This window comes from Alternaria burnsii (genome assembly GCF_013036055.1).
Source record: "Alternaria burnsii strain CBS107.38 chromosome Unknown 752, whole genome shotgun sequence".
Lineage (NCBI taxonomy): Eukaryota > Fungi > Ascomycota > Dothideomycetes > Pleosporales > Pleosporaceae > Alternaria > Alternaria burnsii.
In genome coordinates, this window is record NW_024066114.1 from 38,403 (window position 1) to 964,948 (window position 926,546).

At 51.2% G+C, this 926,546-nt stretch overlaps 321 protein-coding genes across 321 annotated transcripts; 159 read left to right on the forward strand and 162 right to left on the reverse strand.

Moving 5' to 3' along the window:
- Nucleotides 1-3,420: 3,420 nt before the first annotated feature.
- On the reverse strand, nucleotides 3,421-4,958 carry GT037_006097 (uncharacterized protein; the record flags this gene model as incomplete). The annotated part of the gene is made up of 2 exons (XM_038931144.1): nucleotides 3,421-3,855; nucleotides 3,903-4,958. 2 exons carry the CDS (start codon nucleotides 4,956-4,958, stop codon nucleotides 3,421-3,423), a joined length of 1,491 nt encoding a protein of 496 aa, XP_038785641.1.
- A 2,487-nt stretch (nucleotides 4,959-7,445) lies between these two features.
- Nucleotides 7,446-8,614, reverse strand: GT037_006098 (autophagy protein atg27; the record flags this gene model as incomplete). The annotated part of the gene is made up of 3 exons (XM_038931145.1): nucleotides 7,446-7,562; nucleotides 7,624-7,702; nucleotides 7,758-8,614. The coding sequence occupies 3 exons, from the start codon at nucleotides 8,612-8,614 to the stop codon at nucleotides 7,446-7,448; spliced, it is 1,053 nt and encodes a 350-aa protein (XP_038785642.1).
- Nucleotides 8,615-9,857: 1,243 nt separating this feature from the next.
- On the reverse strand, nucleotides 9,858-10,373 carry GT037_006099 (uncharacterized protein; the record flags this gene model as incomplete). The annotated part of the gene is made up of 1 exon (XM_038931146.1): nucleotides 9,858-10,373. One exon carries the CDS (start codon nucleotides 10,371-10,373, stop codon nucleotides 9,858-9,860), a length of 516 nt encoding a protein of 171 aa, XP_038785643.1.
- Nucleotides 10,374-14,498: 4,125 nt separating this feature from the next.
- GT037_006100 (conidiation-specific protein 6) lies at nucleotides 14,499-14,802 on the forward strand (the record flags this gene model as incomplete). The annotated part of the gene is made up of 2 exons (XM_038931147.1): nucleotides 14,499-14,556; nucleotides 14,603-14,802. 2 exons carry the CDS (start codon nucleotides 14,499-14,501, stop codon nucleotides 14,800-14,802), a joined length of 258 nt encoding a protein of 85 aa, XP_038785644.1.
- A 232-nt stretch (nucleotides 14,803-15,034) lies between these two features.
- Nucleotides 15,035-15,525, reverse strand: GT037_006101 (uncharacterized protein; the record flags this gene model as incomplete). Its single annotated transcript, XM_038931148.1, has 2 exons — nucleotides 15,035-15,268; nucleotides 15,328-15,525. 2 exons carry the CDS (start codon nucleotides 15,523-15,525, stop codon nucleotides 15,035-15,037), a joined length of 432 nt encoding a protein of 143 aa, XP_038785645.1.
- A 215-nt stretch (nucleotides 15,526-15,740) lies between these two features.
- Nucleotides 15,741-17,091, forward strand: GT037_006102 (methyltransferas-like protein; the record flags this gene model as incomplete). The annotated part of the gene is made up of 2 exons (XM_038931149.1): nucleotides 15,741-15,826; nucleotides 15,888-17,091. 2 exons carry the CDS (start codon nucleotides 15,741-15,743, stop codon nucleotides 17,089-17,091), a joined length of 1,290 nt encoding a protein of 429 aa, XP_038785646.1.
- A 305-nt stretch (nucleotides 17,092-17,396) lies between these two features.
- Nucleotides 17,397-19,961, reverse strand: GT037_006103 (uncharacterized protein; the record flags this gene model as incomplete). Its single annotated transcript, XM_038931150.1, has 3 exons — nucleotides 17,397-18,652; nucleotides 18,705-19,498; nucleotides 19,888-19,961. The coding sequence occupies 3 exons, from the start codon at nucleotides 19,959-19,961 to the stop codon at nucleotides 17,397-17,399; spliced, it is 2,124 nt and encodes a 707-aa protein (XP_038785647.1).
- A 285-nt stretch (nucleotides 19,962-20,246) lies between these two features.
- Nucleotides 20,247-20,762, forward strand: GT037_006104 (uncharacterized protein; the record flags this gene model as incomplete). Its single annotated transcript, XM_038931151.1, has 3 exons — nucleotides 20,247-20,445; nucleotides 20,514-20,585; nucleotides 20,635-20,762. The coding sequence occupies 3 exons, from the start codon at nucleotides 20,247-20,249 to the stop codon at nucleotides 20,760-20,762; spliced, it is 399 nt and encodes a 132-aa protein (XP_038785648.1).
- A 1,170-nt stretch (nucleotides 20,763-21,932) lies between these two features.
- Nucleotides 21,933-22,581, forward strand: GT037_006105 (uncharacterized protein; the record flags this gene model as incomplete). Its single annotated transcript, XM_038931152.1, has 2 exons — nucleotides 21,933-22,022; nucleotides 22,162-22,581. 2 exons carry the CDS (start codon nucleotides 21,933-21,935, stop codon nucleotides 22,579-22,581), a joined length of 510 nt encoding a protein of 169 aa, XP_038785649.1.
- A 489-nt stretch (nucleotides 22,582-23,070) lies between these two features.
- GT037_006106 (succinate dehydrogenase subunit sdh) lies at nucleotides 23,071-24,324 on the reverse strand (the record flags this gene model as incomplete). The annotated part of the gene is made up of 3 exons (XM_038931153.1): nucleotides 23,071-23,660; nucleotides 23,713-23,925; nucleotides 23,973-24,324. The coding sequence occupies 3 exons, from the start codon at nucleotides 24,322-24,324 to the stop codon at nucleotides 23,071-23,073; spliced, it is 1,155 nt and encodes a 384-aa protein (XP_038785650.1).
- Nucleotides 24,325-25,821: 1,497 nt separating this feature from the next.
- On the reverse strand, nucleotides 25,822-26,547 carry GT037_006107 (uncharacterized protein; the record flags this gene model as incomplete). The annotated part of the gene is made up of 1 exon (XM_038931154.1): nucleotides 25,822-26,547. One exon carries the CDS (start codon nucleotides 26,545-26,547, stop codon nucleotides 25,822-25,824), a length of 726 nt encoding a protein of 241 aa, XP_038785651.1.
- A 1,149-nt stretch (nucleotides 26,548-27,696) lies between these two features.
- On the forward strand, nucleotides 27,697-29,370 carry GT037_006108 (gmc oxidoreductase; the record flags this gene model as incomplete). Its single annotated transcript, XM_038931155.1, has 1 exon — nucleotides 27,697-29,370. One exon carries the CDS (start codon nucleotides 27,697-27,699, stop codon nucleotides 29,368-29,370), a length of 1,674 nt encoding a protein of 557 aa, XP_038785652.1.
- A 206-nt stretch (nucleotides 29,371-29,576) lies between these two features.
- Nucleotides 29,577-30,662, reverse strand: GT037_006109 (uncharacterized protein; the record flags this gene model as incomplete). Its single annotated transcript, XM_038931156.1, has 1 exon — nucleotides 29,577-30,662. The coding sequence occupies one exon, from the start codon at nucleotides 30,660-30,662 to the stop codon at nucleotides 29,577-29,579; it is 1,086 nt and encodes a 361-aa protein (XP_038785653.1).
- A 655-nt stretch (nucleotides 30,663-31,317) lies between these two features.
- Nucleotides 31,318-31,878, forward strand: GT037_006110 (uncharacterized protein; the record flags this gene model as incomplete). The annotated part of the gene is made up of 3 exons (XM_038931157.1): nucleotides 31,318-31,539; nucleotides 31,594-31,756; nucleotides 31,805-31,878. 3 exons carry the CDS (start codon nucleotides 31,318-31,320, stop codon nucleotides 31,876-31,878), a joined length of 459 nt encoding a protein of 152 aa, XP_038785654.1.
- Nucleotides 31,879-32,413: 535 nt separating this feature from the next.
- GT037_006111 (uncharacterized protein) lies at nucleotides 32,414-32,664 on the forward strand (the record flags this gene model as incomplete). Its single annotated transcript, XM_038931158.1, has 2 exons — nucleotides 32,414-32,459; nucleotides 32,507-32,664. 2 exons carry the CDS (start codon nucleotides 32,414-32,416, stop codon nucleotides 32,662-32,664), a joined length of 204 nt encoding a protein of 67 aa, XP_038785655.1.
- Nucleotides 32,665-33,949: 1,285 nt separating this feature from the next.
- Nucleotides 33,950-36,053, reverse strand: GT037_006112 (multicopper oxidase; the record flags this gene model as incomplete). The annotated part of the gene is made up of 5 exons (XM_038931159.1): nucleotides 33,950-34,369; nucleotides 34,422-34,855; nucleotides 34,994-35,393; nucleotides 35,447-35,647; nucleotides 35,697-36,053. 5 exons carry the CDS (start codon nucleotides 36,051-36,053, stop codon nucleotides 33,950-33,952), a joined length of 1,812 nt encoding a protein of 603 aa, XP_038785656.1.
- Nucleotides 36,054-40,044: 3,991 nt separating this feature from the next.
- On the reverse strand, nucleotides 40,045-41,656 carry GT037_006113 (mfs general substrate transporter; the record flags this gene model as incomplete). Its single annotated transcript, XM_038931160.1, has 4 exons — nucleotides 40,045-40,162; nucleotides 40,225-40,941; nucleotides 40,998-41,474; nucleotides 41,535-41,656. 4 exons carry the CDS (start codon nucleotides 41,654-41,656, stop codon nucleotides 40,045-40,047), a joined length of 1,434 nt encoding a protein of 477 aa, XP_038785657.1.
- A 996-nt stretch (nucleotides 41,657-42,652) lies between these two features.
- Nucleotides 42,653-44,328, reverse strand: GT037_006114 (succinyl-:3-ketoacid-coenzyme a transferas-like protein; the record flags this gene model as incomplete). Its single annotated transcript, XM_038931161.1, has 2 exons — nucleotides 42,653-43,538; nucleotides 43,592-44,328. 2 exons carry the CDS (start codon nucleotides 44,326-44,328, stop codon nucleotides 42,653-42,655), a joined length of 1,623 nt encoding a protein of 540 aa, XP_038785658.1.
- Nucleotides 44,329-44,629: 301 nt separating this feature from the next.
- GT037_006115 (uncharacterized protein) lies at nucleotides 44,630-49,980 on the reverse strand (the record flags this gene model as incomplete). The annotated part of the gene is made up of 6 exons (XM_038931162.1): nucleotides 44,630-46,163; nucleotides 46,222-46,707; nucleotides 46,755-46,790; nucleotides 46,852-46,985; nucleotides 47,598-49,697; nucleotides 49,747-49,980. The coding sequence occupies 6 exons, from the start codon at nucleotides 49,978-49,980 to the stop codon at nucleotides 44,630-44,632; spliced, it is 4,524 nt and encodes a 1,507-aa protein (XP_038785659.1).
- A 413-nt stretch (nucleotides 49,981-50,393) lies between these two features.
- Nucleotides 50,394-52,025, forward strand: GT037_006116 (phosphatidylserine decarboxylase; the record flags this gene model as incomplete). Its single annotated transcript, XM_038931163.1, has 1 exon — nucleotides 50,394-52,025. One exon carries the CDS (start codon nucleotides 50,394-50,396, stop codon nucleotides 52,023-52,025), a length of 1,632 nt encoding a protein of 543 aa, XP_038785660.1.
- Nucleotides 52,026-52,227: 202 nt separating this feature from the next.
- On the reverse strand, nucleotides 52,228-52,845 carry GT037_006117 (uncharacterized protein; the record flags this gene model as incomplete). Its single annotated transcript, XM_038931164.1, has 1 exon — nucleotides 52,228-52,845. The coding sequence occupies one exon, from the start codon at nucleotides 52,843-52,845 to the stop codon at nucleotides 52,228-52,230; it is 618 nt and encodes a 205-aa protein (XP_038785661.1).
- Nucleotides 52,846-53,086: 241 nt separating this feature from the next.
- Nucleotides 53,087-53,701, reverse strand: GT037_006118 (uncharacterized protein; the record flags this gene model as incomplete). Its single annotated transcript, XM_038931165.1, has 1 exon — nucleotides 53,087-53,701. The coding sequence occupies one exon, from the start codon at nucleotides 53,699-53,701 to the stop codon at nucleotides 53,087-53,089; it is 615 nt and encodes a 204-aa protein (XP_038785662.1).
- Nucleotides 53,702-56,364: 2,663 nt separating this feature from the next.
- On the forward strand, nucleotides 56,365-61,735 carry GT037_006119 (uncharacterized protein; the record flags this gene model as incomplete). The annotated part of the gene is made up of 3 exons (XM_038931166.1): nucleotides 56,365-58,165; nucleotides 58,213-59,282; nucleotides 59,996-61,735. The coding sequence occupies 3 exons, from the start codon at nucleotides 56,365-56,367 to the stop codon at nucleotides 61,733-61,735; spliced, it is 4,611 nt and encodes a 1,536-aa protein (XP_038785663.1).
- Nucleotides 61,736-61,867: 132 nt separating this feature from the next.
- GT037_006120 (uncharacterized protein) lies at nucleotides 61,868-62,355 on the reverse strand (the record flags this gene model as incomplete). Its single annotated transcript, XM_038931167.1, has 2 exons — nucleotides 61,868-62,139; nucleotides 62,232-62,355. 2 exons carry the CDS (start codon nucleotides 62,353-62,355, stop codon nucleotides 61,868-61,870), a joined length of 396 nt encoding a protein of 131 aa, XP_038785664.1.
- Nucleotides 62,356-63,018: 663 nt separating this feature from the next.
- On the reverse strand, nucleotides 63,019-65,423 carry GT037_006121 (uncharacterized protein; the record flags this gene model as incomplete). The annotated part of the gene is made up of 4 exons (XM_038931168.1): nucleotides 63,019-63,627; nucleotides 63,711-64,689; nucleotides 64,748-65,139; nucleotides 65,262-65,423. 4 exons carry the CDS (start codon nucleotides 65,421-65,423, stop codon nucleotides 63,019-63,021), a joined length of 2,142 nt encoding a protein of 713 aa, XP_038785665.1.
- Nucleotides 65,424-66,042: 619 nt separating this feature from the next.
- Nucleotides 66,043-66,839, forward strand: GT037_006122 (adp-ribosylation factor; the record flags this gene model as incomplete). The annotated part of the gene is made up of 6 exons (XM_038931169.1): nucleotides 66,043-66,101; nucleotides 66,149-66,259; nucleotides 66,304-66,320; nucleotides 66,367-66,512; nucleotides 66,559-66,639; nucleotides 66,708-66,839. The coding sequence occupies 6 exons, from the start codon at nucleotides 66,043-66,045 to the stop codon at nucleotides 66,837-66,839; spliced, it is 546 nt and encodes a 181-aa protein (XP_038785666.1).
- A 445-nt stretch (nucleotides 66,840-67,284) lies between these two features.
- GT037_006123 (uncharacterized protein) lies at nucleotides 67,285-72,500 on the forward strand (the record flags this gene model as incomplete). Its single annotated transcript, XM_038931170.1, has 3 exons — nucleotides 67,285-67,441; nucleotides 67,494-72,168; nucleotides 72,221-72,500. 3 exons carry the CDS (start codon nucleotides 67,285-67,287, stop codon nucleotides 72,498-72,500), a joined length of 5,112 nt encoding a protein of 1,703 aa, XP_038785667.1.
- A 1,582-nt stretch (nucleotides 72,501-74,082) lies between these two features.
- On the forward strand, nucleotides 74,083-74,745 carry GT037_006124 (endo--beta-xylanase b precursor; the record flags this gene model as incomplete). The annotated part of the gene is made up of 1 exon (XM_038931171.1): nucleotides 74,083-74,745. One exon carries the CDS (start codon nucleotides 74,083-74,085, stop codon nucleotides 74,743-74,745), a length of 663 nt encoding a protein of 220 aa, XP_038785668.1.
- Nucleotides 74,746-75,510: 765 nt separating this feature from the next.
- Nucleotides 75,511-76,507, forward strand: GT037_006125 (60s ribosomal protein l2; the record flags this gene model as incomplete). The annotated part of the gene is made up of 5 exons (XM_038931172.1): nucleotides 75,511-75,612; nucleotides 75,682-75,742; nucleotides 75,802-75,896; nucleotides 75,952-76,257; nucleotides 76,307-76,507. The coding sequence occupies 5 exons, from the start codon at nucleotides 75,511-75,513 to the stop codon at nucleotides 76,505-76,507; spliced, it is 765 nt and encodes a 254-aa protein (XP_038785669.1).
- A 278-nt stretch (nucleotides 76,508-76,785) lies between these two features.
- Nucleotides 76,786-79,498, reverse strand: GT037_006126 (uncharacterized protein; the record flags this gene model as incomplete). Its single annotated transcript, XM_038931173.1, has 2 exons — nucleotides 76,786-77,460; nucleotides 77,525-79,498. The coding sequence occupies 2 exons, from the start codon at nucleotides 79,496-79,498 to the stop codon at nucleotides 76,786-76,788; spliced, it is 2,649 nt and encodes an 882-aa protein (XP_038785670.1).
- Nucleotides 79,499-80,039: 541 nt separating this feature from the next.
- GT037_006127 (duf-domain-containing protein) lies at nucleotides 80,040-81,544 on the reverse strand (the record flags this gene model as incomplete). The annotated part of the gene is made up of 5 exons (XM_038931174.1): nucleotides 80,040-80,589; nucleotides 80,643-80,934; nucleotides 80,995-81,246; nucleotides 81,296-81,456; nucleotides 81,531-81,544. 5 exons carry the CDS (start codon nucleotides 81,542-81,544, stop codon nucleotides 80,040-80,042), a joined length of 1,269 nt encoding a protein of 422 aa, XP_038785671.1.
- Nucleotides 81,545-83,103: 1,559 nt separating this feature from the next.
- GT037_006128 (uncharacterized protein) lies at nucleotides 83,104-85,782 on the reverse strand (the record flags this gene model as incomplete). Its single annotated transcript, XM_038931175.1, has 1 exon — nucleotides 83,104-85,782. The coding sequence occupies one exon, from the start codon at nucleotides 85,780-85,782 to the stop codon at nucleotides 83,104-83,106; it is 2,679 nt and encodes an 892-aa protein (XP_038785672.1).
- An 833-nt stretch (nucleotides 85,783-86,615) lies between these two features.
- GT037_006129 (uncharacterized protein) lies at nucleotides 86,616-88,320 on the forward strand (the record flags this gene model as incomplete). The annotated part of the gene is made up of 3 exons (XM_038931176.1): nucleotides 86,616-86,618; nucleotides 86,685-88,175; nucleotides 88,231-88,320. The coding sequence occupies 3 exons, from the start codon at nucleotides 86,616-86,618 to the stop codon at nucleotides 88,318-88,320; spliced, it is 1,584 nt and encodes a 527-aa protein (XP_038785673.1).
- Nucleotides 88,321-88,986: 666 nt separating this feature from the next.
- GT037_006130 (uncharacterized protein) lies at nucleotides 88,987-91,126 on the reverse strand (the record flags this gene model as incomplete). Its single annotated transcript, XM_038931177.1, has 4 exons — nucleotides 88,987-90,547; nucleotides 90,605-90,771; nucleotides 90,820-91,030; nucleotides 91,089-91,126. The coding sequence occupies 4 exons, from the start codon at nucleotides 91,124-91,126 to the stop codon at nucleotides 88,987-88,989; spliced, it is 1,977 nt and encodes a 658-aa protein (XP_038785674.1).
- A 1,441-nt stretch (nucleotides 91,127-92,567) lies between these two features.
- Nucleotides 92,568-94,583, reverse strand: GT037_006131 (glycoside hydrolase family 125 protein; the record flags this gene model as incomplete). Its single annotated transcript, XM_038931178.1, has 3 exons — nucleotides 92,568-92,692; nucleotides 92,992-92,996; nucleotides 93,046-94,583. The coding sequence occupies 3 exons, from the start codon at nucleotides 94,581-94,583 to the stop codon at nucleotides 92,568-92,570; spliced, it is 1,668 nt and encodes a 555-aa protein (XP_038785675.1).
- Nucleotides 94,584-96,714: 2,131 nt separating this feature from the next.
- On the reverse strand, nucleotides 96,715-97,087 carry GT037_006132 (uncharacterized protein; the record flags this gene model as incomplete). The annotated part of the gene is made up of 2 exons (XM_038931179.1): nucleotides 96,715-96,739; nucleotides 96,795-97,087. 2 exons carry the CDS (start codon nucleotides 97,085-97,087, stop codon nucleotides 96,715-96,717), a joined length of 318 nt encoding a protein of 105 aa, XP_038785676.1.
- Nucleotides 97,088-99,435: 2,348 nt separating this feature from the next.
- On the forward strand, nucleotides 99,436-100,371 carry GT037_006133 (glycoside hydrolase family 61 protein; the record flags this gene model as incomplete). The annotated part of the gene is made up of 4 exons (XM_038931180.1): nucleotides 99,436-99,523; nucleotides 99,585-100,070; nucleotides 100,132-100,196; nucleotides 100,258-100,371. The coding sequence occupies 4 exons, from the start codon at nucleotides 99,436-99,438 to the stop codon at nucleotides 100,369-100,371; spliced, it is 753 nt and encodes a 250-aa protein (XP_038785677.1).
- A 2,072-nt stretch (nucleotides 100,372-102,443) lies between these two features.
- On the reverse strand, nucleotides 102,444-103,709 carry GT037_006134 (fad nad-binding domain-containing protein; the record flags this gene model as incomplete). Its single annotated transcript, XM_038931181.1, has 1 exon — nucleotides 102,444-103,709. One exon carries the CDS (start codon nucleotides 103,707-103,709, stop codon nucleotides 102,444-102,446), a length of 1,266 nt encoding a protein of 421 aa, XP_038785678.1.
- A 2,774-nt stretch (nucleotides 103,710-106,483) lies between these two features.
- On the forward strand, nucleotides 106,484-108,303 carry GT037_006135 (uncharacterized protein; the record flags this gene model as incomplete). The annotated part of the gene is made up of 6 exons (XM_038931182.1): nucleotides 106,484-106,799; nucleotides 106,851-107,029; nucleotides 107,080-107,186; nucleotides 107,237-107,362; nucleotides 107,413-107,502; nucleotides 107,556-108,303. 6 exons carry the CDS (start codon nucleotides 106,484-106,486, stop codon nucleotides 108,301-108,303), a joined length of 1,566 nt encoding a protein of 521 aa, XP_038785679.1.
- A 1,995-nt stretch (nucleotides 108,304-110,298) lies between these two features.
- GT037_006136 (uncharacterized protein) lies at nucleotides 110,299-113,232 on the forward strand (the record flags this gene model as incomplete). Its single annotated transcript, XM_038931183.1, has 2 exons — nucleotides 110,299-110,443; nucleotides 110,498-113,232. 2 exons carry the CDS (start codon nucleotides 110,299-110,301, stop codon nucleotides 113,230-113,232), a joined length of 2,880 nt encoding a protein of 959 aa, XP_038785680.1.
- A 377-nt stretch (nucleotides 113,233-113,609) lies between these two features.
- On the reverse strand, nucleotides 113,610-115,173 carry GT037_006137 (uncharacterized protein; the record flags this gene model as incomplete). The annotated part of the gene is made up of 4 exons (XM_038931184.1): nucleotides 113,610-113,723; nucleotides 113,781-114,101; nucleotides 114,153-114,343; nucleotides 115,167-115,173. Coding segments are annotated over 4 exons (633 nt in total), but the record flags the coding sequence as incomplete, so codon positions are not given.
- Nucleotides 115,174-116,041: 868 nt separating this feature from the next.
- Nucleotides 116,042-117,690, forward strand: GT037_006138 (uncharacterized protein; the record flags this gene model as incomplete). Its single annotated transcript, XM_038931185.1, has 3 exons — nucleotides 116,042-116,967; nucleotides 117,030-117,322; nucleotides 117,383-117,690. The coding sequence occupies 3 exons, from the start codon at nucleotides 116,042-116,044 to the stop codon at nucleotides 117,688-117,690; spliced, it is 1,527 nt and encodes a 508-aa protein (XP_038785682.1).
- Nucleotides 117,691-119,481: 1,791 nt separating this feature from the next.
- On the reverse strand, nucleotides 119,482-120,054 carry GT037_006139 (uncharacterized protein; the record flags this gene model as incomplete). The annotated part of the gene is made up of 1 exon (XM_038931186.1): nucleotides 119,482-120,054. A coding segment is annotated over one exon (573 nt), but the record flags the coding sequence as incomplete, so codon positions are not given.
- Nucleotides 120,055-121,200: 1,146 nt separating this feature from the next.
- On the forward strand, nucleotides 121,201-123,048 carry GT037_006140 (ferric reductase; the record flags this gene model as incomplete). Its single annotated transcript, XM_038931187.1, has 1 exon — nucleotides 121,201-123,048. The coding sequence occupies one exon, from the start codon at nucleotides 121,201-121,203 to the stop codon at nucleotides 123,046-123,048; it is 1,848 nt and encodes a 615-aa protein (XP_038785684.1).
- A 1,039-nt stretch (nucleotides 123,049-124,087) lies between these two features.
- Nucleotides 124,088-125,333, forward strand: GT037_006141 (carbohydrate-binding module family 50 protein; the record flags this gene model as incomplete). Its single annotated transcript, XM_038931188.1, has 2 exons — nucleotides 124,088-124,404; nucleotides 124,466-125,333. 2 exons carry the CDS (start codon nucleotides 124,088-124,090, stop codon nucleotides 125,331-125,333), a joined length of 1,185 nt encoding a protein of 394 aa, XP_038785685.1.
- Nucleotides 125,334-125,584: 251 nt separating this feature from the next.
- On the reverse strand, nucleotides 125,585-131,688 carry GT037_006142 (acetyl-synthetase-like protein; the record flags this gene model as incomplete). The annotated part of the gene is made up of 5 exons (XM_038931189.1): nucleotides 125,585-126,752; nucleotides 126,805-127,408; nucleotides 127,457-128,883; nucleotides 128,929-131,556; nucleotides 131,606-131,688. The coding sequence occupies 5 exons, from the start codon at nucleotides 131,686-131,688 to the stop codon at nucleotides 125,585-125,587; spliced, it is 5,910 nt and encodes a 1,969-aa protein (XP_038785686.1).
- Nucleotides 131,689-132,152: 464 nt separating this feature from the next.
- On the forward strand, nucleotides 132,153-133,327 carry GT037_006143 (thioesterase thiol ester dehydrase-isomerase; the record flags this gene model as incomplete). Its single annotated transcript, XM_038931190.1, has 3 exons — nucleotides 132,153-132,642; nucleotides 132,718-133,238; nucleotides 133,289-133,327. The coding sequence occupies 3 exons, from the start codon at nucleotides 132,153-132,155 to the stop codon at nucleotides 133,325-133,327; spliced, it is 1,050 nt and encodes a 349-aa protein (XP_038785687.1).
- Nucleotides 133,328-134,003: 676 nt separating this feature from the next.
- GT037_006144 (uncharacterized protein) lies at nucleotides 134,004-134,994 on the forward strand (the record flags this gene model as incomplete). The annotated part of the gene is made up of 2 exons (XM_038931191.1): nucleotides 134,004-134,411; nucleotides 134,467-134,994. 2 exons carry the CDS (start codon nucleotides 134,004-134,006, stop codon nucleotides 134,992-134,994), a joined length of 936 nt encoding a protein of 311 aa, XP_038785688.1.
- Nucleotides 134,995-135,990: 996 nt separating this feature from the next.
- On the reverse strand, nucleotides 135,991-137,534 carry GT037_006145 (uncharacterized protein; the record flags this gene model as incomplete). The annotated part of the gene is made up of 2 exons (XM_038931192.1): nucleotides 135,991-137,265; nucleotides 137,322-137,534. 2 exons carry the CDS (start codon nucleotides 137,532-137,534, stop codon nucleotides 135,991-135,993), a joined length of 1,488 nt encoding a protein of 495 aa, XP_038785689.1.
- A 335-nt stretch (nucleotides 137,535-137,869) lies between these two features.
- On the forward strand, nucleotides 137,870-138,091 carry GT037_006146 (uncharacterized protein; the record flags this gene model as incomplete). The annotated part of the gene is made up of 1 exon (XM_038931193.1): nucleotides 137,870-138,091. One exon carries the CDS (start codon nucleotides 137,870-137,872, stop codon nucleotides 138,089-138,091), a length of 222 nt encoding a protein of 73 aa, XP_038785690.1.
- A 1,662-nt stretch (nucleotides 138,092-139,753) lies between these two features.
- GT037_006147 (tubulin nucleotide-binding domain-like protein) lies at nucleotides 139,754-143,140 on the reverse strand (the record flags this gene model as incomplete). Its single annotated transcript, XM_038931194.1, has 5 exons — nucleotides 139,754-140,021; nucleotides 140,176-140,741; nucleotides 140,792-141,451; nucleotides 141,663-141,769; nucleotides 142,204-143,140. The coding sequence occupies 5 exons, from the start codon at nucleotides 143,138-143,140 to the stop codon at nucleotides 139,754-139,756; spliced, it is 2,538 nt and encodes an 845-aa protein (XP_038785691.1).
- Nucleotides 143,141-143,426: 286 nt separating this feature from the next.
- GT037_006148 (uncharacterized protein) lies at nucleotides 143,427-144,287 on the forward strand (the record flags this gene model as incomplete). The annotated part of the gene is made up of 3 exons (XM_038931195.1): nucleotides 143,427-143,509; nucleotides 143,569-144,080; nucleotides 144,142-144,287. 3 exons carry the CDS (start codon nucleotides 143,427-143,429, stop codon nucleotides 144,285-144,287), a joined length of 741 nt encoding a protein of 246 aa, XP_038785692.1.
- Nucleotides 144,288-148,246: 3,959 nt separating this feature from the next.
- Nucleotides 148,247-149,191, reverse strand: GT037_006149 (uncharacterized protein; the record flags this gene model as incomplete). Its single annotated transcript, XM_038931196.1, has 3 exons — nucleotides 148,247-148,590; nucleotides 148,660-148,971; nucleotides 149,086-149,191. The coding sequence occupies 3 exons, from the start codon at nucleotides 149,189-149,191 to the stop codon at nucleotides 148,247-148,249; spliced, it is 762 nt and encodes a 253-aa protein (XP_038785693.1).
- A 4,740-nt stretch (nucleotides 149,192-153,931) lies between these two features.
- GT037_006150 (uncharacterized protein) lies at nucleotides 153,932-156,613 on the reverse strand (the record flags this gene model as incomplete). The annotated part of the gene is made up of 1 exon (XM_038931197.1): nucleotides 153,932-156,613. The coding sequence occupies one exon, from the start codon at nucleotides 156,611-156,613 to the stop codon at nucleotides 153,932-153,934; it is 2,682 nt and encodes an 893-aa protein (XP_038785694.1).
- A 1,184-nt stretch (nucleotides 156,614-157,797) lies between these two features.
- GT037_006151 (uncharacterized protein) lies at nucleotides 157,798-158,529 on the forward strand (the record flags this gene model as incomplete). The annotated part of the gene is made up of 1 exon (XM_038931198.1): nucleotides 157,798-158,529. One exon carries the CDS (start codon nucleotides 157,798-157,800, stop codon nucleotides 158,527-158,529), a length of 732 nt encoding a protein of 243 aa, XP_038785695.1.
- A 128-nt stretch (nucleotides 158,530-158,657) lies between these two features.
- GT037_006152 (uncharacterized protein) lies at nucleotides 158,658-158,813 on the reverse strand (the record flags this gene model as incomplete). The annotated part of the gene is made up of 1 exon (XM_038931199.1): nucleotides 158,658-158,813. The coding sequence occupies one exon, from the start codon at nucleotides 158,811-158,813 to the stop codon at nucleotides 158,658-158,660; it is 156 nt and encodes a 51-aa protein (XP_038785696.1).
- A 2,027-nt stretch (nucleotides 158,814-160,840) lies between these two features.
- Nucleotides 160,841-166,347, forward strand: GT037_006153 (cellulose synthase catalytic subunit; the record flags this gene model as incomplete). The annotated part of the gene is made up of 7 exons (XM_038931200.1): nucleotides 160,841-160,946; nucleotides 160,997-162,557; nucleotides 162,853-162,896; nucleotides 162,947-163,687; nucleotides 164,500-164,867; nucleotides 164,918-165,418; nucleotides 165,466-166,347. 7 exons carry the CDS (start codon nucleotides 160,841-160,843, stop codon nucleotides 166,345-166,347), a joined length of 4,203 nt encoding a protein of 1,400 aa, XP_038785697.1.
- A 2,378-nt stretch (nucleotides 166,348-168,725) lies between these two features.
- On the forward strand, nucleotides 168,726-169,781 carry GT037_006154 (uncharacterized protein; the record flags this gene model as incomplete). Its single annotated transcript, XM_038931201.1, has 3 exons — nucleotides 168,726-168,844; nucleotides 168,904-169,068; nucleotides 169,118-169,781. The coding sequence occupies 3 exons, from the start codon at nucleotides 168,726-168,728 to the stop codon at nucleotides 169,779-169,781; spliced, it is 948 nt and encodes a 315-aa protein (XP_038785698.1).
- A 963-nt stretch (nucleotides 169,782-170,744) lies between these two features.
- Nucleotides 170,745-172,374, reverse strand: GT037_006155 (uncharacterized protein; the record flags this gene model as incomplete). The annotated part of the gene is made up of 4 exons (XM_038931202.1): nucleotides 170,745-170,888; nucleotides 170,943-171,620; nucleotides 172,075-172,257; nucleotides 172,312-172,374. 4 exons carry the CDS (start codon nucleotides 172,372-172,374, stop codon nucleotides 170,745-170,747), a joined length of 1,068 nt encoding a protein of 355 aa, XP_038785699.1.
- A 2,358-nt stretch (nucleotides 172,375-174,732) lies between these two features.
- On the forward strand, nucleotides 174,733-176,913 carry GT037_006156 (uncharacterized protein; the record flags this gene model as incomplete). The annotated part of the gene is made up of 1 exon (XM_038931203.1): nucleotides 174,733-176,913. One exon carries the CDS (start codon nucleotides 174,733-174,735, stop codon nucleotides 176,911-176,913), a length of 2,181 nt encoding a protein of 726 aa, XP_038785700.1.
- A 497-nt stretch (nucleotides 176,914-177,410) lies between these two features.
- GT037_006157 (quinate permease) lies at nucleotides 177,411-179,183 on the reverse strand (the record flags this gene model as incomplete). Its single annotated transcript, XM_038931204.1, has 3 exons — nucleotides 177,411-178,156; nucleotides 178,211-179,050; nucleotides 179,099-179,183. 3 exons carry the CDS (start codon nucleotides 179,181-179,183, stop codon nucleotides 177,411-177,413), a joined length of 1,671 nt encoding a protein of 556 aa, XP_038785701.1.
- A 1,874-nt stretch (nucleotides 179,184-181,057) lies between these two features.
- On the reverse strand, nucleotides 181,058-181,276 carry GT037_006158 (uncharacterized protein; the record flags this gene model as incomplete). Its single annotated transcript, XM_038931205.1, has 1 exon — nucleotides 181,058-181,276. The coding sequence occupies one exon, from the start codon at nucleotides 181,274-181,276 to the stop codon at nucleotides 181,058-181,060; it is 219 nt and encodes a 72-aa protein (XP_038785702.1).
- A 749-nt stretch (nucleotides 181,277-182,025) lies between these two features.
- GT037_006159 (uncharacterized protein) lies at nucleotides 182,026-183,778 on the reverse strand (the record flags this gene model as incomplete). Its single annotated transcript, XM_038931206.1, has 3 exons — nucleotides 182,026-182,198; nucleotides 182,247-183,152; nucleotides 183,208-183,778. The coding sequence occupies 3 exons, from the start codon at nucleotides 183,776-183,778 to the stop codon at nucleotides 182,026-182,028; spliced, it is 1,650 nt and encodes a 549-aa protein (XP_038785703.1).
- An 895-nt stretch (nucleotides 183,779-184,673) lies between these two features.
- GT037_006160 (uncharacterized protein) lies at nucleotides 184,674-185,055 on the reverse strand (the record flags this gene model as incomplete). Its single annotated transcript, XM_038931207.1, has 2 exons — nucleotides 184,674-184,857; nucleotides 184,919-185,055. 2 exons carry the CDS (start codon nucleotides 185,053-185,055, stop codon nucleotides 184,674-184,676), a joined length of 321 nt encoding a protein of 106 aa, XP_038785704.1.
- A 684-nt stretch (nucleotides 185,056-185,739) lies between these two features.
- On the forward strand, nucleotides 185,740-188,542 carry GT037_006161 (pabp-dependent poly nuclease 3; the record flags this gene model as incomplete). The annotated part of the gene is made up of 5 exons (XM_038931208.1): nucleotides 185,740-186,382; nucleotides 186,443-186,502; nucleotides 186,553-186,747; nucleotides 186,803-186,903; nucleotides 186,992-188,542. The coding sequence occupies 5 exons, from the start codon at nucleotides 185,740-185,742 to the stop codon at nucleotides 188,540-188,542; spliced, it is 2,550 nt and encodes an 849-aa protein (XP_038785705.1).
- Nucleotides 188,543-189,204: 662 nt separating this feature from the next.
- GT037_006162 (cdp-diacylglycerol-inositol 3-phosphatidyltransferase pis) lies at nucleotides 189,205-190,198 on the reverse strand (the record flags this gene model as incomplete). The annotated part of the gene is made up of 3 exons (XM_038931209.1): nucleotides 189,205-189,591; nucleotides 189,661-190,037; nucleotides 190,087-190,198. The coding sequence occupies 3 exons, from the start codon at nucleotides 190,196-190,198 to the stop codon at nucleotides 189,205-189,207; spliced, it is 876 nt and encodes a 291-aa protein (XP_038785706.1).
- A 777-nt stretch (nucleotides 190,199-190,975) lies between these two features.
- Nucleotides 190,976-193,470, reverse strand: GT037_006163 (dead-domain-containing protein; the record flags this gene model as incomplete). Its single annotated transcript, XM_038931210.1, has 2 exons — nucleotides 190,976-191,722; nucleotides 191,773-193,470. The coding sequence occupies 2 exons, from the start codon at nucleotides 193,468-193,470 to the stop codon at nucleotides 190,976-190,978; spliced, it is 2,445 nt and encodes an 814-aa protein (XP_038785707.1).
- An 823-nt stretch (nucleotides 193,471-194,293) lies between these two features.
- GT037_006164 (uncharacterized protein) lies at nucleotides 194,294-195,368 on the forward strand (the record flags this gene model as incomplete). Its single annotated transcript, XM_038931211.1, has 2 exons — nucleotides 194,294-195,115; nucleotides 195,180-195,368. The coding sequence occupies 2 exons, from the start codon at nucleotides 194,294-194,296 to the stop codon at nucleotides 195,366-195,368; spliced, it is 1,011 nt and encodes a 336-aa protein (XP_038785708.1).
- Nucleotides 195,369-196,144: 776 nt separating this feature from the next.
- GT037_006165 (poly polymerase) lies at nucleotides 196,145-198,137 on the reverse strand (the record flags this gene model as incomplete). Its single annotated transcript, XM_038931212.1, has 5 exons — nucleotides 196,145-196,238; nucleotides 196,320-196,451; nucleotides 196,500-196,614; nucleotides 196,668-197,935; nucleotides 197,983-198,137. The coding sequence occupies 5 exons, from the start codon at nucleotides 198,135-198,137 to the stop codon at nucleotides 196,145-196,147; spliced, it is 1,764 nt and encodes a 587-aa protein (XP_038785709.1).
- Nucleotides 198,138-199,244: 1,107 nt separating this feature from the next.
- Nucleotides 199,245-200,422, reverse strand: GT037_006166 (uncharacterized protein; the record flags this gene model as incomplete). Its single annotated transcript, XM_038931213.1, has 3 exons — nucleotides 199,245-199,323; nucleotides 199,377-200,220; nucleotides 200,275-200,422. 3 exons carry the CDS (start codon nucleotides 200,420-200,422, stop codon nucleotides 199,245-199,247), a joined length of 1,071 nt encoding a protein of 356 aa, XP_038785710.1.
- Nucleotides 200,423-201,036: 614 nt separating this feature from the next.
- On the forward strand, nucleotides 201,037-201,924 carry GT037_006167 (flavoprotein oxygenase; the record flags this gene model as incomplete). Its single annotated transcript, XM_038931214.1, has 1 exon — nucleotides 201,037-201,924. The coding sequence occupies one exon, from the start codon at nucleotides 201,037-201,039 to the stop codon at nucleotides 201,922-201,924; it is 888 nt and encodes a 295-aa protein (XP_038785711.1).
- Nucleotides 201,925-202,239: 315 nt separating this feature from the next.
- Nucleotides 202,240-202,852, reverse strand: GT037_006168 (uncharacterized protein; the record flags this gene model as incomplete). Its single annotated transcript, XM_038931215.1, has 2 exons — nucleotides 202,240-202,683; nucleotides 202,745-202,852. 2 exons carry the CDS (start codon nucleotides 202,850-202,852, stop codon nucleotides 202,240-202,242), a joined length of 552 nt encoding a protein of 183 aa, XP_038785712.1.
- A 655-nt stretch (nucleotides 202,853-203,507) lies between these two features.
- Nucleotides 203,508-204,810, reverse strand: GT037_006169 (plasma membrane iron permease; the record flags this gene model as incomplete). The annotated part of the gene is made up of 5 exons (XM_038931216.1): nucleotides 203,508-203,757; nucleotides 203,811-203,842; nucleotides 203,897-204,197; nucleotides 204,248-204,713; nucleotides 204,786-204,810. 5 exons carry the CDS (start codon nucleotides 204,808-204,810, stop codon nucleotides 203,508-203,510), a joined length of 1,074 nt encoding a protein of 357 aa, XP_038785713.1.
- Nucleotides 204,811-205,808: 998 nt separating this feature from the next.
- On the forward strand, nucleotides 205,809-207,783 carry GT037_006170 (multicopper oxidase; the record flags this gene model as incomplete). Its single annotated transcript, XM_038931217.1, has 4 exons — nucleotides 205,809-206,153; nucleotides 206,206-206,921; nucleotides 206,989-207,338; nucleotides 207,434-207,783. The coding sequence occupies 4 exons, from the start codon at nucleotides 205,809-205,811 to the stop codon at nucleotides 207,781-207,783; spliced, it is 1,761 nt and encodes a 586-aa protein (XP_038785714.1).
- Nucleotides 207,784-207,945: 162 nt separating this feature from the next.
- Nucleotides 207,946-208,993, reverse strand: GT037_006171 (extradiol ring-cleavage class iii subunit b; the record flags this gene model as incomplete). Its single annotated transcript, XM_038931218.1, has 2 exons — nucleotides 207,946-208,442; nucleotides 208,495-208,993. The coding sequence occupies 2 exons, from the start codon at nucleotides 208,991-208,993 to the stop codon at nucleotides 207,946-207,948; spliced, it is 996 nt and encodes a 331-aa protein (XP_038785715.1).
- Nucleotides 208,994-209,593: 600 nt separating this feature from the next.
- On the reverse strand, nucleotides 209,594-210,494 carry GT037_006172 (uncharacterized protein; the record flags this gene model as incomplete). Its single annotated transcript, XM_038931219.1, has 3 exons — nucleotides 209,594-209,619; nucleotides 209,679-210,098; nucleotides 210,317-210,494. 3 exons carry the CDS (start codon nucleotides 210,492-210,494, stop codon nucleotides 209,594-209,596), a joined length of 624 nt encoding a protein of 207 aa, XP_038785716.1.
- A 1,673-nt stretch (nucleotides 210,495-212,167) lies between these two features.
- Nucleotides 212,168-218,185, forward strand: GT037_006173 (s-adenosyl-l-methionine-dependent methyltransferase; the record flags this gene model as incomplete). Its single annotated transcript, XM_038931220.1, has 6 exons — nucleotides 212,168-212,762; nucleotides 212,821-213,489; nucleotides 214,107-214,312; nucleotides 214,370-215,842; nucleotides 216,629-216,720; nucleotides 216,775-218,185. Coding segments are annotated over 6 exons (4,446 nt in total), but the record flags the coding sequence as incomplete, so codon positions are not given.
- A 676-nt stretch (nucleotides 218,186-218,861) lies between these two features.
- Nucleotides 218,862-220,964, reverse strand: GT037_006174 (amino acid transporter; the record flags this gene model as incomplete). Its single annotated transcript, XM_038931221.1, has 4 exons — nucleotides 218,862-219,073; nucleotides 219,126-219,703; nucleotides 219,893-220,095; nucleotides 220,146-220,964. 4 exons carry the CDS (start codon nucleotides 220,962-220,964, stop codon nucleotides 218,862-218,864), a joined length of 1,812 nt encoding a protein of 603 aa, XP_038785718.1.
- Nucleotides 220,965-221,750: 786 nt separating this feature from the next.
- GT037_006175 (glycerate dehydrogenase) lies at nucleotides 221,751-222,853 on the forward strand (the record flags this gene model as incomplete). Its single annotated transcript, XM_038931222.1, has 2 exons — nucleotides 221,751-222,264; nucleotides 222,324-222,853. The coding sequence occupies 2 exons, from the start codon at nucleotides 221,751-221,753 to the stop codon at nucleotides 222,851-222,853; spliced, it is 1,044 nt and encodes a 347-aa protein (XP_038785719.1).
- Nucleotides 222,854-223,786: 933 nt separating this feature from the next.
- On the forward strand, nucleotides 223,787-230,344 carry GT037_006176 (multidrug transporter; the record flags this gene model as incomplete). The annotated part of the gene is made up of 8 exons (XM_038931223.1): nucleotides 223,787-225,919; nucleotides 226,588-226,658; nucleotides 226,715-227,150; nucleotides 227,237-227,853; nucleotides 227,945-228,038; nucleotides 228,639-229,042; nucleotides 229,104-229,415; nucleotides 229,468-230,344. 8 exons carry the CDS (start codon nucleotides 223,787-223,789, stop codon nucleotides 230,342-230,344), a joined length of 4,944 nt encoding a protein of 1,647 aa, XP_038785720.1.
- A 108-nt stretch (nucleotides 230,345-230,452) lies between these two features.
- Nucleotides 230,453-231,220, reverse strand: GT037_006177 (cysteine proteinase; the record flags this gene model as incomplete). The annotated part of the gene is made up of 1 exon (XM_038931224.1): nucleotides 230,453-231,220. One exon carries the CDS (start codon nucleotides 231,218-231,220, stop codon nucleotides 230,453-230,455), a length of 768 nt encoding a protein of 255 aa, XP_038785721.1.
- Nucleotides 231,221-231,877: 657 nt separating this feature from the next.
- GT037_006178 (uncharacterized protein) lies at nucleotides 231,878-232,459 on the forward strand (the record flags this gene model as incomplete). Its single annotated transcript, XM_038931225.1, has 2 exons — nucleotides 231,878-232,129; nucleotides 232,193-232,459. The coding sequence occupies 2 exons, from the start codon at nucleotides 231,878-231,880 to the stop codon at nucleotides 232,457-232,459; spliced, it is 519 nt and encodes a 172-aa protein (XP_038785722.1).
- A 203-nt stretch (nucleotides 232,460-232,662) lies between these two features.
- Nucleotides 232,663-233,691, reverse strand: GT037_006179 (uncharacterized protein; the record flags this gene model as incomplete). Its single annotated transcript, XM_038931226.1, has 1 exon — nucleotides 232,663-233,691. One exon carries the CDS (start codon nucleotides 233,689-233,691, stop codon nucleotides 232,663-232,665), a length of 1,029 nt encoding a protein of 342 aa, XP_038785723.1.
- Nucleotides 233,692-235,383: 1,692 nt separating this feature from the next.
- Nucleotides 235,384-236,089, reverse strand: GT037_006180 (uncharacterized protein; the record flags this gene model as incomplete). Its single annotated transcript, XM_038931227.1, has 2 exons — nucleotides 235,384-235,599; nucleotides 235,688-236,089. 2 exons carry the CDS (start codon nucleotides 236,087-236,089, stop codon nucleotides 235,384-235,386), a joined length of 618 nt encoding a protein of 205 aa, XP_038785724.1.
- A 1,536-nt stretch (nucleotides 236,090-237,625) lies between these two features.
- GT037_006181 (uncharacterized protein) lies at nucleotides 237,626-241,683 on the reverse strand (the record flags this gene model as incomplete). Its single annotated transcript, XM_038931228.1, has 5 exons — nucleotides 237,626-238,470; nucleotides 238,532-238,928; nucleotides 238,981-239,525; nucleotides 239,590-239,695; nucleotides 240,475-241,683. The coding sequence occupies 5 exons, from the start codon at nucleotides 241,681-241,683 to the stop codon at nucleotides 237,626-237,628; spliced, it is 3,102 nt and encodes a 1,033-aa protein (XP_038785725.1).
- Nucleotides 241,684-242,115: 432 nt separating this feature from the next.
- On the reverse strand, nucleotides 242,116-244,588 carry GT037_006182 (uncharacterized protein; the record flags this gene model as incomplete). The annotated part of the gene is made up of 5 exons (XM_038931229.1): nucleotides 242,116-242,611; nucleotides 242,668-242,898; nucleotides 243,148-243,287; nucleotides 243,567-243,632; nucleotides 243,680-244,588. The coding sequence occupies 5 exons, from the start codon at nucleotides 244,586-244,588 to the stop codon at nucleotides 242,116-242,118; spliced, it is 1,842 nt and encodes a 613-aa protein (XP_038785726.1).
- A 754-nt stretch (nucleotides 244,589-245,342) lies between these two features.
- Nucleotides 245,343-249,046, forward strand: GT037_006183 (uncharacterized protein; the record flags this gene model as incomplete). The annotated part of the gene is made up of 3 exons (XM_038931230.1): nucleotides 245,343-245,456; nucleotides 245,531-248,942; nucleotides 249,003-249,046. The coding sequence occupies 3 exons, from the start codon at nucleotides 245,343-245,345 to the stop codon at nucleotides 249,044-249,046; spliced, it is 3,570 nt and encodes a 1,189-aa protein (XP_038785727.1).
- A 519-nt stretch (nucleotides 249,047-249,565) lies between these two features.
- On the reverse strand, nucleotides 249,566-251,364 carry GT037_006184 (phosphoglycerate mutase-like protein; the record flags this gene model as incomplete). The annotated part of the gene is made up of 5 exons (XM_038931231.1): nucleotides 249,566-250,084; nucleotides 250,146-251,060; nucleotides 251,112-251,146; nucleotides 251,209-251,221; nucleotides 251,275-251,364. The coding sequence occupies 5 exons, from the start codon at nucleotides 251,362-251,364 to the stop codon at nucleotides 249,566-249,568; spliced, it is 1,572 nt and encodes a 523-aa protein (XP_038785728.1).
- A 425-nt stretch (nucleotides 251,365-251,789) lies between these two features.
- On the forward strand, nucleotides 251,790-254,660 carry GT037_006185 (uncharacterized protein; the record flags this gene model as incomplete). The annotated part of the gene is made up of 1 exon (XM_038931232.1): nucleotides 251,790-254,660. The coding sequence occupies one exon, from the start codon at nucleotides 251,790-251,792 to the stop codon at nucleotides 254,658-254,660; it is 2,871 nt and encodes a 956-aa protein (XP_038785729.1).
- A 1,646-nt stretch (nucleotides 254,661-256,306) lies between these two features.
- On the reverse strand, nucleotides 256,307-256,654 carry GT037_006186 (uncharacterized protein; the record flags this gene model as incomplete). The annotated part of the gene is made up of 1 exon (XM_038931233.1): nucleotides 256,307-256,654. One exon carries the CDS (start codon nucleotides 256,652-256,654, stop codon nucleotides 256,307-256,309), a length of 348 nt encoding a protein of 115 aa, XP_038785730.1.
- Nucleotides 256,655-257,664: 1,010 nt separating this feature from the next.
- GT037_006187 (bzip transcription factor family protein) lies at nucleotides 257,665-259,518 on the forward strand (the record flags this gene model as incomplete). Its single annotated transcript, XM_038931234.1, has 2 exons — nucleotides 257,665-258,613; nucleotides 258,665-259,518. The coding sequence occupies 2 exons, from the start codon at nucleotides 257,665-257,667 to the stop codon at nucleotides 259,516-259,518; spliced, it is 1,803 nt and encodes a 600-aa protein (XP_038785731.1).
- Nucleotides 259,519-260,599: 1,081 nt separating this feature from the next.
- On the reverse strand, nucleotides 260,600-260,910 carry GT037_006188 (uncharacterized protein; the record flags this gene model as incomplete). The annotated part of the gene is made up of 2 exons (XM_038931235.1): nucleotides 260,600-260,745; nucleotides 260,862-260,910. The coding sequence occupies 2 exons, from the start codon at nucleotides 260,908-260,910 to the stop codon at nucleotides 260,600-260,602; spliced, it is 195 nt and encodes a 64-aa protein (XP_038785732.1).
- Nucleotides 260,911-262,841: 1,931 nt separating this feature from the next.
- GT037_006189 (uncharacterized protein) lies at nucleotides 262,842-263,222 on the reverse strand (the record flags this gene model as incomplete). Its single annotated transcript, XM_038931236.1, has 1 exon — nucleotides 262,842-263,222. The coding sequence occupies one exon, from the start codon at nucleotides 263,220-263,222 to the stop codon at nucleotides 262,842-262,844; it is 381 nt and encodes a 126-aa protein (XP_038785733.1).
- Nucleotides 263,223-264,774: 1,552 nt separating this feature from the next.
- GT037_006190 (uncharacterized protein) lies at nucleotides 264,775-265,673 on the forward strand (the record flags this gene model as incomplete). The annotated part of the gene is made up of 3 exons (XM_038931237.1): nucleotides 264,775-264,811; nucleotides 264,860-265,601; nucleotides 265,655-265,673. The coding sequence occupies 3 exons, from the start codon at nucleotides 264,775-264,777 to the stop codon at nucleotides 265,671-265,673; spliced, it is 798 nt and encodes a 265-aa protein (XP_038785734.1).
- A 1,084-nt stretch (nucleotides 265,674-266,757) lies between these two features.
- GT037_006191 (ribokinase-like protein) lies at nucleotides 266,758-267,943 on the reverse strand (the record flags this gene model as incomplete). Its single annotated transcript, XM_038931238.1, has 3 exons — nucleotides 266,758-267,243; nucleotides 267,298-267,796; nucleotides 267,882-267,943. 3 exons carry the CDS (start codon nucleotides 267,941-267,943, stop codon nucleotides 266,758-266,760), a joined length of 1,047 nt encoding a protein of 348 aa, XP_038785735.1.
- A 702-nt stretch (nucleotides 267,944-268,645) lies between these two features.
- GT037_006192 (uncharacterized protein) lies at nucleotides 268,646-271,575 on the reverse strand (the record flags this gene model as incomplete). The annotated part of the gene is made up of 7 exons (XM_038931239.1): nucleotides 268,646-268,799; nucleotides 268,886-270,320; nucleotides 270,366-270,968; nucleotides 271,017-271,185; nucleotides 271,236-271,362; nucleotides 271,411-271,494; nucleotides 271,547-271,575. 7 exons carry the CDS (start codon nucleotides 271,573-271,575, stop codon nucleotides 268,646-268,648), a joined length of 2,601 nt encoding a protein of 866 aa, XP_038785736.1.
- A 454-nt stretch (nucleotides 271,576-272,029) lies between these two features.
- On the forward strand, nucleotides 272,030-273,000 carry GT037_006193 (uncharacterized protein; the record flags this gene model as incomplete). Its single annotated transcript, XM_038931240.1, has 2 exons — nucleotides 272,030-272,356; nucleotides 272,515-273,000. The coding sequence occupies 2 exons, from the start codon at nucleotides 272,030-272,032 to the stop codon at nucleotides 272,998-273,000; spliced, it is 813 nt and encodes a 270-aa protein (XP_038785737.1).
- Nucleotides 273,001-274,097: 1,097 nt separating this feature from the next.
- GT037_006194 (uncharacterized protein) lies at nucleotides 274,098-275,174 on the forward strand (the record flags this gene model as incomplete). Its single annotated transcript, XM_038931241.1, has 1 exon — nucleotides 274,098-275,174. The coding sequence occupies one exon, from the start codon at nucleotides 274,098-274,100 to the stop codon at nucleotides 275,172-275,174; it is 1,077 nt and encodes a 358-aa protein (XP_038785738.1).
- A 1,537-nt stretch (nucleotides 275,175-276,711) lies between these two features.
- Nucleotides 276,712-280,039, forward strand: GT037_006195 (glycoside hydrolase family 76 protein; the record flags this gene model as incomplete). The annotated part of the gene is made up of 6 exons (XM_038931242.1): nucleotides 276,712-276,799; nucleotides 276,844-277,443; nucleotides 277,508-277,629; nucleotides 277,682-278,244; nucleotides 278,671-279,024; nucleotides 279,079-280,039. 6 exons carry the CDS (start codon nucleotides 276,712-276,714, stop codon nucleotides 280,037-280,039), a joined length of 2,688 nt encoding a protein of 895 aa, XP_038785739.1.
- A 1,111-nt stretch (nucleotides 280,040-281,150) lies between these two features.
- GT037_006196 (uncharacterized protein) lies at nucleotides 281,151-281,543 on the forward strand (the record flags this gene model as incomplete). The annotated part of the gene is made up of 1 exon (XM_038931243.1): nucleotides 281,151-281,543. The coding sequence occupies one exon, from the start codon at nucleotides 281,151-281,153 to the stop codon at nucleotides 281,541-281,543; it is 393 nt and encodes a 130-aa protein (XP_038785740.1).
- Nucleotides 281,544-286,681: 5,138 nt separating this feature from the next.
- GT037_006197 (uncharacterized protein) lies at nucleotides 286,682-288,151 on the reverse strand (the record flags this gene model as incomplete). Its single annotated transcript, XM_038931244.1, has 3 exons — nucleotides 286,682-286,767; nucleotides 286,819-287,091; nucleotides 287,143-288,151. Coding segments are annotated over 3 exons (1,368 nt in total), but the record flags the coding sequence as incomplete, so codon positions are not given.
- Nucleotides 288,152-291,750: 3,599 nt separating this feature from the next.
- On the reverse strand, nucleotides 291,751-292,944 carry GT037_006198 (uncharacterized protein; the record flags this gene model as incomplete). The annotated part of the gene is made up of 2 exons (XM_038931245.1): nucleotides 291,751-291,842; nucleotides 292,044-292,944. The coding sequence occupies 2 exons, from the start codon at nucleotides 292,942-292,944 to the stop codon at nucleotides 291,751-291,753; spliced, it is 993 nt and encodes a 330-aa protein (XP_038785742.1).
- A 240-nt stretch (nucleotides 292,945-293,184) lies between these two features.
- On the forward strand, nucleotides 293,185-298,108 carry GT037_006199 (ef1g-domain-containing protein; the record flags this gene model as incomplete). The annotated part of the gene is made up of 5 exons (XM_038931246.1): nucleotides 293,185-293,214; nucleotides 293,278-293,467; nucleotides 293,641-294,375; nucleotides 294,426-294,700; nucleotides 296,207-298,108. 5 exons carry the CDS (start codon nucleotides 293,185-293,187, stop codon nucleotides 298,106-298,108), a joined length of 3,132 nt encoding a protein of 1,043 aa, XP_038785743.1.
- A 642-nt stretch (nucleotides 298,109-298,750) lies between these two features.
- Nucleotides 298,751-299,325, reverse strand: GT037_006200 (uncharacterized protein; the record flags this gene model as incomplete). The annotated part of the gene is made up of 3 exons (XM_038931247.1): nucleotides 298,751-298,822; nucleotides 298,891-299,082; nucleotides 299,146-299,325. The coding sequence occupies 3 exons, from the start codon at nucleotides 299,323-299,325 to the stop codon at nucleotides 298,751-298,753; spliced, it is 444 nt and encodes a 147-aa protein (XP_038785744.1).
- Nucleotides 299,326-299,863: 538 nt separating this feature from the next.
- Nucleotides 299,864-304,153, reverse strand: GT037_006201 (uncharacterized protein; the record flags this gene model as incomplete). Its single annotated transcript, XM_038931248.1, has 4 exons — nucleotides 299,864-300,101; nucleotides 300,156-303,423; nucleotides 303,474-304,015; nucleotides 304,065-304,153. 4 exons carry the CDS (start codon nucleotides 304,151-304,153, stop codon nucleotides 299,864-299,866), a joined length of 4,137 nt encoding a protein of 1,378 aa, XP_038785745.1.
- Nucleotides 304,154-305,782: 1,629 nt separating this feature from the next.
- GT037_006202 (uncharacterized protein) lies at nucleotides 305,783-306,876 on the forward strand (the record flags this gene model as incomplete). The annotated part of the gene is made up of 2 exons (XM_038931249.1): nucleotides 305,783-306,209; nucleotides 306,260-306,876. The coding sequence occupies 2 exons, from the start codon at nucleotides 305,783-305,785 to the stop codon at nucleotides 306,874-306,876; spliced, it is 1,044 nt and encodes a 347-aa protein (XP_038785746.1).
- Nucleotides 306,877-310,616: 3,740 nt separating this feature from the next.
- Nucleotides 310,617-312,543, forward strand: GT037_006203 (mate efflux family protein; the record flags this gene model as incomplete). The annotated part of the gene is made up of 4 exons (XM_038931250.1): nucleotides 310,617-311,151; nucleotides 311,208-311,845; nucleotides 311,901-311,959; nucleotides 312,009-312,543. Coding segments are annotated over 4 exons (1,767 nt in total), but the record flags the coding sequence as incomplete, so codon positions are not given.
- A 489-nt stretch (nucleotides 312,544-313,032) lies between these two features.
- Nucleotides 313,033-314,060, reverse strand: GT037_006204 (uncharacterized protein; the record flags this gene model as incomplete). The annotated part of the gene is made up of 4 exons (XM_038931251.1): nucleotides 313,033-313,176; nucleotides 313,231-313,510; nucleotides 313,570-313,796; nucleotides 313,881-314,060. 4 exons carry the CDS (start codon nucleotides 314,058-314,060, stop codon nucleotides 313,033-313,035), a joined length of 831 nt encoding a protein of 276 aa, XP_038785748.1.
- Nucleotides 314,061-315,063: 1,003 nt separating this feature from the next.
- Nucleotides 315,064-316,456, reverse strand: GT037_006205 (uncharacterized protein; the record flags this gene model as incomplete). Its single annotated transcript, XM_038931252.1, has 2 exons — nucleotides 315,064-315,976; nucleotides 316,116-316,456. The coding sequence occupies 2 exons, from the start codon at nucleotides 316,454-316,456 to the stop codon at nucleotides 315,064-315,066; spliced, it is 1,254 nt and encodes a 417-aa protein (XP_038785749.1).
- A 455-nt stretch (nucleotides 316,457-316,911) lies between these two features.
- GT037_006206 (uncharacterized protein) lies at nucleotides 316,912-318,459 on the reverse strand (the record flags this gene model as incomplete). Its single annotated transcript, XM_038931253.1, has 1 exon — nucleotides 316,912-318,459. The coding sequence occupies one exon, from the start codon at nucleotides 318,457-318,459 to the stop codon at nucleotides 316,912-316,914; it is 1,548 nt and encodes a 515-aa protein (XP_038785750.1).
- A 1,826-nt stretch (nucleotides 318,460-320,285) lies between these two features.
- GT037_006207 (uncharacterized protein) lies at nucleotides 320,286-323,169 on the reverse strand (the record flags this gene model as incomplete). The annotated part of the gene is made up of 5 exons (XM_038931254.1): nucleotides 320,286-321,115; nucleotides 321,443-321,448; nucleotides 321,519-321,926; nucleotides 321,974-323,098; nucleotides 323,142-323,169. Coding segments are annotated over 5 exons (2,397 nt in total), but the record flags the coding sequence as incomplete, so codon positions are not given.
- Nucleotides 323,170-323,533: 364 nt separating this feature from the next.
- Nucleotides 323,534-324,763, reverse strand: GT037_006208 (uncharacterized protein; the record flags this gene model as incomplete). Its single annotated transcript, XM_038931255.1, has 1 exon — nucleotides 323,534-324,763. One exon carries the CDS (start codon nucleotides 324,761-324,763, stop codon nucleotides 323,534-323,536), a length of 1,230 nt encoding a protein of 409 aa, XP_038785752.1.
- A 1,289-nt stretch (nucleotides 324,764-326,052) lies between these two features.
- GT037_006209 (uncharacterized protein) lies at nucleotides 326,053-330,030 on the forward strand (the record flags this gene model as incomplete). The annotated part of the gene is made up of 6 exons (XM_038931256.1): nucleotides 326,053-326,104; nucleotides 326,152-326,222; nucleotides 326,272-326,304; nucleotides 326,352-327,611; nucleotides 328,302-328,347; nucleotides 328,403-330,030. The coding sequence occupies 6 exons, from the start codon at nucleotides 326,053-326,055 to the stop codon at nucleotides 330,028-330,030; spliced, it is 3,090 nt and encodes a 1,029-aa protein (XP_038785753.1).
- Nucleotides 330,031-330,241: 211 nt separating this feature from the next.
- GT037_006210 (six-hairpin glycosidase) lies at nucleotides 330,242-332,269 on the reverse strand (the record flags this gene model as incomplete). The annotated part of the gene is made up of 1 exon (XM_038931257.1): nucleotides 330,242-332,269. One exon carries the CDS (start codon nucleotides 332,267-332,269, stop codon nucleotides 330,242-330,244), a length of 2,028 nt encoding a protein of 675 aa, XP_038785754.1.
- Nucleotides 332,270-332,970: 701 nt separating this feature from the next.
- Nucleotides 332,971-337,010, reverse strand: GT037_006211 (pre-mrna-splicing factor rse1; the record flags this gene model as incomplete). Its single annotated transcript, XM_038931258.1, has 3 exons — nucleotides 332,971-334,366; nucleotides 334,530-336,633; nucleotides 336,767-337,010. The coding sequence occupies 3 exons, from the start codon at nucleotides 337,008-337,010 to the stop codon at nucleotides 332,971-332,973; spliced, it is 3,744 nt and encodes a 1,247-aa protein (XP_038785755.1).
- A 348-nt stretch (nucleotides 337,011-337,358) lies between these two features.
- GT037_006212 (sda1-domain-containing protein) lies at nucleotides 337,359-339,879 on the forward strand (the record flags this gene model as incomplete). Its single annotated transcript, XM_038931259.1, has 3 exons — nucleotides 337,359-337,873; nucleotides 337,924-338,698; nucleotides 338,914-339,879. 3 exons carry the CDS (start codon nucleotides 337,359-337,361, stop codon nucleotides 339,877-339,879), a joined length of 2,256 nt encoding a protein of 751 aa, XP_038785756.1.
- Nucleotides 339,880-340,244: 365 nt separating this feature from the next.
- Nucleotides 340,245-343,246, reverse strand: GT037_006213 (uncharacterized protein; the record flags this gene model as incomplete). The annotated part of the gene is made up of 2 exons (XM_038931260.1): nucleotides 340,245-342,119; nucleotides 342,683-343,246. 2 exons carry the CDS (start codon nucleotides 343,244-343,246, stop codon nucleotides 340,245-340,247), a joined length of 2,439 nt encoding a protein of 812 aa, XP_038785757.1.
- A 3,580-nt stretch (nucleotides 343,247-346,826) lies between these two features.
- Nucleotides 346,827-347,970, reverse strand: GT037_006214 (uncharacterized protein; the record flags this gene model as incomplete). Its single annotated transcript, XM_038931261.1, has 2 exons — nucleotides 346,827-347,519; nucleotides 347,578-347,970. 2 exons carry the CDS (start codon nucleotides 347,968-347,970, stop codon nucleotides 346,827-346,829), a joined length of 1,086 nt encoding a protein of 361 aa, XP_038785758.1.
- Nucleotides 347,971-348,541: 571 nt separating this feature from the next.
- On the forward strand, nucleotides 348,542-348,844 carry GT037_006215 (uncharacterized protein; the record flags this gene model as incomplete). Its single annotated transcript, XM_038931262.1, has 2 exons — nucleotides 348,542-348,686; nucleotides 348,777-348,844. The coding sequence occupies 2 exons, from the start codon at nucleotides 348,542-348,544 to the stop codon at nucleotides 348,842-348,844; spliced, it is 213 nt and encodes a 70-aa protein (XP_038785759.1).
- A 1,101-nt stretch (nucleotides 348,845-349,945) lies between these two features.
- GT037_006216 (uncharacterized protein) lies at nucleotides 349,946-351,149 on the forward strand (the record flags this gene model as incomplete). Its single annotated transcript, XM_038931263.1, has 2 exons — nucleotides 349,946-350,070; nucleotides 350,555-351,149. Coding segments are annotated over 2 exons (720 nt in total), but the record flags the coding sequence as incomplete, so codon positions are not given.
- Nucleotides 351,150-352,408: 1,259 nt separating this feature from the next.
- Nucleotides 352,409-353,347, forward strand: GT037_006217 (uncharacterized protein; the record flags this gene model as incomplete). Its single annotated transcript, XM_038931264.1, has 3 exons — nucleotides 352,409-352,687; nucleotides 352,755-352,984; nucleotides 353,038-353,347. The coding sequence occupies 3 exons, from the start codon at nucleotides 352,409-352,411 to the stop codon at nucleotides 353,345-353,347; spliced, it is 819 nt and encodes a 272-aa protein (XP_038785761.1).
- Nucleotides 353,348-354,899: 1,552 nt separating this feature from the next.
- GT037_006218 (mfs general substrate transporter) lies at nucleotides 354,900-356,872 on the forward strand (the record flags this gene model as incomplete). The annotated part of the gene is made up of 3 exons (XM_038931265.1): nucleotides 354,900-355,664; nucleotides 355,710-356,409; nucleotides 356,460-356,872. Coding segments are annotated over 3 exons (1,878 nt in total), but the record flags the coding sequence as incomplete, so codon positions are not given.
- An 867-nt stretch (nucleotides 356,873-357,739) lies between these two features.
- On the forward strand, nucleotides 357,740-359,776 carry GT037_006219 (uncharacterized protein; the record flags this gene model as incomplete). Its single annotated transcript, XM_038931266.1, has 1 exon — nucleotides 357,740-359,776. The coding sequence occupies one exon, from the start codon at nucleotides 357,740-357,742 to the stop codon at nucleotides 359,774-359,776; it is 2,037 nt and encodes a 678-aa protein (XP_038785763.1).
- Nucleotides 359,777-360,046: 270 nt separating this feature from the next.
- On the reverse strand, nucleotides 360,047-364,354 carry GT037_006220 (hsp70-like protein; the record flags this gene model as incomplete). The annotated part of the gene is made up of 6 exons (XM_038931267.1): nucleotides 360,047-360,246; nucleotides 360,302-360,740; nucleotides 360,791-361,828; nucleotides 361,879-362,579; nucleotides 362,986-363,017; nucleotides 363,687-364,354. 6 exons carry the CDS (start codon nucleotides 364,352-364,354, stop codon nucleotides 360,047-360,049), a joined length of 3,078 nt encoding a protein of 1,025 aa, XP_038785764.1.
- Nucleotides 364,355-365,852: 1,498 nt separating this feature from the next.
- Nucleotides 365,853-368,905, reverse strand: GT037_006221 (uncharacterized protein; the record flags this gene model as incomplete). Its single annotated transcript, XM_038931268.1, has 5 exons — nucleotides 365,853-366,403; nucleotides 366,470-367,157; nucleotides 367,217-368,348; nucleotides 368,606-368,703; nucleotides 368,756-368,905. 5 exons carry the CDS (start codon nucleotides 368,903-368,905, stop codon nucleotides 365,853-365,855), a joined length of 2,619 nt encoding a protein of 872 aa, XP_038785765.1.
- Nucleotides 368,906-369,395: 490 nt separating this feature from the next.
- Nucleotides 369,396-371,316, forward strand: GT037_006222 (transcription initiation factor tfiid component taf4 protein; the record flags this gene model as incomplete). The annotated part of the gene is made up of 2 exons (XM_038931269.1): nucleotides 369,396-370,605; nucleotides 370,652-371,316. 2 exons carry the CDS (start codon nucleotides 369,396-369,398, stop codon nucleotides 371,314-371,316), a joined length of 1,875 nt encoding a protein of 624 aa, XP_038785766.1.
- An 824-nt stretch (nucleotides 371,317-372,140) lies between these two features.
- Nucleotides 372,141-372,623, reverse strand: GT037_006223 (uncharacterized protein; the record flags this gene model as incomplete). Its single annotated transcript, XM_038931270.1, has 1 exon — nucleotides 372,141-372,623. The coding sequence occupies one exon, from the start codon at nucleotides 372,621-372,623 to the stop codon at nucleotides 372,141-372,143; it is 483 nt and encodes a 160-aa protein (XP_038785767.1).
- Nucleotides 372,624-373,120: 497 nt separating this feature from the next.
- On the forward strand, nucleotides 373,121-374,773 carry GT037_006224 (uncharacterized protein; the record flags this gene model as incomplete). Its single annotated transcript, XM_038931271.1, has 1 exon — nucleotides 373,121-374,773. The coding sequence occupies one exon, from the start codon at nucleotides 373,121-373,123 to the stop codon at nucleotides 374,771-374,773; it is 1,653 nt and encodes a 550-aa protein (XP_038785768.1).
- A 410-nt stretch (nucleotides 374,774-375,183) lies between these two features.
- GT037_006225 (mitochondrial carrier) lies at nucleotides 375,184-376,342 on the forward strand (the record flags this gene model as incomplete). Its single annotated transcript, XM_038931272.1, has 3 exons — nucleotides 375,184-375,359; nucleotides 375,479-375,898; nucleotides 375,952-376,342. The coding sequence occupies 3 exons, from the start codon at nucleotides 375,184-375,186 to the stop codon at nucleotides 376,340-376,342; spliced, it is 987 nt and encodes a 328-aa protein (XP_038785769.1).
- A 990-nt stretch (nucleotides 376,343-377,332) lies between these two features.
- GT037_006226 (uncharacterized protein) lies at nucleotides 377,333-379,813 on the forward strand (the record flags this gene model as incomplete). Its single annotated transcript, XM_038931273.1, has 3 exons — nucleotides 377,333-378,284; nucleotides 378,337-378,534; nucleotides 378,582-379,813. 3 exons carry the CDS (start codon nucleotides 377,333-377,335, stop codon nucleotides 379,811-379,813), a joined length of 2,382 nt encoding a protein of 793 aa, XP_038785770.1.
- A 1,712-nt stretch (nucleotides 379,814-381,525) lies between these two features.
- On the forward strand, nucleotides 381,526-382,377 carry GT037_006227 (uncharacterized protein; the record flags this gene model as incomplete). The annotated part of the gene is made up of 1 exon (XM_038931274.1): nucleotides 381,526-382,377. The coding sequence occupies one exon, from the start codon at nucleotides 381,526-381,528 to the stop codon at nucleotides 382,375-382,377; it is 852 nt and encodes a 283-aa protein (XP_038785771.1).
- Nucleotides 382,378-383,014: 637 nt separating this feature from the next.
- On the reverse strand, nucleotides 383,015-383,560 carry GT037_006228 (nadh:ubiquinone oxidoreductase subunit; the record flags this gene model as incomplete). Its single annotated transcript, XM_038931275.1, has 4 exons — nucleotides 383,015-383,068; nucleotides 383,163-383,278; nucleotides 383,429-383,464; nucleotides 383,518-383,560. 4 exons carry the CDS (start codon nucleotides 383,558-383,560, stop codon nucleotides 383,015-383,017), a joined length of 249 nt encoding a protein of 82 aa, XP_038785772.1.
- A 181-nt stretch (nucleotides 383,561-383,741) lies between these two features.
- On the reverse strand, nucleotides 383,742-384,104 carry GT037_006229 (uncharacterized protein; the record flags this gene model as incomplete). Its single annotated transcript, XM_038931276.1, has 2 exons — nucleotides 383,742-383,835; nucleotides 383,890-384,104. 2 exons carry the CDS (start codon nucleotides 384,102-384,104, stop codon nucleotides 383,742-383,744), a joined length of 309 nt encoding a protein of 102 aa, XP_038785773.1.
- Nucleotides 384,105-384,174: 70 nt separating this feature from the next.
- Nucleotides 384,175-385,243, forward strand: GT037_006230 (glutathione transferase; the record flags this gene model as incomplete). The annotated part of the gene is made up of 4 exons (XM_038931277.1): nucleotides 384,175-384,212; nucleotides 384,298-384,610; nucleotides 384,762-384,825; nucleotides 384,879-385,243. 4 exons carry the CDS (start codon nucleotides 384,175-384,177, stop codon nucleotides 385,241-385,243), a joined length of 780 nt encoding a protein of 259 aa, XP_038785774.1.
- A 374-nt stretch (nucleotides 385,244-385,617) lies between these two features.
- Nucleotides 385,618-387,082, reverse strand: GT037_006231 (uncharacterized protein; the record flags this gene model as incomplete). Its single annotated transcript, XM_038931278.1, has 4 exons — nucleotides 385,618-385,674; nucleotides 385,762-385,864; nucleotides 385,929-386,461; nucleotides 386,648-387,082. The coding sequence occupies 4 exons, from the start codon at nucleotides 387,080-387,082 to the stop codon at nucleotides 385,618-385,620; spliced, it is 1,128 nt and encodes a 375-aa protein (XP_038785775.1).
- A 779-nt stretch (nucleotides 387,083-387,861) lies between these two features.
- GT037_006232 (glycoside hydrolase family 13 protein) lies at nucleotides 387,862-389,451 on the forward strand (the record flags this gene model as incomplete). Its single annotated transcript, XM_038931279.1, has 2 exons — nucleotides 387,862-387,874; nucleotides 387,932-389,451. 2 exons carry the CDS (start codon nucleotides 387,862-387,864, stop codon nucleotides 389,449-389,451), a joined length of 1,533 nt encoding a protein of 510 aa, XP_038785776.1.
- Nucleotides 389,452-390,161: 710 nt separating this feature from the next.
- Nucleotides 390,162-392,140, forward strand: GT037_006233 (mfs general substrate transporter; the record flags this gene model as incomplete). Its single annotated transcript, XM_038931280.1, has 3 exons — nucleotides 390,162-390,447; nucleotides 390,505-391,452; nucleotides 391,506-392,140. The coding sequence occupies 3 exons, from the start codon at nucleotides 390,162-390,164 to the stop codon at nucleotides 392,138-392,140; spliced, it is 1,869 nt and encodes a 622-aa protein (XP_038785777.1).
- Nucleotides 392,141-393,909: 1,769 nt separating this feature from the next.
- Nucleotides 393,910-397,947, forward strand: GT037_006234 (uncharacterized protein; the record flags this gene model as incomplete). The annotated part of the gene is made up of 6 exons (XM_038931281.1): nucleotides 393,910-394,129; nucleotides 394,559-394,804; nucleotides 394,862-395,023; nucleotides 395,079-395,209; nucleotides 395,791-396,384; nucleotides 396,436-397,947. The coding sequence occupies 6 exons, from the start codon at nucleotides 393,910-393,912 to the stop codon at nucleotides 397,945-397,947; spliced, it is 2,865 nt and encodes a 954-aa protein (XP_038785778.1).
- A 615-nt stretch (nucleotides 397,948-398,562) lies between these two features.
- Nucleotides 398,563-399,441, forward strand: GT037_006235 (ribosomal protein s7; the record flags this gene model as incomplete). The annotated part of the gene is made up of 4 exons (XM_038931282.1): nucleotides 398,563-398,646; nucleotides 398,715-398,755; nucleotides 398,862-399,045; nucleotides 399,124-399,441. The coding sequence occupies 4 exons, from the start codon at nucleotides 398,563-398,565 to the stop codon at nucleotides 399,439-399,441; spliced, it is 627 nt and encodes a 208-aa protein (XP_038785779.1).
- Nucleotides 399,442-399,856: 415 nt separating this feature from the next.
- On the reverse strand, nucleotides 399,857-401,170 carry GT037_006236 (uncharacterized protein; the record flags this gene model as incomplete). Its single annotated transcript, XM_038931283.1, has 1 exon — nucleotides 399,857-401,170. One exon carries the CDS (start codon nucleotides 401,168-401,170, stop codon nucleotides 399,857-399,859), a length of 1,314 nt encoding a protein of 437 aa, XP_038785780.1.
- Nucleotides 401,171-402,291: 1,121 nt separating this feature from the next.
- GT037_006237 (carotene 9-dioxygenase) lies at nucleotides 402,292-403,935 on the forward strand (the record flags this gene model as incomplete). The annotated part of the gene is made up of 1 exon (XM_038931284.1): nucleotides 402,292-403,935. The coding sequence occupies one exon, from the start codon at nucleotides 402,292-402,294 to the stop codon at nucleotides 403,933-403,935; it is 1,644 nt and encodes a 547-aa protein (XP_038785781.1).
- Nucleotides 403,936-404,645: 710 nt separating this feature from the next.
- Nucleotides 404,646-405,257, forward strand: GT037_006238 (uncharacterized protein; the record flags this gene model as incomplete). Its single annotated transcript, XM_038931285.1, has 1 exon — nucleotides 404,646-405,257. One exon carries the CDS (start codon nucleotides 404,646-404,648, stop codon nucleotides 405,255-405,257), a length of 612 nt encoding a protein of 203 aa, XP_038785782.1.
- Nucleotides 405,258-405,973: 716 nt separating this feature from the next.
- GT037_006239 (uncharacterized protein) lies at nucleotides 405,974-406,379 on the forward strand (the record flags this gene model as incomplete). The annotated part of the gene is made up of 2 exons (XM_038931286.1): nucleotides 405,974-406,191; nucleotides 406,274-406,379. 2 exons carry the CDS (start codon nucleotides 405,974-405,976, stop codon nucleotides 406,377-406,379), a joined length of 324 nt encoding a protein of 107 aa, XP_038785783.1.
- A 970-nt stretch (nucleotides 406,380-407,349) lies between these two features.
- GT037_006240 (uncharacterized protein) lies at nucleotides 407,350-408,650 on the forward strand (the record flags this gene model as incomplete). Its single annotated transcript, XM_038931287.1, has 3 exons — nucleotides 407,350-407,532; nucleotides 407,588-408,135; nucleotides 408,524-408,650. 3 exons carry the CDS (start codon nucleotides 407,350-407,352, stop codon nucleotides 408,648-408,650), a joined length of 858 nt encoding a protein of 285 aa, XP_038785784.1.
- Nucleotides 408,651-409,189: 539 nt separating this feature from the next.
- On the reverse strand, nucleotides 409,190-409,684 carry GT037_006241 (uncharacterized protein; the record flags this gene model as incomplete). Its single annotated transcript, XM_038931288.1, has 1 exon — nucleotides 409,190-409,684. One exon carries the CDS (start codon nucleotides 409,682-409,684, stop codon nucleotides 409,190-409,192), a length of 495 nt encoding a protein of 164 aa, XP_038785785.1.
- Nucleotides 409,685-411,119: 1,435 nt separating this feature from the next.
- On the forward strand, nucleotides 411,120-412,805 carry GT037_006242 (mfs general substrate transporter; the record flags this gene model as incomplete). The annotated part of the gene is made up of 5 exons (XM_038931289.1): nucleotides 411,120-411,297; nucleotides 411,348-411,479; nucleotides 411,528-411,822; nucleotides 411,871-412,584; nucleotides 412,649-412,805. 5 exons carry the CDS (start codon nucleotides 411,120-411,122, stop codon nucleotides 412,803-412,805), a joined length of 1,476 nt encoding a protein of 491 aa, XP_038785786.1.
- Nucleotides 412,806-413,191: 386 nt separating this feature from the next.
- Nucleotides 413,192-414,261, forward strand: GT037_006243 (uncharacterized protein; the record flags this gene model as incomplete). Its single annotated transcript, XM_038931290.1, has 2 exons — nucleotides 413,192-413,238; nucleotides 413,292-414,261. 2 exons carry the CDS (start codon nucleotides 413,192-413,194, stop codon nucleotides 414,259-414,261), a joined length of 1,017 nt encoding a protein of 338 aa, XP_038785787.1.
- A 680-nt stretch (nucleotides 414,262-414,941) lies between these two features.
- GT037_006244 (uncharacterized protein) lies at nucleotides 414,942-415,760 on the forward strand (the record flags this gene model as incomplete). The annotated part of the gene is made up of 1 exon (XM_038931291.1): nucleotides 414,942-415,760. The coding sequence occupies one exon, from the start codon at nucleotides 414,942-414,944 to the stop codon at nucleotides 415,758-415,760; it is 819 nt and encodes a 272-aa protein (XP_038785788.1).
- A 69-nt stretch (nucleotides 415,761-415,829) lies between these two features.
- GT037_006245 (uncharacterized protein) lies at nucleotides 415,830-416,676 on the reverse strand (the record flags this gene model as incomplete). The annotated part of the gene is made up of 3 exons (XM_038931292.1): nucleotides 415,830-416,126; nucleotides 416,207-416,389; nucleotides 416,578-416,676. The coding sequence occupies 3 exons, from the start codon at nucleotides 416,674-416,676 to the stop codon at nucleotides 415,830-415,832; spliced, it is 579 nt and encodes a 192-aa protein (XP_038785789.1).
- A 1,237-nt stretch (nucleotides 416,677-417,913) lies between these two features.
- Nucleotides 417,914-418,378, reverse strand: GT037_006246 (uncharacterized protein; the record flags this gene model as incomplete). Its single annotated transcript, XM_038931293.1, has 2 exons — nucleotides 417,914-418,113; nucleotides 418,174-418,378. The coding sequence occupies 2 exons, from the start codon at nucleotides 418,376-418,378 to the stop codon at nucleotides 417,914-417,916; spliced, it is 405 nt and encodes a 134-aa protein (XP_038785790.1).
- Nucleotides 418,379-422,104: 3,726 nt separating this feature from the next.
- Nucleotides 422,105-422,905, forward strand: GT037_006247 (glycoside hydrolase family 11 protein; the record flags this gene model as incomplete). The annotated part of the gene is made up of 3 exons (XM_038931294.1): nucleotides 422,105-422,394; nucleotides 422,446-422,685; nucleotides 422,740-422,905. 3 exons carry the CDS (start codon nucleotides 422,105-422,107, stop codon nucleotides 422,903-422,905), a joined length of 696 nt encoding a protein of 231 aa, XP_038785791.1.
- Nucleotides 422,906-424,131: 1,226 nt separating this feature from the next.
- Nucleotides 424,132-430,851, reverse strand: GT037_006248 (d-arabinono--lactone oxidase; the record flags this gene model as incomplete). Its single annotated transcript, XM_038931295.1, has 8 exons — nucleotides 424,132-426,097; nucleotides 426,348-426,572; nucleotides 426,652-426,751; nucleotides 427,481-427,876; nucleotides 427,942-428,451; nucleotides 429,017-429,124; nucleotides 429,178-430,614; nucleotides 430,671-430,851. The coding sequence occupies 8 exons, from the start codon at nucleotides 430,849-430,851 to the stop codon at nucleotides 424,132-424,134; spliced, it is 4,923 nt and encodes a 1,640-aa protein (XP_038785792.1).
- A 298-nt stretch (nucleotides 430,852-431,149) lies between these two features.
- GT037_006249 (microbody biogenesis protein peroxin 22-like protein) lies at nucleotides 431,150-432,541 on the forward strand (the record flags this gene model as incomplete). The annotated part of the gene is made up of 2 exons (XM_038931296.1): nucleotides 431,150-431,845; nucleotides 431,900-432,541. The coding sequence occupies 2 exons, from the start codon at nucleotides 431,150-431,152 to the stop codon at nucleotides 432,539-432,541; spliced, it is 1,338 nt and encodes a 445-aa protein (XP_038785793.1).
- Nucleotides 432,542-432,891: 350 nt separating this feature from the next.
- Nucleotides 432,892-435,195, reverse strand: GT037_006250 (poly polymerase 2 adp-ribosyltransferase 2; the record flags this gene model as incomplete). The annotated part of the gene is made up of 6 exons (XM_038931297.1): nucleotides 432,892-433,014; nucleotides 433,064-433,978; nucleotides 434,050-434,397; nucleotides 434,445-434,464; nucleotides 434,513-434,827; nucleotides 434,916-435,195. 6 exons carry the CDS (start codon nucleotides 435,193-435,195, stop codon nucleotides 432,892-432,894), a joined length of 2,001 nt encoding a protein of 666 aa, XP_038785794.1.
- Nucleotides 435,196-435,471: 276 nt separating this feature from the next.
- Nucleotides 435,472-436,920, forward strand: GT037_006251 (uncharacterized protein; the record flags this gene model as incomplete). Its single annotated transcript, XM_038931298.1, has 1 exon — nucleotides 435,472-436,920. One exon carries the CDS (start codon nucleotides 435,472-435,474, stop codon nucleotides 436,918-436,920), a length of 1,449 nt encoding a protein of 482 aa, XP_038785795.1.
- A 1,659-nt stretch (nucleotides 436,921-438,579) lies between these two features.
- On the forward strand, nucleotides 438,580-441,527 carry GT037_006252 (xaa-pro dipeptidase; the record flags this gene model as incomplete). The annotated part of the gene is made up of 4 exons (XM_038931299.1): nucleotides 438,580-438,682; nucleotides 438,734-438,878; nucleotides 438,926-439,865; nucleotides 439,914-441,527. The coding sequence occupies 4 exons, from the start codon at nucleotides 438,580-438,582 to the stop codon at nucleotides 441,525-441,527; spliced, it is 2,802 nt and encodes a 933-aa protein (XP_038785796.1).
- Nucleotides 441,528-443,961: 2,434 nt separating this feature from the next.
- GT037_006253 (pantothenate transporter liz1) lies at nucleotides 443,962-445,720 on the forward strand (the record flags this gene model as incomplete). Its single annotated transcript, XM_038931300.1, has 5 exons — nucleotides 443,962-444,193; nucleotides 444,244-444,326; nucleotides 444,377-444,414; nucleotides 444,479-444,830; nucleotides 444,881-445,720. The coding sequence occupies 5 exons, from the start codon at nucleotides 443,962-443,964 to the stop codon at nucleotides 445,718-445,720; spliced, it is 1,545 nt and encodes a 514-aa protein (XP_038785797.1).
- An 806-nt stretch (nucleotides 445,721-446,526) lies between these two features.
- Nucleotides 446,527-447,303, forward strand: GT037_006254 (uncharacterized protein; the record flags this gene model as incomplete). The annotated part of the gene is made up of 1 exon (XM_038931301.1): nucleotides 446,527-447,303. One exon carries the CDS (start codon nucleotides 446,527-446,529, stop codon nucleotides 447,301-447,303), a length of 777 nt encoding a protein of 258 aa, XP_038785798.1.
- Nucleotides 447,304-448,682: 1,379 nt separating this feature from the next.
- Nucleotides 448,683-449,177, reverse strand: GT037_006255 (uncharacterized protein; the record flags this gene model as incomplete). Its single annotated transcript, XM_038931302.1, has 1 exon — nucleotides 448,683-449,177. The coding sequence occupies one exon, from the start codon at nucleotides 449,175-449,177 to the stop codon at nucleotides 448,683-448,685; it is 495 nt and encodes a 164-aa protein (XP_038785799.1).
- A 238-nt stretch (nucleotides 449,178-449,415) lies between these two features.
- Nucleotides 449,416-450,672, reverse strand: GT037_006256 (carbon-nitrogen hydrolase; the record flags this gene model as incomplete). Its single annotated transcript, XM_038931303.1, has 1 exon — nucleotides 449,416-450,672. The coding sequence occupies one exon, from the start codon at nucleotides 450,670-450,672 to the stop codon at nucleotides 449,416-449,418; it is 1,257 nt and encodes a 418-aa protein (XP_038785800.1).
- A 499-nt stretch (nucleotides 450,673-451,171) lies between these two features.
- GT037_006257 (sedoheptulose--bisphosphatase) lies at nucleotides 451,172-452,158 on the forward strand (the record flags this gene model as incomplete). The annotated part of the gene is made up of 1 exon (XM_038931304.1): nucleotides 451,172-452,158. One exon carries the CDS (start codon nucleotides 451,172-451,174, stop codon nucleotides 452,156-452,158), a length of 987 nt encoding a protein of 328 aa, XP_038785801.1.
- Nucleotides 452,159-452,494: 336 nt separating this feature from the next.
- GT037_006258 (uncharacterized protein) lies at nucleotides 452,495-454,050 on the reverse strand (the record flags this gene model as incomplete). The annotated part of the gene is made up of 5 exons (XM_038931305.1): nucleotides 452,495-453,030; nucleotides 453,086-453,427; nucleotides 453,484-453,595; nucleotides 453,643-453,713; nucleotides 453,759-454,050. The coding sequence occupies 5 exons, from the start codon at nucleotides 454,048-454,050 to the stop codon at nucleotides 452,495-452,497; spliced, it is 1,353 nt and encodes a 450-aa protein (XP_038785802.1).
- Nucleotides 454,051-455,844: 1,794 nt separating this feature from the next.
- Nucleotides 455,845-458,839, reverse strand: GT037_006259 (uncharacterized protein; the record flags this gene model as incomplete). Its single annotated transcript, XM_038931306.1, has 4 exons — nucleotides 455,845-456,370; nucleotides 456,563-456,600; nucleotides 457,011-458,591; nucleotides 458,642-458,839. The coding sequence occupies 4 exons, from the start codon at nucleotides 458,837-458,839 to the stop codon at nucleotides 455,845-455,847; spliced, it is 2,343 nt and encodes a 780-aa protein (XP_038785803.1).
- A 2,049-nt stretch (nucleotides 458,840-460,888) lies between these two features.
- GT037_006260 (uncharacterized protein) lies at nucleotides 460,889-466,118 on the reverse strand (the record flags this gene model as incomplete). The annotated part of the gene is made up of 3 exons (XM_038931307.1): nucleotides 460,889-462,695; nucleotides 463,055-463,121; nucleotides 465,191-466,118. The coding sequence occupies 3 exons, from the start codon at nucleotides 466,116-466,118 to the stop codon at nucleotides 460,889-460,891; spliced, it is 2,802 nt and encodes a 933-aa protein (XP_038785804.1).
- A 1,386-nt stretch (nucleotides 466,119-467,504) lies between these two features.
- Nucleotides 467,505-471,656, forward strand: GT037_006261 (gns1 sur4 family protein; the record flags this gene model as incomplete). The annotated part of the gene is made up of 4 exons (XM_038931308.1): nucleotides 467,505-467,612; nucleotides 467,664-468,732; nucleotides 469,679-470,439; nucleotides 470,487-471,656. 4 exons carry the CDS (start codon nucleotides 467,505-467,507, stop codon nucleotides 471,654-471,656), a joined length of 3,108 nt encoding a protein of 1,035 aa, XP_038785805.1.
- Nucleotides 471,657-472,070: 414 nt separating this feature from the next.
- On the reverse strand, nucleotides 472,071-473,480 carry GT037_006262 (anaphase-promoting complex subunit 10; the record flags this gene model as incomplete). Its single annotated transcript, XM_038931309.1, has 1 exon — nucleotides 472,071-473,480. One exon carries the CDS (start codon nucleotides 473,478-473,480, stop codon nucleotides 472,071-472,073), a length of 1,410 nt encoding a protein of 469 aa, XP_038785806.1.
- A 1,220-nt stretch (nucleotides 473,481-474,700) lies between these two features.
- GT037_006263 (uncharacterized protein) lies at nucleotides 474,701-476,215 on the forward strand (the record flags this gene model as incomplete). The annotated part of the gene is made up of 5 exons (XM_038931310.1): nucleotides 474,701-474,865; nucleotides 474,917-475,015; nucleotides 475,063-475,327; nucleotides 475,383-475,503; nucleotides 475,555-476,215. The coding sequence occupies 5 exons, from the start codon at nucleotides 474,701-474,703 to the stop codon at nucleotides 476,213-476,215; spliced, it is 1,311 nt and encodes a 436-aa protein (XP_038785807.1).
- A 540-nt stretch (nucleotides 476,216-476,755) lies between these two features.
- On the reverse strand, nucleotides 476,756-482,746 carry GT037_006264 (glycoside hydrolase family 55 protein; the record flags this gene model as incomplete). The annotated part of the gene is made up of 4 exons (XM_038931311.1): nucleotides 476,756-478,639; nucleotides 478,689-479,233; nucleotides 479,786-482,171; nucleotides 482,486-482,746. The coding sequence occupies 4 exons, from the start codon at nucleotides 482,744-482,746 to the stop codon at nucleotides 476,756-476,758; spliced, it is 5,076 nt and encodes a 1,691-aa protein (XP_038785808.1).
- Nucleotides 482,747-483,786: 1,040 nt separating this feature from the next.
- Nucleotides 483,787-485,816, reverse strand: GT037_006265 (uncharacterized protein; the record flags this gene model as incomplete). Its single annotated transcript, XM_038931312.1, has 7 exons — nucleotides 483,787-483,927; nucleotides 483,977-484,039; nucleotides 484,087-484,101; nucleotides 484,171-484,471; nucleotides 484,641-485,038; nucleotides 485,166-485,607; nucleotides 485,644-485,816. 7 exons carry the CDS (start codon nucleotides 485,814-485,816, stop codon nucleotides 483,787-483,789), a joined length of 1,533 nt encoding a protein of 510 aa, XP_038785809.1.
- A 1,017-nt stretch (nucleotides 485,817-486,833) lies between these two features.
- GT037_006266 (uncharacterized protein) lies at nucleotides 486,834-491,245 on the forward strand (the record flags this gene model as incomplete). Its single annotated transcript, XM_038931313.1, has 7 exons — nucleotides 486,834-487,382; nucleotides 487,437-489,490; nucleotides 489,838-490,029; nucleotides 490,166-490,299; nucleotides 490,357-490,451; nucleotides 490,506-491,037; nucleotides 491,097-491,245. The coding sequence occupies 7 exons, from the start codon at nucleotides 486,834-486,836 to the stop codon at nucleotides 491,243-491,245; spliced, it is 3,705 nt and encodes a 1,234-aa protein (XP_038785810.1).
- Nucleotides 491,246-491,895: 650 nt separating this feature from the next.
- GT037_006267 (chaperone protein dnak) lies at nucleotides 491,896-494,998 on the forward strand (the record flags this gene model as incomplete). The annotated part of the gene is made up of 2 exons (XM_038931314.1): nucleotides 491,896-493,925; nucleotides 493,975-494,998. 2 exons carry the CDS (start codon nucleotides 491,896-491,898, stop codon nucleotides 494,996-494,998), a joined length of 3,054 nt encoding a protein of 1,017 aa, XP_038785811.1.
- Nucleotides 494,999-496,160: 1,162 nt separating this feature from the next.
- Nucleotides 496,161-498,245, forward strand: GT037_006268 (uncharacterized protein; the record flags this gene model as incomplete). The annotated part of the gene is made up of 1 exon (XM_038931315.1): nucleotides 496,161-498,245. One exon carries the CDS (start codon nucleotides 496,161-496,163, stop codon nucleotides 498,243-498,245), a length of 2,085 nt encoding a protein of 694 aa, XP_038785812.1.
- A 566-nt stretch (nucleotides 498,246-498,811) lies between these two features.
- On the reverse strand, nucleotides 498,812-499,906 carry GT037_006269 (ubiquitin carboxyl-terminal hydrolase 2; the record flags this gene model as incomplete). Its single annotated transcript, XM_038931316.1, has 4 exons — nucleotides 498,812-499,244; nucleotides 499,307-499,437; nucleotides 499,489-499,824; nucleotides 499,871-499,906. The coding sequence occupies 4 exons, from the start codon at nucleotides 499,904-499,906 to the stop codon at nucleotides 498,812-498,814; spliced, it is 936 nt and encodes a 311-aa protein (XP_038785813.1).
- Nucleotides 499,907-500,680: 774 nt separating this feature from the next.
- Nucleotides 500,681-502,599, forward strand: GT037_006270 (arylsulfatase precursor; the record flags this gene model as incomplete). Its single annotated transcript, XM_038931317.1, has 5 exons — nucleotides 500,681-500,960; nucleotides 501,013-501,174; nucleotides 501,225-501,532; nucleotides 501,586-502,191; nucleotides 502,261-502,599. 5 exons carry the CDS (start codon nucleotides 500,681-500,683, stop codon nucleotides 502,597-502,599), a joined length of 1,695 nt encoding a protein of 564 aa, XP_038785814.1.
- Nucleotides 502,600-506,431: 3,832 nt separating this feature from the next.
- Nucleotides 506,432-508,195, reverse strand: GT037_006271 (c6 transcription factor protein; the record flags this gene model as incomplete). The annotated part of the gene is made up of 4 exons (XM_038931318.1): nucleotides 506,432-506,564; nucleotides 506,620-507,612; nucleotides 507,665-507,892; nucleotides 507,948-508,195. The coding sequence occupies 4 exons, from the start codon at nucleotides 508,193-508,195 to the stop codon at nucleotides 506,432-506,434; spliced, it is 1,602 nt and encodes a 533-aa protein (XP_038785815.1).
- A 1,674-nt stretch (nucleotides 508,196-509,869) lies between these two features.
- Nucleotides 509,870-510,079, forward strand: GT037_006272 (uncharacterized protein; the record flags this gene model as incomplete). Its single annotated transcript, XM_038931319.1, has 1 exon — nucleotides 509,870-510,079. The coding sequence occupies one exon, from the start codon at nucleotides 509,870-509,872 to the stop codon at nucleotides 510,077-510,079; it is 210 nt and encodes a 69-aa protein (XP_038785816.1).
- A 3,263-nt stretch (nucleotides 510,080-513,342) lies between these two features.
- Nucleotides 513,343-516,288, reverse strand: GT037_006273 (arm repeat-containing protein; the record flags this gene model as incomplete). The annotated part of the gene is made up of 3 exons (XM_038931320.1): nucleotides 513,343-513,444; nucleotides 513,504-516,125; nucleotides 516,187-516,288. 3 exons carry the CDS (start codon nucleotides 516,286-516,288, stop codon nucleotides 513,343-513,345), a joined length of 2,826 nt encoding a protein of 941 aa, XP_038785817.1.
- A 1,717-nt stretch (nucleotides 516,289-518,005) lies between these two features.
- On the reverse strand, nucleotides 518,006-520,957 carry GT037_006274 (uncharacterized protein; the record flags this gene model as incomplete). The annotated part of the gene is made up of 5 exons (XM_038931321.1): nucleotides 518,006-518,497; nucleotides 518,552-519,037; nucleotides 519,091-520,145; nucleotides 520,197-520,770; nucleotides 520,841-520,957. The coding sequence occupies 5 exons, from the start codon at nucleotides 520,955-520,957 to the stop codon at nucleotides 518,006-518,008; spliced, it is 2,724 nt and encodes a 907-aa protein (XP_038785818.1).
- A 1,511-nt stretch (nucleotides 520,958-522,468) lies between these two features.
- On the forward strand, nucleotides 522,469-524,162 carry GT037_006275 (spry domain containing protein; the record flags this gene model as incomplete). The annotated part of the gene is made up of 3 exons (XM_038931322.1): nucleotides 522,469-522,871; nucleotides 522,925-523,230; nucleotides 523,282-524,162. The coding sequence occupies 3 exons, from the start codon at nucleotides 522,469-522,471 to the stop codon at nucleotides 524,160-524,162; spliced, it is 1,590 nt and encodes a 529-aa protein (XP_038785819.1).
- A 518-nt stretch (nucleotides 524,163-524,680) lies between these two features.
- GT037_006276 (allantoate transport protein) lies at nucleotides 524,681-530,016 on the reverse strand (the record flags this gene model as incomplete). Its single annotated transcript, XM_038931323.1, has 9 exons — nucleotides 524,681-524,872; nucleotides 525,182-526,023; nucleotides 526,091-526,297; nucleotides 526,841-526,936; nucleotides 527,644-527,818; nucleotides 527,878-527,927; nucleotides 527,990-528,088; nucleotides 528,600-529,374; nucleotides 529,432-530,016. Coding segments are annotated over 9 exons (3,021 nt in total), but the record flags the coding sequence as incomplete, so codon positions are not given.
- A 980-nt stretch (nucleotides 530,017-530,996) lies between these two features.
- Nucleotides 530,997-531,989, reverse strand: GT037_006277 (uncharacterized protein; the record flags this gene model as incomplete). The annotated part of the gene is made up of 1 exon (XM_038931324.1): nucleotides 530,997-531,989. The coding sequence occupies one exon, from the start codon at nucleotides 531,987-531,989 to the stop codon at nucleotides 530,997-530,999; it is 993 nt and encodes a 330-aa protein (XP_038785821.1).
- A 650-nt stretch (nucleotides 531,990-532,639) lies between these two features.
- Nucleotides 532,640-535,573, reverse strand: GT037_006278 (uncharacterized protein; the record flags this gene model as incomplete). The annotated part of the gene is made up of 1 exon (XM_038931325.1): nucleotides 532,640-535,573. One exon carries the CDS (start codon nucleotides 535,571-535,573, stop codon nucleotides 532,640-532,642), a length of 2,934 nt encoding a protein of 977 aa, XP_038785822.1.
- Nucleotides 535,574-537,451: 1,878 nt separating this feature from the next.
- Nucleotides 537,452-541,059, forward strand: GT037_006279 (protein serine threonine phosphatase 2c; the record flags this gene model as incomplete). The annotated part of the gene is made up of 4 exons (XM_038931326.1): nucleotides 537,452-537,721; nucleotides 537,773-538,235; nucleotides 538,290-538,525; nucleotides 539,296-541,059. Coding segments are annotated over 4 exons (2,733 nt in total), but the record flags the coding sequence as incomplete, so codon positions are not given.
- Nucleotides 541,060-542,023: 964 nt separating this feature from the next.
- On the forward strand, nucleotides 542,024-544,889 carry GT037_006280 (arm repeat-containing protein; the record flags this gene model as incomplete). Its single annotated transcript, XM_038931327.1, has 5 exons — nucleotides 542,024-542,063; nucleotides 542,114-542,172; nucleotides 542,254-544,480; nucleotides 544,527-544,635; nucleotides 544,685-544,889. 5 exons carry the CDS (start codon nucleotides 542,024-542,026, stop codon nucleotides 544,887-544,889), a joined length of 2,640 nt encoding a protein of 879 aa, XP_038785824.1.
- A 3,211-nt stretch (nucleotides 544,890-548,100) lies between these two features.
- GT037_006281 (splicing cc1-like protein) lies at nucleotides 548,101-549,929 on the reverse strand (the record flags this gene model as incomplete). Its single annotated transcript, XM_038931328.1, has 3 exons — nucleotides 548,101-548,854; nucleotides 548,907-549,224; nucleotides 549,277-549,929. The coding sequence occupies 3 exons, from the start codon at nucleotides 549,927-549,929 to the stop codon at nucleotides 548,101-548,103; spliced, it is 1,725 nt and encodes a 574-aa protein (XP_038785825.1).
- A 581-nt stretch (nucleotides 549,930-550,510) lies between these two features.
- Nucleotides 550,511-551,786, reverse strand: GT037_006282 (inositolphosphorylceramide-b c-26 hydroxylase; the record flags this gene model as incomplete). The annotated part of the gene is made up of 3 exons (XM_038931329.1): nucleotides 550,511-550,664; nucleotides 550,714-550,962; nucleotides 551,011-551,786. The coding sequence occupies 3 exons, from the start codon at nucleotides 551,784-551,786 to the stop codon at nucleotides 550,511-550,513; spliced, it is 1,179 nt and encodes a 392-aa protein (XP_038785826.1).
- Nucleotides 551,787-553,176: 1,390 nt separating this feature from the next.
- GT037_006283 (glycoside hydrolase family 2 protein) lies at nucleotides 553,177-554,518 on the forward strand (the record flags this gene model as incomplete). Its single annotated transcript, XM_038931330.1, has 3 exons — nucleotides 553,177-553,602; nucleotides 553,649-554,180; nucleotides 554,235-554,518. 3 exons carry the CDS (start codon nucleotides 553,177-553,179, stop codon nucleotides 554,516-554,518), a joined length of 1,242 nt encoding a protein of 413 aa, XP_038785827.1.
- An 895-nt stretch (nucleotides 554,519-555,413) lies between these two features.
- GT037_006284 (glycoside hydrolase family 2 protein) lies at nucleotides 555,414-562,333 on the forward strand (the record flags this gene model as incomplete). Its single annotated transcript, XM_038931331.1, has 9 exons — nucleotides 555,414-555,556; nucleotides 555,614-556,874; nucleotides 556,931-557,048; nucleotides 557,099-557,334; nucleotides 557,427-558,131; nucleotides 558,291-558,377; nucleotides 558,682-558,809; nucleotides 560,157-561,246; nucleotides 561,299-562,333. The coding sequence occupies 9 exons, from the start codon at nucleotides 555,414-555,416 to the stop codon at nucleotides 562,331-562,333; spliced, it is 4,803 nt and encodes a 1,600-aa protein (XP_038785828.1).
- A 650-nt stretch (nucleotides 562,334-562,983) lies between these two features.
- Nucleotides 562,984-563,169, forward strand: GT037_006285 (uncharacterized protein; the record flags this gene model as incomplete). The annotated part of the gene is made up of 1 exon (XM_038931332.1): nucleotides 562,984-563,169. One exon carries the CDS (start codon nucleotides 562,984-562,986, stop codon nucleotides 563,167-563,169), a length of 186 nt encoding a protein of 61 aa, XP_038785829.1.
- Nucleotides 563,170-564,291: 1,122 nt separating this feature from the next.
- Nucleotides 564,292-565,771, forward strand: GT037_006286 (cation diffusion facilitator 1; the record flags this gene model as incomplete). Its single annotated transcript, XM_038931333.1, has 2 exons — nucleotides 564,292-565,474; nucleotides 565,530-565,771. 2 exons carry the CDS (start codon nucleotides 564,292-564,294, stop codon nucleotides 565,769-565,771), a joined length of 1,425 nt encoding a protein of 474 aa, XP_038785830.1.
- A 1,622-nt stretch (nucleotides 565,772-567,393) lies between these two features.
- GT037_006287 (uncharacterized protein) lies at nucleotides 567,394-571,792 on the forward strand (the record flags this gene model as incomplete). Its single annotated transcript, XM_038931334.1, has 8 exons — nucleotides 567,394-568,099; nucleotides 568,701-569,171; nucleotides 569,240-569,562; nucleotides 569,969-570,365; nucleotides 570,413-570,595; nucleotides 570,642-570,982; nucleotides 571,035-571,431; nucleotides 571,476-571,792. The coding sequence occupies 8 exons, from the start codon at nucleotides 567,394-567,396 to the stop codon at nucleotides 571,790-571,792; spliced, it is 3,135 nt and encodes a 1,044-aa protein (XP_038785831.1).
- Nucleotides 571,793-571,993: 201 nt separating this feature from the next.
- Nucleotides 571,994-573,016, reverse strand: GT037_006288 (uncharacterized protein; the record flags this gene model as incomplete). Its single annotated transcript, XM_038931335.1, has 1 exon — nucleotides 571,994-573,016. The coding sequence occupies one exon, from the start codon at nucleotides 573,014-573,016 to the stop codon at nucleotides 571,994-571,996; it is 1,023 nt and encodes a 340-aa protein (XP_038785832.1).
- A 1,243-nt stretch (nucleotides 573,017-574,259) lies between these two features.
- GT037_006289 (uncharacterized protein) lies at nucleotides 574,260-575,489 on the reverse strand (the record flags this gene model as incomplete). The annotated part of the gene is made up of 1 exon (XM_038931336.1): nucleotides 574,260-575,489. One exon carries the CDS (start codon nucleotides 575,487-575,489, stop codon nucleotides 574,260-574,262), a length of 1,230 nt encoding a protein of 409 aa, XP_038785833.1.
- A 686-nt stretch (nucleotides 575,490-576,175) lies between these two features.
- GT037_006290 (trna-dihydrouridine synthase c) lies at nucleotides 576,176-578,007 on the reverse strand (the record flags this gene model as incomplete). The annotated part of the gene is made up of 2 exons (XM_038931337.1): nucleotides 576,176-577,759; nucleotides 577,822-578,007. 2 exons carry the CDS (start codon nucleotides 578,005-578,007, stop codon nucleotides 576,176-576,178), a joined length of 1,770 nt encoding a protein of 589 aa, XP_038785834.1.
- Nucleotides 578,008-579,208: 1,201 nt separating this feature from the next.
- On the reverse strand, nucleotides 579,209-580,478 carry GT037_006291 (zinc fyve-like protein; the record flags this gene model as incomplete). The annotated part of the gene is made up of 2 exons (XM_038931338.1): nucleotides 579,209-579,589; nucleotides 580,020-580,478. The coding sequence occupies 2 exons, from the start codon at nucleotides 580,476-580,478 to the stop codon at nucleotides 579,209-579,211; spliced, it is 840 nt and encodes a 279-aa protein (XP_038785835.1).
- Nucleotides 580,479-583,625: 3,147 nt separating this feature from the next.
- On the forward strand, nucleotides 583,626-585,863 carry GT037_006292 (long chain fatty alcohol oxidase; the record flags this gene model as incomplete). Its single annotated transcript, XM_038931339.1, has 1 exon — nucleotides 583,626-585,863. One exon carries the CDS (start codon nucleotides 583,626-583,628, stop codon nucleotides 585,861-585,863), a length of 2,238 nt encoding a protein of 745 aa, XP_038785836.1.
- Nucleotides 585,864-586,230: 367 nt separating this feature from the next.
- Nucleotides 586,231-587,070, reverse strand: GT037_006293 (uncharacterized protein; the record flags this gene model as incomplete). The annotated part of the gene is made up of 3 exons (XM_038931340.1): nucleotides 586,231-586,612; nucleotides 586,679-586,908; nucleotides 586,966-587,070. 3 exons carry the CDS (start codon nucleotides 587,068-587,070, stop codon nucleotides 586,231-586,233), a joined length of 717 nt encoding a protein of 238 aa, XP_038785837.1.
- Nucleotides 587,071-589,247: 2,177 nt separating this feature from the next.
- GT037_006294 (uncharacterized protein) lies at nucleotides 589,248-590,165 on the forward strand (the record flags this gene model as incomplete). Its single annotated transcript, XM_038931341.1, has 1 exon — nucleotides 589,248-590,165. The coding sequence occupies one exon, from the start codon at nucleotides 589,248-589,250 to the stop codon at nucleotides 590,163-590,165; it is 918 nt and encodes a 305-aa protein (XP_038785838.1).
- Nucleotides 590,166-591,030: 865 nt separating this feature from the next.
- On the forward strand, nucleotides 591,031-592,245 carry GT037_006295 (uncharacterized protein; the record flags this gene model as incomplete). The annotated part of the gene is made up of 1 exon (XM_038931342.1): nucleotides 591,031-592,245. The coding sequence occupies one exon, from the start codon at nucleotides 591,031-591,033 to the stop codon at nucleotides 592,243-592,245; it is 1,215 nt and encodes a 404-aa protein (XP_038785839.1).
- Nucleotides 592,246-592,427: 182 nt separating this feature from the next.
- On the reverse strand, nucleotides 592,428-603,170 carry GT037_006296 (uncharacterized protein; the record flags this gene model as incomplete). Its single annotated transcript, XM_038931343.1, has 7 exons — nucleotides 603,016-603,170; nucleotides 601,730-602,967; nucleotides 598,717-599,718; nucleotides 597,700-598,489; nucleotides 596,334-597,642; nucleotides 593,418-595,668; nucleotides 592,428-593,368 (listed from the first exon to the last, which is right to left on the reverse strand). The coding sequence occupies exons 3-7, from the start codon at nucleotides 599,687-599,689 to the stop codon at nucleotides 592,428-592,430; spliced, it is 6,264 nt and encodes a 2,087-aa protein (XP_038785840.1). The 5' UTR covers nucleotides 599,690-599,718; nucleotides 601,730-602,967; nucleotides 603,016-603,170.
- A 714-nt stretch (nucleotides 603,171-603,884) lies between these two features.
- GT037_006297 (amino acid transporter) lies at nucleotides 603,885-607,692 on the forward strand (the record flags this gene model as incomplete). Its single annotated transcript, XM_038931344.1, has 4 exons — nucleotides 603,885-604,165; nucleotides 604,214-605,325; nucleotides 605,371-605,572; nucleotides 605,964-607,692. 4 exons carry the CDS (start codon nucleotides 603,885-603,887, stop codon nucleotides 607,690-607,692), a joined length of 3,324 nt encoding a protein of 1,107 aa, XP_038785841.1.
- Nucleotides 607,693-609,557: 1,865 nt separating this feature from the next.
- GT037_006298 (cytochrome p450) lies at nucleotides 609,558-611,471 on the forward strand (the record flags this gene model as incomplete). Its single annotated transcript, XM_038931345.1, has 6 exons — nucleotides 609,558-609,682; nucleotides 609,766-609,847; nucleotides 609,899-610,423; nucleotides 610,474-611,081; nucleotides 611,132-611,354; nucleotides 611,409-611,471. 6 exons carry the CDS (start codon nucleotides 609,558-609,560, stop codon nucleotides 611,469-611,471), a joined length of 1,626 nt encoding a protein of 541 aa, XP_038785842.1.
- A 234-nt stretch (nucleotides 611,472-611,705) lies between these two features.
- Nucleotides 611,706-612,175, reverse strand: GT037_006299 (uncharacterized protein; the record flags this gene model as incomplete). Its single annotated transcript, XM_038931346.1, has 2 exons — nucleotides 611,706-612,004; nucleotides 612,064-612,175. 2 exons carry the CDS (start codon nucleotides 612,173-612,175, stop codon nucleotides 611,706-611,708), a joined length of 411 nt encoding a protein of 136 aa, XP_038785843.1.
- A 660-nt stretch (nucleotides 612,176-612,835) lies between these two features.
- GT037_006300 (uncharacterized protein) lies at nucleotides 612,836-614,257 on the reverse strand (the record flags this gene model as incomplete). The annotated part of the gene is made up of 2 exons (XM_038931347.1): nucleotides 612,836-613,631; nucleotides 613,725-614,257. 2 exons carry the CDS (start codon nucleotides 614,255-614,257, stop codon nucleotides 612,836-612,838), a joined length of 1,329 nt encoding a protein of 442 aa, XP_038785844.1.
- A 751-nt stretch (nucleotides 614,258-615,008) lies between these two features.
- Nucleotides 615,009-615,751, forward strand: GT037_006301 (uncharacterized protein; the record flags this gene model as incomplete). Its single annotated transcript, XM_038931348.1, has 3 exons — nucleotides 615,009-615,011; nucleotides 615,071-615,308; nucleotides 615,375-615,751. The coding sequence occupies 3 exons, from the start codon at nucleotides 615,009-615,011 to the stop codon at nucleotides 615,749-615,751; spliced, it is 618 nt and encodes a 205-aa protein (XP_038785845.1).
- An 89-nt stretch (nucleotides 615,752-615,840) lies between these two features.
- On the reverse strand, nucleotides 615,841-616,803 carry GT037_006302 (aldo keto reductase; the record flags this gene model as incomplete). The annotated part of the gene is made up of 1 exon (XM_038931349.1): nucleotides 615,841-616,803. The coding sequence occupies one exon, from the start codon at nucleotides 616,801-616,803 to the stop codon at nucleotides 615,841-615,843; it is 963 nt and encodes a 320-aa protein (XP_038785846.1).
- A 1,194-nt stretch (nucleotides 616,804-617,997) lies between these two features.
- On the forward strand, nucleotides 617,998-619,272 carry GT037_006303 (uncharacterized protein; the record flags this gene model as incomplete). The annotated part of the gene is made up of 3 exons (XM_038931350.1): nucleotides 617,998-618,198; nucleotides 618,264-618,751; nucleotides 618,807-619,272. 3 exons carry the CDS (start codon nucleotides 617,998-618,000, stop codon nucleotides 619,270-619,272), a joined length of 1,155 nt encoding a protein of 384 aa, XP_038785847.1.
- A 102-nt stretch (nucleotides 619,273-619,374) lies between these two features.
- GT037_006304 (glycoside hydrolase family 95 protein) lies at nucleotides 619,375-621,844 on the reverse strand (the record flags this gene model as incomplete). The annotated part of the gene is made up of 2 exons (XM_038931351.1): nucleotides 619,375-621,564; nucleotides 621,620-621,844. 2 exons carry the CDS (start codon nucleotides 621,842-621,844, stop codon nucleotides 619,375-619,377), a joined length of 2,415 nt encoding a protein of 804 aa, XP_038785848.1.
- Nucleotides 621,845-622,379: 535 nt separating this feature from the next.
- GT037_006305 (uncharacterized protein) lies at nucleotides 622,380-624,022 on the forward strand (the record flags this gene model as incomplete). Its single annotated transcript, XM_038931352.1, has 2 exons — nucleotides 622,380-623,259; nucleotides 623,307-624,022. Coding segments are annotated over 2 exons (1,596 nt in total), but the record flags the coding sequence as incomplete, so codon positions are not given.
- A 1,188-nt stretch (nucleotides 624,023-625,210) lies between these two features.
- On the reverse strand, nucleotides 625,211-632,210 carry GT037_006306 (uncharacterized protein; the record flags this gene model as incomplete). Its single annotated transcript, XM_038931353.1, has 7 exons — nucleotides 625,211-625,542; nucleotides 628,169-628,593; nucleotides 630,767-630,885; nucleotides 630,953-631,373; nucleotides 631,441-631,814; nucleotides 631,873-631,992; nucleotides 632,046-632,210. The coding sequence occupies 7 exons, from the start codon at nucleotides 632,208-632,210 to the stop codon at nucleotides 625,211-625,213; spliced, it is 1,956 nt and encodes a 651-aa protein (XP_038785850.1).
- A 1,162-nt stretch (nucleotides 632,211-633,372) lies between these two features.
- On the forward strand, nucleotides 633,373-635,390 carry GT037_006307 (nad-binding protein; the record flags this gene model as incomplete). The annotated part of the gene is made up of 3 exons (XM_038931354.1): nucleotides 633,373-633,468; nucleotides 633,522-634,910; nucleotides 634,965-635,390. Coding segments are annotated over 3 exons (1,911 nt in total), but the record flags the coding sequence as incomplete, so codon positions are not given.
- Nucleotides 635,391-636,534: 1,144 nt separating this feature from the next.
- On the forward strand, nucleotides 636,535-637,149 carry GT037_006308 (uncharacterized protein; the record flags this gene model as incomplete). Its single annotated transcript, XM_038931355.1, has 1 exon — nucleotides 636,535-637,149. One exon carries the CDS (start codon nucleotides 636,535-636,537, stop codon nucleotides 637,147-637,149), a length of 615 nt encoding a protein of 204 aa, XP_038785852.1.
- A 519-nt stretch (nucleotides 637,150-637,668) lies between these two features.
- GT037_006309 (uncharacterized protein) lies at nucleotides 637,669-638,169 on the forward strand (the record flags this gene model as incomplete). Its single annotated transcript, XM_038931356.1, has 1 exon — nucleotides 637,669-638,169. One exon carries the CDS (start codon nucleotides 637,669-637,671, stop codon nucleotides 638,167-638,169), a length of 501 nt encoding a protein of 166 aa, XP_038785853.1.
- An 827-nt stretch (nucleotides 638,170-638,996) lies between these two features.
- GT037_006310 (uncharacterized protein) lies at nucleotides 638,997-639,391 on the reverse strand (the record flags this gene model as incomplete). Its single annotated transcript, XM_038931357.1, has 2 exons — nucleotides 638,997-639,275; nucleotides 639,341-639,391. 2 exons carry the CDS (start codon nucleotides 639,389-639,391, stop codon nucleotides 638,997-638,999), a joined length of 330 nt encoding a protein of 109 aa, XP_038785854.1.
- Nucleotides 639,392-640,983: 1,592 nt separating this feature from the next.
- On the forward strand, nucleotides 640,984-642,278 carry GT037_006311 (uncharacterized protein; the record flags this gene model as incomplete). The annotated part of the gene is made up of 3 exons (XM_038931358.1): nucleotides 640,984-641,104; nucleotides 641,160-641,300; nucleotides 641,350-642,278. The coding sequence occupies 3 exons, from the start codon at nucleotides 640,984-640,986 to the stop codon at nucleotides 642,276-642,278; spliced, it is 1,191 nt and encodes a 396-aa protein (XP_038785855.1).
- Nucleotides 642,279-642,823: 545 nt separating this feature from the next.
- GT037_006312 (uncharacterized protein) lies at nucleotides 642,824-645,286 on the reverse strand (the record flags this gene model as incomplete). The annotated part of the gene is made up of 2 exons (XM_038931359.1): nucleotides 642,824-643,434; nucleotides 643,498-645,286. The coding sequence occupies 2 exons, from the start codon at nucleotides 645,284-645,286 to the stop codon at nucleotides 642,824-642,826; spliced, it is 2,400 nt and encodes a 799-aa protein (XP_038785856.1).
- Nucleotides 645,287-645,900: 614 nt separating this feature from the next.
- GT037_006313 (general amidase) lies at nucleotides 645,901-649,917 on the reverse strand (the record flags this gene model as incomplete). Its single annotated transcript, XM_038931360.1, has 8 exons — nucleotides 645,901-646,880; nucleotides 646,969-647,380; nucleotides 647,428-647,713; nucleotides 648,442-648,481; nucleotides 648,531-648,564; nucleotides 648,728-649,618; nucleotides 649,697-649,800; nucleotides 649,875-649,917. The coding sequence occupies 8 exons, from the start codon at nucleotides 649,915-649,917 to the stop codon at nucleotides 645,901-645,903; spliced, it is 2,790 nt and encodes a 929-aa protein (XP_038785857.1).
- Nucleotides 649,918-650,969: 1,052 nt separating this feature from the next.
- On the forward strand, nucleotides 650,970-652,322 carry GT037_006314 (mfs general substrate transporter; the record flags this gene model as incomplete). The annotated part of the gene is made up of 1 exon (XM_038931361.1): nucleotides 650,970-652,322. The coding sequence occupies one exon, from the start codon at nucleotides 650,970-650,972 to the stop codon at nucleotides 652,320-652,322; it is 1,353 nt and encodes a 450-aa protein (XP_038785858.1).
- Nucleotides 652,323-652,412: 90 nt separating this feature from the next.
- On the reverse strand, nucleotides 652,413-653,609 carry GT037_006315 (adenosine deaminase; the record flags this gene model as incomplete). Its single annotated transcript, XM_038931362.1, has 2 exons — nucleotides 652,413-653,048; nucleotides 653,100-653,609. The coding sequence occupies 2 exons, from the start codon at nucleotides 653,607-653,609 to the stop codon at nucleotides 652,413-652,415; spliced, it is 1,146 nt and encodes a 381-aa protein (XP_038785859.1).
- Nucleotides 653,610-654,101: 492 nt separating this feature from the next.
- GT037_006316 (l-asparaginase precursor) lies at nucleotides 654,102-656,880 on the reverse strand (the record flags this gene model as incomplete). The annotated part of the gene is made up of 2 exons (XM_038931363.1): nucleotides 654,102-654,931; nucleotides 655,668-656,880. The coding sequence occupies 2 exons, from the start codon at nucleotides 656,878-656,880 to the stop codon at nucleotides 654,102-654,104; spliced, it is 2,043 nt and encodes a 680-aa protein (XP_038785860.1).
- Nucleotides 656,881-657,141: 261 nt separating this feature from the next.
- On the forward strand, nucleotides 657,142-658,956 carry GT037_006317 (uncharacterized protein; the record flags this gene model as incomplete). Its single annotated transcript, XM_038931364.1, has 1 exon — nucleotides 657,142-658,956. The coding sequence occupies one exon, from the start codon at nucleotides 657,142-657,144 to the stop codon at nucleotides 658,954-658,956; it is 1,815 nt and encodes a 604-aa protein (XP_038785861.1).
- A 211-nt stretch (nucleotides 658,957-659,167) lies between these two features.
- GT037_006318 (fad nad-binding domain-containing protein) lies at nucleotides 659,168-661,166 on the reverse strand (the record flags this gene model as incomplete). Its single annotated transcript, XM_038931365.1, has 4 exons — nucleotides 659,168-660,012; nucleotides 660,061-660,813; nucleotides 660,861-661,020; nucleotides 661,071-661,166. The coding sequence occupies 4 exons, from the start codon at nucleotides 661,164-661,166 to the stop codon at nucleotides 659,168-659,170; spliced, it is 1,854 nt and encodes a 617-aa protein (XP_038785862.1).
- Nucleotides 661,167-662,298: 1,132 nt separating this feature from the next.
- GT037_006319 (p-loop containing nucleoside triphosphate hydrolase protein) lies at nucleotides 662,299-663,352 on the reverse strand (the record flags this gene model as incomplete). The annotated part of the gene is made up of 4 exons (XM_038931366.1): nucleotides 662,299-662,876; nucleotides 662,929-663,048; nucleotides 663,105-663,243; nucleotides 663,296-663,352. The coding sequence occupies 4 exons, from the start codon at nucleotides 663,350-663,352 to the stop codon at nucleotides 662,299-662,301; spliced, it is 894 nt and encodes a 297-aa protein (XP_038785863.1).
- A 158-nt stretch (nucleotides 663,353-663,510) lies between these two features.
- GT037_006320 (traub transciption factor family protein) lies at nucleotides 663,511-665,034 on the forward strand (the record flags this gene model as incomplete). Its single annotated transcript, XM_038931367.1, has 2 exons — nucleotides 663,511-663,532; nucleotides 663,584-665,034. The coding sequence occupies 2 exons, from the start codon at nucleotides 663,511-663,513 to the stop codon at nucleotides 665,032-665,034; spliced, it is 1,473 nt and encodes a 490-aa protein (XP_038785864.1).
- Nucleotides 665,035-665,264: 230 nt separating this feature from the next.
- On the reverse strand, nucleotides 665,265-667,082 carry GT037_006321 (cytochrome p450; the record flags this gene model as incomplete). The annotated part of the gene is made up of 3 exons (XM_038931368.1): nucleotides 665,265-666,683; nucleotides 666,730-666,899; nucleotides 666,947-667,082. 3 exons carry the CDS (start codon nucleotides 667,080-667,082, stop codon nucleotides 665,265-665,267), a joined length of 1,725 nt encoding a protein of 574 aa, XP_038785865.1.
- Nucleotides 667,083-667,747: 665 nt separating this feature from the next.
- Nucleotides 667,748-669,112, forward strand: GT037_006322 (nadh-cytochrome b5 reductase 3; the record flags this gene model as incomplete). The annotated part of the gene is made up of 1 exon (XM_038931369.1): nucleotides 667,748-669,112. One exon carries the CDS (start codon nucleotides 667,748-667,750, stop codon nucleotides 669,110-669,112), a length of 1,365 nt encoding a protein of 454 aa, XP_038785866.1.
- Nucleotides 669,113-669,844: 732 nt separating this feature from the next.
- Nucleotides 669,845-671,749, forward strand: GT037_006323 (ywtd domain-containing protein; the record flags this gene model as incomplete). Its single annotated transcript, XM_038931370.1, has 1 exon — nucleotides 669,845-671,749. One exon carries the CDS (start codon nucleotides 669,845-669,847, stop codon nucleotides 671,747-671,749), a length of 1,905 nt encoding a protein of 634 aa, XP_038785867.1.
- Nucleotides 671,750-672,022: 273 nt separating this feature from the next.
- On the forward strand, nucleotides 672,023-672,855 carry GT037_006324 (uncharacterized protein; the record flags this gene model as incomplete). The annotated part of the gene is made up of 2 exons (XM_038931371.1): nucleotides 672,023-672,547; nucleotides 672,607-672,855. 2 exons carry the CDS (start codon nucleotides 672,023-672,025, stop codon nucleotides 672,853-672,855), a joined length of 774 nt encoding a protein of 257 aa, XP_038785868.1.
- A 343-nt stretch (nucleotides 672,856-673,198) lies between these two features.
- GT037_006325 (plp-dependent transferase) lies at nucleotides 673,199-674,571 on the forward strand (the record flags this gene model as incomplete). Its single annotated transcript, XM_038931372.1, has 2 exons — nucleotides 673,199-673,261; nucleotides 673,312-674,571. The coding sequence occupies 2 exons, from the start codon at nucleotides 673,199-673,201 to the stop codon at nucleotides 674,569-674,571; spliced, it is 1,323 nt and encodes a 440-aa protein (XP_038785869.1).
- A 1,273-nt stretch (nucleotides 674,572-675,844) lies between these two features.
- GT037_006326 (uncharacterized protein) lies at nucleotides 675,845-677,267 on the reverse strand (the record flags this gene model as incomplete). Its single annotated transcript, XM_038931373.1, has 3 exons — nucleotides 675,845-676,445; nucleotides 676,498-677,162; nucleotides 677,241-677,267. The coding sequence occupies 3 exons, from the start codon at nucleotides 677,265-677,267 to the stop codon at nucleotides 675,845-675,847; spliced, it is 1,293 nt and encodes a 430-aa protein (XP_038785870.1).
- An 856-nt stretch (nucleotides 677,268-678,123) lies between these two features.
- Nucleotides 678,124-682,453, forward strand: GT037_006327 (alpha beta-hydrolase; the record flags this gene model as incomplete). Its single annotated transcript, XM_038931374.1, has 7 exons — nucleotides 678,124-678,465; nucleotides 678,515-678,767; nucleotides 678,814-679,071; nucleotides 679,120-680,354; nucleotides 680,410-681,184; nucleotides 681,535-682,106; nucleotides 682,193-682,453. 7 exons carry the CDS (start codon nucleotides 678,124-678,126, stop codon nucleotides 682,451-682,453), a joined length of 3,696 nt encoding a protein of 1,231 aa, XP_038785871.1.
- Nucleotides 682,454-682,822: 369 nt separating this feature from the next.
- GT037_006328 (uncharacterized protein) lies at nucleotides 682,823-684,856 on the reverse strand (the record flags this gene model as incomplete). The annotated part of the gene is made up of 2 exons (XM_038931375.1): nucleotides 682,823-684,116; nucleotides 684,213-684,856. 2 exons carry the CDS (start codon nucleotides 684,854-684,856, stop codon nucleotides 682,823-682,825), a joined length of 1,938 nt encoding a protein of 645 aa, XP_038785872.1.
- A 1,167-nt stretch (nucleotides 684,857-686,023) lies between these two features.
- On the reverse strand, nucleotides 686,024-687,109 carry GT037_006329 (uncharacterized protein; the record flags this gene model as incomplete). The annotated part of the gene is made up of 1 exon (XM_038931376.1): nucleotides 686,024-687,109. One exon carries the CDS (start codon nucleotides 687,107-687,109, stop codon nucleotides 686,024-686,026), a length of 1,086 nt encoding a protein of 361 aa, XP_038785873.1.
- Nucleotides 687,110-687,662: 553 nt separating this feature from the next.
- On the reverse strand, nucleotides 687,663-689,946 carry GT037_006330 (uncharacterized protein; the record flags this gene model as incomplete). The annotated part of the gene is made up of 4 exons (XM_038931377.1): nucleotides 687,663-688,046; nucleotides 688,100-688,238; nucleotides 688,290-688,462; nucleotides 688,513-689,946. 4 exons carry the CDS (start codon nucleotides 689,944-689,946, stop codon nucleotides 687,663-687,665), a joined length of 2,130 nt encoding a protein of 709 aa, XP_038785874.1.
- Nucleotides 689,947-690,427: 481 nt separating this feature from the next.
- On the forward strand, nucleotides 690,428-692,773 carry GT037_006331 (uncharacterized protein; the record flags this gene model as incomplete). Its single annotated transcript, XM_038931378.1, has 2 exons — nucleotides 690,428-690,448; nucleotides 690,536-692,773. The coding sequence occupies 2 exons, from the start codon at nucleotides 690,428-690,430 to the stop codon at nucleotides 692,771-692,773; spliced, it is 2,259 nt and encodes a 752-aa protein (XP_038785875.1).
- A 350-nt stretch (nucleotides 692,774-693,123) lies between these two features.
- On the reverse strand, nucleotides 693,124-695,703 carry GT037_006332 (bsd domain-containing protein; the record flags this gene model as incomplete). Its single annotated transcript, XM_038931379.1, has 5 exons — nucleotides 693,124-693,575; nucleotides 693,630-694,371; nucleotides 694,425-694,679; nucleotides 695,110-695,627; nucleotides 695,676-695,703. 5 exons carry the CDS (start codon nucleotides 695,701-695,703, stop codon nucleotides 693,124-693,126), a joined length of 1,995 nt encoding a protein of 664 aa, XP_038785876.1.
- A 247-nt stretch (nucleotides 695,704-695,950) lies between these two features.
- GT037_006333 (uncharacterized protein) lies at nucleotides 695,951-696,771 on the reverse strand (the record flags this gene model as incomplete). The annotated part of the gene is made up of 3 exons (XM_038931380.1): nucleotides 695,951-696,067; nucleotides 696,133-696,333; nucleotides 696,448-696,771. The coding sequence occupies 3 exons, from the start codon at nucleotides 696,769-696,771 to the stop codon at nucleotides 695,951-695,953; spliced, it is 642 nt and encodes a 213-aa protein (XP_038785877.1).
- A 477-nt stretch (nucleotides 696,772-697,248) lies between these two features.
- GT037_006334 (uncharacterized protein) lies at nucleotides 697,249-698,384 on the reverse strand (the record flags this gene model as incomplete). The annotated part of the gene is made up of 2 exons (XM_038931381.1): nucleotides 697,249-697,940; nucleotides 697,997-698,384. 2 exons carry the CDS (start codon nucleotides 698,382-698,384, stop codon nucleotides 697,249-697,251), a joined length of 1,080 nt encoding a protein of 359 aa, XP_038785878.1.
- Nucleotides 698,385-698,708: 324 nt separating this feature from the next.
- GT037_006335 (uncharacterized protein) lies at nucleotides 698,709-701,494 on the reverse strand (the record flags this gene model as incomplete). Its single annotated transcript, XM_038931382.1, has 2 exons — nucleotides 698,709-699,566; nucleotides 699,629-701,494. The coding sequence occupies 2 exons, from the start codon at nucleotides 701,492-701,494 to the stop codon at nucleotides 698,709-698,711; spliced, it is 2,724 nt and encodes a 907-aa protein (XP_038785879.1).
- Nucleotides 701,495-702,070: 576 nt separating this feature from the next.
- On the reverse strand, nucleotides 702,071-703,472 carry GT037_006336 (uncharacterized protein; the record flags this gene model as incomplete). The annotated part of the gene is made up of 4 exons (XM_038931383.1): nucleotides 702,071-702,483; nucleotides 702,542-702,644; nucleotides 702,705-702,876; nucleotides 702,931-703,472. The coding sequence occupies 4 exons, from the start codon at nucleotides 703,470-703,472 to the stop codon at nucleotides 702,071-702,073; spliced, it is 1,230 nt and encodes a 409-aa protein (XP_038785880.1).
- Nucleotides 703,473-704,243: 771 nt separating this feature from the next.
- On the forward strand, nucleotides 704,244-706,080 carry GT037_006337 (cyclohexanone monooxygenase; the record flags this gene model as incomplete). The annotated part of the gene is made up of 4 exons (XM_038931384.1): nucleotides 704,244-704,417; nucleotides 704,464-705,232; nucleotides 705,288-705,689; nucleotides 705,755-706,080. The coding sequence occupies 4 exons, from the start codon at nucleotides 704,244-704,246 to the stop codon at nucleotides 706,078-706,080; spliced, it is 1,671 nt and encodes a 556-aa protein (XP_038785881.1).
- A 745-nt stretch (nucleotides 706,081-706,825) lies between these two features.
- On the reverse strand, nucleotides 706,826-708,913 carry GT037_006338 (snorna binding protein; the record flags this gene model as incomplete). Its single annotated transcript, XM_038931385.1, has 2 exons — nucleotides 706,826-706,975; nucleotides 707,162-708,913. 2 exons carry the CDS (start codon nucleotides 708,911-708,913, stop codon nucleotides 706,826-706,828), a joined length of 1,902 nt encoding a protein of 633 aa, XP_038785882.1.
- Nucleotides 708,914-710,248: 1,335 nt separating this feature from the next.
- Nucleotides 710,249-711,856, forward strand: GT037_006339 (uncharacterized protein; the record flags this gene model as incomplete). The annotated part of the gene is made up of 2 exons (XM_038931386.1): nucleotides 710,249-711,352; nucleotides 711,827-711,856. Coding segments are annotated over 2 exons (1,134 nt in total), but the record flags the coding sequence as incomplete, so codon positions are not given.
- Nucleotides 711,857-713,210: 1,354 nt separating this feature from the next.
- GT037_006340 (vacuolar protein sorting-associated protein 27) lies at nucleotides 713,211-715,629 on the reverse strand (the record flags this gene model as incomplete). Its single annotated transcript, XM_038931387.1, has 5 exons — nucleotides 713,211-714,175; nucleotides 714,221-714,980; nucleotides 715,033-715,317; nucleotides 715,368-715,500; nucleotides 715,556-715,629. The coding sequence occupies 5 exons, from the start codon at nucleotides 715,627-715,629 to the stop codon at nucleotides 713,211-713,213; spliced, it is 2,217 nt and encodes a 738-aa protein (XP_038785884.1).
- Nucleotides 715,630-716,121: 492 nt separating this feature from the next.
- On the forward strand, nucleotides 716,122-719,480 carry GT037_006341 (ubiquitin carboxyl-terminal hydrolase 2; the record flags this gene model as incomplete). The annotated part of the gene is made up of 3 exons (XM_038931388.1): nucleotides 716,122-716,334; nucleotides 716,385-718,505; nucleotides 718,557-719,480. The coding sequence occupies 3 exons, from the start codon at nucleotides 716,122-716,124 to the stop codon at nucleotides 719,478-719,480; spliced, it is 3,258 nt and encodes a 1,085-aa protein (XP_038785885.1).
- Nucleotides 719,481-719,975: 495 nt separating this feature from the next.
- GT037_006342 (argininosuccinate synthase) lies at nucleotides 719,976-721,454 on the forward strand (the record flags this gene model as incomplete). Its single annotated transcript, XM_038931389.1, has 5 exons — nucleotides 719,976-720,009; nucleotides 720,092-720,130; nucleotides 720,177-720,683; nucleotides 720,731-721,346; nucleotides 721,397-721,454. The coding sequence occupies 5 exons, from the start codon at nucleotides 719,976-719,978 to the stop codon at nucleotides 721,452-721,454; spliced, it is 1,254 nt and encodes a 417-aa protein (XP_038785886.1).
- A 590-nt stretch (nucleotides 721,455-722,044) lies between these two features.
- On the reverse strand, nucleotides 722,045-723,568 carry GT037_006343 (uncharacterized protein; the record flags this gene model as incomplete). Its single annotated transcript, XM_038931390.1, has 1 exon — nucleotides 722,045-723,568. The coding sequence occupies one exon, from the start codon at nucleotides 723,566-723,568 to the stop codon at nucleotides 722,045-722,047; it is 1,524 nt and encodes a 507-aa protein (XP_038785887.1).
- Nucleotides 723,569-724,761: 1,193 nt separating this feature from the next.
- Nucleotides 724,762-725,826, reverse strand: GT037_006344 (uncharacterized protein; the record flags this gene model as incomplete). The annotated part of the gene is made up of 2 exons (XM_038931391.1): nucleotides 724,762-725,019; nucleotides 725,074-725,826. The coding sequence occupies 2 exons, from the start codon at nucleotides 725,824-725,826 to the stop codon at nucleotides 724,762-724,764; spliced, it is 1,011 nt and encodes a 336-aa protein (XP_038785888.1).
- A 1,600-nt stretch (nucleotides 725,827-727,426) lies between these two features.
- GT037_006345 (uncharacterized protein) lies at nucleotides 727,427-729,949 on the forward strand (the record flags this gene model as incomplete). Its single annotated transcript, XM_038931392.1, has 1 exon — nucleotides 727,427-729,949. The coding sequence occupies one exon, from the start codon at nucleotides 727,427-727,429 to the stop codon at nucleotides 729,947-729,949; it is 2,523 nt and encodes an 840-aa protein (XP_038785889.1).
- A 1,444-nt stretch (nucleotides 729,950-731,393) lies between these two features.
- GT037_006346 (uncharacterized protein) lies at nucleotides 731,394-732,521 on the forward strand (the record flags this gene model as incomplete). The annotated part of the gene is made up of 1 exon (XM_038931393.1): nucleotides 731,394-732,521. The coding sequence occupies one exon, from the start codon at nucleotides 731,394-731,396 to the stop codon at nucleotides 732,519-732,521; it is 1,128 nt and encodes a 375-aa protein (XP_038785890.1).
- Nucleotides 732,522-733,608: 1,087 nt separating this feature from the next.
- Nucleotides 733,609-734,379, forward strand: GT037_006347 (uncharacterized protein; the record flags this gene model as incomplete). The annotated part of the gene is made up of 4 exons (XM_038931394.1): nucleotides 733,609-733,786; nucleotides 733,845-733,901; nucleotides 733,971-733,997; nucleotides 734,051-734,379. The coding sequence occupies 4 exons, from the start codon at nucleotides 733,609-733,611 to the stop codon at nucleotides 734,377-734,379; spliced, it is 591 nt and encodes a 196-aa protein (XP_038785891.1).
- A 1,339-nt stretch (nucleotides 734,380-735,718) lies between these two features.
- GT037_006348 (uncharacterized protein) lies at nucleotides 735,719-748,313 on the forward strand (the record flags this gene model as incomplete). The annotated part of the gene is made up of 9 exons (XM_038931395.1): nucleotides 735,719-735,869; nucleotides 735,917-737,734; nucleotides 740,456-740,775; nucleotides 742,126-742,892; nucleotides 743,337-743,601; nucleotides 743,655-745,525; nucleotides 745,604-745,831; nucleotides 746,400-746,858; nucleotides 746,918-748,313. The coding sequence occupies 9 exons, from the start codon at nucleotides 735,719-735,721 to the stop codon at nucleotides 748,311-748,313; spliced, it is 7,275 nt and encodes a 2,424-aa protein (XP_038785892.1).
- Nucleotides 737,843-739,210, reverse strand: GT037_006349 (uncharacterized protein; the record flags this gene model as incomplete). Its single annotated transcript, XM_038931396.1, has 6 exons — nucleotides 737,843-738,192; nucleotides 738,242-738,490; nucleotides 738,540-738,658; nucleotides 738,712-738,849; nucleotides 738,898-739,024; nucleotides 739,075-739,210. The coding sequence occupies 6 exons, from the start codon at nucleotides 739,208-739,210 to the stop codon at nucleotides 737,843-737,845; spliced, it is 1,119 nt and encodes a 372-aa protein (XP_038785893.1).
- Nucleotides 748,314-749,724: 1,411 nt separating the features above from the next.
- GT037_006350 (uncharacterized protein) lies at nucleotides 749,725-750,171 on the forward strand (the record flags this gene model as incomplete). Its single annotated transcript, XM_038931397.1, has 1 exon — nucleotides 749,725-750,171. One exon carries the CDS (start codon nucleotides 749,725-749,727, stop codon nucleotides 750,169-750,171), a length of 447 nt encoding a protein of 148 aa, XP_038785894.1.
- A 33-nt stretch (nucleotides 750,172-750,204) lies between these two features.
- GT037_006351 (uncharacterized protein) lies at nucleotides 750,205-750,618 on the forward strand (the record flags this gene model as incomplete). The annotated part of the gene is made up of 1 exon (XM_038931398.1): nucleotides 750,205-750,618. A coding segment is annotated over one exon (414 nt), but the record flags the coding sequence as incomplete, so codon positions are not given.
- A 974-nt stretch (nucleotides 750,619-751,592) lies between these two features.
- Nucleotides 751,593-752,943, forward strand: GT037_006352 (plc-like phosphodiesterase; the record flags this gene model as incomplete). Its single annotated transcript, XM_038931399.1, has 2 exons — nucleotides 751,593-752,085; nucleotides 752,147-752,943. The coding sequence occupies 2 exons, from the start codon at nucleotides 751,593-751,595 to the stop codon at nucleotides 752,941-752,943; spliced, it is 1,290 nt and encodes a 429-aa protein (XP_038785896.1).
- Nucleotides 752,944-754,382: 1,439 nt separating this feature from the next.
- On the reverse strand, nucleotides 754,383-754,766 carry GT037_006353 (uncharacterized protein; the record flags this gene model as incomplete). The annotated part of the gene is made up of 1 exon (XM_038931400.1): nucleotides 754,383-754,766. The coding sequence occupies one exon, from the start codon at nucleotides 754,764-754,766 to the stop codon at nucleotides 754,383-754,385; it is 384 nt and encodes a 127-aa protein (XP_038785897.1).
- A 925-nt stretch (nucleotides 754,767-755,691) lies between these two features.
- Nucleotides 755,692-755,955, forward strand: GT037_006354 (uncharacterized protein; the record flags this gene model as incomplete). Its single annotated transcript, XM_038931401.1, has 1 exon — nucleotides 755,692-755,955. One exon carries the CDS (start codon nucleotides 755,692-755,694, stop codon nucleotides 755,953-755,955), a length of 264 nt encoding a protein of 87 aa, XP_038785898.1.
- Nucleotides 755,956-756,877: 922 nt separating this feature from the next.
- Nucleotides 756,878-758,638, reverse strand: GT037_006355 (uncharacterized protein; the record flags this gene model as incomplete). The annotated part of the gene is made up of 1 exon (XM_038931402.1): nucleotides 756,878-758,638. One exon carries the CDS (start codon nucleotides 758,636-758,638, stop codon nucleotides 756,878-756,880), a length of 1,761 nt encoding a protein of 586 aa, XP_038785899.1.
- A 730-nt stretch (nucleotides 758,639-759,368) lies between these two features.
- On the reverse strand, nucleotides 759,369-762,647 carry GT037_006356 (oxidoreductase-like protein; the record flags this gene model as incomplete). The annotated part of the gene is made up of 3 exons (XM_038931403.1): nucleotides 759,369-760,458; nucleotides 760,942-761,049; nucleotides 761,116-762,647. 3 exons carry the CDS (start codon nucleotides 762,645-762,647, stop codon nucleotides 759,369-759,371), a joined length of 2,730 nt encoding a protein of 909 aa, XP_038785900.1.
- Nucleotides 762,648-763,126: 479 nt separating this feature from the next.
- GT037_006357 (choline mitochondrial precursor) lies at nucleotides 763,127-765,000 on the reverse strand (the record flags this gene model as incomplete). Its single annotated transcript, XM_038931404.1, has 2 exons — nucleotides 763,127-764,824; nucleotides 764,890-765,000. The coding sequence occupies 2 exons, from the start codon at nucleotides 764,998-765,000 to the stop codon at nucleotides 763,127-763,129; spliced, it is 1,809 nt and encodes a 602-aa protein (XP_038785901.1).
- Nucleotides 765,001-766,107: 1,107 nt separating this feature from the next.
- Nucleotides 766,108-766,854, forward strand: GT037_006358 (uncharacterized protein; the record flags this gene model as incomplete). Its single annotated transcript, XM_038931405.1, has 2 exons — nucleotides 766,108-766,275; nucleotides 766,324-766,854. 2 exons carry the CDS (start codon nucleotides 766,108-766,110, stop codon nucleotides 766,852-766,854), a joined length of 699 nt encoding a protein of 232 aa, XP_038785902.1.
- A 93-nt stretch (nucleotides 766,855-766,947) lies between these two features.
- Nucleotides 766,948-767,923, reverse strand: GT037_006359 (rna polymerase ii transcription factor b subunit 3; the record flags this gene model as incomplete). The annotated part of the gene is made up of 2 exons (XM_038931406.1): nucleotides 766,948-767,506; nucleotides 767,556-767,923. 2 exons carry the CDS (start codon nucleotides 767,921-767,923, stop codon nucleotides 766,948-766,950), a joined length of 927 nt encoding a protein of 308 aa, XP_038785903.1.
- Nucleotides 767,924-768,261: 338 nt separating this feature from the next.
- On the forward strand, nucleotides 768,262-770,067 carry GT037_006360 (uncharacterized protein; the record flags this gene model as incomplete). The annotated part of the gene is made up of 1 exon (XM_038931407.1): nucleotides 768,262-770,067. One exon carries the CDS (start codon nucleotides 768,262-768,264, stop codon nucleotides 770,065-770,067), a length of 1,806 nt encoding a protein of 601 aa, XP_038785904.1.
- A 541-nt stretch (nucleotides 770,068-770,608) lies between these two features.
- GT037_006361 (uncharacterized protein) lies at nucleotides 770,609-774,263 on the forward strand (the record flags this gene model as incomplete). The annotated part of the gene is made up of 3 exons (XM_038931408.1): nucleotides 770,609-771,907; nucleotides 771,955-772,805; nucleotides 772,853-774,263. 3 exons carry the CDS (start codon nucleotides 770,609-770,611, stop codon nucleotides 774,261-774,263), a joined length of 3,561 nt encoding a protein of 1,186 aa, XP_038785905.1.
- A 697-nt stretch (nucleotides 774,264-774,960) lies between these two features.
- GT037_006362 (acetylcholinesterase precursor) lies at nucleotides 774,961-776,840 on the forward strand (the record flags this gene model as incomplete). The annotated part of the gene is made up of 2 exons (XM_038931409.1): nucleotides 774,961-775,449; nucleotides 775,506-776,840. 2 exons carry the CDS (start codon nucleotides 774,961-774,963, stop codon nucleotides 776,838-776,840), a joined length of 1,824 nt encoding a protein of 607 aa, XP_038785906.1.
- Nucleotides 776,841-776,940: 100 nt separating this feature from the next.
- Nucleotides 776,941-778,667, reverse strand: GT037_006363 (cytochrome p450; the record flags this gene model as incomplete). The annotated part of the gene is made up of 2 exons (XM_038931410.1): nucleotides 776,941-778,315; nucleotides 778,405-778,667. 2 exons carry the CDS (start codon nucleotides 778,665-778,667, stop codon nucleotides 776,941-776,943), a joined length of 1,638 nt encoding a protein of 545 aa, XP_038785907.1.
- Nucleotides 778,668-779,451: 784 nt separating this feature from the next.
- On the forward strand, nucleotides 779,452-780,454 carry GT037_006364 (uncharacterized protein; the record flags this gene model as incomplete). The annotated part of the gene is made up of 2 exons (XM_038931411.1): nucleotides 779,452-779,782; nucleotides 780,066-780,454. Coding segments are annotated over 2 exons (720 nt in total), but the record flags the coding sequence as incomplete, so codon positions are not given.
- A 520-nt stretch (nucleotides 780,455-780,974) lies between these two features.
- Nucleotides 780,975-783,566, forward strand: GT037_006365 (elongation factor 1-alpha; the record flags this gene model as incomplete). Its single annotated transcript, XM_038931412.1, has 4 exons — nucleotides 780,975-781,362; nucleotides 781,403-782,077; nucleotides 782,126-782,290; nucleotides 782,350-783,566. 4 exons carry the CDS (start codon nucleotides 780,975-780,977, stop codon nucleotides 783,564-783,566), a joined length of 2,445 nt encoding a protein of 814 aa, XP_038785909.1.
- Nucleotides 783,567-783,774: 208 nt separating this feature from the next.
- Nucleotides 783,775-785,366, reverse strand: GT037_006366 (serine threonine-protein phosphatase 2a activator 1; the record flags this gene model as incomplete). Its single annotated transcript, XM_038931413.1, has 2 exons — nucleotides 783,775-784,311; nucleotides 784,365-785,366. 2 exons carry the CDS (start codon nucleotides 785,364-785,366, stop codon nucleotides 783,775-783,777), a joined length of 1,539 nt encoding a protein of 512 aa, XP_038785910.1.
- A 192-nt stretch (nucleotides 785,367-785,558) lies between these two features.
- Nucleotides 785,559-790,436, forward strand: GT037_006367 (uncharacterized protein; the record flags this gene model as incomplete). Its single annotated transcript, XM_038931414.1, has 4 exons — nucleotides 785,559-785,592; nucleotides 785,694-787,703; nucleotides 787,758-787,953; nucleotides 788,618-790,436. The coding sequence occupies 4 exons, from the start codon at nucleotides 785,559-785,561 to the stop codon at nucleotides 790,434-790,436; spliced, it is 4,059 nt and encodes a 1,352-aa protein (XP_038785911.1).
- A 1,095-nt stretch (nucleotides 790,437-791,531) lies between these two features.
- GT037_006368 (potassium transport protein 1) lies at nucleotides 791,532-793,773 on the forward strand (the record flags this gene model as incomplete). The annotated part of the gene is made up of 5 exons (XM_038931415.1): nucleotides 791,532-791,568; nucleotides 791,631-791,751; nucleotides 791,803-791,939; nucleotides 791,990-793,398; nucleotides 793,453-793,773. 5 exons carry the CDS (start codon nucleotides 791,532-791,534, stop codon nucleotides 793,771-793,773), a joined length of 2,025 nt encoding a protein of 674 aa, XP_038785912.1.
- A 270-nt stretch (nucleotides 793,774-794,043) lies between these two features.
- On the reverse strand, nucleotides 794,044-794,703 carry GT037_006369 (uncharacterized protein; the record flags this gene model as incomplete). The annotated part of the gene is made up of 1 exon (XM_038931416.1): nucleotides 794,044-794,703. The coding sequence occupies one exon, from the start codon at nucleotides 794,701-794,703 to the stop codon at nucleotides 794,044-794,046; it is 660 nt and encodes a 219-aa protein (XP_038785913.1).
- Nucleotides 794,704-795,448: 745 nt separating this feature from the next.
- GT037_006370 (uncharacterized protein) lies at nucleotides 795,449-796,792 on the reverse strand (the record flags this gene model as incomplete). The annotated part of the gene is made up of 1 exon (XM_038931417.1): nucleotides 795,449-796,792. One exon carries the CDS (start codon nucleotides 796,790-796,792, stop codon nucleotides 795,449-795,451), a length of 1,344 nt encoding a protein of 447 aa, XP_038785914.1.
- Nucleotides 796,793-797,496: 704 nt separating this feature from the next.
- On the reverse strand, nucleotides 797,497-798,383 carry GT037_006371 (sugar isomerase; the record flags this gene model as incomplete). Its single annotated transcript, XM_038931418.1, has 2 exons — nucleotides 797,497-797,913; nucleotides 797,967-798,383. 2 exons carry the CDS (start codon nucleotides 798,381-798,383, stop codon nucleotides 797,497-797,499), a joined length of 834 nt encoding a protein of 277 aa, XP_038785915.1.
- A 563-nt stretch (nucleotides 798,384-798,946) lies between these two features.
- On the reverse strand, nucleotides 798,947-799,462 carry GT037_006372 (acetyltransferase; the record flags this gene model as incomplete). The annotated part of the gene is made up of 1 exon (XM_038931419.1): nucleotides 798,947-799,462. The coding sequence occupies one exon, from the start codon at nucleotides 799,460-799,462 to the stop codon at nucleotides 798,947-798,949; it is 516 nt and encodes a 171-aa protein (XP_038785916.1).
- A 1,449-nt stretch (nucleotides 799,463-800,911) lies between these two features.
- GT037_006373 (taurine catabolism dioxygenase) lies at nucleotides 800,912-802,174 on the forward strand (the record flags this gene model as incomplete). The annotated part of the gene is made up of 3 exons (XM_038931420.1): nucleotides 800,912-801,125; nucleotides 801,181-801,906; nucleotides 801,963-802,174. Coding segments are annotated over 3 exons (1,152 nt in total), but the record flags the coding sequence as incomplete, so codon positions are not given.
- A 453-nt stretch (nucleotides 802,175-802,627) lies between these two features.
- Nucleotides 802,628-804,664, reverse strand: GT037_006374 (l-amino-acid oxidase precursor; the record flags this gene model as incomplete). Its single annotated transcript, XM_038931421.1, has 1 exon — nucleotides 802,628-804,664. The coding sequence occupies one exon, from the start codon at nucleotides 804,662-804,664 to the stop codon at nucleotides 802,628-802,630; it is 2,037 nt and encodes a 678-aa protein (XP_038785918.1).
- A 1,699-nt stretch (nucleotides 804,665-806,363) lies between these two features.
- GT037_006375 (uncharacterized protein) lies at nucleotides 806,364-808,288 on the forward strand (the record flags this gene model as incomplete). The annotated part of the gene is made up of 5 exons (XM_038931422.1): nucleotides 806,364-806,502; nucleotides 806,552-806,649; nucleotides 806,703-806,903; nucleotides 807,316-808,094; nucleotides 808,144-808,288. Coding segments are annotated over 5 exons (1,362 nt in total), but the record flags the coding sequence as incomplete, so codon positions are not given.
- Nucleotides 808,289-808,544: 256 nt separating this feature from the next.
- GT037_006376 (uncharacterized protein) lies at nucleotides 808,545-808,853 on the reverse strand (the record flags this gene model as incomplete). Its single annotated transcript, XM_038931423.1, has 2 exons — nucleotides 808,545-808,637; nucleotides 808,692-808,853. 2 exons carry the CDS (start codon nucleotides 808,851-808,853, stop codon nucleotides 808,545-808,547), a joined length of 255 nt encoding a protein of 84 aa, XP_038785920.1.
- Nucleotides 808,854-811,524: 2,671 nt separating this feature from the next.
- On the forward strand, nucleotides 811,525-812,631 carry GT037_006377 (uncharacterized protein; the record flags this gene model as incomplete). The annotated part of the gene is made up of 1 exon (XM_038931424.1): nucleotides 811,525-812,631. The coding sequence occupies one exon, from the start codon at nucleotides 811,525-811,527 to the stop codon at nucleotides 812,629-812,631; it is 1,107 nt and encodes a 368-aa protein (XP_038785921.1).
- A 473-nt stretch (nucleotides 812,632-813,104) lies between these two features.
- GT037_006378 (uncharacterized protein) lies at nucleotides 813,105-814,463 on the forward strand (the record flags this gene model as incomplete). Its single annotated transcript, XM_038931425.1, has 1 exon — nucleotides 813,105-814,463. One exon carries the CDS (start codon nucleotides 813,105-813,107, stop codon nucleotides 814,461-814,463), a length of 1,359 nt encoding a protein of 452 aa, XP_038785922.1.
- A 181-nt stretch (nucleotides 814,464-814,644) lies between these two features.
- On the reverse strand, nucleotides 814,645-815,067 carry GT037_006379 (uncharacterized protein; the record flags this gene model as incomplete). The annotated part of the gene is made up of 1 exon (XM_038931426.1): nucleotides 814,645-815,067. One exon carries the CDS (start codon nucleotides 815,065-815,067, stop codon nucleotides 814,645-814,647), a length of 423 nt encoding a protein of 140 aa, XP_038785923.1.
- A 1,663-nt stretch (nucleotides 815,068-816,730) lies between these two features.
- On the forward strand, nucleotides 816,731-818,028 carry GT037_006380 (galactosyl transferase; the record flags this gene model as incomplete). The annotated part of the gene is made up of 2 exons (XM_038931427.1): nucleotides 816,731-816,984; nucleotides 817,071-818,028. Coding segments are annotated over 2 exons (1,212 nt in total), but the record flags the coding sequence as incomplete, so codon positions are not given.
- A 1,829-nt stretch (nucleotides 818,029-819,857) lies between these two features.
- On the forward strand, nucleotides 819,858-820,414 carry GT037_006381 (uncharacterized protein; the record flags this gene model as incomplete). Its single annotated transcript, XM_038931428.1, has 2 exons — nucleotides 819,858-819,947; nucleotides 820,130-820,414. 2 exons carry the CDS (start codon nucleotides 819,858-819,860, stop codon nucleotides 820,412-820,414), a joined length of 375 nt encoding a protein of 124 aa, XP_038785925.1.
- Nucleotides 820,415-821,418: 1,004 nt separating this feature from the next.
- On the reverse strand, nucleotides 821,419-822,737 carry GT037_006382 (uncharacterized protein; the record flags this gene model as incomplete). The annotated part of the gene is made up of 2 exons (XM_038931429.1): nucleotides 821,419-822,585; nucleotides 822,636-822,737. The coding sequence occupies 2 exons, from the start codon at nucleotides 822,735-822,737 to the stop codon at nucleotides 821,419-821,421; spliced, it is 1,269 nt and encodes a 422-aa protein (XP_038785926.1).
- Nucleotides 822,738-824,059: 1,322 nt separating this feature from the next.
- On the reverse strand, nucleotides 824,060-825,066 carry GT037_006383 (uncharacterized protein; the record flags this gene model as incomplete). The annotated part of the gene is made up of 4 exons (XM_038931430.1): nucleotides 824,060-824,526; nucleotides 824,589-824,816; nucleotides 824,862-824,934; nucleotides 824,986-825,066. 4 exons carry the CDS (start codon nucleotides 825,064-825,066, stop codon nucleotides 824,060-824,062), a joined length of 849 nt encoding a protein of 282 aa, XP_038785927.1.
- A 1,752-nt stretch (nucleotides 825,067-826,818) lies between these two features.
- On the forward strand, nucleotides 826,819-827,625 carry GT037_006384 (uncharacterized protein; the record flags this gene model as incomplete). The annotated part of the gene is made up of 1 exon (XM_038931431.1): nucleotides 826,819-827,625. The coding sequence occupies one exon, from the start codon at nucleotides 826,819-826,821 to the stop codon at nucleotides 827,623-827,625; it is 807 nt and encodes a 268-aa protein (XP_038785928.1).
- A 1,063-nt stretch (nucleotides 827,626-828,688) lies between these two features.
- On the reverse strand, nucleotides 828,689-830,752 carry GT037_006385 (uncharacterized protein; the record flags this gene model as incomplete). The annotated part of the gene is made up of 4 exons (XM_038931432.1): nucleotides 828,689-829,113; nucleotides 829,168-830,018; nucleotides 830,078-830,364; nucleotides 830,615-830,752. 4 exons carry the CDS (start codon nucleotides 830,750-830,752, stop codon nucleotides 828,689-828,691), a joined length of 1,701 nt encoding a protein of 566 aa, XP_038785929.1.
- Nucleotides 830,753-832,652: 1,900 nt separating this feature from the next.
- GT037_006386 (rta1-domain-containing protein) lies at nucleotides 832,653-833,636 on the reverse strand (the record flags this gene model as incomplete). Its single annotated transcript, XM_038931433.1, has 2 exons — nucleotides 832,653-833,408; nucleotides 833,454-833,636. 2 exons carry the CDS (start codon nucleotides 833,634-833,636, stop codon nucleotides 832,653-832,655), a joined length of 939 nt encoding a protein of 312 aa, XP_038785930.1.
- A 2,725-nt stretch (nucleotides 833,637-836,361) lies between these two features.
- On the forward strand, nucleotides 836,362-838,183 carry GT037_006387 (laccase-2 precursor; the record flags this gene model as incomplete). The annotated part of the gene is made up of 3 exons (XM_038931434.1): nucleotides 836,362-836,457; nucleotides 836,547-836,932; nucleotides 836,980-838,183. 3 exons carry the CDS (start codon nucleotides 836,362-836,364, stop codon nucleotides 838,181-838,183), a joined length of 1,686 nt encoding a protein of 561 aa, XP_038785931.1.
- A 119-nt stretch (nucleotides 838,184-838,302) lies between these two features.
- GT037_006388 (uncharacterized protein) lies at nucleotides 838,303-839,667 on the reverse strand (the record flags this gene model as incomplete). The annotated part of the gene is made up of 1 exon (XM_038931435.1): nucleotides 838,303-839,667. One exon carries the CDS (start codon nucleotides 839,665-839,667, stop codon nucleotides 838,303-838,305), a length of 1,365 nt encoding a protein of 454 aa, XP_038785932.1.
- Nucleotides 839,668-840,516: 849 nt separating this feature from the next.
- GT037_006389 (uncharacterized protein) lies at nucleotides 840,517-843,180 on the reverse strand (the record flags this gene model as incomplete). The annotated part of the gene is made up of 4 exons (XM_038931436.1): nucleotides 840,517-840,782; nucleotides 840,835-842,060; nucleotides 842,107-842,692; nucleotides 842,745-843,180. The coding sequence occupies 4 exons, from the start codon at nucleotides 843,178-843,180 to the stop codon at nucleotides 840,517-840,519; spliced, it is 2,514 nt and encodes an 837-aa protein (XP_038785933.1).
- Nucleotides 843,181-844,690: 1,510 nt separating this feature from the next.
- GT037_006390 (nad-dependent methanol dehydrogenase) lies at nucleotides 844,691-846,175 on the forward strand (the record flags this gene model as incomplete). The annotated part of the gene is made up of 1 exon (XM_038931437.1): nucleotides 844,691-846,175. The coding sequence occupies one exon, from the start codon at nucleotides 844,691-844,693 to the stop codon at nucleotides 846,173-846,175; it is 1,485 nt and encodes a 494-aa protein (XP_038785934.1).
- Nucleotides 846,176-847,108: 933 nt separating this feature from the next.
- GT037_006391 (uncharacterized protein) lies at nucleotides 847,109-848,718 on the forward strand (the record flags this gene model as incomplete). Its single annotated transcript, XM_038931438.1, has 4 exons — nucleotides 847,109-847,207; nucleotides 847,257-847,382; nucleotides 847,430-847,522; nucleotides 847,573-848,718. The coding sequence occupies 4 exons, from the start codon at nucleotides 847,109-847,111 to the stop codon at nucleotides 848,716-848,718; spliced, it is 1,464 nt and encodes a 487-aa protein (XP_038785935.1).
- Nucleotides 848,719-848,967: 249 nt separating this feature from the next.
- On the reverse strand, nucleotides 848,968-850,118 carry GT037_006392 (uncharacterized protein; the record flags this gene model as incomplete). Its single annotated transcript, XM_038931439.1, has 2 exons — nucleotides 848,968-849,743; nucleotides 849,836-850,118. The coding sequence occupies 2 exons, from the start codon at nucleotides 850,116-850,118 to the stop codon at nucleotides 848,968-848,970; spliced, it is 1,059 nt and encodes a 352-aa protein (XP_038785936.1).
- Nucleotides 850,119-850,540: 422 nt separating this feature from the next.
- Nucleotides 850,541-851,675, forward strand: GT037_006393 (glycoside hydrolase family 18 protein; the record flags this gene model as incomplete). Its single annotated transcript, XM_038931440.1, has 4 exons — nucleotides 850,541-850,577; nucleotides 850,636-851,150; nucleotides 851,203-851,366; nucleotides 851,417-851,675. The coding sequence occupies 4 exons, from the start codon at nucleotides 850,541-850,543 to the stop codon at nucleotides 851,673-851,675; spliced, it is 975 nt and encodes a 324-aa protein (XP_038785937.1).
- Nucleotides 851,676-852,082: 407 nt separating this feature from the next.
- Nucleotides 852,083-853,382, forward strand: GT037_006394 (glycoside hydrolase family 18 protein; the record flags this gene model as incomplete). The annotated part of the gene is made up of 2 exons (XM_038931441.1): nucleotides 852,083-852,415; nucleotides 852,480-853,382. 2 exons carry the CDS (start codon nucleotides 852,083-852,085, stop codon nucleotides 853,380-853,382), a joined length of 1,236 nt encoding a protein of 411 aa, XP_038785938.1.
- A 1,010-nt stretch (nucleotides 853,383-854,392) lies between these two features.
- On the forward strand, nucleotides 854,393-854,680 carry GT037_006395 (uncharacterized protein; the record flags this gene model as incomplete). Its single annotated transcript, XM_038931442.1, has 1 exon — nucleotides 854,393-854,680. One exon carries the CDS (start codon nucleotides 854,393-854,395, stop codon nucleotides 854,678-854,680), a length of 288 nt encoding a protein of 95 aa, XP_038785939.1.
- Nucleotides 854,681-854,736: 56 nt separating this feature from the next.
- Nucleotides 854,737-856,732, reverse strand: GT037_006396 (uncharacterized protein; the record flags this gene model as incomplete). The annotated part of the gene is made up of 3 exons (XM_038931443.1): nucleotides 854,737-856,267; nucleotides 856,524-856,619; nucleotides 856,674-856,732. The coding sequence occupies 3 exons, from the start codon at nucleotides 856,730-856,732 to the stop codon at nucleotides 854,737-854,739; spliced, it is 1,686 nt and encodes a 561-aa protein (XP_038785940.1).
- A 1,729-nt stretch (nucleotides 856,733-858,461) lies between these two features.
- Nucleotides 858,462-860,825, reverse strand: GT037_006397 (uncharacterized protein; the record flags this gene model as incomplete). Its single annotated transcript, XM_038931444.1, has 6 exons — nucleotides 858,462-858,550; nucleotides 858,790-858,865; nucleotides 858,923-859,108; nucleotides 859,160-860,535; nucleotides 860,590-860,717; nucleotides 860,821-860,825. The coding sequence occupies 6 exons, from the start codon at nucleotides 860,823-860,825 to the stop codon at nucleotides 858,462-858,464; spliced, it is 1,860 nt and encodes a 619-aa protein (XP_038785941.1).
- A 647-nt stretch (nucleotides 860,826-861,472) lies between these two features.
- GT037_006398 (mitochondrial rho gtpase 1) lies at nucleotides 861,473-870,218 on the forward strand (the record flags this gene model as incomplete). Its single annotated transcript, XM_038931445.1, has 8 exons — nucleotides 861,473-863,254; nucleotides 863,303-863,407; nucleotides 864,675-867,278; nucleotides 867,334-867,393; nucleotides 867,899-867,938; nucleotides 868,258-868,282; nucleotides 868,669-869,764; nucleotides 870,039-870,218. Coding segments are annotated over 8 exons (5,892 nt in total), but the record flags the coding sequence as incomplete, so codon positions are not given.
- Nucleotides 870,219-870,953: 735 nt separating this feature from the next.
- GT037_006399 (interferon-induced gtp-binding protein mx) lies at nucleotides 870,954-873,925 on the reverse strand (the record flags this gene model as incomplete). Its single annotated transcript, XM_038931446.1, has 5 exons — nucleotides 870,954-871,228; nucleotides 871,281-872,789; nucleotides 872,834-873,475; nucleotides 873,528-873,674; nucleotides 873,724-873,925. The coding sequence occupies 5 exons, from the start codon at nucleotides 873,923-873,925 to the stop codon at nucleotides 870,954-870,956; spliced, it is 2,775 nt and encodes a 924-aa protein (XP_038785943.1).
- Nucleotides 873,926-874,840: 915 nt separating this feature from the next.
- GT037_006400 (mitochondrial import inner membrane translocase subunit tim-17) lies at nucleotides 874,841-875,431 on the forward strand (the record flags this gene model as incomplete). Its single annotated transcript, XM_038931447.1, has 3 exons — nucleotides 874,841-874,909; nucleotides 874,961-874,996; nucleotides 875,045-875,431. The coding sequence occupies 3 exons, from the start codon at nucleotides 874,841-874,843 to the stop codon at nucleotides 875,429-875,431; spliced, it is 492 nt and encodes a 163-aa protein (XP_038785944.1).
- A 733-nt stretch (nucleotides 875,432-876,164) lies between these two features.
- Nucleotides 876,165-877,430, forward strand: GT037_006401 (uncharacterized protein; the record flags this gene model as incomplete). Its single annotated transcript, XM_038931448.1, has 1 exon — nucleotides 876,165-877,430. The coding sequence occupies one exon, from the start codon at nucleotides 876,165-876,167 to the stop codon at nucleotides 877,428-877,430; it is 1,266 nt and encodes a 421-aa protein (XP_038785945.1).
- Nucleotides 877,431-877,741: 311 nt separating this feature from the next.
- GT037_006402 (acyl-oxidase) lies at nucleotides 877,742-879,952 on the reverse strand (the record flags this gene model as incomplete). The annotated part of the gene is made up of 4 exons (XM_038931449.1): nucleotides 877,742-879,083; nucleotides 879,139-879,537; nucleotides 879,587-879,808; nucleotides 879,861-879,952. 4 exons carry the CDS (start codon nucleotides 879,950-879,952, stop codon nucleotides 877,742-877,744), a joined length of 2,055 nt encoding a protein of 684 aa, XP_038785946.1.
- A 2,055-nt stretch (nucleotides 879,953-882,007) lies between these two features.
- On the forward strand, nucleotides 882,008-883,682 carry GT037_006403 (sulfite mitochondrial precursor; the record flags this gene model as incomplete). The annotated part of the gene is made up of 3 exons (XM_038931450.1): nucleotides 882,008-883,287; nucleotides 883,338-883,436; nucleotides 883,502-883,682. 3 exons carry the CDS (start codon nucleotides 882,008-882,010, stop codon nucleotides 883,680-883,682), a joined length of 1,560 nt encoding a protein of 519 aa, XP_038785947.1.
- A 956-nt stretch (nucleotides 883,683-884,638) lies between these two features.
- Nucleotides 884,639-885,946, forward strand: GT037_006404 (subtilisin-like protease-like protein; the record flags this gene model as incomplete). The annotated part of the gene is made up of 2 exons (XM_038931451.1): nucleotides 884,639-884,993; nucleotides 885,066-885,946. The coding sequence occupies 2 exons, from the start codon at nucleotides 884,639-884,641 to the stop codon at nucleotides 885,944-885,946; spliced, it is 1,236 nt and encodes a 411-aa protein (XP_038785948.1).
- Nucleotides 885,947-886,788: 842 nt separating this feature from the next.
- GT037_006405 (uncharacterized protein) lies at nucleotides 886,789-888,105 on the forward strand (the record flags this gene model as incomplete). Its single annotated transcript, XM_038931452.1, has 2 exons — nucleotides 886,789-887,286; nucleotides 887,713-888,105. The coding sequence occupies 2 exons, from the start codon at nucleotides 886,789-886,791 to the stop codon at nucleotides 888,103-888,105; spliced, it is 891 nt and encodes a 296-aa protein (XP_038785949.1).
- A 177-nt stretch (nucleotides 888,106-888,282) lies between these two features.
- Nucleotides 888,283-889,284, reverse strand: GT037_006406 (uncharacterized protein; the record flags this gene model as incomplete). The annotated part of the gene is made up of 4 exons (XM_038931453.1): nucleotides 888,283-888,375; nucleotides 888,506-888,529; nucleotides 888,582-888,895; nucleotides 888,957-889,284. 4 exons carry the CDS (start codon nucleotides 889,282-889,284, stop codon nucleotides 888,283-888,285), a joined length of 759 nt encoding a protein of 252 aa, XP_038785950.1.
- Nucleotides 889,285-891,662: 2,378 nt separating this feature from the next.
- On the reverse strand, nucleotides 891,663-891,992 carry GT037_006407 (uncharacterized protein; the record flags this gene model as incomplete). Its single annotated transcript, XM_038931454.1, has 1 exon — nucleotides 891,663-891,992. One exon carries the CDS (start codon nucleotides 891,990-891,992, stop codon nucleotides 891,663-891,665), a length of 330 nt encoding a protein of 109 aa, XP_038785951.1.
- A 671-nt stretch (nucleotides 891,993-892,663) lies between these two features.
- GT037_006408 (fad-binding domain-containing protein) lies at nucleotides 892,664-894,244 on the forward strand (the record flags this gene model as incomplete). Its single annotated transcript, XM_038931455.1, has 3 exons — nucleotides 892,664-892,906; nucleotides 892,959-893,576; nucleotides 893,627-894,244. The coding sequence occupies 3 exons, from the start codon at nucleotides 892,664-892,666 to the stop codon at nucleotides 894,242-894,244; spliced, it is 1,479 nt and encodes a 492-aa protein (XP_038785952.1).
- A 566-nt stretch (nucleotides 894,245-894,810) lies between these two features.
- GT037_006409 (uncharacterized protein) lies at nucleotides 894,811-895,722 on the forward strand (the record flags this gene model as incomplete). Its single annotated transcript, XM_038931456.1, has 1 exon — nucleotides 894,811-895,722. The coding sequence occupies one exon, from the start codon at nucleotides 894,811-894,813 to the stop codon at nucleotides 895,720-895,722; it is 912 nt and encodes a 303-aa protein (XP_038785953.1).
- Nucleotides 895,723-896,306: 584 nt separating this feature from the next.
- GT037_006410 (uncharacterized protein) lies at nucleotides 896,307-898,256 on the forward strand (the record flags this gene model as incomplete). The annotated part of the gene is made up of 1 exon (XM_038931457.1): nucleotides 896,307-898,256. One exon carries the CDS (start codon nucleotides 896,307-896,309, stop codon nucleotides 898,254-898,256), a length of 1,950 nt encoding a protein of 649 aa, XP_038785954.1.
- A 1,121-nt stretch (nucleotides 898,257-899,377) lies between these two features.
- On the forward strand, nucleotides 899,378-900,898 carry GT037_006411 (s-adenosyl-l-methionine-dependent methyltransferase; the record flags this gene model as incomplete). The annotated part of the gene is made up of 4 exons (XM_038931458.1): nucleotides 899,378-899,545; nucleotides 899,651-899,780; nucleotides 899,870-899,993; nucleotides 900,070-900,898. The coding sequence occupies 4 exons, from the start codon at nucleotides 899,378-899,380 to the stop codon at nucleotides 900,896-900,898; spliced, it is 1,251 nt and encodes a 416-aa protein (XP_038785955.1).
- On the reverse strand, nucleotides 900,876-901,448 carry GT037_006412 (uncharacterized protein; the record flags this gene model as incomplete). The annotated part of the gene is made up of 1 exon (XM_038931459.1): nucleotides 900,876-901,448. The coding sequence occupies one exon, from the start codon at nucleotides 901,446-901,448 to the stop codon at nucleotides 900,876-900,878; it is 573 nt and encodes a 190-aa protein (XP_038785956.1).
- A 59-nt stretch (nucleotides 901,449-901,507) lies between these two features.
- GT037_006413 (uncharacterized protein) lies at nucleotides 901,508-902,395 on the reverse strand (the record flags this gene model as incomplete). Its single annotated transcript, XM_038931460.1, has 3 exons — nucleotides 901,508-901,940; nucleotides 901,998-902,153; nucleotides 902,205-902,395. The coding sequence occupies 3 exons, from the start codon at nucleotides 902,393-902,395 to the stop codon at nucleotides 901,508-901,510; spliced, it is 780 nt and encodes a 259-aa protein (XP_038785957.1).
- Nucleotides 902,396-902,881: 486 nt separating this feature from the next.
- On the reverse strand, nucleotides 902,882-903,424 carry GT037_006414 (uncharacterized protein; the record flags this gene model as incomplete). The annotated part of the gene is made up of 1 exon (XM_038931461.1): nucleotides 902,882-903,424. One exon carries the CDS (start codon nucleotides 903,422-903,424, stop codon nucleotides 902,882-902,884), a length of 543 nt encoding a protein of 180 aa, XP_038785958.1.
- Nucleotides 903,425-906,339: 2,915 nt separating this feature from the next.
- Nucleotides 906,340-907,278, reverse strand: GT037_006415 (chromo domain-containing protein; the record flags this gene model as incomplete). The annotated part of the gene is made up of 5 exons (XM_038931462.1): nucleotides 906,340-906,447; nucleotides 906,496-906,921; nucleotides 906,970-907,009; nucleotides 907,062-907,197; nucleotides 907,272-907,278. The coding sequence occupies 5 exons, from the start codon at nucleotides 907,276-907,278 to the stop codon at nucleotides 906,340-906,342; spliced, it is 717 nt and encodes a 238-aa protein (XP_038785959.1).
- A 378-nt stretch (nucleotides 907,279-907,656) lies between these two features.
- On the forward strand, nucleotides 907,657-910,282 carry GT037_006416 (uncharacterized protein; the record flags this gene model as incomplete). The annotated part of the gene is made up of 8 exons (XM_038931463.1): nucleotides 907,657-907,666; nucleotides 907,748-907,765; nucleotides 907,837-907,885; nucleotides 907,953-908,046; nucleotides 908,101-909,261; nucleotides 909,310-909,490; nucleotides 909,832-909,920; nucleotides 910,238-910,282. 8 exons carry the CDS (start codon nucleotides 907,657-907,659, stop codon nucleotides 910,280-910,282), a joined length of 1,647 nt encoding a protein of 548 aa, XP_038785960.1.
- Nucleotides 910,283-918,452: 8,170 nt separating this feature from the next.
- GT037_006417 (uncharacterized protein) lies at nucleotides 918,453-920,216 on the forward strand (the record flags this gene model as incomplete). Its single annotated transcript, XM_038931464.1, has 2 exons — nucleotides 918,453-918,552; nucleotides 918,625-920,216. The coding sequence occupies 2 exons, from the start codon at nucleotides 918,453-918,455 to the stop codon at nucleotides 920,214-920,216; spliced, it is 1,692 nt and encodes a 563-aa protein (XP_038785961.1).
- Between the last annotated feature and the right edge of the window lie 6,330 nt (nucleotides 920,217-926,546).

Here is a 926,546-nt window from a genome sequence, read left to right on the forward strand (position 1 = left end):
AGTTTATACTTTACTAGTAGAAAGCTTTTAAAGTTATTAAATACTCTTATAATTTTAATTATTAACTTAGCTTAGAGAGTATACTAATAAAGCTTTCTACTATAGTTATTTTTAAGTACTTTAATCTAATACTCTTTACTATATTTAATAGATATATAAAAGAGATCTTATACTACTTTATAGTAGAGGTAAAGTACTTTCTCTCTTAGTCTTTAAGAGATTACTTATTTAGTATAAATAATAGCGTAGTACTTATACTTAAATTAATCTATTTTCTAGATTTAAGAATTTTTAGTAATCTAGACTAAAGCTTAGAGCGCTTAAAAACTAAAATAACTTACTTTTACATACTAAAGCTCTTTAGTATCTATCTAAAAGAATTTATTATATAATCTACGTAATTATTAATTAGGTATTATACTTATTATAATAAAATAGAACTTTAATAGCTTATATTTAATAAAAGTAAAGTTATACTTCTTATAGAGTTTAGCTAATATAAAGCTTTCTATAAAGTTCTTACTTAAAAAGAGTAATATATCTAACTTAAGATACTATAATTTTACTTAGTTTAGTAAAGCTTTAGAAATTATATTTATATAAAAGCTTAGTACTACTACTATATTTAAAAGTACTAGATTTTCTATATTATTTTTTTTATATTTATATAAAGTATTACGTATCTTATATATACTATAGCTAAGCACTTTATATAAGGTATCTTCTACTTCTATAGTACTTAGTATAGTAGACTTCTTAAAAGTTTTAAGTTTAATAAGCTTTATATTACTTACTAAGTAAAAAGTAGCTCTACTATTTAAGATTATACTTTCTAATAGTAAATAAGTATTAATATCTATAGTAGAGTATACTTCTTTAAGATTTAAGCTTTCTATAACTAAAAGTCGATTAATAAGTACTACTTAAATACTTCTTAAAAATCTTAGTATACTTAGTTTCTCTAATTAAGCTTATTATAGAGCTAACTATCTCTTTTTATTTAGCGCTCTTTTTAGTTACTTATACTTTAAGTTATTTAAGCGTATAGCTATAGTAGCTTTCTAATCTTTAAGAAGCTATAATAGCTTACTTATAAGTACTATTTTAAGGCGCTTATATATAGTAGCTTTATATAAGTACTACTTTCTATTAATTTACTTAACGTGCTAGTAATAAGACGTAGGTATAATACTGTTAAGTTATACTATATTATATTATAGTAGAAGTATATTTCTAAACACTTACTTAGCTTTACTATATATAGCTATATATATCCTTACTTAAAACCTTTATTAATTACTACTAAAGCTATAAATCTTATATAGTTTTAGAGAGCTACTATAGAGCTCTTAGCTCTAAGTAGTTATTATATAGCTTAATATTAAAAGAAGAGTATAGTTTTATTAGAGAGAACTATAGTTAATAGTTAGTAACTAGAGTTTTAAAGTATAGAATTTAAATTTTAAAAAATATTTAAATATAGACTTAAATATTCTTCTTCTAACTTCTATATTCTAATATCTTATCTTTAATATATTACTATAAATTATTATATATAACTATATTATAAGTATAAAGAGCCTAGTTATAGAATGTTTTACAGTCTTCTTAATAATAAGAATAATAACTATAAATACTACGCTAATAGCTACCTATTAATATAGTAAAAATTAAGTTATTTTTAATATAGACTACTTTAAGAGTACCCTTAACTACTAGATATAAGCTTATATATAGCTAGTTAGTTTATTTAACTTAAGTGTAGAAGAGCTTAAGAGTAGGTTTAATAAAGAACTATTTAGAATTAAACTTCTTTTTATTAGTATTATTTTTATACTAGCTAGAAAAGATATAAGTTTAAGAAAAAACCCTTTACTTATACTTAAAATATAAGATTATAGTAGTTATATAATATAGTTATAGCTAAGAGTATAAAAACTAATAAGTAAAATAAATACTTCTAAAATATTTATAAAAGGTATTTTAAAAGCTAGCTAAACTTTATTTATATTATTATTTATAGACTAAAATAAGTATAAACTAGTAGATAATTAATTTAGTAACTTAGATAGCTTAAGAGATAATAATAAAGAACTATAAGTATATAATTAATATAGTTACTTAAAATAATAGAACTACTAAGCTATAAGTATTTATAGCTACTTAGTAGTAATTATAATTATAATTATAATTATAATTATAATAGCACTAGTGCTACTTACTCTTATAATAAAGTAGTTACTAGAATATACTTAATAATAATACTACTTAGTCTCTAAGTAGTGTTAGTAATAGCTATAATAATAAGTATATTCTATTATATTATAACTATATAGCACCTTATTATATAGAAATAAAAAGTTAGTATTTTAATGCTAGCTTTAGGCTTAGCTACTTAAAATTTTCTTAATACTACTATAATATTATATAATAACGTATTAACGCAAGGACACGTTATATAGAAATACTATAGGCCCTGTCCTTAAGGCCTAGAGGAGATAGCGTAGTATCTATAGTTATTATTATTATTATTAAGAGGCCTGTAAAACTCTCTATAACTAGGCGCTTTATACTTATAATATAGTTATATATAATAATTTATAGTAATATATTCAAAATAGAATATTAGAATATAGAAGTTAGAAAAAAGAATATCTAAGTTTATATTTAAATACTTTTTAGAATTTAAATTCTATAATTTAAAACTCTAGTTACTTACTATTAACTATAGTTATCTCTAATAAAACTATACTTTTATTTTAATATTAAGCTTTATAGTAGCTATTTAGAACTTTATAGTAGCTCTCTAAAACTATATAAAACCTATAATATTAGCTTAAGTTATAATTAATAAGTTTCTAAATAAGTATATATATAGCTATATATAGTAAAGCTAAGTAAGTGTTTAGGAATACACTTCTACTATAATATAATATAGTATATCTTAATAGCGTTATGCTTATATCTTATTACTAGTATGTTAATTAAATTAATAGTTATTATAAGTTATTATTATACTAATAGTAATAGTAGAAGAGTAATCTAGCGCTAGTAGTGCGAATCTTTTAACGCGTAACTATACTTACTATTAACTATAGTAACTTCTAGTAAAAGTATACTTTCTTTCTAATAGTAAGCTCTATAGTAATAACTTAGAGCTTTTAAGTAGGTTTTTTAGATTATATAAAACTTAAAGCTTTAGTTATAACTAGATAAACTTTTAACTAAATATATATATAGCTATATAAAGTATAGCTGAGTAAGTAATTAGTAATATACCTTTACTATAATATTATATAGTATAACTTCATAGGGCTATGTCTACGTCTTATTACTAGCACGTTTATTATATTGATATGCTGTATCTTCCTTTTCTATAGTATCTGAGGCAGTTCTGTACAACACTTGTAGACTTCAAACCTAATATCCATGGCCTTCGAAAAGCTGCACAAGGGGATATGACGACACACCCCCTCGACTCTCTGCGTCTCCGATACGCCTATCGCTATCGCTTCTCTGGATGCATGTCTTGTCCATAGTCAGATGTGGAGTCGATACACTTGGGGTGTCGAACGTGTCCTCTAGGTGCTCCCACTCCTCATATGTTTTGAACTCACCACCTAAGTGCAGCTCTTCAATGCACTCAGGAAGCATTGTTCTAACGTCGAACTCTGTATAAGCGTCTTCATCGTCTTCCGCACGATGGAATCCTTCTTCTAACGGTTCATCATGTTGTGAATCTTCTTCCTCTTCTTCCGTTTCAGGTCGTAGTATTGACCATTCACAATCAAGTATGCGAAGCTTTCGGAAGCTTCGAAGTGAGACAACCGTCGGGCCGGGGACGTCAAGGCCAAGCTAGCAACAGTGATCAGCCAAGAATTTATTACGAAACAAGATCTTACATCATCATCGACATAGCCCTGACCAAGGCTAAGCTCCTCCAGCGAATGAGCAGCATATGTAATAACTGCTTCCAGAACCTTTTTGGCCTGATAGGAGCTTGTTTCCGACACTGTACTGCCACCGCCGTGATACGTGAATTTCTCCAGATGCCTGACCGCTGCAAGAACAACTGCTAAACCGTCCACATCAAATCGACAATCCCAAAAGAACAGCTCTGCCACGTTCGAGCACGGTACAGCACTATCTGGGAACAGACTGCGCTGCACTTGTCCACTAGGCGAGTCCCCCATCCCCTGCGCTGCAAAGATCTTCAACGAAGGAATACAGAGATAGTAACAGGCCCAGTTGGGAGTGACACATCCTTCCGTATCGTAGTAGGCGATGGCGACCGTTCTGAGATGTTTCAAAGGGAGCATCGGCGCTACCATTGGGTTCTGATATTCGTGGGCAATATGCCACAGGGCCGTCTCCAAACATTCTTCTTCGTGTACCACAGTGTGTCTGATAGTGGTAAGGTAAGGATAATAGTGCAACAGTAGTATAATGATAGCGTCTTCAAAGCCTCTGTGAATCCTATCTTCGATAGAGGCAATTGTGAGTTGAGGAACTGGCAGGATTTCGGTGGAGCGCGGGTGTTGACGCAGCACGGTCTTCGATTCTGTCACCGGATACAGGTGACGCAGATTTCTCGCCGCCTTGATGAACAAGCCCTTATCTTCCTCGGACGGCCCAATGCCGTTGTTTGGGTGGGTGCCATACAAACTTTCATTCACATTCCAGTTGTATTGACGGGTCGCTGGAAGATTGAGTTCCCTGATGTACCAGCCTTGGCGCGGATCGATTAACACCTCTCTCAGTACTCTCCACAGAAGCGTCCGCACATCTGTAGTGTCAACAACTCTCCATTCCGACAGCTGTCTTCCGTGCTCTTTCAGCGTCGAATTCGCAAGTGTCGCATGGTCTCTGCATGTGAGGGCAAAGTTAAGGGTCGAGTCTGGATCCAAGGATTCGATGACGTTGAGTTTGAGTTCCGGCGGGAGTGCAAACAAAGCCATGTAAATCGGTGTTGAAGCAGTCCTACCGATGGACGCGTTGTGCTCTTTATATCACGATGAACATGTCAGAGCGCTGGAAGTCTATCAGCCTTGTGCAGGGCTGCGACGGGGTGGCGTGTTTTGCGCGAAAGCTCGGACCTGGCAGCAACCTGAAATCCACGCGCAGATGTGGTCGTTTGGTGCATCATTGCTCTTGACTCCATATCCCGTGCACATCTCCGCAGATTCGCTTTTACGTAACATATACTCATGCTCAACATTAAGATCGGGAGCGGTTAGGCCGGCGGACTTCGTACACGCGCCATGGATCCTGCCTCGAACCCGATGCATAGTTCCGTACATGGAAGGACTTTCGTTTGGCAACAAAATTTTAACCTCCTACCATCGGTTATGATGAGGTTCACATTATGTTACACTTATTCACAGAAAGACTTCATTTGTGCCCCGATAGAGAGCATGTACAGGTCACGCAAAACATTGAAGCTAAGCTGTGTGTATTGGATGTTGTGCCAGCCAATCGATTATGCAGCCTTGGACGATACTATTTTACATTCAGCGGACTTCCAACTTTTCCGGGTATGCTCCGCATCGTTGGCAACAGGCCTGGCTGATAGGACAGTGACGCTAGTAATTGCAGTTGTGGTGTTGTTGCCACACTTTGCCCAATATGTCCACCTTATCTAACCCGCTTCTTCATCGCCATGATTAAGAATTACTAAATTTCTATTTTCCTCTAGATACCCATATTACAGCTTATGCATGAAAAGGTTGTTCTCTAGTAACGGATCGTAGTGAAAAGCAAATAGACCAAGACAGTGTTTTAAAGGCATGTGCACATATAGATTCGTGTGCTCACAAACGTTTCATCCCAGAAACGGCATAGCGAACGATATGTTTGATAGTGACAGGAATCCCGTTGATCGTGCTACTGTTCCCATATGTGCTTGGTTGAGGATTTCCAACCCTGCGTGGAATGCACCCTTCTTTATGTTCATTCTTCGCTTGTCGACTCTTTTATAGAAACTTTTACCAATCGCACCATCTTGGTTGCTATCCCCAGGCTCACATCCTTTGATCTTCTCGAATTTTGCATCATCAGTGCCACTACTCTGGTCATCCCGACCAAAGTTCCTTGACGAAATTCCTTAAAGTACGATGTCTATCTCTTACTTGTAAGTACAGAAGTCAACTGGTATAGGTCGTGTGGCGTGACCCACTTGTATCGATACTCACAATCAATTAATCTATCTCCTTCCGCTCTTTCAAAAAGGATCTTGTCAACTTCTGATCATTGCTTTAATACATCCACGCTACTACATGGACATATCTGGTCATTGTGGATACTTGGTTCTGCTGTACGAAGAAAGAAGTCTCATCCGAAAGTCATTTGCACGAATATTCATACAAGCTGCATGACCTCGGAATATCGTACCTAGATAGCCATGTTGCTATAATGCGACTATGTGACCAGCATGCTAGTGTGTACCCACACCTGCATCCAAATTGTACCTCGACGCAGCTCTAGTACAGGGTCGTAAGCTTCTAGATCTTCGTGAATACCATTGACGAATTGGAAACTTATAAAGCTGTCACTTTGATCTTCGGAAACTACAATCGCCTTGGCCTGCTTCCACTCATCTCGAGCGGCTTTGGAGAAGCCACCTGTGTTACGCTGTTGTATGTCTTCGCAGATGTCTGAAACCTTCTTGCACATTGAATGTTCCCCGTGTAGAGTTTTCGAGCCGGGGAGAAGTGGCTTGCCGGTTCGCAACTACTGTTTGAGAGAGTTGAACAGAGCAGCCGCTTCGTTCCCATCGCGGACGAGTAACAGAGCGTGCACTTCAAGGCTCAAAAGCTGCTCCAGATCGTTAATCATCAAGCTAGTGTCTAATTACTCTTGTCCTGGATCTGAGAGACAGCTGTGTTTCTCGGCCAAACAGACGGGACTATATCGCTTCCAATGATATACATGGTCCAATTCGAAGTTGGTACAAGGAGCAAGCTGCACAGATTTCTTGTGGAGACTAGATATGGACATCGGTACAAGTATTACGAACACAGTTTGGGAACCGGGCAACTGTACCTAGGTATGGCATTCGTCCGAAAGTATGTTCGAGTATTCTTCTTGAAACCAGTCTTTAACTTGAAGACAAACTCCAATATTGAAACATGCGACAATGCGTGACAGCGCATCAAAATCAGATGCAGCTAGATAGCGTTTTCTTGAAAAAAAAAAAAAAAGACTTTTTGATGGTATGGAGAGGCAGACCGCTAACACAATGTGACAAACAAGGTATCCATGATGAAAGGTAGTCCATGCAACTTCTCATTCGTCATCTCACAAGATCTAGGTAAGTATCTCAAGCGCCAATCAAAGACTCAACCCAGTAAACTCCAGCGCCGAGTATGCTCTTCCATGTTCAATCAATGTATCCTACATAAACGTCGCCAGTCACGTACCCACAGAGCCCAGGAGTATCGCCAATCCTAAACGGCTGCATAGCCTCCTCTGCTGCCACTTCCCTGAACAGTTCCCATGACCTTCCTGGCGAAATCTTTTGCAATGTATGGGATGTCGCGGATCGTGTCGCCGTGGGGCAAAAGCTAGATATGGAAGCACAAAGTCAGTGTATGTGTCAGAAACAGTTTGTGGAGGGACACTTACGTCCCAGCCGCGAGCGCCGTAGCGGTTGTAGTTCAACCATGAGCCGAATATGAGATAGGCAGCAATTGCAAGGAAAAGACTGGACATGTGTTAGTGCACGATGATACATTTGAGCTTCGGAGAGGGTGACGTACATGATGAAGAACCAGCCGAAGAAGCCCCAGTGTGAGCCTCCGTCGGGCGAAGGCGCGTCTGCACACGCGTACTTGGTTCGCCACTCCAATCGAAGTGTTTGGACTTTGTTGTCTTTTTCTTCCGTCTCCAAGTCATAACCACAGAAGCGTAAACTGTTGTCATTGTCCTCACATTTGCTCTTGCCGCTCTCCTCTCTTGGCCGCAGCTTGTCTTGTTTCTTTTCGTCATCCTTCTTGTCGTCGCCCTTGTCGTCCTTGTCATCTTTATCACCGTCTTCGTGAGGACTCTTGTCCATCTCATCGCCTTCTAGTCCCGTCCTGTCCTTGTCGCAAACGAACTCAATGATAGCGCGCTGATTGACGCCCTCCCTCTTGCTGTCGAAGGGGAACCTGCCCCCGTTTAGCGTCGCCCGGACGCCCTCTAGTCCGGCGTCCTTGTTGCTCTTGGAGTGACCCAGATTCTCGAATTTGGCATCCATGTTCCTCCCGTTCTGGGTTGTGTATGTGCCGGCAATATCGATTGGGGTGATGGTGGAGTTGTCGTCCTTGCTGAGGTCGATGTTCTCTCGGATGCCACACACCCTGGCCCCGTGATGGCACTCGGTGGCCAGACTGCCGCCCTTGTGCCATTTGAGAGAGTTGCAGATGTCGATTGTGAAGTTGTATTTCCATTCGAGTTCCTTGGTGAGATCGGACTCCTTGTAGTGGACCACGTGCGGCCCGCCAAGCTCTTTGAAGTTGAAGTGCGCGCCATCGGCGAGTATGTCTTTGCAGTCAAAGGCACTTGCCGAATGTGGGAGAATGCACGCGAGGGCGAGAATGGGCAGCAGCGGCGATCGAGACCGTGATGGTGCCATGGTGGCGTTTGTGCAGCGACGCGAAAGTCGTGGTTGATGGGAAGACGACGGCGGAGCTCTGGGGATAGGACACGGCGTTGCGGAGATGACGCGCGCGCACGGGTGACAACAAGGCAGCTGTCAACCGCTTGGGAACTGTCGCAACGTCACGTTGGCTAGAGGGGGCGACGCTTGTGATGCAGGCTGGAGTGTCACTTGAGCAGGGCAGAGCAGGGCAGAGCAGAGCAGAGCAGAGCAGAGCGACGCTGTCCGACCGCAACAGCGCTGCTGCTTAGTCAGTGACATGGGGAGCCCTGCGTCTCCGACTGCTCCCTCAGAGCACCCGTCAACCGTCGACCTTGGATTCCAACACGGCGCGCCAACCCAACTATACAAACAAATACGTGACGGGCATACATGTCCATTCAGCTCCGTCTTGGACATCACAGACATCCGGCTTTACGCAGCCTTGCCTTGGCGCGTGGTGGTGCCCTCGCCAGCCAGCTATCGGCCCCTCATGCGATCCACCTGGTCTAACTCCCGGCTGTCATCTTCGATAGTTGTATCGTATCTACAGCATTGGTGGCTGTCGGTGTCGTATCCTTTCATTCCATGGAGCCATCTCTTGAATACGAGTTGCAGTACACGGACGGACCTAAAAATAGACCGTCTTGGGGAATAGCTTCAAAGTATCTTGTACATTCTTTTGAGCTAACGTGATCTAGTATCTAGTCTATAGAATCGTCCCCACACTCCTGTACTCCAGAGGATACAAGAATAGAATTTTACCATGATCAAAAACAGGATTCATCAGAATGAGTGAAATTCCTTCCCCAAGAGCTTTCGTATCGAGCCGCCGTCATCGATAGTCGACACACTAGTCAGAGAGGCAACGGCCCGACAACAAAGCATCCTTGGAAGAAAGCTGAACTGAGAAGAGACAGACGCAGTGCAGGGAAAAGTAGACGCCAATCATGCAAGCCTATGCGCAAGAGAGGAGCCGAGCGCAGCCAGGTGAACACAAACTTGTCTCATCGTCGAGGGTGCATGACAAGAGTGAAGGCGCCAGAAATTGAAATGAACCGAGGCTATACGTGGCTGCAGAGAGAAGAAGGGTACATTGTGTATGAAGAAATCGACGATACAAGTCTAAAGAAGAAAAGGGTATCTCCGACGCCAGGGTTGCAGTTTAACCATGCCATGCAAAACCAGACAGACAGAAGAAGAAAAGTGACTTGAAGAGCGACCGGGATGAAGAAGACGTCTATTTGCCTTGACTTCCCTGGCTCGAGCCGCCCCTAGGATTGGCGGGCATTGGATATGGAAACGGGGCGTATGGAAGTTGACCTGATCCAGAGTTGCTGCCAGCACTGGACGTGCCCGATGGCGAAGATCCCGAAGAAGACATGGTGATGTTCGTCACAGGTATTGAGGCTTCGAGGGGTTGTGACTGAGAGCGCTGTGGGCGTTCGTAAGGCGTAGGAGAGCGTTCCTGTCTCTGAAGCTGTAGCGGCGAACTAGATCTTGAGCGATGACGGATAACAAGGGGATGACCCTGTCGAGCCCCCGACTCTGGAGTTTGTGCCCGTGAAGAGGCGGGCGACCTTGTAACGACAATTACGGGTGTTGACAGGGGTTGTTCAGAGGTCGATTGAGATATATCCTCCAGACCCGGGTGTGCTGCAGAAGAGGTAGTCGTCTGAGTGACTTCTGTAGTGCAGCTTCCGGTGGGTTTTGGGTTCCTTGTCGGGCTAGACGGTTTGGAACCACGGTCGCTCATATACCAGGAGGAGAGACACAGATGTGCTTATGCTCAGATCTGGGAAGTAAGCTGGTTCCAGTGTGGCGTCGCTGCTGACTAGTCCAAGTCACAAGAGTCGGTCGAAGAGGTCTGGGAACGTGTTGGTGACAGTCTTGAGTAGGTTGTCGTGGTAGCTGGTGATGATGCCCTAAGCCGAAGGCTCCAGATCTTATATCTTCAATACTACGTCTTTGGCCCCAGATCCTAGAGTTTTGGCTCCCTGACTTTACGACCACCAAAGGTCGAAAATAGCAAGACTGATGTCTGAACAGAGGAATTATCGAGAAATCCAAGCCGGTCTCGTGTTGCATAATCCAGTATGTGGCTTGTTCCTGCACGCTTCGGAGCCAAAATCGTTTCTTCTATACGGGTGACCCAAGCGTCCGTAGCGTCGGTACTGTAAATGCGGTATTGGGTCATAAGGCTGTACCCGACCAGTTGGAGAAGGTGGTGAGACTGCAGCGGGACCGGTGAGTGGGTATTTAGCGTGCACGGAGAGAGCCTTTGTAGATGTATGGCGTACGGATCACGCTCTGCCTGAAGAGATTTGTATGCACCGTTGGCGACTATGCAGCGGGACAGTGTAGGATTGCTGTCGTCAGATGCTTATTTGAGCCGCACGCACGACGACCGGTATGCGAAGATTTAGGCAGGGTCTGTTTGGCGGAATAGGCAACGATTGAGGCATTCATGAAGAGACGTCTTTACCGCCATGCGTCGTGTCACTGACTTGTGTCGTGCTTTACTACATCAGCTATTTCCACTTCGCCGATGGTATACATGGCCAAGTCTCTTTCTGGTTCCTTCTCGTATTGGGTGGCTCCCAGAGAACCACCATTTGTCCTCACTGTGATAAGCATGCCACATCTTCAGGCACAGTGAAAGACCGGCCGAAACTTTGACACGGGTCGTATTCGTGACTTGAAGCGCTCACGCGACTCTGCCGTTGCGCATCTGGCTCGCCCCCGGTTGGCGACCACCGAGCTCGGTATAGCCGACGGGATGTTTCGATTTGAGATGATCATTTTGGCGCAACTACGAGATTCATTGGATGGTTGGCCACTAATCCAATAGAGCCATACTTGCAATGCTCGTGTCAAATGCGCTGACGAGTCAGAGGCTCCAACGGTCGCTAATATTAGCCGTCTTAACACGATTTAACACGAGGTGTAGTCACTACGAGAGAATGTTACTCAGCTATCGCCAAGCTCACGTCTTAGCCCGCGCATCGCATCCTGTCATGCAGGAATCCGTGACCCGATTAGTATTGCATGATGTCACCGCTGTCGCATGGAAGATTAGTTGCGATGTATTGGTATCCAGTGATGCGTGCGGGCTTTGGTGTTCGGAGACTTTGTCAGCGATAGGGTTGTGCTCGCTTGTCAAATTAGGGCGTAAGAATGGCAGGGATACCGCTTGGTAGACTAATCTTTCCAAGATCCTTTCCAGAAGATTACTGAAGGCGGAATGCCATTTGACCCGTAAATGGTGCCCAGATGAGCTGCAGCATTAGATTACTACATATCTCTGGGCACATTTATGGCGGTGTAGGTACTGTCGCAGCGCCATACCATTGAATTTATGACAGAGCTGATCAACCAACACTGTGGAATGACGGAGAGGCTGAACGAACGATGCCAATTGCAAAACCCCCCACGTTCATCTACGATCACCCTAACACGGTCTTCGGTAACGAGGACCGGGAGATCTAACCACACGTTGAGCAATGGCACTCGTTGCGCAGATGCGTCTGGCTCAAGACGACATAGGGACCTAAAAGCCCTTAATTAGCGTCAACTACTAGACAGCTATCTTCATTACCGGACTTTGCAATCATTGCAAATAATAGACATGCCTAGGTATTTTGCCGCGAGACGCGGTTGTGTAAGCATAAGTTAAGCAGTTTTCCCAGTTGTTACAGGCCTTCCCGCTTACGCAATCCGTTGGATGGCTTATTCCATCGCATGCCACAATTGGCAAAAGGTACCTCAATAACATATCACAAGTGGGCGGGTTATCGGCCGACAACATTCAGCGCATATCCGATGCTGGAGATGAATCAAAGAGCCGAGCCAGTAATTTGATCCTTCTGGAGCAACTGATATTGTGATTCTACGTCTACAATTCCATGCGCCTGGTTGTGAGCAGCATACACTCGACGAGTGCGCACGTTCCCAATAGGTATCATGGATCAGGTTTTACTGTGCGAAACAGCATTATCATCCAGCCCTGCGTCATTGCTTTTCTGAATCGGTAAAAAGATACTACTCGTTGGCTACTCAAGTATGTCTTAATCGAGCGTTTGGACTATACATTGGTCTTCATTAATACGAGTGTAGGCATTGGCAAGAGCCGCATGACGGTCGCTACGCATTCCAGACACTACTAAGACCTAAAGAATGCATTGTTCTTCATATTGAGAGCTGGCGAAGTTGTAAATAAGACTTACCTTGGCATATTCAGCACGAATGCGCAAGTCAATACTGATGACAATGTTTAAACGAATACTGAGTAAAGAGTGGCCGTGCACAATACAACAACTGTAGTCAAACGCTAGTGCGGGTTCACTTATCTGGAGTTTTCGTTCAAATTTGACCGTGCCTCATTTGGACAGGTAGTAATGTGACAGCCTCAGCCAAAACTACTTAGGTATTGACCGTCAGAGGAGATAATGAAACCTTGTACCTACTCATTGCGAATCTTTAAATGCGGTCGAAGCGTCTCATACTAGTGCATAAAACATGTTTCTCCTTTCTCCTGTGCCTTCTTCTTGAGCATGCCCGTCGTTTGTTGTTCTTTTGCTCGCGCTGCGAAGGATGATAATCGCAGCGCAAGTGGAGAGCATAAAATCACTGGAATTCCCTACGAAGTGGTAATAGGCTAGGTAGTCTCATACCGCCTGGAAATACCTCAGCAGCGTTGCAGCCAGGACTTCTTGGTGATCAAATGAGTGGATGTTACCAAGATTGGCATGAGTTCGTAGGTAGGACAAGAAATCTGTCCAGCAGTGCGAAGGGTACAGGACTGTAACGAGACGAGAGCTACAGCGGCCTGTCCACAGGGCGATGTGCTTCCATAACTGAACTCACAGATGGAAGTGTATCGGCTGAGTCGGTTCTTGTCGGTGTGCAGCGAGTGTCAGCTTGAACGCACAGATGCTGGTCAGAGCGTCGGCATGACGAACATGATGACGGACACAGAAAAGCAATATTGCGCCTGGAAAGATACACGGCTACAGGCTATAGGTTCGTTTGCAATGCCGATGAGAATACGAGACGCCAAAGGACGTGCTGATCGCGATTGCTGAGCGGTCAAGACCTGAGATGACTGCATGCCAAACTGGACGCGAACATCGCGCTCGCGCTGACGCCAGATCACATGCGCGCGTCAATGACGTCAACCATACTTTGCAGTCAGACCACCTCATTGGTGAGGTTGTGTAGTATGCCGTAGGGAAATATTGGAGAGTTTGAACTAAAGCACTTGGATGCACTTGCCGTGCCTATATGATGGCATTTCTGGTTACTAACCGGGAACCTGCATGCTAGATCTTAGATCGATCGCCCATTAAGTGGGGCGTCTACGATCCAGGAGACATGGCATTTACTATTGTCCATGATGTGGCTGGCGGTACCTGGAACTTCTCCATGTTCTGATCCACATGGCGGTCACCCACAATGACGACTCGTCTTGACTTATCACTGATTCAGGGGAGTACCTGGACAGCCCCCTACACGATGACCTCGTCAACCAACACAAACGGCTAGCGACATCCACATTGTGCCTGGAGCCCAGACCTTCCTGCGTGCGCGGCAGCGGGTAGCAAAGTGGATGCGAAAAGTGCTCCAATCTCAGGTACAAAGTGAACTGAGCAAGCACCCGATCGTTGACGTAGCAAACTTCAGGGGACTGAAATCGATCGTGCGATACATTGCATCACACCTTCACGAGATAGGGAAATTACGCTCCTTTGAGGGAACCTGACGTGTATAAGAACACCGGGGTTCGTCTGCTACATACTCACTATCAAACGCAGCTATTTACCATTCCCACACAACTCTTCCAACCATCACTACAATCTTCCCAGCACCATCAAACATCACCATGTCTGCCAACCCAGGAAACGTTGTCGGAGGCCACAAGGCAAACCTCAACAACCCAAGTAAATTGCCTATGTCCCGCTGGCCTTCAACACTGACATTTTCCAGACACATCCGACGAATCCAAGCAGCACTCCAAGGAGGTCCTTCAGGAAATCGAGAATGGTGGTGACGCGAGCGCCGTATCTTCTTCCAGTGGAGACAAGAACCCCAATAACGTTGCTGGTGGTCTTAAGGCTACGCTGAACAACCCCAACACCTCGGACGAGGCAAAGCAGAGCGCGAAGGAGAGGCTAGGTCAGGAGTAAGCCGCTGTTGCGTCTGAATAATGCTTCGATGCCTGCAAGTGGATCGAAGAGCAGTGAGGCATCCAAGCGGAATGTGCGGATACGGTCGTGTAGCGTTATCGACGAATGATACCATCAACAAACACATTCCACCCTTGCATCCTGTGACGTTAAACCATAGCACATTATGACAGTCACGACTGCACCATGCAAAAGTGATGTCTGTAACTCGCTCGATGCATGCTTGTTGTGCCTACTCTTTCTCCGACTTGAGCAAGCCGACGACAACCTCAACCACCCTCCGGAACGCTTCCATCTCTTCTTCTACGGTTCCACCCATGCCTGCACTGGCAAAGCTGGATGAGTTTCCGACATATACAGGCTTTCCCGTCTTACGCGCGAGCACCTTGGATAGACGAGTCGTGAAATCTAGAGTGCCGCCGTGAGTGAAGAGCGGTGTACTAAGTGCTTCAGCAGGTTTGGCCATCTGCGCACGTCGTCAGCTTATGTACTTGCAAGATGAAGGTTGTTAAATATGATATTTACGTTAGGCATGGCGTATACGAAGGAACCAAGGGGTGCAGAAGTCGCAGACTCGGCTGCAGCAGTCGTGAGGAAGAGCAACAAGTTTGGGCCGTTGTCCGTGAGCTGGAGATGTATATTTGTATGTGGTGCCATTGGGAGAGAGAATGAGACTTCAGTGAGCGCGTGCGTTGTGATGCCGTCCATGATTGCAGCATCCATTGTCGCGTGTTGAAGGCAAGCGCGAAGAGTCAAGTCGCGATGATGATGGAGGACCGAGGCAGGTGGGGCAATAACTGCGAACCTTACTCTGAAGCCTGTCACGAGACAATAGCGACCCAATGGACTGAGCGAACACGAACAATAATTGCAACAGTCAGCAAAGCTACAGACCACTTACGAAACTCAGGGCATCATCAACCTTTTCTGAATGTAAGATGAAAGCATCATCGCGAGAACCCTACGACCCTACCACAGACCCTGAGGAACAAAATCTCATCCTCTCAGTTCTAGACTCTTTTCGGTATGCTCACATGTGCCTCCCCAAGATGACACCGGAAGACAAGTCGCTGACATCTCCGCAGCTCCTACCGCCGCCTTGCTCATTACAATGGGACACACCTGCGCCGCCAAGCCTTCTACTCCCTCCCACAATCGCATTGGACACTGCTATCCCGCCCGCCTTTCTCCATCCTGTCTACACTCTCTCAAATTGACGACCTGATTGACAGCAATGCTGAGCTAGCAGAAGCTATTTTCGTAGCAGGTTTCAAAGCCTTCCTAGCCCCCACTCTAGACAGTGACTGGGTAGCTTCAATTGTGCCAGAGAAATATGCATGCGACGAATACAAGGTCTTCGACGCTATCATGGATGAGCTTGGAGCAAAGACGAGTCAGGGTGATGTGGATAAGGCACGGAGTTGTGTTAACCAGTTTTGGAGGGAGTGGAGTCAAGCAGGGCATGTGGAGAGGATCAAATGCTTCGATCCTGTTGTAGCGGCAGTGGAAGAAGAATTTGCCTCGAGAAGCAGTATCACCCCAGATTTGGATCGCGCAAATCTCAAAGTTCTGGTTCCTGGGGTTGGGCTGGGACGTTTGGTCTTCGATATCTGCCATGCAGGATTCAGTGTCGAGGGGAATGAGATTTCCTACCATATGCTCATGGCAAGCGCGTTGGTCTTGAATGACACAAAAAGTACTGGACAGTTCAAGATTGCTCCCTGGGCACTGAACAGCTCAAACCACGTCTCCCGGGAGGACCAACTGAGAACCGTCAGAGTACCGGACATACATCCAGCGACAGAATTAACAAAAGAAGGGTCCTCAAGAGTTCCAGCTGGTGAACGAATGAGCATATCAACAGGCGACTTTTGCGTTGTCTACGGTCGGCACGACTGTACAAATGAATTCGATGCAGTAGCGACTGTCTTCTTCATTGACACTGCGCCGAATATTATTCGCTATATCGAAGCTGTTCGTAACTGCTTAAAACCCGGAGGCTTATGGATTAATCTTGGTCCACTATTGTGGCATCCACCACCACGGAGAGTGAACGACGAAGGTAAACTGGCCGAGGATGGAGAAAGGAGAGCCGATGTGGATGCAGGGATTGGTGATCCGGGCTCGGTAGAACTCACACATGACGAAGTAATTGCATTAGTTGAGCATTTTGGGTTTGTGATGGAGAGACAAGAGCATGGTACTATCGAGACGGGATATATCTCCAACACCCGGAGTATGTTGCAAAATACATACCGTCCTTCGTTCTGGATCGCGAGGAAGAAATAAGAAGATACCAATATTTACTGATGTCGGCTACACTGAGATCTTCTTTCGCACATGCTCTTTATTCCATTATCAAGATTCTTCGTTACGATGCATGCACAAGATAGCTCTGATGGTGATAGAATTGAAGGTTTATGGTTCGTGATGAAGAGCAGTTTGATATATAAAGAAAGAAACATCCTGCTTCCCAAGCCTCGAGACCAGAAGGAGAGTGAATATGGTATCATGCAACAAATGTACAAAGAAATGGAACCCTGACATCGCCCCTCACAAGACCCTAGCTGTTAGTGTCTGTGTTGTAATATGGTTTAAGCAACCATGGTCTGATTGGAGTAGTCAGGTCCTTTGCCTTCGGACCCACCCAGTCGAGCGTTGGCATGTGCAAGGCTAGATTGTGCAGCTTCTTGGAGCTGGGTTTCGACGTTTCGTTCCCGCTCCCGCTCATGTGGGGTGTTACGGCCCGATGGTACCCGTGCATCGTGTGAGCCATCGCGCTGTGGTGGGAGTGGCTGTGTATGTTGATCTGAAGGTTGTTGGTGGGCTTGCTGATGCTGAGGTGTGTGCTGGCCGTTGCTGTGTGAGATATGCGATGGTGTTGGCACATGATGTGAAGGACTCATCATCGCAGCAGGGCTTCCCGTACTTGCGCGATCACCACTTTCATGGTCGCTAGTCTCACTCTGACCATTGCTGGTAGTACCGGGCGGGTAGGTATATCCACCGCGTAACTCACCCTCTTTGACTTCTTTCCATGAGCACTTTGCATGCTTCTTCGTGCACCCCACACATGCCGTGAGGTTCTTCAGGCAATCCATGTGTAACCTCCGACAGCGATCACACGGTGGAATTATGCGTTCACCCTTGGCCAGACCTTCCATCCTGTGTACCATTTCAACCTTGAAAGGGCCTCCGTCATCCTTTTCTGGTTGTTGACTGGCGCGTTGACTCGAGGCGGGAAGGAGATTGGAGGGAGTGTTCGGTATCGGTACAGGCGAGTTCATCATGGAGTGCAGCTCAGACTCATTGAGGGGTTGAGGTGGCCTTGTAATATGTTGCAGCGGAGCCTGAGGGCCATCAGCGGGCTTCGGGACAGCCCTGGTGGGAATTGTTGCAGGGGTAGATGGGTGAGAGACCGCATGGCTGCCCATGGACGGTCTCCGTGCATCGGCGGTGCTATTTGGTGGCTGCGAGGATGAGCTCCGACCATTTGTTGTATGAAACTTGGCTAGGAGTTCATGACGGGTAGACGACGAAGTACCGTGGCCGCGGCCATGACTGTGGCCGTGCCCGTGACCATTAGCTTCATGATGCTGACGCGCATTGACTGCGACGAAGCCACCACTACCACCAGGTGATGTCTGCGAGGCTTGGGTATGAGCTTGAGCGTGTCCCTGGCTGTATCCCAAGTTCGGGACGGTCGAGCTGCCGCCATTCATAAGTGCGACGTTGGAGGGGCTAGTAGGTCGAGGAATGGGAGGAGCGGGACTTGCGGTTGCTCTTCGATCGAGGATGGCCTGCTTACGACCCTTGAGCCTGTGATTGAGCTGCCGAGTGCGAGCAGCGACTGTCGAACGTTAGCGAGTTAGATGCTAGTTATGGTGCTTGGTCAGACTCACCCTGATCGGCCAGTGAGCATATCTGGCTCAAGTTCTTCTCTAGAATCTCCATGGTGCCCAGCTCCTTCTCCTCATCTTCTATGATGGGTTGCGGAGGAATCATCTTCTGCGGAATGCCCGATGATATCAATACAAAGTCCTCTTCTGAGATCTGGACTCGACACTGCTTGGTGTAGAACTGGCAGACGCGTACCCCTTCGCTCATCTGGTCCAGCTGGAATTGCTCCGGCTTGTTGCGCGCAAACTCGACCACGTCCAGCCAGGTCACCGTCGTCCCGTCTTTTCCATGGCTCTTGAGTACTCGTGGGGGGCCGTCGAACAGCCTTTCGAATCGCTTGATCAAGATGGGTCCCAGCGGTCTTGCGCCCAGGTTGCAGGCCATGCTCTCGTGGCGGTCCAGCACGCCCTGGTAGTCGCTGAGGACGGAGAGTATGTTGGGCAGGGTGTCATCATTGGTGATCAGCGGCAGGTCCTTCTCGAGGTGTCTGGCGAGGTAGTTGATCTGGAGGTGGTTGTGGGTCTTAGCGGCTTTGGGGACGGGCGCGGGCGAAGCCAGGTGCATCTCATGAGAAGGACTGCGTTTGCGCTTGAGGTCGCTGGGCAGAGATGGCGCATGGTGCTGTGTCGCATGTGAGGGCATGGTGCGCTCAGCCGCAGCGTGCGATTCCGGGTTGGCCATACCTTGGCCTGGAGGGATGCCGGGTTGGTGATTACTACGAGGGCGGAATGAACGGATGGCAAGATTCGAGGGTGGAGCGGAGGACGCTAGGCTCGAACAACTCAGCACAAGCACACTACAGGGCGCTCGCGTCTAGTCGCGAAGGCCCGAATTTACAGGACAAGATACATAACGCACGAGGGAATGGTTGGGAGAGTTGCAAAAGCGAGGGTGGAAAGCCAAACGGCTGCTCGGTGGCTGAAGAGCCCCGAACGGAAAGCAGAGGGGCGGACAAGGAAGCACCCATCGTACCGGAAATAAGAAAGAGCTTTCCAAGAGCGGCCCTCCCAGCCAATCACTTGTGGTGTGCAGCTAAAAGCGGCCCAGGCGTTTTGATGTGCAATAAATGCGCATCGCGGGCGATTCAGCTTCTGCCGACTTTCCGACAGACAGCCACACCACGGCCACGGGCGACGCTGAAACTAGCCCGGCTGTGGCAGAAGTGTGTGAGGTGCTTCATGGTACCGTATGGGAGGCCAGGACGGTGGCAGCGACCCTGGGCTGGCGTCGTCGTCGTCGTCGTCGTCGTCTGGCGGCATGACGAAAAATGCCGCAGGACGCGTGGGCCTGGGTGAATCTAGCTGCTAAGAACCAAGCGCCACAGCACGGCGGAGGTCTGGAAGCAATGGCGGAAATCCTCTTTCCACCCCTGCGACGCCTCCTGCCAGACAAGCTGCACGTGACCGGGATGTGGGGTGGCCGCCCTGGAGGAAGGAGCCTTTCCCGGAACGGCACAGACCACCAAGTCTTACTGGCCGCCCGAGCTGCACCTCACCATACGCTCCAACATCCAAATCGCCTCTCTTTCTCTCCACGCTAATACCATGTCTGAGCGAGGCGCATTCCGGGGCCGCGGTGGAGGCCGAGGAGGCGACCGCGGCGGAAGGGGCGGTGGCCGTGGTGGCGGTGCACAGGCTGGAGGTGCTGGGGGACAGACGGAGCGCCCAAAGAAGGAGAACATTCTTGACCTGAGCAAGTACATGGACAAGCAGATCACAGTCAAGTTCAGCGGAGGACGAGAAGGTATGCATCTTGGCGGGGTCCAGGAAATCATGTATTGCGATGGCGCGCTAGAATCTAACTTGTTGCAGTCATTGGCACACTCAAAGGCTACGACCAACTCATGAACCTCGTCCTAGATGAGGTCAAGGAAGCATTGACTGGTATGTGCCCCTCCGCTGTCTCCACGCGAATACATCTGATCCTGTGTAGACGAGGACGGCAACATCCGCTATCGCAAGCTCGGCCTCATTGTCGCACGCGGCACCCTCCTAGTCGTCATCTCGCCCGTGGACGGAAGCGAAGAGATTCCGAACCCCTTCATACAGGAAGAGGAATGATCCAGAGACTAGCAAGAGGCATCTAGCCCTTCCTTGAAGCCTACGGCGCAAAAATAACCGGCAGGACAGCGGCAAGGATCGGGGACGTTGCATGGAAATGAGACCTTATACGATACCCACGAGGCATATCCAAGACACAGACACGGCATAATATTTCTATCGAGAGAAATACAGCGTCTGAGGGCCTTCGCGCTCTTGATACCATCACAGACAGCAATATGAAAAACTTACGAGAGTTAGGATGCTATCTCAATTCGCCCTCTTTGCTCTGCTTCATCCCGTGGTACGAGCATAACAGTCATAGGATGACACTATGATTACGCTCATTGCAAGGATGAGATACACTTCTGCACAACGACATCTGACACTAATCACTCTTCACACGAGGTGCTGCATTAGGGGACAATGCTGGTCATTGACCAGACGAGAACGCTGCTATCGCTAGATTGTGAGGACTGCCTAGCTAAGTCTTAGGCAGCTCCTTTAGGGAAGCTGATTTCAGTAGGTCACCCATATGCCTTAACACGTACAAACGTAGGACTGATTATGAGTTTTCCAAAAGAGCCATGGCGTGAAGGACGATCTACATACTCACGTAGAACAGTCGCGTGTCTGTAAGATTAGGCTCTTGCGAGTCGCGACAATCATATCTACTGTTTCCCTACGTAATCGCCGGGGGCTAGCGTTTTCTCTGTTATTGCGAAACATCAAGGACTTGAATGATTGCAGGACTTTTCAACGACGTTCCTTTTCGATGGATGCAAACGTCATGTCGTGATACATGGGGAGAAGCATCAGTCAAGGGGTCGGAAACATCGGAACGGCATTCCGATCCTTTCACCTATAGCACCCGACAGCACCTAGTCTTCACCATCGGCGATCACGAGCAAGACTCTGCTTAGATGTAACGCTACGGATTTCATAATCGACGTCAGGTACCCGCTCAGTTCGGCATAGTCTTACACCGTGGATGGTTGATTTAGTGGGCATTGGCATGACATCAGCTCGACGTCAAATGGTGACGCTATCATATGGAGCTATAGAATGCCCTGAATTGGAACATTTTTATTTGAAGCAAAAGACTTCAGCTCAAGTACTCCAGCAATTCGACGGCATATTATTCAATCACTTCAAATTACAGCCTTTACACATCAAGCACATCTTGCAAACATGAGCCAAAACCAGAACCCCGATGCCGTCAGCGATGGACGCGAGTTTGCTGGACACGTCAAGCCCAGTGAGCCCCTTATGAGTGGCGGTGTAAGTACAATATGTTGCGTTTCTTGATTCCATCCATAAAAGAACCTGCTCCAGCCTCTCTGAGACTACATACAAGACGACGTCAAACACTGCTCGTTCTCATTGTTTGATACGATTGGACTTAACTAATGCGCCTCAGCATCAACCCGGAAAGCTAGTTGGTAACGATGCCGTCCCCGAGTTTCACGCACAAACACTTCCCGCCGGCACCGCCCCAGCTTCTGAGACCTTCCAACCCAATCCCGACCTCAACAACCAAAAGATGTACCATCAAGCCTCCGATACTCTCCAAGGCGCCACCTCAGGTGATGTTCACACCGGTCTCGGCCACCCGGGTCAAGGTCAAACTTCGCAAGAGCTTCACGATGGATCGAGGAAGGGTCAAGGCCTGACTGGTCTTGCTGGCAACGTCAAAGACCAGCAAACTGGTGGTTCTATCGAGACCCTGAAGGATGACCCTACGCACGCTGCTCAGAGGAATCTCGATGACGTGCCTACCGGTCAGAGAGGTAACACTGGTGGAGCTCCTGCCCAGGAGCGAGAGCCTTCATCAGCATAGATAATTTCTTCAAAGAAGGCTGTTGTATGATGATAAGAGCTGTGGTACGACATGATTGGTGAGCTCTGTTTACCTACATGGACCGCGATTTGACTAGTTGCTTGAAGCACTGTATATGGAAGTAATGAATTGATCAAATCAATCAATATTTATAGTTCACGTAGGCAGGGATTTACCGTGATAGAATGCTTGCGTGGTGACTGTGAGTAGAGTTTGGCGGGTCAATGTCCTCGATCACATGGAAAATTATAAGGTCGTCCCCAACGCAAGCCAGAGTTTTACTGGAGCCTAACGGCGTTGTTATTGCAGACTAAGTAGGCAATAGTAAGGCCAATTTGCTGGTGTGGCGTATTATTGGTTAATCCTTCGGTAGACATCACACGAAAATCATGGCATAGATATTAGAGAATCGCACTTCTTCAGTATGAAGAAGAAGAGTCTAAGTTGAGTGTCTTTGTGTATTCTTGTGATGCTGCACAAAACCTTCCATCATCTTCTTCCTTGAGGACCCGACAGAATACACCCATCAGCACACTCTGGGTCCGTGCTGTTGTAAGCAATTTGTCCAACACTGCCGCCAGGCTCGATGCTAGGATCGCGTGGGCTCTGGAACATACGTCCAGTCTCCGGCGAGAGTAGCGTTTCGATGATATCACCAAAGGGGTTCCGGATGTGAGCAATAGGCTGGCCTTTGGTGACTGGCTCATCGACAGCTACAAGCCTCTCGACGAATCCTCCATATTGTGACCATGTATCATGGAAAGTGGTGATCATGTATGTGTTGCTCAGGTCGGGCTCCACAGTTTCGTTGGTAGGTGTAATCTTGAGGTCGACCATGACGCGGTTCACATAATCGACCACACGGTCGATTAGGCTGTTGTTCCAGACCTTTGCCTGGCCCATCTCCACAGTGAGTGAAGGAATACCGTAATCGACGAAAGTTGTCTCGATGGATCCTGGCTCACCAGGATCAATTTTGAGAGTATCGGGTTGAAGGAGCTTGGCCAGACGCTCCACGTAGGGTAGGCGGAAGTCAGAATAACACCACAGCGAAGTCTCTCCGCCAGAACTGGGGGTATCTGTACTAGAATCAGCTATGTGTTGCTGAGATTGGATGCATGGAAGGCTTACGGAGATCAATGCCAACATCCACATTGGATGTGTTTGCCCAGATCTGGTTCCATATGTTGTAAGCTAGAATTTGAGGGCCACTACCTCCTTCCGTGGCTGCGGTACCAGGAAAGATGCGATTAACGTTCGTAAGCGATCCTGAAGCGCCCGAGGTGAAGTAATTTCGCTGGTTCAGGTATATTCCCATGGGATTCACGGTGGGAATGCCAATGACTACCTCAAAGTCAGCAGCAATCTTCGCAGAGATTTATAGAGCGTACCTGTGCCATTGAGTGTCGCGACTTGGTCTTGAAGCTGTTCGAAGATGCGTTGCACCACGCGAACCGGGTTTAGCTCGTCGCCATGAATGGAAGCTGACAGCGACAGTTTTTTGCCCATTTCCAAACTTTCTGGTGTTCCACGTGCAACCATAATTGGTATGTGGACAGGGTGACCGCCATTGAGCTCACCAGCTCGCATGTAGTATTTCGAGACAGTCTGCGGGGGTACATCAGCGAGGTCAAGGCCGCTGATGACCGGGACACCATTCACGACATCGCCGGTGAAGTTCACAGCAGATACGCTGCCGGTGAGGACCGCGGTAGCGGCGACTATAGTGGGAATGAGCTGCATTGTCGCGTGAGCTGGCTGAGACCTGAAAAGCTGTGTTCACTCACCAGCTCTGCTTTATAGTCCTGACAAGTCGCGATAAGAGTTCAGCCATCCCAATTCCGTAGTCAAGCTAGCTCACGCTCTTTGCGCAAAGAGGAAGGTCAACATGGGTTTTGTCCACACAAGTGACGATGCCCAGGAACGACTGCATGCCAATGCTCGGCGCCTTACCAAGGCCGAACCCAAGTTCATGGATCCCGGTATCATTTATCGTCAGAGTTTGGCCGTTCCCCTGGCGATCAGCATGCCATCAGGGAAAATTCCATAGGTATGACAAGATGGTGTGATGGCCTTCAAAGTAACAAGGCGTCCGTAGACTTCAAGCTGCTGTCGTCGGATGCTAGCTCATGCGAGTCATGCACATCCGATATCGATAAGCGTATCTGTAAATGTTGATACATCATAGCCACATCGAGCTTCCTCAAGCTTGTCATTAATCTTGGCGCGTTGGATTCTTTGCGGCATAGCTGCCGCGGCTATCAAGTTCGCGGCTAAGGCGATTGTCAGCAACCGGCGTTGATTTTCACACCGAATATCTTGGGCAAGGAGATTCGAGCCCTGGCACTATGGCAATGTAGTAATGCGGGGAGTATCAGATTCGAGGCCATCTGCGGCGAGCTCAGCCCCTGGTGTATAACACAGCCCCTGCTGCAGCTTTCGTCATCTAAGTCAACCCGTTTTCTACGTTTCTGTAAAACTCGCTCTCATCACGTTTCTTTCCCATCATCTCACCTCTACTGCAGTTCCTGTCACTCCACGTGTGACCACTACGTGTGTCGCCTTTCTTCCTATGGTTCCTATATAGCCATGTGATCCACAACGATTAGAGCTAAGAAATTCCAGTGCTCAAGCTCCGCGTCTGTTGTGGGCTTTCTGGATTTATTCGAAAGCGGAAGAAAAGTACTAAATGGAAGAGATAGTACGGGTGATGGTTCAACGTTTTGGGCGGGCACATGAAACAAGGTTTGCTGAAGATGAGACGATAGAAGCATAGTACTTGATAATATATACGATTTCTGGCGGGTGCAAGCTGAAAGATTATCAGCTGGAAGCCAACATCGGAATGCGAGAGCATTGTGGAGCAAGCTGTGAGTACTTGTAGGGACGTTGAAAGATATTAGTCCTAAGTGAACTGAGCGAATTGAGCTGTGGTGAGGCGGGTGTAGCATCTGGCAGCCTTGATATCGTTTCGCTACGCACTGGAGTCTCCGAGCAGCACGTAAGTGAAAGCATAGATTCCTTGCTTGCTGGACCACCTGCAGCTTACATAGCCCAGCATACTGTCGTTGGTTTTGTGCTAGCGAAGGTTCAGAAGACTGAGTTCGTTCAAGAACACTATCGACGCTGTAATTGACTGCACGTCTACTCTGCCATTCGTCCATCAACAACCTTGTTCATCTCCACGATCGTCTCTCCTCAAGTTCTAGCGCTGTCCCTAGCCCCCATTCTCTCCAATTCCTATCCCAAGTCGTCTTCAGACTGACGCACAAGAGAATAGATGAGTATACCAATGGCCATGCTCAGTACTACTCCGATCAACATCGAGCCCCAGAACTTGAGCGACCTTAAACGATCTGCATCATGAAGGCTTATCTCTTGGCCGAGTGCACTCAATTCGATGTCAGGATTGCCAAAATTGTTTCCATGAGACACGGTCTCATTGGCGTGAGCAGCGTGTGTCGGGTGTGCAAATGGATTGACCAGTTGCTGTAAGAATGATCGTTTGGATAAAGGGCGGGGCGGGAGCTCAGAAAGGAAGGTTGACGAGACTTGCTCCGGCGACGGGCGCTTGAACTGCGTGTCACTGAGCGCTAGCGGGGTGGAAGAGTCACGAGTAGTCCAGGCTTTACTTGCATCGGTATGGTAGGAGCTGACCAGCTCTGGTCCTGTGACCTCAAGCCGGGGCCCAAGAAGCTGCAGCTTTGTGCTTCCGGACAGGGTCGCGTGGATAGGGCTCGCTGCTGTTTGAGCATCCGTCTTGTTGAAGTTGTCAGGTTTGAACGTGGTCGGTCCACATGTCGTGCTGCTCCCCAGTCTGATCATGTTGGCCGCTGGGGTTACGGTGACCTCTGGTTGAGCCATCATGTCTGGTAGCTGCTCTGTACAGTTTGTGGTTATCCTTTTCTGGATGCCTTGATCCGAGTTGACTTCGATGGGTCTGTTTTCGTGGAGCGTGATACCCATAGCAGCAATATTGGCTATGCGTTCACGACCGTCTGTTTGAGACTCTTGTAGATCTATGGAGAACAGTAGGGAACTAAATCGTAGACGAACTGCTGTTTGTTTTGGTAGTCCACCACGGAAGCAGTTAGAAGGGTAAAGAAGCGCTAGCGTGTGAGACGCCTTCACCTTGGTTTCTTGGTCCTCCATTCACTTGTACCTGAGAGCTCATATAAAGATTAAATAGATCGTTTCCCATATATCCCTCCTAGTTCAAGACGATTTTGAGCCTCCTTCACGGCAAACCATGACCTGACGTTACCAATCTACCAAGTCCATACCTATGTGGTAGGTATGGTAGTTGTTTGCTTGCCGGGGAAGCGAAAGAAAGCGTTTCACCTCGTTTGAAGGTACTTTAACCAACCCCCCGCTGTGCTTCTGACGATTTGTGCGCAACCTGAGTACAGTCAAAGCCAACCAACCGACGTAGGAGGCGCTACGAAGGTGGGTCAGTAGAAAAGTATCTGTGATTGATGTGATCTTAGATCTCTGGTTGAAGATGTGACAACAGTGAAAGCATGTGGAAAGTATTGCTAGTCTAGTTCTGGGGCCTTGTGTATCGTACTGTACTCTGGGACTTGGATGTCTAATTTGAAATGGAAGTCTTGAGTGGGATAAGAGCCGGATACAATCACGTCTTTGACTTGCCACTAGTCCGTTTATACCGTATGGTAGTACAAGGAACCCGGAGACACAATACATGGATGCTCTTTGTATGAAGCTTGTATATCTCGTAGCTGCGCGCGTCGGTGCTTCTCAGGTTGGGCGTACGTTGGTCAACTTCCGATGTCGTCATTTGGACAGTGGTGCTTCTTGCCTTCGAATACCAACGAGGAGAAAACTTCGTGTATATGAGCTGATAGATGTTGATGTTGGTATTACTGATGGACAGAAGGGTTGTATTGCCCAGCCCCTCCAGTGATGCACACTCAGAGGTTATTGTGCCCCACATGATTCTTGCCCCGCACAATGCTTGTGATAGCACCACATCGAGGTTGTAAACACCAAAACTACTTAGAAAGCTATAGGTGGTTGCGTCGTCAGTCTTCACCTTCGAGGCGGTCAAGTCAGTCTATAATCCGCACACCAAAACACCTTCTTTTCCAGATACTCATGAACGATACATTCGATTACATCGTGGTGGGCGGAGGTACTGCTGGCGTGGTGATCGCATCGCGACTCAAGGAATACCTTCCTGGTGCGCGCATCGCGTTACTGGAAGGAGGAGCAAACGCAGTGGACCACTCTATTGTCAATGATGTCACTGACCCATTGGATTGGACGACACACTTTCAGGAAGGTCTGATGGTTGACTACCCAACGACACCGCAAGAGTATCTTGATGATAGAAAGATACCCAACCCGGCTGGACGCCTACTATCCGGGTCGAGCGGCGTCAACGTTGGCATGTGGATGCGTGCATCTACTGCTGACTTGGACGTGCTTGCAGAAAGAGCAGGTAACGAGAGATTCAAGTATGAAAATCTACTCAGATACTATAGGCGTATCGAGACTCATTTTGATACGACTGCGGACACAAGTCGGTACGGGTTCGATGGACCAATCCACACAGTTGGAGGCCGAAAATACCCACTTAGGAGTGTACTCCAAAAGAGTGCCGAGAATCTAGGTCACAAGTACAATCCAACAAAGGGTGATCCAGTTGGTCTAGGAGATATCACCCAGTGCTGGCTTGCCACTTCCGAGACAACAGCGACGCGACAGCACAGTGCTAAAGTATACAATCTCGATGGTGTCAAAGTCTTTTGCGACACCCCAGTAGCTCGTCTTCTTCTTGACGAATTGAAGCGTGCTATAGCGATCGAGTTGATTTCTGGTCGCCGAATGATGGCAAGCAAGGAAATCATCATCTCTTGTGGCGCTCACAAAACACCGCAGCTCCTGATGCTGTCTGGCATCGGCCCTGCGGACCAGCTTATGCAACACGGGATATCTCAGAAGGTAGAATCGCCCGCCGTTGGCGAAAACCTCACGGACCACAACGTTGTCACACAATACTACAAACTGAGAGATCCATCGAAAGGTCTCGCCCGTCCTTTCGACGGTACTATGAAACCTGAATATGGTCAAGGTCTTCCGTTTGATTTCGCCCTTTTTGCGAATCTCCCAGCAGCAGAAATAGAGACACATCTAAGAGAAGACGGTATCAATCCTGATGGCTTGAGCGAGAAGGCCTTGCTACTAAGGCCACATCGGAGCCACTATCTCAGTGTAGCGTGGTACTACCCACTTCTTGCCCACGCCACCGCATTTCCGACAGTTCAAGCAGATGGTGCTCATATTTCTTTATGCGCTTTCCACATGCTTCCTCTGTCACGCGGTACCGTGACGCTTCGATCTGCCAATCCGAGGGACAACCCGGTCTGCAATCCACGTTATCTGTCCACAAAGACAGATCGCTTCATCCTTAGACGGGCTATACGTGAGAACCTTCGCCTTGTGGAAACAGAGCCACTTGCCTCGGAAATTGAGGGCGAAGTGCCACCTGCAGATCAGAGGTTCCCAGCGCTGACAGCTGCGAGCAGCGACGAGGAGATTGATGCAAGAATCAGAGCTTTTGCAGTAACCATAGCTCATCCGATGGGAACTTGCGCTCTAGGAACAGTGCTGGATGATAAGTTCAGGGTCAAGGGAATGAAGGGGCTAAGGGTTTGCGATGCTAGTGTGTTTCCGGAGCCGATTGCTGCGATGCCGAGCTGCACGATATACGCGTTGGCGGAGCTGTGTGCTGACCTCATTGCGAAGGAGATAGAAGACTTATCATGATTCTCTCCAAACTCTTCGTCTCATATAATTGGCCTCGAGAAGGATGGAAAAGATGCCATTGGGGAAAACGCGTACGGGCAAAGAACTGCGACTGGAAAAGATCAATACACATTAATTTCATTGATCACGATTAATAAAAGGAACCCACGATGGCACATTGCATTCCATCGTATCCATAACTACCTGCAGCGGTGTCAACCACGGATCTATTCGATATCCACCTTGCGGATCTCCACGAAACCAGAGTCTAGCTTCGGTACCTCAACCCTCAAGACACCGTCCTCAAGCTTCGCTGTGATACTATCGGTATCGACGTTTGCTGGGTTCGCCCTCGTCCCAAGACGAATTTTTCTCTCGAAGGCTCCAACCTTGCGCTCATTCATAGCAAGTGCCTTCAACAACTCCTCGTCACCAGGGCGGTATATGACACCGGCAATGCTTAGCTCACTCTTCTCTGCATCCCAATTCACGCCAACATCTTCCTTTTTGGCACCAGGAAGCGAGACGTGAACAACATAGGCGGACTCAGTGTCGAAAATGTCGGCGTCAGGTGTATGGTCCTCGGACTCATTGGCTTTGGTAGTGTTGGTAGCGTTGGAAGGGTGGGTGTCGGTGAATTGGTTAAACAACTGTGCGGCAAATGCAGAGGGGTCGAAGGAGTTCCAAGGATTATCAGCAGCCCCAGAGGGTGCGCCAACCATGCACTGCCTGCCTGGAAAAGGCACTCCGCGTGACCAGGGACCCCAGCCTCCGCGATGGCCGCCGTGATGCGGTCCGTGGCGAGGTGAGCTGCCATAGGGATGGTGAGCATGATGAGGTCCAGAACCAGCTGGGCCACCAGGACCGCAGCGTCCTCGACGTCCTCCACCGCAGCGACCTTGAGAACGGCCACGGTGGTGAGCTTCATGGACTGACCCAGAGGTACTTGAAGGACCTTGGCCATTATCATTCTCGGTGTTTATCCTAGCATCCTTCTCGGCTTCCGGCTGGTCTGTACCGTCGTGATTTTGGGCACCGGTGGCTCCCTCGTGATGGTGCTCATGTTGTCCATGAGGAGGTCCCCCTCGATGAGGCATACCCCAGGCGCCACCGAAAAAAGGACCACTCGATCTGAACGGAGCAAAAGGATCTTGGGGGCCTTGAGGGGGTGCCTCGTGGTCGTTGTTGGTCTCGTCGTGACGGTGGTGGGTATGCATAGGGTGTTGCGGGCCTCGTTGAGAGTCTTGCTGCTCGAGGCTAGCGATAAAGTCCCAGAAGGGAGCGGAATTGTTCATGTATGTAACGGACGGCATTGTAATAGGCCAAGTTGTGTGGTGGTGATGGAGGGATGTAATGTTTCAATGCAAGAAGCTACCTTTTCGGGCGTCTTATACAAAGCAAACGACTCCAGGCATCAAGTCGCACGTGCAAGCGTACGTATGTGCAACCCTCGTTAGCTTACTCGCCACGCAGCCTTGTTGGTGACCAAGCGAGCGATTTGCGGCCAGAGACCAATGGCTCGCCATTGTGTGACTCTTGGAGAAGTTGGTAGAAGCTAGCAGAAGAGAGCGTGGACGACAGGCTTCCAGGGCGCGCCTCTAGAGCATCGACTGGGCGGGTGGTGAGCAGGCAAACGGGTGTTGCGCGTCCAGATGGTCGGGCAGATCGGGGCGTGTGTTCCTCCGTTGTGGCGGTGGCTGTGGCGGCGCGAAGAGGATTGGCTGCAGACATATCCTGAAGGGTGTGCCTTCATCTCTCCACATGGGCCAGGAAGACCAATGGGAGTGTTGCCTGCCTACATGTTGGGGGATGGTAGAGGAGGGGTAGCTGCAGCTGCGAGTGTTGCAGCTTCGCCATGACGTTACTAGTCTGCAACAAAAGTGTGTGCCCCACCAAACTTCTCTTCCGCCCCGACCACATTCACCACCAATTTCCATTCAATCTCTCAATCGTACCACTCGAGTCAACATGTCCGGAAGCATCCCCACGTCCACGTCGGTCAGCGAGTCAGCTGTCATCGACGCGTCTTTCAGCGATGTCTGGCACCTGATCAAGCTCCAGGACTTCAGCAAGTTCTGGTCCAAGCTCGACAAGAGCGAATTCGTCAAGGGAACCTCCGACGAGACGGACATCGTCAAGTGGACCTTCAAGGACGGCGCCGAGCTCGAGGTCAAGCAAGAGGAGCACTCTGTACGCGGCGCAGGCGCATGAGCAAACCCTGCAGATACTGACTGGGATGCATAGTCAATCGACCACTTCATCACATACTCCGTCATTACCTCCAAGCCTGAGCTCTCTTACTCTTCCGTCGTCTCAACTATCCGCGTATACCCCGTCACTTCCGGCACCCACGAGAACAAGACGTTCATCACATGGTCTGGCAACTTCAGCAGCGATGCCGATGCTAGTACGTGAACAAAACACTCCTGCCATGCAACACATCTAACACAAGTAGGCGTGATCCAGGATGCCAAGTTCAAGCGCCGCGAAGCCCTTGCCGACCTCGCCAAAGTTGTCTCCAAGAAATAGGTTTCGGGCAATGGAGGCCTGACTTTCTCAGAGGTTGAGAAATTCATGCAGTAAAAGACATGTTATGGTGGCTCGCATTGCGCGATTGATTCGCAATGACGATGATGATGATGATCTGAGAATCATGCAGGCAATGGACCCGAGTTCTGTAGCTCAGCATAGCAATACCGAGCAAGATACAACGTTCAAGAATCCTCCCAGCTCTCTCCAGAAATCTATTACCTTTTCCATGACGGTTCAAAGACCCCCGTATCGGTTGTGTTCAAAACCCCTCATTCATAGGGCTTCGCATGACCAAGGGAGTGCTCAGCCACTCTGCCTGCATCCAAGCGAATCCTTCGACTCGCGGATCGCCTATTTATGGCAACGCTCTGAATTGGCATGACTACTAAAGCATCTTTCATCAACACCCTGATAGCTACGTGTTGACACCATAACCACAAAAACCTTTTTCCGACATATACTTTGCCTTGGAAAGAATCTGCGCTGCACTACCTGCGGTCGCCGAACAGTTGTTTGTCGCGGATACATAACCATGGATGGCACAGGGATTGGAGCTAAATCGTTCAGCAAAGCAGAATGTATAGTCATGCGTAACTCTTACAATTCATTGCACGCTAATTTGTAGCAGTGGAGAAACAATTAAAGCTTGAAGAGCAGAGGAAAGCCCATGGGAAGACTGACCGAATCAAACATGAGGAAGAGCTGAAGGAGGGTGAGGACAGAAGAAAGAAGGGAAGGGTAAACCGGTGGATCAATTATGCGTTGTCGAGTCTTGCCAGCTAAAGGTCGACATCGTGAGACCACTATCAAACATTTGCTCGTAAGAGGGAGGTGTGTTCGAACCTAAAAAACTCTCCTGGTCAGATTCAGGTGTGATCTTCATGCTATCGAATCACACGCATATTGTATATAGCGTTCGAGTCTAAGGATTGAACTACTAGGAAGGACAGGTAGAATAGGTAGAGCGCAGCATGTACTTCTGTGCCACACAAATATCACAAAGCGACTCGTTATCTATCAACAACATTAAGAGTACACGAGGCTCAGTTGAAAGCTAATATACAAGAACAAGTTGCTCCATTAGCGTTGGTCGATCGTAGCTGTCGTATCATGGGGCGACATACCTTTGGTGCCGTTGCATGGGCAGCTCAACCTCGAAGTCAGTGGACTTTTCCCATGATCGATAGAAAGATTAGATACAGCTCGACTTGCAGAAGCTTTGTCCCTCGAAGACTTCCAGCCATCAACACTAAAACACAGTCCCTACCACAAGACGCAAGGGGAAAGAGATGACATCACAAGATCTAGCCTCGTGTGCCATAGACGCAGGATACAATAGCTCTGACCCAATCGAAAAACGAAAGATTCGGGAAAAGAAGGGTTAAGCGTAACCCTCCTCCAGCCTTCCTTCCGAGGAGGTTGATCAAAACAACTCCAGCCCCAGCCTCATAAAGTAATAAAGACTAGCAATGCCGCCGAGTGCCGCTATCGCACTTGGCCCCCCTTTTTCCTCTTTCTTTTCCCACCGACGAGATGCCAGCATGCGACTAATCTAACTAGTTCTGCGCGTTTTGATTACCTACCATTCTACCGTGGGTTGCATTCTGCATGATGCGCTGGGGGCCGAGGCTGTACCAAGGAAAAGCAACGGGTAGCGGAGAGAACGTCGACATCATCCGCACCGTTGCTCCGAGAAACCGAACGTCGATTGACAGATGCTGATCGCCAAAAGAGGTTGGGAATTGCGATCAGGGTCAACTGGTGATGCCCGGGTACGGAACCGCTTTCTCGCTGCAGGGTTACGTTGTGGAATCAAGTTCATGGCTGTTTCCAAGTGTGAGTGTATATCGTTGGGGATATAATTGCATCTCATATATTGTTCATTTGATAATTATCGTTATTACCACGGGTTAAATGATCACTGCTAAGCACAGCGTATAGATGGAACCGTGTTATGACGCCATCTTGCCCACGCATTCATGGCAAACAGCCATGAAAAAAAAAGAAGAAGAAGAAGAAGAAGTGATATAGCTGAATAGAGGAAGAGACTGATCAATTCCCAGGCTGCCTATAACCCAGAGTCTCCAGGGAAGAGTATGCCATTGGGATGAAATATTCTGTGGTACGTTTGCCAGTTCTTGCACGTCCTCTTCATTTCGGCAAATCCATCCTTGGCCTTAATCTCAGACGAGCGCTCAAGAAATTGTACACCAAGACCGGCCGCCACGTGGAAGGGGATATGGCAGTGCATCAGCCATGCTCCTGGGTTGTCAGACTCGAAGGCAAGGACGAGGTAACCTCTGGCAGGGAGATTGGCTGTGTCTCGACGAATGGGATTATTGGTCTTGAGCCGGGAAATGTCACCATTCCAGACAGCATTCTCTTGCTGGTCCAAAACGTAGAAGTCGTGGCCGTGAAGATGGATGGGATGGGGTAGTGGTGGAGCAGTGTTGTTGGTGGTGTCTTGTTGAATGACCCAGTATTGCCACTAAAGGTACTGTCAGCTGCGAAAACTTCTGGTTTCAATGCTGTAGACTCACCTTGTGGTTCTCATCGATTTCAAACACGTGCCGATTATTTCCGTACGTGACGTTACGATCCAACACATCTTGTAATGTGGGTCGATCGAGGTCGATCGCCATCGGATTACCATTTACGAGCCACTGTACCAATCCCTGGCTCTGTGTTACATCGCTAGTGTAGTTGTCGTTGAACCCGAAAGTCAATGATTCGGGCATCTCTTGGGGGACAGTCGTCTTGGCATACGGGACGATGTTTTGCTCGTCATAACAACCCACTGGTAAAACTCTAGCAGTCGAGTTGGGCTCCCCAGCTGGTCCGCCAGCATACCGGAAAATACTCTTGATATTCGCCGCATTTGCGTTGGGTCCGTCGCATCTACCACCAGTACCTACACGCCACCAGTAGTTGCCAATAGGCTCGGTTGCGTTGATGATGATCTCATAACGTTGACCTAGTGATCATGTTAGTGAAACGTTCTTCAACAATAGTTATCGTGGCTGCGCTCTCGTGGGTGGGGGCGCGTCGCACAGGCGCATGTTGTGAGAACCGCAACGGGCGGGTGGAGAGAAAACGACCCGGCTCAACTTACCGACTGAGAGGATGAGGTTGTCAGTCCAAAAAGGCTCAATTGGTGTGAAATCGGCGGAGATGACCTGGAAAGAGTGGCCATCGAGGCCGACATGCAGGTAGTTGTTGATACCGGTGTTGACGAGTCGCAACAGATGCGTTTTCCCGGGAGTAAGGATCGTCTCTGCATATTTTCCTCCTGCGGCAGACGTCATCGTGCCGTTGATGAGAACGTTGTCTGCAACTGGAGGGCCGTTGGCATGAACAGCAGCGGCATTCACTGTGAATGTGGTCGCGTGAAACCAGTCTGTCATCGGCAGCACACCAAGATCAATGTCATAGTTCGCTGTTGCTGGTCCCCGTATAATCATGGGACCCACGAGACCATCGCCGTACTGTACGGAATAGTGCGAGTGATACCACTGTGGCTGTCAGATATGTTCCGATCATAGATTACGCCACTGGACAAACTCACCGTGGTGCCGTACTGTGTCGCCTTGAACTTGTAGACCTTGGAGTCACCGGGTGCAATTGGACATTCAGTGATACCATTGACTCCATCTTGCTCATTTGACCCGAGTTGTCTTAGACCGTGCCAATGCAGACCAGTGCCGTTAGTTTGGAGGTCGTTGGTCACGGTTATCTCGAGATCATCGCCCCAGTCTGCCAGGATGGTCTATAACATGTTAGTAGGGGAGCGAACATGTTGTGATCGATGCGCTTACAGGTCCAGGTGTTTGGCCGTTGATCAAGAAGATTGGTCTCTCAAAACCGTCCGGGGCTCCTGTGCCATTCGTGATAGTCAGATGATACTTGACTGTCTTTCCAGTATTTGGCCAGTGAAGATCCATGTCCGTGTCGATGTCGAAGTCGCCGTTCCAGCATCCTCGTGATGTCGGTCCATGGTTACAGTTCGTTTTGTACCCGTCTCGTTTTTGGTGGCCACTCCATAGACCGGTTTCTTTCCACGGAACCTCAGGAACTCTGGGTGTGAGGTGCTCCACAGAAGGCACAGTCAATGAAGCGACGAATGGCAGGAGAAGCCCCAAGGCGGTGGCTACTTTGAACATTGAGGCAACCATTATGGATTAAGCAGGGAGGAACGAAAGAACTTAAATGTAAACGACAGCTGCCAAAGCCTGAATGCACAGGGTCAAAAGGTGCAAGCAGGCTCAGATTAACTAACGTAAAACGGAAAGCGAAAGGCTGGCTGGTCGGATACACAAAGGATGGTACGAGTGATTATATCTTCAGCATGGCAACTTTGCCCTGCTGCTCTAGTGGGCCGAGGGATAGCCCCGAAAGGCTACCAACGCCAGCAGTGGAGAGTTCCCACCACTAGCTAGTGGTATGATCATTCCATGTAGAGAGTGTCGCCGCGAGAGTATCCAAGATCGTCCTGAGTACGGCCTACGGCACATAAACGGTAAGGATGCTGGCTTAGTATGGGCGCCTTGCCCAGAGCTGTGAGCGTAAGATACGGCTGCATATCAGCCCTGAGGGCATGAACGGAGATTTCTAAGTGGTTACTTTAGTCGCAAATGTCGGCATCGCTCGTGTTGCGAGACAGAATGCAGCTAGACCTACCCAGCCTCGGCGGAAGACATTGACTGAAGAGGGCGAGCTAGGCACTCGGCAGAGATGCAGCAAGTGCTGAGTCGTACAAGGAGGCTGTAGCTTCAGCAGGCCGTGATGCTGCATCAAGCGGTGATGTGCCTTGGGTCGCGCAGAAAGTGGGGCATGTGAGGCATAGCTTGACATGTAGATACATGGAGGAGATGCCGCTACGGGTAGTCTGCAGAGCCGTCGCCTAGGCTGACCGTGGAGTCGAGAGCCGCCTCCGGGGCTTGTAAAGCTTGATAGTGGTCAAGCGAGACGAAGAAGGATCACAGAAGCGCAAGCGAGTCAACATCTGGAGACGATCTGTGCTATTTCCTACAAGCGCTAGATCCGCTAGGGTTAGCGTATCATGCTGTGTCGGACATTTGTGAGGGGGGCCGGACCTCCTCGTCCGACCACAGCATCACTACATCACGATATTGACCACTTAGAGCGCGTCCTGAGGAAAGGATGTGTGGATTACACTTGAATTTGCGCTGTGGCTCGGCTATAATCGCCACTTCTCGAGCGTGCCGTGCCGCTTTCATGACGTTCAGGACCAAAGTCAGACTATTGATATGCACCAGAGCTGCATTGGCCGTCTTGGGCAGCCACAGGCGCTGCGATAGTATCGGCGAAACCTTCAGATCTCGAATGATATCTCAATGCTCCAGTGTTGCCACCTTGAGGACACGGCTGAAGCGGATACATCTTCTCATACTTGCTTCTAGGCGAACAGGGCAATGCCGGATCAACGTTGTGGCTATTTATCCTCCGTACTTGCAATAGTTTTGAACAGTCAAAGTATTCCCGCTAGCAGCTGAAAACAAGTGAATTAGATGTACGCTAGGCTGCTACCCACAGTCTCTCCCACGTCATCCTTGCAAGAAGCGCCCACTGGCCATCATCTGCATGCTTATCGCTACCAACACATAGGTTTGACAGGAAGCGAACTTCCAACGGCCTTGTGTCAGATTTGGTGCAGTCTCGTCCATATCGGTAGTCGAAATACTGACAGCGAAGAACGCCACAATATTGAAGGAGCAATGCGCGTCTGCTTACCTGCATCTTGCACGGGATCCTTCGCACAGCTCAGAACATTTTGTCCCATTATTCTCAGGTGAGAAGTCAGCCTTATGGCCTTGTTCACCGTAGTATCAGCCATAGCATATTAAGTGCTTATTCATGCGTATTGGTCTCTGGGCGCGCTTCTTGGATGCGTCTACTTCATTTTATCGCGCTGTCACGATTCAGGTCCTCGGTTTCAAGTCAAATTGTACGGATGTACGGATCGTGAACGGCGAATAATTGCTTTCTACACCTCGCGTGCGAACCAGTCGTTCGGCGTCGCCTAGGTCAATGCGGTACATGCAGTGCTTCATCCGCGCGGAAGAAGAAAACTTTGGTGTGGTACAGCTCAACCATACCTCTTTCGCCAGAAAATTTTGACAGATGCTCGCTCGCTCGCGCGCAGTTGTGCACTGCATTACCGTGGCAAGTTCCGGTTGCGGTGTACAACAGAAGGTACTGTCGGTACTTTGATCCCCACTCTCAGTGAGGCCGGATAATCAGGGCCCAGGTTTGCAAAGAACCACTCAATCTGGTCGGGTATCTCGATCCCTACGATCATGAACAGGGATTTAATCTTCCGACATGCATGTATTTTAAAAGCTGTATGACGTCCTTCATTTACCACCCGCAGCACAAGGCGATATGAATCGCGCGGAGCAATCATGACCCTGATATTAAATTATCGTCATAGTCGGTCCTATACCGAGCTGTCTTGCAAGGTCTGGCAAGTAGCTTGGTTGCTCTCTATGTCTCGAGGCCTATGAGTGAATAGCGACAGTCCTAACACTGTCCAACTACACCTGCACCCTTCAAGAAACTAAGCAGTCGTCTTTGAGATGATGGCAAGTCTGCTCCTGCATCTCAGTCTTTCTTTGACAAGCTTTGTGGCAACGAAGTAGCTCTGCTATATAGATCAACAACAGGGTATATGAACAAGTGCATGCATCTACATGGATTCTGAACGTACAAACGCCTCAGCATATATATGCGCGACACAGTGTGGCATGTGCCGTCTAACAGTCCCATGCACGCTTCCGGTATAGCCTGTAATCTCAAACAGCTTCGTAAAGCAGCAATATGTAATGTTGCGTGGCTGTATAGCACAAGAATTTCATAGCCACGTGGACTTTTGCACGTCGTGTCACTGCTATCACCCTGACAACATGTCACAAATGTTACTCAGACAGGTGTTAGACGCCGTTAGAAACGAGGTTCCACCGGCGAGGTACCACTACAGAATGCCCGACGCCATGCAGCTGTCAGGTACGACTTGCAACGTCCAAGATGTGCCCTTGCGTCATAGCCTCCACATCTTCCGCTGATCTGGCATGCGTGGCGTGCGTGAAGGCAGATCTTATGCATCTGCAGAAGGACGCCTTCCGTGAACGCCTTACTTCAACAAACTACGATTGAGATAAGTGGCCGCAGTTCCCTGGGCAACACAGGAGTGCCGTCATGTGCGGCAGTCGCCGGTCGTGCATGGCGCCGACATATGGCTTCAACAGATGCATGCAAGGTTGATCATTCGAATAATGTCCTGTTGAGAAATTTGTATGCGGATACCCGGGAAAGAGCGGCTGGTGGAGGCCGGTGAGGCTGGTAAAGGGTGAACTAGGTAAGAACTAACGGTTCCCTTGGTGACATACAAAGAAGTTTGGTTACCCTAACACTTCAGTCCAAGACTACAACCTACTCTAGAGGTATAAATGCTGTAAAAGGATAATGCTCCTAGCACGAACGAGTTTCTATACTAATGACAAGAACGAATGCCTGGATGCAAAAGTCGGCGTCGCCCCTGCCTATAATCTGCTAAAAAAAACCACCACGAACGGAATTCAAATCCGATATGTTTGCCTATTCGCATAAGACCTAGGAGAGGCATGTGTCTTGTTTTAGCTGGAGGGGGAACCGAAGCCAAGAGTACGCGATATATATAGTCTCGTATCTCCAGAGGCGTTCAGTTCATATCGACGACGACAGTCACTCAATAACATACCACTTAGTGGTTCTGGACATGGGAAGGAAGCATACGATTGATATACAGTGGTTATTCGTTGCGCACAGTTATACAGATGATCTAGTGGAGCCTGTACCATAATGAAGCCTCAGAAACGATCCTGGTCAAAAGAGCAGTTCGAGAATACATGAAAAAGAACTTGTTTGTGTGATGTAGAGATTGTAGTGAGGAAAGGTCACACATGCCACTGTAATGATTGTTCTGATTCGTACAGTACTAAAATTCCCGATAAGCAAAATCATACCTGCCCGTCTTCTCAAATAACAAGAGCAATGCTATTCCACGCTAATCAGAACGACATTGGGAGGCTACGGTTCATTTCAATATATCGAGAGTAGCCCTTGGGTGTTTTTTCTTCGATCGAAGAGAGTCATATCATTCTTCATCTACATGACCATAACAAAGTCCGGATCACGGTCATCGCCTCTACCCTCATATTCGGCATATTTCCCGCTCGCCTTATCCTTGTTGATTTTCCATACCCACGCAACATTTGCAGCGACCCTGTAAGGTAATGGTAAGTACATCTTCACACAATGGCGATATCTCGAACCAGGTCAACTTACAGTACCCAAGCTGCGCAAAGCAAGCCCAGCATGATGCTATGACTCTTGTGAAAGTATGGCCCTTCACTCTTTGGGTACACGAAACTTGCGACGAAACCCCCCGCATTGGCAATCGCGAGTTGGAGTGCAGAAGTAGTGGCGCGTTTATAGTGTCCAGCAGAGTTGTTGCTGTTCCAGGATAGAATGCAGGGCACAGTGGCATACATGCCAGTTGCCATAAGGAAGGTCATTCCGTACTGAACCTTGGGGTTGGTAGTCTGGCTTATAACGCCGTAGCCAATGATAGCAACGGGCAGGGTACATAACATGATCGGACCGCGTAGGTTAAGACGATCTGATAGTAAAGCAACTGCCACTGTGAAGACTGATGCTACAGCGTAGGGAATGACAGTCCAGAGCTGTGTTTCATTGGGATCCTTGGCGAACCCGTTGTTGATGATGGTTGGGAGGAAGAGACCAAAGCTGTAGAGCCCACTGAGGATTGCAAAGTACGCCGTTGCAGTAAGCCAAACTTGGACGTTGAGAACTCCGCGCTTGACCTCTGCCCAGTCGAAGCGTTCGTGAGACGAACTCTGCTCACCAAGCCGGAATCGCGCATGTTCTTTCTCACTTGGCGTAAGGAACTTGGCGGATTCGATGGAGTTGGGTAAGAAGAGCGCGGAGCATACACCGACAAGGACGGTCAAAAGCCCTTCCACTATGAAAATCCAGCGCCAGCTATTGCCGAATTAAGTTAGATTGTAGAAAAAAAAGGCTGCAAGCGTATCACTTACCCTTCAAGTCCTCCAGCAGGACCAATCGCGTTGAGACCTCGGGCTAGCAGACCACCAAAAGCTCCAGATAACGATGCGGCAGTGTAAAAGATACCGATGCGTAGAGCCAGCTCTTGCCTACGGTAGAAGCCAGCAAGGTAGAGTACCATACCGGGCAGCAGACCTCCCTCCGCGCAACCAAGCAACGCGCGGACAGTAACAAAAGAAGCGAAGTTGGTGACGAAACCAAGGCACATGGTCAAGATGCCCCACACCGATGTCAGAAATGGAAGCCATATCTTGGGTGACATTTTCTTGAGCACCAGATTCGACGGCAGCTCACTGGCGATGTATGTAGCGTAGAAGACGCACAATCCGATGGAGTACTGGTGGTCGTTGATCTTGATGTCTCTTTCCAGGCCCAAGATCTTTGCGTTGCCGACGTTGGTGCGGTCGATGAATGAGCACAAGAAGAGGAGAGCGAGGACAGGTAAGATGCTGTTGTCATTAGCACCCTGGTCTCCAGGGCATTCAGGGCAGAAGAGAACATTGACATACCGAACATCCATCTTGAACAGCAACTTCTTCGCAACCCGGTCGTCGTCACCGAACCCCGCCTCCAACTGCTCACTTCCGCTCCGGTTCTCGAGTTTCTCGTCGTGCATCTTATCAAGGCTCATCTTCGCAACCGGTCAAAGTACCGAAAGTAAAAGTGAACCGGGCGTTGGAGGTCCAGCGTGAGCTCCCAGCTCAAAGGAAGAAGAAGAGACCAGCTTTCTTATCCCCCAACGGTAACTCGTAGCGCACACCGCCCTAGCAAAAAGCGACCAGGGCTACCCTATCTGACCCCATGGGGGCGGGCGCATGGGTTGCGGCACAATCGGCTTTATCTGGCATGTCATTGGCGGAGTTGCTCGGCCGTTGGGTGAACCTACCCCAACGCACTCGAGCTTGTGCTGGAAACAAGCATAGCGCTCTTAGGCAGACAAGCGATCGGCAGGCTTGACGACAGCGTGACTGACTCGACGCGTGCGAGCGGGAGTTGTTCTGTTTCCGAGTGTTTGTCATCATGGAGAGATACGAATAACGGCGGAAGATGCATCAGATGGTCGCCATGACGCTGCATGTTTTTTTGGTGGGGTTGTGGGTGTTGGTAGAGTTTATGGTTTGATCAGCAGAACCAAGCTTTCGTCGCAGAGGGCCGAGGGGCCCATCAAGCAGTGCGAAGCCTTTAAGCCCCGCTTGGACGACTTGGCTGCCCCGAATGTCGGATGGCTACCGCGACGAAAAACCCGCTGCGTTGGGAGATCGTCAACGGTGTCGCAGAATACCATTGTAGCTAATTTCGATGCTGTCTCCAGGCTGCAATACCGGAGGTGGTATCGCAATACACAAAAGCACCAAAGTTGTTCTTTGGAGAACCAACGATCACGTTGTCGCAATCGCGATGCTTTGTTTTTCCAGCAAAACTGCGCAGCTCTCCGTCACATGATTGAGCTGATCGTCATAGTCAAAACAACGCACAGGATCATCATTCAGCACACTGGACGGTGACGTGTTCACTGCACCGCGATCATGGAGCGTACCCTGATCTCACGCAATCGCTTTGCAAACTGATGCTAATGGTATCGATCGCTAAAGCATACTACATACGCCAGCAAACCACGGAGAGAGTCCTATTCCATGGTCTTGACGTCCGGCGCAACCTCAAACTTCGCATCTGTCTTCGCCTTGACATCCTCCACACTAACACCAGGCGCAGTCTCTGTAAGGGTCAAAGTACCTCGCTTCCTGTTCACCTCAAACACACACATATCCGTAATAATGGTGCTGACGCACTTGGCTCCGGTCAAAGGCAGCTTGCATTCCTGGACGATCTTGCTCGATCCATCCTTGGCAACATGCTCAGTAGCCACTACCACCTTGGTAGCCTCTGGGTTGCTGACGAGATCCATAGCGCCGCCCATGCCCTTGAAAACCTTTCCAGGGACCATGTAATTTGCTAGGTCACCAGATGCGCTGACTTGAAGGGCGCCTAGGATAGAGACATCAACGTGGCCACCACGGATCATGCCGAATGACTCTGCAGAGTCAAATGTTGAAGCGCCAGGTAGAAGCGTCACGGTTTCCTTGCCCGCGTTGATGATGTCTGGGTCGAGCTCGTCCTCGGTAGGGTAAGGGCCCATGCCTAGAATACCGTTCTCGGATTGCAGCCACACCTTCACACCATCGGGCACGAAAGACGCCGCTGCCGTCGGAATCCCGACACCCAAGTTGACATAGTATCCTTGTTTCAGCTCCTTCGCCGCCCGTCGAGCGATTCGGTCGCGACGCTCTGCGGCCTCGTTCTTGGAGGATGTGTCTATGGAAGCAGCGGGCTTTCGAAGCTTCTTGATCTCGACGTTTTTGGGTGCTGTAGAGGGAACGATGCGGTCGACGAAGATACCAGGGAGGTCAATGTCATTTGCATCAAAGGTGCCAATTGGGACGATTTCTTCGGCTTCAACGATGGTTAGGCGGGCAGCTTTGGCCATGATCGGGCCAAACGCTTTGGTGGTGTATCTTTTGGATGTGTTAGCCATAGTGTACACAGCATTGGATAGCGCGGTTGTTACCTGAAAACACAGTTACCAGCCTCATCTGCTTTGTGTGCTCGAATAATCGCGACATCGCCGGTCAAAGCAGTCTCCATGAGGAATTTCTTGCCATTGAACTCCCTGACCTCCCTCTTCTGACCGAATCCGACAGCTTTTCCCTCTTTGTCAAACTTGGCGGGAATCTCTCCATCCTGCAGTAAAGTGTTGACGGCTGTGGGTGTGTAGAATGCTGGAATGCCTGCGCCGCCAGCTCTTATCCTCTCCGCAAGCGTACCTTGCGGACATAGCTCGATCTCTATACCACCGCTCAAATATTGCTTCTCCAATGCCTTGTTGTTTCCTAGAAAGCTAATGATGAGCTTCTTGACTTGTCCGTTCTTTGTAAGATGCGCTAAGCCTCCTACATCCTCAATGCCAGCATTGTTGGAGACGGCTGTCAGAGAATGTAATGATTGTGGACCGCGTTTCTTCATCGCTCCAATGAGCGTATCTGCTACACCACACAGCCCAAAGCCTGCACTCAGGACGGTCGATCCCGGCTGCACGTCTGCGACTGCTTCGTCCGCATCTTTGAAAAGTTTCGATTTCGAACGGTCAATTGTCGGAGCGCTTTGACTGATGCTGCGCAGCTGACCTGCAAACCGCCATCGCGGTGGGAGTCGCGCGGCTCGTAATTGTGCGGGGAGAGGACGCTTGGAACATAACCGTGATGGCAGAGCTGCAAGCAGCCTATATGACGCAGGTAGCGAGTCCATTGTGAGGCGCGTAAAAAACAGCAGCAGGAGAGGCAGTCAAATTAAATCGTAGGTTAAGGAGGCTCAAGAAGCTCCGACTTGTCGAGATACGGGCTAAAGCTTTGCGATTGATGTCCGAACGAGAGTCATCAGACGCGTGCGTCAACCGCGCAGTAGCGTAACGTCATGCATCTGGCATCCGTCGGCGTCATTTCAACTACCGAAGATGGAGCGACTTTGGAGCTTGGAGCGGGGCTTCATTTGCCGCGAAATCATATGAGGTTTAGCGTCTAGCGAATTCCGAGGTTGTGCCACTCAAGCATTACGGGAAGTTGAAGTCCGGCAGATTCATCCAGTCCGTCCATAATGGATTGCTGTCATTCCAAGGCAGATCCAACAGCGCCGTTGAAAACAGGTCTGAGTTGGTCACAGTCTCGTTGACTTCATTGTACGACATGGCCGAAAAGTCAAGCGTGTCCGGCCAGTAGCTAGAAATCGGATCCGGGCCCATCGTGTGGTTCTCGGGCAATGCTTCATTCACCTTATATGACGGCGACAGAAGGTCTGGTATGGCCATGGATGATGGTGCAGGATCGTGCGATGGCAATCGGATCATCCTTTCAATGTCCGGCGCCTGCTTGACGAGAACGCGCAAGAAGCGACCGTAAACAACGGAGGCACCGTTTCGATGAACTGGTGTGCTGCCTATACGCTCAAGAACCGTTGCTGTGTCTTCGATGAGATGTCGAACACTTGGGGCAAGGCTCTTCTTGTTTCCACTACCCTCAGGTACAGGAGCACTCAAAGCGAGTGCTATGCTTGCAGCAAAACAAATCATCGTGACTGTGTTATTCGGCATCGACTTGAGACGAGACTCGCCTTGGATTGCCGCGCGCATGACATTGAGTGCAGAAGATAGTGCCGACTTGCGGAATGACCGCTTGACTTCTGGAGGTGCGCTTGGGTGATTAAGAAGCATTGAATACGTCGAAAGTCGTGTATGTGTGACCAGAATTTCGACATACGGAGGCAGACTCTTACTCTCTGGATCAGCGATCACAGAAGGCCAAGCTCGAGACCAGCTATCGAAGAAGCTTTCGATAGACCCGTCAATTTCTTGGGCGACCTTTGAGCCCACCTCGACAAGACGATAGTTATCACAGCGCGTTCGCACCTCAGCAAAGAGGTCATCAAGATCGCGGCGGAGTACTGCCATCGATATGAGCGGTCCGTCCTGGGCATCAGCGTACTGATTGAAGTGCCACTTGTCGCAGTACTGAATCAAAGACGTTTTGGGGACACAGTAGCTACGGCCGCGGGCTAGGCAGACTCCACGTTCCAATACAAATAGGGAGATCCAGACCCTTTCTCTGCGCCGCAGAAGTCGTTGGCCCCATTCCGAGTTTGGGTCGACATCTTCGAAGCCGTCCATAGCAAGTGCTTTCCTTGCGTGGAGACACTCAGCCTTTGGTATCTGTCTAACGACTTCCTGGTCGAAAGATATAGACGGTGTGATTACTTTATCCAGCATTAAGTCCAGCGCGATGGATAGAGCTGTAGCCAAGTAGAGACTGGTATCATCATCGCTCGCATGCGACCCTGGAGGCATCCAAGGTATACTGACCATGAAAGCTAGCACGATTTCGACAGATCTGTACTTTCGAGTGATGACCTGTTCTGCCAGAAACCTGCGATGCAGTAGTAGCCGCTTAGCCAGAGCAGAGGTTTCTGGCAGAAAGATGGCAGTCATAGCTAGTAACGTAGTGAACAAGAAGGCTGAGCGGTTCCGGACAAAAGGCAATGTGTGTACCAACGGGTCGAGTCCCCAGCGCGTATGCGCTAGTTTTTTGTGGAAACTAGATTCTGCAAGTCACTTCGGTGGATCTGCAATGAAGATGTCGATGCCGAACTTACTACTGTAGAAGCATCTCAGCTTCATCCTTGGTCACAAGACCAACATCGATTGGATCCAATCCTGAGCCCTGATCAAGATTTGCCTTCATAGGCAGGAAAAAATGGTGAACGTCAAGAAATGCGCTCTGTTCGCTGCCATTGAACCTGCCTTCTGGACTGGCGGTACTCGGATTGTACGATTGTGGTGTTGCAATCCGTAGATCCGATGCCCGAGCGAGGAGCTGGAGCGGGTTCTCGACATCTTCAACAGCGAGCTGGTCATCGCTTGAAGTACCAACGAGATTATTTGCTGATGCTTGTGGGTACACCTCTGAGGCCGGAGACGTGTCCGGGTTCTGGTTCTGGTTCGAGTCCTCGTCCCTTTGTGCCTCGTTTAGAAGTTGTTGCAGCTGCTGCAGCGTACTCTGACTCGTAGCTGCATCCGACTTCCTCTTCTTAATGGCTTCCTCGACCTGGTATATCGCTTTCTCTAAGCCTGATCGTTTGCTTCCAAATTGTCAGCCTAGTTGGCATGATCAGAACTGATCACTTACTTTTTTACACCCTTTTGTCTGCCAATGTGAAACTCGCTAAAGAAAGGTATGCGAAGTCAGTGTGTATCTCACATGCAGTTCGTACAGGCACACTTACGGAATGATGCACTCGATGCCGACGTTCTGGCATCGCTCGCATATCGGCGCGCCCTCTGTGCGCCGACATTTAATTTTGCTTTTGCGGCAGTTGAGACATGCCGCTTGTTTGACGTTCATTCCTTTGACCTTGCCCTATTATGTTCGGCAACGCTATATGACCGTTCTGTAGTCTGAACTGGGCGTCGCCGGCATAGCTTGGATGGCTGCACGAGGTCTCTATAGCTGAGGATTTGAGTTGGGCTTCTTTCTCTTCACTGAGCCTCAGAAACAATGTCTACAACAGACCCAAAGACCACGGTATGCGACGCAAGGCGGAACAAAGGAAGACGAAACGCGCCGAAAAGCTCCTCGGTGCATCCGCGTGCGTGTGGAGGTGTGCTAGCTGATTGTGAGCTAGCATGGACCCTGGTCTTGTACATGGCAGGCGCCCCAGCTTCAAACCTCGGAATAACTTCCGCTGACTTGAAGCTTGCCCGGGCCCGGCCACGCATTGCGACAGGATGCAACCAGGCTGGACTCGCCGTGAACATTGCATGCGCTTTCTCCACTGGTTGGCGGTCAGAGACGTATAATATGTCAAAGGCAATGTAGCGCCGGATGAGATATACTCCCCGTGGACCGAGGGTATGATGTATGTCTTGACGTCTAAGCATGGGTATCTGTTTGGAAACTGCTACATGAGTGTAATGAAACTGCACGCCAATATCAAGAAGCAGAGCCTGAGGGTTCGTCTTCCACTGTTACCGCCCTCTCTTTGCCTTTGGCGCTCGCATTTGAATCCAATCTCTCATGCGTCGCGAGATCGTTTCCAGCCTTGTTTTCATCTCTCTGCTCACGCTGTGCTTGAGCCTCTTCTTCCCTTCTCCTCGCATCTTCCTCCTGACGTTCCCTTTCTTCTTGAGCTGCCACCCGTTCAAGTCTTTCCCTTTCCTCCTGCGCGTGTACCATTCGCTCCCCAACACCAGGAAACAGACTGGCAACGAATAGAGCAAAAGCGCGTTCGACAGTGCGCATGCTGTCTCTGATCCACCCAAATCTTTGGTCTCTCCTCTGCTGCAATAATCTCCTAGCCGCTTCCTCAGGCGATAGGTTGCCTCGCTGCTGCGTTTGGCGTTGGTTGTTGGGCTGAGCCACACGGTCGGCCAGGGCCCCTACGGGAAGCAGGGCCTCGAAGTGACGACGTACAAGATTGAACTGGTCTTGGAACACACCTACTTGTGCCAGATAAACCACACCGGCAACAATGCCGAGCATGATGGGCCTATAGAGACCACCACCTCCTGCAAAGAAGTAGACAAATGCAGCCAGTTTGAAAATGAGCCACAAGTGCCCAAAAACGTTGATCATACGATCATTCTCTTCTGGTTGGTTCGCATTCGCGTTTGCATTTGCAATCGGATCCTGGTTCTGGTTCTGCATCTGATTGTGCGCTTGGTCCTGATTGTAAGCCTGACCACCAGCCTCTGGTTGTTGTGGTGGTGGTGGTGGTGTCGCTTGGAGGTTTGCCAGTTGATTGTGCAGCTGGGTCGATCCTTGTGCCATGTGCTGCCCTAGCCCAGCAATAAGCTGTCTATTCTGGACAAATTGGGTCGTGAAGCTCTGGAATGGCATTGTGGATACCATAGGAGCCGTAGTGTATGTGCCTTGATGGTCAAAGAGAAGACCAACAGGTCCTTGTGGGCTGGATAAGAGGAACAACTCGGCTGGTGCATCTGCAGACGAAGTCTGCGTAGCATTCTGTACTCGTGATTGTGATGTAGTTGGCACGGCTGGCGTCATGACCGGAGCACCTGGTATTGTGCCGGTGAATACACCAGCGGTCGCCGGATCCGTGGATGTAGCTAGGGTGCTTGGTTGACTGGAAATAGGACCACCCTGTTGCCGATCAAGTATGATGTTCAATTCTAACGCATCTACCCTAATTTCGGTAACCGAACGTCGTAGCGCTACCACTTCCGGTTCGGTAGGCAGGAGGGAAAGAGCCCGCTCGACAACGTTCAGGTTCTGGTTGATCGTGTTCAGGTGTTGGCGTATGTAGTCAATTCGCCAAATAGGGAGCTGTAAGGGGAGGTGGTTTGATATCGAAGGTCGATCGGTTTGTGTGCTTGGCTCGCGCGTGGGCTGTAGTAGCGTACGAACATTTTCCATCTCCCGTTGTGTTTCCTGGAAGATGGTCTGAATCCGTGGCAATAAGCGCTGTGCACTGTCATGGCCCATTGAGGGAAGAAGGCCTGGTGGAATTGGTGGACGAGCGAAGCCCAGTGGATGTGGAAGAGCAAATGCAGGAAGAGGCTGCTGAACTCGCGCAGGTAGGTTGACGTGGTTGTATGTGACTGTCCACCGCGCCCCATTGGGTCCAACACCTTCCCGCCGCAGTGGTTGGTCGCCATGGCCGGGAAGATTGGGTAGCCCCATTGCTGGCAGAGGCGTTGCACCGGGAAGCGGCGACTGAGCGGCATCGGCAGGTCTCTGTGTCTCTTGTCCAGGCTGCTCAGATGTCGGGTCTGGAACTCGCTCGCTGTCCTGTTGTCCTTGCTGTGCCATGGCGTGAGCAAGTTGGTGCTGTACCTGTTGAGGCAGAGGAATGGGGATCACGTGTGCTTGGGCTCCCGGGAGGTGGTGCTGGTGGGGTTGCGGCAATGGTGGTATTGAATTTGGTCGAGTCTGCGGCAGCGTCCTGAACGGGTTCGTCTGAAGCGGATTTGCAGGCAGAGCTGGAGCTTGGGGACGCACAAGATTGGGCGGAACGGTTGAAGACGGCGGAGCAGGCGATGCTGAAGGGTTCCCAGCAGTAGGGAGCTCTCGTAGTACCAGATGGAGGCTCTGGTCCTTGCTCTCACGAATCTACATTCACCGTTAGCCCATGTCTGCTGCTTGCGATTGGCGATCCTACGTTGTCAAGACCGAACACATTGCTCAGTGTGTCGGCATCGTTGGCCACGACCCGCCCCCGGTAGATCAGGCGCATGCGTTCAGGAGCAGGCTTGGAGGGCGCCGCATCCTGTATGCGGCTGCGAAGCTCCTTGACAGTGGTTGAAGCGGGTACGTCTGCGAGATTCACGCCGCCCTCCACCTCAGTCGAGGGGGAGAGGATCTTGAGGTTGATGGTCTGCGCTTCTTCCGCCATGGTCGCTGTGTGGGTAGCGGCAGACTATGGGGAGAGGCCAAGTGTGCAGATGGATGGGAGTAGAGAAGTGACGACGTGTCCGCTGTCGAGCTTCGGTGTCAACAACCTTGGGAGCCACGGTCACGCCTGCCATCTACGGTGGTCTTGTTTGTTGCCAGAGCAGTTCCGACGTCAACTTGGGCCGCCGTCCCGATGTGCCAGATGTTCCGACTTTGGGCACACGCGATGCAGCCAGCAGTCGACGGTGGACGATGGCGACGTGCGGAGCCATGGCGGGTGCGCGCTAGAGAGCCGCCGCAGGTGGATACGTCATTAGCTCAACCGAGCAGGTGGATTTTCCCTCCACCACGCGACGCCTTTGCCTGCCATCTCTGCTGGGGAATTGCTCGTTGGCGATGCATTAAGCCACAGCCATGGCGTCTCCCTGCTCACGCCAGCTCATGCGGGCTCCTCTGCGCCCGCGCTTCGCTACCCACACATGCCCCAATGCGCGCCTCTCAGTCCCCTCACGCACCTTCTCGTCGACCCGCGCAACATGTGACAAGCAGAACTTCCACCGCAAAGAGTCGTTCCGGTCCCGGCTCAACGCGGCGCTCAACAAGACCAAGATCAAGTGGGAGCCCATCCCGATAGCCCTGGGCATTGGCTTCCTCGGCGCATTCCAGCTGTACCGCATACAGCGCCGGGAAAAGCACACAGAGGCCCAGAGGCAGCATGGCGACGAGGGCGCGCCAGACAGCCAGGGCCGGCCCAAGAAGCGCGAGAGGATACGGCCGAGCGGGCCATGGACAGTCCAGGTCATGTCCACGCTGCCGCTCAAGGCCCTCTCGCGCGTCTGGGGTCGCTTCAACGAGATTGACATTCCCTACTACCTCCGAGTCCCCGGCTTCAAGCTCTACTCGTGGATCTTCGGCGTCAATCTCTCCGAGGTCTCAGAGCCTGATCTCCATGTCTACCCCAATCTTGCCGCCTTCTTCTACCGCACCCTCAAACCCGGCGTCCGCCCTCTAGATCCCAACCCCAACGCCGTCCTGTCCCCCGCAGACGGCAAGGTTATCCAATTCGGCACCATCGAGCACGGCGAAGTCGAGCAAGTCAAGGGCGTGACATACAGCCTGGACGCCCTCCTAGGCTCCACCAAGCCAAGTACGCCCGCCCAGAACGTCGCAGGCTCGCAGGTCATTGCCAGCGAGCACGAAAAGACAGCCAAGGACGAAGAAGACACGGTCCGTGCCGACGAGGAATTTGCCAACGTGAACGGCATCTCCTACACTCTCCCCAACCTTTTCTCGGGGCCATGGCCAAAAGGCGGAAAGCCAGCAGAAATGCCAACCGATCAATCTACCGCACCGGCCGCCTCTTCAGAAGCTGAGGTCCGCGCAGAGATGGCCCTGAGTGAAGCTGAGCGCCCCTGGTGGGCTCCCGCGTCTCAGAAGACACCCACAGCACTCTACTACTGCGTCGTATACCTCGCACCAGGAGACTACCACCGTTTCCATTCTCCCGTATCGTGGGTCGTCGAATCGCGTCGCCACTTCGCTGGTGAACTGTACAGCGTATCGCCATACCTGCAACGCACCATGCCCGGCCTGTTCACATTGAACGAGCGCGTCGTGCTACTCGGTCGTTGGCGATGGGGGTTCTTCTCCTATACACCTGTCGGCGCAACCAACGTCGGCTCCATCAAGATCAACTTCGATCGCGAACTCCGCACCAACAGCCTCACCACCGATACTGCCGCCGACCGTGCCGCCGAAGAAGCTGCTGCGCGAGGCGAACCCTACTCAGGATTCGCCGAGGCCTCTTACACCTCAGCTAGTCGCGTATTGGGTGGTCACTCTCTCAAGCGCGGTGAAGAGATGGGCGGTTTCCAGCTGGGAAGCACCATCGTACTGGTCTTCGAAGCGCCAAAGGGCTTAAGACCCAGTCTTGACGAGGGCTTCACTGGCACGGAGAGGAAAGGCGGGTTCAAGTGGAATATTGAACAGGGGATGAAGGTCAAGGTCGGAGAGGCCTTGGGATATGTGGAAGAGGTACAACAATAGTCGACGCACTCAACTCATGCATGCGCAGCAAATGATACCATCTAGCAACCCGAATGTCCATTCTTTGGCGATAATTATTCAAGTCTTTGTATTTGCTCAAGCCGTCGAGACTGGACCTTGTCTAGTTCTTTTTCCTGATCGCTAATTGCTCAGTCTTCCATCTCATCCTCTCTCATGTCATCCGCCCCCACCCAATGTCACCTCACGATGCCCTCGAAAACTTCGGTGAAGCGACCACATAAACGATGGCGCAAGCCACAACAACAATCACCACCATTCCGGCCAAAGCCAGCATGACGTAATGGAGGATCCTCCGAGTCCGTTGACGTTGAAAAGTATTTGCTGCTGAAGAGGAGGACGGCGAGTAGTAACACCGTGTTGTAACGGTCGAATTTGGCAGTGAGCCCAGCTCAACGTCGCTGGCGTTGGTGTTGACGTTGGTGATGTTGGCGTGATTAATGTGTCGCTCTGATGGGACTTGAGGCCCGATGCTTGTCTTGTCTTTGGGTGCGACCAATGTTGGGGTGTCTAATTTCGTCGCGGTAGTGACAGTATTGTTGTTGGGGACATGGCGGGTAGTTGAGAGGTCGAGGTGATGGTGTGGTGTTGGATTGTGGTCAGGTATCTCAGAAAATTCCGCAATGGATTGGTTCTTGTCGGACACAACGTCTTCTCGCTCTGTATCTGCCATTTGAAGAGTGATATGGTCTATATTATATGCTTCAGTCGATACCGTCTCTGGGGCCGGCGAAGAGACACTGCTGGATGATAAAGCCTCAAAATTTGTAAAGGCGCTGTGGAGAGCAGAGAAGATGATCATGTTGAATTTGGTAGGTCAAAACTTACGCAAATAATTATGTCGAAGGTGAAAGTGAGAGTGAGAGTGAAAGCGGGCTCGAACGCCGATCTGAGTTATACAAAGAGCGCATACGTTCCATGTATATAGAACATCAGCTCTGGTGATTGATCATACATGGAGAGAGGCTGTGTTCCTCGACTTCTTTTGTAATGTACAAGAGAAAATACAATTTCGTGCCCTCGGTTCGTTTATCTCGACATGTCTACGACCGTCTTTCCCTACCTTCGATCCCATCGTAACCTTCACCTCTTTGTCTCCTCCAGACCTCCAGGCCCACCAATACCCAAAACCCGATAATTACCAGCATCGCTCCTGCAATCTTGATACTAATCACCCTTGCATCCCTCCTCCTCTGCTCGTCTCCCATATTCATGACGCGAGCCTCCCGTATACGGCGCTGCGGAAACGTACCAAGTTCCACATCGTATGGGTGAGCAGGTGCGCGCATAAAGAGGCGAGATATGCAACTTCCGGTTTGCACAGGTTGGGGACGAGGTAGCAGATTTGTTGGAAACGGTGATGTCGTTGATAATGGTGACATCAGCTCTGGAGTGGGGAACAAGACAAAGACTGGTATAAATCTTGGTGCAGTAGTTGATAGCGGCCATTCTGGATGCGTGATTGATGGGGATTTAGATGGGGATGGTAGCCGCTTGCCTGAGTGGGGGACTGTTGGCGACTGAAGCGGGACCTCATGTGATGATGATGCTGTTGCAATCTTTGGGTATAGTAGTGAGGATAGTGGCTGGCGTACGGTTGTTGGTAGCAGCCTTTTTGGCAGCTCTGATGCGGGTATTGCGTTGGCAGTTGATGCCATGACTTGTGAATTCTCAGAGCCTTCTGTCTAAGGAATGGCCTTACAAACCGAATTCGACATGTACTCGTAGTGTTGAGTCACAAAGCGGTATGGACTGGGTAGACAAATGAACGATGGAAAATTGTCAGACCGACAAACGCGTACTGACTAATTGTTGGATGCAAACCAACACTAATGAGCGTTTAGGCTCGAAAGTGAAGTGAAAGAGGAACTGAGATTTAGTTTGAGTATTGCGAGATGTAATTCTTCCTTTTCTATGCTGCTATTCAAGCCATGATCAACACCTCCCGCCTTTCGCCCATTCATCGTCTCGCTCTTGGTAACCAATGACTTTTCTACTTTAAATGAACAAGGTGGGCGTGCAACGATACCAATTCGCAACACTCGCTTCCTCCAAGGACCAAAAGTTGTCACGCGCTTTTTCCCTCGAGGAGTTAACTCACCCATACGGAGATGTAGATGCCGGTCAATTCGTGGAAGCATATAATGTTCAGGGCCAGTCACGCGTACGCGTGACACCAAACCTGACGAGGACCTCGTGTACGAATCACTCTGTAGAGTCTCCACCCTAGCTTCTCAGTACTGCATATCTGCTGTGGTTCGACCGAGGGAGGGAGTTATGTACCGCTATATGAAATAGTCGATACATAGTTTCGGTCTCTAAAGATGGTATCAACCCAACTCTGAGCGTGCGACAGTCCAGAAGTAGCCTCTCATCCCTCCATAAGGCAGTACTAGCGTGTGAGAAGTGAGTGACCATATCATCCATCTTGGAACAACCAGCAATATGCTGTTAGTAATGACCTGCGCAAGACCCTCGCTAGTGACTGTTTACTTTGGATCGGAATATTGCCGGCTTCTGAGTTGATTCTTCGGTGGGTAGCGAGTATCGATAAGCTAGAGAAGGTCTGTGGACGACTCGAATGGAGTACACAGATCAGACTGATTCCGGAGAGCTTCTCTCAAATTGTGGTCCCTCTCCAAAGAAACGATTGATGGTGTTAGCAAGCTGGATGAGATGGCTTTCGCGCCAAAAGATACAAATAGGATTTGGACTTTGCGGGGCGCCGTCTTCACTGGGAGACGCTCATAGAGAGAGTTGATGCCTAAACGGGTCCTGAAATGTAGTAGAGTGGCTTGTGTAGGAGCGGTGCCTCTGGAGCATAGTTTGTCTACATTCTGCCGTAGTTCGGAACTCTGTCAGTGCACTTACCATGGTAAAGCACCTGCAATGTTCGTCTGGCATCCAAAGTTCGAAGTTTATAGCTGGGCAGTATTGCTATTGCTTGTAGTTGGTAGAATACTGGTTGGTCGAGGTAACTCGTCAGACCCGTGCTGTCAACTTGATTCGTACCTACAGCCTGAGCAGGCCAGTAGTAGATACACTGTGGTGGGTCGTCAATTAATGCTACCTCTGTGCATGCGCCATTGAAGGAAAGAAGGCGCGGGACAATTTCCCAAACTAAAGTCGTTCCTTGCAGTGTCGTACTCGTGCAGATAGGAGTTATCTAGGCACCTCCGAGGAGGCGCGCATACCCGCTTCGACCGACATGCTTAGGTACCTTTGCGTCGACCTGCTGTCCGGTCACAGTTCAAATATGACCGAACAGTGCCGGTGATTACCGCAAACGCCAAAATTTGAGTTTTAGTAAATTGCTTGCAGAAGTGGCTGACAGTCAGCTTTTCTACGTTTGTACAGAAGTGGTGTAATAGCGGACGTTTAGGGAACCTCACACAGGCATCACGACCGAAGCGATACCGAGCTAGTCCAACGAGGTTAGGGCATGTAAGACGCCAAAAATAGCTGCATGTTGTTTGCCAGAGCTGAGGAAGCAGCATGCAGTTGTGGCCCGTATTCAAATTTGCTCGCTCTGGTAGTCACGGAGGGTTTTGATACAGTTTGTTACCTGAGGCATTCGTTTCCTCAGACCTGTGGCAATGTGGCCGTCGGAGGGTCAAACTTTGCATCACGAGAAATGTACGAGGAGAGGTGTTGAGAAGCATATCAGTATTTTGGTATAATCTTGGGAAGGCGATGTATGCACACCCTAGCTGGTACGCAGGGGCGCCTGCAGCTCCAGACAGGTTAATGAAAGAAGGCTCGCAACGCCGCCTACACTAAGACCTGTAGTCCCCACTTGGTGCTGTTATTGCAGGTTACCATCCGCCAGGATTTGGGCACAGCATACGTATCTAGGTTCAGACGTGTTTGTTGTCTGGACGTGTTACTGAGGCGCGGGAGTGGCAGCCACAAGACGGGACGGATGAAATGTCGAATAGCTAGAAGCACATTGACAGTCTTTGGGTGGTCTGACGGGCAGTAGCAGTGGTCGAGGCAGCACTGCCACGGCACCAGATGTCGCGACATCAGCAAGTTGTTCCGGTGTTAGCTGGAGCGGGACTGGTGTTGCCTTGTCCATGTCAGTCCATTTGCTCCCGGCCTGCACGTGCGGCAGGGCTTGGGCTGATCAGCCTACGGCGTGCATCTATGGAGCTCGATGCATTGTACTTGAGTTGAGGCTGTCCAACCGCGCGCAATGCAGTCTTACCCGGCGTAGTTGACGGCTGCTCAGTCTTGTTTTATTATTAGCTGAGCGCGTCTGTCTCCGCCCCGCCATCGACAACCTGCTTGCTGGCGGAGCTTTGAAGCTGCCAACACTGCGATGCCTAACTTTCCATGGACCAAGTCGAACCGGTCGCACCAATCTGTCGACAATTCCTCGTCAGGGCAGCATTCGCCTGCGCCATCTGGTAAGGAACCTTTTGGCCGGCCAATCGTCGCCCCGGCTGACAGTCAAGCGCTGTCAGTGAACGAACAGGTCGCAAGCCAGCAGCGATACCAAAATCCAGACGGCAGCCAGCCAGCACCTGTGCAGATTCAGCAGCCACCTGTGCAACCACCGCAGCCTCAATATAGGGAGCAGCAGTTTCCCCAGCGCACCACGAGCCACAGGCTGAGCGCCCATCTCTCCCTGGGCCAGTCGTCGTCGCCGTCATCGCCGCCGCCGGCGGTGCAGAACTACCAGCAACAAGCTGGGCCTCCGCCCGCATCTGCTCTCGAGTCGCCTCACCGCGGCGCCTATCAAGCCCAGCCCTCGTCCGCGGCATACGTGCCCGAGCCCAAGAAGCAGTCGCTGCGCAGTCGCATTGCAGCCGGAGTCAAGGGCCACAAGGACCAGGAGGCCAAAGCACAGAAGAACGGCCTGGGTAGACGCCAATCCGTCCGGAAGAGTGACCCCCGCGTGCAGGAGTACCAAGCGCAGGAAGACAGTCGTGTGCAGCAGTGGCATCAGCACCACCAAGGCTCGACGTCCCACCTGCCCGCCTCCAACGAGCAGGACGAGGACAACCTCGACCCCTTCCTCCAGAAAGACGACAACGAGACGCCCCAGGTGCCGCCCAAAGACGTCCAATACCAGCAGAAGCTGCAGCAGCCTCAACAACAACTTGTGCCGCCGCCGCACCAGGAACAGTACAATCGGCCCCCACTTGGCAGGGTAAGCACCGAGGGCAGCTATTCGACCCAAGGCGGGGTAGATCAATACAGCTCTGAGCAGCAACAACAGCAACAGCAGCAACAGCAACATCAACAGCACCCACAACACCAACAACACCACCACCACCACCACCACCAGCAACACCAGCAACACCAATACCAAACCTACCAGCCTGCCGCTCCACCCCCACCCCCACAGCCCGCGACCGACTACCAGGCCTTCAACCCGCAAAACGTGCCAAGCCCCCTCCTCCAGAACGCTCAGCCGCATGGCCAAGGTGGACAGGTACCACAGGACATCCCGCAAACTTACCACCTGTACCAGCAGTCGCTAGAAAGTGCCCAACAAATTACTCTTTACCCACAGCAACAGCAGTTTGCGCAGCAGCTTCAGCCGCACCAAGACCCACAGCAACAGCCTCAATCTGTGCGACCAGCCTCGCAGCATCCCCAGATTGCGCAAGAGGCCCAGAAGATCGAGTCGCAACAACGCCAGGCTCCTCCGTCCCACCAGCTGGCCCCGCCGTCTCCCCTCCAGCCGCCGTCCTACCAGACATACGACGCCCAGCACACGCAACCCTCCGATCTCCCACCGACAAACATAACACCCCCACACCAGTCGCAGGACAACATGGCTCCCAGTGCTCAGAGTAATGCGAGGAACACGCTAAGAAAAGTGGTCGACGGCGGCAGCCAACCGCAGCCAGGGCAACCGTCCAGAGAGTCATCCCTACTTTCACAGCCTCCCGCTCAAGGTCAGCCACTCAATCAGCCGCCTGTCTCGCCGGGCCTCGCAACATTCGACGCTAACGTCGTACCAACAGCTTCACAGGGGCAGCCATATCGCGGCGAGAAGCAGAGCCAACAGGTTTCAGAAATGGGACGGGCAACGCCTCCGCCAAGAACCTCCGTCGCCGATATGACAGAGGAAGATGTCGAGAAGCTGCAAAAGGAGCACGATGTTCTGCGTAAGTGGGTTCCCATCCAATGAACTGACTCACCTGACTTTGTACAGGCGAAAAGTACCAAAAGGTCAAGCGATATTTCTTCGAGCAACAGTCACAGGTTCATCAGCTGCAAAACACCCTCGCAAATCAGCGCTTGTCGCTCTCCCGCACATCTTGGGACGACAGCGAATACGCAACGCGCTTCAATCGACTGGATGGATTGATCGCACAGCTATCCTTCTCGATCCGCAAGGATTGGAAAACCATACCGCAGTGGTTGCATGTCGTGGTCAACAAAACTGCCGTCGAGACAGGCAAGCAGGAGATGACGGCTGTCGGCCGTGCCTTCATCTCGCATTGGTTGGTAGAAAACATATTCGACAAGTACTTCCATCCGGACCTAGAGCCGGGCTTTTCAACACAGCTGCAATCGATCGTTTCGAATATCCGCAAGTTCTCGCCGCCTTGCCACAGCACCGAAGACGAAGACACACTTGCCGCGAAAATCATCAACTGGCGGCTGGCGACACTGGAAGGTCTGGCAGATGTGTTGAGAGCACCACAAGCCACTTCCAATCGCGAAACGCTGACTGAAACACTCAATGAGAAACTCATCGCATCTCTCCAGATGCACTTGAACGACCCTGCGCCGGCAGACCTCAACGGAGGCGTACCTATGATCATCGAATTGGCCATCAGCATTGCTCAGCATCTACCGCTTGAGAGCCGCGAAGTACATATTGAATACTTCCCTCCGGGTCACGGCATCGTCGCCGACTTTATGAAGCTGGAATCCGGCATCCCCGCATTAACAGCACCCATTATGGAGTTGGATGACGCGGATAGAGCTTCGATCAGAAGCATGGCATCTAGACCTGACGACAACATGTCCATTATCGAACAAGAGCAAGCACAGCTACAAGGAGGCCAGCCGCAAAAAGAAGATAAGAAGCGCGGTATGTTCGGATTTGGTGCATCAAAGAAGGCGACGGCTTCTCCTGCTACCCTGGGCAAGCGAGAATCGTCTCTCGGTCAAGGTGGCAGCCAGCAAAGTCTTACGCAACATCCACCGGGCAGCTCTGGGGGACCAAAAGATGAGTCTCCACCACCACGCGTGCGCATGGCCGTCGGTGTCGCGGTACAGATTCGTGGAAAGAGCATCTTGATCAAGGCTCCAGTGTACAGCACTTGAGTGGTGACGACAACGAGGTGGATGATTTGAATTGAGCGATCTAGCAAGCAAGCGTTTGGATGATTTCCTTCTTCACTTCTCTATAGCAGCATTGGGCTCTCAGATTGGATCCATATCCAAGTTATACCCATGGACGAATGATGGCGTATTTTTGAGCGTTTCGTTGGTAGATTTGGAAGTGCACGCCGATACCCTCGCTGTTGTTACGGTTGAGATTTGTATAGGAACATATTTTCTATGTATCGTGGAACAAAATTCACATGGCTCTGGTAAATTTACCTGTGTAGACATGAGAGTTTGTATCGCTCCTTGGTGGGCACGCTCGCGCTTCACATACGACAAGCACGCTAATTGCGGCCACTTTGAACTCCTATTGGCCAGCCTTCGCACCTGCCCTTTGTTTACCGAATCTAAACATTCTCGTCGCATCCAACAAGCCTACCGACAAGATGGAAGACATATTCGTGACGACAAAATTCAAATGCAAGCCATGATACGAAGCCATGGTATGCGATCGCTACTGACTAGTGCTAGCAACCAATGTCTCTGTCCCGTCGCCGACGGCAACACACGTTGCTTGCCTCAACGGCGCTCGCTTGCAGATACGATGTCTCACCACGCTCGAAATTGTCCAGAGCATAGCGATACCTTCTATTCAGGATCTGAGAAGCTCAAGGATCGCCTGGTCGCCTCCTACTACACCGCCATTAGCGACCTCGATCTTGAGCCGTTCACTCAATTCAACACCTCCCCGCCGATCGTCGCGGACACCACGCCCCTGCTCGAACCGCGTCCTGCTATCCGATCATGACACGACACGCGTATACGATCTTCGAGACGAGAGGTGGAACGCTGTCATTAGCAATGGCTCAGGCGGCATGGGCAAGAATGTACACGCCGAGTTTGGCGCCAATGAGGATGAAGTACTTGTCTGGAGTGACTTCGCCGCATCCGTCAAGATATGGTGTCTGAAAACTGGGAGAGCCGTGGAGATACGTGACCCCAAATTTCTGGGTAAAGACGGCAAGGGGTGGGGATATCGCCCTTCTGAGGATACAGAGGCAGGCGCGGCAAGGAGAAGAGGTGGTGTTTTGGCCCTACTATGTCGCGCAGCAGCCGCTGATATTCTACTTCTTTTGGCGCCGGGTACATACAAGCTTCTCAATCGTGTAGAGTTGACAACTTCAGACGCAGCAGGCCTCAGATGGAGTCGTGACGGCCGCTGGTTGGCCGTCTGGGACACGGCCTCTGCTGGTTATAAACTGCACGTCTACACTGCCGACGGACATTTGTATCGCACCATAACCCGCGAACCCTCGGACGACGTTAGCGAGTGGCATGTTGAGGGCCTGGGTATCAAGACACTCGAATGGTTACCCGGGAATCAACGTCTGGCAGTTGGTGGGTGGGACCGTCGCGTTCGCATCCTCTCTACACGTACCTTCGCACCCATCGTCTTCCTCGACCACACACCCGTCATCGACGTACCTAGTGCGCCGGTATACAGCGAACATGTCGATGGCCAAGGCAACCGCAGCTATACGACCACTCAGCAGCCTGTGACCCCTCCGAAAGCTGCCTTGGATAAGAGTGAAACAGGGCTCATGAAGCAAGGCATCGGCATGTTGACTTTCAACGCAGATGGCACGTTGTGTGCAACACGCGACGACAGCACACCGTGCACCGCGTGGATATGGGATCTAACAAGTCTCCGACCGCGTTGTGTATTAATCCAATACAGCCCTATTAAGAACCTGCTCTGGCACCCTACCGACCCGCATCGTCTAATCATACAAACTACTCAAGACGAACCCACCGTATACCTATATACAGCCGCATCATCCCACATACCCCCGTCTTCTACCTCGTCTTCCTCAACGGCTCTCGCATCTACGCATTTCCCACATCCACCCGCCATGATAACCATGTCCCCACAAATCACCAAACCAGCTGGTTCATTGCCACCCCGCTGGACAATATCCTGGCTCTTCACCCCACCAGACAAGAAACCAGCGTTCATCTTTGCCCATCAACAAGCACACGTACTGGTGTGGCCGGAGGGCAAAGACAAGATTCTGCGCTTTGAGCATGATGATGAGGATGAGCAAGGGGATTCGGATGATAGTCTATTCGATATTCTTACAGGGCGGACACCGATACCTGAGCTGAGTGTGAGTAAAATCGAGGCTGAGGCGGACGAGGACATGGAGGGGGAACAAGTAGAAGAGGATGGACTTGGGTATGGAGATAGTGTTGGGACAGTGCAGGGGTTGGATGATACGTTTAGAGGGAAGAGGAGGCAGGAGTATACGAATGATGGGGAGGAAGTGGAAGGCAGGGACCAGAGTCTTTACGAAGAAGGAGTGTTGGGCGAGAGTGGTATGAGTGAGATGTTTTGACCATCTCGGGTCACTAGATCATTGGAGTTTGGGAGTTCTTCAAAGGATATACCCGTACCGCCATTTCTTTCCTTAATAACACAAAATTGAGAACTTTGACAAAACATATCCTACAATTGCTCTTCTCTCCGTCTATTTCTTCTCGTCCTCAAATCCCCATCGTCCTGTTTGGTCCAAGCCCAGAGGGTTCTGCCCTGTCTGCTCCTTTCCTGCAATCTTTTCTGGTGTACTCTCATAGCTATCCTTGTTCTTGCCGCCTAGCAATTCAGATCTTTCTTCTTCGTGGCCTAGCAACGGACCGAGAGCGGGTCGTGTGGTGCCGCCCAGGGCGTTGCCGAGTGGGCCTGTTACGCCTTTTTCTAGGGGTGCGCCAATGGGACGGAGAGCTGTGCCTAAGACGTTTCCTTGACGCATATTAGGACAGGCATGGGAGGAGAGAGCTATTTGTAGAGAGAGAGCTAGGCAGGAGGCTGATAAGAATGACGAGACTACATACCGATGGGATCTCCGATTGTACTCAAAAGACCTCCAGAGCCCTTCTTCTCTTCTTGTTCGTCATCCTGGGGTTCAGTCTGGATGTGCTGTTGCTGAGGCTGTTCTTCTTGCTTCTTGTCTGACATGTTGGATAACTTTTGGTCCGCGCGTACAATACTTGGAGATGTATGTTTGTTGTTTATCTACTCTGGTGATTGGAACGTGGTAGGAACTAACGAATTTCTAGAGTTAGTCGTTTAGGGGTCTGGAGAAAACGGCCTTTATGTTAGTTGCGTGAGGTTACGCGGCGCGTTTCCAAGCTTTGGGGAGGATTGTGACGTCACACGTTATGGGTGGGCATGATTTGGCGCGCTCCCCTTCCTTTTGGTGGGGTATGCGACAAGGGGGTTGACGACATCACCATTGACGTCGCACTACGCGAAGGATTGAAGCATTTGTGGAAGCAAGTATTCGTATTGAAGAAGACTCCGCCAGATGCCACCATTACCATGACACTATACCCAGTAGACGAATTTGAAGAAACATGAAGATCTTGGTTCATTATGATGAAACGTTTTCCACCGTAAGTTCGTGGTACCGCAAAGCAAGAAAGACAAATAGAGAAACACTTTTTGTTTGTTAGAGAGTAGACGCAATCGACCGTGCTGCATCGATGTGGTGGTTTGGGAGGTTTGGCGGTTGACGCTATGGCAGATCATCAAGCTGGCGGCTGGTAGATGTTACGTCAGTGGGTGTTTCTCAATTGTTATACGTGACTTACTTGGCATAGATTGTATGTACAATCATGTTCAGCCAGCGACAGTGGGACGAGCGCTTGGATCGATGTCCTCCTTGGTCTGGTGCGCAAAGATCGAAGTGTCCAGGACCTTGTCGTTCTTGTAGCCTACTTTCGGGAATCGACCAACGCGGAAGAACTTGCAGGTGTTCAGGAATTTGCCTCGCCAATCAGCTTCCAAGTCCTCGCCATTCTCGTGTTGGACCTTAAGTAAAATGGTCTTTATGACCCTCGCAGGTCCAGTCTTGAGGTATGTATCATCGTTGACGTACTCATATCCACCACGGGCGCGGTAGCTGGTATCAACCATCTCGAGGAGTCTATCCACGAGGCATTTGCCGATTCCCTTAGAAACGAACCCTGGGTGGACGAACAACTCCATCTCAAACGTATAACGGTATGAGCTTGACTGACCGCAATAGTCGTCCAGATTGACAAATCCAGCTATCTTCTCGCTAACACATCCTGGATTAGCCCTGGATCGGTTGCTCTTGGAGACTGCTACCAAGTATGGAAGACCAGCGTTCACAATATCAGAGATTCGTTGAGCCATCTGGACTACGGTACGTTCATCAAACTCAGTCGCGAAAACAGTGTTTTTGATATAGTAATTGTAGATCTCCTTAGGCAGTATTAGTTCAAACTCACTGTCACTCTAACCTTAAAGGTTCACGAACGTGTTTGGGGGAGCGTGATTCAACTTACCGAAATGCCCTCAACATCGGCCGACTTCACTGGTCGGATGTACATGTTTGCTTCGGGATGCAGCCGGCGGTCTGCCATTTGCGGAGTAGGGTACTTCGACTCTGGAACGGGACGACTCCGCTTCGCCATCAACTTGCGATATTTTTCCGCTGTGCGTTTGTTCTTCTCTTCAACCTTTTCTTGTGCAGAAGCCAGCATCCAAGATGCCGATGGGTATTCAGGATCATTGAAGTTAACTCTGGCATCTGGCACGTCTAGGGCGCGGAGGTAGCTAGTGGGATGGGTGACCATTTTCTGGTTGTGGCTCTCATCATCATTCATGGTCTCTGTGTAAACCACGTCCTCATATAGCTCCCACCAGGGCATGTAGTCAGTGAGGTCGTTCACATCTAGGGGCTTCGGCTCTTTCTCTGGATTTACGAGACCTTTCCAGAAGTCTCTGAGACTTTCACCGCCCACCTTCACCTCGAGCCAGTAACGAGGTGCCAACTCTTTACCCTGGATAAATGTATCGGGTGGGAAGTAGGGAGTGACTCCGTTGTTGAAATCCGGAGGATGTGTGTTACACCATTGCTCTATGTGCGCACCAAAATGGCGATCCGTGTAGCCCTTGCGGGCGGACCACATCTCAGGAGGCAACCAATCGCCGTTCCAGTCTACCAGCTTCTTGATGTCGTAGTGTGGGTCTCCGTCGCTATTAGACTTGAAGTCAACGCCGCCGTCGCTGTTGCTGCTAGAAGGTGTGTACTTCATATCTTTCGCTTTGGGCCAAACTGTCTTCTTGTATGGCTGTGGGCCTCGAGCCCATCGTGGGTTTCCGGGGTTCTTCTTCGCAATTGGAGGGTCTTCCTTGGGCTCGTCCCAACCAACGTAAACGACTGGCTCAGGCATCGCGGATTCGCGCTTCTCGTCTTGTGTGAGATCGTGCGAGGTCTTTGCTGATGAGGATGGGGACTGGTACTGATGAGCTACACCGTTACTACAGATGTGTCAATAAATACAGGACACGACGGCAAGGCGCTCTTGAGTAGACTTACGGGACAGGATCAGTCTTGCTGATGATGGTGTTGGATGCAGTAGGTGATGCGCTGACAGCAACACCGCTACTGTGAGCAGAGTCTGCCTTTCCAGCGTCGACAAAGCTGCGATTGCGCAGATGAGGGGGGACATAGACCCTTGCCGTACTGTCAGGTGGTCCAATCATTTCGCCGTCTCCAGTTTTCTTCTTCTTGTTGCGGGAGCGCCGCTTGTATGGTGGCTTCTGTTTTTTGATCGCGTTGTTAATGTGCAACTCAGGTAGGTGAGTCGGAAGGGAGAGTTCTGCTTGTTGAGCTACCCAGCTATTGTCGGCACCGACATGTACTGCGGGGAGTTCTTCGAAAGGCAACGACTGCCAGTGAGGACGTCCAGACTGAGGTTTATTGAGGCCCTGTCCCGTGTTAGCTGCAAGTGAGGTGAGAAGGTTGAGGTTGAGGGAAAGACGATTTTCATATGCAGGATTTTCGGAGTGATCTGAAGTCGATTTGGGAGGCTAGTCGCGCCTTCACTTACAGGAGAACGCTTGAAGTCCTTCTCTTGCTGCCAGGTCATGGGTTCGTTCTTCAGCTCGGTGTTGATGTGGGACTCATTGGCCGAGGAGCCGTCCACTTCGACCAGTAACGGTAGCAGCGGCAGGGTGCTGCGCGGACACCAGTTGCGTGCCATTCGGCTCATAGTGCGGGTTCGACACGTCCAACAGAGAAGAGACAAGCAAGGGCCCGAGAGGATACTCAAACGAACAGAAGAAAGGACTAGAGCAAAGAGGAGTCAAGGAACCTTGATGTCTGAAGCCCTTGGTTCAGTGTTCTATAGCTTCATCGCCGAAGCTGCCTAGTGTGTTGGGTGAGAGCAAGCCGATTCCCTCTCACCTCCTTCCCATTCTGGAGTTCTGTCTTGCTGTGACACGTCCCACGTGGCTGGTAATAGTGCAAAACAAGGAAGGAAGGCGGTTTTGCAAGCAGTCTAGGTACGATTACTGTCGGAAAATCGAGACAGGCTCAGTGTCTTTGAGACAGCAAACACACGCCGCCGATGATGAAGAAAAGGGAATCGATTCTTCGATGGAATGCTCTGTTCACGTCCCCTTCCACCCCATGCCATGTAACTTATCGAATTTGATAAATATGTGGCCATGCTTTCTTAAGAGCGACGTGGTTACGGCGTTGGTGCTGTAGCATGACATGCCGTCGTGTGCAAGCGTCCGTAAACAGTTTAGCCGCTTGACTGGTGAGCTCCACTCATCCCAATGACTGCCTAACGAACAAGACAAAACTTGGAAAGTGAAAAGCACAAAATGCTGTCAATATTGCGAAAAGCGCGTCTCAAGGACAAGGAGATGCGCATTCTTATGCTGTGCGTATCTCAAGATCGTTTGCCAAACCAAAAGCTCACCGCGTCAGTGGTCTTGACAATGCAGGAAAGACGACTATAGTGAAGAAGATCATGAACGAAGATGTAAACAGCGTCAGTCCTACACTCGGTTTTATCATCAAGACGATTGAGTACGATGGGTATGTACAATAGCCCAGCCTGCGGAACGAGACTAACGGGAAAGATACAAACTGAATATATGTAATGCAACTGCATGTCTCCGGAGAATGCTGTACTGACAAAGCAGGGGATGTCGGCGGCCAGAAGACGTTGCGCACGTACTGGAAGAACTATTTCGAGAAGACAGACACACTCATCTGGGTTGTTGATGCAACCGACCGCGAGCGAATAGACGATTGTCGGAATGAGTTGGCGGGGTTGCTGCTGGAAGAGGTTCGCACAAGCATAATCCCTCCTGATGACCGACTAACAAGAGCAGCGCCTTTCCGGAGCAAGCCTGCTAGTTTTCAAAAATAAGAGCGACGTCCCCGGATCCATGACGGAAGACGAGATTTGTGAGGTGGGTTGAAGATGGCTTACGAACATGTTGAGCTTGGTTGGCGGGCCAATGCTAACGGTGGCGTACAGGGACTGCGACTCGACGCTATCAAGACACACAAATGGCACGTTATGACCTGCAGTGCTATGACGGGAATGAACCTGCGGGAAGGTCTTGAGTGGGTGGTACAGGATGCAAAGGCTCGACTCTTCCTGTATTGAAGCGTGTCGGCATGCATCGGGGTTGCAAGGGGCAAGGCAGCCCAAAGGCTCGATGCGGGTAGTGCAACAGTAGTCGAATGACAAGTTCCAACCGCCCAATTGTGGAGCTGGCGTCAACTGGCCGCAGCTGGAACGCTGATAGCATAAACAAACAGCCATCGAGGCCATCTTCACGACCTGCATCCTACTTTCTCTCTGCCACTCTCTTCGCCATTCGCTCGTTTGATGCCGTCTGCTTGCCAGCCTTGCGTCTACATCCCGTCTGAAACACATGCGAGCACTTGCAGCCAAGAATGACATAACCGAGTCGAAGCAAATTAACGACCGTCTAGCTCAAGATCCGTCTGGGTTTCATTCCACTGCCGAGCATCTTCAACCCTTGCGCATAACTCCCGTAGCGCACATTGGCCTGTGATTGCCTAGCTTTCTCATCGCCCACACCACCATGTCGTCGGAGGACAGTAAGGAAATCGATCCCTCCGAGTTCGTGCAGCGGATTCAACGGTTAGGCGACCAACGAGACCGAGAGGATGCCGAGCGCGTCAAGAAGCTCGAGGAGGAGCTGATACAAGGACGCAGCGAGCGACTAGCGCGGAGAGCAGGTTTGTTTTTGGATCCGTTAGACTCGTTCACGACTGATGTTTTCCCAAACAGAGCGAGCCCGTTCGATCTCCCCCGACAAGCCATATACTCCCCAATCGCCGCGCTCTGCCACCGCCACCCCCCGAATGGTACAGGAAAAGGCTGCTAGCACGCCCACACCTACCATGAGCCCTCCTGCTCAAGACACGGGACGCGACGAATCGCTGCAGCGCCTCACGAGCTCTCCCACGGCGGCGACCCTTGAGGACACAGAACCCAAGAAACCGGCTACCAGCGCAGCAGCATTGGGACGCTCAGGCACATTATCGTGGAATCAGAGGCCCAAGTCGGGCAGCATACGCCGACCTCTGTCAGTCGCCTCACGCTCGCCCGAACGAGCTTCTGCCAGCAACACACCCGAACCACCGTCCTCGCCAGAGGCCAACCCGTCCAGAAGTTCCATTGCCGCATCGTTAGGCACCAAGGATCCAAACTTCTTCCGGCAATCAGCAGAGGGCGGAAGGGGGTCGGCGGCTTTCAGGAAAAACCAGGATGATGCCGCTTCAGAGACAGGCTCAGTGTCGGGCAGGCGGCAACTGCCAGGCATGTCACGCGAGTCTACCGTAGAGCCCGAGATGAGTAGTCCGCCTACAGAAGGCATACGCTCCAGCTCGCCCGGCTCTCGGGCTGGCTCCCTGCGAGGCAGCGCCACGATGAGCAACCGTTTCTCCTCCAACACATCCGTCTCTGGTGGCGATGCAGAGTCTCTGGCCAAAGGACGGTCGCACCTTCCAACACTCGACTCCCAAAAGTTCGCCCCGCCTTCCGAACAAGACTCGTCGATCGATGGTGGAGACAGCGAACGTGCCGCACGCGCCCTCGCCATGTCACCAACCCAAGGGAGAATCTCGCCCGAACGGGAGCGATCAGCGTCGCCTACCAAGGGCATGGGCGGCTTTGTGCAAAGTGCCATGCTCAAGCGAAGTGATAGCGTAAGCAAGAGGTGGAGCACGCAGACACCGCCAGTTCTGAGTAGGCAAAACTCAACCCTGAGCAACCGCGGGAGCGTTTATGGCTCAATCTCCGGCCTTGAGCGACCTAACCTGACTAGAGACAACTCCATCGAGCCTTCCTCCTCGCGTCCTGCCTCCAGCTACAGCAATGCGACCATAACCGGGGCCGACAAGGACAGCGCAACCAAAGACGAGTTCGTCAAGCCTGCCCTGCCCCACCGTCACAGCAGAGCGAAATCTGTTGCGTCGACCTTTAGCGACAAAGACGCACTGCAAGACGATTTCTCACCCCCAAGTCCCTCGAAGCGCTGGAGCCCTACAAAGTCGACCTGGCTCGAGAGCGCGCTGAGCAGGCCAGAGTCGCCCAAGCCGAAGCAATCGGCACCAGCGCAACCCGCGTGGATGGCAGAAATCAATCGCATCAAGCAACAGCGTAGCAGTGTGGACCTAGGCAAGGGTAGCTCGTTTGGAGAGCCGACTGGGTCGGGTCGCACGTCGCCTATAAAAGACATACAATTGAAACCTGTAGGCCTCCGCAGGCCCGAGTCTCCCAAAAAGGAAGAGTCTGCAGAGCTCAAGAAGATGGAGACGGTCAAAGAAGCGTCGCCGAGTCCTACGCCTGCGTTGGCACCAAAGCCCTTGTTCACCAAAAAAGAAGAACACAAGCCCGCAGCCGCGACATCACCGAGGGCGACTGAGCCTGAAGTTGCAAAGGACGCCCTCGAGCAGGCTGCAAGCGAAGCAACTGCTCCTGTCTCTACCAAGTCAGCATCACCATCACCACCACCAGCTGAACAACCACCGACACCAGTAGAATCCAAACCAGTAGCGTCACGATTCAACCAGGACACTGGACGTGGTCTCCCAGCTGCGAAACCGAAAACACCACCTAAGAAAGATTTCCGCGCTGGATTGAAGCCGCGCCGGCCACCTCCTGATAATTCAAAGAAGGAGGGAGAGGTTAATGAATTACAGAACGTGTTTGGCAGATTAAGAAAGGCTGAAACCAAGAACTATGTTGCGCCAGATGTGCTCAAGGAGAACATCACACGAGGCAAAGGCGCTCTTAACATAACCGGTGGCCCAAAGCCTACAATTCGAAAGGATGAGTTCAGGGAGAGCCTCATCAAGAGGAAATCTACCATCTTTGACAAGGCTCAAGAAGAGGGCTCGGCGCTGAAGAGATCGGACAGTGCATCCAAACCATCCCCTCCGACGCCAGAGGCTATTGCAAAGAAGAAGGTCTTAAATCGAGCAGACAGTGACCCGAAAACTGCTGCACCGAAAGAACCAGAGCCCATTCCGGAAGCTCTGATGAGGAGGAAGAGTTTAGCGGCGAACAGGCCTGTCATCAACGACAAGCCAGCACAACCCGCGCCCACCTCCACGACAAAAGAGCCAGCAATGTCTGGCAAGCTCGCGGGTCGATTCAACCCTGCTCTAGCTGGTATGCTCGCTCGAGGTCCACCTCCTCTTGCGATGAACAAGTCTACATCAAGTGCTGAGGTAGACGTGTCTCCTACCAGGTCTGCGCAGGAAGAAAAGACTGGACCAGCTCCAGAGCTGCAACATATGACTAAAGGTCGTGCCCGCGGACCGAAGCGAAGGGCACCCGCCTCGAAACCCACTACTGCTGAACCGGAGAAGACTCAAGAAAAGGCTCAAGAGAAGGTACCTACTGCTACCGTTGCTCCCTCGGCCAAACCAGAGCATGTCCTTCCTAGCTCTGAGCCTTCCAAGACTAACGGAAAACCAGAGGAGCGACCAGTAGCCAGGACGCCAGCCAGACAGTCTTCGACTGATAAGCCTGCTACCCCAGCCAAATCAGCGCGCATCTCTTCCGGAGCCTTCGCCAAGGCCTCACCCCCAGAGCCTCCCAAGAAGTCAGAGTCCTCGGAACTAGATCGAACGGTTTCTGATCCGCAGGTCTTGCCCAAGCCTTCGCCACGACCGGAGTCTATCAACTCACCGAAGCCTTCCTCGCCAGGAATACCCAAGAAGCCAACGTCTCTGGAGTTCGAAAGACGAGTCTCGGGGTCATACAACACGCCGCAGAAGTCACCTTTGCCCAAGCAAACTGAATCACCAAAGCCGGCTTCACCCACGTCTTCCCCGGCCACATCTCATTCTCGATTCTCGCGTCCTTTACCAACGTTGCCTAGCAAGCCAGTAGCAGAGAGTCCCAAGTCGACACCACTTCGGGAGATTTCAACACCCAATGTGGAGATCTCGCCGGCGAAGGATGAGCCTTCGCCTGAGAAGACTACGTTCTCATCGGTCAAGAGCGCTACCACACTATGGGGCAGGTCCTCAGCTTCTTCGTCGCCCGCTCCACCACGAGCCAGGTCTCCGATCAAACTCCCTACACAAACAGACGAACAAGCTGCAATGAGGGACGCCGGCTTGATTCGCTCATCGGGGTCAGGCACCAAGGCTCTGCCCGATCCACCGCAATCAAACTCACAATCACCGACTGAGTCCAAGCCTCTGCCACCGAAGCCAAAACCTGTCGGGCTAGGCTTCAGCTTAGGAAGCTTGGGTGGGTTCGTCGCGTCTCGATCACGAGAATCCAGCCCTCAACCACCCAAAAACGCACCTATGTCACCACCGGGAAGCGCAAATAGACCATTCTCTGAACCTTCCATTGTGTCACCGACTCTCCCAAAACACGATGGCATGTTCGCAGACTTCTTCGATGAAGCCCCTGTGACTGAAGGCCAGCTGCCCGACAACATCGATACTATGCACACACTAAAATCTCCACCGCTTGACCTAGGTCCATCTGGAAAGATACGTACATTGCGCAAGCAGATCCAAGAAGTAACTGGCGATGGTAGACTCACAGCTGTGTCTGTTCAAGAAGAGCATATCCTGTTCCAGGATTCAATGTATCTGTGCACGCACGTCTACGATGACGCAAGGGGTGTTAGGCATACTAATGTCTACTTGTGGGCTGGCAATGGTGTAGCAGAGCCTACGCTTGAAGATGTACAACTCTTCGCAAAGAACCATGCACGTCAAAATCAAGGCACGCTTCTAGTCATACGTCAAGGTCAAGAGACACCCAACTTCTTCGAAGCCCTGGGCGGTATCGTCATCACAAGACGTGGTGCAAAGCCAGCGGCAAAGGAATTCATGCTCTGTGGTCGCCGCCATCTTGGACACCTTGCTTTTGACGAAGTCGATTTCTCACTCAAGAGCCTATGCTCCGCCTTCCCCTACCTTGTCTCCACTTCGGCTGGCAAGGTGTTTCTTTGGAAGGGCCGCGGCTGTTCTGCTGAGGAGCTATCTGGTGCACGTCTTATGGGCATGGACCTCGCGCCTACTGGCGACTACAACGAGATTGCTGAAGGCGCCGAACCTCCAAGCTTCCTCAACAACACATTTCCTTCCCCTCAAGTCCCAGCAAAGGGCCCCGCCATTCCCCGCTCAGCAGACCATTGGCGCTACAAGGCCACATCCGACAAGTACCGCGTACGTCTCTACAAGATCGAACAAACGACTGGCCAGCCGGCAGGATGGGGCCAAGCACTCCAGGTGAGCAGCTCCTTTTTCGCACCGCTGCTGCGAAGACCATCTTGGAACGCTGCTGAACAGAGGCCACAGACGCCGCTTACGCCCAAGACGCCGCAAGGTGTTGTCAAGACCGAAGTCAAAGAAATTATGCCTTTCTCTCAGAGGGATCTGGAGCCGGAGAACGTATATGTACTTGACGCGTTCTTCGAGATGTACATGTGAGTTATCTCGTTACTGCATTCTAAGATACAGTTCACTAATGGTTCGCAGAATTGTTGGTCCTTTGTCTCGCACGCAAGCGCCTGCATTCTCCACTGCCCTGATGTTCGCGCAAGCCTACGGTATGCTCGCTGTATCAGAGGAAGACCGTCCATTCATGCCCGTTACTACAGTTGTACTAGAAGGTGTACCTCGCGACATGAAGGTCCTTTTCCGTCACTGGGACGACAAGCTCATTCCTGCAGCTGGCTTGATGAGTGGTAAACTTGGCCGAGGCAAGAGTTTGAGGATCGTTGGCTTGGAGAAAGCTATCGAGGCTACGCGAAGATAGATGATAGACGCATGGGTTGGGTCGTTTTGCTATGCTGTCATGAGTGTTTCTGAGGACAAGCGACACACTTGCGCTTTCTGTTCGCTGTACATACCTTATACCTGCATTATATCTGGCGGTGGGTGCATCGGGCTTGCACATCGGCGTCACGGCGCCATTACGGACCGGCCTCAAGAGTTAGGCTATTGAATCCGGATTTTTGCTCATGCGGAATTGCTAAGACCATACCGTTTAAACTCGTGCCTTGTCGTCATGTGCTCCTCATTTCACTGACAGTAGTGTAGTCTATGGAAGATTTCGTCATTCTAGACCGTTTTATGGATGTTAAGTCCAGAACATCATCGGAGATGAAAGGATGTTTCTGAGACGGACACGCGATGTTTCAGTTGTACCGATGCGTTCGCCCGCACCACTGTATCCTTCTCGCTCTCTCTGACCGGCTGTCCTGGTTACACTCCGCGGATTATCATCTGGGTTCTTCGGCTGTTAACGAGATGATATATGCTGTTGTTTCACGCGTTCTACCGTGATGTTATTACCGGCAGAAGAGCAGATGCGACACTGGTGTATAACGTCATGATTTGTGGTGCTGTCTCATGCGCAGACTGTGCCTAAGAAACAAGACGGGATAGGCGATTCATGCCTTGAGCTTGTTTCATAGTGGGTCGCATAATTACTTTCTATTTTGGTGTCAAGGTCGTAATGGAAGGCATTTGGACTTTGAAGGTACAACGAGGGAGTCAGATAGGTATCAACAGACGTGCAAAGAAAGCACTTCATTACGTACCTACCTGGGTACTGACTGAACACCGTTCATGTCATCCAAACCTTCTTCTCATCAAAATTTCGCATCCTCCCGCCGGCACCTTCTTCGGCTTCTCTAGTGGCCGCCCTGACGCGCCTTGCCCAAAGGGCTATCGGAAGACGCCACGTCAAGATTTGCCTCGAAGGGGTCAGCACAGGTACACATGACCCATCTCCCCCTCCTCTACACCGCATGTACAGTAGAAAAAAACTACAGCAATGCTGTGGTAACAAAACGCGTCAATGCTTCCCATAATAGCCGGCGGTATGTTGGCTCGCATAGCAGGAAGGTCTAGGGTATCCAAGCCTCTCCAAGCTTTTGCCGAGGGGAATAAGCACGACGATCCATGCACCGTGGTGCATGAATGGTAGGCTTCCCCACAGAACACTTTATGTATCTACCGTAGCTTGACGGAGCTTAATTAATCGGGGGTACTGCTCATTTGCGCTACTGGTGGAATTCGTCTGAGGATCTAAGATGTCCAGGGTCCGTCCGAATGAGGGACTGCTCATCCCCGGGGCGCGGGAACATCGTTCACATCTGGATAGGCACAGGGGAACAGTGGCAAGGCTTCGGTGATAGACCTTGAAACAATCGCAATATGTTTGGTGCCATGTGTTTACAGCCTTTTAACCGTTCTGTTGTATATAGACCAAGGGCTTGATGAACGAATAAGCTCACCACCAAGCTTCTCATCTCATCTACACAAGCATCCTTCACTTCCATTCTTTTCTCTTACCAATCAACGTTCTTTCCAACAGCCCAACTTTGCTCAAAATGGTTGCCTTCAGCTCTCTCGTCCTCGGCCTCAGCGCCATCGCCGGCTCTGCCTACGCCGCGCCCACTGCCGATGTCCCTGATTTCGAGCTTGGAAGCAAGGCTCTTGCCACCCGCCAGGACTACAACCAGAACTACAAGACCTCCGGCAACGTTCAGTTCTCCCCCACCAACAACGGTTACTCAGTCAACTTCTCCAACGCCGGCGACTTCGTCGTAGGAAAGGGCTGGACCAAGGGCACAACCCGCAAGATCAATTTCCAGGGTTCCACCTCCCCCTCGGCAGGAACCGTCCTTGTCTCCGTCTATGGCTGGACTACCGGTCCCTTGATCGAGTACTACATCCAGGAGTACACCTCCAACGGCGCCGGTTCCGCCCAGGGCACCAAGATGGGCCAGGTGACTTGCGACGGCTCCGTCTACGACATCTGGAAGCACACCCAGGTCAACCAGCCTTCTATCCAGGGAACTACCACCTTCACCCAGTACATCAGCAACCGTGTTAACAAGAGGCCCGGCAGCGGCACTGTTACCACCAAGTGCCACTTCGACGCTTGGGCCAAGCTCGGCATGAACTTGGGTCAGCACAACTACCAGACTCTTGCTACTGAGGGCTGGGGTAACGCCGCTGGAAAGTCCCAGTACACCATCACTGGCTCATAGATTCTCGACTATGAGACAAGGCACTGAGTGCCGACAACAAGGAGACTGGCTACTGGCGCGATGCAGTGGTTGAGTTGAGGAGAAAGATGTTTGGCTGTTGATGGCTTTCTTGTTGTAGATTCTTGGTTCTGTTCGTTCCTTTCGATTTCGATTCTCTTTGGGGTCTTGACATACCCCTTGCATGTACATATTGCAATTTTACATATAAACAACTATCCTGGTTCTGTTGTCCTGAGGACAGACAGCAAAACAACTTTCCATTGCTACATGTGACTTGATGTTTGATTCGAGGAGCGAGACGAAGTGACTTTTGAATTCCTGGAAGACGAAGAGAATTGAGCCAAACAGGGATAGGATAGAGGAAATTGGCTTTCAAACGAGAAGTCTGATGGTGGTTGAATCTATGAAGAAATTGTTTGCTGCTGAGCAGAGTAGAACTCAATGCGAGTGTAAGGGTGGAGTGGCTACAATGTGGACAGTTCAGACGGTGGTAGGTGTAAATGATTCTTGTGCATGCGCAACGTGCTAACCGGGCAGTCCAAGGAGACAACGAAGGAACGAAAGCTACAGTGAAATAAAAGAGACTTTTGCGATGATGCTGACGACGGCCTTGTTGCTCTGTCGCTCCCAAGCCAGAGGCTCTGGCGCTAGTGCGCAAACGGCTAGCGCCACACACGTTCGAAATTGTGTCTCGCTAAGCGACTGACCATATTCCTCTCTGTGAACTCCAACGACCGACAACCAACTCACATCAACACCGTCGTCATGGGTAGGGTCATTCGCAACCAACGTAAGGGTCGCGGCTCTATCTTCACGGCCAACACCCGCCTGAACAAGAACCCCGCCCAGTTCCGCACGCTCGACTTCGTACGTTCGCCGCCCGCACAATTCGCGAAATTTGGAAACATACTGGGAACAGAGGGCTAATGGGTGTAGGCTGAGCGCAATGGATACATCCGGGGTGTCGTAAAGGAGATTGTCCACGACTCTGGTCGTGGTGAGTACCCAGTGCGAGAATTGGACTTTGGGCCCATTTTCTAACCATTTCGTCCACAGGCGCTCCTCTCGCCAGGGTCACCTTCCGCAACCCCTACAAGTTCAAGCACAACACCGAGACCTTCATCGCCAACGAGGGCATGTACACTGGCCAGGTTAGTTGGCGCATTCCGGGCTGCTGGAAATGGGACAAGATCTAACATGGCAAAGTTCATCTACGCCGGAAAGAACGCTGCGCTCACCATCGGCAACGTCCTCCCCCTCGCTTCCGTCCCTGAAGGTACCGTTCTCACCAACGTCGAGGACAAGAACGGTGACCGTGGTGCGCTCGGCCGTACCTCCGGTAACTATGTTACCGTCATCGGCCACAACCCCGATGAGGGCAAGACCCGTGTCAAGCTCCCATCCGGTGCCAAGAAGGTCCTCCCCAGCTCGTGCCGTGGTATGGTCGGTATCGTCGCTGGTGGTGGCCGCACAGACAAGCCTCTCATGAAGGCGTCGCGTGCCAAGCACAAGGTATGCACAATCACGGTCTGCTCAGAAGAGCATCGCTAACACACGACAGTTCGCTGCCAAGCGCAACAGCTGGCCCAGGACTCGTGGTGTTGCCATGAACCCCGTCGACCATCCTCACGGTGGTGGTAACCACCAGCATATCGGTAAAGCCTCGACCATCTCCCGGTACGCCACCCAGGGTCAAAAGGCCGGTCTCATTGCCGCGCGGAGGACAGGTCTGCTCCGTGGTACCCAGAAGACAAAGGACTAGAGTGGTGCTTTGTGATCTGGTGGCGTTGGTCTACGATAGGAACGACAAAGATGCGGTCGGTTATTCTCTCCATACCTCTACATGCGGGTGGCCGGGCGTTATAACGAAATGGAAACTTCTCGGCAAGCTAGGCTTTCTTCTACTATGGCTTGCATGCATGATAGGTCCTTTAGGGAATGTGATTCCGAAAAATGTATCTGATCTGAACTTCCGACGTTTGCCTCTGATTGTTCCTGTGCTGTCATGGTTTTTTTTTTGCTATTACATGTCGAGGCCATCTATGCCCCATCCATACTGACATCTCCGTCTCCATCTTCCGCTTCACTGTCACTCCCATTCCAACTAGCATCATCCCTGCCATCCTTATCCTTTTTCATCCTAAAGTCCATGTCCAGCACTCTGTAATGCTTCCTGTCGCTACCCAACACTACAATCACCCTCCTGCCTTTCCTGCCATTGACTTCTAGCCTCAACGGTGTGAACCGGCCTTCAAAGACATGTCTCGTATGTCTCTCGATTGTCTCGCGCGTTATCGCTATGTTGATGCGCGACACTGAAGGCGGTGGTGTGCCCTGCGGAAGGAGATGCTGTTGTACCGATGCGTGTGGAAGTGGTGTGTAAGTGACGATGGGATGTTCGTGAGACACGCTATTGACGCCAAGTGTGTAAGGCAGAGAAACGATGATGTTCGACACTGTTTTATCTTCCAACGGAACTTGCAGGAGGATAAGAAGGGAAGAGTCGTCTGCGAATTTGGCGTCTAGGACCTTGGCGTCTTTGGTAGACATAGAAGCAGAGGAGAAGTCAAGAGTGGAGATGGCGTAGGCTGATATGTCCTTACGTACATTGGATACACTTTGCGTGTCGGATAAGCGGTGGATATGCAGTGTGGTAGGTGATGACAGGGATGAGAATGCAATATATGTGCTCATGCTGTCTGAGGATGTTGATGGCTCAAGATGGTAGGTCAGCATCCGCGAGTTTTCAATGATCAACAAACAGGGAAGAAGGGCTTACCTCAAACACCATCCTCATGTCGAGTGTACTTATGTCATCAGTCTCTCCAAGATCTTCAAGAACAACACCAGTGTTCATCTGTATGTTCGCTTCCTGCCATTTACTAATCTGCTTCAGCAGGCCCATCACCCCTGTACTCAGGTGCCCAAGAACATGTTCTAAACACAATGCCTCCTCTTTGAACGTCGCACCTTCCTTCAGTAACTCAACGGCTTTTTTCGTATCTTCGTAGCTCGCCGCCTCTCTTCCCTTGGCCTTTGGATCCAATTGCGCCTCTGGCCTAAAGAATGGCGCAACATCAGACTTGGTAAGTCCGTACTGGATATACGCCAACACCTGTGAAACGTCAACACCCGGATCACGCTGTTCCATCTCGGCTCTGGACTGCGATTCCAGCTCTGTAGCCTCAAAGTCAACGGTGAACCTTAGCCATTTACTGAAGTTGTGGAACTGTCTCTTCTCTTCTGATGCATACAACATAGCCGTATGTGCGAGGAGCCGCATATTCTTCAACGTCTCCAATAACGCAGAGAATTCGCTCATTGGCCCACTGAATATCCATTCTTGATCGTGGAATTGTGCAAGGCCGCGCAGACGCGAGATAACGATAGAACAACGATCGAGTGCGGGGATGAGATTTTCATGCAGAAGCGCCAGAAGCGTCGTAAAAGATGTCGTAACAGTAGTGTCCCAACGCTTATGTCCTGCTTCTGCGAGTTCATCGACGAGCCATTCTTTGAGGACTGGGTTGCAGTTTCCCGTGCATGCAGTGTGAAACAGATTGGTGACGAGGTCGCCGAGTTCTTTCTCCTCGAGTGTTTCGCTGATATTCATCATGAATTTGCGAGGGAGGTCTTGAGCGTGCTTAAAGAAGGCACGGATGCGTTGAAGGGTCTGCGTGATGTATAGCAGGAGGTTTTGGAGCTGTGATGTCTTTGCTGCGATCAGATGAAGGTAGACACCTGCTAAGGGAATAAAGTTCAATGTTAGCGGAACATAGGCTATGCTCTTCTTTTGGGGCGAGGTAGCCGACGTTGTTTGCATGAGGAGGCTATGCGTGCAACTGTACGGGTGGCTTGTATGAAGTAACGGTGTGCTCGAAATGTCCCAGGCTCTGGGTAGCTGGACGTTTACTGTTTCGAGCGAGTCGTAGATAGAAGGATGGACAGTCCCGCGGTCGGTCAGTCGGATGAACATATCGACGGAATTGTGATCTTTCAGGTGATGCGAGTGCAGGAGTGAGTCTGCCTCAGCCTGTGAACTAAACGCTCCAGAGTCTGCTTGTGAGATACGCATAAATGGCAACGCTGGTGGTAAGGGTATTGCAGGAAGTTTAGGTAGCAGCGCCTCAATATCCATCATAGCAAGCTGATCCGGTAAATCGGGCGCAATATCCAATGTCTGGAAATCTGGCTGACGCTGCAGGAAGTCCTCTAATGTGGTATCGTCCTTGAATGCATCCCATTCCTCAGTTGTAGGATTGGCAAAGACGTCGGTCTTAGCGGGCGTACTGCTGTTCGCCTTCTTCGGTTTCAATCCTGTTCGCTTCTTCACAGTCTCGACGTTGATGAAATTTAGACCCCAACCAATACACCTTACTCTGACCGGAGCATCATCATCCGCCATGCTACCACCAGCTCCTCCAACCTCTGGCAACATGACGTCTTTGTGCGTGACCTTGCCCGTCTCAGCACTAACCAAGTCCGTGCTCCCGTCACTCCAACTGATAGCGATGCTCTTGCCATTGAACTCCCATTGTAGCGCTTCGACGCGCAAATCCTCGTTCTTTCTCTTCAGCCCGAATGCTCTCTGACCGTTGATTCGGTAGACATCGAGATTTTCCTCATCGGTAACTAAGGCTATGAGGTCCATGGTTGGGCAGTACGAAATGAGATGTGGGTGTATGGGATGCAGCAGAATCTTCTCTGCTTGCTGCAGCAACTGTCGGCCATGGCCAGAGTCTGTTTTCGCCATGATCGCCGTTCCTTGATCCGAAAGATCGCTGTTGAGGATGCCAGTTTATGTGTTTGAGTGGGTGAGTTGTTTGTGCACGTATCAAAGTCGCGTTCTAAGCCAGATCTGCCTAGCGCATTCACGCGTTATCACGTTGCTCAACATTACACGCAGTTACGAACGCCGCGTGGAAGTGTTAGCATGCTACATTCGAGTCAGCAAAATTAATGAGACCACACGAACTACGTGTCACGTTTTCATGTCGATGTCGTTGACAAAGAAAAATTGCGATTCGAGTGCTCTAGAAAGAATACCAGTCCTTCTTCCGTGCCTTCTGGGTATACATATCATGCTGTCATAGTACAAGTACAAGTGGCCGGCACCCTAATCCTAGGCGCCAATCCCACTACCCTAAATCCCCGTGCCACAAACGCCGCGGTGCAATACAATTCAAGCTCTACAAACCAGTTATTTCCTCGCTATAAGGATTAACCCTGATCCTGAGAGAAGTCAGACAGGCAAAAGCCTGTACGAATCGATGGTCATCATCTGATTGCCTGGTCTATCGGACTGACGAATTCCTCTTCGGCTGTACTGATTCTTTGTGGACTCGCCCTCTGCCTGCACCGCTTAGTCTTCCGTTCAACCGCGCTTCCTCATCGAAGCTCGTCCGCTTGGTATTCTGGCCGCTTTCCAGCTCATCGTCGCTATCAGCCAGATCGCCAAGCTCGAATTGGTTCTCCACATCGTAGTCGTGCATAAGCGCGCCTCGATCACCTGCATCGGCGTAGCTAGATCTGCCGTCGCGAATGACCCCCACCGATTGTCGCTCAAAAAGCTCCTCGCTGCGTCGCGCCTGCATACTGCGTCTTGTGGGAAAGCCAGAAATGGCATCTGAAGGCGGGCCGTCGGTGAAACGCGAGCCGAATGCTTTGTTGCCGTTAGGGTCTTCGCGCGAGAGGTTCAAGAGATAGACGCCCGAGAAGATGATGAGAAAACCGCAGAGCAGGGAGATGGTGTTGACTGCGGATGTAGTGTTGAAGCCTTGGAAGAGGAGGCAAGAAGCGACGAGGGTACAGGTCGTGAACATGACGTAGTAGAGGGGGTTGACACTGAAAGCAAAAGTTAGCAGTTGTTGGTGGGCATCTAGGCGTGCTGAACATACATGTTTGTCGAGAATTGGCTCAGGGCCTTGTTGAAGTAGTTCATCTGCGTGAGAATGCAGCCCACGACCAGGATTACGAAGACGTATGTCGAAGGGTGTGTAAACTGGTTGTTTCCAGCAAATGTCATCTTCAGGGCAATACCGAAGGCCTTGATAAACATGATGGAGACGGAGCCGGCTGTCGAACAAATGGAGAGGTAAATGAGCGGGTTCTTGCGACCGTATTTGGGCGCAATCTTGTATATCATGAAGATGCAGAAGACGACACAGAAAGCGCAGTAGAAGAGGAAACCTAGGTGACTTTGTCAGTCTCGAGCATGACTTCAACTACAGAAGCTCGCGTAGAACGTACCTGGCTGGAGCGCGAGATTCAAGATCTCTTCGACGGACTCGACCTCTTTGTCTGGCGGCGCATGCAGTACGATGATGACGGATCCGATGAGACATATCGCGCAGCCGATCTTGCCTAGTAGGCCCAATTGTTCGTCCAGGAAGTATGAACCAAGCACGGCACCGATGAGGACTGAAAGCGCTCCTAGAGGCGTCACCAAAATGGCAGGCGCGAAAGCATAGGCTGCGAAGTTGAAAATCTCGCCGAGAACCACTGTATGCTGTCAGTCATGCGCTCAGCATAGTCTCGCATGTGCACTCACTTGTTGTTATGCCGGCCCACCACACGGGGTTCTGTAGGTATCCAAAGCCGTCTCCATTGAAGCCTTGCTTCTCCATCGAGGCATTGAGGCCCTTCTTTGTAATGACAAAACTCGCTCCAATCGCCAGTGACGAGCTCACGGCCAGCATGAGGCCAACATATCTGTCCTTATCGTCAGTCGTCAGGTTCCACGTGCAGTGACAGCATGCAGCATGCCGTCGCTTGGCGCAACGTACTTGTCTTCGACCATGTTGGCTGTGTGTATAGGCCTATGCGACCCGTCTTGGTTGTTTGCGGCCAGGTGATGGCAATGTGCGTGTCGCTGTGAATGTGCGCGGGCGATGGCAACGGTCGTGGGTGGTGTCAAGCTAGTGCGTGGCTGTTGACGTTGGCGCTGGCTTGCGCGGACTGGGGGGTTATCGATAGCGTGGCCTGCACAAGGAAGGAAGGAGCGACGATGCGCAAGCGCCGTGTTGACTGAATGACTGACTGACTGACTGACTGACTGCGACCGAGGACAGATGGGATATAGTAAGCAGCTGCGATGGGAGATGCGACAGGATAGGTTGTAGGTTGGGGATGCTTGCGCAAGAAGCGATTCGCGTTTCACCAAACGCTGTTCCTGTGCCGGGCCAAGGATCAAGTCACTGACTGCAACGAAAGGTGGGAAGACCAAAGATGAGGAGAGCAAGCGAGCGCGGGGAACCTCGTGACAACAGCACGATTCAGCGAGATCAAATGGTAGCGGTAGCGAGTGTTGTAATTCAACAAGATGGCAAGGTAATTCAACTACATGTGCGATCATCTATCGATAAACCGTTCGTTTCCCAACAGGGTGGCGTGCCGCGTCGGTCTCGCCAGTGCCAGGCCACATCCCAAGGTTTCACGGCTGGGCTGCGGCTTGCGTCTTACGCAGGGGTTCCTCTTTTAGCTTCCCCTGTCCCCGTCTTTGACGCCTCACATACGCTAGGGTTAGAGCCTGCCGATCACTTCGTCAGACAAAGACGCGGCATTCCATCCTGCAATATCTAACCGCAAATATCAACCTCTGTCTTGCCTTGGCCTTGCCCGTCCCGACTTCTGCAAGCTAGACGTATCGAGAAGAGCCCTATTCCGTGTCAAGGTTGGCCCAATAGTCTCTTCTCCAGCTGCGCCTCGTCATGATCTGCTTAGTGCAACCAAAATAGCATGCCTCGTAACCTCTTCCCCACAACATCAAATCCAAACTCCGTCACTGTCGCTCCGCTATTGGCCTCAAACGAGCCACTGTCACGTCGTTCTACTTATACATCGTCACGTAAGGCTGGCGGGTCCTCCCAACCGGGGTATACCCGAACGTCGTTGTTTACGAGAAACTTTTCGATTGACTCTTCCGTTGAGAGTTGATCGTGCTTCGAGTCCCTCCAGTATATGCTGAAACTGAACTCAAAGCACTGGGTATATGGCTCGGAACACGTTAAAATTACACCTTTCCCGCCACCTGATCCTCAATCCATTTCAAGACGTATTATCCTGACCTCCGCGTACTCCAAAGCTTTGCCCAGAAGAAGAAAGCAACGCTGAATGTGTGCCCTGCTGTAGTGGCAAGGTGTAACAAAAAGAAACCGCGTATAAATACGCTCTCCCTTACCTTTTTGGGGCCATGTTTCTTGGCAAGATTCGGTATCCGGCGGCGCGCGCTGCATGGTCGGACCTGGTGTTAGTATACATCATATTAGTTCAAGGGCGTAGTGAATCGAACAAAAGGCGCACGAGAGACTGCTTGTTAGTAGAGTTGAAGAACCCGTAGACTCGGAGGACGGTGGGCCTTCACACTCTGGTGCGCTTGGCGTCTGGAACAAAATAGTCAGCGTTTGAGTTCCGCATGCGTACGGGAGAAATGAGCATACCTATCGAATCAGATGCATTATCCTCTCCATGTCCAGCCTCGTCAATAGATCGCTTCTGTCCCTGAGGGGACACTTCTTGGACGTTGCTAGACGAGGCCGTTGCAGGATGTGCAGCCGAAGACGTTGCGTACGAAGTTTTTCCAGCCACACCGTCCTCTCCATCTTGGGTATCGGCATGATCATGAACATTGGCTGTCTTGTCCGAATCCTCTTGGGCCAGTTCCTGGTCGGCATCCCACTCAGGGTTAATTTCCAGATCCAGGAAGTCGTCCGTACCAGTCAGATCGTTACCGTCCGCTGTCTCGGCACCAGCAGCGTTGAATTCATCTCCGTCCATGAAATCCAACTCTGGCTGGTCATCAAAGTCTTGGTATTCATGGTTGGCGAAGTCTTGGTTAATGTCGCCATCATATGCATCTGCAGCATATTCATCTGTGCCATCTACGTGAAAGTCCTGGAATACGTCATGTTCGTCGTCGATTCGAACACCATCTTGGTACAATGGATCATTGCCTTCGGTTTTGTCGTTTTCCAGTTCGACGTGAGACTCCTCATTAAGTGCCTCGTCGTTCTCGCTGGCCTTGTCATCGTGGCTGGCGGAGCCTGCGACGGATCCATGTTCATCTGCGTCGACAGACTCGTCGCCTTGGAGCGTCACAGATGAGGGTGAGAGTTCAGTAGCGGGTGCTCTTCCAGCTTCCTTGGTATCTACAGCAGGCTCGTCTTCTTCGTCGCTGTAGTCGACAAAGTCTTCTTGCTCCTGCAAGCGGCGAGCCTCTGCCTCAGCATCAGTCTCCTCGCTCGGGTTTGGACTTTCCTGATGGGGTTGGTCTACTACTCCCTGAGGGTTTGCGAAAATGTCAATAGAATTAGCAGCTTGCAGATTGTGATTTTCCTCAGTAGTCGATTCCTCCTCGTGAGGTGAATGTTGCACTTCAGCCTCTTCCTCTTTGGTGTGCTTGACGCTCTCCTCCTCATGAGCACTCGGCTCACGATTCTTTTCATTATGTTCGAGCTCGTGGGAAGAATCATGCTCGGCTGGAGTGTGTTCGTCCTCATGCACCTCTACTCCCTCATCCTCCCCTTCATCCTCTCTCTTATCATCTCGGGTCCCTTGGTTGCTCTCTTCTTCGTTTTGACTACTCTTGTCATCAAATTCTCGCAGCTGCGCTTCTCCATTTACAACCTCTGCCGCCCCGGGGTTTTCTTGCTCTACTTGCTGCTCATCATATTCTTGCTCTTGTTCCTGGGTGCCCCACTCAGTGGGCTCATCGCTCGAAGCACCACCAATCATGCCAGCGAAATGTGTTTCACCAGCAACCACAGCGGCCTCGAAAACAGAATAGCCGCTCCCTTGATCGGCATATTTTGCAATGTCTGCGAGTAAAGTAGCGAAGCGCGGCCGAAACATCAAGGAGATATAGAACGAGTCTGGCACGTCATTACCATCGTGTGCATGTAATGCATGGTAATATCCTACGAGACGTTCAAGTGAAACAGCTACGCATGCTGTGTTATCCTCGAAGATCTCTAAATTTTGTAGATGCTCAAATTTGAAACCAATTTCTGTCTCTCCTGACACATCTTCACCGAGGGATAGACGGCATGCCTGAAAAAGATCTGACAAGCTAGCTTTTGCAAGCGAGATGTCTTGGATGAGCCACTCTCCACTATTATCGTAGTCGTGTTGTTTGAACAGCCACATCTCTTCGCCTTGGTAGTTCACAGTAACAGAGGGTATTTCAAATGACTCTGGGTCTTGGTGCTCGTTGCCTTCAGCAGTGGCTTCTTGATCATAGCTTTGGTGCGCCGAATCATGGTTCTGTGTCTCATTGTCTGTGTGTTCTCCTTGGCCTGGCAGCATCACACCGCCGTCGTCATCGCCGTCATCATTCCGGGCACCTTCTTCATCGTCATCCTTAACAGATTGTGGGAGGGGCGAGTGTGCACGTTCGTCTGCCGCTAGACTGTCTGAGCTGCGATCAGCTAGATTCCGGGCTTCCACGAGTGGACTGGGCGACTTGTTGTTTGCAGGCATCGAAAGCAAAGCTTGCAAGTCAGCGGGTATCTCGTCTTGTTGTTCAGTCATATCCTTAGTCTGTTCGTCTTGAGCTTCAGAATGGTAGCTTTCTTGTCGCAGCCATGGTGAACGAAGCTCGGGGTTGTGGTAGTCTTCGCCCTCTTCTTCGGAATAGTCGATAAGATCTTCATCTTGGTTCGACGCATCGGTCTGAATCGGTGGAAGATTGACTGGATTAGGCGGAGAGTTGACCGGTACAGGCTGTGAGGTGAGTGGCTCTGGCTGATCAACAACTATGACGCCGTCATCCTCCTGGTAGCTATAATCCTCCTCAATTACGTCCTCTTGGTCAACCATGAAGTCATCTTGCTCGCCATGTGCATTTTCCGCATCTAGGCCGTTGGTCGAGGCTGCATCATTCATGGACATCTCATCATCCTGTGTGTGGGAAGGCGGGGGGTCGAGATCCAACTCGATGTCACCATCGTTGAAGTCGAGGCCGCCATCATCGGAATGCAGATCCATGTCGTCGGCAGTCGACAGTTCAAAGCCTGGTACAGTATGCGCTGCGGCCGCCATGATTTGCGATCCGGTGTAAAGCAAGCGTTCGAGGGTGTTGATCTCCTGGTTTAGACGCGTAAAATAAAGGAGTGAGGGAAGCGCGTCACACGTTGGCGCGAGTCACTGGGTGGCGATGCAGCGAACCGTGGGTTGCAATCGGTGCACAAGGTTGTAAAAGAGCTAGAAGCACATAGCGGCGTGATTCAGGCGGGTCTGCTATGGTGAAAGCCTGTTCGCGGTGAGGGAGAGGAGGCTTGTCTGGAAATTGGACAAAGGAAGCACGGTGGTGTTCGCGCTAGGATGGGAAAGTGCTTTGGCGGAAGCGGGCAGGTAGCAGAGGCGTGGGTGATCTCTACTTAGACTTGACAAAGATGAAACTCGCGGGTTTCGAGATGTGCTGTTCGTAAAAGCGTAACAAATGCACCTTGTACAAGAGTAGAGCGATAAACAAGCTGCAAGCTGCAAGAGTCGACGGATAGTTCAAGGGAGGGGAAGCTGCTCCATGGAGGAATTGGCGCTAGGCAGACGCAAGCTGCACGTGACTATAGGTGTCCACTTCGGAACCTCCAGGTGTTGCGACTGGTGCAGCTGGGCGGGAACAGTTACTTGTCCAGCTTGAATTCTCCTTGTTGCATGCACTTCACCGCGCCTTCTTGTTCCTAGTGTCAGATCTCTCCCTCTGCCTTCTTTTCCAACAAAGGACGCATTTGTGTTCCTAAGCAACTCCCCGTCGGAGAATATTCCCCACCACTTTCGACAACGCGGCCTCAAGCCTGGGACATTGTATATCAGGTCACGACACTCTAAACAGCACCGCGTACCCTAGTAGCCCCCATTGACGCCTAGAAACCATGGTATGAGACTGCAAGAGAGACAATTGCTCGCCCGTCCCTCCACCGACACCAAGCTGACGAAGCCAGGTGGTCCTCGCAGCTTCAATATGCACAAGAGGCGGCAAGGCGGTTGTCTCCCGCCAATTCCGTGAGATGCAGCGCTCACGCATCGAAGCCCTCCTCGCATCCTTCCCCAAGCTCGCCGATAGCGGAACCCAACACACGACGTGCGAACAGGACAATGTGCGCTACGTATACCAACCCCTCGACGAACTCTACATGGTCTTGATCACCAACCTGCAATCCAACATTCTGCAAGACATCAACACGTTGCACCTCTTCGCCCAGGTCGTCTCTTCGATATGCAAATCTCTCGACGAGCGCGAGATCCAGAAGAATGCCTTTGAGCTTCTGACAGCCTTTGACGAGATCGTCACGTTGGGATACAGGGAGAACCTGACCATGAGCCAGATCAAGACCTTCTTGGATATGGAATCGCATGAGGAGCGTATCCAAGAAATCATCGCACGGAATAAGGAGCTCGAGGCTTCGGAAGAGCGCAAGCGCAGGGCCAAGCAGCTCGAGATGCAGAGGAAGGAGATGTCAAGATCGCAGCGAGCAGGTATGGGAGGCGGTATGGGCAGTGGCATGGGTAGCGGTATGGGCGGTCGCTCGCCTTCGTATCCCGCATTCACGCCCAGCGTACCCACGACCAATGTCGCGGATACGTACGACAGTTATGAGGCTGAGAAGAAGAAGGCTACTAGCAAGCCATTGGCTCTGGGCAAGAAGGGCATGCAGCTCGGCAAGAAGAACAAGACCAACAACATGTACGAGCAAGTCACTGGCGAACAGGCGCCGGCCGAGGAGGAACCCCTTGTTGCACCCAAGCCATCTGCCCCTGCCGCAGTCGCTCCAGCAAGCGCTCGCCAGTCCACCTCGACTGACCGCGAGGCCGTACACATCACGACCAACGAGACCATCTCCGCCCGGCTGGACCGCGAGGGTCTCCTCAAGTCCTTCGAAGTCAAGGGCGAGATGCAACTCAAGATTACCGACCCGTCCTTCACACAAGTCAAACTCGACCTGGCTACTGGCGACACTCGCGGCGCACAGTTGATGACACATCCCAAGGTCGACAAGACCGTCTTCAGAAACGACAAGGTCATTCAGCTGGCCGATACAAGCAAGGGTTTCCCCTCCAACATGGGTATTGGCGTCATGAAGTGGAAGCTGGCACCACGGCCTGACGACATCTCCGATCCGCCCATTACCTTTCGCGTTTGGGTCGAGGATTCAGGCAACATGTACAACATCACCGTTGAGTACGAGCTCACTGGTGGTGACTCATTGAAGGATGTCACTGTCACTATTCCATACCAGACTGACGAGCCCAACGTTTCGAGTTTTGACGCTGTATACGAGGTCAGCGGCGATAGCATTGAGTGGAACATCGGTGCCGTAGACGAAGCGAACAACTCTGGTAGCTTCGAATTTGAGGCACAAGCCGGCAGTGACTCAGAGTTCTTCCCCATGAACGTTCGATTCAGCAAGGCTACACCATTTGTAGATGTCGATGTAAGTTGTCTTCAATTTTGCTCCACGAGACATGCGAAGTTAATGAACGCCACAGGTGTCTTCCGTAACTCTGCTTGCCATGGGTCAGGACATCAGCTTCTCCAAAGACGTCAAGTCTGTTGCCGAGAACTACACTATCTCATAAACATAATCGTCGTACGTAGAGTGGAGCTTAGATGTAGTCATTCACAGAAAACGTTCAGGCCACCTTAACACAGAGGTCCACTCGTATAAAGGTATATTCAGATAGACAAAACTGAATGAGATGGATTACACCGATTTGTGCATCTCACACCATGCATTTATCTTTGTGCTCACCCACCAACTTTGACTCAAACTTCACCATGAACGAGACATTGCGGCGAATGAAATCGAATGCCGTGACTCATTTAAGTAGTTCTGTAATACTGCTATCTAAAAGCGACATGCCGCGAAAGCTGACTACTACATCATTGTCCAAAAAAAACATGATTTTGAATCTACATGTTCACCTTGTCTCCGTATCTCATCCCTTCTCGTAGGATAGATGCTGTACGAAGATTCATGTCTTTGTGAGCATGTGGTATACAACGTACCCAGTCAATCTCAATCCTCCTATGCGCTGCTATATCGTTGAATGTCGCGTCGTTGGTATCTGAAGCGGAAAGAAAAAGAAAACAGTCAAATGCTGTACATCAAAAGGCAATTGAAAACCGGAAGAGATCTATACGGCCGTAAAACGTAACATGAACGGTGAAGCGAAATATGCGAGAACAAACAATCGCGGCCCGCGTACCGAAAAGCATGGATGGAAATCGGGGTAAGCGTATACTCAGATAACCGCGTCACCCAAAAACGCGAAATCTTCCATAAGCGCATGCACACCACTTATCTCCCTATCTCTCCTCACGCTGACCGTCGGCTCGAGACGCTCACTACCTCCGACAGGCTCTTCAATGGTAGTCTTACTCCCAACGTCCTGCTCGGGCAGACTGTACTGGAAGCCAAGTCCAAAACAAGCAGCTTGGCGCCGCGACGACCGACGCGACGAGACCGCATCAGAATGCTGCCCGCTAGTCTCAACTTTGAAGAGATCAGAGCCGAATGTTGAGATGCGGAGTTCATTTAGTTGCGGTGGGGTCGAAAGACGGTAGGGGGATTGACGGTCGTCTTCTTCTTCATCATTGGAAGAAGTATCATTATAATTGTAGTTGTTGTCGATGTTCTGAATTTCGGGGGTCATGGACATATGTTTCGAGGCCTCGGTTTGTACTTGTTGGGCTGAGGCATACGAGTAGCGGATTAAGAGGCCTTGAGGAGTATCGATGTCGCTGTCGTTGCTGGTGAGGGAGCTGAAGGTTGGCGAGAAGACGGCTTCATCGTCCTCGTTGGAAGAGGTTGGGGAGTTGTAGCCGATGGAGTCGTTACTCCATGTGGAAAAGTGACTGCGAGCCTTTTCCTGGAATTGCACGCTGAAGTGGTCAAGGCGTTCGTCATCGTCAGCTTCCTCGAACTCGTCTTCCAGTTCATCAGCTGGTATTCCGCTGGCTGATGCTTCGTTGCATGTGTAGAGTGGTGCGGGTATCAGATAACGGGGAAGTGCTGGGAGCTCTTTGTCAAATGGTGACTGTCGAAGGTTCGTGCTGTGAACACTGCCATGACTCGATGTAGGTCGCTCATCTGAAACAGATACACCGAGGAAGGTTGACGGTCGTGATAGTACAGGAGCTGGAGGGGTATCGTCTTCTACCACTCGATCCTCGGTTTCAAATTGTTGCTGAAGCTTCGGTGAGGATAGCCAAGGATCGTTAGAAAATAGGTAATGTTGGGTCCGTCTTGTGTCGGCGGAATTAGCACGGACACGGCTTTGCTCAACCTTGAACTCGCTTGTAATAACAGTCGAAGGTACATGCGAGCGACGTCGCCTGATAGGGCGCTCATCAACAGTGGGTAGCTCGGCAGGCCCGAATAGTGAATCATGATCAAGATCCACCGGATGCGACGTCAACGGAGAGAACTCCCTTCGGATATTTGGCACTGAACGCGGTGCCGCACCCTCAGCTTCTCTGATAGATTCAAATGACGGTCGGTAAATTGATAATGGAATGAGGTTGAGCTCCTCGCCCCCACTAACAAGCACCGGCGCACTGATGTCTAGCTCCCTGGTCTTGGATGCACTGTGATTTCTTGATGCAGATCGCTTCGATGCAAGCTTCTCCTTCAAAAGCTTGAAGTCCGGGAAGATAGGTGTCGATGGCATATAAGGCGATGCTGATGCACTTCGAGCATGGCGCACTACATGTGGAGACAGGAAGCCATCTGCAGGGGGATGCGTCGCCGATTTTGGAGTCCAAGGCGATGGTAGGGGCATGACATGTGATTCTTCACTAGACCTGGTTCTTGGGGATGGTAACGGTCTTAGGCTTGCAGGTGGCACTGGCGTGAGGTACCTATCTTTGGGATCCCGGGTGAAAGCGGAGGAGGTATCAGAGGCACTACGGCTGTGCCCCTCGCGAGGTACATCCAGGACGTTAAGGCGCTGTCCGGGCAGAAGAGGACAAAACGTCGTTGATTCCTCAGACGGATTGTGGCATTCTTCATCCTCATCTACTTTGTACTGCAAAGAGTCAATCAGTGAGCCAATCTAACAAAGTAGCAGACTTACGTAGTACCAGTAGGTGCCACCCATCTTCAGAGGTCCGTCCCGCCTTGGAGTATGTTGGTCCAGATCGCCGTCGCAAATAATATCTAAAAAGGTAAAGCAACCTTTCCAGAGATTTCGGCCCCCGCGTACGTCAAGTTCTAATGGATAGGGTCGCAGAAAGTTGTCCCAAGATCCGAGTAAGACTACACTGCGCAGTGCAGCTGGGCAGTGACTTGATGCAAGAATAAGTGACTGCCTTAGAGTGAGCGGCACAGAGGGGGTAGACATACAAGAGGAAGGTGTGGAGCGTAGTGTTGTCCATGGCCATGATGTCGGGATAACCTAAGCTGATAACAGCAAAGACCAACGGCGTTGAAGCGCGTATGCGTCTAAGCCCTGGTCACCTCTGAGGTGTCGCATACAATCGTAGGTATCAGATTTAGAAATGCATGCAGAACGGTGAGTTGGATGTTTTAGCCTGCTGCTTCTGTATGGTCCTGCCGGAGAAAAGTCGAGCAAGCAGTTAGTTGATTGGTGCGCAAGAGCAAGCGTTTGGCGAAATGTTGAAACTAGTCCTTCTGCGCGTATGTACGATTCTGGCGAGGTTGACTAGGGACGATGCAATCCGAGGAATCAAATCGAGTCGGAGAATTCTTGAAGCAAACAGAGGCTGGATGTTTTATGCAGGCTGTCACCGGCAGACAGTGAATGTTGGATTGTGGAGACAGAGCCTCAGTCGAAGTGGTCCAAGATTGGTCGAATTAGCGCCTGTGGTTGATGTTGGCATATAGTGAGGAGGATGCAGCCTCAGCGCTTAGTATCGACGTTCAAATCGCCGAAATATCGTCTAGGTGAAACACGGTATCAGGGAGGGTCCAAAAGCGAGTGAATGCTGTGTAACGGGCGTATGAGAAGAGAAGAGACAAAAAGATGGGTCGCAGGTTGGAGATGTAGTTCGGTGCTAGTCGGGCAGGAACCAAGCGGATGACAGCCACTGGCGCTTTCTTGCGATGGTAGGGAAAGGGTAATCGAGAGCGAAGATTTGGAGATGCAGCTGAAGACATCGTTGATCCCAAACACGCCAAATTCGAGGCGCATTATTGGGCTTATGTCATGGGCTCTCGTTGGCCGCAGAGGCTGGCCGAAGAGGAGACACTTCAGCTCCTTCATTTCCTCAGCCGTCCAGTCCATGACTATGAAGATTTGGAGTCAGCTGGGGACCGATGCATAGTAAGGGACCGAAGCACTAGTTGCTGTTCTCCTCACTTGTCAAGCCAGGCTGACCAGCATCATGCCGAGCTGCAAGTCTCGTGAAGGAACTGGATCTTGAGATGGCGGACAGGAAGCAGATCCCACGCCTGCTGCTTCAGTTCCCCTGTCACAGGCAGCCAACGGCATCCCAGACACGACTCGATTGCGCGCGCGGTTACTCTCGCGACCGCCACACGGCCGCTTAATTCGCGGGCCCCTGACACGATCGCCAGAGAAGATGAAGCGACCCACTCACAGCATTGACATCTTCCACGAGGGTTCCGCGCTAAGTTCCTCCAGCTTCTTTGGTGCATGCAGCAACGCTGCATAGCGCATCAGCAATCGCTGCATGGCTTGTCGTTGCTAGGGAAGCTCGTCGTCCAGATTGCTTCTCCGTCCTCACAACCCGTGCTTGGTGGAAGACAGCGTGGGGAAACTGTCGGCCACTGCGAAACCGGCACTTGGTGCGACCCACCACCGAACGGGTCCCGACGTCTTCACTCCAACCAAGTTTTTGTTCAAAGCGTCACAAATTCCAAACCTGCTCCTAGCGCCGGTTGCGGCACAGCCTTGCACATGGAGAAGCCATTGCCAACCATCTTGGTCAGGATGAGCGACACTGCATGCCCTAGAAACCAAGTTGCTAGCGGCTCCAGCTACGCCGCCATGACGGCGGACGGGCGATCAATTGGCGATTTGTAGGACGCGATCGGAATTTGTTTTCTCGGCCGCAAAGCATCCAGGTTTCAGAGAGGAGTTATGCAGTCATAACATGCTTTGCTTTTTACATCAAGGCTTGAAAGTTGCACAGTGTCTAGGCTCTGACGCATGCAGAATGCAGGGTAAAGTTTGGGCAGCAACCAGCAACGTGCTACAACATTGATGACTAGCATAGCATTGCAACATCTTGATACAGGCGTTCGAAACCTTGCGCTTACTAACGCATGCTGCATGCACAGCTAATATTTAGACCTCCAACCAAAGCCTCCAACTTACTGGAAACTTGTCTCTAATATCTCTGGCTTGCGCTCCTCCAGGTCCAAAATCATCTGTCCGAAAAGTCCATTCGCCCAAGAGAACCACTGTCTTGTCCAGTCACTCTCATTAAAGCTGTTGATACTCTCGTGAATCAGGCCCAAGCCATCAGTACTGCTCACAATCTGAGCCAGCTCGTTCACGATTTCGCCTTCGTCATCGCTCGTGAAAATGCGTACAATGGAAGCCATGGGCCAAGCCATGCCTGGTCCCTGATGCGGGCCGCCAATAGCGTTAATGACAGGACCTCTCATGAAATATGGGTTTGTCGAGCTGAGCACCAGATTGCGTGTGTTCGCATATGTCTCCTCGTTGACCGGATACTTGAAGAAAGGTGCTGAGAGGAGACCCGGAATGTTAGCGTCGTCCATGATGACGTGCCCGCCGAAGCCGTCAACCTCGAATGCATAAATCTTGCCATATACTGGGTGATCAACCGTCCCATGCGTTTCAATAGCGTTGCGTAGCGACTCTGAGAGGCCCGACATTCTTTTCGCAAGCGCCGCGGAATTTGTGCTATTGAGTTTACTCATAATTTCCGCTGTTGGAGCCAGGTACGAGCTAAACATCATATTGGCTGGGATGTAGAGCTGGAAGATAGTGGAGTCGTCGCTTGGTCGGAAAGCACTTCTGATCAGGCCAGTTCCGTTGGCAACTGGATTGCCGATTCCATCGTTCGCAAGAGTTTCGGTTGCTCTGGTCGTGGTTCGCTCCCACGTATACGGGCTTTGTAAAACCGCTCCGTCGGGACCATAAGTTGGAAGCATCATATCGTCGGCCACATCTAGTACCGCTTCGATAGCTTTGGCCCACTGGAACTTTCCAAAGAACTCGACATCTCCCGTTGCTTCGTAGTAGTCGGCAGATATCTGTAGAAAGGCAGCAAGCGAATCGAGCTCATATTTGCATTCAAAAACGCTGCTGTTTGAATATTCAGGGAAAACAATGTCCTGGTTTCCAGACTCGTTCTCAGCTGGAGGGATACCGCTTTCGGCGGGCGGCTGGAACGAGTTGCAGTACGGTGCTGTGAGTAGGTATCGCGCCTGGAGGTTGATGACTCCCCGGTACAAGCTGGCGATCGAGTTCGGATCGCTGCTGGCGTTCAAGAGGGGCAAATAACTTTGCAGCTGATTCGACGAGTCCCGCAGCCACATCGCATTGATGTCTCCTGTGATGATGAATGTCAACTCTTCATCGGTGTTGTTGGCTGCATAACCCTTCCATGCGATTGCTGTATCGAGCGTGTTGGGGTAGGCATTTTGGAACAGACGGTACAGGTCTGGGTCTTTGATGACACCTTCCATGCGTGTGATGGTGTCCTCAAGGCCCTGCGACTTGAAAGTCCGACATTCTTCGGACGGTCGTTGGTAGGCAAGCTGATATTTGCCGGAGCTCAAAGGTTCATGAACCTCGAGTGCGTAGTCCACGTATTCTGGACATTGCGCTGAGACGAGCAATGGTATGTTTGTGAGTGCACTCAGAACCATGAGGCTGCGCATCTTGACGTAGGGTAGCAAGCCAATCTCGGGATATCAAAAGGAAGTACTGAAGACATGAGGTATCGCGAGGAAGGCCCCAGAGTATATTCTCGGGGCTATGACGGCACACATGGATCGTCATGGTCGCCGGCTGCCTTTGCTGCATTCGCTGCTTTTTGTTCCGAATAAATGTACCCCGCTTATGGATCTCACGAGCAAACAAGATAGCTTGGCGACGGATGTAACGTTCACTGAAGCTATTCGATGGACCCATGGGGTAGAAAGCACGTCGACGTCATTTTGCTCGTGAACCGGGCCGAACGGTCAGCGGGCTGGAAATTGGTATTCAGAAGAAGAAGGTAGTAACCAGTCTGCGGATGGTTGTGTACAAAGTCTGTCAACTGACTCAAATGAGAGAAGTGCCGACATCTTGCGCTGTCATGGCTGTGGTTGAGCATCAAGCTTTGACGATCTGCGGGGATGGCACGCGGTACGCACCTCACCTAGGCACCAAGGCGCCGAACAAAGACGCACAGCATCACTTTGTGTACGTACCTGAGTTTGCCCAAGGTAGATACACAAGGAACATTTTCGGTGAGTCCCGATGACGATTAGTGACTTTCGACAGCATAGATCCATGGAGTAGCTTTATGGTCATAACCCACAATGGGTTAGCGGCCCCGGCCCCGGCATTAAACGAAGAACGCTTTCTGTCACGAGCCTCGTTAGAATTCTCCGCTTCCCCGTATATCATCCATCATGGTCACCGCCTAAAAGTTGACAGCGACACAGACATCTGGTCTTGTGGCTGGATTGTGTGGATGGTGAGCAACGTCGATTCAACATAACCATATTGCTGCGTCCCCGCCTACTTCAGCTTTCTCTGCAAGGCGGCGCGCCGATCGTCATGAGTTGGAGATACCAGGAGGCACGATGGTGTGCTGACTGCCTCAACCAGTATGAAGAACACCGGCTGCATTTCGGAAACTGCCGGGAACATAATGCCTCATGCAGCTTCTGTATCTTCAGTCCGGTACAGCCCCGAGATTCCGCCTTTGACAAAGATCATAAAAGAAAGTTCTTTTCGAGAAAGAAGTCTTTCTTCAGATACGACGCGTCCATCACTACGCCGCAAACGCTACAGGACTAAACCGTCGGCACGGTAGAATGACCCACTCTACACGTGGGGTGCTTGTCCTCTTACTGGGATCATGTGCAGAACGAACTCTCGCGAACTGTTGTCGAACGCAGTTGGACGCCGGTCTTGCCTTAGGTGCGCATAACAAGCTGCAAGATAACTACAAGCAGTTTCTAGATGATTTGTGAGCTAGATCCAATTTAGTGTTGGCATATCCTGCTCCTTCGCATATCTTATTCGTTGGCTCGCAATAGTTTTCTGCAATAACCTCGAGACTCAATGAATATGACTCGGCCTCATCAAGACAGAATGAGACATCCTTTCTAGACATTAGTGATAAGTGGCGTCTCATGCTGACCCTTTAGTGTTATTTTGCCGCTTGATTAGCGTGTGAATTCATGGTTACTGATCTCAAATCTTTTGATCCTAGTTGCTAAGACAATATTGTGGTCTATGCCTTGACTGCTAGATATGAACATAATAACGACAAAAGCATTTGACGTATAGGAAAGGTTTGCGCTAAGTTGCCTGACATGCTACTGCAAATGAATTGGACTAGAAAATCCTGCAAGACTCAATAGCCACTCCTGTGGAGACCGTACACCAGAACTCCAACCCCAGATCTATCGCTGTCTATCCCGAATCAATCCGTCTTCCAGGATCCTAAAGGCATCTTGGTTGCGAATTAAACATAGGCTCTTTTCGATCGAGAACTCCACATTCATACCACTTCGGTCGTGTGATGTAGAATGTGAGGTAAGAGTAGTTCGACGAACAGATTCCACCAGTCCGGGAAAGGGTGATATTTCGATCAACGTTCCACGCCTTTCACTTCAAAGCCGACTTCCTCTCGTGAGACTTGACCCCGTGTACCTGCAGATTATGCCTCTCGTTCATTACATCGTGTCGTGTCGTGTCGTCGGTTGCTGTGTTGTGGGGTCCTTGGCAAGACCCTCGTATATCACAGCTTATTCTGTTATTCGCCTTAGCGAGCTTGGAGGATCGCACCTTTGCTCATCCGTAAGTAGTGTTGCTGCCACTGTTCGAGTCAGCCTCAGGAAGGTTATTGTGTAAGGATGACTATTCCATCTTACCTTGGACTCATTGGTGCGTGAGCCATATTACCACCATGCGATTGGTAGTAGGGTTTTGGCATTCCAAGCTGCGGAAGCTTGCGCCAGCTTCGTTCTCGTACTTCTCTCATGTACGAATCCTGTTCTGGAGACCGATGGAAACGGCTTGACTCATCTTCAGGTTCTCCACCCATAAATCTAGCGACGGCAAAGCCACAGCAAACGAGCGCGCCTGCTCCGAGAATGACAAGGAAAATGATCAAAGCTGGGGCGATGTCGAAGCCCATGTTGCCGTCCCTTTTCTGGAGATACATCTTGGTTGTGAGGAGAGGGAGTATATGTTGTGATACAAGTGTTTGTGTGACGAGAGCGAGTGGTAAAGGGTGGGAGAGTGTGTATGCTGCTGTGACACACTCACGATCAATAAAGCTAAGGCAGAGAGTAAGCCTGATGCGCGGAGGTTCCGGAAGCTGAGAGAGTGACAAGAAAAAGACCGAGAGAATGGGTATTGGTGTGCTGACGACGACAAGACTGTATGGTGTGATGTGACAGCGTTCCACAAACACCGAGTTGCGAGACCCTGCGTGACCCGATCACTAACCTATATACTGTTGCAGTTATCCTTTCGGGAACCGCAAGTCTGACAGATCGTGCATTTGCTGCGAACCTCGACCCAATCGGTTGCTAGGAGAATACGACCCTTTCACCATGCTATTGGCTGTATTACAGTTTCACGTGCTCGGACAGACAGTTACCCCACCTACCGACCAGATCCAAGGCCTTGTTGGCCCTCAGAAACGCGTAACACCCCAGCCTATCCGTTGCGTAGACACGCGTGGAAGTGTTGTTCCCGGACAGTCCGGAGGGGCTATGTTGGCCAGAAGTTTCGGACCTCCTGACTTGGCCCAACTCTTGGACTCTTCGAATTCCTCAGGCATGCGCGCGGTAGCACCTCCGACATTTCCTTTTACCTGGGCGCAATCTTGATGCGAGTATTTCTGTATTGTCGGGGCTGTAGAGGGCGGTGTTCGCTGGGGAGACCTGTGGTGTTGCTGCGGTCTCACTCAGCTTAGATGACGCGTCACCCGCACCCTCAAGGCTTGCCGAGCACTAGATTCCCCACCTTCTGAGGTCAACAGCGAGGATATCAGACTCTTATATGAAGATGCGACACTCAATGACGCAAATTTTTGTTCCTGAAAGATGCGCATCGTTCGCAGATCGTCAGGTCCGGCAGTGCGACAAATTTAGCACGTCGTCTCAGCATCCTGGGCTCCCACAATCCTCCTGAGCCTGAACCCGACTGCCCAGGTCTCCCTTCTATGACGCCATCTAATAGTCTTCAGCAACAACCCGCCATATCATGTGACACTCCTTTAAAAAAAAGGTTCCATGAAGAGTGCAATTTCCTTCGGAGTTTGTCAAGTGTAGGAGAAATATCCGTTCTATTTCCATGTCCTGTCGCTCGAAGAGACGGTTGAAGTGAGCTCTGCTCAATAAAGTTTGCTGTTGTCTTGTGTCTTGCAAATTCTTAGGCTTCCAAGGTTTCCTCCACTATCGCTAGGCGTACTCTAAGTGAGAACCTCTCTAGACCTGGCGGACGACGAACATCTTGCAACACAAATTCCAGGTCTCCAAGTCCAGCATCCAGTAGGGACAACCTTCGAACAACAATGGAAGGCAAAAAAGCCTGAAGTCTCAAGCGCATTAGGTTGGGGCTGCACTGGACATTTGTACCAGCCCTTCCATGAACGACACGCGCTCTTGTACATGCTAAGATGTTTCAGTTGTACGCATTTCCAGCCTTGTGGTAATGAATCATCGCTACTAGGTAGGAGTTCGGTTCTACGGTCCGTATTCAATCTATCTTGATTAGCCGTATTAAGGTTTCCTACGCCACCGGATATAATCGATTCAAATGCAGCAACACATGCAGCTATGCTGCGAGTATGTCCACCAGCCCGTGGGGTAACTGTTCCACTGCATGTCGGCAGCTGTAGGGCTCCAGTGATTGCCATACATCGGTATTGTATTTCGTTAACCGCTGGATTACCGCATGTCCACGCGAGGCAACAGCAAATGCTCGAGCACGCAAATTTCCTACGAGAACGAGGGTTTACATGTCCAGACCCATCAATGCACCGAGCGATCCACATCGCCCAGAGTCCAAGTGTACAAAGTACCATAACGTCGTGGCTGAAACCAGCACGTGGTTGGTGATTGCCTGGAAAGCGGCAATGGCCGTAGCCGATAATATATTACCCATCACCAGTTCCCGGGCGAGGCTGCGTCTGGTATATTAAATTCAGTGTCATTTCAACCCCAGTGGCCTATCGCATTGGTTTCACGCCGTCACCAGACTGGAAACACTTCTGGGCTTCCAATGATCCAAGAGCGCGGCGACCAGGGCGCGTTTCCATGAGCGGATGGCGTACAGCTCAGAAACCGGGTCAACTCGTGCATGGAGATGAAAAATTGATTGCAAGCATTCGCGAGTACCTGGTAGAGGGAGATTTCTGGCGTTTGGAGAAGGCCACTAGAAGACAAGAAGAGTATATGAAGGGACGATAGATCCGGGTTCAAGGCCTCTCACTACAGCAAACAGTTACTACGCATCTTCTACAGTCGCTTTCTACAATCCATTCATTCTACAATCACCAAGATGCTCTCCCTTCTCCTCCTTCTTGCGCCCCTTGCGGCTGCCCACGGCCATGTTGACAAGGTCATCGCAGACGGCAAGGAATACCAAGGTAGAAAGCCCCATGTGCGAGATACTTGTGAGACATACGCTGATTTTGTATGTCTGATTAGGCTGGAATGCTGCGCTCAAGTACCAGAACCCCATCCCGGCCACCGTCGGCTGGCAAGCGGACAACCTCGACAACGGCTTCGTCTCCCCTGACAGTTTTGGCACTGCGTCCATCGTATGCCACAAGCAAGGCAAGAGTAATGGCGCCTACGTTTCTGTAAAGCCCGGCAGCAAAGTCACTTTCAAGTGGGACACCTGGCCAGCTAGCCATGTTGGCCCAATTCAAGAATATATCGCGGCCTGCAATGGCGACTGTGGCTCTGTCAGCCCCACAAGCCTCCAGTGGACAAAGATCCAATCCAGTGCCTGGAAGTCAGGAAGCAACCCCGGTACCTGGGCTACTGATGATCTTATTAAGAACAACTTTTCCTGGGATCTTACTATTCCTAACCTTGCGCCTGGCAACTACGTTGTTCGCCACGAGATCATCGCGCTGCACGCTGCCGGTCAAGCCAATGGCGCCCAGGCTTACCCTCAGTGCATCAACCGTAAGTGTCCCTGTATGGACTGCATGTGAGACATAAGCTAACTTCGCACGCCTGCATCTAGTTAAGGTTGAGGGCTCTGGAACTACGAAGTTGAGCGGTGGTGTTCCCGCTACTAGCTTCTACAAGGTAAGATACGCTGCTCAAATTATACCTGTTCTGTAAAATATCTGCTAATGAAACGATATAGGCGAACGACGCTGGTATTCAGTTCAATGTCTTCAGGTCTTTCGACAGCTACCCTACTCCTGGACCTGCCCTCAACAAGCTCTCCAAGCGCCATGCGAAGGACCTTGAGTACTAGATCATGGTACAGATTCTGGGGTCAGAGTCTCATGAGCGAATAGATTAGGCTTGACTTCTCATCTACTGCATACTTCTTTCTTTTGTTCGCTAGTTAGGGCCTTCGATACGGTGTATTTAGAGCATTGATGGGGTGTAAATAGCATTTTAGAATTACACTGTGTTTTCTTCGAGATCCTTCTTCAGCCTGAAGGTACTTGATGCTTTATTGCCGCACATGTAAGGATAGACTGAAGTAGTCCGGGTATCACTTTTGAGAAAATGCATGAGAGTAATGAAACAAGAACCATCATTGGGTGATTTTCAGTGCGGTGAGACTTGCAAAGCACTGTTACTCGCTCGATTCATAATCTGTGACGTCTAAAACTTCCCACATCCGGTTTATGCACCAAATGTGCTTAGAGCCACAAAGCATAGTTGGCAACGTAAAGGCTCACCCTTTGAAAAATTTCCATAGGTCGAATGATGCCGCAGATGTTTATCTGCTACTATGAGAACATAATTCGCCCTGCTACTTTTCGTGTAACCAACCCAAATCAGTGATCTCGACCTTCAGATGGGATCCATTTCATACAATATTCACCTGCAAGAGTCTAGTTATGTTTACATCGAGCGTGTTCGCGTGCCACATGCTGCTGTAGAGTAGTTAGGATAACACTCTCCTGTTTAGGACGCTTTCAAGCTTGACTGTCAATATCGTCTTGACCTCGCCGCTTGGGCGACTGAAAACTTCGTAACTGTTAGCTGCGCTTTGCTCTAAAGTTTTTAGGCAATTAGAAGAACGTCGCATTCGTATACGTGTCATACCTTTGGCCACTGCTCTTCCTCTCTTTGCTGCTGGAAAAAGTCGCTTTTTAACGGCCGGGGCGTTCGCATACCTAATTTTCTGCGATTGTTCTCGTACCTGGCCCCGTTTGAGCAATTGGCATTCTCTTAGCATGTGATCCTTCTTTGGACCTTATTGTGACGATGCTTCTATCTTGCTTGTGTTAAGCTGATTCTGGGATTTACTTTCACATTGCTTTTATCTGGACTTGTTCCTGCCTCTGTGCCTTCATGCATATCTTCTACTGTTGCTTGTTGAAGTGTTAACGCACACGTCTTACTTCTATACTTCGTTGTTCGATCGTGGCTCTCTATCCCAATTCCCCTTTTCGAGGTGCTTCTATGGCTTTGACTCGTTCTGCATGTCTTCCACTAGATTCCTCGTGCCGTTCCTTCAGTTTCTACTATAGGTTTGCCACTTCTTTAGCATCACCTTGTGCCTTTTTCACTATCCTTGCTGTGTGCTCTACAGTTTCTTATTGTCCAGTGTCCCGTCCTATCAATCTGAGTTGGTAAAGATTCTACTTGGTCGGTAACTGATCGTGGCTTCTGTTATATTTGAATCATTCTTTATTACTCTTAAGTGCGTCCCAAGCAATTTCGATCCAATAATTAGATTATAGTCATGTAAGCTCTGATTAAGAATGTAAGAATGCTTACATTCTGAAGGCTTTTAGTACTTCCTGTGAGTCAGCCCGCTTACTTTCCGAATAGTGAGCGAATTGCAGTCTCTTAGAAGGTTGTGCTTTCTCACAAAAATGTGCGCGTTCATTAATCCCAAGAACGTTTTGGCAATCCAAGCGATCAGGCGACTTGAGTGGCTCATTCAAGATTTAGGAACGTCAAAGGCTGTCAATGAGGCAAAGGACTGGACGATATGTGGGTGTATGCAATGTTAAATATAGCAGAGAAGGCTGAAGGAGAAATGGCACAAACAGCCTTATATGTGTACTGAGCGAAGCTCTTGCTAGGTGGTAGAGTGAATATGGCTGAGCAAAGATACTCAAGTAGAAGTATCATCCGAGGGAGTAAGAGAATCAAGTGTACCGGAGGAAGACTGAAATATATGTTAATAGCAGGTACGGTACATGTAGGAAAACGATAACATAGGGACACCAAAAGAAGAAGCGAAGCACTGTCGTGGCTATTTATGCTGCTAATAATGTAAGTCAATCAGCTACAGAGGCGAACGATATTGGGTACTAGCTATTGTTACCTAGGCTGTTTGGTCTAGGTCGCAGGTTGTCTTCATCTTTGCATCGGATGTTTGCCAAACTGGCTCCGGTTACCCATCTGCACACCATGACCTTGCATCTTTTTGCCATATTCCATCACCTCTTCTTCCCATTTTTGAAGCTCTTCCAATCCCCCTCCTTCGATGATCTTTTCAACAGCGCCAGCAAGTTTCATAGCGTCAAGAGCGGCCTGATTCGTACTCGCAGCTGTGTGTGGTCTAAAGCCTGCCAGCGCATCACCCAGCAATAGTACTCTACCGTTTGCTAGCAAAGCAGAGGGTGCGATGACATCCGTGATGGTTTGTATGAACGGCACCTTGGTCTTGTTGACGAGCTCAGAGAACTGTGGTGGTAGACTCTCATTCGCTAGGTTCTTTTGTCGTCTCCATACATCCTCCTTGATTCCACCTGGAGGTAGTGTAATGTGGTGCCTCTTTCCCTCGTTGTCTGTCATGAGCTCAATGTGCTCCAGTGACTCTTCTTTATAGTTCACATACCAAACCCAATTCAACAGCCGTTCGCCGGGCTTGATCGTCCCATTCTTGCCTGGGATGGTATACGCTAATATCTGTATGCCCTCGGTGTGGTAGAACGTAAACCTCTCGACGAAGACATCGGTGGCAGCCTGAGAAACCTCGGTCTCGGGTACCGTACCGCGCCATGCTACGTATCCAGCATACTTCCGCTTCACATCGGGGAAGTATTCGGCACGTATCTTGGAGCTGGGTCCATCGGCTGCGACGACAAGGTCTGCGTCTGTTGTGAATGTCTCCCCAGATTTGTGCTGGACAGTGACCTTGACGGGCTCTGAGGAGTCTAGTAGCGACGACGGCGAATGATTTGGCACCACAACACTGGTTACCGTACATCCGTATTCATACGATGTCTTTCCTTCGCCTCCCTCCGCTGTGGGCGTCTTCGCGTAATCGGTTTCGCTACCATCGTAGTTGGTTCGCAGAAGGTGGTACAGCAAATCCCAGCTCGTCATACGCTGCTCTTGGTCATGACGGTCTATAATCTTGCCACCCTTATCAAGATACAACCTTTGATGACTTGGAACTGTCAATGTAGTTTGGCTGCGGTCGTGCGTTTTGAAGAACTTCTGCACATCTTGTCCAGCCACTACACCAGCACCTTGGTCCTGGAGAAGAGGTGTCGGATTACGCTCAAAGATGCGAATATTGAGGTCTTTGCGAAGGCGCTTCAATGCGACGCCAGTCAAAAGGCCACCTAACGACCCCCCTACGATTACAATGTTCTTAGGCTTTGTTGGTGCCATTGCAACGTGTTGCGAATCTACGAATGCAGTAGGGAAAATCGTCAAGATGGAGCTGCTGGCTCGACATGTTAGACGCTAGATGTTAAGCTTTGAGGTGACCATGATCTGCTCCAGGATGCGGCGTTGCATTACGTTCGATGACATGGTGGATGTATTCAAACAACCGGATACCTCGGCAGTTGAATCGCGTTGCTTATGACATCATGATGTTCACTTACACTTCCACTCCATCACGCTTGCCGAGTCCAGATACCTATACGTGTTCCAATATACAGCTGACTCATTGAGGAGATCATAGTTCAATATGTCTTTCTCGTTCTTCTTGATTTTTGTATCCAACATGAACTGCGGGAAAGTGACTGAGTAAAGACATGGTACGAACAGTCACCTCTAGCGACACTTGTGTTTCGCTAAAAACTAAGTACAACGCCATATCGCTCCTTGCATCTGCAGACAGATGTATATTCTGATCAATGCACATATACCAACATTCTATAGCACCAACCGTCAACTTCCATTGCCCCCGAACATATTCGACTCGATCGCTACATGAACGCGCCTTGCAGAGAGATCAATGCCGAAGATACAGGTGTTGATATGACGTGTGTAGTACATGGAGTATCACTTCCACTCGAATCACCTAGGCACTCACAATGAAACCTGTTTAGAAGGGCCGCGAAGTGAGGTCAAAATCGGAGTTCTACCACATATCCTAACAGTGCCACATATCAACGGCAGCGGAAACCGGATTTTCGGGTAGATGCAGGGGCATGCGGAGCGACATGCTGCAACATCATGTCTGCACGTTACATTGTTAGTCCGATTTGTTACATCAGGAAATGCGAAATACTTTGGGCTTGTGAAGCACTTCGTCATGACCAAAAATTACGTCCAGGTTCAGTTTTTGTGATAGTGAGATGAATTTCTTCATCAGAATGGCCGTACAAAGATGAGTCACTTGGATCTGCGATAGTTTTTATTGAAAGGACTCTTTTTGCGTAAGAAGTGCATAGATGCCAGAAGTTGTAACTAGCTTGTCGCTGCTTATAAGTTATCGCAGTACTACAGTTAAACTAGATAGCAGCTACGGCAATGATTCGCGATTACGAGCACCCCACGATGTGAGTCAAAACTCAAAGACAATCCCAGATTTATGTAACCATGTGTCCGCGCATGAACTCATTGTTGTTTAGTGTTGCACAATCCGCAAGCTCTTAACAACATCCTCATATCTGATCAACGTTCGCAGGATCCGGGATGAGACGCTAGTCATCACTCGGTCAAGTGTTACAGTGTTCAGATAGCCGCGAATGAATTCTCGGCATACTGCTGAGAGCGTGGTCTTTGTCTTCATCAAACCATAGCTCTTTTATGGTGGCGCGACACATCCACGGCCGGAAGGCATCAAGACCCTACCGCCACGGTACAGCCACACTGGGCAGCTTGTATCACGACACGTTTCCCCACACTAAGTGGCTCTGGTGGATCAGTCTTGCCGTGCTCTTGGCCCGGAGTTGTTTCCGCCGATTGTTACATAGCCAAAAGATGCTGATATATCCTGAAAAGGATGTCACGTCCGATCGATAGCTACTTAGGTACGGGTGACAAGCTTAAAGCATCGACAACAGGAGTGCAAATAGTCTTCTAGAAGACTGACATGAAACCTTTGGGACTGACAGGAGGTTTGAGATTGATCTGACGTAGAGCGATGTTTTCAGAGTTGCGCAGGATAAGAGAACGCATGAATGTCAGACTTCCTGCCGGTCAATGGACAGAAGTGCGAAGAGATACTGAAACCACAGTACCACATGGATCTTCCTGTATACATGAGCTCAGTTTGCATCAATATTTCAACTGCTATAGTCGCAGAATTCGGCGGGTGCAGCGCTGGAGTGTGCCCTGGGCATGTCGAGCTCATCACTGTACCCGCAACCGCGGCACCCATTACGATCAGGGCAACGCTATTCGCATTTGAGCTGCAGCGAACGGGAGCCGTAATACAACGCTATTCGACGTGTGTACCTATTGACTCAAATTTGGACGAGAAAATCTAAGATCTGGTGTTGTGGTGATGAAGAGTGGTTCCTGGGGGGATCCTAGGAGGTTCAGTCGTGCCGAAACCTCCGATGTCTGATCTCGGATGCGACGATCCAGCACGAACCAGAACACGATCAACCGCACGACGTTCCCAGCCGTCTTCTTACCGTTCACGCATCCGTGCATCGCATATCGACCAGTATGTTTGAAGGCAGCCGTCAGATTGCTCTCCGCGGTCGCAGTTTGGCAAGGTAGTAGCTTGTGCTCCCATGGTAGCCGTCGTGACACATCTCTCCGCCATAGCGTTCACGCGTCTCTCCCTGCAGATGGTGCGCTCTCTTCCCGTTACACATCAGGAACAATCACTAGCCTCTGGTGGCTAAATACCATCTGACCCATCTAACAACGAGCAATCCCTTGCCGCTTAGACCACCGAAGCCGCAGCTAAACCCTCCCTGTCGTATTCTGTGCTGGACTTGGCCCATGTGCGAGGTAGTCTTAATACTTCTTACGTCTTCCCGTCCTTCATAATAGTCGTGTGCCACTCCTTTCGCCTATGTGCCCTTTGCATGACCTGTCCCGTCTTCTCGGTACCAGCTGCCTCCATTCCTTCCGCTACACGTCCCCACTTTCGTTTTGTTAAGTAAGAGGCAGAGCCTGACATTCAAATCCTCATACCTCATCGATTGTCAATCGAAACTATCACATCCGTTTGGTATCCACACAGCATGGTCAACATGGCGCCTCTCTTGCGCCCACGAAGACTCGATGGCACAACAAAACCCAACACCGACGCTCTTGGTATCTTCTATGTCGTCGTTGCCATAGTGTACACACTGATACTGAGTGTGGAGCTCTTCTTCCTACATCGACGTCGAGAAGCCTTTTGCTTGCAGATAAGAAATCTCAAGGTCGTCTTTGCAGCAGTGCTTATGCTACATATTTATCTCATCCTCGTCCTGCTCGTTTACCCTTGGAATGGCCTCTTTCCGTGCTCAGCCGAATTCTGGATTATGTCAGTATTTCTCCCGTCTGGCATGGCATTCTTCCAAGGTAAGTCTGGTGGGCCGATATAGCAATGGATACATACTAAGTCTTTTTTAGCCTGCAATGCCAAAGTGCTCACAGCATATGAGAGCCAGCGTCGGATGACACGCAACTTTTTGGAGGGTGCACGCAGGAAGCGGATATCTTACACCCCTCTTGGCCTGTACGAAGCATGGCGCGATCTTGATGCGGCAAAAAAAGTGTACTTTGGAACTCTGGTCGGATTAGTGCTTTCGGTAGGTGATGATTTGTGGTGGCTCGAATTGTAGACAGCTAACGGCCATAGTTCCTACCAGCCATCATGTTGTTTTTCGGCTCCCGTCGTTTCCATGATGCCTATGGTTTCTTTGGTGTTCCGGCCAATTACTTTGAGTGCCGCAGAGGAGGCGAGTGGTATGTTGAGCGACTATGACTTTTGAACCATTCAATTGATTTTGAAGTAGGATCCCTTCAATATTTGTGCAGCTATTCTGGACGATGATTGTTGGACCTTGGATACTGTGGAAGATCCGTAACATCAAGGACGTTCACTCTTGGGCCTGGCAAACGAGACTCGCAATCATTGCTGGGTATGTGCGCCTGTATCATGAACTATTCACACGACTAACTCGAATATTAGCCTTCCTGGGACGCCTCTCTGGATCGCCTTCACGTACTCTGACATGTCCAAAGTCCAGCACATCAACAAATTCTTCGCACCAGCTGGATGGTAAGTGTAGTCCATTTGAGAACTCTATCGTCAATCCTAACACTGCTATATAGGTTCATACCGTCACTAGTAGTCTGCCAACAAGTTCTGATCGTCATACCACTCCGAGACGCATTGAGGGCCCGCCCCAATCGACGAGCATCCATATCTGAAACTGACTCGCTTACCTCCAATCACTCGGTCATGTCCGAAAAATCGACTACCGTGGTTTTCACCAAGGAGATGAAGTCCAAGACGTCGATGCAGTCGCTAGAGTTTACTATTCAGCATAGTATTGAACCTCTTATCGCCTGGGCTGCTGCCCGTGAATTCACCGCCGAGAACTGCATCTTCCTGCGCGAGGTGCGCAACTTCAAGAAGAAATGGGGTGGCCTGAAGGTTGTCACCACTTCTCAACGGCGGCAGATGTTCAACGAAGCGTCTTTGCTTTTCTACACGCTCGTCAACCCCTTCACTGCAGAAGCACCAATCAACATCGAATACAAGGTTTTCAAGACACTACAGGTCATGTTCGCAGACGTGGAATTCGATCCATATATGCCACGCAGCCAGACACCTGATGATGTCAAGTCACCGGTCATTCGAGAGAACGTTGTCTGCCCATGGGAGGATACCTTGAGCCGACCAGCGAGTATCGACTCCAGCATCACATCCTCGTCAACGGCGAGCACACGGACGATAGTCCCGAGCGAATTCACGGAAGACGTCTTCGATGCTGCTTTTGAAAGCATCAAGTACCTTGTCTTCACCAATACCTGGCCGCGCTATGTGGAGCTCGCAGGCAAGCTCCCATCGCCATAAATTGATCGCTACGAGACATCGTCGTCGATGTCAGTCCATGATCTGGCAGAGCTAGATCTTTCATTTTGTTCATACTCTCATTAGTACCGATCGGGAATAGAGTCCAATATCTCTGAACTGTCTTGCAAGGCTTCATTACGGTAATATCTACCATTCCTCTCTCTCTCTCTCTCTCTCTTTTCTGGTTCGTCCATCTTGTTACATAGATTGATTTGATTGCTTTCGGATCGGAAATACCCTCAATGGCACGGCGTCCCTTTCTTCATCTGCTATCTCAACAGTGTCACGTACCCCCCATCTGATGTTCACTTGTCATGGCACCCAAAACAGCCAGAACACTGGACGCCTAAAACGCCAGGTGATCTAGACAAGCTTGGGAGCTTGCCGTTGCTCCACTTCTTTCGTTCATGCGATGAGCTACACATTGACCTCCCGGAAAGAAGACGATCCTGAGACCTGACACATTGTACGTCAAGAGTACGTGCTGCGGATCAGAGGCCGTGTTTGGCAGGACCCCCGGTATGAACATCAACCTACAGTGCGGTTTCGACGTGTTTTGACAGCTGAGTGGGGCGAACATGGAATCTACTAACGCACGATAGATCGTAGATCTTTACTCACGACTCACGACGCCATCGCCATTCAGTGTACCACCTGTTGAACTCGTTTACATGTCTCCTTCGTCTCTGTTCTCTTTTGATGTCCAGAAGAGTCGTTGGGCGACTCGGCACACAACATGACACCGCGCCGCGAACGCACCTATGCGACCTACGCCGCAATCCCATTACACGGCACAGCAAGCCACCAACAGCGCCTCTTACACTCTTTTTGCTCCTTTTCTCTCGGTAGCATAAGACGGCTCGCGTGTTAGTCTCGGCACATGCGGTTATGCATACAGGGCGTGCGTATCCGGAAGGCTCGAAGTACCGGCGCTGTGGTTTCGCGTTTTGGGACGTTGAACGTCACAGGTTTTTCTGCTAAGGTGCGTCCAAGGACCAATGACCAAGGACCTGGATTTTGGTCGTCTTTTGTGGGAAACTTTAGTTTGAGAGAGTATCGATGGAACTGATATAGGCTGATTGGGTTGCAAGAGCTGTGCTCTTGGGTGAGTGGTTTCGCGTACTGTTTATTTGCGTTGCCGTCCTCATAGCAAGAGCAGGGATCTTGTTCTTCGGTACATTATCATGATTGTTTAGGCAGCTTGTACTCGAGGCTCGGTTCTGAATGCTCGCGTACGCGCTGTGAGGTCGCACACGCGTGGTTAGGAAGAGACGCGATGTTCCATGAATTGAAGAACACGCTAGCATGACTCACATATACATGGAGAATTCTTCGTTCCATTACTCGGATCAACCAACAAACCACACTACTATCAGTCACGTCTTGCATTTTTGTCATTATCCGGTGTTGTCAAACCGAGCAGCAAATTATGTCATGCCATGGCAAGATTGATGATGCACCATAAATCAGTCGCATATCTGCATTTCAATACAAATGACTCTCCGATAGCTCCATCTCTCACTACTGTTTCCTTGTACTGTGAACTCTTCTTTGTCTTTTGCGTCGTGGAGTGGACTGAAGGTAGAAGTACATAGTAATCTGAAAGAATGTCATGGGGTCATATCATCTCCCTGCCCGCCTATTTCTCTCCCGTGATGTCGCTCACGTGACATGAAGTAAAAAAGTCGTGGGGAAGCGATGGTCACGTGGTCGATGATGGAACAGGACAGGGTTCCTTGGCGCATGTACGAGGGAGGCAGCGGCGCATCAGCTCGGATCAGCAAACATCACGTCGCCCATCTTGACGCGTCGAGACATCTCCAACCAGACGCCCGACCGCTCCCGAGTCTACTCCCCGTCGCGTACTGCCAGCAGCACCTCGGGCATCGTGCGCACACTTGCGCCTGCCCTCTGTCCCGTAGTTGCCCAGGCCGAGAGCCTGTCCCACAGCCGCCCCACTGTCGATTCACGAGCTTGAGCTCCATCACCACGAGCATGTCAGGCTCAGTCGCTGTTGCCCGCCCGTCGCAGCCTCCCCGTTTGCGCCGGGAGTCACAGCGCCCTGGCGTCGCGCGCACCACGACCCGCCAGTCCAACATGGAGGACGAGGGCGTGAAGCACGAAGATGCCCGCAAATATGGTACGTCGCCTGGGCCACGGCAGAAAAGGGTACACTTGCTAACACACGGCGCAGTCTACACGCAGCAAGACATCCTGGCCAGGCACAAGGGCAAGCCGCCGTCGCTCCGTGTCTACCTGCACCCCAAGCACTTCCGCTTGAACGACTCCCAGGAGACGCTGTCCTATGCCTCTCCCATGCGCGAGCTGCTGCAGGCCATCAAGGACAAGGAGGTGCCCCACAACATGGTCGAGGAGCTCTACGAGTTCAACACGCCCTGGTACGACAACTGCCTCATCGTCGAAGTTCACGACTATCGCTCCGCCGGCGTCAAGCCCAAAGATGATACCAACAGCACGGGCGAGGCCGGCACCAGCGCCTTCTCTATCCACAACTACAACAACTTCATAACGCCCTCCCCCTTCGCTCCGTTCCCAGTCAACAAGCCCGATGCGAAGCCTGGCCAGCCTAACGCACAGAGCAAAGACGACGAGACCAAAGAGGACAAGGAGAACATGCCCGCTCCCGGTCAGAACGGCGCCCTGTCTAAGCAGCCTGGCATTGGCAAGGTCAGGACAGTGGTGCTGTTTCCGACTCCGCAGTCGCAACTGGCCGACATACAGCTTCTGGCCACCACGCCCGTCCCTGACATGGCCACCCTCAAAAGAATGCAGGCCCAGGGCAGGGCTGGCGGCATGCCACCGACTCCAATGACTGCAGTACCCTCAACGCCCACCTTTCCTAATGGGCCCAGTCCGAAGCGCCAGAAAATGGTCCTCGACGACAGCAACGTGCACGAGTTCGAGGCCGAGTTTTTGAACGCTACATGCCCGCCCCTCTACCTGGAACCAACCAAGAGCTTTGGCCAATCCCTCGCTCTCATGGATGCCATCACACATCCGAACAACAAGAACCCCGCGCCTCCACGCAAGACTCGTAAGAGGACTACCGCCGAATTGGCTGCCGACGAGGCCGAAGCGCAGAACATGCAGCGCTTCATGTTGGCAGGCGACGAGTACCAGAGCATCATGACGGCCACTGCTACAGGCAACGACGACAACGCCGTGCGTGCTGCTGCGAATTCCCAGACCTTCGCCCGCTTCAAGACTATTGCTAACATCCGCGCAAATCACGAGGAAGCCGACCGGAGGAAGAAGGAAGAAGATGCTCGAATTGCTCAGGCCAAGCGTGCAGCACAGATGGAGGCCGAGATCCAGAGAAAGAGGGAGATGGAGAACAGGCAGCAAGCCGAGCTTGCGGAGCGTCAACAGCAGCAACAAGCCCTTCGTCAGCAAGCCCATCAGGCGCAACTACAGCAAAACCAGCAACAGAACGAGGCCGCGCGAGCCGCTGCGGCAGCACAGCACCAGATGTCCAATGCGGCAGCGATACAGGTTACACAGACACCCCAATCAGCTACGCAATCTCAATTCTCACCAACCATACGCCAGCAGACGCCCATGGCTGTCTCTGCAGCTTCGCCGTTGGTTGGGGGGCAGTCTGCGCAACACTTGGGCGGCACTCCAATGGTTCCAACAGCATCGAATCAAGCTATCAACAGCCCTGCTCGACCGCCGTCTGCAGTCTCTAACCATCAAAATATGATGCGCTCCGTCAGTCAGCAGCAGAACCTGAGTCGCACCGGCACGCCGCACATCGTACAGGGCACGCCCGTAATGAACGCCTCGATGCCGAATCGCAACATGACGCCTACTCCTAGTCGCATGAACCAGGGCAGCCCATCTATGGCAATGCAAGGGCAGACACCGATGATGATGCAGACTCCTCAACCTGGCCAGAATATGACCCCCGAACAGATGCAGCAGATGCAACAGCAGCGCCTACAGCAGCAACTTCGTATGCAGCAAATGCAGCAACAAGGAGGATCACCAGGTAATCCACAACAACAAATGCAACAAATTGCATTCCAAAAGGCCGCCCAGCATATTCAGACGCAAGGAGTGCCTCCAGGTCAAAATCCACAAGCATACCGCAATCACCTTGCGCAGCAATATTTCAACCAACTGAAACAGCAGCAGCAGAATCAACAGCAATTGGCCTTGCAAAACATGTCACCTCAGGGAGGCATGCAGCAAAACGGTATGCCTCCACAAGGCATGGCCTTTGCTAACATGAACCTGCAGCAGATGCGGCAGCGGTATCAGCAACACAAGCAGTCGGTTATGCAGAATTACGGCCAGAACATCCCTCAGCAAGTTATGCAACAGATCCATCAAATGGAAATACAGATCAAGCAACGAGAAGCGCGTGAACAGCAGCAAATTGCCATGGCACAAAACATGCAGAACGGCATGGGCAACCAGATGAATGGTGGACAGATGAACGGCATGCAGAACGGTATGCAGAACGGCAATCCGACCAACCCAATGCAAATGCAACAGTACCAGCAGATGCTCCAACAACAACGTCAACAAGCCGCCAATCAGTCGCGACTCCTGCAGATGCGTCAGCAAGCCATGGCGAGCGGCGGTCAACTGCCTCAGGGCATGATGGGCAATATGAACGCCATGAACGGCATGCAAGGCGGTGGTATGCAGGGCATGAACATGGGTAATATGGGCAACATGGGTCAGGGCATGAACATGGCGCAAATGGGACAGATGAATGGAGGCATGGGGGGTATGCAGGGTGGACAGATGAATGGTGGCATGCAGGGTATGCAAGGAATGCAGGGCATGAACCCACAGCAGATGAACCAGATGATGATGATGCGGCAAGCGCAGCAGCAGGCCCAAAGGATGGGACAACAAGGTGGGCAACAAGGTGGGGACATGGGATGGACTGGTTAAAGTTCACTCTACCAACCTCTTTTACTTTATCCTTTCTTTCTTCTTTGGATGTGTTTTATTAGGGACCTCTGGACGGCGAGACGGGATAAAAAGGTGTTTTGGGGCATGGGGAAAAGTTCATTCTTCAAAGATACCCCCGGTGTTGGGATGGGACTTTATATCTTATTTACGACAGTCACGGCACACTAGGGTTTTTTGACTGGCATGACTAGTTGGCTTGTTGACTTGCTATTATTGTAAGTGTAGGGCCCTCGTCGGACATTCTACGTCATTACTAAACTCTGTGTCCATTATCTTCGACTGCGCGTTTTGTGATCGTGCGTGATGTCTGCATGCGGACCGCCTTGGTTATCCTTTACGCCTTGCAACACTTACTTGCTCTTCCCCTTCCTCTGCGCCTTCTTCTCCTCTCTCTTCTTCCTCTTCTCTACCCTCTTCTTCTCCTCTATCATCTTCTTCTTCTCCGCCTTCTTTTGGAGCTGTTTGCGACGCTGCTTTAGTTTAGCTTCCTGATCTTCTTTCTATTGGCGGAGGCGTCCTTTGACTACCTTTTCTCGTCCTTTTTGTGCTCGCTCTGCTGCTTGACGTGATCGCTCTTCCGCGAGTCGTTCTTTCTCTTGTTGAGCAGTACGCTCTACTTTGGCACGAGCTTCTTCTGCCTGACGCTGTCTCATTTCTGCGAGTCTTTGTTCTTCCTCTAGTATACGCGCTTGTTTATGGCTTTCCCCAAGACGTTCTCGTTCTTCTTGGAGCACATACTCAGCAATATTGCTGCGGTACTCATTCCACTCTTCTTGTACTTCATGGTATCGTGTATCATACTCGCTTCGTGCCGTAGAATTTCTCAGTACTTCGAACGCTTCTCGTACCTACCATTCGTCAATTCAACTTCATAGAGCTTTGTCGGTAAGTACACGTACCTGTCTGAACTCGACGGCGTCTATCGTCTTGCCTGGCGCTTTCTTGTCTGGGTGATGTCGTCGCGCTAGCGTGTGGAAAGCCTTCTTCACATCTGCTGCTGTAGCACACCGATTCACACCCAAGTCGAAGTAATAGTCAGGAATTCTGGGCTCTGTGGGCTTGGGAATGTGCATCTTTAAAAGAGCTTGCGCTTACTTCTAATTCTGACCTTCAATGTGCCTGGTGTCCGTGCTGTACGCGTTTTCGAGATGCCGCAGTTGCTACATGAGAAACACGAAGCGGTCAATGGATAGCTCGTTAAGCAAAACTACCTGGAAGTGGAAATGTATCTCAAACGGATCTTGAGTGGTGAGTGATGAGGCCACAACCGCAATGCAGATGTATAGGGAAGGAGCAACGAGTAACAAGGAAAGAGCGATAGTGTGTGCCGCACATCGAAGTGAGAACAATACTGAGCACAATAACTTTTGCGGAATTCAGATGTCCACCGTTTCCTACCCTACAGCAAGTCGGCTATTTCCGGTACCACATCCTTGTCACCTTAGTATGCCGAATCTTTTTCTGCAGCTGGAAGATGCCATATAATAATGCTTCAGCTGTCGGCGGACAACCTGGAACATATATGTCCACGGGAACGATTCTGTCTACGCCCCTCACCACACTATAGCTATAGTGGTAGTAGCCACCACCGTTTGCACAACTTCCCATGCTGATCACCCATCGTGGCTCGGGCATTTGGTCATAGCACTGCCGAAGAGCGGGAGCCATCTTGTTGGTGACTGTACCAGCAACAATCATTACATCTGCCTGACGAGGAGACGCGCGAAAGATAATCCCTAGTCGGTCCTGGTCGTAGCGAGGCATCGAGCAGTGCATCATTTCGAGAGCGCAGCAGGCTAGACCGAAGCTTAATGGGTGGAGTGAGCTCTGTCGCGCCCAATTGAGTATCTGATCCGCAGTTGTCCTGAGATTGTCAGCGAGTAGACTTCATCTGTTTGGAGAGCTTTGCTTACAGGACATGTTCGACAACGCCTCTGGGTTTGACACTGGTGGATGGAAGGAGAGTTTCTTTGCGCTGTCGATTAATTTTTAGATCTCCGGAAAGAGAAGAACAGCTAGAGAGTCTGCGATGTTCTGTGACTCCGGATATGTAATTTGAAACACGAGGTCTTATGATGTATGCTAGGCAATGTCAGTACAATATACTCGAGATTCACAAAGTGAGAATGTACAGAACGCATAGTGGATTTTGCAGCTTGTAAACTCTCGAAGCTTCGACATGACTACCAAGAATATTGGAGGGAAGTAGTTTCGCTTCTGCAGCATACTGCCTGGTACAAGATGATATGGGCAGAGGATTGATGATGTATCACGTGTCCTACTCTTTAGGGTAAGGCGGGCGCAATTAAAGCCCACATGAGAGGAAAGCCCACGTTCCCTTGTTACCAAAAACCCACATCCAACCCTGAAAAGCCCACACTACGAGCGGCACCAATAACGAACCAATGTCAAATAGCCGCGAGCCAAGAGCTGGAGGCACATCCCATCAATGTCTTACATGCAGAAAATTCTTCTCGAGTAATAGTCACTTGCGGAGGCATGAAGCCAGTCGTATGTTCACTATCTTGGAATCAGCCATCTGATGCCTAACACCAGTGAGATACACGCAATCGCTTAAACGCTTGCGCCTTTTGCAATCACACCTTCATCCGTCAGTACGTGTCTCGTATAGCTTTGTTAGCCTCAAGCAGACTGACGTCAACTCCTGCGCAGTGATGTCCTGAGAAGGCATTCAAAGTCATGTCAACAAAGAGGAGAAAATGACGCGATAGCCTCAGCAAGACCAGGACGACCACCTCGACTGGGAAAAACTGATTCTCAGGCGCAGATGTCAGGTCCGTTCGCCTGTGGCATCAACGCCAGTGACGCGAATGGTCACACCACGATACAGGTAGAAGACGCCCAGAGGCTCCTTCCCTATCCGATTATGTTCCTGTATCGTTATTCGGACCCTCGCCGCGAATCGATCCTCAATGCTTTCGCTGATGAACGAACACCTGCACAACCTCTCGGTAGCCACACAGCTTCTAATGCAAGCAACCAACTGTTCGAAGGGGATATGGCACTCTTTGGCATCTTCTCAGATCTCTTTATGGATACTGGCGCGGATGTTTGTGCTTCGACGCCAACAGCATCAGGAAGGTCTCAACCAATTGCCATTCTTCAGTCTAGGGTTGACGAGCTTTGTTCTCAACTCTTCTCGTTCAGCAAGACGCGTCGAACAGCTGACCTTGGTTGCGATGACAAATTTCCAGTGAACGCCGCGAAAGCGGTTTTCACTGCTGAAAACTTCGAGGAATGTGTGTGGGCTTACTTTACGGTCTTTCATCCACAACAACCGCTTCTTCATTGGCCCACGTTCGATATGCATAGTGTCTCGCTGCCACTTTTGCTTGCCGTCGTTTTTGGCGGATCGGTTCACTGTTCTCCAACGGATGGCGCATTGTCCTGCCGTGCCTTCTTTGATCTTGGTGAAGAGTTCATATTCGAGCAACTGCGCCATATAGTGGCAGCGAAACCTGATCTACATAGCGATGCTCATGCAATGGAAAGCGTACAAGCCGGTTTACTTATTGTGGCTTTACAAAGTAGCTTCAATAGCGAGGCAGTTCGCAGAAGGGTTCGGGTCTCAAGGCACCCAGAGCTGACCGTTGCCATACGGTCCCTTGGGTTGCTTGATCCAATGATCCATTCAAGTCATCAAAACGAGGTGCCCGACTGGGATACATTCATCGCAGAAGAGTCTAGAGTAAGGTAAATCAGCCACCAGTGTATTCGAAAAACCCAGAAATGAATTGCAGCACTAAACACCTTAGGATCGTACACTTCATGTGCGTCATGGATTACATGAATACATTCTTCTTCAATCTGCTTCCTAATCTGGCTATAGGAGAAATTTACCAACGACTTCCGTGCAATGACGCGCTTTACGATGCTTGGACACAAAAAGAGTACGGGCGGTTGTGCGTAGAACCATTGCGCCCAACGAAGCAGATACCTAGTATCAAGCAGCTGGTAGCTTTGCTGATGAGCGAGAACTGGTCGGACGAGCAGAAGAATCCGCTTCTCAGCATACTCGAGCTCAGGCACCTTATGATCTGCGTATTCGGTAAGTCATGTCGTCTATTCGCTTGTCTGCACCATAAATATGGGCTAATACAAATTGTAGCACTGCATTCCATCATCTTCGTATCGCGAGCTGCGCTTCTAACGCCGTCGTCATATCGCGACTTACTTCGCGCAACGAAGCGCTGGAAAGAGCTTTGGGACACTTTGCATACAAAACATGAGGCAGAGCGTAAGAAGTCGTTGGGCTTCGTCAAACATGGTTTGGAGATGTGGTGGGTTACATGTAAAGTTCTTGAGTTGGCACATGCTGGTGACTCGCAGAGTCGCTACATGGAAGTTAGCCCTACGGACTCGCTGATAGAGCTGCATAGTTTTCTCAAACAGTATGGGAACTGTGTGGACGGGTAAGAATGATTTGACTTGGAATATACTATACGGCCGTAATAGAGAGACTTGGTAATCAAATAATGTCTCTATGGATAATCTGCGTTGATGCAAAATCTCCTCGAATCCTTCTTACCATTGAATTACAATCGAACCATCATGACACGAGCGAGAACCTAAGAAGATATTACCAGGAGAAAAGTCAAGACGGTTGTTCTATAGCCTGGGCTGTTCTACCAACAGCCAACAAGCCCTTCACCGCATTCATGTGATGAGTCTTGTCGCTATCGTGTTTCATGTTAAGACGCTCCAACCCAATCCATGGTTGTGGCCTGTGGCGTCCTAACCCAAGGTACATCATTTAGCGAAATGACATAGTGTCTGAAAAGTATCAAAGCGTTTCAAACACAAGCTTTTCTGACACGGGAACTCACAGGAAACAGGTAGCAGGGTACACGTTTATGCGTTCTGGAAGCGTCGACGGTGATGTTGTGATGTGTTGGTAAGTGTTATCGGTCCTTTTGAGGAGCGTCAATTGTGTGAGGATTAAAAGGTGGGTTCGTATTCGGGTCGCACAAAAACCCGGTGTCCATCGATCGATGCTTCGGTTTTTCGGTGTTCATGCATGTGGTGGGGTGAAGGAATACGATAGATTGGTACGCTTGTGGGAACGGCGGTTTTGGAAAAGTAACGTGGCAACGGCCTCGCGTGATCGGAGAGATCTGAGGATAGAAAATGTAGACAGGCTACAGGTATACTTGCGTTGCAACACAGTGCGTGCCGCTGTAGTGTCGGTCGGGTCGTGAAGAATGCTTGGTATCATATGGGTACGAGATGAGAACGACCGTGCAGCGGCTCGAGTAATATTCTCGGGCAGGCAGTAGATGGATCTAGGCACTAGTTTACACTTTTACTTTTCAGCTTTCTTGGAGTCATGACGGCGTGGAACCGGACTTTGAGCACTGCAGGTGCGAAGGCGAAGCGCGACGCTATACGCACCAAGGCGGAGGCGCGCAGCTATCGATGCAGATGGAAGTTTCGGCGTTTTGGGTGATTGCAAATTACTGTGGATGGTCTCGATCAGATTGTGAAGAAATTTCCTCACTTCCTATAACCTGCGACTGGATTGTCCTCTCGTGTGTTGTGGGTATAGTATGGTGTTTATGCGCAAGCGAAGGATTGGACGGATGGGCGTTACGCCGTTTACCAGGCGCTATTGTTTGACAGCCTGCGGGGCGGCGCATTGCTACACGGCGTAAAAGCATTGTTTCGACGTTATCGCGAGCTGCCGTGAGCGATGACGGAAGGAGCTTTCTCTCCCGAAGCTATCGCTTGTATGAAACACGACAGGAACAGAGGGGCAACAACAGAAGCGGGGCTCATGCAAGCAACACCAAGTCGGAGATGTACATGGCAGATTGGCAGTAGGGTGAGCGATGTTCTGAGGGTGGCATGACCGTAATGTAAGGTGGGTTGTGTAGATGATTAGCCAATCTTTCTGTTTTATTGCCTAGAAAATACTGGGCAAACTCAAGTTCGCCGTCAAGGGGCCTGATACCGAGACCCGGGTAACCGATGTCTTGGAGTCTTGGAGTTTCAATCTTATCTCTCAAGACGGTAGGGTCTCCCTTGGGTCAGAATTGAGTCGCGACAGGGACGGGAGTCGCGAGTCGCCGTGGGGGAGGATTGTTGCAGGTCATTTCCGAACGCAACCTGCGGGCTTAGTGAGTCGTGGGAATGCGAATTGATGAGTTTGCAAGACTGGGACAGAGCGATGGGATGATGGTAAACGTGGGCATTGTCAATGATTAGGAGTCAGGAGGTTGCGACAGCAGACCGCCTGGTCCAACGACGGCCATTACTGCAGCCGCGGCAGTGCACGTGTTTTCTTTGTGTGCGTGGCGCAGTCCAGGGCATGGCACGGCTACTGCCATCGCATGAAGTTGACATGGCTTTTCCTGCCAGACTCACCCAACGCCCGACGCACACATGACAAGACGGTTGAATCGAACGCTCAACTCGCAGATTCAGGGATGCCGACAGAGACCGACTCAACTCACAGGGTTCTTCATCCTCGTCCGGTTCGCGCAACAGTGCAGGTGGAGATTTCATCAGGACAGCGCGTGGCGGGCCCAAGGAATGGGTTTTGCCTCGGCGGCCTGACAAACTGGACAAGATGCATGAGAGGCGCGCGAAAGCCGTTTTACCAATACCGATGCGAGCGATCTTCCCCAGGTTGCTGATGAGGTTGACTCGCTTGTTGTTCTGTTTTGGGCGGTCTACTTTTAGGCGCCGGAGTTCTGGAGCCGCACAAGTCTTGGGATGGACCTTGCGCGTGCAACCGTATTGGCAGGAATAGATTGGGCGGCTGGTTTGTGAATTGTGTGAGGGAAGAGTCGACTCGGAGAGACGGGATCATGGCAGGAGAAGGGTGCAGCTGCACTGTACTCGGTGCGCAAGAGATGGGAGACGGGGCCAGTACGCACGACATCCCAGAGCGTATCATGCAGCGTGGAGCAGCCCGGCAATCGGCACTCGTCACATGCTCCATGGCCTCAGCCTCTCTCTCGGCCATTCCCGTTGGCGGTGGACAGACGGTGAGCTGAGGCTTGGTTTCATGGCGCATCCAGGCACGGCAATATGAGTGGACAGCTTCCTTCGTGTCGTTTCAGCGCCTAGGCCGGCCGAGCGCTGCGGAGCCAATCAGCCGCCTGTTCCGTTCCTCGACCCCTGCATCGGCCTCACCAACCCTCCCATGTTGCGAACCTCATATCCACTGTTTCCCTCGCTCCCCCTCTGACCTCACGCTCCGCCGTCCCTTGTCGTGTCGATTCCATACCTTCGTTTCTTGTCCACTTGTTGCTCACTCGCTACGGCAACATAGCACATACACTTTCGCTTCTCATACATCCCACGAGCCCGTTTCCACGTCCCCTATTTCCACGCCTAGCCTCCCCAGTCAAGACAAAGTCTATTGACGTCGCTGCTCAAGACCCTCGGCCCTACTCGCCTTCACTGTCGCTATTATCGATACCGCACATCGCCAATTCGCCGCCTACGCACTATTGTCAGCTAATTCCACCGGACTGGACCGCGCCTCGTTTTCAACACTCCCACTACCACTACCACCAATTCATCCTCTTCGACGTGCAGCGCACTGTCGGTTCTCCTCAATCCTTGTGCATACACACCGGCTACTTCACGACACATTGTGATGTATTCACCGTGACCACGGCCTATTCCTACCCCACACTGTCAACACCAGCCGCTTCGCAAAGCGCCCGTGGGATATAGGTCCATTGACAACGACGTCGCACTATTTCTCCTGCTTCAAGAATCCCGTCACTGAAAGCACCTGGTAGTGCGCAACAATTCACTGTTCGCATCGCATCGCATCACGTAGCCTCGCATCTTCGAGAACCTGCAGCTAGCATCCTTTTGTGAGCACCGACTCACAAGCGACCTGTACCTCTCTCTCTCTCTCTCTCTCTCTCTCTCTCTCTCTCTCTACAGCCCAAATACAATTACCGAGACATGTCTCTCACACGGCTCCTCCGCCTCCGTGGCGCCCAGCCAACCACACCACTCGCCAAGCGCCACTTTCTGTCAAATTGGGATGCTGCCGAATTCGATGATCTCAAATACTCGTACGGTCTTGAGGGTGTAGACCAAGTCGGCAACTACCTGTGGGTAGACACATTCCTGTACCTCCTTGTAGGTATCTCTGGACTTCTCCTTCTTCTACGCATATCAAACATGTGGTGGAAACATAGCCGTCATCTGAGCGCAATGGGAAACTCAAAACAAAAGTACTGGGAGGTCAACCGGACAAGCTGGTGGCCGTGGCTCAACAGACATGTCCTCATGGCACCCCTATGGAAGAAGAAGCACAACGCCCAATTCCAGATTAGCAGCGCCATCGACAACGGAACTCTCCCTGGCAGATGGCACACCATAATGTTGGTCATCTATGTTGCCCTCAACGTAGCTTGGTGTGTCGCTCTCCCTTACAAGGTGCTCGACCACAAGGAGACCCTCGCTGCGCTCCGTGGACGCTCTGGAACACTTGCCGCCCTCAACCTCATCCCCACTATCCTCTTCGCCCTCCGCAACAACCCGCTCATCACTCTTCTCCAAGTCTCTTACGATGACTTCAACCTCTTCCACCGCTGGGCTGCACGCATCACCATCGCTGAGGCCATTGTCCACACGGCTGCCTGGTTGTACAACACCAAGCTCGCAGCAGGATGGCCTGCCGTTACAGCCGCTCTCCACACTGAAGGCTCATACGGCTGGGGTATGGTAGGAACCGTAGCATTTACCTTCCTTGGTATTCAAGCATGGTCGCCGTTCCGTCATGCCTTCTACGAGACCTTCCTCAACATCCACCGTCTCTGTGTCATTGCCGCCCTTCTTGGTCTCTACAAGCACTTGGAGCTGCACCACCTTCCCCAAGTCCCATGGATGCACCTGGTCTTCTTCTTCTGGGGTGCCGAGTGGGTCTGCCGATGGGCCTCGATCATCTACTATGGCTTCGGTGTCAGGCAACGATCATCAATCACCGTTGAGGCCATGCCCGGAGAAGCTGTTCGTCTGACCATCAACATGGTTCGCGAATGGACTCCCCGCCCAGGATGTCACGTGCACATGTGGATGCCAGCCCTATCCTTGTGGTCTTCGCATCCCTTTTCGGTTGCCTGGGCTGCTACTCTCACCCCCGAATCAAAAGAAATGACACTGCCCATGCTTGAAGGCGATGTCCTCGCCCTCCATGGCCGACCTCAAAAGTCCAAGCAAATCAGTCTTGTCTGCCGTGCTCGTACAGGACTTACCCGCCATATGTACGAGAAGGCCTGCAAGAGCCCCAACGAGCAATTCACCACCTTCGGTTTCATCGAAGGTCCGTATGGCGGCCACCACAGCCTGGACTCCTACGGCACTGCGGTGCTCTTCGCTGGTGGTGTAGGCATCACCCACCAGGTCATGTACCTAAAGCACCTTGTCAACGGCTACAACAACGGCACTACTGCCACACAAAGAATAGTCCTCATCTGGACAGTCCCCACATCTGACTGTCTGGAGTGGGTACGACCCTGGATGGACGAGGTCCTCCGCATGAAGGGTCGTAAGCAATGTCTCCGCATCAAGCTCTTCATCTCAAGACCCAAGGGTCGTGTCGAGAGCAGCAGTGAGACTGTCAAGATGTACAGTGGTCGTCCGCAAGTGTCGAGCTTGATCGAAGATGAGGTCAAGAACCGTGTTGGTGCTATGGCCGTCACGGTTTGCGCGTCAGGCGGTATGGCTGATGGAGTAAGGCATGCGGTCAGACCGTTCCTTACGCAAGGTAGCGTGGATTTCATCGAGGAGGCCTTCACATACTAAGAGGGCCTTGGCCGAGAAGTCCAGTCTTGTACGATATTGTTGGCAACGTTCCGCTATATTCATTTCTTGCTTCTTCAGAACCACCTGCCATCCATCGCACCACCTCGTGCACGACGCTACGCTCGATCACCCTGGGCATGTCACACCCAGGTTCATTGTACATGATCCGACAACCCATATATCTATACTAAAACACTATCTTTCTTATCCTCCATCGTTGTTCACTTCTTGTAACTATTTGTTCATAATCATTTACTTCTTGTCCATATGTCCTCGTCTCATACCTGTCATGTCTCTCTTTGAAACTCTGATCCGGCGTTTTATGAGCGATGCATTTGTTAGCGTTGTCTGGGTTTTTGTTAGACATTCTAGCGTAGCTCTGTGTACAGTATGCCATCTACCAAAGAAAGTTCATCATCATCTTCTACCGTTCTCACTCGTTGTTTTCGCCCTGCGTGTGCGATTCTACTGTGCGTTTATTGATCTTGCAAAAGAGATGTTCTTGAGCCAGGGTCCAAGCCCGTAGATCAGGGTAGCTGATATCGTTCTAGACACCTCTACATCATCTCTAAGCCCACCCAGTCGTCACTTCCCCCACTTCGATCGTTTGAGGGTCCACGTAATCGCTGTCTTCCTTCCTGTGTTCGTGGCTTAGTCGACCAGGTCAGACCGCCGACTTACCCGTGTCGCGTCGGCGATTGGTCGAAACGCGTGGTGAAGTGGAGTCGGCCAACTCAAAACCCCACAATGGTGCCGCAACGGCATAAAGTGGCGGTGACGACATGTGGCTGTACAAGTGCGACCGCAACATGCCTTGTGTCATGGCAGAGTGTATAAATAAGAAGGTGCTACTTCGGCGCCGACAGGGTTGTGCCTCTCCGAAGTACATGACAAAGCTGTAAGAACCTTGACTACAACTTTTATTATTTATATTCTCCCATCAAACCTTGATTAACAACTCGACTGTGCAACCTATACGACTCTACCTAGAGTAACCTAATCGACGAGATCCAAGTTCATTATCACATACGGGAACATCATGTCAGGCTACGGTAGCTACGACGGTTCTGGCTCCGGCTACAACCAGGGCGGCGGATACGGGCAGCAAGGAGGCTATCAACAACAGGGGGGTTATGGACAAAATGACTATAATGGCAGCGGCGGATATCAGCAGCCTCCTCCTCACCAACAACAATCTCACCATGGTCTAGCCAGCCAATACTACGGTGGTCAAGGAGGCCCTCAAGGCTACGGTCAACAAGGAGGTTACGATGCGGCACCTCCTCAGTATCAGCAGCTTCCTTCTGCTGCAGCCCACTCATCCAACTCTGGTCGCAACTCCCTGAACCAAGGCCAGTAAGTGTACATGTGCGGATTACATGTGAGACACACGCTGACTTGTCACACCTACAATCAGTCAGAATCAATATGGCGGCGAAGGTGACCCTGAGGGTGACCGCGGTATCATGGGTGGTATTGCTGGTGCGGCAGCAGGAGGATATGGTGGTCATGCTCTAGGTGGAAAAGCTGGCCACGGCGTAGCAGGCACCGTCATCGGAGCGCTCGCGGGAGCATTCGCCGGACACAAAGGCCAAGACGCGGTAGAAGACAAATGGGACGAGCACAAGGAGAAGAAGAAAGAAGAGGAAGACCGTAAGCGATATGAAGAGGAGGAGGAGCGCCGACGAAAGTACGGACAGCAACATGGCGGTCCTCCTCCAATCCAACACCACCAAGGTTCCGGCAACCGCTCGAACGACCAGCGCACCCCGGGAGACTATGGCGGAAACTTTTCTGATTCATCTCGCGATATCAGGCTCGATGCCCATGGCGACTACACACTCCACGCCCAATGCCGCCGAGCAGACGGCTCTTACCAATCTTCTTCCATCTCCCTGAACCGCATCCTGGAAAACGACGGCGGAAGTTTCCGCTGGTCAGGCTCCAACAACAGCGGCGGTGGCGAGAACACTTACACCGTCCAGCAAGGCGACACCCTCCGTGCCATTGCCTCCCGTTTCTCCCACTGCTCCTACGAAGAGCTCGCTCGCCACAATAACATCGCCAACGCGGACCAGATCTGGCCAGGCCAGAATCTACGTATTCCGGGCGGAAACAGCAGTCGTGGAGGTGGCGGCTTTGGCAATTCTGCGCGCAATATGACGTTGAGAGATGGTGGACAGAAGCTGGAGGGTGATCTGGAACATCATGGCCAGTGGCATAGGAGGGAGATCAACCTGGATGAGAGAATTAGCAACCAGAATGGTGCTTTGGTGTTCATTTAAAGGAAAGGAATATGGAAAATGCTGAAAGAGCTTCCATTTGGCTCCCTCACCTTTAAACATTTAGTGTAAAAAAAAAAGAAGACCATTATCTCTATCCGCGTCAGGCGGTTGCCAGAACACTTTAACATACTTGCCCCACATCAGGTATGCTATCTCATAACCAGTATCATTTCACATGAGCTACAACTACGACAAGACCACTAACTACATGCCACTCATTTACCCAAGTTGCTGCCGACGCGATAAATCTCTCATTGTGCTTGATTCCCCCCAGGTGGGCCACCAGGCCCGCCAGCGAAATTCATTTGAGCTAGAACATCCCTCTTCCAACTATCGTCCTCACTCTCACTCGCCGTAGAGTCGCGGTTTGCCACTCTCAATCCGCCGCCGCCACCGCCTCCTGCACCACCGGCTCTACTATCGTACGAACCGTGACTAACATATCTCGTTACCTCTTCACTATATCCTGGATCGTATCCCTGGCTATGTTGTTGGGAGTCTATCGTCCATGTTTGTTGGTTTTGCTGCTGCATATTCGGGTCTGGTGATGTGTTATCGTAAGAGTGATACGGCGTGCTATCACTGTAAAACTCTCTTCCATTCCACGTCCCGCTTTGGTTTGCCTCATCTGCAGGACCGGGACGGAGCACATCAGGTACCTGACCACTTAGACCGCTACCGCTAGATTGATACTGCTGTTGTTGTGGATGGTATGCGTTTTGATAGTTACCAGGTTGGTGCTGGTGCCCTTCATCATTGAAAGGACCAAGTCGATCAACAGGCGAATAATCCATTGGACCACCTTGTTGCGCCTGAAGATTGGGGAGGAAGGACATGCGGTTATCTGTTGGTGTGCGATCGCTAGGGTCGTGAAGTTCGACGCCTTGATTCTGGCTGGGTGGTGGGTTTTCGGGGATGCTTTGATAGTACTGTTGTCCTGGTTGTAATTGTTGTTGTTGTTGTTGTTGTTGCTGTTGTTGCTGCTGCTGCTGTTGCGATAACGAGAGACTGTTCATTGTCGCTGTCATGCCGAGCAAGCTTGGTGCTCGAGTCGAGCTTGCCTTTAGACTTGCTGGTCCCATTCTGCCCATACCAAGCATGCTTCCGCTCATACTGGCACGTCCTGCGCCAGGCTCTTCACTAATCATTTGCGCGTCCGAGCCATTTGGATCACGAATACTGTATTGCGCAATTGTGCGCATCTTCCTGGTTACCCAGCCCGCTAGGATCTTGCCTCTTTGCTTCTCGCCAAGACGAGACCTGTGGAAGTCGCCCTTCTGCACGAAGGACACGATATCGATAACGAGTTGGTGTTCGTTCAAGATGGCATTTACAATGACAGGGACCATGCTTGCGAGGAAGTTGCGACGGAAAATCTCCACAACGATGACGACAAGGCCACCTGCTTGGAAAACGGCGCTGCAGATGGTCAGTAAATGTGATCGAGGGAAAGTAGGAGGAGAATACGAACCATCCTGCAGGAACAATGTTCCGGTGGCAGCGCTCGACAGACTGCTCAATGTCCATTGAGAAATGATTAAGACCGTTGACTTCAAACGTATCGCCAATGCTGCCCAGAACAAACAGAACTTGCATGTCAACCGGCGCACCGTTGGGGCCAATCGGTCGTGTGACATTATGTAGAAACCCTAGGTCTCCAGTACGAACGTATCGCACGTTCGGGTCTCCGTCGACAGTCCTGCCATTGAAGCGTTCTGCATCCAACCGTTCCTTCGAGCCGTAGAAGCTATGCGCATTCGCTTCGGACTGTACCCAAATCTCACCATACTCGCCGACTAGGCAAAGCTGGTTTGTCTCTGGATTCACAATTGAAATTTGTGTACTAACTGGTACCATACCCGAATCCTGGACTAAGAGAGCACCAGGTTCCGTGTCTGGGTCGACAGGCATGATGAGACCTCTTCGAAGGGCACCGACGTCGAGATGTAGTTCTATGGGTTCGATGCACATGTATGACCGCGATGCGACCATAGGATTCAGTACATGTGAGTAAACAGTATTGATTGCCGTTCGGTCTAGACTTGCTGGCGAGAAGTGTACTCGCACTCGCTGGTCTGTTAAGAATTAGATTTCAGATGCTTATACAGGACCGCAACACTTACAAACGTCTACGCGTGGCCGACCGTCAGTCGCGATCATGAGATTCTTGAGCTCGTGTAGAGCCATGTTCTTGCCAGCACCTCGTGCAATAGCGTGGTCCAGCATTTGGCTGGTCGCATACGCGTCCTTGATCTTGTATCTCGACATGGTCTGGAAGAGGATGTTTGGGTTTTGCGCAAAATCGACAGGTGACACAAGGTAAGTTGGCGCTGCGAGGAAGATACCCATAACACAGGTGTGTATGAAGCCAAGACCGATCGTGCTACGAACACATCCAAGCACGGGACGTGTGCTTGTCATCTGGCACGTTTCTTTCTGAACTTTGCACAGCGCCATGATTTGGCTGTGACCTAATTGCACAGCTATGCGTCTTTGGTCAGGTGTCCAGTATGTCCATACTAGAACAGGGAAACCAGATTGTATCCAAGCAGGTCGTATTGTGAGCTTAAGATCGCGGCAACCACTAGACTGCTTAGGTGGTTTTGTGGTGTTATAGGTGTTCGGTACGTTGATCTTGAGAATAACTGCTGACTGTTTGATGTGCTGCGATACTTGCTTGACCTTCATCAGGTGGTCTACGTCAGCATTGACGAGGATAGCCTTGACCTTGAAGTCGGCAATGATATGTAGTAGTGCGGGCGCGTCTTCGTTTAGCCTGTTCTGGTCGATTGGTGCCATGGGTATACACACGGCTCCAAGGACGAAACACGCGTGTACGGCATAGACAAAGTCTTCCGAATGGGTGTACATCAAGAGCAGGTGATCACCAGTCTGAACCTTGACCTTGTTCTTCAGGTACATGGCGACACCTGCGACCTTCTGGTCGAACTTCTTCCAGTTGACGCCTTTGCCCTCTTTACCTCGACCATCTACAGTGCAGTAGGCGAGCTCTTCAGCTTGTCGTTGTACACGCCATTGCATAAGGTCATGAATGTTGGAGAACTGGTTGAGCGGCGTCGACGTTCTGTCGTCAATAACGACTTCTCTGTGATCCACCCCGGAGTACTGCTTATCCTGAAGCATCAGGAACTGCTGGCGTGCCATCGACGCCTCGTAAGACCACATGCCGCCAGCAGGGTCATCACCTAGCGCAATATTCTGGACTGACCTCTCGACGCCAAACTTGACGTGAACGCAGGGTAGCGAGCCATTGTCAAACTCTCTCCGGCATAGCATGTTTCCAATTTCCCGTCGACCGTTCTTGATGACTCGCGGGAGCGTGTTCGGTGCAGTGATCATCACACAATACACCCGAAGGTGGTGTTCCTGATACAATACCTCCATGCATCGCTCAGAAAGAGAATCTAGGAAAGGAATGTCAAGTTGTTGTGGTGGCCCCCCTGGATTTGTGGGAGCAGTCGATGCGGCTTGTGTCTCGATAAGGATGATTGGTAAGTATTCGCCGTTGACATAGGAATCGAAAGACGAGCTGCGCAATGTTAGGTTGATTAGCCAGGGATTTGATAGCACTTACCAGTCGTAAATCTTTGGAACAGCTTTCATAATGCTGGTGACAAGATGCTGTACGAAGAAATATCTATGTTCGGCTTCTAACTGACCGTGCTCTACCCATTCAACGCGCTGCCTAATACGGTCCTCGTACAGGCCTAGTACGAAGATTTTGCCTTCTACCACACATCCGAGCAGCCCAGTGCGTAGAAACTCCAGTTCGAGTAGTTGCGGGGTTGGGCTGCCCTCTACGAAACGATATGGCCGAGCGTGGAAAATGGTCTCTGTGTGCTTCTGCAGCTGCCAAAACCCTCCGGACAATGATGGCGAGTCTACCCAGATCTCTCCTATGGAATAGGGTGAACACAAAAGATTAGTCTCCGGATCGACGACGGCCAGCGTTGCGTCTGGTATCGGGTAGCCAAAAGCACCGACTCTCATAGTGCCGGGTTCGTTGACACGCTTGCTCACTTCCTCTCCTATGGCCAAAACAACAACTTCGTTCAGCTTCAGTGCTTCCTTGTCTAGCAATATTTCTGTCAACTCGGTTGGACTCTTCTTCTTCTTTTCCTTGGTGTTGTTGGTGGTGCCGCCTCCGATAAGGCTGGAGTAACCATTGGCTGCCGCACCCTTGTCCTCGGCCTCATCTTCACCATCCGACTCTTCTGGTGCTATGCTCAACGGACATCCCATACGCTCTTCACCACCCAACCAGTCGCGTACTGAGATTATCATACCGCCGTGCTCGGGCAAGCATAGCATAGGCGCAATGAGCTCTCGTGCTCTGGGATTCCTCAGAGGTCTAAAGTAACGATCTCCAAGGATCTCGTGAAATTCGCAATCAACAGTGAGTGTGTCGATCAGGCAGATCTTGACTGAGCCAAAGTTGGGTTCGGTGTTCTTCTTGAAATTCCGCGTAGCCATGGGATCCTGCTGGTAGTTGTATGCTGCGCGTTTGAGGCCCGGATAGTCGGCGATCAGGATGTTCGACTTGTACTTGGTGATGAGATGTGCGTATAGACCTGGTGTCTCCATTGTTGGTGTTTCCAACCAGACTGTAGTGTGACCGCCATAGACGGCAAATAGGACACTAAGGATGAGACCAGCGCTTTCACGTGGGTCGAGGTAGGAAAGAATGACTTCAGTCGGCGTTCTGCTCTGTACTGGCGCAACGAATTTGCCGGATGAATCTCGCAGATTGCCGTTGAAAGTGTCCTGACTTTGGCGGTTGGCAGGTATTGTACTAACCATGGCGCTGATGCAAGCCATCTGGTGCATGATGGTACGGTGACTCAGTACGACACCGCGCAAGTCGCCGGTTGGCGCGCGCGAGAACTCGATGTATGCTACTTCGGGTACTTGCAAGGCCGGGGTGTCGTCATGCTTCTTTGGGTGGTAGCTTCCAAACTCGTTGGTTTTCCACCACTCGACTCCGCTCGGCCACTTCAGACGGTTCTGACTAATGTCACGATGGAAGGCCTTGAGGTTGTTGTCCGTTGTCAGTGCAAGATGTGCCTGAGTTGTGGTCAAGAGGAGGATGAGTTTCTGATAATCATCGACGCTGTTGATGGGTACCGCTACAACGCCTGCGATGAAGCATCCCATCAAAGCCACGACGAACTCGATAATCTCCGTGTCTCTGTACACGAGCGCTACGCGATCGCCACGATACAGATTGCTCTTGTCCCTAATGACTTTGGCTACCTTCTCAGCACGACTGGCCACTTTCTCCCAAGTAATGGAAGCCGTTTCCTTGCCCTTTGCATCCAAGACCCAAAAAGCAGTGGTCCTCGGCTGTGTGCGAGCGCGATAGCGCAATACAGCGCCGATGTTGTCGAACTTTGACATTTTGATGTTGTGGTTGTGAGGGTCGTAGACGTCGAAGGGCAGGTCTCGAGGTTCTAGTGGTAGCATTGTGTCTGCAGCACCGATGGGGAGGTCGCTCGGATTCATCATGGGCGGCGGTATCGCAGCAGTTGGAGAGAAGGCATCGCCTGTGGAATAGCGGTTGGGGCCACCATACGAGTCGCGCTGGTCCTGCATCTGCTGTCCTGTGAAGTCGGAGAAATAGCCCTGGTTCACATCCAGCATCGTGCTCCTCCTGCTAGCCTCTCCCGGCGAGCCATATCCGTTCTCAAAGCCCTGCTGGGTGTCCGGGTTGAAGGCATAGTTGCCCATCATGGTCGGCTCGCGCGAGTAGGTGTATTCGGGTGTCTGCGGGCGCGGTATGAAGGTCTCACTCCCCTGGGACAGTTGAGAGGCATTGCGCTGCAGTGACGTGGTGCGTAGGCCCAGCTGCTTCTCTTGGAAACGGCCTACCTGGCTGGGTGGGTATGCCATGTACTGGGAGTTGCCGGCGGTGCTCGTCGAGGAACTGGCATAGTGGCCCATGGAAGAGCCCATGGTGCCCGTGGTGGAGCTGTCATGGTACGAGTCGGGTCGTGGGAGTTCAATATGCGGCGGTTGGAGGGGGCTTGGGCTTGGGTTTGGGTTTGGGTTTGGGTTTGGGGCAGAGAGGGCGGCGAGTGATGCGCTGCGGGAACCTGAGCCATCGCTCTGGGCTAAGCTCTGATGGCGCACGTCGTTCTGCAATTGCGCCGCCAATTCGGGGCCCAGGTACTGTGACAGCAGCACCGTCTTCCGCTTCTCATACCTGCGACGGGTCAGCGCACGTGGGAAGGGATGCGAATGCGACAACCAACCCCTTCTGTGTGATGTCGCCCTCCTCGAGTTCGTGGTCCAGCTCCTGCAGCTTGGCCCGCAGCTCGGGATTCGTCTCCGCCATGGTGTCTCTCCTTGGCTGTCTGTCTTGGGGGCGGCAGTAGAGATGGAGCGGATGCTGTGGAGACTATGCAGTGGCAATCGGCGACATGTCACTATAATGATACGAGGCGCGTGGAGGCGACGCCGAGGGCAGTCAAGGGGAACGCGCGCGTCTCAAGAATGGCCAAAAGGAAGACCAATGGTTGGAACAGACCCTGTCGTCGAGTGCCTGGAATCCCACATTGGCTTGAGACAAGTCAGGTACGCGCAGGCCACCACCGGCCATCCAGTATGACGTTTTACCCCAGCGCGCCCAAGTGGCCGTCTTAGTCAGCGCTGCTGCGACCATGCGCCTTGTGCCTCGGCTCGAGCATGTTGCACGCTGCGCCGGAACGCGACCGAGTGTCGAGTAATCTCAAACACCCTTCTTCGCATATATGTGATACCTTCTGCCTCTCTTCGCTACCAACACATCCATAATACACCATGGCTACCCTCATCCGCCCTCCGCCCGTCGACCACTCGCAATCCGAAATCGAAAATGTCCTTGAACTGACCCAGTTGTCCGACATCGACCCCAATCTCTTCACCAACACGCGTCCGCTATGGCATCCACCCGGTGCGCGCGGCATCTTCGGAGGCGCCGCCATCGCCCAGACGCTGAGCGCAGCCCAGAAGACGGTTGACCCCGACTTCACTGTACATTCCATGCACTGCTACTTTGTGCTTGCCGGCAACGCAGAGATACCCATCATATACCATGTAGAGAGGGTGCGTTCGGGAAAGTCGTTTGCCACGAGGACCGTCCAGGCGCGACAACGCGGAAAGGTCATCTTCACCACGACCATGAGTTTCGTGCGCCAGAACAGCGGAGGAGCAAAAAAGGTCGAGCACGTCACTCCCATGGCAGACATACCGGGTCCCAACGAGGGCATGGACGACATGGAACATCCCAGCGGCCACAGCCCCTTCCAGAGTCAGAGAATGCCAATCGAGAACGGCAAGTGCTTTCACATGTCAGTCCCAACTTGCCTAGTCTAACCCCGTCCAGACGACTCCGATAAGCCTCACACCAAAAAGTGCCGACAGTGGGTCAAGGCACGCGGTCGCATCTCCCCCGCCGGCGGCCACGAAGCCCATCTCTCTGCCATTGCCTACATGTCTGATAGCTACTTCATCGGCACCATCGCGCGCACCCACAAGCTATGGCGCTATTCCACGCAACGCAAGAGTGCCGCAAAGTCTAGCATTGACGAAGACGTGCTCAAGACACTGCTGGAGATGGATGACGCTGAGCTGAAGCGCCAGAAGTTTGTCGATGAGGCAGATATCCAGCGCATCCAGCGTATAAAGAATGGCCAAGACCCGTCAAAGGACACTGACGCGCCGCCTGAGATTGGCATGATGGTCAGTCTTGACCACACCATCTACTTCCACAATCCTCGCAGCTTCCGCGCCGACGAGTGGATCTTCACCGAGATGGAGACACCCTGGGCTGGCGACGGCCGTGGGCTTGTCTTCCAGAGGATGTACACCCAAGACGGCACACTCATTGCGAGCTGTGTACAAGAGGTAAGATCCTTGCTACTCACACATGCAATCAGCCATGCTAACTTGACTAGGGCCTCGTTCGGCTCAAGCAGAATGACAGCAAGCTGTAAACATGTAGTCATGCTTCTCAATATTCATGTTTTTTCGCTTATCCACTTGTACAGACTTAGATCCTTTATTGATTTCCAATTACACTGCAGCCGACTCATTCCATCGCTCCTTCCACTTGCTCGGGCGTACCTTTTGGACCGACATGTACTTGCGCGAAAATATCCACTTTCACATGCCTACCGAGCGGGAAGAGTCCAATCAGTAGTGTAAAGAGACTATTGGTTAACATATTATCTTTATTCGTCTTAAATGTACACAGAAGGATCCAAGACTCACAGGCAACGAGAGGATATACACGCTAACACCGATCCACACTGTCAAAAGTTGCCCGAAGAAGCAACCTGGAATACGTCATGCCGTAACACCCGAATGATGCCGATCAGCCCTACCCGCACCCCTCGAAACAACCAAATCCCATGGCATACGCAACTCTTCCCCACAAATCTGCCCCAAACCCCTGGTCTCGACTTTTACATGATGGAGATCACGGCGTCCCAACCCCCCATCCTTTATCTAACAGCAATCCGCCCGCGTGAACATCTGCATCTCCCGATCTCCGATCCCATGAATCATCGACTCCGCATCTAGCAACACCAACTAACACTGTCGTCATCTTACCTTCACGTATGCACGCGTCAAGTTAGGGCTGCGCATATATAGTACACAACCGCATCTATGGATTCCGCTCCCGACAACCCAACTTCAATGCCTGCAGCAACCAGTGGCTCTCGCTCCAAACTTCTTTCAACAGGCCTCAAGGACTTTCTTAGCAAACCCGCTCTCAAACATCCACAAAAGGCATTCACCGTACAACTCTGGAACGCGGAACAAAAGGCCAACCCTACTGGCAACAATCCACCTCCACGTCTAGCAGCCGGGCAGCAAAGAGCAGAGATGTCGACTTCAGCCAGCGGACAGGCGACGGGGGATATCGTGAGTAGCGCGAACTCGGGATTTCCTAAGACGAGCGATGCGCCAGGCGAGCAGTTTGAGCCCAGACAAACGGCTACAAGTGAAGACTATGAGCCAGACCCGAGTAAGAGCATCAAGTTGAGTCCACAAAGGCAAGCATTAGTCGACGATGTATGAGCATATACCTTCGCATCACCCAAGAGGAGAAAGCTAATGACACCCACAGATCATCGCCCTGTACTCCTGTCAGCCCACTGTCCAACGAGTAAAGCGTTATACATCAGACTGTGTCTACGACGACCAGTTTGTCTACGCAAACGACCGCTACAAAATGGCCGGTCAATGGTTCGCCCTTCCCAAGCTCTTCAACGCTTCAATCAATGAATCCTACCAAGTAATCCGTTCCGACGACGATGTCATCCAGTTCAAAAACAAGCAGTCCTGGACCTTCCGTCTGATTCCCAAGACAGCTACCATTACCGGTTTGGTAACGCTTAGTCTGGATCCTGCGACCAAGGACAGCGAATTTATGCAGATCAAGTATCACAAAGACCAGGCCAACGACAAGGATTACAGTCATGAAGGAGTGGGTTTCAGCTTCAAGAAGTGGCAGGCGGACAACGTGGTAAAGCACATGGACACGCCCGAGCTTAAGGAATTCGAGCAAGACAAGGGCGCCAACAAGGAACATGTTCGAAAGTATGGAAGTGGGAAGGAAGAAGGTAATGCACCAAAGAAGGATTTTACCAACTAGTCAATGGGTCTGATGAGCAGCTGGCGCAACCAATGCGCCCGCCAATATATTTTGAGATTTTTTTCACAATTCCAATAACTTGGTCGCTTAGCTCAGTTGGTTAGAGCGTGGTGCTAATAGGACTCGTTTACGCCAAGGTCGCGAGTTCGACCCTCGTAGTGACCATCACAATCTTTCTTTTTGCTTTTTGAGGATATATATATATATACTGATGGAATTCCTTCTTTTCTTTTTGTGTTGTTGTGGGTGTCTTTGAATAGGGGGTTGGACGGTGACCACACCAACCACGATATTGACCTCTGTGAAAACTTCAATGGCGGGGTATACCACATTCACAAAGCAATCTACTTGTATGGTTATCAAGCCTATTGCCGTCTACAGCAATATAAGCATATACATCATGTATGTGATTAGATTAATGTAGACCATACGTTCATATATTGTCCGGTATAACCATAAATTTCAAAGTATTGTAGGTTGCAAACATAATCATTCATAGCGTCTTGACACTGCAAAACAGTATGTTGTACAAGTCAGACACTCAAGTATATTCGTTTAGAAGCTGGTGGACCTTATTATAGATTACTACTCCAACCGCCCGAGCTTTCTCGATTACTAAAGCAAAAGGTCACCTTCATTGCTTCATCAGTTGATTTACCCCAAGCCGTACCGCGCAGTGCGTATCGCAGGACACTGTAATAAATGCTGGCCGATACCATGCAATGAAAATGCTCATGGCCAGAATATGCAACACAATCGCCATAGTCGGGCCACGCCACCGAAAAGAATAGAAGGAGGTCATTAAAGATTACAAAGGGATGTCGAAGTGTTCAACCCGTCGATGTTCCATATGCTTGTGCCGTGTCGTTGAGTAGGGGATTAAAAAGGGGGCTGGGTAAATTCTTGCGATAAAAGAGAGTAAGAAAGGTGAGAAGTGTCCTTTTGTACATCTTATACAAAAGATTTTCGGTGGTGAGGCGGATAATGATTAACTGCTTAGACGAAGTAAGCGAGAGCAGCGGCACCAGCCATGAAGGCAGCAAGGGGCTTGGTGGAGCTGGCGGAACCAGTGTACTCAGGATAGCCGGGGGTGGTAGCTGAAGAAACGTGTCCGGTGGATGACGAAGCAGGAGGAGTGGCCTTGTAAGAGGACGAAGGACCGGGAACCACAACACTGGTAGATGCCTCAGGAATGGGGACAGATTCCGTGATGACAGGAGGAGGAGGAGCGTAGTAAGAAGATACTGGGGGGACGATGACAGTGGTAGACACCTCGGGTACCGAGACAGACTCGGTAATGACAGGAGGAACCACAGGGTAGGTGGAGGGCTCAGGTACAACAACAGTGGTAGTTGTGTCGGGGCAAGGTGTCGATGACTCCTCTGGAACTTCAGGTGTCGAGCTAGGGGGAGGGACAACGACGGTCGTGCTAGACTCGGGGCAAGGAGTAGACGACGACTCTGGCACCTCGGGCGTGGAGCTTGGTGGGGGAACTACGATGGTAGAGTAAATGGTCGTCTCCTCTGGCACGTAGGGAGTTGAGCTTGGAGGTGGCACCGTGACGGTCTCAGTCTCCGGGCAAGGAGTGGACGATGATACAGGAACTTCCGGTGTAGAGCTTGGTGGGGGGACTACAATGGTAGTAGTAGAGACCTCGGGAGTCGAGCTGGGGGGCGGTACGGTAACAGTCTCTGTATCTGGGCATGGGGTGCTGGAGGATTCGACCGGAGGAGTGTAGGTAGAAGTCACGACTGGAGGAGTGTAGGTAGATGTAACAACCGGAGGGGTGCTGGTCTCTTCACAGGGTGTGCTGGAGGACTCAACAGGAGGAGTGTAGGTGGAGGTGACAACCGGAGGGGTGTATGTAGATGTGACAACAGGAGGCGTGCTTGTCTCATCACATGGCGTGCTGGATGATTCCACCGGTGGAGTATAAGTTGAGGTAACGACTGGAGGAGTGTAGGTAGAAGTCACAACTGGGGGAGTGTAGGTGGATGTAACGACAGGAGGGGTGCTGGTCTCCTCACAGGGTGTGCTGGAGGATTCAACAGGAGGAGTATAGGTTGAAGTAACCACCGGGGGAGTGTAGGTGGAGGTGACAACAGGCGGAGTGTAGGTTGATGAGGATACGACTGGAGGGACAGTGCTCGAGACCTCTGGGACGCTACTGCTTTCCTCATCGCAAGGAGTGCTGGACGCCTCGGGAGGGGGTCCGCCGTATCCACTGGAGATCGCTGGGGCCTCGGAGGATGAAGGAACATCGTACTCGGCCTGTGTGTTGTCAGAACTTGACGATCGAACAATTGGCGATCTCGGCGACGACTTACAGAAGACGGCATAGCATAGCCACCGGTAGATGCGCCGTACTCGCCACCAGACTCTCCGCCGCTCTCACCACTCCACTCTCCGCTAGACTCTACACCCTTGGACTCTCCGCCCCAGGATCCGCCATATCCCTTGTGTCCGCCGTAGTTACCTCCGCCATGGGGAGCAGCGTAGACAGCACCCACAAGGGCCATCATCGCGAAAGAGTATCTCATTTTGCTTTGGATGGGGATTTTTGTTTGTATCAAAGTTGATCAAGTCGGAGGTGCGAAGTTGAAGTAACAAAGCAACCGTAGCGAAAGAGCTGCTGTAGAAGTGTTCGAAGACTTAGTAGAACTTGAATGGCACGACAGATAAGACAGAGGAGAAGGATATACTTAATATACTCATTAGGAGAGGCGGGATCTCCGCAGTCTACCAGCCTCCTGCTTTGCCATACCCATAAAAAGCCACAACAGGGTCACATCCACGCACGATGGTTGAGGGGCATTGAAGTCGTTCTCCACAATCATGCGAACGGAATTTAGTTCAAAGTCTCCACAAGTCCATCATGTTTGTAACGTCGATCATACCATGGAATGAGGCTCCTTCAGAGTGTGAGACATGTCTAGCAACGCTCGCTGGCCAAATTTGCCCTAGCAACCGGCCAACACTTTCCGTGGTCAGCCCACGACTATACCAAGTTCTATCGAGGTGCATGAAGCTTACCAGAATAGTCCGTGGAGTAAGCCTTGGAAGGAAAAGGCGTCCAATATATGGTTGGCAGCGTTGAAAGTTGGAGCTTACAGCTGTACTCCAGCCACCATAACAAAGACTAACTGGCAGTGACATCACGCAGTCTAGAAACGGCATAGCTCTCCAGCTGTACAAAGCGAGCGCTGTAATACTGGCCTCCAAACCGTGTTTTCATATTGTTTGGTACCATTCGGTGAGATAAAGGTCACAATATAAGTCCGGATCTAGGCAATTAACCTGCATTGCGCGGAGTAAGTGCCGTTAAGGCATTGTGGGTTCATCTCTCGCGAGCCACGGGCTGTGCATGGATAGTGAGACTCCGTAGAACAGCGCCGCCAATCGAATATCTGGACACTGCTGATATCGGTGTTGAGCAATATAGCGAAAAACAAAGTTCCCTTCTCTTGTTGTTCAAAGACTGTAAAATGGGAATTTGCGCTCCGTAACAAGGATCCAGCCACACAATTTCCCAACTTCTGCTGAGCCGGGAACTGCGCGAACTAAGATTCTCGCTCCTTCGCATACGGGAAGTACTCAGACGCGGCAAGAAGACATGTGCATTGCGCGAACTGTTTCCCGTGTTCATGCCACCCGTGGGAACAGCGTAGCCAGTCTCAATAGTTTTGACTGTTTGAACCGGCCACTGTTAGTAGCCAAGACCGTGGCTGCAGATACATGTATTGAAAACCAGTGAGTTACTATATCGTGAAAGCCTCAGCGCAACGCGGTTGGTGGACTCCCTGGAGACTGGTAGTGTCCCAGCAGGTTGGCGTAACGTTCGCTTGCCTCCGTTACCCCGCATGGCTCCAACCAGTACCTGCAGTCTTGCACAGCACGATCGTGATGCTTTTGTGGCTCGAAGTTCCATTTCCTGTCCTCGTGAAGATTTAATCACGCGTCAGCTTGAAAGTCGGCGATGATTCCTGCAGCTGCAGCCGCCGTTTGGCAGTGGGCTGAGAGGATCGCAGCACACTTGAAATTAGTTCTGCTGGTAGGACGAACAAGACCTGCCGCGTACTCCGGCATCGCTGCTCACTGGCGCTTCGCGCAAGCGGCCGTAATACCTGCGTACGCACAACGGTCGAACGGAAAGCTCCACCACCCTGCACAAGCGTAGGAAAAACGAATTTTATCAATACCATCAGATCTTCTGTTGGTCCACCAGCAGATCATGGCCTCGCTTTAAGCCAATCCTGGTTCTAGATTGCGATCACGAAACAGTTGCTAAGAGTGTGGAACATGCTATCTGTTGTCCGGTCGATCGACCCTTGCTTGGAGTCCTAGAAGTATCGAAGCACGATGTGTGACGAGTGACACAATCTGATATCAGCACGGGAATATTGTCCAAACATCATTCGTAGGTTGAGGTTGATGAAAGCCTTTTTTTCGTCGCTCAGCTTCTCCAGTTGCAACTAGCGGCACCTCGACATACGTCAGATCTTGGGGTTGCTCGATGATTGACAGTTGTTCCATAGCCCTGAGTCGTACTTTGACGAATCCACACGGGTAGTGCAGGCGGTCTCATACGTTGTGTTGCCTAGCAATCGTGTGACTGATAACCGACATGGTAGATTGAACTGGTGTGGCTGACTGATCACGTACGCTGTGTACATTGACGCTGGTGGCAGACGCGCTGTATTTTCCATGAAGACGCTGTGCACCAGATCCGCAAAAGCACGTCAAGTCTAGTACAGCTCGACTAATCGTCATCATCGCTTTCTGTGCCGCTATCCCAGCCTTCATCGTACTCCTCTGCAAGAACTTGTAAGCCGTTACAAAGTGTTTCTTTTTCTTCGATGCCCGTCATCCGCTTGACGATTTGCTCTACTGCTCGGATCTGATCAGCAACAGCGGTGCTTGTCGTGAGTCCAGTGTGCACGGCGAGCTTAGTGAAGTGATCGGACCCTACATCCAATATCGACCGAGGAAAGCTGTCAAGTAGAGGAAATAGTAGTGGTGCGGCAAACCTGGATCACATTAGCATACGTTCGAATTCCGGCGTCTCACCCTGACCATGCAGTGGACGTAACATCAACGTCGCAGCCACAAGAGGGGATCAAACAGTTGCAGACCCGTCCAATCGCAACAAAGCATATTGTAGTACAAAATGCAGATACTCACCTCTGCAATGCTGGTCCACTGTCGAACCTGTCATGAGGATCACGTTCGTTATCCTGAGACAGAACCCATTCCCCACGAGAAGCCTCTGCCCGTCCAAAAACGTGTTCTTTCTTTCCTTTCTTGGTAGCCGTCCTATATTCGCGACTGAAGGTATCAATATCAAAATTACTTAGTCGATCGTCATTTTCACTAGTCTGCCTCGACGTCATGGAACCGACTTTTTCTGCTTGTTCGACTTCGTCCAAAGCTTTAGCTGATAAAACGTCTGGATCTGCCAAACTCATCTCGAGTTTTGCTATGCGTCGTTTTCCTGTACTGTTGATGGTGTTTTCCAGATCCTGGAGCGTGCCTCGTCCGCCCAAAGATGCTCTTAATCGTGAAGATATGGTCATGCTCTCCAGACCGACGACTTGCAAAGCCGCAATGTGCCAGGGCGACGTGGTGTCGACTGACAAGTAACCTGGTAGTTTGGCGGGACTATTCGACATTGGCACAAATACTGATGACTGCTCGCCAAGCACGTGGAGCGATCGTGCCGAATTTGTGATTTGTTGCAAACGTTTTTCCTAAAGTGTTTTAGTAATTCGCTGTATTGTAATGTTGAACAATGACCTACCCGAGGAGTCGTAGTATTGGCGCCGTGGTCACCCAAGCCCCAGGTCCATATACTCAACTTTCCGTACTCGTCCCTCAATCTCTCTAGCCAACCTGACGTCCAGCCTCCCCAAGCGTCGTCAACACCCGTGAAGATTTGCAATCCCTGAATACCATCGCATTCTTCAACGAATGGCCGCAGGTCTCTATCGACTAAGTCGACCTCCCTCTCAAGCTTTTCGAACAGTTCCATGCCTACATCCCAACTCTCAAAAGGCATGAGCTTGTCGTTTACATCAAACTCAGACAATTGAACGATCGATTTTGGATGATAGTAGACACGGCTGTAGTCAGACCAGTACCGGACAGACGATGCACTGAGTGGGGGAGGATCCAGGCCGGCATCAAGGTGCTCTTGGTAGGCGGACTGTGGGATAGTCTCGGCTGCGCGCTGGACAACAGGCTTGGATGGCCAAACTCCGTTCTGGTCTAATATACTCCTGTCGTCCTCGGCCTCGTACAGCGCATTGATTTTTCTCATACTGCCAAAAGCACCTTTAAGGTCGTATATGAGCGTTCTTGGTGTGAAGGTATCGGATCCATCTGGAGCAACACCTGGCCTAAAAAGTACATCATGGTTGACAGGCGACTCTGGCTCAGGTGGATATGTAAAGTAGGACTCCTATGAGGATGTCAGGTTAAGCGTAATGAGCAACTTGGCACAATGGATCATGAGACAGATATGTGAGGTGACCAGAACAGTGGGCGCAATGTGGAAGCAATGTATATGAAAGAGTGTGCGAGCTCGATATTTCCAGCGCTAGAAGTCAGTGCGCTATGGAACTGGTTCGCGGGAGTGGTAATTGATGGAATGCCAAGATCTCGCAACTTACCTGTGTATTCCAAAAGTGAGTGCCCAGGTAGTTGCTTTGGTTGCCGAACTGTAAAGTCACGACTTCGTGCATCGTGAAGAAAGTTGCGTGACAGAATCTCAAAGTAGCTTGTATAAACGACGAGTTAGTGTTAGTTTAAGGGAGTGAGATGAAATAAACGCCGATGGTGCAGATGGAGGCAAAAGGTGATTGGTGAGGTCAAGCTCTGCTTTTGCCCCGCACGTGGACACGCGACGAGGAAAGAGCGACTCCACTACAGCAGTGACGCTCCATTGCTGCTTGTAAAAAATCGAGATGAAAATAACCAAGTGAAGTTTCGCGTACGGGGTAAGGAATTGTACTGCTTAATTGTATTGGCCTATGGATATTTAGTGATTTCATATATTGTCTTAACCCATAAGCTGCAACTGATCGGTTGGCGGCCATCTGGTCTGCGCAAAGCTCAAACATCGTTTGATGCTCTGCAAATACTTCCTGGTCATCTCGTCACTCATGATATGTGCCGCATTCTTATCGCTTTCATGCAGCTTTTCTCGCGCACTTCTCTCGTGAATACCCACCATGGTGACACCGATGGGCCATGCCGCTTTACCAATACTAAGACGTAAATATCCATCATTCGCGTCGACGTATCTTCGCTCCTGTGCAGCGTGCACAATCTCTACAACGGGTTCGACGATGCTGTCTGGAAGATCGAACTTTTCTAGCTTCTTGAATAGGGGTCGCATGTTTTCACGTGCTTGCACCATAGCAGCATAGGCTTGTTTTCCTTGATAACTCTCTTTGACTTGGGCATCTCGACGTAGGAGCGTGAGATCCCATTCTTTCAGCACCATGGTAAAGTAGCTCGCTAGTTGCCTGAAGAGGAACTCACGGCCTTGCTTGTCCTTGGGTACCTGGAGATTGACCTTCATGTCCTTCTCGGGCACTAGTTGTAGTGTTGTAGGTATCGGACCGTCAGTCATGATGGCTGCGAGGCTGTCCGCGCCCACGCGCTTCTTGTATCGCTTGAGACGTTGTTTGTGCGTCTCGCCGAACAGTCGCGCTGGTTCATCGAGGGCTCTCAGCTTTGCGACCAGCTCTTCGTCTTCGATGTCTTCCTCTTCGGGTACCGGTGTACCATCTCCTTCGCCCTCCTTATTCTTGGGCGGAAGATCAGGGAGCCCTAGTCGCTTTCGCCGCTGCCTTTCCTCTGCCTCTTCCTCTTCTTCTCTTATGCGTCTTGATTCTTCGGCCATGCGCATTCGCTTTTCCCGGCGCTCAGCTTCTCTTTCAGCCTCGTCCTCCTCAGCTTTGCGCTTCTTCTCCAGCCGCTCTCGCCGCGCCTTCTCGGCAGCTTCTTGCTCCGCGACGTATGCAGCTTGCCGTTGCGCTTCGATCTCGCTGCGCTTCAGGTACTTTTTCTCGGTTGACTCGGCAGGCGAGGCTGTGTCTTTGCCCTTCTTGATGTGAGCTGACATCAGCTTCGCGAAGTCCATGTTTGCGATTGTGACGTTCCGTGTGTGGTGTGATTTGACGTGTCGAGGATGGGTGAGTGACAGTTGCGACCTGGGCATTCACCTGGGCTGCAGGGTGCTTGCCGAAGTATGGCGCTAGTGGGAGCTCTCCGCGTCGCGCTCCTTCACTCAAGCTCTCCAACAATACTTCCGCATCCCGCGCCTGACGTCACACTGTCACGAAATCCCCACGACTTTGTGGCAGAACCATCGCGAACATCCCGCTATATCCGCCATTCTGACTGCCTACAAGGCTGCATAGCTCGTCATGGCTGCTCCTGCCAAGATTGACCGTCAAACAACAACGCCCTTCCTCTTGCGCCTCTTCTTCAAGCAGGGCTCATTTAACAGGTATGTGTTTCTGTGTCTATTCGCTCATTCAAACCGACTGTTCGCCTGACAAACCAAAGGCTAGACGAGTTTGACCCAGCACTACCACGCCTTCCAAGAAACGTTCAAATCTACACATGGCAGAGCTGTAATCTGCGCGAACTATGCACGCTACTTCTCAGCGCAGTTCCGACATTACTACCACAACCGTATACTGGATCGCGTATCGCATTTCGACTCGTCTACCCAGACATCCAAGGCTCCAACCGGCCAGACGCACCAGGACGCTTCATATCGCGAGACATAGGCTCGGTCATTGTAGGCGCGCCATCACGGAATGAGGACACCGACATGGAAGGTGCCGACGGCCAAAGTGCTGCAGAGGCTCTCAAGCAACTCGATGGCGACCCAGACAAGACATTGGCAGATGTCAGGTTTATGATAGGCGATTATGTGGCATGTGCTATACTCCCGCCGCTGCCCGACGGCAGTGTACCAGCTGCCCCTCCGCCACTATCTGGACCGGGCAGGGGACCTCCAGGACAGTACGGGCGGGGGCGCGAGAACGGTTTCGGTGGAAGAGGCGACTATGGTGGGTTTGGCAGAGGGGGCAGAGGAGGTGGAGGTAGATTTGATGACGGGAGACTAGGTAGAGGCGTACCATTTGGTGAATGGAGGAGAGGCGAAGCGCCGCCAGAGCGGGAGCCAGGCTTTGGAAGAGGAGGAAGAGGGCGAGGTGAAGATGACTGGCGCGATCGTGGCAGAGGCAGAGGACGGTGGTAGGAAACAATCTCAGTGATGAACTTCACCGCATCCTTGCTGCGACTCGAAGACGGCACCGAAGCCGTATGAGCTAGCAGCTATACGAGACTTGCAAGTATCTTTCGAACCGCGTGAGTGGCTGTAAATACTCCCAAGACTCAGAGCTAACGCTAATCCTGAAGAAGGTAGTGCAAATGCATCCAAATCTCAAGATTCCAAATCGTTGGACTGCCGCCAGACTTTGAGCGCCTCCTTACCTTTTCACCTGCTTTCTCTCAATCGCTCCGGTGCATTTTCATGTTAAGCAAAATCTCTGGACGTCATCACAGTGATCACGCTAGGGTAAAGGGGCAATCGCGCTTTGGGTAACCCTTCCTGGCTGTGAACGTAGAGAAGCCTAGCTCCAAAGATCTGCCGTTGCGGGTCTTCAGATACCACTCTGTTGTACTGAGGCAGTCTCCTCACTCTCTACCTCTGTAACTGCAAGGCCCGGTCTAGCCTGATCCACATCGTTGCCGCTTTCGTCTCTTTAGCTGCCAGATGGAACACCCTGGACCGGTGCCATACTGCGAGGTGAACTCCTACCCAAATAGTTCACCTGTCGCTGATGCGTTGCTCAAGTGTAATTGGTGGAGGCGTATTCGGACAACCCAAGAAGGTGCACCAGCGAATGAAAACTCGCTGGTGCTGGGAGATCTTAAGACATCCCATGGAGAATTCTGATCGGCATTATAGGATACGCAAACTCGACATGTGAACCTCCCCGTTCAGCTGATAATCGGGGCCACCGTAGGTCGGAGTCCGCAAGGCCTTGCCGCCATAATCACGATACAGGACCAATACCGCTACAAGACCTTGGACATCCGTCCTGCAACAGTTCTGCGTCCGATTTTCAAGCACTACTCACATCACGTCCTTTAGCTCCCAAATCACATTCGCGCTCTTTTCAAGTCATGTCTGTGCATTGCGGTATCATTCAAGCCATTCACCAGGTGGTAGTAAGAATAGCAGTGTCGGCACGCTACAGAGCTGAGATGGTGTGTTGGGCCTCATGGTCGGGGACAAAAAGATGTGGAGGCGAAGCAAGCGATGTGGCATACGCATAGACACGTGGGGTAGCGAATGCGGGAGAAAGGGACAAAGAACGTCATCTTACATTGAGAGCAACATGCAGCTGCATTGTCAAGCTGGAACTCATGGCTCACTAAACATTGCCGTTCTAGAAGGCGGGAAATCTGAGGTCGCACAGTCCACTTGGGCATCTTTGGCGTTGATAAGCTGAGTCTGGAAGATCACATGACTGAAGGGCTGACCATGATTGGCAGGCCTTACCGACATTCCACCAACAAGTTTGCTCGGGTCGCTGAAGGTTCGTCTGTCCGCTTGCCTGCCATGTATGCAGGGTTTCGAGAACATCCACGCAAGGGCTTTGTTGTCTCGTCAGAGATGCGTCTACCGACCGCTCTTCTAAGGCTAACAGAAGGCTCGCAGATATTTTCTTCGCGTCCAATCCGGGTAAGATGCAGCATTAGCGACATCTAGCGTGATTTGCTGTAAGCGGGAGACGTTGATCAGGCGATCCACCCTGTACGCTAGATGTGAAGGAAGCATGCAGGGTCGTTGGCTGGAGATTAGACGCCGTATACGTAGGCCTATCGACACAATACTGTGGCAGACCCGGCAATCACAGCGGAAGCTATCGTTAGCGGGAGCTTGGCGATCATGCAGAGTGCGTCAAAGAAGAGATGTTGGTTCAATGAAGGAGGGACATGGATGTTACACCGCATGTCGCGCAAGATGCGCCTGGCTACCAATCAGTACGAGCTAGTGGTGTGTAGCAGGTCAACCGATGTGCAGACATGGGCAGAGACTTCAGATGCAGACTCTCAATCCTAAAAAAAGACCTTGGGCTTGGGCTGAGGCACAGACATACTGAGGCAGGGAAGATTGGGTTGATGGATTTGATTCGATTCGATTCGTCTCGATTGCATCTTGATTCGGCTCACGCATGCAAGAGCTCAGGCCTTGTCGCATCAACCTCAAGCGCATGCTTGAGGCTCAGTCCATATTGAAAGATGTGCGCATACCCAACCGTCACTCTATGGTGTTCGTGCCTGATCTAGAAGGCCTGCATACCAAGTGAAGCCGTTGTATGCAAGGGCATGAATGACTTATGGTTCCGGTCGGTACCTGCCTCATCCCACATGGCCGGCATCCACCCTATCTGGACCCGGGCCAAATGGTTAACGGGTAGTTTATCGGATGAGAACTGGCCAATTGTCACCAGACGTTGTTCCGATTGCATCATGAAAGGATTGACAGTGGGGAAGTGGATCACCTGCCAGCAGGTAGCGCAGAAAATGCGGTCAGTATGCTCCTCTTTTGCGTCTATATTGGGTAAGACGTCGTGACTTTGCGTCTTTATTTTGGTATGCATAGAGGTCAGTTTCTGTAATCCTGGTCAGACTACAGCTATGATTCTCCCTATTGTGGGTTGAGGTGCGGCATCGAGACCTTTCTCTCGCTCTTACCGAACCGCTTCTACCTACGCAGGGTTGTGCACCCAGTTCTTGAAAGCTCCCTGGCCTGAGATTCCCATGTCTGAGAGTCTCATATCATGAAAACACTGATATCATCCTTAGCCTCGATACCTTGTTACCGTTCCTACGAGCGCAACCTAGAAAGACAAGGCAAAGCGAACCCAAGTACTCTAGGACCAAATTAGTTAGCGTAGGGGTTCAAGCCGCGATCAGAACAGGCGTTTAATGCGGGTGAGTCCTCGGGTTCTAATCTCAGAAAGGTTGCTGCGCCGGATACTGGCTTGCTGTGCCACTCTCCTGTTGGCTTGATTAAGCGCTGCGGTGCGCGGAAAGCTGTTATGGCCCCCCATACGTCCACTCGAACCGGCTTCTAACCCGCGAATGATAGATTATTGTCCTTCTTTGACCACAAATTCGCTCATGGATCTGACGATGGTATGTGCTGGTGGATCTGCCCTCCCAACGCATTCTCAAGGTCGAGGCTGGTGGGATGCAGATCCAAATCGATCACAATCTCGCTTTGCCGGATGCGGGACAAAACAATATCGATGTAGAGCCTGCAGTCTCGATTGGTATTCCTCCATCGTCAGATCGCATCTGGGCATCTGTACCTAGGTGATCGTGCAATATTCCGACACTGACGTTCGCATCTAAAACACCCTCATTGGAAGGTCATCCTGTATTCATGGTCAGTGCGAAGGATTCCAGCCTCTAGATAGACTACTCAGCTTCCTTTGAGGCTTTGAAATGCTGTTCTCCCCAGGGTATAATCTTAGCTACCATGCAATGTACGCTTTGGTACACCCACTGATGAGCTGCAACAGTCAGCCAACACCAACATACCCCTCACAAGAACTAGCGAATCGGGCGTTCGCTTCACCTTGCCCTCGAGGCTTTGTGTAATTGGTGTGGGTGACCCCCAAATTTTTTCCTGCGAAGACAAGTGATTGGCCGTATCTGATCTTCTGACCGATATACGTGCCTTCCATGCATGTTCCATCCCGAAAGTTGTGCTTACCTTCATGCATTAGCGTGTAGTCGGGCCATATTGTCATGGCCTTTGCGGATCGCCATGCGAGAAGGACTCCACCTCGGTACTGGACGCCGAGTAACGGGTGATAATGAGCTAACGGCGTTATGCTAGTTCTCGCGGTTAGCAAACGACCACAGCCAAGCTTGCGTTACGGACTTCCGGTCTCATTTCCTCACGCGCAATGCTCAGAGGATTTGGAACATTTGCGTAAAAGTAGGATTTTCTTTAACATTCTATTGCCATTCAAGTACGTGTGCGTAGCAAAGTATTCTATAAACAACACGTCACGAAAGCAGATGGTACAGAAGCATGCCGAAGCACGTTGATGACTTGCCTCCCCAGCGCCAGATACCATGAAAAATCGATATACAACATTTGAACAAGCAACCATGTCTAGATTGTCCTGATTGAAGCTGCTCTCACTCAAGGCTTTGACTTCGTTTGCTTTATCTGAGCGTTGTGTAGCTTCGTCTTGAGACGCTTCACAAGCAGCTTCTCCTTCGGACCGAGAAAGGCTTTCAGCTCGGGCAAGCTCATCTTAGGATTCTTGCCAGTCCTTCCACCTCGTTGCAAATGTGTCCAGTAATGATCTCGAAGATTATCTCCCCTCGAGAAATGCCTCGGACACACTTTACAACCGTGATTTCTCACAGCACTATGAACAGTCCTGACGTGGCGTCGAAGATGTTCTGGGCGTACAAATCTCTTCGGGCATGGGCTGCCGGGATGATCCTTATCCTCCAAATGACATACGTAGGGCCTTGGTTCCGAGGCAGTTGGGAACGAGCATGGCATAGTACTCCACTTCCCTAGCTTCATAACACTGGAATTTGCTCCAGATCCCCGAGAGGTAGGATGGAAGGATTGTTGCGATGAGTCATCATCGTCGCTTTCAGAGTCTTCAGGTTCCGAGTCAGTGTCCATTTCACTGTTTTCAGAATCATTGGCCAACTCTTGCTTGTATGATGCCGGGTCAACATTCCCAGCAGCTGAGTAGTGAACTGATGCAGGATACGACATGTAAGCTGTTCCTGCTGAAGGGCCAGCTTGGGGGATGTAACCTTGCAGCGGTTGCAGATGCAGTTGGTTGCAAGTTGGATCGTCCTGGTAGGGCAATGAGTATTCTTGCGAGCCCCACGAGGCGCCTGTTGTTGGAGGGGTTGAAGGCCTGCATCCAAATGAAGCTGTTGAAGATGACAGTGGCGGGGAACATGAGAAGGGAGCTCCAGGATGTTGATTTGTATGAATGGGCGTGGTCGTAGCGGGATAGCTAGGCCTCCAGACAGGTTCTGGCTCTTCTGACCAAGCGTCATGAACGGTTAGGGAACGGATGTGTTGATAAAATGACGAGTCCGCTTGGTTGTACATAGCCATACCAGTATAAGGCGGAGTGGGGACGCTCTCAGTATGACTGATCGACGAGCTTGTCGATAGAGGGCTACCGCAAGGCGGCTCCACAAGTACCCAAGGATCAAAGGCATCTAATGAGGCGCTTAATGACCTTGTAGTTATGGGTTCTTGAGCGTAATGATGGGCATATGATCGTTCGTCGAACGATCCGTGACTAGGCTTTGAAGTCAAGGGTTCATGCGAGTCACATCTCGAAAGATGGTGTGAGCCAGCATAGTTCACCACATATTGGTGGGGGCTAGAGGTGAAAGATTGGACTCGTCGTTGCTCCATCATGGTGAAGTGCTACTGAGTGTCAATCAGCGAGGATCGTAGGCGTCGGGTAGGCAAACAAACTGTGTGTATATGATACACACACTTAGATAGGAGTGTATGAACAAGAGGATATTCCATATCACAAGACTTGCTAGATCTGAGATCTGGAGTTGATTGTTACACTGACAGGAGCATATCCATTTAATATAGATCAGATGCAATAGTGAGCCAAAGACCATGCCACATCTTCCGAGGAGCATTTCAGTAGGGCCTACCAGCACACGAAAGAATGCTAATGATCGAAAGATCCAGCAGCTTGGTACCTGAGCGACTTGGCATACTCGATGCCAGGCATGCATGCCGCTTTGGCTGCATGCACAGCCTGACCGCGAACAAACAACAGGCGGCTCGAACGACATGGGTGAATGTTGATATGCGGCGTAGCCAAATACTCGGGTCATGGACAGATCTGGCTTTGTTAGGCGATGGCAGTTTTGCAGGCATGTACCCTGGCTCCTATGTGCCGACTGACGCTGCTCATACACTACTTTCATTTGCAATGCCGTTGTTTCGGCCGTCTCTCAAGCAGATACTTGCAACCGAGGTAGTTTCTGGTCGACGTCTCATACATTCTCCCGAACAAGCGGTAGGGGCCTAACATTTCTGTGGGTCACGACGATCTGTCTGATTAGGGTCTCAATGTGGGTACGGCGCGTCTGCTTGATGGCGTCTGCTCAGCCGTTGTTACGTGGGGAAGCTACTGACCTAGTCAGCCCTGTGCTTTGACGTGTGGCAAGGATGGGTCGACCGCCAGGGTATGGATGTTGTATACGGCTAACCAAACTGGGCATTGAGGAATGGAGAAGACCTGTGACTAGGACGGTAGTTTTGGGTATGACAGCCACCTACCGGCTGCAGCAGGATGCACCGTTGTCGCTTAAGCACCAGGGAAGATGAAGCCGAGCTTCTTGCATATCGAAGGCCGTGCTCAACCCAAGCTCTTTGATGCTGCATTCAACTTGTTTCAAAGGCCCCTACTACAGCCACACATACTATTTGCAACTATACATATCATAGATGATGTCAGAAACCAAAAGTTACTGTAATACTCGACTTTAGTGGTCATCGCATCAGTGATCAGCCATTCAGATTGCAGTGCTGGTGGGTTTCTCATGCCAGCACTTTAGCTCAAATGGTGATTACTGATTGCAATCAGAAGCACGTTGGGTCTTCAAAATATGTGGAACTCGCGAATCTGTTCGAACCAGAAGGTAAGCCACAGAGCCATAAGTGCTCTGGTGGCGTAGGGTATGAACTTGGAAACAATTCACACAAAAGATTGTACAGTTCGGATCATTGTGATCGCACCTTGACGTGGCGGCGACATGTTGAGTGAGCTCTAACGTCTCCACCACACTGCTAATTTAGTTGAAATCATCGCTATCTCGCATAAGTCGACGAAACGATGCGAGCAGTAATGCGGCACGGCTTGGGGGGGTTCCCATCGTGGCGAAGATCGATCCGAGTCAGCAGTCGATCAACGTGTTACGAGCCACTTTTGGTTGAATCTCAAGCTGTAGAGGCTAATTAAGTTACCTACTGGCCGCTTTCCCCTTGAGCCACGACATAGATCAAGACCTGTGGCGTATGCTATGGAAGCATCGGACTGACTGAATTCAATTAGGCCGTGAATGTGGTCCTTCTAAAACATGACCGTCGGAGGCTACTAGAGTGTGGCGTGCTGGCCAAACTACAAAGACTGAGTGCGGGAGAAACAGACCCTTAGGCATGGCTATTGACGCTAGCAGCCGTATCTGGGGGGCCAGTACCAAGATGGCAATATCGAGCGAACATGAAGAACTGGTCTGTGGGGGAAGCGCGTGTCGCGGGTACGGAGACTTCCGGCAGGCTCTCCAATTGGGGGATGCAGGATATGTTGTGAAGTACCCGCATTTGTGGCAGAAGCAGTTTGTCGAGTGGCTCGAATGGTCTGGTTTCGATAAGACCATGTGTTGCCAGCCATTGACAGCTGCGCAGGCATAGGCAATTCATGAAGGCGCGGCTCTTGGATTGGCTTTCGCAAGAAGCGGCGATCCCGCAATTGGTCATTTGACGCCACGCATGAACCGGCGTATCACGTGTGTAGGAAACTTTGGATCTGAAGTGTGTGTACGAAAAGTCTTCGTAAGACTCACCATACATGAACAAGAGACTGCAACTGAACCGTCAATCGTTGCATCCCTGATAGACCTGATCAGGCGATATTCCCGTTCGACGCTAACGGGAATTACTCAAAGTCAAGACCTTGGAGGAGTGATTAGTATGATGCAGCTGGGACCTGGTTGTGGTAAGGCCCCGTTCCACCATACCTCCCGAGGGGCCTCTTGCCAAGCAAAGCATGCCTTAATCGTAAGCGATGATATGGCGTGTTTTTGAAGGAAAGCGTGATCGGGCTGTCCGTCGATAGAACAGGGTTCCGCTGTAGTAGCGATTTGAAATTGTTGAGGGTGATATTGCGCTGTCGATCCTGAGCAGTAGCTGGGTATTAGAAGACTAGTTCAGAGTCGGTACCGAAGAGAAGGATGCTTGGTACTGTAGCATCCGAGGAGTAAGAGGTCCTTTCGGAATAGCGCTACAGCTTGATGTGTATACGTGCCTGCGGATTCGAGAAAATGTCTAAGTTTTGTGCTGGGAGACTCAGTCACTGACTTTCAGCGAACAGCCACGACTCGCCGATAAGGCGCCACAGCCTTAAGTGCAGGGTTATGAGTCCTGAACGGTAACCAAAACCATGACCTTCCATGCCCCCCGCGCTGTTGGACTTACCAGAGTCACCGGGATCGAGAAACGTGTTTTTTTAATGCCGCATCCCCGACAGCATACTTTTATCCCCGCTGCGTGTCATCGCTTGACCGCCCAGTTGAATTGGATGGTGATGTGATGTGATGGTCAGAGCTGCATACGCGCGCTTAGATGGAGGATCGCGACTTCGTAGAAAATCCGAGCCCGAAATCTCGCTTCGCTGCAGCAAACCTGACTTGGATGGAAATGATCTCAGTTAGGGCTGTTGCTGCTACTTGGAACCAGATGGAGTAGATGGAGCGATTGGCGACATGATCGAAGACGATGGAGGAAACGGAGGTTCCCAACGAGATTAGCGGAGTACCAGGGTACGGTACCAGCAAGGCCGACCACGCCAAGGCTACTAACCCGCAATTGGAAGGACTTCTTTCGACGCCACAAACCAGCTGGGCACATGGAGGTCAATCCCATCGGCTGATGTGCACTCCTGTTCACGTCTCGTCACATAGCATACACGCCTCAGGACGCTACGGAACTCCGTAGCGTTTCTATGCATGCATGGCATGATGTCCGGCCCAAACTGTGTGAATCTGTCTCACGAGAGGGCACGCTCAAATGACATCTCGTTTATGCCACCTCGTAGGAGGACAGCTGCTTCTTGACAAGAGATTCTTGCTATTTCGTGGGTTTGTAGTTCCACAAATATAATGGAAATCGTGGCTCAACACTACCTCGCCTGGAGCAACATCACCAATGTTACCACTCTATGCCATGGACATGAGCATAAGCACTCACGACAATGCGCCGCCATCTCTTGTAGTCAGTTCTCGTCGTTGCGAGATTGATCCGTTCGTTGCTTCAAACTTGATCCTAAGCTTATCACCCCTCAGAGTACTCACGACAAATATTGTGCAATCGAAGGTATGCATCATCAAGACCATCTGAACCGAGGAAGTATATCCGACGCTTCTCATTTATACATGGAAAAAGAATAAAATATCGAGCACTAATCTATAGATGTGTTCATAGCGATACCTTCCAAAGCTTCAGTGTTGAAGTTGACCCAGAGTTCAAATGGGAGAGACACGAGACGATGTTTCATAAAGGGTTGGCCAGATACGGATAGGTGCCCACACGGTGGCATATGCCTATCATCGAAATACGACTTCGATCGAACTCAACCTCCGAATGCCACTATGGCCCGTACCGCTTTGTCGCCTATAGCCGCTCCGCCCTCACGTACGCTGACCGATGACAACACGAATCCCCATAACCGGGTGAATGATGCCGAGAGAAGGGCCGATGGAAGCACAACAGAACCCACGCGATTCCGATTGCGTTCTTTGCTGCACCTGAGTCCGTGCAATTACTTCCGTACAGCTTCTAGCTCATGTAGGATTTCCAGGTCACTCAGATCTGTCTACGGACGTTCAGCAACACTTTGTCGCCACAATATCGAAACAGTTATGTTGTGGCCGACCCGCCTCACAGTTCACTTCGATTAGTCTGATTCCCCCCAAAGTGATGAAATAGCCGGAAATTGTGAAACTCTATAGCCTAGAAAAGAACAATGGATAGCGCACAGCTGGGTTGGTCGAGTTCCGTGAATTGCAGGTAAAATATGGAGACATCTACAGATTCTCATCGCGCTCCAGGTCCTAGTCCGACCCCGCTCCGCCTCGCCAAAATAACAGCATGAAGACACCGCCCTACAGCTTCTAAATCCCCCAAAAGCGTAACGTGCCCACGGTCGCTAGATACGACACCGCCTCTAACGACACTGTACCCCTTAGGCACCATGGCTGCACGAGCGAGTACAACACCGTCACCACTCGCAAATGCAAGCTCATCATATACATCCGCGCGTTTGATAGCTTCCCGACTTTCTACCTTCGCGCCGTAGACTGTCGGCGTGGACTTGCCGTAGATGATCGCGATGGGTGGATACGAGTTTGATGATGTGTGTTCGGGTCGGTGGTCGAGTTCCTGTTTGAAAGCCTTGATTTCGGCGAGTGTTCTTGTAAGATACTGTATTGCTTTGTCGTAAGGAATTGTGACGTCGGTTGCGGGGTTCGGTTCTTTGGATGTCTCGATGTTATGTTCATGGCCCATTTGCGGGCCCATGCCTGCTTGCTCCACGCTTCCTTCTGTAACGTTGTTGGCGGCGTTACGAGCTACGTCGGCGGCATCCCTCGCAGTACTACTTTTGCGAGCGGGAAAGGTGGGCAGTGCTGAGGAGACAGCGTTCATCAGGCCACTAACGCTGAAGTTGCTATCTTTAGGTTGCTCAGGGCGAGGCAAGGGCGCTGCTATGCACGGAGAAAGGCGGTGTTCTTTCCATGTATTAACGTCAAAAAAGTCTACAGGGTACTCTTCCTTGGTGCGCTTGTTGATGAAGCACTTTCCGTCTAGAGGCAGAAGAGCAAAAGACGTTCTGATACTGAAATTTACTTGTGCTGTGAGCACGCGTGAAGAAAAGAGGACGTCGTCGCCATTACGGAATGGGCCAAGGATATTCACGCAGCGTTGAGGCACACCAGCATATACAACACCAGCTACCAGATCCGGACGCTGATTGATAACATGACGCGTGATCAAGCCTCCCAGTGAGTGCGCGACAACGATGGCACCTCGCTTCTCAGGAGGAACTCCTGGCTGATTGCAGGGCAGTGACTCTAGAAACTGTATCATCCGCCGGCTCAGGAAGTGCGGGGAGAGCCGCCAGTCATAACCGTAGTTGTGGACCCTAAGCTTACCGTCTCTTACGTTGTCACAGGCATTCAGACGCTTGAAAAGACGCTTGGCGATGTCGACAGGGCCAATATGGGTCAGCATGCCACTTGGTATGATGCTCTCCTCCATGCGCTCGTCCGCATCTGGATCTAGAGGCACCTCCAAGTCTACTTTACGTAGGTTCAGTCCCACTTTTATAGGCACCCAGAGCTGCCGATGGGGCGGTTCTGCAGAGCGAAGGACGGACCCCCGATAACCTCCCAGGATGACCAAGTCACCCTCGAGCTCCTGCAGAGCTTGTGTGAAGTACGGATGCGACTCAGTGTCGGCGTCTCCACCCTTTGATGGTAAACGCTTCCTCCTTATCGAGTCGCGACGCGAGCCCGGCGCAGGCACGCTTGTGCGGGGATTGGCTTTTTGCGAGGCAATATCGTCGGTCTCGCGTGGCTTGGATGTGGTACTGGCGTTGCGGTTCCTGAACATTTCGGTACTAGATGCCAAGTTGAAGTTTGGAAATGAGGGGCTAGGCAATTTGAAATTGGAGTCTGCCCAGCTGTCTCGAAGGGCCTTCAGCCTACTGTTGACCTGCTCTTGGACACTTTCGAAGCGCGTGTCGTCGCCGAGAGAAGATGCAAAAGATCGTGTGCGGTATACGAGCAAGGAACCCTCGGAATTGGACCGCCGTAACTTGGGCGTCGGTCGTTCGCTCGGTATCTGGGGCGATGGGGCAATGGTGGAAGTGCTGTCGTCGCTAAACTCGCGCTGAGGGATTGGGGCGGTACTGGGTTGTTGTGGCATCTGAACGAGATTCCTTGATGCGCTCCTGGACTCTCCTGGTGTGGAGTGATTGGCGCCGTCTCGCTGCGGTATGTCCCGAGGTGGTACACCGCTAGCAAAGGTGTCTCTCCTCCGTCGATCAAACGTGCGCGGCTTCTCAGAATCGAGCGACAATGCTGACAAACTCGGGAGGGAAAAGTGGAGGTCCTTGTAGGTCTTGGTGATGGACGTGGGAAGGCTGAAGGGCATGAATTTGCGCATCGTGTCCCCCATGGAGCCACTTGACGATGCCCGTCGCCGCCCGCTCTGTAGGTGATCGCGGAGTATGGATCGGTGGTCGCCTGCCTTGTCCTTCTGAAATGTCTTGGGACCTGCTCGCCAGGGCGAGGGCAGTCTCGTTCGAGGGTCGGATTGTCGCTCGCGGTCGTCATTGCTCGATGTTTGCGTCGGTTTCGGCCTCACACCAGCCGTTTGTACATGTCTGGCGGGCTCGGTGGCTGGTGTCGCTTTCTTCAGTTCCGGCGTCGAATCGGTGGCTTCTTGCCAGCCGTCGAAAAAGGCGCCATCTTCGGTCTCATCGAGGGCTGCAGCCTTTTCCGCTGCCGGCGTTTTGGGCGAAGTCAGACGCGTCTGCTGCTTTCCTATGCTGACTCCAATTGCTGACTGTGCAGTCTCGAGCTCGAACGCCCTTTCCTCGGGCGATTCGTCTTCGGACGGTGTGAGGTCATCGTCGACGATGGACGCGAATTGGATGTCGGCAAGGGCACTCTGGCGACGTGCATGTGTAGTAGAGGCTGCAGACGTCTCTGCCATGGCAATCTGGCTGTAGTAATAGAAGATAGGTGTATGGGCTGCAAAAGTGGCCCCGAGGTTGGCCTGCCATGTCTGCGGTACTTGCTGCTCCGTAGTGTGGCAGTGTCAGCTTTCCGCCCGCTGCCGGAAGCAGCGACAGCCATGCCTATCCATCCCACCGACGCGGCCCAGCTTCATTTCTCCATCATCTCCAACGGACGAGAGACGGTCAAGTGTAGTCGCAACGGTGCAATGACGGCAAGCGCGACGCTCTTAATGACAATGACCAACGTCACGTCAAAGGGCGTCGATCTTGTTTGCCCAGCCACGCGCCACGCCGCCACGCCGCCACGACGCCACTTCACATGACAACATACCCCTCCTGATCGTGTGCCTTGTCCCGAGGCAGCGGCTCCCACGATACATTGTCTGCAATCTCAATCTCAGTCGTATGTTATCTCTCGCATGTTGATAACGCACTCCAAAGGTGCTAGCTAGCATCCCTTTGTCCGGTGCTGGCCGACTCCACGTCGCATCGAGAATCCAGCGCTTGAACCGACGCCCGGGATACACCTAGCTCTCCTCAACATGTCCCTCTTCATTCAAGGCATCTGAGCAGGGTGGTGTACTTGCACACCAGTCTTTGAAGAAGTAGACAAGAGTTTGCCATGCGGCTCCGCGTCTTCCCGTTGATGCATATCGCCTAACCTCCCGAGGTCGGATCAGGGTTTGCGAACAGCTCAGGAACAAGTCAGCCGATCCCCATCAGACCACAAATCCGGTCGCACCTCTAGTAACGCATTCGTGAGTTTGCGGGCTTTATCAGCCAATTAAGTAACAAAACCCTTTGTGGAGCGAGCTCCAGGTCTCATAACCCTTTGGTAACCGAGCTATATGCTCGCAACGAGGCCGATCATCACCTCCCGTATGACCGACAGTCTAACAACGAATGACAGTCGTCACATAAACCCAGCATCAAGCAGAAGTATGGTCGGTCAACGCACCAGCATCATCATGCTTGCTATTGCGTAATTGGTAAACGGTGAGCTTAGTCCACAACTTCAAGATATATCTTCGCAGCCGGGCCGACCCAGTCGTCATCCTTGACCATTTTTATTCCCTCACCTTTGTCTTGAGTACCGTTTCCTGAAGTTTTATATCATCGCAAAGACTGCTTCCTATCTAAACACAGATCAACACCGAACATGTCTCGTCTACTCAGCCTCCCAGCACCTTTGCCATCAGAGTCCGTCACGCTCGGACAACTCCTCACCAATCCTCTGAATCCTTCTTCCAGCTCTTTAAAGCTCCAAAAATCCCCTGCTTCACGACAACTATCATCCCAGTCGGAAGACGAAGACGCTCACGCCACAACCCATGTTACTATCGATGAACCATCGCAGGTTTTCGACAACCTGCGTCATGAGCCCACAACACAAGCCTTCCTCCGCAAGATGTCACAACAACAGAAGCCAATTTACTTCGTCACCGGACTTGAAACATCCAAATCTCCTTGTCATAAGCGTGCGGCTATGCCACACGAACCCATAACCGAGGCAGCTTCAACCCCGCAACCACAACTCCACCTTCCATTTCGACGGGTAGATTCGGCATCTAACATGACCTCGCCTTCTTCGCCTACCAAATCAGAACCGGCAGAGGCAATCCTCGCGGTACAACTGCTGAAAGTTAGGTGCCGTGTTGGTGCTGTCAATGAGCCGCATTGTATTTCGGATGTGGACTACATTTGGAGCTACCATTTAGTCGACGATGACGATTCGGATGATTTACAGCTCTCCATAGGATTAGGTAAAGTGGTGGACGAACAAGAATGGAGGGCTTTGGCGGGAATATCACAGAAGCGGGAGGAGAGAGACGCGGATCGTGACTGGTCTTATAATTACGAAGACAGCGACGATGGTCTCGGTGGATTCTGATCAAGTTTTTCCCGTCAAAAATACATCAATGCAGATCTATCAGCTTAGCCCCTGATATCCATACAGACAGGGTGATCTCTCTCACTCCATTGCATCCTACCCGTAACCTCAAGCACATAGACCTCAGTTTATTCTCTTCTTGCATTCCTCTTAGCATCAGCCTCGCTACTGCTGTTCTGAAAGCTCCTCTGCGTCAGCAGCTTCAACGTCACTGCCTGACAATGCTCGCCATGCTTGGCCTTGAATGTCTCCAACTCTTTTACCCTCTTTTTGCAATTCATCATATCGTATTTCCTGCTGCCGACAATAAGTTTTCATGTTCATCCGTTCTTTCCTGCCGTTATTTAAATTACCTGCGCTCGCACAGGCCCCTCATATGCATGGTCGTAGTTGACGTCTGCAATGTTGCTTGCGCACATCTCAAAGCTCTGAATGCCAAAGCCAAGCCTACTAGCGAACACGAGAAGATTATCCTGCAAGGTAGTAGGACAAGAACATCTGAAAAAAGGCTTAGTATTAAGATATCACCGTATACAACAGAAAACTCAAACGAGTATGGAACAACATACCCTAGCTTACCGCCTACTTTTGCTTCTGTCAGGAACCTGACTGGCTATGGGGCCTTGTGCCTCCTGTAACCCCTGCTAGTTCGAATATAAGTAGGACTACTGAATCGGATACCAGTCAGTATCGATTCGTCTATCTACACCAGACAACATACTATTACTCCACCATCTCGTGCACTCAGTATCCATTGGTAGCATACTGTCTGATAGCTTCTAAGAAAATTTCCAGAAAGATTAATAATATTGTAGATTTAAAGATTCCTTATCTATGTCTAAGAAGATCTTAGCAGGCTTTATCGTAGTAGGTATAAGTGCTTTGCTCTGAAGAGATGTTCAGTTTCTTTCTTTGAGGTAGTGGTATGATACTTGGTCTTTTCCCACACCAAATCTTTTCGTCTTGTCTCACTAAATGCTTTCTATTATCAAATTGCGTACCCTATCGCTTGTTGCGCTAGCGACCTGTCGCAATCAGACGGAGAAATCCGAAACCATGAGGTTCGCGAGTCATCGGGGTGTCCAAAGACATTGACCCGGTGGCTGTCAACAGTCAGGTGATCGTCCAATGCTGGCATGATTGGGCAACACCGAGCAAATTGTATGACTACCTAGTGCTCAGTGCTCTTGGCACAAATGAGCAGCACTGATTAGGAAGATACTCATTAGTATGTGGTGTTAGGCAATGAGCCCCTATAGCTCACTGTGCTCAAATTTGTGTCCAATCTAAGGATTAGTACTTGATTCTCAAAACCCCGTGCTATCACATCGACGTACCAATCGCGTTAGTACAGCACTCATGTCCATTACATTCACTCGTTCTCGAGAAACAATCCCTAGGTCATCTAAGGATAGCCTTCACAACAGGCCTTAGTGGAGTGTTCCACGAAGCTAGGTGTCTAGCGAACCTGCGAGGTACGTTGTAAACTTATCGTTGAACAGCTCAATGCCACAGTGACTGGTCTTGACGATGATTAAGCCAGAAGAGAAAACCGGTACCGTTAATGTGTCGGTACTATTCTTGAGCCTCCAGTGTTCCATTTCAAGTGGCGACGCCGTGCGCGTGCCACTTCAAAACCCTTGCCTCATACGAAGAGTCCACTACCGGTGCTCCCAGGCGGCCCGAGCGGGCAAGTGCCGTAACATCGCGCAACAAGCTTCTCAAGCTTTCTCACATAACTCCGTCATCTGTGCTGTGAAGCGTAGGAGGAATCTAAGAACAAAGTAGTCTGGTTAAGAACTGGGTGACTGACGCAAAGTCGCAACTTCAGCCGCGCCTTCCGCTTAGTTTTGGTACTCGACCCCTCATCGCCACATCTCCAGCTCGCCCCAAATCCCAAAATAACAATGCAACGACCGCCACGCAGCCGCAGCACCAACGCTCCGATTTTCAAATTCCCCACTGGTATCGACCGGCGTACGATCCAAGCCCCTGTAGCGCGTGCGATGAGGGAAAGTGCCCGCGTCTGGGCGATGGGCTAGCACCACGCACGTACCATCTCGTAAGCGGCGTCATACCTCTTCGTGTTCGGTGATGTCGGCTTCCAGCTTCAACATGCAAATTTGCTTAGTATGGTGGTACTTGTACATCACCGTGCTTTAGAATTGGCGGCTAAAGTAAGCGTACATGCTAGATGACCGAGGTGAGATGAGGTGCTTAAAGCAAGCCCTTCAGCCTGCTAGCGGTCGGGAGCTACAGCCTCTCGAACTGTGACCAAAGCACCTCTAATCCTCAGATTCAAAACGGCATCATGGTAGCATCTTATTTGTTGAAGGCTTTGCTGCCAGTGGCTGTTCTCACCAGCTATGCTGCGGCAGAGACTTGTGCTGGTGGTGAATGGGACGTCATTGTCGTCGGTAAGTTCGCATCTGTACCAACGGCCCGACTCCAAGGTTAATATCTCTAGGTTCTGGTCCAGCAGGTATCGTCGCAGCAGACCGTATGAGCGAAGCTGGCAAGAAAACTCTACTCCTAGAGCAAGGTGGCCCATCGTACTACGTAACTGGCGGTCGTGCTCGCCCGGAATGGTTGAACGGGACTGAACTCAGCCGAGTTGATGTGCCAGGACTCTACAAATCAATCTTCTCGAACTCGGGTGAGGGCAACCTGACCTGCGCATCAGATGTGGTCAACGCTTTCCAAGGATGCACTGTCGGTGGTAACTCCGCCATCAACGCTGGACTGTTCTTCCAGCCGCCCGCGAGTGATTGGAACCGCTATTTCCCAGATGGCTGGAAGGACGCCGACATGCAATCCGCGATTAAAAAGGTCAGGACGAAACAGCCGAGCACAGACAGCCCATCCCAGGACGGCAAGCGGTATCTGCAGAGCGGCTACGAGGCTGCGAAGCGATGGCTTGTTGATGGCGCAGGGTATGCGGATATTGGCCTGAATGACGGTATCGAGAACCATAACAAGACGAAGGTATTCGGACATCCCATCTGGTACTATGAGAATGGTCAAAGGAGTGGGCCAGTGAAGACGTATCTTCAATCTGCGCTGAACAGAACGAACTTCTCTTTCCAGACTGGCACCAAGGTATTGCGTGTCCGCCGAGATGGCGGTGTAGCAACTGGTGTCGACGTTCAGACCAATGGTGCATCCAGTTCACACAAGATCTGCATCAAGAAGGGTGGAATGGTCGTCTCTTCCGCCGGCGCACTTCTCAGTCCTCAACTGTTGATGTGGTCGGGTATAGGCGAAGCAGAGACTTTGAAGAACCTCTCTAAAAATGGTCACGTTACCGTTCCTTCTCAAGAGTGGATTAACAATACCGCTGTCGGCAATGGCGTCTTCGACAACCCAAACACCTTTATCGAGCTGTATTCCGACGAAATCGCATCATACAGCTATAGCTACTCAAACCCACCGCCGTCTGACGTTGAGCTGTATCTCAACAACCGCTCAGGACCCTATACATTTGCTTCTCAAACGAGCGCGTTTTGGGATTACATCGAGCAGGGTGATGATGTAGTGGGTTGCCAAGGCACCATTGACTCTGCTGGTGCGATGGACCTTTTGGAAAACGGTACCATTACACTCAACGTCTACGGTACCTCTGGTCTCCGGTCTGTCGGTCGAGTGAACTTGGACGTCAGGGGTATCGCCCTTCCGAACTCAAATTTCTACTCCGACCCCCGCGACGCAGCAGCAATCGCCACATTCGTGCACAACATCTTCCAAGCTCTTCCTCCTACCCTCACACCACTCAACATTGCGAAGAACTCCACGCTTGAGCAGATTTCAACCTGGTTGACCACGCCAAGTGCTTATACTCGTGGCAATGTGCAGCATTGGAGCAGCAGTTGCAGAATGGAATCATGTGTTGATGCAAACACGAAGGTGATTGGTATGCAGAACCTATTCGTGATCGATGCAAGTATTGTGCCGCCTCTTACTACCAACCCGGTCATGGGTGTTATGATTGCGGCAGAAAGAGCAGTGGAGAGGATATTAGCGTTGGGCAGGTAAGCGCATGGTATATAAGAGTAATTTCAATTCAATTCACGATTTTCCACCGATATTGGAACTATGAATCTCTCGCTGTGTTGCAATTGCCGAACATATATTTTCGATAGGCCACTTGCATACTGCCGTGATCCTAGTACCTGACGTTTACCATACCGGATGTGGATCCGGGTTACGTCATGCCACGGCCCGCCTTACATTACCAACCACGCCTTTGCAAATGTTATGTCCCCATCATTGAATTTATTACTCAGATATCTGCAAGGGCTTGTACTCTGTCCCTCGAAAACAAAGCATCATCATGTCTAATGACTCTGGCGCAAAGCACGCCTCGAACGGTACTTCAATCCCACCGTACTCCACGAACAAACTTACCAAGAGACACCAGGCATCAACTTCACGCCGACTGAGCGTCACGACACATATTCTTACATCAGCCCTACCAAGTCCAACCTTTCGGGAAAACATGTCCTGATCACTGGTGCTTCCAAAGGCGTCGGCCGCGCTACAGCCATCAGCTACGCAAAAGCAGGTGCATCCTGCATAGCCCTCGGCGCGCGATCCTCACTATCCGAAGTCGTCTTGGAAGTTCAATCTGCAGCCAAAGACGCAGGTCATTCGCAACCACATGTCTTGGCCCTGAGCCTCGATGTCACCAGTAAAGACAGCGTAGATGCTGCAGTGAAAGAAGTGGCCGGGAAGTTTGAGGGAAGACTTGATGTTCTTATCAACAATGCAGGAAGTCTCACCCCCTTCGCCGGAGTCCCAGAATCTGACCCCGAAGCCTGGTGGAGCGACTACGAGGTCAGTGTCAAAGGCCCTTATCTCGTGACCCGCGCATGTTGGTCTCTACTCCTCGCTGGCTCCAAAATCATCATAAACCTTACATCCATCGGGGCTCTCATGATCGTTCCGCAAAGTTCATCCTACGGACCAGCGAAACTAGCTTCTCTGCGCCTCACAGAGTTCATTGCCCAAGACCATGGTGAGGGAAAAGACGGCATGGTAGCTATTGCTGTGCATCCTGGCGGCGTGCAAACAGAACTTGCTTTGAAAATGCCGGGGCATATGCATGAATGGCTTGTTGATACACCAGAATTGGGAGCGGACACATTGGCTTGGTTAGGAAGTGAGAGAAGGGAGTGGTTGAGTGGAAGGTATGTTAGTGCGTGCTGGGACATGGAAGAGTTGGAAAAGAAGAAAGGAGAGATTATTAAGGGGGATTTGTTGAAAATGCGGTTAGCTGTTGATGTATAGCTGCCCCATTAGGCAAGTGTGAGTGAGATGTTGGCTGGATACGTCAGATAACTACGTCAACGGAGATTTTGTTACAAGCTTAAAAGCAAAAGCGGTTGTAGGAAAAGTGTGGTTCTTGAAAGAAGCAATTCAAATTCCGATAGAGGTTTGTGTCCTCTTATTCGTACGTATCGAATACTGGTGTTCAGCTTCTTGGAAGTCATGAGTAGCTGGCGTCTGATAGATGCAAGCGTGTATTCTTTTTGCAGTGGTTTTGCACGTGCTGTGCCCGCTTATTACGTCTTTGCCCTGCCGTGCAAGCTCACCACGTGGTGGATCTGCTTCCCGCCATGATTGAAGATGCGATGCGCGCCGATCCGGCGATCTTCCCGTCTCTTTTACTCCGACGCTCGATGGAAAGGTACCCGGTAACCACAGCGCATCCCACCAATTAGTGCAAAAGATGGTTACATCGCTGCTATCTCCGACGTGATGTAGGCTCAAAGAGATGCTAGAAGTCGCGTCGTCAGCTATAAGATATTACCCACGCCTTTCTTGTCATTTCGTCCTTCACTCGAACTCATAACATGGCTGTCGCGCCAGATTCCCTCTGGCCCCTTGTGTCTGCTACAGGTCTCCTAGCGCCATTTTGTTTGCTGGCCTACTTCTGTTTTCGGGTTTACTGTCTTGCTTACACGCAAGTAGTTGAGAGATACCAGCTAGGTTTAGCCTGGTTCTTCATTGTCGTTGAGTTGTTCCAATACCTTCCTACCATTCTACTTTATCTCAACCGTGTTTTTGTCTTGCGGCGACCCAGAAGACAAAAGCTTCATCTCGAAGGCGATGATGTTCCAGCGGTAGCTGTACTCATTACCGCGTGTGGGGAGGATAACGACACCATCCTCAATGTTGTCAGGGCTGCATGCGAGACAGATTGGCCATTGAATCGCCTCAATGTGATCTTGTGTGATGATGGTCGGTCGAGGGATCTGGAAGAAAGGATGTTACATGTATCGCGGCAGTACCCACACGCACACTATACGAGTCGTGAGAAGCCAGAGGTACCAGATTATGTACGTTGACTACCTCTTCTGATATACACTTTTGCTTACTTGAGAACCAGAAAGCGGGTAATCTCAATAACGGGCTAAATTTTAGCGCAAAGCTCACAGACTTCCCCTCACCATTCGTCGCAGGCTTGGATGTCGACATGATAGTCCAACCAAATTGGCTACGCGCCATGATGCCACATCTTCTCAACAATCCCAAGATGGGGATGACATGCCCACCACAGTACTTTTGGAACATTCCGCTCGACGATCCAGTGCGACAAGATCTCGATTACTTCTATGCCATGACGGAGCTTATTCATGATGGGCTCGGCGCAGGCGATTGCGTTGGGTCCGGGTATCTGGCGCGTAGGGAAGCAATAGAGGACATTGGTGGCTTTCCTACATACTCGATCAGTGAGGACACTGCTTGTAGCTCCATGCTCCTCGGCAAAGGCTGGTCAGTAGCTTATATCGATGAGTATTTGCAATGCGGTGAGATGCCGGATACTCTGTCTGGTCATATCAAACAGCGGACGAGATGGACCATTGGGAATGTTCAAACAGCGTTCAAGGTAATACTCTTTCTCGATAGCTTGCAATAAAGGCTGACCGTTTCGAGATCAACTTTCGCCTTTGGGGCCCGACTGTCCCCTTCTGTAACGCCCGCCAACGCCTCGCCGGCTACGTTTTTGGTGCAGGATCTGTGGTGAACAGCGCGCTTAACTGGCTGGGTTACATCGGTCTTCCACTTGCACTACTAGCTGGCTATCCTTTCGTAGTCTACTACGAGCGCTGGCAACTCGCTTGGCTTCTGCGACTCGTCTGCATTTGGATTTTTGCTGATACGGCGCACAAGATGAGTCTGGCGTTGTTTGTTGGGTATCGGGACGCGATGCGCTGGGATCAAGCCGACGTTTGGCTGATTCCATACTATACGCTCTCTCTTGTTCGTGGTATGGTACTTCCGACACGCTTCGGTGGGACAAAGCCTGGATTCACGCCTAGTGGAAGCCTCTCTCTGGAGATCAAAGAACGTGGGCCGAGGCCTTCGGGCTTTTTCAGCCGCTTACGTGCGATACTATTCCAACAGATGGTCTGGATACACGTCTGCTTCATTCTGGCTTGCATCCTCGGTGTGGTACTTAACATTGTACGTTGCTTCGACCCGGCAGCTCAAATCAGCACTGCGTACTCGGCGGCTGAGCTCGTCCTCTCAGGCCATGATCGATGGGTATTTCTGCTTACCAGGATCGGATGGCCGCCGGTGTGGTGGCTGGGGCAGCTGGCCAGCTGTTGGATTCCGGTATATTACCTGATCTGGCCACCGAACGAAGTCACCGCCGACGAGGCATTGCAACTGGATGAGAAACGTGGCGTACGATACCCGAAGAAGGAATACTCCCGCCCACGGAGGACGAAGATGGGAAGACCTACCGACCATCTGACTACGGTGGTGTTTGTGTATTCGGTTGTGTGTTTCGCTGGGTCATTTTATGTCTAGATTGTAGGATGCAACTCGTATCGTCGCCGTGCTGTCTTTTGTACGGCGTGCGTATTTACAGCCACAAGCAGTGATAAAGTGTCAGAGTATTCCAAGTTCACTCGAGAACAGCAGTCAGAAACTGAAGCGGTGTGGCGTTCTGTATGGCATCGAAATTCTGAAATGATTCGTAGTATCATCAGGAGGCCTTGCTCTGCGACTCTGTTGAAGGCATCCCTCGAGATTTTGATGTTCCATGCACGGTTCCGCAGACCCTTGCTGGAGAGCACTAGTGCGCAACGGGTGATTACCTAATCACTCTGGCCAATGAGAGCGCAGCTGTGACCTGTGGACCGGAGCGTCCACTGTCGAAGTCAAAAAATCTGCAGCGCAGAACGATAATGAAAACAGACAAAAAGATTAGCAAAAGGAAGCTCTCCAGCGGGGAATTGAACCCCGGTCTCCCGCGAGTTGCCAGTGATGGTGACAAGCGGAAATACTGACCACTATACTACTGAAGATTGATCAACCTAGAAGGTCGAGTAGCTGATCGATGAGACAATGAAAGATTGATCTAAATATATTTCTAGATGTACCACGACAGACGGTGGTGCTATTCAAAGGATCATCAGGGTTGGAAGCAACCCTGGGCTCGGTTGTTGGTGGGGCATAGATCGAACCGGTGGCGCCGGCATCTTTAGCCATCGACTCTCGGCGTCTGCGAACACTTGGACACTCAGCAAAGTAAACGAGATCAGCACTCGAAGCAACGGCCACAAGCTCGGCGACCGCTTCGTTTGGTGTTTGATTCTCATACTGGGAACGTCTCGGTATACCCGACAAAGTATCTGTGTTGTACCCTGGATAGATCGCGCCAGCGAACTTCATCAAAGACACTTCGGAGAAGGCGACACCGAATTTCGAAGGAGCAAGGTCGCAGGGTGAAAGATGTTGGCGGCGGGCGTGTAAAGTAAGATGCGGTGTGGTTGTGCGGATGACACACATGTGCGAGGCACTAGAAGCATTCCCTGCAACGTGAACCAGGCGGGCGGATCGCATTGTTGAAAGACACCGCTATGTCGTCTGTACATATGATTGTATGGCAAGAGAGGTCGCTGGTCAGAAAATGCGCGGTCGATGTGTCTGAAAACGACAGAGTTGAAAACGCAGACCTCCTGTCGTAACATGGCATCGATGGACGAGCGCAAACCTCGACAGTCGTGAGCGCGCACAAGGTGTTTGCTAAGAAAAGTAGTGTTTACGCCCAATTGCATCAGTTGGTCGCGATGCTTTAGAATTCGGATGAGGCTGAACGGCCGGTTCATACCATGCCCTATCGGCGTAGAATAACGTTTTCGTGGCTTGTGATGCTGTGCCATGCCACGATGTAGCGCTAGGTCCTACGTACGCCAGGCAGTGCATTCAAGAGGTCAATGGTGGCTACGACGTCATGTCTGACCGGCAACTGCGTCTACCAAGAACACGAAGTCGATAGCGCTACGACGAGTGAGTGAACGATAGACATTGGCAGAGGGAATGGGAGCGGTGGCTCTCAGAGTAAGCTGCACCATCCAAGGTGCGGCGCAGTCAGCGAGATTGAGCAGACATGGGCAAAAGGCTTGGCCTGGAATTGGTGGTGACGCGTTTTGGAATCCGGGGTCGCCCTGGGCAGACCAGAGAGACAAAGGGATGCGGGACAGCATCGTGGATACTGTGCTTCATGGTGATGGCAGGAGGCGTGGGATGATGCACGATGTTGGTCGTGGAAGCCCGAAGTCGCTGATCAGTATGTGACTGCAATCGCGATGCTCGACAAGACGCGTTGGAGATGCTCACGGCCATGTTGATCCACAGGGAGCATGTCGCAGGGGTGGCAGCAATGCTCAGCAGGACGTCGAGTGGCTGAGCGAGTATGCAGGCGTCCTCCGCCTCAGCGAAGTACGAGCATGTTGGCGCCCTCTTCTTCCACCGCCCGTTCAGCCCGTGTCTCTCGACTCTCTACTGTTGACCTCGTGTGCTTCATATTCGACCCAAACTGCGTCTTGTTCTCGTCGCTCGTTGTTGTTGCTATTCCCCTCTCTGGAAACCATTGCGCCGTGCACCAACCGCCTCGCCTCGGCTCCACTGCATTCGACGGACCGAAGCGATCTGCACCGCGTCAGGCTGAATAGCAGACAGCCAGCCAGCTGCAAGTGAGGCTCATATCCCGATCTCAATCTCGACGGCAGAGACGCTTGCCACAGTCACTCGTTTAATCACGCTCGTCTGCTCTGCATGCCGACGTCTCTTGAATCGCTCGCTGGCACTGCGCGAGAATCGACGGCTTCTCGGCCAGGCACCACGACCTGAATCGCGAACAAGGCACCACCCCGCTGCGGAAGGCGCGAACCACCGACTCAATGCGCTCTAGCAACAAGAGCTATGTCAACATCAACGACGCGGGCAGCGAGAGGAGAGAGGGCACGCCGTGGTACTGGCGCCTCATAGCCCTGGCGGCGTCATGGATGATATTGGGAGGGTGGGTGCCCGTCACGCCTCTCGAGGCACTTGAGATGAAAGCAGGCTAACACATGGCAGCTACCTCATCCTGCCCGGCCTCTACGCCAACGATCCCAAGCTCAGGTTCAGCGAAGCAGTTCTGTCTGTCTTTGTTGTCGCACTCCTCACTGCCGGCTATTCATTCACGGCGCTGCTCTGCTTCGCCTGTCGCAATGAGCGCTTCCAAGCTGAAGCTGTCTTTCTGTAAGACCTCTACGCCTGCACCACCAGCGCAATACTCACACATGCGTAGCCCCGCACTCGCCTCCTCCGCCCTCGGCCTCATTTCTATAGCCTACAACTTCCTCTCCTCCCACAACTATCACTGGGGCAATGCCGCCATTAGCGGCACTGTAACCAGCGCCGCCGGCACCCTCCTCTACACCTCTCTCCTTCTCTGGACATACCGCCGAATAGTAAAGTCCAGACGCCAGACAGACACGCGCGCAAACCTCTGGTCCGAGCAATCCTACTACAGCAACTTCATCCCCAACATGTATCCCACCGCCATGCGCTCGCCCTCTAACCCGCCACCCGCCGCCGTGTACACAGAAGACGATCGTGTTAACCAGCAAATGGCGCTGCTCCTCGCAAAAGGCGACCCGCGACCCAGTCCCGATGCCAACAGCACCTTCAGAATAGACCTGCCAGAAGACCGGGAACAGCAAGAAAGACATCTGCGCAGTCAGGAGTTGGTCGGTACGCCTGCACAAACACATGTCGACTGGAACCGCGATCGATCCGACAGTAGACCCGACAGTCTGAGTGAACACCAGGCATGGCAGCAATGGCAGGGCCGCGGAAGAAGTACAAATCGGCCGTCGAGTGCGGATGGAAGACACAGTAACCACTCGAGAAATGTCAGCCGCGAGGAGCGGAGGAGAGAGATCGAGCTTGGTCAACTGCAGCGCGCATGACCTTCTCACCGAGTTTGCACATCTTCTACCTTGTTTACACAAAACTACGCATTCTCTACGCACATGGACAGCGTCGGTGTTTTGGGCTTGGCGTTCTTGCGTGGTCCGCGGTTGATACCTTTGTATGTTTGCTCATCCATCGCTTTGAATTTCGGAAGCTGTACTGTAACCATGTATGTGTTACGGAGTTATTTGGCATATGTTGGCAGGCTAGATTTTGGTCTCTGTGTTACTATCACCTATCGAATCGAATACCAAATCATCACATCTGCAATCACCATCACTTCCGTGTCTGGTCATTCTTTCCATGTTCTGGCAGTTATCAAAAACTGCTACCCACTGATGTGCTCTAGGCTTCATCGCCACACCACCATGGTCCGGTGCCTCGGGCTTGGTAACACGCGGAGACGCATCAATCCGAAACACACGTCCTTTGTCATCGCCCAACTCCAGCATCATGAGGAGATGCTCTGGAAACCTCGCCACACTCTCAAAGGGGGCCGCTTCTGTAACCATTAGGAGAATACTCCGCCGCCCACCACCCACCCTTCTACCTGCTCAATACATTAACACGGACTGACCCACTCAACTGCACAAAGCTTACGACAGACACTGTTTAGACCGCAATCATGTCTTTTTTCTCAATGTTTGAAAAAAGTTCAATGTTCCAGACGCGCACTGTAAGCATAAGCATGCATACCGCATGCAGGTTCGGCGGGCCAGCTGATGACGCGAACATGAGCAAATGACAATCGCTATAACATGGGGCGGTCTAGCATTCTCAGGTGAGGAATCATAATGAGATGTGTCTTATTGGAGATTTCCAAATTAAATATGCTAAGAAAATTCGTTGTTGCTTCTCTAACATATTGCATGCTGTTTGCTCTACCATCTGCCATCTCTTTTTGGTAGTGATCGAACACATGTAACAGTCGTACTCGATTCCTGACTTTGAAAAAATATCTACAATTTGATAGCAAACTGCTTGAGGTATTCGTAATGCTCAACATTAGCAGCAACGGTGTCCCGGATCTGCTTGGCACCCTCTTCACCGTACTTCTCCTTCCACTCAGCGAAAAGCTGCTCGTCTGACTTGGGTTCCTTCTTCTGGCAAGGTCGTCAGTCTACAACCCTGCCCACATAATTTGGATATTCACTTACATGTGTCCGCGCCCTCAAGCGATCACTATCCAAAGCATCCTCATGGAAACCCTTCCATTTCTCAAACGCCTCCTTGGCGATACCTTGGTCCTTCTCTGTGTCCCACACGAGCATGTCTGGGTCCCATTCGATTCCCGTGGTTTTGCAGAATGCTTCAACCATGCCAGATGGATTGTCCAGCAAATCGTCTGCATCGATGACGCAGATCTCAACACCGCCAGTGTGGCCGTTTGTCTGCTCATTGGAGTCGTGCTGCTTCTGACCCGCGAACTTGGGACCGATCTGGCCCTCGGAACGCAGGTAGTCGAACAGTCGACGGAGCTCTTCGTAGCCAGCTTCGTCAGGGCGGAAGTTGTAAAAGCCCGTCATTTTATCCAGCGGAGGGATAGTGCAGCGGTAGTACGATGGGATGGAGAACTTGGGGTGACGGATCAGAAATGTGAAGTGGTAGGTTGCCAACAGATCCGCAGGAATGACTGTAGGGTTGTTGGGTTCGCCTTGGGTGTCGTACGGGTAAGGAGGTCCGGGACGTTCATTACGAGTAGTGACAGGCGATAGCTGTGTGGTGTCTGTTCCTACGCCGCGACGATAGTTGGATAGAGACGGGGCGATGGTAGCGGGCTTGCCTGCGGGAGGAATCCAGTATTGGGCCATGTCCTTGATGAAAGCGCGCTTGCCCTGTCAAAGGTGAGTATGCTATTTTTCGTGAGGCTACTTTATGCGCCATTGACGTCTTCATCGTACGGGATGTCATAATGCGAGGGTCAAGATGGTAGGGAGCTGGGCAGATCGTAATGGCTCGGCGACAATTCGGGGAAATGGGGGACGGCGGTTTTTGAGTTGTCCGCTTGGAGAGACCAAGGACTTTGGTGAATTTGTTGCGCTCCAGTCGAAGCGCTTACAAATCGCGCAAGTTGAGTTTAGGAAAGTATGAGATGGTCGTGATCAAGGTGGGGTAGACAGAGATCTAGCTGTCGGGTGGTTGGCTGGGAGCACACAACACGCAATTGCGACGAAGTTGACGAGATTGCGAAAATAAGATCTTGATTGGGTGTGAAAAGATGAAGGACTGAGGGGAAACAGCAGGAAACCGGTAATACTGCAGAAACATGGAAAGTATTAGTGAACGAACCTCCGAGTTTTCTCTCGCGATGCGATCAAAAATGGTCTTGTATGTGCTCTCCTCATAGCCAGACTCTTTCCTGGCTTTCGCGTCACTCTCATAACGCTCAGCGAGGCGCTCGGGACCGAAGTAGTAGGCGTCGCCGAAAGGCTCGTGAACGCACTGGAGCGTGTCGTAGCGGGTCATGAAGACCTAGATGATGGTAAGAACCCGAACTTGGGCGAGACACGGCGGAACCAAGCATACCCGCTCAAAGGCCGTCGAGCAGGCCCTCGGATGAGTAGCCACAAAGATGGGCTTGCTCGCCATAATCGCGGCTTGTCGACTCTGGTAGGATCTATATTCCAAGTATCCTGGGAGGGAGTGACTGATATGTTCAGTCGGTAGAGTTGGTGAAGAAGTCCAGATATATTTCAAGCTGAACAGCGAGCACCTACCGCGAAAAGTAAATGGGGCACTAGCAGACTCTTATACCTGAGCCCCAAACAGAATCTGCCGCCGATCAATCATTGTGAGATGGAACCCACAATTGCTGTTCGTTGAGCAGCAATCCCTACCGGCAACACGGGTTAACAGGTACTAGCGGACCTGACTATGCAGTGTTGGCAACTTCAATCAGAGGGTCGGGTAGAGGTGCCATGCGGTCGGCAACCACAGCCGCAGTCGTAGCGTGAGGGAGATGCAGGCAATGCGAATGCCCTGATTCGATACAGGGCTGGAGCTGGCCGAGATGTGTTCGTGAGGTGTTTTCATCGAGCACGTATGATGTCACTAGCGGGACTTGGGGACGGAGCGTGTCTTCCCAGGTTGGTGGGGTGCGCTGTGCCCCTCACTAGCAAGCCCGAGGTGCCGACGGACCGTCGTCAACTCCTTCCCCTTTTCAGTGCCGTTTGCGCCTCACGCGCCATATTGTTGGATGGTATTTTTACGCAGCCTTGGGTCTATTTTTCTGACGGCTCTGGGCCATAGATATTGATGCAGCTAAAAGCACGACATACAGTGGCTGCATTCCGCAATTTCGTAGTGCCTGCGACGAACAAAACCCATTCGACAGCCCCTAGGTGATCGAACCACGCGCTGATATACCTGTTTTTTTTTGTACATCGCAATACAGCAGAAAGCTGTTGTACGACTCGACCCGCACCTCCCTGGCCCTTCAGCGGAAGAAGGGATCGTGCGATGTTGGATTAACGCCTTTCCAGCAGTTCCGTGCTCAGATACGGCGTTCTTGCCAAAATCAGTACCTGCTTGCAGCACCTTTCTGGGACTTCTCCATCGACATCCCAGTGACGGACTAGAAAGAGTTAGGAACTTGGGTGCAGGAAAATTACTCAGCATTGGCATAGTCAATATCAAGATGTAAGAAAGGCCGCTGTTATAGTGTTGGTACATGGAACTACGACCTTCATCCGCACATCTCCGCCAAGCTCTCGTCGCGCACAAGTATGCGTGCGATGCCTATGGTCGACAGTATGTCGTCCATGTACTATCTTCAACATTGGTCGATGTGAAAAATATGAGAACCATGAACGAAGAGGTTACAGCGAATCAATGTCGTGATAGATCAGGCGCGGATCTGGAAAGTACCTGTAAGGCTGCTCACGAACAGTTTAGCTGCTCGGCCAAAGGATTAGTTCTAGTCAGACGAATTCACAGCCACCAAAACTGCATCAGGATCACATGCTCAAAGTTGCTGTATTTCCCGATCTTCCTAACGAGGACAAGGACCATACATGGCCTTGCTTCCGATTTCAGAACCGCGCTCTCGAATGAGTACCACTGTGAAGTCTCGCCAAGTCCGTCATCGTTGCCACGCAATTCCACGTCACTCACATTCTCAACTCTGTCGCTATGAATATCCTGTAATTTCGTGTCTTTGCCGATGATAAGCAGAACGCCCTGGACATCGGGTATACTGCGACTGCTGCATCACGCAAATATGTGAGAACGGCATTCATCGCTTCACTCTATGTCTCAGGCTTTGTCAGCTATGCTCAGTCTTTCCATGGAGGTACGTTCTACCTCATCTCTGCATCCTGCTCAAAGCGGCGAACCTCCTTACAAAACGATCCCAGATTCGAGAGACTGCTCCTGTTTCTCTAGTATATAACGATACGGAAAGTCCTGGACCTTCAGCCTTATCAGATGCTTGCAGAAATTGCATACCAATCCGACATCTCGAAACCCCAACATCTCTTTCCAAGTGAATGCGAAAAGCCTTTGGACACTTCCGTTGGCTCAAGGCACGCCTGGGTTGCTAGGCAGCGCCCTGTCAGCGGATCAAGCACAAGCTTTATTCACGCCTGGTCTGAGCTTCTACAGGAGCTTCGTACGCTTGTCTGTACATAAGAACCCCTTCTCTAGCAACAATTGCTCTCATTATCGGGTCACTTCTCAACTTCTAGTCATCGTGAACTTGCACTACCTTGCCCTTTAAGACCAGAAACATCATTGTGCACCCTACGAACGACCTGGAGATCTCACTCATTTTTACTTCCATAGGCTAAAAGTTTGTCTCATCGCCAAGCAATGTGTTCCGAAACAACTGACAACTCGTTTCAGATACATTCTTCTACAGTTCTATCGAACGGAAATTCCGGTCTCAACTCTACCTTCCGTGAATTCGCTACTTAAGAACTTCATTTAGTTGTCTACGTAGCAAACAAGATGTCTGCTTCAACGGCTACTACAACCGGTTCCAACGCGCCCTCCAACAAAGTCAACACTTCTGCTACGCTTAGCGAAGACGAATCCTTCCAGAGGATAGCCGCCGAGGCAGAAGCGAAGCATGTTGCGAATGTCGTGACTCAAAGGAGAAAGCTTCAAATGGTTGAGAAGAAGCTCAATGAGAAGCTTTCATCCAATGGCAAAGCACTAGTTCTCAAAGACAAGCCCACTCGACCTACACACCGACCGACGAAGAAAAATCGCAAGCCGCTTTTCCCACCTAGCAATAAGGAACACGACACCCGAACAGCTGCAGTGGATATCAAAGCTACTATCAAGGAGAAAAGGCAGCTCGCCATTTATTCAACTTCTCGCCCAAGTCTTAACTACGACAGGATTATCGAGCAACGCGTGGTCAATGGCGTCGTTGAGCGCATTACCCAGCCAGACAACTCCCAGCACACATCTGTGGTGAACAAGGCACTTCCTATGTACAGCTACGCAGATATTGTCGAGCAGCGCGTGGTCAACGACGTCGCTGAGCACATTCCTGAGTCTGCCGATACGCCTCAAGCTACCGCCTCTAATATCGAAACTGGCTCAGATTCGGCTGCTGCGTCTGACAACGATACAGAAGGACACGCTCTCAACCCGGTACAAGAGTATTTTACTGCCCATCAAAGCACGGATTCACTTGTGAAAAAATCTAGCTCTGTTAAGGCTGCCAGCGCCACCGCGTCATCCAACGTCTATAACGATGTCTCGATGACCGATGTCGACAACGAGGCACTGCTTCTCAGCTTTGCGAAGGAGGCAGCACTGGACGTTGCTCCAGTCGAGCTTCCCGTTACTGCATTTAAGGATCAAAAGCCTAACAAGGCCAAGGAGAAGGACTCCAAACCTTCTGACCTTCTAGAAGAGGTGACTATGGTCGATTCAGAAGTACTCCAGAAGCAGCTCAAGCTCGACACCGCAAGGACCGCTACTGAGATTGCCGGGCCCATCACTCTAACGGAAGATGGATGTGTGGCGGCGCTTCTGAAAACGCCAAATGGCCCTGGCGTAACTAGAAAATCTCGTAACCTTCACGAGAAGCAAGTTGCGACGCATATCACCCCTTTCGCATTGCCGGTTACTGCGTCAAAGCAAGATAAGGCCCCAAAAGCCAACCAAAATGTCGTCAAGGTTGGTGGAAAGAAAATAGTCTCGTATGAGACGGACGACCCCAATTTTGTCGCTTCTCTTCTCTCCAAGCCCAACGGCCCAGGTGAGAGGAAAAAGGTTCACGATCTTCACAACCATCTTGTCCAAATGCACGTCCCATCATACAAGCTTCTGTTTTCTGCTCATGGGCAAAAGAAGGCTAAAAGGACGAAGTCTGTTGGTACCCCTGTTGCAAAGTTTATCCATGGACCTGTTGCTGTCGACGCATCAGCAGACGACACAGAGCTTATTGTTGGCGATTACGCATCCAATGTTGCTAATTTGGAAGCGGAAAATTCCATGCACGAAAAGGGAACTCTCATCGGCAGCGTCTCCCAAATTAACCCTTTCCCCATCAACAAAGCTAGGGACAATCTGCAGCAGATCGACGTTCGGGTTACAGACACCATCGAGAAGCCAGTCATTCCTGATGACACTACCCCAGTAACCCCTCCCACATCTGATCTCGACTTCTCCTCCTCCGGCTCAGACTACCCAAAGTCAACCAAGACTTCCCTTCGCTCCTCCTTGGTGCCTGCTGTTGATTCTATTCGCCGGAAGGCCGAGAAAGCGCGCAATACCTTCCTTGGGAAAACCTCTTTAGAAATATTCGTGAATTCACTCGACTTCGAGCGTTGCGACGGAACAACCACCAAAGACGACGTCTGCAAAGCCTTTGCTTCCCTTGCTGGTTGTCCCATTGCCAGTCTGGAATCTTTCAAGATTCAGCGCAAGATCAAGCTAGGCGGCACTTCACTCTATGGCTTCCTTCATCAACTCGACTTCGATGACAATGAAATCACTCTCATTGGAAAGGTCATGAAGACCTTTGAAGAGGCGGCCAAGAATGAGTTGGTATCTTCTAAGCTGGACCTTGCTTTATCGCTTGCGGAATTGTCTCAGGATGATGGCAGCCATCAGGGTCTGCACTCGCAGCATGCTTCTAAACTCAGCGCGTTCAGACAAATCATCGCATAAGTCACGTCAACACTCATGATCGGGGTGGAGTGTTGGGCATCCGCCATCTAGGATGCAGTTCTTGATTTTTTGGTATTTGCAAAACCTTTTTCCGCTATTGCTCATTAGCATAGTACTGCCATTACCACCCGGTATCGAAGCAAGTCTTCCAAATTGGGTGAGTCTATGGGCTTTGACTCGCCTGGAGTCAGGTTTGAGTTGGCCTATCGCTCCCTCCTGTGAGTATTTGTCTATATATCTTGATATGGCGGTGCTACCTGTGACGATGAAGCCATAGAATACAAGAAGATTAGCCATAGATTCAATGTTAATGTTCAAAATCCTAATCCAAAATTTCAAGTAGAACCAGTGGTACGTGTATAATGGACATATGTCAGTGTGATGGCACTAGGAAGATGGATGTGTGGTTTGTGTTCGTAACTTCATTGATATTCATCTAGCAACACAGTTTGTGTGCGATGCTATAGACTGTCCCATCTCACAAACATGTGCAAGGTTTAGACTTTCTGCTCAACCCGGTGGTTTTGTGTCTCAGCACCACCAGCATTCTCCATCTCGTATGTGACAGCCTTCTCGCCTGCGCTGTCCAGGATATCAGCCATACCACCAGATCCCCTTGTGAGTTCTGCACCCTTGCGACCGATAAGGTACCAAGGCAGGTTGAACATCTCGTCGAGCGACTCGAGCGACTTTCCAGAAGTCTCGGGAAGGAAGAAGTAAACCCAGAAAAGGCCAATGGCAGTAACGCAAGAGAAAAACAGCATAGTACCACCGTGGGTCATGGAGATGAACATGAGAGGTACAGCCTTCGAGTTACCGTACTGGTTGACGAAGTGAAATGTCATAGCGATGGAACCACCAAGTGCACGCAGACGGAGTGGGTAGATCTCGGAGTTGATGAGGTACTGAATCGAGTTCCATCCTAGGGCCCAACCGAAACCAGAGAAGTAGACCATGACGATTGCGCCCATAGCCGCGTGTTTCTGACTAGAGCTTTGAGGCTCACCGTCAGAAACACCAGTGTCGATGAGTAGGAAGATGGCCATGTAGAGCATGGATACGAGTTGTAGTGTGATACCGGTAGCGAGAGAACGTTTGCGGCCGAGGAAGTCGATGAGGAAGAATGCGCAAAGCATGGAGCTGACGAACTTGACGACACCGAAGATAGCTGTCGCGAAGAGCTTCTCGTTCTGACCTGTCGTGCCCATCATAGCGAAGTACTGGGGAGCGTAAATGGTGATGCCTGTTCGCTTAGAGTCAGTGTGTGTTGAATGTTTATGCTAGTGGGGGAACATACTGTTCGCGCCAGACCACTGTGCTAGCAGCTGTGACATGACCGAAAGCTGGATGCGGTAAAGGTTGGCCTTGCTAGAGAAAAGTTCACGAACTGGTCCGAGCCAGGTAGTGCCCATGGTAGCTTCGCGCTCACGGTTGAGCTGGTCGTTGATGTCCATAATCTCTGAGGTAACGTAAGGGTGGTCAGCGGGAAGGTTGCGGAGGACCGCAAGGTTGTCAAGAGCCTCCTCGTGGCGGCCGACCTTGATCAACCAACGAGAGCTCTCCTTAGCGAACCAGGAGAGTGTGAAGATGATACCAGCGAACATGAGGTGCATGCTGTTTGGAACGAGCCATTGGGCGTCAGTGGCAGATGAGATGTGAATGGAAGAACCCCAAGATGCGAAGTAGGCAAGCATGATGCCGATGTAGACTGAACCAGCGAAAGCGCAAACACAGAGACCTCGAATAGCCCTTGGTGCTGTCTCAGCTAGGTATGTGGGTGCAACGACAGTGGTCTGTCCGATACCAACACCAGCAATAAATCGACCGGCGTAGATCTGTCCGACGGAACCAGTGAGAGAACTGGTGAGGAAGATGACGATACCAATGACCCAGATAAGACACAGTTGTCGAGTGGCCCAAAGGCGGCCGATTTTGTCGGTGATGAAGAAAGCAATCAGCGAACCCAAGATGGAGCCCATCTGCACCATGGATGTGATGTTTGATAGAAGCTCGGCAATCTCGTGCTCGCTTTTGCTGTCGTCGTCAAGTCCAAACTTGCGCTTGAAAGGGTCGAGTTCGGATGTAGTACCAATGAGACCTTCATCGATACCACGAGCAGCGCCCATGAGTCCGAAGACTATCAGATGTTAGTTTGTTGAGCGCGTTGGATGATGTAATTACTTACCAAAGACACCATACCAGAGACGCCAGTTAAGGCTCTCCTTGGGAGTGTCCTTCAGATTCTCCTTCCAGGGGTTTAAGACGACCATGATGGGCAAGATTTGAAGTGATGGGTCGAGTTGAGGATGGGACTGAGCTGCTTCACCTACGTCTGTCAAACAGGGAGGAAAGGCAGTAAAGCTCGAATCTCTACGAAGGTATGCGCGCCTCTTATACTGACTCTTGTAAGCGATGGTGGGGTGTGATATGCGGAGACCCTAGGTGCGGACTGTCAAAGTATGCCCATCCATGACACACCCCAGAGCCTACCCCGGAGGCGTCTACTCCACGTTCGTTCATCGCCAGTAGTGGTCGGCGTCAGTCTTCCGAATAGAGAGGCGCCGGATGACCTTCCCAATACCAACTGTGGTTTACTCAACGTTCAATAGGTCGTCCCGTCTCATCGGCATTGCAGGCGTTGGACCTAGACCTTGCGCAGAAAGCGGACCGCTGATCGTCTGATCAAATACCGATCAAGCGGCGACGCCGTCACCTCTCACGCCTAGCACAAGAGCGCCATCTGCACAAAGGTTACACTCCGCCCAGCAAATGGGCGAAAGGTTGGCAGGCTTGAGTGGAGAAAGCTTCCTTGTTCGTGCGTCTTGTGGAGCTTGGGGCCGAGCTAAGCACCAGTCAACAACCTGGCCACTACAAGATGGGAACCCCGCATTATCCCCCAAACGCTCTCGTGTCCCGGATTTTCTACAGTAGCTGTCGGTCGAGGAAGAGAAGCTTGTCAAGCTCATGGTAGCGGCCGGAGAAAAGCCGGTAAAACATGCCACGCAATTGGCTGGACGCACCGCGGGAAAATCTCGCAACCAGGATAAATTGCTACGCTATCCTGTTGATGCCTCGCGACGAAGACCCTCGCCGGTAGAATTAACGCCGAGGAGAAAAAGACGTCGGAGCAGGATTTCGGCTTCTGCGACTAATCTTTTATGGACGACACCTCGTCTCGCGGCGGTGTGTCGACAGCCGATGCGGCTCCAGCTCCTTCAGCCTCTTCTGTTAGCGCCTGTTTCCCAACTTCCTCAAACGGCATGCCGTCCTGCGAAGGCTCTTGAAATGACGAACCCATTCCCAGACGTAGATACGATGCATGCAGAAGTTCTGGTAGAGCTAATGATGCGCAAGTGTAGAGTCCGCTGCTTCTTCGGCCGCTCTGGTGCCAATACGAGTCCTGGTTGCCGGTGCCTCTAATGATCGTGTAGCACGATGATGTGACTCTTGGCTGCGTAACCCCAGAGTCCGACAGAGAGTTCTTCCATGCAGCGGCAGACTCTGACTCGTCAAACCCGCAATAGCGAGCCTGACATTTCCAAGCGCTCTGGCTGGACTGTCGTGACAAGAGCCCAGACCGCCGGGGCATCTTTCTCCGCAGAGCTATGCACTCGTAGTGCATCTTGTCATGCGATGCAAAGGAATACGCAGGGCTAAAGACATGGTACGTTCATCCGCCTCGGTCGGGGCTCCGAGTGTTATCGGGGCGAACGTAGGCGCTTTGACTGATTGTCTCCACACACACAGAGTGCGCGTGGGATGGTTCGTCAAGACTAAGCTCGCCATGCTTTAACCAAGTGCTTGTAAACAGTGTAAGCTGTTACGCCAAAAACCTGTAAAGTGCTTGACTAAGACGTCAGCAAAGTAAATCTTTCGCTACCATGCGACCCTCGTAGACTTCGGGTGGACCATATCCTCTTAGCATAACCGTTGTGATAACCCCGAGGGTCATGCGGTCTACTTCTCGGTCCACAGTGAGCAAGGTTTATCGGCTGGTCGGCGATGGCCGTGGGTCTAATCCTTCAGCTCACGCATGCTGTATAAAAATGGGTGCTGTTGAGAGTCCATAATTAACCGGGTGTCGGAAGTCGAAGTGAACAAGACGCATATGGATGCGATCTTATCTTCCAGTTTCTATTGCCGGCTAGGTCGTACTCAACAGATGTTGCTTCGCACAACACGTTCGGACATCTCGCGTGTGGGTGTGCCTGCAGCGGTAGTATCGCGGCATCGGGTGAATACTGACGCTGACAAACGCTTCACAGTCGATTAGTGGCGTCAAATCGTATCTGGAGCGAAAAGCACGCACTGACAAGCTCATAGTGGATATTGACCAAGACGCCAATGTTGGGGATGGCCCCATTTATACGTCTTGGACACACGGCAACTGAGTCAAACCGTGCGGAGTAATAGATTCCGGGGTACGAGGTGGGTGAATCACTCAGACTGGACGCCTGAGGATCTTGCACGGTTATCCGGACCTTGGCCTCCCAATTGAAGGCTAGAAGACGGAGGACCTATGGAATCGTAGGAGTGTCGGTGTGGTGGCAGCGAATGAGATGCCGCATTGCATGTGAACAGCCTAGGACAAGGAAAGTGTAAGCGATTTCTGGCGACCGAGGGGCAAGACGAATCACTCGTCGCACTATGTTAAAAGCAAACCCGCTGCAAAATCCTTATCGTGCGAGTGACTGAGAACAAACAAAGCCCTTACCTGCTTCGGAGAATGTGTAGCCGAAGTTATGCTGGGGAAGGCACAATGACTTGTTGATAGATAAGGAGATATGCACCATCATCAAGCGAGTACCTCACCAGGCCATACCTGACTCACTGGGTTGTATTAGTAAAGCCAATGTATACTGGAAGGTCACATCAACAAGCTCGAAGACGGATACTGTTCAGTGTCGTCTCTACGCTTTTGATGGGTTCGCAATTTCACATCATTAACACAACGGCATGTATTACCTCATCAAATATCCATTACATGATAAGATAGGCAAGCGATGGCCTCATTTCGGTAGGATGGCTACATGATCGGACTAGGTCGACCCAAGAATTGACACAGGAAATGAACCATTCGATACTGCTGTCAGGCCACTTTCCATAGAGAGCTTACTCGTCGTCAGAGACCCCCTCGGCATCCTCTTCTTCCCCACTCCAAGTAGTCCGCTTGTTCAGACCAAAGTTGCCGCTGTCCTTAGGACCTTTCTTTTCCCCTCGAATCACCTCAGCAGTACCCTGCTCATCTTCCAATCCTTCCCCAAACCGATCCATCAAACCCTGATCTATAGAGTCTCACATCTCTCTAACATTCAAACCCGTGTCTCGCAAACCTTCCTCGGCTTCCCCGTTCTTCGACGCCAACTCCCGGTAACAACGCTGTCCATTCTTGCCATGCTCGTGATACCGCCTACACCACGCACCTTCCGTGCTCTCTTCAATCTTCAGTGTAAGGTTCCTCCGACACATACGTAGACTAGTCTGCATGATGTTGAACAGAAGGTCTGGGTGTAATTCGAATCCCTCCCTCGTCATTTCTCTAATAGCTTCTTCAGCTTTATCACCAAACAAAGCCAAAGCATCGGCCCAGAGAAATCTTGCGCCGCACCCTGGAGACGTGAACTTGTAAAGCAGATTTAGAAGATCGGTGTTGATCCATGTGACATCTTTCTCGAGCTCCGGATCTGTGACAACAAGACCATATTCCTTTGGGTCTGCATCGAATTCCGAGGGAATATAGTGACCCTTTGCCAAGGCCTCTTGTGCTTTACGCTTACGTCGGTCAAGAGCGGGATTGGGGCGCCATGTCTGGGTTTGAGGCTTCTGCTGATCTTTTTTACGCATGTCATGAAAAGCGCGTATCCAAGTATCGGATATCATATCGCAGAGATCCCATCGCTGTTCCTGGTAGCAGAGGACGTAGAGTTGTGTGAGGGCTTTGGCGCTATAGGGTTGGGCATGACCAGGGTCGGAGGCGTTGCTGAAACTGGGAAGGTCGATAAAGGTTCTTGTGGTGCTACGAAGGGCGTCTAGAATGGCGTATACGTCCGCATCGGCTACAAATTGGGTGGGATCTGCGGTGAGAGATGGTACTGGTAGGTTTTGCAGGAACGGAGACTCTGCGCTCTCTTCATCTCCTTTAACCACAGAAGCGCCGAACGAAGTGTTATTTTTGGGCGGGGGACCTCTTGGTTTTGGATACTGCTGGAGGTGCTCTTGTGCTTTGTGTGAGGCGTACGCTAGATAGGTGTCAGCGAATCTGAGCTCCTTTAATCTGTAACGTTTGGTACTTACGTGGGTCACTTGTCAGAAACGTTCTGTCGTCATCTTCATGGTCCTCAGAATTCTGATCAATGAACAAATCAATGTCGCTGCCCTGTATAGCATTGTACTGCTGCGGCTTTTGAATCGCCCGTCCAGTACGAGTCGTAACCGGCGCCGGCTGTGCTAGTTGCTGAGGAAATCCATCATCTTGGTCTCTGTGGCCATCGTGCGGCAGAGTTGCACGCGAATGCGGATTTGGAGGATCTAGTCCCATGTTGATTTTGAACGTCAACTTCTGAGATGCTCCATTCTGTGACGTCCCAGGTGTTGGTGTCGCTGATTGCGAAGACCTGCCTTTGGGTCTACCACGTCTACCGCCACCACCTTTGGTGCTGCCGCGAGGACGTCCTGCCCTCTTCTGCGATACGACGCTCTTTTGTTTTCCCATCGGGTTGTTGACTGTAGTGTAAGTAGGGTAAGTTTGCAAGGATATAGCTGAGTTGCTGTAGTCAAGACTAGGTTGTGATTCATACAGTGGTAGTTGCGTTACAGTCAAATGTGTTCTGTCGTGAATGAAACACTTAGAATGATCTTTGACCATCGTTACGCTGAGCTGTAGTGAATGTGAGTGGTGATCGCTCGATGAGTCTAGCTATACTAGGCTGCAGTAGATAACACGGTGAGGTTGCGGCTGGGGACCAATAGGATGCGCAAATAGCTGGTAAGAGAAAAAAGGAGCAGTATAGGCCTGCCAATGGGTCGAACAGCAACCCGACAATGAAAGAGATTGGGCCTTTTGGAATGAGAGCAAGGGCTTAACCTTGTCAGATACATCACCCGAGGAGATTTGTCATGCACACCCGTGGTAGAGAGGTAATGGGACAATGAGAAGTTAAATTGTTTTGGACCTCTCAGGCCAACTCTCGTAATCTAGAGAAATTTATGACATGAAAGCTCGGGAGCCGCTGGGCAATGTGATGAAAATGTACTTTACCATAAGAACTTCAGGCTACAAGTCGTCTCAACCATGCGGCTGACGGCCGAACGTGAGATCCAACGACACTCCTCCCGCCGCCGCCGCCGCCGCCGCCTCCCACTTCGCATGGACCCGTTCTGCTCTGAAGACGCATTCCTCACAAAAAATAATGTCAGCCTGCTTCATCAGGAGGCGTCGAACGCCTTCTTCGTTACAAGGCCAGTCATCGTTGCAATTGCGAGCACAGTTTCGTGAATATGCGCACCAGACCCTGTGGCCACAGCACAGATTGTGTGCGTAGCAGTCGGAACTGGGGAATGGGCTAGCCAACAAGGCCTCAACGCCAACGTGCGGAACTCGAATAGCTGCTACTATCTCCCCACGTGTAAGACCGATACAGCGCCGGGGCATGAGTATGGTACTACGTGGGAGGTCGTCGGAAGGTGGTTGCATTCTTCTGTAGTTGTCCCAGGGTATGCCTTGACAAACCTCGCAGTAAAGGAAATCAGGGCGCTGCACCTCAGGCAAAGACAGGAGGTCTCGGGTCGTCAGACTGAGAGGATGTATAAGCGATCAACTTGACCATGTAGGTTCTGTCACGCGCATACAAGGTAGAGCTTTGGGCGCTGTTGGCGATCTCTTGACAATTGATGCCGCAGCGTGTATCTCCTCCATCAATAGCGACGATATGGCCGCATTTGAGTCTGAACAAGGGCGTACAAAGTCAGTGTATGTTTCGCATGCACTTGGCACAGTGGAACTTACAGATGAAACATGCCTGACCGGAAATTACCATCATGGCGGAGTATAGCAGCGCAAGGCTCGATGGAAAATTGGGCCTGCTGATTACTCGCGGGTTCCCCATAGCTGGCTTGTGGTGGAACGGGGGTCTTATACTCCATCTCGAATGGAGTTTAGGGGAGGTGGGCGGATATTGAAAAAGCTGACAGCGAGAATTTCTAAGGCTGAGAAAAGACTGATTGGTCGGCGGGGTGAAGGTGAGAGTGAATTGAAAATCGAAACCTTGGACAGACGGCCTGAGCTCACCAAAGATTGCCATTTCCCAAGTGTCGTTGTTGCAACAACCATTGAGGAAGTCGCAATGGCAGAACCAAGTCGGTCGTTGTTGCCATAGTTGTCACAAACATTGCTTACTATTCTGGGTCAACCTGCAGAATACTCGGCATAGCAGTTGCGCCAGCTGTCGTCTTGGCTGTTCCCAACTCGCCATTCTTGAGTTGGGGGACGATGGAGTTGTCGTGGGAGATGCCGAGATGCCGATGGGAAGCAGCGTGACTAAGCGGCTCCTGACTGCAAACACGGCAAACAGCAGTTGCAGGGAAGGCGGGTGAATGCTGATAGGATGGCTACGTCTCAGCTATCACACCTCACTCATTCAGCGCGCCTGCTCGTCTAGTCTGCCTCGACTCTTGGACTGTGCCTGCTCATGGAGACGCGACTGCTGCTCCTACAGGACGCTGGACTCGCTGGGGGTGGCTCATAGCCCGCAATTCCGAAAGGTACTCCTCCAATTGTCCCGCCCGCTCCATGCCACCCGTCCGCTATCGCGAAACATCCCGCACGCCATGTCTCCCGGCGGCTCTGGACATGTCCAGGAGCCGTCTGCGTCGGCCCTCTACGACCTGTCGCCGTTGATGGGCTCGCTCTCTAATGTGCTCGCAGGGACTTCGCACCACACCGGCAACAGGTTGCCCATCATTCAGCCTGCATCGCCGCCGGACAAAGGCGCGCCGCACGCTTCGCCCACCAACAACCGACCCGCTGTCTATTCCGCAGCCAGGGCACATGCACATGCGACTGCCATTGCCAGCTCTGGGTCCTCCGCAACTGAATCTATCTCCGAGTTGACGTCGTCGTCGTCACGGGATTCCCTCCCCAACCCCCCAGGGCGCAACGGCCCTACCACGCCCCAGAAGCCGGCGCGCAACAACAGGCGGAAACACTCGACCAAGTCTGTGGGCAGATGGAGTAGGCCGCCCGCCTCTTCAGATGATATCGGCTCCGACCGCAAACCGCCCACCTCGACACCCGCAGAGTCCGCCCAGAGCGCCGCTCGCTCCCCCCAGACTGCGTCCAAGACACGCCAGCAACCCTCTCTCGCTACCACCAGCGCTTTGGCGAGCCAAACGCGATTCATGGCAACAACCTTTGGAGGTCCTTCGGGTGATTCGCGACGGGGAGTAGTCTCTCCTCGCCCTAAGGGACGCGGTATGACGCAGTTACACCTATATATATACACTACATGGCAAGTCTGACTGGCCCTCCCAGAAGCGAAGAACACCCTATGTCGCAACGTCACCATCTACGGACACTGCCGCTATGAAAACAGTAAGTCTTGGTGGCTGCATCGGCCGAATGCTTTGGTGACCCGAGTCTAGCCTGTCCCTACATCCACGACAACCTCAAGTTGGGCCAGAATGAAAATGCAAAAAAGAGGTTCAATGTCGACTCTCCTTCCTTTACCCCGCTGCAGGCAAGTACCAATGGGTCCGTAACTCCATCCTCTCGCAGCGCCACCATCTCGCCCAAGGCTGCCAACGCTGCCGTCTTTACCCCCAAATCGCAACGCTCCAGTGAGTTCTTGAACAATCGCCAGTACCGTCTCTCTACACATGCTGATTACCTCAGCCGTCACCACCCCGCATATGCACGCGAAAGAGCCCGCAATCGATTGGCATTCGCAAGACTTTCAAGAGTTCGTCCCGCAGTCTTTTGAGGGCCAGCAGATGGTGCGTGACTTTACTTGAACATATTCGTCATCTTTTCGTGATATTGGAGCACCTTCTCCCACCTTGTTCTCGACTTACAACGCCCTAGGTCGAATCCAACCTTGGCTACGATCCATTCAGTACTCCGTCCAGCATCTCTACCCTCACTGGTGCAACTCACCAGGCTGCTACCATTAATCCATATGCACAAGATGCATCGACGACGTATTTTCAAAATGCCAATGCCTTCCAGACCCCTGCCTACCATCTGTACTGGCCGGTAGGACCACAGCCAACAGGGCTACTCGCATACCAGCGTACTGCTCATGACTTTTTCATCCCTGACGCACTAAGGGAAGAGCTGCAGAAGAAGGCGGATATTGCACGGCAGGCCGCACCCAACAGTACTTTACCCGTCATTGAGCAGTTTCACTCTTTGTTCTGCCTGGACATGTCACCACAGAAAAATACTGCACCTTTCGGGTACGCTAGCTGGATCTACAAAGCTGTTTCCAGCAAAGATGGCAAGACCTATGCGTTACGCCGTCTCGAAAATTTCCGCCTTACAAGTGAGACTGCGATTCGCTCCGCTCAGCCATGGAAACGCGTCTTGAATGGCAGCGTGGTTACAATCCACGAAGCCTTCACCACTCGAGCTTTCGGTGACAGCTCTTTGATTCTGGTCACAGATTATCATCCAAACTCAAAGTCACTGGCTGATGAGCATTTCAAACCAGTACAGCGATTCCACGGCAGGCAGCCAGCATCATCACATGTTCCGGAGCAAGTCCTATGGGGCTATATCGTTCAGATCGCGTCGGCTCTTAGAGCCATACACGGTTCGGGTCTGGCAGCGCGCCTCATCACACCATCCAAGATACTACTGACTTCGAAAAACCGGATACGACTGAATGCATGCAGTATCATGGACATTGTTCAATTTGACAATGCCCGCCCTGTGCCTGAACTTCAAGCAGATGACCTGGTGCAGCTGGGACGGCTGATACTTTGCATTGCCAACAATAACGCTACAGCTCATTTGCAGATGCAAAAGTCCATGGACTATATCACTAGAAGTTATACAGCCCGCCTTAAAGAGTGCGTGCAATGGTTGCTCAACCCCCAACCGGCACCAGGAACACCATCTTCTCCAACTACGCCAGCGCCAATGCAGAAAGACATTGACACCTTCCTGGGTGGCATTGCCGATCAATTCGCATCAGTCTTTGACAGTGAGCTACACGCTCAGGACACACTTACAGTCAATCTTGGGAAAGAGCTGGAATCTTCGAGACTGGTCCGTCTGCTTGTCAAGCTCAACATGATTAATGAGCGACCAGAGCTAGATGCCTCACAGAGTATGCCGGGCAACAACGGCCCAAACCCATCTTCAGTATGGGCAGAAACGGGAGAGCGCTACTACCTCAAGTTGTTCCGCGACTATGTCTTCCACCAGGTAGACGCCAACGGACACCCCGTCACAGACCTTGCGCATGTTTTGGATTGCTTGAACAAACTAGACGCCGGAACCGATGAGAAGATACCGCTCGTCAGCCGCGACGAGCAAAATGTGCTGATAGTCAGCTACCGCGAAGTGAAGCGAGCCCTGGAATCAGCATTCCAAGATCTAGTACGGGCGGGACGTGTTTCGGGGAAATAGAATTCCTCAAACTCATCCAGTCCACGCGGCTAGCATCACTATGGATATGCAAAGAGAAAGGCTTCTCAAACCAGAGGAGCCTGAGAAGGGTCAGGCCAGAGAATAGTAAATCAAGTTAGGCGACGTGAGCGTCGGTGTTCCTCCCGTCAGAAAGAGATTATTGAATGGAAGGACGGGCTGGAGCGGATTTGACATGATTGCATGAGTTGCGTATTGTTGTTGTATTGACGGAAACAGACGGTATAGTAAGAACTAGAGGACCACAGACTATTCATAGCGCAATGAAAATCGCAATTTCAGCTTCGGATGGTTTTCATGCAGTGAAAACAAACGTATTATTATGTAACTCTATAGAGTACATGTTCATCTCGCGCCGTATGGCCCTTCTGTTGAGAGGCAAAGATGCAATCGTACAAGAAAAGTTTGAGCTGAAAGCGAATGGAGGAGTAAAACAAACAAGTGAAGTCGCAGATCACTACAATATGAGTAGATGGACGAAAAAGTGAGAATGAAATGCGCCGAATGTGGACGCAGAAAGTCTGCAGGTGCAGCCGCCAAAATATCACTCGGCGCGCGGCACGTCTCCTCAACCAGTGAGCCCCTTTACCGGCTCCATACGTGTAACTCGCCAGTCTCATGCCTTGTCACATGTCACAAGTCATCTATTGACTCTTCTTGGAACCCCTCCTAGGCAAACCCGCCTTCCTCCGCGCCTTCCTGTCACCCTCAGCAAGCCACTGACTCGCCTTGACCATCTGTACCACGTTGATCCATTGCTTGATAGCCATAAAGGGAGCCGAGGTAAGCATGCAGATCCACGGGACCGTCGAGTCCATCTTGTTGGCACGAGCCATCTCCATGGCTGCGGCGGAGAAAGGACTGGCGAAGAACATGGAGGGTTTAGGAGCGGCAGGCGAACCGGGCTGGATGGAGGATGGGTTGTTGAGGTCGGAGAACAGGGTGGGTGAGAGGAGCGGGGAGCTGAAAGAGAGGAGGTAGAGGGCGATGAAGAACATTTCGTTCATGAAGCAGAGGGTGAAGAGAACTTTCTGTCAAAGTTGTTAGTATAGGCTTTGTGGCTTGTGCTACACACGAGATATCAGCCGGGTAGGACGTACGTTGTTGGAGTAATATTGCTTCATCAGCCAACCCTTGCTCTCGTCCACGTTCTTGTGGCTCTGGTCGCTGCCACCCATGCTCAGGGTCGCGTACATGTGCATGTAGTGACTGGCCAGATCCAGCGAAATAAGGCCCTGGAAGACGATGCTGAAGCGAGGGAAAGCCTGCGCCAAGAAGACAAGCAAGCAGGTTGTTGTACACCTGTCCGTCACCATGTCTAGCACGGCACCAAACTTGGTGCTCTGCTCATATGATCGGGCCGCGTATCCATCGAGCGCATCGAGCAGGCAGGATATGCTGTAGAGGAGGGTGCATGTACGCGGGTGGAGGGGCATGTAGTAGAGTGAAATCAAGGCGAGGAAGACGCGCGAGTATCCTGAGAGTCTGTTAGTCAGGTCGCCGCAACGTGAAAAGGACGCGCATACCAATCAGATTTGGGATGAAGAGGAAGATGTTCTCTTTTGCGCCCTCCTTCTCTGCCTGTGCAGGCCGCACTGCGGTGCCATTGCCGTTGACTCGCGTTTGTACTGATGCCATGGTTGCAAAGGTTGTGATTGTCCCGCCGTCTTCTCAAGTGACTGCGATGTCGAAGTCCGCTATCACGACGTGTCTTTGTACACGGGTGTGCCCCGCTGCGCTTATTCGAAGGAGTCGAGGCTCGTATGCGCGCCTTGCTTATGCTCGGAGTACTAGGCTGCAGGAAATCGTCCGAGGATGACGTGGAACGATACGTATTCGCAGGCTGAGTATGAAATTACAGCGTAGTTGAAGGCGAGCGTGCTAAGAGCTAACAAACACAGTCGAGCTTGCAATAGCTGTTGAAGCTGAGCGGGTCCAGACTAGAAAGTTGTCGAATAAGCCGCCGATAAGCCGAGCTGATAACGAACCCTGTCGCAAATGCAAAAGTAGGAAGTGTGATTGCAAAAGAGTAAGGCCAAACGGTAGAAGCAGGTGATGTGAGTTTTGTTGAAAGGAGTGTACGTGTCAAAAACAGGTGGCAGTAAAGTAAGTGGTGCCTGGAAATTGAGGTAGCCCATAAATCTGCCATGTTCGTCCGCCAGCTCCCGGTTATCCGCCTAGACCAAAAAGGGGCTTGCTTGGCAGATGAGATCAATCAGACATCAGACCCATCATCGAGCGGACCAAACTACTTGCCTCCCTCAGTGAATAAACGTCTCTCAGAACGAGTATCGCTGAATGATGGCATCAGGCAGTACAACGATAGCCTCACTTGATATGAATGATTACTGCATATTGATGCAAAGTGGTATCATTAGGATATACTTTCAGCCACGAAACTAACAACTAAAACATCTAGTCTTTAAAGCCCTTGAACGAACCAGTCTTCGCCGCAATCTTCTTGGACTTGCTCTTCGCGTGAGCTTGCTTCTCCTTTGCTTTACCGGTACTCAGGCCTCGATCAGCCTTGCCCTTCTTGAACAGCTTGCCTTCTGTTCGGACATCCTTCATCTCAAGCTTCTTTCGGTCCTTGCCGCTGAGCTTCTTCTTCTTCTCCTTGCCCTTGACCGATCCTCCGGCCTGCCCGTTGAGCGCGGCAGCACCCCTTTCCCTCTCTGCCATCTTGTCCTTCTCAGACTCGAACCATGTGCGCCTTGGTCGGGCCTTGATCTCATCTTCGTGCTGTATCAAGTTCTCACCTCGTTTGAGGTCACGCTCTGTGATGCTCATGGCACGCTCCTCCTTCTCTTCAGCGAGAACCTCTTCGATCTCACCTTCGAGGTCCTTGATCTTCTTCATCCACCTGTCAGTCTCTTCAACTGGGACTTGCCGACTGACTACCTTGGCGCCCTGGTCGCGAGAAGCCTTGACGGCTTGCTTGACAACCTTGCGATCGGGTTCTGCGGCAAGCGTGCAGGCCCGACCGCTTCGTCCAGCACGAGCGGTACGACCGACACGATGCAGGTAAATTTCGTGGCTCTGCGGTGCTTCGTAGTTGATGACTGTTGAGACGTTCTTGATATCAAGACCACGTGAGGCAACGTCGGTAGCCAGTAGGTAGGCCGACTTGCCTGAACGGAAGGCTTCTACGGATTGAATACGCTGTTGTTATTAGTATTGTGTCATATTTCGGACGTTCTACAATTTCTTACCTGCTCTTGGCTCATGTTACCGTGAAGCTCGCTGGCTTTGAGCCCACACAGAGCAAAGACAACTCGCACCCTATGCGCCTCCTTCTTCTGCCTGAAGAAGACAATGACTTTCTCGGTGTAGATCTTTTCGCAGATGTACATCAGATACGCAAGTCTCTTGTCTTCTTTGCCTTGCCTCAATCGCACAAATTCTTGGGTCAAACCAGCTACAGTGTGCTTCTTGGCATCGACCATCAGACGCACCGGCTTGTCCATACCAATTTGAATCAGCTTGTCAACCGAACTTGTCATCGTAGCAGAGAAAAGCATGGTCTGTCGCGATTTTGGAATGGTGTTCAGAATCTCAGTCAGTTGGCTTTCGAAACCCTCTTCGAGCATACGATCAGCCTCATCGAGGACGAGAATCTCGAGATGCTCAACCTGGAAAGCAGCTGTGTTGTGCATGTGATCAATAAAACGACCAGGTGTGGCAATAACAACGTCTGGTCGTGTCTTCAGCACAGCTTCTTGGTCGCGCGTTGAGAAACCACCAGCCATTAATGCGAAAGTGATGTCGGTGAAGGACGCAAGCTTGGTAGCAACGTTAAAACATTGCACCGCCAACTCACGCGTAGGCATGAAGATAGCGACACGGGTTGTAGGTACTTTCTTTGGGCGGTAGAGAAGACGTTCGAGGATAGGGATGAGGAAAGCAGCCGTTTTACCGGAACCAGTTTCGGCTCCTCCCACAACGTCCTTGCCTTGCATCGCAATGGGAACTGCTTTGTTTTGAATAGGCGTTGGCTCGGTGAAACCCACAGATGCCAAACCTCGTAGGATGGGTCGCGAGAGTGACATTGCTTGGAAGGACCCTGGGCTGCCTTTCGCGCCCTTCTTCTTCTTGATAGGTACGCTGTCTTCTGGCGCGAAGAAAGCAGCTGCCTTCTTAGCCTCGACAGCATCCTCTTGCTCACTCTCTACTTCGTCTTCTGTCTCGGCACCCTCGAGGTCCATGGGATGCGGTACGTGGGGTACCTCTGCTTCGTCGTCTGAGTCGTCCTCTTGGGAATTGCCTCCACTGCCCTCATCACCTGAAGCCTCTTCATCTTGATCCTCCTCGTCTTCAGAGTCGCTTGCTGCGCCCATGCCAAACCCGTCCTCGGCCATGAGCTCATCATCGTCGCCAAAACCCTCGAAGTCACCGTTGACTGAGCCCTCTGGCGACTCCGCGTCTATAGCTGCTTGTGCGCTCTTCTTATTCCGTCTTCGCTCAATGATATCATCAACGTCGACTGCATTGCCTTTCTTCTGTGACTCCTGCGCCACTGTGCCATTGTCATTGCCCCAACCATCGAACTCCTCCACAAAGCCAGTGTCTATGTCGCCGACTGCGAACTCGAAGTCGCTAGCAATGTCGTCGTTCTGTTCGACGTCCTCGCCTGGTGTTGGCATCGCATCGCCATCTTCTTCGAGCTCTGGTTCTGCGTCGGCTTGTTTCCCCTTCTTCCCCTTCTTCTTCTTGTCCTTCTTTGCTTTCTTGGACGCGACCTCTTTGGGCTTCACGTTGAGATCTGGATCTTCGGTGTATTTCCTCTTCTTCCCAGCTCCAGCTAGTTTGGCCGTCGCCGCAGCGGCGTCGTCGTCGGCGCCACCGTCGTCGGAAACATCGTCGTGGTCGGAGATTGTGAAGATGAAATCGTCGTCAAGATTTGGCGCCATAATTGCGTGACATCAATATGAATCGTCACGTTTATGAAAGTTCAGCATTTACAAGCGTCGCAAAAAAAGTTCGGGCTCGGGGGATCTGTGCTCAGCACACCCCTGTCGCGCTAAGCAGCGTCGCTGCAACCACTACGAGGGGGTGGGTCTCGAACTTGTAGCGAACACCATACCATACCGCGTGGTGAAGATACTCGCACCCTTCTAATTAGTTAGCACGTTTGTTGCGAACACTACGCCCGCTGCAGCCGCTCTCGTGTAGAGGTCGTCCAAACTCGGGAGCTGCGCAGGTTGTGACTAGCGTGTTGACTGCCTATCAGGCATCCTTGGATCAGAGACATTTGCGGCAAACCAACATGGTCCAATGACGACTGACGACTCGCGCCTTTCACGATACTGCATGTCGCAATAACTTGAACCCGCCCTGTTGCAGAGTAGCTTGCCTTGTAGTTACTCTTACGTGGATACTGCAACTGCTAACCTTCATCCAATAACCTATCTATTGAGTAGTCAATCATGCGTCAGGCTGGCAGCATGTGCGGGTTCATACTTCGAGATTTCAGGCTACTGACTTCCTACAAACGAACGGAAGACCTCCCATGAGTCACTGCCTGTCAATTCAAGTGAAGAATCAGGCACCCATGCCGCCTTCCGGCATCGCTATACTGATGTCAGCTGCAGCCTCAGCCTCATATAACTAGCCTTGTCAGTCAATCCTCAGCCTGTAAATCTCCATTGTCACACTCTTCACTCCATTCGACCGCTTTAGCCATAGCGATCAACTGAGATTGCAACAATACGTCACTGACCACAACGTCACACAATGCCCAAAGCCGTCAAACCACCCTCAACAAGCAGCCGAGTCCTACGATCCCATACCAGACAAGCAGCTACGAAGGCCAACTCAACCAAGGTCACCAAGAAACGTCGCCCGCGTGCAGATCCTTGGGCGAAAAAGCGCAAGCCAACCCCCGGTCCCAAGCCACGCAAACCACCCCCAACCGACTTCACATGCCGCATTTGCATCGAGGAGAAGCCCACAGACCAATTCGTAGGATGGGTTCCTCCAAAGCGCGGTCGCTGGCGACCAACAGACGTCCCATTCGCCTGTGTCGCCCATCTAGCCCGTAACCCCAGCAAACGGAAAGTCGATCCTGTCTGTAAAGCATGCATTGGGCACTTTCTCTCTGCCAAGATGGATACACTAGGCGTACGAACAATCGGCACCGGCTGTCTAGAACCTGGTTGCTCAGTACCCTGGTCCCACGAGTTCATCTTACGTTATATGCCGCCCGGCGCTCCACTGGAGAAATTCAACATGGAAATGTTGGAGGTGTGGAAAGAAACTGCAAGTCCAGCACCACTCACTTGTCCATCGCCGACGTGCAATGCAATTGGTCTACCAGACACGGCAGCGGCGGGGTACCCGCAAGTTACTTGTCACGAGTGTGCGTTCCGATCTTGCGCCCAGTGCCTTGTTGCTTGGCATAAAGACGTTACATGTGCGGAGTATGCGGCCAAGCATGTCGACGAGAAGATAAGTGAAGAGGAAAAAGATACACTCAAGTATATGCAAAAGCTGGATGGAAAGAGGTGTCCGAATTGTCAGTTGGTCATTGAAAAGGATGGAGGATGTGATAGTATGGTGAGTGAGGTCCACTTCTCATCTTTCTCGTGTCAGATCATCTTTGGCTAACGGAGCGGACTAGTTCTGTGTGGGTTGCCACAAGTACTTCAACTGGGCCAGTGCCGCTTCAGCCTTGACCGGCGCTAAGAGAGCCGAAGTGCCTTACATTCGTGACATGCCTTACTGGCAGAATGTCGGTACTGTTACTTGCGAAATGGACGGTATCCTTGGACTGGGTGGTACTGCCGGTACTGTTGCTGCCACGTCATGAGTGGTCATCACTCAGTGTTGGGGAAACATGGTTACGACCGATATGATCACGATGCGACATCTATTGCTACATGATTTATAATTGCGACATGCGTACAGAGCGCCCCGGTGTGGGTTGTTCCAGGCTTGAGTATGTGTGGTGGTATCTTTATCGAACCATATTGTGCAGAACATTTACTACATTACATCTCCGATTACACAAAGACATCATTCTTGAATCTATAGAAGCCGCTAGGCTTCAAATGTTTTAGATTTCTGGTGTACAGAATTTGCGTATTAGTTACAGAATCCCGATTCGCGGCCACAAATACCCTACTTTCCTCGTGTGGTGTAAAGCAAATTGATCGCCCCCCTTGGTGATTGTGACTCCATTGCGTGGACGAATACCACCTGTCCCGCTATTCACAAACGCCGTGTGATGCATTTTGAACGCCAACCAACGTCAACTCGAGAACGGGGGTGATGCATTAAGTAAAGTGTGCGTGATCAAACCTTCTTGTAGTGTTTTTGTGACTCGCTTGGGTGCAATCTTTTCCTACTTTTTTTTTCTGGTTTTGTTTGTTAGAGGCCCTCGGAAGTACTGATACGCACCTGATGCGGCGTCGAGTCGCAACTCCGGAGGCGTCTTGAGTCGATGAGGACCTGCGTGATCAGGCAGGCAGGTTGCTAACGAGCCGCACCTTCGGTAGTGCAGGCAGAACTGAAATGAAGAATGTCAGAAAACCCATGGAATATCAAGTGAATGATAGAGAAGAGAAATAGCGAACATGTGCTAGCTTAGCTGAGAGGGAGCTTATGCTGCCGTTGGAGTAGGCACTCCATTGGTAGCAAGCTCGGACTGTCGACGCTTTGCTGCTGAATGCTCGCTGTCCTATATTAGCACAATGGTTAGCATGGTAACGTAAGATTGCTCTCCGGCGCGGGGAAGCGTCGAGAGGATTTGAGGAGGCACGAGTCACGCACGTCAAGGCCCGTATCGGCGAAGTGGCGCTTAGCACTTTTCGCGTCCTTCTTCTTCTTGTCTTTGCTGGGCTTCTTCGGCCGAGTCTCTCCCTTCTCGAAAACGTCATCGGGAAGCGCAGTGCTAGCAAGTCAGCAGAGGTCTGGACATGAGTGAAGGTGAGGGTCTTACTTGCGGGTATGAACCACCTTGACCGACATGGTTTTGTCGTCGTAGAGGTCGGAGTCGGTGATGTAACTCCTGAACTGACTCACTGGATAGGAGATATCGAGCGACTTTGTAGCATCTACACAAACAGTCAGACATAGGCAAGAGACTTAGCAGACTAAGAATGCTTACCTGGAGGTAAAGTGAGACCAATGTAGAAAGTAGTCGTGTAGATAATGTGGGTGTCGCCATTGGCTGGCTCCGTCCCCTCAGCAGGTACTTCAGATGCTGGTATCATATAGTCAAGCGAACCCTGCGTGACCTCATGAAACTGATCGTCTTTGCAGCGATGGTACCGTTCGAAGTATTTGATGTAAGGGCGCGCTGTATCGATGCCTGTCTGTCCATCATCGATGCCCTTGACGATGTGACGAATCTTCGATTGCACGAGTCCGGAGAAGGTGGAGTTAGCTTCCTTGCTGCGACTCGCGGCCACAACACTGAGGTAGTATTTGTGGTCTTTGGTAAAGAAGGAATGGCGCTCGAAGAGGGAATCCCAGTCCTTGGCACCTGAGAAGATGTGTTGTAAGATCTTGTCCGCTCGTCCGAACTCTTCCTTCATGATGCGCAGTGTCGATGGCATCACCGTGTGGGTAGCGCACATGGAAGGGAATGCGGGTGTAATTATAGGCATGAGGTGAGCTCGGTCACCACCGTAGACCTGGGGGTTCCATACACGAAGACCCAAGTCGCCCTCTTCGATGTGTTTCAGCATGACGGGTCGCGGCCAGGTCCACTTGTACATCAAGCTGAAGAACTTGGAAACGATAGTGGCGCCGTTGGCCATGGGATATAGCTGACAGATGCGCGCAACCATGATAGCCCACGCGACACCACCAGGGTATCCGAAGACTGCTCCGTAGATGCCGCGGCGGTTCGACCAGAGTTTGATAGCCCTCAGCGCATGTCGAAAGCTGACCTTTTGTGGCACCGCGTCCAGGAGCTCGTTGGTTACTCGTGTGCCGTTGACGCTTCGTGTCGCTGACTCGCTGAGACCCTCGAGGTCCTTCTTTTCAATCGTCTCCATAGTCCTGGGTATCGACGACCTCTTGGGCAGAGACGTGAAGAGTAGATCTATGCTCACACCGCGATATTCCATCTTGATAATCGGCACAAAGGCATCTTCGACGGGCACGAATTCGGTGATGTCTTCCGTGTTTGACATTTCTTTGAAGGTCGGAGGGAAGTTTTTGAAGAATTCGTCGATGGTGACAAACTTGGGCGCGACAACGAGAGTATCGATGTCCGACGTGGGACCGTGGACGCCGAGAGCGTAACTACCAAAGGTGAAGATCTTGCCGCCGGCAGCATCGAGGACAGACTGCTGAACACCCTTTTGTTTACCGACGCGACGGACAAACTCTTCGACGACTTTCTGGATGTGCTCAATCACCTCCTCCCTGACAAGATTAGCTTGGCGCAATCGTGTGCCCAACGGCCCTCTTACCTCCTGCGGTTGCCTTCGGGAGTCTCGAAGACATTCTCAGCTTTGAGTGTTTCGATAAGCTTGTCGTTCAGCTTGATGTCGTGTTCGGTGGGCGCAGCCTCGGAGATGGCGCTGGTGACACCAAACTGCCGGGTGGGCTTCTTCTGACCGTCCATGGTGAAAGTCGAGAATCGGGGCTGCAGAGTCGCGCAACTTCGGGGGTGCTGCGGCGAGCGGCGCAAAGGAAGTTGCAATCAATGCGCGTGTCGACGAGGGTTGTCGTGAAAGGCGGCTGGGAAATGAGTGTGATGAAAGATTCAGCGCTCCCACATGGCGACGCGATCTTTCCCGAGTTGCAGTCTGGAAAGTGAATGCGACATCAGAAGTCGAGCATGCATCTGTCTTGGGAGCAGCCCGTTGCCAAGCCCCCAACGCGCCACTGTGGCTCAACACCAGCATTGACGCGTCCCCAGCCTATCTTCAACACGCCTCACTGATTCACCATCAGGCATGGCCAAATCATTACCCGCACATCTCACTTACAAGACTGCGCTGGTCTTGCTACCTCCATCTAGCATCGCTGCGCCAATTGATCGAGTTCGAGGTACACACGACAAGCATTTCAAGCGATGGCCTGCACACATCAATCTGTTATACCCATTTTTATCTGAGCCTTCTGAGCCTTCTGAGCCTAGCAGGCATGGCAACGGCTCGCAGTCAACTCTCAAGCCCGACATACGTGCACGTATTGTAAACGCTATCAAAGACATACGGCCATTCCAGATATCACTCGAGGCGGATCCTCCAGGAGTTTTTCGCCACGGACCCAATAGCACAACTGTTTGGTTGGGTCCTACCACCCAGAGTGTCCAACAGCTTCACGCGGCCCTGCAGAAAGAATTCCCCGAAGTAAAAGCAGACCGACGGCCTTTTACGCCTCACCTTTCTGTGGGGCAAGCGAAGAGCCAGGTTCGCGTGGATAAGCTCAAGATGTTGACCACAAAAACAGTGATGGTTCACACATTGCTCACAAGTGGGTTACTAGAAAAACCAGGGGTTCCTCCCCTCAAAGAAGCCATACCTATAGCTTTAAATTGGACCGTTGAGTATGTATATGTCATTGAACGCCATGGCAGCAAAGATCGTTTCAAGGTAGTTGAGGCTATCAGATTGGCCGAAAAAGAGTACCGCGTCGTTGTAGGGAACAATCGAGCACCTCCCACTAGGCAGCCGTTCAAGGGCGTTCGATTTTGCCCTTCAATCAAGTGGCGTAGTTTGCGGAACTAGTTCTTGGCAAAGAAGTCTTTGATCTCCGCGTCAAGCCATTTTACGTCTTCCGTCGATTGACCTGGCCCACCAGCCCTGTTTCGATGGTCAGCTCCAAGCACGCGTTCGTTTTGGGGAAAGGGACATACCAGTGGCCCCATATAGAGGGGAATATCTTCAGTGTTCCAACGCCCGGCTTCATATTCTGGACTTCAATTTCGGAATCTTCTGGTGGGAAGTAAAGATCCGTCTTCGCTGGCAGGACTAGTGTCTTCGCCTTGATACCCTTCATCGCTTTCTCAAAGTCACCATCGTACGGCTCTTGTTGCGAGCAATCAGCAGCCTGCCATGTATGTGCCATGACTAGCATATTCTCTGGGTCCTTGGAAAGCGCCCAAGCTTCCCAGAAGTTGACAAGAAAGTCGTCCAGGTTCTTGAACCCGAGCGTAGGTGCGGTCTCGTATAGCTTCTCACGATAGAATGCTTGAGAGAAGCCCCAGCCGGCGTACACGCGTCCAAGAGCCTTCAATCCAGCTTCTCGGGTCTCGGATGAGAAAGTCACGTTCTTTCCCTGAGCAGTTTGTAGATCTGGCTTTGCGACACCTGCAGAGCTTGTCCCTAGAGCAGCATACAAGGCGCTCTTGACACCTTCTAGGAAAACCTGGTTATGCAGGCTCGTCTTTGCGCTCCCACAGAATGGTACTGCGAGATCCATAAAGTCGGGAAACTGCGTCGCCCATTGATACGTCTGTCCCGCGCCCATAGACCAACCAAGAACAGCACGAGCATGCTTCACGCCCAGATGTTTAGTAACAAGCTCATGCTGCGCTCGTATGTTGTCGTAAAACAGCACTTCTGGGAATGGGCGGAGATCTGGCATATTTGATGGTGACGACGACTGGCCATTGCCGAACAATGCAGGCATGATGATGTAGTACTGGGAAGGGTTAAGTGTCTTGTCCGAGCCTGTAAGCCAGATATTGTCGGATATCGCTATATAGCGGGATCAGCAGCGCTCCAACTAAGCTCCAATTGAACTGCACATACTCCCAGAATACCATGTTGGGTATATGACAGCCGGAAGCGATGGGTCTCCTAGCGTCTTGTAGGCGATAAACGCATCTGGTATCTCTCCACCAGACTTGAGCTTGAAGTTCCCAAGCTTATAGATCTGGTAATCATCACCCGAGGACATTTTGTTTGGAATATGTTCAGAGGATGGAATTGTAGACAGCTATGGACAGCAGAAGTCAAATGTCAGACAGGTTATCGTGCACGGTCGCGCAGCATATCTATAAGCTTCCTTCTCACCTCTTCCAGCTTCCGTGACAGGACTGCCACTTAGCACTAGTGTCGTTATCGTTGATGGCGGGGTAGCTGGAAGGTATGGTGGGGTACATGACGTTACCAATCACGCTCACTGTTGGAGAGCGCCGAGTGTAACCGTGGAGATGACAACAGCTAAACGTTCCATACGGGCCAAGAATATACGTCTGCCAACAGCTTCAGTTTACACAGAAGTTTCTGAATCCCTGCAGTCATCGCAAGAAGTTTACGATGGGGGCCTGAAAAGTCTCGGTACGCTTCCGCGGCTATCCTCATGTCTCTATGCAGGCTCGGAATTATATCCGCCAATTGCCGTAGAGCACCTTTCTTGCGCGATTGATCATCCTTGACTAAACAGCAGCTACAATGTCGACGTATAAGAACATCATTCCCGTGATCACTAGTAGAGCCAAGCTCAGCCACCAAGTCCGCAGCACCATCGCAACGTCCCGTTACAAGTTTTTGCTACGCCCCTCTTCCACAATGGCATCCGGACGAGCAGACGCCGAAAAGGAGATCAAACGCAATCCTCACGGCGACTTCAAAGCTGTCGAAGCCTCCCGCCCACCCTTTGACGCAACATCATCGTTTCACTACACGCAAACCCCAAAGCCCGACTGGAAGACCGGATCTGGTTCCAATGAGCCCTCCAGTTTGGAAAAGTCACACCGTTCTATCAACCCCTATGAGGAAGGCAGACCTGTAGTACACAACTACAAGCTACTCATTTCCGCGATTGTACCCCGCCCCATTGGTTTCGTCTCAACAATCAGTGCAGATGGAAAATCCACAAACCTTGCTCCATTCAGCTACTTTAACCTCGTAAACCATGATCCACCAATGTTCGTTTTGGGATTTGCCGGTGGGATGGATAAAGCCAAGGATACACTAAAGAATCTCATTGAGACCAAGGAGGCTGTCATCAACATCATCACTGAGGAGTACATCGAAGCAGCCAACTATACGAGTATAAACGCGCCAGTCGGTGTGAGTGAGTGGGCGTTCAGTGGGTTGCATGCGGAGAAGAGCAAGTATGTTAAGCCTGATCGCGTGAAAGAGGCCGTGTTCAGTATTGAAGGAAAGCTTGTTGATACGGTGGAATGGACAAGCAAGAATCCTGCTACGCCTGACAAAAAGACGGGTGTTACAGCGTTTGTGGAAGGGGTGAACTTTTGGGTCAGGGAGGATGCTATTGATAAGCAGGGCGTGCTTGTTGATCCTGCTGTGCTTAAGCCGGTCTCTAGGCTGGGTGGAATCACGTATGCGAGAGTGACCCAGGCGTTCGAGCTGCCGAGACCGGATTATGAGGAAGTCACCAAGGATCCCGAGGTTGCGAAGCTGGCGCAGCCGAAGGGCGAGAGTCAACTGTAGTAGGGCTAAGGTCTGCTTGGTATTTGTTGACTTCATCTACGGTCTCTGAGCAAAAGAGATATTGGTTAAATAGATGCAGAAGATAGACGGCGAACAATAGATGCGGATTTGTGAAGAACATGCCTTTCATTTCGGATCCAGGCGTCTGAAGAAAAGAATTCGAGGTATCATACTAAAACTCAAGTACAAACATGGGCATCATGCTTCCTCTTAACCAAACCACATCCCCGGCAAAAGGCAGCCAATAGAAGGTATAACGGCATACTCTGTAAGTCCCAACCTTACCCATCACCCTTGCACAATTCACCCCGACGTTCACAGAGCCATGACACCCGCAAAGGCCGCGGCAACACCGGCACCCATCATGCCGACCATGTTACCCATGGCCGCACCAGTCTCACTCGGGCCCGCGCTCGCACTGGCACCCGTTGCACCACCGGATCCCGACCTGGTTGTAGACGCAGTAGTGCCGTTCTCGCCTAGAATAGCCTGGTTGACCAGCCTCTGAACTTCGGCGTTGTAGCTGTCGTAGTAGCTCTTGATGTCGCTCGGGAGCGCACTGTACCACGCTGGTGTCTCGGAGAAAGTCTCAAGCGCACCAACTTTGGTGACTTCGCTGGGAATGGAGTATGATGCTGTAGCGACAAAGGATGCGAGGCCTTTGTGGGCAGATGCTGCAGCAGAGAGAGCGGAGCCTTGGGTGAGGGATGCGAGGCCCATTGAGACTTCGTTGAGAACTGAGGAGGCGTATCCATCGGCCTGAATAAATAGGTTAGCTTTAGGGGTTTGAGAAAGAGGACGCGTAGATCAAGGAACGTACGTTTGTGAGAACCTCGCCCAGATTGGTGGGGATAGGTGTGGTGATAATAGCGAACTCAGCGACGGCAGTGCCAGCGGCAGCCAGGATTGCGAGATTCTTGAACTGCATCTTTACGGTATTGTGAATTGGTTTAACGCGTAGCGGGAGATTTCTAGACAAATGACGTCCGAAGTCAAAGTGGACTGAAGGATACAGAAAAAGCGATGATTGACACGAGGCAAAAGCGAGAAGGTAGAAGTGAGCAAGCGCGTGGGAGAGCAGCTGGCCTCCACTTATGTATACTTCAATATTGTGCATCAACACAGAACACGAATGCTCCGCCACGAAACTCGGTTCCCGAGCATGGGTAATCATGTCAGCCCGTCATCTTGCCGTTGCGCTGTCTTGGATCGTATTTCTTTTCAAAGTAGCGCGACCGTTGAGAAGGGCTTACTAGACAGTAATCTAGAAATCTATTCAACGTCTCCATGATTAGCAGTTCCACACAAACCATCAATCGGGACCCACATCCAAGATCAACGACACGCGTTCGATGCGCAAACTGCGAAGAGGCAATCTGAGGGGTTTCGGATGATATTCAGGGGCGGTGTCTTGGGGGCCATGGGGGTGTGCGGCCTTAGCTTCGTTTAGAGTGGATTGCATTAGCGGCTGTTTTGTCCAGAACAAGCTTCCTTGCTGACGGCCAGGCCTCCCACCATGTCCATAAATACTCAGCACGCAATTGTACAGCCTCAGGATCCGAATTGGGGATCCCTAAAACCGCCTACTCCACTTCTCTCACAGCAGTGGTAGTCATGATGCCTTCACCGCTGTTCTTCTTTCCCGCGGTTTCACGTTCCTCGCTGGAAGCGATACTCTCGACTTGCGCATGCTGAGAGGGCGCCATCTTTCCCTCTTTCCAGCCTAGAAAAGCGAAGCCAATAATAACCACTAGCCAGTAGAGATTGTATGAAATGACGGACCCGTACGTTGCGCTGTTCTGCCAGCCAAAGAGCGAGTTGAAGATACCCCAACTGAGACGAAATCGTTAGCGATAAGACTCAACCAAAATGAGAAATTTACTCACCCGCCGTCACCATTCTCTAGTGGCGAACAACACTGTCGTAGCAGTCAGCACACAAACCCAGAAGACCAGTAATGACAAAAACTTACGTTGACGTGCCAAACACTCTTCCTGATGTCGTAGCTACCCGGCCCTGCACCTGCTTCTGCTGCACCTTCTCCAGCAAGCTTGACCCAAGCATTCTGTTCAAGATTCCAGACACCTTTGGAAAATAGGCCAGCCGCTACGAGGTAAAGGAAGCATGTGGAGACGACGAGGAAGATCTGCAGAGAGGTTTTGTTGCCACCCTTGTAGATGAGATATCCGACCAAGGCACCTGCACCCAGACCACAAATGACGGCGAGAGGAAAGCTGGTCGCCGGTGCGCCCAGTCCGACACCTGCAATAAACCTGTTTGTCTGCTTAGCATCTACTATTCAAGGTGAAACAGAAGTACTTACAATACTGCCTCAATACCCTCGCGGAGCACAGTAACGAAGGGCAGAATGAACATGGCGTACTTTTCAGTCCATCGCTTTAGTCTGCCCTTGATAGGTAGTTTCGAGTCCTTTTGTTCGAGGACCTTGGAAATCTTCACACGCCACTTGTCCTGCAACTTGCTAACACGGAGTAGGGCAGCTCCCATTAGAGTGATGATGACGCTTGCAAGAATCGCGAAAGCGCCCTCCCAAATGTTTTCTGCCTTGTCGAAGGTATTGCGTCCAGCCGTGTAGAAAGTACCAATGACTCCAGCACAGATGACTAGACAGATCAGAATACCCGCGCCGACACCGTACCAGACCTGTCGAACAAGTCGTTTGTGAACAACAGCATCATGTTCAGGACCAAGAGTTTGCTTGAGGAACGCCAGAAGCACGGAGACGATAATGCTCGTTTCTAGACACTCACGGAAGCAGATGAAGAAAACTTGGTTGAGGTTAGACAAAGACGGCGTTACTCATGTTACGAAGTCAAGGATGACGGTTCTTGCAGACGCACCTGGCACAGCAAAGACGTTTGGCATCTTGAACAGACTACCAGATTTGCTGAATCTGTTATTTCCGCTGGAGTGTAGATAAAGGACAAAGGAGGGGATCTAATCAGATGAAGGGACATGCAGAGATTCCCGAAGAAGAGGGTGTGCTAACATGTGCCTGCCGTTCGTATAGATGGCGCTAGACAACAGCCGAAAGTCGGGCATGCACGACGACCCTGCTTTTGGATTTGAGTTTACCTCCCGGTATCACGACGGACCGATCATGCTTCAGGATAGCTGTGTTGCTGAGGCCGCATCAATAAGATATGTAGTCAGGTTCTTCTGGCGTTGATGTCATTGGGCGAATGCAACAATTTCACGTTCCACCATAACTCAACCGATGAACAAAAGGACTCAGTACACATTCTGTAGAGCCCAACTCCTCTGCATGAGCGATTATCCTCTCCGCACGCCCAGCGCGCCTAATCAGATTAAGACTCTGTAGCGCAGGCTAGTGCGGGCTTGTTGGTCCTTCGGCGCCATCGCTTACCCTGATACCTGGGTCGATCATGGTCCAGATTATCAGATGGACCGATAATCGCCGGTGAATGTCTCTCCACACAGCAAATCAAGGTAGAGGAACTCGCTTGCCGCTGCCTTGAGACAGGAAAATTCTACATGATGCAGGGACGATTGCACACGTCAAACCTTCCTGAGCCTAGTTCATGAGGAGAAAACACATATGCCCCACTTTGCGACACTTTGTGGCCGCCTCCAGCCCCCGTCGAGAACATGAGCTGATGATCTGATAAGTCGGCTCCGAACATGATGGCTCGAAGAGGTGGGGGTCGGAATACTTAGGTCGTCTTATCTGATCTCCGCACGTCGCATCTTACCTCATGTGTTTGACGAGTGCATTCTTGCATCGGCATTAACTTGAATGGTAGCACAAGAGCTTCCTAGGTTGAGTCGTACTCCAAGCAGCTTGATCGCCCGTAACAGGATCCGAAAAATTCCAGTCTCCAGTACTCTCCTCGCACGCCATCATGGCAATCTCACTATCGAACTTTCTCCTCCCACTTTCACTAATAATATCAATCACATCTTGTGCGACTGTCACGCATGACTTCGACATAGGGTGGGTCCACGCGAATCCCGACAGCCAGCAAACACGACCAGTCATTGGCATCAACGGACAATGGCCTCTGCCAGCTATAGTCGTTACGAAAGGCGACCAAGTCATTGTCAATGTCAAGAACTCCTTGGGGAATGAGTCTACGAGTCTGCATTTCCACGGCTTGTACATGAATGGTACTACGCACATGGATGGTCCAGTAGCTGTTTCACAGTGTGGGATCCCTCCAGGTAGCTCTTTTACCTACAACTTTACTGTGAGTTTAGTAATGTTCGAGGGAAAGTGGTTCCAATTTCTCACTAGTACAGGTCAACCAACCGGGCACATATTGGTATCACAGCCATGAGCGCGGCCAATATCCAGATGGTATTCGAGGTCCTCTTATTGTACATGATCCTGAAGATCCATACAAAGATCTCTACGACGAAGAGGTTGTTATAACGCTTTCTGATTGGTATCATGATCTCATGCACAACCTTCTCGCAGAATTCATCAATATCGCCAATCCTTCGGGCGCAGAACCCGTACCTCAAGCGGCACTGTTGAACGATACCCAGAATTTGACTGTCAGCATAGAGCCTGGAAAAACATATCTCTTCCGGATGGTCAATATGGGCGCTTTCGCTGCGCAGTACGTTTGGTTCGAAGACCATACCATGCGCATTGTTGAAGTCGACGGCGTGTACACCGAACCGATGGACGCAGAGATGATTTATCTCACCGCGGCGCAACGATATAGCGTCCTTGTCACCGCTAAGAATGATACCAAGTCCAACTTTGCTTTTGTCGGAAGCATGGATCAGGACCTATTCGACGCTGTACCAGAAGGTCTAAATCCAAATGTCACGGGCTGGCTTGTGTACGACGATAGCAAGGAGCTACCAACACCAAAGGAGGTCGAGGCATTGGAACCCTTTGATGATTTTGCTCTGGTGCCGTACGATAAGGAGGAACTGTTTGATCATGTTGATCGGTCAATTACTCTGGACTTGAAGATGGACAACTTGGATGATGGGGCGAATTAGTAAGTTTCTCAAACCTGCCTTGCACACTACATTCTGTGATGCCAGGACAGGGCTAATCCAATCCAGCGCTTTCTTCAACGATGTTACCTATGTCAGCCCCAAAGTACCCACGTTATACACCGTCCTTTCCACTGGTCCCAACGCTACAGACCCGACCATTTACGGTAGTAACACAAACGCCTTTGTACTTGCTCAGAACGAAGTCGTGGAGATTGTGCTGAACAACGATGATCCTGGGAAACACCCTTTCCATCTCCATGGCCACGTCTTCCAAGTGGTAACCCGCAGTGCCGATGACGCAGGTTTCTACGACCCAGGCAGTGCTCCAGACCCACATCCAACACCAATGCGACGTGATACTATTCTCGTTCGACCAAACGGACATATTGTTCTGCGGTTTCGATCTGATAATCCTGGTAAGTCAACCTTCGAGTATGGAGACATGCATTCCCGTGCCAGTATAGGTGGGGTGGTTGGTTTGCAGATGACTGGAGACTGACGTGAGTTATAGGTGTATGGCTGTTTCACTGTCACATAGAATGGCATGTAGCTTCTGGATTGACCGCCACAATGATTGAAGCACCGCTTGCCATTCAGGACCAGCTCTCTTCTTCCTCGTCAAACAACTCCATCCCACAATCACACTGGGACGTTTGCGAAGCTGGCCGCATACCCACACACGGCAACGCAGCAGGAAATACAGTTGACTACTCAGATCTTACGGGTGAGAACAAGAGTCCAGGAAGATTACCAGAAGGTTTTACAGCGAGAGGCATCGTGGCGTTGGTGTTTAGTTGTTTGAGTGCTTTTGCAGGGATGGGTGTCATTGGCTGGTATGGAATGAGACCTATCAGCGGATAATGAGTGATAGAGAAAGGGTGGGTGGAGCTCGATGTGTATGGGAGTAATGATACCAATGTAAAGTATGAACGAAGCCAATGATATTTTCTGCCAGATCTACGATACATCTTTACTTTGTACTGTCGAGTCTAACGGCTTCCATACAGCCAAACATGTCGCAACTTACAGCCAGCCCAGCGAATGCCCTTCCTCCCAGTAGTAACTCCACATATCCGTTCCCGTAAAATCATCGGCATAACTCCTGCCCTTTGTCTTCCCAGCCGCACCCGCGCAAACTACCAATGGCAAGAAATGTTCTGCGCCACCTCTAGGATGCATGGTGTAAGCCCCCGGCCACTTCCTCCAATGCTCAAACTTGGTTTCCCTCTCCTGGTCGCTCCCTGTCATGGCAGCATCGGTAACAGCCTTACTCCACTCCTTGTTCAGAGCCTTGAACTCAGGGTTTTGCGATGTGCCATCAAACATGAGACGTAGGTTGTGAAAGGTAGCGAAGCCGCTCCCGATGATGGCGATGTTCTGGGCGCGGAGGGTGGAGAGAGCGCGACCGATGGCATAGGACTGTGTGGGGGATTCGGAAGAGAGGACTGAGAGTTGGATTATGGGAGTGGTGGCCGAAGGGTCAATGAGTTTCATGGGAACGAAGACGCCGTGGTCCCATGCTTTGACAGTATATTAGTATGTGCTAAGCCGAAGGGACCTGAGAGGACATACGTCTTTTGGCATCTTTCTCACATTCAATACCGGCTTCCTTCAGGGCTCGCGCCACCTGTTCAGCGACCTCAGGACTTCCTGGCGCATCATGCTTTATCTTGTACGACTCTGGTGGGAAGCCGTAGTAGTCGTACAACAGCTCATGCTTGGAGCCGCTGGAGACAGTGACCTTGCTTGTACTCCAATGCGCAGTCACCAGAACGATAGCTTTTGGGGCTTCAGATGTTCCCAGCTTGAGTATCTTGGGCACCTTTGTCTTGAGCGACTTGGTGATGGCGGCGTGCGATGGGTCTCCGAGCAAAGGCATAGGACCTCCGCCGTGCGAGAGCGAGATGACAGGTGCGAGGCGTGTCATGTTGCCGCTGTAAGACGATATTGGAAACTGTTGGATGCCTTGGAGGGGATTGAAGGTCGTGTTGCTAGACGAGAGCTCCGCGGAAGTTGTTTGTTGGAGGCCGAAGAATGTTGCGAGGAACGATGAGGTACGAACGATTTTCATATTCTTGGCTGCGGTAGAGACCGGACGCAGTATATATGCATGTTGTGAAGGAGAGAGCGCCTTGTGGCGCTCGGCATTTGTATTGTTAGGGCATGACTCTGGTGTGTAAGTGGCATGTTGGACGGTTTGTAAGATGTGGTTTGAGAGCGCGGAATTGTGCCGACGAGGCCTGGCGGCGTGTCGGCTTGCGGCTTCCCGATCACGTGGGAACGCGCCGACGTGTTCCAGCATCCGAGGTCCTACGCATTTTGGAATGTTCAAGCTTGCATTTTGTCGAGAAGCACACTTGGTAGGCTGTACAGTCGCGAATCCATTCACAGAGTGTATGATGCAGCAATCATGGCATATTAAGAGTATACGTGAGTTGAGTGTATTATCGTTGATTCGACCACACGAAGTGCATGTCATGATCAATGTAAGTTCTGAGAGCCATCATAGCCCCAACCAGGGGTATCATATCATTCCATGTCATACCATCCAGGAACTCCTTGCGCCGAGCGACAGAACATCATATACCTAGAGGACATTTGATGCTTTCATGCGCGCAACGAAGAAGCATCCCCCCTTGAGGTATGAATACAGTCAGCGATCAGGAACGTCTCAGATGTCGTCTTCAGCCTCGCCGCCTAAGTCACAGTCAGCCTTGCTCAGCAATGTCTCAATCTTTTGTTGAAATAAAACTTACAAGGACCACCACCGCCATCAGCGGAGTTCTCGACAGAACCATCTTTGACTTCTTCCTCGGATGCCGATTCCTCTTTCTTGACAGCTTTTCTGGGACGTCCTTTGCCCTTGGCTGGCTCCTTCTTCTGATCTGGGGTTTTCTTTCCTTTCTTGGCAGCAGTGACCTTCTTCTTCTTGGAGTCTGACTTGTCACCCTCAGATTTTTCGGTGGCAGAGGGAGGATCAAGGTCTTTGGCGCTGTCTTCAGCATCCTCGGGGACCTCATCGGTTGCTTTGCGCTTCTTGACGACCTTGACAGGAGCTTGGGGCTTGGGCCTAGGCTCTCCACCAGCAGGAGCTGCGGAAGCAGCGACACCAGCCTGTCCAAGGAAGGCGGCGAAGGAAGCATGGCCCTCAACAGCCTTCTTCTTTACCGGCGGCCCTAAGCGATGGAAAGTGATGTTAGCATAGATCTGGAGTGCAGGTTGATAAGAAAGAGCCCGTGTTGTCTGGGTCGTACTACTAGACACGTAGACATTCCCTGAAGGTATACGCCGATGTCTACGTTGCACCTCCAGCTACAACGTGGCCGGGTGTACCTCGAGGGTAACTCTGACTGGAGAACACTTTGACTGGTGCCAGTAATGGAAGGTTACGTACACATCTTCTTGAGAGAGCCAGAAGTGTTGCCGGTCAACGTAGCCATAATGTCATAGTCAAATTTATCTGGAGCAGTGGAGCTGACAAAGGCAGCGGCCAAGAGCTTGGTCTCCTTGTTTGTGAAGCCTACCAAAAGGGCGTCGGACTCTCCGGCAGCGGCGTCCTTCTTAGGCGGCATTGTGAAGATGTAGTCGTTAGGTGTAGAAGATGAAGGAAGAAGCCGCGAAGCTGCAAATGCGGGCAGAAGAAATCGGTGACTCTGAGTAGAAGGAGAGAAAAAGAAAGCTGTTGTGAGGCAATGGAAGCGGGGTTGGTATGTTTGGAAAACGACGCAGTGAAGTCGGAATTCGTGCACACGGTCAACGGGAGATTGCACCTGGACTGCCATATCCGGATTCCAGCGCTCTGATTCGCCGAAGCGTCGTCCTCATTCTGCTCTCACCTGTTCGAGGTGAGAATGAACTGCGTCCTTCGCTTCGCATAGTGACGTCCCAATGCGGAAGTCTCATCCAAGAATTAGTTTAGGACGTGTGCTTACACGAAACAATAGTATCTTTGAGTAATAGCCGTGAACATTGAAACTTACGGTGAAGGTATTGACGAACGTCTATATTATCAACTTGAGAGAAAAGCCAAAGCGTCCACCTTTAGTGTACTTGTTCTTCAGTACGGTGCAATTCAAACAATGAGGTTTTCCGCATTGTGGCTCGAGATATAGGGTATATCTTTATGACTGGACTTTTAACATAGTTGTGACATCCTATGCTGGAGATTATGAACAAGAAAAACATGGCGAGAAAGCATTGAATCGCCAGAGAGTGTACAGAAAATTGATGTATAGAATCATTGACATGGCGTGTTAAGGAACCATATTCACGAATGTGCTTTCGCCGCGTGTGCTCTGATATCGTCCCGGGTGACATTGCTGCTGGTCATGGATATATGGAACAAATCGTACCGAAGCGGAGCAAGAAGGTTGCTCGTATTGAAATAGCAACGGGATATCCTTCCGAGCCGGGCGAAGTACAGGGTGACGGAAGGCAATATCGACAATCAAGTTACGGACCGACCTACTTATCACATTGTCGGGGTTCGCGATGCAGGCATGATACGATGTAGCGTCTGGGGCCCCACCTTCCGATGCAGCACACGAATAGGCAGCGTCGGCGCGAGCTGCAAGCGTCCAGACGACGTTGTCAAGGTGCCGAGTCGACGTGTTCACGTCTCGGTGCGGCGCAATTGGGGTTGAGCAAGTCGGCGAGGAAGAGGCATAGTCAGTTATGATAGGAGATAGAGTTGCTGCGGGGTGCCTGGCAGCAGCACTACCGTGGCACTCGGAGCGCAGGGCACTGCATGATGCAGTATACAGTGGGATGGTGGCTGGAGTAATGACAGGAGGAAGCAATATGCGCAGCCAGCCGTCTGGGCAGCTGGATTGCTGGGAACGCTAAGGAATATGGCCGACGGGCCCTGGGCAGCGGTCAGAGAGGCAGGACGGGAAGACGAGGTCTAGACGAAGCGGAGGAAGCGGTTGGAGCGGTGGCACTGCATCGTCGAGTCTCGATGTCGAGCAAGTGGAGGCGCGTCCGGTCAGTGCAGGCGGTGCATGTCTAGGGCCAAGCAGTGCTCAGAGCGGTAAACGGGCATGCCGCAGCCTGTATGGCAGTTCTGGCGTCTAATGGCCGCGCTGGGGGGAGGAACTGGCTGCAGTGCACGACGGTTTCGGGTCGAATGCGCGTCTAGGCAGGATCTGCGACCAGCGTTGAGCGGGCCGTGCCAGGTACAGGCGCAATTTTTGTGCTCAGTGTCTCGCAGTGCTCGCGTACTCGACGACGGGACCGTCGACACTAGCTTTCCAATTTCTATATTTCCTACTTGGCTGCTATTTCCGTCGCTCCCTGGGTTGCTTTCTTTTTCTTGTATAACACGCCTCCTCGCACCTGCCAAACGCCTCCTCCGCTCCTTCCCCCGTCGCCAGCTCTGCCCCTCACCATCCCCGCGAAGAGACGTCCGCCAAACGAGACGACACTGCCGATCTCCTGCACCTCCTTCACACGCGCTGAAGACACATCGGCCCTTTTCAACCACACAAGCCAAAATCCGGCTTTCGTCCCTCAACCGTTAACGATCGCCGTCATGTCTTCCCACCCGAGTCTCACCAGCACGTACCGTGCGCGCGCCTCCCTCCCCACGACTGGACCCCTGGCCTCGTACCTGCTGAGCCTGATATCTGTCAAGCAGACCAACCTCTGCCTCTCCGCCGATGTCGAGACGTCAGCCGAACTCCTACAACTGGCAGAAGATGTCGGTGACTCAATCTGCCTGCTCAAGACGCACTGCGACATTGTCACCGACTGGTCCGACAGGACAGCCCAGGCACTGAGGGAAATTGCAAAGCGCAAGTGGTTCCTTATCTTCGAAGACCGAAAGTTTGCGGATATTGGTGGTATGTCACGCTGGAGCCTGTAGTTCCTACCGGGCAATTGTCCCTAATGCACCCGTAGAAACCGTACAGAAGCAGTACACTTCTGGACACCACCGAATCGCACTCTGGGCCGAGATCACAAACGCCCACGTCATCCCCGGTCCAGCCATCGTGACCGCGCTCGAGAAAGCTGCCGACGCGACCATTGCCAAGTACAACACATCTGTAAACACCGAGATTTCTGCCACGCGACAATCCAACGGCGCCGATGATGACGATGAAGAAGAGGAGCCTGTGGCACGCGATTCGGCAATCGAGTCGCCAATTGAGATGGAGGGCGAAGAGAGACGGCTGAGCATCAAGGCTGCCGACCGGAAGCACAGCGTTGTGAGCGTGACAACCTCGATATCCATGCGGACGGAGAGCATATCACCTCGTCCAGAGCCCAACGCCAACAGCGAAGAAGTCTTCAACCTAGACGTAGCTACCGAGCTCGTTCGTCTTGGCCCACCACCTTTCCTCCGGTCCCTCCTGTTGCTTGCGGAGATGAGCTCCGAAGGCCATCTTATGACACCAGAATACCAAAAGAGGACTGTCGAGATCGCTCGAAGCCGTCACGAGTTCGTCATGGGCTTCATTGCTCAGCACAGCTTGAACACTGAACCAGAGGACAACTTCATCACCATGACACCGGGCTGCCAGCTTCCGCCGCCGGGTCAGGAAGGCAAGAAGCTGGGCGACGCTTTAGGTCAGCAATACAACACTCCGCGCAAATTGATCTTCGAGCAAGGCTGCGACGTTATCATCGTCGGACGAGGCATCGTGCGCGCTCAAGATCGCAAGTCGGAAGCAGAGAGATACCGAAAGGCCGCCTGGTCAGCCTACGAGGAGAGGATTAAGAAGGCATAGACGACTCGTCTATGAGGCCTACAATAGTCGATTTATACCCTTGCAATTTGCAATTCCAATATTCTGCCTGCGGCATTCGTGCACTCTGGTGCAAATCCAAATACAACATTATCAGATGAAGGCCATATATGGCGTTGGATATCTTTTCACATGACATGAAAACGCATACTATGGCGTTGCGATATGCTGGTCGACGAGTTATGATAATGCCAAATGACCGTAGACGGATGCAGGTTTACAATACGATTAGTACCACCATGAGATATTCATTGCCTTGGAAACCATACAAAACCAAGGATTTTTTGCAATTCCTCACCTAGATGAAAGTGGAGTAGAAAGCATGTCTGGACCAGGTCAAAGTCGCGTGCGGTCAGGGCTCGCGGAAATGTGTGGGGAAATAGTCGGAGCTCGGTCTTAACGCCAAAAAGTTCGCGACTCTTTCGTCGCATGCGACAGCTTCCATGTCACTCTACTACGAAGCCGCGGCGGTCCTCGCAAACACAGAGAATACCGGTGGATCTCTGAAGTCGCGGATATACAACAAAAAAGACTTGAAGAGCACACCTGGCCAATTGTTTGCCCTCATCGCGGAAACGTCAAAATGGTCCATCGTGCTCAAAGATGTGATTGAAAAGACAAGATTGCTTGCAGAGGAGCGGAAGGTAGCTTATCGTCAAACATGTTAAATTGCGCTCATTCACTAACCATGCCTTGTACAGCTTACCCCAATACTCGCTCTTCTTCTTACACACGACCTGTTGCTTGCGAAAAACGGCGTTGCTGCAGCCACCAGCCATGTCCTTAGACTCGCAATAACTCGACATAAAGCCCGCCTAAGCGCCGAACTCACCAAATCCCGCATACGATACGGATACGCGACCATAGAGGCTTTCAGAGAGGCTGTGAACGACGGCGAGCTTGATAAGGACGACAGCGATGCGCCCAAGAGTCGGCACCCACGGTGGGTACGCGTCAACACTGTAAAGACGACGTTACAGCAACAGCTTTCAACAACATTTGCCGGATTTGTGAAGACGAATGATCTGAGCGAAGTGCTGTCTGCGCCTAAGAAGTCGAAAATATACTACGAAGACCCGAACATACCAAACCTACTTGCCCTACCGTCCAAGATCGATCTGAGCAGGTCGATCGCGTATACCAAGGGTCAGATCATATTTCAGGATAAAGCTTCATGCTTTCCTGCCTATCTGTTAGATCCGCAGCCGGATGATGGCGATGTTATCGACGCGACAGCAGCACCAGGAAATAAGACAACGCATCTAGCGGCTATCGTATCTGACAGGAGACAACCCGGTAACGAACAAAAGGTCATCGCATTCGAACGCGACAAGGGCAGGTCCTTCACTTTGCAGAAGATGGTCAAGCTCGCGTCAGCGGACAGCATTGTTCAGGTCAAAGGCAGTAGTGATTTCATCGCTGCGAAGCCTGGGTCTGACGAGTACGCCAATGTGGGTGCTATATTGCTCGATCCAAGCTGTTCTGGTACCGGTATAGTTGGGCGAGACGACGCTATCAAAATGCACCTACCAGAAACGCCTAACAGCCGACCAGTGGCGCCAAAGCCCGAGAAGAAAGACAAGAAGCGAAAACGAGATGATGAAACAAGCAAGGCTGAGGCTTCAGCAACCCTTGACTTGGACATGGATGACTCAACTCCTGAAGAGACAGACACATCAATGCAGGGCAAGCTCTCTGAGCGGCTGGCAGCTCTATCATCTTTCCAGCTCCACATCCTCACCCATGCTATGCGATTTGCGAGCGCACATAAAATCACTTACTCGACCTGTTCAATTCATTTCGAAGAGAACGAGGGTGTTGTCTTCCAGGCATTAGCATCTTCTATTGCAAAAGAACGGGGGTGGTCAATTCTGAAGCGCGATGCTCAGGTCGAGGGAATGAAGAAGTGGTATAGACGAGGTGTTTGGGAGGACGAGAAGCTAGAAGTTGATGTACATGAATCCTCGAAGAGTGATGTGCTAGAAGCTTGTATTCGATGCGACAAGGGCACGGAAGAAGGTACGATGGGTTTCTTCGTTGCTGCCTTTGTTCGAGATGGCAGCGAGGACTCGACACGAATTACTGATGCTGTGATTGCCGAGGATGAGGAATGGAATGGGTTTAGTGGTGATGAAAAGGTTGAAGAGAAAGTAGAGCCTGTAGAGACAGGAACAGTGCAAGGGTCGGAAAAGAGGAAGAAGAAGAAGCGCAAACACTGAGGAATGAAATCCGATAGCGTAGCCTACCCAGGCAGTCGCTAAAAACTCAAGGAAAGAGCAGCTTGTGTTTTGACTCTCAGCTGGATAGTATACCAGGGCTTTGAACAATTACCCACAACTTCTTCTCATTGCGCTATTCAATAGAGCAGTCTTACCTATTTTTCCTTTTGTCAAACTCTCCACATACAGTCGATGCAACACAATCCTGTACACTGACTTCGCTGATTCATCATGACGCAAACCGTCCGTGACAGCCTGTCCAGCCCGCGGACTGTGTCTACTGCTACCATCCCAATCACGCCTCCAGCACAACCCGATCTCTCCCGTCCAAGATTGAAACACATAGCGAGATGGATCCGCGATGAGCTGGACTTGCGTGTCGCTCGGGATGGTCCCAACGTTCTTCATCCGGACGATGTGTTGACTCTCCACGAGACCCTCGTCGCTCTCCAACATGCACAAGACATGACGATTTCCGTCTTACGAGCGACCGGAATACACAAAGCTGTTCAAGACATAGCAGGAGTAGCGACGCGATGGCCCAGCAGATTATGCGACGACTGCGACAAGATAATCGACATATGGACCGCGAAATTTGGGCCGTTCAGTGAAATACATCCGTTTTTATACGGGAGAGGAGGACGCCTCGAAGGGATTGCGAGCATACATGAGTACTCCCAGGAGGTATGCAATGGAGGCACACACCATCTTCGATACTGAACTGATGGTTGTCGGCTGTAGGCATTGCTCAAGCGGTGGGCCGAAACATGTCCTGAGAAGATTCATCCCAGGCGCTCACACAGGCTGGGTGACCTGGGTTTCGTAGCTGGCCAGTACATCTACTGACGCTCCGTTCCGATAGTTGTTTATGCTGATCGTCGTTGCAGATGGTGGATCAACCCATTGTTCGCACACCATGCTGGCATCATCGGGCTCGAAGCTTGTAACGGTGGCACAACGTACGACAAGCACGGCGCCTATGCTCTACTGCTCAAGGATACAGGTGAGATCGAAGCCGCATCTGAACAGCGCTTCACCTATCGCGTACCACAAACCGACAAAGGCAAATTTCGTCTGACCTCTGCCACTCCCAAAAGCCGTGATCCTGTAAGAGTACTTCGCAGCCACAGTATCAACAGCGTTTGGGGCCCAAAGGCTGGTGTAAGATATGAAGGCTTGTATAGCGTCAAAGGATGGTCCATAAAACAAGCAAAAAGTAGTGATCTCGCCGGCGAGCAATGGAAGGAAGGCGATATCCTATTCGACGTCAACTTCGAACGTACAGACTCCGTGCCTATGGACATAGTCACCAAACGGCCTACCGCAACCGAAGTAGACGACTACGCCGAATACAAGCGCCTGCGCAAGGTGAACCGAGACGGAAAGCGTAAAGAACCAAGCGTGGTACCTATCAAAGATGATTTCTCGATACCCCTCAAAACTGCTCCTCCAGTGCTCCCAGCGCCTCTCCCGGTCGTCGAGGATACCTCTTTGAACTCTCGCCGCAAGGCTGTCTTCAAACATCTCCACTTCGACGAAGAAGCCCACGTCCATATGCTCGAGAAAGAGGTCATACTCTCCCCCAAATCCATCCCAAAGACCGACCCTCTTACTCTCGCAGCCACAACAGCAGGTAAAAGCAACACCCTCGCCGTCCCCGCATCGCTCATCCGCACAAACACTCATTATCATCAAGGACACGGAAAAACCGACAATCTACAGAGCGAACAGCGCGGAAAAGCTAGCCCAGTTGGTTCAAATACCAGTAGTGCACACACATCCATCAGCACATTCCCTGGAATCAACATCCACGAAGTGGCACCCTGGATCGATTATGACGTTGGACTAACAGTTCCTTCGCCAACAGAAGATGAAACCGTTATCCATCAACGACCAATCATCACGCAGTCTATTGCTACAGAATCGATCAAGACGATTGATACCAGATCGTCTGTCAAATTGGGTGGCACATCGCGCAGCAATTCTGGGACGATAAGACATATGGGTCTGCCAAGCGCTTCTGTCAACGAGAGTGATCGTGATGATTACTATCATGGAAAGAGAAAAGACGAAAGTTTCAAAGATGGCCTTAGTCCGCACAGTACTTTGAAGAAAGACGGAAACAAACGGAAAAGTATTTTGGTCAAAGGCAGACATTCTACGGCTAAGCTTTTTGACGGGGTTGTCGATGTGAAGAGAAAGAAGAAGAGGCGTGATATTGAATCGACAGGTCTAGATGGTGGTGGTGGCAGTGTGGTGTTCAGAGATCTTTTCAAAGACTTCGACTTCAGTACATAGATACATGCAACAACGTCCTATACCTAGCACAAATACCACAGTTGAAATTCTTCCAAACCCGTACGTCATAGTGGATCCAGCTATCGAGTTCGCTAAGCGATGCACCCAAAAAGGTTCCAGGTCAGCGGAATTTCACTAGCACGAAACTCGCAGTCACCAGTCCCATCCAGCTATGTTGCTGCGCATTATGTGCTGCATGGTTGTCTAGTGGATGGGGCTCGTGTTCACTAATTAATAGTCGTCCGTGTCCCGGTTTCTACCGAAAAGAGCCCGCACGTTGACCGGGCGCTTATACTTTGCGGGTTCTGTGGAGGCTGTGGAGGCTATGACATACCGTGGCATGAATTGTGGAGAAACCAGCATGCCGTTTTTCCCGCATCGTGACTTTTTACGTAGTTGTGCCTGGGTCAAGGATCGGGACGGCTGCGCCCGTGATCGGTATATGCAATATGCCGGAAAGAGCAATAGATTCACAAACAATGCATAGAGAGGTAACGTTGGCACAAAACTATTTTGGAATGTTCAACGTACGGGGGTATCGAATTTGCTGTTGCAGGAATGTAAAAACACAATGACTTTACCCACTTCATTCGCTGTAATCACCGAGTAGCGAAAAGAAGAAAGTGTGCTCATCCATCTCTTCCTCCTCTCAATGTCATCTTTGGTTCAATATGGCTTAACGAGACGCCATACTGGCTCTTCTCGCCTCGAGAACCGCGTCCTCATGAGTGGGAGGTCCCTCGTAGTTCTTCTTTCCCCAGACAAAGTACCAGATAGTTGAGACAACAACGACGGCGGCAAGAACGACAGAGGCGTAGTTCATCGATGCTGGTGTGACGTCGCGGAAAGTAGGCATACAGAAGAGAGGAGTGGCGAGAGCGGACCAGGCTGTCATATTTGTTAGAAATTGGTTACTACAAGAATCGGTCACGAAACTTACCAAGTGCAACAACGTTGCAGAAGGTACCAAGCATGCCAAGGTGGAACGCGCCGTCCTTGACTTGCTTGCGACCGGTCATGAGCGAAACGAAGATGGGGGCAGCGTAACTCAGGGTCAGGCAAATGACACCGACACCGGAGAAAGCGTTGAAAGCAGCGGCAGCACCGAAGTAGATGAGACCGAGAGCGATTTGAACAACCATACTCAGCATCATGGCGTTGAGCGGAACATCAAGGTTCGTGTTGACAGTCCTCCACAGCTTGTAGCCGGGAATAGCACCGTCACGAGAGAAGGCCCAGGTAGCCCGGGAGGCAGCAGTGGTGCACCCGATACCACAGAGGAAACCGAGGACCAGCAGGGGAATGAGCAGACCAATGGCACCACCGGGGGAGCCTACGGCATCCCTGATGATAACAGGGGTCGGCTGGCCGGAAAGTAGTCCTGCAAGCATGGCTTGGTCGGGAAGTACGAAGACGAGAGGAATGAGGAAGACCAGGCCAGCAATGGTGTTCAAGGCGACGGTAGCGACCATGGCCTTGGGGACCTGGGTGGCAGGCTCACGAACCTCTTCGCACATACTGTACACTGTTAGCGTTTGGACAATTATCATTTGACATTACCGCATGTAGACACGTCAAATGTCGCGATGGAGTGTGTTGCTTGGGAAGGTCGCATAGGAAATGTCGCTTGGGAAGGTCGCTTGGGAAATTTGCATTGGGCAAAGAAAATCTGCTTCAAGTTGCTTGGGCAGAGTAGGGGAGGCTCACGAGATGATCATTCCAGTCGATGAAGTCGCGTAGGCTGCGTGTAATAGTCCGACCATGAAAGACCATCCTGGGACCCATCCGGAGTTGGAGGGATCGAATTCAGTAAAGACGTATTCGGCGCTGTGGCGTCCATTCTTCGCAATGGCAAGGACGCATACGATAATGGCAATCACACCAGCAAAGGTCCAGAAAATGGCAAAGGTCTAGTTGTCTGTAAGTAACACATCCAGTAGTCGCTTGGGGGGTTTCTCACATCCAACCATGGTAGGTATTTGTTTCCAAAGGCAGACACAGCGTTGCAAATGAGTGTGATGCCAAGGAAGATGAGGAAGACCTGATAAGCTGATCCTTCCATGATACCAACACCAGGTTCGCTTTCGTAGACATTGACGCATGCCACAAGGAAGAGCGCGGTAGCAAAGTTGACTGAGAGAGTAATGGTAATGTTGCCAACTACGAAACACCAACCACAGATCCACGAGGCGATTTTCCGATAGGCGGGCGGCGTGATCATGAAGGTCTGGTAGTAGACACCACCAGAGGTCGGGTACACACTGGTGATCTCACCGAGAGATGCGGCGACAGCGAGAATGATAAGAGATACGGCGAGCCACCCCCAGATGATGTTGGTGGGACCTCCACCGACTACTGGGTAGTAGAGGGTTGTTGCCAAACCATAGGGAACCGAGGCCAAGACAAAGGACATGAAGGCAACCTGGAGAGTAGATCGTGACCGAACCAACTCGGCCTTGTAGCCCATGGCGGCTAGGAGGTTGTCGGCATGGGCGGGAACGACATCGTCTCCAGATCCAGAGTAGGTGTTGCCCAACTTGGTCTCCTTGTCAGACGCGCCGTTGCGAAGGACAGAGTGGTCGTGCTCAGCGGCATACGCATCTGACTGCGTGCCATACCTGTAGTCGGACATGAGGGGCGTGTCGCTATCGTCCGTGGGTTGGGGTCCGGGGAGAGAAAGTGACTGTGATAATTGTCGCAAAGCAAAACTCTGAGAGAGGTCACGACGGCGGATCAGCGCAGGCTTTGAAGGGCTGCAGAGGGACGTCAGTCGGCGCATGGTCCAGGCCCGCTAGCCACCTTGGAGGCAAGACGGCTCAGACTACCCACCCGAATTTCAGATGGCAACAGACGCCGAGCTTGGCAGGCCAATTGCTGATGCTAGGTGACCGGATAGGGCTGTTTTACAGCGCCGAGAAAATCACCGATCGGGTGGGAACTATGGTCTAATGCATCCGCGTTCCGTCGCTTAGGTGTTGAGGTTTTTTCCAGAAGTGGGCCAGAAGCTGAGCCGCTGTCTGCCGATGAAAACCCGGTGAGGGAAGGGCCCTGAGCTGGTCCCTGAAGCATGTCGCAAGACACTGAGCCTCACTCGGGTGTGCAAAGTTTGCAGGGCAATCGCTGGTGAACGCGTGGGGGGAGGGTGAAGTCGGGCGTGACTTTGACAATTGCAGATTTGCGCAGCCAATGGGAGTCGCCGAGGGCGTTTGGCGTGCGTCGCAGGCGTCCACCTCGGCTCAGGAGCCGTATTCGTGGATACGGTCCGGGGCAATGGTCGCGTGTGCATTAACGCGCTGGGCAGGTTTGCGGAGTGTATAGATAGGGGAGAGATGGAGACGGAGATATCAACATGGAAGGGTGGAATCGTGTTTGCTGCTACCAAGAGCTGTTCCTTTGCTCCTTCCCTCTGTCTGTGCCTTCCTTCCGGTGGGAAAACGCGCCCTAGGATGTCGAATGCGGTAATAGTGGTGCCAGGCTTGTCGTCTAGAGGCGTCTCTTATTGATATAAAATGGAAATGCGTCATGTTCGACAGCCGTGCATTGGAAGCTGCGCAACGTTGCCGCCATGCATCACGAGATTGTCGCTCTCGAGGAGCATCAGCAGCCCCTCCCACTTGACGGCTTCAGCTTCCCCGCCACCATTACGCACAACCTGACAGCCTACGCGACGACGTCGACGCGCGAAGAGCTCCACTCGCGCATCCGCAATGCCACGATAGTCATCACAACCACTATCAAGCTCGATGCCGAAACATTGCGCCCCAGTGTTACTCCAAACCTCCGCTACATTGCCATTTCTGCGACGGGAACAGACCCTGTGGACCTCGACGCCTGCCGGGCCCGCAATATTCGTGTTACAAACTGCCCTGGGGCCAATATCGACGCTGTTTCGGAACATGCCATAGGCCTGTACTTCGCCGCCAGACGACGAACCGTGTTCCTAGACCGCGTTACTCGTGCACAGCCTAGCGAATGGAAGACCAAGGGTAGTGTCAATCAGCACATGCGCCTGCCGGATGGCATGCCTCCGATGACCTGCAAAGATGAGGTTATGGGTGTTATCGGCTATGGGGGCATAGGTAGGTCTCCATGCCCTAATTGGGATGCGAGATCCTGAGCTGACGACGAGGAACGATAGGGAAGCGAGTGGCTGCGCTCGGGCAAGCATTGGGCATGCGCGTGCTTATCGCCAGTCGCAAGACACCGGCGACGCCTCCCCTTGACGGCGGACTACCACTGCCAGCCCCGGATGCTTCAGACGACCGCATACCCTTTGACCATGTGCTCCGTAACTCCACCGTCCTTGTCCTATCTCTGCCGCGAAACCCCGAGACGCTCAACCTCATCTCCACCGCAGAGCTCGAGAAGATGCATCCATACACCGTCTTGATCAATATCGCGAGAGGCGGCATAGTGCACGAGGCAGCCGTCGTGCAAGCCTTGAAGGAACGGCGCATAGCGGGTTATGCTACCGACGTGTATCAGGTGGAACCTGTTGGTGGACCTGAGGATTCTCCGCTGCTGGAGGAAGACATAAAAGATCTCAACGTCACCTTGAGTCCTCACTTGGCGTGGTTCTCGACAAGGTCAATCAAGAACCTTGGTGAAATTCTGAAAGAGACCATCGAGGGATATGTGAGCGGTAACGACATCAACGTCATTCTCTGACAGCATGACCCATAACGTACACAGTAGAGGCGCCGACACTATACTTTTGTCGCTGACCTCGGAGCAATTCCAACACATAGATATCTTGCGGCACCGACAGCCACCGACGACTCTAGCAACTTTCTGCATCACGCCACGGAATCGTGTTTGACTATGCTCCTGACGAAGTATGGACTTTATTAGAATTCAATCATTATGCTCTGTGGCCTTGCCTTTGGATCGCCCTACGAATACCACAAAAGTAACCTATGATTCCGAGTCTATGTGTACTTTGGTATTCTTTGGTGACTTGAACATGACAAGATAGACGAAGGACACATGCGGCGTCGTGGTTATATGTTCGAGCAGTCCCGAAATGTACAAAAGTCAACCGGATACAACGCGAAATCATCCGGTTTGGACTCTTCACTCTTCACTTTCATCTCACGACATGTATCTTCACCGCGCGTAGTTGTCTCAGGGTTCTTCCCCACGCGATCCATGGATGCCCGCTGTGGGACTTCGCTACCATTGATTGCACTGCGAAACGCCCATTCAGATTATGCAGTCGTCTTCAGACCCTCAACAAAAAGACGTTCAGAGCCTGGTACTAGCTTCTGCCGTCACGTTCAATTCGGCTGCAGGTGGATTTTGTCAGGCCTTGGCGCCGTAGCCGTGCCCTACGTACGAGAACAGTCTACTTCACGCCTTTTTTAACCCTCTGCCGGGCTGCCACAAGTGTGATTGACATCCTGGTATTTTAAACAATCTGCTCTATGCTAACGGCATGGTAGTTGATCGCGCAAAATGGCGTCGCCAGACGAACTTTCTCCTTCCAAGCCCTCCGGTATTTTTTACACATGCCAGAACGACCTTCAGAGTTCACATTTCCTGTTTCCTAAGGTTGGTGAAGAAAGCGCCAAAGCTTTTCATCTACACCTTCAGAATTGGGGCATGAAGCTCCCTACCCTCCACGAAGGGTATGAACAACTACTTAACCTACAAGCGCTGTTCTGGCGGAAAGTTACCGGTATCGACGAGATGGATAATCAATCCTCGAAGCCTCCAAATATCAACCAGACATACCGTTGGACAGACGACCAGGATTTGGCTGAGCATAGGGACTATGTTCTACAGGCGCTCGAAGGCAGGGGCTCTGGCAAAGTGTATCAAACCAAAGGTGATCTCGTCTTCATCGTTAAAGATGATTCTAAGAAAGGTTGCGACAACCTTTCCTGCCCAGAAGTAGGAGAAGACACACTTGAAAGAATCAAGAGGGGCCCTCTTTTCATCACGCTTGAACCACTCCTTGATTGGGGAACCGTCACGCCGGCTTCTAACATGTGCGTGGCTTCTGGTAAAATCATCGCTTTTCGCCGTAATGGACCGAGAATGGATGACCCTTTGTGGACTCAACAGGTCAAAAAGTTGGTGCCTAGGCAGACACGCACCTACTGTTTGGACTGCCTGGAAGAGCTTGTGAACCGACGGACAGAGGCGCAGTCTACCACCAACCGGTCCGCGGGTCAGTCACAACAAGGTAGATATCGCCATGTTCCTAATCGACCTATTCAGCGTCCAACTTCTAGGAGCGAACTTTACGATGTGAGGGAGGGCGGCGGGTCGGACGATGCTTCGAGCTGTGAAGGCCTGATTCCCTCGACTGCTGGCTCGCTACAGCTCGATGGCGTGACTGAACAAACTCCCTACACAGAGTCCCGTAACTATGCACCCGCCAAGATGAATGACCGCGAGAGCTCTTGGACAGTTGAGCACAAGACGGGCTTCGTTAAGTATACAATGAGCGGCAAAGAATTATCCCGTTCACAGCGCCTTCCAGGTACCTACTCTCCAACAGTCGCTCATAGCAGAATGGACAGTGTCCACTCCCATTCATCGACTGGCAGCTCTTCTTATTACCCTCTCCCTTGCCACAACTCTCAACGGTTGACTCCTGGATCATCAGGAAACTCCGCTTTCGTTTATCGAGACCCTACATCCGTACAGCAAGACGAATACGAAAAGCTGGGCAGCGCAATCCTCCTGGAGAACAGTGTACCTGATTTTGGGAGTGGTCATCGCGAATTTGGCCGTGACGTTGAAACCAACCTTGTCTGTCGTTTCTTCACCAATCACCGAGTAAGACGCGAAAATATGACCAAAACCGAGGACACCAATATCTGCAACGTCTTCACAGTAGTGAATCCACGCGGTCCTCTAACACTCAAACGCTCGGTCAAGACCAACAACATAAATTACGAAGAGTTGAATCTGAGTGATGATGCATCTGACGCTGCAAAGGAAGACGCCGACCCAGACACACCGGATGGAGAATATACACCTACCAAGAACAAGGGAAAAGCTAGGTCAAAGTTTGTATCGCCGAGTAAGAAGAGAAAAAGACCAAGCCCGCCGTCAAAGACCACAGCGAAAGCACAACAATTCCACGCACCCGTCTACCGCAAGCACGACCCAACCACCGACGACTCACCACCCTTTGGTGTCACTCAAGCAGCCTTCGAGACATACAACAAACACTTACCCGCAAAGGGCGACCTAATCTGCTCCTGCCACGAGCCTGCGCGTACGAACGACGTTCCGATCACGCAATGCGTGAACAAGGGTTGCAAAGTACGCTGGTACCACAAAGATTGCCTGAGCACACGTGGCAAGTTACAAGCTAGACATGGAACCTATCTCTGTGAGCAATGCCAAAATGAAAAGTACTATGCGGAACTATCTCGAACCAATGGGTGGTCTGGAAAAAGATTGGTGCAAAATGAGGCTGCGATGCCTTTTACTGGGCACGAGATGGCAGGAATACTTGGTAACACGGGTAACTTCCAGGCTGTCGCGAATCCGTATGGTCTTGCCATGTCAGCTATAAGTAACGCGCTCTCCCCTTTTGCTCAACCGTTCATCCCGGGCATTGCGGCTGCAACAGATGCTGCGGTTTCGAGTCGTCTGGCGGTGGGCTCCGAGCCTTCTCTTGGTTTGGAGACGTCGCGCCCCTACTTTGTTACGGAGGCTTATACTAGGGCGGGCGAACACCAGCATGTTGCCGATGAAGCGTGGGAGAATGCGCAGGTGTGTGGGCGCTACTCTGGTGGGTGAGGTGAGTGGGATGAGGAGATGTCTGAGGGCGATGAGGAAGACGAGAATGTCACTGAGTAGTGATAAGATTCTGCATGACCTTCATGGTATAACACGGAGCAAACGAGTTGGAACTATGTTATTCCAAGACCAATGCGTATTGCTTCATAAGTGCTTTGTACAAGTCAAATAGAGAAACTAATAGACTGTTCTGCTCTGTGTTGATGTTTATCTCGGCGTGGGTTTAGTCCACACTTCCGATCTTCGATAGCAGCACCGCGATCAATAAAGGCTGTATAATAGCTGAGAAACGCCGTCAGGATCACATTCGGAGAATGAGAATTGGAAGCTGTCCAGGGCCGCAAGCTTACAGAGGACATATATTCTGCCTGGCGAAGTGAAGAAGCTTGGTGCGCACGCACGAAAAGCGGGCGAACTATTCAGTTACGTCATCCGTACTGCAACAACCACCTATGCCATACCTCGGGCTGCAATCGGCTGTACCCGCTTTAGCTGCAGGGTCTCAGGGTATGCGGAGTGACATGTATATCCGTTGTTAGACGTATAGATTGAGCTAATATCCTCTGTTCAACTTGATCCATCTTTGTCGGGCATCTAATCATCCAATTATTGCAATCCAAACTCAAGAAAAGTGATACGAGTCGCTTGCTCAACTGAGAATTATGACTAGCTCACAGAAACGAGTTGGACTCATCGGTCTCTCGGCCAAAGGGTAAGTATGCATTTGAAACTGTATCGTACGATAGCTCAATTGACGTCAACGTTCAGATCATGGGCATCCAGCTCTCATCTTCCTCACCTCCAGCGCACTCCTCACTATACTATCACTGCTCTCCAAAATAGCTCTCTTAACTCAGCCAAAGCATCAGCCAAACAGTACTCTCTAGACTCAGTTTCCACCCACGACTCCCCCAACTCTATTGCTCAGGATGCCAATGTAGACATCGTAGCCGTTAGCGTCAATGTACCCCTACACTACGCGCTTATCCGTCCCGCTCTCGAGGCAGGGAAAGACGTATTCTCTGAATGGCCCTTGGCGCGGAATTTGAAAGAAGCAGAGGAATTGACTGCTTTGGCTCAGGCAAAGGGTGTGAGAACGATGGTGGGCTTGCAAGCCCGCCAAAACCCTTCGATTCTCAAAGCAAAGGAAATCGTTGGGTCAGGAAAACTAGGGAAAATCTTGGGGACGACGATGTTCGGCCATGTAAGAATATCGTCAATCATATCCTTCGGATTTGAATGACAGAAGAGGGATGCATTGGCGTGAGTAAACTTTCTGACGAACAACAGGGCATGATATTCGGCGGCACAATTTTTCCCTCCCATCTATACATGCTCCCAGTCGAAGCAGGCGCAAATGTCCTCACCATTCCCTTTGGTCACGCTGTCGACGCGCTCTGTTACGTATTTTCTAGCGAACTCCGCTCAATCTCCGCCGTGCTATCCAACCGCTACCCAGAACTTGAGGTGATCGATGAGAAGACCTACCAGCCCAAGGGTGAAAAGAAAAGTAAAACTTCCCACGACTTTATTTCCATGACTGCAGAACTTGTCAACGGAGGCGGCAACGTAGATGTCAATTATGCTCCGGGTTTGTCGCGCAGTGGACGAGATTTCTACTGGGAGATTATCGGATCCGAGGGTACACTTGTCTTAGAAGGACCGAAGATGGGTGGACATGTGCAGATGTTCCAGCCTACTGTCAAGATCGCATTGGGTCAGGAAGAACTCAGAAAAGTTGAAGTGGAGAAGGCTGAGGATACGTCGTTCAATGTGGGGAGGGCCTGGGATGCGTGGGCTGGGGAAGGTGTAGGCAGCGTCACGACCTGGGAGGATGCTGTTATCAGGCATAAGATGATTGAGGCGATTTACAGAAGTGCGGAAAAGAGTACCAAGGAAGATTATGTGTAGGCCATCATAAGTCGCTCTGATACAGAGAGTATAAGGCGGTTCAGAAATGTTGATAGCTCTCGAGAAGGACAAATGGATAGAGTTTAGCGTGGAAATCTTCGGCTGTGGCGTCTCATGGCAAAACATCAACATCATACCTTCCCGCCCATCACAGATCTGTCTGTTACAACCCATCACAATTGTAAGAACAGCCTCGAATATACATCGGTCTTGTTCTCTAGCACTACGCACCCGATTATAGAATCTCCCGCCCTGACAAGAAGATGATAATGCCCGCCAAGCCGACGCTAACTCGCATCCGCTTTTTCTTACGTTATAGTTAGCAACGCCGCCTAGCAACCTCGAGCTGTTAGTCAAGTCCCTTATGAACCGTGATGTCAGAGGCTCAGGTTTTGTTTGCACCTCATGGTGACCGCCGAGCGAAGATGGGGCGAGCTTCTGTCGGCTCCATCTCCACTCGACCACCCTAGCTACTACCTGCGACGAACTCCAGGCTTGGTGCTGGTCAGAAGCTTGTCTCCCAAGAAGCCTTGCTCTCAAAGGTTATTGTTCCCTGGCGTACTGTGACGGCAAAGTCGGTTTCACCGTATTCGACGTGTACCCTGCGGATAGCTGCGTTGTCCCGTGCTCTGGTCATACGGCTCGCACTCAAACTACGACAGAGAGACGTTGCAACCAGAGCGAAGAGTGTGAAGGCGTGTGTAAGAAACTGGGTGACTGATGCTTAGTCGCCATCTTTACATCCGACGATACAGCTTATAAGCCAGACCGGCAACGCTAGCTCCGTCTTCGCCTTGGCTTATCGTCCGTGGCCATGGCTTCACCAACATCAACTTCGAGGTCTTCGACAAGTCTAAGCTCGCAAGCTGTCGACGAGAAGCGCGATCGGCCATTGAGTCCAAACATCTCAGGAACACAACCTTCACAGCCAGATTCGAAGTCTAGTCCTACGTTCATATCTTGGGCCTCATCAACCGACTCTTCAAATCCTTTCAACTTCTCTTCCTCGAAAAAATGGCGCACGACGCTTCTAGCCTGTACCATGACATTCGTCGTACAAATCTCAGGAACAATGCTCACATCCGCCGCCGAGCAAATCAACACCAGCTTCAACATCAGCGACGAGGCATTCCCACACTCCTACTGGCCAGTGTTGAGTTGGAACCTGGGAGGCGCCGCAGCACCGTAAGTGCCTCTGTACGAACTGCATGTGGGATACGTACTAACTTTGTACGCTTACATTTAGACTCTTGGGACTGCCTTTGATGGAGAACTTTGGGGTACGATGGAGTTATCTGGTCATCTACGCAGTTCTGATCATCTTCATCATTCCACAAGCGTTAGCCAAAAACTTCGCGACAATCATTGTAACGAGGATCATTACGGGTTCTTGCTCGGGTGTGCTTGCAAATATAACGTCGGGCATTGTGAGTGATATATGGAAAGACGGAAGAGCGAAGAGTTTCGGTACCTCACTTTACATTTTCGCCCTACTTGCGGGCCTTAACATGGGGCCTGTTTTTGGGAGTTTGGTAGTGCAGTATACGACCTGGCGATGGTGAGTCATGCTTTGGCTACTGCCTTCTCTACTTTAACTAACCTAAATGTAGGGTCTTCCTAAGCCAGATCATCTTCTATAGCGCCCTTATACCAGTGCTGTTCTTCCTCCTCCCCGAGGTTCGACCCGATGTCATCCTCACTCAGCGTGCACGTCGTATTCGTGCAGAGACTGGAAAAGAGGTGTATGCACAGGCGGAGAAAGAGCATACAAATTTTGGTGAAATCCTTAGGGAGACGCTTGTCAGACCCACACGTATGCTCTGTACCGAAGGTGTAGTTCTGTCTTTTGGAATGTGGAGCGCTTTCTGCATCGGCACAGCGTTCATGTTCACACAGTCCATCGTGCAAGTCTTCTCGGAGTTGTACGGCTGGTCTTTCTTCGGCACGGGCCTTGTGCAATCCGCAGTCGTGATCGGGGAGCTTATCGGCCTTGTCGCATCCCTAGTTCAAGATCGAATCTACTTCGCATCCGCGAAACGCAACACGGATACACCAGGAAAACCGATTCCTGAAGCACGACTCTATCTCAGTATTCCAGCTTCGTTTATTGGTCTAAGTGGCGGACTGTTCTACTTCGCGTGGACGTCCTACGCTTCTATACCATGGATTGTACCTAGCATATCGCTCGCCTTTGTTGGTTTCGGTATGTTCTGCAGCACAGCTGGAGTGACGACGTATGTGGTTGATGCGTACGCAAAGTACGCTGCTAGTGCCATTGCAGGCATTGCATTCCTTGAGAACTTCATGGCAGCGTTCTTACCGCTTGCAACCCAGAGTATGTACCGTACGTTGGGCTTCCAATGGGCAAGTAGTTTGTTGGGCTTCGTCGCATTAGCACTGAGTTTCATTCCTTTGATATTGTTGAGATTTGGGAAAAGCATACGTGGAAAGAGCCCATTCATGAGTGAAGCGGGGTACGAAGATTGAGTGTTGAGATCACTTGATGACTGTTAAATATCAAGACAAAGAAGAGAAGACGTATCTTGCTTATGGACAGCCCTGGCGTGTTGTGAACAAGAACCCATGTTTAACGCATCATTCGGGCGTCGGCAGGTGTGCCGCTCTTCGTTTCATCGCCGGAGCCAGCGCGATTGCAGAGAACCTCAGGTCGCCACCTTTCTCAGACTCGATCCTCATCAGACGTCCAATGCCCTTCTCCAGCGCCGCAGGACTAAGCACATCCTCATCCTCGTTGAGCACACCTCGGTCGAGTGGACCCATACGACCACCTTCGAGTTCCCACAAGTGACCATCTTTTGCTTTGACGAACGCCACGAAATGCTGACCGAGATGATATTCCTCTATTGCTACAGGTGCTTCAGTGTCTCCAAGTTTTGCTGCGTCTGCGTGAGCCTTCTCGAATGCATCAGAGTCTTCGAGCACTTTCGCCCGCTCCCAGATGGGTTTTGGTAGCGCATCATCGCGGATCTTGGCGAGTGTCGAGGATGGCTGGATGTGCTGTGCAGCTTCGCTGTTGAGGAGACAGTGGACCAAGCCTATGCTTCCGCAAGCGTTGCCTATAGTTTGCTTGAACCATATGACGGGTTCTGTGTCGCCTTTGCCCTCATACTCGGATTTGTCTCTATCTTCTACCGTTCGCGCCTCATCCCAAGTAGGCGTCAGAGGTATAATAACGAGTAGTGCTATGGCTGGTCGCGGGATGAAAGCCAGCATGTCCGGATCAGTAAGTGAGTAGACATCGTAGAATGAGAGCGCATTCGTGTCCAGACCGAGGTTTTGAGCCAGGGAGTTCATGACTTCTGGGTTGTTCTCAAGAACAGTAAACATCTTCTTTGGCGTCATGTTGGTGGTAGTTGCGACAATTGTAAATCACAGATGATCGAGACGAGCTGGCTTATGTTTGATGGCAGGTTTGAAAATGTCAGTCTTAATGAACACGCTGGATACCAGGCAACGATGAGACACGTAACAACTAGCCTCATGGTTCATTGGTGTAGGCAGCCACTGCAGGTACGCTGCAGGTAAGACGAAGGGCGCGCAGGAAACACCCTTGCCGAAAGTGGAGAAGGCTCAGGCCCGCTCAGAGGGGAGGGGAATGAGACCCTGCGCTAACCCTGAGCTAAGTGCGGGGCATTCACTCCCGGCAGCAGCAGCATTCCATAGAGCTCCAGATGATACAACATCATCTCGTATGCTGATGTATTGAGACCCATCTTATGCATGTATGCCGTCTTGTTCTAGTCGAAGGGTGCTTCCCCGCACGCGTCTAACGCCGCGGACCTCCGAGCAATCTGAAAGCTTTGGTGGCTTCCGCCGGCTCTCCGCAGTAGTAAAGTCCAGCGCTTATACTTGCGCCTTTTTACCCACCACACGTATCTATATAGCTGCAGTAGAGTCTTCAATTTCAGACACTTGAATCCAAACTTTCCAAGTAAACAAGTAAAGAGGGCAGCCAACCCCAAGCCTACCATTTCACGCTGCCGAACTGCCCAGCCCATCATGGACGACGAAGCCCGTCAAGCAATGGCAAGCATGAAGATGCCGCGCCGCCCCATAAACTTTGTTTCTGCGAAATCGGGGGAAATACTCAAACTAGGACACATCACTTGCAGAATCATGGAAGACGGATCACGAACAGACAACCGCATAGGCTCAGCAGAGTTCACGCTACCTCCGAACACGGCTGGCCCACCAGCACACTGGCACGAGATGCACGACGAGACATTCCTCGTCACACAGGGAATAGTGCGGGTACGTCTTAAACCACCATTCCTGTCCTTTTCTACTACATTAGATGACTAACACTCGATACAGTTCCACGCCCCCGACGGCGCCCAACACGATGCCCACGTCGGAGATTATGTTACCGTACCTATCCGCGCACCTCATACTTTCTCAAATCCTACAAACGAAGAAGCCAAGTTCTTCAACACGTTCACGCCGGCGTTCTACATCGATTACTTCAAAATCCTGGCTGAGATAAGTAAGACAGATGACAAGATGAGCAAGGAGAAGAACATGGAGGTCATGAGCCGATTTGCGACAATACCTGCGAAGGAAATGCTGGAGGAAAAGAAATAAGAAAGGGAGGTTCTCTCACTAAATCGATAAGAGGATGATATTAGGAATGGAATCGAGCCCATCTCATACGCAAAAAAAAGGCTGCCACAAACAAAAAATAGCAATAACAGTAAAAGAGAAAAGCCTGCTTTCCCACCAGACTTCTCGAGAACCAGCTCCGCGATATGTTTCAACCCCAAGATCGGCTTGTCGATAGATCGTCTTCAAATAACAATTCCATCCCCCTCGTCATCTACTCTACAGATACTGCACTCTTGGTATAACTTTCCGCAAAACTCTCTAACAGTCATCTCGGCTCCCACGTCAGCACCCACAAGATGATTCTTCGCACAATACCACATCCATTGTCCCCCATACTTCTCATCCCTCTTCAGGTAGTTCTCTCCAGGACTCCAAGTGTCCAAACTAAACGTAATCTGTGTGAGCTGCGGGCCCCGTGGTACCGTGTCCGAGAACTCCGTGCCCAGTAGCTTGAGCGACTGGGAAGCGTGGTACCAGATCCAGAGTGGGTTCCAGAGGGGATCGCCGAGGGCTTTGGCATCGAGAGTGAAGGCTTGAACAGAGGACATGTGTTTGAGTTGTTCGCGCATGCGGCGGCCGAGGGTCCAGGATGAGGAAGTCATGGAGCGGGGGTCGGTGACGCCGAGCATGGAGGATGTGGTGACGAGTTTGAGAGAGCATTTCTGAACTTTGGACAGGGTCGTGGGCGAAATCTCCCATACTGGGGTGTAGTTTGTTGGCGAAAATGGAGATGATGATGGAGAGGCGGTAGCTGGCCTGTACGTCTGTGGGGTGACGCTGAGGTGGAAGGTCTTGCGCTTGCAGATCATGTCCATGTATTCTCCATAGACTTGCTTGTTTGCTAGAAAGATGGTTTTACTCTCTTGCCGCGTTCCTGGAGACGTGGATGCAGATGACCAGCGTGCTGGTCTCATCCAATCCAATGTTGAGCGCTGGAGTTCGTTGTGCGCTGGTGGCGGGTATGCAGGATCATCGAGGAAATGCTCATACACCATATCTCTAAGTTCTTGTGGTAACTCAAGGAATGGAAACGGCTTCTTGCTTTGGTGTTGCATCTTATGGTACTTGCTAAGAGCGACAAGGGACAGTAGGGGGAGTAAAAGTGCTAGTAGGGTCACCCAACCTTTGAGTTCCAAGCCAGTAAGAGCATATTCCGAAAAGCCTGCCTGCCATCGCGACAATGTGCTCGCCTTTGTCAACGTGGACGCCATGACGACGCTTGTAGTAACGTGTGGGGTACCGTTTGATCGGGTGTGCGATACGCGCTAGCGGAAACTGTCCAAGGAGAACAGCAGGCCAAGGGCGCTGTCCAACTTCCCTTGCACAACGGAAACACGTCGGCTTACGGGTGCTGCGCGATACTGAAACAGTGGCCCTTCCTTCGCATACGAGGATGGCTAATTGCGGGGTGTGTCGATTGGTCAGACGAAGAGTCCGAAGGGTGCCGCGTTGTTCGCTCGTTCGTACAGTGGGATCGTGCACGAATGCGTGATGCAAGGTCGCGTGATGAATCAATATGAACCGATGCGTGTTGGTGCAAGTGGAAGGTGATGGAGGAATGCGCGAGTGAGGAATATGTAGTTGAAGGTAAGGTAACCAATATTGATGCCTTGCGAATACGACTTGGGGAGGCAACCTGAAACGGATCGCCTTACGCCGCAGCTGCTAACAACCTCTCAACACAGCCACATCGACATCCTCATCTACGGGTGCCACATCATCAGACATCTATCATATCCGCACGCACGATGTATGTCCGTCTCAAATTATGAATTGCTGGTAGGAATGGAGATCACATACATGTCAGCACAACCCGAGCCGAGCTCTTGTATGAATGAGCTAATTCTCTTAGATTCGTCTGATGCCTAGTAAGATGTACTCCAAAGGCACATCATATTCGACAGGATGGAACGCTGCAGTTCGGAGTCTCAGTAACTAGCTCTAGATTGTCTTCCAATATTCATCTCGACGATGACCATATCCAGCGCAGGGCCGTATTTTGGTTCTATCTACCCTAGGCGAATTACAACTTCCACGTTCTAGCCAACAACCATAAGAGAAGACACAACTGATGCAGATCGTTGGGACGGAATGAGATGAAGAGATAGTCGAGTTGATTAGAGAGTGGAACTATGGCCAAAACGCGTCTACATGCAGGGCGAGGTGGCTAGCACCAGTACCAAGCACAAAATCCTAGCCACACCATGGAGTCTGGAACGAAGTATATACGCGCATCCCAGAAACATCAATCGATCTGATTTTGGCTTTGACATTTCGGAGTTTGGGGTCGCCCTCTTCCATGTTCAGTCTTTGCAGCCTATCCTTTTGGTCTTGTGACGTCTTTCTTGAGCTTCTCGAGGCAAGCTTTCTAGGAACTTGAGTAAGGATAGTTTCCATAGTTACACATCTGGCAGTGGGCATAGCAGACGTGGTGCGTTGGAGTACTACTATCGAAACTGGAGGGAAGTAGTGAGTTTTGATACATGGTGCAAGATCCCGTTTGTTTTTGGATCAGTGAGATGCAGCGCAAAGATGCAGAATACTTACTGGTGTTGGGCACGGAGTGCTCACTCTGAACCCTAGCCTGTTACAACTACGAGCAATGTGCGCAAGACCACTTTCGTTGCCGAAGCTGACTTTTCAAAACCAAGAAATCGCTCTGAATATGCTGCTGCCTACATATTGTGTTAACGAATGTGACTTGTTGACCATCGTATACTGTTGCGGCCACCACGAATTGAGACCATTTCATTACATCAGTCCCGGTAACCACCATCAAGAGAGCCACGTTGTACTAGGTCTACGAAGTAATATGTTCATTTCTTAGACATTACACACTATCGACGTACTAGGCATACCCCTGATCACCATTCGTCTTCGCTGCCACGGCATCACAACAAGCACTAGTATCCAAGCTGACCCCTAACTGCACCAGACGAGAACTGTGCAGTGTGTGAATCAGTGAAGAAACCCTTGGGGTTCGCTACAATCTGCTTTACGTGAAAGCCGTCGGCCTGATCCTTTCCAGTTGCCATGTTGATAACGCCAACTTTGAAGGGTCCCTTCAAGCAGCCAACGGAGGTGCGGCGCTCATCTGGACCGGAGGGGTTTGGGAAGGCCTGCGTGATCGTATATTAGTAGTTGTCTTAATCATTGTGGTGCATGCTGGGGAGTCGAGGATAAGGGACAGAAAGGAACTAGACTTACGAGTCTTGGTGGGCCAGCTTTGCCCTTGGCAGCCTCATGAATATGCGTCGCGGTAAGCGCAGGCGACGCATACTCTCCAGTCACACCGCTCAGAGTGATGTTGTAGCAGATGGTGTTCTCAGCGATGTTGATGCCGTATTTGAAAAGACCCTTGGCACCGGGCTGACCGGGAGCAGGGGCGCCAGTGGTCGCGATGACCTGGTCCGGAGTCGCCTTAACGACATACTCTGCGTCGAAGTAGAAGAGCTTCTCGTTCTTCTTCCAGCTGTTGTCGTGTGAGTTCCATTTCGCGTCCCAATCCTTCTTGCAGTCGCTCTTGTAATCGCTCTTGCTGCCTGAGGGAGCGGCGAAAGCAAGGGGGGTTGAGATGAGAGCGAGAAGTGCGGGGGTGGTGAAATGCATTGTGGATGGTGTTTGACTTTGAAGAGTTGTATGGTAGCTTTGCAGGTTTCGAATGGAGTGGAGGAGATGTGAGTTGCTGATGGAGAACACTTGAGGCCATGTCGTGCTGTACTTTATACGTTTACGGCTCTCCACTTCTCACTCAAAGCACAGCTTCATTTCCCCTTTGACATGGTCCGATGACATCGGTGGACGGCACAAAGTGCCCCTCACTCGGTGGTAAACTCTTGGAGATGCATGCTGGTGTCTTGGTGAAGTCCTGACGGTAGGTTTTGCCAAGTCAGCAGCATGTATTTGAGATAATCTCCGCCATGGCCGAGCTCGAAAAGGGTACGGAAAGCGTGACCAACAGTGTAGGTAGTGGTCTTGGTATTTTCGATTTGCTGACAACATGCCTAGACGAAAACAGTGAGGCCTGATGTGGAAGCAAGCCGCTATGCGATTCCGACCAACGAGAGTGGAGGCGCATCGAAATCTAGTGTGCACGTCCAATGATAGCAACGCTCAATCGTACCGTAGAATCCACCGTCCACTGTCTTGGTAACGGAGTTTTCCATACTTTTGTAAGGCGAGCTTGCATCGATCAAGCCTGTGATCGCCCCCAAGATATCGCCTAGCTATCTTGGTGCGGGTAGAGCAAGATCCGTAGTCCTACCCCAGCTCTCAATCAGGCTTAATCTTTCACCAAGACTTCCTTTTCGAGCTATGATCCACATATCCGCGTGGCTGTGCACGACACAATGGGACGCCGTGCCCAAGGCGCCATCACATACCGGTCTCGATGCGGGCCTAACTTAACTTATCAGACGCTATCGGTACCTCAAAACGTCGAAATAGATTGTGGGGTCTCGATTGATGTTCGCGTTGCTGCCCGCAGCGGAAAAGTTTGGTGAACTTTCTTGGGTATTCTTGGCTGCAACGATGTGGGAATCCTGGAGAAACGCCGCTCATCTCCTGATCTGCTCAGGGCCATACATCTGAGTCTGCTTACAATCGAAGTTCACGACGCTATTGAATGCGCTTCGTGACCCGTTAAACTTTTGATGTGATGTTGGGGATAGAGAAGGCCCGTTAGCTCCAAACAGGTGGAATGACATCACCAGTCGGGCACCTGCCAAGATCTCAGAACAGCGGCTTCTTCTCCGCCTTTTTCACTCTTTACCCTTCTCCGCGCGCTACCGAGTTGTCAACCCGGGGTTCGGAAGACTAGCGACAAGACTGCCCAGGCTGTTTATCATTTCAGTGCTTGCGCTGCTGAAAGTCAAAACACTTCGGCGAACAGATTCTGCGTATGTGTATCGGTTGTGCGGTACACTTCAGGCTTGGGAGCCTTTTTTGTTTGCGATGTTTTCTCGTTTTAGAGTGTCTTTTCGTCACGCATAATGTGGATTGCGGAAGCTCAGGCTTAGGGATGCTGGGCGGATAAGCCGAGTCATCCGGCCAAGCATCAAGCAATTCCTCAATCATCAAAAACCTTTGGAATATGATGCGATTCAGCTATGTGGATAGTTTTTTTTTGTCAATCCCTTACCCCTTCTACAACACCTCTAAATCCGCATGACTGACGAACCATGTCCCGTTGTTAGTATCGATTGTCAGATTGGTCTGCACAGTCTTTCCCCCTTTCAAGCTTCCACTCTCCACAACACCACCCGCAACTGGTCTCTGTAACCTATTCTCGCCACTCTTGACCGTGAAATTCGCAATCGGAATCTCCCAGCCATTCCTCGTCACGACGGTTGGCATACCGAAGAAGTTCGCTGTGAGTTCTTCATGGGAGAAATGCAACTCGAAGTAACCACGGTAGTAAAGATCCTGCCATTGAAGTTCAGCGTTGGCAGACTGGATGATAGAAGAGTAGTTGTTGGCGGTTGCGAGAGTAATGTTGGCGCCGTAAGGGCATGGAGACGTGACGGCTGAGCCAGCGAATTCGACACCAATGCTACCTGCGCCGGTCGCAGAGCTGTAGTTCTTTTCGTCGAGCCAGACGAGGTCGCTGACCCAGGATGCGTGGCTGTCGCCGGCAAGAAAGATGTTGTTGTTGATGTTGTTGCTGTACAAGTGGTTGAGAGTACGGTTCTTATTTGCTTGGTACCCATCCCATGCATCGTAGTTCAGGGGGTTTTCTTCTCCATACGCAGCGGATTGATTGACGCGCGAGAAGACAATCTGAGAGCCGACCATGCGCCATGTTGCGCCGCGTTCGGCAGACTCGGAAAGACTGCGGTAAAACCAGTTTTCTTGGCGAGAGCCCATTAGGGAACGGCCTGCATCGTTAGAGATGTCGTGCACGTAGTCTGTGTTCCAGTAAAGATCAGTGATGGAACGGTCGTATTGACGGGTGTCAAGCATCATGAGATCGACAAGTTTGCCAATGGAGACTAAACATCGGTGTACGAAGTCAGTGCATGTCTCACATCCAGTTCGTACAGGGACACTTACAAGAACGCCAGATGCGGAGATTGTCGTCCATGTCGACTTGGCGAATTGGCATCCACTCATAGTAGGCTCGAACCGCATTCATCTTGCGCTGGTCAACAGATACACCGCCGTCGCGGAGGAAGGAGTCTTCGGTATTGTTGAGTTCAGACATGCCGTCGCGGTAAGTGTTATCGGCAACCTCGTGATCGTCCCAAACAGGGATCCACGGAAACTGCTCGTGGCTGGCGAGCAGGTCCAGGTCAGTTCGGTATGTAGCGAGCCTCCTTCGATAGTCATAAAGAGTGAAGATCTCGTGGTCTGGCTGAGGGATACGGTCGATCGAGTTGCCCCACCCGTAATCTCCATTCTTGTACTCATAGATGTAGTCACCAAGATGGATAACGTAATCGACAGAATCCTAGTCCTGAACTCAGCTCAACGTATGTAACATCATTGCTATTTTGACTTACCTTGCGGGCAACATTTCCATAAGCGTTGAAGAAACCAAATGGATAGTTTGAGCAACTGTACACCGCAAGACTGACATCGGTGATATCGTCGTCGGCATTTGGTGTAGTCTTCGTGCGTCCAAGAGGACTCTTGTTCTCCGAACCACAGACATTGAACTGGTAGTAGTACGTGCTGTACGCCTTCAAGTTCTTGGCTTCGACCTTGACGGTAAAGTCTACGTCAGAGCTGGTGAAGACCTTCCCGGAGTCGACAACCGTGGAACCGTTCTTGTTATCGTAGACCTTGTACTCAACGCACACTGGCGCTTTGGAGATTTTGACGTACTTCTCATTGTCATGGTCGAATAGAGGTGCGTACCCTGTGACCGTAAGGTTGGATTGCGAGTTATCGCTTTGAGGAGCGACACGGGTCCAGAGGATGACGCTGTTGGGGTATGGGTCACCTGAAGCGACACCGTGGGTAAAGCTCAGGCCAGAGGCGGCATAGCTGCTTGCTGGATCGTTCCTTTTGACCACCTTGTGAATGGAAACACCAAGAGCTGGGTCTGAATGCGGGTGTAGGAAGTCAGTATATGTCCCACACGCACTTCATACAGTGGCATTACTAACGGTGTTCTGAAGGCGAACGGTAGTTGAGGTTCTTCGACCAGCTAGCGCTGGCAATTGATGCCAATGGCAGCAAAGAAAGATACTGAAGCTTCATATTGACAAACGGCTGCTGGGTAGAGCGCCGATCGAACTTGCAAGCCCAAAACTACCGGCTCTCTGGGCCTTTTTGTAGCTTCAAGAATGTTGAGCCATTTTCGAGCTATTCGACTCGAAGTAAGCTATGCCCATGTATTCTCATGTTTTTACTGCGTCATGCCTGCAGGAACTTCTGTTCCTGAGTAGCGGTATCCCAATCATAGCTCGTGGAGCCAGCATGCTGCCATGCTTATAGGGTAGACACGGGACGGTGGGATTCGTGGTAGCGGGGCGAACATCGCAATGTAGGAAAGTTGAGGACGCAACCCAGTAGTCATTCGTCATCAGCAGAATTGCAGCTTTTCTGATTTGCTGTAGCAGCTGGGCTACAGTAGAGATGCAGTACGGCGCCGGTGCACATGCGTGAGTGCTCTGTGCCTATTGGTCAATACGGGCCGCAGTGGATAAGCTTGCCCTGTAGTAAGAAAAGCTTCCCAATATTTCGCGGGTCGACTTGGATAGATTGAGAAGGTGCATTTGTAGATCGAAAACGGTAAATAACAGTATCTACCGAGGTATGATCAAGATAAGTCATGGTTGAGAGCGGAAGCGAAAGTGGCGTCGAAAGGTCGGAGTACGCAGCTCCGCATGTTATCTTACGCGACAGGCCGTCAAACCGCTCCGAAGCAACACTGCGAACAATTCCAGAATACTTCCACCTTGTGCAAACAAGCATTACATGAACAGCTTGTATACCCAAAACCCCACGTACACGATTATCGCAAGTAACGGTCGACACCATATAGGCACTTGATCTCCCGCCTGCCACAGAACCCATGTTTCAATACTTGTCCGCGGAGCACCGGGCGTGAACAGCATGGCATTTTTGGCTCCCTCTGTGCGTCGCTGGGCCGCATGTGCATGCTTGAACATTTCCGTCTCATACTTCTCGACGTACTGGCCAAGAGCATTCACCTGGTCGACTCCCTCATCGGACGGATTTGACGAGCTATATGCTACGATATGCTTGGTGAGAACCATAGCATCGTTGAAAGCCGTGTTAACACCAATACCTGCAAATGGAGTCATGACATGCGCTGCGTCGCCTAAAAGCGTGACGCCTGGCCTGTGCGGCCAGGTGAATCCTACGGGAAGTTGGTAGAGATTCCTCCACACGATTCCCGTTGTCGCTTTTTCGATGGCGTCCAGAAGCTCCGGTCGCCAATCGTGCAATGACTTCCTCAGTACTGTTTTTGCTGATTCGATGTCGCTCTGGGCATCGAAACCGCATGTTTGAGTGAAGTCTTCTGGATGCTGGCCGTAGTAGGACACGTAGATTGACTCATCGGAGAGCTGCTGTATAGCTAGAGTTTTGCCGTCCGAGTATGCGAACACGCTGCCTCTGTTGACAAGTTTGTACACTTCTGGTGCTGTGTGCTCGGCATTAGGTATGAGCATTGTCCAGCCACCTAGACCGGAGTAATGAGGCTTCTCCGACGTCAACAAATTGCGAGTCTTGCTGAATGCGCCGTCACAACCCACGATCAGGTCGAAACCATCCAACACATCTCCGTTCGCAACTATTAACCTTAGCCCCGTGCTGCACTCTTCAACACGCGACAGCTTGTATCCCCAACGGACGGTGTTAGGAGGTAGGCTCTCCATCAGCATTTTCCTCAGATCCGTACGATCAATCTCCGGTGCATCACCTGAACCTCCTTTTACATCTTCCGTCTTCCGGCCACCTCTTCTCAACCACGTTGTAAGATGTTTATCGGTGACCAGCAAACTCTCGCCATCGTAGCGGGCGTACTTCTGGAACTCGTCCCACAGGCCTGCCATCCTAATTGCGGCGAGGCCTGTATCGGTGCGCAAGTCCAAGGTACCACCTTGCGAACGGTGATTGATCGAGCTTTCGGCTTCGAAGATGATGGTCTTGCAGTCGCACTGGGTGAGCAGCAGCCGTGCGAGTATGCAGCCGCCGGGACCTGCGCCGATAATCGCTATCTTAGGTGCCATCTCCTTGCCGCCTCGTTATGTGGGTCAGTGTTGTTTCAGTCAGTAAGGCCGATGATCAGGGTCAAGATACATTGTTCATACCCACCTGCTGCTTGGCTTAAGAGCTTGGTCAAGGCTTGTTGAAGCTTCTCCGTCAGGCGTCCAATGATGCAGCTGAAATACGCCTAGGATCGCGCAATACGAACTGTGGTTGCCTAGTGTAACATGGAGCAGGAACGTCGGCCCTTCGGAGCGAGGCGGAAGAGTAAACCACGACTTCAATCGAGCGTTTCACAATCGCGATAGCAGGAGAAGCTGAAGTCCAAGTATGCATTCAAGTAAATATATGCAATATTGAAAGTATGTGCAGAATAAAGGAGGGAATGTATGTACAAAGAAGTAGTCCCTTCACAACTACTTGATTTTCAGTCAAGCTCAGAGATGACGACGCATTTAGCTCTGGCTCAGGCTGTACTCAGTAACAGTGAGCTTCGCCTTGTTACCAGAGAAAGGCTCAGTTCCAGCACCGACGCTAGTCAAGATCTGGCTGGTAGGCAGGCCATGCTTGCTCGTGATTTCTTTAACGAATGTCATCAAGTCGCCATTGAAGTTGTTGACCTGCTTCTCTGCAACGAAGCTGAAGACGTTCATCTGTCCGTTCTTTCCGTTGTACAATTTCCAGGTGTTGCCAGCAAGGTTAACGGTAGCAATAGGGCTTCCCGTAGCGGAAATGGGACCAGCACCACCAAGGGCACCAACCCAAATCATGATCTCGTACTCTGGGGAGCCGTCGACCTTTGAAGAGGTGAAGAGGTCGTAGGAGACGTTTGCGACAAGGTCATCGCCTGCGTAGGTCCACTTCCAGACGGAGGGGAGAGACTTGATGGAAGAGACCGCCTTCTGTGTGATCTTCGTGACGACGTTGGCGTAGGACTTGACGTGTCCAGGACTAGAAGCGGATTTTGTCAGTGTTGGAATTGATAGCAGAGTGAGAAAAGGACATACCCGCCAGTCCAGGACCACGATGTGTGCCACTTGAGAGATCTGCCGCTGAGGCCGTCAACGCCGGTGCATTGAGAACCAGAGGTGGCATCGGCTTGGCCCCAAAGGTTGTTGTAAACGGTGTAGTCACCAGTTACGGTGCTATCCCATTGACCGCAGTAGTCCGCACGCTTCTGGATGGTAGCGGTAGGTACAGCGAGGGCAAGCGATGCCGTGCTGGCGATAAGGAATGCGCTGAACTTCATATTGGAATATGGTAGAAGAAATAGGAAGTAAGGAATGTAGTGGTCGATATGGATGTTAGATTCAAAGTTGGATATTTAGGTAGGCTTCGATCAAGCTTAAGTACAACGCCAAACATACATACGAGCCAAGGAGATAAAAAGAGGAGAACGTGCCCACGGAGCATCTGTAATGGTAGTCTACCTCCGTTGTTTCGAAGGTATGTACATGTCAAGCGACTATTCCGAAAGGAGCCGTTACTCCTCTCCAGGGTGTCCCATGGTCAGACCGCATACTTGTCGATCACCCGAGCAAGGTGTGAGGGCTATTCGGAAGATTGGTGGATTTGACAGCAGACTAGCGATAATATAACCGGCGGAAGAACCCCAGAAACTGATCAGCTATGAGATCTTGGCATATGGCGTTGTTCGTGATGTGCATCGATTCTGCGTTGCGACGGTTATGTTCCGAGGCGATGGATCCCCTGCCCGGCAAGTCAGGGTTCTCCACAAGTCATGCCATGCGCCTGAAACATTTCGCCGATGCTTGATGAAGCCAATATAAACGTCGGTGGGACTAAGGAAATGAGGCCACAATAATTTTCCGGCGCTCATGCATGGGATCTCGACCTGACGTCAGCCGGGCAATCTCTAGTCGGTACGGACGAAAGACTCCTCTACTACGAGCGATCGAAGAAATTCCATGTCGCCATCAATGGCGGTATCGAAAAAGGAGATCATTGTGGGCTGCAAGTGTTAGAATCGAGCGAATAAATGTAACGTGAGCGACTTACAGTGCCCATGTCACCCTTCCGGTCGACTTTCCAGGTATTGCCTGATTGCTGGATTTCCTGTTGTACGTAAAAGGACTCTGGTTCTGATGCTAACCAGAAAGCGGTGAGCTTTCTGGTCACCTTCTTCATTGTCCGTTCCATGTTAGGCATGATCGGTGCGTCCAGCCATGACTGAATATTCTCCCATTTCTTGTCCGGTAAGTCCCATCTACCACCATCAGATGCCTGCATAAGCACATCTACACTGAGTTCTTCGACATGGGGGAAGTGCTGAAGCATCCGACTGATGGCAACCGAGGCAGCGTTAGGCTTCGCTGCCTCACCAGGGTTGACTCGAACATTTCCACGCTTGTCGGTGAAGACGGGTGGGCCACCGTTCCACCAGTCGTAACCGGGCCATAGGGTCAATCTCAGCTTCTTGTTCCTCTCCATGATTGGGAGTAGTGCCAAAAACCGAGGCGAAACCTCGTCGCGTGTCGGAATATAGTAACCATGAGCCCCACGTAGTTGTCTCTGAATCTCCAGCGTGATCCGCGGAGCGTCATCATCGCAGGCACGCTCTGCTTCCTCAGCGAATTCGGTCCCTAATCGTTCAGCTAGGATGTTGCTCAGGGGCCGATTCTCGGGGGTCGAGAGTGCTACAGATATTGTTGGATCGAGACGGCGTTCCAGGCACTCTTCTCGCAGCTGCCGACAAGTGGCCAAGATGTTTGCAGGCGGACGAGAAGGCAGATAGATACGCGTATCGAGGTAAGTGTCAATGGCGCGTTGACGTGATTTGTACAGATTCTGTATATCCTTGGCTGAAGTTGATGTGTAAACGTATTGGGGTAGAATAAGGTAGCCAAGGATCTCGTCGCGCAACTCGCGCGGAAGAGCCAGGAATGGCGAGTGGGTAGTGACAGACATGTTGATTTCAACGGACCGTGATGATGTGTTTGAGATTTTGTTACAACGTTGAGTGTTGGGGCTCTGAGGTACGTATATCTAGCGGTGGCGGATTGTTTATGTTGCAGCCTTGCGGAGCGGACTTCCGCGCTCCGCACATGGTCTGTGAGGCTGTCGAAGGACGCCTGATCTTTCGAGCATTCTCAGGCACGGTTGCTTTGCAGTGGCGTCATAGGGCTGTTCCGCGAATCAAAATCGCGGTGTGCGCTCCAGTCTATGCTCACAGAGATGCACAGTAAAAGTAAGATATGACCTTGATCGTCGCGGAAACTCGATGTCATGCTGGAAATACTACAGGCAGTAGGAATGCTGGAGATGCAAATGCTAGGACGATGTCGGTGTTAGGGGGGCGTTTCCACATGCGGCTGGGGCGCAGATGCGGAGATCTGGGGATGGTTCGCAGAGTGGGATGACATGGTGCAGGGTCTAAGCGGGGCGTGTTTGCTTTGCGGCTCCAGCGCAAACAACCTGGCGGGTTCGAGCTTGTGATTGAGGCATGCCAAACCTCACCGCCTACCACAGACATGCGTGCTGATCTCTGTGCCTTCTCTCTCTAATATCCATTCAAACATCCACGCCGATGCATGACAGCGTCACGTCACATTTTGATGGGTGTAACATTGTGTTGCCGCTGTTCCGCGTGCTCTCCAACGCCCATCTGAACTGATGCGATATCCTGTATCAACCAAGGCTCGACAAAACAGATCGCGACATCATGGCAAACAATGGCAGAGCGCGCAAGGTTCCCGAACAAAGGGATCCGTCGAGAAGACAGTTGCGCTCCACAAACGGAGTGCGTCCTCTGCCTGAAGCAAACGCGTCAAGTCAGGTACGTCAAACTTCACCTGCAGCCGCCGCTATCACACGTCCTCTTGCTCCTGCCTGAATGCTCACATGCAATAGCCTGCATCCATCTTTGCTAGTCCCACGCCCTCTCCACGTCCAGAAGCCGCGACTACCTCATCGAATCCTTTCCAGCCTACCACTCATTCCTTCTTTGCACCCGAAGAGGCGACATCACAGACTGCTACAGCCCAAACACAAGACGGCCAAGATTCAAATCCAGCCGACTCGTACGAACGAGATCTTGCTTTCGCGTTACAGTACGATTGGTTCGGTGAAGACGATTCGGACTCGTTGGGAGAGGAGGATTTTGACCATCCTGCAACTATTCCCCGTCTTCACTCGTCGCACAGTCGCCCTGAAGACCACGACTTCGAAAACGCGCGAACCGCCTCATCAGGCATGCACTTTGTCAGGAGAAGACCTCGAACAGATCTACCTGCGCCCTACCACGTGTATCGCGGCCTTACGGAACTCAATGCTCGGAAACGATCACTCGACATATACGAGGGTGTCGACGAGATGGATGTTACACACTCCTTGCAATGCAAGGGTGCCACTGCCGTCATGCTGTACAACAGTGTCAGCCCAAATCCCAACGCGAACGACATCTGGCCCGAATGCCGCAGCTCAGCAAAACTACCCGCCAAATATTTCTTACTAGACCAGAATAGACAACCTCAGAATAAACAACCTGCATCCGACTTGAAATCAATGCCTCGTTCATCCAAAAAGAATGGTAAGAAAGCAGCAAAGGCAGCAAAGGCTCAGCCAGATAAAGGGTCGCAGGACCTTCTTCCTGATGCCCCAGTTTATCGCCCCGAATGGAAACTGCCTGTGGAATTAGTAGAGTTCATCGCGGAACACCTTGACCGTGACGACATCAAAGCACTGCGGCTTGTAAGCCGCGAGCTGAACCAATATGTCTCGCAGGTCATCTTCCAGACAGTCGTCGTTCCCTTCAACACCGAGATATACGGTATGCTGGGACAAGAAACAAAGCCTGACCTCAAGGGCAAAAAGCGAGCAAGAATAGATAATCCTAGCTATTCGTGGAAGAATGCAAACGGAGACGAAGTGTATAATGGCCACGGCCTTGATGTTTTCCGCGGCTTTGGTGGACACATCAGGAAGTTTGGTATGAGTTTCGAAGTCAGTGAAGACTCACTCTCCATGCCGCCGGTCAAGTCACTCACAGAGAGAAAGACGAGCTTCTGGGGAAGTTACGATTGGCCTTACGAACGATATCGCCGCTTTGCTGCTGTCGCCGGCCTTGAGACTGCCGCTGACGAAACACCACGAATGAAGACAGCATTCTCCGAGCTCACCAAAGTCAAAGAACTAGCATTGTCCCTTGACAGTGGCCTAGGGTGGCTAAACGGCCCAGACAGATCCATTCGGGCACGTGTGTTGCATAGACCTCCCCAAGTGTTTGGCACAACCAAAGCTGTTCCAGATCGCAGAGCGCAAGCTCAGCAGGAACTCTGGAAACACATTGAAGCATGTCATCAGAACGATGCCAGCGAAGTCAAGCTGGCTATGTTGTACAGGATTGACGGACAACCCGCTCTTTCCAAGCTGAAAGAAGCCAACAAGCTAGCAGACGTGCAACCGCAAATGCCCTATCTGGATCCTCAGCTTTTACGCGCAGCAATTCCTTTTGATGCTGCTAACATCCCTGTTCCCCCTAGCTTTGATGACCCATATGTCCTTGACCAGTTTGTGTCAACACCGTCACCTTCAGGCACAGGCATTCTATTTTCGTCGACCAAATTGCCATCAGAAGGGGCGCAGCTTGTGAACCCTGTCATACCTGCCAACCTTACCACAGCACAGAGGGAATGGTTGTTAGAGACTGAATGGGCACAGCGGGCCTTCATGTCCTCGTATTTGCTCTCTGTCATCGACAATCCGATTACATTCCAGCCAGTACACACTTTCAACATTTCAGGACTCTCTGATCGTTATCTGCCAATGCTAAATCGTTCGGACTTCTGGGACGCACTGCCCAATCTTCGTAATGTCACTCTCATGCTAATACCAGGCTGGCGAACAGTAGAGAAGGACGAGGCTGGCTTCGTGGACACGCCAAAGACCAATCCAACCCAAAGCATCGGTGTGCTTTTCGACCTTCTTCATGATCATATTAGTTGTCGGTCGAATATTCGTCATTTGAAAGTCGGTTTCGTCACTGGAGGTGAGCATGCCGAAGGACTTCACGCAAGGAATAAGTTGTTGTTCCCTGCTCCCGTTGTGGATCTGCGAGTTCGTGCACAAGCTTCTTCTTTCCACCCTGCAGCGCTGGTTTCAACCGACGCCGCTTGCTTGGAAGAATGTTTGCTACGACTCCCTCATGTCGAGCAGCTAGTCTTGCACAACTGTTGGATTACACCGTCAGCTTTGTTGCAATTCGTTAAGTTACATGATCGCCATAAGCTGCAGAATTTGGTACTGGATTCCGTATCACTTACGGCTGTGTTGCGCCCACCGAATGTCAACCCAAATAATGTAGCTCATCAGGCAGCAGCACTTCAGAACATAATGCCACCACCTGGAGTGGGCGCATTGTTGGGTGCTGTTGGTGCTCATGGTCCGCAACTGATGCCAAACCAGCCGCAGTTCTTACATGCTTATTTCCAGATGCTCCAGATGCAATTTCAGCATCTACAAACCAACGCAGCTGGCGTCCAACACAACAACAACATTGCTGCTCTACAAAATCAATTGCAGCAGCAAATTGGACAAATCCAAAACAATCAAGGACATCAGCATCACCATCAAGGTCAGGTTCATGGTCAGGCTCAGGCCCCGACACAACCGCAGGTACAACAACAACAACAGCCTGGGACATTTGCTCAGCACTTTGCGAATGTTGCCCAATTGGCTACTCAGATCCATCAATTGCAGACTCAGATTGCTACAGGACAGGCTCAGCCTCCACCTGTTGCCGCGCTAGCGACCGGACACACTGCTGGGAATCCACAGTCGATACTCAAGGCACAGCCCCGTGAAGGCTCTTGGATGGACATTATTGATCAGATTTCACCCGGCACTAATCTCTCTGACTTTGAGTCAGATCATTCCAAAGCCGACAGTGATCGTATCACCTCACTGCGATCGGTCGAGTTCGTTTCTTGTGGCTATGCAAAGCTCACTCACGCGTCGTTTGATCAATCTGACATCGATCCTCGTAATATTGCAGCCATGTTGCGCGATCCAGCATTCAACAAGCGAGCAATCGCTCTGTCTCCCGCTATGCTAAGTAACAAGTGGGCTTACTTGGGAGAGATTGTGCAGGAGATTGAGCCTTCCGAGCTTGCTGCGCTCAATGCGGGTTGGAATTTGAGTACCGGCTGGGATGATACTGAAGCTGCGCAGGCTGTCGAGTTCGATGGTCTTCTCGCTGGTGGTACAGGGCGTTTCACAGGCACCATACGGCAATCGGATAGAGTTGTCGATGAAGCTTCTGCGAGTTAGTGGAATGCGCTTGGATACTCTGATCTTGTTGCATGTATGCTGACAAGTGCTCTAGATCTCTACGCGCTTTACTCACGGTTTCAAAGGATTGAACTGTGATGAAACGTTAGGATGAGTGCTTATGAGCTGTAATACTACGATGCTTGTATAGAGTATGGAGGTCAATATTGGTGGTCTAAGCCATTTTTCTAAAACGTGTACACTGATGGTTGAAGTTCTGTAGTTGTGGGTCACCTGTGTTATGGGAGACGGTCCTAGTCAGACCGAAGATTTCCTAAGGCGAGGAAATCCGACCATGTACAAGATATGAAAGATGTATGTAATAGATAATCGGGAGAATCCAATAATGCAATGCTTCCCACAGGAGTTTCAATCTGGTATGGTGACATCAGCCTACTAGAGGGTGCATGTCTTACGCCCTGGTTTCGTGTTGTGCTTCTACCAGCAGATAATGTAGCGAGTGTCTTGACGGTGTAGTACATATCTAGGGACATTGCAGAATATACTCTCTTTCTCTATTCAGGCCATATCTCTCTCTCTAAAAACAAGAAGTCATGTCTATTCGCATCCCCTATATCTTCAACTCTCAACCAATCATCTCCACTCATCACATACCCTCTACTCACAACCGGCCGGCTCGACCACTGCGGGGAAAGCCGGCTCACCAAGCCGACTCGTACAAGCTGCCTTCCAGTTCTTTGGTGTATACTTATCCACGATAGCTTTGAATGCGTCCAGCGTGCAGAAGGTAGTATCGCCCTCTAAGTGCTTACCAGGAGCTTTGCAGCCAGGAATCTGCATGATCTTGTCATTGTAGCGGAGGCGGACATAGTAGTCGTTTAGCTGATCGCGTTGGGCGGGTGTGAGATCGGTGATGGGTTTACGTGCTATGCCTTCTGGTGCGAGACTAGAGTCGGATGAGAGTTTTGTGCTGCCGAAGAGGGAGGACCACCAGCTTTGACTCTTGGTGGCAGAGTTCTGCTCCGTAGGAGTAGGTGCTTGCTCAATGCCGGCAGATTTTCGCTTTCTAAACATTTCAACGGCGATGTGAGATGTAAATGGGGGCCACTTCTCGCCGTCAAAAGCGCCGAGAGATGTTAGAACACCGGCTAGTGTCGTGTCGTGGCATCCGGACATCTAAATGTGGGTGTACGAGATTAGGACATGTCTCACATGTAGTTGGTACAAGGACACTTACAGCAAAGCGGATGTTGGTTTCGCCGCCTCGTCCCTTGCCTAACTTGCCGTCTACGCCTCCAACTTCTACAATGCCAGAGTTCCCATTGCGTTCGACGCTGCCGACCATTCGCGAGGTGATATCACCCATCAAGCCACCAATGCCGAGCATTCGATACTCGGAGGACTCATTGTAGCCTTGGTACCACTCTTCAACCGCAATCTTGTCAATGATTGAGCGAGCCTTGGGGTCATAGAACTCTTTTGGTAGTTTGGTTTCGGGTCCATGTGCATCTGTGGCATTGAGGGTGTCCATTATACCTGAGAGTCGAGGGTGAGAGTCCACGGCTACCTTTTGCTGCTCAGGCATCCACTTAGAGAGGACCTTGGTGAGGTAACGCATGTCGTCTGTGTCGTTCCAACGCTCAGCAGCGCGTTGCGCGAATGCTCGACTTAGTTGAGCAAAGCGCCTACAGCTAGCATCATTGGGAAAGAGTGTCTCATCAGCTGGGGTTCTTTGAATGATGGTTGGTGGAGGGAAGTCAGCAGTTCGTGCTGATGGTGGATAGAAGCCCCAGAAGGCTTGTTGAACAGACTCCAGGGCACGTGGAATAGGCGTCGCGCGCAGGTAGATCATATCGCTATCTGAAATGAGCTGAGGCATGAACTTTAGTTGGTTGACGTAGAGATGGCGGAGGCGCTCTCCTAGGGCTAGAGTTGTCTCACGGCCCTTATCAGTTAGTTCACCAGGCTGGCATATGGCATCAAACTCGCCCTGAGGGCCAGATGCGATAACAGGGCCATCATCCATGCCAAAGGTTTCGAGGCGGCGTCGGTATTTGAGCTGATCCCATTTCGAAAAGTCCTTGGTATTCAGGATTATACTAGTGAGTTGTCGGGCGGAATTGCAGTATGGCCAGTAGGGTGGCAATCCAGTCTAATGTTGGTGTCAACAACTGCATTGTCAATCTGTGATGCAGACGCCTACATTCTGAAAGCGAGGTGATACAGGACTTCTTTCGCCTAGATGTATACGTTAGTATCCAGGCTTGTGGATGTGTCGGTAAGATGTGGAGGAACCTCACCATGGCGAAGTAGCTAGTGTTCCAGTCAGCGGTAGCACAAGGTGATGCCACATTATTGGTGCTTACGATTTGTACGAGCTGTAGTTCAAGCTCTTTTGGATAAAGCTTATCGAGCTCTTCCTGCGAATAGAACTGCCGCGGTATCAGGGTAGTCATCGCGCGCTCTATCAATGGATCTGGACGTAAGAATTGAGAGAATAGGGTATGCTTAGATTCTCTTCTGCATTAGAGATGATGCACAACGAGGTAGAATCGGAACAGAGACGTTTCTGGAGAAGCCCTCAGTCACGTGCAGCGTGCGGACGTCATGGCGTCTCATTGGCCGGGGGTATTCCGCGTAGCATCGCGACACTTGCTCGCGATCTGTAGCAGCATCCATCCCCGCGTAGGTCAGGCCACGGAGAGCGTTCTACTGAGTGTACCGGACCTCTCCCTCTTCTGGACTGACAAAATTGCGCTGATGAGAGCTTGATCTGTCTTTGCAGGTGTACAGAGGCTTGCGACAAAAAGTTTCTACTGTACGAGCTAATCGTCGTCCCCAGCGTTCATACCTCCAACACTCGCAGGCTTGTTACGGCACTATGCTAGGCGCATACGTATGTCGGCAGTGTCGAACACGTCTATCTCGACGCATCGCCCCCACCCGAAGCCCTCAATGGCAACCTAGAGCCACGATCGTTTCGCTGGCCGGCCACAAACCAAACGACAACGCCGAACCATTGCGACAAGAAGCATCGGCTCCAGCGAAAGAAGAGGAAGAGTCTGCACAAGAGGCGACTCGCAATGGGCCTGATATAAGCCTTCCGAATCCACGAGTCCGCCAGCCACTCTCCCGATACTCCAAACTCATACACGGCGATACAGAGAATACCCCGACATACACTGGTAGCCAAGAGGAACGTGCATCTAGTGAGGCAAGACAGAAGAGGTCGTCACAAGTGGAGCGGGCTCATGCCGATCCTCTGCTCGATGCGCTTTACAAAAAGAATGTCGATGGAGCCTGGCGGTTATTTGAGAGCATTTACACTGCAAAAGACTGCAAGGCTCTGGCCGAGCCGACAGATCGTGATTTGCAGTTGCTGAATGAGGGCAAGATATTTGTGCGCCTCCTCAGAGGCGGCACGCGTGCCTTTTGTGAGGGCAGAACCAACTCGGTCACCCCAACCAAGGTCCTCTTTAAATACCAACAACTTGGCATTGCTCGCCCTGATTATTGGGTGAGGCCAACAATAGCTCACTTGACGCTTGAAATCATACAGGCTGTGAATTCACCGTCTGGGGCGAAACGAGACCTTCATGCACTGCTCCAAGAGCTGTTGTCCGTATGGCGGCTTTTCTTCCAATGCGTGGGACCAAAGCATGGTTCAATGGAATCGATTAGCACCGAATGGAACATACCAAGCACCGAGGCAATCCCGGAAATGCTTGACCAAAAGCAGTTTAATATGCGCTTACAAGGGTACATACCCAACTATGTCGCAAGTCCTGCCTTGGCCTTTTGCGCTGTCTACTTCTACAACATCTCGGACGCGTTAGATCCGGCGACACACAAGCAAGCCGCACCTTTTCTGGCTTTCCTTACACGACTACTCGCCGGCTCGTTTGTAGACTCGATCTTCATATTTACACATAGCCCGGATTTCAAAAGATTGCCGGAAGATGTACAGAACCAGGTCATTCGAGAGATTAATGCTGTTCCCGGGAAAGCCATGGTGGCTATCGGAAAAAGTGGTGAGACTCTTGGAGCAGATAACACCGGTGATGCGTACTCGAACTTAGAAGCATTCTTCATGAAGACGATAGCGCGTGCAGTCGAGACCAAAACTTCGGCGGCTGCACTGGACGGTATTTGGAAAGAAGTTGAGGAACAATATACCACGGAGAACAAGATTGCTGCCATACCTCCGTCCATATACAACGCCTTTCTTTCTGGGTATATGACTGTTTTCCACCCACAACGCTCCGTTGAGATCTGGAACCACATGATTGCCCATAATGTCAAGCCAAACATGCATTCCTGGGTGGCGCTTCTGGAAGGCTGCGCAAAAGCAAAAGACCTCAACGGCTTGAATGCAATGTGGCAGCGCATGTTGAACACTGGTCTTGAGCCTAGTAACTATGCCTGGACGACGCGTATCAATGGCTTGGTGTCTCTGAAGCAGATCAACAAGGCCTTTGTCGCAATGGATGATATGGCCAAGCGCTGGGTTGCAGCAGAGAATGCCATCAACAACGCCCAGGCGCCTGCCAAAGGACAAAAAGGTTCGAAAAAGCCATCGTTGAGCAAGGCAGTCAACACATGCACAAAACCCTCTATCGAAGTTGTCAACGGTGCCCTATCTGCCATCGTACAGTTACGTCCTAGAGACATGAGCCACGAGAAAAAAGTAGAATTCGTTCAGAAACTCCTTACATGGTCGAAGAACTTCCAAATCAAGCCTGACGCCATAACCTACAATTCTCTTATAAAGCTCTACTTAAACGCAGGCGACAGATCCACCGCCTTTAGAATCCTCTCGCAGATGGAAAAGGATGGGCTAGAGGGCGACGCAGCAACACACGCAATGCTTATCAGCGCCGCATTTGACAACCAAACCTTTGACAACCTATCCGAAGCTCAACAAACCTCGCGCATTCTAAAGATGCTTGACGATCTAGAAGCTAGTGGTATCAAAATGAACGACTACATCTACTCTACAGCCATAGATCGTCTGCTGAAGAAATACGCCAATCATGCCGCTGTGCGCGCGGTCCTGGAACACATGGCCAACAGAAAATTGATTCCGAGCGTACATGCTTACACGTCTATCGTAACACACTACTTCCAATCCGAGCCACCTAACATATCTGGCGTTGATGACGTCGTCCTCCGTCTCTTCAGCGCACCCCGTATGCCCAGCGATAGCGTGCTCTTTGACCGGCTCCTCGAGGGGTACGCGAGCTTCGGTGAAGTGGGCAAGATGATGAGTGTACTCGCGCGTATGAGCAAGCGGAAACACTTACCTGGTTGGGGTGCTTTGATAGCTGTTGTCAAGGCGCTAGCAAGAGACGGAGATTTTGATAGGGCGAAGACTATTGTGAGGGATGTTGCTAGGGGGGAGGGTGTGGCAAGGGGCGGTATCCTAGGGGATGGGAAGGGGGAGGCTATGTTCACAAGAGTGGTTCGCGAATTGGGATTTGGCGAGGAGATGATGGGAGATCGCATAGGTGGTGAAGGGAGGGATGGTGTCGCGGGGCTGGAGGGAAGTATGTTGAAGCGGCAGCTTGAGGCTTCGCAGTACGAGATGGGATCCGAGAGTGCGCAATATAAACAGCAGCAGCAGCAACCATCACCAGCCATAAAAGATAGTCGCGACAGTACGACTGAAGGAACGGGGCGAGAACCCGGTAGCGTGGATGAGGAGGATATCCATGGCTTCTTGACCAACGAGTCTGAAGTTGGACATAGGTAGTGGTGAAAAGCTTAGATGCTATGTGCATATCCATGTATTATGAAATACCATCGGTGTTTTGTCTTCCAAGAGTTTTGTTTCTTCTATTTTTCTCTAAGGGTTCTACCACCCAGTGTCAGGTCGCCACCTGAAGAACTTGGACCACTGCTGCTTACCACGATGTTGATTTGCAAGACCGACTTTTGGTGATTCCCAACGTAATAGGTCGGTCTATAGATGAGGAGCTCCTTACTTGGACTAGGTAGGCAGTGCAACCCACAGAGTTTGGCATTCTTTGATAAGATCGCTAGTCTTTTTCACAACTCAGGACACCGATTGAGTTTAGAAATGAGGCTTAACAAAGTCATCCGCGGACGGTAAACGAGTAGCACCTTACGCGAAACCTACTATCTGTTGCCATTGTAGTGTTCACCCAGAGTTCCACTTTGGCATTGTCTTCTCTGAAACAGACATATTGCATTAAGCTCACCAAGACTGAAGATCCGGGGGGCTACATGAGGCTTGCTGTTACTTTGACAGGTAGTGCACCGACCTTTGGTTCTGGGTCCGAGCATGACGAGACGCGTGTCGCGTCAGAATGGCCTGGTCCGTCTCGAAGACTTGAGTTGTTGCCCTCTGCATAGGCCGACTGGTCTTCGGCGTGGAACACCGTGAAACAGACTCTGTTCTGTAGCTCTATGGGTAAGAGTTCAGCCAGATATTGGGTCAGGGTCTGAGAAGGTCTGGCAGCCGGGTCTAGACTAGACCCCTTTCATGGTTTGGGACGGGCCGATAAGCGATTGCAATTTTCTTTGGTTCTTCATGCGTGCTCGAGCCTCTGTCGAGGTCGAGGCTGAAGCTATTGCGGATAGGAGATGGTTTGCCTAATGCTTCGTGCGTGTGCGCGGACCAAGCGGACGGGCGGCATGCGACTCGCTGGGAATGAGAAACAGACTTAGGCGTAGCAAATTAGAATGCTGCGGCTTGCCAACTAGGACAACAGAAGATTAGAAGCACATTGGCTACAAGAAAGGTTCCCTTTGTTGACGCGGCCTCTTGAAATGGCACTTGAAAGACGCAGATGAGGCGCCAAAGATAGCACACTGGGAGATGTCGGCAAACCTCATTTCTCATCGCTGCAGGCTGGATGCTTCAGAAGATCAAAAGGCTATAATGGATTGTATAAGGCCGGCCAAGTGGTTTTCTGCCTTGCATAATCTCTGCCAATGCTGTGTCTGACAAAGACTTGTAGGCATGGCCTTGCGATCAAGACCGGTGTAAGCCCGCGTGTAGTATTACCCTCAACGCCTCAGATGGCACTGCTTGCAGTTGTCTCTTGCAACTGTCTAGGCTGGATAATATTTGCCCATGTGCAGGTGCATGTTGGTGACGCGTCTTTTGTACAGCCTTGCTCGAGCGTAAAATTTCTGCTGCTGAAGAGAGATGCACAGTCTAACTTGGGTTGAAGTTTGCCGATTATCGGTATCGCGTGGACTGACTCTGTACTTGCGATGCGGATCTGATAGGCAGGGTCTGTCTTCATCTTACCATGGGTGGCTAGTTAGACAGGAAGCATGAGCGGATTTTGGCGATTGTGATTGGACGATAGAACCCCCGCGCACGTCGAGAAGTGGCAGCTGTGACGTTGTTGACTCAAGACGAGTGTTTCAAGAATTGAAGATATCGTGGCCAGTGGATTCGGGGAAGCAGGTAGTGTTGAGTTGCTCCATGGGACTGGGACGGAGATTGCCGGAACCCAAGTCCGACTCCGCTTGAGGGAGGGGAGAGTGTAGATCAAAATTTGCGGCCGGATAGAATCTGGCGCTGACAGGCTTGACAGGTGTGGGAGAAAGCTGGCGCACGACAGAGATGGATGTGTCGACGGGACTGGCGCCGGCAGGTTGTCCGAGAGAGATGCTGACGTAGAATGCTAGCAGCAGTTGTACACAATAGGGTAGCCACACTGGCGGAGGGTGATACGGAGGGTGAGCCACAACTGCGCCAGGCAAGTGCATACGAGGCCTCTGGTAAGAAGCTGAAGATTAGAGATGCATCGAGACTCTGCATCGTTTGCACCTGCTTTGCTAGTCGGTATGCAGCCGGAATGGGCGCCCAAGCCACCAAGCCGGTTGTGGCTCGAGGGCTAAACGGCCTGGCAGTTATTCGCGCAGGACAAATGTGAATGGACGGAAAGGAGCCGGGGTTGGCAAGATTGGCTAGAGAAAGTCAAGTATGACAGCACAGCCTCAGTGGTGGTGCAGCATGGCAGGGCATGATTGGCGTGTCGAGGCATCGGAGCGGGCGAGTATGCGCCGACCTTGCATCGAGTGCGTAATGCCTAGCTGCAAGAGATAGTGCGGAGGATACTCAGCTGGCTGCCACGCCCTTGGATGCCAGCGAGGGACGTAGAGTAGTGATTGTACCGTGAATAAAAAATAGTAGCGCTACGTCAGTTGCTGGGTCTCGTGGCAGATGTGGAGAGGGGTAAAGACAGAGCCAGGTGTTGGCATCGTGTCCACTGTTGCGGTATGGTAAGGCCGAAGACATGGCCCGGCGGCGCTCAGGAGAGGAACAGCCGAAGCGTGCTGGGCGGTGATCGGCATTGGGCGACCAACTGGGTTTGGCCTGCTTCCTTCTATTTCGAGAAGGGGGACTCCGCCTCAGTGTGAAACGCCTCGTCCATGCCTCCCATACCATCTCTCTGCTCTCTCCCTCACTAGACACTTCAATCCAACATCCGCCATCTTCAACCATCGACGCCTTTTCTAACTCACCCAAAACACTCGCTCCATTTCCCTTTGACAAACGCGCTCAATCCACGAGGCGCGGATCCAACGGCACAGCCACACTTCCGGCAGAACCGGCCCAGAGAGGAGCTGACGACGACTTTCCAGCAGCCTAACCGCTCTGGTCAACCCACCCAGTGCCCGCAACACAACACCCCCAAGACATCCACTCGCCTGCCCAAGGAACGCTCAAACGCGATCAGCGACTCCCCAGCAGGTCCAAACAATCAACAACCGACATGGCTACCGCAGTCCAGCCTGCCATGACCATGGCCCCCTTCAACCAGCATCCTAATCAATGCGTCGACCCCAATGAGTTCTTCGACTTTGGCCAGATGCCCTCGCCCACGCAGCCTGCCACGCTCAAGAGGGAGTCCAGTGCGACATCGACCATGGCCAGTCCCACCAGCACAAACATCGACGACGACCTCCAGACACCCGCAAAGCCTAGCCACGAGTACGAGCGCTTCAAGCAGCAGACTGGCCTTCCCACCGGTTCCATCTCCGGCCTGAACGCCGGTTACAACACCGGCTTCCCCATGTTCTCGTCCACCGGCTTGGACGAGATGGCCATGATGGGCGGCGACTCCATGATGGACGGCGCCTGGAACACGGGCCTGCCCATGGACGTCGGGATCAACATGGGCGTCGACTACCGCCAGAACAGCTTCGCCTTCAACGATGCTTCCGACGACTACGTCGACCCAAGCGCCATTACACAAGAGGAGGTCGCCAACGTCCGGGTATGGCCCGGTATGCATCAACAGCAAGCTGCTATGGCCAAGGCGCAGGCGCAGGCCCAGCAGCAGCGAGCACAGCAGTTGGCCCACCAGAAGCAACAGCAGGCCATGCAGCAACAACAGCAACAGCAACAGCAACAGAACCGCATGCCCTCCACCAGCTCCGCCAGCCGCAAGACATCGAGCCCGCTCAGCGACGCCCACACCGAAGAGATGATCACCCGCGTCGTCGCTCAGATCCGCGCCGACAGCCAGAACGCGTCTGCTTCCATGCAGAATGACAACCAAGGCCTCCTCCCCCACATCATTCGCGCAAAGAAAGATGAAGAGGACATGGACGAGGATGAGAGGCTACTTGCTTCCGAGGAGGGCAAGAAGTTGAGCTCCAAGGAGCGCCGCCAGCTCCGTAACAAGGTCTCCGCTCGCGCTTTCCGCTCAAGAAGGAAGGGTAAGCTACCACGATCATCACCACATATGGAATGCCAACTAACTTGACTAGAATACATTGGCCAACTCGAAGGCGAGGTTGCCATGAAGGTGAACGAGGCCAATGAACTCCGCGCCCAGAACCGCCTCCTCATGGAGGAGAACGCCCGTTCCCGCGCTTTCATCGAGCGCCTGCTCCGCCACCAAGCTTTTACTCCCTTCCTCGAGGAGCTCTCCCGCGACGAGTCGCTCCAGGCCAAGGCGCCCATGACCTCAATGCCGTCAACTTCAACACCTGTCGCTACTGCTCCTGCCCCGGCTCAGTTCCAGCAGCAACAACAACCGTTCAACGGCATGTCGCAAGCTGAGAACACCCACGTCGGTATGACCATGGTCCCTGAGCCCCAACTCGACTTCGCCATGCTCAACCTGAACAACAACGGTAACAACGGCAACAACTGGGGTGTCAACAACGGCTTCAGCTTCCAACAACCAGTCGCTTTCGCCGTCACTGAGCTACCCGAGGGCCCTAGCAACCCCCTTGATATCGAGGCCATGTCTGGCAAGGGATACAGTGCTATCCTGAATGCCGAGGACGACTCACCTATTGAGGAGGCCAAGGCTGACTACCCCGTCATTGAGCACCCCGTTCAGTCCGAGCCCGCCACTGCTATCGAAGAGACCGAAGAAGAGGAAGATGCTGAATACGACCTGTACTACTCTTCATCTACTCCCTCCGCCACTGCACCGCTTGAGGACCAAGAAGCGCTCTTCACCAACCCTGAGAAGGCCTTCGCACACTACTCGCTAGTCATCTTGGATGATGCCAACGAGGCACTTCTAGCAGAGCGTCTGGAGAGGAAGATCGCCGCCATGAGCCCAGTCATGCAAAGAATAGCCGATATTACATCGATGCTCGACTCATAGCTAAATCTAAAGGCTTAACATGTCGTTCTTTTCTGATTCTCTTTGCGCGCCTATACTGCAGCAACTTTATTTGATAGACTGGTCCTACATGATTGTAACGATTCCCTTTGTTTGATCATACGCAGCCACAAACAGCGAGTAGGCTTCTCTCTTTCCATTTCCTTTGTTATCTCGGTACTGTGCAATGGTATCAAGCGTACTTCACTTCCGTTCTGGACGGCGTTTAACGGCAATGGGTTTTCTTGTAGATATATTTGACCCCGAGGTCGACGGGGGTGAAGGGAGAGAAAGTGGGACCGACATCATGTAGAGTGCACGTGGGATTGAATACACTGTTGAAGTCAACTTTCTGTTCCGTGTCATCGATTGTAGTGCCTGCTCCATGTCCACTCATTAGCCACCAACCCACAAGAAGGATTCAAGCGTGTCTCGCCCTCCGCTCCTCCGTCGATATATTCCTCCACCTATCCACCAGGTGTCACACCCCCACGTCTCCTGCCCTACACACTTTACCCATATTAACCACCCGTTCTACCGTATCTGCAACATTCCCTGTCCGTCTTCCCTGTATACGGATTGTCGGCGACGTTAATTTATTTTTTCCTTTCATACACGTCACTTTCCACAATCCTTTATGCCTCCCATTCACGCATTGCACCAACGCGACCCTCTTTAAAGCGGTATCCATGCGTCGGGTACTATGATTGACTCCCGGAACAATAGCACATATAGTGTTATAGGCCTGTATCCTGGTGGTATAATATCCAAAGTATGAGTGAAGGGCAGGGATGTGGAAGTAGGCGGGAGATGGCAGATGGAAGATTGGTAGCGAAGGAAGATCTAGTGGGGGTTCGTTGATGCTTGGAGATGGTGGGGAAGTGGGTGAAACTGAAGTGGTGGTGGAGAGTGAAGGTATTGTAAGAGTGCAGATGGTACTTGTCTTCTCTAATAATAATAAGAAACTGCTAAGCTCTTTCCCATTGAGAGTTTACACTATCCAACCATAGAACGCCTCTCAGATCCCTAATATGCAAACAAGAATTAAAGAACTCCCTCTCCGCTCTGTACTTTTCTGATCATTCTACTTCCTCTCCATGTCCGCCAGACTCATTCCTCCGCTAAGGGCATTCCTCGCGCGCGCATGTTGGTCTTGCCAGCGTGTTCGTGCCCCGTCGACGGCTGCGCCTTCTTTTGTTGCGACAATTGTCGTGTAGGTTATGCCGAAGGCTTGGGAAAAATGTTAGTCGTCTGTTATTGCGTATAAGAGTGAAAGCAGAGTGAGAAGAAAAAGGAAGGTGGGCATCAAAGGGAGTTGCATATGAATCAAAGACAGGGAGACTTACCAAGAAAAGCGGCGAAGGAGGGAAGGTAGGACTTTGCTACTGCTGGCATTTTGATCGTCGGTGGTGTTGTTGCGGGTTGGATTAGATTGGTCCTGACAGTGAGACGGCTTGCTGACTCCAGTGACGACCGTTGATTGATGAGCTTTTTGTTGCAAGATGTATTGCTGTATATGCGATTCGATGCGATGCGAGAATGCGATGGTAGTCGGTGTGACTGTCTAGCTGAAGATTGCTATGGCTGAATGATGATGATGATGATGATGAAGAACAACCAAGTCAAGCAAAACCACCAGCATTATATCCACCTGCTTCAGGTCCTCAAACGCAACGATGATACGGTTCGGTGCCTACCGAAGCTGCGTGATCCCACGACCCCGGAATTGGCTTATGACAACATGCCAAAAGCATCAGCCTGGATTCTGGGATCGCGAGACACAGCAGCAGCTTGACAATACGATTGGTCAGATTTACCGAATATACGTCTACATCATCTGATGCACTCCTGCGGAGAATGGCAAAGGGAATATTGGTGGCGAGACATAGGAGCGAGAACGCGGTGTTCGGACTATGCCGGGATGGTGTGTGGGGTGACCCGTTGGCGAGGGTCGTACGATAGTAGAGCGACCACCCAGTCGGGTCGGTGCGCAGGGGGTGGAAGGGAATCTGCTTCGAGTGGTTGCTAGTGAGCTTGTCAAAGTAGTTTTTTTTTTTCACGATAATGTGAATAGCGGTACTGTGATGGCTCGTAGGTAGCCTTGATAGTGGAAGAAACCCTGGTGGTGAGAGGGTGTTAGTGATCCCTGGAAGCGACCAACTTGGTAAACTCGGATTTCTGAGCGTCATCATTGTACATTCTCAAAATCCGAACTACTCTAAGTCGCGGCGGTGCACGGCTGTACGTATCGACCGACTTTCTTGGATGATGCTCACAACGCTTCATCGCCCTATTTCCAGCTTCTAGTCGTGTTCCTCCGGATGATGCAAACGTGGAAAGTACGGAGGCTATATAGATGTCAGGCTAACTGTCACGGCGGGGAAGAATTATCGAGAGCTGTTCCATGCAGTTTGATGGTATACCTAGGTGCCTTTGTCTCACTTCATTCTGCTCCTTCGTGTAGCGTCGCCATGCAGACTGCGTTGCGTCTGTGGATCCATGGATTGATCCAATCACTTCGCTTGCGCACATATGAATAAAGGCCAAGGGTTCGCAGCGATGAGAAGATTCGAACTTCCTTGAGTGAACAGATCTTTGACACGTTCCACATAAACCTCGTATGTATCACTCATCCCTGATGCACCTCAAGTCAACACTGCTACACTGAAAGTTGGCACCCATGTCCGTGGTACTTCGGGCGGTACAAAGAAACCATCATGGCTAGAGTACTCTCTAGATGGATTTGACAGCAGAGAGTGAGATCCACCAGTAAAGATGGGTAGTAATTTAAGGTAAGGTTAGATTTATTAAAGAAATAATGGATAAACTACTCGGACGTCCGGTTGTCCTGCAGAAAACTGCAAATGTGCACATATGATCCCAAACAATACAACTCCTCCACCAATACGCAGGCGCGTCCCTTGTTTCTTCCCGCCATTCCCGGAGACAACGACGCTCAAACCTGTTACATGTACCCGCGAGTCTGAGACTCAAGCGAGTACAAGTGCAAGGCGTGCATCTAGCTATCTCTTCCACCTGTTTCTTCATTTCCACCGCCTATGCGTGAAGCCGGAGTCCTAGGGCTGAGCAATATTGAACCAACCAAACAGCGCTTGCGAGCCGACCCAGTTGGGCCGACGCAGGTACTGTCTGATCTGCTACGAGTCCGTGCCCAGGTATTATCCCACGCCTCCGGCTGGCTACCAGAGTCATCATTGATTTGGTCGTTAATTCGTGTCGTTCGTCGTCGTCAATACACGCGTAGTCCGTTGAAATGGATACCATGCGCAAAAGTGGAAATAGGCAAACAACCAACGCGTCAGTCATCACGGGTCTTCATAGTCGTAGAAGCCGTCGAAAAGATCCGTAACCACTTTCAGCATCGGCTCCATCAAAGTCCTTTCATCCTCCGGTAGTCCACCAAAGATGCGGAGTCGTTGAGTTTCCAACTCTTGTTCCTGTTCCTCCTGAAGGCGAAGCCGGGTTTGCCATGCGGTGTAAGTTTGCTGCCAGTGGTTCGCAGTGGCGTTCGCAATATGGTGGCCTCGAGGATGGAAGCAAGAGCTTGTTGCAGAGAGAGTTGAAGAGGTAGTGCTGACGGATTCACTTCGAGTGTGATTGATAATTTGCGGTGGTGAATTGTCGTTATTGTTGTTGCGGTTCCGAGGACGGCTTCTTGTTCGTTTTCTGTTGTGACGCTTGCCCATGTCGTCTATTCCAAGTATTCGTTGATATATAAATAAGTAATGATATGTTTGAGGGGAGATGGTGAGAGGTGGGGCGAAAAGCCGCAAAGGCGGCTGATAGTCTCAGGAGAGTCAAGCTTACGAGCAAGATACTTACCCAGTCTTATATACATAGGACGACATTGCATCACGTATGCAGGTACAAGCTAAGTCAAGGATGTCAGTAGGCTGCATAGTGACTCAGAGCCGCGCGATGGTGTGACGGGGAGAAGGAAGATGCTAGATCATAGCCTAGATGACAGCAAATCCGGACCCACTGTCGCGACCGTGCACGTGCATGATTGGTCAGAAGGCATCGCGGTCCAAGCCGAACTTCGGGACCTGCAGGAGTCATCCTCGTGCTGGGCATGCACAACTCATGAATCCGCAGAGTCTTCACCTCTCTTTGCCCAACACTCATCGTAATTTCCTTGTTTCACGATCTTTTGCTTCTTCGACTCACAACTCTGACGACATTCACACGGACAAAGGGCGCGCGTGATGAGCACAGCCGTGGCGAAGCGCTATCCTGCCCTTTCTTCACGACCACGGGACTCTTCAATGTTGGGGCTATGCCATGGTCACTGCGAATATCGGTGACGGGTGACTGCGAACAAGCGCATGCCGGATTTGTACCTTCTAGACGGCGGCCATGTGCCTGGCCATGCGACGACCTAGGATCGCGGAAGGCGGATGAAAAACCTCGACTGCGCTCTGACCGCCATGGGGTCGAGGGCGACGGGATGCGCTGCGTGGGGATGCCACATCACGTTGCCGACCGCCATGTCAAGTAGACGGTGAACGTGAACCTGGACGTTATACTAAGAGTGCTAACATGGAAGGAGGTTTTTGATGAGAGACATCCGCACAGGCTTCATGACCCATGTCATCTGCCTCACTAACCATTAGTCTAGCCAGCCAACTAACGGCCATGTTCGCAACCCCTTGGAAGAAGAGCCTCGCAGAACTGTCGCCTAGTCGCTGCCTACACTCGCGAACGAAGGATCATGCTAACGCGAGCCAAGTTGCTCGAGTCAGACGCGTGCGCCCGCGCAAGGCTACAGACACTTCGTCGCGCAATCACGTGTTCAGCATGGCTGAACCCTAGGCCTCCATAACAACCTCACTAATCTTATATCGACGTCAACGAGTTCTCTTGCCTGAGGCACTCGTCACATTATGAGAGTCGGAGCTTCCACATTGTGTTTCGCCGACATCTCATTTTCGGCTCTCCAATGCATATCCCGACCCCAAGTCAGACTAGGTCGACCATGTCCACCACTCGAAACACTCGAAAAAGCTGCGGAAACACGTAAGCTCGATCGTTTTGTGGTCTAAACAACGTCATTTGTGTCGTTTTCAGACACGCTTCGTCGATTTGGGGCTTTTCGGCTTGTGTTCTGGGTGATATTGTAAGATCAGCGGTCCACGGGTCGCAGGTAAGAATAGATTAAGTAGTCAACGTTTCTTCTATCATGCTGCAAAACCACCACGTGGAGTCAATGTCGCTTTCGGGACGCTCTACACTCTCATCATGACTTCCACCACACGAGCGATGCTGCTCAGCCTAGGTATGGAACTAAACTGTGGATTTGAAGATTTGATTGACTGAATGCTAGTAGCGACCGCAGCTTCTGCGCAATACGGACCTGGTGGCCGATATGGCCCTGATGGAGTTGGAGGAGGTAGTGGCAACGACGATAACGACTTTGGCTCATCATTTGGCGGCGGCCGCGGCGGCTTCTCTTTGGAATCACGACACAAGATCATCATAGCCCATGGTGTTCTGGCAGCCCTAGCATTCGTCTTGTTCTTCCCAGTTGGATCGATCCTCATTCGACTAGGATCATTCCGCGGCGTTTGGCTTGTCCACGGCTTGTTTCAACTCTTTGCGTATGTCGTATACATCGCAGCATTCGGTATCGGCGTTTGGATGATCAACAACATACCAGTCAACATGCTCGACAATTACCACCCGATCATTGGTATCATTGTCTTCGTTCTGCTCTTTTTCCAACCTATCCTTGGTTTCGTACATCACCTCAAGTTCAAGAAACATAATCGCCGAACTATCTGGTCGTACGGCCATCTCTGGCTGGGACGTATCCTGATCACGATGGGCATGATTAATGGTGGCCTCGGTCTGCTTCTTGCATCGGACGCACCCGCATTCACCGGATTTGCTCCAAGCCGGGGTCAGACTATCGCGTATGGAGTCATCGCTGGTATCATGTGGCTGTTTTGGGTTTCTGCTTCGATCTATGGGGAAAGGAAGAGGAAGATCTCGCGAAAGGCAGCATTGAACAAGGAAGTCGATGAAGGATCGCCACGCCCTTATGATGATGGAAAGGAATATTATGCGTATGTCGGTCGCTGTTCTACTTCTTTGTGTTCTGTTGCTAACCGTATGACAGGCAACGAACTTATGCTTGAACGTATCAATGTTGTCTCAGAGGAAAGCAGTTCACATTGAACATAGTACAATGTTTGAAACGGTTATTTTAAAAATATAGCGCGCTTCCCACACAGTCTTTATTACCTGGCGTGCCTGATAACGCCTTGTCTTTATGCTTGTCTCCTTCGTAACAAAACCCTATCCAGAACTTTTTCTACTTATCTTCGCAATCTCGTGGGTCAGACAAGTCTTTGTCTTCTTACTTGCTGCATTTGGCCGTGCCTAATGCAACCACTTCGTTCGGAATGAGCAACCTAATCGGTCGTCAGGAAACGTATTAGCAAGCATGATAATCTTCGCCATTCCAGTTTTTTACCATACTCGGCGAATTCAATAACCAACCGGTAGAGTAAAGAACCACCATGCCCACATACGGGTTGCAAGTCCATCCCGAAAGTCCTCCAAGTGATGTTTTTCTGTCATAACAACCCATATACAGCTCGCAATACACACCACTGTATCAAAGAAAAAAGATAAATATCCTTTTTCAGAGTGCTCCTTCCTGCTATAAAAGAATATACTAAGAGCTATACAGATATAGATAGAAAACCTGCAAGTCTACAACACTATTAATCTTAATAAGTTTTGTTTTAAGAAGATAATGTAGGCTCAATATAGTTTTTGCGATCAAACTCTATACTGGATACTGTGGGTATATGCAGTAGTAACACACTTGATCTGTCAGTAGTGGCTTTTATGTATATGGCGAAAATACTCCTGCTCTTACATTAAGAAGAAGGTACACGCGTACAAAATCGGGCGCAATACTGCCACTTGTGAAGCACAGCATAGCATGAGCCTTTTGGTTGTCTTATTCGTTTATTTGTTTATTTGTTTTAGCAGCATCAAAGCTGAGGGTATCTATCTCCGGCTGTTGAAAGGCCAGATCCTTCTTTTGTCTTACGCCAGAAACACTATCACGATGCCTCGACGATACCTATACCTAGCTGAGCACATCGACGACAGCTGCTAGGCATGGTAAGCACGAACCTTCTCGCGGAGGCATGCCCTCGTAGATTGTTGAAATACACGAGCATCAGCGCTCACTCGATGTGAGGACGCTTAGCTGCTGTAAGTTTGCTTGGGCTGCGGGTATGAAGGGCCGAGCTCCTGGATGCTGAGCTTAGCGAGCCATTGACCCATGTCGATGGCCTTCTCGAGCGGCTTGCCCTGGACGATACCAGCAACGAAACCTCCAGCGAAAGCATCACCGGCACCGTTGGTGTCGTTGATCTGCTCCTCCTTGATGGCGTGTACGGCAACCTCCTTGACATCGGCGTCTCCGCCCTCCTTTGTGGTTACGGCGACGGTAGGGTCAGTGCCCTGAGTGATGATAACAGTCCTGGATCGCTTGGTGTTCTTCTTGGGTGTGCTGGCAATCTTCTTTGCAATCTCCTTCACGTCCTTGGTCTCCCAGCCATGCGCCTCGGCGAAGGCGGCGGCTTCAGTCTCGTTGCCGATGACAATGTCTACGTATGGAAGGACCTCGTCAAGAGGGTCCTTGAAGAACTGTGAGATAAAGGGCGCAGAAAGGTTGAGGATGAATTGCTAGAACCCAGTCAGTACATTGATCTTCCCTCAACACGTCAGGACTTGTCGTACCTTGTCCTTGGCAGCAGCCTCCTCAGCCAATGCCTTGATAGCCGGCACACTGACGGTCAAGTGGAAGCCACCGACGTAGAAGACCTTGGCATTCTCGACCTGTTTCCAGATGTGGTCCTGCTTCAAATGGTCGATCTTGTAGTTGTTCGCAGCAGCGAGGTCGGTGCACATGGAGCGGTTGTGGCCAGTGATGACAACACCGCAGCGACCAGTAGGAGTCTTTTCGTCGTAGAGGTACTCAGTCTTGACACCCGCATCGGCAGAGATCTTCTCGAGAGTCTCGCCGTACTTGTCCTTGCCAATGCATCCAATGTAGACGACCGAGTTGGGCTCGAGGATGTAAGCTGCACCACGGGCGGTGTTTTGTGCTGCACCACCAGCGATGAGGACAGCGTTGTAGTTTTGGAGCAGGTCCTCGTACAGGCCCATGTGCTTCTCTGGGTCGGCGAGGATAGCATCGTTGGCCTTCAGGCCATACTTGTCGAGGAGAGCCTGGTCACTGCTAGCTGTTAGCAAAGGTCGCTGTGCTGCTCTGCAGTTGTTGCGAAGCATTGTGGCCTTGATCAAAGGAGAAGCAGACTTACCCAACACCCTGGATGTCCAGAAGCGGGTTCTCAAGGCACAATAGTTCGTAGTTTCCAGGCATTTTGGTTGTAGTGGATGAAAAGAGGTTCTGTTGGTGTCGTAGTGGAGAGAAAGTGCTGAATGTGGGGCAGGGTTTCGGACAGCGAGGGGCAGCAAGCTCCACGCTAAAAATTACGCCGATAGGCATGCGCCGACTCAAACAAGGAAGGTGTAGCCGAGTGGAGAATCTCGCCGAGCATGCGAGAGAGGACAACATCTTGGAAGATCAGATATGTAATGCAGGAGAAGGAGGAATCCTTCGAGTGTTGTCTATGTTTTAGACAAGATCTTGCTCTCGAACGAGGCTCACGACATGTCAGGCCACCACTACCTCAGTCGAAATATAATTAGCCTGTCGAGAACAGCAGCACAAGAATGTCAAGAATCAAGAGTGTTCGCATAACTCCATGTCATAATGACAAAGTAAAACAAAACTTCCTAAGCTAGAGGTTGAGCATTGAAACTTGACTCATCTTCCATCCAACGACTCAGAGTCTTGGTGTTTGAGAAAGATAAGCCATGCGTCAAGCCCAACAATAGCCTGACGAGCAGGCAGTCAGGACAAACCCAAGCAACAGTGCAATTAATTCCAGTCTGTAAAGCAAAAAAATTCCCCTTCTAAGTAAGTTCCCCTTGATCTTCGACCGATGTCAAGAACAAGTTCTGACTCGCAAGCGAAAGCATTGTAGGAGCACACATCCAGCATTCGGAAGAACACGTGCACTCATTCAGTCGGAGAACATTCTCGGAAGCCTTCCAACGAGCTCCTCAGCTCGGGCATGACAGTCTCGTAGTACACAGAACGGGTAGTCTGGCGAACGGCATGTCTGATGACAATAACCACTGATGAGAAGACAGCATTGAGCAGCCTGCTACGGCTGCGTTGGGGTCAGATCAACCGCCTTGGCCGTTTGGAGGGGTGCGCCCCCAAGAGCTCTCAGCACCATCACGGTACGAGCTGAACAGGAGCGGACTCGCCATACTTGCACTATTTGCGTATGCGTATTGGTGGTGGTTGTTGAAATCACTGCCGTATGCCGACCCCCAGTTTGAGAGGCTGCCGACCTGAGTTCCCCAAGCAGCACCACTACCAATGCCGCTAGGAGCTCGAGTAGCGATAGGAGTGCCAGTCTCGACGCTCAGAAGCGAATTTGCCGAGTCACCTCGTACATGGCCAGACAACCTGGGTTTCATGCTATTCATGGGAGATCTTCGGAGATCATTACCCAGACCGTTGGTGTTCAGCATGGAGGGAGATGCTGGACCGGGCGTACGATTCCAAATAGAATTCGAGTTCCACTGACCATCAGGAACAGAGGGCAAGTTCGGTGGCTGGCGGATAGATGAAGTAGAACCGGACCTTCCCATGGGCGTGGAGAGCATCGTGGGTATGGGAGCGGGAGACAAGGGCTTGTAGTTCCTAACTGAGTTGACCAAGTCATTGATCGACAATGCCGCAGGCACGAATGTGTTATCGTTGACAACGGCCGTGTCGTCGAATGTCTGTTCTGGTGGTGTAGGCGGAATGTTTTCGTCTTCTTCAACTAAAGGGTCCAGTCCAGTCTCGTCACCTACCAGATCGTCCACCATGTTGCGCATCGCGTTATCCTTAGCAAGCGTAGTGGATGCAGACTCCGAAGCTGCCGCAACAGAGTGTGACTTCTGATCATCTGGAATAGGCACACGCGTATGCTCAAATAAAGGCAGATCGGTTGTCTGAACCGGCAGAACGGGAGATCCGTCAGGTCGGTTCGTGGGACTCGCCAAAAGCTCCGATGGTAGACCTGCTTCTCGGTAGATGAATCGTGAGCCTGCCAAGTCCAAGTCCAGCGGAGCATCATCATTCTGCGTGAGGAGCAAACCGTCGATGAGCAGATCCTTGACTCGCATGAGCATCTCGACGTTCGGGTGGTTGCGCTCTAACTCAGTCCATTTCTGCTTCATGATATCCCCGTCATACCAGAGCTTCATAGTGTCTGGGTGGATCAGCGGCTCGAAGCCAATCGTGTCCGTGTCCTCCTCAAGCATGTAGTTCTCTTGTGGAAGCTGATCGACAGGGAAGCTCGAGGCCAAAAGCGAAAGTGTCGCAGCATAGGCTTTCCAGAGCTCCTGGACATCTACTGTATTCAACGTATCCGCGATATTGGCGTTGAGTACCTTCCAGTAGCGCGTAAACCAGGTGCTATATAGGCGAAGACCTGGGAGGATGCGGCGCGCTACAGCTGTGATCTTGTCGGACAAGTGGGCGGCGCGATCGCCGTTCTGATGCTTCACGTCATTGCCTTCAGACAGGCGATCCAGTTCAGGTTGTAGAACCTGCAAAAGGATAAAGAATGTCTTGACATTCAGACGAAGGTAATAGAAATATGTGCGCATGATGTTCGGGGGTGGATTCTCGCCTATAGGAATTAGCATAGTCAGTTTGTGAAGATTGAGGAGCTTACTCTGCAACTGCACCGTCGCAAAATATTCCGCGGACATGTTTATGAGGATGATCTTGGTCAGAATGGAGTCCAATGGGCGCTCTTTAAGCTCGATAGCCAAATGGCTGAGCACTTCGCCCTCTAGCTCATCGTGAGCAGCGAACTCCTCGCCCTTGTAGAGCTTGCTATGCAGTCTGATGAACCAAGCAATTAAAGCCCGTCCGGTATTACCGTCGGCTGATTTGTGATTGTTGATGAGCTGCCCATTATCCCATGCGGTAATGACTCGCTTAAACTCAGTTGCCAGATTTGCCTTCGCCGACGGGTACGGTTCCTTGCTTGCTAGCGAGCGATAGAGGTGATATACACAGCGGAAGTGGTCGCCGTCCTCGCGCGCGATTACTGCGAGTTGGTTTGGCGCATGCCCAGAATCTGGATATATCTCTGCGGCGAGATCGTAGTAGCCTTTGGCCGGGCCCCAGTTGCGCTCCTTGTTCTTCTCAACGAGTTCGGTTTCGCGGTAGCGGGAGAGATCGCCGAGTTGGATGAGCGTTTGGTGGCAAGAGATGAGGACCGGTGTCTTGAGTTTCGCGGGTATGCGCTGACGCGATGATGACTTGGAGGCTGCTCTACTGTCAGTGGCATCGCGTGGAGCGAGCCGGACGTGCTTACTATCATCCTTCCATTTCTGGGCGATTCTGCGCAGTTCTGGAATGCCATCGAATTGAGTGTCAAGGTTCAGTATGTACTGGCGGTAGAAGCGCTGGCTGGCTTTGATGAACTGGAGATACGTCTTCTGGAACTTTCGGATCTCGACAACATGGTCCTTGGAGCGCTTGAGCTGGCCAGATGTTAGCGTTGTCTCTTGCCCTTTTTGTCCCGACGACGCACGAGTTTATGTTCCTGCCTGAATTTGGTGTTGACCTTCAGATGCGCATTCCACAGCGTCGTCTGGAGTTCGCGGGCGGATGCGTACTCGAAGTTGGAGAAGATGAGGGCCTCGCAGGCGGCGCGGTACCTGTCCAGCGTTAGTCGTTGCCCGCTGGAAGCGGCAATAGTGCCCTACTCTTGCAGTACCGCAGCTAACTCGGCGCACGAAGAACCGCCATCGGCGCGCTTATAAAGCTCCCTTTCAATCGCCTTGGCCCGCCTACACTCTATTAGCACTCGGCGGGCATGGTCGTGATGACGCCAGGACACACCTGTCAAGTTGTTCAGTGTTCGCGGCCATGCCTTCGGTGTGCAGGAGCCGGCGACGTTCCTATGTGACCCCACGGTCGGCGGGCAGGTCAGACGAAGGCACGGAGCAGGCGGCGGACGTTGTGGCTGGCGTGCTCCATTTATGGTGAAGTTGTATGCCCTGCGTGTAGGACAATCAGCGATCGGAAGGGTCTCGGAGGCAAACAGCGCCCAAGACGCGGATGTATGGCGTCAGAGTGGGAGGCGATGGCCGTCGTGTGAGGTGAGAGAAAGTAAGGTTGGTTGATGAGTCGCGAACTAGCGGGCAGCAGTCTCGGAGCTAAGGTACCACGGCTCAACCTATCTGAGTACCAAATCTCCTTCCTCCACCACACGGCCAACATCAAGGTGAAACAGCCCTGCGAGACAGCACTCTCGCCGGTAAAAGGTACTGCCCCTCTCATCTACGCCTTGTCACACTCATAATCAACCCCAATCAACATATAATGGGGATCAAGCGCTCACACCGCGATTCCTCGTCATCAGACAGCACACCCTACTCGCGTGAGACGTCTGTCGACATCAAGATTGTCCACTTAGATACCGAATCTGCCATCTCTGACGAACCAACCATTATGAAGTGCTCACTGCCTCCACACGAGCCACTGGCTTTCGCTTCTATTGAGGATCACGATGTGCACTATCAGCAGGTCCACATGAACCGATGCAGCGAATGCCACAAGAACTTTCCAGATCAGCATTATCTCCATCTGCACATTGCAGAGTACCATGATCCCATCAATGCTGCAAAACGAGATCAAGGCGAGAAAACGGTAGGTCATTTCCGCACATAGCTCGTCACGTGTTCGCTCCTTTCCCTTATCGAGGGGCACCTTCCTCTTGATGCCTTCACCTGTCCATTGGAGCAAGATTGATGAGGTATGCGGGGTTAGAGTACTGTCGTTTGAATGTTGTAGCTAATAACCTACAGTATGCCTGTCTTCTACCGGAGTGCGATCGCATGTGCAGCACGCCACAAAAGCGCCGCCTGCACTGTATAGACAAACACCAATTCCCCCGCGAGTTCGACTTCATTGTTGTAAAGGATGGTATAGACCGCAGAAGTAGCATGTTAATACCCTCTCATCGACGCAGGAGCTCTACCATGAGCTCAGCGAGCAACGCTACTGGACGGCGGAGAGGTGAGTCGAATGCAAGCATAGTAGGCGATACCATGGATACGGACCAGGACGAGGGAGATACTCGTCGGTATCCCACCAAGCTTCACGGGCGTGGAGGGTTTGGTGGTCGCGGGCTCGGACGCGAAGAGGCAGCAATAGTCACTGCCACGAAGCCGGCTACTGCTGTCCAGTCAGCCGACCCCATGGACAGTCTAACTTCCAGCATGTCTTCACTCAAATTCATCCCTCACAGTGTTCGGGTAGCGCGTGGACGGGGCAGGGGAGTAGGCGCTTGAAATGCCTGGTCTCCAAGCAAAGAAAATGAGTTAGACAACTACCGATGGCTTTGCGTTGACACTCTCGTGATGCTCGTTTCTGTTATCGTTGAGGTGTGTTGCCCTGCATTGTTCCTTCTTTATCTGTCAGTCGTCACATGATTAGGGTCGCAACATGTCACAATAATATTCGACTTGGCGCCGTCCCAGTCAACACCACTCACCTCTTGTGACAACCCGGTATCGTTATTGACTACGATAGCAAGGTGTGTATAGCGGTCAGTATATGTTCAAGTTGTTAGCTGATGAGAAACCTGGCCCTGGCTCCTTCCCGGGGATTGCGCTCGCCAACGAGGCGATGATACGTATTGTCTGGCTGCACTACGCGCTTCGAATTATCCTGTATCCTTTTGATCGTCTGGAGCTACTCCGGCTGGTGGGAGTGGAATGCGGATCTGTTTGTTGCCATGTGTGCTCGATACGCATGCTCCTCACTCCGCCACAACAATCGCCCGACGGCCCCCTGCGCGCAGTCGCTATAAGCGTACGAACACCATACAGACTCATAGCTGCTATGAAACCATCAACTATTGCTCGCTGCGCGGTCGTAACCGAATATTTGCGCCGAAGGAAACAGCCTTGCTGTGATGCGACCAATCGCGGTCGCCCCAACCACCACGTCAAGCTTTTGAGTGTCATTTTTGAGGACGTGCCGCATGACGGATCACGAAAGGAGCAAATTTTGATGGAGAGTTCACAGCCACTCAAGTCACTGACAGTGAGAGAGCACTGTTGCACAGAGACAGGTGTGATGAGGATTGTCGCTTTGGACAGGACCAGTGAAGCAACAAGTAGGTTATAATCACGTACAGATTTGGCAAAAGTCTTGGGACGAAAGCTAACATAGAGCCACGATAGTGCATCCACGCAAATCTAGCGTTTGGGTGCCAACCACGAAGCGCCAACGTACCAGCAGCGCTGTTTTGCTGGCTTTACAACCCAAGGTAGATAGAAACGCCCCAACCGCACCAACAGTCGCGGACGCAGATGATCAGGTTATCTATCTCAGAGAACCTATTTCGAATGAATGCAGTACTGCAACACAAGCGTCGCAAGACATGGCCAAACAAGAACACCCGATCTTGACCACTTTCCGCTTCCCTCCCTCTGGAGATGACTATATATCCAAAATCAATGTTTGGTCAACGCACTCTGAGGTATCGAGTGATACAGCATCGCCAACCTCGGATGCGACCCTCTTTGAAGATGCGCCCCTATGTCCAGTCAGCCCGTCAGGCTGCGGTGAAGACACCCCGGATTGCACAGATCACAACGACACCCTAGGGAAGGGATTATCAGCCAAGTGCGCCAATCAAGTCAAACCGTACGAACCGACTCCAATGGCGAGGAGGTATGTTCGACACTGCCGGCACATCTTGTCTAGTTCGGTCGTTGACGCTGCCGAAACACTTTCAACTTCCTTGCGATCGAGAGCAAAGACGAACGATGGCCTGATTTTGTTCAGAGCAAAGCCCTCTAAAGAGCCTGCAGCCAATGTTCACAGGGGCAGACACCGTCACAGAATTTCTCTGAATCTCCCAGTGAACTCGCATGCTGGCCAGCGCAGCGGAACTCAGCAATCTCGACAGCCTGATACTGAGGATTTGACCCAGCCGTTGGTTGGCGACGAGACCGCCTATCCTGCTACCAAATCGGATACATGGCCTGCAGAAGAACGGGATCTGGAGTACAAGCACCGACATACCTTTATAGGAACCGCCTCGCTGGACGACTTCATAGAAGTTCTAGAAATCTCCAAAACACACACCACTACCAAAGGCGCAGTCGCTCGAGCATTCGTACAGCTAGCTTTAGCAGAGCAGCTTTACGCTCGACAATGCTCTACTAGGAACAATGGATGGGAGCTTATCACACGAACATCACTGACCGTCATGGACGTTACTAGCGTCGATTATGTCGTACAGTTGCGAGTTAAGCTGGGTTGCATCACTCTGAGGCAGTTTCTAGATTTGATACTTTTCGATGAAGTTGATGAGGTAGCGGCGGTGCATGTCGTTGAAGCCTTCTCAATTGCCAGCCACATGGACACGACGGCGGCTATAGGAACAACTAGCAAGGCGAAAGCTTTCAGGAGTTGGTTGGTCGAGCAAATGAAAGTCGACGCAGGTCATTGAAGGCTAGCGAGATGTTGGAGGGTAAAGTACTCAATCGGTTTTCGGGTATATGCCTGCTGTTTTGTATCGACCAGACAAAGTATGGTTGAAGGTGAGCGCACTATTCCCTACTATACCTAACTACCCTTCTAACCTCAATAACCTAATCTCACTAATGTATGTTCCTACATGCACCCCAGTCTTCTTTGTCATCTAAGGCAGTGTAGTCAAAACGGTGACGTACATGTGATGACCAAGATTTCCCTACCCTAGGCCAACACCGAGAATGGGGTTGGCTCAGACGCAGCGCTAGCATCACTCTCAAAAGACCACAACAGTACGCTTCGTCCGCCTATCCCGTAAAGCCAAGGCAAAAATCGGAGATCGCTTTCCTGAGCCAAATGTGCAGTGTGTGACTATGAGGACTTCGAAGATAATCAGGCAGTTGAGATTTCTACGTCAACAGCAAAATGCAGCACGTTGATTCCAGGGACGGTTCTATTACACGTGGTTGTTGTTACGCACAAAAAAGGCAAAACTTCTGTCTTTGTGATTTGATTTTGGCTATTTTTGGGATTTTGTTGACGATAGTTCGTTAGCACGTACACACAGGAACACACAATAAGTAGGGTTTGGCGATGCGGGAAAAGTAATAGAACTGTGAAACATCAACGTGCTGACTCCCCAAAGCATACCTAGGTATGTTAGACAATATCAGATTTGGCAATCCCAGGAACCCTCCCCCGCGCTCACAATGCCGCCTATCCAGGTGGGCACTCTAGATCGTGCACGTGCATTGCTCTGACCATCAACTGCTAACGTCGCAAACTTGCTGCATCCGAAAGAATCACTTCTCATCTTCTCTGCTGGCGCGACTGTCTCGGATACCCGGCTGCACCACAACCCTAGCACGCGTCGCACCCGACCATCCGGCCCGCGCGATCCCAATGACGTGTAGCGAAGCGCATTTGATCTTCCCCGCATTATCCACGATGCAGGAACAAATGCGATTTCCTTGATCGCAGTGCAGTCGCCCGGACGTGGCGGAACGACGTGTCGGCGTTATGAGTAGCTAAGCTCCTCGGCGCCCAAGACATTTCCAAGCAACGCCAATGTCATCTCCAAACTTGGCGACTTGCATTACGCACACCACCCCCTTTGTACAATGTCAAACGGAAACCGCACGCAATTATGATAGGAGATGGTATCCAGGGCCCGAATAGATCGCCAAGCCTGTCTTGGTTTCGTAGTCATTTAAACGATCCAACCCTAGCCTCGTACCAACGCGGAAGGATGACTTCCAAGCATTGCACTGTCGCCCAGCTACTGCTGCGGCTCAGCGCCGTTACTTGGCTGAAGGCGGAAGGGGTTTCATAACATCACGACTCGCAGCCCCAGAATGCTGTTGTCCTGGACTTCTCACTCTCCTTCACTATCATCCTACCAACCTCAGGCTCCACTACATCGCTCGCTGTGTAGTGCCTCAGGCACCTTCGTTTTCATACGCATGCCGAGTTCCGATCACCTTACTTTCTAGTGATACCCCGGAGATCCCGCAATGAGACCTTCGAACCTTGTTTTTGCGGCGGTTGGCCTGCTGTCGCCGATTGCCACATCCGCGCTGGAGCTCAATGTTGACGATCCAGGTGGGCACACTGCGACTGTTTTCAAACTCCACTAACGTATCCAGCCTCTATTAGAGAAGCTACCAAAGTTGTGGCGGCTGGTCTAAGAGAATGGTACACTGGTGACCGGCCGGGCGATGTACCCGGAAACTTGCCAGATCCCTACTACTGGTGGCTATGCGGAGCCATGTTTAATTCCTTCATCGACTACTGGTACTATACCGGCGATGACACATATAATGCTATTACACGGCAAGCAATGGTGCATCAGATTGGAAACCCTAAAGCCTTCATGCCGGACAACCAAACCAGTACACTGGGAAATGACGATCAAGCTTTCTGGGGGATGACTGCCATGTCCGCAGCGGAGACTAAACTTCCCGACGTCGAGGGAGAGATGTCGTGGTTGTCACTCGCCATCGCAGTATTCAACACGCAGGCACCACGTTGGAATACCCAGACCTGTGGTGGTGGACTCAATTGGCAAATTTTCCGATTCAACAATGGATTCGACTACAAAAACACTATCTCAAATGGAGCGTTTTTCAACATTGCAGCAAGATTAGCAAAGTACACAGGCAACGCGACATATGTCGAGTGGGCGGAGCGAGCATGGGACTGGCAATATTCTGTCGGTCTCATTAGCCCGGATTACCACTTCTTCGGTAAGAACGCCAGCCTAAGAACCTCAGGTGGTGCATATACTGACTTGACATCTCCTTGTTGCAGACGGAACCAGCGAGAGGCAGAACTGCACAGAGAAGAACCATATCCAATGGACATACAACGCTGGAATCCACATGTCTGGTGTTGCAGCGTTGTGGAACATGTCAGAAACGAACGGTGATGCGGTAAGGCCCATTCGACATCTGCAAGTAAATAAGCATATCTAACGTGACATAGGAAGCAGCGGGCAGGTGGCGAGAGCGCCTGGGTGGCATCATTAATGGAACAGACATCTTCTTCAACGCCGAAGGCGCCCCAGGTGTCATGATCGAAATGGCTTGCGAGCGCAACGGACTATGCGACCACGACCAACGCTCATTCAAGGCCTACCTCAGCCGATGGATGGGCTACACGATGCTGAGCGCTCCCTGGACCCGCGACAGGATCATGCCAAAACTCCGCACCTCCGCCGCAGCCGCCGCTCAACAATGCAGTGCCGGAAAAGGTGGATGCGGCCTCAGGTGGTGGCGAGGCGGTGTGAATGATGGAGAAGTGGGCGTTGGAGAGCAAATGTCTGCATTGGAAGTCATGCAGAACTTACTTGTTGATCAAGTCTCTGGGCCCGTAGGACTGGATACTGGTGGAATCAGTGAGAATGACCCTACCGCGGGAAGTGACGGGGGAAATGTGCAGATTGAGCATGACGCCATCACGACGGGGGATAAAGCTGGCGCGGCAATTCTTACTATAGTAGTATTTGCTGTGTTTTTGGGTGGAGGTGGTTGGCTTATCATGAGCGAGTAGGTTCGTTTCCAATCCAAAACAAGTTTTTAGTTCATCTTATTGCCTGAATTTGCGAGACAGATGCAAGAATCATACGGAGAATTCTATCATCGAGTTATAGCAGTACAGCTGTACATTATACGATGTACGTTACCAATACGAGGCTCACGCATTCAAGGCAGGTATCTCCAACTAGTGTTGCAACGCGAAAGTGCGTTGCAATCCCTCTGATTCGCAGCACTACACGCGTGTAGGTTCTGATATGCATGCATTTGTAATGCTCCTATTGACATCTGTATACGCTGCGGCCTATGAGAGGGCGTGCCATGACATAAGTGTGCAGATCATACCCCACAAGAGGTCAAATGGTGATTGCCTATCCTAGACTTAGCGCAGTGTACTGTACGTAACCCAACAGGCATTTGTAAGCTCACCGATTGCAGCTTCAACTTCACGACAAGATATAAGTCTACTGTTATAGCTGTCGCCTACAGAAAATCATCGGATACCTCCCTGAAGCCTACAATCCCGATTCTTGCCATCGCCGAAGAGATAACAGAAATGACGTCAACCAAATCCTTCAGCTCCACGCCAGCAGGTGCGCAACAGCAACCCACACCCTTCGACTTGCACGTCGAAGAACAGAAGCTGCAGGAATTCAAGACTCTGCTCAAACTGAGTCCAGTCGCAAAAGACACGTACGAGAACAAGCAAGATGAGGGAAGCCATGGCAAGTTTGGAGTCAGCCGGCAGTGGATCGTTGATACAAAGAAGGAATGGGCTGAGAAGTTCGATTGGTATGTATACTCTCGCAACAATCTGAAAGATTTTGTTTTAATGGGATGATATAGGCGCAAGGAAGAGGACCGGATCAACTCATTCCCCAACTTCAAGACTACGATCAAGGACGATGACAGCGGCAGCTACCACGTCCATTTTGTGGCATTGTTCTCGAACAAATCAGATGCTATCCCTATAGCGTTCTTTCATGGCTGGCCAGGTTCATTTCTGGAGTTTCTGCCTCTTATGGATCTCTTGCGCAAGAAGTACACGCCAGATACTCTCCCTTACCATATCATTGCGCCGTCTCTTCCTGGCTTTGGCTTGTCATCCGACCCTCCTTTACAAAAAGATTGGAAAGTTGCGGACACTTCCCGCATCATGCACAAGCTTCTTATTTCCCTTGGATTTGGGCCATCAGGATACCTCGTCCAGGGCGGTGATATTGGCAGTCTCATTTCGCGAGAGATAGCAGCCACGTACATCGAATGCAAAGGCATGCATCTCAACTTCATGCACAGCAGGAATATTCAATCTTATTCTTCGCCGGAAGACAATATTAGTGAAGCGGAGAAGAAAGGTATCCAGAGGATGACCGAGTTTATGGAAGTCGGCCGGGCCTATGCAATCGAACATGGCACCAAACCCTCCACCATCGGTCTTGTACTTTCCAGTTCGCCCATTGCACAATTAGCCTGGATTGGCGAGAAGTTCCTTGCGTGGTCTGATCCTTCCACTACACCTTCACTCAACACCATTTTGTCTGATATCACCCTCTACTGGCTTACTGGTTGCTACCCTACGTCAATATACACATACAGAGAGGCTAAGGAAACAAAATATGTGGACAAGCCGACGGGGTACAGCTGGTTCCCTTTTGAACTGGCGCCTATCCCCAAAGCTTGGGCAGAGAAGACGGCTAAGATTGCCTTTTTCAGGGCGCACGAGAGTGGTGGGCACTTCGCGGCGTTGGAGAGGCCTGAGACGCTTTGGGCGGATGTCGAGGAGTGGGTCAAGGCTGCTTGGAGATGAAGTGGCTAAGGCGGTGAGGTCAACAGTTTTTATCGGAACGTTAGAATGATGATATGCATATAGTTCAACATCTTCAGCCCGAAAATCATGTCAAGAAGTGAGTGAATGGACGATAAGCCTATACTTGTTGTCGATTGTGTTGCTCAGTTATGGTCGCCGTTATAGAAGCTCGACTAAGTTTCCGACGCAGTAGAAGTCGCACCTAGTTGTTAGCCTTTACGTTCACATTTCGTCCGTCAGGAGTCCAGACTTTGACCATGATGTTGATCAGGCAGGCAAGTTTGGGACCGATGAAGGATTTATCGATACAGCCGCATAGGGTTAGCGTACGTGGCTGTGTCTGGCTGCGTCACTCCGTATGACGCATCTTGTACCAATAACACATCCCTACCTGCAACAATGATGCACGTCTAACCCCGTCGTCGTAAGGTGAAACGTGCCATTGCGGAGCAAGGCCAGTATGCTACGGTAATAACTCGCAACACCTGTACTTTTACCACTGCCCATCGCTGCCCGTCAAACGTCCTTTCTCACATTCTTTCTTTTACTCTGCCGGATCTCCTCGCGTCACTCGCTTTGCCGGAGACCGGCTAGCACGGCTTCAACAACAATAATCATCGCAATGGCCCCTTTCCAACTCGGAGAGTTGGGCACAATATGTAATTATGCCAAAGTTAAATACGAAGAAAGAGTCGAGACGAAGAGGCGCCGCAGCAACCATAGACGCTCAAACAGCGACCCCACAATGATAAGCTACACTAGTACTCTTAAACGCAAACCCCAGACCTACGGCAAATTACACAAACCACCGAAAATAGAATCCCTACATGAACGACATGAACGACAAGAACGGCCTCGCAACAGATTGCAGAAACGCAGACCGGCAAGCGTTGTGGGTGCAATTACGCCACCGCTTAATTTCTTCGCATTGGAATACGTCCCTTATCCGTATAACACACAACCAAGCCAGTTCCTTGGGGTGTATTCCAGTATCGATACTGTGACTGCCGCTGCGTTCCGACATGGCGCATATTCATTCTCAAGAGAAGGGCTGCTGGATGGAAGCGAGTACCTGAGTCCAACGGGCCGCATTAAGATTGTTTCGCACACCATGCAGCGCACAGGTGTCACGGCCGTTGTACCGGAGGATAAGAGCCACAAGTTTGACAACGGGGTTATGAGGCTAGATATCCCGCATCCTAATAGTCAGTCTACGGTCCGCTTTGATAGTCAGCAGGATCTTAGCAACGAGGTCAGCAAGGAGGTGGTTTTTCTGGCGCTTCATGAGGGCCCGCAAAGCGCTTTTTGCATTGGCATATTCCCCAGTAAGACTTTGGCGTGGGGTGCTTGTCTTAAGGACAAAGCGTGGCTTGAGTGGTCGGATCCGTTGACTGAGGAAGAGAGGAGTGTTGAAGAGAATGACATGCCGCGAGTCTCGGCAAGACTTGTAGGGAGTGGACGGCATGCGTGGTTCGTGAGGGCTTTTGAGGTTGATGGGAGTTGAGGCGTGTAATGGAAGACAAAGCACTACTCGGACGAGCAACATCCGCCACGATCATCTAACTTTTCGTCACTGGCGAACAAGTGTATTGAAATCGTTCGTCGAAGATCGGACGTGAAACTTCCAAATCACCAGTATGGATGGAAGTATGCGACAGCCACATGCCAAACATCGCATACCCGAAGCCAAGAATACTGAAGAAGACGGGTTCCCTTGGAATCCAGGGGACATAAGTACCACTCGAATAAAACAACGCATGTTCTGAGTACGTCCTCAATCATTATTGTGCGTGGATAGGCACATCGTTGTGGGAACACTGAACAAAGAGATCTGCAAAATACAATTTATGAGAAGCAGGGTCATTGTGTTTGATACCAAAACTCAGCAAGCATGTAGCAATTACTAGCTGTCTTAATGGGAGTGTGGGGCCGACTCTATGCTTTGAAACCACCCCCATGACATGAGATCATGTTTTACATGTTCTCAGAACAAATCCTCTGTGGCGCAATTGGATAGCGCGTCTGACTGTTACACCAGTGGCTATCAGGAGGTTGGAAGTTCGAGCCTTCCCGGAGGAGTATGCTTTTTGTTTTGTATACTACATCTTTTTTGCCGACCTTTTCGACTGATAAGTAGAGGGAAGCTGCTTTTCATGTATTCAGAAGTACTGTCTTGCCACAACTACGTTCTCGAAACAATTAAAGAAAATCGAAGATTTTTAGGATATAATCATATCGACGACTTCTTTCGTCTTCGCCCGCATGTTCTCTATATGAATCTGCATTATGCTGTCCTTCTTGGCTTGATCTTCCTGTTCTTCGGCTTCTGACACATAGGTTAGCATACTCTATTTCGATACTCTACACCATCACTAGAAAGAAGCAGCGAGACCTCGACCACAAATAGAAGCCAACAACTTCGACTTTATGTCGGCACACGACCTACTCCACCTTGTTTTCATTCTTCGTGTACACAGCACATACAGCATCCTTCTCCACCTTTTCGTCGCACAAGGCGGGTGTGGCGGTGATTGTAAAAGTGTGAGGAGCATGGAGTTGATGAAGAACAGCTATCAATTGATTGTTCGACACCTCAAATCGAGTAGAAAATACATGGAAAGAAAGGCATAAACTCCGTAGAATCGATGAAGGGTAGATTTCGTCGGAAGAAGGGTTCATATGCATGCTCAGCTTCCACTTATCTTCTAGACATAGAGAGCGACAGCGCATACAGAGCTCATTTACCTTTTCCTTAGACGAAGGGAAAAAGTACTAGGAAACATAACTGCGTGCTGCTTTTCTTTCAAAACCAGGCAGAGGCGTTCACTCTTGTTGATATCTTCTAGGAAAATAAAGTAAAAAAGGTGTCTTCATATGATCGTATACTACAACCTACCCACAAATTATCAAAATGGCATCATTTAGGACAAGAAGAGAAGACCAAAATGTTGTTAACGGTGGTATGTCTTGGTCTAAAGAAGGACGAAGTCACATAGCCGATATTAGAAGCTTTCGAGACGAGAAAGCAGAATAAGAATGTCTTCTGTCAATTTCGCACTTGATAAGCTTATAGTTGATGTCACATTGATGTTGATCTAGCAACGCTGATCTTAGATAAACAGCACAATGGGAAGTTACATATGGTAAATGGTATATTTGGTTTTAGACGAGACGAAGACGCGATGTTGTTGAAGCGTATGGTACTTCTTCCTTGAGTTGAAAGTAGAGAGTGAATACACATGGTAAGATAAGGATTTCTTCTGATGAGTATTCGAGTGGAAAAGTGTTGTCTTTTACTCCTGTTGAGGTGTTCATGTACGACTTCGCGCTGATAGCATCTCAATGTTAATGACGCATAATGAACAATATAGCGAAAACACTAGCTACAGTACGTTCCTGTTTATATTCTTGTTCCTATCTACTTGGCTACCACAGCAAGCATGATTTACTTTGTTGGTATATTGAGGATGATAGGATTCAGAAGTAGTTATAGGCGTGATCCTGAAGAGAAGCCGGGCTGGGTTTCCTACGACTATACTACGACACTACATGTCCCTGGTTGTTAAAGCAGGCTTTGAAAAACAACAAATGATCTAATTGTATTATTATTATGTTCCGGAAGAGATAACAGAAACCTATTGAACGACCCTATGCATAATTCAGAGAGATGAACAGTTGTAATTGTGTTGATAAAAGCAAAGTAGGAGGATGCTGGTGAATATGTGCATCCGAGAATTTGAGATGCAAAGTTTACACACTGGACAAGCGTACGATGTGAGGGGTCCAAGTTTCCGGGAGCACATCCATCGATTGCTAGAGCATTCCGAAGAGTTGCTCAAGCCACATAGAAACCAGTACTAGAAGTAACTTACACTCCTGACAAAGCACTACGCTGTTTGTTGCCATACAAAATGTGGATTACATCCTTCTCAACGCCTTTGAGCTCTGCGGTTGACGCGCTGTGCGAACACGAAGCATGTAACTGCCGGAAGCATCTCGTTGCCAACAAAAAAAGCCCTCTTTACAAATGTCGCAATGCGGCGACGCGGGTACAACAAGTAATTTCCCGACGCACGCCTACTTTGCCCTGCAGCACTGGGGACTACAACAGCTAGGCTATGTGCCTGGTGGCTGCTACGCCCACATGTTATAGCTGATAGCTTACGAACATGGATCGCCAGAGATGTATGCTACTTTGTAGCTGGCCGTGGATGTCATATTCGCACTATTTTCTGTGCAACATGTAGGGAGCATAAGCATGGCATTGTTGTTCCTCAACAATCCACTATGAGCACGTCGTAGTCGCTTGCCAGATGTTGGGAAGGTCGGACGGGCAAGCCAAAGCAGAACAGTATCGTTGAATCGAAGCAATGGTCGTTTCGTAGTAATCATGCGCAGCAGAACAAGAATGCTGAATGGCTACCAGTGTGCTGGGTAAATGTGAGGTGGCATTTTCTGAATGGGTGGGTTGTGTTGACACGCCACAATAGTGCAAGGTCCCACAATCCCTTGTGTAGCCAGATGTTCGAGAAGCCGTGAAGGCTTGCATTTCTCAAGTTTCGTAGTGCTGTCACGTTGAGATTACGAGTCGGTCTGGTACAAGTTTGATTCGACAAAAAAGGATGTGCAGCCTGAATAATTGTGCCCTTGCATTACGTGTGGTATGCAGCCTCATACGCTCGGCAGGACGCGTTCCGTCCTTGTCGCGCATGTGGAAAAAGTGCCGTTTCATTGTTACGGGCAGTTGTGCAGGCTTGTGCAAAAAGCCGTGTCGCGATATGTCAGAGATGGCTGCAGAATCGAAGGCGTCCAATGTAGCCACCCTCGCTGCTACTTCGGCGTTCATGTACGATGGAGGAGCTGATGTGCTCCCAGAACCAGGGAGACGAGCCGGTCGTCTCCCGCCTTTAGGGTCCTCGGCTGCGCAATCATTGGTGGTGATCTGGTTGCTGGATCGAGGCGTTCCGGTGGCTAAAGAATGCGAGAGTGATGACTTCAGCTTATCGCGAAAACAGGTGCGTACCTCGGAAACAGCGCATGCATGATGCTAGGGTATATCGACATCGTTGGGACAGAGTATCAAAGTAGGCGGAGCAGTGCTGAGGCAGCGCTACACACGATGGTAGCCACTGCGTGCTCTACATTGCTTGATTTCAATGCGAACGGACCTGTTTGAAGATGATTTATAAAACTGTAAGCGCCATTGCCCAAGTAGGGCCTAGCGGCAAGTATTGGAGATATGGCAACTATATTCTGATATTGTATGATCGTCGTCAATGTTCGATAGCCGGGCGCCATGATGCGCAGCAAGGTCTTAAGGTCCTTGTGATAAGATATGATCAGCTAGACTCGCTTGTTAGCGATGATTGTGGCGCCTGTCGATCCGGTTTTCTGTTCCCGTAGCTCCAGGTCAGATCTTGCTTTTGACAGCCGCGAAAGCCTGGAGCCATGCATGAGACACGAACATAGCGTCGCCAAGTCGCCGCACATGATCGCCATCACTCTCTCGGTCCAAGGCGTCGAATGGTAATCAGCCGCGGCGGATTCTCGCATCTGTCAATGTACGAGGCTGCGATGGCGTCTGCGGGTGGAGTCGAGATCGGTATCGTGAGGCGAGAAGGAACGAATATCCCTGTTGACAAGCATGACAAGGGAGGCACCACTGAACCTTGGAAGAGTGACTCAACAACGCCTAATCCTTCAGAACATCACTTCAGTTTACCTCGGGGTACAAGGATGTTTGCAACGAAGCATGTAATTCTAGTACAAATTCAATCCTATACTACAGTTGCTGCCCAACCACGTCGATGCAGCAGACCCAGGAACCCGACCACGCATGACAGCTGGCGTTCGCGCCCTACCTTCTCAGGCTCACAGAACTATATCGTTGCCGCCCAATACCGAGAAGAGATACTTGGTTTGATCGAGGTTTCTAGTTCCTGCGTTACGTTTTCACCGGAAGCTGCGAGGGCGCAAGGGTGATCCGGTGTATCCACATGCATTCGTCTCGGCTCTATCGATTGTGTTCCACCTCATTAACCCGTGCATCATCATATACCCCATGAAATACCCCAAGCGCCCGCGCCGGATCATCTTTTCCTGCACCAAAACCCAACAGCGAAAGCAAGCATGTCCAAATGCTCGTAGATGCATATATCCATGTCGTGAACATGAACCATGCATGCCATTGCGTTCATTCCATAAGATCTCCCCACTTTTTTCCAAATGCGGATATGAGAGAAAAACCGAGCAAAGCCAAAAGGCTACAAAAGAAACGTAATGACGTGAAAGGAAGCAGAAATGCTGAACAGCTAGGAGAGAACCGTGGATGCAAGTGTTTGACATAAGGAAAACCGATGCAGATTGACTTCCACAGCAAGCGGCTGATACCTTGACCCTCTCCATGACTGCCAAAAGAAACCAATGTAAGAATACGCCCCATGAACGATATATGTACAAAAAGAAGCAATTCTTGTCGTGATGACTGCGCTCCAGTGAGCGCACGGTGCGGACGCAAGCGTGTGCGGGGACGACGTGTAGCAAGCCTCTCGAGATGAGTGTCAATGCGCCGCCTCGATGGCGCTCGGGAGCGGCACTGCGATACGCCATCAAGCAGATCACCGTAACTTGAGATTGCTAAGATCACCGCCGGCGCGCGGTAGACGTAGGTCGTTGTACTGAGGGACCAGCGCCGACTTCTTCGAGGAGGTCCATGCAGGAAGTCAACACTGCGCAACGTTAGCAAGGTGCTTGGGGAGCAGACGCGATGTGGTACTGACTCGCTACGATTTCCTCTTCCCATACACCCATTTGGTAGTCAACAAGACCGTGCTTCTCCATGGCGTCGCAATTCTTGACGAGTTGGGTGCCCATCTTCTCAAGAAACTCATAGTCGATCAGCGATTTTGGCGGTTGTGGTCGCTGGCCCGTCGTGGTCATTTCCTGCGTCATGGTCTTCTGCTTTTGCAGTGTAGTGAGCCAGCAGGTGTTGAATTCTTCCCACAACTGCAAACGCTGCTGGTAGTAGGTTTCGTCGTCGCGTACTAGGCCTGCTGCGGTCAACTCAGCTGCTCGCTCGATACTGTGGGCACTGGAGAACTTACCCAGCGTCTCAGCCCAATGCAGTAGCCAGTCGGACATTCTAAAGAGCAGTGTTCCGGCTTCGCTGAGGCGACCGTCACGTACATGCTCAAATGTCTTCTTGAGCTCGTTCTGGTAGTTTCTGTAAAAGTCGTCGTACTCATTGCCACTGTTTGGCTGGGGCTCGCTGTAGTTGCCCTGGGAGTAGGCCCCTTGAGAGGGCGCCTGATGGGGGTCCGTCATGCCAGCGGCAGAGTAGGCAGGCGCAAGTGCTTCTCGGCCGACCTGGGCTTGCGGTGCTGAATAACCTAACGAAGGATACTGAGAAGGAACGTTTTGCGCCGCGATGGCAGAGGCAGGTGCGCTCGTGGGCCCACTCTCATAGTACTGCGGTTGTGCCACGCCAAAGCCGGTGCTCAGGACCTGTATAGCCGAGTCCCTATTCTGCTGGTACTGTTCCACAGGCTCATACTGCGACGAGGCTTGCGCCGAAGCCTGGGCGCCGGGCACGCTGTACATTATGTTCTGGCCGTAGGGCGAGTACTGCTGGGGTGCACGCTGAGCCTGTTGTTGCTGTTCGGCAGCATAGTCCTGGGTGGCATAGGCTACGGGGGATGCTTGAATCGATGAGCCAAACTGTGCACCTTCACCGTAAGCGTAACCGTAACTCTGAGAGCTGGCGCGACTTCCGGAAGAGGGGACGGAGGTAGGTGGGGCAGGAGCTGTCAAGGGCGGCTGCCTGAAGCGATCGGGTGCGCTTACCACTGGATACGACGCCTGTGGTGGAAGGAGCGTGCCTTGCTGGCTCGCGTAACCTGAGGGAGTATGCCGTGGCCGGCGGTCATTGTCCATCCCAACCAGCCCGCCTTTGTACTGCAGACTGAAGGGCGGTTCGAGAGCCCGGTACCCCAAGGGCGAGACTGGCGGCGTCGCGTAATTGGCCAGCTTGCAGGCTTGCGGGATGTAGGTGATGGAGGGCCGGCGCAAGAGGTGGAGAAGCGAGGGCGCAAGTGTCGTCGAGGTATGCGCGGACTGATGGAGAGGTGCGTAAGAGATGCGTCTTTTGGCGGGATGCGTGGAAGGACCAGAAAGAGTTGATGGTTGATGTGGGCCAATGGTGGTAGATGTATGACGTCCGAAATTGGAAGAAGAGATGCTCCAAGGTCCAGATGGTTTGGATATAAACACAGCCCTGACGCGTCGGCGAGCGGCCAATGGAGCCCAATGATGCAGGAAAAGAAGCTCGCGCAAGAGCCTCGGCCGGCCACCAGGATATCCTCGCTTTAGCTGCAGGAAGATGACTGCAATGCAATGCTCTGAGGTCCGGGATTGGTCCTCCCGATGCGGTAATGTTGGAGAAAATGTGTGCGTAGTGTGGATCAGCTAAACACGTAGCCACTAGATGACAGCGAAATTGTCCGGTAACTGCAGGCGTGGAGAACCCTGTGAGCGACGGGCTGGTGGTGAGGCGACGCTTATGCGTGAGATGTTTGAAGGGTAGTCCTTGCAAACAGATCAGTGTTCCAACGAGTCGGACGGAGTAGAGGCCGGGCTAGGAGATGGTCTCAAACAATCTAACGTCTGCGTTGCGGTAGCTCAACGGCCTAAACGTACGCTGGCGTTCTTCACGATACAGTGTCTTGGAGCGCACTGGGCGAGCAGGAGTACATGCAGAGACGAATGAAGCGTTCGGTCCGAGACCAGACAGAAAGTGCGACGGATGGTAAATTTGTAATCGCATGCACTTGCCCACGGGTAGAGAAGACAGAAAGGCTCTATTATAAGAGTCGAGAGGAGAGGAGCAATGGCGCCCGTGTGAGCTCGACGTCAGTTCACTTCTGCCGAAGATGCTCACCAGGGTGCATGTGGGGGTGGTGTGGTCGGCGATGCGATGGCAGCCAGGCTGAATGAGGGCAGGAGGAGAGGTGGGCGGGAAGTGATGCAGAAACGCTACATTGGGAGAGCATCGGGCAGTGTGGGAAGCAAAAAGGAAGTAGTTCACAAGCCACGCCGGCGAACAGACTGTAAATGCTTGGACCGGGGTGTTGAAGCTAGAGGAGAAAACAATGGTGGGTACCTGAGAAGTGGGTGTGGCTGCAGGTCGGGCGAGCGAGGGCTGACGAGTAAGACGACTCCATGAGCTCTGAATGACAGCGACCATGCGAAGTCTCCGATTTCCGATATGGCCAGGGCGGGGCTAGCGATACCCTGTCCGCCATGGTAACGGATCGCCCATGGTGGATCTGCAGGCGTCTGGGCAGCCACACTGCAGGGCATCATCGCGTTTGCTCTGCGTGACCACCACTGGATGCAGCCGGGACGACGACACTGTCAGCGGCACGATGACAAAAGCCAGCAACTTCATCGTGGCCTCTCTTCCGTCTCTCCTCGGCGCAACCAGATGGCGTTTCCCGCCTCGCGGCTCCACAGCGGCCAAATGTCGCAGGTCGCTGGCCCAGGAACTCCTCCTCTCACCCAGCTGGTCTTGGCAGCAGGACAGTGACCACGCGACGCATGGCATTTGTCCGCCAGTACGCGTGAAGAGCTTGATGACAAAAGGGCCCGGCGCACCGTGGGAAGACTAACCTCGACGAGTGCGTTTCCGACCTGTTTCACGCAGCAGGGCGTTGTTCGGTTCATGAAGCGCGCCTGCGTCGTCTCCTGCTGCCAAATCACCAAACCGATGTCGAACCTGGATAGCCTCATGGTCGGCAGTGTCTCGTGTAGGTAGGTGCTGACAGGTGTGAGAGAAAGTTTAGGGGCTATCTCGGGCTCCAAACTCGATCTGTCCTTTCATCTCTGCAACGATGCAAGTTCCCGTCCACGGGCAGGGGTCTCTCGCCTGTGGTCGATCTTGCCTTAGGCCACTTCACCCATCAGCCTCACTCGTCGATCCTGATCCTGCGAATAGGGACCTTCCCTTTCAGAATCATTGACTGGCGCAACCCATCCATACTCAAGCTGCGACCTCGCGATATCTCTCCACGCTGCGACTCCTCGAATCTTACGTCTGCGGTGCAGTGGGGCTAGCGCCATCTCGGTCGCTCCTGCCGGCAAACCTCACTGGTTCTTGCCGTGAACCTTCCGTCATCTCCTCAACACGGCACACTGCAAAACACTGACCACCGCCCGTTTATTCCAGGCTAAGAGGGCGCCTTACACTGTCACTGACACTTGCATTGCACGCTCTGGCGCGCCACACGCCTCGCGCGCTCCTGTGCCCGGACCGTCTCATCATGAATGTCCGTCCACGTGCACTCGGAAGATTGTAGCCTTCTGGAAGCTCAGCGAAGGTGCACAGCATGGCTTTGCAGGACACAGCCATCGCGTCACGAAACCATTGTCGTTCAACTTGCCCACTTTCGTGCGATCACAGCCCAGACGAGTGCGTCATTCGGCACGGATGGCGATCATCAAGTGGCCCTGGCTGCCGCATCAACCTCCACCACCGCGCTTCGTGAAATGATCAAGGACCATGGCGAACATGCTTCGAGAAGGTTTCACTTTGTTCGACAAACACTTGACTCGTTCGCAGCTGCAACCACCAGGGAAAGTCTCGGGCAAGTGCCGTGGTGCACCGTTTGCGCGTCACGCGGGACACGCGACAAGGAGGTCAAACAAGGAGCTCCCATCCTCAACGGAGATCCAAACGGCAGCCTTCTTTCTAGCGTAAATCTCCTCATATATGCCTTCAGCTACGTAACGTTTTTCTGCGACATGATCCGGAGCGACCGAGACGCAAATGCGAGCGGATATAGCACAGACGTTCAGGTTAAAAGATCATTGGCCGCCCTATGACCACGTCTAAAATAGAACATCTTGAAACGAGTCAGGGAGGATCTTCACACCTCTTCGCTCGCTATCTTCCGGCCATTCCATCACTTTGGTTCCATGTGCCACCGGCAATAATCACTGGAGTGACTTTCTGTCGCTGTTACAGGACTTGCAATGCAAATCTTGACCGTCTCGAGGCACTTGTCGAAAAGCAGTCATAAACGCGAGTCCGAGTCCGAGCGCAAACACAAGCAAATCAACAATACCTCAAAGATCGCATCAATACTAAGTGCTGGTGGTGGCGCAGCCATTCATGCAATGAATATTCTCTTCATCTTAGTTAGACAGCTGTCAGAAGCTGCCAGGAACGGACCGAGAAAGCAATAACAACCAGCAGCGCGGGCAAGGTTGTGCCAGGATGCTTGCTTGAGATGATACTGAACCGGGACAGAAGCACGGTGAACAGGGCAGACCAGCACAAGGTTCAAGGCCTCACGCGTCCTGGAGTCAAGGACACAATTGATTGAGAGGCATTGCCCTGTACGGGTAACGCCGCCAGAGATGAGGATCGTATACGCACATGGCTGTCTAGGTTTGCGACGTTGACATTCAGGGCAAGATCTGGGCATCTTTCCACGTGTTGTGCCTGTAGCACCCTGTTCCATGCACACCGGTACGGAGCATTAAAAGCGCTTTTAATGCGGACAGTGTAAGGCCGACACCACCTGCGCAGACATGGACGACGAGATCGAAGAAAATCCTAAAGGTCGCTTCTTGAAATGTCTCATCGTACATTCACCTATGCTAAATCTGCATATGACCAGCGATACAAGCACAAAACATACAGAAGTAGCCTCTTATCGCTTGACCCAGGTGGGCATCTTACGTGCCTTGACGTGGCCTGGCTTCTTCCTCTCCACCTTCCTTGGATCGCGTGTTATGGTTCCAGCTAAGAAGCAGTCAGCAATTGGGTCCGGCATGCGCAGGCGAGACATGTTTGGGATCATCCAGGGTTATTTGGCAGCGTTTTGAGGCGTGGGTAGACAAGGGCATGTGTCAGACACAAGGGCTGCATTGACAATGCTTACGGAACGACAGAAAAAGCAGAGCTGGGTTTAACAAACCCACAGACAAAGAAATATCGACTTACCTCGTCGTAGCGCAGGCTTCAGCGCCGGCTCATGGACCAGCAATGATTTCGCTACGGCCAGGGTCATTGCTTCCGCCTGACCAGTCAGGCCACCACCCTGCACCAAAGCAAAGACGTTGTACTTGTCAAGACGCTGGGTAGCTTTGAGTGCCCACACAGCGCTCTCGCGGTGGTGTAGCCTTCCAAAGAACTCCGAGAGGGACTTGCCGTTGACCAGTACCTCACCTTCACCTTCTACCAGCCATGCCACAGCAGAAGATGTCTTTCTCCGCCCGACACCCTTGGCACGTCCAAGCTCATCAATCACGCCAGGCTTCGGGACAATGTCACCAGGCTGGTTAGGCTTCTTGTACCGTAGCATTGCCTGCACAACCTCATCGGGCATGAGGGAGGGGTGAATGCAGTTCAGTCTCCGCAATATCTGCAACATCCTGTGATAACGCGCCGTCTTTACTGGTTCGTTGGTCATGATGCGGTACTGCTCGATTGTCTTCCACGCCACTTTGGGTGCTTCGGCGGGCGGTATGACGGGTAGTGTAGCGACCTTTCGAAGGAGAGCAGAGAGGGAGAGGAAGTCGTCGGTGAACGTAGGCTTTGCGCTGAAGTAGGAGGGCGATGCTGGGACAACACGTAGTGCCCCGAGGTTAATCTTTTTGTCGCTTTTTCCTGCGCTACTGGCGGTGCTCTCAAAGTCGATCTCGGGTGCCGCTGTGAATGGCTCACGTAGCTCTTCTTCTGAGACCTCTGCACGCCGTGCGGTCGTTGTCGAGATGCATCGCCGCGTTGTGGGCTGAAAGCTCCGCTGAGCATATCGAATCGTCCGTTCGCATTGAGGTCGTGGTCGGCTTCCCAGGGCATCGACCGCCCTCCATAGACTCCGTGAGATCTCCCTGCTTGCCATTGCTCCTCTGATGGATGGGGAATGCGCCGTGGTAGCGCTCTCAAAGGACTGCCACCTGCCGTAAACTGACGACGAGCGCTGCACGAGCCACATGCAAATGCTTAGCGCCTAGGCTGAAATTATGGTGGACTGTGCACAGCAGATTTCCTACTGCCCCGCAGCCCAACCAGCCTTTTTTCTTCATCAACACCTGCTTCCACACACTGATTGTTCTGCTCAACCACGGTTAACTCTACAATCATGTCTTTCGGAAAGCTCTACAGTTACTCGGTACGTTACCGCACCCACAAACGCGAAACTGCACTGCAATGAGTCCTAACAGCGAGCCAACAGGGTAACCCGCGTACCACCTCTCTCCTGGCCGTCGCGAAGGAGAATGGTCTCGACATCGAGTTTGTCGACACCGAGCCTGCCAAGGGTGTCTCTGAGGACTACCTGAAGCTCAACAAGCTCGGCAAGGTCCCTACATTCGAGGGCGCTGACGGCTTTGTCCTCTCTGAGTGCATCGCCATCGCTGTCTACCGTAAGTGCTACCCCGCCTGTTTGCTCCTTCCTGCGTAATATGATGTCGAATGTTATCATTCAGTTATCCCTGTCTGAAAACTATTGTTGAAAACTTACTATTCTGATTTGCGTCCACAATCATCCTACCGTTCGTCCAGACTTTGCTGGTGACTCAGAGCTGACCGATTGCAGTTGCCTCCCAGAACGAGAAGACCAGCCTTCTCGGCAAGACCAAGCAGGACTACGCCACCATCCTGCGATGGATGTCCTTCGCCAACACTGAGGTTCTCTCTCCCCTCGGTGGCTGGTTCCGCCCTATTCTCGGCCGCGACCCTTACAACAAGAAGAACGTCGACGAGTCACAGAAGGCCGCTCTCAAGGCTGTTCACGTCATTGAGGAGCACCTTCTTACACACACCTACCTTGTTGGTGAGCGTCTGACTCTTGCCGACATCTTCGCTGCCAGCATCCTTGCCCGCGGCTTCCAGTACTTCTTCGACAAGCAGTGGCGCGACTCCAACCCCAACACTACCCGTTGGTACGAGACCGTCTACAACCAGTCCAGCTACTCTGCTGTCGCCCCCAAGCTTGAGTTCATCTCCGAGGCATTGAAGAACGTTGCACCAAAGAAGGAGGGTGGTGAGAAGAAGAAGGAGCAGCCCAAGGCCGCCCCCAAGCCCAAGCAAGAGGAGGCTGAAGAGGAGGAGGCCCCACCTGCCCCCAAGCCCAAGCACCCTCTCGAGGCCCTTCCCAGGGCTACATTCGTCCTTGACGACTGGAAGCGCAAGTACTCCAACGAGGAGACTCGTGAGGTTGCCCTCCCCTGGTTCTGGGAGAACGCCAACTTCGAGGAGTACTCCATCTACAAGGTTGACTACAAGTACAACGATGAGTTGACCATGACCTTCATGACCGCCAACTTGATTGGTAAGTTGACTTGTCCTGGTTGTAAATGATCTACTTGCTAATTGATTCAGGTGGTTTCTTCACTCGTCTCGAGGCCAGCCGCAAGTACCTCTTCGGCTGCTGCTCCGTATACGGAGTAACCAACGACTCCGTTGTCACCGGTGCGTTCGTCGTCCGTGGCCAGGAGGCTCTCCCCGCCTTCGACGTCGCTCCCGATGTCGAGAGCTACGAGTTCACCAAGCTCGACCCCACCAAGCCCGAGGACAAGGAGTTCGTCAACGACCAGTGGTCGTGGGACAAGCCCATCGAGGTCAACGGTAAGACCTACGAGTGGGCCGACGGCAAGGTGTTCAAGTAAACGCTTCGCTTTCTTTCTGAAGTGGTTGCTTTGATTTATGATGCGGATGATTTACGAACTGGCATGGGTAGGGATAGGATGACGGATGAGGATTCATGAGATCACGCTGGGCAGCCCTTGGTGGATCAGCGATACTGCCATGGCCCGTTAGAGGCTCAAAATGCTGCACAAGAAGTTCATGATACCCAACACATATTTTTGCCTTCATGCTGTGATGCCCTTTGTGCGTCTACTTTGCTGTCTCGTATGCTAGACCAACATGCATGTGACGTCTTCTTCCACACAGGTGCCTTGTTGATTGCGCACTCAACAAAAGCTGGGAAATTGGTCTACCATGACACTGCGTTGCCTAGAAGCTGTCAGGTGTTCGCCAAACCCCAGATCTGGGCTCGGCCTGGGCGGGGCCAACAACAGTCGTAGCTTATCGAACCGAGCCTATCATTGGTTGAGAGGGGGACAAGGGAAGTAGCTCTAGCCAACCGCCGAAGCGGTCGAGAGCAAAGGCTGGACAAGACAGACGGCGCAGGCGGCGCGCATAAGGTGACATGCATGGCCTTTGTTCCTCGAGTCCTCGATTTCCATCTTCTTGATCTTTGCGACCACAGGCGCCGAAAGTTACGGTGCTGCAGCGGTACTAATACGGTGACATTTCGCATCGCAGCGCACAGCCGCGCTGCAGCTGCTACATCCGATCGGGGCAAATCTCCTACCTTGGAAGGAACAAGCAGCGCGTTCGTTCTGTCGTCATACCTGCAACAACAAACCGAGATCGCGTGCACACATTTTCTTTTTTTGTCGCGCAAGGAGAGAAAGATCTGGAGACGGGACCCGAAGACTAAGGCGACGCAATCGTTGCTCAGGGAAGTCCGGCCTCCTGCGTCGACTGTTGGTGGATCGGAATCCGGACGAACGAAGGAACGGACAGCCACATCATCTGTCGTTCACGCCGTGTAACGTAACGATTTCCGCTACGGGGACCTGGGAGCTCTAGCGACGAGAGGAGAGAGTTGTTCGCCTTTTAAAGAATTGTTGCTGCTGCGCCGAAGAGAAATAGATATTGTTGCTTCCTCTAGGCGCCAACAGCAAATCGTGAGAAGAACACGTGAGATTGGACTGCGGAAGTGGCCTTGTTAAAGAGTGAGGATATTAGACGTCTCGTAACTGAGATAAGTTTCCTGCGATCGTTGCTTTGGGGCTTGCAGGTCTACGGACGAGGTTGCGAAAAGACGAGACTGGAAACATCTGACAAGAGAGCTGGAAGAAAAGAAGAGCAGGAACGCTAAGGGGATGAAAGAGGATAGTGGGAGAGTGGTGAGGAGGTCTTCTGGAAATGCAGGAGAACCCGCGATTCAAGTGATTTGTTTGGTAAGTGGTGCTTGTGTTTGTGGTTATTGATGTGTCTAGGTGCATAGTCATGTACTTTACATGGGATGTCCTAATTTATACAGCCTGACGGCCACTTATCTATCTAGCCATCAAAGCTAATACTAACAGGGCTCTGGAGGTGGACCAAGCGAAGACAATGTCACAGGCTTCCTCGTCCGATCGACCGCAACGAACTGGGCGAAAAATTCCGTCATAGCCGTAGATGCAGGCTCCCATCTTGCATCAATAACCCGAATACTTGGGAGGGATTTTCCACTCGTCTCTGACCCAGATCCATCATTACCGACCTCGCGGGCTAACAATGGCAATGGAAATGTAATTGACCTCCACACTGAGTCGCCGTCACCAGGCACCGCGCATGTCTCACTCTCCGATGATGACTCTGGGGCTGAGACACCGGATTCTGAGCACGAATTACCAGTTACGATCACCACATTGCAAAACGGTGCATTCGCGGGTTTGCCTTTTCCTCATCAGAGCGCTAGAGCAAATGCGCTTCACGTTGTCAGGGAGCATATTTCGACATACCTCATCACCCATCCACATCTGGACCATGTGTCAGGCTTCGTCATCAATACAGCAGCTTTTCATAATACATCACGACCCAAGCGACTAGCAGCGCTACCGTTCACTGTCAACGCCATCAAGAACCACATCTTTAATAACATCATTTGGCCTAACCTTACCGACGAAGATGGAGGGGTGGGTCTTGTGACATTCCAGCGGCTTGCAGAAGGCGGTAACATTGCCCTGGGTGAAGGAAGTTCAAGAGGGTACATCGAGGTGTGTGATGGTCTTGGGGTCAAAGGCTTCAAAGTAAGTCATGGTCACTGCATGCAAGGCCCGGGCCATGTACACCGCGGATCAAACGCCAATCTACTGGAGACATCAAGTTTACAGCACTCAAATACTTCTCAGCCGTACGGACAATCAGACGGCCAAGAAGGTCGCTCGATGAGCTTCTCTGTAGCAACGCAAAGCGCACCCGGCACTCCCGGTTTTAACAGCAGCACAGAGGCCGGTCGACGAGCCAGTGGGGTTACGGTCTCCCAGCCCCAGCAAATGATATCCCAAGATCACTGTGTAATTGATTCAACCGCCTACTTTATCCGCGCAGAGTCCACTCTCACGACCCCGAAACGCGAAATCCTTATTTTCGGAGATGTTGAACCAGATTCTCTTTCTCTTTCGCCTCGCACTCATCAGATCTGGAGCGAAGCAGCTCCCAAGATCGCCGCCGGTATACTGAAAGGCATATTTATAGAGGTTTCTTATACGAATGCTCAAGCTGACGCTGTCTTGTTCGGGCACCTAGCCCCACGCCACCTCCTCGAGGAACTTAGTAGCTTCGCCGAGATGGTAAAAGACAGTAAGAAAAAATACGAGCGCGAAAAAGAAGAGATGCGTCTACAGAAGAGGAAAAAGCGAAAGCGAACCAGTGGTGGTGCAAACAATACACTCCAACTCGACAGCCTCACCTCAGGCGAGAACGGTCGGAAAGCAAAAATGGGTGGTTATCTGGGCGGAGTGGGCAAAGGAATTGATTCCCCAATCTCGGCGACTAACTACCATTCGCAGACTGATGACGAGGTTATGAGTGATCTTCCGCCTTCGAGAGGAGATACAGGGACGAATACTCCAATTCCCTTCCCTCCTCCACTTCAGCATCATCAGTCTTTACATTGCAACCACATACAGGAACAGGGACAGGAACATCAAAATGGCACGGCCGAACCACAGCACTCTCACCCTTCAGCCCCAGCGGCACTCGGTCTCTCATCAGTCTCAGCGGATCATAACCGCGCCATACTATCTGCTGCTTTTGACGCTCCACTCAAAGGTGTCAAAATTGTCATTATCCATGTCAAGGATTCTTTCATGGATGGGCCGTTGGTTGGGGAACAGATACTGAGAGAGTTGAGAGAGGGGGAAGAGGTTTTGCAAGAGGCTGGAAAGGGTTTGGGGTGCCAATTTGAGGTCAGTGCTGCGGGTGAGAGTTATTGGTTCTAGAGAGTGCTGATTTTGCAAACGTAAGGGTTCGATGGTGGAGTTGAAGCAAACTGGTTTGGCTTCTTAGGTACAGGCCTTGGCTTTCTTCTGGATTTTAAAATGAATAATGGGGTACGATAGGTACGGTTAGGGTGGCATTCTGAGTATATGGGTTCAAGTGAGTTGGGCTTCCAGGTGGCTGAATATTACGAAGGAGCTTGTTCCATTTAGATTGTATACTCGTGCGGCAACAGCTACCTCATAGGTATTTGCTGTACCTCATAACAGAACACTCCTGGAAGAATGCAAGTATATACCTCTAGGATATCTTCTCTAGGAAGAAAGTAAGGAATAGAGAATTATGATATGAAATTGTGTTTAACCAACGCTAGACTGACCTGTCGCATGCTCTTCCCTCTTCTGCTCTACACAAGGATTAAGAATGATCGGAGATTGTGTTGTATTGAACTCAGAGCAAAACTCGTCCAAAAGGTGCTCGTCGTGTCATAAGTTTATAGGATAAGAAAGTGAAAGGCTGTGTATACTTCGAGGCAAGTTATATCACATAGCCTATAGAAGATGAGCGCCCTCGTAGGCACTCACCTCCCTGAGGTACTTTAAGATGTCATATGACAAGACATCTTTTCCATTCTTCGTGAACACTCAATTCCCCTGCCATCCTAACCTCCATTCTATACCATACTCAACAACTCGATTGATGATCAAGAGCCCACCCTGGCGCATTAGAGTCAGCCTGATCCTCGAATGACTTGAATGTCTCTATTACGGTCTCATGGACGTACCGGTATACCAATAAACCACCATCCTGCAATCCACATCGCATTATCCATAGTATAAAACACTCCCACACATCCTGCAGCCCAAATTTCAATAGTCACACAGCTCATAATTCCTCTCGTCAGAGGTAAGAAGCGGTTACGCGCTCGTGGACGGTGCCACAGGAAGTGGGTGAGGGCATGAAGGAGAATGTTTGCCTGTTGCGGTTAGCTACCTAAGTAGGTAGCTCGCACCCGTAAGAGAGATAGTCAGTGACTCACAGGAATGAATACCGTAGTGATATAAATGATGTTAAGCTCATGTATATTGAGTCCTCCGATAGTCATAACTGCACTGAATGCATAGCCTACCACGATGCCAGTAGCAATCCAGTAATACAGCAAATGATGCCTCCAGGATGACACTCTCCCAGTCTCTACGTTTGTGTTGGGTTGCGGCATTGCAGACCCTCGACGTGCAGTCGTGTGGCGTAAGAAGGAGGGCATATTGACGTGGTGTGTAAATTAAGAAGTACACGAATGCGAAAATGTTGCAAACCCGCCAAAGTTCAGATGATGATGCGGAGTAATCACTCGGAAAAGCTAGTGACCGCATTACACCTCTTTCGAGGACTGCATCTGCATCTGATTTGCTGTTCGCTGACCAGCGGACCTTTCCGTCATCGTTTCGTCCCTGAACCGGGCTGAGTAAGAGGTTACCGTGGTACTATCTGAGTCTACTACAAGCACTTTCAATACGACATCCCCTCAACTAGAGTATAAGTTTCGTACTCACATTATTGCTGAAATTAATGCGGAGCGTGTGGCACATGATGGGACTGAAGCGCGAGTTGAGTATAAGCAGCGAGAAGTTATCTGCGCAATCAAAGACTTGTAGTTCAGCTAAGAATGTCAATTATATGTGTATTATGTAAGATCATCGCTTCGTATGCTTTGTTCATAATCATTAATCACCCTCCATGCCTCCATCATCAGCAACCTAGTATGTCGTGTCAGCCTTTCTGATCGCCTCCCAATTCGTCGCAGTTTGGCCTGATGTTGCACCAGGAACGTCGTGTTGATGATGGCCATGAATAGCAGGGTTACCATCCGTTCCGCCAATGCCAGTGCCGTAGCGCTCGGTGTTCATAGGCAAACCGGTGTGTGGCTCGGTGACCGTGTTGTTATGGTCCAGGTCGGAGACGGGATGCGCGCCGTACACACCCTTTCGAGTTTCGCTTGAAGGTATGTTAGAAATGTTTGATTGACGAGGATGGTAAATAAAACCTTACCGGTCGCCAGAGATCATACTTGGGTCACCGATCGGACCATCCACACCAATGTGTTCCTTCTTTCCTATGGAGCCATACGGATCAGTCTGGTGCTGCTGATGCTCCATAGCTTCACGCGCGGGATGGCCTTTGGGTGGGTCCTTGTGCAAGAGGTGCTTGCCCTTCCAACGTGGCGAGTCTGGGTTATCATCGCTGTAGTCCCTGGAGTGCCTGGGGCTGTAGTCTCGAGACTGGCGTGGTGAAGACTCAGGGCTAGCAGAAGACTTCTCTTTCTTGGACTTGTCACGGTGCAGAAATCCAAGAAGACCACCCTTCTTCTTCTCCTCGCCTTCGTTCTCCTTTTCAAGCTCCTTCTCGCGCTGATGTTGCCCCTTGATCAGGCGTGCCTGCTCCTTCTCATGTTCTTTAGCCAGACGATGTTCGTCCTTCTCGTGAGCTGCAACAGCCTTGTCGTGCTTGTGTACTTCTTTGTCATGCTTGTGCTGTTCCTTGTCAAGCCTGTGTTGTTCCTTCTCTTTTTCGTGAGCAATCTTCTTGAGGCGCTCTTCGGCTTCGCGCTCGTCTTGGTTCTGAGAGTTGACGTAGGCTGCGCCGCCCAACCCTGCTGCACCCACGGCGCCACCTAGAACAGCAGCGTTGCGCTTGTCGTGATTCTCATTTGTGGTATTAGCCCCCCACGGTTGAATCGTAGGGTCTTGAGCATGCGTGTTGTGTGGTGCGATGGTACCTGAGGTAGGGTATGATGCATCCGTGGCTGTCTCATGCATGGGATAAGAAGACTGCGTTGCGCCTTGAACTGGGTATGCAGGCTGATCGGAAGACGCAAAATCTTGTTTCTGACGAAGAGGAAGTTGAGTTGTGTTATCGTTATGCTTGGATCCTGCATAAGCTCCGGCTCCTAATCCAGCGGCTGCAAGGCCTGCTCCACCCAGAGCAGCGTTCCTATTGATGTGGTCGTTGGGGTCAGTGCGATTCACATTGCTTTGAGTAGTAGGGTCGTTGTAGTCGTATTGAGTCCTTGATGAGATGGGGTTGGGAGCACGTGCGCTGGTAGCGGTAGGGTCGTATCTCTGGTCTGGCATAGAAGCTTCAGGTTGTGTCATCCTGTGATCGCCATATGCATTGATAGCTTCATATGCTCGCTGTGTCATGCTCTGGTTGCCATGAATATTTGTAGCTTCGTTTGCTCCTGGCTGAGTGATATTGTGATCCCGATACGCATTTGTGGCTTCGTATGCTCCGTAACCGGCGGCGCCTGCACCTCCGACAACAGCAGCATCACGGCCATAGTGATGTCCACTTTGCTGACCAGCCTTTTCGTCAACCTTGGGATCCAGGCGGTTCAGTGTGTCTGACTGGTGCGGTCCGACTGTGGTGTGTCCCTTTTGCTTTGATGGGTCAGGTTTGACTCTTGGATCCATGATATTAGCAATGTTGCTGTCGTGCGGCCCAATCGTTCGCGAAGCAGGGTCCTCAGCCGTGGGTCCAACGTTGTGGTGTATCTGTTTAGTAGGATCTGGTTGAACCCTAGGGTCCATGATATTTGCAGCATTGCTGGAGTGAGGTCCGATAGTGTTTGAAGCTGGTCCACTGTCGGTATTGCCACGATTAGCAGCGTAGAGGCCGCCAGCAGCAGCAGCTCCGGCTCCAGCTAGACCCGCATCACGACCATAATGGTGCTCAGGGTGCCTCTCTGGAATTACGGTGGCGGCAGGTGCCTGACCAAGATTACTTGATGGCTGCTGAGCAGTTGTGTCTGAAATTGGTGCAGGAGCTCCTGTCGCGCCATAAAAGTTATCATGTCCTACAGGTTGAGCAGCTGAGGTGCCTGCGGTAGGAAGAGGCTTTGAGAAGTTTGAGATTGGTTGAGCGGCAACGACACCAGATCCAGTACTAGAAGTATAAGAGGGGCCTCCAGGAGGCACGGCAGTGCCAGCGCTAGGAGTATCATTCCGGTTGAGGGCGTGGTGCATCCCGCCGGCTGCTGCGGCACCTGTGCCAAGTACTGCAGCATCACGACCATAGTGATGCTGTGAGCCAGCTGTCTGAGACGGATCATGGGAGACTGGAGGTCCAGAGATAGTTGAGCCGGCGCTAGGGGCTGCCTCAGTCTTGGCCTGTGGATCGAACCTCTGCTCGTCGAACTTTTGCTCCTCTAGCCTGGACTTATCACCCAAAACGCGAGGGTCGAGTACTTTACTACTGTATGGGCTGGACTCCTCGTAAAGAGGCTGACTACTACCAACATCCTGGGCATCGTGCTTCTTTGAAGCTGCATGAGCGCCCAAACCCACGGCGCCAGCACCAAGGCCTCCGGCAATTGCAGCGTCGCGGCCATAGTTGTGGTCATCAGCTGATTTTGGCCGAGGCTCTTCGAGTGTTCCCGTATGTCTAAGTTCGTGAGGCTCGCTTGTAGACGTAGTGTCCACAGAAGACTGAACGTGAGATGGATCCAATGTAGACGTAGGCTCTACATTCGACAGGTTTCCACTTGGTTCGGTGGAAATGGGTTGAATGACAGGAGCGTAATTGAGGAACGTTTTCTCGTCACTCGGTGTTGCAATATATTCGCCAGGAACGTGTCTATGCGACTCAAGTCGAGGATTCAGAGGTCGCTCACTGGTGCCTGACATCCCAGGCGTGGGAGTAGTAGCGGTCGAAGAATCTGTAGTTCCAGATGGGTTGATGTCCTGAGCTCCATACCCGTGTCTCTGGGTAGACGGTGCAAGGTCAGAAGATCTCGAAGCAGCAACAGTCGCGGCAGCCAGAGCCTCGGGATGGTAATCAGATGTCGACTGGCTTGGGACATTGCCTGTCTGGGTATTCGTCGTAGCAGCAGCTGGCGGAACATCTCCATATGTAGCCTGGCGAGTCTCGAGACCTCGATCCTGAACATCTCTCTCTTCTGACCGTGACAGTGTCTTGGAGGCGCCAATGGCAGTGACAGCCGCTGCTGCTCCAGCCAGGCCTTCGCGTCCATAGTTGTCATGAACAGGGCTCTCGCTATTATGTATACCAACCTGTTTCTCTTTTGTGCCTGGCTCACGCTCGCTGATTCCCTTGCTATGAACGGGCGAAGTGTGTTCAGTCTGATGAAGAGTGGAAGCGGGATCGTCATGAGGTTTTGTAACAACACCTCCAGCGAGAGGGAAAGATCGATCAGTATCCGCAGTGTAGCTCTCCTGTCGCAGAGTGTTCTCATAAGGTTGGTGCTCTGTGGTATAAGCAGGGTTAGAGCCTAGTGGCCCACTACCAGTTATGCCGGATTCTGCACACAGTCAATATATACGCGTCAAATAGTAGATTCAATCTACGTACGAGAATGTGTCTGGCCTGGGTTTACGCCCCTTCCTTCAGTCAAGCCAGCAGTTCCAGGATCTCCACCTCCAACTACTTGGTCTTGACTCAGCTCCTGAGTAGGCTTGTGCGTCGGCATGGCAGCATGTCCCTGATTCGCTCCCGCGCCAAATCCGATTACGCCGCTCTTGATGCTCGCAACGCTCGGTTCTTGGGCATGACCATGAGGATAGGCATCAGGGCGATGTGCATCTTGCGCAGCTGTGCCTGCATTCCCAAGTGGCTGCAAAGTCGTGGCGTGGTCTCGGGTCCTGCTGGAGTCGTATTGAGCGCCAGTTGCAGCTGTACTAGTAGTTCCAATGGGTGCATCTGTACCGACCTGCGCAGGTCTTCCGTGAGCATCATGTGCGTGGAGGCCGGCTGAACCGCTTGGTTGGGCTAGCTCTGTGTATGGGGCCCCACTGGTGGTCTTGATCTCGTATATTGGCTGTCCTGTATGTCCCGCAGTTGTATTCCGACCCTCGTTTCCGGCGCTCATCTGGTCGTAGATTGGGTGTTGCTGACTGGGATTGATATTAGCACGAGTCGCAGTTGGAAGAGGGAAGCTCAAACCCGTCAGCAGTGGACGACGATGTCTGCGCATCTTGGGCGACAGTGTCATCCTTCTTGTGTCCGTGAAGGACGCTCTTGATCTTCTCCATGTTGTTGCTGATTAACTGCGATGATGCACACTGCAGCGGGAGGATGAGCTTGGAAGGCTCTAGTTGTATTCAAGGATCAGCTCAAGCGCGGTGCTAGAGTATGAGAAAGCAGGGCACAGCTCGTGAACTACACAACATGATGGCGTTTGTTGTAGCTAGGTAGCTTGACGCCGATGAGGTCATACGGATGGGGTAGCTGCAGGAGCTAGACGGCCGCCTTCCAATAGAACGGCCAGCTGCCGCGTTCCAGCCACGAACAGCCACGCTTTATGCCCATTGCAGCGGTTCGACCTGTCTACGGTGCAGTATGAAGGTGTTGATGTAGCCAAAGCAAGTTGTTCGACATGCGGGGCAGCGTCATCCTGGTAAGCGATCACTTCGATTCGAGCCATGAGCCTCCGATTGAGGCTTCGGAGGATCCCCGGCAGACACACACGTGCGAGGATGACTAAGGCAACCCCCTCCATGGGTTGGCAATGCTGCTCCATCCGGCATCATTGATTGACCACTGGATGTATTTGATATCAAGACAGTCAATTTGCGTTGGCGGTGTGTACAAATATAGGGATGACTTCACCGATCGCGTCCCACACAAAAGTTACCCCACACTGTGTTGCGCAATTTCCGACCACCTGACCATGACCCATTGAGGTAGGCCGGATGCAGGCACGCGGCGAGTGGACGGACGTGGGTGGGACGTCAGATCTTGACAGAAGTTTTGGCGGCAAAGGGTTCCAGTAGAGCGTCTAGGATAGGGTCGTCTAGACAGACCCCAAGTTGCGCCGCGTATTGCTCGAATACGCTGCCGATGCCATCTGGAAGCTCGGCATGCAGTACCTCAACGCACCATCCCAACCACCTTCCGCAACCTGCGCTGCCACTATCCGACAGTCAGCGAATGAGGCCTGAGATTGCGCGAATTACGACGGTGGCAAGCCATGGATGCCACTCCCAACGGCAGTTCACCCTCCAACAGCTTAGCGCTCACCCACCAGCAGTCTGGCCCACCTTTGCACCTTTCGCTAGGAAACCCTCGGCCGACTGAACCCAGTTGCTTCACGCCGTCTGTTGCGCTTTTCGCGCCTGCTTCCATTCTAGAAAACTTCTACCGCCAGGCATGCATGCAGCAACCTAGTTTCTCAATAGCTGACCCCCCTTCGCTCGTCGGTTCAGCGTCGTAGCGAGCCTCCGTCACTCCCAAGCCCAACATCGCGTTATTACAGTGCAGGCCGCGACCAAGCTTTGCACTTCTCCGCGTTTTCTTCTAGCCTGGCTGCGCGTTTCATCCGCCGCATCGCTGCCCATATACAACCCACCATCTTCCCCAGTGCACAGTGCCTGACCACTGGAGCATCCCACCGCAGTTTCGGATACTCCATCTTTCGCCCAGCACTCGACCAGGGCTAGCTCAACTGCAGCGTCTGTGCCCCGACCCACTCCCTAATCAGCCTCACCCTGCTGCCGACATCATACCGGACCATCCTTCCGAGTGCCCTCTTCCTTCTTCTCCAACAACGCTTTCACACTCCGTCAACATTCACACCATCACTCACACACGCCTACTTTAATCTTCCTCGCTACTCCTGTGCTGGCTTACACGTTCCCGTTCAACTATACTATTCGCCCACAATGCCTGGCCACCTTCGCACTCGCTTAAAGCGCGTTCTTACTGCTGGCTCACACAAGAATGCAAAGCCAGAGGAACCAGAATCTGATTTCTACAAACCTGGCGAGAAGATGCCTCCGCTGAAATACCGTCGCGCCGTCGATCCCGAACACAAGAAGAAACTCGAGGAATTCAGCTTTTCGACAGCATGGCGCCGGCACAGCAATGCCTCGCTGTATTCACCCATGGGTAGCAGGCTACCGAGCCGTAGGAGTAGTTTCAGGAGACGCAGCCGCAGTCGCAGTATGCACCGAAGTCGGAGAGGGAGCTGCTCTTCAGACTACGATGCTGAAGAGTGGGTAGACAGCGGCATCGGAGCGAGCATCGCTGGTGACGACAGGCCCGCAAATATCAAGGAGGCCTCCGACGACGAAGGCGACGTGCTCAATGGTGTGTTTTATCTTACGTATACATGACCGATCTTCTACTGACGTGCCTAGTCGGCCTCTCTCGCAATCCAACCGAAGACCCTCGTGACGCTCGCCGACAAGCCGCTCGCCGCTCCAGCTCCGTTCAGCTGACATCGAGACCCGCCACTGGCTCCGACCGCACTCGTAATCCCTCACAACCCTTTTCAGCTGAAGAACTCGAGATCGCGCTACAAAAATCACACCTCGAGGCCACAAAAGAGGAGTCGGATAAGAGTGCCAACGAGAGTCCTTTTGAGGACTTTGACGACCCAAGCCCCTTTCTCAGACCGCGTGGTGGATCCATTTATGTACCATACAATGGTCAGGGCACACCTCCAAAGCTGCCTTTCTGGGGCACTGCGTACCCCTCATGTGACGACGCGCCCTCCGCTGGCCATTTCTCGAGACGGCCATCTGTTTTCCTTGCTTCTGAGGATGGATGTTGCACACCGCAGTACGACCGCCGTGGATCGTTCTTCGTGCCAATGGATGCTCCAGGCCTAACACAAGCACGTCGAACTTCCGTCTTCGTACCCGCTGACGACGGGTGTGTATGTCCTCCACCAGCTGCCGAAGCACCGAAACGCAAACCCCAGCCTTGTGCTCCATGTGATGCCATTGCCGCAATCCTCGCAAGGCCCGATTGATTTTCCTCTCTGCATTAGCGTTCATTTCACTGTCGATATTCGATTCATTCGGTTTGTACATATTGTCCATTGCATTTCTCTGGCGTTATCTCCATGTAAGAACCCTCTGATTGGTTCCATGTCTGCAAGCCAGGATTTGGCCTTTTCCTTCACGGGCGGGGATTACTTCATAGACTACATTGTCAATGGTTTTTCGTTCTTCATATCACATAACGAAATCTTCTACGGTCTCTGTCTCATCATATTTTTCTTACTACTCTTGAGCTCCGCCTCGTGTATATGTGCGATTACAAACGCACTCATAATACTCGAATAATTGATAATTCACGAGTTCACTACATGGCTGCGCATGCAACAAACCTTCAAACCATGATTGCTGTGGCGGCAGTACGTGTTCAACGTTTAGTGCACCTGCGGTCTTCGGAGCCGCCCACCCACGCGCACATCCCATCCCAGCGATCATCGCCAACCAACTACAATTCATATGCAATGCATCGTCACTCGCTGAGCCTCACTCTAACAATCCCAGTTTCATCATGCGAGAGAAAAAAGGACAACTCCCCAATGGCCATCAGACACAACAGATTCTCCTTGCAGAACACGCGTCGCATTGCGTTGTCGCGTCTTCTCCTTTACCGACAAATGGCGCGCGCGCGTGCGCGTGTGCGCGATTGATCAGCACGTTGTTCCTTTTCCCTTTGGCTGTGTCCCAGCGCGGCGGTAGGCGTGTACTCCACCATATGCATTGTTGTTCAACACGTGAGTTTTTTTCCGCCGTGTCTGCCGCTTGCTTTTCGCATCGACACGCACTCGGCCCTTTTCCATGCGTCGTTTTCGTGGGGTTGGCAAGTCGGTTCGGATGTTCAAAGCTTGCACACGTTATGCTAAAGACTATGCTTGATACGTATAGTATAGTATCGTATAGTACAGTAAAGTATAATCCTAGACATGCACCAAATCCCAATATAGGTTTTTGGTTTGTGGAAGATCTGTACCACCAGTAGAAAACCGCCCGTTGAAGAAACCTACGATCCGGCTTTTCCTGAGAATGTCACGCCATGAATGCTGTTGTGCGGTCGGAATGAACAGTTGCCGATACTTTCCGCTCATTGAGACACACGGGACAGGATACCCCTTGACGCAATCTCTATTCGCGGGGCATTGGTTGGGGCTTTTCTTCCCATTCCATCATCCCGTCTATGGTGCGGAACAAATAGCGGGCGGATGGGAGAATGGAGGGGCAGCACAGAGCACTCCGCACGCATAGGTAGGGCGGGATACCATTTACGTATAGGCTTTAGTCTCAATTTTGCCTCTCTTTGTTGGTGCGGTCGGTTCTGCCCCCACCCCGCGCTTGCGCACGACTCAGCGGACTGGGCAGATCATAGCTTCATGTAATGATATGCTCGGCGGCATCGCGGAACACGGACGTCATTACGTAGATGGACTTGGCTCTTGTGTCCGCTACGCCAGCCGGTTTACTTACTTCTTGCGAGTTGTGCATTGTATGCTTGAGGCGAACTCACGATTCATGTCTAAGGCATATTGCACGTAGCATGAGTTATGCGGGTTGTACGTGCGAGTTGGTGATTAGTGATTCTTTTTGTTGGGACCCCAATTCGGATAGAGCGGGTAGGATGAGCGGGTGTGGGAATAAGGATCGAGGGAGGACATAAGGATGATGAGGTGATGTAAGATGTAAGACATGTGTGTAGTTGGGTTGGATTGTGCCACCGGGAGAATGTCATTATGTAGCGTATGATTGAACGAAGGCTTGGGTTACCTTCTTTGGTCTGCAAGATACCTGGAGAGGAAGCCACGATACGACATGAAGATCGATTTGTACGCCTTGCTGCTTTGCAATGCATACGGGGCATCTTCGCGGTCGAAAAGAGCTGGAGTATCATGTGGAAATGAGTGAATGTTTCCTCGGTAGTATGGATGCATTGATACATGGCTCACAGCATAGGCGTGGTTGAGACATACAGCGCTAGGCTCGAAGTGATGTTACCTATTGTTGTACAAAGATTCTTGTTATCAATATAGGTGCGAGACAGAGATAAAAGATATTTTTTTAGCTATGCGAGGTTATATCCAAAGAGTCCTTGACCCTATGCACTTATCTTGGTAGCTTGTTGATTACCTCAAAATCGGTAAGAAACGCTGCATCAGATATCAATGTAATAAGAGGACCCGAAAACAAACGGAGACTTTCTGGTTCTCCTACCACTATCATCAACAAGAATTAAGACCGACGAAGTGTGAAGTTCTGAGAGTTTCAGTGGCATATAGTAGCCATTCCTGTTCAGGTGCGCAAACAGGGTAAGAGAGTCTTCTGCTGTCACTAAACAGCACTGTACTCGTTTCGCCCTTCTTTGTCTGTATTCGATTACATCCGTGTTTTCTGTTCACCGTTTGACACCCATATGCGAAGACTACAAGCATCTAGCTATTCCAGGTCTGGAAATCGCGTCCCGGCACGTTAGGCGGTGGAGACTAAGAAACGGAGCTGCGGGATAGAGATTGCGGGCTGTGGATCTAGAACATACGAGATGGGTCCCTTAAGGCGCAATAGAGGTAGTACACCGAAACACTAAGCATTCTATCATTCGAAACACATACGGAGCGGTGTTTTATGAACTTGACACCGGAGATGAGGAATAAGGCTATCTTTGTGCTGGTACACAGGCTGGACCAAAATGCTGAGCGACGGATTGTGTGAGCTACAATTTGGAAGTCGAAGGGCGCATAGTAGAGATACAATTGCGGGGAGGGTGCTTGAAGATGTGACGGAAATTCTAGAATATGCCGAGACGCAAGCCAAGATCGGAACTCATATGAGATGTGTTGATGACTTTGGACAGCCGGGTGCAGGATGGCTTTCCTGGGCACGGCGTACCACTTGTGCTGATGGGCCACAAATCTTGTGGCTTGCTGCAGCTTGTATCCTACTATATCAACGTTGTGCTGACATCTAGTTCTTGTCAATGACACAAACGATTCAGAACTACTGTTCCGGTCGCGTTTGAGACATTGCTGCTCTACATTACCTTGGTGTGCTCCACCACCGATCTGGACAATGACAACAGATTACTGTCTGCTGTATACGACGCTCAAACTGATAAAGATAGATATCACTATCGATGTAAGGACGATGGAGGATGCAGTGACGACGAGTGCTAGGTGGTTTGTTGACGAAAAGCTACACACAGATCAGCCAGGCTCCAAGGACAATCGCACACGCGAGCGCCTCGAACGATAAGATTCAGACGAACTGTGTTCTCTGTCTCCAGCCGGGTAGTTCGCGCATGTCTGGGTATGCTCAGTGAGGTAATTCCCATGCATACTCGACAGTAGCGCAACGTCGCGATTCCGGGTGTCTCGGAGATGATTGAATCACGAACCATTCCTTGCCAATGGGATTACTTCCGATGCGCGTTACGATGGTACGATCATCGCCACGCACCCCAAGCTGCCCGACCGCCTCGCTCTTACCAGACTATCTTCACGGCCCGCCGTTGCGAATGGTAGGTGCAGGCAAAGTTCGCAGTAAACATGGCAACAAGAGCAGCGGAGACCCTGACAACATGCTGGCGCGGGAAATGAGCCATGACAGTGCCCTCTTGCACCACAAAATCTCGTGAAAAGCTGCAGACTCTGGACAAACATTCCCGCATCAGGGCAATCTGTCGCACAGAAACTCCACACGGCACAGGAAGACTATGCCCACCCCTCGTTAGTCCTCCGACGCTTTACTGCTTCGCTGCAAGCTGCCCGATATCGCCATGCGCCGAGATGCGCCATTGACGGCAGAGGCCCAGCTGCTCGCCCCACTCTGGCAGCCCGAGCCGACGACTCTAACATCGCAGCCGCAGCGAGACAAAGTCGACAAGTACAACGAAATCAAACACCTGGAATACGATAATGACATTTCGTCTTTAGCGCTAGGGTTTGTTCCATTCCCCTTTACCTCTGGTGGTGGTATCACATACAACACAATGGACGCTCCAGAAGCGCGCAGGTTTTCCACCAGTACGGCTGAACGCGTCGGCTTACTCAAGTCGCACGACAACGCGGCGAAGCAGCGTCAATATGGCGCAATCCCTGATCCTTCAGAGATTGAGAGTTTACTGGGAGGAGAGGGGACGACAGAAGAGCTGGGAACAACGGCGGGACAGGAAGCCAAGTTGCTACTGAAGTACAGCGTTCCGCTTATGGGGACGTACTTGCTGCAATACTCTTTCAGTCTTGTCACCATATTTGTCGTGGGACATAGTAAGTACTCAGAACAGAGAGACTTTCGGACGCAAGCTGATTGACACCCCCTATAGTCGGGACGGATGAGCTTGGTGCAGTATCTCTAGCTACGATGACCGCCAACATCACCGGACTTGCAATCTACGAAGGGCTGGCCACATCGCTAGATACACTCTGCGCGCAGGCCTATGGTTCCGGAAGGAAGACCATGGTGGGTCTCCATCTTCAGCGCATGATACTCTTCATGCTGGCTGTTACCATTCCCATCGGAGCGATCTGGCTGTGTTCTGGCTGGATCCTCGCAGCCCTTGTTCCAGAAAAAGCAATCGCACATCTTGCTGGATACTACCTCTCTTTACTTCTTGCCGGAGCACCGGGCTACGCCATCTTTGAGGCCGGCAAGCGGTTTACGCAAGCTCAAGGCCTTTTCAATGCTTCGCTTTTCGTCTTGCTTATTGCAACGCCCATTAACATAGCTTTGAACTATGTTTTCGTCTTTGTTCTGGATTGGGACCTTACAGGTGCTGCACTTGCGACTGTTATTTCCAATAACCTTTTACCGTTGTTGCTCTGGATCTACGTGTACTTTGTCAATCCATCTTCGCTGGAATGTTGGGGTGGTTTCACCAAAGCTGCTTTTACGAATTGGGGACCCATGGCAAAGTTGGCCGTACCGGGCATCGTCATGGTGGAGACGGAGTGGCTTGCTTTTGTACGTTCTGCATTGTGCATCTGCGACTATCGACTGCATGCTAATCTTGCTACAGGACATTCTTACTTTCTCGACAAGCTATCTTTCCACAGCCCACTTGGCGGCGCAGTCGATGTAAGAACTACTCCTCTTTGACGCATTCAGCAAATACTGACATCGGAAGCGTCATGACATTGGCAGTAGCTATTTACCACGTACCTTTCTCTGTCGGCGTGGCTGTCTCAACACGCTTGGGCAACCTAATCGGCGCGGGTTCCCTCTCCGCAGCCCGCACCGCCACAAAAACCTACGTATTGACCTTCCTCGCCATCGGCCTCATTGACTTCGCATTCTTGACTGCTTGCCGAAATATCCTTCCCAAAGCATTTACAAGCGATCCGGAAGTAGTCAGCATAGTAGCCACCGTACTACCCCTGCTTGCCGCTTTCCAATTCGCCGACTCTACCACCGCACTAGTGAATGCACTGCTCCGCGGTCTGGGCAAGCAAAATATTGGAGGGTGGTGTAACCTTTTTGTGTATTACGTTATTGCTGTGCCGTTGGCACTTTTCCTTTGCTTCAAACAGGATATGAAGTTAGTGGGACTTTGGACTGGGTGTGCGGTGGGCTCGAGCTGCATTACGATAACGGAGGGTATTTACATGAAGTTCTATAATTGGAACAAGGCGGTTGATGATGCGCGAGAAAGGCAAGAGTAGAGGAGTTGGAGTTCATGAGGTTTAAATAATGTTGAGAGAAAGGCCGGTAGAAGACACAGGTGTGAAGTACCCATGACTTGATTCCGCGAGTAGTCAGGATGTGGATAGCGTCACCAAGAAGATACATGGTTAAACCCAACTTTGAGACTAGTGGTTGATGTTTCCTGAGTGCCTCCAATACGAGCAAAGCCAGATGTCCAAAATCAGTTCATTAGTAAAGCAATAACAACATAAAAGCACGAAGGAGATGGCAACGGGCAAAGCGTCAGATCCAAAAAGATCCGCATAAGCTATATAAGGTATCTACGACGATCCTTTTCATGGTATCTCCATGGGGTACTGCTTTCGAAGCACTCTTCCCATATCCAAAACGCATAAACCTGAACGCTACACAAAGAAAACAAACTGCTGTACCAGTAGGTACATTCCCATTTTTATTATCAGGCTTCCTTTAGGCCGGCCTCCTGCTCTCATATAACGTCGACCAACCTATCGGCGGGCGAACTCGATGTCGGTCTTGGGACGCGGCTTGATGTTTGGGTCGTACCACCAGATGCATACGACAAGCGTGATCATCATAGGCAGGAAGTCATAGACGTAGATGGGCCATTCGTGCGAAAGTAGGTAACCATCCTATGCTCTGTTAGCAATCTGTCCAAATGCACAAGAAGCGGGAGTGGAGCGTACCTTTCCCATAGCGTATTCAATAACCCTGCAAAGGTTACGGATAGTGATACAGACACTAGCCGCATACAAGAACCAGATCAGCTTCGTCCACGGGATATCTGCGGACGAAGCTGTAGGTCTCTTTTGGAGTCGTACGTGCCAGATACTCGCTACGACGACGAAGAAGCCGAAGATAAGGATTTGAAGGATCAGTCCACCGAGGATGATGTTCTCGCCGCGCTTGAAACCGTCTTTGTCACTGGCTGACACGAGCATACCAGCACCGCCGGCTTGAATTAAGCTAGAATCCAGGTTACTATGGTTGTTCATACAAATTGTGAACGACATGTAGGGACGTACAAGCACAGAATGTCGCCGCCAACGAAGATCTTGGTCAACCAGTTGACGCGTATCAGAGAGTATTCGGCAGAGTCTGTGCGTCGGATGAGACGACCGAGAATCATGTAGATGGAAGCGGCGAAGAGGATGGGCGCCAAGAGAATGAGTGTAGACTGGATGATGTACGGTGTTTTGCCTTCGGTATCGTTGTGGGCTGCGGCACGAGCAGAGTAACCTATAGCTTCGCACTAGGGCAGATGTTAGCACCTTATTATCTATTCAAGTGTGTTCATGTGTAGAAGCTGGGAAATTTTGGGTAGCAAAGTACGTACCAGAGCTCCAATGACGAACGGTATACAAAACCATGTCTTATTCTTGACGAGGCGGAATGTGTGAATGAAGAACAGTATGAACATAACGACAGCGGCGATGGCACCGGCTGCGATGGTGGGGGTATACGGCCAGAGCACATACTCTGGCACCGCTGAGGAGTCATCTGCTGGTGTCGACATCTTGTGGTGGGGATCAGATGTAAGCGGTAGGGGTCAGCGGGAAGAGCCCGTCTGATATAACAGAATCAGAACGGAGAGACAAGTACTGAACTAGATGGTATGAGTATTTTTTGGAGGTAGTACACCGTTGAAGTAGTGGTGTTTTAACTGGGGTTGGCTGATGGAGAAACAAATGGCATGGTCTTTATGTATAGAAGTCGCAACGGATAGTTGTGGGGCACAGCCCACCTAGCCGTATCTCGTACATAGATCCTCTAGACCCGTACATATATTACCCAAGCAACCCCTTCCCGCCGCCCGTTGGGATATGTAGATGCCTCAGGGAAGGAGGTGTGCGGTCTGTGCATACGACTAGCGTCCTCAGATACGACGCGCCAATCGCATTGTTCTTTGAATACTCGGCTCCACTCTTTTCTATCATTCTTTGGGTGATGGCTCGAACTCATACATTAGCTGTCCGCGTATAGTAGCATCAAACACGGAGTAGCAGGACAAAAGTCTTCAGTGTCGCGTCCAGAATACGTCGTTACGCTTCTCGTAGTCGGTGTAGATAGAAAAGCTGTCTGCCTCGCTCGTTTCGCACAGCCTCCTCCTCAATGTACCTGGATCAGGGTATGATTCTTTCAAGTCTATCAATTATTGTCGATAATGGTGGTCTGCATATTAAGTAAGTGGGTGGATACTTGAGCTAGGCCGCTTTCACTTACGACTTAAGACTCTATCAAGCCTATCAAGCACTCCTCGCAAGCATTTCCCAAAGCAGTTTGACAAGAGGAACAAACAATGCCGATTTCGTGTTAAGATATTGTTTTGATGCAATAGCTGCACGTCTGTTGGTAATGGTCAAGCAAAGTTACGGTCCAGTGTCTCCGCAATGGGCAGCATTGCCGCATCAAACGGCTTGTTTCGTGAACCAAGGGCTCACTTCAAAGCAGGCTGGAGGTATCTGCAGTTCGAGGGCATGACGTTGAGGGGCGGTAGAAGCCCGTATCAATCCCAGGCTTCATGTCGTATGCCCTGAATATGGTGTCGGCGGTACGGAGGCACCACGAATCTGCTCCTTCGGCCACTGCAACCACGACTTCCATTCACTAGGAACCATGTGATCTGCAATGAGAAGTATCTGCTCCGCAACTCCTTCCAGATACCAGTAGTTCTCTGCTGCTCTATGCATGATGACAGCAAAGTGTGCAAAGATGATCAAAGATCCTGGTTGCCTCTCCGATAAGAGCTCGATATAGCGGTCCGAGACAAGATGTATCCATATCTTCAACAAAGCGTCGGAAGGCGGCTTCGTAGATTTCTCTGCAACCTGGAATACAAGCTCGAGGATATGACAGGCATATCCATATGCATCGACGATGTCGGGAGGGTAAACGTGATGGACGACCTCGGAAAACTTGCGGAGCTGTACGAGCTCAGTATTGGGTGGTTGCTCTTCGGTCTGCCAATTGATATTCTTGACGTCGTCTGGAATCACACGACCTAATTCACTCTCCTTCATCTGTTCATAGACTCCAGTTACCATGGGTCTAATTCTCCGAGTCAGGACGAGATTGGAAAGAACGCTATCGAACACATGATCCAAATCATTGTGGATTGCAAGTGAAGCGACACACGCATGCGGGAACAGCGTGCCGGCGAACAACAGGACCGCTTTGAAGTTCGAAGGATCGATATCGCGAACCATTGTCTGGAAGTTGAGCAGAGACGCTTCATGGTATTTCTCAGCTTGGTACGAGTATTGTTGGGCCTCTTCTGGTCCTGCAGTTCGGCTCAAGTGTAACGCACTGAGTGCAAGAGCCGCTTGGAGAAGATATGGATGATCGAATGCAATCTGTATCAAAGTAGTTGTAAATACGTCCTCGGCGTCAGTATGCGCTGCGAGACTTTTGGCTGTGACGGTTGTGTAGTGACTACGCACGCAATCAGCTTACGTTTCTAGGTTTCTTTCTTGTACATCGATAAACAAGTTCTGTTGCTTGTTGAGATCATACCAGACCATGGAACCACAGTCATGTACTGAGAGACTCATCCACACATGAGAGTACGTACTGGAGCAATCGTAATTGGGGTATGTTCAATGCCAAATCTGGTTGACTGGAAGCGCCACTGATAGTGATGGATCCAAAATCTGGTAGTGGTTGTTGGTCAAGAAAACCGGAAGTGCCATCTGTGGATGATGGCGTAAAGGCTGGCGTTCCAATTGGTAGAGGCGACACGTTCGAAGCCTCACGACTCTCTTGGCCCGTGGATGGTCGATATTCACATACGGTGCCTTGCTTTACGCAGTTTGCGCAATTTGGCTTTTGCTCGTCGCACTTGAAGATGGTCAGTCGTATGTAGATTTCAAGATCCGAATGGGAAGGCACACTTTGACATGGCGGCCTTTGCATGGTAAGCAGCCGTTTCGCGACTTTTTATGAGGCTTGCGAGTCTTAGCTCTTTCCATGTTATCTTGCCGCTGCGAGGATCATATCGGTGGTTTGTTTGGGGAACGTGATGACAGTGGACGATCAAAAGCTTAGGATGCGTGACGAAATTGGGCTGTCTGCCTCCACGCTAAAACATGGTCTGTGCTCCCGAAGCTGCCGTAGGCTGTGCGACTCAAACATCCGGAACACGGAATTGTGGCTGTGGTATCGATGATCTTGGCAAGCATATACTAGGTTACATGGATCAAGCAACGATCGAAGCACTGAAAATAGAGAAAGTCATGTATAACGTTATACATACATTCTTACATTCATGGTCAACGTAAACGTCGTATCGAGAACCTAAGTGGATATCCACGTCCCACGCTAAGTCGAGTAGATATTGTAACGCCAATCCAATGCTCATCTTCATGCGATTACTGCTCGTCATCTTCCTCTTCATCTTCTAGATCGGTCCGCTCAACAATCAGATTACCGCTCCGTCCGATACGCTCTTTAATCGTACCACCAGTCTTGAGCTCATATACCTCGCGCGGCATAGGGCTAACGAGTTGGAACTTGTACTCATGCTCGAAATCTGTTGGTTTCTCTATGTTCTCCTGTACACCTTCCTCAGATTGCAGGATATCGTAGCATTCGACGAATGCATAGAGTTCCTCGATCTGTGCATCTGCGGCGAACTTGCGAACCACGCGTTCTGCATTCGGCATACGAAGACTGATGCGCACGATATCCTTTTCCTCGGGCTCGGGCTCAGAGCGTATAGATGCAGCGCGCCATTGCCTCCATTGCGCGAGATTTTGTGCGTATCGTTTGATGGCTTGTTCGCGTTCGAGTGCTTCCTTTTCTTCTCGAGCTTTGCGCTCTGCTTCCTCCTTCTTCTTGCGAGCTTTCTCTCGGTCAGCTGCGAGTGAGCGTTCATATGCGCTATTTTGTTGTTCCCGAATGTTTCGTGTCGCTTGTTGTTCCGCGCGCTGACTACGCACGCGATTGAGCGGCTCTATGTGTTGCTGCATTGCCTGTCGTAGCTTGGCAATGTATTGTTGTGGGGGCGTAGGACCGGCTACACGCGCGGCAATCCCCATAGCTGTTGACGAAACTTGGGGTGTATGTACGATGAGACCCGTAAACGGGAATTTGGTGCACGATAGGGCGGCGGAAACTTGATATGCCTCGGAATCTTGCACGTTGCCAGCCCAAAGTATGATGTTGTTCTCGGGGTTTCGTACGAACTCTACAACCTCTGGCGAGAGAAGTGTATCCCGTACAAAGGATGATGTTTCATCATGCTCTGGGCTGACCAGCACAACCATTAAGAACTGTAGGTTCTTCTTCGCTAGATCAAAAGCTTGGGCGTATCCGCTCTCGAAGAACGGCAGGTTGTGACTTCCATATTCCTCCTCGAACTCGCGGATGAAACGCGCCGCTGTATCTCGTGGGTTCAAAGGTCGGCGCCCGCTCGCGCTGCGCTGAGAGGCAGGTGTGTTGATGTTGCTAGCTGTAACCCTCCCCCATGCGCGCGGGAGGAAGGGAAAGATCCATCCTAACAACCGGAAGGATTTTGCAAATAGGGAGTACACGAGCGAGAATGGCGCAAAGAATATAGCCAATACTAGTGGAACTTGTGTACTGACTTGGCTTTCTGGCTGTGGGACCACCCTCGGAGCAGGTTCTATCCTCACTCTCCTCCCACTGCTTGTTGATGATCGCGGTGAGGCAAAACCATTTAGTAGTGTCTCTTGTCGGCGGACGTCTTGGGGCGGTGGTAGTTGGGCGGCAGCAGCAGCCACTGGGTCTTCGGTCGGTTCACCGTCGAAGAAGCGCGTCACCGCTATGTTGACGTTCCATTGCGCGCGTTGGAGTATTGGTATCGCATCAGATGTTGCTTGGTCGGTAACGGCGGTGTATTGTTGAAGCGCGGCTTGCTGGTCGGCTGTGAGAGATGCGATGTCCGTATCCGCCATGTTGGCTCCGCCACCAACTTTATTTTCAGTCGAGGGGTTCGGTTGTGGAAGATTAGGTGTCAACGTGGACGAGTGATATATATCATCGGAAAGGACTGTGAGATGACAGTGGGATGTAGGGTGAAAGTATTGGTGTACGTGTTGCTTGGCCTCTACTACGATGATGTAGCGGTGGTCGGAGCTTTCCCTCCAACGAACCGCGGGACAAGGGTGAGGCTGACCTTGGTATCCCCAGCCGTTGCCACACAGCACTACCAAACCGTGGGGTAGTTGGCGCATTGGCACAGTTTCATTTCCCTTCCCTTCCGATAGCAATATTATTAGCGGCGAGGTTCACCGTCCGGTGATGTTCGAAGACTTGTGCTGGCTAAGTCCGCCCAACAGCCTTACGACTTTCGCAATGCTACTCATGTATCTGACACGATAGATTGCGCATCATCAACGATCTTAGAACCAAGAACAGAGCTAAAAACTCAATGATAGTCATACGCAGGGCTTGGCGTCGTTCTTACGAAGTGTTTTATCCATGGCTAGGCGAATTCGCGTGGAGCAGGATGCGGTATTCTGGGATACAACGACGAAGATGTAGACATCTGAACAACAGACGTCGTTGCTCTGCTAGTTAGCATCATGTATCTGTCCAGAATTTTGTGGTCCGAGATCCAACATAAGCCATATTCGTAACCGGTGAAACCACCAACAACTTTGATAACAACCATTTAGCATCCACAGCTACACAACGCTGATCCGGAACATTTCTAGGGCATGTTCTGTGCACGACATTTGTGTATTGAAAGTTTCACTTTCATTAAGTGTCTCAGGAGCAAGATTTCACTGATACCCTCAGTGACAATGTTTAATCGACCCAGCTGGAATTAGTACATAGTAAGGATCTGATAAGCATCGTTACTAGTGTGTTGAAGTACTGGTGTTGTTCTTGCCCCGCAATCGCTGCGGACCTGGCTGGATTCGCCGATTTTGCCCCTAAGGTGACCAAAACTCGGCATTTTCGATCTCTACCACAACGTTTGCACAATATATATCATATTGGATCAAATTACACATACAGTTAGCGTATAAAAAGCCCGCTTGGCCAAGCGGTAAGGCGTCGCACTTGTAATGCGAAGATCACTCGTTGTAAGTTTGTCTGTGTTCGAATTGCGTACGAGCCAGACACTGACTCAAATCAAGCGATTCGGGTAGTGGGCACACACAAAAGACTTAGTCTCCTCCTTTTTTTTGCTTTTACAATGCCTTGACAAAGCTCCAGCGAAACCTCCGATAAGATTATCTCTGCATTCTTAGTCAATGTAGTCGTTGCAAGCATGGCTAAGTCAAGAAGCGCTGGCGCGCTTCTTTTTGACCCGTCAGCATTAAAACAGCGCCGCTGTAGAAGTTTCACAGTCCTAACCCTTCTATCGACTAACGCAGCATGATGGATAAGTTTGGACGAGATTGAAGATATTTATAGTAGTGGCTGGTAATCATGCAGATGACGCGAGTTCAAGACTACAACAGCGACAACTCGAAACAGTTCTGCGAATGATGAATTTACTTGCGATAACCCATCACCGATCCAATATACCCTTGTGGTATTCCACCGAGCATATCAACCTAGGCAGGGAGTGGACATAACCTCAACCGTTCGCAACTTCCGCGACACAAACGATGTACAAGGAAACCAAGGCGACATGAGTTAAGTCTTGCTACACTCCCTGTTCTGGATACTATAGAGAAGTCACGTAGGAGCAACTAGGTATGGTTCAAGCTCAAAATTCCGTATGCACCATTATCAAGAACGCCAGCGCAGCACCCACCACAAACCTCTTCATGAACGCTGCAACCATATCCATCTTGACACTCTTCTCCCCCTCAGAAGTCTTTGAATTCACCTCATTGCTCTTTTCCTTCTCCATACCCAAAACATACCCATTACTTCCTGCGACAGCAATTTCGAATTCCCAGTTCTTGTAGCCTGTATTTGTCGCACCCTCTTCGCGCATATTGCCCTCGCCCCAAAGTGCACATTTAACGATAGTGCGACTATTCGCGTCCTGGCACTCCTCTCCCAGATTGATAGATGGAGAGCGCTCAAAATAGATATTGAAGCTGTTGCACATCTGCGCACGTAACGTGGATGTGCTGGTAGGTGTAGCGGAGTAGTCGAATCCGTTTGGGAACAGAATGGTCGATGAAACCTCTGGCTCGCCGTCTAGGCTAGATCTCCCCCACATGAGACATCTACTCGCACACTCAATTGGACTGTATGCTTCAAGTTCGTGATATCCAAGGTAGTTCGTGCCGACATATGATGCATTCGCCCCACAAAAGGTGAGGGCATAGCCATGGGGTGTGGTAGCCTCTAGAGCGGGAGTACGAATTAATGGAGACGTGTAAAAGGACGACACGTTGTCTTCTTCTGGTACAGGGCCGTAGCCTGGGACTTGAGGGCGACAGTCGCCTTGGGTATTTTGAACGTGTTCGGATGGGAAAGTTTGTTGACTACCGAGGGTTGTGGGGGTGGTGCTGGTGGGAAATAGGGTGGTGTTTGTCGACGAAGTGTTGTGTATCACTGTAGCGAGTGTGGGAGTAACCATGGTGGTAGTCACGATACGTGTGAAGGTAGGTATGTTGGCAACGTTGAGCGTGGCTGCTACTACACTGAGTGAGGTAGTATTTACCATCTTAATGTAATTGAGTTAGAGAATAATGAAGTAGATTGATGTGGGAAAACTATTTTCGTGCTCCCTTGTCGTCGTTGTACGGTAGCGAACGGGTGGCTGTGTATTTTACACCACCACCTACACCATAGTATTTAAAAAGCTATAATCACCGTCTGGGCGCAATTAAGTGTGATTGCAAAATGTTCGTGCTTGTACTCCAGAATCTTCTAACATATTGCATTATTCTTGAATCGCTTACCTGATTGTTCACATAGCCGACAGCCTACTACTATAAACCGTCATATCATCCCTGAACGCACTCTGACCTGTTAAAACCTGTCAGCAAGCCGTGAAAATCGAAGCTCTAGTATTAAAAACAAGAGCCTAGACACTAACCTTTCAAACACCGTTCCACAACCCCAATCCACAACTCTCTCCCCTTGAACCTCGCTTCCTCAGGCCCCCACCCATTCACTGTCTTCAGAAAGGCTTCTTTCTCCCACACATTCATTCTTTCAACCATGTCGCTCATCGTCTCAGTACTCGTCCGTGTTGTTACAACCACAGCACTCGATTTAGGTAGACGCGCAAACATTTGCGTCTCGGTACGAACGAGTAGCTCAGAAGGGTGAAGATTTGCTATGTTTCCGGCAAAGAAATCCATGGGCCGGAGAATGTGGAGTGTGGAGGCTAGAGAGCATCGAGGAGGACGAGTTTGAATGAAAATTTGTTGGAGGGATAGAGGACCGGTGTGGGAATATCGGGATAATGTAGGAAGGTCGAGGGTCAGTATGGATGGCAAAGCTGAGAATGTCAGTCCAACATGGGCGATGGAAAGATGTGAAACTTACTGGACCAAGACAACATTGGCGGTCTCCCGTTTGCATCACCACGAACCATGACATTGACTGGTCTTCCCATGTAGGATGTTATGATATACCCGGAAGGGAAGAGCGCTGTACTGGCTTGTAAGTACCACATCCTAGTACTCTCACTTCTCTCCCAGATCATAAAATCTTCTCCGCACAGTCTCGCTACAACCTCCAATGGATGTGCCTCCAATCCACCTTCTAAATCGAAATCTTCTCTTATCAGTTCATTCAGAATATGCTTCCTACGATGTTTAGTCTTGAAGCTGAATTTGTTAGGGTGCTGTTCGACGAGGTAGGAGGCAACTTCTTGCAGCAGCTCGCGACACGCGGATTCGCCGTCGGGAGTGACGTGTATACAAGATGATCGGTTGCGCGACAGGAGGTGAGTGCGCGCGGCGTGGTACTCAATGTAGTGTTCATCAATGGCTAGCCAGTCGCGCCGGTCCATTGAGTTAAGCCGTAGTTGTGAGGGTTGGAGATAGTCGGAGCAAGCAGAAGTAGATTCGATAGGGTTGTTTGTGTAAGGGAGGTCGGGGAAGTAGTCGCCGTTTCCGCAGTCATCTGCGTCAAAGGCAGGCATGCGGGACAAGCGGCATTCTTCTGCTATATAGGCGCGGGTCCCAGGATTCGTGAATGAGGATAGCTCTTCCTCATCGATATCTTGGAGATTCACCATCGTCGTTGCTTGTGAGAAACCATATGGTTCGAGCGCGGTAGTATGAGCGGTGTCGTCCGATAGGGCTGATAATGAGGCATGTGTGAAGACAGTCATGCGTCGGTGCTTCATGGCATTGTTGTGTGTGCCGGCTCCGCTGTGGTTGTCGACCATCGGAGCATGTTGCTGTGCATCCTCATGCTCGATCTTGACAACGAGGAACTTCTCTGGCGCAGGACCGAGAGCGCCCTTATAGAACCAAAGCCTGACTGCAGCGGTACCTATGAAGAAGAAGTAGAAACATATGCCAATAACGAGAGCGAGAAGAACGTATAGAGGCATTGGTTCGGGTTCTTGGAGTTGACCGGCTACCATGTTTGGCGACCAGGCAGGCGGGAGTATGACTATTGCGGAGGGTAGGAACTGCAGTATAGGTACGCTTCCAATTTCTGACATCGGGATCATGTGTGACCGAGTATCTCTGTGACGTACGGTGTCGGTATTGTGATATGTTGCTCATGTTTGATAGTGCTGTGAAGATGTGAATGTTGCCAAACATGCCGCACTTCAATGCAAAACGAAAGAGGGCAGTGGAGAAAACAGTGAAATCACCGGCCATGCACATGTTCATGATAGCACATGTTATAGACAATGGCTAGCAGGATAAAGAGGCAAGAGAAACGAGATTGGGAAAATATTGGGTATCGCGTTGTTTGACTATGGAAAAAGGGAAGAATGAAATTGTACTCCGTACTCCGTGGTATGTCCCTGCATGTATCAAAATAGCCAGCTGGCCAGGTACCATGCAAAACGAGATGCGCCAAAAGCTCCTCGATTATCCTTCAAACTGAAACTTGCTCGTCATACACTGAAGCATTCGCGTCTTACTCGATCTTGGGCAAAGCATCAATCTTGGCGTACAGTTCCTGTGCTTCCTCAAAGACGTACCAGACCTGCTTAGGAACACCCTTGAAGGCCTTCTCGAATCTTTCTGGGCAATTCTTTTTGCCTTCGTCCATTTCCGCAACGCCCGTTACCTTACGAATGTAGATAGCACCGATCCAGCTCTTGCCAAACTTGCGGTACGCTTCGCCATACGATTCAGGGTCTGTTTGGGTCGAGTCACCGATAAGGATGAACTTCCGCTTGGGAAACCAGCCATGGACCTTTTCAATGCGGTCAACCTTGTAAGCTTGGGTACCTTGCGTCAAGTTTGCGAGGAAGCCAGCCAAGTTCATCCAGCTAGCGTCGCGTAAGATCATGGTACCGTTGGGGTAGTATTGCTCGCGGAAGTTGCGCAAGAACGGGTAGAGGTTGTATGGGGATGCGGACAGATACCAGAAGGGCGGATTGTCGAGCTTTTGCGCCATATGCCTATACAACTCCGGCATGCCCTTGATCGGCTCTGGCTGCTCTGCGAAGGTGGTGGTCAAGATACCGACAGGTGACGATGTCAGGGTCTTCTTGATTGTATCGTCGATATCGGAAAGGACGGCCCATCCCTTGGGTTTTGCGAAGGTAATATTGAATGACGTCGCCTCAGCATTGACGGCCTGGAACTTGTTGACCTGGCCGTCCTTGTAATCGGTTCCGGGAATGGCCAACTCGTCTGAGCTGATGCCGTCGCGGCCGCTGGGTCCTAATCTGGTTTTGAGACCATTGAGGTCAATTTCAACAGCGTGCGCTGGAAGAATTGCGTCCGCAAAGGGCTGGAGCCTCTGGGCGACTGTTGCTCTAGCCTGTTCGTCGTCTGCGAGGCCGATTTTCTCGCTGACCCATGCAACGAGCTGGGAGATGTCCTTGCCGCTATTCTTGACAAAGTAGGCAGCAACAAGTTCCGCCTTCCACCTTCCTAAGCGATTCTGGTAGGCAGTCGTATCCAGAATCCATACATAGTCGGTATCCGGGTTTACGTTGGTGAAGAAAGGATTCTTGCGACCAAGGTAGGAGGAAAGGTTGTCCTTGAGGGAAAAGCTGAATCGATTGGCGAGTTTAGGCATATCTGCTTCAAATGCGGCAAAACCCGAGTTCTCTCTGGTAATGTGCTCTTGTTCAGTTTCTTCGACACGCATACGAGCCTGGCCAGCCATGGCGGAAGCGGGTTCGGGCGCCATTTTGTAGGTGATGTTGAACAAAGACGCTGGTGCCTATGAAAGTGGTGAGGTCAGGAGGTGGGTGTATTGCACGGGACGGTGGGAGGCGAGGACCATGGTTTGAGGTCATATACTTTGTGCCTGGCACTTGACCAAGGCAAGGTGAGTGGCTGTCGAGGTGTGTCACGAATGGACCAAGTGCGCATGAAGAATGACGTCTAGCCAAGCCGTAGCTGCGGCATCCTGTAGGAATGATCGCTTGCCGAGGAAGCGTCGATCCTTGAACCTTGTTGCCGCATCGCATCGCCTCGAATAGGTAGGGACAACTCAGAGACGATACTCGCAGTCTCTAACACCAACAGGTTGGGGGCAAAGTCACAGGTGGTGTCAGCGAATGGCAGCTTGCCTAGCGCCGATGAGAGCAGAGTGACGCACGCAACCACAGCCAAGCGACTGCAGTGTGAGTCTCTGATATTTGTAGGTGCCCGTGACAGGTTGATGGTATTCTTGAACCTGAATAACATGTCGCTGACCCCGTCTGTTGACGGAAGCCTTTACTTGGCTGTGCCAGACTTTGGACATGGTGAGATGGAAGATGGGGTATTACTCAAGAATTAGGCTGGGTCGTGACGTTTGACGTGTCTCGCAGCGTAGTGTTAGCACGGATAGATCGGTACTGTGCTCAGGCTATGTCATCGTCACACCTCTCGGCGACAAAGAAGACGACGACGACGACACTTTGATGGTTGTGTATAGTCAACCGCCATGTGCATCTTGCCGCCACCGGTCGAGAAGACGAACCGTGGTATCACGCGGGCGCACCATAAGCAGGTACCCGGTCATGTGCTACGACTGTCTTGAGCAGCTGTGGAATCAGTGTGGATGCACGGAAAGGGTCCGATTAAAAAGCAGACTACCGGGCATGGGCTATCTTGGCACACCCTCCGCCATGCAGGACGCGTAGATGGTGCCGTGTGGGGGAAGGATATGGTGGTGCAGTACAGCGATGGATGCAGCGTCGCCACACGTTGTACGCGGTTGTTTACGTTGGCTGTACGTGTGTTCGCGAAGTTGTCATGGCTTGGCAGCAAGAGGCGCAGCCCTACCTAGGTAACCGTCGGCGTGAGGAAGGAGCGCTGGAGGCCTCGATCTATACCGCGATCCCACCATCTCTCTCCTTTCCACCAAGACTCACAGACTCGGAGCCATCTTGTGTTTCGTGCGGTTCTGCGCTTTGTTTTTGCGCAGTCACTTCAAACGCTCCTGCGACCGTTTAACATTGCGGAACCGCTCCGCCCATAGCAGCAGACATGGAGCTCAAGAAGCGCCTCAACTTTGGCAGCTTGATGCGCAAACGGTCTTGTGAGTCCCCCCATGCACTTTGATATGGTACACTCTAACGCATCCAGCGCATCCAGCCCAGGATGTCAATATCGATCCAAATGCTGACACGCCTGAGGCCAATGCCACCAGGGGAGTGGTAGGTTATACCGCCTCGTCGCATCTTCGCAGCAGCTAATAGCGAGCAGATGCTCTTCTGCGAGTCTGGTGCCGCCAACTCGGTACGCTATCTGCCCACAGAATCATGCCGCCCTACTGACCTTTCCAGGGCGAAGAAGTCCTCCACCTGCCTACCATCGTCGAGTCCGCCGTCGCCAGCCCGAGCGCTGCATCAGCCGCCGCCAGACAGATCCGCATCTTCCTCTCCAAAGAAAACTACGCCCGCCCTCATGTCCAGTATAATGCCGTTATGCTCATCAGAATCTTGGCCGACAATCCGGGCCCTTCTTTCACCAAGAACCTCGACAAGCAGTTCGCCGATACAGTCAAGTACCTACTCCGCAACGGTCAAGACCCAAGCGTAGCGCAGATTGTCAAGGAGACGCTGGACTCCATGGAGCGAGAAAAGGCATATGACACCAACCTGAACACGCTGTTCACCATGTACAAGAAGGAGAAGGGCCTTATGGCTGTTGCCGCAAAGCAGTTCGGCCCCCGGAAGCTCAATGCGCCAGCTTGGTCAGCGTCACAGAACGTACAGGGCGGCTTCAGTTCAGGGCACAGGTCGTCGTCCAAGACATTGCCGCCACCAGCAGAGCTTGCAGGTCGCATTGAGGAAGCGCGCACATCGGCCAAGCTTCTCTTACAGCTTGTTCAGTCCACACCAGCAAATGAACTACTTGGTAACGAACTGGTCAAGGAGTTCGCTGAGCGCTGCACGACCGCCCAGCGTAGCATACACGGCTACATCGCATGCGACAATCCGGCACCCGACGATGATACTATGCTCACGTTGATCGAAACCAACGAGCAGCTCTCCCTCGCTGCTTCCAAGCATCAGCGCGCCATCCTCCAGGCCCGTCGATTCATGGGTGCCTCGCCATCTCCACCAGTGCAGAATGGAAACGCCATGTCACCGCCGCCGCCGCCAAATGGTAACACTAGTCCAGCTGGTGTGCCTACACACAGCGATGCGCCTTCGATACCCTCCATGAACTTTGGAACGATGCAGCCCAGCCAACCGGCTGGCACAACATCTACCAACTATGGAGGCGACGAAAACAATCTTCCTCCGTCACTGCAGGCCGCACCAAATCGTACTCAACCGAGCGCACAAGAAGAGAACCCGTTCGCTGATCACTATACGACTACATACACACCTCCAGCGCACCAGAACTCGTCACCGGCCAACGACTATGGTGGCCCACCAGATCCTTACCATCCAGGCTTTCAATCAACTCCGTCGTATCTGGGTCGGCAAGAGAGCTCTGCAAACAACTTGACCATGCATGGCGCGCAACCACCGATTCAGGAAGAAGACGAACACATGCGACCGCGCATTGAACGTCCACGGACGCCTGATCTCAACGTGCCTCAGCAACAGGCTCACGACGTTTCGCCCGTTGCTGAGCGTAATACCGTCACGTATAGATACTAGGAATCTTGCCATGGAGGATCGCGCGGCGGACCAGACCCGGACAGGATGATGTGGGGTAACGTTTGACAGGCCCGATTTCTCCATTTGGACCCAACGGGTGACGCTGATGCTTTGAAATCACAAAGTGTACATGCACTTTCTTGTTGCGCAGAGTCGGGGAACTCGAAATTTACAGGGCGGCTTGGAGCGCGATATTTAGGAAGAGATACCATGGTTGACTATGATTTGGATTTATAGTTTAATGTTCTTCTACCTTGCCATGCCCCGCATCTGAGCGCAAGGCTGTGACCTCATGCAGCCCCCGCGGACATGTCATGACCTCGTGCATCTCACGCGTCTCTCACCTGCAGCGATCACGCAATCTACACAGTGCCTGAATCGTCAACATTCCACGGCACGTCGATTAGCTTGGTCAGCGACGAGCCGACCATCTTCGCAATCAACCCCTCGAATGTGGAAGGCGAGACCCGACCCCCACCGCGGCGGAACAGGGACCGCTTCTAGCGCCGAAGAATTAAAAGAGGCCGTCATGTTGAAGACATACACTATTGACCAGCCCCGTTCCGCCCTTCCTCCCGTCCATGCTGACTTTGACTTCCTCATGGCATTCTGCTGCAAAAGTCCATGGCTCGCTCGCTTCCAAAATGCGTCGACACGTTGATCATTGGTGCGTGACAGGAATAACATGCGCGCGCAAGCAAGATGCTGATTACAAATTCCAGGCAACGGGCCATCAGCGCTCGTCCTCTCCTACATTCTACACGGCCATATTCCATACTACGTCGGTGGCCATCATGACGCGATTCTCGACGCGAAATTGCAGAAGTCACCCAATCTGCTCCACCTAACACCGGATCTCTACGCGCATTTCCTGTCTTCTCTACGCTACTCGACCCAAGCGCTGCCGGTCAACACGCTGCTCGACACCCTCGTTCGACCCAATGCTGATACCGAGTTGAACCCCAAGTCCTGCATCGAGTGGCGGTACGAGCCTGAGAAGGCTATTCCACATGTTGCGATTGGGGAAACAGCCCATGCAGGCGGGCAATGGGCAGAGCATCCCGTCTCTGCAAGCGCAGACATTGGCACGTTGAGCTACGCCGAACAGTTGAGCCTCCCTGGCTATTCGTACGCAGACCACTTGGCTAAGAGCGGAAGAGGAGACGAAGCCGAGTTCGTGCGGCCTTCGAGGGTCGAGGTTGCCGACTACCTAAGGACATACCCGGAGGCGGTGGGCATAGCCGATAGCATATACACGGGGCTGAAGGTCGAGAATGTGCATCGGACGGTGCGCGGCTTTTCCATCCGGAGTCTCGGTATTCGGTGTAAGCATCTCGTGCTTGCGTCCGGCATCTTTACAGTCAGCATCCCGCCTCCACTTCACTTTGCGCCCATCGCACAGATGGATTCGCAACAAGCGCCACTACTTGTTATTGGGTCCGGATTCTCTGCGGCCGATGTTATCATATCTGCGCCGCCTACTCGTAGGATCCTACACGTCTTTCAATGGGCTCCCGAAAAGAGGCCGTCCCCATTACGAGGCTGTCACCACACCGCGTACCCGGAGTATGCAACCGTTTACCGCCAAATGAAGCTTGCAGCGATTACATCCAAGAAGAAGAATGCAAAGTCTCCTTCTGCACGGCGCAAGTCGAATCCATTTCACCAACGCGACTGGACGCTCTACGAAGGCCTGCCCAATGCCGAGGTTGTCAGCGCATCTGTGTCCGGAAATGTAGCAACCATAGTACTACAACTGCCGTCAGGAGAAACCGTCACCCACGAAGTAGGCGGTCTAGCTTATGTTGTTGGCCGACGCGGAACGTTGGATTTTCTGTCCCAAGAACTATGCGCTGAGGTTCTAACTTCGCCCGACCAAATGAGTTCCGGCCCATCTTCCGCGCATCTGATCTCAGGCCGAACATTCCGTGCCAAAGCCGAAGCTACGTCCCTCGAGGTAGCTAGAGACGTCTTCATAATTGGTAGTCTTACTGGTGATTCTCTCATCAGACACGCAATCGGTGGTTGCGTCTTCGCCGCTGGTCGAATTCTGGGTGCCATACCGACTATTTACTCTCCTGACAGTACTCCCTCGCCTACCTCTTCCACTCCCCGATCTGCATCACCAGTATCTACGTCTGATACTGAAATTGCTGCTGAAGATATGCAGGCTAGTCCGCGGAAAGAGAAGGGCGGAAGGCGTACGCCGGGCGAGTTGACGAATGGGCATGCAGACTTGCACCTTGATCGGAGGAAGCTTGTAAGGTCGGTGGAGACGGCGAATGCAGAGAATAGATATTGGGTTGACTCTGGTTGGTGGGCTGGTGGAGTGGGCCCGGGGAGGAGTTGAATATATAGACACGTTGATGCGTGGTCTCCTCATTGGCGTTAATAGTACATACCCCATGTTCCTTAAAACAAACTTATCATTACGGATCTCTGAATCCACATACACGCATTTCTAATGTATCCCATGTTGCTCGGTATAACCAGCTAGAATCAAACAAAGCCATTCAGCCGCCATACAAACCTAGCAGTTGCCTCCATCAAGATGGCCTTAGTCAATACACCTTGAATTCCGCAATTCTAACCTTACTGCCCACCTTCGGCGTAAAGATAACTCTCACTTGCTCTCCCTCAACTTCCTTCCACTCTATACTCGTAATACCATTCGCGACAACATCGCCATAGGTCGCGCCTTCGACATCACTCCATTCACCCCTGTCCCCGCTACTAGGCACCTGGATCTTATAATCCGTTGGCTCCGCAAAACCCTGCTCTTCGTTCGCGAAGAATGCAAGTTCAGCCGCACTTATGCTGACCGTTTTGCCAAAATCAATTTGGAACCAGACTGTACTTCCATTGCCGACTGGTGTATCCCACCCATTCTTAGCATCTTGCTCGGGGTAAAACCATATCCGACCGTCGATAGCAGGATATGCAGATGCTTGAGTAGTGTTACCGACGGATGTTGTACCGCGTGGAAACGCCGTTGTAGCGTTGAGTTGGATTGACTGTGCGATTCGGCGGGTAATAGCTGGTGGTGCTTTTCGTTCCAGGTCGACTGAGAGACGAGAGAGCGTGGGAGATGAAGCAACTACCTCGCCATCGACCTCAACTTGCAGGCCTGTGGCGTCGTAGTGCGAACCGTCGGCATCCCATTGAACGGCGATTTCATGACCGTGGTATATGATACGTTCTGCGCGGAAATATTTCATCTGCGCTGAAGAGGCCAGGGGAGAAACTTCCAGCGTGTCGTTGGCTGAGGGACGGATTCCAACAAGACCCGATAGGACGAGGTCGTTGAAGCCAGAGTGGAAGTAATGATGACTCCGCTTGAGTCCTACGATCGGTAATCCCGTGTCAGGGTAGTAGTCTTCTTCCAGATCCAGAATGCCAGTATCGGGGTTCCGATGCAACTGAGCATATTGCCTTAGCAAGTTTGTATAGTCATCAGTGTTAATAACATCCGTGTTTCTTCCCTCAGCATAATGATCCAGGAAATTGGCGAGTCCGGATAGAACTTGAGTCATCTGGAAAGGCCAAACAGGGCCATTCCACTGACACTCCGGGTTCGGGCCTTCGTAGCGGTACTGTCGCATATAGTACTCGTAAGAAGGCTCTACGGTACGCAGACCGTGTTCTCCGGCCAGCTCACTACTGTTAAGAATGTGCGACCAAGCTTGTGCGTAGGTTGTGGTATCGTCGGGGAGATCGTGGGTCCAAGGGACCATACCGACCAGTTCGCGGCCGCGAATGGGATCCCAGTATGTGACGTTTGTGTTGTTAACTTGATAGCGATCGATGAAATGGTCAAAGGTTGAGTTCCAGAGGGCGTCCTGTACGCGCGTTTTGATGGCAGTGGCGCGAGAATTGTAGGTGTCGACGGTGCTTTCCAAACCACCTTTCAAGGACGCCATGTTGGCGATTGCGAGGGCGTTAGCGTACTGGTAGCTGTTTATGCTAGGGCGGAATGAGTCGCCGCCGAAGAAGCCATCATAGCCACCTGAGGAATCTATACTGGAGATCGTATACTCCGTAGCATCCCGGATGGGCTCAACGTAATACAGCCCTTTATCCTCATCGTAGGAATCACCCCACGCATCATACACTCTCGTCATGTCGTCAAGCCGCTTAACCACGTCCTCTACCACACCATCAACAAGATACCCTTGCCAAACAGCTGCAGCCATGCTTTCAGAAAATTGCCGACTGTTACTGTTGCTGCTATACATGAATGTCGCGTAATCTTCTTTGAACCGTCGGTCGCGACACCACCGCCCCTCTAAGAGATGGAAGCCGGTTGCATCGTTCAGACTTGCCCAAGGCATAGTCTGCCACCCAACATCGTCAAGAAACTCGGTGGAAATGTACCCATTGGAGCCTAGGTCGCGTTGGTGTGCGCGGAAAATGGACCACCGGTAGTAGTAGACGTCGGTGATATCTGGATCGCTAGAGTCGAAGAGAGGGATCCGGTCGCGGTACCATGCTGCATCATTGCCGTAGTATTTGTTCACTATAGCTTCGACGTCGAGCGCATAGCCTTGATAAATCAAAGGAACAAGAGCGAGCGAGCTATACAGCTTCATGTCGTGCAAAATAGCCAGTAGCAGCTATTTCCAAACCTAGTAGTACCTGAACATGTGCGGTGTCGTCCTTTTACATAGTCTCCTACCCTAGCTCCGTTAGCTTCCCGGACCTCAACCGAATGCTACTGTCCCTGTCTCCGAGCTTCTCGTTGTAACATGGGTCGTGCGTATTACCAGCTGTTCCCTAGCTGTTCTCTTCGGGGTATTTCTGAGAAGAGCAAGTCAATTCGTATTCGCACTCGCAAATCTACCCGACGGCGGCTCTCCGAGCCAGGATCGATATGACTTGCCCCACTTCTTCCCCGCAAACTTGTAGATCTGCGTGGAGATAATTTCTCCGTCTTGTGTTGGCGAGGTTTAACTTTCGTATGTCGACGTGATGACGTAGAGTTCAGCCGGTGCCGCGGTTGTTATTGCTGTTCATATAAGTGCGGGTGTTATTAGTGACAGAAGCAAGGTATAGAACACCGCAAACCAGGTCTTGATAGCAAGGCTAACCACGTGCAGACAACCATGTTCGAAGATAGCTGAAGACGATTCTTGGGTATCATTTGAGTCTATTATGACCCACATTCCTGTTTACAAATACAAGTTACTGCTACTTATTCATCAAAGACGCTACAAGCGCAGGACAAAAGCGCCGACTGCTCTTCAAGGCCCGAACTATCCAAACGCCGTAGTGTGTAGAGGATACGCTTCATCTAAAAAGCATAAAGACCTCTCATGTTCCAAATCGCCTCATCAATCATACTGGGTGTCCATTCTGCACCTGTCATCTGGCCAGCGATGCTCTCTCGTTTGTCGCGCGATAGTACCAAGAAGCGCTCAATGAGATCACCATCGATCACGCTCTTGACCGGCGCGAAGTAGCTGCGGAAGGCGAGATGATCGCGACCCGACAGTGGCTTGTCGTCTGACCGAAGTTGTAGCTCCAGTTGTTGGAACATCTTGTGCTGTCGGCGGGAATTGAAGGGGATAAGTGCACCAAGAGTACCCTGGAGACCAGCCCAGAAGATGATGCGTTCACCGCCTGATAGTAGGACAGTCTTCTGGATAGAGACAGGAATGTCGTTCGTAAAGTAGTGTGCGATGAGGTCGAGGCGGTTCGGTGTACCACCCAAGTAGCCCTTATCTACTAGGAGATCGGAACCATCAGGCGACTCGTCAGAAGACTCGGAGACCTTCTGTGGGCAGCGCACAAGCCAGATATTGCCGAACTTATCACCACCAACTGTGGTGTCGTAGTCCAGCATCTCTGATGCGGAGGTGTGGCGGGCAATGGTGTCATCCACAAAGGGAATCAGGCGATTGGGGTGGACCTGGTCTTTGTGTACGACATACGTTACTGACTGCGCCTGATCGGAAACAACCAGTCGGCTGCCTTGCGTCTTGAGATCGGTGATGCGCGTCGGTACACAGTTCGGCGCCTGTGCTTTGCGTAGGACAGACTTCATACCGCAGTCGTAGAGACACAGATGGCGACCGACACCAGCAATGAGCTTTCCTTTGAATGCAAGTAGCGCTAAAGGCGGGTCGCTGACCTCAGTCTCATGGAAGAACTCCAGCTCACGACCAGTGGGGTTGATCTTGTACACCTGGATAGAAGCAGATGTGTATTTGAAAGGGGTGAAGCTCAAGTCTTTGGCAGTGCCAACAACCAAGAATGCTTCCTCACCACGGCTCTCGAAGAATACCAAGGCGGCGCTGACAAGTGACTGGTTGCCATTGAGCTCTACAGTGTGGGTGACAGTCTTTTCGCTCACAGGATCGACAACTTGGATACAAGAAGCCCAGCTGCCCTGAGCTCTTGGGTAACCAAAGTCGACTGCTGGAAGCTCGTCGCTATCGTCGGTGCCATTCGTTGCACCACCGTTGGCGTTCTCGACTTCCATCGAGCCGTTGGTGCCGTCATCCTCCTTCTTGACACCGGCGTGTGCGATAAGCTGTTGGCGTCTGTCGGCACTTATAGTGTTGTTGTCGCTCTCGATTACGTAGAACACACCCTGGTCGTGCCATCCGACCATCTTCCTTGGGGTGTACTTGAGTGGTATGTTCTCGTAAGTCGTATTGTCCGTTAGGTCATTGAAGGTGAAGATTCTGTTGTGGTCAGCAACTAATCGCGCATGTTGTGTATGTAACAAGAACGAATTGATAACTGCTTTCAGTAGGAACAATTGGAAATTTGTTATTGCCCTCATCGTGTTTAGGGAGTACAGAGTTTCATCATTGCAGTTGGGGGAAAGAGATGGAAGGTGCTTACCGTAGCTCGTTGCCGCTGACGCAGATGATTCCCTTGAATTGGGAACCATCAAAGTTCCACGCGGACTTGAATGGAATGTAGTTCAGCGGTGTCAGTTGCAACACTCCGGTACGAGGATGGGTGTAACCTAGCCATGGCCTTGAGGTCATTGCAATAATAGCAGGTTCGCCGGCAACAGTCACCTTCGCGAACTTGATAGGCTCTGGCCCAAGGAAGCGTCTTCGAGTGTCGCCAATGTCGCCAGTCATCTCATCTAGTACCGATCTGATGTATACACCACTTCGTAGACCGATGTGCAAGAACTGACTGTATCCACGAGGAGACTTGTCCGTCATGAGGTTGATGGTCAAGTCACTAGGCGGTGAGGTGAGGGCCTGAACAGAGATACTTCGCAGGATGTTTCCTTCCATGTCAGGACTCAAGTTGAAGATCCTGACAGTCTGGTCACTGCACCCGACAGCCAAGAAGAAAGCTCGCACACTACCCTCGGGTACATCGGGCATTGCAAGACAGTTGATAGTGCTGTCTAAAGCAATCTCCTCCTCAGCCATGGCAAGCGATCCATCTGCATCGCATTCAAAGTACAGGATTTGGCCGGAACTTAGCGCTATAGCAACTTGTCGGTTGTTCGTGGCACAAGCTACGATAGTGCGATGCGCAGGGGGTTGCCAGTCAGTCAAACTAGCGTGCGTCGCACTTGCATCGTCGTTAGGGAACTGGATGCCCTGGATGTGACGGATACCCTTAGGATGGATCTGGATGATACAGTCTTCACCGAACTGTTGTACACCAAGCGTGTTGGTGTCTGGAAGAAAGCCGGTATTCGCAGCCTCCTCGACGTCGTCGCCAATTTTGAGAACGAGCGTTCTGCTGTGAAGACACATGACGATAAGTGTATCAGTTTCGTCTTCGCTGGTCAGCTTCGTAGTCCAGACGTCGGAAGCGTTCTGCGGCAAAGGCGACTCAATAAGATCCAGAACCTCCAGCGCGTTCCTGGTGGTGCGGAATGAACTCCGGCCACCGGCACCGTTGATCGTGTAAACTTGGGGCGCGTCCTCCAGCGCAGGGTTGGCAACTTCCATGCCCATAATCGGGTTGAGACTGGGCATCGTCTCAACTGCAGTGAGGTTGACAAGCGCCCGAGGCTTGAAGAAGGGAGGTGCGAAAGAAGTCTCAGGGTCGACAGGGAATTGATCGCTCTCGAAAACGGGATCTTCCGTCTCGTCTCCCAAAGACTCCAGTTCATACAAGATGCGGTCTCCAGATTCGCAGGCAGCGTACACGAAGCCTGCCCTCAGAATGCAAATGCTCGTCGCGACGGGGATGGTATCAAAGTATTTGATCTTGATCTTGTCGACAGTACCGCTGGTGGCTTCTACAGTAAGCTTGAAGACATCACCGTCCTCTGTTTGTAGGAGGTAGAAGAAATCACCGCCTTTGAGAGAGTATAGAGTACCAGCAACGATCATGCGCTTGCGATTTGGGTCTTCGGTGGCTCCCTCACGGCGTGGAATGGCCAGTCGGTGCACACTTGACTTGTTGTTGAAGATGCGGCGGTATGTGATGCAATCCTCTCCACAGCATAGAACACCGCTCGGAGCGTTTGGTCCTCCAGGTACCCGGAAGAGGGTATTAGCGGTACGGTCAACTGGCTCCGACCACTTCCGCACGATATGGTTGAGACCAAGGTCCAGCTCGTAGTATACCAACTCCTTCTTGATCTCTTCGTAGGCTTCACCAGTAGGGTCAGTCTCCGAGTTGGAGTAATCTACCTCCAACGTAGCGAACATGGGATTGTCATATCCAACATCAAGTCCAATAAGACAGTACACTAACGTCTGCGGCTTGTGTGCCTCTAGCGGTGAGGAGATGGCGATATCCGTCTGGCCACTTCGGGTAAGAATGTAGACAAGCTTGTTCTTCTCCGTCGAGGCGATCATGATAGCGCGCCCTTTCGGGTCGGCTGCTAGATACTCGCCCGGCACTACGCGTCGTATTCCAGACTTGCCAAACGTCTCGAAGTGAACGGTCTTGAAGGTGTGCTCATCTGGCATGTACTCATATGTGACTAACCGTCCAGAGTCGGTGGTTATGACAATATGGTCTGACGGAGTCAGTAGAGGTTCTTAGTGTTTGCAGTCCAGTCCACCGTGGGCTCAGGGAGCTGGGAGCTCGAGGGTGTCGTGTGCTTTGAAAATCACTATACTGCTTGTAGCGGGGAAGATGGACGAACATACCTTTGGTGCCGCCTGCGATCCTGAACTTGGCTATACGACGAATGATGCCAAACACATCCTGCGAGTACAGCTCTTGGAAGCCCTTCTGTCGCCGCGAGACCTCGAGGATAGCCAGTCGTGAGCCGCTCGCTGTGAGAATCTGCTGCTTGCCGTTTCCGAGAAAGTCACCGGAAATGGCGTCCTGTGTCGCTGTCGGCTGCTTCACCGTCAAGGCGTACAGAGACATGGAAGAGAAGCTCGTCATGGTGGGCAATGGGCGGGCGCTGGCCCAGGTATCACTGTCGGGTCGATATCTGAAGACAGGCGGGTAGGGTTGAGAAACAGACGACGATCAATCAAGAGCGGTGTATGAGCTTGTTGAACGTGATGCGCGCCGTTGTAGGGCAGCGCGTCTGAAAAGTGGCTGGCGCAAGTTGTCGAGGATGAAAGATTTACGCGCAAAGAGGCCAGAGCTTCTCGGCCTAGTGTCGGTCCGCCCTGACCAATTGGTGGGATAGGCCCCACTAAAATTTCATGTCGCAAAGTCTACGCAGGCGCGTACTCGACGACAGCCACGACAACTTCCTCATCCCCCAGATCCCAAGTCGACACCATGAAGCGCAAAGTTGGTGCCCTCGAGAAGCTCGAGTCTGACCACGCAGCACTCCGCTTCAAGCTGAAACGAGACCCTCAATCGTACAGAGACGACTTTGAGCAGCAATGGCAGCAGTACCGGACCCTCCTCGACCTCTTCCTGGCCGACCCAAGCACCTCGGATAGCGGCCTGGTTGCACTCAAGGACCTCATCGAATTCGTGTCGCACACCTCAGACCTCTACCCCGACATCGCATCAGAGTTTCCCCGCGATCTAGAGCTGCTGCTCACCCACCACGAGGTGCTCGAGTATGACTTGAGAGACAAGGTCGTCGGAGCATACTGCCTGCTCAAGCGGAAAGAAGTCATCGATTCCATCACACTTCTCAACACCTTGTTTCCCATTCTTGTGACGACCAACAGCAAGAGTCTGCGACAACTACTCTACACCAAGATCATCTCAGACCTTCGCTCGTCCAACGCAAAGACTGTCAACCACAAGCTCAACAAGTCTATGCAGACAGCGCTTTACAAGTATGCAATATCCTGCGAGTGTACCAAGACCATTGACTAACTAGTCAAAGCCTCCTAGAATCAGACTCCTCCTCGCCCAAGGGCATATGGGCCGTCAAGATCACAAGAGAGCTCTGGAAGCGCCAAATATGGACTGACGCGCGCGCAGTCGAGGTCATGCGCTTGGCCGCTCTAAGCGACAACGAAAAGACCGTTTTCGGTGGCACCAAGTTCTTCCTTGGTGGTGACGAGGAACGAGAGGCCGCTGCAGAGGAGAGCAGCGATGACGACAATGATGTCGACATGGCCAAATTGAAGCATTCAGCTGGCATCAACAAGAAGAGCAAGAAGAAGGCCCGCGAACTGAAGACTGCAGCTGCAACTATAAAGAAGAAGCAGAAGAAGAAGAATGCACCGCATCCTCTCAACTTCAGTGCGCTCCACCTCCTCCACGATCCTCAAGGCTTCGCCGAAACGCTCTTCTCGAAGCACGTCCAGAACTCCAAGAACAAACTCGCCCTCGAAACGAAACTGCTGGTGTTGCAGCTTGTTACTCGTCTTGTTGGATTACATCAGCTGACGGTCCTCCCGCTATACTCATACTTCTTGAAGCATCTCACTCCTCGGCAAGCGTCTGTCACAAGTTACTTGGCATGCTTAGCGCAAGCAACACACTCGTATGTGCCGCCGGATGTGCTCGAACCGCTGGTGCAGAAGATTGCGAACGAGTTCGTGTCAGAAGCATCAGCCTCTGAGGTCGCGGCAGCAGGTCTGAATGCCATTCGCGAGGTTTGCGCACGTCAACCATTAGCTATGACGGACACCTTGCTCCAGGACTTGGTTATGGTAAGTCAACTCACATTTTCTATCGTCCCACCGCATCGCGTCGCACTCTGTGTTTTTCATGATGAGAACATTTGGTCCGTGTTAATGAGGCGGCTTAAGACCCCGCTATCTGAATACAAACCCAAAGCGCTTGTCGCAACTCTGATCCCCTTGTTTCTGCTACACGCTCTCAGACACCTCGCCCTGATATCACGATGTATACTGACACAAGGTAGTACCGCAAATCCAAGGACAAGGGCACGATGATGGCCGCCAAAGGACTTCTTTCACTTTACCGTGAAGTCGGTGCAGACCTCCTCAAGAAACGTGATCGTGGCAAGGACGCGACAATGGGTATCCGCGCTGGCACTATCAAAGAACGCCGATACGGTGAAGAAGCTATTGGAGAGATCGAAGGCATTGAGCTACTCGAGAAGTGGAAAGAAGAGGAACGCAGGAAAAAGCTGGAAGCTGCTGGCCTGGACCCTGACGCGGACAACGGCGACGTTGAGCTTGATGACGAAGATGACTGGAAGAAGTGGGATGTGGAGAGTGACGGTGACAGCGACGATTCAGGTGGCTGGATCAATGTAGAGAGCGATGGCGAGGACATCCAAATTAGCGACTCTGAAGACGAAAAGGAAAAGAAAGACAGGCCAGCAAAGAAGGCTAAGCTCGATACCACGACATCAACGCCAGGACCAGACAGCAAAGAACCCTCCAAGAGCGCCGAACCAGAGAGCAAATCCATCTCTAAACTCCTCACCACTACCATTCTTACCCCAGCCGACCTTAAACAACTCCAAGCCCTCCGTGCCTCGTCAACAATAACCTCCTCCCTCGCCTCCTCCAAACGCGCCCAACTCCTCGCCGCCCGCCACGCCGACGAAGCCATCACGGCCGATACCATCGAGCTTGCCGCTAAGATTGGCAAAAAGAACACCAAAGAGGAGAAGATCGCTCTTGCACGCGCAGACCGCGAAACGAACCACAGTTCGCATGCTAAGAAGAAGAAGGAGCAAAAGGCAGCTGAGGGCAAGAGTACGACGAATCAGGAGAAGGCAAGGAAGAAGAACTTCTTGATGACGCTGGGCAAAGCCAAGATTAAAAACAAGAGGAGTTTGGGAGATGTTAAAAAGTCGTTGATGGGTCATGTGGAGAGGAAGAAGAGAGGGGGCAAGAGGGGAAATAAGGGCAACTAGTGAGTTAGTAGATATGGTCTTGGTGCCAGGGATGGCGCTGATTTAGTTTACTCGAGATGAAAAGGGAATAGTCGCTTGATACCCAAATAGAATCTGAAATCATGATACATGAGAGAATTCGCTTTTCTACATGGTTCTACCATATGACAGGGTGCTTTACATGATCGCATTGCAACACCTACAACACTTTTGGCTTCAGCCTACTCATAACATGTAACGGCTGACACACATCTCTTCAAAGTACTCTTAACTCATCAATCCTCTTCCACTCCTCGCACGGCACTCGCAGTCGTACTATCTCTCTCTCTTACTCCTTTGACAACGAGGCCGCTCTTGCTCGGCCACTGGCAGTACCCACACGTGGTTCAAATCGAAAGACTAGGTTTCTGGAGTCGCAAATCGTTTGAGTTCTCACTGTGGGAGCTGCCTGAGGCATAGCTGTTATTGGCAATGTGGACTTCGTCATCGGAATTTGGAGCCGTATGCTGTATGGTTGCGTGTTTGCTGTGGGGAGGTGAACGGCTATTCATACGTTTGGGAGGGGGATTGATGAGACTATCGGCTGGATGAGATGTTACTCTAGTGAGAACTTCCAGGTCTTTGGAAGGGCTTGAGGGGTGACTCAAGTCGATCGAACTCTTGGAGTAATTCTTTGGGCTAGTTGATGGGCTTCCGGATCTTATGTGTATCTCCTCCATGGTAGAGGTGACAGACAACCCTTTCCAGTGTGCTGCTCCTGCGGTGGAATTCGAGGTCTGCTTTATTGGCGTCGTGGTGGAGTTGCCAGTAGTTCTGCTTTGTTCCTGAACAGGGAGATCATGTGCTGTCCGAATCGAAGGTACAAGCGTAGAGCTGACTATTCGTCCATTGAGACTGTTCACAAGTGGCGGCGACGCAGGTACAACCGCAAACACGTCCGCAACGCCATGCCCTGTACCATCTTGCCACATATCAGCATCAGCAGAAAGAACCTGGCGTAACATGTCGTCTTTCTCGTTCTGGGATCTGGTCGCAGAAGTCATGACCGGCCGTAGGCGATCATCCAGGCTGACGGTGTTGTCACCGTCAATCTTGCGTCGCTTGTGCGAGTCGAGTGATTCAGCCTTCATCCATTCAGTCACATACTGATTTTGTATTTGAACCATCATCGATATGTCATTCTTTAAGCCCTTAGGATCGGTGGAGTGAGGACAGAGCTGTAGCAACGACGTGATGAGTGAGGTATGCTCGATGAGATGTCTGACCAAGAGGTCGGGATCTGGGTCTTGATGGGTCGTCGGCTTGTGATTGATATAACAGCGAATATTACGTATCGTCGATGGTGGCATGGAATGCGACTGAGCAGTTGAAGAATTTGGTTGCGGTCTAACATGCTCCTCGTGTCCTTCGGCTTCATCGCCGCTAGTCTTCTCAGGGCCGGCATCAGACAGCCATCTCTTCAGCGGTGTATGTCGCGAGAACTCTTGGATATAATGAATAGCTCTCCTGCGGAGCAGGTCTTCGCTCTGAGATGGAACCGTTGGATACCCATAAGTATTAGGAGGAATTTGAGCCTGATGGTTCTGGGAATATGGGGACTGATATTCTGACGTGTTCTGCTGCTGCATAAAAACCTGCGAGGAGAGCGGATATTGCACTTCAAAAGGTACGTTCAGGGTATGGCGGCCCCACGCGGCGTTTGGGCTGGCATTTGGGGCTGCGGTTATTTTTGCATTCATCATGCGGTATATGTCATGGCTCTGATGTCCAGTGAATGTGCTGCCGTTCGGAGGTATGGCTGTCAATGCTGTTCTAGAAGGGTGATAGCTATATGGGTCTCTATACCCATTGCCGATTGATTGGTGGGATTTTGTCAGCTTCTTGTGTCTGGGTTTGCGCTTCTGAGCTCGTACTGCTTGCCGTGGCGGTGATGCAATCTCCTCAACGATGATTGGGTTTTGACAGCTACCGCTCACGTTTGCAAAAGGCTTCGGCGCAAGCGTTCGGAGAGTAGAGGAGACGGTGCGTTCACCAGGATCGGCCGAGCCTTGTTTCTTCCTGGGAGTACTTGTTGCGAGTCGCTTTGAAATTTCGCTAGCGCTTGGAGATGTGAGACTGAGATCGTACTCACTGCTAGTGCTGGAGGTCGCCATGACGGGATAAGTGCTAGGCAGCTCTCGCTGCAGTGAAGCTTTCTCTACTTTCTCAGTACTGAAAATGAGGACATGAGTAGTACCGCCCGCCTTTCGAATAGTTTTGGGCTGTTCCATGTCAGTCATTGCCGGCTCTGCGTTTGTAGCGCCTCGCGGAATGAGGACCATATTGCCTTCTCTATGTGCTGTCTTGCCAGTTCTTCACCACAGGAAGAAATGAGGATTCTGCCCTCCACTTCCTGCTCCCCTAGTCGCTCCACTTTTGTGCCTACTGCGCCTATATGGTGCGATGAAGATGATGCCGAAACTTTTGGCTACACTTTTGCTTTGATCTGTGTGATGAGGTGAAGCAGAGCGACGAGAGTGGTGGAGTATAGATCAGAAGAGAGTGGACATGAATCGTAAGAAGGTTTGAAATGTTGCCTACGTGTATACAGAAGGTGCGCCGTGTATAGGAAGGGGCGCCCACTGTCGGAGGAGAAAGTGCGACACGCGCGCGCGATCAATAATACCGACGAGCGTGTTGCTTGATAGAGTCAGAGCAGAACAGTAGGAAGACGAATCGAAAGAACTCAGACAAAAAAGGTGGAGATACAATCGATGCGCTCTTCGTATATGCCTCGCACGATTTCGTCTCAACATGCAGTCAGAAAAGCACGAAGTTCGGTTACCTCCTCCACATCATCCACCTCATTAACGATGCGATCGATAGCACCACCATCCCAGGCGATACCATACCAGAGCAGCACGCCCAAATCTCTCATCACCCTTACATCTTCTAATCGGGCCTTCAGTTCCGGTACGGCGTCGATCAACCGCGTCCAAAACAACTCACGAAGCTGTGATGCACCGTCAAAGCATGTCCATATGGGTGCGATACCGGAGGCAGGTGTAGTGATATATCCAAGGAGATGTTCGAGTCCGTACAGACAGGTTCCGAAAGGTAAGTACTCTGCCTCCGCCCAATCCACTAGGCCTGTGATCTTCCAGGTATTCTTGTCAACCAAGATATTAGATGGGATGAGATCTCCGTGATTGATTGTCACTGGATAATCGTTTATCCCCTGCACTGCGCGCAATACTTCGCTTGCTCTTTGGCGGAGATGAATGTCCGGCAGCTCAGCAGCTAATCTCTCAAGCCTAGAAATAATGGTTGAGCCGACCTTGCCGCGGCACTGCAAGAGTACCGATGAACTCTCATCCATAGGTGAGTCTAATCGTATCGCTCTCGACATGAATGGGGTTATATGTGGTGAGTGCCAACTTTGCGCGATAAAGTCCGCAAAACTCGCGACGAGACGTTGTAGTCGTTCCCTTGAGCCAGCATCGAGTGAACGTTCACGCCCCTGCAAACGACGCAACTGTGCGCCTTCAATTTTTTCCATCTCATAGGCACATATGCCTCCAGGTAATGCTAATTCGAGAAGTTCGATAGTTGGAACTAGCGTTGGATAAGTCATGCTAGCAGCATGTACGATGCTGAGGTCAAGGGCGTGCAGTGCCGGTCGAAGCTGGACGATGAAAGCAGGTCGTTCCTCGCCGCGCGTGTCTTCAAGAACCACAGGAAGAGTGTCGTTGATTGTAGACACGCTTCTCGATGGCGGGACAAGAATCGTACAACTGCAGTAGCCCTGCTCCTCAAACTCTTCCACTTCACATCCCCCATAGTAATTCTGCACGGCTCTTACGCATATCTCTCTATCTTTCTGCGGTAATCCGAACCTGTTCCAAAAGCGTTGGGAAGTCATCAATCATGTATCCTGATCGTGGTAATAACACGAGCCCAAGGGCTCAAGCCATCGTGCAGGCTTAAGGCGGTGCCCACCATCCCGTCCCGCATCATATGTCACGTTCTGCCATAAGCCGCTTTAACTCGGCTAGAGCTTGAACGGTGTGTTGCACATAGTCATGGTTCGTTGGGGTTTTGCACGTGGAGGGTTGGGCGTGGGAGGAAGCAGCGAGGTGGAAGCGGGGATGTGGGGATGGTGGCCTGTCACCTCCAGCTCACCATAGGCCGCATGTACAGTACGCGTAAGCGATCATCTCTACTCTTCACCTATCGCGTCAGTCTACCAAACGCGATAGGTGTATGACGGGGAAGTCAACTTTTCCTCTATACAATGTTGCGGCTGACAGGCTTTTCTTCGTCAAACACCCGAGTACATGGGGCGCTGTAATCCGACCTTCAATTCAGCTACATTTGGGGCTTGAAATACGGAAGAAGATTAAGTAGCAGCCGCGACGTCCAGAAGAATACGTGTATTCACCTGCTTTTGGAACATTTGAGACTTCACTCCTATTCGACCTCATCACTCATCCGAGGGCCTCACTTCGAGGTTCAAATCGGCTGCCTTTCTCGAGGATCTCCAGGTGGGCGAAGGTGTTATTATGACAGAGATGAAGAAGTTGACACGACCACAAGGTACAAAGGTAAGCAATTACCCTACGCAGTCTGTTGCTCGAGACGATACCTAAGTACACTTACTACATAGTGGGCAGCTTCTCGGGAAGGTGTTTGTGAGTAGACTAGAACAGGAATACGCAGTGTGGGTTCAGATAAATATGCCAGCATATGAATGAACAGACTGATTATCACGCGACAGTTTAGGCCTTCGGCACAAATCAACCAAGACCCATTATCTATAGAAGTTCCACACTAGACAAACCTCCAAGCCAGAGCTAATTCAAACATGTTACGACAATCATGATTCGTCGACTCGAAACACCCAATGTGTGAGCATCTCGTGGTCTCCAATTCGATGTGAAATCAGGGCTACTGAATAAGCTCATGGAGACTTCCGACCGACCCAAGATTCGTTGTAGCCCATGACGTCATTCATCGCAAACTTAAAATCGCCCTCCTCTTGACCCGTAGCTCCCGCGATTCAATAACTCCCGATAAACTCTACCAGCATTCCAAACCTCCAACAGTCCCAAACTATCAGATATTCTTGGCCTACGCAACTTATGGCGATCCCTCTCCAATTCTGCCTTATCTCGTCTACTTCATCGTACCGCGCATCACCCAAATTCACTTTTCACCAACCTGCAGCCTCGCTTGGATGATTTGCAACATGCATATATGTGCCAAGCCCAGAAAGCGCAAACTTCCAAAGTGCAAGGAATGTGTTCGCTAGGATCTGATTGGCTGTGCGACCAGCACCTCTTGGGTGGAAAGATTGCGGGTAAATCAGCCCCATGTTTTATTGACATAGTGAGTGTTGCAAACAGAGCCGTAAAGCGACAAGCCATTTACATCTAGTGTGATCACCCTGATGTTGGGCGAGCAGTGCGGAATGTCGCATATGGCGAGCCACAAACTACCACGACGCTGATCATTCTGCCTAGGTAGCGTTGATCGCCGTGAACCTTGTTCCGATCACCCCGGTTCGAACTGATGGCAAGCTTAATGTCCTTACGCAACGCCGTCGCTTTTTGATACCTGTTCTTACTATGCAAAATTTATGTTACAGTGATCCGCCAGGCCTTTCTCTCTACACGTGCATCTCCACCAGAGGCAAAGTAGCCGCAACCACGTGGCACAACGCCACCACTGTGGTCTGTAACAGCATCGCAAATCTCGGCTGCCGCCGTTGGCACAAAGAAAAAACCTTTGCCGACACCGTAGGGCTGGACCAAGCCACATACCATGTCTGCATGCAAAAACCCCGTTCGACGAGCCAGAGCTGAAAGAAAGTGGTGACATTTGTTAACGCTAATGGTAGCTCTCCCGCTCACTTAGCGTGCACGCTACATGTCTCCGATCAGCTTTTGTGGCGCATCTAGATCCACTATCTAGAAAAACGTGGAGAGCTGAAAAACAAAATGCTCTACTCGCTGCTCACGTTGGCCGCGCCGGTGTGGCTATCTGCCAATGCGTCTGGGTCAAGCAAATCCCATCCCGGTGACACTCTCACCACTCGATTCAGCCTCACCGCGCACCCCGATGGTCCGGTTACGGACATCAACGCATAGCTGTCTCAGCCCTACTGCATAGTGGTCAACAGATAACATGCCAATGTGGAACTACTGGAATAACAGCCTATCAGTCTCAAGTGTTCACACCTCTACTTCGCAGAGCGGCTTGGAAGGATATTGTATAAGCGAACTCACCGGCCGTACCTTGCTGTCAAGCATTGACAGGCGGTCTGGTAGTTTTCCGCCTAGCCACGCGGCAAGTAGACGGCGACGACCCTTCTTGTTAGCGACTGTCGACCCGACGGAATATAGATGTAGCTCCATCGGGCTGGGGGACGCGTACCCGAGAAGTAAAACCAGTTTGGGCAAAGATCTGGATCGTTTGAAGATCTCAATGTTTTAGTCAAACATGCATCCAGACACGGCACGGTGGAGGACATGTTTGCGGTGAGTGAAGCGCAGCTCGGCGAGATGCTGATCAGCGGCAACTGTAGAGATTCACGAACACAATTGCAAGGCGATGAAGTGGTAATGATGGTTGCTGTGTCATTAATGATTCTATGTAATCTTTCTACCCAATACAGCTTTGCGATAAAGGAAATGCAAAAGGGTATATTCGTATGAACAGGAATGAGATGTGTTGCACACCAAACGCCTGGCAATGCTGTTTTGTCGCACTATGCGACTTGGAGTATGCTTGTGTGTTGCGCCATATGCAGAATTTGACAGATGCCGTGATAAGGGTGTACAGCAGATGAGTCTGTGTTGCCGACTCTCGGTCTAGAGCGAAATGTGTCCCTTTTAAAACGCCGCCGAAATGAGAAATGCTGGATGAAGGTTTTGGTGTGCCGAACAAGAAACGATTGTGCTAGCAATGTATGAAACGATACTAGACGATTATCTGCGGAAGACGTTCATGAAGCTCTTGCGCTTGTTAACAGCTGGAGTGACAGGCCTGTCGGCAGGAATAGGTGGTGGCGCCGGATGCGAAGTAGAGGGCTTCCGGCTAAATTTGGATAGTAATGGCTCAGACTTCTTGCTAGCAATTCCGCTGTCGTCAATCTTCTCGTTGACAGCTATTCCGGAGTCGCGGGACGCATCGTGAGAAACCTCAGAGGTGACGGGTCTTGCACTATGGTCAGCCTTGGACAGACCACGAGAGAGCATATTGCTACTCTTTGCCTTGTGGGCGGATCTGCGCGAGCTCTTGGTCATGGCACGTTTGATGTTGCTGCCAGTCTCCTCGGCTTGCTGTCGTTCGAGGCGCTCAATATCGCCCAAAACGGTCATACCATTCATGGCGAGGCTCTCTTCGGGAATAGGCACGAACTTGACCACGCCACGGTCTGACGACACGCCGATGGACTCTGCCATGAATGTTTGGATCAGGGCGGCATTGCGCTTGTTGGTCGTTGGCTGCAATTGCACTGGCAGAGCGTTGATAGTGAGCATGTACGTGGGCTCAAAGGATCCACCCAAGAGCATACACGCCGAGTGGTTAACTGTTATCATGATGGAGGCTTCTGGCCTTTGGTAGCGCGTCGAGAGGTGGTGCGAGAGGTCGGTGACTAGGGTGTATTCGTCTTTGATCTACGCTGGGTTAGTGATTTGCCCAAAGAGTGGAGCTCGGCGGAAATTAACAACTTACGATAACATTTGTCCGCAGCTCGGCTACAATAGGCGCATCCTTGGTCACACGCTCGCGAGCCGACGACGCGATACCGTCCTTGTATGAAAATTGATCTTCATAGAAGGCAGCACGGGAGCGGGAGGTCACGGGTCGCAGGGGACCGACACCGTCGGCGGCAGGAGTACGAGCGCGGTCGCGGGTGTCAAGCTCGATGTTCTGGACTGACTGTGGCGACGACGCAAAAGAGAACTGAGAGGGCGAGGGCGAGAGCTGCTCTCCGGCATTTTCCGGTGATAGGAGGGCGGTGCCTGCCTGCTTGGGAAATGCATTGGTGCCAGAGTACGTCGACGTGGACGATGGGCGGGACATCTTGGTTTGGGTCGATGTAGAGTTGTTGACCGAATGGGGCATGACGGACAAGAACAAAAGATAGAGGACTTGAGGATATAAGAGCGACGACCAGGGCTATCTGTTTGGGGAGCCGCGAACGAACTATTCGCCTAGATATGGATAAAGACGTTGGTGCAACATGCAAGAGCGCAGATCCTGGCGCGCTTCTCTATCTTGCAATGTGAGACGAGATCCGAATTGAGACGCGGTGGCGTTTGGTTATCAGGACACGGAACTTGAGGGGGAAGTCCGTGTATTGATTGACAGTGTTGAGTGGACAATGGTGCGGCAAGATAGTAAAGTGATGGGCGGTGGCAGTCCTGGGGTTAAGAATGGATGACGACTGAAGCAAACACCCCGCAATGGCAAAAGGAGGTCGTTGGCCGATGAAGATGCAGGAGCTGGGCCCTGGGCAGACGACAGCGAACCACTATATGATATAATTTCCAGTTCCATAGCCAGGCGTCTGGTCCCAGAGGCTCGCCGCATGCCACAGTGCACCTCCAGCACCAGGCACTAAGCATCTCGGGTAGAGCGACAGGGGTCAGGGCTTCAGATCCAGCGTCACCTGCGCGCGGGCCAGCCGCCCACCATGCAGTTTTGGGCGCATGCACACGATCGGACTGGGTATCTGACATTTGGCCATGCTGAAGACGGCTGTGCGCTGCATCCTTATCTGGCTATGCGTGTCAAGCGTCGGCCACTCCATCATGGCTCCAGCACAGCTTCAGCTATCAGCAAGCCGTGTTTGCTCACTCATATGCGCCACCACTCGCACCTGCCAGCTGCAACCACTGCGCTTCCCTAACCCAACGCGCGACTGCCAGTTCAAAATAGCACCTCCCACAGGGGAAAGGGCGACCCCGTAGTCCGCTATTACGCAACCCTAGTCTAAGACGTTGGTATCAATCTCAGCGACAACGCAACACCACTCAATCGAGGTTTGACGCTGTCCTCCTAGCCTGCCACTAACCCCATCACCGGCCATTCTCTTACCCCGCCAAACTCAGCCTAGCCTGGACCCGCTGCTCTTGGGAGGACACTCCGGAGTCTCGACCTCTGTTTGGCTGGGCGGGCCTCTTGTGCCATACCGTGTCTCTGCTCTTTTGGCCGACTTTTCTTCTGAGTTACGCGAGCGGGAAGAAGCAGCACCCGCCCTACTCTACCTGGAGCCGCCCTGCTTGCACAGCATGAGGGTGGTGACTGGCACATGTTGTGTCTAGATACCTAGGCACTACCTCCGCGGTCCGGAGCGAAGCCGAGCGAAGGCACAACACACTCCGTCGCCCACACGTTACCCAGAAGTGCCTGTGCCAGTCAGATCGAGGCGGGTACAATATCGCACGAGTCACCAGCCCGTCACTGCAACAGCCATCGGCGTGCATCCTTCAGTCGTGACGTGAACGTTCAAATGATTCCCCGTGCAAAAGGACGGGAGATAAACAGGTACTAGTTCCTTTCCATTTCAGAGTCTCGACCCCAATGCGACGGGATCTAACAATCTCCACTTATATTCAATGGATCGAACATCGATAACAGTTGCAAGCAGCATGGCTCCCTATCCGTGTAAGGAGTTGCACCTAGCAGATAGCCAACCGCCCAAGTTTGCGCCTGTCATGTTCGCTGCGCCTCGACTTCTTCCGAAATGACTGTTCCAATCCTCACTCGATCATTACCCAATCGGAATGAAAAGTACTGAGGTTCCCCTCAGTCCAAAGAGATCCTCTTTGTTCGTGGCACAGTCCCCTATATGTACTATGTGTCAGGCGTTCTGCATGTCAAGACCCTTTCGAAATGTCTGCTGCCAACGCCGTGTAACGAGGCACCCTACCCGTCGCATAGTACTACCTCTATCTCATTTCGCTACATATGGCTCATGTCTCAACCAGCAGAATAGTTCAACGGCTGGTCCGTTTCTTTGTCTGGCTGAAACCGCCCTCTGGCGCCACTATGGCGTCTTGATTACACAAGTTCGCGGGTATCTTTAGTTTGCAGCCCCCATCGTGAAGGCTCGATCAAATGCGGAGACTACGCAAGTAACCGTGATTGTCAATACGAAGTGAATGGCGCAACCGTGCGGCCCGCCTTTTGGGCTCGCGATCAAGTTGTCAAGCTTTCAAGGTGGGTTTGTGGCGGCACACGAAGGAAGCGTGGTCTGTGTTTCTCCTTGGCCGTATAACGGTGTTTTCTTATGACTGTTCAACGGTCGGTTGGATGAGGTTGGCTTGGCAATCAGAAGCGATTTCCTGTTATCGCCTTGGTTGACAAAGCGTGCAAATCCACGACAGTACAGTGCAGCGAGATACAACTGGCACAATATGGCGTGCATCATGCTGGCTATGTAGCATTAATGCACATAGTGTGCTTGTCCCTGAAAATACAAGCCTGCTGTTCGCGCTCCATGAATGCGTTGTCGATCTGAATGCCATGAGCATCGCAAGCGTGTGGTTTAAAGTGCTACCGTATCAGAGCAATGGCATTGCGCTGGTGAAGGTAATATCCACGTGAGAGCGCGCGGCGTGTTGACCAGGTGTGGATCGGCGCGGACATCATCACCAACCGCAGTCGCCTCATTTCGCACACCAGATAACCGCTCGAAACGCAGCGCAGGCCCGATTACGTCTCAGATGCCACCAAAAAACGCGACAGCGAATGCTTCGCGCAGAAAAGGCCCGTCATTCAACCCACCGCGGCCTGTCAACGCGGCTTCCCAGGCATCCACAACCACGAAACGCGCCCCAGCAGCAGCTTCCCGCGCGACGGGCCCAGCCAAGAAGAGCAATGCGGCAGGCTCAAAGAACGGCTTCCAGCCAGCGGCCGAGATAATCGACCTATCTGACGATGATCAAGACGAAGAGCTTGCCGAAGATCTAAACCTCTCAGACTTTGACGACATAATGGAGGACGCACCCGCTGCTCCCAAACCACCACCACCAACCAACCCTGCCCTTTCCGAACCCGTCGTACCACGACCTCTCCTCGCACGTCTGCTTCTCGAGAACTTTGAGGATCCAAACATACAAATACAAACCGGTGCGATGAAGCTGGTCGGAAAGTACATTGACATCTTCGTCACGGAAGCTTTTCTTAGAAGCCAAGATGAGATGAAAGCGTCTGCAAAAGACGGGGGTGCCATTGATGGTTTTCTTCAAGTAGAGGATCTTGAGAAGCTGGCGCCCCAACTTGTGTTGGACTTTTGAAGGCGGGGGGATGTACACGAAGACGTGACAATTCAGCGCGGCTCAGCAATGAAACGAGAAGAGATACCAGTCGCCATGTGGATGTATGCAAGCCTGCTTGCATATACTGTTGGGATTACAATTCGGCTGTACTCCAACGAGCAGCTCTTTACACCGACTACGGCGGTGGTTCGACATTTGCGCCGCACCATACATGCACCTTGTACAGCCTGTCTTCGGACGCCAGTGTTGTCAGGCTATTTTCGGAACATCGTAAGCCAAACATAGCGAAGGCGGATATTCGGCGCAATCTGCGACTAACAGCAGTCAAGAGGCAGAGAAGGCAAGAGACCGAAACATGGACATGTACATCAATCGTTTACAGGACGAACTACCATACAGAATCAGGACAGAAAGATCCATGGACAAATGAAGGACTCAACTGCCTGACACGTTTGAAACATCTCGCAATGTTGCCTGGCATCCAAGATCTTGTCGAAGAGGTTTACGCGCGCAGCCTGATAGCCATGTAATGCACAATCTCGCAAACGAAGGTTCCGGTTGCCTGGCTCATTCGGTTTTGTGGTTGCCGTTGCCACGTACGGCTTGAAGCACGATGGGGTTGGGCTCAAACACAGCCGTAACGTGAAGCGCGTCGCATCATGAACACCCAGCTACATCACGACGAACACCAACATCGTGACATGATCAATGTTACTTTATACATCAATTCTATCTGTGTACTTGGTGTCACAACATACTACATTCAATTGTCCTCTAAGCAATTTGTTCACAATAGTAAAACTGTTCAGCACCGACGTCTAAACTTCAAGCTGCGCTCAAATATACCCGTTTTAAGCCTCACGTACAGGGTTCACAGCCGAACCGGGAGGCTGAAGCACCCCACGCCTCCAACGTGTCGCAACACCAACCCCATGTATCGGAATACTACTAACCGCCCTGGCCACGCATGCACATCTGTCATGCCTTAAGATGGCCCTATAGCCGTCACCTCAGGCTTCTCTTTTTCTCATCCTCCGCATCTCACGTTTCTCATCACTTTGTGTTGCATTTTCCTTGCATCTATCTTTCTTTACTTACCTCTTCACAATCTTTAATAAACGACTGGCTAGTCCAGCTTGATATATTTTCACCTATTCAAACCGAGCGCTAGTCGCACATCCACTCTCTTGACGAGACATTGAGCATCATAACACGAATCGCATACCTAATATCGAAATTACATTCCGTACGAACGAATATCACATACAATAGTCAACATGTATTTCCCAAGGGCAACCATCCTCTCTGCCGTCTTCGGCCTCGCGTGCGCCCAAGAGTCTTCCATGACCGCTTCAGTATCCATGGCCTCCGCCACTCAACCGACACTCTCCTCAGCTGTGTTGGGCAGCGTATCGACATCTCAGCCATCTGCAATGGCAGGCATGGTCATGACACACGTCGTCCAAGTCGGAGGTCCAAATGGAAGCCTGACCTTCTCTCCCTCCAACGTTGTCGCACAGCCAGGAGATCTTGTCCAGTTCCAATTCCATCCCAAGGTACGTCCTATTTTGATCCATCACTTCCCCATTTTCGAGTGGAACCTAATTAACATTTCCTAAACAGAACCACTCAGTCGTTCAATCCACCTTCGACAACCCATGCACACCCATCCAAAACATCATGTCCAACAAAACCGATGCCTTCTTCTCCGGCTTCATGCCTACAAACGCTTCCGTTACTGCTACAAGTCAAGTCCTCACATACACCATCCGTGTCGCAGATGCGAAGCCAGTCTGGTTCTACTGCTCTCAGGGCAAGCATTGCCAAGCTGGTATGGTCGGTGCTATCAACGCGTAAGTCTTCGTTCTTGCATTCCCAAACACATCCACTAATTTTATACGTACAGTCCTACATCTGGTAACAAAACAATGTCTGCCTTTGTCGCTCTCGCCGCTCAAGCTACGGAGAACCTCTCCCCCGGCCAAGCAGCCGGCTCAGGCGGCGCCACAGGCAACACACCCACCTCGCCTTCAGCTGGTGGTGGCGCGAACTCTGGTACCGATAGTACCTCTGGTGGTGCTGCAGGTGGTGCCAGTAGTTCTGCCAGTGGTGCTCCTGCTCAGGCCACTGCTAACGTTGCTGCTGGTGGTTTCAGCCCGCAGAGCTACGTTGGAGCTGCTGCTGCGGTTGTTGCTGCTGTCGTTGGTGTTTTGTAAGGGAGCCGTTGGTAAATTTATGGAGGAAAGAAATGTATGCTTTTTTGCTGTGATACCAATTCTAGGATGATGATACTGAGCTGGTTCTGCACTCAGATTTGGGCGTGTTGTTTTATAGTTCACGGAAATTAATGAGATAGCTATTGACCTCACTTGTAGTTCAATTTTGATGTTCCCTGATTCCAATTGGAAATAACGATATTTAGACGAAAGGGACCGCTTTGAACTCACATGTGGTTGGTGATTCTCTTCACTTCATCTTCTAGTTCTCATGCTCTACTTCGCAAGGCCATTTCCAATAGAACTCTAGTACCTAGGAAGGATACTTTTCTTATCAGCAACCGCAGGTTATTGAACTTCTCGAGAGTAACCACAAACTTATCGCACCGCTGCTTACGTTAGTTCAAGCCATATATATGCTGTGAATAAGTCACAGTTGTGTCGTTGATCTTGGAACGACACTCTTTCAGTGATTTCGACTCTAATTCTGAATTTGAGTTGCTCTGTTGACCAGTTTCATCCAAGAATTGTTATTTCTGAGTAGTTGTGTCAATCAAGAGGGCGTAGTGTTGTGGCAGCATTCTCGTGCTCAATGACGTCCTGCCTGTTGTCTCCACAGTCTGGACGGTCTGTCGAGCTTGGTGGGGATACGAGTAAGGGATACTCGGGAGGGGGGGGCTAACGCGCGATGTCATGTCAATCGGCGTGCACGTGGGAGCTGTGTGCGTAAAATACGTCTCAAATTTCAGGGAGTGAACCCTACAGCACGTTGGCATGAAAAATTGGAGAATACTCGAGGTAACGTTGTGAGTTTGAAAATTTTGGGTAACTTACGCCGAATAGTGTGTGTAGCATAGGTCGAGACCTCGATCGCATCGTGAGGAATGCTGTTGGTGTTGCGAACCGCGGCGGATCTCGCGTTCATGCGTTGTGATGTCATGCAGTTGAGCTAAAAGTTTTCACCCGCTTGCCCGCAGAGCCTCTTCCGTCTTTACCCCAATCGGACGACTACGGCATGTTGATCAATTGACAGACCGCATCCTGACATGTCATACCTGGAGGCGACAAAGAGCTTTTCGCGTTACCTCACTGGGACTCCGTTAGGCACTCGTATGCCGTCTTCTGGAAGACGTTTCCATGTGTCTCTTTACAGGCAAAGTGGAGCAGCTTTTTAGCAAGTATGCTTAATTTCATAAAAACACAAGAACGCCAAACTATTCAAGCAATACCGGACGGCCTCACTAGCTGCCTGAGAACTTGCGGGTTTCAGACTTTCAGGCCCACTTGACCCATTCTTGTCTTCAGCCGCATGCAGATCTACGGACGTTTCGCCTGTCGGGAGGTGCGCGCACGTCGGCAAGAAGTGGATTAAGAAAGCAACTAACAGTTTTTCGCTGCATGGACGAAGCTTGTCGTCACATAGTTGGGTCCACAAGATACAACCGCCAAAGAGCACCGCGACGTTGACAAGCTAGGCCCACCCTCAGACACACTGTATCATTCCTATCGTCGATGGCATCTATCACCCCGATCCCAACGATAAATTTTAGGCCGACATTTTATGCCAAGGGCTGACAACAATGGATCCCACCCTGACAGGACCCTCTCTGAGTGGAGAGTCGTTCTTCATTGCGAGCTTTCTACTCAGACGTCATTCTGGAGGTGGATGCCAAATGTGGACTTTTATCGGGTTCAAGAGGGCCTTAATACCCTATCCCGCACCCCGAGTCTCATCTCCAGCTTTCTCTCCTCATTCCACCTTACGATGACGGAACGCGAGTCCAGGCAACCTTCGCCCGCCCGAGCTGGCACACGGCCAGGTTCCGAGAAAGACGATTCTGAGCGCCGACCCAGCGTACCAGCTGAGGCCAGCGACGAGGAGAAATGGGATGTGAACGTCCCTGTCGACCCTCAAGGAGTCCACCACCCATCCATGGTACCCGGTCCAGACGGAAAGCGCGAGTTGAGGGAATGGGAGTGTTGGGATAAGCTCGCATACTCCTGGCCAAAGTGGAAGAAGGCCATGTATTTGGCTTCCATTGCTGGAATTCAAATCTCCATGAACTTCAACACGTCGGTATATCCTAGCGCTGTCAACCCCATCTCCGAACATTTCGGAATCAGCGCACAGGCAGCGCGCGTTGGACAGATGATCTATCTGGTCTTCTATTCCTTTGGGTGCGAACTGTGGGCGCCATGGAGCGAGGAATTTGGTCGATGGCCCATTCTACAGCTCAGTATGCTGCTCATCAACATCTGGGAAATTCCCTGTTCTGTTGCCCCAAACTTCGGCACCATCGTAGTCTGCAGAGCTCTTGTAAGTTTCCCACTTTCGATTGCATCCAGCGCTCATATTTTCTAGGGTGGTCTCTCTACAGCTGGAGGTAGTGTTACTCTTGGTCTTATCGCCGACATGTACGAACCAGAGACTCAGCACTGGCCTCTATGCTTTATCGTATTGTCTTCTACGATCGGAACGTCAATCGGCGGTGTAATCGGCGGACCCATCGAAAAATACCTTACATGGCAGTGGAATTTCTGGATCCAATTGATCTTTGGTGTTGCTGTCCAAGCAGTGCATTTCTTCATGCCTGAGAGCCGAGCTACCATTCTTATCGACCGCGAAGCGAAGAGACGTCGTGAGACGGGCGAAGATCCCAACGTTTACGGACCGAACGAGCTCAAGAAGCCGCGAATCTCGCTCAAGGAAGCTGGAAAGATCTGGCTCCGACCATTCGAGATGTTCGTTCGTGAGCCTATCGTGTTGCTCCTATCGCTCCTCTCCGGTTTCTCTGACGCTCTGATCTTCACGTTCCTGGAGGCTTTCAACGTCACCTTCCCGAACAACTTTGGTTTCGGCACGCTGCAGGTAGCTTGGGCGTTCATTCCAATTAACGCCTCCTACTTCTTCACATACTTCTTGTACTGGCCCTGGTTCTGGCGCGATGATCACTTACGCAAGAAGAATGGCCCTGACTGGATGTCACCAGAGCGACGTTTGAAACCGCTTCTGTTGCTTGCTTTGTTTGAGCCCATTGGGCTGTTTGGCTTCGCTTGGACCTGTAAGTTGGCATCCGATGTATTCACCTGAACTTCGACTAATACTGTATAGGTATGGGACCACCTCAAACACATTGGATAGCACCAATGATCTTTTCGTTCCTTGTCGGTCTTGCAAACTTCGCAATCTACTACTCCTCCGTTGATTACATGATCGCTGCGTACGGTCCATACTCGGCTTCAGCCACTGGCGGAAATGCGTTCGCTCGTGATTTCCTCGCCGGTATTTCAGCCATGTACGCCACACCTCTATACAACAATCTCGCATCCACGAGTCCCCAGAAGTCTGAGTATGCCACCACTCTTTTGGCATGCTTGTCGTGTTTGGTCGTGGTGCCGATCTACGTCTTCTATTGGAAGGGCCCGCAGATCAGGAAGGCTAGTAAATTCGCCTCTATCCTTGCGGAAGACAGGAAGGCGGAGGGCGTCAGACGGCTCAGTAAGGCTGACAACCTACCGGCCTAAGTTCCGGTGAAAGAGTTCATGATACCCCTGCTTTTTGTATGATACTTTCGGAAGCAATGCAGATGTCTCCTTCTTCGCCATATACCACTCGTCCTGTAACACTCTTCATGAGTTCGCTACTCTGTTCAAGTCCAAGACATATCGCGATATGTGTGAGCTGGGTTTTTCTTTTGTCTCACCACTACAAGACGACCAAGAGACAGCAAATTGATGAACGATGAGTTTCACTCCCAGCACAGAGTGTCGACACAATACAAAGTTTTACGTATATATCGTCACCTACCATTACTAGAGTCCACATGAGAATGTTCAATCTCTGATTGTTAGACTCCCACAACAAATATGATATAAACTGCTCTTATTAAAATCTCGGGCACTTCTCTCAGTTTCTGCATATCGAGCTGTCAACCACTAACAGACTTGTATAGTCTTTTACTTTCGTGGTGTGACGCTGTAGTTAGTCGGGATATCTGCATGCTATCACTATATATACAGCTTACGTGTAATACCAGCTGCCACATATACTAATGCAACTTGACTAGATTCGTCTGACTGTTTCTAGATATTTATCAGTCAGTTCACTATGTCAGACATTGTAAGTCAATTTTCCCGGCACATCTATTCACATGAACATACTGGGTATGTTCGCAGACATTGCTGGAATCATCCTGGATGATAAGAGGAAGATCACCCATATATTCCTAGGGAACACATCCATATCCGCCAAAGCAGAGACAACCGTGTAGTCCTACAGATCAGTACGATCTTTGGTCAAGACATAATAGAAAGATACTGAGCTATCAGCTAGCGACTCACGGTTCCATCAAACCTTCAACACCCAGCTTGTACAAGTTCAAAACACTAAACATGGTGATGGAACATCTCGATTTCGCGAAGACACACAAATCGAAGCCTCAGGGTAATGTCGATAGCGCGACGGATGAGCCGAAACACAGTGTCACGGGCATGGGTATGTTGACATATGCGGAAATGCGCGCGCACAAGCATACAGAGAACCCCCGTTGCGCTTGTCACGACATCGAGACTATCCTTGCTCTAGTCTCCGAAAATCAACAGAACCAGTTTGTGCGTGTGTATCCTCGCCCTCAGCTAAGGTATGCTCAGTACCCTACCGGCGTCTCCATGTTTCGTGAGGAACTGGACATGAAGATGACAGTGCCTCGTCAGGACTCTTCTCAGCAACGCCGGCCTTCGCTCGATAGTATGATTATGGCTCCCATGACAGCTGAAGTGTACACTGGGAACCGTGGTGTAGAGCCTGACAAGAAACAGAACGAGCAGTTTTGCATACCAAAAGTGGCCAACGCTGTCTCTACCTTCTTTGCCCAAGCTCGTAGAGCAGTACGATTCAGACCAGCGCTGCTGCCGACACCTATCGATGACTTACAGGCTGCAAAGGACCGGTTGCCTAAGCCATGTGGTGATAAAACGCTAGGGGATGTTTCTGAATCGCCGCTTTCTCCTCAGGTTACAGTAAAACTTCAGCATTGTAACGCTGTACGATACCAAACCAATCGTCGACCAAGACTAAAGTCACGCGCTCAGAAGTATAGAAATCTTGGATATAACCCTGGTAGCGAAGCTGATGAGTACGATATGTCACCACCAGTTGCAGTGCAACAGACTGATCATGCTCCAATCACAAAGAAACGATCACTGACCAAGCAATCGCGGAAGCAGAGTACTAAAGGTGCTACTATCTTCGAAGCCCCTCCCAAACAATCCCCGTACCATCCAAAGCGTCCAGACTCTCCCTTTCCCGGACCACAGCAACGAACAAAGCTACCGGTGACATCAATAAAGAATGTCTGTAAGTATCAGCGTCGCGATGCTGCTCCGGTGAATTGTCCTCAAAGGCATACGCACACTAACGGGGCCGCAAACGAACCTCGTCCTCCGCCTCTGCGTGGTACGAAGGATATGCCTTCCATGCCTGGTAAGCCAAGTTTGCCGCCCTCCGTTCATCGTGATGGGTGCCTTCTGTGGCAAGATCTCGGTGTTTTGAAGACCACTTCAGGTCCAGCTTTGACTCCGCTATCGATAAGTCGCCGAAACTACGCAGCAACTGATTTTGGTATGTCAGAGCACGTTTCAAAGGACATCGCAGAAGCTGTTCCTGCACCTCGAAGATTCTCTCTGGAAAGTGTTACTTCGGTTTCGCAATCTTCAGGCTATCCAGCAACGGAAGCCAGCGTACCAGATGACGTTTCCGATGGCATCCCAGAGGCCATTCCAGCATCTCGACGATTCTCGTTGGATGACTACATCATCGCAGAGGTAGTTCCAGCAAGCTACCGCTTTCCCATATCAGATAGTGGTTCCGAGACTGTTGAAGTTGAGCGTCGATTGTCAATCGATTCAAGGTTCTCGGTAGGTTCATCTACGCATGAAGGTGACTATACCTACGAAAACCACACCAACGCTGGAGGAAGAACCGATGGAGACGAGCATTATACATATTCGGATACTTTAGATCCGGGACCACGGGTAACCCGTGGAGCGTCGGTCTGTAGTTCACCTGTATGTTCTTTCTCAGAAGAAAACCGTCCAAGCCTTGGATACTACGAGTACGCGGTACCGTCAGTACCCGATGTCATGTCTCTGGTTGGTACTTATTCAGAAAGTGACTCCGACTCTTCCATTGACCAATCCCTCTTTGCAGACTTTGATGGGGATCACTTTGGCACCAGCACTCCCTCGCTGACCAACGACACCGAGACCCTACCGTCAAATTCTTATACAACTGGGTCGGACAATGGCTACCGCCAAAGCTCTCTAGAGGGTGCGCGACACTCATTTCGGCAGAGTTTAGGAAAGGCTTCGCAGTCCAAGCGGGCGAGGACCTTTGATATAGTGCGCTCGAACTTATATTGGATAGATTAGTGTGTAACAATTAAAAGAATTTTGCCATTGAGACGTTTGAGGGGTATGCTTGTATAGATAACATCGTCGACGCTCTCAACCAGATCGTAAAAGAAAGTCAACAAGAAAATGAGGATCCGCGCAGAACAAACAGTCGCAATCGTGTCCCCATCTAGCCCATATATCCTGCCGATATTTAGATAAGATGTCCAAAAATATGGTCTCTCCATCAGATTAGCAAAACAATCGGGTAAACTTTTATGGGCGTTCCGCGCATTACCAACCCACACTCTACCTGAATCGCGCAGTACACCTGCCCATAACCTCACCCTGGCAAACCAGCTCGGCATTGAACTCCGAGCCATCGAGAGTAAGGTAAATGTCAAAGTAGACACGGTAAAAGGTACCTTGGGGCGTGTCCATGCGTTCAAAATCTTTTTCGAGATTCTTTCGTGAGAGATCAGAAGTGAGTGTGACAACTTCCTTGATACCTATTTAGCCATTAGCAAGATATTTTCTACGTTTGGATAATCTCTCTCAACTTACGAGGGTCTTTGGTGTATTCTGGGCAAACATCGTCATCACACGCATAGAGTATATCCTCGTACATAAGTGTAGCGCCGGGTGCAACTTGTCTGAAGAACGAGACTTTAACCGGCTCGCCGATCTTGACTCTTTGTCCCTTTTGCACAAAGATTTGGCGTGTATACTTGCAGCGATCCTTGCCGTCAAGAGATGGGACTCGGTATTGTTCGGGGTGGTGGCCCTCTTTGAAGGGCTGGAGAGTTGCCATGAGGTAATGCCTACGTGCAACACGGTGTGTGACGATACGCTCGGTGATACCTGCTGTGACGGCTCCCTTGACGATGGCGGCGACGGAGTCCATGGGGCGGACGACCTTTGATTGAAACTGAGGTGGAACGTGGAGTTTGATTTGTTGGAAGAGGTATTCAGAGGCTCCAAAACCACCGACAACCAAGACATTCTGTGCGGGTTAGTACTGGGTGTAAAAAGCTTCAATGTCGTGTTGCTTACCTGCAATGACCGGTTCTGTGCCTGGATGGCGATGATCTGATTCCTGACAAGCTCAAGGATACGGTTCACGACCGGCTCAAAGCACTGCAGAATCTCCTCGTTCGTGAAAGTCATGTACCCTTCTTCGATGCCAGCCTCGGGGAACTCTGCCTCGATACCAACGTCGACGGCCCATTTCTGACCATTGTTTCGGAAATCGGCTTTTATCCTATTCTCAAAATCCATGATACATTTGGCATACACCTTGCCGGCGGTTTTGGAACCATCTGGGAGTTTCATCTTCCTGATCTTGGCTCGGAGAATGTTGCTGAAGTTGCGATTGAGCGCAGTGGAACCGCACGAGTCTCCGGATCCAGCTGTGCATTCGGCGACGGAGAAGGGCTGCTCTTCTTCGACTTCGTAGGCGATCAAATCGACGGTTCCACCACCGCAATCGACGATGAGAACGGCATCGTGTATCTTGAGGTTGAGCAGACCAGTCTTTGAACAGAACATAGCGGCGGCTTCGGGTTCGGTGATGAGTGTCAATCTGTTGTCGTTTTCGTCCCGCAAGAAACCAGCCTGAATGGCAGCCGCGCGCGTGGCAGCCTTTCCAGCATCGTTCCAGATGGCAGGCACCGTGAGGTAGTATCTGATGTTGCGCTCCTCTCGGTTGAAAACCTCACCAAGCGTCTTTTGCAGCTGGTTGCGCATTGCCTGGCGCAGGTGGAAGAGGTAGTCGGCGGCGACATCGATCTCAGACTTGCCCGGAGGTAGCGGTGGGAGGTTGATGGGATCAATGTATGTGTTTCCGGACAGCATAAGCTGCAGCTTGAACCACTCGACCTTTTGCACACCAGGCTTGGGGTAGCCTGTGGGGGCCAAAGCATCGGCGATGTCAGGGCCCCATCCTACTACTTTCTGGTACTGGTCGTAGTAGAGGACGGTGGGAATCTTCTGCTTTGTCTGGTTACCGGCGCCAGGCCATTCGGTGATGATGTCTTCCTTGGCCTCAGTGTTGGTAGCAAAGGCAAATGCGACGCCTGAGAAGGTAGTGCCCTGTTTGGGGTGGTTAGCTGCTGCGCCTCGTGATGCCTGAGGCTACTCACAAAGTCGATGCCAACAATGAGCTGGGCCTTGGAACGACCTTCGCCGGCTACTTCTGCCATGCCCGAGGGCCTGTTGTATGATGTGGGCGCACCATGAGGGGCAGGAGCTCCAGGCGGAGGTGCACCGTAGCCCTGGCCGTATTGTCCAGGCGGGCCTTGGGGAGGGTAGCCAGGCGGGCCACCCTGCGGCGGATAGCCCATGGGCGTCTGCTGGGGAGGGTAGCCAGGCGCGCCCGTGTTGATGGGCGGTAGAGGGCTCGCGGGTCGGCCGTGCTGTTGTTGCGGCGCACCGAGTCCGCCCGGAGGGGCGTATGTGTACGAGGGCGGGCGGCCCAGCGGGTTTTGGGGATTCATGGGGAGCGAGGAGCTGCTTGACGAGGCCTGGGGGGACAGCGAGGTTGGTCGTTGGGTGCCTGTGGGGGCGGGATTGCTCTGGGGAGTGGGCGAGGGGTTGTGTGAGGAACTCTTTCGTTTCGAACCCACTAGGTTCTTGAAACGGGTGTTCATGGAATTCATGAGACTGAGCGAGGGAGAGGGCTGAGAATCAGCGGGTGGGGTGCGATCAAGGATATTTGGGAGAGGTGCTGCTGCGGCTGACAGCAAGCTGGGCACTGTCCAAACGGAGCAAGCTGCAAGGCTGTGTGAGGGAAAGCCCGCCGGCTGGGGGTGCGGCGCAGTCCCCGAGGAATTGGCTGAGAGTGCTTAGCGACGGGCTTTGTATCCTCGAAGCTTGACACGGCAGATACAAAGCGCGCGATCACTGAGTTGCTCGTTCCTGGCCACGGCGCTTGCTGGCGAAATTGACGCGGCGGGGTGAATTGTACACAATAGCGGGTCATCCTCCGCCGGTCAACATCCTGGACCGCTATGGCGACGCCACACACTAATTGAATCGCTCAGAACCAGCCACGTCGAGCTGTCAAACACAACATCCCGCCTGTTCAGCGTCCTCAGCGGCACCCCGGTTCCTGCCGTACTGTATCCCGGGAGCATGCTTTATGCCAGTCACCACGTGCTGGACAAGACGACAAGGCGAGTTTTCCATTACCAAGGATGCCATTTCCCTCTGGCGGCCTGACTGTCCCGTCAACAATCCTACCGTCTTACGAGCCCGAGCCTGGGTGGGTCTCTGCTGCATACTGCTCACATCAGCACTCTCGATGCCTCAGGTTGCACCTTCGCCTACGTTTTCCTATGCGAGCAATGGGCTGCAACTTGTACAAGAACACAGAGCTTCATCTCTCCAAGCGGTTTGTATCTTCGCTTTCCCATCTTCGCGTGTCTTTGTCCCGATGCCCATACGGACCCACCAAACTGGGGAGCTCCACTCCAGGGTCCATAAGGCTGGTGTCTAATATTGGAACACGATTTGTTTGGCTGTGGTTTATTAGCGTTCATTACGGTGGACTGAGTCTTAATATTAAGGCAGGGCAGCATAACGCTGCCAGGGAACTCTGTATGACGATCTGATGCAAGTCTGTGTTCCGAAGACCTCGCTTTCGCTTTCTGCAACTGCCACCCTAGCGTGCAATTGGTTGTGAGGCATGTATTACCAGCCATTTCTTCATACTTCACTGCACGTCTTCACAAGAGTGAAGCCAAAGGGTCTTTACATAATGTCATCTTAGATGCTATGCCAAACATTGCTTTGAATTATCCAGAATCCTTGTTTCCAATGCAAAACTCCCATGTCCGAATTTGTACTACCATCATATCCAAAGTAGTCGCGAAAACAGTTCGCGTGTGTATCATATTCATGTCCAACTCTTTCCGTTTCCTCAATCGCAGATAACGTCCCTCACTTCTACTGCCATCCCATGTTCCCTAGCGCAAGCCATGCAAGCACCCCTGACACTACCAACAAGAGCAGCGCAACAACAAACATGGCGACGATTCTCTCGACCGAATACCGCACATCATCTGGTCTTATCGTGTCTATACCCATTTGGCTTTCGTCGTCCTCTGCAACTCGGGAGTCGTGCTGGCTGCTAGGTATGTATTGGATGAGTGTGTCGCGATATGATTGTCGGACTGCGACTGCGTATGACGGTGGTGCATCAGCTGAGTAGAAAGCATCGTCAGATTGGATCGAGAACTCAGTTGATTGAGTGTACGTGTGCGTGGAGAGGAGATGTGCAAGAGGTACGTCGTCGGCGATTGGTGTGTGAGGTGGTGAGGTGTCTGTGTATGGTTGGTACACCAGACTGTGCTGAGAGTGCGGGTCATATGTGGGTGAATTGAGTTGATGACGCGTCGAGGATATGCCTTCTGTGGGTGTTGGGGGATCATCACGGTACGGCTCTTGGTCTGCGTAGGGAGGGGGCATGTGTGGTATCGTGGGTAGTGGTTTTATCGTCGCTGACGAGTCTGAGGAGCTTGGTGATGCATGTTGTGTGGGCGACGTACTTCGCGTGAGTGCTGGAGAGTCGCCATGTAATCTAATAGTGTCCTGCAGGAAGGTTAGTGGATTCGACATCAAGTGGGAAGGTTAAGCTGCCTGCATACCTCCATGACGAACTTCCAAAGTCACGATACCGTCTTTTTCTCAAATATCCCTTCAGTGCTGCCAAAAGAGCGTCCGTTTTCCTCAAAGCACAACCTAAGAAGCTACCGTAACCTATATCATCAAGAACCTGTTTGCCCTTATCAGTAAGAGGCTGGCTGCGACACGTATCACACAGCACAGTACAAAGAAGATTAGCAGTCGGAGCAGTCACAGTCACAGAACAGGACGGAGAAAGTGTACAAGGCAACTGCAACAGGCGCCCAAGGCCTTCCGCAGCAAGTGCGCAGTAGTCTATCGCGGCCCCCCATCAGATGGCTGGGGGGTAGCTATCTGCCATGGCATGGATCCGCGTAGTTGAGAGACCAATGCGTCGTGACGATTGTGGCTGGAGCGAGGGGGGCATGTGGGTTTAGCGCTGAGGCTTGACCCTCAAGAAAGCCGCCGAGCCGGCAAGGCAGACATCGCGGCATGCGACTCACCTTGGTCAATTATCGCAAAATACCTGTCGGCAGCAATCTTACACATCCAAAAAGCTTTCTGGATAGCGGACTTGCCTGAGCTTTCCTTCAACGCAACAAGGTTCGCCAGCAAGATCAGTGCTTCTAGGGAGGAAGGGCCATCGCACCGCCACAATTCCGAAACTTGGACCCGCGACGCGACAATGCCTGGAAATTCAGGAACGCGTTTCAGGCCTAAAATAGCGGATGGACTTGCAAGCGCTCTGTGTACCAAGTACCGAAGGGGTTCACTCGACCTAACGAAAGAATTCTTTGCCCACATCTACCGGTAGTGTCGGCAGCGGTAATTGTCCTACAGGGATAGGCATCAGTCCGCTTTCGTTGAGTCTTCGAGGCAACCATCACAGGGAGCGAACCGTACACGGCATCCATGCAACGTAGTTCGTGACTCAGCAAGAAAACGATGAATGCTTTTCGATGCCGTGTTCTGATGTCGAGCTTGGGCACTTTAAGCACTTTCGGGTCTCCACATTCCCTTGAACAGTGTATCCAGCCCTTCTCTCGGTGAAGTCGCGCTCTTCTCTCTACAGGCAGGAACTCACCCGGACACTTTAGCGTGTTAGTCGCGAAAGGTAGTTTAGAACGACTACAGGGACGGGGCGTACGCTGGAGTGCCAGGGAATCGTTTAGACGTAGATGAAGAGTCAATGGTATCACACACATGTAAGAGAGATAGGATACACAGGTATATTGTTACTCACAGTGCTAGGCTTGCATCTCAATCGCCACAATGTAGATATAGGAACACGAGCCTTGAATGTAAAGATTCTCATATTATCATTGAACTCGTTCATTGCAGGTAGAAACACCACATAACTTCTTCAACTCGATGCAAAAAATAGAAGAAGACCGTCGCCCTAACTTAGATCTCGAAGCAAAGTTCACTCAGTTATCATCCCCTCCCCCTGTACACTTTCTGAGCCTGCTTCTTTTTCCTCGTCCGACTCCGTCTACCGCCACAATCCACTAACCGTCTCAACCCCCCTCTCAACCACAGCCTTGACCCTCGCCCTAAGCGCATTATTCCCGCACTCCACATCCAAATCCTCCAACCAAACCTTCGCCACCCACTTGTCAAACTTAATCTCCACACCAGGAACAGGTATACCTAGGTTGTGTAGGCGTTTGAGCTCTGCTTTGTCTTCTGTGGACAACTGGTCGTCTGGTGCAATGGGAGGCGGGAGAGCAGCAACACTAACGGGCTCTTGTGACTTGGCATCATCTGGAGTTGAGGTATCCATCGAATCAGGGTTGGCTGCCGGAGTGCCGTTCGCAGTAGCGGTTGTAGTGCTGTTGCGAGGGAGAGTAATGGGCCGGACTGCTTCTTCGCCGAACTGAGCTTCTAGGAAGAGGAAGAGGCGGGCCAGACGGGTGGAAGGGTCTGTTGTGCGGTGAGGATGAGGTTTTTTGAAACGATGGGTTAGTTTCGTGGTGAGTATTTCGTCTTCCTCTTCTTCTTTGGGTGGGGATGCATGGGTATGAGAGTGTTGTTTTGAGGATTCTAGATGATGCGTGTTAGTATGAAGACTGGTCGGAGTGCTAGGCTGGATTAGGGGTTGTGACTTACGTCGAACAGCTGCTGGAGAGGACTCGACGGTGAAGAGAACTGCAAGAACGGCGTCGGCGATACCGTCGTTGATTACGTTGCCTTCCCATTCTACTTCTACTCTTCCGCCGTTCTTGATGAGGACATTCACGCAGTCCATTACTGTGAACTTTGTTTCTGTTCGGCTGACTTCTTCATCTGCTTCCTCATCGTGAGTCGTGCCGTTGCCGTTCATCTTACCGTCAACGGCAGCGTCGGTGAGACTACTCTCTTTGATAGCACCAAAGGTTCCTTCGAGCGCCCATCTTATCAGGTCGACTCCAGCGGCCGACAGAGTGAGATGCTGACGACATAGAATGGTCGTTGTGGTTAAACCTGCATATTCCTTCAGATCTTCTGGTGCCATGAGCGAAATCTTGAAGTCATTTTGGACGAGAACTCCACTAATCATATCCACCTTCTCGCCTTCTTGGTCTTCTGCAACACTTGTGCTTTCGTCGCCGTTCGGAGTCAGGGAGCGAGGCAGAGGTGGAGCGATAGAGGCCAACTTTCCCACTACCTTGGCGATCTTATCGGTTTTAAAAGGAATGCGGAGTTCCTCACAGTTGGCTGGAGAGTAGATTTTCGTGGGAACGGCTTTCTGAGCGTTGAAGGAAAGGAGTTTAGACTTTAGACGAGTCATGTTACCCTTCTCGCCGTGAACAAGAATCTAGGCTTTGGTGAGTACAAGTTTCTTCACCATGAATATGCAAGGTGAGCTGAACTTACAACAACAGGAGCAGCAACTTCCTGCACAAACTCCATGTTCTCTTTTCCATCAACATGCGCCGCGAAACTGTACTCCTGGACTGTGCATCGCCGGGGAATCATGGTCTGCTCATTCTCTCTTTGACCTGGTCGTCGTGCTGAGTTACTCGCCCGGGTCATGATGGCAGGAATTTGATCTGGCTCGTGGACAATCTGCTTCGCCATTGTGCCCTCCACAGAGTAACCGGTGATGATGACACCGTTCCTTGGATCAGGTGCCCATCGCTCAAGCAGCTCACGCGATGTTCCGGACTGCATCATACCTGGCGAAGCAAGCATGACACATCCACCCAGGTCATCGAAACGTTCGAGACTCTTGAGTGAGCGGACAAACTTGAAGTCCCAGGCTCCACGTCGTCCAGTATCTCCAGCAGCTTCCGCCTCGGCCATGCGCTCTGCGAAGAGGCGTTTGATGTTGTCGTTCATGGCCGACACGTAGGTTTGGTAGACCTGCATACACTTCCGTGCTAAGCTGGAGTTGTAGTAGATGGGTATTTTCTGGACCTCTGGATGCTTACTCCAGTATTCGTCCAGAATGAGAAGAAGTTCCTGGGCTCGCCCAAGAGCGAAGACTGGAAGAAGAGCTCGGCCGCCGCGGTTGAGGACATCGGTGATAGCTTTCATGAGTTGTGCTTCTCGCTCGACACGTGGCGTGTGCATCGAGATACCAAACGTCGACTCGGTGATGAGGACATCAATCTTTACGCCCGGTGGTACCGACGCTGATACTAAATGCCGGTCATCCTCTCGCGAGTAGTCGCCAGTGAACAATATCTTCAAGCCTGCAATCTCCATAAGAAACATGGCTGCTCCGAGTACGTGGCCGGCAGGATATGGTGTGATTCGTACACCGGAGACGGTATGTGTAGTGTAGAAGTCGATGGATTCGATCATGGGATAGGTATTGAGATGGTCCGCCTCAGTGTACATTTGGATCTTAGTCTCAGAATTGCTCGACATGTTTCCGACGCGAACGGAGTCTTGGATAAGCCATTTGTAGATGGCTTTGGTCGGATGTGTCATGAATACACGGCCCTTGAAATTGGTCTTCGCAAGCACGTAGGGCAAGGAAGCAGCATGGTCGACGTGAAAACTAGCCGGATGTCAGCATATTGGACGGTCAGGAGACCCAGGAAGGAGTCAGGAAGAGTCGCCCAAGATGGTAGATAGATTGGTGGGAACCAGGGAGGGGCACATCATCGAAGTCGAGCGGAGAGGAAGCAAATATTATTCCATTCATAGTGATATACAAGTCGCTGAACTGCGAGTGCCCTTTGCGCGCTCATGGTCCGACTCCAGTGATGCGCCGAACCCCAACTACCATGGCAAGCAAGACGTGCGTATACATACTGTGAAATTAGTAGCACATCTACAGTGCTAAGATCGAAGTCATCGTAGAATGGCATTGCCGACAAGCCTTCGTGTGCGGGATGCATACCGGCGTCAAGCTGTTGGGCATTAGCATGGTCGCCGAAGAAGATTCGAGTCCAGTGTGCGCACCATGACCGTCTTGCCCTTGTACTGAATGATATGACACGACCGACCGACCTCATTACCGCCTCCTAAGCAGAGGAACATGAGCTCGTCGGACGGGTCTATTGGGTCTTCATCTTCGGGCGCCATGGCAGTTGCCTTTCTCTTGGATGCCATGGTTGTGCAAGTTGAGGTAGGACGGACCGATACGCGTTATACGGGTGACAGAGGTGAAGCTATCGGGTGCGTGAATTGCAGCCGGCGAAGAACGCGTAAAGTAGCCACGAGCAGCGACCGGACCTATCTCGTTAGTCGTGGATTAGTGTCGCAAGAATATTTGACGCCTCGATTGGACCATGCGAGGGTGCAAGACAAAGTGCAGCAGCGCCGAGTGAGAGTGGAGTGCACATTGGACGACCATTGCGGCTCTCTTTGTCTGGCGCGCGACTGCCAAGACCCCGTCCGTGCTCGTCATTCCAGATTCAACTTCGGCTTCGTCGACCGCGACAAGAACGTTACCCACGCGCCCACCGACTCGACCCATCGCGACTGCCGAAAAACACGTGCGGAAGCAAGCGCTATCGACCCGAAACTCACCGCCGCCGGATGACGCGCCGATAAATCACCTTCACCTGCGCAACTCCCCGCAGGGGACGAGCTGCCCGTCATGGCCTACCCCAACTACAACCAGTACCCTCCGCCGGGCCAGCAGCCTCCGCCGCCCGTACAAACGCAGAACCTGAATCACCACCAACAGCAGCGCGCCTTTTCACCGCAGCACTACCAGCAGTCCCCGACCGCCTTGTCCCCGACCATGGGAAGCGGCATCCCTCCCAATAAGCGTCAGCGCCTGTCCCCGAATCCGCCATCACCCGCACCATACCAGTCACCTTTTGGTATGCCTGGCGCTCCCTCGTTTCCGCCCTCGCCGTATACCGCATCCCCGCAGACGCCCGGCTACCATTCACTGCCCACATCGCCTGCCGCCATGCAGCCTCCGCCATTCCACCAGCCCCAGCCGTACCAGCATCCAAATGGACAACAGCCAGCGCTCCAGGGCTCTATGCCGCCACCCAAGGTTCCCTATAGCAAGACTGCAGATAATTCAGAGTTGGAGAAGGCAAACGCGCGCGATCTCGATGTCAACAACATCAGCGATGTTCTTACCGGATCTGGTATCGACTTGCGCGCCGAAGAGGACAACTTGTTGCACAATTACAGGAGCTTCAATTCGCAGGCATCAGGCTCGACAGCATCACCACACACCAGCTTCAACAACTGGAGCCAGCAGTCAAGCCATGGCGCGTTCCAGGGGACTGGTGCGCTCAGTCAGGAAATGACCAAGGAGCAGCACCAAGCCGAATTCATCAGGAAACACGAACAAGCCGCTAGAATTCTGAACGAGTCTGCCCAACAGCCACTCAACGACCCGTTTCTACAAGCGAGCGTTCTTAGACATCGCATCGCAAAGCGTGGCTATGAGCACGGTATTCAGATAAATGTAGATGGTCTGTTTGATAAGATTCCAGACAAAGGCCAGCAAGAGATCACACGTACTACGCAAGCTGGTGCTAATGGCGAGCAAATCGTAGGCCTGGAGGCTGCCAGTCTACTAAACCAGAACGCTCCGCTTGTTGAGATTCTAACATTAATTTCCCTGGCTGCCGAGGAGCGCATACGTACCGTGGTCGAAGACTCTTTCGCTTTGTGTCAAGGCCGTCAGAACACTTCTCATGGCATTATTCCACCTCAGATGCTTGACCTTGCCATTGTAGGGGAGAATGCACAGGAGAAGATGGTCCCGCCAGTTAACGTCCTGAAGACGCCGTGGGAGGCACCGGATAGCGCTGTCAGCCCTACAGCGACAGCAAGCAAGGGTATGTCTTAAGTGGTCTTTTCCCATGTAATTGCTAACTAGTTTAGGTGTCCCCAATGCAGGACGCCTGCCAACCCCTCCCAGCGAAGCACCGCCAACTCCTCAGCGAACGTACCAAAACGTCAACCATGTTGCTCAGGCGCTCACAAAGCGCGTTCAGGATGATTACAAGTGGGAGCAGGAGCGGCTTCGTAAGCGTGCAAAGCGTCAAGCAGGTGCCTCAGCTTCCTCCGCAGATACACCAGCTGCTCCCATACCCTTGCCAGAACCTGTCACAAAGAAGGCCCTAGCATTCGCCAAGAAGCAAAGCCAGTCGGATGTTGTTGTGTTCGGCAAAGCCAATGAAACTGCCAGTATGGCGCTCGGCGGCAAGAAGAAGAAGTACTCCTGGATGACTGGTGGAGGCGGTGGTCCAGCGTCAGGTGCTTCGACACCACGACCGGCAGCTACGACAGGTGGTAGCGGCACCACTACACCTGCAGTCCAAGCGCCTGAAAAGGCTCTCCTAGGCAGGAAGCGCAAGTTCGGCGACGCAATCGAGCAAAACGAGACGGGGGCCGGGATCCAGCTCCGTGATTTGATCCACGTGCTAGATAATGATGGAAAAGAGAAGAAGACGCTCACGGTCATCTTGGCGCGTCTCAAAAACACGGAAAAAGACACAAAGCCCGAGGTCAACAAATCTTTACCTCCCTCTGGAGTAAGAGCTTAGGCTTTGTATTATTTGCATTATCAGCGTTGGCGTTTAACGGGAGGCCTGTGGGGCTGATGAGGATCAGAATTTGTGCGATACCTTACTTGCATCATATCCCCAAGGGCTGGGGTAAAACTATCCATTGGCCGAGGACGAACAATGGGTCGTCTTCGAATGGAACTTGTATCAAAAATATCATATTCTTGGGCTATAGAGCCAAACGCTGACCGACTATATCACCTATAACAGGCATTACTTATTAGGTTGCGACTCAAGTGATTGGCCATACTTCTTAGTGATTGAAAGCCGCTCAATATTGACAGTCTTGAAGATGTCAGGCATCTGCAAGGCTACTATCACATCTTCTACACAAGCATCAAACACATACCTGAAATACTACAAAGAGTTCAGATTCACCCACAAACTGGAAGCTGCACTCATGCAGATGCTTGACACAGGCATCGATAGATAAGGTCGAGTGAGGGGTTTGGAGAGACGAGTAAGGCGCAGAAAGAGTTCTTCTGGAAGGACGGTGAAAAGTGATGGGAATCAGGATGTGAACGACAGGAACGGGAATTCAGCGAAACTGATGGAACGGTGGGCTAGGGAAGTTTGACGATAAGACTCTGAGGATTCAACGGATGGTTCGATACGAGCCGGTGCACGATATGTGATTTACCGTAGTAGAAACGCACGCGATGGGAAGACCTGATAACAATGTTTTCATGTTCGTTCTACTTTATTCTATGGAAAATACGCGTTGGTGTGCCAACACGTAGCGTGTGACAAAAATTCCAACCCAACTCCAATCCATCCAAACCGACTGCTCGAAGAAGAGGTTCTTAAACATCCAAGTTCAATTTCGGAATCGCCTTCAACCCATCCTCATCGCTCCACGGTCGCAAAACGGGTGCACGTGGTAAGAAAACGTTGTGGACTTTGAGACTGGTGGTTTTCCGTCCTGCGTCAACACTTTTGACCTTTGGAGTTGGTTTGAAGACTACACTTTGCGCAGGTGTAGTCGAAAGGGACGAGATGGAGTCCGTTGAACCCGATGACGTGGGTCTGGAGCTTGTCGAGGTGGAAGCATCTGACATACGGGTAGATAATACCGAGTGTACTGGGGTAGTGTTTGTGGAGGCAATCGAGGCGGCTGAGGATGACATTGGTGAGGTTGCTCTTGAAGGGTGAGCAGCTGGGAACGGCATGGGGACTACATGCATTTCCGATGGCAGGGTAGAGAGCTCAAACTCGTTGGGTAGCTGTCTTGGCTGTCTTGGCCGTATGCCATCGAAGGGTGCGTGGACTACTAGGGAGAGTGCCATTGTAGTATCAGCTGCAGTGTTTTTGGGCGGTAGTTTGTAAAAGGTGCTGTGAACAGGTATGTGAAAGGTAGCGTGAAAGGCTTTGTGACAAGTACAGTGCCGCGAAGATGCTGTCTGAATTGAAGCGTGAAGAGCTTTGTATAGGATGAAGAAATGAACATGGTGACGCTCGCTAATATACGTTACCTCTATGCTGAACCGTGGATGCGACTAAGTCATGCCTTGGTAGACCTGCGCTCTATGGTCGGTGTAGAAAACCAAAAATTACTGGAGTTCGCCAGTCCGACGTTTCTCGGTGATGCAGTATCTTGATAGGCAGTCACGATCTAACCATTGACTGCTGTGCTATTGACATGAAAGCACAATCTTTCACGACTCTGGCATTCCACATACCTATTGCATTGAATGTGGCAGATGTGATGTTCAAAGCCTCAGTATCTAGTCCATGACCACGGTATTGGGCAAGCGAAAACTCCAACAGTATTATCTTCATCGAAATGTTAAACCGCCAGGAAGCGTATGATGAACTCATCAGTGGTACCAAAACACCAACCATAAGTGCAAGAACTTTGCGTGGGTCAAAAGCTTTAGCGCGGTTGCGCTTGCGTGAACGGTCGCATCAGGCTAATCCAAACAATGATGACTCCGAAGATGGACACTTGGATGAGGACTTTACTTGGGAAAGGGACGGAACAGAACTCTTGCCAGATGCATTTGATGAGGAGCGCCTGGTGCAAGAAATCGAGCTCCAAGATGTCCTAGCTAGACTTGACGAGCTATGTCTGGAAGAACGTAGGCCGTTTTTGGATGCTAACGAAGAATCGAATTGGGACCGGTACCGAGAAATAATAGCGGAACTTCATGCTGATGAGCTACGCATGGATACCACAATCCTCGAGCGGATCAAGACTGGGAACGGCCCACGTGACAAAATCTTCGAAGATCTGCTTGCCCCATTACGTTCTGAACCACTAGCACCAGAAGCTGAAGAGTCAGAAGCCGACATGTTGAAAGTACTGCTCGCCTGGAACAAGCGCATTGCTGACAGCCATAATGCCGATGTCACGACACGCCAGGCGTTCACCGCTGCTTTAGTGCAGAGGATTAAAGCTGTTGACAGGGTCCTGGCGATCGTGAGCGACGATAAGGATAGCAACCACGACGACAAGACTAGCCAGAATGGAATTCTGGAACCTTCTCGACGGCGTTTACTGAAAGCCATCCATGAATACCGACCGGAGACCAGAAACTTCAGGAACCAGAACCCATTTGACATGCTCGTCATCATATTGGCCCACGTTGAACAACAGGAGTTTGAGGTTGCGAACAAAGACGATTGCATGTACCTTATCTTCAAGGCATTGAATGGACAGGAGCAACTGAAGAATCGCTTCAATCGCGAGAAGCAGAGACGTTTGTATCAAACCCAGAGAGAGGACGCAGAGCAAGATAACAATCAGGATGAAGTAAGACGATGCACGACTAAATGGAGAGTGTCCAACAAGAGATTGGCAGAAAGAACAAAGCAGAAATTGATGACTAGGATCCAACGCGCACGGAATGAATTAAGAAAGGTCGGACTTGACGAGTTGTTGAAGTTAGCTGTGCTCCGATCAGCGCAGCCACGCGCTGAGAGGGAGAACGATCCAGATACTCCGCCCTGGAAGGACATCTTGGGCAAATGTACTCAGGCAGACGACTATGATACCCTGAGAGACAAACTTGAAAAGCACTTCCCGGATATGGAGGATACTCTGGAAGCAACTGCAGATAAAGCTCAAGATATGAAGACGACTCACAACCTGGTTCTATCTCGAACGGTAAAGTTCGCTGGCGCTGACCTCCAAGGTCGCGATGAGGCTGAGAGAAAACGCATAATAACGGCGCGGCTGAACGATCCGATTACCGCGAGGATAATGGAGGAGACGTTGGAAGGTATGTTGAACACGCATCTGGTCGCGACGCAAACGCTCGTGAACTTGGAGCGGATGGAGGAACCGATGAGTGAATTGTTGGCAGCTGCGACAATGAAACACGACGACTTGACGAAACTAGCGTGCTTGATCAATCGCGATCATGAGTTGAGTGCTAGCAGCGAGACTGAGGTTGAAGGTGTTTCTGCAGAGAGAAGTGAAGACAAAGAAGATTGATGGTCTGCCGGAGATAGGGATGTTAAATCCGGTTGTTGAGGATTAGCGACATGTGATCCCGATGGATTCGAAAATGCGAAGTCGTATCTTTCTATGAGCCCCTGAGCGTCAGCTGCCTCGCCCGGGTCATGTTTGAATAACGTGCCATTTCGTGGGCTCTCAAAAAGAATATGGATAAAGGAATTCGGGTGCGGGATTTACGAAAGCCGATGGGCACGCACAAATCGCGGTGACGTGAATGGAGGATTTGCGACAGGGCGGGTATCCGGATTGGAGTCGGGAAAGAACGGGTCCAGCGCCAAGCACAAAACTTCTCATCAACTATCGCGGGCTCGTAATCTCCGTCTGTCCAGCTTCAACCACCAAACCTCTCCACTCCACTTCCTTCGCTTCTCATCCATACCAGCGAAATGGCCACCAACCCCCCTCCCACCGCCACCGGCTCCAGCAAGGTCGATGCCGCGAAGGCTAAGCTCGCGGCCGCTGACCCTACCGCTCGCACTGGCCTTGACCTGTACTCGCGATTCGCTTTCGCCGGTGCCGTCTGCTGCTCCGTCACCCACGGAGCCCTCACACCCGTCGATGTGTACGTTGTCCCGTTCTGCGATGGCCCTGAGAGGCCTCAATGGCTGCATCGCACAAGTCTTGCGACAGTTGACAGATGTCAAAAATGACGACAGAATGCCAAGCTAACACATGCAACAGCGTCAAGACCAGGATTCAGCTTGACCCCGTCACCTACAACACTGGTCTGATCGGTGGCTTCAGGAAGACCATTGCCAATGAGGGTATGGGCGCCGTCTGGACCGGTTTCGGTCCCACCGCTGCCGGTTACTTCCTCCAGGGTGCCTTCAAGTTCGGAGGTTACGAGTTCTTCAAGCAGCAGTCCATCAACCTCGTCGGTTACGAGACCGCTGCCAACAACCGTACTGCCGTCTACCTCGCCTCTGCTGCCGTCGCCGAGTTCTTCGCCGATGTCGCCCTCTGCCCTCTTGAGGCTACCCGTATCCGTCTTGTCGGTGACCCAACCTTCGCCAACGGTCTCGTTGGTGGATTCTCCAAGATCCTAAAGAACGAGGGTGTCGGTGCCTTCTACTCTGGTTTCGGACCTATCCTGTTCAAGCAGTACGTCGCAATTTTATCTGGGTGAAAACACAACATAGACTAACAACACATAGGGTTCCCTACACCATGGCCAAGTTCGCCGTCTTCGAGAAGGTCAACGAGGCCGTCTACTCCGTCGTCGACAAGAGCAAGACCTCCAACGGAATGCAGACTGTCTACAACTTGGGCTCTGGTATCATTGCCGGTTTCGCCGCCGCCATCATCTCCCAGCCTGCCGACACCATGCTTTCCAGGATCAACAAGACCAAGGGTCTTCCCGGAGAGGGAACCACCTCCCGTTTGATCAAGATCGCCAAGGAGCTTGGTCTCCGTGGTTCATTCGGTGGTATCGGTGCTCGTCTTTTCATGGTTGGTACCCTGACTGCTGGTCAGTTCGCCATCTACGGTGACATCAAGAAGGCTCTTGGTGCTACCGGTGGTGTCGAGATCGCCAAGACCAACTAAGCGCTGGTCTCGTGCGATGGGGAGAGAGTGACGGAGGAGATGATACCAAGACAGCCAGGATAGCAGGTCTCTCGAGGTGGACTTGTCACATAAAAGTCTGTCTTTTCTTGCATAATGGCTGGTATGGGTTTGGTACGATATCACATTTCTTCTTCTGTGTGTTTTGCGTTTATCTGCAGTCATTCGAGTTAGATCTTGCTTCGCTTAGACGGCGATTTTATGTAACAGTACGATCGAGTAGGAAATATGCTGCAATAGACCCAACTCATAATGTCCAAGAACCGCACTTTACCTGTGAAATCCAATCCACTTAAGGGAACAGTAATGAATTGATAAGGATCGAGGTCTTTTACATGATTCAGATCTCAAAGTAGTGTTTGTGATCTAGGGATCCGGAGCTATCCATGGAGTAGCAGCTAGGACGTAGCTGCAACGTCAGAATTGTCAACTGCACGCAATAACAAACAATCGCTATCGCATCGATCCTCTCACGTTCTAACAACCAACAGCTTCATCCAGAATGTTACTTCGATATAGTGAAGTTGAAGGCGGCATGCCGCTCAATCAGAGCGCGCCGCGCGATGATCTGATTGCTGGAACCAGAGCACCTCACGTCAGCTTCAGTTTTCCATCGGTCATCCCGCGTCGGCTCGCCGATTACCAACTGCCAGCTATGTCAGCCTTAGTCTCAGCCTCACAGCCCGTATAATTTCCCAAACACGTGGACTGGCGGTACAACGTCTTTATAAAACAGCGACGTTGCTTGAAGTTGAAGCTTAGCTGCCCCTCACTCTCTTCCACGCCGTCCCAGCTCAGTCGTCGTTGGTGCCAAACCGCATCGAGTATCGATTCCGAAAGCTACCCATGCCAGAGCCCTTACTCAGCTTCTCATCAGCAACCCACGAATTCCTTCCTCTGAGCGGATCAAAACCTGCTTCCATCGAGGCGTCCTATCGCTCAATGCGAAGCGATCCTCATTGTAGCTAGCCAATGTCCGACCGTTCGGGCGCAACATCTCGCGATTTTGCATTTCAAACATCTGACCAAGCAAGTGGAGCGTCGCAACAGCACCCACAGCAGTTCTACGGCGGCTACCATGCCGAGCACAACGCGAACGCGAACACGGCCGAGGCCAGGAGCCAGACACATAGTCATGACTTTCCCACGGAGTTTCGTGACTATGCTGGTGACTCGCAACAGCACCAAGTGATGCCAGGGCACTTCAACGGCTTTGGCTTTAATTCATCTGCGCCTGCAGGCTGGGATGCGATTGACTTCTCAGACTTCACGAATCAGTACGAGCCCCAGGGTGAACTTGTTCAAGAATACCAAAGCCAAGTAAACCCTATCAACGACTTTAGTATTCCACATCCTGTCGCTGCGGGAGAACCGAAGTATCAAGCGTTCCCCCAAAGCCAGAGCGCTACTACGACGCCGAACGCTGCGCAAGGCCAGAACCGATTGTCTCATCCGCCTCCGCCGGCCCAACCACAGCAGCCGCAGAGACCATCCATTCAAGCAGGCATGAAAAGGAAGGTCAATTCCGAGCTCAGTACGACTGTACCGCAAAGTGGTGGTGTTACAACGGAGAATCCACCGAAGCGCCAGAACGTGTCGCGGCATTCGTCCGACGCCTCAGCGACCTCGCCAGTCCTACCAGCTCCGGCTGATGCTCGTACACCATCCACCACGCGAACTGCAACCCATGCGCCCACAACTGAAGCTCTACCCCAATCAGCGTCGCGAGAGAATACAGCACCAGAGAGGCGGAAGGAGCAGAGCAAGGGGACGGGACCACAGGGAAGGGTCATCGATGTCTCTACACCGCGCAGAGTGCCTGAGTCGCCGGGAGGGCTGGACATACTTCCTGCCGGCAAGGTGTTTCCCATACAAATAGGATCAGAGCTATTCAGGCTATCAGGAGCCTCTATAGCGTCAGATGGTAAGCATGCGGTGAATGCATGAAGAGGGGCTAGCAACTGAGACTACTAGAGCACCCTCGCACTTTTCGCATTTCTTCAGTCAGCAGCTGCATGACAATGGCGGTCGAGCTGGCGACGTGAGGACGCTGTACATCGATCGCGACCCTGATACTTTTCGCGACATTGCGCTGCACCTTCAGGGCTATCATGTTACCCCTCGAGATGGCGAGCACTTTGTAAAGCTATATGCGGATGCGCAGTTTTATTCTCGTAAGCTCAGCCATACGTATCACATAATTCAATGCTGATGATAGCAGTGCCGCGTCTCACCAAACAGCTGTTCAGCACCGACATCTTCGTGAACATCGGAGGAAAGCCTTTTCAGATACAACGCGATCTTTTCTCTGCTCCTGGAGATAGCCCCAACTACTTTTCGCTTGGCTTTGCACATTTCTTCTCAACGCCGTCTGAGGCATTCCCGGGACTGGACCGCGATGCGCTGCTTCGACCACCGTCTATCAAGCCTCCATCCGTGCCGAGTAGAAACGGAGAGGTGTTTGGCGAGTTGATACAACTACTGCAAGGCTACAACGTCGAGATACGAAGTGAGGCGCATCGCTCTTGTCTTCTGCGGGATGCGCGATACTTTCATCTCAAAGGTTTGGAGCAGAAGCTCATACCTTGCGAGATCTCGTACAACCTTAAACGGCAAGAGTCGGAGATTCTAATTCGTCTTGAAGATATTCGACAGTCTGGTATCTCGTTCAGTCCCGATAGAGAAGTCAGCGACTCAGACTCGGGGTCGATATTGGAAGCACAATCAGCAGGCGTCTCACCGGATCCTCCATCCATAAGCAAAGTCACGAGTCCCGCCCCCTCAACAGCAAGCAGCAGTGCAATTTCCAGGCCAGGATATGTATCTTATGCACGACCATATACAGATGACCATGCGAATAGCAACATCCTCGTGGTGGAGATCGCATCATCTGAGTCAACAAAACTCTACCTTCCAAAGGCGCCACCAACATGGCCTCCGCTCAAAGCCGAACTCCGAGCAACTTTCCATAACTCAACCCTAGCACGAGTGACCTCACTTTTCTCTGTCATAGCTTCCAAGATGGGCTTGCCGGCTACACAGCCCCTTGGCCTAATGTATGTACAATCTGGTGGTGGAGTGGCAGCGCAACCCGTTAGTCCCGCCAATTCGGGCGTCAGTGAACGGCGTGTCCGCGTACGACTCGATGAAAATTGTGCTCTAGAAGTCGATGGATCACCAGCGGAGCTTTCTTTTGGTGATACTGACCATATTGGCATCCGCCACACGGGCAAAAGAGACGACTGGATATGGGGTGGTCATTCTAACAGCGCTAATGAGGGTGATGAGGAAGAGTGGACGATTAAACGCGCGCACTGGCGCATTCGCGTCGAACCCATTGAGAGCGATGCCGAAGGGAAGAGGATGCAAGTCGTGCTATGCGCAGCAAAAATCGAGGTGTTCACATCCCAACGGATACGAAATTCGTCGAGAGGCTTTCTGGGCAGTGGCTAGATACAGGATCGTATAGCATGACAGGCGAAAAGCTTGCGCACCAACACTTGACTGACGAATATGATTGTATCATGTCTCCAGTTCTTTCACATACGACCACAGGATCTTGAGATCACGGCTTCCCGTTCGCTCAGCCCTAGTTAAGCAAGATACCGGCGGATTAGTAGTCAGGTGGGTGACCACTGGCGAATCCCCGCTGTTGTATGTTTTTAATTTTTGTTCCTACCTAATATGGATTGATTGGCGTTTTTGCTAATGTTACCAGGACTAATGCTTTCGCTTGCGAAATATTGTATGGCTAATCAGCATCTCGGTCATTACCTATGGGCCCGAGGACAGCTCACATACGACACCACTACAAGTCCGTGCGAGATGCTCAGTGACACACGTGAACAAGAACTTAGGCCGAGAAGCCTGCGTATTGCAGTCTATTACTAGGTTAATAATCGAGCATAGTTCGCGTGATTCAGATCGTGATTGCGCACAGTCGTCATAAACCATGAAACCAACACCGCCACAAGAAACAACATACATGAATGGCATACAACCCATAAGGGAGGCCCGTAACAGTGGCTTTGATACGCTAATACACTGGCTAGGGCGGTGTGGCGCGTAAGCCTGAGGACATGGCCAAGACATACGGCTTGCTTACAATGATTTGCGTGATTTGCGCATAGAGAAGTCAGGCTCGATCATGAGCATAGGACCTAATTCGTGTACGTGGACATGTTACATACGAAAGATGAGCTCAGGTAGAGTTACTTGATCGGAAGGCGCCGAGGATGTTGATGGCTTTTGGTTACTCAACGACACCCTTCTGGATTGTGTGTCACATGGAGTATGAAAATCGACTTACGACTAGAGCTTTGGGTTTCCACATATTGATATGGATTGTAGCTTTTAGAGCATTGGTATTCCAAACCGAAGTTCTTGCCATGAGAGCAGGTGGGACTGAGCTCACCGCTGGAGAAACGTCATGTATAACGCCATCTTTTAGGCTTGATTTAACGTGCACTCGCTATATGAAACTAGAGGGAGTGATCTTCACGAGATTAGGGAAGGACAGGTTCCCTTGCGAAGACCTTATGACTTCAGGTAATGAAACCCAAAGTCTTACTGCTGGCAGCGTTGCTGTTGGAGATCTTGAACAACGTGCTGGTAATTTGTGGTTGAACCTGTATTCACACTAGTGAGTCCATCCAATCGCTTCATCACGTTCACGAGTCAAAATTTCATCAACGTAATACCCCAACAGCTGCCCTTAAGCTCATCAAGGCATTCAGCGCTTATTGATTCTCTCTGTCATGTAGGCGTCCATACTCCCCACACCACCATCTCCATTACCAACACCTTTCGTCTATTTTGCACAGAACGAGGCATATATAGTTGTCCTGATGATGTCTCTGCCATGGTCGTGAGCACGAGCACCTCTAAAGAGTCTGGAAAGTTGCCGTGTCAAGCATCCTTTTCAACGCCACATGAATAAAAACTCACCATATTGATGAATCTTGTGATCAGATGTGGCTTGAGTGGAGTGGGCGAACACAACCACTAGAGAAAGAATGGGCGTAAGCGGGATACTCAGTTTTGTTGCCGTCAACTCATGTAGAAACATATAAGGCACATGAACACCCTGCTATGAACTTCTCACCACGGTCCTCATCTTCTTTAGCAATAGATCGATTCATTTGCCCAGCCACCTACCAGAAAATATGCACTCCCTTCTCCTCCTCAAGACCCTGCTGGTAACCTTCGCGACAGCCAACCCCGTCTCCATTGCCAAACGCGAGGTCAACCCAAACACAGTCAACATCCTCACCGCTGCCCAACTAACGACCCAACGCAACGAGCTCCTTCTTGCCCAGTCCGAATCCGCTCGCGAAGCAATTCTCTTCCCCAACCCTCCCAACGCCAGTAACGACACCTTTCAGTTTCTCAACAACACCGTCCTTCCGCCAACAGCCGGTTCAATCTACCTGTCCACTATCAACAATTTCCCCACGCTTGGTTCCACAGGCCTCGCAGCAGCCGTGGGTTTCGTTAACGCATGTGGTCTAAACACGCCACACTGGCACCCGCGCGCCAATGAGTTCTTGACAGTAGTCCAAGGTACACTCGTCGGTGCCCTCCTTCTTGAAAACGCCAGCGGGTTCGGCAACGTAGTGGGTGGCGCACCACCGGTGCGTGGTCCATACCAACAGATTGAAACCACGTTGTCCAACTACACTGGCATGCTTTTCCCTAAGGGCCTGATTCATTGGCAGTTCAATCCAGAGTGCGAGCCAGCTATATTCGTTGCTGGCTTTGATATCAATGACCCTGGACGCGTTGAAGCAGCTCGAGGTTTCTTTTCGGGTACCCCAGACGAGGTTCTTGAGGCGAGTGCGGGCTATAGTGAGTTTTTGACGCCGGAGCAGGTTGCTGGTTTGAGGTCTGAGCTTACCAGTGACTTTACGGCAATTGTGGAGAGCTGTGCGAAGAAGTGTGGGATACCTTATGAGGCTGGTGGGGTGTCTCCGTCGGCATCTGCAATTGCTTACCCGTCCTCCACGAGTGGGTATTAAGGTTGAAGAACTTGGTGCACCTAGTGTCAGGTGCGGGATTGGATGTGCACCAGATGCTGTAGATGGTTAGGATGACGAGGCCATTCGTTTCGGAGTGGGCGGTGGAGTTCGGAATTTAGACTGCGCTTTCCTTTGTATATAGACACTCGTTAGATGAACTTTAATATGGTATTCAAATCAGGGACAGTGGTACCTGCAACAATTCAGAACACAAGAACTTCCTCAGAGTAGTGCCTGCAACAACGGTGTAACGCAGAATTACCAGTTGTACTCTCAATTATTCTGCTCAAAAAGGATAAATGGTGACATACCTTCACGGTGGGTTCGCGTGCAGGTTATAATATTTAGGGAGCTTGCGTCTTCGAATTTTCATCTCCGTCACTGCATCGCATTTATGCATAACACTTAGCTAGTTTGGACTCGAAAGACCTGAGGGTTGATAGTCCCATGGTGGCACACCAAGGTTGCAGAAGGCGGTGATAACCAGACATATGTAAACAAGAGCGCAGGGGAACTGCGTCTTAGTTCACTCGCGCTAGAGCAGTAGGGAGATGCTAAGTGACGTTGGTGATGCAATGGTGTTTCCATATGTACACGGCCTCATTCGCTCCGCTCCTTGGTCCTCCGCTTTCCATATCTAGAACTCGGAGATGAGGTCGCCCCTCCGCTTGCCGCGCATTTCCCACTTGCCCTGAATGAACTTGTCAGCGATGTTCTTATCTGCTCTCCATGTACCACGCCTGTTGTACGTCACTTCCCTCTCGTCCATGTTCATCCAAACTCACCTCGGTCATGTATCCAGCCGTACCCAGCATAGCCGGCACCAGGACAACGTAGGCGAATGAGAGCCAAGCTGTTCGCTTCGTCCAGCGGAAGTACTTGTGGCGGTTGGTGGTCATGTCTATTCCTCGTCAGTACCCCATATTGCCTTTCCTCTCCTCTGCCTGCTGCATTGCGTTTCTTGCGCTGTGCGATGTCATGTTCCGACGATTGCAATAATGCCTGCGGTATCATGGAGGGCTGTGTGCGGCGGGGTCGGTGGTGAACGTACTGGCCCATTTGATAATGGCGGGATCCGCATGGATCACTGCGTGCTGTTAGCCATTGCGCCCCAATGCTCTGTGGAGTGGCGATACGTACTGCCGTGGTTGTGACCCGCCATTCTGCGGAAAGTTGGCTGCATGTTTGCGGACTTTTGCGCGTGTGGTAGGGTTGCGCAGTTGGTGATCGTGAGGTTGACGAGGTGCGCGCAATGAGGTCGTCGGAGCTGCGGCAAGTGCCGCCAGGTCTTGGCGCTTCACCATAGCATCACGTACAACGATCATAGGTACCATAGGATATATGAGCAGATATTCTTGAGATTGCTACTGAAATCCTGAGTCCCTATGATAATAAATGTCTTGTTCGCCCTCCGAGGAGGTCGTGCCTGACGCCCAAGCTACTGAGACGGCCAACGCTCTCATCATGCGCCAGATATCTACCCACATTACTACCCGGTTCCTCGCGTCTTACACACCATCAAGAACCGTATAGGCACTGCATATGCTAGACAGGAGGTCAAATTCCTGCTTCTCATCGATACTTCGGAGCGTCGGCCAGCCGACACTAAGCCACGATACGCCGGAGCGGGCAGCGCAACCAGCCAACCACCGACTGGCTGAACGCCGAAGCTTGTGACGGCCTTCGATAAATTCGTCAAAGAGCCTCGGTCGTATTTGACCCTTCATTTACAGTTGACAAAAACGTTCTTCTTTACTGTATAAATCATCTATAACGTTGTCCAAAACCGTTGTAAGCATGTCGAACCAGCAGGGAGCAAAGATCACCGTTCATTGGTAAGTGGCCGTGTGACAGCCGCTTGACTCCACCGCATTGCGCCATCGTCATCCCAGTAATCACGACTAATCATTCACCGCATAGGCTGAACAAATCCCGTGGCCAACGCGTTGTATGGCTGCTCGAAGAGCTTGGTCTGGAGTACGACATCGCCGTCTACAAGCGCGATGAGAACAAGCGCGCGGGCCCCGACCTGAAGGCCGTCCACCCTCTGGGCAAATCGCCCGCCATTACCATCAGGCCAGCAAACTCCGACAAGGACATCGTCATTGTTGAAAGCGCGACGATCATGGAGTACATCTGTGACCACTTTGGGAAGCAGTTGATGCCAGCGCGTTACCCTGAGGGACAGGAGGGTGTAATAGGTGCCGAGACCGAAGAGTGGATGAGATACAAGGTAAGACATGCTCTTGTCACTTTTGGCGTAAGAAGGAAGATAGGCATGTTCAAGGAAATAAGCGCGAAAGCTAGCCAATCAGCTTGTGTGGCGCGGCCTTCTTCTGATCGAAACCAACCGTAGAGAGACTAAGAAACTGACGCTAATACAGTTCCTGATGGACTACACTGAGGGTAGTCTCTTTACCATCCTGATATTGGCACTAGTCACCGGAAGTAAGCCACTCCTGCTCTGATCTCAACGCCATTTCACTAATCAACAATCCCAGGCATCAAAAATGCCCCCGTGCCCTTCTTCTTAAAGCCCATTACCAACGGTGTCGCCTCCAAGGTCGACTCTGGCTTCGTCGACCCGGAGCTGAAGACGCATTTTGACTTCCTTGAGGACTACCTCATCAAGTCACCTAGCAAGGGCGAGTTCTTTTGCAGCGATAAGCTCACCGCTGCGGATATCATGATCCATTTCGGACTTGAGGGTGCGACGCAGAGATTGCCGTTGAGTGAGACGAGTTACCCCAAGTTGTACGAGTACATGAGGAGGCTACAGAAGAGGGATGCATACAAGAGTGCTGCGAAGAGGGTCGAAGAGGCTAGTGGAGAGAAGTTCGTTCCATTCAGTGACGCAAAGTTGTAGATGAGCAATTAGCCTGGAGACATGTATACCCAAGACAAGTACTCCCGTTTCCGATCAATATTCTTTTCATCCGTCGATTCGTCCTCGGTCTTGTCTTCACTCTTCAAATCCGACGCAGTAGCCCTTCCCGCCTACTCCACAAAGTGCTTGTTCGCCTTTTCCTACGGAACAGTTTCATCAACCGCGTACTCAACAAGATCCGCTTCCTCAAACGGAGCACAATATTGCTGCTCAACTGTCGTCTCAACTTCGGCGTCCTTGTTCAGGTAATTTAGAACAAGAAAGGACTCTAAAAAAAACACCTAACTCAAACATGTGTCTATTGCACATATTGGCTGCGACTTCTACAAAAAAGTGAACCTAACGTGCTTAGTCTATAGTAAAACTACTACGAAGTCTATCATAGTAGGCAGCGCGAGGATGCCTAATATCTGCTAGAGATGTACAGAGTGATACATCCAAACAGTCTATAATCATCTCAGCCAAAGTAGCGTTCAAACTATATCCGCGCCTTATACGTCATCATCAGACTTTTTCAGGTCATTGTCGATCTTGGTCGAATCTGTGTCCTGCGCACCGTGCTGCTCATCTCTCTGTCTCTTTTCATCCACCAGTTTCATGCTATGAGAGTGAAGATGTTAAGTCAGTATATGTCTCATATGCATTTTGTGCATCCGTGACTTACCTCTCTTGCTGTTTCTCCCAGTCAGTCAGCCACTTGCACTTTTGGCCGTCAGGCGCCAAGTGCAAGGGACTTTCAACAGCTAGCCTCCAGAAGCTCATGCTCTTGGCACTAATGCTGATCATAGGGTCATTGTATGCGCGTTCGAGTGCAGCAAAAAAGGCCTTGTACTCTTTCTGTAGACCCAAGACACGTAGCGAGCGGAGGATACGCGTGATACGAAGATGGTTATGATCGAATTGAACGGCCCAATTGGTAAACTTCTTCCGGAAATTAGGTGTGCGAACGATGTGATATGGGAGCAACTTGGACACGGAGATATTGGTATGGGCGCCTTGTGGGAACGAAGACGTGGAGGCGACCGATTTATCTGCCTCAGGGGCTGAATCTTTCTCTTTCTGCAGCTCTTCTTCTGACTTGCTAGACTCCTTGAAACCATAGAAGCTAAGCATACGCTCAAAGCTTCGTCTTAGTTCCTGCCGTAGCTCACTCCGGGAACGAAACGCCTGCATTACTTCAAGATTGATGATTGGGGCCTGTATCAAGGTCAGCATGCTGCCGAAGTCAAATGAACACACGAAAGGGGCTCTTTCTTCGCCGTGTACTCTCAGACTGGAAAGTGTACCCCAGAACCGATTCACGATACTTTCTCTTACGATAATTGCAAGATATAACAAGTGTATGTTTGCAGAATGTCTTTTCCTGCACGGAGGGCAACTTACTTCCATATTGAATGGAGAGCCTTCTGGCAGCGGAAAGAGCATCTGGATGTAGTTATGAGAAGACTCTAGCCGTTGGTCTGGCCACGCTAGTATCTGGCGGAGCTGGCGGCCAAGTGCATCCTTGGCGTATATATCAGGATCGTAGAAGCGAATGATCAGCTGGCTCTTGTCTTGAGCGGACGCCTGTTCGCCCTTTGGAGCTCTGCTAAAATCCATTTGCAAACGTTTCTTTACTGAATCAGGGATAGGGCGAGTGTTGTATTGCTCGTAGTTTCGCCGTGTTCCTCGCGGCTCCGTCTTTGGAAGTGAGGAGGTTGAGTCTGTTGATGCTGATGCGGGTGGTGAAGTCGAAATCTTGCGCTTGAGGGTATTGTGAAAGTCAGCGCGTGCGGTGCGCGCTTTCCCTCTTTCTTGACTGCCAAGCGCTCTGTCCATGGGAGAAGTCAGCGAGGCAGTATAGCGTGAGTTAATTACTGAGAAGGTCGTAACAAGTACGCGATTAGGCAGCAACACAGCGTTTCGGCTTGGCATGGAAAGAATGGTGAGAACACACTTGTGAACTTGCCGTGCCTCAGTATGAGACCTGCTTTCACAATGTAGAATTGTGTGTAGTGTACCAATCATCAAGATGCATCACGCAGTTGGGATACGCTATTTGAAGAGCGCCTGACCTTGATGAGCTTAGCGCCACTCGCCCGGCTGTCATAACAGCGACGATCCTACTGCAGAATCTCGCATCCCACTAACGCCGTCAATTGTAGACTTCGGGATTCTCTCAAGTGCACGTGACATGATTCGATTGTCTGTCTTCTCCTGTTTACTATCCCAACGACGGATCTTCGCAGTATCAAGGCCGCGGAGTGATTGCTGAGCCCCAGCTGACGTCACCGGCGCACTTTGTTGAACTGGAACAGCGCCGCCCCGCGTCGCCCCCACCCGCTTCCAGACCCTTTCAACACCCGTGCACCCTCACTTCGTAGCTCGCTTGCCAACGCAAACGCAGGGAACATGATAGACAAAACCTGTTAAGTTCCGACCAACGCAGGATTCGTTACGCGCTATCAGCAGTAATGCTATCTTCATATTTGGCCATGGTACCAGTGAAGACTTTGCTCGCTCAACCACTCGTGAAGAATAAACTTGCCTCCCATATCCTCCGCAGTCTTTAGAGGGGAAAATTCAAGGATCTGGAACATATTTCTTGGCAATCCATCATGGGCTCCGAAGGTTAGTCTTGCCCACTTCTTCTTTGTTCTTACCCGCCCGAGTCTAACAGCTTTGCAGAACAAAAGCCGACACCAGAGAATGGTACTCTTTTCCAAGGATTCGAATGGAATGTCCCAGACGACCACAAACACTGGAAACGGCTGGCCGAGCAGCTTCCCAAGCTGAAAGCCATCGGTATCGACAACATCTGGCTACCCCCTGGCTGCAAAGCCGCCAATCCCAAGGGCGTTGGCTATGACATCTACGATCTATACGACCTCGGCGAGTTTGATCAGAAAGGCGCCAAAGGCACTAAATGGGGTACCAAGGACGAGTTGCTCGAACTCACCAAGGTTGCTAAAGAGCATGGCGTAGGCTTGTACTGGGATGCTGTGCTGAACCATAAAGCTGGTGCCGATAGGACGGAGAAGTGTCGCGTTGTTGAAGTTGACCAAAACGACAGGACCAAGGAGACCTCTGACGCCTACGAGATTGAGGGCTGGCTAGGCTTCGACTTTCCAGGCCGCGGTGAACAGTATTCCAAGATGAAATACCACTGGGAGCATTTCTCAGGCACAGACTGGGATCAAGCCAACGAGAAGAAAGCCATCTACAAAATCCTTGGCGATAACAAAGGCTGGTCTCAATCTGTCGACGACGAGCAAGGCAATGCTGATTATATGATGTTCGCCGACGTCGATTACTCACACCCCGAGGTTCAAGAAGATGTAAAGAACTGGGGTGTGTGGATCACAAAAGAACTCGGTTTGAAGGGCTTCCGGTTGGACGCTGTCCAGCATTTCAGCTCGAGATTTACCAACGAGTGGATCGAGAACTTGCGTGAACAGTGCGGAGACGATATCTTTGTGGTCGGTGAATTCTGGTCAGGCGATGTCAAAGAGATGAGCGACTGGCTTGAAGGCATGAACCACGAGTTCGCTCTTTACGACTCGCCTCTCTTGAACAACTTTGGGTCAATCTCCACCACCGAGTCGGGAGACCTTAGAAAGGTCTATGATAACACACTCGTTCAAATGCGACCCATAGATGCTGTTACAGTCGTAACAAACCACGATACACAGCCAGGCCAAGTCATGGAAACCAAGATCGAGGGTTTCTTCAAGCCTCTCGCCTATGCTCTCATTCTGCTGAGGCAGGAGGGTTACCCGTGCCCTTTCTATGGCGACCTCTACGGACTCTCTGAACCACACGAGACCCCCGCTTCATGCGGCGGAAAGCTCGCCGATCTTATCCTCGCACGAAAGCTCTTCGCGTATGGAAGTCAAGAAGATTACTTCAACGAAGCCAACTGCATCGGGTTTGTGCGTCGTGGAACATGGGACAAGAAAGCGGGTCTAGCGTGTGTGATGAGTAACGCAGGTCCTGGGGAGATCAAGATGGCTGTTGGCGAGATGCATGCTGGTGAGAAGTGGACTGACATTCTTGGCTGGGAGGAAGGCGAGATCGAGATCGACAGCGAGGGGTACGGGCTGTTCAAGTGTCCCGGCACCAGCGTTGCGGTTTGGGTACGGAGCGATGCTGAAGGACGGGACCGGTTTCCCACAAACTTCGATGCGAATGTATACCACAAAGAATAGATATAGACGACAGATCAAGGCTTGCAATAATGCGACCGGATAATTTACATTGTCTTTTTCCTTCGGTTGGCAATGAGACGAATTGTGTTGTATACCTAGGTGCTCTCAGGGCAAGCCTCAATTGTTAGGCAAAACCTAGGGAGTTGACATGCCAGTGATGAAAGAGTTATCTGTCGAAGTTGCGGTGAAACATCTTAGAAGTCGAATTACTTGCTTTTTTCTTATCGAGACTCTGTGCGCCGGGTTCCAAGGTTGCAACTCATGGAACCTGCAGGAAAGTGGATGGGGAGATCGGCGATTTCGTTGCCGACTTAGTACCGCGGCACGACCAATCAATCGCAACAACACCGACCATTTTAGACGTTTCGCGGCGTTTCTCTAGTAAGCGAACATGCAGCGTACCCGCTCTGCAGTGTACTCGACTGTCGTGGCTGCAGAGCGTTTACTGACGTTTACTGACGTTTACACAACATGTTCAACGGCTCCATGAAGCCGGGAGCGTGTCGCATGTGACCATGTGACCCCCGCGATCGCTATGTCTAGATCGTGGGTCTCGTGTCAGGGCGCGCATCAATTTAACTCCGCCCTCCCGCTTTTCTAGCTTCTGTCGCCCTCGACGAGCCGAACCCTTCACGACCCCTTTGATTCTTTCTCTAAGACACCTATTCTGCTCTGCGTTTGAACAACGAGCGCCCAATTGCAGACTTCTCATGTCGCTGATTCAGCATGTTACACAGCAAGAGGGCACTGATCGCGAGGAGGCGTTGGTAGATTTGTTCTTACCGCCTGTCGACCGCCAGCTTAGCCGACAGGATGCTGCGGAACGTCGGCTTTCTCTTGAGAGCGCGATATCGGGAGCTGGTTTTTTGAGCGCCCCAGGAAAGAGTGTGAGGAGGGTTATTAGTTACGATGTAATACCGCACCCTGATGAGCCCGTGGCGGGTGAGGAACCTGGAGGCTTGACGCCGTACAAGGTGCCGACAGGCAAACGTATTGGTAAGTCTGGCAGCATTCTACGACAATCGGTTCCCAATCACTAACGCTCGGTTGCAGCACAGGTCATCGCAACGGTTCTCGCGTGTTGGTTTGCTAGCGGTATCGTCTTCGGATTTGCAGCTTTGAAGCCGATTCTTATCAAGGAAGGCGTTTTCAGAAATTTGTGCACACCCGAAGAGGTGGATGCCAATGTTGAAGTTTGCTTCGAGCAAGATCTCCGATTGAACTTCTTCTTTTCGCTCGCTTCAACGACGGCAAATGTTTCTGCTTTACCAGTCGGCACCTTGCTTGATCGCTATGGGCCCAAGCTTTGCTTCCTTCTCGGTTCTTTCTGTCTGGCGGTTGGAAGTATCCTAATGAGTCTCGCTTTCCAGATCGAGCATTTTGACGGATATACAATTGGAAACTTCTTCCTCGCCCTCGGAGGCACATTTGTCTTCCTGCCTTCTTTCCAGATTGCTAACGCCTTCCCCAAGTATGCGGGTAGCATCGTCGCGCTTGTCACCGGCGCATTCGATGCATCAGCAGCAGTTTTCCTCTTCTACAGGCTTATCTACGATGCTAGCGACAGGAACTTCAAGCCTCAGACCTTCTTTCTAGTCTATCTCGTCGTCCCGGCAGCAATCGTCATCGCGCAACTGACCTTCTTACCGACCGAGAACTACAAAACTGAGGCGCAGCTTGAAATGAAGATCCAGAGGGCTGAAGATGCCATGCGAGATGTCCATTCTTCCGACGACGAGCTTCCTGACAACGAGATGTGGAAGCGAAGAAAAGCCCGTAGTACGCGTCGTAAGGAGCGATTGAGCAAACTCGACGAGCTGGTCGGCAACGAAGCAGCACGTAAGATTCGCGAGGAGAAGGCGGAGCAAAGGCTTGAAAACTCCGGTGTCTGGGGTGCCTTGCACAACAAGTCTGCCAAAGATCAGATGCTGACGCCCTGGTTCATACTGCTCACCCTGTTGACTGTCATTCAGATGGTGCGCATGAATTATCAAATCGCAAGTAAGCAGACTCCCTGGACTACGATGGAGAACAGATTCTGACACCATGAAAAGCTATCCGTGAACAGTACACCTACATGCTCGGGTCCGTAAAGTTAGCCGAAAAGGTCAACGATTTCTTCGACGTTGCTTTGCCCCTTGCTGGAGTTATCGCCACCCCATTCCTTGGTGCTCTGCTCGACAACGTCAGCACGCCCGGCGTCCTCCTTATCATTGTTTTCATGACTTCCGCTATCGGAATCATCGGTTCCATTTGTGCACTTTGGGCTGGATATGTCAACGTTATCCTGTTCGTCTTCCTGCGTCCGCTCTACTACTCAGCCATGTCGGACTACGCGACCAAGGTCTTTGGTTTCGCTACTTTTGGTCGTGTATACGGAACTATCATCTGCACGTCTGGGTTGGTCAATCTGTCGCAGACTGCAATCGACGCCTTGACGAAAGGCACTTTCCATGGCAATCCCATTCCAGTAAACATATTTCTGGCTGGTGCAGCGTTTGTCGTCGGCACGTCACTTGTCACTTATGTTACGGTACAGGTTTACCGTATGCGGAAGAGGCTGGACGAGGAAGATGCAATCACAGTCACCAACACTGATGTCGGATCCATCATGGAGAGTCTTCTTGAGGAGGACGAGCCAAGGTCCTACGGCACAGTCAACCGTCAGCGACAGCCATGGGAGGTCTGACAACCATGATGCGACACAGCCCCCTTATTTTCTCCAGTTTCCTTGGTCGAAAACGATTAGATTACTTCGATACCCTTATTACGAGTACGATCCAGGCACGGCCATCATCGGATGACGCTTCCGTCTTTTCTCATTCACGCTATTTTCAAAAGTTACCAATGTCTTGCAAGCGGCTATTTCCAAGTTGTCACAGCGTGTCCCAACCCATCATCAGCAGATTGTCATTATCACTAATAGTCACCCTCGAGCGAGCGTCGTGCGCATGGAGTTTTCGGATGATCATGTATCTTGTTGTTTGTTCAGCGACGGACTGCGAAACCATGCAGACTAGATTGCAATCTGTAGAAGTTGCGAGATATTTCTGTTTTCCGTGGTCATTTCTATCACAAGACTGTATCTAGTTCAAATTGAGGAAATAATTGTCAAATCAAGTATGATGCTCAGAATATGAGGAATTAGGTGTGAAGTTGAATATTGCATCTTCGCGAGGCAGAGCCGCTCAGAATACATCCATCCATCTTTGCGCCAGTGTGGGGCTTTGCGGCCCCGTACTTCTACAGCTTTCGGTGACCGACCGCCTTCCAGATCATCCGACGTTCTCCTACCACTGTCAGCAATCACATCGACGCTGTCATGGCTGTTCGCAGGCTTCAGAAAGTACGCGTAATCATTTGCTCTAGATGGGTCAAGTTGCCTTGCCTCATGACGTGCTGCGGTGAGTGCCAGGCATGGGTTCATGAGTAGCAAGGTGCACAGGGACGCCAATCTACACATATACCACTTCGCTGAAAGAAGAGCAATTTGAAAGAGACTTGACATCGAAGCAGGATCACATTTCCCCTTGTTTTATTGAATGTCGCTAACGTCTAGAAGAGGCTTGCATGTAGTAAGTAGATCTGGCACCAGCGAGACTCCTCTGGTTATGGCAGGTTCTGCCCCCAGAGGGACCCAAGACACATTCGAAACATGCTCTTGGCTCCAAAGGAAGCTGAGATACCGGAAGGGCCTGGCTTGACATAAGAAAGCCCCTCAAACCCCAGAAAGGGCAATAACCAAGTGCAATCGAGTAGGCTCATGTGCATCAATCCATCTTGCTCCATCAGACCAGATTAGTTGTTACATGCACAATCGTGGTGCCTAACAACTTTTGACTCAATCCAAAACCCCAATCAGATACCTAAGGTACTTAAGAATCACCCCTTACATCGAAAACGAGTATGTTCCTACACGCCGCCATCACGGTCGCATTCATGGTCTTTGTTTGGGGCCACCAGTACAATTTCAAACCTGTGCCTCAGTCCCGTGTGACCAACCGGACCCGATTTGTGTTGGTTTGCATCCTCTCACGTGATCCACTTACATTCACTCACTAGCGTACTCTCTCGTCCCTATATAAACAAGGGACTTCTCCTTCGTACATAGAACAATCAACTCCATACTCTCTTCTTGTTCTACAATTTGGGGCGATTATAAGTACGCCTCCCTCACGATTCTTTGGGAGTGCACATTGTCACAGAACGATCCTTCCGCTAGCCAATCACACAAGGGGATAGTGTAGGGACGAATGGGTCTAATGTTACAAGTTTGCAGATTCCGGCGCGACTGTACAATGAGGCGTCTTGAAGCCCTCCGGTCTATAGAGGTATATGTATGGCACTCAATGTTCGAGTCTAACCTCGAGTAACTCCTGCATGTCCTTCATTCTCTGATCAAAACACATTTCTATCACTCAGCCCAGATCCAATAATCACCGCAGCACGATCTACGCCATGGGACTTTGGTTCTTCAAGACGTCACTCCTTGGAGTCGTGCTCACCAGCGCTTTCGCATCCGCTCTCGTCATTCCCAGAAGCCATCATGATTCAGTCCCTGCGTTAGATGTCTACAAAGGCGGTGACCAAAACCACTGCCCTTCAGAGAGCCATGGTACTGGATATTCTTATCCGACAACCATGGCTAGGTCATCTGATATAGGTCTTGAGACTTCGAGTACGCCTTGTGCCACTTCTTCGACTGCGACAGTGACAGTCGCTGGCTCGGGCATCGCGTCACTCGCCTTGCAAACTGGTCATTGTCCTATAAGCGATGGTAGCACGATATATGGTCACGAGAACCATGATAACGTCAACTTCCAATAGCTAACATGATGACAGGCTATCCTACAAACCCTTCGCCGAGCCCGATCGTGTTGAGCAGTACCATGATTCGCCCCACTGAACCGACTGTAGCACCTCCAGAGATCCCGGCTATATCAGGGTATTCTTCTATAACACCTATTACAAGCATCAGTGTATGCCATGTTGGGGGACATGGCCCTGTGGTTTCAAGCACTTTCAGTATGACTGTCGTCTCGTTCATTGCTCTTCTCGATCTTCGTGACAAGCTTCCTTTGTATATGGATGACTGACGTCTTTGCAGACACCCCTATACCATATCCTTCCAACTACGCGACTGTATCCGTAGCGCCCTATCCCACTGCTTCGCTCACTCTCCAAGGAACACAAGTATCGCACAATACGTATGCGACAGGCACGGTACCAACAGCCTACATACCAATCTCGACAGGGTATACTAGATCACCAGCTCATGGAACAGAGTACATGCCGCATAGCAACGCCACGACTTATGCAATGGAAAACAGTATCTACATCTCCAATACATTGGGTTCGTCAATCCGCCCGCCAGGGATAGATATGACCCAACACATCTGACATCGCACAGACTCTGCCGTTTACCCTGCAACTTCTACTCTGGCGGGGAGCTCTACAGTAGAAGTCTATGCTCCCAGCTCGCCTCTTCCGTCGGTACTAGGAACCATGAATATTCAGTACACTTCATCCAACGCTACACAGACACCATGTCCAATTAGCGCTGTACTATCCGGTGTGTGATCTGGTTGCTTTTGTCCAGAATAGCTTGTATGCTAACTTCACTTCAGGTTCTTCAGCTACGCCTGGTACTATGATCACTAGCGCCGTGTCATTACCCACAACCCCGGATGTGGTTGCTACGCCTGCTCAATCGACTGGAGAATATGGCATAGCGCCAAACGGAGTCGCTTACATGAGCGTCTGACATGAAGACGGGGAGCGACGGCAGGAGCTGCAATAGGCGTGAGAGAGGAGCGCTCGCGGTGTTTCATTTATTTCCCATATTGCTATCGAGGTAATGTTATGGTTGATGGGGTTTGTCATGGTCTTAAGGAAGCCTACTCAATACACTCACATTCGCTTTCCCGATTATGTTCCACGAAGACGGTCTGTTTATCTACGTCGTAGGTGAGATGTACGTGTTGTGAATTACAGCAAAGTGACTGCCTCCAACATGACGTCTTGCGTTGCCAGTAGAAGGCGCCTCCTCACATGTAGCATTTGACCGTTGTTACACCACAGGGGCCACCCCCAGCTTGTCGAAACGGTCAAACAATATGACGTGGGGTTCGCGGATCAGACTGGTCCGTGCGGGTTGCCATGGTGCAGGGAAGTGGCGTCGCGTTGCTGGCTAGCGCTATTTACATTTATCGTCTGAGCTCGCACCATCGCACATTACATAGACGTGCTGCACAACTTCCTTAGACTACCAAAGTCCAAACCAGACTCATAGCAGGTGCTACCCCTCAACAACATACATAACCCTCCCCAACCGTCAAGTTGGCGCGCCTCAAAGAATCCCCGGTCCCAATGGATCCCCCTCCTCCTCTCTCGCCCAACAAGGCTCCCTTCTCGCCTGGGATGCCCATCTTTCCCGCCAGCCCCGACCGCGGTGCAGGCTCAAGATCTCCCTTTGGCGACTCCAGAGGATCGTCTCCGGTCCTGTCACCATCTACGCCAAACCTCCGTCCTCACTCGCCGCTACGACACACACACCGCCGGACCGACTCTGATGTCTCCGTTACAGCACTTACCGGCATGTTCGAGAACCTCGAGGTTAAGGACCCAAGAGAAGCATGCAAGCGGTTCAAAGACCTGCTCGACAAGGAGAGAATACGACATGCCGAGAAGTTGAACAAAATTGAAAAAGAACATGCCAAGAAGGAACGAGAACAGGAAATGGCTCTGAGCCGACGCGACATCCGCATCGACGAGCTGAAGAACGAACTCGAACACGCGAGTGGTTCTCTCGGAGAGGCTATCACCAAGGAACGATACGAGAAGGAGCGCGAGGCGAGCAAGGCTGCCATCAAGAAATGGGAGAAGATTTTTAAGGAAAATGAAGAGAAGTGGAGGGGTGATCGAGCCAGAGCGGTAAGTCTATCATACCTTTGCATCTCCATGTCAGCTACTAATGGGTTTCAGGTGGAAGCAGAGCGCCGTAGCCAAGTTTATGAGGGCAAATATCGTCACGCCAAGAAGGACTTCATGGAAGCCAACAACGAGAAGCTACGGACTTCTGCCATGATACCACAGCTCCAGTCTAAGATGCAGGGGCTTCAGCGTAGCTTGCAGCGGGCCGAGTCGGATGTTAAGTTCAAGACCGACGAAGCTGCCAAGTACAAGAACGACGTGTACAATCTGCAACTTGAGATCGAGACTGTCTCCAACCGACTGAACGAAGAAGTGCAGGCACTCAAAGAAAAGCTAGGCTTGGTAGAAGGAGAACGCGATGCTCTTAAGACAAGCTTAAAAGAGGAGGAAGTCTTGCGTATCGCTGCCGAAGGCCAAATTCCACTCCCATCCGCCGATGCAGAAGAGACCGATGAATTCGCGTCACCCGTTCGATCACCACGCAAGCCACGTAACCTCTCGCGTGAAGATGACGACAAGGAAAACGTGTCTCCAAAAAAGAACGCAATTGATCTGCGCTTTGTTCAGCAGGAGCTGGCAGCAGAGAGGCGTGCCCGAGAGCGCGCTGAGGAACAGATCGACTTCATGAAGATGGAATGCCAGTTCCAATGCTGTTCTTGCCGCATTGCTGAGAACAGTGGAAAGCAATACATCCACGACAATTCTCTGGAAGATGAGATGCAGCGCATCAAGGTCTCGCTACCCATCTCCACACCTCCGCCTAGCAACCACGGAGACGAAGTTATGGAAGACGTAGCGATCAAGCAAGAGTCTGTTGAAAACGAGCGACCCATCACACCGCCAGAGGACGTCGCAGTCAAGACAGAGGCTGAGGAACCAGAGACCGTTGTCGCCTTCTCTCCTGACACAGGAACCTTCCGCTCTGTCCCCTCCCCGATGAAGTCGCGCCCATCAGCAGACTTGGCAACACCTGCAGAACCAACGCCTGCGGTGGAGATGATTGATGCACCGATGGAGGTGGCACACATGCGCAACTCAGTCATTCCTACTGAAGTGTCGCTACCACAGTCTCGTCCAGCGTCTAGGGTAGACTTTGTCCTTCCTGCTCGCAGGGAGAGCAAGGCTGTAGACATCAGTATCCATGAAGATGCCGTGGATGACAGTGAAGATGAGGACATGTCACCACCGACGCCAGACCGGGAGCCTACCGGTCCAGCAACACCATACCTCACTCGCACAATCACCACCACCACTACCATCCCTCTTCACTTCTCTCCTGCCACTCCAGCATTCAAGCCAGGTCGGGGGCCTATGACTCCTTCGACCGTCGCACATGCTGCGGCTAATACACAGACACCTGTCTTAGGTGAACTGTCACTCAACAAGCTAGGCATCGACCGCGAAGCCGCCCTCGCAGCCATTCGTGAACGTAGGGGACGTGCTAGAAGCATGGCCGCTGGTCACGGAACGCCAATGAAGCAGATGGTCGAGGGCGCGAAGGATCGTAGAGACATCAGTGCACCCGTGACCCGCGTCCGCAGTGTATCGCGAAAGCTGAGATGAGCATTCCAGAGAGGAAGTTTCAGAGAGTGATTGGTGGCTGCTTTGCTGACGAGAGCGCCGCGAGAGTCGTGATACTATTGATTTTCCCTGTTGCGACTTTACCTTGCGCTTAGCGGCATTGCATGGCGTTGGAGGCTCTTGCTGCATTTTGAATTTTACCTGGCGTCTGGTTTACATGCATGCATGGTTGGCTTTGGACGGGCAGTGACTGCGTTATATACCACAGTTGTGCTTTTTGCTAGTTCTTATGATATTGTAATTCAGTATGGTCATCTTCCGCTCTTAGCATTCAAGCTTTTATAATGTATTGGTTGTGGAATGTATGCAAATGCTGTGGCGGCAAGAACTATTGACTTAGTTGTGGGCATGTGCCTGCATGGCCTGCATGTGACAATAAATCAAAAGAGTGATGTTCCTTGCACAAGAAGCCGTGGAGGAGGAGATGGTCGGCACGCGTGCAACGCCGCCAAGCCCCACTAGCGCACCATTGGCGGACCAAGCGAGCTCGAAATTCGATGCCCACCAGTCCAAGGACTGACTTCAGTATTCATCGACAGCGACTACGAACTTTGACGCCCATCCCTCTCTCTCCCTCCCACACCGACAACCGCAATCATGTCTGACAACGGAGAAATCGAGGTCGAGAACCCCACCGGTATCAACATCCTTCCCAAGGATGTCACCGACGAGCAGGGCAGCGTTAAGCTGTTCAACAAGGCAGGCGCATTGCGATTTCCGCTCACACGCACAAAACTAACAGCTCGCAGTGGTCCTACGAGGAGGTTGAGGTCCGCGACATCTCATTGACGTACGTTTCCCCCACGATATCGCGCCGCATACCTACATAAAGGGACAATGGTGGCATTGGATACTTTGTATTGCGCTGCGAGACCTTCGGCTAACTGAAGCCGCAGCGACTACATCCAGATCCGCTCGCCTGTCTACATCTCACACTCCGCCGGCCGATATGCCGTCAAGCGGTTCAGGAAGGCCCAGTGCCCCATCATTGAGCGTCTCACCAACTCGCTCATGATGAACGGCCGCAACAACGGAAAGAAGCTCATGGCTGTCCGTATCGTTGCTCACGCTTTCGAGATCGTACGTCTATGACCTGCCAGATTTTCGAATCGCGAAAGTGGCATGCAATGCCCCCAAGGAGATGGCTGACAATCGTAGATCCACATCATGACCGACCAGAACCCCATCCAGGTCGCCGTCGATGCCATCGTCAACTGCGGTCCCCGTGAAGACTCCACCCGTATCGGTTCCGCCGGTACCGTCCGTCGCCAGGCCGTCGATGTTTCTCCCCTCCGCCGTGTCAACCAGGGTATCTCCCTCCTCACCATCGGTGCCCGTGAGGCCTCTTTCCGCAACGTCAAGAGCATTGCCGAGTGCCTTGCTGAGGAGCTGATCAACGCTGCCAAGGGAAGCAGCAACTCGTACGCCATCAAGAAGAAGGATGAGCTCGAGCGTGTCGCCAAGTCCAACCGATAAAGGCGTGCGTTCTTTGTATGGGTGTGCATGGTGTCTCTGGGAGGAGTTCTTTCGAATGGCTGTTCTGGTCGTATTTTGATCGGACGGGATGAGGGATCTTATGCATGGCATGGCTTTCCTAGGCGAATAAGACCTCTTTCATGGTTGCATGACAAAAATGGACAATACGATACCACGTTCAGATGAGCCGTTGTTGCGTGCGAGGTGATGTTGATGGTCACAGACTGGCTGGAAGAGACCAGATTCGCTGTTTGAAGGCATCTCGACAGCAGTGAAGATTCACTCCATTGGCACCGCCATGGCGCTCGCCGTGCATGCCATGTTGATAGACTCGAGTGTATTATTCAGAATCATCTATGGGTATCTTATGTCTACACTTACTACCTGTATATCGTGCTCAACGTTGGGTACATGTCTAAGCGGCCGCCCTGCCCAAGACCGTCCTCTCTACTATCCCTCCAAACTCTTCGAAGCTGACTTTACCGCCACTTCTCTCTCCAAGTTGCTCAGCCTCCGCATAAGCTCTCTCCATGACATCGCCATCGATCCTGACAAGCCAATCTTGCCCCGTAATCATAACATGCCCCCCTTCCTTCTGCAGTTGCTGCATAAGCCCGCTTGCTTTGACCAATCTTTCAACCCAGAGCCTGTCCTTGCCCTCATTCCACGCCGCATCCACGAGATCAACGGCGCCCTTCTGCCTCATCTTGTCCCTCACAAATGCAATTACCCGTTCCCTTCTCGCAGCCTCCAGCTCGGCCTCCCTCTTCTCCTCTGCTTTTCGTTCCTCCCGTTCTTGTCTCGCTCTTTCCCGAATTTCTTCTTCTACGGCTGCTCGGCGAGCCTTTTCTGCTGCAGAAGCTGCCTCGCGTTCCTCGCGGCCTTCGGCTTCTTGGAGGCGCCGCATTTCAGCTTCGGAGCGGAGCCACTCATTGTAGGCGCGCTGTTGGTCTTTTCGAGCAAGCGATTTGGCTTTCTTGGTGCCAACTACTCGTTGGGTTGGGGGTGGGCGGTTCGCGTTCTGTTGTGGTGGGGGGTTTGCGGGGCCGGGAGCGAAGGCATCGTCGGGTAGTTGGACTTCTCGTTCTTCGTGATTGTGTCGTTGGGCATGGTGAAGTTCAGGAAGGTCTTCAACGTGGGCCTGGTGAGGCGGTGGTGTGGGTGCTCGAGGTGGTCGCGCGGCTTCTGTGCCGTCGTCTTGCAGGACCAGACGCTCGTCTAGGGGGAGTTGTTCGCCCTGTTCTTGTTCTTGTGCATCTTCTTGATTTCTACCCGCTGGCTCAACTGCGCGATTCGCATCTTCATTGTCTTCCCTTTGACCTGACCCTGCCCCTGCTGCTTGCCGTTGCGCATTGTACCATTCGCCTATTTGTGGGGCAAAATATAATGTGCCGCATAGGACTGCTGTATGTAAGAGATCTTGCGACAGAGGTGTGCCAGATCGCGTGAATGGTAGGAGGAGGTTGAGAACTGTGAAAGGAAGAGATATTATGGCTCCCATGTTGGCGGACGTTTGTGCTTGTTTAGACGAGGTTTGTGAGTCGAGCAAGTGTTTGGTCAAGAGATTGGAGTGGGGTTTTTCGCGCGCGGTGGCCGTTCGGCAGTAGTTGACAGCCGCTAACGGTCCATGTAAAGGCGGAGTGACTTCTGAAATCTTTGGACTGGCCGCGGGTTGTGCAATGATAATGGTGGTTGTGGCGTCGAAGATGTGATTCGTGCGAAAGACCATGTTGAGTCCAAATTGATGATGCAACTGCCAAAGCCCGCCATAGGGCTGAGAGCTAGTGCTGCGTTGGTGCTAGCTTACATCTTCGGCGATCAGGCATCTCTCCGCCTGAAGTGTCGCTTGGAATGTCTTCATGACTATTTCGCATATCCTGCTTATTCTCTCTTCCATAATTTTCATACAACCTTTCTGATCTTGCAGCAGAGAATGTCAACAAAGCAATGACCAAGCATAGCTGCTAAGCGTCGGCATCTCCATAGGGAGTATCTTGCGAAATGCGCATTATTTAACCTACGCACGTAAGGTGTGGGTCAACTATCAACCCATACGGGGCTTCTAGGTCAGCATGAAACGACGCCTGGAGAAGTCCGCGCAATGAAAACCTGATTCTCTACGCCTGTCGTCTCCTCACGGTTTCTATATGGTCGATCTGATCTCATCACCGACCAGACCTGGGGCCTGGATCCGTGAAACCCCGCATGGGTGTGAAAGATAGGAGTTCAAATAGTGTAACAACCACATTGTATAGATTTGCACGTGAAAGAAGGACATGGGGTCCGGCTAAATCCAATCTTCTTAGAGATTTGCTCCCAGTCGCGAAGAAAATGGGGTGTCTATTTGTCCTGTTCTATGCAGTAGCGAAGAAGTGTGAGCGATCGTTATTTCCTGACCAAGTATCGAGTTCCCTTAGCCTTTCAAGCCACCAGCAACGTTGTCTTGAGGAATGTATTGCGACTGTGATTTCACCGCGTTCATGATACGTACGGAAAGGTTGAGCCGGGGCCGCCCCGCATATAAGGCTATCCGCACTGTCAGCTGCGTTCGAGGAAGCTAAAACGTATAATCTCCTCTATATCTCTAGCCAAGCTACTCAATAAGGTTAATCAACTCTTTGTAGCTAGGTCTCCCAGTCTGGAAAAGTTTCAAGCTGCACCTGCCTATTTATTGCTCTCTCTTTGCACTTGCTTTATTTGCCTCGTTGCCACCTCTCTGACCCTACGATCGAGCTAAGCTTCAGTACTCTCTACGACCCTCCCCAACCTCCCTCAAGGCACCGTAAGACACCTAATCTTCTGTGTTACCACGCACGCACGCGCAGTACGGTAGGGAAATTGAACATCAGCATGGTCGTCGCCACAACAGATGTCTGGCCTAACACGGCAGGCTTCGACACGAACTACGAAGAGAACGAACCCGTTTCACTCATTGTCAAGGGCACCATCCCCAAATATGCTGCGGGTGTACTTTACCGAACAGGGCCGCTCGGCTACAAGGCAAAGACAGACGACGGAAAGGTCTGGGCGGCAAAGCATTGGTTCGATGGGTTCTCGTGTGTTCATCGCTTCCAAATAGACGCCACTCCCCTTGCGGACAGTCCACCGAAGGTTACATACCGCTCTCGACGCACAGTAGATGAATACCTTGAGATGGTCCGTAAGAACGGCAGACTCGACAGTACCACGTTCGGCCCAAAGCATTCAGATCTATGCGAAAGCTTCTTTAGCAAAGTTATGAGCATGTTCGTATCAATACCAAGCGAACATAACGTCGGTGTTACCTTGTCAATCAATATGCCAGGAGGTGACAAACTGCCTGGAGCTACGAGACCTACAACAAACAATCACACCAACGGCATCGACACTTTACATGTTAAAACGGATTCTCACGAGGTCAAGCAGATCGACCCTGAAACTTTGGAACCACGGGGCTACGCTCGCCAGAAATCTCTCCATCCAGAACTGAAAGGGCCCTTCTCCGCTGCTCATGCCAAGTCTGACCCCAAGACTGGTGACATGTTCAACTTCAACCTGGAATTTGGTTATAAGAGCACCTACCGCATCTTTCGTGTTTCAGCATCGTCTGGCGAGACAGACATCCTCGCCACCTTCCATGGAACGCCTGCATACATCCACTCATTGTTTCTAACAGAGAATTACGTCGTTCTCTGTGTCTGGAACAGCCATATCACATGGGGTGGCATTTCGCTCATGTACCACAAAAACGTCATTGATGCCATGGCACCCTTCGACCCAAATACCAAAGCTACGTGGTACGTCGTCGATCGGCGACAGGGCAAAGGACTCATAGCAACGTACGAAAGCAAAGCATTCTTCTGCTTCCACAGTATCAACGCTTGGGAAGAACCGTCAGCTTCTGATCCCACCAAAACAGACATCATCACCGAGCTCAGCATGTTCGAGAACCTTGATGTTGTCAAGCGCTTCTACTACGATAATCTCATCTCTTCCATCGACACGGGCGAGTACGAAGGTGAGAAGCGTATGACAGCTTTACCGATGCAGGCACAATTTCGTCTTCCCAGCATTGACGCTGGTGTCCCTACTCCCATGCCCGCTGAGCTCTTGTTCCAGGCTGAGAAGTTCAAGTCGATGGAGTTGCCCACGTTGAACCCTGCATATCTAACACGACGCCACCGCTACACATACGGTTGCGCTGACCGTCTCAAATCTTCCTTTTTCGACGGCCTCGTCAAGTTCGACAACAAGACTCAAGAAGTCAAATATTGGGAAGAAGAGGGTCACACGCCTGGTGAAGCCATCTTCATTGCCGACCCGGAAGGCATGGAGGAAGATGACGGCGTGTTGCTGAGTGTGGTTTTGGATGGGTATGCGGAAAAAAGCTACTTACTCGTACTGAGGGCGAAGGATTTGACGGAGATGGGAAGAGCAGAGATGGCGGGTCCGATGAGCTTCGGATTTCATGGGACGTTCAAGGAGTCGGATAGGATGTACAGAGGTGACGTATGAGCGGTGGAACTACGCAGCGCAAGCATTATGTCGTGCAATCTTACCTCTCGCTAGTTACTCTTTCACAAGGACAATTTTCCGTTGTTATGGCATTTGTTCATTCAAACTTTGCTCAGTGCAGAAAGATGCGCATCACATTCAATCCACTTCAATATCGCGAACCAGAGTCCTTTGCATTTTTCTTGTCGATCGAGCGTGTTAACTTCTCGCCACGTTCCTTTGTAGAGGTGTTGGTGCAAACCTATTATTTCGTTGCGCCTACAAGTTATGGTTTGGTTGGTCTAGAAGAAAGACTTCTATAAGCAGTAGATATGCCGGTGAGTTGAAATCCAAAATCCAGCTGTCGTCTGTAGGTCGTCGTTCTAGTAAAGCTCTATGGCTTTTCTCAGAGGTCGATCCTGCGCTGAGACTACAGGAGGCACCGAATATGGAAAGTGATATCGAAGACTACTTGTGAATTACTCGAGTCTTATTGGATGTCCCGAGCTCCGGTAGATATGTGTCAAAGGCTAGGGGCTTATTTGTATGAACACTGTATCTTGGAAGGTCTGGCAGAGGTGAAATGGCAGCCTAGAGAATGTCCACAGCCGTGACTTACATTTTTCACACACGTTACGAAGTTCGTTTATTAACATTGCCAACCCTTTCTTCTCAACGTACACCTGTAGCCTGCGACCCTACAGCTCGACCAATCTTCGATCATACTCGACATGCCCGACGATACTGCAACCGGCCTGAGTCTGAGCATGTTTTTTTATGAAAGTGTAGATGACCTCCAGGAAGATTATTACGTCGTGCACGGTAAAGAATGCGACATTTGCGGTTGCGACGAGGAGGCCGATCCGTCGAATATTGTCAACCAATCGTCCTCTATTTCTTCTAGGGCCATAGTCCAGACCAAGACATGTCTATCGCCTCATGTCTTCCACAAACTCTGCCTATATGTTTGGCTGCACACAAAGCTTCACAAAGATGAAGACGCAACCTGCCCCATGTGTCGTACTAAGTTTATCTTGAGTGCACAATCCAAAGAGTTGTATACATACCTAGAGTTATTACAATCTCTCGTTGAAAGATATAACACCGTGATCGAGGAGTCGTTACTCCAAATGGATCGAATCGCGGATAAGATCAAGCAAGCAAAGCAGGAAGAAGACGACTCGACTGACGACATAAGGAAACTCGAACTGTCGAATATACGAAGGGCCCTTACCACCGCGCAGCGTACAGCTACAACTACCAACGATCTGGCACAGCAAGACCTAGCACAATTTTCAGGTGCTATGAGACGGATAGCGGCAATCATCGCAATGAGCGATTAGGGTATGCACATCTGGTACTCATGCCTAACGACGAGGCTAAGAGCGGTCCAGAAAGATAGTCTCCCACAGTTGTATTATGAGTTTATCGTCAGATGACTGAATCTGTTTAAGCGGTCGCGAATGATCATTGCGGCAGGTGTGCCTGTGGGTAAAGGTCGTTAAGGCGGATCTATCTATCGACTTTTTTTTCTTAAAAAAAAAACTCAAACCTGTGTAGAGTAGAGAAGACGAATGCTTGATCCCCAATTGGCCATGTCTTGACGAGCTTGCGATTGTCTGGTGTCCTTGGCAATACTTCTAAGACTGGTGCATTCCGAAGTACCCCGATTCCAGCTTCCCCGATCATCTCCGAAAATCCGAGTTGTGACCGAATTGCCACAGACTCAGTAATTCGTTCCGACTAAATCGAGAAAGTCAAATTTTCGACCAATCACCATGACCAGAGTCTGGAATATGTATGAATTCAGTGGGTCATCTTTATCAAGAATTGTTGTCTTTTCGAGTGAGGCTCTTCGGCGATGGCTCGGCGGTACAATTGTTGGGACCGATGGGTTTCGACTTTGCGACAACAGGAGTATATAGTAGGCCGTTACCAGCAGCCTGAAGCAAGTCGCTCATCGATCAAGCAAACATTAGCAACTATCAATATTCCTATCATACTTACATTCTTCCAATACATCGAATCGTCGAATCTTAGCCTCACCTAAACTTTCAACATGGTCGCACAAACCTCTAAGCCATCGAGTCGCAGCTCTTCTGTGACAGCGCCAGTCGAGAGTTCGTCGTTGAGCCAACACCATGCGATTGCGACTCCCTCGTCCTTGCGAGCGGCGCTCAAAAAGCCCTTCCAGGGTTGGTCAAAGGAGCTCCTTCGCGCAAGAGACGACGACGATGATGACTACAACTTCTCGAGTGGTATGCGCCGTGGCGCCCAGTACCATCAGGAACACTCCTAAGATGGTTGTTTATGAAACGGTTCGCGCCTGATGGAGAAAAGACTGATACTCCTACGAAAGTCTTCCTGACGATTTTGGACCCGATATCCATGCGCATACACCGAGTAGTTACGGCAACTTTAGCTTTGGAAACAACGGCGAACGGCGTGAGAACGACGGCGGATAGAGGTGTTGGTGTATTAGGCTGACAGGCTTGTTCTACCTGGATGGCATGGCAGGGAGGCACAGGGATGGCGTTTGTGTTGCGTTATATTGTTTGTTCGAGCGCGATACCCCTTATTGTGTTGTAATTTGAACGTTGCTTTGTCGAACGTGGTCTCTGTGCTTGTCGTGCCGAAAACTTGTATGCTCACGAAGGTGGAAATTCTCATTATGTCAGCGGCGCTTGGTGCATGCGCTTTCTTCCAGTCTTCAATGCTCACCCACATCTGCAAGACGCTTCTCTCAGCACGCCCTCGGAAGTTGCGACCTACTCAAACGCCCCAAGTCCATAGGACTGGCAGTTAGGATCCTGCTTACCGTCTCGCTAACATGGCTACCAATGGCGCAGAGAGCGCCTTCCGAAACACGCATGGACCACAAGATCCAAGCCACAAACTTTGTTGCTTGTCAATTTTTGCGCGCGGAGTTTTGACAGGCCATTTACCACCGATACATCAAGACAGCAGACATAAGAAATAAGAAATGGGCAAACCAAGCCTTACTCCATAAGTCTGTGTTGCAGAATGATTATGGGAACTTGAAACCATCATACCGTGGCTCTGTACGTGCTTTTGGCTTCCCTAGGTATCAACGTCACTCCACAGTATGCCTCGCTCCACCCAAGCAGATGCGGAGAATTTACAAGCAATTTCTTTCAGGCAACAGTCGCGTAAATAGACTGCAACTAGACCACATCAGATACCGGTGTGCCTGGAAAGGCGGCTCGTATAGTTTTCAGGGGGCCAGCACGGGTTAGGCCTCCCGCATCATGCGCTGTCAGTTAGGCGATCAGCCATCAAATCTCCCCAATAAGTAGACTGGATATCCCACAGCCAAAGAGTCTTCATTGCATTGTCAAGCATCACTCGTTACTGTCTTTCGTTCTTTACAACAGTTCCAACACTTGGACTTGATACTCATCCTTCTACATCGCAATGTCTAAGCTTTTGTCTCTGGCGCTTTTTGCTTCGTCTGCTGCGGCTACAACAACCACTTCCATGTGGTTGCCGGGTCTGTCGGATGGCGATGTCTCATACGAAGGTGCCGTTATCAATGTCAACGATGACCGCACTACCTTGTCTTTGGATGTCCCAGGTGCCACTATGGAGGATGTAATGGTAATTAGTAACGACTTGAAGCTATCGACGACATTCACTGATTCGTTGCAATTAGGCCGATGTTCCAGCGACAATCACTGTTGGAGGCAATACCTACTACGGTTTCGAGGCAGCGGCTTCAACCTACGGCGTAACTGTGACAATCTCCGGCGAATGCTCACGCAAGAACACCGATGAGGCATCAGCATCTTGCACCATGACTACCAAGGGCCTCGATGAGGCGATGAGCTCTGTGTGCGCCGACGCCGATTACTCCGACCTCTGCCCCGATGGTGCGGACGCTGCCCTTCAAACCTCTATGGTATTGCCCGATGGATACTTCGCCATGATCCCCCTCACTATCACAGAAGGCGACGATTCGCTTCCGAGTGCGACTGCAGCAGCGTCAGTGTCCGCTGATAGCGCTTCTGCAACAGCATCTCGCTCTGCCATGACCTCTGTAGCTTCTAAATCCGCCACTGCCACCACTTCCGACTCAGAGTCTGCTGCCAGCTCCGGAGCTTCTCCAACTTCCAGCTCTGCCGAGCAAGCCACCGGTGCTGCTCAGATGATCCAAGTCCCGGCATTGGCCGGTCTTGGTGCCGCTGTTGCTGCTTTCTTCCTGTAAAGATTTCGGAGCGAATTCTTTAGTGCTTTCCGTGCATCTCGAACAAGTTTTGATTCAGCGAATACCCTATACATACTTGCGCATCGTCGCCTAGTACGCACTACTATAATACCATCTTATTACATTATTGCTCATTGAATTCGTGTTCGAAGATATTCGTCAAGGGCATAACCTTTGATCACCTTTCCAAGCATACCATTCTTCCTCCCTTCTTACCAAAACAACATCTTCCTCTGTCATCTGTCATGACTCGTCCGCAGTACACATGTCCTTCACAATCTTCCCTTTTACACCACCACCTTGTCACATCTCCGCCTTTCTCAAGAAAGTAGCAGCGTTCTCCACACAGCAGTCCCTTTTGAACATGCGCACACCTCATTTCAGCTGGAAACCATGCACTCATGATGGTGATGGTCTTGGTGGCCAGAGCACCGATGTCTTTGAATTCAAAAAGGTCGAGGTGGGGGTTGTTATCCGATACGGGCAGCTTGTGTGCGCCAGCATTGCTTGAGTGGGTAGATGGCTTATTCTTGAATATGCTGGGCAGCCAGCGTGACGGTGGTCTGGGTGGTACCACGACTGTCAGGGTATAGCGTGTGTTGTTTGGTTCTGAACTGGAGTCAACATGCGAGCCTCTCACCGACCCTGAGCTCTTACCTGTCTCGCCTAAAGGATCAAAGTAAGGTACCGACATATTCAATTTCGCACCGTGGCCTTGACTCAGCCGATTTCAATATATGCAAGCAACCGATTAACGCCTGAGGCTTTGCGCGAAATGAAGTGGCGCAGTCCTGGGGGCGTCAGTACGAGAAGTGATAAAGAAGAAGTGGCTTAGATCGAGTGTGTGTTTGATGAACAAAGACTTTGTGAAGTCAGAGTTCGCGCGTGACGCGCGGTGTGAAAAGGGTTATTGGAGACAAACGAAACCGTTGTGTAAGACGATCGTCAATGTTTGGTCGGTGATAATGACGATACACTGACACTAGGTACATAGGTACCGCGAACATCCCGGCTTGCCTATGCACAGCACAATGATACCAAGTTGCAGAATCATTCGCAACTATTCGTCCTCCTGGCTCCGTCTATCTTCGCCTGCTCTCTGAGATGCTCGTCGTAACCCTCAATACACCTCATTCTCTCCGTTGGCCCCAAATAAACCATCCCACCATCTTTGCACCATCCTTCCCAAATTCTAGGTCGTCCTCTTTTCTCCCTCCTCACTAATTCGCCTCTAATTTCCACCTCCTCATACTCCATGATACTACCAGCAGCCCATTCCATCACATAATGTTCCTCTAGGTATTTTGCGGTGCATTCGTTTCCGGACGTGAGGCAGCTACAGCGGATCTGCTCCGGAATTACGTCGCAGTCAACATCGAATGTGATTGTTTCTTCGATACCGAGTAGATCAGCGTGTGAGAAGCTGGAGTTGGAGCGGTACTGTTCTGATGTTGCGGGTGCAACGAGTGCGGTAATGCGGAAGGTGGGTGGTGGTGGCTTTTGCCAAGAGAAGAAGGCGAATATCTTGCTGAAAATGCTTGACATGGTCTATTTCGTGTTTCTTACGGATGAGGCTTGGACAGGGCTTGGATGTAACTTAAATGTAGTTGTAGAGTAGACACATTCTTTTTTTGGTGAGAAATTCTTGAACAATACTCTTGGGATGTGATGAATGAGAAGTGCTAATGCTGCGTCTCTTTTTAGAAATGAAACCCATATATTATCTCCCTGATATCGAAAACCATGGTTCCAGTCTTTCCCATGGTGGTGAGCCACTTACATTTTGTCTAATGCCAATTTGGTTTAACAAAAAGATATTTGCCAGTCAAAAAAATCACGACTGCGATGGTACACCCTCCTAACAAGAATTCAGGCCTATCAGAGAGTCCTCTTATCGCATGTACCGCAATAAGTATACGCCGTCTGGGCAAATCATAGTGTACTGTCAGTACGTTACCAAGGTGCTCGCTCATACTAATGGAATAGTCTCGCTCGCCCGTTCCATCTACAGCGGATTTCAATATAAGTAATGTGACTCACTTGTACCACAGTAACAGCCTATTTGTGGAAATATGACTGAAATGAGTTTTACAAGCTTGATGACTGCGTTCTGACCAACTTAACATGCTATACCGCCGTTTACACTCGTGCAAGTAAACTCTGGTCGATCATTCTAGGTTCCCGAAAATTAGCTTGAATGAACCTTGTAGTCGCAATATTATAGACTACCAAGCTTAGATGTAGAAGAAACATCTACAAGGTTCTTCGCTCAAGCAACGCCCACCACATGAATCTCTGTCCGCCCTTCATGTTGCAGCTAGATAATGGTCCACGAATAAACTCGAGCTAATTCTGCAAGGGTTTTCCTAACCGATAGCATCGGCTTTCGCAGAAGAAGATAAGATCCAGAATTATCTGCTGGTAGCGAGCATGTGACTTATATGACCGTGAGCGTTGTGCATGCTGTGCAGACTCGCTTCGTGGTGAAAACAAAGCTTGCAAGCTTGAAGTCTCAGCATCGACGCCTTTTTGTGAATTCTGAAGAGGATTGCTAGCATAACGAACTATGTTCTAGGACGCAAAATGCTGCTTAGTGAGCGTCCCGTCGACCAGGCTGAATGAAAGGTGTGCGCCCTGAGCCGGAGCTTGTGACGATCTCCCTTTTATGATTTTAGCAGGAACGCAGTGCGGAATGAACATCTTGTGATTGTGCCGAGTTGTTTTAGCTTAGGTGCATAGCAGTGATGAGGATGTCGCGAGGTTTGCTGGACGGTTCTTCTAGATGCCTCATTCGTCACTAGTCCCGTTGCAGCTAGCAGCTAGCCCTGGTCTGTAGCACCATGATCTGCAGTCGCCGCCGCAGATGACATGCAAGCCGGTATTGGTTTCTTCAAAGCAGATACCCCGCCTTGATAGCGAGAGCTTCCCTATCGCTTCCAAATCTCTTTCTCCCTTGGAAATTGTTCTAGATTTCGCGGATATGAACGGGAAGAATGCCGGAGAAGTAACCAGGAGAGTTGACGTGGGACACGATGACACGAATCCGAATGAGCCGACGCGCCGCCGTGAGAGAAGGCTGCTTGTAAGAATCGATCTCTTTGTTCTGCCTACTGTTATCTTGCTGTACCTCATGTGTTTCATCGACCGCACGAATATTGGTAACTTCCTCTTGCGTATATCGAGTCTACCAATCGACTAATGGAAACAGGTAACGCCCGTCTCGCTGGGCTAGAAAAGGATCTTGGGCTTGAAGGCTATGATTACAACATACTGTTGTCGGTGTTTTATGTGTCTTATGTTGTCTTTGAGATACCAGCGGCACTTTGCTGCAAACTGATCGGTATGCTTTACGTCAACACTCCTTAGCTCGCGTTTAATTCGAAAACAGGTCCTGGTTGGTTCTTGCCACTCACTTCGCTCGGTTTTGGTGCCATGTCCTTAGCGACAGCCTTTGTACAGACCCGCGCCCAAGCATGTGCTGTTCGATTCTTATTGGGTATATTCGAAACTGGCGTAATGCCTGGATGTGCTTATTACCTCTCACGATGGTACAAAAGATCAGAGCTGACGTTTCGTCTTGGGTTATGGATAACCATGGCACCTCTCTCTGGAGCCTTCGGTGGCTTGATCGCTTCGGCGATCCTAAAATTGGACTCTGTCGGTTCGCTTCATGGTTGGCAGATGTAAGCAAGCCGCTTCAATGCTGCAGACAGCCGGGTAACAAGCAACAGGATATTTGCAATTGAAGGCATCGTCACCATGGTTGTTGCTTTGGTGGCTTTCGTCACACTGACTGACGGTCCACAGACTGCACGCTGGATGACGGAGGAAGAAGTGCGGATGGTGATTGACAGGATCAAGTCTGAGCGTCTCGATCAGGATGAGCTGCTTGACAAAATCGACGCCTCAAAGCTCAAACGCGGCTTCTCCAATCCTGTCACACTTGCGGTATCGTTCATCTTTCTGCTCGACAGTATCACTGTCTTAGCTATTTCATTTTTCTTGCCGACCATCATTCGGACCATCTACCCAGGCCGGTCTGTTATCCAGCAACAGCTCTTGACAGTGCCACCATACATTGTCGGGGTGATTTGCACTATCCTGATCACAGCCGTGAGCTGGCGGATGAACTCTCGTCAGACTTTGATTGCGCTTGCGGGATTATTCGTGGCTGTTGGATACGCAATCTTCCTTGCGACTATGAATGCGAGTGTGCGTTACGCGGCTGTTTTCCTTTGCGCATCAACTTGTTTCTCGTTAGGCGCAATGACGAACGCTCAAGTGAGCGCAAACGTGCTATCCGACTCCGCACGAAGCATTGCAATTGGTACAAACGTCTTTTTCGGATACGTTGGTGCTCTGATCGCGACTTGGACGTATCTGCCTGGCGATTCTCCCCGTTATGCAATCGGCAACGGCATTAACTTAGGTTGTGCAGTGACTTGGTAAGCAACATTCTTCTGCAAATTGCATACGAGACATATACTTACACCGTACACGAAACTTTAGGACTATTCTTGCGATCTGTACCAAATTATGGATGGCACATGACAATGAGAAGAGGGACAAAAAGGAAGCAGAAGCGCAGCTGGAGCTCACATTGCCCTCAGAAAGCGATGTGACTAATCTCGAGTGGAAGCATCCAGGCTGGCGATGGAAGCCGTGATCACCCTAGGCCTCATTGACAGTGTGGAAGGTGTTCAGCGTTCGATATCTGAGCCTTCTGTCGTGAGAGGTAATCATCGAAAAGCCAGAAAGTCAAGAGTTCATGCAACCAAGTCGATCACCAGTCCAGATAGACAGCTTCCGTCCTGATAGCACAACTTCGTTGCAAAATGAAAGCTACTCAGATTCCCTGGTTATCAGTTAGCGTCTTCAGTTGATCCCCGGGTCAATTCAACGGAGAGCAGTGAAGTCGCAAACTTACTGTTGTTTCACCACGTATTCAACACTTACATGTCATTGTTCCTTCACAATCGCTCGCTGATTGCAAACAGATTCACGCACCTGATGCGTCGTTGCCAACGTTTCTATCAGCTACAAGCCCTTAGCATGGAGTCGCTCGACTCAGTCTCTACCGACTTACACAAGCTCATGAAGTAGGCATGGACAATTTCCTCAATACACAACTGCATCCCACAGACACTTGCAGCATTTGCACCGACCACTTTAGCGCGACCCATCATCCTGTGGCACTTGCCTGCAAGCATATATTCGGCCATGAATGCATCAAGAAATGGCTCAAGCGTGGTAGGGGAAACACGAACGCCTGTCCAACTTGCCGTTATGTAGTGGTCCCCAAGCTGAAACGACGCAAATCCTTCGACGTGGCCTCTAGCTGGCAAGCATTATGCGACCAACCGCCCGAACGCCTGAATGCGCTCATGCTGAAGATATGGTCTGGCTTGCAAGTACTCTGGCAGCGGGAACCCACCGGCGCCTTCACAGTAACCTCCGTCCTCGACCAAGCCATCATCCCCGCCCTCATCAACACCGCACTCGGTACCAACGCGCCAGATGACAGGAGACAAGATTCTGTCCTAGATTGCTACAATCTCGTCGCTGCATCCTGGGACTCATTGGGCCGCCCCAATATAGCGACTGGTCTTGCCATTCCGCTGGTTCGACTTGCGCGTTTGATAGCCAGCGCAGGTACTGTACTACCGAAATGGCTGACTACAAACCCACGTGCAAACAGACTGATTTGGCGCGCGAATGCCTGCTTACCCATTGGCGAAGAAGACATATCGTGGCGCTACATCATCGAAGCCTCTCGGCAAACCGAGTCGTCTTACTTTCCGTTGCTGCACCTCTATACCGTGCTCATTAGCCAGAGTATTGCACATTATCCGGCTCCAGTGCCGTACCCAACCAGACACCATGAGATCATGAACCTAGTAGTTGAGCGTTGTTGTACAAAAATTGGCGGCGGTGGAGCTGCGTGGAAGGGCAGGCCGGACGATGAGCTCAAAGATGTTTTGGTTGGAGTATACGGCGAACTGCGATGGTATCAACTAGAAAAAGGCAAGATTAGCCTTCGAGGTCGCGACGGGGAGGATGCAGTCGTGAAGGGCATATGGGCTCTCGCTGGCTGGGGCAGCGGACGAGGTAACCCGCGTTGATGACATCGCGTGATGTGGGGCCAAGCAGAGCCATTTGGTGGCTTTAACTCTACATGCTGTAACGAGTTAGTGATAAGTCAATTGAGCCAATTCAGACATACTTGCACACTCTGTACAAGTGTACTCACGTCTTCAATGTCGAAATTGCCGGCACGTCATGACTTCTGAGTGATGACGACAGGGTCCCCACGGAGCGTGCTCACACGGGTTCGGTGGGGTCGCGGACGCGTCAATTTCGCGACACGCAGCACAGTTCTCCATTCCCCGCCTCTTCCCCCTCATTGGGCAAACCTCGTCACAGAGGAACCCACAAATTACTGCGGTACATCATGACCACTGTCTGCCTAAAGAATAACAGGCTTGATGGTGGTTCTGTCCAGCCACGATACTACCGAAACTACCGCTCCTTGCTTCCAGGGCCAATTTACTCTGTTATTCAAAGCTTCGCATATTAGGTCGCTTCGAGCGTGCCACTGACAAGCATGCAGTTAAATGGAAACCTTGAAAAAGGAGCAATATCCGGCATAATACTACCATTATCTCGGGGTCATCGGCAATCGCATTAACTGTAGGTCTGATATCATGAAAGGTCCATTTAACGCCAATGTGTTTCCGTCTCTGGAACGCAGCGTTTCCTGAACGCGCCTCCTGGAGAGAGTTTTGCTTGCAAACCTGCCAAAATGCACAATCGATCCTACCTTCTGCTGCTAGCCGTCGTCATATTTTTCGCTGGGACTACATCATCAACCGAATGTACGCGGGAAGGACTACTCTCGGCTGCAAACTCGTATTTAGCAGCTCAGGTAGCGGGTAAACCTAGCACTCTCAGCCTCACATCCACCGACTTCACATACCTCCAAAACAACAGGGCTTCCGCTATTGCGACCGGTCTTCTTTCGAGGCCCTTTGTCATCAATTTCAACCGCTCCACCGCCGACACTGCAGCATGCGCCAGCTACACAATGTGGATCAGCACATCTGGAAGCCAACCGCACGTCGTTGGTACACAGATTCGCCATGCAGATAACGACACATCAACAATCAGCTCCATCGACACTGTGGCCGCCACAACAGGCGACCTGTTTTTTGATGCTGCGAAGACCTTATCCTACATCCGCGCCGAAACCTGGTCCACCCTTCCCGCATCATCGCAGCCTTCTCGTGCCCTTCTCAGATCTATCGGTGATGCATATCTCGACATGTGGACAAATGCCACTGCTGCCGACACTATTCCTTGGGGTCCGCAGTGTGAAAGGGTGGAAGGAAGCATGTATACGAATCCTTGCGGGGGTAGTCTACCACACGGAGGAAGTCAGAAAGTGAATGGAATGAGACGGTACGTCATTGATGAGACTATCGGAAGCGTGCAGGTCAGTTGCCAGTTTGACAGCTTAGGGTCTTGGCCAGACAGCCACGAGATCAGGGTTGAAGAGGGAAGGGTTAGGTACGTGCAAACTGTGACAGTGCTGAGGGGTGTTGGTGCTTTAGGTGGGCCTTGATCATTCACACGTGCTCTGTGGCAGTCGTTTCAAAGGGTTCATTGGTTATACTTCTTGGCTTCAATTCGATTACTTGATGTCGGAGCTCTTCACGACTGTGCCAAATACATCTGCCAGCTCTGCCAACGCTACTCTGGTGACCTCATCACCCTTAACGCCGGGAATATCGCGGTCGCCAATAGCATCCTCGACAAGAATGACTTCGTATCCCTTCTGGAAGGCCTCACGGGCAGTGGTAGACACACAGACATGTGCCATATAGCCAGTCAGTACGAGCTTCTTGACACCCATCTTCTGAAGCGTCTCGTGGAGGGAAGTTTGCTCGAATGATCCGGGGAAGTTCTTCCGTATCTTCTCTTCTCCGTCCTGATACGCACGTCAGAATTTGAACGCTTTTAGTTCTTCTTGTGCAGACATGAGTAGAAATGTCCTGCTGGCTCACCTACCTGTGCCTTGACCTCCTTGAATTCTTCTGCCAGGTCGGTGCCAGGTGTGAAAACAGGTGCACCTTCCGGTGTTTGGTGTAGGATGTGGACGATCTTGCCGTTGGCCTTGCGGTACTTGTCGAGAAGGTCGGCAATAACCTTTCCGCTTGCCGTAGCATTCGTTACGGTAAGAGCACCTGATGCCTAGTGAGTGGGATTAGCGATGCTGCAGGTCGACAAGAAGCGAGGGTGAGCAAGAAAGGCATCGAACGGCCTGCAACGCATTATAGCATCCTTTCCCGAACAAATCTGTCTATGCAATGGTGGAATCGAAATTTCAGAATACTTGGGATGAAAGATCAAATTTTAGAAAGCTATGAGATAGAACTTACATATTCGTTTTGAGCGTCAATGACAAGAAGAGCAGAGTCGCTAGTCGAGGCCGTGGAAGCGGGCATGCCGAGAAGATCACGAAAAGATGGTGGCGCCATTGTAATTGCGAGGTATGGTGGTTATGCGTGGGTTAAGTATGAGTGGGTTGTAGCAGTAATGCTGTAGTACTCGATTCAATGGGAGCAGAAAGGAGGCTTAAGTAACCACAGTAGCGAAGATCATCAATTGTACGGTAATAGCGTAGGTATGGTAAGCAATGATTAATGTCGACTTGATTCTAGACGTTTTCCATGCTGTTCGGGATACGACTCTCTTTTGGGATGAGGCGTGTAATTATACCCCGCCTGTAGTGGGTACCTGCATGACGCTGTTAGAACCTCGGCCCAATAGTATCAAGCCGCTCGTGGCGTGGGGAACCACATCTCCAGGAATTGGTGCCTTCAGGCTTCGCTCTTACCACCCCCAGTTTCCGTCTGTCCGCATTCTTGGTCCGTGGAAAACACTTCGCCGTTGAAGGGTGTGCTTACGACGCACGATCACTTCGCTGCCGGCAAAGGAAGTTTTGCTACTGTTACAAAAATACTCATATGCACTCACCCAAAAGGACTGGCGACTGAAAGAAACGAGTGACGCTGATTCCAGTGGATAATCCATGAATAGTCCAGTTATTCCCTGTTTTGATCGTTTGTCTGTGAGGGCCAAACATGATGCTTCTGGTCTATACCTACCTAGCATAGTCCCACAAGACAACATCTTGTCAAGGGACTATAAAGGACGATAAAAGCGTACATCCTCAGCAAAAGATTTTGCAGTGACTGAAAATGCGTATGTTTAGATATAGCTTTAGATAGTTAGTCGGAGAGAAAGAGGAAAGCGCTGATTGACAAAGCTGTGAAGCAAAGAGCTGGCACAAGGTTTTCTACCCTTCCTATGTTGATTACGATCTAGGTAGATAGATAGCAGTCGAAACGCTCTGTATGATGAGCTAAACGAGACATGAAATTCTGACAGCTGGTTTTTCTTGATGCGCAATTATTTGCCCTGCATCGAGTTAGGATAAGGGCTTCGAACTCGGGTGTCTACAATGATCAAGAGAACGTCTAGAAACCTACAAAGTTTCAGTGATGCGAGTTCTTGAAACTTTATTTGCTGCAATGACGCTGTGGTAATCATTTCTCTTGTGAAACGATTTGCCATCAACAATACATTGGAGTCGCAAAGGTCAGCAACATACGATGAGAAGTAATCTGCACTGCTACGCACAATTGGCAATATCAAGGACTATAGCGGTTGGGGGAGTAGCTCGATTGCATCATTAAAATGTATATGTGTCTACTACCAGAAATGAAAATTATAAGACGTCTTCCAGTAACAAGGAAGGGTTTGAAGAAGGAAAAGTAAGATCTGTGGATCAGGAATTAATGATCGAGCGATTTGATCTGCCAGTTTGAGGCTGCAGAATACGAAAGGCTGCTCGTTGCATTTGCGCGAACATGAGTGAGACACCTGTGAGTCGAACTTTTTGTTCCAGTCAGCTACTGTCAAGGTCTGGTACTGGTTGGGAGGTATAATACATTAAATATATGTTCGCCCACCTGGCGCGGCTTCCTTGATCTCTTTGAGGTGCTTCGCGTGCTCCTCGATGACTTTCGGAGAAGTCTTAGTAACCTCGCCTTGACGAAGGGCGTACGAGTACCAAGTCTTGAAACATTCTTTCTGAGATGCTGTTGGGTAGCGTACACCCTTCGCACGGTGTGCCTGTAGGACCATCGTTTCGAGAGAGCGTGTAGCAGTAGGCATAGTTGTGATGCGACAGGAAATATAGCGATGCGAATGGCGAAACAAATATAGCAGGTACAAATGTAGTGGATATAAGCTTAGTCTGGGATAGCGGAGGATGTCGGGTTTCGGGTACCAATTTGGTAGGCGGATCCGCAGTGAAGTTTGCTGTCACGTGAGTAATGTAGATCGGGACCGGTTTGCAGAAGCGTATACGGAAAGGGGCGAAAGCGAAGGCGAGAAGAGGAATGAATTCGATGAATTAAGCTGAGTGTGAGCTTCCATGGCTTGATGTTAACTTTTTCCGGCTCTCCATCATATCTCCGCACTGTTTCCAACGGCGTACGTGCGCAGCCGGACATCAATGCCAAAGTCGTTGAATGTGGCCCAAAGACCTTCCAGGCGATTCCTCCGAGCTTGGAGTAGCTTTAGATCTCCTCAATACTCGGAAGCTCAAGACATGAGCTACCAGTCGAGCGTAAATGATGACGCAGACATCGTGATCATTCACTTGACGAACGATAGTGGTAGAAGCCGGAGTATCATCGGCCGGTCATATCGGAACCCCAGAGCCACACCTAGTGATTACGTGGCTGGTAAACATGTAAGCACATCACTCGATGCCTTGTTCGAACTTATGCGTAGATCTTCCATGTCGTTTGGAGTCGTTGGTGTCGCACGGAAAAGCGGGGTAGGAGCGTTAGCGGGCCAGTAGCGAGACCACACTACCAAGGTAGGTATGGTCCGTTGCGGGCATTGGCGTGAACGTCGAATGTCCTGAAGGATTCAGACGGGACTGTACGTCGTTTGTGACGTACGACCAAACAAGGCCCAAAACCAAAGGTGTGTGTAGTTTCTCTAATCTTCCTCTAGGTAGTCGGGCTTTGAATTTGCCATTCTACATGGCCCAGTGTACTTCACCAGTAAGAAGATGTTTCCATCGCTGCAGTAAGTCATCCTGGGTCCTCTTGTAGGCCTTCTAGCTATTCAACCTCGATTTTCATGCAGCAATTCCAGATGTCTGAAAAGTACCCTCGAGACATAAGCTAGTTTTGTCTCATCAATTTGCTCAAAAGGCACGCGATATGCGCCTGGAAAATTGCCTTCTTTGACCAGATTGTGAAGCTGAGCCTATGTTGGGAATAGGGGAGGTTTAGAAGTAGTAACCTGGAGAGCCAAAGGACCGCTGAGTACTCATTTGGGGGACCCCTAGATGAGCATGTAACTGCGTTATTGCTCCCCCCAATGCCACAGATAGTGTAGCTGTGGATGATCTTTCAGTCGCGCTATTCTTTGACTGTCTCCCAATGACACTATGCTGTGCGATCGCTATCCAGACCAAGCATAGCCGAGCCCAACAAAGTGTCAAGGTCGATGTAAGCCTCGAGCATACCATACTCAGTAGAGTGCAAATCCAGGTGGATGACCGCGATCGTAAGCCATCCCGTAGGCTCGAAGTATATGCCTTTGAGCAATGAACTTTGAACCATGTATGAACCTCCCATTTCTTCCATGTGATTATACGCTATGACCTAGTTGTGTTTATCACAAAGTGCTTGCCAACGAAAGTGAACAGAAGGGTTACTTGAGTTGCAACCCCATGAGGCCAGCGGTCTGTATAATCCGGTATTCCGCCTGACGGTATATTGTTCACGGCAATGGACCTTCCACTTCATCCATTTGAGTCTGTGCGGTTGGCGGCTGGGATTTCGGTTTGTTGCAAGGAGGAGCAGGGTTTGCGCTTGACACTTGAGTGTTTGGTAAAGGCCTTTTGTGGAACAGAGATGTCTTGAGAACGCGTTCTTTGTCACTAATTGGGTTTCCTTGCTGTCAGCGATGCGGACTGCTACATAGGAAACTACACTAACTTCTTACCTCCACTTATGCGGTTGTGTCACACGCATATAGGCAACAGATTCCTGTCACCCCATCTCAAACTACCAGAAGTCGAGGACAATGGCGGTGTCACTCGAGACGCGGTGGTCACCACTTTCCTACGGCTTATCAATCTTCAGCAAATGAAACGCAGGACTTACTCTGCCCGGTATACAGTGTACTGAGGATTGTCATCTTTCCCCACACGATTGTACCAGAAAGTACAACTGTTGCGTCCTTTGCCGCTCAGCTGAGATTCGATAGAAAGGATGAGGATGAGCATGTCGATCTTTATCCCGCGTGGGATCGATTGAATGAGAAGGAAACGCGGCAACAACAGATAGCCTCGATTGGCATCATAGGTACACTGGGTAGGTGTCGACTTGCTAGCCTGTAGCTCAGTCAAATTCTCATCAATATGTGGATCTATAAGACGACACTGGAAGCTACTTTGAAGTAGATTTTGGCAGACGCTGAGTCTGATTGAAATAACGCAACGTGCTGGAAGTCCAGTTCCATGGGCGACAGTAGTCGGACTTGTCACTGGAAGATCACGGATCTATCCGGTCATTGAGAAGCGGCTGAAGTTCATGAGCTCACAAGCCGTAATGTGAACACTATTTTTCGCCATAGTATGATACAGGCAAAGTACCCATGTCTCTGACCATGGCTCCATGTTTCCTTCTCCCCGTGATGATGCCGTGATTACCATCGGATGAACTGAGCCTGAGCCATGTACCGTCTTATATAGGACTGGGTAAACTGAAGGTTATTCTGATGCCACCGGCTTGCCAGCTGATATCATGTTCCTGGAGGTTTCAGATCTGGAAGCCTAGAGAAGTCGCCACAAGTGTATCCTTAGTATAGCATCTGGCACCACACGATATGCGCATCCATTTCTGCTTTTTGCTAGCTTCGTGAGGTTGCTCCATACTACAACAGTCGGGTTCGTAGCGTATTGTGGTAGTTCAGCTAGTAGCATGGCGATCATACGACATGCTGCTAAACACTCGTGAAAGTTCATGACAGTATATTGATACACAGGCGTGCTCCGATCATTGGAAATTTCTCGAGACTCTCAACATACTGCCTCAGTAGATTTGCGAGCAGAAACACGATCGTCATGCTATCCTGTGGTGCTACAAAACGTCTCCTGCAGACTCACCGACTTCGAAAGCCATTTCTGCACTCCACACCTCATCTCCGCCGAGGACTTGGCGTGCATCACCGGGATTAGTAGATATGCCGGCTGCTATGATTCTTGGCATCTCCTTTTCATCCGGTGGTTATCTTGAACTTGCCGAGGCCTCCCGCCTCCAGCGCCCAAATGTTTCATCACGTGCGCCACTACCCCTAAAATACCAACACCTACATGACTTTAGCTCGACGGATGTTTCTCTCAGGCCTTGGTGTGCATCCGAAGAGTGTGGGGTAAGGCCTCCCTGCCTTTCTTAGTGGCGTACTTTTATATTAACGTCCTGTGAACCGGGTCGAGACAGCGCGTAAATCCCGGATCAGCGATATTGTCTCTCAGTGTCGTGCAGAATCTGTGCAGGGGACATGGATCTTTGTACTTTTGTATCTTTGCCATGATTACCGAGGCGGATACTGAACGGTTCCGTTTGCGGTCTCTAGGCCGTTCTAGTCAGTGCACTTGGACGTGCTTTTGAAAATGAGAGGACTGGAACGCACCACTGTCATGGACACCAAGACGGATGTAGACACAGGCGAGATGATATCTCATGACCACCAAATGCGACTTCTTCCAGCGATTCAGGCTCATATCCACTTTGAAGGAGACATATAAGGTCGCTGCTTCTCGCATTTAGTATCGTCACTGCATCCAGCACAGATCAGCCTACTCAGTTCATCATGGTATCCTTCAAGTCTCTCCTTCTCGCCGCTGTGGCTTCCACAAGCGTGCTCGCCGCTCCCTTCGACTTCCTCGCTGAGCGCGACGATGGCAATGTGACTGCTCTCCTTGAGAAGCGTCAGTCGACACCCAGCTCCGAAGGCTACCACAACGGTTACTTCTACTCCTGGTGGACTGATGGTGGAGGTTCTGCTCAGTACACCATGGGTGAGGGCAGCAAGTACTCCGTGACCTGGAGGAACACAGGCAACTTCGTCGGTGGCAAGGGATGGAACCCTGGAAATGGCCGGTAAGTCACCCGGAAGATCTGAGATTGATCGTTTGCTGATCCTTATCCTAGCACCATCAACTACGGCGGTTCCTTCAACCCTCAGGGTAACGGTTACTTGGCTGTCTACGGTTGGACCCGCAACCCGCTTGTGGAGTACTACGTGATCGAGTCTTACGGCACCTACAACCCTAGCAGCGGATCTCAGCGCAAGGGTAGCTTCCAGACTGACGGCGGTACTTACGACGTTTCCACCTCCACCCGTGTCAACCAGCCCTCCATTGACGGAACAAGGACCTTTCAGCAGTACTGGTAAGAAAGCATGCAATATGGCTGAACATGTAACATGTACTAACAAACACACAGGTCTGTTCGCACCCAGAAGCGCGTTGGTGGCAGCGTGAACATGCAGAACCACTTCAACGCCTGGTCCCGCTATGGCATGAACTTGGGTCAGCATTACTACCAGATCGTCGCCACCGAGGGATACCAATCTTCTGGAAGCTCCGAAATCTATGTGCAGACCTCGTAGGTATGCAGAGTTTCAGGTAGTTGGATCAGCAGCCGCTGCACATTACAAGACAATAGCCACGCTTTGGTTGCTTTTCGCATGATAGATAGGGGCGATGCGATTCGTTCGACCTAGCCTCGTAATCTGACAATACAATCGCTCGCTTGAAAGTCGCTTATCTTCCATGTGGTGCTATCCTTGCTGTGTCTTCCACATGCATGTAATCAATTTTAGGCAATCGGATCAACGTCCTTCTAGAAGCGGCCAAGCTTTCATCGCGTGGTGGCTGTGTGCCAAGGCGAGCACGGGGGATGCCAAGGTAGGAGGTATATTACTTGCGGGTCACCATCTCGAGAAGAGAAGGATGATCGGCTAGCCGAAAGGGAGTACGATGCGGCCCAGATGTGGCATGGGACTTTTCATCGACGTAATTCCGGTCATGCTCCATGGATAATGACCTTGCCATTGGGATATTGGTAGTTGAGTAACCATAAAACACAGCAACTCTAACAAAGGATTGCAGAGTCAGACCACGCCCACCAGTCAGTGACGATGCCGCTTATGCCTTGACGTCTCTAGCTAACCTGTTGCTCATTCAACATTCGCTTGTGGTACTGTCATTGATTGCTGTAATGGTGAAAGAGATCGAGGCTTCCGTCAGTCGCGTCTTTTGTCTGGATCGTCGCAATGAGATAGCATAGGCGGGTATCCATGACTCCGGTGTTCCTGGAGGACAAAGACACCCATCATCATAAGTAGATGGAATCAGGATGACTGTGCACACATCTGCCACTTCCGCCTCTTCGTTCTCACTAGTATGCGTACGCGGTTTGTCGACGAGGATTTATCCCATATCCGCCCCGTTGGCCTTCACTGCGGTGACGTGCAAGTGAACCAAAGACCATTGCCATACGAATTGGGCTTCCAGAAGACACAATGGCATGGTTTCCGTTCTCGTGGAGTGAGGGAGAGGAGACGAGTGGAAACCGGTGGAGGGGAAGTCGCAATTCGGAATGTTGACGTGTGTATACACTTTACCCGATTGGCCACATTTGGGTCGAAAGCCTCCCTGCGTATACCCAAGAGTGTTTACCCTACAGGAAATTGCGCAACATTGGTAGTGAATGTAACACGGAACATTAAACATTTGCAAGTATTGCAACAATGACACAGCACGATCATATCTTCATTGAGTAGCGTTTCTCCCCATCATTCATGTCGCATGAATTCCTTCTTCTTATATACATTTACATCTTGTTGAAGACGTTCGTCCCCGTAATGTACTCCTCAGTTCCCTCTCTTCGCCTCGACTCGGTATGGCTCTCATAACTGTCCTCGGTGACAACAAGCTCATCACTTAACCCCTCCAAAAGCACACTACTCTCCGCCTCTGCGCCTGCCATGTAATCAAAACTCTCTCCAGACTCACTTTCGCTACCCGCCTTCTCAAATACATCGAGACCGCCATCGAACCGGCCTTGCTCTCCGATCCAGTCTACACCACCAGTGCGTCTGTTGCGGCGTATGACTTCCTTTTCCTCGAGGGGCAAAAGGGGAAGATCGGTCTTGGATGGGAGGATGGTGCGGCGGTGCCAGGCACCAAGGAACATGCCTTCGGGGTCTACTTCATTGCGTACGCGCATGTATTCGTCCAAGTCGTTACCGTAAACGGAAGAGAGGTAAGCGTTGTCAACGGATTGGAAGTTCTTAGCCCAGTGGGGTCGGCCGTTGTACTCTTTCATCAGGTGTTCGAAGGCCTGGTAGTAGCGTTCGCGACAGGGTGGATCTTGACCGTAGGGGCGGTACAGGGTAGCGTTGAGGTACAGAGCGGGCTGATCAGGATATGAGGTATCGAGGAACGGACGTGGTTCACGATTGACGGTGTTTGCGATACGGACCTCGATGGGAGAGTGGACGTAGAGGCCTTTTGTGCTGAAGGGGATGCCAGAAGATTGTTCGTCGCCGTGAAGCCAGTTTGTCAGTCGTGTCAGAGCCTCGGGGCCCTTGTCGAGAGGGATGCTCCATTCGTTGACAAACTGGGAGTAAAGGCAATTCATCAGGAGTTCAGTACGCTGCTCGCCAACTGCAGAGATGACAGCACCATCTTTGAAGCCGTATTGCATGCCGAAGACGAACCACTCTACCCAAGGCAGGAAGCGCGGGACATACTGCGATATCCAGAGAAGAATGTGATACGTGTGGAATCCGACGCTGCCGCCATACCAGTTATATTCTGGCTGGCGGTGCGCCTTGTCTGTCTTGTCTGCCCGCCATACGACTGCGCGCTTCATGTAGGGCAGCCACCACACCCTTGTAAACTCGTTGGATGTCCAAAGCCCGTTGTTCCACTCAGCCAAAACGTCTTCAATCGGCCGTATAGTCTGAACCCATTCGACGTTGTTTGCTTCGATCATCTGAAACTCGATTTCAACAATGATGCCCAGTGCGCCTAGCGATACCAGGGCCGCTCGGAAGAGGTCTGGGGATTGCTGGGGCGAGCATCGTACCGCCTGGCCGTTGGCCAGCACAATACGGAGACTCTGAACGCGGTCGGAGAGAAGGCCGTGGTTGTACGAACTGCCGTGAGTCGCCGTCGCAATCGCTCCGGCGAGCGACTGGTCGTCGATGGAACCGAGGTTGGGCATTGTCAGGCCGTGGCTCTTTGCCTGCAAGTTGAGATTATGAAGGCGTATTCCAGCCTGCACCGTCATGGTCTTGCGCTCCTTGTCCACGTTCAACACCTGCTTGTAGTCGTCGAGGTTGATCATCCACGCCGACGTGCATGTCATGTCCGAGGGTGAATGGCCACATCCCACAGTGACGACGCGTCTTCGCATGCGTCTCGCGAGATTCACAACCTTCTGCACCTCCTGGAGACTCTGCGGCCGGACATAGAGCTCTGGCCGCGAATGGAACGTCCGCGCCCATGTGTGGTGCATGTGCGACTGAGATGCGCGGAAGGGCACATCCGGATCTGTCCGGTCCAGCTCGATATTGAAGCGTGGCGGCATCATGACGCCGGATAGAGGCGACTGCGCCATCCTCGTGGTGTTGAGAATAAACGATGCATGGGTTGAGATGGTGGCGCCCACATGTAAATGTCGAGATCGAAGGGTCCATCCACATGACGTTAGCGGCACGCCAGCCCCGCGACCATGGTCTTCTGGAGATATCTCGGCATTACCCATCTCACCAAGCAGCGCCAGCATGATTCTGGGAATTTAGTCCATTTTTCATCAAGACTTCATGTGTGGGTCATTAAATACATCGATAGTGTTCCGTTGGGTTCCCTTTACCCATGATGAACAGTTATGCCTCTCGCCTATCTCCTATCGCGCTCAGAAAGAAAAAAACACGTCGACCAGTCTATAGTTTCGACTGCACCTTCTCCTCCCTGCCCTTCAGCCCAGGGTGTTGAGCGACGATCGGTCTAGTCACAACGAAAAACGCTGTTCCTCCGGACTTTGTTGAAAACTGCGCCTTTGACCCTTTGTGGAAGAAAGCAAAGTCGCCTGCAACAAGGTGATGCATGATACCTGTTGCCTCGTCCAAGACGTCGATTTGACCATTGAGAACGTATTTGGACTCCTCAGATTCAAATTGAGGGATGTCGCGTACGGGGCCCGCTTGAACGCGGTAGAAGCCAGACGTTATGTAGGTGGGAGAGTCGGTGGTTTGAGTTCGGATGCTAGTGGAGGTGAGAAAACGTCATGGTAGGAATTCGAGGGTGGAGACATGTAGAGGTAAATATGATGCGGTCGACGTACGAGTGGAAGTCTGCGACCATTGCGCTCTCGCCATCTGGGATGGGGATGTACTCCTGGCCTGCGCCTTTGATGATGGTAAGAGGTACGTATTTCTGAGACACTATGCAGTGGGTAAGTAAGTGTCCCTCAAATCAAGCTCCAAATTCCGAAGCAATGCATCGACTTACTGGTTGGTGATGTGAGATATTCGATTAGATGTTGTGATCGGAAAACTTAGGAACAGACTGATGGATATTTAAACATCATTGAACTATGTGCAACAGTACAAGGAAAGCACCGACCGGCGATTACTATGGCTCTGTTGAGTACTGGTTGCTGTCTACCCCTTCTTCTCCTCGCCGTGATATTTGTCCGCATTGGGTAAGTCGTGCCGGGCAGCCTAGCGTAGACAACTTGACCTTGTATTCGTAAGACACAGCTTAACTTCCATCTCGAAGTGAAAGCCGACCCGAGACCCGGAAGAAAGCTAGCACGCATAGGGTGCAGTTAGGTAAGTTCTGTAGTGCAGGTAGACGGAAACAACATGGCGCTAGCGCAGGATTTGAGCCGTCGTCATCTCTTTCACCCAACCGCGTAATAAGCTCCCCTTGTTGTAGCTCACCCGGTGCTTCGCTTCCATTGATTCTCTTAATGATCGTTTATCCAATGAGTTTCCTTCTCTTCACAGTCCATCTTTCGGCTTCATCATTCTTTTCTCCCTTCTTCTGTGCAAATGCTATATTATTTGCACCTCGAAGTGCAACATCCTCACACTGTTCGTAAAATAACCCCCTGAGCCATTTCCAAGAAACAGGATAAAAATCCGTCACTTGATGCGTCTCCAAAATACACAGGGTCCGAGCATACGGCAAAGTCCCCTTCTTAATCAACCCCGTCTCAAGTATCTTCTGAAATTGCTTGTCAAGCAACTTGAAATGGTCTAGCGTAACCTTCTCTATATTTTCATATCCAACTAGTGAGATTTCTTGCTCATCATTGGAATTGGCCACTCTCCATCGGACGGCAGTGTGGATAAGCTTTATTGCTATGGTGTATCTCCAGTGGAGCGTTTCGCCTCGCATTGCACCCATGGCTTTGATGTCATGGTGCATACGCTCTAGGAAGGCCTTCACTGATGACGATGTGGCAGGGACGGTCGTAGGGATCTTGGACAGAACTTTCTTGCTGAATTTCTCGATAGCTCGGAAATTTGGATCGATATGCCAGCGAACAGAAGGATTCATTGCTATGGCCAAAGGTCAGTATATGGCGGCGTGAGAAATATGAGAGGACTTGAATAGACTGTCATACCTGCTTCTGCAAGACCATCTTGTTCGACTTTTTCAAAAATTTCGAGGCAATACCTTCTCCATGAATCGAGCTGCTGCTTCAGTCTTGTTAGTTTACGAGATGAATCGTAATATGTGGGTTGCAAGTCCACCATGCTTCCTTCCCAGGGTTCTCTCAGTCCATGTGGGTCAGGCTTGTGTGTTTCAAAGGTATCGGCGTGCTTCACGAAGCCGCAGGATCTTAACAGACGTAGACTGTAATTGCAGTGAGTTTTCAACTCATCAATTTGTGTTTGAACTTCCTTGCGTGCTACGGGCATCTTGCTCAGTGACGGGGTGCCGTTGCGTATCGCATCATTGCATTCGCCGCTGTAATGGTCTTGCCTTGAGCAGGAGAAGCACATGAGTTTCTCAAGGTTCTTGCAATCCATCTTGGACGAGGTAGTGCCCTTACAGTCGCTACATAGGTGCTGTAGTAGAGCAGCTTTATCGTGTCTGCGCTTGATCTGAGGCATGATGAATGAGAGCCAGGCTATTGAATATAATGAGAGAGCCCGAGAAAGACGAAGAGTATTAGAAAAAGATGGGGTTGAAGAAAGCGATACATTGAAGAGGACAAGACAATGACGCGAAATGATAAGCTTGGGAGACGCGGTCATCTGCGATGCCAAGCTGCTGTGTCACCAACATAGCAAACACTTCTTGACCGCGACAATAGGATTTCCATTGCAGTCAATCCTTCGATACGCTCTCGCAACAGTGTGAGAGCGTTCAGTGAACTCTGCATGTCTTCCTCGAGACTAGAATATTAGCCGAACATACAGCGAAACAACGGATAGAAGATATTAGAGTATACTTGGCCAGCCGGAAAATTGAAATCGATACGACAAGGGACAAACACTGATGAAGGATCTCGAGAAGAATGTTGGAGAAAGGGTCAGGAATGCGGAAGTGGCCCCATGGCGTTTGCATATCCTGAGTTCAGCCAAAGTCACATCTATTCTATTCAGATAACCTCGTCTTGAGATCGTATTTTCGTAATCGTCATGTACGCTATTCCCGTTTGTTTCGGCAGCGATTTTACCGCAGCGGGATACCCTCGCCATCTTCACCATCCATGACATCCATTTCGTCTCCGCCGAACCCCTCACTGCCTACATCGTCACCCACGTCAAAGCGCATAAACTTCTCGTTCTTCGCTTCAGCTGCATAATCGTTAGCACCGCTCTCTTCACATAAAAGGTCAAGTAAAACTTACTACCCCACTCCACAACCTGCCCATCCTGAACTTCACAGTCCTTGAGAACAGTCTTGTCGCCATCTTTTGCATCTCCACCTTCCATCCTACACCTCCGTCCCAGGATACAATCCGTAAGCTGTACATTAGGCCCAACCTCCACACCATCCATCAACAGACAGCGTAATAGTCTCGCGCCTTCACTGATCTTGCAGTTCGGTCCAATGACGCTTTCCTTGATGTTGGTCTTCTCTTCTACAATAACGTTGTCTGCAAGTAACGAGTTCTCGGCTTCTACGCGGCATCTCCGGGGTATGGATTCTTTGTGGACAATCTTAGACTGATGCGCGAATGGCGATGCAAGTTCCTTGGAGACTTCTTCGATTGAGGGGAGCTTAGCGAGGCGGAGGGAGACAGTTAGAAGCAGATGCGAGTCGTCTACGCGGCGAATAAGCGGTTCGTTCGGGCCTGAAGGTTGGACATAGGCTAGGATTGGTGGTACTGTCAGTTTAGAATTCGAGGTGAGTGATTTGGCCGAGTTGGGTACGCTGGAGGATTTTGTGACTCGTGATGCGAGCGTGGTGGGTGCCGATGTTTCTGTCTCTGTGTTGCTGTCCGAGTATGTGGTGCTGAACCTGGAAACATCGATCTCTTCTTCGACGACTTGCGAGCCATGATCCGACTCTTCGTCCTCGCCCTGCAGTATTTGCCGCAGACCCAATTTATCTCCGAGCCCTTCTTGCCAGCCTGCTTTTGCCCACCATCCCAATACTTCCTCGCTGATGCTCTCGAATTTCTCGTTCTTCTTGATCATCTCCATGACCCAGTATGGGAAAATGTATATATGTGCATCGCGGTGTGTCGTAAGCATCCTTATCCGCGCGTGCTTGCGAATGAGCGAATGCCGCAGAGGAAATGTTTTGTTCTCTTCGGTTATGTCGTTCAGTGTGTCGGTGGGTACTGAGTAGACGAGCTTCGAGATATTGCGGCGTAGCGAGTCTGTTGGAACTGGGACGATGGGTGTGGGTAATGGTGTTGTCGCAATGAAGTCTGTTTCTTCCTTCTTCCTGCTTCCCTCTCCCTTGGTCTGATACCATACACCCATGCCACCTCTTCGTCCAAGCTTCTCGCCACCAGCACCGAATGCGATCTTGCCGCCGTTGTGATCTAGTCCACCACTGGCTCCAGCAAAGCCACCCTGCTCGACCATCCATGCGTCTGCAAGCGCTGTTCCGTCCAATTCACATACGAGATCGCACGGCAGTACGATAAAGTCGCCTTTGATCGCGCTCTGCAGTTCTGGTAGCCTGAAGAGGTCGCCAGTACTGGTCTGGTGTGAAAGGTCTTTTGGCGCAAGGATGTCTGGCTTTGGTGAAGGGAGGGTGGTAAGGTGTGGGTTCTGCGACATGGCGGCCTCTATGGCTTCTAATGACTCTGGCGGTGTCACAACCGTGATGTCTGCAGCCGCCTGTTAGAGCAACGATTATACAAAGAGGATATGCGCCCTGTTCTACCTGTGACTCCCATGCGGTAGCACCATTCTAGGGGGTACCAGACCATGGGCCTGTTCGCAATGGGCAACAAGGCCTTTGGTATCTCCTTTGGCGTAGATGTGAAAGTGCTGAAGGAGGCTCCAGGCCCGCACAGGATGAGAGCCTGGAAGCCTGGCGCGGGAAGACTCGTCGCGTGAGGCATTGTGAGATGGTATTGGCGTCCGCCGAGCGTAGCTGCAGGTACAAAGGCGTGCGTGTGGGGTGTAAGAGTCACCCCGCCGCCAAAAGTTCACAGACTGACTCGCACACGCTCGCCTCGGCAGGCACGCACGTGTCAAGCAGGCGCATCAGCTCCCCCAGCCACCGGCGGGCGTCAACAACAGGGAAGCTGCCCTGGAGCCGAGCGGCAGCGGCTGACGACCAAAACAATAATCTTATACTCCTGACAGCGTTTGACCCGCCACGAAACATCAACGAATTATCATGACCTAAGCGCCACAATGTCTTCCTTCAACTACGACCGCTACGACCGTCGCCAGAACAACTCGCGCAACCGCAGCGCCCTCGGCTTCTACGTTCCTCTGATCCTCACCGTGACAGTCGCGACCGCAGGTCTTGCAGCCTGGGTATGGAGTGCGCGCGAGGATAGTCGGGATTACTCATCCGACGACGACTTGTCCTATGGCGAAGACTCGACTGAGAAGCGACAAGGCAGGGCGCCTGCAGCACGCGATGCATCTGGATTTCCTGTAGGCGAGGGAGGCGGTGAAGGCTATGGATACGGGGGTGGCGACAGCACACTGCTTGGTCGCGCACAAGGCGTCATCAGACGCACGCCATCGCCACAGCAACTCTTCGATACTGTGAGTAAGAAGACGGCGGCGGGCTGGGCAGCCGCGGGTGCAGCTGCTGGTGCCGCGCTTGCTTCGATTCGCGAAGAAGACAAAGACGAGGCTTTTGGCGATCACTCGCGATGGAGCGAGGAGGCCACGATTAGGAGGAATGTCGAGGCTCAGAGTCGAGATAGCAATGCTGCGGTGGATGCGCAGGCACGGAGCTTTGCGGCCAGTGTGCGCAAAGCTGAAGGAAGGGGCGAATACAGCGGAAAGAGGAAGACAGTGATACTGGTCGTCAGCGCAGAGAGCCTGATGGACAGAGTTGATGATGATGAGGGCTCATACCGCGAAGAGAACGCTGTAAGTTCCCCATACCGTATTCCTTGTCGCACACCAAAAACTGACAGCTTGCAGACCATCCTCTCCCACCTCCCCGACACCGATTTCTCCAGGACCAAGCTCTTCGTACTCATCTACTCCCCATCCCTGCGCTCGCGCCCACAATCCCGAGCCAACTCTCGCACTGGATCGTCTTCGCTTGGCGACTCATACTCTGCCATCAGCACACCTGCACGCACACCGGGCGAGGAACTATCTTCCATTGAGCCAGTTGTCTACACGCCAGCACCAAGCACTCGGGGGTCTGACAATACACTCTGGAACACTCTCCACTCGCAAGCGCTCCGTCTAGTCGAGGACCCTGCCATGGTCATGCCTTTCAACACCACCACAGGATTCGTGCATATGCTCAGACACCTCGGACCCGAACTTGTTTACGTAGTCGACGCATTGAGCGGCGTGAACGGTCAGAACATCGAAGACCTGCGCAAGTGGGTTGCACAGACCATCGTCGTTGTTGGCGCTGATGGTACTGGTCTCGGCGGGCTTGTAGACACAGACGACGAGGGCCCTATGCGCAAGGGCAAGGAAAGTGAGCATACCGTCAGGTGGTGGCAGGTTCGCAGCGATATGATCGGTCTCGGCAAGGGTGTCGAAGTTGTCGATGCTTCCAGACTCGAAGACGACTATGAGAGGAGGGTCGGTGGACGCGAGTAGAGTCCGTCGTTTTGTCTTGACCTGGTGTTTGATGATCGGCCTCTATGTGTATAGCAGCCTTATGCAATGCTTGTATTTGATTAACGACGAATATACCATGCTTGTTTTTTTCAATGTTTCGATACATCCGACGGCTGTGGGATTAGCATCACACAATAACGCGTGAAGTCGAGACCATGCAAGTGAGAAAGATTGAATTGCATGACTGAGAGGTAATAACACGATGCCGCTTTTGTCTGGCTCCATGCTCTGATAACGCCCCCCCCCTAAAAGACTGAACGCCGAGACGGAAGATAACAGCGACATGACAATAAACCTGGAAAAACGGCAGGCTTGCACGAAATGCGAGTCTACATCTGAACGCGGAGTAGGTAGCGAAGCTTGACCTGCGCAACATCATAGGTGATGTACTCGTTATACTGCAGGTACGCGTTGGGTACGTTGGTAGGACCAGGCGGTGTTGATACGTCAGGCTAGTATGGTCAGCTGTGGATCCAAATTCCAGGACAAGAGTGTACTTACCATCATGCAACCCTTCAAGGCTGGGTTCATGCAACTTGCATCCTTCCATTTACTCGGACCTGTCTGTCCCATACCGAACGTGCTGTACATGCCCTTCTTGATAGCATCCTCTCCAGCAGTGTACGATGCATCGGTAAGCTCGTGCATGGGGTTACCAAGTTCAGCTTCACAGAGGAGAAGCAAAGCAGTACCTCCGGAATTGTATGAAGCACAATAGTTGGCGGACTTGGAAGACATATCCGCAAGGTAGATACCTTTGCCAAACATATATCCAGTGGCGGGAGCTTCAGGTGGGGCAATCCTGAGACCTTGACCCAGAATACCACCATAGTTTGTAACACGAGATCCGTGCCAGAGTAGACGACGATTGCTGGCAATTTTCGAGTACTTGCTCTTATCGAAGCGTTCAAATTCTCCTTGACGTTCAATGCGGAAGATTTCTTGGACCTTGTAGCTGACATTGTGCGTCTTGCCCTTTGAGTTGTTGAGATACTCGTCGATCTCGACAAACTCGCGGCTCTTGTGATCCAGAGGCGACATCTCGTTCATGCCCAATCCCTGGAATTGCTTGTCAAGCTTGTTGACGTCGCTCTTGTCCTTCAATTGATCCTTGAGCATAGCAGCCGTCTCCTTCATGTCCGAAAGACTCTCGAGTAGCTCAATCTCCTTCTTAAGCAGATTGATGTCTCGAATGACTGGTGGACGATTACGACCGAACGCGTGGGGAATGATGGAGAAGTATTGGTTTGACAGGCGTTCCACCTCGTCTCTAGACGTAGCATCGTTGTTGTCGATCAACACCGAAAGGTCCTTCAGTGCTTGGAAACCACGAGCGATAGTACCTTTGCTCAGCTTGCCTAGTGGGAGCTTGTTGGCATCGTAGTTGAGCGCACTCATGGTTGCGTTAAAGTAGTCCTCGCCACTGTTAGCTTGACGTCTTTGTGAACAGCCTGTTACCAAAAGTAGGAAGGGTGCTGCAGCCTTACTTGATTGAAAATGAGCTTCATGAGATCCTGGACGGGACGAGACAAGGTGCTTTCAGCAGGTGGAGCGCTATCATTGGTGTCCATGTCTCCGGAAGCAGTGCCAGCGTCAGCATCATCTTCGTCGTCGTCCGAGTCAGGGTTGTAGGATCGCTCCACATAAGCATATTTGCCAGCTCTTGGCTCGTCGCCACGGTCTGCCCATCTGAGACCAGATTTGTCCTTGAACTTTTTCTCAAACTCCCTCATGGCGTCGTCAAAACTTCCGTTTCCGAGCATTTTCATTTGACCACGATCACCGACACGTCCCCATCGTGTCCAGGTTTGATATTTGGTGCCATTAGTGAGAATCTTGGAAAGTTAGTGGAGAACCGAGACGTTTGCAAGATCATACGAACCTGGGCTTTGTAAAACTTGTCTGGTATCGTTAGTATTTGGAAAGATCGGATGAACTGGTATCACTTACTGTTGTTTGCGCCTGAGTTTGTTTGATTGAGTGACGCGTCGTAGATGGTGCCATCGCTGTTGTCGATATAGACTTGGTAGTTGGCTAGAGGGCAGAACTCGTCTACAGAAATGGCAATTTGCTTGGATTTAGCATTTTGGCCATCGCCGACTTTCGCGTCTTCCTTGATTTTGGGCTTCTTAGTCTCCGCCGGCGCAGTTGCAGGTGGTGAGGCAGATGACGCTGCGCGCTTCTTCGACCCGTTCTGAGCAGGGACTGGGGCTGGTGCCACAGCAGCAGAAGACAGCAGATATGGCGACTCATCGAACTTGGAATCTGTACCCAATGTCAACTTGGACATCCTTGTAGCATCCCGAGGCGTATATGACGATTCGAAGAAGAAAACAAATTATCCAGAACTTACCTGTCGTTTCGCATTCATCGAGCCAATGAAGCGTGACAACTGGCACGTTGTGTGCGGCTGCAGCCTTGACTTTGGTAGAATTGCTCTCAAAATCTTTCTCAGTTGCGATGAGATGGGTCGTGTCTGCTGATACGCTTGACGCGAATGTGGCGCCGAGTGACGTTAGACGCGCCTGTAGTGCCGATTGAGTTACTCCACTGGGGAAGCGACCAGACGCGGCGACGGTACATCCATCAAGGGGAGAGGCCACAGGGGCTTTCTGCGCAGCTTTGCGAGCCATTGGTTCAATTGAAGTTGGAGAAGATGTGATGCGACTCTATTGGAGGTGAAAGATGGCTATTTGAACAGTTGGTTGAGAAGGGATCAGGCGTCCGGTGAGACGCTGGCCTGGGTCCGGAAGGAGCGCCCTTAGGCATCAGCCCCCAAAGCGGAACAGCGTCCGTTTCTGCCTTCGCGAGATCGACGCGTTCACACATGATAAGACGGCATCGTACCACAAGCATCGCCGTCATTGTACCTAAGGTCTCAAATTCCGCCAACCTCACTACGTGTCAAGATGGCATCGCTTCTCACGATACCCTTGGAACTACTGGTCACCGTCTCAGAGTACCTTCCTACCGAAGATTTAGGATCACTCCGCCTGGCGTGCAAACAGACCGAGAAGTCGCTCTACGAATGGTTTTCGAAAGAGTTCTTTTTCAAGAAACAGTTCATGCTTACGCACAAGAGTTTGCAAGCACTCATCGACATATCCAAACACGTGAGCCTCTCCAAGAAACTATCACATATCATCATTGCCACCAATGTTTATGATGAGATACCACTGCGGTTCAAGGATGAAGATGCCGCTACACGCTATATTCAAGGCTACGAGGATCAAAAGACGTTGTTGAGTACAGGAATCGATCGCGAAATGCTCACAGAAGCATTTGAGCGTCTCGACAATCTCTCCACGATCGGGATCCGCGATTTCAACGCTAGTAATCGGGTTCGCGATGGCAAGAGCTGGAGCTCCTGGGGTGCTACAACCGTTCACCGCGAGACCGGAATTGAACTCCACTTCTCCGATCGCGACTCTTTCGCGCATGAACGTACACGTTTCGCATCTCGCGTCTTTTCCAGTGTGTTGTACGCTTTGGGCAAGGCGAACCGAAGGCCAACTGAATTCGAGATCCTACTCCGCCAGCGTGGCCTTCCGGACACAGCGTTTTTCCTCCCAGATTACATTCGGCCAGCTGTTGGGCCTATACTTCAGAACATAACTACGTTGCTGTTAAATGTGGATCTTAAGCCTCGCTACTTGCATACCCACAGCAACGGAACGTCTGCCGACCCGAACGCGGGACGATCACTTCGACGCTTTCTCCACTTTACTCCAAATCTCGTACACCTCCGGTTGAACTTCGAGAAACATCTGGTAGCCAATAATGAGGACTTTCTGCAGTGGTTGGGTACTCCAGAGCTTGCTGCCGGTGCAAATAGCGCGACCTTCCTTGATCCCGCCACAATCGCTTTACCACTCTTGAAGAAGCTCGAACTCGGCCAATTGAGCGCTCGTGCTGACATTCTTGTCGCTCTTATCAAGAAGTTCGCAGCGACTCTAGAAAATCTAAGTCTTTGGAGGATGAACCTTCGCGCTGTTGCCGCTGCACCGTTCGGGCACAAGCCCAATTTCTGGAGAGAATTCTTTCACAAGCTATCCACAGACCAGAAGCTTGCCCTCAATCATTTGAAAGTCGGTATCTTGCAGCAAGATCACATGCACGTGGGATTCAAGCGAGAGGATTCTGACGATGAGTCAACGACAGCGACCAAAACGGTGAAGGAACATGCGGGGGCGGATATGGGCAAGTTCTGGAAGGAGCTAGAACAGGAAGTGACTGTGAAGTGGCCAGAAGAGACACACCTGGTTGACGCCTCAGACGAAGATGAAGACGAGGAAATGGGAGATGACGATGACAACGACTTCACTGACGAGGATGACGACGACGAGGATGACGAGTAGGACCATGACTTCTTGCATAGTGCATGTTTACCACCTTGGATATTCCGTGGCTGCTTTCCTGAGCAATGCTGACAATGCACCGCCTTTCAATTGCAACCTCTATGACATACGAATTTGGCCGCATTTTTTGCTGGCCGCATTTTTTGCTTCCTCTCGACTGCCTTCGTGTATCAGTTTCCCACGCCCTGAGCATGTTCACTGCTCTGATTAAGCAACTGTTCTTCTCCAAGTTCCGACACCAGGTCCGAAGCCTAATGAAAAAGATGACAAGACACCGGTGACGGACACGCATCAACACGGTGTACACAACCTGTAAACAGCATGCGTTGACTGAATAGAAGAACGAGCCGCACATTGTTTTGTGCCCAATGCTCAACCCCTCAAACGTCACGTTTTACAAGCGACAAGCACTGGTTCAGAACGACTGTCTCTGGCCTAGAATCTGCATGTACAAAACTAATGCACATATCGAACACAGGTCACAGAAAAACATTTCTTACAAGAATGAATGCGAAGTCAAGTGACTTCGCGTGGCGGCAACACCATGTTCGACTTCCTTCACATGCCTCCAATATGGACAGAATCAATACTAGCCTGGCCTGGCCTTGCCTGACGCGTCCGGGAAAGAAATCAAGGGCCCCCGATACAGCAACACATGTCACCATGAAGCAACCCAGCTTGCGCTTAACTTTGGAAGCTACAACTACTTCCATTTCTACTAGAGGGCGTGCTGAGCCCGGATGAGTGGAAGTCTCAAACCTGGGTTCATTACACTGAGTACCTTCAGCGTTGGTCATCGGGTATGCTTTGTGGCTTGGTCTCGACGTTGGTCTTTCCCTAGGTTGATCATAACGAATAAGACGTCGGATGGTTTTAAGTTTCGCGACTTCCTAGGTAGCTGATAAATATTCTGTTCTTTATCTTCGCGGCCTTGAAACCTTCTAAGACTGTGATTGTATAGGCGTCGGCATTGATGCTCAGGAATATCCGGTGTCGGTCTTGTTCGTATTCATAGCCAAAATCCAATACACGTACGGAATGGTCGAATAATATGTCAGGATCGGCTCGTTGTTTGTGCGACATTACTCAGTCTGACAAGTCCGTTCGTGCCTCTCGTAGCTCGACATCTTGACCGGTGACCGGTCAAGATCGACGGCCAATCAGCGCTCTCCTCAGACCGAACACCTTGCAATTTTCATATTCCTTTGTTGGTTTGACCCGGAATCGGTGTACATCTTTTCGTGTAACCTATTAGACGCAGTGAGAATATGCAGAAGTGCACATGGGCACGAATGCCGCATGAACACGATGTTGCACAGTAGTTGGGTATGAAAAGCAGGGCGCGGGGTTGTGAGGCAACCTGAGCGACTTGGTCGAACCTACGCATTGGCAGTCGCGATGCTACTATCTTGGCCTCTCGCTTTGAGGGAACGCTTTCGATCAGTACCAATCCATCTGTGAGTATGAAGGGGCCAAATGCGTCAATCTTGTCCACGATCGCATCGTTCCCGGTTGATTGACCGGAGTCGAGGGCACGTGCGCTATGCGGTGGCTTTACCGGTGAGCTCCTCGACAACACTAAAACGCCGGTCGCATCTCCATCGGTGCTGCAACCTTTCGCATTCGCAGTCCTTCGCCCAGGTAGTACGAGGTATCAAGATGGAAGTTCTCGATGCGAAAGGTCTCTCTGAGCGCTTGAGATGGGAGGACAACGAGTATTGGTTGCACCTCGAGGCGGAGACTCCGTTCGAGAAATATCCCGGTTAGTATTGGGAGATGAAAGTGGAGCAGGCATCGAGCTAACATCGCGCAGCAAAACAACATGCGCGGAGAGTGCAAGAGAAACTGGGTGTTGAAGAAGGCTTGATATACCTCCCAGGTCAGCCAGCGAGGAATAATGAAGATAGCGACATGCCAGCACCCTTCCGACAACGCCGATACTTTTACTACTTGAGCGGGTGCGTTGATCTGGGAGTAATGTGAGGATCGTGCTGATGGTATGAAGATGTAATGAGCCTGACTGCCATCTGACGTACGACACGCGACGCGACGAACTCTCTTTGTTCATCCCACGCATCAAGCCTGAGCGCGTTATCTGGAATGGCCGTGGCTCTACGCTTGCCGAGGCGCTTGTGAAGTACGATGTTGATCAAGTGTTTTACGCAGATGAGCTTGAATACGCCGTTCAAGGATGGGCGATCGGTAATCGACAGGCTAGTATCTACACTATGCACCAGTCATCGCAATTCCCAGGTTGCGAGAACCTGAAGCCTCGCATCGATTCGACAGCCCTTCAGCCAGCCATGAACATATGTCGTATGATCAAGGATGATCACGAGATCAAGCTCATTCGGAAGGCGAATGATATCAGCTCGCAAGCGCACCGAGAAGTGCTCGCTAACATCGCAAGATTCAAGAACGAAGCACAAGTTGAGGGTCTGTTCATGGATGTGTGCATATCACATCAAGCAAAGCAACAGGCTTATGATCCCATCGCTGCTTCTGGGCCAAACGCTGGAACTCTCCATTATGACGCGAACAATGAAGATCTCGCAGGTCGACAACTCATGTGTTTAGACGCAGGATGCGAGTACGAACTATATGCAAGTGACATTACACGCAGTTTCCCGTTGTCCGCTTCTTGGCCGAGCAAAGAGGCAGAGAACATCTATAAGCTGGTCCAACGTATGCAAGAGACATGTATCAAACGGTTAGAACCTGGTGTGAGGTATCTGGATTTGCACATCATGGCACACCAGATCGCTATCGATGGCCTATTGCAGCTGGGCATTCTCCATAACGGAACGAAGGAAGAGATCTACAAGGCTGGTACAAGTAGAGCATTCTTTCCGCACGGGCTGGGACATCACATTGGCCTTGAGGTGCATGACGTGGGTCAGGCGCAGCTGATGAGTGTAAGGAGAGGAAAGCCAGTGTACCAGCAGGTAAGCGCAAGCAATAACCATGTTGATAAACAGCTAACACAATATTAGGCACCGTCTCTTTACCCGCAAAATTTCCATATACCAGTATATGACCCCGAGACCTGCCGCGCGCCGTCTGATCCGCAAAGTAGTCACCTCGAAGAGGGCATGGTTGTTACAGTCGAGCCTGGCATTTATTTCTCCGTCTACGCTTTGCAACATTTCTACCTTCCATCACCTATCCACCGCAACTTTATTAATGTGGATGTGCTGGAGCGGTATATGCCCGTCGGCGGTGTTCGCATCGAAGACGACATCCTCATTACCTCTTGTGGGTACGAAAACCTGACAACGGCCCCAAAGGGTGACGCGATGCTTGAAATTATCCGACACGGAAAGAGTGGTACTATAGATCTACCAGCTTCAAACCTCGCTCCGCAACGAAGATTGAGTAGCCACGTAGAGCAACCCATGCGCCGCGCTCCCGGGATCTCGAAGAACACGCCATCGCAACACCTGCAGAAGCCGCTTGCTAGAGCCACGACTCTACCTGCAGACCTTAAGCAGCAGCACGATATGCACGTTGAGTCTTTCGCAGGCCCTTCGATCCTTGCGAATTTTTCACACTCGATGAGTACGGAAGAGAAAGTCCAGCAATGGCAGCGCAAACGCAACTCAGGAGAGACAGTGCCATGCCCTTCAACGAACACGAAGAAGCTGCAGCCGGTTTGCGGCGAGACAAGCTCGAACGTCCAGCATGTTTACATGGGCAACGCCTCTAGCCTAGCTTCCTCGTCGCGACCGACTCGGGAGTTCGAAAGCACACCTATGTGCAAGAACTGTGCAATACTCGTCCAAACGCTAGATCGGCTGCGTCAAAATCTTACAAACTCTACCCACCGCTTTCCAGAGCCTGAGGCGAAGCATATTGTAAAACCTGATCTGGGAACAAAGAACACCACACTATCGTATGATGATGTCCCATCAGCGGCACCACAGATTGACGAGTTGTCCGTCGGTGCATCGGCTTGCACCATCAACCTCGATAAGCGACGAAGGATTACACTGCCTCCACCTCGATCTATGCCGGTCAGACCCAGCGAGACAAGAGAAGCCCACCGGATGCGACGTTGTGGCACCGCTCCTCTCTCATGTACAGTCCAACCCCAGGTGCCGAGCGGCCAGGTTCCGCGACCACATACTCAATGCGAACAGTCAGCGGAAAATACAAACCCTAACTCGTGGCGCCACCAAACTCTGACAGCTACCACACTTCCCACGTCGGCCAAAGGCTGTGATTCCAAAAAGCTACCCAAGACCCTCCCGTTTGCGGAACCTCTAGAAGCAGAGGCTACACGACAGAAGTTGGAATCTTTACAATTAAGGCTCCGTTGTCTAGAGGAAGGTGCCCAGGTGAAAAGGCAGCAGCAAGACCAAGCTGCACTCCCAGATCGGTTTCTTGCTTCAAGACCATCTATGCCAGTTTTGGCTTCACATAATCCATGGCAGCAACACAGCGCACAGTCTCTACCCGTGGGGAGCAGAGGTCTTACCAACAGAAGGTCAACTAATATCGAAGATCATGACATTGCTGGATATCAGCTAGGGCGATACGAGGAGGGTGATCACCAAAGGCGTTTCGAGCGTGATGCGTTGATGAGAGATACGTTCTTTTTACGTTAATGGAGTGATAGCTGGTTACCTATCGCCGGCTGCGGGAAAGCTATATACGTTGTCATTATCTTCTCGGTTCTGCTAATTCATATCCAATATACGTTTTATTGCATGTCTGTCATGCCACAAGACCAACCAAGTAGTCGAACGTTGAAACCTACCGCATTCTTGTCTTGTCCGGATACGACGTTCTCGTATCGTGCAAACTCTTGACGAGTGTTGTCGAATGTTGTAACTATAACGGCTTTTGATGCGAGCTCTTCAGGCGTCATCGGCTGTGTTGGCCTATACGAAAGACAGTTACTCCCCAGGTACTTGTCGAGAAATTCTTCTATCCGTTTTGAACTACTGCGTACACGGCTGCTCGATAAAGTATTGGGATGTATTTGGAACTATATGAACGGACGTAGAGGATACATGATACGAACGGTTGTGTAATCGCGTCGATATCGGAGGTTGCGGAGACGATGTAACTCTCCAGCGACAGATAGGTGAGCCGAGTGAACCTCTCTGGTGCTGAACTGGTACCTCCTTGCCCAACCGCGTCTCCTGCCATTCAAGGTGATACAAAGCAATATACCGCTTCCGAACCACTAAAATCCATTATGGACCCAAGAACATCGCTAAGTTCTCTAGGCTAATGACTTGAGATCTTGAACATATCGCACCTGAGTACTTCATTTTCATCCATTGTTCTCGTTTTTCAGTACTGTCGACTGCGTCCTGGTCGTCGGGGATCTCTTCGTCTCGGTGGACGATGATAGAGCCAGAATGTGTGGTTTGTGGCACGGTATTCCTGTTCTGGGTTCCCTTACTGTTCTTTTCTTACCTTTCGCATACGTCTCAAATACATGAGGAGCTTCTTCACGTCGCCCGTCAGGTCTTCCTTACGCTTAGCTTAAGCTCTCAGTTCAGACCCGCTGAACTCCATGACGGCACCTAGACCGGTATAGGGCACCATGCATAGATGCCACAAGGCGGGACTGCGTTTGTAGATTTGGAAGACCATCGGAAGATCTATGCCCCGGTCATCCACCACATACTGTACGAAACTATGGAAGGATCAGGCATTGGTGGTGAGACCATCCAAACTCCGGATCAAGACCGTTACCTTTCATACTTCAAGGACCGGCCTGGAAAACTCCCTCACAGCGACAATAAAAGCGGCTGCTCCTGACTGATATGGCCGATATCTGGGATTGGCGCACAAGTGCTGCTTGAAGAAGATAGAGCGGAGCACTGTCCACTCCACAGGGGTGGGTGCGTTCTCCCCTTAGACGATTACTAAGGATGAGGCCCTCATCCCTTCGTATCTGCATCTTTCCTTGATGACCATGCTGGGCTTTGTTGCCGCTGATTAGCGTCTCACTCGTCAGTCCCTTGCTGGACGCCATTGAGGCATGTGGGGTGGCCGGGTTTGGCGAGCCGGACGACGCGGGTGTCGTGGTCGCGAAGAAGAGAGGAGCCGTCACTGGGTGTCTGGGCACGTCAAGCAAGTAGCTAAAGCTGGTGAGCCTAGAAGAGATTCTCAAAGAACTACATCAAAGAGAGGGACTAAACATCTCTTCAGAGCATACCTAGGTAGTACCTTTTGCTACTATAATAAACTATATTGATATATACGTAGATATAGATCAAAGATCTAGAAGTCTATAACACTGTTAATTCTTATTAGTTTTCTTGTTAGAAGCTAACGTAAGCTGCAAAGCTGGGCTTATTATTTCTATACCTGTTTAATTTTTCCCTTGTATGTGGTGAAGGTATCCATGGATGGAAGGCAGAACGCTGCCGACCAGACACCTCGAGCAGATCGGCAAGAACCTCCGTGAACGGAAGAAGCTCAAGCAAGCACCGTCTATCGCAAGACTGAGGTTGTTCCTTCGTTCCATTTTTCTAAACTTGGTGTTCAGAAACTGCTTCGCAAGATGAGCGAATACCGCAACACCGCCGTTCCATAAGCCGTGCACAACCCCGGATTCGTGGCGCTAGCCTATGACGCTTCGGTCGATCTTCACCCCGCATGTCCATTTATCCTCCAACACCAACGGGTACTAAACCACACCCAGCCCGTGTCGCATGCACACCGTTGCATCAGCTTATTACTACGACTAACTGATACCCCAATTGACGAATCGCATGTCATGTTCCGTTGCCGTGAGATGCTGATCTCTGCGGCGGGCCGACATTCCTGTACGGTTGTCGGCTACCGTCCCTTGGCTACGTGATATGGGTGTGCGTCGATGTGTCTTTTGAGGTTGGACGACGTAAATGGCGCGAGCTACCCCTGCAGATGCTTGGAAGTACGGCAAGCTTCGTATAACTGGAAGCTTGGGGCCCCGCGTTGTTGCTTGGTGTCTCTTATCGTTGCGCCTAACGCCGTCGCACATTGTATATTACAAGAACAGGCTCACCAAGTCGCCCGTCACGCGCTGATACAGCGATCATGGCGAGAATTACTGACGACCAAAAACCTTCGATTGAGCAAATCTCCGATGACAAGATTGCGCCCACGACACTCGAAGCTGGAAATGGGGCCGTGGATGGACATCGCAAGCTTGTTGCGCCGCCGCTAGTCGCCGCTATGAGCGGCGAGGAAAGATTTGAGGCAGAGAAGAAGATGAGGAGGAAGATCGATACGAGGTTGTTGCCGATGATTATCCTGATGTATATTATGAGTATGCCTCGACAGCTGAGACTATGTGAAGACAGTGCTAATAAAACTTAGATTACCTCGACAGGAATAATATCGCTGCCGTTCGCCTAGCAGGTCTTCAAGATGAGCTGGAGCTCACGAGCGTGCAATACCAAGTGCGTATTGATGTAATCACATAAAGATGGCACTTCACTGATTTCGATAGACTACCGTTTCCATTCTCTTCGTCGGCTATATCCTTATGTAGGGAGCTCCCCGTTGTAAATTGCATGCGTGACAAATACTGACTGGGTACACCTACATCTAGGCAAATTCCCTCGAATTTGTTCCTCAATAAGACTGGCAAACCGGCCATATACCTGCCTACATGCATGATCGTCTGGGGTATCATATCTGGTGCTACCGGCGCATGCCAGAATTTCGCTGGACTTGTGGTGTGCCGTTTCTTCCTCGGGTTCATCGAAGCCGCATATTTCCCAGGATGCTTGTTTTACCTTAGCGCCTGGTATACAAGGAAAGAACTGGGTCTGAGGACGGCGGTGCTATACTCTGGGAGTCTGATATCGGGAGCGTTTGGTGGTCTAATCACTGCGGGGATCACGAGTAATATGGACGGTACGCAAGGTCTAAGAGCTTGGCGCTGGGTTTTTATAATTGAAGTAAGTGTCGTAAGCGATGTGAGTACATATGTCAAGTGCTGACTCTGTAGGGTGTCATTACCGTTGCGATCGCTTTTGGAGCCTTTTGGATGCTGCCTAACTTCCCTCGAACTACTTCCTGGCTCACGGAAGAAGAGCGCCAACTTGCCGTGTACCGACTTCAGGAAGATGTTGGAGAAGACGATTGGGTGTCCGCAGAGTCACAGACCTTCTTCCACGGCCTAAAGCTCGCATTGCTCGATATCAAGACTTGGGTGCTCACCATTCTTCTTCTAGCGATTGTGTCTTCAGCGAGTGTTACCAACTTCTTCCCAACAGTGGTCAAAACCCTTGGATACCCAAACATCGAGACGCTGTTGTTGACAGCGCCACCTTATGTCCTGGCAGTTATCACGACCTACCTCAACGCTTGGCATGCCGACCGCACTGGCGAACGATTCTTCCACATTGTTCTCCCACTCTGCGTGGGTGTAGCAGCCTTTATCCTGGCTGCAGCTACAACAGCTACCGCACCCCGCTACGTCGCCATGATGCTGATGGTCCCTGGTGTCTATACTGGCTACGTTGTCGCTTTGGCCTGGATTTCCAATTCTTTACCCCGTCCGCCAGCAAAGAGAGCGGCTGCACTAGCTTTCATCAACGCGATCAGTAATACTAGTTCGATTTATGCAAGTTATATGTACCCGCAGCCGAAGAGTGGACAGCCGGACTTGACGGTACCACTCAGTGTGGACTGCGCAACTGCAGCACTGGCCATCATCATGACGGTCATCATGCGGATCATCCTGGGAAGGCTGAACAAGAAACTTGCACGGGGAGAACACGTTGAAGGCGCGATCAACGCTGTCCCAGGAGTTGGTGCGGAGCGAGGTTTCAGGTTCCTGGTCTAGAGACTTGAAATTTGTAGGTCGTATGGTAGACAAATTGAGAGAGGCGATGAGCAGTGGTACAATCAATTGACCCCCCCTGTTTTACTTCTTTGCCACCCCCTTCTCTGGGCATCTCCCTGTATGACGACACATACAAAATGCTGAGACGACAAGCTGCCTCTTCGCGTTTCTGTTGTTATTTATCTTAATCAGAACTACTCGTGTTACTTTTGTGAAGCTCGAGGAGTGGCTGGATGCTGACTTGGCGAGACTAGAAGCTTCCAAGGTTCTACAGCGTCATCGGCCCGTACAAGGCTTAGCTCCCATCGCGAACTTGGGCCAGCGCGTCGCGACTCACCAACTTTTATCCGCCTGCACATCAGGCCCCGGCAGCACATCATCTATCAAGGATTCAAGTGCACACTCGTGCGACCCATTACTATCGGCCCGCTTCACTGAAGTCACTAAATATACTCTCACTGTCGACTGACTGTAGATTGAGCGCCTTGCGATAGCTAGCGTCACACCACTGGAGCGCCCTGTGCACATACGATGCACCTTCACGCCGTCGAACGAACAACGCCGATTACTCAACTCGGTCCTTGATCATTGTCGCGTTGCATCGTCCATACCATCGACTATTCCATTCTTTGGACACATCGACAGTATTCGTAGCCGCCACCACTCAAGGCAACCACGCGTAGTCAGCTGACGCCACCCGCACATCACCCGCAATTCCCACTGCGAACTTGATCCACAACCTCGACATGGATTTCTCGAACAGTGCGTTTCGGAATATGCCAACGTCCACAGTTTCCGACGATACCATGTCTCACGCAAACCTCGTTATGGCGTGTAGATGGGGCTGGACTAGCACTCCCGACGAAAGTACCAACTCACATTTCGCATCTTCGTCGACATCGCAGCAAATACCTGTTTCCTCATTTAACAACATTCGTTCCAAGCGATTCGCGCCATGCCAAGGTCGTCTGTACCATCAGCTTCTCTGTTCACATCGCATTCGTACAGACCTAGTCGAGGATTGTGGCGCAAACTGCATCGAACCGTATGGTAATACAGTAGATGCACCCTTCGTTTGCAACGAATGCATTCAAGCAGAAGCAGCAAAAATCTGGGAAGAGCGACAGACGCAACACAACGCGACTTATCCACCGATGGAGCAGATGAGTAAGGAGCAGTATGAGCAGTGGTACGCTGAACACCGACAGCTCGAAGCAGAATTCTCGCGTGACCAGCGCGTGTATGAGCTGGAGCTCAAATCTAAGACTCGGCCGAGTAATATTTGCTCTGCACTAGAAGCTAGCAAAGAAGAGATGGAATTTGCAACTGAGCTCGACTCTCTGTCACTTTCGCTAATGGCGTCCAATAACTCGAACGTCGAGCAAGCGTCGTACCAGCCCCAAGGACGTACGCGTACGAGCTTAGCGACAGACCCTGAGGAACAACTTCATTGGGACCTGAACACGCTTGCTTTAGACCGAGGCGCCTGTGGTATCGAATACTCCAGATCGCAGCCGAGTAATGGCGTGTCGCCAGGACGGCAACTGGATCCGGAGGAGCTATGGAGGAAGCCGCGGAATTAATGCTGTCAGTGCTTGTTACTTGAGCGTTAGTTGGGCGCATGCACTACGTCTTGTTTATTAGCGATTGCATGGATCTGGCGTATGGTAACTTTGCTTGTATGGAAGCGTTTGTAGAAAACTTTTGTGTAAGAAATATCCATGTCTATCACCTTGTTTATACCATCTGTTCAAGCCATCGATGAAGATACCAAAATGTGATCTTCCACTGCCGAACATCCCAGTTGAGCAGCATGTAGCGAACAAATTACTAACAACAAATTGTGAAAAGCCCACTCATCATGCACTCGGGGAACAATTGCATAAAGTTTTCAGTCTCGCGTGGGGCCTCCTGATGGGTCAAAGTCGGAGAGGACTGTAGGCATTGGCGCGCCATACTTCGATTGCTAAGCGACCTCGGCACACATTCCATGAGCTTGTCGCAAGTGGAGCAAAAAAGTGCAAAAGTGCAAAAGTGCAAAAAAAGAAGACTTGTCAAAGGACAGAACTCGAAGTCCAAGGGGCTCTGAGATTTTTGTTAGTGGAAAGAACTTCGAGTTTGAACGTATGGATGAAGCTTACCGAACCCTCAACCTTTGGTGACATCAGGCACAAGCCGAAAACCAACGCGCTACCATTGCGCCAAGACTCCGATAAGGAATTTGATGAAAGTTTTTGGACCAATCCAATATATGATGTGTGTCACATATCAAATAAGACGCGAGTGGTAGATGGCGATACTCATAACTTCGTTGCATGCTTTTGGGAGTGCATACCCCGCACAAGCTAAAGCACCTACTCCGATTGAGTGGACATCCAGCCTCATTCTATCCATTCTCGGGTCGTCTTACCTCCATTTCGGCAGCTAAGCAATCACGAGATGCTGGCTTCGGTCTATGTCCTTTGACAAGTCTTCTTCTTCTTTTTCTTGCTTCTGATCTTATCTACAGCTATCTTTACTGTTGGGATGTCTTTTGGGCTTGTCCCATGTCAAGTTTTTGGTCAATGACGTAGCACTCACTCGTTGCGATCACGGCCTTCTTATCCGCTCCGCACCTTAGAATGCGAGCTCAACTATCACTCACATATCACAGAAGTCTCCCGTCTATTTCAGGTGCATGCAAATGTTCATGGTGTGGTCATATTGCTTCAACTGTCTCCGAAGCTATGGGTCTCCCGACATTGCAGCGCGAGGAGGTATCTAGCAGTTGGCTGCGCATCAGGCACTCACGCAATATGGTAGCGTGCAGACTATGGGCGCACTATAATATCACTATTTCGATATGTTGAAGCAGCGTATTCTCACTGAATATGGTGAAAGCAACGGTGACTTGTGCGACTTTGAATATCATTCCAGGCACCCCATGCCGACGTCAACAAACCTTAATTAGGCACTCCCTTCATCAGCATGCAGCAGATAGCTCTACTTCTTCCTCAAACTCCCCATCTACAGCCTTGCAAGCCCTCATTTTCTCCATCTCCACCTTCCGTCTGTAATTCTCCTTCACCAATTTCTCGAAACTCTTGTGACCTAGGAAAACAGTACACCAGGTATGAACCTGCTTCATCCACTCCTTCCCTACCAATTTTTCATGCTCGTAATCTTCCTTAAGCTCACTCACGAATATCTCTATGTTGCACCCACCTTCCTTGGCCTTTTCCATGCAGCGCTTTACAAAATCTTGATATTCGTCGCGGAGGGTGGACTCGTAGCATGTGGGACAAAGAAAGGAGGGTTCGGCGGTGGTGGAAAGGTTAACAGCAGTGCAGTTAGGGGCACATTTTGAGGAGGTTGTCGGTTGTAGAAAGGAAGCGTGGATGGTGTGGGTGCAGGTTAGTTTGTGGACTGGTGTCCCAGAACATTGCATGATGTGTTTCGTGATGAAATGAGGAGCCATTATGTCGTTGACGTTGGCCCGCAGGTAGTCGGACTAATTGCTTTATCGTGCGATAGGTTATGTGCGATGACAGATCGTGGGGGAGCATTGGATTGGTTAAATCCTCGCAAGTATTGGCTGGTCAATTGCACAGTGAGTCTTGCGCAAGCCGCGGTCAAAGCGTACACACAAAGCGACGATGCAAACATAACTCAATAGTCCAGGCCTACGAAAGGTCCATTGTCGAGTTTCACAATGTCTACATCGGAGGCGGATTCAAATCAAGACCCTCGACGCGAAGCTTGAAGCTGTCCATGCGCGAGTAGCTTCCTGCAACGTCCATGTCGAGTCTGCCACGCTCACAGTCTTCGAAGTCGACTTCTGCAACGAGCAGCTCATCTTCCTCCTCCCACAGCGGTCCAGCAAGCACATCGCCTAGCGGTGATACAATCATAGAGCCGCCGCGAGAAACAAACTCTTCTCCGTCTGTGGACGATGCTTGGGGTTGCGCAAAGGGCTGCTGCTTGGGACTAAGTGGATCTTCTGCAACCGACGAAGAGTCAATCGCTGAAGAGTCAGCGTTCGTGGCCGACGCTTGGCCTTCCGGGATTGGCAGACAAATCTCGTGGCCCTCTTGTGTCTTCGTGATGGTACTTCGCCGTCTACCAGCGGCCCCACTGCCCTGTTGTGATATCCTCCTGCCGACTCCAGTTCCGTCCCCATTGCTCTGCGACTGCACCTGACCTGAGATCCACTCCGGGAGATGTTTCTTCTTGACGCATTGGTTTGCGCTTACGACGAAGCATCGGCCTTCGCAGCCTACGGTCCGCATCAGCGACGCCCAGGCGTCGCGCGCATCTGCTGTCGGTGCAAACCACAGATTTACGTTTTGGCTATACAAGCTTTGTCTCAGCAGAGGCATGTAGTTCTCCCAACATATCGCTGATCCCATACACAGCTTGACACCTTTGATCTCTGTTGTCACTGCCCTCAGCGTACTCGCACTTCCAAAGCCCCAGATCAGCCGCTCGCTACCGGTGGGCATGACCTTCCTTCTCTTCCCCAATATCCCCATCTTCGGATCTACAAACACAGCCCCACAGTAAAGTGTGCCACCCGACTTTTCCACTATTCCAGTGACAACAAAGACGCCGGTCTCTTTCGCTATCCTTTCCAACTCCTCTCTTGTCCCGTCACCCCTGTATTCCTTCCCCTTTGGCAGTTCGAGCTTCCGATCTAGCCAATCTTGCCCAGCGCCGCTCGGTGTGTCGCCCATATCGACAGCATCGTGGAAATAGTGAAGGAACTGCTCGCGACCTTCGGGTGCGCGAGCACCAACCGCAGCGCCAAAAGAGCAAGTACGAGGATATCCACCCAAGTATGCTTCGGGAAACAGGAGGACATCGATGCCCTGAGAGGCGGCGCGCTTTGTGGTCGCTTCGAGGGCAGCGAGGGTCTCGGCGGTTGTGGTGAGGGTGCGTGCTTGCGCGGACGCGATCTTGAGCGTTTGTGGCATTGTGAGGATGAAAACGACGCCTAGATAAGTGCGCGATCCAAGATCAGGTAAACTCCAAGAAAAAAAAAGAGGGAAGAAAAGATACGATGTACGAGTGTCTGAAGCTTGTCGTGATGACTACGCACCAGGGAGCTAAGCTCCCAAAGCTACCCCGCTATGACCCCCAACTTGAATAACCTTGAATAGCCAAATGGCATCTTCAACGTCTGTGGAGTCATTCCTACCAGGTATCACGTGTAATGTGGCTGGTGTATTCAGTGTCGTAGAATGAAGGAAGACGCGGGTAGAGCTGAGAAGACAATCAGTGTTTATGTGGATGATTGTGGAGCTCTGCAGGGACGGAGCTTCCGCAACTCCACACCACGACGTCACAGTCAGAGAAGCACTAGCAGACGAGGATTTCTTTTCTCCTGATAGAACTTCACTTGTGACGATAAAAATCCTTCCCATCTGAGAAATCCATATCTCCCAAAAGACGATAGACGAACACACATCCAACATGTCGCAATCAACAGATCTTCGAACGCATCTCAACTCCCTTGTCCCATCGTCTTATCCCCAACTTCGCGACTCCATCTTACCTCAACTCCTCGCTTCAATCCACACCATAGCAGGCCACCTTCGTACTTCCCCCTCGGTAACTCAAGTCGGTACCGCAAACGCCTTCGGTGACGACCAACTCAATGTGGACGTCCTAGCTGAAGAAGCAATCCGCAAGACCATCTCCTCCTGTCCCTCCATAGTCACAGCATCTAGCGAGGAAGATCCCGTTGAAAAATCCTCAGAGTCCGTTAGCAGAAGCGAAAATCAAGGAAAAGAAGTCTACACACTAGGTTTCGACCCCTTGGACGGCTCCTCAATCATCGCGCCAAACTGGAGTGTAGGCACCATCGTTGGAGTCTGGGAAGGTGCCTCAGCTCTTCACCAATCCCCTAATGATAAACAAATCGCTTCTATACTGGGTGTGCTGGGCCCACGTACAACCGCTGTTGTCGCCATTCGTCTACCAGGTACTGAGGGATCGTGTTTTGAAGTCGGATACGCAGACGACGGAACTATGCAAGTCATTCGCCCAGAAGTCAAATTAACGCAAGCCTCTGAAGTGAAAACCCGGTACTTTGCTCCTGCAAATATGCGCGCAGCGGCCGAGGACCAACGATACCTCAATCTCATCAACCGTTATATTACCCAAAAATACACTTTGCGGTATAGTGGTGGGCTTGTTCCGGATGTTGTGCATGCGTTGGTTAAAGGCCATGGTGTTTATGTATCTCCGGTGACAGCACAGAGTAAAGCTAAGCTGAGGCGACTTTACGAGTTGGCGCCCATTGCGCTAATCATGGAGTGTGCGGGCGGTGCGGCTTTGGATTCTGCAACGGGGAAGAGGGTGTTGGAGACGCCAATTGACGATACGGATGAGAGGGGTGGTTTGATTTGTGGGAACAAAGACGAGGTTGAGGCTGTAAGGAAGGCGTTGTTGGAGTAGAATACCAGAATTCCTGATATGGAATGATCGTATGAGAAGATAGTCAAGAGTGCAGTGATTGTAAATAGTGTCCTTGGACCAAAATGCTGGAATATAATTCGATATCTATATACCAGAGTGCTTCTAGTCGTTTAATGATGCCGCCAGCGCCGTATAAAAAAAGAATGGGTATATATCCTGTGCGATCCATGTTAAAGAAAAGAGAAGATGTGCAAATCTAAGCCGCGTGAATGCAAAAATCCAGAACGAGGCAGAACAAACATACAAGCCTCCGGCAATGGGCCCCTATGTTATTCGTCGCAGCGGGTGTGTGATTGCTGGGCGTCCAGGTCATGTTCAAAATGCGCTGCCAGCCTCGACGTCACCCTCACGAGTCCGGCTGCGACTCCCTGACGTGCCTCTGCTACCAGGACGGAGCGCCGCGCAGACCGTCCTGCAGCCATCGACCCAATCTGCCCTTCCCCGCCACCCTGGCTGTGTCGGCATTGGTAAAGCGGTGAGAGCCTTCGTACTGGCGAAGCTGACTTGACTACAATCATCCCTTTCTTCTACCTTGACATCCAACTTATGATTGATATGAATGCCCTCCAGCGGGACATCGTCGCAAATCGAACCAGCAGTGCATTGCGATTGCTGCGCTGAGTGTTGGGATATCTTCGCGTCAAATCCAACGGACCTCGTTTTTGATGACGGGCCAAAGGACTTGCTTGGTGTGCCAGTCTGAGAGTATCCGACCCTTGTGGTATCTGTGCCAAAGTAGCGGATAAAGAAGACCTTGAGTGAGGGACCTGAGGCGCAGATGACAGCTAGTTGGGCTTCGAGTGTTGTCCAAACCCAACCAGAGTATGCTGTCCAGGTGATATCGTAGGTGACTGGTCAATCAGTTGGTTTTTCTTGTTTTATCTTGGGATGGAGTGATGATCTTACAGTAGTAAAGCTTTGTGGCGTAGAACGTGCGCAGAATACCACAGATACATGTTATCATTCCCAAGCCAAAGATGGCGCACAACCCCATTTTCTGACGCTTGCCAATCTTCAGGTTCCAAATCAAGAGTATTGGTAGCATGCAGATGACGAAATCTTGTACGGACGAGATGGCTGCGCATGCGACAATCAGGGCGCCCTCGTTGCGGCATGTCAACTCATGCTGCAGTCTCCAGGCGATGTCGAAGAGGCGGAAGAATCCCACTACTGGTGTACATGTGAAGACGATGGCGAAGGTAAAGACGATTCCGTAGACGATGCAGAAGACGATGGTACCATAGACCCCTGTGATGACATGTCAGTACTTGAGTATACCATGTCGGTTGCTTGTGTTCACTTACAGTAGATGAACTGGTTTGTAAGACGATCGCCAATACGGCGGTAAAAGCAGAGGATTGACACCTTGACCAACGTTGTCGATAACATGTAGTTGAGTTCGATTGCCATGGCGATCTGATACGTCAGCATGCCTTCAAATACAGCAGAATATACAAGCCTACTTCTCGTGTCGTGACTAAGGTCTCCCTAGTCTGGTCCCAGACGTGCCATTGAAAGCCATAGATGCGAATGCCTTTGCCAGTCAGTAACGTTAATGTGGAGGTGAGGTAATGCTTACCGAGTACAGTGGAAATGGTCAAACCAAATAGCGGCAGGATTGCTATGCTCACCAGTATATCGTCCAGTCCAGTGTTCTTTGATATAGCCAGTCTTGCCCACATCCGCGCGCAGTATACGAGGAAAGATATACCCAAGAACACCATGAGCACGATTGGTGTCCCCCAACCTCTTTCCTCTGGGTCGACATAATTTGGTTTGGGCCAACTGAGGAGAACTTCTGGTGGAGGGTGTAGACCACCAGCTCGAGCAACAAGCCGGCTGGCATGTGATCCTAAAACGTTCACGTCCATATTGGGGTATACCGCCGTGGTGACAGGTACGGCTGTCAGGATGAGTGAGGTAAGGAACGGCCACCGCAAACAGAGAGAGCCACCGGGATATGAGGCACATGTATACGCCAGTCAGAGAGAGGCCCAAGACCTGATCGTGCTAGTGGTAAGTGGGGACCAGGTCTTCCCGCACACCTCTAGTCCAAACACCAGGGGAGAAACTCACGCCACGCTGCCGCTGCACCTAAGCATGTATGGCGTACATTGACGACTTCGCCGATTGCAGCCATAATTAGGTTTCGTTTGTTGAGGCTTCCACAGCAACTGCGGTGAAAATCGGGTGCGCTGAAGGGTTGAGCCATGTACAGTCAGCTTCGAAGTGCTCACTACGTCGTAACACTCCTGTGTGTAGACCGCGCAATTATGCTGTAGAATCCCGAAGGTGCACATCAAGGAATGTACTTGGTGCCTGCGTTCGACCACGGAGCGTCGTGCACTGCTCGGCGCTAATCATCGATCTTCATGAGTGCGGAAAGCATCGATCGCACACGTGGCATGTGTAACATGAAAGCTTGTTAGTGTCGCTGTCGCAGGTGTTGGGGAATGTACACGACCCGCTATAACGGTAAATGATCCACACGAGCGTATGGGGGGGCTTGAGAAGCGACTCTTGGGGTAGGATTGCCGATGCCACCTAGTCGAGCTAGAAGCTTTCAATACTTCCCGTGTCTGCCGATCTGCAACGACTCCACTGAATAACGGCTGGTAGTCGTTCGTCGTGGATGACCCTGACTTCGGTTTCGCGTTGATGGCAAAGGGCATTCAACGTGACTGTGTTTCACATGCTGCATTGAATCATCAGTGACCCACACTGCACGTTTGGATTTGAACGTATTCATGTTCAGTGTTGGCGTGTCGAGTGCACGTGGGCTGAAGCGGATTGACGCCCCAGTATTGAGGCAAGACCCTGGCGATCATGAAGGGGATTTGCAACCATGGGAAGCTCCATCAAATAGACAGTATGATGCACAACCACATCAGGCGAGATTTTCGCAATGGACGAAAAATCTGAGATCGCAATGTTTCCAATTGGCATAGGCACCAAAAGACTCAGTCGCCCTATGAGGGCTACTACCACTTACTCGTGGCAGATCCAGGCCAAGGCTACTTGGTGTCTCAATAGCAACACTTCAAACCTACTAGGCCCCACAAAAGGCCCTACAGAGACCAACGAACGGCTGCTGCTATGTCGTCTTGACCCGGGAAGTTTTGCACCCTATCTATAAGGTTGCGCTTCCTGTGGGACTTACCATGTCAAAACTCAATTTTTAGGGATCTGCAGCTACGCGACTGGTATGTGCTCGTGACGAGAAGTGACCCGCGCAAACTCGGCGACAGATTATAGTAAAGAGTCGGTATCTGCTGTAAGGTTCGGAAAGATGGATGGACGTGCGTGTTGGTTATGATTGAGCGATGTATTGAAGACTATGGGAATGGATTGAATCTACGTAGGTATTGACCAAAACTGACATCATCACGGCGCATAGGCCTGTACGCCCAGACAGGGACGCAGATTTTACTTCGGCTTGCCATATCTTGCTCGCGCCCCTTTTCGACATAGCATCTATGGAGGCTTCTGAGTTTTCCCCAGCGTTGATGCATTCTCTAGCTGATGCACTTCCGGCAACAACGCGCGACATCACACAGTAATGACTACCTTAAGATGATATTTCGCTGGTATGCGGCATGGCTCACAGCATGGTCGTGGTTCTCTTGTGGCTATGTTATGAACGACATATGTGTGCTGGTTGTTCACTAGGTCGAAAGTAAGGCGAATGCCTCCATAGCCTTTCGTACAGCCTCGGTTGCTTCTTTCTGCGGAGCAAGATCGACACCAGCGTCAGCGGACTGTTCAGAACGCCCTACTCCTATAGCGTCGCCTACTATTCCTTGGCTTATATCTGTGTCCTCTGCCTCATCGTCACCCGGAATCTTGCGCAACACGGCTTTAGAGACTCCATCGCTTGATATCGGATCGCGATAATCCCATCTGCCGTGTTGCTTTCGATATGGCTTATTCACCTTGGCTAGGTTCTTATGAACCGCCGTACCGGGACGTTTTCGAGGCTTCGTTGTCTTTTCATCAGAAGGCGTATCTTCCACTCCTCCAAAGCCATCTTCCCGCATGAATTGGTCAAAGAACTGCATGCGAGGTTCCTCGATTTTGGAAGCTGCTTTACATCCTCGGTAATCTCTCCTCAACATTGCCGCGACGTAGTTGTTGGCGAAGTGCTGTATTCTGTCCTCAATCGACTCGATACCCTCCATGGCAGTGTCATTACTGGATCCAAGAGTAAGACTGTCTAGGGCTACTTCCGCACGTACTACATCAATCAGACAACTCGGGCATGCGAACGGCTGGCCTTGCATGGGATGCACACAGGTCACGCCACAGCTTGCAGTGTACTCAGTCTGAATCCGATGGCCACACTGAAGATCGTGAAAAGTCGACGAAGGGTTACATGGACTGTACATGTCGTGGAATTCCTGCTCACTATCTCTAGTCTGGAGCTGGCGCTGTTGTCTTTCTGCTTCAGCTACATTTCTGTGGAAATTGTCGATTATAGCACGAGCGTGGGCGGTATGAGTATCCATGTCGATAGGCCTGTCAGTTTGTGGAGCTGGGTTGTGTGTAGAGGGCAGTCAACTGTATGGGGTTGATATTGAATTCTTGCATTGAAAAAAACTTATGAGGCAGTGATTGGTGTTGTATGCTAACAGTGGAAGTTGTTGATCTAGACGTTGAGTGGTGTCCGAGGGAGACATTAAACGATAAGACGGATCCTCGCGTGACGACAAGACTATGCCGAAAGCGGATGACTAACTCAATGACAAGGCCTCAACCTTGCACCGACTCGCAGCCAGGTACCCGCATGACATGTCGGCGAGGCATTCTACTTGTGTATCCTCATCCGACTCACCACAATGTCGAATGGCGGGTAATGCAACTCAACTCCCGCATTTGTCTCAAGTAGGACGACTTTGCTCACAGGCCATCCATTGTTGTCTTGATAGCCGTCGAAGTCAAACCAATCGCATGTCTCTAGTCCTGGAAATATCATCCTCCAAACCTGCGCTCCAGATCCAAATTCATTTGTCTCGCCTACGCCTTCGGCCGGCTCTAAAACAACACCCTGTGGGGTGGAGAAGTAGCGTGGCTGTGCATCGGCAGTCCAGGACAGACGGTCTATAGCCTCAAGCGCCGATGAACCGTTCACAATCAAGGAGCGGAGGTATAGGATCTGGTCTTGAACCACAAGATCTGCATACGTTGAGGAGGAGTTTGAGAGAGTAGCGCCAACTTGATTAGTGATTAGTCCAGTGTCTTCGCCAGCATTATAGAAGCCTGCGTATCGTTCCTTTGTTCTCTCGCTCAACGCTTCCGCAAATGCAGGCGCAAGTATGTCATGCATAGCTGCTCTGATCATGCTCGTCGATATTCCTGTATATTCCGCCAGGCCAGATTGCTGCGCTAATACGATGATACCATATCCAAGGTTTGGTATATTGTCAATCCAGCTATGCCAGCCTCCACCGTCACCAGACTTTCCGAAGATGCTGTATGTCTTTTTACTTTCTTCCGCCAGACTGGCATTTTCACTCGTCGGCAACGGCAAGATCTCAATCTCCCATCCTGGGCCGCTTTGCTGTTTACCGTCTGGAAGGATGACACTTGGTTTCATGACTTGGCGACGCTGGAACAGCGTAATAAGCGTGGGTTCGGGAGTAAGCCATAGGTTATATAGATAACTGGCCAGGTCGTTTGCGGAGCTCCACATGCCGGCTGCTGGATCATAGCCCTCGCCTATGATCAGATCAGCCCAGTTGTCACCGCCTGGGATACCCACATCTGGGTGGTGATCTTGTGGAATGGTTCCAAAAAAGCTATGCGTCATATTCAGGCTCAACAGCAATTCTTGAGTCGCAAGCTCGGACCAGGTCAGAGAGGAAGAAGTCACATTATTGTAGTAAGCGGCGACAGCGGCACCGAGAAGTCCCAGTCCAGCATTGGAGTAAGCAGCTCTCTGTCCTGGTGCGAACATCAAATTCCTTGTCGCGATTCCGTCGATAACATTCTGCGCGCTTTCGCCTGCCCAGGCCGATCCAATAGTAGGCGCATCCGCTTTACCGGTACTGAGAATCATGTTGAAACCAGTACTATAGCTTTCTCTCGGGATTCCTGCTGTATGACTTGCAAGCATGCGGAGTGTTATCTCACTGCCGCCATTGTTCCAGTCATTCTCTGGCAGAGCAAATGAGGGAAGTAATTGACGAACGGGCGTGTCAATGGTAAGGAGCGATGAGGATGAAGATGAATTTCGTCTCAGTTGGTTCTCGATAACTAGAGTGGATGCCATTGCGACGTTTTTCGAAACGGAAATCAAGCGGAAGATAGAATCGCTGGTCACTTCATTCGCTCCAGTGGGGGCGAGATCAGTCTCATTGAACTTCAGCGTTCCGTTGTTGAACGTATAGGCTGGCTCTGGGCTTGACGCATGAACCTTTTGTATGTGAGCAACCTATCTTTTGGTAGAGCTAACTTAGTACATACGACGGCGAAGCTAAGTCCATCGCGAGTAGTGTCAATATATAGCGACGAGAGATTCTGCTGCACTTTTTTGAATGCAGCAATCACTGCCGGATATTGGAGTATAAGCGGATCAGACAGTATCTTGTCCGCAAAGTCGGGAACGCACGCGCACGTTCCATGGGCAAGCAGGTATGCCGCAAGTACGAGAATCGTCTTCATGGCGACCAACACTGTCGTTGAGATCGATCCGCAGAAGCCAGGCCTTGAGGCGGGCGCGCATTGTTGGGTCGATGGGTTATTTGTACATGCCAGAAGTGCAACGTAGATGCGGACGATCAGGTACCGCCGAAGTGATCCAAGAAACGCGTTGTACGCCGAGATGGCAGAGAGGACGCATCAAGCCAATCATGTGCTTGTGCTTCTACAGAAAGAGACACCTGCCTATCGGAGCTAAATCAGTATGCAGCAGATAAAGCATGAACCTGTTAGTGTTTTTGCAGCCTCCCACTTTACCCAAGTACCGTAGATAATCAACACAATGGACTAAGCAATCACGGAACGGCAAGGGCGGTGTGACCTTTGAGAGTTGAAGCATCTGATAATTGCTTAATTGCCGAAATGAAGACGAGACGGACCGAGAATGGAAGGAATGAGACTGGATGTACGAAGTACGAAGGTTAAGCCAAGAGTGGGGCTACCGTGTCAATCCTCGCCCCAGTTTACGCCTATCGCGAAGGATCATCAGCCTTACATGTGTCGGCGACTTTTATCGCTTGCCCCCTCTCTGTAGCAGTGATCAATGCGTGCGAGCAACTGATATAATTTCTGCTCTGACTTTGTAGTATTGTAGGTTCTAACCTGGCCTATACATTCAAATTTACATCGAAGTGACAAAAAGAACGTCACACCGACGGGTCCCAAAATTGCGGACCATGAGAGCACCAGGAGGAAGCGCTCACGTTTTGCAAACTAAACGAGAGGTCAAAAAATAACAAGATGATCCTATAGATAGCTCGTATGACGTTGAAGATGCCTAGGTAGTCACATCGTGACAGAAATAAATCCGGAGTTGCGCATATCCGTAGTCCAATTTTCTGTTAACCAAACAGTGAAATGCCTATGGTGGCCAAGTATACATGTTCGATCTCATTGACATGAAGATAGGCAAGGTTGCGGTTCTACCAATGTAGTCGTCATGCTCAATTAACCTCTAAGCTCACAAGTGATCATCATGATGAGCTTTACCGCTACTCTTGGTAATGGCACTGTAAAAAAGCAAGAGGTATCGAGAATGTCTAGTATTCGGGACCACTGTTTTGTCACGTTGCGTGAAGACTTTCAAAGGGGAGAAATTGTACACGTTACATGCTTCCAAGACGTGTCTTCATCAACCACTAGTTCCGTGATGGGATGATACAAGAACTTTTAACTGCAACAATTCACCATGTTCCCACTACTCTAAGTACCAGTAGATGACGAAGCCTATTTAGGACCGGAAGTTGCAGAAGCTAAAGTGGTCGGAAAAGCTCACCAACCGTACGCTACCCGAGGTCCTCAAACCCTGTATGAAGGTTGCGCACCCGGCATACATGATGTAGTAAAAGCATATAGTGTACAATTCAACAAACTCCCATAATGTCAGATACCAGAAAAGTATGTCATCTCAACATCATACATGTCATTATTCTCATACTCCAACCCCTCGAAAAGCTTGCACAGCAAGCGCTTCAATTCAGTCCGACATCAATGCATTACGAAAAGCTATCCGAGCCACAGCGACCAGTCCGTCACCAGCATTAACACTCCATTCCAACGCACCACCCTCACTTAAAACCTCTCTTGTTCTTTAACGGCGAATCTCCAGCTCCTCCTCCTCTCATTACCCTGCCCAACCCATCGGTCCCTGTGCAGAATGCACACACAAAAACCTTGGGTAACCACTCCTCCCTCATTCCTACACAACCAAGATGCAACCACTTGTTGCAAACCTCACACTGCACCATCGGCATTCCCTCATCTTCCACCATACCTTCACAAACACAACGTGTGCTATCGTTTGATCGAGCACTACATTCGGTTGATGGGGTGGTGGTGGTAGATGGGGAGTGGTTGAAGGAGTTAGAGTAAGGGTCGTAGTTGTGATTATGAGGTAGATTTGTAGTTGATAGGTTGGATATGTTGGCTGAGGCTTGAGCCCAACGCTGGTTGTGAGCAAGAAGTGTATTTTGAGACGCACGTTCTGAACTTGTCAGTAACAAGAGTGTAGAATCAGCGCGTGGCTATCCTACCAATGCGTTGTTGGCGAGCGCCTACGACCTTTTTCAGGGCACCTAGGGCATCGCCGGAGGAATCGGGCATGTGGTGGTCCTCGGGGTGGGAGGAAGACATAGGACGGTCCATCGCGCTGAATCGACGGGTGGTGTTATTGTCGGTGGCGGACCTCCGTGTGGATCGAAGAGTCTCAAATGAGGCCTTGGATAGAGCGTCAGGTGCAACTCTCGAGGCAGAGACGGATCGTGCCATTTTGAAGGAAGCGGGTCTTTCGAGTCCGCCGCTATCTGCACGAGCATGTTTCGCAGCTCGGCGTTCAGGTTGTGGCATGGCGAAGGAGGAGTTCCGACTGATGACAGGAGCCGGTTCGTCGTCTTCAGATTCGCTTTCATCATCCTCATAAAGCCCAGGGTATTGGCGCCTAAGATCTTGCTGGGATGTCTGCCGCTTATTCTTGGGAGTCTCTTCGTCATCTCCAGCGTGCACAGTCTCTGTCCGAGCTCGACCTGTCTCGTCGATAATTAGTCTTGTCCGAGGTCTTCTCAGCTCCGGTATTGATTTGAGCGCTCCGCCGCCTTGACGCTTTAGCGGTGATGAACGACGGGGTATCGTTGAGGCATTGGCTGGAATAGATGTCCGAGAATCCATCGCAAGTGATTTGGTTGCCCTTATCCCACCGTCTGTATTGCTCCGCTGCAGTACAGGTTTGGCATTCTCTGCCGATCCAGTTAAAGAAGCTGTGTTGCTGCGCGAATGCTGACTCCTTGACTTCTTCGCCATCTCCCTCTCGTTTTGTGCATCGCGCAGTTGTGTCTCATACGGTTGCCGTGACATGTCCAAAATGGGATGATCTGGCATGTTGCCAAAAGAAGAAGTCATGTCGGGATTTGAAAAGCTGAGCAGCATGTTGGGGTCAACACCAGCAGACGTATACACAAACGAGCCAGGTCTTGAACCCTGTCTCTGTGACGGGGTGTTTGCAAAAGACGCCGGCATGGGAGACGCTTGAAAACTTTGGAATGCCGGCGTTTGCATCATGTTAGCTTGATTCATCGCCTGCCAGTTCATATCGTGCTGTGGCCTATGTGGGGTAGGACCAAAGGGATCAACGCCTAGCGGTACATCCAGATCCATTTGCATGCCATCGTTAGCTGGATCCCAGAACAGCTTTGATTGAGGCATAGGCGGCGCAGACATTGGCCCATGGCTGGGAAACTGCATCATGTGCGGAGTGTACTGCAAGTCGGCGAAACCATACGGAGTCTGGTTGAAGAGTCCGCCTGATGATTCCGGCAATTGGCTGGGCGTTCTATGCACCACAGTAGCTGGAGTGGCTACCTCGGTTCCGCCACTTTGTTGCACGCTCCTCCTAGACGAAGCGTCCCTCGTTGGAGGTGGCGTTTGCATGTGTGAAAAGTCCATACTGACGGGACGTGACCCAAACTGTCCTTGTGAACCAACCTTCCTCAGCCGATTAGGGTCCGGCGACGACGACAGTCTTCGGGAAGCGTCGACGGGCGGAAGAGGTAAATTTTGAGGAGCGAAGTGGTTGACATGGAACTCTGGGTCTTCGGGTGTGCGGACGGGCTGGCTATACGAGCTCGACGGCCGACCTAGAGGCGTCGACAGTGTGAAGGAGGGCGTTTGCACAGGGGTGTGCTGCCCATTAGGTAGTGGAGTGGCCCAGGCGTCGAGGAAGTGCGAGTGAGGAAACGTCTCAGTCTTGGGTGTTTTGAGACTTCCGTCAGGGAACGTCACCGATTTGGGTGTGGAGGATGGACTTGGTAGATGCCAGTCCGTCGATCTAGCACGCGACCCACGTTAGCCTGGGGCACTTGCAGCTGCGAGCCGAGACATGAGGAAAACCAAAAGTGCAATCTATGAACGGATTGGAAGGGAGTCTAAAGAAAAGTATCTTTGGCACAGGATGGGAAGCATGGCAAGGGATGATGCAACGAGCTTCAAAAGACAACCGTGCGGTGTTGCCTGCCCTCTGCCTAACCCTAGACCTTCATTGGACATAGTCTGTCTGATAGCCATGTCTGGTCCGATATAGTCTGGCAGAGAAGCCACCGACGACGGGAATAGTGCACCATGAAGCTCGTTGCACCAGCGGAGACAGTGTACATGTTCCGAACGTGGGAACGTAGAAGAAAGTCGTACCCATGAATGTGCTGATCCAAACTCATAGCAAACCCAATGACGCAAAGTCCTGACACAATGCCCTGCCCTACAGACCATGTAGCGTGTGATATAAGACGTCGTCGACGGGTTCGAGGGAGGCGTTCGGCGGGGGTTGAGTGGGAAGACAAAGGCGCCCTGGCTGGGACGTCTTTGGACTTCTTTGTTGGCGGACGGCAGAGGGTAAAGGCTGCCAGATAGACGATGTAGCTGTGATACCTGTTGGGTAGTACAATCCAGTAGCAGCAGCAGCAGCAGCAGGGGTTATGGCAGCGTGGTGAGACGTTGAAGATGCAGGTACCGGACGAGGGGGCGTAGGCACAGCGCAGTCGTGAAGAGGGTCCTGCAGGCTTCGGTCTGCTCACGCTGTAACGCTTTGCAGTGAGCAAGGACGGTGAAAGGTTTCTTCACGTACTAGGCAGGGCAGTGGGGCCGGGGAAACTGAAGCTGCAGTTGCAAAGGTTGTAGTTCGGCAAAGATGAATAATTGATAGTACCGATCGTGACCCGCAGCAGCACGAGCAACACGCAGTTGCGGCACGAGCGACGTTGCTTAGCCAGACTCTCCTGAGCCCTCGGGAGCGTCTAGCTCAGGTACCGAGCCCGCATGGGCCGTGAAGGGCGATATAGCGAGGCTGTCATAATTGGGTGGTAAGGGCAGGGAGGAAGCATGGGAGAGGCTCTTTGTCGTCGCCGCAGCCAGCCAGGCCAGCCAGCCAGGCGAAGCTTCACCCACCCGATGCACCTAGTAGCGAATAAGGTGATAGGCTCCGCCAGGAGTACATAACGATGAGCTAAGTCACGAACGGACACGGAACGAACTGCACCATGGCTTGGGGTGCTGCGTGCCGTAAGGATGAGATGGGTAGAAATGACAGGTCCACGCTGAGGTCTTGCCTAGAAGCCGACGCTAAACCGACTTTCTTGTCCCGTCGACCCAGTCAGAGGCCCAGCGCTCGTCCAACCACGCGACTATCCTCTGCAACCTCCTCGACAAGCGTCCAACTATCCACCATGTTCCAAGCATCGCATCCTGCACTCCTTGTTCCTCCTTCACGAATCGGGCAGCAACCTCCGCAAAATAAGCAACAAAGGCAAAACTGCTCGCCAGTGCCAGCTGGCAAGCGACGCCGAATAATTAATCTAGCCGTCATCATGCAAATCCCATGAACCTGGAAAAGTAGCCCGCTCCCGGCGAATCATGGCCCGCATCATGGCTAGACTGGCTTGATTTAACCTGCGGAGAAAAAAAGCCCATAGATAGCAGCACTTTCCGGATTTAAGATAGTAAACCCCTCTACATCTGAGCTGAATCTCGATAGCCGTTCACCCCTAGCGCAGTGCCGCCCATCCTCCATGCAAGGTACCGTTCGCCCTTTACTTCACTCAACTCTTCGTCTGCCTGGATCCTGAGCCTGTCATTGGTAACATTGTACCCAAACTATCCAAACTAAAGGGAAGCACTCCCAGAAACTGCCTTACCACCTGCTGCGTAAAGTAAGCGCAGCGCCATGAACGATGGGGAAGTGGCTTTGCGCTATCTACCGGTGATCAAGCATGTAAGTTTATTGGATCGGATTCTGGGTGGGATTGTTGAGCAGTTTGGCCGTCTCAGGAACTGCTCGCGAGACTTCTTGTGCTCTAGGCCCAGCGTAGCCGAGATGAGCGACTCTGGGCTACGTGCTGGTTACGTCATAGATGGAGGTAGTGGTGTCAAAGTGTTTCGCATCAGGTTCCCAGATTTTCATAAAGTCGCTCATATATTCCATGACCACTATGATGCTATTACGAAGTCCTGATACCATGTCGTGACAAACGCCTGACGAAAGAGAAGAGGGAAACGATCCGAGAAGTGATACTAGACATACATCTCGCAAGTATTATATACATCGAGAAAGAAAATAGCGAATGATACATGGCGACAATTATGTGAACCGTTGATAAGAAAGGTCCGACACAACACTTGTCCCATCCCTGCCTTGAGTCGGTCCTGACAAGTCCGAAATAGAATCGTCATCCGGATCTCCAAACGGATCGCCTTCAATAAGCCTCGTTTGCGAATCTCCTACTCTCAAACTGCTATGCCTTGAGTTCGTTGTGAAGCTAGGCGGCGCAGCACTATGCGGTCTATACGGCGGCGGCGGCTCAGTAAGACTATTGTTGTCTGAAAACGGATTGTCCACAGGCCTGTGAGTGTTGGAGGTAATGGACACCATATCTGATGTGTCGATGCCAGTGAGGTAAGCGCCATTTGAAGAGTCTGAGCCGATAGGCCCAAGGATGATGGGTTGGAATGCGCTGGATGTTGACGTTGGGGGTAATAGGTGGTTGGGCGGGCTACGTGATACAGAGATTGCTGGCGGCGGTGGTGAGCCTGGTGGTGGTGGTGCTATGTAAGGTCGCACATTCGGTTGTGGTTGCATCTTCATTTCTTGAGCGACACTCTGCGCTGCTATTGCTTCGGCTTTCCGTCTCTTGCGCTTGCGCAAACAAACTAGGGCTACCCCGCCTATGATTGCGAGGACGACAATTGGGATTACCGCGGCAGCGGCATACATTGGTGCATTGTTGACATGTTTTTGTGAAAAATTCCAGTCTGAGGGCCTCCCTCCATATGGATTGGTTAGTGATTGCGACGCTTCGGAGTTCAAATTCGATGTTGAGGTCGATGTCGCCCACAGTGACGAACTGCCCATGTGGTCGGCAAATGCTGTCGTTGCTGATGTGGAAGTCTGCCAGCTTTCTGTGGTTGAAGAGGCCTGTTGATACGGCGGCCATGGGCGATCTGACGGATATCCCAAAGGCCGTACACTGGGCATGGGAGGTCTACCTGAGGGGGGCATAATGCCGGTGAAGCCAGATTCAAATGCACTACTCGTTGGCGTAGTCGACCCCGTCACAGTGTACGGTAGTGGTTCGATGACAATACTCAACACGATTTCCGGAAGAGCAGTGGTAGAAGAATCGATGTCTTCAATTTCAGTGACCCAAGGTGGCGTCTCGCCCTCGTCTCCATCCGTTTCCCACTCGTCTTCTAGAGGAGCCATTGCGGCTTGGACAATGCGCTGACGAGAGCAGCTCCTAGCTACGTATGGACAGACCGCAGTGGTGTGGTAGGCTCGAAACCAGTAAGGAAACAGCAATCTGACGGAGATGCCTGACACCTAGATATGACCGATGCGGGAGCTGAATTGTGGTGGTGATCCTCCACTTGCTTAGCCAGTAGCAGGAGATGCGGGGCCGAGACGGGGTTTAGGCGTGACCTTGGTACTCCAATCGATGACGCGGGAAAGCACACTATGTATCCTTAGGCAACAATCATTCCTTCTGCTGGGTAGATTCCTAGGAATCGATGAAGTGGCACGCAGTTGACCACTTCAAAGGCTATGCGGAGAATGCAAAGGGACACGGAGTGGGAGGGTAGTCCTTTGAGCTGGCCGAGGGCTGGGGTGGCGCAGACATGCTACCCGTTGTCTAGCAACGTGTGTGCTGCAAGCTTTCAGGCCAACAGAATGTAAGTCCGAAGTGCCGGCTGGGAATAATCGGCGCGGTTGGTTAGATGCTGGGATGGCATTGGAGAGACGGACTCAGCCTCGACGCCTATAAGACGAACAAACCCCACCTGCTCGGGTTGATAGTATTTTTAGGCTTGGCTAGCTGTCCTAGCCGTCGATCCAACAAAGCTTAGTATGGGGGAACCGTGTCTGCGTGCTGAGCTCACTCTTACAGCGTTTGTCTGTCGTTGTGCGGAATGCTGATATCGTGACCTGGTGACTGTCGTGCTCTCTACGATGGAATGTCTGTCAACAAACAAAATATGTTCACAAACAACAGCCGGCACATCCGACTTGCTGGATATGTAGATCTCTTAAGATAGTCTTTGTTGTGGGGAGTGATTGGGCGGGGGAGTAGGCCCGGATCAATACGGCTGACTGTGACAGGCTATAGCTGCAGTTGTTCGCCTTGGAAGTTGCAAGTGTATACCGTTTGGGAATGGTATTATCACAAAAGCTCCCTCAAAATGCAGCTAACGAGAGCTGAAACATGGAACTGAGACATGCATTGCAGCTGCAGTGCGGTAGATTCTCCAAGTCCGGGTGTATGTATGTGTCTCTTGGAGTATCGCAAGAGAGGTATGGCGGCTGCTGACTGGCGGCCTTGAACCTCTCTACAACTCAACATGAATTGCACAGACGTTAAACCTCACATCTCGGACTCATCGTTCACAACGGCCAAGATACCTATTCAACGTTCAACATGAGCTCTTCTCCAGGATGTCAGCCAGATGCATTAGTCCGCCCGAAGTGCCGACTGGACCTGACATGTGCTAGAGACGCGCTTGGCTGATGATCTCATCGGCCCGCACGCGTTGGCTCCACTGTCTGCTGGCACATTCACAACGCTTAACCCCAGACTCTTCCGCTAACACAGACATGGACAAATTCAAGGGCATCGCCAAAGGAGGCTGGCATCCCGAAAAGAATCGCACTAACAGCGGGAGCAGTGGAGGTGGACAGAGCGACTCGAAGCTCGGGCAAGTTGTATGTAAGCTTGTCCTTGCCTGCATGAACCCGTCGATTAACTAGAGATAGAAAGGATGGGTTGGAAAAGCCCAGGGCAAAGACCTCCATGCAGAGGCGGCCCGCGAACACCAGTCAACGCCACTATCGTCCTTGAAAGACCCCTCACAATTTGCTCCGCCGCCCAAGCGACTAGACTACAACGGCGGTTCGGCAGCATCCGCTTCGACAGGACCGCCCTCTGCACCTGCTGCGTCGGCAAAGCAAAGGCTGCAGGAGAAGGAAGAAGCAAGGAGGAGAGCAGAAGAGGAAGCGAACAGGCCGCCTCCGGGGCCCTACAGACCTGACACGACGGGGTTGAGCACGGCACATCTACCCAAGCCTCCAGCTTTCCGACCAGGCGCCGCTTCGCCAACGACTACCGGCGCTCCTACAAAACCCAAGCCCAGCTTACCTCCTCGTCCTCCGCTACCGCCCCGTCAAAACTCGAACCCTAATGAATTCGCGCCCGCTCCTCCACCGACCTACAATGAGGCAACACGAGAAGCGGCACCTGAGCAGGGAGTTCTGAACCAAGGCGCTCTGGGTCGTTTGGGGCAGGCAGGTGTGTCTGTCTCAGGCTTCGGCATTGGTCGAACGGCTTCTCCTCCAGTACCCCCTCGCGCGAATCCATCTCCACCTGTTCCTCCTAGACGAGCCCCAAGCTCGGACACTGCCACACAGCCTCCAGCTGCAGCCGGGCATGGCTCACAGATGAACGAGCTACAGAGTAGATTCGCAAGAATGTCCGGGCCAAAGTCACCAGCACCCCCGCCAACCACGGGCACATCGTGGGCAGACAAGCAGGCAGCGCTGAAGACTGCCAGCAACCTGCGCGACGACCCTTCAAAAGTGTCGACTTCGGACTTGAAAGGAGCGGCATCGACTGCCAGCAATTTCCAGCAGCGGCACGGGGATCAAGTCGCGTCTGGGTGGAAGTCGGCCAACTCACTCAACCAAAAGTATGGGATTGCTGGCAGAGTGAACGGCCTGGCGTCGTCAAGCGCGTCGCCAGCCCCATCGCCAGGCCCATCGCAGACGGGAGGCCTTGGGAAGAAAGCACCACCTCCACCACCACCAAAGAGGAAGGAACTAAGTGAAGGTTCGGCTGAGCCACCGCCAATTCCTCTGAGTAGCAAGCCCAAGTTTTGAGGAGCTCTCTGCGTTGTAGTCTTGTACATAATTCAAACACAGTAACTACTACTACTATTATTACCAGCAACAGCGTCGTCGTATTCCTAGCCTGCTAAACCTGTTCCCCAGATGTGGCTGCTCGGGCACCCACGTCACCTTGCCAGATGCGGGAACGGACCCCCAACAGGTTCACTTATCCCTGCAAAATTTTGCATGCTTGCTTTCGACTACCTCGCCAGCACTGCGCAAAGACGGGTCTTTTGTAGAAAAGACGGGACGTGTCTACTGCGATACTCGATGGCGTTAGACTTGCGAGAATCTGTATTCTTTAGATGATATCCACGAGGATCTCATTGTCCAGTGGCAGTTTGTAGCAATTCGCCTCGGCAGCTGGTTGCGATGTCATTCGTCCAAAAAGTCGACCGGGTTGCATCACAACGCTAGCAATCCTCATCATAACCAAGAAGGACTGTCTAGAGCCTTTGCCTGCTGCTTCTAGCTCCTTGTCCGACGCACCTCTGCTGGATTTGTCCTCGCTCCGAGCATATCTGTGCTCTTGTTGTGCAAATATAACTTGTCCGCCTTGCCCTGGGTTCGTGCGCCGACAAATTTGTGTAGTCCGACTGTGCATCGCGTGCCTGGCCAGCGACAACAACACAGCTGTCCAAGATTTGCGCCGACGACAGGGACGCCCAGAAACCCGAGGGCCGATTTTTGCTATCGAGTGCGGCATAACGGCTGGGCATTGACCTCACGGAACCACAGAAAAAAGCCCAGCGGTCCCCGGACCCTTTCACTCCGCCGCACCTCGACTCGATTGCGCCTGCCTCGCCAACAGCACCCACCCTCGACCGAGTGCTGCCAACAACCGCGCATCTTCGCGACCACCTGAACCTCTACCATGTCTGGTGCAGGCCCCTCTCTCCACCCCGGCGACTGGCCGTCGAGGGCTGTTCTGCAGTTCCCTCCCGATGCCGCGCCCTTGCCCATTCCTCCCCCATGGACTGGCGAGTCGACGTTTGCGAACCCTTTCCCGATCCCCGAAGACATCTACCAGGGCGCCTTGTCGTACAAGGTGCCCCTGACCATTGCCTCCGTCTACTTTGTCACCGTCACCTATGTCAACTGGTACAACCGCCAACACGGCAACAAGCCGTGGAGGATCGCCAAAACCCGCCCCTTCTACGCCTTTGTCATCTTCCACAATGTCTTCCTGGCCGTCTACTCGGCCATTACCTGCGTCGCCATGATCCGCTGCCTCAAGCACTCTTTCCCCCACTACAGCGAGCCCAACGCCGTTGTCGGTACCATTGACGCACTTTGCAAGATCCACGGTCCCCGCGGACTCGGCGACGCTGTCACGTACAACAACACCAACGATGTTTGGAGCAGCCTCAACTCCAATGTTCTCGTAGGCCCTAGTGGCCTGCCAGACCAGACGGACGTTGGCAGAATCTGGAACGAGGGTCTTGCTTTCTGGGGCTGGTGGTTCTACCTCTCCAAGTTCTACGAGGTCCTTGACACGGCCATCATTCTGGCCAAGGGCAAGCGCAGCACCACTCTCCAGAAGTACCACCACGCCGGTGCTATGTTGTCCATGTGGGCTGGTATGCGCTTCATGTCACCTCCCATTTGGATGTTCGCCCTGGTCAACTCTGGCATCCACGCCATGATGGTAAGCAGTCTTTCTCCAATCTACCGAATTTTGACTAACGAATCCAGTACACCTACTACACCGTCTCAGCCCTCGGCTACCGCGTCCCCAACGTCGTCAAGCGAACCCTTACCACGCTTCAAATCACCCAATTCCTTGTTGGATCCGCTTTCGCCGCCATCCACCTCTTCGTCTCCTACACCGTCCCCGTTTCGGTCGCATACAAGGTTGCCGAGAAGGTTGCTCCCAAGGTCGTCTCGTCCTCCGTCTCATCCGCAGTTGCCTCTGCTACTGAATCGGTTGCTGAAGCCCTCCCCACCGCGACCGGTGTTGCTGTAGCCTTCCTCAGGAAGCTCATTTACCGCGCAGCTGGTGACGAAGGTCTCGCTGAGAACATCCCCGTTCCTGGTCAGCCTATTCCGGTTCGCCAGCAGCAGCAAGTCATTGCTGGAGAGCCTGTTCCTACCCACAACGCGGTCCATGACTTCTTCCACCCTCACGAGACAGTCGAGAAGACCTTCTACCGCACCGAGTACCAGACCGTTCCCTGCGTCGACACCTCCGGCCAAGCTTTCGCCATCTACGTCAATCTGATCTACCTCGCGCCGCTCACCATCCTCTTCATGCGTTTCTTCTTCAAATCCTACCTGCGCCGCTCCTCGCCTAACGCCAAGAAGGACTTCAAGCCTCGCACAATCTCCGACGCAGCTGGTGACGCCAGCCGCAGCGTGGAGCGCGAGCTCGACTCCCTTGACAAGTCTGCTGAAGACGCCATCTCCTCAGGTGTGAACAGGGCTAGGGACGCTGTTCGCGGAAGGAAGCCCACCAACGGCCACATCAAGGACGAGCGAAAGGGTAGCATGAGCCCGGCCAATCAAAAGTTCCTCGAGAACATCAACCGCCGCGTCAGCCAAAAGCTGCAGGAACTCGACGAGGGTGCCGATGCTACAAGCAAGAAGGCTAGGCAGATTGCCAAGGAGCTGGTCGGTAAGGCTGAGGCCGCAGGCGAGAAGGTCGAGCAGGCTTACGAAGATAACGAGGAGGACGTTAAGGAGGCAGAGAAGGCCAAGGAGAACGCCGACCGGAATCGCAGCCCCAGCAAGCTGCCTCGCAAACAGAACAAGAAGAACGGCAAGAACGGTCAGGCCGACGAACAGGTGGCTAAGCCTGAGCAGGAGCCTGAGCCAAAGGACCTTAAGAACACCCTTGACAAGAAGGATGGCAAGGGTCTTTTCTAGATAAAGAAGTTTCTCTGGGGCGGTAATCAGCAATTAAGCAACAGATGATCAGTGGTGCGCCGTTTTCGGCCGCACCTCTACAATTTAGGGTTCGAGCACATTTCCTTAGGCGCTCTGTATAGAATCTCGAGATATCCGGGCGCGAGTCTGCTTGGAGGAAAATGTATCAGGACACACTAAAAGTCAGAAGGATATATCCCATGAGGTAAAGGATGACGAATGGAAAGGAAGGAAGGAAGGCTTGGGTGGGTGGCGCAGCTAGGATGTTTAATTTATTTATCATGATATTTCAAGATTTCCACATCCTCCATTGTGAGTATTATGATTGATGGTGCCGCTTACATGCATACCGCCATGTTGACCCTGTGTTTCTCTTCCATTTTGCTCCAGAGTAGCTGATTGGACGAGTCAATATTAACGAAGAACCCCCTCACTCCCCAAACCCATACCCATGATGCCACCACCCAACTCCAACACTTCCTCTCTCCTTTTCTTTTCTTTCTTTTCCCTTTTCAACAGCTCCATTCCTTGTGCTCCACTCGTGACTCCCTTCGTGACATTACTACCCGCACCATGTCCTCCTGTTTTATACCCATCCTCGTCGTTCCTAGCGAATATCTGCAAACCCCTTAAATGTGTATCCTTACCGTTCTGATGATTCTCTAATATCTTGATCTGCACGAGATGAGCGCGCAGAACTGGCAACTTGGGGGTTGATTGGGTGGAAGACGGGATGGGGCGAGGTTGGGGGTTAGGGGAGAGGGATGCGAAAGGCGCTCTAGGGTGGGGACGCGATATAGTTTGGGGGAGCGAAGGTGTGGATGGTTGATGTTGGATTGGTGTGACGGTGTGATGGTAATGACGGAGGTTGTGGCTGTGAGATGGTGGAACAGTTTGGGGGGTTATCTGTGGATGGCCGTGTGTAGTGGGGGGATAAGGAGGAAATGGTGTATGCTGCTGCTGTTGTTGATGAATCGGCGTCTCCAGATCCAGGTCCGTGACATCAGCCTCTTGAGTCGGCGCCGCGTTTTCAGAATCAGAAGATGCAGCTTCGTTTCCACTCCTTCTCGTTCCGTTTAGAGTGTAGGCTCCCGTCAGGAGACGTTGTGGTCGGTGACCTGTAGTAGTGCCTCCTTCATTATTTTCTTCGTCGTCATCTCCATCGTCGTCGCTATCCGGATCTCCTACACCGGAAAAGTCCGCCCATATCCATCCTCTCGGGCTCTCCAATCTCATTTCGCCCCACTCCTGGAGATCGTTCAAACCGCTGCCTGCTAAGAAAATGATCTTAGTCGGCGTATAGCTCTCATCTTGTTCAAAGTCTAGGTACAGTCTAAGACCAACTATACGAACGAGCTTGAAGAAGTGTATATTGAGGTAGTGTGGCTGCGGACCATCGGATTGCCAAAATAGATTCGTATTTGGATGCCGAAGCTGAGGTATCGAACAACCCGGTTTAGAAGACGAAACGGTCCAGGAAGCCAAGGTAGATATTTCCCGGAGGTATGGTGGTGGAGGATCGAGATTGGGTAATGGAGTGTCGCCGGCGTGGTTTGGCGAACCAAAACCATCACCCTCTTCGTCATCTAGTTCTTCGTCGCCTTCCTCCTCTTCGTCTTCCTCTTCGCCTGCGAGCCCTGCTAGGTCGTCGCCGAGTGTTTCGTCATCATCGTTACCATCGAGATCTTGGTCTTCTTCTTCTTCTTGGCGGTGGCCGTCCAGTTCCACATCGCTATCCGTGTCATCTGCTCCTGGGGGTGAAGGTGGGGGCATGTGATGTTGCTGCTGGACCCGGCCACCTCGGCGACGAAGTGAGGGTGGCATAATTGCTTTTTGTGACTCGATCGCAAGTCGATGTCACGAGACCCGGAGATGCAAGATTCGAGATGGCTAGGGCCCGTGGTAACCGTGGCCCTGTAAGCAGGTACGATAGAGTGGCTGAGTCGGGCGTAAGACGCAATAGGCAATCTTTTACCCAAGGAGATCGATTATGGTTTGTCTAAGCCAGCTCTGGCGTTTGAGGGATCGGGGCGCCACTAGCTGATTGTCCGAATGTGGTACACTGTGCGGATGGGTGTTGATCAGGTACCCGGACACGAATGCGCGTCGCGATGACGAAACTGTTGGTGTGTGTCGCACAAGACAGCAACGTCGAGACCCAGCTCCTACGATGAAGGTGTGGTTCCTTTTTCGGTCGCCGTTTGTGCTTGCTACTTTGTGCCAGGGTCGTGTTTGCGATGAGGTTCGGAACCTAGAGGCCCAAGCGTCGGGGAAATTGCTTCACTTCCCCTTTCGTCTACGCGCGTTGTGTACCTGGCGCTATCTGTAACTCTCCCCCACCACCCACACTCCCCGCTATCAATCGTTGCGCATCCGCGCATATTCCTTGACATGCATACATTGCTATGCAAGATGAGATGAACGTACGATCATCGGAGAAGGCCCCGGAGCGGAGCCCAACATCCGCGGCACGCTAGCAAACGTCCCCCGCAGCGCGGCCCTATAAGTGACAACACCAGTGAGCATCGGATTCGCCCCAGCCGGCGAATTAGAGTTTTCGATACATCTCCAAAGCATGCTTAAGGGCGGAGAAGGCCGCCATTGACAGTCTAACAGGAGACGACGACCTGGATGGGCCGCCCTGCATGTACTACAATGATAGTCAACCAAAGTCGCTCAACATAATGATGCTGCATGTTAAGCCGGTTCGTTCCCACAAATGCAGGTCCCAGGTCCTCTTGGTTGTTTCTTTTTCTCTTGAAGGATTACACACCCACAGTGCTATCTTTGAGTAAAACGTCATTCTAGATCGGTCTCATACATCTCCGTACCATTGCTTCGAACGTGGCTTGCAGCAAGACGTGGTATCACATCAAATACCCTAGTCAGCTACAGAGGATATGTAGTCCTCAAGCCACTCATTTTGCCGCCACAATCATTCCTCATTCATTCGTCTTGAGGAAATCCGTACCGTTTCGACTGTCTTTCTCTCCAAGGCCGCTGTCACATCGTGCGAGATCAGGCCCATCCTAACTTCCTTAATCATGATGCACAGTGCGACTGATCTGGCGCAATCTACCGAGCAGCAACTACGAATTACCATCGCTTTTCTAGCCTTGGCTTGGTTCTTCATCCTACTCAGGATATGGACTCGCACCTATGTCATCTCAAACTTCGGCTGGGACGATAGCATTATGATCCTTGCTGGCGTAAGTTCCTGGTCGTTTTCACTAAGAAAAACCTTCAGCTAACACCTGTAGATGACATTCACCGTATACTGTGGATCGACTTTGTACATTGCGTGCAATGGTGGAGGCACCCATGTCACGAGCGTGGACCGGTTGCAGGTCTTAACAAAGGTACTCATTCTGGCCATCATCTTGTATCATCATGCTCACCATCATAGTGGGTTGTTGCTAGTGAGGCTTGCTACATCATCACCATCATGATAGTCAAGATATCTCTTGCCATCTTCTTCATCCGCATCATCGTCAAGCGCTGCCACCTTATCTCTGTCTACGTTACAGTCGGTGTCAACATCATCTCATCCGCATCTGCCTTCTTCTATTGCTTTTTTAGATGTGGACCCAGTCTAGACCAGTACGTAATGAACCAGCTTATGAATAACTGTGCGTCGCGGGAGCTTGACTTGTTCATGGCCTATCAGCAAGGTACGTAGTATTGTGAACCGCTTGTCTATACGTTCGCTCACAGTACGCATCACAGCCGCTTTCAGTACTTTCACCGACTTTGTCTTTCTATTGCTGCCCATCCCCATTCTCTGGCCTGCCAACATGGACAAGAGATCCAAGATCTCTGTCGGTTTTGTTCTCTGCCTAGCAGCTCTGTAAGTCTTCTTCCAGGGTCCCCATCGATTGACCCTCCTAACACACAGCAGCGGCTGCATCTGTTCTGGAATACGCTTCCGCTATATAGAAGGCCTGATTCAGACCGACGACTTTTTTTGGAGCGTCGTCAACATCTCCATCTGGAGCACTATCGAAGCAGGTGCGTGTATAATCGCCGGTTGTCTCGCCACACTTCGTCCACTCATGAAAGGCGCGCTACGTCAAGCACGCGAATCGAGCGCTGTGTCCAGTTGTGCACATCACATATCAAGAAGTTTGCGATCGGCCCACCGATCGAACAACGAGCATTCAAAAGCACATTCTGTATCACGATTGTCGCGACGAGATGTTGCGCTTTCCGAGATCGACCAGAGCTATTTCAGTAACGAGCGCAAAGCCTCATTACCTTATTTGGTTACCAAGCCTTCGTACACCGAGTCCGTCTCACGACCGGACAGTGCAATCACCCCATTCGCATCCGAAATGGGAATCAGAGGCCGGATGAGCACCGACCCTATCCTGAGCCGCACCGAGTCCGACGCTACCGACATGCCTCTATGGGAGAAGGAGAAGGAGCAGAGGTTGCGACAACCGGCGCGTGTCAGCTGGACACTGCATCGGAGATACACAAGTGAAGAGAGCGTACCTGGAAGGCCAAAATCAACACCTGTTTTTCCCGTTCGATTCAAAGAAGCGGACGATGTTGTATGAATGATAGGTTCTGAACGGGACTGAACACACATACATACTACACGAGTAGTACAACTCACACGCGCATCGCCTCGAGCAGCACAACGACTAACAAGCAATGTGCAAGCGTCGGCGCCAGCACTGTGTCGTTATCAAGATGTGGCTCAAACAGAGCACCATCCTGGTCAAGAAGGCGACGCCTACTTGTCGTTGCTGACCACACCTACATAACCTTTGCCCAAATGACACCTGTCTATTGGGTCCGAACAGTATGAGGACGCTAAGGTGCTTCGAGGCTTGCGAGATTATTGGGATAGAGGTTGGAGTGAAGAAGAGCAAAGAGGGAGGACTCCTGGGGTTGATATAAAGAGGCCATGTTATTCAGTAGAACCATAGCCGACAAACAGTCAGAATATCATCCGTTGACGAAGTGCGCGGTGACACTGTCACACATAGTCATACAGACATCGTTTCAATATAGCTAAAATAAATGCCACGAATTTTCTGAATGTGATGTTCTTTCGTCCACCTTGCCTCCTTATCAAATACTGGGAGCATTTATCATCTGCCACCCATAAACGCAGGCTGGTATGCCTTGACACCGCCAGCCTTCATCAGTTCCCTCAGCGCCATAGTAGCATACTGACTGCTCGCCAATTGCAGCTTCAGTACGACTGCAATCTTATCCTCTTCTTTCTCCTCTCCGTCTTCCATTTGCGCATCGGCATTCTCTCCCTTCTTCTCGTCCTCTTTCTCTTGAGCCTTGTGGCCTACGTCCCTCTCCCGGCCCAGCCTCTGCATGTCTGTCTCAACAAACTGCTCATCCACCTTCTTATACTCATGCACCTCAAAAGTGAGGGGCTGCAGTGGCCTAGCCAAAAACTTCCTGTAACCCCCACTCAAACTAACCTCCCTCCAAGTCCTCCGCATATCCTTGGGATCAAGTCCTCCGCCCTTCTCACTACCCATGAACTCCTTGTAAAACTCTCCAATTGAGTTCCGCGGGTACTCAACATCGAAGCCCGGTTGTGGGAGGACAATGTCCCAAATACTGTATTTTCCCGACGCGGCTTCTGATGCGGAGAGGGGACGGGCGCGCTCGAAATCTGCTTCGGGAGCGAGAGAGGAGTCGGTGCCGGAGGGGTTTATGATGGGTTCGCCGTCCTGATCGTGTGTTGATGTCGTCGTCTTGGATGGTGCGTTTTCTTCTTTATCGCGGTGTTCGTTTACAAGAACAAGGTCTCCCTCAACAACCTTGTCGCCATGTTCAGCCCAACGTTTTCCCGCAACGGTGTTCCAAACGAGAGACTGGTACGCGTGAACGTACATGAGACGCAGTGTACGAGGAATTGTCATGAGTGCGCCTTGCCAGTCTGTTTTGCGGTCATAGCGACCGGATTTGCTGTTTCGGGACCCGAGATGTTGGATTATATTTCGCTCTGCTGTAAACTTGCGGGGCAAGAATTCGAGGGCTTCGGCACCGCTGCCTTTCGTTTTCCAGATGTGGAGGGCTTGCGCACGGTTGCGATCGTCTTGGGAAACCTGGACAGCGGTGTCTTCGTTATTTGCGGCAGCGAGAGCGGTGTCGCTATACGCAAGAAGGTCTTCGACGGCGCCTTTTAGATCGTCTTGCAACATCTTGCAGCCAATGGCATCAGTGCTTGCGGCGAAGGAACCGAAGCGTTGGAGACCGTAGTAGTTGATGAAACCTTTCTCGGAAAAGTCGCTAATTGCCTTGCTGACCACATCGTTGGCGAGTTGCCGTCGCTGAGCAAAGTCTAATCCTTCTTCGCTCTGGAAGTGGCAGTCTCGGAGCGTGATGGTGAACTCGTTGCCCATCAGGTCTCCAAGCTTTAAGTCGTTGTGACGGTACTCAAAGTCTCCCACAGCAGCATTGAACAGTGTCTTGTTGAAGGCTTGCATGCGCTGCGCTGTTTGACGCCTAACGCAGACTCTCTGAACAGTGCATGCTCGTCTATCTTTCGTGCCTGCAAAGCCGAAACCCTTGGCACCACAGTTGAGCTTACTTCCTAGGAAGCCAACAACCTCCATTGTGTCCTTGTTTTCCTTGTACAGGTTGAAGTGCAGGTATTCACCACCAAGCTCCTCCCAATCCTGCCCTCCTCGTCGCCGTCCCTGGTCTTGTCGGTCACCACCACCACCCTTGCTCTTCTTCTTTTTGCGCTCCGCTGGGGGAGTCGCCTTGATACGTATGCATTGGTTCTCCTCCATAGCACTCTCGAGCAAGTTGGGGAAGATGCGACGCAAGTTCTGGTGAGCCTGTGTGCGCTTGTCCTTGTCCGTTATAGGCGATGATATGACGGCCTTAAAGTCCTTTGCTTTTTTCGATTCGCGTTTTCGTACTTGTCGGACGAGTTTAACAATGTCGTCGGTAGTCTGTTCGCCGAATATCGAATGTAGAATGTTGCGATCGTCTTCCGGTAACTAGACGGTATTAGCATCTGCGCAGTGCATACGCCTACAAGCCACACACCTCTTCCTCTGGCTCTTCCTTGGCTGCCGCTGGTTTACCAATGATCTGCTCCCCATCGTTTTCAGGTTCTTTCGGCGCATCCTCAACCTTTGCTGGTTCCGGTACTGCGAGGGTTGTCTCACCAGCAACTCCCACATCCTGCATAACAGCATCGACCTTGTCGTCGGTCGCTATTGTGCTCTCTGACTTGTCTTCGCCTTTACCTTCGGCCGCCTGGACATTCTCTTTCACGGGCTTCTTCTTCTCTTCCACCTCGGTGCTCTTCAAATGCAGCACCTGCCCATCGAGCGCGATCTCATTGACTAAGAAATCCGTATATCTCTGCTTCAAGATACCCGTGAAACCCAAGTTGTTCGGGCAGACATACTCGGTTATACCGGCGCGTACTTCGCGCTCCAGATCCGTGTCAACCGACGCCGGCGCTGAAAGTATAGCAGCTGTCTGAGCTGGTGCGGGAGAGGTTGTGGGGAGGGATATGTCGGTATTTTCGTCGAGTCGCGCGCGTTTCGCGGGTCGCGTAGACTCGTCCAACGGTTCAGACATGTCTGCGCAAGAGAAAATTGTGGTGATGAGGTTGTGTGAGGAAGTCAAGTTTCGCAGACACTCGAGCTACGAGATTCTGCGCGGGGAAGTTTTTCCCGAGGACGTGCACGCGGGGAGGTGAGTTTTGGCGAGAGCCTCCATGTCTGGCTATGTGTACCTCACTAAGATTTATTGCAGAGACCTCTGGGACATTCATCACAAGCAAGCAGAAAGGAGTTTTGTGGAATCATGAGATATCAAATTCATGTCATCTATCTGCTCAAGAAGAAAAAAAGGATCCGGCCCAAACTCCTCAATCCTGCCCAGGGGTATATTTATGCTCTCGACTTCATCGCAACGTAATTGCTAAGCGAGTGCGGCATTCCGCCTTTTTTGTGGGACAAAGACAGAACGAGAAAAACAAATGGGTATACATGTTCGTAAAACAGGCCCCGTAAAGCAGGGGAAAGAAGTGAAGAGGTCTATAGCGAAGAACTTCCATCAAGGAGTCCGCGCTACGTATCGGAAAGGACTGTACAGCGCCTACGCCTGAGCGAAGATAGCAAGGGTAGCACAGAAGTTGGAACGGTTGTCCTCATCCTTGGCAACACCCTGTCCACCCATAGTGATCATATTGACCGAAGCCTTGGTCGAAAGACCAAACCAGTTGATGCTTGTCGAATTGGCAATCTCGTTCATGTCTTGCTGACAGTTCTGACCAACGACACAGTCCTGGTCGTAGTTCTGGAAGAAGGAGTAGGTACCCGCGCCATAGCTCCAGATGCTCTCGCTACCATCGGTGACACGCACAGCCCAGGCAGCCTTGGCTTGGCTCATGTCCGGGTCGAAGAACTTGTCATTCTTGGTGAAGGGAACGGCAGCAGTGGGGTTGGGCTGGTAGTAAGGCGTCTCGGTTTGAATGGCCCCGTAGAAGATGTCCTTGGCGCCAGAGAACTGGTACTGCGACATTTGCGAGTGCTCGGATGCAGTGCCGTACATCCAGACAGGACCTTGAGATTCTACAAGCATACCGCGACCGTTGTAGATGTCAATTTGAGAGTGGTCGTCCTGGTCGAGCTCGTGATCCGCGGTCCAAAGCCAGACGTTCTCGAAGTAACCGTTGGAGTTCTTGGTGATGTGGAGCTGCATAAAGGAGCCAATGCACTCCGGGTTGGGCTCGTGGGTGGCATCGGGGTTCTTCTTGCAGTTAGAGGACTGGAGCTTGGTTCCGGCGTAACCGCCGACACGGAAGTGGACGTCCCAAAGACCGGCTGCGCCGCTCTCTGCGTTGATGTTCCACTCCATCAAGATACCACCGGGAGCAGGACCTTGAGTACCGATGATGAGGTCGGAGGCTTCGAAGGAACCCTTGTCACCGCTCTTAGCACCAACCTGGAATCCAGGCTTCGGGTCGTCCATGTTGGAGAAGAACTCGCCTGTGATGAAGAAAGTGCTGTAGACTTCACCAACCATCTTGACGTTTTTCTCAGCGGGGATAACAACAGTCTTAGTGATAAGGTAGGCACCGTGGTCGACGTGGAGAACCTGGTCCTCCTGAAGACCATCGATAGCAGCTTGGATAGCAGCCGTGTCATCGGTCTTACCGTCACCCACTGCGCCCTTGGACTTCAGGCTGACAAACTTGGAGACATCGACGTTCTCGTACTGGGGCTTGCTGCGCTCGAACCAACCATTGTTACCTTGGAGGCTCTGGGGCTTCGCGGGTGCACCGTTGACGTCACCTTGAACACGACCTAGGGTAGCTCCAGCAGCGAGAGCGTTACCCTGAGCCCATGTCTCGACCTTCTTGCCACCCTCGAGGATAGTGTTACCAGCAGCACCGACAATAGCCTTCTCAGAGCCGGTGAAGTCGCAGTTGTCAAGGATGAGGGTACCACCAGTAGTGGGAATGCTGTTCTCGGTGAAAGACGAGTTGATACCGATGGGGGTGTTGGTGAACTTGCTGTCCAGTAGGAGAACAGAGCCGACAGTCTGGTTGGCGGGGCTGTTGGCCATGTCAAGACCGACTTGACAGTTGTTGATGAAAATGCTCTTGTATGTGAAAACCCAATTCCAGTTCTGGAAGATAGCGGTGCCACAGTCATTAAAGGTCATGTTGCGGATGGTAAACTGCTGAGAACCCATAAAGGCACCAATCGCACCACCGTTGAAGGTCAAGTCGGTCATGAAGCCACCGGAACCGTTGTCCTGGAAGATACCCTTCTGGTCCTTGCCAGCGTCACCCTTGGCCATCTCGAAGACGATGTTCTGGAGACTTGTCGCCTGGGACACCTGCCAATGGATACCTGCAGCAGCCTTAGTGGCAGAGATGTCAATAACGAAGTTGCGAACTTGGCGGTAGAAGTTGTTCTGGTTCGTGTACCAGTTGGCACCGTCACCACCTGGGATGTAGGGATCGGCATCGATCAAGCCCATACCCTCGAAGTCGGGAGTGGCCTTGAGGATAGGCATGTTCAATGGGTCACCGACGAACTGGGTGTAGTAGTATTGAATGATGGGCTTGCTGATCATGTAAGTGCCGGCAGGGAAGTAGATGAGCGCGGGTGTTGTGGTAGTAGAGTCGCATCCCTCGCCGCAACGATCGCCGTCAGCGATGATCTTGTTGATGATTTCAGTGTCATCGGTAGAGCCATCACCCTTGGCTCCGAGCTCCTTGACGTTACGGAAGACTTTGTAAGATGCTGGGTTGGGGTTGAAAGGAGCCTGGCCCTGGCGCTCGATTTTCTCAAGCCAGTAGCTGGAAGCACCAGCTGCTGGTGCTGGTGCTGCCGGTGCTGATGATGGAGCTGGTGCTTGCGCAACAGGCACAGCAGTGGATGGGGTGGCGGAAAGGAGGACGCGCAGCGTCAGTAGAAGCGCTCCAGCGCTAAAGGCAACCATGATAGCAGTGCGTGCGTTGAAGTTCGGAGTTGTTAAACGTCGAAAGATTGACCTCAAAGGCTGGAAGTATCGTCGTCAGTTGACCTGCAAGAGACGTTGATAGTGTTGTTGGATCGTTGTGTTGGAAAGTTTGCAGGATTGCGAAGTGGTGGATAAAGCAGTAAGGTTGCCTGGCAACGAAAGTGGTAGAAAGTAGGAATGTTGTTGTGAGAAGAAAACTTCTGCACAATAGAAATGAATGACAGAGAACAATAAGAACTGAAGACACACAATGGAGTGCTAGTAGATGACAGGAAACCTGCGTGAAGGGAAAACGTGAAGAGGGGGGGCCACGCATTGTATAAGTATAGCAGTTCATTCGGGAAGGAACTTACAATCGTTTCGTGGCGCCAATCAAAGTTCTGGAAACTCCTTGTTTCAAGTTTCGGGTAGCCGGGGTGTGATGTTCGCTGTGCTGTACTCGATTCATGTTCCCTGGTATCGAGTAGACATTTTATATCCTCGTCTTCGCTGTGATACCAACGCTCTTCTGCCGCCTCTTCATCATGTACACCTACACTTCCCGCTTCACGCCGAAGCTCATCCTTCTCTTTCGCCCCATGATGAGCACCTGCAGTCATGTTCGCAAGCCGCATTTCACGCCTGCAGACAAGTGCCGAGGAATGGTTGCGTGAATGTGACCCTGTCGCCGTCGCGTACGTCCAAAATTACCTAGGGTCTCCACTAAAGAAGGCCCACAAGACTGTCCCCGTTGAATCCCTTTCTCCGCGTGAAACAAGCGGGAGACGATGGCCAGTAAGTGGTTGAGGAAGTCCAGAGGCTGCGAGGCGAGCGTTTGTTCCTGGAAGGGAAACAAGGATCTGACTGGCGCGCCACAACCGGCGGCCGGAAGTGAGACGGCTTTGAAACGCCAGGGCATCGACAGGCCCTCGCTCGCCCGACGCGTTGATAAAAGCATTTGCCAGCGCTTCAACGCCACGCGCGCACCTCTGTGCAATTCGACGCGACGGGCCGGCAGGAGATCGTGGATACACTGCGATGCGCCGGTCTCCATCCAAGAGGGCGCTTGAGAGTCATGGGCCGATGCAGGCGAAGTCGTGGTCGAGTACAACACAGCCTCGGCATGTGTCTTCCGCATCGTAGACGTGTCTTGCCTCCACTGTGTTTTTCGAAGAGAAACATTTCACATCTTCGCTGGGCATTGTGCACAACATTGCACGAGCCTTGCGGACAGAACAAGCTCGTGCCGAACACCAACTTGATCGCTTCCCTCGACGTGACGCGCTCCGAAAGTTCCTTATGCAGGTACACAAGCATCAGAAACTACGCTATACTGTGCCAGTCGCCGCCTTAGGTTGCATGTCCAACGGTCACAGTGTTTCGCGCCGGCTCCGGGTATACTGCTTTTCATTTCGTTCAGGGTGCTGGTGTGGGGCATGGGGGATGTTTTAATGAAACCCGAAGGCTGGCCTTGCAGATCCCTTTGCTTAACGCAACCTCTCTAAGGCTCTATTATAGCACCTTCGACGAATGATATTGTGTAGACCGTGCTATGTAGCAACTGCCTTGCGCTGCTGCGAGAGTTTGCGCATGATCTAGATTGTGGCTGATGGGTTGCGATTCACCTAGGTTCCCCGATCGTCCATTTCATTCGCCTTTCTTGCTCCCCTCTCAATCACCACAAGTTCTTCGCGTCTTCTTTTTGGGCAGCCATACGATGGGTTGACTGACCTCCATTGGCCTCTTCATTTAGCATGCGGCTAATAATCGTGGCGAGTCGTTCGATGCCTTCAGCAAGCATGTCTTCCTCTTCCCACTAGCGGCATGTTAGTGACGGCTCGGAGGTCCAACCTAGTAGTACATACCGCGAAACAAATTCTAATATCGTTGCTGAAAGACGTGCCCTCATGTTCGGTGTCGCCGGGTACCTACATCTGTCAGCTGTGAGCACACGGTAGCGGAGAAGTATACTCACCTCAAACATCTCGCCCTGTACAAGCGTCGTCTTTAGCCGTGCTCATCATCTGGGTTTGGAACGTAAATCGTGGTTCGTACTCACCTGTGCGACCACCAAATTCTCCTCTTCCTTTGCGCGTTGTGCTACCACGGCACCTTTCAGCGGAGAAGGCAACGTGAGCCAAATGAAATATCCACCAACAATCTCGCGATCGGTTTGGGGAATGCTGACGCCTAGTGGAATGAGGTGCTTGTTAATTCCTTCCACCATACGGCGGTACCGATTACCATATACTGGCTGGAGTCTGTCGTACACGTAGCGCTGGAGCTCTCCAGTCTCCAGTGTCTCGGCCACAAAGCAGGCTGTCAGCTGGCTGGGTGCTCCACCTGAACGGCTCGATCCTCTGGAACACGTTAGCTGTCACTGCCCGTTTGAGCGAGACATGGCTGTGGAGTCGGCCGTCGGAATCGATCTAGCCGTCATGGTACCGATCTCGGGTACCTCAGATCTAGCACGAGCGATGGCGCGCAGCAAGAGTGAGATTCGAAGAGCTTGTCAGAAGGCATGCTTACGTTTGCGACACCCCGTATGCCATCTTAGGCGTTCCTTCGCACCAGCCTGTCCGTAACCCGGGGCCAAAGATCTTGGAAAATGATCCATTTGAAACCGCGTTGCCGAACCCATCAGCGCCATGTCTTTCGGCGCCGCCGTCCAGATATCGGTCGATATCGACGATACGGGGCAAACCAGCTTTCTCGATTGAAAGTGTACTTGGGCTGAGACTTGATGGCCATTGCAGAAAGTCATATACGTCGTCTGTAATGATAAGAGCGTCATACTCTCGCGCCAGACGTACCAACCCCTCTCTTCTCCTTAGGCTCATGGTCTTGGAACTAGGATTGGAAAACCCTGGCACCGCATAAATGACATGTTTGTAAATTTTGTTTGAAGGCCTCGGAGGTTTAAATTGCTGGCCATACTGTCAGTGATGCTATGCACAGGTGAACGCATTTTCAAGGGAGCATAATCTTGAAGCAAAGTTACAACAAACTCCAACTCCGGCAGAAATTTTCAACGTCATTTTGGCAACGACTCACCGGCTCATTGTTGTTTTCGGATTTCGCTCTCTCTTCACTCTGCCTAATCTGACTTCTCAGATACGACATGTCAATACCCTCCTCGTCCTCAGGCACGGCCCGGAGTTTTTTGTGGAACCCAGCATCCTCGAATATACGGAACGCAAGCATGTAGGCCGGAGCCACTATCCAAACATTCCTTGTGTATACAGGGTCTGTGAAGTCTTGGAGTAGGCAGGCCAGGTTCTGAGAAGCCCCGCCGGAAATGCATACGCGCTCTTCAGATACTGGGTCCGCAGGCTTGTAGAACTTTGTGAGCCATTGCGCAATGTTGCTGCGTAGCCTGGGATCACCTGAATCGGGTCCATAGCACATGGCAGGATACGCCATAGGCTTCTTCTGGAGTACATCATGGGCAGCTTTGTCGAGCAATTGCGTAGGCAATAAAGACACGTTTGGCCATCTGTTGCCTGTCAGCGATCACTCGGGGCTGCGATACGTCTTATTGGGCCGCGTCATGTCCCAAAAGGGTATGCGAGTTTGCATGAAAAGCAGGAGCACGTGCCCTCTTAGAAGATTGATCAGCTTCTTAGAGCTAGTCTTTGAGCCGACGACGTCCGGTAGGGCGAACGTCTTAAGTATTTGGTCCGCGATAGTTTCTCCGCCGCCCATATTGAATTCTGTATCGAGTGCTGATGAGGCCGTGTTCAGCATTGAGGATAACGCGGCTTCGGAACACGGCTACGTAACCGAAGTGGCTGGTGCGCAAGTATGGACCAGAGTGGACTCAGGCGAGCAATATCGTGGTGGTCGTGAGATTATATCAGATGCGAAGTTCGGAGATGAGCATTGGCAGCATCTGGATGGAATCTGAAGTACGCATGCGGTATGTCATTCCCACGCCTACTCACACGTAAGGCGCGGTTCGTTGCACGTGTGTTTGACAGCCACGAGGCCTCGGGTGCACGCTATCGATTAGGGATGGTACGTCATCCCTTCGCTTAAGATTGAAGCCGCCGCGCCTTTCAATAGTCAACACCGATGTTGCAAATAGTCACAAAAAACACGACATGTCAGCTGCGGCTCTATAGACACATACACACCGTTCAAAGCGTCACACAAATCTGTATTGATGGCTGCATGCTTGAAGGCTGGGAAGGACTCGAAACAACTAATAGTTGACACGACGCGGCTGAGCATGGGTCCGATTCGGTGGATGAGGTGGGCCTTGCCCGCAGTACGAGGCGCAGGTGCTCACAGGTGTGAGCCAACACTGGCAAAGGGTCCTTTTGTACAACCAAGAAGCCGCTGAGTGGCCGGTCGGGCGTACCCAGGTGGAAATACAGCCTCCAGACTGAAGGGAAAAACCAATCACAGCTGACACTGATCGACCCACGTTGTGGCCACCCAACCTTTGACGTTATTCGTGCACTAGCATGGTTGCGACACTGCCGGATCTGCAACAGCTCAAATATAGATCACTTAGTTCTTTCACTAAGCTTTTCTGTTTCCCTTTGACTATATACTATCTTGACCGGTCCGGGGCCCTGCATGTGTGGTGCTCATGTTTGCTATCCGCTGTGTTTTGTCGACCCTATGTTAATGAGCGCATAGTGTTTTCTTGCGCCTTACGATATCCCAACTCTCGCTCCTCCTGAGCCGCGTAGACCAAGAGTAGACTGTTTCGCCATGTTGGGAGACAAGAAGAAGTCGAGCCGTCGGCTGTCGAGTTTGTTCGGATCGTCTGGGTCGTCGGAACCGTCATCAGGGTCTACGAATACGAAGTTGAGCCCAACACCTGCTTCGTCAGAGTCCAGCAGCCGCCTGACCAAAGTGCGCAACCGCCTCTCCTCGGCGTCACATCTGACGCCCGAATACCCTCCACCAGCTGCACCCGCCTCTCCACGTCAAGTGTCTCTTTCCAATCCCACTATCCAGCCAGTCGACCCTGCCGATCTTGAGCCGCTGGAGCCGCCGCCGCCGCTCGAGGTCCCTTCGCGCGCATCTTCCCCCGCTAGCAGTCGACCAGGAACGCCGAGCTTAGAACCAAGTTCTGAAGGCAAACTCAAGAAACTGCGCAGGAAGAGCGGTCTTTTTGGAGGCCCGCCAGGTGGCATTGAGGGGCTCAATGGCTCGCACAGCAGAACATCGTCAGGCAATGCCAGCCCGCTTGCGTGGATAGTCGGACACAAGGGCAAGGTCCCATACAACCTGACCTTCTTGTTGAACGGCGAAAAGGTAGTCCTCTTTGATCTTGACAACATGGTGCCGAGTGTGCTGACGAGATGAAAGGTGCCTGAACTATGGGACGATGCAGGTGACACGTTTGTCTACCTCTTTCCCCGCACATCTGACAAGGGCCCTTCCTTCCGTATCGACTCGTCCGTATACGCAGCATCACAGCTGCTCACCCGCCTCGTACATGGCAGCCTCTACAGCGATGGGAACGTGCCCCCGCTAGATCTGGCAGAAAGAACGTCGCGACGCGTGTCTCGTGAACCCTTTGGCGAACAATCACGGACCGCATCTCCCGACCAAAGCCAGATAGGAAGCTCGGATGAATCGATATCCAAGGGGTCCAGAGCGCTAAGCGACGCCCTCGATGATGAGTACACGGAAAAGCATCTATACATGCCGATCTCGCTGAGCTCAGACTCAAACATCACGCCTCACGAGCCGCAACTAAACGCAAGCGACACGGACACATTGGTCACCTACCGCAACTTTTTCGCCTTTCTCATTGGCCAGTCGCTGGTCGCTACGGAGCGTCACTCAGACATCTTCGACATATTCCTGCGGATAGGAGACATTTTGTCACACTATGCCTTCTCCAACGTTGATGGATCTACCTTTGGCGAAGTTGCTGCTTCGAGCTTCGACTGCTATGTCGATGAATTGACTCTGGCAGACGTCCGTCACAGCCGCGAGAAGACGATAGAAGCCATTGTATTAGGAGAAAGATTGCGGTCCATGTCGCTATACACGGAAGGCTTTGTCCACGCTGCTGGAAAGTACGACAGCATCAAAGAGCTGGACTCGCCCAAATTTGCCATGATCAGCCCCAAGAGTGCTACGCGACTAGCTCGTGCTGCTATGGATCTGGACAACCGCGAAGCCACCATCAATGGAAAGCTCAAAGACTTTGAGTTTCCGCACATTTTCTCCGGTATCATGAACAGCGCCATGGCAAGCGAAGGCAAGGTCATTAGCTTCAAAAAATGGAGGGCTGCCTTCATGACGATCAAATCTTTTGTTATGGACTACTACCGGCACAAGTACGGTTCATGGCTACCAAAAGCCAAGTCAAAGAAGAACAACCTAACCACAAGTGGCCTTAACCGATTGGTCCTATTGGAAATTTACCACGACATGTCCAACTTGTATGACCTCCTTGTGGACAGGAAGAACTTGACGAATCGCACCGCGGACGGCTTCATCGCAGAAGACGAGGGAACTGATATCGAATCAATTGTCGCACGTGCGCTGAGAAAGGTTTTGAGCGAATACGACCGTAGCACGCCGCCAGTCGCGCCACCAATTCCTTTTGACCTGCCACTATATCCCATTTCGCAAAACGCAAAGACAGGCGACGCGAAGAAGGATGCGAAAGCACGTGGGAAAAAGCTACACAAAGACGAAGTAGCAAAACTGCTAAAGCAATCGCACAATGCAGACGCTGAACAGCAAACACCATTCTTGGAGGCTTTCCGCCAGTTTGAATTCAAGCAAGCCACGGGCTCGAATATGGACGACATGTGGGATATGCGGTCGGGACAGTGGCTGTTCCTGTACGCCGTCATCCAGTCATTACCCATGTTGATCGTTGATGCACCCGGCGTCCGGTTTACCGAGGGTGTGGAATACTTCCTGTGCGAGGTACCTCGAAGCGGTGTACCGTGGGCTCGGGAGGACACAACACGATCTCGAACATGGTTTGGTGTAGCAGGAGGAGCACAGGTCGTCAGCTTACCAACGGATGTTGTCGAACACGGAGTTGAAGGCACCTTCCGACGATCTCATTGTTGGAAGAAGGCACAAGAATGGGCAGCAAACGATACACTTCTCAACGCCGCGATGCAGGAGCTGAACGCAGAAGCTTCACCATTACCCCCGCCACCTGGCCTCCTGGACCCTTCAGCCGCTGCCCGTGGACGATCTCAGAGCCCCGACCGGCGGCGGGAGAGTGTCATGAACCTCGGGCTGGAGGCGTTGCCTTTGCCTCCTGGTGTAGCCCCGCCAATGCCCATGGGCTCGCCCTCGCTGAGACCCGCGTCGAATCACGATCCCAACAAGACATTTGACGACATACTTGGAACGACGCCTGACAATGGCAAATCGAAGAAGAAGTCAAAGAAATGAGCCATAGAGGATGGACGACAGGATACGGAATTGATTTTGTTGCATAAAAGCGCTTGTTTTTACAATGTTCATACCGCGTTAATGTTTGGCATCTGCTGGAGACAGCCATCGGCGGGGCTTTCTAGTCATTTTAGAGCGTTGTTTGCATGCACGCGCACAGTATTCATTTATTTTTGATAGCATGAGATGCACTAGCTTTGTAGTAAGGCTGAGGTTGGAAGCTTGATGGAAGTTAGAAAGGCAGATATATCATTAAACTTGTCGCTACTGCGCTTGTCGTTAGTTCCCGCTCCGCATTATCGCCGATATCGTTGTTTGCGTTTACCCACGCTAGGACTCATCCACAACTCGTTGCGACTCTGCGGGCTGTTGAGGCTTTGGTTTGCTTCGACCGCGGTTTTCGCATCCTCCTATTCGTCAAGATGACGTCCTCGTTACCTGGAAACCGCGACTTGCCCGTCTCGCAGTACGATCTGGGCACATACTGGGGTCGCGTGCAGCACTCAGCAAATATATCAGATCCGAGGTGAGACACTGCGCGCTGGATATAATATTTCCTTGCGGATGCTGGGGTGTGGTGAGTACCACGACTCATGGCTTTTTAATCACTTCTCTCTGTCTCAATTGTCCATTCAGATCACAACTGACAAACGCGCGAACAGAACCCTCCTCACCTCGTCAGCCAGCCTCGAAAATGCAAAGAAGCTCGTCACCGCGTACAAGACGGGCAAGATCCCAGATATGACACCGGAGCTGTGGAACGCAAAGAAAATCATCGACTCTACCATACATCCAGGTACTACAACCAGCGCAATGGCACGATGAAGGGCAAGGACGCTGACAAAAGTGCAAGACACGGGACAGCCAGTCTTTCTGCCTTTCCGCATGTCGAGCTTTGTTCTGACCAATCTGGTCGTCACGGCTGGGATGCTTACACCAGGTCTTGGGGTACGTACGGGAAGCTCTATGCTAAGACGGGACGACAATACTGATCGTGTACAGACGGCGGGAACACTAGGATGGCAAGTCACCAACCAGTCCGTCAACGTCGGAATCAACTTCTCCAACGCGAATAAGTCGGTCCCGCTCTCTACCTCGACCATCGTCCAGTCGTACCTCACCGCCGTCAGCGCATCCTGCGGTGTTGCACTCGGTCTCAACGCGCTGGTGCCCCGCCTTAAGAGCCTCTCGCCCAATGCAAAAGTCATCGCGGGTCGGTTAGTGCCTTTTGCGGCTGTCGCAACAGCGGGGGCGCTCAATGTGTTCTTGATGCGCGGCGAGGAGATCAGGCAGGGCATCGACGTGTACCCCGCGCTATCAGAAGCTGAGCGACAGCGAGTAGATACAGGCGATCTCGAGATCAAGCCATTGGGAAAGAGCAAGAAAGCGGCCACACTGGCAGTGGGAGAAACAGCGCTGAGCCGTGTGCTCAATGCAACGCCGATCATGGTGCTGCCTCCTCTGATTCTTGTTAGGCTGCAGAAGACCGAGTGGCTTAAGCAGAGGCCTAGGATGGTGACTCCTGTTAACCTGGGTGAGTCAATGTGCAAGTATCTGTGAGATGGTGTTAGGGCTGGCTAACACACGTATCAGGACTTATTTTCACGACGTCCATCTTCGCACTACCGCTTGCGCTCGCTGCGTTCCCACAACGTCAAGCTATTAGTGCGAAGACGCTTGAGCCCGAGTTTCATGAGCGCGGTGGCAAGGATGGAATGGTGGAGTTTAACCGTGGGATATGATGGACCGGTATTATAGGTACCATCGACGGTGCTAGTGTATAGGGACAGCGGCAACTGGGATATAGTGTGAGTCTCAAAAGACACATGCATGATTCTGCAGAGCATGAAGCGTGGCTGCAAGTTGCAAGTAGAGGACATGGTCGCGCTCCTGCATTGCGGCGAAGACGGGTGTCCTGACGATGTGATTGGCTAGAGCACGCAAAGGATCTCGAAAGTCGTGCATAGTACTCGACAAAACAACTACATAAGACCAAATGTCCTCATTCCAAAAGCAGCTCTAGGCAGCAGTGAATTAAGCTTTAGATAAAACAGCAATCTTAACTCGTGACGTGCGTTGGTCGATATAACGTCAAACTGGCCTTTTGACAAAGACCAGGTGTCAAATAAGTTCGGAACAGGGTAGCTCGACCCCAAGTACATTTACTACGAAACCGCCCGCCGATTACACGACAAGAAGAAACACGGTTTCGACCGACACTTGATTCACACCGCTTTTTCTTGGGATAGATTCCCACTCCTTCTCTTTTCTTCTATCGAGGCTTGCTACTCGAATACATACCCTGCTCCTTCCCCGCGACTCACATCCCACTACAACCCTCCCGCGCCTGCACGTTAACGACACATTGCACTCTCTCACACCACCACACATCATGGCGCCACCCGGACGCCGGAGAGGTAGCCTCTCGCCCGGAACAGTCCTCCTCGGTCTCTTTTTCCTCTTCTCGTCCACCGCATCCGCCGCCTCAGCAGTGCTGGGTGTCGATCTGGGCACCGAATACATCAAAGCCGCACTAGTAAAGCCTGGCATTCCCCTCGAAATCGTCCTCACCAAAGACTCGAAACGGAAAGAAACATCGGCCGTTGCCTTCAAACCGTCGAAAGGCGGTGCGCTTCCCGCTGGCTCATTCCCCGAACGCTTCTACGGCGGCGACGCGATTGCGTTGCAAGGACGATTCCCAGGCGATGTGTACCCAAACCTAAAACACCTTCTTGGTGTATCGAGTGAGAGCGACATTGTGGGCACGTACAAGGAGAGATACCCCGCGTTAGAGGTTACAGGCACAGAGGGTCGCAAGACAGTTAGCTTCCAGAGCGGCGTCTTTTCAGAGGATAAATCATACACAGTTGAGGAGCTATTGGCCATGGAGCTAAAGAACGTCAGAGAGAACGCAAAGGCGCTCGCAGGCAAGGGATACGATATCCAGGACGTTGTCTTTACCGTCCCCGCCTTTTACACGGTAGATGAGAGGCGTGCACTTGAGATTGCTGCAAGATTGGCTGGTCTCAAGGTGCTTAGCGTCGTGTCGGACGGTCTGGCTGTTGGTCTCAACTACGCTACAGGCAGGACATTCCCTGATGTTACAAAGGATGGCAAGCCGGAGATCAATCTGGTCTTTGATATGGGTGCTGGATCTTTGTCTGCCACTATTCTCAAGTTCCAAGGCAGGACTGTCAAGGACGTTGGAAGGCGTAACAAGACTATCCAGGAGGTTCAGGTTATGGGCACTGGATGGGACAGGACTCTTGGAGGTGATGCGCTCAATTCGCTCATTGTCGACGATATGGTGGCTACTTTCGTTGAGCTGCCTGCTGCCAAGAGCGCTTCTTTCACCGCCGACAAGGTCAAGACCCATGGACGTACCGCTGCGAAGCTCTTCAAGGAGGCTGAGAGGGTTCGTCAGATGCTCAGCGCCAACAAGGAGACCACGTCCTTTTTCGAGAGCTTCTACGAGGATGTTGACTTCCGATACAAACTCCCTCGCGCTAGGTTCGAGGAGCTTGCCGCTACCTATGCCCAACGCATCGATGGACCCATCAACAAGGCTCTGGAAGCTGCTGGACTCACATTCGCTGACATCGACTCCGTTATCGTCCACGGTGGCGCAAGCCGTACACCTTTCGTCCAGGCTCGTCTTGAGGCTGTCGCAGGCAAGGGTAAGATCAGGGCGAATGTCAACGCCGACGAGGCCGCCGTATTCGGTGCCGCTTTCAAGGCCGCTGGTCTCAGCCCATCTTTCCGCGTCAAGGAGATTCGTGACTCGGATACTCAGGGCTACAACCACGGTTACCAGTACATGTTTAACATGAAGGACCGCGACCAGAAGATCTTCACTCCCAGCACCAAGCTTGGAACGACCAAGGATCTGCCATTCCAGATGATGGGCGAGTTTGAGTTCACCATGTACCAGGCCATCCCTGGTGCTAACGGCGAGGTGTCAAAGGAGCCCACTCTTCACTTCCAGAGCGGTAACCTGACTCAGGTTGTTACAAATATGATCAACGACGACAAGTGCGACCGCGATTCCTTTAACAACTACGTACAAGTCAGGCTTAGCCCTATTACCGGTACTCCTGAAGTCTTGGCCGCGTGGGTTACCTGCGAGACTGAGAGCGAGGAGGTCAAGGGCGGGATTGTTGATGGCGTCAAGAACCTGTTTGGAATGGGTGGCAAGAAGGACCAGGAGCCGTTGAAGGAGAGTGAGAGTTCGTCTTCTTCGTCCGCTTCCAAGTCGTCCTCGAAATCTTCTTCGTCTTCGTCTTCGGCGGGTGCCGAGAGCACTGACGCTGCGAAGGCTGGCGAGAAGAAGATTAAGACCATTCGATCGGCAATTACATACGATGTTGAGCAGCTAGGATACAAGAAGTTCCCTCGTAAGGAGCTAAAGAGGATGCAAGACAGGTGAGTCCGTGGACGGTGCTCGACTTCTTCATATGCTAATTTTGAATAGGCTCGCTGCTTTCGATTCGTCAGACAAGTCTCGCCGCGTTCGCGAAGAGGTCTTGAACTCGCTTGAAGCCTTCACTTACCGTGCGCGTGATTACATTGAGGATGAGTCGTTCATCGGTGCTTCCACCTCTGCTGTTCGCTCGACACTCGAGACGACGCTTGAAGCCGCTTCAGAGTGGATGTACTCTGGCGGAGCAGACGCAGATGAGAAGACTCTCAGAAGCAAGCTAAAGGAGCTCGAGGACATTGTCAACCCCGTTCTCAAGCGCAAAGACGAAGCTTCCAAGCGTCCTGACGCCATCAAAGAACTCAAGGACACCATCGCTCACATCAAGGAAGTCGAGCAGCTAGTGGATGGCCAGATCAAGACGCAATCAGCCGAGAGCTCCAAGAGCAGTGAAGCAGTATCTAAGGCTTCTGCTGACGCTGCCGCCTCGCCATCTACCGACCCTATGGACGAGCTTGACGACGAAGCAGATGCACCCGCCGCACCTGAAATCACTGAAGTTCCTACTGTTTACACGGAAGACGACCTAAAGACTGTCCAGGACTACGCCTCAAAAGCACAAGCATGGCTTGACGAGAACGAGGCTAAGCAGAGCAAACTCACACCCACCGACGATCCGGCTTTTACCGTCAAGGACATTCTGGCCGAGAAGAAGAAGCTAGATGATGTCGTCATGGACATGATGATGAAGAAAATGAAGCACTTCAAGCCTCCGACGCAATCTTCCAAGTCAAAGACTACGAAAGCCAAGGCGACAAAGTCCAAGGCCAAGAAATCGCCCAGCAAGACCAAAAAGGCAACCAAGGAAACTGAGAAGCCTGCTGCGGCAGAACATCCTCACCCGGACTCTCAACAGCAGGTCGAGGACATGGAGAATGGAGACATCAAACATCAGGCGCATGGGGGTGAAGCGCCCAGTCAGCAGGAGATTGATGAAGCATTGAGGAAGGCGGGCATCTACGCTGAGAATGCGGAGAAGAAGGAAGAGGGGAGAGAGGGTGGACCGGATGAGTTGTAGACGAGAAGCAGACCAATGATGAGGAAAGTCTAGCGTTAGATCGAGGTTGTTAGATTCACTTGGATGACAATGTAAATGATGCAAACGTATTCAGTGCTAAAGGTTCACCTTCTTTTTCTTATTGATCTTCAGTCTGCTTGTCATAGTACCTTACGAGCTGAGCACTTGGAAACATCTGTCATGCAAGTCAAATCGACTCGGGATGCATATGGAGCTGGCATCGAGCCTAGTCTTCTCCCGCATATGTCTAGTCCAGAAGAAAACATGGGATGCTGCAATTTGTTTCAAGATTCACCGAACAGGGGCTTCATGATGAATCTCATCATGTAAGGTGCGGAGTATGCCTTGTACGGAAGTGTGAGCCGATGCAGGGTGTGCTGGCTATTGTGGTGGTGGAATATTCACGTCTTTGTTCGTGTGCGTGTGATGAATGAGTCGAACGAGAGGGGTAGTGCCCCACAGAGCGATACGTGGACAAGAAGCGTCTGGCGAAACTTGGGCAAAATTGCTGTGCATCGTGAGGTTTGTTGTAGACCGTGGTACGCTAAGTTTGACTTTGGAGCTACATTTGTTTTGTATTTGGTGGATGAAGTAGTCGGTGCAATAGCTCGAGGTTTGACTGCTGCTCACTTTCGCCTGTCGCTATGCGCGCCTGCGATGGTTTCTTGTCTGGTGGGGGTTTGGTTATCTTTGAGTAGTCATGTTACATGTTGCAGAATGAGGCTGCACTTGCATGAAGAGGGACCCAGATCCTATCAAAGGCGAAGAATACTAACGGAGACATACAAGCGGGAACAGCGCGTCAACGATTTTCCGTGCGCTTTAACAATTGAAGCGTTCGCGGTGTGCAGAAAGTATGGGGCTGGAGAGGACTAGCCACCGTTATTGTACCTTTTGCGGCTACTCCCAACAACCGTGCCGCGCTAAAGTGTCGGTGTGGTAAACAAACGCCAGCACGCTTTTGACACGTCGACAACGCACGCACTAGCCATCCCAACCACCTCTCGTCCAACCCCCCACCGGGTGCCGCCTCGGCTCTCGATGAATTTCAGATGATGGGATCCCTGAACTTGATTTCTACCCAGTCCACCATTGTTCATTCACGACCTTGAGTTGCACCTGCTTGTAAGAATTGTTGCACAGAGCGACAACAAGGTCCGACATGACTACTACTATGCACCACCCCTCACCGCAGCCGGGCCTTGGCTCATTCGCCATCTACGAAGACCCACAGGATCGCGAACCCATGTCACCCTCGGAACTCTTCGAGGGCAGTGACTCGTACCACTCGGAACGCTCGTTCCCAATGGCCCACGACCTTGTACATAGCATTGAGCTGCAGCAACAGGAGCCCGACGACGAACCACAGCCCTACCGCAGCTCATACACATCACGCCCCGGATCACAACAACGAATGATGTCAAATTACAGCTTCGTCTCGGCTATCCCCTCAGAATCCTCGATAGCTTCCAAGCCTGTCTTGCCTGCCAATGAAGCTGGTGCACGAGCGCGAAAGGAACGCCCGCGCTTCCGGAATACAGAGTCTGTTCGCGCTATGCAGATGTCGTCGCCTCCACCAATGCTCGCACATCAAACTTCACAGGAACGGCTGAAGGGATCCTTCAAGCTGGCTACACCCAGCAGAAGCGGAAGATCCGAGTCCGACGTAACAAGACAGTCTACCGGGTCACGCAGAAGGAGCATACGGGAGCCTCACAGTCCGAGACCTACCCCCACACCGCAACAGGCACCGCTTGTCTTGTTACATGTCACCATTCTGCCCATGCAGGTACCATACTCGCACGACATCATGGCTAGGATCATGCCGGATTGGCTAGTGGAAAACTACAAGCTGTTGGAGGAGAAGCTACAGGATATCATTCTGATGCGACGTGGCCTTCTCATCCCGCATCCTCGGGATGAATACGACCTGCTTGAGGAACGCATCCTGGAGAGCTTGGAGCTGAAGACACCCCGATTGCTTCCGTGCGGTCACTTTGTACCACCTGAGGACGAGGACGACCGGGAAGACGAAGACGACGTCGCCAGCGTCGGCGATGAGAACACTGGCCGGGGCAGTCGTATGAGTGGAGGCACCTTGACCGAAGGAAGCAACACTTCGGCCAACGGTGACCACAGCATGTGCATAGACTGCCACCGTGAACTCAAGAAGCCTGGCAAGGGTATCGGTGCAGGTACACGGAAATGGGACATCAAGATCTACGCCGCCAACGGTCTGATGCGATCTGCCGCATGGCAAGCATGCTGGAATGACATGGAGAGATGTGATGTCGAGATACACCCCTGGATCCCCGAAGAAGTCCGCAAGACCCTAGAGCGCCGGGCTCAAGAAGAGCAAGAAGCAGACAAGCGCAAGCAGCTATACACGGTGGAACTCCAACGTCAAATTCAAGAAGCCGCAGCCAAAACAAAGATTCTAGAAGAGGAAGCCAACGAGAAGAAGCGTAAAGAAGAAGCCGAACTACAAAAATCCTTCGAGGAGGCCGCCGCTGCTCTACAAAAAAGTATCGAGGAGAAGGCGGCCGAAAAGAAGAAGTTTGAAGAAGATCTTCAGGCCAAACTCAACGAAGCGAAAGAAGCTGTCCGTCTCGAGCTCGAAGCTAAAGCAATCGCCGAATCTGACGCAGTAGCCCAACGCCTCCGCGCCCTTGAGTCTGCTATCAAGGAACAAGAGAAGGCTGAGGCTGAAGCCTCTCACCGCCTTCGATCGGATCAGATCCCTCTAAGCACGCTGCTGAAGAACTATGCCATCCTTCTTCTGAGCGACAAGCGCAACTTCGTTATTCTGCTGTTGACTGTCGCTGTCGCATATCTCGCGATGGGTATGCGGGCTGCTCAACAACAATCGCCATTGTCGTCGCAGATGCTCGAGCTACCTACCGAGGTTGCTGCCCAGATGCCGAATCCTGTTACGGCGACTATGACTGCTACGGCTTACTCTACTTTCACAGTCACTAAGTTCCAGACGCCTACTACTATCCCGGTTCTTGCTGTTGCGGACCCGGAAATTGAAGTTGTTGAGGCTGAGGCTGAGGTCGTTCTTAACGAGAAGGCTGTTGAGGAAGTATCTACCAGCCCTGTAGCAGAGCTTCCTCTTGCGGAAGAGTCTGCTCCCACCACCATGGGAGACAACATCGTCGTCGACCAAACACCAACTGAAGCTTCCTCCTGCGCTCTGGAGGCAGTTTTCCCAGCCTCGCTTGCCTTTTGCGCCGCATCGGCTTAGCGACGGCCACTCATGCTTTCCTTTCTTTCCACTTTATCACGCATACACTCAAGGCCTCAAGCGTCCACACTCACCTACCATATCATGTTTCATGTTCATGACGTTATGTAGCGCATTTCGACGAAGATATCCCTCTCGTTTTACTGTTGTAACGGCTTTCTTAATCTTCCTTTCACGGCATAATTCAGGCATAGCGGGCATGGTGTTGAAACCCTGGATCTGGGAATTGCATAGTTGTAGACAGTTCTATACCAATGAAGATCTGATATTATTACAATGTTTGCTCTCGTTCGTGTGTGTCATGACAAAAAAGTGTGCTTAGACTCTAAGACGAGTTTTGTGGGCGCTTCCCTAAGTATCTCTAACCATGATCAGTAGATGTATGCCATGGAGGTGAACAGAGTAAGCTGCAAGACAACTCGGTATCACGGATACTCTGGTAGTAGAGGAGACAGATCTTCATCATTATCAGATTTGTATCCAACAGATTGTCCCATGCAACATCATTGTACACAAACCCATTCCTCGTCTCTCCCGATCATACACTATGACCGCACTCCAACAGCTCAATCCTCAGCGATGCCTTGCTTCCTCAGCTCCTCTCTCCTCTTGCTGCTCCTGCCCTTGGCCTCCTCGACCCACGACTCATACTCGCCTTCACCCGCGTCCAACTTCGCCCTCACAACGCCCTTCAGCAGCTCTCCCACAAATCCTACGAAATTATGCCTCCTTAACGAGTTCTCCCATAGCCACTTGGCGCGCTTGTCCTCCTGCTCTTCGAGTTCGTCCTCGTCGCCGATTTCGCGTGCGCGGATACGCAGGTCGCGACAGCAAGCCATGAGGTTGAAGCGGATTTCTGTGGCGGGATAACGGGCGATGCGGCGTTGGAGGACGGGGATTATTTTGCTGGGGAATTCTGTAGGTGTGCAGGCGCCGTGGAGGATAGGGGCTGGTTGGAGGCCGTCAAGTTCGTAGAGTTTGCCATTTATACTTGTGTAACTGTTTGTTCGTCCTATTAGCTCAACTCTTATAGCTGCTTGGGGTACCGAGGGTGGGCTTACGCGATGAAGTGGAAGACGTCGTCGTCCTCGGTGGCTGTTCGTTGTGTTTCGTCGACAAAGGGTGAAGATCGCGCAAACGAGTTGTGGGTTTCGCGGATGAGGTCCGAGTTTGAGAGTGTTTCTCCACGTAGCTGTTCTCCTTATCAGCTACTTTATCTTGGTGCTTCGCTGACTTGACGCACCTCTGGTGGAAAGTCACCAGCGAATTCCTTGAACTCCTTCAGCTCCTTGCCGATTTCGACCTCCTCTTCTCGATTCAGCAAAAGCGAGACTATCGCCTGTGTACCGCATGCGTTTTGTATTGTTTGCGCGGGGAAGAAGAGGGTGTTTGCCGCCTCATGGTCGTAGGTACCATCTTTCGGTACGTCGCTGGGTTTCTCGCCCGTGGGGTATTTGAAGAGAAAGATCACGCCGTAAAGGGTACCGAGGGCTTGTAGGGCCGTAGCGTCGAGAGAGGTGAGTTCTTCGAACTCGACGCCCTTAACACCGAGTTTCTCGATGAGGTATGTAAACACACCCTAGGATAGTCAGCAAGCTATTCTCTCAAAGAACTTGTACACTCACAGCATCAGACTCGATAGTATTCCAGCCTCCCGACATAGTTGCGCGTAGAGGTAGAGCGGTGTGGTTTGCTATGAGTTGTCGCTGCGTTGAACCTACGCCATCGAAGGCGCCGCCGGAACAACTGCTCGGCCCGCGATTCGGAACGGTTCCGAGGCCCCACCATGATGAGTGAACAAGGTCTTCCCATGTCTTGACATATCTTACCCCTCTAACTGGTAGCATTCAGATGTATCTTCTCGTATCACCAAGAAGTCTCGGCATACTCAGATCTGGCCGCGACTCTCTATCAACATGTCAACTTTTGACCATCTATCACCATAGTCAATTATCCAAGGTTGCGACTGCCCAGGCAGTCAACTCACAGCTCATTCGTAGCATCTGAACATGACCTGCAACGCTACCTGTTCACTACTTCTCGCTGCAGCGCATTTGTTGCAGCAAAGTCCTTTGCGTCCTCTCGGTACGGCTAAGTTTCCAGTTCATCAGTCATTTCTTCAAAAGCACGTCCCTAGTCTTGATCGCCTACTATGATGAGGTCACGCTGCCACCTCATTCTCTCTTGTAGGCGGAAATGTCCCTCTCAATCAACAAGCCCATATCTTTCAATACCTTTCTATTGGTAGATATTGCAATTAGTGTGCATCGTGGGTGGATCTATGGTTGACCCTGGTCTGTTCCCGAGCACGCAATGAAGTTCCAACTTCGCGCGATGGGCGTGGGTCACTCAAGCCATGACGATGTTGGAGTGTATACAAAACCAGAGTCTTCTTGGCCTTGTGAGTCTTGAAAACTCAAACTTCATCTGCAACCATGATCAAGAGTCAAGTTTTACTATTTCTGTCCTTGGGGCTAACTGCTGTTACGGGCCGTTCTGCTAAGCCCAACTTTATCTTCATCATTACAGATGATCAGGACTTGCATCTAAATTCTATCGACTACCAGCCTTCGGTACAGAAGCATTTTGCCCAAGAAGGTACCTGGTTCAAGAAGCACTTTTGTACTGTGGCATTGTGCTGTCCATCGCGGGTGTCCCTCTTAACAGGAAAAGCTGCCCATAACACAAATGTCACGGACGTCTCTGCTCCTTATGGTAAGTTAGACATAATTATACCGGTTTATGAACAAACTCTAACTACAGAAAGGGGGATATCCTAGGTTTATTGAGGAAGGGTTCAATGATCACTACCTTCCGGTATGGCTTCAAGAGGCGGGATACAACACCTATTACACTGGCAAGCTTATGAACGGCCATTCTATCACCACATATGATGCACCACGAGCCCGTGGTTGGAATGGTTCCGACTGTAAGCTGTTCGGAATGGCAAGGGTATTTTCTCATTACTGACACTGCTAGTCTTGATTGATCCAGGAACATACGTCTTCTATAACTCCACTATGACTCGTAACCATGACCCCTACAAGAATCTACCAGGAGAGTATTCGACTGATCTAGTAGCCAATGCTGCAGTTGGTTTCTTGGAAGAAGCTATTGCCGCATCTGATCGACCGTTCTTTATCGGTGTAGCGCCTATAGCTCCTCACTCAGAGACAGTCACCAACCCACGGCCTGCCAAGTTCAACCCACCAGTTCCTGCGAAGAGACATGAGCATCTCTTTCAGAATGTCACAATACCGCGAACACCCAACTTCAATCCAGACAAAGTAAGTCACTTCCACCAGATCATTTCATTCGTCATCTCACATTTACGTTCCAGCCAGGAACAGCATCCTACTTCAAGACCCTCCGCCAACTCAACCAATCCGAGATAGACTACAACGATGATTGGTACCGAAAGCGTCTACAATCTCTGCAGTCGGTGGACGAGCTCATCGGCTCCATCGTTGCACGTCTAGAGGCAAACCCAGAGGTTCTTGAAAATACTTACTTGATTTACACAACAGACAACGGCTTCCACATCTCTCAGCACCGCCTCCCGCCTGGCAAAAGCTGCGGCATTGAGGAAGATGTCAACATACCCTTCTTCATCCGCGGTCCTGGTATCGCAAAAGGCGCTGTCCAAACTGTTCCTTCTAGCCACACTGATATCGTTCCTACACTATTCCATCTAGCTGGTATACCTTTGCGAGAAGACTTCGACGGAGAGCCTATTCCTGTCACTGAAGAGCTGCTTGCGCGGAACGAGAAAAGCGAACATGTCAACATTGAATTCTGGGGTAACTACCTAGTTGAAGGAAATACCTTTTTCGGGCAGAGCTCTTTGTTGAACAATACGTATAAGACTGTGAGGGTGGTGGGAGAGGAGTACGACTTGGCGTATACTGTGTGGTGCACTAATGAACATGAACTATACGATATGACGGTATGTACCATCTCTCTGCTACCCTATATCTTTCACAGCCGAATTCAGCAGTGACTAATGTCATGCCAGAACGATCCTTATCAGCTTGAAAATCTTTACAACACGAACAGCACAGCCATAAACGGGTGGCCTATAGATAAGATCACGTCGAGACTCAATGCTTTGTTGCTTACACTCAAGCGTTGCAAGGGCCGTGTTTGTACGAGGCCTTGGGAGAAATTGCATCCAGGAGGTGATGTGAAGAGCTTAGGCGATGCAATGGAAGGGAGGTACGATGTCTTCTACCTAGAAAAACAGCATCAGGTTACTTTTGAAGAGTGTGCGTTGGGTCAGGTGTTGAGTTCTGAGGGTGCTTTAGAGCCGGTAATCTGGCAGGAGGAGTGGGATGCTTGGAGCTTGGCTACTTGAACACGAGAGTCAGTGCTATAGTCTTGAGGGCAAGCTCTCCAAGTGCCTCACTTGCAAAGAATGAAGGAGAGAAAGAAAGAAAGAAAGAAAATGAAGCCCCCCCTGAGGAACGAAAGACAGAAAGCATTTGCATATCATCGGCGATGCCGAGAAATGGCCTGTGTGATGTCAATCATCAGTTTCTACATAGAGTCAAAAGAAGTATAGAACATGTCGCCAGACTTGCTCCACGTTCCGGCATCGTCGCCCAACCCAATCTGTATCAGTTCGTCTATGTAGCGGTATCAGAGTACCCGAGTGAACCTATTTCGATAGAAACATCGGAGATACATCCACATGACACGCCACAATACCGTCACCATCATCCCACGCTCCCCCAATGAACACTCCAGGATCCCCAACCGCACCAGCCTCGTATCTCGGGATTAAAAAACGCCCATGCCCGCCTGTACACACTACTGTACTTCAGCCTCGTATACACGGCACGTCCCATTAGCGTGACTGCCACGACGGTAAACAAGTGCGGTGCGAGTAGTAAGGGCGTCGGTTGGAACTACCGCATCACCAGCCACGACGGTCTTCGTTCGCTCTCTTTCTCGGTCTTACATCCACGCATGCATCCACGCAATCCACATTTTCCCACTATTTCCAATGCTTATCTTTGTTGGATATTCGATGTACGAACGGATCTTAGCTCTCGCGTTCTGCATGAGGAAAAAAAACTCTGGGACGATCTTTCAGACTATGTTTCACATCTAGGAAGCCACGCGTTGCAGAGGATCGTAACTTCGTGCCTTCGCTCCTTCGCTCATTTGTCGATCTTGGTCATGATAGGGGCCAGTGTTGTGCTGGTGTTGCTGATCACCTTGCAACAGTGACATTTGACGGTTAATAGTAGCAGTTACATGGCAGTAGACCGGTTGTCGGGTGAATTGTCGCCGCGCCGAATTGGTCTTAGGATGGCGTGGGTTGGGATGAAATGGGGGTTTGGAAGGTGGGGCTTAGCTTCCACCCTAGAGTGTGATCGGAGGTGTCGGAGAAAAGGATATGAAAGGAGAGTTGTGATAGTGTGACGATGATGTGGTGAGATGTCAAGTCAGAACTAAGTTAGTTCAGGCAGAGGCCGGCGAGTTGAACATAGGAGTATTCTCCGAGTGGCTGGTGTTGAGATTTCCGTTAGTTGGTCGGTTCGCCCAGGTTTGGCTTCGCCCATCTTCAGAGCCGGCGCCAGAACGTGCGAAGCGTGTGCGCCAGAAGGGCTCCAGAACCATCGGATCAAGCTTCACCGACTAAAAACAAATATGTCGCCGCCACGAGCGAGTGCATTAAGTCGCTGATGAGTCTGCGCCAAATGGCACTTGTTCAGCCACCCCTTATGTGTGGACCATGTCGTTGGCCTTTCGGATCTTTCTCCAGCATTCGGCATCATAACGCCTAGGTGAACCGTCTCTCTCGGTTCGACATGTCCATTCTACGGCACTTCCGCCATGGCCGCTCGCGTCGGATCTCGCCCCAATGTGCGCTTGTTACCGCAAATAGAAATTATCAATGACCTGTTTAGTGTTAGCGGAAATCTGTTCCGGATGTCAGAGATCGCTTTCTTTGCGCAGGCATTTGCGTGCTGTTCGGCCGACATGATTTTGGTAGATGATCTTCGTCGGATGGCGGTCAAGTGAGTTAGTGCCGTGCCGGTTCGTGAGCTTTGCTCTTTACAGTGGAAGAACTCGAGTCATTTGCTACTGGCTTTGTGATTGCCAGATCAGTTTTCTCTCATGGTCAATGGAGGAACCGCGTTGGCGGGAAGAATCATGCGACGTTTACGTTTTGTTGGCAGATGAGTGAACAGTCTAGCATTTTACTATGGGCTCGAGACGAGACGAGGTCTCGGCATTATGACACCGCAACTCCCTCCGGAGGCCGTGGACCACGGCACCAAATAGATAGCCTGTGCACGCAACTGCCAGTCGAAAAAACGTGTAGGGCGCGATGGAGACAGCGGAGCCCAAAAAGATCCAAGGGAGCGGAGCCGTTTGTACCTCAGGAACGGCGGAAATTCGTTGTGGGTCATTCTTTTCCCATTGCACGTTTCTTGGAAGTGTGGTTCTACTCGCCTGCCCTGGTCTTTCGTGCCTTCGCTAGTGAAACCAGGGACGCGGCTAAGGCCTGCCGGGCTCCCTAGATGCATCTGCCATCTGGGATGTCAAGCACCAAAGCTTTTGCGAAGTCCAGTAGCACGTGAGTCGCACAGCGATGCTTTCGGGCAGACCATGGATCAGGCTTGCACATTCAAGTACCGAGATGCCGAGGAGATGGTCTTGACAGTTTCGACTACGAAGGCTCTGGTGTGAGCTATTAGCTAAGCCGTAACGCACTGCTGGAACTGTCGGTGAGCCACATTGGGAGTTGAAAGCCGAAGGCAACATGTTGACAAGCAAGTGTTGCGATGCAAGTAATGCGACAGAAGTAGACAAGCGGACGACATGCCAGAAGGCCACATTGATTCGTTTGAACCGCTTGCACCTTCCTCATTACGTCCGTCGCGTGCATGGATGCCGATCCTGTGGCTGCAATCCTTCGTTCACATTCGACCTGAAGGGCCATCTGATTACAATCGCAACTAAAAGAACCTGCATGGTAGGTAGCCTCGGGATCTCGAGATCAGCCTTAAATCGCCAACGTTGACCGGTTCTCGCTATTGGTAGGCTGCCAAGCCGGGGTATTCTGTGGCGGTGCAAAGTCAGTGACCTCTCGCAATCAAACACCAAAGAAGAATGGCTCAGCTGTCGCTGCTTTGGCCAGCGTGATGCGCGTACGCGTGGCTGGATTGGCCAGCAAACCTTGACCCGCTACCCGCGTAAAGCGATCCAGCGGACTGGAATGACATCAAGCTCGTTCCTCCCTGTAGGTCATACCTTAGCGCACGTTGTGTCTCGATCCCAAACCCTTTCCGTCCGGGTTACCCAGCCCAGAAAAGTGCGCATTTTGACCTGGCAGCAACGGAGGAACTCGAGTGCTGCAACGGTAATCCATCGTCGGCAATATGCTTGTACGTAAACCCGTGCTGCCGGGTTGGTAATGGGAAGCGATGGTGGGGTAGCGACTTGTGATTGGTTGAGCAAAGCTAAAATTGGTAGCTGACCTGTCCTTCCTTCAAGCGAGCATGCAGGGCAGACCCTGGCCATCACATGGAGGAACTAGGACTAGGGCTGAGAAACTAGGACGATACTGGATAACCTTAATTCTTCTGTGCATGCTATCTGCTGGTGCCTAAGTATCCTTGCGCTGTAGTCGGGGAAGTGCGGAGTCCTCTCAATCAGGAAACCGTCTCTCTCAGAAAGTAGTACTCGTCGCCGTAGCTCCCCGCCTAATGCAGTTTCTTTTCCTTGTCTCATTGCCGATGTTCATGTGGCGTCTGTGAAAGCCTGATGAGCCTTCTCCACGCACGCCGGGCACCAGTCCCGCACCTTGATGTGCCGTTTCCTACATTGTACCCAACTCCGGTCCAACTACGGCTGACACAACAGGGGAGCATGTGCCTGTTGCATCGTAGTGCGCAACATGTCCACTTGCTGTTCCGTCCACCTTGCGTCTCTCCGGATATTGCGCCGAAGCGCCGGCGCAACCAGTCCATGAACGGCTTACGGCGGAAGCCACAACACCTAGCCAGTGGTGGCATGTCATAGGTCCGACTCTGGCTGGTGATGGGCAGAGATCAATCGATCGGAAATTGTTCATCTCACGCAACGGTGGAGACGACGAGGACGGGCCGGGCGGATGTGATAATTCGTTGCGTCGGCATGGTTCCTTGAATTGCCGTCGAGACGATGCTCTCTCAGGCGTGACTGTACTGGCTCGGTACGTACCCCGCAGTGGTCGCCTGGCCTTGAGCGTTTCCAGCATCAGGCATAGCACTATGATGATGAGGTTGAGAAGCGACAATCTGCATCGGACTAGTCATTTGGTTCCTGGGGGATCGTTCAGCGCGCGCTCGTTCACGTCCAGATAGGTGTAGCCACGAACCCGCTGGGATAACCAGATTGCATTCCAAATGCGAATGCATGTTCTTGTGGGGCCGAATAAGGCGGTAGCAGTGCTGCAGGCGACCCCAGCGGAGACGCGTAGCTACTCGAGGATGCATAGCTGCTAGCTGTGCCGTACGCGTCGACAGTACCAGATCGGGGGACTTCAAGGTACGGTGACGTTGGTGCAGAAGTCATGCCAGAGGGAAGGAATGTAAGTGGTGAAGGAGCAAAGGCAGGGGAGAGGCTTTGGCCATAGCTGTACTGCGCGATATGGTTCTCCAGATCCAGATTGATGCTCTCCAGTGCGTATGCAGATTGCTGCTGCATCGGAGAGATGGACGACATTTGCTGCCGTGACCATTCCCGCCTAGTCTTGTATGAAGAAACCATATCAATTGGGAACTGCACTAGATACGACATGGTCTGCAGCCGTGAATCGTATCGTGGGTCTTGGAAACCTTGAACCAGATTATTGATCTCTTCCAATGGCCGAAGGGAAAGATCCGCGACAAAGACTGACGCAACATCCGGGAACATCGGCTCCAAGGCTAGTGCGGTAGCGTAAAAGTGCGCGAGAACTACCAGGACATTGACGTCCCCCCGTTTGGCGGCGAGAAGTGAAATGGGAACCCAGAATAGCCACTTCCGTAATGCGTACAGCTGGTTGAATTGTTCCTCGGGGCTTTGCGGCTGGCTGGAAGATCTCAGGCGGTCGAGATAGCCCTTTAGCTGGTCGACCCATTTCGATTCCTGTTCGTTACGGACGAGGTAGGGCTGCAATCGTTGCAGGGAGGCGTGAATATCGACCAGGGCGTTCATGTGCTCTCTTCGTGCTTCGGGTGGTATTGGAGTACTAATGGGGTTCATAAAATGTCGGTTTGGCATAGGAGTGTGCTCGGCAATGTAGTCAGCGAATAGAGACTCATGCCTCCAGGGCTGCATAGATTGGATGACGGTCTTCGTGCCTGTGACCAGAGAAGCCCAGCCTCGCCTATATGACTACGTTAGCTTTGGTTGTTCCAATTTGCGCAGCTCTTCCTTACCAGTCTGTCGCCTGCCAGGCAAGCAGGAGAGACGCCGCAAGCACTGCGTCCGAATTGTGCTTAGTAAAGTTGGTGATGCCGTCGTGCAATCCCTTGAGAGCAAGGCTTGCGTGATGGAATGCAAGGTTTCGGGTTTCGGTAGACTGAGAGATCCACGCCAAATGCGAGGCAGAGAATGCGAGGATGCTGTGCATAACGAATGGATGGGTCGCGGCTATGCTCAAGAATCTACACATGTCAGTGGTTCTTCTGGACATTGTCGCTTAGAGTGTTTGGTGCGTACTTGGGCATCATGTCGGTCCAAAGAGTAGATTTCGATGTCCTATTCCTGAACATTTCATTCGAGATAGAAGAAAGATGGTGTACCAGACGGAGATCAACCGTCGTTAAGGCGCGCCATTGCGGTTGTGGGTACACTCGAAGCTCGGGGAAAGGAAACTCTCCCGTCTGTCTCCAGAGTTCGATGGTGGCCTCGATCTCAGGCGTCCAGAGCAGATTGGGCTGCTGGGGAGACTGGGGAGATTCTGGCATCATGGCAGTTGGACTGTCCATGTAGTCGCAGCGAACCTGGTGCTTGGTGCAGTTGCGGCTGATACAAGGTTAAAATCTGGAGTGCAAGTGAAGACTTGTTGGTGCTTACCATTGCGGGAATGTTTCATCACAGCGAATATGCCGCCTTTTGCACGTTTTGCAACCCTTTCGGGACTTGGTGTGGCTGCGCCTTGAAGGGCCTCCACCGGGTCCAGCCATTTTTCAAGAGGATAGGTGAAGTAATTTAGCGAAAGTGGGAAGTGAACCGTACGGCGTGGTCGTCGTCGCAACCGTCAGGGTACAGGTGGATTCGTAGACAGCGTTCTCTCGTTGTGTGCTATGCTAGATGGACAGGAAGGTAGGATAGGCGAGGGGCTGTGTATATGCAGGCGGTAGATCTGGCGGGCGGTTGATAAAGCGAGGGTAATGGGGTCGAAACCGGTGACTAAATTGGACAGGGTGTTGATTTGGAGGCTGGCGATGGGCGTTATGGTGATATATAGTGCAGAGTGCAGATGGGAAGTGCTTAGAGAGCTCTAGGGCTGGAGAGATATTGACGCAAGGCCAGCAATACCTCCGGCGGACACGCTACGAGGGTACGACAGGACGAGGTGACAGCGGAAGTGGTCAAGCTCGTCTGCAACATGCCCCCTGCACAGTGACCATGCAGGATGAGGACAAGGCTACGAGACTAGAGGCTCGCCAGGCTGAAGAAGGGACTTGGGTGGTATGCGAGCAAAAGCGCAGGGTGACTTGTGCTCGGTCCCAAAGACGACAAACGTCAAGAAACGGGGCCAAGTAGGGTTAGCCCAAAGTAGCGTCCACACAAATAGCAGTGACGCCACGAGCGGCGGAAGAGGGACTTGGGTGGCAGCCCGCGAGACGGGAGAGGCTAGCAGGGAGGTCAGAGAAGCTTGCGGGAGCTACAGTCGATGGAGTGACTGATTGCCAGATGGCACCGGCTGGCTCATGCTCGTATGACATAGCCCCGGTGTAACTCCTGTGGGGATTAAGCTTCCAGCGAGCCATGAACCCTCGCCTTCCAAGGGCGCTTTCTGGCATGCATCGATCCTGTGCTGTGAAAGAAGGTCAGGCGTGTTTGGATGAATGAAGACGCCCCCCCTGCCTGGCGAGGATTGACCCCAGGCCTAGGGTGCTGTGTGAAGGTGCTAGTTCGCCGACGGCCATGGATCAAATGCAGAAGAGGGTGGCCTTCTGGTCAAAGCCCCTGTCAATCCGCTTGAGACGGAGACGTTTGAGCGTGCAGGTGCATGAGCTGCTCCAGCTGGAGCTCGGGCTCAGGGCGCAAGAGGCGTGAAAAACGGCCATTCAGGTCCGACGACCGAGGAAACGCCAACACCTTCGCGGGCCGTGCGTGGAGAACGATCGACCAGTAGCACATGGATAGCTCGTTGGCCATGCTGTAACGGGTAGTTCGAAGCCGCATGAATAATAGTGGGTGAAGGAAGGCACCATGCCATGGTCGCCGGGTCAGCTTCGGGGCGCGCGCTGCTAAATTTTTTCGCAGACAGCTCCAGATGTCAGAGTGAGCGCCCGCCATGACGAGCCACCCATGGCCGTCGAATTGAATGCGGGTGCGAGCGCAAGCAGAGGGTTCCGCTGCGCAATTCACATTGATGAGGTCGCCATGCGCGAATCATACTGAGGTTGCTGATGCAACGATACCAGAGATCGCTAAACACTGCGGAAGCCGGGGCCCTCAATATCTCGAGGTCAAAAATAGCTCTCCGTGCGTCACTCGTCACCAGACCGCAGACAAAAAGGGTCTACACTTTCCATCGCGCTGACCATGGTGCCCGCGTTGGCTTCACTTTCTATCGATACTACGCTGGCCCATCCATCATACCGCTACTTTCGCATTGAGTTGCGCCGAGTAGTGGCGGCGGACCTCGCTCTATTCTTGTATTTCCGCTATCGACGGAAGAGCCGCCAGGCGATGATTAAGCATCGCATGGCCTCCGTTCCCACGAGTCGACGTCCTCGCCTACGCACAACACCATCGCAATACTGGGTAAAGCCAAATCCCCCCCGCGTCGTCTGGCAATATCTGATGCAGCGGAGAATGCTTGTTTGCGGGAACCACCAGCCTGTGCAGTGATTACGCGACCTTGCTTGTGGACGCCTGATCACGACATGCTGCGTGGCATCAATCGCAGGTGCTGTAACAATGCCTCTCAAACTTCGTCACCGACATGCTCAGTACAGGACTGGGAACTATGACGTTCTGCCCACGTTCGTTGCCGTGGTGGAGCAGAAAGTAGCTGCCACGAGATACGAGTTCTAAGAAAGGAACCAGTGGTAACATTGCTGCACCAATCACCAACTCGTTTGCGACCACCGAGGCTAAAACTTTGCTAAATGACATGGCGGACTGTTCAAAAGCAGGTTCATGCCACAAAATGTGTATTCGCAGGCTAGTCTGAGTAAAGCCACATGACTACGTCGAGCTGGTGTTTGGTTGGCATAGATCGAGAGGAGCTATTCTTAGGATTAAGGTCTTTTTACCCTGGGAACTTTGCAGCCGACACGCATCGAGGGCTACCCATGCAGCCATATCTTCTCTGGGGTTCTGCGACTAGGGTTAACAAGACACCTCTCCACTCGCATCTCTTCATCGTGCTTTCGGTCTTTTCCGACGACTATCGGTCTTTTGAGCGTACACTAAGACAGTTGCGCGCTAACAAATCCATTGAGCACAACAGAACATACAAATGTTCTCTATGCATATTTTTATGGAGTCTGAAGAGGCTTCATCTTGCGACACCATACAGTCAGTCACACGACAGCAATACACATCAGCCGAAATGCATGTTTAACAATGCGATTTTCAGCGCGCAATACACCTACTCCCGCTATCTGCAAGCCACACTTTCTGTCTGCACCACCTTGCAAAGCATTCTTCTCCACCTGTCGGCAAAGGGCTATAAAAAGCGTCGCACCCTGCCCTATCATTGGCGCGGAAGCGACTCTATCGGCAAGTGTGGCAGGCGACACAAGGAAATACACATACTCTCCGCTCATCACGGGCCGTTACGTGCACTGTGTCAGTTCCTCCGACCATTGGGGTCTTTCTCCACTCCTGGCCGAGCGCACATCACAAAACATCATCTACAGTACATACACCATAGTAATGATCGTATATCCCAACCTTAATCCTTCATATTGCCAATATATTGTCGCACAAAAGCGACTATGCAGGCTACCCAAACTATACAGTTATCAATCACCCTAATAAGTTTAAAGCATTTGCAAGTCAATAATACATGTATAGCCACTGACGTATCATGACAACACTTGTGTTTGATCGCATCGTGCCAACATTGTGTGCAATTCGACCCGTAACATGAAACATTCGGAGCGGCCGTAATATTGCGAATCTGGCAAATAATCGACTTCGGACGGACATCCTTCGACAAATAGATTGATCCCCACACGATCGACGCTGGGTATACTGAGTCGTAAAGCATGGGAAAATTTGTCAATTCTCCATGAGCTCTTCACCTCGGTCGGAGCTGAAATATTCGGCATTGTTTCAGGTCACGGCAACGTTACATGCTGCCGGTATTCCGTTCGGTGGTGACCTTGGTTTCATCGGCCGTCCCGAGCGCTTGGAGCGGATACGGGATGTACTGGGTAGGGATGGGTTGGAACAGTTATGTCATGATCATGGCTAGAAGCAGGATTTCTTCAAGGGGTGTTGCTCGCCCCAAGTTTTCGAAGGAAAGCACACTGTTAGTTTTCTGCACTCATTCGGCAGGAGATCAACCCTACTTATTCTATATCCTTATCTTGATTCCAAAGAGCACGTACTCATCCGTGCATTGCACCAATATTCTTCGGAAATATCAACATCTGGTCTCCATTATCGGCCAGTTTGCTTACCTAGTATGAGATAGTAACAACAAGATGATCCTGTCTTTCTACCCAAAAGCTCTTCTATGAGAACGGGCAAGAGCGTATAAGGTAGTTGCAAGAGCGATACGATATAGATGTACCTTATTGCGATGCTACGCTTAATCCTGCTAACTCGCTGTGTACACTTAGATGAGCGTAGATGCTCATGCAATACCTCAGCTCATATATCATGATATCCCTGAGCCTTGGAGATCAATCTCTCGAAATGAGACCTCGAGAACATGAGGAGTTATAAGAACCAAGAACCAAGCTCATAGGCAGGACGAAAAGAGCCTATGTAACAAAGTGAACACCTTGTCTGATTCTGTACCTTTAATCGACGTACATGGCACGAGAACGCATATCTGTGCTATTCCAATATCCAGGAACAATACTGAGTCGACACTTCCTACAAAGCGCGCATACGCATCCTATACAATAGAAAACTAAAACGTATATAGAGATAACAAGCTTTAGTTTACCGCCTACATTAGCTTCTAACAAGAAAGTCTGAAAGAGTAATAGTATTATAGACTTCTAGAATCTCTATCTATATCTAAGAAGGCCTTAACACGCTTTGTTGTAGTAGGTATAAGTACTTTGCTCTAAAGAGATACTTAGTTTTTCTCTTTGAGGTAGTTTACGGGTCTATAAAGGTTAGTATAAATGACAATCGAGAGGCATTCACTCAGACGCACCTAAAACGAGGTGCCAAAGGCGTCAAGTATTTGTTCAATAGAACCTCACCGACATTGGTAAGTTTAGTTCCAAATGCAGTCAGAAATAAAGCAGGAGTATACTTGACGCGAGAACAAACGCTGGAATGCTATTCATCGTACTTGCTCCATGGATGGGGAGTGTAGGAGGAATGGAAACTGAAACTAAACTAAGCTACGCTACGCTACCTACTATACTATGTATTGATTGACAAAAAAAACGCCTTTGCAATGTTCATACGTATCATCGTCTCTTACTCGTGGTGAAATTCAAAGCTGCGCTCGCTGGAGAAAAACACATGTTCTATATATAAATGCCGCTCCCTATTGCCGAAAATGCTAGCACTATTCCATATCCTCCTCATATCAGGGTCACACACATCCTCGCTAGGTGATGAGAACGTGAGCGCGCCTGTTGGTATTTCCATCTCTTCCTCTAACCAGACATATCCTTATTCAACGCCCGCAGTAGCCACACACGTAATCATGATTGGAGTTTGATACTTTTTCGTTCCTTTAAACGGAGTACAAATCGCGGAAACGCGCTTGTTGTTCAGCAGGGAGACCTCCGAGGAAGGCGTCGAAGTCGCCGATCATGCCCTTGTATGTTTGAATGACCTTTTTTCGAAGTGTTAGCTGGATGCGCGTGATGGTATCAAGCGTGGGCATAGTCTCACCTTTTGGAATGTCTCATAGACCTGTACTCCGGCAGTAGGACCCCTTACAACATTTCGATCGGCCATCGACATGTCGTTGAAGAACTCAAGAAGTGATTGCTCCATAGCGCCAGGGTTGGCCAACACAATTAACATGAAGCCAGTGAGGGCATGGCATTTCTCATCCGTCCATTGTACTTTCCTGATAGCACGGAGGAAAGGAGGAGCGATTTGAGCAAGATGTGGAGCGAGTAAGGGCGCACATCCAAGACCTAGGCGACCCAAGGCGATGGCTGCGTTTTCGTTCAGAGACTCTGGAACCCGCTCGTCAAATAGGATGCTACCCAGCTTTTGTAGCAGTTCCCCGACGTATGGTTGCATGCCTTCTCCCTCGCACATGGCAATCTCGCCAACGGACCAGCAGGCATTGTTAATGACTGAGTATCCAGTATCCAGGCCAGAGGAATCTATCTGAGAAACTTCCAGCTGTGTAATAAGAGTCTTGATGATGGGTTGTAGATGAGGCTTGAGTTGTTGAAAGACGTAAATGGCGCAGTCTCCGAGGAGCGCGTAGGCAGATTGCCGGACGTCATTGTTCTGATCCCTCATGCAGATGACTAGTAGCTCGAAGAAGTTAGATGCTTGTGAAACCAGTGTGGCGCTGTCTTGGGAGCTCAGAGCTTGGATGATTGCGCTGAGCAAGTCCAAGCTTGTCACCAAGAAGTCTTTGTCTGGAGGCTCGAAACCGTTAATCTCAGCTGCCATGACGCCTTCTTCGAGATTGCGGTGAATGATTTTCATGCATCTAGCGAAGATTCCAGCTGCATATGGCGCGAATGTGTGTCCGAGAGCTGTGGCCACATATGAGAGACATTCCAGTAATGGGAACATTTCCCTCGACTGGTCGGACACCTTGTTCCATCGTTGAAGAAGTGCAGGCATGAGTGTTTGGACGAGTTTGTCTTCTGATAGCTTAGGTCCCACGTGCTCAGCGAGCGTCTGAACACAGTCGTAGAGGATGAACATGTTCCTATCCTTGTACATGGAAAAGCACTGCACGAATTGCTGAACGATGACGCCACAGTAGTCTTCGAGCTCAGTGTTGGCCTTCTCTTCGAGATTTGCAAATGCCGATGCCGCAGCTTCCTGAACGCGTTTGTTTCTGTCGAGCATCTTCATCAAGATGCCTTCCATGACTGGCTCGAAGAATTGTTTCTTGCCAGCAGCGTCGAGATGTGCCGCCCATCCCGAGTAACGTCCAAGTGTCCAACACGTGATTTGGCGAACGACAGGCTTTGGGTCATTCAGTAGGGTTATGAGGAAAGGAGTGAGCATAGGAAGGTGCGGCTCAACAACCGACATGCAGCCATCCGCGATTGCGCCAAGAGCCAGGACCGCGGACTCCCGGTTGGGCCACTCTGCATGGTTGAGGTTATCTGTCAAGTATGGAAGAGTCGCCTGGAACACAGCTTCGTGGAAGACTGATGCGAGAACATCGAGGGCTGCAGCGGAGCACTTTCGCAAATTCCACTGCTCCTCAGGATCACCAAATTCATCGTCGTCGTCGAAATCGTCAATCTCGCCCTCACTCAAATCGTCGTCATCTGCTGAGGCTCCGAGTGTTCCATTGGAGACTGGAACTGTCTCGCCGTTCGCGTTAGTGGTAAGTCTTGCGGCCTTGTTTGATGCGAAAGTGGGCTTGATATCTTGTTCCCTGTCGTCAACTTCATAATCTTCTTCTTCACCCTCCAGACGCAGAATCTCGTCCTCGCTATATACCATGCTCGATAGCAGGACAGGTATTATCTTAGCCAGATATGGGCCAAGGTGATCCCGCATGTTCTCGTCTTCGCTGGCGCACAGCCAAAATTCTGCTGCGTCCAGAGCCAGATCAGCGTTGTTCTCCGTGCGCTGCTGTGCCACCATGAAATCGACCAGACCGCTCATATGTGGTATGATCATCTGAGGGGCAATGTCGGCGATGTGGACAAAGGTGCGGCAGACGTGTTTCCGCACGTCTTCACTAGGGTCGGCGGCCAATTTGAAGAGTTGATTTAGTAGTGTGTCGATGTTCGCGACAACAGCCTGAGGCTTCTCTGGGACGAATACGTTGATAGCGGCCAATGCGTCGGCGCGTACCCGAGGCTGGGGACTTGTCGTGAGCTCGAGTAGCTTCGGGAATATGAAGTTGAGGGGCTTTTGTCCCTGGTACTCGCGGTCCAACGCCTTCCTGTTATCCTCACAAATCTTCAGAAGAGCGCCCATGGCGCCTTCTTGTGCCTGTGTCGAGGAATTGCCGTCCGCGTTGCTGACCATACCGACCAGCTCTGACAGAATCTGAGGCCATCCCATGATGGTGCCCTGTCGCACAATCTCCGTTATGACATTTCCGGCATAGCCCCGTATTTGTGAGGTGGAATCCGACAGTCCCATCAGTATCACTGATCGTATGTAGTCCTTGGTCGAGTCGGGCATCGACTTGTACGCGGTCTTTACGTCGTTCTTGAGCATAACGGCAGCCGCAGCTCGCGTCTGGAAGTACTGGGCGGCGTCCATGTTTACGACGGGCGGGGGTTGGCTGCTAGAGAAGATGTATGCGAGGTACTTGTCGATATCGGGTGAAGTTTGGGCGGACTTGAGCATCTATGCAGTCGTCGCGGTCAGCACAATAGGGCGATATGGTGTGTAGCAAGAGCAAACTAACCTCGCCGGCATTCTTTCGCGCATTCGGATCATGGCCACTGAGTGAGTCCCTCAGACACTGCGCCAGCTGCCGCAGGGGCTCTTCTTGGGGTTGCCACGCCATATTGGAGTGTGGTTTGCTTCGCAGTGCGGGGAAGGTGTAAAGGGGAGTTGACTAGCAACCCTAGAAATGGGTATGAAGGGAGAATCAAGGCTGCGCTGCGGAGGTCAAGCAGGCAGAAAAAAGAGTAGACCCTGGCGACTTAAGCTCGTTCTGCTGGTACGCTTCATGGTTAGCTCTGCTGGGGAAAGCCATGGACGAATTAACAATGAGGGGCAGCGCTCACCAGCCTTTCGCGTGCGAAGCGGATAACAGGGTGGGTTACAAGGCGACGAACATGTTTTTGATCTGTCCTAGGAATAAATTCTTGCGCTGCAATATTTTGCGTGTGGTGCAGTTTGCTCGTAATTGACGCGGGGGCCGGGTCGTTGCAGTGGGTTCTGCTTGCGACCCAATTATGCGCGGCGGGCGGTGAGCAGCTAGGAAGAAGTTGCTGCCGTGCGACTGAGTCGAGGATAGAAGCGCAGTAAGTCTTTGCTAAGGCGAAGGCGAGGGCGGTATAGAGTCGGCAAAGTCCAGGTATTTGCGAGTGCGCGTCTGCTGGGGCGACCTGCCTGTTTGCGACGTCCCCAGCCCGGTTGGCTCGCTAGAAAAGGGCGACAAGGTGACTGCAAGACTTGTGCAATAGATCGCATGTTCCAGCTCTTCCCCCCACGAACAAACATATTCGCCATCATCATGGCGCCTCGTCGATCATACGATGCATATATGGTCGAGACAGCCTGGGAATTCTAGATAGCACCTGTCATCAGCCGCCTGTTGCACAACTCGGTGCTTCTCGCACACGTCGTGCTGCAGCACCTGCATCGTGCTCCTACTTGAGATGACGCCGTCTGGTATCGCTTCATTCGAGAAATGACGTCTGAGTAACTCCTTTATAAGTCATGTGAGATGTTTCGAGTAAACACGTGTATCGCAGCTGCTCTTTCCTGTTTGTCTCACACACTTCTCCTCCACCGCTTCCATGCATGAGAACTCACCCCAGTGAAGAGCTACATCGAGAAAGACCTTGTGGAGGCAGTCCTAATACGAACAATGAGAGTTGTCGAGAGTATCACCGCCCAGCCAGGTTGATCAATCTCGCAACACATGGGACATCTGCAGGATGCACTCCTACTTGCTACGGGACTTCAATCGCGGTGGATCTTCCGAAACAGTGTCGAATAGCGAGTGACTTGTCATAGCCAGATGGCGAAGATAACGGACGTCATGTTGTGATGCATCTCGACCCACTGTCAAAAAGACACGGTGTTGACAGTAAAGAGGATTAGTCGTTCATCGGGCTGCTTGCGTAATCCGCGTGTAACATGACATTAACACATGAGGCTCTCCTGCCATGGTGGTTCCACAGTTGAACCTGCTTCCGACGCTTCTCGCAGTCCAAATCTTTCCGGGCTCTACTAAGCACATGAATGGCCTGATACCCGCCATCTTAGACTGCATGGTACTATGGAAACGTCGATATCGGGTTACATTTACTACCTTGTGTACCATTGTTCACTTGCCATCAGCATCGTGTGATACCAATGAAAAGATTATGGAACACATTTTGCAGCCGGTGGAAACATCCTCATTGAATCCCTCTCGCAGGAATAGGATGATTCCTAGAGAGAAACTGAGGGTACGAGCAGCCTCTAGTTAGTGCAGTACTGATCCTCTTGCTAATGCAAGACGATGGGCTCTTTGCAACACAAACAAATCATACGGTACATGTCATTATTCAATCCTGAAGCTGAAAGTATACAGCAGTCATAGTACTAGCAAGGATTGCAAGAAGAAAATTCCCGACTCCAAAGCCTTGCTCTTGTGTTTTGGCAAACCCCACGATCATTCCGGAGACAATAAAAGCGACAGCTACTCCGATGGCTAGTAGAAGACCAAGCACAGCATGATTTGGACCTTCAATGATGTGTACTCCCCATCCGAACGCAAGGTCTTCGTTCGGGGGTGCATTGCCCTTCGCCTGCTGGGCCTCGGCGATCAAATTCCTTTCGAGCTTCTTGGGTAGACGTTGGAGCCATATATTTTCCATGTGCTCGCCCCATATGTTCCATCTCGCTCGATGCAAATAGTGGAGAAAGACGTTGACCGGCATCCTGATTCGAGGGCAAAGGTAGTGGTAGCGCTTCTCATCTAGTTCCTCTTGTGGTGGAAATTCATCGGGTTTCTTGTGGATGCCAGCTCCGTACTGGTTGCGCTGACTGACGGAGAACTACAAAAGCTTTAGCATGAATGTCATATGTCAGCGAAGTGTGTGAGCACTCACCATGACAAAATTCACGTCGCTGGGCCGCAAGAAAAGTCGCCGCAGGCCGATACCGCGACTGATGTTGTACTTGTCCCATATCATCTCAAACAGCTCATTGTCCGAGCTTATGCGTGAAATATCGACCTCATGATGATCGATAGCATGGTTTCCCGTACTCACGCAAACTTCAAAATACTTGATCGGTGAGGTGATCTCCACTACATAGTCTGGTCCGGAAGCCGTAGAACTCACAATATTGTGAGCATTGCCAGCACGTGGTGTATTAGTGAGGCCTGAAGGTGGACCAAGTGAAGATGTTTGTGTCGATGGAGCGGATCCAGTAGCTCCAGAGCCGGAAACTCCGGTCGCCTGCGTTGTCGATATACCACTCATATGTACATGTCGAATGAGGGGATCTCGCATACAGGACAACTGCTGCTTAAGTTGGTCAAAGGCAGCAGCATCTTCGTCAAGAAAATCGCCCCAGAGGATAGTGTTGCACGACTTGGATGATCAGCAAGGGCGATAAGTCAAGAAGGAAGAGTACGAGAGCTTACACAACGCCAGCGCAGCCTTCTATAACCTCTAGGGACGTGAGGAACGAATAGTTCCACAATATCGTAGAGGTAGAAGGAGATGCCCCAGAAATTCAAGAGACTAGAAACCAAGTCCCTAAAGCTGCCGCCACGTCGGCGAGATCGAGTTCTTGGAGCCTGTTCTTGTGCCGCATCCTGATTCTGGTGGATCTCAATCACCATGGGAGGTGCTTCATTGCTCGATTCGGTTTGCTCTTGGTCTTCGACAGAAGCTATTGTCTCTACCTTCGTTTCTTCAGCCACCACTACGCTATCGGTTGGTTTTGGTGTGTCCGTAATCGATTCCCCTATATTCTTTTGATCAACCCCATCAATCTTCAACCATGCCTGCATCGCCAGTACAAGTACTCGGAAGGCCTCAGAATTGATCAGGAATTCCTTTACTCTATCAATGTGAGGAAATGGTAGGTCATCGTTGAGCTCTTCATCAGACGAGTCATCGCCGTCTGCTCCCAAACTTGGTTGATTCCGTTCTTCTACAATACTATCGCCCCGAATGGTTGAGAGCCAGGTCTCCAAATCCTGCTTCTTTACTTCACTGTCTGGTGGGTGTGGCAGTTCGGCGGATCCGGTTATGCTCCAAATGATTTCATCGGCTATGCGACCTGCCAGTTCACGTACAAACTTAGCAGCCTGAATCTCTAGACTGCTGTCGGAAGCTTCCTTCAATAGATCCCGACCGTAGTCCCTAAGAAAGCCTCGAATATGCAAACGTGCCTTCCTACTGTCAACACTAGAGATGGCTAGGATGTATGTAGCTTTCAACTCTTCTTCGCTCAAGAGTGCTCGTGAAACCTCACGAATTCCAACGGTTTGAACTGGGTTTAGGCTGGCAGTTGATGCGGAAGAGACAGACGATGCGCTGTCTGAGAAAACGCTGTCGATCTCGCTTCCATCATCAGAATCCAGATCTATTGCTGCTGACATTCTGGCACCAGTGGAAGTGTTGCGTGTAAGCCGAGGGGTAACGATATGAGTCCAAGTATCTGGATGTGGCTGTTGCGATAAGGGATATTCTACACAAGACAGGTCAGTTGTGGAGTAGTACAACGCCCCAAATCACTTACGACGACCATCCGAGGCGATGTAGTAGCCAGGAGCGGGAGAGAAGGTAGTGTGGTTGCTTGAAGCCTGGATCTCCTTCTCAAGCCTACGAAGCGCATGTTCTCTACCTTCTCCATATATCACCGGCATGTACACATCGAACAAACCCATTAGAGAATATGCAGCATCCTCTTCACGCGTTGTCTGACGGTTCTTCGCCCATGACATCCGCTCCTCAACACTGAACTTAGCTAGAGGCGCTCCTTGCAAAGCTTCGACGGGAACACCAGTAATTTCGTGGATATCCCGTAATAACGAAATTTTATCGCCAATAAACTCGCCCCCTATGGAGAAAAACTTCACTAAAGCAGGAGCAATGAGTTCTTGAAGCGTCCATCCTCGTGTGAACCATCTGCTTGAACGTAACGAGGCAATGGTGTGGGCGACGGTCGAAACGTCGGAAAGATACACATAGCAACAGATAGCGTTGTGACACCAAGCAAAGTGAGAGTTGATGGCCTCCTGGAGCTCTGCGCTGCTTGACTTGTCGATACAGCAGGTGTCTACCCAGAAGTATCGGAGGCCGTCTTTGGCAGCCTGTTTCCTACAGAACAGAAGTTTTTCGAAGCTTTTTTTTATCTTTTCCTGTGCCGTTGATTATGTCTACAAAAGAGACTTCTTCCGCTGACGCGATATGGGACAGGATGGCATAAGGCGGAATGGCTGCGCCAACGACCTCTATGAAGCTGAACTCACCATTGTCGTTGAGTCTCAGAAGGCGCATAGTGGAAAGTCCGGATCAAGAAAATATAGATTGACACACCAAAGCTGAAGAAGCCAGAATAAGATGAAGAAGAGTAGCATGTAGGAAGATGTATGGGGTTGAAAGACCATGTAAGCGCTCAAGGCTGAGGCTGGAGCTGGAGACCGCTTGGCATCCCATTAGGCATCAGTACGCAAGTACAGTTGACTACTTGCCCTTCTTAGAATCTTAACGGAGTGTTACTGGCCATGCTACAGATCAAAGTGCAACAACTTGGTTGACTGGAGGCTATAGTGATATCGAAAAGATATTGAGATGCATGAGAAAGTAGCTATGGTACTGCGCAACACATGGCAGATGCTGCTAGCGAGAGCGCACTTTGTCTATACAATGAGCCGCTACTAAACTTGACAGTGCTAGCGTCTGTCTATGGGCTCAGGATGTTATTTTGGAGATTTAGGTGATCGACTATTGGACGCAATCAATTTCTAGATGGATATCGGGTGTCGACGTCATGACGGCCACTTAGTAGTCCAGACCCGCGCTGAGACGGGATGAGCAGTGAGTTTCCCAACCCCCATTGCATCGCGCTGAGGTTGAAAGAAGATTCAATGCTTTGGTGGGGTACCAGATGAAGCGCCTCTGAAGGCGGCTCTGCGATGTTGGTGTTTCAGGACTGTACGACATGGGGTAACGAGTGGGCAATGCCTCAGGGAGCGAGGCGAGGTTTCCCCGCCCTGGGACAAAAGCAATCGCGGTTAAGGGCTAAATTTGGGCCATGCCTCTTGTAGCATGTCTGGACTAGCGATATGTTTGCTTGTGACGAGCAAGTCGAATTTGAAATACCGTCGACTCGGTGTGGAGTAGGCTGCTGTGTTGTCGTAGAAGACGAGCTGTAGCTGCAGCGGGCTCTAGAAGTAATGTGCATGCGCGTGCTGTCGTGGCCATGCAAGTGCCTGTTGGTGTCGCGGTCTGGACTGCGGCGCGAGGGTGTCGATGGTTGAGGGTGCCGGCTCGAGACGGCTACTGCTAGCAGCAGCGCAGTACCTGATACTAACGAGACGCGGCGGAGACTTGGGAACAGGTTGATTTTGGAAAGTGTCGTGTTTCGCAGCCAAGCTGTAACGGATAGATCGGCAGAATCCAGGACGGGCATCCCAGAGGGTCGTGTGCAGGCGGAGGTGGCAAAGCAGCCGCGCGATCCCAAGCCAAGCTGCGTCAGGCACTTGACGTCTCACGCCGATCTCACCCTCACGCCAATACATCATCACACACACACACACTTGGACGCCTTTCCTTGACCCTCTCCGGCGACATCACGCTGCTGCCGACGGCCATTCGCACTTTCACCACGTCCCATCGCGTCGTTGCTGTGTCGCCAACACTGCCCTCGGCCGCGACACTTGATCGAGTGGTAACCGGCCCCCACTGGTCTACCTAACGACTCCACCGCGCCCATCGCAACCTCATCCGCCAAGTCGCAAACGTCCCACTGCCTCCCAGCGACGGCTGCCTTCACACAGCACTTCACAATGCTGCCCCAAGAAGCGCTGCAACCGGGCTCGCCGCCAACCACGCTCTCCAGGTCCTACTACTCCAGCCACAATGCGCCCGCTGCGCATCCTACCGTCTTGACCGGATTCCACCAGGCCTCACACCTCGATGACGTGCGGTTGTCGAGATACAACAACAATCTTGGCTCGACGGCCAAGGGCATCATGATAGGCATCTTCTCCGTGCTGGCCGCTGCGGGACTATGTCTTATCATCGCCGCCATTGTTTACTATTTCCGGTACACCAACCAGGGACGCATCTTCCTCGACCGGATAACGCGGCCTGGTGAATATGACGACGAACAGCAATTTGCCAAGGAGGAGGCCGAGGCGCTAGAGGATATGGACGATCTGCAGAGAACAGAGTACATGAGAGCGAAGGGTATGTCATCCAGAGTGTTTTCAGTTCAAGGGAGCATTGGCTAATTCCCCCAGCGTTTGTGCAAGCAAACCCACCCGAATCCGTCCAGACCGACATATCTCTTTCGCAATTCCTCGCCATACAAGAGAAGGGCGTGTCTGCCTGGGAGTTTGAGCCTGAACTTGAGATCGCCAACTGCTTCGTCGAAGGCCGAACCGAAATTGAGTTCTTTGATTCCGAGTGCAGCGTCCAGAGCAACCTCCCGATACCGAAACAAAATGAAGTCTACTACTGGGAAGCCAAGGTTTACGAGAAGCCCGAAAACACCAGCATTGCGATAGGCGTCACAACGAAGCCCTACCCGTTGTTCAGATTACCCGGTATGTATATTACCACCGCCAACACTTTTTTCACCTGCTAACACTTACCAGGGTACCACAAAGCCTCGATATCATACATGTCCAATGGAAACCGCCGATACAACCAGCCCTTCCACCCATCCGCCTATGGTCCTGCTTATGTCCAAGGAGATGTCATCGGAGTTGGCTACCGACCCCGAACTGGAACCCTCTTTTTCACACGAAATGGCAAGAAACTTGACGACGTTGCCCATGGTCTCAAAACCCAGAACTTCTTCCCCACCGTAGGCGCAAACGGTCCTTGCCAAGTGCACGTCAACTTTGGCCAAATGGGCTTCGTCTTCATCGAGGCCAACGTCAAAAAGTGGGGTCTAGCTCCCCAAACCGGTAGTCTGGCTCCTCCGCCACCATACGGCAGCGAACAAGGATCGATTCTTCTCGACTCTGGTCGCGAAGGTATAAGAGAAGGCATGGCCGGAAGTTACATCCAAGCAGGTTACGGACATGGACGGTCAAGTAGCCAGCAAATGCGTCTTGGAAGACAGGTACCGACAAGTCCAGGACCACAGCGCAGTCCCACAGATATCTCATTAGCAGCACTCAGTCTTGTGGATTCAAATGAAGACACTGCCGGCGAAGGACCCAGCGATGATCATACTACAACCATTCCGGTGAACCAAGGTCAAGGTCTTGGGCTCTTACAACCTGGCGAACTTCCCCCCGAATATAGCAGCCCCGTTGGCTCGCCTAGTCTGCGAAACACAATCGATCACCAAGACGGATACAACTGGGACGAGCGAGCACCGCTTCTACAACGGTCTGGCTCAGCTAGTCCTGAAGTACCTAGCTACGACGCTGCTATGGCTGATACACCAGGGATCAGCCGACCAACTATTCGAGTACGCAGTGCGACTGAAGCCGGCGTTCGGCCACGACCGAGAGGACCGAGGTGATTGAATCAAAGTCATTGTTCTCCTTTGTATTGTTTTTCATAGCCTCATACGGTATCTCTTTCAACTATACCCTATCGTTCAGCTTTTTTTTCTTTACTTGTCAGGATTGGGTTTCGAGAAATGTGACAACCCCATACGGCGAGGGGCAAAGAAGTAAGCACACACTTTGGAGTTGCTCGACCTTTTGAGGGGTCCGAGCCAAACGGCGTTCCGGAAGCGAACATTGTTACTTTTTTCTTGTTCATACTGCTGGGGAGTTTACGAACGAGAGCAAACGAACAATTTGTTGCTGGCGTTTCTTATAGATTGGTGGAGGTTTGCGTTGAAGTATGCGAGTGACGTATGCTTGAGCGAAGTCCCAAATTGAGCAGGCTTCTGGATCCCCTGAACTAGTTTGTAGTAGTAAGATGGACGAACTCCTATCAATACACATACATTCTCATGTTCATACTATTGTTGTGGGATTGAGGACCCTATTGATCCAAGATTGAAGCAGGAATACCTCACAAAACGTACCTGAAGTACATGTTCTCCTTGTCCGTCAGATCCATAAAAGCAAGTTTGTCTCTCTCCTCTTCGTCAATAGCCAGAGCGTCTCGCTTCTTGTTCTCTCTTGCAAGCACAGCGTAGAGCGCCACAGCAGAGGTGATCGTAATACAATAGCAGATGATCAGGCCTGTCCACAATCTAGGGTAGTGCTTCCCTTTCTCCTGACTTCTGATCAACAACGGGCCTACAATGTTCCCCACACAATATGCAACAAACACCGTACCAGCCATCGCGCTCTTCTTCGTCGCTCCACTCACATTCGCCATCGCCACAACAATGGTCTGGCTGACAACCGCGCCGAACGTGCCAATAATGCTGTAGCCAGCGACGGGTGTGGCCGCGTGGTACGTCCACTCGCTCTTCCAGATCATGGCGCATCCCGCGATGACAGGGAGACAATGCAAGATCAGGAGGAGAAGACGGATATTAGGTATTCTCGAGGACAAGTAACCACAAAGTAGTATTGTTACAAGACAGATGAGTCCAAGCGGAAATTGCCAGAGTATAGACGCGAGGGTCGACCAGCCGAACGTGTTCACAATGAGTGGACCGAAACCAGAGACTGCGCCATTAACGGTATATGCAGAGGCCATCAGAAGAAAGATGAGATAGAACTTGACATCTGTGGCTGCTTCGCGGAGTTGATACGTTTTGATTTTCTGGCAGCGGACGCCTGTGGCTCCCTTTCGGAGCCGTTCAACAGCGACGACGCGTTCGTGAGGGGTGAGAAACCAAGCTTCTGCACAGGAATTTGGAATGAAGAAACACCAAATGCCAAAGAGGAATGTCAGACAGCCGGCGAGGAGGTAGATGTATTGCCAGCGCCGTAGGGAGCCAGAGGTAATCTGTGCGAACCCGTAGTTCAGTGCGCCACCGATGATGGTGAACAGGCCTGTTGAGCTGAACCACCAAGATTGTCGGATGGATTGCTCGCGTTGAGTGTAGTAAGACGAGATTATTGTCATGAAACCAGTGGGTATGATGCTTTCTACGAAGCCGAGGAAGAATCTCTGTGCGAACAAACCCTCGTGGGTGGTTACGGCAGCTGTCAACATACAGATTAGTGACCAGAGGAGTACAACGGCGCCCAAGATTCGACCCAAGTTGAAGCGTTGAAGGGCAAAAGTTAGGGGGTATAGGCCTGCTAGCATTCCGAAGTAGAAGAGGGATGTTGCCCAGGACAGACGGGTGGTAGACACTGTCGGGGGTGTTGTGGAGGCGTTTGTAACGACGCTCAAGGAAAGGTCCGCTGTCATGCCGAAGAGGGCAGCAGAACCAAGAATGGCTTTGTCATAGTAGACAAGACCGTACCCTGTGTATTGTATGTTAGGATGATATTTGGTTTGGATAAGGCTGATGATTGGTGATGATGGACATACCCACGATCATGGCGGGGATAAGGAACAAATCGATCTTTCGGAGCACTTTTGCTTCGATTCCTGGATCGATATCTTGGGCATGTTCGCCGACGAGGTCGATTGCTATGTCTTTGTCGGTTGACATTGGAGTCGCGCCCGATTCGGGATCATGATGAGGACTGGGATGTGAGGCTGCCGTCTTCTCAGGTTGCTGAGTAGCCGCCATGGCTGGAGTCGTGCCAATTTTTCAGACTACGAAGAAACACTTAAGGTGATTAGGTGAAGGGAGCGAGAAGAGAAATTCCACGATTTCACATCTTCATTATACAGACACGGCTTGGATATCCACGGGATGCCGCATCAAAGCTAGCGGCACACCATTCCAGCATGCCAAACCACTGCAAACTGCAAGCGAGGCCGTAGGCCAACCCAGGATTCTAGGCATAGTACTCGCACATCTTTTGGCGTACATTTGTGATTGGCGCATTAGGCTTAATATGCCATGGGGGACGGATGTTGGGATGAACTGCGCGCGCGGAGCATAGACGCTAGTGTGAAATAAGTTTAGTGAGGCTATGACATAATCGTGAAAAACTTTCCTTGACGAGCGTCGCGTCTTCTTCCGCTTACTCTGCCCAACCACATCTGTCGCACCATCATCATACGCACATGGAGTTTGTGTATTCACGTCGTACACGCTCTGAACAACACACACGTGCTTTTTTCGCTATCTTCATTAGAAAGTGAAGTGATCGCGCCCTAGAAGCGAACCTTTGGAAGCCAGAGCTGCCTTTTTGTAGAATGGTCTCTTGCCTCGCTCAATCTGCTGTTCCATCAGCAGATTTCGAGCTGGATACATACCATCTCCTAGAAGGAGATGGCTTGTACGAGACAAGAGTAAATGCGACGATCTTTGAGTACGGAACCGCCTGAAACCATGTGTCGGACCTCCGTAATTTATCCGTCGGGACATAACATGCTTGTTCCTGTGAACTAAGTTTGAGAGCGTAGAGAGTACGTGACGGGTGAGCAAACAGCCGTGGAAGCGTAGAGTAGAGCAGTCTTGTGGTGTGAGCAGTAAAAGGGTTTGACCCAGCGCTATGAGGCTGAAGCAGGACTCTCGATTATGTAGTTCTTTGCTTGAAGGCTGTACTCAGTTGGTCTCTGATAGGTCAGCTAGCTATCCAAAACGTCGCTTGTGATCCGTAATTATGGAATGGAAAGTCGCCCTTATTCCGTCATTCCAGTATAGCTCGATTTTTCTACCTGCAAGCTCTTTGTGACCATAATGTCTGCTTTCATTGACCTTTCATCACGCGATAAAATGCTTTCCTGACTGCTCTTCGTCCGATCGAACGCTCACCTGTCAATGCGCTCCCTCGGCCGTGGTGTGACCTTGACCACTCCTTTCGATCCATATTCTATCGACACAAAGCCATCGTCAGCTACTGAATGTACCTGCCTTTAATAACCATCTGCACTTGTCGGTTTTGACTTTCCAGTCAAGTCTCGGGCAGTGTCGCGGAACCAACTGAACAGTTGTTTGAGAGCTGGCAGTGACGCTGCGATCATACCCATGTCGAGCTCGATCAAGTTCCAGATAGAATGTGTGTCGTAAATGTATGGCTTTGGGACGCCAAACTGACTGGAGGAAAGCTGTCTAACAATACCAGCGACAGCAGCACATATACCAAGAGAGAGAACGGCGACGAGGGAGAGGGGCATACAGAGCGGCATTTGGAGCTTCCGCTGTTTCAGTCAGTGTGATTTTTAATGTGAGAATAAATGCCTGGAATGGTTGAGCGTACGATCAAATTTACAGGAGCGAGAGCGAGGAAATCGGTAGAGATGTTCACTACTACAAAGGCATTAGTTTTATATACAACTGCAAGTAGTCGTGTGAAGGAGTTAGAGACTTACTTCCATCGAACAATCCAATAGCATCGAAAGTGTCCCCACTAAAGCATTTCGTAGTACCGGTTCCAATAGGTGGTGGCTGCAAGTCGATATCCCACGCAGCTACGACCGGATTACACTGGAAGATTTAGATCTAGTAGATCAGCGGCTCATCATCATTCAGCTTGTCATTGGAGGTAACATGACATACCAATGTTTCCAGACTTGCCAATACAAAAGGAACCAGGAAGCAGATTACACCCCAAAGAAACCAGACTTGTGCTCTCTTCGTGACCAAAACGATTCCGACACTGACGGTCGTCATGTGTACTAGGCGAAACTTGAGGAGCTGTACATAACGTGGTTTCAAGTATGTTGGGGTGGAAAACAGAACCATCAGGGATGCGATGAGTATTATTGGGGGTCTGTTTTGCTACGTGTATGCGTAGATCTTGTTGTTGTCCACCGGAGTTTTGATGCATGAAACGTCAAGCCTGTACCCAGATACTTCCAGTGAAATTCGAAGACATGTTATGATCCCCATCCAGCAATCTATGAAAGTACTTTGATTATTGCCATCAAAATGACTCTCTCTTCTAACTCAAGGATGTTTAATCCCACGGTGTCACCTCACCCGCGACTACCATTTCCTGATGCGTACTACTCAGACCATTAAACTCCAGACTAACTTCCACACCATGCATTTTCCTAAACCTCGTCCTCGCATCCTGCGTGACAGGATCGAGCACCAACTCGTCTGGGAAGTTGGAGAGTAACCGCTCAACCTGTCTCTTCCCGGGTGTCGAAGCGCACACAATCTTGATTTCCGTGATGGGGTTCGAGGACGTAGAATCAGTTGTTGTGGAGAACTTGCTAGAAGATTTTCGTTCCAAGGGTCCGGTGATTTTGGGGTTTAGTACGTCGCTCAGTTGCAAACAGAGAGACTCAACGACGAGTTTGAAGCGGTTGGAACGGATGAATGCGGAGTATAATCTGTGTGGATCTGGTCCGTTCACGCCACTAACAGTAAGCGGGGTTTGCTGAACAGGAATACTAATCTCGCCTTGTTGGAGATGTTGTGCCAGTGGACTGGGGTTTGGTGGATAATTGTGCTGGCCATGCGCATGCGGTATCGGATGTACTTGGTGATGATGGTGTGCATGACCACCTAAACCCAGCGATCCTTGCATGAACTGTGGAAACGGCATTGCTGGAGCTGGTGGAGGTGGAGGAGGGATCTGATTCGCGTTACCAGTGGCATGCGCATGGCCGCCTGCACCACCAACAATCTGTGTGTTGGTCAGGAGTTGGTTTACGACGTGCTGAGTTTGTTGCTGAAGAGCAACATGCACACCGTATGGTGTAGCCCCTCCTTGAACCCCGCCTACAGGACCAACAAATCCACCATGCTGTTCTGTCAGTATGCGTGACATGAAGTGAGGACACATTGTCCATCTGAGAAATACCCAGAGACTCCTCAACTTTGGCAAATCCCCTCTCAGACTCCTCTCTCCCGACTTGCTCCCCAGATACGGTGTCCACAATCCCAGGTCTTTATCTTTTATCCGAAAGTACACGCTCTGTATGTTGACGGAGGCGGGCGACGTTATAACACGAAAGACGTTGCAGTCGCTAGGGTGTGTGAACAGGAACTTGTTCTGCGAGTACAGAATGTCCACCGCTTCACTGTGGACTTGTTTGTTTGTCCGGAGAAGGCTTACGTTGATACTACGAGTTTTGCTGGGCAAGGATTCGGGCGCTGTAGTAGGCCATAAGAACGGATTACTAGAAACCAATGCGTATGTATAGACACGATCGCGGAGTTCTCTCGGTAGAGACAAGAGGAGGGAAAATGACGGATCGAGTTGTGTCTCGTCATTGTGCGCTTGCAGGACTGTGGGCGTCGGGAGAGCGGCGCTATGCGACGGGTTGCGAAGGCGCGCCGGGCGACTTGGTGATTGCGGTGGCGCGTCAATCATAGTGGTATCAGAAGAACTGCTGCTGTTGGAAGAGGAACGCGATCGCGACGGTGTCGATGTGCGGGAAGCCATCCTTTCTGGTTCAGAATGGAAGCGCTTGCTGATAAATAGTCTAGTGGGGCTGCGAAGCGATACAACGGTACGCACGGCAAACGTTGGGCGTGGTGGTTGTGGTAGTAGTGGTAGTACAGTAGCACCGTGTTGCACACGATTTGGCCGAGGCAGGGACGGGTGTTTCACGTTCTTATCATGCGCGAAATTATAGACAATGCGAACGTTGAAGACGGTTCACGCTTCGCTAGCACAGAATCGGGGGGAAAGTGTTGAGCGGCTGCAACATGTGCCTCGTTCCTCCACTGCTGTGATCCCATCATTGTCCAACCGCTGAGAACATGGCCGCGGCTAGACCGATGCCGATCAATATTCGCACTACCCAATTACTTGAAGCAAAACTCATCATGGCTATTCCTGGTACGGTAAATACGTTTTCGATATTTCCAGACTGTCTTTTTTTTTTCTTATCTACCTAGATAGCTACCTATGTTTCCCTTTTCCTGGTTATCACTGAAATCGCTGCCGGTTCCTCTCATGACCTGTTTAGTGAGCTGCCCCACGGCGCTGAGCGGGGAACCGACCTTCCAAGCGGCTTACTACAATTGCCCAGCTCAACATTCGATCGGCCTGCACCGCCACCTCTCAGTATGCTCAGGTCTAGCGCGCTAGCTCACCTTTGGTCCTAGTTGTGCGAACAATATGCAACCGCCCAAGCCTTCACCTTCAGGACTAGGAATCAGAGACTGGACAACCGCTCACTTCCCTGTTTTAAACACCCTGAAGGATAGTGCTTGTCAAAGACTTCATTGCTCAAATCGGCGGTTTTGTCTTAGGTGTAACATATGTAAAACATACGCTCAAAGCATCTCCCATTGGACTCCAGACAGGCACGCAGCAACTCCCCATGTCTACCAAGACTTATTCTCTCGAATTCGTACATGTCGAAAGATGTCCACCTTCAGAATTGTCTTCGAGCAGCTACCTAGGAATCGTCTCGGTTATGGTCGGTCTTCTGCCCATCCAACGTCACACCAAAGACCAAAGTGATCGCTAAAATGCGCTTTCAAACCCAACCCCGTTACATCAATCAAAGTCTTTTCGCCACAGAATTCTACTTCGCTCGTTTGCAGGATGCCCACGCCGGAAGGGGTAAGTTGAAACAGAGCAACTTTGTCTAATCGGTTCGGCGGGAAAGACTGTTCGCCATATACACCCCAAGTGTGGCCTAGATCTTTTGGGCGAAGGCGTACCCACGCATCGGTAAGATCGTTGGTGCGGAGAAGGTCGTCGTCTTCCGGGAGAACGGGATTGAAGTCGCCGGCAATGATCCCACGGCCAGCTGCGCTGAGGTACGATGCGCAGATAGAGAGCTGGTGTGGCCTTAGTGACGGGTTGATTGGTAACGAATCCAAGTGGACATTAACAAGTCGAATCCGGAGGGAACTTCTACCAGAGGTGTGCTTGCTCGAGGAGTTCAGAATCAGATCGCAGCATAGGGCGTCTCGTTCAAAGCGACTAGGTAACGAAACCCTCCAGATGGCACCTAGCATGATACCATTCGTGGCTACCCAAAGCTTTGACACCAAACTGATGCTGATAAACTTTTGGTTTCCAAAGGCGGAGAAATTGACATCGCTTATGTACCAATTTTGCTGTATCCAAAGATCTTCGAGAAGTGCTGCTAGCGATTCCCTTGATACCTCTTGCAGGAAAACAACATCTGCAGCTCCCATATCCTTGATGACCTGCAGTAATGCAGATATACGAACCTTCGGTAACGGTGCATCTGCATTTACGTTCCAGGTCACAAGGCGGAACGAGCCCGCCCATCGATGTCTGGTGCCAGGCCGAGAAGTTTTGTCATTCACAAATGGAATCCACAGTCCTTGATTAAAGTCGTGCCATTTTTGGAAACTAGACGTTGCCGTGGTTGTTGGCAAAGGTGTCTGTTGCCACCATGATTTAATGTGGGTACATATCTGCGATAGCATGGTGGAATCAGATTTGTGGTGTCCGCAGGACGGCGTGAAGCGCAGAAGGTAATTATTTCTTTGTCGACTTAGTGACAAATCAAGGTAAAGACTTAGTCGTTGCCGCAGTGGTGCAGGGGAAAGGGAGTCGAAAGGCCACAAAACGGGCTCACAAATTGTGAAGAAGCTATTGTAGGGTACCGATGCCGCCTGCTATAACTTAGCGTTGATACTGTACCTAGGTAAGAACTTATCACATGCAGGTTAGCCTAAGATAACCCGGACAGTCTCGATATATTTCGAAGCTGCGACTCACAGTTCTTAGTTTGCTGCGCTACAATAGCGAACTTATTACTAGTGAGGATCTAAGATTGTCACATTAGAGAGATATTGAGCTTAAGAGGTTTGTATTAACTAGGTGCGTAATGCAGCACCAAAAGATTCGGCCAGGCAACATTGGAATGCTCAAGTGCTTACCTAAGTGGGTACCTGGGCATCCTTTGAGGTGGCCCTATTATGGACAAAATACCCCATGAGCCAACACTTAAGCCACCCCAACACGTGCCCGGATTTACATAGTAAGACAGCACTATCCAGTGTCAAAGTTGAACTATTCCTACATTCCAGAGTAATCCATCAACCTACCTAGTTACTTAAGGTCATTCGTACTTTCAGGTCTGTTCAGCAACTGGGGAATGTGGTGTAGTTTTGTCTATCAGACGCTTACTACGACGATTTTGCTGGTGCTGATGTTGGCTATCATGCGTAATATCACCTGGAGAAGCGATACAACTCGGTGGGTCGTCGAGTCGAAACTCTTTACTACAAGTCACTGGCTGCACGTCGAAACTAGCCGTACGAGGCGCGTGCTGTAGCATAGGCGATACTAGAGCCGAGACACTCGGTCCTTTGCATAAAGTAGAAGATTGACGACGACACTTTGCGTTAATGAGAGCATCAATATCAGCTTCATCAATGAATGCTTCGTCACCATCGACATGAAAGGTTTCAAGGTCCAAGTTATCCCACGTCGGGTCGTTGTTGGCGGGAAAGAGGTTACTAAGGCTCTGTTTTCGAGTGTCGAAGGCCTGGGCGGGTGCGTAGCCAGGAATAGAATAGTTGGATTGGGAAATGAATCGTGGAATATCTTCTGGTTCAGAGTAGTCGATACGCTCTTTCTTACGAAGACTCAATCGGCGGGGTTGTCGGTGCTCCATACCAGTGCCGATCTCTTCAAACACGTCCGAGTCTTCAGATTCGTCCGCAGCGGCTTTACGGATAGTGGACGAGCTTTTGGTAGCCGGTCGTTCGTCGCTGGATGAGCGACTATCAGAAGGCAGGCGCTTTTTGAAGCGCTTCCGTCCGGGAGCCTGAGTCTCATGGCCAGATCCCACAAAAGCAACTGCTCGACGTGTTTTAGAGCGCTTTGTAGTAACTCCTGCTGCATCTTCGGCGATGAATCGATCTCGTAGATCTTCACATTCCTTAATACGCCGATTGATCTCAGGGTGAAATAAATCGTAGTAAGCAGCGTAGTCAAAATCCTTCTTAGACCCACTCCTCTTAAACTCCGCAAAGGCTTCGGTCTTCTCTATTTTCTTGTCAACAAGCTTAACCTCCATGTCGCCGCGATGAACAGGGAACGAGCCAGGACGGATTTTCCGCTGGAGGATGAACTGCTTCATCTGCGATTTCGCACGATGCTCCATGTTCATACCGTAAAGTTTGTAGATGAGCGTACGTTCGTGCGGTTTGGGTTCGCCGCGCTCATAGTCTTCATGAACAGGGTAATCAGAAAATTCGTGAGTATCAGCTAGTCGGCCTTTGCTAGCAGCTTCGATGAACTTGCTAGTCAATGCCGCTTCATAATGATGTTTTGGGCCAAACGCGGAGCCGAAGCGGCCACTAGGCTCTTTTTCCATGGCTACACGTTGATCAACCTTAACGTCAGCAACCTGGCAGATGTACGCAAAGTCTAAGAAACGCTCCATGCAATACAGATGAGCGTAACCGACGCAGTCGTATGGATCGGCTACGCCAGTGCCGTACGTTCGGTGCTTTTCGTCGAATGCGACGCGGTAGTTGCCAACTTCAGCGGTGCCTTTGCCAGTGTACACACGCATTGGGCACTTCTCGAAGCGACAATGGCTGTGAGAGGCAGAAGCATAACGACGTGCCACGTCTGAAGCTACTGGCTGGATCCATATGCGGAGATTATCGAAAGGATACTGGGTGATGTACTCGTGAATCTGACGAGCAGACATGGTGCGCTTCTTGAACTCATGCATACCATTGTTTTGACTGTACTCAAACTTGTATTTGGAGGTTTCCCAGTCGCCATGGGGAAGATCCTTGAACTTGTACTTGCGACCTTCTTCGGCGTGTTGATTGATGCGAGCAGTGCGTGTGGTTTCGCCCCTGGTCGTGTTGTTGACACGAACCCAGGGCTTGTCATCGCACTTTTTCGGCTTCTCTCCAGCTTTGACCACAGCTACCTTGACTGGCTTGCTCACGGAGCTGGCGTTCGAAACCTCAGAGTGGTGGCGAGAATCTGGTGAGGACCAAGCACGTTTGGTGGGCTGCCCGCAAGGTCGCTTGACAACGGGCACATCGTTGTCAGACCCAGACTCAGATCGGTCACGTTTTCGTTGGGGTAGCTGATGAGTAGTGAAAGTCTGGCAGGGGCGACTGAATCGGCGAGAGCTCGAAGACTGTATGATATCGAGCTGTTGTGTTCCGGTATGATACTCTGCTGGCATCGCGACATATCCGGTGTATTGTTGCGGATATGGATGTTGTACAGATTGAAAATATGGCTGGTCTGGGTACATCGAACCATAAGGATCAGGATACATCTGTGGATTCTGGCCAATGGCTGCATACTGTGACATATCGGGCACAAAGACATTGCCACTAGGAAGCGCGGAAAATCCGGGTGTGGTGTCTAGAAGCTGAGATGTTGCTTGGAAGTTAGGATCCCAGGAATGGATGTCTTGAGAATAACCGATGTTAGAATCTAGAGTTCGGCTACCAAACGGCTCTGTAGGAACGAAGTCAAACAGACTCTGCCCAGCTTCACTCAGATCGAAGTTCTGTCCTGGTTGATTATCCTGATCAGCATTGGCATTTGAGAACGACAAACCAAGTCCAACCTGGTTATCTTGAGAGAATCCGTTGAACTGGATTGAATTGGCAGCAAAGCCGTCCGTTGGCATCCCATTCATAGCCACGTCCGTATCGTTGGTTCCCGCCCACGCAAACGCGTCTGGACCGAAAGTATTGTCTTCGAGTCCATCATTGATATAGAACTGCTTCAGATCGAAGTCGCCAAGAAGGCAAGGGTCAACTGCATTGGGAAGACCAAGCACGCTCTCGGAGCCATTGAACTCATGGAATTCAGCTTGGCCGTGATTGTATGTTACATTAGCGCCGGTGCTCCGTAGGTATGCATCCGCTATCGACTTATTTACGGCTGAGTGGTCTCGACGATCGTCAGGGGTTACAAATACTGCCTGATGATCGGGTTGGGTAGATGGGTTTGCTGGTTGATCCTTCGATACGATCCTTGGGGAAATTGGTGATCGTGAAACAATAGTCGAATACATGTCGGAAGATTTCCTGATAGGTTCAAAGCGTACGGGACGCACAGATAGCAAGGCGCATATCGTATATATATGAGAGATCATAACATTCTTTCATCGAGTCTTGTAAAGTCACAGATTTAGATTGAACAAAGGAATGTAGAAAAAGTATCTGGAGGTGCACATCGTTGTGCTGAGCCTATAAAGCGGTCATCAAAGGGTAACCAGCAAGTGGAATACCAGCATTGTTCGAGTCCTTCCATCGCTGTCATGCATCGCTATCACTGAGTATTGTGGCGATGGTTTACTTCATGCAGGTGTTGCATCGAAACAAGTCGCCCAACTGCCTCGGAAAGAGGACTTCGGAAATAATCACAAATCCATATGTCTGTTCTTTGTTAGCTGGTGAGCTCCCAAATGCATGAGCTGAGAAGCAGGTAGCCAAAGAAGGTAATCAGATTATATAAAGCAAATTTTTCGACACAATTTTTACGAACAGGTCTGTGAATTTTGTCTTTTTTTCATCATGAAAAAGGAGGGAAGGACAGGACTAAACATACCAAATTGCTGTATTTGAGTGCTGCGTTGCACTAAGCATGAGACTACATGATCATACTGGCATTGCGCAATAGCAGCTGCTAAAAAACCTTGATCAAAGGCTATTGCAGAGTACACGCGCTGTTGTAGTTATTCATGGTTGGTGTAAAAGTCAAGACGCGCAGGTCGAGGGTGATGAAGACTTTTCCCGGGACGCTATGACCGGAATATCTATATCTCCGAAAAGCTGAACCACTTCCAAACACACGGGTCCTCCCGCCGCCTTGACACCTCTGGCCTCTACAATCGTTTGCCTTACAAGTAATCCCCGCCTCAGGAATCCGCAAGTCTGGTTCTGTCCCGCTGTTGGGCGATCAAACAGGCTTGCCGCACCTGCACGTGTATTGTTTGGGGATGTTCCCGTCTGCGTTAGCCCCACGCGAAACACGCCTCACGTTCGATGGTCAAACACAGACTGTTTAGTCAAACATGAGGACTATCCAGCATATGAATCTATCCCGTCTAGAGAACAGATCGAGACGCTATGGAAAACTCGGTGGTTCGTTAACTCAAGAACGTCAGGAATGCCTCTTACGGCATATCGGAGTCGAATGGTGAAGAGGCCGAATGAACATCAAAATTCGTATTACCAGTAGAAAAGCGAAACAATTTGTGGATAGCATACCTCTGCCCTGGTTGTTCAAGGTTGCAGCTTCAACGTGACTGGGTAGTGAGGCTTGACTTTACTGGCGGGCGCAAGCTCTAACGCCATACAGCTTCTTACTTCGCCTTTCGCTCTACTTGAACACCTCATCTTCTGAGGTCATTCTCTCAAGCGTTTCCACTCTCCTGGTTTCCATCAGCCGAGGCTAGGTATCGTGTTTCAAAGACCGGCACATCCTCTCGAGGCATCTCGATGACAGGGGAGACCAAGCGCCAAACGTTCGATGAAGTCCGGAGAACACTGTGGTGGATTATGCGGGACATGACCCGCCTCGGTCACATCGCTAGATGCTAAACGTCTGGGATGTTTCTCACACGGTACCCAGGTAAATCACAAACCATTCAGGTTGCCACGACTGTCCGTAGCCAATCGCTACTCACTCGCAAGATAACAAAGTTCTTGACCCATACCATACATCCGATCCCTCACCATACATGCAACGCGTCCACCCGGGATGCTTGCTACCGGGACTATCATGTACAAAACCATGCGTTCATAATGCCACAGCTACCTCTACCTGCACTTCGGACCCTTTACCGTCGTGCTGCTTCTCTCGATCGTCGATTCTCCGCCAGTGTCTGGTTGGCCCTTTTTTCCATCTCGGACCTTACTCCTCTACTCCGATGTTTGTTCTCTTCTAGACGATGGAAAGCGGAAAGCTTCAGGAGCTGGTGCTCCTTGGTTCAATTACGTTCTACCTTATAGTTACCCTTCTCATTCTCAGCTACATCACAGTCGGTCTACGGTTTTGGGTGCGATATCGCATCACGAGATCTCCAGGATGGGATGACGCCGCGATGGCAGCGACGCTTATGCTGTTTACCTGCTATTGTGCATTCATACTCGCAATCACCTTTCGCAGTTCTAACCGAAACCTCTTCAGCGAAGAGGCCATTCACGTAACTTTAATTGTACGTACCTCCCGATATCAATTCTCAACAACGATGCTAATATTCTGACAGTTTATTCAACTATCTGAAGTCTTCTACATCCTCACTACAACATTCCTCAAAGTCTCGCTGGGACTTTTCTTCCTCAGGGTTCTTACCAAGAAATGGCAAAAGCTCATATTTCATGTCATCCTCGCCATCAGTGCGACGTATGGCCTCTACTACGTCTTCATCGCCCTTTTTCAGTGCGGCGACCCAACACGCCTCGCCGACAGTCTGCTGTCACCATCTTCCCCTAACTGCCTACCGTCTGCTCTTCTTCTTACCTCGGGCTACCTCTACGGCGTCATCAATGTTATCGCTGATTGGACATTTGTCCTGATTCCCATCACCGTTCTACTGGACAGCGACCTCGACCGAAGAAGCAAGATCAGCGTTAGTATCGTCATGGCGCTAGGTGCAGTAGGCAGCGTGAGCTCGATCTTCCGGATGGTCTACTTGAAGGGACTGGGCTTGCATGCAGGCGGTCTACGAGGTAAGTGCTTTACCCAAACGGCGTTGATGGTTACTCGTACTAACAATCTCACAGCTGAATCAGTAAAAGCAACAATCTGGGCAACTGCTGAGCCAGGCACTGGCATCATCGCAGCCTCAATCGCTATTCTTCGCCCTCTTTTCCGCCAGATAGCTTCTGACGTCCGGTCAAAAGCGTCTCACTACTCACACTCACGCAAGGGGTCTCAACAATCCGATGATACCATCGCGCTGACGAGTCAGGAATCTGCTGCTCAAGCGATGAAGAACAAGAGACGTAGCATGTACAGAGTGAGTGAGGATCTCGTCGATCCTTGGAGTCCGACCATTGTTGCGACAGCGGATGTGCAAAGAATGGTTGTAGTGAAAGGGAGAATGAGTCCTGTCCCAACGGTGACAATGAAGGCGAGGGAGGTCGACATCGTGTGATGCATATGTATTTGCATGTACAGATTTATATATATGAGCTCCGAAGATATGACGCGATCGAAGCAGAAATGGAGGATCCAGGAACAGTTCAGCTTGTTACCAACAACCAAAAGCTTTATGATGATGTTATGTCAGAATCTAGATATACCATATGGAATTACATACTCGATCTCCAATCCCCGTTTGCTTTGTGGTTTGCGATGCATTGTCGTGTTGTGATTTGATCGTTGCTCTGATACGCAGTAAACAGATCCTTCTTGAGCCTTGGTACCAGAATCTTGAACCAGAAAGGTGATTGTGAATATGGACTGAACGCTACGGCGAATTACGACTTACGTCGGCGGAGTGATGGAGGAAGGTCCAGCGGATGACGTCCCGATAGGGCCAAACGCGGGAATGCGGCCCCAGGAACAGCGGGAACATGGCGAGTTTGGAGCTTGGAATTGGTTATCCCAAGGTCACCAACCATGACATAACTACCTACTTATCCGCGCCATGCGTCCTCCGCAGCAAGAGACGACATGTGGAAACCGAACCTCCACCTTCAAAGAGGCGCGATAAGGCCTCGGGTTGCCTGCATCTGCGCGCACGCCTCCAGGCTCCCCTCGACGACGACGTACCTTCCCCGCCAGCGACGCTGCTTCCACGAATACTTCATCACACACATACCCTCGACGTCACTGCACCCCGACTCGCGAGTTGCGCAACCTGCGCTGCATCACAAGCTCCCGCGCGACAAAAGCACGCCGTACAATGCCGACGGGTCAGGTCGCTCGCCGGCTGCCGTCGTGGGCACGTCGCGCGAAATGACCGTCGTACGCATACCATTGAAGAGCGCGAAACACCATTTTGGCGTCTCGTTGTCGCGAGGAACGCGGCCATACAACGAAGATGCGTTCCAGGCAGGTACCATTGATCTCCCCGCATTTGCACGGCGGCGACCTATGTCTCTAAGCCGAAAGGGACGGAGCGCGGACAGCAGCGAAGTCACGCCGGACGTGGGTGCCAGTGGAGATCCCCAAGTCTTCTACTTTGGCGTCTTCGATGGACATGGCGGCGCCGAGTGCTCTGGCTTCTTGAGGGAACAGTTGCACGACTACCTTGAGAAGGCGACCAAGCAATTCGAGCTCAAGAGCAGTCTCGCGCGGGAAAGAACAGAGACGCAGTCTGGTTCTCCAAAAGCCAAAGGCGAGGCATCTTCTGGCGATCGAAGACAGAGGGACAAGGAGAGTTTGAACGCTATCGAGACACATACGCCACCAGGCACAAAAGCTATGAAGCCGCCACAACCTGGAAGTAAAGACCAGCTGCCGACCGCCGGCTCCAAGTCTATGGATGGTCCAATCGATGGCGTCCCACCAGTGCGGCAGTCGGACAGCGTGCGGAAAGCTGAGGAGCTAGAACAGCACTTGGTCAAGCAATGGAAGGAGCTTGTGGGTGGATACTTTAGACGCTTCAAGCCAGAATACTTTTCCATGTCTGCAGGCGGACGCGGTCATCCGGCGGAGAAAGAAGTTATCGAGAAGCGTCATACGAGCTCCCCAGCGATACCTGACGACATTAAAGAAGGCATCGGAATCGAAACTGTGTTAGAATACGCTTTCCTCAAAGCCGACTACGATTTCGTTGCTGCTCAGGTCGGCAAGAAGGAAGAGGACCCTGTCCGTGCGGACAAAGCTCTGAACGACGATGACATCCTAGGCCAGCCCTCGCGCACGACTACCAAGCACATCGGGGGCACGAGTCGCTTCAAAGGAGGCAGCACGTGCAGTGTAGCTCTCATCTCTACACCCACGCCGTCTCCCTTCTGGCATCCTTCGTCTCCATCCTCCCTCATCACCGCTCACGTTGGAGATACCAGAATACTACTCTGTAATACGGCAACAGGTCTGGCTGTTCCCTTGACATCTAATCACCACCCCTCCCTCCCCGAAGAGGCCACCCGCCTCCGCCGCTTCGCTGCCTCATTTGTCACCGACTCCTTCGGTGAGGAACGCATGTCCGGCCTCGCAAACACGCGTTCCTTTGGCGACATGGCACATAAACGCGTCGGGGTATCTGCCGAGCCTGAGATCCGTAGGATAGAACTTTCGCCAGCAGAATACTCGTTCCTCGTCCTGTGCTCCGACGGCGTGTCTGGGCACCTTTCTGATCAGGAGATAGTGGATATTGTTAAGGAAGCAAAGACACCGGAACAGGCTGCGAGAGACGTGGTTAGTTTTGCCACAGAGACTTCGACTGGCAGTGAAGGCGCGGACAACGCAACCGGTCTTGTCGTTCGATTGGGCGGATGGGAGAGGAGAGGAGAGGGAGGACTGGGCAGTTTGGGGACGAAGGAAATGAGAGATTGGAGGAAGAAGGAGGCGGAGGACCCTCGTGCTTCTGGGAGGATGTGAGAATCTCTTTTGTCTCGATGGAGCATTGGTGCATGACAGGTGTTTGTCGGAGTCAGAGCGAGTGCGTTAGATTGCATTGTACATAGTGCCTACCATCTACTTTGCAGCGTTCATGTCTCACTCAGGCCTGATGGTACTCTGGATGTAGAGCTCAACTGCAGGTTGCCGTCATGACTACCTTGCTCTCAAGAACATGCTGTCATGCACGCTGCCGCGATGATAATGTCAAGGTCCAGGAATGCGCATCCATGCTATTCGTCATGATGATGTGCGCGCGTTGTCCAATAGCCTCGAGGTGATTGACGGCCTGCAGGTCGTGGCTTGGCTTCAAGATGGGTCTATAACACAGCCAAGTCGACGACTCGAGGGCAATGCACAAGACGGCTGGATGTCATAACTCTATGCAGTGTCTGTGCAGGACGGTAGACCCTCGTTCCAGTGTCATGGCTTCCACAGGGCTGCATGCGGGAGCGCGAGCTGGAATCTGGGGAGGAAAGCACGATGCGCAAGCGAGCCAATGCGCCGTTGCCAGGCGGGCGCTCTTTCCTCCAAGCTGCCGGCGAACTCGTCGATGGTGCCTGAAGCAAGCAAAAGAATAAATTTCTGCCCTGTCTCACCCCTACGAACCCGACGACATCTCCATACCAAACTAACGCAGTGTTTGTTTGCCGTCTTGCTTGCTGCTCTTTGATCCGTTGCTCTTACACCCGTCTCCTCGCACCAAAAGTTCGTTCTGTTAGTGGGGCAGACCCTTTAGGAGGAAAACAACACGTGAACTAGGCCTGTCTACGCTCGACCTTCTTTCGCTTCAAATTCCCTCCCTACGACGACCGCCCACCGCAACTTGTACACTCTCTCTGCCTTCCTGCCGCACCACCTTCTGCTTCTCCCGCCACCGCGGCTCTTTAATTCTTTGCAACGCTAGATACCCCGCCTTAAGTCCACGAAGCACCCTTCAGCAATTATGGACATCAACCAGGTGTTGGAGGGGACATATGCTGCCGGTATGTTTTCTATCTACCCTCTTCTAGAAGCTCCACTGACTCTTCTGCAGACGCTAGCATCCGTAACAGCGCCGAGCAGCAGCTCATCCAGGCAGCCGACTCCAACTTTGTAAGTCCCCCTACCGTCAGAAGGCTGCATGTGCTTCCCGAGACATGCTCAGAACACTCCCACTAACGCCTTTCGCTCCAGCCTCAATACCTTACCGTCCTCGGTGGCGAACTCGCAAATGAACAAGCCCAGCCCCAGATCCGACAGGCCGCCGCCCTGGCCCTGAAGAACGCTTTCACCGCCCGCGAGTATGCCCGATTACGTCAGGTCCAAGAACGATGGCTCAACCTCGACACCCAGATCAAGCAGCAGGTCAAGGAGATGGCCCTGCGTACTCTGGCCACACCAAACAAGAATGTCGGCTCAGCTGCCGCTCAGTTCATCGCCTCCGTCGCCGCTATCGAGATACCCCGCAATCAATGGCCGGAGCTGATGACCACGCTCGTCGAGAGTGTCGGTCAAGGCACCGACGCCCAGAAGCAATCTTCACTTACCACAATTGGTTTTGTTTGTGACACAGACGACGTAGAGCTGAGGGACGCGCTAGCACATCACTCCAACGCTATCTTGACGGCGGTTGTCCAAGGTGCCCGCAAGGAGGAGACCAACAACGACGTCCGTGTAGCGGCCATCAACGCGCTCAGCGACTCGATCGAGTTTGTGCGTTCAAACTTCGACAATGAGGGCGAGCGCAACTACATCATGCAGGTCATCTGCGAGGCCACACAAGCGGAAGACAGCCGCATTCAGCAGGGCTCGTACGGGTGTCTCAACCGCATCATGGGTCTCTACTACGACAAGATGCGCTTCTACATGGAGAAGGCGCTATTTGGCCTTACCATCCAAGGCATGAAGAGCGACGAGGAGGATGTCGCCAAGCTGGCTGTCGAGTTTTGGTGCACTGTCTGCGAGGAGGAAATTGCCATCGAGGACGATAACACACAGGCACAGGCCGAGGGCTCAACCGAGCTCAGGGAGTACTTCAACTTTGCACGAGTTGCCACACAAGAGGTTGTTCCAGTGTTACTAGAGCTACTTGCCAAGCAGGACGAGGATGCCGACGACAACGAATACAACACCTCCCGCGCGGCATACCAATGTCTACAGCTCTGGGCACAATGTGTCGGTAGCGGTGTCATGCCGCCAGTTCTCGCTTTCATCGAGAAGTACATCCGCTCCGAAGACTGGCACTACCGGGATGCGTCCGTTTCCGCCTTCGGTGCCATCATGGAAGGTCCTGAGGAGTCGGTGCTTGACCCGATTGTCAAGCAGGCTCTGCCTACTTTGATCGGAATGATGGATGACCAGAACATCCACGTCAAGGACTCCGCCGCCTACGCTTTGGGCCGTATCTGCGAGGCTGTTCCTAGCGCGCTCGACGCACAGCAGCATCTGCCTCCTCTGATCGGAGCTCTGTTCAACGGTTTAGCTAGCAACCCCAAGATGGCTGCATCCTGCTGTTGGTCGTTGATGAACTTGGCCGACAGGTTCGCAGGAGAGCCCGGATGCCAAACCAACCCATTGTCGCCCCATTTCGCTCAGAGCGTGCAGAGCCTTTTGCAGGTCACCGAGCGAGCTGATGCTGACAACACCCTCCGCACAGCAGCATACGAAGTCCTCAACTCCTTTGTCAACAACGCCGCCGGCGACAGTGTTCCTCTAGTCAACGAACTTTCCAACGTCATTCTAGAGCGCCTGGAGAAGTCTATGGCACTCCAATCTCAGGTTGTCAACGTTGAGGACAAGCTGACTCTCGAAGAGATGCAGACCAGCTTGGCCAGTGTCATCATGGCCATCATCCAGCGATTGGAGAGCGACATTAGGCCCCAATCCGACCGTATCATGCAGGCGCTGCTGAGCCTTCTATCGTCTCTGCCTCCCAAGTCCAGTGTTCCAGACACTGTCTTTGCCGCCATCGGTTCGATTGCGACCGCGCTCGAGGAAGACTTCCAGAAGTACATGGAGGCGTTTTCTCCATTCCTGTACAACGCCCTGAACAACCAGGAAGAGCCTGCGCTCTGCTCCATGGCCATTGGACTGGTGTCCGACATCACCCGATCCCTAGGCGAGAACGTTCAGCCCTTCTGCGATGCGTTCATGAACTCCCTTCTTCACAACCTCCGTAGTCCTCAACTTGGCAACCAGCTTAAGCCGGCTATTCTCCAGTGCTTCGGTGATATCGCGCATGCTATTCACGGTGCGTTCGAGACTTACCTAGCTGTCGTTGCCCAGGTGCTACAACAGGCCGGTCAAGTCACGTTGACTACCGAGGGCAACTACGAGATGATTGACTACATTACCTCTCTCCGGGAGGGCATTATGGACGCATGGGACGGATGCATTGTCGCCATGAAGAGCAGCAACAAGAGTGAGTCTTACAATTTATAACATTGACGACGTACTAATGACCGCAGCTCAACTCATCGTTCCTTACCTTGACTCGATTTTCGACCTTCTCCGCACGATTCAACAGGACAGCAACCGCACCGAAGCTCTTCTCCGATCTTCATGCGGTGTTATTGGGTGAGCAAGATTGTTTCTCGCTAGGTTTTATTCTACTAACATCGTCCAGTGATCTTGCGGATGCATTCCCAGCTGGTGATTTCAGGGAGTACTTCCGCCATGAGTTCCTTACCGCAATGGCGAGGGAGACACGTGCAAACGCGGACTTCAGCGGCCGAACACGAGACACCGCTCGATGGGCACGTGAACAGATCAAGCGTCAAGTCGGTACGTCGCTACGCAATAACCCCTACCTCCGTCCTGGTCCTCTTTGATAGAGTCAATATCCCCATTATATATATTCCAGCCCACTGACCTCCCTTCCCCAGGCGGCAACCAAGGCGTAATGGCCTGAGTGTCTTGATATCCCTTCCTTCCCCAGCACTGCTTGACCTGTGTGTTGGCCAATATGTTGGATAGCTTCTCTTGTGGAAGTACCATTTAGCATGTGGCTAAAACATAGGTTTTAGCTCTCCCTCGCGTACCCCAGCACCTCGAAGCACAATTCGGAGCCCATCCGTTCGAAGATTGTCGTCGCGCACGGAACGTCGCTTCTATGGAATCATCGGTCTACATCCCTCGCAATCGCCCGGATATTCTTCACAGAGCAACATTGTCAATTTCGTCACGCCTCTTTGGGGAGGGCGAAATTGGCTTGTCGCGATACGACGATGTCACGGGTTCCAGGTATTGGGAGCAGCTTGATGGTATAGAAGGCTATCGTCCAGTCACGGATACGATCTCACGTGTCTGTGGTCACTCTGGCACGTCTTAAATGCTGTCACACACGAGATATGTCTAGCCCACAGTATCCAGACAACGCGGCACCCCCATTCAATTCAACCCCAATCCCGACACCCATGCGTATCCCCCCAAACGACCGTCGAACCCGAATCGCGTAGCACTCTCTCCAACCAAATCATGTAGCACCAAAAAGTCTTGTAAGGCAGAGCGCATAGCTACTTGCCAGGAGAATAGATCCTTTCCAGTCCCTTTTTTTTTGTACACTCACTTTCGGTGGTTTTTTCCATTACCATTTGGAATAGGCGTTCATGCCATGTTGACCTTGAAGTGGTCTCCATTGGTTTTATGGATATATGCTGGGTTTATAGTTGTAATGATTATTGCTGTATAGACTTGATATTCGAGGCTTGATTGCTCGGTCGTGATTGTGATGCTGTATATTCGAGAGGATCTCAGCTCAAAACTGACCAAGGTCGAGTCTAACTGATGTATGCAGAACCTGCACTTTCATCACACCCACTCCAGGTTCTCTTTCACATCGTTCCCGTACAATACAAGTTACACCTGACCTTGACCTCCCACCCACTTTTCACTCAGCTCCCACCATCACCCCAATCTCCACTTCGAATTAACCAAGCGAGCAACTCGCGGCTAACCCAACAATGTCGTTCACCAAGCCGCCGCCGCCCAAAAACCACTGCGAGGACCCAGCGTCACTGCTGCATACGCTGGACTGTGAACACGTCGTAAAAACCTCTATTTCTTCGTCTTTGTCGCCTACAACCGCCATCTCCGCCACACCAGTAACGACCTCAAAAGCCCCCTGCTCGCCCAACTGTACGAGAAGCATCTACACTTCCAAGCCACAGATCCCACTCTCTTGGCTCAGGCAACGACAGAATCTACATGCACACTTGTTCACGTGTCCCGTTTGTGTTGAAGAATACATTCGTAGCCAGTACGCTCGTTGTCTGGAAGAGCATACTAGAAAGGGTGGTAGGGTGACGGATAATGTAGAAACAAACGTGCAAATTTGGACGTACGAAGCTGTCTTGGAAGCTGTAGAGAGAGAGGAGGTAGAGTTTCTGAGGGAGTTGTCGGAGTCTTTTGGATCTAATATCTGGAAGGGTTTAGGTCGTTGGGACGGGGGCAGAAGAAGGATGGAGGGTATCAAACGTGGGCATTGAGAGGTAGAACAGCCGAAGTATACCGTGAAGGAAAAACACAAATAGTTGTGGATGACAAAGATGCAAATGAAGAGAGTCTGTTCGGTGGAGAGAACAACGATGAAGTCAGGGTTGGGGATGTGGAGATGGAGGACCTGGCCGACCGGATTACGGATGCAAGAATGGATATTCAGCAGGATGATGCGGTGGATACACTCATGGAGTGTCTTTCGAGATTGTAGTTGAACACCATGGGGTAATGGTAGTAGAGAGTGAATTACTGCGCTACATACAGCATACACAACTTGCACCGAAAGTGTAGTGATGACAATAGAGAAGGACACAGCGCAAAGACCTGGCATCCAATGAGCACCCTTGTAGAAGAACGTACCTACCTAATCCATTTTCTATTGCACCATCGCTAAGCTCTACTGGTTGACGACAACAGGTTACCTGCGCCAAACTTGCGTGCCTGTGTGGGCTTTCCCAACAAGATGACTCCATTCGTCCTTACTTTACCTTTAAGCTAGAAAAGTGGACCTTGAAATCAAAGAAGAGATATCATGCAAACACATTGACACGACACCCAGTCGAGCCAGGAAATTACCTTGGCGCACCAGTGTGGTAGCTACCAATTCTCGCCGTCTGTCAAAGTATCACACGCTTGTGTCGTGTTTATCGTGACGCCATGCGTGGGGTTCAAATTTGAGCAAGCTTGAACTGACTCTTCTTGACGTCAAGCACGATAGCTATTCACGACGCAGCAGTGGCGCGGAGAGGAAGTGGTGGTTCGAAAGTCCTAGTTAGCTACAAGGCATTGATGCGATCGAAACCTATCGCGACGTCAGGCAAAAAATGGTCAGCAATGGAGAGAGGGTCAAACCACAGCCAAATCACTCCAGAGTAAGCCCATACTCTAAATCAAGGCCAAGGCAACGAGGAATCTAAAACACATGATTATTGACAGACAAGTCATCCAGGGAGAGGAAGAGACGAGCTGGTCCTATGTGCTATTAGCAACCATAAATCCTCCGCTTCCTGATCCATGCTGATGGTGTGTGACAGTCTGTGAGTAACCTGGAGACCAACGTGAGATCTGAACAAGGCCATGTTCCTCAACAGACGTACCGAAGCAAGCAATAGTCCCCCAACTTGTCACCCATCGTCTGCCTAAACAGGCTTGTTGATTATCCACCCAGACATTATCGTCCCAATATCCACCGAAATTTCCATCCATAGTACCTCTGAACGCTTATTTATCCTTCATGTGTTGGTAACAACGCAGCCTCCACCACTGGAAGCACCGCACGTTGCACGTTCTCGCTAGCACGACACAAAGGCCGGTACCCAAGAAATGAAGAAGAAAGAAAAGAGAGCCGTATCATACCGTCAACGCCATGCATGCGTACCGAAGGTGTAAGACTGTGCCATGATAGGAACCGTAAGAGTGAACCAAGAGAATGAGCCGTGTATAAACCGTATGAGCCCATGGGGTATGCTGTACACATGAGTGATTGGGTATGCCCAGCAGCAATACCTACCACATGTCTCATGACAGTTGTAACGTACCAATCGCTTAGAACCTGCTTGCAGCAGCACCCCAAAGGGAGTTGTAGATCTTATCGACAACGTACGAGGCGCGGATGGTGCGGCTGTTGAACGTGCGACCATTAAGACCTTGGAGAGCCTTCTCACCACCAGAGACGGAGTCAAACTTAACAAAGACGTCTCCTTCGCTGTTGGCATCGACAGCAATATGAACGACCTTGCCGTACTTCTTGTCGCACTCAGCCTTGATCTCGACTTCAAGGTCCTTGACCCAATTGTCGCCCCAGTTGCGTTGTTCCTCGTCAGCATCGAAGACGTTCTCGATCTTGACGCATTTGGAAGCCATAGGAGTGGTGGGGGCGGGGGCAGCAGGCTTGCGAGTGGTAGGTGTAGGCATGGCAGACTGACTGCCCTGCTTGGAGTCGGGGACGTCGCGGCGAGCGAGAGCATCCATGAGTCTGCTGCGGTCATAAGTCTTGTAGTTAACTCCTGCGACATCAGTGTCATCAAGCGCAGAGGCTCCGCTGACACCGCGGTCGTCCTTGCTGTGGGTACGGTCGAAGACACCGCCGGAGCCACCAGCATAGGCGCCTCGGCCACCGGCACCACTGAAAGCAGAGCCCTGGTAGGATTGTGCTTGTTGAGTAAAAGTACGTAGGAGGTTGGCAGTCGATTCTGGGGTAAATTTGTCATTGCCGAGACCGACGCGAATCTGTCGGCCAGCGAGCTCGAAACCGTTCATCTCTGCGAGAGCATTCTTAGCGTGCGAAGGATCAACGAATCTAAGATGTGTTAGCCATGATAGCATGCAGGGTGGACGTATAAACAACTTACTGAACGAAACCATATCCCTTGGATCGGCCAGGATTCATCTCATCTCGCTGGAGGATGACCTGCTCAAGCTCACCAAAAGGCTCGAAGATCTCCTGGAGATCCTTCTCGGTGACACTGAAGTGTATGTTGCCGACGTAGAGACGGTGAAAAGGGGCGCCGTTGGCACCGGGGGCAGCACCACCCTCAGAGGGACGAGCAGCACGGTTCTTCTCTGCTTCAGTAAGTTGGGCAATGATGGGAACACCCTTCAGTTTCTGGCCAGTCAGCTCCAGTGCTTGGGGAACAGACGCTTCATCCTTGAACTCAACGTAGCCGACGCTAGAAGGAATGTCAGCATGCTTGTCTGGGTCGTAGTGAAGCAAGTACTTACCCCTTGGACCGGCCAGTAACTCGGTCCTTGACGATCTGAGCTTCAACAACAGGGCCAACCCTCTCGAAGAAGGTGCGCAAATGGCGGGTCTCAGCGCGCTGAGAGATCTGCTGGACGAAGATGGTGCGCTTGTCGCGGTCGTCTTCGGTGACCTCGGGCTCGGGCGGGGTGGCATTGCGACGGCTGTTGCGGCGCTCATCACCACCGTTGCGGGGACGGCGGTCGCGCGACCTATCGCGGTACCTATCGTTACCACGGTCGCGAGGGGAGCGGGAACGCGGACGACCTCCACCACTATAGAAGTCGCCTCCACGGTCACGGCCTCCACGACCTCCACGGCGGTCGCGCGAGCTGCTGCGGCGGGGCCTATCACGGTCTTCATCTGTGTCAGCACCTTTGCTTGAACGAGGACGGCTTCCGTCTCTTCGGCGGTGGTCTCTGTCGCGGCTTCGTCGCCGGTCTCCATTGGACTCACGATGACGGTCCCCGCGGTCTCGGCTCCTATCGCGACGGTCTCGGCGGTCTGAATGGCGGTCGTCGCGGCGGCTGTCGGTGTCGCGCGCCTCGCTGCTGGCGGTGCGCTCGGCGTCCTTCATCTCGACCTCGCGGGCCGTCTCCTCGAGGAGGGCTTCGACTGCGGCCTGCGTAGACATTTCGGTGGCGGTTTCCTAGCTCTCGATAAGTGTAGCTGGTAGGAAGTGATGCGCGATGTCACTGCAAAAGGCGATGTGTTGTTGTTGATGGCGAGCACGGGCTCAAGTATTGATTCAATTGCGATATCGAACGGACGTAGTAGATGTCACTGCGGACGATTTCCGTAAGACCTCTTGAGTGAACTGCACTCGACAAATGTGTGCTTGATTGAAGCTTTGTGGATGCCGTTCAGTTGTTAGTAGGTGGGTGAGGTGGAGAGCGGAGGGATGGCCTAGGCGTCGCAACTTGAAAAGTTGGAGAGGGGTCTTGGCAAGAGCCTCGCATGACCAATCGGGAAGCTGCAGGCAACGATTCACGTGCACGGCGAAGTGCTGAAGAGGAGCAGTGACTGAGGAATCATAAGATTGTTGGCATTACTATTATAAAGGGTAGTGTGTCATGAATATATCCGCAAACATCAAGCTGCTTGGACCCAAAATGGTCTCGCAGACGCACTAAACGCCTTCCCGCAATGCTGGTCTTGACAACGTAGTGACAAGTGGGTGTCTGATAACAAAAGTCTAATAGGAACCTCATCAATTTAGCTCGACTTGATGACCTTGGAAGGTCCCATCTCAAGCTCAGTGCCGAAGATGCGGTCCCAGAAGCGGCTCGTGACACCGAAACCGTTCTGGTAGTCTGCGAAGTGATGCGCGAGGTGGTACTTCTTCAGTTGTTGGTAGTAAGGGGGCAGCCTTTGAGATGTTAGTGAGGTTCTTGAACGTAACTTGCGCGTATACATACTTCTGGTGGTGGAGGAAGTAGTGTGTCATGTCGTAGCAGGTGTATCCAAAGATACCACCGCAGTAAGCAGCCAAAGCAGCGTACCAGTTCCAGAAGATAACTGCATGTGCAAATTTCCAGAAAGGCGCCGCGAGGACGACGAAGAGCGTAGGTGGCATGACAAGCCTGTACCTGTCCATGGGAAGGTAGTGGTGGATGCCGTGAAGGAGGAAGTGCAGGGTGATAGCGAAGCGGTTGTCGGGAAGGTGGCTGATTATTGTTAGAACAAATCGGATGCGTGAGAGGCAGGGAACTTACTCATCGAGATGGAACAAGCACCTGTGCAGAACGTATTCAATAATGGTCCAGAAACCTAGCCCAAAAGCCCAGTATCCCGCCAGTTCCATGGTAGATGACAGTCCACCGAACGCTACTGCTGTTCCAACTGCAACGCAAGGCCACCACAGCGATGGTACGATCCACCATGGCGTCTTGCTGAGCGGCTCCAAGAAGTTGCCGAACAATGGCGCAGAGTCACCTCCCTTGTAGTGACGCGGTCGGTGCACTTGCTCTAGGTAAAAGTCTTTGCTGAAGCCACCGAAGAAGACTTGCATCAAGAGCGGCTTGTTAAGGTCCAGGAACTTGTGCTGCTTGTAGTCCATGGTGGGGTCAGTCTCTTTGGAGAGATCTTCCGCAGACGACATGCCGGTTGCGGCGTATAGCGGCTTGCCGTTCTGTTCCATACCCTTGAGCTCCAGTGTGCCCACCTCGGTGGGTGGCAGAGGTACAATTTCCGCGGGGTTCGAGCTCTTCACTGCACCATTGAGAACAGGCTCGGTAGCCATGAAGCCCACAAGGCTCTCTTCAAGGATCTCGTAGGCCGAATCGGAATGTGTGTGAGATATCTCATCCTTCAGAATGGCTTCTACATCCTTGCCAGCGTATTCCAGGATGAACTCAGGACCACCGGGATGGCCCTCAAGGAAGTCGGTGACATCGTAGACCTTGGTGCCAATGGTGACATAGCACGACTCTTCGTTGTTGTGCTTGCGCACCTCGGCGGTCGGAATCGTCGGAAGGGTGCGACCGGGCATGGTGGTGGTTGTCGACATGAACTCTACAGTAAAGGCGGCAGGTTCTTCGCAGTACGTGAACGGAGAGAGGTAATCGTTAAGTAATTATGTGAAGCGGTGTGTAATTCAAAGACAAAGTATCAGCGGTGTGGTGGTCAGCTACAGTTGCGTGGCGACAACAACGCGGAAGCCAGGGATGGAAAACTGTGGCGTGGTGGAACACCAGTTCGGGGTAGAGAAGGAGCGTATAGGGTGGGAGGATGCGCAGAGTATAAACAATACAATGCGCGCGTGTGTGTGTGTGCAGAGGACAATATAGCAGTCTGTAAGAGTTCCAGTTATTGTCAGGAGAGCCAAGCCGCATCGCTCGCCTCGTAGATCTCACCACCCGCAGCTAATGTGGCGAGACCGGCATCTTCGCCCTCCCACCTCCGAGCCCGAGATGCCACCACGAAATCTCAGTTTGCGGAAAGGAGATGCAATTTCCCTTGGCCTGGAGATTGCCGTGGTAGTTTCTGATTGGGCACGGTGTCCTCTAGCGCTCTTCATGTGCCCATGGTCGGATCACTTTTGTTTCGTCCGAATAACTGCAGGCAGCACCCTAAATCACATGCGACTTCGCATCGTTCCCATGTGAATGTGCCTCGCGACTACCACACCTACGACGCATTACGTCTAAATCCGTTAAAACATTCGAGCCATTCCACGAAAAGGAATCTCTAAACAGATACCTGGGTGCAGATGTTGCGGCAGTCGACGAAGGCTTCAACAAGAATATCTTACAGAACCGTAGACTTCTTAGTTGTATATGCTACTTCGGCATGCATTGCTGTAACAAAGAGGCAAAGTCAGATGCCGGCAGAGTGTTTATCGAGTTCCTTGTATGGGGTAAGGCTGCCTTTGGGTGGAACACCAAAAGACATTTCTGCAGCATTGACCAGCTTCAGGTCACCTGGGCGGCTTTACGTGTCCTGGCAAGACATGTATTCACGTCGATGATTTCCAACGTCGAACAAGCCACCAACATATCGGCCCGCCGTTTTGAAAGCATTCGCGTGGACGCCAATGACAGGCTGTGAGGCTGCGCACCAGCCTTGCTGGACCCTTGTCTGCCAGGGGTAGAAAAACGACATTGCGTCACTGACCGTTACCAAGTCGCGACTCCTTCACAGCGTCCAACAGCAGCCAATCTTTCGATATGTGCCTTGCTTTTGGTACAGGGCCCTGGCCCTTGACCTCACCCCCGTTCCCAGCCTTATCATCAGTACCTCCACAACCTCAAGAACATCTACATACCTCTACGACGACGCTCAACAGGTCTATATCCTCTCTTCATATACCTAGCAACCATTTCCTACTACGAGCACTGGTCCTGTGATTGCGCATCCGCTGTGCGCAGTCGCATCCCGCCATGTCTACTTTCAAGTCCAGCAGGGGTCATACCCGGCCTACAAACCATTATTCTATCGCTCAGCTATGCACCGTGCTGTGCCTGAGTGCGTTGCCTATGGCCGACGCTTTCCACCACATGGCACAAAAGGCACCCTGGAAAGCCAATCGGAGAAAACTGGACATCACGCCCTTGCTGGTGACGAACCGTTGTCCCGAGAGCATCTGGCCTGGTATCTCAACGCAGTCCGGTACAGGTCCTGGAGAGAATGGCTTCAAGCTTGAGCCTGGGGAGACAAAAAATCAGACTGTGTCAGAGGATTGGCAGGGTCGCGTGTGGGGCAGGACGAATTGTACGTTCAACAGTGACGGTACCGCTGCTGAATCGGGTCGTGGAAAGGCTTGTGGATCCGGCGACTGCAATGGCGCCTTGAATTGTCAAGTCGGGGTATGTTATTACGCTCTATATTGATACACTGCTGACTCGAACATAGGGGGACGTTCCTGTCTCGCTTGCCGAGTTCACGTTAGATGCTGGGGACGGACATACATACTACGACATCTCGCTTGTCGATGGCTACAACGTCCCCATGGCAATCGTACTCCAGCCGCTCGAGAACGTCACGCTCGACGATATCCCTCCGAACCTCACCAATCCATCCTGCCAAGGCACGGATGGACTGCTAGCTTCCCAAGGCTACAATCCCTACCCCGAATACCCTGACTTCTTACGCACGAATACCTCCTACCCGTTGCCCTTTGATCAGAAGGTCGATAAGAATAAGATCTCTAAATGGTGTCCATGGGATTTGCAGCAGAACCCCCCTGAGAAGCCTGGCGATGGCGTATATCCATATCCCGACGACAACATCCAACGGCCACAGTTCAATCCTTGCTTCTCTGCATGTGCAAAGAACAATCGGCCTGAAGACTGCTGTACAGGAGAATACAACTCTGCAAGTGCGTGTCAACCAAGCGAGTACTCCAAAAACGTCAAGGCAGTCTGCCCTGACGCATACAGCTTTGGTATGTGGTCCCCTCGATACTCAATCAATGGAGCAAGGCTAACAACCAAAACAGCGTTCGATGACCAGACTTCAACCTTCATCATCCCCTCCGGAGCTGGATTCGAAGTGGTCTTTTGTCCTGGTGCGCGTTCGACGACGATCCTCTCAACGAGTCGAGAGGAAATGCTTCAGTTAGCGCAGCAAGGCAGAGTCGACAAACAAGCTACGATGATGATGAAATCCAGGAGTGAAATGGCAAAGAGAAGTGCTGCGTCGAGGATCTCAAAGTTGGGTGGTAATCCGTTTGCGTTTGTTTTGGTTGTGGTGGCCGTGACATCAGCTTCACACTTCTGGTAGCAAGACTGTAGTTACGCTTTGTCGTCCATGGTGTTCGGAAGCCCCATTGCTGCTGTTATTTGTTGTTCTCACGTGGAGCGAGGTGGAAGTCTTACGGCAGTCCCAGTTTTATACCCCTTCCTCTTTTCTCCAATTGACTCTTAAGCATCTCAATCCAATACTTCCCCCAAATCACCCCCTCATTGCAGCACAGTCGCATTCAGAGAGGGGTCTGCTATAGGCCATATGTTGGTGAGCGACCAAATGCATGACCAGGTAATGGTGCGGCAGAATTCATGTTGTCAGATTTAAGACCTGCGCCTTCCGGGTAACCGGAAGCTGCTTAAGGTTCTGTTGGTAAAGTACCAGGTAAGATTTAACAAAGCGATTATAGCCTACGTACTCAGCAACATAAGGTTGCTCTGGCAGAAGGACCCCACGTTGCGTGGGGCTTGACCACTCGGAACACTGCCGTCGCTCCTCTAATGTTCTACCCAACTTCTCTATATGGCACGGAACAACGGAGACCGATCTCATCTTGCAATTCACCCTCTGTACCTGCACCTCGTGGCCTTCTGACGGCTGAACTGCGGCTCAGGGTCATATCTTCCGACATCAGATCCACAATAGGCGGCTTGCTAGCCGCTTTGGGCGCGGGCCACCTTCTCCGCATACCCTTTACGGACCACATCACGGTGCTACGAACGGCTCGATGGAGCTCAACGCGGCACCACATGCTCCGGCCAAGTCAATTGTCTGATTTAGCATGGTAGAGGGATGTCCAGTCGTCATTCAAGAAGAAAGGGCGTCCCCAGTGGTGATGCTGCTTACCCCGCTAATTGGTAGTCTGAGGCAGCGATTTCTAAGGGCTGGCAGGAGGTTCGATCGGTCATTACCATCTTGAACTTCATCCATCATGGCAAAAGCACAAGCTCTGAGCGCTCACGTGCTTTCGAAGGGTTGGGCCTTCAAGCAGGCTGATGATACTGCTGATGATGCTTGGATGTCGGTCAACAAGGTTCCGACAAATGTACACCTGGACTTGATGGACCACGGCAAGTATGTCTCGAAGTTCAGGAATCGGAAGGGTTTTGCAGAAACTGACAAACGAGCCAGAATTCCGGATCCTTTCCTGGGCTTCAATGAGCTTGACGCAGAGTGGGTGGCAGACAAGGTTTGGACATATAAAGTCGAGCTGCCCAAGGTACAGGAAGCAAAAAAAGGTATTACACACGTGCTTGCCTTCGACGGTCTGGACACATTCGCCACAGTCAAGCTCAATGGAGAGACTATCCTCGAGAGCGACAACATGTTCGTCCCGCATCGCCTCGATGTGACTAAAAAGCTCAATCCAGAGAGCACGAACACTTTGGAGATCGACTTTGCATCTGCCCGTCTTGAGGCCATCAAGATCAAGGAAAAGTACCCAGACCACAGATGGGTTGGATTCAATGGCGATATGGCAAGGCTTGCAGTAAGGAAAGCTCAGTACCATTGGGGCTGGGATTGGGGCCCAATCCTGAACACGTGCGGTCCCTGGCGTGAAGTGCGATTGGAAACCTACCAGGCAAGGGCCAAGGATCTGAGAGTCGACTACAAACTCGATGATAGCCTAAAATCAGTCCAGGGAACGATTTCTGCTACTGTGGAAGGACCGTCCGCAGACAGCGTTAGCTTTGATGTTTTCGATGGAGATCAACGAGTCTTTAGGGAGACTGCAAAGATCAGCGAGGGTGTGGCCAAAGTGGATTTCCATGTCAGCAGCCCGAAGTTGTGGTACCCCCATGGTTATGGCGAGCAGCCTTTGTACACCGTTACTGCGACGGTTCTCACGAATGGAGCAGAGACACATCAAACGTCACGTCGAACAGGTTTTCGGAAAGGCGAACTCATACAGGAGCCAGATGCTATTGGAAAAAGCTTCTACTTCCGGGTCAACGGCGTTGATGTCTTTTGTGGTGGCTCGGACTGGATTCCTGCCGACTCTTTTACTCCACGTGTGACCGAAGAAAAATATCGTAAATGGCTCGAGATGATGGTTGATGGCTATCAGATAATGATCAGAATCTGGGGTGGCGGCATCTGGGAAGAAGACATCTTCTATGACATCTGCGATGAACTCGGTGTCCTGGTGTGGCAAGATTTCATGTTTGGCTGCGGCAATTATCCCGCCTTTCCGGACATCCTGCGATCAATCAAGGAAGAGTGCACCACAAACGTCACCAGACTGCGACATCACCCTTCCATCATCATCTATGCCGGGAATAATGAGGACTACCAGGTGCAGGAGTCGTATGGCTTGACATACGATTACGAGGACAAGAATCCAGAGAACTGGCTCAAGACTGACTTCCCGGCTCGATACATATACGAAAAGGTGCGTGCGTATCGTGCGTTTATCAATCACAATTACGCTGACAGCACTATTTACAGCTACTGCCTGACGTCGTTGCGGCGGAAAGTCCACATGTTCCATACCATCCAGGATCACCATGGGGCGACGGCCTTAAGACGTCAAACCCCACAGTGGGTGACATGCATCAATGGAACGGTAATAATCTCCACATTGCGTCACATATATTATACTTACGATGTATGCAGTGTGGCATGGCACACAGGAAAAATACCAGATTTTTGATACGCTAGGCGGCCGCTTCAACAGCGAATTCGGCATGGAAGCATTTCCACATATCGACACGATCAGGTACTATTGCACCGATCCTTCTCAGTTGTATCCACAAAGCCACATGCTTGATTTTCATAATAAAGCGGACGGACATGAGCGAAGGATAGCCACGTATTTGGTGGAGAACTTTCGCACCAAGACTGATCTAGAGGTATGTGCCGTCCGACGGTTACCCGGTTCATGGTCGGGAACTATGACTAAGTGGGCCGCAATATAGCCGGTATAGGTACTAACAGCGAATAGTCGTTCATCCACCTAACACAGCTATCCCAAGCAGAAGCACTAATGTTCGGCTACAGGGGCTGGAGACGACAGTGGGGTCAAAACAGGCATTGTGGTGGTGCACTCGTCTGGCAGCTCAACGACTGCTGGCCAGTCACTTCGTGGTCTATCGTCGATTACTTCCAGCGCAAGAAACCGGCCTACTACGCTATGCGCAGAGTCCTTGCCCCCATCGCCGTTGCAGTCAAACGGGCGCACTTTGATTGGAGCGTAGTACATGCCAGAGTACCCAAGACTAGCGACTATGAAGTCTGGGTCGCAAGTCAGAAACTGGAGGAAGTGACAGCAACCGTTGAATTGCGATATATTAGCGTTGAGAGCGGCAAGGAGATTAAAACGAAGATCGTCAAGAAGGATGTCAGGCTCGTACCGAACGGAACGACCGACGTCCTCTCAGGTACCATCGACAACCGGAACGAAGAGCCGCATGTCCTAGCCGTCCGCATATGGGTCGATGGCGAAATTGTGTCTCGCGATGTCGATTGGCCCCAGCCACTCAAGTATCTCGAGTTCAGGGACCGCGGCTTGGAAGTCATACCGAAGGGCGAGACTATTGTGGTCAAGGCCCAGAAACCGACTAAAGGCCTGGTCTTCGAGGAACGTTCAGGCGTCCTTGTACACGACAGTGCTATAGATGTGGTGCCTGGAGATGAGCAGATCATCAAGGTAAGGGGCTTGGGCAAGCAGGATGAACCGTTGAGGTGGACATATTTGGGCAAAGATTAGGCGTCAGCTCGCAGGATTCGGAATGTGGAGTTGCTTGGATGATGTGGAAGCAGGATGACCGCTTTGTGGGGCATAACGTGTGAATGCAAGTACATGTAGTTAGAGGTATGTTCAGCGCATGCTGATGCGCAAGTACAACAAGTCCTTGATCATCAAGAGCGTCGACTAGCTCATCGGCTCGAGTTCGTATGTCGCGACATAAACTTTGGAACACGGCGAATATAGGCAAGGACCAAAGGTGTGGAATCGCACTGCGTAATAACCAGGCATTGTCGAGTAGAGTTTGGACCGAAGGGTATATGTGAGGCTGCTATAGGTCCATCGTCATGTATATGCCAAGCCCTGGATATGAACGTGTCTATCGAACATGCTGAATTTCCAGGGTTAATTAAATGGCGCCGCCCAGCGCTTTACAGCATTGGCTGGAACTGCCCTGCATGGGGTAGAGGGTGCAGGCAAATGCAACCTAGCCGCATGCCATCACGCAAAGCCGGTTCGCAGCGAGCACGCAGCAGCGTTCGGTGGGTTTTTGAGCTTCTCGGCCCACACTGGCTCGCGACCCGGACGCTGGTATGGGCTTTTGACTGGTGATATGTCGGCAGAAGGCGGCGGTAGCGAGTATGTCGCATGGTTGTCATTCCTCTACGCCTGCAACGCGGCTTGCCTGCAACGGCCGTCCTTCATAGGTCGGGTACATCTCACCCGAAAGCATGTGTTCGACGTTAGGGCTTGTGATTTAGGTTCGCATCGCACCACCCTCTCCAGAGGCCCACACACACATGTCACGCCTCTAACGTAGGCACGCAATCCATGCCCACCTGCGCCCATGCGATCGAGGGTGCGCGCTGCTTGATCGTGGCGGGAAGGATGATCCGCACTCGCTGAAACGACGTGCAGTAGTGCTGCCGCAGCCAGAGCGAGAAAAAAGGCTGCTTCATGTCAGTCGCATAGCGCAGCGCTCTAAAATGGTAATGTCGTGCGCGATCTCTTCTGGAACCCTTTTCGAAGCCGTCGGCAGCGGCACGCCCCATCTTTGACTCCAATTTCGCTTGGCCCCCTCCCCTCGCGAAAGACGCAATCCTTTCCCGTCCGCCCGTCTCAACGGTCGCCTGCCCTTTTTTTTCTCCTCTCCCTCTCGCTCCACCAGTCAGCCCTGCTGCATGCAAACAGGGGTGCTGTGGGCTATAATGCGGGGATTATACCCTCTCGAATGTCCACTCTGGAATGCCTTTCTGTCGCCCGGGCCCTGCGACTTGCTGTTAGCTTCCGCGCCGAGTATACCACAAGCTTCTGCAGGATTATGACGGCACATGCCTGGGAACCAGACGCACCTACGTTACGTTTTGCCTCTGTGCATCTTATTTGATTCAGGCTGCAGGTGGTATGCACTGCTCAAACTGCACTACCGAGCGTCTCTGATATAACGATCCCGGTTCGTCGACCTTTTAGTTCCGATTCTTGTTATATTGGTCCCTGAACGTACCACCACTAGTACTTTGTACCATCATTCTGGTCATCGCCTTCTTGTCACGACATATTTGACCGACTGTCCTCCTTGACCTGGCACCTGGATGCAGGGTCGCCTGATACCTCTGGTCTGAAATACCTGTTCTTCTTTCTTGAGTTGCGGCTCTGAAGCACGTCGCCGACTTACCACCGAGGTCACTGCAACATGTTTCATACCTTCCAGTCATCCGTGGGAATGCGGTCACCCGGAGCAGACAGTGACAGCGCGGGGAAACCATCACGCCCACCAGGCTCACGACGCATATCAACCAGCAACGCATGTGTCGAATGCAGACGACGCAAGATTCGATGTGACGGTTCACAACCTTGTGGACAGTGCCAATGGTATCAACACCCTGAGGCATGTGGCTATTCGAAGCCTGCACAACGAGTTGTGCCTAGCAGAAAGTGAGCATTCTAGAACATTATCAAGACGGGTCGGGCTAATTAGTTTGGTAGACTAGTCGACAAGCTTTCCAACAATATTGAACAGTACAAGACCATCCTCACAAAGTTGTATGGAGTAAAGAACCTGGAGTCGCTGGCTAGTCTCCCACGCGAGGAACTGTTAGAATTAGCTCTCTCCTCCAGTGCAATTCACTCAACGACATCGCCATCGGCAGCCGACTCGCAAACGCTATCGGACGTGCAGGTTGGATCTGATGGAGCCGAAAGCTTGGAAGCGCTCGAGCAGGCTCCACCTGAAGATCCTTACTGGGACGAGGCACGGAAGCACCAGCTCCGTGTCCAAGGCATCTCCGACGATGTAAATGGACTATCAATGTCCGTCGACCGCCTATCCTCTTACGTTGGCATTTCTTCTATTACAGCGGCACTAAAGGTTATTGTACGATGTGCACCTCAGACACGTTCGCTCATCGCACACAACAGCCAGGAGACTGCGCTACCAAGCCGCGCAGGCTCTCCGCCACCGGAGTTAGCAGACAGCAGGCCAGATGCCTTACCGACTGCCGAGCATGGTCAAGAGCTGATTGAAAGCTATTTTGACCGCGTGCATCCTTTCTGTCCTATGATCGATGAGCGAAAGTTTTGGTCCACGTTCTTGTACGGCAACCGCAAGGACTCAGCATGGCTGGCGCTACTGAACATGGTCTTCGCATTGGGGTCGCTTGCCTCTTTAGCTGCAGACAACGAAGCACACTATGTCTACTTCAATCGATCTCGGCAGCACCTGTCTCTGGAGTCGTTCGGAAGCGGCAACTTAGAAGTACTCCAGGCTCTAGCCATTATGAGCGGATACTATATGCACTATCTCAACCGCCCGAATGAAGCGCATTCCCTGATGGGCGGTACGCTTCGTATGGCTACCGCGCTAGGTTTACATCGTGAGTACTCTGAACGCAGTGACGCAAGCAGGCAGTTCATGGCACCGGGTGAAGAGGATTCTATTTCCCCGGAGATGAGACGACGCATCTGGTGGAGTTTGTTTTGTCTGGATTCTTGGGCTTCCACTACGACGGGTCGACCTTCGTTGGGCAGAATGGGGCCTTCCATCACTGTCTTGAGGCCTGGAACGGCCGCAAACACTGTAAGCCTTCTTGACGACTGCTGCAGTCGATAACTACTGACGTCAAATACAGTCCCAGGCAATACCACCACCCAACAGCCCTCAGTACATCGAGCAACTCAAGATCCTGCCTCTAGTGCACGCTTCGGCATTTTGTCAGATCGCTACTAGGATACAGGATCGGCTCGTCGAGTCTCCTCTGCTTTCCTCCACAGAAACCGCTAGCTACGACGCACAGATTGTGAAGTGGCATGAGGAATTGCCGTCGATTCTCTCCAACCCTGACGAGCCGTGTCCAGAATTTCTTCGGCGAACCAGACTGGTTATGAAGTGGCGCTTCCAGAACATTCGTATCATCCTCCATCGTCCAATCCTGCTTACTGCAGCACTACGGCGCTCTCCTTGGGTCGCCCTCAGCGCGGACGAAAAGCTCGCAGTGGGCAAATGTCGACTTATCGCATCCAAGACAATCGAAGAAATCAGCCATGAATGCATGCCCGATCTCATCTCAAGTTGGAACGCAGTGTGGTTTTGCTTCCAAGCCTGTATGGTACCTCTGGTTTCATTGTTCAGCGATACCAGCATACCGGAAGAGGTTGAGAAATGGAAAGCCAGTATCGAAACAGCACTCACATTTTTTGAGACAGTCAAGGACTGGAGTATCGCAGCTAAACGAAGCGGCGATGCAGTCACCCGCCTCTACGCCGCGTACAAGACGAATGTATCGACACTATCCCATCAGGGTCAGCCTGCTATGCCACACATTCCCCAGCCCCAGCAATATCGACAACAGCAACCTCACCCGCATGCCCACACTCACTTCCCCGTCCCCGGCACGTCGGCCGCGCCGACGATGCTCAACACCCACCCAGTCGCCTACGGACAACATCATCCCTCCGCGTTCGGACACTACAACCCTGCAACACCTACCTGGGCCAACGCCGGGAACGATCCGACGATCTTGAACAACTTTTGGGATGATATGATGTGGGATACCAATTTACCGGATATGTTAGAGACGCCGTTTGGGTTTGGTGGGGACTATGAGTTTGCAAGTGCGGCACAGGACTCTGGGGCGCAGGGGGCCTGTTGGATGCATGGAAATTAAAGAGACCATCAGGGAGCGTTACGTTAACACTCCTGTCGATCGTTTCAGTATTCGATGTTTGCCCGAGTCTGGACAGCACATACCGCGTAGGCAGCATTCGAGACTATACCCTAGCGTAGGAACGCAGGTCTGCGTGTGCGCAGCACATATGCGCTGTCAGTCTTGATGAAGATGCGCCAAGACGACTTTGTGCGACTGACGATGCCGGAGCCGACCGGACGACGCATAGCCACCGGGATATTGCCTAGCAACCCGATCGCATATACGAAAGCTCCCAGAAAGAAGTAGCAATATGCAACAGCCGGCAGTGAAACCGAACAAGCGGAATATTCAGCACAAGGGCTACCCTTTACCCCCTGGTTTCATATACACACTCATGGCAGTCCAGGGTTCAGGCTGCTGTTCGGAGCAAAGGATGATTTACACGGATTATAGATAAGTCAGCGGCTTCTAGCATTGTTCTCCCGAAGTCGCTTTATTTTTTGTTCTTGTCGATCTACCACATCCTTACACAGTTGCACGGATGGAAAGTAAGGCTGGCTGGCGTGTCCAGGCCATGGAGGCGGATCCGTATGTAGATGTCCCCTTTTTCTTTTCTACACTTTTGCTGCGCTTGTCTGCGTCGTTTCCGCATCCTTCACCCCTCTTCTATGTTGCATCACAGCCTTAGCCCTGCACTTTCTCTCTTTAACCTCGACTGTGCATTGCGTCCACATCACCCTTTCACCGTTTTGCAGATGTATGTACCGCATAGGTGGTTAGATTCTCTTCTATTCACTCGCTATTATAGACATGGGGTGCGCACTATTTGTACCCCGGATTCTGGTGATGGCTAAATAGGCATGAGGTTGATCGCATACCAGGGCCTGCATGCAATGTCGGAAGTAGTTAGACATAGACACGAATGCATACACCGTTTTCATCCGCTTAAACCCGAAAGAGGATTCGTGCAATGGGCATGATGGCTTAACAGAGGAGCTATAGGCCTCTCTGCTGTTACTTGGTTATATTGTTACTAATCCACATTTCATTGAGTGAGGGTGTGTTTAGCCTAAGGGCGTCGTGCATGTGAACGTGGATCGGACTAGGACATGTCGAGTGTATGGTCACGTACGTAGAGTAGAAGTGTAAGTAGGAGTGATCTTGCGGCTACGTCCAATGCTGTGTACTCAAAGAAGGAGGGAAAGAAGGTGCACGTCTACATTGTCTAGGTATTGTCACACGAGACCAAGAACTCAAAGTACAATAAGACAAACGCGCTACTGTTTCTGTCTGCACACTACAGATATGATGTACCAAGCGCACAGCGGGGAACGAGTCCATCTTGGCTGCTTGTCCGGCAACATCAAATGCTTAACCGACATGTGTTGTCATCGGTGAGTATGCGCGGATTTTGTCCAAGGTGACGTTTGAATTGTGGTATGATATGTGCAGGGTTTGCAATCCATCGTGAAGGAATCTGGATAGATGTGACGCACGTGGTTCTGGGCGATGTGGGACATGGCAGGCGAGGCGAGGCGAAACGGGCTGCGGGGATGCCGATGACGGAATGTTGCGCGGATCTTAACGATTAGCCGTCTAGGAGAGTCTCTGTTTGGTACTGCACAGTGCATTGGAAATAGGTGACATGTGACAGATGGATCCGGGCTGCAGATTTTGGATTGAATACACCCAGTGGTCCTGTTTGTACATGCACGACTAGACGAGAGCGAGTTCACGTAAAAGGGGTCGTGACGATGAACCAAGTTGCACCTAACCTTCCCGCCACCACCGCGCACGTCTTACCCACGTGCACGTTGGCCCACCAGCTGTCGATCGCAGCCATGGAGCTTGGCTATCTATCCTCGGACCTACTTCACCGCCGCCGCCTTGGTCATGTATGTGAAAGGAGCGCGATAATCGCATCCCCAGCTTTTGTTCCTCCCCATCGACAAGCGGATTGATATCCCATCGCAACAATGTCAGAGCCCGATCTCCACCGCGCCATATCCATGAAGCCCCACCCATTCCACACACATCCCGACCGCATAGAACGCACATCAAGCCCCCACGTCCACGTGAATGCCAGCAGTAGTAATAGTAGCAGCGCGCAACACCATGCAGATAGCTCCATCCGCAAAAACGATGCTAGCAGCACCGCCGTCGAAACAGCGGCTCCTACGACCGACCACGACCCCATAGCCCGCCACGTCTCTGCGCGTCACGGCAGCTTTCACCAAGACATTGAGTCGCAATCGCCGCCCTCGTACACCCCCGACAATGACCCGTACTCGCTGTCCTCTGCCATAAAGCCCGAGTCGGAATTGGCCTTGATCCGCGCCAACACGTCGCGAAAGCGCGATGGCTGCGGTCCCATCACCCTCAACAAGAAGGCTACCTCGGCGAAGAAGTTGGAAGAGTTCTACTCGGCGCAGAACGAGAACATTGAGAGGTTGCTCAAGCCAGTGGCTGAACACCGGGCTGCTGCAAAAGATGAAGATACAGCCAACCACCTCAAGTACAAGATCGCCGTCATTGGATCCTTTGCTGCAAACATCATTCTAGCCGTCCTACAGCTCTACGCCGCCGTATCTTCTCGCTCGCTGTCGCTGTTTACGACAATGGCGGATTCGCTCTTCGATCCCCTTTCCAACCTCACACTTATAATGTGCAACCGCGCCGTGGCACGCGTTGATGCCAGGAAGTTCCCCTCGGGAAAAGCAAGAATTGAGACCGCCGGAAACCTCTGTTTCTGTGCGCTCATGATTACCGTGTCTGTGGTCATCATTGTCGAATCTATCCGTACGGTTGCCGAACACTCCGGACCCGAAACCAACGACTTCTTCCTACCCAGTGTCATCGCCGTCAGCATTGCTTTTGCGACCAAGTTCTCGCTGTTCTTGTATTGTTGGGCCTTGAGGAACAAGTACAGTCAAGTCAGGATTCTGTGGGAAGACCACCGTAACGACCTGTTCATCAACGGGTTCGGTGTGTTGACGTCTGTCGGTGGATCCAAGTTGAAGTGGTGGTTGGATCCCATGGGTGCCATGATACTGTCCGTCTTGATCATCTTCCTGTGGTCGAGAACCGCGTACTCGGAATTCCAGCTTCTCATCGGCGTTACAGCTGATACGGCCATGTTGCAGCACATCACCTACATCTGTAAGTCTCTTCCCATTACATCTACTTGGCCGGTGCGCTAATGCTTGCTATCCAGCGATGACACACTCCCCCACCATCCTCCAAATAGACACTGTGCGTGCCTACCACTCCGGTCCCCGCCTCATTGTCGAAGTAGACATTGTCATGGACCCAGAAGCTACATTGAGAGCTACACATGACGTAGCTGAGGAACTCCAGATAAAACTGGAGAGTCTTCCTGATGTTGAGAGGGCGTATGTCCATGTGGACTATGAGACGGACCATCGACCTGAGCACTTTTTGAAGAAGGAGCTGTGAGGATATGGGTGAGGATATGGGTGAGGATATGGGTGAGGATATGGGGAGGATGTGCGTGGAAGAATAGCGGGAAGAGCGAATTGAAGGGTGTAAGGGCATAAGAGAATTGCCTGAACTTGTATATACTTGTTATCAGTTCTTCGATATGAAGAAGATGTGGGAATTTTTCTACGCTTCTACCGACTATCGCTATCAGGATGAATGCTACTACTCGTAAAGTCGTCTCATGCGCGTATGCTATCCTCGTTCTCCGAATCGTATTGTCCGTTTCTAGGATGAGATTGTAAACCACCATGTCGAATGCTAGCTGTGCTGATGAGATCGGTCTGATTTTTGAGAAACATACAAAACGCATATATCGTTATGGATCCAAAAAAAAAACTCTCCCAACATTTCAACATTGAGCACTTTCAAGATCATGTGATTGTCAGAATTGTCGACGCTTACTCTCTTGGTGGCAAAGGCATGGTTTTTTACTATGATACTTGTCATGTGAGAGCCTCCTCTTTCATGTAGAGCAAGCAGATCTCGAAAGTCGTGGGTGACTCGTCGAATATGGGCCATGGTAGTTCCGTGGGTCGACGTAGATAGCAGCGGATGTATAGATGATCACTGGGTCGCATACGCCACGTGACTGGCAAGCAGTGGTACACTTCAAAGACGCGTCTCGTTGAAAGTATCTCTAGCAGGCCTTGAAATAACTAGTGGTTATCACGACAATGTTACACAGTTCATCAGTTGAATCGATGGTAGAGCCCAAGTAAGCGTCATTACGTGCTGCGCAACCAAATGCGCAGTGACCACTTATCTATTCCAATGTCTATTGCTCTTCACTAGCGAGTCTTCTCGTGATTGTTCGCTTCCGTGCCGTTTTATCGGTCACCTTGGCTTGTTGTTGTTGAACAAGAAGAGAGTATGGAGTTGATTGTTCTATGTACGAAGGAGAAATCCCTTGTTTATATAGGGACGAGAGAGTACGCTAGTGAGTGAATGTAAGTGGGTCGCGTGAGAGGATGCAAACCAACAGTTGTTTGGCTCGTCCAGTCGTGCCTGCCTTGCACCCACAATTCACGGTGCTGGTCACCCAACCTACTACGAGCGACTGACACAACTCTGGCCCAGCACTTGCCTCGAAACACAGTCACCCCCAGGAATTTCGCATTATACAGGCGCGATGCCACCGTCTGTCGTGCAACAGTTCGGCAATATGCTCTCCTCCCGCTGGCGGCTCAAAAAAGATGCATCACCGTCACTCAAGCAAAAGCCCTTACACGAAGTTGCCAGGTACCCTCAAATCATCGATATTACCCCAGAGAACAACTCGTGCCTCAATCCATCGATGTCCTACGAGCACATACTGGAATGCAGACACATCATCGTAACAGCGAGGCCCGACGAGCCATGTGCACCCAACTGCTATCATGTTGCCAGTAACAACTCGTCGAAGGACAAGGGAGCACTAAGAAGAAGCAATGTTCTGAATTTCTACTGCGATGCCTGTATGGCAACAGATAGCGAGGCGCTCATCTCCAATGACCTTTCCTCGCTAGAGGCTGGCAAGTGCACCAATAATGGCGCACAGCGACGACACTGACCGAGTGATAGAGGCCATACGGCTTGGAATGCGTCATGGAAAGGCCGAGCTATGCGGAAAGGAGGCAAAGTTTCGTAAATGTTACATCGCGCTCAAGATCACTTCACTGCCCTGCAATAGCGACGGTACAGTGAAAGGACAATACACACCAAGGACGAATCATCACCCTCTCGATACCACGATCCCTCGAGTAGGCGACAATTTCTTCGAAGACGTGCTCACCAGCCCTGTGGAGGAACTCAATCCGACCAGCGATCGTGGCGCGAGTGCATCCGCATCCATATTCGAAGACGGCACTGATGTTGACAGCAGCCCTGCGCATCTTGGAGAAGGTGGTTCAAACTACCTCCGGTACACCCGATCCATTACACGTAACAAAGGAAAAGCAGCAGCACAGGAGGCTGAGCCAATTCTGAACACGGCCAGTAAGACTCCATCGCGTCACGCTGGCAAGAACCCTCCCATCACACGGAACGCCGATACAGCCTTGCCCGTCCCTGCACAGCGGAAGCGGAAGCGGCCCATAGTCACTGATGAAGACGATGACTACGTGGATACTCTAGACGAAGAGACAGTGGTTTCCAAAAGGCCGGCAAAACGACACATGAAATCTACTATCGCAACATCAACGGTACCGGCTGCGAAGACGAAGCCTGGGCGTCTTATGAAACCTGCGATCCATGCGCCTTCAAATCCAGCTACGAAGCGGAACACTAGGAGGCTAACGAAGAAGCGTTCATAGGTAGACGTCTTTAAATTTGCGTGTGTCGGAAGAGAAAGCCTGCGCAATTGAAGAAGAGATAGTCAGGAGTGATGTCTGGATACTATCGGATTGGGCGGCGGTGGCTCTACGAAACGCGGATTAGATGCTCTAGAAGCGGATCGAGATCCTTATGTGAAACGCGGAAGGCGCTACGCGCTGAAATTGACGGCGAGCAATTATCGTTCTAGAGTTGCAGACAATGTGGCTGGTACAAGATGATAGTATATTCAATAACCGCGCTGACTCGCCCCGGGAAGGTTTCATCAATCCTGAGTACAGAAGGAGGGAGGATCAAGCGCACGAGTAGTAGATCTTGCGAAGCGCCCGTGAACTCCTGCTGAATGAATGAAATGCGTCGTGTGTCGGTCAACCGGTAGCACAGGCCTCGTAGGCATCGAAAAACTGTAAGAAACGTCGTGGTAGAGTGTTGGATATACATCTTCGTTCTTCCAAGCCGAATGCGTTAACGGCAAACCGAAGGATCCAATGTGTTTGACCTGGTGTATGCATGCTCCTCACGCGTAGCGATAAAGGTGCAGCCGGCATGTGGGGCATCTGACCACATCTTTAAGTACGTCCCGTCTCAATGAATGCAGCTACGTTTACTGAGACGTTCCAGTGTCGCATACATCAGCTTCTACAGCAGAAACGCACCTGTTTCATTATCGAGGATACCATTGAAATCGTCGCAGTAGAACTTGCTGTGCAGGAAGTTCTGACCTCTGTCCGGCAATCAGCAGAGCGTGCTACAATGTCTCAATTCGAGCTTCGCGCTGCAGGCATCTCGGATCTGTCTGCGATAGCGACAGTATGGACAGCCGCGTTCTTTGACGATGAGATCATCGGAGAGATCATGCATCCGCATCGCAAAGACTATCCTGATGACGTTTATTGGTTCTTACTCCGCGGGATCCGAGAACGATTCTTGGACTGGCGCCATCAATTCATAGTCGTAACAAATAATGGAAAGGTGGTCGGGGCAGCAGATTGGAGGAGGCTTGGGAAAGGCGGAGAGAGCAAAGAGTTGAGCGTACTAGATCCACGTATGTTCGCCGCGAAACTTCCCATGATAGATGAGTCTGGCTCCCGACTCACATCAACATTCTTACAGGCAATCTCATCGCACCCGTCTTGAAGACCTACCACTTCATATCCCTGGCGTTGTTCCCTAATCGTGCCGCCGACCCTACACGCGCCTCGTTCCTCGATACCGCTGTCGCAAACTCAGAGAAGTACTGGACTGGCCAGCGAACCGAATGCTGGGATCTGCATGTTTGTGGTGTACATCCAGACTACCAAGGTAAAGGTGTTGGAAAGCTGCTGGCCCGATGGGGAGTTCTGGAAGCGCAAAAAGAAGGCGAAGATGTCGTAGCTAGTGTGCTGTGTGGGGAGAAGAACAGAGGCTTCTATGGCAAGGCTGGGATGAATGTGCAGGTTAGCGAAACGAAAGGCGAAGGGGGAGGAATTGCTTTGTTCACAAGATAAACCACACTGCCCTCGAAGCGGCGTCATATGTCGACCAATGAGCGTCCAAGGGGTTGATGCCTTCTGTGCCGATGACGCCGTTTACATGCCGTACTTCCACACCCGCACATGTCCACAATCTGATAGAGCTCAACCAACACAATCACACTCGCATATCGAACCTATTTTGACAGAACAATTGTAGGTCAACTAACCCCAGCGCATTCGCGCATTGCTTGTGAAAACAAAAGACCGAAAATGCCGGCCGCATAGACCGAGCGCTATCTTGACAGCGTTATATAGCTGTTGCTACGCGCCCTAGATGATGGCAAGCAGCCACACCTCTACATAAAACGCCCGTTGCTGTCGAGGCAAGATGCTTGACATTCATTTCGTCATCACTTTCGCTGCAGGTATTCTGCTCCATACTACAGTCTTCTCCAGACATTTCGAATGGGATCGACACGCACCCAACATCTTGACGTTCGCCTGTGCTACTTTCACAGCTACGTTGGTAACAATCGCCATCAGTGAGGATGTCTCCATCAAATTGTCGGTCGCATTTACCAGCGCGGTTGCTGCATGCTTTCTCAGTGGCTTCCTCTGTTCTATGATCAGCTATCGATTGTTCTTACATCCTCTCAAATCATTCCCTGGACCAACAGCTGCTCGCGTAACTAGTCTCTGGGTCATCAAGCAAAACGTACCATACCTGAAATTGTACGTCAAGCTACGCAGTCTCCATGACCAATACGGAGACTTCGTGCGTATACGTAAGTCGGGACTACAGCCGTATGAATGTGCGACTAATTCCCTCTAGGACCACGCGAACTCTCAATTTGCCATCCCGATGCCATAAAGGACGTTCATGGCCCCAGAAACAACATCAGGAAAGGCGAATTCTACGATCAAACTTACCCATCCCACACCTTGCAATTTATGCGTGACTCAGATCTTCACAAACGGCAACGTCGGTATTGGGACAAGGCTTTTCACAGCACCGGTTAGTGAAGATGAATTGTTGGTATAATGCTAGCTAACGTTCCTAGCATTACAAGGCTATACGCCACGTCTCACGAGGCACTATCGCCTTATGGCCGATATACTTTCCCGTCACGCGGCTTCCAGTACACCAATAGATGCTAGTGGTGCTTTTCTAGACCTCTTCTTCGACGTGATATCCGACCTGACGTTTGGTAAATCGTTTGAGACGCAAAGTACGAATAAGCGAAGCCCGATCGTGACAGGATTCCTCAGGAAGCAAAAAGCGGTTGGCTTCGCATTGCTCAGTATGCCACTGCTCCATATCGCCAGGAAACTACGCATTTCACTAAAAAAGCAGAAGTCTTGGGAAGGTTGGTACGACGAAGCTTTGCAACTGCGCATGAAGGTAAATCGTCTAGGCGCTATATCCCTCACACTAGATCTGCTCACACGCGCAGATGCATATCCATGAGCCGGACATATACACATACTTATCGCAATCCGATGGATTCCAGAATAACACCTTGAGTGAGGCGAAGTTGGCCATCGTTGCTGGTGCTGATACGAACGCCATTACAATGTCTAATGTCTGCTACCTGATGTGTCAGCACCCTGGATATCAAGCAGAGCTTTACAAAGAGTTGTCAGATTTGCGGAGCTTAGACGGAATCATCGATGACCATGACTTGTTAAACAAGCCTTATCTGACTGGCATTATCAACGAAACGTTGAGGCTGCATCCGCCCGTACCCTCTGGCCTTCAGCGAATGACGCCTGCAGAAGGTGCGATTATCGCAGGTCGTTATATACCAGGCCACATAAACGTAACGACACCAACGTACGCTCTGCATCGAGGTATTGGCATCTACCGCATAGCAAAACTTCCACTGATTTTATAGATCCACGCGCGTTTGTCCAGCCCAACGACTTTATACCTGAACGCTGGTCCTCCCAGCCTAACCTCATCCTTCGTAGAGACGCGTTCGTGCCCTTTGGCTTTGGAGGATACAATTGCGCAGGGAAGCCATTGGCCATGATGCAGCTGCGTATGGTCGTTGCCATGATCTTTAGAAGATTCACGGTGTCGTCCGCGACTTGTAAGGAGAGTTCATGCCAGTACTTCATTGACCATCAAGCCGACTGTTTCACGCTACACCTCGAACCGCTTCCACTGCTTTTCAGAGAAAACAATACCATCTCAAAGGGACAGAACTAGGCCAACCCATAACTCAATTCAGTTTCTTGTCGAAAAATCTCACAATACACCCATGGTTATGATGATCCATTGTTGTGAGCAGTCAAGCTTTGTTGCATGAATCGTTCACTTATACGAGACATGAGCTTTCAGAATTAATTGTAAAAGATCGATATTCTAGCTTCTGTAGAAGGACTCTGTAGATGCTGAAATAGCGACTATTTACACAGTGACAGCGACAACCTTTCCACCCTCGGTGTAAGTACCATTCACAGGAGCAGCTTGACCTCCCGATGTTACCACATAAACAACGCCTTTATCCTTCCAAGTTCTTCCAAAAGCAGCCGAAGTCGCACCAGCAACCACCGTTGTGTTCAGTCCTCCGGCGATCAAGCTTCGAGTCCCATCTACATCTACTCGTTCCAATGAGTTCCCGCTATTTTGCGCAATGAAAGCGACACCGTCCGCAGACATGACGAAATCATCCCCCCCAGGCAAATCGGTTTGGAGGGTTTCATATGGTCCGACCGCCTCACCAGTCGATGTGTCGATTTCAACACGGCAGAAGAATCCTTTCAACGAATTGGTGTAGTAAAGATACCCATTGAAAATATCGATCCCGTTGATGCCCAACACGAGGGGCGTACCCTCCGCCGGCTTCATCGTTTCATCTTCGAGTACAACATCGTACTTGCCCGTCCAGACATTCAATCGCCAAACGAGTCCCAGAACAGAGTCGGAGATCAGGACGGTACCTTGCTCGCGATCCAACGTCGTCATTCCGTTCAGGAAACTGGCTTCGGGGAGCGCCTCGATCTCGGAGACCTTTTCGCATTTGGCCAAATCACCACGGTTAAAGTCGATTTGCCATACCGAGTAGCTCGCTGCGTCTGATCTTGCTCGTGCGATAGAGAAGTTGCCTGCGATGAATACGAAGACGTCGGGGCTCATCTCTGTGATTCCTAGTAGACTGGTCGTATTCGTTTCATCATCGAGGTTCGTGATGAGGGTTGCAGTGTTGTTGTGGAAAGGATTGATTTCGTACAGGGAGGGGCGGTCGATCAGTGTGACAAGGAGGTTTCCGTTTGAACGGACGGCGATGTTCTCTACCCATGTGCCATTGTCGAATTGGTATATTTGTCGAACGGAAGCCTGGGAGCTGGCCGGTAGAGCTGCTGCTGCTACAAGAGGAGCTCGTAAGATCGAGATGGCGAGAAAAGTGATGAAGGTGCTGAGGTGAAACATATTGGATGGATGTCAAGCTGTTCTGGATATGCAATGTCATTCTTTCGTGCAGCATTTATACGCTGTGTAAAGAGTGCCATCATCAGTCGTACAGCTCATTTTGCTTGCTAAGCGTCGTCTGCTTGGGAATTCGGTGAAGAGTATGCTCGGCATTCGTTAGCACATAACGTCGGTCTAGGGCTTTGTAAGCTTATACAGATCTACGTCCCGAGGCTTTGCCCAGGGTAGCATGCTTTGATCAAACGAGAATATGTCAACAATTGTGAACAGAAATCTGATTCATTCAGAGAGCTACACGAGGCTGGATTCATGTACAACTCTTCATTTGTTGACATGAAACGTTCCCCAATCACATCTGGTGTCTGCTTCTACAGCCATGTATCGTACGACTCAAATGGCAAATCGTGTCTGACCGACCTTGCAGTAAGTCGACAAAATTAAGGGGAAGCTTTTACGGCTCCCCCCAAAAGATTAGATGAGATGGAAGGAAACCAGACGAGATAGAGGGTCCCTAAGCCACCAATACGTAGTGATAATAGCAGAGGTTGTCAACACCTTTGAGTGTCATCGCCCGATTAGGCAAGTTCTTAGTGAAGGATTGCTTCCGTCTGATCTTTCTGAGTGGCGGAACGCTTCCGTCTGATCTTTCTAAGTGGCGGAATGCTTCCATCTAGTCTCTCTAGGTGACGGAGCTCTTTCATCTTATATTTGAGGATAGTATCTCTAGGTACCTAATTGCTTTCATTTGGTCTTAGATCTCTATGTAGCCGATTGCTTTCATGTGAACTTTTTGGGGGGAGCGGAATAGCGTTTGGGCAGGAGCCGGAAAAGCTTCACCCAAAACTAATCATTGCTTCGGCGATAAGTAAGTGAACCATCCCGTGATCTGAGCTTGTGAGGATGCTATGTTTAGTAATCGCAATGCGCTTTGTTCGTAGTTTCGAGACTACGCATGGTGCCAGCCATGTTTTGTTCAGTAGATTTTTGAAAGTCGGGCCGCTTCGCGGCCAAATCGTGACCTTGTTCTACATGACACTTGGTCGCGGCCCGATCGTATCGCAATTCATTGGATAAGGCATGATAAGCCTAAATATTGGCCTTCCGAGCTAGTCTCATACGAGTATCTCATTTCGCCAAGCCAATGCTAACAATTGCATCATGAAGAGATGGGCTTGGGAATAGAAAGAAACATTAGTCTGTTCTTACTCTACAACGCAACGTCATTCGTTGTTGACAACCTCGCTCATTTCGATGTTCGCAAGTACAACTGTCCAACTCCCCATCTCCCAGCGAACATTTCAACCACCCTCTTAAACCTTTCCACCTCCTTCTCCTCCACACAATCACCATCTGAGTAGAATTCTCTCGTTTTCAAAACTGCCACCCCCGCTCTAACAACACAACATAACCCTGCAAAAGGTAATCTTCCCACTTCACCTACCCCTTTCTCTCCACTTTCTCCTTCTCCGCTGATCTTCTGGATCCCCACCTTCACCATATCCCACGCCATATGTCTCGCATATTTGAGCGCCAAATGTACCTTTTCATACTCTGGACGTGGACGTCCTGCTAGCACCGGCAAGGTAGATGACAGATGCCGCATCTGTGCTTCTTGGAGTAGAATGTTTGTGCAAAAGGCCAGGGCAATGGCGTCGCAGTGCAGCCAAGTATGCGGCTCGGGCTTGGAGACCAGGGCTTGAATACAGGATGTTAGACTTGATGTGGCTGTATCGTAGGCGTGAGTAGGTTGTGACAAAGGGTTGAGAACAAGAGAGGATATGTATTCCAAAGCTGAGCTTGTAGCCAGAGCGACGGTGGATCGAATGTGTAGTTTCCGTGCAGACGTTGCTGATGCTGATCCAAGTGGTGGGTGCGGTGGTATTTCAGGAGCCAGATTGTACGAGATACATTGAGTGGTTGTGTGATAAGAGGGCAGAGCCAGAGGAAGGTGCGTAGGTGATGTCAGAGTTAGGACGCGGTCTAGCATGAGCAGACTTGGTTTTATCCATTCTAGTGTCCAAACTAGGTTTGCGCTTTTTGTGGCTGAATGTTGTAGGAGTTGGAGTATACCCACACTTGCTGACATGGTTTGGAAAGCTTGGTTTGACATGCCGTGACTTGTTTCGTAGAGAGTAAGGAGCATGGATGCTTGGAGGATTGATATGTTGACATTAGTGCCGCTTTGGAACATGGCAAGCGATTGTTTCAATGCGCGGTAAATTTGGCAGTGGGTTATGTGCTCTGCATTGTCGCATGGTCGGCGGCTCATTAACCACAGACATAACGATAGGAATGGACGGTATGTTTCCTCCTGTGGTGGTTGCTCATACGAAGCATGATTTTGCCGATCTTTCAGAAAGTCTTCCGGGACGATAGGACACCATTGGTGGATAGACGGACCGAAATCTTCCAAAACAAGAGATATATCCACGTTGGCTTGATCCAGTATGTCGTATACTGTATCCGCTAGCATTGCCTTACTGCCGGAAGCATCCTTAAAGTCGGCAACTACTGTTACCGCATGCAGCAATGCCGTCGTACTCCGCGACGAAAGATCGACATGAGTACATCCTTCGAAGCTTATAATTGATGGCTCTGGGTCCACGTCTCCGAGTCGTGGCGGCTCTTTGTATGGCGTGTAATCACATACTTTTCCTTTCCTGGCAGTATATTAGTCTAAAGCTACTAGACTCGGTTGTCAACAAAAGCATCCCAGAAAAAGAAAGGACTCACACAGCACATCTCTCGCACTGTGGCAGCGTCCGGTCGCATTTTTGTTTTCTTACCCGACAATACAGGCATACATTCGCCGCCTTTGCTGTTACAGGTATGAAGCCAGCTATCGCACTCATCTTGCATTCGAGCCCTCCAATCAGATTGTTCAGAAGATATGACGCGGAGAATTTAGTCGGGCACTGTAGTCGAAGGTGTTACTATAGCAAGTTAGCAAACAGCGGCCGATGCAGCAATAAAGACAATCAGTAAACATGGCCCTGGCGCTGACGTATAGGTAAGCAGGGTTTAGCGAGTCGGCATCGGCATCTTGTACAGCGGCATTGTGACCTACAAATCTGGTTTGCTGCAGTGTCAAATAGATTGCTATGGTTTATTATTGCGTTATTGGGTATCTACATCTCTTCCCCACTTTCATTCTCCCACTTATCCAGCAACCAGTCCATCCCTGGGCTCCTCTACAATCTCACTGTTCCCATTCACATCATCCGCAACCTTCTCCTCCACCCTACCCCCAGGCTCGAGCCCCACGGCTTTGGCTTCATCTTCGTCTTTCTTAGCCAACTTCTCTGCCTCTTTTTCTAGCCTCTTCTTCTCTTTCTTGCTAACCGTCATACTCCCTTTCTCCAATGCTTCCTTAGGCAGCGGTCTGACATATGGTTGACAGACCCAATATGGTCTTTTGACGCGAGCTACAGTTGCGAGGGAAGATTCGTACGGATCCAAGTTTTCTCCTGTGATCTCCTCCATCGTAGCGGGCTGTTCTGGCGCGGAAGCCGTCTCGTTGGCATGCTCCTCCTCATACTTCTGGATACCCTCTTTGACGGCTTTCTCTACAAGGCTCAGCACGTTTTCAAACGCGTCGATGTCGCCTGTCCGTGATCGAGCGAGTGCGTCGCGCACATTATGATGTTGCGAGACGAGAGGACGTAGGAGATGGAAAAGATGTGCTTGCATAGCCGTGAGGTTGGGATTCGACGCCTCTTTCTTCTTTTCCGATTTAGACATTGGCTTTCTCTTTTTCTGTGGTGGGCCGTCTTGTTCATCTCCTGCTCTCTTGCCATTCTCCGCTGCGTTGTTGGTGTTTTCTTGTGGCAGCTCTTCGATATCTCCAGGCATCCAAAGTGGTTTCCGTTGTGGTGGTTCCTGGCCGAGGGCGTATTTGTGAATGATGTCCATGTATCGTCGCATCACAGCGTCCATCCTATATCCGCCTTTTCCGTCGCGCCCGCGCCAGTACTCTCGTCCTTCCTGACCAGATGGAGGTGGTGCGGCGAATATGGTCGGGTCGTAAAGGTTTCCTTCTGCGCTCATGACGCCATCTGCGCCTGTCGCTTCCAGACATGTCGCAATATCTTCGTGCTGGAGGATGTTTCCATTGGCGAATATCACAGTCTCTTTGGGAAGGTTCTCCCGTAGATGCCGAATCATCTTCCAATCTGCCAGTCCTGTGTTGTGGCCCTTCTGTTCTCTCCGTCGGCCGTGTACTGTGATGATACTTGCGCCGGCATCTAGTAGTGTTTTTGCGTATGCCAGAGTCTTCTCCGGTGTCTCAAGCACCCTCATCTTTGCTGTAACCGGAATTTCCAACTCCTCGTGCAGCTTGCGTATCATCCTTGATATCAGGTCCCAGTCCTCTTGTAGAAAAGCGCCGTACTTGCCTCTCTTCGCAATACCTTGTGGACATCCCAGGTTCAAGTCTACCGCATCGCAAAAAGGCGCAACATGTTTTGCAGCCCGCAAGAAATCTTCGGGGTCGTTTGAGCAGAACTGTACCGTAAGAGGTCTGTCAAATGCTGGGTTGCCGTCTAGATGTCTATCTGAGTCGGGTAGTTGTGAAAGGTGATAGTAGTCGGTGGGTGACGGAATAGTCGATTTGAGAGGCTGAAAGTGAGCATCGCGGTAGTTGCTCTTTTCACCGAACATCTTGGAGTGGAACATTGGGGTATACGCTAGGAGGTTCTTCTGCTGAGACTCGGGAAGGAACGAGCGCGACAGTAATCGCCATGCCTGCAAAAGTTATGTCATTAGCCATGATTCCAGGCCAGTTGTATTGAATTGAAGAGACATACGAACTCTGACTGCTCCACCATAGGCGCGAGTACCAGCTTCGGACTGCCGATACTCTCATAGAATGCACGTCCGTGGAGTTTCCTTCTGTTTCCGTTTTCTTGAACGGACGCATCTCCGTGGTCTTGACCGTGTATAACCCCCGCCATCTCTCCGTTGGCCTGCATCGTCGTCTGGGTCGTGGTCATCGTGTTCGCAAAATACCGTCTCGGCAATCGGCTCGCTACCCTGGGGGCGATGGCGCCCCCAAACGCTTGGAGGAGAAGAGGACGTATGACGCCGAATCTCTTACGGTGTGAAAGCACGAACGAGGTGAGGCCAGGTACGAACCGTGCGCAGTTGCGAGATGCGTCAGGGTAGCTTTGACTCGTGGTGTGCTTGTTCTGCGAAAAAACGCCATCCCGCACTCCACTCGGCACGAAACACTGACCAATCGGAGTGCAGGATATCTCCGTATCGCCATTGAGCGTTTGTTGAAACTTTGTCGTGGTACAACAAGACTCACCTTATGTTATGGTGAGCTCGATCTTCCTTTCTTTCTTTGCATAGCTTGTCCACCATTGATATTGCTGGTTTCTCAGCATGAACCATGGATTCAGCTTGCTCGTCAACACGTCTTAGGCACCGTCGTCTGCGCCCTTTCCCAAACTTGTTTAAGGTCACTGACCGTCTTCACACAATTGTACAAACTTCACTTTTGATCATAGCAAGCATTGCTTCCCAGCGACATGGTACCTAGACACATCAACAAAGGTACCGTGCCATAGCCTAACACTGGTCCTTGGCTCGACCATACCTTTCCCGACATCACGCCATCAGGGTACCACATCACGACACCTGAGTCAAGCAAATTATCCATATATCAAACACTCCGCATCTCCAAAGCTTGTCAAGGACACACAATCGGAATATACCAGTGTAGATTCATCACAACATACAGCTACATGACCACCCGCAACACAAAATACGCCAGTTGTTCCCAATCAAAAAGCCTCCATCCATCCCGCATCCTCATTGACTAGCATTAGTCGGATATCTCATCGGCCGTTATGACGTCTCCACAAAGGGAGAGAAAAAGAGAAGACTGTTCTCTATGGTGTAGGAGGTGAAGGAAAACGCTGAATCGCAAGAGAAGGACAAACACCACCTATCTTTGGAAAGGTCCCAATGGTTGAAAAGCACGACAACGCCGATGATATGCAGTTTGGTTTATGCCGGACAATGCTTCGTGGAAGAAGCCAAGGAAAAAGGTGGAGTGAACCAGTGCACAAAGGCAATGCTGGCCAGTCTCCGGATATCATCAAAAGAAGGTACGCCGGGATCAGAAGACCATCCATCCGTCCAGGGGTCATGAAGATATGAAGGCGATGCGGAAGACGCCGATGTTGTTTAGAAGGTACTCCAGTTCCATGTGCCCTGGAAACTCTGGGCTATGCTGCCAACGCGCGTGGTCTCGGGGCGCTTCGCCGCAGCAGGAGCCTCGATGGCTTTTGCGGCTGGACTGGGCCCGTTGCTGCTGTCTGAGCTCTCGCTGTTGGTGCGGCTGGACCGAAGGTGCTCCCACTCGCGGAAGGAGCTGTGGCATCGGTCGCAGGCACGGTGCCAATGGCCTTCAGGATGGAAACGTGCGAGCTCATCGAGACGGACATTGTTGCGCGAGTGCTGCCAGCAGAAGATGCCGCCGCACTTGCGGCAATGGTGGCGACGTTGGAAGAAGCCAAAGGGCTCTTGGCAGGATGATGCGGAGCACACCGAAGTGGAACTATCGGCCTAGGGACTGTTAGCATGACTGGACTAGGCAGGGATGAAAAGAGTGGACAAGTGTCGCTAGCACGAACTTCAGCCCTGCATCGGGTAAAGAATAGCGTGGGGGACGACTGTCTGAATAGAGCAAGCGGTGCCGGCGTTGTACGATGGAAATTATCCGAAGACGAATCCGACATGCACAGGACGATGACCAGGACGGCCAGAGTCGCCTCCGACAGGCGGTGGCAGCGTCTTGTTGAGATGTGGCACACCAAGCGCTCGGCATCTCGGCTCTGCAGACAGCGGGAGGCCAGACCAGGGCACGCTAACAGAGGATCCACTCGGACCATGTACGTAAGATCTGAGCCTCGAGGCCTGGTTGAGCACGCGACAGGGAAGGCCGTGCGGGCTAGCAGCGGCATAACGAACAAGTAGGAAAAGCGTCAATACATACCTGCCAGTGGTTGCGTGTGATTGGCCCAGCGACAGGCGACAGTGGTTCGGCGTTGTAGAGGCTCTGCATGTCCTCGTTGCCAATCTGCGAGCCAGGAGTCGCGCTGCCCTCATTTGCGACCCACCCAAATGCTCCCGCCGACCATGCTTGGCTGGGAGAGCTGACGCCAGAGTCGACCTTTGGCGGCGACCTGCTGCTGGGCTTCTCCGTCTTGCGCAGCGCAGCGGGTATCCCGATGGCGGTCCTGGGCTGATAGATGCCCTGATGGCGGGCGAGGGGCAGATGTGTGGTGCGCGGGGAGGTAGGAGAGATGTTGGCGGGCGTGTTCAGGCCCGAGTTTGTGGGCGAGTACTGCGAGTGTGTCGAGTGTGTCGACTTGCGGTATGCGTGGTGTTGGTAAGGAGCATGTGCATGTGTGTTGTGCGGAATCGCCGTTGCTGAAGAGAATGTTGTGGCCATATTGAAGGTCGTAACTAGAGGTTGGATGTAGTCGGGGCAAAGCAAGTCAAGTCGACGGGGAGGTGTATAATACGTCCTAGGTCGGTATCGACTGGCGGTGAAAGTGGACGACTGGTATTGGTGCAATCAGTGGTATGCAGCCGTGGAACGGGAGTGCGGCTCCTTGTAGGGTGTGTTGGTGTTTTGGTTGGTCGTAAATTGGTAGCTGACGTGCAGGCGATAAGAGGACAGTCGGGCGGTGGTACAACAGACGCCGGGGCCACAAAGTCGACCGTGGTTCAGCAGGACATAGTCGAGTGAAGGGGAAGGTGATATGTGTGGTGATATGCGAGAGATATGTGAGGCGAGATAAGAAACAGCGGTGTCGCGTGAGTGCGGAGGAGACCTGGGGTGAGGCTCTGGGGACAGGCAGGATGAATTAACTTGTAGCCAGCCAGCGCTTCTGCTAATAATTACCTACAGCGAACTGACGGATGGGCGGCGATAGCCCGAAGGGGGATGCCTGTCATGCTTGGCAACCGAAAGAACGACAGGGTATCATCGGGCTACGACCGGCCATTTGAACATTGCATCGAGTAACGCCTTGGGAACTGCCTTCTTCCCACCAGACTTGCTCTGCTCTGCAACACTCCCAAAACACACCTCGACAAAAGCGCATAAACAACCATCTCCGTCCCACGCGAACGCCTCCGTTTCCCGTTCCCCCAAAAGGAACTCCCTCCCCTCTTCCTTCGCTGTGTGAGTTTAGCCCTCTTGAGGCGGCCAGCCGTTGGGTTCCACTTCTTCCCGTTTGGGCGTCTCTTATCTCTAGCCAATCACACCAGGGCCAAACGAAAAGCAACCCCTCGACCTTCTCCGAGGACGGAACTGCTGCGTCAAGCGTGAACTCTGCCCTGGGGATATGATGTAGTCTCCGCGTCGTATCGTGATTGTATCCTGCTCAACAGACCGCGATAGACGTTGATGGACACGATGGACATGACAGCATACCTCACCTCTAAACGACAGGCAAGTAAGCCGCGAGAGGCGCCCCAATCCCGCTCAACTGCGGCCAGCCTGCAACAACTGGCGGGGCATAATTGCCACGCTACCTAGCTATTCAATGCACCTCATCCACTCCGATGCCACTGCAAGCTCCTGTAGCAACGACGCGCGCGCGCAATTATCCAATATATTATGCTCCACTCGATCCCACCTGGAGGCTATTCGGCCAGACCTCACGATCGTGGAAAAGGTGGGACTCTTAATGAAATCGTACCCGCTTATGGGTAAGGTAGCGTCGCGTTGTGAGCGTGGATCATGAAGCGGTCCTTGAGAGCTGAGCAGTATGGCGTGCAGCCATCCCCGGTCGTCTTTAGCACCACGCGAAGCCCTGCCATCAGACCAGAACCCACCCACTCCGCAACTTTCGCCGCCAAAACTTTGACGTATGCGCGCGTCCAAGACGTTGCAAAACGTCTGCTTTTCATCCTTCCGTTGATTCACCGGTCTTTCTACGGCCGATACACCTTCACCGCTCCTCAGTGACGACGTTCTCTGGTTCCTCGATGCCGTTTACGTCGTTTCTGCAGTAGCAACCGCCGGACAAGGACGACAAGTCCTCGTGATGTCTCGTGACGTCTTTTTCCTACATGGCAGTAATTTGTTTTGGTAATATCCCACAACGGCATGGCCGGCTGTGATGCAGAAGATACCGAGCATACTGTGACCTCACAGTGGATTATCACGTCAAGTATCTAGGATTCTCATCAATCCGGGACAATCATGAAGCTGACAGCGACGATCTCTATATGCCTCGATGGGACATTAAAGATAAAGACGTCGACAAGCGGCAGGTGAAACAGCTTGAACCTTCTGAGCTAGTAGACCAGCAGCGACGCCTTGATGATGAGTTCAACCTGAACGTGGACGAAATCGATTGCATGGTCACAATTGCTATGGACGACACTACCATGACAGGTACGTCAGCCTAGTATACTGGATCTCGCAAGACAGCTTCAGGCCCAGTCGCTTAATGGTAAGCGCATACCCAGTAGATCTTTATCCAGGGATGTAAGAAGCTTGGGACACAGCCTGGAACCAATCATTCGCGTGAGTGAGTGAGGTGTAGATTTATTGTATTGCTGAAAACGTCCATCTGGCTTACAAGAACAAACAGCACGACGAAATCTTGGAACATAGCCTAACAAAAGTTTGTTTTTACTGCCGTTCCGGCTCATGAGCTTATAGATGTGAGGTATGCCTCCTTGACCTTTCGGAAACCACGGCTTGTAGCAAATGCCGACCATGATTACGGCCGGGCTTTGAGAAGACACGTTACCTAGGTGTGTAGTAGCAACGTAAACAACTCTGAAAGCCGGGCACGTGCGACTTCCTAGATAGTCAAATGCAACCTCATCTGTTGTTCTCGCGTACTAATCGCATGATGCTTCATCCGTGCATATGTACCAGGTGCAGATTCTGGCTTAGACGCCGGGCAGTCTCGCCGAGACTCAAACATCGTGGCGTTAATTCCGCCATCTTCGGGTCGCATCGTGCGCTTCACTAAAATTGCGCCGCCGGCCAGTGGCCCACGACCTCACGATACCGCAAGAACTTCGGATTATGCTATTTGAGTGCGCCGATGGAAGATCCACGGTACTCAGCTTCCAAGGCTGCGCAATGGCCCCGTCCCGAGGTCGAGAGCTAAGACGACTGCCACTGTGATCTGCCCGTGGATTTTACCGCGTAGATCAATGCAAGACATAGCAATATCAATCCACAGCATCCACAGCATCCACAGCCCTCACGACATCAAAGCCAGACGTTCTCAAATCTCCGGCGAATCTGCTCTTCCGGCTTCCGATGTTCACGGACAACGCCTACCTTGGCGTTCCTTGCCGAGACGCCATCATGAAGTTTGTTTTCCGGACCGAGGCTCAAATTGCCACGCCAGTGTCGCCCCTAATACCTAGGTAGTTGACAACAATGGAGCAGCTTGTGACGCGGGGAAGCGTTGCTTTCACTCTCGACGACTGTGGATACAAAACAAGACGACACCTGCGTTTGCACTACTTTAGCATGCCCGGCTGCTCCACCTGAAAGACCCTTTGAGGGTCCACGCGCGACATCAAGGCTATCCCTGGATTCTCAAATCTACGTGGCAAAATGTCTTCAACTTTCTCAACTGAGCCCGTTTCGCCGAAAGCTACTCCGCTCCCACCATTGCCGTCTGAGGATCCGCTCACGTCCCAACAATGGAAGACGCTTCTTGCTATTGCGGATGCGGTCATCCCAGCAATCAAGCCCATGTCCACGGCGAAGACGCGCACTGAAATCGCTACGACCGACACCGATTACTCGACCGCAATTAGCAAGCTGAGGGCTCTAACACCGGAGAATGACCCTGATGCGGTAACAACGGTGAAGGACTACCTGGATGACTATGCGAGTCAGGACCCAGCGTTTCGAGCGGAATTACAACGTGTCTTCGCTATGTACATGCCACAGAACCAAAGAAAGGAGCTGTGTATGGTGCTGAATGTCCTCAATACTAGAGCGGGATCACTAGCACTGACTGGCTATCTTACACCAATTAGCGAGCAACCCGCTCATGTAAGAGAGTCAATCATTCAGGGCTGGGCTACCGCGCGGCTTGGAGCGCTTCGCCAACTGCGTCGCTCGTTGGTGATCATTACTAAACAGGCTTGGATCAAGACGTCGCCTGCATTGAGACGCGTTATAGGCGCCCCACGCGTGCCCCTGGGCATGAAGCCTGGGAAGGGTTTCGACTATGAGTTCATTCAGATTCCTCCCGGCGACAAGCCTGAAGTTATCGAGACAGACGTGGTGATAGTGGGAAGTGGGTGTGGAGGTGGTGTGACCGCGAAGAACCTCGCGGAAGCCGGGCACCGAGTGTTGATCGTAGAGAAGGCATATCACTGGAGTCCAGATCATTTCCCAATGGCTGAATTGGATGGATGGCACCATCTTTTCATGAGTGGATCGTTCTTGACATCCGATGATAGTTCTGTCAGTGTTGTAGCAGGGCAGTCCATGGGCGGTGGAGGTACTGTCAACTGGTCTGCTTCTCTCCAAACACAGGGCTATGTCCGTCGCGAGTGGGCAGGACGAGGTCTTCCATTTTTCACGTCTGCAGAATTCCAAGAGTCATTAGATCGTGTCTGTGATCGCATGGGCGTCTCAGACAAGAACATCAAGCAGAATCGCAACAACGAGATACTACTTGAAGGTGCCAGGAAACTTGGCTGGACCGCTAAGCCTGTGCCACAAAATACCGGTGGACAACAACACTACTGTGGTTATTGCAACTTTGGCTGTGGCTCCTGCGAAAAGCAAGGCCCGGTAGTATCCTTCCTCCCCGACGCTGCCCGAGCGGGAGCAAAGTTCATCGAAGGCTTCCACGCAGAGAGAGTAATCTTCTCCAACAAGAACGGCCGAAAGATAGCAACCGGCGTACTTGGCACATGGACATCCCGTGACGCTCAAGGCGGCGTTGCTGGTTCTCCCTTAACAACCCGCCGTGTTCTCATCAAAGCAAAGCGTGTTGTCGTATCAGCAGGAACCATGCAATCTCCGCTTCTCCTCATGCGTTCTGGACTCAAGAACCCGCAGATAGGTCGCAACCTATACCTTCACCCCGTCACCTTCCTTGGCGCTTATCACAAGGAAGAGATCAAACCTTGGGAAGGCGGGATACTCACTGCGGTAGTAGGCGAGTTCGAAAACATGGATGGCAAAGGCCATGGTGTCAAGCTTGAAGCTACGAACATGGTTCCTTCTGCGTGTCTTATGTGGGTTGATTGGAAGAGCGCTATGCAATACAAAATCGACGCGGCGAAGTTGAAACACATGGTTGGGTACATTTCCATTGCAAGGGACCGCGATACAGGGCGAGTGTATCCAGATCCAGTCGACGGCCGCGTGAGGTTCTCATACCAGACATCCAAGTTTGACCAAAAACACGTATTAGAAGGTGTTATTGCGCTTGCGAAGATTCAGTATGTGGAAGGAGCACAGGAAATCTTCACCGTAATACCCAATATGCGACCATTCGTTCGGGATCCTTCCATGCCCGCGGGCGAGGGTATTAATGACCCAGAATTCCAGACTTGGATTGAGGATATCAGAAACATGGGCCTACCGTCACCCGAGAGTGTGTACGTCTCCGCGCACCAAATGGGTACTTGCCGGATGAGTGCGAAGGAGAAAGACGGTGTTGTTGACCCGCGAGGCGTTGTCTGGGGCACTGAGGGCCTGTATGTGGCTGATGCAAGTGTGTTCCCGAGCGCTAGTGGAGTTAATCCTATGGTTACAAATATGGCCATTAGTGATTGGATCAGTCGAGGGATCAGAGAGGGGATGGAGGAGAGGCCGAGGTTGTAGGAACATCATTCCAAGGAGAATATGTACTCCCTAATGGGAACTCCAACGACATAGAAAGATTGTAATAAATATAAAGCGTTTTTTGTTTTTTTTTTTGAATTTGAGTGCTATGAGAACGCATGATAGCTTCTGTCATTGACGCACTTTATGCTACTGAAGACTTTTCTTCAATGTTTTCCCCAAGCCTTTTGCAGAACATCCCTTATTGAGCTCACTTTGATCTCAGGAAACACCTGGTTGAGTGTCTTTTCGGGCTTCAAGTCAAACACCCCGTAGTCTCAAGGTCCGCCACCGTTCCTGTATCAAGCTTTTCGATCGAGTCATATGTAACTTGGAATTTTATTCCTATTTCATATTAGCAAGTACACTATGGTACTTCCTGGCGGGATATATTGCCTTTAACTTCTTCTGCAGTCTTGACGAAATCATTCCAGGTAAGCCTGTTCCCAAGAATGTAGCTCTCCTCGTCCCACTTTGGGAGATCCAAGCTCGCAGCTACAAACTTCGCAATATCCACAGTGTGGATAAATGAGATTGGAGTCGTTCCGGTACCGGGGAGAGCGGCGAACTCGTTTTGCATGTCGACGGCCATAGTCAGAGGTGCTACATGTGTAGGTACGTGGGGGTAATCCCAGTAATCAAGAAAGAAACCCACATAGAACCGTGTGTGCTCGAGGGATGTCTTCTTTAGAACTTCCACACTTTCGAACTTGACACGGCTAATGATGAAATTAGCGGCGTCGGCTTGTCTACACGGTGTGTACAATGTAAGCAGTTCTGTTGCCAAATGGGATTGGAACTTCGCTAGCACTTACTCTCGAGCCATGGGGACGCCCCAAATACTTGGAGCAAAACGCTTCGTTACCTTCGACGCATCTGCAGCCATCACCAGGTTATTCTGCGGCTTTGCTGAAGTGGTCAAAAACATCATAGAGATCACTGTATGAACATCATTCTCTTCCAAGATCTTTTTCATACTGTCAATGTTGTCATAATCGACAGCGATAATTTCACTGCCAATCTCGGCTGCAAGCTTAGCATCCGCCTTGATGTTCTTAGTATAACGAGGTCTTTTGTTATCACACAAGTAGTTTTTGCTTACTGATCTGCTCAAGATCTTCACCAGATGTTTGCCCTGGCGAAGAACCGTCTCCGCAATAGTGCGACCCAGGCCATTTGCACCACCAGCAATTGCGATGACGACCATGTTGAACGATTTTGGGAAGTTTTCAAAGAGAATTGATGGGAGACTTGTAGCAGTGACAACTTACAGGTTTCAGATAGAGACCTGTAGTGCAACAGTCCTCTATATCTGTATGGGACGTCACACTGACAGGCTCAAGATGTATATATATAAGCATGCGTTTTGGAATTAGAGTTGAGTGTTCGTCCGTCTAAACATTCATAACTCACTGTTACGAGTGTAAATGGTGAATGTGAGTACGACGGACGTCAAAACTCGGAGAATCATTAGTATTTAACAAACAGCATAAATCTCTTAGCTAACGAGAGATGCCAAGCTTTAATAAGGTATTTAAGCAATCTGATCATAATTTTCTTGCTTAGCCTTGACAACATGTATCCACATTGTTGATTTGTGGTCAACCCCTGGGTGGTTACAATGGTAGCACGTAGATCCAGATGGTAGACCTTTCTGACATGACCACTGTATCAGTATTTACTCAGCGAATGCAACATCGCTCTGGGCAGAGATAAGTGGTGATCGGTTGTTTAGTGCCGTCCATGCATGGTGATGTTTATGTCGTACTGCAATTCCCCGCAATATTTGTTAGCCCGACAGTGAAGAAAGAAGTCCCACCAGCCGGCGCTAAAGTTCACCATCTGGAGGAAGCTAGAATAGGCGCTATGTCGCACAGTCCTTGCAGTGACAGTTGTACCAATAGACCGAGAGTGACGATGGTATATGGTAGGGAAGTCAGTTAAGCTTGGGGTCATCGTTGCGCTGGACACATAAATGGGCCCATTACGCTGGTAGATGGGTATAATATACCCAGTTGTGGGTATTGGTTGGGTTGTGGATGCATGGACCTTAGGTATAGGTTGGGTTAGGGTATACTTTAACGTGGGTATAGGTTGGGCTGGGGTGGTATTGCAGCGTGTACTTGCTGCTTTTTGTGCAAATTTGATTGATTCTTAGAAATTGGGAAGCGAATGCATCGCTGTACGTGTAGACAGGGATCGGGCACTGTGTCGTGTCAAGAATCCATACCAGTCTGCATCGTAGCATTACCTCCATGTCCAAAAGCTTAGTCCTGAAAGTCGTCTCCCCAGACGTCCCCCAGGGAGTAGATGAACCGAGATCGTGGCTATCGACCGACGACTATCTCTTGGTAAAGACAACTACAGTAGCGGTCAATACCAACGGATGAACGCATTTCTACATCGCGCAGCTCATGAAATGTGTAGGCGGCTGTCTTGGCCGCGACTACGCTGGTATTGTCGTCGTGAGAGGCGACCTCCAAATCCGCATACCAAATACCATCTCAAACATAAAAGCCGCGACCCTGAGTGTAGCCATATCGACAGCTGGTCAAGGCCTCTATCGACCACTGGAACAGCCGCTCTTGTTAGTGGTAGCAAGTTAGTTTACACCATGTGAGACTGATAATACCACGCGATAGATGTCATTATGACAGCATCTGCTTTCGTCGGCCTTCGCTTATCAGCACTGCCATGCAGTGTATCGACTCGAAGGATCATGCCCAGATAGCGCTACGTCGAAGGATTAATGGCCTCCAAAGGATCAGCCGTCGCATGAGGTTGGTGAGGCGAAGGAGCGCCCAGGTGTCTTGAAGCCAGGCGATGTGGTGGCCAAGGCGCTGCCTGACATGTGAAACGAAAGCAGTAAGGCACAGATGATGCACCGTGGTAGGCCAGAATGTTGAAGCACGTCTGATTCGCTCTCGGTCCATGTGCCGCGTTGATCTGTGCGGCCCGGATAAGGGTCCAAGCTTGTGACATCACCGTCGCAACGTCGGTGGGATGGCCTCGAAACCTCACTCGCCCGTTGAGTTCCTCGACGCGCGATCTCCAGCTTTGCTGCCGCGAAGAGGATAGGCGTTGTCTTAGGACCCTGAGCGCCTGAAACTACGGGACCCAAAACAACGTGTTGCATGCTACCCGTAGAGTTTGTCGGTGTGTCTCTTATAGTGCACATGGCGCCTTTTCGCTCAGGCAGGGTTTGCCTGCGATTGCGCGAATTGAAGACGACGACTGCCACGCAATTCCTTGACCACTGCCACCGAGCACGCCATTGCAGTACTCTCTCCCTGCCTCAACGACTCCTTCACCACCACACCGACCCCGCCTGAATACAAGGCAACATCGACAGACCTCGACGGCGACGCCACCACAATCATCGCCATGACCAGCGTACTGAAAGGCGGCTTTGGCTCGCCAAATGGTGCGCCTTTGTTGGCGACCAACTCGGGCACTGAGTTTGTCAACACCATCTGCCCGCTCAAAGGCGCCCTTGATGGCTATGACAACACAATACCCTGCAGCAAACAGAAGATCCACGTCCCGCAAAACTTCTGCGATGCCATGGCCATCCGCGAAGAAGTCTATGGCGAGCAGGGCGTGCCTCTTGAAGCCGAGTTCGACGAAGACGATGCCCGCAGCTGGCACTGGGTCGCTTATGCCTCCGTTGCCACCCACACAACCCACCCCCCGAAGACACTGCGCCGCTCCGACTCTGGCAACACGCCCGCTGACGACGCGCGACGCGCCTCTGCCACCGCCACCCGCGTTCCCGTCGCGACGATCCGGCTCATTCCTCCGCCCCACGGACCGAACAAGTACGTCGACGAGGACAAGACGGACAAACATGCCGATGCAGACCCACCCGGCGAGGAGCACGAGACTAAGCACCCGCCCGAACCTTACATCAAGCTCGGCAGACTTGCAGTCCTGGCACCCTACCGAAGCCTCGGCCTTGCGAAGCTGCTCGTCAACGCTGCGCTCGACTACGCCATGATGAACTCTGACCTCATCTACCGACCTCCATCTCCCACCGCTTTGGAGATGGCTCAGATGCTGGGCCACAACAAGGAGCGCGAGATTACTTGGCAAGGGCTGGTCATGATCCACGCCCAAGCTAACCTCCAGAGCATGTGGGAGAAGCACGGTTTCCACGAGGAGCTGAGGAACGAGGACGGTCAAGTCGAGATACCAGCAGAGCCCCATTGGATCGAGGAAGGCATCAAACACGTGGGCATGTGGAAGAGACTGTCTGTTGAGAAACGAAAGAGGTTGTCTCTATCCTCCCTGGACTCTTCCTGAGCCTGGTCGCGTCTCCGCCCGCGTCCATTGGCTCAACATTCTCACGCAATTCGCGTGTATGAGCCTAGAAATCACTCTCTACTTCTTTGCGGGCCCCTTCATAAGACTATTTACTTACACTTGTGTTTCAAGTCTTCACGCCGGGCATCACCCAGGATCTAGCATCGCTACAAGACCCTGGATATTATGACGACTTTCACACTCGTTTCACCCATGCGACGATTCAACATTGCTTATACCCCAACACCGCACGATCACGACGACACGGCCGAACTTCAATACAACTTGCTTTATTTGCTTATAGACAAGAGGGGTAGGAGTGCAAGCGATAGATGGCGTAACGGTATTTTGTATCAAATCAACACCAAAAGTTACATCTCGCACATGTCATTTATTTGCGTATTCACCTGTTCTCTGTCGTTACACGAAATCTCGTTCCCACCGAGTTGTGATCCGTGTAGGCAGGCAATAAAGCTGACTTACTTACCGTAAGTGTATCTGGAGGAAGGCGCATCCCATCAGCACGACCACGTCGCGAACACACCAATTTCATCACATTCACAGCACGTGGGCACAGGGACACGAATGAAGCACATCGAAATACCTCCCGTTGTCGAAAAGTGGTTGATTCTGCGCCTCTACCACACTCCGTTGCAAAGAGCTAGTTCCGGTCTCTCACTTCCCTCTGTTTATTTATCTTTCCCCCACGTCATGAAGGGAAAGCGACGCGCCGCTCTTCCACCGCTTCCATACTGTTAACCAGGATCGCACATCACTCGCTTCCATGTCCGAGCCCACAATCACGAAACCTAATTTCTCAACTCGAGTCCTCAGTCTTCTCCGCTCACTTTGTCGGCCCGTCATCATGCTTCCGTTTATCGGTATTACGGTCGTTATCTTGCTCACCGCGCTGTACGGCAATGTCCACGCTATTCGCCTTCCCAGCGCCGACGATAAACACAAGTACAAGGTCGCTGTCAGCCACTTTCCTTTAACAGACACTCCCCGCAAAGATCCATACAAGCCGGATGAGGATCGCCGGCTTATGGTCAGCCTGTACATGCCCGTACCCAAGGAGTCATGCTCGAACGAATGTCAAAACAGCTACATACCCCCTCAAACCGCTGCGATTGCCAACGAGCAGTTCATCGAAGGCGGGAAGCGTGATGCAGGCATATTCGAAGAGATGGCCTATAGCGTATGCTGTGGCAGCTCTACCGACATCAACGCAAGCAAATTCCCAGTCGTAGTCCTGGAACCGCATGTCGGCACGAGTAGACTACTTTACTCTACCATGGCACGTTTCATTAGCGCAAACGGTGTCGCCGTTGTTGTCATCGACCATCCTGGTGACGCTTCCATCGTTCAGTTCTCTTCCACCCGCACTCGCGACCTCCAGACTGTATATAACAGTGGTACTGTCCCTCTCTCCAACCTCTCTCCCATCACAAGCTGGAACACCACAGTCCAAACTGCTGTCGACACGCGCATGGCCGACATCGCGTTTACGCTCTCCCAAATCGACAACGTCGCTCTTTTGCAACAGCATTTCACGACTCAACGTTTCACGTCAGCATTGAAGACAGCGACTTACGGTATCATTGGTCACGGTCTTGGCGGCACAGTGGCAACCTCACTCGGTCTCACCTCTTCTGCCGTAAAGTTCAGCATAAATCTTTCCGGCACACCACCCCTCTTATCTTCAGATGTTCGAAATGCTCCTTTTTTCTTCTTTGGCCGCGCCGACTTCCGCCGCGAGCACGACATCCACTGGCCAACAACTTGGTCGCACCTCACTGGCCCAGCTACAGAGTTTGACCTCGACGACTCTGCCATCTTCGATGCGTCCGACCTTCCCATAGTTGTTGAGCTAGCTAGGACGGAAGGTGGAAAGAAGGGCATCAAAGCCCGCGGGCTAAGTGGAAATGCTCCAGCCGAGGGCGCGCGTGCGGTCAACTGTTTTCTGGAAAACATTGTGAAGGAGCATTTCAAGCTGAATGGCCAGGGCATGGATCTGGGCGGCTGTATTAGGAGGTTTGAGGGTGTGAAGCCATATCCTGGGTACAAGAAGAAAGAATAGCTGTATCCGCTAATATTTCTTCGGATGGAAGACACATCGGTTAGATTTAGTATCAGGCAAAAGGAGATCAAGGCTAGACAAAAGTGGGGCATCTAGACATAGTCAAGATGTGGAAATGCAGGAGTTTCGAACCATATCGAGTTGAGCCAAGAATTTCATGATTACAGGAATTGCATATACGCTCAAAACCCAAACACATTCTCTCCCTCCTTGAAACCCCACTTCTCCAGGGCCGGCAAGGCAGCCTTCTGAATCATACCTGGAGGTCCACAAAGGAAAACGCCCGTCCCCTCTTCTGGCGCAAACAGGGCTTCTTGAATCAAATCAGCATCTACATGACCCTTCTTGCCCTTCCAGTCGTCACTCGGATGACTGAGGATATGAGTAATCTTTAGTCTACCTCCGCTCGACTTCTCAAACTCATCAAGCTCCTTGTGAAGCAAGATGTCCTTTTCAGACTTGTTCGCATCCAGAACACAAATCTGTATATCAGGATCGCTCGATAGCATCGCACGTGCGATGAGCGAGTATCCGGGCGTGATGCCACTTCCACCGAGAATGAGGTTGATCTTCTTAAATGTGTATTCTTTTCCAGAGATGCTGAAGACGCCTTCGCCGTTGTATACTATCTCGCCGGTTGGGCCTCGGATTTCAATCTCTTCGCCCAGTGGCATGCAATCGAGAATGTTGGACATTGCGCCGCCTGGTTGCGAACTAGACGGAAAGTAGGTCTTGACAGTGAGTTCGAAGGTACCGACGCCGTCTGCAAGATTCTGGTTGTCATTCTTCTTATTATTGCTTTCATCGGATGAGTCAGGAAGAAGTGGCTTGGTAGGTGTGTATGATCGGATGAGCATCTTGTCTTGGAGATGGTAGCCTAGTTGTACGTGTTGGCATGTTGAGAGACCCAGATCAGGGGTATCCTTTGGTAGTTGGAAGGTGTACGCGCGCGTATCCTCCGAAATGGATTTGCGGTCGAGGAGCTTGACTGGTACCCATCGGTGTTTCTGCAGAACAACTTTACTGTGCTGGGAAGACGATTGCGACTGTTCTTTCGCAGCTGCTTCTGCATTTTTCTTGATGAAAGCAGCAGTCTTGTCCGTCACTACACCAATCGCGCATTCTTTTCGGAATGTTAGTGTATGTGCAACAACAATAATTGAAAGACTTACCGTTGAGCTTCTTGTAAGCATAACCGTCGTGTATGCTTTCGAATTCATTACTAGTTTCTGCGTGCACCTTACCGGCATGGCCCAACACCGCGGCTTTACCTCCGGGATGCCATTCCAACACGCTCGTCGCATCGTAAACCTTTCCGTCGACCACGATCCAGCAATCATCCTCTTTGTCATGCTTCTCGATCTCCTGCCGAGTGAACTGCTTCTGTGGTGTACCAGCCGACTGTTTGACAGCCGCCATCTGGTTCTCAACGCTCGGCTTCATCCACCCACCATCTGCCGTGCCTGGCTCCACCGGATGACGGAACATGATTGACGGCATATCGGAGTCGTCTTCCTGTACGATCGAAGGTCGAACAATGTACCAACAGTTGTTCATCATACCCATGACGTTCCAATTGGGGTCTTTCGGCTGTGTATTCTTGAAGACGTTGAAGCAGCGCACTGTGATGCTGTTCGCTCTGAGTAAGTGCGATATCTCAATGTCCACATGCCAGTGTAGCCACGTCCAGAACTTGTTGCCATGTCGGATAGGCGCATCTGGGAATTTTCGAATACAATACAGCCACGTCTCTCCATCGTCCAGCGAGACCTCCACTCTCTGTACTTCATGACCTCCGCCATCATACGCATAACCTTCGATACGGTACGTCTTTCCTTTCTTGGCTTCGGAAAGCGGTATCTGTTCCCCTTGCGCAGGTTTCACAATGACCGAGTTCAAGTTTTGCTCATTGCAAGCTGTGTCGGGATGGCGGAACAACGTCTCTGCAAATCGGCCATCCTTTTCCGTGACAAATGATGGTAGGACGCGGTTATCCCAAATATGGTAATGCGAGTCGTTTTCCTTCTCTGATATCCAGATACGCTGCAGCCACTTGACGCAGCGTCCACCAACGTATCCCGGTATCATCAGTCGCACCGGGTATCCGTGATCAGGGGGAAGCGGGAGATCGTTCATTTCGTATGCGAGTATAACGTCGTTCGTTACATCCATCACGTAGTCGAATGGTAGACATGTGGAATACTTCCCCTCACTGGGCTCGTCTGCGCCCTCGAAATTGACCCAGTAACGTTTCCCTTCTGGCATCTTTGCTGGTAAGCCAGCTTCAAGCAAGATATCTTTCACCAACGGTCCTTTCCAGTATGCGCAACTGACAGCCGCGCTACCCCAACTGAAGCCCTTGGACTTTTTGATCATGTTTAGCTCTTTCCGGCGGTTACCGTCACATGCCAAAGCCACCGGGATGTTGATGGTATCGAAATCGTTCTTGAGGTTGTCCATTGACAATACGAGCTTACCGCCTTCGACATCCAACTCGTGGATTTCCCACAACAATCTTGGGACAGCGCCATGATTGCGCACATAGTGCAGCTCGTTGGGCGTGATCAGTCCGGCGTCATAGAGATGCGATAGGTTTGCCTCGGCGTTCATTGGATGCTTTCCAGTCAAACGAATCAGATCCGAAGAACGTGGTAGCCAGTTGTCCGGGGAGAATTGATCCGCTTCATCAATGGAGATGGTGCTACGATTGTGAGTTTGAGGGCTTTTGCGCTTTCCATCGTTCTGTTCAAGGGTTTGGATGTAGTCCTTCTCGTGTTGTAAAGTGCGAAGCAATGCGATTTCTTGCACGGAGTAACGCTCTCGAAGCTTGTCATACTCTGTCTTGTCCTTCTTTGCGGCTTCATCGCTAGAGTAGCCAGAGTCCTCCCCACTTTCGGCATATGCGTCATGATGCTTGTCGTTGTCGCCCTGAGTTCGCTTCCATTGCTCTTCGTCCAATGTACCGCCACCTTCCTTTTGGTCCTTTGCACCGTCATCCTGGTGCTCATTCTTCTTCTTCTGCTCTTCTTTCTCGCGCTTCTCGACGTTCGCCGGCCACTCCTCTTGGTTCTTGACCCAATCTTCCGTGCACGGGAGCACAAACCTCCAGCCCAAGCTTCTGTTCTCAGGGTGTCGCAGGTGAAGATCCTTTTCTTCTAGCACAATATCTCGAAAGTTGACAAGATCACCCTTCTTCTCTTTTCCCGTCAAGTCTTTGTGACCCTCGCGTGCTTCTTCAACGTCGTCGCGCGTCTTGGTCTCATCACTCTCGTGGGTGATGCCAGCCCGACGGTCATCGCGATTCTTGTAGCCGACACGATGTTGGTGATTGTGTTCGTTCGACCAGTCAGGCTCCTGCTCGATCTCCTCTCGCGTTGAGCCAGGGTGGTCGGTGATGTGAACTTGCCAGGGTACTGGAGGCATCTTTACGCGTTTCTCGAGAGCAGTAAGGCCAAAGAATTACTACATCCTCGCGAATATGCATGTCGCATGCGAGGATATGTAGCGAACTGACCATAAGCATGATGCTGTCGTTGTGTCGTCATGGTTGGTTTGCTTTTCTGATGCACGACGCGCTCCGGAAAATCTCGTTGGTTCACCCACAGAGACTAATCCGTACTATTTGTAAATGCAATGCTTCCGCGGGTAGATCGGAATGTTGGGGTCCCGCCGACTAGTTAGTCTCAACCTAAAAGCCGCTTCCATTGCCGGAGAACCATGATAGGCGAGTTCAAATGTTAAGACGAGGTGCCGGGTTTGCAGCTTGAGACGAAGGACGACGTCGAAAGAGGCTGGATCATGAGTCATAGTAGTGTCGAGCTCCCATACAGACACCTTAAACAGGTTGCTCAGGACATGTAAATAGTGATGAGAATATGTTACATTTGCCACGAGCTTGCTTTGTCGTGATCCTCTTGCTTTGTCGTGATCCTCTTGCTTTGTCACGATCCTCTACACTATCTTACACATTAATCTTGCCAACTTTCCCATCCCTCCTCCCTCCAAACGCCGCTCTTGCCTCCTTCCTTTAATACGACCCTCACATCCTGCACCCGCTGAAATTTGTCCACTGCCTTACACATATCAACCACACTGAGCGCTGCACCCATGACTGCCGTCAAAGCTTCCATTTCGACCCCAGTAGGACCCGTACACTGAACCTTTGCTTCGATCTGGATGCCGCCGTAGCCAGGGTCGACGCTGTATGGGGATTTAGGTATCGATGGCAATGAGTCTGGGGAGGACCCACCCGAGCTGGACCCAAAAGCACGAAGCTCGACCCCGACATGCGTCAAGGCAATCGGATGGCATAAAGGTATTATCTCGGGGCATTTCTTTGCTGCCATGATACCTGCTATTCGCGATGTACCCAAAACATCGCCTTTTTTCAAGCTGTTCGAGCGTATCAATTGGAGGGGGGTAGGGTTAGTAAAGTACACGGTTCCGACGGCGATGGCGGTGCGTGTTGTGTGTTGCTTGTTCGAGACGCTGACCATGTGTGCGGAGCCGGAGGCGGTCAGGTGGGGGAGGTGTGGTTGAGGACTTGCGGGCTGGGCTTCTGATGATGGAGGAGGTTGTGAGGTTTGCGGTTGTCGTTGATGTAGTTTATCTTTCCCGTCCGTCTTATTGATTGCGCTCGGCTTGGATTCGGCTTTAGACGAAGGGAAGTTGGCGTAACATGAGGAGGTCGAGTACATCCTACGACCCACCAACCTAGACGTCGTCGAGCCACTGGACTCCCCTCTTACTGCCTCAGTCATACCATGTTGCGCCTGTGCCAATGCCTCAAGATCAGTTTGCTGTTGCTGCAGCGGCTCATGTTTAGTATCATCAGCCAAAAACCCCAGACCTTCCGCTTCCATCTCATCCCAATCCAGCTTGCCTTCCGCATCACTGGTCAGAGAGTGTCTCTCAGAGAACACATCATGCCACCTCATTGCCATCCTCTCTGCTGCATCATTGTCAAGGTTGTGATCTATCACCATCTGATCTAATACCGCTTTTAGCTTTTCGTCGACTATTCCTTTAACCACCTGGCCCGTGAGATTAACATTTTCGAACCTCGCCTGCCATCTTTCAATCAAGATCTTCAGCCATGTTTGTAGTGTGCGTCTATTCTCAGAGGTCCAGACCTCGTAGGGTAACACGTCGAGGCGTGGATAGGATTTTTTAAGTCGGTCTCGTAGGGCGAGGACTTGCTGCTGAAGTTGGGGGATGGGTGCGTCGAAAGTGACGATGAGATCTTCGTCGATAGGTAAAATGCCGGATGGCGGAACAACGAGACCAGGACGTTTGCTTGGTGAGGATGATAGGAGATCGAATGCATGTCCGTTACCAGGCACCTTTGGCACTCGTCCCTTGTCCATGATTGGATCCGCAAGCGCATTTTCCTCGGAGCTTCGATCTAATTCGTTTCGACCCAAGACCGAATAAGAACCTGTCTCCCCAACTGACCTTACGACCCAGTCGGAGGGTAAGACTTTCCTGTCTCTATGTTCTTGTGGTATCTTAGGAGGATGTATCGGTTCCTTCCTGATCTTTTTCAATGCATCATCCAATATACCACCAAGATTTTGGCCATCCCGCTCTTCTCCTTCTTCCCTTGCTCTTACAACTATCCTAGCTCTTCGTTCGGTTTCTTCCAGTTCTTCCAACTGTTTCACCAACGCCCTTTTGGTCTCCAAAATCTCTTCTTTCTGCTTCCTCAGCTTAGCTTGTCGCGTGAGAACAGCGAATCGACTTGTATACTTTTCCACGGTCTTTGCAAGAAGTTCTTCATACTCAAACCTTTGTGCTTCAAGCCTCTCTTTCTCCTTAGCTTCCTTTACGGACGTTGCAGGCTTGTCGATTTGGTGGACGACGCGGGCGATGCGATCTTGTAGGTTGATGATATTTGTTCCTAATATCTGAATTGTTCGATCGCTTCCTTGTGGTAACTTTACTTCAGCCAAAAAGTCTCGTAAGGAATGCGGATTCATTCCTGTCACGTTCTTGGTGGCCTTGCCAGCTTCTGGAATCTCCTCAGCCTTTTGCAGTGGCTCCAGTTGAGATAGCTTCTCCGCAGCAGACATAGGCGAGGTAGAGAAGGCTCGAACAGTGGTTGAAGGAGGCTGAGACACGATGTTCAGGTAGGGTAGTGGTGAGCTGGGTATGCGATGTCGTGCCAGCAAGGCATAGGGGTTGTCGAATGGTCTTCTCCGTAGTACAGGCCGCCGGGAGTTCCGGCTCGCTAGAGGCTTGTCATCTAGACAGGGTCAGCAAGATACATCACAGACTGAACTGCCGTAAGCGATGGTAGAATCGGGTATATGATTGGTATATGTAGCCACATGTCCATCTCTAAGCGATAGTGTAGACTCACAATCAAGGAGAACGCTCAGAACGCCAACTATGCAGTGACCGCCGTGGTATCGTAAGGCATCTAACCAGAACCATCGTGAAGGAAAACAGAAAGAGTCCAGATTTACCCACCAATTAAGATCATGGGCCGATTCTCCATGTTGGCCAGATCATCCAAGTCGGCGTGCTTTTCCGCTTTGCGTTTGACGGCAGCCCCAACAACGTCAAGGAGTTCGCGCTCGCGTTGGCCCCAGCCAAAGATTGTCTCATCGCTCAAGCGGCCTTGGTGTCGGTCCTTCTCGATCTGCCTGATGCGCTCAAATGCTTCCTGGTCAATGGGCTCGCCATTGTTGCCCTGTCGCAGAACGTCGCGCAAAGACACCTCGGCGTTACCGTGTAAGCAGACTTTCAGATTGCCGTCACTCGTTATTCGTAACCGATTGCAGGTCCCACAAAAGTCATTTGTCATGCTCGTGATGAAGCCGACCTTGCCCACGAAGCCTGGCACCTCGTACGTCTTGCTGGTGTCGTTCTTGTGTCCTGGCACCGGCCTGAGCCCCGGATACTTGGTCCTGATGACATCCAGCATCTCCTGGAAGCTGATCATCTTGTTCTCACTCCACTTGTTTCCACCAAAAGGCATGTACTCGATGAAGCGTACTTCGATGTCCTTTTCGCGGCCCATTTCGACAAAGGGTAGAATCTCGCGCTCGTTCAACCCCCGCATGACGACGCAGTTGACCTTGAGCTTGACGTTGGCGCCTAGCTTGTTCATGTCCAGTATGCGATCAATCGACTTCATGACAGCATCGAAGCCTTTCCGCCGAGTCATGATCTGGAACTGGAACGGGTCTAGTGTATCCAGGCTGAGGTTGACGCCAGTCAGACCCGCTTCGACCATTGCGTCCAGCTTCCGGTGTAGCGAGATGCCGTTGGTTGTGAGTGCGAGTTCGCGCAGGCCTTTCGGGCGCAGACTGCCGATCTGCTGCATGAGCGGGACGATGTCGCGACGGACGGTGGGCTCGCCGCCAGTGAGGCGGATCTTGGTGACGCCCTGTGAGACGAATAGCGAGGAGAGGTAGAAGATCTCGGGTGTGGTAAGCATGTTGGCCGACGGAGCCAGTGGTATGCCCTCTGCTGTTTGTTAGCAGCATCCTTTGCTGTGTAAGCGTACCAATCGCACCTTCTGGCATGCAGTACAGACACCGCAGATTGCATCGCTCTGTGATACTGATCCGGAGATAGTCATGCTGCCTATTGAACGTGTCCGTCAAGAAGTCGGAGAAGGGTTTCGCATTCTTGATCGCTTTCCTCCGGGCGTCTCCACTCGAACGTGACGGCACCGCAACCGGTGGAATCCCCGCGGGAAGGTCGACATTTGGCTCCTGGGTCGCGGCGTTGGTCGCAACGCCTCTTGTCTGTAATGCGCTTATTGACGGTTGTCGTAGATAATTGCCACAGCCAGCAACTCGTTGCAGCGCGGCCGGGCCCGCCCGTATCCTAGCCATCTGCGCCATTAGGAGGAGTCGAGTTTGTTAAAGCCTCGTCCAACATTGGGAGGGGCGCACATGGGGAGTTATATACGCCAGAGAAGGATAGGGCGGAGATGACTGAGATGTGACATGCGGCAGATGCTTTAGGTGGGCTGTCCGAGCCGATTACAGGGATCTGCTGCCAAGTGCGGCGACCTTACTAAGATACCCTCAGCTAAGGTGGGGTAGGCAAGTGTATTCAAATCAGTCTAGATCTTGAGCCTAAGTGCTCCTGATAGCCCTTCTGCTACTTATCCCTCAGACGCGCCGTGGACATAGGAGGTATCATGTCTGTTGATAATTTCACGGAACAGTTCCGATGGTTCCGACAGTGGCCAAAATGGCACATGCACACTACAGTATCCTTGTCCAACATGGGAGTCTTGGGCATTTTCCATATTCTCCATGACCCACGCGTTTTGTGGATATACACAGCGTGCCAGGCTTACTAAGCGGCCCGCGGACATGTGTCTTGACACGACCGCAAGCTGTTCTATACAACCTGTTCCATACAACCAGTGCCCCTCTTCACGCCCTGCCACTACCTTGGCCTAGCATAGTCCTGTTTCTATTCGCGTCATCATTCTTGTTCCTACCTCCCCGCCTCTCTCTCTCTCTCTCTCATATGGACGAGCTCCCGAAACCTACTCTTACCCTTTTCTGTTGGAAAGATTATACACGTCGGCCTATCAAAACCGTGTTCACTGTCTGGAGAGTTGTATAGGTCGATACCACGTCTTGCTCTGAAAGGAATATCCTGCGTTCCAAGGCGCGAAAGGCTATTAGTCAGCGAACTGTCATGGAATCCCTTGACTACCGGTGACTGTGCCAGCTCGCGGACAAGATGCGGATGCCACTTCACGCAGTTCGGGCATGTCCCCTGTAGACAAGGTTGTTGGTATGTTATACTGTTTTGCCACTTCCCTTTCTGCTGTCGATGTGGTCCGCCGTAGTGAAATCGGTGCAGCTTTGCTTTGCAGGACGTGGGCTCGTTGTGTGAGCTATTGTGCTTTCTTCGCCTTACTTGACGAGCTTTGATAGCCGTGGGAGCTGGTGGAAGTCGAAGTATCAGTCTTGGCTTCGAAAACGGTCTATTTGATCTGTGGAAATGGGCTTCAGGCTGATAGTCGTTCCATATGTGCTTTGGTATTCTTATCTTGAGACCCATCTAGCCTGAGAAGCTGTGGCACTAGACTAATGTGGGATATTGGTGTAGAGAACGCGAAGTGGCAGAACTACTTGCTGTTGTCAGCTAGATGTTTATAGAACTGTTTGCTGTTCACCGACAGCTTGTACTTACGCAACAAGCGAGACATTGTGAAGAAGGCGTGACTTCTGCAGCAGAGTTGTTCTAAATAGATGAAACCAGGTTCATTGTCTAACAAACGATTGGGTGGGCATGACCTCGTCTAGTGCCCCTTCTAATAGTGTATCAATGTCAATGGATAAGTACGTTGCGATGCTACAGATGTGCTCCTGATGCGATGCTGAAGGTCAAATGCTGAATGCCAGTATGAAATACGCGCCAAACAACGACATCTACTCGTAACACTGATCCCAAAGGCCGCCGCTTCTTGCAAAGCTTTGGCTGTCTACAAATTCACTCAACGTACACCTGCCATGCTTGTCACCACCACAGAAGTCCAATGGGTGTACGCGGTCGTTAACAATGACACGAACTGATTCTTCCTTCTCGTGCTTACACTGCAGCTTCTCGACGTAGAGACGTGCTGCAAATGGCACGCTCCATGCTGCGGAATAACCATGTGTCTTCTTTGTATTCTCAATAGTGGTGTTCGATAACGGCTTCGTTTTGTTGTACAGGCCGAGCGCAGCCAAAACACCACTAATGTCATTATCGTGGCTGAAGTCGGCGTATACCTTGCGATCGAGAGGGAAGGTCTTGGGATCGGAGTCGAGGGTGCGATTCGTGTTGGTGTTGTCGTCAACAGGCTTGTTCGTTAGTCGCGCCAGCAGTTCATTGACGTATCCAACGCCTTGAGTCGGACCAAGCGGGTTGCCAACGCCGTAGCCGTAGAATTTGCCCAGTGTCTGGAAGTAGTCGTATTCACGCCACTCCTTTTCGGTAAAGATTCTGCAGAAGTCTGACATCTTCGCTGACGGATGCGCCAATGTATCAAATGGGCACATGTCCATCAAGTACACGATGGACGTGGCGCTGAGGTTCGTTCCAAGAGCAGAGTTGATGCGCTCTTGGATCGGCGGCACAAACTTGTCAGCCCAGACATGCTGCGCCCTATCCCCGAGACCATGATGTGGACCGCCCTCGAATGCTGGACAGATGTCGTGGGACAGAGTATTGTTCCAATTCGGCCCTTCTGGAATCACGACATCGATCTTTCGCGGTTCTTCCTTCAGCGATTGCGCGACACCCGCAAGCCACCTCTCAGCTGATTCAACTACACGGTGTTGTCCGCCCGAGCGTACAAATGGTACGTTGTCGTCGATGAGCTTCTGGTACCGGCGGTAGAAGTGAGCACCTGAGTTGACCATTTCCTGCCTCCCAGCATCCGTCAGCTCATCCGCACCCAATGTATAATCGTAATCCTTCAAGAATCTGAACTCTTTCGGATACGATGTGCTCGTGTTTTGGATGTCTGCGATCAAGATGTGGTAGGCGAGGGTTTTGCCCAGAGTGGGATCGCGGCCGCCGTGGCGGGACAAGACGTTCGCGAAGGTGACTTCGCAGCCCTTCGGAGGCGCTACATCGATGCCCGAGGGTACGGAATACCAAAGCGAATATTGGCCCCAGAAGTGACTCGTCTTGGGGCTACAGCGGTAGCCTTGGTTGACGCTGTCGCAGGACTTGTTGGTGGAGACATTAAGGAGGCTTTTAGAGCGTCAGCTTCGGACCATCAAGAGGACTGATGCTTCATACTTGGAAGCTCCGTACAGGACTACGCATGCGCCGAGTGCTCGTAGAACCCATATGCCCAAGCCTTTCGATCGTTGGTCGCGTCGAGATCTGTGCGAAAGAGGCTCCTTCTCGCTCAACGGGAGAGGCGCATAGTCTTGGGAACGAGGGCCACGCATCCTGTTCCAGGGCTTACTCATCTAGACAAGTGACGGCAGTTATATCCGCGAGTCCGCAAACTGACACGGTGGAGTGACAAAAATCCCAAGTATACCTCTGGAGTATGTGTCGGCGTTGGCATGTCGCGTAGCCGCGGTGACGTATGCGCCCATCATGGTGTTGTCGGCAGAATCCGACGACGCCAAGCTCGAGCGCAAGAGCATCCACCATAGTCAACCACCACCACACTCCGTCCTTTTCATTTGCATCGCGTTGTCATCTGATCGCGTCACCTATCGATACAGCCATGTTGGAAAAACGCCCTTGACGCGCAGTAAGGGGCTAGATACGGTCGCGTCCGTAGCCGATGGCGGCTTTCGGTCTTGCATGCAATTGCGCGATGTAACGCCGTTTCGTCAGCCAGAGATAGACGCGAGCGTGGCCTATGATTGGCGTCTACCCCATGTTTTCGGTCAAAGTGGAGACCGTCATCAGGGCGTCTTATCTATGGCTGAACCACAAGTAAGCTTTGACAAGCTTCAACCACTAGGCTGGACATGCCCTATCCGTATCAGCCGACGTCAATGGCGGCATGCCTAACGACACAGCATCCGCGCGTTCTTTGGCGTCGCATCGTCAGGCCAAGGATTATATAGAGTCCGTCTCCTCGTCTCTCGTTCCGTAGACATCGAGTCCCTGTCTCGTCAATTCATTCGCCGCCTGGATACGCCACCATGAAGCCCGACGAGCGACATACACTGGATGACGAGGCCCAATTGCAGGCTCTCGGCCACAAGGGCGAGCTGAAGCGCAACTTCAGTCTGCTGTCTATGCTTGGGCTTGCTTTCGCCATCTTGAACTCGTGGACGGCGCTTTCATCGTCAATCGGACTAGCTCTGCCTTCCGGTGGCTCAACCAGCGTCATATGGGGACTCGTCACAGCTGGTATATGCAACTTGTGTCTGGCCGCGTCCCTGGCCGAATTTCTATCAGCATATCCCACTGCTGGTGGACAGTAAGCATCTCCGAGCAGGTTTTGTATTGTCAGCTCACAATATTGCAGATATCATTGGGTCGCCGTCATAACCCCACGGAAATGGGTTCCACTCGCGTCTTTTATTACTGGATGGATCAATGTATCCGGATGGCTTGCACTGACTACTTCCGGAGGTTTACTAGCGTCTCAGCTCATCTCTGGCCTAATCGCATTATACCATCCCGACTTTACGCTGCATCCATGGCAGGTCTGGCTAATTTATGTCGCTTGGACGATCATCGCCTTCATCATCAACGCCTTTATGAACAATCTTCTGCCCTACGTCAATCGTGGTGCCTTCATCTGGTCAATCGGCGGTTTTGCGATTGTCTGCATCACCGTCCTAGCTTGCTCATCCCCGGAATACGCGTCCGGAGAATTCGTCTTCACCGAGTTCATCAATGAGACGGGCTGGCCGGACGGTATTGCGTGGCTTCTAGGCTTGCTTCAAGGTGGTTTTGGGCTCACCGGTTACGACGCAGTCGCACATATGATTGAGGAGATACCGAATGCTGCAGTTGAGGGGCCAAAGATCATGATTTACTGCGTCTGTATTGGAACAGTAACTGGCTTCATCTTCCTCATGGTCTTGCTATTTGTCTCCGGTGGCGATGCAGAGTCCATCATTTCAGCAGCGCCAGGCCCCTTGTTACAGATCTTGTATAATGCTACAAGCAGCCGAGCTGGAGCAGCATGTCTACTAATGTTCCCATTGGTTTGCATTCTCTTCGCAGAGACTGCCATCATGACCACTTCTAGTCGCATGACATACGCATTCGCTCGGGATGGCGGCCTTCCATTTTCCAAGTTCTTCGCAAAGGTGCACCCACGCCTGGGTCAGCCGCTCAACGCCCTAATCCTAGCTGCAACTTTGACTATTCTCTTTGGATTGATCTTAATCGGATCGAGCAGCGCTTTCAACGCTCTTATCTCAGCATCAGTTGTTGCCTTGGGTGTGAGTTATGCGATACCCGTTGCGATCAATGTCTGCCGTGGTAGGAAGATGCTCGGACCCAGAGCCTTTGTTTTGCCTGGACCCTTCGGCTGGATTGCGAACCTGATTGGTATCGCATACACTATCGTCACTACTGTTCTCTTCTTGTTCCCGCCTGAATTGCCCGTCTCAGCTTCGAGCATGAGTAAGTGCTTTTTGCCGACTACATGTATTATGCTAACTAGTCCAGACTACTGCGTCGTCGCCTTTGGTATAATCTTGTTCATTAGCACCTTCCAATGGTTCGTAGATGGACGCAAGAATTTTACTGGCCCTCGAGCAGATGTGGGCCTCGAAGTCTTGGAAGCCATGAAAAGCCATGAGCCAAACGACGCTACAGCTCAACATTCCAAGGATGTCGATGGGGGCAAAGACTTGCATGAGATGGAAAGGTAGGAACTACTACAAACAGCAACATAATCTATGATTCCATGTCCCTCGGCGCTACTCTTACAAGTTTCACATCACGGCCTAGACACGGTCATGCGCCTTGGCCACATAGCCAGTGAAAGTGCAAATTAGGCCCAGCCTTTGTCATTGAAGTCACCCTCCGCGCCCTTATATCAACACAACCTTTCACTTCGCTTGGCACTGTGATAGTACTGATGCCCCACGCTCTCCTAACTGTATATACCATTCTCCGTTCACAGCATTGTTCCACTTGCACCACCTCGCAGAACGGCCTAATCATCCATAGAAGCCTTACTTCAACATATCGGATTTCCAAAAGCAAAAAGCAAATATGCTTAGCACCTTTCGCAAACTCATTAACTATTGGGGTAGCCTGAACGCGAACGCCCCCGAGAAGCCTAACGACATACCGACCAAGGCGGCGTCTTCCCAAATCAGTGGCTCGCCGTCAACATCGAATAGCAATTCCAATCCAGCATATCGCGCTGCCTTCAACTCTGGAGCCCCTCTCACGCAGTTTGCGAAAAAGGCGCCACATGCGCAGCCATCTTCCATCGCTCCTAATTCAGCGCTGTCTGGATATCTCTTCTCGCGTGTCAAGCGAATTGGCGCCTCTAACATTAGCGATATCCCGCCACCACAAATTCCCCTATATCCCAAACCAGTTACGACCCGCGCTGGCCAGAGGACTAACGACCGCTTTACCGAATCCGAGGATATTGACATGCCCGATGCGGACTTCCGGTCACCTCCGACGCCTTCAACAACACGACCTGGTGGGGACAACGCCCATCATCTATCGAACAAATCTTCACAAAATAACGGAAAAGATACAGCAGCTGCAAGTGTTTCGAGCGAGCCGTCCGACACCGATTCGTCCACATCAGTCGACCGCAACAGCCGCCCTCCATCGATCCCGGTGCGTCAACAAGACCGCCAGCAAACACCCACCACACCACAGACTGAGGAAGACTGGCTCGACGACATCGTCATCGAAGAAGACACACCCGAGAACAATCTCCCTGTCGGCTACCTTGGCACTTTCCGTGGCTCGCGCCACTTCATTCCAGAATATCCAGGCATGCTACCCTGCAGTCATAACACCAAACATCACCTCCTCTGCGGCCACTGGATTTCCAGTTCCGAGCCATGTGGTAGCAACTGCAAAAAGCAGAATCATGCCGAAAAGCCCTTCAACTGCCCAACATGTCAAGGAATTGTTCGCGAAGCCCTCACCGGATCGATCCTCTCAGCGGTCGAGTCGATACGGTTGAGGAAACTAAAGGAAAAGGGCAACAGCATAGTCTATGTGTCTTGTTGTGTCGAGCAAGTCGTCCGCGCTGCACCCCAAATCAAGTCCGGCGTCACCGAGGCTGTAGCCGGACTTCTCTTGGAAGAGTATGGACGTAAATGTGAGCAGGCAGACAATCCAGATCCTGAGGGACTTGAAACAATCGAGTGGATTGTGAGAGACATGCAAGAGCGAACTGAGCGCAAGCAGCGCGAGAGATTCGCCCAAGAGAACCCCCTCAACACACACGACAAACGCAAGAGCTATGAAGATGCGATGTATCTGTCTGTCAATGAGATCAACCTTGGGACAGACCGCTCAGCTACTCAAGATAAGCAGCCACGAGGCAGTTCCTCAACGGGCGAAGACGACAAGCAAGATACATTGTCAGCCAGCAAAAAAAGGCAAAAAACGAAGCTAGAGAACCACCGCGAGCCCACGACGCCCCAAAGCCGCGGCACGAAGCGCCCTTGTCCATCCACTTCCTCCTCAGATGGAAACGTCTCGCCATTCGCCTCCGTCGCTGGCAGTAAGCGTATCAAAACTCCCATGGAGAAGGTCTACACTCCGCCTTCCTCTACGTTTGGTGAGGCTAGTTTTCCCTCTCCAAATGCCAGCGTTATTGGAGCTATGAAGCGGAAGCATCGGAATGATGGAGACTTGGATGGCGGAAGTGATGTTTTAATGAAGAGTGGATTTAAGAGATGTAGAGTTGGGATTTGGCGGGCTTTCCAGGAGCGAGTGAAGATGCAGATGTCAGGATTCGCGGGATTTGCAGCAGCATGGGATGAGGACAAAGATGATTTCTAGGGGTACATACCAGAAGGTTGGAGGACTTGGAAGAGCCGGGATAGGTCTGGTATTGTCGAACATCGAGCTCTCATAGTCCAGTTCAATTAAGTGTTTACTTGCCTGCGTCATGTAATGGATCGTCCTCTTGCAGGGCCGACAACAAGATTGAAAAATGGAGTAGATGCCAATCAAAGTCTGCCATTGCTTCACAACACGCCTAGACCACATTATCGTGACCTGCCGAAGTTATGTCCCTCGATTAAAGTTGGATAGGCCCGAATATGTTGTGGCACGCGATCAATAATCTTAGGCTTGTGATGTTACAAAGTATGGAACGGAACCGCATGGGGTCCCGTTGCACAGGGTCGCATATGCACTTGAGTACACCAAATGCGACTGAGTCTTAATTGTAAGGTTTTATACCCAAGACAAGGCTTGTTGCTTTCAAGCAATGGCTAAGTAAATGATCAGAGCGATACCCTTGACCACCTAGGTATGACGGCCACAGGGATAACATGACGTCACCACCCCTTCCGATGGTGAAACATGTACTCTAGTACTTCAACCTCCGATTACTCTTCACGCGCATCACCAGAGGTATTTGCAAGCCAGGATAATTGTTACATCCGGAATCGTCCCAGGTACATGCCCTGCAGCTGAACCAGCTGTTTGCATATGCTACCCACTATCCCGCGTCCAAACACGATAATCCAGACTGCGTGTTTGACGAGCATGGTGGAAACACCAACGCGATGTCCGACACGCCACATCCATATCTAGTCGCGTGCGACAGCGATCGGTCCTGATGGATTGGCAGAGTAAGACGCAGAGGAAGTTGGGATAAGAGAGCTACGAGGCGATGAGGTCAACCAAGTATGAAGTCTCTTTGTACGTGAATATCAGCCCCAGTACCGCTATCTCTTTGTGTAAAGCTCTAACCAAAGATCGTAGCAGTGAGCGTTCTCGTACATGATCGGGTCTCGCGTGTTCAAACACCGATCGCCGCTCGCGCCTCCAATACTCCGATGATTCACACCAAAGCCATCGTCGCAAAGTTCACTGCAAGATCAGCAATCAACAAACAGCCATTGGCTTTCTTCCTCGACGCGGGCTAGCCACATTCCTTCTGCATGCCCTTTTCAACCCGAACACACGCAGAACCCGCGAATGCTGAGGGTCTGTCAAGCGCCATCCCGCACGCCATCTAGCGAGCCCAGAGAATTCACGGTCGGTAGAGACTTGGGTAGGGATTTTGGGCCGGGTATGGGGACGGTTCGGAGATTGGGTAGAACCTCAGTATGCGGTAAGCTTGCGGCGATCGTTGCAGTGATGTACATCTAGTGTTCTCGCTAACCCACATATAGCGACCACACCGCAAATCCTACACCCCCGCCAAGCGGGGCTGGGTGGCAGACTTGATGTTGTGGTAAACTCCACGAACCACCAAGCTTGCACAATTCGCTGACTTTGGCTTGCTAGGAATGTGCCAACCTAAATGATTTTGTCTACAACATCTCGTCTGAGGTGCTTGCTGTCACGCTAGTGCATGCAAGCAATTAATACGATATACAATACCTCAACCGAGCACCTAAGATCTCACACTTCTAATCCGCCCCATTCCAGGTGACTTTAATGCAGGTTTCGGCGCAGGCGATTTGCTTTATACTTTGTTCGGCAAGGGTTCATCTGGACGTGTTGGTGTGGGTGGGCGCCCGATGCTTCTCATTGGCCAGGATTGCTCTGACAACCGCTCGCGTGCAGTCAGCCTATGCCACGAAGGAGACATGGAACAGTACTCGGAGGCCTACAGGTACGGTGAACTGTCGTTACCGGGTCCCCAGTTGACCGTCGGCCGGTGAGGTCAAAAGCAATCCTGGTACACGATGTCGTCTGGTAGTATTTGGACTAGCGAAAAGAAGAAAGTAACATGGATAAGAGAACGTCTTTGTGTGTATGGAAACCAATATGACTTCTATAAGTTCGCAGCAAGAAATAGACCGCGATACAGGTATTCACTCCCACCGTCTCTGCCATCTACCAGAAACACTTCGAAATCTTGGCTGCTCAGTCCACCATCACGCGGCTTTCTAGTATACGGCTGCAACATCTGCATCTTGCTATGGCGTCGCTCGCCTATGCGTTTCTATTGGCCATTGGTCTACTAGTGGCAAAGGTAATCGCCCGGAAGCCATCAATCTTCCACGACAACGACTGACGATAACAGTTCCTCTATGTTGGCCTCACGTGCCCCACGAAGCATTTACCTGGTCCTTGGTATACTCGCTTCACGCATTACCGTCTGAAGCGTGCCGTAGTAACAGGACAACGTATCTTCTACATTGACTCCCTTCACGAGAAATATGGCCCCATCGTGCGACTATCTCCCACCGAAGTCGCCGTCGCCGACCTGGATGCCTTCAAGGAGATTCACAAGATTGGTACCAAGTACATGAAGAGCGAGTGGTATCTCCGTCTGGCCAACTTCCCTAAGGCCGGTGTTTTTACCATGCTTGACCCACGTGAGCATGGACCTCGAAGGAAGCTATTGTCGAGATCTTTCAGCAGGACCTACCTCGTTGAACATTGGGAGTCGGTGGTAAGAGACAAGGCGCTCATGGCCGTGACGAAGATCAAAGCCGATGCCATGCAAAGCACCGCCGATGTCTACAACTGGTGGATGCTTCTCGCATCAGACGTTAGCGCCCACCTCGCCTTTGGAGACTCATTTGGCATGTTAGAGTCAGGACATGTAAGTAGTCACAGCGATAGACACTCGACACACCAGCTAACGGGCCACAGCAAAACCAATTCATGCGTGTGCTCAAGAAGTTGACAATGGGTGCGGGTATCATGGTCGAGATGCCTTTCCTCCGCCTCCTACGCTTCGTTCCCGTTCCTGCAGTACAAGAGATGTTCAACGCCAACGAATTCATACTTGCTGGCGCCGGCAAAGCCGTGGAAACAGCTCGATCGCGTACCGGCGAGAACAACATTTTCGCTAAGGTCATTGAGGACTGCGAGAAAGAAGGTGAGGGCCATATCGATGACATGGACGTCAGAATCGAAGCCATGAACGTCATCATCGCAGGTACTGATACTACGGGTGTTACTCTGACATACCTCACGTGGGCCGTGCTGCAACGACCAGAGTTGCAAGCGGCACTTGAGGCTGAGACTGCGGCGTTGGAAGAGGGCTTCACGGAGAATGATTTGATCAAGCTGCCATTGCTTAACGCTGTCATCGAGGAGACGCTTCGATTGTATGGTGCTGCGCCGAGCAGTTTGCCGAGAGTTGTACCTCAGGGTGGCACCAAATTTGCTGGACATTATATTCCACAGGGCGTAACGGTTGATACTCAGGCGTATACCTTCCATCGCGACCCTAAGATCTGGAGTGATCCTTTGACGTAGGTCACCTCGTCGTCTCATACTCAATATCATCAGCTAATGCTCATAGTTTCAATCCACAACGCTGGATCGCAGACAAAGAGGGTATGGTTGCAGAGGCTCAATCACCCGCTGCTAAGCTCGCGTTTCATCCTTTCGGTGCTGGCGCACGATCGTGTATTGGTATCCATCTGGCGCGCATGGAACTGAGATATGCTGTTGCATTCTTCTTCCGTGACTGCAGGGGTATAAGGTTGGCCGAATCAACGACGCCCGAGAGTATGGAATTTGAGGTAAGTCTGATGTGAGGGTTGTACATGTGGAATACGTGCTGACGTTGATGACAGAATTTCTTCCTAATTGCACCGAAAGCGCATCGTTGTGAGATCACATTCAAGCAGGGCCTGTAGAGTGAGAATGACTGGCGGAGCACTATCGTAACATGTAGTTATTACCATAAATGATACTTGTTCATGATCCGACGAGTTAAAGTTGTAATAGTGCTATTTGTGGGCGCTTTGAAACCCCTACTTAGATCTACGTCATGGACTAATCGCCAAACAACGTCTTCGTATTCTGATCGAAATTACTAGGGAATTAGCAGGCGTACTCGTAGGTAGACCTGCGATAGACTTACCAAGAATCTACAGGATGCTGCAAACAACGCCGTGCTTTCTCTTACCATCTCTCTTCTCAGCTAGCCTGTTCCAGTCCGTCTTCTCAGTCATACCTCGATGATCCTTCCACGCACTCTGACTTGGACCCTTCTCATTGGCGCTAGCTTCGCTGTAATAATAGTGGAAGTCTTCAGTCTCTTGCTGCTGCCTCTGAGCCCCTCTCGAACTGGAGAACGCGTCCTCTTGCTCGAACTGAGCGAAGTCGGTCTTATGATGAGTCTGATCATGGTCAGGGACAGAGGTGGTGACACCGCCAGAGAATAGGCCTGAGGATCGGTGCACAAGATCAGAATATTTCTCGATTTCAGTTCTTACAGAATCTTACCAGATGTAGTAGTGGCAGCGACAGACATTCTGGTAGCCGCAGGCTCGGCGATGGGGGAGGCCAGGGCAACAGTGGCCACGGTGACCACCAAAGGGATGATGGCGTCGTGCATTTCTAGAACAATGTATAAGGAGACTAGGTCGGTAATTTTAGCGATGAATTGCTGAGCTAGAATGATGACTAGGATAGGTATAGATGAGAGTCGTGCTCGCGAATTATGAGAAAAGATGGTGAGGCGAAGTTTCCCTAGTCCGGTACTTTGGGAACTATATTGCGATCAGGCTTATGTATTGTTAAAATTTTTCTCCGTCTTGAGGATGGAAAATAGGGTACGGAGGATGTGGCGATACTTTGTGCGCCGTTCACAGCAAGAATCGCAACCATTTGGCCACAATAACCACAGCATAACTGATCTGTGCGACAGCATCCTTTTGTTATCTGTATCCGCACACGGGGGCTGGACGACAAAAAATCGCGTTTGGTAACGAGAAAAACCAGGTTTCTTATCCATCGAGCCAACGCCGGGGAAAGCCGTCCCATGGTTGGAGAACGATATGACAGCTTCCATATAGTGGCCTCTCTTATCTGCATCTCCATTATAAAATTCCATCACTACTACGTGCACTTTACAACCAAGGTTGCACATTTCCAAATTTCCAGCTTTGTTGGGCACGGAATAGTCCTCAATGGGTTGGAAGCGTGGTTCAGGCAGTTTTGATCCCTTTTCTTTTGACTCCAGCCATCACTTCTCAAGTCATGTCAGATTTTAGCCTCAAACCTCCGTTCTCTGAATCTCTAGATTGTAACCCACATTCTGGAATAGAAGGTGCCGTCCATCCGTTGACACGTGGTGCGGTAAATCCAAGAAAATCGCATGTTCCCGAACTCTGACGAAGGCATCGTCAGTGACTTCGAGGCCACTTATCTCGACGTGTTCAATAACTGGACACCATGTTTCTTTCAGTCGTGCAAGATCCTGAAGATATGTCGCGTCTAGATCTGCGAACTGGCAGCGTTGCAGTTTCAATAACTTGAGTGACAACGGTAGATCACCAAGCTTAGCGAGCTTCTCGAATTCGATCGTTAGGAGCGACAAATGCTCAAAGTCGCGAATTGAGGGGTAGATATAGTCATCTAGGCCCACACCAGTCTCCCACAGGTCCTGCTGGAAAATTGGATCACCGAGGTCGTAGTAGTAACGAAAGTCCAAATGCAGCGTCTCTAAAGTCCGCCGATGATTTTCTAGTAGCGCTTTCACAAGATCTCGAGGGCAAACCAGTGGCTGATGGGCTACGTCCCACATCATGCAATCATGGCGCCTCCCATCTGGAATGATGAGTTTGAAGACGGTTAAGCGTGGACATGCGTACAAGAGTGCTTTCATGATAGAGAGCGGTCCCAAGCTCCAAAACAGCTCAGCTACTGTGTGTGTCACTGTGTTAGTAGCAGGACGCTCGCCTGTTATGTCTGATACATCGCTCTCGGTTGAGAATCTTTCGAAGGCAGGGTAATGCATGAAGGGGATAAAGTCTTCCAGATCGATTGGTCCCTTTTCATATCGCTTGTGCCTGCAGATCTTTGAGTCAGCAAAATCTGCAGATTAGGCCTGAATGCAGGTGCTGAGTCGCTAGGCAGCTTCTATATTCTGTAGGTGCACTTACAAGTGGAACGTCTTCAACTTAGCAAGGAATGAAGTGTCGGCATCTCTCTTCCCGTGCATGTGTTGTAGCAGCGCGCGCGGATGTTCGATCTGCGCTTCAAGGTGAACATGTTGGACGTTTGGCACTCGGGCAAGAACGTATAACGCAAGCGGTTTGTAGCAGAGTTCCGGTTCGATCTCACCATCATGCCCTCCTATCAATGTTGATAACCTCATGAATGTGTCATCACGTCCAAGGTCAGGCCACTCGTAGCGTATTCCTCGGTCGTTGAATAAAATCAGCTCTCGCGTCTTATTTGCTAGCTCGGGATATTCTATCGAAGCTTCGAGGAAGAGCTTGAGAGATCTCAAAGGGTCTGGCACTGGCTCTGCCAGTTGCACACAAGTGTAAAGCGCCGGCCGCGCGACAGACACTAACGTGCGGGACGTTCGGCATAAGCTCAGTAAGGCTTCAACATCGGGTGCATCGCTCGATGTGAAGTATGCAACAATGGAAAGTAAGATCTCATTAGAAAGGCCAGTGAGTTTGGCCATCGTCTGATGCGAAGTCGGGAAGGGAGGTAAGCTCGTGGCAAAAGGTGCGTTAGCCTGCTGACGGCGACGATGCCCGTCCAGGCTCCCTAGGCCGGGCTGGTTAGTCCCCAGCCACTTAAGGTGTCTGCACCCCTGGTCTCATCACGCCTCATCGCGCCTCATGACATTCGCCAGAACAAAACACGCATGATGCTAGTGGAATCAAGCATATCAATTCGGGTAAGCAGCTCTAACACCAAGGGGAAAGTCGGAAATAAGCTGATGGTAGGGAGCCCTTATTACACCACAACAACGTACATATTTCTAAAATCCAAAATTTCGGAAGTACTCACAGCCTTATGTTGTATCTGTCTACCTTATTATTTTTTTTATTACGACGTTGTAGTGCGTAGTTGAGGTAAGGAGGGTTTGTGTTCTGAATCTTACTTCCGACTTTCCCCTCGGTGCTCAAGAGCAGATAGCTCTGAAGTTCTCATTGCTACATCATCTAATCATATTATTAAGTTTGATCAACAAGCGCATCGGCCCATCATCTGTCCGATCATAGCAGCGCGGGAAACGGTCTTTGTTTTCCAATCAGTAATCGCAGTCTACAGCACCGCCACTGTGTATGGTAACGATCCTCCGATTATATCACATCCCTAGACACCGCGATGTTCCTTACGCGTCTCTGCACGAGCAATGAGCACTTTGAGATTAACTATGAAGCTGCAAGTGGAAGTTTAAGATCGGGTGGGACCATGATTAGAAAATGGTTCCGGAGGTCCTCTTGTCGTATATAGACCAAAGTGCAGAAGTCTAGACATTACTCAGTTCAGATCCGTTATCTTGTTCGACAATGCTGGTGCCGGTCACAGCACTGGCGAAATCGGCGACTCTATCGCTGCCCAGGATGACATAGCAGTTGCCCTTCTCCAGGCTATCAAAGTGGACAAGGTCAACTTGCTCGGTTTCTCTATGGGAGGCGGTATTGCGCAGCACATTACCATCAACTACCCTGACCTTGTGGAGAAGGCTGTCATCGCTGGATCGATCTTTGGAAACGGACCTGGTATTGAACTGGCCACGGATGCGACTTTTGCTATTGTTCGCCAGCCTGTAGTTCCCCAAGAGTAAGGCCTGGGCTTGTTCTTCTACCCTTCCAACACTGGCACGGCTGCAGCTGTCGACCACGCTGATCGCATCGCCGAGCGGAACTTGCCAGGCGAGAACAAGACGAACCAAGTGCAAGAGCCTGATACCTCTGGACACCTCAACGCTATCCTCGACTTCACCCGTAACTCCACATACCTGGAGCAAGCGAAAAATATCAAGGCGTCGCTTTTTATTACCTCCGGAACACGCAATGTCTTAGCACCTTCCTCTGGCGACTTTGTCCTCCAGCAAAAGGTTCCTGGCTCCTATTTGCAAGTCTTCCCAGACTCCGGACATGGTCACCTCTTCCAGTCTCCAAAGGCTTTCTTCGAACTAGTGCAGGAGTTTCTAGGCGCCTAGAAGGTGTTTAATGTATGATAGTAGACTAACAGTAGTTTTTACGATTTTATGTAAGTCAGCCTATTTACATCCCAATATATGAGTGATTTTCACATGGAAGCCTTTGCAAAGGAGTGGTAGTTGTCCAGCGGTGCATCCTTTTCCATAAGCTTCCACAGTTGCTCGATTTGCTGCACTGTCTCAGACTTCAAAGGGCCCGCATCAAGTGCCGATAGCGTCTTCTCCAGCTGCGCTGGCCGGCTTGCTCCAAGGATGATTGCGTCACCAAGTCCCGCATCGAGCTTGGAATTGAAGACCGCCCAGCGATAGGCAAGGTTTACGCCCGAGTCGCCTGCTGACTCCGCAATTCTATTCCATTGCCTCAAGGCTTCGATCACAGCGGGCTTGTTGTACATGGTATTATACATCTTGCCGCCAAATGTCGATGGGTCGAACCTCCCCTCTGCCTTCTTACTCTCCAAGTCGTCCGGCTGTTTGGCGAAGAAGCCACCAGCGAGTGGCGAGTAGGCATAAAAGGCGATACCTAGTTCGCGCAGGATAGGAAAAAGATCTTGCTCAATCGTGCGAGCAAAAGCATTGTAATTGCCCTGGTATACGGAAGGAACAACTCCACCTTTTGATTTTGCGTACGCGTAGATCTTTCGTACATCATCGGGTAGGAAGTTGGAAAGACCGAAGCGCTCGAACTTGCCCTGGCGATGTAGCTCCTGAATGGCATCCACGGTCTCTTCAATGGGCGTTGCCTCATCCGGAGCATGGAGGTAGTAAATATCGACCTTTTCGGTTCCAAGGAGCGAGAGGGATGTCTGGATACCATCCTTAAGTGAGGAACCAGTGAGCGCTCGCGGAGCGAATGCTGGAGATTTGGTGTCAATGATGAACGACTGGGCAGCTTTCACCTCTCCGAGACATTTCTCACTGTCACCATAGATGCGGGCGGTGTCAATGTTTCGAATGCCTCTGCTCTTAAGGATGTCCAGAAGAGCCTGTAAATCGTCTTTCGTGAAAGATTCGATCTGGTGAGAGCCAAAGACGTATGTTGGGTGAGACATCTTGTGAGGGATATTGGGCTGGTGTTGATAGTAGTGTAGATGGGATGATAGTGATGTCTCGTGTCGCGTGAAGGTGGTCACTTATATATGATGCCGCACACTACCGAGGTCTTTAGTCAATACTGAGGAGACGTCACATCAACCAATATCATGACGACTCCCTTCAATATGCTTACTAATAGACTGTCTAGCTTCTGTAAACTCGGTGGAAAGTTGTAGCAAACGATCAATAGCTACACCCGCACCTGGGCAATGCTGATAAATAATGTCGAAGCGCTGTCAGTACGTGGTGAGATCGGGGTACAGTTCATCCGTCGTCCAATCGAAGTGCCGTTGATACGTCATCCAATCGGAATGCTATCGATACGTCTTGCAAGACTGGTCGCAGTATCCACCTCGGGATTTAGCGCGGCTCCTGATTTCGTCCGAGTGAACTAGCCAAGGCACGCTACCGGTACGTACCGTGCGTGTTGGGTCATCACGCACGACTGCCCAACGCGCATTTCGAACAGCAAATAGCCCTATAACTCAAGACTGTGATGAACCTGGGTGTTCCATGGACAAGCTGCGCAGACATCCGAGTCGCTCACGTCTGTTAAGACACCACCAAAACACCCTTGTCTGCTAACGTGCTTCTAACAACCCTACTTTACCGCATCGAACGAAAGTGAGATACAGCTTGCACTTTAGCCAATCAAGCAAGGCGTAAATCTATTAAAGCAATGCGCTACAGTAATACAAAGAGTTTTGGAAAGACGATAAAGTGTGGTTGACCCACTTTCCGTGCGCCCAGGCACAAATCTCCGAGTGGACTGTGATTGGCTACATCTTTGTTATTCAACTACTATTCGGGAGCTATTCAAAACTCATTTGAGCCATCGCTTCGAACTACTCATCTACATACCTTGCAGTATCCAGAGATCCCTTCGAAGTTTCTTGGTGCAGGATGTAAAGAATAGAATCCTCTAATATGCTGTCCCCTCAGCTGAGTGAGGAAGTATGGCCAGCCAGGTGATCCGCGATTCTATACAACACGCACGAACCCGTATGACGAGTAACTTTAGCAAGTGCGGTATCTCTAGAGTCGCGCGGTCTTCTCTTCCAACTCTCTGCATGTCTTCAGCGAGCGCGCTCAACTTCTTTGTCCTTGGCTATCGCGACTATTATTCTCATCACCCTCATTAATTACCAAACATGGTCATCCCCATCGAAAATTACCTGCAGGTCTGGATTCTGGCTTTGTCTGGCGCATCCATCGCGATAGCTTGGATTGCAGTCATTCTGCGTCTTGTCGCGAAACATATTCGCAGAAAGTTCGACTATAGCGACTACTGCATTGTCGCAGCCTTGGTACCACATTATTCTCCCATCTTACAGCGCTCTGTTACGGTCGAGGTATCGATTGCATATGCCTCGCAACTGGTGTCTGTGATAAAAGCGCACCTACTGACATAACCTAGGTCTCACACACAGCGCTATGCGCCAATTGCATATATCTTGCGTACTACGGCGCCTTCGGTTTCGACATGTACACCATAGTAGCCCGCTTCGGCATCGACGTGCTCTACGTCCTCTTCAAAGGCGTGCTAGTCATGACCATTGTATGGAATATCACTGTCTGTCTCTCAAAGCTATCCGTCCTGCTCATGTACACTTCAATCACACCCAACACATCCATGCTTGTCATATGCCGCTACATTGGAGCAACAATCATCGTTTGGATATTGGTGGATTTGATCACGGCCTTATCTATCTGTAAACCGCTAGCGCAGGCATGGAAGAATCCGGATAAGTGCACCAGTCAAAACCCGTTCTATTTTTCCCAGGGCATGTTGAACCTCATCATCGATATGGTCATTATCGTGCTGCCGATGCCGTATATATTCCGCCTACGAATGCCGTGGTGTCGCAAAGTCGTTGCGGTCGTCATGTTAGGACTAGGCATCGGGTACGTACATGCGACAGACATATTCACGTTTGCAATGAGCTGACTTTAGTTGCAGGACTATAGCTATCACGATCTATCGCCAGAAGCTTCTTTGGAAGCTGGACTTTGGCGACATCCCGAAAACACCGAATATAATCTTCGCCATGATCTTGAGCGAGCTCGAAACCGCGGTCATGATCCTGGTAGCTTGCATACCACTTATGCGTCCTCTATTCTGGAGGAACGAGGGCCAAAACCCACCCAACGGTCGTCACAATGCGAACATCGATGTCGAGGGAGGGCGTTTGGAAAGGAGGAACAAGCGTAGAGGTGCGAGGAATCTACAGTTACTTTATCCGCCATCTTGGTTCGACAACAAGGACGATTCGAAGGTTGCGGCGCAGTCATCGAAGGTTGTGCATGTCGCGGATGTGGAATCTACTTCGGCCACTGAAATATCTCAGGGTTCAAGCTGCTCTAAAGATTCTGTCGCCGATAAGAAGAGATGGGAAGCACCAAAAACATGGTATATATCCACGTGAATTGGTGATACGTTCAAGTTGCTAGATAAGGTGGATGGCCTGATCCAAAAAAAGGGGCCACTGAATGATACTCCAAGGCCGTTCTTCCTGGTATTTTTTCTCTCATTGCCCCAGCACAGTGCCTTCCTTGTTCACCAGGGTCAGACCTTCGAGCTTACCATATGTCTTCACATCTTTAACGACTCCGTTCGCATTCCACCCAAAGTCAACAATTCCACCGCCTCTCAATCTCAATCCTTTCACATTCCCGCCACTCCAGCTTGTTGGAATCGCAGGACCCAACACCACAGTTTTTCCATCCTCTTCACCACCCGCAGCTGTTGGCATGTCCGCGACAAGCATACTCAGGACGGCGCCTCCAAACCCAAAGTTTGCGTCGATCTGGAATGGCGTTTCGATACCGGAATACATACTGAATCCATTTCCAGCAAAGTTTTGCTCGATGGCATACCGGAGCTCATAGTAAGCTTGGTCTGTGTCATTCAATCTGGCCCAACAAGCTGAGCGCCAGACCTTTGCCCATCCGGCATTCGCATCCTGACCATTACCGTTGCCTCGGCTGTACAGCTTTTGCCGGATAGCATCCTGAACGGTGCTATTGGTGTAGCCGTCAAGGAAGGAGGAGAGCGAGTAACCGGGGTACCAGCCGACTAGCTCGGAGAGATGGCGATGAGTGTCATTGATGAATTCCAAACCATATGGCTCCTCAGGAAGCTTCCATTCTTTGATCTGGCCCCACGATCCAACGTGAAACCCTTTGTCAAGCCGCTGGAGCGAATCGGTGACATTGCCTATGAAAGCAGTGTCTGACTCGCCCACTATCGTCGTCGTGGAGAGTACCGCCTCGAATACCTGATGTACGAGTTGCTGATAATGCGCACATCCAAATGTTGTCGGACCGTGCTCGGGACTGTTGCATGGGTTGACAACCAGTGATCCGTCGTCATTGAAGATGTCTTCTTGAAGCTGGCTGAGCCAAAACTCCGCAACACCTTTCATGAGTGGATATCCTTGATCTCGTAGCCACGTCTCGTCGCGTGAGTAATCCCAATGATCGAACACATGCTGCATCATCCATGCGGCGGAAGCTGGGTAATTTGCCCACTCGGCACCACTCTTCATTCCGGTGTGACCGAAAATATTCATCTCGTTGTGTACCACCCATCCTGGTGCACCGTATAGTAGCTCAGCTGTCTCGCTACCGCGCGGAACCCAATTGTTGGTCATGTAATCCCATAATGGTGACTGGAGGTCGGTCAATCCAGTCTGATCGGCTGTCCAATGGTTCATTTGCAAATTAATGTTTGCATGGTAGTCTGCTGACCACGCAGCCCAGAGACCTTCGCTCCATCGTCCCTGGAGATTTGGTGGAAGAGAGCCTGGCCGTGAACTGGAGATGAAAAGGTATTGCGCGTAGTCAAAGAGTAGATTCTCGATGTACGGGTTGCCCGCGGTGTTATTTGCGTTGTAACGTGCGATGACTTCTGATGTTGGTGTCTGGGAAGACTTCAGGGGGTCTGGAAGAGATAACGTAAAGCGACCTGTCAGAGAAGTAAAGTCGTCGATGTGGCGCTTTAGTAACCCAGACACTGTTTTCGCAGCGGCGTTGAAAGTCGTTGCTTCGACGGCTGGACCTGGGTCTTCGCCGCGGAATGAGTAGTCAGACTCTGGTGTTCCTTTCTTTGCGTCGTAATCTGTTTCAGCGCCTAGCACTATCGTGACGTTATTTGTATCGTTGCCAGATGCAATGGTCAGCAGATTGGTGCTGCTATCGCACCTCGTGTTGACATTGCTGCCGGATGCCACTCGCGCAATCGCATCATACCGCATACCTTCAGGCGGACCAAGCTCTGTCACACCCTCCAGCCTCAGATAACCGGACGCCGTGCCGTTGCCACTAACGCAGGTAGCGTTCCGCAGCTCAGAGTCGACCAGCTCATTATCCAATCTTACTTCAACAGCTGGCAGTCCATTCGAAGACCGAACCGTATAAACGCAAACTTGATCCGGAAACGAGCAAAAGGCTTCAGTCTTGATACGGCTACCGTTCAAGCTGAACGAGGTGGTATGTATGCCATTGCTCAAGTCCAATGTGCGCGTATAATTGACAACATCGGCACCCACCAGCGAAGGAATGGTTACACTCAAGTTGCCGAGAACTTGATAGGAACCGTATGCGTCATCTAGACCCAGCAATTCTGTCACGTTCCCAGTTCCATTGGTAAAGATCCACTCCCGGATACCCGGCAGAGACTCAGCAACAGAAGAGTTTGGATTTCCTCCGCTGTAGTTCTATGCGTCGCATCAGTATATGACTTGAGTATATACCAGATGTATTCAGACTTACGGATGCTGAAAATGGGCCGCCTGACCACAGAGTATCCAGATTCAAAGTAAGTGTCTCAGTGCCTGGTGGGCCAATTGGCATTGCACCCAGACGGCCATTTCCAATCGGGTAGGTGGTGCGGATGATGTCGCTGCTATTTGCAGGGGTGATGGACCATAATGACAACGCTGTCGAAACTGGTATGAATGTGCAAAGGAAGGGTAGTAAACGAGATGTTCGCGACATCTTGAGCACAAGAGCTTTTCCTTTCGAATGCAACGGAACTGACGTTGGAATGCGTGGAGTGGCTGTACTACATGTACGTTTATGAGGGCTGCGACTATGCTGCTATTCTGGGGCTAGCTTGCGGGGAAGTATAGTATCGTATGGCGATCGCTGTAGAGATTCTCCACGAACGGCATTCTGAAACAATTAATCCGGCGCAGTCACCGCTACTTAAACAGCATTGTAGAGCGATTTTGTTGTGACGCAAGCGGAGTGCTACTGATATTGAGGGTCATGGACGTAAGCACGAACACATCGACCAAAGTATAGATGCGACGTGCTTTCAGCTTGTCTATCTTGACTTGCTACTCATTTGTTGGAAATCCGTGAGCCAGGAGATTGGATAGGATGCATCATGTATTCCTTATGAATTGATGCTTGACAGTGATGGTGCTGCAATTGATGCATGGAAGGATGGGAGGGGTGATGATGTCGTCGGAGGGGATCCAGCCAATCGGCGATTGTATTGACCGATGCCGCGCTAACATTCGCAGACGATCATGTCACGATATCGCAGCTGCCGCAAACGCCAATTGCGAGTCAAGACTTCACAATGAGGACGCCATATACCTGCAGACAATGTCTGTCGCTAGTCAAGACGCCGAGGTCTCAATTACGACCGTCGCAAAGCCTCGGCCAGCTCGCGCCCAAGGTGTCGTCGCAACGGAATCACTCCACCAAAAGTCCAGCACCGCCAAAGCTCGCCCTACCCAAGCGTAACCTCTCCACGACGCCGAAACGGGCCTTTGAGAAGCCGTTCGAACCATTCGAATACATTGACCCAGAGGGCCATCGGCGGAAGTTGGTCCTGACCGAGGACAACCTTTTCAATTCTTTCTCCGATTCACCGATACCCGAAATACGCAAACGTGCTGCGTTTATGCGCCAGCATGCTTACTGCCCACACCCCTCGCATCAGCCGACACGTCCGGCGAATAACCCCATGGACCTAGAGGCACGCAAGTCATCCGAGACAGGCGCTCCACCCGCACATGTAGATTTCGAGTGTCCAGACTGTGGTGTACCAGTATACTGCTGTGAAGAACACTGGGCCGACGACTACGAGGCGCATTTGGAGGTCTGCGACGTTTTGAAACAGATCAACGAAGACGACCATGATCTAAGAAGTGGGCGTTTCTTCAAGGAGTTCCAGTTTGCGGAGCCCCAGATGGAGGAGATTCTGGTCAACATGACAAGTTGGGATACATACATGTACACCCGAGACTTTGACGCGCTGAACGAGGACCGAGAGATGCGCCAGGCGACAAAGCTGTTGACGTACCCCATCACCATCGCGAGTGTTCTGAATGAGTTGAGTCCCTACAACATCCGGAAGAACGGGCGCATGACACCCGAGGGGTTGAAGAGCTTCAGCGGTACGTAGGCTTTGATTGACTACTTGGGATGATACTGACATTAACAGCCCTCCGTCATACTCTTCACCCACCACGAACAGGTGGTGGAGATACCTGGAAGAACGCCCGCCTTGCTCCGCCATCCGTCCGCCTCTTCATTCTCGGCGCACGCGCAGAATCCTCCCTACCCCGCGAAACATGGATGCAACTTTCCTACCTTTTCCACCGCGTACAATTCTCCCTCAACTTCATCGGCCCTGAGAGTATGGCAAACCGCGAGAAGGAACTACCGCTGCCCGAACGCACTCCTCTCAACCCCTTCGGTGCTGTTGTCGAGGATCGCATCAGCAACTCCTTGAAGATCAGTACCTTCGTCGAGTACTACCATAACATCCACAAGACGGGCTACTTTTACCCGTACGACCCGTACTTTGACTGCTTCGTGGTTTTCCATCCCGGTTTCGGCAACCCAGCCTCCGCGCACGAATGGGAGGAGACGCTACCCCTTCTTCTCGAGACCAAGGTTCCTATCATCGCAACCGGATACAGCCCATGGGACATGCAGCAGGATGTCGACTTCTTGAACAAGAGGTTTGGCAATGAGATGGACATGTTGCTTGAGCCGGGTGAGAACCTGTTCAGGAGTCTGAGGTGGGACCTGAACGACCTAGACCCGCACGATGTTACCTGCAGCAACTGGGGTGTGTACGCTTTCCGTGGTAAGCGATACGAGACCACCAAGAAGGACGAGGATGAAGAGGTGCACAGCGATCGCACAGCATGATTGCGTGCCATGTTCGTATGTAGATATATGTACAGTATTGTATATCAAACTTCCACTGTGCAAGGACGATTGCTTGACGTCCTATCTACCACACACACCAAATTGCTGAAGTCCACAAGTATAAGACGGTCACGATGTTAAGTTGTGACAAGTGCATTTTATCGCTAACATGATCGAAGTCTGCGAGGCGAGTGTCATTCTAGGAGGTAGAAGCCCAATCGATCTGCGGAAGGAGCACGGAAAAAAGAACTCTAGCAGCTACAACATTGTCATGGACACCGTTTCCATTCGCCGACGTCTCTATGTAAAATGCATCTTATTGCTTCGATTCCATCTCTATGAATTCACAACACCATCCTCGCAGAACGTTACGACGGCGATTCCTGATTCCCTCACCTCGTTCAGTCGTCAAAGTCGCCAACTGTTTCGTAGTAGTTGTCGTCATCATAGTAATCATAATCATCCTCGTCGTCGTCCATATGGTATAGGTCATAGTTGTCTAAGTACTCCTCCATGGTAGGTTTATAGTTTAATCTGTCCAACGCTGGCATGGCTTTCAGGATCGCTTCCGACACGGCTGATGCTGAAGTCTTTGTAAGAGTTCGATTCCGAACGTTTGCTAATGAGGTTTGCGGGTGAGGATCACTTCGATAGACCTCAAAGCCCAGGTGTGTTGTCACTGCTGTGTAACCACATCTGCTGTGCCGCACTCGGCTAACAAAGGAATGCGCCATGTAGATCCATAGCCTAGCCTGCTGAGAGGAAAGCATGCAACATGTGTAATAGCAAGTTCTTTTTTTCCACCTGTCTGCGTAGAATCTGATGCGAAAGGAGCAGATAGAACAAGCAAAAATCGCGCGATATCGTGATCGTGACATCAGCCATTGGGTCTGCAGCGGAGGAGGTTGGTTCGCTGTCAAGGAACCTCTCGTGTCATATATCAAGGTTAGCTTCAGCCTGGCCTTTCGCAAAGATCGATGTCAAGAATCCTGCTTGCAGAGAATGTTACGTCGCTTCAAGCCCATCAAAGTGAGCAAATATTGAAAACAAGAATTCTTATTTACTAGGCCATACTGACGCTCCATACATCCCCTTACATATCTCCAATAGCCTTCCAAGAGAGATGTAGTCGCTCATCTCCAACCGTAATTACTAAGTGGCAAAGAGAAGTAGACTTGTCCATATCGCTTAGCAGCCTTGACGGCCAAGAGCTCGGAAAACATCGATACAGGCAGCACCAGTGTACAAGTTGTCGGCCTGGCCCTCAGGGCAGGAGCAAGAGGGGTCGATGAAAGCAGGGGTGCCAGAGCCGTCTGCATGAGAGTCGCCACAGATGTTGGCGCAACGACCCTTTTGATACTCGCAAGAGATGGCACCTCCAGCGCAGATTCGCTTGCCGTTAGGTCCAGTCTTCTGAGAAGCAGCACCGAGGGCGAGGATAGCGATAGAGAGGATGGTGGTGAGCTGCATGTTGGCGTTGGGAAGTTGTTTGGCTTCGGTGGGGAATTGTTGTAGAGTTGCTATAAACAACGATTAGCAGGAGACATCGAGACATGAAGTTAATCATTCGTACGATTTTGATCCTAGGGAAGGGTGACTAAGTGATTGAATCGATGATTTGATGACTGAGTGCGGCGGATAATCAAAATGGTGGGAGGGAGATGAAGGCATTTATACTTCTCCGTGAGAGACAACTCCTATCACTATCTTGATACTGACAGTATGGCTATGCTCCAAAGGACCGGATGACGATACCGCCAAACCAAAGACCCCAAGCTGTAGTTGTACAGAAGGTCCGGATCTCGGTGGGATTCGTATTCCAATCTCTTGGTGGTTTGGCAGGTGCTAACATGCTCTGCGGCTTCGCCGTATGCCAATCCAAGTTGACGTTGGAACAGAGCTGCGCATTCGACACCCATTGCCGATCGGTCGTGTATCGTACGCAGTCGCGGCTTCACCGTAAACTGGCCTTACTCTATAGAGGTCTTAAAAGGACGCACGGTACATACATCATACCTTGTAGAGCGAGCCAAGATAAGACCTCCACTGTAGGGTCGCGTTAATACTAGGAATTCATTACCAGGTCTGGGGAACTGAGCTAGGCGCTTTAGAGTCAGGAGAAGACACCGGCTAGACACTTGAAGGACCACGTGCAAGAACCACATGCTGTGGTCATCTTCAAAATTCGCAAGATTCCACAGAGATTTTCGACCCAATGTACCTAGGAATTCGAGCAACCTGTATTACACGGCGACTGCGACGGCAGTTTCGCGCGGAAGGCAGGGATTGCCACGACAGTCGCATCCTGCGCTAGATCGAGTAGAATGAAGCATGAGACTGAGGACGTCTCCATACTGGTAAGCCGGTGTGAGGTTCCAAGCTCTAGGTAACCCTGGGATTATTCGCTAGTACTGGTATCCGTGCTGTGATTGTACCTGGTACCTTGGCAACGGCCCTGACATGCTCTAGTTGCCTGGCATCATAGTGCTCTCTTTCTCCCTCATCATCAACGCCTATATCGATCTATCTCCTCTGGCCCAATTGAGATCTATCTGATGTGTTGGACCATGCCGCAGCCGATGAGCTATGCTGCTCACGTTGATAAGCGACAGCAAGCAAGGCGGTCAACAGACACGGGGATAACCTAGCAGCAATGAATACGTCACCAGACAATCAAGCACTGCAATCGGCAGAGCTTCCTTTTGAATCTAGGTATTCCCAACCGCATCGGTCAGTATCAACTGTCCGACAAGATAAATAAGCAGGCAATCTGAAACGCGCCCTGTCTTCTACATCGTGGTAGAGCAAGTGCGTTGCTTAGCCGTCAGCACTTAGCTTTTTTTATGTTGCGACACGAAACATGCACGATCGGCATTGGGCACTAAACCAGATGCGGATGCCGAGCGTGCACGGGTGAGCGCTCACATTCTCCTCACAAGGCCAGCGAGGGATTTCGACTTCAGTCGACTCAACGCTCCAGCATCCAGCTTTTGCGATCGACAAGGCTACAGCCCTTCATGCCAACTGTTGTACGAACAAATCACCGTAAGAATTTGCTAGTTCCACCGAGCGCGAAACACTGTGCAGGGATGCGCAACGGCAATGCCCGCCTCACCCACGCCCCATATTGTGCTCGTGCATGCAACAAACGTGTTCGAGTAATGGGAACCTCGATATCATAGAGTTTGTACGAGGCTAGAGTTGTACGGCCACATAAAATAGCGATCCACAAGAAGCTCGGTGAAGTGCACTCTTTGTCCCTCGTCAGGCATCGAGTCCGTTTAGATGATACTCAGGTAGTGATTATCCGCTCCCCAGCAACACTACGCGCCTCGAGTATCCCATCGAAGGCGCGAGAGCGGTTGGAGTGACTAGGTTTTGTTATATCAAAGGCTATCTTGTCATACGTGTGTAGAGACAGAGCTTCCGCACCGTTGAATTCTCATAGTTCGCCTCTCGGAAGCTTCATCAACTCCCTCACTGTCGCTTTCGCTGTCTTCGCTTGTTGACTGAGCTACCACGAAGCGTGTTGTGTTCATGTCCATGGACCAGCGGCTGCATGAACATCACACAGCCTTGCTGCAAAATCGCATTCTCTGTGTCAATCCCATCCGTGTCAATCCCAAGGTCTGGATGCTTGACGTGTTGTGACATGTTATAATTGTTCCCATTCCTGTTGGACATCTCAGGTATCTTTTGCTGCCCACAAGACCAGGCTTGCGATATCAAGCCTCACAATCACTTCGGGAGATCTGAATCCGATAGTTGATGAGGCATGCTGGCTTTGCTTGGACGAGCGTGATCACTGTATCCCCAGCTATGCGGTGCTGGAGACCTGGCTTTGTATTAATTACTGCCCTTGGTTCTCCATATCATATCAGTGCACGTAGTGAGCGAAGTCGAGCAAAGGTCTTAACAAGATAGAGGCTCTAAGGAGAGAAATGTCGTGAAGGCTCGCATGACGACTGGGTGGCGGATATTACGAAAGGTTTTAGTTCTGCAGTAATCGTTCCCCCTTCCTTACGGGATACGCAGATACTCAGACCAGCGTGATCACCCTCTCTTCTGCGACGTAATGTGCTTCGAGGATCCGACCGACTGCATTGGAACCTCCGAACCGAATGAGTCCTGCTCTCTCGAATGTACTATCATTTTTTGTTTGGAGAAAGAGTGCTTCTGCACTGTCAGACTCCACCCATGATATCTGTGGATTTATCTGTGGATTTTCGGTAACCTCAACGAATTCTTTGTCATCGGGTTTTTCTTCCTTGTCATTTATCTCTCCTCCCTGGCTCTCGAAGGTTCCGGTCTTATGATCTGCTTTAGAATGCTGGCCGTGAACACATTGTTGTAAAACAACAATGTAGCCGTATTGTGGATCTGGTTGTCCTGTACCTAGGTAGGTATCTTGTCTATCCAAGTCGAATTCCATGTCTCGGTCAGAGAATTCTTGCAGTACACCTGGGTGCTCCTCACGACTATCCAATAATCTGAATTTACCAAAACAGCGGATATCGTCGCGGAGCGGAAACTCAAGGCCGGCCCAAGCCGTGAAAGTGGCTTGCAACGGCCTACATCTGATTGATATTGACGCACGCTTCAACTCGCCAGAGGTTTCAGCTTCCACCTTAGTCTCAACAAGTTCAGCCTCCGTATGTCGCGTTTTGTGGTTCCAATGAAACTTGGTCAACAAGCTTCGGCGTATGCTGTGGTCTTGACAAGCCCAACTCCATGTGGGCGCTATCCATATTTTCGTTTGGGAGACTGTATTTTCTCGATGCCAGTATAGCTGTTCTTCTCGACGGCAGCTTATTTCTTTCCTTCGATACCAGCATAGCTCTTCGATTATGTGACCAAGCCACAGACCAGCAACAAGCTCATCCCCTGTTGCTCGGGATATCCATCTCGCGATGCCATTGATAGCTACAAGCTTATCGGCGGAGTGAGTGAGCACGCATCTTGCATACTGGTCTCGAAACGTAAGCCACTCCATATAGGTAGCTTTGTCCAGAGCTTTAGCGGAAAGCCAAGGGTTTGAACTGTCGGATAGGTCATCTTTGCTTTGATGCATGATTTTGCAGACTCGGTTCTTCAGTGAAGTAGCGTCCCAACGCCAGAATGCTTGCGCCCAAGGTGGAAGATTGTCGGGGTAGGTTTCGCACGCCATACATTTGTTGCACTCCCAGAAGAGTTGCGTACTCGTGAAGTGCAAGATTCGTTGCGAAAGCTGTCGCTCCTGACATACCCAAGCTCTTTTACTCAGCGGCGCGCGCTCGACGCAAGATTGGGCCAAGTGGTGAACATCGCACAAATAGTTTCCTACTAGCGGAAACCCTGATACCTTATCTTTCAGCCAGTCCGCTTTCTCGTCGAAGTTGAATTCCAAAACTCTTGGTACGTGTAATTGTGGGGTTCTTTCGAAAAACAGGCCTTCACTGCTGTTTCTTGCCGCAGTTGCCGCAATAGTGCAAGCCGCATTTGCATAGACATCTCCCATTCTACTAGACTCATAGGCCCAGTCATCTTTGTCATCTTGGAAGATGCACCTGCGAAGGTAAGTTCAAGTATACATATCTACAACAAGGGCTACATACAATGAATCAATCCAAATATACTGGATCTCAAGGCGTCGGGCGAGCGTTATGGAGTCTTGAAACGTCTTTGGTAGAGCTTCAAGATGCACCCCTGCAACGAGTGTACAGTACGTCGTTTTGTTGAGTGCCAGCGGTTTCGTGTCCCCCCAACAGTGAGATAGACATACATAATCTTCGTTGGATAACAGTTCAGTACTACAAAGCACAATTAAGCTGTGCTGAGCAAGCCCAATGTTCAAAAGTCTTGAAGGGTAGATGCTGTGAGACGAGGACTTCGGAGGATTGCATTGCAAGTGTGATTGGCGGCAGTGCTGGTATTTTCTGAGAAGAAACCCCCAGGTAGACTCTGATCGGCTGTTTAATGAAAGGTCTTTCGATATCGTCAGTTCGTTTGTGTCAGTGATGAAGTTAGTGTCTATGTGTTATATTTCGTAACAAACTCACTAGTCCAAGGTATGAGAACGATGTCATTGCCTTCGTATGAAATCGTATCATGGTGATTTGATTGAAAGCTTAGGATTCTTCCGCCGTCTTCTGTCAGAAAGTAGAACCCGCTCAGCGCTGACCATGTTTGTAAAGAAGGGACGGTTTGGGTATTGTTCCACGCTAAGCTACAAATCGAACAAGGTAGGCGCATTGCCGTCGCGAAGGATTCGAAAGTTTCGTGATGATTGAATGTTACGAACCATCGATCTTCTTTGATCAATGAGATATTTCCAACGAGTAGCCGACGACAAGGTTCACAATACAGCTTTCCTGACATTATAGTTACCCAGTGGGATACTTTCGGCTAGCAAGTAACAAGAGATGAACTTTTCAGTCGAATGTGGGTAGGGACAAGTACATGTTGACACTGCTACATAGCGAGTTATCTGGATAGCCCCGCATGACATCATGGGACCTGAGAAATGAGTAAGCTCGGCTTGGGATGCTTTGCATGTGTCGTGCCACCATTCCGCGTTGCGCGTCCTTCTATTGGCTATCCTATTACCCACTTGCAAAAACGACCCGTTCACAAGCGGCCAACGATACTATACATTTCAGCTTCTCGCGCTGACCATAAATCAACAGAATGGCAGCAGCACGATAGAAGCTGTGATCAATGAAGACGTGCGAAACTGTTTCTAAACTTGGCGGGTCTCCTAGCTACTCATATATCGAGCCCAGAGCCCGGCTGTGTCTAGCACTCCAGTAATACGATTCAACGCCGATGGCTTCCTCAGGAATGATATCAAGCTGTTCGCGGCTAACAGACTTTTCGGCGACCCCCTAAGAATTGTATGCCTCGCCATACCTATCATCGCAAACAGCAGGCTCTATGTCAGTCTCTTCTTACTTCCCATCTTCTCTCGATCGTGATGGCATAATTTGAGTTGGCTGGTACTTGTTTGTGATGACCGCATGCAGATGAGACACGAACTATTTGCGAAGCCTTGATAGGCTGTAGCTCGATTTGTGAAGAAGCGTCCTTGTCATCCATCAGTTCCGAGAACGTGGCGGTCGGGTCAATATCAGGTGCTCTGCCTCCTTTCTTCGAGAAAAGACTGATGTGCGTGCTACTTCCGTAAGAAAAGCTGGAGTTGGCGGCGTTCCTTGTCTTGCTGAACAAAGGACGCATGAGCGGAATGCACGCCAGAACGATTGCGACAGCAGGCTCCAGTCCAGAAAGTATTGTGGCGAGCACACCTTCGTACGTCATATCCGTGAAGTCTAGATTGGGTAGCAATGTTTGTCGGTATATGGTGATGGCCCAGGTTCTGCCTCATATGTGAGCATCTCAAGATCAACAAGGAAATAATGAAATCCTCGGTCATGTGTACTCACCCGACTCCAATGCTGAGTAAAGCCATAACGGCTAGCTTCCTGCGCCAGGCTATCCGTAATTTGTACAGATATGGCATGGGCAATGCGATGATCACAGCATCTGTGATGAGATTGACGATCCCCATTGAGAAGTAAAAAGACGGTTGACTTCCGCAAGTCCCCGGTAATGCGAAGTTCCAGTTTTTGGCAAGTGGTCGGCATATCAGAAAAGCAGCGAGTATGTTGGCGATGTTCCACATTACAACCAGAGCGCCGAGAGTGCGTGCCCACTGCAACATAGATGACATCGGTATGAGTGCAGCATACATGGATAAAATCGATAGTTTGCTGAAACACACGGTGGCATTCCAAAGTATCGAGAAGGACATTATTCCCTATAATGGAAAGAGAGTTAGAAATCTGGATTCGGGAAAGGCTATTTCTTGGTCTTACCTTGAAGAAGAAGGTTGCCGTCTCAGGTCCGAAACGGTGATAGATCTCTGTTGTGTGGAATCCAAAACCGCCATATGTGACTAGTGAGATGCAGCACGCGTGCATTACAGTATTCCATAGCTGGTAGATGTTTTCAGAAACAGAACGGCTGCCTTTTACATTATTTGACTTACTGCGGCGGCGACAATACAGTAGTCACTATAATCAATCCTGTTCCCGATCTTTTTGGCGACGATCCGCAGACCCACAGCGACTATGACTATTAGGATGGAGATTGAAGAAGTCACCAGAACGCCGACTTGTTGTCCATTTTCGATGGGTATCGTTTCTGCCGTCATGGAATGAATCTGCTTCCCAAGTCCGCTGCATGAATATGCCCAAGGGGCGAAAGGGCTCGAACAGGTGGACCTAGCCTCCTATATGTACGCAATGAGCATGAACGACAGCTACAAGGTTACTTCCCCGGCATGCACGTACAGCTTTGACCTCGCTATATCCTAAAAGAGGTAACCCTTTTCATGACCTAGAACACTGAGGCGGCTCGTGATCCCGTCAGATTGGATTGGCAATGAGCAGCGGTATGTGGTACTCCTTCGGAGCAAAAATGCCAGTGGAAGCGCCACCTCAGACTACATCATTGCAATTGATAGTATCGCGTTGATTCTGCTCTTGTTGTATCCATGATCTGAAGGCGCAACCTGTGGCATTCGGTCGTCAGCGCATCCACAAGTCAGGCCTACAGACCTTTTGCATGACTAACGACGTATTGCAATACACCTGTAGAATTCATAGTCAGTCTATCGCTAACGCTGCAGTACTAGGTATTTGTTCGACCATCAAGCATGATTGCTTCGCCACGAGAGGCGCGGCAAGAAAAGCGTCCCGTCTGACAGGCAATATCTGTAGCGCAGGAACACTTTCCCTGTACAAATGTATCACAATCCTTCGCGCTGAATCCTACTGTCGGCACTGCGGAGTCACGTCTGAGCACACGTAGCGTGGCCGCACCCGCTTTTCGGCAAGCTGGTTGTGGACCACGCCGTAATGCCAAGGTGGCGCGGTTGCGGACGATCCACGTCGTTGGAATCGCCCATCTTTGCTGCATGCCATCGTTTCCACGACCGTTTAATAGATGACATCGGCACTGGAATCTTTCATGACGAGAGGGATTTAAGGCTGCATCGTGAAGCATCAACTTGCGGAAACTTTGGCAAGTGCTTCTACACTGATTCTTGCGAGCGTTCATGCCAAACACCTGGTACGGCAACGAAGAAGCGCTAGTCGCGCTAATAGCTGCAAGTTCGTGTAACGGCTCGGGAAAAAGGCGAAATTAAGCAACTACTTCTGTCTCGAACATCGAGTTAGCTTCTTGGGATGCAATGTGGGAAGCGTCATGCCCCAGTGCTGGACAGAGACGAGCGTCTTCGTTCAGACAATTGGCGAGGTATGCGGCTAGATACAACCGTCCCGCTCTTTCAAATATGATCAATCTCCCCTCAGAAACGCACCACATCTATCTCTCGAAGACTGAGACTTGACGACATGGGCTCCGTCTCGCAGAACGAGCGAGAAGTCGCGATCATTACCGGTGCCACGGTCAGTCACGTCGCATGGATGTAAATAATGAGATCGTTAACAGAACCCGATAGAGTGGCATCGGTTCCTGGCTAGCAGCTCATCTGCATGCGAAAGGGTACTGCGTCGCAGTTTGTGGTCGACGAGAGAGTGAAGGACACAACGTCGCCTCATCGATTGACCCAAAAGAAGAGACAGCCATCTTCGTTCAATGCGACGTAGGCTCCTACTCTTCGCAAGTCAACCTCTTCAAGACTGTCTGGGAGAAGTGGGGTCGTCTTGACGTTCTGATCGCAAACGCTGGCTTTGTTGATCGCGGTTCCGTTTTCAACTTCAAATACCGTGATGCAGCCATCAACAGTCCACCTCCAGAACCGGATACCAGCTGCACCGACGTGGTGGTGAAAGGAAGAATATATGGCACAACACTGGCGACGCACTACATGCGCAACAATCCAGGGCGGAAGGGCGGTAAGATTATCACTACAGGTAGCATGCTAGGTGTGTACGCATGCCATACTTTCCCGGAGTATTGCGCGGCCGAGGCAGCGTCGGTCATGTGGGCGAAGACTACTGGACCCGTTCTGCTGGCCAAGGATAACATCTCCGTCAACTCTGTGATGCTGGGCCCAATCGAGACTGAAGCTATGCCTGGATTTAGCAAAGCTTTCCATCCTGAACAATTGATGACGAAGTCGACACTCTTCGCTGGCTACGACTACTTCCTTGACGGCAAGGAAAATCTCAGGACAGGTGAAACCATCGAGGTGGCGCACGACAAACTTGTAGACTGGGGTCATCCGGGCTACAAGAGCGGAGCATTTTCGAAGCGCTCAGAGGCCGTATTCGAGCCATGGTTCAATCTGGTGCATGGAGAAGAGAGTGGATTGGCTGGTACACTCAAGGATTGGCCTGACCATAGTAAGAAGATCATCGCTGTCACAGGTGCGACAGGAAGCCAAGGCGGTGGAGTTGTCAATATTATGAAGAAGAACCCTGGATGGAAGGTCAGAGCGATTACCAGGAATCTAGACAGTGATGCGGCGAGAAAGCTTACAGCTGAGGGCATCGAGGTTGTGAAGGCTGATTTTGAGGATGAGGCGTCCCTGCGAGTCGCCTTTGAAGGTGCACATGCCGTATTTGCTGTCACGAACTGGTGGGAATCGCTCTTCCAGGGTAAAAGCCAGCACGAGTCTGGTGAGATCGAAGAGCGACATGGCATGAATCTTGCTCGAGCTGCTGCCGCCACTCGTACTGTAGACCACTACATCTGGTCAACAACTCCAAGTGCCAAGCGCCGGTTCTGGGGCAAGCTAGAAGCACCACATATGGACTATAAGGCCAATGTCGACAGACGCATTAAAGCGGAGTTGCCCCAGCTTGCTGCTATCACTACTTATTTGTACTTCGGGTACTACCCTCAAAACATGGCCTTCTTTCCATTGTGTAAACCAATCGAATACGTACGTCAAATTTAGCCCTCGTTGTACGACGCATCCTACTGACATAGCACATAGCCCGGCACCGGCCAGTACATTCAGACTCTACCTACCAAAGCCGATGCTAAAGTGCTCGTGGCCGGCGACATGACTGTCAATCCCGGTATCTGGGTTCGTCAAGCCCTTGCCACTGGCGGTAAGGCTTACGGTAGATACGCCAACGTCGCACTAGAGAAGTTGACGTTCCAAGAGATGGTCGATGTATGGTCGGAAGTGACTGGCAAGAGCTGTGTGTTTGCTGAAATCAGCATGGAGACAGTAACGAAGCTGTACGGCGATATGGGCAATGAATTAGCGAAGCAATTCAAGTATGGAGAGGCGTGCGACCCGTGGGAGGTCACCGAAGAGTTCATCAGTCCAGATGAGCTGGGTATCGACCCTGGAGAAGTCGTCGGGTTCAGAGGGACAATCGAAGGACTCAAGGCTGCCGGGTTTTGGGCTTGATTCGAGTATGTCAATCGGACATTTGCGCTTGTCCAGTTTCGTAATGGATATCATCTGCATTAGAAGTCTGCTGCCATTGAATAGAGCTGCGAGGAGAAAAAACAGTGGACGCGACAGATGTTGAGGCCGTTCTTTCGAGTGTAGAGGGGCTGCCGCGTATGGGCCGTTGCCAATCTAGTCATAGCGTCAGCGTGATAGCAGACTGCATGAGAAGATGCAAAAAACAGTATCGTAAGTAGTAGGTCGAGAAAGGCCGCTCATTATGTGTTACCCTACATCCATCATGAGGCTTCAAGAGTGGGATTGCAAACCCTAAGTGCAGATATATAAAGAGCAGGGTCACAGACTTCGTCTTTCCATAAAATCGTTGAAAGGGAGATCTAGAGATGGTAGAAGCCATCCCATGATCTCGGCAGCATTTCTTACGACTTCGATGAGGCTATTGGTGCCTGTACAGTCGAGGGGGTGAAGACTTGCTGTCGTGTACGGAAAACCCTTCTTGCGTGCGGGCTCCCGTTCGCGAGCCGCAGCGCCGATCAGTGACATCTCAGTGCACGTATCGGAAGGCTTGTAAAAGATACGAGAATCAGCGCGACATCGTATTGTCAGTCCCGAACATGAAGACACATGACGGTGTTAGTGTAGGTACAGATGCAGCGGCGGCAGCGGCCCCTGTCGAGACTGGCCGAAGTGCCGACCCCCGCATGCAAGCACGCAAGACCTCACTGAGATGGCAAGTTTCGTACAACCGCACCAATAAAGACGCTTGCGACCCCTGATACTCCTGAGCATACAACAACCCATCCACCTCACCCTGATCATGGCTGAATCACCTCCTATGGGCAATGCCCTCGATGCGATCGGCAACACTCCATGCGTACAGTTGCAACGAGTTGTACCAGATGGATGCGCGCGGGTCTTTGTAAAGCTTGAATCACTGAATCCGACGGGCTCCTACAAAGACCGTATGGCAAGATCCTTGATTGAAGAAGCAGAGCGGAGAGGTGATTTGCGACCCGGTATGACCATTGTAGAAGCTACTGGAGGCAGTACCGGCTCCTAGCTCGCTTTTGTTTGTGCTGTCAAGGGCTATAAATTCCACGTTGTATCGTCCAACGCCTACGCGGTCGACAAGCTACGAGCGATGGCAGCGTTCGGCGCTGAAGTGGATCTGGTCAACAGCCCTTCTGGTCGCATCACAGCAGACTTGATTCCATCGATGATAGAACGTGCAAGGACGATTGCTCAGGGCGACACTTACTATCCCACCGACCAATTCAACAACGCTGACGCTTATGTTGGCTACAAAGCACTCGGGCTGGAGCTGGTTCATCAATTTCCGAACGGCATTGACGGGTTCTGCGCAGCCGTTGGTACAGCTGGTATGATCATGGGCGTGTCGAAAATTTTGAAGGAACGGTGGCCAAAAACTTATGTTCGAATCCTTGAGCCAGCAACTGCGCCCACTATTACCGAGGGGCGGAGTGGTGTGCATGGCGTTGAGGGCATAGGAATTGGATACATGCCGCCTCTTCTCGAGAAGGACCTCTATGACGACGCACGCGCAGTCCCGGAGGACGAAGGTCGTGCAATGTGTCGACGTCTTGCGAAGGAGGAAGGACTCCTTGTCGGTACATCCACCGGTCTCAACGTGACAGCTGCCATTGCGCTAGCAAAGCAACTGGGATCCGACAAGACGGTAGTAACGGTCGCGTGCGATACGGGACTTAAGTACATGCATAGAGATCTGTATGAGTAATGCAGTCTCTTTGCCTAAAATGCGATGCCCGATGTTGCCATCGGACGGCGTGCGAAGGGAGAAGTGGGTCAAAATTTCGGAGCCGAGGTGATCACGGTAGGTAACCTTTCGCATTATCCAAATTCTTCTAAATTTGGGACTACAAAGAAAGATAGTTACCTAAAGAGTGTGACCTAACCTAGAACGACGGTCGGTGGAGGCAGGCCGACAAAAGGAAAATTGAAAATACTTTAGCATTAACGGATACCCCAGCACAACTTCTAGGACACGGTTCGGTTTCTGAACATCGGACGATCTGATATGCATGAATTTGGCTCCGACTTGTCTGAAACAAGTCAGTCCACACATGCAATTCCCAGACTATGATGCGATTAAGTTAGACGGACCGAACATAACGTTATTCTACGAGCGCATAATGATATGTATACTTCGATTTGCCTGCTTGCCTCCTATATTCCCCCCTACAATCCATCCTCTTCTATGCAGAACCAACATTCTATTACTGTTCTTACTCTCAACATGGATTCCATCCATACCAAAACTCGACAATGGCGGAAGCCTTTAATTTGGTCAGCATCGTTGGCAGTTGTCGTTATCGCCTTTGCGGGATCATATCTTCACCAGCGTCCGGAGAAAGGAACTCCTCGTTTCGACTTTGACCCGCGCTTCAAAATTCCCTCGCCTCCAGTAGATACGCCTTACTCAGACAAGGGTAATATGATAGCCATGGTTCTGACAGGAGTCAGTTGCCTTTTCGCAGTCGCATGTGGTGTTCGTGACGCCCGAATCACGCGCTCATTGTTACCGTTTGTCTTGCCTTTGAGTTGCGGCATGAATGTACTTTCAGAAACTATGATCGATAGATTAGGAGCTATCTATTACCCTTGGCTCGAGAACTATGTTTCGTCCCATATTCTAGGACGCGAGATCGTCCATTGGACCCCAATCTGGTTCGGTTACGCGTTGGTAATGCACCTGGGGCTCCAACTGCTGCATAAGAACGCGAAAACTCTGGATTGACGATGATCTTGGATCTGGTTCTCGAAAGAATCCTGCTTCCATTGGGGATATACGATTACTATAGAAACCACCCTCTTATCGTACTGAACAAATTCCCTTGGTGGTGGATGGGGCCAAATGCCGTCGCAGTATTCTTGCCGACGGCTCTTGCGTATTGCCTGCGATATCTTTTGGTCCGCTGGAAATCTCTCGCCGTATTCCTCCTTACGCCAATGTCGGTTTGTGCAGCATACGGTCTGGTCGCTTTTCCAGCTTGGACTGTCATCAACGACGATGATAGTTGGTTTGTGAGGGACTTTCTCGGTGTCCTAATTTTGCTCCTCGCACCCATCGTGTTCTGTGGCATCTTAGAGATCGTATTGGGAAGGCACCCGCTCGATATGGACGGGACTGGGAACTCTGATCAGATGCCACCGACTCCGGAAGAGAACATCGGTACATATTGGGATGACTGCTAGAGTATCGTGCTGTCAGTCTCAGAGGATGTTCAACTAGTGCAATGTGCCCAGGAGTACTCTACTTGAACCGTAGGTTGTTGAGGAAAGGAGCGGTTGCAAACATGAGTTATCTGCCTGCCCTATTCGCTTTCTAGTTCGCAAAGAGGGACTAAGATCTTAAAGATGCTGACGGGCTTCACGTTCGAATCATTTACGATGTTGGGTGCACACTGCTTCGAGGACTTGGGGCTGATTGTTTAGCATTGCACCCGCAAATAGATCGGTGTTGCAGCGTTCGCGTCATTGTTGTCTTCCAGCGCTTCTATTACGACCATGTTCGGAACTCTGCCTCACCCTGACCTATGAAGATCCTTTTACTGTTCCCTCAATTTAGACATCATTGCAGTTCCCACCCCACAGCAAGTCCTCTCCGTTCGGGCCCTGTGGCCCTGTACTCCTGCAGCAAGGAGCCCAAGCATTGATCATTTGGTTCAGCGTAAAGCCCAACCCATCTGTCTGCAATCGACATTCGCCGTTCCTACCATCCCAACTACCAGGTCGGTCCCTTCCGTCGGGGAAAGTCACCCCGGAGGTGTCAGTGCAGCAGATATTAGCGAATCTGTCTGGATTGAGCTCGGCTGGCCCAGTGCAGTAGCAAGCGACATTAGCCTAAGTAGATCATTAGCCACGTTCTTCAAATGTGGGTTCGCAAGAGGTTTTGAGTGATAACTTGCCTGCGCGATACCTGCGAGGACGAGGACAGTGGCGGCAAGTGTAAACTTCATGATTGTGTAAGAGTGTTTTCTCGGTCTGTTATAGGAGTCGCAATTCAGTGAAGACAGTTAGCCAGATGTTCAGGCGGAGTAGAGCAATGCTTTATAGGCTTTCTCTACAGCCTCAAAACTGGTAGCATCTTTGGATGCGCCAGACTATCCGCAAGCTGCCTAAGTCTGACGTGAGGAATGGTCTGTTAAGAGGGCGTACCCAATTTCGGCCGTAAATCATATTTACGAATTGTTGATGTGGTTTAGATTCCGGACGTTGCTCCAGTATGCGACTTTCCAGAGACATATACCAAGTCGCGTTACGCTACCTTACACTGTGTTTGAGTGTTCTGGCCTCTTTGGCTGCGCAGTTAACTGGTTCTCAAAGCTTTTCCCACGTCTTTTCGTCTGTTACTGCGCGATCGGTGTATCATGTCCGACAAAGATGTCTTTTGCAGGTGCATGGTTGTTTCTGTATGTTAGTGCTTATAGGACAGGAGAAGCTACCACGGCAAGGATATGGCTGTGGCTTAGCAGAGGTCCGCAGCATTCCGCGTCTTGGTAATGTAATAGGTCATTACGTGTCACACATCCTGGTTGCGAAGAAGGAGAGACATAATAGTTCCAGTCCAGGTCGTACTTCCGTTGCCAATGTCGACGCGTCACTAGCGTGTCATTGGCGCGCTGACATATACATACTTCGGGCTCACCAAGAGACGGACACGGCCCCGTCAAACATTCCACGACCACCCATCTCGAAAATCTTGACGCGACACTGATTACAGCAGACCGTTTTGGATTGGAACTGCTCACCAGCACCCGGCTGCCGCGGCGGCTGGAAGCCTGTCGCGCTAGGACTTGCTCGAGAGGGTGAATGAAGACCGATGCTAGGGCAGGGTCATTGGGAATAGTGCCTGTCAAGAGCACTTATAGCAGAGTATTCGAAGCGGAATTACTATGGGGAAATGCTGGTGGTATAATGGACACACAAGTAGTCCTCAGATGAATGAACATGTTCGACGAAGACGAACTCGCCGGAACCGATGACGTCGACCAGCATGCGTAGAGGGAACGGCAGAGCTGGGAAGCGCATGCGCATCACGCCCTTCATACGATATTTTGCGACATGTCGCGCATAGTTCTATGTACATGGGTAACGGTCCCAACGCCAGAGAATTATCGAGCGATCTTGCGGCCGCGCATCTCAGCCGCGGGTGTTACTTGAGCCAGCTCCTCGAGGATTTGTCCCGCACAGTCTACCATTCGCTTTGCCGAAGGGCCTGGGAGCCACCTATACGATCCCGGAACACCAAGATCGTGGTTACACAGCAGGACATCGGTTACACAAGCTCATGGCTAGTCTGCAGAGTTCAGTCTAGCGTGGTCCGCCTCTTTACCCGCTCCCGTGCTGACGTCCGGCGGCACTGCTTACGCATCATATGTATGGTGTATCTATTGGTCAAAACAACTGTATGAGCTTCGGAAACCTTCCTCATTGATCTAATATGACGTTCGCGCATACATCCGCTGAAGGTACACTTCAAAACGATCCCCCCCCTTCGATGTTTGCTCTGTGAGCAACACCTAGGGAGTTTATGTTCTTTTGCCTCAGAATGAAGACATATAGAACACTGCCTGTTGTATTCGCACTGATAACAGCGTTTGTAGCCTACGGCAGTGGATTATCTACGCGGGATGAGATCGCTCAGTCTATCTCTCAGCGTGCCAGAGCTGGTACCCGCCTCGTACTTGCAAGAACTATCGCAACGCTACTGATAGTCTCATCTAGACTCTGTCAAGCTTGAAGCCATTCCGAATTCTGCTTTGACTTCTGCTCTTGAGAGCATCGCCGCTACGTATCTGGATGCCGAAGCACCCAAGCTCGCGCAGCACAGTGTTTCGAATCTCACCAACATCATTGACGTTCATGGTACGCCCCGCTTCGAAGTCTTGAACGGACATCTAACAGACTCTCATAGCGCATTGTGTACCTGACTGGTTTCGTGCAATCGCTCCCACAGCCGGCGGAAATCCGACGCCGTCATGGAATATCACTGCGCATCTTGACTTCATGGCCAGCCAAGGCATCTCACACTCTGTTCTGGCCTTCTCATCGCCCGGTGCGAACGTTTACCCAGGCGATCAAGCTGCCACCGCAGCGCTTGCTAGGCTAATCAACGAGCAGTCTGCAGCGTACGCTCGAGCCTACCCAAGCCGCTTCTCTTTCTACGCTGTCGTTCCGCTACCATACACACAGGCCGCTATCGCAGAAGCGGTGTATGCGCTCGATACGCTCGGAGCTGCCGGCATTGCCCTTTACTCCAACTTTGAGGGTCTATATGTCGGCGATCGAACCTTTATGCCTTTCTTCGAAGCGATGAACGCGCGCGATTCAGGCCAGATCATATATATACACCCCACAACACCATACATGCGTGTGAACGGCTCACTGGTGGAAGCAAACCCTACTACGTACCCGACTGGCAATATCGAGTTCTACTTCGAAACAGCACGCGTGCTTCAAGATCTCGCAGTCACGCAGACGATCCTGAATTTCACGAATATCGACTATGTTATACCACACGTTGGTGGTGCATTCCCCTCCGTTGCAGATCGGTTGTTGAAGTCGTTTCCAGCCATCTACAACCGCACGATGGATGCCTTGCAGACGCGCTTCTTTTGGGATTCAGCGGGGCCAACATATTTCCACCAAATTGGTGGTCTTCTTGCGTATGACATACCAACGACAAATCTCTTGTTTGGTACGGACTTCCCGTACGCGCCAATCTTCACCTATGCCCCGTCCCTGCTAGGCATTGAGACCTCGACATTTGTGACCGATGCGGAGCGTTCAGGGATCTTCTTTCGCAATGCGCAACGGCTCTTTCACGGCCGCTTCTCTTTTTGAGTGGTTACATAATGGCCACTCGTATACGCGTTGGTTCTCATAGACAGAAGTGTTTGAAACCACACTCCGCTATGTGCTATGAATTTTGTAGCAACTGAGTTAGCCTTGGTAGTATCAATCGCTACATTGTACTGAGTCCACGGTCCATTAGATACTGCGTTTGAGGGTTGTCGCGCATCGTTTGTCGCCGCGCTCGCTTCTGTGTGAGGCACATCTTTCCTACTATGCGGCTGAAAGCTGCGGTCTACTCTGAGAACGAACACCGTACTTCCTCTGATGCTGCCCGCAACGTGGCTCCTTCCATCGACCGTGCGCATCACTTTTGCCCAGTTGTATATCCGATCTCAACACTCTGTTCGCAGCTCGAGGTGTGCTATGTGCATGTTCTACAGTCCTTGCGCGGGACACTGCTGATGATGATCGCGGTGGCGTGTTGGTGCTAGAAGCAGCACCATTCATTCATCCTCAGATGGGTGTGTTACGTGATGAGAGAGGTGCTCTTCCACAAGGAAAGATATGATGATCTGTTCGCTTATGCAAGCTCTTCATCTCGCTTCGAATTTTACTGTCGCGAAGAGGTGTGGTGCCTTTGGATTTTTGTTTTCCTGTATCCATTCCACGGCACTCTCCCAGCGCATTTCTAGTTCACTTTCCTCGAGACCGAGTTCGTAAAATTCGTCTTCGGGTATGGTTTGGTTTGCCCTGAGCCATAGCGTCATTCTTTCTCGATCGAAATCACCATCACGTTTCCGTTTCACAGCCCACTTATGGAAAGCCTGGCAGAAGGCTTCTCCAGTGCCAGTTGGATCAAACGACATCTTGATCGGTGTTTTGTCCCACCAACCGGTCACATGAAGTCGGCCGCTGGAGCCATCTTGAGTTGCAAGGGGGGTGATCGTTTGTGTTGGCTGACCACGGTCCACATGCTTCGGATGAGTAGCCGAAGCAGATGGGTCAGCCGTGTGCATACGTCGACTGTTGCGCATAGACTGCACGCATTCGTATGTTTGTTGAACAGCAGGCGGTGGTAGAGATGGTTGTTGATAAGCATACGTGGGCGCTGCAGGCGTATGCGGAAGTGGTGTTGGGTCAAGTTCTTCTACTCTTCCAAAGGTTTGTGGATAGTGTGCGTGTGATGATTGTGCATCATGAACATCTTTCGTCATTACAGACGGGTCAGTGTGTTAAACGCAGTTCCTGCAGATTGTAGTAGACTGACCTGAGGGAGATTGGGATTCCGTAGCTCCATCGAATCCCAGAACGACATCGCAGTCGAGCGATCTCGCTGACACGATGTAGAATGTGTCCAAGTTTGTTGAGTGCTCATTGCGGCGACGCCAGGTGAGGTTGACAGCAAACCTCACATTTTCCCATGTCTGGCAACCGGATGGATGATGTACAAGTACCAACTCATCCACCCCGAATCTACCCGCACCTAGGCCACGACCATATGCCACTTGAGCTTTGATCAAACTGCGTTTCCCTGATGCCCGTCTGGATAATACTGGCACATCTGTGCCTTCGTCATCACCTGACAGAATATAGATTTTTTCCATGCCCGCAGCAACCATGCTCGAAAAATGCGACGTAACTGAGCCCACGCTGGCGGACGGAGTATTCAAGTTGTGTCTGACACGTGAAGCATTCTGTTGAGCCATTCTGTTAGGTAGAGAAAAAGACCCCTGAGCCACAAGAATCTGAGGTGGTCTATCATAGTATTTAGACCATGGTCGAGTACCTGCGGCAACTTCATCCGGGTTCAAGTGTTGAGTATTGTGTGGGACATGCATGTGTTTGTATGGCTGTTGGAAATCATGGTGCGCCGGCAGGTACGACCGTTGATAAGAATTCGTTAATGTCATGGATGTGGGCGCAGTCGCTGTTGTCAGACCACTATCCTTGAGAAAGTCCTGCTTTGCTGAGCTTGTGTCGTAATTCCGCAAAGCATCATAAGATGCAACTCGTTCTAACATTAAGCCAGTGCTATTGTGGCACTGTTGGCATCGACGAATATCTCCGAAGGGGATGGCTGATAATTGTTGAAACACGTCAATGGCTGTTGGACGCTTCTGAGGTTCATGCTGCAACAGCGATAGAGGAAGCAGGATCCACTCCCTTGGAATTGACACTTGTTGCGCAATGTTTTTGGATGTTTCCAAAAGATTATTGGTCCACTGAATAGTTTTATGAAGGCTGGCGAAGTATGGGCGAAGATGTGGCCCCTCCGACCCACGAAAATTGGCAAATTCAACCAGCGACTCTCGAAGAAACACCGTAACCATTTCAACGAGGACGCAGCCGAGAGAGAAGATGTCTGCTGCACGTCCTCGGCGCGCGTGATCAGCCATGACTTCTGGAGCACTGTACAATTTAGTGCGAAGCACATCAGCACTCGTAGACCCTGTAGTGTCGTCATCGATGAGGTCTTTCGCGATGCCGAAGTCAGTAATCAAGATGTCCGGTCCTTTTATCAGAATATTCGCCGGCTTGATATCTTTATGTCGGATCTTTTGATCATGAATGTATGCCAGCGCGTGAGCCAGACATTGTGACCACTTTGGAAGTAGCTTCAACTCTTCCTCTGAACGGGTACCAGATATTTCGTCCTGTTCCATCCATTCATTGAGACTGATATCTGCGACTGGCGACATGATAATACCGAAATGTCTTTCGCAAAGATAAGTACTGATGACTTGCGTGATATGCATATGTTGTAGTCGTCTTACGATTGACACTTCATTATTGATGCTCTCCAATTGTGTCTTGCTTCGCCCCGATCGAATCCGGATATTCTTCCTGGCGAAGCATCGATCGTCACCATACTCATCTTTTTGTTTCACAAGGTCGACCCAGCCGAACGAGCCGTTTCCGAGGAAGCTTTGAGACACAAACGGGATGTCCGATTTACGCTCGTAGACGAAATGCGGCTCCACTTCGACCCAATCGGAAGACAATTTTGATGGTGTGGAGACTTCCAGAGTATGACGCCGGTACGGTTCTTCGCTCATTGTGACAAAGCTTCAAGTATGACACCAGATACCAGCCTTAGATCAGACTCGGCCAGTTATAGAGGGGTTAGGGTTCAGGCCAGACTCTCTTGGGAATACAATCAAGCCGTCGTCAGGTTTAACGAGGTCGCAAAGCAAAAAGATGTGTCCTAGGTTAAGATATCGCGAAGTTCTGCTATATTGCCGTAGGTTGGCCATACACATGATTAGACAAACACAGATCTCACCGGTGCGGGGGCGGGGTCAAGGCCGCACGTGGGATGCACAAGTTCAAAGATTCTGCCAGGCGTGAACAAGCCACTGGATAGCGTGACTGGTATGTCTATATTTAAGTATCGTGGCATGCTCTGATTGGCTTCTACTGGACAGGGCCAGTACACTCACTTCTATCAAACTGTCAATACAGAACAAATCTGTGCTTAAGCAAACGTTCAAGCCTCCAGTACCAGTAGGATACGAGGGGTGCAGGTGCGAGCCTCAAGCGTAGATCATCGGTTGCTGTATTTGCAGTCTCATTGCCCGTTTTCGCTATGATTTGTTCAACGCAATTTCGGCAAACACCATGCTGTCCATGCCATTGTGTAGCTGTAAGAATCTTCTGGCGCAAATCATGTCTACGTGTGGAGAAGATTGCCTACATACTCCGCAACCGCAAGCATCTTTTCCTCCTGCAATCTCCGCCCAACAAGCTGCACACTGACATGTGCACCGTCATAAATCTCCGGGTCGTAGTCGTCCTGAGTTCTCTTATCCTGCTCATCAATCTCTTTGTAACCTTCATCCTTCTTATCAACGCTCTTATCCGCATTCGTGACCGGCACAACAACACTTGTGTAATCCAGCGTATTCACCCACGTCGAGTAGCCATAATATTTGTACTTTTCTTTTCTCGCAGCAGGGAACGGCGCAAGAGGACAAATGATCGCATCGACGGGCCTACCCGTACCCGTTTTGTCAACAGTGCTGTTCCAGTACTCCATGTACTCCTTCTTCAACCGGCGCACCTCGACGTTTATAGCGGCGATCTCGCTGGCAGTGTACTCCTTTTCAAGGGATTGGTAAAACGAGACCTGAGGCGCCATGGGTTCGCCTGAGAGCGCAAATGCGGAACGAACATCTTTTCCGGCATCGTAGATCCACGAGTTGAAACCGGTGTCGTTGATAGTGCGGTGGGAGGGTGGTTGCCAGTCGATGACTTCGTGTCCAGCGGTGCGCAAAGCTTTGACGACCATTTCGATCGCGCGGCTGACGGGTGGATGGGGGTTCACTATGCCGTCTGTTCGTAAGACGCCGAAGCAAAGCTTCTTTGCAGACTTAATCTCGGACTCTTGATCGGCACGCCAGGGGATTTCATGGACTAATGGGTCGTGAAGCCATGGTTCTTGTTGAAGGAGGGCTTGAGTGACGAGGCGTAGGGATGCTGCGTTTGTCGCGAGAGGTCCAACTACGGAAAGGACGGTGTTTTGCCCTTCCATTGAGTTTGCCATGCCTTCGTATGGCAGACGACCGGTAGAAGGACGGAGGCCATACAGTCCGTTGAAGGCGGCGGGGATACGGATAGAGCCGCCGATGTCAGTACCGAATCCTACTGGTGCTGTAAAACGTTAGACGATCCATTTCTTGGGCCTAAAACAGTAGGGGCTTGGGCTTATTCGTGTCATGTAGTGACATAGCCAACTTACATCCTCTGATTCCGATCACTGCGCCCTCGCCACCTGAGCTACCACCTGCCGTCAAATGCCTGTTCTTCGGGTTAAGAGTATATCCAATGATATTGTTGACCGTCTCGCCACTCATAAGAGTATGCGGCACGCTCGTCTTGCAGTACAACACAGCGCCCGCATTTCGTAGCATCTTCACCATCTCACTCTCAAAGACCTTCTCTTTACCAGTACCCTTCTTACCTTCGAAGGTGCCGATCCAGCCTACGTAACCCATACTGGTCTCGACATCTTTGACGTGAAACTGATCTTTGAGTGAGATAGGTAGGCCATGAAGAGGCCCAAGTGTCTTCTTGTGTTTGGCATAGTATGCATCGAGGGCCTTTGCGTCCTGAATGGCAGCATCGAAGAAGATCTCATGTAGGCAGTGCAGCTTCCTCGTTAGCAGGTTTCGCTCGACTTACGTGGTATGCGACGTACCAACTGATGCGCCACTGCGGCTCGGTGGCAGAATGCCCTCGTGACCTCCTCAGCGGTCCACTTTCCTTCAGCCACTGTTTTCGCAATAACATCTGCGCTGCTTTCTGTGATCTGGAGCTCCTTCTCGCTGAAGTACTGCTTCACGTATTCGGTGACATCAACTTGTTCCTCTACAGACGGCAACTTCTCTAGTCGCCATTCTTTCGGTATAGCGGCCAAGATGGCCTCGCGCTTCTGCGTTGCTGTTTCTTTCCAAGATGATGCCGTCATGGTGTCAGATATACAACTGGCTGTATGTGAGATTGGTTGACAATATGTTTGCAGAGGGGAATATGTCAAAAGAAATGCTCCAGGGCGCCTTGCGTGTAAGAGCGGTTCCGGACTGGAAATAGACAGCTTCGGGAATGACGTTGAGCGTTGGCAGGCCGTTGATAGCTTTGGAACTATCCAGTGGCTGGGTGGGGTAGCTCTGGGGCATTTGATCTAAGCACCTTCCATATCAGCGTAGCTCCGCACTGAATAACATGAAGCCAGGCAAGAGTGATGCAGGGCACCTTTTTGCCGATGCGCATGCCGCAACGACATGAACTGGAGGGGTAGCTACGACTGGGTGGAGATTGGAGCTGGCATTAGGTCACAGATACGATGTTCCGCCGACCAATCTCCACCTTCGGCAATTGGGGTAACTCCAACATGGATCCATATTACACTTCCATTATACAACTTGTTCGCTGCATCTTGAAACGTTGACTTGTTTTCGCTACATAGGTATCTGCAAACAATGGCAACAAGGAGAAGTGATGAAAGAATTTCAAGCACGGGAACGTTCAAGGAGAAGACGCCATTCCATGCGTGAAAGCAAGCAAGGTGCTGGATGCTGACCGCTCAAACAGGACTTGAACATGTTCGCTGAGGTAACAATAAGCAAGGTATACCAGGCTATGTGGTTAGAAATCGTGGTATCTTCAGATGGAACTTTGTCGACCAAGAGGATTCGTTATGGATATCGCACACGCATTAGGGATAAAGACCCTAGACAGTCTCGACATAGTTGCTGTGACAGGTCAGTGACTACTCCACATTTCGGCGTGAATGCGACGTACCTTGGGAAGATGCCTTCTCTGTTTCCGACTCTGCCTGTCCACCAGTCTGTCTCGTTGTCTGTCCTCTTCAGAATCGTGATGATCTCGCCCTTCTTGAAGCCCAGATCGCCCGGTTGGTCTGCGTCAAAGGTGAACTTGGCAATCGCCTGGTCGGATTGTAGCCCCGCCTTCTTCTGACCCGTAGTTTGTCCGAATACTGGCTTTGGAGCTGTCGGTCGGCCGGGCTTGCGATCGCTGTATGAGTAGTCGTCGCCGAAAGTGGAGGAGCGATTCCGTGTGTCCATGCGGTCGAATGTCTCGTTGGGGTTCGCGCGCGTGGAGAAGGATCGGCCGAGGGGTGCTGAGGATGGCTGCCGGTCGTAAACATCATCTTCCCAGCCGGAAGAACGCTGTGGTCGGTCTCTATATTCGTAGTCGTTGTTTCCTTGGCCTAGAGAACCTGTACGATCCCTCCGTACGCCTTCGCCCATTGCTGAACCCTGGCGCCCTTGCCATACTACATTGTCGCGCGAATCGTCATAGACGGGGATGTCGTTGTACATGGCATCGTTCGTAACATTCTGGGCTCCTCCAACGCCAGCAAAGACTCTTGAGTTGAGCACCTGCAGGAGCGGGGCGGCGGCTGGTGGTGGGGGAACCTGTCCGCTGAGAATCTCGCGCGCAGTCCATCGGCGGCCGTACAGCTTCTCGTTGGCGTCTCTCCGCTCGATGATACCGCTTCCCTCGAGACTGACACCCGCGAAAAGTCCCTTGGTTTTGCTGTAGCTGAAGATGCCCGCTACGCCCTTCAAACTCGCCGCGCCGGCAGCCTCGGCATTGCGACCAACTGGCCCCGCTGCGATAGAGACGTTGCCACCAAGTGTTAAAGATCCTGCCTGCGCAAATGTACGCACTGCCGATGCATCGTTCAGGATGAAGACGAAGTCGGTGAGCTCGAAACCAATTTGTCCGCCGAAGCCGCCGCCGATGGTTCCGATGGCTGTGGGCGCCGACCACGATCCGTCAGCGAGACGAGCGACAACGACACCTGAACCAAATCGCGCTGTGCCGAGGAAGCCAGCCTTGAATACTGTGAGAATCGCGAGACCCTAGACGCGTGTTAGCAGCCCATCCCGTGTTTGCTTGGGCAGCATCGACAGACGCCGGATGCGCAGGAACACTCGTACCTTTGCATTGGCGAGAACATTCGGGGGAATAATCTTGTCGGGTCCAAAGGCTTGCCTGGGGTCGACAAAGGATGCTAGAATCTTTCCTGTCTTGCGACATTCGCCTGGGGGAGCAGTTGTCAGCGACGTCACCGGCCCGCAAGCGGCGCATAAACAAAGTGGGCTGTTAGCAACTTACTGCTCATGGAAGAGGGCAGGGGGTTGTTGAGACTGAAACCCATCTTGGCGCGTGTGTGGGGAGAGAATAGCAGAGAGTTGGGGTATATAGGAACGGGTTGCGGAGAAAAGAGCGCAGCCAGTTGCTTATGCTGCCGATGGAAGGAAGCATGGCGGGCGGTATTCAGCGGGCATTATGTCATTTGCTGTGGCTGTGCCTCGCACACGACGCGTCCGCCCTTGGCTTGCCATGGCCTTGAACTTTCCACCACTTTCGCCCACGTCGCAGCCTCGCCATAGGGTGTGAGCCCGCATCGCATCGCCCACCAGTCACCTAGTCGTCGTGTGTAATGTCGCGATTGGACGTTCAATCAGCTATCTTCGCGAGACGCGTTCACGCCCAGCCTGACTTGGGAAACAACGCTTGCGACACATCAGACGTTGCCACTTTTCAAGTCATCTTAACAGCCCAAACTCATAGATCATCAGCGCACACGTATACAATGTGGCGGCGTACTGCGCCACATAGCCTTTCATATCGCACCTGGGGGAGTTCTGTCGCCTTCCAGCCCGACTGTCGCACCGCATCATCAAACATCCCGCGTCTCCACCCGTGAAGGGTGAAGGTTATTGTTGTACCCAGTTTCACTGCTTACGGAAGTTATAGGGAAACATATGGGCGTCCATGTCCGCCGTATGTTTACTTACTGATAAAGCTAGCTGTTCTCAGATCCCTCCTACAGGCGTATCTAAGCCTCACGAGAGAGTGGCTAAGACAATCAATGTTCTGTACATGCAAGCGACAGATAGCGAGACGTTCACAGAAGACCTGCAGGGCATCATATCACGTTCCTCGTCCATATATACAATCCGATGTTGATGACTGGCTTGCCCTCGGTTTACCCAAAAGACCGACTTGGCAGACCTCACTCTGCGAATGAGCAACTCGAAGCGAAGCAATGTCAGCACTGCATACTTACGCCCTAGCGCTCATACACGCCCTGGCGTATGTCTCTGCGCCCTTTGATTTTACCGATAGCCTGTATTACCACCAAGATGCTGCTGCCCTGATATATAAACAGAAATCCTTTACACGACATGGGAGGACCAACACAAAATGTCCACAACTCAGACCATCGTCCCGTTGGTAAACCTCTCCTCCGATCAGCATTCACGGATTCGCCTTGATGCAAATGGAAATGACTCAACCGGTCTTGAATCTCTTTCCGATCCGCAACCTCCACCCTCTGCCGCAGAAGCAATCCCCAATGGAGGCTATGGCTGGACTGTGGTCGCCTCATGTTCTTTTCTTCTCTTCTGGATTAACGGCTACACGACGGCCTGGGGCGTCCTGCAAACAGCCATCCTGAAATCGCCCAATTTGAACACGAACGTGCGTACCATCACCTTCGTTGGCAGCCTGTATATGGCTTGCATGGTCGCTTTTGGCATTGCTTCGATAAGAGTTATGAGGTCCTTCGGCGTGCGGTACACTGCTCTTGCTGCCACGACAGTGTTTGGAGTGGGGTTGATTGCTACGAGTTTCACGTTGGACCATCTTGGTGGGCTGTTCTGCATCGCAGGGCTGCTAGTGGGAGTTGGTACATCGCTGCTGTATACTGCGACAAACAGTTTGCCACTGCAGTGGTTCAGCTCGAAACTTGGTATTGCGAATGGCGTTGTCAAGGCTGGTGGTGGCGTAGGTGCCACGATACTGCCGCTCGCAGCGCAGGCACTTATCGATAAATTCGGATTGGAGTGGACGTTCCGTGTCCTAGGCATCCTTATCATGGCCACTGGAATACCATGCACTTTATTGTTGAAGGAACGTGCGACTACTGGAACGCTCTCCCGGTTCGATTGGTCGCTTTTGAAGAACGTTCCGTTCCTTACGCTGACCATGGCTGGTGCCGTTGGCGTCTTTGCTCTCTTCGTACCGCCCTTCTTCTTGCCACTGTTTGCGAGTTCGATCGGTCTGCCAGCGTCGACTGGTGCGGGTTTAGTCGGCGGATTCGGTGCTGCGACAGCAGTAGGTCGTATCCTGGGCGGATTGACTTGCGATAAGATCGGCAGTTTCAACACCTTGATGATCACCTGCTTGGTCAATTCGGTCAGCATGCTAGCCATCTGGCCAGTAAGCACATCATTGCCACCTCTCTTCATCTTCGCTCTTGTCAACGGATGCGCCAATGGAAGCTTCTTTGTCAGTCTGCCTACTGCCGTTGCTGTGGTAGCTCCCCACTCTGCTGCTGCGTCGATTGCTTTGATGGTGTTCTTTTGGACTCCAGGCTATTTGTTAGGAGCTCCTCTTGCCGGGCTATTGATTGAAGCGACAGGTGCGGCAGATGCTTCATCGATCGAGCCGTATCGGGCTGCTATCTTCTACGCCGCTGGGACAGGTGTCTTGACGACACTTCTTATCGTCATCGCACGACTACGGTTGGACACAAAGGTGTTGAAGAGGCTGTGATGGCGCGTTCAATGCGCTGCAGATTCGGTCGCAAGTGCCACTATAGCAATGTCTAATTGCATAGCGAGTATAGCAATGCCACTGAGCTATCTAAGTTCCCGGTTCGATGTTATACAGCTCGCGCAACATCTCCTCTCTCGCATCTTCAGAAGTCCAGCAAATCTTTATAGCATTCTCCACCAGCCTTTGAATCTCTAGATTTGTAAAGCCACAGTACCTTTTCACCACTAGCAAGTTCTCCAGCGCCCATGTATCCTCCATAAACGCTGGGTCGTCGCTTGCAATAGCAATCTTAATGCCAGCGTCGAAGAGCGTTCGAATTCGCTGGAACACCTCGTCTATTGGTTGGTGGCGGATGTACGACCAGGGACAGATGGTCATCCCCAGGTTTTTGTCCTTGACAAGATTCATGAGATCTGTATCGCTAGCAGCATTGAGTCCGTGGTCAATTCTATCGGCCCCTGTGCCTGCAATATTCGTCGCCACCTGATGGATATGTTCGAGAGGATAGGGCTTGCCAACGTCGCAGTGCGCCGTAAGACGGAAGCCATCGTTTCTGGCTCTCAAGAAGACTTCGTCAAAAAGCGATGGTGGTCTGTCAACTTCATTGGAGTCAAGGCCGATTCCTACTATCATATCGCGGTATTTGAGTGCTGCGTCATAGTGTTCCATTGCGGACTCTAGTGTTTCATCCCGAAGGAAGCACATGATCCAAGCAGACTTCACCTACGGAATGCTGTGAGCAGAAATGTTTTCAAGGGAAGATAACGGGCTCACGTTGAGGTCCTGTTCAGCTTTCCGCTGCGCTCCTCGGAAACCTTCCATCATCATCTCCCAACTCGTTCCAACACGCGTATGGCCTTGTGGATCAAAGAAGATCTCGGCATATCGCACGTTCATTGCTGCAGCATGTTCGTAGTAATCCATAGCAAGATCGTAATAATCCTGCTGAGTCTTGAGAACCTCAAAGCCACCATAGTAAGCCTCGAAAAAGGACAAAGTCTCTTCACTGTTATCCATGCGGTTCCCCGTACGCGGCTTCAGGGTGTCATGAGAATCTCGAAGCTCAGCAAGTGAAGAGAAAGGTTGACCGGTTCGCGGGTTGATGATTGGTCGGTCGTTTCGCTGCGAGAACTTCCATTTCAGATCTGCACTTATGATACCTTCTATGTGAATGTGGAGTTCGACTTTCGGGATTGCGGCGATGTATGGGTCTTTTGTAGCTGCCAGGGAGCGCCTCAGTTCTCCTCGTTCTGCTACAGAGAGTGCGTTCTCTACGTCTGTCATTGTAGTCGTAATATGGTATTTGTTGGAGTGATTCGAGTGTACAGTCAGGAATTGCGATGTTAGGAAGGTAACAGCACTCAACTCAGAATCTGAATGCCAAATTATCGCTACCAATATATGTGAAAGGTGATCTGATGACTGTATACATATTCGGTGACTCAGCGTTAGGTCCTGCGGCTAATCATTGTACCGATCAACCGAGCTGGTAGGTAGAATATCACACGTTGAGCATGTCGACTCTGCAAATAAACAGTCAGTGCATAGGTCTACCTACAACCTCTAATGATGAGTCACTTCGTTATATAAAGTGACCAAGGTGCACCTGCATGGATTCATCTTGTAGTCAGACAGGAAGGAAACTTGGTGGTCACTGTGGCATATGCGAGAAAGGTAGCAGGAATAATCTTCATAAAGCGTCGTAGCAATTAGGTAATTATAACCCGTGGCAGTATATACCATACAGCAGGTTTGAGAGCCTACAAATTCTAATGTCTACAAAGCCAAAGCAACAGCGCCGAAGACAATAGCCATGACACCGCTGGCGACGTTGTCGGCAGACGCAGCACCGGTGAACTCGACAGAACCAGTAGAAGTGGCAGTTCCGTTACCGGTGGGCCTAGCAGCGCCAGTGCCAGTTGGCTGCATGGGCACGGTACCGTTCATCATGCTGGATGGGTGCACCGCGCTCATCATGCTAGATGGCTGAACGGGCATAACGCTGGATGGTTGGACAGGCATAGCGCTGGATGGGAGAAAACCTCTGCAGAGTCCGCCGCTGCAGGTGTTGTAGGCACACTGCGCATCGCTCGAGCACTCAGCGTTGAAGTTACCGCAGCGGGCAATCAACATGGCATTGCTAGCCCAGCAGTCCACACCATTCGCGCATTGGCTTGGGTTGACGTAAGGGTTGCATTCGGCACCGAGGGGCAAAGATCCAGCAGGGGCGACGATGGTTGATGAAGGAGCAGGCATTGGGCCCGGTGCAGTCGGTGTGGTGGTGATCGTTGCTGACGCCGAGGATGATGAGGCCGAGGAGGAAGCGATGAAGCCGTTGCAAAGACCTTGCTCAAGGTTGCATGTGTTGAAAGCACACTGCTGGTCGTTTTTGCATGAGGCCTGGAAGTTGCCGCAGACGGGTTGGAGCATGGAGTTGACTGCGTAGCAGTTGGCGCCGAGCGCGCATGGTGTGCCGTTGGGATCGCACTTCTCGCCAACGGGAATGAGGGTGCCTGTGGGAGATGCGCTGGCTGGAGAGGAAGAGGATTGCGCTGAAGCGACTGAGGCAGCTGCGGCCAGAGTAAAGATGGTGTAACGCATGATTGCTGTTGTGGGTGTTGATTTGTGATTAAAGTATATCAAGATACTAAGATGTATAAAGCGAGTGTCGTAATAGTCTGGTAATGAGCTGGAGATGAAGTTGTTGCGAACGAGGACGAGCTGACTATATACCTACCATTCTCGTGTTTATGCGAAGTTTAAGCTGTGGTACCTCGATAGCTTTGAGCTGATAGTTCAGCTAGCACCTAGCGCTCGTAACCAGCCTCCCGATTCGCCACATGATGCCGGCTACACGGCCGCTTCGCGAATGACGATGCCCAAGTGGCCGAAGCCACCTCCGCATACACGATCCACGTCCGTGCAGCAAGACTCGACTTGCGTATTTTTAGGATTTATAGTATAGCGTCGTCGGGTTGTCGCAGCTCGGCCGCTCGGAGTGGCGCCGATATGAGCCGAGTGATTCCGATCGTACGTTACTATGGAGATTCGTGTTCGTGCTTGAAAGCTTTCAAATTCTTCTTGTTCTCGACGTCCCAATATTGCTGCTATTTACGTACGTTAAAGCTCGTTTATGCTAAGTTTCTGGTCTTGCGTTCCATAATGTGATGCGCAGTGGAGATGGAAGAAGCAAGACTTCTCCTTGGACGGACCACAAATGTGGAGTTCAATACCTTGCAGTTGGCCGATCACCCCAACCCTTGGGCCCGTTCTCCCAGCCTTCTTCCCTAAACACCAAGCATTTTGGGCTTCCGTCATCGCCTGTCCATGCCCTGAACATACCTCCGCAATTGAAATCTTGTACAACGTTTACTTCATTACCGACAAGCTCTATACCAATGATACCGCCGGTGCCTTCATGGGTTACGCCCCAATGCTTTCCAGCAGATCGTTGAAGCTGACCGTCGGGTCCCGCCATCCACGTTGTCGCATCCGAAAGTGATGTTGCAGAGAATTGTGATCTGGCAGCTGTGGTGCGAGCTGCGCATGTACGAAGAAACGAGTCGCCATTGCCGGTCCCTGAGAGACCTACAGCGTGACGTGTCAACACAGGCTTTTCATATGGCTTGGTGGATGACAACACATTCCCTCGTATCGTGGGCGATCCGAGGAATGGTATACAGTCGTCTACTACACCGCGTATATCGCCTCTCGATAGTTTGTCGATCGGCGAGGCAGGAGAAGCAGAAGGTTGGTACACCATCTGCGGTCTAACGGTCTTTTCGTCGTACCACTCTCCAGCCCAAAACCCTGCGCCAATAGTCGGTGTATCTCCAATACGCCCAGGAACTTTGTTCGTCAACCCGCCTGTTGAAGTTGCCGTGCAAACGGTACCAAAGCTATCTACAACCACTGCACCACAAGTTCCAAGCGGAATATAGTTGTCTTTCTCCCAATCGCTCATCTCATCCACGCTCATACCCATCTCGGCCTTCTTCTTCTCATCTGCAAGTCCGCGCTGATGTTCGTCCCATCTCTTTTGTGTGAAGAAGTAGCCTGAATCTACGATGTCAAGCCCCCATTCCTTCGCGAGTCCTTCGACAAACTCTCCGCTGTATTGACAATGGTCGGCTGCACCACCGCCATCCGCTTCCTCGCCACGGATGAGCAATTCTCGTGCTAGCTTAATTGGGTTTCTGACGCGCCTGAGCAGCATGCACCCGACACCTCGTTTGCTGTATCCATCTGAAACCATAATGCTGCATTCAAGTTCGTTCTTGCCTTCGCGTGTAAAGACTGCGCCTTTACCGGAGTTGTATAACGGGTCGTCCTCTAGGAGGGAGACTGCATACGTGGCTACGTCTAGCGCTGTTGATCCTGGCCTACGTAGAAGTGTCTCAGTTTTATCAAGAATGTTGAGAAGCGACTTGCGGTATTCATCGTAACGATCACGAGGAATGGACGTGCGCGTTATGTTGCCTGCGCCACCGTGGATGATGATGCGGGGGTTGACGGGCGATGCGGCGTTTGCATGTGGAACACGCTGTTCAGTCATAGTGTATATTTAAGTAGCTTTGGAACTATCCAGATTCTTTTCACAGAGAAGTAGATAATTGAGATGGGGTCTGTAGCCGTCTAAGTCCTGAAGTACCTGGGGGAGATAGCGGTCGATCCAAAGAGGGTTTAGCGTCCGCTTCCCCACCTTCCTCTCCAGGGATTCTCGCAATCTCGATCTTCATAGAAATAGTCCCTGTTCTGTTGCCTCACCACAAGCAACACTCTGAGATCCGCTTATCCTTACCACTCGAGATTCGCTATGCGATTGCTCAACACCTCTACGTTACAGGTGGAGGAGTTCCTGCAGAGCCAAGTGCCAGATTACGTTATCCTCTCGCATACATGGGGCTCTGAGGAGGTTACTCTGCAAGATATTCTGTCGAATATAGCGCCATCGAAGAAAGGTTTTGCGAAGCTTGTCGGCTGTTGCAAAAGAGCGAAGGATGATGGCTTCAAGTACTCCTGGATTGACACTTGCTGCATCGACAAAACCTCGAGCGCTGAACTATCGGAGGCGATCAACTCAATGTACCAATGGTACAAAGGAGCCTGTATCTGTTACGCGTACTTGGAAGACGTGCAAGGCAACCCGCAGCTAGACGACTACAAAGCTTTCAGCAAATCTCGATGGTTCACACGTGGGTGGACCCTGCAAGAGCTCATCGCTCCTGGCATTGTAGAATTCTACAACGTATCATGGGTAGACATCGGGACACGAAGTAGCCTCCAAAAGAGACTAACGGCCATAACGGGTATCAACGAGAAGATACTTACTGGTGGAAATCCTCTCAACTGCCCAGTTGCAGTAAGGATGTCTTGGGCTGCGCGTCGAGAAACCAGCCGGGTTGAGGATCAGGCTTACTGCCTTTTAGGAATCTTTGGTGTGAATATGGCTCTTCTTTACGGAGAAGGTCATAGGGCGTTTCTAAGACTCCAAGAAGAGATACTTCCCATTGATGAAGACTACACCTTGTTCGCATGGGATGTAAACTCATCGACAGGAAGCCTTTTAGCCAGTTCGCCTTCGCAGTTTCGTACCTTTATGCCCAGATCTGACTTACTGTTTGACGAACTCGAAGACTCTACCCAGATACATGATCGCGACAACCTATCAAGAACCCCTTTCTCGTTACTTCCCCCTCCGCATGATTCCAGGCCTCCGCAAGTAACTAGCCGCGGTATCCATATTACATTACCAATTCTTCACTACCAAGAAAACACGTGGCATGGCTTCCTTGCCGTAATAAGAATCGTACCAAACCAGACGTATCTCTTGTGCGTCGAGTTGTCACAGATAGGCAACGGAGAGAATCGATACGAGAAGACTTATCGACACCAGGGAAGTCTTGTGCTCCGGCCTGGAAGCACTGTGGAAGAATTTCGATACACGTCTATATATGTAAATCCATCCGTGGCCCATTTTGACGAAGTTTTTCCCGCCGATCGTGAAAATTGGCATCCTTCGATAGTCCGAGTTGAGCTGGATCGAGCTGTACTATCCGAAATTGCGTGCATCGGTTCTAATATGATCAACCTGCAATCTCTATACAAACAGAAGCCGAATTCTGAACCCTCGAATACCACAACCACATTCCGAGGAATCAATCTAACGGAATTTGATATCGCACCAGTCCGCCAACAAATCTTTCTAGACAAACTCAGGACGATATCGAAATCTCTGTGTAAAGATCATAGGGATACTAGAACAGCAATGACTGATTTGCCGTATATATACTACGGCTCGGCTTCCTGGGGTGGAGCCGGCAGTTTTCGGTTCCATTTTAGTCAGACCGTCTTTCTAGACCTCGACTTCCCATACGGTTTGGAGGGCGAGCCTTGTTTCACTGCCGAACTTAAGATGGCGGGAAAACGTGGTTCCATACCTAAGACTGTACAAGGACTGGATATAAGCAACGCATCGGACCGTGCGACTCTACAGGTCAGGGATAAAACAACTGGAGATGACAAAGGATTGCATATCAAGATAGCTATGCGACGTGTAGCAGCATTAGCTATCGCACCCAATTCGAGGCACTTCGTTCTTATACTCAGTGAAGAGCACATGATGAGATGAGGAAGCTCTACATTGAGAATCACTGTTATGGATTATTCTCTCATGAGTAGTTATGCTGCTTTGTTGTATTAATAATTGCATGTCTCTTGTACTGTATAGTAAGCGAGCATCTCATGAGCAACACGGATAGCTACAACTGTGATTCTCGGTTGTGACTATCATGATTAGATAATGGCATGGTAACGTACACAGGCGATGTCACTCGAACATATTATGTTAGCGTGTTTCCGTCTCCATGCCCCAGACCTGCATCGCCTCCCGTCCTATTCACATCCGGCTCATCCTTTTGGTCTCTTACTTTCTGCACTTCGCCTGCTGGCCCCTCATACCCAATAGCCTTCAACCACTGGGGATCTATATTCTCCAACTGCAGGTACGGACTAACATCGGCCTCTGGAAACTGCTTATTACGCATCGCATAGCCCATACCTAGGTGTGCCCAAGGATTCTTGTGCATATACTGGATATCAAAGTCTTCGTACCGCGGAGTCTCAATCACCTCAGCATATTGATTTGATGAGCCTGGCCAGACGGCATTGACTCGCCCGGTGTCGTTGTTTTTATACCAGGATCTACAGTTGTCTTTCCAAACTGTGTGCTTGATCCACTCTTGCGCATGCTCGTTGAATTGATCTGTGATGTCTTGTCGTGGAACCCATGATTTGATGTGGTCTCGTTGCATCTTTTTGATGATTTGGATTGTGTACTCAGCAACTGCCAGTAGAGGGCCAGTGACTGAGCCGTTTTCTACAGGCCAGGTTGGTCCAATGAACATCAACCAGTTAGGCATATCCGGGCATGCGAGACCGAGGTAGCCTTCAGGCTCATTCTTCCACTTTTCGTAGAGGTCGACACCATTCTTGCCGATGATTGGGAAGCGTGGACGGTAGGTTACGTCGAAGCCAGTTGCGCAAACTATTGTGTCGACTTCGCGCTCGACGCCGTCCGCGCCAACCACACCCTTTTCCGTGATCTCATTCACAGCTGTGAAGTGAACGTCGACGTTTGGCTCCTGGATAGCCTTCATATAGGGATCGCCTGGGGTTATGCGACGGCCTGCAGCAGATCAGTGACCAGTTCCAGCAAGTATCAGATGAAACTTACAGCCAACTTCAAACTTTGGGGTGAAGCCTTCCAGAAGCCGCTCATCCTTAAGGAACTCCTTCATTCGTTCTCTAAACAGGGCTTGGGCGTCCTTCTGCGATTGACTTCCGGCATAGAATGCCCCCCAAAGCCCGTTTACCTGGTTCTCGATGTCTTTAGCGTGCGCGACTAACTTCTTCGGATCTTTCCGAAACTCATCGCGTTCTTCTTGTGAATACTCCTTATTCTGGCCAAAATTGTTCGCGATTTGGACGAACCACACACCGGTTCGAACGAAAATATCCATGTGCTTTACGTGTGGCTGCATGTTTGGCACAGTTTGGATGGAAGAGGCGCCAGATCCGATAACAGCTACACGGTCGTTCTTCCATTTCTCGCTCTGGTAGTCTTTCGGCCAGGTCGCCGTGTGGACGATGCGACCCTTAAAACTGTTGATGCCTTTGATTCCTGGCCATTTATAGTTGTTCAAGATGCCAGAAGCGTAGAGAAGAAGGTCGCATTCCTCTTGAAACTCTCTTTCTTCGCCAGATGACGTCGTCTGACGGAGGGTGACCTTCCATTTACCCACATCGTCTTGCCACTCGGCTCTGGTAGCTTCGGTGTTGAATGTCATGTACTTGCGCAAGTCGAAAACATCGCAGACCTTTTCGAGGTACTTTTGTATGTCTGGAGCGTACGAGAAGAAACGAGGCCAGTCGGGGTTCAGAGCGAAGTTGAGTGTGTAGGCATGTGACGGAATATCGCAAGCACATCCTGCAACCTTTAGCTCCACCTCAACCATTCTTGTTTTATGTCCATACCTGGATATCTGTTTTCCAGCCATGTGCCTCCTAAGTTGGCGTTTTTCTCGTAGATTACATGCTCAACATTCTGCGTGTTCTTCTGGATCTGGTATGCCATCTGGATACCCGACAAGCCAGCTCCGATGGTCAAAATCTTGAGCTTCCTAGATGAGGGGTCCTGGGAGACTATCAGTTCAGATCTGAAGTATTCCAGTCATTGCGGCGTACATCGTAGACTATGTCCGGGATGTTGTAACCGCCAGATCCTGGAGTAGAATAATCCCACCGCTGACCGCTTCCTATTGTGTTGAGATCCGGCGCCATGGTGAGGGTGGTCGAACGGAGAAGTCGTGATCAAGTGGGCGTGAGGCTGTGAAAGAAATCTGTATTACGATATCGGCCCAATTTATGTCGAACTAAGTATGCCGGTAGGCATATATATTTCAGTTCTATGGGGCGGCCTCAGCTAATAATGCTGGCGCATATTTGTCTAGATTCGATCCTACATCATTCGATCTTTTACGTCGGGTATCGGGTATATGAGTCGCCAGTGCTGACAGCCTCGTGTGACCTTACATAGGCTACGCGGCGCACCAATGGGCAGAACAGCATACAACGGGGCGCACAGTCACTACCTTAGCATTGAACACCGACCAACAACTTGGTCGGATACTGCGCGGGGTTGTTGCGGGGTACATCATTTCAGGCAGTGGCGAGGTCGCTAAACCAAACCGGTCGTCTGTTTTACGCCTAGAGCAACCACCGTTCATTTGTTACTCAACCCTCTTAGCTTATACACAGCTCTTGAATACGTGCTCAGTGCTGACGCGCGGCTTGGCTGGGATTTTAATAATGGATCAGTGAAGTGGTTACGTCTGAGCAATCTGTAGGCGTGTGTCATTACAATGGTATACAGCATATAGACATCGTCAAATGATCCGAAGACCATGGTGAATACAGCTGGGACTCTTCCAAGGACAGCTCAAATATTGATTGCTTCATGGCGCGTCGCTAGGTCGGTTCCACCGCGTACAATAGGACGCGTAACAGCGCGGCATATTAAGACGATTGCGTGCGCCCCGAGTAGTAGCACAGTGTCTTCGCGTAGGGAGGGTTTCATTCTTGAATGGAGCTGCTGCACATGTGGAGCGTAAACGTTGTATCTCGACGGATATAAGGAAGGAAGACTGGTGTCGTGAGGGCTATTGCCTGTACGTGCGACGATCGTGCACGCCCATGTTAGCGTGTTGCGCCCTGCAAGTACGTCATTGCGGACAATGCAGATACCTCAATGTCCGTAATGGCGGCCCCAACATAGATCCAGAGAGGCAGCATTGTCTAGATATGTACATTTCACAACGAGACATACCAATACCGACAGTAGAATTGCAGAGGGCTTGAGTCAGACAGTCACAGTCGCGGAATTTCTGTAGTAGCAACTTTCATTTTCAGACGGTTAACGTCCCAGTCCGATGAGACCTTCGACTTCCTGTGCAATCTTTCCAAACGCCATTGCTCGCTCCCCGTCCGGCTCTGCTACCACAGTCGGTTTTCCGCGATCAGCATCGTCGCTGATGCTAGCATGTAGCGGAATCTCGCCCAACATGTTCAATTCATATTTCCCACACATGGCTCTGATCTTCTTCATATTTCCAAATACTTCATGTACGTCGCCGCAACCAGGGCATTTGAAGCCCGTCATATTGCAGACAAGACCCAGGAGCTTTACATCGACTTTGCGGAAGAGCTCGACACCTTTCACTGCATCCTTCAGCGACAGATCCTGGGGTGTGGATACGATGAGCGCGCCATCCAAAATAAGCTGTTGGGTGATGGTGAGCTGGACATCACCTGTGCCGGGGGGCATGTCAAGGACCAGGACGTCCAGGCCTCCCCACTCTACTTCGTGTAGTAGTTGCTGCAGGGCCTTCATTACCATGAGGCCCCGCCATGCTACTGGTGATGAATCTGGGATGAGATAGCCCATGGACATGGATTTGAGACCATAGTTAGCCAGTGGTAATAGTTGGTTGTCTAGGCCAATCGTTAGAGGTGGTTTGTATGATGGACTGGTTCACGGACTGACTGGCTGAAAGTCTCGGTTCGCCGGACAGATTGAGTAAGGTTGGTATCGACGGGCCAAAGATATCGGTATCAAGTATTCCAGCTTTGTAACCACGGCGGGCGAAGCTCAATGCCAGATTCACTGCGTGATGGTTTTAGATTTCTCATGTTGGCCAAGTCTCCAACGGCGGAGCATACCAGCAATGGTACTCTTTCCAACGCCGCCCTTTGCCGATGAAACAGCGATGACTTTCTTCACATCTTTGATGTTCCTCTTCTGTGGCAATCCTCGCTGCATCCGAGGCATCTGCGGAGGCGCGCCTGAGCGTGGAAGACCCTGCGCATGACATCAGCCAATGCGCCATATGAGATGGAGGTAGTAGTCATACGAGAGGGTTCTCATGCTGGAGACAGCGTAATGTCGAGAACAATCGTGGCTTCAGCATTCTGTCGTGATTAAGATGGGTTTGCGGAGTTGATCGCGGAGGTGACGCGCATCGGTGAAATGAAATGCCGATGGCATTGAACTTTTTTGTGGGGCAAAGTGAACTTTCTCTTCGCACAGGATCTGCCAGCAACACGCACGACAGATTATCTATACGCCATGGGAAAGTCCAAGATTAGAGGTAAGAGCTCCAGATACATGCGATGCAGGATAATACTCACACGATCAACAGATTTCGACCCCGAGTCGCTTCTTGACCCTGCGCCCAGCTCCAGCGAAGACGAGCGCTCCGATGCAAGCCTCTCAGAAAATGAAGATGACAATGCCGGGCGCGAACATTATACTTCTGTCGGAAAAAGCAAGCTGAGGAAGCCAGTTGAGGTACCGCTGGGTCCGGAATACACTGGACGCAAGGTGGATCGCAAAGCGCTCGAAGACAGCGATAGCGATGACCCGTTCGCTAGAGGCTTCGACGATGAGGACAGTGAAGCGAGCGACGACGAGATTGAAGGTGGCATGAATGGAATAGAGCTTGGCGACGAAGACGACACCGCCGAGGAAGACTCAAACGGCGACTTCGACGAGGACATGAGCGACGAAGACGAGGAAATGGGAAGCGCAGAAGAGAGCGGAAGTGACGACGATGCCAATGAAGCCGAAGACTCGGAAGACGAAAAGTCTGGCGACGAGGTCAAGCCTGACGCGTCTACCATCCGCGATCTCATGTCTGCGAACAAGTCGTTCACGTCGACAATTGCCGCCGGTACGCAGAACGACGTAGCAAAGGGAGAAGCTGTCAAGACCCAGCGGAAGACATTCGACACGTTACTTAACTCGCGCATTCGACTACAAAAGGCGCTAATCTCCACAAACTCCATGGCTGTAGAGCCTTACAAGACGGAGACTGCGCAAGATGCGCCCATTGAGGCAGCCGAGGCCGCTGCTCTAACTCTTCTGAACAATCTCACGAATCTCCGACTTTCTCTGGAGGAGTCGCGGACAGGCCAGAAGCGGAAGCGCACAGCATTCGATTCCACGACGCCGTCATCTGAGATCTGGGCGAATATCCAAGACAGCGAAAAGACCACCCTCCCGCACCGCAAAGCCGTCCTTGAACGCTGGTCAAACAAGACGAAAGCGACAACCGTCACGAACAACAAGGCACGCCTCAACGCATCCGCGCAACAGACCCTGACGGAAGTCCTCGACTCTCAGCTGACATCGTCGCACCTGGTGACCCGCACCCAAACCCCACGTTCCTGTGCGCCCCTCCAATCCTCTGGCAAAGCTGTTCAGCCCGACCCCGCAATCTACGATGACGCCGATTTCTATGGACTTATGCTCAAAGAGCTTCTCGAACAACGCTCAGCCGATCTCAACGCAAACGGAACCGCCGAGTTCGTCGTACAAGCGCCCTGGCAGGTTGCTCGCGAAGCCAAGACGAAGAAGGTTGTTGATACAAAGGCTAGCAAGGGCAGAAGGCTACGATACACCGTGCAGGAGAAGCTGCAGAACTTCATGGCGCCCGAAGAGAGAGGCGAATGGGGTGATAGGCAGAGGGATGAATTGTTCAGTAGTTTGTTCGGGCAAAGATTGGGGCTTGGAGAGAATGATGACGTGGAGAGTGAGGAGGAGGCTGGTGTCGATGCTGAGGAGGCTGGACTGATGTTGTTCAGAAGTTGATGGTTTGTATATGTTGACTGAGATGGCCATGACGCCAATAGAATATCTGACACATCGAATTGATCAAACCATGATTACGTTATAGCTCGTAATCAAACTATCCTCGATCGCACTATGATGATCGCTATATTCTTATGCGGATGGCATCCTGTAAAAAAAAGCATTGAAGAAAAATTAATAGTATGATCCGCCAGTCATCCCAGCACAGAATTCTGAATAAAGTCTTTCACCTAAATCGGGGGCTTCTCTTCGCCCTCAGCATACTCCACAGCGATCTTCTTCGCGCCAGGAGTCGGCTGAGGGTAACTTGTCCTCCTCTTTGCTCTAACGTAGAAGTTCATCGGCCTGATGAGCTGGAACTCTGGGTCATACGATACCGCCTCCTCACCCTCCTTGAAGAACTCGTACCTGTACACCAACTCGGGTAACAATACCTTGACTTCTCCAAGCGCAAAGTTGAAACCAATACAACTACGCGGGCCAGTGGCGAAGGGCATGTATGAGTTCTTTGGTCGGTTGGAAACCTCTTCGGTACCCCAGCGGTCAGGGTCGAATCGGTCAGGGTTCGACCAGATCTGTGGGTTGTTGTGGATGGCGTGTAGGGCGCAGATCACGACGGATCCAGCGGGCAGCTTGTAGCCGCCTGGGACAATGCAATCGACCTTTGCTGTGCGTCCAGGTTGGAAAGAGGGGTTGTGGAGGCGTTGAGTTTCTTTGACAAACTTGTCGAGGAAGGTCAGGCCGTCGGACAGCTCTGGAGTCCATTTTGTGTTCTCATTCACGCCAGCGTCGACGAGTTCTTGGAGAAGGCGGTCTTGGTTGCCCTCGTAAACACAAAGGGAGTATAGTAGCCATGATAGAAGGGATGAGGTTGTGGTGAAGCCGGCACCAGAAATGGGAAGCATATTGGGGATGACAAGCTCACGGGGTAGCTTTTTGCCGTTGTCGTCGGTGGCACGTTTTAGGTAGTCAACTACACAACTGGCTCCTAGAGCTGCGGAATGCAAAGGTAGATCTTCTTCGCTGCTTCCTTTTGGTGCTTGATCGATCGCTTGGTTGAGGATGGTCCATAGCCTGTACCGAATCTTGTCCAAATCATACGCAGCTGTGAACGGAATAGCGCTGAGCTTCGCATACCAAGCACCTCTTGAGGCAACCTTCTTGTTCAAAGAGAGTGACTGGGCGATCAAGATGACCAGCTCGCTCAGCGGCGAGTCTGGGTTGTCGAAATGGTGGGCGTCATATCCCAGCGCGAACTTGAAGACTGTTTGAGACGCAAGCTTCAACATGTATTGGTACACATTCCAAGCTTCGCCTTCTTCGTCAAGCTTGTCGAAAACCTTGAACGAGTCTTTTACCGAGGCCTCCATCAGGGGTGTGTAATGCCTAATTGCCTTTGGTGCCATGGAAGGTGGGATGAACTTGTGTGCTTGCCTCCATGCGTCGGTGTCAGTATCACAGATGAACAGTGCTCTGTTGTCCTTGATGCCGGCCAAAGGATGCTCGGGAGTAATGTGCTTGCTGAAGAACGCAGACTCTTGAAAAGCCACAGTCGCGATAGCAGGGTCATTTGTCAAGTAATTCTGCTTGCCCATTGTTTCGTATTTGATCAATGATCCATACTTTTGGAAAAGACGTGCATGGTTCCCCTAAAAATGTTAATGGTTGTTCGTAGTCTTGTTAGATTCGACTCACAAGGTGATCGGGGAAGACCTCGTAGTAGCTTCCAACGAAAGGAAGGCCCTCTGGACCTGCGGGATCCCGAATGGCCTGACCATCAACAGTAATGCCAATCTCTTCGTCGCAGTCCAACACAGCGTCCAGGTCTGGGAGGTCATCTCCCTTGGAATCTTGCAGCGCGATACCTGGTGGAATGTAAGGTTGGGTCCGGCTCAATGGTGAGTGTGCCTACCTGTAGATTGGATAATGTTGTATTGCTCCGCTACAGCGACTTGCAGCGCTTCAAAATCATGATACTGATCAATGTGAATGTCCTGGCGAAAGACATTCTTGTCTTGCCCAACAAGGTAGAAGCTTTTGATAGTCATAATTGCGATGCAGTGAAGTTTGGAGATGTCGCACAGTCAACAGGACTACAACCAGACTAAATGAAAGCACATCAAACTACGTATACCCTTTTCGCAACAACCCAGCATCTGCAGGCGCTGTGCCTAGGGTGCAAATATGACGCATCGCCACTGACCAGCAACTGGCGCAGGCGTGGTCGTACGAAAATCGCCGAGGGGCCCAATGCGCGCCAATGTAAAGCAAAAATGCACGTCGTGCGAATAGCCCGGCCGAGCGTTGATCGAAATTTTGTTGTGATACCGTTTCAGCGAGGTCATTGCGCGTAAGGCTTGGAAGAAGCCAGTCGCCTTGTCGCAGCTCCGATTGTCAGCGGAGGCTTGATTGGTTTAAGCTCACAGAGTGCCGAGGTAAGTGGGGGCTTGGCTCCACTAACACTGGACACTTCGTGGTAGTCGCTGTCATAGCGCTGTCATTTGTCATGGCGCATCAACAGATCTTGATACTGCTCATGTCCGACACCTCGGTCGCGCCTACGTAGTGGATCGGTATGGCCGTTGCACGTTTGCTGCATGAAGCTATGGCGACGATGAAGGGTCTTGGCCAAAGGCTTTCACCGTGGCCATTGACCTCCTCAGCGCCCCCTTAGTGACTGAACGCATCCATCTCATTCAATTCACACAACACCATGGCCGACGGTGTATACACTCTTCAGGAGGTAGCGAAGCATACCAGCAAGACTGACCTTTGGGTCACCTTGTGGAATCACGTCTACGATGTAACAGACTACCAAGAAGACCATCCTGGTGGTAAGGAGTTCCTGCTCGAAAACGCTGGCACAGATGCAACTACCGCATACGAGGATATCGGTCACTCCACAGACGCCAGAGAAATTCTCGAAAACTTCCGCATTGGACGTATCGCAGACGAGGACTGGACCGACCATGAAGCCGCAAAGATGCCCACGATCATCCCCAGCAGAGTTCATGTTGTGAACAATCTGCCTGTGCCAAAGTCGTATCGCTTCCATCTTTCAGCGCTCGGCTTTGGTCTAGCATCTGTCGTACTCTCCATTGTAGCCGGTCGAAGATTTTCTCCGCTCCTGCACCGCTTCCAGAGCGCTGGGTTCTGGAAGGGATTCGCGGTCTCTTCTCTTGCCAGCATGGCTTTGGCTGGATATGCCAGTCTATGGGCAACGAAGAGCTTCGACGTCGCACACAAGGACTTCCAATCCTACCCGGCACATTTCAAAGCCAAGTCAACTTCGTCAAAACCATCGAGGAAGAAAGACATCAACCTTGGTGTTCTCAATGCTCGTGTCTACCAGCCCTTCCCATTGATTGACAAGTTCAACATTTCTCACGACACTATCCGCTTCGTCTTTGGGCTGCCCAATGAAAACTCCGTTCTTGGTTTACCGACTGGTCAGCACATCGCAATCAGACACGAGATAGACGGAAAGCAGCTTGCACGATCATACACGCCAACATCCAGCAATAAAGACCGTGGCCGCCTGGAACTCACCGTCAAGATTTACGAGGGCGGTAAACTGACACCCTACCTGAGCAAACTGAACATTGGCGACACTGTTGAGATTCGAGGACCAAAGGGCGAGATGAAGTACCACAAGAATCTTGTAAAGGAACTCGGAATGATCGCTGGTGGCACTGGTATCACACCCATGTTCCAGCTCATCCGCCGCATCTGTGAAGACCCCCGCGACAACACCAAGACGACCCTACTATACGCCAACAAGACTGAAGGCGACATCTTGCTCAAGGATGAACTTGACAAGTTCGCTGAGAAGCACGACCAGTTCAAGGTTCACTACGTTTTGAGCAACCCATCGGAGAGCTGGAAAGGAGAAAAGGGTCGGATTAGTAAGAAGATGATTGAAGAGCGTCTCCCTGCACCAGCTGGTATGGACTCCAAGGTTCTTGTTTGCGGACCGGATCCTATGATGGATTCCATGATCAACTATCTGCAAGAACGCGGCTTTAAGGCACCTGGCAAGATCTCCAAGCCGCAGGATGAGATTTTCACTTTCCAGTGATCTTTTCGTTTGAGTTTCATTCAACAATGGATTCTAGGGTCTGCAGGGGTGGCGGCAGTGGTGTTACTGGTGGAGTCGTCGTAGACTGGGCACTATTCAGGACTTGTTTTAGATATCTTTCCATAATCTTTCGTAGGCATTGAAGCTGCCAAAGTTGACTTTTCCATCAACCGATGAATTCCGTTTCCATCTCTCACGTGCGCCTGTAAAGTCTCTGATGTTCAGGATGCTCGCAGTGTCTTTTAAGTTTGGTCTTTCCAAAAGTTGTCCAGACCCAGCAACACCTCGGCCGACACCTCTCTACCCAACAAGCTGCGCGTACTTCCAACTTCCGAGCACATCTCGCACGACAAAAAAGCACAGTCCGAATGACGTCTAGGCTAGATCGGCACTGCACGGATGTCTACAGTTGTCGAGGAGTGACGTAATACCTACATGAAGCATTAGCGGCTACCAAGTATATACATCATGCATCTAGATGCGCTTCGTGGTTACAGAACCAGCAACACCCCAACAGCAAGACCCATTAACCAAACCACGAACACAGTTTTAGCGACGATGTCTCTATGCGCACGACGAATACCGAAGGGCGTTCGGAGAATCTCGGCCGAGCCTCCTGTGAGCTATGCGACGTCGCGGTGTTTAGGGACGCGTATAACAACTCGGACACCAAGTTTGACAACGAACAAGTCATCTTTTCACACCCGCTCAACACTTTTACCTTACTCTACTATGTCGAACACGCAAATACGATCTTTATCTAGCAATCCCCAACCACAATGGACAGCACCAGACACATCATCAAGACCAATCGCTGTATTGGGTGGAGGAGTCTTGGGTCGACGAATTGCTGCTTCGTGGGTTGCTGCTGGCTACGAAGTTGTTCTATGCGATCTTAGCGACGAGCAGAGAAACGCTGCAACACACTACCTCGAACACCATATGGGCGAATTCTCGAAACTTACCGAGAACTCTAGGAAACGAAGCAACTTTACTACCGTCAAAGACATCAAAGAGGCGGTCAAGGATGCGTGGTTAGTGGTTGAAGCATTACCAGAGAAGCTTCCGTTGAAGATTGATATCATGGGCCAGCTTCAGCAGCAAGCACCGCAGGATTGTATCCTCGCTTCCAACTCGTCATCTTACAAGTCGCGATTTATGCTTGACAAGGTAGATGCGGGTAATCGGCATCGAGTGTGTAATATGCACTACTACATGCCACCGGGTAACAACGTTGTCGAGCTCATGACCTGCGGCGAGACACATGGAGATATTCTGCCTTTCTTGCAGAGCAAGCTCAACGATGCGGGTATGCAGCCGGCTATTGCGCGCAAGGAATCGACTGGTTTCATCTTCAACCGATTGTGGGCTGCCATCAAGAGGGAGAGTTTGCTTATCATGGCAGAAGGCGTTTCGGAGCCGGAAGAGATTGACAGACTGTTCCTGACCATGTTCAAGGATAACCCGGTTGGACCTTGCGGGATGATGGACGCGGTAGGGTTGGACACAGTTGCATTCATCGAAAACAACTATGTTGAGGAGCGCGGAGGCGATCCAACAGCGCGCGACTGGGTTCAAAAGAACTTTGTCGAGAAGGGCAAGCTAGGTGCAAAGTCTGGAAAGGGTGGTCTGTACCCAGCAGGCGAGACTACTCGCAGCTCCAAGGATGAGAGTGGCCATCACGACAACCTTGCAGCACCTAGACTGTACTTCCTAGACATCGGCATTGGAGGCAATGTCACTGATCTGCAAAAGGTCGTCACATCTGGCAAGATCATGACAGCTTCAGCAGACGGAAGTAACGTGCGCGAGATCGTTGGCGGTCAAGCTATGCCAGATGGCATCGATGTATCCATCTCTGCTGGCCGTATTTTCTGGACGAACATGGGTGCCTCTCCATCCAAGAACAACGGCAGTGTCATGTCCGCAAACCTCGACGGCTCTGATGTTCGACCTGTCATTCCGGAAGGTCAGATACACACACCCAAGCAGCTCAAGATCGATCACGACAACAAGAAGTTGTACATCTGTGACCGCGAGGGTCTCCGAGTCCACCGATGTGACTTTGACGGCAGCAATCACGAGATTATCGTGCAGACAGGCGATGCCAACTCGGCGGCCGGCGAGGACCAGACAAAGTGGTGTGTTGGTATCGCCATCGACCCCCAGGCAGGAAAGTTCTACTGGTCGCAGAAGGGTCCGTCGAAGGGTGGCAAAGGCCGCATCTTCCGCACAAACATGCAGATGCCCAATGGCGAGACAGCATCCTCCCGTTCGGATGTCGAATTGCTTTTTGATAGCCTCCCTGAGCCTATTGACTTAGAGTTCGAGCCTGAAAGCCAAACACTGTACTGGACAGATCGCGGCGAATACCCGCTTGGTAACACGTTGAACAGGGCGTATGTAGGCAGCGAAGCGAGCGTAGAGGCTGGAACGAAGGAGGAGAGAGGTGTCACAACGCTAGCGAGACATTTCCACGAACCAATTGGACTGAAGATCGACGCCGTCAACCGACATGTTTACTTGACGGATCTCGGTGGTACAGTGTACAGATTCGATATGGACGGAGGTAACAAGAAGAAGGTTTATGAGACGGATAGCGCGTATTCTGGCATCGCGCTTGCGCACTTGCACTAGTAGAGCTGTAGTAGATATTAATGTAATCGTGTACAAAGTTGAACAAATTGTTGCAGTGGCTCTGGAATAACAACCTCGGGGGATTTTGACGTCGGTGTTTGAGTGATGGAGCATTTGCCGACAAGCCTTCGGTATCCCAAATGCATGCAAGCCGCGAACCGAAGGTCCAAGCTCCGCAACACCAAATCCTCCGAGCTTGACACATGCCACGCGACACCCCTCGTTGCCTGCGCCGTCCCCGTCTCCTTCACCCTATACTGGGCCCTGACCACCATGAACACAATCTCGCCTCCTCCGCAAATAAAACGCCTATCAGGCCCCAAACGCTTCTTCGGCATCCTCGTGGGCATAACCGGCGGTCTAGGTGCCAATGCCCTTCTCGCCTACTCGGTATCCTCCTTCTACACGCGCAACACCAAATTCGTCCCTTACGACACCTCATCGCCTGATCTCGCTACCAGCGTCTTCCGCGCGCACAACCCCCACGGAAACCCACCCGTGTGCATAGATCATGCCGTAAAAGAGGTTCCGTATGGCAAGCTGCCGGAGAAGTACTGGGTAAAGGGTAGTGGGGGCAGGATATCTGTCGATCAACCGGCATTGGCGACGGATTTCTGTAGAGGCATCTGGAGCGGTGTTGCGTTCAGGGTGCAAAGAAGATTTTTGGAGAGAAAGTACCGTGCGATGGAGGGCAGGGAGAAGCAGCTCTGGGATGTGAAGCAGCTGGAGAGGGACGATTACAAGGTCGGCACTGGCATTGTTGATCATTTCGAGGTTGTCCAGCATACAGATGAGAAGGTGAGTTTACACGATTCTTTTTCCATGTGAGAATTCAACTGACTCGGCGTGTTTTCTAGGTAATTGTGCGATGCGGAGATTCACCATTCGTTGCCGACCACCGACCTTCAGACGGCCTGTTCTCAATGGAGGTCTCCAAAGACGACAAAGCGCAGATCGCTACCTTCCACCTCAAGTCTGTTTTCGTAGACACAACCCCAGACGGCAAGAACAACCAACCGCAACCTGGCGCAATCCAGTGGCTACATAGGTTGTACACAAAGCTCTGGATGGAGAGTGCGACACGAAAGTTGATCAAGGAGGCATAAGTAAATCAGGAATCGTAATGCAAATCAATATGCTTGATGAAGCACCAGGCCACCATAAGGTCCACAACCCAAGTTTAATTTCCAGCCAACTCTGCGTGGTATATTGTTAACATCAAGTACATAATACCCTACGAGATGCTAGCTCCCTTCGCTGCCACATCCGACGGGTCTAGCGTTGGTGGGATACCTAGGTAACCAATGGCAGCACTGGTTTGCCGACCTCGGATATGACCCTTGACTACAACAACTTCATTGTCCCTCCATCTGGAACATCACCACTCGAGCTTCATTCTCGACACACATCCTTGATAAACCAAACATTCCAAATCGATCTCTGAGTGCTATGTCGACCTCGAAGCTCTCCGAACGCGGTAGTCATGCAAGTACAACGGGAGCCAAAGACTTCGTGCGTGTCATATTTGGCGAGACATGCTCTTCTATTTAATACCCGTGCAGGAAATATGGGACATAATCACGAATATGTGGGACCCAAAGACGAATCCCGAAGGCTACGTGTGTCTCGGTCTTGCAGAGAACAGCCTGATGCACAACGAACTATCGGACTTTCTCAACTCAAAACGACTAGTCGATGACACATCCCATGGACTCACGTACGGAGACGGTCCGCAAGGGTCTAAGCGGGTCAAAGCTACAATCGCGTCATTCTTGAGTACCCATCTGCGCTCGACACGGGAACTAAAGCCGGAGAACATCTTCATCACGAACGGAGTTTCATCAGCGATTGAGCATTGCGCCTGGACTCTTGCTAATCCCGGGGAGGGTATCTTACTTGGACGCCCATACTATCGCGCATTCCTACCAGATATAGGTATGAGGACAGGAGTCCAAATTGTTCCGGTAGCATTCGGAGACGTCGATCCCTGCAACTCAAACTGCGTGGAAAAGTACGAAGAAGCGCTGCTGAGATCGAACGAACAGGGCGTACCAGTTCGAGCACTCATGTTGTGTCATCCACATAATCCTCTCGGAAGATGCTATCCAAGAGATGCACTCATTGGGCTGATGAGACTGTGTCAGAAGTACCAGATTCACCTTATCAGCGACGAGATCTACGCACTTTCCGTATGGAAAAATACCGTTGATGACATAGCTCACGAACGCGCCGATTTTGAATCTATTTTGTCAATCAGTGGCAAAGAAACCATCGATCCTTCCCTGGTTCATGTTCTGTGGGGTGTGTCGAAAGACTTTGGCGCGAATGGAATAAGGCTGGGTGCTGTCATCTCACAGTCGAACCCAGCTTTTCTGAATGCATTGCGAACATGCAGCCTATACTCCTCGGCGTCATCTCTCACAGAGAACGCTGTTGTGCACCTTTTATCCGATACGTCATTTGTCGAGAGCTACATCGCGACAAACCAAGCCCGTCTCTCGGTTGCATATGAACAAACTGTTCGTGCTCTTCGAGAGCATGGTATTGAGCACATGCCTGGTGCCAATGCCGCTTTCTTTTTATGGATCAATCTGGGTAAGTTTGTGCGCGAGAAAAAATCCTTAGGAGAGGAAGAGATGCGGATGTACTCGGGGCCAAAAAGCACACAGATAATCCAAGATCGGTTACGGGCGAGAAAGGTTTACCTGGTTCCTGGGGACGCCGTAGGTGCAGAAGAGCCAGGCTGGTTCCGCATGGTCTTTACTCAACGGAAAGAACTAATAACTGAATGCATTCGGCGCATCGTCGACGCATTGGGGTAAAGGCGATAGCCACTGATCAATCGAAGCAACAGAGCTGTCACGACTGGTTCCTTCGTTTTGCTCGATGCAGAAGTTCCGTCCTACCGACCTTTCCCGCCTGGGCGCAATTCAGATAACCCCTTGCGCAGCCTGATTCCCGTAGTATAACGACTTCGACTGTGAAACTGCATCTGCTCTTACAATCTTTCCCAGCTGATGAATATGATTTATGCGCGATATGTCCCAGTATTCTTGTATGCTTCAATTCGGAAGACAAGACAAACGTTGCGTGTTGACGCGTATCGCCTGTGGATAGCATAGACGTGGCTACACCCGATGTCAGAGCTGAGGTGTCGCGATCGATCTGTCAATCGCAGCAAGCGTAGCTCTCGTGTGCAGCGGGTTCTCCTTTAGTCGTCTGATGGCCCTTTCTGGGTTGAGCTCGTTGTATTGGCATTCTGACCCATGAATTGGAAACATGAGCTGTTGGTTTCGTGAAATCGAATGATCAATATCAGGGTTGACTTGCCGCTGTTTTTACGGTTCTTGCATGGCTCAGATCCCCTTGACCGGTGCTCGGAAAGAACATCTCGGGTACACAGCAGCCGGGACCGGTCCGCCGCTAAGCTCGGTACAGCTACAATAGTGTTTATCATCAAGCCATCTGATCTATGTGTCTTGCACATCTTCCTGGATCTTTCGACATTGAGATATACAACCCAAGTCAGCGAGATGGCCTCGAATCCTGATATTGCTCTGTTCGAATGTTCGTAGCCATACTTTCCTTGACAGCCCAGAAAGAAGTCTCGAGCGCGGTATCGGAGCTTCCTGCGCGAGATGACGAGATCCTAGTCGCTCTCGTGAACAGCAGCCTGAAGAGAGGCATGTCCAGCTATCTGCGTATGCTTGAGCAGTATCAGCAATCAGCTTTGACTCCTCACACTGCTCCCCATATCTGGATCGGTATCGAGGAATTGAAACGCTTCGCGTTGACTTTGTATCATGTGTAGACGATATGTTGCGAAACGCAGATGCCAAGTAAAGATGACTCTCAGGACCGGCTCTCGTCGCACAATCTGCAGTTTTCTGCCCCGGTTAGTGATGACTTGTGGAACGCGGATACTATACCCCAGCTTACTACTCTCGTAGAAGAGGAAAAGGCTGATGGCAACCAAATATGCGACAATAAGATGAACTGGGATTGCAATTGGTCATGAGGTGCGGCCTCTGCAAGATCTAGGAATGTATTCAAATTGATTGCGCGTCCCAAGGGTTGCGCACAAGATTCCTGACGTCAGGTCTCGGTGTCTGGGAGACCCATTCCTTCCCAGCCAGCCATTTTACTCGACCATAGCCTCTGTGCTGTACCCCCACTTTGCCAGCTCCGAAGTTCTCTCTCATCGCTCTTACCTTGGATGAGATTTAGAATGGCCACAGCATGCTCGGCACCAGGCTCAAAGGTCGAACCCAGGAAAGGCGGGAGTGGAGCATATGCTTCACCGGCGAACCAAAGCCTTTTTAATTGTGGTGACGAAGCGGACGTGTCGCCACCCTGCTCCCAACTTTCGTCACCAATCTCGTCGTCGGTGTCTTCATCAAGCTCATCGACAGAGATGGGTCTCATAGCCAGAGGGGCAGCAATCACTTTGGTAATCCAAGGGGTCTCACACTTTGAGAGCATCTCCCAGACGGGTTTTGGAAACCTGGTTTTGGCGGCGTCAAGATAATCCTTCCATTTCTCTGCACGTCCTTTGACATGCCGCCCTCTGTCTATGAACGTGGTCATGACCTTCTCAAGGTCTCGGTCGGTATCCTGCTCGTACGGATGATACCAACACCATTCGATCACCATATCATCGTTGTCATCGGCATTGCCAAAGCCTGGCACACCATACCTGATCACAGTCAGAACACAAATAACAAAATGATTGAGGCAGAAAACCCGACAGGATGATATATTGAGACCCGTGCATCTTGTACCAGACAAGCAGGCCTTTCTTGATTCGTTCATCAATTTTCTTTTCTTCATCGACAGAAACATCGGCTGGTACTCGGCCGCGCCATGCCACGACCTGCTCGTAGCTGGGCACTACACCTGGGGACGTGAGCTTCCGTATGGTGGATTGGGCACCGTCCGCGGCGACGAGCATGTCAGCTGTCTCTGTCTCGACACGATTGGTGGCTGTCGAGTGATATGTGATAGTCCATTTCCCATCTTTGTACTGTGCGTTTTCCACATTCGCGCCTATGCGGAGCGTTGGGCGTGCCTCGCTCGCTGTTTTCCAGTTTTTCTCGTACTCTACAACCACATCTCGCATTAGTACCTGGTACGCATCGAGCCAAGTAGTCATTACAACACGATGCTCTTCTGGCACAGGCACCATCTCATCATTATCTGGGGAAAATATCAAGAGCTGTTCACTGCGTATAGAGCGTTCAAGTAAGTCAGGCGCAGGGACGTATTCTTCGAATATCTTTCGGCCCCAACGTCCAAGAGAAAATCCGCCGTTGTGCTTTCCTGAGTAGAGCGTATCGTTCTGCTCCAATAGGATGACATCGCACTCGTTCTGACAAAGGTTCGCGACTGTCAGCCCAGTTAGAGAAGCCCCAACCTAGGAAATAAGTTAGTAACGTAAGCCTCCAGCACTTCCAGGACAACATTGTCAAGCAGAAAGCGAACGAGAACGTACTATTACTAGTTTTCGTCGTTCAGACATTTCGATGGTGAGCGGGCATGGTTATGCCAGCGTGTCGAGAAGATCCTAACCCCTCTGCACGCTATGAACTTAGTAGGTTTCGGGGAGATCGAGAAGGTGCACCCGGCAACACGCCTGCAGTATCCATAAGTGGGACAGGTGAACCTAGCATCGGGCCGTTTTCATGCCTGTTTCGCTCTCTACTATGATAACGTATGTCAAGAGTTGTGCGTAAGCATATTAGAAACCTGGAAGGCTACAACGGGTGTAGCCTTTGTGAACCTTCTTGTTAGCAGTTGATGTAAGCTGCAAGATCACGCTTGTTGTCTCTGTACGTGTTTCGTTTTCCTCTTACATGCGGTGTTCAGAGCCCTCCGACGGCCGCTAGCATGATAGCGTGAAGCCGCTCCGGTCCATTACGTCATTCCAAGCAGAAAACTAGACACTTTCTCAACTGTACCTCTCTACAATCAGAGCATGAAATGCTGCAACTTGAATCCCCGACAACACAGGGTATGGGAAGGCGATCCCATAAAGAACTCTGTAGTCTTCTATCGCGCTGTGCAGTAGGTGTAAAGTCCCTGTCATCCCGGGTAATGTAGAAAAGGGTCTCGATGACGTCGTGCAGGTGGGTCGTGCAGGGGTTAAGAAGAGCAACGAAGATCCGGGGATCATGAAGTCTCCACTCTCCTACCCCTAAGCCTCACGAAGCTTCCCTTATAACTCTCCTTGTCTGTACATTTTCCTTTGTTCAAACGCGTTTTGTCGTCTCTGGTGGTGCGAGGATCCCTAGAACACGATACGTTCCTACGCGACAGGAGTTGGGCGCGTCCACAAGCGATCTCCGATAGCTCCGCACCCCTGATCCCGAGTCGCGATGCCTGTCAACACCATTTCTGTGGGCGCCGCAGTTACGCCTACGGTTATCCAAACATACCTCTCGCATTACCTCAATCGTCGCCCGCTTGCGCAGAAACCCACGGCGCATATCTCTTACCACGAAGGCCTTGAGCTTATCCGCCGTTTCCTCCACTATGCTTCCTTCCACACAGTCGACGAACTACAAGCGTTCACGTCACAATGGGTTCCAGTACCGCGTTGGGTGCACGTAAATGTAGTGGAAGTCTCGAGCAATCTGTTGGAGCGCTCAGCACAGCTACTCAATGCGCAATTGGGACCCGAAGGCATCAAGGCCGTAGGAGGAAAGAACTGGTGGCAGGTCAGGCAGAGCCCATGCTCATGTACGATTCAAGCTAACACCTCAACAGTGGAGACGTGATGGGACGACACTGAAAGCTGAGTGGATCGAAATGCGCAAAGACCACGATGCGAGGAAACAATTAGCCATCACTAAAGGCGACCGCATCATGCTCTATGTTCACGGCGGCGCCTACTTCTTTGGCAGTGTCGACGAGCATCGCTATCAGATGCAACGACATGCGCGCAAGCTCAAGGCCAGAGTGCTGGCGCCCAAGTATAGACTCGCGCCCCAATTTCCTTTCCCATGCGGTCTACATGACTGTACGTACTTCCATCAACACCTCGGAACACATGCTGACTACGCTAGGTTTGGCGGCCTACCTCTACCTTCTCGAAGAAAAACACGACCCTACGACGATTATATTGGCAGGCGACTCGGCGGGTGGCGGCATGGTTCTGAGCATGCTGGTGACACTGCGCGACCAAGGCATACCACTACCCGCAGGTGCAATTCTCATCAGTCCCTGGGTAGACCTGACGCATAGTTTTCCCAGTCTTGGAGGGGATGACAAGATGGATTACATTCCCTCACACGGCTTCATCCACAAGCCGAGTATGAGCTGGCGTAAGTTGATTCTCTTCAGCTTGCTGTCGTATCGCTGACATAATATAGCACCGCCCAACGCCGATGATATGCTCGAGATCGAAACTTCATCCGGCAAGACCACCAGCAAGGATAGCAACTTAGACAAAAAGGAAGACCGTGCAGCGAAGAAGGAGGCCAAGGCTGAGCGCGTACGAGGATATTCAGTCCAGTCAGGAGATCGCCCACCTCTGGGGGATATCGTTGACCCTGCAGCTACCGGGCAAGACGAAGACGTCTGGGTTTCCTCAAATGGCAAGTATAGTGTCGGACCGAAGAGTCAATTATCCGTACAGCTCGAGGATGTACGTGTGGAGATCAAGGACCAGATCCAGATGTACGCAGCAAACCACCTATTGACACATCCTCTGGTCTCGCCAGTTCTACAACCAACACTCGGCGGCCTGCCCCCTCTACTCATCCAAACGGGTGGTGGTGAATTGCTCAGAGACGAGCAAATCTACCTCGCGCATAAGGCTGCCCAACCACTGGCATACATACCACCCCCGTCCAATAATCAGACCGCCGAATCTATACAGGCTCAAGCCGCCAGCTACAAGCCCACTAATGTTCAGCTCCAAGTTTGGGACGATCTGTGTCACGTTACACCTACACTGAGCTTCACTCGACCAGCAAAGCACATGTACCGCAGTATTGCTCAGTTCGGTGCCTGGGCACTTGCGCGGGCTCAGAAGAAGTCCATCGACATCCTTGATGACGATGACATTTCCTTCATGAGCAAGGACTCAAGTACCTCGTCAGAGTCGGATAAGGCGGGCTCAAGGTCTTCGTCAGATGATCCCAAGTCTTCAAACGCGGAGGCCAAACGATTGAAGGCAGAGAAAAAAGCCACTCGAGATGCACGTGTGGGTCGAGCTGGTGATCCCATCCCACCATTCTCAAGCCACATGATACGCCAACGTATCGATCGACACGGTCGTATTTACGCACTTGCACCCAAAGAAGAGCTTGTGGCTTTGAACATCCCAAGCATCGATGTCGGTGTTCCAAAAACTGGACCTGTCAGCAAATGGATGAAAGCGCAAGCTCAGTGGAACAAAAAGTTCTCCAAGCAGAAGATTAAGATCCAGAAGCAGCGTATCAAGGACATGCAAAAAGGGTTTGAGGGTTTTGAGGGTGAGACGCCACCGCCAACCGCCTTAGCTGGCAGAAGGATAAAGGGAATGAAGGCCCAAAAAGCTGCAAAGAGGAGTTGGGGTATGTCGATGTGGTCTGGCTGGGGTAGCAAACACGACGAAGCCACTGTAAGCACAACGTCCCTAGGGAACTGCAAAGGATACTGTTGCTAACACATCACAGATCGTACGCGAGAAGAAAGCAGACCAGAACCTCGACACCGAAGTCTCTACTTCCGTTGAAGACCCAGCCCACACCTTGGATGGCGCCGCAGGCAGCAAATCTGAACGAAGTCGTGCCACCAGGCTCGCCGCTCCAGATGTAAAACGATCCCGCTCACGTTCACGTCACTCGGCCGTGACCGACCAAGGCCAAACTGAAGTACCCATGGACGACCTCACGAAAATCGAATCGATTGTACCGCATCCGGGTCTGGCCGACGCAACGACGCTTGCTCCAGAACGCTCTGCGTCGCCTCTTCCATCTCCTACAAGTGAGCTTGACAGCCCTGGCTTGCCTCCGAACATCATCGTTTCAGACAACCCTGGAAATGATAGTACTATTATCCCGGCGACTGACACGCTGACTACGCGTCCGACGGCGGGCGGTATCGCGTACCCTTTCAGCCTCAAGGTGGATGGACCGGATGGGAAGGATGTTAATGCTAGTACGCTTACGCTTGCTAGTGTGAACATAACTACACCCCCCGCTATTGACGACGCGCAGAATGAAGACAAACAGCTCGGCAGTGTGCAGGCGGTGACTGAGACTGTGAATGAGCAGATCTTGAAGGAGGAGAGACCACATGTTGAGCGGTACTTCACTGCTGGCCAGGGCGCTGGGCTCTTTAGCAGTGGTGTTCCTGAGGCGAGGGTTGGAGAAGGAAAGACAGTAGAGAGGCCGGGTGTTGAGAGATTTGAGACCGCGCAGGACGGTTCGGAAACACTTGCTGCTGGTAGTGAGAAGCAGTGATATAGCTAATGAGCTTAAGGCGAGGAGGATAGCTAGGTAACATAGTTGTAGATACCCCATTTTCTTTCGTCCATAGTTCTAATACAAAGTACACACAAGGCTCAGGCTTTTTGAGTCTTCTTACAATTCCATGTCGCACTACGTTCTGTGATGGACTAGATTGTAAGGTTCCACAAGTTGTGATGACTTCAACCTGGAAGTCAACCTAACCTCTGGTACCTCCGCCGGAGATAACGTAACTCCGTGTGACATCACCCCGCTCCAACACTACCCATTCTCGATCAACGAATACATAACTCCTTCCTCATTTCTATTACATCAAATCAACTCTTCCAGACCTCGCAATGTCAGTCTTCCGCTCCTCAGCCCACGCTCTCATCACAGGCGGCGCATCCGGCGTCGGCTACTCCGTCGCCCAACTCTGTTTGAAACACTCAATGCGTGTCTCCATCGTTGATTTCAACCAATCTTCCCTTGACATTGCGGGCAAGAGCTTGGAAGGCGAGGTCAAGCTCATCAAAGCAGACGTATCTTCACGCCAAGACTGGGCATCAATTCGCGAACAAGTTGGCACAGATGTCGACTTTCTTATGCTCAATGCCGGAATAGGCGGAAGAGGAACATGGGGCGACGAAGGTTACTTTGACAAGATCTTGGCGACGAATCTGGGTGGTGTGGTCAATGGACTCAACGCATATGTTCCTTCATTCAAAGAAAGAGACGGGAAAGGGCCATCAGCGATCGTGATCACTGGCAGTAAACAGGGTATCACGAACCCCCCTGGTAACGCCGCATACAATGCTAGTAAAGCAGCTGTGAAGACTCTCGCTGAGCATTTGAGCTACGACTTGAAAGATACTAGTGTTGGTGTTCATCTGTTGGTTCCGGGTTGGACGTTTACTGGTCTTGTAAGTTGCCTTTCTCTGATTCGGCGCTTTGTTACATTCTCTGCCCCACGCGCATCCTGTTTTCTCGCCACTGACATATGAAACAGTCCGGAAACACACCCGGTTCTGACAAAGCGAAGCCGGAAGGCGCATGGTCAGCAGACCAAGTTGCAGACTATATGTACACCAAGATGCAGGACAAGAAGTTTTACATCATCTGTCCGGACGACCAAGTTACAGAGGAGACAGATAAGAAGCGTATGTTATGGAGTGTGGGAGATATCGTCAATGAAAGGCCGCCATTAACGAGGTGGAGAGATGAGTACAAGGAGGAGGCGGAAAAGTGGATGAAAGGGCAGAAGGTGTAGTGACAGGCCAGCATAGTTAGACAATCGGGCTTGAGAGCTCAGTGGATTTTATGCCGATCTTGCATCTACTACACTCGTTTCTCTTTAATCATATCTATAAGAGACAAATCCGCCTCTGGGTATCTCAGTATTATTGATCAAGCGCGTGAGCGCGGCCACTAGACAAGAAGCACCCTTGGGTTGGGTACTGCTTACACACGAATAAAATCACGAGTTTTGGCAAGCCCTCGACTTCTTGCGGTCACGAACAGCTAAGGCGATAGTTTCGGCCCGATAGGGCTAATAAGGACACGATTCAAAAATGTATTAAAATACTGGACGATACCCAGCGAGTGTCACCGACCGCCAATAGGTGGAGGCCCATCAGGATCACGAACATGGGTATCTCAGTATGTCTTCGCAATTAGCATCAAACCTCATAGACCACAAACGCATCCCTGTCATTAGTTTCTCCGTCTTTTCCAGCTCACGATCTTTGCCAAACATAGATTCCACAAATTCACGACCCGAGCTTTTACCCATAGACACTGGCTTCTCGTTACCAGCCTCCTCCTTTGCAGCTTTCCACATATAGTCCTCGCAGATTTTCAAAAGCTTTGCAAATCGTATCCATAGCCGTTCACCGGATTCGAGAAAGTCTTCGACCATTTCGTGATTTTCTTTCCTTCTGATCTTTAATAGCGTTTCTTCAGCACGTTTAACCTTTCCCGCAAGCTGGATCAAGAGAAGCCACAATTCGCCAGCCATTTCCGCCAACGGCGTTGCAGTGCCATGATAGAAGACGGTCCAATCGTAAATCCATTTCCCTAGTGAATTCGCGTCGAAAACACTACCAAGTAGCATGATTGGTTCCTCTGTTGGATCCCAATTGCGGTATGAATATCCAGAAGGTATACCTACTCGTATTGCGTCCTCCTCAGTTGCCACAGGTCTTTTATGTGCCACATCGGGCTTTGGCAGACGTGGGGTTTGCCTCCTTCGATGATCTCGTCGTGAAGCAGCGGGCACGAACTGATAACAATACTCATAGGATCCAGGAAATGACGAATAATATGGAGTCATTCCACCGGATGGCACGTAGGACGGCATGTAACTTGGAGGGGTTGCGTGGCTGCTCCTCGCCGAAGGAACTCTAGACTTTGAGCTTTGGTTCCCATCTCGGTAGTTTGTAAACGAGCTCGGGTTCTCTTTACCTGATGACTTGTTGAATTCACTAGTTGGCTGCGAAGGCTCCCATGCTTTCATCTTGCCCTGCTGCTGTTGCCTCTGAAGGTAAGTCTTGGCCGAATGGTTTTGCTCGTGAAGATCCGCCTGTGAGTCTTCGTATTTGTGGCGCTTCGATGGGCCACTTGAAACGTCGATCTCCAGGCCATCCTCCTGTTTACGTTTCTCTCTATTTGAAGCCTGCTCTGGCAGATCTTTGTTCAGCCGACGCCTCTTCGCCTTGATCAGTCTCACGCGATTGAAGTTTGCGGGCTCTTCATCCGGATCATCGTCTCTCTTGCGTTTTCCTGATCCCGAAGGCGGTACAGGATGCACGATACGTCGTTCTGGCTTAACTGGTGGTGCTGTTACAAGAGAGTCGGGGGCTTCCGGTGCAAACGTTGTGACACTAGCCTCATCTGTAATGTCGACTATTCGAAGCACGTGCTTGCAATGTAAGCTACAGGGAGTTAGTCGATGAAATCATAGCGATCGCGAAAGATGCGTGTTGCATCTCGGGTGCGCAAACACCACTAAAAGCATGGCGACCACATACCATGTACTACCAAGTCCCCTTGGCTGCTCAGATTTTGCGTGACACCTGATACATTTGGTCCCTAGCGAACTCTCTGAATTGTCGTCATCAGACTTCTGGAAGATCATGTCCATGTCGAACCAAAGGCCAGGGCGAAAAACAGTGTCCCACTTTTGCGTGACATTGACATCCTTGCCAGTTGCACGGTTTTGCAAGACATATTCCTTCTTGAGTACTTTCTTAATACCTGGTTTACCCTGGAATCGCACCTCGAGAACAGCTAAAAGGGCATCCCACGAAGTGATAAAGTCTAAAGTGATGGTACTCACTCGGCCGATCGCATCCTCGAGGTAGAATATACGCGGATCCGAGATTGGGCGTGTCAGTGTAGGAAGGACGAGCTGGATGTCCAGGACAGAAGCTTGTATCTTGTCAACAGCAGCGTATGTGGCGAGATTAACAGCTACAATCTTGAGCATGAGGGCCTTCAGATCGTGTCCAAGCTGCAGTAACCAGTTTGCACGTGTTGATCTCACTAGTGCTGAAAGAAGGTTGTTGCCTGTTGTGACGCGACGATTGACTTCGTCGAGTCTTGTTTGAAGACCTTTGATTGAGGAATCTTGTTTGTCGAACAGCGCAACGAGGGTATTGTTATGAACCTTCATGGTGTGCCTGTTGCATATCAGCGTTCATGTCCAGAGTCGAGGTTCTTGATCTTTACATCGTCGCAGCAGCCAGAAGCTGATCGATAGACATCGAATAGGCCACCACTTCTGCTCTAAATCTTGAAACGTCATCTCTCATCTGCACTTGCCAGAGAATCTTCTTTGCGCTGCTTGAAACTAGTTTCCGCGCGGTTCCTTTTGTCGATGTGTTTCCGAGGTGACCTTCATACCGCTGCGTCTTAGCTTTGAAAGCCACGAGAGACGCACGACATTGATTGATGGTTGTTTCCAAGTTTCCAAATAGTGCAACTAGTTCGGGTGTAGTAGCATGTGTTTTTGATAGTATGCCGACCTCCAGCAATGATTTCTCGAGCACATAGAGTTCGCGAACGACAGCCTGATACTCTGCGGCAGATCCATTAGTGTCGCTCAGCGCATGTACACAGTCCTTTACTAGTAGACAAACTGCGATTATGTCCCCAACTGAGCCAAACGTGATCGACATGACAGGCGATAGGATATCTCACAGTGTTTGGGGTTGTGCTGAGTATAAAGTGTCCGTCTATGTTGATACTGGAAATGAGGGGGTGGCTGTGAATACAGAGCTTTACCTAATGAAGCTCACCGGTCAGCAACAAGGCAGACCTGATGGCATCTTTACACCCTGTGCACAATGGTATAGGCCGTTTTTTATTTGCCAGAATGCGATTACGATCGATTCTTGCAACAATCTTCGTCTTTCTGCAATACTGTATACGCCTCGTTCACATGTCACAAAATTGTTTAGAGAAGCGGCAGTGCTTAAGGCTTATCAAGCCGCGCAGTGGCGTCGTAAAATATACAAGCTAACGCGCGCATAGTCGCCACATATACTTCCGCTGCTTGGAAGAACAGCGCCATTGGCTCAGCGGAGGAGTAGTGCTTGTGGTGCTTGTAAGCGGCTCTGAGGCGGCAGACTGCATGCGTGCTTGGTTACTAGCAGATCACCATCAGTCGTAATGCATATCTGCTAATATGTCGGTCGACCTAAAATTAAAAAAAACTGAAAATTGCCACCGTGACGGATGAATAATGGGGTATCAAATGCTCCTTGACCCGAACGCCAATGAATGCAGAAGTAGAATCGCTCAGAGGCCAGTAAATCGCCCGTCCCGACATAGGATCTGATCAATCGGAATCATAGCCCACCAGAGCTTCAAGCAGAGCAGGTTTCTTGGTTGGCGCCTCAGCACCTGCATTCTCAGGCGCCGCGTCTATACCGGTTGTATCAGTATCTCTCTTCCTCTTCAGTATACCCAAGTTGACTCTGGAAGCTGGCATGCTACCATTGTGCAGAAACGGATCAATGGCGGCTTTTGTGTTTCCGACAAGTGTTTGCTGCAGTCCCAGTCGACTCTTCTCCCTGGCTATTTCTGCCTTAAGTTTCTTCGTCGGCGGTATAGGATGAACAGCCTTGTCGTTTGTGGCCTTTTCTTCCACCTTTGTGTCCGCGAAAAGAGGTTTCCACTCCAAACGACCCCCTCCCCGGTCGTCCGTTGCTGTAGAACCAAACTCGACCAGCCCAGCTCGTGTGCGGTCTGCCTCAGTCTCGTCCACGATATCCAGTCCCAGACTGAACTTATCCTGCATACCCTCCTTGTGTTTGTCTTCTTTCTTCCAAACTTTCCGCTTTTCCCGAAAGTCCCTTCTCAATTTCGCATTAACATCGTATGGGTCCCTCCAAACCTCCGCCTTATCGTACAACTCCTCAACTCTCTCCTTGTTCTTCTTTTCGATCCCTCTATCCTCCAACTTCCCCTCTAGACTTGCGAAGGCATCTTCCCTCCTCTTCTGCTTCTCTTCCTCAGTCAGGAATTTGAGGTCTCCCTCGGCTAACGCCTCATCTCCCTTTCCAGCAGGCCCATAATCCCTTCTTCGCGCCCCTTCTGTGACAACATATTCGCTGTTCTGCGGATCCGTTCTAATCTCCCACCAGCCACCACAAGCACTGTGTTTCATGCGAAAACTCCATATGGGCGTGCTGTGGTAGTTGCCCACTTTCTTCTTCTCGGCGTTGAAACGTACACCTTGACCGATGATGGCGGGCGGACTGCAGTGATCACACCACACGGCGAAGGGCAGTTCGAAGCGGACTGTGAGGATGCCCTGGGAAATTTTGTTTGCGCGTTTGCCGAGTGGGTGTGAGGAGTTGTTGAAGCTTGGAGGATTCGAGGCGTCAGGCGGGTAGTACCGCCCCATATTAAAGCCCTGCATCGTTGGCGGGTACGTATGGAAAAATGCGCGGCGTGCGCTGAGTTCTGGTGACGGCTTAGTTTGGTGTTGAAGTGATGCAGTCGCGAAGTTTGGCCGCGGGAGTGGATGACGTAAGCACAGACAGCTCTAGGAATCGCGACTCTTACGTGAAGAGGCTCTTTCGTTACAGGATGCGGTATGACGTCATGCTTTCATTTACGTGCATTCAGCTAGGCCTCCAAACATGTATGCATGCTGCATGAACTTCCCGAGTTGGAAGGTAAATTAAGGTTGCTGTTGATTACGGCACTAAAAGGCTTGTCTCACTATTTACTTGCCACGGCCAACTCCGATGCCGCACGAACAATGTACATAGAGACTGGATAGTAACACACGATGTAATATACATCATATATGATGTTGAAAGAATAGTCGCAATCATATTGTTTTCGATGTTTGGTCTATGCTGGCCTTGCGTCCAAACGCCGTCGATCAATAGGCTACTTAGTCTTCGCCTCTACCCTTCTTCCAGATCTGTTCATCCGGTTGATCATGTATCATTTTACTTCAACACTTAAGCCTCAGGGTCCGTGATGAGCTTAGTAATCTTGCCAATGGCAATCGTCTGACCTTGATCACGGAGGGTGAATCTACCCAGCTGCGGGTAATCCTCGAATCGCTCTACACAGATGCTTCCAGCAGTACCGGTGATTTGCAAGCGTGCAATGATGCTCATGCCCTTGGTAGCAAATCCTGGTGCCTTCTTCGATTTACGTCCAGTGCCCTTCTCCAGCTTGTGCAACAGGGCGGTAATGGTGACCTCTTCTTGTGCGGCGTGGACGTGGAGCACGCAGTTGAATCCGGCTGTAAGGATAGACTTGATGTCAAGAAGTACGACCTGGGCCTCGAATTGAGAGACACAGTGGACAGGTCGCTTAGGTGAGCAAAGAACGTAACCCTATGAAGAAGTTAGTAAGCGATCATGGAAGGAGGATTGATCAAAGTACATACAGGCAGAATATCTTCTTCTTCAATACCTCGGAGTCGCACGCGAATTTGGTCACCGCAAGTCGCTCCAGGAATCTCGTCTTCTTGTTCACCGTACAAAGCCGAGATGTGGATTGTCTGTCGGTTGGGCATCATGAGGTACCTTGGTGCAGTTAGTAAGTAACAGGTGCTGATGTCAGAAGACGTGACCTACTTTTGCTCCTTCTTGATGATACCGGACTCGATCTTGCCTTCAATCATAGTACCCATGTCCTTGTACTTGGCGGCGATGGGCATCATGAAGGGCGCATTGAGCTTACGCTCGAGCGCTTGCATGTTGTCGAGGTACTCAAGTAGAGATGGGCCATCGTACCATGGCGCCAGGTCCTATTGACCAAATCAGTTCATATCCCTATTACAGACAAAAGGTTACTTACCTTTGGTACACGGGTCTTGATACCTGTGAATGTTTGTGCACTGACCGGCATCATGCTAATGTCAGTCTTTGGGTTGTATCCGAGACCCTTCAAGAAGGCTACTACCTTGGTAGTGCACTCCTTGAAACGATCCTCGGACCATTCAACAGTAGGATCGTCCATCTTGTTGACAACGATGAGAATCTTGTTAACACCTTGTGTCTTGGCCAGCATAGCGTGCTCTCGGGTTTGGCCACCCTTCTCGAAACCTGTCTCGTACTCTCCCTTACGGCCAGAGATGACGAGAATACCGACATCTGCTTGTGAGGCACCACTGATCATGTTGGGCACATATGTCTTGTGGCCTGGCGCGTCCAGGATGGAGTATCGTCGCTTCTCTGTCTCAAAGAAACCTCGACCGACTTCGATAGTCTTACCCTGCTGTCGCTCTTCCTTGTTCAAATCGAGCGCCCACGAAATGTACCAGGTTTCACGACCAGCGTCCTTGGCCTCCTTCTTGTACTTGTCGAGGGTACGCTCGTCGACCATGCCAGTCGAGATCAGGATACTGCCACCAAGAGTGGACTTTCCTGCATCGACGTGGCCTAAGAAAATGATGTTGACGTGCTCCTTGCCGTAGATTTCGGCAAGAGTGGCCTCGTCAACCACTTCCTCCATTTCCTTCTCAATGTCCTGTGCTGCCTTCTTCTCAATGGCCTTTTCCTTTGGTGTCGGGCTGTTGCGGCCAGAAGAAGGAGTTGGCGAAGTCCTTCCAGAGCCTGCAGATGCTGGGGTAGCCTCGCCGGTCTTCTCAATGGCCTTCGCAGCGGTGACCTTGGTACCGGCTTCAGGAACGCTCTTCTCCTTGTCCGCCTTCTCCTTCGCGGCCGATGGCGCAGCTGGTGTGCCCAGACTGAGGACCTTTGTGCCACCTGCCTTCTCGACCTTCGGTGCTGTGGTGTCGCCTCCGATGGACAAGACCTTTGCCTTAGGTGCGCTGTCGCCACCAATCGAGAGAACCTTTGCCTTGGGGGCGTCCTTCTTGGCCTCAGCAGGCGCAGCACTGTCTGAGGCAGCCACGTCGTCGCCTCGCTTTGCTATCCTCACAGGAGACTGGCCTTGTTGCGGCTGCTGGGCCTGGAAGTTCTGCTGGTACTGCTGTCCGTATTGCGGGTATCCTCCCTGCTGTCCACCGTACTGTTGCCCATATTGAGGGTAGCCCTGTTGTTGCTGGTAGCCACCATATTGCTGACCACCGTACTGGTTGTAGCCACCGTATTGCTGGCCGTACTGTTGGTAGCCACCGTAGCCCCCATAGGCTTGGCCGGGGACGAAAGCGCTCGCGCCCGGGGTGAAGGACTGCGCTCCTGGTGTGAAAGTGGGCGTATTGTTGAGGTTCATGCCCTGCGCCTGCTGCGCGAGGCGTTCCTCCTCCTGCTCCCAGTTGTCGGCCATTGTGACGTCGGTTGTCGCAGGGATGTGTCGTATGGTTGGGTTGGTAGGGTAGCGACGGGGTGCGTGTAATGCGCTTCGGGGACGACTATGTCGCTGTTGTTAACGAGTAGGCGAGAACGTGGGTAAATTCGTCCCGCAACCAAAGATCGACTACTGAGGTATATAAGTGGACGGGCGTCGAGTGTCGTCGGCGAAAAGTGAAAATGTGCCGCGTCGTTGCTGCCCACGCAAGATTTGGCGGGGTCGCTTTCGGTGGCTGAGTGGGGCTGACTCAACGCCTCGCTGCCTAACATTGGCTAGGGCTCCTAGCAACAAAGACACTCACCTACACGCAAACACTCGCATCCATTGTCACTTGCCACAGATATTCCTGGTTGCCTTCTCCAGCAACCCAATACTCTGACCTCATGGTTCATCTAACCCAAATATCTCACCACCCAACCGTTCCCATACAAGGGTGAGACCAAATCGATAGGTCAAGATGGAGTCACTCCTAGCAAATGTATGACTACGCTTTGACTGCCAATACGTCATATGCAGACACAGAGTCATCCTCCTCGTACTCAGTGCACATGCTGACATGTGGTAGGTGACCAAGCAGGCTATGAGCTATGCTATCAGAAGCGGTATAGCCATCACCAGCCACTATGCGCTCAAGCAATGCGGCCGACTGATGAAGACGGTCGAAGGCCGTGAAAAGCAAGAGCTCGCCAATTTGCAAATAAGACTAGACTCCAAAATCAAAATCATCTCACCAGCGATCGATATGATAGAGCTGATTGCGGCACGCGGAAACACGTCACTCGAGTCTGCTGTAGGACTCACAAAGTCTCTTCGATGGGACATTCAGACATTAGGTAGCCGTGTGGAAAAGGCTGTGGCCGAAGAGCAGCTCTCAAAAAGAGGCAGCTCCAAAGCGAAATCGCGGGATCAGAATGACGCCGAGCTCAAGATCATCATTGAAGAGATGAAAAGGTTGCTGGAGCGTATCGAAGATGCTGTGCCACTCATAAATCTGGCTATCACCACATCCGGTACTAGTCTCTCCACCACCCTCCCGGCTACTGTATCGCCATCACGGCTTCTACAGGCCAGCACCTTTCTCACTTCTGGCGACATGCAGTATTGCGCATCGAAGCCCAGAGCCCAGCAGATTGGACCGACCTTTACCCTCTCCTTGTACATGTTGTTCGCCGGATATGCGCATCGAGCCCATGAGGAAGACGTTCGAGAAACAACATGGAAGGAGGTCATGCACAAAGCACGTGTTACACTTATGAGGATTCCTCTCGACAATGTCTACGATTACCCCACACCTTTTGGGCAAGACAGCAGACGAGCCGATGAGGCTAACCACCGCCACATTCCCTCTGATAGTATGTTGCAGGAGTTTGCCTATCAGCTGCTTATCGTTGAAGACTTAGATGATGGTCGTATGCACGAGTTCGAGGATGGCGAACCCCAACTAGGGCCATACGACGGTGTGGAACAGGCTGGTGTTCGTGAGATCATACCCATTCATGAAGTCTCCAAGATCTTTTACGCCGATACAGGAAAGATATTGAACATCGGTTCCGACAACGAGAGTAACAACCCAATTTTGCTATTGAAGCGAGACGTCAATGCAGCACCGCCACGCCGTATGATGGAACGTGATACAGAGGGACCTGGTTACGAGTCAGATGACTCACATACGATCGGAGACGGCGAAGAAGATGCTGAACAAGCAGAGCTGGAAGAACAATTCCGGCGTGAATCGACACCACATCTCGAGGAACAACCCTCACCGGAGCCTGAACAGCCCCCACAAGAGCCCGAGCAACCAACGTATCCCTGGCGACTACCTCCCACGCTGGACCTAGAATGGATGGCATTCGAAGTATACACTGAAGACCCGACCTCCGATTCCGAAATCGACGAAACAGAAGAGTCGACTGAAGCTTCTTCGCTGTCCCCAGCAGCCACACCTACACCGCCCGACTTCCTAGGGCGTTTCTCTGCCCTCAACCTTCGCCCTAGTACGCCCACCTCTCCCAAACCAACACCCCACAACCAAATCATTCCTTCTCCCAAGAAAGTTTCGGCACCGACACCGCAGTACCAACGACAACCTCCAACGTCCCTTCCCACGGTCAAAACTTCATTGTCTCTACTCGAAATGCTTATCCGCCTCACTGCTCTCCAACAATTTCAGCAATCCTCCCACCTGGCCATCCCAGACGAATTCCTTAACTTTTTCCTCTCGGATAGCAGTACAGTGGGGGCAGGTGGTGATGCTGAATTAAGGCGAAGAGTCAGGAGGGAAGCAAGGATGAGAGTTGGATTTGATCCGTATGACGAGAGTCCGATCAAGAGGAGAGGAGAGGAGTATCTGGAGCATGAATTGCATGAGCATGAACATGTGCAAGATGGGAGAGACGAAGAGAGGTCTGTATATGGTGATGAAGATACGTTGACTGGAGATGGCGGTGGTGGGAGGTATGATTATCAAGGCTACCCCATGGGTCATCGCGCTTCTTCTCCATACTCTCGGTCACGAGGTAGTACACCTGGCTCACCACGGACACCGATCATCCCAACATCCAGTCGCTCAAAATCCTCAGTTGATGTTTCATATACTGGGAGACACAGCCTAGGCAACATCTCCTCCCCAAGTCCACTTCTCAGACGAGCAACCACACAGCCAGGTCAGAATCACCGTCAACCACCTCAGCTTCGTACCTTGAGGCAGCCTGGCTTCTCGCAAAGGCCGAGCAATCCAGGGGAACCTCGTACACCTGGTAGACTGTCTCCTGATACGCCGCCTAGCAGTGTGGCCAGACCATGAAGAGTTCGTCTATCACAGACAGTGAATGAGATGCTCGTGTGGTTTTGCGTTTAACAAGCGATACATAGCATCATGACGGCGTTCAAGATACCACTTGCTTTAACCAGAGAATTCAACTTTATGTAGCGTAGTTTAGCATAGCGAGCGAGCGAGCACTCATGATCAAATCTTCCATGAACACAAGACAAAGTAAGAATGTTTCACATCATTTGCAATTCCTGTCGACATCTCCGCCCTTGACTCGAAAGAGTCGACTAAACAAACACACAACACGCCCATACGCCATGTACACCCAAAGTCGTATCACAAATTCATCATCCTACTTCACCATTTCCTATCCTCATCATTGCTTATTCCCAATCTTCCTCTTCGTCACTCTCCTCAGCCACAACTTTCTTCTTTCCATCTCCTACACTTGGCGTCCTTGTTGTCGTTCCAGAGACTACATCATAACTGGCATCGCTATCGGCCACGCTCTTCTCATCGTTTGATCGACGGGGTTGTGCTGAAGCTGCAGGTGTTGTGGCAGGTTTGCTGGTTTCTTCGGTAGGTTTGAGAGTGTTGACAGAGGCGGTCAGGTCGGTTGGCTTGGGTGTGCTTGTTTTGGGTGCCGGGGTGGGTTTTGTGGTAGAGGGCTTTGTAACAGTAGCGTTATCGTCATCAGAATCATCATCAGAGTCTTCCTCCTCGGAAGACTCCTCTTCGTCATCCTCTTCCTCATCGTCGTCTGATTCCTCTTCCTCTTCTTCCTCCTCGGAGTCTTCGTCCCAGGCTACTTCTTCGTCGGCGGCAGGTGTAGATGCTGTGAATAGAAGTCAGCGTCAAATCCATCTTTAGAACACTGAAGTCAACATACCCTTGAGCATTTCCCTCCTCCTCTGCTCCTCACTCTCAATGACATGGCGGAGGAAGTAGTATCTGCACCAAAAGACCTTGTATTCGACCTTCTCCGGAACACATTTCTCCATTGCACTCCTCAGCTCCTCATGCTTCTCGAGATCTTTGGCAATAGCCTCAGTCTTCTTGTCCACATCAAAAGCCGCCTTCCACTTCTCCCACTCTGGGCTCGCAGGATCTTTGAGGAAAGAGTCGAGTGTCGAGTGAATAACATGGAGCTGTGCGTCGAAGCGTGTCGCATGAACAACCTTCTTGCCGCTGCTATCCTTGGACTCGAAGAGTACGTCGCCATTCTTGTCAGCCTCGGAGCCCGCTTCGGGAGGCGCGATGGTGACAGCGTCGCGGAGGAAGTTGCGGATATTGCTGCCGAATTTGAGGAGTGCCTCGTCGGCGGCGTCTTCTGCCTTTTCGACGTCTTTGAGCCTTTTAGCAGCTTCGGAGCGGAAGCGCGATAGTATGCCTTCTGCTTCCTTTACAATGTCTGCGGCAAGGGACTCAGGACGGTCGGGGTGGGCTTCCGTGTCTTCCTTTGCCTTCTCGGCAGAAGCGTCCTTGTCGGTGGATGCGGATTTGGAGGTTGAAGCGTCGCCGGGCTGGAGGGAAATCTTTCGCGCGTGACTGATGATGTTGGAAACACTAGCCTGAGCGTTCTTGGTCAATGGCGCATATTGCTTGCTCGCATTGTCGTAGTATTGCTCGCCCTATGCCACACGTAATTAGCAGGTGAGCGCATAAGTACACACCGCTGTCTTACCTGCTTCCTCACGTTACCCAGGAACCCTCCCAAGCGCGCAGCCCAAGGGCTGCTCGATATGGCTTTATAAGCATCTTGGAACTCGGCGTTGAAGTTGTTAGCTGTCTCCTGGTGGGTGTTATCTCCGCTGGCGGACGACTGCTTGGTGGGGTCCTGCGGGTAGCTCTCCTCCTGGATGTGGTCGTAGGCGGAATCCATAGCTACGATAGTCCAGAAGGGGAGCAAGATCCAGAGGGATTGTGTGTTGGGCGAGAGCTAAGGATGTTGTCGTGGTCGTCAGATCAGTCGGTCAATCAAGGGTTCAGTCAAATGCGGGCGGGGCCATGCATGATGCTCCGCAACTCACGCTAGTGATTTGGCGACTACAAGCTCGAGCCCTGGAACACGCTCACGTCACATGAAGACATGTCCTTCCAGCCGACATGGCGAAAACGTATTTGTTAGAGTGCCGAAGCTCCTCCTCTATCTCAGCGCGTAGAGCATGCTACACTACATCCGGCGCCTTGATTATCCGGTGCTAACGTGCGCACTTTCTGCGTGTTGCTTGCTGTCTTGCGCGCCCATCCTAGATGCGCGCAGTAGTCACCTACACCACTACTAACATTCCCCCCTTGCCTCAGCTGGCCTGGTATCGTTGCTCATAGTACACCTCTTCCACGCCTCACCTCTTCTTCTTGCCGACTACCTTTGTGAAGCCCTCATCGTCCACCTCTGGCTCTGGCTTCGGTTTCGCGGGCACAAGCGCAGGCGCTTCGCCCATTTCGACATCATCGTCTTCGTCGCTCTCCTCATCCACACTGTCCCATTCCCCCTCTTGGTTTGTCTCCTTGACATTAACGCTGCCAGTCGAGACTTCCTTTCCTTTGCGCTCTTGCCACTTCTTCTGCAGCGCATCCACCGTCGCCGTGTTGCCCTCGCCAATCTCCTTCCGTATCGTCATGATCTCGCGCGCAACGGCGACCTCGGTCTCGTCTTCTACCCGAACGCCGAATTCGTCCTCGAGGACCTGTAGGAGGACAACTTCGACATCCTCCGCATCTGTCAGAGGCTCGGCTGCGAAGAGTTCTGAAATCTGGCCGGCGAGCCAGTCGCGTTTATCTGAAGAGTCGGGGCCGCCCCATTGATTTTGGACAGCGACCGTCAGGTTTGCCCAGTTGAAGAGCGCGTGCCAAATTCCGAGGTCAAATTTGTCCTGGTGTTCCTCTTGAGACGGCGTCAGAAAATAACATACATTCTTGTGCGAGTACATACCTGCGATTGGGCCGAATGCTGAAGACATTTTGCAATGTGTTACTGAGCGAAATGGCTGAGCGTGGGTTTGCGTCACGAAACGTCGATAATTTTGCCCGTTATCGATAGGAAATTTAGGCCCCGCCATTCCATCACATTGACACGTGAGGACGCGCCCTCGCGTTGCGCCACATTGAATACACAGCAGAGTTGCATTAGCGGCGAGAATTGCTTTTCTTAGTTACATGCTGCAATTCCTCAGCGAAGGCCTGAGGTTTCTCCAAATAACAGGCAGGCTAAGACTTCCTCACCAACCACTCCAGCTCCTTCGCCTGTTCCGTTGTAACAAGCTGCCCAAATCTCTCCGTTGTCAAGAAGTCATGATCCGAGAACTCAAATCCTGGTATTACCGTCTGCAAAGTCACAATAACGTTAGCTTTCCCCTTCTTACCATCCCAGCCCAGTGACGAATACGTACCTCACTAATCAACAACCTCTCCCCCTCCGCTCCATCAAGTAGAAAGCTCGCTTTGTATTTCCCACCCTCGACAATCCACACACTCTTCTCTCCATTCGCAACGTCTTGTCCAACGACGAAAGTCTCGATGCGTTTCTTGGTGCCGGGCTCATCGGCATGAATGAGGACGTAGCGGCCCCGACCTGAAATTAGGGTGTGTACCTATGCGACAAGATCAACACTCAATATTCAACATGATTATCGCATACGAGTTTCCTCCACCGGCTTGGCATGTGCTAGCAGGTTCAAGGGGTTTGAACATAAAAGATCTCATACCGTCCTGCCCTTGTTCCTATGAAAATGTCCCTGCGGATTCACTGCGCTCAACATGTAGTATATACTTGTACTCGCGTTTCTGATGGCGTTGTCACCGGACATGGGTTTATCAGCTGTGTTCTTTATATCCTCCTCTTCATCTCCGCCGTTCTTTGATAAGAAGGGGTTGGGAATGGTGAGTGGGTTACGATCGATTTCTGCATAGTAGCCACCTTCGACATGTTTTTGGAGACTGAGCGCGGAGATGATGGTTTGGGTGTTGGAGGGCTCCGTGGCGTTCGGATCTGGGGTGTATACTTGTGTCATGTCTCCCGGTGAGGTCATTTTAGGCTGTCAGGGTCGTCGGTCGGCTGCTTTGGCCAAGATGGGATGGGACGCGCGTGGCTCTTGGAGTTGGTGAACGATGACGTCATTCCCGCTAGTCGCCGATGAGAATCCAACGTATTGGCAAGTCGATGATATCTAGCGACCAATTTGATGATATCGGCAATCTCAAATCGCTCGTTCTGTCGGCCATGTCTCTCTACAGATGCATTTTCTAGCTGACTCATCAATCTTATTTCTCTTCGATCACTCCCATGACGTCCCGTCTCCGCAACCTTCATCTCTCTCACCCCATGAAAACACAGAAACAGACAAAATTGAAACAGCAAGCCCTAGCTTACAGTACAAACTAGCTCTAAGAAAGAAGATCTACAGAGATCAGTGGCATGATAGGCTTCTAGGTTCTCTATCTATGTCTAAACAGCTCTAGATATACTTTGTTGTAGTAAGAAGAAGTACTTTACGCTAGACAAAAGTTTATCTCTTCTCTTCAACATGCTGTTCTTCCTGCACGGCTCCTCTCACATCTCCATGCTCTTTGTCTCCTTTACTTGCCTCTCTTTCTGATTTGTCCTGAGAGTGCGTCTCGTCGCTTTGTGGTACAGCGATAGCTATCGCTTCTTGAGCAGCAGCAAACGGCTCTCTTATACTTGCATCCTGGCTGCGGAAAAACTCGATCGCATACTTCACATCTCCGACTGTCATAGCCTTATTACCGTTCTTTCCCGCAGATCTCGCATTCCACTTCTCCCGAATCTTCGCCCACGCCTCATCTCTTTGCAAAGATCCCGTGATTCGAGCCAACTGGTAAAGTTGCTCTAGAAGCTCACCTTTATACGAACCTCTGAAGTTCTCTAACCTACCGCCACGCTTTGGTTTTTTATTTGGAGCTCTTTCAAACATGTCGTCAGGAATGAGGTCCTTGCAGTCATCCACATTCCAATAGTGTTGGATCCAGAGATTCCACTTCTGGAATCTAACGGCTTCCGTGTCGTCGGGAAGAATCGGTGGTGGAAGAGGATGTGTTTCGTTGCCGTGCTCTGATGCGGTGATGCCACCTTGCTTATACTGTGAACTTTCTTTATCTGCTGTTGTGATGCCGACGCTACTGGTAAAGTTGCCAGATTGGCTGACGAGACTTTCGTTGTCTCTGGCAATCAATCCTATATCTGCGCACGTCAGTCGTCGTTCAATGCAAGAGCACTCAGCAAGAAGTCGAATTCACCATCCACGTTCTCATCCTTATCAACCAACTTTCCCTTTCCTTTTCCCCGTTCAATCGGCTCATCCCCACCATGGTGCTGTCGGACATACTCTAGATCGCTTAGCTGTATCTGTGCTGGCAGACTGTTTGACTTGTCTTTCACTCTCTTCTTCTGTCCTTCTTCCAGTAGATCGTAAACTTCATTCCACGCGTCATCGCCCGGCATATCACTAGCAAGGGCACTTATGCCTCGTAGGACTGGTAGAGGCCAGGTACTGATGGAGCCATCGTACCGCATGGACTTAGGGATGACCCTGCTACATTCTGTCCTGGGATCCCACTTATCTTGGATATTTGAAACAAGCTCTGATCGCTCTTCGTAGTCCGGATCGCTTTTTGGTGGAAACATGGTATGGTTGATAATCGATAGCACCAGTAGATTCAAGTAGAGAAAGTATTCACTGCGTTTGTACTCAAGTCTTGTCCTTGTTTGCTATTTGCTACGTCCTAAGCTATCACGAAGGACATACCTGGACAAAGATGTCACGAGTAGTCGCCCTAGAGCTACCTTCCTCACACGGGTCTAAACGCCAAGTCGATGTATCCACTTGCCTGACATCTTTGGTCGTCACTCAGTGCTGATTCACCTTCCTTCATCCCGACACTACCCTGCTGTTCGTCTTTTCCCTCGTGATGTACATGTACATACCTGTTCAACATTCCACCTCTCTCGCTAGCACTGGAGACTAAAGTCCCAGAGTGCAGCACTATCGACGTTTACCGGAGGTTCGAAATTCAGCATGTCACACTCATTGAGCTTGCCACCCAGCTGACAACCGCCCATCAGGTCATCAACTGACCATTGTGGAAAAGGGCCAATCGAACTGAACGATTGTTGACATCCAGCAGTCGCTGCATCGGTCCCTGGGCTGGGATTTGTGTCATAATGCGATGACACTGTTGGAACACTATCACTCCCTTCATCCTCGGGGACTGTTCGTGCACTCATATCGCGTATTGCTTCATCCAACATATCCGATAGATAACGTGCGGCTAGAAATGCCATGTCTGATTTACGACCGAGATACCAGAGACCCTCGATGCAATCGCCGCATCTCCGTCTCGCCTGGGATCGCTCCTCCTCATTTGGATCTGAAGCTGCTATTTGGACCAGAATGTAGCCGGCTCTGCATAATGAGCGTACGAAGACAATTGTCCACGGCTCTGTCAATAGCGCAGCTTGGCTCAACGCGAAATGGAAGTCTTTTGATGCCTTTGTGTCATTGACGCTGTGTATGCTTGCTAGACTTAGGTCGGCGACTGCTAGAGCATTTTGTCGGCGCAACGTAGCGACGAGATTCGAAGCTTGCCGGCAGATCCTTTCGTTAGAAGAAGAGAGGTTGGTCGAGTCGATCGTTGCGAGAAGATCGGAAAGCAAAAAGGTTCCAAGATGCCAGTGTCCTGCTAAGAGAATGTACCAGGACTGCACGCGTGCAGGGAGAGTGGCGTGATGCTTTACGCAGTCGGAGAAGAAAGGGGCATAGTTACGATGCCAGTGGTTGTATACTTGGAATGCGGCGTTTATTCCTGACTGTATGCATGGCATAGTCAGTCAAATGATCACAGTCGGGAGAGATGAAAGCATTGGCTTACCTCAATCCTGTCGGGTAAAGCTTTACGTGAAACTAGGGCTTGGAGATGTGCCACACGCCGAAACAAGAGCACTTTCACTGGTGCGGCAGAGCTGAGTGTCGATGCGGCAAGCCTGTAGCTACATGGCCATCTCGCTGCTCCAGGGTGCACTTCCAAGCTCCCGTAGCGTGTGAACAGATCACCCCAAACCTCGTTGACTTCAGCAGAGGGTTGTGATGTTTGGGCATTAGCAAAGGTACTAGTCTCATTCTTTGGCATTGTGAATCGGTCATTGTAGATGCTAGGAGGGCTGGCCCACACAAGGGATTCTCCGTACTCGTGGTTGTTTGATCGTGGTAGCTCGCTGTCCTCATCGTCGACTACCACCGGGCGTTGGGAGATTGCAGCAGATAGAGTATCGAACATAACTCCTAACCAATACAACAAGTTGAATGTATCTCGATCCTCCTGACGTAGCGGGTCTGTTTCGCCCCGTCTTTGGCTTGCCATCTGCTGTTCTATCCGTTCCAGTTTCCTTCGTTGAGCTAGGAGCTGTCGCAAAGCTATCTCAAGGAAAATTGGAGCGTCGTCATCCTGGACCAAAGCTTGGAACTCCTCGTAATGCGTCCCCAGCTTGGAGTTGGTACGTAGAAATGGGCGTGTGGTATCCAGAGGCCGCTGAGTCAACGAGAAGATGATCAAGGCAAAGACCACGCGAAAAGAGTCGATACTAGCAGCCCGATGAAGCAGTTCAGACGTTTGGTGCCAGAGAGTCTCTTGCATAGAACGCTCAAACTCATTTGACTGAGGGAATCCATCCGCCGTGAAACGGGAATCTGCCGGACAACCTTTAGTCCCTCTCTCACCTGCTTGAGCCCATTGTGAAGCGAAAGACATGATGGTCATGTTCAGTGCTTTAGAGACAATGCGCTCCTCATCAGGCGTTAGTTTCCGAATAAGAAGGGTTGCATAGGCTCGATCAAGCTGAATGACCCGATTGTACATCCTGTTAGACCAGGATCCACCCCATTCCCGTGAGGCTTTACTTGCAGACAGGATGGAAGGCTTGTAGCGTGTCATAGTATACGGACAGTTGTGTTCTGTAAGCCAACAAGAAAGAGAGTTTTCCATGCTGTCGTTGTAGATGCGCAAGAAGCCATTGGTTACAAAACCTCGTGATGTCCTCTCCCCCAATAATATGTCCATCAATGGAGAATTGGCGTCAATTTTTCGGTTGCGACCATAAGGATGCACGTCTAATGAGTCTCGTCGGGCGCGGGAAGAGACGAAGAATTCTTGTTCGTCACTCTTTTCCGACCGTGCCGCACTTGGGTTATCAGTAGATATCGGTTCGCTCGAGCCATTGTCCACATTCTCGTTCTGCGTGATATCGAAGCGATCTTCCTGTTCGTCGTCTTGATCCAGAGACGACAGCGATTGTGTCACTCGATTTGGTATCTCGTAAAGTCCGTTTATGGTAGGATCGCACGGGGCTCGAAAATGGTGGCTGAGAGAGCGAGTGAATGCTGAATCTTCAGCACGATCGTAACCACTTTGTAACGATGAACGTCTCCGTTTCCTATCCCGCTCTTGATGGCCCTCGGAAGCTGTCTTCAGCCAGTTGAACGTGCAGGCTTGGTTCTTCCGGAGGCAGTTCGAACACGTTTGATTTGTAAGATCTGCACGCTTGTCTGCATCGCAAGCTCTCTTTCCGCGCCTACACGAGTCGCAGCTACGCCATTGCTGACGACGAGGGGGTAGGGGCTGTTGTGTGGGCTGAGGGTTCGCGGACGATGATTTAGGTGGTGTCGTTGAGTCGTGGAACCTTTCTGCATGAGATTTGCTGGGTACTTCGGTCATAGTACTACTTTCGAAAGTCTTCAACATTTTTGCTTGTAACGTCGGCGATGGCGATGGATGAGACAAGTTAGGGGAGGATAATGATTGATCTTAACGAGAGACTACACTGTATACAAGGTAGCCGGCATACGACGTTGCTAAGCGCGGACGCATGCAGGTTATGGCAGCGACCCCGCTTTTTCACATTCACCCTCGCCCATGCGGGGGATCAGCTGCGAGGATGAGAAGCCTCGAAACTCTGGGATACGTCATGGTTGAGCTCCGGTCTGACCAAATGGTGGAAAGGAATTTTTAGTTCCGCTATATGCCGATAGGTGCATGTAGGTGTGGAATGTGGTGATCACGATCGAGAGACCTCTTTGCTGGAGAGCTGAAAAGGAGTGTCAGAGGATCGGACCGCTCAAGATGTTGGGCCGTTGACAAAACATCACTTTGATTGATATCGGTGCTCAGCCATTCTACTTTGGGACTAGCTCGTCTTCGGCTTCTTTCTACCGATCGATCCTTAGTATCAAACGCATAACTCCGATCCCGCGTCACGACACTCATCCCACGTCACAGTTGCTGCCACAGACATATATAGTGTCCATAGTAGTCTCGAGTTTACAAAGCCTGGTAGACCGCTGACTCGATCTTGCCCCATAGATTCAATACTTGTCCGTCTGCAAAAGGCAACAGCTGCGTGGCGACGATGCCAGCAACCCCCTTCTCTCGATCGCACCACCACCAGAGATTAGGTAGGCCTGCCCAAAATGCAGTGCTTGCAGATCTTCCGGTTACGCCTGCACCGCTCAACATAAATGTCAACCCCCAACCCTGCGGGCCATTGCCAGGTACGGGATATATCTCCGGTATAGCGTTTGTCAGATCCGGCTTCGCAGCCGGGATGTTTTGACGTGCGAAGTTTGGAAATTGGGTGATCTGATTCTGGAACATGACTTCCACGGTTGACGGGGAGAGAATCTTTGCACCGGTCGTGGGCGACGTGCCGTCATTGAGGAGCATTGCCAGAATTTCTAAGGCATGTCAAACGCTGATCATTGATTACACGAAGAGTGGAAGAGCTGTGCTTACGGGCATATTCTCGGGGCTTTGCAAAGCACCCGGCTCCCCCGCTGTAGAAGAAGCTAGGTGAATGGCTCTCGTCAGGTAACAGAGGGCGTCTCAGCAGGTGGTCCTACCGCGGATAAACAGGTCAGCATACACCCTATGACTGAATGCCAATCGCAATGCTTACCCTCCTTGAGAGCTTTCCATTTCCATCTCGACTGTTCATGTATGCCAAATTTCTCAACATCTCGGCGTGCGGCTTCATGGAAACATTTTTCAGTCCGAGCGGGGCGTAAATCTTTTCCTGGCAGTATTCTTCAAGCGTACGGCCTGTTGCTCTTTCCAACACTTTTCCTGCCCTAATAACACCGCATCAATACTTGTCTTATGCAAATTTCGTCCATTTCACATACCAATCGATACCGAGCCCATACTCCCAACCCTCGCCGGGTTGATGCACGAGCGGCTGCTTGATGTCGAACTCCAGCCCAGAGAATTCGTCCCAACCCGTGGGTCGACTAAAGTCTCTTAGCTTCTCATTGAAGAAGGTGTATCCAAATCCTGCAGTGTGAGACAGCAGCATGCGGAGTGTGATGCCTCGCTTCTTCGGCACGAGAGTTCCATCGGCCTCCAAGACCTGAACCGCTTTCAGTTCTGGACAAAGTGATTCCACCTGCGCCGAGTTATCCAAGCTTAATACACCCCTCTCGACAAGCTGCATCACAGCAACGCCCACTATCATCTTCGTACACGACGCGATCCAAAACACACTGTCGAGGGTCATAGGCTCATGGCTGCCTGTTCCACGTCTTCCGGCTGCATGGGAGAAGAGTTCCTTGCCATCCTTACCGACAACCACAACCACCGCACCCGGGATACCAGCTGTCTGGTCTGTACATGCATCGTCGGCGGCTTGCGAAAGCTTGGACAGTGTCTGAGCGGATAGGTTGCTCATGCTGAAGTCTATCTTCTTAGAAGGTGAGACAAACGACTATCAAGTACAGAAATGCGCAGCAGTTCTACTGTTCGATGTTTTACATTTCCTCGATGGTAAATACACGTCGCAAACACCTACAATCTCAATGTCAGCGTTTGAGGCATTCCACTAATCCATCCTCGCCGGCACCGCAATCTCCGCAAAGACAGGCAAAGTGAGCTGATGTGGAAGAGTCACATTACCTCCCCGCACTTCGCTAAACGCTTTCAAGGTCGATGTTGATATTTTCCAATGCAAAGTGTCGATGATCCGCGCCCCCGCCCGTGCCAAGCTGTCGGTGTCGACTATTGCGGAAGTGGGTGCGGAAGCGCAGCCAGGTGTGTTCGCTGATACGATACATACGACAGAACGTACAGATCCTAGAAACAATAGTCTCGCAATGAGCGAAGCCTATCAGATTGCAAAATAAAGAACATCGCTTTATTCAGAGGCTGAAAAGTCATCTGAGCTGTGTAACGGGCTTACGGATGCCCTTGCGGATGTCGACGGGTCCGCCGGATTAGAAGTCCATTCGCTGTTTTAAGATGGAAAGCGGACACGCAAGCGGAAGAACGGAGCCGGCGGCGACTATGTCTCTGTTCGAAGGGTACAACGTGTACAGGTACACATTCTCTAAATGTGGAGAGCAACAATGAGGATATAAGACATGTGGATTTGCATGGGGAGTAGTATTCACTTTCAAGTCAAACCACTTTTCAGAAACTTGTTTGACCAGATTCCGATTCCGATATGAAGATCAAGACTGAACTCCACGAGTACGCTCAACGCCGTGGTACTACAGGGCCATACGCTGACAATCTCGATGTCGACGCCCTTGTTGTGGGCGGTGGGTTTGGTGGCATCTACTGTTGGTATGAGCTGAAGAAGGCGGGCTTCCACACCGTAATCTATGAAGCAGGCAATGTAGTTCCATTCCCCTTCAACTTCAGGTCTCTACTGACATGCATAGGACCTTGGCGGCACCTGGAGATGGAACTGCTACCCAGGGGCTGGCGTGGACTCTGAGATTCCAGAATATCAGCTCTCTATCCCAGAGACCTACAAGGACTGGGTGTGGCCCAGCAACTATCCCGACTACAAAGACCTGCGTGCATACTTTGATCATTGCGACAAGGTCCTTGGTATCAAGAAGGAGACCGCCTTCAATAGTGTTGTGGTTGACGCCCAGTTCAACACTCGAGAGGGCAAATGGACAATCAAAACCGCTGATGGCCGCACAGCAAAGGCCAAGTACTTTGTGGTTGCAGCAGGCTTCGCTGCTAAGCGCTACATTCCAGATGAATTCGTGGGAATTGACGACTTCCAAGGTATCGTGCACCACTCGTCTTTCTGGCCCGACATGAACATCGACGTTCGCGGAAAAAAGTGTGCTGTCATCGGTACAGGTGCGTCCGGTGTACAAATCACGCAGGCTTGGGGTCCTGTTGCCGGGGAGCTCAAGGTTTTCCAACGCACACCTAACCTAGCCGTTCCTATGCGGAAGAGAAGTCTCACCGCCAAAGAGCAGAACGACACCAAAGTGTTCTACCCCGAACTCTTCCGTTACCGCGAGAGAAACTTTGGGGGATTCTTGTATGGTCTTTACGAGAAGGGCACATTTGAAGACACTGAAGAAGAGCGAGAGAAGTTTTACCAGAAATTATGGGACGAAGGAGGTTTCCGCTTCTGGCTGGCCAACTACAAGGACTACCTCTTTGACATGAAAGCTAACAGAAAGGGTAAGCCATGTTATCTATATCTAACACGTTATATCAGCAACTAACATACACCCAGCATATGACTTTTGGGCTAAGAACGTGCGCACCCGCATTGGCGACCCCAGACTTCGAGATCTCCTCGCTCCACTAGAACCACCTCACCCCTTCGGCGTCAAGCGTCCCTGTCTCGAGCAGACCTACTACGAACAGTTCAACCGTCCGAACGTCGACATTGTTGACATCAAGAACAACCCAATCGTTGGTTTCACCCCCAAAGGCATCAAGCTACAAGACGGCACAGTCCATGAGTTCGATGTCGTCGTTATCGCCACTGGTTTTGACATTACTACTGGTGGCATGACATCTATGGGTCTCAAGAATATCGACGGCGTGACTTTGCAGTCTCAGTGGAAGAAGGCGGCATATACGTACCTCGGTACTACTATCGCTGGATATCCGAATATGTTCCATCTCTATGGTGAGATATATCCTAGTACGAACTGCTTGTGACACAAACACTGACTCCGTACTTGCAATTTTTAGGTCCACATGGCCCGACACTTCTTTCCAACGGTCCGACGAGCGTCGAAGTACAAGGCCGCTGGATCGTGGATGCCATTAAGCAGATCGAGCGACAGGGCTTGAAGTATGTCAATCCGACAGACGACGCGAGTAAGAAGTGGAAGATGCGCATCAATGAGCTGAGTGACAAGAGTCTCTTCCCAACGACGAAGAGTACATACATGGGCGGAAGTATGCCAGGTAAGGCTTTCGAACAGGTCAACTACGCTGGAGGGTTGCCGGCGTATGCGGATGAGATTAGAGCCAAGCTGCCAAACTTCGAGGGCTTTGAAAAGGTGAAGAAGTGATTGGGGGGGCTGTAATGTGATGAGTTGGCTGCGAAAGATGAACGTTTTTCTTTTTGGATCTCGGGATGTATTTCATTGCCTATGAGCAAATGCCTTGTTTCCGAGACCACTTATTCCATATGGATGTGAAACTGAAGAGATGTAAATCAATGAGAATGTACCTGACGTTACAACAGGTCGAGAGAGCGACCAACAGAGTAACGATTTAGACGCAAACAGCAGCATACTCAGGAAGAGGTCTATGGATGTAATGTTTTCTATTTTGTTCTGGCCATGACGCCACCTCGTTAAATTTCTCTGCTTATGTTTGATGTGACGAATTAGAACCTTGAGTTTGGCTGGCGCATGCGCCCCCAAAGGACAAATACCAACGGCCCGAACCGATGATGAAAAGATTAACAAGAAACGAAGGGTATATGCCGCCAAAGCGAGCGGGACTATGAAGATACATGTAAACACCGAGAACTCCAAAAGCAGATAGCTGTAGATCTGGCTTTATGCTGCGCTTATTTTGATGAAGATGACTTGACGTTGTCGTGATCCATAAAGTGGTGTTGGATGAGATGATGAGTGATATAGAGACGTCCATCGGAGTATGCTGGTGATCGTGTGACGTAATGAGTAGCTTGCCATTGGTAAGAACCAGTCGCAGTCGTCACAGCGCGATATTCGGCGCGGCAACCTCCTTGATGTTCGACTTCTCAACATCGCAGAAGGGGGCTTAAGGTTCGGCTTAGCCGGAGGCTCACACATACTCTGGCCAGTAGTTGTATGGCATAATGCTGGGACCCGTCCACTTCTCACCATAAGCGTTCGTGCGCTTGCCAGCGATGAACCCGTCGTGAGCATGTTCGAGGACCGAGATCCACGATGAAGGTTCAGGATGTTTCATCCACTGTAACAAATTGTTAGCGTGACTTCTTTCTACTTTTGTAGAGTACTAGCTTGCGATCTCTAGACACGAGCCGTTGCCAAGCTAACTGCTGCAGGGACAGACGAGCTAGAAGCGCCAAAGCGGGGTTGAGGTGGCAACCACATATGTGAGAGAGCAATAAAGTGATGAATTTCGGAGTGAGCTTACCTGGTTGTGGATGTGGTAGGTCCAGGCACCCCGGAAGAAGTTCTCCAATGTACGGTTGTTGGGTGGGAATTTGTCTTCAGCCAAAACGTAATCAGTGATCACACCGGCCTTGCGAAGCTCAGCCTCCTCGTCAAGCGTGGCTTGGAACGAATCGGGATGTTCCTTGTCGCCGTGATTGGACGTAGGTAAAGCAGCAGAAGCGGGCACATTTTCCTCCCCGCGTTTGGCCAATGCATCGCCAGTCGTCCTAAGCTCTTTGCGTTGCGCGTCCTTGAGGTCGATGCGATCTAGTTGGGGTCCATCGTAGCTCTCCCATTCATCCTTGACGCCGCCAATTTTGCCCTTGAAGACTGCGCTGTAATCGCGGATGCATGGTACTGTGCATCGTCCCTCACGGTCCCAGTTGAACTCGGTCCAGATAGGGTCGAAGGCAGCAGTCTCAAACATCTTGAACTCTTGATCGCGTCCGTCCTTCCAAGCCATACGACCAAGCACGCGTGGATGGAAGTTGACACCCATTCTGATGCCGCCGTAGAGCAAGTATGACGAGAGGGAGGAGTTCGCAGACAGTGACATGATGGCTGTGTTGTAGTCGCCAGGGTGGGGGTGTGCAGCCCATCGCTCTGCCCAAGAGTGCTCCTTTGGTAGTAGAAGCGGTCGCATGTCTCGGAGCATGAGTACATCCATGTCAAAGTAGGCGCCTCCATAGATGTGCAACACGATGAAACGAACGGCATCGGAAACTGCGACTGGAAGGAAGGTCATCTGCTTCTGAGTGAGAACGAGCCACTGTTGACCAGTCTTGTCTTCGATGATGTTTTCGGCCACATCCTTCTCTCCCTTGGCGTTTACCGCTCCAGGTTTGCTGTAGTAGTCGAAGCCGTTCTTGTCCTCCTTGTCAGTAGCCAATGGAATGCGGCTGGGGAACTTCCAACCCTTGACAACAATGTCACCTCTGTCGACCAGAGGAATGAATCGAGCGAATAGGGCGTCCTTGTTGAGCATGTTTTCAACCGCGTTGGGGTTGTGATCGGTGTCGAGCCATAACCAAAGACGAGAGCAGGCCAGATTCTGGGTGTAGAGGTAGCTCTTGATGAATGCCTCGACTCTCCACGTAGCAGGTCCGGTCCAGTAGGTGTGAAACGGGATGATTGGACCGGGGCAGGTGCCGATGTTGGAACCGTTGGCAGCAATGGCGTCTTTTACAGGTGTATAGTTCTCGAGAGTCTTGCCATGTCCGTCGGCGTCGATGAAGTCGGCCTTGCGGGGGTCTGAAGCACTGGCTCGGTCGGCGGGCTCTGGGAGGCTGTAGTAGCGGTCCTCGCCCTCGGCGAAGAACTTCAGACAGTCAAACGGCCTCCTCATCTTCTCAATCCCAGCATAAGTACCCCGGCACTCTTCAATCAGCATGTCAATGTCAGCCTCGGTATCGACATGGGGGCGGGGACCCAAGTAATCGTCCTTGTTCTTTACAGCGGTGATAGGGCGGTTGAAGACATTGGCGTGAGGGTTGATGGTAACAGTCTTGGTGGTGCCCGCAAACTTGACTTTGACTCCCGCCTTGGTCGTCTCGATCAATTCAGTAGGTCCAGCTTTGTCCAAGAAGGCAGGGATGCCAATCTTGCCCTTTGCGGCTACAGAAGGGTCGTTTATGAAGGTGATGACACCGTAGATGGCTGCGTAGAGCAATGCTGCCAGTACCAGGTTCTTGCACAGTGTGAGAACTGCGCGAAGCTTGGATACTTCGGCCATATCGATAAGCTAACGGGCAACGACCCGAAGCAGAATTCCCAGGTATTACTCGACAACCGCCAGTTTCTTGTATGCGTGTCCGCCTTGTAGAGGTTTGAGGTGTGCCGTGGATGCGTTGTATGAAAAAGCACGTGTCAGACTGGCGGTCGGGGCTCGTCGCGACAAGCGTTTCGGGGGGTTGCTATGTTGGAACCACGAGTTTGTTGTCGCACAACCCAATCTTCGCAAAAGGCTATATTAAGAGGAATTATCGGGCGAGGTGTGCAGGCGCATGCATTAGGTGGTACCGAGTGTGGTGCTGCGCGGCTGTGTGAGGCTGTGGAGCGGATCGTAGGCGCAGATTGGCGGGATGGGATAGGTTGAGGGAGAGTCTGTCGGGACTGGAGCACCACAGGAGAATCGCACACAGCGCAGCACAGCGGTCAAGGACAGACAAGAATGAAAGACAAGTCGGCACCAGGGAGCGGAGGCGGCGTAGAAATGGAATCAGGCTTGCGGGTTGTGGACTGCACCAGACCAGCTCCAGTTCGGGGTTGAAAGCAGCTAAACTAATTTCCCTGCAGGCCGCGCCACATGCTGACCCGCGCACCACTTCCCCCCTGAGCACTACCGGACATTCGTCGATGGTTGACAGCTCTACTAACGTCTTTTGTTCTTTTCGCATTCGCTGGCACGTACTCGTATTTCGCGCACGCAAATTTCGAATTGCATGAGGTCGGAGCTCGTCGTCGATGCGCTTGGTTTGCGACCGTCACCCCTTCCCCTAGGGCGGCTACTGCCTACCGCCTACCGACTACCCGACTACCGCGTCCGATTAGGCAAGCGACGTCCCCAGGCGAACTGAGGTCTCTTCTCCCTCTTGCTTGCCTTGCCCGCCTTGCGCCTTGTGACTACACTGTGCCCACCATCGCTTGCATGCTCCACGTTGATGCTGCGATACTCCTGTCTAAAGGCTTCCACTGCCCTATCGTCACCCCAACTGTCGCGTCTTGCCTTTCGCACTGCTTCGCGCGCTCTTCTCACACGCCCTTACTCGGCCGTCACCGCTCCACCACCATGTGAACGGGTCGAGATCCCGTCTCGGTCAAACGGCTCCTTTACGGTTGAGTAAGTATGCCTCTCGTCTATTTCTTCACATGACGTTGTTGGTCGCCCCTTGCGCTCTCGTCGTTGCATTCGCCCGGGTAAACAGCCCGCGATGCTGCGCGATGACCTCACGGTGCTCGACTCCTCCATGATTCAACACCATGCCCCACCCTAAGCGAGTATCTTGAGATCGTGACTTCTGGGCGTCATCTTGGCTTGTCGTGTACATACTAACAGACCTCCTACAGCGTGTTTCGTGCGCCAAAACCTTCGGCCCCGATCCTACTCTACCTTCCTCCAGGGCCAGTGGTAAAGAAAAGCCCGAAAGATGAGGAGCGCGTGATAGCAACGCTACAAGACTCAAGTGCTGCGACCGTTGTCCGCATCAATTACCGTGCATCGTCCTTGCACCAGTATCCTACTCCTTGTCATGATGTCTTGCTCGGTTATGACTGGGTCTGCGAGCATTTGCTTATCGATGAATTCTCGCGACCCTATCTAGCTCGTCTTGGTGTATGCGGAGAACTCGTAGGCGGCTCCTTGGCAACGATGCTGGCCCTGACAGAGTGCCGTCTTGGAGAGAGTCGGATTGGTGCCGCAGCTGTCAATAACCCAATCGTAGATTGGGTATTCCCAGACGAGCTTGCAGTCATTCGACCCGAAGATCTCCCAGAGCCTCAGTATGGCGATGAAACACAACTTCCTGCCGACGAAGACCTGGCTGGTTCGTTAGCAATTCGTGAAGCTGTAGACAATCTGCAAACTGAATGCAAGCGACCCAAGAAGCGTTCCCCAAAAACACCACCTCCGACGTCTTGGCAGGCTAACAGAGACAACACAATCATACCTACTTGGACTTTGTCGGAGCAGCGTGACGTCCTCTTCAAGAAGCCACAAGACTATTTCGATCGATTTGCCTCACCCATCCACTTCTTTCGTTCTCCGCATGCCCAACTAACCTTTCCACCACAAGACGACATCTTCGCGTCACTGCAACCCGATATACAGCCCCTCGACCCCGAGATTCAGATGGCACTCAACCATTATGCTACTTTTGAAGAAGCAGTTAAAGCCCCGCCAGCAATACCCACGTTGAGCAGATGTCGTGCTTACGCTCGAAACTACCCCCCAGGTGGTACCATGCCACTAAGCTTACCAGTGTGGAATATCACTACTGGTCTGCAGAGTCCGCTATCCGATACTACACACGAGCTGGCGAGGATGCTACAACGCAGCATTGCGCGTCAAATTCTGAAATCGCATTCTGGCCGGTCGAGATGGCTTGATGCGGCAGAGAAGAGGCAATACGAAGATATCGCCAAGGGGCGAGTAGAAGTTGACTCGCACGAAGGCGTAGGTCTTTGGACTCAACCAGGCGCGGATGTAGAACAGAACCCACCATTACAACAGATAGGAATTTGGATGAAACAACGCTTGGAGCCAGGCTTTGTCTGAACAATGAAAGATTGTTGAATCTTGTCAAACTCCACACCAGGTTACCTTTCAATCTTCAATGCTTGAAAAAAAACTGGATTTGCATGCTCATTGTCATTCTGCATGTATGGACAATACGCGACTACAGCGTTTCCCAAACAAACGAACAAAGCCATACAACATGCCGGACCTGGGGCAAAAGAACCTATGTCCCAATGACGAACAGGTCAGATTGTTAGCATACAAAGCCTACACAACCGACATGAACACTTCGATACAGCACTAACGCTTACTGGAAGGCTTAACTAGCTGGACGCTGCATACATGCTGTTCTACATGGTAGGTATCTTATGTCTAACACAGCGACGATGGCCACAACTTCAACAATCACAGCAATCGTCACAAGAGCAACAACATCCGTGATGATCGGACAAAATCGCACGCTCTGCCAGCGATCCGCCGTGACCCCCTATAGCTTCACTAAACCCAGCACATTCCCACTTCTTATCCTGTCCGTCTCTATTCTTATAGTTGACCATTTTACCCACCGCCGCCGCCTGAAGATCTCAGCGACACAGCAAGAAGAGCGAGAACTAGCAGAAGCATGGCAAGAGCCCTGGTTAACAAAAGACTGGTCCACATTATATGGACTCATCGCTCTAGCTCATGAGAATGAGATCGAACCCCAGCATACACCTTTCCGCACTGAGTATATCTCCACGATACAGGCGAGGTATAAGAGACCGCAGCGGTGGGCACTTAAGCTACTACTAGAGCGAGGCGTAATCCCGCTCCGCATCGATGATGGTGGAGTCGCAACCACCTGCACGCGAACCTGGGGCCTAACTTCTACGTTCCCTTACATAATCATCCCGTTATACCAGCAAACAAAAAGCAGAGCATATTTTGAGTTCCTCATTCCACATCCCGAACGAGCGGAAGTGACGCGACTCATCAACATCCTCGGACAAAACAGAATGGGCTATGGCATCTCAACACAAATCTACAATTCTGTCATTCAGAGATCCCAGATTTCAACCAGCAGCAATGAGCGGAAGCGACCCAAATCTGGACCAGGCTTCCCTCTTTCTATTGGAGCACAGTCCACGTGTGAGGTTCTACTTCCTTTTTTGCCAGATGGTCGTATATCACAAGCACGAGGCACACATGTTGATAGCCTGAATATTCATTTCAAACCGGGGCCAGAGACAGAAGGCAGGCAAGACAATCGGCCACAATCAAACGGACCCATTGCAAGGGTGCCGTTGTTGTGTTACAGCAGCTGCGCGATCGTGAGGCTTGAAGCACCTCATTGGGGGTATGTTGAACTGGACAATACTGTGTTGGGAGCTGTAGAGGAGAGTGGGATAGAAGATAGATGGGTGAGGGCTGTGTGTGAAGATCGTGCTATGAAAGAGTTGGAGAGATTTGGGCTGGGAATTTGAGTCGACGATACTGACATCAAGAGAGGCTTCTCGATTCACATAAGTGTGCAAGTAGAAAGTATGGAGAACATGAATAATTACAGATATATTCGTCTGCACATCATTATCGGTTGTTGAAGACGGCGCAAAGCAGGTGTTACGCCGGTAATATTTGAGATTATGTCCAGGCGTAAATGCCTACCAACGATGAAGAAGCTCAAAGAACGATCCTGTCACCAGTCTTTTTGTAGACGGTCAATCGAGCTGTTCCATTACGAAGCGAGCAACCCAGAACTTGCTGGTCATTTCCCCAAAGCAAACCTTTAGCTCGGGAAAGAGCCCAATCTAGCCATCTACAAATCAATCAAAGGCTCATCGGCAACCTTCTGCTGTTGAGCGGGCAACTGATTCTGCGGTGCAGATGGGAAACTCTCAGGTCCATACCCACCTGTCGCATAAGGCGCTGCTTGCCACGCCGAAGATTGTGGAGCCTGCTGAGGCGCTTGTTGCTGCTGTTGCCAGTACTGTTGTGGTGGCGGCGCTGACTGCTGTGGAGCCTGCTGTTGCTGTTGTTGCTGTGGCGGTGCTTGTTGCGGCGCCTGCTGGGAAGCTTGTGGCTGGTCTTGTCTGGGGTATGGTGGGTTCTGCCACGCAGTCGTAGGTTGTGCGGGTGGTGAAATGGGCGTTTGCTGCGGTGGAGCACGAGCATATGCTTGCGGAGAAGGAGGTTGCTGTTGCTGCGAAGGTTGAGAGCCGTAGCTTTGAGTACGTTGCATGGGAGGTTGAGAGGGTTGCGCAGCAGCGCTGTCACCATAGTAGAAGCTTGCGCTTTCCGCATCGGAAGGTGGTGCTTGTGGTGGATATGCAGAAGACTGTTGTGGGGTATATTGCTGATTCGAAACTTGGCGCTGTAGTTGTGGCGAGGCTGGATTTGGATACGAAGTATTCGGTGGCGGTTGTGCAAGGTTAGGGTATGGTTGCGATGGTTGTTGATATTGATCCTGAGGCGGAGCATACGACTGTGGACGCTTGTCGAAACTGGGGTATGGAGCTTGGTAGCCGCCACCGTATTGCGATTGGGGTTGTCCGTAAGCACTTGAAGGGGCCGCGTTTCCTGAGTAGTAGTTCTCCCCAGACCCATCTGGCGCTCCTGACTGCTGTATGCTGGGGTATAAGTTGGACGCCGGCCGTTGTGTGGAAGCAGGCAGACCATACATGGCGTTAGCCTGGTTGTATGTGCTCGACAGTCTTTCCTCGAGCATGCGATCGTAGTACCTGACAACTGTAGATAGCTTGGCGTGTAGGTCAAGTAGTGTGTCTGTTCTTGTTAGCGATGTTCAGGCTACCAGGAGGACTTACGTACCATGCTTGCTCATAGTCTCGCCATAGGTGCGCGCAAGTTTCGGCCTCAGTTTCCCAATGCTCTCGTACAGCTCCTGTATTTGTGGCTCCCTGAGAATAGTGCCAGGGGCCTGGTGTTGTAACCGGTCCACCAGTGTAGAAAACAGATTGATGTTCTCCGCTTCGACCGGAGTGAGCTCATAGTCGTTTTTGGGCGCAACAAAAGGTGCTGATCCGCTTGCGTTGGAAGCCTGTTCCCGGAAGGTCGTGGAGTATTTCTTCTTCTGTTCCTCCATGTCCGCCAAAGAAGCTGCAATAGCGGCAGCCAAGTCGGCATCTTCCTCCTCTTCGGGCTGCTTTTTCGTTGTTCCATTGGTCGGCTTGGACTGCTGCAATTGCGCCTGGGACACAAAGCCAGAAGAACTGTTGCCCTTGGCTTCGTCCAAACTCATCTCCAGCGCTCGCTTCAAGTCTGCATCGAAGCTGTCCTCGACGCGCGCATTGCGCGGCTCCATTGAACCCTGATACAGTGTCCGTTGTGGTCTGGGCGTATCGAAGACCCTTGAAAGCGGTGTTCCTCTCGATCTCTCGGTAAGCTTCGCATGACAACCATCGTCGACACGCACAGGGTCCATGATGCCAAGATGGGGTAACGGGATGCTTTTGCTCGAACACGCACCACAGAAGACGTTTCCGCAATTGCGACAGTGGTGCTTTCGGTTGGTGAAGGTGAAGGGCGTGCGGCATCGCATGCAAACGTCGGAGTCGGTCCACTCTGGGGGCTGTACAAGTGTCAGTCGCTGAAGGTGCCTGAGACGCGTGGAGGGCACTTACCGCACTACTATCTAGCATGCTGCTGGAGATGTTCTCCTTGGGAGGAAAGTGGTAACCTTCCCGCTGCAGGCTGTGGTAGACCTCGTTGATGTAGCTCAGGTTGTGGCGCCCTTCAGCAGCAGTCGCCCATGATTGTATAAGCTCGAGCATCTTGTTCTTGACATCGTTATTGGGCGCGACGGTCGGAGGTGCCTTCAACAGGGACGTCAGGTTGTCGAGGAACTCTCGTGAGGCTATCTCTTGGATGAAGTGGGCGCCGCCGTTCTTAACGCACGTGTCGGTAAGCTATAGCGGATCAGCAGAAATCCGTGATGTTTTCAAAGATGCAGTCGTACATTCAGAGTGGCGAGTTGGACGTTGGGGTTCTTGTTCCCTATCCTCTTCTTCAATGCGCGCATGGCATCTCTAGGCTGCACTGTCTTGGATCGAATAACGTCGGATATCTCGAGATTGAGGGGCATGTCCTCTCTGGTGCATATCAGCATGTATATCGAAGCCGTTCACATCTTGAGAAAGCTCGTACAAGCTCGATGATGTGGCGCGCTCGATCTGCTCGTCGAGCGCGCTCGTGGTGGAGGACCCGAACCAGCCCGCCATGGTGTTGAGGCACGCCCAGTTGGGGGACGATTTGTAGAATGTCAAAGGTGCAGAAGTGTATTCGGATGCTGACTTGTGCCTTGGAATAGCGCAGCGATTCGGGTGAGATATGGCGCGCAGTGATAGTAGTAGTGAAGGTTAGGTAGCAAGCTGTCCGAGGTCAGGGTCTTGGCGATGACGCCGGACGGCGGCCATGAGCCGCATCGACCGACACATGCTACAACCCTGCCTACAGCGGGAGAGCCATACACGCCCGACACTTTCACTCCAGGCACCCAACTCCTTGCGGAACTTGCTATCGTAACCGCTTTAGAATCACTGCCCGACTACAAAACGCTGTGCCCAATCACCTGACACCCGATTCGCCCCGCATCCCCGATCAACACTGCCTCTGTACGCACACGTATTCAATTACCGCCACGACCATATCCTGGTGCGCCTTGCTTGGAACCTCTCGAACATGCACGCCTGCCCACCGTCTAAAGTGCGTTTATGAGTGCGGCTGCTCCTCGGCCGCCCTCAGGACCTCTGCCCGCCAACATCACGATGAACGGCTACACCAATGGCTCCCATGGCGCCGGCGCAGACGGATGGAGGAGCGGCGATGGCGCTGGTGACTCCAGAGGCGCTGTAGGCCCATTCCCGCCCATCGCCGAAATCATAGCCTCTGCAACGGATACGGCCGAGTCGCTGAGACACCACTCGGTACACATCCAAGACACGCCCCGTATGCGACGGCCGCTGACAAGACATAGATCAAACTCCTTCTGGATAGGGCCAGAGGACATTTCAACTCGGCCAAGACGATGCTCAACAACCGCTCACCCGCTGGCGCTTACTGGGAATACATCGTCGCATACCAAATCGTCGCCGAACTGATACCTACGCACCGTGACTACTACGACAAGATCAACGGTAGTCGCAGCCAGATCCACCGCGACTTCAACGACCTCATGAAGGAGATCAAGGCGAGCGAAGAGCGATTTGTGCGCATCAAGGACATCATTAAGAACGATAACAAGAGAAACGGCGCCCACCACAGGACTTCCTCTGTACCACCCGCTACGACACCAAGCAACCGAAATGGGATGATTGCATTGCGGAAAGACGACGAACTGATGCTTCCCGAGGTTCCTACGGAACTTCCGAATGGCCGAGCTTCACCTGCGGCTTCTCTGGATTCTGCAAGAAGAAAGCCGGTCGTGCAACCGAAGCCACAATCGCTGCATGGCCGGGCTGTGCACCAGAGTTTGTCGTCAGTGAACGGTGTCAATGATCTCGCCCAACGATTTGCAAACTTGAGAGGCTCTGGCCCGACAGTTGACACATCGTCCGCCCGCTCCAGCCAGGACTTTTCTGTCAAAATGCCGTCACCTGCAGACTACAATTCCACAAATCGAATCATGGGTCCCCGGGGTATGCCTCCACCACCTCTCTCGATGCCCCCACCGCCACCAAAATTACCTTTAGACACACAATTTGCAGCTTCCCTACCAAAGGAGCCTAGTCCTACCTATAGTCCAGCGCGGAACATATCAGGCCCCTCAAGCATCAACGCACCTCGGAGTACGCCTAGAAGTTTGAATGGGACCGGAGGACGTACAAACTCACTTGCTTCATCCAGCGCATCGAGCTATGCGCCTAACGTCAACGGTGCACCGAACTCGTATTTTCCGGCTCAGCAAAGTCTTCGCGATGCCAACGGTAGAACAAGATCTGTCAGTAAGACGGTGGAACTTGAGATCGACGCCAGCATGCTTTACGACTACTACCGTATGTACAATGTACTCACCATCGACGTGCGGGACAGGACAGACTACGACGCTGGACATGTTTTTGTGCGCAACATTATGTGCATAGAGCCACTAACACTGCGCGATGGCGACTCGGCCGAACAGCTTCAAGATCGTCTGATCATATCACCAGACGACGAACAGGACATGTTCGATAGGCGAGCCGACTTTGACGTGGTCGTGTATTATGACGAGTCAACTAAGAACATTGACTTCATGCATAGACACAATCGATCAGATAGCGAAGTTGCTTTGAAGCGGTTATTCGACACCTTGCACGAGTTTAACGCCGACAAACCACTCAAGCGTCCCCCAGTCCTCCTAAAAGGCGGACTTGATGCTTGGGTAGATCTGGTGGGCCCACAAGCTTTGAAGATGTCCTCTACCGCTGCAGCAATGGCGGCTGGTCCAACCAGAACTCGGGCTATCCGACGATCACCCGCCGCTAGCCACATTGCGAGAAACAATACGCAGAGAAGATCAAGACGCGAATATGTTCCCATGGATCAGGAAGAACAACAACAATGGCTGGAGGAAGCTCGAAAAGGACGTGCTGCTGTTCAAGTACCTCCAGCAGAAGGCGAGGAAGAAGAGGAGCCTACGTCGCCATTCTATCGCTCGACAGAAGAGTTTCTGCGTCGATATCCCGATGTCGAAGCTGAACAGTCGTCTATGATGTACCCTTCCAAATTCCAATCGACCAACCAATACGTCGCGCCTGCTATACCTGTTGCACCCTCGCGGCCACCGCCGTCTGTGCCTCGGGTCAGCTATAGTGGCGTGCACGAGCGACAGCAACAGACTCGCGATGTTGTCTACAATGGGCAGCCTCAATTTAGTAACTTGAGACTGCACCGGACTGGATTACTGAACTTTGGCGTCACATGCTACATGAACTCTGTAGTGCAGTGCCTTAGTGGGCATCTATTACTTTCGGACCTGTTTCTCACCGGACGGTATCAGCGAGATCTGCAGCGAGACAATTGGAAAGGAACCAAGGGTATCCTACCAGAGGCGTACGCGACCCTGTTGTCAAATCTGTACAAAGGCGATGTCGGATCCGTCCGCCCCAGCACGTTCAGAGTAAGTTTCTAAGAATAGAGGCAGAAAATAAGCATGACTAATGTTGAGTAGCGTATATGTGGTCATTTCAATTCGCAATGGGGAATCGACGAGCAGCAAGACGCCAAAGAGTTTCTCGAATTTGTTCTAGATTACATGCACGAGGATTTGAATTTAACGTGGAACAAACCACCACTTAAACCGCTCTCGGATGCGGAAGAGTTGACGCGAGAGAGATTTCCCCGTCAGTACTCAGCCATGATTGAGTGGCGAAGGTACCAACATAGGGACATGTCTGTCATTGGCGGTCTATTCGCCGGTCAACACGCTTCACAACTAACATGCCAGACATGCGGCGTGACGAGCACAACATATGAAGCCTTTTGGAGCATCAGCGTAGAAATTCCCCGCGACGGTGAATGCGATTTACGCCAATGCTTAAACTCGTATTGTGCGCCGGAGCGACTAGCAGGAGATGAGCTATGGCGTTGCCCTCGCTGCAAGAAAGATCGCGAGGCTGTGAAGAAGATCACTATCACTCGCGCGCCAGACACGCTCGTCATTCACTTTAAACGCTTCAGTGCTTCTCGCACTGAGAGTGCCCGGAAGGTCCGGACGCCTGTTAATTTCCCCCTCCAACGTTTAGACATGGGACCCTATGTCGAACCACCCATGAGCCCCGAACAAGAGCGCTACGTGTCAGAGAAAGCTCGGGATGGACCTGTGCAGCTTGCGGGTGTCAAGAGTGACCCCACTATGAACGGACCTTATGTGTATAATGCCTACGCTGTAATCTGGCATATTGGCGCTACGCTTGGAAGCGGACATTACATCGCGTTCGTCAAGGATAAATCGAGAGGGTGCTGGAGGTCGTTCAACGACGACAAGATTACAGATTTCGATCCGGGGAATCTCCCGCCTCACAATCGTTTGCAGAACGAGAAGGCTTACATTGTTTTCTACGAGCGTGAAAGGGTCGCCGGCGGCGCGTTCTAGGAGGACATGGTCCTTGACATGTCCGAGATTCTGAGTGGAAATGCGCGTTTGAGTTTCGAGTAGCGACAGGTCATTTGGGTTCGCGGTGGTCTCTCTGTTCATACTTTGTTGAGGCTTACGACATTACATGCTCTGGGAAAGAGCATTGCATACCTGGCGTTGGGATATATACCACTTGAATATCATTCCTGAACACATCTCATTTGCGTCATACATTGAAACTCGGCCCGGTTAGATGCGGTTCATCAGATTTATTATTCGGATGAGTCAACCCAAAGATCGTGAAGTTTAGATGCCTCGTTATGGTGAGTTTGACTCAGACCGATGATCGGCCCGCAGGGATGCTGAGCACCGAACTTTTTTTGAGCGATAAGATAAGCAAGTGACTCTCCGCACGTACGTCGTTCCCCAGACGCCGCAACCCCTCTTCTATTTATTCTTCCTACTCACTTGTTCTCGTCTACCTTCAATTTCTATACCTCCAAACTTGCAAATATGTCAAAGGGACGTGTCTGCCTTGCCTACTCTGGTGAGTTTTCCTTACAATTGGCGATTGCACGACCAATTGCTCTCGTCACGTCTGAGCAAGCAAAACTGACCTGAGTCATTAGGCGGCCTCGATACCTCCACGATCCTGAAATGGCTCATCGGTACGCCAGAACAGTATTCAGAGACGCAGCACAAGCTAATACGCAGACAAAGAGGAGGGCTATGAAGTCGTGTGCTTCCTCGCCAATGTTGGCCAGGAAGAGCCCTGGGACGAGGTCGAGAAGAAGGCGCTCAAGATTGGTGCGAAGAAGATGGTCATCCTCGACCTACAGAAGGAATTCGTTGAGGAGCTCTGCTTCCGCGCTGTCCAATGCAATGCCTCATACGAAGGCCGCTACCTGCTCGGCACCTCGCTGGCCCGCCCAGTCATCGCCCGCGCACAAATCCGCGTTGCGCAACAAGAAGGCTGCGGGTTCGTCTCGCACGGCTGCACAGGCAAGGGCAACGACCAAGTCCGCTTCGAGCTGGCTTTCTACACACTCCAGCCTACCATCAAGGTCATTGCACCATGGAGGTTGCCCGAATTCTGTGACCGCTTCAAGGGCAGGCAAGATCTCCTCGACTATGCTGAGAAGCATGGTATTCCCGTCACTTCCACTAAGGCGAAGCCCTGGTCTATGGATGCCAACTTGGCTCACTGCAGCTATGAAGCTGGTATGGCGAAACACCCAGAGATCGCATTAGTGTGACTAACAAGTCAGGTATCCTCGAGGACCCCGACGTGTCTCCTCCCGACGACATGTGGACTATGACCGACTCCCCGCTCAACGCTCCCAACGAACCCACCGACATCACCGTCTACTTCGAGAAGGGTATTCCCGTCAAGGTCGTTACCCCAGAAAAGACTTACACCGACTCTGTCGAGCTCTTCGTTGCGCTCAACAAGCTTGGTTTCACTCACGGCATCGGTCGCATCGACATTGTCGAGAACCGTTTCATCGGTCTCAAATCCCGCGGCTGCTACGACTCTCCCGCCATGACCATCCTCCGGCTCGCCCATCTTGATCTCGAGGGTCTCGTTATGGACGCACAAGTGCGCAACCTGCGCGACCAGTTTGTCTCGCACAACTGGAGCTACCAGCTCTACAACGGCATGTACTTCTCTCCCGAACGCGAGTTCATCGAGAACAGTCTGTTGTTCTCCCAGCGCAGGGTCAACGGCGAGGTCAGGATGAAGCTGTACAAGGGCAATGCGTACGTCCTGGGCAGGTCCAGCCAGACTGAGAAGCTGTACTCCGAGGAGGAGGCGTCCATGGACACTTTGGACAACTTCAGCCCAATGGATACTACTGGCTTTATTGCCATCCAGAGCATTCGGTTAGTCCACGTTCCTTCCAAAAATAACCTCTTTGTTAACGATATCATAGTCTCAAGAAGTACGGTCTCCAAAAGGCTGAGGAGGGCGAGAACATGTCGAGGGCTTAGAAGGCGACCGATGATATGCGCACCACGTTGACATACTGGAGGAAGTGGCTTCACCGTGAGACAGTCCATGACCAGATAACTTGGGCGTCTCCTCAGGGCTAGATATTGACATGGCCATGTCTAGGGAAGCCCTGAAGTTGAAAAACGACGATAAGATGACATAGATACCAATAATAAAACCATATTGAAGTATTGGACAAGTGCACTCGCATAAGTGATGGGAGCTTAAGAGACTTTCAGCCATGTTCATTGGCCGATTAGCGGTCCCTTTGCGTGTGGGTCGACGCTACCCACGGGAGGCGGTTGCTCCCACCCCGAACCGTTCCGAAGTCGGCATCGCTACCGCGAATATCCAACTTTGCGTTTCCCACGCACTTTCTCTTCTACCTCATCGCGCACACAATCGTTGGAAAGATACGATTAGGTGTAAAACATAGTGACATTTAGAGTGAGTAAGGCTATTGCTCGTAAGTCAGTTGAAGGTGAGTATATATATTGACAGCATGAAATATCCTCTTGTCGACGACTGGATAGAAAGAAAGTAAGGACATGTCGTTGTTACGCGCGTTTGTTCGTTCGCACGCTACTAGCTATTCCTCCTTTACATCCTCGGTAACAAGGCCCTCGAGAAAAGATTCCTCCTCTTCTTTCGCCGCTTCATTCTGTCCGCTTGTCGATTCTACCTGCGGTTGTTGCACATAATTTTGTTGTCCGATATCAGGACTGGCGGGATTTTTGTGCGGGACAGACAACGATAACAATGAGGGGACATGGTTCAACATGATGTTCTGGCCGACAATGTTGTTGAACTGAGTGGGCGACGCATGGGAGGACTGGTACCATGGAGGGCGTTGTGGAGCTGGTCGGTGCTGTTGCGGATGGCGGTTGGCGTAAAGAGACATATATGGGTGTCGTCTCTGCTGCTGTTGCAGAGGATCACTAAGGGAGGATGGAGCATACGAGGGTAGCGGCTGCTGTTGTTGCAGAGGAATATGGGGGAAGGTTGGCGTATAGGAAGGTAGTGCCTGCTGTCGTGAAGTGTCGTAGGTGTAGTTTGGCATATACCAGGATTGCGGCTGTGCCAGAGGGAAGCCGTTGGCGTGGATTGGCATAGACCAGGGTTGCTGCTGTTGCGAAGGGTAGCTGTCAATGTAACCTGAAGCATATGATTGGGCATATGTAGGTGGCTGCTGGTTGTAACTTCCATCCTGGTGGAGGTCGATGCCCTGAGTTTGGAATGGAGGTTGCGGCTGTTGTTCCTGGATTTGAGGCAGGAGGTCGTTGGAGCCAACGTCCACACCACCCTCCTCAGTGTTGTTGAACGCCTGGGCAGCATTCATCGGAATGGTCATATCATCGATCCGCGGAGCTTCGTTTGCGGATGACAGGATAGCTGGATCAATGGTGCCATCGTAGCTACCTGGGAAGGAGGCAGAAGCATGATCCAAAGAGAAGATTGTGTCTGGCGTTGTTACAGCGCTTTCGTGACCATTTTGCAGCGGGGCAGGATGTGGAAAGAATTGTGGATCCATCACGACCGTGTTACTCATCCAACCAAAGTCTGCGCCGTTGTAACCCCCATCCATATTGAGATTGAACATACTGGTGGGCTCACTCAAGAACCCCCCTTGTTCACGCGTCAAGGATTCCTGGAACATTCTTTCATACTCAGGATACCAAATGTTAGGTACTCCGAAGCCATCAACGTTTTGGCTTGGTGGTAGTGGTGGTTGAGAGCTCATCATCCCTGATGAGGGCACAGCAGGCCCCATGTTGCCCGTTCGATATAAATGCGAGATATAATCTCGAGCTTCCTGCTCATTGCGGCTTCCATAAGGGTGCATTAAGCGTGGAAAAGATGGCGCACCAGATGCTTCTTGTTGGATTGCTGGACTGTGAACAGCGGCAAGACCTTGAGGCCTCGAAACCGGACCATGTCCAAGAGAATGATGTTGGTCCGGGACCATTGTATCGCCTGGATTCCTCCTGGGCTTTTCAGAAGCAGGCATTAGCTTTCTGTATGATGTTTTTGGCTTTGGATTCTCGTCATCTCCCTCAGATTTCCGTTTGCGCGTGGCGGTCGGGCCGTTGGGGTCGTTTTCCTTTGGAGGCATCGTGATTTGGCTAAAAGTTCACTGAAGGTTTGGTAAATCAGATGAAATCATGTCACATTCATGAATCGCTTTATATTAATACTTATCTCATCCTAAAAGTTAAGCCTGATGGTGGAACTTGGTTGGGATCATAGAACTGAGCATTTTCATTGGTTACTTCCCAAATAAGCTCTAAACGTTCTCTATCCGTGGATTGACGCCGTTCATACCATAGGAATACAAAGCTTAGCGCTCATCAGATAGCGTTATCAGACGGATCAGTCACAGCTTTCCAGGGTAGCTGCTCGTACACACGAGCTTTATTGGATCAGAATCACGCTCCGAACCAATGACTGCCCCCGTAGACATGATAGAAGGTGACTTTTACGTCCTACCTTTCGAAATTCAGTATTTCCCATCGAGATTTTCAAGCACAGCATATTCTCGGTTATTCTCGATCCTAGTCTGAGCTCGAAATGGCTGTCTCGTGATCCTCGCTTGCATAAGCCAGCCCACTCCAGCGTCGAGCAGGCCTTTTCACACCTTCATCTACCGTGGTAAAAGCATTTCCATTGGTAACAACGGCAACACCTCATTCACCGCCGCTCACTTCTTTTGATAGTCTCTTCCGACTTGCTCACATCGATTTCTCCTGCCCTGATTCTCTCGTGCGCTACCCTCATCAACGCACTCGTTCCAACGTCATCTCCATCGCGAGCCCAAAACGTAAAGTGAAAGCGCAAAGCGTAGGGTGATACTATCCTTAGATTGTTCAATTGAGAGCTGAATGGGTCCAGTTCCTGGAGTAGTATTCAAGTTCTCCAAGGAAACGCGACAAACAATTTCCACGCACATGAGCTACGGCAATTCTTCCATATTGGTAAGACACAGGCGCCAGTCAGCCCATACAAATCTGGTGTTGAGACTCAGCGAGCTTAATCACGTGCGAGGTTCGGTGGTGGGCTGTCAGCGTTGAGACTTCTTCCAAGAGCGTGTGTTGGCGGTCTCATCACTTCCGTACATAGTAGCATAGCTAGATAGATGGAAATATAGCCAACACAATCCATGTTTGTCATTATCGCTGTTCCATTCAATATTTGTATGCACTGAAACCACATATCTTACATTTCCATCCATACATGGAAGACGCACTTATTACTGTATGCGTCGTGTCAAAGCCCTAGACGCCTCGGTCGCGCAAGTGATCATCTCGCTCAAGCATAACTTCCTCCAAACAAACTGACACTTCGTCCCATCCTCCAAGCACCCCAAAGCACCATACCCAGGATGGCCAAATTAGCGAATTGCCTGCAGATGACAAGCAAGAAAGTCGTAGCCAGAACAGCATTGTTTGACCACCCTGAGGTGTCAACGTAAAGAAGTATGATGTCGTAGATGACGAAGATGTCGCGAAGCCAGATAAGCGGCACAACGACGAAAGCGAAACGAGCGAGGTCGTGGCGTTCGGGTGACTGCAGGATGTTAGTACTGTCACCAGGTAATGCACTGCGATATAATAGACTTACACCATGGGCATTCTTGTTCGTTGTCCCATACTCCCTCAGTACCTCGATAGAGACGCTCATGCTAGCTGCGACAACAATAGCCTCGTGTACGATATATGTGATCCTCGTCGCACGGTCATGGCTCATAACATTTGACCAAGACGACAGTGCATCTGGGCCGGAGCTACCAGTGCTGATATCCCTTGCTTCCATACCCAAGCCCCAAGCTGCAACACCGGTACCCAGCATGGCAATCATGATGAAAGTATTCCAGATACGCGACATGGTCTTTGGTGTGGAAATACCGGTGCCGTTCTCCTGAACATGACTGGAGTGAATCCAGACACCTCCATTGAGCAGCACAGTGAAGAAGATTGTGGCGAGGGTTGTAGTGAAGGTAAGAGCCGAGATACTGGAAGAATATTCACTCCCTATGAGGTTGTAGGCTCGACGGCCATTCCAACCGAGGTCACTAGTGTAATCGATCGTTCCGCTCGTCTTGAGGAGATCGGATACGAAGCGACATACATAGGCGACGAAGAGACAAAGAAGTGCTGGCCAGAGGAAGAGGTATGTTCCCAAAGTCGTCTTTAATGGGCCATCACGAGCACTGTTTTCTTTGCCTGGCGCAGTAAAGCGTCGTTGTTTGATTCGCTTGAACGTAGGTCCGGATGCTAGACCAAGGAGAATCAGGGCTCCAGCTGCTGTGATGACATCGAGGGAGAAGACGGCTTGATAGGATGGTCGTTCGTTTGTGATGTTGATATCGGACATTGCACGTTGGGATGATCAGGTGTAGGGAACTGAAATGAGGCTTGATTTACAGTGAGTGCTGAAGGACATTCCCATCATTTGACTATATGCGAGATTGATGAAAATGCATCCCTGATGCATATGACGTTGATCGCTGTCACCCACTTGGCAAGGCGATGATGGTGGATCGGTTCGGATGTGGATGCCGATGATGGTGGTATTCGGAAAGGACGGCAGGTATAGCGAGCTACTCAGTCTCTGATGAGGATGCCCGGTGTCTCATGGTCTATGCTTCCATCGCATCGTCAAAGAACAATGATGGTCCCTTGCATGGGTAAAAACTAAGATGGTGAGCAGAAGTAACGATGATGATGCAGGAGCTGCTGACGAACTTGTGGAGGTTGGGTTAGTCTGCGGGAAGAGTGCTGGCGCTAGGACGTCGCATAGCCACCTCGGATATGGCAGTCCGGTGGCGACTGCCTCCTATCTCATTGTCTATCTCACGAACTTTCTTTCACATTCTTCTCTTATCGCAAACAAGATTCACGAGAATGACCAGCATCTGGAAAATGCTATGGCTTGCAGTTTTCCGCGCTGCTTTTGCGCGCACAGAGCGCGCGCGCGGTTTGGATCTGTCGATCTTCACGACGCGTCAAGTTACGCGCCTCTAGCTGCAGAGCTATTAAGTACGCTGCTGTACGTTCCGAAATCATGAGCACAAGTCATTCGATCTTCTTCCCGCTTTGCGTAGCTTACGAGAAGAGATATAGCAGGAAAGGAGTATACGGGTGTGCGCGAGAGGAGCTGATGAACCGTAGCCACTCCGGCACACACCGATTTTCTGTATAGCTAGCCAGATCAAGCTCCGCCATGTCTTCAAGCCGCTCGGGCGACCCAAGACAGTTCATTTGTGAGACCGGCAGTGCAAACGTACAACGTGGACGCAAACTTGTTACCACCAAACCCACCCAACAAGTCGGAGGTATGAACAATATAAGTATACTCACAACCTACGTACAGCCTCATCCAGCCTCGATCTCACCTTCTCGCTTTTTAGCCCGGCCAAAGTATTATCCAAGCAAGCGTCACGTCTATCCAAATGTACGGAGATTGCACATCGGGCTCGCTATCGATCCTGGACTGCAAACTCCATGTACGGTTCGAGTAAAGCTACTGAAGCCTGGAGTCGAGGCTGGATTTTCTTTACCTGAACGAGACCATGTGATTCGGGACAGCAAATTCTTGTCTTTTCAATTTCACTGTTGACTTTGAGTCTGGAATTATGTCTAGCACACCCTGTGCGGTGGCACTGGTCACGTTGATTATCGACACACAATTCACCCCCTACGACTGTTGCACAGGCACCGGTCGACCCTTCCCTCCATTTATCGTTGGGCAATGCGCCTCCTTTGTCCCCTGATTACCCTTACAGACCTTATATATATACACGAACGCATCAAACTTCAACTTTCGATATACCCCCTAATTGACTGCTATACAACTGACCTGCAGTACTCATTGCAGCCAGCGCAATTCGAGACCTTCGTACCCGTCCTGCAAGCTTTGATACATACGAGCCATCCAAAGTCTGACAACCCGTCATACACAGCTACATATCAGCATGTCAGACCAAACGCGCCTGAAGCATGGCACCAAGCACATCCAGAAGTATCCGGTGAAAGCATCGATTAAGTCGACTGGACACTTGTCTTGGATAAAGAAGTGTCGTACAAATCCAGGCACTCGAAACAATCATATGAAAATCTCCGTCTTCTTGAGATGCGGAGAGACCATCGCTAAGGATCTTTCTCAAGTTGCCCTCATCCCGAACAGCGTCCTCCGCCATCTCAGGGATGCCATGTTGTTCAGGGACTCCGAGATCGCACTCAGGGCACCCCTGGCTGAATCCGATCCGAAGATCAAGAAGAACCGCAACAGGCACTTTGCATTCAATGCTGCCCTTCAAGACGTTCTCCGCATGTTGACAGTCGCTCTTCGCCGACTTTCCCAGCGGCGAAACGAATCAACCGTTTCTCCTGTGTCGAATAAGTACGACTTGAATTCATTCCGTCATCCATATGTCGAAGAGCCTGATGACGCGGTACTCGAAGGGCAGAACAATAGCGAGATTTTCTCCGAATTGGATCCTGCAGTGCACGATCTAGACATGAAAGAGGAAGAGATCGACCAACAAGACATTGAGACTTTTCTAGGCCACAATGTCTTGCTCCTTGGTATACAACAAGATGCTCTCGACATATGGGAAAAATGTCATGCGAATGAGTTGTCGCCCGCTGCTAGCGCAGTCATCACTGGTTTCGCATACCAATCAATTCGGGCAGAAGTATCTAAAACCGAAGTTGCTGAACAAGTTCCATTGGTCCGGTTTCCTGGCTGTTCTGATGCTGGTATCATTGGTCTTCTCTACCCTCTATATGAGAACTTCCGCGGTCAGGCGTTGAGGAAGGGCGGCAACACAGTTCGACAGGCATCAGCCCGAGATATTGCTAGGACTCTCTTCATGCTAACGTTGAAGAGTTACCTCACTGTGTGTACTCTCAAAGACAACGCTGTAAGGACATACATGTCAACGACAACTGACATGCCTCCACTTCCGACATCTGATCCATCCACCAAACTGCGAACGGTCGAACAAATCGAGGCCTCAAACAATGTTCAACGATATGAATGGCAGGCGTCAGGTGGCTTGTGTTCGGTGAATTTTTCCAAGACCATGAGTATCGTAGAACGCATCGAAGGCAGACAATGCTATAGCGTAACGGATGCGCTGACACATTCCCTGCCCAGGACCTTGCAAACCGATAAGCCTGAGTTCTGGGAGGTGGTGTCTCTCGACTCACTGCTTCGAGTTGTACTGAAATTGAACGAGGATAACGATTTCTTCCGCCAGGGTCAAGCGCTGCTTGATGTCGCCGACCACGTTGAAGCGCTGAGGAAACAGTGGTTTGCTGGAAAACTCTATATACCCCCGCAGCTAGGCGTTGCTATGGACATCATCGACACCGTCGTGAGGAAAGACTACCTCACGGAGATAGGCAAGAAGTACAACCACAAGCCTCCACCGCAGCTGATACTCCACTATAACCATACATTGAACGGACTTATAAGTCAAGCTATCTTGCGAGAGCTTGGCGATGCTGTGGGTGTGGCTGAAGTAGGCGAGCCAGCAGCAACAAGTGTAGCAATCTTCTATAAGGCAATCACCACTGTTGGATACTTGAAGAATTCTTGGGCCGAGATGGACTTCCTGATCGCATTCTTTGGCTTGGAATCAATTCTTAGCCAGAACACTCTACCAACGAGCTTTCACGACTTCTATAAACAGGCAAGGTTGATGCTATTGTCAGGTCGAGCTATAGAATTCCTGCAGCCGACAAGCTTTCAGAAATGCCTGCAAAGGTGGGTCTCTAACTGCTTGACCGACAACTTCAAGGAGATGGTGAGTTTTCTCGTTGTGCATCTGAGGAAAGAGAGGAGTGCTTGGAGTGTTGTGGCTACTACACCTGAGACTAAATCAAAATTTGAGATGACTTCTGAATCGATGAACAAGTTCACACCAGCTACAAATCTGGAAGAAGCAGGCGCCAGAAGCACGGAAGACTTTCGAGTTCCTTTGCAGCCGAATGCTCCACAAACAGATTCGCAGTCAGAAAGGGACCCGCCGCCGATCACATCGACTCCGAACCAGCCTACACATGCCTCTGAAGTACAGGAAGAACAAGGGCAACAAGCTGAGGAAGATCAGCAAACCAGCGAGTCGCTCGGCCATGACGAGTTTGGGCCTTGCGAGATTCTTCAAGCGTTCGCGCAGCTGATGCAAGCCCAAGATGTGGTGGCACATCTTGCTAAGGGTACGCTCTGGCTAGAACGTACACAGCTTGCGTCTTACATAAAGGATGTGTACGCTAGCCTCACGGAAGATCAGCCCTATGTAGGTTCGACGGAGGACTTCAAGTACATACCCCTGCTTCTTGAGTTTCTTTACCGAAATGATGAGAAGCGCGAAGATGTGCTACGAAACGGTGTGCTAGAGACATTCAGTCAACACATCAAGAAGAATGGTGGAAAGCACCTCCAAAAAGTGAAGGACATCAGCGGCGTGAATTGGAAGGGAAACTCATGATGTGAACCAGCTATTCGCTCTTTGTTTTCTAGTTACTTTCTGCTTCGACCATACTTTAGCTCCGCCTCTTGGCTCTTGGATTAGTATAGTGTAGTATTAACACTTTCACTGCGACTTGATGGTTTATCAGACTCCCTATACGGGACAGCCAGATCGTAGTTATACTAGAAACTCCTAAAGTCACCTACCTGAATCCCATGTACCTAACAGCGCCCCAAGATCCCGAAGCGTTACCTAGCGATAGGTGAAACAACTAGATCTAGTCACTAAAAGATTAAATCAACTGAGAAACATCAATCTAAGGACTCGATATTGATGGGTTCACACACCTCACAATTACGTCATGCTACCCGCTAGCCCCGTGCTAGCCCAGGGGTGGATGAGCTCAGGAGTGTGAAGTTAGGCAATACACATCGTGTTATGCAAGACTCAATCCATATATACGCAACCAAGGCTATCTCAACAGCATTTCCTGCCATTCATGCTACACCATTCGGCTTGATCGGAGACATAGTTAGAGCTTGCTACATTCGATCTGTTTGGATAACATGAGCCGTGCACAGGCCCACAGCGTCTCCGACCACAGGGTAAATCACTCGATTTCTTATTTCCACGCATGGGGGGTTTAGCGGCGACTCCGCTCCGTCCCATCATGCGGCCATGGCAACGCAACAAGTTCAGTCAACTGGAGCCTTTTAATCAGGCACGTACAACAGTTCTTTGGTCGCAACGACGTAGCGACTTGCCATCTCCAGCCGTCAGCCTCTTTTTCGGCGCCCCTTGATTTACGACCACATATCCCATCCTATCCTCGTACCGGTGGTACGTTACTCGGTCCCTTCGACTTGCGATGTTGACCGCTCTTACTGCGCCGCATAGGTGCGTCCCCCTCAAATAACTATGGAGAACTTGCCAGATACGGTACAGCTTGATTTTCCATTCCGAAGAATTAAGTCAAGATTTGCAAATTATGCGAATCACAGTAAACTCGTTTTCTCTTGCCGCAGCTGCTCTTGCGTTGGTTGTTACTGCCAGTCCATTCGGTCCCTCCGTTGAAAATTGGTCAGACGTCAATAGAGACCGATGTCATCTTGGAGAATGAACAGATTCCGGCGGAACTTAAGCAAAGCAGTGACCCGCGTGCGGAGATTTTGCATGAGGAAGCATCGATGGCCAATGCGTTTCTCATGTAGCCAATGCTACGAAACCAACTGGATGGACGCCCCACAATCCTTCAGCGACCACGCAGTCCTTTCCTGATCTGTAAGGTTCATACATGGCCAAGCTCGCATCATATACTTCGAGATCCACTATAGGACAGGCACGAGAGTTAGATTGCGCAGGGAAGGTCATCTCAACCGAAGCGACGGAGATATCTATCTGACATTTTGTATAATCAAGATTCTTTGCAGAATCAGACCTGGACCTTCTTCTTGATTACACCATGAGCAGAATTCTTATCACAGGCGCAACCGGGTACGTTGGCGGTACTGTACTTTCTCAACTTATAGCCAGTACTGCCACAAGCATCAAGGATCTCACCTTCGATCTCCTCATTCGCGACGAAGCGCAGGCTGTGAAACTCAGAAACGCATACGGATCTCGCATCAATACCATCAAATGGTCTGGCCTTGAAGACACAGCTTTCATTGAAGACACAGCCTCGAATTATGATATTGTCATCAATACTGGCTCTGGTTTCATTCCTGAAGGTGCCATTGCTTTTGTAAATGGTCTCGCACGCGGTATTAATGCCGGTAAACCCGCACCGTGGATGTTGCACATATCCGGTTGTACAAACTTATCCGATCGTCCTTTGACGCAACCATCAAGACCGATACGCGAGTGGAATGATGAAACAGACTGTGGAAGGATCCTCGACTTCATGGGAGCGCTCGATGAGATGGAGCCATACGCGCAGCGCACAACCGAAGTCGGCGTCTTAAATACGGCTGCTGAAACTGGTGTACAAGCTATCAGTGTCAACACACCTTGCATCTTTGGCGAAGGCACTGGCCTGTTCAACCGCCAAGGTCTAGTCATTCCTTTGATCATGATGTACGTTGTACAGCATGGCTACGGCTGGAAGCTTAACGAAACTGCGAATTTCGATTGGGTCCACGTCATCGATCTCGCCGATATATATGTTCTTCTCGTACGCACCATCCTTGAACGCGATGACCGCGGTGTCGGTTATCTTCCATCTGGCAGGAATGGCATCATGTTCTCAGCAGTGGGCCGCACCCTCATCAAGGAGGTCAACCAGAGTTGCTTGGATGCAGCCTTTGCTGATGGTACCTTACCACGCGATGATACCTCCAAAGAAAAGGAAATCAGACTTGTACCGCTGCATGAGATCGCGGACAAGCTCACCGCAGGCCGTCGCGATATCGCGGAGCGTGGCTGGGGCGGGCATAAGGCTACGAAAGCGGTGCAAGCACGCAAGCTATTAGGTTGGGAGCCAAAGCGACAGCAAAATGCTTGGAAGAAGGACTTTTGGGCTGAATTAGTCGCCCTAAAGGAGAACAGGCGGATGGTGACCATGGAGAGCTGCATTGGGGCCAAGAAGTAAGTCTTTGGTAGCACATCGCTTGGAGCGTTTATTTCTCTCGTCTCAACAGAATCTGTATTGTGCTGGGCGATCGAAGGTTTGAAGTCAAGATACTGTGAATCATGTTCGTCCGCAGAGACCATTAAAGACTAAGCCCAATACGGTATTCTTTCGGGGCGTTAGCCTAGCGTCAGGATGTCGGAATTCGCGAATGAAGTTGCTGTCCCCGGAGCCTTACTTTTCTTCTAATAATATTCGTTTGCATCAAACAGAACGTTCTCCGTGAAGCCTCGGCATCATGAGCTCTTCACAGGTGCACCATACACTATGTGAAACTCACGACACTATGCCCTCAATGGGTTGGAAGAGAGGTATAAAATAGGACTATCCCATAAGTGCGACTCGTTACAGTTCGGAACATCGTTCCTCGATTGAGACCTACAAAACATCATTTCCTGGGGAGATATGCTCTTAGCTAATGTCCTGCTATGGCTCGTCTACCGTCTGAAGAGCGATACATGATTAGCGGTACGGTGTACCAACAGGTCTTGGCTGTTGCGGCGCTTACGCACTCCTCTTCTATTTCCCGCCGGCATGGCATCCCATTGGTGTCATGTGCAATCCGAAGCAGCGGGTTTCTTGCGAAGGATCCAGCTGCGGCATGGAGGCACGGGGGAACTACGCTATTGAGTTAGTGCTTTGAGGAGAATCATGCGTCCCTCTGAAGTATATGCCGAGTTTTGCGTTATTCCCTTCTCCCCAACCTTGCTGACAGTTCAAACTTGGTTATATCCGACAAGACAGACTGGGATTTGGTAACGATGAGAAGTCATCTCGAGCTCCGATGGCTGTGCGTAGCTGGCAGATGCTAAGATAGAAGCGAGTACATCAACAACCAGAACCTTTGCATCGGGTCGACACGACAAGGCAATTTACAGAAGACGTTATGATCATCTGTTTCTTTTTTCAGCCTCTGAGGCACAGTCGGCAGGCCCGAGTGACCACAAAGACGTAGCTTGTGTCTCAACTCCTTTCGCATTTACATTCGCTCTGGTGGTCAATGAATTCCCTCCAGTCTCCTGGCCTTACGCGCATGGAGATGTCGAATATGTTTCTGCTACGAAGATTATCATATCACATGCAGACGCGTGGGCTAGAGGCTGGAACTAAGCAAGCATCATTGTTCGCGGTCGGTATCTCTTTCGTTGTTATCACGAGTGTTATAGTATTCTTACGCATCTACGTGCGTATACGCTTGATGAAATTACGTTTGGCCGTCGAAGACTGTAAGTCTACTGCCACAGGAGACTCTCGTAAGCTTCCCGCTAACATGATCAAATCTAGATCTGATGCTATCTGGTGCACTTTTCACGATCTCGCTTTCTATTGCCAACATGATTTGTGAGTCTTCTCTCCAGCAATGAAACTCTAGCTATTGAGCCTGAAACTAACTAACATTCCTATCCGTAGGCGGTTGGTACGGTGTGGGCACCCATAGTAAGTAGCCGAAGTAGATCCATCCAGTCACACAGCAGCTGACGATCGAATAGCGCTTGACATTCCTAACGAGGATTTTTCATCCATGCTGAAAGCGAACCTTGCCACACGTCTGTTGTACGTTGTAGCGATTTGCCTAGTCAAGTTCAGCATCCTAGTGTTTTACCGAAGACTAGACCCTCGGCGGCATACAAGATGGATTGTTTACTTTTTGATGGCATGGGTGGCCGCCCTCTCGATCGTAACCTTCTTTGTACTACTATTTGTTTGCACGCCACCGTCCCTGTTTTGGGATCCTGTGGGCCAGGCCGAACATCCGGAGAAGTGCTTGAAGCAGACTACCCAACAGGTGTTCTTCAACATCAACGGCATCATGAAGTAGGTGTTGCGCAGTCTGATGATTTCTTTGATATTGTTTTGCTCACTTCTGTATCTCGCAGCATCATCCAAGATTTCGCCATGTACATCCTACCACTCTTCATTGTCTGGAGGCTACAGATGCCACAAAGTCAAAAGATCGCTTTGTGCGCCATTCTCTGCATTGGATTGGTCGCAGTGGCAGCTGGCTGCGTACGATTCTATTACGTGCTTTTTCTTTCTAACGAACCAGACATCTGGTACTATATGGCGGATTCACTGAATTGGTGTAGTATCGAGATATACGCCTGTGAGTCTCTTCCTTGCTGCTCCCAACGCTCCAGTACTGATGGAATATGTATACAGCCATTATTTGCAGTACAGCGTCCACTTTTAAAGTGCTTCTCAAGACATACCTTCCCAAAATTTGGAGTAGCGCGGGAAGCCATAAGAAGAGTTCTAGCGGACCTCGCACACTGTACAGTCGATCGCACAGTGGACAGTTCGAGATGAAACCGTTTCGTGGGATAACAAACAAGTCAATCAGTAATAGGAAATACGGGGTCGAGGGTCTTACAGAGATCGAAAATGAGAGCGAGGAGGCTATCATGCGGTCTGAGTAATATGGTGACAACTGCTGCTACATCCCCGACAAATCGATAGCGAGTTTGGAAGGGTCACTGTATTACTAGAAGCTGAGCAGCGCTCACCACGGTCATCAAGAACTAAGAAAGAGGCCGCACCGTGATAAGTTTCATCTACCCCTTGTTGAAGAAGGCCATGCTGTCATCGTGCTGTCCTAGCGCATGTCCTTCTCTTCATCATCTGAATTCTGCTGTCTCTTTCTCCATTACACAACTCCGTGGTGCCCATACTCCGCCATATTATACTCGGAGATGTACAAACTGACCACTCCGGGACCACACATATCACGCCTGCTTCGTGTCGCATTTTAAGGGCAGAGGTACTTTCCAAAGTACGGCTTTCGGAGATAGAAGCAAACACATTAAGAAATGCTTGAGCAATCGGAAGCTTGGTCGCTATTTCCAATGTCCTTTCTCCAGATCGCTGCCTAGTGGCAGAGATTGGTGGCGTTCACGCCTTCCCCTTCCGGGTCTAGGGTGGCGCGCCTTAGATTCACCCTGAGGCTGCAACCCTTTTTCGTCCAGCTCGTCAATCCATAGTGCCTTGACTGCCTCCGTTCAATGATCACGGTGAAATTAACCCGAAACGCCTTGCGTACTGTAGCCTGGCGCACAACCGCTTGTGGTAAAGCTCGTTTTGCACTGTCGTCGTTTTCGTTACTATATATCGAAAGACACCATCCGAACATACATTGTCGACAAATTGCTTCAACATCAAAGATGGCTTCTTCATCTTCCTCTTCTACTAAGAAAGAAGAAATGGAGGAGAGTCTACGCAAGATGGATATTAATGCAGCGGAGAAGCACATGAAAGATTGGTTCGGTGACCATGCATCATGGAGTCACGAACAGCTTCTCAATCTCATCTACGGTATGATTCCTTCAAGAAGCTCAACATTATATACTGATAGATATCAGAGGAGGACCTTATAACGTTACGACATGTGCAGTCATTTGGCGATTACGTTTCTGGTGGTCTTCGACCCAGCGGTGGCCGTCCTTCTTTTCCACTCATGACGCATGAAGAGTGGGGCCTTCTGAATGCCTCATACAGCCAGTGGGCTCCAGCACCCTACAATAACCGGCACTACAGTTGTATGGATCGGATTGCCCCATTAATCATGAGACAAGAGATCAAGGAACTCAAAGCCCCGCCACATATCGGCTTTCTTGCCCGTCTACGTCCTCTGAAAGCAAAGCTCTTGCTTGGTATGGTGCCAATCAGTGGAGACCGCTGGCTAGAGCGTAAGATGGACGACCCTGCGAACTATAGGAACCTTTTCGAATTGATCAAGGACGTCAATTACATATTCGAATGGTTCAATCATGATGAGGTTCAAAACCGGACAAGGAGCGCTTTCAATTGGATGGTTGACAAATATGTCGAATTTGAGCAGGCAGCTAACCTTCGGCGCGAAAAGAACGGCATTGGAGAGAAACTTAACCTGGCCGGTATGTGGGCAGAATACTGGAACGACTTGACAACCAACATGTCAGAACGGACGCATCGATGGATTGTAGGTCGCGTGGATGAGGTCCAAGCACGCGCTTTTGCGCAATATCAGAAAGCTCTCAAGGATGCTGGAACCGACGAAGCAGCTGTTTGTGAAGCAGGCAAGAAGTATTACGAGTGTGTTCAAGATCTCAGAGGCATGCTCACCAGGCTGGACTACACCATCGGCATCCCCATGACTGGCTTCAAGGGATACACAGCCTCCAACGCCTTCAAGGATCTTCCAGTAACACAGAGACATGATACCTGGAGAAAGATGATGGCGGCAAAGTCTTTCAAACATCAGATAGCTATCCTTGAAGCGCAAGACATAGCCGATGCTGAGCGAGCTTCCAAACAACCGACAATGGAGGAACTACTCGATCCAATTCAGCAACTCACGAAGCCAGCTCATCCACGATTTCGCGACACCGAAAATCTCATTGGCCACTACGAAGAAGGCAAGAGAAACCGCGACGAGATTCGATTAGTCCTCTGTGGTCCATCGAAACAGCCCACTCAGGAACATTGGATAACAATCCTACGTGAGCGCATGGAGTTTTACGCAAAGAATCCACGAGATGTAACTCGAAACCCGGATGCGTGGGGTTTTGTTTGCTACCGCCTAACTTACGATCAAACCGATGAGCAATGGGCGACCTTTGAGAAAAAGTTCCTTCAAGACGTCTCACGATCTGGAAACTGGATCGAAGGATTCGACAGCATCAACAGGAAGCATAAAATCATGGTCATCGATGGGCGAGAATTTGGACTCGCGGAAGGTGATGTGGCGGCTGCCAAACGACACTTCAAGAAGACCTTCACCATGCTGCCGACGCTCGGGCGTATGTGGACTCAAGACTTCCTTGTCATCGATAAGCAAGCATATGCCTCATATGCTGAGTCGCCCAAGGAGGAAGTTCGGCCTCCGCCTCCGTATGGTCCTGGATTTGGTTGCAATGGTGGGCATGTGCGTCTTGTAGATGGGACGTTTGATCAGCTCTCGCGGGAACTGATCGATACCTTAGCGCCTGGTTTTAAGGGCGAGATGAAGGTGTTGTCGAGTCTACTTCTGGAAGAGCTGTATCCACTTCTAGCGACGTTGAGCGTTCGACCTTACGGCTTGTGGCCATGCGCTCGATTGCATCCAAGAGAGGTGTATGTAGGGACAACGGACGCTGCCCAAGAGGGATGGTGGGAATTTGGCCGCATCGATCAGGCTATGATGCAGGGATTTTTTGAAAGTATGAGGTCTAAGAAAGCTGACCTCCTCGCTAGGAAGACTTGAATAACTATGTACAATGAAGAGTAATAACATTGACCTGTTTGATAACGCCACTTGGAGATGGAGCTCATCCACTGAACCCTGCGGCAGCACAGATTCCAACACCATAGGTCGCTCCATCGCCAGCAGCAGATATAAGTGATGGTCTACCCTTGCGACAGCTTTTTGTGATGCATGATACTGCATCCATCTTATTTGGGATGACATACTGGGTACAAGCAAAATTAGAGAATTTCCAATACAGACATCCCGCGTTGCTGCCGAAGCAGCGATAACAGCAGTCCTTGGGATTGTTGGAATCCGACAATACACCCCAGACAGAACCAGGATAGTCGGGTCGAGTGGAAGTGTAAAGGACAGGATCGGCGCAGGGATCAGCCTCAACGGTCTGAGTAGCGGTTGCTGTGGAAGTAGTCGCTGCGCAATGTTAGCAACGACGCCAGCCAATTGGACTTATGCTTCTTACTTGTTGTAGTAGTTGCAACGACAGAAGTCAGAGAGGGTGTCTCTGTGATGGTGATAGTTGTTGTCGAAGAGTCGGTTGAGACAGCAGAAACGACAGCTGTTGCGGTTTGAAGGATATCAGAGGTCTTTGAATTGTACTTGGTAACGGTGGTAAGTTTGACCCGCGTCACTCGTACAGTCGAAGTGGGTCTGGTAACCGTCGACGTTGTTGTGGTTTGACCGCAGGTGGTTGTTCTTGTGAGGTAACACGCTATCACCCTGTCAGCCTTTTGTACATCTTCAAGCAATGTGTTACGTACAGCAATCACGAGGAATTATGTTCAATGCTTTGTAGTTGTTTCCACGTTTGCGGACCACTGGAGTAGCAGCAGCACATGTCTCCTGTTGGTACGGTATCGAAGAGGTAATTGTAGTTGTTCTATACTAGTCAGTTGACGCATAGGGACTGATTGTTAGAGAGAAGGTACACACATGGTCTCGTCTTGGGAACCTGTCACTGTTACGGGTACGATCAATGTTGTCTGTGTAGTGCTCGTGGTCGTCTGAACCAACGTGGTTTGAGAGACCGTAGTGCTCGTAACAGTTTTCTGAATGGTTCTCTGCACGTTGCTGCGTAACTTAGTGAAGACCCTAACCCATGGTTTGTCAAGTACGTACGTCGCAATAGTGATAGAAGCTGTTTGCGTTACAGTAATAGTCTGAGTCGTCAATGGCTGAACAGTCGTTGTCTTGGTGATCGTAGATCTGGGTTTAGAACATGTTGTTAACTTGAGACCGGCTTTGGCTATGAATACGTAAGTGTCTTTATCCAAACATGTCTCTGGGAACTCATACAGATAAGTGATGAGCAGGCCTTGGCTGAGGCTTGAGGAAGATTGATGCAAGATTTGGATTGTGGGGCGCAGAAGTCGGCTGCATCTCCGAGTCCAACACTGGCAAGCACAATGAGAATTGCTGAGAAAGCCTTCATCTTGACTCAATCGAGGCACTCGTGCAGTTGATTAACAGCACACGGCACGTTTGGCGGACTTATAGAATTCCATTGCTTCATGCATAGATGAGCCCATGATGCATACAAGCGGTATCGAGACTGTATGCATATATTACCGAGCGATACTTTACTGGACAGAGTCAAATCAGGTCCAGAACAGCAAGCCTCCGACCAGAAGTAGAGTTTTTACTCGAGATCGCAGCCTCAATTAGCATTGTGTAGCCTTGCGAGAGGTTGACAGAACCCACGCTATGCCGTACTTGGTATCGTCGGACGAATGTGGAAATAGAAGAAAACATAGTCCACGTTCTAGACGTTCGGCGCTGCCGTTTTGCGGGGTAGGCGAATATCGTGGCTTGCGCATGCTCGGGGTTTCTAAGGGCTGCATGGCAGAGTAAGGCCGAATCGACAGTTGGTCAATCAATAGTCTGTCCATGAAGCAGTAGCGAGTAACCTATTGTGGGGTGGTTGATCAAGATAGTCCTACTGTCGTGTAAATTGATTCGGGGGTGGATCCTAAGCTTCGTCGTACTCCTGAGCTTACAGACTAGCGCAAGGCTAAGGGGACGTGACGTGATCCTTGTAGGTGAGGCTTGCGAAATCAGTAGCTTTGATTTCTCCCTCTCCTTCTCACAGCGATGCCTCTTCAGTTACACACGTTGCTCACAAGACGTGATCGCCACATCCTCGCAGAAATTATTCGGCTTATCGTCCGAAATCCATCAAATCCTCGTCTCGTTCGCAACAGATCGTTCACCGCATGAATCATGATAAATGCAGGCTCTCGCGGCATTACTCGCCATCAATGGGTGTCGACACAGCTTAGCCATGAACAGCCAAGAGATAGCAACGGAGGAACACTTGCACAGGTACCTCCCTATCAAAATTCGTAGGGTGTGGAATTATTCATCGAAGCAACTCCTTGATCTCAAAAATACTCACAGCTGATACTGTAGCAACTGTCATTACCTCCCTTTTGCGTTCTTTCCTTTGTTGTCATGCCTGACCATCAATCTTTCACGTCAATACCTAGTCTATTATTTCCCTTTCCACAGTGCCGCGCGACATCTTTGTCCACCGCTATCTTTGTCCACGTAACGCTGGCAGCCGTAGCATACCACGTGTAGTATGAGGCCTGCGCATTGATTCTGTTTACTCGGCGCATCCACTAACAACAAGAACTACGTAGCGCAATTTTGGGAATTGAAACAACCTTCTGTAAAGGCTGCGGCTTCTCTCCAACCCACATGGTGTTCACGAAAAGAAAGAGGTCTGCGGAAGACAAGTACATCGACTTGGGATTCGGATTATGTTACCGAAGACGACAACAAGACCTGCAAGATGGCGAACACAATTACGAAGATGACGACTACGACGGCGAACAACCACCGCATAAACGCCGAATACCAAACTCGTTCTACGGTTCACAGTCGGCACGTCTCGGTATCATCCCCGCAGCCACGTTAGCCACTCTTCATGGCCTCAAAAAAATCGGGAGGGATAGCATGGGTGTAGGCATGAAAGTCTTCAAGGCGCCTTACGCAGTATGTAGAGGTGTTCCAAGATACGTGCGAGACGTACATAGAGCAGGAGTGGTAAGGAGTGTGTTTGAGAGCATAGCTGCACCGGACAATATACCAGACCTCGAGAGCTGGTTGAAGGTAGTTGGTTCACATGGACGACAGATGTTTGTCGAGAATAAAGGAGATGAGAACAGTAGCAGCAATCGTAGGGGTGGAAGTACGAGCCCGAGGCCTGATAGGTCGGTTCCAGATTCCGATGGCTTTGACTTAGCAACGCGGCCGGGCGGTGATGTCATATCTATCTGTCATCTGTCAGAACGCCCGATGCACTCGTCAATCCTGCCACAGGGTTTGATACCAGCAAGGCTACCACTAGAGATGAGACATGATGCTCAGAACTCCATACCTCGAACAAAGAGCACATATACCACAATTGTGAATGCTGGGACACAAACTTCGCCAATCGACCAAGAGGATACTAGGAAGCAAGTGAAGAGCCGAAGATACACTTGGCATCCGAGCGAGCAAGCTGCAGAGTCGCAAAGTGCGTCAGAGAAGGTAGTTTCGGCGATGCTGAAGCGGCCATTAAGAACAGGGCGTCGGTGCGGACCGACGTTTACACCTTTCTCTAGTGCTGAGTTAGCTAATTTGGGGCTCAAATATTCGAAGGATGACGTTGCTTCTGGAAAACCAGTAGAGAGCTATGCAGAACCAGTGGCCTCACCGAAGCAGAATACGTCAAATGTAGAGAACTTCACGCCGCCAACTTGTAAAAATCGAAGAAAAGCGGAACCAGAGAACAATCTCCGAAGTCATGTACTGAGAAAGGCAGCTACCAGACTATCGGATCAACAGCAGCCTCGACATCAGCGCACTCAAAATCTAGCAACGGTAGAGCCTACTTCAAGCTCCATATCATGTCCCCTCTGTCATTTTGACAACTCGATTACCTCCGCCTTCTGTGGCGCATGTTACACACCGCATCTCCCCGAGCCAGCACCCCGATCCTGTGCTCAAGGTATAGTGGAGCACGACCTGTTACCCGATACTTATCCAGAGTACGGTCATTGGGGGGAAACTACAATGGTCACTATCCAAAATTACCATGAGGATGTCTTGTGTACAGGCGCCGCCGGCCCACCCGGCACAATGAATGAGGATGGCTCGCATGTCAGTACTCCCACATCAGAACTTCGACGACTCAACAAAGCTGGAGAGGATGCTCTGGTAGAAGACAGTATGCGCATAGTCCGAGATCAAGAGCGACGGACTATTGCGCGAGAGAACGGAATTGATGTGCTGGTGCATAGTGAACCGTACTACAGCGACCTGAAGGAAGATAAGGCTGTAGGGCGACTAACAACGAGACAGGCATTGAGTTTGGAAAGGTGTTTGGATGTGGAGAGGTTATGGATGCGGAGGCCTTTTGGTTGGAGGGAAGAGGCTGAGGGAGATGCGGGAAAGCCGGTCCCGCTTAACGTACCGGATTATGAAGATCTGCAAGATTGGGAGTTGGATAGATTGGAGGAAGACATCAAGTCGCTGGACAGAATTTTGGAGAGCCTGAAAGATACCGCTGGCGTTGTTCGTGCTACGTCGAGCCGTGACAACAGCAATAGCAAGCTCTCCAAAGACCCAAAGCGATTGGCAGTCAGAAACGAGGAGTTGAAAGCCGTACAGCAACAAGAAGTAGAACGACAATACCTCGCTCTCGTGGCGCAGGCACAACGGCAAGCACGTGCCGAGAACACGCAGTTTCCTGAAGGCTTGCGAGGCTGGGATCAAGTTGGATTAGACGAACAGGAACTTATTCGATGGGCAATTTATGCCAATCAGGTCCATGATATATCAGAGCAGGCAAGAAGGAAGATCCTGACTGATAGACCTACTATATCTGCACTCTCCCCGCAGGACAGTATAGCCATCCCTAACGGTGCCTCTACGACTGATGATATCTCAAATAGGAAGAAGTGCCGTGCCGTTTCCGAAACTAACCTTCGGCCTCGGCCCATCACCGAATCACAGCGGGCTGGTAGGTCATTGGAGCGGCAGGCGCAAGACGAACACTACGCTCATTTGAAGCGGAAGTTTGAAGATCCGAAGTGGGTAGAAATGGTCTATAACGTTGAAGTAACGAGGTACAGTATTTTGTATGCTGGAAGGAAATGGCCAGGCGACGTGGCGAATTGGGGAACTATTACCCCTGCAGCTAGAGCAATGGTCTTGGAAGTGACGGAATATCTCACATTGAGAGAGAAGTTCGAGGTGTAGGGCGCAGAAAACAAGTAGCCGAGGATTACATACTGCTTTCGATGAAAGAAGTGTTTGGTGCTGAGGTCTGGGTATTGCGCCATCTAGCAGCGGGAGAGATTGCAAAATCTGTGAAACATGTCACAAGAATGTATATACTAACAGAAGCTGGAGAGCATCATGCCAGATTCGATGGAGAGAAGTGGTCGAGTGATGAGAAATAGAAACGCAACTCAAGATCGTGCCGTTCCTTGGTGCATTAGTCATGTTCCGCTCAACCAATCAAGAGCCGCGGCATCGACTCATCCTGAGTTGCTGAAGAATTGCGCTAGCCCTGCTTGGCTGTGTCATCTGTGTGTATATGAGCTGAAAGGCTGTCGAATTCCGAACGACTGTAATTCTGGAATGCATCAGAAAAGACGTCCTCTTCAAGAACAATTCTACTACACTTATCAGTCGACAGCCCCTAGAGTCATGGTGCGCAAGACTAAAGAAAGCGTGCCAGTTGCAGAGCATCATGGCGGTGGTCACATCACAGTGACAGCACAGCAATCACGCTATGCGCTCGACGCTGTCGACGCGCCAGCATCAAAAGAGGTATATTGATTTGTGCACCTCCCACTCTAAGTTGTCTTTGTTCACTCTCCTAGATACTCATCAAAGACCTATCTATCACAGTCGCAAACCGCGAACTGCTTTCACGCACAACACTCCATTTGGTAGAAGCACGACATTATGTGATGGTCGGTCGAAACGGGACTGGCAAGTCAACGATCCTCAAGGCTATTGCTGATGGTCTCGTTCCCGGAATTCCGTGGAGTACGAGAATTCTGCTGTTGGGCCAGACTAGGGAGGATAGTATTGAAGATGGTATAGATGCGCTGGGTCTGGAAAGCGAGACGGTCCTACAACATGTCGTTCGGAGTGACCGGGTTCGAGAGCGGTATGTGCGAGAAGCTAAGATGCTTGGTGAAGCAATTGAAAAATCGATTGATTCCATGGCACCAGTTCGGGCGTACAGGCGCATTAGTCACGAGAGATTGGCCTTGCAACTAAAAGAAGGCCACCGCATCGCGGAGAGGAGAAGTGGCGCACGGGGTAAGCTAGCGAGGAAAGAGTTGATCAAGCTTGAGGAACGCTGCGAGGAATCCGAGAAAAGTTTGCAAGAGACGGAGATCGATGCTACGCAGCTCAGCGAAGAGATGCAAGCGGCCGCAGATCTGCTCGCTGGTGTGCAGGCTTCCCTCGAACTCATGGATGCGAACGAGGCTGAAGCAAAAGCACGAGCGGTCTTGCTGGGCCTTGGCTTCAAGCAAGATCGTATCGACAAGCCCGTGTCGGAGCTCTCGGGAGGATGGAAGACGAGATGCGAACTAGCATGCGCCCTCACTCAATACGCCGACGTACTGCTACTGGATGAGCCTACCAACTTCTTGGATCTGCCATCTATCATCTGGCTACAGGATTATATTCGGAACCTGAAAGGCACGACTGTCCTCATAACGACTCATGACCGCGACTTTGGAGACGCCGTAGCTGAGGAGCTTCTTGTGCTGCGTAACCAGACTCTGGAGACTTTTCGTGGTAATCTCAGTCTGTACGAGCGCGAGAGGTGGAAGAAAGCCAGGTACATGACGAAGATGAAGGAAGCGCAGGACAAGCAGAAGAAGCACATTGAGAAAACCATCGCCGGCAACATCAAGGCAGCCAAAGACAAGGGAGACGATAAGAAGTTGAAGCAGGCTGCATCGAGAAAGAAGAAGCTGGACGATAGAATGGGGCTGCAGGTTGGTCTCAAAGGTGGTCGCTTCAAGCTGAACCGGGATCTCGGAGGCTACCATTTGTCCCGCCGGGCGGAGATTGAGATACCTGATTTTGATCCACCAGTCCAACTCTCGTTTCCGCACCAGCCACCCGAATTGAAGTTTCCTGGCGCGTTAGTAAGCCTGGAGAAGGTGTCATTTGCGTATCCTGGAAGAAAGAAATTGCCCGTCTTGACAGACGTCAATTTGACCATACACCCGGGTGCAAGAATAGGATTGGCGGGCCTTAATGGCTCAGGCAAGACGACGCTGGCTTCACTGATAATGGGCGGTGATGAGGGCGGCCTTCTCCCCACTTCAGGCACAATCACGCGACATGCGAGAGTGAAGATGGGTTGCTTCTCTCAGCAATCTGTCGAAGAAATCACGGCCATGGCGTCTTCCAACCCTCATATTACGGCTCTTCGGCACTTGATGGACTGTGTTGGTGATGGGGCACAGGAGAAAGATGCGCGGGCAGTTTTAAGCGGATTGGGGCTCCATGGTCAGACGGTGTCGGACGTTCCGCTCGTACTCCTCTCGGGAGGGCAGAAGGTCAGGGTGGCTCTTGCCAAGCTTCTATGGCCGCCGCCGCAGCTTCTTATTCTGGACGAGGTGACGACCCATCTGGATGCAGACACCATCCTGGGTCTCGTGATGGCATTGAGGGAGTACGAGGGCGCACTGCTGGTAGTGACGCACGACAGATTCTTCATGAGGTATGTCAGCTCTTGTCGATGGCGGAAGAAGGCATGGAAAAATAAGCACAATAGAGTTCAGCTATTAACACCCCGCAGAACCGTGGTGGAAGGGCAGTCGCCGTACAAGCTAGCGCCAGGGGTTCACGCGGCGTCCGAGGGCGAGGCTGACGAAAGCAGCGAGTCGGAGGACGAAGAGGCAGGACTAGCTCCGGGGAGCGTTTTTCGGCTGACTAGCAAAGGGCAGGTCAGGAAGCTTGACCTGGGCATGGATGAGTATGAGGACATTGCGGCGCGGACAGCGGCAAAGCTGGCTCGAGCAAGGCGGTAGGTAGCTGAGAATAGAAATGAAGGCAATTTCTGTCTCCAGAGGGTCAGCTTGTGAGAGGGGAGAGCGTCTGTCCAGACCTCGGAGGCGACGTCTGACAGCTGCCGGGGCCATTTGGTTCGGGCGGGCTTGCTTCCCGCTGCACGCACTGATGACAGCGCGACACTTGCGCGCGGATCACTGTGCACGGCAAAGGCCTTTAGGGGCAGCTTTTCGCGCCAAGCTCGAGCGAGATAATATTGCTCCAACGCGTCGCTCCTTTTGTTCGCAGCGTCCAATTGGTCTCCTCTCATTAGCCATTGGCGTGCACTATGCCCATCTTTCCTTGTATACCCCTTCTGACCGTAATAGTAATGTCATAGCTGTAGCTATAATCCTTCCACAGGCACGCATGAACGACTCTGCGTATCGAGATAAGCTCGAGCTTGGGAACCCTGAGCAATAATAACTGGCGGGCATCATGGGCGAAACCGAATCATCCACACCTCGCTCTACCGCCGAACCACAACTCAAGGCTGCCAAAGACAAGAACTGTCCCTTTTGCGGCCAGGCCTTCACTTCATCCAGTCTGGGACGTCACCTCGACCTGTACATCAGACCCAAAAACCCAAAGGCGCCCGACGGCGTCCATAATGTCGACGAGATCCGGAAGCTGCGAGGCGGCATCACCAGGCGACAGGCCAAGGGCAGCGTATCAACGCCGCGCCGCGATGACAGCGGCACGAGTACGCCTGCAAACAAGAAGCGGATAGCGAGCGAAGACTCTGTCCTTGTCGGCAGCCCCGACGACGACGATGAGCCGCTAGAGATTGGCAAGACGAGGGGGCAGTTCAAGGATGTGAGCTGGGGAAGCAGCAACCGGCCTTCGAGGCTAAACACAAAAACACCAGACCCTCGCCGTGATGCATCGCGCCAGACGCGCAAGGCCGACCTCGACCAGAGGCAGAAGACCAACGAGGAAAATGAAATTGCGAGCGCCACCGAGATGGCGCTGCGGGAGCTGTTGAAGAGCGTGCGAGACGCCAAGTAGGTCATCCCATCACCCACCAGAGACCCCTATGACGCTAACAACCCCCCCCCCCCAGTGCCAAAGCATCTGGCTCCGGCCTCTTTGACTTCGACCCTTACACACAAAACTTCCCCTCACTGTGCCTCCAAATCCTCCCCGCGCCCTCGACCCTCTTCTCACCCACGCCCTTTCCCACGTCCGAGTCATGGTCCATCACCCCGCCAGGACAGAAGCAGTTCGAAGCGCTGAACAAGCAGGTCCGCGAGCGTCTGCTTGCCTACCAACGCCAGCGTCAGATCAACCAGGTCTACCCGTCAGGCTCGCACTCGTCCGCTCCTTCCACCAACACCTCACCCCTACCCACACCACCGCTCTTTGACCACGACCCACAACGTCTCTTTGGCCACATTGCAGACGCCTACCATCACTGGACACAACAGTCAGACAAGACGAGGCAGGAGTACTGGCAGATTGAGATACTGCGCTGCTATGCCCGTGCTGACGACAGGCGGCGGGAAGCTGAGGTGCAGCTGGGAAACGCACGTCGGGAGATTGAATACTTGAAAGCCAACCGCTGGACTTCGGGAGCTCCCGATGTATCGCCCATCAGTATCAACCTTGGCATCGACACTGCCAGAGAGCTTGCCAAGCACGGTATGGACTACCGCAACTGGGACTACGACCGCCTCATCGACAAGTGGCGGACCGCTATACGCGAGAACAGGGCTTCAGTTTCTGGTATGAGTGCTCAGAAGCCACTCCCCAGCGGCACGAGTTCTAGGAGCTGCTCCATGGCTAGTCTCCCACCAACGCAGTTTGCTACCGTGAACCAGCCTAGGCAAGGCAGCCCAATCAAGGTCGAGACCAACATGCCCTTCAGTGCACCACCCACCGTATGTGGTGATGGAGACAACGACCAAGTTGATGCAGAGGGCGATGACGACGACGACGATATCGACCTAACTCCTCAGACTATCGAGGAGGACGAATCGATGCACCAGATGCAGCATCAAGCCCAACAGCAGGCCTTGCATCATCCCCAGCCCCAACATCACCATGGAGCTCCCCTCCAACCGACGCCACCGCATCCCTCACAGCAGTTTCAACCACACATGCAGACCACCCACATCAGCCAGGCTCAGATTGCGCAGGCGCAGGCTCAAGCCCAAGCATGGGCAGCCGCGCGTCAGCACATGAACCAGTCACGCAATCAAGACTTCCGCCCACATCAGCAGCATCAGCTCTCGCCTCATCTACAGCACGTCGGCTCAGCTGATAGCAGCCGACGAGAATCGCTCGCCATGATGGATCCACACGGCATGAACCAGAACAACATGAACGCCATGGGCAGCTCCATGATGTCAGGGGGCATGGACAGTCTCGACAGCCGTCAAGACCAGTTTCTTCACATGGATATGGGCATGTCGACGGGCTTTGTCGGCTCCAACGATCCCAGCGTCACAATGGGTTAATCGATGCTGTACAGCACAACAGCAAGATTGTCAACGATGGGCAGAAAGGACTCTTCGGCATGGCGTAACGTGATACACGGAACGCGATACACGGACTGGCCTACTCTACAGCGGTTTTCACACATCTCGTTATTTCGTTTGTTCAACACTCTCGCCTCTTTCTCCCTTTGTTTTTCTCTATCTTTCTATACTCAGCTCGGCTTTTCGCTATACCCATATACCCGGCCTTGCAGCTTGATACCCATTTTCTTGTCAACCTTGGAACCCTGAACCAAACCTTTTCCTACATTATACTTAATAACCTTTCCTTGTTTACTTGCGTTATACTGAGATTGTCTGTTTCCTATGTAGAGTCTACAGAAGCCTTCGTTGGCAGTTACACTTGGGAGGTCATTGTGCTTGCATTTGTATATACCCAACACTAAACTTCCCTATTGTTAGATATTAGAAATAACGGCGGGTGGTGGAGGAGTAGGAGTAGGTGGAAGAATCGATTATAGTAAATTTTGAACTCGTGGGCCACCTGGTCCTTTTAATCACAAATGTCTTCCTTGCACTGGAGACACGCTGTTTCAGACATCTTGATTGTCAGTATGAAACACCTCCGTCGGAGACCACGAATTGCGACAATCGACAGTGGTTGATACCAGACGAGTGAGTGGCACCATGGCTCAGAGGGAATGGTTCCAATGCCACAGACGAATCAAACAATGAATCATCCGCCACGATATCATGTTTATCCGCTTCACTCAGTTTATTCACTCCCAGCACAACCATGGATTCAGACACCACTCTTACACTTCCGTCACAAACGAGAGCTTTTGTTAGCAAAATTCATACCTGTGGCGATTTTGCCGGATCTGTGATAGATTTCCGTTGAGACAAGAATCGGTACTACAGTCCTGTTCACGAAGATGCAGGCGCCAAGAATTTCACTTCTTTCTATGCCCAATGAACTTTTTGATGCTGAGGAGGATGTGATGGGGCCAGCGGAAGTGGAAGATATGTCTTCTTTTGCATCGCCATCTTCCATCTGCGCACATGGCGAGACGGAGGATAGACTGAAAATATAGGATTCGTCGGAGGAAAAGGAGCATAGGGAGGATGGTGCGACGGGGCATGGCCGATGTTGATATGGAGTTGTAGAGAGATAGGCATGTAAAGGGAGTATGTAGAGATCTACACGTGGATGCAAGAAGTGAAGTCCGGTGATATGTCCATGGGTTCGTATAGAAGTCACTGGTGGAAGCTTGTGATATGAGACAGACGTGTGACGAATCTGTCCAAAATGTGATGCTAGGTATAAGACGCAGGAATGAAATCATGACCCTGAGCTGCATCGAGCACTACAGATTCGTCTGCAAGATATACTCAACTTCAAGGAAAGCTACAGCTAAATTGCGTCAATAGCATGTCTGAAACGCCAAACGGTCGAGGCGAAGGTTATGGATATGGTAGCCGTCGTGGAGGAAAGGGCGGAGGAATTGTCGGTCGTAAGGATGTTGGAAGAAGTAGAGAAACTCTCGATGAGAGCCAGATCATAGGCGGTGTTTACTGTGACGCCAATCTGAGCGAGCATGGAAGAGGAAGAGTGATAGGTAGAGGAGCAGATGGTACTAGACAACACTTGTCTCAGATTCGAGGTGATACTTTCGGTGTACTTCGATTTACGACTCACACAAACATACCTGGAGCACGACCAATACAGACGACCAGAGGGTACAGAAACGCCAACAACGTTAACAACGAAGCAGAAGATGATAAACAGCCTGATCAGCGACAAAACGCAAGCGCCAAGGGCATCATGAGCAAGAGCAATGAGGATAGAACACCTCATCTGCTAGGCACTGTGATTTAGAAGAAGACCCTGGGAACACAGTTGTTTTCAGACGTTGCAAGAGCCAATATACCCGAGCTGAACGATACCAGTAAGAGTAGATCGAACTTTGGTGGCATACCACCATTAAGGCAAACCGAAAGGGTTGCATACACTCCTGCTCTACAGCTAATATCACGTAGGGGGCCTATGATAGAAGGAGGCAGTGACGAAGAGGTCCTCGTGCCAATCATACAACGTGCGATTGGTATGCCTCGCCAAGTCCCACCACCCTTAATACTGCCACCCAGAGTTTTTCGGCCTGTCAAACCGCCAGCCACTGCTATTGCTCCTCTACAAGAGTCTTCCCAAAGCTCTAGGGGAGTAGCTACATTGCACGATGTAAGAGAGGCTGGCTCGACCAATACTCTGTCAGAACGATACATGCGACTTGCGTCCAACAGGTCACCAACATCCCTGCCAGCGTAGCCTCCTGCAGCGGTGGCTCCACCATTGAGTCCAATGCAAAGAGACGATGGTAGTCTTTACGATAGAAATAAAACTGAAGGAGAGAAGGAGACGATCCGAGCAGAGATAAAAGAACAGAATAAGCCCTTGGGCAATCGCTGGTAAAATTGCTACTTGTATACTGGCATAGTCTGAGATAGCTTCTCTTTCGTTGTCATACAAGATTGTAGATAGAAACTGATCTCTCGTCTTCTTCCGAAAAAAGGTCATTCGTGTCAATCTTCAGAAGCGTTCTGGTGAGGGTTACGATCTTGTTCTTGGAAGCAACCAGACGAATGTGGTTGTTCTACACCTATGGTGACCGCCTTGTAGGTAACTCTAGGACAGAACACCATGGTAAGCGGCGTAGTTTGGATAAAGAGAGAAGAGTTCGGAACAACGCCTGATTACAGATCTCGGGTATACCGGCACAAAACGCCTTGTCGTCACTCATGTACTTCGCGGGATAAAACATGTGGGGATAGAGCGACCGACATGCGCCCCACGTGCGCTAATCAATTGGCGCAATCCCAACCGATTACAACCAGCTGCTCCGGTCCGACACCAACGACATCCGCCTATCTCGCCCACGTGTAATCATAGCTGGTTCTTATCTTCTATCATGATGACAGTCCCCGATCCGTCAAGCCTCTCCCCAAGCCGCGGTCGTTGCGTAAGCTCATGCAAGCTTCTGCAAGCCTTTTGGCGTTAGCGATGGAAGTAGGCGTGCTCCGTGCCGCGCACATGGGATTACCGTATGGCTAGTATGCATCTGTTCCTGCAGCTTACTGCTAGGATTGTGGATTGAAGCCATGTCGTTGACGTAGGTGATGGATGCTTAGCTTGACCAAGCTGGCTGAGCTGGGTATAAAAAGAAGGAACTTGGTGGTGCGATTGGGCGGTGTGTTGATTTTCCTGGTCATTCGTTATCCTCGCCGAAGCTGCTCCATCTCGATATGTCTGCTCTCCTCGTATTAGGTCTCGCTGCTACGACTCTGGGCTATCCCACCGTCAGCAAGCATCACCACACTCCTCTTGAGAATGCCACCGACTACCTCGTTTCTCTCGGTCCCCGACCATACTACATCATCAATAATATGACCGATAGCCCATTGAAGAGGAAATTACAGTCTTGTGAAAACACTCCTGTTTCCATATCAGGATTTTCAATCGGCCATCGCGGCGGCGGAACACTTCAATTTCCAGAGGAGACGATTCGTTCGGAAGATGCTGGAGCGCGTATGGGCGCTGGTATCTTGGAATGCGATGTAACATTCACGAGCGACAGGGGCTTAGTATGCAGGCATGATCTATGTGATTTACACCGGACGACAGACATCTTGCTCAGACCAGAGTTGGCAGCGAAATGTACGACGCCGTTCACGCCAGCAAATGCGACGAGTGATGCAAACGCGCTATGTTGTACATCTGACATCACAATCGATGAGTGTATGTCCCCCACCTCCATTTCAAGATCCAAGACGATAGTTTTGACTGATAAAACTCATAGTCAGCACGCTGTGCAGCAAACAAGACGGCATAAATGCCTCCGCCACAAATGTAGTCGACTTCCAAGCCGGCACACCTCCTTGGCGCACGGAACTCTACGATACATGCGGCCAAGTACTAACCCTTGATCAATACATCGATCTCGTAGACTCCTATCCAGGCTACCGTAACTTCACTCCCGAGCTCAAAACGCCACCCGCTGCCGTCCCCATGCCCTTCCAAGGAAACTACACACAGCAGCAATACGCCAGCGACATGATATCCGCTTTCCGTAACAAGGGCATCGACGCCTCTCGTGTGTGGCCACAATCTTTTACCTACGATGATATCGTATACTGGCTGCAAAACGATCACGACTTTGGTCGCCAGGCGGCCTATCTCCAAGAATTCGACACACCCGCGGACCTGGCAGCTGGAATGGCCAACCTAAGCATCGCGCGGGCCGCGGGCGTAAACATAATTGCGCCAGCGCTACCCATGCTCCTATCCATTGGCGGCGCTGACAACAAGACCATCGTTGAGAGCGAGTACTCGAAAGCTATCAAGGCAAATGGCATGGATATCATTGCCTGGACGTTTGAGAGGTCAGGACCCTTGGCCAATGTGAGGAAAGACGAGGAATATTACTACTCCACGATTGCGGATGTAATCACGCATGATGGACAGTTATACGAAGTACTGGATATTCTCGTTAGGGAGGTTGGGATCAAGGGCCTGTTCACAGATTGGGCGGCGACAGTGACTTATTTTGCAAACTGCTTCGGGTTGGAGGGACCTGTGGGTGGAAGCTATAGCTGAGGTGTCCTTGAACAAAGGAAATAAGAATATGAGATATAAACTTTGCCGCTTGCTACATAATGCTCTCGCGAGTTGAAGTGAAGAGTAGTCAGACCTCACAAAAGAAGCTTTTGGCAGGACCTTGTATGTTGTGACACAGCAAGAAGAGGACAGAACATACTCAGGTGTGGTAAGACTCTATACAAATGAGAGCCGTTAGGATTCCACACTGTGTATGCGTCAGGATTCTGTTGATTAGGCATATCTCCCGTTCTACAATATCGGCGCAACATTCCTCTTCTTTCTGGTCACCTCCTATTCAGTTATCGTATCGCCGAATATGTATTAGCATCATAAACAATCTATCGATCTACCTTCTATCGCACTGACACAAGTAGTCCCTACCAGCTATTGAGACCACAAATTGTGTTTCATTTCGGCAAAAAGTGGTATTCACACTCTTGACTCGACATGAACTTTATGGACGTACACCGTAATGATCGTATCTATGCACGTCAACGAGCTATACTGCCGAACATGTCGATCGTCATTACGGCAGCGACCGAAAACGATAAAAAGTCAAAATGACGCACGGGTCTGGAATGGCGTTGTGGGGATAGTTCGGGATAGAGTTGCCGGCCGGTAGGAGCTTGAGTGATTGTAGTCGGTCAGTTCTGGTGTTCAAGGATAGCGGTGAAGAGACGCAATGCCACGAGAAATATGCTACTACAATCTGGTCGATCAGGGTCACAGTCGTGTAACTCAGTAGAAAAGTTGGGGTTGACAGAACATGTATTTTATTGTTCGTCTCTGCTATGTGTCTCAAACGAATCTTCCACCACAAATCTCGCAAAGCACAAAAAATGGTATTGGGTATCTCCAAACTCCAGCTCCACCAGAGAAGTCGGCTATCGCATCGGCAGAAGAGTAGGCGATCATGACAAGAGGGCACATGCCACAGGCATCTTTGAAACAGGCCTCGAGTTGCATGAAAGATCGCATTCGCATTCGCTGAAGCGCCTCATAGGGGGTATAAGGGTCAACCACCGAACAAAAACAAACGGTGGTGACCGAAACAGGGGGTATTGCAGGAAGGAAAGTAGGTGTAGGAAATCCCAAAGCTCAAGTATTACCCAAGTATGATAGTGTGATCTCCACAGTTCATCAATCGTCGCAGACAAGAGAAAGTGTGATTACAAAGGAGTGTGAGGGGTAATAAAGGGGTTTGGAAGTGCCCAAGTTGGAAAGCAGATTGAATGTAAAACAAGACCCAAGGACAAGTCCAAGGGGGTAAAAGGGGGTATGATGCGAAGAGCGCAAGAACAAGACGTGAACGGACATGCATCCTCGTGATATGGGTTACAGGCAAAGGACATGAAGAAAGGCTTTGAACGCGTGCGTTCGTTGAATCAAAGACAGCGCACCAGTCGATGATGCACGGAAAGCGGTTTTCCTATCTCTTACAAGACGAGGTAGCCAACACCAGCAGCGAGCGCAACAACCATGGTGTTGACCTTGATGGACGCAGCAGCACCCTCAAACTCGGCAGGCTTGCTGGCAGATGGCGCACCAACAGTAGGAGCGGAAGCAGTAGGCGCAACACCGGAAGTACCATTGCCAGCGTTGTAGCTGGGGATGATGGTGGGGTGGGTAGCAGAGATGGTGCTGGTGCTGTTGGCGGGGGTGTAACCGGGAGCGGGTGCGGAGCTGGACATGGTGACAGTGTTGACGCGGTAGACAGTGGAGGTGATGTAGACAGTGGCGTCGTATCCATCGTCTTGAGCGAAGGCGACGGCGCAGAGGAGCGCGAAGATGGCAGTGAAGATCTGGCTGAAGGAGCGCATTTTGGTGGGTGGTTGGTTGGTTGGTGGTGGTGGAGGGTGTTGGTAGTTGATATGCGACGAAGAATGCGCAAAAGCTTCGATGTCGAATCAGAAGATGGTGGTGGTTGCAAGTGTGTATGCGACGGGCTATGCGACAAGTTGCGCAAGGTGTGAGACAGAGTCGTTTATTTTTTGTTGGAGATGGTATGCGAGAGCAGTGTGGGATAGTCTGAGACCAAGAGAGTGATGTCAAAGATAGTGATGATAATGAGCGTGGAAGCAAGATGCTTTAAGAGAGTGTGAGTGAGATATATCTCGAGAGTTTTGGATCGTGCGTCTGTGAGGGTGAAGGGAAACAACGGCGAGTGGGGACCGCCCCCGGGGGTTGTATCGTGTCTTGAATCCTTGCCGCCTGCGCAATTTCCCTGAGAAAAGCGCAATTTCGGTCCCCTTAAGGCGCTAACGCAGGTTCGGCCACGCTAACGGGAGTACCTGAGCAAGGAAGCTGCCGATCTAGCTGTTGGAGTGGGGACGTGCTGGCTTGGCTCGACGGCAAATCTCTGCAAACAACCCAGTCGTGGCAGTCTCGTGCCTGCCTGAGTTGAGCTTGACTGCCGAGGTACCCACTTTAGTCAACGTGCCTGCGCCTTCCCACCTGCATCCTCGTGAGTGACGGGTAGTGACCTCACTGCTCATCGCGATCACTAGGGCAACCTGGAAGACGAGGCTGTCATCGGATCTGTCGTCGCACAAGGTCAACCCCATGAGCCCCGGCGCTCGAGGGCCAAGTTTCAACCTTCTCCTCACGACTTTCGCCCCAGAGCATCCTCACACCCCATGCGTTCCACAATACACCAGCCTGAGCTCCGCACAGACCCTGAAACGAGCTCAGCGAATCGTGCCGTCGGCCCTCAAGGCGGAAACGTGACTGGAGCCAGCGCGACAAATGCTGTACACCGCACTTGGACACTCGTGGCACCCTACCCGTTGCGACAAGTGTACAGGCTATTGTTGTCCCGTCACCTTGGCAGCTCTGGAAGCAGACGGAACAGTACAACGAGAACAACGTCCTGATGGTGGTGTGGAACTCGCCAAAGAGAATTTCTTGCAAAGACTTTGCCTCAACAATGCAGCTTATGTTGTGACTCCAATTCTTCGCGCAGTAGTAGCGCGTGAGAGTGTAGTTGCCCAGGCGTGGCATTCTGCATGAACAACACATTTTTCTCCCACCGAACCCACTGTAGTAGCATCGCGAGGAAAGCAACGGTGAATGACACATAAGAACAAGTCATGTCATCGCCTCGAGAGAAAGAATCCAGATTGGAGCTAAGGTCGCCCATCCAAGCGAGTATAGCTCTGATTGGTTATATAGGCCGCACCACCCCTGCCATTAGTACAGTGCGAACTTTCGCTCATTTCCTGCCATTTCGCCATCGCGACCATTGGCATTATAGCCATTGGCAACGACGCCATTGCAAATCCAGCTCCTAACTTCCGCTCCCTCAAATGACAAGCCGCTTCCCAATGACAAGCCAAGCCGAATCATGTCTTGCTTCCGACCTTGGAGCTCCTTGGGCGTGCAATTCGACTTGACGCGCATATTACAAATTTGAGCAAACACGCGCGCGCAAATTGGACAAGTAATTCATCTTTCGCACTCGCTCCCGTCAAACCAATTGTCGTGTAGTGCCGAGTCGGATCGAACGCTCCCAAGAAGGTCAAGATAGGAAGGAACCACGACTCTTTGCCACTGCCACTCGCAAAGTTAGTTTAGAGCGCGAAAACGCAAATGCAAATGCAGCAACCACCAGAAGTTCTCCTCGGCTTCATTGCCGGCGCTGCAACATTTGCCAATGTGCCTGCTAGTCAAAAAGCCATGCCGTTTCCAGCAAGCTCTAAACAAACGCCCCTTGCGTATATGGAAACCCACGTGCATGCATTCCACGATAGAACAAAGACCCTCATCCCACGTCCCCCGAAAAGACTACGGCAAAATGCAGAGAGAAGGGAAGCAAGCGAACGCACGCACCTAAGGCAAAACTGTCTTGGCAATGTCTTCACACAATGGTCGCAAACGGCCTCGAGTCGTGTATGTTTGATCAGCGCGTCGCCAAACAAACAGACTTCAGTCTTCAATCGGCTTCGACTATTTCAGCGCTCTCCCACAAGCGACGGCATATCTCCTCCGCTTCGTTTCGGCTACGCGCCTGGTCGCTCTCGAAACTTTGTCCTCCGGCTTCAAAGTCGTTCTCGTCGCGACTAGTCTTGCCGCGTCCTGCATCGTTCTCAAAACTGACTCGCGATCTCCGTGAGCTTGCCCCATCTGTTTCGACGCTGCTTTCGTTGAAACTTGTGCTCAGGCTGCTGGCACCTGTTGCGAAGCCGTTTGCACTGTGCGATGACTTGGGTATGCGCGTTTTGCGAGACATGCCGGGGGTTTGGTATATCCGTGCAAGGGCGTCTGCAATCGGGTTGCGATATCTTCGCACCACGTTGTATTCGACCGCGACGTGGTTGAACTGCTGCTGTAGACGGGGATCCAAGCGTCCTTCGCCATTGCCATTGTAATGGATGCTAGACTGAAGGTATGTGGGACCGCCCGTGCGGGGCAGCGTTACGGGTACGAGCTTCTGCGGTTCAATGTTGGACGACGCACGTTGGAGCATGAGTTTCTGTTGTGTCCGCGAGGGGGGCAGATTGGTGGGTGTGGTTGTGCCGGAGCGCTGAGGTGTTTTGGACGGCGTGTCTGCGCCGCCGTTAAAATTTGGCATCGACTTGTTGCGTTTACTCTTGTCGAGTTCACCCCCATCGGTATCTTCCTTCAGACCATGCTCAGCCATATATGCGCCGTCATGAGGTGTCCCAGCCGAGCCGTCTCCGTCCATAAAACGCGATACCAGATTGTGTCCCGGCGTCTCCACAAGCGTAGAACCAACGGACCCAGCCGTGTGACTGAGTAAATTGTGGCGATCGGACGATGATACGACGGTCGCCGCGACCGACGATGTTTGAGGAGCAAGATTCCGCGAGGAGCTGCGCTGCAGGAGTCGCGAAGTGATCATGTCAGCATCTGGAGGCCGAGAATGTTGGTAAGAGCTCCCGCCGTTGGTTTGTGTGTTGTTGCGCGTGCGATCGGTGAGCGTCTGTGTCGCCTGGCTGGGCGCCTCCCGTATTGTTCCTGCCTGCTGTGATGGCTCTCCCCTGTTCTTCTCCATGTTGATCTCCGCCGCTCTATGCTGTGCCTCGAGTATGACGGAGTTGGAGCGCGTGTTCGATCGGGTAGTCGTAGGTGACTGTGACGCGCTCTCTTCGGTCCACCCGCCTTCTTCTTCCTCGTCGTCGTTGGGCATATCAAAGTGAACCGCAGCGTGCGGCTCCGGCGAACTCTGCCGAGATCGAGTGGGGGTCGCGAGCGCACGCTTGGAAGCAGCGTTTTCGTTCTTTGACCCCTTCAGCGCGTGTTTTGCATGGCCTTGCCGCGGCGGCAGATGTCCGCTCGAGTGATTTCTGCGCAAGTTGGCTTGCTGATTGTTTGCTCTCACAATGGCACCAGATGACGCATGTCGCTTGAAACCTGGACGCGTATGTGGGCTGCTGGGCGCCGAAACTGAATTGCCCGACTGTGAGCGACGGTGGTGTCGCCCTGTGTTTTCTGCACCCTGTAGCGCCTGTTGTGCCTGCTTCTCGGCTTTGTTCAGCTTGTTCAGATTCTTGCCAAAAGACGTGTTCCTCTGTACGCGTTGACCGACAACATGATGGCGCTGGCTCTTGTGATGAGCTGAGCGATGAGGGCCCTCAGACGGCGACTGCGAGATGTGCGATTGCGAGGATGACTGTCTAGTCATCGCAGCTGGCCTCTTGGGCCGCGAATTAGATTCATCTGCTGAAGCCATGCTTACGCTCGCCTACACAGCGCGCTGCGTCGTTGAAGTGAGATTGGGGGGCCGTTTGGCTGTCGGCGCTGCACGTAATGATGCAAGTCTGCGGTGGTTCGTAGAAATGAAGTGGAGCAGCCAGCCCGGGGTTTCTTTGCGCTGGCAGCCAAGAAATCAATAGGCGGCCATGGAGTTCAATTGCGTGTATTGGAAGCGTTGGGAACGTGATACAGCGTGCCACGTTGGGCCCAATGATTATCGATGGAGATGGTGGAGTGCATGGGCTGCCGTCAAATGAGTAGGCGGTGAATACGCCCCAACCGCTTTCGGTGACCGCGGCCCGTCCCAACGTCATATGACCGGGACATCCGACCCGCATTACTATTTACCACAGCTATTCGCTCTCACTTCATTCACCGCAATCACCTTTATCAACGTTCTGCTAGTAAAAACTCGATTTCTAGGCCCTGCATATATACACTTTGTATTATATATGGAGTAGTTTGCGTTGATCTTGATACATAATCGCGCGCGTTGCGCAGTTTCCCAGTTGCCAGCTGTAGAATCAAATGTTCGGGGGTGTCTCTCTTTTGTACCTACGAAGATACCAGCTCTCAAACCCCAGCAGTCGTATGGTGTGTAATTCATACTCTTTGCGTCATCTCGTTCGTCAATCGTGATCGTGGTCTGGTGTCGCGCTCTGTTTGATGTTGCCTTCACTTCGGACTTGCTCATCTGTCATCGCTTTTCATATCGCAAATGTATGAGCGAACCTCTTCAGCTTGCATTTCATTCCTCGCTGTAGTACTGCTCGCTGCTGACTGATTTGGCGTTGCGCAGGGTTCATGCCATCGATGCAGCCGAAGGAAGAGGTGGTGAGAAAAGACTCGGGGCGAGAACGGTAGGACGGCGGTGGTAGCCCAGAAATGTACGTCGGTGCATCAGACAGATCGCCCATGGAGTCTTCTCGAGTAAGACAGGCAGCTGCCGTTGATGGTCGAGTGCTGTCCCCGCTTCGTGCCGTACGCATGAATATGGCGTTGACGCGCCGCTCGAAGACACTGTCAGTATCGCCAAGTCGCACACTTCTTGGTGTACCCGAACGCAAGGGTAGATCTTGACGCGGCTGTTGATCAACCGATACAAGAGCACTGCTTCGTGTGGAGGGATATCGTGTTGACGGCTGTATGGCGGGACGAAGAAAAGATCCAGACCGAGACATGAGCATAGGAGCGGGGGCTTCATTGACATCCTCATAGGAGATGGCTAAGAGTGGCATCGACGCCGATTGTCTTTTGTGCTTTCGATCTACCTGGCGTTGAGATTTGGTGCGCAGAAGTGAAGGTATTTGAACCTGCATCTTTTTGGCGCAACGACGGAAGGCTATCCTTTGCTGGCTGTTAGCTGTCGATGGCCTGGCGATTCTGAGTACTCCAGTCAATGGAACGGCATGTTGCGCCACGGGTGTATCCTTGACACCAGGGCTGGTCGCCGCCCTCCAGTAGGGAAGTCCTCCCATCAGAGGAGGCGAAGGCGTATTTACGCTGGCATCCAACCAGGCATTAACATCCCGTATAACGCCCGAATTTGGTCTTGCGGGACGGATCGGAGGTAAGACTGGCGCTCGAGGTGAAACTTGCTCGACGTCAATTGGGACCAGTGGAAATGCTGGCGCATCGTCAAGATTTTGTGCAAGCTCTGTTGAAGGTGCTGTGCGCGGACGCCGGAGGGAAATCTTTCGTTGCATCTCGTTTGAGCGGTCGTCGTTCTTCAGTGTTTGGCGCGATGCCACTTTGCGCAGATGTCGCCGCAGCCACTTCTTCGCTGTTTCATGCTTGCTATTAGCTGTAGTAATCGTCTGTTCTGTAGTTGGTGCCGTCATGATGCGTGATTATAGAGGAGCTGCTGCGAGAATGTCGTACGGTGATTGATGCACGACGATAACAGTAATGTAGAGAAGTTGAGGGTGAAGACGCAGCAGCCACTTCATGTAGTTCTAAGTGAGCATCTTCGCTGGCGGAAGGTGCGAATAAGCTGCCGTTGTATAATAAGAACGTCATAGGGTTGGTTAAGAAAGTGCAGTCGTCAAGCTGCTCAACTGACAGTCACTCAGGAAAATAAGGAAGGCACGTTTTGGAGCTTTCACCTATGAGTTTCATGAGAACCCAAGCATTTCTGAATGCTGCCAATTATAGCGAAGCGATAATACAACGAATTCACTGTGTCTACGCTCCTAATAATCAAAATCCTCAAACACTACTTTCTGTCCTTCTAGCCATCCTGTGACTATTTTCCTCATCCCCTTTCCAGCACACACGTACCATGTATCAGCCTGCATCGCCTGTATATCACTCTTCGTCATTCTTCTTTCCACAACCTCAGCCTCCATTTTCACCTGATCCTTCATCTTAGTTAAGTCCCCGTCTGTTCTGCCACCTGTCAGAAACACTGTCGCACAAGCTCCTAGCCCATGATACCGTCGAAACGTATCATACACCAACCCCATATCCTCACTCCGTACGGCCCAAATCAACTTGAATCCTCCAGCTTCCAGACCCAGCCCACCAACTTGTCCGAGCAACGGCGTGATACCCACTCCGCCAGCCACAAAAACCACCTTACGCCCATCAGTTTTTTCGATCTTGAACTGACCCCCTACACCAAGGGCACCTATCTCCAACCCAGCCCGCTCATTCTGCTGGAAGAGGAACCGTGTAACAGTACCGACGTTCCGTATGGTCATCTCAAACTCACTTTCTTTCCCTTGGGCTTTATTAGGCATGGAGGAAATGGTAAACGTCCTCACGAAGTCATCGTTCAAACTTCCAGGATCATCATCGCGCATGTGTTCGTACCCAATGTCTAATTCCTTGCTAAAGTCCAGGGCAATCCATTGCCCTGGTTGATATGTGATCCCATCTCTTACAGTGAAAGTGAAACGAGCGATGCTAGGCGTGAGAACCTCTTTCTTGGTCAAAGACGCCATGGTGTGAGAAACCGAGAGTGTGCCGCGTATGTTCCCTTCAGAAGCAAGGGTGCGCACGAGCGGATTATATGGGCTAGGTGTCTTCTTCGAGCCACGAAACGGCAGACCGTTGCCTACAAATCGGCATTCTGAGATGGAAATCTTGACGGCCAGATTGCTACCGGGTAATAGGGCAGCTGCATCTGCACCAGCGAGGATATCAGTTGTGCCGGTCAGATAAAGGACATCTCCAGTGTCGTAACCTGGAAACACGATACCAATCTTGGGGTTGAGCATTAGATTACCGAGGGACTGATAAAGCCGGTTTCCAGAGTACTCGGGGTATGCAAGGGTGCTTGAATCTATCATTCGAACGAATCCCGCTGGTCCACCGCGATGGTTGACATCCATGTCATCCTCAGTTGTCGTGGATAAGAAGAACATGTCAGATCTCGCGATAAGTTCTTTCCCTTCTTTTGATAAAGCCGAGGATTGCGATACTGATTTTGCGTTTACCAGTGCTGGGCGTATTTCGTATTGATTGAGATACTTGGGACAGTTTCCTAGGCTTTGTTCTATCTTCGTGACGATCTGGATCTGTTCTTGCTTCCTGTCTGCCTCCCCTTCGATCTCAACATCGATGTCCCTTATTGCTCCTGCAACCATACGCCCGGCGGTTTTGACTCTTTTCCTCGTCATCAGATCGATAGCTAAACCTGCTACTAATTTGCCACCGTCTTTTGCCTGAGCCATCTCGCCCTTCTCGTTTGCACTTGTTAGCGCTTGCACCACAGGATCATTCGTGCCATCGACGAGTGTTCGTGTGCCGATGAAACCTCCACCAAGCTGTTCAGAGAAACCAGGCTCGCCACCCCATAGCGTCGCCCACGGTCTGGATTGTGCATCCAGTGTTCCGAGTGCGAGTAGAGGAGCACGTTGGAACATGAAACTGGCCTGTGGTGTGAGCATAGCCGATGTTGGGTTATCTTGAGGTGGAACGCGGAGGAGGCGATGCATCTTCTCTTCGCCCTCGTTCCAGGGCATCCCTATCGAGAACGCCATCTCGTGAAAATGTGTGTTTGATGTAGTATGAATTGATATGGATTGTTGATCAAGTGTCGAAAGTCTCCCGGTTCAGCTCTGTATTATGTAGCTCCTGTGGAGGGGGTCTCCTGCATGTCATCTTCTACATCGGAGTTGTAACCATCGTCAGTGTTGCCGTCGGCATTGGATCTGGTAAGCAAGTCGTTGCAATGCGCGGCCGGCATTCGGAGTGTTATCCACAGGGCGCATTGGTGGGAGTGCCACAGCAATGTGTCAGCATCGGCAACATCTCAAATGTCGCCATCCGGCTCGGCCCTACACTGCGGGGAAGAGGAACTAGTCCAAATGAGTCGGGGAGGCGTGCAGTCGAGAACCCCCGCTTATTATGAATCTATCTATCATCAAACGCTAGGTCGTATGCAGACAGCATCATAATCCGTGAAGACGAGATTCAGCTCTAAATCTTGCGTCATATCGATTATCCAATACTACAACATCTATTTATGCTCACCAATGATCATGTCTGCCGCCTTCTCGGCGATTCCATACACAAGCGTCTGAAGATGGGCGCTCGGCAAAAGAGGAATGATGCTCGCATCGACTACCCTCAACCCCCTGGTACCGTAGACCTTCAGCTCTGAATCCACAACACCGCCAGCCTTCTCCGGAAGCAACGCAGCGGTACCAACAGGATGGTAGATACTCAATGTGTTCGCCAGCGCATACTTTCGCCAGTCCTCATCAGTTTGCACTGCATTGCCCGGCTCGTACTCTTCGATCCAGACCTCGCTCATTGGCTTCGTAGAGGCGATCTTACGCAGATATCTGGCAAGATTTGTAGCAGCTGCGAGATCGTAGGGGTGGGATAGGTAGTTAGGGTTGATAAGGGGCTTGTCGCTCACGTTCCGGGAGCTGATGTGAACATTGCCCTTGCTGAGAGGGTGTTGCACAACGCCAATCAGTGCAAAAGTGCCGATGCCGAATTGAGAGGAGTTGGCAGCAGGATAGCCTTTGAGGCCAGTGTAGCCGTCTGAGAAGATGACTTCCAGTTGGGGTACCTTGGTGCTCAAAGCCGGGGAGAAGTATGTCTTCTTCAATTTGTCGGTTGCGGAAACCAAACTCTTGTCGTTGTCAACGAGGATACGGAGCTGAGAAGCCGTTTCGTTGCTGACAGTGCCCCAGGGGAAGTATGCATAGCCGCTGGCTGTGTAATCGTAGAGTGACTCTCGGTCTGCGTTATACAAGGCTAGCTCGGCAGCCGCACGGGTGGCGTTCTTGAGGACATCGAAGGAAGGGTATTCGGGTTTCAATTGATAGGAGACTTGGATGCGGATGTGGTCTTGGAGGTTCTCGCCCACATATGGCAAGTGCTTGACAACGGGGATGCTAAGTTTCTCAAGGAGTGATGCATTTCCGACACCGGAGAGTTCGAGAAGACCGGGGGTCTGGAAGGAGCCAGCTGAGAGAATGATTTCCCGCCGCGCAGTGATTGTAGTACCATCTTCGAGGGTGACTCCTGTGGCAGTTGTTCCTTTGAAGTCAATCTTAGCCACACGGGTGTCTAGCTTCAAGATCAGGTTGTCTTTGGCGAGTTTGAGATACTCTGGGGCGTAGGAGCGAGTGTAGTTCGGGCTGACATTGCTGGGTTGAGTCGAGACGCCGATGGGGTTGCCATTCAGACTCTCTCGGTTTGTCGCCAAGCCGAGAGCATTCATTGTAGGATACCATGTCGATTGATGTCGCGGGAAGATTCTGTTGATGAGTGTGCGAATAGGCCCAGTTGTACCGACTCCTTCGGTGCCATATGCAGGCGACGGGAGGAAAGTCTCACACTTCAACATTGCCGCATAAAGACTCTTCCAGTTCCATCCTTTGTTACCGAGCTGCTTTTCCCAGGCATCGAGTTCGAATTTGGAAGTCCTGTCCCACGTCATAAGATTGAGCGCAGAGCTACCTCCGAGGACCTTGCCACGGTTTTGCGCGAAGACACGGTTGTTGGCACTGGGTTGTGCAATGGTGGTCAAGTTCCAATCGTATTTGCCTCCGAGTGTTGAGCCTTTTCTTCCCGGCACGGAGATTCCAGGTTCCTGGCGGCCATCGGGTCCAGCTTCTATGACGAGGACGCTGAGATCTGGAAGGCCAAGACTGATGCGCGAAGCAACCGCGAGACCTGCAGTCCCGCCTCCAATGACTATCTTATCGCTTGTTAGATTATCCTTAGAGCTGAAGTGTGGACTCCAGGTTTCTGAAAGCAACGTACAAAATCGTAAGAGCTAGAATTAACTGGCAGACCTTCCTCTCGCCCGACAACTGCTGCGCTGCCATGCCATAACAGCACGGACACAAGTAATGTGGAAGTGAATGTCTTCATAATTCTGCCGCAAAGAGAAGCACCGTGTTCTCCAGATGTCTATACGGTCGACGAAGAACGTGAAGCCTCGTAAAAGCTCTTTCTCGAGCATACCAGCTTGATATAAATTGCATGTCAGCGCCACCGAGCTAGGCAATGCATACTAGCGATATGCAGAGCCGAGTCCGAGATCTAAGATTCCATATGCAGGAGCGGCCTGGAATCGTTTGTTGCTATTATCCGATGCGAGACGGGACAAGGTACCGGCAGAGCGCCCACTTTTGGCTGCGCATTTACGCCTGTCTACCGGGTATAGTAGATAATTAAGCCGGACGCCTGGTCATGACTTTCCTTTCGACCTCGATCTTTGTCATAGTCGTGCTCTCATGGCAGTGCAACGTCAGACTGCACCTAACGAGGAACCGTAGGTTCGTGAGGTCTAAACACGCCCTCGAAATCAATCTAAGGTCCGAAGTCCTCGGATGCTCTGCTGCAGTGTGGACCCGGGAGGCAATGAGCGGGAACTAAGAGCCCTTCGCGTGACAGCACACAACGCGCGAGTCGCATTACGCTCCATCGGTCTTATATAGCAGTGGCCATGGTAGTATGTGCAAAGACCTTGACTGCAAGGCTTAGGCGTACCGCCAAGAATACCTCACCATTGGTCTAGATACGCACACACGGCAGAGCTACGGATGGAAGAATGATAAATGTGAAGGAGTAAGGCATTGTTGAATGAGAGTAAGCCATCCTAGAGAGGTGCGCGTGGATATCCGCGCTAGTCAGTGTCCCGTCCTCTATCAGCAGGTACGACATCGCAATCCTAAAACTAAGTTCATCCCACCTTCTAGCTAAAGATCAGTCTCCAGCCATGGTGAGCATGCATCTCGACCGGATGCTTTCTTTTCGTAAGGTGCCATTTCGGCGCAACAATTACAATACGAGAAAGCTGAAAGCTGGTCAGACCAGGGTGCCAGGCCAGCTGGACCCCTAACTTAGTCTTTCTCCGCCTCTCAAGCTTGGAAGAGGCGAATGTTGATCAACCACTTACACCACCATTGTCGTCTAACATACTGAGTCTTGTTCGCAAGACGTTGAAGTCCCTACCGTTGCGTATTCGATCCAACCATGGCAATGCGCAAAAACCGGGTGAAGCCTACAGCCTACCCGTTCCTACCTTTCCACATCATACGATGCGCACAATTACTTTCCTCACTTGTAGTGGCAAGTGTTATGTTTTATTTCCTGCGTGAATTATCGCATGATGGGTATAGATTACCTTGGACATTCATTCTGGTATGTATCCCTACCACATACAGCATCACAATACTAACATTTGCTCAGCTAATGTTAGTTTCGCTCTTCACCCTCGCCGCGCTCACTTGTACCATCTTTCTCCATATCCGTCACGGGCTATCTGCATCCCTCAACCTGACCCTCAACGCCGCCCTCGCACTTCTCTGGACCGTGTCCTTTGCTCTGCTAGCATGGTGGTGCTCAGGAACATTGGCACATGTATGCAATGCGCAGAATTGGGAGTCGGAGGCAGGGATAAGCGTGTGCAGGATGTACAAGGCGCTGTTCAGTTTTGCGTTGCTGGGTTTTGTGGCGACAGCGCTGGCGTTGGGGTTGGACATCAGGGTTATGAGGAGCGCGAGGAAGAGAGGCGTCTTTCAGCAATTGAATGTGCTGGATGGTGGGAATGGGAAGAGAGACGGTGAATTGGGAGAGGAGGATGTCAATCCAAATCCAGTCGCGGCACGAGTCCAACGGGCGAGGGGAGGGGATGGGTATGCGCTGCCGGAAGAGCAGTTTGAGTATGACGATATCGGATATCAAGGCGCAGCAGGGCAGGTCGGGAGAAGTAGAATATGAAGAGAGTAAGAAGTTATGTTATCAGAGTTATTGACACGCTATCTTGAACGCCGCCCAATGCTGGCATGATGCCGGGTATCACAGTGCAAGAAACTAGAAAATGTCGTCCATGATGGCATCCCTTCCATTCATGGCTGCAGCCGCGGCATGCTCTGTGCCAACGTCCGCATCCATTGACATTGAGGGAGCCTCCCGCGCAGTGATTTCGTCTTCAACGAAAACACCTAGGCCACCGAAAGCTTCGCGTAGTGTCCGACTGCAATAGTCTTGCAAACTGTGTCCTCCCACCAGATGTGCCGAATCCTTCTTCATACGTGCATACCAGTCCACATCGTAGTTGTCCTGAAGTACGTAATATTGTGGTGCGATGGTGTAACCGCCGAATGGGTCGAAGGGTGCTTCTACGGGTGGCGCGACGCGCTTTTTGAGTCCGCGGATCACGAAGCCGCCGTCAACATCATCTTTGAGTGCAGGGCCCTTGCGAGCGGCGGCTTCTTGTTCGGCTTTTTGGAGAGCCTCGAATTTTCTCAATTTCGCCCAGGTCGCGTCCACGTCGATGTTGAGGATGAGATTCCAGTTGATTTCTTCGACCTGCTCGAGGTAGTCGTTGTAGTCCCTAAGCGTCTCAAAATCGTCTTCTGTTTTGTTCATGCTGCATGGCCGTCAGCTACATGTTACAAGGGTCGATGCGTCGCACTTACATCTTCATGACCTTCTTCCTGAGGTCCACCTCTCGCTCCACCTTCAGATCCTCGAAAGTTGCCCTCCGAAAGTTCCTATAGGCAAGCGTCTTTGCGCATCCTGCAACAGGACATATACTGTTGCCTTTGCCAAACAATCGTTCTACGCAGGTATCGCACATCTTATGGTAGCATATTGGGTTGATCTTGAACTGCATGTTGGAGTTAAGGAAGCGCGACGACCTGCATACAGGGCACGAGTCTGAGGCATCGTCAGCAAGAGAAATGGAACGAGGCATTTGCTGCAAAGACAAGCTGTAAAGGGATTTGGAGAGGGACGCACCGCCATCTTGCTGCTTAGACGCGTCGGCGCCGCGCGATTTCGACATGGCGGAGGTTGTGGCGGAGATATGCTTCCAAGCTTAACGGATATGGGGCCTCGGGAAGTCGAAGGATGGTGCTGACTCAGCGTGTAGAAGCCGCTGGTCGTTTTATGAGGTTGAAAGCATGACCGGGCAGCTATGAATGTATATGATGGGATGATATCAGCGATAGTAAGGTTCACGTACTCCTTCTGTCTGACAAACGACAGACCGGCGATCTGTATGCAGGCGTAGCATGGTTTCCCTTGTGGGGCCAGCCGCCAAGACCCGCGCTTTTTCTCGTACACAAAATTCCTGCACCTTTCCTTCCTCTCTCGCACTCATCCTCCCACCACATCAACAAAATGACAGCCTCAACACAGAGCGCTCTAGAGGAGCTCGAGCGCAGTCGTGCGCAGCTGCAGCAAAATGTCGATAAGCTGCGTAAAGCACTCTCCCACTGGACGACCTGGGAGGCTGAGTATGAGACGCTGAAAGAAGAGATTCAAGAAGCTGGCGATCCCTCGCCCTCACAGATACGTGAGATGGCACGCGACCTCGAACTTACCCTGCTGGACCAGAAAGAAGTTGAGGAGCTGCTCTGCAAGAACTCGCCATCGGAACGCACTGCTAACCAAGTTATTGACATGATCTCTAGACGCGTTGACTATGTTCGGACGAGTAGTGCTACTATCGAGAAGAATCTTGACACCGCCGAGAAAAAGCTTGCTGGCGTCGACGTCCTGTTGGAACCAGGCATGGACAACGAAGAGGGCGAGCCGATGATGGACATCGAAGAAGAACTGGATGACGAGGGCAATGAGGTCTCGAGCTCTGTCAACCAGACGGGCAAGGCCGCAGCTGAGCTTGTTGAGGTTCTGCGCAAAGCTGGCATCCAAAAAGCTGAGCTGGAGAAGAAGAATGCAGAAGGAAAGGCTCAAGACACACCAGCTTCACACACCGTGTCAGATTCGATGTCTTCTCCGCCGCTTTCCGAATCCCCTCCTGCCACGACCGACAGCCAAACTTCAAAACCAGCGCCTTCGAGGAAGGCTGTGTCCTTCTCCGAAAAGGTCGAAGTCGAACCGGCTGCCAAAGCGGTACCAGACAATGACGAAGATGAGGCTGCAAAGGTCGCCTCACTGCTTTTCCCAGAGGGCACGCGTGCCATCGACCTCGAACAGGACGATGTGGACTTGTCCAATGCTATCATCCCAAGCGATGAGACACCAGAGGAAGCTGAGCTCAGGAGGCAAATGCTGCAATATGGCATGTCAGAAATCGGGCAGATTGTCGCCGAACTTGATCTGGACCAGCCTACTGCGTCATACTCGGACGAAGAAGATGACGACGATTATGGCGACTATGACACCGAAGACGAAGAAGAGGAAGACGAGTACGGTCGCAGCACTAAGCCAGTCATCACCGAAGACTACCGAAAGCAAATGATGGAGCTCGAGAAGAAGTTAGGCGCTCGTATGCTTGAGAACGTGGGGCCTGAGTCGGGAAAGCACACCCTTGAAGAGCACATCGGAGACATTCGCACAATGCGTGTGAAGAGTGACGATCAGTTCGACGAATCTCTGGGCACCTCTTCGGCCACGCCAGCAACAGATGATACCAAGGAGCCGAAGAAAAAAGGAGTACGCTTTGCCGATAACCTGGACATCTCTGAGGCACCAAAAGCAGTACAGCAACCGGCTCGAGCTACCCAGCCAGTGGCAAAATCAACTCCAACCATGTCCGATACCATCGTTGAGCGGTCTGCAGTTCCTGCAGCACCAGTTGAGCCTCCCAAGCCTGCCAAAGTATCCAAGTTCAAGAGTGCCCGTGCTGCAGCAAATACTGCCCCCCAGGTGCTGCCGACTCCTTCTGTACCAGAACCACCACCTGTACCAAGTGGCCCTGTTGGACGAACAATAGCCAACACTATAACCGAGCACGCTCCCTTGCCGTCGGAACCTCAGGCTCCTGATGAGTTTGATCCAGTTCTTCTGAACCGCGAGATTCAAGCGGAGTACCACAAGGCGCGCAATCGATTCATCCAGCGACAGGGTGGATTCAAGGCTACCGACGAGGACGAAGAGAGTCCGATTGTCGAAGAACGAGATGGCAAAACAAAGAAGGTGAGCCGTTTCATGGCGGCCAGACTCAAGGCCGAGGGTATGTAACATGTCCACACAACGTCACCATCACGTTTCTATCATCCCCATTCTCTTTGATATGTCATATTCTCATCGCGTACCCTTCTGAGGGTTACGTGTGCACATTTGCACAGCGCAGAGCAAAGCTGAAAGATGCTTTGCCATCGGAACAATCCATGTCCGTGACAGATACCATCCCATGTATCATGAATCACATTACATTCGTTCCAAGATCAAAAAAAAACGGTACCACTAGACTCGCCGGGCCAAAAACTATGCCTACTCGAGGTTCATATGCTCCGTACATATATATCCCAAACGCCATTATTGGCATGAATGAATCGAAGATGTTGAAACTTGAACTTTTTGATGTTTTGGCACGAGTGAATACATGGATGCGACAACGTGAGTGAAGCTGCAGGAACCATGTAGCACGACTTCAGACGAAAAAGGCTGGCAAACCACCGACTCTGTATTTTAGTACGTCAGATGTCATGGCGGGGCGCGGATAGTGGGGTAACCTCCTGGCGGCCGACGTGTAAATTTTTGGTCAACGCCGCCTGCAACCATGACTTCCGACTCGAGCTCCTCCACGCACTCCGATTCGCCGCCTACGACTCTCCATGTTTCGTCGCCGTTTGCAGACACGACCAAAGACTCTGCTCACCTCGCCTTTGCACCGATAGCGCTGGCGCAATACCACAACGTTGCCGAAAAACTGGCCTCCAACAACCTCTACCGCATCCTACGCGCACCAGGACCCATCCGTGTATGGGTCTACCGATCGCTACTCGCCGAGAATCAATTGTGGAATGACTGGGACCGTCGCGCGCTGTCACAACCCGACCTGAAGACGGAAACGAGCGAAGGCATGGCCGAAGGCAGCATCAACGATACCGAGAGCATGGGCGAGTCTGAGCGTCCCGATAGTTCAGGCGGCATACATGCGCGACCCTATCTTACCCGACTCCGCCTGGCGCTCGCGCCCTATACCGTACATTTCCACAACCCAGGCTATGTCAGGGACGATACGTTGCGTATGCTAGAGCGGGACGTGGTCAAGAAGACACTAGAAGAGTCGCGGAAAAGCTTGGAACTGCGCGAAGAACTCGGCCTCTCGTGGGAGTTCTGGGACGATCTTGCCGGCGTGCTGAAAGCCGCTATACCCTCACTCGAGCGCCGATGTTTCGCTGCGCCGGATCCTGCCGCCCCAGAATACGAAGGTCTATCGGGTCCGTTGATCGCAAGCTATTCCCCGAGTCTGCTTAGGGATTTGGAAAGATTGAACCAGCTTGTGTGTATAGCCCGGAATGTACAGGTACATGGAGAGAAGGTCCAGAACCTGAGCGCAGACAGGCTGTTCGACAAGGACATTTTTGCGCTGATCAATGTCTGTGTACGAGTCACCGCACGCGGCTACGACGGCGAGGCTGGGACCCAGGACGAAGATAAATGGCAGGGTGTCATCAATGCATACAAGAAGCTTCTCATTACATGCTTGCAGTTCCTCAACAACCTCATCGCACGCAACGAGCAGCGCAAGCTTATGCTCTGGATCGAACTGTTTGACAGCCACCTCGACAATGAACTACCGAACTTTGCCGACATGAAGTACAAGATGGATGAATTCCCACAAGATCAAGGACCGCCACCTGAGGAACAACCACTACCAACAAATGCAGCGCGTAGCTTAGACACATTCAAAATCCCACAGCAACCTGCGTCCTCGCCCTTCCTGCTGTACATTGGCGAAACGGGCAACGATGTCAAGAAGGCCCTGATACATCATGGTGTCAAAGCAGGCGCCAACGAAATCGCCGCCGAATGCAGGCGCAGGTGGCAGACGATGAGCGAGGAAGAGAAGAACGTAAGCTTCATCCACTCCACTACCCAGGTCTTGGCTAATTCTTCCAGAAATGGAACATGCTGTACGCGGATGTAGTTGCCAGGTATCGCGACCAGATCACCCAGTCCAGCACATATCGCAAAGTTGTAGACCAGCATGCCAAGAACGAAGAGAGTGTACAAGCACTGGCAAAGAGCATCAATCAACTTCAAGTCGAGGTTGACAGGATGCGTTCTTCAATTACCGCTCTCCCTGGCGACGAATCTAGCCGCGAGCAACAAGCATCCCAAACCGCAGCGGAGAAGCAGTCCCCAAAACCAGCAATGGATGACTCGTTACTAGATCCTAGCATCAAACGGTCTCCCCCGGCAGGTGAGATCGATTTCCGTGTGACATACCCGCCATCCTTCGGTGCGGAGATCCTCCAAAATGGCAAAGAAGATCTGCTTAAGCGTCTGGAGCCAGACCCCGACCGTCCATCAGGGCTAATCAGTGACGTAGCGTCTCCTACTTCTCCTCCGCCAGAGGATGACGATGATAATGATGACGATTACGATGACATACCTGGTGATGAAGGCCGAGGGCTGCTTACAGATGTTCCACTAATTCTGGGGCCTACCGAAATTGAAGTCTTACCTATGATAATTATGGCGGGCATCGTTGAGCCAACAGAGGGACAACCTGGTTATCACTCGGACCCGATTGTTTTCAGCAGCGTTAGGAGCATGCATGGTGTGCGGTGTCACTTGCTCCTTGCGCAGGATAATGGCCGGAATCTTCTTAGAGAGCTGTTGATCTTTGTTGCAGCTTGGGATCTACGCGAGGAAGAGCTGTACTTCAAATTCATGGTCAAGATCATGGAAGCTATTCTTGCAAACCAACTACTGCCATTTGCTTACCATGCCTTTAGGGAGTCCGAGTAAGTACATTTACCCAAGAGATAGAACCCTGCTGACACTGCGATAGATCGAAAGACATCATCTCTCCGGCTCAGGCAGTCATCATGAAGCTTCTTACCAACATCTTCCGCGCCAGACAAGCCCGTGCTCAACCTGCGAAGGGCCACCTCAAAGCAAATCACCCGCAAGTGGACCAAGGCGATGTCCATATGGTCAACTTTCTACTTACCGAGTTCCGTCGTCATATCATCCCGCAAACATGCGCTCTCATCTTCCTTCAAGGCCAAATTCGCGCCGGCCATGCTCAGCCGGAAGACTTTCCTCTGAATCTCTGGGATATGGAGCGCATGTATGAAGGTGTCTATCAATACCTAGAATTCTTTGCCATTCTCACAGAACATGAGACGTGGAAGAGGATGTTGAGCAACTGGGAAATTTCTCACGAACTAGTGACCCTTCTGAAAGAGTTAGATGCAGCGATACCCAAGGGTCAGCTATCACCGCCTCCCCTGAGGAACGTTCAGCATGCCCCACCACCTCCAGCACCAGTAGAAGTGGATGTTCCTTCGCCACAGCAGCAACAGCAGCAGCAGCCACCACAGCCGCAGCCAGTCGCTGTTGAGCGGCCATACGATACTACAGCTGCTGCAGCTGAACCATACATACCCCCACCAACTTCACCGTCACCTCGACCATACATAGACGAAGCGGCTGATGAACCCTCCGACTTTGAATGGCGCAATCTCAAGAAGCTCGCCGTTCTCGTCCTCAGCTCCCTAGTGTGGAAGAACAAGCACGTTCAAGATCAAATCCGTCCCCTCGGCGGTATCGAAGCAGTCCTCAATTGCTGCTCCTACGACGAGCATAACCCATATATTCGGGAACACGCCATCATGTGTCTACGTTTCCTCATGGAAGGCAACAAAGAGAATCAAGACCGCATTCACGCTCTGGAAAAGGTCAATCAAGACGCCAACGCCAAACCTAAAGCTACATCAAGTTCAAACCCAAACACGGCTGTCCCAGGCGAAAGCAGTGGTAGTAGTGGAAATGGTGGTAGTGGTAGCAGCAGCAGCAACAGATCACCCGTCAACATCCGTGTACCCGACGAAGTGCTCGACCAACAAGGGTACGAAACCTACATGGATAAACAAGGCCAAGTGATGTTGCGCAAGCGTCAACCTCAATCTTCGCCTGCGCATCAGAGTCAGAACCAGCCACTAACGTCTCGCTCAGATATCGGGGGCAATAGCAACAGCAAGGGTAAAGGCAAGAACGACCTTACTACTACTGCTGCGTTGGGTGAGATGGCGAGGATGAGCGGTGGCTTGAGGGATCCGAAGGCACTAGAGGATATGGTGCAACAGGTTATGCGTGGCTTGCCTAGGGTACAAGGCTTGAGGGGTGATGAAGAGAGGGCAGTTGAGGTTGAAGAGGCGCTGAAGAAATTAGACAAGGGTTTTGATGGAGGCTCGTAAAGTGGAGGCTTGTAACGATGACGATGCTCATGATATGGAGTATGGAGTACAGCATATTCTCTGGTTGTCTTTATTAGATGTTTCCTGTCTTGGAAGGCTGTTCGCCGTTGCCCGAACTGGGGCTCAAGGAATGCATTATTCTGACACAACCACCAACTTATACGGGTCACTATCCCTTGATATAGGCTGTGATGTGCCGAATGATATATGGAAAAGTGTCAACCTCAAAAGGTGCTTAGCTTAACAGAGAGTTGTGAGCAGAGTGCTGTATCTATGTATTGTTGTTGCCATTCCATCATGCTTAGGGTGCTCGGCTTCGGGGTGTCTTTTCCCGGTTCGGGAAACCTTCGCTCACTGGCTCGCTCAACCTGCATCTTCCCATCTCCACAGTTATCAACACCCGTTCACACTTATCAACATCCGTCGCGTCGGATGCGATCCGATGATAGCGATCGGCTCCTAAAGAAGTACCGGTAAAATCCCGATGCAAAGATAACGAGTCGGCATAACGCGTATCTCCGCGTTACTCGTTCACCGCCGCATGAAGCAGGTACCAAGACCTGACTACTACCAGACTGTGGGGTAGTGGAGACGGTAGTGGAGTCAACATCAATACGAATACAGAGCAGTTACAAGGTTGTATGACCGATCTCGGAACTATGCGCAGGCATCATATGTCGTTATATACACTTCCATGATGGCTTCGCTCGACGTAGCTTCGTTGGTGTGCGAACGCGTCGTGTCAACCTTAGTTTCCCACATTGACGCCATCATGGGTCAACACAACATGGCTCAGCGCCTTCTTACCACAGTCACATTGCTCACCAGCCTGTCTGGCGTCTCAGCTGCATACAACACATCTGAAGTCACGCTTCCCGGCTATGGCACTTTCCTCGGCACGACAGTCTCCCAGACTTTGACCAAGAAACCTCTACCACGCGCTGTAGACGCATGGCTCGGAATCGATTATGCTTCTCAGCCTGTTGGAGAAGGGAGGTTCGCGCCTGTTGGAGCGCCAGAGCCTTTCGATGGTGTTAAGAATGCAACGAGCTATGGATACTCGTGTTACCAGGATCCATTGGATATTACGTACGAGATGGATGAGGCATGTTTGAGCATGAACGTCTTCCGACCGCAGGGTGTTGGCGCGCACGAGAAGTTGCCCGTGCTAATCTGGATACATGGGGTGAGTTTGTAAGAAGGATTGGGTATGTGCTGCATTTGCTGACTTGACTCTCAAAGGGTGGTTTCGTTGCTGGTAGTGCTAGGAGTTTCGATGGCCCGAGTTTCGTAGCTAATTCAAAGGAGCCGTTGATCGTTGTGAACTTCAACTACAGAGCAAGTATGGTCATTCTTTTCTGTACAATCAAGCCTAATGTTATACAGGTAAACTCTTGGGGTTTCCTCCCCTCTCCAGTCTTTGAGCGCGAAGGACTTCTCAACCTGGGTCTTCGAGATCAGGAGACCTTGTTCAAATTCGTTCAAAAGTACATCTCCGCTTTTGGAGGCGACGCTTCTCGCGTCACCATTGGAGGTCGTTCCGCTGGTGCGCACTCAGTCGGCATCCATCTGTTCCACAACTATAACACCACTGAGGGCGCCGCACCACTCTTTTCCCAAGCTCTTCTCCAATCCGGCAGTGTGACCGCTCGAGCGTTCCCCAACGCGTCTTACCCCCTGTACCAAGAGCAGTTCTCGCGATACCTAGGTCTTACAGGTTGCAGCGCTGTGGCCAACAGCACCGATACCGAGATTCTCAGCTGTTTGCGTTCTGTCCCCGCTGCTGCCATTCAGAACGCTAGCGCTCTGATATGGCGCGCTTCTGAATATGCCATCACATGGCCATTCCAGCCCACCCGCGGTGGCCCCCTTCTCGAACAAGCCGGTTCAACCTCTGGATTCAACGGCCAGTTCTACCGCATCCCCACCATCACGACAAACGTTCCCGATGAAGCAAAATACTATTCACCCGGCGATATCGAGACCAACGATGAATTCCTTGCCTTCATGAAGAACCTGATCCCCGGTCTCACACCTGAAGACCTATCTGATCTTGAGGAGCTATACCCCGACCCCACAGGTTTGGACAGTGGGCCATACGTCCACAGCTCCAACTCTACTCAATACAACCGTCTCTCGGCCGCCCTCACAGACTACATGTACGTTTGCGCCGGCCAAGAAACTGCTCTCCGTATGTCCGCTGCCGACGTACCGGTGCATAAGATGGTCTTCGCTACAAACAACACGTTCCCCACTTGGAAGGGAATACCTCATACCGCCGATACAAAATACACTTGGGCTGAGCCAGCCGGTGCTGGCGGTGTTCAGTACCCCGAAGTCGGCAAGGAGTTGTTGAATGCTTACTTTTCCGACTTTGTTGCGCTAGGTGATCCAAATGCCGGCAACAGGACAGGTGTGCCATACTGGCCGCTCTATGCGGATGAAGGTGAGGGTAAGCCCGGGTTGCAGTTGAGGATGGAGCCTTTCGGTAACACTAGGGTTGAAGGGGATGGGATTAGGAGGAAGCAATGTGAGTGGTGGAGAGATGAGAGCAAGGCTGCGAGACTTGAAAAGTAGATAATATACCAAGCTTTTGTCAGTCGATAGAGTATAATAGACAGCGAGATGAATGAATATCGCCCAGACATATCCACACTCTCAACTTATCAAACAATACCTATACCCTCTTCCTAATCCTCGCCGCAATTTTCTGCTTAGGCCTCATTGTCCCAAAAGCCTTCTTTTTGTTCCCAGGATCCAAAGCTCGTGCCCCTTCCATATCAACTACTTCAATCTCGAATTCACCCATGAAGATTGCCAACGTCACGATACCGATATTGCGGGCAAAATGCCTTCCAGGACATTTGTGTTCTCCGCCCCCGAAAGAAGTCCAATTACCACTCAAGCCTGCATCGCTGAACTTTCCCCTTTTGTCGTCGTTTCCGCTGCCGCTCACCAAGTACCGATCGGCCCAGAAAGTATCAAGAGGTTTCGCGGTAGCCTGGGGCCTTGCAGCCTTCCACCCTGGGGTGAACTGCCCATTGTACTTATGAGAAAGATAAACCTCGGTGCCTTTTGGTATAGTGTATTTCTCGTCGAGCACATATGTCGGAGCTGTGACTTCTCTTACAGCGAGATTGGAACTATACATTCGTGTCGTCTCCGCATGAAGAGACTGCAACAAAGGCCGCGCGCTCAGTTGCATAAAGTTGTAGCCTTGCGTCTCTTCATTGACACCGTTCCTGATCTCATCGGACACGCGATGGTGTAGAGAGGGATCGCGTAGTGTTTCGAAAAAGTACCAGAATGTTACTGGCACGGTGAGACTGGTCCCGCCGTAGAGGAGGCCGAGGGTTTGTGCGGAGCGACCATCTACACCGTGACCAGCCATCTTGCTATATAGTTCCTCTCTCTCTTGAAGAAGACCAGAACCTGCGATGGGGTCCCAGGTAGTGTTTACGGCGTTTTGCTTGCGCAACACTTCAGATTCCTCGGTCCAAGCTCTAATAGCGTTGAGCAGGCGATCACGCGCGGCGTAGGCTTTGGGGATAAGGAAGCGGGGAAGGCCCATGAAGAATTGATCCGTGGCTTCAATGTGGATCCAGAGATCGGATATCATTCCTGGATACATGATGGATGTGCCGAGAAGGGTTTCGGCGATGCCGTAGGATGCGTGATATTCGATGAAGTCGTAGAGATCAGGGATGTCCTTCCATTCACCCTCTGGGATTGGAGACAAGCTTTCGGTGACGGTCCGTTTCATGACATCGAAAAGCCGTTTGGCAAGTAAGCCAAGGTTCGAGCCTGTGGTATGCTGTCGGATGTGTGTTGTTTGAATGTAGTCTGTATTGCCATTCTCAGACTTGTAATGGTCGATGGCTTCCTGTGGGCTTCCCATCAAAGCGCCCATAATCTTGTCGTGGATAAACGGGTTTGGATCACATTCGGATGAAGAATTGAGCACGCCTCTGACGTGCTCTGGATCTAAGACGACAAGTAGCTTTTGGCCTGCGGCATCTAGATAGAAGGGCGAACCATCGCCATATTGGTTCCTGTTGCAACGTTAGTTTCGCTTTAGTGCGACAATCGCGTGGTGGTTATCAATGGACAGCTTCGATGGTGATGTGAGGACGGTACTTACAAGCATCTGGCTAGGAAGCCATGCGAATCATAAGCAAAAGACAAGGCATGTTTCAGTCCAGGTATCCAATACGGAAGTGTTGGAGGCAAGACATTGCGACCCTTTCCGTACTTGATGGATCTGAAGGTATGCCCGGAAAGAATCCGAGTACAGACGCACACTACCGCGATGGCCACGATGCATTGCGCGATGAGACTGTGCTGCAATGCTGTGAACGGTGCAGAAAGCTGCCCGTTTACAGTCGTCGCGTTTCCGGCATCCATGTTGGGTGCAAGGTGGTATAATTCACGTGGTGGAGACAAACATCAGTTAAATGTGATCTTCATAAGTTGTCCCAATGCAGGGGGGTAAGCGCTAGCCTGAAAGAGGGATTAATTTCTGCAGTGTTGGGAGGCCTCGCTGGCAACAAGCCAGGCGGGCTGTACCTGATAACCAACGCCATGGTGTCTTGCATACCTGTCACGTACTCGATAGAAGATGAAACACAACGGCCACTGATTGCTTGCAGATAGCGGTGCAGTAGGCGGCTATTTTTGGTTGCATGGTGCATAACGGCGTGCATGAATGTGGAGGTGGAGACGATTGGCTTAGCGTCTCAGGGTCCCGGCCAGAACAACAGAGCTTCGTCAACTTGACATCCTTCGCGCTCTTTGCTATCATCATCACGCTCCTTGCGCTACCTAGGCATCCACCGGCTTTAGCTACTCATTGACTGCATCGCTGTCTCCTTTATTCTTTTCCGCTCCCTCGTGCTAATACTCAACCCTAAAGCGCTTATCTAGCAGCCAGCTAGAACTCGTCATCAGCATGCCGGGAGTTCGTAAGTGCAATCCCCATTCACCTTCACCTTCGCCGTGGGAATGGCATCCGTCTTGGGACTAGTCGTGCTTTTCGATCGGATGCGCAAACTTCCTTATTGTGGTTGCCTATCTACGTGCCCCATGTGTGCACAAACATCTACCTGCCCACAAGCCATCATCCTCGAGACTGCTCCGTGCAATCACTAGCACATACAGAATCGTTATCTGACACGTTACTCCCACAGCACTTGACGCGATGGATCAGATGAAGAAGGCCTTCAAGGGTCTCTTCAAGGGCAAGAAGTCTAAGAAGGAAGAGCCAAAGCCCACGGCCACTTCTGAGGCCCCCACTACGTCTGCGCAAACCAAGCCTAGCGAGACTACGCCAGCTGCACCCGCTCCCGCACCCGTCCCCGAGCCCGCGAAGACTGAGACGACACCTGCTGCCCCAGCGTCTGCGTCTTCGCCAGTCCCGGCGCCTGCTGAACCCGCAGCGGTTCCAGCCGCGGATCCTGCTCAGGGTGAGGCGAAGAAGGATGAAGCCGCTGCATTGGCCGAGGTCAAGCAAGCCACGTCGAGTAGGTTATCATCTCCTTCACATTCGAGTCCGCTACCGTATCGTGGAGACGATGCCTGGCATGGATCCAGGCGACGACAGAAAGTCGGCTTGGACCGCAGTCAGTGGAACGATCCCATTTAGGTGTGGGAAAACACCTGCAACGATATGACTGGTCAAGCTTATCGCACTTCCACCAGCTCGTTTACGACCTGACGGCCAGATACTACATTTCCTTCCCGCGCGAACTCATACGAATTTCCTTTGTCACTCAAGATACCCTAGACTAATACATCTTCTTGCAGCACCCGAACCCGTTGGCGCCGTTGCACCCGCACCCCCGACCGCTGCTGAGACTCAGCCTACAGCCACTGAGGCCCCAAAGGAGACTGAGCCCAAGGCGACGGATACACCTGCACCAACTGCCCCTTTGGATCTTCCCGCCATTCCTAGCAGCCAGCCCGCTGCTGGTATGAGCGCTACAAGCGGACCTATGTTTGATGAGCCCAACTTCGGCGAGGATAAGCCCGCTGCACCAGCTGCGGCGCCTGCTCCCGCCGCTCAGGCTGAGGAGCCTGTTGCTCCCGCACCTACTCCAGCGGCTCCCACCACTGCTGCCGCTCCTGCGCCTAGTGCTGAATCTACCGCAGCTCCTGCTGCCCCGGCCGCCGCTGAAGAGAAGGCAGAGAAATAGAGACGCCCCTATGGAGTTCGGGAGACTACAGGCGTGACAGAAAATAGCGGGCTGAGAGGCCCGCGAAAAAAAAAACCCCCCATTTTGAATACCGGCAGGCGAAGGGCGCGGGTGTCAGGCCTCGTTTTCAGCATTGTGATTTTCCACTAATACTATACCCCACTGCTGTATCTTTCGATAGGTGTGTCAAGCTGTAGGCGAGCTTGACTTTGAATCGAACAATTTCATGATTTCTACCTTGATCGTCTGCCTAAGTGACTTGGACGAATCATGGCCATTGTATTGCTGAAAGCTCCCAACTAGCGCGGGGCAATAGCAGCCGCGCTACACGTCAAGGAAAGTCGCCCCACCGACGACGTCAATGAAGGGACGCGATAATTCACACTAGGTAGAGAAAGCGCGAGCTATTTGGCCCCAACAGTCTACACGCCTGCACACCAATTCGATACCAGAGGGGGCACTCGACACAAGTCAACCAGCCCGCAACCCGCACACACGCACGAATCAAGAAATACCCACAATGCCTGCAGGCGGCTTCTCGCGCACGCGCAACGTCGATTACGATGACGACGATATTTACGACGACGATGACTACTACGAAGACGACGCCGGAGACGTCGATGCCGGAGGAGATGGCATGACGGAAGACGACAAAGAGCAGATGCGTGTGGGCACAGTCAAAGTACGCGAGGCGCTGGGAGACATGAGCGGCTTCACGAGCGATGAGCAAATACAAGAAGCGCTATGGCACTACTACTACGACATCGGAAAGAGCGTGAGCTACCTGAAGAACAAGCTCGGGGTCGCAGAACCGAAGCAGGAGGCACCCAAGCAGGAAAAGGCAAAACCAGTGTCACGCTTCGACCAAGCTGCAAGCGTAGCAGACCAGAACGCGCCCGCAACCACAGGTAAGCACACTCACACCCGCACCCCATTCTAGCTATGTAGACGAGTCTGCTGCCCTGTCGTCCTGTTGCCCATCCTCTACCGTTGCCCCAATCTCGATGCCTACCAACGCTGCTGTCACAGACTTCTTCTGGGATGTGCCCTGGGGCAACGTGCCACCCGAACGATTAGGCGTCATCACCGTCGATGCCCCCCACTACAAAGGCGGCCTGCTTGGAGGCTCTTCGAAACTAGCCGCCCTTGCGGCTAAGCGGAGGAAGGAGCGCGAAGATGCCGAAGCTGCTGCGTCCAAGGCAAACAATGACGCCGACTCGGCCATCGCCATGCTCGATAAGCTCTCGGTGAAGAACCAAGCGAGTGGCAACCCTGGCGGCGATAGTGGCGAGTCTGAGCGCCCAGCTCGACTTTCCAGATATCCTGTCCGCAGACGTTCGCCATCGCCAGCACCAGAAGCACCCAAAGAACCCGAGATAGAAGAACCCCAAGCTCCTCAGCCTGCCGTCGTTGTCGAATCGCCTGCTCAACGCGCTACTGCCTCTATGTTCGCCTCCACCCTTTGTGGGCCCGACGAAATGTCAAAGCACACACAAGCACCGCTACAAGAGGTGCCGATACCCTTTGCTGCGTACAAATCCTATGATGGCACAGGAGCCTTTGCTGGACCCAGCCCGGACGACATTGTGCGCGCAGCACAGGCAAAGGGCGCAGGCGGCGGACGTCACTAGATTCTTGGCAAATTCATTTGAACCTCTCTAAGACATACAGGAACTACACCAAAGAAGAAGAAAAAGCAGACCAACGGTGACTTAGCCGAGTCGGTCGAGAAGCTTACCGTGGCCGATGAGCCAAGAGTCAAGAGCAAGAACTTGAACGTTGTAGACGAGTTTGAAAAGAGCGCTTCCAAGCGGATGGCTAATTTTGTAGTGCTCGGTGAGTAGAATCTTACAACCTTTATTCGTCCTTCGTCATTATAGTACTAACTTATCCAGGACATGTCGACCACGGTAAGAGTACACTCATGGGGCGATTGCTTTACGATCTTCAAGTTGTCGATCAGCGATCGATAGACAAATTACGAAAAGAAGCAGAGACTATTGGCAAATCATCATTCGCGCTCGCGTGGGTCATGGACGAGACCAGCGAAGAGCGGAGTCGTGGTGTCACCGTCGACATTGCGACAAACTACTTCGAGACAGACAGGAGCGTGTTCACAATACTGGATGCGCCTGGTCATAAGGACTTCATACCAAGAATGATCTCGGGTGCATCACAAGCCGACTTCCCCGTCCTTGTCATCGACGCAAGCACTAACAGCTTCGAATCTGGTCTCAAGGGTCAAACGAAGGAACACATCCTGATTGCACGAAGCATGGGTATGCAACATATCGTCGTGGCCGTGAACAAGATGGATACAGTCGAATGGTCGAAATCACGCTTCGACGAGATCTCGAAACTCATGACCACCTTCCTCACCGAAGCAAGCTTCCTCGAAAAGCGGATAACATTCATACCCCTAGCTGGTCTGACCGGAGAAAACGTCGTCAAGAAGATCGAAAACTCGGCCGCACATTGGTACACTGGCGAGACTCTGCTAGAAGCTCTAGAACGCATCGATCTACCAACCCGAAACCTCACGAAACCACTTCGGCTCTCTGTTGCTGACGTCTTCCGAGGTGACGTCCGTTCGCCGCTCAGCATATCAGGCCGTATCGATGCCGGAACCTTACAAGTCGGTGACGTTATTCTTGCTCTCCCTGCCAACGAAACCGCAACTATAAAATCTATCGAAGTGCAAGACGCACCCGTAGACTGGGCTGTCTGCGGTCAAATCCCTACCCTTCACCTCACAGACATCGACCCCGTTCACCTTCGTCAGGGAGACATTGTCTGTTCCCCCAAAGATCCTGTCAAACTTGTCAAAGCATTTACGTCCAAGCTCCTCGCTTTCGAACACGTACTGCCTATGCCGGTGGAAGTCTTTAGGAGCACACTCAACTCACCAGCAGGAATTCGAACGCTGAGCGCTAAGCTTAATAAGTTTACAGGGGAGGTTGTGAAGAAGAAGCCAAGAATTGTGAAGCCAGGTGAGGTAGCAAGGGTGGTGGTGCAATTGGAAAAGGAGTTACCGGTGGAGGAGGGAATGAGGGTCGTGCTTAGAGAGAGGGGACGGACGGTGGGGGCAGGATTGATGGAAAATGTTGCTTGATTGGGTGAAAAGGAGGATAGACAGTTCAAGAAGGATATCTTTGTGGAAGCTTGCGACAGCATGGGGTGCGTAGTGCATGACTTTGTAGTTTATGGTCATGACCTTACCAAGGTTCTTGTGATAGACATACTCGAGTCTCATATCGTACATGTCGTACACGAAAGCATACTACACGTGTCTGATGTCTTATTTTTGATTTCGCCCTATCTTATCTCTTATCCGCCCAAGGTGCCCTCGTACTTGATTGGGTATTCTGCGTATCCCCTGCATTTCCTCTTGCCCATGGTGCTGTAGTGCCACCTACTGCCGGTGGCGGAGCAGGCGTTCTGCTCGCCCAAGGCGCTTTTGTAGGCTGATTCGGACCATTGGGTACATCTGTACTACCTGTGCCTCTAGCACTAGCACCAGCAGTAGCCCACGGCGCGGCCGTCATGGGAGGCATTCCAGCGCCCGCCGTTCTAGCCCCAGCACCCGCCCAAGGCGCAGCAGTACCAACTCCACCTCCCCTAGCTGCTCCACCCATAGGGTCAGCCATCGGATCCCGTAACGCAGACTGTGGACCCGGTCGAGCAGTAGGTGCTGTGGTAGACGGTGTACTCGACTTAGGTTGACTAGCAGTATGGACACTTGCCTGAATGGTTTTCGCATTCGGATCTGCTGAGAAGGAGAAAAGCGAGCCGAACGGGAAGTGCTGGACTACAGGGAATTTGGAAAGAACTTCTGCGTTGTACATCTTGATCATCCCCTGAAACTATTGTCAGTTTGACGCATCGAGAAAGGGAGAAGAATGTGGATTACCTTGTTGATTTTGGCCCATCCTGCTTTAACACCAGAGACGTCGTACAAGATATTGCTGTGTTCCCAAAATGGTCCTTTCTTTACATCGTAGATGAAGCCGATGGCACTGAAATACATATTCCGCGTTCGCTCTCGGGCTACAGCGGTGGCTTTGGCCACGTCGCCTGGGTTAGGAGCAGTCGGTAACGAGCCTTCTGCCGCGACATCTGCAGGCGTAACGATAGCGGGAGAAAGTTGCGCGCTGCCGAAGATATACGGAACAAACGAATGATCGTCTAGCCCCCATACACCGTGGGAGCCAGCAGGTTCAAGTGTGTACGTCAAGATAAGCCGTCGTATCAGAGCGAGATATGGTTCCACTACTCCAAGAACGATACCGCGTTCCTGCTCGCCATCTTCCGAATGAGGAAAAGCGCCCAGTTTCCAAAGACAGCCTAGGAAAGCGAGGAAACTGAGTTCATGGCCTGTACCGTAGTCGAGACGTTGAGAGCTACCGAAACTGCCGATGAGATAGGCTTCTAGTTCATGTTTGGCAGAGACATCAGACGCGGATTTGAAGGCGAGTACCTGTTCGGGTAGATACTGATCCAGGAGTGCAGGCACTCTTTCTCGAACAATATCATACCAGATCCTAAAGCTGACGTTTCCGAAGCGACGCGGACCTGGGTCTGGCGGTGCTTCGTCGACGATGGAGGCGAGGACGTCGAGAAGCTTGGCGAGGTTTGCAACAACAGGGGGATGAGGAACGTCTGGATCGTTCAATTTCCACTCTTTGAATGAGCCTGTGTTGTCTCGTTGCTCTTGAGATTGTTTGATCTTCCGGGGTATCATGGCTGTGTTAAGCTGGAAGATAAAAGTCATTATATCGGCATAGGCTCTGCTTGCCAGGAAGAAAGTGACATCGTCGCCATCGTGAATGCGTTTGGCGGGAATTTCGAAACTGTGCGATGCGTCTTTGCGGAGTAGCTCTAGTACGGGTGCTTTGGAGGGATTCGATGACATTGCGGAATGGGGGGTGTGGTGATAGTTTGTGGTTTATCGATAGTGGGCAGGTGCAGGGACGATCTCATGTGATAGCGTGTCTGAGTCCAGCCTCGTCTTGCTTTTGAGCGTGGGGATGACTTCACTCCCCCACATCGCCGACATCGCCAAGGCTCATCAACACGGATGCAATAGCGTTCTTAACGCTCACGGATGGCGCGCCTCAAGGACACGTCGAAGCAGAGAGGTACGTCATGGCAGTGCACCAAGTTGTCCATGGCCGCTACCTATTATAAACACAGCTGAAGCTTCCGTCCGACGCGTCCTGAGCTAACACTGGCACACTAGCTCGTAAACCTCCCTCGCCTTCCTCAGACGACGACGCCGCAACCCAGCAGCTCCTCACCGAATCCCATTCCCCACTCGCAGACTTGCCCGCACCGTCCGCGGTCCTCGGCGCAAACCTGCTCAACGCAGCGCGCATAAACCCCCCTAGCTTTCTAGAGCGGAAGGGAAAACTCAAGCGGGTCAGCCTGAAGAGGGATGAGAGCTCAAGACAGAATCTAGCGGTTAGAGGTGACCCGTACGAGATTGAGCTGAGCCCTGAGAAGGGCAGATATGCATTGCCAGAGAAGGTCAACCACAAGCCCTTGAAGATCCTTAAGAAGAAAAGGGATAAAGGCAAGGCGAAAGTAGTGGACGTATCGAGTGATGCTCCTGTAGCTTCGTCGGAGCTTCCGGTGCGGACCGACGGCGGATTGCAGGTGGATCCCAAAGAGCTGGTGGAGAATCTGGCTTTGCCTGGAGACCTGGTATCAGCAGAGACTGACCTACGTTCCTCACCACCTCGACTCGCTCCGTTGCAAAGCGATACCGTAGCCGTCGATAACACTCGTCATGGAACACCACCCAATGTGGGCGAAAGATCGTCTGATGCGCTAGAGCATCTTGCCAACACACGAGCAATATCGAAACGGAAATCAGAGTCAGAACACGGTCATGATAGACCTGCGAAATGCCAGAGAGAACAGAGGCAAGCGACTGCAGAATCAGTCACATCAAGGAGGGCTCATCCACGGGTCAGAATTCAGGTCCGGCGGACATCGCAAGAGCAGAGCACCACGGAGAAGGTGGATCACAGTAACCACGAACAAGGAACGCAAGAAATCGCCGACGACCCTGTACAAGGGAAAGGCTCACATCCAAAACGTGCACCACCAAAATTAAAATCTCGAAGAAAACTTACCAATGATACTACAGTGACCAGTCAGCCGTTACCGGCCAGGAAGCGAGGACCCCAGGGCAACGCAAAACCATTCAAGGAAGCTCCAGAAACAGCCAATGTCATGGAGATCGAACGCGCGTCTGGAAGTGCCGAGTCCGATCACGAGTCCGATCACGAGTCCGAGAATGAGCCGGACGCAGAGAGATCTGACAGCATTTCGGATGACGGTCACAAGACAGTACGTCCTACAGGACAGCCTGGAAGTATCGAGACCGTCTTTGGGTTCCTCAACCTTAAGCCACGGTCAGGAAAATGTGAAACTAAAATCGCTACTTCGATCATCCGTAAATGCAATGTACACCGCGTCCACCTTCAGGATAGCGACATACCGACGGAGCAAGTCGCTGAAGATGCCAATGAACTGAAAGAAGTGCTCAGGCAGATCAACGCTTGTGTCAAGGAGAAAGACCAGCGCGCCTTCAAAGGTGACGCGTATGGCCATGTCTTCCGTGCTGTCATACTATACCTCGAAGCACTATATATTTGGCTGGACGAGAACGACGGTGCAGTGACCGACTCACTAGACGCTTTGCGCATACTGTCACCCTTGATGCGTCAGATTCTGGCCTTCAAGGACGCGATTGCGGACTGGAATGCCTTTGTTCCCAAGCACTTCAAGGGTGATAGAATTATCAAGGACGTGGATATCAGTCTCATTGCTCATCTTCGGCACGTGGACAAGATATATCGCAGATGTCTGAGTAGGCTTGAAGCTACGGAACAACATCGCAAGCAGCAAGCAGAGCTCGATCGCAAGATGAAAGAGCAGAAAGAGGAGGAAGACCGCAAGACCATGTCTCTCGAGGCGCAAACGCAGCGGTGGAAACGCTGGCAGGATCTACATGTCAAGCGCATGCTCTGTGAAACTGATCCGCATAGAAGACTGAAGTTGGCCATCACAAGGCTCCAAGACTTGGAAGAAAAAGACGCTAACGGTGTCGTTTTCGAGCGGCTGCCGGTCTTTACATCCCGGTCTGCTCCTCTACATCGTCAAGCTTCGACATTGGACGACAGCCGAGAATGGACTGAACAAGAAGAGACAGCTTTACTCGACGGCTTGAAGCGTTATGCTGGTACGTTTCATCTTCTCTTCAGAGTCTCTCGTTTCTATACTAACCGTCATATAGGTCCGCAAGTTTTCGAGAAGATCTTCACAACGTATTGCAAGCCTGATTCGTCTCGTCCGCTGGGCGGATGTTTGCGCGAACGGAGTGTCGCAGAGATTGTTACAAAAGCAGCGCAATTTCGATCAAACTTGCAAAAGTTATATCAAGATAACGGCTGGGTTGTGGAGGACTGGATTACAAAGATTCCAGTGATTCTGTAAGTTTGGTTCTCCCTCTCGATGGAGTGGTTCATCCTTGCGTCTTACGATGAATGCCCATCTTTCACTGTGGCGCAGATTGAACTCCTGCTGAAGCAGTCTTTCTCGTTGTATAATCCTTAAGATACCCCTCATATATTTCCACTTGTAGTCTTACCGCGAATCATCGTGTTCGACGTGTGTCGTCATGGGCACAGCCTCAGAGCATGTAGGTCTTCTCCACCCGCGCAAATTCAATACTCTCTCCGCATCCTCTGTTACATTTGGTCTTTGTGATCACTCAAGCTATCAGTGGCGTCATTCAGAACCGTATTACTGAGCTAGGTGAAAACTTCGTTTTACTTTTCCATTGTCGTGGCGGCTGACCTGTAATCATGCGTGAATACCTTCTACGCGAAAGCTCGACCGCCCACTAAGAGGTATCAATCACGGGACTGGTAACTCGCTTCCATAGAAAACACCCTATCACACAATAACTCAGCCAATCCTCCAATCGCAAGACCATTATCAAAGCACATTCACTCCTGGATCAGCGGGCGCGCCCCTCCGCTGCGTACCAACGCAACCCCACACTCTCATTGTTGTAATCCTAGAAATCCTCACACGCGCTCTCTTCTCCTGACTTTACCGACTCACTTCAACTTCCATTCACACTGCAACCAGCCATCTCGAACTAGAAGTTTTTCAAATCAAAACCAGCACGAATCACGTACCCGCACAATCCTCAGCCACAATGTCGCTTCCCGCGAACATCAACACTGCGGCTAGAACACCTTACTCTGAGGCGGCCAGTGTTGAGCATTACAGTAGTAAAACGGTGGATGAACTCAGAATTCTGGCTAAGATTCATGGCGTTCCTGATGGTGCAGGACCGAGGGACATTGTCGCAATTTTGATGGAGAAAGATCGAGTGAACGGTGTGTGGCCTGGTATGTTCGAGGATCCTGAGACAAAGGATACCAAAGGTTCGTGTGTCGCGTCAGTCGACCAGACCTCACAGAACACTGAGACACCTTCTGAGACCATCATCGCCACTGGAGGACAGTCCAAATCTGCTTCGGTTGCTACCGTCCTCGATAACAATAAGATCGCCGAAACTCCAACAGCCGTCATGACCGCGACAGGATCCGAGAACGATACCGCTATTCCCATATCGCAGTTGAAGAAAGAGTGGGATGGATTATGGGGCCCGCCTTTCGCTTTCTCCAAGGTCGCTCCTACCGACCCGAAGTCGCAAGGCACGTCTATAACTTCCGCCGGATCCACGTCCATTAGATCAAAGTCGCCTGTTTCTCCTGTTTCTCCTGCATCTTCTGCTTCGTTGAAGTCGAATAGGTATGAAGTTCTCGCAACCGAGGAGAAGGAGTTTTTCGAACCAGAGGAGCTGTTGACCGAGGCAGTCGAGGAATATATTTCTACTGCGAATATGAGTATACAGAGCGCACCATCTGGACATGGAAAGTCTCTCGCTACTCAAACGTTCTCACACCAAGTTGACAAGGAAGAGAACGTACATCTGGTGAATGAGAATGCTGACGTTGGCGATAAGACCAAGAAGAAGGGTAAACGTGGCACGAAGGGCGGACGCAAGATTAACAAGGCCAAGACCGACGCTGCCCAGTCTGCTGCGACTGAGGTTGAGAAGACTGAGGCATCGACGTCCAATGCTTCCATCACTTCGAAGCAGGCTGAAGATATTCCGTTGCCAGTACCACCAGCCAACATAGAGTCCACTGAGGGCGATGTGGAGTCTACGCTCGAGGTCCCTGAACCGCTTTCCGTTATTGAGGAGAATGATGGTGCCATCATCGAGCGCTCGACATCGGTCGCACCGACAGCGATAGACGAACACGTCGAGAAGCAAGTCAACATTGATCAATCCAAGCTCATCAATGTTGAGGATAATGAAGGGTCGCCACCACCTATCGAAGTTCCGATCTCACAGCAGTCTGCTGCTTCTCCACCTGCGGCACCATCGGAGCCAACAGTAAAGTCATCCAAGAAGGCTCCTGTACAAATCTTCCCTGCCGGTTCTCCTGTGCCACTGCCTTCCACTCAAACTGCGCAAACTCCTACACCTGTAAAGACGAAGAACCAGAGGCGCAACGAAAAGCGTAAGGAGAACAAGCAGGCGGCGGTGTTGTCAAACATATACGACGTCCTCATGTCTGAGCAATCCGGCGACGCGTCAACGCCATATTCATCTGATATAAAGGAGGATGAAAATAAAGACAATAGCGAGGGTACTGCTCCAGCAGCCAAGAAGAAGAAGCGTGGCACAAAAGGCGGCAAGAAGGCGCAGGCGCAAAAGAAGCACCAGCCTGTACCGATCGTCGAAACTACCACTACTCCTATCACTGAGGCGGCTGCTGGACCCGTCATCCAGACCACTGTGGCAACCAAGATTCAGCCGATGCATCTGGCTTTGTGTGCTGTTGTTGCGATTCTTGCTGGTGTTGTGGGAACTTGGGCTATAGTTTAATGGAAATGCTGAAGGATAAAGAGGGCGTTTTTCGTCTTTCGGTGATATCGATGGGAACACTTGAGGCATTGCTTTAGAACAAACCCGTACAATGACATTCTGAGTCTCTGGTGCTTGGGGGATAAAGCCTATAAGGACATAGTAATTACATTGACGTTTCTAATGATGTACACGTGCATCGCATGTCTATGCGTAACATCACGTACAAAGTACGGTCGCAAAAGGAAGGAAGTCGAATCAAGCGTCTGTAAAATCTTAGCGAGACTTGCGCGAATAATTTGAAGGGGTAGATGGGTTTTCTTAACGTAAAGTCTTACGTTCTTGGACTCGGCTGGATGAGATGGCTACGGCTGAATTGGACGCACTAACACATCATGGGCCTTTTGCGGTCATTTGAAGTACCGTTAACACTACACCGTACAATGGGAGCCGTCGATGAACAGTCATCTCACGTATTGAAAAACCTGAACATCGACGTACTACATCCACGACACCACAAGCGAAGCCACGAGTTAACCATGCGAAATAAATACCCCCACAGGGCAAGGAAGCGCGCACCTGCATACAGATGAGCCCCCTGGCCAATCACAAGCCCTCGTATAGCGGGAGGGTCGCACGCTAGTCTGCAGCCAGAAGGCTTGTAGGAACACTCGCATTCCGGAACCACGACATCGTCACAATGCGCGAATTATCCCCCGCTTGGCAAACACCGGCAAAGCAAGTAAAATATGACCTACGCTGCTTTCACAGGCGGTATATCCGCCGCAATAGGCAAAGGCAGGCCCATCATGACTTGCCCAGCAGTGGCTGAGCAGCCCGCTGATCGTGAGGGGGATAAATGCCTCATACAAACATTATCCTTTGTGACCAGACCGCATTACATTGCATCGCCTTCCTACCTAGAGCTTTTACCTCTCCTGAGACATTTTCCAATACTTTGGTAAACGAGCTCTGTGTTTTGAGTTCTTTTTCCTGCTCTTTTGTCATACCGTTTGTTCGCTTATTCGCCCTTGCGTCTCGCTGCTGCAGTGCACGTATACGGAAATCCCTCGACTTCGTTACTGAAAAGTGGTTTCGGAGCGAGAAGAGACAATCATGTGGAAGCCACCAATCAATTTCATTACGCTGCATTGTAAGTTCTGCATATGGATGCTTGCCTGGTCCAGGAGGGATGGCATCGCTAACGGCATGTAGATGCCTACATTCTCAGTTTCGGCATTTTAGCTTTGATCATCATTTATCCCTATGGAAATCTTTCCGCTATTGATGCGTACTACTTTGGTGTCAGCGCGTCAACTGAATCTGGACTGAACCCGTGAGTTTTGCTGGCATATACTAGACTGGCTTCGTGCTGACAGTGAACTAGTGTTGATGTCAAGGCTCTCAAAACGTACCAGCAGATCTTCGTCTATATCACACCCATCGTTACAAACCTGGGATTCATCAATGTTATTGTCGTTGTTGTACGACTACGTTGGTTTAGTCAGAAGCTGAAGGGTGTCGGTATGTCAAGCTCCGTCCTGTCCTTCCGTCCAAAGCTGACAGTTCAACAGCAGCGGCACACACTAGACCCAGAAGCTCCCGACTGTCTTTCAGTCAGGTCCAAAAGACTACCGATGCTTCCGATACACGAGAGCTCGAAGCAGGTCTCACTGGCGAGACAGTCTCGGAGAAGAAGCCTGTTCCTGTTTCCACTGAAGAGAATTCGAACGATGAGCCTTCTGCTCCCCGCATCACGTTTGCACCCGACCCTCGACACACTGCCAAAGAAAAAGGCACTTTGTACATTCCTGGCCCACGAGAACGCGACAATGGTCAACCCATCACTTCAATGTCCGATGATGAAGACGAAGATGAAGATCGTATCAAGCCCGTCGCAGAATCAAGCTATACACGACGTCGCAACCTGTCAGAGACTAGAAGCATGAACACTCGAGCCATGAGCAAGGCAAAGTCCGTAGATCGCGCTGTGTCATCTATATTCGTGCTCGGAAGTACCGCAAGCACCCACCGTCGTAGCGAAGACAAGCCACGGAGAGAACCCACCATCGATCTGGCTTCCATGACTCGAGAAGAGCTAGGTGGTGTTGAGTACCGTGCGCTGCGCGTCTTGCTCAAGGTCACGGTCGGATACTTTGTTGGACTACACACGTTCGGAGTCATTTGCCTGCTCCCATGGATTCATATGGCACCAGCAAAGTACCAAGACTACCTTGCCTCACAGGGTCAAGACAAGACATGGTGGGCGTTTTACTCAGCGCAAACCATGGTCGATAACCTCGGCCTGACACTTACGCCAGACAGTATGATAACCTTCCGTGACGCAACCTGGCCGATGCTAGTGATGTCGTTCCTCGCATTCGCCGGTAATACGTTTTATCCTGTCTTCCTGCGCCTCCTCATCTGGACCATCTACAAGCTTGCGCCCGCGAGGTCCTCGCTCGAAGAATCGACACGCTTCCTACTCGACCATCCGAGAAGATGCTACACACTGCTTTTCCCTGCCACTGCAACCTGGATCCTAGCCTCCATCCTCTTCGCTCTGAACTTCATCGACACTCTGCTCATCGTTGTCCTCGATCTTGACAACCCAGAGGTAAACGTCTTACCTGTCGGGCCCCGCATCCTCGCTGCCATCTTCCAGTCTGCATCGTCTCGCCACACCGGTACGTCGACGTTCAACCTTGCGGCTGTCAACCCAGCAGTGCAGTTCAGTCTTCTTGTCATGATGTACATCTCCATCTACCCGATCGCGATCTCTATCCGTATGAGCGAGAGCTACGAGGAGAAATCTGTGGGTATCTATGGTGCAGATGAGAACCTGGATGAGCAGAAGGGAAGTAAAACATACTTGATTGGCCATCTACGGAATCAGTTGAGTTTCGATCTATGGTACATCTTCTTGGGCGTGTTCTGTATCTGTATTGCAGAGAGTGATCGGATCATGAGTCGAGAGGATTGGGTAAGTTGGACATCGATCCTGTTCACTGAAATTCATGTGCTAACCTATCATCAGGCCTTCTCCGTCTTCGCTATCTTCTTCGAAGTTGTCTCTGCATACGGCAACGTCGGTCTTTCGCTTGGTCACCCATCCAACCTCACCTCGCTGTCTGGACACTTCAATACCTTTGGCAAAGTGGTCATTTGCGCTATGATGCTGCGTGGTAGGCACAGGGGTCTGCCGTATAGCCTCGATCGGGCCATTAATCTGCCTCACGATCTTATCACGGATGATAATGAGAGCGAAAAATATAAAGACGAGGATGCGGCGACGTCGGAGGCCGTGAGCGCAGACGGTAGTTGGGGAAGGAAGATGATAAAGAGCTTTACACAGTAAGATTTGGGGTCAACTTCGTACGTTTCGGATGATTCGGGTATATATTAAAGTAGACAGCTTCACGGGTTTATAGACATGTTATAGGAGTATACGCACGTGTATCTTAGATCATTATAGATTCATGACATGGTTTTGGGTAAGAGAACTGGAATTGTATCGTAGTATATGCAACTTATACAAGTTCACTTTCTATTGGTTGACAAAGAAATGATAACGAGAGAAAATTGTAGGAGAAGGACGATGAACTAGGATCACTCAACATAGAAAAGCTCAAAAGAGGTCCCAACCAAATCCACCATGTCGAAAATTCGAACCGACGTTGGGACGGTGCTCGCGACCAAGTGTCGAGCCGTACCTTTCATCATTTCCCATGCAGCGCGAAGCATCCCCACCGTGGGCTGCGCTGCTGCGAAAGAACCCTCCACCGGAGGTCTCTGGGCGGCTATGGCCATCGTAGCCACGGTCAATTCTAAACGAGGTCGACCGCGAAGTGTCGCGAGAGTTCGTCACATAAGATGGGGTACGATCAGACAAAGTACCACCCATACTTGACGCACTGAATTGACGTGTTGCCATTGACGGCTGTTCGAACCGAGAGGTGCCCAGAGGACTCACCGAACGATGGTCATCATAGGCATGCTTATGAGTGAAAGCGCGAGGGCGCTCGGCGGCGCGGATCGGGCTCACGTCACGGTAATTGTACCGGCTGTCATATGGCTCGCGCTGGGAAGCAGCACGACGCAGAGTTGAGTTGTCAGATTCTTCACGGCGTGAAGTTGTCCTGTAATCGCCATAAGGCATATTGAAGGGTTCATTGAGCCGGCTAGAGCTGGATCTACCATAGTTATCGTATCCGCCGTGCGTATAGCGGCGGGAAGATGATCGGTCAGAGCGAAAGCCGGAGCCGAATAGGTTGCCGAAGGGAGTCATGTTACCGAGTTGTTGGGTTTCCAAAGTTGTTGATGTTGTGAATACCGTTGTAGTATGTGAGCTATGTGATGACTTCCAACCAAGGAGCAATACTGAAAAGTCTTTTGTAGACGCTCGCATGTTGCATGTTGTAGCAAGACAGTGCAAGTGAGACCATGGTGTTGATGAACTATCTCGTGAGTAGCTGTGTCTTGAAGGTGAAAAGTGATTGTGAATGTATACATCCGTAGTGTGAAGAAACCCATATCGTGAATGCATGATGCCATCGGAGAAGTGAGTGAGGGAAGACGATCTCTTGAAGAAGAAAGATTATTCCGTTACAACACGAGATGACGTGAAGTCTGTCAAGTGAGTCAATCTACATCTAGTCCACACTGGGTAATTTTGTTGGGAAGCGATGGACGTTGGAGCGAGTCACGATGAGACTGAGTGAAAAAAGTAGAAGCTTCAGTACATTCGGCGGATCGTCGGCTTTACCTTCATATCATCTCTCACTCGCTTCTTGGAAATCCATCGACGAGATCTTCATTGCGCATTCATACAAGGCGGAATAATGTGCTTGCTGAACAAAGCACTGTCCGGCTTCTCCATGGTGGAGAGTGCTGCGCCAATGTAGAATTGCGATCTGCCCTGTATAATTCACGCGTCCAGTGTGTGATATAAAGAATAATATTGAATTTCATCTTGAATGCTCCAAGCTTGTACACACACCCCAAGCTTTATCTACAACTGCATGCAAGAAGATCTAGAAATCATCTCGCTGCTCTCTGTTTCGCCGCTTTCTCAGTGCAGCTCTCCTATTATCAAGCTCATACTGCAGCCTCTTTTGATTGAGAGTAAGCTCTGAAATCTTTTCTCTGTTCTTATAAATGGAAATCAAAATTCCGAAAAGTGATAGTTCTTGTTCTTCCGTGTACTCGCCCGGGTTGACACCCAGGCTTTCATGAGGATCGGGCGGTGGATCTGTTGACTCAAACTGTGACCAAGGCTCAACATGGGTGTGGTCTTGCTCTGGAGTTTGCGACGTTTCTCTGCTTCGTGATCCAGCTAGCCGCTCTCTCATCTGCTCCCGGGGTGAAATCGCACGGCTTTGTCTTCCCTGAAGCCGTAGCGGTGGCGTTGAACCGCGTGGTAGCTGGGTCCTTGACGGACGGTATCGTGGGGCGGTGTGGTGGTTATCCTCCTCGGGATCGGGAAGATTTTCATCCCGCCGCCGTGGTGAATGTCGCTCTGGTTTAGATGCATAATCTCCCCTATACCGATCGTCGTTTTGTTCTCGCGATAGTGATCTACTTCGGCTCCTCAAACGTATATGGCAACTGTTCGTGCGATCATGATGTCGCATCGCGCGTTCACGGGATCTCGCCCTATGATGGCCTTGCTCATGCCGCTCCTGACCACGCATCCTCTTTCCAGGGAGCCTCTCGTCAGACGACGTGGAACGACGTCGATTTCGAGACTCCGGCAGGGGTTTGTTTCGTCCCGGATCAAGCCTGCCAATGCGTTCTTGATGTTCAATTAAAGGGGAGAAAGATGAACGCCTATCATCCATGAAGCCTCCTGCGACAGAGCACGGTCCGGTACGCATGTGATCACGTCTGTCGTATCCTGAATCCTCGGGGAAATCACGATCAGGCTCGGTATCTGAAGGAAGCGGAGGTGCATCTCTTAACGACTTTGGTGCAGTAGGTTTTGTGGTCATCACGGGCTTCTCCGACTCTGTGTGACGTAAAGAGCGATGCGTAATGTATTCACCAGAAGGCTTTGATGGCGTTGCTGATGCTATCCGTGCCTTGACTTCTTCTAAAGTTCTCTGGTCGGCCGGGCCGAGATGATCATTCAACAATGCTGCGTCTAGGGTCCTCGGCTTTCGTTCCTTGGGATGATTTCTGTCGCCGTTCTGATCTGTGCGAGAGCGTTTCATGACGGGCTCGCCGGTTGTTTCGCCGCCCCCAAACGGCCGTTTGATAGTTTTCATCGGGGCCTGTGAGCCAGACGATTGTGGTTTGTCGCGTGCTGTAGTGACGCGTAGGGAACCATTCTTCTCCTGGGGCGGCGACCTCTGCGTTGACTGTAAGTTATCTGCCATAGCAATACGAGGGGAGATGACACAAGGTACTAGAAGGCCTGCGATGAGTCTGTGTTGGGTAGCGTTTTAATGCTCGCTCACTTCCTATTCACGATAGAGTCTTTGTTCACTACTCGTCTTTGGCGCACAAACACTCGCCCTCTTTGACAGTTCACCCAGCGACGATAGCGTGAAAAGCAACAAAGACTTCGCTGAACTCGCGGCCCATGGCTAGTTTCGATCTAGATGAAAGCTCTTGAAGCTGTCGAGCGAGTACGGTGAACAATGGTTTCGTCCAAACTCTTGTTCTCACCGCTACCCAAGGTTTGTATCTCTTTCGCAGACCTGATAAGCTCTCTGCCAAGGTCGATGAACTGCACAAGATTGGCGATTAGGCCGATCGCTGTTAGGGCTTCCTTGGCGGTAATCCTACGGGATTCAAAGTTCCATGTGAATGACAATGAAGATACTTGAAGTGGGAAATGAAGCTCGCGTCAGGGACCCCGTTATCATACTACCTTTCACAGGGTAGCGACATCACTTTCGTCCTGCCTGTAACGTGACGTGAAGCATCACAAGGTATGTTTGAGTGAAGCCGAATGTCGAGTGAAGAACGTGAGGAAACTGCCCTCTGTGCACACTAAAAAATATGCTCCCCGTTCCTCGTGCATGTATGTAATCTATACATGTATCAATATTCTTACCTGATATCCTCCTATTCGTAATCAGGTTGCTGGCGGCGTGACCAGCCCATCGCATTTCTCCGCCGGGGTATCTTCTTCCTGCCTTTCTATCCTTCGTGACTTTGCTCCAATCGCACCGCCAGGGTGATTCGTCCTAAACACAGTCTTTGTCTCGTCTTGATGCAGTGCCTCGGCAACAGTCAATGCTAACATATCGCCCACTGCAATTGTGACAGTCGTACTCGTTGTTGGCGCGCAGACGCCAAAGGAGACCTCCTCTAGCTCGTGTATGGGGGCGGGCAGCAGTATGGAATTTGGTCGATCGTCGAGGAGAGGACATTCTGAGGGTTTCGTATGTGATGTGATGGCGAGGATAGGCGTGTGGGAAGGTATGTGTTCGAGGAGGGCCATGAGCTCCGCTGTCTTGCCAGAGTAGGATATGAACATGATTGCATCATTCTGTTCTCCGTTAGTATATTCCTTATTGCATAGGCATCAAAATGACGACTCACCTTCCTGATGTCACCGAGATCCCCATGCAGTGCCTCAGCAGCATGCATAAAGGAGCTCGCTATACCCAGGCTCTTCATGGTCGCAACCATCTTGCGCCCCACTAAGCCACTCTTTCCAACTCCGCATATTATGAGCTTGCCGCCGGTCTGGTTAACCTTTGTTAAAACCTCGACAGCGCGCAAAAGACCATCGCGGGCCACATGGTCTGTCTCGTACAAGAAGGTTACTTGCGACAGGGCGGTAGCAGCGGTCGAGAGCACGTTGACAGCGCGCGAAAGGAGACGCGATCCTTCTGGATCGTTTGCGGCTAGCGGCGGGGTAAGTGGTTGTGTGTCTGAGTCTGCTCGTTTTCTCTTGAGCGAGGCTGGTGGGGGAGATGTGTGTGATAGTGGAGTGGTATCAAATGTCGCGGTCATGTTGGTGTGAATTGTGGGAGATCGGCGAACGTGGACGCAAGGTCGACTGGTATATCAACAAGTCCCTGGCGATCTATGCGACAGGTCTACACATGTGCGATCTAGATTAGTCTTCCTCGGGCAGCATCGGAGACGAATCCTAGTTTAGTAGGCGTAATACACTTGGAGTAGCATCTCGATGCGACACCAACACCAGACGGAGTTCCAGCAACAGGCCAACCGCACCTCCGTAAAGGTAATTCGTCGCATGCCGGCCTCGAAACAGGCTTCAGCCCTCGTCTGTATCCTCGGAAGATACTAGAAGGCCGAGGGCGCGAGCCAGACCCTTGTTGTAGTAGTCTATGTTGATAAAGAAAAAAGGATGGCGATATTAGCGCTAAGGCGATGACATGCATGCAGCATGGACCCGAGACTAGTCCGGAAGCGAAAATAGCCGTTGTCATCAATCGAGGCCAACCATCAAACCACGTTTCTGTCACTGTAGCGTCTGATCGTGGGAGAAAGTCGTCCATGTTTAAGGTAGGGAACTACATACGCGCGTAGGCGGAAGCCGGTAGGTCCCGCTATGCTGAGCCTGGAGCGGCCTCGGCGAGTTTGGCCCTGCGTGACCCCATACAAACCAACCCCTCCTCCACCCCGTCGAGCTTTGTCATGCCCAACTCCCTCCTGTACAGCGCTTGCGCTTGCTCACTGCCGGTCAAGAGCACCATCCATCGGAGATTTTCCATGCCGACGCAGATCTCGCGACAACATGCAATTAGCCATTTACCGATTCCATGGCCTTGATGTTGGGGCACGATGTAGACGTCAGTGAGGTAAGCAAGCGTCGTGTAGTCGGTCACCATACGCCCCATCCCAATCGGCGTTTTGATATCGTTCGAGACGGTGTAGAGACCGAGGGTGAGACTGTTATCAAGCATCGTCGACAGCGCCGTGAAAGGGAGCGGTTTTGCCCAGAACATTGCGTCTGTAGCGAAAGCTTCCTGGACGAAAAGGTGCGGAAGGAGCGATCGATCGGAAGATATGAGGTACGTAGTCGAGTCGACCGTGCGTGTCCGTTCAAACGTTTTGTTTTCCATCTTGTCTCTCGACTTGTGATGCGATGCGTATCGTTGCAGGTGTAGGTGAGTATCTTTCATATATACCTCTTGAGTCACCAGATCCCCGTCGGCGATATTGGCGATCACGCGCCGTAGACGCCGACACTACCAGACTACCGACAGCGTAACAGCTTTACCTCCACCTCGAAATTCGGACTCTGAGCAAAACGTCAACGATCTATCCATCGAACGCACGATCGCATGAGAGTGTAGCGGAGAGAAAACGCAAGCTACGAGCACTAACTCCTTCCTTCTGCGGCTGTCCGTTCACGAAAGGAAGGTCTATGGAACACGACAAACAAGAGAAGGAAGTTTTCCAAAAATGCCATGGATTATGCCAAGTTCTTCGCCTCTACCTTCCTGTACTATTATCCAAGACTCCCAAAAAGTAGAGCAACATGACTCGAGTACCGGAACCGAACATCGACAGCGATTAGAATTCAGTCTCTACCAAACTCCCAAGCGACGACGCGATCTTGCTCCAACCCTCCACAGCGCTTTGTAGATCATTTTGAAAAGCGACCGTATACATTTCCCAGACCTCGTGTCAATATGAGCAGTGGGCTTGATTTGAGGGGGGAGCGGGGGGAATCTCTAACTTAGTAACCTGTTCTCCTGCGAAGTCACCAACCGGTTCGCCTTCATGGGCGCAGTAAACGAAAGATTCGCCATATAATGGTAAGCTCTCCCACACGGTCAAAGACAGATGTCCTGCAAATTGCTCGAATTGTATGCGAAGCACGATAGAGATTCCGAGTATCCTCATGTAGCAAATCTTAGGTATAGTGGTTATCAGTAAGCGTGTCGCGACTTGGGACTGCGGGGTAATTCAACGCGCAATCACGTGAGGACACTGTCACTCATCTTTGGGAGTTTACTCATACTGATGTGACTAACAAGCCGGATAAGTCAGAAGGCCTCACTCAAGGATCTGGTCTGCCGGTCATGCGATCCTTCTTGGGTTACAATACAGCTGGTCCGTCGTGCGGAGTCTTGCTGCGCCCGATAATCGATCCTCCAATACTAGATTGCTTCTATGGGTGCTTCGCGTAATTCTGAAGGGCTTTATGCCGCCCCATGCGCATGTGTTGACAGCTAAACCACTCATCTGTAAGAGACAATATTCCAAGTCTAGGATCGTATGCCTTTGCTAGTTTAATCTTAGGAAGTAGCAGCCGGCGGGAATATTGCATCCTCCAACATCTTGAAGTGTCGGTTCGTACGAGACTTTGGTCTACTTGTCTACATAAAGACCAAATATCCCACCTGAAGGAGTGTAGCGATAGGTTGACGGCATTCAACGATCCGATTTGCGTGCTCGGTACGCACATTGCGTGATCTGACCCCACCTCGAGCGAGACTCATACATGACACGGGTCGAATCGATATATGAGCCTCCCTTCTCCCTAACCGACTTGCAACCAAAGAGATCCAAACTTTCTATCTAATGAGGCAAACATGACGACGTCAACGAAGCAAGAGTATCCTGCGCCGCAGACCAAGACAGGTGCACTTGATGCCGGCTTCAAGTTTGAAGAAACGACCCCTGTCATCGGTCGAGAGTATCCTGATGTTAACATCGTCGAAGACATCCTGAACGCTTCTAACGCCGACGACCTCATTCGAGATCTTGCAATTACAAGTAAGTCTCTGATACCCGTCCATCTTTGAGGAATAGCGGTCTGACCCGAAAATAGTCTCTGAACGTGGAGTTGTCTTCTTCCGAGCTCAAGACAACCTCACCAACGACTTACAAAAAAGCCTTGTTCATCGTCTGGGCCAACTGACTGGAAAGCCTGTTGACTCCACTCTACATATCCATCCAATTTTGAACAACACTTCTGAGTTTGGCGTGGACGATGCGCAGATAAGCACAATCAGCTCCCTCGGTCGTAAAAATATATTCAAACATGAGGAGCATCGTCGGCCGAGTGGTTCGCGTCGCTACGACGCTGCGCAGTGGCATTCGGACATCCAGTTTGAGCCAATTCCGGCTGACTATACCTCACTCCGCCTGACAGAACTACCAGAGACGGGAGGCGACACACTTTGGGCTTCTGGATATGAGATTTATGACCGCTTCTCTAAAGCTTACCAGACTTTCTTCGAAGGTTTGACTGCAACCTTCGTCGGGGACGGCTTCATTCGAGCCGCTGAAGCAAACCCAGAGAAAGTCAAAATCTACGAGAAAGAACGGGGTAGCCCAAAGAACGTTGGGAGATCGTTGAGTGCTGTACATCCAGTAGTGCGCACAAATCCTGTGACGGGATGGAAGAGCATCTTTGCTCTTGGTCCGTTCCCCAAGTACATCAACGAGCTTCATGAAGAAGAATCGGCAGAATTGTTGAAGAAGTTCCGGTCTGTGATAACAGAGAATCACGACCTCCAAGTCCGCTTCAAGTGGAGGAACAAGAACGATATCGGTAGGCGCCCGCGGCAACTCTTGACTTTTTGTAAAGCTCTTACTTACCAACTCCAGCTATATGGGACAACCGCAGCGCCTTCCACAGCGCAACTTTCGATTATGATGATCTTGGTGAACGCTTTGGTAACCGAGCAGTAGGTATTGGAGAGGCTCCCTACTTCGATCCAAACAGCCGATCTAGAACGGAAGCTCTGGCGGAGGAGAAGGTTGTTGCCATTGAACATGGAAAGAATGGCATTGCGAAGTCGCAGACGGTATCGGCATAGAAGGCCCTTGTATATCGGGTGGCAGTAGAAGAACACAAGTGGTGTGTGCGACAATGCACTCGAGATGCTCAGAAGGAAACAGTAGATAGCGATGAGGTTGGTGCGCGGAGCATGTCACCTCCGTGACAAATAAGACAAGGCGAAGTTCCGTTTCTGCAGATGACGATCCGAAGCCATCCAGGTTCCAAAACCCATATATAATGAATCAGACGTGAATTAATGGGGTGGCTGGACCCTGGCGTGAGAGCCTCGGTTTCAAAACCTTGGGCGCGCTAAGCCATGACGCCATCACAGGGGGATCGCACACTATTCATCTCTTCTACATCACTTGGGTGGCATGTTTTCAACGGTTACTAGCTCATCATTATTGCAATCCTTTGGCGTGTCGATCAGACATTATTCTTTGTTATGATATTCATCTAGCTTTTGATTTTCTTTCTGTCTTTGTTCCACTCAGATGGATATCCACCTTCCCATCCACGTATCCACGATCTGCTTCGCCTCATCGACCAGACCCATATCTAACAGCAATTGGGAAGTGCCACGCACGGCTGAGTCGAGCGCTGAGAAGATCCAAGCGTGTGTGTAACTTGTGTGCTCTCCGATGAAGATGGACTGGTGCTCGGTCTTATAGTAGGCAGGCAGGAACAGATCCTGCTGGCCAACGAATGGGGATGCCCACGCACCAGCCTGGTGCTCGTCGAACTCCCAGCACTGGCGCTCGTATGCACCAGTCCACTGCTCCGCAGCCACTTCACCATGGACCTCTACCATCGCCCGCTGGACCATGGCCACGTGGTCAGTCGTGCTGAGCGCACCAACTGAGCGAGCTAGGGTACCGGAAACGTACGATCCTAGAATGACGCCGGGGCCGGTTGAATTGATCTGGTACGCAGGGTAACAGACGCTGCCGATGCCTGCAATATCGACCGAGCCGCAGCCACCGATGATGGGTGGTGAAAGCTTCTCCCAAAAACGTGTCTTGTAGTGTAGAGAGACCTTGCACGACGGCGAGTAGTTCATCTCGCTGATGGCACGCGACAAGAGTGAAGAATACTCAGGAAGATCCCAGAGTCTAACTTTCGAGAATGGTACCGCGACGACCGCATAGTCGTACTCCTCGCTCTCCGGCTCCATTGCAAGAGGATCCTGGCGCCATTGCACCGCAATCTTGCCGGTGCTCTCGTCGTGCTTGAGGCCAGTCACCTTGCGGCCCAGCGTCAGACGGTCCTGAACATGAGGGTAGAAGGCGCGGGGAAGCGACTCAAGACCCTTATCGATCGTTCGCCAAGTCGTGGCACTGAAGTATGCCGTGTCGTATTCCCAAATTGGTGCGTTTTCGAGGCCAGTAACGTAGTCGACGACATCGTCGCTTGCGTTGAGCGCATACTTCATGTACGCTGCCTCAGACCAATGGAACAAGCCTTTCTCTACAGCGTCTTTGTGAGCTTTGTAGACGTTGGTGGAGATTTTGCGTGCGGCCTCCCGATCGTACCCAATGAAGTCATCAAGCGCTTCTTCAACGTGCTCCACAGTCTCTTCGTCCGGACCTTCAGCCGCAGGTAGCGTGTAGGCTGTCGCGTTGTTCTTGATCTGAGTTGCGCTAGGAATGCGTCCGTTCGGCAGACGGAAACCGTTCGAGTTGCCGGGCACATTTGGGCTTGATTGGATCCAGGGAATGAAGTTGACAGCAAGACTACTAGTGTTGCCTCCGTTCATTTGGTTGAGGACATCACCGAGCTGGAAAACCATCTTGTGATCTTGAATCTCTAACGTCTCGTTCGTATCTGGGTAAGTGGTTGAGACAGGAAATCGCATAGGGCCCATCTCCTGATACTGATATTGCTCAGGTGTGCTGCCGGCAAGGTATTTTGTTCGAATACGTCCACCGATACGCTGTGACGATTCGGTGATGTGCCAATCGTGGATGCCTACCGAATCGAGGAGAAGACTTGTCATCAAGCCAGACATGCCTCCTCCGATGATGGCGATCTTCTTGCTCTTCTCAACTGCGACGTATGAGGCGTTGTTCTGCTTTGCCTGCATGTATGCAACACCGTCGAACCAAGGACCCATCGCATCGGCTACGTCTGAGATCTCTTCCCGCTTCTTTGGTGGATGGTGGATTCTGATAGGCGCTGAGCGACCGATCAATGCGGACCCCGAGTAAGCATGTAGACATCCGCCGTGAACAGCGTCGTCCGGTACGATCCAGACAAATCGCTCGGGACGGCCTGATCGCTTGATGTAGTGCGATGCCACATCGTGATGGCCATCCGCATGGCTCTTCATGTCGCAATCGCCATATACCAGGCGGACCTCGCCCTCAAAGTCATCTTCTCCGTAGCTGACATGGACGTTGTGTACCGAGTTCGATGTAACCGTCAGGGGCTTGAAGAAGAGGAGGTCTGACCGAGGGGTGACTGGGCTGGAAACAGCACCACCAGCTAGAGAGAGGGCAGCCGATGAGGCTGTTAGAAGACCTTTCATCTTGGCGTAAGAAAGAGGTGAATGTGATGAGGATGGTAACTTGAAGAGAAGGGAAACATCGTCTACTCAAATACTGACCTTGTTCGACACCACGGCGAGCTATGCTTTACAGGCTTACAACTTTTTTTCGATTCTCGTTGGTCACCAAACCTTATCGTCCGTGTCGTCGTAGGGCGTGGCTGTGGTCCTCGGATCATGTCGTTGCGACGGCCCGTCCGCCGCTGACAGGACAGGACGTCTATGCATTCGGCCGCGATAAGAGCATTGCTGTAAGGCGTAGCTATGCGCGACTTCGACAAATATTCTCGCAAGATGGGGTCGTGTCGCGTCCAAACTCCCGTTACAGTTGACCCGCAGTATGCCTCGAAGCGAAGTGCAGTAGCGCAACGTATGACGGGTGATAGTGTGGAGATTCAGCTTGCGGAAGAGATCGGCGTTGCGGAGTGAGGTTTCTTTACCAACGGAAAGATAACAAACATCGGATAAAAAAGCATCCCGGCTCAGTCATGACTATCATTCCGAGTTGTATCGGCACGGAGACCAGCAGTCTCGTATGCGACTTTACGATGTTACTGTACCTTAACGATCCACTGTGGTCCTTGTTGGTGTCGGAGGCAACAATCGCTTTCACATCTCCGCAAAAAGAAGGACTCACATTCGACACGCATAGAGAGAATATACTTGGATTAGAGCATACCTGCGCAGGTAGTCATGTTTTATGCTGCTCATGCATACAAGAAGCGTATTTGGAGTATTGCATTCTACCTTGGACGCGACCCTACACTACGTCGATTTTTTTTAAGTGGGGCTATCCCAGAAGCATGAGTCGGGCCTGCGGTTCGACAGAACGTGGCATGGAGTCTTGTCCGGGAGCAGTATCAAGAACTCGAAGGATAGGGCTTGTTGCTTTACCGTAGAAAGGTTCGGACAGGGGTCTGGATCCTCTCGGCAAATAAGGTAGCGAGCGGCAAGCCATGGATACCCCAGGTGGAACTCTGCGATTGCGATAACGCAGACGCACGACGGCTAGCCTAAATCCCGACTCTTATCTCGAATCCATGCAGCCTTTATCTCACGTTACGTCAGGACGAGAGCGCGCTTCGCAATGCACGCGTTAAACGCACAGTATAAATGCGAAGATATCTCGGCGCCCAGGCGAGCTACATCTTCTACGGCCCTTCTTGCGATAGCTTAACTCGCTCTGCTCCACAAGACCTCGCATGCTATCCTCCTTCCTTTTCTAGTGCATTCTGGATATCTGTGGACTCTGTAACCCCACGATTACAGCCGAAATGGTTGGGCGAAATGCTGCCAACTAGAGTGTAGTGCAGGTAATATTGTTCCTGGTGGACATTCCGGTACCTTGGAGCCGGCGGCGGATTCAAAAATGATTACAAACGAGTCTGACTGTATCGTGGAACATCAACCGTGGCTGTAATCCAACAGCATTGACTGCATTTTGGAATGACATTGGCAGCGAGCCTTCCCTGGTGCATGGATACTCGCAGCTCTTGGAAGTCATGGCGGTCGGTACAATGCGGACGATGAACTTGACCGAACACGAAAGAGTTGGGAACTGATGATCCGCCAGTGTTGGCGACGCTTATAAAACCATAGACAAGCCGAAGGTGATTGAGGTACTCATACCATAATATTCAGCTCTTGACGTCTACATTTCTCCAGAACCCACGTGCTTTAGTCCGGTCACATCATGGTATCCTTCACGGCTCTCGTTACCACTTTTCTCGCAGTTGCTGGCGCTGCAATCGCCACGCCAACACCAAAGCTCGCTGAACAGCCGGTGGTGACCTATCTTGGTACCCAAGGACCTATTCTTTGTATGTCGTGCGGGCTATTTCACCGGAACAGAATCTGATAATTGTCAAGCAAGCGGTGCATGGACATCTAAGGGCATAGTCTATACCTCGGGAACTGTCCCTTCGTTCAACGGAACGATTGTATCAGGCGGCATTGAAGCTCAAACGGTATGCAAATCCACTCTCTAGTCAGCTCTTCATGTCATACTCACTCAAACCAGGCTCAGGTCATCAAGAACATTGCCGTTATCCTCGAGGAAGCTGGCACATCGTGGGACTATGTTATGAAGACTACCGTTTTCCTTGCCAACATGTCAGACTACACAGCTATGAACGAGGTTTATGCTGCTATGCTACCAAGCCCGAAGCCTGCACGTACCGCTGTTGAGGTTGGCAAGTTGCCGGGCAACTTTTTGATCGAGGTTGAGGCTATCGCTGCCATTCCGGACTCATGAGGTTGTATAACATGGAAGGAAAAGAGATAGAACCTATCGAAACCCTCCAGGCTAAATGATACAAAGAATCGAAAACTATCACAATCGATACAATGAGGCCCTCAATCATCATACGAGCGAATGTCAGTACTGTCCCGTGACCTCGCAGCTTTACACCTTGTCAATGTTCCATTGTTCCAACTAGCGATACCCACGACAAGAGAAAAAGCAATGCTGTGGATGTGTCAAGTGCGGAAATGTCTCCGCTTACTTGTCGGTCAACAATGACGTCGAAATGTGGGGTAGCGCTACCTCATTGAATGCCACCATACCTAGGTAATACTGAAACACTTCAACGTGTTGCAGATCCTGCCAGCAATCAACAAGACTCCTGCTGCAGCGCATACATACAACAAAGATGCCTGAAATACAAGACCACGAGGGCAAGCCTGTTCGCCATCACATGGCGCGGGTAAATGGCATCCGATTACATTACATCACATCCGGATCGGGACCACCTCTACTTCTACTACACGGCACACCTAAAACACATTACTACTGGTACCGCATCGCGCCTTTTTTGACAAAAAAGTTCACAATCGTCGCCCCAGATCTGCGTGGATTCGGTGCAACAGACAAACCACCTGCCAGCGAAGGTTACGATGGTCGGACGAACGCGACAGACATGGCCGAATTGATGCACCAACTAGGGCACGAAAAGTTTGCTGTACATGGCGAGGACCGGGGCGCAACGTATGCCTTCTGTCTCGCAGGACTTTATCCAGAACGGGTAACCCATCTTTCTTTCTGCGAGATGCTGCTTTCCTACGCCCTTACCAAGCAAACGTTCTTCACACGCAAGAACATTGCTGCTCAGTACAATCAAAGTGGTGTTTGGAACTGGCATATCCCCTTCTTCTGGCTGCCGCATGTACCGGAGATGTTGATCCAAGGGAAGGAGGAAGAGTTTTGGACACATTTTATGAAGGCAGAGTGCTATAATCCTAGTGCTTTAGATCAGGTAGCCGTCAATGAGTGGGTGAGGTGTTTGAAGGCACCCGGTGGGCTGAGGGGTGTCTTGGAGAGTTATCGGGCGCATTGGGTCAATGTAGACGTTGAAGAAGAGATCTTGGGCAAGGAGAAGTTGAAATGTAACGTTATGACCGTGGGAGCCCCGGAGTAAGTTTGTGATGTTGCATGGTTTGCAGAGATGGCTAACGGTATCTAGGTTCTTCGGGCCGCTTGTCAAAGAGCAGATACAGTCTGCTGTCGAGAAGGTGCATATTGCGGAGGTTTTTGAAGAGTGTGGGCATAGCCTAGCACTTGAACAGCCTGAGAAACTTGCCAACCTTCTAAAGAAGTTCATTCTTTGATTCAAAGACCAATCTGCGCGAATATGAAGCGCCACATCACTCTTTGAGTAGCAGCGCTTTGCATATGAACTGTTCGTCGGTGTCTTACAGTAGCCATCACTAGGTATACATTGCATTAGTTCCTACAGCGGTCACACTGAGGTACCTAATCTCAAGTAACCGTCAAACTTGACATCATCATGTTCCCCCAATCGGTTCACCCACGCACTCAATTCCGAGGTCCTATATTGATCGTACCCTCCACTATCACTTGCCTTTAGCAGTCCTTATACCCACAAGAATCGGTTCGACAACGACCGTTGTATTGAGGAGATGTCAAACATCGGCAGATCTCGTCGCTAGCTTGTGTCTAAAAAGCTAATTAGAATAGGAACTATGATGGTCGAGCTTCGATGCCACTTACCTGGCGGCACTTGAGGTAGTAGACAAAGCACGGGAAGCACCCAAGAATCCCCAAGTTGTCGTTCGCAACGGCGAGAGTAGAATTAGAGGTGGTGTTGATAGATGTTGGGGCTGCAAGGGCAGTGGTGACGATGAAGGCGGTGAGGGCAGTGGGAAGATGCATGACTGGGAGCCGGTTTAGAAGTCAATCTGCTGGGTAAGTGTTGAGTCGAGAAGTGGGATGTTAGAATATGACCTGTTTAATCAGTTCTGTAAGTGGACAACAGGATGAGAATTGGAAATATCAGAAGCTCATATTTCTACCACAAGATTCCAAGGGTGGGAGATGTTCCGCCACCGCTAGCGCGGCGCGTGCCTGGACTCTGAGGTGTTCACTAGTGAATTGCGGTCGCAAACGAGGACTGTTGACAGCTGCCACGATTTGTGCACTTGTGCAGGAGTAGTATGGAGACATACGAAGGAGCTGATCTTCGTCAGATTGTACCTGACACCTATGTCTACGCTAAAAGTACACGCAGTATTTTACATCAACGTACTGGAACACAAGGTATGTTGTATACCTGAGAAGCTTAGTAAACACAGGGTCCATCGTAGTTGAAAAGAGTCTCTCGGTGTACGTTTTGGCTGGTCGACATCGCCTATCATAGTGAACTGATCGGGCGTCAGCGTGGTATGCGTTACTATCCTGGCCCTACGTGTTTGACTCGTTTGTGGTTCCAGCATTCTGTACTATACGTTCTGGCTCGGTGCGGATGCATCGTCTGGAATCTGCATTTCTATAACTGGTTCTCGTGCAACACGGGTGTACAACCTTATCCGCCCCCTCCAACGCGAAAATCAATGTGTTATGGACTTCTGACTAAGTTTATAACGTCTTTCCGAGTCTCCCGAGCAAGATAGCAACAGATTGCGATGTTGGCTTATCATATGCACGTGAAGGCTGCTGGCTGTACGGAGTTGGCGCATGCTAAAGCTGAAAGCTGCTCTTGTGAGACCTGTGGACCGGGCAACAAGCTCTCCCACCTCCAGTTCATGCAGCTAGATCGCGCAATTGCTGGATTCGTGTCCAGATGTGACGTATCAGAGGCAACAGTGTCCTGATAATGATGCGCCTCACAACACGCTTGCGACCCAGTCATTCGCATGGTTGAGGGAGACGAAACATGAGTCACATTGAAGGTGGTATGCAGAGGGCTTAGCGAGTTTGAGTAAATGTGACGTATTGAGTCATAGGACGTGATCAACGTATCAAGAGCTGTGAATCGGCAGGTGCATATCAAGACACGTGTGAAAGCACCCCGTGGACAACATTGGGGAAGAAAACCAGTCACGTGGACGCTTATCGATTAGCTAGCGCCGGAACACCACACCTCCATGACCCAGGAAACGTCATCCCACGACGCGTGCCATAGTTGCCTTCTTTCTTCTATCTGCCCATCGTGATCTGTTCAATTGCCGACGCCGCCTGCTTCCTCTTTCGTTAGATGTCTGCGCGCACCTCACGAATTCTGATTCGGTGACACGCGTGCGTCACGTTCGTATTCCTGGTACAATCACTCGGATCCAACGCGTGAACACATGATCGACCCCTACCTCGCTGGCCGCCGATGCACCCGATCCATACAAAAAGCTCTAGCACAGATTCGGACAGGATATTTGTCTTCGAGTAGGCGGAAGCTCATCCCTCGATGACGCGATAAGTCGGCCTTGGAGGATCGTGCGACATGTGCGATGGATGTGCACCGACTCAAAAGAGGACAGGTCACCCACAACCTCAAGTATACATGCAGAGATTTGAGGCTGAAATCACCAAGCTGCGATAGATATTGTATGGAGCGCACCATGTTGGGCGGTCCATCTAGGTAGCGGAAAAGAGCGAGGAAGCCTCGGGACGGGGCAACTTACATCAGAACGGCGGCTGTGCTATACTCCTTGTGAGTATCCACCAAATTCCGCATTTCGATTGGCGCGTTATACGACGCTGGTAATATGAGGGACTTCTGCCTGAGGCGATGACGTTTGCTGCACAAACAGACTTGATCTAAACAAGTCGCAGAGAGTACTTAAATACCACCCAAGAGGTGTACGTCAAGTTAGCATTTGCAGTATATAAATTTCGGCTGCAGTGTATAGTTCCCGGGTGAGGTGTAGCTGAGGTCTAATTCAGGCCAAACGAGATGGTCAAGCCCCGATAAACTCCATAGGTGTGGTCCAGGATAGGACAGGGGGTATATGGTACATCCTACCAGGCAGCTGCAATATGAGACTGTACTGGCATGAGCGGGAAAGCGGAGTCATCACCCATGGTTGAAGGGAACATATAAGGGCCAGTTCCATGGTAAACGTGGCTTAGCGAGTGCTCCTGCCCTTGAATGCTTTGTGCGGCCGGCATACTCTAAGCCATTCACGTGTGCGCGCTAGCGTCGATCATCCTTCGGAATCTGCATAACAGCTGGACCTGTTGTACAGTCTTCTCGAACCCATTCTTGTCGCACCGCTGTTACTGCACGCACTCAAAGCCCGCTCAACTCCCACGCCGCCACGTCTACTGCGACTGCATCTCACGCGAACAACAGTCAACTTGCTCTTTCGTAACAGCACTATATTTCAGCAACTTTACCCGTTCGGCACAGCGTTGTACATCAACGACTTTAGTATTCCCGATACTAGTGCATGCTTTCACCTCTGTCCTGCGCTGGTTGACTTGACCCCACACCACCCCACCTGAAACAGGAAACACTGTCAAAGGACATCACCACCCACCATTCAAATCACGTTCGTCTCACAAAATCCTTGACCAACCACGACAGATATACGAACTCCCTCCAGGCACCATGAAAATGTTCAACGACTTACCGGCAGAGGTGCGCAACACGATCTATGGACAGCTCCTTGACAGCTACCATCTTCAGCAAACACCTGCTGTGTCAGCACTCTTTGGTGCCTCGAAGCAAATTGGTCAAGAGTCGGCATCATATTTTCACCAGCACAACGCGTTCGCCATCACCGCCGCATCACCCCGAAATGACAGCGCTACCATCCTTCCTCCTATTGCTGATAAGTGGATACGGTACCTCCGTCGTCTTTCCGTATATGCTACAATTTCAGGAGCGAACTCAGAAAGGGAACGAAACATAGCTAGCACCATCGCTTCCCTCGCTATCACAGGTGCGAAGTTTGAGGATCTTTACATCCGCATTGATTCGTCACTGTCAAAGCTGGCCAATTCGTGTGTAGATGACTCCATCTTATACGCGCAACACCCAATCATGCTAGCCTTACAAAGATTGCTCGACGCCAACGTTGCAGATGTCATCCGCCTCGAGCTTCACGGTGTCTGGTTTGCCCCCGGTATCGGCCAAGTCCTCCATGCTCAATACGGCAACCAACTCCAATTTGTCGCTGGGGAGAAGCCTGTCATGGATCTATCTGTCTTGGAAAGGTTCCTCACTGGCTCTCTTGCAAGCTCTCATCTGGTCAAGTTAGGGGTTAATGACGAGGTCATTGCCAAGCCATACTCCTGCGGCGATGACTCTACCCCTAGTACGCCGAGTTCTCTTCCAACTTCTGTCTGTTCGGCATTCCAAGATTTAGACATGTTTTCCGTCACGTCGTTCGATCTCGGCTCAGACACCACTGCCGATAACGAAGAATCAAAAGAAGACGCAAACGAGAGCTCGTTCTTCGCTGGTATTGACATTGAAGAGTGGGAGGCTTCGACGCAGGCAGCCGATGAGGAATTACAGGCTCAACCTGATATGGAACTCGATGAAGATGACGATGACGAGATGGAAGAGGTATCGCAAGACGAGATGGATGCAATCATAGGGAACATGGAAGATATGGCTCAGCACATGGCGAATGCCATTGATATGTCATACATGACTAACTTTGCGCCTGACTTGCTCTTACGTCAACACAATCTTAGTCATCTAATGTAAGGGTGATAACTGTTGTGTTCATTTTTCGCATACTAGTCACGGCTGTAGTATGTAAAATCACATGGTACCGGGAATTTTGGATTTCGAGGTTTGTCTGGACCCTCTCAACGCACGGCGAATTCAGCGCCTCTGGACGTCGAACGCTTCTGTAAAGACTGTTTCTATATGTACACTATCAACCAAGAAAAGGCAATACTCTGATCGGTAATTCTGAAATTTCACGCAAGACAGAAGTTGAGTTCTTAGAGGTCATAAAGACCATCCCTTTTTCGCCGGCTATATCCATGTCATCATGACTGAGTCAGGGCCAGTGACTCCTAGGAGTTTACAATAGTCATGTCGATCATCTACTTTTCGTTCTCGTTTCGCTGCTGACATTGATGCTTTCCGCGGTCAGCGATGCGGCACATGATTGAAGCGTAATCTGTATACGAAGCATCCTTGAGCTCAGCGGCCGTCGGCACTACACAACCATGTCACTACCGAAAAACCCTTCCTTTCACTCCCAAGCAAGGCGCAAATCTGAGTCCGCGGCTGTCCCAATCCACAATCGCAAAGTCAAGCACAACATAACGATGAATCATGTAGCTCATAGTTCATTCGCTCCACCAGTTCCACCGAAAGATGAGCCGCCCAGGATCGCTTCCGCTGCGACGCCGGTGAAAGAAGAAGCTAAGAAGTCTTTGGACATTTTGGAGAAAGAGTGGATGCTGAACGACTACCTTGGATTGACCCCGACGCCGATATCCGACGGTGGGTTGGCGCAGGAGTATTTACCGAGCAACATCGAAATAGACGGGAGACGCAGAAGCCGGAACATGATAATCGATGACTCGGCAGAACTTATCGACATACCGTATTCCAGCGAAGGAACATTGCTAGCTACACAGATTGGTGCAGAAACCAAGGCTACAAAGCGGGATACTATCGCTGTGCTGATGGATGATATAATTGGAAGCGAGAAAAAGGTATCACGAAGACATCAAGATGTGTTGGAAGCAGCTGCGATGCTTGGAGACATGCCAACGTCCTTACGTATACCTAGAAAGCCGCAAATTTCCCCTCTATACAGTAGCATTCCTCCAACTTTGAAGTCTAACAAACTACATCTCAATAAATGTCCTTCCTTGAAGATCACAACGACTTTCACAGAGCCCAGATCTGCGCCAATACACCCCAACTTTCGTCTCGGTAATGCACAGAATGAAAGGCATTTACACAATGATAAATATGCAGCAGTACACACATGCATCACGGACTGTAGAAGACGACTTTCTGGTGGCGCAAAAGCGGCTCAGCTGCGGAGTAGCATGCCGTACTCATTTCGGCAAAGCAGACCGAAACGTGAGACCACCACTCAACCCTTGAGTAATAGGACACTACTGCCTCAGATAGAGCAGCGGTACGCCGGCATCTTTCCAGGGCACAACAATGTTCATGCATCAGGGAATGTTCAAGAAACATCGCTTCAGTCATCTCAGCGCAGAAATACACAACCTTTCATCGTCGACCGTATGCGCGACCCTGATGAGACCTTTCACGAGTTACTAGCCATTCAAAAACGTACGACTGTCGACTTTAGAGAAGTCATAGCTGCGGCTAAGACACCAAAACTGGAGAATGGAAAACTTGGAAGCTTCGCAAGATGCAATTGTACAGGTCTAAAATCGATGGCGAAAAGCCATGCGGATAGTATGATAGAACATTTTAAAGATTTTAGATTGAAGAACAGGAAGATGATACGGCGTGAGGAAAGGATTGAGGAGGTGAGGAGGAGGTATGAGGAAATGGTCACTGCTAATGCGGGTGCAAGGAGAGGTGACGGACTATGAAGTGTTTTAGATGGCAGGTTTGAGTCTGCAGCTAAGAGGTACTCGTAGTACTATTTTTTTTGTAGATAAGCCTTTACAAGATATGGTGAATAGTTACAAAGCATGCTGTGAGCTCTCAGTTATGACTCTACCCTTACAATAATCAAACAATAGCTATACTCTGCGTGTCCCAAATGAACACTTAAATCTTATCATGTTTCAATTTCCATGCAAAGTTTATCTTCGGGTCCCTTTCCTGGTCCTCGATTGTAGGTGGTATTGTAGGCTGTTTCACGGGATATTCTTTCCTTGAGGTGTTCCTTGAGGAAGATGTAAGAGAGCTGTTATCTGGAACCCTTGCGTGTGATGCGCAGTTTTCGTTTTTGTATGGTTGAAGATCCCCGGTTGTAGATGGGCTAGCGAGCTGGTTCGTTTGGTATTCGTTGCCTTGCGATTGATAAGCTGGAGAGGATTTGGTCAGTGCCTGAGGCGTAAAGGACGATGCGCGGGGGTTCAGGCCGTGGCGATTGCCATTCTTTCTTAGGCTAGGACTGTTACTTTTGTCGCCGTTCTGGCTGGCGCATGATGACTGCTCATATGTTTCTGAGTGTTCCGGGGCTGCCATGGTGGCGTAACGTAAGTTGAAGATAAGATGAACGGCTGATTGTAGCTACACTCAGAACTTCAGTGTAACGAGCTGAGAGTGATATGGGGCAGGGAAACGTGTAAGTCAATCAGTTTCATCGTTTGCTTTCGATATTTGCCATGCGTACCAATGCCGTGCAGGGCAAATGCATGACTATGTCAAGAGCATTCGATCGTTGACGCGGTTACAATCTGCATGTCTTTCTTTTTCCACTTTCACCCACTACGAAACCTGTTTGTAATCTCGATCCCGCAACAGCGATGCCACCATGCACATCATGTGGCGCCATCACGATGTCCTCAACACTCTCTTCTTTGTCCTAATTATCAGATTTATTTACATCAAAGATGTCGGGATGGCCCTGACCGCGTTGGAAAGTTTGCTTGATACTTCGAAGGGAGTGTGGAAGAAGAGAAAGGGGAGAAAGAGATCTGTTAGACAGAAAGAGACCGTGCCAGGATCCCTGGAAGCAACCAGTTCATACTAAAGGAACGTCTACATAGTCTATTCGGACATCGTGCTCGATTAGAAAATGCCCAATGGCGCAGATCGATCCACCTCTCGCCATGGAGCTTGAGCATTGTCTGTGGCTGACTAACATGGGCATAATACTGAACATATCGCGACGCATGTTGCATTCCACGAAATACTCGCGAAGTTGGTTTTGAGTTGTGAACACCCGTGGAGCTAGTCATTGGGACCTCGGGAGTCACCATTGTATCGCATATGCGAAGCTTGAGCACTCGACTGTACTACATAGCATGCTAGCAGCAACGTAGTAAAGTGTTGTTTATCTCCAGCAGAGATGATCAGGACCAAGAGCGGAAGACTATGTGTTGTAATCCCAACTCGTAATCACCGAGCTTATTTGCTTCAATGCTGACGAAGGCCAAATAACATTTGGCCCACGGCAACGGCGGAACGATCGGAACGCAGCCGCATATTGTGACACCGTGCTGGGAACACGACGTTCGTTGCGATGAACGCGGTTTCATCACAACCATCAACAGACAACGGTGTCGGATGCGGGGGCGGTTCTGTATGTAAAGGAGCCGAAGGCTTATCAGAGGCGGCGCAGATGTAAGGAGGCGGGATGGAGATGTCGAGTGGGTCTAGTAAGTCAGGCGGGGAGATTACTATTTCCAACTAGGCGTCGCCGCAATTTGGACCCTTTGCCACCATCTTCGATCATCTGGCCGCACTGCAAGAGGCTTCGAGCTTGACAAGTACCACAACAACTGTGAAGATGATTCTTCCCCGGAAAATCCCCATGGCATCACACTTTATCATGCGCTGTCAGCCACAGGACATGAACCGCCACTTGAGCTGTGATGATGGCGTGGCAGCGGTTTGGCAGCGGTTTGGCAGCTCGGCAGCAACCGTGCATCACCACCCTTCGTGATGATTCACGGCTCAACGCCGGGCCGGCATGTGATTCGTTCTAGGACGGCATCCAGAAGCCACTTTGCACCGCCAGTGGATCCTCGCTCGGGTCCGTCTGGCTGCAGGGACGCCGCAAAAGGCTGAAGGGCCTGCCAAGCGCAATCTCGCCGGCGCCCCATGCCACCTCCTGCGCGTCTTGGCTCTTGCTGACGGGCTGATGGGTCTCTCGTCTTTTAAAATGTGCTGATCCCCCGAAGCCCTGCCACAGCACGCTGCACCCCCTATCGCCAACAAGACATCTTCGTCTGTCTTCCATCGTGCCGCTCGTTTGGACCTCGCCCACGTTCCTGGATCTACGCTGCCCATGATGATGTTGCCGTCGACTGGAGGTCGGAGCCCGTTACTCGCGCTCTCAGTGAGCGCTGGTTGTGTCCTGGTATTCATCTTTGCCTTCATGGCTTGGCAAAGCCCTCCCCGTATGGCTTTTCCCCATAGGACGGGAGTTTCGAACTTGTACGTGCTGTCATTTCCTCGTGGTGGAGGCGGAAGGCCCTAAGCTATGCTTTTCCCACGGAGCGGAGCTAACAACAACCCTACAGGGCAGCAGCCAGCGCGCAAACTGACGCAACCATTGGCGAGGTTATCAAGTTACTGTACCAAAACCTCAAGGTTGCGCCAACCGAGCCCTTTATCCGCGAACCGAATGGCAGCCATATCTCTTTGCCACCAAACCCGCGCTACAAGAAGACAATGGGCAGCGACGTCTTGATTCTTGATCTAGAGACACGCAATCTAAAGTCTTCTGAGGCATACCAGAAGGGCGAATACGATTGGCGCAATATCAATCACGTTTCTGGTGGAATCTTCAACCACTACACGTACGCGCTCGTCCACGGATACGATTACAAGTTTGTTCAAGCACACGAATTCGAAGACCGACATGCGACCTGGATTAAGCCCTCTGCGCTTGCCAACTACATCAACGACTACAAGTTCATCGTCTTCCTTGACGCCGACGCTGCTTTCCGCTTCCTACACGTTCCCGTCGAGTGGATGCTCAACCACTGGGATATCAAGCCGCACCACTCTTTCGTCATGGCTAAAGATCCCTGGAGCGAGAAGGAGCCTCAATACAACTCGGATCGCTTCAACCGTACCTACACCAACACTGGCTTCATGATTGTACAAAACAACGAGAACACTATGCCCATCCTGAAGGCATGGCACGAGTGCCCCGACGACACCCGATACGCAAACTGCTCGCAATGGAAGCAACCTCGATTCCACGAGCAATCTGCCTTCGGTGAATATATCCGCTACGACTACGAGCAGTACATCAAGGAGCTCGAGTGTGGCGAGGCCAATGGCTTTCCTGGTGTCGAAGTCAGCAACTGCCAGGGCAAGCTCATCCGCCATTACTGGTTCGACAAGAGCAATGTCAAGATTGACTTCCGGGAAAACATCATGCAAGCAATTACGCTTCCCATACAAAAGATCTTTGCACAGAACACCAGTGGTGTTGTATTCCAACAAGAGCATAATGTCATATTACAATAGCACCAAATTGCTTTGCCAGCAAAGATAATACATTCACGACGAAAGAGGAAGGCTTATCGCATATCATAGCGTTGCATTACCAAGGCGTTTCAATCTGGGATGGAGATATCACCATCATCATGTTTTTTTTTGGGTTCGGTTTGGGCTTGGTGGTTTACGCCCAGATTCAATCTTCCGTCGCTTTCGATTTCGATCTGGGTCTTCCGACGCGATGATACCCCAATACGAGTATCCAGTTCAACAAATCAATATTGTTCATAATGCCAACGTCTGTTGTGATACCAGATTCTCTTATTTTTCTCATTCGGACCGTCCGGTTGCTTGTCACTGCTGTAAGACCCGGGCCAGTATCACCTTCCGTTCAAGGTACTGCAGCGTCATCGGTCGTACAGCTCACCACAATCGATCGCGACCATCAAATGCATCACCACTGGGACGCCTAAGCAACACCAAAACAGGATCTTTGCACAGCCAGCCCGCATGTATCCCGCCACTCTGACTAGCCACGCGACTGCATACTTGCCAAGGCGCTGGAAGCTCGCTAGCGCCGATGATCGGCGGTCAGCCACGTCCTCGCATTCAGGTTCGATGGCAGGGCTTACTAGATGGCCGATGAACTTCCGACGAACTCGCGACGGCGTTGTTCAGGCGGAATGGGATGGATATGAAGATATGGTATCATGTTCTGTTTATCTTGGGTTTCGAGACGGTGTCTAGCAAGTGCGCGGCCGCTTGTCGATCAGCACGCTTCGGATGTGGCCGGCTGGGACTGGAACTTTGGCTCCGGTGCTAGTAGATTCTGACACGGCGCTATTTGGCCTGGAGGGGATGCTTCTTTGGAAACATGAACGATTTGGTTCGGGCTAGAGAGCTTAATAGTTATACGATGGTCGTCGTATCGGTGTGTCGCAGACTTGGCAGATCCAACCCTGGATGACCATGGTCACATGCGTTGCGATACGACCTGTTGTCACAACATATGCGCCACTGCCAATAATCTATACAGTTCATCGGAACCTGTGGTTTTCATCTTTTCTTCATACTGTCTTGCTCTCATTGACTCTCTTGCGTTTTCAACAAAATGCTCGTATCAAGCTGCGGGCACTCACAGTAGCCTTGATGGTAGATATTTTGGCTTTCCCAGTATCTTCAGTCTTTGACTATCATATCTCGATTGTTTGAACTGGGTTTACACAACATGACCACACTGTCGGCCGTATTTTGTCCTAATGTGCTGTTATATTGTTATATTCTGCGGCCTAGGTGTGCAGCGTACGTTCCCGGGTGCCAACTCACACCTCTCCCGGTACCCATGAGGGCGATCATATTCTCCAAGAATCTCCTTTGAGGTGAAGTCGGGCATTGAAAAATGCCTCGTGTCCCCGATGAGTCTGCATAGAATGCTCGGCCAGCATTCACTGTCATACTATAGGCACTATACACCCAGTTCATCTGACCGAACTCTTGTATCCACAAATGATGAGGATGAGAAGTATATCGAGCGCCCTTTAGCACATTGCCACTCTACCGAGAGGCTAGAAGAAGTATATTAGCTGGCTAATGAAGGGATAGCAACCTGCTATATCTAGCCTTTGCTAGCAGGGAAAGTGTATCTCGTGCAATGCTTCCCACTTTGGATGAGCTATACCTTGGGAGCGCCAGGATTAGAAGAATGCTGAGGTCAGCAATGCCAACTTCAAGATCAAGTCTGAGTACGGATTACACTCATCACACAAAACACGACAACCCCAGCAATTCTTCTATGGCCGTTTTCAACAATATCTGCGGTTTCAAGGCCTGCCTGAATCAAGCTTGGACAAGCTATCAGAATGGCTTTTTGTGCCTACACACATATTGCTCCTGTTCATCAAGGCTGCCCAGACAGTGGTATTGGCGGTACCGCAAGTAGTGTGTTTCTCGTACGTGAGAAGGCGAAGCCTGCCGCTTCTGAGGCTACATTGTCAAGTTTAGCGAAGACTATGTCCTGAACGACTAATCAATCGTCAATATTAGCGCTGAACAGCTTATTTGGCAGCTGCATCACAAATACTCAAATGTGCTGCTGGCTCAAGTGATAGAAGCAGATTGCTAATGTCATAAGGCGTACTACTACTACTACTACTACTACTACTACTACTACTACTACTACTACTACTACTACTACTACTACTACTACTACTACTACTACTACTACTACTACTACTACTACTGCTGTACGGGTGTTGGAGTGTATGAAGACACTATCACGAGGATGAAGAAGCATCTCTGCTGCGCAGCCGAGGAGGAGAAGGAAGTACAGGTGTTGTACAGTGGTATTCAAAAGCTAAATGAGTGTAGTGGTGCCTTGGGGTGGCTGCTAGTATACAAGTTGAGGTCAGAAAAGTAAAGATTGCATGAAGTGTGTTGGTGTTTTCATGATCGTGTTCATGATAAGGACGATACCTTATGCAGATGCGTGTTCAACTCAAAGGATATACTCCTCCGAGCTGACTAATCACATTCTGCACCAGCACACTACTACTACTACTACTGGCACCCGTCTAGCGAATAGACTGACGAATATTACCCTCAGCCGCGACCATTCAGTGTCCACTAGCGATAAGCACAACCATGTACACCTGTGCCTGTGGAAAGCTACGACTGCACCTGATTACGTCTCGGTATGCCCCCAGCTAAGGACACTCAACAGCCGAGTGGAACGTTCAAACCTCAATACCATCATACTAGTGATTACCCAGCAGCTCAATCTCTTAGGCCATGTCAGATTATTCTCAGGGTGGTGAGAAGCATATTTACATGAGGACTGCTAAACCACTTATGGTCAAGCCTAGAACATAATGAGCAGGTTTGGAGGCGACTCGGAGTAGGCCGAGCCAGACAGGAGAGCTCTCTGCACCGAGATTTTGGTCATTCCAGACGCATGCAGGGTATATAGTACCACGACGTACGACGTTGAAGAGGTGAACAGGCAAGCCAACGATTCTTCTTTGCCTAGTCATCAAGACTTCGAAGGGGGTTACAATTGATGTCGTGTGTATGGTCTGATTCGTCGTGCTCGCTTGGCTGGTGTTCCTTCTTTGGCAGTTGGCAAACAGTACTCGAGCACTAGCTAGACGCGACAAAAGGTACGCACAAGGCGGTGGCAGAGTGCAAGGAGAGTGATGCGAAACTGGAGTTAAGCGCAGAAGTTGGACGTGGGACACTCCATGGGACTGACAAGCAATAGAATCAATCAATAAGTAGCAAATGATTGGCAAATCACTCGCAAGAGTATATTACAGATGGGGTATCTAAACGTCAATATGTGCAAAGACCAATCGAAGTATATGACACGTGATGATCCGAGGCTATCGCTGTACAACACGCAAACCAGCTGCCGCTCCAGCCACGTTACCCTAAATCCTCATCCAGCAAGTGGGTCCATTCGAGCGGCTGCTGGAAAAGGACTGGATCAATATATGAAAGATCAATGCTTGCATCGCTTCTAGGTACGGCCTGAAAATAGTCTTCTGGCAACGACTCTTGGCTGAGCAGGGTACCGTGAGGTGTCGAGTAGGGTGAGGCTTCATACTCTAGAGCTATGGAACGATGGGAGCAAGGCGATGATGTCAAAGGACTATGGATGATGGGCTCTTCCATATCGTGTATTGTACTCGACCCAGTAGGTATTGGATTGGAGTATGGTGAAGGCGAAGTGTCGAAGCTCTGATTGCTTAACTGAGTACTCATACCCGTTGAGCTATGATAGCCGGTAAAAGTTGCGGGCGCAGATGTTCGTCCTTGTTTGTGTTCGGTAGAAGGAGGTTGCAGATGTTGAAGAGAAGAATAGGTTTCCCATTTGGTAGAAGCAGCTGGTAAACCATTGTAGTCGGTAAAATGGGAGGGCAGAGGCTCAATACAATCGGCTGACATTGTTGCTATTACTGTCTGGTAGGTATGACCAATCCGCTGGAGACCTTGGCCCCTAGAATGTATAGACTTCGTAGCATAAGCCTTGCGCGCTTGTGGCGCAGCGATTTGCAATTCCGAGCCGTGGTTGATCCGAGGGGATCTCTTATCTAATCGACGACGAGGAGTTGACCCTCCGCTAACTTTGCGTGGTGAGCCTACAACCACAGGTCCATTGCCTTGCTTTCTCTTGATGGGATCGGAGTGTAGTCCAGGGTGGTGCTTGCGTGCGTGTTTCAACTTGGCGTCTTTGCGAGCGAATGTCTTGTCGCATCTAGAAACCGTACACTTGTATATAACTTCTTTGACCAAGGTATGCTTGTGCCGGAGATGTCGCCCGAGATTGCCTTTTGCATATGCACCAGTGAAGGCAACGTGGCATTGTGTGCATCGGACAACATCAGCGCCTAAGGATGTCGGCACAGGCGACAGAACTGGCGGCGCGCGCGGCAAAGAAGTGTAAGGATCTGGTTGCATATTGCGTAGTAGCAAGGGGCCATCGGTGCTTTCCTTGGGTCGCAATGGAATATCGTTGCTATATGCTACATGTGCATGTCTCTCCGGGGACAGTTCTTCGGCTTGATACTCTACAAACTCATCGTGTTCGAGCTGAATGAACTGTAAGTACGGAACGTGTAATGAGATCTACGATGACTTACACGAGTGTTAACTTGCGACCAAGGCGCAGGCCGGAAGGCCACAGAGAAGTGCTCCGCGCTAACGGGCTGCAGATCATATTTGGGGTACGTCGATGTCGACATGATGGATATGCCGCCTCGCATATGGTCGTCTAGAAGCTGGGAAGAATTATATCGCTATAGCTCAAGGAGTCAGGCGATGTCTGTGGTAGGGAAGTATGTCGCGTCTCACTGCGGAGAGAGTTCGTCGAGGCAGCTCGTCGGTAGCTGGATGGACCGTGACAGGTAAAGTTGGGGTGGTAGGATTTATGTGCGGAGAGGTGTTGCGAAGCTACAGGAGCAGACACACCCAATAGCAGTAGCCATGATGATACGCCTCCTGTAAATCGTGTAATAGTTCCTCTTCGTCCTCCATGCGTGTATGTTCGTCTCGGAAGGGCTAGCATATGCTCCGTGCGGGGACCGATGGGATGAAAGGGAACGTCGTAGGGCCAGACTAGCGTAGGATTGCTAGTAGCTCTATGGGAGCTTCGACAATGACCAGGATAGCCTTGCAACTTGAGGCATACCAATCGGCCAATCCAACGCCGAGTGCTCATAGGTCGTGCAGAGAGAGACGGGATGAGCGCGCAACTGTGCAAGAAAGCTAAAAAGTTCGACAATTGTAAAAATTGTAACCAGGGCGTCACACGACATTGCCGTATGAAAAGGCCGCACTAAAAGCGTAAGCCACGCAGACTAGTACACCCCAGTGTCGAGGCGGTGCACAAGGCATCCACCCTGAGGCATCGAAGTATGCTGCGCTGCAGCGCTCATTTCGCAACGTCGGTGCGGAACAAATCAAGGCCAGGAAAAAGTGTTGAGAGGGCCCACGATGCGTTTTCCCCGAGAGCGCGAGGTGAGTAGTGTCATGGCGGGGTGTTCTTTAGCGCACAGGTCGCAAAAAGGCAACTGTGATAGAGACTGACAGCTGGGCGCAGCGGAGGACTGTGGCGAATTTCTCGAAACCGAAGCAACTGTTTGTTGTAATGTTACGCTCTTTCGACCCAAGGCTGGGTTTTCTTACCAATTTTTCTCTGCTGCAGTGGGTCGCATAATATCTATCAATCGCTGAATTTTAAAGTCGGCTAACTTTGGCGTTTCTGACTTTGGCGTCCATGGTAGTTTTTTGAAGTTTGAAACAATGCGCAGAATTCGAGACATGTCCTTGGTGAACATGGTGGCAAAGGGCCGGTAATTCAACCAACCTGGTGGATGACGTCGGCGGGGCTACCAAATTCGAGGAGGGCGCTTACTGGTATCTCAAGATTGTTTCGATGAGATCTTGGCCTGCACGCCCCGACCTACGTGGCACGCGTGGCGCCATATCAAAGCGTATCGCATGCTGGAGCGTACAGTAAGCAGCACAAAATAGGTTCTAGTGGTGATTCGTATGATGCATGCAGCTACAGCTTCCCCTGAGACGCGCCGTGGCCTGTCAGAGCAAGATGCCATCTTACACCACACATGTCGATCCCCCCGTCATTCCAGAGGCCTGCATCACGAGCTCTTTTCAAGATGGCGTCGTATTCGGATTTGCCCTTTACACCGATCGTGATCGACACAAGGCCCTCTGATTGCCCTTTTTTCCCTGGGATGAATCCCAGTCTTGCGTTTGTGAAAGCGAGTAGGTCACGGATCCGTGCGACGCCGAATATTCCTTCCCACTCTCGCGCGGCCGCTTCGTGACCAAGGTCGCCGGGCTGCAGGCGAAGTACACAGCCTTCTAGCGTAAGGTGCTGAGTCCTTTTCATGCTAGTCGTATAACGCTCGACGTCTGATCCGCAGGCGTGCCATGGAGAGAAGCGAGACTGAATTGGTGTGGGATTTTTCGGATCGGGTACATGGGAATCAAGTTCAGGCATGATGCCGCCTAGTAGCCCGTTAGCAATAGAGCTGGGCCCACAAATAGTATGCAACCAGTGTCGAACTTACCCTTGATACCCCTCGGATGGTACTGAATGCACACAGAGTCTCCGAGATCATGCTCAAAGATAACTCTGGACAGTCCCTTCGCCTCGATGTGTTCGCGCCGCTTCTTCGCGTCTTCGGTCTGCATAATTATCATGTATCCTCCTTCACCACGCCTCTCGAGCAATCGTCCAGCGGTCGTCCCCTCCTTAAAGGGCGAGACCACCTCGATAAAGTCGCCGCCGATTGGTACTGCAGGTGTCAGTCGCTGAGGCCGGGAAAAGAGTGTGTACACACCCAAGAAGTTCTTCAGACCCCATTGCCCGACAGCCGGATCTTCAAAGACGACTTCTGTTCCTAGGACGTGCGTCTAATATCCCCATCAGTTCTAGAAATATGCGCTTTTGAGTTATCACCCTACAATCAGTTGCTTCGCGCGTTCAATGTCCTTCGCGACAAGGGCAATCTGGCGTAGACGCGTTGGGGCAGGGCCAAGACTCATGCTTGCTTGGTGGTCCTTGACGAATAAACAGAATTGTATGATGCACAATCGATAAAACGGAACAGTGCTTGTGGGCAATGTAGCGCTTCATTGACGCTTACTCGAACGCTGCGGCTCGTCATTTGGGCGGTAGCTTCTTCCCCGCATCAGCACCCGCGCCGTGCCAGCTTGCTGCATGTGACAACATCAATACCTGGCATTAGCAGAGGATGGGGTAACATCAGACTCAAATTGTGAATGATCGTAGGTAGCGATATGCAATTGCAGAGGTCTGTGATGTCGTCATATCATGGTGTAGTGATACTTCAATGCGACTGCCATCGGAGCCGACGTGCCGATGGGCCGATGCTTTCGTCTGACCTCACATTAACAACATCTTCCTTCCTCAACACCGCGCATGTAGAAATTGTCACCGCACCTCTTCGAAGGACTCCTTTTGCCTCAATTGATTCTCTTCAAATACAAGGTGTGGACTTCAAGATCTCTTCTCAATTTTACTTTACCCCACAAGACAGTATGCCTTCTTACAACCCATAACACTACGATGCGCACGCAACGTTTGGCTACCACCCTACCTTGATATTCAAACGTTCCCTATACAGAATGAGCAAGCTGCGTTTATCAAACATCGACTCTACCATACGAGTGTAGGCGTCTGTCTAGCGAAGAGGACTATCAGTGGTAAGCTAAGTTCTGCTGACCACATCAGATTATGTATGGTGGGGTAGGACAGACAAAATTCAGGCAAAGACTGTAACGTTTTATTGTTCTTTATATCTGCCAAGTCTACATTACCCTGTCGGATACTACATGTCCAGTACATTGTATCATTCGACGATCTACCTGAATCACCTCAGACTATCGACCTGACTGCTGAGAAGACGAGCAATTATGTTGCACAAAACTGCCTTGCGCGTGGAGTGCTCACGGTGCTACAGTTTAGTAGCCATTCTCTAGTCTGCGAAGCTATGAATGACGAGCCACTTACAACGACCGTAATGCAGACGATACCATAATCTCACCCGGAGTAAAGGACTACAGACCAAGTTGCGGTTTGCAATTGTCTTAAGCTTCTCATTGAGAACAAGGGATACTGACTGCAGAACGTCTATCGACCGGATTGCTTTCAGGCGAGGAGCATATCCAGAGAGACTACCACAATATACGTAGAAGAGTGTTGTATCGCGCAAAAGATCATTCTCTCTGTCCATTCCAGATCTTGACTCTAGCCATTAAATTCGGCAGGCGCCTCAAAGCCTTCTTGGTTGCAACAGCACTACGGTCCATCCTCAGTGCCAGGACGTCATAAATGACTGCTGCTGACGCGCCGAGCTCTTTTTTGTGAGCACGCAAACGGATTCAGACATTGCTACGCGCGTTTTTACGCGTTTTTTCGTGTTCTGTGGTTCTCTGCACGTCTTCTCGGCTTCACCACGAAAGCTCGGTTCACGTGTCTAAGTGCTCACCTGGATATTCTGAACCTTCGCTGCAGTCACCCTCCATTTTATCATCATTTTGCAACTCTCTTTCAGTTTCGAATAACAGATTCAGCTTCTCATCACTCTTTATAAGGTCGCTGTTTCCACGATTATCCACTCTTTCTTCGGCCATCTTCTCGCTTGTGTAGTGGGTCGATTCGCCTATCTGTTCTGTTCTGTGTTTCCCAGGTTAGTACAATCCTTCTCTTTTCTGTTTTTGCTTTGCTTTGTTGGAGGCGTATGGGGTTTATAGCTCTACAGTGAGCTTGTCAAGATGGCGGACTCTTTCGACAAGTATTTCTTCGCGATCGCGGTTGCAACACCGCTTCCCTTCATTGGAGACGGAGGCGTCGACAACGACGGCAACCTCGCGACCACAAGTTCTCATACTCGTTCTCAACTTTCTGCCATTCCGCGGCCCTTGATGATTCGGCCCACTGTTCTTCCGTCGCCTGTGGTCAAGGAGCCGAGCAAGAAGCGCAAGCCAGATTTCAGCATCTTCGTTGACACAGATACCGCCAACGACACCTTAAGGCCTATCTCCACCCCGAAAAAGTCTAGGACGGGTATTCCGCGCACTCCTTTGAGCGACATGACTTTCTCTACTGCTTCCACGCCAGCGCCGTCTCCTCGTCTTCCTGACACCCCATTCCCCTTCTCGGCCGCCGACCCCTACTGGGAGAACGTTGAGAACCACGATTCCTACATCAGAACTCCTCCCGCGACACCGCTTGGACCTCTTCCTACGCCGACAATTCCTTCTGGTCCACCACCTCCGCTGTCCACACGCGCCCTTCGTCCTCGCCGCGCCCGTGCTTCTTCGTCAGCGAACCTCCTTCCCCCGGTGAATATGCTCGCCTACGAGATGCTCGGTCTAAAAACTTGGAGAGTCAGCTCGGTCAGTATCAACCTCGCCTATCACAAGGCAGCCGCCACAAGCCACCCGGATAAGGCCGCTCCCCAGGAGAAGGAGTACGCAACGATAGATATGCAGCAGATCAACGCTATCAAAGAGATGCTGCTGGACACGGAGACCCGCACCAGGTACCACAGGGACGGAGTCATACCTTGGATCATTTGAGATCCTAACGTATTGTTGTCAAGCTAATGATACGATGGCCATGGTACGACTACAGTGCTAGGCTTGTATAAGAGATGCTGGAGAATTGTTGACAGGATTTTGCCGCCTGTGGCATACCAGAAATTCTTCAAACAGTTGATACGATGAGTATGATGGTTAGAGGCCAGTGGTAATGATGCGAAGTTTTTCAGCGTGATGATGGGGACTAATGGGCGGTGGTGGGAGTATTAAGTACCTGGGGAAGATGCTTGCTTTGTTGCGTTCACGACACTTACTTCTAGTCGCTACATCCCAAAATTCGTTATGATAGCTACGTTTCATGACGCACTACGCGCAAACGACAGCTACGAATCTTGTATGACTAGCGTATCACATTCTTTTGAAACCTTGGTTATACAATGGGACGTGGAGTGGTCTTTGCAAATTGGCTCGGTTTATCAAGAAGCTCACCGTTGCACTGATGATGACACATTACTCTGACATATTTTCGTATATCTACATCGTGATGCGTACACTCGTCGTCTTTAAGGAATACCGACACTTCAACAACGAGTAGGGCTATTGAACACGTCAATTTCGCGAATCATCTTCGGATCGATCCGCCGAACCCGGCGCATGAACCAATGTCAGCATGACTGCATCATTCACCATCCTTCTACCCACATTACGCAAATCGAACACTGACAGTACAAGCCACGACAGTCAATTGAATTGAAGAATAGCCCAAGACATGGAGTAGAGTAGATATCCCTGATCCTTGAATGTAATTTTTATCTGATATACTTTATAGATCGTTATCAGGCTGGTAGCCCAAGATGCTCATCACTCGCTCGACAGAATTTTCGCGCGAAATGCAACTCCGTGTAATATGCTTCGCTAGTAACAACAACAAAGACAAGTGACCTCCCATCATTCGTCCGTGGCAGCGCCAAGGAACTGCTATGGTCCACACCTCCGCGGGGCTGAGATGGCTGCTCCGCGGGGCTGAGATAGCAGCCTCGCGGCGTGTTTTAGCCACGTCTTCGCTTCGTGCGTATCGGCCGTATCGCATGTTTATTCATTATTACTCCGTCCTGATCCTGACGTACGAATCGGCGTTACTAACATATCCCCTAAAACTGGGGCCCACACTCCAATTCCCTAAATCCCTTGCGGCTTTCCTTGCCGCATCGCATAAGTCTACCTGCCCCGTCTCTTCACTTGTACAGAGCGCTTCGCCCACGGTAAAAGACCAGTCACATTGGAGATTTAGGCTCAAGTCCATCATCCACTCCATGCGCTCTTGCATAGCAGGTATCTGAACAATGAGCTCTCGGAACGCGGGCCAGACGATGAAGTCGACAATATTGATGTGTGGCATAAAAAGTTGGTTGGGTGTAGGGCGAAACCATTCGGGGATGGCGTTGTAGGTTTCGGGGGAGGGTGATATCATCCAGCGCATGAGACACCAGAAGAGGTACATGGAGCCGAAGCATGAGAAGGTGTTACCTATGGATTGTTAGTAAGAGAATGAACTAGCGTGATGTTTTGTATCACACATACCTTTCATGTAAACGCCATGTGTCATACCAACCGCCCATTTGGAAAGTATTCCCGAGTGGGTGTACACTTCCTTGTCCCATAGGGCTGCGATGTTCGGGTGTATCTCGATAATCTGCTCTATTGATACCCCCATGCTGATTAAACTTGTAGCTTGTTGTAGTATAGTGGGTACTGCGCGTTTCAATGACCCAGGGTCCGGCATTGTATTGATGGGCAACATAGCCCACGTCGGTAGAAACAAGTTACTAATCTGAGTGTCTTGGATGTCGCCTGGGTAGTGGTTGCTTCGGATACTACTGGAGAAGGGCATATTGCCAAACATATTGCGGAGGTTGAGGTTTGGGTGTATTCTGACAGTGTTTACCATGGGTTGGCGACCAGCGAGATGTGTAGGGTATATCGATCGAATCGTGTTCCGTCTGTGTGGCGAAGGTCTTCGACTTCGAGACGGTCTTGTGGATGACGGCGCTGTGTTCCGCATGGTATCGAGGCTTGACGCATGCTGTAAAAGCCGTGGGTCGATCCGACTATCCTGGAGATTATCTTCATCTTCACCATCTTCTTCGGCTTCGTCCCGCGCTAGAAGATAGTCATCGCGATTGAACAATGGAACTAGGAAGCTTTGTTCCTTCGCTGCATCTCCAGTAGCTGGTTGCTTCCCTTTGCCCGATGGTGCAAACGAGGATGACGAAATACTTGCAGAAGGTGACCAGCCCGCGTTCTGGCTTGTAGGTGATGCCAAAGATATAGAAGAGCCCTGTCGAAACTTTGAGGCACTTTTACTCATATCAAACACGGATTCGTGACTCATACCGCTTCCAGAGGTGTCCGTAGACTCCTGGCCCAGTAAACTGAACCCGGGTTATCAATGTGCTGTAGCCAGAGGATGCTGTGATCGAGTGATGCATACCTGGGGGGATGGCCGGATGTCGCTGGGGATGCTGTCATCGGGAGGGTCTTCGCAACGTCTTCGGGTGCTTCACCGAGCCTCAAACGAGCGAGAATAGCGGCGGCTTGGTCGTCAGTGCCCGAGCGCAGTGAGGTGACTATGCGCTTCAGATCTTCCAGCTCGCCAGTCAAACTGTCTCTCTTCATAATCTTCATGCGCTCAGCTCTCGAGACGCCTTCGGCAACGTCGTATTGACATGATAGCTTGTTCTCCTTGCATCGATTGCATTGGGGTCTTGTGCCGTCACACTACACACAGGCGATCAGTAGAGTTCGAGGGGGCAACGAAATATGGGCAAAAAGCCTACCTATAGGTAGTATCACATGCTGTGAGTACCTATAGAAGAGCGCCAATCAGGAATACATGGGTCTTGGATACTTGAAAGTATCCTTCGATACTTCGCAGAACTGGTGGGCATGGTAGCATGCTTGGTAGCTATGCGAAAGACCTTCAGATGCTCCAGGGCTTGGTTATTGCGTGTAACTTGGTCTCACGTACCTTGGCCTTCCCATTTCGACACTGCACGCACGCCACAGCAACGGCCTGTCGTTTCTTCCGCCTGTCTGATGTTGGGCGTCGCTGGCCAGGCTCGTCTGAGGCTGGTGCGATACTTTGCCATCGCTCCGAGGGATCCATGCCGTCAATGTCGAGGTAGTGGGCGAGATGGCCAAGCTCACAGAGATCCCAAAGTCGCTTGTGGAGCCGGCGGAGCCTAGGCGACGGATGCGTGAGCGCGGTCTGCAGGCCGTGTTGTTGGGCGTGGCTCACGCTCTGGAGTTGCGCTTCCTGTCTGTCACCATCCACAGCGGTTTGCCACTTTCTGTCGTAATGAGAAAACTCGTCGGTACGCCACGGGATTTATGCCTTGGAATATCTGAACAGATCGCATTTGCGACCGAGATCGAATTTGATCGAAAGCTCGGTACAAATGGCCGACAAGAAGCTTCTCTCGGGAATGCTCCCCTGACCAATAAGATGCCATGACGCACCATCTCACGTGCTGTAGAGATCGGTCCAGAAAAAGACGTAGAAAACTGTTACTATAGGAAAGAGGCGAAGGAGAAAAGTGTAGCAGCGTGGAAACCGCGACTGCGTTCCAGACGGAAGAGGGTTGCTAGCCTCGGCGGCACATGTACGGCGGCGATCCGGGTCCAGATGTACTGCGCGCCATCGTTCAACGGGTTCCAGGCTCGCCAAACGGCTAGAAGAGCCTCTAACGGCAGTTCCTGGTGTGCGAGACGACAGGGAATGATTGGACGGCATACAGCGACAGGTGTGGTGGAGTGGAGGTGGCTGTGCGTGTCGTGCTGACTCTAGTCCCCTTGCAACCGAGAAATATCTCGCATCGGAGTGTGACGTCGTGCCATCCACAGCATCTATCAAACAACCTTCTCTTGAACTTAGCAGGAACAATATGCATATGCCAGCAAGTACGGCAGTTGAATCCGTAAAGCGTCGTCGCTGTCGAGCTTGCCCCGTGGGCTATCCCTCATCTCTGTATGACAATCCGACCATTGGAGAAAAAAAGGCAAAAACGCATTGCGACCTGGAAGAGTTGGCGGACGAGGTTCAAATAAGCCATGCGCGATTGACGTCACTGTGTGCGCTCCGGGATTACTTGAGGGTGCCACGATGGCAAATTTAAAGCCTAGACCACCTCACTTGTCAGTTTAATGACTGAGAATGCTGCTGTTGCACGCATCGAAAAGCAGTGCGCGATCGGCAGGTGTTGATTGTGGTGACATCGCACAGAGATCGCATAACCATCAACATGAACATGTACACATAGGGCTACGATGTTGGTGCGTTTTCGTACTACATCTCAGTCGAGGTCGGCATCTGGGCCCGAACCGCCTCATTCATCGAGTATAAGATTGGCACATTCGGTCACGGCAAATGATATGCATTAGTCTAGTAATATCTGACTAACACACTTTTCTGCTCCAAATCCATGTTCCAAGAAGAGATTGTCACTAAACCTTAACGTTTCAACACGTGACTGGCATGATAAGTTCTTCTGACCGGGCTTCAAGCTGGTTGTATCGTGTAACTATGTCAGCCACTAGAACTTCGCTAAACATGCCAATTCGCCGATGCAGTTGGATCCACCTCGGTAGACCCTGCGCCGAAGTCTCGGCCTCGGATTTCACACGCCAAGCTAATCAGAGCGCCCGCTCCGGCTCCATACGAGATCCAGAAACCCTTCGACCCTTTGTAGGCTGAGAGGATAGCTGCTAAATGAGGCTCCGCGGAGGTCGTGTTATGGATGCAGGGAGATGACTTCGTTACGAACTTTTGTTTGACAAAACAGCGGTCTAGACAGGTGGGTACACGGTAACAAGATTTATAAGGTAGGGTACGTTCGTATCGAATTGCAGATGGATCTGAAGAACTCCTAAACTCCTCGCTATAACAAAGGGGATCACGTTTGCTTTATCTCGTGTGGTACACTTCCGCCACTGGTGTACCAAGACAAGTAAGCAAAAGCAGTAAGTTCCGCGGTATTGAGAGCCCGTAACATCATCCCTCCACACACTTAGGCGCGATTCGATACCATCTCAACGTCTGAAACAGATGTGTCCATACTCTTACCCCGAGCAGCCCTGTTCTTGCCGATTGTATTACCCAGTGCTGGGAAGCAGTAGCCGGGATGGAACACTGTAAGTACCAGTACACTCAACACGATCATGGCACCCTCCAGGATGATGAATTCCGTCTCTTCGCGCATGAGTTCGCTCCTCCAGCCACCGGTAAGCTCTGGGATACGGTAGACACATCGAACGTAGATGCCCAAGAAGGCAGCGATGATGGCAAAGATGAAGCAACGGAATGATGTTTTGTGGAAGAGTGTCATTGCTTCGGCGGACAGTTGGTTGCGGCGGTTGTAGGTACGGATGGCATACTCGGCGAGAAGGATGCCAAAGCAAGACAGAATGACAACCTGGAAGACGACACCTGCGACCATGAGGTTCGTTCCGATGTCTAGCAAGTCGGATCCCGGATCTGCCGTTGCAGCAATACCACCACCGGCACCTTGGAGAACAAGCGACAGGATATCACCTGTAATGAAGATGCGGGTGTACCAGACTGGCGGCAGACGCGACCACGACTCTCCGAAGTTGATGACGATGTGTTTGAGTGTAAGGTATATTCCGGCGGAGATGAAGGCCGGCGAGATAATCAAGCAGCAAATCTGCATCTGAAAACCCGTGTCGTCGAAGGGGTTGTTGTACATGATAAGGCGACCAGCGTAGCCGACTACCTCGCCCAAGCAGCCCAGGCTGAGAGCGATCTACAGGATATTAGATGCGTCTTGCTAATTAGAGAATTGGCTCACCATGTAGGTCCATGTCTTGTATCTGATGCCTAGCCCAAGCTGGATGATGAGGCAGAGGGCGAAAAAGGCCGTGAAGAAGGCGTTGGCGCCGAGACTAGGATAATAGCCATAGAGTGTACCTTCTACTGGACATTCAGGGCCAACTTCGGTACACCACCAAGGAGCAGAAGGTGGGACAGTCATCGTGAAAGGGGTTTGCCACGTGGGGAGGTCGTTGCTGTGGGGATGCAGAAGATCTAAGGCGACTGAAGCAGAGGGATATCTGTGAGTGGCCGAGCGCGGTGCGTTGTTGTGTGATGGGGAATTGTTGACGACGGAGGCTCGATACCTTATAACTTACAATCTGATTCACAATTGAGATGGTGTTTCGCACGATGCACCAAATCCGAACATGGCGGCGCATGTATAGCCCCAGCCTGAGGCAGTGTGGGATACGCGTTATCCAGCGGTAACGTTTGCTAGTCCTATAACAGCCAAGGATGCGAAATCTATGCAGGATGCCTTCTGCTACAAGCCACCTTACCGTCATCCATCTTTCGCGAGTTGGACCTGGTTTGGTCTAGCGGCATCGCTTCGGTAGCCAAGGCGCCCGAATGTGGGTATGATTGGGTGCGTCATGAACGTGGGCTGAGCAGTTGTCGACAATGGAAAACACTTCACCGGATGCTATTACTTACTTCCGAATCACACCCCATTTGCATGGGTTGATTGAGAGTGTATGCGGATCGAGTGTTGGACGTGGTGTTGTGTGATAACATAACCGCGCAAAGCGACACCAAGTACAGCACAGCACAAGGCAAGCGATGCGCCAGTTTCAGTAGAGTCTACAGGCTATTCGCTGTGTTCTGGGACTTCAGAAGCATACGCCTTGCGCCATGCTTACATCTTGACGTGGCCTATGGAGGAACTTTAAGGCCATCCCAGAAGATACGGTGAGTTCACTAAGCCACAAAAAGCCCAGACGAGGTCCCATTCGATAATGGAAGGATTCTGTTGTTATTATGGTGAGGTCCGATATTCTGCAGTGCTTGGTGCCTTGTCGTCCCGGTTACTCGGTCTTCGGTCGACGAACGTTTCCTGGTATGCCTCCTGGCAATAGCGCAAACCTTGCGCCGCCATCTATATCTGTGTCTGTTCCTGGCAACCGTGCTACATCATGCGGAGTCTAATTCCCTTCACTTCTGCCCTCTCGTACTCAGTCGCATTGAGACAGAGTGTCCAGAGGGTTCTGTCGGGGATCCAATGAACGCGCCTGCTTTTCACCGTTATCAGATTCAGAGACTTCTCTGGATTGATCACGAACCCACAGCTGTAGCGAGGTCAGAATTGCGAGATCAACGACAAATCAGAAGGTTGAATGGATGAGTCGCATCTCAGGAATACCTACCTAGGTGGCTACTGTTCGTGTTGTGGGCCAAAGCGACGGGAATCGCGAACCCGCTCGGCAATTCGGCCTCCGTCTCTCCGATCTTATCTAGCAAACACCTGTGCGTACGCATCTCGTCTCTTTTTCGCAGCACTCGCTGTCATGCCAAAGATCGAAGGATCGCGATTCACACTGACGGCGCGAACAAATCGGACACCTTGAGCACCTCAACAGAGTACGAAGGTGAACTTTTCGGCTCGGATCCATCATGGCATTCACCGCCAGGCGATGCTAGTATCGTGCAAGGTTTCGATTCGCCCAACGAACCCAAACTCGTCGTGATGTCGACGTCGTCTATCGCATCAATTTGATGCACCAAATACTCAATCAGGCTCGACAACTTCCATCGCCCAGGTACTATATACGCCATGAAGATACCTTTTCCCTATGGAACGTGATCGGCTATCTGCGCAATCGATAGTCAGGGGTTTAAAATGTTGAGGAACACTAAGCACTCGATAAGCCTTGTCGGATTGTTTGATTGCAGGCAGGATTGCCCGGCTTTTGCGTCGGCTATCAGACTTCTCGAACCACAAAGAAAATATGCTGGACCACAGGATGAGCCACAAAAGCACGAGACTGCAGCATGCGCCTCCGTGAATGGCACCTGTCAACAACTCAAGAGCCAACATCAGACTGGCCGCAGGCTCCCTGCCTCATGGTTCCAGCGCCGCCAAGTTGTATCAAATTGCCCAACAGTTCAATTGCCTTGACACCAAGGACGACCATGTACACAAACTGCACGCGAAACATTGCAATTTCGTTGAAGTGTGGCGTCTGCATGGAATACGCTGTACCACATCGGCTCTCCTATAGATGTCCGAATGTCGGTACAAGGTATGCCAAAGTTTCCGAGAGATCATCATCGTTTTTGCCTTGACCGCATCGAACTAACCTCTTTTTAGTCTAGATGCACTAATGAAGAAGCTGCAAGATGTACGCCACTTGTGTCCTCCATCCTTTTTCAGCTGACCACGCGAGAAACAGCCTTTCGGACGAGGGTCCAAATGCTATTAGTCGCTGAATGCATGAGTTGGGCGTTTTGTTGATTCTGCGAACACCCTACGTTGACCAATAACATGATTCATCATCATCATCAAGCTTTTGCGCCTGCACCATGATCGAGACGATCAACACCTTCCCGGATTACCGCCCGCTAGTCACGGATAGAAAGTCAGACCCCAGTCGTACCCGTGCAGTGGAATTCCTTTGCGTATGTCAAATGCTTGTGCTCAGGCACGTACTACCCCTTCTGGTAGAGTCGTCTATCTAAATGCGTTGATCTTCGCGCATCATGCAAGGGTCGGGGGCTCTGCAGTATTGAATACGCGTTCATATTGGGCTACATCGATCAGGAAGTAGCTGGACCGACGACGTCAACCGTTTCACGGGAAACCCTTCGTCGATACTTAAACTCTTCGGAACGCTGCTTCTTCAGCCTGATATCCCTTTTTGTATGACATTCGTGATTCTGCAAGCACAATGTTGGGTCTAACTCAGGCACTGCTGCTGTCGGTGTATGCTGGAGCGGCCTACGCAAAAACTGTTAGCTATGACTTCGATGTCGGCTACGTTACTGTAAGTACTCTTATCCCTAGTCATGACCGAGGGCGATGGGCCACCGATACTTTTCTCTCCCACTGCGAAACGGTACTAACTCGTTCTAGGCTGCGCCTGACGGCTTCGAGAGGCAGGTCATAGGAATCAACGGCAAATGGCCTATTCCTACCATCGAATGCGATGAAGGCGATACTGTACAAGTGACAGTTCACAACAGCCTTCCAGATCAGACAACTGCTCTCCATTTCCATGGTATATGGCAAAAAGGCACCCAGGTCTATGACGGTCCCAGCGGGGTCACTCAGTGTCCCATTCGACCTGGAGGCTCTTTCACTTACACATTCGTTGCCAACCCTGCTGGCACTCACTGGTACCATGCGCACGAGAAAGGACAATACCCCGATGGTCTGCGAGGCAAGATGATTGTACACGACAGAGCCTGGGAAAAGAGCCTGAACATCGACGAACAGAAGTACCTTTCCATGTCAGATTGGTAAGCAAACCCAAACCTGAACATTTTCGCAAGCTTATACCATAAAGGTACCATCGCCCAATGCCAGAGATGATTGAGGAGTATATGAGCCCTTCCAATACCAACGCCGACTTTGCTTCACCCGACTCTTTCCTCTTTGACGACACCGACAAGCCTTTCAACCTCAAGATTGCCAAGGGCAAAAGGTATCTGCTTCGTATCGTCAATACTGCTGCCGTTGCATGTGCCCGATTCCATATCGAAGGCTACACGCTCAGCGTTGTCGAAGTCGACGGTGTGCAATCACATCCCAGGGACGCGGAAACGATTATCATTTGCGCAGGTCAAAGCTACGGTGTGATTGTGCAAGGCCAGAAGGACCCGAAAGGAGGAACCAATTGGATCGCACAAATGGACACAGACATGATGACAAAGCCTCCCCCTTCTAAACAGTCACGAACCATCATCGGAGAGATGTCCTACAAGAAGGACGTCTTCGACGAGATCGATGATGTCATCGACGATATTAGTGATGAGATAGATCACATCCTCGACGACAACTGGACTCCAGCACCAGACACTATCCTTGACGACTTCAAAGTGAAGCCACTTGACAACCAGGGGCTTTTGGGACCAGTTGACAACAACATTGAGCTTACGACCAATCAGACATACTTCGAGGGCGTCGGTACCCGTACACCTCTCAACTCACAACCATGGGTTCCACCTCAAGTCCCCTCGCTCTACACTGCTTTGACAACTGGCAGCATGGATCCCGCAACATATGGTCCCGGCATCAACCCCTGGGTCGTCAAATCCGGCCAAATCGTCCAGATTCACATGCGAAACCCACACATGTACCCCCACCCCATGCATCTTCACGGCCATATCTTCCAGGTCGTCGCCAAGGGTGTCGGAGCTTGGAACGGCGATGAGGACTTGCTTCCGGAAGTACCCACGAAGCGTGATGGTGTCGTTGTTCCGGCTTTCGGTTACGCTGTCATTCGTTTCAAGGCTGATAACCCGGGTGTTTGGTTCTTCCATTGCCATATCGACTTCCATCTAGTTGGTGGTATGGCTGCAACCATCATTGAGTCCCCCGACAAGCTGTCTGGCTCTGTTCCCGCTGCTGGCATCGCACTTTGCGATGCAGGAAAGAAGAAGTCGAGCGGTAATTGCGCTGGCGAGAAGGGAGAGATCTCTGCGAAGGATGCAAGCACCAAGTGCAACAATGTCTACAACACCAAAGTGCGGGGCGCTTTAATTGAGTAGCCCCTCATTGTTCCACAGAACTCTCTTCTTTGTAGAACTTTCGACATTGTAGATGACTACTTTGATATTAATTAGACTTCATATTTCATTACGTAGATATTTACTCTTTGTAATACATGTCAATGGTTCTTGCCACAACCACATCCTCCACTCTTGACACTGACCCTCTTCTTCCAACTCCAGCTCATCTCCGGCTCAGCGATCATCTTCTTCATCTCCGCAACATCCTTATCGCCCCAACCTTTGTCCAACATGCTCATATCCACACTCAACCTTGCATATCGCACCGCCTCCCACTTCATCCCAAAACTACTGTATACCTCCGCAGCATGCTGGTATGCCGTCGCTAAACTAGCATCTAGTCGTTCTTGCTTGTACAGACTGATAAGAAGCTCCGCTGTAGCTGGCGTAGCAGACGAAGACTCCGTCCAGTCATTCAGGATATCTGATTGGAGTGAGGCGATTTGCTCGAGACGAGCATCAGATTCAGCGGCAAGGGCGGGATGCGCAGTGCATGTTGAACAAGAGCATTTGAAGCCCCAACTCTTTTCAAGACCGTGGATGCGTCTCGCGCGAGGTAGCTCGTTGTTGATGTATGTTATTGTTATCTCCTCACCGGGGTGAATGGGCCGGATGGCATGGACGTAATGAGTTAATGTCTTCTCATCGAAAAAGTATGCAGCATTGGGTCGGCAGTCATGGTTCAGCATTGCGATTTCAGGAAATAGCGCTGATTGGGAGATGCCATCGATGGCGACTTCGAAGTTGTTGGTTGTGATGCGGTCATCAATTTCGTCGTCGTCAGGTGTGTGGCCGTGAAGCTCCCAGAACAAAGACTGAGTTGACTTGGGAAGCGTGGCTATGCCGCGGTGTAAGAGGGCTAGGCGTTCGGATTCTGGAAGCTCGTATAGATCGGGGTCGGTGATGAGAATGGGTGTGGAAGCGAAAATCTGGTCGCCTTGATTCAGTGTCTTGTTCGCGACTAGTCCCCTTCCTTTTCCTGGAAACTCGTGCTGTTCAAATGGCGGGTTCTCGTAGCGGTTGATGTGCTCGAGTGTTTGTGGACGTTGGAAAGCATCGTGCTCTAGCATGGCGTAGGCAAAAATTTGCGCGGTGGCGATGAAAATGCCCCTTCCTGATGCAAAATTCTGGTCACTGAAGACGCAGTATGGTTGATCCGGAACCTTCTCGTGAGTGAAACATTCTGGCCAAAACGTCCAAGGGAAATTTTCTGTTTGAGAAGCCAGGTCACGGGCGTCTTCTAGGGAGTTTGTGGGGTGCGAGGGCTGGGTTGTGTTGGATTGGAACGCAAATGTTGATGCCGGCGAATCTCCATATGCTAAAGGCAGGCATTTGCCGTTGTCGAGTAGGTGGTTTGAAGGACAAGCATCCTTTATGAGAGGCGTCTGTGCGACGAGTTCGATCTTCTCGTTGGATAGTGCCAGAGCACCTCCAAGTAGACTGAGGCTGATGGTAGATCTCATGATGAGATAATGTTGTTTGTGGGTGGATACAGTATTCGAACAATGCAGATATAAGAGAAGGGAAGAACGGTTTGGGGTTCAGCTCCGTTCATGTACAAAAACATCTGTATGTCTTGGAAGCACACGTGAAACACGACCTGATCGTGAAGCCAGAGATGAAACGATTCAGCAAAACATGCCGCCCCCAGTCGCGTCCGACGCACTTTACCAATCTACAGAATTGATACTGCGACATTATAGGTGTGAGGCTCCAATTCTTGTTCAAAAATAGTTACCTGTAAGGGATGATTGTTAGCGTGGCTGAGTGTACGCCATGGCGAAGAGTGTTACGAAGCCGAAGCAACCCATCAAATGTACTAGGTAGCTGTAGTAGTCTTTATAAGAACCATGCTATGCTGTTGAGAGATTACTACAAAGGCGACTGTACCTCTCTCTACTTTCCGTCTTAGTTGTGGCGATAATTGCTGGGATGGTGCACCACGGGAATGTGGGGGAAGGGGACATCCATAGGAAGGCACGGAAGCCCTAGAGCGTTTCGAGGGTGAAACGCCAACGCCATCGCACCTCGGCAAAACCTGCCAGTTAGCCTCCATTCAATTTAGCGCGATCCTCAGCACCTGAACCTTCCGACACGTAGTGTAGCCTAGGCTGGAACTTCAAGCTGCAGAGTACTCCATCAATAACGATCAGAAGAAACGAAAATCGTTCGTGTCAATACAGAATCATTACGTACATGGACTCGCTAGAACGCTCAAAAAACCGACCTCAGAACTAGCCCAAACATCCTCATCAAGCATAAGGAAAGCTCACAGTAAAAACCAGGTCTTCCATACAAACGAATACCATAGCCTAGGCAGGTCTGACCCCCTCATACAGCGTATCCAGTTTCAAGTCATCAACGTCTGACTTCCACTCACTCGCACGTGGTAGAACAATGTGCCAACCACGATCTTCTGTCTCTTCCAACAGCGTTGCCGCTTTGTCTTCTGCATCCTCTCGACCTGTTGCACAGATAACGAAGGTAGTGAGGTAAAACATTACGAAGGGGTACTTTGAGTTGATGCAGTGCTGGATGTAGTGTTGCCATGCATTAGCAGACCAAGGACGATCGAATGCTATTGCGTTGTTAGGAACGTGAAGTTAATGAGTGCAGTGCTGAAGACTTACGAATTGCATTCCAACGATATATATGACCTTCCCAAGTGGCAAATGTCAATCCGATATTACCAAGACTCTTAATGACGGGCATGGGCCAAGCGCAATAATGCGTTTGTATCGAGCCTTTGGCCATGATACCATCGGGACATTGCTGTTTAAAAGCTTGAGCGAAGTCTAGCAAGCAAGAGGCGGAAGGCAGAGGGAGCTCGGGTATCATGGAGGTCTGGTCGCTGTCATCGTACGGGAAGTATAGATCAAGAGCGCCATCCGAGCCCTGCATGATCACTGGACGAGTCTGAGGCTCTTCGTACTCCTGGACTAGGCTGACGATGCCGCAGCGCTCCATGTCGTCGACGACTCTTCGGACGAAGCGATTGGAGTCCCGCGAACGGACCTCCGTTGCTGTCTTCTTTTGATGGGCTAGTATGGCGTTTCTGTCAGGAGCGTGGTGTCGGTATCGGTGGCCTTCGTACTGCACCTCGGGTGGCGCGGGGAAGCGCATGTCAGACGAGCATTCAATGGTCATCTCTTCCAGAAACATCTCTTGCACTGAGGGTGGTATGACTTCAGACACGACTCGTTTCGCTATCCGCCGAGGTGAAGGGTCACTGGCGAGCATGAGCAACGTGTCTTGAACAATGTCGATCAGCTCGAATGGCATACCCGCGTCGCGATCGATGATGATGAATTGCCACGAGTCAACAACGATAGGGTCGTACATGGAGGTCTTACGCAACCGCAGATCGTTCTTAATATCTTCCAATGTGACCAAGGTAGTCCAGTCCGGTTCAGCATCGTGCGCAGAGCTCTGCACGGAATGCGTACGCTTTATGAATAGGTCGGCCTCGGTAGGATGGACTGTAGCATCGACATTCGTGCCTTCATAGACGACAAGATATAGTCTTTTCGTTCTTCTGCGTAGCTCATCCAAGAAGTATCGGGTCTTGGAATCGCCCATAGCCATTTGCCCACAAAGGTAGTTTCTTGCTTCGGTTTGTACTAGTCCATCGTCCTTGCTAGTAGTGTTGATTGTCTTGGTGAAGTCTCCCTTAGTTGTGGGGATGAAACCAAAATAGATACCGGTGGCGCACTCGCTCAGAATGCTTGAAGTGTTGTACCAGTGCTCGCGGTACAGCCCGAGCATGAGCAACTTGCAAAGCGTAGTGTAGTCCTCGAAGTTGGAACATATGCTCGCCACAGTCCAAGGAGTAAGTAGCGTTGGGAACCAGCGGTACCTAACAAACGTTAGCAACAATCAATAAATTTATGTGTAGCACTGACAATATGTCCCAGCACGGCTTGGTCATTCGAAGACCTTCACTAGTGCTAGGCACGTCTCCTCCGAGTAGCCGAACAGTCTTCATATCACCACCAGCGAGTGTTTGCGCGCAGATCGCCGCTCGAAGATATTGCACAGCATGAGGCCTCCAGGCCTTCTCGAAGAAGTCGCAGTACATCTCCAGTTGGCTCGCTTGGCAACCGGACAAGTACTCGCCTATACTCTTCGATCTTGTGGCACGCTCAAGTGCGTCAGCCTCGCTGTCATTCAGTATCATTATTCTGAACCAGGCGCATATAATCTCGGTTCCGGTATCTCCGACGGTGTCATCTTGTATCGGGGAGTCTGATAGTTGAGAAGAGAAGCGTAAATCAGGCAGAATGCAATACAGGCGGCGGATCGCGTCGGCACACAAGTCGGTAGAGAAGTGTTTGAGAACAACTATAGTGCCGTCGTCAATGCCCTGTAGCGATCCGATTGGTATCGCAGGCTTCAGTGGAGACTGTAGTATCATGATCTGTTCTGAACAGCGGTTGTCGTAGAGATCACCTGGCGTATCCGGTAGAAGCGTGCGATTCAGGTTTGACACTAGTAAACGTCAGCGTAGGATCAGAAAGCGCCCAGCTGGTATGACACGTACTAAGAATCATGTTCGCCAATGTCCTGACCTCTTTCTCCAGCCTTGCGATCCATTCTATGAAATCTACAGTGTCGATCCCCCGAGTGTGGAATCTTTCCCTAATGCGACGACGAAGTTCGACAGCTAAACGGAGCTTAAGAACTTTCTGTTTCGCTGTGTGTGCGTCGAAGACCACAATCTTTTCGGCTGCAAGTTGGAGGTTTTCCCATCGTGTACTCAGGTCATTCTGTTCCCTGAGATGCCAGTTGCACCAGGTCTGATCCTCGCTCGATAGTTGGAGATGGCAGCGCCGTCCGTCCGTTTCTATAGCATCGCAACGACTGCCCTGAATTGCCGGCGACTCAGGTGGTTCGCATGTGTGGATGAGGTTGCGTGCTTTCTCTCTAGACCTGAACCGGCGTCTTTCGGGCTTATGAACATACAGCAGGAGACTCATCGGATATAATAAAGGAAGGAAAGCAAGCAGCTTTTAGATCCACTAATGCTAGCTTGTATGCATATGAACCGAATGAAATGATCAAATGAGAGAAGTAACGAAGGAATGTACAGTAGAGGAATAGTATAAAGGGTCGCAGGAATGTAGCCTTACCAACAGCGCGGATGTCAGATACTAATGGTACCACGCCTCAGGCCCTGAAGGTCGGAAGATACGCTAGGTGAACACGGACGCATGTTGTAGCAATGGAATGGCGTAGGGCTTTATGCAGGCTACTACCAACCGCAATTGTCGGATTGCTGCATCTGCCTTTCTCATTCGCCGACTTCAGCGCGAAGCGGTTGAACTGGAAACCCCTTTGCAGCTTCCACTCCTGCAGTGTTTTGAAACGGCTAGCAAAGCGGCTATTTTAAGCGCTGTGGATGGCCCGCCTGATGTTGGGGATGCGCAACGAGTAAACAGAGATATAGTGTCGAGATAGACAGCCTCCATTGTTTACTTATATGGGAACTATATAGTTTTGATGTTAGATGCATCGGCCTATTCGAGAGTACACCTGATTAATGCGCATCGAGGTGAACGCGATTTCAGAACAAACACTCCCGTGTTGCGTGCTTTAGATTGGTATCGTGGAAATAAGCGAGTGGTGTTCACAGCGGGCGGGTAGCTATCTTACATCATTGGTGGCTAGCGAGAAGGCTGGGGGCTGAGCGCTCAGTTTGTCCGATCTTACTACGCCCTGTAAGTGCAACACTAACATCCATGGTTATAGCAACGGCCATTTCTTGGTATCAGGTACGCCTGACATCACAGGGCTATGTGTGTGTGTGTGCCGTCCGCATGGTATGTAATTGCGCTCGGAAGGTCTCGCCATCAGCGCTTGTCCGTGCCGTGTGGTCACTCAACCGCCAAATACCAGTGCAAGTCACGATGCGTTTTCACCGCCTCTTCTTGTTCTTGAGGTGAAGCTTCAGGAGACACGCGCGACTCATCGGTGAGCGGGTTATCGTCACGAGGGAGTGTTGGCAATGGTTTCAGCATGCGCCCGCCAGCTAGTGCTCTCCCCGCTGTACGCGACCGTATCCTCGAGGGCTGTTTGCAAAAATGTAATGGAAGTAGCGACAAAACTGTCTCCTTTCTTGTTTTCGATGTATGTATGTCGTGTAGACCATGGGGAGATGAACGCTGGGGAAATACGGGGAAAGGTCCGACGCCTCCGATCCAGATCCACAGTCGGCATTTACCCATGACCCCACATTTTCGGTATACCGAAAGTAGGAATTGGGGTAGCTCTCATCCGAGGTTGCGCTCTGGTGCGATGCATGGCATCATCATGGAGTCTCTCCAAACGCTTTACACGCGGTCTCTATCCTTATTGCCGTTTCTAGTACTCCCTAAACATCACTCGAAGAACATTTCATTCCACAAAGTGACTACCTGTATCTCCAGGCACACGTAACCCCCGCATTGCTTTACACACCCGTGTAAAGTACATCACAACTCCCACACCATGGTGATCTCAACAGCAATCCGTATAGCGCCTACAAGGGCAGCACGCGCACTCAACCTCCTCCGCACCGTACAATATACGCATCCTCCGTCATGTCCTTGCCATTCAAATCCCAATTACCACCAATCGCCGGCTACCGTACAGCAAGCACGCCGACACCTCGCAACGCCCCTCGACCAATTCCAGCAGAAAGAATATGCTTTCGAGATGGCAGCATCGAGCATACGATTTGGGCCTGGATGTACAAAGGAAGTGGGTATGGACTTCAAGAATATGGGAAGCAAGCGCGTTATGGTCGTCACAGACCCGAACGTGCGGAAACTAGATGCCATGAAGCAGGTCATTGAAGGTTTGGAGAGGGAGGGTGTAACGTATGAGATCTTCGACAAGGTCAGGGTCGAGCCAAAGGACCATAGCATAAAAGAGGCGATCGAGTTTGCGAAGCCGTGGAAACCAGATGCATACTTGGCTGTTGGTGGTGGCAGTGTTATTGACACTGCCAAATTGATGAACCTGTACACCACGTTCCCCGAGGCAGACTTCCTGGATTTCGTCAACGCCCCGCTCGGAAAGGGAATGCCTATTCCATCGAAGCTTTTCCCACTCATTGCCGTACCAACAACAGCAGGAACTGGATCTGAGACTACCGGTACAGCCATCTTCGATCTGGTCTCCAAGCGCGCGAAGACGGGTATCGCTCACCGCAACTTGAAGCCTACGCTGGGCATAGTTGACCCATTGAACACACGTACCATGCCCTCTGCGGTCCACGCCTCTTCAGGTCTTGACGTACTTTGCCATTCTCTTGAATCATGGACTGCGATACCGTACTATGAGCGCACTCCGCGACCTACCAACCCCATCAACCGTCCAGCCTACCAAGGCGCGAATCCAATTTCCGACATCTTCTCTCTCAAGGCTCTGAAGGACACAGTCAAGTACCTACCTCGCGCAGTCAAAGACCCTGATGATCATGAGGCGCAATCCCAGATGTTGCTAGCTGCAACACTCGCTGGTGTTGGTTTCGGCAATGCAGGTGTGCATCTCTGCCACGGCATGTCCTACCCTATCTCAGGGCAAAATCCCGGATACAAGCATGCTGGCTATGACGTTGATCACACCATCATCCCGCATGGTGTTAGTGTTGCAGTAACGGCACCAGCAGTATTCAAGTTCACTGGCGCATCAAACCCGGAGAGGCATCTGGCCGCTGCCGAGGCATTTGGTGTGGATATCTCAAATGTCAAGGCAGAGAGTGCGGGAGAGGTGTTGGGTGAGGCGCTAGCAGAATTCTTGATCAAACTCGGTGATCAACCACGCGGTCTAAAGGCGCTTGGCTTCGGAAAAGAGCATTTGGACCAGTTGGTTGAGGGCACAATTCCTCAGGCGAGAGTGCTGATGCTAGCACCCAGCTTAGAGATGCAGAACGTTGATGCCGAGAGAGAGCAGTTACGGGGTTTGTTCGAGGATGCTATGGAGTACTGATCGTAGCCACGGTGACTCTGTGACAGAGTGTCGCATATAGGGGGCGTTGGTGACGTTTGAATCTGGATGCTGAGGTTTGGACGAAGACGTGAATGCATATGCAGTTGCATGACTGTAGAAAGTTTTACAGAATTCAGAATACGATGTGTCTCTGTCACATCACAGTGTTGTTCTCCATGTTGAGCTGAAACTATCTTTGAACACCCTGTACTTGAAGGCATGACAAATATTTGCTCCACAAGCCACGGGAAAGTCGACAGGGGTTCCTGTTAACCTTGGAAGTTCCATAGCTTAGGATCCAAACACCAGGCTACTTGTCTGTTGCAAGTTAATCGGTAACAGGTGGTATGTTGATGGGGGTCCTCGGAGCTACTGTGGGGTTACCCATGCGCTGCGGAAGCAATGACAATCTTCTCGCTTTGGCGCAACACGATGGAGCGACGATACGTCAACGACGCTGGATGAAACCATGTGAACAGAGCATCTCCCGCGCGATCTCCCCTAGGATCGTGGCGCAGCCCGTCAAAAGTCATTTCCTAGTGCAGATCGCGCTCGCAACTGGAAGAAGCGCTCCCAATGTTGACGTCATGGGTCCAGCCAGGCCTCGACGATGCCCTGCTTCTCTAGGATGGATGCATGTCGATCTAGATTCACACTCGGGGCTTAAATCAAACTTAAACCCCCTCCCTGGACCCTGATTTTACCCTGCAAAATAGTTTCTACCTACTACTCTAGTAGCCATCTTTGTTCCCCTCTTGCATCACAACTGGACGGGCTCATTTCCGAAATAACGCGAACCCCGCCTTCAACCAACCAACCAAATATCGCTAGCCGCATCGGTCGAGCTCCATAACAACACCGTTCCTGTATACGTGCGAAGACACGTTCCACAACCACACCTTGGAGCACTGAGTATTGTTACACACCTACAATATGTCTGCGCCTACCTCTGCTACGAGTGAGATGCCCACGCGCAGTCTCACAAATCGATCTGCCGACGAAGATGCTATTCCAGGAGAGGATACCTCAGAGGTGAGTAGTCTAAAGCCCAATGGAAGGAAATAAACCTGACATGTCCCAGGTCACGAAGCTGTTTGCAGAGCGATTGCAAGCTTGGAAACACGCCGTTGCGTACCTCGAAGACTATGTTACCGCAACCGAGAAGACGAACCACGCACACGGCAAGGAGTATGAGCGAGTCTTGAAGGTTGGTGCAACTCACGCGAAAGTGGTTCTATTGCTGACGTTCAAAAGACGGTCAAGGATCCCCTGAAAGAGGGCCACCACTTCGACCAGTCGCTCGGCGGTGTTGCGGGCATGTTCGAGAACATCAGGTCCAACACCCAGGTACGCCATCTTTCCACACAAAAACCCAACGACTCTTCTAACAATGTCAGGGCATCTCCAACCAACACTACGAGACCGCGAAGCAGCTGAAAGGCGCCGTCCTCCCCATCTTCGACCGCCTGCACACTGAGATCAAGAACAAGAGCAAGGAGCTCACAAAGGGAGCCGGAAAGGGCAGCAAGGCTGTCGACAAGGCTCGCCAGCACACCCAGAAACACATTGAGCTTCTTGGTCAGCACACCGCAGTCTTCGACTCGCACAGCGGCAACATGAAGGCCACCGACGACCCCTACATTCTCCAACGCGGAGTCAACCACCGTCTGTACAAGCAAGTGCAGGAGGAGAACAACAACCGCCAGGACCTGATCAGTGTGCAGAACTCGTTCGCGCAATTCGAAGCCCACATCATCCAGACAATCCAGCATGGCATGGGCCAGTTCCTGCAGGTCGTCAACACCCAAGCCGAGCACACCAAGGCTGCATACTCCGACATGGTCGGCACATCCCAGCGCATCCCTCTCGACTTTGAGTGGAATGGCTTCATCCAGCGCAACAACACCGTCCTGATCGACCCCTCAGCCCCGGCCCGCAATGTCTCTGACATCAGCTTCCCCAACCAAAACCACCGCTCCACCCAGCCACTCATATCCGGCTCTCTCGAAAAGAAGGGCAAGATTATGCGCTCCTACGACACAAACTACTATGTCGTTACTCCCTCCAAGTTCCTCCACGAGTTCAAGACAGACGACGACTTCGCTAAGGACCCAGTCCCCGAACTGTCTCTCTACATCCCCGACTGCGTCATCGGTGCCGTCAACGGTCAGAAGTTCAACGTCAAGGGCAAGGACGTGTCCAAGGGCAAGATTGGCGGTGCTTTCTCCATGACACACGAGTTCGCGTTCAAGGCACACACTCCACAAGCTGCAGAACAATGGTGGGACGTTATCCGCCAGGCAGCCGGTAAGGTGACCAACGAGGCACCGTCCAGCGTACCTACCAGCCCCGTCTCCGGCGACACCAGCCCTCAGAACATGTTCCCTGAAGAGAAGACGCAACCCGCTCCTATCCAAACCCAGGGTCTAGAGAAGACTGGTACCAACGTCACCGACCACGCCAGTGCGCCAGGCTCCGCTGTGCCAGGAAGTGCGACTACGGCGCCCTCTAGTGCTGTCCCAGGCGAGCCAGGAAAATACTAGTGAAACAGTCTCATGATTGCTACTTGTACATCTGAGGAAGAGGAGGTCGAAATGGAGGAAGTTGCACATTGAGTATTGCGGCTTGTTGAATATATACACATACCCCTTTGCTGTTGAATAGTACTAATACATTCTAATGCTTCTGAGACTCTTTTCGTGCCGTCGTGCCTTTCTGTCTGAGGTTGTGAGCTTCTACTCGATGAGACTTTGTAGTTCTCATTGTGTTTCTCTTGTGGTCGTGCTAGATGATCAATCCCACATCTGTCGTACATTCAAGTTGACCCGTTTATTCCGCATCCACCCTCTCCACCCCTCATACAGCGAGGTTTGTCTATCTGCCCTCGCAGGCCAGTCTATTAAATACTCAGGACACGTGCCCCCTACTATCTGCGGAACACCATGCCATGCAAACCTCGACTCTCCGCTCATATATACTGCGCTTCCTGATCTCAACCTCAGCGTAACAATCTTTTCCTCACTGCCTTCTTCTTTCTCCTTGCCATCCTTTCCCTTTTTCGGTACTGAAGTTCCAAGAACGAAGATGGCATCACATCCCAGACTCACGCTAACTAAACCCGTCCCACTGCTTTCAGCAACATCTCTATGCACACTCAGCGTATCGCCTGGTGAATAGAGATTTACAATCGCGGCTTCAGCTTTCGTAGACGTAAATAGAGACTCTAAAAGCTTCTTTGTATCTGAAGGGAAAGCTGGAGGTGGGGTGGTGGGGTAGCGTTTCGCAGTCCAATCATACTGGCCGCCTAGAGTCGTCCATCGGAGTTTCTTGTTGAGGAGTTGCAGGATGGATAGAGGCTTGTGAACTGTGGGGTCGAGGGGATGGGCCATGGGTGAAGGGCAAGTAGGCGGGACGGAGAAGAAGGATGACTGGGAGGACGGATATGACAACTTGTAGTGGGTATGGATGTTTGTGAGATGAGATGGATTAGAGAGATCGCGGTGGAGAAGGTGGGACAGCAGTGTGGATTGAACGGATGGGGGTAGGAGTGAGGGGATGATGTGGAGGCCTACTTACCTGTTACTACGAAACATGGATGGGAAACCAAAGCAGAACAAGACCACAGTAACATTTACGAAAGTAAATCTCAAAGTCTCCTACCTGGCATGTCTTCGTGTTCGTATACCGGTATCGATCTTGGTATATCCGTGTCTTGAAGTTCTACCCCATCTTCACCGGCGAACGCCTGGAAAATAGCGGTCAAGTCTTCTGCGGTGTATTCTCTGACAACGCGCACTCGGCCACTTGATGACGCGGAGGCGTCGCTTGATAGATCAATGATGTCCCCATCTAGATCCAAGTCGTTCAACTTCATCTTTTGATACTTCTTGTAGACATTGCGTATGCCGTCTGGAGGGCGTTCATGGGGGTCCAAGTGATGCATTTTGGGTAAAGCCTTTCCAGTAGCAAATCTCAGGAAGCCGATTGCATATGCCAAGATGAGTTCCAGGCAGCGCAAGCGTTCGGTAGTGGAGGTGTAGGGATGTTTGAGAATTGTGCCAGCAGGCGTTGACTAAGCTCGCGTTTTGTGGCTGACGGGTGCGCGTTGCCCGATGCGTCAAGGGTGTTTACATGTCGAATTTCCTAACATTGACACCCTCGTTCCCTGATCCCCGCCGCACCTTCGTCCTTACCCGCACTTACTAACCACAGGTACACTTGAGCTTGCTAGAGAGGCATCCGACTGTCTTCGCCTCCACTCGCTATCTTTTGATCTCGCTGCGAAACAGCGCCCCTGCCATCTACCTAAACACGCTTGACCGCCTGTCTCTCGTCTGGAGCATTCGCAGTCCATAGCCGCTCACAATGGAGAACTACCAGAAGCTGGAAAAGGTCGGAGAGGGTATGACATCCCCTGTGAAGTCTTCTTTCATCACGCGCCCTTACTCACGTCAAACCAGGAACTTACGGAGTTGTCTACAAGGCGCGCGACCTCACCACCAAAGACCAACGCATCGTCGCCCTCAAGAAGATCCGTCTCGAAGCCGAAGATGAAGGCGTCCCGTCAACCGCCATCCGTGAGATCTCCCTTCTCAAAGAGATGAACGACCCGAACATTGTCCGCCTCCTCAACATCGTACACGCCGACGGACACAAGCTATACCTCGTCTTTGAGTTCCTTGATCTGGATCTGAAGAAGTACATGGAAGCGCTACCAGTGAGCCAGGGTGGACGAGGCAAGGCGCTGCCAGAGGGCTCTGGTCTGGCGGGTCAGGCTCTGAGCATGGACGACAAGATGGTGAAGAAGTTCATGATGCAGCTGTGTCAGGGTGTGCGGTATTGCCATGCTCATCGCGTGCTGCATCGCGATCTTAAGCCCCAGAACTTGCTCATCGACAAGGACTGTAATCTCAAATTGGCTGATTTCGGTCTGGCTCGCGCATTCGGTGTCCCGCTGCGAACATACACACACGAGGTATGGATGTGAAAATTTTGAACCTTTTTTGAAGCTTTCTAACACAAAACAGGTCGTCACGCTATGGTACCGCTCTCCAGAGATTTTGCTTGGTGGTCGTCAATACTCTACTGGTGTTGACATGTGGTCTGTGGGATGCATCTTCGCTGAGATGTGCACGCGCAAGCCCTTATTCCCTGGTGATTCGGAGATCGACGAGATCTTCAAGATCTTCCGGTATGCAAACTCGACTCACACATTCTATTTCAGATGCTAATCGTGTCTAGTATCCTCGGCACCCCCAACGAGCAAGACTGGCCCGGCGTTACCTCCTTCCCCGATTTCAAGCCCTCGTTCCCCAAGTGGGGTCGGACGGACGTCGCGAACATCGTCACCAACCTCGACGAAGTTGGTCTTGACCTCCTGGATGCACTGCTCGTATACGACCCCGCTGGTCGCATTTCAGCAAAGCAGACGGTCATCCACCCGTACTTTGGCGGTATGAATGGTGATACACGACACGAATACAGCAATGGCTACCACTAGGCTGTCCCAAGGGGACGCTACGACTGTTACGCATTTGGTGGCTGCATGATTGGTGAGCAACACGAGACGTTAGTGTCTACATGAGATTTCCCGCTTTGTTCTGGATACAAGGATTAGGGCTGTACCCCATCGGACAGCAAGCGGCGTTCCGGTCAGGATATGTTACAAAGTGTATACATGCAATACTACATACAACCACATCAAGCTGCTTCAATTCTTGCATAGTGTTGTGCTCAACACCTGACTCGCGATCATGTCTTTGGTGTTGCGAAATGACGTAGCGCGACATGCCCCACCTCAGCCCTACGGGACCCGTGTTGAATGCAGGAACGCGTCCACGTACCACATGTGCAGGTCCCTGACTTTACGGTCTCCTCACCACACTTGCTTTCTAGTTATTGAGCATAATGACTTCTGCCACTCCGAAATTGCTTCCCGTATCCACCGGCCCACGCCTTATCGTTTACCACCAGACCTACCACGACTCCAACGGCAACTACCACTCGCTGCTTCCGCTGCTCACCAACAACACCGGTATCACGCATGTGATTATTGCGGCCATCCACCTCAACGACGGCGCGGGAAACATAACGCTGAACGACCACCACCCCGATGACAAGAGGTACGACCAGCTATGGGGCGAAGTGAATTGGCTACAAGGTAGCGGGGTCAAGGTGCTGGGTATGCTGGGAGGAGCAGCAAAGGGCAGTTTCGAGAAGCTTAGTGGAGAGGAAGAGAATGTACGACACAACACCTGCGAACCCATGTCATGCTACAGTACATGGAGGCTAACCAAGCAATCAGTTCGAAGCATACTACTCGCCCCTTCGCGACCTGATACGCCGTTACTCCCTCTCAGGCCTCGACCTCGATGTCGAAGAAGAAACCACCTTATCTACCATCACGCGCCTTATATCCCGCCTGCGCACCGACTTCGGTCCCGAGTTCGTCATAACTCTTGCGCCCGTGGCCACGGCCCTTATTCCCGACCCCAACATTCCCGCGCACCTTCGCCCTCCCCGCCCCATGCTCGCATCGGGACCGAGCCCCAATCCTCTGCACCCCACTTTACCGCACCTCAGCGGGTTCAGCTATCCAGAGCTGGAGTGCAGTGTTTACGGTAAAGAGATCAGCTGGTACAACACACAATTCTATTGTGGATGGGGTGATGCAGGGAGGACAGAGTGGTATGATGCAATCGTAGCGGCGGGCTGGAAGCCAGAAAAAGTGGTTCTGGGTGTTGTCACGAACCCTGGGAATGGGGCCGGACACGTTAATATACAGAAACTAGCAGATAATTGCAAGAAGTTACGACAAAAGTATGGGAATACTGGCAAAGGCTTTGGGGGTGTAATGGGATGGGAGTACTTTAATGCTGGAGATTGCGAAGAAGATCTTGTCCACGTTTCGAGTCTGGAGTTGGATAATGATACCGTGCAGGCTGGATGGGTCAAGGCACTGGGCAGGGTGTTGCGCACAGAGGAAGAAACCAACACGGGGCAAACACCATTGCAAGGTATCACAGCTGATCAGATCCGCAGCATGGTGAGTAACCTCCCTACTGCTAGAGCAGCTTGGCCAGACGAAGAGATAGGCAAATTGGTGGTGTTGGGGTTCTCGCGTCAAGAGGCTATTGCAGCATTGAATGCTACGGATGGAAATACGGAAATGGCAGCGGGGTTCTTGTTTGAACATTACCCGAGTTAGTTGGTGAAGGGAACATAGGATTCGTGTTAGGGGCATAGTGCATAGATACATGGAGATGTTGTAATGAATGATGGTTTTGGTGGTGCGCCGTGTGATGGAGTCAACGTTGTTGTGATGCAAGGCACACTTGGTGACATTCAAGGCAATCAACCCCCACGCCCTTGTGTCCTACTCAGACGGGATAAATTACCATGTCAATCCGCAGGACCTTACGCCGATCGCAAGTGGAAGTTTATTCCATCGTTCGCAGGGCGAGACTTTGTGGTTAGTTAGGCCTCAGTACAGTACAAAGCCCCTGCACAAACCACGCATAGTCGATACGTCTGGTACCCCAATACGGGATACAGACAAAACGAACCGAAAGATTTGTATCAAACCCGACTCGGGTCAAACTACGCGTTCTAGAAGGACTTATGGGCGGGGTTCATTGGGTGAAGAATGCGGATGCTCTGCCAAATCAAGGTTAGTTTACAAGCATGGATATCTTCCGGCCATCTGCCCGATTATCCCGGTGTTTTACCGATATGCGCCGTTTACGGAGGCTTGTAGCTTGGGACCTGAGAGGTGGAGAAACTACAGTAGTCTGCGCGTGATCATCATGCTGTTCATTCAATTAAGGTATACAGAAGGCACGATGGACGTCGCACGGAGATTCCCTGCATGTAAGGCATGAGTCAGGCTCAGTCAAGGTCACTTGCAAAACAAATTCTAGGTGACACATGCACATGCACATGCAGCAAGGGTAGTTTGAACACAATGACGATAGTTTGGTATTAAGCTACCAGTAATGACAACTATGCGCGTGGGGTATTGCTTCCTCTATCCTGATATCCGCCTAACCTAACCCAACCATGAGTGGTGAAGCCAAAGAAATGTCTATGTCTATATCTATACAATGTCGAATGAAAGAAGTTGCACCAATGCTATCGTGATAACCATGATCGTGACCATGAGACTAGAAAATAAAAAGAGTAGAGTAGAAACGACAACCGCCTCAACGAGCTTCAGAGATGTCCGTTGCTGACAGTGTCTCTGTTCTTAATGGAGATCGCTCTCATATCTTCACCGGCTTTGGAACTTGCAAAAGCCCGTTTTTGCTGTTCCTCTTACAGCGACTTCGTAATGCCGAAGTTGGCGACAGGAATCTCGACGGACTTGTCGCTGATGGCGAGGTACGCGGTACATGTAGCGAGCTGTTTGACGACGATGACGATGAAGCGGGTGTTGTTGGTGTGAGCGGAGTAGTGGATCGACTGCTACACAGCGAATCGGGTATTAAATCATGTTCCTCAAACTGAACCATGAAGACAACATAGAAATGGGGAAGAAGTCTGCAACAAGATGGAAGAGTATGTTACCTTCCATCATCGCTAGTCCTGGGGCTCCCATCCCTAGGACTCTGCCTCCTGCTGTTCATCTGTGTATTGCGATATGTCTCCTCATTCAGCGTATCCAGACTTCTTGCCGGACTAGGCGTCGTACCTCTACTACCACGACTCCTGGACGGAGAGCTAGGCCTTGAGGTAGCAATCTCATAGCTCGGCAAATCCATGTCCATGCCGCCAGGGGTCCTGGAACCAGCAGGCGTACGAACAGCCGTGTTGTAACTAGGAGTGCGGGCCAGAGCGTCCATATCGTAGTTGGATGGCGGGAGGTCGAAGTAAGCCTGCTCGCTGTCGTGTGCTGGTGTACTATCACCAGACGAGTGTTGACGAGTAGGCTGGAAGCGATTGGGACGGTCGCTGTGATCCATGCTAAGGTTTGCGAGGCGATGTTGCAGAGCTGCTGCTGATGCGCCGCCACCGGGTTGGTGGAGGGCTGCATCCAGAGATGTGAGATTCTCAGATGAGCCGCGGCGACTTTGCGCATAAAAGGGTGTGTTGGCGCCACTGTTCATCATGCTGTGCATCCCGCCAGGGGTCATGAAGCCGGATGGATCAATGTCGTTGTAGAGAGAATCCAGTTGATGCAGGCCATACGTAGGAGGCGCATTCTGGTTGACCTCGTCCTGTATCGCTTGCTGGTTCAAGAGAGCCTGGTCAACTATCACACTCTGGTCTTCGTTCGGAGGTAGGTTCGGGGAAATGAAGAGGTGCACATGGTTCTTGACCAGCAGTTGACTAGTGTGACCTTCTGGGTTCTTGAGGTTCACGTATAACCGCAGCTTGTGCGTTAGCCGTATGTTCTCGGTATCCACTGATTGCCGGCAGTTCTTGAGCGATTTTGGCAAATCGAGAGTCATGGAGAAGCGATGCGATTCGTCAAATAGCGCATCTGTGTCTTCTGTTCCGTCTGGGACCCTGCGCGCCGAGTTCTCTGGCATATCGCCTTCGGTCACCGCAACTTGCATGTCGTTCTGGTGACTTATCCGGCGACCAGCGTAGTCGGCGAATAATTGCCGTGACTCTATCAGCTCCATCTTGATTGTTGAGATCTCCACACCCTTACGCAGGGGAATCAACACGAAATCAGCCGTTATGGACGTTCCGACAATGTAGTTCTTCTGTGGAACAGTAATCTTGTATGCCAATTTGTTGGCCCAGATATCCTCGTTGATTTGCTCCATGGGCATGGATTCGAGCATGTCGCGTCCGAGCGTGCGTATGACACGGATGTGCGCCGTAGCACTGAGCTGCTTGCTCATGTACCCTCTATCCACGTGGGCCTTTAGGCTGTAAACCACCCAGTTTGTCGGTAGACCCTCAACGCTCTGGTCGAGGTTGGCAGGCATCTTGAACTTGAAATCCCACTCATGGTATCCAGCATTGAGTTTGTGCGCTTTGGTCTTGCTGCCGATGTCGACGGGAAATAGATGGAGTTCTTCGACGAGGAAGTTGGTCTTTTGCGTGATAGGCTGCGGGCTTACGGTGTTGGTCAAATGCCATCTGTTTGCAAAGAATTAGCATGCGATCGTGCAAAGGGCGATCGTCTTCAGAAGTTGCACACAAAACCGAAGCCCACCCAAGATACGCTGTCATCAGTCTTAAGCCTTTGCAAGCAAAACACCTAGCGAATACCTTTCGGGCGGTCTTCGGTATTTGGTGGTATAATTCATAGAAGCGATCCTGTTCGTAGAAAGGGGTGTTACCGTACGAGACTTTCCGGGTGCCTGTGAGTGTGATTCGCAAGCTCCTCACTGACATGGACTCTGGGTTGTTCAGAACCAGCTTTCCCCTCAACTCCGTCTCATGCGACTCGGAAGACTCTCCATAGAAGACAACGAAAGGCGACTCAGGCCTGAGAATTTGTTAGATTTGGCCATGGTGGGGTTGGACAGTAGGTAAAGCGTACTTGATCTCGAGGGTAGGCGCGGCGTTTCTGCCGAATACCCCGACACCTGGGCGAGGCATGATGTAACGAGGGTCAAGTAGAAAATTACAAGGGAAACACAACCACCATAACACTCTTTGAGTCGAAAAGGCGGAAAGCCAGCAGATAAGTATCAGCTGGGTCTAGTCGCAGGCTGACGTAAGGATGGGTAACAATCGGTAGGGGCAGCTCGTATGGTATGCGAATGTGAGCAAGCTGGATTGGGGCTGAGAAGAAGCGTGGGTGGGAAGTAGGGTTTAAAGCAGGTGTAGGACTTGTGTCATTCGACGGAAGGAACACCCGTCAAGGATATGCAGAGTAAGGTAAGGGCTTTGCTCAGCGCGGCCGCGTGTTGGAACCGCGTTAGATATACCAGAAAGCGTGGGATATGCGGGCAAGGGCGGCCTGCCTGCCCAAGCAGCTGCACCCTGATGAGCTCATGGGCATAAGTGGAGACGGCCTGTAGCTGCTCGCATCATTGTCTCTAGTTTAGCGCGCTTCTCTCACTTGTCTTAGAATTTTCTGGCGGCGATTAGGCGTCGCATTGGCAGAGCAGGGGGCGTCAAAGAAGGTGTTCCGATAAGCCTCCCGCGGACGGCGGCGATAGCAACGCAAGCCTCTTTTCGATCGATGCGAGTAACCTTCAGGGGAGTTGCGCGCTCTCTGGGGATCATTCGGCGCAGAACTCGGACATGTTGTACAGCCCGCTCAGCAACCCAACGCCTACTGCATGTGCTACAAGGGAGGAGTCATGGAGACGTATCCAGTGTTTTGCTTGCGGCTCTCCCGAAGATCTGTGGTACCGCCAGGGCTTCTAGGGTTTCTATGTTAGCGATTGCGCCACACATGGAATGGCCGCCGCCATCTTGCATCGGCCAACCTGCAAGGGAAATTTCGAAACGATGGTGAGCTGCGATGCACCTCGCCGGTTGCACGTCAAAATGTCCATCGTCAACCAGTCCAAACTGCTCGAACCAAGGTGGCCTGACACGGAAGCATTAGGGCTGTACATGTGAGAGCGTTGCGTGTCGTTGGTGAGGGGTTTCACTATCAAAGTTTGCTATGCTATCGACGCTTGCACAATCTTTCTGCAGCCTTCACATGTCACACTGACTTCATCTCAACACAATGACTGTCCGGTCACGCCGTCACCGTTTTACCGCCACGATGAAACCGGCACCAGCCTCTCCAACGAGTTCTAACAAGCCCGCGATATGCACTCACTCTATACCTTAATCTCGGTCCGAGCGGGCACGGTCAGGAAAATCTGCGGCTAGACCTGCATTGCCGCAACTGTGGGTATCAGCAGAGCCTCATCAGAGCTACGTACACTGTACAGGCCCACAGTTGAGAGAAGCGATGCGGCTACCGCTACAAATTCCCGCACGCGCGCCGTGAGTATCCACTGACCTAGGAAGTCGTGGTCGTAAGAGACATGTTAGTTACCGGCCGGAAACACTGTCGCACTGTCGTGATTTTCACACCATGTTGCATGGTGGAGATAAGGAAACTTGATTTTGCGACGTTGTAACAATGGAGTACTGCTGTACCCGTGGTTCTAGAACAAGAGGCTCCTTCGCATGCATGCACGTAAACGTGCATATTCCATAGGGCTGAACGTCTTGCACATGTCAGACATCGGAACATATCGGAGGTCAATCGCTCTGCTCCTATACCAAGAGCACCTACCAAGACCTCCGATCCAACCAACACCACCATTGTTCAACTCAATCGTGCGACGACGTCTTACGCTGATCCGAATACCTCGTCCTAAGCATGGTTTCCGTTTGCGCTCGCAGACGTACTGCTGTCGTCATTCCCAGCACCTTCTTTCGGTCGGTCCCAAGTCCTGATGTGGCCTGCAATTCAAACTGTCAGCGGTCCACTTCCTTATCTCTCATTTTTTGCCCATCGAGAACTCAACAAATGCGTGGGCGGATCCCTGGTTGGCACTAGACAAGACGGGTGTTCCTGCGCACGGCCACAGCGGCGCAGTAAAAGCCGCCCTTATCGCAGATCACATCGTTCTAAGGTACAACGTGCGCGTAACGGGTGGATATGTGGTGATTTAGACGAAAACTTTGCTGATGCCACTCACCGTTTTTACATGATGTTAGGATGCAGTCCTCTTCGAAGCCTAGCCAACACAGTGGGTGCTCATGGACGGATTTTGCCTACGGGTAATGGCGATTAGAATTTTGATGTTGAGGTTTCAGACAAGAGGTACTTACCAGCACTGGAGGTAGCATGGCCGTGCGTGCCCGAGGCTCCACGGGATGCACTACTTCTTCTTCATCCAACATGCTGCCCGATGTAAGGTTAGAATTCGATCTCAGTCTATTGACCGAGCTTCCTGTCTGGGTGCGCTGCATCTTGAGGTTCGACGACGCGATACTACCACGCTGTCGCACAGATGCCTAAGTCAACGTCAGCCGCGACTTCTTTCGCATTCAAGGATTTGGACTCACGGCGCGCGGCCTGTGCAGCATGCCGACACTGAAGTCCCACAGCAGCAATCGACAGTCCTCTCCTACACTGCCAATTCGGTAGTTGCGCTCGTCGCATCGCCATGGATCGAATTGCACTGCAGTCACCCATGAGTTGTGACCTTGGCAGCGTGCTACCAACATGCTGTCCTCTAGAGACCATATGGAGACGAGGTCATCCTGCCCTCCTGTGACGACATAGCGGCCGTCGGGCGACCAGCAGACGCACATCATGCCACCATAATAGCTCATGTAGTGGTGGAGCAGCTTCTCGCGAAGGAAGTCCATAATTCTGAAGGACCCATCCTCGGACACAACAGCCAGATGACGTCGGTCGGGCGAGAACTCGAAAGCATTGACCTTGGACCTTGAGACTTGCCAGTAGGACACAGGGTTTGTTCTTTGGTTCTTGGAGTTGACAGACTTCTTGATGGTCAAAAGAGCTTTCAGTTTCTTCTCCCCATCAGTCAGTCCGTTCTCACTAGGCGATGTGATTTCCTCAGGCACGAAGACAGCGTCCTCTTTTTCCTTGTCGTACACTACCAGGCTTCCATCCATATGCGCTGCTAGGAACAGGTTCTCGCTATTGGGTAACCACCGTATGTCCGAAACAGCTGTCGCATTGATGACACCGTTCTTGTTGATGCGCGCGTATTTTTGCGACATTGGTTCGTACCATATTATGTCGCCTGTTGAGAAACCCATGATGATGTCAAGATGATTTGGCCCTTTTGTGATCTGGTTTATATCGTGACACAGTGCATGCGCCTTGGTGAAGAGGATTTTGGTCATGTGCTCTTCCTTTGTAGGCGATGTCAAGTCCAGCCACTGGAATGCGCGATTGATGTTTGCGAAAGCGTACAGACCGTTGGGGTTGTGCTCTTGTAATCGCTTTGTCAGAGCCTCGTGCGGGATAACTCTGGATACGAAGGATGAATTGCTCTTAACAATATTGCTCTTCGGTTTCCGCCTCTTAGTAGGATCCTTGGAGTCCTTGCCATTGATCACTGTCAGCGCCGTGTTGCCCTCTCCGAATACTGGTGTGTTCAGGCCATCCAGCGGCGAGGATGCGATGCCATTAGCGCCATATGAACCAACATCGCTTGTTTGGCTGTTCGTCTCGTGCGGCGACTCTTGTATGCTCGGAGGAACTTGCGATCGGGTGCTCGTGCGCGTGCCAAATCTATGGAGCTGGGACTGCGAAGGTTGGCGGGGCGCAAGGGCAACCAGCGAAAGCTTAGTACCACATGTCGGGGGAGATATCGTGGTCGCAAGGGGGTTTGGGTTGTGAACGGGGGCCTCTGAAGGATGCGGCGGGGGCGTGGCTAGGTGGAGGTCGTCGCGCAGCACATAGGTACCTTTCATAGCGTTAGTGAAGACGGTGAGGACAGGGCTAGGGGCTCGTCAATTACCTTCTCCTACGACCAGCTGATATTCAGGCCCAGTGGGATGGGTGATACTGTTGTTGGTCTCGATAAGCTGGCCCGGCTGTGCGCCCGGGTAGCCTCCGACGGGATAGCGCGGTGGAGGAGGGAGGACGCTGTACACTGATCAGTCAAGCTTCACATGCGGGTGGTGGAGCATGATAGGGCTGCGATTGGTGGGCGACTGGCGGTCAGCACGTAGATAGGACAGGTACTCACAACATAGCTGCTGCAGTGTAATCGGTCGCGAACTAACGGCTCTGAATCGGTGAATCGGATTGATCCGGGCTGGTGGAGTCCCTGGAGTGGTGCCTGGCTAGAGACGACAGGGTAGTTTAAGACATTAGTACTGGCCGGGAGAGGCAGGATACGTCAATTTGAGCGCGCGGAGAAGGAAGCTTGTGGCCACGGCAGTAGCTGGGTGCTGGGATGGAAGCGCGGGCCATGGAACCAGCGGGAGGGAACTGGGGAAGTGGAAAGCGGAGACGGACGCCTTACGGCTCCGTGCACAGGTCAAGAATGTTCAAAGTGGCAGCTTTCATCCCGTTGTTCGTTGGTGGAGATGCTTCGACATGGGTTCGGTCCATCTGCAGGGCCGCCTTCCAACGGTCGAGCAGGCATCGCACCTTCCCAGCGACCAATCTTGCGGGGCCCGCTGGCGGGGAAGCTGCGATCGTCTCCCACGTGTGCCAAGCCTTTTGACAGCACTGGAGCCACTGGTGCATTGCTCTGACCACCGGAGCAATTGGATTGAGATGCACAACGTTCCACAATTCTAGACGACAGCCAGAGCCGAGTCGAGAGAGTCTCCCCTGCATCACCTCCCTCACAGCCACCAGCCTGCCCCACGATGCAATAACACGCGCCAGGGAAATGGCGACCGGTATGTGGAGTTCCCCTCCCGATTACACGTCTACGCCCACTGACATGCACAGTACGGATTTGTCTTTGCGGCGACGATGGTGTCGGCAAGAGCTCCATCATCACGTCTCTCGTCAAGGATGTCTTCGTCACAGCCAAGATCCAACCCGTCCTACCACAGGTCACCCTACCGCCCACGCTCGGAACGCCTGACAATGTCACCACCACCATCGTCGATACTTCCGCCCTCCCCCACGAACGACACACTCTCCGTACAGAACTCCGAAAATCCAACGTAATCCTCCTTGTATACTCGGACCACTACAGCTATGAGAGGGTTGCCTTGTTTTGGATGCCCTACTTCCGCTCGCTGGGCGTCAACGTGCCAGTGGTGCTATGCGCGAACAAATCCGATATCGCTTCAAACGGCACGACGTCGCAAGTAGTGTCGGAGGAGATGCTGCCAGTCATGAACGAGTTCAAGGAAATCGACTCCTGCATACGGACGAGCGCCAAGGACCACCACAATATCAACGAGGTCTTCTTCCTCTGCCAAAAGGCCGTCACCCACCCGATAGCACCCCTGTACGACTCCAAAGAGAACGTACTGAAGCCGGCGGCTATCTCTGCATTACAGCGCGTCTTCCATCTATGCGACACAGACAAGGACGGATATTGGAACGACCAGGAGATACACGATTTTCAAATCAAATGCTTCGAGAAGCCACTGGGCGACGATGACCTGGCAAACATAAAGAGGTCGATGGAGCGGTTTGCTCCTGGTCTGACCGGCGAATATGGCATGGACGAGAAAGGGTTCCTACTCTTGAACAAAATCTTTGCGGAGAAGGGTCGGCACGAAACCATCTGGATTATACTGAGGAAGTTTCATTACACTGATAGTCTCAGTCTCCAGGACACGTTCCTTCACCCCAAATTTGACGTTCCTCAATTCTCATCGGCCGAGTTGAGCCCCGCTGGCTACCGCTTCTTTGTGGACCTCTTTCTGAAGTTCGACATGGATAATGACGGAGGACTCAATGACAGAGAGCTTGCCAATCTGTTCGCACCCACCCCAGGCATGCCAACATCATGGGTAGACTCTGCATTCCCATCGTGTACAGTGCGCAATGAAGCAGGTTACATCACGCTACAAGGTTGGCTCGCGCAGTGGAGCATGACTACTTTTGAAGAACCCAAAACGACTCTAGCATACCTAGCATATCTCGGATTTGAAAGCGGCGAACGTGGGGGGACGACCAGCGCACTCAAAGTAACCAAAGCGAGGAAACGAAGGAAGAAGCCTGGACGAGTCGAACGTAACGTCTTCTTGTGTTACGTGCTTGGGTCGAGCGGGAGTGGAAAGAGCTCATTGCTGTCTGCTTTCCTTCAACGACCGTTCAGCCACACGTACCATCCCACCATAAAACCGCGCTCAGCTGTCAATAGCGTTGAACTCAAAGGTGGTAAACAATGCTATCTGATTCTAGAGGAGCTCGGCGAACTCGAACCCGCGATTCTAGAAAACCAGGCCAAGCTAGATGCGTGTGATTTGTTGTGCTACACATACGATTCGAGCGATCCCACTAGCTTTGCGCATATCGTCGAGTTACGGAAAAAGTATCCTCACCTCGACCAACTACCAGCAGTATATACAGCCCTAAAGGCAGACCGGGACAAGACGATGCAGCGGTGCGAGCAACAGCCCGACGAATACACCAGCGCTCTGAGGATGGCGCCGCCTCTACACGTCAGCACGACGTGGAACAGTATCTCGGAGCTGTTCGTCCACGTAAGTACTACTCCCGTAAGTTTACCTCGCTGAGCTAACGTCGTATAGCTAGCCGAAAGCGCTACCTATCCATCCACGGCTTTTCCCAAACAGGAAGAAGACGAATATGACTATCTCAACCTTTACTTAGCGCTCGGTGCCGTTACCTGTGCCGTAGGTTGCGCCATGTTCGTCTGGAGACGCAGCAGCGCGTCCTCCTGAGGCTAGGGGCCAAGGCATGAATTTGAATTGTTTGCTTCTTGTATATACCGTGGCAGCACACCACTTCTACCCCTAACTAGACTTGTCGCAATTCAAAAACACACCCTTCTCGGAAATGATGGCAATGCGACATTCACGATAATGGCGGAGGGCCAGCGCTTAAGCATGACATCACCTTGGCGTGCGGCGGCTGCGTTGTACAGCAGACAAGTCTCAGTGGCACGAGCGAATGAATAGACGCAGGGACAGTTACCCCTGGCGCTACGGCCTGGCGGGTTAGGCGGCAATATGTGGATAGATGATATCGGTGAATTAGCATAGGATCACAATGGTGGGTAAGTAGTGTCGGAGGCGATGTGTATAGTGACAGCTCGTTTGACAATGGTGTGGGCTAGGAGCTCTCTGCTACAAGTTACATAGGCTGGTAGCTTGACAATACCCCGGGGATCTGCGAGTAGTCTGAGACGGCTATTATTGTCTGTCGCCACACATGGTATCGCGGGTAGTTGCAACCTGGGCATTAGCTTGCCTGCCTGCCTGCTTGCTTGGTTGCTGCAAGAAGGCTGAGGAAGCTGGTGTAGGGATTGTTTTTGTCGTAGAACGTTGAAACGGTCCATTCTTCTTTTTTGACCAGACCCTGATGTACATGTTCCCAACTCAACAGGGCGGGTTAAAGTGGCATGGTGGTCCAAGCAGTTTGGATGAGGGCGGCTGCTGGGCTCAGAAACACATGTTCCAATGGTGATGCTCCCTTTTTGTGGCGGAGTGCTGGTCGCGCCCGACTCGTGCGTCCTCTCGGGCTGACTTGAGGCTAGTGAGGTTCCGCGTTAGTCCCTAGACACGGTGCTTGCAGTTGTCAAGCAGCACCTCTACGCATTCTCTCTTCCTGTTGTAATGGTCGCTTTCATTGTTAATCCTACGCTGCATGTCAAAGCCCTCTCGCCCGCCAGCCGCCCGCCCTTGGATGATCCGCGAGCCTCGGCGCCCTAAGCAAGCCGTGGCAATTGTGCCAACCCGCACCTCCGCATTCCTCGCAAATGGTGAGTTGGCCTCGCCCATGTCCTGAAGCCCGCGTGCAGGCGCATACTGGGTGGAAAGAGGGAGACTGCCAGGGAACCACCATTGTTTGGTTTCTCTGCGGCATTCTCCCGGCAAACGCCCGCGGCGCCAACCCAACCTCCAAGGAGCCCCCAAGCTGACCAAGTCTCGTACCCCACAGGCAACCGACCGAGCACGAGAGCTAGACCGGCTATATCAGATGCGAAACCCTCCCCGTCGGGGGCATGCGCCGCAGATATCCATCAGCGATGACAGCCACCACGTCACAGAGGCCATAGGCGACATGTACGGCGGAGATAGCGACACCGAGTCGAACCGACGCAGCCTGCGCCCCCTAAGCTTCATTCCCAGCCCCAACGGCGACTCGATCCAGTCCTTTGGCGCCTTCGAGGCCTTTGACCCCTTCCCCAGCGCTCCGCCCGCAAGATCCCCGCTGCGTCCCCAGCTGTCCTTCGAGAAGCCAGCAACGCCGACGAGCCCAAATGGCAGCACCAATATGCCCCAGAAGCGGGCTTCTATCGGCCGAAACCCCTCAAATGGCGGCGAGATATCCCCTCCGCTGTCTCGTTCAAACTCCAACACGGCGTCGCACCAGTTCCCGCTCAACAACCTCGACTACGAAAACAGTCCTGCGGGTCTTGCCCAGGAATTGAGCAACCTGCAGGCCATACGGAGGATGTCAATGGGCGTTAACAATGCCGATCCCGATCTACCTTCGTTCCAATCCGCCAACTCACCGCCCTCTCCTCCCGCCGTGTCTGAGGAGGATGAATCAAAACTCTTCTGGGTGCCCGCCCGCTTGCACCCCGAACTCGCCCCTATGGAATTCAAGACTTTTATCGAGGACAAGATTGACAGGACGAGACGACGTTCAGGAGACTCGGATTCACTATCGCCAGACGGTGCCATGGGACGTCAGGGCTCAGGTGGAGGTTTACGGCGCAAGAAGTCTATGCTTTCCAGGCAAATCGATACCGGTAGCGGCTACAAAGATGGTGCTGAGAGACTGGAACGGAAACGCTCCGGTACGCAATCTAGCGGCGGCCTGTCCAATCTTCAAGAGCTCGAGCACATACAGGAGGACCCGGTGGCCTTGATAAGACGTATGAGCATCGACCACAAGGCTATTGCTGGAGAAGGGGAGGAGGGTGTCGATGGGATGCCAATCGTACCAGGCAGTAAAATGCGTGGTTTGGGGACGCTAAAGAGGTCAACACATACTACTTATAGGCGAGGCAGTCTACGCAAAGGTGGTCCAGCCCTCTCACGTCGGCTTGTCTCTGGCCGACAGGCAGAAACTGATACAGAAGACTCGCCGTCTACCTCCCCTGTACATTCTACCGAAAGCATACCTGAAGTCCCGCCTCTCCCAGGACTTGCGCGCGTTCAGTCTGAACCCGTCAATGGCGCATTCGAGGGATCGTCCAACAACTTCTCGCGGCCACAAGCAAATCGAGCATCTCCCAGCTATGGTGGAGAAAGACCCGGCTCATCGGAGGAACATCCCAGGTCAGCCTCTACTGAGCCTATGACACAGGACCGAACTTCGCCTCAGCCTCGGCAGTTCCATTCGAGGATCGCCTCGAACGGTCGAACGACAGCACCTTTGCCCGGCTATACCCCTCCACCACAGCAAGTACCCCAAATCATCGAGACACCACCGCCACAGGAACAGAACAGGACACCTCAGTTTACACTACCGGAACGCCACTCTTCCCGCCAACCACCGCCTCAATCCCAGCAACAGCCTGCTGGTCCCCGTCATTATCCTCAGCCTCAGCAGCAGCCTCCGCAACAACAGCGCCAGCCTCAGCCTCAGGCAGGCCGCCCAAATCGCCATGCACAAGCCGCCCAGAATTCCCCTATCAAGCCCGCGCAATCTTTTGACGATTTAGTAGCCCAGCCTTCCGCGATGCCTGGCCAGAATAACAGAGTAGACTCATTGTCCATTATCCCAAATGCGCCGGAAGACAAGAAGTCCGACGGGAAATCCAAAGACAAGAAGGACGGTTCCGAAGGCGGCCCAAGGAAGACAAGTTGGGGTTGGTTTGGTGGTGATAAAGAAAAGGAAAAGGACAAAAAGGGCGGAAAAGACGCAGAGAAAGAAAAAGACAAAAAGGTTAAGAACAAGCTCAGCAAGCCTCAGGAAAAGGGTCACGATGATACAAGACTGGACCTCCTGCAAACGTCGATACAAGGTGGTGGTCGTGGTCGTGAAAGCGTTGTGTTGGATCGAGAGAGTATCAAGCTAGAAGAGGAGCGGAAGAAGGAGAGCGCCAGAAAGACGTCTAGCGAAGGCAAGAAAGAGAAGGAGCCCGGATTACTATCCTCCATCTTCGGAGGAGGAAAGAAGAAGGGCGAGAAGGAGTCGTCTCACAAGAAGAACGCCTCACGCGGATTATCGCCTGAGCCCCCGCCACGCATCTTGAAGCCCGATATCGATTATAACTGGACCAGATTCTCAATACTCGAAGAACGTGCGATCTACCGCATGGCTCACATCAAGCTCGCGAACCCTCGTCGTGAACTCTATTCTCAGGTCTTGTTGAGCAACTTCATGTACTCATACCTCGCCAAAGTCCAACAAATGCACCCGCAGATCTCCATTGGTAACTCCAAACAAGCGAAGCAGGCTCAACAGGCTCAACAGCAGCAGCAAGCCGCGCAGCAGAAGAAGGAGCAGCAACAGCAACAAGCCGCCCAACAAGCTCAACAACAGCAATCGCAGCCTGAGGAGTTTGCTCAGTATCAGCGATACCAGCAGGTAAATCCTCGTTGAAAGCAAGTTTATTCGGAAGAGATGCTAACAAAGATACCAGCAACAGCAGCAGCAGCAGCAACATGAGCAACAATCAGAGAAATCCAATGAATGGCCAAGCGTACATCAACAACAAGCGAACGGGGCGCTACAACATCAGCAACAAAATGGACAGCACCAGCAACAACAGCACCAACAGCATCAAAGAGGCGCGTCGCAGGGTAATCAATACAACCAGAATCCTCGCGATTCTCATCATTCTAATTATAGTGCAAATGGAGGCAGCGGTGGATATAGCGTTGCAAACACACAAAACTATCTGGGTCAGTCGGGCAAAGGAGGAGGGGGCTATGCTAATCATTCGGATTCTGATCAGAGTCAGAGGGCTGATGATGATATGTGGTAGAATTGGTAGTGTCATCGAAAGTTGCAGGGCGAGCATGGTTATCAAGCCCGGACATTTCCACTATCTGAACTACGCTTCTTCCCTTTCCATCCTCCCTGTTTAGCTCCTGGACCGCTTTTTCTCTTATCTTCAACTGTATATTTACTGCTGGTACGTTTTATTGTCTAATCTTGCTCCGGATTATTTGGGGCGTCTGGGGAATTTGGCTGAGAATAGATAGATGGCAGTGACGAGGTGGGATGGGACAACGTCTGACGGTCGTAAGATGCCAAGATGTAGATAGGGAATCACATCTGATGTAGTTTGTTCAAAACTGAAGCCAACACTACCACTGCACGGGACTGAGATATATGTGTATGTGTTGATCGGTTCATTATCCGATTCGAGCCAGAGGCTGGAGGGAGCTGGGAACGTCCACAGCGTTCCAGAGAATGATGTAATTCAGAAGGAAAGCCAAGGCGCGGACAACACAGTTTCGCAAGACGCGAGGCTTCGGCGTAGTTTGTGTTATATAGTAGATAAACAGTCATACCCATAGATCTTCCTAGACGTGGCGATAACTAAGAAGACACAGGCTAGGTTTTGACTTGGGGTTCGTGATAAGGTAGGTAAACATCCTTCAGTATCGCTCACAGCATTGATAGGACATTGATTGTAGATGCCACAACTTAATTTGTTTATGTCTCAAGTGTACGAACATCTTTGTAACTTGGAATCCGGACTTGGAAAGGAAAAAGGATCTAGACTAGCCACTCACCTGCGAAATTGCCGACATGTGGCTTCTGGAAAACTTGCTTTACCCCTAGCACCGACGAAAGATCATTCTGGTGACCTCCAGAATTGAACTTGAACTACAAAGAGCGTTGTTTGCACTTCGTGCAAACTCACAAGGGAGTGAAGCTGCGGTTGAGCATATTTAAGTAGTCAGCCAGCAGTTTGAGGATTATCCGTTCACTTCATCACTAAGCTCTCAGTAACACAGTGAAATAGTCAGGATATCAGTCTGAGAATGATGAGAATGAACGGCGTCCAGCCCTCGCAACGAAAAGGGGTACGTCAAAAGGATGGTAACAACAAGCGTGATAGTCAGGGCGATGCGACGATGGCACGAGGTATGAGCACGAGTAGGAATTCGCGCTCAAAATCCAGCTTGAACAACGACACATCTTCGAAAGCCGACAAAGAAATCCTAGAAGAGCACGATAACAACGGGGCAGATATAGAAAAGGGTGGTGCGGAAGAAAAGTCCGATGAGGAATCGCTTGAAGAATCTAAAGAAGAACGCGAGAGAGCGAACCAGATTCGAGAGCAAGAGAAAGACCAAGTCGACCGCAATATGAGCATCGATGAAGAAGAGATCGTACCTACAGATAGTGATGATGATTCTGCTGACTCCTCCGATGTATCCGAGCAAGGCCTGCTCGGTAAGATCTACGCAAACTGGAAGATCCGCAAGCTGAAGGAAATACTGCGGGTGAAGGGGACAAGCGAGAGTTGGCTCAAGGGTACCACAAACATCGACGACCATGAGTGGAACAAAGAGACCTTACGCGACTTTCGAGAATTGTCTCGTCTGACGAAGGACAAGCGTGATGTTGCAATAGCACATATTGCCAAGAGACTGCAACGGAGAAAGCATAAATCAGGCGGCGAAGGAACTGGTTCTAGCAGAGACGACAAGGAGCCCAGATTGCGCGCAGATTTAAAGGCGATTTGCGCGGACTTGGAGGAAAAGCGGAAAGCAGAAGATGATGATGAGGGTGATGAAGAGCTGGCAGGACCCAAGAAGAAGAAGCCAAAAAAGAAGGAGTCTTCATCTAAAGATGATGAGAATGATGCTGACAGCACTCTCGATGACTTCCCTGTTGGCACTGAGATACAGAACCAAGAGGATAGAGATATTGCACTCATACGCATCTGCAAGAATTTGGGAACCACTTCGCTCCTTGAATTTCTTCCAGCAGGGTTGCATCCAATTGGTGTAAAAAGCGATAGAGACCTAGATTGGAGAATTGTTGGCCAAATGCTTGACTACTCCAACGCTATTAGAACAGAAGCGCAACGCAACATTTTGAGACAAGAATTGGTAGGTAAAGTGGCAGAAAGAACAGGCCTCGATTCCGATATGGTTTGTGCGGATATTGCACTAGCTGGCGGGCGATTCTATCATGAAGCAAGACATGCAGAGCTACCGACTACGAACAGGACATTGCGAAGTCACGCCCGACCAAACCCACCACCGGCTGCAGGTCAATCAGCTGAAACAGCTCAGGAGCCTCCTACGACGCCCGCTTCTGGATCACATAGGTCTTCAAGTAGGCGATCCCAGTCCAGATTTCGGGTCCCAATTCTGAATCAAGGTGCCACTGATCAAACACAACCCGCCACAAAAGCCGACAGCAGAATTGGAAGTACATCTCATAAACAGCCAGCCCAAGGGACTCAACAACAGGGGAGCACCTCCTTCACTTCAAATCTTTCAGAGCAACCAAGGCACCAAACAGGACAGCAAGGCTTTTCACAAGCCCCAGTACAGATAGTAAATGGATTACTCCTGCAACCTCTTCCTACCATTAGCGATTCCGATGCAGCTCGGAAATTACAAGTTTCTACCGAGAGACAGCAGCTGACCGCATCACGTGCTGCAGGGAGGGTCTCTGAAGCGGAGGCCCGGTTGGCTCGACTAAGAGATGAACATGCCACTCTTAGAAGAGAAGCTTGCCGTCGTGACACTGAACGTCTCGAAACTATAGTCCAATTAGCTACTGAATTAGCTCCACGGGATGAGGGTCAGCGTGAGTCGGATCGAATGGGAGAGACCAGAGATGCAGGACAAGCTGGAAACAATCACCGCAGTCGAGGATGAGGAGGTGGTGCAGCTAGTGAAAGGGGTGATTGAGATAGGCGAGGTGGAAGAAGCAACAGTGAAACCCCCTAGACTATCGTATGGTATCTCTAAGATCGTACACTTAGAGCAGTAGAGCTTCACTACGTATCTAAATCGCGAACTTTACGTTGGCACTTACAAAACATGAGAGAAGGTCACCGAGATATGCGCTTCGTTCCTTTGATGTCGTACTAAGTATGACAACTCTTTGACCATAGTAAGGACCTTTGGTGCTGGCGACCATACTGACACTATGCAACTACGCTTCGTTTGAAACAATTCTTGCGTATAGTCATAAAATGAACAAATCTTTCCACATGCTACACGCGGTCCTCACCAGCCTCGCAAGAAGCGCGTTTCGTATTCTGATCAAAGCGTAATCCCTTTATCAGCGGCGCGGAAGCCCAGTCTTATCGCAATCTTCCATCTCTTGAGACAGCGGAGTATTCATGCCGCCGCCGAAGGAGGCACTCGAGTAGCAAGTACTAGAGCCGACGTTGGAAACGGAGGTGGTGGAGGAGGTGTTGTCGCCGGCGTACTTCTGCTGGAGGTCTCTAAGGATCTGTTGGCCCTGTAGAAGCGAGTCTCGCTGACTGACCAGTTCCTTGCGTTGGTTGTAGCGCTGGGGTGATTCAGCAAGGAGGCGAACGGCGTTGTTATAACCTGAATTGGGGTGTTAGTAAGATGCTTAGCAGGGCAGGGAGCGGGATCTTACCTTCGCTGCCGTCATTGAGACCCAGTCCGTTCTCAAGCTCATCACGGAGCTGCGTACGCAGTTGCTTGAAGAATTTGGACTCAATGCGCATGCAGACGGCATCGTGGAAACGGCGCGCTGCTAGCATGTAGTAGGTTGTGACTTGGGCCACAACACTGAGCTCTACCACATATGGCTCATGATTTAATACCTCCATTACTCTAGCGTCCTTCTTTAACTTCTCTTCCTCTTGCGCAGTGACTGGTCTACCTGTCTGCTGGTGCCTTTCACGCTTGTAGATGTTGAGGCGCGCCTTAAATCGATGTTGGCGGTAACAATCTAGAACAGTTTCTTTTTCATGTTCGAAGATCTCATCATGAAAGATATAAGGTCCCTCCCTCTCGTCATTAAGACTCTCCTCGGCCATTGTAGTGCGTTGTTGATTGAAGTTGAGGCCCACCATCTGGTCAACAATCTGCCAGGCGGTTCGGTAGAAAGTCGATCCCTCATATTTAGAGAAGTGCTTGTGGAACAATGCTTTAATCTGATTAGCAATCTGACCTTCAAGCATGTTGAAGAAGTTGTTGAGCGGCTTCTCCCAATGTTCAAGTGTCTTGAGCATCATATTGTCAACAACACGAGGCTCAATCTGTCCTGGTACCTTGCTTTGTGAGTTCTCTGCGAGGTGTTGTGTAACCTGGTCGAGAGGAAAGTTCTTCCTGAATTCGCTGAGGTCTAGGTCTGAGCCTGAAGCCGCTGATTTTGGTAGACCTCGACGGCTGGTCGTCTTGGCTGGTGAGGGACCTGGAGTCTCAAGCTTTCGCTTCTTCGTTGGCGTTTCGGGGTTACTGCTCATTAGTGTGCTGAAATGAGCATCTTCTTCATCCCCCCCTTCTTCTTCGTCATCATCAACAGCAATGGCCTTGCTGGCAGAGCTGCCAGGTTGAGCTCCAAGCACGTCCATGTAGACGGTCGCATCTCGATCTCCGCGCGTGGACATGGTAGGCTTCATGCTTGCCAGAGCGTCGAAGAATGACTTCTGTAGCGCCTTCCAATTGTTGCGCCATGCCTTACAAGGAAACTCAGCCTCTAGCTCTCTACGTACATTCTGGGAGAAATCGAGCACGACGTCCGAGATCATCCGAGAAGCATTGTGCGTTGGTGGGTCTGGAAATTGCTGAAGATCGGCGAGCACCTGTTCTAGCCGAGAATTGATCTCCTGGTCGATTATAGGAAGCTTTTTAGTAATTTGCTCCGCAAGCTTTCCAGAGAGAAAGCGCTGCAGGTTCAGGGTACCAAAGCGATGACCGTAGTCTACAAACTCTGTTGCCCAAGGCTCTCCTTCGGCAAAGAATTCATGCTCTCGGATCCGAGCCTGCTGATGGGTGAGACCTTGGTTGATTTCGTCCTGGTTCAGGTTTTTGACGACGAAGTATCCATGTCCCAGTGCGAAGCGCTGTTGGTCAAACACTGCCTTAAGCTTTTCGAAGCGGGACCCTGCCGGCAAGCGGTCCGGTTTGGTAAGTACACCTATAAATATTGGCGACGAACACAATAGAGGGCATTTTACTTACCAATACACCGATCCGTGGCGTTAAGTTTCCGCGCAATCCCACCAGCAGTCGAGTTCGCGATGTCGTTCTCCAGTGAGCAAGTCACTAGGATCAGGGCCTCCGGATCCTTGACATAATCTGTCACTAGATCATGAACGAAATCGACCAGAAAGCCTGTCTCCGGAGACTCTGCCTGACCAATTATGCCTGGCAAGTCATAAAAGCTTAGTGCAGGGAGATCCGGATGTGAGATTGCGATGACGACGACGTTTGGACTGAATTCACAGCTGCGATAGTCTCCGAGCGCGCCAACGGGTGCCTTGAGGAATTCTTTATAGTCCATCATGGGGTTAATAATCGCAGTCTGAGCGCGTGCGATAAGCTCTTCGAGTTGGCGGGGGTCTTCTGTGGATGCGAAGTGTGTGTCGCTAGGCTTAGGCATTTGCACCCATCCTGGGAAGCGTCCTTCATGTCCTCGACCCTTTTTGCTGTCGTAGCCAAAGCTACGGCGTAGACTGACTGTTGCGCTCCAACCGGCGCGATTGTTCTCGGAAGGCTCGAGCTTGATGAAAAGTGGACATCTGGTGCATGTATCGGTCGAGCGAGGGGTCTTGATGCCTGATATTGCTTCGATTACCGAAGATTTACCCGTGGATTGCTCACCTAGAAAGCTATGTTAGTTAGGTGAAGGTTAAAGCCATGCGACACAACTTACCCAAAACGATGCACTTGGGCAAAGGGATCTCTAACATCTGCAAGCCCAGTCCCTCTAGCCGACTGATGGTTGATATGGCATCTTTTACGTGGATACCAAGCGGGTCAATTTCACCCGGGGCGGGTGCATTGGGAGTTTGCGGTGTATCTGATCTTTTGTTAGTTATTTAGGTACAGTTTTTCAACACGAAGCTTACCGTCCTGGCCAACTAAATGCAGCGGTTCCAGGCCCTCACTCAGACGCGATTGGTCGTCGCGGTCAGACAAACGCTCTTGTTCTCGCGGAGGTATGTGAGTGTTTCCTTCCACGAGCGCGGCAGCAAGTGCATCATCCTCGCTGGACGAGAGCGGCTGCTTGACTACACCATTGCGCGTACGACCCCGAGTGGCGCCTGCCATGTTTTCGAGCTTGTTTTATTGGTTTTGACAGTATAGTTAGACTGGAGGATGGAGGTACTATCAAAGTTGATAGCGACATGCGCGCCAAGACTCTGTGTGAGCTAAGTAATTCGCGGTGACATAGATGCCTAAAGCGGGGTTGGAGAGAAAAACGCGGAAACGATTAGGTGAGCGTAGAAACTTGCGGACAAGACATAAGACAGGTGAACGCAGGTCAAGTACCCCGATTGGGACGGTGAACGCTGATTGCGTGACACATTCCAGCGCAGCGGTGAGGAAAATAGCATGAACGTAGAAAATAGTGGCGACTTGTGCACTGACAATATGATAAAGAAAATGGATCATGGAGAAATGGTGAGAGTAAGGTTGCTTAGACTTGTTGGACAGGCTGATGGACCTGTTGCACAAGGGAAAAGTAGAAAAGAGAGAGGCTCATCAGCCGCATCTTATACCGTGATTGCCAGCACTGGACACTCATAAATTGGCCATCCAATATTCAGAACAACCTGAGTCAGTCTTGAGGCGTCTTGTAGTTGGGATTGTTATTCCTTCCGGATATAACAGCCGTGTGTGATGTCCATCACTCTAACGGGTAAGTCATAGCTGCATCATTCGACATTTCTGCTGCAGATAGGTAGTCATATACAAGATAGCATACAGATGCAAGTCGACAAAGGCAGAGCGTTGCACGGTGATTGGGATGGGGAAGGATGAGGCATGCTAGGAGGTTTGATGGCAGACGATGGTTGCAGCGGCCCCGAAGATTCGCCGCTAGCGCCAAAGGAGCAAGGGTCCTCAAGAAATTCCATCGAAGCGCATCGTCACCGGTGGCTATCGTCCGACCACAAGCTCGCCCACACCCTCCCGTCGCCCTCGGAACCGCCCAAAACACGTCTCTCACCTTAATAATACATAATGGATCATTCGCGCGATCCTTGTCCCTGGGTCATTCTCAATGACTTTGGTGGTGCCTTTGCCATGGGCGTATGTCCCCTCAGGCGCAGTGTCTTCAACCCATTACTAACTGTGGGCTAGGCTGTTGGAGGAGCAGTGTGGCACGGTGTAAAAGGCGTAAGTATGGTCTTGTTGTCTTGAAGAAGTGCGCTTACAAGCCTGCAGTTCCGTAACTCACCCTACGGCGAGCGACGCATCGGTGCCATCACAGCCATCAAGGCCCGCGCCCCCGTTCTCGGCGGCAACTTCGGTGTTTGGGGAGGACTTTTCAACACATACGACTGCGCAGTCAAGGGAATACGGAAGAAGGAAGACCCATGGAATGCCATCATCGCAGGATTCTTCACCGGCGGATCGCTCGCAGTACGAGGAGGCTACAGGTCGATGCGAAACGGAGCGATATCTTGTGCTATCTTGCTGGCTGTTATTGAGGGCGTATCAATTGGCTTCAATCGCATGATGGCCGACAACACAAGGCTCGATGCCCCCCCACCACCACCGAGCGATGTCGGTGCAGGATCTGGCGGCGGCGGCATGGCTGTGGCCGCATAAAACACTTTCGATTCACGACTTATACCTGTTCGGAGCGAACCGCTATAACGCCAGGGATGGGCAGCAACATGTCTGGGCAAGCGGTGTTTTTGGGATGTTTGGCATATACCGCAGGCAGGTTTCGGCAGCGGGCGGCGTTCACACTCTCCTCAGCTTTGTGCTATATCTGTATCATACACGCGACACGACTTGTACAACATCTGGAGGCGTCTCTAGAAGAAAATATGAGTGTGCGGAATTCAGAAGATACGACACATCTCAATCTTCATCAGCTATTGCGTATTTACCCTATTGAATCCGAGCTTACCGCAATAGTTCAAACTCAGATCCAGACTAAAATAACTCAATGACATCATCAGGCCCACCCATCAGTAAACAAAATCTCGAGTTTCTCCAGGCTGGCGGCATTCTGCGGCTTTTGAGACATTTCCAATGCCTCGAGCGCTAGGCCATACGCGTGGAGAAGCCATTCAAGGTAGTCAGCTATAGCTGCAGATTAAGCCTAGCCCCTACTAGTCAGAGTGGCTGACGAGAACGCATTGACCGCCCTTCTACCTCGAATTACTGCAACTTGCCGTCCTTTCTGCTATTGTGACACAAGACCACGATGCTGCTTCTACGCGCTCTATCATCGCAAAACTCATCTCATTCATCTCGCATTTCCCGGGCCCGCTACTCGTTAATTCGATAACACCGAGCACATCTCCAAAGGCTTCCGCTTTTGAACGCAATGATGGCACCACGAAGAAGGAAGCAACTCTACGAGGACGTTCAAACCATCATGCTTAATTGGGACATTACATCTTTCGATAAATGTTTACCGAAGACTCTATGTCCCAACCACAACCAGGAGTGGAGGGAATGGAGTAATGAATTCATGGGACTTTTGAGTTCAATTGCATCAACACCCAACACTACCCATCCGGACTTTAAGAAAAGATTAAGGAAGACAATACAGATACGCAAAGAGAAGGATAGCTCTGCTGTTGGTAGCAATGAAGTGGATTTGAAAACCGTTTTGGAAGAATATAGAAGTGAGGCTGAGAAGACAAGCGCTGATACCGCGCACCCTGGACCGAGTTCACAAGAGAAGCCTGTCAACCGCACTACTCGCCAAGCAAGCATTCAGATTCCCAAAACACCAATGAATCAGGAAGATGAGGACGAGTATGAAGAAGAAGAAGGATCTTCCGAGCCCCTCGCCGGCGGAAAATACCAATATCTTAACGGCGTCAAACCCGTCAAGGTAGACTTGAATCCTGAAGCATCTGCTGCAAAGAAGCCCACGCGGCCAAAACCGGCAACGAGAGGTAAACGACGAAAAGCAGATGAGGAATCAGTGTCAGATCCTCTTGCAGCAGAACTCCCAAGTCAGATCCACCAAGATCCAGATCCCAGGGCACCAGATGATACTGGTTTTCTTTCGGACCTTGATGGTGATGGAATGGATTTGGGAGGAAGAAAAAGGAAGAAGCGGTTATCAAGACTCCAACAACAAAGAGTTAGAGAGCCGCATTGGCAGATGGAAATGGATAATACTGCTGCTGATGTCCCGGACCTAGATGATGGTCTTGACACTCCAACCTTTCGTAGAGATGTCAAAGTTCCTTCGAATGTTGGTACAGGAGATGTAGAGGATTCGTTTATGGGTAACAAGGAAGACGTGGCCATGAAGAACACAGAGGACATGCCTGTTTCGGGTGCGGAAGACTCACCTGTTCATACCGGACAGGATGTCATTATGAACGACGGCGAGGACGTGGAATTGGAACTGGAGAATTTACCTGAAATACCGGAGAATGCGACGGTCGCGGAGAGAAGGGAAATGGAAGAGTTGAGATTGAAGATGGAGCAACGGGTGTGGAGAATCAAGGTACTGAGGATCAAAGAAAGGGAGCGTGGTGGTAGCGAGATGACTGAGCAAGATGGAAGTAGTGTGAATGCGGAGAATGATGCGGCGAGCAACGGTAGAGTGTTAAGGAAACGAAGGGGGAAGTAGAAGTTGAACACCTCGATGACTTCTGTGAGCGAACTCACGTTGCATATGAGCGTGGCACACAGCTTCCGAGCAACGTCGACACTATCTGCCAGTAAGACTATTATTCAAGGTGAAAGAAGCTTTGAGCTCGCCGATGGGTTGTCTAAAAAGCACAATGACCAGGTCTATAGTGGGACGAGGGAACGGCTCAACCGAACGATCTAACGACTGTATTCGACATCTACATCTACTGACAAGTCCCATCGTGATCTGACAAGTTGATCACCATATATCTCATGATCATGTAAATGGCATGTTCAAGTCATCTCCCCTTACAACATCGCCATCTCTCTCTTCAAGATGGGGTCAACCCACTTCTTCCACCCCTCTTGTACCCCGCTGTTCTGCCACGCCTTCTGATTGATAGGCAATTGGTCGACCCAGCGCATGATATTCTCGTACACATTGCCGTCATACATACCCAATGCGCTGCAAAGACTTGCATCAGAGAAGTCCCAAGCATCCGTCAATGCGATTGCCTCAGGCAGAAGCTGATCGAGCAAGCCGTTGACCAGTGAGCGGATGAGATCGAGTTGCATCGTTGTGAGGTATGGGGAATCCGAATGGGCTGTCTCGACGAAAGACAGGGCATCGACTGTTCGTGGGTTTATGATGGTGGAGAGGGCGAAGAGCGAGCGCGTTCGGTTCAGTACAGTGCGAAGGTTGGACGACGTGGTATCAGGAAGACTTGAGATAGTGTCAATGAAGGATCTAAGAATGAAGTACTCAATGTGAGCTCGTGAGGCGGAAATCAGCAGCATCAGATGCTCATTCCATGCATCCGCAGGCAGCTTGCTGGAAGCTCGAATAGCTGAATGCGCTTTGACAACTAGACGATGTGCGCGGTCGCGGTAGATCGTAAGCTGCACTTCCGGATCGAGAAACTGCGTGCCAAACGCGCTGCATGCAATGTTGGAATCTTCAACATCAGCCAGGTATTGCACCTGCGGCTCGATTGGCTCGCCATCCTGTAGACGGTCGAGTTGCTTCAGCAGGTGTCGTCCAACCTGCTGCCAGAGGACATAATTCTCGCCCTCAAACGTCGCACCGCCTGTGAGAGCACCGACGATATCCGGAAGGCCGGATATAGACATATATCCATGGCCACCACATAGTTTGCGCGCCTCTTCAGCACCGTCAGCGGCCTCTGATGTAACGTATGCCTTCATGCCCGCAGTTAATGCGTGAACAGATGGCAAGAGAGAATGGTCGTTCTTGCTCTGCATCTCACGGAGTTCGTTGTACTGGTCATCGCAGACCCGCGAACCGAAGAACATTGCATACGTCTTGGCTATCATGCTCACAAGACGGAAATGTTGGTGCTTGTACTGGAAAATGCTCGCCTCGGTGTTCAGCGCATCGGCAGGACCAAGGCCCTGTTGTCGCACAACAGAATATCGTGTCGCAATCGTCAATGCTTGCGCTAGTTGTACGGTAAAGATACCAGGCATCCTGCTGCGAACAAGCAGCATGACCGAGTATGAGAGCTTGGCGCGAAGGGGGTCTTTGGTAAATGTGCCGTCGCGTGCGAGCTGACTGTGCGCCATGAGCATCTGCGATCGAGGTATGCGAACTTGGTCGAAAGAGGCGAAGCCATTGTCTGCTTCGTTGTAGCTGGTATATTGTTAGATTCGCAGTGCTTGTTATCTCATACGATCAGGTTACTTACCCAAGCTTCAAGCCAACGTCGCCCATTTTGATACCAGGCATTGGCTTGCCATCCTTCAGCGATCGAAGTTGCACAAGGAAGATATGCGGGCCCTGATCTTGACCACCGGCAATAAGTCTAGCCATGACTGCGCCGTGTGTGGTCGAGAAGCCCAATCCAGCAGGCCAAAACTTCGTTGATGAAATTGTTGGTGAATGAACAACAAACTCATCGCTATCAGGGTCGAAGGTCGCAGTGGTTTCGATGCCTCGCACGAAAGAACCATGGCCAAGTTCAGTTTGTGCATATGTACCGAGTATCTTGCCGGATCGAGCCAGCGGAAGCCACTGTGCCTTTTGTTCTTCTGTACCATTGTGTTCCATTGCAGGCTCAAACAGAACAGCTTTGTGACCGAAGGGACTACCAGCCGTTAGTCCGACAACCTGGTACTATTCCTGGTTTGACCTACCTTGCGTTTACGAGGTTGTATCGAGGAGTGACCCATACGAAGTATTCGTGGTTATGCTCGAGCATATTATCAAGACATGCTTTTCCCATCTCGAGACCTTGCTCAAACAGATCCTCGCGTGAGGTTTCTGAGTAGCATCGCGGAAGTTTCGTACTATCGTAGGTGCCGAGTGCTTTCTCAACACGCTCGAAAGCAGCTCGTCGCTCCTTAACAACACGTTCGCTGGCAAGAGGATAAGTAAAGGGATAGCAAAGACCTTGTGCATCGAACATACTTTCCCCAAAGTAGACATGTCAGCTCGAACATATCAATGGAGCCGGACGCTCTTGCTTTCTGCATCAGCATAGTCTGCGTGTTCTCCGCCATGTCGACTGTTATCGTTTAGGAAGAATCTGTAAAATAAGAAGAGAGTGATGTGGTTGTTCTATGTGAGAGAGAGCAAACCCTGAGCTATATAGTCGGAGGGTTGACGGTATTGAATGATCGTGAAAGGAACATGTGATAGATATTCAAACCAACAGAATCTGGACCTTCAAAGGCAGATAGACGGGAGTCGATTGCTGAACTGGCCAAAGCAACACCTTCTATGATCAGACGTACACGACGGGCTTTCCATATCCATGATGATCTGCTTTCCATGAATCTGCCGCGGATCCTTCGCTAACCATCCGCCATCGAGTCAGATGCCGTCAAAGCGCTGGTTCGTTGTTTGGCGAATGTGAATCACAACTGTGCCTCCGTGACACAGGCATCCTGGGCAGAAATGGCTATTGGATGCATGTCCAGGATGCTATCTCCAGAATATGTATGCATGGTCCTTATGTTCCTTCGATGCGACATACTGACTTCCGTTTAGCGTACAGATGATACCGGTCGTTTAGTAGATCAGGGGATCCTTTGAACTCCTGTTTGACAGCTCATACCTATTCGACCCAGGATGGACAAACCCTATAAGTTTGAGCGTACAGATTGAGTTCTGGTGCCTCAAAATTGCAGCTAAACATGTGAGTGATACCATGGCTGTCCTAACAGATGTGTTCAGGTTCACTATCCGTCTAGGCAATGCCGCCAAAATTCGGGATTGAAGGACATGGGCCGTGTGTATAAGGGCGGCCCTTGGTGGCGTTGCCGGGTGGAAAACGTCTTCTTATCCGAGTGCTTTGTCGAATCACCTGTCTCTGGTGCTTGGACTAGACATTTCCTACGACACTTTCTTGAGAGTTAACGCGATATGCGACGCTATTCGACAAGCCTGCTTTTTGAGGACGAAGGTGTGACAATCAATGGTCCTCTCGTTATGCGGCCCTATGCCATATTCTGACGAAGTCGTGCAGCGAAGATTGAGATAGCATGTTTGGCCCATCTCTTATTCAATTGTAGAAAGAAGGTGGCGTATTGTCTAGAGCTGAGGCGGCATCAACTCGTTGTCACATATGGATGCGCTCCACTTTAACGTCTACGTTACACGCACCATTATGCGAGCTGGAAGATCTCGATACTAGGCGCTATGAGATCGAAACGCGGTATCGTGAACTTATAGTATGCCATTTCTGCTGCAGAATTATGGTGAACAATGGACGTTCAGTGCCACAACCACAGTCGTGGTGTGCTGCGACGCGGAGGACCTCGGGGGGTTGGAAGCGCCAGGTCATACGCGGTTAGCTTGCCATGCAACTCGCCGAGGCGACACGTGCGGAAACAACTGCCGCGTATTTTCACCAAGCTGGCCCCTCGCACGCTCTGCAACACCAACGGTCATCGCGTTGCTTCCCGGTTTTGTCTGTTACATGCCTCACCCCTGTTTCGTTGGAAATTTCCCTCAAAACCTCCGAAGATCATCAACGACCCGTGTAAGCCAAGGCTGTTGAGACCTCTTGCATACGGCCTGCATGTAATCAGTTACTCATCACGAACAACAGCTGGTTGAGGCCACGAGCGCTGCGACTTGATGGGTGCCATTGAGTGCCAACAAGCAGTCTGCTCAAGCTTTTTTGGCATTCTTAATCATCAGTTTCATGCGGGACGTGTCGTATTCATGACTTTCTCCGGCTTTTGCCCTTTCTCGGATTTCGGACTTAACGACTATTGGTTCTAGACGCGTTGTGCCGTCCAGGGTTCTCTGACAGCTCTTTGATATCTATCATGATGACGTAGTAGTGTATCTCTGCTTGTCGCTTCTGCGGAGCTTGCGGCATTTCCATTCGTGGATCTGGGTAAATCACATGCGTACAGGGGCTGCCTGCAGCACGCATCGTGGTAGGGTAGTATAGCCCATGATTAAGAATCAGTCACCTTGAGGTCATGACATGTCGCACAGGTACTGGCGCTATCAACCCACAGTGCGGGACTTACCTTCATTTGTAAAGGGTCGTATCCCAAACTTCATCCTAAATCGAAATCCTCCAACTCCATACCCAAATCATGGCGCCCGCCGAACCAAACGCAAAGCCTTTTGAGCTTTTGACCACTGAAGAGCCGGATTTCCCGGAAGAGCGAGAAGGATGGAAAGGATATATCGAGTGGGAGCGATACCCAGAAAAGAAGAAGAAGGCGGCAGAAATTTTAGCGAAATATGACTTTCCTGTACCTCCCGAGTTCCAGATGAAGCCGTTACCCGACACCAATCCAGTCTTAGAGGGCGTGCGATGGAAACACTACCACTACGCTTTGGGTAAAACGACCAAGGATCTTCCAGCCATTTCATGGGAGTACGTCAAGAAAGAGAAGAGCGATGACATGATTCATGTCCTGCAATTCCCTTACAACGGAGAGCCGCAACGAAAGCGCCTGGTCGAGAATGAGATTACTTCCAACAAAGACCACTTTATTCGGAACCATGGAGGTGTTCCTGAGATTGATCCAGAGAAGTACTTCTTTGAGGTCGAAGGTCTCGTCAACACGCCAAAGAAGATCACCTTGAAAGAGCTTCAAGATGAGAGCAAGTTCCCGCGTATGGAGACTTGCGTTACTCTGCAGTGCAGTGGTACCCGGCGTATCGAACAAATTCACGACTACCCAGGAGACGGAGATGAACTCATCAACGCGCCTTGGGGAGAAGGCGCCATCGGAACTGCCCGTTACGTAGGCGTCAGTCTCAAGAAGGTTCTCAAGTACTGTGGGCTGAAGCCGGAAGGAAAGCACGTGGAGTTCTTTGGCGCCGATACCTACTTCAAGAAGGGCCAGGTGTACAACTACGCTGTTTCGGTGCCGACTCGCAAGGTGAAGGTCAACGAAGTTATGCTCGCTTGGGAGATGAACGGGGAGCCACTGCCGGCCATCCATGGTTTCCCACTCCGCGTTGTCGTGATGGGCTACATCGGTGCCAGGAGCTGCAAATGGCTAACCCGCATCAATGTCATCGATGCACCTTCCATGGCTCCTGTGCAGATGAAGGAGTACCTATACTACACCCCACAGAACGGCAAGCAGAACGTCACGTACAGTAACGGTTTCAGCATCCAAACTATGCCTGTTGCTAGTGCAATCATGACGCCTGTCGACAAGGACGTTATTGTTCATGATGGAAAGATCCGTATGACCGGTTGGGCATACAGCGGCAGTGGTTGGCCCGAACGAGTCGAAGTCAGTAATGACGGAGGCGGCGTGTGGTATGAAGTACCATACGAGAACTTGAGCAAGAAGTACTACCACGCCTGGCGCACATGGTGGATCGACATCCCCGTCGATGCGGAAGGATGGCTGTAAGTCTCGCACGCCTAAATGTTTGCTGAATAACACTGATAATGATTAGCGAGTTCTGCGTTCGTTGCTGGGATGATGCTTTGAACACACAACCAACCTTTGTGCGGAGCGCATGGAACTGGGATCTTCACGTAACATCGTCTTGCCAGTAAGTGTTTCCTATCTGGGTGCTTTTGAATGTTTTCAAGCATATGACGCTAACAACTCTGGCAGCCGTGTAAAGCTTTACAGTGTCAACACGACCAAGCCGGCTACTCAGAAACGTCTCAAGCAACTTGAAGATCACGGAGCTTCACTATTGCCCATCACGAGACCTTTACCATTTGACCTCCAGTCGGATGAAGAATACCTGGAGGAGATGAAGAAGATGGGAGGTCGTGATCCGGAAGAGTAAGCTGATGTAAGACGGTTGCTTGTCTTTGGCCGCCAAGCGGGATGGGTATCGAGCTAGACTTGATATGCGAACTGGACTACAATATATAGTATGGCTAACTAACTAGCCAAGTAAGACATATTAATATAATGAAGATGTTCCTCGGTCTTCGAAAGACAACCATGATGAGTGGGGGACCAATCAAGTGGATGCAGGTTAAAAAGCAGCATTTCGCCACTCCATACCAACAGTCTATGTGGTCCTTGTTGGTCTCAGTCTGCATGCAGTCAGTGAACGGATGAGGCCTAATTCCGCGGATCGAGTCTAGTTAGTGATGGAATGCGGCGCGGTTGAGACATGGCCCCACCACGGCCACGAGCGAGAACACCATCTTGACAGCAACTCTCACGCCGTTCTGGATTTATGACAATCTGCACTGCGATTATTGTATGTATGGTAAGCTTACAAGGCGGTTTCTTATAATGAAGATAACAGAGTTGATGGATTCGCAACCATATCCTAGCAATACCAATGACACTGTCGAATGTGCCTCGCCACATCAATACATGTTGCATGAGAAGCGCTGCTCCTGCATTGCAGTGCAGTAGACCTGCAGAAGTCATCGGAGCTCGCGAAGAAAAGGCAGGAGCGGGCGGATGGTTCAAATCTCAGTGGATTATGTGGAGTATGAACTGAACTGTGTCTGCCCATCTCAACCGTGTGGCAGCCGCAAGCGCCTGGGGCCGTGGATCTTGCTTCCCACGTGGTCGCTATTGGATAGATTCGAAGGATCTATAGCATATTGATTCTTCCGCTGGTAGCAAACTAGGTCGAAGGTTTGATGGAGCTTAGAGTACCCAGGTGAGTCGTGACTGCTCGAGCCGCTATAAGTATCGTGTAGGTATCGCGATAGATCATGGGGCAACTTCAACACTTTCACCTTCTGTTTGTTATAACTTCTCTTCCTCTTATACACGATGCAGTTGTTAACTCGTGTCTTCGTCCTTGCTGCTGCTGTAGTCCCATTCGTTGCTCAGGCAGCACCACTTGCGGCTAGCTCTCCCGAAGATGTAACCGCAGAACGATACATCGTTCAACTCATACCAGGCGTCGATATCGAATCGGTCGCTGCTCACCATGAGAAGGTTCGCAGTATCAGGCGCAGAGATGATGTCAACCTGACCGCAAGCATCGACCAAGAGTACGACTTCGGAGATTTCAAAGGTTACACAGGATCGTTTGACCCTGCTGTCATCGCTGAGTTGGAGGCTTTACCTGAAGTTCTCATCGTGGAGAGGGACTCCATGATGTTCTCATCTGCTCTCGTAACACGTAAGTATTTTATGTACTCTGACAGGCATAAGAATGCCTCATTCCTGAGGGAGCAGTGCTAACAATTCCTAGAGAACAGCGCATCATGGGGTCTTGGACGAATCTCATCCAGGAGTAAAGGAGCCACCAGCTACATCTATGACTCAACCGCTGGTGCAGGTACCTACTCATACGTGGTTGATAGCGGGATTCGTACAACCCATGCCGAATTCGAAGGCCGTGCCTCCTGGGGGTACAACGCCATCGACACCGTCAATGCTGACGCCTTCGGTCATGGCACCTTCGTGGCCGGCGTGATCGGTGCGAAGACCTACGGTGTTGCTAAAAAGACAAATCTCATTGCGGTTAAGGTCTTTTCTGGTGATGGGGGCGCACCCACATCCACCGTACTGAGTGGTTTGAACTGGGCAATGAACGATATCATCACCAAAGGCCGACAGACTTCTGCTGTGATCAACATGTCGATCGGTGGGGGAGCAGATTCAATATTCGACAACGTCGCAACTTCACTAGCTAACCAAGGCATATTGCTTGTCGTCTCTGCGGGCAACGAAAACCAGTTGGCGGAGAACTTTTCGCCATGCCGCTCATCTGGGGCTCTCTGCGTCGGAAGCATCGAGTCGAATGATTCCCGTTCATCTTGGTCGAACTACGGGTCTGCCATAGACATCTGGGCTCCTGGCGGCGACATTCTGTCTACATGGTACACCTCAGATACAGCCACATCAACACAGAGTGGTACCTCAGCCTCTGCGCCATTTGTGGCTGGATTAGCGTCTTATATCCGTGGTCTTGAAGGATTGTCCATTGGTCCAGCGGCCAGAGCGAGAATTCTGGCGTTAGCTACATATATACCTCCATTGTGCAAATTTGATCCAGCGAGTGGACAGTACATCTGTCCCGACACAACAAAGGAACCCAACCTAGTGGCATACAATGGAAATGGACGCTAAAAATTCAACAGTAGGGTTTGTTGCGCAGACAGATAAGGGTGGGTTTGCAATGTGTAGCGACATAGTTTCACTTCAAATGAAGTTAGCGTTCTATGACAGCATCCACGATACTCGCAATCAGAACCAGAGTGTTATGTGAAACGTATGAAATACATCAGCGTTATAAATAGGAAGGTGCAACTGTTCTCATAGACTTTGCTTGAAGATTGGTCTTCCCTTGATGGGGAAATAATGGGTCGAAGCGAACGTATTAGCCCGCCTTGGCAATCAAGTGGGGGCTGGCAGGGATTAGCGCCTCCGATGACGTGCACCGGCCTCTCTTTCCCTTCCACCCGCCTGCAGGTGTCATAGTTTCTTTCCGCATCCCCTAGTCCACGTCAATGCATTTACTTCTCATTCCTGGGTACGCTATGGCTATTCCGCTTCCGACATCAGCTTCCTAGACTGACATGCCTCGATCAACCTGCTTTCTAGTAGCACACGCCATCAAGGTTAACAATCATCGAGCATGCAACAATCAACGAGTTCGACATCTCAGAGCCATATCAGTATGTTGAAGCACTGCCTAGGTGAGAGAGCAATGAAGATTTAGGTAAGCTAGTGATGCAGTGGACCATTAAGATGTTCTCAGTATAGCAGATTCGGCGGCTACGTCGCGTACGCACCGTACTTGCTCACGCAATTCTCTTCGACAAAGCTTCTCCAAAGACGCAGCAGCAACTGCGACCTGAGTATTGATTCGGTAGTCGTGACACAACAATGTGAGCCTACGTTCAAGCTCATGTTCACAATGAGCATCTCACCACTATTTCCATCGCTACTGCACCCTAAAGTCGTACGTTATGGCTATGATCATTGATGCAACTGCAAAATATGGAATACGAGGAGCCATCAAATCTCTGCTATCGCCACAGAGCACGTCGAGCAATTGCAACGAAAGATCTACTCCGCAATACGTATGCGCACGCAAGAGATACGAAAGCGGAAGAAAGGGACGAATATGTGTTTATCAGGTCGGCGATGAACGTACAGACAGTGGCGGACGCAAAGTCAGGCTATACACCAATGTAGAAGGTGCCAATCTCGACAAAGACGAGCGACAAAGTTTCATCGGCATTGAGCATACTGGTAACTACAAAATGAGCAGCAGCACGAGGCACAAAAAGGGCCGAACCCCGCCAACGCCAGATAGAGGGACAAAAAGCAAAGTAGACTTACAGAGGCTAGATTTCAAACCTTGCGATCTAAGCGACGACGGCTCTGACAGGCGTTCTAAGAGCGACGGCACGGCTCCGTCTCAAGCTAAGGGATTAAGCTCAAGCTCGAACAAAGAGTCCACCGTACGTCGACCTGTTGACAAACGGAGGCGTTCACGTCGGAAGCCACAAAATGATCCGCATGGAGGAGTGGGCGTGGTGGATCGTTGTCGGTCTCCAAATCAGACCCTTAGACGGCATAAGGCTAGTTGATTCGGGGATCGATTATTACGAGAAAGGCCCGTAGATAATAAATTATGAGCCTATTGCTCAGGCGCGCTTCCGATCCCACAACATCAACTGGATCGACTGAGCCTTGAAGCAGCACCAACAGAACCTCCAAGAAGAACTCCTAAAACCACTATCGGCAGTACCATCAAACTCGTCAATGACTTGAGAAGTGACACATCAGGGACCACCAAACATCACCAAGTCAGTGGGAAGCAGACTGGTTCTGTCGTCTCAGAAGCGCCTGGGAGCCCGTTCAGGCAACCAGGGTTGACTCCACAGGAGTCATCGGACCTGATCTTCGGCACAAGCTTCGAGATGGCATCGCGAAGGAAGCTACGAGCGGGTAGCATGAACGATCGCATTGCGCCAGACATGCATGAGTTCGCATCACACCTTATACGCGATCATCCGCTAGGCGAGGCCGAACAGAAGAAGGAAGCACGTAGCTCATCTCACAAGTCAAACACTTTGAATCTCAAAAATCTCCCATCCGGCCTCAGCGGAGCGCAGAAGCCGCAATCTGTTGCAAAGATTGCCTTGGAACAGGTTTCTATTGATATGCTTGGAGTAGTCCATGCTCAGACCAGTGCGCCATCCTATCGCTCCATACCAACGGTCACACCTGGTACCCCTCCTTACATACCAGACAAGGGCGAATTGGATCAGAAGTAGGGTGTCAGCATTCACATGCTACGTGTATGCTGGTCAAGCAGCGTATGGCTCAAACAGGAAGCTTGTATGGAGAATAGAATTTGGGGTATTACTCTAACGCCTTATACCAATGGCAAAATGATGGCCAGTCCTGACTAGTCCAGGTTCTCAACCCTAGGCCGTGATACCAGTTGTTCGTCATGGTGTTTTCTCAAGCTCTCCATCCAATCGTCCGTCTAGTGGGTCAATTCCGCTATGCTGACTTGTATCGTCGTCTAGATCCTGATATTCCTGTATTGCATTAGCTTGACATTGGTGCTGACGAGGTTCACGACTCCTGTATGACCAGGGTTACAATGATTCTTGCCCCCTTGACGGCAGGATATTCCGCGTCCCCGATGTCAGAATATATATTACTTACCAAGAATTGTCCCATTTGCCATGACTACAGTCGGTTAGCTGATTGATTCTCCTAGGCCTAGAAGCTTCCAACATACCAAGCGTCCGCCCTCAACGTAGTACCTCCATCCCTCTGAGGACCCTAGGTATACCAAAATCTCCCATGGCAGCTCCTCAGTGTTAAACTCCCAGAACGTCATGTACTGATATCTCGATGCTTTGTCTACTTGTTTGTGTTTCTGGTCTTGGATTCTGGATACGTGCTCGAGCTTGAAGATGCGTGTGCGGAGTAGTTCGGGATTCTTGAGCATGCCAGGCGCAAATTCATCTTTAAACCATGCTAAGAATTCGTCATGAATTTCCGAGTCGGGTTGCCATAGGACTATCATCCACATTTGGATATCGCGGGAGTCTGGTTCAGGGCGTAAGTCACCATAGTATATCCTTGTGTCATGGTCTTGTGGGACACGTACCGCCCCGCCATTCTTCCCCATACCAATTGGCATACTCATTGTAAACCCGCGTCTCTATTATCGCCTCTTTCGGAAGTCGGTCCAAGGCTGGGCATAGTTGCGCATCCAACTCTTGCGCGCTTTGGTGTTTGGGTAGATCATAGATAGTCATGAGGCTGCCTTCGATTGCAGCTACCTCTGCGAATGTATTATCTTCCACCTGCTCTGCAGTGCGGGCCGTAGAGTTGATCTTTGCAAGGGCAGCGGGTACATGCGTACCCTCGTACCACTGATTCGCGCCTGCGGCATCTTCGCCTAAGTCCGCCCAGGCACAAGCGATCCTTGACATGGTTTCTCTTTACGATTTGTTGTTAATTCGTTCCCGCGGAGGTGGCCAGACGAGACGGGCGCAGATGGGTAATCAAAATCGAGTAAACAAGGCACGAGGTAAGGTAATGCAGCGGGCAGCGCAGCAAAGAGGAGCACGCCCAGACTCCGCCCCCAAAGTTTTGTCTTGGGCCCCTAATCCCAGTGCTCTCAAGCAAGGAACTACTTCGTAGGGGCATGTTGATACCCTGTCTGCTGTAGGTGTTTCCCCAAGTGGCATGGGGTCTAGCGGCCCGTCTAGGCCTGACTTCGGACCAAAAATAACGCCGTAGTACTGGTGAGGAATTTGGCATTGCCAAAAGTTAATTTCACAGCTATGGGAGCACAGTCAGTCCAAAACTATGTAGTTTCCGAGCAGATCACATTGAAATTGGTAAAGAATGGGACCGTGAGATCATAATGCGCTGTTATCCGTTGAAACACAAAAGTAGCTCGAGTCATTGGTTCGACCAGAGTCGGAGTGCGGCCCGGATATGGGGATCGTGCGCGGGCAAACCGATGCGCAATCACATGTCCGAAACAGGAAGTTGAGCAAAGAGAATCAGGTAACGTGGCCTGCTGATCAGCATGCATCGGTTCGCTGATAGCAGAGGCATCCCTCAATTTGATATACAAAGGATCGCTCCAACAACAGGGACGCCAACCAGAAAGCCCTATAAGACATGATCGCCCCGCCTCGACAAGCCACCAAAGTTTCTCGCGTATAATACCGCCTAGCGCGTCGCATCGTAAATCCAGCAAGTTGGGAAAGGTGAGATCGTGAACATTTTCTTCTTCTAACCAGCCTTGTCACTTCTTCCAGATTCACTATGTCTTGTGCTCATCTTGTCATCACTTCTTTCATAACAAAATGCCATTTCCGATGTCAATGTGCATCTTCTTCTCATGGATGTCCCTTTTGTCCCTCCTTGAGAAGCCACGAATAGCCCGCTCGCATCCGAGAGCGCGGCATTTGAATTGGCGGTCCTCCAGATGAGATCCTCGATAGTGGCGGCGAAGATCTGGCATACGTGAATACGTTTTGTTGCAATCACTGTATGTGCATACGTAGACAGTCTTAGCCTCGGTACGAAAGGAGATGTCAGCGATGGCATCGGCTGTCAACGAGCTCTTCGGTTCATTCGATCGGATGAGAGTCGGGCTGCATACTTCGTATGTCGGTCGCGAAGGCGCATTCTCCCGGGTTTCAAAGCAGTCGTCTGGAAGCGAATGAGCCGTGGCGTACACAGACGCAATCGGTCGTTGGAAAGAAGTTGTAGACTCCGACAAGGCCTGTCCGTTAGCACACGCAACGGATTCAGTGGACATTCGAGTCGGTACTGAATCAAGCTGAGGAGACCCTAATTCTGCAACGGCCCCGCCTAGCCGTACTGCAGAGTACCCGAGTACGTCTTCGCCATGAGCAACAGTATAATGCCATGGGAGATATGATCTGTATAGTCTAGGTGGGGGCACAATCGTGTCTTGGGCGTATGGGCAAAAGAGGGGAAACATGCTAGGTGCAACACAAGTTCGCAACTGAGTAAAGACAGAAAGAGAGCGCGTAGCGGAGGTGCCTCCGCCACGCTGAGGAGACCAAACAGTGCGCCGCTTTCGCAGGCTAGACGCATAATGTCGATGAACGTACTACAGTGTGCGGAGTGTTACATGATAGACCCGCAGGCAAGGCAACATACGAAAGACGAAGGAAAGTAACAAATGAGATCCAGGGCGGAAGGAGCCATAGAGACAGGCCCCCATCCAAATGAGTTGGTCTGTAATGCATGAGAATCGCACTTCACAATAACATACGACTTAGGACTGCTTTCTGAGAGGCTCCAACCATGGGTGAAAGACCCTATCGTGGCTTTGGCCTGTTCTGGTATCGTTCCATATTCCACTGTCCAATCTAGTTGCTCCATAAGTGCGAGAGGCCAGTTGTTGGTGTCCATGTCTTCGAGGTGCATGTAGGTGTGATCCTCTTTCTCTGGTAGATTAGCATCATACAAGCTAGGCGATAAGACGTCTTGATTGAGGAGGGAATCGTTAAGGTATGAGTTTGATGTCATCTTGGAGGAAGTGAGAGTAGGCTCGAAATATTTGAGAGGAAAATTTGGTTATGTCGCAAACCTATGCATGTTAAGAACATGGACGATGGATGAACTTATATATCGTGAAGCAGCGACGCACCAGGCTGTGTTGCACTTCGATGCACACGCCCCTCCGGCTGAGGGGCGCTTCGCCACGTGGCCCTCATTGCGTCCTGATCTTGCAACCATCTCACCATCTGGTAGCCTTGCGAGGTTCCACAGGGCTCGAGGAGCATGAAATCAATCGCGATCAACACGTTTATCGCAACTGTCACGTTTCATGCGCTACACACGTAAGTCGTAGGCTTTGACAACGATAGGTTGTGATCATGCAGGAGCGGGCGCATCTTGCGCGTGGTGTGGGCGTTCCCAGGCTGACTGGTGTGGAAGAAACACACCTGGGTAGCGATGGTGGAAAACTGGGGCTAGCGGGACGAAAGTTATCCGTTCCGCTCATGGCCAACCCAGGCAGTCTTACACGCTCTTCAACACACTGCCAGATCTCGCCAAAATCCATCGGAAAATCGTACTCATCTTCGACAACGGATGTAGACGAAAGGTTGAGTTGTCTAGCTGGCCCCGAGCCCTTCCCCTCAGCCATCGCTCATCCACCACGTGTCACCCGAGCTACACCGAGATCTTGGAAATATAACAGAACTCGATATATCGTCTTATTGAGAACGCTCAGTATCAACATGTCTACCTGTTCATACATCAAATCTTGGTTATTTGTATGACCACACGAATCTACTGTTCCCTTCGATGGCGGTGTACGAGCAACCAATCAACCATTCTCGCGGCTGGCCAGTTCGCTGTGCCGCTACAGACAGGACGATCCTACGTTTGCAAATTCAATCAATCTCGACATCGTCCACCTTTATGACTCCACTGGCTGTATCTGACGAGGAAGGTTTGCTCCGAAGATCCAGTTCGACGACGAATCATCACATTGCCGTACCTGCATGAGATGAAGGATAGACTTCACTAATACCCATCGAACACACCCTTCTCCAACATCCACGGCTCATTCGTTACGTTGGAACGATGGATTCGAGCTAAGCATGTTTTCTTTATTCCGTTGTGTTGGAGTCGGTGGAGAGGCGCGGGAAACACCAAGGGCGGCCCTTCACCTACCCCTATAGGCAAGTCGGTCAGCCGTGCAATCCGTAAACTTTCACCTACAAGTTATCTTCTATCAAGGCACTATAAAACCAGAGCCTAATAGTATGGATTCAATGACTGCGCTTGTACTCACCCGAGCCACCTCTCAACATGCTAAGCAAAGTGCAATTGGCGGCGAGTGTCCTAATGGGCTGCTTCGCTACTGCATTACCTTCTTCAAACTCACCCAATGGAGCTCTCGAAATTTTCGAGTCCTCATTGAGTGACCTCGCAGAAGTCTACTACCCAGGTTCGGAAGAATTCGCTAATGCTACTATACGATGGGGCGCCGGGCAAACTCCGCATTACGACATGATCGTCAAGGTTGCAACAGAGGAAGATGTGCAAGTGGCTGTGCGTAAATGCATACTCCGATCAACTTGTAGTTTAGCTAACCAGAGGATAGATCCTATACGCCAATGCGAACGACAAGCCATTCCATGCCATTTCGGGCGCTCATGCGACGACGACATACCTCAACAACATTACCAATGCTGTTGGTATTTATCTACGGGGTATGAACGACATCGTTATCGCCGATGATGGAGACACTGCGCTCATTCAGGGTGGTATCCTTAATGGCGATGTCACTGACTTTCTCTGGGCCCATGACAAGCAAACGATGACAACGGCCTGCGCTTGCGTTGGTTACATCTCTCCTATCCTCGGTGGTGGTCACGGCTGGAACCAAGGACGTTACGGCCTGGCATCTGATCAGCTCATATCCGCGCGCATGGTTCTCGCCAATGGTACCGCTATCACTGTCAACGAGAACAATCCGGATCTGTTTTGGGCGATACGTGGTGCTGGTCATAATTTCGGCGTCGTGACTGAGGCTGAGATCAAGATCTATGACAAAAAGCCAGATGTGGACCAGTGGGCAGTCAGCGGGTACTTCTATACACACGACAAGATGGAGGATGTTGTATCAGTCGCGAACAGCTGGATGGTGATGGCCAACAGGTCAGTGAGCCTAGAACACTACGTTGTGTTCTCTTTCGATCCCGAAGTGGATCCGGTAAACGTAAGTCTACATCCATTGCTATACTCATACACCACAATTAACGTCACTAGCCCATTGTCATCATCTGGGTCATTTACCAAGGCGCCAGCACCGTTCCAACACAATACACCGACCCTCTCGTCGCACTCTCGCCCATTTCTACCGACTCCGGCGTGACCGACCTCGCCGGTGTGAGCAAGTACACAGGCGCCGACCGCAACGGCCCATCGTGCACCAAAGGCTTCACTCGCTCTCTAGTCCCCGTATCAGCAGACACGTACGACAATCCTTCTCTCCGTAAAGTTCTCGACATTATGGCAACCTTCCCCCCAGAGTTCCGCAGCTCAGCCGTCCTACTTGAAAGCTACTCTACCAATCGCGTTGGCGAGATACCTAGTGATAGCACAGCATACCCGGACCGAGACGGCCAGCTGCTGTTCTCGCCGTTCATGACGTATCAGAAGGATGCTAGTCTGGATGCAGCAGCGTGGGGTTTTGCGGGCGACATACGCGATACTTTGATTGAAGGGACAAACAAGACCTACGAGGCTTACATCAATTACGCGAGGGGAGATGAGACGACTGAGGAGCTCTACGGGTATGAAGCCTGGAGACTGGAGAAGTTGAGAAGGCTGAAAAAGGAGTATGACCCTTTTGGCAAGTTCAACTTCTTTGCCCCGATTCTGTGAGCGGTCTCGTTTGAGGACGAAAGGAAGAGTGCTTTGGCGGAGGCAGGTGGTACAGTCACCAGATTCAACCGCCGGTGCCTGAGTTGGTCACAAACGTAGTATAGTCTGCACCCAACAAGATGTAACACGTAGACAGTAAATTGCGCGTACCCAACCCGTAGTTCACGCTTATTCAGGCGCTTACTGATAGCTCGTTCCGCCACATCCGCAAACTACAGCCTATCTAGTCACATCGCTTCCATGCTTCCGTATGACTCCGCACCCATCTAGTGCTCAACTATCGGTTCGTGCTGCACTTGAGAATCGATAGTGGCTGAATCAAATGGCTCGTGGTGGCTGATGCATCCGCAACGCGGGACGCGTACATACGTTGCGAGTAGATATAGAGAGGCAGGCAACGGTATGCCGCGATAGCATGCCATCCTTTTGAATTAACTTGTGCAATTGCAAAGATGTTCAGACAGTCGCTTGAATCTACACTATTGGGCGAAGACGACCGGATTCAACTTGTGGACCCTTCGTTCACTCTCAAGGCATTTGCAGATGAACAGAACCCGTTCGACGCAATGACCGGAGCAATCACAAATAGTGAAGAGGCATTTTCGGACGGAGCTACATCTCCCTCTAGCACATGGTCGGAATTGAGTCGTCCAAGCAGCAGCCCATCCTCGACATCAAGGACGCAGCTGCCGAACACCAACACACTGGCTCGTCGCCCACTGGTATCTTCGCACACATTCCCGAAATATAGACGTGAACAGAGTTCGGTAGGCCAAGAGCCGCAGGAAGCGAAGGAAGCAATACTTCAGCTTTCGCCGATAGAAAATCCAACGAAGGCGTTCAGACTGAAGGCGCCTTTGATATACGCCACCAAGACGCGCAATATTCCACGATACCAATTGCAGCGACAGTTCGATCGTAACGATTCTGTGCCCAAGTTGCACGTTCGCGCAGTTCCTCTACACGAGACTCGATCCCTTTCAGTACCAGCTACTCAAGTACTACAAGATCGGCAAATCCCTTATAACGGAGAAGAAACGCTTTACAGCATGGATCTATTTGAGATGCGCGGTCGAAAAGCCGGAACGCTCCCTGGTAGTGTCCAGATGACTTCTGGGAAGTCTCTATGGGGCGGCGAGTGGACGCGCTTCTGGCATGTTACAAAATGTAAGGCTAAACACCATGTTTGTGATTACAGAGGGGTGTGCGAGCCAGAAAAACATGTTCTTTATTGTGTTAAGAAAGGTGTGTGGGAGGATGCTGAGGGTGTAGTCGTTGCGCATGAAGAGACGGAGGGGCTGGGAGCATGGTGTGCCAATGGACTGCTTGTGGAAACAAGACGTCTATCAAATGAAGCAGGACATGTTTTGGAGATGACGGAGGAAACTGAGAGAGATGGAAAGAAACGCGATTTAGTGATGGCGTGCTGGGTAATGAAGCTGTGGATAGCGGAAGAAGTCCGGTGGGAGGGAAATTGAGAGCTGTAGTGAGGCGCCAAAAATAACGCAAGATGTGTGGGTTCGGACGAAACAACCATTGTTAATCTCTGTAGACTATCTCTGCTGTTCGGCACGACCTCGTAATCGCATCATAAGCGTGGAGTGTTGCCGATGAAGATGGAGCGAACAACTGCACTGTGCGGTACCTACCTAGGTAGGCATGGAATGCTGCGTGGACCCTGGCCACGTGTTTGAGCCTGTCGATGCCCTGCGTGTCGCGATTCTTGCAAGGTGAAATCTCTTCGTCTTGTTTCTTCCAAAAGCAATCACCTGCGACAGCAACCAAGATGGAAAATGGAGTTGCGCAGATCAAGCGTGCAGATAGCGTCTACTTCGGCGCGCCTGCTAGACCGAGCGCCACAGGCCAAGGGGCGAAGAGCCACCGCCTCAGTCCGCCCATGATTCCTGGGATCATCGCTCAGAGGGGCATTTGCGACTTGGGCAATTCTGAGCACCATGACCCGATTATTCTTGTCTTGATACCATAGTCTATTTCAATATTCTGAGCCACCCTCCATCATCTTCCCAGTTGTACCTTGGGCGTTGGAAGCCCTATCGCCGCCATGCCGCTCATCACTCCCTCCCGCCTCGCCATCATCATCGTCTCCTTTTCGCTCATAACTTTCTTCTGGACTTTCGGCCTACCGCACCAAACCCCCCAACCTTCGATACCTGCCATCGACCATTATGACCACAAGAATGTGCATACCGACCCGATAATACCGCCCCCCGTCATCGAGACACCGCTCGCGACAACACCAAGCCCGGTAGCACATGAAGACCGACCTACTGAAACAGACGATCACAGATGGGATGACAAGGGAGCGCAAGGTGGACAGGCACAAGCGAAACCAACTGCGCCTACCAAGACGGGCGTTGTAGATTACGAGAAAGATGGCGGACGATGGGAAGACAGCGCAATCACGGTCCCTACAACACTAGCCACCGAGGCCATACCGGCTTCTAAGAGTGCGGATGCAGCCAATGCGAGTGTTGCGCCTGCGAAGCCCGCCGAAGCAGTTCCTACACAAGTCGTCGACAAGTTCTGCAGCGATGCCGACGGAGCCAAAGACGTCATGGTCGTGCTCAAGACGTCCAAAGCTGAGATTGAAAAGCTCAGCGGCCATCTCAGCAACCTCCTGTCTTGCGTCCCTACATTCGCCATCTTCAGCGACCACGCCGGAGAGTTCCAAGGACACAAGGTATACGATGCGCTCGATAACATCAGCCACGACGTCAAGTTCAAGAACAATGAGTTCCAGGAATACCAGCTTATGCATGCTGATGCAGAGCACAAGCCGGACGCGAAGAAGACGGCAGACTTGGACAAGTGGAAGTTCTTGCCCATGGTCTACAAGGCATACCACATGAATCCCAACGCCAAGTTCTTCGTCTTCCTCGAAGCCGACACGAGCTTGAGCTGGACCAACATACTGCAGTGGTTTAACAGGCTGGACTACCGGATACCCTACTACAGCGGAGCTCCTTACTTCATTGCCGGCACACAAGTAGCCCAACGCGGAGCAGGCATCTTCTTGTCTCAGGGCGCTCTACGACGGTACTCCAAATCCTACGACGAAATTTACCAGACCAAATGGGAAAGGGACACAAGCACAGAATGCTGCGGCGACCTGATGCTAGCGAAGGCCCTTGGAGACGCACACGTCGAGTTCTATGCTTCTTGGCCTCTCCTCCAGAGCGAGCAGCCAAGTACACTGGACTACACCAGGAAGCACTGGTGTGCACCTGCAGTCTCGTGGCATCATATCGATGGTAATGACCTTACCAGGCAATGGGATATTGAGAAGAAATGGACCACCGCCAATGGCTGGAAGAAGCCATATCTGTACCGCGACGCTTACCACGACTCTGTCGAACCGCACATCGAAACGCAGAAAGTGGGCTGGGACAACTTGAGCCAGGACACGAAGATCGTTGCGCCAGAAGGACGGCAGAAACAGATGAAAGAGGATGCCGAGAAGAAGAAAAAGGAGGGCCAGGAGCACGATCTAGGAGAACCAGAGGACAAACCCAAGGAAGAAGCTAAACTTCAAGGAGAGGAGAAGAAAGAACCCAAACCTCAAGCAGAGGGGAAGAAAGAACCTGAGAAAATCAAGGTCGACAACACACCACCACCAGACTCCCGGATCTACCAAGAAGCCGGCCCCGGCTCGAAATCTAAACGCGAAGAGAAGAAGGGCGGCAAGAAGGGTGACAAGAAAGAAGATAAAGATAAAAAACCAGAACCGCCTAACTGGGATAAGCTCGCCGAGAAACACCCCGACGCGGCGGACAGCTCTGAGCGCTGCCAGAATGTCTGCCAGCAAGTTGAGGACTGTTTACAATGGCGGTACACGACCAAAGGAGATGGAGAGTGTCATCTCAGCAAGGTGGTTAGGTTGGGAGGAAAGGTTGGTGATGACCAGTGGTCGAGTGGGTGGTTGGTCGACAGGATCCAGGGGCTCACCAAGGAGTGGGCGTGTAAGGAGGTCAAGTGGAGGTTTTATCAGTGAGTAGGACTGAGTGTTGAGGTGATTAGATATGGGCAAAAGGATGGTGTTCTGGTGTTTGTATGTTCGTGTTGTGGCATCGAGAAGAAGGCTTTCTGTATAGTGCTAAGCTGACGAGGCTTCTATAAGTGGTGGAAATTGTTGTATATACCCTTTTTTATTGTAATATACATGTTGATGGTACAGGACATGTAATATTGATGTGCTGGCCCTGTTTCATCATACCTTCCTACACCATCCATCGTGCTCGTCGTCAGAGATGCGCTTGCAAATCAGTCGAGAAGAGGCATACGCGAGAAGTCGGTTCGGTTTTCTAGAACTACGGCTCTGGTCTCTCGCTACCATCTCACTCACGAGTAGGTCTTCTCTAAACAGTTGATCCACTGCGTGTCATTCTTAGTATACAAAAACTTCTTCTTCCGTCCTTTAACTAGAACGCGAGTCAAAGCACGTGTTTTCACTCTTGTCGAAAGACTCCTATCCATTCACAGTACTATTCACAATACCCACACTGCACTCAGGGTCTTGAATTATCTGAAAAGGTACAACTCACCCATTTTAATACCTCACTGTCTACTTATTCGAATTTACCTAGGTAGTCTGATCAGAACTGGCGGGAAAATGCCACTGGCTCGTCTCTTCAATCGATCGCTCAGGCGATGCTTCCAAGGACGACTTCCTCCTCCCGAAGGCCCAATACTCCTTGCGATGGCATGTTGCTTGGGGCAATTCAATTTGGATATCACCCGTGTAAAGAAGAAAATAGGCAAGGGCGAGGTTTTGTTGGACAGAGTATAGGTGGCCCGCTAGGCAGGTGTCCGCCTAGAGTCATATTTCCAAGCCTCAGCAAAATTGATACGGCGTTCAACCCATCATAACTTCGTAAGTGTGTTCATGGCGTATGTACACCAATCCATGCACCCCATTGTTGGCACCTTCCCACGCTTGACCTGGAATGGCAGGCGCAATACGCCTTCTTGGCTACTTTCCATTTGCCGGTGGCTTGTACGACAACAAGTCCTTCTATGTACGCCTCGCATTGCCTCCAACAACAGAAGAAGTTAGAAATCCATAGCTATCATCCACGTCCCCTCTGCATTCTGAACGCTCACCTCCCACAAATCATGGAGCCTGACGCTATCTCCCAACTCAAAGCACTACTAAGCGCAGCGCCAAATCTTCGCTCTCAACTCAGCAACGCCGAACGTCTCCAGCTCAGCGGATTAGCTGAAGCACTTAGAACCGAATTGGAGAGACCAGACGAAGCTGTATTCAGGGTGACTTTCAATGAGGTAGGTTGAACGCGTCGTGTCGCTCCTTCCAAGTTCGCGGAGCCCGAGTTCGCGGGGCTATACCATCCGTGACTCGTGACCAGCGCTAACAGTCGGGGTAACCAGCCTGGACATTATCTAGCTATTCGATTAGGCATACAATGGGGAATCTTTGAAGCACTGGGCTGCGATGGCGATGAGGGAAAGTCGAGCGTGCAGCTTGCGGAGGGTACGGGGGCGGATGTGCGGTTAGTTGGTAAGTAAGCCTGCATCGCGAACATGTTGGAAAGTTTTCCAATTTAGCCTCGTCATTATTTTGAGGTGATACTGATCGTAGTATTCCAGCTCGCTTCTTGCGCCACCTAGCAGCGAATGGCACAATCCGTGAAGTTGGTCTCGATACCTACACAAGCACTCGACTCTCAGCTTCTTTGAGGCAAAAGTCTTTCAAAGATGCTATACATTTCATGTAAGTCTTTGAACAGGTTCCTGATATTCAAAACCAGTATTGATAAGCCTCACTACTGATACCGCACCCGCAAAAGGTACGACGACTTCTACAACGTGGGCTGGAAAGTACCCTCCTTCCTTGACTCAATATCTCATCGCAATCCCGCCGATATCAACAACGGCCCCTTTCAACATGCACATGGTTTCTCTGATAAATCACTGTACACATACTTTGATGAAGACCCAGCGATGGGAGCGCGGTTCGGCGGTATGATCCAGATGTACAATGCTGGTAAACCGTTCTTCTGGGAGAACGATTATTATCCTTTCAATGAACGCTTGGTGACTGGAGGGCCTAAATCTGATAACGATGTGCTACTTGTAGACATCGGAGGAGGGGATGCCGGGGACTTGGGCCTGTTGCGGAAAGCACTGGGAAAAGAAGTAAAGGGTCGGCTTGTTCTGCAAGAGTTGAAACATATCGTCGATCGGACCGTGGAAGACGGATTTGAAGCGGAGGTAGGCGATTGGAACCAAGTTCAGCCGATTAAAGGTACACTACCAGAATTTTATCGTGCTGTTATCAATACTAAGACGCGACTTGTAGGAGCGAGAGCGTATATGCTCCAACACATCCTCCACGACTTTAGCAGCGACGATGCATGCCGTCGCATACTTCGCAACATCATTCCCGCTATGGAGCCCGGTTACTCCAAGCTCCTCATTAAAGACCTTCTTGTACCCGATCGAAATGCACCATGGGCATTCACGGCTTTGGACGTCAACGTTATGCAATCACTCTCTGGTCAAGAGCGGACTGAGTCACAATTTCGCGAGCTACTTGATTCTGTGGGACTGAAAATTGAGGGCATCTGGGGCCACAAAAATGCGCTGGATGTTGTCATCGAAGCCTGCCTGCCTTAGGAGAAGGGTCTTGCGCTGTTTTCAGGACTTCCCAGTCATGATGGAATGACTCCTCATTTGGTATAACATACTTCTCCCACCCCTCCTTCGTATCTGCCTCCTTCCACGTTTCCATATCACCCACTACACCATTCCCATCTACCTTCCAAATACCTCCTTCGACCATGCCCAGCCAGTTCTCAAGTACACACGCTAGACTCTGCGATTGAAAATCTTCAAGAGACTGTCTCCCACGCGAGTACAATTGTGTGAAGCTGTCATTCCCATACTGTCTGCAATCCATAAATTTCTGCCCATCACTCATCTTCGCATACTCGTTCCCCCCAATAGCAAAAGGCAAAATGAATGAGATCTGGTCTTCTAGATTTTGGTGCTCGTATTCAGTAGGCAACAGATACAAGCCGGAAGGGTAGACTCTGACATTGCGATAGTCGTAAAAGTGCGGCCTCCGAGCATCAGAATTTCGCGGGCTCCAGGTTGGATCTTCGAAGAAGTTGATTTCAGATCGAAAGAGTAGGATGGGGGGTATTTCATCTTTGTCTTTAGACATGTGCGAGCGAAAAGGTTGGTCGGGAAAGTCTGATGAGGTGATGACGCGGAGACCTGGGGCTATTTTTTTTTTTTGAAACGCGGGCGGCGGGCGCGAAAGAGGAAGTTGTACGCAAATCGTTGCGGTAGGCTTATAGTTTTGCGCACGTTGTTTTCGAGGAGGCCGTATATGGGCTGCGCGGTGATGCTTTCCATAGGCACGCGACTCTCTATCGCCTCAACGAGCTTGTCCCAGATCTCCAGGTTTCTTTTCATCATAACCTCGTTGTACGGAACGAATACCCAATTCGAGGGATCCCGGTTTTCTCCTAGTGCAGACCATTCTTCTCTGAGCTTGCCTCCTTTTTCTGGTGTTGCCTGAACACTTCCTTGGCGAATCTGGGAGAGCCAGAAGCTAAGGACGGTCTCTAGCGGATACCATCTCCGTTCATCCATACCGTCCATGTCATACAGTGTTAAAGCCAATATGCACAAAGTTGTTTTCTGGTCGTATCTAAATCTCGTAAGCTCGGCGTTCTGATATACTACCGACAGCATCAAGTTCACTTACATCAGTCCACAAGTATGTCCTGTCCCAAAGTGCCCCGCCTGGTACAAAACCAAACGCCTTCTTCTAATGTCCTTCTGCTTCTCACCTGTACGGGCTTCGTAGTCACATGGCCACAACAAGTCCTCGAATTCGAACATATAACCTGGTCCAGAGAGACTAGATACCCAGTGAAAGAATGATAGACACGTTTCACTCTCTTGTGCATACGGATCTTGGGCTTGCTCGAGGAATTGGATTAGCTCGGCGGAGAGATCAGACCGTGCGGCTTCGGCCTTTCCCCCATGTAACTGAAACCAGCTTTTGGATTGTGAGGTTAGTGTTTCTGGAGAGCGGCCTGAGCCGATCCAGCCATGCTGCACGATTTCGTTGTGAAGCTCGATGCAACGTTCGACGTTCATGGCTGATGAGTATTTACTGTCATAAAGAGCAAGAATAAGGTATCAAGGATGAATAGTACCGGATTTCTGGGTAAGCAAGAGACTGTGACTTGAGTTAAGTACGGCACTGCGCCGCAAGGCTACAGTGCATGGACGCAAACCTAGTCTAGAAGGGAACTAGTAGCCAAAGCGGTCAACTTGGAAGCAAGGCCCAGAGAAAAGAGCAATAATACAGAAAGACTCGAAGAAACGCACTGTGTACCACCAAACCAGTAAGTGGAAATGATACCCATGGTTCCTGGAATGTTCCAGTGCTCAAATAATTTGAGAAAGTATTTTTGCTTTCTGTCAATCTTGAGAAGAACATAGTTTGATAGTAAGACCAATCCAGGAGTTACCCATCTCCTTTACTCTCTAAACACCCATATCTGCAGACCCTTGCCTCGATTGGTTCATCAGGATCGGTTGCTCCGCGATCGTCGTCGTGTAGCTGATGTCCCTCGTGCTCTAGGGTAGTCCGCCGCAGAAATGATCTTTCGCTACCAAAACCTTTTCACGTCGTTGACCAAGCGACAGTAAAGATCCCTTGAAAAACATCTTCCGAAAATTGCCGCAGCTCGTAATCCTGGAGTCCCAGCCTTCCAGATCTTCTTGATCGACGGTAGACGCGTCTACCCAGTTCCAAATGACCAAGTGCTGTACTGCTATCTCGAGATGACTGTACTCATCTGATTGTGACGATCGTGAGGCACAATCATACAAGGTTGGCGTAAGCTGGGGCTTCTCAGACGAGCGAGCGAGAGCGGCGAAGAGGCGCGTCATAGCATGGTTCTGGAACGCTGCCACTTGCAGCTCGTCTCCTAGAAACCAAGCCAGTATTGCAGCCTTGACTGCACAGTCCATAGTCTTGAGTTTTTGGCGATTAATATCCATCTTCAGATCCGGGACATCGTTGGCGAGGCCTAGCGAGACAACCGAGCCAGATAGTTCGGTGTACTCTCCCGTGTAAACCCACTGTACGAACAAGTCAAGCGCATTAATAGAGCGCATCTTAGAAAGCCAGATCTCTGGTACAGGTTTGCCTTCGCCTGGGCATGTCGGCAAATTCCGATTGGAGATTGATCGCAGTAAATCCTAGGGTATATAGCGAAAACCGGGACTGCTGTCTCGAGGAGCCAGACGCACCTTAATCGCTCAAAGATCGCCAGCGCTGTGATAAGTGGTCAGTAAGTGCTTGGAGAGGATGAACGGCGCCACTCACAAAGCAACCAGATGCTCTCTCTGTGGGCAAAGACTAAGCGCAGGCGATTCATCTGCTGGAGTCGACATGTCACGGTGAGTTCTCTTGCGTTTCCAGCGCATATTCGACTCGGAACTTATATAGCGGGTAGATTTGGAGAGCGATAATATGTAAGAAGCGAATCAAGGATGGGAGGCTTTTGAATATTGGAGCACGCGGAGTCTTCTCACTCACTCGTTGGCCAAGATGTGCTTTGGCTCACCTTGCGAGCGCGGCAAGTTCACCTCTCACCTCCTACCTTCACCTGCATGAACGCCGAAGAGCGTCTGCTGAGGTCTTAACCTGCAAGCAAAATTCGCATTCTACATTCGGCACACTTGTCGTCATTGCAACTAGCGGTCGACGCCTGGCAGCTAAAGCGCACTTGATATGCGAGGGAGCCTTTTTTCGAGCGTTCAAAGTCAGTTGGAGGTAGGATTAGATACCCGATGTAATCTCTTCTAAGAGAAGATTCGAGATATTGCGCGACATTTACGCCATCGTGATAGTGGCTCTTGGTTTGCGCATATGCAAAAAGGCGACAGAGAAGCTACTCATGAATGCGCGCTGGTCACGTTGTAGAGGCGTCGCGAGGCAGAACGGTCAGGACACGCATGCGCCCCAAAACGCGCCAAGACCCCAGCACATGACCGCGCGCACCCTCTTACCCCATCCAAACTCACACGAATACAAACCTCATTTCCTCGTCCCGAAATGAAATCTTACAAAAACAAGCTTCTCTCAACAGTCGCATCACCGTCGTAATCAATCAATCCAGCTATCGTTTCAAGTCCAGCCTCACCGCCGAAAGAGTCGGTATCCCAGCCACGCCAGCCTGTCCAGCCCCTCCCACCATGGACGCGACCCAACCACCTTGCTGGCGCACGCACCCCGCCACGTCTGTACAAAAGTTGCTGCATGCCACTTGCAGTAGACCCTACTACTTGGCCTGCAGATTTCTTCGCTGATATTATTAAATCAATTATCCCTCAACTCACTCGTCAAACTCAACACTTTACCATACGATTCTTCGTTGTTCTCGTTGTTGTTGTTCCAGTTTACCACCACCATCCTTGACATTGGCTTGCTTCCGGGATATCACTTACGACACCACTACTGAAGGGTTGCTTGGACGATAGCTAAGCTTGGACCGACCGACACCACTGCGTTATACAACATTCACCTGTTTGCGCTGGAGATACAGTGCGCATACAATTGCTCATCGTCAACCTTGACATTTGACTGACTTTTGAAACAGAAACATCTTGAGCACTATCGCATCGCATCACACCGCCGCAACTACTCTTCACCAATCACTACTCCGACTACCATCATCTACGAGATCCCCTCGTAGTCACCACAACAAACCGCAATCATGCAGCGCAACATTGTCATCTTCCTCATCATCCTTATCCTTTTCATCCTCATCGCTGCTATCGCCTACCTGATCTACTACCTGCAAACTCGCATGGCCGTCGGCGGAACCGCATCGTCTGTCTCTGACATGACAGAGAACGCGTAGACAACGCCACTACAACAAAACACCATGATACAGCAGGACGGATAAGAAAAGAGACATTTAACGACGATACGAAGAGAGTATAACATATGGGACGATCTCAGATTTGGAGATTGAACACTGCATGGCATTGGCGTTCTTGGAACTGCATGGATATGCAACCTACAACAGGAGTTTGGAATTGATTGGGCAAGAAAAGTGATAAAACACTTGAGAAGTTGAAACGAGGATAATGCGATTGAAGCAGCCATGTTGGTTGGGACTGGGCTTTTGGATACCCGCAACGTTATTACGTTACTTGTATATGTATATATGTTCGCGCATGCATGGAATTGAACGACATAACTATTGAACACACTTTCAACCATGTTCCGCAATATAACTTTGATTATAGGCCTGTTGTTTAGTCTGGACCTGGGAACACAATCGTATTTCGTCTTAGCTAAGGAGAAGTATACCCGAATGTCCTGTATTATCTTAGAAGTGTTGTTAACATTCTAATCTCACTGGGAGATAAGCATATCAGGTATGCACAAATGGCACGATGCGCCCGCAACAATATTCTCACGAAGAGGGATATATCATCTGTCACACACTAAGTGGTCACACTTAGTGTCTCGAATATGTACAGTTTTGTGACCTCTGATGATAGTGGATAGAAAGCAGAAAGTTCGAATCGCTTCAAAGAACCATTGAAACTCCTTGTTGCCCTTTCCAAAAGAATTCTGAACCTAATCAAAGAAGTCCCTTATAGTACAGTTGACGCCTATACACCATACCCGCTTGAATGGAATCAAAGTCTTTGTAAGAGACTCTAGACGCACCGGTGAAACTTCGTGGGGCGGAGGTGTAACGGACAAAGACGAGAGTCCTACGCTTGTGGTATCAACGGAGACGCGGTGGGCAATTTGAGCCATGTCGGTTTTATGATGGGTGAGTCTTCAGGTAATTGAAGATGAGAAATGCTCCGGGGGCGTCAACGGAGACACCGTGGGTGATTTAAAACACAGTGGAGACAGCGAGACGGGAGGCGTTACTGGAGAGAATAGTCGTAGCGGGAGCATGTTCTCGATTGACATGGCGGGCGCGAAGTCCGTTCGAACTTTGCTGGTAAGCACCATTTTTGATGGCGAATTCGGTTGCGTATACTATTCGACTTGAAGCGAATTAGTGGCCTGTCATTTCGGTGTCGTTATTGTCATCACCATTTTCGCATTTCAGAGGCTGGTCGCTGGTTTCGGCAAAGACTAGGTGGCTCTCATAATATACCAGCATCTGCAACGCATTAATAGCAGTACAATTTCGATAGTCATGGCAACGCACCTTTTGCGGACACTTTTGGTAGACGTGTCGGAGAGGATGTTGTGTCTTTTGATTATTGTTCCACACGAGGTATGCGAACTTTTCGAGTTCGCCTGTCTTGGGGTTCTTCGTCTGCTCCACTGTGTCGACTTCGTGGACGTCGTGTTCCCACGAGCCTGGTGGTGGACTCCATTGTGCCACTTTCTTCTCCTCCTTGTCTGCCTTTGCGCGCTTGGTGCTAGACGCAAGAGTCTCCGACTCTGATTTCCTTCCCGCAAGCGACGGTCGGCCCTTGCGCTTTTGGCCCTTGGGCTCTGGACGGCCTCCGATACTCTTGAAGTACTCGTTCAGTACGTCAATGGCTCCCTCCATGTTTTCCTCTGACTCCCATGTCCGGTCTTTGGGGTCGTCGTAGCCTTCCCATTTGACGTCGAATTGGAGAACGCCCTACCACTGTCAGTGTTTGCGTGTGGTGAGGTAGGTGTTTGTACACACTCTTTGGAATCTGTGGTTGAAGATGGCTTCAACGACGTATCTGGCGCATTGTCAATGCGAGGTGATCCCTGGGTATATGACTATGCGCATACTCGTCTTCTCCCACCTCACTGTCAACCTCCTCATCTTCTATAGAATCGACTTGTACTGGTTGTCTTCCTTTTCCCTTTGCGGTCGCTTGCGCGGGGACTTCTTCGCTGTCCGAGGACTCGTGATCGCTGAGAGCAGCTATGCAAGTTAGCTACCGTATGCTAAGTACATTACGCGTAGGGTGAAAGCGCGAGAAGGCGGGCGCGACTCACGAGGCATCTTGAATCGCGGTCGCTAATGATGGCGCACAGAGATGTGGGATAGGCTGAGCTTTTTAGAGGGTGAGGCGATTCGGACAAGCGCAATTGTTTGTGCGCGATACGTGACCAGTGATTGTGGTGGCAGCTTGGGGCAGCAAGCGTCAGGGCAATTCGCAGGGTTGGAGCTGGCGACGGAAGGCGCGTTCGCGACTCGCGGCCGTGCACAGGAATGCCAAGCCCCTCTGGGGAAATTTCGAGACTGACATGGCAGCTGTTTGGATATACCCCACCACCCCTCACTACTAAACATACCCGGGATTTCCTCCTAGTGTGTATCTGTAGTTTGAAGAGTCTCCGGAATCTTGCATTTGCTTCTTCAGCGGGCATTTCTCCAACCATGGCGATGCGTACGTTATACAGGCTGCAACAGCTTCATTATCTCCGTACCTTCACAAAGATGAAGAGAATGCTAACTTGATAAATTGTAGAGGTCGACCTTTCCAACGGTATGCTTCCGAATCTACTACGAAATTGTTACGAATCATCCACGAATAACGACTGACAACTCGGCATGTAGCGCAGGTGATGAAGGATGAAGCGGGCAGGCCGTTTATCATTGTCAGAGAGTATGTGGGCTGCTGGGAATAGGCTTTCAGATTCCATCCGAGAAATCAGCAGCTAATTCTGGGACAGTCAAGGCAAGAAGTCGAGGCAACACGGCAACGATGCGGTCAAGTCCCACATTCTGGCGGCCAAGACGGTCGCGAACCTTGTCAAGAGCTCTCTGGTATGCAGAATTGTTGGACTCGAGAAAGTTAGAGCACTGGTTTACAACATCTAGGGACCGCGAGGACTGGACAAGATCTTGATTTCGCCCGATGGAGATATTACGGTCACAAACGACGGCGCTACCATTCTATCCCAGATGGAAATTTCCAACCACGTCGCGAAGCTGTTAGTCGAACTATCCAAATCACAAGATGACGAGATTGGCGACGGAACCACCGGTGTCGTAGTCTTGGCGGGCGCACTCCTCGAACAGGCAGCGGACCTCATCGACAAGGGTATCCACCCTATCAGGATAGCAGACGGTTACGACCAGGCTTGCGAGGTTGCTGTGGCCAAGCTGGACGAGGTCAGCGACGAGATCAACTTCTCCAAGGAGAACACGGAAGAGCTGTTCAGGGTTGCAAAGACAAGTTTGGGCAGCAAGATCGTCTCCAAGGCGCACGACCAGTTTGCCAACATCGCCGTAGATGCTGTGCTTTCAGTCGCAGATCTGGAGCGGAAAGATGTCGATTTCGAACTCATCAAGGTTGATGGCAAGGTCGGTGGATCGCTCGAGGACACATTACTTGTCAAGGGTGTCATAATAGACAAGGACTTTTCGCATCCGCAGATGCCGTCAGAGGTCAAGGACGCCAAACTCGCCATCCTCACATGCGCATTCGAGCCACCGAAGCCCAAGACCAAGCACAAGTTGGACATTACCACCGTGGAGGAGTTCAAGAAGCTACAAAACTACGAGTCAAACAAGTTCACTGAGATGATTGAGCAGATCAAGGAGACTGGCGCCAATGTGGTAATATGCCAATGGGGTTTTGACGACGAGGCCAACCACCTTCTTCTCACAAACAAGCTGCCCGCTGTACGGTGGGTAGGAGGCCCAGAGATTGAGCTGATCGCCATTGCGACCAACGGACGCATCGTACCGCGTTTCGAAGACCTCAGCGCGGAGAAGCTGGGAAGCGCAGGCATCGTTCGGGAACTGACGTTCGGAACTACACGAGACAAGATGCTGGTCATCGAGGAGTGTGCGAATACACGAGCTGTCACAGTCTTTGTTCGAGGCAGCAACAAGATGATCATCGACGAGGCCAAGCGATCGCTACACGATGCCCTCTGTGTCGTCCGAAGCTTGGTGAGAGACAACCGTATCGTATACGGCGGAGGTGCAGCGGAAGTAGCTTGCTCGCTCGCAGTCGAAGATGCGGCAGTCAAGGTAAGCACTATCGAATGCGAATGCGGGACGGCGACTTACATTTTACAGAGCCCCGGTATTGAGCAATACGCGATGCGCGCCTTTGCTGATGCCCTTGACGCAGTGCCCATGGCCCTGGCTGAGAACTCCGGTCTCAGCCCCATCGAAACCCTCGCTAACATCAAGTCCCGACAAGCCAAGGAGAAGAACTTCAGGTTGGGCGTCGACTGCATGCAGACGGGAAGTAACGGTAAGTGCCCTTCTCGTTTGTTGTTATCTAGCAATATTCCCCACGTCTCTTTGTATTATTCCCATGTGCCTCACCGCTATCAAGCATAGCTGCATTACGGACTCTTCCCGGGAGACCCGAGACCCGTGTTGCATACAACTTGCCGCATCCAACGCCCCCGTGGGGTGGGGTGTGTCCCCCCACGCGCCGCTACTTGCTGCGCTGGCACGAACGCAACTACAAGTGGAGATGAGCAGGAGTCATCTGAGACCTTCCCTATGCTGTCACTGTTATGCACAACGTCATGGGCCACATTGGTGGCTGGACTATCGAAGATCGTGCTAACGTGGCGTTATTCGCAGACATGAAGGAACACTTTGTGATCGATCCTTTGATCTCAAAGAGGCAACAACTGTTGCTCGCTACACAGCTGTGCCGTATGGTACTTAAGGTAAGTACCGTAACTTTCCTCCCTTGTTTCGTAACATATGGTCGCTTGTTGCACCGCACGCTACTTGGTGTTACTCCCTTTCCCGCCATCCCTTCCGCATTTCCCTCCCGTTCGTGCTACCTCGCTTTGCTCGACTTCCTCCCTTGCATTCTTTCTCTGGATCGAAGGCACGGTCGAGGAAGCGGGGAGGCGAGACCAAAGAAACACAGGTCTTTGTGTGCGGGTTTGCATTGTTCGTTACACACCATCACTTTGTGTTACACCGATTATCTTGACCGCCGGTATTGCTTGCGAGTAAAACTAACAACGCCGCACAGATCAACAATGTAATCATCGCTGGAAACGACGACCAGGATTTCTAGACGCCACCACGCCGTACCCGTCATACTGATTGATATGTGCCTGAGCGATGGGCGCAAGTAGCAAACGAAGCGCAAGGGCATGTTGGATGGCAACGTAAAGAAATCATGTCTAGGGCGTTGATACCCATAGACTATTCAAAGTAAAATCAATACAAGCATCCTGATGCCATCATGTGCCTTGAATAGCATAGAGTCCTGTTGAGAACGTGTCACTGCAGCATAATAAAGCCATCACCACATCTTTGCAGCAGAATGGTCCTTCGCGACATGAAATGAATCCTCCGATCCTACAATCAGAAGGGGCTCCGCATGCAAATCACAAATCCTTCTTCCCACGATGCGAACGCATTCCACACGTATGCATTTGCATATCCGTTTGTCTGTTAAACATATCCTCCAATCGCCATCTAACCATGCGTCATTCAGTACTCGACGGAATTGCTCAAATCGGCGTCCACTCCTGCGCTCTTTTGTATCAGAATCCTGTCATTTGTCAACTCTGCGTTCAACTTCTATATTGCATGCCATAGTGTGGCCATTCACAACCTCAGCTAAATATTGAAGTTGATCTTGGACTCAGCGAGCAATAGGATGACGAATTGTAGGAGCTCATCCATGTTCGTCATGACCTAGCCTTCAGCTTATCCAGGACTTGAGAATCTTCTACTCCACAGCAACAACAATAATACAAATTGGTGAACCTTCCTCTGAGATCCAAGAACTTGTTTTTGTCGAACACATGAAATCTACGAACAGAAACGAGACGCCGGACACAGTGTGTTGACTTCCCCAACAACTGACAACGTTTTTCTTTTGCAGATACATCTAGACGCTGTCACGTTCATGCTTTATTAGACCGGATTACGCCAAGAACGGTAGTTGACTTCAACGACATTACCGCTAAACTCAAGGCAGGTTTTCCATTGAGGTTTTTGTATGTTTTGAACTTTCTCTTTACCTCAAAAAAAAACCAGTCATGTTGTCTCAAGAGCTTGGTTATGATTATGCTGCACTATCTCATCGCTCATGCTCGCTTCTAACCTTAGCGACCCGGTAAATCTCCTCAGTAGCGCAAACTCTCTTACAGTGAGGAGCAAGCGGTGGTTGTTTCTTGCGGTAACATCCGTCATGCATGTAGGAACACGAGAGAAGGGCTGAGCTAGCTGCTGCAGGGGGCGTTTACTAATAGGTTGTGTTGGTGTTGCTGAGACGGGCGATAGAAGGCTCGGGATGTGGAGAGAGATCTTGGCCTCAGCTGAAGGACGGGTGAGAGTGTTGTTGGCAATATTGGCGGGTAGGTAGTGGATGATACTGTGCCATGTTCTACTTCTGCGTAGGAAGAATGTAGATCCCGTGTCCATCACATGTTGTCTCGTCGTAGGTAGCGAAGCTAGCTTCACCACCCACCACTTATGCTCGAAGACCAGGTGATGTCTCAAGCACTTGAAACAAACCACAACTTCAAGCTTTTCTGTTTTCAGAACGATCGCTTCTCTCTTTCTCTGAAACCACGTCATTTTTCTTGATTCAGCCTATAACAAACCGCAACTATGCCTGTGCTTAGCTGCATGGAGAATATGCTGTACGTATATTTACGCGATCGCCCTGGGATTCAGGCACGCGCCCAAGTCCCATAAACACCCAGGATCTGGGTCTAATCTACCCCTACACGGAGGATCGAGGATCAATGTTGACGCAAAGCCGCGTACCGGAAGCGCGTGACAAGAATATCCCTGGACAAGGGGTATCGTATCGATATTGAAAACGCGCATGAACATAACAATAGCAACATAGGTGATATAGCTATGCGCACCAATTTCAAGGCAAACGTAACATACAAGGGCCGAATATGCGCAATCACAGCACAGAAACGAAGCAAGAATAATGGTGATAGTGTTCCACGTGAGAATATTTGGAAACGTGGCCACGGACAAATGGAGAATCAACTGTGGCAGGTGACAGATTCTACCTGACTGCGCCCGACATGTCAGCCTGTTCGAGAGGCTGTGGCGAAGATCTGGGGCTGATATGCGGGGAGTGGGGATGGGGTCTCCGGCTTGGCTGAAGGATGATAGTGACGACGATGCTGACTCGAGCGGAAGAACGTTTCGCTCGTCTGACTTTTGTCTCCGTGCTGTACGACGCGACAGAGTCATCTGCCGCAGTAAGCGTAGCCTGAGCTCTCGCTCGCTAAACGCAAGGCGATAATATCATCTTCCGCTCCGTCCCTTCCCTTCCCTCACCGTTAGCCAACCAGCCGATTGCCGTCTACCGTCTGACATCAGCATCATATCTCGCTGTGAGCCCCATATTCCGAGACTCGTCACGAGATAAGCGGCAGCGTGGGAGGAAGCCTAGCATGTGATATTTCAAGGGCTATAACGTCGAATCAACATAACAAACGCACATCAAGATATGATACCGCGATACGAAACGAAGGCATGCAAGCACCGGTGAAAGCAGGGCATGCAGGACCACGCGACGACGTTTGTCTGGGGTAAATCGCGGGATGCATATACGGAGTTTACGGAACAGAACAGAAGAGGAAGGCATCGACCGAGGGAGTGCTCAATGATGACAAGAACTACTTGTCTTGAGCTTCTCATAGGCATAGGCATAGGCATAAAATTGATGACAAGTAGTGGGACAAAGCTGACGGATCTTTCCAGGACGTGGGATTTAACATCGCGTTTGATTAAGGTTGTGTTGTTGGTGGTGCTACAGCAGGCAGACTGCGTGATCGAAATCGCACTTTTGGTGCGACACACCGCCAAAGACACGCACGGGGGACTTGATCAAAAGCTTGGAGCCGAAAGTCTCGCTTGCGTCTATTACCTAGTTGGAAAGTGATGGTGGCTGGAAACGTTGTAAGAAAAGCTGGCGACTTGATAGGCTGGGTAATTGGAATTTATCCATAAACTATAAACCAGCAGCAATCACGGGAGAGGAAACCATGCCACTCGGACCGAGAACGACCGTTGCATTCAGGTTCCTGCCGATGGTCTTGGTCGGACTCGGGCCGTGTGATAAAGTACTTTGGATGTACATGTGATTGTGTGATGAGTTGTCGGGCGTAATCCATGGGTTGTGCTGAGATGATACGGCAGTTGCGTTGTTAGGCTTGAATTGGTTACTTGTATATCCAGGTGTTACACAGAGATATTTGTGTGTGCGATGGTATCATGATCTTCATAAGCTACGTGCTTGAATGTTGGTATCATAATTCAGAACCTGCTCCATTTCTGGCGGTGAGCGGCAGGCCGTAATCCCGTTGTGACGCTGCAGTGCTCCAGATATACTCGTACAACCATAAAGTGAGACCTTGAGATCGAGATTGGAACCTGGGATCAGCATTTGTGTCCCGACAATACGGTCAAAGGCCCTAGCTGGCTGGGTGGAATAATATTTAATCTGGGAGCGGGTACATCAGCGCAGGCTGACCACACCTCGAGCTCAAAGTAGATCCTGCACTGTAAGCGCGGTCGGTAGGACGAGATAAATGAAGACGTGCAGATGACGGTCAGCACGCAGTGCTACCGAACCAGACTTGGAACTGGGAACCACAAGCCCGGGACGGGTGAAAGAGCCTCGACAACAGCCTCTTTCTGCCGAAGATTGCAACTGCCATGTCCGGGACGTTATTTTGGAGATTTTCAAGACGCTCTGTAAGCTAACACTCAAGGCATAAACCGGTTGTACAAGAGTAAGGAAGGGTTACCACAGAGGGTAAGCTGCGGGCTGAAGGAGTTGCAACCTGGATTGCAATCCCCATGGCGTCTCCAGACTTTGTCCACGGCTCGACCGATACGCTAACTCAGGTGGGAGTCGGAAAGAGGACACATACAGGGTGTAGCCCCAATGCAGAAGGTCGAACAAGATAGCCGTTAGCGAAAGAAGCTGTCACAATCCTACGGGAAAACATCGCAAATCGACGACTATCCATTCGCCCGTTACAAAAAAGATTGCTAAGATATCAGACATGCATTTGCTTTTGCAGAGTATCACCCCCATCATTGGTTTCAGGTACGGTCTCATGAGCAATAAGCCGGCCCGTTTGTCGCTCCAGAATCTTGCGACGGGAAAAGGGCATTCGATTTGGATAAGCTACGATAAGCATGCACACGTGGGAGGTGTATACACCACACGGCGTTCGCCAAGCAGGGGGCGTGGCCATGTGAACTTGACGTCGACCGGGGTAATGAGCCTGGAAGACTGTCGTTGGTCTCTCTGAACCTTCGCTCCGAAGTGCGGGATACTAGGTCGACTTTGCACCGAAATCTAACAGATGAATGACTTTGCTTGTGATCTTCGGCGGGAATACCGGAGCCTGAGTCCGTTTGATGTTGCGTTGCCATCGGTGACCGGCGAGACGTCCGGATATCCTCTGGTTGGTTATCAGTGCGGAGGTGGACGATGCGACGTCCTCGTGCTTGCACGCGTGGGATGCCTGCGCGTCGGGCCCCACCGCCAGGCACTGGGGAACGTGTTGCTGCTTTGGGCACCCACGACACCTCGTTCAGGCAATCGACGATACTGAAAACGCGCCAGAATGAAGACCCGACTCACTGGAAATGAGGATTAATTTCTCCAATGTTATTTGTTGGGCGCAACGTCCGCTCCGCAGGGCCGCACAAGGCCCATACGATTCGTGCAAAATCCCTCATGTCGATTCGTGCAAGAGAGCGGAAACCAGCATTAAGTTCCCCCCGTACGCTAAAGATGTGATAGAAGCGACAGGACAGGCAAATCTTCCTATCCCTTCTGACAGTGAGGTTTCAGTAAGATTCCGTGGCATCGCACTGGCCGCCGACGCCTCGGCTAATCATTGCAACGAGCAGCACATGTGAGCGTGAGCACGTTTTTGCGGTTGATTGGACAAAAAGACCTAGAGAACCGCCGCCCATTATTGTGGGACGTGAGTAGGAGGATGCGCGATCCAGGGGGTATCAAGAAAGTGCGGAGACAGTGAGTGCGCGACACGGAGCATGATCACAGCATAGGACGGAACGCTGAGCGCAATGCTATTAAGGCCAACCGACGCAACAGCCGGTGGTTGCAAGCCAGACGATTGGTGCTCCGTGGTGACAGCCACGCGACGCCTGCGGGCAGCGGGTGCACGCCCCGGACCCGATATGGCTAGTCTAGGCGTGGTATCCAGGCTGTCGGGCCTCCATCTCCAGTGTCCGGTAGAGTGGCACTGTCAAGCCTCTATGGTGAGTGCAGTAATGTTCTTTGTACACTCGGTGTGGATAGTGTGGGTTGTATGCGAGATCGATATGTGCAGCGCGTGTCGGCTATCTCTGGGCCTGTTTGCAGTGCGGAAGAGCCGTATGTCGAAGAGACAGACATAATGTACCGAGATCGTTTGCCGTTCAGCATGTGACGAGTAATCAAACAGCGATCGATTGTCCGGCACTTGTCAAAATCACGGATGGCAGACTGGTAGCTCCTCCAGGCGCAGATACGAGGGCTCATCTCAGCAGGTGGCTGACGGAGACGATCGTTTCTATTCTGCTCGTAAACGTAAAAGAGTAATAGATGGGTAGACGTGTCGGAACGGGCAGTGTTTAAGCCCAACAGCATGTGTTTTGCGCTCCGACCTTTGCTCGCATACCGATTAATTGTGTGCCACAGTTGCCATATGCGCTTCCGTGCTTGCTGTAGGGAGAAAAGCAAGGGGTGAAATCAAAACCCAGGCAGCTTGGCAGGCGTCACTGCTTGCACTGTCGTGATCTGGGGTACAGTCGTCGTCTGCTCATGACCAAGGCAGTTCGACTTTAGGTCATGATACTGCATGCATGCAGCCTCGGAGCAACGAAAGGTGGTTGCGACTAATGCGAACATCGATTACACGTTTGGTCGATCGCATAGTCGTACCAGATTTGAGCGCGGTGAATCCCATCGCGATGAACGGATGGAGGTAGAGCCTAATGGTAGTTGACGATTGTATGGAGATCGTGAGAAAAAGCACGCGACAATGGTGAAGGGCCCACGGTCCGGGGAACTAGCGTTCAGCTCTACGCCATATCACGAGCGAACGACTTGGAGGGAGCGTGGCCCCGTACTTCCCCCTACTGACGTTTGTTCTTTGGACCAAAAAGCGCTGTGCATATGTAATGTGCAGTCGATGCATCGTGAACCTAGTGTGGCTTACAGGAGCGGCAACCGGTTGGCTAAGGCAGAGCGACAGGCACTCGACGGTCCAGTGCCACGTAGAGTTGTAGCTGCCGGTGTACAACTCATGAAACAGACATCACGCCGCATTCAGCGATAACGTGCGGTCGCACATGATGCTTTTGCGGCTTGGTGATTCGGCAGCCGCCCCAGATGACCTCGAGAGATTGCCGTGTACTGGACTGACGTAGCAGAGCAGCCAACTTGGTAGTTACTGGAGGACAAGTGGGCGCACAGTGCACCTTAGCACAGGGTACCTGTCACTACCCCAAACTCTGGAGCGGATTATCTGGGGTAGTTGGCATGTCTCAAAGGTATCGAGGACAGCACTTTAACCAGGTGGCCACCGGGCTTGTACCGCATGGTCTGGCATCCTTGCGAATAACCAACGCATCTAGGAACCTAGCGAACAATGGCTTGCGGATTCACATAACCAGTGCAGCGTTGGTGGTAGGCGGTAAAATTCGCAACCGCAGAGACAAAGGCGGAGTTGTCCACACCGAAAGCAGCCATGTCACCAGAACTTGCAGAGGCTGTTCTTGACCGCCACGGAAGAATTGAAAGGACCCCGTGTTGCCCAACCCCAGTGCGGGGGATTTGCGCAGACAGTACGTATGACAAAATGATGGAAGCAGAAAGCGGAAAACAAGGCTGTCGCGGAGGGAAAGTACTTTCTGTTCTCGACGGTGCTAAACTGCTCGTGAGGCTGTCTAGCTGGTGTGGACAGTCGGATTGACTCAGGGTCCAAGAGGCACAGCCATGGCGACGAGGGCAGGCACATGCGCAGCTGGAGGGCCAGAATCGTGCAGGGGTAGGGTGTCGGAAGAGGCGAGTTAGGGAAAAGAAGCGCCAGCGGAAGTTTTCAGCTGCTTCCGCGAACGCTAGAAGGGATTGGGCAAGCATCGTCACATGGCGTGCATAGCTTTTCGAAACGGCTTAGTTAGCGGTATTGTATTGCGGCGGCGTAACTTTCTCTCTGCAGTGCTTCCAAGGTTCACAGGCAGGTGACTGTTAATCATGTCTGGTGCACCGGATCCGCCAGCAGCAACAATGCAGCGCAACCAGTCAGCCAGAGGGGGGCAGACCAAGGAAGGCATCAACTGCGGCGCCGAAGCGTGGTCGTCAGGTCAGCATAGCATTGCCCCGATGGCCTCGATGTCAGTGGCATGAATCTTGAGACAGGCGGAACAGAGACAGCGAGTCAGGGCAGCAGTGTTCTGGAAGTACCAGGAGGATTGCAGGGGGGCACGGCCGTGTTGTTGGATCATGTGCGTCCCCACGCCCAGGCCATTCACCACGCGGGCGGCGACGTAGGGAAGGCTGCGGTGGCAACGAGGCGCTCGATGCGACAAGTTGTAGCCGGCGGTGGTGGAGTGGACAGCAAAAGGTGGGCTTGATATGGGGGAATGACGAGGGGGACTCAGGCCACGAGCGTCGCAGAGACTGACTGCTCGGATCCATGGTAGACTCTGGACTTACTGTTAAGATCGGGCAAAGAGCGGTAGAATGGCCGCAACATGGATCATGGCTCGACGAAATTCAAATGAGCCGGAACTGCCCCGGGGGTTGTGTCTAGGGCTAGGAGGTGGCAGGGATCAGGAAGGTGCAGGGTGTGAGGCCTAGTGTGGGTGCCCATCGCGCCTTCCATGTCGGCCCAGAGCCCACCCCTGTCATGCTGGCGCACACCAGTAGAGCGGGCTTTGGCTTTATACATACCAGACTCCACTCCCACCTACATGCTCTCTGTATCCTACCCTACCCGCTTGACGACCACGTCCACAACCGCCGCTCTCTTGGAACCACACATAGCCCCATATCCACATACACGTATACACACTGTCTATCCATGTATCTGCCAGTGCTGTAGCAACGCCGGCATTCCCTCTGCTCGGCAACTGTCTCTCCATTGACGCAATCGGAACCTCACCGTCTCTGACGCAAGCGGAGCCACCGTTATCGATATCACACCCCCAGCCCTCGACACACAAGACCCAAAATGCCTCTCCGCGCAGAACGGCCCATAGTGCGCGTCGAGCACAGCTCCATGCGCACCATCGAAACCCGCAGCACCGAGAACCTGTTCGGCCTCTGGTCTGGTGAGTGATATGCACGAGCATGTGCAGTGCACATGCAGCGGCATGTGAATGGCTACTAACTCGGCCTGACAGTCTTTGCAAGATGCTCGCCCGCCATGGAAGACGGCAAACGCTATGAGAACATGGCCTGGCGGCTGTGGTCCCGTGAGACCTTCTGCTGCCAGCCCGACCCTGTGGCTGCTCCCCAGTGGGCCTTCCAGCGACAATTGTCCGCTAGTGCTACGGACATGCCCGAGCTGTCTACCAGCGTCGCCTCCGACGACTCCAACCTGGAAAGCGCCATCACCACGACTTCCCGAAGTGATCTCTCGGCCGACCGCCCCGACCTGCGCCGCCACGACTCTGCTACCAGCCAGGCCCGCGGCAAGCACATGACCCCCATTGGCCTCGAGAAAGTCGTCAACTCGATACAAGAGAAGAAGTTCATCGAGCCGCTGTCGCCCCTCCCAGCCCAGCTCGCCCCACCTGTAGCCGAGCAGAAGCCCGTCCAGGACAACACCACGCCACCATCTACCGCCCGCCCCATTCCCGAAGCCTCCACTTCCACCGTAGCCACCTCGGTCAGCTGCGACATCATGAGCCCTGCCGTCGGCTCCGAAGCCAGCACATCCACCGACGTGAGCGAGCACAGTGTCGTCCGCGGCTTCGAGCCCGGCCACATCTCCACCTCAGTGCGATCCAGCACCAACCTGAACCCTACCCCCATCCTCAAGAAGACGTCCAGCTTCGTTACCAAGCCGCTTCCCGCAAAGGCCGACGCCAGCAAGAAGAGGCAGCCCATGTTCACTCTCGGCGGATCCTCCGAGGAGGAGAATGGCAGCTCCTTCGAAGCCTACTCGCTTCAACGCAGCTCTCTCTCACAGCAGCTGCGCAACACTGCTCCCATGCGCAAGACTACCTCCTTCAAGAACGAGGTCAGCACGCGCACCTTCCATGACGTGTCCGAGAGCAGCGAAGCGGCCATTGAGAGCGACAGCGAAGACGACGATGTCGACGAGAGCGCCATTGAAGAGGAAGACTCCGATGAGGAGTGGGAGGATGACGACAACGAGGAGAGCGGTCCCCCCAGCGTTGCTGAGCACCGTCCTCAGTTCCCGCGTGTCGACTCGCAGGCCAACCTTACCTCCCGCCGCTCGCTTCTCACTACTGCCCTCCACCAAGGTGACCGCGCATCAGCTCTGCAAAATGCTGCATCGCGATCATCACCTGCCATCCGAAGGTCACGCACCCATACACCAAACGGACCTTCCGCCGGCAGCTCACCTCACGAGGACAGTGGCTTGATGATGCGCGAGCAAGCCTCCCGCCCAAAGCCTATCATCATGACTACCTCAAACGTCCACCCACCTGCCATGTCTCCCAAGACTACGCGCAGGAACATGCTGACCAGTGAGCTCACTGGATCGCTAAGACAAAACCTGCTGTGGGAGAGGCAGCAAAAGAATGCCACCACTAACGCGGTAGCAAAGCGCCAACAGAGCGCAGTCAACCTTCCAGCCCTCCGCCGGGCCATGACCACCGGCGACGTCAAGGGTCTAAACACCAACGAGCAACAAGCTCAAATCAGATCCACCACTTTCCGGGACGACAACAAGCCCGACAGCTCATACAACCAATTCTTTGATGGCGGAGACGCCCAAGAATACCACCGCTCCGGCTGGTAGCACAACAACATCCTTTTTTACATTTGCACTTCTAGCGGCATCTATGGTTTGGCATTGGACCAACGGCGTTTTGTCTTTCTTCACTTTAGCGGCCTTCCAGTCCCCAAATGCACTGGTCAGCCGATTCATGGGTTATGTTCCTCCCAAAATCTTCTGATACCACCAGGGCCATTGAGTAGGCCCGATGAGGCTACGAATTTCTTTCATGCAGTCATACCGGACAAAGGGTGCTTCTTGTTTTGAAGATGGGTTACGGCTCACGCCTACTTTGGTCTGTACTATCACCTGCACATGTACTTGTATCGGGCTCTTTGTCCGACCCATTATACCCCGGCATGGGAACGGCTCCGCTGAGCTGTTTGGACCATGGCATCGCCTTTGCTTGGAAGATAGCAGGTGTTGGCCTAGATACCTTAATGATAAAAAGCGGATACTTCATCATCTGAGACTTCTACAAACTGCTTGTTGTGATTGTGCGCTAGGCCGAGGTAGTTTCAAGGCCTCATCGAATGACTCTAGCTGTCAGCTGTTCCGGGGTTCGAAGGTCCCAACAAGACGCATGTTCTTACCGCTCTTCTGAACCATCCCACCGAAGCTAGTTACAAAGGAGGCGCTTATGCACGCTTTGCTGTGGCCGTCATGCAGTGCCGGATCGCACCACCGCCATAATAACATCTGCCGCGCCTACAGGGCACGTTGTCCGTGTCACGATGGCGATCAGCCTGCGACATGTTTATTGAAGATACAGCGAAACCTGGATCTGCTCATCGCTCGTCACAGCCCAAAGTCAAATTGACAATGTCGCGGCTATTGCCTGCGCCGCGTTCCTCTTCCCTCGGCCCGGCTTCCTGTCTACCGTCTTGAATGATGCGTGCCGCATGTGCTGCTGTGCCGTTGCTCATCACAAGGAGATCACCAAGGGCATGCGGTACTCGAGAGAGCTCCCTCGTGAGAGACGACCCTTGCACAATATACTCCTGGATGTGGGCAACGTGCATCGTGGCGAGCACGCCCAAAGTTCCGTCGTGCGTCGTGCGTCGTGGGATCTGCTGGCGAGACTCGACGGCTGCACTGCTGCAGACGCCGCTCAGCCTTATGACTCGAGCTGCGAACTCAACACCACACACTCTACTGCGCAGTGCAGTCTCGACGCTCGATGTTTCAGCACTAGAGTCTACGACTCAAGAAATGAAGCTTTAGACACTGATAACACTGACGACCATGGGACGCCACTACGTCATGCTGGCCGATAGCTGAAGTTACCGCAGTTCCCCGCCCACCGTTCTGCTCAAGGCATCCTCGCCCCTCGCTGCTCATCTGCATTTGCATCAGCATCACTCAACCAGCAACCACCATGCAAGCCTCGCCAGTTTGACTATGGGACAGTGGTCTCGCCAATCGTTCTCCATTCGTCACGCAGAAATCATTACACCGGATTGCGCGGGCTCAACCCAGCGCGGCCCCAGTCGCCTCTCGCATTGTTGACGCTCACTATTACCACCGTTTTTCAAAGTCCTCTGATCATCCGGATGCTCTAAAAACAACATCATCCCTGAAACGGCGGAAGGCGACGCTCTATCAGGCACCCGCAGCGCTACCCCGCGACCAAGTCGGTCTGGAGGTCGATGCGTTGGCAAGTTAGCGCCTGCGAGTGGTCATCTGAAGCCAGCCTTGACGAGTTATCTTGGAGATGCTTCAGCCTCATGTACAAGGAACTCCGCCACGGCTATGGCTCCCTGGCAATATCTCGCTCGACTGGCTCAAACGTCTAGTAATGCGCTTACACCCCCTCGTCCTGTGACTGTGACTATCGCGTTCGTTGGGGGCTTCGGTTCAGTATCACTCCAAGCCTCCTTTCTCCGCAGTTTCATTTGCTGCTACCGTGGGGGTCCCCGTCACATGAACACCTATCGTCACACTTTGGTGACGTTCCCTTCTCGCCAATGCTGCTGAGAGTGCAGATCTGATGTCTGCCTACGCGTCGAACGGATACCGGAATGCTTGTTTCGATATGGTGAAGCAGAGATAATCAATTGCCGCTGTGCAGGACGCCATAATTCGCAGATCAAGCCGGCGAGACCGCCGTCAGAATGTCGTGCTTGAAGTCGTGGCCGCGGAAACCTATCCCATTGCCTGAATGCAGAGTCCCACACGCAGCGCCATTGCTCCGTCAATACTTCCCGCATTACACATACTTCTATCACCATACTCAGCTGGCGCATCCGACGTGCGAAATACCACTGTCATACCAAAGCTTATTGGCTTTGAATACGGGCCATTGGCACTGCCCACAAAGCAGCAGGACGCGTGGAAGTAAGCAACACCATATTCAAGACACTAAGACTTTCTTGTCTCCTTGTCTACATTCTCGGTGCGTCTCCTCAATTTTGGTTTCTATTCTTCAGGCGTCCTTGGCCTGTTCATCATATTAGCGCTATACTGCCGTGCTTCATCCGGTGGCTCCTCTCCATCGGCACTCTACATCTACCCTATATCCACTCACTCCGTCATATCACGAAGTCGGAATAGTGGAGGTGGATAATGTAAACACCTGCAGGTTAACTTGTAACAGATGTATCAGGTGTCTCGAGTGTGCTTAAACGCCTGCCATTCTTAGCTAAACCTCAAGATTTTGCCAGCGCATCATGCCGTCTCTTGACCTTCACCATAGCCGCTTCTCACTCGGCAAGATCTTCCATAATGCCTACAAGTATGGGATAATGACCTAGCCTAGCGTGATCTACCCCAGGCTTCGCTGGCATGTCTCAGTCAACACCATCGCGAATTACAAGGATCGATTGACAAAAGTCTAGAAGACTACACCTGCGAAAGATCGCGATCTCGTACCCATTGATCAACTAGTTTGTTCATCAGGGGCGATCACCATCAGCCTTGTAGATTGCGAGTGACTCTTGACGCCAGAGTTGAATCGCGATCAAGCATGCACCATCTTTTTTCCGAAGTCTCGGTAGATGGACACGAGCTCCACATCACAAACGCGCCAAGATCGCATGCAGCCCTAAATCACCCACATGCCCATGGCATCCAAAGACGTACGTCATTCTTCACCAGCTTCCATGAATCTCTTCACGATTTCTTTAATGTTACAAACAACAACGGCAATCTTGCGGCATTTACCGTGCTGGCATGGGCTCTAGCCTTTGGGCTATCGAGACCGGAAGCCGAGGCATTTTCATGACATACGCTATCGAAGCTCAACCAACTCTGGGGTCAGAGAGGCGGGGAAAGACATTTTGCTGGACAAACGGAACTATCCCCGGCCACGTTTCGTCCACACCGGGGCCTTTTCGTATACGAACACATGGACAACGTGGTGCTCCTAGCACCTTCAATGAACACGGACGGCCATTACGCCATTCGCAGACCTGGCGAGAAGTACTTGGGTGCTGCCCAGCGAAGAAGATGCCGAAAGAATCCCGAATGTCTGCTCCGAAAGGTAAGTCAAGATTACCAAACACCAAGAAAAGCAAGAAGATCACCCGCCATCACCACGCAACGGTTATCACGAACCGAACAATTACACGACGATCCTGAGATTTGAGGCAAGCATGATGCAAGCCGTTTCTCAGGAACGGCGTCCACTTGGGCCGGTACTATGCGGTATATCTACGATTCGATCATGAGGCGAGTCAACACCTTGGTACGCTACTGTTAGAGCCAAACTTTGGATGCACTCCCCGGACCCCGGATTTACGTAGCATCGGATGGCGCTCCCGGAAGCAGGATAACGCCGCTGTGTATACCATGCCTATTATTTCTTTTCTTGCATCGTTTCATTACGGTCCCTGCATTGCTTCGAATCTGCCAGAGAGTTCGGGAGTTTGTCATGGTCAGCTGTCTCCAATCTTGCAGCGGCAGTGTCTTCCCCGCCATCGTTGCAAGCATGAGCTTGCTGCTTTCAGCTTTCACCACGCGACATATCCTTGTATAGTGCGCGCCTCGACAAACTCTTGCATGCGGTACCGCTCTTGCTCACTCTTCGGCTTACAGTTATTTTCGAGAATCTGGTGACTCATTATTGCTAAAGAGTAAGGATGGACCTACTAACCAACAGTCAGCACAACTGCCGACGTAGGCAGTGTCGGGAAGATTCGGGTATTTCAGGTCTTCGGCTTGATACAAGTCCGATGAAGCACATTTCAGGACCAATTTGCGTCATGCCTCGCTACCTTGCCTCATGATCTCCTGGTTTGCAGCTCGCCGGCCCGCACGTGTCAATCCAAACCAACGAAGATACGCCGAGACGAAACACTGGAAATCTCACAACAGCAGCAATAGTCGGCGACGGCGCCGCTCGATGATTCTATTACCCACCAATCCCCTTTCTTATTATGACTATGACAGACTAACTGGAGCGGAACGTTGTTTAGCTTCCCCACAAACGCCGCTTACCCCGCAAGGACAATCACGACACGACGACGAGCGGTTAGCTAAACGAAATAGGAAATTGCCGCCTAAGCACTGACTGGCCTCAATCTGATGCAGCCATACAGAGTTTGGAGCGGAAGGTTTTGGCACGTCAGGTGTGCTGATGAAACTTGTGGAACTGGTGGTTACACTTCCCCAGACTGGCAACCCCGGACGTCGCAGGTTGCCATTTTGACCGTGTCAGGGTACACATCAGACCTTTCGCTGCAACCTCGACGCGAGGACCCCCCTTTTCGCATCAGTTGCTTTCCATGGTTCTTCGCTGTAGTCAAGTATGCTGTCATTAATGCGCCTCACTTGCTTCAGATCTGCGATATCCCTGAGTCTGAACTGGTTACCTACATGGAATCTGCGAGTAGATGCGACGCATCATGGGGCTTTCTCCGCAGAATATGTCTATTTTCCTGGGGTTTACTTGCTCGTGCTTTTGGGGATCGATGACGTACATACTGGATCTATGCAGGTACCCAAGCCCCAAGACCGTCGATCATCGTCATTACTTGATTTGGTAAACCGAGTCAGAGAGATCCCAGGCGAACGAAACGACGTCGTAAAATACATTCTTTGTCAGCTTCCGAGTTTTCAAACTTGTCAACACAATAAACGAGTTTCGGAAGGAATAGCAGTCTGCAACCAAGGGAAATTCTAGGTGCATGTCATCTGTAAATCTGACAAGATAGCGCTAAACCAGACAGCCATGTTGGTTGGCGTTGTTTACCATCATCGCTGCTAATATCGATGTTTCTCTCAACAAAAGCATCTGGCGCCCGCAGGTGGTGTGGAGTCGCTATCGCCAACACCAGATCCACCCGATCGATTGGCCACGAGCTCATGAGCCATTTCGCCATCGTTGCAGAAGATTTTCTAGAAGCCCCAGAGAATGATTCAGCGCTTACGTTGTACATGGGCTTTTGCCGCACTGTAAGCGTTTGCGCTCTATTGATAGCCAGTGTTGTTGGAGGCGACGCGCATCGTCCACATCCGGCGCTCGCGAGGCTGTTTACGAGTTGACGCGCATTCGTGCAAGGTCCTATTGCTATTGATTGAGTTGACGAGTACGTCATGCTTGATCGCATTGGGCGTGCCGTACACCGCTCACGGAACCTATCGATTCAGCAGTTGTTGAGGCTGCAGTATCCTGTCGGTAATACATTCTGGCTTGCGAATGCATGCATGAACCGAGTTTCACGTGCCATAGCTGCGCGAGCGCGCATGTGTCTGCTTGCCGAGCTCCACCGACACGCAACATCTATCACAGCGAAGACAAGGTGTTGTTTCGAGATAGGTTCGTACCTGCATTGCTACCCAAACGCCTGCTACATCGGATATGAAGTCTCGTCATTTTCTAAAAATGATTTTTCTTTTTTCCTTCATTTTCATGTCACATTGACATGGCTTTCCCCAACCTAGACATAGCTGCATGCGAAATCTCGGTTTCTCCCACGCTCGGCAAGGATTAAATCTCCACTTGGGCGTAAATCTACAATCCATAGTTCCCGCTACGACGTTGTCACATGCCTGAGCATACACAGATGCGCGGACGAGAAGGGTGCTTTTCTTTACATCGAAATCTCCAACCCGTAGACACCCGATGAAAAGGTCCACTGTAAAACGAAGTAGTTCCCGCAAGTTTCTGCTCCAGACTTCCTCGGTTATGTGTATGTGGGTGTTTATCTCCAGGTGTCCATGTCAAGCTGAAGCGACCCACCACGGCGAATGCCCGGCTCTCTCCAGTATCTGAGCCACAGCTCTTTCACCGCCACGCAAGCGGTGGTTTGGTATCGTTACATCGGTGTCAGAAGTGGTTAGCCTCCTGCCTTCTCCTCTGCATGCGCCGACTGCTAGTGTACTTCTATTTCCGGCCAAGTTCGCGGCCGGAAC